Source organism: Schistocerca gregaria, chromosome 4 (genome assembly GCF_023897955.1).
Source record: "Schistocerca gregaria isolate iqSchGreg1 chromosome 4, iqSchGreg1.2, whole genome shotgun sequence".
NCBI lineage: Eukaryota > Metazoa > Arthropoda > Insecta > Orthoptera > Acrididae > Schistocerca > Schistocerca gregaria.
The window spans coordinates 308,477,101-309,630,533 of NC_064923.1; the positions used below are offsets into that span (position 1 = coordinate 308,477,101).

General features: G+C 42.6%; 4 protein-coding genes and 1 non-coding gene across 8 annotated transcripts in view; 3 read left to right on the forward strand and 2 right to left on the reverse strand.

Moving 5' to 3' along the window:
• Window positions 1-2,208: 2,208 nt before the first annotated feature.
• Window positions 2,209-63,272, reverse strand: LOC126267699 (juvenile hormone acid O-methyltransferase-like). The gene is made up of 4 exons (XM_049973001.1): window positions 62,902-63,272; window positions 35,338-35,470; window positions 34,973-35,120; window positions 2,209-2,390 (listed from the first exon to the last, which is right to left on the reverse strand). The coding sequence occupies exons 1-4, from the start codon at window positions 63,270-63,272 to the stop codon at window positions 2,209-2,211; spliced, it is 834 nt and encodes a 277-aa protein (XP_049828958.1).
• Window positions 63,273-221,575: 158,303 nt separating this feature from the next.
• On the forward strand, window positions 221,576-297,097 carry LOC126267116 (uncharacterized). Of its 2 annotated transcripts, none has more exons than XM_049972028.1 (6): window positions 221,576-221,691; window positions 222,539-222,762; window positions 241,685-241,821; window positions 258,114-258,288; window positions 272,393-272,529; window positions 295,546-297,097. In XM_049972028.1, exons 2-6 carry the CDS (start codon window positions 222,553-222,555, stop codon window positions 295,775-295,777), a joined length of 891 nt encoding a protein of 296 aa, XP_049827985.1. In that variant the 5' UTR covers window positions 221,576-221,691; window positions 222,539-222,552; the 3' UTR covers window positions 295,778-297,097. The 2 variants fall into 2 exon arrangements, with proteins under 2 accessions (XP_049827985.1, XP_049827986.1); XM_049972029.1 differs by having other exon boundaries at window positions 221,584-221,691; window positions 258,117-258,288; window positions 295,546-296,880.
• An 18,760-nt stretch (window positions 297,098-315,857) lies between these two features.
• On the reverse strand, window positions 315,858-872,682 carry LOC126267000 (uncharacterized protein ZK1073.1). Of its 3 annotated transcripts, none has more exons than XM_049971758.1 (9): window positions 872,417-872,682; window positions 354,341-354,391; window positions 348,392-348,455; window positions 342,505-342,622; window positions 342,056-342,266; window positions 338,909-338,983; window positions 329,394-329,509; window positions 323,884-324,046; window positions 315,858-317,779 (listed from the first exon to the last, which is right to left on the reverse strand). In XM_049971758.1, exons 1-9 carry the CDS (start codon window positions 872,504-872,506, stop codon window positions 317,546-317,548), a joined length of 1,122 nt encoding a protein of 373 aa, XP_049827715.1. In that variant the 5' UTR covers window positions 872,507-872,682; the 3' UTR covers window positions 315,858-317,545. The 3 variants fall into 3 exon arrangements, with proteins under 3 accessions (XP_049827715.1, XP_049827716.1, XP_049827717.1); XM_049971759.1 differs by lacking the exon at window positions 872,417-872,682 and adding an exon at window positions 462,500-462,690; XM_049971760.1 differs by lacking the exon at window positions 872,417-872,682 and adding an exon at window positions 420,571-420,655.
• Trnas-cga (transfer RNA serine (anticodon CGA)) lies at window positions 708,715-708,796 on the forward strand. The gene has a single exon. It is a non-coding gene; the product is annotated as a tRNA-Ser (tRNA).
• Window positions 872,683-1,133,449: 260,767 nt separating the features above from the next.
• Window positions 1,133,450-1,153,433, forward strand: part of LOC126267001 (uncharacterized) — a 21,848-nt gene continuing 1,864 nt past the window's right edge. The window contains exons 1-2 of the mRNA XM_049971762.1: window positions 1,133,450-1,133,472; window positions 1,147,485-1,147,630. Of these exons, the coding sequence (XP_049827719.1) occupies window positions 1,133,458-1,133,472; window positions 1,147,485-1,147,630 (161 nt within the window). The 5' untranslated portion in view covers window positions 1,133,450-1,133,457. The remainder of the gene's footprint in view (window positions 1,133,473-1,147,484; window positions 1,147,631-1,153,433) is intronic.

Below are 1,153,433 nucleotides of genomic sequence, written 5' to 3' on the forward strand. Positions count from 1 at the left end.
GGAAGAAGACGCAAAGGCGATGGGAATATGAAATTGGAGAAGGAAGGCGATGCACAGTGAAGAATGGAGGCAGGTGATACAGGAGGCCAAGGTTCTTCAAGGACTGTAGAGCCAACGAAGAAAAAGAAGAATAGCCTCGGCACCCACCATTGCTAAGGAGATAGACGTGGAGTAGCAGATGGGCTACAGATGGGAAATTACGTAGCGCGATAGTGCGAGGTGTCTTCCATATCATTTAAGAAAGATGAAGCTTAGAATTTCTTGCCTGCTTTCTTAATTATCCTCACCGACATCCATACTGTGCGCTGCTTTTAGCTTTTATTCAACAGCTGTCGAAATTAGCAATGTGTACGCCGAACTCTCGGGACATGACAACATTCGCGGCGGTCGATTTGCTGCGGATGCACGCCTGTGTATAATCGTGGTACCGTGAGCAACAGCAAACATTTTCCCATGTCGATGCTGAACGACTTGCCTCATAATGGAATAAATGTATTAATAGTTATTCCGATTATTTTTGAAACAATAATCAGTTTATAAATTTTTTCCCATGTGTCTCGTTTCCATTTGACTGCCACTTACTGCCAAAATTATAGTACCATGCAAACTTTTATATAACAATGAAATTGCTAAAAATTACAACAATCGACAGATAGGATTCGTTGTTCTGTATATCAGGGAGCACTTTGTGTTAAATGTGCTGGCATGGAGCACTTGAAGAACTTGATGGGTCGAATAGTAAAATTTCTGAGGTTTACTACCATCATTCCATATTCAATTGCAACAGTTTTCAGTGGAAATGAACGAAGAGTATAGAGACTTCATGTATTACTTCAAAGTGAATTGGTTACGTCAAAGGGGACACCTGTAAAGATTTCTCAATTTAAATTTCGCTATTGTTGAATTTATGTGGGAAAAAGGAGTGCAGGAACGAGAATTAGAACATGAGAAATGGTTTGCAGACTTCGCATTTTAAGATGACTTGACTGCACACTACACATAATAAGACACTGCGATGTAACTTCTTTATGATTTGATGAGATTCACTAAAAAGGAAAATCGTGTCGTAGGTGGGACACATTCTGGCAAAGATAATCGTTTTCCCTAAGCTCACTGGCGTTAAAGAAAGCGCGAGGTTTGAAGAATTCATTGTGGGACTGCAAGAATTACAACGATAGTTTTATCAAGGTTTTGAGGACACTGTCAAATTTATATCTATTTTCGAGCTGTTTTCCGCTTGCCGTTTTCGTTTAAAGCGCTCTTGTTCAGATGTAACTGACTGAGCTGCTAGGTATCTCCAATTTTGATTGCAAATCAATTTACGATAAAGCTGTCCAGGACGTCCCCATTGCTTTTCTCAGGTAGATTTTTCCAAGTCTCCGTAATGAGGTTGCAAAAGTGCTACAGTATTTCGATCGACATGTTAGAGTGAAAGACGGTTTTTTGATTATGAAACTCAGTAAGTCAAAAATTACGTGGCTACTCTATTGCCAACTTTGGAAAATTGCCTGTGTATGTCTGTATGCCGACAGTTCGTACCAGATAAAAATTGTCTTATGCCTTCATCAGTTAATACTGAAACTTTGTTTTGTTTGTAAACTACGGTTTTGAAGAAACTGCACAGTTACACTGTATATGGAACACCATACAGATTCAGTCACATCAGTAGTGTTGTCGTGCACTCTTGAACACAATTGGTAAACATGCAGTTTGGGAGACAAGTGGGCATTAATCCTGAATTGCAGTGAAGAGGCTACTATTATCAGTTGTCAAGTTGACAAACTAACGCTATAGTAGCATAGTGTGGTGAGTCCTTTAAGATACTATCAGGATGATTCTTTACACAGTGTCACAGCCAGTTTGCAGCCCAAGTTTGTGCTCCCTCTCTAATAATATCTAATGTAGACCATGCATTCAACTCCTATCAACCATTATTCATACCTACCGTGTTTTGTGTATATCATTTGGATTACAATTGAAACTTCTGGTGTTCAGAACAACAGCCCAATTATTGTTCCCACAGTTTCTACTCAGATAATAGTAATAATAATAATAATAATAATAATAGTAATAATAATAATAAATATTAAGTATGCTTGGATTTGTAACAGCACAGAAAGTCCAGCTGTGCTTCAAAGTACGAGGAAATCAGAGCAGAATATGAGCCTTGCGAACCACTGGACACCGCGACTTCAAAGGCCAGCAGGCTCAGCTCTTGATTGCGTGGGCGACCACTGCACTGTAGGAGTGGGAATAGACCGTACCATTAGGCAGGCTGTAAGCACGTATCATGCCGGTCCTGTAAGCCTCTGTAACACAGTCCTGCATGAAGGCCTTCTGCAGCTGCTGCGGAATCCTGCCGATGAAAGGGTTTATTGCATTCACTGTATCTGCAACACACAAAACAATGCGGTCTGCAACTAACATCACGTGTAGCGTGAGCCACATATTAGGCTAATGCTTAAGTCCGTAATGTTTTTGAAAAATGTCACGCCACTCTCTCAATTTAACAACGATGTCAGTCCAATTTAGGGCATGATCACTGCTGTATCGGCGACCGGAACGGTCGTGGGGTAGTAGTGACGGAAACGCGGCGGGACCCGGGGAGCGACCCGCGAACAACAACACATTGGAAGAGGAAAGACACGACCAACAGAGGACGTTACGACACAACAAGAACAGACAACAGAGTAACGAACCAAACAAGACAACCACGTCCACTGGAACAGAAACACGAAAGTCAATACGCTGTCTGAGGTGATATGATCTGATACGCACGCGATGTTAGACTGCTGGCGGAGTTTTTTTTCCTTTATTGATTTTCAATCAATTTTGTGGGCTGGCAGTAGCTTAGTACGCTGCTCTACAGCCTACAGACGTTTTTTATAAACGGAAGAACAAAAGAAACAAGAAAAACAGTCGATAAAACAGTGACTTAAAGTGTAAAATGGCGGAAGAATCCGGAAAGCTAAAAAAGAAAGCAAAGAGGTTGGCAATGTTAATAAAATACACAGGAATCAGACAAGTAACATAGTAGACACACAATTAAAAAAACATGGCGACAGTCTGGTTTCTGTTCACAAGAGATAAAAAAATCACACCCAGCGACAGTATGATGGCAGTTCGCAACACTACCCAAAAGACACACAACACGGAACACTCACTGTAAAACACTGCACAAAGATGGCGGTACAAAGATGACACTTCCAAGACAAGGGCAGACGGGGGGAGGGGTACCTGGAGGAGGGGGAAAAACAAGGAGGCAGGACAGGAAAAAAACGAAAAAAGGGGGGAACCAAGGAGGGAGAGGACTCATAAGGGGAGGGAGGGGCATAGCAGACGCGAGACGGAATGAGAAAAGGCAGAGGAGGAAAATTCAAAAGGACTCGGGGGAGAGAAGGGGGCAGAGAGAGGGGAGGTGGGGAAAAAAGAGGATGGAAGGGGGGGAGAGGGAGCCCGGGAAAAGGACAGAGTAAAGGAGAGGGAGCTGGCGGAGCGCGAGGTAGGAACTTAACTATGCTATCGGGAGCGCCGCTATTGGCCGCGGGGACCACATGTTCCACTGTGATGCCCTCAAACTAAAAGCAGCCCTGGAGGCATGCACCGCCACAGCTTACAGAGCTGCAGAGACCGCTATGGGTCTTCAACATCCATGACGTCTGGCGGCGGTACCAGATCCTTCCCCCCGGAAACTTGCAATTGGAAACGCCCCGGACAGTGCCGAGGTGGGCGGCAGTGGGAAGAGGAGCCGGGCTCATCAACCGCGATAGGCGGGGAGGAAGGGACACCAGAGGTATCCATGACAGCCGATACAGAGTCCACGGCAGGGGAGGGAGCCAGTGAGCCACCCAAATGTGGAGACGGCCAGCGGAAGGCCTGTGGGGAAACAGCCACCGGAGGCTGGGATGATGACTCAACGACCACGTCCATACCAGAAGGAGGTTGGGAAACAGACGGCAGCGCGAGTCCTGAGGCAGCACAAGGGTGGAGCTGATTATGATGGCGGCACTCCAATCCTTTCGACATCACACGTCGCCCATGGGCCGCAACAACCGTCGCGGATGTCCAACCCACCTTGCGCCTGTGCTCGTGGGCCCAGACAGCTATGCTAGGGGCATACCGCTGCGAGGGCCGGTATTGGGAGCGGGAGGAGGACGGCATCAGCAAATGGAGCAGGGTCAGTTGCTGACGCCCATCAAGGAGCTCTGCCGGAGTGCATCCGTCAATGGGCGTAGTGCGATAGGTGCTCAAAAAGAGGGTGAGGGCTGACATGGTTGGGAATGTGTCAACCGCCTTAGTCAATTGGTGTTTAAAAGTGTGGACAAGCCTCTTCTCTGTGCCATTAAACGCAGTGTGGAAAGGGGCGCTATGCGTATGTTTGATACCGTTGGCCTGATACAAGCATGGAAGGAGAACGGTGTGAATTGGGGACTATTATCAGAGTCCAATGTGTGCGCCAGTCCCTCGATGGCGAGAACCTGGGGCAGGGCCATCATGAGTGTAGAATTCGTGGTGGTGGATGCCATTCAGACAACATACGGGTATTTGGAGTAGACATCAACGATGAGTAACCACATGGACCCTAAAAACAGGCCCGCAAAATCGATATGGATGAGATCCCAGGGCCAGCTAGGCACAGGCCAGGGTGCAAACGACTGAGGGGGGTGCTCGCCTGGTGACGCGCACAGACAGTATACCCACTGACCAGGCACTCAATATCGCCATCGATTCCAGGCCAATAAACATGCCGGTGAGCCAAAACTTTCATATGGGACATATCCCTGTGCCTGCGGTGTAACGAACTGAGCACCCAAAACCATAATTCCGGAGGGATGACCACCCGGTCGGCATCCGACTCCATGGCCAACAAAAGGACATCATCAACCACGGAGAGCCTATGGGGCAGGTGGCGCCAAGGGATAAAATCGAACTGCATCCAACGAGTAACATAGGACGGCCACCCGTGGACCACGCAGTTGACAAGCTGCAGCAAGACAGGGTCGCGACAGATAGCCGCCGCAACATCAGCAGCCATAGTAGGAAGACTGTCGAGCGCATTCTGGCAGGCGGAATTAATGTGAAAGCAGAGGATCTCCTGTTGGTCAAAGGCAGGATCGGTACCTTCTAAGAGATGTGGCAAAGCGTCCACATTAGCATGCTGGGCGGTGAGCTTATACCAGACGGCGTAAGCATAATTACGTAAAAACAATGCCCAGCGCTGGAGACGTTGATCTGTCCACTCGGGAAGGTGAGAGTGGGGCCCAAAAATTGTAACCAAGGGTTTATGGTTCATCAGGAGGGTGAACTTTGCCCCAAATAAATAGGTGTAAAATTTTTGGATGGTGAACACAATCGCCAGGGCATCCTTTTCAATCTGGGAGTAGTTCCGTTGTGCTGGGGACTATGTCTTAGATGTATAAGCGATGGACTGTTCGGAGTCATCAGCATCCCAGTGCACGAGGATGGCCCCAATGCCGTATGATACACATCAGCTGCCACAACCAAGGGGCAGTCCGGAGAGAAGGGAGTAAGGCAATGGGTGGAATTCAGCATTGACTTTAAACGGAGAAAATCTTGGTCACAGGACCAAACAAAAGATGCCCCTTTGCAACGCAAGTGATTGAGGGGTTGAGCAATGGGGGCAGCCTGTGGCAAGAACTTTAAGTAATAAGTAACCTTGCCCAAGAACACCTGCAGTTCTGATTAGTCCTTGGGACGAGGAAGGGCCTCAATGAGCACGACATTATTACCTGAAGAGCGAATGCTATCTTTGCTAAGCCAGTGGCCTAAGTATTCCACTTCCGGTTGAAAAAAACAACACTTGTCCAGTTGACAGCAGAGACCAGTAGACTGCAGATCATGAAATAAGGCTCTGAGGTTTTGCAAATGTTCCTGGCGGGAACACCCGGTAACTAAGATGTCATCCAGATAATTCACACATGCAGGGATGGGCGCAGGGATAGGCTGTGTAAGCTGCTCCAGGAATTGCTGGAAAATGGCTCGCACCGAAGAGACACCAAAGGGAAGGCGCTTGTACTTATACAATCCGAAAGGCGTTTTAATAACCATGATGTTCTGAGATTCGGCAGTCAAGGGCAACTGGTGGTATGCCACAGCCAGGTCGATCTTGGAAAAATACTCACCTTGTCGGGGACTGGGGTAAGTGTCAATGAGGGACTGAGCATTGACAAAAAGGGCCACACCACCCGCAAGATTTAGCGTGAGACTTTTTCGGGTCTCTGTTACGTCAGGGACCACCCCCCAGCCCATGTTAAAAGTTGGAGCCCTCCAGAAAAACAGTATAGATCTTACGATACCACAAAAAGGGCCACACCAGCTGCAGTTTTAGAGTGAGACTTTCTCGCATCTCTGATACGTCAAGGACCCCCCCCCCCCCCCCAGCCCATGTTAAAAGATAGAGTCCTCCAGAAGAACAGTATAGATCTTACGATAACGCTAAAAGGACCACACCAGCTGCAAGTTTTAGCGTGAGACCTATTCGCGGCTCTGTTACGTTGCAAACTTTAAAAACATTGCCCCACCACGAAAAATATAACGTTTCTCATTGGATACACAGAATTTTTGCAGGCGGAGCATAAGGTTAACATTGAAACCCTGATTGGTCAGATGAAAACACAGCCAGATATTTTTTTTAAACCAACTTCGGTAAATGGTAGTAAGGAGAAGTTAGGAGAAGTTAGTTAGTTTCGAGACGGCAAGCTGGATGGCTGCTGCGCCGGCCGCCGCCCCCTGACGAACACCAACAAGGTAATGAACGCACGCGATGCCGCATAACAGCGCATAAAGCTTCACTCATAACTGCAGAAGTCTCATCTGTTACACCGCTTTTTTGCGTAATACTAGTGTCGATCGTCAATTAAAGCTCATGGTGTTCACATTTTCCACTTGAAGTAAAGATCTGAAACGCGATGATTCTTCTGTTATATAGTTATTGAGAAGCCACATCAGCCACTGTAATTTACGACAAGTTAGATAACTAATTAAAGATAATTGAGGGTCACTGTGGACCATTTTGATAGTTTTCTCTTTTGTGAAACTTAATTTAAACCTAGATTATAGATGTGATATGGCATAGGTCATCCTTCGATCCTTTGTAGAACTTGGAAACCCATTCAAGGAATATTCGTTCACATTTTTGTTGAACGCAGTTGGTTTTTACCATCCTGTATTAAAACACTTCCTTTTATCAATAGTGCAATTTATAAACAATGTTTTGTGAGTAGAATAAAATTTCCAATGGTAAACTTAACTGCTTTTTCGACGTTATTTTACCAGCTAACTAAAAATAGGAATGCCTTGAACCCCTTCCACTAAATTTAGTTAGTATTAAGATTCTTTTACAGGGAGTGCAGTGGAGCTGACGCTGAGATCATTAAGTATTTGGTTATATCATCGCTAGTCTCACTGAACTCTTCTGAATTCTACATGTCATGTGTGATCTGGCGTCTCCTTACCAGCAACAGGTCCCAGGTTCAAAATAGTCAATTCCCTAAAAAACACGCTCAGAGCGTCGTTGCGCGAAAGTGGTAGGGAGACACGATATAGAACAAACAGACACCACTATAAATGTTTAGAAAATGGCGACCCTGCCAGGATGGTAAAATACCATGATTGAAGGTCGACCACATGCCTAACTAGGTCAGAAAAACATCCTGCTGAAAAATTTTCGTAGTAAAAAAATTTTTTTCTTAAGTTATACATAGTCGAAAATAGTAGCTGCAGCGATAGTTAGTGAGAAAGTATTCAACAAATAGTGAGACATTGTAGCAGAGGCAATAGCATAATTAAGTTATGAATTTTAATATTGTTAGAATTAAGTTTTCTCTCGAATGCACAGGTGGCGGATACATCGTTGACAAGTTGGTTCTGACCCAACAAGTAAGTGAATAAATTGTCAGTCTTGGTAGTGTCAAGTCGTGTGAACAAAAAGTTTATGAAACGCGTGAGATCGTATGAGCGCACGTTGACGCGAAGTAGGGCGGGTGAATTGCTTTTAAAACACAAAATAAAGGATTCCGAAAGATTAACAATGGCAGATCGAGACCTTGACCGAATTGAGGTAGAGACCCAGCATGAAAATGGACAGAGAATAGAGGACAGTACAACTGACGATGCAGTATCGCGAGAAATAGGACAGATAACGCACCATAACGAGGATAATGTACGCCAAGGCACAGAAAACCTAGGTCAGCATACGACAGAGGAACAGGAAAGTAGTGAGACAGGCGATGAAGATTCTAACTTGCGTCTTGAATACGTAGAACCCATAGTACAAGTAATCAGAGCTCCCTTACCACAGAGTACAAGGAATGCGAGCAGAAACGTGTCACGGCACAGTTCAATGCAACCGGTTGCCAACCAGCAATTGGGCGAAAACACAGAGCGTAGGACGTCGGAACAAAACGCAATAGGACCCACCAATCTGGCAGAATTATTGCAATTAATTACGGAAACCATGACAGCGCAAAATAAAGAAATTGCGACCCAAATTAAAATTTAGAATGCAGAAATGGCGAAACAAAATGCAGAAACCACGAGACAAATGCGTTCGATTAAAGAACAAAACCAAAAAATTCAGTTACACCTAAGTCATATTGAATACAAGGCAAAAGAATCTCGAGAAGTGATAGGAAACTTAATAACAGGTTACAATCAATGGAGAACAGACATTGACAAGGTACAAGCGGACGTACAAACATAGCGTAATGACACCCAGGACGAGATCAAAACATTACGTAACAACACCCAGGGAGAAGTGAAGAAACTAAAGAAACAGATAAACGTAATTACTAGACAAGCAGCAGGTACAACGCGTGAGATTGTTGAAAACAGTGTGTTACACGAACGTATCACAAAAGCAGCGCTGAAAAGATATGATAACCTCATTGTCAAAATAGAAGCGCAAACGAAGCGACAATTTCAGAAATTGCGAAGAGAATTGTGCAAACCACTGAAGAGCGTAGTGAACAGGATCGAACAAGCACTGAGTCTGCAACCACATCCGTATCTGTAACAGCACAGGAAAAACATACAATTAACGAAGATATTACGCATTTGCGATTCCAATCACAATCAGACAGCCTGCACAGCAACAAACACGTTTCGAAATTCTTGATGAACAAACGTCATCACAAACACATGCAGAAACACAAATGTATGTTTCAAGACAGTTTGTATCGTGCAATGAAGCAGCAAGGTTATCCAGACAAGATACCCAACCGATACGTGACAATGGAAAGCCAGGTCGCGAAGAGTACAGTGCAATGCATTCGGCTACACGTTCACAACCGATGGAAGAAAATTATTGCGTACCACTCCAACGATACTACGAAAGGGTAGGCGAAAGTTACGGTGGACAATATCCAATGGATCTACCACATCCGGAAAGAACAACGGAAGAAATGATCACAAACAAAAGTGGCGAAGAATCGCGAATTTCATATGGAACTATGATGAAGTACGACAACGATCATTTCCTCACAGTCAGAAAATTTCAACAGTTTCGAGAAGGAAACTCATTACATCCACGAACTTTTATTGATCAATTCCGAGTAGGATTACGAGACCACTGGACACTAGCACACAAATTAGACTTGATATGTGCACACATGTCAGGAACAGTCGCAGAAACCATGCAGAATGTTGCAGCGACATGCTGATCGTACGAAGATTTCAGAGAGAAGTTTCTCTCACGATATTGGTCCAGCGAAGCACAGAACAGAGTGAAGTACGAATTATTACAGAACCCATATTTAGAAAATTCAGGAGAGAAGAATCCCGTGAAACATTCTGAATTAATGGCAAAGAAAAATCAATGCTTTGATGTGACCGAGAGCAGATTAAATTATGCGCGATGAAGCTACCACTGAAATACCAGCAATCATTAGTAGGTCGCGGAGGCAATGACGTCGAAGCATTTAATGGTATTCTAAGAGAACTAGAGTACATATTTTCGGAAGATGACGAAAGAAAAAGACGAAAGCAAAAAGCAGTGGAATCCACAAGACACAGTACGAAGAAACAATAATTACGAACCACGTGATAACTTTGCACCAAGAAACTGCAATAGATTTAGAAGAGAATATGGCAATAAGTATAATTCACCCAGGAACGGCAACAACTATTACAAAGGGAATACCGACAACTGGAACGGGTTCTGGAGAACCAATAGACCGACAAATTATCAACCAAGAAACCACTATCAACAAGCTGAACAAGGAAAGCGAATACAGATAGAAGACGTGGAGGTAAGACCACCAAACCCTGATAAACGTTCGAATTGACAGCTAAGTGCCCATGCCAAAGAGAATGACACACTGACCCAGGACAATTGCAGCATCTTGAAAAGAGAAATCAAAATTTTATCACGAGAAGAGAAGACGGAAGAAAGAAATCCGCAGGGACCAGATGAAAACGAAGACAAGAAAATAACAATATTGTGTTGGGACGAAATTAATTGGGAGAGTACTGATGAGGAAGATGAATTACCAGAGGCATGCACAATGAATGTAGGAGGAAAGGACGAAGTAATGAATATTGCAGAGCTATTTCAGATGGAAACCAGGGAAAGCGAATTCAGTGAGGATAATTCGCAGTCGACAGAAGTTGGAAATAAGTTACAAGTGGTTACACAACCCAACGTATATAATGAAGGAAGTAATGAAGCGATAATTAGAGCATTTAGATGCGATTATGTGGAAGTAGCGAAGAAGAAGGAGGAGATAGACGAGGGTGAGGAAAAAGTAGAGGATGTAGAAGAAAGTGTAAATGAAGGAAGAAATAGAGAAGAGGAAATAAAAGAGAGACAAGTAGCAGTCGAAGCTTATCCTACAGAAAGTTCGAATTCACAAGGGAAATTCCTAAAAAGACTCATGTATGATTCAGTGGAGGATTCGTTCATGCAAGAGGAAGAAGAACAGAACCAACCCTTTCAAATTCAACCAATTGTGAAGGCCATGGTAAAGCGTATCCCAGTCAATATTGTAATTGATAGCGGAAGTGAACTGACTGCGATCTCAGAAAATTTATTCATGCAGTGTAAAGCCAATGAGGAATTGCCAGTTCTGAAAACTCGTAAGATTAAAGTAAGAGGTTCTATTAGAAACAATGCTGCGGAAGTTACGAGACAAACAAGGTTAACTCTTTCGTGCCAAGGTCAAACGATCGAAGGCAACTTCGTGATTATACCTAAACTAACTGTAGATTTGATTATAGGTGCAGATTTTTTAAATGAGAGACGAGCGATAACAGATATGGGGAAAGGTAGCGTGACATTCGGGAATGTCACACTTCTCTTTGAGCAAAAGCTAAAATTAGAAGAAACACCAGTTATAAATAAACAATTAAGAGTGATGCGAGATAAAGAGGATGAAGAATTAGAATGGTATGCACAAAAGAAGGAAACACCTCAACTCATGTTAGAAGTCCATAAAGAAATCGACGAAAAATTGCAAGAACTTCAAGGTATTTCGGAACACAGTAAAAGAGAATTAGAAGGTATTTTACGAGATAAAGCAGAGGTATTTTTACCTAAGACTGGCAGTATTAAACACTTTCAGTTCAAATTTGAAGATTAATTTTATTACTGGTAAATAATCAGCATAATATTTCAAGATTATGTTGCAGATAAGATCGTCAGGAGAAAGAAGAATTAAGAGAGAGGAAGGTGGGAAAAAGAAAGTAGTTTCAACAAAAACAAAAACAAATATAACATCAATAGTACAATAGATTAAGGTGAAGGAATAAAGCGTAGATAGTCTAACAGCATGAAATACTAAAATGCTATACACCACGACACTACACAAAAATAAAACACGAATTTGAGGATTCTTGAGTAGACGTTAAGACTCCAAATGCTTTAGAATTGTAACATGGAAAGGGCACCGAAATTTGTAAAGCTTTTTAAGAAGGAGTGAAACAAGTGGGTACTAGACATATGTTAGATGATTATAAGTGAAACTTTTCTAAGAACCATTTTAAAAACTCCAGCAAGGAAGAGATGCGACGACCCACAAGTTGCAACGTGAGAAGTATCAAGAAAGATAGGACGTAATTAGCAAGACACGATTCCTACAAGGGAGAAGAGTCGAGAGAAGGGAAAGGACAGTGAGACCAACAAAGGGCCCATGTAAATCTACTGCTGAAGGGACCGGTGCAGGGGCTGACCAGCGAACAAGCGACTTTCACCGCTCGTAAACCCCAGGACGCCCCCAACTCAGCAGAGCGAGCAAAAAACGGCCCGACGAGAAGACCGCTTGGGCAAGCCACCACTGGCAAAAAATATGTGTAAAAGTCACACTAGCGCTATTAAACAGCACGCTGATGCACGAAACTGAAGAAGAACTTCCACAATGACACGCCCAAACAATTTATCAAACTGTTACTAGTAGGAGAACTTCAAAGCGACTAGTTATAAATAAATATTTCCATATCCTGCCCAGAGAAGAACCAAGAAGCAAGTAAGAAGCGGAGAAAAAGCAGGAAGAACAGAAGTTGAAGATCCACAAGATTGAGACAAAGAAAGAAGATGGGTGAAGAATAGACGACATACCTTCCCAAATCCCTGTCCTATTATAAACTAGTCGTCTGCGAAGTATTACAACGAAAAGCGACCGCTTTCAGCGACACATAACGATGACTTTCACGCATACAAACCCAGTAAACCACAAGGTTCTGCACTCACAGCTCCATTCCATTATGGAACTACCACAACAGCAACACACACTTGCAAAACCAACAAGGAACGACGAACGAAGCTGTACATCAAATACTTGCCCATATCCATGTCACTCAAGTCCATCACCTTCGTGCAAAAACATTCGCCAACCTCATGCTTAAACATTCATAGGATTGTGTGAAAGTGTGAAATCAAATTATGTGATGTAGGAATTGTGCAAAAGAAACGTGTGAAAAAATAAATAAGTTAATCACACCAGACAACTAATAAGCTACAAAATAACAGTCAATGACTATGGACTTACGTAAAAAATAGACTATCGATAAAAATACGTCATTAGTTCTGAAATGGACAGTATATAAAGAACAAAAGTAAGGCATAATAAACACTAAAACAATATACCACTTATTTTCTCCTCATAAAAATAAAAGAATAACTATATTTTAATTATTTTCTCCTTATAAAAACAAAAAATAAAAAAATTATCTTGTTGAATGTTTTCCCTTTTTTTAACATTTGTACCATTTGTTAGGATAATATCTCAATACTTGTGTATGTACATTTCTTTGTCAAAGCAATTCTTGGAAATAATTCTTATTTGTTAGTGTAACAATGTTGAAATGAGTGTCTAGAAACAAAAACATTTTACTTGTACATGATATTTAGAAAATGCGTTAGGAATAGATTTTACTTAATTACTACATTTATAAAAACCATATTTCTAAGAAAATCGATTTGAAAGACTCCCCACTTTCGATAACAAACTTCTTAAAAAACAGACTTCACACTTAAATAAAGAAAGAAAATAATTAAAAATTAATAATTGCATAAAAATATTCTTCTCTTGTCAATTTAAATTATAATAAGGAACAATATAAAAATATAAATTAGTAGTACAGACTACCATAGAACAGAATAACGTGGCTGAACAGTATGCAACAAAATTTAGATCAATTAGAAAATTTTTGACTGCCTTAGACAACGATTCAATCATTGCCTAAATTAAGTGCAAAAATTAAGTTCGAAGGGTGGTGATGTGTAAGGTGTCAGGCAATTCCAACACCTTCCATGAAAACCCCAACATGATAAGCAAATCCAGTAGTATGTCACATAGCTCCGAATAAATCGTGACATTAAATTAACCAAAGTAATACAAGTAACGAGTGAGTAAATGGAATACCACAGACTAACACAAGAATGCCTAAATGCATGTCATACCTTCCCATCGTGAGACAGACGCAGTTCCGAGGGGAGAAACAAGAACAGAAGCCGAGACCAGAACCGTGTTAAGCTAGAAGGCCCTACGGTAAGGGATGGACTGGACACCCACGTCGCCAGCTAACCACTAGGAAAATGCCGGCTGAAAGTTTTAGCGTGAGGCTTTTTCGCGTCTCTGTTACGTCAAGGACCCACCCCCGCCCCCCCCCCCCCCCCCCCCCAGCCAATGTTAAAAGCTAGAGCCCTCCAGAAAAACAGTATAGATCTTACAATAACACAAAAAAGGCCACACCACCCGCAAGTTTTAGTGTGAGACTTTTTCGCGTGTGTCTGTTACGTCAAGGAGCACCCCCCAGCCCATGTTAAAAGCTATAGCCCTCCAGAAAAGCAGTATAGATCTTACGATAACACAATGAGGGCCACAGCACCTGCAAGTCTTAGCGTCAGACTTTTTCGCGTCTCTGTTACGTCAAGGACCACCCCCAGCCCATGTTAAAAGCTAGATCCCTCCAGCAGAACAGTATAGATCTTACGATAACGCTAAAAGGACCACAACAGCTGCCAGTTTTATCGTGAGACCTATTCGCAGCTCTGTTACCCACCACGAAAAGTATAACGTTTTTCATTGGATAGACAGAATTTTTGCAGGCGGAGCTTAAGGTTAACATTGAAACCCTGATTGGTCAGATGAAAACACAGCCAGATATTTTTTTAAACCAACTTCGGTAAATGGTGGTAAGGAGAAGTTAGGAGAAGTTAGTTAGTTCCGAGACGGCAAGCTGGATGGCTGCTGCGCCGGCCGCCGCCCCCTGACGAACACCAACAAGGTAATGAACGCACGCGATGCCGCATAACAGCGCATAAAGCTTCACTCATAACTGCAGAAGTCTCATCTGTTACACCGCCTTTTTGCGTAATACTAGTGTCGATCGTGAATTAAAGCTCATGGTGTTCACATTTGCCACTTGAAGTAAAGATCTGAAACGCGATGATTTTTCTGTTATATAGTTATTGAGAAGCCACATCAGCCACTGTAATTTACGACAAGTTAGATAACTAATTAAAGATAATTGAGGGTCACTGTGGACCATTTTGATAGTTTTCTCTTTTGTGAAACTTAATTTAAACCTAGATTATAGATGTGATATGGCATAGGTCACCCTTCAATCCATTGTAGAACTTGGAAGCCCATTCACGGAATATTCATTCACATTTTTGTTGAACGCAGTTGGTTTTTACCATCCTGTATTAAAACACTTCCTTTTATCAATAGTGCAATTTATAAACAATGTTTTGTGAGTAGAATAAAATTTCCAATGGTAAACTTAACTGCTTTTTCGACGTTATTTTACCAGCTAACTAAGAATAGGAAAGCCTTGAACCCCTCCCACTAAATTTAGTTAGAATTAAGATTCTTTTACACGGAGTGCAGTGGAGCTGACGCTGAAATCCTTAAGCATTTGGTTATATCATCGCTAGTCTCACTGAACTCTTCTGAACTCTACATGTCATGTGTGGTCTGGCGTCTCCTTACCAGCAACAGGTCCCAGGTTCAAAATAGCCAATTCCCTAAAAAACACGCTCAGAGCGTCGTTGCGCGAAAGTGGTAGGGAGACACGATATAGAACAGACACCACCTAGAATGTTAGACCCTCACTCGCGTTTCGTCCACTATCTATCACCTGATGGACCGTGTCAATGCGTAGTCTTACCCAGACGCACGGGTAACATCACAGCCCAGCACCCTGTGATCCACTTACTAGATAACCAATATGTTGACGGAGGTGACAGTAGAACTTTCGGTCTGGTCACCACGTTGGTGCGGGCGTGGAGGGGCTCCATCTCTGAGGTAAACAAAGTCAGACTGCGTTGTAAAAGGGATTAATTCGAGGGATAATTCGTATAGTTTTCATCCCATTGTGTGCTTTGCCTATGAAACACCATTCGTTATGTGACTTTTTGTGTAATACTTATCAGCTAGTTGTAGTTACTCATCGTTTTAAAAAAAAGGTTTCATTATTGTGTAATCTTGAATACGCCGCAGTTCTCATTCATACTCCTTCTAATATCCACTAATTTTATTTTATTGTGATGGTACATGAGTAGCTTCTATCACAAACACATTTCTGGTTAAAGCGAGCTACGGCTTACAATTGGCGTCCCTTGGCCAGGATCTCGAATCATGGCACTTTTTTTTTTTTTTCAAAGTCAGACTATGGTGCGCTGAGAACATTTAGACTCGGATTTGCCTTTATGCGTTGTATCTCAGCAATTTGTGGTATGTTGTAGTCATTTTATTGCATTATATGTATTGTTTGTGTCCTGTTCTTTTTTCTTTTTTTTTATTTGTTTCTCATTGCCTCTCGTCAGCAACATATCTGACGTTGCGCCGTTGCTAACAGCGTTTTGCATGTTTTTGTGGTAGAAATGTGATTATGGAGATGTGTACGATATTTTAGAGTGGATTTTACTTAGTCATAAATGTGTCAAATTATTTAAAAGAATATTAGAGTTGTGGCGCGTGACATGTTAGAATCGGAAACTTCCGAAAGTAGCATCCGATTTGAATGCTTACGACAAGCGAAGATAATTTGTATAGTGGGAAAGACTGTGCACTAATATCGTCCAAAATGGAACAGTGGCCAGCCATTGATGGAGAACAGGTAGAAGGCGAAAGAAGTTCATTCAAATCAGTCTACAAACAGGGCGCAAGTCGTAAATACAGAGTGCTCCGAAGATGAGAGTTCATTTCACTCAGCAAATGATAGAGAAAGCGATGCCGGGGTGACAGGTCAAGTAGGTAATGTAAATACGGAAAGAGGCACAGTGAGGCAAAGCAACAGTCCGATTTCGCAGGCAAGGCGTCATAGAGTATTTGAGTCGCGTGCGTGTAGTCCAAGTTACGTTGCTGGAAGAACGAAATTAGAATCAATCATTTAGTTTATGCAAGAGGCAGAGAAGAGACGACGGTAGGAAGAATCCCAAAGACTCATAAATGCTGATCATTAGTGAAATTAGATAAACTCAGAAGCGACAGGACAAGGAAGAAAAGGGACAGGACAAAGCAATGAAAGAAATTACGGAAATTCGAGGGACGTCTGATGAGTTTGACAGAAATGTAATTCAGGTCAGGAATGAAGTTAAAGGTATATAAGCAGAGGTTGAAGACATTAGGGAAACGTCAGATAAGACGCGAGAAGTAGCGGTAGAGTCCAAATGTGAGGCTCGGACAGCTAGAATAGTGGCAAGAAACGTGCGAAAAAATTCCCAAATTGCACGAGATCTGGTAGCGTTGACAAAGATCGAAATGAGCGCAGCCAAGAAGGCCATTTGTGCTCTCAGAAAACAGGGAGAGACAGTGGTTAAAAAGACACAGGGAGACATGATAGAAATTAAAGACCAGGAAACGCGTCTCACTATCCAGAAGAATGGGCTGACAGATGAGATGATACAAATGTGCGAACGGGTCGCTCGAGTAGAAATTTAGCAGAAGCAACAGCACGTCGCTGTGAATTCGTTGGTTACCAGGGATGTCCAAGACAAAAATTTTGGATCCCAGCGTGGGGCCACGTTCCCGGCACAGGCCGATATTCCGCAGGAACGCCCACTTAGCGGGATACGACGCTCGGCCGAGAGCGCGCAGTCATGGCGCATAGAGCACCAAGTACCGAGCCGGACCACAACTGCGCGCTTACGGCGTCATTACCACATGACTCTGATGTCACGAGACGAGGCTACAACAACATTCAGGGAACGGTCGTCCGTGAAATATTGGGCTCACGCACGCCAGAACCTAGAGAGAGTCAAGTGGCGCAGACATATATTTCTGATTGAAGCGGACGACGGCTTGCACTTTTATTTCGCTTGCTAGTATTCTGGGTGCTATGGATTTATTTGTCGAGTGTCATTTTATATATATGTAGGTATATGTAGCTCACTGTTTCTATGTCCGCCCCCGGTAGCTATGTCCTCCGACCAGCTTCTCTCGATCCACCGATCAATGTGGCACCTATTTCTCCATTATTGTACCACGTCGCCAATTGTTTCATAGAACTCAGCTACGTTCGGGCCGATCTTCCAGTCACCGGTCCTCCTCGTACAAAAGATTATCATCGTTTGTCTATGCTGTACAATCCTTGCGACCCCATGGTGCTACAGCATCCAGACATTAACAGGCGAGCCGGTCGGAGTGGCCTAGCGGTTCTTGGCGCTTCAGTGTGGAACCGCGCGACCTCTACGGTCGCGGGTTCGAATCCTGCCTTGGGCATGGATGTGTGTGTTGTCCTTAGGTTGGTTAGGTTTAAGTACTTCTAAGTTCTAGGGGACTGATGACCTCAGATGTTAAGTCCCATAGTGCTCAGAGCCATTTGAACCAGCCATTAACTGGCGAACGGTTTGGGGGTGTGTGCATGCACCCTTTTTACCGCCGTCTGTGTCTGCACTCTGGTATGTTTTAGTCTATGGCAAGTCAACTTTATCGCATAGGACTGGCCACCTCCCCACTCTGCCCTGACTGTCAGCTCGAAGACACCGACGAGCACCGTCTTACGTGCCCCCTGAAACGAAACGTATGGCTCCTCATCCAACGAATCGTAGGCTTTTAGCTCCGTGCCCCGCCAACAACTGTAACCCCGGATTTCCCGTTGTTGCCCCAGACATTTCACTACCCTCTTGCTAAGAACCATACCCCAATCTGGTTTCGAGGACAGGCTTTAGAATACCTTTTTCAGAGTGGTCCGCATACAGTCCTTGACTTCTGGTACAAAGTTGTGACCGCACAAAGCACCCTCACCCGAAAACCATCTTACCGACAAACTTTTGCCAGTCATCTCCGCAGTGTCTTCCTTGACCCCCCTCAAACTTGGAGTGTGCCATGCCTATGTGTCACATGATGCAACACCCTTATCCACGTTATCATGCATCGACCAAAAAACAAATAAAAACAGGAAGAAGACAGAATATGTTATATTTTATGTTTTTCTAATATTTTTTGTTTAACTAACAGTCATTTGTATATGTTTAAATAGTACCTTGAAGAAATCTTGCATAGTATATACTTTTAGTTTGTTCAATAAAGATTACTAAAAATAAAAAAGGGAAGAAGACAGAATATGCTAAAAAAAGATGGATAGAGCGTCTGCCATGTAAGCAGGAGGGGGGGAAAAAAGTGGTCAGCGCGACAGAATGTCAATCCTAAGGATCCGGGTTCGATTCCCGGGTGGGCCGTAGATATTCTCCGCTCAGAGTCTAGGTGTTGTGTTGTCCTAATCATCATCATTTCATCCCCATCGACGCGCAAGTCGCCGAAGTGGCGTCAAATCGAAAGACTTGCACCAGGCGAACGATCTGCTCGACGGGTGGCCCTAGTCACAACATTCTTATTTACTGTTACTATTCACGTTTACATACTGTCATTTTGTCGTTTCAAGTAGTGCGTGGAGCTGTGGGCGCTAGAAAATGAAGTGCCAAGAGGAGAAATTGGAACATTGCCGACATATACATCTGTTTGAGTTCAATAGATGGGTGACAACAGCGGAGGCACCCAAAAACATTTGCTTCGTGTATGGGGATAATGCCACTGGACAGAGCACTGGTTTTTTCGGTTTAAGAAGGATCGTTTTGACATTAATGACCCTCCACCTTCAGGGAGACCTTTATAGTTTGATGGAGATGGGTTAAACGCATTAATCCACAATTATCCACGTCACTGTTATATGTGATGAAAAGTGATTATTCCACCACTACGCGACACTTTCATGCGATGAGGAAGCTTCAAAAATCGGGTGTACGAGTACTGCATCCAGTAAGCCAAAATTAAAAAAAAATCAGTGGGGGTCCATACGTGCGTCTCTGCTTGCTCGTCAGTAAGTGGTTCATAAACAACACTGACCAGTCCTATCGTGTATCGTTACTGGTGACGAGAAATGATGTCTTTATGCTATCATAACGAAAAGAATGGTTGAGCCCAAACCAAGCTCCAACTCCATATAGAAGTTAATGGAAGTAACTGTGCGCACCTGCAAAAGATAATGTTATTTATCTGGTGCAACAGTGACGGTGTGGTATACCACGAATTGCTTCCCCGAGGTGTAACCATCACTGCTGACATCTATTATCAGCCCGGCCGGGGTGGCCGAGCGGTTCTAGGCGCTACAGTCTGGAACCGCGCGACCGCTACGGTCGCAGGTTCGAATCCTGTCTCGGGCATGGAAGTGTGTGATGTCCTTAGGTTACATAGGTTTACGTAGTTCCAAGTTCTAGGGGACTGATGACCTCAGAAGTTAAGTCCCATAGTGCTCAGAGCCATTTGAAACATTTTGAAAGCATCTATCATCAACAACTGAGACATCTTGCACACGTAAGCCAAGAACAACGTCCAGAAAGACAGCGGGAAGTGATTCTACTCCACGGCAACACATGGAGGCATTCTGTTAGACTGACAAAAAAGCAATATGCAGAAGTTGAGTTGGGAAGTCATTGCACACCCACTTTATTCAGCTGATCTTGCGCCCTCAGATTTTCACCTTTTCCGAACTACATCGAGCAAACTTCAAGGAACTTCCTTTCTGGATGGAAACGCACTCCGAACATGGCTCGACGAGATCTCCGCCTCGAAACCACGTCGGTTCCACAGTTGCTGGATCGAAGAGTTATCTCAGTGTTAGCGGACTGTTGTAAATAGTGAAGAAGAGTATACATACATTAAAAAAAGTTTTGTATCACCCCAGATCCCTGAAGATAGACGCTGACAGTGGATATTGTATCACAGACACAATCCCTTTGACTGTTCAGAGATGTCACTACACCCACCCGAAGATGTAAACAACCATGCATGAGCAGCTCCTATTAGACGGAGGGTGTCCTACAGCCAAACAGTTACAGTCATTCCACCAGGAAGGAGATACACGGCTCGTGTTGTTTGTAGTTCAGCTATGCCTAGAGGGTCAATACCATGGTTCGAACACGTCCGCATTGTTACTTTGTGCCAGGAAGGGCTCTCAACAAGGGAACTGTCCAGGCGTCTCGGAGTGAACCAAAGCGATGTTGTTCGGACATGGGGGAGATACAGAGAGACACAAAGAGACAGGAACTGTCGATGACATGCTTTGCTCAGGCCGCCCAAGGGCTACTACTGCAGTGGATGACGGCTACCTACGGATTATGGCTCGGAGGAACCATGACAAGAACGCCACAGGACGTTGTGTTATGACTCAGACTGTGCGCAGTAGTCTGCATGATGCGCAACTTCGCTTCCGACGTCCATGGCGAGGTCCATCTTTGAACGCTTTACAAATGGGCCCAACAACATGCCGCATGGACCACTCAGGACTGGCACCACGTTCTCTTCACCGGTGAGAGTCGCATACGGCCTTAACCAGACAATCGTCGAAGACGTGTATGGAGGCAATCTGGTGAGACTGAACGTCTTAGACAGCAAAGCGGTGGTTCCCTGATGCTCTGAGGTGGCAGTATGTGGGGCCGACGTACGCCGCTGGTGGTCATCGAAGATGGTGCAACCATACCGCCAGCATATTGGCGAGGCATTCGTCATCATGGACGACAATTTACGGTCTCGTCGTGCACATCTTGTGAATGACTTCCTTCAGGGTAACGACACCGCTCGACTAGAGTGACCAGCATGTTCTCCAGACGTGAACCCTATCGAACATGCCTGGGATAGATTGAAAACGGCTGTTTATGGGCGACGTGACCCATTAACTACTCTGAGGATCCACGCCGAATCGCCGTTGAGGAGTGGGACAATTTGGACCAACAGTGCCTTGATGAACTTGTGGATGGTACGCCACAGCAATTTGGACCACCACCTCTGAAGGTCTCGCTGTATGGTGATACAACATGCAGTGTGAGGCTTTCATGAGCAATAAAAATGGCGGAAATGATTTTTATATTGATCTCTATTCCAGTTTTTGTACAGGTTCCGGAACTCTCGGGACCGAGCTGATGCAAAACTTTTTCTTTTATTTGTGTATTACTTAAGGTTAAAGTCACCATTACATCTATCTGTTGTGTTTATTAAACTTACAGAAAAAAGCTAGAACTTACACCCCAACTGAATGCAATTGTTGACCATAAATACAGAACGGGTGTCCATGAAAGAAGGACCCAGTAGTAAATTTTGTTAGTACTAACCTTAAGCCTTGTAGACTGTTGGTTCAAGGTCACAATTAAAAAGTAACGCAAAACTGTTTTATATGAGCGCATGCGCGGGTACTACCTTGTTGTTTTCCCACTATCAGCGACATGTACGCCACATTCTCAAAATGGCGATGCTTGAGCGAGACGTGTTTTGTATTCTACAGTTTGCTAAGAGTGAATCTGCAGTTTCACTTCTACGTGCGTTTCGTTTAAAGTTTACATGTCACCCTCTGTCTAGCAAAAGCATCCGCCAATGTAATGACCTAAAGAGCCTTTAAGGGATGTTGACCTTGCCAGAGCATCTCACTTTCGTAGACCTAAGAAATATGTTAAGAAAGAAGATCTACAACATCGGTTGCAAAGACGACAGTGTGGAAAGCTTTAACAAAAGGTTTACACATGCTTCTATGTCGGTGACAGCTGTTACAGGCCTTAAGGCCAGATAACGAAGGTGTACGTTATAACTTTGCAAATGAAGGGTGACAGCGTGAAGATTAATTCTCGATTGTATTTGTTTAATGGTGAGGCAACATCTCATCTAAGGGGAAAGGTAAATGCCTATAATTTTGATACCTGGTGGGGGGGGGGGGGTTAGAACATCCTCATGAATATCTAGAAGGATTGCCAAAATTAAACGCTTTCTCTGATGTATCCTTATGTTAAGAGCACTGACGATTTTTTGTTCTACTGGAGCTGGCGTAACAGTGGTGGCTTACATGGATATGTTGCAAGAATGCTTCTTACCCCAGTTTGAAGGTTAACCTGAAAAATTTATTTCGCATCAAAATGGGGCCATTAACCTTTGGCATTTCTCTGCACGAGAGTGTTTCAACGTCGAAGTCCCTGGATGTTGGGTTGGTCGCAATAGTCAGTATGATGGAGCTCTTTTCCGCTGCCTTTCGCGTTCATTTATCTTCACGCGGAACGGTTTCTTCCTTTGGGGTTTTTACAAAAGACCGTGTATGCGTCCTGCCTCTACTTAATGATTTGTCATAGTTGAGACACAGAATGGGAGGGGCTGTTGCTTCCATTGATCCAGATTTGTTAACCAAAGTATGGGAAGATTTTCTTATCCCTAGTCAAGAGTTGCGAGACCATTCTCATGGCTTGTTGCTCGGCTGTTGGCTGGGCAGATTTCCCCACAATTGGGGACTGCTGACGAACAGATGACTAGCAAACGTTCCAAAAAAATGGCTCTTAGCACTATGGGACTCAACTGCTGTGGTCATTAGTCCCCTAGAACTTAGAACTACTTAACCCTAACTAACCTAAGGACATCACACACATCCATGCCCGAGGCAGCATTCGAACCTGCGACCGTAGCAGTCGCACGGTTCCGGACTGCGCCCCTAGAACCGCGAGACCACCGCGGCCGGCGCAAACGTTCACCAGAACCCCTTGACCAATGGGAGTATGGGAGGATGGTCACGTGAGTCATTAGCTGACGGGGGCATGATGTCTGGCCCAGACAGTCCTCTTACGAAGTATTAAGGTGAGTAAAATTATGTAAATTTTTTAAAACTAGTTACATAACAGGTGGACAGTTAAGCCATAGTTCTTCAATTGCGCATCATCTCTTACCTCGTAAGAGAAGGGCTTCTACCACAGAATGAATGACATTTGCATATAATTCGAGTTTTATTAATGTCTTCTACAATTCTCCCTTTATTGAAAATGGAAATTGTGTTAGTCAGCAACAGCTCCTATTTCAGAACGTTTTTAACTTTTAACTGGTCTTGGATAGTACTTCTATTTTGATTTCACTTCCTGATTACTAGTGTGCTGTAAAGTTATAATGTAACACATACACACATACATTCTTCTATACAGTGTTGACAATATTTTCTCGACTGAAACACTCTTAAATTTGAATAGAATATTCCTCCATTGGTACATGATCATGTTGTACCTTGGGACAGTTTTTCACATTTGGGAAAACCTTACAGTTCTGGAATAATTTTTGAAATTTCAGAAAAATGCTGCAGCAAACATAAAGTAAAAGCTGTTATTTCAAAACAAAATAAGAAAATATTTTAAACTTCTATGGCACGGCAAAAGTCTAAAAAGAGTTCCGAGGTACACCACTGTCCACCAAAGTAAATAATACGGTTATAGAGGTAATACGCCTCCTATTAAACTTATGATGAAGTCTTTTCTTATAGTACAATACTTCTGTCAAATCGCAGGTGTGATATACAAAAATATGGTACAGTACCTAAAGAAAAAAATCGTGAAACATTAACTGGTCAGGCAAACAGTAATAAATAACACAGAAAAGTAGTTTCTGTCGCCTTTTTTTCTGTTTAGACACTGGTTACATGGAGCTACACAAACTACTCTTGCTGGCATGGCATGTCGATGCTGTAACGAGCCCACTGGGTCTTACCAGTGTATCAACCTGCACCATCACAGCTCGCCCTGTTGCTCACTATTATCCACAATAGACAATAATATCAAGCTGGTTCAGGTTTCATGCTGCGACCATTGCTGCATGTCCAGAAACTGGTGCCGTGATTGTCTGTTTCAAGGTCACTCCAGCAGTGTGCGTTTGACTCTGCCAGCACACTGATAGCTATCTGAACAGCTGCAGGGTAATTGCTCCCAGCGACCAGCGAGCAGTGATGCTGCACCTGGCGAGTGGCAAGGTGCAGTGAGCCAGTAGTGAGCAGTGAAATGGCAGCAGTGGGTCTGTAGCATAAACGTATCTTACACTTAAAATAAGCCTCACTGCTGGCACCCCATTGCACACTACTGAACACCGCATCTCGCTGCTCACCACCAACCATGTTACATTTACACTCCAGCCTCACTGCAGGCACGCCACTGGTAGTGCAAGCAACTCGCTTCTCACCAGGCACCTTTACTCTGTGACTGTTAACATCGCTAGTGAGTTGACTACTTGCAATGTGGGTGCAAAACTGTGTTTTATGCATCGGCTAGTAACATAAATGGTGGTTTGTTCATGACAAAAATATGGTTATTGGCAACGAGAAACAAAAAGAGGTATTCATATACCTTTTGAACATAGACTGTCCACAACGCAGACACTCTCACCATTTCTAGCAACAGCTCAAAAATTATCTAGAGCACTTTTTCAGACAGTTATAAATGTCGTAATTTTTTTCCACTTTCTTTTAAACGGTATTGTAGGAGACTGTTTTAGCATAGGCAGACTTGACCTGGGATTATTAACAAAATTTTTGTTGAAGAGAAATTTGTAGGCTTTCTCAGCCTGAGGTAATGTTTCATCAGTTATTATCCACACCACATCATACAGCTACCACTTATACATTTCTGTGCTGATATTCTAATGACAAAAAAGGGGAAAACACATTAACTAATTTCAAACAATTATTACACACAACCATGAAATGGTTATAATGATCTTTATACCTCTGGTCCCAGATAGCTTTGCAACCAAAAACTCCTGAAATAAGTGCCTTTTGAAAATCATCAATTGTGTTTCTTACAGCAGCAACTGTCTGGTTTCCTTGTTTGGTATTGGGCAGTCAGATTACAAAGGAGATCGCTTACAAAAAACTCACATGATCCACCAGTAGTAGGACAAAGCCAGTATTGGGTCATTTGTTTGTGTAGGTTGAATACATTCAGGGGCAAACTTGATTCATTTACGACCCCTTCCTTTCCCCTTGACCTATTGTTATGTTAGTTGACTTATGACTGCACAGGTATAATCTGAGTTTCTGAGAAACCCCTCCACCCCTCCCCCTCAACTCCTTCTCCCTAACCCCTCTAGGAAACCCCCTCTTCAATACAAGCACACTTTTGTCATCAAATTAATTGACTTATTAATTCAATCGAAAAATTAAATACCTGTTCTCTTCTAGGAAATCCTCAGCCCTCCCCCTCCTCACTCCTGTCTGGAAATTGCCAGGCAGAGGACTAAGTCTTTGCTGGAGAGAAAGGATCACACTGCAGTAAATTCAATTACATAGCAAAGGATATACCGCTTGCTTATAAAATCCCATTTGCTGGGGTCGGATCTCTCGTTTATTTGGTGAGAAAAGCTCATCATACTTCACTGTTTTGGAAGATACAGGTCTTTTAAAGGACATCAAAAACAAGAAAATTAAACACATCACTTTTTTCGAATCATACAAGGAATACTATCAGGAAATCGAAGTCAACATTACTTATTGCACATTATTACATCATTAAAAAAATCTCTCACTCCTATTTTTGCACCAATCACAGGGCAGAGGTGCTGGTAGTTTCCTGTATTCCTGCAGCCACAGGTTGGGAGAGATGCTGCACTTTGCCCACTTGGGCCCATGACTGCTGTTGGCTGCCACACCACCAGCTGCCTCATGTATTACCACACACATAGCACCAGCTCATACAGTGCATAGAGCAGAAGTTGAACTATTCCCCGAACTAAGTGTCAGGTGAAGGCAAGCCTCTGAGTGGCTGTGCTGCCTTGCGAGAGTGGCAGGAAGCATTAGTTTTCTGCTGCCACGACGTTAGGTGTGATGTCCTCCTCTCATTACATTGGTTTAGACAGGTGTTGGGACAACTTGTAAAACATGCACCTGCTAACAGCTAAAAGTAAATTCACAGTGCTAGAAAGCAATAACTCCCTTACCATGCTTCACTGGGACTGTCACCACAACAAATTTGCTTCCCATGATATCTAGACACTTTGTGCCCAGGCCCATGGATGACTAACAAGTGATCCCAGACCACCAAGCGACATTGGTAGGAACTACTGACTGGTGATGATATCACAAAGAGTGATGTGGTCCAGCCCAAAGTGTATAGACAGACGAAAACAAATCAAGTCATCAAATTTCAAGAACAGTTGTTATATATCAGGAGTTTTGTATGTAAAGATATTCGAGGACACAAACACTCTCTATGCACTGCCCTATCCTGTGAGGTCATGAAGGCAGCAACAAATCAAGTCATCAAATTTCAAGAACAGTTGTTATATATCAGGAGTTTTGTATGTAAAGATATTCGAGGACACAAACACTCTCTATGCACTGCCCTATCCTGTGAGGTCATGAAGGCAGCAAAATTTGTGCTGAGAAGTAGTCCACTATTCATCCTCCCAGGGAGCGCCTCGAGTATCGTCATCTGGTTAGTCCAACGACCTCAAAGAAGAAGTCAGCGTCCTTTTGATATCTGATACCTAGAAGCCATCTCCAGTCTCTCTCAAGTCGTTACATCCTGTTTGTGTGTGCATGAACCAACCTGCCAGAACTGACGACCAAGGTATCCCCTGAATACTGCAACCTGATTGGTTCCCACTAAATTAGTAGCCAGAGCTTGAGTCTATGTAAACCCCACACCCCAAGCCTCATTCCGCTATCGTTCACCAGTGCCTCAGGTCGTCTTGTTGCTCATATACATTCTACCAGTTTTTATTAGGAAAAATAAAGTGATCATTGGCATGAAGCAAAAGGAGCTATCACAGACAATGGAATTACTTGGTAAGTTAACATTAAAATCGGGAAATGTAACTTTATCCTCCACTATGAATTTTGTAGTATAAAATACTTTTCATGTTATTGTTTCAGCATAGATTCACCAAACTGTGGATGAAATAAATGCTGAGACGCATCAGTGGCAGCAACAGCAGTAGCAGCATTGTAAGTAGTATACAAATTTTTCTTTTTTCATATGATATTCTAGTGTTATTTATTGGTCAGTCAGTGAACCTTTGCTGTTGTACCCGATTTCGAAAATCAAGGTCAATAACTGTAACATTTTCATTAATAATTTTGTAATATTGAATAAATGTCATCTTATTTTTTCAGAATATAGCCAACAAATATTTGATGAGCTAGTTGATGAAAGCCAGTAACAGCAGCATTACTGTAAGTAGTATAAATATTTTTCTTCTTTGTAGCATCATGTATACATGATAAGCTGCTGTGTGACAAAAATTTCATCCTATATGTAATATGGTGCATATTCTTTGTTGTTGTTCTGGACGAATTTCCTTGTAGAAATATAGCGAGGGGTATGTGTCAGGGATAAGCAGGAGCCATCACAGATCTCCTCTAAGTGTATATTCTAAAAAAAAGGAATTATTTTTCTTGTACTCCTTGTATGTGCATATGTTTTCATTACTAGAAAATGAATATGTGGTTTTAGGTTAAGTGAGATGGACAGATGGCTCTTCCCAAATTCAGGTGAGGACGAAATGTTATAGTTGGTGGAGGAGATAGAGGAAGACCTTCATCAGTGTGAAAAGGTGCTGGATGACCAGAGGCAGATGCCAAGGAGCCAGAGCAAAATATGAACTCTGTTGTGCAAAACACTACATCAGCCAGCAGATGAACTAGAAGTATTTTTCCTCTTCTGACATTTATTGTGATCATTGACGCTGCATATAAAGTGATTGTACAACAGCATGACACTCATGATGATATCTGGAGAGAAATCCATTTATCTGCAACACGCCACCATCATGAACTTGTTCGGCCTACGTATGGTACTATCCCTCGTGCTGGAAAGATTGAACCATGGGTTGCCATATCTTCAGACACTGTATAAAGAGATCATGAACTATCACTGCACATATAGTGTACATGCAGACGATTTAGAACAGTGTATCAATATCGTGTGAAAAGAGGAAGCTAAAATAATACTCATCAGTGTGAGAGAAATGCATGTGGAATTATGTGCATACAAGAAACAAAATATATATAACTGTAAATCTTTCTGTTTTTGTTATTTAACTACCTCACCATTATATAATGTAAGGTGTAGCCATTGCAGCTCAGTCAGTATCATGATTGTGCTGTAGTTCCTTTTTCTATAAAAGCCCATTGCACACCAAGACCTGATGTAGTTGGTACCATGGTCACATGGATGCAAATCAGGACTTTATTGTAAGTGACTGGTCCTGTGATGCTGCAGAAGAATACCAGAAGAAGAAGAAGAAGAAGAATCGAGTATTCCTACCCAATAACCTAAGAGCGAAAATTATAGGTCCATCTAACTGTGGCCAAATACGTAATCTCATACCACTATGAACACATCTGAATGGAGTCTGCTTTGAGCATGTATGTACATTTTCAAAAATGCTGTTTCATCTCAAGTACCAGCTAGTGCACGGTGCAACAAACATGAAATTCAGACAAAGCAATCAAATTCCCCCACCAAAAAAAAAAAAAAAAAAAAAAAAAAAAAAAAAAAAAAAAGCCAAACACAATGTTCGTATTTTACGATATTTCTGTGGAAAACTAAGATCAAATTCTATAATATTTCTGTTTTGGTCATTGTTTGAGTATTGACATATTTTATATGAGTCACACATGTTCCAGAGTACAAAAACAGTTGGTGAGCGATAATGTAAATCTCATTATAGCTCTCAGACAAGACAGTTTGAACTGAATACACATTTACCAGGTGCAAGTAGGAACCAACATATCATTCAATGACTTTGTAAAGATGTTTGCACATTGCTGGAATCACACACAGTAATGATTTATTGTTACTGATGATTCAAGAAAACGTAATGGCAGTCGGTATATATGGAATTTCCAGAAGTTTCCATATATAAATAGCTATAAAGGAACTCACGAGGATGTTAGTATAGATCACACCATGGACAAAATTGTGCATAAGCCAGGCACTCAGCAGAGAGGATAGGTGTGCGTAGACAGAATGCATTTGTACACAGATGGAAAATTTCATTCTCTCGAAAGAAAAGTTATACATGTAGATATACAGGGTGTAATTTTAAGCTGACAAACCAGAATAACTAGAAAAATAAACTTCACACGAAAAACTGTGTAGACTCCAAAGTTGATTATGCAAACGACACTAAAAAATACACTGATACCAGCTTTGTTTACTACTTCCATCCTAGAATATAGCTGGAGTGTGTGGGAACTGTAGCGAATAAGACTGTTAGAAAACATTAAAAACCGAGCGAGGTGGCGCAGTGGTTAGACACTGGACTCGCATTCGGGAGGACGACGGTTCAATCCCGGGTCCGGCCATCGTGATTTAGGTTTTACGTGATTTCCCTAACTCGCTCCAGGCAAATGCCGGGATGGTTCCTTTCAAAGGGCACGGCCGACTTCCTTCCCCGTCCTTCCCTAATGATCTCGCTGTCTGGTCTCCTTCCCCAAAACTACTACCAAAACATTAAAAGTATACAAAATAGGGTATCACTAATGGCCACATATTTGTTTGATTATGAGAAAACATCACGGAAATGCAAAAAAAAAAACTGAGATGGAAGATGGTGCCAGTTGGATGAAAACTATGTCACAAAAGGTTATTCACAATGTTTCAGTTACAAGTATTAAGAGAGGAATGTAGGAATATGCTATGGCTGCCAAGGTATCAATCTTGGAGCGACTGCAAATATAAGATTAATTTACTTGCTGCTTGAAAGTGGTATTTAAGAAGCAATTTTTCGCACAGCCAGTATGTTAATATATAATACAAAGGGAAGTACCCTCTGCCATGCACTTCACAGCATGTTTCCGAGTATGGCTGCAGATACAGATGTAAAAGTAAATGTATGCTGCACGAGAAACTGCACAACGAGGAGCAGTCAAGCACGGCGTGCTAGAGTGAGCTTGATGCAGCCAATCACAGCTCAAGTTTCAGGACGTTAGGCGAGTGTCGGGACGCAAAGCACTAAGCAGCTTGATTACTGGGCGAGCAGCGATGGTACAGGTTATATGGGCCAGTAAGACTCAGTGCACTTGTTTCTCCATCTACTACACCATCGTCTGCAAATCATTATTGTGCACTTCACAGTTAAGTGCCAGTCACAGGGTTCTTTGAACAACCATATGACTGTTTCTCTACTGTTCCACACTGTAACATAGTGCGGGAAGACTGAATACTTAAATATTTCTGTAGATCGTCCAAACTTAAGACTTCTTAATCATAATTCCTAGGTATGTAGCTCATCTGAAAGCCTGTTAATTTGAGTGATTTATCGTGTAACCGAAATTTGACAGATATCTCTTCCTACTCATGTAGATGACCTCACACGTTTCCGTATTCAGAGACAGCTGCTACTTTTATAACAATAGAGAAAGCCTGTCTAAGTAGTTTTGCAATTGGTTTTGATGTTCTGATGACTTCACGAGGCCATAAATGAGAGCATCATTTCCAAACAATCTAAGAGGGTTGCTCAGATTATCTCCTAAATAGTTTACAAAGATTACCAATAGCAGTGGGGCTACAATACTTCCTTGAGGAACAATGGATATCACATCTGTTTTCCTCGATAAATTTTCGTCAGTTACTATGTACTGTAATCTGCCTGATCGAAAATAACGAAGCCAGTCGCACAACTAAAGCGATATTCTATAGGTACGCAATTTGATTAGAAGACTCTTGTGAGCCAATGGTGCCAAAAGCCATCTCGAAATGCAGAAATATGGTATCAGTTTGAGATACCCTGCCGATAGCATACCGGTGACCAGAGATGTGGCAGCATAAACGTACGCTTGGGTACCTTAGGATTTTGTTATATAGATACGGATAATGTAGGCGTAGTTCAGAATGAGCAGGGCATCCTATATGGATCGGACGTAACGATTGACGGTCTTGAGCACCAATAGTATAGTTTGTTTATGAGTGAAAATTGAAACACTCATCGTGATGACAAGCATGGCCGTCTGGCGGTACACGAGCTGCTAAAAAAAAGTAATGAAAAAATTAGTGACAACTGTTGTTACACGATATTTCTGCTGACAAGAGTTTCCACAGCTTTCAAACAGCGTCCTGCAGCAGATCGTTGCCAAACAACATATATTGTCTAACCGCTGAGGATCCAAGAGTCCTTTCTGAGAATCAAAATGCTTGGGGGGTTTATTTTATTTTTCGATGAGATGCGATACGGTGATGCCGACTGACAGCTGTCGATACACTTCCAACACACTTCCACTTAGCTTTTGCTAAGTTAAGGGAGTTTTTGTTGTAAATTTTATGTAAAGTAGGCAGACAGCCAATTCGGAACCATTCAGAGAAGTGTGATGGGACATCCACAGTAACTGTTGTGGTCTGCGCAATTTCAGTGCTGTGCTTCTGCACCTGGAAAATACACAATGTCGCCGCAGTTCAAAGAGGACTTTTTAAACACCCGTCTTGCAGGCTGTAGTTTACTCCAAGTAAACATGTTCTTCATAGACGATCGCTTGGCATCGTGGGCTGGCTATGAGTTAAAAAATATCCGTAAACACCCATGTAATGTGGAACTTATCAGAAGACGTGAGGAGAGACGGACCCGCCAGAGAAGGAGGCGAAGACTACTGCATTGTCAGCATAAAACCGCAACAGCAGCACGGGTTCGTGAGGAGAGTTCAGTGATTTCTAAGGTGGTCAAATCGATCACGGAAATTTCAGCTGTTCTAAAGCTGCCTAAAGTTGACTGTTGGTGATGCGACTGTGAAATGGAAACACGAAGAAACAAACATAGCTAAAACAGGACCAGGCAAACCTCGTGTACCGTCGAGAATTGCTGGGGGATGGTTGTAATCAGTGAAAAGGATCACGTGTAGCATAGTCCGCAGCTCGTGGACTGACCCAGTCGGGAATAGAACCTGGAATCCCGTGATCCAGATGCCTCTGGATCATGGGGTCCCAGGTTCTATTCCCGACTGGGTTAGTGATTTTCTCCACCTGGATACTGGGTGCTTGTGTAGTCCTGATCATTTCGTCATCATCATCGCCATCATCATTAGTGACAATGGCAAGATTAGACTGTGTAAAAATTGGAACTTCGTGCAGGCACTGATGACTGCACAGTTGAGGCCTCACAAACCAAACATCATCATCATCATCATCATCATTACGAGTTGCATAGTGCTACTAGCAGTCCAGCAAGCATGACGACTGTGTGCGAGGAATTGAAATAAAGCTCTACAGTGATCGAGCAGCTCCTCACATAGCACACATCTCTGTAGTCAGTGCCAAACGACACTTGAGGTGATGTACAGCGCACCGCCACTGGACAACTGACGACTGGAAACCAGTCATCTTGGATGATGAATCACGCCCCATCCTGTGGCAATCCGATAGAAGGGTTTGGGTTTGTAAATTGCCTGGATAACATTACCTGTCATCATGTATAGAGGTAACAGTGAAGTATGGAGGATGTGGAGTTTCGTTTTGGGGTTTTCTTCCTGGTCATGGTGTGGTCCCCTTATTGCATTCACGAAAACCCTCAATACAGAAGGATATAAACACATTTTGCTGCATTGCGTACTGCGTACAGTAGACGAAATGTTTGGAGATGATGACTGTACCAATATGACAATCCCCTCTCTCATAAAGCAGTATCCGTGAGGCAATTGTTTGTGGACAATAAAAATCCTGAAATGGACTGGCCTGCCCAGATTCGACTTGAATCCAACGGAATTACCTTACTATGAATAAAAATGTTTAATTCGCTCCAGATCTCAGTGTCAGACATCACTACCTTCTCTGTTTGCGGATATTGAGGAAGAATGGGTTGTCATTCCTCCAAGTACATTCTGACACCTCCTTGAAAAAGTCCCCTACCAGAGTTCAAGCTGCTATAAAGGTGAAGGGTGCACACATCCCTTATTAATGTACACTAATAGCTGTACAGATACGTTTGATCAGATAGTGTATTCTTATATAGAGGGTATTTGTCAAGGAGTTAAGTGATGCAACAGCAACTTTAGTCTGGATGGGAGCTAAGTGATGCAACAGCAACTTTAGTCTGAATGGAGAGGTACATAAACATAATACAAAGGCGTAAAGTTAGGAGTTTATATTCAAATTGAAACTACCTCTTTAATTTTTTTTATTCAACACTGGCCTACAGAATTTTCCCTGACAAAGACAACTCAGACTTGATCTATTAATTTATTACCCCTAATATACAAGTCCAACACAATCTCAATGCTATACATTGACAAGATGATTTCCAATAATTAACACAAAAGAATGGCCCTGAATTGCAAAAACCCTAACAATAATACAAATCCAAAACGTATGAAATTAAAGAAATATGAAACTACCTCCATCTCTGTTAATTGCCTAAATTCATTTTAATCACGAATCCCAACAGTGCAAACCACATTTCTCTTCATAAGCCACTTACCTCACAGAAAATCTTTATAACACAAACTACAGCAGTTACAGAAAGTAGCAACTACAGCCAGTTAAATAAAAAGATTCTATTATAGACTCTAATGGCTAGGAGGCACATAGCTAATGAAACAAAAATTTTGTTGAAGAGCAAACAATGTATTTAGAAAATTTTACCCTATTCGTTTCAAAAATTATATAGTTGTCAATAATTCCATGGCACAAACATTATCAAACAAAGCTCCACCATCATATATTTCCTTGAGTATTTCATTATAAACACATCATTTCATCTCACTAAAATGCATGTCCCACTAACACAGAGTCTCCACTAACAATATCATGCCCATACACTTCCCTATTCACTCACCACCTGCTAGTCCATCCAGCCACAGAACCTCTTGCCGGGGGCGCATAACGCTGTCAGCAATATTAACTCAATCTACAGATCTCCAACAAACAAACAGGCTACTTACAAAATGTTCTGAAATTATTCTAATATTTTATTTATACGCAGGTGGATATCAGTTTTCATGTAGCTCACTTTCACATAGGCAACACAATAAAATAACACTGGTGAATTATTTGTAATTTAATCTAGTACACTCAGAGACTTATCCACATTTCCATCACGCATGTCGTTAATTGATGTATTCCAGTATACGTTCAATGATTATTTATTTTTTTAAATTAATTGTTGGTATTACTTTGTAATCCATTTACTACTCAAAGAAATATAATTTAGAAACCATAATCATGTCAACATTTAAGGAACTCCTCAACTATACACTTCTCATAATCTGATTCTCCCAAGTCTTTCGTGAACTGTAATGGACTTACTTATAAGATCTTGTTCATCCATAGAACTGTAGCTGTTTTCCCCACTGCGGCACGTTTTCACATAGAGACCAGCTTCATGCAGGTTCTTTGTCAGCTCACCCACTGGATCTTTTGCCCGTAAGTAGGGGGGGTCGAACTGACGATAATCCTACAACAGACCAAAAGTACCCTTCTTATAGCTGAACTGACACACAGAGTTACGCTTTATTTCAAGTTGGGATTGTCAGACACATTGTTAGCTGTGGGCGATTCCGTTTGAAAGCAATTAAAGTTCGATGGAGTTCCATGGCTCCACATTTCATTAAACATAAGTATTAAAAATCACGACGACTTCTCCACTAAGAGGTAAATAAATTACGGCTTACCGTCATATAGGTACTCCAACGAGAGGACGTGGCCAGGTTTTCAAACATCTTATATAACGGGCTGCCGATCACAATGATGACAAGTGTTTCACCTCCAGAAGACAGAAGTTTGCTGATGTTCTGAAGAGCGATTCTGCAATGAAGTGCTTCACATCAGAATGACCCTATTTTTTAATAACAAACTGAAGATGAATATAGTTAACAGAATGATTAATAAATGGAGCAACCAATACGTAATTGAATCAATACATAACCGTTTAGGTTACATAATTCAGTATTTGTAGATGTGGGAGACTTTTCTACACTAGGAGTAAGTTCCTCAAAGCTCTACCCAAGATACATTTAGTGATCTGACTAACAATTCAAAAAATTGTGTGACATAACTCTTTACTAACATTTAAAAATAGTTATTAACTGTTCTTACCTACATCGTCTCCCTGACATTAAAATAAACGATAATTGTTTCTTCCCCTCAGTAAGTACAATATTAATTGTATTTCGCTACTAACGTGCGTCTCATTTATGACGGCGGCCGAGTTTAGGTTCGTTCTGCGCATCTGGCGTCACAAAACACAGTCAGCCAATGGACAGAGAACGACGTTGCCAGAGCTCGACTGCAGTGCAGAGCACGGACGAGTGTCTTCAGTTTTAGAAACGTTCAGTCATAAATAATGTAATTGAACAAAAGCAATGTTTTGCTAGCAAACTTTCTTTTATACAAAGTTTGGAAAAAGCATTCTTTATACCAATTGCTTCATATTCTATTAATTAATTAAACCAAACAAGCAGTAAGCCTCCTAATTCAGGCGATAGCAAGGAAAGGTGTTTGTATCATTCTCGTTAACCGCTTTTTCGCAATAAAGAAGAGCGGTAATTGTTTATTTCCTATTGTACTTCGACGAAACGTGAGTAATTCATAATCATACCAACAGTGTTTGTCGGTATTTTGCGTGATCTATTAAAGTCCTCCGGGAGGAAACTTGAACGACCAGTTGCGTTATTGTAATGGTTGAAGTGCCTGCCTGCTGAGGGAAGGGTTCTGAGTTCAATACTTCATCGGCGCTTAATATTTTCTTCATTTTAAAAACAATATCGAAGTATCTTACTTCATGAATTTTATTCTTTTGAATGTAATTATGTGAAATTTCTAGTGGCAACTAAAATCGACCATACGGAAAGTATACGCATGGACTTTTACCTCTGCAAACTCTTCAGAATTTCGTGCAATGGTTTACTACACCTAATGCTGCACAATAACTGTGTTGAACATCGAAACAAAATTAATTCATTTATGAGGGGAAGGTATGAGTCAAGAAGACGTGTAAAAATCAAATTTTTGGGCCAAATAGTTTTTGTGAGATCGAATGATAAAGTGTGTCAAAGCAGTCGGACCACCATGTGTCTGCACAGACGAGAAGTGCAATGATGACAAAATCGCGCACATCGCGCTGCGAAGGGTTAATGCAGCCGTGGTGGCTATACTTCATAAGCTGCGCGCTCCCCCATAAACGTAAGTTTGCGAACTATACTATGGCGCTGCTTCTCTTGGCACGTACAACTGGCAACGCAGCAGTCTCTCGCGTCTGGGCAGGCATTCGCGAACCGCCAAGATAAAAGAATTGAACTAAAGCTGAAAAACCGTATGTGTGTTCTTAAGCAACAAAGACATTTCCAGGCAATGCAAAATCCAGTAAAGCACAGATACAGCCCACCTAGGTAGCTACGCGGTCTAACGTGCTGCTTCCAGAGATGGAAGGCATGCCGGTCCACAGCACGAATCCGTCCAGCAGATTTGTGCCAAGGTCCGGTCTGCCGGCCAGCTTGTGGCTGGTTTTTAGGCGGTTTTCCATCTGCCTCAGTTACACTATGTCGGCGATTACTGCGCAAACACTGTCTCTACATATGCGTACACCATAATAACTCTACCATGCAAACGCAAACATTGGTGTTACAGTCTTCTGCTATGGCAGGTTCCAGGGCGGAGGAGTGGGGGGGTCCACTGGGGCCCGAACCGCACAATAACCCTTGGTTCAGTGTGGGGTGGCGGTGAGGTGGGTGGACTGCTGTGGCCTGTTGTGGGGTTAATGGACCTCTGCGGGCTACGGCAGGACGAAGCCTCTCTGTCGTTTGTAGGACCTCAGTTCAATGCATAATACACAATACACAAACCACAAATACAATATTTAGCCCGTAGTCGTCGAAAACAGTATTTCCTAAGATAATAAGAACCAAATTATGTAAATTACACTAACTGATGATCTGCCTAGACGTAATTAGTAATGTGATGTGCTTCTAAGCAGATGACCTAACAGTTCATTGAAGAGGCCGTTCAAATAATTCCTGGGTGCCACTAACAAGGGACGTACCCGGATCGAACGGGCAAAACCGTATATAAATTCTTTTCAGATACAGCGACGTTAAAATTTCCTCACAGATTAAGACTATTTGCCGGACCTAGACTGGAAGTCAGAATCGTTGCCTTTTGTGTGCAAGTGCACTACTGACTGAGTTACCCAAGCATGACTCACGATGCCTCTCACAGCTTTACTTCACAGATGCTCTCCTGCTGGACTAGCTCTCCTGGGAAAAGGATGTTGCGGGGACATAGCTTAGCCACAGCCTGGAGGAGATTCCAGAATGAAATATTTGCCTTTCAGCTGAGCGTGCGCTGATATGAAACTGCCTCGCAGATTAGAACTGTGTTCCGCAAAGAGACTCGAATTCTTAACATTTGCCTTTCGCGGGTGAGCGTTTTATTGAATTTATCTGTTGATAAACGAAAAAAGAACAAAATAATAAATACAAACAATAGCTGGGTTCCGAACACGGGTGGAAAAACTGACAGGCCACAACGCTAGCCGCAATGTCACTTCATTTTAATTTCTCAGTAAAGGAAAGGACGGATACAGCTTCAGGCTGGACGGAGACGAGGAAGGCTGGGTCGATTCCCGGGGCCTGGCCACGATGCCTCCCCCCCTCCCCCCCTCCCTGTCACTGTGCTGGTCCCTCATATGGTACTGGCCTCTTTATTTATTTTTTCGAATAAAACTTGACAGATATAATTCCGGTACTCAAAAGAAAACAATTTCTTTCTCTAGAAAGGACGCATTGAGAGAACGTTCCAGAACAAGGAAAAAGTAAGACCTATCCAAACCTATCCAACACCATGACAACGATAGACTAGTGCAAAATATAAAAGTATGAAGCAAGCTAACGTGAAAGCCCATTTCCAATGCGAGTTTACTATATGTTGGCGAAAAACACGGGGCAGAGATCGTAGTCAGGAAGACCAACATCAAACAATACTATTTTCAAGTTTCTCAATGGTGTGGCCATATCAATAGGGGAGAGGGATAATTGTACTCCCCAATGGGAAAGCACAGATCTGGTACTATGTTGCGTAGCCGATAAAATTTAGGCTCCCAGAAGACAATATAAAATTCACGTATGTGGCGCAGTTTAGAGTTGATCTGGCCAACATCTACACGGAGAGTCAGACTGTGATGTAAATATTATAACTTTACAATATTTACGTAGGTAAAAGCACAATGTTCGAACAAAAAGCTATATCTAGTGGCAAAGGGATAATAGTACACCACAAAAGAGAAGGAGACAAATGGTGAACAGTGTGGAAAAGTTCGGAATAGAAAATTGTGCTTATGTTTCGGAAATAAATTGGTAGTGCGACCTCCAGACCAGATGAGAGGAAGCGCAGGTCACAGCAAACTATCCCACTGAAGATGCCTTAGAGCAACAAAAAGGGCGAAACGTGTCTGGGAAAAATAAATTAAGTTGCAGGAAAAAAAGGCAGTTTTATTTACAAAACAAGTAGAAATGTGTCATACATTTAATATTTTCTGTAATTATTTCACTCTGTATTTACTAGACTAAAATTTGCCTTACAACACAGAGACACGTTTGACAAATTGCCTGTTGGCTTCTGCCTCGGGTTCTTCGGCCGACATTCGTCTACATCTACATACATACTCCGTAATCCACCATACGGTGCCTGGCGGAGGGTACCCCGTACCACAATTAACATCTTCTCTCCCTATTCCACTCCCAAACAGAACGAGGGAAAAATGACTGCCTGTATGCCACTGTACGAACCCTAATCTCTCTTATCTTATCTTTGTGGTCTTTCCGCGAAATGTAAGTCGGCGGCAGTAAAATTGTACTGAAGTCAGCTTCAAATGCTGGTTCTCTAAATTTCCTCAGTAGCGATTCACGAAAAGAACGCCTCCTTTCTTCTAGAGACTACAACCCGAGTTCCTGAAGCAATTCCGTAACACTCGCGTGAAGATCAAACGTACCAGTAACAAATCCAGCAGCCCGCCTCTGAAATGCTTCTATGTTCTCCCTCAATCCGACCTGATAGGGATCCCAAACGCTCGAGCAGTACTCAAGAATAGGTCGTATTAGTGATTTATAAGAGGTCTCTCTTACAGATGAACCACATCTTCCCAAAATTCTACCAATGAACAGAAAACGACTATCCTCCTTCCCCACAACTGCCATTACATGCTTGTCCCACTTCATATCGCTCTGCAATGTTACGCCCAAATATTTAATCGACGTGACTGTGTCAAGCGCTATACTACTAATGGAGTATTCAAACACTATGGGATTCTTTTTCCTACTCATCTGCATTAATTTACATTTACCTATATTTAGAGTTAGTTGCCATTCATTACACGAATCACAAACCCTGTACAAGTCATCTTGTATCCTCCTACAGTCACTCAACGACGACACTCTCCCGTACACCACAGCATCACCAGCAAACAGCTGCACATAGCTATCCACCCTATCCAAAAGATCATTTATGTAGATAGAAAACAACAGCGGACCTACGACACTTTCCTGGGGCACTCCAGATGATACCCTCACCTCCGATGAACACTCACCATCGAGGACAACATAATGGGTTCTATTACTTAAGAAGTTTTCGAGCCACTCAAATACTTGGGAACCATTCCCATATGCTCGTACCTTAGTTGGGAGTCTGCAGTGGGGCACCGAGTCAAACGCTTTCCGGAAGTCAAGGAATATAGCATCCGTCTGATACCCTTCATCCATGGTTCGCAAGATAAAATGTGAAAAAAGGGCGAGTTGCGTTTCGCAGGAGCGATGCTTTCTGAAGCCGTGCTGATGCATGGACATAAACTTCTCTGTCTCAAGGAAATTCATTATATTCGAACTGAGAATATGTTCGAGAATCCTGCAACAAACCGATGTTACGGATATTGGTCTGTAATTTTGAGGATCCGTCCTTCTATCCTTCTTATACACAGGCGTCACCTGCGCTTTTTTCCAGTCGTTTGGGACTTAACGTTGGGCAAGAGATTCGCGATTAATGCAAGCTAGGTAAGGAGCTAATGCAGTAGAGTATTCTCTGTAAAACCGAATTGGAATCCCATCAGGATCTGGCAATTTATTTATTTTCAACCCATTCAGCTGCTTCACAATCTCAGGGATGTCTATCACTATTTCCTCCATACGGGAATCTGTACGAGACTCAAACGGCGGTATATTTGTACGATTCTCCTGCGTGAAAGATTTCTCAAATGATAAATGATGATTTTTCTGACGTTCCACCAGCACGAGTGGCTGGCATTTTCGACGTTTCACTCTCCGTTGCTGGTGGGGTTAAACTCTGACAGTGCCAGCCATTCGTGGTGGTGAAATGTCAGAAACATTATCGGAAGAACGTCAGCCGAAGAACCTGAGACAGAAGCCAACAGGAAGTTTGTCAACAACTGGCCACGAAAGCCTGGACAATTTTGTAGATACACATTTATAAGAGCAGCTATAAATACAGAAAGATCAGTGCTCATTCAGTTCAGCCAGTATCTACTCTTTTTTTCACGATGAATTCAGCATTCCAATAACAGATATTGTAAAAATGTTCAACTAAATAAAATTTATCAACTATATGTAGTATCTATTTTTAAACAGAAATATGTAAATTCTAATCATTATCTGTTGAAGGCAACACAGACAGCTAGAGGTTTCTAGATGCATCTGTAACCTCTTTACAACTCTTTAACTGAGGCAGATCAGCCAATATTTTCTCTTGAATATCCACTCTGACCTGAAGGGGCACGAGTAACAATACATTTAATGTCAAGATAGTAACACAAATTTAAAATCACTCAAATGCGAAACATAGAGGCACAGTGTAGTTTTTATTTGTGAGTTTATGAATCCGAACTGTGATATTTCGTAGTATGCACCAATTTTCTGACACTGTCACCAGCAATACCATCTGTTAGTGTCATAAGAAAAGGTTTGCATAAATAGTTTGATATCTGTAGATAATACTATCTGTGCAATCAGTTATTTAAAAAGTTGAATTACACTAAGAAGTAGATTATGTATTAACAAGAAATAAAGTATTTAGAACATTACTTTTACTTGTACAAGTGTTGCCTTAGTTAGGCAGAGTCTTTCTTTAACAATAGCGAACTTAGAGAGTGGAAATTTGTAGCAGTTGGATCGTTGTGGCAATGGCATTCTGTGTGCTAATGAGAGCATTCTGTGATGTTTGATGAAATACGTATGGAGGAATGTTTATAACATGGCTGTATAAGTGAGATATTTATTTCTAACACATAGCTTCTCACTAACTGTTTGTGTTCACATTCTAAAACTAAAAGACTCAAATACAGTGTCAACTATTTTCGCAACCCATCATTACAAATTAAATTGGCACTCAAGTATTAAGTTTCGTTATTAGTGTACGGTTTCAGTCATTGCAGTAAGTTATTCAGAATAGAACTGTACTATATTATCTGAACAGTAGTTATACTGATTAGCCCATGAATAGGATTTTAATACAGGAAACATAACGGTGTGATGGATTATTGTACTTATTACATTGTTAGATTATCACGTGATCGAGTGAGGTAATGTAATATCAACCTTCCTTTTGTCATAGTTGTTTTGCCTCATTCTAGTTACTGTCAGTACATGCGATACACACTCACATGTTCATGACCCAGTGTATAGGGGATCCACTTTCATTCCTCTTCCAGAAGATATTGCCGCTATAGATGCATGTATCAGTGTCCAGAATCTAAATGAGGAGGATGAATATTGCTACACATGATTGCTTCTGGGTTGCGATAGAAATTACCCAAAACATGCGAATGTACAGAAATATACAAAATAGGTAATGTCTGTGGAATTATAGTATCAACGCATCTCATTCCATGTGAAACTCAGGGACATACCAAAATTCGAGAGGCAGGTTTCTAATTATTCAATTCACATTTGCCACTTGGACATACGCAAAAGCAAACAAGTTGATGATGAAGAGAACACCGCGCAGAAAGAACTATAGCATAAAGTAGTTGAAGCTCTATACTTTTCTAAACGAGCACGTTAGCTTCCGAAACGTGTAGACTTATTACTATTTTCCAAAGCCGAGATGCATCAGTATGTCTGGATCAAAAACATTTTCTGTCTAAACATAAGCGTAAACGACATTTTTGTCACAGAAGTCTCAACTCTTTTAGTAAGACCAAGTATCTAGGAAGGCATCTAATTGATTGCTCGAGCCAGGAATTGATATGCATGGAAATGCCTACTGAGGATAAAAAGTTCTTAAGTTCAAGAATGAGCACAACAAGAAGAGCTGTCCCTTCATCGCATATGCTGAATTTGAATCCTTGGAATAGCTCCTCTGACGTGTTCTGAAAATTATCCCATTTACACTTATTATATCTTGACAGAGCAGCACGTATTGCATGCAGAAGTTTATCAAGATACTTGCTTCTATAACTCTACTATCAATCAGTTTGAATTATACATCATGGATAATCCAGCGAGATGATTGCTTGCTGAGCTCAAAAAAATTGCACTCAATGTTGGGGGATTTATTGCAATAACAATCACATGACCAAACATCAGTCGAGAATTATGTCTTATACGGGCAGGGAATTAACTGTTGTATTTGGGAACTGTCGTTGGATTGAAAAGCAGAAACTCCATGTAGAGACCACTGTCATCAAATGTGTAGGTTCCTTGATGTAGCTCACAACACATGTAACTTGAAATACCAACTGCCATGACAAACAATTTGAGTGAGTATGATGCTCAGTTTCTTACTGAGCAGTTGGGTAATTTCTGCATGGAGACTGATAAGGTCAGTGTCATACCCAACAACGTAGAAAACTATGAGGTTGTGCTGAAAAGTAATGCCTCTATTTGTTTTTACAGAAAACTTAAAGCTTTTTGCTTAAAAGGAACTTAATTAACATTCTAGAACTTTATTTCTCATGCCTAGACATTTATTTCTCAATGTAGTCGACCTGGCAATTAACATTCCTCTTAATGAGATACTAATTTGTTGATTCTGTCTCTAAAGAATGTCTGACTTTGTTGATATTTCCACAACCTCACCTCTACTTGCACCACTTTATCACTATCAAGTGAAATCTTCGAAGATGCTCTTTAAGTTCTGGAAATAGATGATAATTAGGTGGGTCAATTCAGGACTTTATGGAGGATGATCGATGACAATGAACCCAAGGCGTCAGACAGTTGCAGATCCAACAGCATAGTCATTCTGAAGGAGAGGGTCCTCCATGTGTGGATGAGTTCTCTGAGTTCATGCTTTTTTTTAGGGTCTCGAAGTCCCTTGAAGAGCTTATGGTAATGCCTTTAAACATGAGTTTCAAATGTACCATATTGTGAACATCCCATAACACTGTGAGTATCACTTGGCCTTATGATGGCAAGGTCTTGAAGTTTCTTGGTGTTAGTGATCCTCTGTGGCGGAACTCCATTGATGTTCTCTTGTTTTGGTGTTCAACTTGTTCAGAAATGGTTCAAGTGGCTCTGAGCACTATGGTCATCAGTCCCCTAGAACTTAGAACTACTTAACCCTAACTAACCTAAGGACAACACACAACACCCAGCCATCACGAGGCAGAGAAAATCCCTGACCCCACCGGGAATCGAATCCGGGAGTTCAATTTGTTGAATTCAGCTTTCTTCACTTGTCACAATGTTGTTAGAGAACCCATTACTCTCACACTCAAAACGCAAAAGAAACTGTGGACAAATGTCCAGTCTCCCCTGTTTCAGGTTAGAAATGAGCATTCGATGCACCCACCGCGCACACAGTATACCGTTTCTTACGCACCAACATAGCTGGGTCAGATGTCACCATGTTACACGCTGTAATTCAGAGCGCTCTAGTGACAGAGTTTTAAAACTTGCGTCAGCGAAGCGTGAATGTCGACTGAGTAATATGCATGACATGTAACAACCGAAACTGAAAAGAAAATGAAACATTCTGTCCAGCACGCCCTCCTAATTTCATTTATCAAGTACATCAAGCCGAGAACAGAGCAACACTACTCAAATTCATCACATTTCATGCAACTGCTTCTTCAAAACTTTTAATACAATGCATCAGGAGGACAAGTATTTCACAGAGCTACACATCCGGAAGATGCAAAGTTTCGGCTTGTGACTAAGAACGGATCTATCCCTACAAATAACTGGATTCTAAGGAGAGACTCAACTAAACAACGTTGCCTCAGGTAACTACGTTCACCAGGAAATTCACAAGCATTACCTTCGCGGATGCTAAGTATGACCACTTGGGCTGGAGTTCAACATTCCTGATTTAGTAGAATATGCTAAATTGTAAGTGGACACTGACATACGCCTACTTGCAAACATTTTTCAGATTTCTAGAATGAAAGTCTCACTCTACAGCGGAGTGTGCGCTGATATAAAACTTCCTGACACATTAAAACTGTGTGCTGGACCGAGACACAAACTGGGGAACTTTGGAAGGAGGTAGGAGGCGAGACACTGGCGGATTTAAAGCTGTGATGGCGGGGCGTGAGTCGTGCTTGGGTGGCCCAGTTGGTAGAGCACTTGTGCGCGAAAGGCAGAGGTACCGAGTACGCGTCTCGGTCCGGCACACAGTTTCAATCTGCCAGGAAGTTTCATTTTTCAGATTTTTCAGAAAGTGTGCATGGACACAGACACTCTGGATCCTGCCCTCTGTTACACTGTGCAAGGACTTTCATGGCATGCAGTGGTAAAAAAGACACTGTTGGCATCAGACTTTTGATTGACATCTACAAGCTGCTTTCTTTCCAAACACAGCAGTGTGTACACTGGTATGCCTGGGCAAATAACCTGCATATGACCGAGGAGAAGTACAGGCTATCTCAAAATATGAGTTACATTCTTCACTTGGCTGTAAACAAACTCAAACGGCACACTACGCTGCAGTCGCTGCCTTAAGGAAGCTTCCAACAGCTGTCCAACAAGGAAATCGTCAGAGTGGGTAAAAAGATCCAACGTGTGGCTGAGGCTCTGGCATATCTTAACCATCTGCACAATGCACACAGCTACCTGCTGCTGTCTGGAGCGCCTAGGTCTGTACAATGGTTCTGTTTCCGAAGCTGATAACAATGTGACTCTGTTAGAAACATCATCAGTATCTCCTCCAAGCATCCCTGTCTGAAGGAAAACGTTGATGAAAATAGTGAAAAGAGGGCTCTGTCGACGTGATTTTGAAAATAGTCTTCATAAATTAACGAATAACTCTGTTTTCGGCAAAACCATGGAAAATGTTGGAAACCACCACAAAATTCGTTTAGTTTACCACAGGGAGGGGCGCTATGGTGCAAGAGATTACATCACCAATCCATAATCTTCAATGAAGGACATTCGTTGTGAAGATAGATAAGGTTTCAGTGATGAAACATGTCTATATCACAATGTGTATTTTGACCCTTCCAAGCTCCACATTACCTGTTCCACTATCATATTTTGAAACCAAACGTCAGTAATCCCAACTTCCTTTATATGGATACAGATCGTCTCATCTAATTGAAGCAAGGCGGCGATCCATATAAAGTAATTAGGTACAACCGCCACACATTTATCACAGCTGCACCTGCAGCTGATTTTCTTTATGGTACAAAACCTCAGAACAAGAAGATTACCACCGAGCGAGGTGGCGCAGTGGTTAGCACACTGGACTCGCATTCGGGAGGACGACGGTTTAATCCCACGTCCGGCCATCCTGATTTAGGTTTTCCGTGATTTCCATAGATCACTTCCGGCAAATGCCGGGATGGTTCCTTTGAAAGGGCACGGCCGATTTCCTTCCCTAATCCGAGCTTGTGCTCCGTCTCTAATGACCTCGTTGTCGACGGGACGTTAAACAGTAATATCCTCCTCCAAGAAGATTACCAACCTAATGAAAGACGACGCAATTGCTCGCTGCAGAGTTCGTGAGACTCACACCTAAAATGTACACGTACTATACAAGTGCAGGTGTCATCCTAAGGCGGGCTACGGCATCGTGTGACCTCGAAGGCTCTCACGATCAAGGATTATAAGAAATGTCTGCTTGCAGTGTTGATGGTTTTCTGCATATGATTCACAAAGTAGTCTTTAAATCACTTAAAACTTCCGGGTTGATAGGCCGTGGTCGAAATATAAAACTGTCTCCTGACGTTTCGTCTCTGGCTGCGGGAGACATCCTCGAGGAAGCGCTGATTATATAAGCAGTACAGAGGGCGCCACAGTCAGTCACGTGGCGTCGTCGGCTATGAGATTGTTTCTGGTGATGCCAACATTCTCGATTGAAAGTAATCGATCGTCACGCTTGCGATGCAACGCTGACATCCAAATTTTATCCAGTTTAACACCTTCGTCTTTCCTGTTAAAATTATTACGATGTTTATCAATCTCGATAGCCTCTCTATGCAAGCGTGCATAATAATGTGAGATTTTTGATATAATGCTTGTCTCGCTGAATTTTATTTCATGATCACCTTCCTGGTAAACATGTTCCGCTACGGCCGATTTATCCGTGTGACCCAGGCGGCAATTCCTCTTATGTTCAACAAGACGGGTGTTCACACTTCTCTTTGTGGTACCGATGTAAACCTGTCCACAACTACAAGGAATTTTATATACCCCTGGTGTAGTGAAAGGGTGTCGTGCATCTTTTGCCGACCTTAAAAATTCTTTTATTTTCCTAGTGGGTCTGAAAGTAGTTTCCACCCCGTACTTGCCTAAAACTTTCCCAATTCGATCTGTGACTTTACTAATGAACGGAAGAAAAACTTTGCCCTTGGGCGACTGTTGTTCGTCGTTGCTCCTGATTCTCTGCCTAGAGCGAAGTGTTCAATCTATATCCTTGCTGGAAAAGCCATTCTTCACAAAAGTTGACCGTAGACGTTCAATCTCATCTTTTAAATAAACAGGTTCACAAATTTTGTACGTCCTGTCTATCAAAGTTTTCATTACACCTCTTTTTTGTCTAGGGTGGTGGTTTGATTCTTTGTGTAGGTAACGGTCAGTATGTGTAGGCTTCCTACACACTTTATGGCCCAACGTTCCGTCCCGTCATTTAATCACAGACACATCAAGGAAATTCAATTGCCCATTCCTTTCCGTCTCCATAGTGAATTGGATTTTCGGATTAATGCTATTTAAATGTCTGAGGAAGGCATCCAACTCCTCTGCTCCGTGTGTCCATACTACGAACGTGTCATCGACGTAGCGATACCATCTGGCTGGTCTCTTACTGGCAGTCTGCAACGCCCGTTGTTCAAAAGTCTCCATAAATAAATTAGCCACAGCAGGACTGAGAGGACTGCCCATAGCCACCCCGTTAATCTGTTCATAAAAATCATTATTGTATTGAAAGTAGGTTGTGGTGAGGCAGTGTCTGAATAATGCCACAATATCGGTAGGAAAAATATCCGCTATGCATAAGATAGCTTCGTTCACCGGAATCATGGTAAATAACGACACAACGTCGAAACTGACGAGGATATCATCCGGGCAAGTACGCCAGGTGATTGACTGTGGCGCCCTCTGTACTGCTTATATAATCAGCGCTTCCTCGAGTTCTCATCGCAGTTCGCCGTTTTACCTCCGAGGATGTCTCCTGCAGTCGGAGACGAAACGTCAGGAGACAGTTTTATATTTCGACCACGGCCTATCAGCCCGGAAGTTTTAAGTGAAGACAATACCGGCCGTGAAAGCTTACATTGTATGATTAGTCCTTAAATCGCGAAGTCATGTGGCACTGCAGCTGAAAGTCATACTGTCACCGCATGATAACAAACGAATCATTTGTGCAGATTGAGAGTATGGTTGTGTATTCCTTTGTACATAGTGTTATATATATATATATATATATGGGACAGCGATATGCACATATACAGATGGAGATAGTATCGCAGACACACGGTATAAAAGTGCAGTACATTAGCAGAGCTGTCATTTCTAGTCAGGTGATCCATGTGGAAAGGTTTCCGACGTGATTATGTTCGCACGATTCAAATTACCGGACTTGGAGCTAGAGATATGGTACATGCCATTTCGGAAATCATTAGGCAATACAATATTTCGTTTAAAAAGGTAGTAACGAACTTGTCGCAAAGCAGGTAAATGTAAAATGTGGTGAGGCAGTTCTGATAATTCTTAGGATACCGTAACCATGCATCGTCAAAGAGAAAAATCAATCTATGATACCCATTTACGCTTATCATATTTTTAAACCGAAATTGTACGGAAGTTAGATTTTATGTACACACTAATTAAATTTATTATCAAGTTGTAACTTGAAAGGGTTAACAGTATCAAACACTTCTATCCGTTAGGACAGTTCGGCGAAATGTGGCGTTAAAGACGTCCGGCATCATATTAGGTGGCATCCCATTACTTTTTTTTTACCCCAGTTTGAATCATGCTCTATCACTCTTCTGTCGATTAAATGTTTTTTCACTTATCCTCAGATCAAGGATGGTGTTTCCTGTGCCACTCTACACCCATTAGAGCATTGTTGATGTGGTCTTCAGTCCTGAGACGGGTTTGATGCAGCTCTCCATGCTACTCTATCCTGTGCAAGCTTCTTCGTCTCCTAGTACCTACTGCAACCTACATCCTTCTGAATCTGCTTAGTGTATTCATCTCTTGGTCTCCCTCTACGATTTTTACCCTCCACGCTGCCCTCCAATACTAAATTGGTGATCCCTTGATGCCTCACAACATGTCCTTCCAACCGATCCCTTCTTCTGGTCAAGTTGTGCCACAAACTTCTCTTCTCCCCAATCCGATTCCATACTTCCTCATTAGTTATGTGATCTACCCATCTAATCTTCAGCATTCTTCTGTAGCACCACATTTCGAAAGATTCTATTCTCTTCTTGTCCAAACTATTAATCCTCCATGTTTCGCTTCCACACATGGCTACTCTCCACAAAAATACTTTCAGAAATGACTTCCTGACACTTAAATCTATATTCGATGTTAATAAATTTCTCTTCTTCAGAAACGCTTTCCTTGCCATTGCCAGTCTACATTTTATATCCTCTCTACTTCGACCATCATCAGTTATTTTGCTCCCCAAATAGCAAAACTCCTTTACTACTTTAAGTGTCTCATTTCCTAATCTAATTCTCTCAGCATCACCCAACTTAATTCGACTACAGTCCGTATCCTCGTTTTGTTTTTGTTGATGTTCATCTTATGTCCTCCTTTCAAGACACTGTCCATTCCGTTCAACTGCTCTTCCAAGTCGTTTGTTGTCTCTGACGGAATTACGATGTCATCGGCAAACCTCAATTTTTTATTTCTTCTCCATGGATTTTAATACCAACTCCGAATTTTTCTTTGATTTCTTTACTGCTTGCTCAATATACAGATTGAATAACATCGGGGAGAGACTACAACCCTGTCTCACTCCCTTCCCAACCACTGCTTCCCTTTCATGTCCCTCGACTCTTATGACTGCCATCTGGTTTCTGTACAAATTTCAAATAGCCTTTCGCTCCCTGTATTTTACCCCTGCCGCCTTCAGAATTTGAAAGAGAGTATTCCAGACAACATTGTCAAAAGCTTTCTCTATGTCTACAAATGCTAGAAATGTAGGTTTGCCTTTCCTTAATCTAGCTTCTAGGATAAGTCTTAGGGTCAGTATTGCCTCACGTGTTCCAGTATTTCTACGGAATCCAAACTGATCTTCCCTGAGGTCAGCTACTACTAGTTTTTCCATTCATCTGTAAAGAATTCGAGTTAGTATTTTGCAGCTGTGACTTATTAAACTGATAGTTCGGTAATTTTCACATCTGTCAACACTTGCTTTCTTTGGAATTGGAATTATTATATTCTTCTTGAAGTCTGAGGGTATTTCACCTGTCTCATACATCTTGCTCACCAGATGGTAGAGTTTCGTCAGGACTGGCTCTCCCAAGGCCGTCAGTAGTTCTAATGGAATGTTGTCTAATCCGGGGGCCTTGTTTCGACTCAGGTCTTTCAGTGCTCTGTCAAACTCTTCAGGCAGTATCGTATCTCCCATTTCATCTTCATCTACATCCTCCCTTCATTGCTTACAACTGGGTTTCCATCTGAGCTCTTGATGTTCTCTTATCTCCAAAGGTCTCCTTAATTTTCCTGTAGGCAGTATCTATCTTACCCCTAGTGAGGTAAGCCTCTACATCCTTACATTTGTCCTCTAGCCATCCCTACTTAGCCATTTTGCACTTCCTGTCGATCTCGTTTTTGAGACGTCTGTATTCCTCTTTGCCTGCTTCATTACTTGAATTTTTATATTTTCTCCTTTCATCAATTAAATTCAATATTTCTTCTGTTACCCAAGGATTTCTACTAGCCCTCGTCTTTTTACCTACTTGATCCTCTGCTGACTTCGCTACTTCATCCCTCAAAGCTATCCATTCTTTTCTACTGTATTTCTTTCCCCCATTCCTGTCAATTGCTCCCTTATGCTCTACCTGAAACTCTGTGCAACCTCTGGTTCTTTTAGTTTATCCAGATCCCATCTTCTTAAATTCCCACCTTTTTGCAGTTTCTTCAGTTTTAATCTACAGGTCATAACCACATCTGCCCCTGGAAATGTCCTACAATTTAAAACCTGATTCCTAAATCTCTGTCTTACCATTATATAATCTATCTGAAACCTGTCAGTATCTCCAGGCTTCTTCCATGTATACAGCCTTCTTTTATGATTCTTGAACCAAGTGTTAGCTATGATTAAGTTGTGCTCTGTGCAAAATTCTACCAGGCAGCTTCCTCTTTCATTTCGTACCCCCAATCCATATTCACCTACTACGTTTCCTTCTCTCCCTTTTCCTACTACCGAATTCCAGTCACCCTTCACTATCTGAATAATTTCTTTTATTTCATCATACATTTCTTCAATTTCTTCGTCATCTGCAGAGCTAGTTGGCATATAAACGTGTACTACTGTAGTAGGTGTGGGCTTCGTATCTATCTTGGCCACGATAATGCGTTCACTACGCTGTTTGTAGTAGCTTACCCGCATTCCTATTTTCCTATTCATTATTAAACCTACTCCTGCATTACCCCTATTTGAGTTTGTGTTTATAACCCTGTAGTCACCTGACCAGAAGTCTTGTTCCTCCTGACACCGAACTTCACTAATTCCCATTATATCTAACTTTACCCTATCCATTTCCCTTTTTAATTTTCTAACCTACCTGCCCGATTAAGGGATCTGACGTTCCACGCTCCGATCCGTAGAACGCCAGTTTTCTTTCTCCTGATAACGACATCCTCTTGAGTAGTCCCCGCCTGGAGATCCCAGTGAGGGACTATTTTATCTCCGGAATATTTTACCCAAGAGGACGCCATCATCATTTAATCATACAGTAAAGCTGCATGCCCTCGAGAAAAATTATGGCCATAGTTTCCCCTTGCTTTCAGCCGTTCGCAGTACCAGCACAGCAAGACCGTTTTGGTTATTGTTACAAGGCCAGATCAGTCAATCATCCAGACTGTTGCCCCTGCAACTACTGAAAAGGCTGCTGCCCCTCTTCAGGAACCACACGTTTGTCTGGCCTCTCAACAAATACCCCTCCGTTGTGGTTGCACCTACGGTACGGCTATCTGTATCGCTGAGGCACGCAAGCCTCCCCACCAACGGCAAGGTCCATGGTTCATGGGGGGGGATTTAGAGCATATTCACCTGCAATTAGTGATTTCTGGACATCTGCCACAAAAATGAATCCCTGTCGCCTATCGCCGGATTTTTGTATTACCTTAGATTATACAGACATTTTGTTGCAAAAATGCATGCTGAGGAAATCCTAAAGGATGTAGAATAGCACCTAAAATAGGGATATACATTACATGTTTGGAATTAAAAGAGATATTTTAATGTACTTTCCATATATCTAAAATGAAATTGTCCCTATCGAAGTGAAATAAGTCAAAAGTATTAAACACATTTTCCCTTAAAAAGGTAGTAACTAACTTGTCGAAAAGCAGGTAAATGTAAAATGTGGTGAGGCAGTTCTGATAATTCTTAGGATACTGTAACCATGAGTCGTCAAAGAGAAATCAGTTTATGATACCCATTTACACTGATCATACACTCCTGGAAATGGAAAAAAGAACACATTGACACCGGTGTGTCAGACCCACCATACTTGCTCCGGACACTGCGAGAGGGCTGTACAAGCAATGATCACACGCACGGCACAGCGGACACACCAGGAACCGCGGTGTTGGCCGTCGAATGGCGCTAGCTGCGCAGCATTTGTGCACCGCCGCCATCAGTGTCAGCCAGTGGCAGTGGCAGTGGAGTGCCGTGGCAAATGGAGCTCCATCGCAGTCTTTAACACTGGTAGCATGCTGCGACAGCGTGGACGTGAACCGTATGTGCAGTTGACGGACTTTGAGCGAGGGCGTATAGTGGGCATGCGGGAGGCCGGGTGGACGTACCGCCGAATTGCTCAACACGTGGGGCGTGAGGTCTCCACAGTACATCGATGTTGTCGCCAGTGGTCGGCGGAAGGTGCCCGTGCACGTCGACCTGGGACCGGACCGCAGCGACGCACGGATGCACGCCAAGACCGTAGGATCCTACGCAGTGCCGTAGGGGACCGCACCGCCACTTCCCAGCAAATTAGGGACACTGTTGCTCCTGGGGTATCGGCGAGGACCATTCGCAACCGTCTCCATGAAGCTGGGCTACGGTCCCGCACACCGTTAGGCCGTCTTCCGCTCACGCCCCAACATCGTGCAGCCCGCCTCCAGTGATGTCGCGACAGGCGTGAATGGAGGAACGAATGGAGACGTGTCGTCTTCAGCGATGAGAGTCGCTTCTGCCTTGGTGCCAATGATGGTCGTATGCGTGTTTGGCGCCGTGCAGGTGAGCGCCACAATCAGGACTGCATACGACCGAGGCACACAGGGCCAACACCCGGCATCATGGTGTGGGGAGCGATCTCCTACACTGGCCGTACACCTCTGGTGATCATCGTCGAGGGGACACTGAATAGTGCACGGTACATCCAAACCGTCATCGAACCCATCGTTCTACCATTCCTAGACCGGCAAGGGAACTTGCTGTTCCAACAGGACAATGAACGTCCGCATTTATCCCGTGTCACCCAACGTGCTCTAGAAGGTGTAAGTCAACTACCCTGGCCAGCAAGATCTCCGGATCTGTCCCCCATTGAGCATGTTTGGGACTGGATGAAGCGTCGTCTCACGCGGTCTGCACGTCCAGCACGAACGCTGGTCCAACTGAGGCGCCAGGTGGAAATGGCATGGCAAGCCGTTCCACAGGACTACATCCAGCATCTCTACGATCGTCTCCATGGGAGAATAGCAGCCTGCATTGCTGCGAAAGGTGGATATACACTGTACTAGTGCCGACATTGTGCATGCTCTGTTGCCTGTGTCTATGTGCCTGTGGTTCTGTCAGTGTGATCATGTGATGTATCTGACCCCAGGAATGTGTCAATAAAGTTTCCCCTTCCTGGGACAATGAATTGACGGTGTTCTTATTTCAATTTCCAGGAGTGTATTTTTGCACCGAAGATGTAAGGAAGTTAGAGTTTATGTACACACTAATTAAATTTATTATCAAGTTGTAACTTGAAGAAGTTAGCAGTGTCAACCACTTCTATCTCCTCATTTTGTTTGAGGCGCATACTGCAGGGGAATCCTCTTACAAGTTTTGAGTTCTATACAGCGGGGTTTCTTTGTAAGTTTAGTGAGAAAGAATTAACTAGGGATCTTTATCAATATCCATCTAAATTTTGCAAACTGATATTTTTAAAATTAATCTGGCTTTGCGATTTATTGCAATTTTTGTATGATTTCAAAACAAACCAACTTGCTATTTGGTAATGTTACTAATGAAAGGTTATTAACAAACATAAGATAAAGCATTTGGCCTATGATGAAACATCGCTGGACGCTGCATGCAATTATTTCACAGTTAGATCATGCCTGACTGCTTAATACAGGACTGTTTCCTACTGAAACTTTTGTTTCCTATTAGACGGATACAATTTTACCCATTTTGCAGCATTTTTTTGTTACAGCACTATATCGTAATTTTATTAAAAGGATATTGTGGTTACACAGTGAAATACCTATGACAGATCACAAAATGTACCACTATATTGTCAATTACTGTCTAATGAATTAAGTACATTCTTGATGCATGAGTAAATAGCCTTCTCTATAACTAAGCCCTTTAGGTTTCTTATGTGTGCACCTATGGTGTAACATGGACCACTGCAAAAGTTGACCTGGATATCTGATGATTCAGTCAAAAAATACGTCTCTAACTTTGATAAAAATTGCTCCCATTAGCCTGACAGATACAGCAGACATTATCGCCTTGTGAGGAAAAATAAAAAAGAAAGGGCTAGATCGCAGTCTGCAAGAGATTGAATTAGCTTAGATTTTAAAGTATCTTATACAACGAAGCAGTACAACAGTCAGAAGAATTTTAATCAACCTGATAGAGGTTGTTCACAGATGGTGCTTATCTATATAAGATTAATGTAATTCCCCAAGGTATTTTTATAATATTCCATACAATCTTATTTTAGTCATACAGAAACTGTAAGCAAAATATAAGTTTGACGTGTAAGCAAAATAAAGGGTGAGTCAAAAAGGACTTTACAACTTTGGACTAATATAGAAATTTATTGTGGTAACTTATAGAATCGGTATAGCAGTCATTTTGTAGCAGACAATGTCAGTTTTGGTTCATATGGTGCATAAATACCCCATTCCGCCACCTGGAGCGCCAGTGTAGTGCTCACTTAAAATGGCTACTTTCAGTGGTGCAGAGTGTGTTCGCCATGTGTTTTGGTTTCATCAAATCGATGACGATGACTGAAATTGGATGGTTTACTATCAGGAAGACGGTGCACTACCTCATTTCCTCGATAATCGCTTTCCAGGTCGGTGGATTGGCCGTAAAGGGACAATCGCATGGTCACCTCGCTCCCCAGACTTGACACAACTCGATATCTTTCTCTGGGGTTTCATTAAAGACTCTGTGTATGTTCCTCCGCTATCAACCAATTTATCCGACCTGAAAAAACGAATCTACACTGCCGTTGCATAAGCTACGTCCGATTTGCTGCAACGAGTGTGGTAAGAAATTGATTAGGTACCGGTGTGAAGTTTACCACATCACAAATTGTAGTCACATCGAACCAAAATGTCACCTGACACTGTTATGTGAAACTTAAGGTTGTTCACTACAGAATGACACATGCACCGATTTTGTAAGTAATGTCACTTAAATTTGTAACTCGTTTTTGGATTACCCTGTATAATCGTTGAGGGGCAGACTTTTTTTAGGACATAAACAAAGATGTCAGTTGCCAACGTCGCGGATACTAGGCTGTAGCTGTACAAAATATAAGTGTTTACGACACATCCATAAACGCGCAAATTGGGATAACAAGAAGCTGAGTATAAGGTAAGTACACCTAAAAAACGATATATCGCAAATATACAACTCGTAAAGTGTAGTCGCTAAACAAAATTGTTATTTTGCACAGAGCAGCTGCAGCGTCCAGTTTGCTCTCCATGTTGTAACTGCGTACGGTCTGAAGACTCAAACACGTAGTACGCTAACTGAAGATGGGTGGATGTCCGAATCGCATATTACCTTATGCAAAAATAAATAGCAAAGTGAGTGGCAGGTTGCTCTATTGATTAAAATAATATAATCCACAGCTGCAGAACTCAACAGCAAAGAAATAGATTTTTATTTAAACAATGTTGATTAACAAACTCTTATAAAAGATCGATGATAAAGAATTTGTTTCTGCAATGAAGGCGATTTTTGTCTGTGATACAATCCTAGAATTTTTATCTGTCACTTGTCACTTCATTCATCTCTGGAAACTTCGGAATCCACATTAAACTTCAGATCCCCAAATAACTGGCTGGATAATTCATTACAAAGGTCAGAGGAAGGCAACGGCGTACCACCTCCAACAGGCCCATGCTTACTACACTGATGAGCCACAACATTATGATAACTGCCAACCACACATTGCGGGCATATGAAGTAGTAAGCATGAAAGTAAGTGGAAGAGAGACGAATGGGTAGTCATTACAGCGAAGATACGGGCCGCGAATGTGGAGATCCACTCATATAAGCAGTTCTGACAGAGGACACATTGTTGTGGCGCTGTGGCTGGAAACGAGAATCTTTGAAACGGCGAAGCTGGTCGCCTATAGGCGTACTACTGTCATGAGCACCTATGGAAAGTCATTGAAGGATGGTGAAATAACAAGTGGGCTGTATGGCACTGGACGACCAGTCCCATCACAAAACGTAGAGGTCGGAAGATCCCCCACTGTACGAGGTCTGTCCGGAAAATACGTATAAAAGTTTAATAATAACTTTATTTTACAATTATTCAGGTATTACAATATGGTCTCCTTCAAAGTACTCGCCGTGAGACGCGATACACTTCTGCCAACGCCTTTTCCACTGCTGATGACATTGCTGAAAGTCTTCAGTTGTGATGTTGTTCAGTAGCCGTGTCGTTTCCGCCTTGATGGCTTCCACATCTCCCAAGTTCCCAAGTGCCACCCTCGAAGCACCATTTTGCATTTCGGGAACATGAAGAAGTCACACGGGGCTAAATCGGGTGGTCTGTCACGGTGACTGAGCTTCGGGCCAAAAACTCGCGCACAACGAGCGACGTGTGAGCGGGCGCATTGTCGTGATGAAGGATCCACCTGCCTCCTTTTGCCAACTCCGGTCGAACTCGGGCCACACGAGCTCTGAGACGTGTCAGAACAACAACGTAAAAATTTCCGTGCACTCTCTGGCCGGGAGGGACAAATTCCTTGTAAACAATGCCCCTAGAATCAAAGAAAACAATCAACATTGTCTTCACATTGGACCTTGATTTTCGCGACTTTTTTGTTCTCGGTTCTCCTGCTAGTTTCCATTCCTTGCTTTGAGATTTGAGCTCCACATAGAATTCGTAAAATCAGGACTCGTCTCCAGTGATGACTCGGTTGAGAAAGTCCTCTCGTTCATCTGCTTGCAACCAATCCTCACAGAACTTCTGTTCTGTTCTGGCGTCAAGAGCTTCGGTACGATTTTCGCACAAAATTTGTTCATTTCAAGTTTTTGTGTCAGGATTTCGTGAACGATTGTTTTGGCGATTGACAGCTCGTCAGCAATCATTCTGACTGTCAATCTACGGTCTTTAAGAACACAAGCCCGAATTCGTTCAACATTTGCATCGGAACTCGATGTCGACGGGCGTCCTGGGCGAGGGTCATCGTTAACTTCTTCCCGGCCATCCCGGAACCTTTTTTAACCACTTGTTCACGGTTGGTTCCTTCAGAGAATTGTCTCCGTAAACCTGTTTCAAACACTGAAAATCTCACCGATGCCGATGGCAGGTGAAAAAGGGTAACTGTCAACAAGCTGCCGCACACTCCCACCTTCACGCAGAGTGCTCTGACTCGAACTGAGCGTTGATGGGATTGATTACAGCAGTAGTCCCACCTGGCGGTGACTGCAACTTGTAACATAAAGACATTATTCAACATTTATACGTATTTTCCGGACAAACCTCGTATAATCCGGCTTAGGCAGCGATTTGCGGCATATGTGACGACATAGGACAACGCTGGTGCAGACACAAGTGTTTCAGAGCACACCGTTCAGAGGACATTGTAGAACATGGACCTCCACATCACACGACCCCTACATGTTCCTGTGTTGACCCAACGACATCGTCAGTTATGATTTTAGTGGGCTGAATTTTTACTGTGGATCGGTAGGAACGTGCCACCTGTCTTGTTACACCAGTTCGATGGTTAGGTCCTTAGACACCGTCATCCGGGTGAATGGCTGCACGAAACACGCACCACGCCACAGATGCAGGCCAGTGAGGGCAGAATTATGAGCTGGGCTTCGATGGTATCTGTGGAGTTAATCGAAGGCGTCGTGACAGCAGTGCCCTACGTAAATATTATTGCAAACCACCTGCATGGCTTCATGCTTGAAGTCCCTCCCCCCCCCCCCCCCCCCATGACATCTTCCGACAGGATAACTGTCCGTGTTGCAAGGTGAGCATCGTGCTCCAGTGGTTAAAGGAGCATTATAGTGACCTCATATTGATGTCTTGGCCAGTAAATGTGCCTGATTTGTACCCACTGGAAAACACATCAGGCGCCAGCTGCATGCCTGTAAACCACCATCTCGAGATTTGCGGGAATTGCTTAACTTGTGCCTAGGCATCTGGTGCCACGTGTTTCTGTAATCCTGGCAAGGACTTGTAGAGTCCCTACCAAACAGAATCTCAGATGTCCTGTGTTTGAAAAATGAAACAACACACTATTAAACAGTTGGTCATAATGTTTTGACTCATCATTGTAAAGCACTGTGTTCAAAACAATCTTCAGACTGATAATTGCATTATTTTACTTATGTAATTACAAATAACAACACGAGCGTTTTTCATAAAGATTACAATTAGATGTGTTAGCGTATATTTCAAGAATTTTATAATTAAATGACGTAAATATACGTAATAAATGAGAGGAAACGAAAAAAGTAATGACCAAAATGAGACTATCCAGCAATTACCACTCTCAAGCGCTATCGACTTTTTGTTTCTTTTACACACTTCAAAAACAGTTTTGCAACTCCCCAGTTCCCAGAACTCCTGAAGATAGACCTTGACGGTGGATGTTGTATTGCAGACACAGCCCTTTGACTGTTCAGAGATGTCACTAAAACCACCCTCAGATATAAACAACCATGCATGAGCAGCGCCTATTAGACTGAGGTGGGACGACAGCCGGTTAGCTCCAGTCATTCCACCAGGAAAGAGGTCCGCATTGCTACTTTGTGCCGGGAAGGGCACTCAACAAGGGAAGTGTCCAGGCCTCTCGGAGTGGACCAAATCGATGTTGTTCGGACATGGAGGTGACACAGGAAGGCAGGAACTGTCGATGTTATGCCTCGCTCAGGCCGCTCAAGGGCTACTGCTGCAGTGGATGACCACTACCTATGGATTACGGCTCTGAGAATCCCTGACAGCAAAGCCACCATGCTAAAGAATGCTTTTCGTACAGTCGTGTTACGACTCAAGCTGTGCGCAATAGGCTGCATGATGCGCAACTTCACTCCCGACGTCCATGGCGAGGTCCATCTTTGCAACCACGACACCATGCAGCGCGGTACAGATGGGACCAACAACAGGCCGAATGAACCGCTCGGGATATGCATCACGTTCTCTTCACCGATGTGTCTCTCATATGCCTTCAAACAGACAATCGTTGGAGACGTGTTTGGAGGCAACCTGGTCAGGCTGAACGCTTTACACACACTGTCCAGCGAGTGCAGCAAGGTGGAGGTTCCCTGCTGTTTTGGAGTGGTATTATGTGGGACCGACGTACGCCGCTGGTGGTCATAGAAGGCGCTGTAGCTGCTATAAGATACGTGAATGGCATCCTACGACCGGTAGTGCAACCATATCGGCAGCATATTGGCGAGGAATTCGTCTTCGTGGATAACAATTCGCGCTCCCATCGTGCACATCATGTGAATGACTTCCTTCAGGATAACGACATCGCTCTACTAGTATCTTCTCCAGACATAAACCCCAATCGAACATGACTGGGATAGATTGAAGAGGGATGTTTATGGATGACGTGACCCACCTACTACTGTGAGGGATCTAAGCAGAATCGCCGTTGAGGAGGGGGACAATCTGGACCAACAGCGCCTAGATGAACTTGTGAATAGTATGCCACGGCGAATACAGGCATGCACCAATGCAAAAGGGCGTGCTACTGGGTATTAGATGTACCCGTGCGTACAGTAAACTGGAATACCACCTCTGAAGGTCTCGCTGTATGTTGGTACATCATGCAATGTGCGGTTTTCATGAGCAATAAAAAGGACGGAAGTGATGTTTATGTTGCTCTCTATTCCATTTTTCTGTACAGGTTCCGGAACTCTCTGAACCGAGGTAATGCAGAACGTTTTTGGTGTGTGTATATATTCTACACTTCACATAAATGCTTGCAGAACATGCACCGTTATTTAAAAATTTGATTTCAATGGCAGCCAAACCCTGGCCCGCCAGGTGGGATGCGGGCACTTTATCACAGAGCCACGCTGCTTGTCTGAAAATGTCCTTGTTTTGGCCCGGTAAGGATGATCGAAAAACTTCAAAGTTAATTTCCGCGAGAATTTATGAGAGTTGCATCTAAAGGGTGATGGGAGAGATCCTTTGAGTTTCAAGCTTCATGCACTAGAAATATAAAAAGTTACCAAAGTGCGATTGCTGGGTGGCCTCCTTGTAAGTGCATGAAAAGCAAACGCCTTCTGAGGTATGGGGTTGATCTGTTATTCTGTTATTCTGCTCAATGGGTTAATCTGAGATGTACCGTTTACCCTATGGCTCCTGCAAGATGCAATTTCCACCCCCACACCACTACAGAAGTCAGACAGACGCTCCTAAAGTTCTATCGAGAAATGCCTGAAAAACTTTCATCAACAAATATCTTCTGGAGTCATCCGCTGTAAGGAAATGACACAAAAATTCACAAAATTTCTTACGTAACTAGTGGGATACTTGGGTACTGGAGTAGTGCTAGTTAGTGTAAGAAAAACATGAAACTAACGAAAGTTATTATTTATTTTGCAAAAATTCTGAGAAATCACAATGGCACTTTTAGTTATGAATTGAGCAAGTTATATCCTGGTTCTTTTCGGGATGTGAAGTTACCTCTCAAGGATAGGATTCGCTAATGAAATTTCTGTACAAAGTTTAAGATGGTTGTTGATTTGGCAGAATGGCTGAGAGGCGTGCATACTCAACTTGAATAATTATCCTTTAGAATGTTGCTAGGTACAGTCGAGGCTGTGGCGTGTGAAATGCAGTGAAGTGTACTGTTGTGGAGGAAATATGGGGCTCACAATAGCTGCAGCGCACAATACCGTTAGCTGCAATGACTGCTGTCTGCGCCACTCGCTGCTGACAAATAAGATAACTCTCATTCTATCTGGATTGACCTTCGCCAATCAAACTCTCCCTATGCCTTGATGAAGTCAAGGATTCCTATTCGCCCCTAGTCTAACTATTGGCATGGTACACCAGTCAGATGACCGTTGACTGTGATGCCACTCAAAATTCGCTGGCAGGCGTTTAACTATAACTCTGTCCGTTCACACCGCACAATAAGTGTGTCGGCCAACCCAGTGAACAACACTTAATCGCAAGGACTCAATATAGAGTAGCACTTCGATTCACTCCCGACAGAGGTGTTCTCCCAGTGAAGTACTGAGAAGAGACTTGTTCCTCGCACCAAGAGCGACAATGGAACAGCGCCTCTCCACGCCAGACGTGAAGGGGTATATCATTCGGTCTCTTCCATTATTCCTTCAGCTCAAAGCATCAGAAATATCGTCTGCCAATCAGCATTGCTCTTCTCAAATGGGAGAATGATGTTTCGTTTAATGCGACCTATCTGGAAACCTGTAGCATTGGCGTTTGGCATTTGCTGTCTCCCTTTGAAAATCTCTGAAACTGTGTGCTATGTGTAAAGAATGCGTAGGCTGGCCGCTCCCACACAATGTAGCGGAATTTGCTTTTAAGCTGAACACGGCGTTGTTCCTCCCTTTCACTCGGGCCCACACTGTCCGCTACACGGGAGGTCACCGGTCGACATAGGCTGGGTCATCCTCTGAAGGGACCGGCGTCCCATTATGCGGTTTCTCTCCCAAACTAAAAGCTTCTGTGACCGTTGTGTCTGGAATGTATGTGTTTACACCAGCCTTGAGTATTTCAACCATGGTCCACTTACTTGTTAATTGCATATCGTTTACATGAATTCATACAACATTGACTTCACCTTATCGAGCTTGGATTGGAATGAAGCATCTTGATGTGCGGAATATGACTGTGAGGGCAGAGTATGTAAACAATGAAAGTCAGGAGACCACGATGTCTTAGAGCCTGACTGATATTCACTGGAATAACTCTAAGGAAAAACAAAATTAATAGCTCAAAAAACTGATCCTTGAGTATTTGTCGTTAGTGCAGGACTGACCAGGTAGGACTGATGGTGGAGTGAGAGAGAGAGAGAGAGAGAGAGAGAGAACGTCCAAAGAAGAGTGTACAATTACCGGGCATATTTAGACATTTCAGATGGGACATACTTGACGCATGTATTGTGACCAATCATTACTTTAGTGCAATGCGTTAAGAACCTACTTACCTCTGATCCTGCACCCAGTGTAGACAGAAGAAGGAAAAGACCTTTGGGAATGGACCTAACCTCCAGACGTCGGTTTCTTCAATATGCGGCGTGCCAATGTCCAGCTGACGGAAGTACAGGCGTGGCCCAGAGTACCTGTCTGCCGCCTTAGCTACCATGGCGGGGCTGATGTCTACAGCGAGGACGCTGATTCCTGGTGGCAGTCGCGGCAGCAGCTCGTGTCTCGTGACGTCACCAGCGCCGCAGCCGACGTCCAGCACAGTGCCTTGCTCGCACCGCCAGTCCAGGGCCGGCCACAATTCCTCCAGCACCTTGTTCACGAACTGCTGCTGGAGGCTGCTCGATTTGGCGTACAGCTCTGCGTCGTTCATTTGCCTGTAACGCCATTCTCATTATTGTTACTGTTGTTACGAGCTGATGAGCATTTACATGCCAGGCAGACAATAAAAAAGCAAGGAAGAGCAAGTGAGGTTTCGACGGCTCGGTGCTCGCACGGTCGGTATGCGCTGGACTCAATCCCTGACAGGTCAAAAATGAAAATCGGGACAACAAAATGGTTCATCTAGAATGCGGGTCGAGTTGCTTGAGAGCTACGTCACTTCGTTTGGCGTGGACAAGAAGATATAAAGGGGCACAGAGGATCCAGTCTAAAAATCTAAGCACTCTACTTCGGCTGACAAATACAGGATGTTTCAGAAATGATGGTCAATAATTCATATGTGAAAATCACAATCCAAAAGCAGCTAAAGAGCTTCAATAAACATGGGTGCACAAATCAACCGCAGTCGGGATAAAACACGTTTTCTGTTGCGGTTCATCAGTGTCTTGGAACACATGGCATCTCTAAACTTGAAAGTAGGTGTTCTAAATATTGTCCATGCGTCTGCAAGTAACATTGATCTCGTCTTTGAAATTAGTTGGGAATCCTCTCAGGCAGTCCTGGGGAATCCAGAGACCTTGGAGGCCAAGGCATAGGGCCTCCTCTACCTACGCAATGTTGATCATACATCCAAGTTATAAGCTGGCGCACTAGTAAATGAAAAAATGCTGGAGCACCGTCATGCATGAACCACACGTTCAGGTGTTGGTTCAGTAAGACATCATCATTTACATTTGGAAGCAGAAACCTCACGTACTGCTGTCCGGTTAGTCCCTGTGTTAGTAAGTGCGGTCCAGTTGTAAGGTCTCCGAGCAGTCCTGCGCAGACATGCAATAAATAACCTTGCTGATGTCGTGATGCGTTTTCTGCACTAGGATGTCTAAATACGACATTTTTGGTAGTTAAAAATACCATCACAGGTAAATCCAGCCTCATCCGTGAACAGAATGCAGCACACAAACAGGAAATTCAGGATACACTGTTGTTGCACCCATTGGCAGTTCTCTCAAGGAGAGAAATCTGCATCGTCAAGGGCTTGCACTGGCTGGATAGAGTACTTGCCTATGACTCAGGACACGCTCTTCGGTAGCAATACTCCTTGCTGAAGTACTCGGACGTTCGTGTACAATGCTTAACACCCTTTCCTCAACGTTGGGTGCTACGGATCTGGGTCGACGTTCTCGTATATGGTGTGAGAAACTCCTGGTTTCTCTAATGCACTGATATAACCGGCTGAATGTAGGCCTTTCGGCCTGCCTGAGGAGAGGAAAAGCCTCTTCATACAATTGTGAAGCCTCAAGGACACTGCCATTCGCTTTACCATACATGAAGTGCGTGTCAGCGTACTCTTCATTGGTGTAACCTCTGTCCTCGGTGCCTTCACGTTCGTAACTGATTGTGAGGGCGATACAGCACAGTGCACGAAGGGGGAAAGAGTGTTAGTTGCGCATGCGTAAACAAGCAGATAGTCGATCCAAATGTAAATACCGCGGTATCCAGGAGCGCTTCCGGTTGGTCCCAATTCGAATTAATGCGATACCTCGGCAACTGTTGATTTGCGGACCCATGTTCAGCAGAGGTTACTAGTTACTTTTGGCCTGTACTTCCCGAGAGTGAATTATTGACCACACTTCCTAAGAGAGTGTCTCCATTCCTTCCAAGCTAATTATGTAAGTGTAGACCAGATATGGCTCAAATTCAAAGATACAGTATCGACAGCAATAGATAGATTCATACCGCATAAGTTAAGAAGAGACGGAACTGAAACACCATGATACACAAAACACGTCAGAACACTGTTGCAGAAGCAACGAAAAAAGCATGCCAAATTCAGAAGACCGCAAAATCCCCAAGACTGGCTAAGTTTCATGGAAGCTCGAAATTTATTGCGGACATCAATGCGAGATACTTTTAATAGTTTCCGCAATGAAACATTGTCCCAAATTATGGTAGGAAACCCAAAGAGATTATGGTCGCATGTGAAACACACCACTGGCAAAAAACAGTGAATAGCGTCACTGCGCGATAGCGATGGAAATGTTACCGATGATGATGCCACTAAAGCGGAATTACTAAATACAGTTTTCCGTAATTCTTTCACGAAAGAAGACGAGCTAAATGTTCCAGAATTCGAAACCAGAACAGCTGTTAGCTTGAGTGACATAAAAGTAGATATCTTAGGTGTTGCGAAACAAATCACTTAAGAAAGGCAAGTCTTCCGGTCCAGATGGTATAACAATCAGGTTCCTTTCAGAGAATGCAGACACAATAGCGCCTTTCTTAGCAATCATGTACAACCACTCACTTGACGAAAGGTCTGTTCCTAAAGTAGCACAGGTCACACCAATATTCAAGAAAGGAAATAGGAGTAACCCATTGAATTACAGATCCATATCACTGACCTCAATTTGCAGTAGGATTTTGGAGCAAATACTGCACTCGAACATTATGAATCACATTGAAGAAAATGACTTATTGATACATAACCAACACGGATTCAGAAAATATCGTTCTTGTGCAACACATCTAACTCTTTATTCCCATTGAGTGCTGTCGACAAGGGATCTCAGATCGATTCCGTATACCCAGATTTCCAGAAGGCTCTCGACACCGTCCCTCACAAGCGACTATTAATCTAATTGCGTGCATGTGGAGTATCGTCTCAGTTGTGTGACTCGAGTCGAGATTTCCTCTCAGAGAGGTCACAGTTCGTAGCGATAGACGGTAAATCGTCGAGAAGAACAGCAGTGATATCTGGCGTTCCATAAGGTAGTGTCATAGGCCCTAGGTGAGAATATGAGCAGCCCCCTTAGCTTGTTTGCAGATGACGCTGTAATTTACCGTCTAGTAAAATCATTAGACGATCAATTCCAATTACAAAATGATCTAGAGACAATTTCTGTATGGTGCGAAAACTAGCAATTGGCATTAAAGAAAGAAAAATGTGAGGTTATCTACATGGGTACTATAAGAAATCCGATAAATTTCGTGTGTACGATAAATCTCACAAATCTAAGGGCTGTCAGTTCCACTAGATACCTAGGAATTACAATTACAAGCAACTTAAATTGGAAAGCCCACATAGATAATATTGTGGAGAAGGCGAAACAAAGACTGCGCTTTGTTGGCAAAATACGTAGAAGATGCGACGAACCCACTAAAGAGACAGCCTATGTAAGGCTGCGTTCACACTGCCGGCCGGACAGAGCCGAACCTGGCCGGGCCGCCGCCCGCTTCGATATCAAATACACGGTTCTGAATTGCGGTGTTCACACCGGCGGCCGGGCCGCGCCGACACAGCGTGAGCCTTCCGGTGCCGAGCCGGCAACATCCCGAGTGTTTAATATTGCCGGCGCGAGCCGACCGCAGGCGCGAGCTTGTGGAGCAGCACTACAGCTTCTGCAGTACATGCATCACGCGTCTCCCTTCTGCTTTCATCACAAGTGTGACTGCACACGTTTTTTATTTAAAATGTTACCTCACATTTCACAATCAGTGAGGAAAAATTACGTCTATTATAATGATACATGCGAAATTACTTTTATTTCATTTATTTAATCTACCGTATTTACATGCATTTGCAACAAGAGCTTGCCAGCGATCGCAGCATTGCCGCCACTGAATAGTTCGCATTTATTTGTAAACGGAGACAGATATGAGTGTCACTGAGGGACGGAAATGTGTCCCTACCAGATGATAATGCATTGTAAAGTCATGCTGCGGCAGTTCCTTATCAGTGGAAATAGAACCACTGAGTCAAAGGGCATTATCTCAAAGCTCTTCGCCTATCAATCTGTCTATCTTACGTCATCAGTGGCTCCACATAATGAATCATCACCACTGCCAAGCGCTGCATCATGAAGAAAAAAGGAGAAAAAAGTTGGAAAATTCTGAAGGAGTATTTCTGCGATTCTTCGTTGAAGGCACAGAAGACATTATCCAAAATGACGAAGCTAATTACCTCCTAATGATTCTCGGGAGTCCCATAAACTCTCTTCCCCTCAGAGGTCAGCGTTTGTGAAATTTAAAATACAAAAGCATGACTACAATTAATTGGAGGTAGTGAATACTGTACAAAGTTCTACTGCAAACCAAGAAGTGTGTACTAACGAATCTTACCTCATCGTTTGACACATTTTTTCTTCTGCTGTTGTACTTCTGCGAAAATTTGTGTTCTGTTTAGAAATTTTGTTTAAAAAAAATTGGTTCAAATGGCTCTGAGCACTATGGGACTCAACTGCTGTGGTCATTAGTCCCCTAGAACTTAGAACTACTTAAACCCAACTAACCTAAGGACATCACACACATCCATGCCCGAGGCAGGATTCGAACCTGCGACCGTAGCAGTCGCACGGTTCCGGACTGCGCGCCTAGAACCGCGAGACCAAAGAAATTTTGTCTTGAATGTTCTGCAGCACATACTGAAATGTATTATGATTCATTCTGTAATTTGAATAAAATTTTTCAGGATTGTTTTTTAAGTTCTTCATATAAAGAAAAAAACTCTCCTAAATGTCTGTCGCTATTTATGGGATGAATCCGTAACCTCCTAGTTCTTCTGTACTTCAAAACTCGGCGAGTTACTGCAGAGTCAAAACAATACCAATAAAAGAGTGAAGACATTGATCTACACGACAGCACAGACTAGCTAAAGGCGAGCAACTGTTGACTGCAGCTGCGTTTCCTGCTGACTTGCTTGTCAGCTGTCGAAGGGTGGGATCTTTTTAAATTTATTTATTTGGCCTCCGGCCAGCCATTTAGCCAAAGAGTGGGGATTACCTTGACAGTGCAGCGCAGCCCGCCAAGGAAGAAAAAAAAACAACGAAGAACAGTGAAACGCACATCTGTGCCGATCTACAGTAGTTTCATTAACTCTCCATTATTTTTTCTGTCAAAGTAGACAACGATACTACAAAATTGCGCTTCAGTTATAGTTATCTTTTTGTTCGAAATACGAAATGTACATGATGCTAATTCTAGGATGTTGATGAGAAATAATTGTTTGTCTTTTGTGATGCAACGTGTGGCCAATTATAAAAGCATAGCAGATGATTGTCCAGTAGCCGAGCGAAAAATTCTTATACATTGGGATTTATCTAGACAATAAGACCATTAAAATAATACGAGGGACCGACACTAGGTCTGCGCTGATCACTAGTAATTAGTTTTTTTTTCTGTCCTGCATTATATGACTACACTAAACCAGGCCGTAACCGCGCGAACTCCGTGGCTTGCGGACGCGGCACTGACGCCACTGAGTAGCTCGCATTACTTGTGACCAGAGACAGGTATCAGTATCACTATCATTTCAAAAACTTTTTGGTACTTTCAGCTACATTTCATTCCCAACAATGTATGGTCTAAAACGGATCTAACAGTAAGCTACCCGCTACATAACTTTCTCACTACAAGATTTGTAAATCAAGTGCACAACGTTGACAAATAGCATCATTTCACAATGACTGTTAAGAAATATGGGAAGATAAATGATTCAATAGGAAGCTAAGATGTTTCACTACCGCGTGTACAAAAATCAGATTCTTTAGCCGCATACTTTCTTCAAAATCGGTTGGGAAGCGTTACGAAACTAAGAAATCACGCGAAACGAAAAGTAGACTTTTTCTTTTTTCACGAGTAAGTAACGCTTTTAGGGAAAAATAAGTTAATAAAACGATGAGGCGAAGTCTTATATACCGCTAAGCATTTTTAAAAGAGGAACCGGACCCGGTACGCGTCATCCCGGCCCGGCCCGGCCGGCAGTGTGAACGCAGCCTTACATTTGTCCGTCCCATGCTGGAATATTGCTGCGCCGTGTGGGATCCTCATTAGGTAGGATTGACGGAGGACATCGATAAAGTGCAAAGAAGGGCAGCTCGTTTCGGGTTATCGCGCATTAGGGGTGAGAGTGTCACTGATATGATACGCGAGTTGGGATGGCAGTCACTGAAACAAAGGCGGTTTTCTTTGCGGCGAGATCTATTAAAGAAATTTCAATCACCAACTTTTTCTTCCGAAAGCGGAAATATTTTGTTGACGCCCACCTACGTAGGGAGAAATGATCATCATAATAAAATAAAAGACAGCAGAGGTAGAACGGAAAGATTTAGGTGTGAAAATTGTTCGATGAACCCTCTGCCAGGCACTTAAGTGTGAATTACAGAGTAACCATGCAAATGTAGATGTAGACTTCTGAAGCACCCTACATACACAAGTCGGTCAGAAAGAGTCTGAAAAGATTGTAAGAGTTGCAGATTAGTTTGTGCCGAGAAATAACTGTTAAGAAAAAATTTCGGTACGCTGTTCCAGTTCCGATTTAATTATCATTGAAGTTTTCTAATCAGGTCGTTGAACGTACAAACTCAAGCAGACTTCCAGACACGGTATGACCAAACGTGTTCTTCGTTTGGTTTCCTAAAACCGGACAAGAGAGCGATACGAAAAGTGGACACGGGACTGTAGAAAGGATCGAGCCCAAGCCAAAGACTGGACGGTCCCGTGCGCTATCATCTACGCTGTGAGAACAACGGGATTAATGGTATCTAGTCGACTTATTGAATTTACACTGCAATGTCCTGATTAGCTAACTTCAATGCTAATTAACTCGGAAACTGCGCAACTACAGAAATTTTTTCTTACACTTATTTCTCAGTACAACGTACATTGCAACACCATTACAAGTTATTCAGACTGTTTCTGAGCACGCTCTATATCAACCTCAGTTTTGTTTGCCTCTCCCGTTGATAGTAATCTCTAGATCTGTCTGACAAAACAGACCGGCGCCCACGGTGAGATTCTGGTTACCACAGAGTTCTTGTCGTACATCTAGTCACTTTGTTACGATGGAATAGCTTTGTGAGACCCCATCCACTGTTCTCTTGCGTGAAGACAAGTGTTACCACTAAATACAGGCAGAGACTTTCTTGTAATTGTGCTTGCATGGATTTGACATGTTATGCATAAACCGAAGACGTGTCTCTCGGTCTCGCCGGATGGAGTGGCCGTGCGGTTCTAGGCGCTACAGTCTGGAACCGAGCAACCGCTACGGTCGCAGGTTCGAATCCTGCCTCGGGAATGGATGCGTGTGCTGTCCTTAGGTTAGTTAGATTTAATTAGTTCTAAGTTCTAGGGGACTGATGACCTCAGACGTTAAGTCGCATAATGCTCAGAGCCATTGGAACCTCTCGGTCTCATCTTGTGTCCTACTCGTCGAACAGACTCTGCTTTTTTTATGACTCGGAAAATTTATTTTGTTTTAACTTTTTCGCTGTGTGGTCCTGCTATCGCCTACGTCGTCAATATATCTTAAGGGAGGAAATCGAAGTGCGTCTTCTGTCTAAATCGTGTAAATCTATATCACTCAAAACATTATCCGGGGCGAATACCCAGCTGTAGGTTGCGTATCTACGGCTTCCAGAAGCAATAAAATTTTGATTTTCAGTGTTTCATATAACTATTGACCAAATTTAAAAATTGTGTACGCTATCATAAGCTACTCACTTATCTTAAATGATTAACTCAGTAAGTCAAGCATTAAAGCCATGTCGTCGGTTAAGACTTTAGCATCGGCCGTTACGTTGTAATTTGTTACTTCTTTACCATTATCTCTTTTGCAATACATTTTTCAGACAGTATCTGGATATAGTACTGGCGTACATCCACAACTACGTCATTTTAAGACAAATAGTTCAGAAGATGTGACGTCATAAACATTCAGATGCTTGAAACAAGTGTTCTGTACATGAACGTTCTGTTCTTTAAAGAATCAGGCGGTGGGCCGTTAACTGGTTTTATAATGTATTTTATCCTATGCTAACTGTGCGTTCGTGTGTGTTTGTGCGTTGTGGTGGGAGGGGAGGTTAGGTGTGCATGTGTGTGTATGTTGTACTTTATGATGTCCCTTAATATGCCTAAACTATCGTGTAAGACCTCATAAAAGCCATTACTTAAGTTCTCCAGTCTACCATACCAATAGTCGTCAATTCGATCTGGATCTGGCATTTGTCCAGCCCTACAGACTAGCGCAGGGCTTAATTTCGGCCGGAACGAGCCATAACGGCGTTCCGGCACCTCCCAGGTACATGTCGGCATCTCAGATTTAAAACAGTAAATGTGGATTAAATCACAACGTAACTTTTACAGGGCTGCGCAAAATAGGTTTTAGGAAGTGTCTGAAGACGTTCGCAGTACGGTTTGGATATGCTTCACTCTGCACGAAACAGCACATTTTCCTGCGGACGACGTTGAGAGATTGTATCGTTCCCCTGGACAACTTAGCATTCACTGGACACAGTGTGGAACGGCCCTATTATTGTCCTGATCTCAACCCTTGTGACTATTTTGTTATGGTGTAATCTGTAGGACAAAGTCTTCAAAGGAGCTCCTTCGTAGTGCTTTTCCCAGAGAGGGTAGGTATGGGGGAGAGAGAGGGAGAGAGAGCGAGAGAGAGAGAGAGAGAGAGAGAGAGAGAGAGAGAGAGAGAAATGAAATGAAATGAAATGAGCGTATGGCATTGTTGGCCAGGAGGCCCCATCCGGGGAAGACCTTCCTTGTACAGACTACTTACGTGAAGTCAAGGATCACGCAAGACAACAATGGCAGGAAATGTGGAACGTTTCTCAACAGACAAAAGGCGGTTATTACGCAGTACTACAACCTCGAATTCCTTCACAGCCGTGGTTCATGAGGACACATCTGGACCGATCCACGATTTCTACCATCATAAGACTCCGCTTCAATCATGCCTCTTTCCCACAACATCTACATCGGATCAACGTTTACAGTTCACCAGCATGTGAATGTGATCCTGAGTCGGAAGCTGATGTCCACCCCAAATTTTACCGTGAACGGTTGGTCTTTCTGAAGACATTGCTGAGTATGGGCTACCATCTTCCTCAATCAGCTTCTTCTCTTTTGTGTACTAAAGACGTTCGTCTATATAAAGTGATAGTTACCTTCATCAAGAGTACTGGTTACAATCTGTAGGTTTTAATGGTGTACGTAAATTATAAATATGTCTTGCTGATAAGGTATTTCAGAATTGGTGTGAATTGTAAGCCAGGACACTTTTAATTACTTTCCAATTCAATTAAATTCAATTTTTAAAACATTACGTACAAAACTGTAACAGTTAAGCTTTTTATTCTTGTAAATATGCATTTCTGTATTTGTTTATTCAATTATGTGTACATTGTCACTATGTGTTGCCGATGACTAAATTGAGTACAAACTCAAAGGCCAAATAAACAAACAAAAAACAAAAAAGTTCGCCCGCCGAGTGGAAGTCTTACTTCGGACGACGCCACATTGAGCGACTTGCGCGCCGGCGATAAGGATGAAATTGAGGACAACACACCACCCAGTCCACGAGCGGAGGAGTTGAGCGACTTGCACGCCGGTGATAACGATGAAATTGAGGACAAGACAACATCCAGTTCACGAGCGGAGGAAATCTACAACCCGGCTGGGAATTGAATCGGGGCCCGCAGCAGTTGAAATTACGTTCTCAGTAGTTGAAACGGTGTTCTCCAGAAAATCAACCTGAAATTCTGTTCTAGGCTCTCTAGACACTCATTTCTTCAGAAGGAAAGAACTTTGAAAACCTTCTTTATTAAATTTCAAATGCTCTGCTAGAGCATAAACACGGTAACACGGCTCTATCACCCCATGCTATATCGTAGTAGACAAAAACTATAACGCTTGTTTCGTGTCACACCAGCGAAAGAACAAGGGAGCGATGTAACACTGCTACGGAGACAGATGTACCAACTGTTGTCTGCATTAAATTTTATGGTATTATTGTTGTGATTATAAAAAAAGTTTTAAAAACTTGAATTTCATATCAGTATTTCGTAACAAAATGATTTCTCATAGTAAGTTTTATCGCAGGTTTTCAAAAATCGAAACATGATTTTTATGACAGGGGAGGGGGGGGGGGGGTTATTGATTGAAGAGGTGCATTCCGACACCTAAAATTTTAGAATGGAGCACTGTCGCTAATGCACTGTGTGTTAAGGTATATGAGCATAATACATTCTTCTCTTACTCTTTCTGACAGACCAGACTGACGGCCATAATGAAGTTCTACGCGTATTTACATAACAGGTTTTGTAAAGGAACTGCTCACTTTTTCGTGAGGCCACATCCGATGCCCTGTTGCATTAACACAAGAGTCTCAAATTCTATGAGGAAAGATGAGACTTGTGACCTGCTATGTCTAACTAAAGCTAAGACGTATAAGTAACAAATTTTAGTATTACTCATGTTCACTATACACGGTTTTAATGTATCGGACTCCATCTTACCTTCTTTAGCCAGCGTTCATACTATGACGTACAGAATACAATGTCAAAAACAAAATTCACGTCGAACATAAGCCAGGATTTAAACAGGCAATGGAATCTGAAAGGTGTCTTCGTTTTCTACTCTGATATCTGAAGAAGATGTGACAAAAGCGACTAGTCGATAAATAGGCAGTTACATGAAACGTTATTTGCAAAGAGGTGTCGAAACTGTAATCGATTGCGATTATTCTTTATACCAGACACGGATATAATGGCAAGAAGCGCATGAATAGTAAATACCTGAGTAAGACCTACAGAGAATATTTACAAAATGTATTCAGAATACGAAAAAATTATTGGGCTAATTTCTCGGGGCCGATTAAAACTGTGAAATATTACAGGTTTCGCTATGATCTTACTTACGCACTGCAACTATGAAGAGAATTAAGAGCCATAAGATCATTTGCCACGAAAAAGTGTCTAGAATTAACAGCAATTTTATTAAAAATCCCAAAACAATGCTCCACCGTACACGTGCCGTGAACTTGTCTTTTCTGCATATGACACAAGAAGATCATCAGTCTAAAACAGGCAAATACTATAACAGGAAATGTGACGTTTTTAAAAATAATTACGTTGTATTTTTCAGCATGTAGTCTCAGGCAATTTCGCACTCGTGCACTAAACTATCGTCAGTCATAAAAAAGCACACATACAATTAACTAAAAATTATAATTTCGATCATGACTTTAATTACAGTTAACTGAGAACAGTTATTTTCCAGCTGAAACAAAATGTAATCTTAGGATATAAATAATTGGGTAAATTATTGATTTAAATTGTGCCTTAACTCACGATTGTTGTTTTTTCTCAAGGAGGCAGTTGTTGTCTGGTCCCAGTTTTTCACTTTCAGTACGCTACGTTACGCCACTGGAAGTGATGATATCACCACACAGTTGGTTACTGGCCTGCGCACAGATAGTTTCTGTAGAATTGTCGGCTGCCGAGCGTCTATTGGTTAACTGCACAATGACTGTGTATCTCTCTCTCTCTCTCTCTCTCTCTCTCTCTCTGTGTGTGTGTGTGTGTGTGTGTGTGTGTGTGTGTGTGTGTGTGTGTGTGTCTAAGCGAATACTCACAGTGTGTGTTTTACCGTCCTTGGACGACGATGATAAATGTATGGCTTTCAGTTCAAGTTTTTTCGAGCTGATTGTGTGTTCTACAAAGACATTTAACTGCTTTCTTGTGTCCAGAAAAAAATTCTCGTGTAAGATCAAGTTCCTGTTTACGTTTTCACGTATGAACATAATTTTTAAGATGTCTATTTATTTAATCTCTAGCTTTTATAGCAGTGCAGTTCCTTTAACAATGAGGGCTCCTGATGTGTGAATAATTTATGATTCGATTATTGTGTCACACATTTCGGTATTTATTGATGGGAGTTATGTCTATAAACTTCCTTGCGTGTGATATTATATAAATCCTTGTTGCTTGGCATTTCTCTAATGGTCTATAATGTCTTACATCTTCAGAAAGCTATTTCAGTAAGAAATCGGTTCTGCAATATTTTTGCTATTAGGTAACAGTTCTCTGTTGATGTGTTCTTCGTCGTAAATACTGCATCGGTGTTAAAATTTATATTACTGGCAGGTGTTCGTAACGGTGAACATAACGATATTTAGCATTTGGCTGTCGAGATCCAGTTCTTTCATGATACAGAGCAAAATCGCTCGGTATAAGACTTCTTAGGGCTTCATAAACTTAATGACACAGCTGTTGAATATTTTATTCGCATTATGACATTTTTAATGCTGCTTTAATTGTTCTACAAATCATCTTAGTTTCCATGAAACATCTTTGTCATTCTCCTACTCGTTTTGTTAACTGTATGAATAGTCTTGTAAGTAATATGCGAGATAAAATTTTGTAGTTTCCTTAATATTCAACTTTTTCGCTGTTATTTTTCTTTCTCCAATTTTTTTTTTTTGTGTTTTCTACTTTTTCCTTTTCAAGTTTTCCTCATAAAATTAAATGGGGACCCGAACAAAAATCTGTTGCGAAGGAAAATAGCATGATGAATTACTAAGCGTGGCCGGCCAGAGTGGCCGAGCGGTTCTAGGCGCTTCAACCTGGAACCGCGCGACCGCTACCGTCGTGGGTTCGAATCCTGCCTCGGGCATGGATGTGTCTGATGTCCTTAGGTTAGTTAGGTTTAAGTAGTTCTAAGTTCTAGGGGACTGATGACCTCAGATGTTAAGTCCCATAGTGCTCAGAGCCATTTGAACCATTTACTAAGCGTGCAAGACAAAGAATACAACCGTTATGGAAGGAAGTAAAGTAAAACAATATTAATTAAAAGAAGAGCGAGAATATAAAATGAAGTATCTGTGCACATGAAAGTTAACTTGCTTATTAGCTAAATAAAAAAAAATTTAAAAAAAGCTAGCACTCTCTTCTGGACGTACATTCTCGTGTCTTATACGGGGTAAATGATGAACAATAATGTATACCTTTTTCCTACTCCTGGACGGACATTTGAGGCACAAAGTATGCTACCTCAGGGACACTCCCTGTCTACATCTTCAATATTATTGTGGTTGTTATGGTACGCTAGAGAAACAAATGGTGAACCTAATAAGAAACTTTTTTTCATATAGCTACCTCGTGTTTATCCCTGTGCTATTAATCAAGATGGCAGTGCATGTGCAGCAACCAGTAACAAGCAGCTTGTGGAAGCGGTGCACGAAATCGCTGTCAATAACGCTCTCAGATTGGAAACAGCGTCAATCGAATACAGTATAAATTGCATGAAGAGGCGTAACATCTTTCTCAGAGAAACCTTCGTACCAGTACAGAATTTCGTAAGCGCGGCAAAGCGATTGACTGAAGCATTACTGAAAGGGTTTCATCCTCTAAAATAAATCATGCAGATATCGTCAACTGGTCTTCTTTTGGACAATTTCTTGCTCCTAGTGAATCCGACACTGTACCACACGGGAGTTCCGTGCAGTGGCAAGTTTAGTAAGAAATTTAGGAACTGGCCTTACTTCACATCTTTGTAAATATGTAAATCAACATCAGTCTTTCCTTCCCTTAGAACAAAATATTTGTCCGCTAAAAAAGGGTCAAAACTTTTCATGTTTATAATTAAAGGAGATAATTGCTTTTAATATCAGTCATTAGTGTTTTGCAATATATGAAGTGTGATGGAGGTGAATTATTGTGTCATTAAGCGTCGGTAAATGGCTATGATTCTTCTGTTTGCAAACTTGGTACACTTTGTGCATGAAAGGAATTCTTCTGATGCGTTCCTACTTGTGAAGCCCGGAGACCAGGTGGACACAGGTAGTGCGACCACGGGCGAGCGGCGGTCACGCGCCCATGTCGGCACGCTTCACTCAGGGCAGGCCCCCAGAGGATTAGCGACAGGCGAAGACGCTGCATACATCAACACGCTGCCAAGGGAAGCCGAGGACATTCGCACGTGTGCCCGAGGCAGCGGAAACTATAAACTTAGAGCGACAAACAACTTTGTCACGATTCTAGGTAACGCGGACAGAGCGGCGAGTTGAATAGCAACAGCACGACTTGGGTGTCCAAGAATCTCTAGTGGCCCGGGGAATTTTGGCCGTTTCCCGCGAGCAGAACACCTAGGAACGTAGCGGCAGTACTCAAAGGGAGAAGTATTTGTTTATTTGTATACTCTGTCTCACACAGGGTATCGCTCTCTTTTCCTCGCGGAATACGACGGAAATGAGGGAGGAAATTTTGAAAGGGACTTCTTCATTGGCCAGAATCTAATGTTCGCTTTGAAAAATAGTACGAGCTACGTAATTTGCGGAAGGGTGGAGACAAGACGCTGGAGGGGAGAGCTCTCTCTCTCTCTCCAGGTGCGACGAGCGCACTAGTATTTTTGCTTTCCGAATATTGCTTCTGACGAGGCAGCAGTTCACTCCTGACTGCTTCCGATAAGTCGCAAGGATTCTCTAATCGCTTGTCACGAGACAATGCACTTTGCATTCGTTGCAAACAGCGTAGAGAGGAAAGTTTGTGAGATCCAAATAGGCGAGCTTCACTCACTGTGCGCGTTATCAAGAGCTTAACTCAGGATCACATTTTTTTTTTATTTACTACATGTCCGATGACGGTAGTACTGTTAGAACAGTTTTGAGCTTTGTTTAATGCAGTTTCACGTAGGTTTGCACTTGCAGATGGACGCTTAGCGTCGTCCAGTAATGATAACTTCTAGTAGCAGTATTTTCAGCGAAGGCATGTTAGACACTATCAACTACGTCGCTTGCAGAGTCTTGCTGCAGCCGCACGCAGTCGTCTCCACCGCCACGCTGACCACGCTATGAACATGGTAATACAGAAAACGTCCGCTTTCCTAGCAGCGCATTCTTCTTTCGCTTTCTTCAATCCTTTGCAATGTTTTAGATGCTCATAAAGACGCAAGGCACAATATTCACCGTTTGCCCACTAAGAGAGTCATCTGTTCAGCTGTTTTTTTTTTTTTAATTTCTTCCTCGTTTATTACACCAGGTCAACCCGTCTCGTGTAATTTATTTAAGTTTTAAGTTAGAGTGAAGTCATATAATGCTCATGTTAAAAGGCAAATACCAGGGCAGGCACCTAATATCATTCACTTGTTGTGAGCTCTTGGTGTCAATTCAATTATATTTGTTGGTTTTTTTTAATATACTTTCTACAGTATCTGGCGACCCAATTTTTTTATTTTTGTTTATCATTATTTAAGTAATTTGTGAGTGAATGTTTGATGAATTTGATAAAATTTCAATAATTATTGCATATGCAGTTTAATGCAGTATCACTGAATAAATCACTTCTATGTTGAACAGCTCTCCTTGCATTTCATTTATAGAGTCTAAATAAAATTCACACCTCTTTGTCCCTCCAACACGAGGTATCTTGCACGCTATATTCCATAACATACGCTTTACAATGCAGATTAATTCATTCTTTCCGTTGTGCTGTAATTTGAGGTTACAAAACGCGAAAGCGTCACCTATAGCCAGTTAGTGATCGTAGAGTGGATGAGGTTTCGTTTAGATTCCCACATCTTGCACTTGTTCTAGCGCGTGAGCAGTTTTTGATCGCACACTAGTATTTGTTGTTTCTGCTTCAACTCACGATGCAGTTGCATAGTAACAGCTGCTGCCGTTTTAGGTACTTTTTGTCAACAATCCTTCATGATATCCTGTGAGACTCGAAAAAATGTCCCAATCATGCCTCTTCCTCCTCCACCCCTCGCCCTCCCGTTCGGCTAAACTGTTTTGAATATTTCGTTACACATTGTCGATCATAGTTCTGTCTCAGACGACTGACGCTAGTTATACATTTCATCCGTGGTCTCACTGAGAGGCCGAAAATCCTTCCACACACCCTTTTTAAATGCCCATCCTGGGACTTGGTCTCAATCCAACGAACGTGACAACGATCGTCCAATCAGGTTTCCGATTGTACATATACTCCTGGAAATTGAAATAAGAACACCGTGAATTCATTGTCCCAGGAAGGGGAAACTTTATTGACACATTCCTGGGGTCAGATACATCACATGATCACACTGACAGAACCACAGGCACATAGACACAGGCAACAGAGCATGCACAATGCCGGCACTAGTACAATGTATATCCACCTTTCGCAGCAATGCAGGCTGCTATTCTCCCATGGAGACGACCGTAGAGATGCTGGATGTAGTCCTAAGGAACGGCTTGCCATGCCATTTCCACCTGGTGCCTCAGTTGGACCAGCGTTCGTGCTGGACGTGCAGACCGCGTGAGACGACGCTTCATCCAGTCCCAAACATGCTCAATGGGGGACAGATCCGGAGATCTTGCTGGCCAGGTTAGTTGACTTACACCTTCTAGAGCACGTTGGGTGGCACGGGATACATGCGGACGTGCATTGTTCTGTTGGAACAGCAAGTTCCCTTGCAGGTCTAGGAATGGTAGAACGATGGGTTCGATGACGGTTTGGATGAACCGTGCACTATTCAGTGTCCCCTTGACGATCACCATAGGTGTACGGCCAGTGTAGGAGATCGCTCCCCACACCATGATGCCGGGTGTTGGCCCTGTGTGCCTCGGTCGTATGCAGTCCTGATTGTGGCGCTCACCTACACGGCGCCAAACACGCATACGACCATTATTGGCACCAAGGCAGAAGCGACTCTCATCGCTGAAGACGACACGTCTCCATTCGTCCCTCCATTCACGCCTGTCGCGACACCACTGGAGGCGGGCTGCACGATGTTGGGGCGTGACCGGAAGACGGCCTAACGGTGTGCGGGACCGTAGCCCAGCTTCATGGAGACGGTTGCGAATGGTCCTCGCCGATACCCCAGGAGCAACAGTGTCCCTAATTTGCTGGGAAGTGGCGGTGCGGTCCCCTACGGCACTGCGTAGGATCCTACGGTCTTGGCGTGCATCCGTGCGTCGCTGCGGTCTGGTCCCAGGTCGACGGGCACGTGCACCTTCCGCCGACCACTGGCGACAACATCGATGTACTGTGGAGACCTACGCCCCACGTTTTGAGCAATTCGGCGGGAAGTCCACCCGGCCTCCCGCATGCCCACTATACACCCTCGCTTAAAGTCCGTCAACTACACATACGGTTCACGTCCACGCTGTCGCGGCATGCTACCAGTGTTAAAGACTGCGATGGAGCTCCATATGCCACGGCAAACTGGCTGACACTGACGGCGGCGGTGCACAAATGCTGCGCAGCTAGCGCCATTCGACGGCCAACACAGCGGTTCCTGGTGTGTCCGCTGTGCCGTGCGTGTGATCATTGCTTGTACAGCCCTCTCGCAGTGTCCGGAGCAAGTATGGTGGGTCTGACACACCGGTGTCAATGTGTTCTTTTTTCCATTTCCAGGAGTGTATTATGAGTAAGTAACCCGTTTGGAGTCTGAGACCCGAATGTATAATTATCTTTCTTAAATTCAAGGACTATTATTAACTGAACAAGTGAAACATAATTTATGATGAGCAGTTAAGTTATTAATATGGTCTAAAGGGTGCATAACGATTTCCCATTTGTTCCCAAGATGAGAGACAGACAGAAAATGAGAGGGACAGAAAAATTTCTAGGTAAAGCCAATTTTAATGCAAATCAACTCCATTTACAATTATTAATTGCACGAAGTTGGTGGTGATATTAGAAGATTCATTTGTATGAATAGGACAGGTGTAATGCTGGGAGGTAGTTAGGATAGTGCGCATCCAGATGATGACAACCTAAATGTTGAGTACTGCTCCAGTGTTTGGGATACCCACCAGATAGGAGGAGAGGACACCATCAGATCAATGCAGATGTGTGGTGTTAGTTTTGTTACAGATAGAATCGATCAACAAGAGAGTATCACGAAAAATCATCCCTGAATTCAAATGGGAATCGCTGAGTGAACGAATACATTCTTTGCACGGAATGCTATTGGCAAAGTTTAGAAAATATGTGTTTGCGACAGATTGCAGAACGATTCTTCTGGCACCAACGTACATATCGCGTAAGTACAGTGACGACAAGATAAATCAGGAATCATACGGAGGCCTATAGGCACTTTTGCCTCCCTCCATTTCATAATATAACAGGGAAGGGAATGTCTGTGTTTCAAGGTAACGTACTACGAGTGTATAGTGGCTTGTTGAGTATGTATGTTGATGTATATGGACTTGGAGTTTGGCAACCGACAGAAAGAGCTAGCAAAATCCTCATTTGACCAAACTTTATGACAATCTAGTAGTAGTGGAATAGAGTTGGTTTCAGCACAGCCCACACTGCTGCCAGATATCCGTACGTAAACAAACACCCCTCCCCTATTCCCTTGTACCACCCCTCCCTCTTTCCCCACATCTCTGAGCAAATTGGTTGATAGAAAATTCAAAGGGGTAGTCTCCTACTTGTTGGGGATCTGAGTGCAGTCTGCATGGTTGCCAGATTTCTCATGTATTTTAAGAATCTATTTCATGACCCTTCCATAAATAAACCTCTAACCCACCATCGTAACACCCTGTGTATTTAGCCTTATCTTACTGACTATAATTTATGACCCAACAAAATTATATCAGACGCTTTGACGAGACAGTCTACATGATAAATTCAAAGAAATACCTGCTACCTCCTCTACACCAATTGTGTGATGGGTCATTATCCTACTGGGTGAATTATTACAATCTAATGACGTCATGCATGCCCAGACACTTTGACATTGGGACTCCAGCACCTAACAACCTCCCATAGCTATTTCCAGTATTGGGAAAATATCCTCCAATTTTTGGACACTTTTTTCAGAAAACTTGCCAATATTCTCTCAATATTCCAAATACTCACTTTGAACAACTTTTCAAGATCGTCACTAAAAGCCACACAAAGAGTATAATATTTAACAGTTAGTACAGCGCATTATTAAAATAAATACACTCTTGCTATGTACCTGGTCTACTTTCCATTGTAAGGAACTTGTCGCTGCGCTATTACTGTGTTATAATGGTCAACACACCATGATACCACTATCAGGCTGCCTGAGAGGAGTCTGACACCATAAGATTATACTAGACGGGTAAATAATGGCGAGAAAATGAAACAGCTCTATGTAGGAATGTTGCTATAGTCTTGTTTGTATGTTAAAAAACACGCACAAGACGTCGCTAAATTCCACTAATATTCCGCATTTAAACTATTTCTCGTAAGGCCACTTACAAGACTTCAAATATCAGTATCAAATGAGGTATCTAGGAATATACTACAGCCTTCTGCATATCGGTCATACAGTGATTGCAAAGACGAGATTCAATTAATTAGAGCTTGCACAGGGGCGTTTAAGAAATCATTTTTCCGGTGCTAAATTGGCTAACAGAATAGGACGAAATCTTAATCGTGGGTTTCACGCGAAGGAGTCACTGACTTCGAAATTAAATATCTGGAAAAGTACGTTCGATAGACGAGTGCAACAAACGGTATGTTTATTGTGAAAGCTGTAAGAATTTTATATAGTAGTTGTTCAGAAGTTTTAAAGTAGTTCGAAAAGCTGCCAACAAATGGTTCAAATGGCTAAGAGCACTGTGGGACTTAACATCTGAGGTCATCAGTCCCTAGAACTTAGAACTACTTAAACCTAACTAACCTAAGCACAGCACACACATCCATGCCCGAGGCAGGATCCGAACCTGCGACCGTAGTGGTCGAGCGGTTCCAGACTGTAGCGCCTAGAACCGCTCGTCCACACAGGCCGGCCAGCTGCCAACAGATAGCGCTCTAATAGCAATACCTTGTGCCTACAAATAGTGTGTTGCAGCTCAGAGTGATCAGTCACTGCTGGTGCATGGAAGGAGGTTAGCGTTCCGAAGGAAGACGTTAGCATCACGTATTCCAGTGAACAATGCTTTCCTGGTACTGGGATACAATAGACTACACCACGGTCCAGAAGGACTCGACACGAAAACCATTATCTTCCCCTACAATACCCAAACAAATTTACTTCCTATGCAACTTGATTTGCAAATACATAATTTATGTAAGATGCACAAAGACGAAACGTATTTTGCCGCATATATGGAGCTGACTGACTCGCATTACGTCCGTCCCTCCATCCGTTTCAGGCTCGTGCCGCGTTTCCTGAACGATAGTGCTTTCTCCCCAATGGGGCCTGCCATGGGAGACATTTACATCACACCGCCACCTTTAAAACTGTGCGCGTTTTTGTTACTAGAATACCTTCAATTGATAGCTCTCCATGTAATACACTTCGGGCTCTTCCACTCGGTCGGAATGAAAGTGCAAACTATGCAGTATTTTTGCTTACGCCAAAGTTCGATCGCCATACCTATCCAGATACTTAATACATTTTCACATGCACGTGCAGAATCCTTTCATCACTCAGTGTTCCTTCTGATACTTGTTACATTCCAGAAACTTACCAGCAATTTTCGTTGCATTTCTGTCAACCAACACACTTTAAAAACTTCCTGTAAATTGTTACCGTCACTAGGCACATCATTCGCACATTACGGCGTCTGCCCTGTTGTGTCTTGCTATAGAGGAGATTTGTTCCTGAGAACACCATGATACTGGTAGCATGTCCATAAATTCTTGTGTGAACAGTTTCTGGAGCACTTTTCCGTGGGGACAGAAATAACTAAATTTACGACAGCGAATAAAGGCAGCTTCTGCTGAAGTAACAGGAGAATGTTGTAACACAGTCTGTAACAACTTCGAAATTTCCTTATGAGTTTTAACCAATTTACCATCTATGCAATTATTATGTGCCACCTTCACTGCTTAAAATGATGCACGTGCTGTTGGTTGAGCACCCAGGCTATCAAGCAGCCATTCTCATTTACATGTTCATCACACCTAGTACTTTGTTCAAGCATTATCTTCACTAATATCATTTCATGCTTGGCCTGTTGCCTGCTTTTGTTCTAAGTACTGTTGTAAAATAAAGATCAACCGCCTACAGTCACAATTGTGATTTTATTTCAATGTACGAAGCATTTCTAGCGCTAGGGTATCATCTTCAGGTGCTTTGGCAGTCTACAACGGTTTTGTTTCCAGATTTCGGTTGACTCTGGTCCTGGAAATCTGTCGAAGCACCTGAAGATGAGCCCCCAGGGCTCGAAATGCATAGTTCACTCAAATGAAATCACGACTCTGACTGAAGGCGGTTGTTATTTATTTGACGAAAGTAATATAGTGACGGAAGAAACGCTCACAGAAATGATAAAATTAAGCTAAATACTTTAGTTCCATTTGCTCAGTGAAGGTGCGATACACAGTCTCACATTCTTCCAACCTTTTTTCTACCTTTGTTTCATCTTCCTTAGGTAAAGCATCACAAATTCTGCGCATTTCGTTAAGATTGGAATTTACTTTCGCAAACAGTTTTTTCAACTTTTCATCAGCGTTCTGCTCTAGCCTTACTCGGTATTGGGCAAACTGTTTTCTAATGTCACGCCTGACGTCCGATTTGAACTTCGTCATTTGTTCACACACATGAGGATCTACTGCTTTTCCTTCTGTTTTGGGTCACCAGTTTCTGATTGGTTTGCTGCGGCCCGCCATGGACTCCTCTGCTTAGCTAACGCCTTTCTCTCAGAGTAGCTCTAGTACCCTCATTTCTTATCTTATCAATCCGCCTAATTGTCAATATTCTTTTGTAGCACAGCGTCTCAAACACTTCGATTCTCCTCTGTTCCAGTTTTCTCACTGCCTACGATTAATTGCCATGAAATGCTGTGCTACAAACGCAAATTCTCAGAAATTTCTTCCTCAAATTACAGCCTATGTTTGACATCAGTAAACTTCTCTTGACCAGGAATGCCCTCTTTGCTTTTGCTAGCCTGCTTTTCATGTCCTCCTTGGTTGTGCGTAATGGGTTATTTTGCTTCGAAAGTGGAAGAATTCCTTTAATTCATCTACTACTTGGTTACCAATTTTTATGTTCATTTTAAAGCTAACCTCATTTCTTCTACTCCTCGTTACTATCTTTCACCGGTTTACCTTCAGTCCATATTCTGTACTCAGTAGACAGATCATTTATTCAACAGGTACTGTAATTCTTCTTCACTTTTACTTAGGAGAGTAAAGTCATCTATTAATCCTATCATTGATATCCTGTCATCCTGAATTTCAATTCGACTGCCGGACATTTCTCTTATTTCCGTCGTTGCTTCTTCGATGATTGGACAGTAGCAGAGAAAGAGTACATCCCTGTCTTACACAGTTTTTATACGCGAACTTAGTTCTCTCTTCGTTTTGGTATATTTTGTGTATTATCTCTCTTTTCGTACACTCCTGGAAATGGAAAAAAGAACACATTGACACCGATGTGTCAGTCCCACCATACTTGCTCCGGACACTGCGAGAGGGCTGTACAAGCAATGATCACACGCACGGCACAGCGGACACACCAGGAACCGCGGTGTTGGCCGTCGAATTTCGCTAGCTGCGCAGCATTTGTCCACCGCCGCCGTCAGTGTCAGCCAGTTTGCCGTGGCATACGGAGCTCCATCGCAGTCTTTAACACTGGTAGCATGCCGCGACTGCGTGGACGTGAACCGTATGTGCAGTTGACGGACTTTGAGCGAGGGCGTATAGTAGGCATGCGGGAGGCCGGGTGGACGTACCGCCGAATTGCTCAAAACGTGGGGCGTGAGGTCTCCACAGTACATCGATGTTGTCGCCAGTGGTCGGCGGAAGGTGCACGTGACCGTCGACCTGGGACCGGACCGCAGCGACGCACGGATGCACGCCAAGACCGTAGGATCCTACGCAGTGCCGTAGGGGACCGCACCGCCACTTCCCAGCAAATCAGGGACACTGTTGCTCCTGGGGTATCGGCGAGGACCATTCCCAACCGTCTCCATGAACCTGGGCTACGGTCCCGCATACCGTTAGGCCGTCTTCCGCTCACGCCCGAACATCGTGCAGCCCGCCTCCAGTGGTGTCGCGACAGGCGTGAATGGAGGGACGAATGGAGACGTGTCGTCTTCAGCGATGAGAGTCGCTTCTGCCTTGGTGCCAATGATGGTCGTATGCGTGTTTGGTGCCGTGCAGGTGAGCGCCACAATCAGGACTGCATAGGACCGAGGCACACAGGGCCAACACCCGGCATCATGGCGTGGGGAGCGATCTCCTACACTGGCCGTACACCTCTGGTGATCGTCGAGGGGACACTGAATAGTGCACGGTACATCCAAACCGTCATCGAACCCATCGTTCTACCATTCCTAGACCTGCAAGGGAACTTGCTGTTCCAACAGGACAATGCACGTCCGCATGTATCCCGTGCCACCCAACGTGCTCTAGAAGGTGTAAGTCAACTACCCTGGCCAGCAAGATCTCCGGATCTGTCCCCCATTGAGCATGTTTGGGACTGGATGAAGCGTCGTCTCACGCGGTCTGCACGTCCAGCACGAACGCTGGTCCAACTGAGGCGCCAGGTGGAAATGGCATGGCAAGCCGTTCCACAGGACTACATCCAGCATCTCTACGATCGTCTCCATGGGAGAATAGCAGCCTGCATTGCTGCGAAAGGTGGATATACACTGTACTAGTGCCGAAATTGTGCATGCTCTGTTGCCTGTGTCTATGTGGCTGTGGTTCTGTCAGTGTGATCATGTGATGTATCTGACCCCAGGAATGTGTCAATAAAGTTTCCCCTTCCTGGGACAATGAATTCACGGTGTTCTTATTTCAATTTCCAGGAGTGTATGTCTTACACCTATTTTTCTGAGAATGTCGAACATTCACCATTTTATACAGTCGAACTCTTTTCTGGATCGATAAATCCTGTGAAGTTGACTTGATTTTTCTTCAGTCTCGTCTTTCATTAAGAAGCGCAACGTCAGAAATGCCTCTAGTGCCTTTATCTTTCCTGTAGGCGAACTTATTGTCCCCAACAGTCCTCAGTTTACTTTCCCATTACTCTGTATATTATTCCTGTCAGCAGCTTGGAAGGTGTTAACCTAACTGTTCGACAGCTCCCGCACTTACTGACCTTGCTATCTTCGGGATCGTGCCGATGATATTTTCCTGAAGGTTCGATGGTACCATGGATTTCACATACCAAATGGAATAGTCATTTGGTTGCCACTACGTCCAATGATTTTAGATATTCGGATCGAACATTACTATCCCTCCTGAAAATCAAATCCTCCTGAGCTCTTTTAAATATTTATTCCAGTACTGAGTCCCATATGTCTTCAATATTCTCTCCAGCTTCTCCTTCTATCACGTCATCGGACAAATCCTTCCCCTCACTGAGGCGTTCAGTGTACTCTTTCCACCTAACGCTCTCTCCGCTGCATTTAACAATGGAGTTCTCATTGCGCTCGTAATGTTACATCCCTTGCTTTTAAATTTCACCGAAGGCTTTTCTATTTGCTGAATCAGACATTCCGACCATTATTTCTGTTAAATTTCTTAACATCTTTTCTACAGCCCTTTCTCCTTAGTTGCCTTGCACTTCCTATATATTTCATTCCTAAGGGATTTACGTTGCTCTATTCCTGACTTTCCCAGCACGTTTTTGTACCTTCTTCTTTCGTTGACCAATTGAGATGTTTCTTCCGTAACCCAAGGTTTGTATGTTCTCACCTTTCCTTGTACTTATATTTGACTGTGCAACATCTGTGATTGCCCTTTTAGGAGATGTACAATGCTGTTCACCTTAACTGCATACTCTGAAGTTCAAGAGAACCGTCCGGAAGCACGAGTGTGGAATGGTGTGGGATACTGAAATACTGAGGAATGACGAGACCCGTTTCAAGTTGGCTAAGGATGTGGATATAGCGATAAGAAATAACAGTCTGCGGTTCATCATAACTAATTTGTTATCTGAGTACATACATCTGCTCCTGCGACGCCTTGCAATCCAATATCTAGAAAGACGTGCACTGCGTTCACCACTAAGTGCTCGTCTTTCATATTCCTAATACCAGCATTCTGGTAATCGGTCATAAAGGAATTCGAGCCCTGCCAATAATTTCCTTGGGTTTATTAATTTATTTAACGTTATTTAACGATATTTCACACTGATATGTGAGAGGAGCTTGGCGCTCGGAATTTCCTTTATGTTATGGGCGAGGGCAGCAGTCTTCCTTAGCAGCCATGATGGTTTCCTGTTTCCCTCCTTTTTCGATCGCCAGGGGTAGCACGTGGTGTCGGTTGAATACTCAGTAGTGGCCAAAGTTTCTACTATTCGCAGTTCCCCAACCTGCAGTACCAACCTTGGAACTGCTATTTCTACTCACTTTTAATGTCGCGAGGTCGCCTCCCTGCAAGATTCCGGCCCTCTGATTGGCCAGTTCAGGTGCGCGCCCGTTTTCCGCGTGTGGGCGCCAACCGCCCTCGGCAGGTGGAGAGAGGAAAAAGCGGCTGAGGGCAGTTCGAGTGTGACCGTGCCTGAGGCTGGAGGTGCTGCTTCCAGGAGTGGAACCTTTCGGTAAGCATGAGCGCGGGCGTGCATTGCAGCTTAGCGTCGGGCGCCCCTTTGCTTCGGTCACTATTCGGATTGCGAGCCCAAGTCAATCAGCACCACATGTTTGAACCGATTCGCGTCGTGCAGGTCTTATTCCTTTAGGACGGGAGGCTACGTTGCGATACAACCCCCAGTAGCATTTGTCGTATTCATTGTGGTGGTCATTGCATGCCGGCAATCGAACTCTAGTAGACGACACGGCGATCGCTCCTAAAATTCCCTTCCTTTTCAATCGCGGCTTATGATAAATGTAAGTTGGGGTAGGCTGCTGAGCCCTATTCTTTCTTCCCCCACCCCCACATAATTGTATGATTGTTCAGTGCTCAACCGATGAATAAACGAATTCTTTAATCTGTAAATTCTCTCTTTCTTTTCGTGAAGTCGCCCTCAATGTAACAATAAAAAAATTAATGCAGAACCACCCTCATTATAACGGTTGCCATAAGGTCGTGCGGGTCTCGCGCCTTTATTGAATAGTATAAAGATTACATATCGCGCGCCTGGCACGATCACTGCACGTATGGCAACGAGAAAACTGATGACAATTTTCGATCATTCTCCAAAATGGGAAGTGCCCACGGCTCAGTGCGAGCACGTGAGCAATAAATCCACTTAATGTGGTGAAAGTAGTGGCCGGTTCTTCTTGCTAGTTTAAAAAAAAAAATTATAGCCCCTACAGCAAGGGACAATAGCTCACAGCCGAGCCACCGCTTTTACAATCTGATTTAGGAATCTCTGTCTGACCATGATGTAAACCAGCTAGAATTTTCCAGTGCCTCCAGATCTCTTCCAAGTATACCTCGTGTTACTGTGATTGTTGCATAGAGCATTGGCTATTACAGTCTGAAATTTAGTACAGAACTCAATTAGCTTTCCTCTTCCGTCATTCCTACTGGCAAGCCCATATTCTCCCGTAATCCTTTCTTCTTTTATTTCCTCTACAAACGCGTTCAAATCCCCCCATCATTGTTTATTTCACCTTTTTCTCACGGTCACCTCCCTCTCCCGGAAATTTGAGTCGGGGGACAACTCCGAAATCTATAGCCCATGGCAAGATGATCATAAGATTTTTTCCAATGCAGGCGGCATGTTCTGTGGATAGAAATAATGTCTTTAATTCATTTGTGTTCGCCGATCAGAGACAGCAAAGGACTTGGAAGAGCAGTTGAACGGAATGGATAGTGTCTTGAAGGGTGGATATAAGATGAACATCAACAAAAGCAAAACGAGGATAATGGAATGTAGTCGAATTAAGTCAGGTGATGCTGAGGGAATTAGATTAGGAAATGAGACACTTAAAGTAGTAAAGGAGTTTTGCTATTTGGGGAGCAAAATAACTGATGATGGTCGAAGTAGAGAGGATATAAAATGTAGACTGGCAATGGCAAGGAAAGCGTTTCTAAAGAAGAGAAATTTGTTAACATCGAGTATAGATTTAAGTGTCAGGAAGTCATTTCTGAAAGTATTTGTATGGAGTGTAGCCATGTATTGAAGTGAAACATGGACGATAAATAGTTTGGACAAGAAGAGAAGAGAAGCTTTTGAAATGTGGTGCTACAGAAGAGTGCTGAAGATTCGATGGGTAGATCACATAAGTAATGTGGAAGTATTGAATAGGACTGGGGAGAAAAGAAGTTTGTGACACATCTTGCCCAGAGGAAGGGATCGGTTGGTAGGACATGTTGTGAGGCATCAAGGGATCAGCAGTTTAGTATTGGAGGGCAGCGTGGAGGGTAAAAGTCGTAGAGGGAGACCAAGAGATGACTACACTAAACAGATTCAGAACGATGTAGGTTGCAGTTGGTACTGGGAGATGAAGAGGCTTGCACAGGATAGAGTAGCTTGGAGAGCTGCATCAAACCAGTCTCAGGATTGAAGACCACAACAACAACAACAGCAACAATTCATTTGTTTCCATTGCCTTCTGCTTCCTCATACTGTTGATCATTGACGATTGTTCCGTCTTTTAGGGACAGTTTACCATCCCAAGGGCAAGACTGTTCCCTGAACCTCTGTCCGATACCTCCGCCCTCTTTGACGAGGTCGTTGGCAGAACGACGGTGACTTCTTGTGCCGGAAGTCTTCAGCCGCCATTGCTGATGCTTTTTGTTCAAAATTTGAATAGTGACCGTATTGGAACCTGGGACCCAGGACATTTTGCTTATTAGAAAAAGACAAACCCTACACCATGGCTTCATGGTAGGTACTTAGTTATTTGGGTTTGAATTTCAATCTTGGCATTAACTGACGTTTCAATCAGTGACCACAGGAAAACATTTTGCCCTTCTGGCTTTGTCTCTGGAGCCAGTTGCTTCTCCACTCCATTAGTCATTGCTTGTCGTTAGTTGAGTTTCATCACTGCCTGCGAGCAGCGAACTGCGCAACTTAATTTCCAGCGGTTCCAGCTTCGCCCTCGTAAGACGTCACTGAGCCGCATCTATTCAAAAACAGCGGCAGCGGCGCTGCGGCACCGCTCAGCTTAAACCTCCCTATAGGAAAAGTACGGTCAACTTGCCAATGACCTCCGTTTTCGGCCCACTGCGCCCCTGGCGATACATTGACTTCCGCAGCATATTTAGCCGTGTATATTAAAGAAGTGCACTCAAGCGTCTAATGCACTGCTAAAACTGATCAGTGGCTTCAAACGGAGTATGTCGGATACTTAGTGACAAAAAATCTTCACAAATTAAGCTAAATGAGTCGAAAAGTATTTGTTGTGGCGTGCGTGAAACACAGTTTACCCCTGTTATCAGTTATTAATAGTGAAAGCAGATTTCGCAGTTTTTGTTGCGGTATCGAGTTTGAACACCTGTTTTCGTAATCAGCCTTAAATTCGTCCCATCCAATAGTCAGCAGGACGAAAGGGAACCAATACTAGTTCGCAAGTGCAAGGAAAAATCCATCGCTAATTTAAAGCTCTATATTGACTTACTTCTTGTTCATGCTACTCGGTACTATGAAAATTCGCCCAATGTCTCTTTTGTTGTACCAAATAAAGCACTGGATTGAAATTTATATGTGCGGCACCTTAGTAAATGAAATTGATAAACGTGCATATATGAGTACGTGTGCTTTATATTTTTGTCAGATCTATCACATAAAATTTTGTGTGCAAATTGTTCTATGACATCAGGCGAATGATTACGAAAGTACAAGATAAAACAATATTTTTAAAATGTGTTCGAATAAAACTAGGCCTACGATCAAAAGCAGGCTGTAGGAAACAGTAACAACCGTATTCGTATAAATACAATGTAGATTATCAGCCAGGTTGCAACAGTTCTAATAGTCTCCTGGTATCGTTAACAGTTACTGTTACGTACGGCACTTCCATAGCGCAGTTTTTTTTCTTCTTGTACATTATATCGTGCAGAGTTTCAGGAAGAGCATAAGGGAACAATTAACAGGAATGGGGGAAAGAAATACAGTAGAAGAGGAATGGGTAGCTTTGAGGGATGAAGTAGTGAAGGCAGCAGAGGATCAAGTAGGTAAAAAAACGTGGGCTAGTAGAAATCCTTGGGTAACAGAAGAGATATTGAATTTAATTGACGAAAGGAGAAAATATAGAAATGCAGTAAATGAAGCAGGCAGTAAGGAATGCAAACGTCTCAAAAATGAGGTCGACAGGAAGTGCAAAATGGCTAAGCAGAGATGGCTAGAGGACAAGTGTAAGGATGTCGAGGCTTATCTCACTAGGGGTAAGAATGATACTGCCTACAGGAAAGTTAAAGAGACCTTTGGAGAAAAGAGGACCACTTGTATAAATATCAAGAGCTAATATGGAAACCCAGTTCTAAGCAAAGAAGGGAAAGCAGAAAGGTGGAAGGAGTATATAGATTGTCTATACAAGGGCGATGTACTTGAGGACAATATTATGGAAATGGATGAGGATGTAGATGAAGATAAAATGGGAGATATGATACTGTGTGAAGAGTTTGACAGAGAACTGGAAGACCTGAGTCGAAACAGGGCAACGAGAGTAGACAACATTGCATTAGAACTACTGACAGCCTTGGGGGAGCCAGTCCTGTCCAACTCTACCATTTGGTGAGCAAGATCCACGAGACAGGCGAAATACCCTCACACTAGAAGAAGAATATAATAATTTCAATCCCAAAGAAAGCAGGTGTTGACAGGTGTGAAAATTACGGACCTATCAGTTTAATAAGTCACAGTTGGCAAATACTAACACGAATTCCTTACAGACGAATGGAAAAATTGGTAGAAGCCAAAGTTGGGGAATATCAGTTTGGATTCCGTAGAAACGTTGGAACATATGAGGCAATACTTACCCTACGACTTAGCTTAAAAGATAGGTTAAGGAAAGGCAAATCTATGTTTCTAGCATTTATAAAGTTAGGGAAAGCTTTTGACAATGTTGACTGGAATACTCCCTTTCAAAATCTGAAGGGGGCAGGAGTGAAATACAGAGAGCGAGAGGCTATTTATAATTCGCACAGAAATCAGATGGCAGTTGAAAGAGTCTAAGGGGATGAAAGGAAACGAGTAGTTGAAAAGGGTGTGAGACTGGGTTGTAGCTTATACCTGATTTTATTCAATCTGTATATTGAGCAACCAGTAAAGGAAACTAAAGAAAAATTTGGAGTAGGAATTAAAATCGATGGAGAAGAAATAAAAACTTTGAGGTTTGCCGACAACATGGTAATTCCGTTAGAGGCAGCAAAGGACCTGGAAGAACATTTGAACGGAATGGACAGTTTCTTGAAAGGAGGATATAAGATAAACATCAATAAAAGCAAAACGAGGAGAATGAAATTTAGTCAAATTAAATCAGGTGATGCTGAAGGAATTAGATTAGGAAAGGAGACACCTAAAGCAGTAGATGAATTTTGCTATTTGGGGAGCAAAATAACTGATGATGGTCGAAGTTCAGTGTGTTCATATACCTTCTCTATCTCTCCAGCTTCTCTTGCGACTTCGGCATGTATACCTAAACCCTATCGTTGTCGGCCTCGGTTTACTGCCAAATCTGACAAGAACAACCATATCACTGAACTGGTCACAGTAACTCACTCTCTGCTCTACCTTCCTATTCATAACGAATCCTACTCCCATTTTCAGCTGCTGTTGATATTACTCTGTGCAGCTCTGAGCAGAAATCCTTATCTTCTTTCCATTTCACTCGACTGAGTATTCTATATCTAGATTGAGCCTTCGCACTCACCTTTTCCAAATTTCATGCTTTCCTATTGTGTTTCAAGCTCTGATTTGTAGAATGTTATCTCATCATTGTTTATTTCACCTTTTTCTCACGGTCACCTCCCTCTCCCGGAAATTCGAGTCGGGGGACAACTCCGAAATCTATTGCCCATGGCAAAATGATCATAAGATTTTTTCCAATGCAGGCGGCATGTCCTGTGGATATAAATAATGCCTTTAATTCATTTGTGTTCGCCGATCAGAGACAGCAACGGACTTGGAAGAGCAGTTGAACGGAATGGATAGTGTCTCGAAGGGTGGATATAAGATGAACATCAACAAAAGCAAAACGAGGATAATGGAATGTAGTCGAATTAAGTCAGGTGATGCTGAGGGAATTAGATTAGGAAATGAGACAATTAAAGTAGTAAAGGAGTTTTGCTATTTGGGGAGCAAAATAACTGATGATGGTCGAAGTAGAGAGGATATAAAATGTAGACTGGCAATGGCAAGGAAAAACGATCTGAAGAAGAGAAATTTGTTAACATCGAGTATAGATTTAAATGTCAGGAAGTCGTTGCTGAAAGTATTTGTATGGAGTGTAGCCATATATGGAAGTGAAACGTGGACGATAAATAGTTTGGACAAGAAGAGAATAGAAGCTTTCGAAATGTGGTTCTACGGAAAATGCTGAAGATTAGATGGTAGATCACATAACTAATGAGGAGGTATTGAATAGGATTGGGGAGAAGAGAAGTTTGTGGCACAACTTGACTACAAGAAGGGATCGGTTGGTAGGACATGTTCTGAGGCATCAAGGGATCACCAATTTAGTATTGGAGGGCAGCGTGGAGGGTAAAAATCGTAGAGGGAGACCAAGAGATGAGTACACTATGCAGATTGAGAAGGATGTAGGATGCAGTAGTTACTTGGAGATGAAGAAGCTTGCACAGGATAGAGTAGCATGGAGAGCTTGATCAAACCAGTCTCAGGACTGAAGACCACAACAACAACAACAACATTATGTTGTGTGGAACAAACTACAGTTTATATATAGTGAGCATCCTAAACCATACTGTACAGTCAATCACGTTAAATTTTGAACCAGTCATGATAACTTTGTACGGTACCATTCACTATTTTTCGTTTTATGTGCTAACAGTGGCAGTTTTATTCTAAGATTTCTATTTTGTAATTAAATTACCATTCAGAAGTTGCTGTCCATTCATCAGCACGGCTTTAGAAAGCATCGCTCCTGCGAAACGCAACTCGCCCTTTTTTCACATTATATCTTGCGAACCATGTATGAAGGGTATCAGACGGATGCCATATTCCTCGACTTCCGGAAAGCGTTTGACTCGGTGCCCCACTGCAGACTCCTAACTAAGGTACGAGCATATGGGATTGGCTCCCAAGTATGTGCGTGGCTCGAAGAATTCTTAAGTAATAGAACCCAGTATGTTGTTCTCGATGGTGAGTGTTCATTGGAGGTGAGGGTATCATTTGGAGTGCCTCAGGGAAGTGTGGTAGGTCCGCTGTTGTTTTCTATCTACATAAATGATCTTTTGGATAGGGTGGATAGCAATGTGCGTCGTTGAAAGACTGTAGGAGGATACAAGATGACTTGGACAGGATTTGTGATTGGTGAAAAGAATGGCAGCTAAGTCTTGGTATAGATAGATGTAAATTAATGCAGATGACGAGGAAAAAGAATCCTGTAATGTTTGAATATTCCATTAGTAGTGTAGCGCTTGACACAGTCTCGTCGATTAAATATTTGGACGTAACATTGCAGATCGGTATGAAGTGGGACAAGCATGTAATGGCAGTTGTGGGGAAGGCGAATAGTCGTCTTCGGTTTCATTGGTAGAATTTTGGGAAGATGTGGTTGATCAGTAGAGGAGACCTCGTATCCAACATTAATACGACCTTTTCTTAAGTACTGCTCGAGCGTTTGGGATCCCTATCAGGTGAGACTGAGGGTGGACATAGAAGCAATTCAGAGGCGGGCTGCTAGATTTGTCACTGGTAGGTTTGATCATCACGAGAGTGTTACGGGAACGCTTCAGGAACTCGGGTGGGAGTCTCTAGAGGAAAGGAGGCGTTCTTTTCGTAAACCGCTACCTAGGAAATTTTGAGAACCAGCATTTGAGGCTGACTGCAGTACAATTTTACCGTCGCCAACTTATATGTCGCGGAAAGTCCACAAAGATAAGATAAGAGAGATTATGGTTCGTACAGAGGCGCATAGGCAATCATTTTTCCCTCGTTCTGTTTGGGTGTGGAACAGGGAGAGAAGATGCTAGTTGTGGTACGAGGTACCCTCCGCTACGCACCGTATGGTGAATTGCGGAGTATGTATGTAGATGTAGAAACCATCGTAATAGCTCTTCTGGCTTTTCTTTTTGCTGTTCGAATGGATCGGAAACTATGTAACAGAAATGTAAAAACGAGACAAAGACAAAAGGACAGTAACGAATGAACTTAACCGAATGGTTAAATCGAGTTACTGCAGCCTTTCTGCCATATTCTCATTCTTGTTGTATCTCTCCCTTTGAAAGGAATTCTGTTTCAGTTTTCCTCTCCAGTTTTTCCCTAACAGCCAAAAGCACAGTATTGAGGCATTATTCTACTTGAAGCTTCGAAAATACACAACACTTTCTACGCTTCACACATAACGCTTCGTCCCACAATGCCTGCTAAGGTCACATGACACGGTTTCAGCCAATCCTGAACCGTGGCAGCCGGCAAACGCAGGGGAAAAGGATGGCCATACTTTCCTTTATACAGAGCTATAGCTCAGTCACTTCTTGGGGGCGCTGCCGGCGATCGCCCGCAACTTGGGCAACACCGTGAGGCGCCGGGCGGTACCAGTTAGCGACTGTGCAGAGATAGCGGTGGAGTGCCAGGGACGCCACCGAAAAACTGGTCAGAAAAGTGTGGGCTGGCCGCGTAATTGTGTGCTTTACGCCTAACTGTGCGGCCTATTCCCGCAAGGCAACATTGCACACAGCAACTTAACATCTGTGAATGTGTGATCAGAAAAGGCTATTCTTACTTCGAGTGACAAGTGGTGGTTAGTTGTCTTCTTGATCCAATCAGGGTGTTCGATTCGAGAGAGAGGTGCGATTTATAGGCGCAACGTATCTTACCAGTACTAGTTTGGTAGAACTGCACCAGTGGTCTACGGCAGTACGGCTTTAACGGCCGAGAACGCGAATGTTGCATGAGGGCTTAATTTATTATGCAATAATTTTAGTAGCTGTGTGTCCGGTTACGAAGTCTCGTAACCGGTTGGCCCTGAGTAATATTAGGACTCAATCTGACTGCATAAAATAACAATAAAGAATGAAGGTAAATTTCTGTTAACACAATTGATTAATTAATTCCCCTGCAACTATAAAAGCTACGACACAACAAAGCACAAGTGTAACTGTTCTATGTGTTGAAGTGTGATTCAACGTACATGTATCTGGCACGGTTCTTCCTCAATACGACAAGATATTTTAAACACCATTTACAATGAACTAATTGAAAACCCAGAAATACTATAATTGCACATAGAAACCAGAATTAAAAGCGTAAGTAGACAGTGTAGGTTTTTTTTTTTATTGGTAACGCCACGTAGCGCTCTGTATGAAAATCAAAGGGTGTGCTGTGTGCAGTCTGTGGCAAGTTTGCATTGTTGTCTGCCATTGTAGTGTTGAGCAGCTGGATGTGAACAGCGCGTAGCGTTACGCAGTTGGAGGTGAGCCGCCAGCAGTGGTGGATGTGGGGAGTGAGATGGCGGAGTTTTAAGAGCGGATGATCTGGACAGAGACAGTAAATTTGTAAGGCTGGATATCATGAACTGAGATATATACATATTATGACTTTTGAACAATATTAAGAATTTTGAACAATATTAAGGTAAATACATTGTTTGGTCTCTATCAAAATCTTTCTTTTGCTAACTGTGCCTATCAGTAGTTAGTGCCTTCAGTAGTTTGAATCTTTTATTTAGCTGGCAGTAATGACGCTAGCTGTATTGCAGTAGTTCGAGTAACGAAGATTTTTGTGAGGTAAGTGATTTGAGAAACGTATAGGTTAATGTTAGTCAGGGCCATTCCTTTGTAGGGATTTTTGAAAGTCAGATTGCGTTGCGTTAAATATATTTTGTGTCAGTTTAGTGTTGATCAGAATAAGTAAAGAGAGTAATGTCTGAGTACGTTCAGTTTTGCTCAGCTGTTTGAAAAGCAAATAATGTAAGAGGTTTACAGCAGAGCAATTCATTAATTTTTGTAAGGGGACGTTTCATATGTCGACCCTTAGCCGAGGATACCTCACTGGAATCTTCTGATTTTTTGTTGTAGTTTGTGTAATTAATGTAGATTTTGTTTATTGCTAGCGCGTAATTGTAGAGAGAATCTCCGTTGTAGTTGCAGTCTTTCATTGTTGTACAGTAAAACAGTAGTGGCATGCTTGTAGATTTACACCAAGTGTTTCGCAGCTGCGCTTGCGATTAACTAGATATTATTTTCAGTGCTATGTTAATGTGTTCTCTTATTTTTGCTCTTCAAATTGTGCTTTTCTGTGTTGTCGTGTGAAATATTGTGACAATAATGGCGTGTGAAAAACGTAATACTAGGCTCCAAAGTAAACTGAGAAATGACAGTGAAGACGAAAGCAGTGCGTTAGCGCCACCGAGTAATGAATTAACTAATGTTCAAAGTAGTAATTTGGTAATTGTGCATAGGGAAATGGAGCGAGCTGCAAATAATGGTGTAGACAGTAAAACAATTAGTGAACAGGGAAGCATTATCGATCACTCGGTTAGCAACAGCTCGCCTCAGGATTCCGAAATGACAGGTCACAATCTTGCAAATACTGTAGATTCAGGTTTTGCGTCCTCACCGTTTTCTCAAATAAGTCAAGACACATTTTCTGCTTTTCAAAATGCGGATATTGCCGGTTCAGTTGCACTACCAAATAGCACTGAGGAACATGTTTCAGACACCAGTGCATTGTTATTACAGTTAGTGCAACAAATGGGTCAAAAGCTACAAAAGTTATACACAGTGCTTGAACAAAAACAGAAACAAATGGGACAAAATCTTCAAACGTTAGACACAATGGAATCAAATCTTCAAAAGTTAGACACGGTGGAACAAAATCAGAGACAAACACAGCAAAAGCTTCAAAAGTTAGACACAATGGCAGAAAATCTTCGAAAGTTAGACACCACACTTGAACAAACACGTGAAGGTTTAACTGCTGAGTTACTTAAAATCGAATCAAAATGTCTAAAAGTCTGTAATGACGTAAAAACACAAATTTGTGAGCATTTCCAACCTATTTTTTCGCGTCATGAAAATGCATTACAGAATCACGAAGCAGCCGTAAAAGAATTGCAAACTATTGTTCATAAAAATCACGACACCTTGCAAGCTAAAATTGACTCAGTTGCATCTACCGATTCGGTTACGCAACTTGCAAAAACTCAGGAAAACTTAGAGGACACAGTAGATACGATTTCAACACAAATGGACACTCTGAAACTTGGTTCAGAAACACACACAGAGAAAATAATTTCACTATCGGATAAAGTAGACGAACTTTCAGATCAGTTCACTAACTTATCTACAAAGGTAGATGATGATCTCAATGACACAAGACCTGTAGCCTTCACTGAAGAGTATGAACAAATTAGAAAATTCAAACAAAATCAAAATCAAATCAATACACAGTACAATAGAGAAATCCGGGAAGTACAAGATCCGTTGGTACAAGTAACACAAGAATTACATATTTCAGAGAATACTCGCGCTCCAGTACGGGAAGAGGGACATAGAAATACGGAACAACCACAAAATAATAACTCAGGACACTTTGGAAATTATGAAAGAAATTGGCAAGGCGCATTGAATTTTGAGATGGAACCGCCTAAACGAAGTAACAATGAGCGAAGTGCGACTCGCCGACACGATGATTTTGACTATAAGCTGTTCATTACTACACGTACATTTAAAACTTTTAAGAATTCTGACAATGACATTCATCCACAAGCATGACTTCATCAATTCTCTCATTGTTTTCCTCCCAACTGGTCATTGGAGCACAGGTTAGAATTTGCATGTGGCTACTTAGAGAATGAATCAGCTGTAAGAATGCAATCGGTCATTCACGATTGTCACTGTGAAGGAGAATTTTATCATGCCTTCCTCTCAGCGTATTGGTGTCAAGCTACACAAGACCGAGTAAAACATAGCATCATAATGATGAAATATTTCGAACAATCTGAATTTTCCAGTCTTGTGAAATATTTTGAAGAAATGTTGCATAAGAATCAGTATCTTTCAAACCCATACAGCCCCTCAGAACTCATCCACATTTGAATAATCAAATTGCCTGAACATTTACAACATATTATTTTAGCAGGACGTTACAAAGACGACAATGAAGCTTTTCAGGGATCGTTACAAGAACTGGAAATTGACACTGACAATCGCGGAACGCGAAAACAGGAGCACAACAATTGCAAGTCACATCTGTCACAATTCCGCGATGACAGAAATAATAAACGACAAGGCTATTCTCACAACACAAATCGTGACCAAAACAGACACCACCTGTATGACAACCACTGGCAGAATAATAATTACAGGGAAAGATCATCTCTCCGCTGTAACGACTATCACAGAGACAACAAGAGAAACAGACAATATGGGAACCAAAATAATTATTATCAAGGGAGACAGAATAACTTCACAGGCAACGATCCAGCGCGCATTTACGATTCAGGAGGAAATTCTCCACCACGTGACCGACAAGAAAGAAACTATGGAATCTGCCGACATGACGACAGACGATATGATCGTAACGACAGACCTGAATTGCATCAGAACTGGCGGGATTCAAACAGGGCAGGGCCCTCTCGACAAGGTGAATTTGTAAGAGTTAGGTCTCCTAATCCCAATTACGACGCACGCCAACAAAGAGATAGCAGACAATGACTCGCACCGCAGTCAGCCACGTGTGCCGGCTGACTCAGAGAAAAATAACATAGACGCTAACCTTGAGAAAAATTTTAGCATTCGTTACCTACGTATACAACATGATAATTGCTTTGAAGTTGAAACTCTGCGCACTAGAAAGGGTAAAATATTGCACCACATTTCACATGTAAAACTGTTTATTGAGAGATAAGCTGCTTTTTAACTTTGTCTTTGCCATTAAACATTTCACTTCACATTTCTAGTATGCTTTGTCACACTGAGAAACTGTTAACATGCAACAATGTTTGAAGTTTACTATCCAGTCTAGAACCTACGGAACATATTTAAACAGAAATTACGAATGCATTGTTATAGTGAACAGTGTTACTGTGTGTGTACATTCTTGCTTGTTAGTTGCACGATTACTAACGACTATAAGGCTTACATACTTAGAACATACACTGCTAATGAGATTTTAATGCAACATTTTGGTTTACTTGAAAAGACATTCCTTATTTCAAGTAGTTTTTGTGACATTAAAGATGACTTAGTATTTGTTTCTGTTTTATATCTGCACAGTTTTTCTGAATTCTTCTGGAAAGGAAAACATGTTTTAGTAGTAACTTTTGTGGTATAGCTACAATGAGACAGCCTTTTCTGTAGCACAACAAAACTGTTTTGGTAGTAACTTTTGTGGTATAGCTACAATGAGACAGCCTTTTCTGTAGCACAACAATACGTTACAGCACAGTACTTTCTTCATCATGGCAATAAGCGTAATAATAAGATATTTATACGCAAAGCATTTCACTTTTGTTTATCATGAGGTAAGTACATTGACTTCTGCAGAACTTAGCTTTCGGAGAACGATAACTACGACACTTCCACAGAATTATCTTACAACAAGACGCACATTTAGCGCTATAGGACACATCAAGCTGCGGAGCTATGGGGTATCGTCTCAGTTGTGCGACTGGATTCGTGGTTTCCTGTCAGGAATGTCGCAGTTCGTAGTAATAGACGGCAAATCATCGAGTAAAACTGAAGTGATATCAGGTGTTCCCCAGGGAAGCATCCTGGGACCTCTACTGTTCCTGATCTATATAAATGACCTGGGTGACAATCTGAGCAGTTCTCTTAGACTGTTCGCAGATGATGCTGTAATTTACCGTCTAGTAAGGTCATCCGAAGACCAGTATCAGCTGCAAAGCGATTTAGAAAAGATTGCTGTAAAGTGTGTCAGGTGGCAGTTGACGCTAAATAACGAAAAGTGTGAGATGATCCACATGAGTTCCAAAAGAAATCCGTTGGAATTCGATTACTCGATAAATAGTACAATTCTCAAGGCTGTCGATTCAACTAAGTACCTGGGTGTCAAAATTTCGAACAACTTCAGTTGGAAGGACCACATAGATAATATTGTGGGGAAGGCGAGCCAAAGGTTGCGTTTCATTGGCAGGACACTTAGAAGATGCAACGAGTCCACTAAAGAGACAGCTTACACTACACTCGTTCGTCGTCTGTTAGAATATTGCTGCGCGGTGTGGGATCCTTACAAGGTGGTATTGACGGAGGACATCAAAAGGGTGCAAAAAAGGGCAGCTCGTTTTGTATTATCACGTTATAGGGGAGAGAGTGTGGCAGATATGATACACGAGTTAGGATGGAAGTCATTACAGCATAGACGTTTTTCGCCGCGGCGAGACCTTTTTACGAAATTTCAGTCACCAACTTTCTCTTCCGAATGCGAAAATATTTTGTTGAGCCCAACCTACATAGGTAGGAATGATCATCAAAATAAAATAAGAGAAATCAGAGCTCGAACAGAAAGGTTTAGGTGTTCGTTTTTCCCACTCGCTTTTCGGGAGTGGAATAGTAGAGAGATAGTGTGATTGTGGTTCGATGAACCCTCTGCCGAGCACTTAAATGTGAATTGCAGAGTAGTCATGTACATGTAGATGTAGATGTAGATTAATTTTGTACTTGAACCATTTATTTTTCAAGACTTTTGAATTACAAAGACAGTTTTCCATGATACATTTCATTCCATACCTGTAATCTGTAACACCTGAGGGTATAATTACATTAATCCTCAGGGGTGTACACGCTTACTTTGTGAATCATGTGTTTGGCATGCACAAGGAGCCCTAGCTAATATGAACAGAATACAGAAAGCATGCTTGGAGAGGATTTTTTTTGGCTGGAGTAAATGTTGATATAACAGGGACGATCTATGGAATGAAGTTTTCGGTTGGACTGCAGTACCAAATGTTACACTGAAAACAAACCCTGTCCTTTTCTCCTGTGTTTTCTGCTATGTGCTTATGCACCCTTGTGTATTTGTCTTTTTCCTGTCGTTATGTGTTTAGCTAATAAGATTTATGTTGTAGAATTTTTCAAATACTATGTTATTTTCTTTGTAAAGATGTTTAGACATTATTTATTCTGTTCTGTTTTAATGCTCATGTGTGAAATTAATGTTTCGAAAACTATTCTCATTATTTTATGTATTTACTTATGTCATAATTCCTGTAACACTGATGTATATGTGTATTTCTATTCTTTTGTGAAGCCCCTATTACTACAAATGTTATCTGTACTGTTATGTTTTAATTATGTATTTTGCACCATTATTATTGTATTCTTATGTTATAAAATTGTAATTGACACCAGTTCATCAAATTAAGTAACTTGTAAGTTACAATTCACTGCACACATTTCTGTTGGTCATAGTATATGGACAATATGTGAGAAGTAGGGAGTGTTAGTGTTTGCACGTGTGATAATAATTCAGCAAGTGGCTGGATAACAGCATTGCTGGTTCTAAGGACAATTAAAAAAAATTTAAAAAAACTTTGTGAGTGCACAAGTGGTGGTTTATGGACTTGCTATATTCTCCACAAGACTCTTCGATGGTGATTGTGCACCTGCACAGTCGCAACAGATGGCTACTGGCTGTCTCTACATGGACTACAGTGGGTCTGCACCTCTGGTGGCCCACCAATACCATAATCTCTACCAGGACTACAGTGGGTCTGCTCTGTGATAACCTACCTACCAGTATTCTTCAAAACTTCCAATGACTCTGCTGTGGGTTCGCTCTGTTGTGGCGCATTACCTGTCTGCATGTAAAGAGTCAACACTGTCTTTACATTGCAAGGACAATACTACTACTTCAAGACTGCATGGAAATCTACTACTTCCACATGCATTTTCTTTTACTGCTCAGACATTGAGAGAAAACACTGCTATTTTACTGTGATGAACGATCAGGACTGTCTTTATGGACTGTGAGAAAATTTTAGCTTTTGACCAACATTGTATCAATAACTGTGTGCATTTGAATTCTTTGTTATTGTAATTATAATTATGAAAAAATTTTCATATCTGTATTGCGCAGTGCCCAAAACAATTTGTAAAACTTTTTGTGGTGAGCATGGGGGCGATGTAAGTAGGCTGTTTAGGTTTTTTTATTCGTAACGCCACGTAGCGCTCTGTATGAAAATCACAGGCTGTGCTGTGTGCAGTCTGTGGCTAGTTTGCATTGTTATCTGCCACTGTAGTGTTGGGCAGCTGGATGTGAACAGCGCGTAGCGTTGCGCAGTTGGAGGTGAGCCGCCAGCAGTGGTGGATGTGGGGAGTGAGATGGCGGAGTTTTGAGAGCGGATGATCTGGACAGAGACAGTAAATTTGTAAAGCTGGATATCATGAACTATTACTTTTGAACAATATTAAGGTAAATACATTGTTTGGTCTCTATCAAAATCTTTCTTTTGCTAACTGTGCCTATCAGTAGTTAGTGCCTTCAGTAGTTTGAATCTCTTATTTAGCTGGCAGTAGTGGCGCTCGCTGTATTGCAGTAGTTCGAGTAACGAAGATTTTTGTGAGGTAAGTGATTTGTGAAACGTATAGGTTAATGTTAGTCAGGGCCATTCCTTTATAGGGATTTTTGAAAGAAAGATTGCGTTGCGCTAAATATATTTTGTGTCAGTTTAGTGTTGATCAGAATAAGTAAAGAGAGTAATGTCTGAGTACGTTCAGTTTTGCTCAGCTGTTTGAAAAGCAAATAATGTAAGAGGTTTACCAGCAGAAAAATTCATTAATTTTTTTAAGGGGACGTTTCAAATGTCTAATACATGAACACGAGGCAGATACTTTGTTGACTTAACCTGTGACCTAGAGGCATTGTCATTAAGGAAATGTGAAATAAAATAGTTTTTTTCTTTACCTTCATATACAGGGTGTTCCAAAAAGTACGGCGACACTTTCAGGAAACATTCCTCACACACAAAGAAAGAAATTATGTTATGTGGACATGTGTCTGGAGACGCTTACTTTCCATGTTAGAGCTCATTTTATTACTTCTCTTCAAATCACATTAATCATGGAATGGAAACACACAGCAACAGAACCGTAGGTACCAGCGTGACTTCAAAGACTTTGTTACACGAAATGTTCAAAATGTCCACCGTTAGAGAGGATACATGCATCCACCATCCGTCACATGGAATCCCTGATGCGCTGATGCAGCCCAGGAGAATGGCTTATTGTATCACAGCCGTTCACAATACGAGCACGAAGAGTCTCTACATTTGGTACCGGGGTTGCGTAGACAAGAGCTTTCAAAAGCCCCCATAAATGAAAGTCAAGAGCGTTGAGGTCAAGAGAGCGTGGAGGCCATGGAATTGGTCCGCCTCTACCAATCCATCCGTCACCGAATCTATTGTTGAGAAGCGTACGAACACTTCGACTGAAATGTGCAGGAGCTCCATCGTGCATGAACCACATGTTGTGTCGTGCTTGTAAAGGCACATGTTCTAGCAAATGGCTCAAATGGCTCTGAGCACTATGGGACTCAGCATCTGAGGTCATCAGTCCCATAGAACTACTTAAACGTAACTGACCTAAGGACATCACACACATCCATGCCCGAGGCAGGATTCGAACCTGCGACCGTAGCGGTCACTTGGTTCCAAACTGAAGCGCTTAGAAACGCACGGGCACACCAGCCGGCATGTTCTAGCAGCACAGGTAGAGTATCCTGTATGAAAGCATGATAACGTGCTCCATTGAGCGTAGGTGGAAGAACATGGGGCCCAATCAAAACATCACCAACAATGCCTGCCGTAACGTTCACAGAAAATCTGTGTTGATGACGTGATTGCACAACTGCGTGCAGATTCTCGTCAACCCACACATGTTGATTTTGAAAATTTACAATTTGATCACGTTGGAATGAATCCTCATCCGTAAAGAGAACATTTGCACTTAAATGAGGATTGACACATTGTTGGATGTACCATTTGCAGAAGTGTACCCGTGGAGGCTGCTGATAGTGCCTGCACACGCTGTAGATGGTACGGAAACAACTGGTTCTCCCGTAGCACTCTCCATACAGTGACGTGGTCAACGTTACATTGCGCAGCAGCAACTTCTCTGACGCTGACATTAGGGTTATCGACAACTGCACGAAGAATTACCTCGTCCATTGCAGGTGTCCTCGTCGTTCTAGGTCTTCCCCAGTCGCGAGTCATAGGCTGGAATGTTCCGTGCTCCCTAAGACGCCGATCATTTGCTTCGAACGTCTCCTGTCGGGACACCTTCGTTCTGGAAATCTGTCTCGATACAAACGTACCGTGCCACGGCTATTGCCCTGTGCTAATCCTTACATCAAATGGGCATCTGCCAACTCCGCATTTGTAAACATTGCACTGACTGCAAAACCACGTTCGTGATGAACACTAACCTGTTGATGCTACCTAGTGATGTGCTTGATGCTACTACTGTAGAGCAATGAGTCGCATGCACCGAAGTCTACATTACCTTCCTTCAATTGGGCCAACTTGCGGTGAATCGAGGAAGTACAGTACATACTGACGAATGTAAAATGTCTAACATGGAAATTAAGCGTTTCTGGACACATGTCCACATAACATCTTTTCTGTATTTGTGTGTAAGGAATGTTTCATGAAAGTTTGGCCGTATCTTTTGTAACACCCTGTATATTGACGAAAAATACGCTGTGATCATTGCAACATCTTCCATATATACATTACACCAACCGAACAGCATCTGCTGTTTCGCCAAACAGAACAACAACTGCACACGACATGCTCTCAACAAGTACTGCTCTCGACATCCTCTCAACAAGCAGTGCCCACGGCAACCTCTGAACTACTACTGCTCCAGTGGAGGCGGCCCTTTGGCGCAATATCTGACGCTGTGACTCAGTGTAGCCACCTTTCAACTTGTCCTGTGATTCCGCCTGCATGCTGGCCCGCTCGCCTTGTTTACTTTTTTCGACCGACACTAACGTGACGCCGTAACGTAACAAGATCATGGTGAATGAAAGCCGAAGATCAACACTGAGATTCGCTTTTTGGAAGCGACTTTGCTAGACCAAAGGCACTAGTTGTCGAGAGCTGTTTAACGGACATCATCGGCATCTACTTTTTGATCGCAAGTAATATGGTCTGTGTAAAACTAACGATTCAAAGTGCGACAGGATTCTTCCATACATGAAACAAGGACTAGGCTTCTGCCACGCAGATGGAAATGTCGATAACGTTGACGTTGCTCATTCCGGACTGGGACTGCGGACTATACGCATATTTGAATACCATTAAACACGTGGCAGAAAAATGCCCCCAATTTAAGATGTATCCTGTCCTCAATGGCGTACGCCAGCTGTGCGCTGAACTCCGATGGCACGTACCATCATACCTCCAAATAGGAGGCTCCGCGCCGTAGTTATTTATGACGGCCAGCCTAAAACGTGTTCCGGATGTGGCAAGGAATGTCATTTACGTTCCGAGTGCCTCCGTTGTAGGACCACACTACTTCCACCCACGACGTCTCTGTCCATCCAAACGCAACAGACTGACGCTGCAGTAACGCAACCGCCATCTGTAGACCGACACGGGGCCTATCAGTCAGACTGGGCAGTGGCAGAACTTCGCCCAGTGCATCGAGACCACCCTACACTGCAGGCACCGCCGACAGCAGGATAGCAAACGATGCACTTAACTTATCAACGGAAGGCTTTGTGTCGGCGAGGCGTAAGTCAGTGACTTCGTCCAACACGAAAGGCCACACACGAAACAACTTTATCGGAAGCGCCGAAAACGACGCAGTAGGACCGCGTCGTAACACGGCATCTCTTACTCGCACGAAGAAGAACAACTAATCCTGCAGGGTGCTGACTATGCGACTGACACCACTATCACAGACTCTATTCCTGCAGAACGGACGACTAGGCTACCAGTCCTCTGCAACGAACAGTTATCAACAGGAAGGTTTCATTTCGGGCTGCGAAGCAGCATGGTCCCTCCCTGTTAATCACCACGATCTTATGGAACATGTGTAGAATTCCGAGCGCACCGAGGCGCGGGCCGAGGACGTCGAGATTCAGCAGAACCCCGATCTGGGGCCCGCTGAAGTCTCAAAAATACCGGAGAGCCGCGTTCAGCTGGATGTGACGTCACTCGTCACCGTGGATACCCCACCCAACCACCTCATCGCCAGGCTCACCGCCTAGCCACAATGAATATCAACATGATAAGTTTTCCTACCAAGGTAAAACTTCTGTACTAGCCACAGGGATCGCATTTGCAGTCCTGTAAGAAGTACACTTCCACGCTTTTATAGCTGCACAATGTATGCGACGCCTGGTGATCACACTGAGCCATCGACATCACACATCTCCCCTCCGCACGAGGATTGGCGGTCACAGCACTTGACACCCAATCCATTAACGTTTATGCACCGTCCAGTCACCACCAAACGTGATGTTGGCCGTTGTGGCCGAGCTGTTCTAGGCGTTTCAGTCCGGAACAGCGCTGCTGCTACGGTCGCAGGTTCGAATCCTCTCTCGGGCATGGATGTGTGTGTTGTCCTTACGTTAGGTTTACATAGATCTAAGTCTGGGCAACTGATACCTCAGATGTTAAGTCCCATAGTGCTTAGAGACATTTGAACCAACCACATATGATCAGGCCAGCTTCTACTCCGCTGACATTGCCCCTCCTTCCTCTAGGATGGTACGAATACAGTGTGTTCACTGGCGATTCTAGTTGCGACCTTCATCCCAAGGATCAAATCCATACAACAAGCCTTGTCCAGAATTGGGTGTGGTGATTCACGATCTTCACGTGCAACACGTGGGAAATGATACACAGCGATAGTTCTACAGGAATGCAACTTATTTGGCGAAATGACTGGATCTCTTATATGTGTTACAAGGTCTTACACAGGGAGTGGTGGCGGTGAATGATATCCTCTGGCCTTCTCTAATCATAGTGGCTACCTCTGCATGATCAATCTCCACACTCAACAAGTCTGGCACAGTAACAGCATTTGGAAGAAGAATGTAACACACGTCCAGGACCCGAGATGCCGTCGGCAAGTCATCGCAACGTGGTCCAACTGTGAACGAAATCACTCCCAACAGCCGGCCGGAGTGGCCGAACGGCTCTAGGTGCTACGGTGTGGAACCGTGCGACCGCTGCGTCGCAGGTTCGAATCTTTCTTCAGCCATGGATGTGTTTGATATCCTTAGGTTAGTTATGTTTAAGTAGATTTAAGTTCCAGGGGACTGATGACCTCAGAAGTTAAGTCCCATAGTGCTCTGAGCCAGTTGAACCATCACTCCCAATACCAATCGACTTTGGCGTGGTGACTCCTCTGCGCCAAATCGGCAGTCCGCAAGACACTTATGCAGTTGGACAAGGACACGGCCGGATGGCACAAGAAGACCTTGGACTTTCTCTATAAGGCGCACAAGGACCTCAACGCTCTACCTCCATTATTGGACAGAAAACGAAAATGACACCGAATCAAAGCTTGTCAATGTTCACACTGTTTTGTGTCTGCACAATTTGTGTACTAATGTGGGCAACTTACCTTACCACTTAGCGTGCAAATGGACAATACATCTGAACTGTGTTCTCAAGCCCAGGGTGTCAAACAGACATTCTAAATAAATATTAGCCTGGCCCTGTAAGGGAGCTAATATTAGGTGCAGATCGTAACAAAAATCATTATAAATGCTGCTGTCACTTAACTAGAATGCATGAATTAATAAAAGTGAAAGTTCAGGATCTATGCTAGAAAGACAAAACAGCTATTCCCTTTTTTTCTATATATAATTTATCAACTGTGCTTCAGGGGTCAAGACATACACAACAATCGTGTTCAATTACTTTTGACACTCAATAACAAAATATGTAACTCTTGGACATATTGAACTGATGATTATTAAAATCGTTATCTCTATGTATGAAAGAATTTTATCACGGGAAAGAATGATTAAAAATCTTCATCAGCCCATTTACATCTATGTTATCATAGCTGGCCAATGCACTGAGTTGGTGGAGAATAAATTTACTTTTTGAACCAATGAAAAACTCTCATGTACTCAGTGTGAGGGTAGATTAGTATCCTAGCTTTTGATATTCAATGGTCAAAGGGTATGCAAGTTGGAGTGAGCAAAATCTCGACTCAACATTTACTGTGGCCTAATGCGCGATGGTACTTTACCACGCAGCATCTGCAACGGTATTGTCTCCGTGCTGCATCTGAAATGCTAAATCCCTATTCTGGCCATGACTGAATTCACTCAGTCTCAACTTTACTGCATTCTTTCGAATGTTAATCTTTTCGTAGTCAAAATAATGGCTATTGCACACTCACTAAAGGTTGGATCGACATGCACAGTTTCTTATCCCGCAAAAATTCCCACAGGAATAATTAACTACCTCTTTGCTATCTGTCGCCTCAATACGTGAAGCATATCATCCACACTTCGCAGAAAGCAAACCTCTCAACACCCTCACTATTTTCCACACCCTTGTGTGGTCTACTGCGAGATGAGAGAGACATCTAGCCATCTAAGTTCTCAAAATGCTTTTATATAATGTGGATCTGCCCACCGTGTCACGTATTCATCACCCAATATGGCTTCAGCCAATCGCCATCTCACAGGAGGTGAATTTTCTTTTTCTTGCTGGGTCACGGCCTAGCCCTGTTAACATTGTGCAGCCACTTACCCTCAGTCCCGGCTGTATATACGTTAAAAGGAGTAACATATTGCTCTGGCCTTATTCCTTTCTGTGCTGAAGCTCGCAGTTCTCTTGTTAAGTGGGGTTTTCCGATGCCATTAACCAACTGCTCGGTTCGTCTCCAAATTGAGTTTCACTTTAACTTGCCCCTGTCCATATATTGATAGATATTGTTTTCTTAGTTTTTGGTGCGTGAGATTAACTGCAGTTGCCTTTTGTTGATATAATATAATTATTATTTTCTGAGGATATCATACTGTGTCGCACTGTTTTTATGGATCGAGCTCATGTAAGGTCTGTAAAATCCGGACGCCTTACAAGCTCATATATTGTCATTGACAAAGCGCCACTTAGAAGGCACCATAGTCCGCTCGTGAAGACGTGACCGTGGCAGACATGCACCGACATCGCTGACCGTCAACTTCACGCCTCACGACGAAAGAAGGTCGCTCCTGTGTGACCCAAGCAGCCATACTGAAAGCCATGGAGGATCATTTTCAGCATCTTTACCAGGAAAGAGCTTTAGATAATGTGGCCAATGTTGCTCATGTTGGCAGCTGCTGCATCTGCTTGGAACTCTGGAATGTTTAATTTATCTGCTTTAGTGAATGAATATCGAAAAACCGTGTTTAGTAACTCCTTAACCCATCAATTCGACATTTTATTGTCAGTGGTGCGATCTCGGCCGTAGCGAGCAGGAATATCATGGGACGGTGAACAGTATCGACAGGCGTTTATGCTTCTCACGTGAGACATAAATTATCTTCTCACAGATAACATTCAAGAGCCATTTCTGAGTGAGAAACAGGCTACGTAATCTTTTCGTACATACATGAAGAACATGGAACCCCTCCCACCTAATTGGTGAGGTTCCGCCGATACGCTAATCATCTTCGTAAACAGTGCACTCCATTTTTTGTGTGACACCTTCATTTTCTTGTTGTTGTAATGGCCAGCAGTCTAGTTTTAACTTTTTAAACTGCACTAGTAATATTGAGCTCATGCACTCAAGTTGCTCACAAGAGTAATACACAGAAGAGTGGGAAAGAAAATTGAGGATGTATTAGATGACGATCAGTTTGGCTTTAGGAAAGGTTATTCTGTCATTGTGGTTGATAATGAAAGTAAAACACTCAACTCATATTCATAATTTTTGCCGACCTGTAAAGAGCGTTCGTCAATGTCAAATGGTGCAAGTTATTCGAAATTCTGGTAAAAATAGAGGTAACGTATAGAGAGAGACGGGTAAAATACAATATGTACAAGAACGAAGAGGGAACACTGAAAGTGGAAGATCAAGAACGAATGCTCGGTTTAAAGGGGGTCTAAGACAGGAATGTAGTCTTTCGCCCTTACCGTTCAGTCCGTACATCGAAGAAGCAATGACGGAAGTAAAAGAAAGGTTCAAGACAGGAATTAAAATCAAAGGTAAAAGGATATCAATGATACGATTCGCTGATGACATTGCTAGCCTCAGTGAAAGTGAAGAAGAATTACAGGATCCGCTAAGAGGGATGAAGAGTCTAATGACTACAAAATATGGATTGCGTGTAAATCGAAGAAAGACGAAAGTAATGAGACGAAGCAGAAATGAGAACAGCAATAAACTTAATATCAGGATTGGCAATCACGAAACGTATGAAGTTAAGGAATTATGCTACCTAGGCAGCAAAATAATCCATAACGGACAGAGTAAGGAGGACATAAAAAGCAGACTAGCACTCGCAAAAAGGACCATTCGGGCCAAGAGAAGTCTGCTAGTATCAAACATTGGCCTTAATTTGAGGAAAAACTTTCTGATAACTTAAACATTTGGAGTACAGCATTATATGGTAGTGAAACTTGGACTGAGGGAAAACCGGCAAAGAATAGAATCGAAGCATTTGTGGTGCTACAGAAGAATGTTGAAAACTAGGTTGACTTATAAGGTAAGGAATGAAGAGAGGAATATACGGAAAATACTGAGAAGAAGAAGGGACAGGATGGTAGAACATTTGTTAATACATTAGTGAATAACTTCGTTGATACTAGAGGAGGCTGTAGAAGGCGAAAACTGTAGAGGAAGACAGAGATTGAGATACATCCAGCAAACAACTGAGGACGTAGGTTGCAAGTGCTACTCTGTGATGAATAAGTTGGCACAGGAGAGGAATTCATGGCGGGCCGCATCCAATTAGTCAGAAGATCGATGACCAAAAAATAAATTTTCAGTTTTGTAGGGAGTGGCCAGTTGCGGTGGCTTGAAGTGTACTGGTATCTGGCCCGTCATGTAAGAATAAGTAATGTTATAGTCAAATATTGTTGTGTGCAGCTCCACAGTCCTTCAATAACTGCGCCGTTGTTCCATTTCAAATGGTTTTACTAAGTACATTTTTGCTGACTGCCGTTAAGCAATTTTCGGAATTCAGGAGCTTGTATAATTATTCAAATAATTTGTTACTTTTGTGTTTCAAATTGTTTCGGGATACTAGGAGTGTATTAATTGTTTCTTTAATTGCGAATTTTTGTCTTTCGTTTTTTAATTGTGAAATTTGTTTCTGGCTTTCATCGCCGTGGAGCTGTTAAAGGCATTACATTGTGAAACACATATCTAAACTGCGCTACATTAATTAGCTGAATATCTTCAGTAAAATTAATTTTGAGAATAAAAGTTTTAAATGTAACAGACTATTCACAGGTCGACGCAGTCCTACCATTCCCTCTTGCAGCACGCTAACGCTACAATACATGGAGATTCTAAATTCATTTCCTGTTCAACCAAAATTCATGTCGCGCACATACCAGTAATACTAGTCACTTCTCTGCTACGTAGTCCTCTCTTAATCCTATCCATGTCAATCCTACATTCAATTTCACCTTTCAAGTAGACTCTACTGGTTGTCGATCAGAATCAGCCGTTCTTCTCTGTTAAGTTACTAATGCCGATAAAAGCTGGTAAAAGTCTAACATATTGTCAAAGCCAGGTGCCCTCCAATTTCATAGGTGTACATTCGTTATAGTAATTGCATAACGTTACAAATGCTCATATCAGAATTCACAGTGCTCTCGAAAATGTAACTTCTTACTCTCGCCCCGATATTACCAATCAACATACATCAGAACATGCGGTGCTAATCTGCCACAGTTCCACTACGCTTTGAAACCTGTACCTGCCATGCGGGTCTTGCTACCATACCGCCAGAATAGTTTGGGAAACGTTCCACTTTCTCAACAAACCAAATATAACGAATTCTCTCCCTGTCGCTACCATCAGTGACGATAAAGTCACTACACTGAGACAGTAAACATTGAAATAGTAAAAGCATCGGCTTTACGTATCTATGAATCGTATAATGGCTTCGCAGCTGCTATAAGCTTTGCACATTGTGGGACATCATCCCAGTCAGAGAATTTGTCAATGCAAATATACTTACAAGCCCCAAACAAATTTAATTGCTATGCGGCTTAACTTGCGAATGCATTTTTTACCTAATGTGGACAAGGAAAACCCATATTTTGCCGTAACAGTGTGGCCGCTTACAGCATCACGCCGTCCACTTCGGGGTCCAGTCGTGTTCTCCTGAACAATGGTACATCCTCCACACTGCTGCCTTTCAAGACCGACAATGACGTCACTTTATAATCTTTAAGAACTCTGAATATTTTTATACTACATTCCTTCCGTCGATAGCTCCATACGATATTCTTCCAGAATGATGTCTGCAAAATTTTGCCTGTATGCTATTACAGTTTGTACACTACTGGGCATTAAAATTGCAACACCAAGAAGAAATGCAGATGATAAACGGGTATTCATTGGAAAATATATGATACTAGAACTGACATGTGATTACATTTTCATGCAATTTGGGTTCATAGATACTGAGAAATCAGTACCCAGAACAACCACCTCTAGCGGTAATAACGGCCTTGATACGCCTGGGCATTGTGTCAAACAGAACTTGGATGGCGTGTACAGGTACAGCTAGATACCCACGCAGTTTCAACACATACCACAGTTCATCGAGAGTAGTGACTGGCGTATTGTGACGAGCCAGTTGCTCGGCCACCAATGACCAGACATTTTCAGTTGGTGAAAGATTTAGATAATGTGATGGTCAGGGCAGCAGTCGAACATTTTCTATGTCCCGAAAGGCCAGTACAGGACGTGCAACATGCGGTCGGGCATTATCCTGCTGAAATGTAGGGTTTCGCAGGGATCGAATGAGGGGTAGAGCCACGGGTCGTAACACATCTGAAATGTAACGTCCACTGTTCAAAGTGCCGTCAATGAGGAAAAGAGGTGACCGAGACGTGTAACCAGTGGCACCCCATATCATCACCCAAGGTGATACGCCACTATGGTGGCGACGAATACATGCTTCCAATGTGCGTTCACCGCGATGTCGTCAAAAATGGATGCGACCATCATTATGATGTATACAGAACCTAGATGGGACCAAAAATGGTTCAAATGGCTCTGAGCACTATGGGACTTAACATCTTAGGTCATCAGTCCCCTAGAACTTAGAACTACTTAAACCTAACTAACCTAAGGACATCACACAACACCCAGCCATCACGAGGCAGAGAAAATCCCTGACCCCGCCGGGAATCGAACCCGGGAACCCGGGCATGGGAAGCGAGAACGGTACCGCAAGACCACGAGATGCAGGCATGGATGGGACCATCGTGATGCTGTAAACAGAACCTGGATTCATCCGAAAAAATGACGTTTTGCCATTCGTACACCCAGGTTCGTCGTTGGGTACACCATCGGAGGCGCTCCTGTCTGTGAAGCAGCGTCAAGGGTAATTGCAGCCATGGTCTCCGAGTTGACAGTCCGTGCTGCTGCAAACATCGTCGAACTGTTCGTGCAGATGGTTGTGGTCTTCCAAACGTCCCCATCTGTTGACTCAGCGAACGAGACGTGGCTGCACGATCCGTTACAGCCATGCGGATAAGATGCCTGTCATCTCGACTGCTAGTGACACGAGGCCGTTGGGAACCAGCACGGCGTTCCGTGTTACCCTCCTGAACCCAGCGATTCCATATTCTGCTAACAGTCATAGGATCTCGACCAACACGAGCAGCAATGTCGCGATACGATAAACCGCAATAGCGATAAGCTACAATCCTTTATCAAAGTCGGCAACGTGATGGTACGCATTTATCCTTCTTACATGAAGCATCGCAACAACGTTTCACCAGGCAACGCCGGTCAACTGCTGTTTGTGTATGAGAAATCGGTTGGAAACTTTCCTCATGTCAGCACGTTGTCGGTGTCGCCACCGGCGCCAACCTTGTGTGAATGATGTGAAAAGCTAATCATTTGCATATCACAGCATCTTCTTCCTGTCGGTTAAATTTCGCGTCTGTAGCACGTCATCTTCGTGGTGTAGCAATTTTAATGGCCAGTAGTGTAGTTTTATCATGTCCTACTACTTCTCTGCCTTTTTAAGACACCTGGGACACATCCAACCAATCAGAAAGAAGGGGCGGTCAATGCTCCAAACTGTGTAATATTTTTTCTTAGGACCAGTTTAGATAGCTATGCCTGTATCCACATAGTTAATAGTTTCCACCAGTATACGGAATACTTTCATTGTTCTGCGTGCGACCAGGTTGATACTTGTTAATACTCCAGCAATCTACGAACAGTTCTCATTAAATTTCTGCCATCCAATAGCCTTCTAAAAACTTGTCCTCGAACACTCGTAAATCAGTATGCTCGTCAGCCACATCTTTTCTGCTAGAAAAGAAATTTGGTCCTGAGCAGACCAGAATACTGGTAGCACGTCCACAAATTTTTGTATGAACAATATCGGATGCACTTTTCCTTACGGATCGAAATAATTAAATTTACGACAGGGAATACATGCAACTTCTGCTGAAGAAACAGGAGAATGTTGCAACACAGTTCGTAACAGCTGTGAGATTTCCTTATCAGTTTTAACCGACTTAAAGTCTATGGAGTTTTTGCTTGCCACCTACACTGCTTGAAATGATGCACTCGCTGATCGTCAGCAACCATCCAGCATCCATTGTCATTCATATGTTTATCAAACTTAGTATTTTGTTCAGTCATTATCTTCACTGATATCGAGTAATTCTTGGAATACTCTCTGCTCACTTTCTAAATATTCTAATTCGATTTGTTCAGTGATAGCCTTTATGCTCTCTTTCTTTCAGTTTCCTTTGTCATGCAACACAATTTTTAGACACTTCGTTAGGATCGGAATCTACTTTTGAAACCAATTTTTCTACTCTTCATCAGCCTTCCGATCTAATGTTTCTACGTATTGGACAAAGTGTTTTCCTGTGTTACACATTACGTCCTACTTTATCTCTGTCATTGATTTAGACAAATGAGAATTTGCTGCTTGATAGCGTTTACTTATTTGGTTATGCAATTCCTTCTTGAAATTACCTAACGTTTCAAACACTGATGACAGCAGAGCATCTTTCTCACGTGGCTTTACCTCTGAAGCTGTTTCTCCAGTGATTCTATCATTACTTATCATCAATACCTGCAAGCATCGATTCACTCGGTTTAATTTTTAGTAGTTCCAGTTTGACTTCTTCTAACGCTACAATACTGGCAGATTCTAAACTCATTTCCTCTTCATCCAAAATTCTTGTTGAGTACGTATAAGTACTAATCACTACTTAATTATTCCTTCATCCTATCCATATCAGTTATACCTTCTGTTTCACCTCTGAAGTGGAATCTGCTTGGTCTCTGTCAGAATCAGCCATTCTAGGCTGTGAAGTTACTAGTGCCCACAGCACGTAATAATTAACGTGAGAGCGTACCTCTGGATGTGGCCAGCACCTCGTCATCAGCTGTGGCGTGGAACCGGCTGCCATGGTGGCCCCCACCACTGTCAGCTGGTGCCGACAACTCGTCGTTTGGCCGACTGGGACCACCCGACGCCACAGACCACGTGGCTTCGTACGGCGACGCTATCTGCTTTGGCCAAAGTGCCCGACACGCTTCTACACTCTCACTTCCTTTCCATAACAAGGATGCCTTTTTCGCTTCCGGCTGCTACTGCTCATTGTTGTTTCCCACTCACTGAATTCTGTTTTAAACCTTTCTCACTGCTTCCTCAGCAATATCTCACATTGTATCAACATCACAATGCGCTAGTTGGAAATAGTATTTCAATTTTTATTCAGCAACATCCAAGCTGTTTCCCGGAAGCCCATACACCATGTTGTAACCTCTTCTCATATGCATCTCGCATATTATGTAATTTGACTTGCTACATTTTTAGTATCAAAGGAAATAAAATACATTCCAAAACCTAACCAACACCTCTCGTAAACTGCCTGCATCAGAAAGCGGTTATCTAACAGGAGTGCGTGGATCTAGTGAACAGCAGTTCTACCTATTTTATTCCGTATTTTCGGAGGCCAACCACACATTCTCCATCTGTCAAACTTACCCATCCATATCTTATTTGTAGGAGAGGAACTAGGCACCGAGCGAGGTGGCGCAGTGGTTAGACACTGGACTCGCATTCGGGAGGACGACGGTTCAATCCCGCGTCCGGCCATCCTGATTTAGGTTTTCCGTGATTTCCCTAAATCGCTCGAGGCAAATGCCGGGATGGTTCATTTCAAAGGGCACGGCCGACTTCCTTCCCTAACCCGATGAGACCGATGACCTCGCTGTCTGGTCTCCTTCCCGAAAACCAACAGCAACTAGCACGTTACGCACCAGCATATGAACTCTGCTAACGAATGTGCTACAAAATTATACTCTGGGAAAGTTGGTAAGTCCGTAAATGAATCACAGGCAAAATTTGGTGGAAGTTTCATATATTGTCGAGGCCCAGTGTCCTCAAATTTCGTAGGTGTTCATTTGTTACAGCAGCTGCACAAAGTGTTACAAATGCTTCGTTCAGAATTCACAGTGTTCTTGCAAAACCTAACTTCCTACTCTCCCCGACATTTGCGATATGCAAGAGAAAGTTCTCCTTTTTTAAATAATTGGCTTTCGGGACGTGCTAATGTGGCCATATCAACAGCGGAATCTCAATCATGACGATACGAACGTAAGGACAATACAGCACCCTATCCTCAAGTGGAAAAAATCTCCAACCTGGATGGAAATCGAACCCGGACTTCGTCGGTTAGCAATCCGCTTGCAAAAGCGAAAGCTATTTGCACTAGAATGCATAATACTAATCTGCTATAATTCTACTATACCAGCCACGCTGGTCTTGCAACCACAGCACCAGGATAATTTAGCAAATCCTGGTTGGCACTTTTTTAACAGGGAAAAAACGGAATGCTATGCCCGTCGCAAACAAATAGTCATCAGCGACGATAAAGTCACAACAAAATGGTCATTAGCGACGATAAAGTCGCAACAACGAAACAGTAAACATTGGAACAGTAAAAGCACTCAACTTACATACGCGAATTGAAGTAATCGCAACTGGCAAAACTTTTCGCATTGTCTGACATCGTCTAAGCCTGCGAATTTATCACAAATAAAGATATACTTATAATCCCCAAAAGAATTCAGTTCCTATATCACTTGACTTCCAAATACATTATTCACATAATATGGGCAAGGACAAAGCGTAAATTACCATAACTGTGGAGTTGCGTCTCACATCATGACCAACCAATTCAGGCTCCAACCACCTCCTCCTGAAGGAAGGTGCGTCCTCCCTGCTGCTGCCCATCATGGGCGACGATGACGTCACGTCATCACCTTTCAGAACTGTGAATTTTTTTATGTTAAAATACATTCTGTCAGCAGCTCTATTAGAGTTCGTTACTCTATCATGTCCTACTTTTCTTCCGTTTCTTTTTACCACACTGCGTACTCTTTCATCCGATGGTAAAGAATGGGTGTCCGCTGCTGCAAACTACTTAGTACACTTGTTTGGGACATAGTTCAAGTCCATCTGCCAACCTTCGAAACACTCCCAACGCCGTGTCATCACCTGCGTCCCAGTGACTTGGTTTTTGGCGGCCACCATCGGCGACGGCGCCACTACGCAACAGTAGCGGATATAGCTCACCTCCGCCACATGTGAACTTCGAGTAAATCAGCAGCTTTAAAACTTGAATTTCTCGTGATTTATTACTGGTATCACGTTGCGGGTTTCACTACTATTGTAATAAAATTCTCTATACAGCTATTTTAATTTGTCCAGTTGTGGACAAGGAGTAGAATGAGTTTGGGCAGAATATACGAATACCATTGCCACGTCTAAGGAGTGAGATCCAAAAACTCATTAATGATTGGCCTTAAACTGTCTGAAGAGACGACAGTAACTATAATAGAACCACTAAACCACGATTCCTTAATGAATGAAACTCACACGTTTAAAAAAGCCTCACACCTCTGGTTACAAATCAGTAAGTGCATGAGTAGTTGACTTTAAGCATGTAACTGCTCAAAAATGGTTCAAATGGCTCTGAGCACTATGCGACTTAACATCTGTGGTCATCAGTCGCCTAGAACTTAGAACTAATTAAACCTAACTAACCTAAGGACAACCACACACATCCATGCCCGAGGCAGGATTCGAACCTGCGACCGTAGCAGTCGCGCGGTTCCGGACTGAGCGCCTAGAACCGCGAGACCACCGCGGCCGGCCCATGTAACTGCTAATAACTTTAGAAAAGGTTTGAAATTATGCTTAGGGTTTATTGAAAGCTGGTATGTGCTCTTATTATGAAAAACAAGATTGAGCCGTACTTGGCACTTGTTAATCCCATTAATTGTTTGTCATCTTCTTTTACGGTATTGCCGCCTCGTTTTCTTATTCCATTTACTGGCGTCACAAACTTCCTGCCTTGCTTGCCTGTGAGTGGCAACAGCGGCGCGTATCGATAACCACACTATCGTATCATCTCTAGAGCGACCGATAGTATTTCCTGGGTCGTCTGTGTCGGGTAGTGAGTGAGTGGGAGCGCACCAGCAGTGCAGTCGCGGACGGACCAGCAGTCCAGTCGGTCGGTTGGCGTGGAGCAGCAAACAAGCCCCCATCGTGCGGAGTCGGGCTGGAGCTGCTGGTGGCGTGCACGCGTGGTTGAAGTGTGAGGTGCTGCTTGCGAGTGCTACGAAGTTCGTCGCCCACCGATCTCGGACGTGAAAGTTGAGTCCTCGCTTAACTTACCATCGAGCCTCAAGTGTTTACACTTCTTCGTTTGACCATGGTTGTCGCTTTTGGGACATTCCCGCGAGCAACAACGTGTGTGTATTTAAGTCGGCTACGATGCCAGCCGTCGTCCTGCGAAATTTAATTTAATTTATTCCCTGATATGGAAGTTAACCAGCGTTATCTTCTGCCTTGTGGCCGTTGACATTCCGGTTACATGCCCTGGTCGTTGACGTAATTTTAGGCAGTGTATTTTCCTCGTCATGTTGTTGCTGTCCAGCACGGCATGTAGTTCGACAGCTGAGGTGTTGTTGGTCGTTGTGGGCGACAATATTCTGTGTGTCGTGTATTGAAATCTTGTGGTCGCTTTGCTGGTTGCGTGGAGCGGAACTGATTCGATTGATTGGTCGGTCGGCTGTCTGTCGGTGTGTCTGCCTGCAGAATAAGAAGCCTTTGGACAGGCTGCCTGTCTCACCTAAACGGGCGTTAGTGTTACAATCCCAGGCCGACCCTTTGAAACTTTTGAGCGCCATTCCTTGTGTGTTATGTAGTAATTTCCCTGTTTAGTTGATGTCTGGCTTTCAGCCGAGCATCGATATCTCTGAAATTAATGTTCTTGTCTTGCCCTTAACACATAAGATTGTTATGATTTTGAATGGGGCCTTCAGCCCAATTTGCATGAAATGTTTTAAGATAAGGCCTTCTGTCTTTTGATTGAAACTCCTCTTATTGCTTAATATGCGACCTCCAGCCTAGTTCCATTAAAATTAAATTGCTGAGGCTTTCAGCCGATTAGATTGAAGATTTAGAAAATATTCTTGGGTGAAACATCCAGAAGAACCTTTTATTTCAATTTTGCTTAAGCCTTGTGTCTTGGATTTTGAATGTGGCCTTCAGCAAAGGAGGTCGATTAAAATTTTGAGTGTTTTGCAACCTTGTTGTAATATTGTGTGTTGATTAATAAAGTTCTTGTGTTGAGTGCAACTGACAGGAACTCATTTTGGCCCCTTTCCACAACCTAATCCGCTCTGTCCTGCTAGCCCAGGCATTTCAAAGATGAATATTCTCTGGGTAATTTGCGTTCCATTTTAACCAAAAGCTAGTTTTTCATATGTCTCAATGCTTATGAAGAGATGTCTCCTGAATTGTGCGTCGTACAATGATATAATTTTTGCAGATGATTCAGGAGTACTATCTGGAACTGTCGGCAAACTGCGTAGCGACTAATAAATTAAAACATAGTGACAGTTGCTAAAGTTTGGCTGCATGAGCTGCGAAGAGTAATAATCTGCAAACTCGTTTCCTTTCATGATTTTTTTGAAGGTAGACACCGAGAAAAAATTTCATAATTGTTTTAAATTAAGTGTAAAGTTTTTGGGAGTCGCTAACTATTCTTAAATACGCTATGAATTCAGTTCGAGTAAATGCATGATGTCAGTTACCCTGCCTCAACAAAAACACACGGTTAACTGTAACATTTGCCTTATTGAGATAAACTTCTAGCGTAAGATTATACCTCCCGGTGAGCAGAACATGACAGCATATTAAATATTTAAATTCGGTAAAGTCATTTTTGTAGTGCGTTTCTTGGAGGTTGGCTTTTCCCCATTTTTTGTTTTTGTAGTCGGCCAACCACTGTCACACTGGGTTTTATTTTACTTCCTTTTGCCTGGTCTCTGTCTGTGTCTTCCTTGTCCTGTATCGTCTCTTGTCATCTCCATTGTTTGTTTTTATTCCTTGTGGGTGTTTCAAGTTCATGGGGAAAGGGACCGATGGCCCTAGTAGCCTGGTCTTTCAACCCACAAACCAACCAACCCAAAGTCAATTTTTTGTTGCAGATAGGCAATTTTCAACTGACACTGGATTCTGGCATAGTCACTCAGTAGTATACGAGGGCTATTCGGAAAGAAAGGAACGATCTGTTGCGACATGGAAACCACAGTGAAAATAAAAACGGTGCTATTAGCTACAAATTCCAGTTACTTCTCTACACAGTCACCGCTCCGACTTCGACATCTGTGGTAGCGTTGTACCAACTTTTTAATACCCTAGTCTAGAAGGTAGTATCCAGTTCTTCCGACATTTCTTTGTGCTCGACTCCAGCTTTTTGTCTGGGCCAAAACGTTGTCTTCATAGCTGTCAGATCAACTGAGCATAGATGAAAATCAGAGGACGCCACCTCCTATCTGTATAGTGGTTGTTCAGAAGCTTCTCATCGAACACACTGCAGGAGCTTCCTCATTATCTCTTCAGTGTGCGGCCGAGAACTGTCATGAAGAAGAAACTTTTACGTAAAGTTGCACGAAATAAGATGAAATTTCTCAGTAGGTAGCCATACTTGGAGGGAGACAATATTTTCCAGGCAAAGTTACGCGCTCACTGTGCGCTCAGAACTGAGAAGAGAGAAGTGACGCTATCTACGGGCATTCTGGAGACACAGCCCAACACGCCTGTGCAAAGCCTCATCTGAGTTTCACTGCAGTTTCCATTTCGCGACCGATCGTTCCTTACTTTAAGAATAGCCGTCGTAGATTCTAGTGGTAAACCATCAGCCCTTACCACTTTACTCCGCTGGGCGGTTTCTGAAACGAGCTGTACCTCTCAACTGTAAACAGCCTCAGCAGCTGAATGATTTGTTGGTCTGAGATGGCTGGTTTAATCGCTCAGCTAGCCATCCTCGCTTCCACCCAACTAGATGACACATTGGGGCGGGAACAGAAGCAAGCACAATAACCTTGTATATGAAAATTTATGACCGTCTGATCAGCGTAACTGTAACCTTCCTCATCGTGTAATTAGACGATGAAACTCCATAGTGACTCCGTGTGTTCAGTAAGTCTGAAGTCGGTTGCTGGGAAGTGTCTGCCTTTCGCCTTGTTCTGACAGGTTTGTGTAATGCTGTTAGAAGTAGTTTATCCTCTAATGAAACTGAAGTAAGTACTTGCTGTTAGCGTCGGTAGACGTTACACTCGACAGCCAGAATTAATAATTGGTTGCTTTTGTCGCCCCTTCGCCTCCGACTCAGACGATATAGTCGCTGAAAGTTTCTAGGAAAATTTTAGTCATTTCGAATAGGTACCCGATTCATACAGTTACAGTTGGTGGTGAATTTAAGCAACCCTCTATACGTTCCTGAAAATTCATGTTTAAAGTCAGTGGTACCCATGAAACATCTGTAAGTAGGCTGTTTAGGTTTTTTTATTGGTAACGCCGCCGCCACGTAGCGCTCTGTATAAAAATCACTAGCTGTGCCTTGTGCAGTCTGTGGCTGGTTTGCATTGTTGTCTGCCATTGTAGCGTTGGGCTGTTGGCTGTTAACAGCGCGTAGCGTTGCGCAGTTGGAGGCGAGCTGCCAGCAGTGGTGGATGTGAGGAGAGAAATGGCGGGGATTTGAAATTTGTAAGACTGGATGTCATGAACTGATATATATATTATGACTATTAAGGTAAATACATTGTTTCTTCTCTATTAAAATCTTTCATTTGCTAACTATGTCTACCAGTAGTTAGTGCCTTCCGTACTTTGAATCTTTTATTTAGCTAGCAGTAGTGGCGCTCGCTGTATTGTAGTAGTTCGAGTAACGAAGATTTTATTAAGAGGTAATATGGTTTTTAAGTTTGTCTTTGCCATAAAACATTTCACTTCACATTTCTAGTATGTTTTGTCACACTGAGAAACTGTTAACATGCAACAATGTTTTGAAGTTAACTATCCAGTCTAGAACCTAGGGAACATTTTTAAACAGAAATTACGAATGCATTGTTATAGTGAACAGACGACACAGTGTTGTTATTTGTACATTCTTGCTTGTTAGTTGCACGATTACGTAACGACTATAAGGCTTACATTCTTAGAACATATACTGTTAATGCGGTTTTAATGCAACATTTTGGTTTAGTTGAAAAGACATTTTTTATTTGAAGTACTTTCTGTGAGATTAAAGATGACTTAGGATTTGGTTTCTTTGATAGCTACACGATTATATCACGACGCTACTAATGTGTGACACAATTTACATTGTGTTTTTGCGGTGTATCTCTTTTATATCTGCACAGTTTTTCTGAATTCTTCTGGAAAGAAAAACATGTTTTAGTAGTAACTTTTGTGGGATAGCTACAATGAGACAGCCTTTTCTGTAGCACAACAATACGTTACAGTACAGGACTTACTTCATCACAGCAATAAGCGTAGTAACTACGATATCTATACGCAAAGCATTTCACTTTTGTTTATCATGAGGTAAGTACATTGACTTCTGCAGAACTTAGCTTTCGGAGGACGATAACTAGGACACTTCCAGAGAGATTATCTTACAACAAGACGCACAGTTTAGCGCTACAGTACTCGTATTTGAGTGATTAATTTTGTACTTAAAACATTTATTTTTAAAGATATTTGAAGTACAATGATACAAAGGTTTTCCGTGATAAATTTCATTCCATTGCTGTAATCTGTAACACCTGAGGATATAATTACATTAATCCTCATGGGGGTACACGCCTACGTTGTGTACCATGTATTTGGCAAGCACAAGGAGCCCTAGCTAATATGGTATTTGCTTATACAACTCTACACATTGGTACCATATTTCTCTAACACAGAATTACACAGCTATGTGATCATTTAAATGAGAGACAAACATTTTTTATTTACTACGTCAGTGACACATGTCTACGCAATTACACAGTTGGATAATTTCACACTTATGAAATTGTATTTGGTCTGTACTTTGTGAAATGTTCATATTTTTTCGGAACCATTGTGATACTATTAGAGCTTTGGATGATGTATTTGGTATGAGATCATGATTTTTAAAGTACGTTTGAGGCAGATGACACTTTTGACATGAGCAGAAAATTTTTTTTAGGTTTTGAAATTGTTGCAGAAAGCCATGACGTTTTTGAGATTTGACTGAGGTGTTATGATATTATTACGACGACGATGTGAATTATGCTGCTGAGGTATGTTTAAGCTGATGCTATATGAGTTATTTGGTTATGCTACGTATCTGTTATGATGACATATTGAAGAAGTGTCGACGAATATACATATGTGTAATAAGGTGAGGAATAATGAGTAGTGGTTAGGGACTCTGGCTTGTGAAAAAGGATGTTGGAAACCGAGAATCGTACCTTAAGAGTTATAAAATGTGTGTATATGCGTGAATGTATCACTATGCTGTCGAAAATGTTTGAACACTATTATTTTTAAATGATTTTATTTCTACAGATTTGTAACGCAAATTCTTGACCTGTGAATTTTTTTATATGAGACTGTCGCTGTAGCGGAAACTGGTGTCGTAAATATTTCGGTAAGAAACTTAAGTGACCACCTGCACGTAATGCGTCGTGGGCGCCCAGCTGGGCGATAGCCACCAGGAAACAAGCTATTAGTGTGTGCCTTTCAGAGGCACAAGAAAAAAAAAGGGAGGCCATTATCCTCGCTATTGACATTCCTTTGTAGAAAGCGTCGCAAAAACGACACGCTCATTACTTGGAAAAGATACTTATTTACTTCTGCACACCTGATAATGACAAGCGTCTTTCTACGAGAGTTGAGAGAATTTGTACTAACTTATGAAATGTCACATGATTATTGAATGATATTTTTATGCTTTGCCTTTCATAGTTGCTTATTTCATTTGATATCTGGTTTCCAGCTGTGTTGCAGCATTGGTTTTATAAAATAAAATTAAATGCATTTGCTAATGTGAACACTTTCTGTCAACAGATCTATTAAATAATTATTTCATGATCCACATTCTTCGAAAAAGGAGCTCTTGGAATGGAAAGAGCAATAAGAAGCGACTAATAACAGTAACTGTATGTATAATTTTCTTTTCAAGTACTTGGTAATTTGTTGTAGCATTAGTTTTTGTGGTGCACCACTTTAATTGCATAGACATTAAGACGTGAATAGACATTGTCCTTATCTGCATTGTTGTCTTTAGTGTAACATTTTTTCTGCTTGAGCTTTGTCATGTTTAGGTATAAGTTATAGCATTTGCTGCTGCTGTTTGCCATGCATAGTGCTACTGAATGTCACTTTGTATTACTAGGTTAAGCCAATTTTATTACTGATTTATTTTTCTTGTTTTCTGCGCTTTGCCTTATATTAGTTGTAATATTGCTGCCTTTTTTTGCCAATTTCCATTTTTTTATCATTGCTGTCTGTGTAAATTGTTTTGTGCTGCTGCATTGCCTCGTCCCTTAGTTAAGCATCTGAGTTCAGCAGATTTAAGTTAGTTTAAGAGAGCGTAGCCTATATAAGAGAATGAGTTGCGATGGATTTCAAGAAATGCACTGAGAGGTTATATGAGAAAAGTACAAAAGCAGGTATAGATAGGACTTTTTGGAAATAATGAAGAACGAAGGGAGATCTCCGAGAAGTAAAGAAAGTTTTGTTTGCAAAATACTGCAGTAAAACAAACCCTGTCCTTTCCTTGTGTTATCCCATTATGTGTTTGTGTACCCTTGGGCATTTGTGTTCTTCCTGTCTTTATGTGTTTATCTGATGAGAGTTACGTTGTAGAATTTTTCTGATAATATGTTATTTACTTTGTAAAGATTTTAAGACATTATTTATCTGTTCTGTTTTAATGCTCATGTGTGAAGATGATGTTTCGAAATTTATTCTGATTGTTTATGTATGTGCTCCTGTCACAATTCCTGTAACACTGATGTATATGTTATTTCGATTATTTTGTAAAGCCTGTATTACTGCAAATGTTATCTGTACTATTATGTTCTTTGATGATGTTTTTTGTACCTTTGTTATCGTATTCTCATGTTATAAAATTGTAATTGACACCTGTTCATCAAATTAAGTAACTTGTAAGTTGCATTTCACTGCACACATTTCTGTTGGTCATAGTATATGGAAAATATGTGAGAAGTAGGGACTGATAGTGTTTGCACGTGTGTTAATAATTCAGTAAGGGACTGGATAACAGCATTGCTGGTTGTAAGGACATTTCAAAAACAATTTTTGTGAGTGCACAAGTGGTGGTTATGGACTTGCTATATTATCCACAAGACTCTTCAATGGTGATTGTGCGCCTGCACAGTCAAACAGATGGCTGCTGGCCATCTCTACAAGGACTACAGTGGGTCTACACCTTTGATGACCCACCAATACCATTATTTCTACAAGGACTGCAGTGGGTTTGCAACTCTGGTGGCCCACCAATACCGTAATCTCTACCAGGACTACAATGGGTCTACTCTGTGACAACCTACCTACCAATATTCTTGAAAACTTCGACTGACTCTGCTGTGGGTTTGCTCTGTTGTGGCCCATTAGCTGTCTGCATGTTAAGAGTCAGCACTGTCTTTCCGTTGGAAGGACAACACTACTTCTTCAAGACTGCATGGAAATCCACTACTTCCATGTGCATTTTCTTTTACTACTCAGACTTTGAGAAAAACATTGCAATTTTACTTTGATGAATGACCAGGACTGTCTTTATAGACTGTGAGAAAATTTTAGCTTTTGACTAACATTGTATCGATAAGTGTGTGCATTTCATTCTTTGTTATTATAATTATGAAAAAATTTTTCAAATCTGTATTGGCCACTGCCCAAAACAATTTGTAAATTTTTTGTGGGGAGCATGGGGGCTATGTAAGTAGGCTGTTTAGGTTTTTTTATTGGTAACGCCGCCGCCACGTAGCGCTCTGTATAAAAATCACTGGCTGTGCCGTGTGCAGTCTGTGGCTGGTTTGCATTGTTGTCTGCCATTGTAGCGTTGGGCTGTTGGCTGTTAACAGCGCGTAGTGTTGCGCAGTTGGAGGCGAGCTGCCAGCAGTGGTGGATGTGAGGAGAGAAATGGCAGAGTTTTGAAATTTGTAAGACTGGATGTCATGAACTGATATATATATTATGACTATTAAGGTAAATACATTGTTTCTTCTCTATTAAAATCTTTCATTTGCTAACTATGCCTACCAGTAGTTAGTGCCTTCCGTACTTTGAATCTTGTATTTAGCTAGCAGTAGTGGCGCTCGCTGTATTGCAGTAGTTCGAGTAACGAAGATTTTTGTGAGGTAAGTGATTTGTGAAACATATAGGTTAATGTTAGTCAGGGCCATTCTCTTGTAGGGATTACTGAAAGTCAGATTGCGTTGCGCAAAAAAAATATTGTGTGTCAGTTTAAGCACAGTCTTGTATAAATTTTTCTAAGGGGACGTTTCACATCATCAGAAGGTGTGCTAAATGCTTCATCCAGAAAGTATTTTGAGGGGTTAATTTAGGAACTCACACGAAATGTACATGGTTGCGATAACGTACTAGACCAATTAGCTACAAACAATCCTGAACAAGTATGAGAGCATCATTACCAATACAGGGATTACTGATTGCAAAGTCAGTTTAGCGAGGGTAAATACCCTAACATCTAAATCCAACAAAGGTAAGCGCAAAAAGGTTGCTTAGAATTTTTATTTCGGTGTATAGTTGCATTCGGGTTTCTAACAATTAGTAGTTTCGTTCCATTTCAGAAGGTCTTCAGATACATCGTAGTTGCAGATTATCCTGTCGGTCACATGCGTTATGCTCAGCCTTCATAAGACACTTTAGTGCAACTACAATGGGTCTGAGGATATTCTAAAATGGAACTGGAAACACAAACCCTACTGTAGAATGAAATATTAAAACAATATCTTCTTCACCTGACATCAAGTCGATTTTTCATCATCAAAATATATCTATTTTAAAAAATGAGATAAAAATTTATCTTGAACCTTGCTAAGAGACTGTCACTAGTGCTTTATAAGTAACTAAATAAGAGTAGATCATGGCTTAAATCGATATAAATACTATTGATGGCAACTGAGAATTTCATACCAAGTAAATTAATAGTAGACAGAGCAGATCTCCGTTGTACACAAAACAGGTACGTAGCCGAACCCGGTTGTTGTGATTCCTCTATCATCTATTTGGGGCACTGAGCAGCTAAACGTAAAAAAGGCTGTACACTTACTGCAGTTTTTCTTCTTCGTGTAGTGCAGACGTTAGCCACGCGTATTTGTGTCCTGTCAGAAACAAGCAATGGGAGGATGCCAAGGGCCTACATGGAAACCAGTGAACAATTATTACGTGTCTGTATTCATACTGCTCACGTAAAAAATTAATTCCGTTATGTTAACAGCCATTCCTTCGCGTTCTGCTCTTCCACATACTGACATTTTAGGTACTTCTATCTCATTAGCAACTTTTATGTTGAAATGTTAATGATTTCGGCTGAATTACCAATCTTGCTTGTGATGACAAAACCATAAGAATTACTCACGTCGGGATGAGGGTCTTTTCTACATTTTCTACTTTTACAGAACAATAATTGTTTTTATCCGATGACTGTTTCAGTTAAATGTAAAAATATCTGGATTTCTAGCTTTCTGTAGTGAACATATTTTTTGCTAAAGGAATACCTAATGTTTTCATATCTATTCAGAAGGTTAAAGACATAGATATAATGGATAAATACAACAAGATAAACAAGCTCTCCAGCAAAAGCTGAGAATTATGCAAATATCGACCAAAGATAGGATCGGGTGATTTATTAATAGTGAGACTGGCATCGATAGAATCAATTTGCAAAAAAGAACATCACCCTTAAGTAGTTACATCGTTTGATAAACTGAATAATGCAGCTGTGTGGCACCATGATTTACAGCAATAATATCAGTGATAAATTGTCAGAGTGGTTGGCAGCATTTGGAAAAATTGGAAATTTGTGGTAATGACTATGGCCAACTGCCTTGCCGCACTGGTAACACCGGTTCCCGTCAGATCACCGAAGTTAAGGGATGTCGGGCTGGGCTAGCACTTGGCTTGGATGGGTGACCATCCGGTCTGCCGAGCGCTGTTGGCAAGCGGGGTGCACTCAGCCCTTGTGAGGCAAACTGAGGAGCTACTTGATTGAGAAGTAGCGGCTCCGGTCTCGGAAATTGACATACGGCTGGGAGATCTGTGTTGACCGCGTGCCCCTCCATATCGGCACCCAGGGACGGCTGTGGTCTGAGCATGACACGGCGGCCGGTCGGTGCCGTGGGGCCTTCATGGCCTGTTCGGGAGGAGTTTAGTTTCAATTTGATAAGGACTATGGGACCAAACTGCTGAGGGCACCAGTCCCTAGGCTTACGCACTACTTAATCTGACTGAAGCTAACTTACGCTGAGGACGACACACACACACCCATGCCCGAGCGAGGACTCGAACCTCTGACGGGGGGAGCCGCAGGAACCGTGACGAGACGCCTCGGACCGCACGGCTTCCCCGCGCGGTGGCATTTGGAAACTACACCCAGTGCTACGCGTTTTGAAGCATGCAATAATTTTCACTGTATAAAAGTACAGTACAATAAGTAAATAATATTTATACACCATGGGAACCGGAACCTTAAAGGCCGATTTGTGTGATAAATGCTGTAGCCGAAGTACAGGAAGAGCTCCTGTGCCGTCGCCTGAGGGGGCACAGACAGATAGTGGGCGTGAGTCCCCTGCAGTACGGTTGCCGGAAAGGGAAATCCACCGAGGATGCGATAAATTACGGTAGGGAATATTGTGAACGCGTCAGACGGCAAGTGTTTTATAGACATGATGACTGGTATAGCTGGAGCGTTTGAGAGTTGGTGGTGGCCTGCCCTGTTAAAAGACTGAAACAGATGGACTGTCCCAGGTGTCTTTATAAAAGTCTTCGAAATAATTGCAATTAGAATGTCCTAAAAACAAAATTGTGAAAGACATCTCCAAAGGCTGCCAACAATGCTCCGTTTGGATAAAGAGTTCTGAGATGTCGACATTACAATGGTTACTGAAGTAGAAAGAAATTTTCACTCTACAGCGGAGTGTGCACTGATATGAAACTTCCTGGCAGATTAAAACTGTGTGCCGGACGGAGACTCGAACTCGGGACCTTTGCCTTTCGCAGGCAAGTGCTCTACCAACTGAGCTACCCAAGCACGACTCACGCCCCGTCCTCACAGCTTTACTTCTTCCAGTACCTCGTCTCCTACAAGTAGCTCAGTTGGTAGAGCACTTGCCCGCGTAAGGCAAAGGTCCCGAGTTCGAGTCTTGGTCCGGTACACAGTTTTAATCTGCCAGGAAGTTTCATTACTGAAGTAGCTTCGGAGTGTAACAACACTAGAGATCGCATCGCCTAAGCAGATGCTTTCTTAATCGTAGTATCTGCTAATTCAAGGACTAACTTAGAGGAAAACAGTAGGTTAGTTCTTGAAAACCTAAGAGAACGATGCGTTGAAAACAAACTAACGAAATCAGTGCACAATATAGTTTATACTGTATGTTACTAAAAGGAACACTATCAAGACCGAGAATTCGCACAATCAGAATTAATGACCGACTTGTGAAAAGGAAAGAAATATATAGGTACTTTCGAATTAACATCGATGAAAAGCAAAATTTTCATGCACATGTCGAAATCGTCTGCCACAAAAGCATTATGATTATAAATAAAATGGCGATAAATGGCCAAAGAAGTTTTCAGCTGCCACTAAGTGCAGTAAGAACCGAGAGATTGGGCTCATAGGGCCAAGCCGCTAAGGACAGCACAGGCTCTACGGCGAGCATGCATGGGCGTACTCCTGAGGCGCTACAGCTGACCCACTGCGGCGCTACAGGTGATACTGGGTTTGCTATCTCTAGACCTAGCAGTAAGAAAGAGAGTGGCACAATACTGGCTCAAAAAGCGCGAAAATGATGAGGCAAAGGAGATACTGAGCACAAGAGCCGCATCGAATAAGGAAATAAAGGCGTTCATTGATGGAGAATGGCAAGAAATCTGGGATACGGCAGAAACAGAGAGGCCGTTACACCATTATTGTCTACGGCTGCAAATACAAAGGAAAGTAGGAAGATATTTCTGCTTAGCAAGAAAGACAAAAAACAGATTTATAGTTATGAGAGCGATAACATGCAAATTTCATTTCCAGCTCTAACATCGTTGAACATCATTCGGCGATGTTCAAGAGTACTGAACAATATTTTTTAAACACGTGTCTGCCTAGCGAAGTTGGAAGGGATGGCAAAGGTCAACCGTTGTCCGACAGCCGTATTAGACAGATGCTGCAAAAGTAAAGAGAGCTTCACAGTAAATTTAAGCTTAGTCGAAGACTCACAGACACAAAAACTAAACAATGCCAGAATTAGCCTAAAGTCAGCCATTTGTGAAGCGTTCAACGAATTCGAAAGTAAAATTCCATCTACCGACTTGACACAAAATGCTAAAAGGTTTTCAAATGGTTGAAGTGGCTCTAAGCACTATGGGACTTAACATCTGAGGTCATCAGTCCCCTAGAACTTAGAACTACTTAAACCTAACTAACCTAAGGACAACACACACATCAATGCCCGAGGCAGGATTCGAATCTGCGACCGTAGTAGCAGCTAAAAGGTTTTGCTCTTACACTGAATCACTGAACGGATCATGGCCATCCGTCCAGACACACTGCCAGCAGAGTGGCATGAAAACAGGATGACACAGAAAAGGCCGAAATGCTAAACGTCTTTTTTGCAAAACTGTTCTTCTGGGGAAGCTCGTGCTGTAAAGTCCACAGTTCGTGGTCTAGCGGCTAGCGTGCCGCCTCTGGATCACGAGTTCCCGGGTTCGATTTCCGGCCGGGTTGGGGATTTTTCTCTGCCCGGAACTGGGTGTTTGTGTTGTCCTCATCATTTCATCATGATCATTCCTGACAGTGGTTAGAGTGGACTGTAAAAAATTGGACTGTGTGAAAATTGGGACTTTGTATAGGCACTGATGACCGAGCAGTTGAGCGCTCCACTAACCAAACATCATCATCATCATCATCATCATCGTACAGTAAATGTTCCATTAAAATCGTCGCAGGAACGCTAAAATGTGAGATATCGAAATAAGTGACAATGAAATACGAAAGCAACTGAAATCTCTCAAGACAGGAAAGATTAATGGGCCCGACGGGATAAATATGACTCTACATGGTGCGAAAGAACTCGCTCCTCTTCCAACAGCAGTGTACCATTAGGCGCTGGAGGAGTGGAGAGCTCCAAATGATTGAAAACAAGAGCAGGTCACTCCCTTTTTCAAAAATGAGGTGGAACAGACGCACAAAACTATTCGGCAGCATCTCTGACGTTTGTCTGTTGTAACTTTTGCAACAGTACTTATCATCGCGTATTGTGAGATTTCTGGAGTCTGAAAATGTCCTCTATGTAAATCAACATGGGAGCCGAAAACAACAATCGTGTGAAACTCAGCTCGCTCTACTCGTCTGCGAGACGCAGAAAGCAGCAGTTACTGGCGCCAGGTAGGTGCTGTGTTCCTTTAATTCCAGGAGGCGTTCGATACAGTTTCGCTCTTACATCAAATGCCCAAAACAAGCGGGTGCTCAGTATCAGATCAATTACACGATTGGACTGAAGACGTTCTACCAAACAGGATGTGCTGTAGGACCATTATTTATCACTATATATTCGCATACAGTGGATCTAGAGGATAACGTCGGAATTTCCGTGAAGTTTACTGCTGATGATGCTGTTGTATCATAGAGAAGCCGCAACGCTAGAAAATCATAGCAAACTGTGCGAAAACCCGTACAGGATTGCTGCTTGGTTCAGGGATTGGCAGTTGACCCTCAACATAAAGAAATGTTCTCCACGTAAATAGGCAAAATGTTCTACTATTTTATGATTACACGATTGCAGAGCAATCAGAGGAAGCAGTAACATCCACGAAGTTTTTATCAGTATGCATTCGGAGCTATTTGAAGTGGAAAGACCACATAAAATTAATCGCGAGTAAGGCAGATGCCAGACTGAGATTTATTGGAAGAATCCTCCAATTCCAGTGACGGACTCTGCAAGATAGGGGTTGTGCGTCACGGTATGGTTTACTGTTAAAGTTCCGTGAGTGTACAGTCCTATAACAGTCAACCAGTATATTACTGCCTCCTATGTGATCTCGTAAAAATACCGTGAAGGTAAAACCAGAAATATTCAAGCTCAAACGAAGTCTTACGAGGAATCATTCCTCCAGCGAACCATTCGTGGCTAAAACAAGAAAAGGGGGAAGCTACAGTAGGACACAAAGTACCCTTCGCCATACAACGTTAGATGGCTAGTGAAGTGTTGACTTATGTAAGTGTTTATGTAGGCGTTCGAGCAGACGTTGCTATCATCATGCTGTGATGCTATTATCGAAGACATATTCCATTACAGACAAGTTATATTTAAGCAATATTTCTTCGCCTGCTTGTTGAGATATAGTAAGTTATTAAAACCGAGCATTTGAAAGATCTCTACATTATTGTAATATGATGTAGCAGAGTCCTTTTTATGTTCGGTTGTTGTTGTTGTTGTTGTTGTTTGGGGGAAGAGACCAAACAGCGAGGTCATCGGTCTCTTCGGATTAGATAAGGATGGGGAAGGAATTCGGCCGCGCCCTTTCAAAGGAACCATCCCAGCATTTACCTGGAGCGATTTAGGGAAATCACGGAAAACCTAAATCAGGATGGCTAGACGCGGGATTGAACCGTCGTGCTCCTGAATGCGAGTCCAGTGCGCTACCACTGCGCCACCTCGCTCGGTTCCTTTTTATGATTGTTTACAAAATAAAAATTACCATTAATTGAACATAATAAAATAAGTGAAATCAGAGACCGTACAGAAAGATTGAAGTGTTCATTTTTCCCACGCTCTGATGGAGAGTGGAAGGGTAGAGAAGTACTCCTAAAATGGCTGGAATAATCCTCTGCCAAGCACTTAAGTGTGAATTGCAGAGTAGTCAGGTACATGTACAAGAAGATATATGGCGATGTCTCCTCATTTATGGAAAGGAGTAAAAGGTACACTTTCATCTAGAGTTCTAAAAGATTCCTTCATCTTGTATTTCAGAGACGGAACATTAGCTTTACGTTCGTCGACTTAAAGGTCAATACAGATGTTCGATCAAACAAGGATGGAGAAACGATTCGATTATGGTCCCATAAAAGGAAAATTCCAGACCATCGCCTTAAGTGAACAATCACACGAAACATAAACAATATTGGCCCAACGAGAACGTGAAACCGGTTATCCAGAATACAAGTCCAGTGTTTTGACGATTGCGCCACCTCACTAGCAGAGGTCAGTGTCTAAACGACTCCTCAGATAACGCCACGGCTATGTTATGCTACAGCACAAAAAAATATAAACAAGCGGTCTGAGTCGTGTGTCGGCTCTCAATATATATCGCGCTGTAAAGATTGTTCTGAATCCTTCCATTTCATCGTAAATTGAATCTTTCATGTTTATCGTTATACTGCGTACGATTCTGTTGAGATTCCCCTCTGGCGGCTTGTCTGGTCTTATCGTTCTTGCTTTCTGTTAGCCTTGTGTAAGGGAATAAGATCTGTGGGGGGATGGCCGGTTGGTTGCCTAGTGGTGACGAGACGGTCGATCGGTTTTTAAAATCGGGAATTAGAGTATGTCGTACGATGAGACCGCGGCGTGGCGTGGCGGTGGAGAGTAGGCTGTTGTTCCGAGAAGCCACGTGGTCTATCCTGGCGGTGCGAGTCGAGTGGGACGAGTTGACGGGACAAGTCTAGAAGCTCTTGTTGTGAGCTCCCGGGGGCCACGTCTGTGGTTCCGAGTCACTACTTGGTGGGAGAGGCAACGGATGTCTTAAAAGTTTCAGTCTGGAGGCGGGAATGATGGACTAGTAACTCGCCTAACCTGAGGAGTTGTATTTCGCCGCCGTGGGTGCAGAGAAGACGAGGGCTCCGGTGACAGAGCGCGTGGCTGCGTGACTGTGCCCACTTGGGTACACTGGCGACGTGGACACGGTCGGGTGTGAGGAAACTTTGCATCGGAGATCACTTGCTGTTTCTCTGATACACTGCAAGTTAAGTTGGTTAAAGGTTTAGGTTTAACTGAAGTATTTTGGTTTGTACAACTAGCGTCTTTCTTGCCTTGTGGCCTCCTGCGTTCGGGTTTCCTGTCCATGTCGCCGGTGTATTTATAGACAGTGATCTTTTCCCCTTCTTATTATTACTGCCCGGTAGGAAGTGTAATTTTGGGCAGTGATTACTGTTTTAGATTATACACTCCTGGAAATGGAAAAAAGAACACATTGACACCGGTGTGTCAGACCCACCATACTTGCTCCGGACACTGCGACAGGGCTGTACAAGCAATGATCACACGCACGGCACAGCGGACACGCCAGGAACCGCGGTGTTGGCCGTCGAATGGCGCTAGCTGCGCAGCATTTGTGCACCGCCGCCGTCAGTGTCAGCCAGTTTGCCGTGGCATACGGAGCTCCATCGCAGTCTTTAACACTGGTGGCATGCCGCGACAGCGTGGACGTGAACCGTATGTGCAGTTGACGGACTTTGAGCGAGGGCATATAGTGGGTATGCGGGAGGCCGGGTGGATGTACCGCCGAATTGCTCAACACGTGGGGCGTGAGGTCTCCACAGTACATCGATGTTGTCGCCAGTGGTCGGCGGAAGGTGCACGTGCCCGTCGACCTGGAACCGGACCGCAGCGACGCACGGATGCACGCCAAGACCGTAGGATCCTACGCAGTGCCGTAGGGGACCGCACCACCACTTCCCAGAAAATTAGAGACTCTGTTGCTCCTGGGGTATCGGTGAGGACCATTCGCAACCGTCTCCATGAAGCTGGGCTACGGTCCCGCACACCGTTAGGCCGTCTTCCGCTCACGCCCCAACATCGTGTAGCCCGCCTCCAGTGGTGTCGCGACAGGCGTGAATGGAGGGACGAATGGAGACGTGTCGTCTTCAGCGATGAGAGTCGCTTCTGCCTTGGTGCCAATGATGGTCGTATGCGTATTTGGCGCCGTGCAGGTGAGCGCCACAATCAGGACTGCATACTACCGAGGCACACAGGGCCAACACCCGGCATCATGGTGTGGGGAGCGATCTCCTACACTGGCCGTACACCTCTGGTGGTCGTCGAGGGGACACTGAATAGTGCACGGTACATCCAAACCGTCATCGAACCGATCGTTCTACCATTCCTAGACCGGCAAGGCAACTTGCTGTTCCAACAGGACAATGCACGTCCGCATGTATCCCGTGCCACCCAACGTGCTCTACAAGGTGTAAGTCAACTACCCTGGCCAGCAAGATCTCCGGATCTGTCCCCCATTGAGCATGTATGGGACTGGATGAAGCGTCGTCTCACGCGGTCTGCACGTCCAGCACGAACGCTGGTCCAACTGAGGCGCCAGGTGGAAATGGCATGGCAAGCCGTTCCACAGGACTACATCCAGCATCTCTACGATCGTCTCCATGGGAGAATAGCAGCCTGCAATGCTGCGAAAGGTGGATATACACTGTACTAGTGCCGACATTGTGCATGCTCTGTTGCCTGTGTCTATGTGCCTGTGGTTCTGTCAGTGTGATCATGTGATGTTCTGACCCCAGGAATGTGTCAATAAAGTTTCCCCTTCCTGGGACAATGAATTCACGGTGTTCTTATTTCAATTTCCAGGAGTGTATTTTTTCTGCCTTGTGGCCTCCTGTGTTCGGATTTCCTGTCCCTGTCGTTGGTGTAATTATAGACAGCGATCTTTTGGCTTTTTATTTGTACTGCCTGAGAGGAAGTGTATTTTGGGCAGGGATTATGGTTCCTGATTTGATTCCTCCTCCTCCTCCTCTGGCGTCGCGTGTGGTCGATGTGATTGCTGAATGTGAGGCGTTGTGGGTCTGTTAGTCCGCTTCTAACCTGAGCATCCTTCGGGAGACAATTGTGGCCGCCCTTACACCCGGTCGGTTATTAATTTCTATCCCAGAACATTTTGGTGACAGGACATGGTATTAAAGTTGTCAGTTATTGTAAAATGTTAAATGGTTGTATTTTACTCTGATTGTTTTTGGCCACTGTTTAAAAAGGTTAATTTTGCCTTTCATTGGTGGGTTTTTAAAATTACGTGGCTTTAAAATTGTTAGTTATTGTAAAAGGTGAATTACTGTATCCTTACTTTGATTGTTTTAATCTACTTGGCATCCTTTGAAAATGCTAGTTCTGCCTCCCTGTTAGCGAGCCCTTGTAATTTAATATCCTGTTGTGTCAAAGTTTAAAAGAAGTTGGCTCCCTACGTGTCCGGTAGCGAAATTGTATGCAAATTGGTGTTTTTTGTTTCATTACTTGGAAAGTTTTAATTATGTTATTAAATACTTTATCAAAGTCTGTTTTAAGTAAAATAACTTGGCCGTTAAGTGTAAAGTAAATTGTTTTGAAAAGGCACACATGCCTACTAACTTTTGGATCTGTTATTGGTCAAGTGATAAAGAAATGACTTTTAATGGTTGAAGTAGTCAATAAAGAAATTGTAAATTGCAACTCGACAGTAACCAACTAATTTTGGCCCCGTTTCCCAACTGGGGGTTTTCCTTGATTAATCGTAACACCCGTCTCACGGTCCTTCTTTACATGTCTTTCTAATGAACTACTGTATTATTCGCAGCGTAATTGGGGTGGCTGTGGTACTGGCGATAACATACTTTACTGGCAGAAGATGCTGGACTCGCATTGTAGTTGGCCTACGTTAGATCACAACGCCCCTATGTAATACGGGAGTGGGCACTACATGTCACGAGAGGCGCGGAGTGAAAACGGATGCGGAGAGTACTGTGCTGTCAGGAGAGAAGCAGTAACAGCAGAATGAGGTCAGCGACGTCGAACATGAACTACTTATTCGATGTCACCTGTGAAACAGATCCACCAGGGACGTTTCAACCCATCGCCGGCCGGAGTGGCCGAGCGGGTCTAGGCGCTACGGTGCGGAACCGCGCCCTCGCTGCGGTCGCAGGTTCGAATCCTGCCTCGGCCATGGATGTGCGTGATGTCCCTAGGTTAGTTAGGTTTAAGTATTTCTAAGTCCTAGGGGACTCATGACCTCAGAAGTTAAGTCCCATAGTGCTGAGAGCCATTTTTCAACCCATCTAAAACTGCCCAAGTCGGGTGCTGATGCTGTGACTGTGAAGGAACAGCCGCAGCTAAACCAAGACCAGGTGGACCTCCCGTGCTGACGAACAGGGTCGTCGAGAATTGCAGAAGGTCTTTGTAAGAAATCACATGAAATCACCAGAAGCAAGCACTCGCCAGTTTTTAAGTGGTACCAGTTTTAAAGTGGTACCACAAGAATTGACTGTACAGAGGCATTTAAAAAGAATGGGCTACAACGATCAAGTAGCTCCTCATGAGTCACGCATTTCTGTAGTTAGTGCTAAGCGACGCTGGTGGTGGTGTAAAGAGCGACGTTAACTGATCGATGTATGACTGAAAACGACGTATTTGGAGGGTGGAATCATATCCTCTGGCAATGCGATGAAAGGGTTTTAATTTGGAGAATGGCTGCATAGAGATACACTATGTGATCAAAAGTACCCGGACACTCCACATAAGCATACGGTTTTCGTATTAGGTGCAATTAGCTGCCAGCTACTGGCAGGTACTCCATATCAGCGACCTCAGTAGCCATTAGACATCACGAGAGAGCAGAATGGGGCGCTCCGCGGAACTCATGGACTTCGAAAGTGATCAAGTGATTGGGTATCACTTGTGTCATACGCCTGTACGCGACATTTCCACACTCCTAAACATCCCTACGTCCACTGTTTCCAATGGGATGGTGAAGTGGAAACGTGAAGGGACACCTACAGCACAAAAGCGTACAGGCCCACCTCGTCTGTTGACTAACAGAGGTCTGCCGACCGTTGAAGATGGTCGCAAAGTCTATCCAGACGATGACACAGGAATTCCAGACTGCATCAGGATCCACTGTAAGTACTAAGGCAGTTAGAAGGGAGGTGAGAAAACTTGGGTTTCATTGTCGACCGGCTGCTCGTAAGCCACACATCACGTCGGTAAATGCCAAACCACGCCTCGCTTGGTGTAAGGAGCGTAAAAATTGGACGATTGACCAGTGGAAATATGTTTTGTGGAGTGACGAATCACGGTACACAATGTGGCGATCCGATGGCAGGGTGTTGGTTTCGTGAATGCCCGGTCAACGACATCTGCCAGCGTGTGTAGTGCCAACAGTAAGATTTGGAGGCGGTGGTGTTATTGTGTGGTCGTGTTTTTCATGGAGGGAGCAGGGATAACCAGCGAAAACACACTTCAAAGGAACTTTGTTTTGTGCCGAAAAGTCGTCCTCCAGGACGCTGCTTTAAACGGGGAGAATAACTTCTGGCCTAAAAAATTGTAAGAAGGCTCCTCATTGGCTAACCTAAGAAATAGCAGAGTAGTTACAGGTAGGACACTAATTTCCGAGAAGTGCGGATGTGGAGGCGAGCGTATTGGATGAAGTAGCAAACTTACATGTGGAGTGGGAGAACTTTTTAAGAACTGCATGTGCGGATTTGTAAAGATTGGTTAATGTTGTTAACCTTTCGCTAAGAGGTAATATTACTCTTGTTAATAACATGTCATTGGCCAGCATTTTTCAGAACCTCCTTCATTGGCCCACAAGTGTCCAATGGATCGATAGAGTGGAGTAAGAACTCTTTGCCAGTAGAGAACACACTTCGTCTTGGGAATGGAGGAGAGTGGGATGTGGTGGAGAAAACGTCACTTGGGGACGTAAAAGAAAGCTGATGTGTCATAGTCTGCAGCAGATCACTGGGCCATCTGCACTCCATGCATCTGAGTGCTGAGTGTGAAGAGCGATCGCAGCTTGGGCGAGCAGGTTACAAGAATTACTGTGATTTTAGGCGCACTGTTCGGATTAGCCACATTTCGCGAATCCATTACTTTTCCCGGGCGATCGTACATTCATTCCTGGCTCAACCAGCAATGTTAGTTGTACGTGTAGTTTCTAATTTTCCCATGATTCCCATGTAGATTACTGTCTTGTTCCATTCACTTGACCCATACAGTCTTTGTCAGCATAAAACTTTTATCCATTCTGGATTTGGATTTGTTAAAGGTTTCCGGAATTACTGCAACAACAGCCGACTTTTTTTCGATTTTTATTTGTTCATGACCGGTTTCTAATCGTCTGGCGATTCATCATCAGATGATACAATTTGGTTTGCAGTATTATGGTGGTCGTGCATCTCTGCAAATATAGAGACGAAAAAGTGAGCACTGTATGTGGAAAGAATATTGAGATTGAAAGATTAATTTTTTGGTATTACTCACCATTTTTATTCTTGTTGCAAGCACTGCTCTGGGAGACATAATGTATGCTTTCCAGTATCGTTAAACAAACAAAATAATTCACAACATTAAAACAACCAGCCCACTATGTCACAAATCAGGTATGTACAAATTAACTTGTGACAGGAAGAAGTTTTGAAATAACGATACAAAGAGCACACTGACGCACTCCATTTAAATAATTTAAATAAATCCTCTTTTACAGCCCATCTAGCCCAAAATACTCATTCAATCACAGATATAAAAACCAACCTCCACATTCTACACATTATAGACAAAGGTATAAAAATGGACGCCTTGGAACAACTAGAAATTTTCATGCATAACAATAAAACACCCCACACCATCTTAAATGAACAAATTGATTTAGCAAATAACCCATTCTTCCAAAATTTTAAAGAGTCCTTAAATTTGAAAAACTAATAAATACTGTACTCATCCACTCCCACACCCATTCGCCACCTCGCTCATACCACACCTAAACATCATCCTCTCTACCTCTTTTTTACACACTCACACACAACCTCCCTCTCTCTCTCTTTCTCTCTCTCTCTCTCTCCCTTCCCCCCTCCCATCCCTCCCTCCCTCTTCCCCTCCTCCCCCCTCTCCTCCCCATATTTATACTTTCCTCTTCATTGAGGAATGAGAAACAAGACAAACATAACTTCACTACCAGAAATATTGTCCTACACACTTTGTTGTAGATTTTGTAAGTAGCATAAAAAATTTTAATGTAAAAAAAATAATACTAATTTTTATAAAGAAAGTAATGTAATAAATATATTTTTATCATGAATGCCACACAAAACGAAAAATGAGCAAAGAAAATCTCTGCCTTCACAAAACTCTTTGGAGACAACAACAGCCACACTCTTTGATTTGTTTGTATTTTGTAAAGTATGTGGGCGTCGCCATCGGTGGAAAAGTGCCGGTTTCACCTGATATTTAACGATACTGAAAAGCATATATTATGTCTTCCATAGCTCTGCTTGAAACAAGAATAAAAACAATGAGTAATACCACCAAACTAATCTTACAATCTTAATATTCTTTCCACATACAGTGCTCACTTTTTCGTCTCTATATTTTCCACAGATGCACGACCCCCACAATGCTCTAAACTAAATTGTATCATCTGATGATGAATCAGGAGGCGATTAGAAACCGGTAATGAATAAATAAAAATTGAAGAAAAAACGGCGATTGGTTGCAGTAATTCCTGAAACCTTTGTCAGGATACATGTGTTAGATATGAGTTAGATATATGTGCCATATTATAACTTTCCTATGTCAATAACTGTTAAATTTCTTATTCTCTGCATTATTTGTGACTCAACAGAACCTGTCAGTAGGTAACTTTGTACTAAACAGGGATGTGTGTGGACCACTATTTCATTTCATAGTTTGATGAAAACCCTCTTTATTATATTTTGAGGGTACAATAAATATGTCTCATGTCTGCTAGGGCCATCGTTGATCTATTAGTTATTAGTCCTATTTGCCTTTTATCATACATAAGAATAGCAAGTAAAACATAGCTAGATTTTGTCAACACATGACTGGAATCATCTAATTTAGTTATTTTAGCTTCCCACATGTTCAATGACAACACGTTGTATGTTATGATTACTTTTATTTTGTATTCATGGTAATTTTATATGATACAGTTAGAAATTCTGTCATATTGTACGTAATTTATTCACAAGCATTTGTACAATACATCGTATGGCTTTATTAATCTAGAGAGGATAGAGCTTTATGTAACCACTGGAATTTGTTCTCTTTCATCTTAAATTAATTGTAGCCATTTTCAGTGGTAACACGTCTTCTGTAACTACGTAACTCACAACTTTTGATCACTATGTGAGATCTTAATTACTGTCCCTGATGTAATTTACACAATTAACTGTATTTTATAGTTCTTTAGTTATTGTCACACATGTCAGTTGGCGATGGAGTTTGGTATAAGCACTCTAACCTATTCCCTTCTTGTTGTGCACAACTGCATTGTTAACTTTTGTTAGTTTCTATTTTTCATTTGTTTGAATTGTTAGTGTGCTCCTTAAAATCAGTTCTCTATTTAAGGTTTTGTTATTGCTTGTAACGATTGTGATTGCACAGTCTACTATCGCCATCGACAGATGCTGTACTATGTTTACGTGTTTACCTCTCTTGTGGAGCGGCCCTGTTTGGCCAGTTTACTGTACGCCATATGCCGTGTTTGCTCGTCATACTTCCGCCAAGCCGTCGGCAGAATGGTTATGATCGTTGCCTTTGAATTGTTTGGTTGGTAGGTACTCAGAGCGCTTACAGGATAAGGTTACGATAGTGGATGGGGCCGTAAACAGTGAGTTGCACAATCAAAAACACCACTTTATTTTTCTAAGAACCACTTATCTACACATTGCTTTAAAATATCACAATTAGACAATACAGCTGAAGGCCTAGTTAAATAAAACTTGAGATGTTTTCTGGGCTGAAGGCCCAAAACCACACAAAAACAAGAATGGCTGAAAGCCTGGCTTATAAATCAAAACCAATTAAAAATAGAAGGTAAAATTAAAGAAATGCAATTGAAAACGATTAACGGCTGAAGACCTACACTAAACGTCTGAAGGACCACTACAATTAAAAAAAACATTAACAAACAATTTTTTCTAACCAAGAAATTTCTTTTTGGACTTACAACAGTATGGCTGAAAGCCTAATTACAGAAAAATTAAATTATTGCACAGCTGAAGGCCACAAACAAATTTGAAGCAACGACTGGAGGCCTGAACAACAAGTCAGACAAACAATTTAAAATAAACCCTCTCCTTATTATAAAAAATTTTCGTTTAAGAATGCACATGGCTGAAGGCCTTATTAAAACGGGTTCACGTAAATCCTCCGCTGAAGGCCACACATAACATATCGAACAACTAACAGCTTAGGCCCAGTATTATAAACAATTTCGGATAGAACAATTTCAAGGAAAAATATTTTTTAATTAAATAAATCTTCAGAATTTTTATTTAACAGGGCTGAAGACCTTCATGTAAAATTTCAAAAGAACTGAACTAATACATGGCCAAAGGCCTCACACAATACTTCAAAGTATAATGAAAATCACAATCCAAAACACACAGAAGAAGTGGTGCTCAGAAGTATTCCAAGGGTCAGCCTGAAAAGGTAGCTCAAACTTAAGGTGAGGTGGAATAGGGAGCCAAGAGTTGAAGTTAAATAATCGGATGGCAACCCAAACTAGGGATGACCCGAGAACCGACTAACAATTTAACCAACTCCATTCTGTCCAACCAACGGCACAACGACAAAAAATATCGACTGAGGACGAGGATACGAACAGCACTACGTCTTCAGAAATTGCTGTCTAAGAACAGCCAAGGGAACAATAACCAGTCTAAGCAAAATATGAACCAAATAACTAAAAGGCTGTCGAACTACATGCCGTGCCGAACAGCATCAACATGGCGGGGAAAGGCACACTGCCAGAAAAACTACGCTAACGACCAGGTCAGGTAATTGGGGCGATAACGGCCACAGGGCAGAAAATACCGCTGGTGCACTTCACTGGTAAGTAACAGTCAATTCAATAATTAATCACAATATAGCAAGACGGCTGCAAGATTTCGCTGACTCCAACATATCATACATTGCTGCTAGCCCAAACGGCCCAGGGAGCAACAACCCACAAATCAACGAAGAGATTTCACAATAGTTGAGCTTTCATAAAAGATTAACTGATCACTCAGCTTCAGCGTCTAGGTTCAGTGGGCAACGAACTTTGTCGCACCTAGCGCCTCACGATCCAACAGCGCGTGCACGCCACCAGCAGTACCGGCCTGGACTCACGCCAGGGAGATTTCCTCAATGCTCGTCCCAACTGACTGACTGCCTGCAGCACACAGCCAGCATTAAAATAGCTGCTCAATCAAAACCACGCTAGCTACATGCAGTTCCACGAAAACATATCCACAAACATCTCAAGCAACACTAAAACTATTGACCATGGAACAAGGACGAGTCAAAAGTCGACACACACACTGAGAACCCATAAGTGGTTGGCGACCAAATACGTCGTCCGATGAGACGACTGACTGAACGACCAACCAAGGTCGTCCCCACCCAAGTCACGTGTGTCGGCAAAGGTCGGGGAAGTCATAACTATCCGGACCTCAATGCTGCTCTGTCGCGACTGTATTCCTGACACACGACGACCTGGAAATACTAGCGGTCGCTCCAAAGATAGTATGGCAGTGCTCTTATCGATAAGCGCTGCTGCTGCTACTCACAGGCAGGCAAGCCAGAAACTTAGTGACGTTAGTAAATCGAAAAGAAACGTGACGGCAGTACTACAAAGGCAAGATGTCAAGCAATAAACAGCACGAACACGAGCAGCGCACGACTCAAACACTAAATACGTCTACCAGACCAGTTTGTCATGACTTTTGCACAACTCGGTAACAATTTAGTGTAAGGGTGTTGCTGGTGTGTGTTGCATATTTCATTCGTCAAGATGCTGCAGCCTTAGCCTAATTCCCTGTTATGTTTAACAGCAGGCAACCTCAAGATGTTCAACTAACGAAATCAGTCGTAACACAATAAATGTGTAATAATAACGCTGTGATGGTTTCATTACTGACTAACATTAATTATCTGTTGTACAGCACTTTTTTCATTTAACGCATATAAGTCCATGGGGCGCGATCTGACTGTCAGACACTTCCTATCGATGCAGATCATTCTGACATCCACAGGAGTACATCGACGGCTCACCTGTACTCTCACACTGGGATTAAAGAAAATTCTTCCCAAACCTGTCATCTTGCTCCGCCAAATACACTAACAGAAAAAAATCACACAACCAAAAAATAATTACTGTAAAGTAATGAAATTTGTCTAGGTAACATACTGAGGGCTTTCAAACAATAAAAATGAATGAGGTGTGATGGTGTCCCTCAACCATGTACCCTCTGACTCAGAGTTGAAATATTAAAAGTTTTGGCTGGTTTCGTTGTCTAGGAGCCGGGATTCGTAGTTGGCGCACTACAAGACAAATACTGCTGAGTCTACATTATACAATATCACACAACACTTGAGAATGCTCAAAGGTTTCTATCACTCAGCAATTGAATGTAACACAGAAATTTATAAATGAAAGATTGCAATTAAATAAAATCTGCAGGTACTATTTTAACGACTTTAAATGATGAGTAAAATAGTAGAAGTACCTTTAAGAATGTCATTTATTACTATAAAACACTTATTGGTATCGATGGTCCAAGAATTAATTTAAATATAAGTTGAATAACAGGGAAACAATAGATCCTAGAGCACGTAGTTAGTTACGAACAACAGCATAGCTCACGAGATATTCACTTCTAAACGCATACAATGTCTGCACTGCAGAAGCCTCGGAAATCTCACAAGTGCACAAGTCGGCACTATGAAATATTTCTATCTCTCGCGACCACGAGCAAACTTCTCGACTTTCCAAGTATTTCCTGCGACCGTCCAACACTGCTTCCCGTCCAGCCCTCTACGTATCCTGTCCGACCCGAATCCTTCCCCCCCCCCCCCCTCCCTTCCACCCCGTCTCTCCTTTAACGAGCGCTGTCATTGGCTAGAGCACTCCTGCCATTTCTCCATGCCAACACACACTCACAAGCATATTGAAACACATACGAAAGACTGGATTTACATTTAAATAACTTGAAATTAAATAAATATTCCTACAGCTGGAACAAAAAAATGCTCTAACACACATTATTAAATCCATAAACAAATCAAATAAACATATATAAAACGAATAGAAACGAAAGCAAGCCAGTAGCCTAAGGTCTCTGTGCTTTCTAAAACACAATAAATATTTAACCAATTTCTTCATGAATAGTATACATCGGATAGAAACAAAGACATAGACGAATAAATACAATACTGGAAATGGAAAAAAGAACACATTGACACCGGTGTGTCAGACCCACCATACTTGCTCCGGACACTGCGAGAGGGCTGTACAAGCAATGATCACACGCACGGCACAGCGGACACACCAGGAACCGCGGTGTTGGCCGTCGAATGGCGCTAGCTGCGCAGCATTTGTGCACCGCCGCCGTCAGTGTCAGCCAGTTTGCCGTGGCATACGGAGCTCCATCGCAGTCTTTAACACTGGTAGCATGCCGCGACAGCGTGGACGTGAACTGTATGTGCAGTTGACGGACTTTGAGCGAGGGCGTATAGTGGGCATGCGGGAGGCAGGGTGGACGTACCGCCGAATTGCTCAACACGTGGCGCGTGAGGTCTCCACAGAACATCGATGTTGTCGCCAGTGGTCGGCGAAAGAGGCACGTGCACGTCGAGCTGGGACCAGACCGCAGCGACGCATGGATGCACGCCAAGACCGTAGGATCCTACGCAGTGCCGTAGGGGACCGCACCGCCACTTCCCAGCAAATTAGGAACACTGTTGCTCCTGGGGTATCGGCGAGGACCATTCGCAACCGTCTCCATGAAGCTGGGCTACGGTCCCGCACACCTTTAGGCCGTCTTCCGCTCACGCCCCAACATCGTGCAGCCTGCCTCCAGTGGTGTCGCGACAGGCGTGAATGGAGGGACGAATGGAGACGTGTCGTCTTCAGCGATGAGAGTCGCTTCTGCCTTGGTGCCAATGATGGTCGTATGCGTGTTTGGCGCCGTGCAGGTGAGCGCCACAATCAGGACTGCATACGACCGAGGCACACAGGGCCAACACCCGGCATCATGGTGTGGGGAGCGATCTCCTACACTGGCCGTACACCTCTGGTGATCGTCGAGGGGACACTGAATAGTGCACGGTACATCCAAACCGTCATCGAACCCATCGTTCTACCATTCCTAGACCGGCAAGGCAACTTGCTGTTCCAACAGAACAATGCACGTCCGCATGTATCCCGTGCCACCCAACGTGCTCTAGAAGGTGTAAGTCAACTACCCTGGCCAGCAAGATCTCCGGATCTGTCCCCCGTTGAGCATGTTTGGGACTGGATGAAGCGTCGTCTCACGCGGTCTGCACGTCCAGCACGAACGCTGGTCCAACTGAGGCGCCAGGTGGAAATGGCATGGCAAGCCGTTCCACAGGACTACATCCAGCATCTCTACGATCGTCTCCATGGGAGAATAGCAGCCTGCATTGCTGCGAAAGGTGGATATACACTGTACTAGTGCCGACATTGTGCATGCTCTGTTGCCTGTGTCTATGTGCCTGTGGTTCTGTCAGTGTGATCATGTGATGTATCTGACCCCAGGAATGTGTCAATAAAGTTTCCCCTTCCTGGGACAATGAATTCACGGTGTTCTTATTTCAATTTCCAGGAGTGTATATTTATCGGCTTGCTGCTACCGTTTTTTCGTGTGGAGTAATTATGGTCTGATGTGATTAATAGTAATCGGCCAATTTGACCGCCAATAACCCATGTACTATTCAAGTTACATGCCTGTGATTCATACCAATTTAGGTTTACACTAATAGCTTTCTAAAGAAACGTCGATCAAGAAGACGGGATGAACTGTTTAGATTTTGGAAATCCGTTGCTGGCTGTTACTTGTATAATTTTGTCAGATACTAAACATTAAACTAATAAAGACATTTAAAATCTGAATCGTCATGCAAGTAATGGTAATGTACGTGTTTCTTTTTAAGGTATCATGATTCCTCTGGCTATTATTAATTTCTACGTGGGCGGGAAATTGTTGCTATTACGTTTTTAGAAAGTCCACCATCTTTGGTACTCCCGCCATACACATCTCCTTCATCGACACAAAGCACAGTCCTCGACACAGCGTCAACATGGAATTCCCAGCCATGCGGTCGGCCTGTACCACTTGCTCTGGCCAATACCTGGCACCACAAGCCTGCTGACGAGCCGTGGTCTGCCGAACGGCCCCCCGCGCGGCCATGCCAACTCCGAACTTAGAGCATTTTCAGGGCGCCACAACTCGCCCACTACCACACAATACGGAACATTGCAAGATCGCAGGTTATTATGAATGCTAGATAAGCCGTTGCAAATGTGAAATGCCGGTACATTAATAAACCGGTGCAAATGTCAGAATGTTTAACGCAAGCATTCAAATGTGCGTGCATCATGTTGCTCAGGCGCCAAGTGTCAGTTTGTGGGATTGAGATTCATGCCTTTTGCGCTTGGTCGGTCAATGTGGGAACAGTTAACGCTGTTTTTGGATGGTGTTGGAGTTGTCGTCCATTGTTGTGTGATTTGTGCTCGATTGGAGACAAATCTGGTGATCGAGCAGGCCGGCCGGTGTGGCCAAGCGGTTCTAGGCCCTTCAGTTTGGAACCGCGCGACCGCTACGGTAGCAGGTTCGAATCCTGCCTCGGGCATGGATGTGTGTGATGTCCTTAGGTTAGTTAGGTTTAAGTAGTTCTAAGTTCTAGGGGACTGATGACCTCAGATGTTAAGTCCCATGGTGCTCAGTGCCATTTGAAGCATTTTTGATCGAGCAGGCTAAAACAACATGTCGACACCCTGTAGAATGTGATGAGTCACATCAGTAGTACGTGGTCGATCGTTATCCTGTTTGAAAGCACCCACTGGAATGTTGTTCATAAATGGTTGTAGAACAAGACTTATCACCAGACTGACGTACAGATATGCAGTCAAGGTGCGTGGGATAAACATTATTGTGCTCCTTTTGTCATACGAAATCGCAACCCAAGCCGTAACTCCAGTTGTGGTTCCAGCGTGTCACCACACAGACGGGTTAGTTGCAAGTCCTCAGCTGGCCTCCTTCTAACCAACACACGAACCTCACTGACACAGAGACAGAACCAGCTTTCATCAGAGCACACTGAAACGGTACAGTAGTTTCCGCTCTATAAGGTGCAGGTTTCGCTGCTCGCTCGCACCGGGAAATATAAAGGCGGCTCCGCCCACAATTTTATTGCAGGACGCGGCTGGCCGCGGGTGCAACAGAGCCCATGTGGACGGGTGGAAAGAAATGTGTCAGGCTTCATATACGTATTTATATGTGTATTATGCATTTCTTGTACGTAAATGTGAATCTGCACATGAACTTTCCTAATCCTCCTCACACCTCTCCGTAAAGCGTGGCCAAATCTTAGTAGGGAAGTAGTTCTGTAGTATAGTAGTGCCAACCTCATTGCTTGGTAGGGGATCAGAGAGACAGCACAGGCAGGTAAAAGTCAAAGACGTTCCAGTGTCACAAGATTTGGGGTGGAGAGTTTGGTCACGGCAAAGTGGTTCGACCATTCCCTACACCGGGGACCAGGAAGACCTCTGGGTGCCCGCCATATTCTGGGAGTGTTACAGAACGGGTAAGTGAGCAGACGTGCCCTCAGTGCGTCTGTCTCAATGTTCACGCATGGAAGAGAGGTATTTGAATATTTGTAGTAATTCTTTTATTTCCAGCTTTGGATTGTGTAAGGAAATGAATGTTCTCGTTTAATTTCGGAAATTTGACCCCCTGTGTTACTGTATCTGATCCCCAGTTTTCCCGTTATCCTCCTCACATAGTGGATGCCCTATGTAAAATATTGGGAGACTTTGGTGGTATATATTTGGCCAACGTAATTCCGTCTTGCCTGTAGAAATGTGCGTGCAAACTAGTATATAATATACCCGAGCTATAAGTTGTAAATCTGTAAACTGGAACAATTGCTGCAATCGCTGTAAAGTCGAGTGAAAATGAAACTTCCTGACAGATTAAAACTGCCAGACCGAGACTCAATCTCGGGACCTTTGCCTTCCGCGGGAAAGTGCTCTACCAACTGAGCTACCCAAGCACGACTCACGCCTCGTCCTCACAGCTTTACTTCTGCCAGTACCTCGTCTCGTACCTTCCAAACTTTACAGAAGCTCTCCTGCGAACCTGCAGAACTAGCACTCCTAAAAGAAAGGATATTGCGGAGACATGGCTTAACCACAGCCTGGGGGACGTTTCCATAAAGAGATTTTCATTCTGCAGCGGAGAGTGCGCTGATGTAAAACTACCTTACAGAGGTCCCGAGTTCGAGCCTCGGTCCGGCACACAGTTTTAATCTGTCAGGAAGTTTCACATCAGTGCACACTCCGCTGCACTCCGCTGCAGAATCAAAATCTCATTCTCGAGTGATGATGTTTAAAATAAATAGGTAATCAATTGTCGTCAATCTTTAACATACCTTAAAAATTACCAAGAAGTCAAGTTAAAGGAATTCATTTAAAATAAAAGATATAGAATGCAGGGACCCACACATCAGCGTGTGAGCCCTCCAGCCCTTTGCTGGCAAGTTAACTTTCATGTGCACAGCTACTTCATTTTATATTGTCGCTCTTCTTTTAATTAATATTGTTTAACTTTACTTCCTTGTATTCTTTTGTCTTGCACGCTTAGTAAATGGTTCAAATGGCTCTGAGCACTATTGGACTTAACTACTGAGGTCACCAGTCCCCTAGAACTTAAAACTACTTAAACCTAACTAACCTAAGGACATCACACACATCCATGCCCGAAGCACGATTCGAACCTGCGACCGTAGCAGTCGCGCGGTTCCAGACTGTAGCGCCTAGAACCGCTCGGCCACCTCGGCCGGCCTATATTAGAAGATACAATGTCATTAACAAAACACAAAATACAAGATTTCAAAAAGTTTATATGCACACATTGCTGCAGTGCAATAAATCTTTTGTGACCTTCGTGCACTTGTAATGTTCCACTGTACATAACACCTTTGTTTTTACATTAGATCAATACAGTAAGAAAAGAGTTGGTGGATAGTTAATGTTACTCTACATTTTTGGGAGGTGTTTACAGTTTAGCGTCATTAACTGCGAAATATATATATATATATATATATATATATATATATATATATATATATATATATATATATGTATATGGGCCAACTCAACAAGACTATAATAAACTGTACTTTGTTCCACACAATATAATGTTGTTGTTGTTGTGGTCTTCAGTCCTGGGATTGGTTTGATGCAGCTCTCCATGCTACTCTATCCTGAGCAAGCTTCTTCATCTCCCAGTACCTACTGCAACCTACATCCTTCTGAATCTGCTTAGTGTATTCATCTCTTGGTCTCTCTCTACAATTTTTACCCTCCACGCTGCCCTCCAATGCTAAATTTGTGATCCCTTGATGTCTCAGAATATGTCCTACCAAACGGTCCCTTCTTCTTGTCAATTTGTGCCACAAACTACTCTTCTCCCCAATTCTATTCAATATCTCCTCATTAGTTATGTGATCTGCCCATCTAATCTTCAGCATTCTTCTGTAGCACCACATTTCGAAAGCTTCTATTCTCTTCTTGTCCAAACTATTTATCGTCCATGTTTCACTTCCATACATGACTACACCCCATACAAATACTTTCAGAAACGACGTCCTGACACTTAAATCTATACTCGGTGTTAATAAATTTCTCTACTTCAGAAACGCTTTCCTTGCTATTGCGATCTACATTTTATATCTTCTCTACTTTGACCATCATCAGTTATTTTGCTCCCCAAATAGCAAACCTCCTTTACTACTTTAATCGTCTCATTTCCTAATCTAATTCCGTCAGCATCATGCGACTTAATATGACTACATTCCATTATCCTCGTTTTGCTTTTGTTGATGTTCATCTTATATCCTCCTTTCAAGACAATATCCATTCCATTCAACTGCTCTTCCATTCCTTTGCTGTCTGTGACAGAGTTACAATGTCATCGACGAACCTCAAAGTTTTTATTTATTCTCCATGGATTTTAGTACCTACTCCGAATTTTTCTTTTGTTTCCTTTACTGCTTGCTCAGTATACAGATTGAATAACATCGGAGAGAGGCTACAACCCTTTCTCACTCCCTTCCCAACCACTGCTTCCCTTTCATGCCCCTCGACTCTTATGACTGCAAGCTGGTTTCCGTACCAATTGTAAATAGCCTTTCGCTCCCTGTATTTTACCTCTGCCACCTTTACAATTTGAAAGAAGTATTCCAGTCAACATTGTCAAAAGCTTTCTCTAAGTCTACAAATGCTAGAAACGTAGGTTTGACTTTTCTTAATCTTTCTTCTAAGATTAATCGTAAGGTCAGTATTGCCTCACGTGCTCCAATATTTCTACGGAGTCTAAACTGATCTTCAACGAGGTCGGAGGAAAAGCGGAAACGCATCACAACTGTGTGTTAAGTGATCGTGATGGACGGTCATTGAAGCGGTTTGCGACGACAAATAGGATAACAGCTGCAAAAGAAGTGAATGTCGCGCTCACGAACCCAGTCAGCACGAAGGGAGCTCCATAATCAAGGGATTTCAGAGCGAGCTGGAATTCCAAAACCATTCATAAGTGATGGAAATTCCCGCAACAGGAAAACGTGGTGCCGATACATTAAACCTGAAATATGGGCCCCTTAGATACTCTGCAAGGGCACAATACTGCCAAGGATTATGGGACCATTGTGGCTGATCAGCTCCATCCCATGCACAGTGTTTGTTCTGCAGTGATGAATAAGACGACAGGGCCCCTATTCTATAGCTCGCAACCGTCCAGGACTGATTTTGTGAGTACGAGGCTAAATTGTAGCTACAGCCCATTATTTTTTTGTGGTCTATTTTGGAGAGAAGGGTGCGTTATCGCTATCCAAATCCATCGTCGTCACCTGAAGTGCCACTGTGTTCTTTTGAAAAACATGAGGGGCCTGCATATTTCGACTTCGGAACGACTGGAACCTATTTGGTTGCCAACAGTTTTCCTGCACCACATTAGGCATGTTAATGTGTTGTGTTTGTAGAGTTCCTGTATTTTTTTCATCCTCTGTGTTGGGCATTACATATTTACAGTCTGCATATCATTATCAGGGCTTCTTATATCAATACCTGCGAGAGAACCTATATTCGAAGACGACTATGCGACGAATCTTGTCATCACCGTATACCTCACGTAGGGACCGTGAGGGAAAGACACGATAGATTAGGGCCCGTACAGAAGCGTTTAGACATTCACATTCCCCTCGCTCAATATGCGTGTGGGATAGGAAAGAAATTTGATAATATTGCTCCTATTCGACCTCCACCATACTCCGCACAGTGTCTTACGGTTATTTACCTAAAACTTGAGTGGTTTCTGAATTCATACAAAAGATCCGTAGCTCGTATCACTACCCTTATGTGTCGGTATACGAGCAAAAGAAAAGAAATTTCAAACCGCCCCACTCACCTGTGCTGAAGATGCTACTAGCTCTACGTAAAGGACAACCACAGTGCAAAAAACTGTAAGATGGAGTCACACTTTTAGCAGTCACTCTTGCCCTTCCTAACACACTACTCTCAACGCCAGCTACAAACAACAACATTATCGGAGCACGTTCACTTCCCATTAACAGCATGCAATAGCATTATCGGAGCACGTTCACTTCCCGTTAACAGTATGTTTTGTTTACTTACTCCCTCAAGAGCATACTAACAGACGAGTTCTCAGAGACCTCTTTCAGAACGTCTGACCGCTGTTTCTCCTTCGTTGAGACTTTAATACACTGAGGTGACAACAGATCTACATTTACATCCGCAACTACATACGAACTCCGCAAGCCCCTGTACGGTGCGTGGAGGAGGGTACTCTTTACCACAACTAGTCATTTCCTTTCCTGTTTAACTCGCAGATAGAGCATGGGAAAAAAGACTGTCTGCAAGCCTCCGTATGAGCCCTAATTTCTTTTTATCCTATCTTCATGGATCCTGGGCGAAATGTATGTTGTTGGAAGTATGATCGTTCTGCAGTTATCATCAAATTCTTGTTCTCGAAATTTTCTCAGTCTTGTTCCTGGGGAAATGAATGTCTCTCCAGGGAGCTTCCGAAGCATACCTGTAACACTTCCATTCTGATCGAACCTACTGGTACCAAATCTAGCAGCTCGCCTCTGAATAGCTTCGATGTCTTCTTTCAATCCAGCCTGGTGGGGATCCCGGGCAGTACTCAAGGGCTGGTCATATTAGCGTCATATATGCGGTCTCCTTTACAGATGAACTACACTTTCCTCAAATTATCCCAATAACCCGAAATTGACCATTAGCCTTTCCTGCCGCAATCCTCACATGCTGGTTCCATTTCATATCTATTAGCAACGTTACGGCCAGATATTTAACCGACGTGACTGTGTCAAGCAGGATACTACTAATGCTGTATCCGAACATTACGAGTTTGTTTTTCCTTCTCGTCCACTTACATTTTTCTACATTAAGAGCCAGCAGCCGTTCAGCAGACCAACTAGAAATTTTGTTTATGTCATCCTGTGTGAACTTACAGTGACTTATCTTCGACACCTTCCTGTACACCACAGCATCATCAGCGAACAATCGTAAATTGCTGCCCATGCCGTCTCCCATATCATTCATGTAGTCGCCGTTGAGGACAACATACTAGGTTCTATTACTCAAGAAGTCTTCGGGCCAGTTACATGTCTGAGAGCCTGTTCCCTGTTCACGCACCTCCCTTAACAGTCTGCAGTGGGGTACCGTGTCGAATGCTTTTTGGATATCTCCTAATATCGTGTTGGGCTTCCTTTGTCCCCGCATAGTGCAACAACTCGACGTGGAAGGTACTCGTTAAGTCGTTGGAAGTCCTCTGCAGAAATACTGACCCCTGCTGTCTCTATAGCCGTCCATATTTGCGAAAGTGTTGCCGGTGCACGATGTTGTTCCCGAACTCACCTCTCGCTTATGTATCATAAATGTTCGATGGGCTTCATGTCGGGAGATTTGGGTGGCCAAATCATTCGCTCGAACTGCGCAGAATGTCCTTCAAACCAATCGCGAACGATTGTGGCCTAATAACATGACATCGTTACTTGCGAGTATGAAGTCCTTGAATGGCTGCAAATGCTCCATGTAACCGAACGTAACCATTTCCAGTTAATGATAGGTTTAGTTCGAATAGAAGACCCAGTCCATTACATGTTAACACAGTCAACACCATTGTTGTTGTTGTGGTCTTCAGTCCTGAGACTGGTTTGATGCAGCTCTCCATGCTACTCTATCCTGTGAAAGCTTCTTCATCTCCCAGTACCTACTGCAACCTACATCCTTCTGAATCTGCTTAGTGTACTCATCTCTCGGTCTCCCTCTACGATTTTTACCCTCCACACTGCCCTCCAACGCTAAATTTGCGATCCCCTGACGCCTCGAAACATGTCCTACCAATCGATCCCTTCTTCTAGTCAAGTTGTGCCACAAACTTCTCTTCTCCCCAATCCTATTCAATACCTCCTCATTAGTTACGTGATCTATCCATCTTATCTTCAGTATTCTTCTGTAGCACCACATTTCGAAAGCTTCTATTCTCTTCTTGTCCAAACTAGTTATCGTCCATGTTTCACTTCCATACATGGCTACACTCCAAACAAACTTCCTGACACTTAAATCTATATTCGATGTTAACAAATTTCTCTTCTTGAGAAACGCTTTCCTTGCCATTGCCAGTCTACATTTTATATCCTCTCTACTTCGACCATCATCAGTTATTTTACTTCCTAAATAGCAAAACTCCTTTACTACTTTAAGTGTCTCATTTCCTAATCTAATTCCCTCAGCATCACCCGATTTAATTGGACTACATTCCATTATCCTCGTTTTGCTTTTGTTGATGTTCATCTTATATCCTCCTTTCAAGACACTGTCCATTCCGTTCAACTGCTCTTCCAAGTCCTTTGCCGTCTCTGACAGAATTACACTCCTGGAAATTGAAATAAGAACACCGTGAATTCATTGTCCCAGGAAGGGGAAACTTTATTGACACATTCCTGGGGTCAGATACATCACATGATCACACTGACAGAACCACAGGCACATAGACACAGGCAACAGAGCATGCACAATGTCGGCACTAGTACAGTGTATATCCACCTTTCGCAGCAATGCAGGCTGCTATTCTCCCATGGAGACGATCGTAGAGATGCTGGATGTAGTCCTGTGGAACGGCTTGCCATGCCATTTCCACCTGGCTCCTCAGTTGGACCAAGGTTCGTGCTGGACGTGCAGACCGCGTGAGACGACGCTTCATCCAGTCCCAAACATGCTCAATGGGGGACAGATCCGGAGATCTTGCTGGCTAGGGTAGTTGACTTACACCTTCTAGAGCACGTTGGGTGGCACGGGATATATGCGGACGTGCATTGTCCTGTTGGAACAGCAAGTTCCCTTGCCGGTCTAGGAATGGTAAAACGATGGGTTCGATGACGGTTTGGATGTACCGTGCACTATTCAGTGTCCCCTCGACGATCACCAGAGGTGTACGGCCAGTGTAGGAGATCGCTCCCCACACCATGATGCCGGGTGTTAGGCCTGTGTGCCTCGGTCGTATGCAGTCCTGATTGTGGCGCTCACCTGCACGGCGCCAAACACGCATACGACCATCATTGGTACCAAGGCAGAAGCGACTCTCATCGCTGAAGACGACACGTCTCCATTCGTCCCTCCATTCACGCCTGTCGCGACACCACTGGAGGCAGGCTGCACGATGTTGGGGCGTGAGCGGAAGACGGCCTAACGGTGTGCGGGACCGTAGCCCAGCTTCATGGAGACGGTTGCGAATGGTCCTCGCCGATACCCCAGGAGCAACAGTGTCCCTAATTTGCTGGGAAGTGGCGGTGCGGTCCCCTACGGCACTGCGTAGGATCCTACAGTCTTGGCGTGCATCCGTACGTCGCTGCGGTCCGGTCCCAGGTCGACGGGCACGTGCACCTTCTGCCGACCCCTGGCGACAACTTCGATGTACTGTGGAGACCTCACGCCCCACGTGTTGAGCAATTCGGCGGTACGTCCACCCGGCCTCCCGCATGCCCACTATACGCCCTCGCTCAAAGTTCGTCAACTGCACATACGGTTCACGTCCACGCTGTCGCGGCATGCTACCAGTGTTAAAGACTGCGATGGAGCTCCGTATGCCACGGCAAACTGGCTGACACTGACGGCGGCGGTACACAAATGCTGCGCAGCTGGCGCCATTTGACGGCCAACACCGCGGTTCCTGGTGTGTCCGCTGTGCCGTGCGTGAGATCATTGCTTGTACAGCCCTCTCGCAGTGTCCGGAACAAGTATGGTGGGTCTGACACACCGGTGTCAACGTGTTCTTTTTTCCATTTCCAGGAGTGTACACTGTCATCGGCGAACCTCAAAGTTTTTACTTCGTCTCCATGAATTTTAATACCTACTCCAAATTTTTCTTTTGTTTCCTTTACTGCTTGCTCAATATACAGATTGAATAACATCGGGGAGAGGCTACAACCCTGCCTCACTCCTTTCCCAACCACTGCTTCCCTTTCATGCCCCTCGACTCTTATGACTGCCATCTGGTTTCTGTACAAATTGTAAATAGCCTTTCGCTCCCTTTATTTTACCCCTGCCACCTTTAGAATTTGAAAAAGAGTATTCCAGTCAACATTGTCAAAAGCTTTCTCTAAGTCTACAAATGCTAGAAACGTAGGTTTGCCTTTTCTTAATCTTTCTTCTAAGATAAGTCGTAAGGTCAGTATTGCCTCACGTGTTCCAACATTTCGACGGAATCCAAACTGATCCTCCCCGAGGTCCGCATCTACCAGTTTTTCCATTCGTCTGTAAAGAATTCGCGTTAGTATTTTGCAGCTGTGACTTATTAAACTGATAGTTCGGTAATTTTCACATCTGTCAGCGCCTGCTTTCTTTGGGATTGGAATTATTATATTCTTCTTGAAGTCTGAGGGTATTTCGCCTGTCTCATACATCTTGCTCACTAGCTGGTAGAGTTTTGTCATGACTGGCTCTCCCAAGGCCGTCAGTAGTTCTAATGGAATGTTGTCTACTCCGGGGGCCTTGTTTCGACTCAGGTCTTTCAGTGCTCTGTCAAACTCTTCACGCAGTATCGTATCACCCATTTCGTCTTCATCTACATCCTCTTCCATTTCCATAATATTGTCCTCAAGTACATCACCCTTGTATAAACCTTCTATATACTCCTTCCACCTTTCTGCCTTCCCTTCTTTGCTTAGAACTGGGTTGCCATCTGAGCTCTTGATATTCATACGAGTGGTTCTCTTCTCTCCAAAGGTCTCTTTAATTTTCCTGTAAGCAGTATCTATCTTACCCCTAGTGAGATAAGCCTTTACATCCTTACATTTGTCCTCTAGCCATCCCTGCATAACCATTTTGCACTTCCTGTCGATCTCATTTTTGAGACGTTTGTATTCCTTTTTGCCTGCTTCATTTACTGCATTTTTATATTTTCTCCTTTCATCAATTAAATTCAATATTTCTTCTGTTACCTAAGGATTTCTAGCAGCCCTCGTCTTTTTACCTACTTTATCCTCTGCTGCCTTCACTACTTCATCCCTCAGAGCTACCCATTCTTCTTCTACTGTATTTCTTTCCCCTATTCCTGTCAATTGTTCCCTTATGCTCTCCCTGAAACTCTGTACAACCTCTGGTTCTTTCTGTTTATCCAGGTCCCATCTCCTTAATCTCCCACATTTTTGCAGTTTCTTCAGTTTTAATCTACAGGTCATAACCAATAGATTGTGGTCAGAGTCCACATCTGCCCCTGGAAATGTATTACAACTTAAAACCTGGTTCCTAAATCTCTGTCTTACCATTATATAATCTATCTGATACCTTTTAGTATCTCCAGGGTTCTTCCACGTATACAACCTTCTTTCATGATTCTTAAACCAAGTGTTACCTATGACTAAGTTGTGCTCTGTACAAAATTCTACTAGGCGGCTTCCTCTTTCATTTCTTAGCCCCAATCCATATTCACCTACTATGTTTCCTTCTCTCCCTTTTCCTACACTCGAATTCCAGTCACCCATTACTATTAAATTTTCGTCTCCCTTTTACGGAGCCCCAATTAGCATGCACAATGTCTTAGTTCACAACTTATGGTGTCTATGCCACACTCAAATCCTACCACCAACTCAAATCGGCACTCGTCTGTCCAGACCATGGTTTTCTAATCGTGTAGGGTCCAACCGATATGGCCACGAGCCTAAGAGAGGCGCTGCAGGCGATGTCGTGCTGTTAGCAAAGGCACTCGTGTGTTTTGCCATACCCCTTGATTGGCGAAGTTCGCAACGCTGTCCTAATGGATACGTTCGTCGTACGTCCCATATTGATTTGAGGTAGTGTTGCTTGTCTGTCAGCACTGAGTACTTCACTCAAACGCCACTGCTCTCGGTCGTTAAGTGAAGAGCGTTGGCCACTGCGTAGCCCGTGGTGACACATAATGTCTGAAATTTGGTATTCTCGGCACATTCTGACAGTGTGCATCTCGGAATATTGAATTCCCTAACGATTACCGAAATAGAATGTATGATGCGCCTAGGTCCAGCTACCACACCGGATTCAACGTACGTTAATATCCGTCGTGCGGCGGTAATCATGTTGGAAATCTTTTCACAAGAGTTACTTGAGTACAAATGATAGTTTTGTCAATGCAATGTCAATTTATACCTCGTGTATGCGACACTACCGTCATTTATATATGTGCGTATCGCTATCCCATGACCTACTTTTATCATTTCAGTGTACGTATGTAGTATGTAACGTCATCAATATCAGCTAGACAGACCTATTTATTGAGAATCGTCTGTTTTTAGGTACTGATGTGAAGTTACATTTGCCTGCCGGTGTTGCCGAGCGGTTCTAGGCACTTTAGTCTGGAACCGCGAGACCGCTACGGTCGCAGGTTTGAATCCTGCCTCGGGCATGGATGTGTGTACCATTGGACTGGTATATTGCACTGGGTGAGAGATTCATGATAAATGAAAGCTAAGTAGGGGGTCAATGCTGTAGAGCACTCTTTGTAAAACTGAATTGGGTTTACATCAGGACCTGGTGACTTACATGTTTTCAACTCTTTCAGTAGTTTCTCTATGCTAGGGATGCGTATTAATATGTCAGTCATGCAAGGGTCTGTTCAGTGATCAAATGATGGTATGTTTGTATGATTCTGCTTTGTGAACAATTTCTTAATTGTCAAATTTAAAACTCTGGCTTTTGTTTTATCTTCAACTGCCACACCAGAATGATCAGTGGGATAATGGACGGAAGCTTTAGACCTGTTCAGCGATTTTACACAGGATGAGAACTTTCTTGTGATCTCTCCCAGGTCTATTGCTAAAGTATGATGGTGGTAGTTATGTGCTTCACACATAGATCTTCTCATAGATGCATGAATCTCAAAAAACCCTTGCTCATTGTCATTTGTGTGTTCTCTTTTGAACTGAGAGAGCAACAGCCTTTGTTTTCACAGTATTTTCTGAATTTTGTTTTTAAACCATGGTGGGTCATTTCTATTCTTAATCCACATGCTAGGCACACAGTTCTTCAGACCATAATTTAAATCTACTTAAACTTTGCCCGTTCTCTATGTCCATCTTACTGGAACTAAGTGAAGTCAGTTCACAAAGTGAGATGTTGTTAACAACTGCTTATCTGCTTCTCCTAGCAGAAACACTCTCCTATCCTTATTAACTGATATATTAACTTTCATAACCACGGCTGCTATAAATACATCATGATCAGTAATCCTGTCTTTGAACTGATGCTGTTGATGAGGTATGGCCTGTTTGTAGCTACAAGATCCAAAATATTTCTGTTGCATGTATGATACTGAACTAGCTGTTCAAAACAGTTTTCAGTAGACATGTTCAAATGTACTTCACACAACTGCTTGTCTGTAGCCACCCACAAGGAATCCATAGACATTTGCCCCCAACTAATATTGCCTGATCTGAATATTTTCGCGCTGCTGACCACAGACTTTCTTTAAATGACTAAGGGACTGATAACCTCAGATGTTAAGTCCCATAGTGCTCAGAACCATTTGAAGGTACATTTATCGCAATAGACTCGTTCTCCACCAATGATCGTTAAGCAAGCTCTCCCTCTTTGACAGATACTGAGACTGAGAAAGCGAAGAGCGGTTTATACTGCCAGTGAACAGTTTCATATCGTAAAGAAACGAATCTGAGTGGACGCCATAGAGATGGACGCTTACTAGGGCTGACCAAATGCATAACTCCTAGGATACCGTGCGAGCGATGTGCGGTTTGAGAAGTGCAGTTTGCTAAGAAATTCCCAAACGTCTGTCGCACTGAAAGTTACCTAAGGGCCAGTTTACAACAGAGTTTGAAAAATATTACAAGGGCGGAGGGAGGAATAAAAGTAGTATGTTAACGTCGGCCTCGACTGTTCTGCCCACACAATGACACGTCGGACACGGTTGGATCTGTGGGGGAAAAAAAACCTTGACATATAGAAAGTAAATGATTAAGCAAAGACAAATTTAGAGTATTTCACGCTATAATTCCGAACTTGGATGTACATATAACATGTTAACACTTACGTCAATAACAATGACAGAGCTTGAGTGGTTTGAAAAGTTTAGAAATCACGTAGAAACGTCCATTCATTAACCACTCTTTGTTTTTCACACGTACTAGTCTCACACGCAACAAAATAACAATATTTTACAATGTATTTAAACAAATTACAAATCTTATAATGACGCCTATGTAATGGTGCGTCCGTATTATACAGGAGATAAAAAGAGAATGATATCGTCGGGCAGTGGATGATAGGTTGCGCGCTTGGTTTTTTAAATATTCAAATGTCTTCAGCGTCTGTCTTTAATATCGATGTTTTTACATGCGCGTTGAATTGGTCTATAGTTTCTTAGGCGCGTCAGTGGCGCTGGTTTCATATCTCCTTGTAAATCGTTAAAATACATCGTTACAATGCGTAGTTAAATATTATTCATTGACAAAGAATGGCTCTTGGCCTCTTTCGTTACCCAAACCAGTGTTTTATGTGACGAGATGTGGCGGTGTGAAAACACAACTTCTCATCGCCTTCCGTGTGGAGAACGAGAACTCCTACTGGATTCTCGTGATCCACACGTAATTCCAGTATGCTGTAGCTGCACACAGTACATGCATTCATGTAAATTGTCAAAATCACACTCTTAAATTAATTAACATAACATTTACATCACAATATCCATAATATTTATCAAATAAGCACATAGAAGTGTTTATGCCTTGAACCTACAAGTCCATTGTTTTCGCACTATTATGCTTCAGTCCATTGTGGTCGGTGCCATTGTCATTTGTGTTCGTCTGTCTATGGGTAGGCGGTGACCTTCATTCCTTGTAACACAAATGTTCAACAGATTGATTTAGTTTTAATATTCTTAAATTTAATTAATTCAATCCTGCTGAAAAGAGAGAAACTTATAGTCTAACATGAAAATCAATAGTAGATGACTTATTCACCAATCATTGTCTGTACATTTGTACTATGTTTTAGTTAGTTCTGCGGTTTTGTCCCTTTTGTACAGTTTTTGTGTTTTTTTATGTGTGAATTTCACGGCATTTGCTTATTACTTAAATTTGCACTAATGAACTTTCGTGTTGCACACGAACACTAAACACTTTGACGTTCTTCGCTCTGGGTTGTCTATGGTAGTTTTTCGTCTTGTCTCACCACATCTTTACATGGTTTGTGGGCAAGACAAGGGCGCTGCGAAGCTGGAGTCTCATTAAATGTTCGTCCATGTAGATAAATGACCGTGACGTGTGGTCATCTTGGTGCATTTTTTTTTATCATGAATCAATAAAGAAAACCTGAGTTAGGTTCTGCTTAACACTAAGCTTACCTCACTGGTAGGGTAAGGGATAAGGATGTGAAGATCAGATTTACAAAACTAGCGTTAGTACTCGCTCACTTCATTTATACACTACTCAGTAATATCTTATTTTCACTCCGAAATGACTATACCACTGTTCGTGTTTAGTGTGTGCTCGGTACTTGACATAAGTCCTTAGTTTGGATGCCTTTATTGTTATACAGGTTTCCGCAAACACAAAGCCTTCTACTCACTCTGCGTTCTCTTGAAACAGCGAGTTTGAACTGCAATTACGGCCTCTAATTATATTTTACCGTTCTGTTGGTAGTTACCATATTATTTTCCACGTTCGTCTTTTCCAGAAAATTTCCGTCTCCGGTCCCACGTGAAATTAAAAACAAGAGGATTAGCTATGATTTTGATTCGTGTCCTTGTTGGGGCGCCACATCTGATGTAAGGAAATATTATTATTATTATTATTATTATTATTATTATTATTATTATTAAGCATCAGATTGAGAAAGGGAAGTAACGTATACTTGCGTAGCTCAGTTTCCCGTTTAGAAAGTGCTGCGTACCATTGTGGAACAACGAGGCTTTGTGCGAACGATTTACGATTTAAGAAGTGAAGTTTGCTAAGAAATTCCCGAACGTCACTCGCACTGAAAATGTACCTAAGGGCCATTTTAAAAGAGAGTTTGAAAAATATTACAAGGGGGGAGGGGGGAACAAAAGTAGTATGTTAGCGTCGGCCTCGACTGCTCTGTCCACACAATGACACGTTGGACACGGTTGGATCTGTGAAAAAAAAAAAAAAAAAAAAAAAACTTGGCACATAGAAAGTAAATGATTAAGCAAACACAAATTTACGGTATTTGACACTATAATTACGAACTTGGACGTACATATAACATGTTAACACTTAACGTCAATAACAATGACAGAGCTTGAGTAGTTTGAAAAGTTTAGAAATCACGTAAAAGTCCATTCATTAACCACTCTGTGTTTTTCGCACATACTAGTCTCACACGCAACAAAATAACAGTATTTATCAATAGATTTAAACAAATTACAAATCTTATAATGACGTCTATGCAATGGTGCATCCGTATTATACAGGAGATAAGGAGAGAGTGATATCGTCCGGCAGAGGACGATTGGTTGCGCGCTTGTTTTTTTTAATATTTAAATGTCTTCAGAGTCAGTCTTTAATGTCGATGTTTTTACATGGGCGTTGAACTGGTCTATAGTTTCTTAAGCGCTGGATTCATTTCTCCTTGTAAATCGTCAAAATACATCATTACAATGCGTAATTTAATATTATACATTGACAAATAAATGGCTCTTGGCCCCTTTCGTTACTCAAATCAGTGTTGTATGTGGCTAGATGTTGGGGGGTGAAAACACATCTCACCCGGGTCCGATTCCCGGCCGGGTTGGAGATTTTCTCCGCTCGTGGGTTGGGTGTTGTGTTGTCCTTATAATCACTTTATCCTCTTCACCGGCACACAAGTCGCCCAATGTGGCGTCGACTGAAATAACATTGCACGTTGCGGCCGAACTTCCCCCAGTGGGGCCTCCCGGCCAACAATGACATACAATCGTTTCCCTTTTTTGCACCTAACAATACGCTAAATGTGAAAGGATATAAACACATCTTAAACTATTGTGTACTGCATACAGGAGAACAGTTCTGAGAGGGTGGCTGTTTGCATCATCCTAAAGCATCCTGTTATAATTAGTCAATTGTTTGGGACCACTAATATTCCTGAACTTGTTTGGAGTGCTCAGAGTCTGTTAGGTCCCTTGGGTAGTGAATTCAATAAGTAGTGCAAAACGTACAGAAAAAGTGACATTAAAAATTAACAAACAATATTTGTAAACGTATAAAAATAAACAAACTCTGATGTAGAGATATTTTGTGTAATTATGTCAGATATTAATGACAATCAAGGAGATGTAGATGCAAGCAGACCTGAAAAAATCGCTGTCATTGTAAATAGTGTATAAATAGGAAATCACAATTAGATCTATCTCTTGATCTGCATTGCTCTTTAGATTTTGATCTTGTTGCTCGTTTGCTTCATTTCTTATTTGAGCGATTGTTCTTATCTGGACTTAAGAGGTCGGTATTTTGGTAAATGTATCATTGTTATGCTTCTTAATACATTGTAAAGCAAAACTGAACGTACATGTATTCCATTTGCCACCTATTTGAGATTTGCCACCAATCTAGCACAGCAGCCGCAGAGGTGAAAATGATTATCGCTAACCACCATTTGATCCTCCATTAGGTGGAGTTTTTTTAAATTTTAATATATTTAAAAACAACGCAGCACTATAAGGCGCAACAAATGCTTAAAATATAGAATAAATGATCCTGGAGAGTATTTAAACACAAAACTTTGATTTAAACATCAGAACTTGGCTCAAATAGAACATAGTAAAACATAGATCCTGGCTTGACCGCACGAAACTGAGTAACTAATTTACATATAGTTTCCAATTGTACCGATAGCATCGAGTGAGTCATTTCACGACATTTCTTGCAAATCATTTTATTGCCTCACAAGTAGGTATCTTTTGTAGTGGATATGTACATGAATTACAGAACCCGCGTATATCAAGAGCAACAGTATAGTTTATGTGATTGGTTTTTTTGTTTACTTTATGCTAACGCATACGAACCATTTAGTCTGCGAGAGTCTTACCTTGATATTAGTGAAAATTTTCACTACTTGCAGGCGACATTAATACGAACAAGACATACAGCACTGACTCTGCGCCTCTGTCGTCTCAGACATCTTGACACAACTTTCTATACCATCTAAAGCTCACGTCCCGACCTGAAGCGTACACCTTTGGGATGATGTGCGGCATTTTTCGGTCGGCATGACTCTCTTCGTTCCGACAGAATCATAGTGTCAGCGTTTTTTACTCGTTGCTGTTTGTTTGTGATATAAAAGAAATCCTCATCCCCAGTGGCTGTTTGCACAAAAAGAGGCAATCTGCCGATCTATCTTCAGAAGCGTTTAGAAACGAATGGGAATGACATCAGAGAAGGTTAAGAGTACTCACTATCTGTTATACGATTAAAGTCGCAAAATCGATGGGTTCCGTGATTTGTTATAGATCAACATTATAACACTACGGAGAAAGAATCAAAGGATTTATTTGACGATGAAAGAGCGAAAAATTATAACGATCGACGGACGGGAATCATTATTCTGTACATGAAGACGTCCTTGTGGTAAATTTGCAGTCATGGAACAAGTGATAAAATTAGTGATACGAATAGTAAATTTTCTGGAGTCGCATGCACTATTCCACTGTCAGTTACAGCAGTTTTTGACGTTAATGAACGAAGAGTATATTACTGAAAGAAGAGTATAATTTACTGCAAAGTACGTTAGTTAAGTCAAGTGGCATGCCTGGACTGATTTTTCGTTTTAAGCCCCACTATTTTTGGATTTATGACGGAAAATGGAGAGCAGGAACGAAAATTAGAACGTTCGGAATGGACTGCGGACCTCTAAATGCTCTCGCACACTGCACACAGTAAGACATTGCAAGGTGACAAACATTTTATTTCTTATGTCATGAGGGTGTAGCTAAACAGAGAATCGCATTGTGGAAGGTAAAAATTCTGACAAAAAACACCGTTTATTTCCCCAAGCTCAATGATGTTAAAGAAAACGCGAGGATCGAAAAATTCATTATTGCCTTGTAAGAATTACAAGACAGTTTCATAAACGTTTTGAGGCCACTCCCAAACTTACATCTGTTTTCGAAACGGTTTGCAGTTTCGGTTGTATGCGTCCCTGTGCATTTGCAGGTAGAACTGGTTAATCTGCATTGTAATTCCCGTTTAAAACAGTAATTATTTTAAAAATTTTTGGGTGTGAGGTCCGCCAGTTAATGCAAAACACCGTTTTTCTCAGTACCCAAACATGTTTCGGTACCACAGTGCCAACATCAGTGGGTTTTCGTTTTTATTTATTCTTTACATTTGGTGTGCATGGATTCTATGGATCACATTTGTGTTAATTACTACAGGTAGCTTGTCATGTTTTCGTGTGGAAAGCACTTCCATACTCCGCATCATGCTGAGATGTTTGTAACTGCAAACATGGCAAATACAAGGAGCTGCAAATCAAAAAGATGGGTAATTATTTTATTTTAAAACTGTCCATGAAGTGCCCGTTATTTTCCTCGGGAACATTTTCCACTTCTCCATAATGAGGTTGCAAATGTGACAAAATATTTCGATCAACATATGAAAGGCTCTTTTCGATTATGAAACTAAAGAGGTCGCGATTGTATGGCAGTCTGAATGCGAAAATCTGTGAAACTGTCTGCGCCTGTAGACGAGCCGACAGTTTGCAACAGATACAAATTATATTGCGTCTTCAGCGCACTAAAAATAGTTAAATAATACTGAATATTTGTCTTGTTTGTCATATATGTTGTTGAGCAATATGCAGTCAAGTCATGTGCATTGCGACGGCATTGACAATTAAATGGGCCCTTTCGCAGTTTCCGACGCTCTTCCCCCTCCTCACGTTCAGACAATGTGGCATGCCGGGGAGAGAGTGCAGTAGTGAGAGAGAGCTATGCACACTTGGAAGTGCAGTTCTCGTGTACTGAGCTCTTGCCCGTCCTTTGCTCCAGAATCCAGCTACCGACATCACCATCTTCTCTGGTTTCGGCTCTTGAGGGAGAATAGGCTTCCATTCCTCCACAGACATTCCGACATCTCACTGAAAGTGTCCGCAGCAGAGTTAAAGCTGTAGCAACAGCGGAGATAGCCCGTTCTGCAGCGAGACCAGCTGATCGCCAAGTTACGCTAGAAGGGTTCGCGCGCTCGCCGCCTGGCGCGCTAACTTACACGCTTGTTCCGTGCCTAAGCAGAGACACTATTTAACTAAGCGATCTTACTTTTTGTTATTATTATACCGTTGTTATCTGTCATAGCGACAAGCACACTTATCGTTTCCTATAAATGTTCCTGTTCTCAATGTACACGACTTTCCTTTACGTAGTTGAGCTTTTAAATAGGGGAGAAGGAATAGCATTCACATTTGCCGCTTGCTGTACGCCCATCTATTACACTCAAATTAGTGGCTGCCTTAGACGAACATTTCACGATGAGAAGATATTGATTTGCAGTAATGAAGTGCCGAATGAAGAAATGCATAACACATGAAGACTGACTACGACTTCCGACATTCTGGCCTACCAATCCGATTCTTTGGTTTGCGCAAGTGGAAGCAAATTTTTTATGTTCTGGCGTAACAACGGACGCCATTAAATTAGCCCTGGTGGTAATTCATCTTTACCACAGACGCCGGACGCGGACGCATATTCTAAACTGAAGTCGGAACTAATACGCCGAGTGTCTGCCTCTCCGAGGAGAGAAACCGCCAGTGACAAGAAACGCTCACTGTGCTTACATCACTTGAGTAGCTGAGTGGACGCTCACATCGTGCCAGATGCACTACTACGCACAGTGTGAAGCGGTACGCTGCCAGTGCAAGTGAAAGCGGTAATTGCCTCTCAAACCGAGATGTCCCTCGACGAAGTGGCCGCGCTGGCTGACAAGGTACAAAATGCCATTATGCCCGCCTCTGGACCCAAAGCTGCCGTTATGTGCAATGGCACCGCCACAAAAACAAATGCCGGCCTGGATGGACGAGCGGTTCTAGGCGCTTCAGTCTGGAACCGCTCTACCGCTACGGTCGCAGGTCCGAATCCTGCCTCGGACATGGATGTATGTGTGATGTCCTTAAGTTAGTTAGGTTTAAGTAGTTCTAAGTTCTAGGGGACTGGTGACCTCAGATGTTAAGTCCCATAGTGCTCAGAGCCATTTGAACCATTTGAACAAAAACAAATCCTGATTGCGACAAGCTTCCGAAAAGGTGACGCCACTGGAGCAGCAATTAAACGACGGCTTGATGAGCAAAATTGACGCTCTGTCTAATCCGCTGAGTAAACTTCTCGCTGATCTCGGCGGTAAAAGTAATTACCGAGGTCGATCGCGGAGCAGCTCCACTCACGACACGTCACGAATACACGCTGGTGTTACCAGTAATTCGAGGTGTACCGTAGATTTACTTTCAAAATCTTTTCTTACAGAATTTACTTTATTTATCAGCGATTCATCAAGAACATTAACACATTTATTCACACTATGTGAGCGTGGAAGTAGTTGCCAGTGGGTAACTGATGAAAACAAATTTCTTTTAACAAATTAAAATTTTTATTCCTAAAAACCCTTTCTTCTTTTTTAAAAAAACAGATTTACATTTTACAATCAGAAAACACCCTCTAAATATCAAGTTACAATTTATTCAAAGGCAGAATTTTTTTTATTTTTTATTTTTTTAAATGTATGAGCTTTCGGGCTGAGAACCTTGCCGCTCCCTTTTAGCACGGTCGCAGTCACGACCGCTCACAACAACCTCTCAAAGACTACACTGGTGCAAATCTGCAACACACCAGATTACTTTAAACTAAAAATTTTAACAACCCACACAAACACATAAACCATGTACCCGGTAGGAGGGATGGAAATGGTACGAAACACTCACATTAAAAAAATTACTTGCCACCGAAAGTGCAACTTGTTTTTAAAGAAAACTGTAGAAGGGTGGCAACTTTATATACTAAAATGACAATTTAAATGAAAATACATGAAATGCAGTCTTACATAAAATGTACAAACATGCTCTACCTTACACATATATACCGCCTCTCAAGATGATAGGCAAGGTAAAAACATATTTCAGGAATTCGGGCTTTTCACCTTAAGCAATAAATTCATTAACACCGAATCCGGCAAACACGACAGAAGCAGCTATTAACGTACGGCAGACCGACACACAGACAGACACTAACTGCCTAACAAATGCGGACGGGAGACAGACGAGCAAGCTGGGGACGAGAGACTGACCAAGAAAACAAGTAGAATTTAACAAGTAAATGAAACAACATATCACGAGTCACTTAACTTGTAATAAACTGTGATGTCTGGCGTAGACATGGCGAAGCACCCACAAAAAGCTCTCCCGAACTGTCTGCTGCCAGCCGCTTCAACGGACGCAGGAAGGCGCACCGATCTCCCGTCTCACGGCGTCGCAGCTCGCACTGGCCCGACCGATGTCGTGGGTTGGCTCCTGTTGCTCTCGTGTCATTCGCGAAGCCACTACCCCTCGCTATACGGCGCGGCCCACTGGACTCACATGGCGACCTCACATGCGCCGACGCTCAAGACGGACAAGGTCATCTTGTGTCCCAGTGCGCGACCGACCAACCGATCGATCCAACCGCCAATGACTATTGCCTGGAAAAACTCGAGCAGACTGGTGGCCTAACACATACTAGCACTCCGGACGACAGACAGACACTGACTGCCGACCCAGACTGACAAACTGCCGAGCTCATAGCGCCCCTTAAATTCACGTGAACAGGCAACCTTTCCCCTTCCCCACCAGAAGGAGACACCAAAGCTGCGATTGCCACAGCGGCGCCACCGCCAGAAACGGAGGGCGACTGCTTCACACTACACGCTGCGGCGCGGTCTTCAAAACAGCAAATTTTTACCATGGCTCACGGGGACCAAGCCCATAAGTGCAGCGCGCCATGTGAATCCGGAAATGTTAAGCGCCAAGGAGAAGTCGATGCACCTGTCTGTCCTTTTACCCGACTACATCTCACCGATGGTGAAATACCGGTAGACACCGGCTCAGATTTAAGTATTCTGCTGCGGGACAAGGCACATAATTATCGCCCGATCACCGCCTTCAAACTGACAGAGGCCAACAGGTCCGGTATTCGAACATACGGCACACAGCATATGGAATTAGACCTGGGGCTGCGTAGTGTGATAACAAAGAAATTCGTCGTTACCGATGTAGCAGAACCGATTACCGGGGTGGCCCTACTCGCCCACTACCGCCTGCTGCTCGACGTCGTCAACTCCTACCTACAGGATGCAGTCGCCGAGCTGTCAGCGACCGGATATCGCCGTCGTGCAGCCAACTGTGATGTCAAGCTCGTCCAGGCGGCGACTGTCGAATTCACCAAAGTGCTTGACCAGATCCCGACACTTACCAAGCCTCCCGGGGTCCCACAGTAGGTTTGCAGCAATACTATTCATTATATTAATACCACATCATGAAAGAAGGCTGTATACATGGAAGAATCCTGGAGATACTGACAGGTTTCAGATAGATTATATAATGGTAAGACAGAGATTTAGGAATCAGGTTTCCAGGGGCAGATGTGGACTCTGACCACAATCTATTGGTTATGAATTGTAGATTAAAACTGCAGAAACTGCAAAAAGGTGGGAATTTAGGGATATGGGACCTGGATAAACTGAAAGGACCAGAGTTTGTATAGAGATGCAAGGAGAACATGAGGGAACAATTGACAGGAATCGGGGAAAGAAATACAGTAGAAGAAGAATGGATAGCTTTGACGGATGAAGTACTGAAGGCAGCAGAGGATAAAGTAGGTAAAAAGACGAGGGCTGCTAGAAATCCTTCTGTAACAGAAGAAATATTGAACTTAATTGTTGAAAGGAGAAAATATAAAAATTGCAGAAAATGAAGCAGGCAAAAAGGAATACAAATGTCTAAAAAATGAGATCGATAGGAAGTGCAAAATGGCTAAGCAGGGATGGATAGAGGACAAATGTAAGGATGTAGAGGCTTGTCTAACTAGGGGTAAGATAGATACAGCCTAAAGACACCTTTAGAGAAAAGAGAACCACTTGTATCAATATCAAGGACTCACATGGAAACCAGTTCTAAGCAAAGAAGGGAAAGCAGAAAGGTAGAAGGAGTATATAGAGGGTCTATACAAGGGCGATGTTCTTGAGGACAATATTCCCGGCCGGGTTGGAGATTTTCTCCGCTCGTGGGTTGGGTGTTGTGTTGTCCTTATCATCACTTTATCCTCTTCACCGGCACACAAGTCGCCCAATGTGGCGTCGACTGAAATAACATTGCACGTTGCGGCCGAACTTCCCCCAGTGGGGCCTCCCGGCCAACAATGACATACAATCGTTTCCCTTTTTTGCACCTAACAATACGCTAAATGTGAAAGGATATAAACACATCTTAAACTATTGTGTACTGCATACAGGAGAACAGTTCTGAGAGGGTGGCTGTTTGCATCATCCTAAAGCATCCTGTTATAATTAGTCAATTGTTTGGGACCACTAATATTCCTGAACTTGTTTGGAGTGCTCAGAGTCTGTTAGGTCCCTTGGGTAGTGAATTCAATAAGTAGTGCAAAACGTACAGAAAAAGTGACATTAAAAATTAACAAACAATATTTGTAAACGTATAAAAATAAACAAACTCTGATGTAGAGATATTTTGTGTAATTATGTCAGATATTAATGACAATCAAGGAGATGTAGATGCAAGCAGACCTGAAAAAATCGCTGTCATTGTAAATAGTGTATAAATAGGAAATCACAATTAGATCTATCTCTTGATCTGCATTGCTCTTTAGATTTTGATCTTGTTGCTCGTTTGCTTCATTTCTTATTTGAGCGATTGTTCTTATCTGGACTTAAGAGGTCGGTATTTTGGTAAATGTATCATTGTTATGCTTCTTAATACATTGTAAAGCAAAACTGAACGTACATGTATTCCATTTGCCACCTATTTGAGATTTGCCACCAATCTAGCACAGCAGCCGCAGAGGTGAAAATGATTATCGCTAACCACCATTTGATCCTCCATTAGGTGGAGTTTTTTTAAATTTTAATATATTTAAAAACAACGCAGCACTATAAGGCGCAACAAATGCTTAAAATATATAGAATAAATGATCCTGGAGAGTATTTAAACACAAAACTTTGATTTAAACATCAGAACTTGGCTCAAATAGAACATAGTAAAACATAGATCCTGGCTTGACCGCACGAAACTGAGTAACTAATTTACATATACTTTCCAATTGTACCGATAGCATCGAGTGAGTCATTTCACGACATTTCTTGCAAATCATTTTATTGCCTCACAAGTAGGTATCTTTTGTAGTGGATATGTACATGACTTACAGAACCCGCTTATATCAAGAGCAACAGTATAGTTTATGTGATTGGTTTTTTTTGTTTACTTTATGCTAACGCATACGAACCATTTAGTCTGCGAGAGTCTTACCTTGATATTAGTGAAAATTTTCACTACTTGCAGGCGACATTAATACGAACAAGACATACAGCACTGACTCTGCGCCTCTGTCGTCTCAGACATCTTGACACAACTTTCTATACCATCTAAAGCCCACGTCCCAACCTGAACCGTACACCTTTGGGATGATGTGCGGCATTTTTCGGTCGGCATGACTCTCTTCGTTTCGACAGAATCGTAGTGTCAGCGTTTTTTACTCTTTGCTGTATGTTTGTGATATAAAAGAAATCCTCATCCCCAGTGGCTGTTTGCACAAAAAGAGGCAATCTGCCGATCTATCTTCAGAAGCGTTTAGAAACGAATGGGAATGACATCAGAGAAGGTTAAGAGTACTCACTATCTGTTATACGATTAAAGTCGCAAAATCGATGGGTTCCGTGATTTGTTATAGATCAACATTATAACACTACGGAGAAAGAATCAAAGGATTTATTTGACGATGAAAGAGCGAAAAATTATAACGATCGACGGACGGGAATCATTATTCTGTACATGAAGACGTCCTTGTGGTAAATTTGCAGTCATGGAACAAGTGATAAAATTAGTGATACGAATAGTAAATTTTCTGGAGTCGCATGCACTATTCCACTGTCAGTTACAGCAGTTTTTGACGTTAATGAACGAAGAGTATATTACTGAAAGAAGAGTACAATTTACTGCAAAGTACGTTAGTTAAGTCAAGTGGCATGCCTGGACTGATTTTTCGTTTTAAACCCCACTATTTTTGGATTTATGACGGAAAATGGAGAGCAGGAACGAAAATTAGAACGTCCGGAATGGACTGCGGACCTCTAAATGCTCTCGCACACTGCACACAGTAAGACATTGCAAGGTGACAAACATTTTATTTCTTATGTCATGAGGGTGTAGTTAAACAGAGAATCGCATTGTGGAAGGTAAAAATTCTGACAAAAAACACCGTTTATTTCCCCAAGCTCAATGATGTTAAAGAAAACGCGAGGATCGAAAAATTCGTTATTGCCTTGAAAGAATTACAAGACAGTTTCATAAACGTTTTGAGGCCACTCCCAAACTTACATCTGTTTTCGAAACGGTTTGCAGTTTCTGTTGTATGCGTCCCTGTGCATTTGCAGGTAGAACTGGTTAATCTGCATTGTAATTCCCGTTTAAAACAGTAATTATTTTAAAAATTTTTGGGTGTGAGGTCCGCCAGTTAATGCAAAACACCGTTTTTCTCAGTACCCAAACATGTTTCGGTACCACAGTGCCAACATCAGTGGGTTTTCGTTTTTATTTATTCTTTACATTTGGTGTGCATGGATTCTATGGATCACATTTGTGTTAATTACTACAGGTAGCTTGTCATGTTTTCGTGTGGAAAGCACTTCCATACTCCGCATCATGCTCAGATGTTTGTAACTGCAAACATGGCAAATACAAGGAGCTGCAAATCAAAAAGATGGGTAATTATTTTATTTTAAAACTGTCCATGAAGTGCCCGTTATTTTCCTCGGGAACATTTTCCACTTCTCCATAATGAGGTTGCAAATGTGACAAAATATTTCGATCAACATATGAAAGGCTCTTTTCGATTATGAAACTAAAGAGGTCGCGATTGTATGGCAGCCTGAATGTGAAAATCTGTGAGACTGTCTGCGCCTGTAGACGAGCCGACACTTTGTAACAGATAAAAATTATATTGCGTCTTCAGCGCACTAAAAATAGTTAAATAATACTGAATATTTGTCTTGTTTGTCATATATGTTGTTGAGAAATATGCAGTCAAGTCATGTGCATTGCGACGGCATTGACAATTAAATGTGGCGCTTTCGCAGTTTCCGACGCTCTTCCCCCTCCTCACGTTCAGACAATGTGGCATGCCGGGGAGAGAGTGCAGTAGTGAGAGAGAGCTATGCACACTTGGAAGTGCAGTTCTCGTGTACTGAGCTCTTGCCCGTCCTTTGCTCCAGAATCCAGCTACCGACATCACCATCTTCTCTGGTTTCGGCTCTTGAGGGAGAATAGGCTTCCATTCCTCCACAGACATTCCGACATCTCACTGAAAGTGTCCGCAGCAGAGTTAAAGCTGTAGCAACAGCGGAGATAGCCCGTTCTGCAGCGAGACCAGCTGATCGCCAAGTTACGCTAGAAGGGTTCGCGCGCTCGCCGCCTGGCGCGCTAACTTACACGCTTGTTCCGTGCCTAAGCAGAGACACTATTTAACTAAGCGATCTTACTTTTTGTTATTATTATACCGTTGTTATCTGTCATAGCGACAAGCACACTTATCGTTTCCTATAAATGTTCCTGTTCTCAATGTACACGACTTTCCTTTACGTAGTTGAGCTTTTAAATAGGGGAGAAGGAATAGCATTCACATTTGCCGCTTGCTGTACGCCCATCTATTACACTCAAATTAGTGGCTGCCTTAGACGAACATTTCACGATGAGAAGATATTGATTTGCAGTAATGAAGTGCCGAATGAAGAAATGCATAACACATGAAGACTGACTACGACTTCCGACATTCTGGCCTACCAATCCGATTCTTTGGTTTGCGCAAGTGGAAGCAAATTTTTTATGTTCTGGCGTAACAACGGACGCCATTAAATTAGCCCTGGTGGTAATTCATCTTTACCACAGACGCCGGACGCGGACGCATATTCTAAACTGAAGTCGGAACTAATACGCCGAGTGTCTGCCTCTCCGAGGAGAGAAACCGCCAGTGACAAGAAACGCTCACTGTGCTTACATCACTTGAGTAGCTGAGTGGACGCTCACATCGTGGCAGACGCACTACTACGCATAGTGTGAAGCGGTACGCTGCCAGTGCAAGTGAAAGCGGTAATTGCCTCTCAAACCGAGATGTCCCTCGACGAAGTGGCCGCGCTGGCTGACAAGGTACAAAATGCCATTATGCCCGCCTCTGGACCCAAAGCTGCCGTTATGTGCAATGGCACCGCCACAAAAACAAATGCCGGCCTGGATGGACGAGCGGTTCTAGGCGCTTCAGTCTGGAACCGCTCTACCGCTACGGTCGCAGGTCCGAATCCTGCCTCGGACATGGATGTATGTGTGATGTCCTTAAGTTAGTTAGGTTTAAGTAGTTCTAAGTTCTAGGGGACTGGTGACCTCAGATGTTAAGTCCCATAGTGCTCAGAGCCATTTGAACCATTTGAACAAAAACAAATCCTGATTGCGACAAGCTTCCGAAAAGGTGAAACCACTGGAGCAGCAATTAAACGACGGCTTGATGAGCAAAATTGACGCTCTGTCTAATCCGCTGAGTAAACTTCTCGCTGATCTCGGCGGTAAAAGTAATTACCGAGGTCGATCGCGGAGCAGCTCCACTCACGACACGTCACGAATACACGCTGGTGTTACCAGTAATTCGAGGTGTACCGTAGATTTACTTTCAAAATCTTTTCTTACAGAATTTACTTTATTTATCAGCGATTCATCAAGAACATTAACACATTTATTCACACTATGTGAGCGTGGAAGTAGTTGCCAGTGGGTAACTGATGAAAACAAATTTCTTTTAACAAATTAAAATTTTTATTCCTAAAAACCCTTTCTTCTTTTTTAAAAAAACAGATTTACATTTTACAATCAGAAAACACCCTCTAAATATCAAGTTACAATTTATTCAAAGGCAGAATTTTTTTTATTTTTTATTTTTTTAAATGTATGAGCTTTCGGGCTGAGAACCTTGCCGCTCCCTTTTAGCACGGTCGCAGTCACGACCGCTCACAACAACCTCTCAAAGACTACACTGGCGCAAATCTGCAACACACCAGATTACTTTAAACTAAAAATTTTAACAACCCACACAAACACATAAACCATGTACCCGGTAGGAGGGATGGAAATGGTACGAAACACTCACATTAAAAAAATTACTTGCCACCGAAAGTGCAACTTGTTTTTAAAGAAAACTGTAGAAGGGTGGCAACTTTATATACTAAAATGACAATTTAAATGAAAATACATGAAATGCAGTCTTACATAAAATGTACAAACATGCTCTACCTTACACATATATACCGCCTCTCAAGATGATAGGCAAGGTAAAAACATATTTCAGGAATTCGGGCTTTTCACCTTAAGCAATAAATTCATTAACACCGAATCCGGCAAACACGACAGAAGCAGCTATTAACGTACGGCAGACCGACACACAGACAGACACTAACTGCCTAACAAATGCGGACGGGAGACAGACGAGCAAGCTGGGGACGAGAGACTGACCAAGAAAACAAGTAGAATTTAACAAGTAAATGAAACAACATATCACGAGTCACTTAACTTGTAATAAACTGTGATGTCTGGCGTAGACATGGCGAAGCACCCACAAAAAGCTCTCCCGAACTGTCTGCTGCCAGCCGCTTCAACGGACGCAGGAAGGCGCACCGATCTCCCGTCTCACGGCGTCGCAGCTCGCACTGGCCCGACCGATGTCGTGGGTTGGCTCCTGTTGCTCTCGTGTCATTCACGAAGCCACTACCCCTCGCTATACGGCGCGGCCCACTGGACTCACATGGCGACCTCACATGCGCCGACGCTCAAGACGGACAAGGTCATCTTGTGTCCCAGTGCGCGACCGACCAACCGATCGATCCAACCGCCAATGACTATTGCCTGGAAAAACTCGAGCAGACTGGTGGCCTAACACATACTAGCACTCCGGACGACAGACAGACACTGACTGCCGACCCAGACTGACAAACTGCCGAGCTCATAGCGCCCCTTAAATTCACGTGAACAGGCAACCTTTCCCCTTCCCCACCAGAAGGAGACACCAAAGCTGCGATTGCCACAGCGGCGCCACCGCCAGAAACGGAGGGCGACTGCTTCACACTACACGCTGCGGCGCGGTCTTCAAAACAGCAAATTTTTACCATGGCTCACGGGGACCAAGCCCATAAGTGCAGCGCGCCATGTGAATCCGGAAATGTTAAGCGCCAAGGAGAAGTCGATGCACCTGTCTGTCCTTTTACCTGACTACATCTCACCGATGGTGAAATACCGGTAGACACCGGCTCAGATTTAAGTATTCTGCTGCGGGACAAGGCACATAATTATCGCCCGATCACCGCCTTCAAACTGACAGAGGCCAACAGGTCCGGTATTCGAACATACGGCACACAGCATATGGAATTAGACCTGGGGCTGCGTAGTGTGATAACAAAGAAATTCGTCGTTACCGATGTAGCAGAACCGATTACCGGGGTGGCCCTACTCGCCCACTACCGCCTGCTGCTCGACGTCGTCAACTCCTACCTACAGGATGCAGTCGCCGAGCTGTCAGCGACCGGATATCGCCGTCGTGCAGCCAACTGTGATGTCAAGCTCGTCCAGGCGGCGACTGTCGAATTCACCAAAGTGCTTGACCAGATCCCGACACTTACCAAGCCTCCCGGGGTCCCACAGTAGGTTTGCAGCAATACTATTCATTATATTAATACCACATCATGAAAGAAGGCTGTATACATGGAAGAATCCTGGAGATACTGACAGGTTTCAGATAGATTATATAATGGTAAGACAGAGATTTAGGAATCAGGTTTCCAGGGGCAGATGTGGACTCTGACCACAATCTATTGGTTATGAATTGTAGATTAAAACTGCAGAAACTGCAAAAAGGTGGGAATTTAGGGATATGGGACCTGGATAAACTGAAAGGACCAGAGTTTGTATAGAGATGCAAGGAGAACATGAGGGAACAATTGACAGGAATCGGGGAAAGAAATACAGTAGAAGAAGAATGGATAGCTTTGACGGATGAAGTACTGAAGGCAGCAGAGGATAAAGTAGGTAAAAAGACGAGGGCTGCTAGAAATCCTTCTGTAACAGAAGAAATATTGAACTTAATTGTTGAAAGGAGAAAATATAAAAATTGCAGAAAATGAAGCAGGCAAAAAGGAATACAAATGTCTAAAAAATGAGATCGATAGGAAGTGCAAAATGGCTAAGCAGGGATGGATAGAGGACAAATGTAAGGATGTAGAGGCTTGTCTAACTAGGGGTAAGATAGATACAGCCTAAAGACACCTTTAGAGAAAAGAGAACCACTTGTATCAATATCAAGGACTCACATGGAAACCAGTTCTAAGCAAAGAAGGGAAAGCAGAAAGGTAGAAGGAGTATATAGAGGGTCTATACAAGGGCGATGTTCTTGAGGACAATATTTTGGAAATGGAAGAGGATGTAGATGAAGATGTATGGGAGATATGATACTGCGTGAAGAGTTTGACAGAGCACTGAAAGACCTGGGTCGAAACAAGGCCCCGGGAGTAGACAACATTCCATTAGAACTACTGACAGCCTTCGGAGAGCCAGTCCTGACAAAACTCTACCATCTGGTGAGCAAGATGTATGAGACAGGTGAAATATCCTCAGACTTCAAGAAGAATATAATAATTCCAATCCCAAACAAAGCAGGTGTTGACAGATGTGAAAATTACCGATCTGTCAGTTTAATAAGTCACAGCTGCAAAATACTAACGCGAATTCCTTACAGACGAACGGAAAAGATAGTAGAAGCCAACCTCGGGGAACATCAGTTTGGATTCCGTTGAAATATTGGAACACGTGAGGCAATTCTGACCCTACGACGTATCTTAGAAGCTAGATTAAGGAAAGGCAAACCTACGTTTCTGGCACTTGTAGACTTAGAGAAAGCTTTTGACAATGTTGACCGGGATACTCTTTTTCAAATTCTAAAGGTGGCAGTGGTAAAATACAGGGACCGAAAGGCTATTTACAATTTGTACAGAAACCAGATGGCAGTCATAAGAGTCGAGGGGCATGAAAGGAAAGCAGTGGTTGTGAAGGGAGTGAGAAAGGGTTGTAGCCGCTCCCCGATGTTATTCAATCTGTATATTGAGCAAGCAGTAAAGAAATCACACAAAAATTCGGAGTTGGTATTAAAATCCATGGAGAAGAAATAAAAACTTTGAGGTTTGCTGATGACATTGTCATTCTGTCAGAGACAGCAAAGGACTTGGAAGAGCAGTTGAACGGAGTGTACAGTGTCTTGAAAGGAGGATATAAGATGAACATCAACAAAAGCAAAACGAGGACAATGTAATGTAGTCGAATTAAGTCAGGTGATGCTGAGGGAATTAGATTAGCAAATGAGACACTTAAAGTAGTAAAGGAGTTTTGTAATTTGGGTGAGCAATATAACTGATGACGGTCGAAGTAGAGATGATATAAAATGCAGACTGGCAATGGCAAGGAAAGCGTTTCTGAAAAAGATAAATTTGTTAACATCGATTATAGGTTTAAGTGTCAGGAAGTCATTTCTGAAAGTATTTGTACGGAGTGTAGCCATATATAGAAGTGAAACATGGACGATAAATAGTTTGGACAAGAAGAGAACAGAAGCTTTTGAAATGTGGTGCTACAGAAGGACGCTGAAGATTAGATGGGTAGATCACATAACTAATGAGGAGATATTGAATAGAATAGGGCAGAAGAGGAGTTTGTGGCACAACTTGACAAGAAGAAGGGACCATTTGATAGAGCACGTTCTGAGGCATCAAGGGATCACAAATTTAGCATTGGTGGGCAGCATGGAGGGTAAAAATCGTAGAGGGAGATCAAGAGATGAATATACTAAACAGATTCAGAAGGATGTGGGCTGCAGTAGATACTGAGAGATGAAGAAGCTTGCACAGGATAGAGTAGCATGGAGAGCTGCATCAAACCAGTCTCAAGACTGCAGACCACAATAACAACAACGGTGCCATGAATTTCAGTCTCAAGAGGAAAAATTACAATGTTAAAATAAATGTAGATGGCACCTCTATAGACTGTGTTAGAAATGCAAAATTCCTAGGAATGGATATTGATTCTCAGTTGAAGTGGTGTCAACAAACAAAGGTACTTGCAAACAGTATGTCATCAGCATGTTATGCCCTTAGAATCCTATCATCAGTGTGTAACACACACATAACTAATGAGGTATTGAATGGAATAGGGGAGAAGAGAAATTTGTGGCACAACTTGGCACAACGTGATCGGTTGGTAGGACATGTTCTGAGGCATCAAGGGATCACCAATTTAGTATTGGAGGGCAGCGTGGAGGGTAAAAATCGTAGAGGGAGACCAAGAGATGAATACACTAAGCAGATTCAGAAGGATGTAAGTTGCAGGTTGCAGTGGTTACTGGGTGGTGAAGAGGCTTGCACAGGTTGGAGTAGCATGGAGAGCTGCATGAAACCAGCCTCAGGACTGAAGACCACAACAACAACAACAACAATACCACTGCAGGCCCAGGCGGTTGGCTCCAAACAGATATGCCTCAGCGACGGCTGAGTTTGATGCTGTGCTGGCATAAAGGATAATACGTCCATCATGTGATGCACGGTCAAGTCCACTGCACGTGGTCCCCAAAAAGAATGGTGCATGGCAGCCATGAGGCGACTACCGCGCTTTGAATGCTAGAACTATGCCAGATCGCTACCCAGTTTCACACTCATTACAACCATGCACTGAGTGGGTAACGAGTGTTCAGTGTCTTACACTGTGTCAAAGCGTACATGCAGATTCTTGTGGTCGAGAAAGACATCCCCAATACGGCAATAATTACACCTTTTGGTTTATTTGAGAGTCTGTTTATGATCTTAGATCTCAGGAGGATTGCCACATTGTCTCTCTTAAACTGATGACGTCCTCATTGGTCGTTACACCATACCGTTATATACGGGTACCATTACTGCTCCAAAAGGGGCACAATACGGCACCCATCAGTGTGCAGAAAAGTCTGAAAGCGCAGTATTGCATTCTCTACAGCAGAATGAAGCACGTCAGTAGGTAAGCTGGCTACCTCTCTTGATATGCTGCGCTACAGATCAGTAGATGTGTGCATGTTCGCCTGATAAACCCTGTTCTTAGATAGCCCCGCAACCAGGAATGGCAAGGACCGAGAATAAGTGATTATGCAAGCCAAGCATTTCGAAACGATTGGTTGATAATTCGATGGTCTCTAAGTGTGTTTCGGAGAAGCAAGTGAACTTCACGAGCTATGTGCGGAGGGGCCCCATCTTCCATGAAAACTTTTGAGTTCAATGCGTCTCTCTACTGCAGGGCGGGTATGACATTCTGACGAAGTATATTACAGTAACGCTGGCCAGTCACACTGCGCATCTTTGGTTATAGAGTGCCAACCTGTTCAAAAAACAGTGGGCGGTGAAGCCACACCATGCGGCGACACATTCAACATAAAGACGAACTTTACGCACAGTGACTGGAGTTGAAGCTCCACACACTTGACAATTCTGTGTGTTCACCTCACCCGTCGGAGAAAAACGAGCTTCGTCTCTCCATAGGATGATCCAGGGCCAGCCCTCATCAACTTCAGTCCTTGAGAGAAAGTGGAGAGCGAGGTCAACATGTCCTTTTGCATCCTGTGGTGCAAGCTGCTGTAAGATGTGAATCTTACACAGATACCGTTTGAGAATGGTTCGAAGCACCTTCCATGCAGTGGACTATGGAATGTTCAACTGTCGTGATGCAGCATGTGCACTTCCTGACGATCGGGAATTGCGCGCGGCGTTGTCTGCCAAAGCAGAGCTTTCATCAGCCACCTGTGGAGCAACCGGTCGTCGGTCTCTTCCTGGTGTGACGCCAGTTCTCCAGTCCATTCGAACTTCTTCATAGTGCTCCGCACAGCAGGTGGAGAAAGAGGACCCTCCCATAATCATTCAGCCAGCGATATTCTTGAAGTGCAGCTGCAGCATTACTGTTGTTTCCATAATAGACCTTTCTCAATAACGCTCTGCTCCTTTTGAAGAAGCCCGTGTTGACAGACCAACAGATCAACTGCTCAGGTGTGAGACCATGAATCACCATAACTGATCACAGCACCTGGTGGCCAATGTTGGAACTGGATGGTGGCGCCGTGACGTATGGAAAACATGCACCCCATACCTGTTTTTGGTGTTGATGATCTTCAGTTTTATCATCATCACCAAAAACAGGTATCTACCACTGCCAGAGTTGAGTGGGGAAGAGCCTCGGTAGAACAAGGAGCAGGAAATGTGCAGTACTCTTCAACCCAGGCCAAGAAACACAGGAATGTACAAAGTGTTAGGAAGTAGAATGTGCTGCTGCTAGAGAGTAGCCATGGGCGAGGTTTAGACCCTCAGCTACAGGAAGTTTAGTAACAGCGTACCAGTCCACAAGTATCTTCAAGCCAAATGCAGGGCTAAGTCATGTGATAGAGGACCTAGGGTCTTTATGTAAGGAATTTACAAAAGAGGTCTATGTAGTGACAGTGAATGGGGCGGGAAATAGTTTGGATAGGGATGGGGCATATGACACAGATGGCGACCTGGAAAAGATAGCTTTCCTGACTCATGGCACCAACGTATACTTTGTTGAGCTGTTCCGGCGTCATGATCGACCACACCTTGATGGAATTGTCAGGTGAATCAATGTGGGGTAGGGATGGCTCTGAGGACAGCCAACTTTGCTCATGTTTCTCTGGTGCCCATCGGGACTATCAACAGATGGTGTTTCACTAGGCATAGCCTATACCTAAACAGGACTGGGAATGGAAGATTTTCACAGCTGATTCATGAAAGTATAAGGGATTGATCTCGGACCCCACATGGTCAAATACCTGTTGTCATAGGTAGGAAAAGCAGATCTTTTAGGGGTACATCCATCAACAGGTTCCCCTGCCTAAACAGTATCTCCAGCACTTTAAAAAGTAATGAAACAATCATTCACAAGACAGATTTTAACACCTCAAAAATCACATATACCACACATCACAAAGAAAAACAAAACCATTGGAAAGGGTAACATAGGGCATTTCACTGACTTAACAATCCTCCATCAAAACATGCAATCAATAAAAAATAAAATGCAACTATTAGAAGTTGTGCTCCAATCTTTGAACTGCACAGTAGCTTATATTACTGAGCACTAGTGTAGAGACACAGAAATCCAACATGTAGTATTATCACTGTATGAAAAGGCAAACTCTTACTGTAGAACTACTTCAAGGGGTGGAGGATCATGCATTTATATCAGAAAAGGAACACAGTTCAAATCAAGACATGACTTCAGTACAATAAGTGAAAACAAACACTTTGAAATATCAGCTATTGAATTAACAGGGCATGATATCAGCAAAAAATTAATCATTTCGTGTGTGTATAGATCTCCCAGTGCTAGTGTGGACACTTTTTTCAATAAGTTAACATGAGTTCTAGATAAAGTCTCCAGTACAAAGGTCAACGTAATTCTGTGTGGGAACATTAACATCAACACTAACATCATAAAGGAGTCCAGCAGCACCTTCATAAACATCCTTCAAAGTTTCGGCATGTCCCTATTGGTCAATAGGGCAACAAGGGTTACTACAACGATTGCAAAAGTAGTTTACCATTTGGCCACAAATATGGACAGGGAAAAATGTGATGTAGCTGTAAAAGATCTCGGACTATCAGACTATCTCTGTCAAATAACAACAGTAAAGTCTGGCATCGAATCATTCTATAGACTACAAGCCTACAGACAACATCTGTCAGAAATCAAAATAAAAGGTTTTTTAAAGGAACTAGAAATACAAAGCTGGAATGAAGTGCATATGGAAACCAGTGTGAATATGAAATACTCTAAATTCTCCACATTGTTTAAATTGAACTTTGAAAAGGCATTTCCAAAAGTATGCATTTCTGTATCAACATCCCACAAAAACAAATGAATAAAAGCAGGTATTAAGAAGTCCTCCCAAACACGTAAACACCTCAGTTTTATGAAAAAGATTCGCAATGATCCAGAATTCTTACATTTCTATCATAGATAAAAAAAGATCTATAGGAAGGTGCTGATTGCTGCAAAAAGTCATTTAATGACAAAATAATATAAAATGCAGAGAATAAAAGCAAAGCAGTCTGGGATGTTATAAATAAAGCAAATGTGGAGAGGCAAACAAACACAGAATAATATACAGCTAAGGGAGAGAGATAAACTAATAAATGATCCACAGCACTTAGCAAACTACGTAAACGAGCATTGTTCAAGTATTGCAGAGAAGTTACACCAATCATTCCCCAAAACAAATATAACACCAGTAAATAATGTTGCACTAAATGCAATGTTACTTCCAGCCACAGGGAATGAAGTCGGTAAAACGATTCAAAAAATAGAAAATTAAAAAAAAGGTCAGTAGGCTTAGCTGAAGTACGAATGTGTGTACTGAAATAATGCATAGGGATTATACAAGGCCCCTTAACAAATATAATAAATGAATTCTTCACATCAGACACATTTCCAGATCAGTTAAAACAGGGAATAGTTGTACCTTTGCTTAAGAAAGGTAATACAGAGGGCATGGAAAATTACTGGCCCATTTCCCTGCTGTCAGCATTCTCAAAAATAATAAAAACAATTATGAAAGACAGATTAATGAATTACGTGAATAAATACAGTCTTTTAAGCAAATCACAGTTTGGTTTGCGAAGGGGCAACAATATGGAGTCACCCATAGTAGAATCCACAAAAACTGTACTTGATGCTCTTGATATAGATGAGTGTGTCACAGGCATATTTTTGGATATTTCTAAGGCGTTTGATACAGTCGATTAAAAGATTCTATTAAATAAATTAGAAGCTTTAGGAATAAGAGGGGTGTCTAATGGCTGGTTTCAATCATACCTAACACATAGGGTACAAAGAGTAGAGACAACACATACTTCAAATAGTTCCAAAAATTTAGTAAAACACTTATCAGAACCAAAATACATTAATATAGGGATCTGCAAGGTAGCATATTAGGACCAATACTGTTTATGATTGGTCAATAAGTAAATGCAGTAAATGAAGCAGGCAAAAAGGAATACAAACATCTCAAAAATGAGATCGACAGGAAGTGCAAAATGGCTAAGCAGGGATGGCTAGAGGACAAATGTAAGGATGTAGAGGCTTATCTCACTAGGGGTAAGATAGATACTGCTTACAGGAAAATTAAACAGACCTTTGGAGAAAAGAGAGCCAGTTGTACGAATATCAAGAGCTCAGATGGAAACCCAATTCTAAGCAAAGAAGGGAAAGCAGAAAGGTGGAAGGAGTATATAGAGGGGAGTATATAGAGGGTCTATACAAGGGCGATGTACTTTAGGACAATATTATGGAAATGGAAGCTGATGTAGATGAAGATGTATGGGAGATATGATACTGCGTGAAGAGTTTGACAGAGCACTGAAAGACCTGGGTCGAAACAAGGCCCCGGGAGTAAACATTCCATTAGAACTACTGACAGCCTTCGGAAAGCCAGTCCTGACAAAACTCTACCATCTGGTGAGCAAGATGTATGAGACAGGTGAAATATCCTCAGACTTCAAGAAGAATATAATAATTCCAATCCCAAACAAAGCAGGTGTTGACAGATGTGAAAATTACCGATCTGTCAGTTTAATAAGTCACAGCTGCAAAATACTAACGCGAATTCCTTACAGACGAACGGAAAAGATAGTAGAAGCCAACGTCGGGGAACATCAGTTTGGATTCCATTGAAATATTGGAACACGTGAGGCAAATCTGACCCTACGACGTATCTTAGAAGCTAGATTAAGGAAAGGCAAACCTACGTTTCTGGCACTTGTAGACTTAGAGCAAGCTTTCGACAATGTTGACTTGAATACTCTTTTTCAAATTCTATGGGTGCCAGGGGTAAAATACAGGGAGCGAAAGGCTATTTACAATTTGTACAGAAACCAGATGGCAGTCATAAGAGTCGAGGGACATGAAAGGGAAGCAGTAGCTGGGAAGGGAGTGAGACAGGGTTGTAGCCTGTCCCCGATGTTATTCAATCTGTATATTGAGCAAGCAGTAAAGAAATCAAAGAAAAATTCGGAGTTGGTATTAAAATCCATGGCGAAGAAATAAAAACATTGAGGTTCGCCGATGACATTGTAATTCTGTCAAAGACAGCAAAGGACTTGGAAGAGCAGTTGAACGGAATGGATAGTGTCTTGAAAGGAGGATATAAGATGAACATCAACAAAAGCAAAACGAGGATAATGGAATGTAGTCGAATTAAGTCGGTTGATGCTGAGGAAATTAGATTAGCAAATGAGACACTTAAAGTAGTAAAGGAGTTATACTATTTGGGGAGCAAAATAACTGATGATGGTCGAAGTAGAGATGATATAAAATGCAGACTGGCAATGGCAAAGAAAGCGTTTCTGAAAAAGATAAATTTGTTAACATCGATTATAGGTTTAAGTGTCAGGAAGTCATTTCTGAAAGTATTTCTATGGGGTGTAGCCATGTATGGAAGTGAAACATGGACGATAAATAGTTTGGACAAGAAGAGAATAGAAGCTTTCGAAATGTGGTGCAACAGAATAATTTTGAAGATTAGATGGGAGATCACATAACTAATGAGGAAGTATTGAATAGAATAGGGCAGAAGAGGAGTTTGTGGCACAACTTGACAAGAAGAAGGGACCATTTGGTAGAGCACGTTCTGAGGCATCAAGGGATCACAAATTTAGTATTGGAGGGCAACGTGGAGGGTAAAAATCGTAGAGGGGGACCAAGAGATGAATACACTAAGCAGATTCAGAAGGATGTGGGCTGCAGTAGATACTGAGAGATGAAGAAGCTTGCACAGGACAGAGTAGCATGGAGAGCTGCATCAAACCAGTCTCAAGACTGCAGACCACAACAACAACAACGGTGCCATGAATTTCAGTGTCAAGAGGAAAAATTACAATGTTAAAATAAATGTAGATGGCACCTCTATAGACTGTGCTAGAAATGCAAAATTCCTAGGAATGGATATTTATTCTCAGTTGAAGTGGTGTGAACAAACAAAGGTACTTGCAAACAGAATGTCATCAGCATGTTATGCCCTTAGTATCCTATCATCAGTGTGTAACATGCAGTGTCTTTTAGTTACTTATTATTCATATGTACACTCAATTCTTATGTATGGCATTTTTTTTTGGGGGGAACAAATGCACAAAATATGAACAAAATTTTCAAACTCTAGGAAAGATCCATAAGAATAATAACCAGAAATACTAGTCGAGCTCATTGTAAAGATCTCTGCAAAACACTGGGGATTTTAACTGCTCCATGTGAATATATATACAAGTCAGTTATATACATCAAAAATAACACCGGTAATTACTGTACAAACAGCTCTGTCCATAACCATGCAACAAGAGGTAGACTCAACTTACATTAACCAAGAAAAAATATACATAAAACTCATAACATCATTTTCTACCAAGGAATAAAGCTGTGCAATAAATTACCAAAAGACATTAAAGAATTTGCACAAATACACTTATTTAAAAAGGCAGCAAAAAAGTACCTGTTATGCAATACGTTTTGTACATTGAAGGAGTACTTAGCTAAAACAGAGTAGGGGTTTGATAAAAAATGTTATATAAATAAATAATAATAATGATTGTAAAATATGTAATATTCCACATAACACCTTCACTTAATGCTTTTTTCCTTTCTAGAAATACTTACCCCCAAGGTATGTATGGCACAATTTTAACACCTCTTCATCCTTCTGGGCTCAACATCTCAGTCATTATGGAGGGATGGTGACTCAGTCTTTCAGGGAAGCAAATGGGAAGTTGCGGTACAGAAAATCGACCAGAGATCACCAGTGTATGTGTGTGTGTGTGTGTGTGTGTGTGTGTGTGTGTGTGTGTGTGTACGTGTGTAGTGAGTGAAATGTTATGAAACAATGTGTGTATAATGTGTGCAGTGACTGATAGTGAGACATGAGTCAGCAATATGACATTACATTATTTAATAAGTTATTTGTAAAAAAGGTATTGTATACCAGGAATAAATCTTATGATTGTCTCTAACTAGAAGTCTGTAAATATATATGTATACGAATTAGCTTATTTTAAAGTGATCCAAATTTGTAAATACACTCCTTGAAATGGAAAAAAGAACACATTGACACCGGTGTGTCAGAACCACCATACTTGCTCCGGACACTGAGAGAGGGCTGTACAAGCAATCATCACACGCACGGCACAGCGGACACACCAGGAACCGCGGTGTTGGCCGTCGAATGGCGCTAGCTGCACAGCATTTGTGCACCGCCGCCGTCAGTGTCAGCCAGTTTGCCGTGGCATACGGAGCTCCTTCGCAGTCTTTAACACTGGTAGCATGCCGCGACAGCGTGGACGTGAACCGTATGTGCAGTTGACGGACTTTGAGCGAGGGCGTATAGTGGGCATGCGGGAGGCCGGGTGGACGTACCGCCGAATTGCTCAACACGTGGGGCGTGAGGTCTCCACAGTACATCGATGTTGTCACCAGTGGTCGGCGGAAGGTGCACGTGCCCGTCGACCTGGGACCGGACCGCAGCGACGCACGGATGCACGCCAACACCGTAGGATCCCACGCAGTGCCGTAGGGGACCGCACCGCCACTTCCCAGCAAATTAGGGACACTGTTGCTCCTGGGGTATCGGCGAGGACCATTCGCAACGGTCTCCATGAAGCTGGGCTACGGTCCCGCACACCGTTAGGCCGTCTTCCGCTCACGCCCCAACATCGTGCAGCCCGCCTCCAGTGGTGTCGCGACAGGCGTGAATGGAGGGACGAATGGAGACGTGTCGTCTTCAGCGATGAGAGTCGCTTCTGCCTTGGTGCCAATGATGGTCGTATGCGTATTTGGCGCCGTGCAGGTGAGCGCCACAATCAGGACTGCATACGACCGAGGCACACAGGGCCAACACCCGGCATCATGGTGTGGGGAGCGATCTCCTACACTGGCCGTACACCTCTGGTGATCGTCGAGGGGACACTGAATAGTGCACGGTACATCCAAACCGTCATCGAACCCATCGTTCTACCATTCCTAGACCGGCAAGGGAACTTGCTGTTCCAACAGGACAATGCACCTCCGCATGTATCCCGTGCCACCCAACGTGCTCTAGAAGGTGTAAGTCAACTACCCTGGCCATCAAGATCTCCGGATCTGTCCCCCATTGAGCATGTTTGGGACTGGATGAAGCGTCGTCTCACTCGGTCTGCACGTCCAGCACGAACGCTGGTCCAACTGAGGCGCCAGGCGGGAATGGCATGGCAAGCCGTTCCACAGGACTACATCCAGCATCTCTACGATCGTCTCCATGGGAGAATAGCAACCCGCATTGCTGCGAAAGGTGGATATACACTGTACTAGTGCCGACATTGTGCATGCTCTGTTGCCTGTGTCTATGTGCCTGTGGTTCTGTCAGTGTGATCATGTGATGTATCTGACCCCAGGAATGTGTCAATAAAGTTTCCCCTTCCCGGGACAATGAATTCACGGTGTTCTTATTTCAATTTCCAGGAGTGTACTTTGACATGTCCTATATCCCTGTAAAAAGAGATCTACAGATGAGAAAAGCTACTACTACTACTACTACTACTACTACTACTCTGGACATTAATGCCACCAAGTTTGATACCCGTACAGTAATTAGTTTCCATGTTAAAACAGGTTAAATAGGGAAAGTTTAATCATAACTAACCCATATACCGATTATAAGCCGCTCACATACACCTTTCCTCAAACAACTCGAAGTGTTAGCCAGGACAGTTTAAGGCCATCTGGGATACGAAGCGCAATTATCAACAGACATACAGTACGTCTCAGGCCTCAGCGTGGTGGCTGACTGCTTGTCTCGGGTTAGCGCAGTCACAGAGACTGTCGATCTTTCACACCTATACGACACGCAGCAGTCCAATCAGGAGCAACATAAACTTGTGCACGGTACACAGACTGGATTACAGCTCAAATTAGTCAATGAACCTAAAGCAAACACGCCACTCTATTGCGACACTTCCACGAGAAGAAACCACCCGTACGTGCCAGCGGGACTACACATTTTGATTTCCCGTGGTCTAAACGACCTCTGCAACCCAGGCATCATAGCCTCCCTTTACGTTTGGCCACATAATCAAAAGGATTGTCGGCAGTGGACCAGATCTTGCATAGCATACCAACGAAGAAAGGCTACACAACATATGCATGCGCCCATTGGCAATTTTCTGGAGGTCACTAAGAGATACGCTCACGTTCACCTGGACGTCGTGGGACCCCTGCCACCGTCCGAAAGACAGCGATACCTATTAACAATTATCGATAGTTTCATACTTGGCCTGAATCAATCCCGGTCGACTATACCTCTGCTGAGACACTGGCAGCAGCGATTTGGTTGTCCGCTACATATAACAACTGATAGTGGGCGCTAGTTTTAATCTGAACTTTCGCGCAAATAGGCAGTTATCTGGCGCAACACAACATCTGACCACAAGCTACCACCCAGCCAGGAACCTGATGATGGAGCGCTGGCACCACTCCATAAAAGCAGCGCTCATTTGCTATGACACGGACTGGACCAAGGCTTTACCCTCGGCCTACGAACAGTACAGAAGCGAGATCTTGATACTCCACCGGCAGAGCTCGTTAGTGGAGAGACACTTCATCTGATAATGGAAATCGTTGAGCCAAGAAGGTCGTCGGGAGACCTTCTACGTCAACCATAATCAGTAACTTGAACCAGTGAATACATCGCTCAAATGCGACCTCAGCCGGCATCATGACACTGTTCACTCCCTGACACAGTCTGGCCGGCTTATTCATTTTCAATCAGAATTTCTCGACGGAGTCAGAGTTAATCAATCAAATTGTGGCGAGAAAATGTAGCAGCTGTTTGAGTAACTAATGCTTTTTTTAGCAGATCAAGAGGAGCTTATGAGATTTGGGCACGGAATTGTTCCACAGCATCATAAAAAATACAGGAATCTGTATGGAGGATTTCTGTGGTAGGACAAACATTCTTAATCATTACTGGACCGAAAAAAGACACCTTACTTTCTACTCCATGTGTTCCACCTCTAATATTAATACAGCTGCAGATGCATTTATCTTGTTTTCATAAAATATAAGTCCTAATTCGAAAGTACCACAGGTGGAATGCCTGGTGCCACAGATGGGATTCCAAACGCACCAGACCGAAAACGGAACACCCAGGAGCGTGTCTGGCGGGCTCGGACCGCAAAGAGAACACGCAGGACTGGAGCGGATGGAAAAGGGAACAGCAATGCTACAGAAGATCGCAGCGAGCGGGCGCGGACCGCAGAGAAAGTTCCTGGTGCAAGGGCAAGGCCACAGTCATAAATACTGGACCAGGTCCACTCGAGGACTAGTCTCAGGTCGCACCTAATGAATGTAACGAGCTACTCTACCGAAATATAGTGCAAGTACGATGCTGATATCTGGCAGGTCACCCGACAACCCAAGATGTCAGTTATTTTGCTCTTCAAATAGCAAAACTCATCTACTACTTTAAGTGTCTCGTTTCCTAATCTAATTCCTTCAGGATCACCTTATTTAATTCGACTACATTCCATTATCCTCGTTTTGCTTTTGTTGATGTTCATATATCCTCCTTTCAAAACACTGTCCATTCCGTTCAACTCCTCTTCCAGGCCCTTTGCTGTCTCTGACAGAAATACAATTCCGTCGGCAAACGTCAAAGTTTTTATTTCTTCTCCATGGGCTTTGATTCCTGCTCCAAATTTTTCTTTGTTTATTTTACTGCTTGCTCAATATACAGATTGAATAACATCGGCGATAGGCTACAATCCTGTCTCACTCCCTTCTCAACCACTGCTTCCCTCTTTTTGTACCCATCAATTATTATAACTGCCATACGGCTTCTGCACAAATTGTATATAGTCTTTTGCTCCCTTTATTTTACCCCTGCCACCTTAAGAATTTGAAAGAGAGTATTCCAGTCAACATTATCAATAGCTATTTCTAAGTATCACTATTTTTTTTACTATTTTTAAGGATACTACTTTCGAAACATCTGAAGAAATTGACTGCATCACTTTCCAGTCTTACTTTCATCATTCTGTCTTAATAGTTTTTGTGATGTTAATATATCGCCAGTTGTTCCACCATATCCAATTCATCTCACAGTATCACATCTTCCAGCTCATCTTCGTCTTCTTCTCTTTCTTTAATACTGTCTTCAAGTTGGTTTACTTTGTATAGACTCCCTATTATTCCGTCCATCCTCCAACCTTTGGTTACTACAAGCTTCCCGTCGGAGCTATTAAGCTTCTCTTTTCTCCAAATGCTTGTTTGATGGCATATTTTTCGTATGTTAGACAAAGAATGAAATACGACTAGTAACTACGAAAGCTGAACTCTTACAAGTGCGAATGGACGAGTCTCTGGTGGAGGTCACATGCACCCTGTTCCAGCGACATTTCGTGTCCGTGGTGCTCGATAAAATATGGCCGAAGCTGAAGCCAGCGGAAGGCGTTGCACTGGACCTGCGCTGCGGCACCGGTGACGTCACAGCCAAGCTGTTGCTGCTACGAGCGGCGGAGGTGTGCGTAACCTGCTGCTAAGCAACAATCGCCAGTCGCCACAGGTTGCAAAGTTCACGTCTCTGCTTCCTGCCGCTGGTATCACGGAGGGACAGATCGAGTGCACCGCCGTCCGGCGTCTGGGTCCATACTTGAAGGTCTTGTGCTTTTGTCTCCACTGAACAGAAGACTCGAGTAAGCAACTGCCTGATAAAGGTCTGTTGGGAAAGGAAACTGAAACGCATGTATATATAATACGTAACTGAAAGTGAAAACTTACATGAGTAAAAGTAGTTTCTTATTAAATGCTGCTTTTATGTGCGACCAACACTTTAGAAGAATTGCAGGCACGTTTCACAGTTGTTATTGTCATCGTTAAAATCACAGTAATTTACTTTTTACTTTTATGCGACCAGGCCCAATGGACGCGAGCGGTATAAGGCGCTGCAGTCCTGGACGGTGCGGCTGGTCCCGGCGGTGGTTCGAGTCCTCCCTCGGGCATGGGTGTGTGTGTTTGTCCTTAGGATAATTTAGGTTAGGTAGTGTGTAAGCTTAGGGACTGATGACCTTAGCAGTTAAGTCCCTTAAGATTTCACACACATTTTGAACCCAATGGACGGCGTGCTGCTACAAGTTTCTTTCTCTATCGTCTTCTATCCATCGCTGCCATCTGCCAACAGTCCACGTCTATCCAAAATGGCTCAAATGGCTCTAATCACTATGGGACTTAACATCTGAAGTCATCAGTCCCCTAGACCTAGAACTACTTAAACCTAACTAACCTAAGGACATCACACACATCCATGCCCGAGGCAGGATTCGAACCTGCGACCATAGCAGCAGCGCGGTTCCGAACTGAAGCGCCCACATCTATTGTTGAGTGTTGTAGCTCTTCATGAAGGCTATATCTCCACCTTTATGGGAATGAAATCCAGGATCTTCCTTGGCCATTTGTCGTCCTCCATCCCAGCACATGTCCAGACCACTGTCGTGGCTTGCTTATAGAGATTCCCGTTACAATGGAATATCAGTACAGTTCATGGTTGTGACTGATCCTCCAGTCACTCGTGTTTGAGTTGAACGTGGGACTAAATAGCTTCTGTGGCACGTTTCTCTAAAGTATGAGAAGTTACTGAAAGCCCTGCTTTCGGACAATCCACGTCTCACAGTCAAATAGTACCACGGTTTGGATCAGGGTTTTATATAGCTGAATCATGAACAGCCTCGAAAGACGTCTGGAAGCAGTTGCGTTAGGTTGCAGAAGGATCGGTTTTCTGCCCGGATCCAGGCATTGATCTTCGCATGACGAGTTCTCTAGGAAATGCACTCCCAGGTATTCGAGAACTGTCTTGCAGGACCGCCCCACCAGATGTGTCCCTAGTTGTCCAGTATCTCCACTGAGTCGACGAGTCATAACTAGTTAATCCGTCTTAGCTTCATGTATAAGTAGCTCAAATTGCTGCCGACCGTCGCCAGTGACCTGGTCATTCGTTTCAGTTACTCTTCGGAACCGTTAAAATAGGCTAGATATCATCTGTGTAGGCTAGACATGCGAGATTCTTCGACTTGGATCCACTCCAACTTTAAAGAAAAGTTTCACGTACGTCTTCCCAAGGGCAATAATGGATAGGGTAGGAGATAAACCATTTCCTTCCTGGAGACCCGTCACAATTTCGAAGTTATGTGTTACTCGGTTTTCCATTTTCACCTTACAGCGTTTTCGCTCAGCCTGATCCTTACGATATTGAGGAGTTTCTGTGAGATCCCGAACTCAGGACAATTGAACAGTTTTATCATAGAACTTCTTGACATCAGCAAAAACAAAATATGCTACCTTTTTTTCCAAATTTTTCAGTGACCTGGCGGAGAACCAAAATGTCCGGAAACCTCCCTGGTATTTACCAGTAACTGATGCTGCCAAGCGCTGGATTCTATGTACTAGGCAGATGGACAGTATCTTGTAGCGCACATTAATGAGGGAGATTTCTCGATGATTGTCATATTTCAGTTTCTCACCCTACTTATACACTCAATAGATAAAAGCCATTTTCCATTCTGTTGGTAGTTCTTCTTTGGTCCAGAGAGTTTGTATCGGAGGGTGTAGTCTTTCTACAAGTTTCTCGCCTCCTGCTTCGGTTCGTTTTCCGTATTTATCTGGCCTCGTTTATTCTTCTTAAGCCATTTTATTTGCATTCTGGTCTCATGCAGTGTGGGTGGGGAGGGGGAGGGGGTAATGTTGGTCCGATGTGGTTAGAGAGTGGAAATCAAACCATGCTTCAGTTTCATCACACTCGAGAAGTTGGTCGAAATTCTCTTCCATCTTTTGGCGATTTCACCCTCATTGGTTAAGATTTTTGGACTCTCGATAACTCGACACTTGTGGGAAGCTCGACAAGCCTGGCACATTTTTTGGCTTTAAAAAAAAAAAGAAAAAAAACATAATTTAATTTACGATAATAATCATGCTTATAGACTGTTACAGAGCAGTGAATATATAGCTGTGAAAACACTGAAATTATATTTAAATAAGTCCTAAACTATCATTAAAAAAATAAAACTTAAAATATTGCTGTCGCACAGTAATAGCACTTTGATTAAAAAGTGAAATAGATAAGTTAAGCTTACTCTGAGTAAGGTTCAGGGTTCATTAAATAAAAACAATATCTCAAAGTTAATGCTTTAAAACAGTTAATAAAGTTAATATAGTACGAATAATACTGTCAGGCAAAACGTATGCAAGTAGCGCGTTTTAATTGGGTCTTATAACCTGAAAATATTTAAGTTTTTGAAAGTAACTAATACACTCCAATAATAATACAGTACTAAACTAGTACTAATATTTCGAAACTGAAAATTTAACGTTATGTATGAATTTAATTCTCTATTTTATAAAGATTTTTTATATTGCTCTAAATGCCATTGTTAGGGCTAGAGTGTCCTTAGAAAGGTGCAAATGTCGACCGTCTGACTGGGTAACGGAATATGAAGTCGTTGATGACTGGTCGGATATCCAATTCATCCAAAACATCTCGGTAGGCATGAAAAACAGCCAAGTTGTTCAATCGTTTCTGTCCCATTGTTGATCGGAGATATGACTTCAGACGCCTAAGGCCGCTAAATGATCCTTCTGCTGTTGCTGTCGTGATTAGAACTACTTGGAGAAGCTTAATGCACTTCACTACTTCAGATAACATTTCTCCAAATGCAGGCTCTTGTGTAATGTACTTTCTTACATCAGGCATGTTTTTTAAGACCAGTTATTTTTTAGTAACGATATCGCCTAACATATTCAAGTGTAAGCGCAGTCTCTCAATGTCTAGGTCATTTTTGAAAAACTCAGTTGATTTTTCCAAATTTGTTTCAACTCTTGTTCAATTGCAATGACCTGCGTGACTCCAGTTGAAGCAAACCGCTCATTAATTCAAGAATGCACCGTTTCACAAACTTCAATGTAAATAACTTTGTAGTATTCCTTTGGGGTTTTGAAAGTGTGCAGTAAGTTGGCTTCATTGTTTTCATACTTCTCTGGTATACTTCGATTCCGAAGTTGCGAAGGATCATAAGCTTGTGAAGGTTTTTCTTTTAAACCCTATTCCCAAAAGTGTTCAAAACTATCACGCCTTCCATTCAATATACAAATCAAGCCCTCGTATATTTTTTTCCAGATCAGCAACACTTAGATGAGGGCACTGAATTTTTTCATTGACGCCCTCTACTGGGTTCATTGCATGGCAATAAAGACGTAAAAAGAAACAAGTCTTGAATTGTAACATTGACTCAAGGTAGACTGCACATTTGTAACCTGCCTCTGTTTTGTCCTCCGCAGAAAATGTTTCATAAAACTCTAAAAGTTCTTCAAAGTTTTTCAGTATTCTCAAGATATTAGAAGCTTGCATAGTCCATCAAGTCGGGCAAAGGAATCGTAGACCAGCTTGGTCGTTGGCGCTCTAACAGCGTATGTTTCTGAAAAGTGCCATCCTTTTGTTGGATTCCCTTATGGTGTTTATTAAGTCCTTGGCTAAAGCCATAATATCCCTCATAGACGTAAGATGGCGGAGACTGTCTACAACTGCCAAGTGTAAACTGTGAGCAATGCAGTGTACATAATGTGCTTTTGGTTGTATATCCAAAACTAACTTTTTTTTGCCCTTTGAACTTACCTTTCATATTCGAGGCTCCATCATAGCACTGCCCTCCTAAGTTATTCATTGACAAATAAAGACGAGCAAAAACGTCTTTTAAAATACTAAACAGAGTTTGTGATTTAGTGTTGGGGGTCTCGCCAATAAAGTCTTCGTTGATGATTAAGGAATCATCGACAATACGAATACAAAATAACACTTGTTCGTGAATCGAAGAATCACTTGTTTCCTCAACCATAATAGAAAAATGTTCAGTCTTCTTGGGTGAAGCCAAAATCTTTCTCAACACAGACTTTCCCAGTAGATCAATGATCTCGTTTTGATCATCGAGGGACGTCCGCTTATACCCCGAACGCCATGAGAAATCTTTAAACTGAGGTATCCCATTTTTTGGAGGTCCAACAACTGAAAAAAAATTGAGTTTACATCTTCATGCCCCCTAATTACTAGTCCTTGTCGGCATAGAAATTGCACGGTAGTAAAAACTGTCTCAAGAGCTAAACGGCCTTTCTTCGTATCACTAACTAAATGTTCATTCAATTGGGAGGCGACACTTCGGTTAGTAATAAAATTTAGTTTCAGAACACCTTTTTTATGCGTAAACTTATTTTCATGAAGACGGAATATTTCCAAATCTTTTTTTGCATTTTTTTAAGAAAATTGTAAAAGATTTTTACCATATGCCTCTTTGCAGGTTTTACAAAAACGTTTTTCGGTAGATGCTTCATATTCTAGCCATGTATCAACCAAGACTTCTGAGATACTCTTCCCTTACATGCTTGTCCAAGTACTCGCCTGAAGACGACGAAGCAATTGACGACACAATGATTGTTGGAGGTTGACTTGCCGTATCATCAACTTCAAAGGGCGCCTTTTCGGTAACAAATGTATCCATTGCAAACTTAATTCACAAGACACTAAGAAACTACTGTAAACAAATAAAATATAGTCATATAAAATAGTCCACTAGACACTAAAGTCGGAACACTAAACACGTCTGCAGCATGCACTGAACGAAACTATCCACGCTGAATGACTGCGACAGCAGGGTGGGCTTTATATAACCGTGGCGTCGCAGTGTCTCTAAGCGTCAAGGCGACGCGAGGCGGAGGGTACCAGGCGCTTCTGCTCCAATCCTTTTGATGTCGCCGCAGCCGCAGCGCTGGCCCGCCGGCGCCAGATTTTACCCATAGTTTCGCGCATCGGGACAAATTCTAAGTGTGCCCGCAGCACCTTAACAGTATCATGATTCACATCACTCGTTTTCAGTTAACCTGCTTACTACCGTAGTAATTATTTGTTTTAACTCATTATTGAATGAATCTTAAAAGGTAACTATCGTCAAACAAGAAAATAAAAAATTCCAACATAATTTTGTGATTTTGTAGAGCATAATATAACTAATAATTTTCTTAAATTATTTTTGAGGGGGCTCGGGCCTCCTCAGACCCCATGGAGCGGTGTGGGGTCCGCATCAGGTGGGGCTGACGGATGACATCGAAAAAGTACAAAGAAGGGCAGCTCGTTTTGTATTATCGCGAAATAGGGGAGATAGTGTCACAGACATGATACGTGAATTGGAGTGGCAATCATTAAAACAAAGGCGTTTTTCGTTGCGACAGGATCTTCTCATGAAATTTCAATTACCGGTTTTCTCCTCCGATTGTGAAAACATTCTGTTGGCACCCACCTTCATAGGGAGAAATGATCATCACGATAAAATAAGAGAAATAAGGGCTCGCACAGAAAAATTTGAGTGCTCGTTTTTCCCGCGTGCCATTCGAGAGTGGAACAGTAGAGAGACAACTTGAAGGTGGTTCATTGAACCCTCTGCCAGGCACTTTATTGTGAATAGCAGAGTAATCACGTGGATGTAGATGAGTCGGCGCCTGTGTTCCCGTATATGTGTCCTTACGCTGGAAGTCTGTGCTGGTGTTTTCCTGTCCTACTGTGTCTTGGAATACTTTCCCAATTTCAGTATTCACATCACTGATGAGGATCCCCATGGGCCTCTTTTTAATGGTACCCATCACTACTTCAAACAACACATAAAACTCTTTCTTCACTTTAGCTGCACTTTCTTCCGTGAGTTCCGACAGTTCACGAAAGTTGTCTTGTTAAACTTTGCTTTCACTGTTAACATAGAGGTTCTTGGTTTGACAGCCACAAGCTCTGAAACATTAATGGCCAACATATCTCACTCACACACACACACACACAAGCACAAAGAAAAAAAAATACGTATCATTCCTCGTTTACAGGCATCATAAAAGATTATATAATACTTATTACTGAAGCTACCTAATTTCTCCACAAGGTTTTCTTGCAGAGCAGTTATATATTGTCTGGATTTCTAGATTTCTCTGACCACACTGGTTGCAGCTCCTGCCTTGTAGAGGCTCCTCACATTCCATGTTCCGAATGGTATACAATTTCTATGCCATTGTTATCGTCTGATTTTTCCATTAGTGTTCCGAGACTTAAAATGTGGAATTGTAGTAGTTTTTTACGAAGAAAATGCGCTGGTCTCTTGTCCAAACTGAGGTGCTACCCCCACAGCATACAGTGCTGCAGGTTTTGGTGCAGGGGTGGACTACCTTGGCTGCTCATTGTACATTTGTAAAATAAGGTTCCTGCTTTTACCGTTATCTGTACACCCCTAAACACAACATTACATCATACTTAGAAAAGGAAAAGTATTAACGAAAGGAAAGTGATGAAGAGAAGGACGGAGGATCGATGGGAGGACAGAATGGGAATAAGAAAAATAGGTTAGTATCGAGCTACAAAGACGAGGATGGTTTGAAAAGTTTTCGGAATCACCAAAGGGTTGTTTACGTGATATTCATTGTACTGTTGCCTGTAAACACGTGCCACATCAGTGCTCTTCGAAGAGAACTCTGGTGATGACATGACTCTATTGTTGTTCCCGCGTAGTGATTTGCGAAGATGGAAAAATCGAGATTCGAGCAGTGACCAAGTACTTCGTAAGGAAAGGTATGAAAGCAAAGAACATTCATGGCGATTTCCAGAATACAGTGGGGGGCTCTGCTCCTTCATATTCAACTGTTGCCAAGAGAACAAATGCATTTAAATTTGGTCGGGAGAGCTTAGATGATGATCCACGCAGTGGTCGGCAAAAATGTGTCACTACTACAAAAACCAATTCAAAAGTGCACAAAATGCTCATGGAGGATTGCCGATTGAAAGTGCGCGAAATTGCTCGCGCTTGCCAGATGTCATCTGAAAGAGTATATCATATTTTAACTGAAGAATTAGAAATGAAAAAGTTACCTGCAAGATGGGTGCCGCGATCTTGAGGCTGGATCAAAAACACATGAGAATGGACATATCGGAACAATGTTTGGCGCGTTTTAGGAGAAACGAACAAGGCTTTTTGCGCCGTTTTGTGACCACAAATGAAACTTGGGTGCACTGTTATACCCCAGAGACAAAACAGCAATCAAAGCAGTGGAAACATGCTGATTCTCTGCTACCAAAGAAAGCAAAGACAAGTCCTTCGACAGGAAAGGCCATGGCGTCAGTTTTCGAGGATGCGAAGGAGATTCTGTTTGTAGATTATCTCCCCACTGGGAAAACAGTTATAGGAGAATACTATGCTAACCTCTTGGTCAAATTGCAACAGAAGATACGCGAAAAAAGACCAGTTTTAACAAGGAAGGAAGTCATCTTTCATCAAGGCAATACGATCCCACACACATTTGCCGTCGCCATGGCAAAATTACACGAACTAAGGTATGAATTGTTGCCACACCCACGTTATTCACCTGCTATGGCTCCGTCAGACTTCCACCTCTTCCCAAAACTGAAAATTTTTCTTGTTGGACGAAGATTCCCTTCAAACGAAGAATTGATAGCCGGAGTTGACAATTATTTTGCAGGCCTGGGGGAAACTCATTTCCAGATGGTATCAAGGCACTGGAACATCTTGGACCAAGTGCATTAATCTACAGGGAGACTACACTGAAAAATAAAAAAAGTATCGCTGATGTAAGTACTTTTTTTCTATTCCATTTCGAGAACTTTTTAAACCACTCTCGTAAATGTTAAAAATAGTAAAAGAGTTTAGCAGTAATGAAGAAAAAGGAGAGATTAAGATAATGCTAGACGTAGATAGTAGGCTGTTTTTCCATGATTCTGTTGTTATTTTTCCTTCCCTTGATGAATGTAATGAACTAGTCACAATCCATGACTCCACATCCATAGCTCTGCAGCACCTCAACCATTGATGTCAGTCTCAGAAAACGCGACTTCCTTCATTCTGGTACGCTGGTCCTGATGTTTTTGGCACGTAGGGTGTCATCCACCCGTTGTGACTGAGATTCTCTCCTTTATTCGGCACTGAAGACCCTGCTGACATTCATTTGGATGTCAGGAATCGAGACTCCTGATGTATCCTGGGTACATAATGCCCTCCATGCCAGTTGCTGACCTCAGTTATCGTTTATTTGCGGTGTCTCCCCTGATGATGGCTCTACATCAGGGGATGCCAGGAATTTGGCTCGCACGCCACGCCCAAGCCCGTGTGCCAAACAGCTCAGCTTCGCTGCACGTTTTCCCAATCGCCATGTAACGTCTGAACGCGTGAAGGGGGAACAGAGCAAAACTGCGAGAGCGCCACATTTAAATGGCACTGAATACCACCTGGTTTTAAATTTCACATTTCCCACAACACAGACCGGAAAAAAAAACAAATTTCCAGTGTTATTTAATTACTTTTGTTGCGCTGAAGAAATAATTAAATTTTTATCTGGTACGAACTGTCGTCGTACAGACAGACCCAGACAATTTCACAGAATTTTGCATACAAGTTGCCACGTAATCGTGACTTATTTAGTTTGATAATCGAAAAAACGCCTTTTGCACAAACATGTCGATCGAAATATTGTAGCACTTTCGCAACCTCATTATGGAGTCGTGAAAACTCGACCTGACAAAATCATGTAGACGCCCTTGACAGTATTAATATAAAAAGATTTGTCATGAAACCTGTAATTACCCTGAGATTAGACATTAAAAGGAGGATTTCTTTGCAGGTTAATCAGTTACATTGCACATGCACAGAGGCGCTTTCAAGTGAATGCAAGACTGACAGTGACCTCACAACCTTTATAAAACCATCCTTGTAAAGACCATAATTAATTCTTCAAACATCGCGTTGTCTTTAATGCCACGGAGTTTGGAGAACTGGACTGCCTATGTAAGAATGTGTCCCCTCTAAAACGAAATTTTCTTTTTAAGTTCATATCCAACAAATCCTAAAGCAGCTACGTAGGACTGTCTTACTGTGGGCGGTGTGTAGTCAAGCCCCTTAAAATGCGAGGTCTGCAATCCGTTTCAGATGTTCTGATTTTCGTTCCCGCACCCCTTTTGCCGTTCATAAGTTCAACAATAGCGAGTTTTAAATTGAAAAATCGTTCCAGGCATGCCGCCTTCCTTAACAAATGTACTTTGCAGTAATAGTATATGAAGTCTCCGTACCCTTCGTTCAGTTTCATGAGAAACAGGTGCAAATGACAATGGAATAACGCGTGTGACTTCAGAAATTTATTCGTACGACCAATTTCTTCACGTGCTCCCCATTTACAAATTTAGCGCAAAGTGCTTCTTGATGTACGGAACAATGAATCCCGCTGTCGGTCATTGTAATTGTTTGTTGTCTCACTGTCAACCTAATCTTTAAATTCTTTCTACCTGGTACTGCAATGTCGTTTCATAGAATATATGCAGTAAACCCATCGCTTACACGAATTGAGAATTATCATCCCTCTTTTCTCTCATTCGCATTCAATTTAAAAGACTGTGACAACAGATCGCTAGACTGCCTCTTTTTGTGCAGACAGTCACTGGACCTGTGAACGTGCTTCATACCACGAATCAATGGCTCCACTATTCTGGTGAACTCGGTACAGTTGTGCCGACCGAAAAATGTCGCAGCGCAATGCTAAACGAAATGTCACTCTGTTCCGGGAACTTCCGAGGAAGACCGAGCAACGCCGATTTTGCAGGACGGGTCTTGGACCGGATACTGCCCGTATACACTGCACACGTGAAGTTCGACACGCCGTGGCCGGCCCTGTTTCACATGAAACGATGTTGAGCTTCACTTTCCCTTCCTCCGTGAAAATTTTGATCCTTTTGGACCTCCCCTGAAATATGTGTCTCATAGTCTACTATTAAGAGCACATGTTGCCGTATCACGTATAACATCATACAAATTTTGACCCTTAAACTGTTTGTCTCTGCAGTAACTGAAAGCCTTTGTGGCACTCACTTCCTGTCAAAGCTATTTCCCATTTCTCTACAAATATATCTCTCGATGTGTCTTATTCTGAAGCTACGGAGATAATTTAGATACAGTCCATCTCGTGTCAGCATGTGGATCAGTCGCTTCAAATAAAATACACTGAAGGGCGAAAGAATTTGGTATAGACATACGTGTTCAAATACAGAGATATTTAAACAGGCCGAATACGGAGCTGCGGTCGGCAATGCCTATATAAGACAACAAGTGTCTGGCGTAGTTGTTAGATAGGTTACTGCTGCTACAATTGAAGGTTATCAAGATTTAAGTGAGTTGAGCGTGGCGCCATAGTCGCCTCACGACCGATGGGACACAGCATCTCCGAGGTAGCGACGAAGTGGGGATTTCCCCGTACGACCATTTCACAAGTGTACACTGAATATAAGAAATCCGCTAAACCATCAAATCTCCGACATCGCTGCGGCCGGAAAAAGATCCTACAAGAACGGGACCAATGACGGCTGAAGAGAATCGTTCAACTTGACAGAAGTGCAACCGTGCTGCCGATTTAAATGCTGGGCCATCAACAAGTGTCGGCATGAGAAACATTCAACGAAACATCATCGATACGGGTTTTTGGAGCCGAAGGCCCACTCGTGTACCCTTGATGACTTCTAGACACAAAGCTTTACGACTCGCCTGGGCCCATCAACACCGACATCGGATTGTTGATAGCTGGAAACATGTTGCCTAGTCGGTCGAGTCTCGTTTCAAATGGTATCGAGCGGACGGACGTTTATGGGTATGGAGACAACCTCATGAACCCATGGACTGTTCAGGTTGGTGGGGGCTCTGTAATGGTGTACAGCAGGAGTGATATGGGACTCCTGATACGGCTAGATACGACTCTTACAGGTGATACGTGTGTAAGCGTCCTGTCTGATCACCAGAATCAAGTCATGTCGATTGTACATTGTGATAGACTTGGGCAATTCAGCAGGTCAATGTGACACCCCACACACCTAGAATTGCTACAGAGTGGCTCCAGGAACACTCTTCTGAGTTTAAACACTTCTGCTGGGCACCAAACCCCCCAGACATGAACATTATTGAGCACGGCTGGGTTACCTTGTAACGTGCTGTTCATGATTCATGGTATCAGTTCCCTCCAGCACTATTTCAAACATTAGTCGAGTCAATCTCACATCGTGTTGCGGCACTTCTGCTTGTCCCCGGAGGCTCTACAGGATTTTGAGCAGGTGTACCAGTTTCTTCGGCCCTTCGGTGTAGGTTATTGATTTTTGCAAGTTACACAACGTCTCGTTCAACAGCATACAGGGGAGAGGGATGTACGTATCTTCTACATCTACATCTACATGGATACTCTGCATATCACATTTAAGTGCCTGGCAGAGAATTCATCGAACCACCTTCACAAGTCTCTATTATTCCAATCTTGTATACCGGGCGAAAAGAACGGAAACCTATATGTTTCCGTACGAGCTCTCATTCCCCTAATTTTATCATGATGATCGTTTCTCCCTATGTAGGTCGGTGTCAAAATAATATTTTCACATTCGAAGGAGAAAGTTGGTGATTGGAATTTCGTGAGAAGATTCCGTCGCAACGAAAAACGACTTTCGTTTAATGATGTCCAGCCCGAATCGTGTATCATTTCTGTGACACTCTTTCCCATATTTCGCGATAATACAAAACGTGCTGCCCTTCTTTGAACTTTCTCGATGTACTCCGCCAGTCCTATCTGGTAAGGATCCCACACCGCGCAGCAGTATTCTAAAAGAGGACGGACAAGCGTAGTGTAGGCAATCTCCGTAGTAGATCTGTTACATTTTCTAAGTGTCCTGCCAATAAAACGCAGTCTTTGGTTAGCATTCCCCACAACATTACCTTGGTTAGCATTCCCCACAACAATACCTTGGAACACATTTCAGACATCTAATGAATTTTCTTACTCCATTTTGAAATAATATCATTCCCTTTATTTGTGCTGCCGTCTTTTTAGGAATTTACAAAATTGTTTGGCAAAAGTAATGGTTTTCCAAATGTGAGAATAGTTTCAAGGTACAACAAGGTCATGTTCCTAGGAAAAAATATTCTGTTCAAACTTAAAAGTTTTTCAGTCGCGAAAATCTTTTATTTAAATATTGTATTTAACAGTTTATGTCAGTCACTTTCAAGTTACAAACATATTGAAATAGAAGCTATTGGCAACTAACACAAATTTCCATTATCAGGACAGCTTGAACCCAGTATATAGTGAGCATGCTTCTGCAGCACAAGTTTCAAAATGCTAAGCATTACAAAATCTGAGGTGTCAGTGTTTTTATATTTGTATTACTTCTTAACATGATTGGCAACTCCAGCCTCATCTTCACTTCTCAGAGTAGCTGAATGATTAGTAATTCTAACGTCAAGTTCTTACTCAACGTGGACAAAGTGAAACGAGATAAAATTACTCAACCACGCTTAATAACCAGACAAACGAGCGGCAGCCGGGTCGCCATATTGTCACACGTCGCATGCGACTCATAAGATTGCACGAGAATTCCAGGCGATAACCGATCGATCGCCGCAAACTGCGATTTGCCTACGCACGTGTGGTATCAGGCCATCTCTTTAAAGCAACGCTCGCCAAACTTTTTTTGTTCAAGAGCGGCACCTCCGCCGCATATGTACCGACCTTGTTATTAATTAGTAACCTACGTACAAGAGCACCCATATGTTAGTTTGTAGGCGGCGGTGAAACCGGAGGATGGAGGGGGTGGGGGTGTATGAAGTATTATTAACATTTTAGAAGACGAAAGGCGACCAGTGAGTAGCTATAATGAAGTTGCAGTTCCAACACTGTTAAAAACCAGTATAATATGGACTTTTAAATCATTTTCTTGAAAGAAAAACACCTGACTACACTATTTTTTCCTTTTCCTGAGACAGATCGGCCCCTGCTTGCCCCCGGGTATGGGCGCCCTTGCCTACATAAATCGGTATGTTTTGAGCCCCCAATAGAGAAGCTATAGCAGAGGTGCGAGAAGTTTGGCGCCGGTCTCCAGTTCGTTGAAAGTTAGCCCTATTCGGAACACTTCGTGTCGACTTTACTTGGTTTCAGTTAGCTGACAGTATCAGAGAACCCGGAGCTGTGACACAGTAACTGTCTGACGAAGTGTTGTTTTGTTGTGTGCCTGAGCCAATGAATAGCTATTTAACAACAGCAATCGTATTTATATAGGCCGCATCTCGTGGTCGTGCGGTAGCGTTCTAGCTTCCCGCGCCCGGGTTCTCGGGTTCGATTCCCGGCGGGGTCAGGGATTATCGCTGCCTCGTGATGGCTGGGTGTTGTGTGTTGTCCTTAGGTTAGTTAGGTTTAAGTAGTTCTAAGTTCTAGGGGACTGATGACCATAGATGTTAAGTCCCATAGTGCTCAGAGCCATTTGAACCATTTGAACCATTTATATAGAGCGTGCACGTTATTCAAAAAAATGGTTCAAATGGCTCTGAGCACTATGGGACTTAACATCTGTGGTCATCAGCCCCATAGAACTTAGAACTACTTAAACGTAACTAACCTAAGGACATCACACACATCCATGCCCGAGGCAGGATTCGAACCTACGACCGTAGCAGTCGCGCGGTTCCGGACTGAGCGCCTTAACCGCGAGACCACCGCGGCCGGCTGTGAACGTTATTGAAACCAGCAAACTGCAGGGATGGATTCTCACGGAAACGGAGGAAAGAAAGGTCCTATGAACATGGGTCTGGAAATGCATCGTTGCCAGGGTAGGTGGCGCTGACGAATGGCAGTTCCTCTGACCACGTGCCCTGTGTTCCTTGTGTGTTGCAGGCCGTGTGATTGTCCCAGCGTACTGTAAGCAACAGAAAGGGCCGGTATTCCTGTCGGGAACAAGCCGAGATGGTGTTTCCGTAAGGCTGAGCAGACGGAAACGTTCAAGAGGCAGCACAGCTATACCAGAACAAGTACCCTCACAAGACAACAACCACATCATACAACATTTCAAGCTCTTTTTGGGTGTTTGTCTGATCGTGGGTCCTTTTAGACAGACGAATGTGCAGGGAGGCGGTGGACTGTGCGTACACCAGATTTGGAGGACCGGGTTCTACAGGGCATTGAGACGAACTGCAGTACAAGCTCCAGACAAATGGCCCGCCAACATGGTGTAAGCCAAAGTACGATTATGTGTATCCTGCATGACAACCTATACTGCCCCTGTCACCTGCGGCGAGTGCGAAGATTATCAGTAGCGAAATTCCCTCTAGGGGATGGATCTTGTCGTCGTTTTTGCGCCAGATCATCACAGTTATGGGATTTCTGTTATCAGTTTTCTTTACGGATGTGTAAACGCATGCACTGGATCCCATGGAGGCCACTTTTAACATACAGGGTGTGTCCAAAGAATGTATACACACTTTGAACTGTCATAGACAATTTATTTCCCGTTCTAGAAGGTTAAATATCTGTGAGAAAGTAATGTTATGATTCTTTAACAGGTGGAAGCAGTGGCAAGGAAGTAACTGCAACATGTCGGACGTGCGTTTGAACTTTGAAACGCTGAAGCAGTTAATTAAGTGGTACTGGAAGTTTGAGAATGTAGCGGCGGTTCGAAGACAGTGGAGAAGTGAGTATGGTACAGCACCACCTTCAAGGTTAACAATTACACGTCTACGAGACAAATTCGAAATTCATGGAACAGTGTGTAATGTGCATAAAGTCGATTAGGACGACCTCGTACAGTTACAAGGGATGATTCCACGACTGCGGTCTTGGAACTGTTTCAGCGTTCGCCTCAAAAATTTTCCAGGCAAGCGGCACGTGAGAGTAATGTAAGTGCTAGTAGTGTGCTACGCATTCTAAAGTAAGGCAAGTTTCGTGTGTACATTCAAAGGCTGGTGCAACAGCTAAGTGGCGACGATCCAAATCGAAGGTTAGAATTTTGTGAATGGGTTCAGGAGATGGTGAGACGTGAACCAGGATTTATGGGTAGCATAATTTGGTCGGATGAAGCCAAATTCAAACTCAATGGAACTGTCAATAGGCACAATTATGTGTACTGAGGTGAAGATAATCCTCACACTACAGTTGAAAAGGCTGTGAATTTGCCTGGTGTAAATGTGTGGTGTGGTTTGTCTGCAAGGGGACTCATTGGGCCTTTCCGCTTTGAAAGTACTGCTACTGGAGAAATGTACCTGACAATGCTTGACGATTCCATATTCCCTGCCATTCGTGCATTATACGGCAATGATGATTTTGTTTCCAACAAGATGGCGCCCTGCCGCACTATCATAGGGACGTACGAGCATACCTGACTCACAATGTGCCAGGCCAGTGGATAGGACGCAGGGGACCAATCGAGTTTCCTGCGCGCTCTCCAGACCTCACGCGGCTGGATTTCTTCTTATGGGGCACAGTAAAAGATGAGGTGTACAAACGTAAACCACGTAACCTGGACACACTTTGGAATGAGATTCAGGCTGTGTGCGCAGAAATCTCATTGGACACTTTGGTACGATGTACGAAATCAGTGGTGACTCATACTCAGAAATGTATTGATGCTGAAGGCCACCAGTTTGTACATTAATCACATTTGCAAAGTACATTTATTTTTCCAATTTGACTTTAAGCAGTCCATTTCCAGAAATTTAACATTGTAGAACGGGAAATACATTTTCTATGGCGATTCAAAGTGTGTATACATGTTTTTGATGCGGCCTGTATGTTGTGATATGTTGTCGTTGCATGCACACTGTCCATTTTCAGACGTATCCTCATAGGACCTTTCTTCCTCCGTTGACAGTCAGGAATCCGTCCCTGCAGTTTGTCGGTTTTATTAATGTTCACCCTTTATAAATGAATTACAGGCAACTTGGATAACTTTGTACCACTTCTTTCCATATTTCGAAAGTACTGGACACAAATTAAATTACACGTCACTACAGATATTGTAACATTGTACATCTGTAGTTACTGACAGCTTGGAAAAGTAAAAAGGTATGTAATTATGTCCTATTAGAGTACTATATTAATTTGTATCGACCTGTCATTGTTCAGTTTCAACCACCGTCGTCAGATGCTCCTTTATAGTCAACGCAAATAAAGAATAATTACGAGCCAAAGAGCTCGTAGGATGGTGGAAGGACAGTTAAAACATGAACCAAAAATCACAGAGGTAATAAAACTGTTACTTTTACTACAAAATAATGCAAGTAGGTCCAGTCCCACCGATCTGAAACAAAAGTAGTAAGTCGTGCAAAGGTACCCTAACCCGACTGGTAAAAAGTTACCCTGATCGATTGTATGCAATTTGAGACACCATCAAAAATACTTACTAAAAGCTTTCGATGTCATTTTTCTTCTGGTTTCTGCATTGTCTTACAACATTCTTAATTGATTTAATGTCACTTGCTACAAATAGTACAGCATATGAAGATTCCTGTCTCTGTGACACATAGTCACGAATCCACCTTACTTCCATGTCAAAATTTATACCATAGCATCTAATCGGTAAGAGTCGCGGACGGCGGTGAGTTGAGTTACAGTACTGGAAGACAGAAACAGGGATACATCTCGTTTCTTTGCTGTGGGGAAGCGTCAGGAGGGGCGGCTCTACAACAATCCGGTTATACTCCTCTCACGTCTTTTAACCCTACGAACTCTGTCCCCTCGGGTAAGGGGCCAACTACACATAACTCACGGCTGAATTCAGCAACGGCAATTAAAATATGTGTCTCTGTAAGTACTTTTGTTTGTTACTGACCTGAAAAGCTACACCCTTTAAGGGTAGCTTTACGTTAGTTGCGGTTCTTCGCTTCGGATTTCAATGCCCCCCCCCCCCCCCCCACTCCCATGAACCATGGACCTTGCCGTTGGTGGGGAGGCTTGCATGCCTCAGCGATACAGATGGCCGTACCGTAGTTGCAACCATAACGGAGGGGTATATGTTGAGAGGCCAGACAAACATGTGGTTCCTGAAGAGGGGCAGCAGCCTTTCAGTAGTTGCAGGGGCAACAGTCTGGATGATTGACTGATCTGGCCTTGTAACATTAACCAAAACGGCCTTGCTGTGCTGGTACTGTGAGAACGGCTGAAAGCAAGGGGAAACTACAGCGGTAATTTTTCCCGAGGGCATGCAGCTTTACTGTATGATTAAATGATGATGGCGTCCTCTTGGGTAAAATATTCCGGAGGTTAAATAGTCCCCCATTCGGATCTCCGGGCGGGGACTACTCAAGACGACGTCGTTATCAGGAGAAAGGAAACTGGCGTTCTACGGATGGGAGCGTGGAATGTCAGGTCCCTTAATCGGGCAGGTAGGTTAGAAAATTTAAAAATGGAAATGGTTAGGTTAAAGTTAGATATAGTGGGAATTAGTGAAGTTCGGTGGCAGGAGGAACAAGACTTTTGGTTAGGTGAATACAGGGTTATAAATACAAAATCAAATAGGGGTAATGCAGGAGTAGGTTTAACAATGAATAAAAAAAATAGGAATGAGGATAAGCTACTACAAACAACATAGTGAACGTATTATTGTGGCCAAGATAGACACAAAGCCCATGCCTACTACAGTAGTACAAGTTTATATGCCAACTACCTCTGCAGATGATGAAGAAATTGAGGAAATGTATGATGAGATAAAAGAAAATATTCAGGTAGTGAAGAGAGACGAAAATTTAATAGTCATGGGTGACTGGAATTCGTCAGTAGGAAAAGGGAGAGAAGGAAACATAGTAGGTGAATATGGAGTGGGGTGGAAGAAATGAAAGAGGAAGCCGTCTGTAGAATTTTGCACAGAGCATAATTTAATCATAGCTAATACTTGGTTCAAGAATCATAAAAGAAGGTTGTACACATGGAAGAATCCTAGAGATACTAAAATGTATCAGATGTCGACTCTGACCACAATCTATTGGTTATGAAGAAACTACAAAAAGGTGCTAATTTAAGGAGATGAGACCTGAATAAACTGGAAGAACCAGAGGTTGTAGAGAGTTTCAGGGAGGGCATAAGGGAACAATTGACAGGAATGGACGAAAGAAATACAGTAGAAGAAGAATGGGTAGCTCTGAGGGATGAAGTAGCGAAGGCAGCGGAGGATCAAGTAGGTAAAAAGACGAGGTCTAATAGAAATCCTTGGATATCAGAAGAAATATTGAATTTAATTGATGAAAGGAGAAAATATAAAAATGCAGTAAATGAAGCAGGCAAAAAGGAATACAAACGTCTCAAAAATGAGATCGAAAGGAAGTGCAAAATGGCTAAGCAGGGTGGCTAGAGGACAAATGTAAGGATGTAGAGGCTTATCTCACTACGGGTAAGATAGATACTGCCTACAGGAAAAGTAAAGAGACCTTTGGAGAAAAGAGAGCCACTCGTATGAATATCAAGAGCGCAGATGGAAACCCAGTTCTAAGCAAAGAAGGGACGGCGGAAAGGTGGAAGGAGTATATAGAGGGTTTATACAAGGGCGATGTACTTGAGGACAATATTATGGAAATGGAAGAGGATGTAGATGAAGATGAAATGGGAGATATGATACTGCGTGTAGAGTTTGACAGAGCACTGAAAGACCTGAGTCGAAACAAGGGCCCCCGGAGTAGACAACATTCCATTGGAACTATTGACGGCCTTGGAAAGCCAGTCCTGACAAAACTCTACCATCTGGCGAGCAAGATGTATGAGACAGGCGAAATACCCTCAGACTTCAAGAAGAATATAATAATTCCAATCCCAAAGAAAGCAGGTGTTGACAGATGTGAAAGCTACCGATCTGTCAGTTTAATAAGTCACAGCTGCAAAATACTAACGCGAATTCTTTACATATGAATGCAAAAACTGGTAGAAGCGGACCTTAGGGAAGATCAATTTGCATTCCGCAGAAATGTTGGAACACATGAGGCAATACTAACCTTACGACTTACCTTAGAAGAAAGATTAAGAAAAGGCAAACCTACGATTCTAGCATTTGTAGACTTAGAGAAAGCGTTTGACAATGTTAACTGGAATACTCTCTTTCAAATTCTGAAGGTGGCAGGGGTAAAATACAGGGAGCGACAGGCTATTTGCAATTGGTAAAGAAACCAGATGGCAGTTATAGGAGCCGAGGGACACGAAAGGGAAGCAGTAGTTGGGAAGGGAGTAAGACAGGGTTGTAGCTTCTCCCCGATGTTATTCAATCTGTATATTGAGCAAGCAGTAAAGGCAACAAAAGAAAAATTCGCAGTAGGTACTGAAATTCATGGAGAAGAAGTAAAAACTTTGAGGTTCGCCGATGACATTGTCATTCTGTCAGATACAGCAAAGGACCTGGAAGAGCAGTTGAACGGAATGGACAGTGTCTTGAAAGGAGGATATAAGATGATCATCAACAAAAGCAAAACGAGGATAATGGAATGTAGTCAAATTAAATCGGCTGATGCTGAGGGAATTAGATTAGGAAATAAGACACTTAAAGTAGTAAAGGAGTTTTGCTATTTAGGGAGTAAAATAACTGATGATGGTCGAAGTAGAGGGGATATAAAATGTAGACTGGCAATGGCAAGGAAAGCGTTTCTGAAGAAGAGAAATTTGTTAACATCGAGTATAGATTTAAGTGTCAGGAAGTTATTTCTGAAAGTATTTGTGTGGAGTGTAGCACTGAAAGACCTGAGTCGAAACAAGACCCCTATAGTAGACAACATTCCATTGGAACTATTGTCGGCCTTGGGAAAGCCAGTCCTGACAAAACTCTACCATCTGGTGAGCAAGATGTATGAGACAGAAGGGAAACATGGATGATAAATAGTTTGGACAAGAAGATAATAGAAGCCTTCGAACTGTGGTGCTACAGAAGACTGCTGAAGATTAGATGGGTAGATCACAAACTAATGAGGAGGTATTGAATAGAACTGGGGAGAAGAGGACCGCTTGGTAGGACATGTTTTGAGGCATCAAGGGATCACAAATTTAGCATTGGAGGGCAGCGTGGAGGGTAAAAATCGAGAAGGGGGACCAGGAGATGAATACACTAAGCAGATTCAGAAGGATGTAGGTTGCAGTAAGTACTGGGAGATGAAGAAGCTTGCACAGCATAGAGTAGCATGGAGAGCTGCATCAAACCAGTCTCAGGACTGAAGACCACAACAACAACAACAACAACACTTTCGCGACGGCGCCCGAGCGTGAATCCGGCTTATTGGTATTGCCGAGCGGCCTGAGCCCGAGTGTGACTGGCGGCAGTCAGGTGCGGATTTTTCACTGCCTTCCAGGTTGGTAGAGTTTCCATCGCATGTTATTGTGTCCGTCGAGCTTCCTGCAACATGTGCGGCCATCTATTGAGTGCTTCTCGCACTTTTTTTACATGAGTGTAGCGTGAATTCCACCTACTAAAATTCCCGCGTCTTTCGAATGTGTATGTAGTGACAGCAAGTGTGCATGATTGTTTTCTTAGCGAATTAGCCACATCATGGGCGAAAGGCTGACGGATGAAGATATTTTAGCTCTTCTAAAAGAAGAAGTTGCAGATGATTCTGGTTCTGAAGGACATATTGAAGAATGTGAAAGTGTTTCAGAAAATAATGAAACGTTTACTGTTGGTAAGTTGCCGAAGTGAAGAATACGTATTTACTGATGTTTTATTTGATTTTCTCTTTGCGTGTATACAACAGTCAACACTGCTGAGATAAATATATCGTAATTTGCAGAGAATAGCGAAGCTGATGAAATAAGTGAACAAGAGGAACTCCGTAAAATTGCCACCTAATTTGAAACTCCTCCGCCACCCAAAAAGGTACGGCGCTCTCAAAATGAAGACGAAGGTACAGTGTGGACAGAAGACCATGTTTTTCCGGATGTTCCTGTTTTTGGGGAACATAGTAGAGTTATTGCACAAATAAACAGAAACACAAGTGCTTGCGATTGTTTCAGTGTTTTTATAACATACGAAATTATGAAAACAATCAAAACTGAAACTAATAGATATGAGGCAAGTATCATCAATAAAATGAGAAGGAACAACTCCCTAAAGACTAACCGTTTGTTTGTTAAGTGGCAGCCTGTGAAGATGAGTGACATTTATTCTTTTCTTGCTATTATTTTATACTTGTGTCTTGTGAAAAATTCGCCATTGCATGATTATTAGTCAACAAATTAGATGCTGCCTTCGTCCTTTGCTCCTAGCATAATGAGCTGGGACAGATTCAAAGCAATTCTGTCAAACTTGCACTTGAACAATAATGAAAATTACAATCCTAAAGGGCAATATAATTATTACTCACTTTTCAAAATTAGAACGTTCTATGACAGTATAGTTCGATCATGTCAGTTATTATATGCTCCCCCCCCCCCCCCCCCCCCAACAATTAATTGTAGATGAAGGCATGTGTGGGTTCAGAGGAAGAATTCACTTCAGAGTGTATATGGAAAAGAAACCTGAAAAATATGGTATTAAATTATTTATGGTACGTGATGCGAAGTCTGGCTGTTGCTTGAACTCAGAAGCGTTCATAGAAAAAGGATCCCAAGAGATTGGTGTTATACCAATCTTAGACAGAATACTTTCAAAATATTTCGGTAAAGTCCAACTGTCTTCATGAACAGATATTACAGCTCTCCTGCAGTATTTGACCACCTATGGAAGAACAATATCACTGCAGTGGGGACATGCATGCCTAACAGGAGAGACCTGCCCAAAGATACTGTTGTGGAAAAGAAGATAAAGAGAGGGGAAATGATTTTTATGAGGCGAGAACACTTACTTTGCTTGAAGTTGAAAGATACAAGGGATGCGTTAATGCTTTCAACTTGTCACAAGGCCATGATGTCGGAAGTGTCGGTGCATACTAAACAGGGTCGCATTAACAAAATGAAACCAGATGTGGTGTTGGACAACAATACTTATAAAACAGGAAAAAGCAGTTCAAATCGTGGAAAACATTGTTTTTTCCCATGTTTGTGATGTGTCTCACTATGCATTGTACAAGGAGACATGAAATGCTGAAGACAGGAAAAAATGTAGTCCGAATATATTCCTTCTTCAGGTTGGCGAGTCTCTTGTGAAAAGAGCACACAAGGAAACTGAGCCTGTAAATAGTCCAATCAATGACAGACTGTAGGGAAGGCATTTTGTACAGATGATCCCAGCGACAGAGAAGGAAGCAAACCCCACACTGGTTTTTAAGTTTGTTCGGAAAGGAGCAAACACAGGCTGGCAAGTCAGGGAGGAAAGAGACATGTTGGTGGTGTCACGAGTGTAACGTCGCTTTATGTGTACCGGAATGTTCCAGGGAATACCACACAAAAACAATGTTTGACTATTTTCAAAATCTGAAATACTTTTTTGTATCAAAAATTTGCTTCTTTCTTTTGTCTGCCACAACCTATTTCTTCAAAAAGATGACACATCAGTCTGCAAAAGCATAAAAAGTTGTTACCTCTAGCATAACAGCTTAAAAAGTTATTGAATTCTAAAAATCATGATAAATGCTCAGTTAGCTGGGCACATGGGTCTGCGTTGGGTTTAGGTGCGAAAGTGTTAAGGGCCTATCCATTAATTGCGTCACACGAATTTCACGGCTTTTGGAGCCCCACCAGCTGCTTGTCACAGATGGCCACATTTGTGTGACTCCTCCCGTGACGTGACATAATATATTTTGCAGATTTAAATTTAGAAATTATTAACTTATAACTGTACTTACAGAATTATTTATATATTTCTACACGAAATCCTTTCTTTCATGAAATGTAGAATAAATCAAATGTTTCAGAAAATTTACAAAACATAACGAATCAAAATAACGATACAAAATTTGATCATCTTGTGTCCAAGAACTTTGAATCCATTCCTTCACGTAATTTATGATTGACGTAGCAATCACTTCGTCCTCGATTTGGATAATATTAGGAACATTCACTGTGTCCAAATCATCTTCATCCAAACATATAGCATCGTCATCGTTTATCAAAGAACTTCCCTGGCACGCCTATCTGCAATTCTTTGAGGATGAATCATCGTGATGGACCAAACCTCTTGTTGGCTCTTATGTGATTAAATGTGTTGGCAAGTGGCCTTGTATGATGAAAAATATAGCCCACAGATGCCACACGATCGTTTAAATAAGTATGCCTCGACTCTGGGGCAATAGACGTAATACGGAGTTTGCTTGAAATGTGATGACACTCGGAGACTCGAAGATTCTGTGCTCTCAAAGCTCCGTTTTTCTAGCTCTAAGTCAGTAGTTCGATTACTAGAATCAAGATGTACCGAAACTGTTATGTTTTAACACAACACCAGTAATTTCGCGGCTAACAGACGCCATTTATCGCTCCAGTCTGTCAAATGCACTTCTACCTGTAGCATTTGTGGCAGCGTAAGTAGCATCCAAATCAAATCTTTAAAGCGATGTACAGCTGAAACTACAACTCGCACGTGTCGTCGCTTTTCGTCGGGACCACCATCATAAGTGAAACTAAACACGGGCCGGCCGGAATGGCCGAGCGGTTCTAGGCGCTACAGTCTGGAACCGAGCGACCGCTAAGGTCGCAGGTTAGAATCCTGCCTCGGGCACGGATATGTGTGATGTCCTTAGGTTAGTTAGGTTTAATTAGTTCTAAGTTCTAGGCCACTGATGACCTCAGAAGTTTAGTCGCATAGTGCTCAGAGCCATTTGAACTAAACACGGGTTTTGCAAAACATTCTCGAGTTCTCTTAACTTTTCGAAAGCTGGTAATTTAGAAAACCTATGTACGTCTGTGGCATGAGTCTCTGTGTTACTGGAAAAATGTTTTCCACTACAAATCGCCACTTATGTAAGCCCAAAGTGTATCATAGCTCTAGATTTCCCTTCATCAACTTTCTTTATTACAATACATGCATGAACAGAGGGAATATGTTATGTTTTTCAGTGACCACGAAATTATGATCCGATAATTTTACACGGTAGCCAAGCCGCATTAATACTGGAGCTTTAAGCATTTTCTGCTGTAAATACCAAAAGGTTCACGTGCTTTGTCATCCACAGACAGAAAAAATACTTGACCAGGATCCAAAACAGAAGCTAAAGATTCAAGGTTTCTTATAGTAGATGAAAAAAATGTGCCATCTCTTTGCTTTACATGAAGCGTAGAGTCTAGCTTTCACAATTTAACAGGAACAGTTTTTTTGTATTGGTTCGTCTGGGAAGCAGTCTTAAATATAACCCTGATTGACCCATACTATAGCCTTGTAATTTCAGCGAGACGTCGACCACTAGCTTTACCACAAAAACTGATGTCTCCTTTATGACTTCACGTAAACCGGGTTGATTTTCTTTTGCTCTCGGTCGACCAATAGTATTTCGAATTTCAAGAACTGCTGGTAAGTATAAATTTTCATAAATTTCTGGAATTTTTTCATTTTTAGAATAGCTACTTTTTTCTGTCATTCGGTGTGCCGATCTTTCTCTTCAGTATATTTCTTTCCTGTTGAATATCTGTCCTGCAAGCTTGTGAATCCCGGCAACTCATGTTCGTCGCATCGGTGCATCGCTGCTGCCAGTTGAATTCAGTATTGCCAGATAGAGGTAGGTTTCCGGCGGCATCGAATATATTGCCATTTTTAAGACTGACGGAAATTTTAAATCAAACACTGGACATTTTATATTAATTTCGAGTATCAGACGCACCTGAATTTTGGAAGTAATTTCTGGAAGGAAAAAGTGCGTCTTATAGTACGTAAAATACAGTAGTTTGTGGCAAAGAACACCTTCATCACTTTTTTTACTCATTTTAAATTTTGTTAGATAAATTGAAAATCACAAAAAGTACAACCAAGGAACCCATCGTCACTCATCGCATGTCGAGTTTCGATAGAATGATATAAACAATTCAACACGTACGAAATCAGAGCGGTGGCAGTTTTTCTCAAAGCCTCAAAAGCGGTATTGGCCTTTCGGCGCATGTCAAAGGCTGTTGACACGCGACACCTATATCCTAAAAAGTGATACAAACCCTTGCTTAATAACAATGATAAAACTGGTAATGTTTTTAAGTTTTTCGTTAGTCGAAGTTTAGATTTATAATAAAAACAAAACAATAGTTAATACATGTAAAGTCCTCCCCTTGCCCCCTTGTCACACTTTGTTGATCCAGTCCTTGCCCCTTAACATGTGACTTAATTTATGGATGGCCCTCTAAGTGCATACTGTTATGAAATACGACTGAGAACCACGGTCCACACGAACACTTGATTCGGGTGGCATACAGCCCGCGGATGTTAGTTTGAAGATCACTGCCTTAAAGTATCAACAATAAATCACGCATACCTTGTTCAATTCTCGTTTCTTCTGTAGGGTCTCATGGTTGCTGTCTGCAACTGTGTAGAAATTAAAGCGCGTGAAATGAGATAAGTTGTTCTTACTGATATTTTATGTTATTATAGGCATTATCTGTGGAAGAGAGCAGCACGATGGCATTATAAAACGTGAGCGCTGCACTCGTAACGCCCGATATTTACCTTGAGGTATCTCCTGCCGAATTTATCAGCGAACGGTGGTTGCCAGACTAACATCATCGATGGTTTGCATTATTTCTAGTTTTCGTTTAAAAGTGTTGCGAGACTCTCTTATCGATACGTTTATTGCTTCCTTCAATTAACAATGACCGGTTGCATAAAAAAATTACAATTCATTATCTAAGTCCTCGGACGTCAGTGGCCTAATGGAGTTGACTTCCGCGAGCAGGCGACATTCGCTTACGCCGGAGGGAACGTTCATTGAAATTTTTCGTGCTGCTACCGATAGCACTGTGTCAGGTTTTACGTTACGCCATTTTCGATGTACTTTTTCACTAAAAATAAGTTCAGAGTTGAAAAATAATGCAATATTGCGTAGAAAAGAATCCAGAAGTACGAAAAGATTAGAAAACTTTGTCAGTGATAAGAAAACATAAGAAGAAGAGAAACATACAAAAAAGACAAAAGAATGGCATTGTTCCAATATGTCGATTGCGCCTCCTGTCAGTTTGTCGTTAGTGTGTTCGGTGGAGCCCACGGCATCGTTCTGGTAAACTAGTAGGTACGGCAGAATATATACTCAGTGTTGTAACTACGGGGTAAATTCTACTTACGCAGACGAATACAATTAATGTTTTATTATTAAGAAGTGTCAAGATATTTCAGTAATTTTCGTCAGCTGAACATGTTATTTAAGATATATTATAAGCAAATACTTTATTTTGAAATGGTATCGTTTAGCATCAGCACTGAGTGAATTAATTTTTTGGTTCGATCGCTAGTTTTGAATACAACAGTAGTTCAGAAACGATAATCTCAATAACATAGCCCTATCCCTCGAAATATCAGCAGTAGCACGTAAAGTATTTCTTCTGAATCTTAACGTGGCTACATACCCATTGTGCCCTAGCTGGTTTCAGTTTGTCATAGGGCGACTTTCATTCCGACTAACGAATACTACCACGATTTTAACTTCGTGAGGAGTGAGCCTAATATTTCGATGCCTATGTATTAATCTCGATGTCAGTTTTCTTTATGTCTGATTGCTACCAAACAATAAATTTCACTAGTTCCCAAATGTTCTTTGTTTTTGTTAACTTTCAACAAAAACCGCCCTCCATTAACAATGTGCAAATGTGTCTTCCTTTTTGCGATAGTAAGTATGCCTCCAATTAATACTGAAGTCGTTGAAACAGAACAATATAAATGACTGGAAAGGAAGAAACTTTGCAGTCCAATTCAATCATTAAATTTAGTATTTCACTTAACATACGCATCTTAAATACGTCGACTAGTTGTCATTAAACGATCATATTATACCGGCACGTCTAATTAGGACCTTTGCCATGTTATTGGGATTTGCGTCAAAGTTTACATTCCAAAGCTGTTTTTTTTTTTCTTATTTCTAGCCGAATACAGCGGAATGGATTCTGCAGAAAATTCAAAAGCTAGTTTTAGTACTAGCCATGATTTGTTCCCAAATTTCGAAAGCAAAATTCATGCTTTTGTCGAAGAGCCATTTGAACTGTGTCGCCTGTGTGCAAGAAATGCTAAGAAGACAATATACGTGTTTGGCGATTCTGGAGATATGCAGCACTTGGAATTCAAGATAAATGCGTACCTACCAGTGACCGTAAGTTTCTTCCGAAGTAACTGATATTAAAATTTCAGTATCACTTGTCAGCATTAGGTCACCTATTGTATTAGCCAGAGATTACAATATTTCTACTCCTGTTGTGAACTTCTAAATTAGCACATCACTAAACTGAAAACATTCACCAATACCAAAGAAACAGTGATTAAGGATTCTGCACATGTATTTTCCGCTGAAATAACTGAAGAAGCAACGTGACTTCGTAGATAAAATTAGCTTGTAAATTAGAATTTTTTGCTAGTTTGTGCATCACCGGTTGCCGTGTTAAAACAAGACATTTATGATTTGGAATTGTAGTTATGCTTGCTTAGTAACAAACTACACATGTGGAAACTGTGTTATGATTCTGAAATCGATACTGATGACGACAAGAAACAAATCTTGCATCACTTTTTTGCACTTGTTTATCAATATTATCAGTATATTTAGCTTTTCCAGTAAGTAGGAAGCTGATAGCATAGTGGTCTGTAAGGGAACGCGGGACCGACCCTTTTAATGTGAATACTGGTGGTACCCTTCTCGTTTTGCATGTCTTCTGTAGGCCGACCACCGTAGATTGTTTTCTAGGAATGACGCTCTTTATCTCGAATTCACGAAGAGTGTGTGTGTCTAACAATGAGCAAACAAGGTTTGGTAAGGACTACACTTTCTATTATACACTGCTGCGCGACAGGTACCGTGCACTTGGAGAAGTGCGACAACTGATTTCGTATTTAAATTCTCGATCCGATATTCAAGTTATGAAAAAAAATGTATTTAGGTAGAAGTAAGTGCATAGGCTCAGGCGACCAGAATCAATTTCGATATAATTCTTATGGGTTGGCGTCTGCGTCATATTGTCCATGTATGTGAAAAGCGTTCCAGCCACTACCGGTCTCCAAGAGGGTATGTAATATTTTGAGACTGGACCGAAAACTTGCAGTAAGAATGGCACATGACCTTACACCGGAACAGCTACTCTTAGTAGCTGCTCTTAATTCTGTTGTACGTTTATTTTCATTCTGAGTTTTAAAACTACTGTAACTACATTACACAAACAAAACAAAAAATCAACATTATGGTTTTTTTAGTTTACTAATGCATAATTTTGCGGCTATGTGTTATGAACTAGGCAGCGAAAAATCAAACAGTACTGTTGCACTGTTTTCAGTCTTAGCGACAATTTTTGTCTTGTAAAACGTATTACTATCGTTCACTGTTACCAGTCCTGGAACGATCACAAGCGTATGGAAAATCCCCATATAAACATGCTTAAAACTTCCGTCATCGTAATGTAATATTTGATGACGATGGCACACGTTTCAAAATAGGGACATATCATGCTATGCTCAGGGTCGGTTCTAGAATATTTAACATTTTTTCCACACAAGTGATACATCATTTGGCAACACCCCCCTCCCCCCCCCCCCCCAATTCTTCCATCCATCAGCCGTTAGTTGCCTTTTCCTGAGATTGTACTCACATCATAAATGAAATAATGCCCCTCTGTAGCTGAGAAGTACCGGTGGCGTTCACTGTTTCCATGCAATGGATTACTGTTGACAGCATCAATTTAAACTATCTCATCCGTCACCGAATTGGCGTCAGATACAAATTTTTGCATGAAGCTCTAAGACGCACTATATTTGTCATTTACTCATCTAAAACATAACGAAAATGTTGTTGCATATGCAGGATAGATCATAATTAACATTGAAAATTGGCACTTGTGAAAGTGTGTCATATAAAAGGACAAAACGGTCCAGTAAACATAGAACGCTAGCGGACCGTTTGCGAGATAATTGTGAATATGTAACCGCCACAGTCTTCTCTATGAAATATTTGTCCTACTTAGTACAAATACAGGGTGTACGTAAAGTTCGGGAACACTTTCAATTATCTATTGCACAAGAAGTAAACATTGTACAGATGTCATACATATTGCAGTTTGAAGAGAAACTCTGACAGTTATTTTGTAAAAACATTCGGTACGCGAACCTCGAGTAGCCCGCCAGACGTCAATACGCTAATCGAATTCTTGCCTTACCCGTCCCAGCATGGGATTGTGGACTGTGGCAGCCGCTTCCTGCATTCTCTCCAGGAGCTCTGCTCCATCAGTGTTCAATGGTCTTACTTGTTGGTGACTTCTTACTGCACTTGGTTCTAAACATCCGTTAAACAGCTTTAGCACACTTGTTTTTCGTCGAACTCCAACACACAGAAAGCTAGCTCCGCACCTCAACTCGCCATGTTTGCGACTACCGCAGACTATCAGCAAATTACCGCTGTGGCGGTATATATGACAAAAAACTTTCAGGGTTTCTCTTCAAAATGATATATGCATGATATCTTTGCAATGTTTGGTTCTTGTGTAATAAATAATTGAAAGTTTTCCAATACTTTATGTACACCTTGTATATTCGTTATGTACAGTTTTCGATTAAGCCCCCATGTAATTGGGTCCAAACAGTGATGAATTCATATCTATTTTATATAACATTAAAACTGAAAATAATATATGAATTAAAATGAACATCTGACCTGACATAATGTAATAACTAATCAGCTTGTATTGTTTGGACAAATTTTAGCTGCACCAGCAGTCGCTTTTTAGCAAATTTGGAATCAATGGTGAACAAGTCATGATACCTCTGCATATGCTGACACACGCAAAAAGGAACATATAAAAAGGAAAGCTGCTGCTTGTAACACACTAAAATAATAATTTTCCATTGTTGTAATTAATTTTCATCTTCTTGTATGCAGGTATTTAGACAGTTTACAATGGAAGAGTGATGTGATTATGCAATCTGCATACAGTTTTCAGCAATTAACCTTATAAAAAGAAGTGTTAATGCCGAAAGACAATGTCGACACAACAAACTCCATTTGCTCTCTTTTCTAATACAGTGTAGGCCTATTGCAGAAGACATAAATAAATGTTAGTCTACTGACACAATGTAAGTGAATGTGATGGTGAATTGCTTACTGAATCTTCAGTTCTTCTTCCTCAGTCTTTGAACGAAACATTTATTATTTCTGAAGTATCCTTAAGTTGTCATCCTAAACATTGTGTTGAACGCAACTGCGATCAGGGTGTGGCTTTTTGAAAATTGTGTAATGCATTTAAACAAATGAAAAAAAACAGAGGGCATGTTCCTGTCTACACGTTTCGTTGAATTTAGAAAAGCTGCTGCAAGCACTGGAAAAGTAGAAGAACACGTCAAGTACGAGAAAGTGCAAAAGACGTTACAGTTGATAACTGTCAATTATAGGGATTAAACAATCCAATTTATTGTAGTGTACAATTTGCACATGTGATATTGGACAAGTTGGCACACATTTTACCAGTATTTTTTACAATTATATTTTTACAATATTAATTGTCACGTGAAAATATCTTCAATATTACACAAAGGTACTCGAGATCACATTGTACTTTCACTTGCTCACACATTAAGGAAACATAATTGGGACTAAGTGATCAATTATTAAGAAATTAGTTTACATTTATTACCTTCCTTGTAAAAAAATCACTTACTGTGTAACAGTTTTTCTCCAAAAGGAATTTTTTAATTTTATATGTGAAAACTCTTGGTATTTGAGTTTTTTTTTAAATTTCAGCTGGCATGTTATTATACATTCATATCTCGACATGCAGCTTCTCTCTTAACAAGTTGCTCTGGACTGAATCATATGTAGGTCAGACTGCTGCCTTGTTTCATAGTTATGAATGTGTTCATTTAATGGTAATGAGCTGTCTTTCCTTAATGGGTAGGTTTTGGCAAATGATATAATACTACAAATGTAAACAGATTGCAATCTCATAATGCTAAGTTTCTTGAAATGTTGACTGAATAATACATTACATCTCAGATTGTATTTTTTTTTTTTTTTTTTTGCATTTTTAAGATATCTCTGCTACAGGGTGAGTTCATGAACAATATGATCCCATATTGTAGTATGGAGTGAAAGTAAGAATAATATACTTGTGTAAGGACCAATTTGGTGACTTATTTGCTCAATACCCTTCGACTATAACACACAGTTAATAGCTTATTTGAGATATAACTGACGTGATGGTTCAATTTAAGATTTTCTTCAAACCATATACCAAGAATCTTAACAGAGGTCGCACTGGAGAGATCTTCGCTGTTTAGGAGCAAGTCAGAGATATCCTGTTGTTGGAATGAGATGCTGAAACTTTCACACACTTCTGATAAGGTTGTTCTTATTGTTCACTTGATGATGACACAAGTGATTTAATCTTTTGATCAGGGTCAGCTTTGTCTGTGCCTGTTATCAAAATACTTGTGTTGTCTGCAAATAGTGTAGTATGCCCTGAAGTAAGCTTCATGCTTGTCATCATTATATAGCAGAAACAGTATGGGTCCCAGGACTGAGACTTGCTGTACACCATAGCTAACAGGCATTTTCTCAAAGGAGAGCACAGTACACTGATGAACATTAGTATTTTTTTAAAATTTCATTTCAACATTTTGCACTCTGAAAGAAAATGATTCTAACCATTGGTTTGCAGTTCCTCTCATACTTTTATTAGCTAACTTTCTAAATAGTATGGTATGATCAATAATGTCAATAGCTTTAGACACATCTAAAAAAAGTCAGTATTGATTTCTTTATTATCTAGTGATGTTTAGGTTGTGTTGATATTCATACACTGCTGTGGTTGTTTTAGCTTTACTAAATTCAGTATTAAAGAGAATCAGTTAATAAAACTCTCTAACCTAGTGTAAAACAATTTCTCAAATATTTTTGAAAATGTACTGAGTTGCACTACTAGCCTGTAATTAGCTGGTCCTTTTTTGTGGAGTGGGATAACTTTAGGGGGTCAAGGAAAAGTCCATTATCAAATGATGTATTAATTATAAGTGTTAATGGTTCTATAATCTATTTCCCACAATTCCTTTCAATAAAATATGGTATGTTGCCACTGCCACTAGAGTATTTATTTTTTAGTCTTTTTTATAACTGTGAGCAATTAGGAGTTTGAGGCCTTGTGGAGAATCATTGTCGCTTTTGTGGTTTCCATATGTGTTGGGTGTTGGGTGCTGGCTCTATGGCAGTTTATCAGGTTTTCAGCTATTGTATTGAAATAGTTATTAAAAAAATTACGATTTTCCTGGTTCTGATGTCAACTCAACATTTAGATTCAGTTTCAAAGTTTTGTTTATAGCATGGTGCCTGTTGTTAGTTTAATTTTTCACAACTTTCCAAATGCCTTTCACTTTATTTTTAGATTCTGTTATTAATTTATCAATATATAATATTTTTGCTTGCTGAATTACTTTTTGTAGACATTACAGTAAGACTTATAGTATGTTCTAAACTTATCATTAGAAACTGGATTATATGTAACATAAAAACCTTAAAATGTGCATGAAAAATGCTTAAAACGCATGAAAAGTGTCGAAATATGTAAGACCAAATAATAAAACAACATGATAGTTACTGCTTGAATTATATCTCGAAGTCGAACGTATGCATATCGATTGAGTGGAAGAGCACAAAAAAATTTAGAACGCTGATATCATTTTCTGAATACTTCCTGGTAGAGGTTAGGAAGGGGGCCTTTCTGGGATTATTTTCTAAAAATTTGCAGGTATTGTTCCGTCTTTGCTATTATTGTCGGTAACAAGCAGATGCTATGCGAGTGAATCGCATCGAAACAATCGATCTGCATAGGACCAACTTCAATATATATCGCACGCAGAGGGGCATGCTCAAAAACACTGTAATATTTTATTTAAAAAACAACGTACAACCATGAATTTTTTGAACAGCATTAACGTTTAATCAATACTATTGGACCAAAGCGTCATTAACAACTTATTTTACCTTTTACTACTATTGTAAACATAAACGATCAAGTACTGTTCCAAATGTTCGGTCGTAAGGCTGTGTCTTCGATAACTCAAACCATTTTTACAAGCAGAAAAGAACAGTTCTACATCGACTGAGGTAGTGGGCAGCATTTGCATTTGGGTGCCATGTTGGCACTCATTGTTTCTGGTAAAAGTTCACCTGCCCCATTCACAAAACTATCAATTTGGCACAAGGGTTATTGTTTAAAATGTTTTCAAACTTTTCCCTAAGTTTTCTTTGTAATACCTCCAACAGTGAGGAGTTAAGTAGAATAATTTTACTCATTAACTGAACAGATTCATTCAATGCCAAACCCAGATTTTCAAGGCTTTTAATACTTGCAGATATATTAGAAAAATGAGTACTAATCACAGCAGTGTCTTTTAAATACCGGAATCATTAAAAGCTTCCTTGCACTGGCTAACTGCCAAAGCCTTTGCACTATCGAAGTCGTTTACTGCCCTCTAATGGCCTCAGAATGTTCATTATAAAACAACACAGCTTCGACCGACATACCTCAACGAGTTACCACTGGTTTGGGAGGTAAACGGATGCTTCATAGTTTTCCTTTGTCGGTCTTGATGTGAGCAGGAGCAGTTAGAAATACTTTCTAGACTTCAGAGACACTTTCTTCGTGGATGAAATCCGTTTATTTACATTCACAAACGTGGAACATATTGCTTGAGCAAGGCGAGGTACTCCATGAGCAAAGCATGTTACATGAATCAAATTGGTATAAAATATTCGGTGAGATTTTGCAGCTTTGATCATGTAGGGAGCAGCATCTGAAATAAACAAAAACACCCTTAACATCTGCAGAAGATTCTGGAAATATTTTTCTAATACCCTCATTCACAAATCTGGCTATCGTAGACTGATATACTTTTTCCAGTTCGTTGCAGCCCGCTAGATAGGAAGAAGAAGGCTCTTCATCTAAAGCACCAACAATTAAATTTGGAATACATCAGCCACAAGTTGCAGAAGTTTCGTCAACTGAAATCCAAATAATGCTGCACCTGAGTTCATTGCGTATTTCTTCCAGAAAATTTATGAAATGTTTATTGATCCAGTGTATTTAGATTTAAGCAATATTTGCTAAGGAAGCTTTTGAGGATAGGGTTTGTAAGTCTGTGAAGAGGAATATTGCTTGCAATGAATGTTTCACGCATATCCATGTTAAACCAACTTTTTTGGTTTCTTTGAACAAATCCCCGCTACTCCAACTGGCTGTCGTCGTAAGTTGTTCTCGTGGTCTTCCCTTGTGCATTCTTGCGGTATGAAGACTTGTCTTGACATGGTAGTCTATTTCAAACTTTTTTTTTTGCACGAAATTATTTTCTAGCAAACTTGACAATATAAAACAATTCCGTCATATGTAAATGTTCCAGGATAGTCAGCTACCCACAAAACGTACTTCTTTTACTGGGCGGAATGGCGCACAACACGTTCCACACTACACGTCGTAAACTCGTTCAACTATGTACAAATAAATATAAAGCCAAACTGAAACAATGGACGTGTGACTAAAAGCTTGCGTAGTTTAATTTCATTGTTGCCGACGCGTATGGTATGACAGTGGAGAGGATTAACCTTGGGGGCGAGTGCAGGAGCATTGACTCTGCATGCTCCTGTTCCTCTTCTGTAATGATTTCGCTAGGTAGTGGCATTCAATTAGCGATTGCACGCAGTTGTGAGCCGCTGTCAACCTGTGAGACATCAACAGAAGTTGGCAAAATCAACTAAATATCGTAACGTTAATGAATGGGGATACTGCTCGCCGCACAGACTGGCCGTGCGGTTACAGGCGTCATGTCACGGATTGCGCGGTCCCTCCCGCCGGAGGTAAGAGTCCTCCCTTGGGCATGGGTGTGTATGTTGTTCTTAGCATAAGTTAGTTTAAGTAACGTGTACGTCTAGGGACCGATGACCGCAGCAGTTTGGTCCCTTAGGGATTCACACGCATTTGAACATTTTTTTAACACTACACGAGGAATAACTCACATGGTAATAAATTGTATCCTACAATGCATACACCCAGTTTTGCCGTAGTAAGTCTCTTTCAGCTATATTTGGCTTTATCCCATGATCATACAACTGGCCCTTACAAGCAAAGACTGATGGCGAAGTGTTGTTATTCAGTTTTGAACTAAGAGGAAAGCAGGAATAGAAATGGGGAAGAAGTAAAAAGAGGGAGAGAGGCAGAAAGAGGGAAAGGTGGAAATAAAAAAGTTAAAATGAATAAAAAGGGAGTAAATTTTGAAAAGTAAGAAGTTGAATAAATAAGACAGTGATACTAACAGTAAAAATATATAAACTGCAGTGGGGGGAGGAGAGGGTAGTTAGGAGTTTCAGTCCAGGAAATTGGCAGGATGCAAGAATAGGATGGAGAACAAGTTTAAATTTCCAGAGTTCAGGGAAACTTGTGCTAGATGGGACAATGAAAGTGGGCTATGTGGTGTAGGATACTCAGTTCGATTGAATTATGCTTTAGAGTATGCTCTGAAACAAGGTACTGGTTGCCCCCAAGTCAGGTCGTTCTTCTCCATACACATACAGCTCATTTCATTTAAAATCACCCAAAATAAAGAAATCTTGTTGCCATCATGTCATAGATATTTGTGAAAATTTGGTGTAAGAAAGTACATAAATAGAAAATGATAAAATAATTTTTTTCAGTTTTTTTAGATCAAAACTGTAGTCAGGGGGCCATTTTGAAATGTCTATCATTTTCTCCATCTGGAGTCATTACAGAAGGTAGGTTGAAAGTTTTTTAACTACTATAACTCCCTTACTTATAAATCAGTTTTATTCAATTTGGTGTGATTAGAAAGATGAAAGGCCCAACTATATCACTAAACTACAAAAATGCTGCAGCTGTGCATATAAAGATGTGAAAATCTGTAATTTAAGTCATTTTTCAAAATATTTCGAACAAACTTCATGAATTTTTTCGTCAAAATCACAAGTTTCACCATTTTAAACGTTGTCTCAAAGAATTCCTATTGCCATACATTTCAACATAAAGAAAATCAGAAGGTTGTTTGTTCTGTTTAATCATTTAAAACAGAAAGAAAAATAATAATATAGACATTTCATTTTGTGAATCTTACCTAGTGGTCACAAATGATCATCAGTTCTCATGAAACACATTCATAAAATTCTAAAAAGCGTCCATTCCTTCAAACAAGTTTTCAATGGACAATTTATGTCTGATTCAAAAGTATATAAACGACCAGTACTTGTACTTTCACTAGGAGCAGGCAAAGTGTTTAAAATGTTTTCATAAGGTATCCAGTAAACATCAGTGGGAAGTGGCCAAGAATAACATAAGGAAGGGCCACTTGGACTCATGAACTTGACTTTTGCATTTCTGTATTCTTCACTTATCGCTAGAATTTTTCCAAGCCACCACTGGTCATCATAGATACCTGCGACAAATGTTTCTTCTTTAATTGTGTTACAGGCAGTGTTTTGAATTCCAAGAGAAACTTGAAAGAATAAAGTAGATGATTAAACATGCTTTATCTGCAACTTATTTTCATTCAGTGTTCTGAATAAATGATTCACTCTTGTCCCAGGAATGGTAGAACCAGTCTCATATAGTTTTTGTAAGATGTTTGTGAACTTTATCTCCTCTATTGTAACATAAAGGTTTGTATTCCTAGACCATGAGTTTTGGCAAATGTAAACAGATCTTTTGGACTTAAAATGTGACTGCCATATGAACTCTGTAAGATTGCTCTTGTTGCTAAATCTTTAATAGAACCACCAAGTCCATCACATGCATTTTTGCCATGTCTAGTGGCAAAAAATTCCATTCTGCAGTTACTCGATGATCTTCCTTGATATGGCACAAATTTAAAAAGTTCTTAAAGTTTTTTATTGGGCAGAACTGCCATCCTTGAAGTATATAACATGCTCGATGCGTGGTAATTGTTCCAGTATACAGGGTGGTTCATTGATCGTGATCGGGCCAGATATCTCACGAAATAAGCATCAAACGAAAAAACTACAAAGAACGACATGTGTCTAGCTTGAAGGGGGAAACCAGATGGCGCAATGGTTGGCCCGCTAAATTGCGCTTCCATAGGTCAAATGGATATCAACTACTTTTTTTTAAATAGGAACCCCCATTTTTATCACATATTCGTGCAGTACGTAAATAAATAAAAATGTTTTAGTTGAACCACATTTTTCGCTTTGTGATGGATGGCACTGTAATAGTCACAAACATACGGCTCACAATTTTAGTCGAACAGTTGGTAACTGGTAGGTTTTTTAAATTAAAATACAGAACATAGGTACGTTTGAACATTTTATTTAGGTTGTTCCAACGTGATACATGTATGTTTGTGAACTTATCATTTCTGAGAACGCATGCTGTTACAACGTGATTACCTGTAAATGCCACATTAATGCAATAAATGCTCAAAATGATGTCCCTTGACCTCAATGCATTTGGCAATATGTGTAACAACATTCCTCTCAACAGCAAGCAGCTCGCCTTCCCTAATGTTCGCACATGCATTGACAATGCGCTGACGCATGTTGTCAGGCGTTATCAGTGGATCACGATAGCAAATATCCTTCAACTTACCCCACAGTGAACGTGCGGGCCATGGTATGGCCCTAAGACGACCAAGTCACCTGCCATGAAATATGCTATTCGATACCACTTCAACCGCACGTGGAGTTATGTGCCGGACATCCATCATGTTTTAAGTAAATCGTCATTCTGTCATGCAGTGAAACATCTTGTAGTAACATCGGAAGAACATGACGTAGGAAATCAGCATACATTGCACCATTTAGGTTGCCATCGATAAAATGGGGGCCAATTATCCTTCCTCCCTAAATGCCTCACCATACATTAACCCGCCAAGGTCGCTGATGTTCCACTTGTCGCAGCCATCGCGGATTCTCCGTTGCCCAGTAGTGCATATTATGTCGTTTACGTTACCGCTTTTGGTGAATGACGCTTCGTCGATAAATAGAGCGCGTGCAAAAAATCTGTCATCTGCGCAGTAGCAGAACTGCACACGACGTTCAAAGTCGTCGCCATGCAATTCCTGGTGCATAGAAATGTGATGCGGGTGCAATCGATGCTGATGTAGCATTTTCAACACCGATGTTTTTGAAATTCCCGATTCTCGCGCAATTTTTCTGCTACTGATGTGCAGATTAGCCGCGACAGCAACTGAAACACCTACTTGGGCATCATTGTTTCTTGCAGGTCGTGGTTGACGTTTCACATGTGGCTGAACACGTCCTGTTTCCTTAAATATCGTAACTATCCAGCGAACGGTCCGGACACTTGGATAATGTCGTCCAGGATACCGAGCAGCATACATAGCACACGCCCGTTGCGCATTTTGTTCACAGTTGCCATAGATCAACACGATATCGACCTTTTCCGCAATTGGTAAACGGTCCATTTTAACATGGGTAATGTATCACGAAACAAAAAAACGTCCGCACTGGCGGAATGTTACGTGATACCACGTACTTTTACGTTTGTGACTATTACAGCGCTACCTGTCACAAAGCGAAAATGTGGTGCAACTAAAACATTCATATTTGTTTATGTACTACACGAGTATGTAATAAAAAACGGGGGTTCCTATTTTAAAAAAAAACGCAGGTGATATTCGTTTGACCTATGGCAGCGCCATCTAGCGGGCCAATCATAGCGCCATCTGGTTTCCCCCTTCAAGCTAGACGAGCTTCGTTTTTTGTAGTTTTTTCGTTTGATGCTTATTTCGTGAGATATTTGGCCCCGTCATTATCAATGGACCACCCTGTATAAGTGAGAGCAGTTTTCTGGAAAACATAGCCTGTGGTGGTATCATGCTGCAAACAGTCACTTATACAGCATAATGACCTTGACTTAATGCAATCATCTGTTTTAAAGTACACTATAAAAGGATGAAGGGTGACTTGAATGTTCTGCCAGTGAAATCCTTGTGCAGCATCCTGAAGCAGACAGGCATAGTTATCTGCAGAATCCACTATGATGATGCATGTAGTACTAGGAAGGGTGTCTTTTTTTGATTTGAAGTACCGACTATAAAATTTTGATACATATCGGTAATGATGATGTGTTAAGTTTTGAAGTTTTTGCATGAGATACTCAACAAATTCATTGTCTCATGCTACAAATTCATTGACTCATGAACAAATTAATGTCTCCAATGTAGGTCGATCAGTTTGCATCTATTGTTTGAATTCAAAATTTTCACCACATTTTAAGGACTCCAGCTCCATTAAAAAATTGTGCATTTCACATTCGTCAGGACACCAAGAACAGCGATACAGCATTCACTCCTCATTTTCCAAATTTCACACAAGTTTTTGTAGGAGTTCACTGTATGGCTCTTTCACATGTGCAGCATGCGTTAACTGTTTTACGTTTTGGTGATACATGCATATATATACATTATGCATTCCACAACTGTTTACAGTAACACATTCTTTGGCCTAAGTTTACAAAATTTAGTAGCACCCATTTCATCTTCAAGGTATTTTCCTCTGAAAGCGAAGTATACATCTTTCAGATTATGTAAAATTAATCGTTTTGTCTTATACACTCTTTTGCCATTTTCTGAAGGGACAGACAGTCTTTTTTATTAGCAGAAATGTGGCTTATATCATCTTCACAGTAAAAATTCTGGTCACGTTTTTCCACATCCTTACCTTTTCTGTTTCCCACTTTATAACTCCTTTTTGACAAAATACCATCTTCTTTTAGCAATACCTTCGATTTCTTTACAATGTATTCGGTAGTGTTAAAAAACATTTGGATTTTTTCTTTACGCCATGAAGCTGGTGCTAAGGTACGTATTTGTAGTTTTTCTTTGACAGAACTTCTGCTGAGTTTCTCTTTAAGTCTTTGCATTAAAATATTACAATCTGTACATTCAGCACTGCCAGTTACTTCAGACACATTTTTCACTGGAACATGTAGCACTTCTAATGCTGTTTGCTGGAATTTTGAAGCTAAGCGACGAGACTTGGATCAAATGTATTCTGGACGCCTGTCTTATGCTTTCTTGGTAACCTTAAATAGTGAAATTTGAACTAACAACTTTCATTAAGTTTTTTAAGAGCTGTAGATGGATCTGATGTATATTCTTGATCTTCAGCTTCACATTCAAACATCCCTGGAAAGTTATCCCCCATAGGAGATAAAATCTCCTTACAGCATGTTATGCACAGCTTGATACCTGGGATAATTCCAATGGATTTATACTTCCTTGCTATGGTTAAAGAAATAGGTTTCAAAGATTTCTGAGCAGTCTTTCTCCTGTGGTTCGTAAAAGGATCACAGCAAATTCTTTGTCTGTCTTCAAATGTTCCCAAACAGAGCCTTTTGTGAGAAGAACAAACACTCTCAATATTTTCACAGGTGCTTCTTAGCTTCACTAATTCAATATCGGCTTGATTCTAATTAGTCAAGAGTGTACTATGAAGAATCTGTAAAGGGAAAACGAGAAAGAGTTAATGACCCATTTATTAAGTGATCTCTAATACTCACAATACGGAACAACTTTGTATTACAGTCAGACCCCTCAGTATGGAACCACTCAATATGTGAAACCCCTCAATATGATATTCTAAACCCCTTAACTTGATAGTATGACGTATTTTATGACAGTCAATCAGATGCTACTATAGGAGCGTAGTAAGATTCATAATACATAAAAGCTCCGATTGTGGAATTGAACTTTGTTTATTATAATTTGTTTTATTTATTTTATTTGAATTATCATATATAAGTAATAAATTATACATAAATAAAGGAACACATTTTTTGTTTAAATTCTGTGAAAATATGTAAAACACTTATAACCTTAAAAATGTAGTATTGATAATGTCTTAACGGCCTTCAAAATGAAATACCTAAAAATTAACTTTCAACTGTCAATAACAAAATCGATGACAAAATAATTAATAATTATTTATTTTTTACTTGGTTTTACATTGTTAATTGTAATACTGCCACAAAAAGTACCCTTTAAAAGATGTTTTAACTTCAAAAGGGCCAACTGGAAAAAATTTGCGGACACCTTAGACATGGAAATCGTAAATTTACCATCAAACACTGAAAACTATGGAAAGTTCGTCCAAGCTGTTAAAAGATCAGCAAGACTCAGCATACCTAGAGGCTGCAGAACACTCTACATTCCTGGAGTTTCCAACGACATGAAACAAATATATAACGAATACCTGGAGCAGTACAGCATGGACCCTTTCAGTGAAGAAACCATAAAACTTGGGTATCAGCTACTTGAAACTATAAGCAAAGACAAACAAGAGTCCTGGAAACATACGTTGGAGAGTTTGACATGAAGTACAGTAGCAGAAGAGCTTGGAACCTCATAAAGCGATTGTCCAGCAACCCGGCAGCCCCCAAGGATCAGGTTTCCGTAACAGCTAATCAAATCGCACATCAGCTCCTTTTGAATGGTAAACCAACCAGGAACAGTAAGACTGCCACGTCATATAAGAGGCCACAAGGGACTGAAATACCACCTGAGCCATACTTCACTTCAACAGAACTGGAAGCTGCTATCAGTTCCTTGAAACCCAGGAAGGCCGCGGGTCCCGATGACGTCATTAATGAATTTATACAGAACCTAGGGCCCAGAGCTAAGGAATGGCTTTTAGAACTCTATAATCTCTGCTGGTCAAACAAGACAATACCTAAGCTATGGTTGAAGGCCAAGGTAGTAGCTATCCCAAAGCCAGGTAAACCAAGAGATGTTGCTAAGAACTATCGTCCAATATCGCTGCTGTGCTGCCCTTTCAAGCTATATGAACGTCTTATCTTGAATAAAATAGCACCACAACTAGAAAGGCACATCATTCCACAACAAGCAGGATTCAGACCAGGTAAATCTTGCACTGGCCAGGTCCTCTGCCTCACAATACATAGAGGACGGTTTTGAGAAGGGAGAAAAAACTGGCGTGGTGTTTGTCGACTTATCAGCAGCTTACTACACGATAAACCACAAAATCCTCCTGGGAAAATTTTTCAAAATGACGGGAAACTACCACCTTACTGAAGTTGTGAGATCACTGATCTCCAACAGAAGATACTATGTGGAATTTCAAGAACAAAGAAGTCGCTGGAGGAACCAGAAGAACGAGCTCCCACAGGGTAGTGTTTTGTCCCCCCTACTTTTTAATCTGTGTACAAATGACCAACCAGTTGGATCGACGACAAGAAGCTTTATCTATGCTGATGATGTAGCCATTGCATATCAATCTAGATCAATCAATCAGATCGAGAGAAACCTAACATATGCCTTAGAAGTACTAACTGAATATTACAACGGGAACCAGCTTCGACCTAATCCAGCAAAGACGCAGAATTGTTTATTTCATCTAAACAACAAGGAAGCAAACGGAATTACAATTGAAATGGAACTCAGTTAAACTTCAACACTGCCCAAACCCAGTTTATCTTGGAGTCACGTTAGATCGAACATTGTCTTACAAGAAACACGTAGAAAAAACTAGAGCGAAAGTCAACACACGGAACGGCATAATCCGTAAACTTATCAACTTACACTGGGGAGCAAACCCTGAAATTCTACGTGCATCATCCCTAGCATTGTGCTTTGCTCCAGCTGAATATGCATGCCCCGTATGGAGAAGGTCGACACATGCTCAGAAGCTAGACGCAGCACTGAATGACTCACGTTGATTAATCACGGGATGCCTGAAGCCTACAAACCGTGATCTCCTTTATATGTGTTCTGGAATAGCCCCCCCACAGATCAGACGGTAAACATTGGCGATGGCCGAACGAAGCAGGCAGTGCAAAGATAGAAGACATCCTCTGTACGCACATCAGCCAGCGGAGGTAAGACTTAAATCTAGGAAAGACTTCACAAAAGTTGAACGTCCACTAACCGAAAGTCAGTCTACAACTAGAGAATCAATGTGGAAACAGAAATTGGATATAGGCAGTCTGAAAAGTTGGAACATTAAAGAAAAACTTCCTGCTGGACCACAATTGGAATGGAGAGTCTGGAAGAGCCTAAATAGACTTAGATGTCAAATGGGAAGATCACAGGATAACCTGATCAAGTGGGGATACGCCGAAGAAGAGCCCTGCCAATGTGGAGGAAAACAAACCATGACACACCTGCTGACCTGTCCATCTTTGCTGGCCCCATGCACTTTCCAAGACCTGTGGTTGGCCAATGACGCTGCAGTGAAGTGTGCCGAACACTGGAGAGAGATATGAGCCTTGCTTTAGACAATAATGACGACTTATAATATGTGAAGATCATGACTGTATATATGAATGTAGAACTATCATTTACTTGTATTTGTAATCTAGTATATATAGTGTATTAATTAGTTACAGATGTAGCTCAGACATGATTAAATAAATAAATAAAATAAATAAATAAATAAATTTGATCATAATATTATTAACAAATAATAATAAAAATAATAATATTTATATGAATATATCATTATTTCTAATGATAATTGATATAAAAAACAAGTGAAAAACAAACAATGTTAAATAAAATATGTGATCTTTTTTCACTCATTATAATATTTGATAAATGAAATTCACTAAAGCATCTGATAACAATCCACAATTAAACAAAGCATATACAGCAAGAACTGTTTGTAGGTTATAATATGATTGGATGGTCTAGCGCAGCTTCATAAAAATTATACATCAGAGGGCACTGTAATACGTTGAAAAAATGCAACCCATTGTACTTATGGAAGTTTAATTAAGTCTCCCTGGTTATACGTTGCCGTGTAACTATGCATGGATTGGATAAATTCTCTCTCTTTTTAATTTCAATTGTTCCTTTTCACTATCTGATATTGAGGGGCTCTATTTCCTTAACGTTAACATATTGAGTGGTTCGACTGTACTTTCAAATAACTTACCAGACAGAATGGCTGCTGATGTAAGAAGCACAAAATCAAGACAAAAAAGTCCTTCAGGTATATAAAGTGCACAGACACACAAAAACATAACACACACAGCATGTGTTGCATGTGATTGTTGCTGCTAGACTGAAATTTTCGTTGTAGTTTCATGTATTGTTGATTAGCTATTTCAAGCAATTAATTATTACAGCATTATTGAAAAAGTATAAGATTTAACAATAGAGGACAAACACACTTGTGATTTTTTTATATGTTGAATAGTATGGTAGTAGGAATTATTTGAAACAAAAATTTGAAATTTGCCAAAAAAGTGAGAAATCACATTAATTACAAATTTTCAAACATTTGTTGCTTACACACAGCACTTTAGTAATTTTTATATTATAGCTCTGTTCTTTTACTTCCCAATGACACCAAATTGAATGAAGTGATTCATAAATGAAAAAGTTAATATGGTTACAAATTTACAAGGCACTTCTTGTCTCAACACCAGTTGGTAGAGGGGGCCCACAGTTCAAAATGGTCTCCTAATTACAATTTAGGTCGAAAAATTCAAAAAAAAATTTTTAACCCTAACCATTATGTACATTCTTACACCAGATCTTCAGAAAAATCTGTGACATAAGGGCAATGGCCACTGTGTGGTTTCACATGAAAGTAGCCATATGAGATCATACAATTTAGCAGTGGTTATTCCTAATGAAAATGCAGTGAACACATATTCATTGGTAAAGAATATATGTGGTTTTACGTGTTACTCTGCCTTTGATGCTATATAATCTCTCTCACTTTCATACAAAAGTGAATGAATGAGTAATCAAACTCTCTGTTCCAAAAAATAAAGTGTCTGATAGACACCAATAGCATTTACGAATACAGATTAATTTCTTCTGACCACTTCCTTTGATGCAATAGGTAAGTTTTAGAAAAGAAATCAGAAGTAAGAGTCCTATTTGTAAGAGTCATTATGGATATGGAGAGCTAAGAATGATTCGGGTGTAAGCCTCACTGTCTTGAGAAATGAGATTTCCCTATTTATCAACTGAGTATAAGTAGGTGCATCTATTGCTGAAGCAGATTACTGATTTTTCAACAGATGCAGCAGTATTGTAAGAATATTTTAAAACATAAAAAAACTTTTTAACGTTATTTATAGATTTTTTCAAATATTTTTTTTGCTCACCTGTAATACAGGGTGGAGAAAAGTTGTGCCACGAAATTTTAACCCTTGACAGCTGATGGCAGTAGGAACCAAAATTACTAATGTTGTGTAGGTCGGCAACGCGCTACTATTTTTAAACCACAGAAACTTGGCACCATGCGCTTTGATACGCCATGGGATTGCCCAGTCACCAGAGGCTTATTGTTCTTCAAATGATACTGTGCTTCTACACTTACTGTAGGAATAAAGCACTGATGACATGTATGTGCTCTGTAGTGAATCTTACATGTGAATGCCTCTGATGTGAGGTGGAGACAAACAGCAAGACCTTTTAGTCACCTGAGGTATCACATTGGGCAGTGAAGGGGTGAGGGACATTTTTATGTGTGAACCGAAAACCATAGCACTGCCCATCAACCGATTAATGGCAGCAGGGCAGTCCCACGGCTAATTGGAGCACATGGCACCAAGGTCCCATAGTTTAAAACTGATATGTTGTCAACCTACACAACATTAGTAATTTTCGTTCCTACTGGCATCAGCTACCCAGGGTTAAAATTTCTTGACACAATTTTTCTCCACCCTGTATTTACTTCTTTTCGCTTGTGGTTGATCATTCTGTCCTGTCCATATACAGCATTCCTTTAATAAATGTATACAATCTTATTCATGTAATGTGTTACGCATCATAATGTTTGTTACAAATATTCTATATGAGACATGTAAATAACTAATTCATTACCTGTTCTCAGTGTTGTTAGGCACCCTGAATTATTTCATACTCTTTTGGTTCTTTTTTTTAATGAAAAAATGTATACATTATATTAATGGATGAATTTGTCTGCAGGAAAAAAAATTGTTTCAACATTTAAACTGTCGAATATGACATCTATTATTAAATATTTGTTGGGATCTTATCACTGAAACAGAGATTTAAAATTTCAGATTAAGTCGACTGATTTACTTCCAAAGCAGTTATGTTTCACATGTGTGAAAAAACTAAATATGATATCAGAGTTTGTGGAAGACTGTGTAAAAGCTGAAGAGAAGCTAAAGAACAATGCAAAGACAAATTTTTTCAGGTTTGTGCCTGTAAATATAATTAAAGTAAATAATAAATGTGTTTTTTGGGAAGAATGGGTGTATTTGTGTGAAGCAAATCTTTGTGTTTGTATTTGGATACTTTCAATATACTACTTTCTTAAGTAGTCACAGTGTGGTTGATCAGTGATGTGATTTGAGTGCATAGTCAAGTTGTTGATTACATTTTATGCACAGTACTTTCATGACTGACCCAGTTGTCTTCTTCAAGTGCTATGAGTTGTGTTGTTCTGTGTATCCCTACCTGGACTCCATGTAGACTGGGAAGTGATGTGGGTACCTATTACATCCTTAAGGACAATTTACTTTCTGAGCCCACACCGTTACAGAATAAAATGCACATTCTCTTGGTGTTTTCTGGCTCTGACAGATGTGAGGGCTTGTGAGATCTTAATAAACTGAATGCATAACAAAACCTAACAGAGGTTTCAATTTAAAAAAGGCCCGGAACTCAGTTTATTAAAATCTCACTAGCCGTTGCATCCAACAGAGCAGGAAATCCTGAGAGAATGCATGTTTTGCAGAACCAGATCTGTAAAACAAATTAACATCAAAATTTATAGTGGATTCCAGGAATTGAACTTGGCTAAAAATAGTGGTGAAACACCAGCGACATCTTGTGAAGAAACCTGGTGAGCATCACCAAACTCAAGAATTGAAGAGCAGAGAGGGGAGCGGGTCTGAGCAGAGGGCAACACATCAGTGATACTGACAATGGGATTGAGTATTGTGACAGTCAAATGCTATGGTAAAAAATGTCACATGGTATTACAAACTTCACTCAGCAATCACCTACTGTAATGTGTAGAACAAAGTGTAAAATACTGCTTACTTGACAAATGAAGTTTGAGCGAACAAGTCTGTTTTGTGGTGTTTACTGTTTTTAAGAACCACAGACTCTGCTGTGACCTACTGCTTTGTAAGGTAGAAGCTCTGACAATACCATATTCGGTTGTACTTCATACCTCAGTTCTTGTCTATGGTACCAGCACTTTGGCCTCTGCAATGATATAGCAGGTTATTTGGAACAGTTTTGCAACTTCCCCTCATTTCAACAATGCCTGAAAATCCACTGCCTTGTGGTAACTGTTTATTAATTCCAATACTAAATTGTTGTCAATAACTAATACATTTACTATTTTTGCATTAGAAATAAAGTTGACAAATAGTGTTAAAAATCTGGTATAAGCCATTAGTACTTTTCTCTATAATTTGCTACTCAAATAGTGGAATTCCATTTTATAGTAAACTTCCTATTAAATAAGTTTTTGAACTGCAAAAACATTTTCAGTTCATTTAGTCAATAAGTGTACCAAATGGTAAATTCTTTTAGCAATCTACGCCATTTTGAAAAAGATTACAAAACACACACATTTATAATGGGATCTACTTCTACAATTAATGATTTATAAATTGACAGTGGCAGTTTGTTGTAATAACATTTCCAAAAATAGTGTTTAAATGTTGACCGTATTTTACATTTGTAAAAACATAATGAGAAATAAAAATTAGATATAAACACATTTGTGATTTATGTTAAAGGATGCATACTTTTTAAAAAGTAATTCCAAACTTTAGAGCATTTTTGTAGTAGTTTGTTGAATTTCTGAGGTTTTAATAACTATTTTTTGAATGTTTGATAGCTAAAGAATACAGACAAATAGTGAGAAAACTACAATCCAAAGTATTTCTGTTTGGATAGCCATCCTTGTACCTTTGAAAATTGATGGTGGTACCATGAACAGAACCTGATCTCCAGAGTAGTTGTCAGGTGCACTAATGTCAACACTGTGGTGATAGTCCAAAGCAGTGGCTGAAATTGAAAAGAAATAATCCCTTTACGAAGGAAGCCACATGTAAAGTAGAATCGTACACAAGCTATGAATCATAACATCAATTTCTGTAAGTGATCTGATTTACCTACAAAGAAATCACTTACACTTTAGTTAAATTCTTCTTTTCTTGGACAAGTACAACTTCTCTATGATATTACTGTAAAAAGGGGCTTGATCTTCAGAATGATAAAGTGTTTTTTTTCAGTGGAATATAGACTGAAGTCACTGAGCCTTACTTCTGAGTGTGTGCTTCTTAGATATGTGTTGATTCTTCTATGAGCTAAAAAAGACTGTTCCACTGAATATGTAATACATGGAATTGTCAGCGTCAAAGCTATTAATTTATGCACTTCACTGAATTAACAGACAAAATATGTGGTTAACAATTCATTATAATACGAACACAACCAAACAAAATTGATAATTAAACTTGTGATATCACTGTGTTTGCCTTTGTAGCTGAGCAGTCAACACAACTGACGGCACCTTAGAGACTATCTGTTTGATTCTTGGCACTCCCAAGGGTTTTCCTTGATGGGAGGACTACTGCACAAGAAAATCAGCATTTGGCTGAGAACTTAGAAGTTATTAGATGGAAAGCAGTATCTTAATTCAGATGGCAGCATTAATGACTTAGATAGTTGTGTGTTGATCACATGCCCATATCTTACTGATTTTCATTCATGCCATTGTTGACAACGTGTGTGAACTCCTAAACCGGATAGTAAAGCTAAAAAAGTAATGTAGACATTTGTGGTTAGGAAAAGAGTGAGTTGACATGACAGTCATTAGCTATCTCTTGTGACATTGTCGTGGCCACTAAAAAAATCTGTAGAAAATATAATTTCTAACTAAACTAATTGTTAAATGTGTTTTGTCATTGGCTTTAGTTGAAAATCACTTATTTGACATGAATATGCAGATAAGGTTGTTTTAAAACTGAACCACAGCAAAATGTTATGAGTAAATCTCAGTAAAACATGTATTACTGTTCAAGAAACAAAGGAGTGACAATATCTACTTTTCCAAATAAAATGGTAAATTAATTGTTTTTTTTATTACTAAATGTTATGATGAGAGAAAAGTACAGATAGAAAGGTAATACCTAACATAAACTTTAAAGAGAATGGTTGTGGAGAATTTGAGAAATAGGACTGAACTGAACAAAAGAGGAAGAAACCAGTGAACAGTAACAGTAAGCCAGCCAACTTCTATGATACTCTTTAAAGCCAGTTTTTCAGTGCTTGTTTTCTATCATTATTCAGTTTGGGCAAAAGTCTATTGATTCAATAAATCTAAGTATATGATTGATGGAAGTGAAGAACTTGAAGTGAATATAAGTAGTGAAATGTACCTTGAGGAGAGATGTTCTTAAGATGCATGAAGAATCTGGGAGTGCAGGGAATAATAGCTTTTTCATATTGTCAGATCACTTTATAGTTAAGGAGTTTTCCAGCTGTATCTTAACAAGGTTATAAGTACTTTCACTAACATTGTTGAATACAGTGAAAAAGTGGGTGCAATGAAATGAGAACAAATGTATGTAGTATGTTAGATACCAAATTTTTCGTAAAAAATGTTATTGTAAAACTGTTAGTAGTTTGACGAAGTACAAATTTTTCAGTACTGGATTACTGATGTGTCTCTGTCTCAGTCAGTAAAATATTTAAACATATCAGGAATATACTTAAGATGTGGCAAAAGGTTAAATGATTTCAGTCTCACATATACCATATTCAAACATATTAAACAGTGGCTTAGTTGAAAACCTCAAGTATTTGTTATGGTTTTTTTACTATGGACATAAAGCACAAGGCCACACGAATTTTCAACAGAATCTTACCCACACTCAGCAAGTTTGTATTTGCAATTATCTGATTCCAATCATAGACCTTCTGCTATAATAGACATGCATCGCTATTCTGCTCTCTCATTATATGATGAATTTCATCACTAGGCAGAGATAGAATAACAGAGTACTGTTCATCCTTCGTGTAAGCTCTTGTAAGAGCCTCCATATGTACACTTTTCTCACAGCGTTGATTGGGTATTTGCACAGTGCTGCTACCCAGTGGACATCCAGCACACTGTTAACAACATGTTTCTCAAATAACGAGCTCCTGGTGCCATATTTTTTCTTTTTTATTTCACATTTATGTTTTTTGTTTGGCTCATCCTCATATACTACACAAGTAAGACTGCTAATTCAAAGAGTTTTGATTGATTTCTATTCTGACACACTGTTAAAAATTGATTGATACTATTTGAGAACTATAACTTGGTTCATGGACTTTGGAGATGTCATGCCATAGTGATTCACAGATGTTTGTTGCCAACTCAGCAGCATACAATTAGCCAGTGTTGGCTTCACTGTATGTTCTGTTACTGAGCTATCTGTGTGTTGCTGCATTCACCAATTATATTATTCATTGGTATTTAACTGATCATTATCTCTGTCATGCACAATGCTGCTCTTGTGGAGTCTCAAAACACAGATTTGCGTTGTTTGCACTGTGTACTTACGGTGCATGGAGGTGGAGTGTGTTTCCGCAGCACCCCACCTCTCCTTCCAGCAAACCCTGTGTGCGCTCTTTGCTCCCTGGAACCTTCTGCTTACCAGATACCAAGCTATAGTTATGAGTAGTAAAGACAGTTTCAGTGCATGACACTTTACCGTACCAACATTGCATTTTAGACCATTTTCAAATGAACTGAGTTGTTAAAAAAAGTAAGAGGTCAGGGGTAGTAAGTACACTGCTTCAGTTTCAGTCCAGAGAAGATGAGGACAGAGTGAGAAGGTAAGATAGACAGTCTCAGTGGAGTGATTTTGTTTGTGATTTTCTGTCTGAGAAGTCACAATTTGTATAATCCCACTGGGGGTAAACTAGTGAAACCAAAATGATATGTGGGGTTCCCCCAAGGAATCTATAGAAAAGATTTAGGAGACAATCTGAGCAGCCCTCTTAGATTGCTTATAGATGTTGCTACCACTTGTTGAATTCTAAAGTTATAAGGAGATCAAAAGAAATTGGAAAATGATTTAAACAAGAATCTGCATGGTGTAAGAAAGTGGGAGTTGACCATAAACAATAAGAAGTTTGAGTTCCTGCACATTAATACTAAAAAAACATTATTAAAATTTTGTTATATGATAAATAACACAAATTTAAAGGTGTTGATTTGGCCAAATACCTTGGTACTACAATTACAAACAACTTTAATTGGACCCATTGAAAGGTAATGATGTTTGGAGTATATAAAAATGATTGAGAATGTATGCAAAATTTAGTTTACGGACAACAAACAAAGACAGGCATAAACTATTCTCAACAAGTTATGACTGAATACGATAAACAAATAACAGTTGATTTAACCCCGCAATGGGCCAGGATCCTGGCAGAAGTGAGTCAAGTACTCTGGCACTAAAAATGTGGATATCGCAATCTGAGCAGACTTTGATTGATGACCAACAGAAGTTTTTCAATATAGGGGCAGCTGAGAGCAAGTGGCGATTGAAGCCTGTACTCCCTGACAAGGCCGGAGCAGCAATATGTTACTTTGTTTGCTTCATGGAGTGATTTAAATTGCAACTGGCGAGAAGTGGAGGCGGCATCTGTGAATCGACCACGGTAATGAAAGAAATGCAGAAATCTCATGGTCTAGAGATCAGGCAGACGGATTGCAATTCACTGTGTACTAGAGCCATGAATTTTCAATGTATGAGGCAGCCGTTCACTCGTCGTACCAAGGGCCAGTTTGGCTCAATTATACAACAGAGCGCACAAGAATACCAAACGTCTAATCTAGTAAACCAAATACGAATAAGTGTGCCCTCTGCAAACGAGTAGCCTGAGACATTTGAAGTCACACTGTCAGTACAGTAAGAACTTCACGACAGGCTCTCCAGTCTAACTACTTGCAAATGAAGTCAGTCTCAGGACAGGTTCCAAGCACCAACCACACATGACAGGGCTTCGACCAGAAGATGCTTCCAGACCAAAGAACAAAACCTGAGTGCCTCACAACTCTCGAGATAAAATAATTCCGTTTTCCCGAGTGCACAAACGACACTGACTTCAACCCGTCTTGAGCCAATAACAGGACTTTGGGGGCGCTAAATCTCCCCTCTTACATGACAGCAAAAACTCATGTCGAAAAGCACAAGAGTTAACAAACTTGTGGTTCTGGGGGAAAAAAACAAGAAGACTGGCAATTACTGGCTTTTTTAAGATTTCATGGAGGGGGAAGATGGTTTTCTCTGAAGTCGTGTCGCTTCCTACAGCAACAAACGAACAGATACGATCTAAAAGATCTTTGTCTAAATCGCCTATGCCTTGGAGCATGTTAGTTCTAGCTATTAGGTGTAATAAAGATTCTATCTCTAAATGTTTCACAGACACCAGAATTTCTTATACAACTGAGGCGGCGGAAGCGCATCACAGTCCTATTTGCAGTATCGGCGAAACACGAAAACATTTGAATTTTTATTACGCATGTCTCTGCACACAACGCCCAGTTTACAACTTCACAGTGAAGACGCGTCCCTTCAGTCCATCGCCCCCAGCCCAGTTTCCCACTGGTGCCGTGGCAGGTGGCTCGGAATTGTTCTGCTGGAGACCTGTCTCGACTAGGGGCCACTCTGTCTGCCCTGTACGGCTGTGGGCCTGTCCGGCAACATTTACTGAGGAATGGACTCATCCCAATTGTTTTTAACTTCCAGCAGTCCGTTTCTGTGAGCTAATAACCATGAAAATATCTCATACTTTTAGTGCCCTACCAGGCTCAATCAATGTCTGCTTAGGCCGTAAACTTTCTAGGGTTTTGCTCAAGGTAATAAAATCTTTGATAATGTTCCATATATGCAAAATAGGTGAAAGAGTAACTTGTCTTCCCCCACAGCCCTCTACCTGCCATTGATTTCTGCATGGTAAGTGTCTCATCTACATCTACATCTACATCTACATGATTACTGTGCAATTCACATTTAAGTGCTTGGCAGAGGGTTCATCGAACCACAATCATACTATCTCTCTACCATTCCACTATCGAACAGCATACGGGAAAAACGAACACCTAAACCTTTCTGTTCGAGCTCTGATTGCTCTTATTTTATTTTGATCACCATTCCTACCTATGTAGGTTGGGCTCAACAAAATATTTTTGTATTCGGAAGAGAAAGTTGGTGACTGAAATTTCATAAATAGATCTCGCCGCGACGAAAAGCGTCTTTGCTTTAATAACTTCCATTCCAACTCGCGTATCATATCTGCCACACTCTCTCCCCTATTACGTGATAATACAAAACGAGCTGCCCTTTTTTCACCCTTTCGATGTCCTCCTTCAATGCCACGTTGTAAGGATCCCACACCGCGCAGCAATATTCTAACAGAGGACGAACGAGTGTAGTGTAATCTGTCTCTTGAGTGGACTTGTTGCATCTTCTAAGTGTCCTGCCAATGAAACGCAACCTTCGGCTTGCCTTCCTCACAATATTATCTATGTGGTCTTTCCAACTGAAGTTGTTCGTAATTTTAACACCCGGATACTTAGTTGAATTGACTGCCTTGAGAATTGTACTATCTATCGAGTAATCGAATTCCAGCGGATTTCTTTTGGAACTCTTGTGGATCACCTCACACTTTTCGTTATTTAGCGTCAACTGCCACCTGCCGCACCATACAGCAATCTTTTCTAAATCGCTTTGCAACTGATACTGGTCTTCGGATGACCTTACTAGACGGTAAATTAGAGCATCATTTGCGAACAACCTAAGAGAACTGCTCAGATTGTCACCCAGGTCATTTATATAGATCAGGAACATCAGAGGTCCTAGGACGCTTCCCAGGGGAACACCTGATATCACTTCAGTTTTACTCGATGATTTGCCGTCTATTACTACTCACTTCAATATTGGTTAGTGTGACACGAACCAAAGGAAATCATTGAAAATAGTTGGAAAATTTCATCCTTATAACCGATATACATGTGGTAAAAGGTAACTCTGCAATCAGGATTGTCCACCACTGTAAGACATCCTAACTTGACCGTATTGACTCCATGGGTCATTCACTCCCATGAAGCTGCAAGCCAGCAAAACTACATGTAAAAACTTTGCTGTGAATAGTATGAATTATGTTAAACCCAGTGGTCATCGCTACATCATAGACTTCTGATAAACATTTGATAGGCGGTTAAAAGGCCTTGCAGAAAAGAAATATATCCATTCACACCATATCCTGAGGCCAGAGGTATCTAATGTCCCTGATCGTTTACAATGTCCTGGAGAATGAACTGTTCTCTGCTCATTGATTTACCTCTGGTCTCAATCATCAAACACATACATTCTAAAATTCTCAGTGAACAAGGAAATCACATGTGTGATCTGTTTGACTTATTACCTAAGTTGTGTAAATTTGTGTATTATTTTCTATGACATGAAAACAAATACAGGCACATAATCAGAGCATTAATAAATATGCAGAACAAACATATATGTCACAATCAAGACAGCTGAACTGCCACATACAAAACACAAAAAGATATTACATAATGATATTACATTAAGTAACCTATTGCTCCCACCACAAGGGTCCCTGGGGAGACAATTTTTACAATTGAAAATGTTACACGAATTGAAGACATGTCACTAATGTACACACAAAAACTGTGACTGGTAGGACTGAAGAACAGCAATTTGCACCAGGGTGGGACGGCCTGTCACTCAGCACATGATGTGGCAGAAGTGGCGGCAGACGTCTCTGGAGTTTCTTCTCACAGCATCTGGTGACTGGGCAGCAACCCACATCTTGGACAGCTTATGGACGGCAGCTGGACCCTTGGCGTTATCCTGGTCAGGCAGCTGTTAGCTGTCAGCGATTGGCATGACAGTGTTGCATTTGACATGCCACCTGCCCCCTGGCATAGAAATCTGTTCAGCGTTAGCTGGCTGTGGAGCAGCCCAGCTTTTTCATTCACCTCTGCACCGAAATGTGCCTGCCAGCTCGGGGCATCGGTTTAGCTCGCCTGTTGTCAACGGGACATGTCCCTCATGGCACCCCACAGAGTCAGTTAGGCTTGGTGCGTGCGTCGACTGTGGTTCAACGCGACTTGCTCATCCCTTGATTAGCGGCCTGGCAGGTCGTTGGCCACTAGGGGTTCCTGCCGGCACGTGATGGCGTCCCACTGTCTGAGCATGCGTGAGATGTCCCGCCTGCACAGGTAGACGACTGGGCTGCGTGACGTAGGCGCTTGGGGGGGGGGGGGGGGGGGAGGGGGTGACGTAGACGCTTGGGGTGGGACGGAGGAATGTCCCCCACACCCGGGCTGCCATAGCTGACTCATTAGTCCACTCGCTCCCTCCCTTCTCCTCTTGCTGGCCGGTGTGGCCCGTGACGTCCAGTTGGTTTCAGAGCCTGTGTAATCCTCAAGTGTGGTCAAGTGCCATATTCTCTCACAAATGTCATTACATCAATATAATCCATTTACATAAGAAGAACATGATGAATATAATCCTTTTTTCTTTACTTAATATATTTATTTATTTATCCAAAATGAAATTTAATGACTGCAGGGCCCCGTTAACGTTGTATGGACGAAAATTATGTGGTGTGAGGTGTATTTGTGTGTGCACGTGTTTTTTGTTAGTTTTTGGTTAGTTCTATTCCTGTCTTGCACTCTAATTTTACGCTGCCGCTACCTCTATACCTCCACCATACGTGCAGACTTCTCCCAATCCTAAATACTAACTTATTGTACTACCCTATGCCTCTGCTAATACTACCAAAGCCAATTTTCAAGCATTTTATTCCTTCTATACTCATCTTTTATTTTTCGATTTCTGTCAGTGTTGTCTGCAGACGCTGAAGTGGCTAGGAAGTCGTCTACTCATTCAGGTGCTGGTGGTTTGCCAGAAATCTATGAAGTGGCATTTTATGATTGTATACTCGTAATTGTACATATTACAATAATGCCTCCTATCTACTATGCCAGGATCGCTGCTGCTTAAATGAAACACAAGCATTATGCATCATTCATACATATAAATATTTTTCTCATTAAGTCTCATTCATGGCCCATCATTTCGTTTGTGCTTCCTATTTCCGGGTCTAGGCTTCGCCACTCTACCGTGACTTGCACTTGTCCGTGCTAATTCCCTATACACAATATTTCGTCGACGGCGCTCACATGACGCTGGCAAAATTCCACCACGAGACAGGCTACATTGCACGACAGACGATGGCTCAAACACACTGAGTCTTAGCGTCGACACGCGCCCAAAGCGTGGTCTGCTAACACCATACGAAACAGATCCGAACATCGAGACGCACATGCTCTGTGGCACGATTAACCGTCTATACACCACGAAAAAGTGACGTACATCCGTCCCTTGAACAGTATACGAGAACCCACGGAAATATAAAAAGAAACAAGAAACAATTTCATCGAACATGGTGATAATTGTGAAGGCTCTTCTAAGAGAATGCTATGACAGAGTATGACGCTCAATATCGGAAATCCGATAACAGTTATGAGGTCCAAAGAAATAGTAACAGTACTCAGTTGTTTGGAGTACTTAGTATTGCAACGTGCCTGGTTTGGTATGCCACAAAAGGTGCCAATTTGTTGCTGACATCTAACCTGCAACGGAATTTTATTCAGTCTGGCACCTGCCAGTAACTGTTGGCGTGAAGATGTCCCAAATACGCAAATCATTTGACTACGTTCAACAAGGACTCCTGCTAAAACTATTGGAGATGACAAACAAACAAAATAACACCTAAATAGAACAAATGGAAAAGTACGCTAAGCAACACAATATCAACATTAAATTACGTTAAACAGTTCCTCCATGGAGACTATTTACATACTGCTTGTTCTCGTCCTGTGGCAGTTCTCTTGTATCTTCGTACTCTAACAGGTTAATATCTCTCATTCCAATAGTTTCTGAAGCGTTGTTTTGAGCCGAGTCCGCAGTGGCTGTGTATCAATTCCTGTTTGAATTTTCTCTGCATGATCCCTGCGATGGGTTAGGTGGCCTCAGTTCCACATATTCCTTACGTTGGTCATTCCATCGACCTTGACCGTTGTAGGTCCTGCTATTTCTCTGCTGTTGGTCCCTAGAATCCTGTTGAACCTGGCTCATGTTCTGTTGCTCTCTCCAGTTTCTGTTTCGTCCGTAGTTGTCATAATGATTATAATTTCTTCGTCCTGTTCTATTTTCCCATGACGGCTGGTTATTCCCACTGAAGTTCGAATTTAGGTTTCGATTCGATCGACGATTTCCCCCATTTCGTCCATCGTCATTCCTTTCTGGCGAATCTGGCCAGTTACGGTCATTATTTCTACTTCTTTCCCACGAGTTGTGAATTTCATTTACGTACTCGAGTTCGCACAACGCACTCTTGAAAGCTTCGATTGTATCGCTGCATCTATCGATGAGCAGTTGCTGGTAACATAAAGTTAATTTAATGTAGCGTTGCCTTATAATTTCCTTGGGACTGTACGATTGATCCATGAATCTGTTCTTCTTGACCAAGGATTCGAAGAGTTTGACAGGACTGCGGAATCCTGACGCTTCTAAGTTCTTTTCTGTGTGTCATGCGACCAGTCTGTGCTAAGGAATGCGTCCTTAAATTCTTGGAAGGAGCGAAAACTCTGTGCAACTCCGCGCATATGTTCTTCATTCGACCCTTCTAACAAACCACAGATAAACTGGAGCTTGTACTTCAGTGGACAAGATTCTGGTAGCATGTGATCATACTGTGCCTCCACGTCTTTGGATGTAATGCATTGTTTGCCTCCTTGTAGACTTGAAAATTCTGGGTGCTCACGAAAAGTTTGTGGTATAAAGGTTCGACGTATCCGCCGTACGAATTTTCCTTCTCGTCTGAAGCACGTGATTCCATGTATCCGTGCCCAAGCAATCCTTGTACATTGTTATGGTATTCCCTTGTGTTGTCAGATTCACATAATAACGTATCTGATTTCGGTAGGCGTGTAGGCCTACAATTTTTTTCGTCTTTATGCCTCTGACATTCTGCGTGTTACTGACGGAGCGTGTTCTACTACGCGTTTGTCCACGGCAGGAGCATATTCCTGTTGCATTTGCCCATGTGCAGGGGGTTTGTCCTCATTTAGCGGTTCGGAGAGTCGCAAAACATTTTCTTCACATCTGTGATGCTCTCAAGGTGCTCTTCCGCATAAGATTGTGTTTGTAATTTGGCAACCCGCTCATGGGCCTACCGACCGTCTTTTTCCAACTCATTTTGTCGCGCGGCGACTTGGGTCTGCTGATCGTTAACTTCAGAGATTTCGGCCTGTTGGATCTCTATTTGTTTCATTCGCTTTACAGCCTCACTCATTTTTTCCTGCATTACTTGAACAATTTTTTTCCTTGTTTTTGGAGAGTTGCAAGTGCCTTTTTTTTGTCTTACACATCTCAGTTCTTTCCAGTTTAACTTGTTCTTTGGCCACTGACGCGTCCTTTCGTGCTACTTGCGCTACCAATCGCGCGCTACCAATCGCGCTGTTTTGGCATCACACTTCGCCTGGTCCGGGACCTCACGCGTTTCTAATGTCGTTTTCTTGGAATTCTCTAGCTCTTCTAGGATTCCTGTGACCTCTTTCTGCCGGCCGCGGTGGTCTAGCGGTTCTAGGCGCTCAGTCCGGAGCTGCGCGACTGCTACGGTCGCAGGTTCGAATCCTGCCTCGGGCATGGATCTGTGTGATGTCCTTAGGTTAGTTAGATTTAAGTAGTTCTAAGTTCTAGGGGACTTATGAACACAGCAGTTGAGTCCCATAGTGCTCAGAGCCATTTGAACCATTTTTTGATCTCTTTCTTTATTCCACCTATACCATCTGCGACCATTATTATGACTAATTTTTGTCTTTCCTTCTCTTCCTCCCGTCTCTTTTTCTCTGCCTCTTGTCTCTTCCTTTCTGTCTTTTGCCTCTTGTACGAATTACATGAGAGCCTCAAACTGAGATGTACCGCTAACACCTTCCGGACTACATGAACGAGATTCCGTCATTCTGTGACGTTTAGTTCGTGATTCTGGCTTGCCAATTTCACTGATGGTGCGTGTCGTACCAGCAACGCCTACATTTCGTTCTGCTGCGGTCTCCTGTTCACTTTCGTCAGCTGACTGAGGCATGTCGTCATACTCTGCAGGTTCAACGTTCGACATTTCTGCCCGGTCTGCAACTGCATTTACCTGAGAATCCCGTGTAGTATCTGCCTGGTCACCGCTAATAATCTGACATGGATCCATTGTTAACAAAGCACAATTACCTCCGCTACTAAGTAGCAAATGTGCCTTGATTCTTTAAGCATGCACTGTAATTCTGACCCAAAAGAATCTAAGAACTACTCATTCCTGTGCCACTCAGATTCTACTCTAAACTTCGGCGCTGGAAACCTTGCTGTCGTGCGCCCAAAACCCCTCTACTACTACTAAATTTCGTTCCAGTGAGCTACTGATTCCTAGCTCCTGACAACGAATTCAAATAACAGCACGCTTGTCTATGCTAACAAACACATACGTCACTCTATCCTAACAAACCAGCACAACGCCGTTTGCCGTCAGAAACATACAATCAAGTGACACAGAAGTCACAACCACAACATGAAAATACACACATACAGTAATTAAACATTAGTACCTTGTCTGGGCGCCAGCAATTCAAATCTGTTCTACCCAGTGCACCACATTAAACATGGAGAACTAAAACTTCACTATGCAACACTATCTACGATCTGACGGTCACAGAAGGTGCCATCAATCAGAGATCCTGGCAGGGGACGCCACAATGAAAGTTATCCTGGCATGGAGCGTCAAATTGAAAGTCAACCCGTGGGGTGACTATATAAATTGTTTGAGAATGTACTAAAATTTAGTAACAACATTTATTTTTCAAAAGAAAAAAGAGACATAAATTATTTAGTCAAATACTCTGCCCTAAAAATGTGGATAACTCAATCTGAATTGATCTAATGCTGAGCAAACTTTGATTGATAATCAACAGAAGTTTCTCAATATATGTGCAGCTGAGAGCAAGTGGCGATTGAAATCTGTAATCACTGACAAGACCGGAGCAGCAGTAAGTTACCTTGTTTGCTTCGTGCGGCGATGTAAATTGCAGCTGGCGAGAAGTGCGCAGTGGTGGTAAGAAGTGGAGGCGGCACCTGTGAATCGGCCACGACAGCAAAAGAAATCTCACTGTCTAGCAATCAGGCAGACAGATCACAATTCACTTCGTACCAGAGCTATGAACTCATGGTAGATTTCAATGTGTAACATAGCCGTTCGCTGGTCATACCAAGGACCAATTTGCCTCACTTATACGACAGAGCACAGAAGTATACCAAACGTCGAGTCTAGAAAATCAAAAACGAATAAGTGTGCCCTTGGCAACCAAGTAGTCCAACACATTTGAAGTCACATTGTCGATACAGTGAGAATATCACCACAGGCTCTCCAGTCTACCTACTTGCAAGTGAAGTCAGTCTCAGGACAAGTCCCAAGCACCAACCACACATGCCAGAGCTTCGACCAGAAGATGCTTCTAGACTGAAGTCCAGAACCCAAGAGCTTCACACCTCTCTAGACAGAAAATTTCCATTTTCTCACAAAGTGCTTCATAGGCGCTAAAACTCCCCTCCTATACAACAGCACAAACTCATGTTGAACCAGCACAAGAGTTAATAAACCTGCATCTCTGGCTTTTTTAAGTTTTCGTGGAGGGGGAAGATGGTTTTCCCGAAGTTGTGTTGCTTCCCACGGCAAAAAGCAAACACATACAATCTTAAAGATCTTTCTCTAAATTGCCTGTGCCTTGGAGCATGTTAGTCCTAGCTATGCGGTGTAATAAAGATTCTATCTATAAATGTTTCTCAGGGGCCAGAGTTTCTTATACAACCGAGGCAGCTGATGGACGTGAACATGAAAACTTTTGAATTTTTATTACGCATGGATCTGCACACAATGACAAGTTTACAACTCCACTATGTAGACGTGTCCCTTCAGTCCTTTGCCCCCAGCCCAGCCTTCTGCTGGCACCATGGAAGATAGCTCTGCATTGTTCTGCTGGACACCTGTCTCAACTACGGGCTTCTCTGTCTGCCCTGTTTGGCTCTAGGCCTGTCCAGCAAGATGTACTGAGGGATGGCTCGCAGCCAATTGCTTTCAACTTCCAACATGCCATTTCTGCAAGCTAAGAAGCATAAAAATACCTCATGCTTTGAACGCCCTACCAGGATTCATCAACATCTGCTCAGACCGTTAACTTTCTAGAGTCTCACTCAAGGTGCATAAAGCTGTAACAAAATCTTTAATAATTTTCCATATAAAAAAATAAGTGAGAGTGGAAACATACTAAAGAGACAGGCTGCACTAGACTTGTTCACCCTCTCCTGGAGTACTGTTTTATTTCACTGAGTCCTAATGTGATAGGATTGGCAGAGTTCCTCCAAAAGGACAAAGAAGGGAAGTTTGTTTTATAGTGTCACAAAATAGGGGAAAGAATCTCATACGTAGATATTATAACCAATCATTAAAACATTGGCGTTTGTCATTGTGGCATGATCTTTTCATGAAGTTTCACTCACTATCGTTCCCTCTGAATAGCATATTATTTTGTTGAATCCCATGTACATAGGGAGAAATGACCCCGTGATAAAATAATAGAAATCAGAAAGATTGACATGTTAATTTTGCCTACATGCTGGTTGAAATTGGAAGAGCCATGAAGCAGTTTGAAAGTAGTTCTGTGAACTGTCGACCAAACACTGAAGTGTGAATTGCAGAGTAATCACGTAGATGTATCTCTTAGACAGATTAAGAGGAAGAGAAATGAAATGACTAATTCAGTTAAGAACTAGGACGAAAAGGACGTGGGAAAAAAGTCAGAGGTGGGGGATAGGTGGAGGAGAACCAAAATGAAAAAGTAAAAATCAATCCAGAAAATAATAAAGTAAGGCATAATACAAAAAATGTTATAAAAAACCAGTGATAAAAGTAACAAAATAAGAGAGTGTGACAGCGTGATAGCTGAAGATTAGTGAAGGAATGTGTCTGTGTGCTAGGACATATTGGAGAACAAGTTCCCATCTCTAAAGTTCAGGGAAACTATTATCATGTTGGAGGATCTAAATAGCGTCTGTGGTTTACAGTTTCTCATGTCCCTTGAGTTAGTAAACAGATGTATTATAGGCAGTTGTAAGAATTTCTTGTCCTGAAAGTAGGCATTGACATAAATCAAATGGTCTCATGGTTTTACAGTAGCATATATTCCAGCAGTTTTATGCAAAAACTGAATACTAAAATTAATTTACAGCTAGAATTAAAATTCTGTATTATTATCCTTGTATGTTTATTTCTGTTATGTCTGTTTTTTTACTGAAAAATGAATCCTGCTGAAAATTTAAAACTTAATTTCAGTAGTAACCAGAATCTGTTTCAAAGCTATGAAAACAAAATTAATACTTTTGCTGAGGAACCATTTGAAACATGCCGCCTGTGTGCCAAGAATGCTAAAAAGATTATATACATATTTGATGACACCGGGAGCATGCAGCAATTGGAATTCAAGATAAATGCACATTTACCAATAACTGTAAGTCTTTTCCCCCTTTATATTTGTATCAAATAATCTTATGTAAAATGTAATTGTTATTTCTTTCATAAACATATAAATTCCAGTAGTGCATATCAATGACTTTAATTCTATACATTCAAAGTTTGTGAAAGATGTGTGATATAACTCCAGCGAGTCAGTGACAATTATAGAATGTGGTTCAGAAATACTTATTTTCTGTAAACTGTGGAAGACTTTTAAGATCCAAAGTAATCTTGTGCAATACTTTCATATTAGGTACAAAATTTAAGAAATGCACATGGACAGATGAAAAGTATTTACTAGTAAGTCATCAAACATGAGAAATAGTTGTAGGGCTTCCTGTGTATTCAGAACTTTATGATCTGCCATTGACCACTATTACCTATTTATAACACGTGTTTGCTAACCCAAATGTACTTGATTTAATATCAGCCACCTTTTACCTTAGGCACTGTGTATATGGATGAAACTCTAAAATTTTAAGAGCAGAGGATTAGACTAGTGTCATATGTAGTATGGAATAATAAAATGCAGTGTGAAGATGAAGCAAATTTCTCATCAGGATTGCTTTGTATGTTTTGAGAATGGGTAGTACACAGTCACATTTCAAAGACACTCACACAATAGCAGCATCAAAGCTGTTGCTGCTAGAGCTGATCTCATGTGACTGTTATTAAGCAAAGGAATCTAGTCTGTTGCTTTGTTCCACACTTTAATTTGAGTCCTGTTGAGTGTGAAGTTAAAATAGGGATGTTTTCTTGGGATTACTTTTCATGCTCTGAAATTGGATTTTAATACTATTCATACAGTTTGGAAATCAGTATAAAATATGAAAGGCTACTTTTTTTGTACTAATAGCAAAAATGATAGAGCAGTAATGTAATGTACAGAGACCACTTGGACGTCTGATGACATAACTGATGGCCTTTAAAAACTGTGTGAAAAGGCCTGTTGTATTTTAAGTGTGACATTGAGTTTCAGAATGGTGAACTGTTCCTAGAAAATGAGTGCTAGTGATGCTACTGATGATAGTGCTTTTATAATTTGTGTTGAAGATACACAAACATCATATGGTGCCATAGCTATTCTCCAAAGTAGTAGAACATCTTAACTTTAATATGAAAATATTCAAATATCATGTGGTGCATGCCATTAGTGTTCTGAAACGTATCCATGAACAACATCATGCAGATTTTAATCACCTGTGAAAGCCCATGATTGGCCCAGTTGTCATGGATGTGGGGTCACGTTCCATAAAAATAAAACATCAGCTGTAAGTGCAGTGGATTTTGTCAAGCCTGTTGCTTCCTCATCTGAAATAAGAGACCATTAACATTCAGAAGCAATTGGTGAATTGTCTTTCAGTTATTTCATTGCATTATTTTGCAGCTCAAACAATGTATACAGGCATGAATTATCAGAGAGAATTAAAGTAGCATCAGAGTTATCTGACTCACCAACATATTATCTTCTTTAGCATGTTTACTACAATAACATGGCCCTAGGTAAACAGACATTAATGTAGCAAAAGTACAGCTTTCAAATGTATGAAAAAAATTGCAAAGCATGAGTATTGTGGATACCAGAAGTGTTGCTTACACATTCTGTACTACAAATGGTCTTCAATTAAGTATATTTGGAAATACGATTCTACACTAAACTATTTAAAGGAAACACAAAAGACATATCTTATGCCAAATGCTGTAGAAATTGTAAAGAGTGTTATACAAGTGACTAAAAAATCTGATGTTGTCCTGGTACAGCCTAGTAGCTCTAACAAAAATTTTTATGACAAGTGTTCCATTAGAAATATCTGTAATTAGTGGGAAGGTCTCATCTCTAAATAAGAATTCTAGAATCTGAAAATTACTATATCACAAAATCCAGTTGCTGGAAAGTAAGTTATTTAAGTCATGGAAATACACAAAAACTTGGTTGGAGAAAAATATTTTAACTGTAACACTTTACGAAGCTCCATGGTGAGACTGAAAATATATTCTGAAAATTCTGAAAGGCTGCTTACTCAGTATATACACATAAAAATTAAAATTTTTGTGGGGATAGCCCCCAGTGTCAATCACTGGTTGTTGTGTCTGCTGTTACCCTTGATTTCCCCATTGTGTACTATAGTTATTGTGCAGTTGTAGTTGTTCTGCTTATGGTGATATGAGACCTTGGGGTGGTCACCATCAGACTGTGGTGGTCATAATAGCATTTTCTCTCTCTTTCACATTCATGCCTCCCCCACTCCTTCAAGGGAAGAACTCTGAGATCATTAAAAAATAGTCTCAAGCTTTTGCAGATATTCTCCAATGTTAAAGAATGTTTTTAAATGGTGTAGACTAGTCTCATGTTCTACAATACAAATTGAAAAGGCACATATAGCATTGATCTGCTATCTGTCAGAATCATCTTAATCAGTGAGCAGTGCAACACAGTAAAGACAAAGGAACAAATCATTGAAAATTTTTTCTACTTCTAGAGAAATATATAAATGAAGAATGATAGTGTCGACAACAATTTCAGGTACAAAAAAATTATGTAATCCAACAAACAAATCTGCTAGTATGGAATATGATACCAAGGGGAAGAAAAAATATTTAAATCTACTCATACAATGATGAGCCAAAAACAAAAAAAAAACCATAAACTTCTCAACAGAAGTAATGAATTTGCTTCATGTTTGTGGTATCCAACAATGCTTCTAAACAACACTATAGAAATAGAAACACCCAATTTAAATATGAAAAGGATATTAGTATTCATACCATGGAGTCCATGCAGTTCAACTAACTAGTTACTCAGTTTCAAAAGCATCCAGTTCCCAGTAAAATATGTGAGCAGTACAACTGTCAACAAAGCACAAGGGGAAACATTCCAATGCTTCAGAGTTAATTTAAAAGAATCACGTAGATAACTTTATGTAGAGTGTTTGCACATTGAACAACCACGTAACTTATTCATCCTTGCACCTGAAATCAAAACATCAGCCATAATATATAACAACATGTTGTTGATGTTGTTGTGGTCTTCAGTCCTGAGATTGCTTTGATGCAGTTCTCCATGCTACTCTATCCTGTGCAAGTCTCTTCATCTCCCAGTACCCACTGAAACCTACATCCTTCTGAATCTGCATAGTGTAGTTGTCTCTTGGTCTCCCTCTACGATTTTTACCCTCTACGCTGCCCTCCAATACTAAATTGGTGATCCCTTGACGCCTCAGAACATGTCCTACCAACCGATCCCTTCTTCTGGTCAAGTTGTGCCACAAACTTCTCTTCCCCCCAATCCTATTCAATACTTCCTCATTAGTTATGTGATCTATCCATCTAATCTTCAGCATTCTTCTGTAGCACCACATTTCGAAAGCTTCTATTCTCTTCTTGTCCAAACTATTTATCATCCATGTTTCAATTCCATATATAGCTACACTCCATACAAATACTTTCAGAAATGTCTTCCTGACACCTAAATCTATACTCGATGTTAACAAATTTCTCTTCTCCAGAAACGCTATCCTTGCCATTGCCAGTCTACATTTTATAACCTCTCTACTTCGACCGTCATCAGTTATATTGCTCACCCAAATTACAAAACTCCTTTACTACTTTAAGTGTATCATTTCTTAATCTAATTCCTTCAGCATCACCCGACTTAATTCGACTACATTCCATTATCCTAGTTTTGCTTTTGTTGATGTTCATCTTATATCCTCCTTTCAAGACACTATCCATTCCGTTCAACTGCTCTTCCAAGTCAGTTGTTGTCTCTGACAGAATTACAATGTCATCAGCGAACCTCAAAGTTTTTATTTCTTCTCCATAGATTTTAATACCTACTCCGAATTTTTCTTTTGTTTCCTTCACTGCTTGCTCCATATACAGATTGAATAACATTGGGGAGAGGCTACAACCCTGTCTCACTCCCTTCCCAGCTACTGCTTCCCTTTCATGTTCCTCGACTCATATAACTGCCATATAACAACATATGTTGAACGAATTAGCTGCTATACAGATGATATGATTAATTATATATCTTTTGCAGTCTGAAAAACAAATGGAAGTAAATGCCAAGTTAAGTGGGTGCTTTCAAGTGAATAATAATAAATGTAACAAAAAATGGTTGTGTATGGTGATTTAAATGTTGACTTCTTGAAAGAGTCAAAGCACAGAATTCATCAATTGAATATGGTCAGTAGTTTTGGGTTTATACCAACACAGATGTCACTCGTAGAATTACTGCTGGAGACAAAACTCCAGCTGTCCATTTTTTTAAACACTCTGACTGTAAACGTAAGAGTAATTAAATAATTATGCTATTCAGGGACCATGAAATCAGTGAAAATATACACTGACAGAAAATGGAACCTGTAATCTTACCCTCACACACATCACCATTAAAGGTGTCATTCTCTGCACAAATTTTGAAAACTTTGATAGGAGAAAGATTATAAAAGAAGAACTTTTTTTACTTATCTTTATTATCTTGTTGTTGTTGTTAGTGGCTAAAAATCTTGTTGTGTCTAGGAGTACATTTTTGCTGCTGAAAATTTTTATTTAACGTTGCAGGCTCTGGATGACGAAATAACTGTTGAAGAGTTGCCTGTTACTATGAATATCTTTTTGTTTTATCTCATTCTTCTCAATCACATCGGCTTTATAATTTCCACATTCAAAAAAATTAACAATTACATTGCTGGTAACAAACTTATAAAAACATCTACTTCCATCTGAGGCATGCCCACTACTACATACATTCTGCAGTATTCACAGTTTCCAAAGAGTTTACAAGGCAAAAGAGTTTACAAACTTTCTCGTTAGAAGAAGAATCTTTACCAAATTATGTCATTATTTCACAAATAAATCCAGAAGCAAATTAAATAATTAGTGTTAGATTGCACAATTAATAATATGAATTTTAAGTATGCCAGAAATTTTGTAGTTTGAATTATTCTCAAAAGAAGAGTTATTTTAACTGCTAGTACATATTGATTGTAACACATTAATTTCTTTTGTATGCATTTTAGACTGAAACATAATATGTATTATACAAAATCATATGATTTTGTTGTGAAACAGCTGAGATAATTTTAACCTATGCAGGAATCGATAGTATACATGGTATTGGTTAGCTCTATAAAAAAAGACAATGTTAGTGGAGGATGATTCATTATAATATCCCTCTCACAAAATTTGGAAACAGGGTATTTACAATATTTTGTGACAGACTATAAGGTTTCCCAAACGGTGTCCAGGGTAGCAGATGGATGTATAGAAGTAGCTGATACATAACACAAGAAAAATATTTACTATAAAAATCATAATCTATACATACATCAAGATATGGATAACATTACACCACTAAACTATAGCAATAATTACAGAGGCAATGTAAATTACTAGAATTTATAAATTTTAAGTTAAGATCTATACAATCAAACCTTCAAAATCTTCAAAAGAGAAGAGAAAAAATTTCAGAGCCTAAGTGTACAATGATTGAGCTGACTTAAAAACTCACAATGATTGGTACACATCAGAAGAATATACTCAATCATGAATAGGAATCAGTCAGTCATATAAACCATAGTATTTATGGATATGTTGACTCTTGAAAGAACAAACTGATGGAAAAATATTAGGACCTAAGTTTACAGTGTGGTGACTGGCCCATGAATCCAAACCACACACGGGGTACCAACCAGCAAATTGCTTCGACACAATAAAATAAATAAAGTTCATAATATCTAGCTTCAATCAAAGGTTGCACATTATCCTTGAGTACACACAAGCACACACACACACTCACACACACCCAGTCATAATGACCAGGGGTACCCAAAACAGAGTTGAAACAGAGTTAAGCATGAGTCTGTCCTCAACTCAAGATCAAATCAGGTACAATACTGCAATACTCAGGATAAATTCAGGTAAACATTGTCATAGTTAGCTTTGAATGATGACACAATCCAGAAGCTTGAGAATCAAAATCAAAGCATGAAAGCAGACATGTATACATGTTATTATATTGTCCATACTAGAAAATGTTTTCGACACTAACCTGCATATACAAAGATTTATTTACAATTCATTTACAATTGATAAAAAATACATACTGATTTAAAGTTACATAATGACTGGAGAGTCAGTCACCCACAAAAAACATGCTATCAGACACAACACACATTCCAGTCAATAGAAGCTCGAGTATGTTACCCAGCACCCACAAACTCTTGCAAGATGATTGGTCCAGCAGGGTACAGCCATACAGCACTGTGGGGAGTGGATCTGTTCATATCTTCCAGCTTCCTCGTTAGAATTATCATCACACACTCCAAAGGATAGATAACTTCCTGTCCAGCATTCACATCATTTCCTGGAACATTGTTTTGTGTACTAAATATGTTGTTCAATACCTCCTTCACTTCACATGAGACATGTTTTCCTTGAATATTTTACATAGTCAATTATATGTGACTTATGTCAGGCGTGATTAAAAGGTTTTCACGAATGAAACATTAATAATCAGAGTTAAATGTAAATAATTTTTTTTAAAAAATGGGCTAATAAGGTAATGCACACAAATATGCTCAGATATTATTCCTAATCTTTGCAGTACAAGATATGAATATTGTCCCATTTCAAAACTGTAAAAAGCTCTGCTCATTTAGTCTCATGGCATCTATATAGTTAATTCTACAGCACAAATCTATTGCAGAACATAATTCTATAGTGTATCATAGATTTTAACCCAGTCAATAGATAAGACAAAACTTTAAAAATCACAGCGTCTTAGATACTAAATTACAGATAAACAAAACACAGTTATATAGTCTTATGAATCTACATATAGAGTTCAACTCAGTCAATGGATAAGATAGAACTCTAGAAACTACATTATCTTACATACTAAATTCATGACAACAGTAAAAAGAACAAACAAACCAAATTTAGATACTTGTTGATCATGTCTATATTCTTTCAGTTCATTGATATTGTGTAATCCAAACAACTTCTTAGATTTTGGATACAAAAGTTTGTATGCATTAGGATGAGGATTTTCAAGAACTTTGAACTGTCCAATATAAATACTGAAATTTTTTTATCTCAGATGTCAACACTTTAGATTTCTCCTTGGCTTTCATCAACACAAGATCTCCTACTTCAAACTTAGAAAATCTACCTCTACCACCATGTGTCTGCTTTCTGAAATCCCCCTGTTTTTTTCATCATCTTCCTCAGTCAAAACATAAGACAGTACTTTAAAACTACATGATCTTACATACTTCATTTACAGCAAACAAAACAAAATTACATAGTCTTATAAATCTATGAACATAGTAAATATTTTCTTCTAAACTAGGTATCATTATCCATTCATGTTCATACGTATTATCTTCTATATGAAATGTTAACAGTGTTTGACATATTACATACTTGCTTAGCTTATCAGTGGCATCTCTTATCTTTACATGTGCAATGGGCATTTCCACAAAATTTTTACTATATTAGATCTTGTCTCTAAATTGTTCAGATATACCACAAACTGGGCTACCTGTATCAATCAAACAGTTCCCTTCCCACTGATCAATCTTAATCTTAATGCAAGGACATCCAAAATCTGAATTATCATCTCTCATGTAAGAGATCACTTTCAATTTCATTAAATGCTGCATCCACACTGTTTTATAGGATTTTATCAACTTTACTGGTGTCATAGCATTACTTTGGTTACACATGTTGTCAGGTAAAGATTGAACACACTGGAATGGTTCCATAGCACAATTAACATCACTTATTGTGGAAGGAACACAAAATACATTACTGTCAAAATTACACTTACTACTTAGATCTTCTTTCACTTCATTCCACCAATTTGGATGCAGATTTTGATTAACCACAGCTAACGTATTCCAGAATGCAAATTTATCTGTGTTATCACCAATTTGGTTCCAAAGGGGTAAAATATGCTGCTAAAAATTTTTTCGACAAATTACCATTTGAAATAAAATGTCTGGCAAACAGCAGTAATAGCTTCAAAAATAAATAGAAATCATATCTCCTCAACAACCCCTTCTATACCATAGATGAATTCTTGAATAGGAATAAATAAATCTATAAATATAGTATATGCATTCTGTGCCATTTAAGGGAATGGGGTAAATAATAGAAAAATTAATCTTTAACTCTGTATTGTAATATATAAATAAAATAGAAAGAAACTTCCACATGGGAAAAATATATTAAAAACAAAGATTCCAAGACTTACCAAGCAGGAAAGCGCCGGTAGACAGGCACAATGAAATAACACACAAATACACACACAAAATTTCGAGCTTTCGCAACCAACGGTTGCTTCTTCAGGAAATTGGGAAGGAGAGGGAAAGACGAAAGGATGTGGGTTTTAAGGGAGAGGGTAAGGAGTCATTCCAATCCCGAGAGCAGAAAGACTTACCTTAGGGGGAAAAAAGGATAGGTATATACTTGCGCACACACACACACACACACACACACACACACACACACATATCCATCCATACTTATACAGACACAAGCAGTCTGCTTGTGTCTGTATATGTACGGATGGATATGTGTGTGAGTGTGTGCTCGAGTATATACCTTTACTGTTTGGCTCATTACTGTGCATGACATTAATGAAAAACTGCTTTGGCTGGACTGGTAATCCATGACTCACTTATATCATTACAAACATCACTTACTTCACCTGTATTCGCAAATAACTGTGGAACTTCATTATTCTTAAACTCTACAAAAACCTGATACTCATCATCATCATCATCATCATCATCATCATATTCTTCCAAAATTAGTTCATCAGTAACAACATTAACTACAGAAGTCTCATCTCCTGCAAAGACACACACCTCACCTACATTCATTTGCAATAAGCTAACAGTATCAGTCTTACCAACCTGAGTCATTTCACAGCTCCCATTCAAATGTACATAAAAAATACCATACAATTCACATCCAATACAGTTATTACCTGTTTCACATACATCAATATCACTGTTTTCTGATGAGGCCATAAATCATTAGTACATACTACATCAAAATTCTCATTACTCTGACATTCTGATTTGTGATTAGTATCTACATCATTATAATTAAACCCAGAATTCCAGAACTTTTGATCAAAACATAAATGAGTAGTCTGATATTCCTGCTGTTCAACTTCAGTTACCTGTGCTACATTATTAATACTATTATTATTGTCTAAATGTATGCGTAAATATGGACTTTCATGAGAGATAGACCACTGTTTCCCAAATAGTTGCCTCTATGATTATTTCTCCTATTCTATTGCCCATAGTTATCTCCATTGTTCCTATTCTGCTGATGTTCAAAGTTTCTGTCTCTACTACCATATTGACCCTGATTAAAGTTAGCACTATTTCTGTTTCTGTAGTTGTTACCATTGTGAACTCTATCGTTTCAGCTATTATGGTACATGTGTCATTCTATTGCCCTATCCAGCCTGTCTACACATCGTAAAAATTGTTATAGATGATCATCAGGTGCAAGTAGTAAATCCCACTGCAACCTTTCTGATAATCTTTTTAGTGCATCAGTTAATGTCATATCTTCAAATGGCTTGTCAAGGTGTGCTAATTTCTTAAGTTGAGTCTTACAAAATTCTTTCAGTGTACTGTCCCTGTTTCTATAGTTCGGACCATTCAGAAATCCATTTTTAATTCTCCCTTGTTCAGCTTCTGAGCAAAATTTATTTAAAAAACTCTTTTCTAAACTTTGGTATGTCTCCCACTGACTTATATTTAGATTTACTCAAGACAGAGCTTTGCCTACAAGATATCTTTTAGCAAATTTAATCTTTTGGTCACCACTTGTGCCTGACACAAAACTATCTCTGCAGTGGCGCAGAAAATCCACTGGATGTAAATTGTTTGATGGAAAACTTGATTGGAATGTTGGACCATGCAGTACCATTGTTTGAATACAGATTATTGTGAATACATTTTTCCTGAACTACTGAAATAATTTGTTCTAAGATATTTACATTAGTTGTCATACGGTTTTCAACATTTAAAATTTTTTGATCTAAACTCATAAAGTTCTGTTCCATGTTTTCCTTTACAACCTTCTGTTGAACTCTGATGTCATTAACATTCTTCTTCTGTTAAGAAGATTGCGCAACTAACTCATTTTCAAAACAATAAATTTATTTTCTAATAAATCAACTTTTTCATTCATGCTTTTTAATCCATTTGAAAATCCATTTTTTTTAGCTCCAAAACCTGACTGCTAAGTTGGTATATTTGGTATTCTACCCTGTCCATTTTGTCATTGTTTTCAGTTTCTGGTTCATTTAATTGTCCTTGTAGTGAAGTAAATTTTTTGGTTAACTGATCATTAATGGCACTAAATTTGCTATTGTTGTCTGTTTTCATTTCCTCTAATTTTACTAATATCATCTGCAAAATATCAGTTTTCACTTCTTCTTTTTTCTAACTACTCTTTCTCTTGGTTCAAACATGTCTGGGCTTAGTCCTACAGCTTTCATTTCATCACCAGTACCCTCATCCCTATTCATTTATCTAGCAATCACATCAGTCCACTAAGAAAGATTAATTTTACAAATGAATTGTACTTATCTTTTCTAATGTCCTTCATTGTAGCTGTCAAGTCATCTTTCAGTTCATCTGGTCTGTCATTATTGATATCATTTGAAATTCTCATCAGTGTTGATATGACTTTGTTGGGCAGCTCTCTGATCCAATCACCTTAAGAAAGCTTAAGCTGATTGGATTAACTGTAATTGACATAAATTATTGTTCCTTATTCTTCTGTAACAGACAAAACTTTATCAGTCAACAGAATCTTACCCTCCCAGACATCACCATTAAAGTTTTCATACTTTGCACAAATTCTGAATACTTCAAGAGGGTTATGATTACATAAGACGTATTTTTATTTATTAATCTTGAAAATCATTGTTGTTGTTGCTGGCTGAAAACTTTGTTGTATCTAGGAGTTCATTCTCGCTACTGAAATTTTTTTTTTTTTAACAAAGACAGTAGAAATGACCATCAACAAGCAAGGAACAACTTCAAACATATTTTTAGAGGGAGTCATAGTAGAATCTGTTTCCCATTTCAAGTTCCTATGAAGCATGATCTCAAAAGACAACACCATTAAGCAAGAAGTACTCAGCACAACACAAAAAGCATCCAATTTTTACAGTCAAATAAGAAGTTTCTATGGGTTGATAAAATGAGCAAAAGCAACCACATACCACACCTATTTCATACTACCAGTCCCTTCATATTGTTTAGAAATGTGTACCCTACTAAACAAAGACTTTAGCAGAATTCAGGCAACAAAAATGAGATTTATTAGAACTCTGAATCAAACAACTAGAAAGGACAAAAATCAGGAACGAGGTGAATAGAAAAGTAGCTGCTATTGACGTTCCTGCAACAGTGTCTTAAAGAAATGCAGATCTCAGTGTTATGGGCATATAGTGAGAATAAACAGTGAAAGACCTGCCAAGAAGTATTTAAGCCTGAACCTCATAGGAAGAAGACCATGGGGAAGACTAAATAAATGCTGGATAGAGGCTGTAGGATCAGATGTGGAACAGAAAGGACACAAATGGGAAGTTGTCCTGGAACAGATACATGAAAACAGAAGGTGACGGTGAATGCTTGTACACCACACCTGTGAAACTGGAGTCGAAAAATGATGATGGAGTTGATGATTATGATGATGATGGTCTAATGTGAGGTCATTCTTTCCAATACTATGTGTTATGTTGCTCACAGCACCATATTAATATTTTGCTTTGAAATTGCATGTCATGTATTGTGCAAGCATAGAGCTTGAGGGATTTTTTGAGGAGTGATTGCAGTAATGGCTCTTTGGGTGAGTGGTTAGTTGCACCGACTGGTAATTCTTTGGCCCATGTTTGATACCTACTGCTACCAACATATTCTTTTTCTTTTTTCATTTCATTATATTCGTTGCATTGTTAAACAATTAATTATAAAATTTAAATACGTTTGAAGAGGTCAGTTTGTATAAATAAAATTAACATATTCAATTTAGTTACAATTGCTATACTTCTAAGTCAAAACGCTATAGATGATCATAAACAAAGTGAATATATAAACAACTTCAGTATTTTTTATCATTCCACATATCTGGGAGCATATTTTTTATACACATACCTTTTGTTAACAGTCTGTAGTGGCATACTGCGTTCATTGCTTTTTGGAAATCTAGAAATATGGAATCTTCTGTTGCCCTTCATCCATAGTTTATAGTAATCTTATGAGAAAAGAGCAAACTAGATTTTGCATGAACGATGCTTTCTAAAGCCATGCTGATTTCTGGACATGAGCTTTTCAGTCTCTAGGAAGTTTACTATATTTGAACTCAGAATAAGCTCCAGAATTCTGTCACCAACTAATGTTAAGGATGTTGATCTGTAATTTTGTGAGTCTGTTCTTTTACCCTTCTTATATACAGGAGTCACTTGTGCCTTTTACTAGTCACTTGACACTTTGTCCTGGTCATGAGATTCATGATAAATGCTAACTAAGTAAGAGGCCATTGATATAGAGTACTCTCTGTAAAACCAAACTAGGATTCCATCCAGACCTGGCAACTTATTTGTTTACAAACTCTTTCAGTTGTGTCTGTACATCAGGGTTGTTTATTAGAATGTCTTCCATAAGGAACTCTGTGCAATAGTCAAATGATGGTATGCTTGTGCAATTCTCCAGACAGAACAATTTCGTAAAAGGTTACCACCTTATAAGTTAAAATTCTATAGGCCACCACACAGTAGCACATTGATGAAATTTTGCATGAGATCCCACTGTTAGACAGTTTGTACCAGTTTTATGGTTTGTCTGGTGATTAACCATTTGCTCTGTTAAAGCATGTACAGGGCAGCTCCGTGTGCCCCACAGAGAATTGTGTGATTCCCTTTGTGCATATAATGAGGCCACTGACCACCAATTAAGGTACACATTAAAAAAAAAGTGCATATTCATTCAAATACGTGTATGTAAACATTACAGTACAAAAGTTTTCACTATGTGATATTTTTTTAAACTCTTTGTGGCATCCTGTTTCCATTGTCATGTCACTCGAATTGCTTACAAAGAATCAGTCATAGTCATAGAACTGTGTGTGAAAAACTAGGCATTTTGCACCTGCTAACTTGAACATAATAATTACAATCTTTTTCTCAACACAGTTGCTACAGTGCGACACAAAGTTAGTACGGGCTTCCCTAGATGGCAGCACTCTGCAGCATTGGTGCCTAGTACAGTCAGATTTGAGAATGAAGCATGTGAGAGCTACAAAAAATCATATTCAATGAGGCTCAACATCTGAGAGGAAAATAAAATTTCCAGTGAAATGATAATTAAATCAAGACCCTAAGCTGTCAACAGGCATTGATATACATCAACTGGGACAATTGAAAATATGTGCCCAACCAGGACTTGAACCCGGGATCTCCTGCTTAAATGGCAGACGCTCTATCCACCTGAGCCATTGAGGGCACAGTGGATAGTGCAACTGCAGGGATTTATCCCTTTCACACTCCTTGTGATGCCCAGCTGGATAGAGCATCTGCCATGTAAGCAGGAGATCATGGGTTCAAGTCCCAGTTGGGCACACATTTTCAACTGTCCCCATTGATGTATATCAGTGCCTGTCAATAGCTTAGGGTCTTGATTTAATTATCATTTCATTCTAAGAGAGCTGTCTGGTCATAAAATTCCATTGCCGAGGGCCACTCACTGTTGGAGGGGAAAGGGTTAATATACAGAGTTTTTCAGTAGGTTTGGGTTTTAATTTATAAGAATTCATATTGTGTTTCCTCCACCTCTCTCATTCCATGAAACTAATATTAATTGAAACCCACAATACCTAGTTCAGATCCACAATATGCTCTTGCTACATTTAGGTCAACATTATTATTTATTATATTTACACGTTTAGATTTTCATCCAATTACTGTTATAAACTGCACCATTTCAGTACCTCAATTCATATAAGTAAACTTCATTTGTTTTTATAAAAATCTCAAATGTTGAAAATTATTTCAGGTTAAAATGACTGATCTACTCCCCAAACAACTGTGTCTAACATGCGTGAAAAAGTTAAATATGCTGTCAGAATTTGTAGAAGACTGCACAAAAGCAGAAGAGAAGCTTAAAAATTGTGCGAAGGAAAATCTCTTCAGGTACTTTGTTTGGTAAATGCTGTGTTATTACACTAAGTATATAGTTGAATTTTAATAAATGAATCAGGAACGTTATGCTTTCTGAATCATTTTATCCCTTGGTACACTATCATAAGCTTTATCCAAACCCACGAATACTACTCTCAAGATCTTTATTTTTTCCCAATTCTTCTTTGTCAACTGACGGAGGTAGAAAATAATATCCATTGTTCCCCTATTACTTCTGAACCCATGCTGTTGTTCCTCTAATTGGCATTCTAGAATTTTCTGCAATCTTTTTCCTGTGACCTTTTCCATTATCCTAAGGCAGTGTGATAACAGTGTGATTCCTCGGTAGTTGGTGAATTTCTTCCTACTACCTTTCTTGGACAATGGTATTATAATTCCTTTTTTCCATTCATCTGGCACTTTATTTTCTTTCCGTATCACCCCCAGCACCCGGTGTCACCATTGTATTCCATGGATTCCCGCAGATTTAATCAAATCTGTTGTCAGCTCATCTACTCCAGCCACCTTCCCACCCTTTATATGTTTCAGGGAATTCCCAGTTTCTAACTAAGAGGTAGGAACCTGCACCTCCTCTAATTCGATGACTCTGGTGTCACTTTCTTGTGCACCTTCCCCATTCAATAAGATTTTTCTCTGATACCTTCCATGTCCCTGATAATATCCCCATCCTCGGCTTCAATCGTTTTTATGTCTTCTCTGCCAGATCTTTTAATTTTCATTAACCCATACACCAGTTTTTGGTTCCCTTTGCTATCCTGCTCTAGTTTCTGGGTGAATATTTCCCAACTCTTCTCCTTTTCTTCTGTAACAATTCTCTTTGCTTGGAGTTTCTTTTGTCACTATTCCTTCTCCAGTGTAGTCACCTTGAGTTCATCTTTTGGTACCAGCCCCTAGTTCTGATTTCTTTTTTCAAACTCCATGTTTTTCTTTGCCATATTACGTTTTTTAATTGCTTCTTTTACTTTATCGTTCCACTAACTGGTTTCTTTGTCTTTCACAAAGGACAAATATAGTGATATATTTCTTGTTAATATTGGAACTGAAGTTTTTCATTAAAGTATCCAAGGAATTTATTAAAATTGCAGGATAGGGAGGGTGGAATTACCTATTCAGTGAAAACACTACTAAGTGCTAATAAGTGGTGGTGTTTTATGCAGTAAGAACACAGACCTGTGCTCCTAAGATAAAAGATGTTTCCCCTTGTTCCTACTTCATAAAACATAGATACAAAGTCACCTAAGATTGTTTCAAATGGAACTGTATGCCGAGGAAACAGTCAAAAGGCTTGATACAATGATGGAATGTGAGATAAGAGCCCTACTTCAAATTTTGCTTTATCATAAAGATTTACTTGACAGTGTCTACACCACAATACTACATTCTGGTCATCTTGCCTTCAACTTTTAACAAATTTGTCCAATTTCTTGAGAAAGATTCAAGCCAAAATTAACAGGTCCATTAAATCAATGTAAAATAAAAGAATTTTTATGTCTTAGATGTGCGTGCACTAGAAAAAAATATATTGTGATGTACATCATACAAGGAAAATTTGAATGAAAATTATTGCTTCTTACTTTCTAAAATCAGTATCTAAGCACAAAGTGCTCTTATTTTGTATATTGCCAAAGTTTTTATCAAGTTTTCCACCTGCTTACAACAAATATTAGGACTTCCGTAGACCTCACATATAAAGTAACAGGAAGCATTGTTGTGGTAGCTACCTATAAAATATCTGAATATTTTGATTCTGAGTTGGTAAATGTAGGTAACACTATAGAAAACATTTATATTCATAAACAAATCTGCATCATAAGTACACAGTCACATCCATATCTATGTCTGTACTCTGCAAACCACTGTGTAAAGCATGATAGAGGTTATATCTAATTGTAAACTATATAATTTATTAGCATTTGTTCACATCCCATTTGTATATGGAGCAGTGCTTAAATGCCTCTGAGTGCACTGTAATTAGTCTTAACTTGTCTTTGTCCCCCCTGATATTGCTACAGTGTTTAAAAATCTGTATCTTCCGCCTTAAGACAGTGACCTATCTGTAAACAAAAAAGGAATATAAATCCATATTTGAAATTTGGTTAGTTCTGTTGTGTTAACTTTTCTAGTATGTTTAATAAGAAAATAGTGCATCACTTAAATTAATCAACTGCTGCACAGGAACTACTCACCATCACATGATAAATAAATGGTTCTTGTCTAATATGAAGCCACCACCATCATTGTGACATTTGATGAGGATGAAGTCTCATTTCTTATTTAGGACTCAGGCTGCAGCATTATTGACCTGATTTTTGTGTTTCTTCATGTTCTTCCTTTGATCATTCTTCTCTTATTGATGGAGTAAATGAACATACACAACACTGCAGTAGTTGATTTTTGATCTATTCATATTTGTTGGCATACAATGTTATCTTCGGATGGTGAGATTTGTAAAACACAGGAGCCTCAATATTTGAAATGGATCAGTAAATTACACCAATTAACCAAATTCCACAAAGTTCACTGGTGGCAGACTAACATATTACATTACACAACTCTGACAGATATAATAATCTGACATTTTAATGGTTCTGTGCTAACTGACTCAAACAGATTTATACAGCCTGACTACAAAACACTGACTGACTGACAGACAATCACTGCATACTTATTCTGTCCAGCCTCAACTGACTCACATAGATGCTTATGTTTTGAATAGTGAAGATCAACTGCAAATTTATGATGTTTACATTTGGACTCTTTAGTGCAAACTAAGGCACTGTGTGCAATTCCTATTTGTAGATGTTCGTAATATAGGAATAGGATAAAATACAAGCTTATTACAAGCTGAATATTAATATAAAAAACATTGCAATTAAATGGGATGGAGATACAATACCTGAGTTCGTTTAATTAATAGCTGTATAGTTAGAAAATAATGAAATTATCAGTCTTATTTTATGAGAGAGCAGTTTCCTGTTAAAGGGGATTCCCAAAGCTTGTTTAAGACATTTTGAAACAGTGAAATTTTCTAATTTAATTAATTACCAGACTAATAAGATAATTTTGTGAAAGTATGCATTTCTGCACCCCCAAACAGAAAAATCAAGGCTACAAAACTGTGGTACCCACTTTTGTAAATAATTGCATTTTGAGAATGGGACATTCCAGAACATGAAAATTTTGGAAAAAGTAAAACATTTGTTGAAAAGAATGAGAGCTTTCACAAGCACTAATAATCTACCAACATACAACTTTTAGCTCAGCAAAAATTTCACATTCACATGGTTTGCATCAACAGTAAACAAAGATTATTTCTTTAGAGAAAAGAATAATTGGTGAACTAACTCTACTGCTGTCATCAGCAATCATAAAATTATACTGTGAACAAAAGTTTTATGAATTCTTGCTTGAATGTGAACTTGGATCTTTGTGTAACTATTTTGTATGTATTACAAACAAAATGAGACCAGAAAAGTAGTAGTAGTAGCAGTAGTAGTAGTAGTAGCTGTATTCATCCATAGACCTCTTTCTACAAGGGTATAGGACATGTCAAGAAAAAAATTATGCTATTATCAGGAGCTGTATAAGAACTAATAGTATAATGTCACCTTATTCAATCATAGTGTGGCATCACAGATGATAACAACCCAAAATGGCTTTAAAAATACTGCACCACAAAAAGGGAACTACACCAGGCTACATTCTTAGAGTAATATTTGCTAACAATTATTCCATCACCACTTTTTATATACCACATATACTGCTGAGCCTAAGTGGAGGCAGAAACCTCATCTCCTCTGAAGTTTGCGACATGTGCTTCTCATGTACGTAGGTTGGAACTTAAATAATGGCAACACTGTGGAGACACTATGCAATGGAGTACACTATTGTCACTGATAGCACATGTTGTTGACATACCTACCATACCTCTGAGCAAATGGACTCGCCTTCCCCATGTCACCTGTGTGCGCATGATCAAGGGAAAAACAGTCACTTATGAACAAGGGGTTTATTGTAACAGTGTCACTATGTTTTCGAAACAGGAGCAACGAAGTTGCCAAAGGCTGTACAGCATGACAGTGTCATCAGGATCTTCAGGAGGTGTATGGGGAATCAGCATTGCCGTACAGAATAGTGGCACATTGGGTAAAAGCCTTCAATGAAGGTCAGCAAAGCATGTCATCGGGCAGGTCATCATAGCATCTCATAGGACTGTTGCTATTCACAATATACATAAATGACCTTGTGGATGACATCAGAAGTTCACTGAGGCTTTTTGCAGATGATGCTGTGGTGTATTGAGAGGTTGTAACAATGGAAAATTGTACTGAAATGCAGGAGGATCTGCAGCGAATTGATGCATGGTGCAGGGAATGGCAATTGAATCTCAATGTAGACAAGTGTAATGTGCTGCGAATACATAGAAAGATAGATCCCTTATCATTGAGCTACAAAACAGCAGGTAAGCAACTGGAAGCAGTTAATTCCATAAATTATCTGGGAGTATGCATTAGGAGTGATTTAAAATGGAATGATCATATAATGTTGATCGTTGGTGAAGCAGATGCCAGACTAAGATTCATTGGAAGAATCCTAAGGAAATGTAATCTGAAAACAAAGGAAGTAGGTTACAGTACGCTTGTTTGCCCACTGCCTGAATACTGCTCAGCAGTGTGGGATCCGTACCAGATAGGGTTGATAGAAGAGATAGAGAAGATCCAATGGAGAGCAGCGCACTTTGTTACAGGATCATTTAGTAATCGAGAAAGCATTACGGAGATGATAGATAAACTCCAGTGGAAGACTCTGCAGGAGACACTCAGTAGCTTGGTATGGGCTTTTGTTAAAGTTTCAAGAACATACCTTCACCGAAGAGTCAAGCAGTATATTGCTCCCTCCTACGTATATCTTGCGAAGAGACCATGAGGATAAAATCAGAGACATTAGAGCCCACACAGAAGCATACCGACAATCCTTCTTTCCATGAACAATATGAGACTGGAATAGAAGGGAGAACCGATGGAGGTACTCAAGGTACCCTCTGCCACACACTGTCAGATGGCTCGCAGAGTATGGATGTATATGTAGATGTAGAAGAAGAAGTGCATACTGTTGCCACATTAGTGGACAGTGATCGACACCATACGATTTGTGAGCTCACCCAAGAAACTGGGTTAGCACATACGATAGTGCTTCGCATCCTGAAGGAATGCCTGGCCATGCAAAAAATTGCATCATGATGAGTTCCACATGAATTGACAGAAATGCAGAAATGGATGTGTTACAATGCTGCTCAGATGCACTTGGAGCCCTATGAGCGTGAAGGAGAGGTGTTCTAATGCCATATCGTAACACTGGATGAGACATGGGCGACATTATATGAGCCAAAACTGAAACACCAATCCAATGAATGGCATCATTATGGGTCACCGTGAGAGTTGAAAGTATGTCAGAGCGAAAGTATGGTGAAAATTATGGTGATTCCTGTGTACGACTGTGATTGTGTTATCCTAATGCATTACATTCCTCCACGGCAGACCATCAGTGTTCAGTTTTGGAGCATCATCTGCGACCAGCTTTGTGAAAGAAGTGGCAAAACTTTCTGCCCAACCCACCCATCATTTTGCATGATAATCCGTGGGTGCATACAGCACAAGCTGTGGCTGCTCTCTTTGATCAGTGGGACTAGTAAGTACTGTGCCAGCCACCATACTCCCCAGACTTAAGTCCTTGTACCTTTGATTTGATTCTGAAGGTGAAGGAACCACTTCATGGAATTTGCTTCAGAACTATTCCAGAGATTTGACAGGCAGTAGACCACTCCATTAGCACTATCATCAGAACAGTCTCTGCTAATGGTGTACTACACCTTCCACATTACTGGCAATGGATTCTACTCAACAGTAACAGGTGCAAACATGTAACTCTTGTGTATCGGTTGTGAATAAATAGTTGCCACTTTTTAAGTCCAACCCTCACATATATGCTCTTGTGGGCTCAGGAATGTCTCAAGACACAAAATTCCACAACTGCTCTTATTGTGGGTGAAATTAAAATCCCTACAGTAAACATATCAATCAAAGAAGACAATCCAGTACATCCAAGACTCTCTTCATAGCCTACAAATGCTAAGAATGAAGGTGTTTTCTACTGGGTTCCAGAGCATGTGGGAATTCTAGACAACAAACTGGTAGATGTTACAGCCAAGGATCCCTGCAATATACTTGTGTGGCACTCTGTTCCATCCTCATAAGTGAAATCACTTTGCTATCGGGCCTTAAGTCTGTGCATTATTGGAAGGAAGAGTGGTTGGAAGTGAACTGCGGCTGGTGAAGACTGCTATGTGGTTGTAGTGTACATTCCTTTAGTCACTGATATGAGATGAAACCCCTATTAAGAAGCCTTTGCATTTAGCAGTATCCCTTGGTATATGTATTCCTTACCCATAAGTGTACTCACTAGTTCTGTACATCTGGTGTTGGAAGAATGCATGCATTTGCTTATGAAAGGACAGCCCAGTGTTTGGTTGGGGAGTTACTTTTTGATTTGACTGATAATACTCAAAGTGTCAAATGCCTACTAACAAGTGTGGCTGAAGGATGTATCAGATACATTCACTCATACAAATAGAATGACACAATTTCTGGGACTTTACTGGTATCATACAGATATGATTTTATGTATACAGACTGAAGTGGTGAGTGAATATTTGTACCAATGCGGGGAATCAAACCCACATCTCCTTCTTACTGGGCAGGTGAATTAGAAGGGAATTGCTGAGGCTCTCCATGTTCTGGAATAGCACCTCACCTGAGTATCCAGCCTGATACTCCAGGGCAGGTACTTATACAAATGAAATGACTGTTCATGTGTAAGGTGGAATTTAAAGCAGACTGAGGTGGCAGTGAGAATTTGGATCAAGAAGGGAGGCATGCCAGGGTAATCCATGCAGTGGTGTGAACTACTGTGCCAAGGAGGCTTAGTGGCTAATGCACCTGCCCAGTTAGCAGGAGACCCAGGTTTGACTACCGGCCTTGGTACAAGTTTCACTTGCCACTTCTGTCAGTACACATAAAATCATGTCTGTATGAGACCAGTACAGGCTCTCAAATTGTGTCATTGCATTTATATAAGTAAGTGCACCAGTGTTTCAGGCTGGATCCTCCATTTACATTCAATGCTGAAGTGCTATTCCAGAACATGGAGATCCTTGGCAGTTCTGTTCATGTGTAAGGGAAAATCTTTAAGTAGACTGAGAAGGTAGTGAGAATTTGGATCTAGGGGGGAGGTGTGCCAGGGTAATCTGTGCAGTTGTGTGAACTGCTGTGCCAAGGTGGCTTAGTGGCTAATGTACGTGACTAGTAATCAGGAGACCAGGGTTTGATTCCTGGCCTTGGTACAAATTTTCACTTGCCACGTTGGTCTGTCTACATAAAAAGATACTTTCGCTAAGTTTTAATCTTGAATCCTATGAGTGTATGTCATATAAGAGGAGTGTTTTGTAAGGAAGTACTGTTTTGAAATTAAAAAAAAGATGTGCTAAGATATCTCAATAATTTTATTTTTACACGAAAGCATGTACCTTAATTTATGCACTGACGCCATTACAGTCTCATTCTTCCTTGTTTATGTTGTGTACTGAGTATTTAAGATGCCTCCGATATTCGTGAGTCCTGGCGACTGTGTAGTACAGGCTGTTATAAGATTTCTTAGTGCTAAAGGCCTAAAAGTGATCTATATTCATCATGAGATCTGTGCAGTTTACGGAGAAAATATTACGAGTGATGGAATGGTAAGAAAGTGAGTGAGAGCATTTAATTTTGGCTGCACAAATGTGCATGATGAACAATGGAGTGGGTGTCCTTCAGTTATTAAAACAAGTTTGGTGCAGGAAGTGGACAAGAAGGTGAGAGAAAACAGACACATTATGATTTCCTTCTTGTGGGATGACTTTTCTAATATTTCTCATAGTGTTTTGTATGGTATTGTGACCGAGCACTTGAATTACTGAAAATTGTGTGCACATTTGATACCGAAAATGTTGATGGATGTGCACATAACTAAACGATTAGACAGTGCATTGACTTTCCTTTAGTGGTACCACAACAACGGTAATGATTTCTTATGCCAAATTGTTAGGGGTGATGAAACATGGGTGGCTTACATCACACTAGAATCAAAGCAACAGTCCATGGAAGTTAAGCAAGGGCATTGTTTTGCTGCAGCCCCGATCTTGTGCCCAGTGACTACTATCTGCTTCTGCGCTTGAAGAAACACCTGAGAGGCCAGTGTCTTCAAGACAATGATGAAGTCAAAACAGTGGTAATGCAGTGGTTAACAAGTCAGGTGGCAGACTTCTATGAGCAGTGTATTCGTAAACTGGCTCAACGTTATGACAAGTGCCTCAATATTGACGGAAATTATGTAGAAAAGTAGATTAAGGTACAGGCTTCCATATAAAAATAAACTTATTGAAATATCTTAGCATGTCTTTTTTTAATTTCAAAACGGTACTTATGTAAAAAAAAAAAGCCTCGTATCATATGCTCCCAACTAATTTAGTTGCCATTTAAAAGCATAATTTACATTTGTGGGTTGCAAGAAGGGTTATTTGGCTTGTAATAATTGCAATGTTCACTCCTAGGATGCAACATTAGTTTTTTTATTCGATATATTTGTTCACAACACATGGCAGCATCTTGTGGATTGATTAGCGTTATAGGAATTGCACATATTCTAACATATTGCAGAAGTTTATTATGTTCTGTGGCATGAATGTTATTTTTCTACAATCCACAAAATGTGGGCTGAAATACTTTGTACTGAAGTTACGACTGAAGATGTCTTCAATAAATGCTTGAAACTGAAGAAACACAATGTATTTTCAGAAATAATTATTATTTATTTATGCTACAGAGCAATAACTGTGCTGAAGATAGGGAAGACAGAAGTGATAATGAAAAACATAATATGCATGTTTAATAATATTATGAAAATAGTAGATTGCTACTCACCTTAAAGATGACATGTTGAATTACAGACTGCCATAATGAAAAGACTGTTACACATTGGGCTTTTGGCCAAAGCCTTCTTTGGAAAGGAAAACACATACACATTCACACAACCAAGCACTCCTCATACGCACATGACCGCTATCTCGACTGCTCCAGTCAGAATGCAGTTGTGTTGCATTGAATGGAAGCAGCAATCTGGTGTGGGATGAGGAAGAGTGAGAGATAGCAGGATACGGGTGTGGGGAGACAAGTCAGCACTGCCAGGCCGAACATACAGGGACTAAATGGTGGCAGCACAAGATTACTAGCTGGATCACATCAGTGTTGGGGGCGGTGGGAGGGGGGGGGAGGGAAAGGCTGCAGGGAAGGAGAGGATTGGAGAAAGGGAAAAGATTGGTGGGTGTGTTGGCATAGAGCGGTATACAGTGAGAGTGAGGGGACTTGAATTGGGAGGAGGTGATGTGACAGAGGGGGCAGCAAACTGATGGATGTATGCCAAAGAGTCCTGCAACGTACTTACTGTGGCATCCTGTTCCCTACTCATATGTGCACTTACATTGTTGTTGATCCATAATGCCATGCATTATTGGAAGGAAGAGTGGGAGGAGGTGGTGAACAACAAACTGGGTCTAGAGGGAGAGGGGACTACTGTAGGTTGACACCAGGATAGTTTTGAGAACAGAGAATATGGTGTAACGATAACTTCCACCTGTGCAGTTCAGAAAATCTGTTGGTGGAGGAGAAGATCCAGATGGTCTGATTTGTGAAGCAACCATTGAAATCAAACATGTTATGTTCAGCTGCATGTTGTGTTACAGGATGCTCCACTTTGGTCTTGGTCACAGTTTTGCAGTGGCCATTCACCCTGGTGGACAGCTGGTTGGTAGTCATACCAATATAAATGTTGTGCAGTGATTGCTACAGAGCTGGTTATATGACCTGGCCTCTGGTGGTAAAGGATCAACCTGTGACAGGTATGGAACAGTAAGTGCTGGATGGGCAGATAGGGTAGGTCTTGCATCTCATCTTTCACAAGGATATGGTCCCTGTGGCAAGGGGTTCGGATTGGGAGTGGGATAGGGTTGGACTAGGATGTTGTGAGGTTTGGAAGGTGATGGAACACCACTTTATAAGGGCTGGGAAATGTCTTCTGTAGGATGTCCCCCATCTCAAGGCACTATGGTGATAAAGTTTTTTGTGAGGATGTAGTTCATTTGTGCCAGTCCAGAATGATACTGGGTGATGAGGGAGGGCAGGTGGCAGGGGGGGGGGGGGGGGGGGGGGTTGCACTGCTTTATAGCTGGTACTTTGGGGTGATAGGAGGATTTAGGATGTGTGCAGATATGGCATGTGAAACCTGTTTGTGGACTAGGTCTGGGGGATAGTGCCTGTCTGTGAAGGGCTTTGGGAGTCCTGCAGTTTACCTGGCAATAGAGTTCTTGTAACCTCAAATACACCATTCCAGGGTGAGCGGATGGGAGAGCAGGTGTTGCGATTGTGAACGAATGACAATAGAGTGCCTTGGCCTTGAGTCCAGATCACAAAGATATCACCAGTAAGCCTGAACCTGGCCAGGATCTAGGGTTTTGGGAGACTAGGAAAGTTTCCTGTAGATGGCCCATACACAGGTTGGCCTAGGAGGGTGTTATGCAGATGCCATGCCCGTAATGCGCATTCATTTGTATATCTACCCTTCAAAGGAGAAGTAGTTGTGTGTTAGGATAAAGTTAGTAAGGTGTATGAAGAATGAGGTAGTAGGTTTGGATTCTGAAGGATATTGGGAGAGGTAGTGTTTAAAGGTTGCAAGGTGTTTATGAAAGTCGTGTCAACAGTGGTGAGAAGGGATGCAGGATGTAGAGGGATGGGAATAGTGGAGAGCCATCGAAGGAAATGGTTCATATCTTTGACTTGATAGGGTAAATTTTGGGCAGTGTGTTACAGTTGTTGGTAAATGATAGGCCAAATTATTTCAGGGGGAGCACAATAACCAGCTACAATGGGGCATCCAGGATTGTTGGGTTTGTGGATTTAGGGCAGCATGTAGAAGGTGGGTGTGAAGGGTGTCATAGTCTGAGGATGAAGGTGAATTCGGGGGAGAGGTTCTGAGAAGTGCCTAACGCTTTGAGGAGTGATTTGGGGTTAGATTAGTTCCTGGCTAAAACCCAGTTCTCCATCTTGTATATTAAACACTGCCTAAACCATGGAGTTCCCCATCCCCCAAATAGCCAACCATAAAAACTGCTTTCTCTGGACCCCACCTCTCCTTTTACAGTGACCTTCAGCTTCTTCAGATTCCACCAGTTTCTGTCCATCACCTGGTACGGCAAAACCACATCTCTATGACACAAGCGTCCCAGAACTGAGATGGTTCCTCCAAAAGATATTCCTACTGTGCAATCCCTGCTACATACATAACATATCTGAAACTGAATCTTTAGTGCTCCAGCATCTGGAATTGCTTTCCAGACAGTACCTCCATAAGTTACCCACCCTTCTGACATCCTAACTGCAGGATTTTAATTTTTCAGTGTGAGAATAACTAATTACTTTTTTCCTAGCCTTTTGAGTTTTGTGTATCTCTTGAATTTAGTACTATTAACAACACATTTTTAAAATAGGTTAAAAGGCACAAAATAATTTTTTTCCTAATACCATAGAGATTCCTATTGAAACCAACACTGTAGATCCCCCTGAAAGCTGGTAGTTATTTCCATAGAAGTATGACAATACTGTTCCACTGTGGTATCTGTCTTCTCTGGTAATATCATTGTCTGCCATGACCTATTGGAGCCCAGGTCACATTTATCAACTTCTACATCACCAGTAATGGTAGCCTATAATTCTCAGAGGAGAAAAACTGCAAGCAAAACGTGCCAAAGAAAAATGTCTTGTGATGATTATTTCCATAGATGGTGCATTGTCATACAGTTACAACCATCATATAAAAGTAAGCTATGCTCATATTCTGATGGTTATTTCCATAGTTGCATGAATCATGAATTCCTCATAGTTAGATAGCATGAAACTGAAGTACACACTTCAATAAACAGATGGCGAGTAGTCTGACAGTTATGTCCATGAGCTATAGAATATTTTACAGGTGGTCTGTCTCTCTGTTCTGTTCATTTATCCATTGTCAGATCTCAAATAACGTGAAAAATGTAGTATACACTTCAGTAAGCAGATGGTGTCACACACTATTGGTAGTTCTTGAACTAACTGCTAATAAGAGGTGTGTGGTTATTATAGTAACTGCTAATTCTCAATAGCCAGTTACTTCTACCAGTTAAGGCACTTTTGGCCATCTTTACTCCAAACCCTCCAACCAACAGTTTCTGCACCCTGTCTCATATCAACTCTTCCCAATTCATGCCCCTTTATCTTTATTGTGTACCACTCTGTCAATGCACCCACTGGTCATTTTGTGTTCTCTATTCTTCACCTTTTCTGCTCCCCTGCTCCCCCCCCCCCCCCCCCCTCATGAAGCTGCACTGGCAGCCTTGTCCTCCCACCAGCTAGTCCCTGCCCCTGCATGCTCTGCTAGGCAGTGTTGACTTCTCTCCCCTCCCCCACCAGTACTCTGCTAACCCCCCCCTCCCCCCCCCCCCCCCCCCCCCCCAGTTACACACTTGCTGTCTGGCTGGAGTGTTCAGAGATAATGGTCATGTGTGCATGACGTGTCTGCCTGTGTCAATGTGTGTGTATTTTCCTTTCTGAAGAAGGCTTTGGTCAAAAGTTCAACCTGTAACAGATTTTTCGTTATGCCTGTTTGCAACTCAGCATGTTATCTTCAATGTGAGTAGTAATACATCTTTTTCATAATATTGTTGACATTCAAAGCTGGACTTCCCACTGTTTGATACCCAAGTTTAAAATGTCAGTATTGTTTTTCAATTCAAAAACTTGTCCTTCATAGTGAATTGTGTGATTTTTGTACAGAGTCTGAATAACCTTTGTTTGATGAATCCAGTACCATTTAGATGATATGTCAAATGAAGGGGAGTGTTCATTGCAGTTGACAAAAATATTGGCTCTATTGAGGTCAAAGTTGAGTGTGACAGTGAAGTTATCTGATTGCATTTAACAGGTTTGGGTGAAACCAAGTTAATTATTGGATGTTTTTACTGGCCAACTGATTCCTGTGTGACAATTCTAGAGTTATTTAAAGAAAGTTTGTGGTCAGCAGTGTGAAAATGTTCAGATCAGGCAATATTAGTTGGAGGCAAATGTCTATGGATTCCTTGTGGGTGGCCACAGACAGGCAGTTGTGTGAAGTACATTGGAACATGTCTCCTGAAAACTGTTTTGAGCAGCTAGTTCAGTATCATACATGCAATGGAAATATTTTAGATCTTGTAGCTACAAACAGGCCAGACCTTATCAACAGCATCAGTATAGGGACAGGATTACTGATCATGATGTTTTTATAGCAGCTACGGTTATGAAAGTTAATAAATCAGTTAAGAAGGCTAGGAAAGTGTTTCTGCTATAAAGAGCTGAGAAGCAGTTGTTAACAACATCTCACTTTGTGAACTGACTTCACTTAGTTCCAGTAAGATGGACATAGAGAATTATGTGCCTAGCATGTGGATTAAGAACAGAAATGACCCACGGTGATTTAACAACAACATTCAGAAAATACTGTGAAAGCAAAGGCTGTTGCACTCTCAGTTCAAAAGAGAACACACAAATGGCAATGAGCAAGGGTTGTTAGAGATTCATGCATCTATGAGAAGATCTATGTGTGGAGCACACAACTACCACTCTCATACCTTAGCAATAGATCTGGGAGAGATCCCAAAAATTGCTATCCTATGTAAAATTGCTGGACAGGTCTAAAGCTTCCATTCAGTCTTCCACTGATCATTCTGGTGTGGCAGTTGAAGATAACAAAACAAAAGCCAGACTTTTAAGTTCCACATTTAAGAAATTCTTCACAGAGCAGAGTCATACAAACATACCATCATTTGATCACTGAACAGACCCTTGCATGAACAACATAGTAATAAGCATCCCTAGCATAGAGAAACTAGTGAAAGAGTTGGAAACAAGAAAGTCACCAGGTCCTGATGTAAACCCAATTCAGTTTTACAAAGAATGCTCTACAGAATTGACCGCCTACTTAGCTTTCATTTATTATGAATCTCTCACCCAGTGCAATATACCAGGCAATTGGAAAAAAGTGCAGATGACTCCTGTATATAAAAAGGGCAAAAGAACATACATGCAGAATTACAGACCAATATCCCTAACATCTGTTTATTGCTTGAACATATCCTTAGTTTGAATATAATAAATTTCCTTGAGACCAAGAAGCTTATGTCCAAAAATCAACGTAGTTTTAGAAAGCATCACTCATGCAAAACTCAGCTTGCCCTTTTCTCACATGATACACTGCAAACAATGGATGAAGGACAACAGGCAGAATCCATATTTCTAGATTTCCAGAAAGCATTTGACACATTGCCTTATTGCAGATTGTTAATGAAGATACAAACATTTGGAATAAGTGCCCAGTTGTGTGAGTGGCTCAAACACTTCTTAAGTAATAGAATCCAGTATGTTGCCCTCAATGGTGAGTGTTCTTTAGAGTCAAGGGTATCATCAGAAGTACCCCGGAAAGTGTGATAGGACTTCCATTATTTTCTGTATACATAAATTATCTGGCAGCCAGGGTGGGCAAAAATCTATGGTTTTGTTGTGTTTGGGAAGTTGTTGATGTTGAGTGACTGTAGGAGGATACAAGATGACACACATTTATAGCTGGTGTGATGAATGGCAGCTAGCTCTAACATAGAAAAATGTAAGTTAATGCAGCTGTGCAAGAAAAACAGTCCTGTAATGTTTGGTTACTGCTTGAGACAGTCATGTTTAAACATCTGGGTGTAATGTTGCAAAGTGATATGAAATGGAACAAGCATGTGAGGATTGTGGTATTTAAGGAAAATGGTTGTCTTTCGTTTATTGTGAGAATTTTGAAACAGCGTGGTTCATCTGTAATGGAGACTGCAAATGAGATGCTAGTGCAACCTATTCTTGAGTGTTTGGTATCTGTCAAATTAAAGAGAGACATTGAAGCAATGGAGAGGTGGGCTGCTAGATTTGTTACTGGAAGATATGAACAGTATGCAAGAGCTAGAGAGATGTTTTGAGAACTCAGATGGGAATACATGGAGCGAAGGCAAAACTCTTTTTGAGGAACACTACTGAGAAAATGTAGAATTCCGGCACTTCAAGCTAACTGCAGAATGATTCTGCTCCCACGAACATACATTTTGCATAAGGACCATGAAGATAATATACAAGAAATTAGGGCTCTTGTGGAGACATATAGACAGTCAATTTTCCTTCACTCTATTTCTGAGTGGAAAAGGAAAGGAAATGACTAGCAGTGGCTCAGGGTATCCTTCATAATGTGCTGTAGAGTGGCTTACAGCATATGGAGGTATATGTAGATATAGATGTTGATGTAGATCATCCATTCTATTGCCACTCAACAGTAATATAGATCACCAACCAGTTCCATTTATGCTGAGTAGCTCTGTTTGTGGACAGCCTTAGTGATGCAAAGATGTTTTGCAAAGATTTTATGCTGATAACTATTGTATGCTTTGCACACAGATCTTTTCACAGATGGATGAATCTCTAATAACCTTTGCTTTTCATCATTTGCATGTTCTCTTTTGAGTCAAGAGTGCAACAGCCTCTACTTCACAACATTTTCCAAATTTCATTGTTAAAGCATGGTGGATCATATCTGTCCTTATTCCACTTGCTAGGCAAATGAAATGCTGAAAATAATACAGGGAGCCAGGAAATATGGATAATTTTGTAAAATTCCTGCTTTGAGCTAATGTCCCTCTTGCTTGGGAAAGGGACACAGATATATATTTTATACAGACCAACAGCTCTTCAGCCCTTGAATAAATTTGGGAAAGGTATATAATGGGAGTTAATAGAGTGATGATGAATGGGACAGGTTTACCTAGAGACTTAGTAATTCAGAAACAAATGGAAAGACTGGTATGATGTTTGTGTGTTGTAAACACAGCAAAAGATGACTTCTACACATGTCATTGTGAAATTCAAGAGCAAATAAGTTGAAGTTGTAAGTACACTACAGTTTGACTAAAACTTGTTTTCACAGAGAGGGCCACATAATCATCTACTTTCCCTTCCAGTAAAAACTGTACAATGGTTTAAGAAGATTTTCTTTCAAACTAATATGAGGACAGTTGTGAATGTCAACATTATGTCAAAAAGCGTCCATTGAAACTTTTTACTTGTAAAGTAAAAAAAAAAAAAAACAAATTGGTTGAAAAGGAAGAGTGAAACTAAGTATAGACATGCATCCCATCTTTTGGAGTTGCGAGTATTAACAGATTCACAGCATTTTCCTGATTTTCATTTTCCTGATAAACTTCCACTAACAGAACAACAAGATGAACCAACTAGAAAATTCAAGGTTATTTGTCGTAAGTCAACATGTCTAGAAACAGACAATTTGAAATTTCAACTTCAACATAACATGTAATATTTTACAATCTTATTTCTAGAAATTTGTTTATTACTTAAAACTGATGTTGTGCACTTGGAACTGGTAAGAAACACTCTGTGTACATACTCCATTTACATAACTCAAAAGTATTTGCAAACACTTTAACAGTTTGATGAATACAAAGTATGCATTTTTTTCCTTCTTAGCTTAATTATTACCATAATTTATGGGTTTGAACAATACATGGGAATGAGGAGGTTTCCTGTGTACTTGTAAATTCCTTAACACTGTAAACATTCTTATCAACTAACAACATATGATGATGCTTCTCTAAAGCTATCATTAAGTAAATTTCTCATTGATGATGGTAGCTTGTTATATAGCTTCATTCCTGTGTGTATGAAACTATTTTTTTTTTTTTTCACAGTCTTGTAAATTCTAAGTCTAGTCAATTTATATTTTAAGTTTCATGGGAATGTATAGCTGTACTGCAAGATAATTTGCTTTTCTGTGCAAAGAAGACATGTTTTTAATATAAAGCTAAGGTACACTGAAGACACTTAGTCTTCAAAATGTTTTTGACATTATTCTCAACTTGAATTCCTGTGACTGCTCTCACAGCTTTATTCTGCCATTGCATACCAGTGTAGCACCCCTGCTTTGCTTGCATTGGCTGATGGTCTGCACAGATATTTTGTTTTTCTTTAATCAAAATTTTATGTTGTTCACAAACTGCAACACCTTCTATGCTTTTCATGCTAATTAAGGCCATAGAAGCATGGTCTTTTCTAATGTACTTCTGACCAAAAAATGATTCTGGTAGCTGGAGTACATGTTTTTGTTAATTATGCCTTTTGCATTCTTGTGTTGATATTTCCATAGGGATTTCCGTCCTGTAACACCTATTTCTTTATATCTAACTAAGAGGTCAAGTACCAGTTTTCATAGATTTAGCTTTAAAAAATTTTAATATAATGAAATATTTTCTTAAAAATTTTCACATCCTATTTCACCAGTAAGAGGTGAGATTTAAAAAAAAAAAAACAGTGAAACATGTATTTCTTTTATTTCTAATCAACAAGCCAAATGCAAATTTTCATAGGTTTAGCTTTAAAAATGGATTCACAATGAAATATTTTTATAAAACATTTCACCCACTATTTCACCCCTTAGGGGCTGGATTTCCAAAAACACTGGAATACATATTTTGTTACTTGTATCTGAGAAGTCAAACTGGTAGTGCATTTGACTGACAGATATTTACTATAAGCACCGGAGTTTTGTTAGTCAAGTATGTTCCAATTGGTGCCAGATTGTTAGTCTTAATACCGTATCTAGCTTATTTATGAGTATTTAAAATGACACAGTGTTTAGTGCTTTGCTCAGGAGTAGTTGTAAGGTACAACTGAGGAAATTTTTCTCAAAACCATCAAAAATATCTTTAACAAGCATATCTACTGCTGGCCTAAAACTAAGGAGTAAAGTGTAAATCTGATTGTGATCCTCACAATAGCTGCAAAGTTGTAATTTAATACAACATTCTATTATCTTGGATGTTACAGGTATGAGTGATACTGGACAGTAATTTTCAGTCCTGTTTATGTTCCCTTTCTTATAACCTTGAATAACAATAATAGGATTCAGGACGCCAGAAAATTTCCAGTCTTAAAAGTATTATGGATCAGAAGGGTAAGAGGGCAACAATAACATCAGTTGTCTGTTTATGGATGGTGTTTGAGATACTATAAGGATCTTCACTCGAAGAGTAATGTCGGTTTGTGGCAATTTTGTATACAGTTTGGCAGGTAACATGTTTCCACTTAAAATATAAGTTACTTGAGTCGGCTATGTTACCGAAAATACTTTCAGAAGTTGCATCATCTGGTGTGGAGGTAGTAGGAGCTTCACACTTCGTGCTTTTTACAAAGAATTCATTCAGTATTTCTGGCAATATTGGAGTTTCTTGTTTGTTTTTATGCTTCCGTGGTATTGTGTTTATTATCTTCCTGCAGATTTATGTTTGTTCCTGGAATTTTAATGAAAGCATAAGCCCCTTTCTACTGTGCTGTCTGCATATCAGTCCTGCATATCTTTCTGGCATCTTTGTACCTCTATTTCAATTCTAGGGCATCAGTTTTGGCCATTTATGTAGGGCAATAACTGTGTTTCTCTGGTTATGCAGTTCATTTGTAAACCAGTTGTTCTACCTTTTTTGTGCACCATCAGTTTTCACATTTTAGTTTCTTGTGGGCAACAGCTTTGAACTAACTTCTTACTGAATTAATAAATAAGCTAAAAGCATTATCATTACCAACACAATTATTTGGTCCACTGTATCCCACTCATGTTCTGATAATTGGTGTCTTAGTTATGTGATGTTGTCTGGATATAACAATCTGATTCTCTTATTGTGTTTGGGTTGCTGAATGGGATAGTTTTCACAGTTGACTTATCAGTCAATCAGATAGGTACTCATCTTTCATCAAATTAGATATTATGTTATACAGGCATGCATCTATATGAGTTGTCTTGTCATTCACACAGTACAAGTTGTTGGATCTTATTAGGTTTTGAAAATGGGTGACAGTTCATGTTTTTATGCGTGATGTCAATATTATTATCACTAATGATGTTATCTTGTGGTGCTTGTATTTTACAAGCAGGTACTTATTTAGAGTCTCATTTGGTCTATAAACTGATTTATATCAGATGTTGGGGTACCATAAATAGAGATAAAAATTAACTTTGGTTTAGGAAATAATACTGTAACAATTTCAAAAAGATGTTCCTTGCAAAACTGATCGACCTTTTATGTTATATATTCAGTGTTAGCATATTTTTTATAAAAAGAAGAAACTCCTCCATGTCTTCTTTGTTGGGAACAACATAAAGAGAAAGCAGTGCAATGGATAGCAAGAAAAGTGCCAAGACACTACTGTATGTGATGTGTGCTTTGAAAAATTTCATAGCAGAAGTAATATGTTGTCCAACACTTCTTGTGACTTGTTTAGACAATAAACATCTCTGCAACTGATGGATGTAGTGCCTGTGTTGTAGCATGGGCCAGTGGAGCTTGTTGAGCATCACTCAGGTCAAGCAAGCAACCCTGTGATGAAACACACCAATTTTTGCTGAATCTTCTCTACTCTTCTATTAATTCTTGGGGAGGGGGAGGGGGGGGACAGTAAGGCTCCCAAACTGATGTACAACACTCAAGGATCTTCTGAATAATTGATTTGTGAGCCATTTTTTTTATGAATGAATTAAATTTTCTTAAGACTCTGCCTAGGAATCAAAGCCTTAGTTCCAGTAATTTGCTACCAATAGTCTAATCAAACGGTAGTGGAACTGTTTGCACAATGTCACATTAATATATGTTTGGATTTAACTTCCAATACTTGTGTTAATTTTTTATGCTCTGTAGGTTTTCCCACATTTCGCTATAGTCTTCTGGCATTGCCACCTACCTATAGACAACAGTATTGTTCATGAATAGTCCCAAGGAGCATTCAGTATTATCCACTAGATCATTAATATAAATTGCAGACAGTGTTGATCCTATGTGCAGTTTCTTGGGATACTCTTAAAATTATATTTATGTCTGTCAATTTTGTTCCATTAAGAATGACACTGAAAGACAAAGAAAGATGCTAAAGACAAAGAAACCAGTTGGTGGAATGATAAATTAAAAGATGCAATTAAAAAATATAATATTGCAAAAAGTTTGAAAAAAGATATCAGAACCAGGGACTGGTACCAAAAGATGAACTCAAGGTGACAACACGGGCAAAGGAATGCCGACAAAAGAAACTCCAAACAAAGAGAATTGTGAAACAAGATAAGAAGAAGAGTTGGGAAATATTCACCCAGAAACTAGAGCAGGATAGCAAAGGGAACCAAAAACTGGTATATGGGTTATTGAAAAGTAAAATATCTGATAAAGAAGACATAAAAGTGATTGAAACAGAGGATGGGCATATTATCAGGGACATGGAACATATAAGAGAAGAGATGAGGAATTATTTTGAAATCTTGATGAATGGGGAAGGTACACAAGAAAGTGACACCAAAGTCATTGAATTAGAGGAGGAGCAGGATCCAATCTCTTAGTTAGAAACTGAGAATTCCCTGAAACAGATGAAGAGCGGGAAGGTGGCTGGAGTAGATGAGCTGACAATGGATATGATTAAATCTGTGGGAATCCATGGAATACAATGGTTACACCAGATGCTGGAGGTGATACGGAAAGATAACAAAGTGCCGGATGAATGGAAGAAAGGAATTATAATACCATTATTTAAGAAAGATAGTAGAAAGAAATGCACCAACCACCGAGGAATCACACTGTTATCACACTGCCTTAAGATAATGGAAAAGGTCACAGGAAAAAGATTGCAGAAAATTCTAGAACAGCATTCAGAGGAACAACAGCATGGGTTCAGAAGTAATAGGGGAGCAATAGATTTCATTTTCTCCCTCTGTCAGTTAATGGAGAAGTAGTGGGAAAAAGGAAAGGACTTGATAGTAGTATTCATGGATTTGGAATAAGCTTATGACAGTGTACCAAGGGATAAAATGTGGGAATGCTTGAGGAAGCATAATCTTCCTGATTCATTAATTGAAAAGGTCAGATGCTGTATGATGGTTGTGAGAGCAGTGTACAAGTAGGAGGTGGAAGATCAAAGAGAGGTGTTCAGCAAGCAATTCACTCTCCCATTTACTCTTCAGTACACTTATGGACACAATCATGAAAGAAATAAAGGAAAAAGAAAATGAAGATCTTAATGCTTTTTTTTTTGCTGATGACATCACCATTTGGGGAGAGACGGAAATGGAGGTTCAGAGGAGACTAGATTACTGGAACACAAAACTTAAAAAAATCAAGTTAACTGTGAGTAGGAACAAGACAGTGGCAATGAAGAGGAGCAGGACACCCATACCTTGTCACATCTTACTGGAGGGGTAGCATCATATCGCGCAATGGAAGTTCCAAACTAGAATAACAAAAGAATTTAGTTTCTTCTACCAAGTATGAAATCTAATCTGGGACAATGAAGTCCCTCAAAGAGCCAAAAAGACCATGTATAAAACGTATCTCCTGCCAATTATAATGTATAGTCTAGAGGCCTGTGTCAGAAATAAAACAGAAGAGAGTCAAATAGAAGCATGTGAAATGAAGTTCCTTAGGTTAGCTCTAGAAAACTAAGAGAGACAGAGTCAGGAATGATTAGGTAAGGAGAGACCTGCAGGTGACATTGATTACAAAGGAGAGGATGAGTGCTTTGAGATTGAAGTGGTTTGGTCATGAGAAGCTAATGCACACAACTCGAACTCCACACCAGTGTTTGGAGATGGAGGTACCAGGAAGAAGACCAATTGGACAGCATAGAAAAAGATGGACAGACCAGGATAAGGAAGATCTCAAGAGGAGAGGAGTAACGTGAAATGTATTGGAGAGCGAAAAGCTATATCGCGACAGAAACGAATGGAGGCACATAGTTCACCTGGCTCACTGGAAGGAAATCTTGATGGTGATGACATGTTGTGTGTCATCTGCAAGGAAGTTCTAAATCCAGTTGCAAATCTGATCCAATATTCATGACTTTTGTTTATTAAATGGCAGTGCAAAACCATATTGAATGCCTTCTGGTTGTCAAGGAACATGACACGAACATGGGCACCTTTGTGTATGCTACTGTATATCTCAAGGATGAACAGAGAAAACTGAGTTTCACAAGATTTCTGTTTTAAAGGAGAGTTTTGTTCTGTAAAAACATCATAATGTGTAAGTGTAAAAATGTACCATAGTTCTACCACATACTTGTCTAATACATATTGTGCAGCACTTTTTATTTTTTCATTTGTGTTCCATATTTTCATCCTCAGAATTCAATATTTGATACTGAATACTTCAATACTCTGCCATTTGTATGCAGTCACTCTTATTAACCAAAAATATTCTCCTAACTGGGTCTGTCTGTTACTGTTGCTGCCATTTGTAAGTTGTGTATTGGAAGTAATTTTCAGAGAAGACATTCTGAACAATCTCACACGTCTCTTTTTATCTTTATTGCTTGATTCTCCTATTCTATACCCTGACAGTATTTTTAATACAACTGACTTTATGTGATTAAAACAAATTTCATTTCCCCAAGCACAGATACTCTGACTCCATCTGCTAACGTTACTTTGAGTTTTAGCTGAATACAGTTTTGTTGCTAGTACCCTAGAATAAAATAATATTTCCAGTGTGTCGCCTTACCTGCAGCCAAACTTGTGTCTACATTTATCAGTTTCTGGTAGCATAGCTTTCTTGCTAATGTCCTTTTATTTCTTTCTTTTGTGATACAAAGGACAAAATAACTGTAATTGCAAAAACTTGATATACATTCTTCCTGTATTATACCCATATCAAGTTAAGCTTATAGTTTACATTAATAATGCATTAAACCTTTAAAAAACTGCTTATATAATTTATCTCTACTGCTTTTACAGATCACATATTGTCTCAGTTGGTGAAGATTTAGTAGAGGAAAAGAGAAGTTCATTTCCATCAAACACGAAAAATAATTTTGGTAACACTTGCTCTGTAAGTCATAAACAAAGCACATGGAATGATAAGGAATTTCAAAGTAACCTTTTTGATGATAAAACTGTTATCAGTTGTTTTACATGCCCTCTCTGTAGTTTAGGTATTATGACAGAAACAAGTGCAAAGGTCAAGTAACTGTATAAACTAATGCAAGCAATATTTCTGTGTCAAACACAAGATATGCATGTGGCAATGAAAATCACAATATTCAAATGAAATCAAGGAGCAAATGACAAGAATTTTATGTGAAATATGTAGGACTGAAAGGCCAAAGAGTCCCTGTATACATAATGTTACTTTTCCTTACAGCCACATCAATAACTGTCCCACTTTATAGATATAGTAAGTAATATGAAGAGAATAAAGCATCCAAAGAGGAGAGATTCTATGAGTTGTATTCAATTTGATGTTTTTTTATAAATCATCAGCAAGTGGAATCTTGAGAAAGACTTTAATAACTATGGTGCTACAATTATGAAAATATGAGCCTCCAGCCTTGCTCACTGTACTGTTTTCATCAATCAATGTGACGTTCTCAGATTTTTACTGTCCATACTTTGTAAGACATGTCACTAAAATTAGAAAAAACGTTTCCTTGAGATAAATGTTGGCATTAGAATATTATTCTTTATTGGACACATTTTGGCTTATTATATGATTGTGCTGTGTTGAAGTGTCGTAATTCATATTATTGGATGCCAAAATACAGATGGACTGTCTTTGAGATTGAAATAAATTTGTCTTTTGTGTAGTTTATTCACTGGTCTCAATAACTTCATATAGTTGCCTAGACAGTCATTCTTTCAAAGAAGTAGAACAGCTAAAGGTAATTTATCATTAGAAACAGAATGGTATTTTTTATAGTTATTCATTTGTCAGGAAACATATAAGTTTCAATAACTACAACTTATTTGCTGAAATAGGTTTATGTTCACAGAGAAACTGCACTTTGTTACAGTGAGCATTGGCATGCATTACAAATATTGCCTTGTATATTAATTGTAGGTATGTATACATGTGATATTAAATAAGTAAATGTTGTGAAATTTATTTTTACATGTGATATATGTAATTTGTGATAGCTGCAGAAGATCATTTATATACAAAGCTTAACACTTAAAAGTCATACATCAGTGTCTTTTGTTTACAATTCACTAATGTAATGATGAATGTATCATGTCTATGGTTTAATAAAATTATAGATTTAACTTTCCCCATGCAAACTCTATGAAAGAAAATTATTTTATATCTTGTTTTGTCATTGATAACTACATTGTTCTGGCCTTCAGGCATTTAGTCTGAGAAAAGTGCAATCATTTTTGTGTTATATATTTCACAGCCTCTTCTCAGAAAGAAATTTATATGAAGGATACATATTCCACCACAATATTAAATGGCATTCATTCTAAAAGCTTGTGACTATTTAAAAATGTCATTGAATAAAACAAAAACAGTTTTTTCCTTGTTTTATGCCAACATAATACTCTTTTTAAGTCATTACCACATTTTCCTTGCTCTGTGTTAACAGAGTTACTCTAACTATTTAATTTTCCACTCCTAGCAAGCAGTAACACTTAACATTTGTTAATTGAGTGCCTCTGATTAGCATTTAGCAAGACGTATTTCACACAGCACAAAAGTATGTTTTTTTCTTTTTTTTTCATATTTGAATTACAAATTACAATCAACAAAACAAATGTTTCTAGAATGAGATTTTCACTCTGCAGCAGAGTGTGCTCTGATATGAAACTTCCTGGCAGATTAAAACTGTGTGCCAGACCAAGACTCGAACTTGGTACCTTTGCCTTTTGGGGACAAGTGCTCTGCCATCTGATTAATTTCTTTGCAAGATAAATTATATTAAAAACAAAGATTCCAAGACTTACCAAGCGGGAAAGCGCCGGCAGACAGGCACATGAACAAAACACACAAACACACACACAGAATTACTAGCTTTCGCAACCGATGGTTGCTTCTTCAGGAAGGAGAGGGAAAGACGAAAGGATGTGGGTTTTAAGGGAGAGAGTAAGGAGTCATTCCAATCCCGGGAGCGGAAAGACTTCCTTTAGGGGAAAAAAAGGACAGGTGTACACTCGCACACACACACACACACACATATCCATCCGCACATACACAGACACAAGCAGACTGAAAGCTGACGCAGTCCCTCAGCCACATACTCCCGATGATCAAGTACCACAGTCGTGGAACCCTTGTCAGCCGGAAGAATGATGATGGACCGGTCAGCTTTCAGATCACGGATAGTCTGGGCCTCGGCTGTGGTGATGTTGGGAGTAGGATTAAGGTTTTTCAAGTAAGATTGAGAGGCAAGGCTGGAAGTGAGAAATTCCTGGAAGGTTTGGAGAGGGTGATTTTGAGGAAGAGGAGGTGGGTCCTGCTGTGATGGAGAACGGAACTGTTCCAGGCAGGGTTCAATTTGGATAGTGTCTTGGGGAGTTGGATCATTAGGAGTGAGATCAGGATTATTTTTCTTCGTGGCAAAGTGATATTTCCAGCAGAGACTATGAGTGTAGGACAGTAAATCTTTGACAAGGGCAGTTTGGTTGAACCAGGGAGTGGGGCTGAAGGTGAGGCCTTTGGATAGGACAGAGGTTTCGGATTGGGAGAGAGGTTTGGAGGAAAGGTTAACTACTGAATTGGGGTGTTGTGGTTCCAGATTGTGTTGACTAGAATTTTGAGGTGTTGGGGGGAGTGGAGCTGGAAGTGGGAGATTGAGTAGATGGGAGAGACTGTGTCTGTGTGCAATGAGAGGAGGTTGAGGTTTGTTGGAAAGGTTGTGGAGGGTGAGTGAGTTGCCTTTCCGGAGGTGGGAAACCAGGAGATTGGATAGTTTTTTGAGGTGGAGGGTGGCATGCTGTTCTAATTTGCGGTTGGCCTGTAGGAGGATGCTATGAACAGCTGGTGTGGATGTGGGAGAGGAAAGATTGAGGACTTTGATTTGGGATAGGAGTTGACGGGTGTGTTCATTGGCCGAGTCGATGTATAGGTGAAGGATTAGGCGGGTGAGGGCTATGGATTGTGCTGTTTGGAACTGGTATAAGGACTGATGGAAAGAAGGATTGCAGCCAGAGATGGAAACTTGAGTTGTGAGGCCTTTGGGGGTAATGCCAAATGTCAGACAAGCCTGAGTAAATAAAATATGGGAGCGTAATCTGGCTAGGGTGAAGGCATGTTTGCGGAGGGAATGTAAATAAAATTTAATGGGGTCGTTGTAGGGATGTTGTGAGGTTGACATGGTATTAGAAGGTGGAAAGGGTAATATGAGGTTAAAGTGAAAATAAATAGAAATATATATAGGGAGAGATAAAGGTGTGAAAAAAGTCGAAAAAGTGTTGGCTTGAGATGAGCTATGTTGATCCTGTGCTGAACTTAGGTTGGTGAACAACAATGGGTGTAAAGGTTAGATAGTTGTGTTGTCTCCAAAACACGTTAAAGGGTGGGGAAATTCAGGAAAATTTCGAAAAAAATTTCGAAAAAAAGTTTCGAAAAAAAAGAAAGGTGGGTTAAGGAGGAAGCTGGAGCTGGGAGGGAGAGGGATAGCAGGGTAGGGGTGGGGGCCAGTTAAGTGTTGCTGCAGAGCATGCAGGGATGAATTGAAGAGAGGGTAGAGCAGCTAGGTGCAGTGAGGGGTTTAGATAGTGATGGGCAGGGGAGGGGGTAGTGAAAAACGGAGAAGTAAAAAGATGGCTGTGTTCGTGCAATAGGAGGCCATGTAGTGCTGGAATGTGAACAGGAAAGGAGATGGGTGAGAATGATGATTAACGAAGGCTGAGACCAGGTGGATTATGAGAATGTAGGATATATTGCAGGGAGAGTCCCCAACTGTGAAATTCCGAAAAGCTGGTGTTGGTGGAAAGGATCCACATGGAACAGACAGTGAAACAGTCATTGAAATGAAGAATGTCACTCTGGGTGATGTGCTTAGCAACAGGGCGGTCCAGTTGTTTCTTGGCCACAGTTTATCAGTAGCCATTCAAGCTAACAGACAGCTTGTTAGTAGTCATGCCCACATTGAATACATCACAGTGGTTGCAGCTTAGCTTGTAGATCATGTGATTGGTTTCACAGATAGCCTTGCCTTTTATGGGATAAGTGATTTTTGTTACTGGACTATAGTGGGTGGTGGTGAGAGGATGTATGGGACATGTCTTGCATTTAGGGCTATTACAGGGATATGAACCATGAGGTAATAGGTTGGGAACCAGGATTGTGTAGGGATGGATAAGTATATTTTGTAGGTTTGGTGGATGGAGGAATACCACTATGGGAGGGGTGTGAAGGTTAGTGGACAGGATATTTCTCATCTTAGGGCATGACAAGAGGTAGCAGAAACCCTTGTGAAAATGTAATTCAGTTGCTCTAGTCCTGGGTGGTACTGAGTTACAAGGTGAATGCTCCTCTGTGGCCAGACATTGAGACTTTGGGAGGTTGTGGTTGTCTGGAAAGATAACGCACAGGAGTTTTTTTTTTTTTTTTTTTTTATATATATATACAAGATTGGGAGGATAATTACAGTCTGTAAAGATATATTTTGAGAGGGACCACTTGTCACTGCAGATGCAATAGCTGTGGGTGGCTAGGCTCTTTGGAAGGGACTTCTTGGTATCGAACAGGTTGCAACTGTTGCAGTGGATGTATTGCTGGTAGTTGATACACATTTATTTATTTATTTATTCTCCATGGACAAATACAAGGTTTTGTTTTGGTTAACTTACATATTGATCATGTCCCCTTATAACATTGTGGGAAACAGTTATATACAATTGGCCTACAAATACAAAATTATGTTACTTTTTTTGGTACATGTAAATACTATTTATACAAATGAAAGTATTCCTCTGAGAGGAATACCTTAATACCATAAAAACAATTATTACTGAGGAACTCAATCAAGCCAAATTCAAAGCAGCTTCCACTTAAGCTTTTAAATTTTTTTGGAAGTTTGTTATAAACTTTGATACCCATGTAATAGGGGCTCTTGTCTGCACTTTTTGTATTATTTCTTTCCAGGTGATAATCATCATCCCTCCTAATACTGTACGTGTGCACTTCTCTATTTATATGATTGTACTGCTTGTATTTTAGCATCAGCTGAACAGTTTTATAAATATATAGTGATGGGAGTGTTAGTAGTTTCTTAATTTTGAAAATTGCTTTGCAGGACTCATTATATCTAAATTGCACATGATCCTAACTGCCTTTTTGTGAAGGATGAATACCCTATTTACATGCTTGGCAGCAGCACATCCCCATACTTCAATTCCATATGCGAGGTCTGGATACACTAAAGCATAGTAGATTATACTCATTTGCGCATGTTTAAGAAATTGTTACATTGTCCACATTGCATAAATTTATTTGCTTAGTTTTTGGCATAATAAATTGATATGATGCTCCCAAGAGAGATGCTGATCTAACATTACACCGAGGAAGGAAGTTTTATCTTTCAATTTTATTTCTGAACCATCATCAGACACAACACTCCATTGCATTTACTCTTGTTTGGGGTGTATTTGAAATTCCATTAGATTTGTTTTATTGATGTTAAGCTTAAGTGAATTTTTTAAAGTATTTCTTCAATCCAAATAAGACACCAGAACAATTTTGGGCCAAATCATTCTCGTTGGTTCCCCAGTTAACAATGGTTGTATCGTCCGTATAGTTAAGTATCTTGCTGTTGTGTTCTGTGGGCAGATCATTAACATATAGTATGAACAATAAAGGGCCCAGAACTGACCCTTGGGGCACACCATACTTTACTATAGCTGGACTGGAGCTGTACTTCTTAATAACATTGCCCACTTTGTGTGTGACTTGTGTGAACTGATGTCTGTCTTGTAGGTATGACTCTGATACCATAAGTTTCCAGTTTCTCAAGTAGCAGCTCATGAGATACTGTGTCGAATGCACATGATAAATCTAGGAACGAACATGCCACCCCCTCTTTTTCATAATTATTATATGTACTACATCACATAATCTTTTCTAATACATTGCTTAGGATTGTAATTAAGCTAATGGGTCGGTAGTTTTTGACTTTGTCGATACTATCTTTTTTTGTGCAAAGGCTTGAATATTGTATATTTTAATTCAGATGGAAACACACCTTTATTCAAACTTTCATTGACGAGGTGGACCAGAACAGACATGAGTGAATGTTTGCATAGTTTTAATATAGTGGAGGAGATTTCATCCCATCCTGTAGAGAATATGTTTTGCATTTTATTTATGATTCCCTCTACTTCAGTTGTATTTGTTTCATACATAAGCACTGATTTTTTTACCTGGTAAGGATTTCTGTAGTCATCAGTGTCAGAGGTCACACCCATGTTACCTGACTTTATAAAGTGGGTGTTAAAAACATTGCTGATCATATATGGATCTGAAATATTTACATATCAGTCATTAGTTGGATATTGTTAGCACTAGGCTTTGGTTTTCTGCTGATTCTCTCATTTACACAGTTCCATACTGATTTGCTTATGTTATTTGAAGTAGTAATTGCCCGCAGCTCGTGGTCGTGCGGTAGCGTTCTCGCTTCACACGCCTGGGTTCCCAGGTTTGATTCCCGGCGGGGTCAGGGATTTTCTCTGCCTTGTGATGACTGGGTGTTGTGTGATGTCCTTAGGTTAGTTAGGTTTAAGTAGTTCTAAGTTCTAGGGGACTGATGACCATAGATGTTAAGTCCCATAGTGCTCAGAGCCATTTGAACCATTTTTGAAGTAGTAATTTTTTGCTTTATAATTTCCTTTGTGTATACATTCAGTACTTGTTTATAGGCTTTTTGACATGTTTGGTAGTTGTCTCTAGTTGATGTGTCTGGAAACTCTTTATATATTTTCCAAGTAATAAACATTTTCTCCTTCAGCTGTTTTACTTCTGAAGGAACTCTTATATGGTGTTGAGTATATTTCTTTTTGAAAGTAACTGAACATGTTACATTGAAACGGGCAATGAAAGTGTTATAAAAGTTATTCCATTTGTTTACAACATTTTCTGCACAATATATGTATTCCATGTCCCAGACTGCAGTGCAGACTCCAACTACTCTAAACATTTATCATTTGTACATCTTATTTCTATCATCTCATATGTGTTTTGTTAATCATACATATTCAGTATTTCCACTGTCTGGCAAAAATGATCAGAGAGGTGAAGATTTATTATGTCAATTCTCTAGTTATCTAAGTTGGTGTAAAAGTGATCTATACAGCTATAGGAGTCTTTAGTTAGTCTGGCTGGCCCATTAACTCTGTCTGACAAATTATAGCTACACAGAATATCATTTATTTTTCATAATCTTTAGTACACTTTAAGGAATCTATATTAAAATCACCAGCTATAACAATACCTATGTTCTTATACTTATTACATATAATTTATATCATTTTTTCCATGCTTTGTAAGAAATTGTCCACAATATCACTAGGAGATCTGTACAGACCTATTACAACCAGGGGCATTTTGTCTACCAACAACCTTATTGCTGAAATTTAAAAGGTAATTTCCACACTAAGTTCTGTGATAAAATCCAGTTTTGTGACATATAGATGATCTTTGCAATATATTGCAACTCCCCCACTTTTATGTTCTGTTTGACAGAAATTACTACTCAGAATATAGTTGTCAAATTTAGTCATTGTAATTAAAGTATTAGACAATCCATGTTCTGTAAGAATGACTACATCTGCATTTTCCTCACTTAGAGCTTGCTGTTATTGTATGAACTTTTTGATTAGATACAGAATGTTTTGATGTAACATTTTGACACCTGTTTTGCTTTTTGTTTCTTCAGGATGTTCCTCCTGAAAAACTGCCTTTTTGCTACTTTGTGATGTCTTAGGTGCAGAAAGTGAACAATTTTCTGTTTACATACTTTACTACCCAGATCAGGATATATTACTTTCCCTCGTTTATGATTTTGCAGACATCCATATACATTTTACTTAAAGCTGAAGAGCCTCGTCTGTTCAAATGAAACAGAGTAGGTTTGATATGGACAGAGATACTGGTGCAGCCATATTTGAGGTGGAGTTCAACATCTAGGAAGATGAAATGCTGGGCTGAGTAGGACCAGATGAAATGAATTGGGGGAGAAGGTGTTGATGTTCTGGAGGAATGTTAATAGGCTGTCCTCACCCTCAATCCAGATCGCAAAGGCATCATCAGTGAAACTGAACCAGGTGATGGGCTTAGGATTCTGGGTGTTTAGGAAGGATTCCTCTAAATGGCCCACAAATAGGTTGGGTAGGATGATGAAATGTGGGTTGCCCACAGTCGGACCCTGGATTTGTTTCTAGATAATGTCTTCAAAGGAGAAGTGACTGTGAGTGAGGACATAGTTGGTCATAGCAGTTAGGAAGGAGGTTGTTGGATTTATAGGAGAGGTCCTGGGATGGGCCTAAAGACTTGAGTAAAGACTGTAGATCCTGTGGGATTTCTGGAATGGTGTCAGTGTGGAAAGGTTTGTAGGTTGACGTATCTGACAGCTGGTGGAGTCCTTCTGCCAGATAATCCTTGCAGTTCTAAACAACAGTGGTGGGGCCTTTTTCCACACATAGGATTTTAAGGCTGGGATCAGTTTTTAGGTCATGGACTGCAATTTTTTCCGTGGATGTAAGGTTAGTTTGTATGTTGTGGGATTTGAGGAATGATGGTGGAACAAGGTTTGAGGTTAAGAAATTCTGAAGAGTTAACAAGGGTGATTTGGGGGCAGTATGGGTGTATCATGGTTGAATGGAGGAATGAACTGAGTCAGGCAGGGTTCAACATTGGCTTTGGTTGAGGCTAACAGGTAGAGTTGGTGACAAAAAAATGTTTCCTCTGTAGGGACTGGGAGAAGGAGAGATGGTAGTGAAAGACGAAAATCCTCTAAAATTGGTGTGAAGTCACAATGAGATCAAAGAAAAGATATAAACAAAAAAATATTTTACTTGGGTTGCATGTCTGAGGATGGATAAGTGTGAAGAAGGAAATGCCAGATGTGAATGGATGAGGTGAAATTAGGAGGTGCAAACTGGGACAGAAAGGAGAAGCAGTGTGGTGGGGGAAGGGTTGGTAGGATGAGATACAAGAAAATGTGGCATCAGTAAGGTGTGGGAAATAACACACAAAACTATGGGAGAGTGATACAGGAAGAGTGATCAATTTGAAGGTATAGGGTAATGATATTGGTGAGTAATGTGGGACATAAGATGCTGCACCAACAATCAGTGTGGTTTTGTAGCTGTTTGTTGTGTGCAGGTAAGATGGCTGATACAGGGTGGCTCTTAAGTAGAGTCTGCAGTTTAGTTTGTAAGGCAACAAAACAAACACATGAAATAAGAAAAGGAAGGATGGATATTGAGTATAGTACTGCATTAGAAAATGGTAAGAAAGGAAAACAGCACTGGGTTAGGATGGAAGAAAAGTCATCAGGCAAAATCAAACTTTGGAAAATAGGGGATGTAATGTAACAATATTATGAAAAGGTTAGTTGCTACTCACCATATAGTGGAGATGCTGAGTCACAGACAGGCAACAAAAAAAAAACTGTCACAAAATAAATTTTCAGCCAGCAAGGCCTTTCTCAAAAACAGACAACACACACACACACACTCACACACACACACACACACACACACACACACACACACACACAAGGGCAGGTGCGTGCACTCATGCAAATGCAACTTACACATACATGACCACCATCTCTGGCAGCTGAAGCCGGACTATGAGTAGCAGCAGCATCTGTAAATGATGGGAAAGGCAGCTGGATGGTGGTAAGGAGGAGTCTGGATGGGGAGGAGGAGAGATATCAGGGTGGAGATGGGGGATCGTGAAGTGCTGCTGGGGAGCGTGTAGTAGGGGTGAGGTGGAGAGGGAGTAGGGCATCTAGGTGCAGTCGGGATGTTAGACAGTGGGCAGTGGAGGAAGTAGTGGAAAAGGAGAGAAGTAGAAAGACTAGGTGCACTGGTGGAATAGAGAGCTGTGTAGTGCTGGAATGGGAACAGGGAAGGGGCTAGAGGGGTGAGAAAAATGACTAACAAAAGTTGAGGCCAGGAGGGTTATGGGAGCGTAGGATATATTGCATGGAGAATTTCCACCTGTAGAATTCAGGAAAGCTGGTGCTGGTGGAAAGGATCCATATGGCAGGAGTCATTGAAATGAGTAATGTTGTTATGGATAGTGTGCTCAGCTACAGTGTGGTCCAGTTGTTTCTTGGTCACAGATTGTTGGTGGCCACTCATGCAGACAGACAGCTTGTTGGTTGTCATGCCCACATATAATACAGTACGGTGGTTGCAGCTTAGCTTGTAGATCACATGACTGGTTTCACAGGTAGCTATGCCTTTGATGGGATATAATGTTTGTGACCAGACTGGAGTAGGTGGTGGTGGGAGGATGCATGGGCAGGTCTTCCATCAGGGTCTGTTACAGGGATATGAGCCATGAGGTAACAAATACCAGCTTTCCTGGATTCCGCAAGTGGGAACACTACCTGCCATATATCCTATGTTCCTGTAACCCTCCTGTCCTCAATCTTTGTTAGTTATTGTCCTCACCCATCTAGCCCCTTCCTTGTTCCCATACCAGCACTACATAGCCCTCTATTCCACCAACACACCCAGTCTTTTTACTTTTTGCTTTTTCTGCAATCCACCTATCTCCCTCACCATCTGTCTAACTTCGCAACTATACCTCGCTGCCATACCCTCTCTTCACCTCATCCCTGCATATTCCACAGCAGCACTTCACCATTCCCCAACCCCTGCCATGCTATCCCTCTCCCTCCCCACCTCAGCCTCCTCCTTAACCCCATCCAGTTGCCTTTCCCACCATGCACTGCTGCTACTGCTTGTAGTTTGGCTTCAGCTGCCAGAGACTGTGGTTGCTTGTGAGTTGTGGGTGGTTGCATATTCCACAGCAGCACTTCACCATTCCCCAACCCCTGTCATGCTATCCCTCTCCCTCCCCACCTCAGCCTCCTCCATACCCCCATCCAGTTGCCTTTCCCACCATGCACTGTTGCTACTGCTTGTAGTTTGGCTTCAGCTGCCAGAGACTGTGGTCGCTTGTGAGTTGTGGGTGCACATGTGTGCTTGTGTGTGTGCGTTTGTGTGTGTGTGTAAAGGTGTTGTTGGCTGAAAGCTTATTTTGTGACAGTCTTTTTTTGTTGCCTATTTGCTTATTTTGTGATAGTCTTTTTTTGTTGCCTATTTGCCTATTGTACAATGCAGCTGGCTCTTTATTCGCATGACGTAATGGCCGCTATCGACAGGGGATCTCAAGTTGATTCCATATTTCTAGATTTCCGGAAAGTTTTTGACACCGTTCCGCACAAGCTGCTGGCCTATGGGGTATCGTCTCAGTTGTGTGACCGGATTCGTGATTTCCTGTCAGGAAGGTTGCAGTTCATAGTAATAAACGGCAAATCATCGAGTAAAACTGAAGTGATATCAGGTGTTCCCCAGGTAAGCATCCTGGGACCTCTGCTGTTCCTGATCTATATAAATGACCTGGGTGACAATCTGAGCAGTTCTGTTACGTTGTTCGCAGATGATGCTGTAATGTACCATTTACTAAGGTCATCTGAAGACCAGTATCAGTTGCAAAGCGATTTAGAAAAAACTGCTGTATGGTGTGGCAGGTGGCAGTTGACGCTAAATAATGAAAAGTATGAGGTGATCCACATGAGTTCCAAAAGAAATCCGTTGGAATTCGATTACTCGATAAATAGTACAATTCTCAAGGCTGTCAATTCAACTAAGTACCTGGGTGTAAAAATTACGAACAACTTCAGTTGGAAAGACCACATAGATAATATTGCGGGAAAAGTGGGCCAAAGGTTGCATTTCATTGGCAGGACACTTAGAAGATGCAACAAGTCCACTATAGAGACAGCTTACACTACACTCGTTCATCGTTAGAATATTGTTGCGCGGTGTGGGATCCTTACCAGGTGGGATTGACAGAGGACATCGAAAGGGTGCAAAAAAAAGGCAGCTCATTTTGTATTATAATGTAATAGGGGAGAGAGTGTGGCAGATATATACACGAGTTGGGATGGAAGTCATTAAAGCAAAGAAGTTTTCCATCGCGGCGAGACCTTTTTACGAAATTTCAGTCACCAACTTTCTCTTCCGAATGCGAAAATATTTTGTTGAGCCCAACCTACATAGGTAGGAATGATCATCAAAATAAAATACGAGAAATCAGAGCTCGAACAGAAAGGTGTAGGTGTTCGTTTTTCCTGCGTGCTGTTAGGGAGTGGAATGGTAGAGAGATATTATGATTGTGGTTCGGTGAACCCTCTGCCAAGCACTTAAATGTGAATTGCAGAGTAATCATGTAGATGTAGATTTATGACTGAGCATCCCCACTATATGGTGAGTAGCAACTATCCTTTTCGTAATATTGTCATCTCTATGTCTGTTATTTTGGGATTTGTTTAACAATAGAAAGCAAGAATAGTTTTTCACAGTGAAACAATTTAGGAAGACACAAATGCAGTTACTGCCAGCTGTATAGATGACTTATCAATTTACTGACTTTACTTAACATAAAAGCTATTACAGCAAATTGCCAGATTATGGGGCTAAATTTTACTTTTGGATTCACTGAATGCTGCTCCTAGCACTCATTCTGGTCATGGTGAGTTTTGTTCTTTAAGAAGGTTCTGACTTAGCATAATTTGTGATGAAGCTCTGTTTGATTTCTTAGCAGCAGCCCCTAACAGGGCTATTTAACCTTGGCAGACCTTTCAGTTACTAACAGTATGCTTGGTATATGTAGAATACTTCTGAATTTTATTCACTGGTACTCCACATTTTGTACTCACAGATGAATTTTCAATGTTGAATGTTCACACAGTTTGCCTAAATATTCTCCTACCTTCTTTATCATTCCTTTTAAGAGCTGTAGTTGTTGCTACTATAACAGCTTTATAGCCATCGAGACCTCCTCTGCACTCACGGAATCCAAAATTTTAGGTCTGTTAGCAACTAGGAGATCTAGGAAATTATCCTTACAAGTTTGTTCTCTAACAACATCTCCTAGGTAATTGTCAGATAAAATATTTGAGCCATGTATGTCTTGTGTTCGCATCTTCATGTAATTTACACTCTGTTTTTAACATACTTCCACCTCATTACGTTAATTTAAATTACTACTGTCACTGAGTTGCTGCTTTACCTGACCGTGAGTGGCATTAGCAGTGTGTATTAAAATACCCCCTCTCGTAGTATCTTTGCTTGACTGCTATTACTTCCCAGTCATTGTCTGTAGTAAGCCAATTCGTGTTGGGTGTTCGGGTGTGCCAATCAGTTGGAACGTGTGGAGCGCAGTCCGGACCTGCTAGTTGGGGAGTTGCAATGAGGCACTAGTGCAGAATGGTTGGAGCAGTGAGGTCTGCGCCAACATGGTCACCCAACCACTGCCACCACACATCACTTGAGCCGGGCCGTGGTCTTGGTGGGTCGTCGGTCAGTCGTCCTACTGGACGACGAGTTTTGGCTCGTTGATTGTTCATGAGTCAGCTGTGTGTGTGTGTGCATCAACTCCCGATTTGTCTTTGAGCATCCTTAGTTGCTGCTGCATCTTTCAGGTCTTCGTGCAAGTGTTTGTAGTTGGTGTTAGTTCCACTGACGATGATTTTAGATGTTGTCCGCATTCTGAGAGGAGTCAGTCAGAACGTGTGAGGAGGAGAGTTCACAGCAGCAATTCAGGTCATGAGTTGGGCCCTGGCAGCCAGTTGCAACACATCTGGGGTGCAGCCTGGGCCAGCCAGTCACCGGCTGCAGCAGCAGCAGTGAGCCCTGTATGGACATTGCCCACCCGACCATTGCCGCCACGCATCACTTAAACCAGGCCTGACTTTCGGTGGATTGTTGGTCGGTCGGTTCATTCGAGAATATCTCCATGCTGGCGGTCTCTGCGCAGTGTCAGAGTCTGTCTGGAGCTGTCCGATCAGTACGAGCATTGTGAAGGTTGAGTGGTTTTGAGCATTCCATTGTTGGTTCCGGCATTACTGTAGTGGAGGTTTTGCTGTGAGCAACAACAAGTGAAGTGTTCGAGATAGCCGCTGTCAGGTGGGATTGATCAAATTAATTTACCCATAGTCAAGTGCACCAGCGGTATTTTCTGCCTTGTGACCGTTAGTGTTCTGGTTACCTGTCCTGGCCACTGACATAAATTCAGGCAGTGTTCGTTTTGGGTAAGTTAACCGTATTATCTTGTTTTGTAGTTAAGTGAACCAATGGAATTTTCTGCCTTGTGGCCATCAGTGTTCTGGTAACCTGCCCTGCTGCCAACGTAGTTTTTAGGCAGTGTCCTTTCCTCACCTGTTGTTGCTGCCCAACATGGTATGTAGTTTTGGCAGCTCAGTTCACGTACTTCTTTGTTGAGGTTAGTGATACTTGTAATTTTTTGGGGGGGCCTTGAATTCTCATGTACTCTGTCCTGGCAAGCATGCGGTTGGTCGGTCAATCCATGACTGCCCCTGTTTGGGTTTCAATGAACCAGGTGTAGTTGGGCTTACCACCTGTCTCACGTAAGTTAACGAGAGCAGACCGATCCACTGGAGACTCCTGAGTGCCGTTTCTTAATTATCCTTTTGGCAGTGTTAATGTTGTTGTAATTTAACTGTATTTTACATTTTTAATTTGGCAAGGTTAGTTGTGGGCCTTCAGCCACGGTAACATATTCTCAGAGTTTCCTTCAAGTCCGAACATTATCACCTTCTGCTCTTGAAAGGTCATTGTAAATTCCTCTGAAAGATTTTACAAGTTATTGTGGACCTTCCGACGTTGGGGTTGCAAAAGAAAATTTTTAAATTTAATGTATTATTTTACTTTTATTATCTTAATTTGGAGAATTTACCTTGCAGCCTTCGGCCATCTTATTGCATTTGTTTATCTCTTTCTGAGCACCTTGTGGGCCATCTGCCCTGTTAGCTTCTTAAAACATTGCGGTCTTCTGCCTTCAGTAATTATCATAGTATATTTGGAATTTTGAAGATTTAATTTAGTGGCCTTCAGCTGCCCCGCATGCTGAACTCATATACGTATACAATTTATCTTATTCGTAGATTTAACTGTGTGTCATGTCTTTTCAAAATTGAACTTATTCTAAAACATCTGTTCAGAGGCCTTCAGCTGTGAAGCAAATTTAATTTTTTCAAAAGTGTATTTGTGTACTAAATGATAATAAATTACAATTGTGAATGAATCCGACCGCAACTCTTTTGGCCCTTTCCACAATCCTAATTACCTGTCAGCCCTGTGGGATTATCAATATTCGTACCAATAATCTCACTCAAATTCTTATCTGACACCTATTTAAATAATCTAACTCTCTCAATCTATAGCTTGCAAGCTGACACCTAATCCTGTTATCATGATATGGTTAGGGAATTTATCTCTATTGTTCTCCAAGTTTTCTCTGAGGCATTCTGACACTATAGCCCCTGAGGCATTTTTCTATAAAAGCATCAAATTATGTCGTTTGACCTACTTTTTGTTGCTCACTTTCAGCCAGACAATTAAACATTCAAAATCTGAAATAATAATGCTAGACAATCATGTTCTTTATGGCAATAAATATTCCATCACCATCAATGTAGCCTACTCCAGGGAATCTATGTCAGTTGCAATTAAGATTGCTTTGCTATACAGTTCTGTTTTCAGTCAGTTTCTGTTCAATATATGGTTGTTATTACCATTAATGAGTGAATTCCAGGACAGGACCATGGTTACTCCTGTAGCTCGCTAATGCCATGTAAACATTTTAATCTTTCTAGCCTTAAGACCCAACTGTAATTAAAATATATGAGTTTCATTCTCTGAATAAGACACATAATTCTTCATTGTGGGTTCCTCTGGCATAAAAAAAATCCTCTCATGCGCATGCCACAAATGTTCTGTTACACAAATACATAAATTATTATTTTACATGTTTGTTTGCCAAACAAGTTGTAACAAAGCAGGTGGCTTCTTTGCCCCCCCCCTCCAACCCCACCCTCCCCCCAAAAAATTAATACTAACTCAGGACCTAGCCAACAAACCTTATTATCCATGATATTTGTTTAATTAATTAATTTTACAATAACTTGTAAAATCTTTCAGAGGAAATTACAATGACCTTTCAAGAGCAGAAGGTGATAATGTTCGGACTTGTATTAATTACAAAATACAGGTGATATGAAATGTGGTTATCACTGTTCATATGCATACACATACCCACTAGCTAATTTCCTGATAAATTAAATCAAAAATAGGTATAATAAAGTTAAGCAGTTATACAACTAATGTTGAAAACGTGGTAATAACTTCTGAACTCATTTCATTTCAAAGAAAGTAGCAGTCATGGATAAACATTGCTACTGAAATAGAATCCTATATTTTGGCAAATTGGCTAGCATAATTCAATAGAAATTGTAGTTTTATCTAAAAGTCCCCAGTCAAATAAATCTTATTCCACTATTTAGTTATTCAGAAATGGCAATCTTTGATTGTAAATAATGAAAGTACAGCAATCAAAAATAGCTGAATGTCATTTTAATTATTGCAAACATACAACAAATATTTCAGAAGCCATATTTGTCAGTCTGTGGAAAGTTATGGCGTGAGCAAGATCTGTGCCCAAAATTACTGTACAGTGTACAAAGATGAGTTAGTGCAAATCACACGTTATCATTTTATAGGACATCCACAGAGTGTAGTTATATGACTAATCATTTATCTGACCATAAATTATGACACATGAGACTCAGTGTGGTCATAAACAATGGGTTATTTAACATCAAAGTCCAGTTAAAGTGTTGGGACTGTGTATACCATATCACTTGAAAGAGCCTACTTTTGAAAACCACTTTTCAACCAGATTTGATGGAGGCTCAGCTACCTGAGTCATATTAGTACAGTTAAACAGGGTAATGTTGCAACGCCTTGCCACTAGTAGTGCTACGAGGTATCCTCCACCATGCACCGTATGGTGGCTTGTAGAGTATGTATGTAGGTATTGATGTACAGTATAACTTGTATGAAATCAACTTGTAGATGCTTCACATAGTTAAAAGTGAAGTGCAGAATACTCAAATGCAATTACATGAAAAGTGGACTTCTACAAAATGAACAAAAGAAATGTTGAAAGGGAAATCAAGCTTCTCTTTCTTTGACTACAACCTCTGTTGAAGATGAAAGGAAAAACCAGTTGCTTTAAAAGTATATAATATGGAGCAAGAATTGTTATAACACAAGTGAAATACCACTTTTGTAAGTTAAACTGTATTTAACCCTGTAAGAATTAAATTCTGCACAACATTTTATGTGGGCACAGACACCAACTGGGAGTCCACTTAGATGGATGGCAAAGAGCAGATTGACCACCCAGTGGCAGGACACAGTTCTGAATACAAAGTGTTCAGGTTCAACAGCTGCGTCACAACCCCCACAACCTGGATCTTGCTCCCCAACATCACCTTCTCTAAATGATGTAGAGATTAATTGTCGTTACAATACATCCTTCAATCTTGTAATCCTCTTGTCCTCAGTATCTCTTAGCCTCTGTCTCACAAATCCACTCCTTTCCCCATGGCTCCCACTTCACTCATTCTGCACTCACACCCTCCTCTGTGCAGCCTCCCTCTTCCTTGTTATATCTCCCCCTCCCATTTCTCCATGTCATTCTGCATGACACACAACTCTGCCTTCTGCAGTAGAGTGAGTTCACCATTCCTGCCCTGTGAATTTGCTGCCATCAGCTTCCCTTACCTCCATACCTTCCTCCTACTTCCCAAATTGGGAAAGGTGATAGTGGGTCCACAACCAGTTATACTGAGATATGGAACACATGATCAGAACTGCAGATTTATTTTGTTATGGACACATACAGCATACACTGCTTTACAATAGCATAGCTTACAGTAACTGTTTAAAGCGGCAACCCTAATCTCAATGCATGTATTGCAATGACACATCCAGTTCTGCTGCAGTCTCACAGAGATCGCTGGTGTCTGTTGTACCAAGAGACAGGCAGCTTCGACACTAGCAAGGTCGTCGTCCATTTATATGTGAGTTTCATACACCAGCATCTTGACATAATCCCAGAAGAAAAGGTCCAGAGGTGTTAGATCCAGTAATTTTGCTAGCCATAGAACAGGACCTCCCCTTCCAGCCAAATGATGAAGGAATGTGTTGATCAGGTGCATGTGGACATTAACAGTGAAATGGGCTGGTACACACCCTTCACAGGCAACAAGGGGTACAGTCTGCAAGAACTGTTTGCAGCACATCTTGTGGGAACACCTGGTAACATGGACCACTGAAATCAGGATGCAGCAAATAAGGCTCTATTAGGTGATCTTGGACAATGCCCCGCCCCCCAAATACGTCGACAGAGTCGTTTCTAGTGGCCACTAATGTGGGTGGGGAGGTCATTGTCCTCACTACAGATAAGGCTGTTCCAGTTTTGCGGCACCATCATTGGTGAATGAGGCCTCATCCATGAGCAATAAAAACTGTACCAAGTTTGGCATTACAGCACTGCAGTGGGTGATCCATTGAGAGAAGTGAATGCGGGGCTCAAAATCTGTTCTTTATGACAGGGGTGTAATTCCTGTTTCACCAGTACTCTCCACACTATCTCCTTCAAAGTGTGCATTTCACAGGAAAGTTGACAGGTCCTTACTACTGGGTTGTCGGCCACATGATCTAACATCACGTCCTCAAAGTCTGGAGTTAATACATATCTTTGGAGGGAACCTTGCCCTGCTCTTGTTGGTTGAAATGATCCCATCTCTCATAAGAGACAAACTTCTTTGAATTAGGATGATGCCTGTTGGGAAGCATTCTCTATCCATTCATGGTGCTTTACGGGCACTACACTTGCTGCACCACACATTAAATGTATGTCTGCTAGCTCTCATGATGAGTAACGCTCCATCTTTGAGTACACATCAAGCATTGTACATAGTAACACACCTCACCATTGACACATCACTAGTTGTCTAATGTAATGGCCAACTGACATCAGGAATAGTGGTGCACGTCTGGCAAAGGTTAATGCACTGATGAGATGCATGTGGTCCTAACTGAACACACATGCTATGAACTAAGTATGTCTGTTTGGTGGTCAGGAATGTATGTTGTTTATCACACACTGCCTTTTCCAGTGTACAACAGACACCCAGGATCTTTGTGAGAGTGCAGCAGAACTGCATGCACCTTTGATATACATGTGTTGAGACTGATGGTCATTGCTTTGAACAATTACTGTGAGCTATGGTGTTGCTATGTGGTGTACGCTGTGTATGTCCGTAACTCACAAAATATGCATTTCTGTCTATTGGCTTCCTATCTCAATACAGTCAGTTGTGGATCATCTATCACCTGTTTCAATTCAACCAAAAATGTTTGAGGCACCTTGTAAATGGTGAGTTGTTACTTTTACTCTTTCCAGAATTTTAAAACATTATGTTCAGTATGTTTCATAGTGTAACAGAAGGACTTTTATTGAATAGATGAAACAAAATAATAAACAAATAAATGGTAAAATACTAACATTCATATTTAAATCACTAAATCTGCACTTCCATTCAGGAAATACTATTTATTTATGCTTTTTTTCACCTTGCCACATAAAATCATCTAATTGCCTAATGTCTTGTACATTCTTTTTTGGAGCACAAATTATCATCATCCTCTCCACTTCCAGGGATTAGGCTAAATATCTCTATGGTCTTCAAAGACTATTGTTGAGCCCATCTCACTATCTGTGTGTAGTATCATTTCTTACATTACCAACACTCCATCTCTCTAACAGAAGTCCCTAATGTATTCCTCAGCAATAGGACTCAATTCTGGGGTAGTTGGTTCAAATCATGGTAGTGGAAAAAATTATCATCAACACAATTCCTTCGAATGCCTTGGATTAAATTTCCAACTTTTCCACAGTGTTTTAAGGAATGAGAGCATGTGATACTGTTTATGGTGATCCACCCATTGGATGGGGTCATGAAGCACAGCAGTTCTCTTGCTATTTGACAATTGTAGGCCATGTGCCAGCACTGGGTTTCATTCTCTCCCTTCACTCATCATCACACAACCCAAACAGGATACCACACTATATATGCACCCATTACAATCACATAAACTCAAAAGATATGCTTAAGACATAACTCCAATACAACGCACAGTAAAAAATATGAGAACACTTTTGTTTCAATAAAATTTATTTCCATATTCTTTGGTTCATTGTTGAAGTATCTCTATTTACAGAAACATACCACACTAAAGTTTGACCTCAGTATTATCTACCTGTTATATAACACAGGTTTTACATCTTGTAAAATGTTTTCTATATTTATTGCCGTTGACATATACAGAACGGATTAATTTACTATGACACTTGCAGTTCACAGTTGCATGGGCGTCTTTCAACGAGGTTTCTTGGCACAGTCTAATTAATGTTGTGTTACATTTGGCATTATAAATACTAGCTTGAGTTACATTTGTACTCTGAAACTTTTTTTCACACGTTTTGAAGTCTGTGAACTACAAATGTACAACAAAATACAATAATCAATTATGATACAATAAGGTTGCATTAGCTTTTACTGCTTCTGAAAAGTAATACAGGAGAAGAAAGTAATCCAGTTCTAACAGACTGTTATAAAACGTAATATCATGAAACTTATGATCAGTCCTACTAATAATGGCATTTATGCATTATTCAGATTTTGGAATACTGTTGTGCTCATTTGCATTGTTACAGAGAAACGAAATTGGTAATTCAGGATTCAGTTTCCTTACCATAATTTAAACAATTGTTTTATCCTTAGGTGGAACATAAAACAAAAGTGTAGAATGAATGTGAAATATCGGTTTGAGTAGAAATTTATGAAAAAGAAATAATTTAATGAAAACTGAAACAAGCTCATTTAAGCAAATTTCTACAATAAAGGACCAAAACAGTTGCAATAATATCTGATAGAATGTATTTAGTATTCCTTCAGCCTTAGCTTACACTTCTTGTACAAAAGTTACCCAATATACTTATATTTTGATTTGTACTCTACAGTACAACTAAAAGCAATTACGATATATAATACCCACATTTTTATAAGCAGATACATTGTCAAACAAACATAAAGCGGAAGGATCTATTCTGGTGTATCAAGAGTAAAACTGGTCCATCATTTTAATTTATTGCAGCTTAACACTGCAACAAATGGTGACACCATCAATAATATGCCTTTTTTGAGTGCTGAAAACTGAATCACAGTTTTTTTAAAAAATCTGTCAATAACCCTGGCTTTCAGCAAACAATCTGATTGTCTCAGTACATGGATGTTTCAAATTATAGCAGATACGCAGAAATGTTGTAAATGATATAATACAGTTTGCTGTTCCAAGTGACATTATGAAATCTAGCTTTATTGTGTATATCTATATACTTGTATATGTCTTTCTGTGTCTCCTAAAACTTCCTTACAGCTACAGTTTAAAAAAGAAAAAAAACATCTTATGAAAATACTATTTATACAGATAAACAGTTAGTTTACCTAAATACACACCAGGTACCTCTATTTTTATGTCAGTGCTTGCTCTCAGAAATTAAGAAACAAATGACATAGCATTGCACCAGTCATAGCTACACATTCAAGGCAAAGTGATGCATTTTCCCCATTGAAATGTCTTGCCACCAACACATTGAAAACACAGATTTCACTAAAGAAATTTAACTGGTGTGATGTGATTTGAAACCATAGTAGAAATATATTTTCCATCCTCTATTATTTCATTTTCAGATACAAAAAAAACTCCTTCCAATTTTAAACTTGATGGCAGCTTGTATGGGGCATTTTTAAATACTTTCAGCATCTTACATGCAGAGAAGTATTTAGTTGTGCTTGTTCGGCATTGTATCATTGCTAATGGTAATTGACAGACGCCGAATGTTTGGTTTGTCATACTCCTCCATGCTCATTCCTCTTGAAAGTCTCCTTGGACGCCCTTCCCCATCAAATGATCCTCCAGAAAATGCTCGCTGCCTTTCAACCCCAGGCAGAGTAACAGAAGTCAGTAATCCTTGACCTTTGCAAAACAGCAAGATGCTCTGTGCTACTTTGTGAGGCTGTAACAACAGAATAATGTTAGTGCTGAATTAAATGAAGTATCTACGACAGGAGAGAATAACAAACATCATTCAATTTATTTTTTCTGCTTTGAGAACTGTTTTTGTATACTTTTCTGGATAAAATAGAACAAAAGTTACACAAATAATATAAGGGGTTATGTAGTTGAGGCAATAAACAGTTAACAGGCACATAAATGAGATTGAAAAAGTTGCTAAGCTTTTGAACAGTGTCCTTTTTTTTGTATCCCAGTCAGGCTGCATGCCACGACATTGCAGACAAGTAGGACAATGATTACATTTATGTATATGTGTGTTTTGTTAGATCTGAAGGAAACTGTCCAGAAGCTCAGAAACATCAACAGTCTTTGAATTACAGTCGTTCAAAACAAAAATCCTGGATATTAAGTTCTTTATTTATCTGGTGCACCCTGACATGTTTTGTCTTAATTACAAATCATCTTCAGTGAATGTTCTGAAGTACTACACGATTTTTTCATTTGCAAATGCACATTCAATGCAAATGATGTGAGAAAATGGGAAATATTTAAGGAAATGGGAACAACACAGGTTGCAGTGTGTTGCACTGCAGCAGTAAAACATTTAACATAAAGTTAAATAATACACATGGTACAGTAATGGAAGTTCCATAGGAGAATAAGTGTCTGGATTAAAAACTTATATGCTTATTTTATTGTCCAGAAATAAAAGGAGAAAATTCATTGTGGTTCAGTTCTCCAGTATATTCAACCTCACCAAGAAACCATGCAAATAAGCTAAAGCTGGTAAAAGAAAGAAACAATACAAATATGCTAAGGCTGATAAAAGAAAAATTTGACATTTGCAAAAGGTAATGGAAGGTGGTGTGCCCTTAGGCAGATATGAAGAAATATGTGGACACTGTTTCAGTCTAGAGATGAATAGTATGGAAAAAACAGGCAATGTAAACATACCAAATCATCAACATATCATGGGATGAAATTTTTTTGCAAGAAAAGAGCTGTTGATAGAAATGGTTTCTTGGGATGTTCAGGAAGTGATTCATATTGAGGATGTGAAACTCTTCTTCCATAAAATGGAAAAGTCATTCAAACTTTACCAAACAATTTAATAACTTTGGCTACTTTTCCAGAAGCAAATCGTTAACCTCAAAATGAAACCGCATTCTTTAAGCTGAATTATATTTACTGATTAAAGAATATTATTTTAAAGTGCATTTAAATGAACTCTTCTTTGATTGGCTGGTATATAGCGAAGCATGATGCAGTGATTGTCTGATTGTGCTGGTAGCAGTTGGTGTGGCAAAAAATTTTGGAATAGTTTGCAGGAACAGTACTATTTAACCATTTTTGCAAGGTGACTATCAAGTGCCATCACGTAATGTGTAAAATGCATGTTTGACTGTCAGCCACTTTTACGTTAATCTCAGGTATTGTCTGATTTCAGTCTTGGACCATCTTCATTAAGAACAGCTTAAAACATTTTAACTCTTATTCATGAAGATGGTGTATGGCTGAAACTGGTTGATATTTAGGCTTAAAATAAAATCAGCTGATGGTCAAACATGCATTTTATACAGTACAATTTAGCTTGTCACCAACTACAAGCTCTCTTATCACTGCACCTTTAACTGGCAATATGAACCATGCCACAAAATTTAAATCTGAATGAAAAATCATATAATCATCCAGTCTAAGAATAATTATTAAGGCACTGTAATATGGGGATAAGTCTCACCATGAGCCTGTGTAGACATTTATTGGTATCCTCTACTTTAGTCCATAAATCTTGATATAATGTTTGAACAATCAAGATGGCAATCTTCTTGCCGAAGTTTACACACACATGTAACTTCTACCATGAATTGATGCAGAATCTTTAATATTTTATTCCTTCATAAGATAATGGATAATGAACAGAAGACTGGCAGCTTAGAGGACAGTAAGCATTGGGCGAATAAGATCACTACTGTGCAGACAATAGGAACTCTCATGAACAAAATGCTTGTAACACAACATGACATACTACATGACAGATGTAAAAAATTACCTACTGTCACAAAATGTGACTCTACTGTCTCCAGCTATATTGTCACTTGCAAATTTTTCTGTATTGTTACTTATTTAGTTCAGTCAGCACAAATTTGTCTATCACTTGTCATATCTCTCCCTGCACTGGCTTTAGAAAATATAATTAATATGGAGCTAATCAGCTTTTGGTGATATTAAATATTTAGATAATATCAGAAAGCTCTAATTGGAATAAAAATGCTGGTAGAAGTGAAAAGGAGTAAAGGCAATCACTCAATATATAGATAGCTGAGATGTTGAGCATTTGACAAACATACAAACAAGACTGTCCTTAACAAGATTCTTGTGCTGGCCATTTTTGCCTCATCTGTATATAAATTACAGTGGTTCAAAAGAAAAACACCTTTTCAATGTGGCATGTTAGCTTTTTTTCCCACCCAGGTGTGATTCATGTGATTCACCTTAATTACAAGGCTTCTTCGGTGGGTGTCCTGAAATATCAAATGATTTTTTTCATTTGCGATTGAAACCCCCTACTTTACGCTGACATTACATATGTTTTTCAATAGATAGTCACAGAGTCACTAACTGCAGGGCCAGTTTATCAATGCTGTTATCAAATGAACAAGTTGGGTCTAAATAGTTCAGTGAATAGTATCACAAAACAGAAATACAAGCAACATACATTTATTCACCTTCAAAGTACTCTCTGTTTTACAACATTTATAAAGCCACTAGAAACTATCAGCCACAACACTCTTTGGAGTCAATTAAAAGATCAGTACACTGGTCTTTGGATGTCTGTAGAAACATGATGCAGAGAGCTGTGTACTATTTCTATAGTGGCTGCCTTTTCTACAATTAATGAAATGGCATTGTGTGATAGCTTTAGTAATCCCATAACGTGTACAAATGAACGATACCAATGAGTTGTCACACACATACCATGAGGGCACCTATGGTGGGATCACAGTTACTACCACAGGCCAGTCACTTGAAAGCCTGTAGCAAGCCAAATAAAAGTCCATCCAACAGATACCTCTGCTTCAGTTTGCTGCTATCCAACTGACTCTACAAGTGGACTCTGCAGTACTGATTGATTACTGTGTTCTTAGTGCATTTGGTTCCAACACCTCTTACCTATACAGAACTTTCTTATGAAATACATATTATCTGGCTACTCTTGCTGGGACCTCATCCTTCTAGTCTATAGCATTGAATGGTTGCTATTGTGACTCCAATGAATATTTCTCCAAAAACTGTCACTGCCTGTTTCATGGATTAATTTGTTATTTGCTTATTACAAAAGCTGTTTATATTAATAAACATTGTGAGCCAAAGTGAACATTTCAGCAATTGCCATCTTTACTGTGGATGACACTGGGCAAACCAGGTCTCATCATCTGTGATGAGATGTCTACAACAAAATGACCTCCTCCATGCCAACCAAAATGAATTCCAGAAACTTATATGAAACCTTTTCTCATGTGACATTCTGACAGCCAAGGATCAAGGCACTCAGGTAGATGCAATATTTCTTGTCTTCTGAATAGCAAGTCACTCAGTATCATGTCAACACTTATTAATGGAAATACTGTATGATTGTACAGGGCATCAAATAAAATTTGTGACTGGATTGAATATTGGTTGGTAGGGATGATGTAGCATGTTATATTGAATACAGAATCTTCAAATGTGTAAAATAATTTAAGGCATGCCACAGGGAAGTTTGTTGGGACCCTTGTTGTTCACATTGTATATTAATGACTTGGCAGAAGGTATCAATACTAACTTCAAGACTGTCACTCATGATTGAGTTATCTACAAATGAAATATCATGTGAAATATTCAGCCAGATCTTGAAAATATATAAAATTGGTGAGAAGCTTGGCAATTTGCTTTAAAGATTCAGAAATTTAAAACTGTGCACTTCATAAAATGCAAAAATGTAGTATGTTATGACTGCAGTATCAGTAATTCACAACTGGAATCAATTTAATCATAGAAAAACCTGGGTGTAGCAGTTTGTAGGGATATGAAATAGAATGATCATATAGGCTCAGTCAAAGGTAAAGCAGCTGCCAGATGTTGTTCATCAGAAGGATACTGAGATAGTGACCAGCCAACAAAGGAGATTGCTTACAAAACATTTGTGCGACCCATACTAGAATACTGCTCAAGTGTGCAGGGCTCATACCAAACAGGACAAACAAAAGGAGATTGAACACATACATAGAATAGCAGCACAAATGGTCACTAATTTGCTTGATCCAACAGATGGTTTCATGGAGAAACTGAGAAACCATAAAAGGCTGTTAGTAAAGAGCCATATTGAAATGTAACATCAGAACAGAAAAGCTCGACAGAGAAAAAGTTACTGGACCTGAAGTGATACCAGTCTGATTCTACATAAAGTATGTGATAGAGCTTGCGCCTCTTATAGCAGCAGTCTCTGCAGTAGCAAAGCATTTCTGATGATTGGAAAAAAGGACAGGTCATTCTCATTTTCAAGAAAGATTGATGAACAGACACACAGAACTATATGCTTATATCTCTGATGTCAGTCTGCTACAGAATTTTTGAGCTTGTTTTATGCTTGCTGATTATGACATTTATGGAGTCCAAAACTTCCTCTGTAGGAATCAACATGGGCTTCAAAAACAACTGTATGTCAAACCCAGCTTGCTTTGTTCAACTACGAGACCCAGAAAGCAGTAGATACAGGCACACAGGTAGATGCATATTCTTTGACTTCCAGAAGCCATCTGATGCAGTTCCACACTGCTGCATAACAAAGAAAAAATGAGCATACTGAGTATTAAACCAACTGTGTAACTGTACTGAAAACTTTCTAGCAAACAGATCGCAGCATGTCATTCTCAATGGAGAGAAGTCCTCTGACATAAAAATATAGTCGGGCATACCAAAGGAAGTGTTACAGGACTGTTACTTTTCACAACATATATAAATGACCTAGTGGATAATTTTACAAGTTCCATGTGGCTTTTTGTGGATGATACTGTTGTGGATGATGCTGGAGAACTGTGGTGAAATGCAGTAAGTTCTGCAAGGGACTGACATTTGGATTAGGGAGTAGTAATTCACACTTAAATAAACAAATGTAATACATTGTGTATACATAGAAAGTCCCATTATCGTATGATGTAGAACAATAATGTAGAAAATAGTTACTTCCATAAAATATCGAGGAGTTTGTGTACAGAGTGATCTGAAGTGGAACACCCACAGAAAATTATTTGAAGATAAGGCAAATGCCATACTTGAGATTCATTGGAAGAATCCTCAGAAAATGAAGTCCACTGACAAATCAGATAACTTACAAATCGCCTGTTCGGCCAATACTTCAATATTTCTTACTGATCTGGGATGCATACTTATGTTTGTGTTCAATATTCTTCATTAGTACTGTTTGGTACGAGTTCCACACACTTGGGCAGTAGTTTAGGATGGGTTGCACAAATGTTTTGTAAGCAATCTCACATGTAGGCTGACTGTATTTTCCCAATATCCCACTGATCAACAAAGTCTGCCAGCTGATCTACCTATGCCTGAGCCTCTATGATAATTCTATTTCATATTCCTACAGATTGTTACACCCACGTATTTCTATGATTTTACTGATTCCAGTTGTGACCTTACCTCAATACCTCATCTGAACAACGTCCCGAACCCTATCAGGAAGTTTCAGTAGCACACTCCTGTGATGGTTTGCCATCAATAATGTTTGTAACTTTCCCCATTTGATAGTTGGAATACATTATACATTTTATCTATGTTGTTGCAAATATGTATTTTTCTTAAATTATGCAAATATAGTTGGTAAGTCTCAGTTATTTGTTTCTCATTTTCCTTTTTTTAAACTCTATTTTCTTCTTCTTCAAAGTAATACACCATTAATTACCTTAAATAAATAGCAAGCAGAAAACGTAAAATGCAGTGATCACAATTTCATATCAAATTTTTGTGGATATATTGTAAGAAAATTACTCACAATTACTTTTCATATTTTTTTAAATTAATTAATGTGATTATGTAATTAAAGATATGACTTACAGCTTCCAGTAGAACATCTCCAGCTCTTTCCACTTTAAGAAGTGTGGCTTTTGCTTTGTCAAGGTCTCTGTGTAGTTTCTCAACAACTGAAGCATAAGAGCTTAACATGCCTGTGATAAGCAAAACATCTGTTTGGCAGTTTTTCAAAGGTAGGTCTTTGCGCCTGAAATAGGTATCAATTTGATGAGATGCAATTTGTCCAACAATGTAAAATCTATTTGAAGTATGACAAGGATGGGAAATTTGCTAGAAGGTACGTTAGGTAGAGTACAGGAGGAAAAAATACACAATACACTCAGAAAGAAAATGAAAAACAGGAAAACTGTCAGCAAGAACTTTTAGTAAGTTGGGTTTTTGAAGCCAGCAACAATATCTTCACAAGAATGATGACATATAAAAACTTGGGAATAAGATACTAAAACTTGGAAACCATTTTTTCTCAGTTTGCTTTCTCTTACGTTATTCTGTCATACAAGGTATGCCCACAAAATAAGTTCCATACAGAAAAAATATTTATTGTAAAAGAATCTACAACTGTTAAACTACTTTTCTACAAAGCTTCTGAAATTTTGTAGGCACTTGTCATAGCATGGTACAAGTTTTTGTATGTCTTCTTCATAAAAGTTTGCCGCCTGTGTATTCAACCATGTGGTAATGTTCTTTCAGCTCATCATCATCGTTGAAGTGTTGACCACCAAGGATAGACTTTAGGTGTAAGAAGAGATGAAAGGTCACTAGGAGCGAGGTCCGGGCTGTACTGAGCATGATCAAACGGGTCCCAGTGAAATTCCTAGAACAGTTGTTTGGTCACATTCACCGTGTGAGGTCAGGCATTACTGTGGAAAAAAGCAACACCTTTTGACAGTAATCCTTGGTGCATGTTCTGTATTGTGCAGCACAATTTCTTAATGGTCTTGCAGTAACCATGAGCATTGATTGTTTGACCTCATGGTAAGAAATCAATCAGAAAAATGCCTCTTTTCTGTCCCAAAAAATGGTGCACATGACTTTTCGAGGTGTTAAGATTTGCTTAGGCTTAACCTTCATTGGGGATGAAGTGTGCCTCCATTCCACTGATTGCCGTTTTGTTTCAGGGGTGTCATGCGATACACAAGTTTCATCCGCCATGACTATCCGAGAAAGAAAACCATCAACTTCTTCATTGTAGCATGTCAAAAACTGAAGTGCACTGCAATCCATTGTTTTTTGTGTTGTTCAGTAAGAATTTTGGGTACCCAACATGAGCAAAGTTTTCGAAATTTCAATTTTTCTGTAACAATTTCATGAATTAGTGATCATGAGAGTTGCGGAACTTCCATAGGAAGGGAACTAAGTGTAAACTTGTGGCTGTGCTTAATCTTCTCTTCAATTGTGTGAACCAGTTCATCAGTAACCACAGACAGGCATCCACTTCACTCCTCATCATGCACTTGATCACGTCCTTCATTGAACAGTCTGACCCACCTTCTAACCATTGAATCACTCACAGCATTTTGCCCATAAACCTTGCAGATTTGCTGATGAATTTGCTTTGGTTTAACTTTCTTAGCATTTAAAAAACAAATCACAGATCTGATTTCACACATGACAGCATTTTCAATTATGGCTGTCATTATAAAGAAGCACTACAAAGGACACGTCAGCAGCAGCAATCTGAAAATGGCATACATGTCTTCTCCTTGAGTCAGAGCAACTGCCATGTATGCTCAGAACTGTGATCATAGACTGCCCCGGATAGGAATAAAAATGGAACTTACTTTGTGGATGAGTCTCATATTATTTTAAGTAAGTGCATTTGCCTGCCATTCTACAATACCAGTACAAGCAAGAATCACCAGAATTCAAATGGAGTACCACATAAAACACCTATAATTATCCAATGAGTATTGTCTGTAAAGAAAAGAAATAATTTAAACATGGAAGAGTATTTTCTAGTTACAATATGGAATAACTCAGCACAAAAATTTCTTTGGCTCCTGATACTAAGAACTCTTCATATTTGAAGATCTGACTATCATATAGTTAGGATATTTATTCTTCTTGTGAGTGAAAATTATAGATTCATAATGTCCTCTCCCCATGCCCCCTCCCCCGCTCTCTCTCTCTGACTTTCCTGTGTGTGTGTGTGTGTGTGTATGTGTGTGTGTGACAAGAGAGAGAGAATGATGTAATTAATTATCATAAGATATAAGATAAAAATGGATGTAACCTAGAAGATACTCAAAATCAAGGCATCCTGCTCTAAAAACACAAACAAAGCAGTAGTCATAGAAAAGATACAAAATAGTGTGGAAATAGAGGGGAAAGGATCAATTATACATGATGATAGCATTTACGTAGGAAAGGAGTGGTATTTCAACAAACAATGCATGCTTACTCTTATCATGCCACTTTTAGGTACAGTTGCATGTAGGATAATCCATACGGCAGACCTCTTATGTTTCAGGTATCTGTTCACAATAATGAAATAAAAAGTACATGTCTTAATGGAGTTTCTGTTTGTCAGTGTGATAATTTTTACAATTAATGAACATGTGAATAATTGCAGCCACTTGTTATACTGGTAACTGTGTCCACATTTTATGCGAATCACGTGATGCACAGTTCTGAGTTCATAGTCACAGTAGTATAGGGCATAAACTAATCAAGGCTGTCAAGCAGTAGTAACTTAAAATAGCACCTAATATGTAGTTAAAGCAGTTAAACAGAATTAAGTATAGTTTATGTTTCTAAGCATAGTAGTGGAACATGGCTGGCATTTCTTTACTCACAGCCACATTTACTTGGCAAGTTATTTTACAATCACCGGCTTTCTAAGGTCAAGTTTTCTGTAAAATTAGCAATTTTAATATTACATTACAGATACTGAAGAAAATATTTATAAAAATTTCTAAAACATCCTAAAAATATTTCACTAAATAAATATCAGGATATACATTAAGGTTTTGACTCACAGTTCACAAAGTTTCGAAATTGTACTGTTTGTCATTTATGCCTAAAATAGACTTACACCTGTTTAATTTAAACAAAATTTTTACACTAAACATGTCCAAAATAATTTATTACTGGGAGCATATTGCCTCCATTAATTTTGTTACCCATTCGTCCTTGTTTAATGATGATCCTAAAGTTTCTGTTCTAGGTATTAAACTAAGTTGTAATTTTAATAGCTCTCATTTTAAGTAACTGATACCATAATTATGTAGTCAGTATCAGTTTGTAGAGTCTGCATACTCATTTGCTCCATGAAAGAAAAACAGTATGAAATAAAATTAGTGCCAGAAATTATAATAGGAAATCAGTTTAAGGTTTTGAGTTTACAGTAAAACCCTAGTTAACTGAACATAGGACAACCACAACCCGGATTATCTGAAACACCTCTGGAGAGGATGGGGAGGGGGTGGGTTGGAAGAGACGAGAATGTGCTGAACTGCATGTAGCAGGAAAAGGTGACTGCCTGACCTTGAGTTGCTTCACCACCAACTCGCCAGTCTAAATAAAGCTACACTGCCAACAACAGTGCCTTTCAGTGTTTGTTTCTTCCCACTGTGTGTCAATTTTTCTGCTATCGAACTTAAGCAGAAGCATGTTGTGATTATTTTTGCTGATAAATTAGTGTTATCAATGATGATGGAAATGAAAGTTTACTGAAAACTGGTGGCTATTTATGGAGTTGCGTTTCTGCCATTTCAGAATGAATAAAGTTGAAATCTGAATTTCTAGAACAGGCTGTGAACAATCCTCATACAAATACACTTGAAATACCTGACTTTGGGAATGGAGATGAAGCTCTTTATCTTTGGTTTACCCAACAATTAGAAAAAGGCATGCCTTTGATGGCCTGATTTCGTGAGAAATAGTTAAAATCTTATACAAGTTGTTATGAGAGAAGGAAATAGATTTTCCTTCATGCTGTGGGTGGTTACACAGGTGTAAAAACAGATACAGCATTGGGAAATTGAATGTGTGTGGAGAAAAATTATCTGAAGACCCAGACACAATTTATGTTTTAGAGTTTGAAGATTACATTCAGGGCTATACTAATGGCTAGATTGTGGCAATGAAATGGGACTTATTTTCAAGATGTTGCCCATACCCTCCTCAAAAGAACATTTACAATAGGACACAAACTGAAAAAAGAATGATAAATGCTTCTGGCACATTCAGAATTCCTCCATTGTGTACCAGGAAGTTGATAAACCTTCGAGCCTTGAAGGATGTTGCTCAGAAAGTGCTACCATTTTTTATACAGCACAGAAATGTTCCTGGATGTCTTGTGAACTCTTTGCTGAATGGTCTACATTTGAACTGAAAAAGATCTGCCTAAAAAGACATCTTATTAACTGACAATATGCCTACACTTCCTTCCATGTTAAAAGTGGTGATATTGTGCATTTCCTTCCCCCAAGCATTACCAATCTATTTCAGTCACATGATCAGGGCATAATAATGACATTTAAACGGTACTGCCATGGGATATTCTTAAGAACCATCCTGCAAAGTAATGACATGCAAAATAAAAGTATGAATGATGCACTAAATATAGTGAATATGAAACATGTAGTTTATTGGTGTGCACAAGCCTGGGATAATGAAAGCAGAAACTCTTTGAAAGGGCTGTAGAAAATGTATGATGGGTTTGAAAAAGATCAGTCAGAAAATTCTGGAAACTTGACAGATATGGTACAAAGAATTCGAAGATGTGAAGATTTGGATATTTGTGAGGTGGATGAATGCATTGTCGCAGATGATACAACAAAAATCATGGACCGAGAAACTGTAGAAAAGTGTTGCAGTCAAATGCTGACATGACTGAAGAGCCTGAAGTAGATGGCATGGAGGACAAGAGTGACAGCCAAAGATGGTTTTCGAGCATTAGAGGTAAGCCAATATGAAGAATACATCTCTAAAAAACCTATTAGTTATAGTATAACACAGAAATTACAGTACATGTGTTGTTATTATAGGATGCCCTAAAATCTGTTAAACATTCCTATGAGTCAACACTGGCTGACATCCTTCTAACGAAACAATGGTGTGACAGTGTTACTCAATAAAACCGGGAACAAAAATTACTGAGTTTTTTTAATTTTTAATTTATATTCTACAAACTATTAAGTACAGTATACCATATATTAGATACTGTAATCCTAAAAATGTAATGTAACTTACATAAAGAACATAAACATAGACTACAAATAGGTTTTGAATTCCTTTGACCTGCAAAACTTTTCAAAAATTTGTACTGTATTTGCAGTACAAAATACTGTAGTAGATATTAGATGTTCATGACTAAACAGAAGAAATTGTTATCTGAAACAGTCCCCTCCCCCCCCCCCCCTCCCCTTTTTCGTGATTTTCATACCAATTACAAGATCCCATTATTTTTAGGGACTAAAATTAAAGCATACAGCTACTTTAAGATACCAACAATAACATGATAATGTAAGGGGTAGTGTCTGATCTATTAAATAACTAGCAATATATTTGAATATACAATGCATACTAACCCCAAAAATGCATTTACGTAGAGCTTCAGATTTTTGTTATTGATGGTCCCTCGCAGACGAGCTTGAAATTCTTGCATAACTTTTTCCTTGTCTGGGTTTGTTTCATTAACCAATTGCTGAAAATAAGAAAGCAGCATGATGCAGAAACACAAGCTTAAACTAAAAACTGACATATGGTTATCTTTTAATCTTTCAGGAACTGAATGACCTCAACAAAAAGCACTGAATAAATAAAATATTTTAGGGGTATTGTAATATAATGCTATAAAGATTATAAGAATAAGGACATCAAAAAATTGGGTCAAATGTGCAAAGTGATAACTCTACCCTATCTAAAAATTTAATGCAGTAGATAACATGTACAGACATACGCACTATTGCAAGCATTACCAATACAAGATACCTATATGTTCTATCATAAAGGCAGTGCACTGTTGCAAGTTGTTTCTCAAATTCTACTGTACATGTAACAACTTGTCTCAAACAAAGGCATCTAAACAGTAAAACTATACATAACATAATGACATCATGGCCTTCTAATTCAGCATCTACAGGTGCCAAGAACTAATTTGTGCATAACATTTGTTTGTCATTACCTCAGACATTAGCTGTAGAGTTAGTTGTAGAATAACATGAAAGGAAAAAAGAAAATTAATTGAAATATGTAACATACAATGTTCAAATCATTCTCATGATTTAATATATGTGCATTTTTGTAACTAGTGGAATAAACACAACAACTAATAAAATAATTCGTCTATAAACTAAATAAATACAGACAAACTATAAGGTAATCAATAATAATAATTTAGTGATATATATTCAAAAACCATTTTACATTTACCATTGAATTTTGTTTATTGCCATAAGCTGTTGCAAAATTTGCTGTTTAGAAAGTAAATCTCCTTTCACCACTGATTAGGTTTGTTTATAACTTTCTCTACCTGTGCATACTGCTATTCTCACTCATCTTTTCCTTTATGTTATTTTAATTTATCAAAATACATGAGTATGGCTGTTTTCTAACATTTGGCTCAAAAATAAAAATTATTGAAAGCCTGTAGCAATATGTGTTTGTTTTTAAGAATTAAAGCTGTAATATGGTTTTGAAGCAAATAAAAATATGAAAAATGCACTAATAAGTTATAAACCCTATGACTGAAAAGACAAATATTAAATGAAAGGAAATCATGTACAGTGACAAGAGCGTCTCCTGAGAAATGCTGTAGTTCTTGCAAAGATAAAATTTTCTTTAAAAAATTGACAGTATTGTGAATCATGATACTTCTACATGGAACCCCATTACTGATTGATTTATTGATTGCTTTATTAATCTGTGAAACAATTTATGTTGTATGAATTTCATCATGCAAAACACTGAAATTTTTGTGACTTAAAATTAATTTCTTATAAAATAACTGGCAATGATTTTTTAAAAATCTAATCACATTTGGTTTTTGTTATAGTCTTAGCTAATTATTACTTCTGTATATACATTATAAACAGCACTTCTTATAATAGGTAACTTGTTTTAATTTAGATACTCCATTACTGTGTAAAAACTTTTACTTTGAAAATAATCTTTAAGCTTTGTTTTGAAAGAACAGGTAGTATCTATGTCTTTTATATGCTGTGGTAATTTGTTATATAATATGGTGGCATTGTAAAAAAAACTATGCTGAGTTTTAACTTAATTTTTCCTGTCCGGATACATAATGTAGTAGTTTCAGGTTTTATAATCACATACTAAGCAATTCGTAACATAGTGGTCAATATTTTTTAATGATACCTAACACTCCAAAAAATATATTCAAAGGTACAGTTAACAATTCAAGCATTTTAAATAGTTTGAGGCAGTGAGCTATATTTCCACCTTTGGTCATTATATGTATTGCTCTTTTTTGCAGTCAGAATACAGCTTGAATATTTTTCTTATTAACTCCCCAAAAAATTATGCCATAGCTAATAACAAAACAAATTCAAACAAAATACACTGATCTCATACATGAAATAACACATACTGATGTGAGAATTTTGAGCACATAGCATGCTGTAGAGATTCTATTGCTAAGTATTTTTATGTGTTCTTTCCACCTTTATTAACAGTCAACATGCATTCCCATAAATTTTGTGCTTTCCACACATTGTGTAACTTCATTATTTACTTTCAGGTTGTTGTAATCTGTCTTTTTGTTTATGTAGAAGTTCATAGTGCTTGTTTTCTTTATATTAAGAGTGATTTTACTGTTTATTGCACATTCACATATGCTGCTAAGCATTTCTTGTTCTTTCTCTCATGGTACTTCTAATCATTTGTCTGTGATCAGTACATTAGAGTCATCTGCAAACAATATATTGTGTCCATGCTTGATACTTTGTGAGAAATCATTTACACAAAGTAGAAACAGTACTGGACATACACACTATACTATCATTACATTCATATATTTAGGAGCACAACTATGTTTTTCAATACATTTGGAGCCACTTGTAATTTCAGTTGACTGCACTCTTATTTTCTAGATATGACAGAAACCATTTTTTCACCACCACCCTTACTCCCAGTTCATCTAGCTTATTTAACAGTATTTGTGGTCAATTGTGTTGAAAGCCTTAGTTACATTGAGGAATATACCTGTTGTACAATTCCCTTCACCTAATGCATCTAGGACATGAGCTGATAGATATGCTGCTGTTAATTCAGTGGTTTTCCCTGATTGGAAACGAAACTGGTCATTGGAAACAAGGATGTATTTATTTAAATAGTTCATAGGTATTCCTTTATACAGTTTCTATTATTTTTCCGAAGCAAGATAGTAGTGAGAATAGCCTATAATTTTCTGTATTTTCAGTGTCATCGTTTTTGAAGAGAGGCAGTAATTTAGCATATTTTATAGTAAGGAAAGCAACCCTATCTGATAGATTGATTTTTAATGTCAATTAATGGTGATGATAGGCTCTCTATACAGTCCCTTATCATACAAGTTGGTAACTTCATACAAACCTGCTGAAATTTTGTTTCTCAGTCTGTGAATTGCTTCACAGACTTCCTCCTTTGTTGTGGGCAATAATACCATTGAATGCAGTACACATTTGTTTAGCTTTTTGACAGAAGGGGCTGTTTGAATTTTTTCTTGTAATTTTGTTCCTATACTGTTGAAGTAGTTATTTATATAGTGTTTCAAATCTTGGATCTTTTATTATGGCCCCTCTGTCTGATTTTTTATGTTTCATTTATTCTTCTTTCTAGTTCCTGTTTCCTGCATTATGACTTTCCACACTGCTTTGTTTTTGTTTTTGTCAGTGTGTATTAGTATGGAATTATGAGGTTTGTATATGCTACAAGCAGCACTTTCTTGTATGTTTACCTGTACCATTTATAGAAGTGTGAGAAAGCTGGATTACATTGGCTGTTTTTAATGGATCTGAGGCTATATTTACAGTCTGAAAGAAGTGGTTGGATAATTACATCCACACTACAGTTTTCTATATCTAAAGCTGTTAACACATGATCAATAGCTGCCACTGACTGTTCTGTTATTCTTGTTTCACTATTTACCACTTACACTAAATTGGAAGTTTGAGCGACACTTGAGAAAATGTTACAGGTAGCATCAGGATTCAGTGTATTTATATTTAAGTCTCCATTTGTGGGAATACATCTTTTGATACTTATGCTATTAATTTTCCTAGGCTATATGAGTATAACATTAAGGATGAAATGGCATTTTAAGAATGCATGGGCATAGACCAGCTATGAGCAACAAAACCTCAAACATGTTTGCATGGTGACAGATCTATTTAGGCCTGATCCTGTTTTGCATTCATTAGATTATGATGCATGCTTCAACAAAGACCCAGTGGAATGTTTCTGAATATTTGACAACTGAAATCATTTGTTGGGGCATTCTGTATGCTTGGTATCCCACTAATATCAGCTCATCTGAAGATGCCTGAATCATACAAAACATGTCATTGATAAACAAATAAGTGTTATATCCCTGCAACCAAGACTGTCTGTTTATTCATCAAAATCCTATTGATACAAATTATTGTTTTGAAAGGAAAGTGCATAACTGCAATTTGCACTTATGTTTCATGTGATTAGCTTCAGTGCGATACTTTGTATGAGTATGATTTTGTTCCTTTGCAAATGTCTTAATGCTGAAATGCATAAGGATTAAAGAAATATAATAAATATTCCTTGTTGTGACAAGAGTTTTATTATACTAACATTTTGTGTAGGCTATTATAAGATGTAACACTCAAGTTAAACTGCCATGGGTGTAGCTCTGTATGTAATTACTGTATCTTGAATTATAAAAATTGTTGCAGTTATTTATGTAAGAATCAACTGTAATGGCAGAAAATGTTATTCATAATTATTACATTGAATCACAACACATATACCACACAGCTGCATTCTTTTAAATGATGCAAACAGAAAAATATATGTACACAGAATGCTTAGGAATGAAGTGTACTTTATAAATTATTGTCGCTAAAACTGTGATCATTCTCCGAGAAGAATTTTGGAACATTTCATCAATGTTTATTATGTGTAGACACTATTCATTGTGGGTTTCATAAATTTCACAAGATACATAATAGTTTTCAATGACAGAAAACTCTCGCTTACACATAGAAAATAAAAAATGGTGTTTACAAGCAGATTGTACAGTGTCTTTGCTAATATTATACATGCTAAATACTTGGGATCCCTACACTCAGTAATTTGTTCAGAATATTGTGTGCAGTGAAGTATGTTGAAAGAAACATTCCAATACAGAGATAGATTCACATGCTATGTCATATCTGCATGCGGATTACAAAACACAGGTACGTCAACTTTGTTGTGAATATTCTTTACAAACACATGCATGGAAAAAAAATTTCCTTCCACATGATAAGTTATTTTCATTATAAAAACCACATAATTATATATCAGAAAGACATTGCACATAATAACTCCAGAATTTGCATGAGACAGTTCAAAATTGAAATGATATTTCTGTATGATATTAGGAGAAAGGTCATCTGAAATGAACATAATAAGAAATGCTGCAAAAAAATTGTATTGAAATGTGTACGAAAGGCACCAGCATTTAGTCTGGACTGAATATCAGCTAATTTTGAGTACACTCAGTTTCTTATGAACCTTTGGAAGACTGCATAAAACAATGTACAGTAAAGTTAGAAATAAGGAAAGTATGTGCATGAAGTGGAACAGAAGGATTTTAGCCAAAAAATAAGAATGGAGTCTGTTAATACATTGGCATTAAAGGCGGCAGCTAAGAGTTGAGGGGAAATGATAACTGAAAAATCAGAAAATGAAAATAATAAATAAACATTGGATGAAATGCAAGAAAAAAGTTTATAAGAACCACTAATCACAAACATAAATTAATTTATTAATACAAGAAATGATCACCAACTGATATTTTAAGAAATTTATAGAAAGAAATGGCAACAGACAGAAAATAAGAGAGCCACAATGAAGAGATCACTGACTGACACAAGATCAAGTTTTGATGTAGGGTTATAATGTTTCACTTTCAATCATAATAGATGAGTTTTTCAACTTTCTTTGCTTGGTCATTTTGACATACAGGGGCTATACATAAATTTGGAAACACTACAAAAACCAACACACAACCATGCCTAATATGGCGAAGGAAACCTACTGGCATTCAAAACAGCTGCCAGTCATCTCAGAATGGATAAATACAGGTCCTATATGGTTTTCAGGTGAATTTCATATCATTTCCCCTGCAAAATAGTGGCAAGTTCAGGTAACAATGATGGGGGTGGATAGCAGTCACACATCCTTTTCTCCAAAGTAGACTACAAAGGTTCAGTAATATTAAGATCAGGTGGCTGTGGTGGCCAATGGAGATGCAATAATACCTCCATCTGCTCACAAAACAAGTTATGTGTGAACAGGGGCCCCATCCTTGTGGAACATAGCATTGGGGAAGAGATACTGTACTATGGGATGGACCTGATCAACCAAAGCGGTCAGATAATCCTTGGCAGTAATGTGACCTTGCAAAGTAACCATGGGGCTTGACACACCATGATATATCTGCCCGCATCACTGAATCCCCCTCTCCCCCCAACTCCCCACATGTTTCACTCTTGGGACATAAAGTTGACCAGTGTGAAACAAGATTCATCCAACCAACTAACTTATTTCCATTGTTCTATTGCTCCATAGTCACACTTTATGGCTTCATTACCATATTTTGCTGATATAGGCATTTGTGTCATTCCAGCTCATCCTGCAGTTCACTGCCCATAGAGTTACCTTCATTTTGTTATGGTGCTGATAAAATTTGTGAGTATGACATTTAGTTCTAAAGTGACTTTTGCAGCTTTTCAATGAGCATTCATCACGACAACTCAACACACACTTCTGTCCATGTTGTGACTTAATGGATGATGTCCTCCTGCTTTCCCTGTATGCAGTATAAATTTTTGATATGGTACCTTTAAAGCACCAAACAGATTGGCTCCCTTCATTACGGAAGCCGCACCATACAAGCAACAATTTGCCCATGTTCGAATTCCATTAGCTGCAACACAATGCACTCAGAACACTGTTCAGACCGTGACTGATACTTAAAATGTATTAAGAACATTGCACAGCTGCTGTTCATTGTCAAATGCTACAACACAACCTGTGCACTTGGGTAATATCAGTGTTTATGTTCTTGTAGTGTTTCCATATTTTTGTCCAAACCCTATATTTTCTCTTGGTGAAACCTAAATACTCTGCTCTTTCCTTCCATTCATTAAATTTTTTCTCACTTCTTCTTGTTTTCTCAATACAGGTATAACATGAAAATACTGGAGGGCTCTCTTCTGATTCATTGTAAATTTCTGTTACCTCATTTTTCAGTATATAATTTAGAACAATGATAATTAATAGAATTAACTGCAGTAATGCAAGCCATGTTTCTTCTTGTTTTAATTAATGTTTCTTCCTTTTATGCACATTTGTCCAATTTTCTACAGTTTTCTTAATTACTGTGTCATATATCTTAGGTGCAATTTAATTCTACATTTTTGAAAACTGTTTCAACTACTCATCGGAAGAGCTAAATGATTGAATGAGAGAGGTGGGGCATGCCCCATTAGGGTAAGTATCCATTAAGGTATTAATTCCTTTATGGACACTCATTTTTAAGAAAATTTGCATACTTTAAAAAATATGCCACAGCACCAAGAAGCAGAAAACATGTGGTGAGTGTAAGAACATAAGAACAGAAAAAACACACATGAAAGGAAATAAACCTCACCAGCACACTGTAACAAGATAAGATATGATATGATACTGGAAAATTACACTGCCCCTGTGCGTCTAAGGAATATCATTTGACAGCAACTGCAACTTATGCTCCTCTTTTCTCTTATTAGGCACTTGCCATTGTTAATTTTTTCTCTAGAGTGAAACATTTCTGATGAACAACAGACAATTAGGGACTTTAAGGTCCAACATAGCTTATTAAGATCTTAACAATAATTGAGAGACTTGCATTTTTTGTAAAGCTACGCATTGTCATGATTTATATGTGAGTCTTAAAGCACTCAAGCAATGAAGCAAAGTGGTAATGAGAAATTTCTTGGTTATATTGCTGTGGTGTCAATAATTTGCTAGGTTAACATCTGAAATAGAGTGGAAGTGATACATGATATCTGTCACTCCACCTAATCTCTTGGACACTAGTGCAACTGAACAGTGAGGCAGACTGTCAAAGAGGTAATTGTTCACATAAAAAGTTTTGTTTCAGAAGATAATGCAAGAGTAATACTTCTAACATGAATGAATACATAAAGGCATAGTGACAATCATGTCAGACTAGAATTCTGTAATTTTTTTGGAAATATAAACTCACACTATTGTTTTCATAGTTTTCCTTTCATGTAAATTTTGCCTTTCCTATGAATTTACTTACTGAAGGACTATTCTCTTACAGTTACTCCTCTTTTCTTTTTCTGTCTTGAAGATGAATGTGACAGACACCCTCCTGCTGTTGCTATGATTGTAATAATATCAGGGTCTGCTACTTTCAGACTGACCATCTTAAAATTATATTCTACCATGCATTTGACATTTGTACTTTGGTACACATATGTACAAAAAAGAGATAGTGGGGTAAGACATGAGTGGATTTAGCAGTACATACTGAAACTTTGGACTTCTTGAAGCCATTTTACTGAATCTTGGTAAACATATAACCTCTTAACGAGAACAAAATTTGTTTAGTTAAGACACCCCTAGGGGTGAGAACAAAGGTGGAAAGGGTGTAACATCTAAAATTACACACAAGGTGCCAATTTTATAGTCAAATTCATCATTTTTAGGTTAGTTGACTAGAACTTTGCAGTCTCTTCATGGCAGTTTTTAGAAATGAATAGTATCCTGCAGCACCTTCTATAAAAACCTAACCTGAGAGATCTGACTCAATTTACAGCACATGATCTTTTGCTTACAGGGGATCTTCAATACTTTCATAATGGAAGCCAAAACTGCGAAACTTTTTCAATGGCAGAAGGTTGTGTAATAAAGTTATTATGTAACATCATTGAAGCAACTGTGCTAAAAGAAAACGAAAGGGTTTATACAATTTTAGCTTTAAGAGATTGCAGTTTTCATTGAGAGCTGGTTTCTTGTCATGAGCAAAAGGTAGAGCGGCAGTCTGTTTAGTACTGAGGAGTAGATTTGAGTTCACAATGTTTTTATATTGCTTGCTGGAGGTTGGGTAAACCCAACAATTTATTTGTTCTTGTTCCTTGACGGGAAGTTAAAAATACCATTTGTAATCACTTCATTACAAGTTTTTTTAAAAAACTAAATTTATTATTTGTGTACTATACTTATGTGTTAAACACTCCTGGACAGCCGTACATATTAAACCACAACTTCCACAACTGGAGGTGCACTGGCCCTGGATCATATCCACATGGCAGAGTAACATTAAGGGTCAGTGTGCCAGCCAGACTGGATGTGGACTTTAGGTGGTTTCGTACATCCCACTAGATGAATACCTGACTAGTACCCAAGGCTTGCCTCGGTTATGTGATTTGCAAACACTTAGAAAACTTTTGCTTACTTTTGGGAGAATAATACTACACACAGAAAGATGGGGTACAAATATTCTATTCTGGGGAGATAATGGGATGGCAACAGGAAGCCTGTCTGGCCACCCTTTAAATTAACCATGCCCGATCCATTACTTAACCATGGTAGCCCTGCACTGATGCAGGAGAGAGGCACAAGAAAAAGAAGCTGACTATACTTACATTTTAAAATTACAGACATGTATCACATACATAAATGTGATTCCTTTTCCTTTTTAATAAATTAGGGTAAATATATAAGAAGGTAATGTCAGGTAACCAACTTGCAACAATTAAATTATAAAACATTCATATAGAAAAAATAAAGTTCAATACAACTGCCCCAAAATTTTGGAGATGTCTAAATCTCAAAACAGCGAAGGCAGACTTACATGTCCAAATTTGTGGAATATCAGATACTCTTCAGCAGACTGACTCACTCCAGCATCCCCCTTCCAATTGACAAACTGCAAAGAAAAATTCAAAAATTATTATCCTCAGAAAGCAAAACATTTTAAACACAGAATGTCACTGCATTGTTTTCTGTTCTAATTTTGGGGAAGATGTAATTCTGTACACATAAGAACATAGCTTCATTATAGTTACTGCTAGTTCTTCAACACCAACTTGTTGAACTGAAATTTTTTTTCCAACCCATGTGTGGTTTGATCAAAGTAAATATGAAGTGTATTAAAAACAAAGATTCCAAGACTTACCAAGCGGGAAAGTGCCGGTAGACAGGCACAATAAAAAAACACACACACACAAAATTACGAGCTTTCTCAACCGGCGGTTGCTTCGTCAGGAAAGAGGGAAGGAAAAGGAAAGATGAAAGGATGTGGGTTTTAAGGGAGAGGGTAAGGAGTCATTCCAGTCCCGGGAGTGGAAATACTTACCTTAGGGGGAAAAAAGGATAGGTATATACTCGCGCGCGCACACACACACACACACACACACACACACACACACACACACACACACACACACACACACATCCATCCATCCATACATATACCGACACAAGCAGACATATTTAAAGGCAAAGAGTTTGGGCAGAGATGTCAGTCGAGGCGGAAGTGCAGAGGCAAAGATGATGTTGAATGACAGGTGAGGTATGAGTGGCGGCAACTTGAAATTAGCGGAGATTGAGGCCTGGTGGATAATGAGAAGAGAGGATATATTGAAGGGCAAGTTTCCATCTCCGGAGTTCAGATAGGTTGGTGTTGGTGGGAAGTATCCAGATAACCCAGACGGCGTAACACTGTGCCAAGATGTGCTGGCCGTGCACCAAGGCATGTTTAGCCACAGGGTGATCCTCATTACCAACAAACCACTGTCTGCCTGTGTCCATTCATGCGAACGGACAGTTTGTTGCTGGTCATTATCACATAGAAAGCGTCACAGTGTAGGCAGGCCAGTTGGTAAATCACGTGGGTGCTTTCACACGTGGCTCTGCCTTTGATTGTGTACACCTTCCGATTACAGGACTGGAGTAGGTGGTGGTGGGAGGGTGCATAGGACAGGTTTTACACCGGGGGCAGTTACAAGGGTAGGAGCCAGAGGGTAGGGAAGATGGTTTGGGGATTTCATAGGGATGAACCAAGAGGTTACGAAGGTTAGGTGGACGGCGGAAAGATACTCTTGGTGGAGTGGGGAGGATTTCATGAAGGATGGATCTCATTTCGGGGCAGGATTTTAGGAAGTTGTATCCCTGCTGGAGAGCCACATTCAGAGTCTGATCCAGTCCCGGGAAGTATCCTGTCACAAGTGGGGCACTTTTGGGGTTCTTCTGTGAGAGGTTCTGGGTTTGAGGGGATGAGGAAGTGGCTCTGGTTATTTGCTTCTGTACCAGGTCGGGAGGGTAGTTGCGGGATGCGAAAGCTGTTTTCAGGTTGTTGGCGTAATGGTTCAGGGATTCAGGACTGGAGCAGATTCGTTTGCCACGAAGGCTTAGGCTGTAGGGAAGGGACCGTTTGATATGGAATGGGTGGCAGCTGTCATAATGGAGGTACTGTTGCTTGTTGGTGGGTTTGATGTGGACGGATGTGTGAAGCTGGCCATTGGATAGATGGAGGTCAACGTCAAGAAAAGTGGCATGGGATTTGGAGTAGGTGCAGGTGAATCTGATGGAACCAAAGGAGTTGAGGTTGGAGAGGAAATTCTGGAGTTGTTCTTCACTGTGAGTCCAGATCATGAAGATGTCATCAATAAATCTGTACCAAACTTTGGGTTGGCAGACTTGGGTAACCAAGAATATACCTATCCTTTTTTCCCCGTAAGGTAAGTCTTTCCACTCCCAGGACTGGAATGACTCCTTACCCTCTCCCTTAAAACCCACATCCTTTCATTTTTCCTTTTCCTTCCCGCTTTCCTGAGGAAACAACCGCCGGTTGCGAAAGCTCGTAATTTTGTGTGTGTGTTTGTGTGTTATTTTATTGTGCCTGTCTACCAGCGCTTTCCTGCTTGGTAAGTCTTGGAATCTTTGTTTTTAATATATTTTTTCCAATTGGAAGTTTCTTTCTATTTTATTTAAATATGAAGTGTGGTTTTTTGAGGAAATACAAGGTGATACTTCTTAAAACTTCTTGTCTAACTGTCATGTACTGCAGCTGTGGTAGTGTGCAACTGGGTCTCTGTGTGTGTGAATTTATGTACTTTCTACCAGAACAAGTACCAGGGCTCAAAAGCAACTTAATATTGTGTTCTGTTACATGTGTCTATGCACTACATATCAGGATACTTCAGGTGAGTGGCTGCCTTTCATTTATTTCATGTAAAACTAAAGAAATAATTAAATAACAGCAACAACGAACAATTTGTAAAAGGAAATAACAATACACAACAAGTATAGGTTACTACTTATCAAATTGTAGATGCGTTAAGGGGCAAAACGGCACATATAAAAGTATGATATTTAGCTGAACTTTCATGTACACTACACTCTCTCAAATATCCACATTCTCTGTCATAAAAGAACCTGACATGACACTGCTGGTGTTGAATGTGCCATCCTGTATTTCCCACTGATTTGTAAGTAAAGAAGAAGAGTTTCTTAAGTTGAAATAGGTGTAGTATCTTGGAAAAGATAGTGACATACAGTGAGAAACAGGCTAGAAATTTTAGAGAACACACATTATTATTACTTTATCCATTACTTACACTCCTAAACAAATTATTATTTTGAACAATTTTAGGAGTTAACATAAACATTATAAAATGTGGACAATATAATTTTTGGAGTCAGTAGTAGGTTGTTGATTTATAATGGAGATCAAGAAAGTCCAGACTCTAACATCTCTCAAATTTGGTAAATAAGGAGCATAAATTAAATCAGAGAAGGGTGGAAAAGCAGCCTACAGCCATAGCCTTGATAAAAAAATTAGTTTCAGCAGCCATCTAAAGTAATGTTGGTACCAGTTGCCACTGCAATTTCTTTTTCAGTCATTTTCAGTTTAATTTTAGTCTGTATGTAGAAGCAATAAAGTGAGAAAACTAATTTACTCTAATTAAAGCAATATTATTGTTACAGGCAGTGCTACCTTATTCTTGAAGTTGTCAAGCACAGATGCAGCACTTCCTGTGCAGTTAATTAGAATGAGTCCCAATGCTCTTGCTGGGTAGGCCAGCCCAAATCTTGCAAGCACATTAGCACCTGCACCTTCTCCAAGACCAATGACATATTTGACATGTAAGAAGTCAAGTACAGTGACAAGATCCTCTCCCAATTGCTGGAGTGACGGAAACTGAAACCTGAAGTAAAAAATACATTAAAAATTTGATCACCAATTTTCAACTGAAAATTTCATAGTAAAAAATAACATTTATAAATGAATGAGTTACTACTCTTCACATCACCACCATAAAAAAAATGATGACCTGAAACTGTTTTTGTTAAAACAAGAAGATTTCAAGAATTCTGATGCAACAGAATGTGATGGAAAACAATATTTCACACATAATACTTAAAATAATTAGCCTCGTTCCTCACCCTTCTGGTAGATTGGGCGCATTGTCTTCATGTCCTGGCACATCAATATGTATGAAAACTGATCTTTCCTTGATCTCACTCATACAGGGATGGTTGACAAAATCATGGAATGATGTATCTAACACAAGAAAACATGAAGACATAAGATAGAAATTTTTTTTGAGAAGTTATAATTGAGAATAGAATAGAATAACTAAGGCAATAGACAAAGTCATACATATAATACAATATAATTCATGTTGCAATAGAACAATAGGTTTGTTATTATAGTGTAATATTACAATTGATGAAATCCTACAAAGTCATACTTATAACAGAATATAATTCCTGTTGCAAAAGAGTAATTGGTTTGTTACTACAGTATTATTTTACAATTGATAAAATCCTTTATGTCATAGAATGGGTGGGCAACAAACCAGTTATACATTGCTTGTTTGAATGGTTGCTCTGGTAAATCTTGTACAGCTAGTGCAAGTTTATTAAATAATTTGTGCCCCATTATTTCATAACTGTTCAGTGATTTTGAGAGTCTATGGGATGGAGTATAAATACATCTATTCATCCTAGTGTTGTAGCAATGTATATTTTCTCTGTGTTTAGCTTTGGGTAGCTTCTTTTTCATGTATATATACAGGGTGTTTAAAAAATGACCGGTATATTTGAAACGGCAATACAAACTAAACGAGCAGCGATAGAAATACACCGTTTGTTGCAATATGCTTGGAACAACAGTACATTTTCAGGCAGACAAACTTTCGAAATTACAGTAGTTACAATTGTCAACAACAGATGGCGCTGCAGTCTGGGAAAATCTGTAGTAGGATATTTTCCACATATCCACCATGCGTAGCAATAATATGGCGTAGTCTCTGAATGAAATTACCCGAAACCTTTGACAACGTGTCTGGCGGAATGGCTTCACATGCAGATGAGATGTACTGCTTCATCTGTTCAATTGTTTCTGGATTCTGGCGGTACACCTGGTCTTTCAAGTGACTCCACAGAAAGAAGTCACAGGGGTTCATGTCTGGCGAATAGGGAGGCCAATCCATGCCACCTCCTGTATGTTTCGGATAGCCCAAAGCAATCACACGATCATCGAAATATTCATTCAGGAAATTAAAGACGTCGGCTGTGCGATATGGCCGGGCACCATCTTGCATAAACCACGAGGTGTTCGCAATGTTCTCTAAGGCAGTTTGTACCACCACAAATTCACGAAGAATGTCCAGATAGCGTGATGCAGTAATCGTTTCGGATCTGAAAAATGGGCCAATGATTCCTTTGGAAGAAATGGCGGCCCAGACCAGTACTTTTTGAGGATGCAGGGACGATGGGACTGCAACATGGGGCTTTTCGGTTCCCCATATGCACCAGTTCTGTTTTTGACGAAGCCGTCCAGGTAAAAATAAGCTTCGTCAGTAAACCAAATGCTGCCCACATGCATATCGCCGTCATCAATCCTGTGCACTATATCGTTAGCGAATGTCTCTCGTGCAGCAATGGTAGCGGCGCTCAGGGGTTGCCGCGTTTGAATTTTGTATGGATAGAGGTGTAAACTCTGGCGCATGAGATGATACGTGGACGTTGCCGTCATTTGGACCACAGCTGCAACACGGCGAACGGAAACCCGAGGCCGCGGTTGGATCACCTGCTGCACTAGCTGCGCGTTGCCCTCTGTGGTTGCCGCACGCGGTTGCCCTACCTTTCCAGCACGTTCATCCGTCACGTTCCCAGTCTGTTGAAATTTTACAAACAGATCCTTTATTGTATTGCTTTTCGGTCCTTTGGTTACATTAAACCTCCGTTGTAAACTTCGTCTTGTTGCAACAACACTGTGTTCTAGGCGGTGGCATTCCAACACCAGAAAAATCCTCTGTTCTAAGGAATAAACCATGTTGTCAGCAGCACACTTGCACGTTGTGAACAGCACACGCTTAGAGCAGAAAGACGACGCACAGAATGGCGCACCCACAGACTGCGTTGTCTTCTATATCTTTCACATCACTTGCAGCGCCATCTGTTGTTGAAAATTGTAACTACTGTAATTTCGAAAGTTTGTCCGCCTGAAAATGTACTGTTGTCCCAAGCATTTGCAACAAACGGTGTATTTCTATCACTGCTCGTTTAGTTTTTATTGCCGTTTCAAATATACCGGTCATTTTTGAAACACCCTGTATATATATACACAGACTGTGTATGTGCGGATGGAGGTGTGTGTGTGTGTGTGTGTGTGTGTGTGTGTGTGTGTGTGTGTGTGTGTGCCTGTCCTTTTTTCCCCCTAAGGTAAGTCTTTCCACTCCCGGGATTGGAATGACTCCTTACCCTCTCCCTTAAAACCCACATCCTTTCGTCTTTCCCTCTCCTTCCCTCTTTCCTGATGAAGCAACCGTTGGTTGCAAAAGCTTGAATTTTGTGTGTATGTTTGTGTTTGTTTGTGTGTCTATCGACCCGCCAGAGCTTTCGTTTGGTAAGTCACATCTTCTTTGTTTTTAAAATAGAAAGAAACTTCCACATGGGAAAAATATATTAAAAACAAAGATTCCAAGACTTACCAAGCGGGAAAGCGCCGGTAGATAGGCAAAATGAATAAAACACACAAACACACACACAGAATTTCGAGCTTTCGCAACTGGCGGCTGTTTCGTCAGGAAAGAGGGAAGGAAAAGGAAAGATGAAAGGATGTGGGTTTTAAGGGAGAGGGTAAGGAGTCATTCCAATCCCAGGAGCGGAAAGACTTACCTTAGGGGGAAAAAAGGATAGGTATATACTCGCGCGCGCGCGCGCACACACACACACACACACACATCCATCCATACATACACAGACACAAGCAGACATATTTGAAATATGAAATATTTGTGTGTGTGTGTGTGTGTGTGTGTGAGCGAGAATATACCTATCCTTTTTTCTCCCTAAGGTAAGTCTTTCCGCTCCCGGGATTGGAATGACTCCTTACCCTCTCCCTTAAAACTCACATCCTTTCATATTTCCTTTTCCTTTCCTCTTTCCTGATGAAGCAATCGCCGGTTGCGAAAGCTCGAAATTCTGTGTGTGTGTTTGTGTGTTTTATTCATTGTGCCTATCTACCGGCGCTTTCCTGCTTGGTAAGTCTATATGTGTGTGTGTGTGTGTGTGTGTGTGTGTGTGTGTGTGTGTCTGTCTATTAGTGTCATAATTTTTTGCTCAGTAAACGTAGGTTTACAGTGTGCCTTATACGATGAGCCTGTAATTACCGTAACAGCTTTCTTCTGCAGTATTTGTCTTTTTCTCAGTTGGTATCATTACTGGTGCAGGAAAGTCATCAGGCCATTCCTTTCGTTGTATATCTCATTACAGAAGTAGACTATTTCATTCTTCCTCCTGGTTCTCAAACTCTTCAATACTTCTGTTAGCAAGTTATCAATTCAACATACTCCCTCAATGCCTTTTCTACTTCTACTTCCAAGATGATGGACCCCTTTCCATTTTCCTGCACACATTCCTCCTCTTCAAGCTTGACTTCACTTGGTATTTGATCCATCTTATACAGACATTCTATATATTCTTGCCATCTGCTCAGAACCTCCCATGATTCTTCAGCTAATGTACCAGCCACTCCTTCTGCTCCCTTGTTAGTCTTTCTTCTTTTCCTTTCAAAAACTGTTCATAATTTCATACTTTCCTTCTCTCTCCATTTTCTCTATTTCCTTAAACTTCCTTTGTCAGTTTCTCTTCTTAATTCATTATTCAGTTTCTTGTATCTCTTTTTACCTTCTTAATTTTCCACATTTTCTGCTTGCTGCTTTATTCCATCTTTTTAAACATATTTTCCATTACCCATTATTTCCTGATGCTATTTGATGCTTTAATTCCTAGTACTTCTTTGGCAGAGTCTGTGGATCCTTCCTTCATTTTTATTCATTTATCATTCACACATTCTTCCTTTCTAGCTCTCTCCCATTTTTCCATAAACTTCTCTTCCAACTGTGAAGCTTTACTTACTTCCTTGAGTATCTCCAAATTTAATCTTTCTTTTGCTTTAACCCTCCACACTTTTTCCAACTTCATTTGTATTTCTCCCACTGTGAGGTTGTGGTCTGAGCATATGTCTGCTCTTGGGTAAGCTTTGGTATCCTTCAGACAGTTCCTAAACCATTTTTGTATCATAACGTAGTCCAGCCAACATCTATCTCTATTCAAATATAAGGTCCATATATAACATCTCCTTTTGTGATTTTCCAATAATGTGTTACCCACTAGTACTGAGGTTTTTCTTTGCAGAAGCTAATTGGCCATTCCCCTCTCTTATTTCGTATTCCTGGTCCAAATTTTCCCACTGTATCTCATTCTCTTCCTTTGCCCGTCAGTGTGCCAAGTCCACAGCAGCATTTTAATTTGCCACAAATGCCAATCATGGTGTAGAGTCAGCTAAAGAGACAAAGATATGTCAAGAAATGATGGGTTTGGGACATTAAGAAGCAATCCACACTGTTAATTTAATTAATTATTACTCTACAGTTACAATGTAAATATTTATCTGCCCTCACAAATGAGCTACATAATTCTTTGCATTTCACAGATGAAAGCTTATAATTCAGAAAATATGCATTTGTTTTTTAAATTGATGTCTCTTCTAACACTCATCAAGAGTATTTTCCTTGGTGTTGTAATCTGTAGATTTATTTCTACAATGTATGGATGAAGTCAACCCAGACTTATATCATGTGATTGGCAAAAAAATCAATGTTTTTCATTGAAAATTAAGTGTTTCTTCTCTTTTTTCTCCTTCTTCCTGGATGCATCAATTCAAGAGAAAAGTTCCCAATTACTCTAGTATCATATTCAGTGACCTGTATTAGCAGAGACAGTCAGACATAGAGAACAACTAGTACTCTAATAGTGGCTGAGTAATGCTAATGTGTAGCAGTAGCAAGCAGATGGCATGGGCAGCACATGAAATGGGGAAAATTCAGCAAGGAAAATGTGGAAAACAAAAACAAAAATTCCATTCTTTTGTTGTCTGCAGCTGTTTTCTACATTAAATACTTTTTGTGAAAAGTGCCACACGCTGGTTCATAGGTGTGCCTACAGGAATAGGCCTACTGATTATTCTTCATGTTTTATTGTCCCTGGTAATACACTTCCTTACACAAAAAAATCACATTAGACTAATCTGTGAACCCTATCAAACACACACATAAAATTGCACTTCAAAGACCAATTTGTTATTAATGAGAAGAAACCTATGTTTTCCACTGAAGATGGGTGTCGCAGGAAATGAAGAAAATTATTGCCTTGGGCTGATTCTACCTATACATTGCAAAAATGAATTTTCAAGGATCCAGAGAAAATGCACCTTACAACTTTGTATGGTGTGTGTGTGTGTGTGTGTGTGTGTGTGTGTGTGTGTGTGTGTGTGTTTTAACAATGCCAAGTATAAATCACTGTATACACAAGAAAGATATCTTCAGACAATTATGCAAATGGCCAGTATATTGTCATGTTTACACAGAGGTAGTGTACTGTTATTGTAAACTGGCTCGTTCCATGTAGTAGCAAGAAATCACAATTATGATCCATGGAACGTACTAAACTAAACTTGCTTTCAGCTTTGTCTCTCCTTGTGCTCAATACAGGTGAGTCTCTCTCATCCTGAATGTTAGTGACTGGCCCTTCTTTTTAACCTTTTCCAGTCTGTCCCTCTGTGCTCCCCAAAAGAAAGTACTATTAGTTCCTAAAGCTAAGAGAATGTAACATATTTTTATATGTGCCTGTCAGCAGTATTGATATTTCACCACCTGGAAGTAAGTATTGGCCAGCAATTCTGTCTCATTGTTTGTTGTCTAAAAAGCAATGTAAAGTCCCAAACATTTCATGTAGTGGATTTAAATGGCATTGTACTTACGGTTGCATCCTAAGTCGTGCACAGTAAGAAATACTGCTTTCTTTGCCTGCTGGTTGAGATCACCCTAGAAAGAGAAACAGAACACATACAATACATGAATTATCCAATGATTTAAGAAAATACAATTAAAAGGATGTATAATTTTAGAAAAAGCCAGAGGAAAAATGAGCTCTTGAACTTGAAATAAAAATACACAATATCCACTTTTTATTAACACAAGGTATTTGCAGATTGCTACACTATGATTTATGATCCTTCTAGGTGTATGTAACCTCATGTCAACAGACAATAACAAACGTAAAACATGATTAAAAATAAATTGATGTCCGTTTCTTGGCGAAAGATTACCATAAGCCCTGCAAGGCAAATGCTGGGATTCTCTCTTCAACTTGGTAAAGCTGATTTTGACTGAGCAAGGTGGTGCAGTGGTTAGCACACTGACCTCACATTTGGGAGGACAACAGTCCAACCCATGCCCTCCATGATTTCCCTAAATCACTTCAAGCTACTGCCAGGATGCTTCCTTTGATAGGGCACAGCCAACTTCTTTCCCCATCCTTCCCTAATCCAATGGGACCGATGACCTTGTTCTTTGGTCCCCTCTCCCAAATCAACCAACCAACCAAAGCTCGTTTCTTTTACTATGCTTTTTACACTGGGTGAAGGCTCCATTATTTGTTACCTCAACATCAATGAGGCATTTTAAAATATAGCATTTTCAGGTTTTCCAGAACATTGTTGAATCTTCTTGATGAAATTATCTCTATTATCTATTGCCTTAGCATTAATGTGGAATGTTAACTTTAACACCATATCGTACAAAAACTCCCTCTTAGTATTAGGAGCTACTTATTATGTGCTACACCTCCATGAAATGTGGTATGATTTATATGGATTTTAATAAATAATAACACATATCTGAGTGAAAATACCCAATGTACTGGAAAAACTGTAGTGTTCATCTCATGTTCAGTTAGTAAGACGTGGTCATTGAACAGTCAATTGTTTTATACTGTAAATACCACATGAGATGAAATAAATTAATACTTTATTAAGATCACAAATAAATAACACTTGCTGGTCCTTACACATATCCAAAGGAAATTTAACTTCCGATACAGACGCTGCAGCCTAGTAGCTGTACATATTTTGTGTGTAACTAGCTTTTCACCAACGACTTCACCCATTTATATTTATGCATACGTCACATATATTGCACACATATAAGTCTGATTCTTTGTGGTTTTACATCATACAACTCCACAGAGAATGTTAAATTTATCTATGGCAGTCAGCAGTATGGCATGATCTTCGATCCAGAAACACATTTACAAAATTCTTGGTTCTCTGCAGGACTCATTGTTGCAACCTGGCTGTCACACAAATATGAGACATTATAATTCTAAAGTATTTCAATTCGACTGAATTCAGGAAAGAAATACCAACTGTTTGTTGTAGAACAGTTTTACATATCATCTCCCTCACCCCCATACATATTCCCATCCCTATGGTACACCCACATTACTTTTATACAAAAAATTAGTTATGTGTATACCAAATTTGGTTTAAATTTGCTCCAGGCATTCTCGAGTTATACTTCAATGTCACCTTCAGCCCAACCCCTGTGGAAAGTAGGTGTCTCTTACTCATACAGTGCTTCTTTCCAGATAGTAAATGATTTGTGCACCAAGTTTGGTTGAAATCGATCAAGGGGATAGGGAGGCAATGAGGAACATACATACATTTTTATTTTATATATAAAAATGTTGTTATTTTTTGTAACTTTTCTAACATCAAACAATGGATATCCAAAATGGAATGTAACAATATTATGAGAAGTAAAGTTGTTACTAACCATCGGAGATGCTGAGTCGCAGATAGGCACAAGAAAAAGACTCTCACAATTATAGCTTTCGGCCGTTAAGGTGTTCGTCAACAATAGACACACATACGCACACACACTGACACAAATGCATCTCACACACATGACTGCAGTCTCAGGTAACTGAAACAACACTACGAGCAGCAGCACCAGTGCATGATGGGAGTGGCGACTGGGTGGGGGTGAGGAGGAGGCATAGTATGGCCAGGGTGGTGGACAGCTGCCTAACCTCACTGGTAGGCAGTGTGGGTCAGACACGTAACAGTATTTCGATCCAAAAGTTTACGCCTGCTGTGTACTGACATATCAGATCTTTTTCTTCTTTCATGTTTTATTTTTAAGAATTCACAGTGAGTTTATTTTAATAAGCCTCATGTCCCCTTTAACTTTGGACACAGATAACAGCCTGACATGAATTCCACACACTACCCAAAGTGCACACATTTACTACAAGCATATTTCGATTCATGTGAGTTCCATACCCTCCTGCAGCGGGGCACAGAAGGGAACCAGCGGAAAAATGCTCCTATTAGAGCACAAAAAATACGAATATGTTCCACTTTCTTTAAAAGAATCTGACTGAAAATAGGGTACCAGCTGCCTCATTCTACATTCCTCATCATAACTGAAAATGTTCCCAAAAATTTTAGCATGCAAATATATTCCTGCTTTTTATGCTAAGAGTGAAGGAGGTACTGGCTGTGGTAAATAGACGGAAAAGTAATAAATACTAGAAGATAGTAGACAGTGGTTGTGGTACAGAAAGAGCGGAGGAGACAATGGCAGTGTGAGAAAAAGAGAGGGATATAGTGGCGATGGAACACAGTTGACGGTGACAATAGTGCTAGGAAAAGAGTGAAGGAGACTGTGCCAGGGGGGAGAGGAATAAATAGAAGGAGAAAGTGGAGGTGGGGGAGAACGAGGGATAATGAGAGACAGAGAAAAGAGACAGCAGTCGGAAGGAATGAATAAGATAGTAGCAGTAAGAGAGCAATAGGGAGACAGTCAGAGTAAGAGGAGACTGTAGTAATAGGACATAACGAAGGAGACTGTGGCTGTGACACAGAGACAATGACAGAGAGACACAATGAGATAATGACAGAGAGTTGAGCAGAATATGTGAATGATAAAGGGCAGCTGGGAGTGGATGGGTATGAGCGACTTAAGCGATGGATTAACGATTGTGAGTTACAGTTAGAGTAGCTTGTTGGAGTATGACATGAGCTGCATGTTAAAAACAAAAGCGCGAGTATTTTCGCATGCCAAAAATCTTTGGAAAAATTTTTAAAGGTGCTGAGGAAGGTAGAATGAGGCAGCTGGTACCCTACTTTCCAGTTAGTCTTTTAAAAAAATTGAAAATATTCGCATTTTTTGTGCTCCGACATGAGCTCTTTGCCTCTAGACATTGACACGCTGTACTCAGATTTTTATTATTATCTACACGATCACACACAAAAATTTTCTCTACAATGCAAAATGTGTCTGAATCTATCTTGATTTTTTTTTCGTGTATTTGTCCCTCTCACTAGCTGATTGAATGTCAAATCGCTTTTGAGGTAAGTGATATTATGAAAGATTGTTCTGGACCTCCTCATACAATGCAACGGTCAATGCGCTAGCTAGAGAGACAGGAATATGAGCCTGGTTAACAACGGTGGCTGGTGCGCTTGGCCTACCTAAGTTATACTTTTCGGAGGTTTCCCATGATCGCTTAGGACAGTTATGTGCTTGTCTCAAATCACCGCCGCAGAAAATACAATATACATACAGTTGCAATAAGATCACACATAGAGCAAAATTTACACAATTAAGAAAATATGGCAGTTCCTTGCGTAAGTTGCAATCACGGTTCCACCTTACCGGTGGATTTCGCCGTCGCCAACATTGGCCGATATTTTCAAATCAGTACGCCACAACGTGCATTGTCACAATGCAGTCAATCTCATCACCCGAACGTACTAACTCCGGACGACAATCGGTGAAATTCAAATCAGTTTGTTTTCTTTGGTCAAATCAATTGGCGCTCTTACGCACGAAAGATGGACAGTGAGAAACTGATAAGATTAGTCCAAGAAGGTAGTCTGTGGCACCCCTGGGATGAAACATTTCATAATCGGGATATAATTTGCAATCAATGGACTGAAATTGCATCTTTATTGGAAACCACAAGTAGGCGAAATTTTAGGTGTAAATTCTGACCTCAGAAACAATTTGTTCAACTGAGAAGGGTGGCGAATCTTATGCTTAGAGTCACTGTAGCGAATCCTTTTTGGGTTGTGGTAGGTTGGCACTACCTGTTTACAAACTGCTTATTCCCGTTTACATGCCAATAGGGTGATAGTTCTGTTAAATGAAGTGGTTTGCAAAAATGTGTTGTACGGTGTAAATTTTCACTTTTCAGTGCTTCACGTGTTCACAGTTTCGTAAGCTAAACTTTATGCTTGTCTTTCATATGCATGATTAATTACAGTCATTGAAGGTTACAACTGACTTATGTCTGCACAATTTTAAATAAATACAGCGAAATAGTGTGTCTGTAAATATCTCGAGTATGCAACAACGTTTCTCCTGTCATCTAAAATATTCCTAAAACTTGTCTCGTTCTTCCAGTAGTTGAATGCAGAGTGTCTAGTACTCGCAACATTCTTTTCGAAATAGACACGCCGTAGCTCATTCACATGCATTCGGCGTTTTTTTTTTTTTTTTTTTTTAAAGCAAAAGCCGCACTACAGCTCTCGCCTCCAAGCGCAGAGATATCGTGGTATCCATTCGACCCTAGGAGATTATATCTAACCAGCTTCATACAAAGAAAAGTTTATAACCCAAGCTACTAAGCTAACCTGATTCACTCCGCCAAAAATTGTCGAAATAAACTGCACGCACTGTTACCAATACGTCGGCCGATGCTATCGAACGATTTCTCGAAGTCGTCTGACGACCGTTGTCGGTATCAGTCGAAGGCTGCGTTCACCGTGGCACGAGTAATGGGTGTGGGACTTCGTCGCCAAAGGTCGCCCGATAACGTCGTGCGACATATTGGTAACAGCGCGACCGATTTCCGTCAATTTTTGGCGGTATCAGGGAGGTTAGGTTAGGTTAGAATTTCTTCTATATATGAAGTAGGTTAGATTCTAACCTTATGGGTTGGGATGGAAACCACGACGCCTCTGTGCTTAGGGACGAGTGTTGTAATACGGATTTTGCTATTAAAAAGATGCTAAATGCATGCGAATGAACTAACTATACCTGTCTAAAAAAGAAGGTGGTAAACACTGTACATTCTGTCCTCAGCCATCGGAATAACCAGATAAGCTTTAACGAATATATGAGCTGAAGGAGAAAACGTTCTGTCACATACTCGAGATGATTCTTGGTGACCTTAAAGGACAAGATTACAAACACCCTGCTTTACAGAATTTAATTGAAGTTGTGCAGACAAATGTTAATTAACTTTCCAAAACTGTCATTCGGCATATCTGTGAAAGACAAGCATAAAGATTAGAATACGATATTCTGAACATCTACAACACTGGAAAGTAGGAACACATACACCACATTTTGCAGACCCCGTCAAGCAATAGAATCGCCGCCGTACGGGCATGAAACCGCCAGGGAGCAGTAATAACAATAATCGGTGGACAACTAATGCCCACCTACCACAGCTTAAAAAAGATCCACTACAGTGACTTTATGCATAAGATACGTCACACTTCTCACTTGAACAGGTTATTTTTTGTGGTTATAATATACGGCTTAAATTCCAGATAATGATTTTGCCTACTTGTGGTTACCAATAAAACTGCCATTTCGGTCCTTATATTCCGAACTATATGCCGATCATTATTTTTTTTACGTTAGGATGCCAAAACTCCTTCTATGATTAAACTTATCAGTTTCTCATGGTCCACATTCGATATCGTGTCGGGCAATTTGACCGAAGACAGCAAATTAATTTGCATTTCACCAATTGCCATTCCAAGTCTATACGTTCAGGCGATGAGATCGACTACATTAATGGTAGGAAGAAGAAGAAGAAGAAGAAGATGAAGAAGTGATAAACTACTTACCTGGACATATACATGAAGATCTCCCGAACGTTCTGTCGTCACAATGTATTTCTGGAAGAAAGAGAAAATACATTTAATTAATGCTGAAGGGACGTACAATAAAAACTTTATAACTACTAGTGAACACGGCAATGATTTTCAGTTGCTTAGTATGTATGATAATTACATATACATACTAAATTTCTTGCTTCTTCCCTCTCTCTGCCCATTTTTTCATCCATCCTCTCTCTCTGTACATCTCCCCCTCACACCATCTCCCTGGGCATAACCTCCTTCTCCTCTCTCTCTCCGTCTCCTCGACCCCTTCTCTGTGTCCACTTACATCTGAATGTTCAGTAGCTCTGTACATCACCTCCTCCCCCCTTCTATCTGTGCATGACCTGCTGCCCCTTCTCTCTGTCCATCTGCTCCTCTCCCCCCACTCTATGTCCACTTCTGTCTGAATGTTCAGTAGATCCTTACATCTCCTCCTTCCCCATCTCTCTCTGCATAACATTCCCCCACCCCCAATCTATCTCCATTCCTGTCTAAATGATCAGTAGTCATGTACATCTCCTCCTCCCTCCATCTCTCTCTGCATAACCTGCTCCCCCTCTCTATGTCCATTTCCATCTGAAAGTTCATTTGAGTATCATGTAAAAATTGGAAGTAAATCGGTCAAGAACTTTTCGAGATTTGTAGTAACTGTGGCGTCACCGCCAGACACCACACTTGCTTGCTACGTACCCTTTAAATCGGCCGCGGTCCGTTAGTATACGTCGGACCCGCGTGTCGCCACTATCAGTGATTGCAGACCGAGCGCCGCCACACGGCAGGTCTAGTCTAGAGACACTTCCTAGCACTCGCCCCAGTTGTACTGCCGACTTTGCTACCGGTGGTTCACTGTCTACATACGCTCTCATTTACAGAGACGACAGTTTAGCATAGCCTTCAGCTACGTCATTTGCTACGACCTAGCAAGGCGCCACATTCAGTTACTATAAATGACTATCTTCAAGATTGTATTCTGAACAGATAATATTGTGAATCATGTACCGTCAAGAACGACGTTCATCATTAATTGATTAAAGTTAAGTATCAAACTAATTACGTCCGCTTTCTGAATTCTCATTCCTTGTCATGTTCCAGCCCTCACGTCAGTATAGTCCTTCCCTCCTCACGCCAGCCTGTGTGAGTTAAAACGCGTGCATTTCGGCCTCCACTCGCAAAAGTAACAATGTTTCTCCCTTTATTTATTACACGTATATGTACCTATATATTACATGGATTACAAAAATATATAGCCTACCTTCCTATGTCCGTCCAATGTTAGTTATGGTATCATGAAAATTTTTGAAGTAAATAGGTCCAGACTTCTCGAGATTTGTGATAACCACGCTTTCCCTTTATGTATTACATATATATGTTATATTACATATATTACAAAATATATAGCCTATATTTCGTCTGAACGATCATTAAGGTGTCGTGTAAAAATTTGAAATAAATCGGTCAAGAACTTTACGAGATGTTCGGAACAACCTTATCCCTTCATATATTACATACGTAATTTTTGTGATGAAAACATGTGACAGCAGAACTTTCAAACCCAATTGAATTTTTTAAATTTTCTTTTTCATACCAAAAATACCATCACCATCAACAGTTTAAAAAATAATAATTTCCGACTTTTACGGTGGATTTTCCAAAAATTTTCTTTTATACATACCTTGTCCTGACAGTTTAGAACACAACAAAGACAAAAATCAACCAAATCGGTCGAGCCGTTATTCACTGATGATAATTTAATTGATGTTAATTTCTGACTTTTCCGTTGCTTTTCCAAAAATTTTCTTTCACACAAATCTTGTAATTTATACATGCAGCAATTGATGTTAATTTCCGACTTTTCCGTTAGCTTCTCCAAAAATTTTCTTTCACACAAACCTTCTCCTAGCTATCGCTACAGTAGAAGGTAGAATTTACTGTCGGAAATTTTTTAGTATGAGTACCTACCAGATACTTATTTTTATAGTTATGGACACCTCTGTCACTTTTTGGTAGAACAAGTACCGGTACAGTATTCAAGGTTGAAAAACAAACAAATCGAATGTTTACGTGAGAACGACTGTTTCGCTCGTCGATCGAACTTCCTTGTTGACAAAATACTGTCAGATTTAAACCTAATAACTATGAGACTATTAATGCGTTTGTTTGAACCTCAAAGGATAGTCACATCTATACGTGTTCGACGCGCAGTATTTGTTTTCCATGCGACGTCCTTGTTCGAGCGTCGGCGCATGCGCGTGTATGCTACAGATTAGCTTTGCGTAACGTTATAAATTGGTGCAGCGTGGAAACGCGTTTAGCTAGGACATCAATACTGGTATCGTATGACGAGCTTGCGGAGCAGTACTAGGACCCAAAGTGGCCACAATTAAAATATTCGCTACCCATATTTTCCCGAAATCGAAGTTCACTGCCAGGCCACTAGCGGAGCTACTGTCGTTCTCTTATCGTAGCACGGGCCTTGCACTTAAAATTTGGCGTTCTCTGTTGGCGTATGGTCCGCATCGCTATCCGTTGTTGTAAAGCATTATTGGTTCTCTGTCTCCCTTTATGCTACATCTCAGGTTCTCACCCCCCCCCCCCCCCCCCCGATCACTCGTTGGAATCCTGTTCCTCATTGCGTTCTTACGGCTCCCATGTGACATTCGTTGGCTCAAATTGTGACTCGTCAGTAACCCGAGGAGAATGCGATAGGACTGTGCACAGCCTTTTTAGAGTCTGTGTCGACCCAGTACGCAACATTCCCCCACACGATCAGATTGGCTTCTGGGCGCTATAACGAACGACAGTACAAAGCCCCAGTGCCACTCTGAGACAATACCTGTAATGGACCCTTGATCAATGGCGTCAGGTTGTCTCCACTGAGAAGTTGAGGTCAGGTACGAATACAAGTTTCATGGATGCCGTCCTATGGATTCAACTGGGAGTTGGATCCAGTAAGGTTCTGGATCGGACGTCAGATGCCCGTAATCATTACTAGAGTCATTCGAGAGCTTTGCGATATCAGGACAGGAATCTAATCAAATGTATAGACCTACAGTCAACATTTCGTCGATAGGCCTGTTTTCCGACACCAAAATGCAGTAGCTCAACAAATCGACCCGTTGAACGCCTTCCTCGAGGAGTAAAGAATCAACCAAATTCAGTGAGTTGCGGTATCTGCTGACATGAACCCAACTCACCATACGCGAGACAAGTTGAAAGTTACAAGTTCGATAAGGATACAAGCTGAAGTAATGAACTAAAATTTATGCCTAGGCTGAGACACGAACGTAGGTCTCCTGCTGACTAGGCAGATGTGCCAACCATTACACCTGGCACAAATTTTAATTCATTAGTTCAGCTTCTAACCTTATAAAAGAAAAAGGCGAAACTCATGTCTCGCGAAAAATGGCAATTCCACTAGATTATTCTTGTTGATACAGGAACCTTTCCTACTCAGTAGATGACCTAAGGAGCGACAGGTTCGAGCATCACCGTCTCGACCACATAACGGACAGTAACAAGTGCTCAATCATAACGAAAAGCAAATTTTTATTTGACAGATTTGCTCTGCCTTGTGCAGATTGCATTTATTTTTGCTATCGTTTTGTTTTCCTTTCGCAGTAAAGTCATTTTGTTAGTTTCATGAGGCTTATTCTTTCACTCACTGTTACCTTAGATTCTAAGTCTGCACATGTTAGTAAAACACCCAGATAATACAAAACTTGTTTTGGGTAACTCGGACACAGTGTCTTTGTATTTTCGTTAAATTATTACAGATGAGCGGAGAAATCCTTCCCAGCGACCTACTATGTCCCATACCCATGTGCGCGTTGCGAGCTGACCGTGTGAAGCTGCAAATGCATCTTGCTTGATATTTCTGCGTTCAGTGCCGCAATACGCTTGAATTCCTCAAATCCAATGAGCAACACGAATGGTCACAGCTTTGTTTCAGCTGTGGAGAATATCATGGAGATCACGAAGAAACTAAACTGGCAGACACTTGAAGATGGATACAACTACCCAGAGGAAGCCTACTTACAAAGTTTCAACAACCAGTATTAAATAATTAATCTAAGAATATTCGAGGATTGTATCGACACGCATTTTTTTTCTGAAAGCAGGTTGGTTTTATTCAAGGTTCCAACACACTATATTATATCCCAGTCTTTTGGCTACAAAATCTTATTTGTCAACATAATTTCCGTTCAATGCGACCATCGTATGCCATCTCACTGCTAGGGCCTGTGAACCCGCAGGACACCACTCAACTGCTCGACGTCGGAGCCAACGGCTTGCTGCATCAATAACTTCCCAATCATCCACGTACTGCTTCCCGTGGAGAGCATCCTTCTTTGGGCTGAACAGATGGAAGTATGGAGATGCCAGATGTGCGCTGCAGGATGGATGAGCAAGAACAGTCCAATGAAGCTTTGAGAGATCCTCTCGGGCGAGCAGACATGTGCGAGACTTTGCGTTTGGATTTTTGTGCCGACGAACTCGCTGAAGTCGCTTCTTCAGTTCCTGTGGGTAGCACAATACGATCGTTGCACAACAAGGGAGAACAACACACAGAATAATCCTTTCAGAATCCCAGAAGACCGTCGGTCGGCCATGACTTCGTTGGCTGCCGCTTTGAAATTTTCGAGGCCAGTCACACTGCTGTGTTTTTATTTATATTGAATAATTACAGTATAGAAGGACGGAGTGATGAATGGATATGTTAATGATTTATTCTCCACACGCTAGCTGTTATGTTCAAGTACGCCTGTGTTAGATTACCCCACTCAAAGAATCAAATCATTGCACGCCAACTGAGAGCAGTATGTGACTAACCATTTATCTGTGCATAAATTATGTTAAATCAGACACTATCTGACCTTGAACCGCACGAAATTCAACACCAAAGTGCTGTTAAAGCATATGAACTGTAACTTTGGTTGAGCCATATCATTTGAAATAGCCTACTTTAGACAATCACATTTCATCATGATCCGACGGAAGCGCTACCGACGGTGACACATTTGCACAGATAAGTAGGGCGAAGTTATTAGCAGATGGTTTAAAACAGCAGTGGCCATCTTGCTTACATTCACCGTTCTTTGAATGGAACTGGAGAGACTAAGCATATGCCTGTCTGAGCTGAAATTCAGCTACACGCTTTTCGGAGACAGAAATTTTTGTGCCGTCCATTGCAATGCTTCTATGTATTTCGTATCAGTTCAATGGACACTTAAGATTTTGTGCAACGTCCACGTCTGTGTTTTATTTCTGCTGGCTGCCCAGCAGAAGTTGCACTTTTGTATATGAAGCTACTTTCGACTTTGAATTGGTTGCACTGATGTGAATTTCAACTCAGTATTCTAAATATTTTATTTTTACGTAGTTTGTATGCTAACTATTATTTTGAGGGCATGAGATACTTTCAATTCACTTAATCAATTATTACTTATGACCAGCCTACAAATTACTGTGTGTATCCATGAACAATGAACTTTATTTGTTAAACTTAACCACTTGATAAGTCAGAAAAGAACAACAGCAATAATAATAATAATAATAATAATAATAATAATAATAATAATAATAATAATAATAATTCGTCCAACAGCGAAGGTGGCATAAAATATTTTTTTTTATTTAAGACAATTGGTTTCAACAGACTTTGCTGTCACCTTCAGGCCTTAAAATACTTTTGTTGTAAAACGTGTTCATTTTACGTTGAACCTCATGCACAAGATGTCAAATGGATAAAAAACAACACGCTATAAAAAGTTTGTCATCGCTAAAATATTTAAAAACATAAAGCACCTTGTGTAAAAGCCCATGTTCATATACACATTGCTCACAGATGCTTGTTACATCATGCAGACACGGAACACAACAGCACATCTGTTTACATATGCTGGGCATATATTATAAACACTGTTTTAGGGCATGTACTAAAACTCTGAAACACTGTACTGATATTGGCAAGTTACTAGTCGAAATTTAGATATGATTTAATAAAGCCTGAAAGGAAAGGACGACTGATTGCTGTGCTCCATCATTTTGACCGTCATATCATAGTCGTTGAGTGCATTCCACATTCCTAATGAAGGTAACTTGATGCAAAATAAATTAATTGTATTACACGAATAAAATGTTTGAAGACTGTAAATCAGTAAACGGTCATCTGCCGAATTGAAGTCTTCCGCTAAGCTGTTAACGGCATTGTAAGGAACACACTTGACTGCGGCAGAAAACTCCCTTGTATTTTATGCGATTACTTGTGAAGAACGTATAAGGTTTTTTTTTTTTATGAACAACGACTGAAAGAAGTGTTTGAAGGTAAAAAAATATGAGAAAAAATAGGCTGGAGGGCTACTAATGAGCCTCAGTGCAGAATTGATTTTACGTAACCTTACATGATGAATGAAATAATTTCGCATCAATTAAAGCAATTTTGTCCAGTGAATAGTCGAAGATATACATTCATACGTATTTATTTTTACGGAGACAGGCAAGGTCTACACACAGTAGTAAAACTGGTATGCCAGAATACTATCCATGACAAGTCACCTGCAACATAATATGATCTATAAAAACTTTAAGAACGGCGAAGTTAGAGAGAGACTCGTTGGTACAAAAATCTCAACACAAGGAAAATAACATGTTTAACGATAAGAAGTTTTCTCCTCCCATTAAATGAATTCTGCAAAAGTCAAAGACGGACCTGTGATGATTGATGAGGTGACAGATATATCTATGATGAGATGTTACCAAAAAATAGCTCTGAATACTGACCACTCTGAACCAACGTACTGAAAACGACGACGAAAGTTCCCACTTCTACTGCAGTCTCACGCTTGTTGCTGCTCAATTGCGGCAGAATATGACAGTAAACTAGAAAGTAACACTGTATCTCCTAACAGAAAAAGTTTTACTTTATAAGCGCACATTGCCGAACATTCTTGGTGAATTGTGAATATTAGGTCTCAAGCGTAACTCTCTAGAGCAGATAACTGTGATAAAAGTGTGTACTGCGAAGGGAGTAGTGTTACTGACTATGAGGGAAATGAGAAGAACTTATTATAAGCAGAAATGAGGTGATTCCCATATGGTAACAACTTAGAGGTCAGACAGGACCTCCAGTGAGAGTTTTGATTACCGAATCATTTCGTCTGTCGATATAATCCATTCATGGCGAAGTAGTAATAAGTATGATAACTAAGCGTTCTCTGTTTTAAAATTTTCCTATAGTATAAATTAATCCAAAGCACCGAATCCATCTGATCAGTTTGAAATAATCTTTGCCAGTAAATTACACCTTTACTGTACTACAGACACTGTATGTATTGCCACTGCTCTGTAGCTACGAACGCTCGCTGTCGTGTAGAAATATTTGCGTCAGGCTGATTTGTTCAAACACAGTAACACCGTGTGTAAGCCGCAACTTAGACACGAGAGAGTAAAACCAGTTCGGACATCGCAAACTTGTCCATACCTTATGTTATGTAAGCATTTCCGTTGCAAGCCGTGTTCTCCCGTTCGCGTGCACGGCGAGTATGCGGGCCTGTTTCAAATTCTACTGCCGTCAATGAAAATGTGTAGCCGTGCTCGTAGAATCAATCGACTGACAGCTGGTTCGTTTAGCTATATGTTGAGCATCTCCTATTTCAAGACGAATTCTATTGCCGAATCTCTAGTTCCCCTGTAACGTTTCCTCAGAAACACATACAGTCTCAAATTATGTCCCTGTGTTATACTGCTTATAGGGCGAATACGAATACCATCGACAGAATTTCTGAGGTTTTGAGATATTTTCAGAGTGTTCTGTTAGTTACATGGGAACAATACACTAATGATTTATTCAGTTTGTTACCGCCATTACCTTTGTTTCTAGGAAAATATAAGGGGCAGTCAAACAAAGATGAGACACAGGGAAAAAAGTAAGTAAACTGTCTATTATTTGAAAAGTCATCACCATAATTGTTAATATGCCATTCATCCCGCTGTGAGACAAGACGGTCAATACCTTCAGGAAAAACGTTTGCGGTTGCCTACGGAACCATGACAGTATTCAGGCGTCCGAGGCAAACCGACGGCCATGAATTTCTCTCTTCGGGGCTCCAAAAATACCGAAATCGTATGGGGAGAGATCGGGAATGTATGGAGGATGTGTAAGGCCTTCCGAGCGGAACTTCTGCAGCGTAGTCGAAACAACGAAGTAAGAGATTCATAGCCGTAAACTTGCTTCGGATGACGAGTACAATCATGATTCCGTGGGCAACCACAAACATTTTTGCTTAAATGCATGTACTGTCGTGTCTAATAGTGAGATAGGTGTATTAGAAGTTATAGCAATTACGTTTGAAATAATAAACAGTTTACTTACTTTTTCTCACCTGTTTCGTTTTCATTTGACTGCCCCTTAAGGAGCGTTACAATTATTGAAATCGTCATAACTTCTAACGGTTTGCGTTAGGACGTTCAAACAGCAAGGCTAGCCGCGGGGCATGATGGGAATTATTATGAGCCGTATGGTTTGGTTTAGCGACGAACCCCACTTTCACTTGGGTGGGTTCGTCAATAAGCAAAATTGGCGCATTTGAGGGACTGGTAACTGCACATCTCTCTCCGTGGTGTACAACAACTGTCCTGGCCAGCAAGATTACCAGATCTGTCACGAACTGAACATGTAAGGGACATGATGAAACAGGAACGTACTCGTTCTCTAGCGCCTGCAAGAACCACTGCTGAATTGTAACAAATTGCGCAGAGTGCTTGGGACAATCTATTGCAGGGTGCCATTGGCACCGGCATGATCTTTTGCATGCGAGAATACACGCCCGGGCTGCCACTATACGGTGGCGGCGGGAGAGGGGGTTTATACTGTGTAACGATGCGATTGTTCGGACAACCTATACAGTCAAATGTGTGGTGTGCTTCATTTGATCTGAATTTATCGTATATTCCTACAATGCTGAACTACCTATCACCTCACTTCTCAATAAAATCACCTTGTCCTTGAGGGTTTGCATTTCCTTGCACCGGTATTGGTCAAGGGACAATAACAAAGTATGGATACCCCGGAGCCGAACCCTGGAACCACGCCTGCTCGATGACTTGGCCCTATCTTTGGTACAAAGAGCCAGAAGCTGGAGAAATGCTAGCACGGAGATATGAGAGTAGCAGAGCTTGCGGATTATTTATGCATACCACCTTTGTCAGGTAGTTTGGGCGCGGACCCCTCTAGACGGGGTAAAGCTTTCTTCGAGCTGTCGGAAAATTGCAGTTAAAAAAAAAGACTAGGAGTAACTGAAATTTGTGGTGACAGAAAGGTTATTTGAGGGATGTTTAGTGATGCATATTAACAAACGCCAGCAGTATAACTGTCATGAAAAGTTGAAAAGAAATTGTATCCGTGTATACTAACATTTGCAGTTAATTAAATGAAAGTAAAGGAACTATTTTTTGTGTTTCTTGATTATTATTTCGTATGGTATCAAGGTAAATGCTACTGAAGAGTCATATGCAGATATAAACAAATAGGAACAAAAGTCTTAAAGAGATAGAGATATAGATGCAGATTTTGATCTGCACAAAACTAAGTATCCTGAATTAATACAGCTGGGCGTCCAGATTCCTTAATCATTTGTGTACTTTCGTGATACTGTGCTATTTTCAGACTACCAGCAGTATAAATGTTAGAAGTGTGGGCAGTTTTTCGTAAATGCAATGTGAAATACTGTTGTGATTTAATATGATAAGTTAAAATTATTTTGTGAAATTTTTTAAGAAAAGTTGAAGAGTCAATCCTTGAAATGAAGCTGTGCCCCAGAAAATCATTTATAAACCACTTTCCACGACGTTAAATATCATTATTATTGCCTAAGTCCATGCTACCTAACAATTTTGCAATGAAGTACTATTCAAAAACTCCCCTCTGAGTAACTAGGTTTTTATTTTGTTTTAAATGTGTGGTACGAAGACGTGCACTGATGTCTGTACTGCTATATGGGGCTTATTCTGAGGCCAAACAATTGTTTCTGCTTTTTTGTAGACTACAAAATATAGATCACTAGTGGGGGTACCCATCTTCGTCAAGGGAGTTTATATGAGGTTGTGTGGCAGTTGGAATAAAAGGATAATAAACTTGAGAGTATAAGAGGTAAAAAATATTTATTGGAAACTATTCTATTTTTGTTTTTCCGCTATTCTTTTTGTTTTATCCGTTTTGCTACGGAACTGGCAAGACCTCCTCCTCTTTCACATTTGAGCACAGTCTAAAATATAAATCAAATCTACTTTTTACTAACGAACACACTAAGTATAGTTCACATACTTTTCACACTATATTTTCGATTTATATTCAGCCACTGTATCACTTTAACTACTCACATTTCACTGTTTGCTTTTATTCAGACACTGCACTACTTTTCAGTTCCTCCCTTCGTCACCGATAAGAAACACATTTGAACCCACAACGGGTCTTTACCAATGGGTATTCCTATCAGTGGCGAATTCCATAACATACCATAAAGGCTTCGACTGCTCCACAATGTTCCAGAATATCCCTTAACATACGAGAGTGTTCTGGAATTCTCTACAATGATCTGGGATGTCACCTAACAGTATGGAACTCCCCGAATGTTCCAGACTATTCCAAAAAATTCCAGAACATTCCGCATCATATTGGATCATTCCGGAACATTCTCGAATGTTGTGGAATGTTCTAGAAATTTCTAGAGGGCGAAACTTCCCAGCCCTTATATCTTCAAAAGCACGCCCTTCAGGTGAAAACGAGAATCTTCCTCATGGATAGAAGATTGGGGGCTATCACACCACGTAACTCCCTTGATCGTACCGGGACTCGTTTCTGAGTTTTATCGGCACGCACACTGTACACGTACTTTTAGAATATAAATATTGATTATTTGAATAGTCTTTTTCACGTTAAACATCATGTCTAACCCTTACTTCAGAAGCAAAGTAAGCGCACAGGGAGCTGTGTTTCTACAAGGGGGTGGGAGGGGGGGGGGGGGAATTAAATACCTGTTGTGCCCATGAAGCAAATCTCCAGTGCCCGCCCTTCTCCGTCCCCGCTATCCGGGAACACCACAGGGCAGGACTCCCAATCATTGTTGCTCCGATAACACGTGGTAGCGCACACTGCCGGCTGTCGGTGTGTTGCTGAACTACTCGGGACGGACACGCAAAATCACAGCCCAACATGCCCAAAATAGTTTTGCCACAGAATTCTTGAGCATATTCTAAGTTTGAATCTAATAAGTTTCCTTGCGAAAGAAAAGCTTTTGTCTATAAATTACCACAGATTTAGAAAGCATCGTTCGTGCGAAATTATGTCCTTTCCTCACACTATATCGTGAAAATCATGAACGGAGGGCAACAGGCAAATCCTATGTTCCTAGACTTCCGGAAAGCGTTTGACACAGAGCCCACGGCAGACAGTTAACGAGTGAGTGGCTCGAAGTCCTCTTGTCGGCGAGTACTTATCAGAGACAAGGATACCGCCAGGACTTCTTCAGGGAACTATGATAGGTCCGGGCTTGTTCTTTATATACATACAGGGTGTTTCAAAAATGACCGGTATATTTGAAACGGCAATACAAACTAAACGAGCAGCGATAGAAATACACCGTTTGTTGCAATATGCTTGGGACAACAGTACATTTTCAGGCAGACAAACTTTAGAAATTACAGTAGTTACAATTGTCAACAACAGATGGCGCTGCGGTCTGGGAAACTCTATAGTACGATTTTTTCCACATATCCACCATGCGTAGCAATAATATGGCGTAGTCTCTGAATGAAATTACCCGAAACCTTTGACAACGTGTCTGGCGGAATGGCTTCACATGCAGATGACATGTACTGCGTCAGCTGTTCAATTGTTTCTGGATTCTGGCGGTACACCTGGTCTTTCAGGTGTCCCCACAGAAAGAAGTCACAGGGGTTCATGTCTGGCGAATAGGGAGGCCAATCCACGCCACCTCCTGTATGTTTCGCATAGCCCAAAGCAATCACACGATCATCGAAATATTCATTCAGGAAATTAAAGACGTCGGCCGTGCGATGTAGCCGGGCACCATTTGCATAAACCACGAGGTGTTCGCAGTCTCGTCTAAGGCAGTTTGTACCGCACAAATTCACGAAGAATGTCCAGATAGCGTGATGCAGTAATCGTTTCGGATCTGAAAAATGGGCCAATGATTCCTTTGGAAGAATTGGCGGCCCAGACCAGTACTTTTTGAGGATGCAGGGACGATGGGACTGCAACATGGGGCTTTTCGGTTCCCCATATGCGCCACTTCTGTTTATTGACGAAGCCGTCCAGGTAAAAATAAGCTTCGTCAGTATACCAAATGCTGCCCACATGCATATTGCCTTCATCAATCCTGTGCACTATATCGTTAGCGAATGTCTCTCGTGCAGCAATGGTAGCGGCGCTCAGAGGTTGCCGCGTTTGAATTTTGTATGGATAGAGGTGTAAACACTGGCGCATGAGACGATACGTGGACGTTGGCGTCATTTGGACCGCAGCTGCAACACGGCGAACGGAAACCCGAGGCCGCTGTTGGATCACTAGCTGCGCGTTGCCCTCTGTGGTTGCCGTACGCGGTCGCCCTACCTTTCCAGCACGTTCTTCCGTCACATTCTTAGTCCGTTGAAATTTTTCAAACAGATCCTTTATTGTATCGCTTTTCGGTCCTTTGGTTACATTAAACCTCCGTTGAAAACTTCGTCTTGTTGCAACAACACTGTGTTCTAGGCGGTGGAATTCCAACACCAGAAAAATCCTCTGTTCTAAGGAATAAACCATGTTGTCCACAGCACACTTGCACGTTGCGAACAGCACACGCTTACAGCAGAAAGACGACGTACAGAATGGCGCACCCACAGACTGCGTTGTCTTCTATATCTTTCACATCACTTGCAGCGGCATCTGTTGTTGAAAATTGTAACTACTGTAATTTCGAAAGTTTGTCCGCCTCAAAATGTACTGTTGTCCCAAGCACATTGCAACAAACGGTGTATTTCTATCGGTGCTCGTTTATTTTTTATTGCCGTTTCAAATACACCTGTCATTTTTGAAACACCCTGTAAGTGGTCTGACAGGGTGAAAAGCAATCTGCGAATATTTGCAGATGAAGCTTTATTATACGGGAAAGTATCGTAGGTGAGTGTCTTTAGAAGCATATAGCGCGACTTAGACAGAATATCTACTTTGTGTGTTGAATAGAACCTTGCAATACATGTAGTGGAATTTATGTTAATGCAGATGAGTAGGAAAAACAATCCTGTAATGTTTGAATACTGTACTAGAGGTGCGCGGCTTGACACAGTCTCTTCCATTATATGTCTAAGCCTAACGCTGCAAAGTGATATGAAACGTTACCAGGGAGGGCGAATGGTCGACTTCGGATATCTGGAGAATTTTAGGAACGTGTAGCTCATCTACAAAGAAGACCGCATACAACACTTATGTGACCAGTTTTTCATTACCAAGCGAGTGTTCGCAGTCCCAGCCCGGAACACGTTCCCAAATACGTAAGTGATTCGAAGACTTCTAAAGTAATAGGACCCAGTATGGATTAAACGGAGACAGAAGAAATTCAGAGGTGTGCTGCTAGATTTGTTACCGTTAGGTTCGATCAACTCGAGAGGCCTTAAGTAAGTCTGCCATAGATTCGCTCAGGAGGATTTCCTTACATATTCTATCCTACCCGGGCCTATTCCCCGTCTCTAACGACACCGTCATCGACCGGACATTAATACACTACTGGCCATTAAAATTGCTACACCACAAAGATGACGTGCTACAGACACGAAATTTAACCAACAGGAAGAAGATGCTGTGATATGCAAATAATTAGCTTTTCAGGGCATTCACACAAGTCTGGCGCCGGGGGCGACACCTACAACGTGCTGACATGAGGAAAGTTTCCAACCGATTTCGGTCTAAGGCGCTGCAGTCATGGACTGTGCGGCTGGTCGCAGCGGAGATTCGAGTCCTCCCTCGGGCATGAGTGTGTGTGTAAGTAATTAGGATAATGTAGGTTAAGTAGTGTGTAAGCTTAGGGATTGATGACCTTAGCAGTTAAGTCCCATAAGATTTCATACACATTTGAATTTTTTTTTTCCAACCGATTTCTCATACACAAACAGCAGTTGACCGGCGTTGCCTGATGAAACGTTGTTGAGATGCCTCGTGTAAGGAGGAGAAGTGCGTACCATCACGTCGGATTGAACCTAGCGAGATTGCGGTTTATCGTATCGCGACATTGCTGCTCGCGTTGGTCGAGATCCAATGGCTCTTAACAGGATATGGAATCGGTGGGTTCAGGAGGGTAAAACGGAACGCCGTGCTGCATCCCAACAGCCTCGTATCACTACCAGTCGAGATGGCAGGCATCTTATCCGCATGGCTGTAACGGATCTTGCAGCCACGTCTCGATCCCTGAGTTAACAGATGGAGACGTTTGCAAGACAACAACCACAGACAGGAGCGCCTGCGATGGTGTACTCAACGACGAACCTGGCTACACGAATGGCAAACATTAATTTTTTCAGATGAATCCAGGTTCTGTTTACAGCATCATGATGGTCGCATCCGCGTTTGGCGACATCGCGGTGAACGCACATTGGAAGCGTGTATTCGTCATCGCAATACTGGCATATCACCCGGCGTGATGGTATGGGGTGCCATTGGTTACACATATCGGTCACCTCTTGTTCGCATTGATGGCACTTTGAACAGTGGACGTTGCATTTCAGATGTGTTACGACCCGTGGCTCTACCCTTCATTCGATCCCTGTGAAACCGTACATTTCAGCAGGATAATGCACCACCGCATGTTTAAAGTCCTGTATGGGCCTTTCTGGATACAGAAAATGTTCGACTGCTGCCCTGGCAAGCACATTCTCCAAATCTCTCACCAACTGAAACGTCTGGTCAATGGTGGCCGAGCAACTGGCTCGTCACAATACGCCAGTCACTACTCTTGAACTGTGGTATCGTGTTGAAGCTGCACGGGCAGCTTTACCTGTACACTCCATCCAAGCTCTGACTCAATGCCCAGGCGTATCAAGGCCGTTATTACGGCCAGAGGTAGTTGTTCTGGGTACTGATTTCTCAGGATCTATGCACCCAAATGGCGTGACAATGAAATCACATGTCAGTTCCAGTGTAATATATTTGTCCAATGAATACCCGTTTATCATCTGCATTTCTTCTTGGTGTAGCAATTTTAATGGTCAGTAGTGTATTAATCAACCGTCCTTCGAAGTGAGAGAAAAGCACTCTTAATGAGTATTTAACTGCTGATGCGCATAAAGGTACTATTGGGCAGAAAAGTCTGTGGTACTTTAAAGAACGTACCATAAGAAAACTTCGCAGCTTTCATGGCACGCAACAGGACTGCAAGGTCAGAAAAGAACATTAAAAAAGGCTGAAGCCCTGTGATTCCATTTGAAAGAGGTGCCAGAGTAAACGAATGATTGTATATGATGGCAGCAACCGAATGAGTGAAATCAGTCTGTCGAAATAATTGAATGAAAACAATCGTACAGTTAGTCGGACTACTCATTCCTAATTTTGACTGGAAACCACTGTGTGGCGGCCTAATTAAAACAATCGAAAAATCAAATGTCTCTAAGGACTACGGGACTTAACATCTGAGGTAATCAGTCCCCTAGACATAGAACTACTTAAACCTAACCAACCTAACGACATGATGCACATCCATGCCCGAAGCAGGATAAGAACCTGCGACAGTAGCAGCAGCGCGGTTCCGGACTGAAGCGCCTAGAACCGCTCAGCCACAGCGGCTGGCGAAACCAATCGAGTAAGCTGATAGAAGTTTTACGTGTCTGATGGATTATTAATCATTTACTTTTCGAGTGAAAACAGTCGCGAGAGCAATTCAACGAAAATACACTGAAGACCCAAAGGAACTGGTACACCTGCCTAATATCGTGTAGGGCCCACATGAGCTCCAGAAGTGCCGCAACATGACGTGGCATGCACTCAACTAATGTCTGAAGTAGTGCTGGAGGAAATTGACACCATGAACCCAGCAGGGCTCTCCATAAAAAAATAACAGTACGCGGGGTGGCCTCTCAGGTCCCCAGACCTCAGCCCGTGCGATTATTGGCTTTGGGGTTACCTGAAATCGCAAGTGTATCGTGATCGACCGACATCTCTAGGGATGCTGAAAGACAATATCCGACGCCAATGCCTCACCATAACTCCGGATATGCTTGACAGTGCTGTTCACAACATTATTCCTCGACGACACCTATTGTTGAGGAATGATTGTGGACATATTGAGCATTTCCTGTAAAGAACATCATATTTGCTTTGTCTTACTTTGTTATGCTAATTATTGCTATTCTAATCAGATGAAACGCCATCTGTCGGATATTTTTTGAACTTGTGTATTTTTTTGGTTCTAATAGAACCCCTTGTCATTCCAAGCATGTGTGTTAATTTGTACCTCTCTATCTACATTATTCCGTGATTTATTCAGTTTTCAAATTTATACTGCCTTTTTGATCACCCGGTACATGAATATGCAGTGCAGCACCAGATACTAAACTTTTAAAACGAACCAAGAATTGAGTTTTAATGCCACAACTACCAAAATTCTTATATGAGTAACACACATGTTGAAAATACTGTATTTTTAGAAATATATTTTTCATTCACATGTCCTCGAAATAGAATGCTTTTTTCTCTAAGAAAAGTTGTCTACCCTAATCATGGTTCGTGTATAACCCAAAAGGCTGAAAAAATAAAGAAAATCGCTCAAACCCAGTGAGTGAGTGAAGACATTCATACAGCTGATACCGTCGTAGAGACTAGTTCCGTTCGGTCCTTTCATTCATCTGAAAAACCCGACTTTAAGAATAAATAATCGACTGACCAATCGGTTGTTAAAAGCAGTCGGTTGTCCCATCACTGTGAGTGACCGCGCACAGTTGTTACAAGAGCATACGACATTAGATTGTTTTTTCATGAAAAGAAAGTATTTTGCATTATGCAATTAAGGAATAACGGCAAAATGACTGTGAGGATAGTGTTGCAGCACAAAATACCCGAATAACATTTTAGAGACTTCTGCAAAGAGTCCAAAAATGGCATCCCAATATCGTTTGCCTGTTGTTACACGATCAGCGCGCGACAACACCCCACTTGCAACAGTACCTAAAGACCTCATTTTTAACGACATCGAAGTACACTGCTTGTCCAAAGAGAGATTGGTGTGTGGGGAGGGGAGGGAAGAGGAGGGGAGGGGAGGGAGGAGGAGGAGGAGGACGACGACGACGACGACGACGACGACGAAGACACTGTGCCTTACTGTGCAGTGGTACGAGAGAAGGAGCTACTCAGATATTCACATCAGCGCACGTGGAAAATGTAGCAGACGGTATTATTTTTTCTCTTTCGGGTAGAAGGAATACAAATGCGTAAGATAATTCGCTGAGCCGGGCTGTAAACTGTTGCTGTCTCCAGCTCTGTAAACCCGACAGTGGGGCTATCCTGGTTGGTATTTCGTTTCACCTTTCAGGTAAAACTTGTAGCCTACTCGTGCAGTTGATTCTTACGTCGACTGAACTGCTGAATCGAAATTTATGAGTCTCATATGATACGTCGTGGGAATGCTCTGTATAACCGGAAGAAAGACTGTTATTTTAAAGTAACTGAAACATATTCGTGATTATTTTTGTTACTTTTATTTTAATTAAGCACATTACAAATAACAATTCAAGTAGGACATCAATAATTTTCAGAGTATTCGGAGTTGATGAAGAATTCGTTGAAGGCACGAAAATTGATTGTGCACGGTAGCCCATTCAGTCGGTATTGTTACGATGCTTTACGTTATTTATGATATTTGCGTGAAAGGAAACCATTTTATAGAAGTTCGCACTTCGTAGTATTTAAATAAATTCGATGCTCAACTGAAATCAAAAGTTCTTTAGTAAGGAAGATCCGGAAGCACCGCCCCAGCTTAATTTTCGCATCACTGTAGGATGTGCGATAAAGATTTTGATGTGTGCTGTGAGCGAGCTCTTGATGTACATGTAATCTGTTCAATTATTTATGATTTTACTTTTCTGATTTCTGGTAGCTTCTGGAACATGATTATTTTTGAAATATTGTAATTTGCTAGAAGATTCCATGTGTGTGTTGAAACGACAACTCTCTACTGAGGCAGACGGTTCAGCACCATTCGTATTTTCATGTGTGCTCATTAAACGTGCTTGCGGTGTTTGATATAGTTGTGCTCAACTCGCACTCTACAATGCAACAACTCCTCCGCGTAGTACAACACACAATAGACAGTTACAACACCAACAAAGCAACGGTGGCTGTACTCCTAGATGTAGAAAAATCCTTCGATCGTCTTTGACACAATGGCTTCATCAGGAAACTGAGCGACGCTTGTTTTCCCGACGGACTTGTATTTCTGATACACTCATACCTCAGAAAAAGAAGTTTCAACACTGAGGTTCAAGGCAAACTATCAACATGATATGATATTCAGACTCCTCTTGTTTAAACATCTACATTAACGATACCCCAGCAACATATAACATGATGTTGCCATCTACGTAGATAACACGGCCATACCAGCACAAGATTGGAACTTTCAAACATTAATTCATTACTACTAACACCACTTAGAACTGTCGAGCTTTGTTTCGAGAAATGTCGTATCAAGGGAAAGGTCGATAAGCGGGAGGCAGTTCTGTTCACACGTTGATCCTCGGATACTAGAATATAAGGTATGGATCACGAGTCACATGCGCAGCAAGACGCGCCTCTGACGTCAGACTGCACCCTACCAGCGTTCAGTAGCCCGCAATTGCCATAAAGTATTCTATTGTAATAGCGTTTACGAGCGAACACAAGGTGTGATATTTTACAAGAGACTGGTGATTGAATTCAGGATTATGCCCTTAATTATCATTGTCCTGAGAGATTTATTTGGAGTAAGTTTTTAAGTGAAAAATAATTGTTTGCCGCGCTATCGCCACATTTACTAACCACAGCAGGCAACTAAGTAAATTAGAATTAAGTTTAGTAAAACAATGAGACGAAACTAACATGGAAAATGCTTGTAAACAGAAAGGGATTTGAGCAATGAACTGTTGAACATTCTTTCGAGACGCAAGTTGAAGACACGTTTTTCTTTGCGGCGGAATCTTCTCACGAAATTTCGATCACCGCCAAATGCGAAAATATTTTGTTCACGCCGACCTCCATAAGGAGAAACTATCATCATAATAAAATAAGGGCAATCAGAGCTCACACGTAGCTGCTCGTTTTTTTCCGCGGCATATACGAGATTGGTGTAGTACAGAGTTATTGTGAAAGTCGTTCGATGAACCCTCTGCCAGGCACTTAAATGTGATTTGCAGATTGTCCATGTAGATGTAGATGATGTTCCAACTCTAAATCTACCATCCTCCATTGCTGATTTAGGCTGTAGTAATGAGCCTGATAATAAGAGAATGTACGGGCAAAAGGAAGCTACCCTAAAGAAGAGGAAAATATTTTACAGGTAAATATATTACAAATTAATGAAGAACTTACTACTAGACAAAACATTAACCGTGAAAACAAACACTGCTGTAAATGCGACAAGGCGCGCTTATGCCAACAATTAGAAATTATGGAAACAGAAATCAAAGTCTTAGGCAAAAGAAAGATTTACATCGTCTCTCTCTCTCTCATTGTAGCTTTGAGCTGCAAAAATTAAAACATGCTCAAAAAGTGATTCAGGGCCCTTTTTCTTACTGTCAGCAGAAAGTGGTTCTGAAAGGACGGTGTACTACATTGTCATCTGAAGATACTCCAAAGGCTGCGATTATATATTGCCTATTTATAAAGTGTTATCTTTGGTCAGAGATATATCGAAATATTCCCTTCCTAGTGAAGTCACTATTAAAAAGAAGGCTAAGGCAATCTATCTTTCCTCCAGTTTTATTGGTATTCAGAATTACGACGTAATTATCACTGCACAGAGCAATTTTTTGGAGTAAGTTTTTAAGTGAAAAATAATAGTTCGCCGGGCTATCGCCAGTTGTACTTACCACAGCAGACAACTAAGTCAGTTAGGATTTAAATTTCATGTATTTCCTAAAAACAATGAGATGAAAACTCAAAGCTATTAACAAAATTCGAAAAAGACGTAGTTCAGAGGCATTACACTAGCATTTTACGACCACAGACCAAAAAGCCATCAAGCTTAACAATAATAGTACCGCTCTAAAAAGTGGAAAAATATCGATTACATTCGTACCTGCTTATGAGTGATACACGTGTCTACCGTGTGGCTGTTAAGTTTCAATGCGGTGCGGAGTGGCGGAAGGGTTCACAGTGACGTCACAGCTCACAGCCAGCCTGCGTGTATTCTAGTAGCCCTGTGTCCACATAAATAACTGCACGAACACCAACATCGCACAAAGATTATCCCCACACGCCAATACGTTTCCGTGAAAAAGTCAGATGTCTGGTTGAGTCGGAAACTCAGATGGGGCGTCAGATACAACGCGTCGCCAGCGGAGCACATGCGAAGCTCAAAAAACTGTACCCCATAATTAATATGCAAAGCACATTGAATAGGAGGGTGTCGAGATCCAGGTACATGCCGCCCCTCATTACACCCTGATGATATACGCAGGTCGAGTCTGGGTTTAAACAGCTCCATCGCGTTTCCGCCGCCTGCAGGTCATTAATCAAGCATCCGACCGTCTATCATGTTCAACAATCCGCATCGCTTCATACATGCTGAATATTTCGGATGCGTTCCGTGGAATAAGGTAGCGCTCGGCGGTGGTCAACTGCATCGAGTCATGCAGTGCCACCTGCCAGGTACTTCTTCCGTGCACCAATTACCTACAGCGACTAAAAAATTGTACTCTTGAGTGCAATTACGATTAGTGCTGTTTTATATCGCAGTCAAATAGTGCTGCGTATCGTCGTGGAAAAGTTTTCTCAACCAAGCAGCTCTAAAAACAAAATGGAAGTGAAATGTAAGCTTGTTACGCTTACGGTAAAACAAAAAGTTAACATTATTAGTCGGATTGAGGAAGGTAAGAACATAAATAAGATTATGGTTCAAATGGTTCAAATGGCTCTGAGCACTATGGGACTTAACATCTGAGGTCATCAGTCCCCTAGAACTTAGAACTACTTAAACCTAACTAACCTAAGGACACCACACACATCCATGCCCGAGGCACGATTGGACCCTGCGACCGTATCGGTCGCGCGGTTCCAGACTGAAGCGCCTAGAACCGCTCGGCCACTCCGGCCCGCCAGATTGTGGAAGAATACATATTAAGGAAAAGAGATGTCAATTTCAAAAGTAAGCCTCACAGGCAGTTGCAATAAGAGACATTGAGTCACTAAAATCTTTGAAAGAGCCCGAACTAGATCAGTTGGTCGCATTTTTGTACAAGTGTTTCTGTCCCAGAAGGTCTGAAGGAAAACTTGTAACTAGTCCTATTATTATGGAGAATGGTAAGCAGTCCCGTGATGATTTGGCGTTATCGGAAACTGAATATCTACCTTCTTAAGGTTTGCTATACCAATTCAGAACTCGTGATTGAATTCGGAAGCTTGACTTAGGTGAGGAGTTACGATCAGCAGATCAAATTCAGCTGAAGAATACAAAGAAACTTTTCGCAATTTTATTAAACACCATATTTTAACTGCTAGTCAAATCTGTAATGCCAATGAAACGGGCCTGATTTGGCGTTGTTTGCCTAGTTCAGTTTTGGCAGGTAAAGATGACAAGTGCGCCAAAGATTTTTAATTAAAAAAAAAAAAAGGATCAGTTCACAGTTTTATTGTGTTCAAATGCTTCATGTGAGCCCTTTCTGACTCCTTCTGTTATGGGCAAGTACAAAAGCCAAGAGCTTTTACAGGCGTTTTAAATGTTCCTGTAATTTCTGGAGCACCTTTCAATGCATGGTTGACTGTAGAATAGTTTAAGTATTGGTTTTTCCATAATTTCGTTCTGTGACTATCACATTCTCCATTAGCGCCTCTATTGTGTTCCGCCGGTCTTCGAGCACCACGACATGCACTTTACTTCCAGTTCCCGGTTCAAGGCAAAGAGATGGTCTGTCACATCGTTTGCCGTCATTCGTATTTGTCTGGTCACAATGGAAGCATCCGCACCACACAACAACTGCGTTATATGGTGGTGCATGGTGGTGCAATGTTGCCGTACAAAAAAAAAAAATGGTTCAAATGGCTCTGAGCACTATGGGACTTAACAGCTATGGTCATCAGTCCCCTAGAACTTAGAACTACTTAAACCTAACTAACCTAAGGACGTCACACAACACCCAACCATCACGAGGCAGAGAAATGTTGCCGTACACTTATACCAACTCAGCTCTGATTGTTGCATCGTTGGTCTACTAGCGGTATGTACATGGCGTGTGGATTTCTATGTGTACCAAGACTACACACATTTACCAGCTAACAAACATAAAATAAATTACGTAATTGTATTATTTCGATTTCAAAATGAAAACTTTATGGCCAGCGCCATCTTTGGAAGTGGGGGCACGGGCACACGTGCCCCTCAGACACAGAGAGAGAGAGAGAGAGAGAGAGAGAGAGAGAGAGAGAGAGAGAGAGAGAGAGAGAGAGAGAGAGAGAGAATCTCGGCATAATCACAATTTTTGAATTTTTGCTTACTATCAGGATGTAAATGTTAGAATTAACTACACGTAAGTGTGACTTGGTGTGTTGTGCCTTGTTGTTTCTTTTTTGTCAGAGTGTATGATAAATGTAGAATAAAACTAGACATCGATTCGTAATTGCGTAGCAGATAAATGAGCTATTGTGTAGGTTTTACTCGCTATGCAAATAAAGTTAAATTTTTACTTTGTGAAAAATTTGTAAATTTCTATGGCTGAAACATTCAAATATTACCGGTAAAAATTTGATCCCTCCGGATTCAAATGGTTCTGAGCGCTATGGGGCTTAACAGCTGTGGTCATCAGTCCCCTAACTAACCTAAGGACATCACACACATCCATGCCCGAGGCAGGATTCGAACCTGCGACCGTAGCAGTCGCAGGGTTCCGGACTGCGCGCCTAGAACCGCGACACCACCGCGGCCGGCCCTCCGGATTCTTTTCCGAGTTAGTAAGAAGTAGTACTGCCACGTTTCGAATTTTCATCAGCGCAGGCTTCTCATGGTCGGTACATTTGTTGTTCTATGAGCCTTGGCATTTCGCAAAGTCCTCTTGTTGGCAAATAGCACCTTGTGTCCTGTTAGGAGTTTTATCAGGAACCAGCGTATTTCAGTCATGATGTAACACTTCACTTCTTGTGGAAAGGCACAGTGAGTAATCCATAAGGTTATAAATGTGAAAGTAAGTCTGTCTGCCTTTTCACGGCAGAATCTCTGAATTGAATTTGATGAAGTTTGCTATGGAGGTAGCTTGAACCCAGAGAAAGAACATAAGTCACTTAAAAAATTAAATTAGTAGGCGGAGGTGATAGTAGTCGATAATAGTGAATAAAAGCAGCAATACCTTTGCCAGCAATGCACTCTTTTACGATACGTTACGCTGGCGGTAAGAGCTACGTCAAATTTGAAAGTACAAAACTATAGATCTCAAAAAGAACTACACAAGAGTCCACGAGAGCATATGCTTATTTCCTACGGCTCACCCATAAAAATTTCTCTTTTGATTGCACCGGGCGCAGAAAATCCGAAAGACTTCACAAAAGTGGTGACTGTGGATGAATCATTAAAGTTAACAAACACTCTCGCGGCAATTTTTTTAGAGATTTTTGTGACATATATTGTAGTATGACGTCAAATTATGTACCACATGTTGATTAGGCAGCGTGTTGCTGACGGCAAACTCTTAGTAAAGCAGGTTACCTTTAAACGGCCGAACAGACTTTCATCAAACATATGTCACGACAATTGTAATTAAACAAGGCTTCAAATAAATAAAAAATCTGCACTGAAATCGTTGCACAGGCTTACAACACCGGTGGGGGTGGGGGGAGCTCATCGCGAGTTGTGCTTCTCTTGTACTTACTCATTCTAACAATACTACTGATACGCGAAAGAAGCCGCGCGTAAAAGCTAATTGAATATATAAAAAATAAGTACATACATAGACACCACTACTAATCGCTGGAGAACTTTGGGCAATGCTTACAAACGGCACTCTGTTTACGTAGCAGTTTGCAGCTATGCTTTAACAAACTAAGAGACCCAATTTTCAGACACAGTCTGTAGAGGAGTATTATCGTCTGTCATTGTTCATACCTTTCCTTGATCATTTGTTAACCGAAAAGTCATTAACACTCCCTACAGCTCACCTACAAAGAATCGGAAACCTACAAAAATTGCTGTGTAGAACTTTTGCAAAGTACTCAGCCAAAACAAAGACGATCTCCCTTGTATTGTAGCTTTGAAGAGAGAGCTACAAATTTGGCAACAAATGGACGAAAATATGGAAAAGTCTCCAGAAAAGGCCTATAAAAGAGCAACGGCACTGCTAAATGTAAAGAGTATTGTGTCAGTTGTTCTACACCCTCCCTGTAGCAACCAGCACTGTGCACAGGTCGTTTTCAACCTTACACCGTCTGAAAACATATCTTCTCAGCAGAATGACAAAAAAATAGTTCAAATGACTCTAAGCGCTATGGGATTTATCATTTGAGGTCATCAGTCACCTAGACTTAGAATTACTTAAACCTAACTAACCTAAGGCCATCACACACATCCATGCCCGACGCAGGATTTGAATCTGCGACCGTAGCAGCAGCGCGGTTCCGGACTGAAGCGCCTAGGACCGCTCGGTTAGGACGGCGGGTGCAGAATGACAGAAGGGCGTTTTAATGCACTGGCACTGATGCATATCCATCGAGGTACTGCATCAACGACGAACTCTGACGAAGTGTTTGGTATCTTCTGTATCTCCACATTACAATGTCCTCCACACATATATGCAGGTCTAAAGGTACATACACAGTTCTGGCGATTACAGCTGTGGTAAATACTTCGAAACCGATTCGCATTTCGTGAATCCGGGCTGACGTCAGCCGTTTTTGACTAACGGACGAGTGCTACGATAGCCGAAGTTGTTAAGGCAAACACACACGACAAGCGGGCAATGCGGGTTCGTCTCCCAGTCCAGCACAAATTTTCATTTGACACAAAAAGGTGACGTCAATTTGTACTCACAAAATGCGAATCAGTTTCGTAGCAATTATGACTATCCCTTGTACGAAGGTGGTTTGATAAATTTGGTAGATTTCCATGAAAGAATGAATCATTTTTGTTGCGCCATCATGGTTGGTAAGCTTGATTATTCCAAAGATCGTATAAAAATTTCAAAAATGTACAGCATACGGTTCATTGTTGGCAGTCGTCTGAATTATTCAGTGTGTCGACTGCGATTGAAAATGAAGAAAACTGAGCTTCGTGCTGTTGTTAAACTTTCTCATCCGAAGGGTAGGACTTCCGCACAAATCAAAACAAAAATGAATTAAGCTCATGCGGACTCTGCACCAACATTGAAGACCATTTCCTTTTGAATTAACGAATTTCAACGTGGTCGGACAATCACAAAAGGCGAAGCGCTCTCTTGGCCGTGCCCGCATCTCGTGGTCGTGCGGTAGCGTTCTCGCTTCCCACGCCCGGATTCCCGGGTTCGATTCCCGGCGGGGTCAGGGATTCTCCTTGCCTCGTGATGGCTGGGTGTTGTGTGATGTCCTTAGGTTAGTTAGGTTTAAGTAGTTCTAAGTTCTAGGGGACTGATGACCATAGATGTTAAGTCCCATAGTGCTCCGAGCCATTTGAATCTCTTGGCCGTCAAACTATGGTCACCACAAAGGACACCGTTGACAAAATCCATGATACGGTAATGCAAAACCGTCGAATAAAAATTCGTGAGATTGGTGATACTGGAGGCACCTCAATTGAGCGTGTGCATAATATCCTGCACGGGGAACTGGCTATGAAGAAGTTGTGTGCAACGTGGGTGCTGCGATTGCTCAATGGACCAAAAGCGTATCCGCAACAACATTTCAACAGAATTTCAAGGTTTTTCCTCCGATTTCTGAGGGTTGATGAATCCTGGATCAATCATTACACATCTTAGTGAAAACAGAAGTCAAAACAATGGACAAAGGCTGGTGACAGTGCACCGAAGAGGGCAAAGACCATTCTGTCAGCTGCTAACGTGATGGCCGCTGGCTTTTGAGATTCCCAAGGAATAATCCTCATAGATTTTATAAAAAGGCAGAACCATAACTGGACACAATTATGCCTCATTCTTAGACTGTTGGATACTGGCGTTGGCTGAAAAAGACCAAGGACGGAAAGCAAAAAAGTGATTTTTCTCCACGGTAATGCACTATACCACACATTAGCGATAACAATAGAAAAGTGCATGATGGGCTTTGAATTAGTTCCTCGTGCACCATATTGACCAGACTTAGCCCAAAGTCGCTTCTTCCTGTTCCCTAACTTGAAACTTGGCGTTCCTGGGAAGAAATTTTCATCAAATGAGGAAATGATAGTTTCAGTCAAAGAGTATTTTGCAGAGTTTGATAGAACTTATTTTTCCGATAGATTAAAAAGGTGGAGGATTGCTGGATCAAGTGTATATCCTTCAAAGGAGACTATGTCGAGGATTAAGGTGAGTTGTTCACGGAACAAACATTTTTCTTACTTTTTTACCAGACTTATCAAACTGCCCTCATATTTATTTTGTTTCATCAAAACTGTTCGTCTACGTATTTGAGCAGTTCGGAGGACTCGGGTTCAATTCCCGGTTCTAACTGACTTTTTGGTTTTGTGGGGTCCGAAAAGATGTGCACTCGGCACCACGGGGAGAAACCGAGGGCCAACGTGAGCTACAGGCGGCTGTGAAAGCGAAGGGCTGCCTATAGTCTGCTCCATACCGCATCGAACGAGGCTGCTGGAAACTGTCACGGCAGCAAGTAATCAGCGAGTGGCTTACAGAGGTTGATTGAGTAGTTTGCTAGAGACTGATCGAGTAGTTTGCTAGTTCTAGTTATCACTAAAGTTTCGAACAGAAGCTCCCCCAAGCGCATCCAACGACGCCAGTGGCAGCTGTCACAGCGACTAGTCATTACCGCGTATCTAGAGTGCTTGGTCGCGTAATTAGTTAAATTTAATGTATATCACTATATGAAGAGAAGTCTTCGTTTAATTGTGTTACTAAAAATGCCGAAAAGTTCGTGACCGATTTACTTCAGATTTTTACATCACAGTCTAATGAAAGTTCCGATGGACATTGGCTACATATCTTTTTAATATATATGGTGTATAAAATCCTGAAAAGCTCTTGACCGATTTGCCATTACTGTTTATCCAATACACTAATAAACATTTGGATAACTTTAAGATTGTACTTTTTTTATATATTTACAAGATTCTCTAATAAACGCTTGGGTAGACATAGTCTACACATACTTCAATATCAACAATACATAAATATTTATGAAACATATAAAGAGTACATGTAGCACGAATCTTGAAATTATCTTCGCCCATCTACTTCCAATTACATGATATACTAATAAACATTGGGATAGACATAGCTACATATTTTTAATATATATAATATGTATGTAATATACAATGTGAAAAAGTTGTTAGTAAAAATCCCAGGAAACGCTTAACCAAATTTTCTTCAAATTTTTGCAGGATCCTTTAGTAGAAAATCATACTGACAAAAGGCTACATATTTTTAAAAATAACAACTCGCAGATTTTCTGTTAAAGCCGTCTGTGAGAGAGAAAATGCTGTGCTGTGTTGTGCTGTGCTGTGAAAATGTGAGATTTCGTTAACTTGTTTCACAGTCCGGTTTAACTATAATAGCAGGGTAATTAAACCACTAGAAAAATGATTTCTCTCACCACATTATTCCTCTTTATATATAATTCTAAAAATTGTATACACAATAATATGCTGTTTCGTTCCTCATAATTGGATTTAAAAGAAACTAGGTAAGCTGTTTTTACGGCTTATTGACTTATGATTAGAAATTACTAGGCCCTGAATCGTCCAAAACGATGTAGTCCTACCTGTTTGCAGGTTGCAACTATGGAAAACAATGTCGTTGAAGCAACTGTCCTCTCAAATTCAGCAGCTGGAGATGTCTCTCTTACATCTTGTGTCCCAAATGATACCAGCCACTTTCCCTTTAATTTTCAGTGACTTCAACTCCCAATTAAGGTTTCATTTGTAAAAACAATAGACAAAATTCAAGATCAGAGAGAAGGTGGAAGAGGAGATGGACAGAGAGGACGGGAGAGAAAATGCACGTAGAAGAGAAGGAGGGCTTAGACAGGGGTATTTGGTAAGCGCGATAGCGTTACGGAGATGTTTAGCAAACTCAAGTGGCAGACTCTGCAAGAGAGGCGCTCTGCATCGCAGTGTAGCTTGCTGTCCAGGTTTTCCAGAGGGTGCGTTTCTGGATGAGGTATCGAATATATATGCTTTCCCCTACTTATAACTCCCGAGGAGATCACGAATGTAAAATTAGAGAGATTCGAGCGCGCACGGAGGCTTTCCGGCAGTCGTTCTTCCCGCGAACCATACGCGACTGGAACAGGAAAGGGAGGTAATGACAGTGGCACGTAAAGTGCCCTCTGCCACACACCGTTGGGTGGCTTGTGGAGTATGGATGTAGATGTAGATGTAGAGAAACGGAGGAAGAAATGGAGAGAGATTGGGCGGAGCAGGTTATAGACAAAGAGAGGAGGGGGGGGGGAGGAGAAGGAGATGGAGAAAGAGGGGGTAGAAGGAGGAGGAGATGGACAAACAGAGGGCGCTGAAGGGGATTAAGACGCACATCCAGTTCCCATACATATTTAGCAGTTGCGAAGCATTGCCAGTTCGATATTTGTGATTAGCATTACAAAAATATTTCCCCTCGTTTATTTTCCACAACTGTTTCGAGTATTTATTGCAACTGTATCGAGTATGTATTGCACGAGCAGCAACGTGAGATAGTTTAATATCCCGTTCACCGGAAGTCTCGATGTCATTTGGAACGTGTTGCAGTGTTCAGACGTGGAATACCGAGGCGAGTCACGAACCTCTCGCAGACGTCCGCCCAGCTGTGGCTGGTCCCGTGACCTTTGCCCCACGGACGCACGCACGCAGGAGGAGCGTCAGCTCCGGAATCGATGCGCGCGCGTGGCGTGCACGCCGGCCGCTCCGCTGACCCAGATGGGGCGCCACGTGGCGCGCACGCGCGAGGTCAATAACCTCGAGAGGCGACCACGGCCGTGGCCAACGCCGGCACGCACCGAGCACCGCCGCGGCAGCCTTCCAGCGGCCTAGCGCCGGCCGCACTCTGGCACGGAAAACAAAAGGAAAGCGTGCTCTCGAGCGCCAACCGAATAATCTAAACTGTCATCGGATCACGTTACCGTGACTACCTGTTATAGTCTTCAGCATGATCCCCTTTGCAGCTACACTTCGTACAGTGACAATATTTCGATCATACTGCTGTCGTTGTCGCCTGAGTGACACAAGGTAAATATTACTTCATATAAAATACTAAGCTGGTGTATGAGTTCGTAGAGTTTTTCCGTAAGTTTACTTAACACAACAGATGCACAAAACAGAGCCTTGATTCATCTATAATACATTCTCCTTCACTATTCTCACAAGGGAACCTCCCCATCGCAGCCCCCCCCCCCCTTCAGATTTAGATATAAGTTGGCACAGTGGATAGGCCTTGAAAAACTGAACACAGATCAATCGGGAAAACAGGAAGAAGTTGTGTGGAACTATGAGAAAAATAAGCAACATATACAAACTGAGTAGTCCATGCGCAAGATAGACAACATCAAGGACAGTGTGAGCTCGGGAGCGCCGTGGTCCCGTGATTAGCGTGAGCAGCTGCGGAACGAGGTTCAAGTCTTCCATCAAGTGAAAAGTTTACTTTCTTTATTTCCGCAAAGTTATGATCTGTTCGTTCGTTCATTGACGTCTCTGTTCATTGTAATAAGTTTAGTGTCTGTATTTTGCGACTGCACCGCAAAACCGTGCGATTAGTAGACGAAAGGACGTGCCTCTCCAATGGGAACCGAAAACATTTGATCGCAAGGTCATAGGTCAACCGATTCCTCCACAGGAAAACACGTCTGATATATTCTATATGACACTGGTGACGGCATGTGCGTCACATGACAGGAATATGTTGTCCACCCACCTAACTTGTACACTTGGCGAATGGGTAAAAAGAGTCTTCTACCTTGCCCGATTTAGGTTTTCTTCTGGATGTGATAATCACTCCCAAAAAAGGGATAAAAACATAAGAGTTTGCCACATAAACTGCAACAAATGAATGCAACAGTTTCACAGTTGCAGTTTTCCCTGTGCTCTGTCAAAACAAATGTTTTTAACGTTTTCAAATTTTTCTGTGTGTAGACCGTCAAATCCTGCATATGTCCAAGCGAATCTGAACATGTCCTGGAATTTTGGAGAGCGAAGTTGATTATGTGTCAGTGCCTGAACTTTGAGAATTGTCTGAAAATAAAAATTTAAACTTTCCACTCGAGGGAAGACTTGAACCGAGGACCTCTCGTTTCGTTGCTGCTTACGCTAACAACGGGACCACGGCGTTTTTGAGCTCACACTCTCCTTGATGTTGGCTATTTTGCTCATGGACTACTCAGTTTTTATATTTTGCTTATTTTTTTCATAGTTCCACACGACTTCTCCCTGTTTTCTCGATTGATCTGTGTTCAGTTTTTCAAGGTCTATCCATTGTGCCAACTTACAACTAAATCTGAGCGGGGTGCGATGCGGAGGTTCCCTTGTCAGCAGTCTCCCAACGCTGCGGTAACTTTTAAATTCCACAACTAAAGAAATCGCGTGGTTTTAACGCGAAGAACTAGTCGAGCCATGTTCTGATTGTATCTTCATCCAGAAAATGGAGGGTGAAAAATATGAAAAATCTGAAGGTGCAGGATCAGGTGAATAAGGTAGGAGCGGAATGACTTTCCAGCCCAACTCCTGTATTGTGTTTTTTGTTAGTCTATGTAACACCCCAAAAAAACCCGAAAACCCAAATAAGGATGTCATGATAATTCAAAGTAAGGAACAGTGTTATCCTGACAGGTACGATAACTTTGACAATAATATAACACCTAAAAGTTTTGATGAATACCAACTTCAATAATTACTGAGTATGTCACGATATAATGGTAGAAAGAAAGAAAGGTTATTTTTAATTAGCTATCAAACATCTCAGTAATAACTGCGAATCAGTACGACGAAAGTTAAGTCCAAAGTAACATGTCGGTCAGAGATAACATTTACTGTAAAAGAGAGTTGTAAACGCGGCGAAAACGAAATTCAATGCGTCTACAATGCTCTATCATGGAAATGTTAGTCGCTTGCTAGCTTGCTTGTTGTCAAGTCGAGAGAGGGCACCGTTTGTTATAGTACTACACACGGAAAACGCTACGAGATTGTCTCTATTTAAAAAAAAAGGAATATTGTGTGATAGAGAAGCGCCGACTGTGTTCATAGTTATTATGACTTGAGAACTAGAACTGAAGTGATATTCTGATAGTGTACGACGAGTTAACGACCTTTAAATATTGGAGATATTATTGTTGGTCTCAACCTTCATCAGAGTTAACAGATACAACGAAGAACGGACATAGTATCGAAGACTGCAACACCTGATTAGCCTGGAGTAGGAAACATTCATACGACCACACGAAGATAATACAAATATGCCGATTGTAAAAGTTGTCATAATTGTCACGATCACCGAATTGAAAAGAATCGTAATTGATCTGATCCATCGGAGTGCGTGTGGTGTGATGATTATAAACTAATTGCTAAGAAGGAACAGTACAATTGTTCGTCAGTAATGCAAATCTCACGTGTTGGCTCCATCACTAATTGAACTCTGTTATAGTTGATAATCGAAATTAATTAACTGTGAACATTTTACTTGAAAGAGTGACTTGATGAACATTGAGCATTGAAAGGAGTCTTTTGCCGAAATAATATCACGACGCACGAAAGCAAGATAGCATTATAGATTATCTCTGGATTTGCATGGTGCCGTAGTGAACAATTCTGCCTAGCAACGTAACAACAAGTACTGATACTGAACCGCAAATGAATTTTTCCTCGCTTCAGTGGTGTGAAACGACGCCGGTGACGAATGATTCACCCAGTACTGCCTTAAATAACTAACCGGGCATAACAAATCATCACAAAACCTTAACATACCATTAAAATCAGCAGTTCGCTTCGCTGAGGAGACTGTGCGGACTCGCAAACGGACTTTCGTACATTACGCGAGGAACAATTTTCTTTAGAGATTTTCAGGTGCTGTTCCACGTTATCCGACGGGGACAACTATGTCTGCGCGTCGCGTCTCCATTCCACCGACCGAGCTGTGGCAGTAGCGGCTCAACATCAACAGCGACAACAAAATGAGAGAGGGGACGTGACATCTAGCAGAATACGAGTGGCGGTTATCGTGGAGTAGCATCGCGTCACGCGGTCTTCCTGGTCGTTGTTCTTGGACTGCATCTGCATGATGTCTCAGTTGTTGGCAATAAATGTCAGCAATGATGGTTACACGATGGGGACGCAATTCGTAGTACACCACACCACCACTGTTCCACCAGATCTGTTGTGGATGTCGGCAGATCTTTGTACGCGGAGTTTCTGCTTTGTCGGGGCTCAACCATTCCTTTCTTTTCCTTACTATATTAAAAAGACACCATTTCTCGACACGATTAACGATACAGGACAGAAATGGTCAGTTTTGTTCACGAACCGTTTGATGACGTGAAAACAGAAATGCACCAGCTGACTTTTGTGATATTGGGTTAGAGCATGCGGTACTCTTAAACTAGATCTTTGAACCTTCACCACTGCATGCAAATTTCGCACCGTGATGGAATGATCACATTTCACCACATCTCCCAGTTCTCGAGTACTCTGACGTGAATCACTGAGGATTAGTGCGTTTAAACGATCTTCATCAACCCCCGAAGGCCTTCCTGAAGGTGAAGAGTCACTAATGTCATAACGATCCTCGTTGGAACGAGAAAACCATTTTTTTGACGCGCTCTACCCAATGGCATTAGCGTCATACATGGCGCAAATGCTTCTGGCTGCCCCCGCTGCTGTCACCACTGTAGTGAATCAAACAGAAGAAGGTCGATAACGTTTCCAGTTCTCCACTTGGCACTCCACAGCTCCACTCACTATCTCCAACAATTCATAAAGTCAAATAGCAACTATGAACTACTAATAAAAAATGACAATTCATAAATAAACCCATAGCAATTGGAATACTAATATACAAAACAAAAACGGTCCCAATTTATAAGCTAACCTAATATTTGATGAGTTTTACTCATCATGATTTGGGAAATAGTTATAAAATATTTATTGTCTTGTATTTCATGCTGAACCGGTCGGTTGGGACGACACGGCTTCGTATACTTCTCTGGGAGCCGGTCAGAGGGTCACATTTACGCGACGACCACCGAACGCAAGAAGATATACCGCCGTTTTGTTCTCATTCCCCGTGACCATTATTTCAACAATGTAATTGTAAAAAAGTAAAACATCTGTAAAACTGCTAGAATTTAATTTTGTATATAAGCAGTTTCACCTTGTACGTAGTAACGAAGAGCTTTCCGTCCTGTAACTTATTGACAACTATGTTACCTTGATCACGACGGCAACACATCTTTTAGCAACTATATATTTACACTACTTCAAAGAGTGAAGATAAAATTTATTTGTTATTACAATGAAATGAATACTCCTAGCTACGTACAGGCGTTGATATAAGTCAACGGGGACAGTTGAAAATGTGTGCCCCGACGGAAACTCGAACCCGGGCCCTCCTGCTTATGTGGCAGACGCTAACGAGGCTAATGGAATGTAGTCGAATTAATTCGGGTGATGCTGAGGGAATTAGATTAGGAAATGATACACTCAAAGTAGTAAAGAAGTTTTTCTACTTGCGGAGCAAAATAACTGATGATGGTCGAAGTAGAGAGGATATAAAATGTAGACTGGCAATGGCAAGGAAAGCGTTTCTGAAGAAGAGAAATTTGTTAACATCGACTATAGATTTAAGTGTCAGGAAGTCGTTTCTGAAAGTATTTGTATGGAGTGTAGCCATGTATGGAAGTAAAACATGGACGATAAATAGTTTGGACAAGAAGAGAATAGAAGCTTTCGAAATGTGTTGCTACAGAAGAATGCTGAAGATTAGATGGGTAGACCACATAACTAATGAGGAGGTATTGAATAGGATTGGGGAGAAGAGAAATTTGTGGCACAACTTGACTAGAAGAAGGGATCGATTGGTAGGACATGTTCTCAGTCATCAAGGGATCACCAATTTAGTATTGGAGGGCAACGTGGAGGGTAAAAATCGTAGAGGGAGACCAACAGAATACACTAAGCAGATTCAGAAGGATGTAGGTTGCAGCAGTTACTGGGAGATGAAGAAGCTTGCACAGGATAGGGTAGCACGGAGAGTTGCATCAAACCAGTCTCAGGACTGAAGACCACAACAACAACATGGCAGACGCTCTATCCATCTGAGCCACCGAGTACACAAAGCATAATGAGCCTGCAGGGACTTATCTCTGGCACGCCTCCCGTTAGCCCCACATTCCCAACTTCTTGTCCCGCACTATATTCATAGTGCCCATGCTCATTAAAAAGCACTCTGTCTTCAGGCTACGCACGGACTACCGGGACCATCCGACCGCCGTGTCATCCTCGGTGGAGGATGCGGATAGGAGGTGCGTGGGGTCAGCACACCACTCTCCCGGTCGTAAGATGCTATTCTTGAGCGAAGCCGCTACTATTCGGTCGAGTAGCTCCTCAATTGGCACCCAGAAAATGGCAACAGCGCATGGTGGCCTGGATGGTCACCCATGCAAGTGCCGACCACGCCTGACAGTGCTTAATTTCGGTGATCCCACGGGAACCGGTGTGTCCACTGTGGCAAGGCCGTTTCCATTATACTCATTACTCGCGGCTTTTTTGCCGATCCCCATAACAGTTCTGGCACTGTTTGTGCATCCACACAGCAGTAGATGGTTAAATGACCAGTGAGACTCTTATATATATATATAGTCCGACAGGGATTTGATCCCCATTTCACATACAGTATAATAGCCATTAAACACTCTCCCCAAGCCGCGTCTCAGTTCTTTTGACGGACGGCTCGCAGAAAGAAAAAATATAGACATCCCTCTGTATGAACGCGAAAAGTCTAATTGTGCCACTGAGCTCTTTAGACAGATTTACCATTACGTAAGGTGCATTTTGGAGAAAGTAATAAGTTTTTTGACACGGTCTGGCATGTGTGATCTTGGAATTACGTAAATAACTTTCCCCACGAAGTACAATGCGTTTCTTGTAGTACCTCCTAGAGCAGTCTGAAATTTTCTGTGGCACTCCCAAGCTAAATCACGAAGCGCATAGTTTTCTCCGAATCTTCTCTTATCTCTTCCGTTAATCAGCTTTTAAAGTCGAATAGTACTCCTGATTCACAGCAGAAACAGCACATCTGAGTTGCAGAAAGTACTGAGCCTTCCGTTTCGCAACGGAGATAGCGGCATTTTTTGTAAGAACTCACTCTGTGAACTCTTTTATTATCAGTTTATAGGCAAACTAGTCCGCCAGATGGCAGACATCAGCGTAGAGTCAGTTGTGGAGCACCATATTATAAGATAGTTTAGCCTCTCTTTGATATTGAAGACGTGAATGACGGAGCGCTAAAAGACATTAAGGTGTTGGCCGTGACGCTAAAAGACTTATATTCTTGGTAACAAAGTGTTATGCGTGTGAACGTCTGCAGACAGAGACTTAATCTACTAAATAAAAAACTGAAGAACGTATATTCATCCAAATACCAACCAAATTAAATAAGAAAAATGAACTTTCTTTTCAATCATAAGTGAAAGTAGCGTAGCAGAACTAGTCATCTATACATATTACTAAATTAAAGGCCCCACCGCGTTTGTCTGTCTTTATATGATGGATACAGTTTCCGTAATATGTACTCCGAGCCGCGATGAGTGTTTGTTTATACAGGGTGGACAAAAATTGTGTCAGGAAGTTTCAACCCCGTCCTGTTGCCGTTCGTCGGTTGACGGGCAGCGCTATGGTTGTCGGTTCACAGATACAAACGTCCCTCGCCCCGTAACTGCTCCAACGTGATACGCACACGTGTCGAATAGGCTTTGCTGTTTATCTCTACCTCACGTCAGAGGCATTCACACGTAACAGGGCAATCCCGCGACCAATCGGAACGCGTGGTGCCAAGTTTCCGTAGTTTAAAAATTGTGCGTAATCGACCGACAAAACATAAGTAATTTTGGTTACTACTGGCATCGCCTATCCATGGTTAAATTTCGGGGCACAATTTTCCTCCACTCTACCTAGTTTGTCACCGCTACGCCAGACAAGTTGTGCAGCGGTAGATATTTAGTGCTGCCCGTGCGAAGCCTTAAGTAACTGTAAAATATTCCTTTGTCCTGACTGGGACAAACTTCTTTCGGTAGGTATGCTCTGCACTATATTTTTATGTGCGTAATTATTACAGACAGGTACATGCATCCCCCACCATACACAGTGCAAAGAAATTGACACTAATGTTACCGAGAATGGATAGATACCATAATCGTGTTTTTCTTCCTCAAAATCCAGTGCTATCTCAATGAAGCTCCACTCACTTGGAAATGGCACATTTCGAGTCCCGCCTAATGATGGAACCGAAGAAGGTGGCGCATAGGCTGAGAGGCCCGGCTGGCATTTGGCCATCCAGCTTTAGGTTAGCTCTGAGCACTATGGGACTTAACACCTGAGGTCATGTCGGCCGCGGTGGTCTCGCGGTTCTAGGCGCGCAGTCCGGAACCGTGCGACTGCTACGGTCGCAGGTTCGAGTCCTGCCTCGGGCATGGATGTGTGTGATGTCCATAGGTTGGTTAGGTTTAAGTAGTTCTAAGTTCTAGGGGACTGATAACGACAACAGTTGAGTCCCATAGTGCTCAGAGCCATTTGAACCATTTTTGAACCTGAGGTCATCAGTTCCCTAGAACTTAGAACTTCTTAAACCTAACTAACCTAAGGACATCACACACATCCATGCCCGAGGCAGGATTCGAACCTGCGACCGTAGCGGTCGCGCGGTTCCAGACTGAAACGCCTAGAACCGCTCGGCTACTCCGGCCGGCTCCAGATTTAGGTTTTCCGTAGTTTTTCTAAACCTCTTAAGGTGAATGCTGGAATGCTTCCTTTATAATGAGTGTATTCCTTCCGAATGCTTCCCTAATCCGGACTTCTGTCCCGCCTCTAAGGACCTCGTCGTCCACGGGACATTACGCCCAGTCTTACAGATGACGGGGATAACTGTGGCCCTCTGAAGCGCAGTTATTGCGTCTACCTCTCGAACAGGATGCAGATCTGTCCAGTGCTTCAGAAGAGCAACGCTGTTGCTTTTACTGGTCATATGTAAACCATTGCACTTTATCGAAAGAATCCCTTGAATCCAGTGAATCCCAAGGAGAGGGAGAGTTCGTTCAGAATAGGCTAAATTAGTATAGGAGGCAGCAATCACTTTCTCTCGGAATAATGGAATTGTTTAGGGAAATAATGTGTCTTTATCATATGAGCAAATATGTTGCTCAGTGGCTGGCAGAACATGATCATGATTTCAAAGCATTTCTTTGGACCCCAAATACCACACTCAATTATCGAGACGGCTATGTGAATCCACCAACATGCTTCAAAAACTGTCGGAAGTACTGCAGTCAGCACAGTTTTGGCTACACCGACAAAATCTCGGAGGTTTTACAGGGATATTTTCTGAGGAGTCTGTGATGTCCGCTGGTTCGTTACAGAATAATAATGTAATTATTATTTATTTGGTTTGTTACCACAGTTACTTTTGCATCTGCGAAAATACTTTCGGAACAGTTAAAAAACCTGAAATGCAAACACCACTCACGAATTAGCCCTTACGCCTATGCCGACTGGCCGATTGCAGCTATCATGGCACTATGCAGAGCGATCTACACTGAAGCGCCAAAGAAACTGATATAGGCATGGTTATTCAAATACAGACATGTAAATAGGCAAAACCTATATAACAGAAAAAGTGTCTGGCGTAGATTTTAGATCGGTTACTGCTTCTAAAATGCCAAGTTATCAACATTTAAGTGAGTTTGAACGTGGTGTTATAGTCGGCGCAAGAGCGGCGAGACACAGCATCAACGATGTAGCGATGAAGTGGGGATTTTCCTATGAGCATTTCACGAGTTTACCGTGAATGTCAGAAAACCGGTAAAACATCGCTGGGATCGGAAAAAGATCCTGCAAGAACGGGAGCAACGACGACTGAACATAATCGTTCAACGCGACGGAAATGCAACCCTTCCGCAAATCGCTGCAGTTTTCAGTGCTGGGCCATCAGCAAGTGTCAGCGTGCGAACCATTCAACGAAACGTCATCGATATGGGCTTTCGGAGGCGATAGCTCATTCACGTTCCCTTTATGACTGCACGACACAAAGCTTTACGCCACGCCCGGACCCGTCAACACCCACACTGGACTGTTGATGACTCCAAACATGTTGCCTGGTCGAATGAGTCTCGTTTCAAATTGTATCGAGAGGATGGAGGTGTGCGGGTATGGAGACAACCTCATGAATCCATGAACCCTGCATGTCAGCAGGGGACTGTTCAAGCTGGTGGAGGCTCTGTAATGGTGTGGCGGGTGTGCACTTGGAGTGATACGGGACCCCTGATACGACCGTGATAGATGACACGTACGTAAACATCCTGTCTGATCTCCTGCATCCATTCATGTCCATATGCGTTCCAATGGCTTGGGCAATTGCAGCAGGGCAACGCAACACCTCTCTCGTCCAGAATTGCTGCAGTGTGGCTCCAGGAACACTCTTCTGAGTTTAAACACTTCCGTTGGCCGCCAAACTGCCCAGATACGAGCATTATCGAGCATGTTTGGGATGCCTTGCAACGTACTTCTCAGAAGATACTTCCGCCCCATCGTACTCTTACGGATTTATGGATAGCACTGCAGGATTCATGGTGCTAACTCCCTCCAGCACTACTTCAGGCATTAGTCGAGTCCATGCCACGTCTTGTTGTGGCACTTCTGCGTGCTCGCGGTGACTCTACACGATATTAGGCAGACGTACCAGCTTCTTTGGCTCTTCAGTGTATGATCGAGGCACACGCCGCTAATCCCTCCAGCCATTATCGTCAATAGATGAATCTTAGTGATGCCGCTTCTTTATTCAAGCATCTCCTCATTTGGTCTGACGAGGCTGGATGGACACCAGTCCAGACCTCCCCTCCCCATGAAAATCCGATGAAATGCCGGCAATCGAACCAGTGTCCTTCTGCACTGATAACAGCGGCGCTTTCTCTTCTGCTACAGAGGTGGGCAACCTGAAATATGCATTCACCAAAATGTACGATATAAAATACAGAGTAAGGTAACAACATTCGTATGTTAAAGTACTGCGTTGCGGTTGACGTCGATGCGGGAACAGCTCAGCATAACGTCATTTTACCCCTGTTACATGGCTTTCAGTGAACCCTAACCAGAGATGCATATCGGACAAATCCAGTGAACTTACCCATACCACAGTTTATCACTGTTAAAGAAACAACTAACATTGTCAGAAAAACAAACCCAGGCAGAACCGAGCAGTACCGAATGCCAGCTTGAGGGGAAGAGTGAGGTGTGCGTTATTATTGTCAACAGGAAGTAGAGTTAATGCAGAATAAGGTAGTCGGTAGATAAGCAGTCGGCAGGGCGTGGGTAGGGAGAGCAGTAGCGGTGAGGGTTAAGGGCAGGCGCTGTAGGGCAAATGCTGAGAGCTGGAGGGGAAATGTCGTTCTAAACTCACTCACTCACTTTTTTATTTTTTGTAGATATTAAATTGAGCGCCTCCACGCCCACACTTTCAAGGTAATGATTCAAAAAGAAATATGACCTCTGCTTTGGTTAGTATCTAAAAAAGAATTCCTCTGAAAATGTGACAAAAGCAGCGGTTATTTTCGCCTATCTTGTTAACAATGTCTAACTTTCAGAAAAGCTACATGAGTGGCGAATTTTGAGTAAAACCTACACATTACTCTCGTTACAAATTTAAAATATGCTTCTTTTGCCAAACCACAGCAAATTTTACACAGTGTCACCTCACTAACATGCTGTGCAGACGCAATTGCGTGAGCGTTCTGAAACAGTGGTTTATTAAGTTTATTAAGTAAAGAAATGGGGAAAAGCAAGATCAGTATCTTAAAAAAGCACGTCCTCGGTACAAAAATAAATGTGCAATCTCTTCGCTTTCGTAGTACTGAAACCCATTGCATTTCTCGTTTCACCAATTATTGACGACCTTATTCATCAAAAAAGTGTGTAGCTACGCGATAGATAAAGAAGGAAACTAAACTACCTCCGTGTGTGGAGAACAATCGTTTCGAGACTGCGTTCGTCATATTTGTATTAACCAAATACCTTTGGCATCAAAGACAAATGTGGCACAAAGAGAACCGCCTACTACCACAAGTAGTTGTTGCCATTGTGGCGGTCTCTTGTATCCAGCGACTATACAGCCTCGTTACAGGGCCAAAAAGGCTCCGGCAAACTACGATAGAAATTTTGATAACACCAATTAGTACCAATTTACAACAATTTATTATCATAAAGTATACACTAAGTAACTTGAGTGTGAAGATGATGTGTTTAATGTACAATACTGGCCATTAAAACTGCTACACCATGAAGATGACGTGCTACAGACGGGAAATTTAACCGACTGGAAGAAGATGCTGTGATACGCAAATGATTAGCTTCTCAGAGCATTCACACAAGCTTGGTGAAACGTTGTTTTGATGCCTCGTGTAAGGAGGAGAAATGCGAACCAACACATTTCCGCCTTTGAAAAAGGTCGAATTGTAGTCTATCGCGATTGCGGTTTATCGTATCGCGACATTGCTGCTCGAGTGGGTCGAGGTCCAATGACTGTTAGCAGAATATGGAATCGGTGGGTTCAGGAAAGTAATGCGGAACGCCGTGCTGGATCCCCACGGCCTCGTATGACTAGCAGTCGAGATGACAGAAATCTTATGCGCATGGCTGTAACAGATCGTGCAGCCAAGTCTCGATCCCTGAGTCAACAGATGGGGACGTTTGCAAGGCAACAACCATCTGCACGAACAGTTCGACGACGTTCGCGGCAGCATGGAATATCAGTTCGGAGACCATGTCTGCCGTTACCCTTGACGCTGCATCACAGACAGGAGCGCCTGCGATGGTGTTCTCAACGACGAACCTGGGTGCACGAATGGCAAAACGTCATTTTTTCGGATGAATCCAGGTTCTGTTTACAGCATCATGATGGTCGCATCCGTGTTTGGCGACATCGCTGTCAACGCACATTGGACGCGTGTATTTGTCATCGCCATACTGGCGTATCACCCGGCATGATGGTATGGGTGCCATTGGTTACACGTCTCGGTCACCTCTTGTTCGCATTGACGGCATTTTGTACAGTCTACGTATTATTTCAGATGTGTTATGCCCGTGGCTCTACCCTTCATTCCATCCCTGCGAGACCCTACATTTCAGCAGGATAATGCACGACCGCTTGTTGCATGTCCTGTAGAGGCCTTTCTGAATACAGAAAATGTTCGACTGCTGCCCTGGCAGGACATTCTCCAGAGCTCTCACCAATTGAAAACATCTGGTCAATGGTGGCCGAACAACTGGCTCGTCACAATACGCCAGTCACTATCTTGATGAAGTGTGGTATCGTGTTGAAGCTGCATGGGCAGTTGTACCTGTACACGCGATCCAAGCTCTGTTTGACTCAATGCCCAGGCGTATCAAGGTCGTTATTACGGCTAGCTGTGGTTGTTCTGTGTACTGATTTCTCAATATCTATGCACCCAAATTGCGTGAAAATGTAATCACATGTCAGTTCCAGTATAATATATTTATCTAATGAATACCCGTTTATCATCAGCGTTTCTTCTTGGTGTAGCAATTTTAATGGCCAGTAGTGTAGTTGAAACTTCACTTACACTGATCTAGCTTGAAACGCTGGTCAAGTGATGAATTCTGTGAACAATGACTAATATAACTAATAGAATGTCGGGTTGGCTCCTTCCGGAGAACGACTAAAGAAATGATGATGCTCTATCGAGACACGGCGTTGATACTAACTGTTGATACACTCCGTCTGAGAGGAGACTTGTGTCTGCTTATATACGCATTTGGCACATGGATGTTCATTTGGGAACTATTTGCCTGACGTGTGGCGGAAGCATAACATAGTCCGCGTTGTGTCCACCCTCCATGGCTTCCGACCAGAATATGTTGCACCTTTCTGAAACCGGGCCTTGCCGTGTGTCGCCTTCTCTGTTTGTCGCTGTATCTCTGGCAGACACAGCAGTCATTGGCTACAGGCCAAGCACGGCGTGTCATGCTATAGGGTGCTACTGAATACACAACGCGATCTTCAGCTGGTATTTTGGATTGAAGTCATTACATTTATGATGTATTAAGGTCTGCATGTAGTTATTCTTCAACAAGATAACACTGCATGTTCCCCTTGCTGTCCAGGCCCACTTCACAGAGGGTGTTCGACTACTGGCCTAGCCTGAAAACAACTAGTCATGGGCTGCCGAGAAACTGACTACTCGCCAGTAACTATGGCTGAACTACTGCGTAGAGTTGTAGTGGGACAGATTGTCGTACACGTACCTGCCTTCCAAGATCAATTACACTATTGGCCATTAAAACTGCTAACCAAGAAGAAATGCAGATGATAAAGGGATATTCATTGGACAAATATGTTATACTAGAACTGACATGTGATTACATTTTCACGGAATTTGGGCGCATTGATCCTGAGTGAGATATCAGTACCCAGAAAAACATCCTCTGGCCCTAATAACGGCCTTGATACGCCTGCGCATTGAGTCAAACAGAGCTTGGATGGCGTGTACAGGTATAGCTGCCCATACAGCTTCAACGTGATACCACAGTTCATCAAGAGTAGTGACTGGCGTATTCTGACGAGCCAGTTGCTCGGCCACCATTGACCAGACGTTTACAATTGGTGAGAGATCTGGAGAATGTGGTGGCCAGGGCAGCAGTCGATCATTTTCTGTACCCAGAAAGGCCCGTACAGGACCTACAACATGTGGTCGTGCATTATCCTGCTGAAATGTAGGGTTTCGCAGGGATCGAACGAAGGGTAGAGCCAAGGGTCGCAACACATATGAAATGTAACGTCCACATTTCAAAGTGCCGTCAATGCGAACAAGAGGTGGCCGAGACGTGTAACCAATGGCACCCCATACCATCACGACGGGTGATACGCCAGTATGATGACGACGAATACACATGTCCAATGTGCGTTCACCGCGATGTTGCCAAACACGGCTGCGACCATCATGAGGCTGTAAACAGCACCTGGATTCATTCGAAAAAATAACGTTTTGCCATTCGTGCACCCAGGTCCGTCGCTGAGTACACACCATCGCAGGGACTCCTGTCTGTGATGCAGCGTCAAGGGTACCGGAGCCGTGGTCTCCGAGCTGATAGTCCATGCTGCTGCAAACGTCGTCGAACTGTTCGTGCAGATGGTTGTTGTCTTGCAAACGTCCCCATCTGTTGACTCAGAGATCGAGACGTGGTTGCACGATCCGTTACCGCCATGTGGATAAGATGCCTGTCATCTCGACTGCGAGTGATACGAGGCAGTTGGGATCCAGCACGGCATTCCGTATTACCCTCCTGAACCCACCGATTCCATATTCTGCTAACAGTCATCGGATCTCGACCAACGCGAGCAGCAATGTCGCGATACGATAAACCGCAATCGCGATAGGCTACAATCCTTCCTTTTTTCAAAGTCGGAAATGTGATGGTACGCATTCCTCCTCCTTAGACGAGGCATCATACGCATTCCTCCTCCTTAGACGAGGCATCACAACAACGTTCCACCAGGCAACGCCAGGCAACTGCTGTTTGGGTATGAGAAATCGTTTGGAAACTTTCCTCATGTCAGCACGTTGTATGTGTCGCCACTGGAGCCAACCTTGTGTGAATGTTCTGATAAGCTAATCATTTGCATATCACAGCATCTTCTTCCTGTCGGTTAAATTTCGCGTCTGTAGCACGTCATCTTCGTGGTGTAGGAATTTTAATGGCCAGTAGTGTAAATGCTATGGGCACCTTTGTTACTGCCAGAGGTGGCAGCTTTAAATCTCGCTACCATTAATCACGTATTACGTATTATTCCTACTGTGCTGCATACGTACAACAGGGGAACTTTTGTTATTTGCTGCCGTTCCTCGTGTTGCACTATTAATGGCCACTTCTGGTGTGTCAGAGCAGCAGGGTACTTAGCTACTAGGACCGCTAGTGCTCGTCTTGCTGAGGAATGAGTGGGGGGGGGGGGGGGGGACCCAGAGACCAGTGGCCTGCGGGCTGCGCCTGCACGCCTGCTGTGTGGGACTGGGAGGTGGCAGTGGCGGCGGCAGGTATCGAATGCCCGCAGCCCTGGGCGGCTGGGCGGCCCGGCCACGCTGCACCTTGACCTTTGGGCCGCGGCTTCCGCCGCCGGAGGCAGGGCCTGCGCCCTGGACCGCGCACACCTCTCCCGCCCTCTTTCTCCCTCTCTGCCCAGTGACGTCACGCAGGCTGGCAGCCGCGTACTCACGCCGAGACCGGTTCCAGCGCTAATGGGCAGCGCCATTGTCACGGTAAGAGGTGGACCTCGGCTCCGACAACTGAGTACGTCATCAGCTAAGGCACGTCATCAGAGATATGCTTTGCAATGCCTGACTGAGACTTATTTCTCGAAGAAATTCGTTCCCAGCTTGTGGTCTAGTGGCTAGCGTTGCTACCTCCGGATCACGGGGTGCCAGGTGCGATTCCCAGCTGCGTTGGGGATTTTCTCTGCCCGGGGACTGGGTGTTTACGTTGTCTTCATCATTTCATCATCATCATCATCATCATTCGTGACAGTGGCTAGATTGCACTGTGAAAAATAATTGGAAGGTGAAAAAATTGGGACCTCGGACCGGCGCTGATGACCGCTCAGTTGGGCGCCCCACAAACCAAACATCATCATTGAAGATATTCGTCAGCAAGATCAAGAGTACTGAAAATGGTTCAAATGGCTCTGAACTCTATGGGACTTAACGTCTGAGGCCATCAGTCCCCTACAACTTAGAACTACTTAAACCTAAGGACATCACACACATCCATGGCCGAAGCAGGATTCGAACCTGCGACCGTAGTCACGCAGTTCCAGACTGTAGCGCTTAGAACCGCACGGCCACACCGGCCGGCGACTCAAGAGTACTCTGTGCACTATTAACTCTTGCGTCACTAGAAAGCAAGAGCTTTGAATAAGTCGATATCTTTATTGATTTATGAGATCTTTTGTGGTTCCCACATACATTCCCATATTATCATTTACCAAGCATATACTAACCAGAAATCACAGTTGTCCAAATTCCAGATCGATGAGCACTCCTGTACTGATCACTGATATTTCATTGCACCCTGCGTAACTGCATTCGTCTTCTCTATTTGCTCTTCGTGAGTCTGAAAGCGGAGCGGAGTGGTCGCGCGCTTAGAGGCCCCATTCACGAATTACGCTGCCCCTCCCGCTGGAGGTTCGAGTCCTCCCTCGGAGATGTGTGTGTATGTGTGTGTCTGTATTTTGTTCTTAGCATAAGTTAGTTTAAGTAGTGGTAAGTCTAGCGACCGGTGACATCAGCGGTTTGGTTCCTAAGGAATTCTTACACTTGAGTCTGAAAGAAAACAGGGCGGTTCACTGTTTAGACATTAAACTCGCGTTTCTGCAAGTTTGAAACCCTGTCCGGCATTCCAGACTAACGTCTTTCGTTCTTTTCCTAAATTGCCTAATGCAGATGCCAGGGATGATATCTTTGGAAAGGATTTTGTCTCTTTCTTCCCGCAATCTTATCCATTCCGAGCTTCTACTCCATTTATAATGACCTCGTCACTGACGGCACGTTAAACATTAATCTAAAAAAATGGTTCAAATGGCTCTGAGCACTATGGGATTTAACATCTGAGGTCATCAGTCCCATAGAACTTAGAACTACTTAAACCTAACTAACCTATGGACATCACACACATCCATGCCCGAGGCAGGATTCGAACCTGCGACCGTAGCGGTTGCGCGGTTCCACACTGTAGCGCCTAGAACCGCTCGGCCACTCTGGTCAGCTTATTAATCTCCTATCCATTTAGTTTTACAAATATGTGGAATAAAATGTGTCTTTTCGGAAGTCACCTCGTAGTAACAGCCGCGATGATAACAAGGGGCCGGATTTGCTAAAAAGTACGTGTAATGCGGTCCAGAAGTGCGCCTCGTTCTCCGAACAATGAAACTTTTCATTCCGCGCGGAACAATGGACTGTTTCGTGTCCAGCGAAGCTTGGTGCGTTCTGCTACTCCTGTTGTAAAGGTCGAAGTTTTATACACCGCATATCATTGTGTGTGTGTGTGTGTGTGTGTGTGTGTGTGTGTGTGTGTGTGTGTGTGAGTGGTGTGTGCGCGTGTGCAAGCGCACGCATGCAAGAATGTGTGTGTGTGTGTGTGTGTGTGTGTGTGTACTGTGCGAGAACTTCACCCGTAGCTAAGGTAACACCAGCTCTTTGCTGCTGCTTTCAAGTCGGCGTCGTGGCCCTTAGGGAAACGGCAGTCAAGATGAAACATCAATAATTCTCGAAGAGGAAGATTTCTTTTATAGCAACTTACAAAAGTCAACATTCCTGATATATCCCTTCATGTAATATACTAGTTTCCATCCGGTCCCTTTCATACAAAACAATAGGTTACAATGTTCTCATCGTTATGTTGGCTTATTGTCAACAGCAGTCCATATCATGTAAGGGAAGCTGTTTTTATGTTAGTAGTTAAAGTGGGCTTCTTGGGTTATTTTCGATACTAACCACTAACCTGGCAAGATCAGGAAGGGTGGCAAAAACAGAATTTTTAGTTATTGTCCGTATACAGGGTGTTACAAAAAGGTACGGCCAAACTTTCAGGAAACATTCCTCACACACAAATAAAGGAAATATGTTATGTGGCCCGTGTCCGGAAACGCTTAATTTCCATGTTACAGCTGATTTTAGTTTCGTCAGTATGTACTGTACTTCCTCCATTCACCTCCAGTTGGCCCAATTGAAGGAAGGTAATGTTGACTTCGGTGCTTGTGTTGATATGCGACTCATTGCTCTAAAGTAGTAGCATCAAGCACATCAGTAGGTAGCATCAACAGCTTAGTGTTCATCACGAACGTGGTTTTGCAGTCAGTGCAATGTTTACAAATGCGGAGTTGGCAGATGCCCGTTTGATGTATGGGTTAGCACGGGGCAATAGCCGTGGAGGGTACGTTTGTATCGAGACAGATTTACAGAACGAAGGGGTCCCGACAGGAAGACGTTCGTAGCAATTGATCGGCGTCTTAGGGAGCACGGAACATTCCAGTCTATGACTCGCGACTGGGGAAGTCCTAGAACGACGAGGACACGTGCAATGGACGAGGCAATCCTTCGTGCAGTTGACGATAACCCTAATGTCAGCGTCAGAGAAGTTGCTACTCTACAAGGTAATGTTGACCACGTCACTGTATGGAGAGTGCTACGAGAGAACCAGTTGTTTCCGTACCATGTACAGCGTGTGCAGGCACTATCAGCAGCTGATTGGCCTCCACGGGTACACTTCTGCGAATGGTTTATCCGACAATGTGTCAATCCTCATTTCGGTACAAATGTTCTCTTTACGGATGAGGCTTCATTCCAACGTGATCAAATTGTAAATTTTCACAATCAACATATGTGGGCTGACGAGAATCCGCACGCAATTGTGCAATCATGTCATCAACACAGATTTTCTGTAAACGTTTGGGCAGACATTGTTGGTGATGTCTTGATTGGGCCCCACGTTCTTCCACCTAAGCTCAATGGAGCACGTTATCATGATTTCATACGGGATACTCTACCTGTGCTGCTAGAACATGTGCATTTACAAGTACGACACAACATGTGGTTCATGCACGATGGAGCTCCTGCACATTTCAGTCGAAGTGTTCGTACGCTTCTCAACAACAGATTCGGTGACCGATGGATTGGTAGAGGCGGACCAATTCCATGGCCTTCGCGCTCTCCTGACCTCAACCCTCTTGACTTTCATTTATGGGGGCATTTGGAAGCTCTTGTCTACGCAACCCCGGTACCAAATGTAAGAGACTCTTCGTGCTCGTATTGTGGACGGCAGTGATGCAATACGCCATTCTCCAAGGCTGCATCAGCGCATCAGGGATGTCATGCGACGGAGGGTAGACGCATGTATCCTAGCTAACGGAGGACGTTTTGAACATTTCCTGTAACAAAGTGTTTGAAGTCACGCTGGTACGTTCTGTTGCTGTGTGTTTCCATTCCATGATTAATGTGATTTGAAGAGAAGTAATAAAATGAGCTCTAACATGGAAAGTAAGCGTTTCAGGACATACGTCCACATAACATATTTTCTTTCTTTGTGTGTGAGGAATATTTCCTAAAAGTTTGGCCGTACCTTTTTGTAACACCCTGTACATGGATTAGCCATCTTGACTTGAAATGTTTGTTTATAAAACTTACAGATCAGTTAATGACAGCACAGATCTCTTGAAACCGGTAATCAATAAAAAGGTTTACGAGTGATCTTGCCGTAGCCGATATTTCGGAATGATGTAACAACTCAGATCGCCCCCAGCAACTGACTCAATGTCAGACTATAAAAAAGTCTGCGAGCTGACGTCCGAGTACAATTGAATTGCCACAGTAACCTAGTTCCAGTCCCTTCCACCCCCTTTTCAATGCCATTTCCCCTCTCTAGCGAAACGTGCGTCCTTACCGAACTGAGGTGGTTATGGGCGCAGCATGTAGTTAAGTCTGAAGAAGGCCAGTCAAAATCGGCTCAAAGTCTGCGAAACTTTTTCCTTGTGCGGTAATTGCAGCACCATCAGCAAATATGAATCTCCCCGTTCCAAGATGTTGTGGTTGAACATGTGTGTTAATGCTACACAGTAGCAGAGAAAGAGGTAATAAATTTTTCTGACCCTGCCGTGGGCTCTTTTTCGCGTAAGATGCGAGCAGTCAATCAGTGGGCCAGTGCTCCGCTCGCGCCCAGCCATCTCACTCGTGTGCTGCATTTTGCGTAACTGGTTGTAGGAGCGGATCTGAAATGTGAACATCTTCGGAATATTGGACAGTGAATCGTCATTCACGATAAGAGTCCTTCTTTCAACAACTTGCAGATCAACACACGGCTGTATTCATCACGTCAAATTAATTGACCGTCTTTGTTCAGTCGATTCAGTAAGGTGAAATACCTGCCTGCTCACTGGTAAGTTAATGTTTTGTTATTTATTTGACTGTGCATTGACCCAGCATATACACGCTAACGAAGGTCATGTGAGGCATTTACAATTGGAAAGCAACCTTTAACATCCATCTGTCTACATAAATAAAAAAGTAAATGTTCGTTTTGTTCAAAATAGTGTATTTGCGAAAGTTCTTGACCGACTGCTTTGAAATTTTGACACAACGTTGTATTTTTATACAGCCGTGTTTTTAGGTTCCTAATTCTTTAAAATATGATATGTAATAAAAGCATATGTAACGTTTTGAGTTTTTTTGTAACAACGTTTTCCTATTATTAAATTTGTATAAATGTATGTGTTCCACGAATTTTAAAAAAACAGGTAAATAAAAACACGAGCGTGTGCCAATGGAATGTTGTGTCCAGATTTCAAAGTAGGCGGTCAAAAACTTGCGGGGATTTGTGAATATAAGTACAAACGTAGATGTTCGTTTCTTCAAGGTCTCAAGTCTCCGAAACTTCTTCACGGATGCTTTAAAATTTTGACACAACGTTGCAGTCGAAATCTCAGGTTCTTTTATATACCTACTAAAACGCCATCTGATATATATATAACAAAAGGTGAAACGTTATAAAAATGTATAAGTCGGTTCGTTCGAAATTGTTAATCTCCGAAAGTTCTTAATCGATTGCTTCGAAATTTTGATACAACGTTGAAATCTATTACAGGCGTGTTTTCAGGTGCATAATTCTTCAATATATGATTTTTTTTAATACGTATCTTTCGGAAATAGTTCAAATTTTTTCACGTTATTGTAATAAACGTTTAAATAGCGAGCACAACAGCAGTTACTCGTGTGCTTGTCTCTGGATTGTTCTCAGAATGTAACAGCACTTCTTCCTCAACGTTAGGTGTACACACCGGCAGCGGTCTGCCCGTATTAGCCCTGCTTACCATCGATGGTTTCCGAGTCGAGAATGTACTGCAATAAATGTACGATAATGTGACGCCTACTTGCAGGGGAACGTTCATACTACACTTCGTGCAAACAGGGGCGAACACTCGTATGCGCAGAAGGGGACATGCACGACAGGGGAGGAAGCAGCGGACGAGGCGGCACGAACACAGGTAAGAAAATGTAAGCGGGCCAGTTTTCCAAGCCCAGCCATGTGAAAACGTAGAGGCTGGTCGGGAACCGTAGCTTCACTTTTAAGAACTTCACAGATCTTTAGAGTAATTGCCTCCACAACTGCACATTACAAATAAAACAATTCATCGCTTGACATAATACTACCGATCTTTCACTGTCACTATTTTCACACACAAAACACATCTCCAGCGCTTGGTCCAGTAAATCTGCACTTGAAATATACTGCTCTTCAATTTCCTTTACATGCTCACAGCGTATCTTCCAATCTTCTTTTGTTACGGAAGCAATTTGTTCATCTATTAAGTTTTAATAACGTACCCATTCTGAACCTCACGATACGTTCAGAAACGGCGTTGTTGACTCATGCCCGTAGCAGCATCGAAGGATTCGATTCTGGATGGTATGGTGGAAGTCGTAACACAGTATGCCCATGTTACGTTACAATACTGTCTATTTCATAAATACCCTGGCCTGTATTGTTCATTCTGATTAACGAATTTAACTGGGGCCTGTCATCGTTGAAAGGAATTCTCATATGTTAACCAGAACATCATTTCTCTCCTCGTGGAGTTTGACGTTGAAGCGTTAGTCAGTAGCTTATTGTGATAAGAAACGCCACGTGTAACAGGGATTGTGGATATATTAGGTATTAATCTCTCCCTGAGTCACTTTTCATAATTTAAGAAAACCACATCGTCGTCATAGTCCCCTGTTTTCTGCCCAGATATAAACCTTACATAGGCAGTCGATACAAAACCGTTCTCCCCGCCATCATGGATGATGATAATTGTGTTTCCTTTCGAAACAGGCTTCAACACACCCCGTATTTAATTGTCACTCCATCCGTACGATTCTGTGTGGGAAGTATAAATACACCGGCGCAAAAAAAAATCACAGTACTAAAAATATTTAATGCAGAGTTAGGAAATTTCGGGCTTACATTTCTGTAGGCAAAATACACTACTGGCCATTAAAATGGCTACACCACGAAAATGACGTGTTACAGTCGCGAAATTTAACCGACAAGAAGAAGATGCTGTGACATGCAAATGATTAGATTTTCAGAGCATTCACACAAGGTTGGCGCCGGTGGCGACATCTACAACGCCCTGACATGAGGAAAGTTTCCATCGATTTCTCATGCACAAACAGAGGTTGACCGGCGTTGCCTGGTGAAACGTTGTTGTAATGCCTCGTGTAAGGAGGAGAAATTCGTACCACCGTGTTTCCGACTTTGATAAAGGTCGGATTGTAGCCTATCGCGATTGCGGTGTATCGTATCGCGACATTGCTGCTCGCGTTAGTCGAGATCCAATGACTTTTAGCAGAATAGGAGTCGGTGGGTTCAGGAGGGCAATACGAAACGCCGTGCTGGATCCCAACGGCCTCGTATCACTAGCAGTCGAGACGACAGGCATCTTATCCGCATGGCTGTAACGGATCGTGCAGCCACATCTCGATCCCTGAGTCTACAGATGGGGACGTTTGAAACACAACAACCATCTGCACGAACAGTTCGACGACGTTTGCGCAGCATGGACTATCAGCTCAGAGGCCACGGCTCCGGTTACCCTTGACGCTGCATCACAGGCAGAAGCCCCTGCGATGGTGTACTCAACGACGAACCTGGGTGCACGAATGGCAAAACGTCATTTTTTTCGGATGAATCCAGGTTCTGTTTACAGCATCATGATGGTCGCATCCGTGTTTGGCGACATCGCGGTCAATGCACATTGGAAGCGTGTATTCCTCATCACCATACTGGCGTATCACCCAGCGTGATGGTATCGGGTACCATTGGTTACACGTCTCGGTCACCTCTTGTTCGCATTGACGGCCCTTCGAACAGTGGACGTTACATTTCGGATGTGTTACGACCCATGGCTCTACCCTTCATTCGATCCCTGAGAAACCCTACATTTCAGTAGGATAACGCACGACGGCATGTTGCAGGTCATGTACGGTCTTTTCTAGATACAGAAAATGTTCGACTGCTGGCCTGGCCAGCACATTCTCCAGATCTCTCACCAACTGAAAACGTCTGGGCAATGGTGGCCGATCAACTGGCTTGTTACAATATGCCAGTCACTACTCTTGATGAATTGTGGTATCGTGTTGAAGCTGCATGGGCAGCTGTACCTGTACAAGCCCTCCAAGCTCTGTTTGACTCAATGCGCAGGCGTATCAAGGCCGTTATTACGGCCAGAGGATGTTGTTCTGGGTACTGATTTCTCACTCAGGATCAATGCGCCCAATTTCGTGAAAATGTAATCACATGTCAGTTCCAGTATAATATATTTGTGCAGTGAATACCCTTATATTATCTGCATTTCTTCTTGGTGTAGCAATTTTAATGGCCAGTAGTGTATTTAACATTGCAAGATCACAGGTTAACGTAAGCGCGACGTAAGTCATTGCAAATGTGAACTGCAGGTACATTAATAACCGGTGCAACCGACAAAATATTGAATGCAGGAATGCAAACATGCTTTCATTGTGTTGTACAGCAGCCGGATGTCAGTTTGTGTGATGGAGTTCCATGCCTGTTGCACTTGGTCGGTCAATATAGGAGCGATTAATGCTGTTTGTGGGTGATGATGGAGTTGTCGTCCGATGATGTCCCATATGTGCTGTATTAGAGACAGATCTGGTGATCGAGTGGGCCAAGGTAACATATCAGCACTGTGCAGAGCATGTTGGATTGAAAATGCGGCATGTGGGCCAGCGTTATCCTGTTGGAAAACACCCCCTGGAATGCTGTTCATAAATGGCAGTGCAACAAGTCGAATCACTAGACTGGCGTATAAACTTACAGTCATTTTGGTATGATAACTACGAGAGTGCTCTGGCTGTCATACAAAATCGCACACCAGACCACACCTCCAGGTGTAAGCCCAGACTGTCCAGCAAGCAAGCAGGGTGGTTGCAGGCTCTAAACTGGCCTCCTTCTAAACAACACTCGACCTTATCTGCCAGCGAGGCAGAACCAGCTTTCATCGGGAAACACGACAGACCTTCACGTTGCCCTCCAACGAGCTCTCGCTTGACACCACTGAAGTTGCAAATGAATGTGGTTTGGGGTCAGTGGAATGCACGTTACAGGGCTTCTGCCCTGGAATCATCCTTGAAGTAACCTATTTCTAACAGTTCGTTATGTCACTGTGGTGCCAACTGCTGGTCAAATTGCTGCTGCAGATGACGTACGATGCACCAGAGCCAAACGCCGAACATGATGGTCTTCCTTTTCGGTAATGCCACGTGGTCGTCCGAGGTCCGGTCTTCTTGCGACCGAACATTCTCTTGACCACCGCTGCCAGCAATCATGTACAGTGGCTACCAAGTCTTTCTGCAGTATCGCAGAAGGATCATCCAACTTCTCGTAGTTCTAACTCAGCAAGGTGTTGACAATGGTATCTTTGTCACCTTAAAGGCATTCTTGACTAAAATCAACGCACCACGGCCATTCGAAAAGGTAACTAATGCCAACGAACGTTACAGTGTGTATCTAAAGAAAACCTGAATAGCATCGTCGTATTTGGGTTACTTGCGCCACTCTTATGCGACTGGCACGAAATGTGAATAGATATCATCTTTAAGACGTAGAAGCACGCCTACCAACTTTCGTTTGTGACGCACAGCTCTTCTTGGTGTTGTAATTTTTTTCGGTCAACGTATTTTTCGTTCATATAGACAATTGGACGGCACCATGTCTGTACTCCCCGATACTTTTTAAGTGAGCAATTCGTTTTGCGCTGATACTACTTTATTCTTGGAGAACTTTTAGGTTACTTGTCATCTTCTTACGAAGTATTTTCATACTTCTAAATTTCATTAATCTCAATAACTTTTCATGAATTTCCTTAAAATTGCGTCTTCTTTTATCTGTAATGTAGTAATAATTCAGCGCGCAGCGAACGACTTGTTCGTCAGGAACTGTCAAAACTGGCCCTCCAAGACCTTCTGGCCCATTTGCGAGGCGTTGAAATATCGAGGATTCCCCTGTCTGGAGTCTCCCCAGTTCTCTCTTGATTCGCCGAACGGGAGTTAACGATACATCAGTTGCTCGGCCACTTCTTTCAATGTGGAGTTAAGTTTCAATGGATCGCCTAGAATAGCTTCTTTCTTTTCTTTTTTTTCATATTATTGGCTGTCACGAGTTGCCCATTCAGTCAGCTCAGCACTGGAATGTCAGCTGTGTCAATACGAAAGTAAAGACAACACAGCACCCAGTCCCCGAGCGGAGACAATCTCCTACCCGGCTGATAATTGGATCAGCGCCGGCTTCTTTCTTCATTAACTGATAGACACTATCACCTTTTAGGCTCAACAAGCGGACCGCACCACCTGACTTGATGGTAACACATCCGACACTTGATATCGACTGCGCGGAGTCTACTGCGTATCGTGTTTACGGTGTTCACGACTGTCTGCATGAACTGTACATTCTCTGGGCTCTTCGACTATTGCTTCAGCCGCACCGTAAACAAAATGTAAGTCTCGCAGTTCCCGATGTGTATCGCGCTCCATGTTGACACTGCAACTGTTATGCAGCCACATGAGTCAGTGTCGAAGCGAGGCCCATGAGAAAGATAGGTCTTGGTGCCTACGCCACGGCATGTAACAAGACGAGTGCCAGGGGCCGCCTCCGGCAGGGAGCGAGTAACTATTTTAGACGAGTTTGCATGTAAATGTATGCAAGCTCTCGACAGCACAGGACGAAGTTAAGACCTTTAGTGGGTACCTTATCAATTACGCCGCGCGGAATGGCCTCGCGGTTTGAGGCGCCATGTCAAGGATTGCGCGGCCTCTCCCGCCGGAGATTCGAGTCCTTCCTCGGGCATGGGTGTGTGTGTGTGTGTGTTGTTCTTAGCATGTTAGTTGAAGTAGTGTGTAAGTGTAGGGACCGAACACCTACAGTTTGGTCTCCTAGGAATTCACACACATTTGAGCATTTTTTCAATTACATAATTGCTTTCCCGAGGGTCCTGAACGGAAACGAGCGTTCGCAAAGTGTGGCAGACAAGCCCACTAGTGTGACGTCACAAGTTCGTTGCAGGGCCCGTTGTTGTTGTTGTTGTTGTCTTCAGTCCTGAGACTGGTTTGATGCAGTTCTCTATGCTACTCTATCTTGTGCAAGCTGCTTCATCTCCCAGTACGTACTGCAGCCTACATCCTTCTGAATCTGCTTACGATTTTTACCCTCCACGCTGCCCTCCAATACTAAATTGGTGATCCCTTGATGCCTCAGAAAATGTCTTACCAACCGATCACTTCTTCTAGTCAAGTTGTGCCACAAACCCCTCTTCACCCCAATTCTATTCAATATCTCCTCATTAGTTATGTGATCTACCCATCTAATATTCAGCATTCTTCTGTAGCACCACATTTCGAAAGCTTCTATTCTCTTACTGTCCAAACTATTTATCGTCCATGTTTCACTTCCACACATGGCTACACTCGATAAAAATACTTTCAGAAACGACTTCCTGACACCTAAATCAATACTTGATGTTAACAAATTTCTCTTCTTCAGAAACGCTTTCCTTGCCATTGCCAGTCTACATTTTATGTCATCCCTACTTCGACCATCATCAGTTATTTTGCTCCCCAAATAGCAAAACTCCTTTACTACTTTAAGTGTCTCATTTCCTAATCTAGTTCCCTCAGCATCACCAGACTTAATTCGACTACATTCCATTACCCTCATTTTTCCTTTGTTGATGTTCATCTTATACCCTCCTTTCAAGACACTGTCCATTCCATTCAACTGCTCTTCCAAGTCCTTTGCTGTCTCTGACAGAATTACAATGTCATCGGCGAACCTTAAAATTTTTATTTCTTCTCCATGGATTTTAATACCTACTCCGAATTTTTCTTTCTTTTCCTTTACTGCTTGCTCCATATACAGATTGAATAACATCGGGTAGAGGCAACAAACCTGTCTCGCTCCCTTTCAAACACTGCTTCCCTTTCATGTCCCTCGACTCTTATAACTGCCATCTGGTTTCTGTACAAATTGTAAATAGCCTTTCGCTCCCTGTATTTTACCCCTGCTTCCTTCAGAATTTGAAATAGAGTATTCCAGTCAACATTGTCAAAAGTGGTTTCTCTAAGTCTACAAATGCTAGAAACGAAGGTTTGCCTTTTCTTAATCTAGCTTCTAAGATAAGCCGTAGGGTCAGTATCGCCTCACGTGTTCCAACCTTTCTACGGATTCCAAACTGATCTATCCCGAGGTCGGCTTCTACCAGTTTTTCCATTCGCCTGTGAAGAAATCGCGTTAGTATTTACAGCCGTGACTTATTAAGCAGGGCCCGTATTTCTCGCGAAAATTTGGAAATTTGTGGTATACCCATGTGCGCGAGGGAGGATTCGACTCCGATGAGGGATGGGGGAGTGGGGGGGGGGGGGGGGGGGGAGCCGCGCGAACGTTGGCATGGCACCTGAGACCGTGCGGCTACCCCGCGCGGCGTTTCTCGCAAGCCGTGTGTCGAAGAGTATGTCTTCCAAACATATTACATATCTCAAACTAATGTTTGGTGTAACAACGTTAGACACAACGGCATTTATCTGCTCCACTCGTGTATTATCTACACACTCTCAGTGCTCACGCATTATGGTTTTCCGGCCCACAGTTGCTTTACGAAATATATTTGTTTTTGTCTCATGTATCACCCATGGTAGTCTGCGCACTAAATGTTAGCACACCCTGCGGATGTTCAAAGTCAAATTGTTCCTCAGTTGCGTCTATATACATAGAGACGTGTTCCGTCTATACAACTATAATGAAGCCAATAGTTTCTCACTATCGCAACGGAAAATAGTCGCAAAAAAGAAGAAGCAACCAAAGAAAAACAAAAAATTATTCATTTTGGGGATGTGATAAATAAAAGAATTTAATAATGAGGCACAAATAGTATTTAACGTCTGTGTTAAATCTTTTGACAGATTAATCAGAATTAAATTTTGGTCAATATTACAAGAAAATGAAATCGCTGCGCAACATTGGATGGGGGGCATAAAAAGCTTATACAGCGAAACTATATTTGTAACAAAAACAGGGAATAAAACACATAAGGACGGTATTATAACTAACCAACGAGTTAAACAATGTTGCTGTATTTTCTCCAGTTATATTCAATGCAAAATATGAGTAGAAAAGACAAAAATAATGGCATTCCGAGCAAAATAAGAGGTGCGATCAAAAATAGTGACAGAAAACAAAGTAATCGGGCGAGTAAGTCATTTTAGTTACAAGGCTGTGACATATCTACTGATCATGATAAAGATGTGAAGAATAAAACGGCAAAATTTCAAGGTGTCTATGCAATAACGAAAAGAACATTACACAAAAAAACAACTAAAGAAACGTAATCGAAATTCTTCAAAACACTAGCTGTTTCAGTGCTACTTTACGTATTTGAGGCTTGGATAACAAACAAGAAAGACATTAATAGAAAATTGATTTCAGAAATGAAATTTCTCAGGCCAAATAAAAAAAACTAAGATATCAGAAATGATCTTAAAATATTTGCAGCAACATAGAAAGCCGACACGTACAAACAGAAATGGGAGGATGATATAAACAGAATGCAACAAGGCAGATATGCTAAAAAAGTTTTGCAATATATACCCAAAGGGGTAAGGGATATAGGTCGACCTACACTATGTGATTAAAAGTATCCGGACACTCCCAAAAACATACGTTTTTCATATTAGATGCATTGTGCAACCACTTGCTGCCAGGTACTACATATCAGCGACCTCAGTAGTCATGGGACGCTCCGCGGAACTCACGGTCTTCAAACGTGGTCAGATGATTGGCTGTCACTTGTGTCACACGTCTGTACGCGAGATTTACACACTCCTAAGCATCCCTAGGTCCACTGATTCCGATGTGATAGTGAATTGGAAACGTGAAGGGACACGTACAGCACAAAAGCGTACAGGCCGACCTCGTCTAATGACTGACAGAGATCGCCGACAGTTGAAGAGGGTCGTAATGTGTAATAAGCAGACATCTATCCTGACCATCACACAGCAATTCTAAACTGCATCAGGATCCACTGCAAGTACTATGAATGTTAGGTGGAAGGTGAGAAAACGGATTTCATGGTCGAGCTGCTGCTCATAAGCCACACATCACGCTGGTAAGTGCCAAACGACGCCTCGCTTGGTGTAAGAAGCGTAAAAACTGGACTACTGAACAGTGGAAAAACGTTATGTGGAGTGACGAATTACGGTACAGAATGTGGCGATCCGATGGCGAGGTGTGGGTATGGCGAATGCCCGGTGAACGTCATCTGCCAGCGTGTTTAATGCCAACAGTAAAATTCTAAGGCGGTGGTGTTATAGTGTGGTCGTGTTTTTCATGGAGGGGGCTTGCACCCCTCGTTATTGTGCCTCTGCACAGGATTGCATTGATGTTTTAAGCATCTTCTTTCTTCCCACTGTTGAAGTTCAATTCGTTAACCGACTAACCTGCACAGAGTCCTGACCTGAACCGTATAGAACACCTTTGGGATGTTTGGAACGCCGACTTCGTGCCAGGCCTCACCGACCGACATCGATACCTTTCCTCAGTGCAACACTCCCTGAAGAACGGGCTGCCATTCCCCAAGAAACCTTCCAGCACTTGACTGAACGTATGCCTGCGAGAGTGGAAGCTGTCATTAAGGCTAAGGGTGGGCCAGCACCATATTGAATTCCAGCATTGCCGACGGACGGCGCTACAACCTTGTAAGTCATCTTCAGCCAGGTGTCCGGATAGTTTTCATCACATAGTGTATGAAACTACGGAGCTAAGAAACTGAAAGCGGAACTGGCTCCTAGAACCTAATCCATGAATGTGGATTACTATGATGATGATGTGATGATAATGATGATGCTTCATGACCAGACAAAAAACATAAAAACCCTTGAGAAGGTAGAGCGTGCTTCAGTTTGAATAGGACAACAACACGAATTTCTTGCAAGTGTAATAAGGAAGCTAACGAGATTTGAGTGGCAGACAATTCATTCTGCAGGGGCAAAGGCTTGAGTTTCAATAAAGCGTGGGACCCAGCGCTCAGATTACTTGAATCGCGTCGGAAAACATGTCAATGATCTCTCTCTATTCTCAGTCAAATGTCTGTTAAGGGTTGTTTTTTTTTTGGCGAAATGTATAGGTATTGCAATGCTACATTTTCTTTACTCGTAGGCTGTTTACGATTTTTTTAAGGGTTTTGTAACACTGTAGATATACTCGGAACACTCACAGGATCACTTTGTTGTCTGGCGGTCTATGTGTCTGTTCGACTGTTAAAAACCCTTTTTCGCAGGAACTTGCAGACGTACCAAGTTGAAATTTATGTCACATACAGAGGTCTATGGTCTCTTGGAAACGAAAAACGTTGAAGCTTCTAAGTCAATGCATTAAAAAGATACGGCTACTTACGTCACATATTTTAATACTCGCAAACTCACTCATTAAAACCTATAGGATACTTCCCGTTGGCCTACATCATAAAATTTGGCAAGAAGGAAGGTTTAATAGTATGAGCAAAGGAACAAATACGAAAACTGTTAATTTGTAATTATATTACCGAAAATATTTATTTTGTCATTTGGTATCCGATGCCAGACTTGAAATTAAAACAACAAGCAGTTCTGAATTCAGGCTGACTGCGTCGCAATGGAAAAATCAGACATCGGTCAAGGAATGGCTTTATTGCTCATAAGCCGCGTTTCAGAATTTATCCAATATCAGATATCCAAGAGCGATTAGTCATATTGATAAGGCGTTTCCAGTTGTATGTGAAACAAACTTCCGCAGACTAGTTGGCTATAAGTGGCAGCGAAATCGGTCTGCAGTCACCTTCAAATGCCGGCTCTCTGAATTTCCTCAACAGTGTTCCCCGAAAAGAACGTCGCCTTCCCTGCACGAATTCCCGTTGCAATTCCCGAAGCATCTCCGTAATACTAGAGTGTTGCTCTAAAAGCCTGCCTCTGAACAGCTTCGGTGTCTTCCTATAATCCGACCTGGTCGAGCAGCACTCAAAGTCTCATCTCCTGGATTTCCTACCGTTTCGCAGTTCCTTCAGTTCCTACTGTTCATAGCCAATAAATTATGGTCAGAGCCCACATCTTCTCTTGGAAATGTCTTACACTTCAAAATCTGGTTCTGAAATCCCTGTTTCACCATTATATGATCAACCGAAAACTTCCAGTGTCTCCAGGTCTCTTCCACGTATATTGCCTTGTTTCATGAATCTTAAGCCGACTTATTTTATGTAGTTAGAGGACAACGCAGCTGTATTCGTAGATTACACTGTAAGAAATACTGTAGCCATCAACAAATTTTTTAGAAATAATAATAATAATAATAATAAGCCAAAAACTTCATTCTTGGTCCCCCTCTCTTATTGTTTTCTCTTTTGATCTTGTTCACATCGACCTTTGTGACCGAGAGGTTCTAAGCGCTTCAGTCCGGAACCGCGCTGCTGCTACGGCCGCACGTTCTAATCCTGCCTCGAGCATGGATGTGTGAGATGTCCTTATGTTAGTTAGGTTGAAGTACTTCTAAGTCTAGGGGACTTATGACCTCAGATGTTAAGTCCCATAGTGCTTAGAGCCATTTGAACCATTTTTTATCTTGTTCACATTGCTTACCCGTTTTTCATATAGCTTAACCCAATTTTTCTCAGAATTTCGAAGATCTCGCACTATTTGGCTTCGTCGAACGCTTTTTCCAGGCCGACAAATCCAACGAACGTGTCTTGATTTTTATTTAGTCTAGCTACCATTATCCTACAAACAAGTGTGAATAAATTTTTCAGTTTGAAATTAACCTCAATTATAAATGGACACTATATGTAATGGGGCCATCTATAAAGTGTGAGACTGAAGTAAGAGAACGAATGGTTTTTTTTTTTTTTAAATCGAGAATAGTATCTTTAAAATCACATTATAAAGGAAAGCATAACAAACAAAACACATCAATAAAATAAATATTATTTTTATTTTGATGTTATCGTAACAATTCACATCAGAATTGGCTGTAGCTATGCTTCATTTACTTAAAACTGTTTTACATAGAAGCGCAGCACATGAATGAAAATCCACATTATGTGCAGAGATACGTTGGATACACATCTGAAACTCAAGAACTCTTAAGAAAACAAGCTTTTGCGTGGTTGAAGCAAGTGATATCCCTAGCATCTAGGTTGTACTCGTAAACGTATTATACTTAGTTCGTTTTGGTTCTCTAGAACGGACATCTCCATTCCTTGAAGTTCGCGATTCTGTGCTTCACTATCATACTATCCACGTAACAGTTAATTGTATGGAGTATCAAATTCTTATCTTCAGCAGAACTACATGATGCTATCCGAGCAGGTTTAAAGGCCGGTGGTTGCCGCACGGGTTGACCACTCACTGTGAAACATAGAAAATTGAATTCACTATCCATAGTGAAATTTTCGCTCTCCAGTCTGCACCGCTGTGGGGCTTCGTGACACATTAAAACATCTTGCCCTGTCAGAATTCGAACCTGCAATGTTGTCCTACCCGTGCAGGATTATTACCAACTTCAGTCAAATTTCAGCGTCGAATTAGTAAGGGGGCACTTTGGTGTAGATTCTGAAAGAGTAGTCTCTTCTTAAGCGATAAAATTTATTTTTAATTCTAGAACTAATAAATTAATTTGTGCACACCAGTATAGTCACCCAAGTTGTATGGGCAAAGGGTTGGTGATTTCAAATAGCGTACAAATACTTTATTTAACAGCCACAATCGCAGTGCTATTGCTGGTTAGACATGAAGGTGTCTCCTACTACCATCCCACAGTTTTCGCGAAAGAACTGTCGAAGACGGTCTGTTTTTTAGTAGAAAGACGTCTGTCTTACAATGAAATAGTAATGTTGAAACCAGTAATAGTAGTTGACCGCACGTTGTTAGTGTGACTAATGAATATAGAGATTTATACCAAGACAGCTGGTGATACGTTCTCTGTAGATGATAATATTTCTGCCCCTTCCCCCTCCCAAAAAAAAATTCTTCGTGTACTACGAACCTTGCTAGGTGGGGTGGCATGTACGCCTGAACGGTATAAATATTCACCCCGTAGGTGCAAACACAACGAATGGGTAATTGTGGAAAGGCCAGACTAACCTGTGGTCCCTCAGGAGGAGGAGCAGTCTTGATAAATAGTTTCAGGGGCAACACTCTGAATGATTAACTGATCTCACCTTGTAACATCACCGGCGAACGGATGAAAACAAGAGGCAACTACAGCCGTTACTTTCCCCGAGTGCATGCAGCTCTACTGTATGGTTAAATGATAGTTGCATCTTCTTGGGTAAAATATTCCGGAGGTGAAGTAATCCCCCTTTCGGATCGCTGGTCGGAGACTACCCAGGAAGATGTCATCAGGAAAAACGAAACTGGTATTCCACGGATCGCAGCGTGGAATTTTAGATTCATTAATCGGATAGGTAAGTTAGAAAATTTAAGAAGCGAAAAGGATAGGTTGAAGTTAGATATAGTGGGATTTAATGAAGGTCGGTGGCAGATTGAACAGGACCTCCGTCAGGTGAGTACAGGGCTACAAATACAAAATAAGATAGGCGTAATTCAGGAGTACTTCTAATAATGAATAATAAAATAGGATTGCGGGTAAGCGTTAAGTGAACAGATTATCGTTGTCAAGACGGACGAATCCAACAGCCACGACAGTAGTACAAGTTTATATGCCAAATAACCTCGCAGACGATGAAGAGACAGGGAGCATGTGTGATGAGATAAAAGTAGTTCAAACATGGTTCAAATGGCTCTGAGCACTATGGGACTTAATATCTGAGGTCATCAGTCCCCTAGAACTTAGAACTACTTAAACCTAACTAACCTAAAGACATCACACACAACCATGTCCGAGGCAGAATTCGAAACTGCGACCGTAGCGGTCGCGCGGTTCCAGACTGAAGCGCCTAGAACCGCTCGGCCACATCGGCCGGCTAAAAGTAGTTATTCGGATGGTTAAGGGAGAGGAAAAATTTATTATGGATTCGATAGTAGGAAAGGAAAAGAAGGAAAAATAATAAGAGAATATGGACTGGTGGAAGGGAATGAAACAGGAAGCCGCATGGTAGTATTTTCCGCAGAGCATAAGTTAATCATCTCTGACACTAGGTTTAATTACACTGTAGGAAACAATGTAACAAGCCACATGTTTCTTTTAGGAATGATTATATTGTTCCGTTACTAGTTTCGGAATGTGCTCATCGTCAGATGGTAGCATTGATATCTTGGCAAGTTTTATAGTTGTGTCCTAAAATTTTTATCTGTCACCTATCATTTCTTTCACCTCCGACAATGTTTCTCTACAGGCAGAACGCCAAGTATCATCAGAGTTCGGAGTCCACTTAATCTGTTGGTCCCGCTCTAATTGGCTTGGTGACTCAGCTCAAAGGTCAAAGGAAGGGAACGCATTACCGCTTCCAACAGAAAGATGCCTTTTAAAACATTTTGGTGTTCAATATAACATTCGGCTTGATGACAGCTTCACTTTTTGCATAACTTTAAAATTAATTTGTAAAATTAAACGACGTCATTATTTTCAGGAGAACATTGTTTCAAAAAATTAGATCCTCTTGTGTTTTCATAACCGTTTTTAATATTAAGTTTTAGCGAAATCCTAAGGGGTAACGTTAATGCGAATACAAAGTATCCATGATCAAATTCTTTTTATATAGAATACACCTTTTAATGCAATATTATTTTTTGTATAAGAAGTGAAAAAGTGAAAGCCGTTGCCAAAATTTCCTTAGTGAGATGCAGCTGGAAACAAACGAGATTCGTCATCTTTTACGAGAACAACAAACTGTTACCGTTCCGTTCTCGAGAGCTGCCGACAAGAACCGGTCCCCACAACGTGAAAAGGGAATTGTTCTTCTCGGATTTGGTACTTGAATACTCACCGTCAGAGCTCAACGGTACCGAGAAAATGTTGAGTCCAACAACTCTTGAGTTTCGGTTCACAGACTGCGCAACACTACAGCACGGTCCAGTTCGCAAGCAGGTACAGGCGCATAAGAGTACGACAGCCGCTAAGACAGCCAGAGGGAGGTTTGGAAAGAACTGACGTACTCTAAATTATTGACTGATTTTGTTGTTTACTTTTTTATTTTAATGGCACAGTCACACGAGCATTTCACAATGCCGTCACAATTTTCCCACCAGGCAGTGGTCATCTTCAGAGTGGCAATAGATAAAAACTTACATTGCTTTAGTATTATTAATTATTGCTAGTTTCCAATAATTTCGTTGTTTAATGTGTCCTCATAACGATATGCCCATGAACCACTTCCCCATCTCATCATGTCCCCTACCGGTCAGGGAAGCAGAGAACATACGCTTTTGAAACGTCGTGGTACATGAGAATGCTGAAGAGTAGAATGACAGAGCGAGCAAGTAATAAGAAGGTACTGAATCGAATTAGGGAAAACAATTCATGAAAAAATTTGACTAAAAGAAGGGATCAGTTGATGGAGACACCCAGAGGCATAAAGGAATCAGTTTGGTCGTCGACGGAAGTGTGATGGGAATAATTGTGAAGTGAGACAAGTGGATGAATGCCGTAGGCAGTTTCAATTGCATGTAGGTTCCAGTAATTATTCCGAGGCGAAAAGGCTTGAACGCAGTAGACTGGCGTCCAGGGCTGCACCAAACCAATATTCGGACTGAAGATCACAATGGTAATAAACTGATGTAGGTGACTGCTTAGTAATTTTTATAGATTCTGTAATGATCATTTGTTTCCTTTAGAGCTGCTCTCTACCAAAACTATTCTTTCGTTTTAGTACAATAGATAAATGAAGTAGTAAATGGTGGGGTAGCATTTACTATTAGTAGTACTAGTAGAGAAAGAAACGTAAATGAACATGTAAGAGAGAAACTAGGAGCTGCGACTTCTCTTTTTTTTTCGTTTTTGTTTGTTTGTTTTGCATATCAGTAGAACAGCATATCATTCTGTGTCAGTCCGTTGTGTATTCAATATCCCTACAAAATATAAATTGCATTTTTTAAACAATAAAAATTAGTTGATGGTATAACTTCAGCGCTTTTATGTAACCAAAGCAGTTACTTCTGATGCAAGTACCGTTTACATTCACAAACATTAAAAAATCTACATTACTATTGCTGTTTTTGTAATCCATAGTAAGTTATTCATCACGATCAAAGGCAAGAGTTTTCTGTTATTATCGATAAGTGGCCAAAGCTACCAGGAAAACTACCGTACTTGTGATACCCTACGGTAGTTTTACAACTCTAGATCCTCTATCTGTTGACCGTCTCAGATGACCATTGTCTCGCTGAAGCTGATTACGGCACTGTGGTATAAAATATAACAGAGATCAAGGGACGGTGGGAAATTTACCAGCCACCGTGATCCGAGTAGCGCACAGTGGCCGGACGCAGCTGGGTTCTCTCAAGAGCCGTGAGCAGCCGTCGCTCGCTAGGAGCGGAGCGTATTGCGCGCAGCGCCCCGGCTACGTACCGCCAGGTCCGCGGCCGCCATGGCGCCGCCCCAGTCTCAGCAAATCTTCCGCCTCCCCTGCCGCCACCGCCGCTGCCAGCCTACTGGTGACCGGGAGGCCTTAGGACGGGGGCGCTCACCGCCGCGGCCACCGCGCATGCGCCGGCGTCGCTCCGAGGGGTGGCGGCGACGGCGGCAGCGACGGCGGTCACTCCAGGCCCCGAGATAACGACGCGGCCCACCCACGCTTTGGAGCACGATCAGCGTGCGTCCGCGAGGCTCACCTCTCCAAACGACGGAAGGGTAGGAGCACAGACAGCAGCGGCGGTTCACGAGACAAGAGAGAAAACTTCCTGGCCTTGCTCCGGGGCTGTAAAAGTTATGACTAAATTTTGTATGGTATATATTCTGTACTGACGTGAGACATACCCACGACAGAGTATTCGATACTCTATACTAGACCAACTTGCGTACGAATGTCTGAAACTTGCTACTGAGCAATGTGCACGCTAGTGTCTACATCTACATCTACATGATTACTCTGCAATTCACATTTCAGCGCTTGGCGGAGGGTTCATCGAACCACAATCATACTACCTCCCTACCATTCCACTCCCGAACAGCGCGCGGGAAAAACGAACACCTAAACCTTTCTGTTCGAGCTCTGATTTCTCTTATTTTATTTTGATTATCATTCCTACCTATATAGGTTGGGCTCAACAAAATATTTTCTCATTCGGAAGAGAAAGTTGGTGACTGAAATTTCGTAAATAGATCTCGCCGCGACGAAAAACGTCTTTGCTTTAATGACTTCCATCCCAACTCGCGTATCATATCTGCCACACTCTCTCCCTTATGACGTGATAATACAAAACGAGCTGCCCTTTTTTGCACCCTTTCGATGTCCTCCGTCAATCCCACCTGGTAAGGAACCCACACCGCGCAGCAATATTCTAAAAGAGGACGAACGAGTGTAGTGTAAGCTGTCTCTTTAGTGGACTTGTTGCATCTTCTAAGTGTCCTGCCAATGAAACGCAACCTTTGGCTCGCCTTCCCCACAATATTATCTATGTGGTCTTTCACACTGAAGTTGTTCGAAATTTTTACACCCAGGTACTTAGTTGAATTGACAGCCTTGAGAATTGTACTATTTATAGATTAAACGAATTCTAACGGATTTCTTTTGGAACTCATGTGGATCGCCTCACGCTTTTCGTTATGTAGTCAACTGCCACCTGCCACACCATACAGCAATATTTTCTAAATCGCTTTGTAACAGATACTGGTCTTCAGATGACCTTACTAGACGGTAAATCACAGCATCATCTGCGAACAACCTAAGAGAACTGCTCAGATTGTCTGTTGACAAATGAATGGTGCGATAGGTGAATACGTGGACACTGTACACAGAGGTAACAAAAGTCATCTGATACCTCCCAATAATGTGTCGGACCTCTTTTAGCCCAGCGTAGTGCAGTAACTCGACGTGGCATGGACCGAACAAGTCGTTGGAAGTCCCTTGCAGAAATAGTGAGCCATGCTGCCTCCATAACCGTCCATAATCGCAAAAGTGTTTTGTGCACGAACAGACATCTCTATTATCTCCCGTAAATGTTCGATGGGATTCATGCCGGACGACCTCGCTGGCCAAACCATACGCACGAACTGTCCAGAGTCGTCTGAATCACGAACAACTGATGCCCGGTGACATGGCGCATTTATATCCATAAAATTCCAACGCAAATGATTGCATATGGCCTGCAAGCAGCCAAATGTAACGATTTCCAGTCAATGATCAGTTCAGCTGGACCAAATGACCTAGTCCGTTCCATTTAACCACAACCCACACCTTTATAGAGCCACCGCTAGCTTGCAAAGTGCCTTGTTGACGACTTGGACCGCACTCGAACCCTATCATCAGCTGAAATCGGTACTCATCTGATCAGGACACGGTTCTCCAGTCGTCTAGTTCAAATGGCTCTGAGCACTATGGGACTTAACATCTGAGGTCATCAGTCCCCTACAACTTAGAACTGTTGTTGTTGTGGTCTTCAGTCCTGAGACTGTTGTGATGCAGCTCTCCATGCTAATCTATCCTGTGCAAAGCTCCTTCATCTCCCAGTACCTACTGCAACCTACATCCTTCTGAATCTGCTTAGTGTATTCATCTCTTTGTCCCCCTATAAGATTTTTACCCTCCACGCTGCCCTCTAATGCTAAATTTGTGATCCCTTGATGCCTCAGAACATGTCCTACCAACCGATCCCTTCTTCTAGTCAAGTTGTGCCACAAACTTCTCTTCTCCCCAATCCTATTCCATACCTCCTCATTAGTTATGTGATCTACCCATCTAATCTTCAGCATTCCTGTAACACCACATTTCGAAAGCTTCTATTCTCTTCTTGTCCAAACTATTTATCGTCCATGTTTCACTCCCATACATGGCTACACTCCATACAAACATAAACGACTTCCTCAAACTTAAATCTATACTTAATGTTAACAAATTTATCTTCTTCAGAAACGCTTTCCTTGCAATTGCCAGTCTACATTTTATGTCCTCCCTACTTCGACCATCATCAGTTATTTTGCTCCCCAAATAGCAAAACTCCTTTACTACTTTAAGTGTCTCATTTCCTAATCTAATTCCCTCAGCATCACCAGACTTAATTCGACTACATTCCATTATCCTCGTTTTTCCTTTGTTGATGTTCATATTATACCCTCCTTTCAAGACACTGTCCATTCCATTCAACTGCTCTTCCAAGTCCTTTGCTGACTCTGACATAATTACAATGTCATCGGCGAACCTCAAAGTTTTCATTTCTTCTCCATGGATTTTAATACCTACTCCGAATTTTTTCTTTTGTTTCCTTTACTGCTTGCTCAATATACAGATTGAATAACACCGTGGCTACAATCTTGTCTCACTCGCTTCCCAACCATTGCTTCCCTTTCATGCCCCTCGACTCTTATAACTGCCATCTGGTTTCTGTACAAATTGTAAAAAGCCTTTCGCTCCCTGTATTTTACCCTTACCACCTTTAGAATTTGAAAGAGAGTATTCCAGTCAACATTGTCAAATGTTTCTCTAAGTCTACAAATGTTAGAAACGTAGGTTTGCCTTTCCTTAATCTTTCTTCTAAGATAAGTAGTAAGGTCAGTATTGCCTCTAGTGTTCCAATATTTCTACGGAATCCAAACTCATCTTCCCCGAGGTCGGCTTCTACCAGTTTTTCCATTTGTCTGTAAATAATTGGTGTTAGTATTTTGCAGCTGTGACTTATTAAACTGATAGTTCGGTAATTTTCACATCTATCAACACCTGCTTTCTTTGGGATTGGAATTATTATATTCTTCTTGAAGTCTGAGGGAATTTCGCCTGTCTCATACATTTTGCTCACCAGATTGTAGAGTTTTGAACTACTTAGAAGTACTTAAAGATAAATAACCTAAGGACACCATACACATCCATGGCCGTAGCAGGATTCGGATCTGCGACCGTAGCGGTCGCGCAGTTCCAGAGTGAAGCACCCTAGAACAGCTCGGCCACATCAGCCGGCCAGTCATGTAGTGCCGAACCGATAAGGTAGAGAGCCCAGGAGAGGCGCTGCAGGCAATCTGGTGCTGTTAGAGATGGCAGTCACGTCGGTCGTCTTCTATCATAGCCCATTAACGCCAAATTTCGCCGCACTATTCTAACGGATACCTTCGTCGTACGTTCCACGTTGATTCCCGCTTTCCCGCAATGTTGCTTGTCTGTTAGCACTGAAAACTCGACGTAAACGCCGCTGCTCTCGGTGGTTAAGCGATGACCATCGGCGACTGCGTTGTCAATGGTAAGACGTAATGCCTGAAATTTGACATCCTCGCCACAGTCTGCACACTGTGGATCTCGGACCACTGAATACCCAAACGATTTTCTTTTGTCCCCAACTACCATTCTCCCGTCAAGCATCATAATCATATCGTAAAAGCTTTTCACATGAATCATGTGAGCGCAATTGACAGCTCCGCCAATGCACAGCCCTTTTATACCTTTCGTAAGCGATACTACCGCTATCTGTATATGTGAATGTCGCAACCCCATGACTTTTGTCACATCAATGTAGTTATATACACTATCTGATCAAAAGCATCCGGACATTATTATATAGTGCGTTCAACCCTCTCTCCTTTACGACAGCTTCCAGCGGGTGTGGCCGAGCGGTTCTAGGCGCTTCAGTCTGGAACCACGCGACCGCTCCGGTCGCAAGTTCGAATCCCGCCTCAGGCGTGGATGTGTGTGATGTCCTTACGTAACTTAGGTTTAAGTAATTCTAAGTCTAGCGGACTGATGACCTCACATGTAAAGTCCCATAGTGCTTAGAGCCATTTGAATCATTTTACGACAGCTTGAAATAGTCGGCGAAACTTTCAGGTGTCTGGATGTCTACGACGGAATTGCAACCCATTCTTCCTCAAGAGCCAAAACCATAGAAGATAGTAATGTTTCTCACTAGGGTCTGAAGCGAAGTCGACATTCTAATTCATCCCAAAAGTGTTCAACAGGTTTCCGGTTGGGGCTCTGGGAATTCCATCTCAGGAATACTGCTGTCCGCAATCCATCGCCTCACCGACTGTGCATTATATAACAGGTTGCACTTTCATGCTGATACAGCCTATCATAGTCTTCGAACTATTCCGTTACTGTACATAGTACACTATGTTGTAAAATGTATTCGCATCCTTCCAGATTCTGTGTTTTCTTAAACGCCAAACGGGGATCGCATCCTTACCAATAGAGACATCCCAACACCGTTGCACGACCTCCTCCATACGTCAATGGTGGCACTACACATGATGGCAGGTAACGTTCTCCACCCACTCACCAAACTCAGAATCTCACACAGTACTGCCACAGGATACAGCGTGATTCGTCACTCCAAATCACAGTTTTCCAGTCATTCACTGTCCAGTGGCATCGGTCTTTACTTCGCCTCAAGCATCACTTAGAGCTAGGTACACAAATGTGTGGTTGCTCGATCATTCTATCCCATTCTTTTTAACTGGCTACGCACAGTCTTTGTGATAGCCGGACTGCTGGTAGCTCTTTGGAACACACGAGTGATTCCGTCCGCTGGTTTCACGCGATTTTCTACAACCAATATTTGATGATCCTTGTACGTCAGTAAATGAGGTCTGCCTTGGTTTAGCTGTGGTTGATCCTTTGTGTTCGAACTTCACGATCACCATCAGTGGACTTTGGCAGCTTTAGAAGGCTTGAAACGTTCTTGATGGATTTGTTATGCAGGTGATATCCTATGACCTAATCCAAGTTCAAAGTCACTGAAATCTTTTGACCAACCCATTCCGCTAATATTGCTACTTTATTGACAACACAACACTCCCCACCTCCTTTTATACTGGTGTGTTCCTCAATCGTGATATACAGGATGAGTCACTAACTAATGCCACAAAGAGTAACTCCAAAAGTATGATACGAGCTGAAAAGTTTGTGGGACAAATGTTACATGTGACAACGGGGGCCACAATATGACGTTGGTTTTTTGTTGCTAGGTGGGGTAGCTTCAGAGATATGAACGTCAACTTTTTTTTTAAATAGGATGCTATAGTTTTGTACTTATTTTCTGATAGCGGCTATCGAGACGAATCCAATGATGTGTAACAGTAAGGTCTTTGAAGGTCAACGAAGGTCACAAAGGTGGCATGAACGTCCGTTTACAGAAGGTTTTCTAAGTGACGACCATTGGTATCAATCCAGTGCTGCAATCTTCTTATCACGGATTGAGTGGCATTCCTTATCACATCGCCACTTATCGAAGCACATGCTCTGACAATTCTCTCTCGCATCTTCAGGTGTAGTTGGAACGTCTTTGTTTGTCTATTACGAATCCCCACAAGAAAAAATCCAGAGGCGCAAGTCTGTCGAATGAGCCGGCCACGACACATCTCTTCCACGTCCACTCCAACGATTTGGGAATTGTCTCTGCAACTCATTTCTAGCCATCAGCGAAAACTGTGCAACACACCCATCGTGTTGACACCACATTCTATCCCTTGTTCCTAAAGGTATTTCTTCCAGTAACGGGCCTACTGTTTCTTGCAGGAATGTAGTGTACTTCCTACCATGAAGATTTCCTTCGATGAAATAGGGGCCTATAATTCTCTCCTCCAGAATCCCACACCATACATTCACCGACCACGGTTTTTGGTGTGTAACTTGTCGCAGACAACAAGGATTTTCAGTTGGCCAGTAACGCATGTTATGCAAACTAACATTTCCATGGTTCGTGAAATTAGTCTCGTCAGTAAATAAAATCAAATTAATAAATGTTTCATCCCTGTGAATCTGAAGTTGAGCCCATCGGCAGAATTCAATGCGACGCATACAGTCCGTACTAGTTCATTGATGGTGGAGAGTGATGTGCTAAGGATGATATTTATGGTGATGCAGAACACGAAAAACACCACACTGGCTCATGCCAGATTGCCTTGCTATTTGACGCGAACTAACACAAGGATCTCGAATCACAGTGAGAAGAGCACCAATTTCCGTTTCCTCGTTCGTAACTCTCCTTTGCCGGATATGTTTCCGATGCGCTAAAGATCCAGTTGTTCTCAGTTTATCATACACATATTTAAATGTACGACGTCTAAGGTGAGTACGTTGAGGATATCTTTCAGCCTGTAAGTCTCTAGCACTCACTGAATTTCGTTGGCATTCTCTGTAAATGATAAGTATATCGAATTGTTCTTCGAAGATATTACATCATTCATATTCGTTTGATTCGGCGATACTAGTCTTACACTTCATATTAGTGTTGTATTGCGAAACCGTCGAATCGTGTATTCATATCAATGGCACGTTTGATGGATATACCAGAGAGAATTGTCAGAACATGCGTTTAATTCAGTGCCGAAGTGATGAGGAATACCTCTCAATCCATGATAAGAATATTGCGGCACTGGATTGATACCAATGGTCATCACTTCTAACACCTTCTGTAAATAGACATTCATGCCACCTTTGTGACCTTCGTTGACCTTCAAAAGACCTTGCTGTAACACATCATAGGATTCGTCTCGATAGCCGCTGTCAGATAATAAGTGCCAAACTATAGCATCACATTAAAAAAAAAAAGTTGACCTTCACATCTCTGACGCGACCCCACCTAGCAAAAAAAAAAAAAAAAAAAAAAAACCAACGTCATATTATGGGTCCGTTTTCTCTTTCAACATCTGTCCCACCGACTTTTCAGCTACTATCATTCTTTCGGAGTTATTCTAGGTCGCAATAGTTAGGGACGCACCCTGTCTATTGGTCGATTCCACGTTACATGAGGTGTCTGCACACTTTTGATCAGATACTGTATGTGCCAGATGGTTCTTTTACGATGTCGGATATCATGGTTACAATTATTTTTATATCAGATTTGATATCATATTTCTGAATATAAAGTCCCATACAGGGTGCCTTTCGGATCGTGGCTTGGATGCAGCGAAAAATGCTTTTTCTACCTACTGGTGTATTCAAGAGCTATCAAAAATGCCTCTTTTTGATACGATTTATGGGACTGTAGTGGCGCAAAATAGATCGTCGATATGAATTGAGCAACAAACTGAAAAGCGGCAAGCTATTCGAATTATCTCTTTTCATTTACTTATGATAAATAATTCGACTGGATGGAAGATGGGTTAGACAGGCACTGTCAACATAAAAATTTAGGTACAGTAATAAAATTGCGATGATTGTACGCGGTGTCTGCATTTCTTGTTTTTCAACGTTTTCTAAAAAAAATTATCCTAATGCTGGCTATATTCACTGCTGGGCGAGTTTTAAAATTGAGGAGCGCTGCGGATCTGGGACACGAGTCACAATTGACACGTGACATCCCTGTGGGGTGAGGGAACATGGCCTCCACAGTACTGTGAGTGGAGGAGCGACAGGTATAGCTGGCCCCATATTGTCTTTGGAATGTCACGTCGGCTAGCATCATACTAGCACAGAGCCTAATGCGTAGTTTAATGCACATATTCAGTTTCGACAGCTGAGCTGTAAGCGTTTCTTCTGGACTATGGGACGCTGCCAGGAGGTGGTAGGCGTTTAGATAACGTTAACAAAAGTGCATTCAGTTGGTAAACATCTCTCGTCTTCCTAAAGAATGTGGAAAAACAGCTCTAACGTACTACAGGTTCAGAAGAAACCCTAGAGATGGTAGCTAGCCTTGAGCACAGTTTTCTAGCTTTTCCCAGGACCTGTGATGCGAGGCTAGATGCTGAATGAGAGAGCACCGACTGGTGAAATTGTTGTGACATCAGGAGGGTGTTACATGTCGCACGAACTTTTTTTTACGAAATTCGGCAGGAAATCGATTTTTTTAACGTTGCATCTTCTTCGAGGTGTACTTTTCTTTAAAGAAATCAATCAAGCCATTATTGGACCAATATAACTTTAAAGAAGATTGATTGCCGAGATTTTTAGTGGGAAAAAAGGTGCAGCCAGTTTTGTACTGACTAGAAAGAGAGGACTTCGTCTCTGGACATGGAGCTGAACACATCTGCACTCTGCAGCTTGCGCTCGAAATTGGAACAGCAGGTTTGCACAAACCATCACTGTGCTTATTGTATAGGCAGATAGAAATAAATTTCACGGAGTGAGATACGTGACTATTACCTAATTCTGATCCCCAACGAGTAAATTTTCCAAACTGTTAGTTCACTTTCATAGTTAATGTCCTAAGCTTGTAATCCTCGTGTTTTCATGACTGATATAGGTGCTTGTCCATTCTAATGCTTTAGCAATAAACTGAATTGTTCACTTAAATCATGTCTTCAATTCGAGCAGGGGTTGTCTTCCGAATCGCATTTGATATTTTTCAATAATAAAGGGCTAATTCCCCACATTAATATCCACAGCTAGGGCGACGATCTTTCATACTGACAATCAATCCGTTGCGTACACTTATATCAGCATTGGGTCTCAAGAATGTATCTATCACAATTAGTTCTTATTCAGTTAAATTCATTCACACACACTCGAGGTTTCGCCAGGTAAACCAGTGTTCAGAAATATCGTGATGGAATTGTGTAACTGTATTTCAATTAATGTAATAGTTGTTTCTTAAACACCTGAATCTTCTACAACAAAAAAGACAACAGATCTTTGACGGTATTAGCACTAGTTATGTTTTTCAGTACCATATTCACAGATACTTTTAAAGTGCCTGAGAGGCTTGTCTATCATAACTTTTCCAGACAAGGGCTTTCACGTTGGCCCAAAACAACGATTGTTTTTACACTGTTGTCTCGAAAATGAGGAAAATTGTAATGTAGAAACATGTGGTACGTGTTGCAGGTCTGATGTAAACAAATTTCTATAAGTAGATCGATGTTTCGTCAGCAAACTTTTTTTCAAATTGGTTCCGACCCTTTTCTGACTGAAGATGAATATCGACGTAAGTCACACTTAGTTTTCTGCTTCTTCTTCTTAAAAAAAAAAAAAAAACACCTTTGCTTCTTTTCTGCCTCATGGTTACTGTACTACGAAGCCAGAGAATGTATGAAGTTACCGTTTTTATGTGCGGCATTGTGTAATATATTAGGTACTACAAGCTGTCGATTGCGTAGTACTACATGCTGTCGCTTGCGTACTGATAAACAGTGCCGATTCTAATGTAGGACCAAATAGAACTCCATTCAAAACTGTCTTTCTGCTCCCTATACTGTATTTATTTAGGAGACATTTCTGCGTTATTTGTGTTAAATATGAAATAAGCAGTCACCTTCTAAGCCATTAATTCACCAAATTATAATTTCTTTTTTCGTCATTTACGCAGTTTCATGCCTTGGACAGGTAACTGTGCAAGCTCTTTGTGTGCATTACTTTTCTTTTGTAGCAGTCTTTATTAGTCTCTTAGCCCTTTCACTACCATTGGTACTTATATGTCCCACGACCAGAGAACTATTGGCAATTTGCTGCCTTTTACTTGCTACGTATCAATGTTCGATTGGTAAAGAGAAGTTTATGAATTGTTTGAGGAAATTTTATAGTTACAGACTGAAGTTGTAAGTCTTGCTGTATTCAAATTTCATTGTTAATTCTCTACTCTGTACTGTCGCATCTGATTAGTGCGCGCCTGGAACTAGGCAACCGAATGAACAGGGGCAAAGCGGGCTGGTGTCGCGTCTTCCCGTTAGTTCGAGTCAATGAACTGCACGCACGAAATCACGTTTGCTGCGTCACATACGGTGCCCATATTGAGCACTTGAAGTATGAGTTAAAAACTTGTCAAAATGTTCTATAACCTTCCCTGCACTGGAAAAGGAAACAGCGGGCCTTTTTTCACATTTTACATCTGAGTACGACATTAATTAAAATAATCATACGTTAATTACTTTCATTCCGAAAAAATTGATAGTCTAGTCGTCAAGATGGATAATTACGTATAAGGTTCACGCTGAGATAAAACGTGCCACTCATTGAAAAATAAAAATTACCTTACCTTAGCTGGTATAGTATACCATTTCCATAATCAAACAATGAAAACGTTTTAAATGTCTTATTACAGATATGGCCGATTTGTTTCTGCGACGTTTCACATTATTGACATAAATTACTTTTCATTCTAGATTATGAGGTAGTGAGCCAATGCAAACTCACAAATAAAGAGTAACTACACAAACAATATTTATTAATACAAATGAATTAGTTTTGCAGTACTTAGGCACAGCTCTCCGAGCGGAATATCCCGTCTTAGTGCTGAATCATCACATGCTCCTTTACCAACCTGTAATGAAAAAAACGACAAGATATACTTAACAATAGTACTTACATTTCAGTCATAGTTACGACACACAATCAAATACAGAACTCAGTAATATATTGCCGGAGCCTCGACATAAATGATCAGATCTCGTACATAGGTCATGAAGGTTCAATCAGTCTTCCCATCCTCTATGCCTCTGCGGAAATGTCTACCAGTATTACCAGTTTGGGCGATAAATCGATAACGGACTTCTGATACCACAGTCTGATAACCCAAGCATAAGCCTGTTACTCAGAGATGTCTGGCTCGGGGTCTCTCAAGGTGTTTGCACTAGCGCGTCGCGCAGTGCACATTGCACAGTGCAGAAGACGGCTGGGCTATGTTGACAAGGTGCAAGCCCCCCATTCCTCAACTTCGTGCAGCAGCGCTCTCTCTCTCTTTCCTTACGTTTGTCTCGCTCGCTCCACCTGTCTCGATCTTTTCAAAACTTCTTCGTGATTGCCAAGTATTTATTTGCTGTGGATGATGGACTTACGTTGGCGGGACAAGATTACCGGTGCAAAAAGGATTTAAATAAGAATAATAATTTTTCGTTACATATTAGGCGTCGTCCAATCCACACAAGAAAACTAATTGAGACGTGTCGCTAATATCCGTGAACTCATCGATTGCGACGGAGTACGCTAGTAGGAGGTTTTTCATGCAAATTCCTTATAATGTCGCTGATTCGCCGAGGCATTGTCATACTGGAAAGTGGTATTTAGCTGTATCCGAGAGCTAATGTGAGATTCATTGTCTCTACTACGTCCAACAAAATATTTATCAGTGGCCTTTACATAAACGGTTCCCCAGCTTTTGATAAACGTACTACAACTTCATAATTATCTCTAAGAGTCCTTCCGTGGCGCCCTTATCTTCTTCGACATAAATTAGAGAAAAAAGGTAGTGTTCGAAATAATACAAGCAAAAAAAACGAATACACGTTTGAGAGGAATGTAAACAGGCTTCAGTTCGTTATGCAGGGCCATTAACCAAAAGAAGGATGCCACAGCACCATTAAAAACATCATTTGTCGATACAGAATACTCTTCTGGAAGAGTTTTCAGCTTTCTTAATTCATCCTCTTGTCATCCCCAATGATTTCGCTATATTCTTCTGAATGCAATTTGCTGTAGTGTCTCTCAATAGACGATTTTCTTATACACGTAACTGCTGTAAAGCAGATCACATATTTGGCTTTATCGTCACAAATAACAAAAATTAGAAAATTGCCTCTGCTATTTAAGTACACTTTTCGAAATCTTAGCTTTTTTCGGAGCAGACTGTTCCTTTATTCTAGTAACTATATTGTACTTAGGCTCGCCCGGTTAGCCGAATTGGGAAAGAGCGCCTGGTCCCCGGCACGAATCCTCCAGTCAGACTTGTGTCGAGGTCCGGTGAACCGGCCAGTCTGTGAATGGTTCTCCATCTCCCTCGGCGAATGCTGGCTGGTTCCCTTTATTCCGCCTCAGCTACACTGTGTCGGCGATTGCCACGCAAACCTCCACGTACGAGTACACCACGCAGACATAGGGTTACACTCATTTGGTGTGAGACGTTCTCTGGGGGGGGGGGGGGGGGGGGGTCCACCAAGGGCCGAACTGCGCAATAGCCTTGAAAGAGTGGTTCGGTGTGGGGCGGCGGAGGGGTGAAGTGGACTGCGGTAGTCATCGTGGGGTTGTGGACCACTGCGGCTGCGGCTGGGACGGAGCCTCTCCGTCGTTTCTAGGTCCCCGGTTAACATACAATACAATACAATACTGTGCTCATCTGTTTCAGTGTTCAATAAGACGCCTATAAACGCCCTCAGCAGCACACCACGGCGGACCGACGCACCATGCAAATATTCTCGGCACCTCGCTTTCCACACGAGAGATTTTCAGTGTGTGAGGGGCCCTTGTCTAGATGAATAAAAATAAGTCAGAAGGTATAAGATGACGTCTAGACCACTGACGATAAGTGCAAATCAAATGATGTGAGATAGGAGCGTAAGAAAACGTGGTGGTGTTCGTGCAGGTCAGCATTTACATTTGTGCAGTCTGTGACCCATAAATAACGCCACTGTGTTTCAGATGCGAGGCTTTTAAGCTACTGTGTTTCGATGGTCTGTAGTAATTACTTTAATAGTGTAGCATTGGTTAAAATATTTTCCACGCTAACATGAAAGAGAGAGAGAAACCATTACCATTACTCTACGCTGATCCCAAAATATCGTGATTAGGATGGCTTGCCATGAAGGAAAATAAAACGGGACGCAGAATATCGTCAACGTAGTGCTGCGCTATGAACGAGCCGCGCATGACAGCCAAAAGGAATCCTCCTGATCCTGCTATGAAAGTCGTATGGTGGGCGACAATAAGCTTCATATTTCACCATTGTCCAGAGGGGAAGGGGGGTGGGTGGTAAGTACGTCTTCTCTGGTCATCAAGGCACAATTCGAAGCGAGACTCATCGCTGAAGACAACTCTACTTCAGTTGATAAGATTCCAGGCCGAAGACAACTCTACTTCAGTCAATAAGACTCCAGGCCAAAGACAACTCTACTTCAGTCAAGAAGATTTCAGGCCGAAGACTACTTCAGTTCAACAAGATTCCAGGCTGAAGGCAACTCTACTTCAGTCAATAAGATTCCAGACCAAAGACAACTCTACTTCAGTCAATAAGATTTCAGGCCGAAGGCTACTCTACTTCAGTAAATAAGATTCCACACTGAAGACAACTCTGCTTCAGTCAATAAGGTTCCAGGCCAAAGACAACTCTACTTCAGTCATTAAGTTTCCAGGCCGAAGACAACTCTACTTCAGTCAATAAGATTCCAGGCTGAAAACGTGTCTGAAGACGTCCCAGACAGCGGTGGGGTACCAACCTGACTGTCACCGTATGGCCCAACAACCAGGAGTATTGGTCTGGGATGATATTTCTTTTCATAGTTGGAGCCCTTCGTTGTCATCCGCAGCACCCTTACACCAGAGCGGTATGTCTACGATATTCTACATCCCGTTTTGTTGCGCTTCTTAGAAAGCCGTTCTAGGCTTACATTTCAGCAAGATAATGCCTATCCTCACCTGGTAAGAAGTTCTACTGCATATCTTCGTGCTTGCCGAACCCTACCTTGGGAAGCAAGGTCGTCGCATGTCTACCCAATTGAGAATGTTCGGAGCATTATGATCAGGGCCCTCCAACCAACTCGGGATTTTGACGATATAACGCACCAATTGGGCAGAATTTGATACGATATCTCTCAGGGCGACATCCAACAACTCTATCAATCAATGCGCGTCCGAATAACTGCATGCCTAAGGGGCAGAGATGGACGAATGCGTATTGACTTGTTCAATTTGTGAAGCTCTTTCTCTTGAATAAATCATCCAGTTTTTCTGAAATTTTTATCATTTGTTGGTCTCTACATGTACATCCCTTCTGCCGATTTCCGTCCCATTCGGATAATTTCTTCGAGGTGCGTCTTTTTTTTTGTCTTAGAGTGTACTTCATGGACCTTACGACAGGCAGCCCAACTTACATCATCTGCCCCGAGGAATGGTGTGAAGGGGTGTGGGGTGGGGTTGGATGACGTAAGTTGGGTTGCCTATCTTAAGGTGCATCATATATTTTCCATGAAAATTTTAATTTTCCCGCCAGGTACTTTTCCTGCGTGACTGAGGAGTAATGCGCAGCTAAATTTGTAATTTGTACTACTCTGGCATTGTTGAGAACGGCAGGTGCCGAAGCAGTAGCGTTGACCAGCTTGGCTCGGAAGCGTGTTGGGCCGTAGCGCGGCGCGGCGCGCAGCTGGTGACTCGGTGGTGTGCACTCGCGTTGTGGGTATCACAGGCGGGAGGCGAAAGGCGACCAGAGTCAATGGGCAGTGGGCATTGCGCGGCGCATAGTTCCTCGGTGGCCGCCTGCCTCTATTGATTCGACCTCTAAGGTTTCTCGCGCCTAACGGGATCGGCATTCGCTGAGGCGTCTTCCAGTGCAGACAGGCGCGACAGAGGACAGTTGTTCTGCCACTGTCGGCGTTCTTGAGTCTCGAAGGAGTGTGCAGCCCAACCAACTTCGGCGATAAACGCTTCTGTATGTAGGCGCGGATTCATTATGGGCAACGGAGGACAATAGAGGGGGTTTTACTTCACCCCTCAAACTTTCTCAGTATGAGTACTCAACAAGTCCAGAAACGAAATTCAACAGTATCAAGGGTCATAAAAATCAGTATTAAAAGTGTTACGAGACATCAAGCTTGCAGTTATGCATATCCAGTTGATGGGGATCTTTTGATAAGTGAGACATCCGTCGTGGGGTGAATGTATCGGTGTTCGCTCACACCTCAAATGTGATACACTGTGAATTTCTGTGCTAGGTTGTCAAACAGAATTTGTCACCGTGTTCCTCAAACCAAAGCAGCAAACGCATGTCCTGTTGAGCTACAGATGGTGAGCACTAATACTGTCGTGGCCCGAAGCTCGTACAGTTGCTTCCGTAGGAAGGAACCGGCTATGGAAAACTGAAAGAGTGATCCTATCTGTGTGGCTCGACACTAGCACTCTGTGACCCTACTCCCTGCCCTGGCCGTGCCTAAGGAATCGAACTCATCTCCTGCTGCCCAGCGGATGCGATTTTGTCTTCTCAGTTACAATCTAGTAAATCAGGCATGATGATGGATTAATGACTTACACCACGTCCTGAACAGGGTAATGGTTTTTAAGTACGCCTTTTCTGTGCCAACGTAAGAGAAGAATCAAATGACACAAAGGCAAACATGTGTTGAATGCAAAAACGAACCAGAATTACTGGAATCTTTGATCAATAGTAGATTACGATACTAAGCCTGTTTGCAATTCTGTTCTTTTTTCAGCTATGTTTTTCCGTAAAATTGCCAAGTCTGAAGTATAAAAAGCGAGTCTGTGCGATCGGTGTACTCAAAAGTGTATCGTATTATTTAAATTTCATACTTTTTTCTATAATTACTTTGTAACATTACTTCTATTTTTGATTTTAAAAGAAGTTATTTATCCTATAAATTCCATTCACTTTATTTGAGAACAAGTGGCATTTGTTTGGCACTTCACAATATTTTGGTTACGAAGAAACTCATACCACTGTATTATCTATTAAATTAAGAACAGTTCTAGTTTTTCAAAAGTAAACTCGATGTTTCATAAAAAAAGTCATTTGAGAAAAAATATAAAATCTTTATTATTTAGGCTGTGTGGCGTATCCTGTAATTCTTACAAAATTCTATATGAAAATTACATACAATAATACACTCCTGGAAATTGAAATAAGAACACCGTGAATTCATTGTCCCAGGAAGGGGAAACTTTATTGACACATTCCTGGGGTCAGATACATCACATGATCGCACTGACAGAACCACAGGCACATAGACACAGGCAACAGAGCATGCACAATGTCGGCACTAGTACAGTGTATATCCACCTTTCGCAGCAATGCAGGCTGCTATTCTCCTATGGAGACGATCGTAGAGATGCTGGATGTAGTCCTGTGGAACGGCTTGCCATGCCATTTCCACCTGGCGCCTCAGTTGGACCAGCGTTCGTGCTGGACGTGCAGACCGCGTGAGACGACGCTTCATCCAGTCCCAAACATGCTCAATGGGGGACAGATCCGGAGATCTTGCTGGCCAGGGTAGTTGACTTACACCTTCTAGAGCACGTTGGGTGGCACGGGATACATGCGGACGTGCATTGTCCTGTTGGAACAGCAAGTTCCCTTGCCGGTCTAGGAATGGTAGAATGATGGGTTCGATGACGGTTTGGATGTACCGTGCACTATTCAGTGTCCCCTCGACGATCACCAGAGGTGTACGGCCAGTGTAGGAGATCGCTCCCCACACCATGATGCCGGTTGATGGCCCTGTGTGCCTCGGTCGTATGCAGTCCTGATTGTGGCGCTCACCTGCAGGGCGCCAAACACGCATACGACCATCACTGGCACCAAGGCAGAAGCGACTCTCATCGCTGAAGACGACACGTCTCCATTCGTCCCTCCATTCACGCCTGTCACGACACCACTGGAGGCGGGCTGCACGATGTTGGGGCGTGAGCGGAAGACGGCCTAACGGTGTGCAGGACCGTAGCCCAGCTTCATGGAGACGGTTGCGAATGGTCCTCGCCGATACCCCAGGAGCAATAGTGTCCCTCATTTGCTGGGAAGTGGCGGTGCGGTCCCCTACGGCACTGCGTAGGATCCTACGGTCTTGGCGTGCATCCGTGCGTCGCTGCGGTCCGGTCTCAGGTCGACGGGCACGTGCACCTTCCGCCGACCACTGGCGACAACATCGATGTACTGTGGAGACCTCACGCCCCACGTGTTGAGCAATTCGGCGTTACGTCCACCCGGCCTCCCGCATGCCCACTATACGCCCTCGCTCAAAGTCCGTCAACTGCACATACGGTTCACGTCCACGTTTTTAGATTATGTCACTGAAAAATGCGTGCGAAGTGCCCCTACGTGCACGAAAAAGTCCCATCTCTACTTCACGGATTGTCCACTTCAGGACAGTAGTATACGTTTTTTTGTAGGCTGCTTTATTATTCGCCACAGCAAGAACGGTGTCGCTACTGTGTTGCCATTGACAGGTTCGCATGGGTCGTTCAAGAAGAGCCGCACATTCTGAGTTGTGACACTTTTCATGCATAAGGTAAGTGGAATGTAATTTTTAATAACATTGATTATTACAATGTCTGTGTTTATGCACTGTCTCTATCTTACACTACGGACACTGTTTTCACGATTACAACTACTGTAAATATTACGAAATTTCGTGCGTTGCACCACAGAGGGAAAAAATGGAAATTCCTGCTATAAAGAAATTTCTTATTAATTCCCATTTCTTGGCAGAAAGTATTCCTACATTATACAAGCCCGTTGACAATACTATACTTTCGTACATTGTGTTCTTTAAATTGTACCTAACTCATGTTCGCTATTGAATTGTATTATATAATTTTCATAAATTATAATTTTCATAAATTATAATTTTGCATTTTGTATTTTTCTAATAAATTAATTGCAACTTGTTTTTCATTTTTTATTGTATCTAATTTTGCCTGATAGAAGTTCGAATGTTACATTAAATGGCTCTGAGCACTACGGGACTTAACTTCTGAGGTCATCAGTCCCCTAGAACTTAGAACTACTTAAACCTAACGAACCTAAGGACATCACACACATCCATGCCCGAGGCAGGATCGAACCTGCGTACCTGTAGCGCCTAGAATGTCACATTATATTGCAGTAATCTGCAGTGGAAAAGTGACGGGGCCATAACAAAAACAACAAAAGTAACACAACTCAACGGACTAATTAATAATTATTCATATTCGACGAGAATAGAACTACTAGTCCATGCAACTGTTGTAAAGAATATGATCGAATTTACTGTCAAAAATATTTACTTGAAATTTAAAGGAAGCTTATAATATTTCAATACATTTGCACTATTCTTTAAGCCGATTCATCTCAAGAATCGCATTTCTAGTTGTTTCACTGTTCTTCCTGGGCGTGCGATTTGTGTCCTCAGGGGTAACGATAAAAAAGGGCTGTTAAGTTTGGTCAAATGTAGCGTTTAAAAATAAATAGATGTGATCTCAGATTTTTTATACAGACCTCCAGTAGCAGAGCTTTTACATCTTACCTATAGCTAGGATGGGAAGAGTAGGGTTTAACGTCACGCCGACGAGAGGAGAAAAATGTGGATTGGGGAAAGGCTGTCGCCCTATTCTGTCCAAAGTAATCATCCCGGTATTTACGTCAAGCGGTTAAGAAACACCAAACAAGACTTGGATTTGAATTTCGGTCCTCCCAAATGCGAGCCTAGTAGATTAAGCGCCGCGACATCTAGCTCAAAAGATAGTGAGTTTCATACTTTATTTGTAGAGCTAGGCTGCATACACTTGAGAAAGGTTGCTCGTTTGGTAGCTTGGGAGCGGCAGTGTTTACTGGTGCCATAGCCTACTCCCATTGTGCAGCTAGCTTCACGCGTGCTAGCCTTGAAAGGTGTTCAAAAGAAGCGTAAGAGCTTCGTACAATGCAGTCAAGGAATCGCTGTAACGGTGAACCTCAAAACACTCTTCTTGCCAACATTAGACCCAGAACACAGGAAAACATTCCCTTCTTTTGTGAGAGGGAACGCTTTCAAGATTGCAAGTTAATGCTGCCAACCGCTCAGAATATAAGTAAATTTCGATTTTTCTGTGGAGTCTGACATTTTTCAGTGCCTACAGATTGTTTGCTAAAACAAACAACGTGCACTTTACGCAGCTGGACTCACTTTCGGTGCAAGTTATAAAATTCCTGAGATTTTTAAAAAACAAAAATATTGCACTAATCTCGATAACATAATTGTGCAACTCTAATGTTCATCATATGTAGATCAATTTCAAAGAATGACCATCATACTACAGTTTCTCGTAGTATCGCCAACTTTACTTTATCCATACATGTAACTTTGCCAACAGTATAATGTTTTCATATTTGTTCATTGAATACCACACAGCCTCGAGCAGAACATTCTAATAATCGCTCTACTCCACAAAAAGAGCGCGTCTCCGACACATGGCACAAAGCTCAATCACTATCAACGTACCCTTCAAATTATTTAGATGAAGCAAGGAATTAAAATAAATAAAAACAAAGGTGACAATGCCTGTGTATATTTTGAATATACAAGATTATGATTTTTTAAACGACATAAATTAAGTTTTACTTCTTCTTGCGTAACTTTTCCTCTGTGCTACATTGATACATTGTTTGAATTGGTTTCAGATGTAAATTAGAGACATACACCTGTAGAATTACCAAAAATGCCACACAATGTACATTAACCTAAAGTGAATCCAGTACTACACCAAACAGTACTTTTTTACTTATTGCACTCTCAAATGTGGCCTCAAAACAGTCTGCATTGAAGTCAGTTTTCTTTGTAATTTTAGATGATTTTTCCATCAGTCTTGTTCCATTGGGTTATTATCTTGTTGGTCTCAATGCGAACATTTCATTTTAATTTTCGGTTATTAACTTGACTCGAGAGTCCTTCTTTCCTTCGCTTTCTCTTTCTTCCCGCATTTTGCGCAGTTCGGCGAGGTTACAATCGGATTTGGCATGGTTAATGCGAAGGGGTGGCCGGATACCACTCCTGCCGCCACCCTGTACTCCTCGGGATGGAATCAGTATACCCCCGATGTCTGTGTCTAGTGTAATTCATGAAACAGTGCGAATGTGTTTCAAATGTCTGCTAGTCGGGTAACTGAGGAGGGACGTGGGGACCAGCCCGGTATTCACCTAGTGGGCTGTGGGAAACCGCCTAAAAACCACATGGCCCTCGTCGTTAATCCGCCGGGTGGATTCGATTCGGGGCCAGCGTGCCTACGCGAGTCCAGGAAGCAGCGCATTAGCGTTCTCGGCTAACCTGGCGGGTAACTTGACTCGAGAGTCACATACAGATAATTGTGCACTGTGTGCTGATACTGGGTATTTTTCAGTATTAGTTATCGCAGCGCTAACATACGGTAAGCAACCACGTGAGCTTATTAATTTTAAGTAATAAATGCAATGTTTATGCGTTTGATGTTAATTTTTTTTGAGAACTACAGATGTGTCTGTTTGTTATCTTTTATGTTCCACTAGGGGCACAGCAGCTAAATGGCAGCCAATGGGATCTTCAAACGAAATGCTAAGCATCGCCTGACGTAGACCTCAGAGTACTGATGGACATGTGCAAGAGAAGGTGCCAGAAGCTTATCTTACAAGCTATGGTCTGTGCTAATAATACAATATAAAAAAGTCTCAAAATGTTAAATAAAATTATGTGTGCTCAGTTCAGTTCGCCTTCTAACGCTTGTACACAGAGACACGCCTTCGGCCTGAAATCACATTGACCGAAGTAGATTTGTCTTCAGTGATGAGTTCCACTTCGAACTGCGGTGGGATACCGACCTGACTGTCGCGTACGTGTCCGTGCTGCGGCGACTGCAGTCGTTATGAAATACGTCAAAAGTATTCGCACGGCTGCTTATGGAAGTTTGAGTGTGCGCCGCGAGTTGTGCTCGGGTAGCCTAACGTTTGCCGACACGGTAGCTCGGCGTGTTCGATCAGACGGCTGATTGTCCTCTGTAATAAAAAAACTAAGTAAAGGAATCAACGATCAACTTGAACGAATGTCACTGAAGTGGAAGAAAAAAAAACGGTAAGGCGACCGCTCGCGATGGGCGGGAATATTTGTTCGAGTCCCGGTCCGGCATAGATTTTCATTGCCGTTATTCCATTTTACAGCTGACGGCTGCCTATATTCGCAACTGCGAATGCATTTCATCTGTAAGGGATGATGATCTTGGATGCCGTTCTTTCCACAGCACGATCCCTTTAGTTGTAATACGCGGTACCCTTAGAACACAACGGTACGTCGATAATACTCTAACGGCCGTTTTGTTGCCATTCATGATACGCCGTCCTGAACTTACATTTTAGCAAGACAATGCCCGTCCGAACCCGGCGAGACATTTGTAGCATTATGGGCATGGTCCTCCAACCAGCTTGGGCTTTTGGCGACCCAACTCACCAACTGGCCAAAATTTAGCACGATATCGCTCAGGAGGACACTCAACGAGTCTGTCAATCAATGTCAAGCCACTAACAGCAGTCATAAGGGACAGAGATGGACCAATATATTATTGTCATGTTCAATTTGTAAAGTAGAGCACTATAGTTTTGCAACCTGGCTACTCGAGATAAGCTCGACCAGAATATTGAATAAGCTTCTGTTCCATAATATCCCTTTAAACAGATCGCGATATAACCGCTGCGAGAATACCGCAACTAACAGTCAATCTCTGACTCATGTGTGTTTTTGGGAGTCCAATATTGCTATCTCAAAACGTCGACAAATTCCTGTATCTCAATGCTTTTGGCTTGATCGAGAAAAATGGAACTGACCAGCAAGCCAGGAAAGACATTGTGTTTGGGTCTAGGAAAAATTTCCAATCTGGTCGCAAAATGTGGTAGATGTTTCTCCTTCTTCTTCTTCTTCTGCTTCGTTAGGACCCTTCATGATCATGTGTGGCTTGCTTTGCACGTCTTCTTTCTCCACAATACCTCTTCATTCCCTCGCTTCTTCTGTTCCGTTCTTCTTCTGTTAAGACAACTTTGATTTCGGTGTCAGGCCACCTGTGACCATCCCCCAACCCTTTATACTTCTCCCTGTCCTGTACTAAGGCCTGCAGATTCCTTTCTTTTATTCCTACAGCCTTCCAGTCATCTCTGGCTCCCTTCACCTAGTTGTTTTCAGTATGACACGTTGCATTCCATATCTTCTTAGTCAATCTCTCATTGTCCATCCTCATGATGTGCCCAACAAATCGTATCTAATTCGAAATGGGTTCCATATTTTCATACAATTCCTGTCGTGTTCTGTGTATCCAGATATCCCCATGTTTTATGGTGCCCCATATGTCTCTCAAAATTTTCCTCTCCTCCTCCTTCAGCTGTATACAAGCTCTCTTGACGAGTGTGATCGTCTCTGATGCGTACAGAGCAGCATTTCTTACAGTTGCTGTGTAATGTCGCAATTTGGCATCCGTGACAGATTTTTCTTGCCGTATGTTGTTTTCACCCCATACTGAAGCTTCTGCAAAAGCCGTGCCCTGTGTACTGCGCTACTGTTGCTCTATATGCCACCAGTTATCTTCTCCCCCAAATAACGAAAACTGTTGACTTTCTCAATTACTTGGCTATCCACCTTCCAGTCAGATTCAGTGTTCAATGTCTTGGTCTTCTTATATGCAATCTTCAGTCCGATCTTTTCTGCTGTTTTGGCTAGATTGTTTAGTGCTGTTTTGTCTCTTCTTCTGTCTCATTTAAGAGTGCCATGTCATCTGCGAATGCCATGCAGTCCACTGTTGCATTATGTTTGACCTCGTACCCTATCTGCACACCTTTGATCTTCATGTTACTATTTAGTACATACATACATTAATCCTTGTTCCATAGATCGTAAATACGACATTTCGTAATGATGTAGAACGTGTCACTTAAACATAAGTTACCGTTACATAAATAATTACTTAATTTTTTGTTTATTTTTTCATATTTAATTTATTTTTTTTATTTTTTACAGTTACTACTTCACATCTATAAGTTATCTCCACTGTCTCACTACTTTGTCCAAACCAGGTTAAATAAAATTGGTGACAGCCCATCCCCTTGCCAAACTCCTGTTTTCATTACGAGGCTTTCTGACAGCGTACTGCGATGCCTGATTATGGGAGTAGTGTCGCTTAACGTTCCCTTTATTATTGCATGTGTTATAGCATCCAGTCCTCTATCTCCTAACACATCAAGCCGAGTACTTCTGTCAACTGAATCGTAGGCCTTTTGGAAGTCCACAAATTTCATTATTTTTTTTTCCTTTCCTGTGTCTGTGTTCTATTATCCTTTTCGTTCCAAATATCTGTTCTGTACAGTTCATTCCTTATTTAAAGCCACACTGGTACTTTCCTATTGTCGGCCCCAGTTGTTCAACTCTTTCAGCAAGATTTTCGACAAAACCTTGTACCCTATGTTTAAGACAGAGATGCCTCTGTAGTTATCCAGTACTTTCTTGTCCCCTGTCTTGTGTAGTGGTATTATAATGGCTTCCTTCCAGTCTAAGGGTATTTTCCTATTTCTCCATGTATCCATTATTATGTTGTACATACTTTTTTTCTATTTCAGGCCCACCCCACTTGATCTCTTCAGCACAGATTCCATCTCTGCCAGATTCCCTGTTGTTTTTGAGGTTTTTCATTGCCTCTGCTACTTCTATCCTGATAGGTGTCTAGACTATCCTGACTTTCGTCCCTAGAGCGGTGCTTCTGCGTTCAGCAAACCCCTAAAATACCTAGCCATTTCCTCGCACACCTCTTTCTCGCCAATTTTTATTGGGCCATCTTGTCATATTACGAAGGGTTCTTTTGCCTCGAAGCCTTTAATTCTGCTCTTCATTTCTTTGAAAAAGATCCGAGATTTGTGTTTCTTGAAGGCTGTGTTTGCTTCTTCAAGTTTCTCATTCCATCTACTTCTCTTGGCATTTCTGATCGTTTTTCCTGCAATTTTTCTCGCATTCTGGAAGTTCGACCAGTCTTCTTGCTTTTTACAGGACTGCCATTTCATCCATGCTTTCCTCCTGGTCTCGACTGCATTCTCACATTCATCCTCCCACCACTCACGCTTCCTTCTGCTGTTGTTAATAGCCAGCCGCACTGCCTCTTCTTCCGTTGGTCGACGTTTTTCTTAATTACGGTGTTTTTCTCGTCATCCGTTCCAAATGATGATCGTTTTCTCGTATAGATATACTACGCACTCTGCGTAAAGATGAGGGTGGTTAGCAAGAGACAGATATTCACACTGAATTTTACAAAACTGTTGCGGTTCCCATACCGTCATGCAGAGGCGAAAAGTGGGTGATCTGCAAAGGCAAGAACGCCGTATCCAGCCATGCACAGACTAAGGAATCACGATATTAGAGAGGAATTAAAATATTTTAGTCTAAATGATAAAATTCTAGATTATAAAAGGAAATGGAAGGAAAGCCTAGAACTGACAGTAAGTGAGACAGCCCGTTAAAAGATGGAAATTATAGATGCCAAGGAAGAAATGTTAAAGGAAAGCCCCGGCAAAGACGGGTACCGTAACAGGCATATTTGTCTAATACCGCAAGAAAAAAAAAAGAAGCAAGAGTTGGGTAATTTACGGTAATGGTCTCCACGTAATAGCTCCAATATTTGTGGGTCAAAGCATCACTTGGATTTTTTCCAAACTTGGGACCAATTTGTCTGAGGGTATTTGACTGCCATAGAATACTTAGGAGCAAGCTGAAATAATTGTTGATAACACTCTTGCTGGTGATTGCCTTCATGAGTTCTCTCCTAGCCAGCTCGTTTCTATGTAGCAGACACAGAAATATCAGCAAATTTTGCGTTTTGGATTAACATAAGTCGGAGGCCTTCAATCCGAGGCTCTAAACGTTTGGAAGATCTCTGTGATGATTCTTACGCCTTCCCTGGGTACGGAGGTGGGTACTTTGTAGCAACTGGGGCTTTGTAGCACAGGATCCGTACGAGCATGATTTTTGACAAAGCTGGTATTACACTGTATATGGTGATTCAAGATCGTAACATGGAACAATCCAAATGAGTAGCATCGTCGGAGGATTCTTCCTGTTAATTCGCATCGGTGTTCTTTTCAGGATGCGCTGCTTTTTACGATAACAACTGACAAGGGAAACTCCCCATCAAACCCCCCTCAGATTTGGAGGTAAGATGGCCCAGTGGGTAGCCCGTCATAAACTGAACACATATCAGGCAAGAAAGGAGGAAGAAAGTGTACTGGACTGTGCAAAAAAGAAAGTAAAATAGAAACAGTGAAAGATCCAAGAAAAAGATCTGCAGTTAAAAGCAGTCTGAAATAGCAACAGCGTCTTGGGTAAGTGGTCATGATGTTGAACTGCCAAGCGGGTGAGCCATGTTCACAACTCCCACGTGCCATTAACTTTTTTAAACATTATGAACTGTCCGTCCGGTCACTGTAATATTTGTTCTATTTTCTGTAGTTTTGGCAGTTGTCATACTATATACATTGGTTATAGAATATGAGTCATGTGGTAAGAATATGTTGCCGTCGTGAGTAAATGTGATGAATAGTGTGAGTAGGCGAGATATCTACATCTACATCAATACTCTGCAAATCACATTTAAGTGCCTGGCAGATGGTTCATCGAACCACCTTCACAATTCTCTATTATTCCAGTCTCGTATAGCGCGCCGAAAGAATGAACACCTATACCTTTCCGTACGAACTCTGATTTCCCTTATTTTATCGTGGTGATCGTTCCTCCCTATGTAAGTCAGCGTCAACAAAATATTTTCGCATTCGAGGGAGAAAGTTGGTGATTGGTATTTCCTTGAGAAGATTCCGTCGCAACGAAAAGCGCCTTTGTTGTAACGATTCCCAGCCCAAACCCTGTATCATTTCTGTAACATTCTCTCCCATATTTCGCGATAATACAAAACGTGCTGCCTTTCTTTGAACCTTTTCGATGCACCCCGTCAGTCCTATCTGGTAAGGATTCCACACCGCGCAGCAATATTCTAAAAGAGGACGGACAAGCGCATTATAGGCAGTCTCCTTAGTAGGTCTGTTACATTTTCTAAGTGTCCTGCCAATAAAACGCAGTCTTTGGTTAGCCTTCTGCACAACATTTTCTATGTGTTCCTTCCAATTTAAGTTGCTCGTAATTGTAATACCTAGGTATTTTGTTGTATTTACGGCTTTTAGATTAGACTGATCTATCGTGTAACCGAAGTTGAACGAGCTACTTTTAGCACTCATGTGGATGACCTCACACTTTTCGTTATTCAGGATCAAAAATGGCTCTGAGCACTATGGGACTCAACATCTTAGGTCATAAGTTCCCTAGAACTGAGAACTACTTAAACCTAACTAATCTAAGGACATCACACACACCCTTCCCCGAGGCAGGATTCGAACCTGCGACCGTAGCAGTCCCGCGGTTCCGGACTGCAGCGCCAGAAACGCACGGCTATATTGAGGATCAATAGCCACTTTTCGCACCATTCAGATATTTTTTCTAAATCATTTTGGAGTTTGTATTCATCTTCTGGGGACTTTATTAGTCGATAAACGACAGCGTCATCTGCAAAAAACCGAAGACGGCTGCTCAGATTGTCTCCCAAGTCGTTTATATAGATAATGAACAGCAAAGGGCCTATAACAATACCTTGGGGAACGCCAGAAATCACTTTTGTTTTACTCGATGACTTTCCGTCAATTACTACAAACTGTGATACTACATAGACGTCTCACAGAAATGAAAACAACTAATAAGCAGGTATGAACTATGTTACAACGAAGGAATTCAAGAGTCAAGACTTTCAAAACGGAACCTAACTTCAAAAACGTTCAGAAAATATGTGTTGACACAGCACAGAGAAATTGTGTGACTGTAAAACTATTGTGTTCATTTGTTGCAGCTTATGTGACTATTATGCTTTCATCATTTCCTTGGGAGTGATCACATTCATATTCATACAAACACCTATATCGGGCAAGGAGGCATATCTCAGTCACTTACCAGTCGTACAAACTACGTGCTCCCGTAAGAGATTCGTATCAAATGACACATGTACAGTCACGCACGAATGCCGTATATGACACACCAGACGTGTTTTCCGGTGGAGGATCCGGTTGGCTTGTCGCCTTGTCATCAAAAGTTTGCGGTCCCCATTCGAAAGCCACTTCCTTTCGGCTGCTAATAGAGTAGTTGTGCATAATCAGCTGTCAGTGTAGGTTCCTACCTTACACCTCTCTGTTGCAAACTTACGTTACTCCAGGACACACAGAGCCAGGTGGCGCAGTGGTTAGCAAACTAGACTAGCATTCGGGAGGACGACGGTTCAAATCCGCCTCTGGACATCCTGACTTAGGTTTTGCGTGATTTCCCTAAATCGCTTCATGCAAATGCCAGGATGGTTCCTTTGAAAGGGCACGGCCGACTTCCTTCCCTATCCTTCCCTAATACGATGGGACCTCGACCATTTAACTTAAATTCAGATTTTCATTCTATTGTCACTTCTAGACTCTTGTGTAAAGAAGTTGATATTTGTCACATTTAGGCTTAAATTTATTTAATTATGCCAATCGTGGGAGAGGGCCAGGTTGATATTTTGCTCATCTTGTGCGCACCGAATTGAGATACAACATGGTACAACACAGATCGCAACAATATGACGTCATGATTCTTTTTTGTGTGTATTCGTAAGGTAAACTGCGAACAATCTAAATATTATTTATGATATTACAGTGCCTACGGAGTTAATCTAATCTAATCTAATCTAAACGGAGAACGTTGCAATGTTCCTTCGGACATGCATACATGTTTAAGAGACATTTCATCGTTGTTCTTAACAACACAGGCACTGCAATATCGTATTTATCCGCTTATACCAGGCAGCGACTTATAATGTCGTCCCCTGTAGATTAGATTAGATTAGATTAATACTTGTTCCATAGATCATGAATACGACACTTCGTAATGATGTGGAACGTGTCAGGTTAATAAAAGATGTCTGTACAAGAAATTACATTACACAAAATATTGCATGACACTAATGATTAAGTTTTTTTTTTTTTTTTTTACTTACTTTATATCTAAAAATTCAGCCAATGAGTAGAAGGAGTTGTCATCTAGAAATTCTTTTAATTTATTTTTAAATGTTAGTTGGCTATCTGTCAGGCTTTTGATGCTGTTTGGTAGGTGCCCAAAGACTTTTGTGGCAGCATAATTTACCCCTTTCTGTGCCAAAGTCAGATTTAACCCTGCATAGTGAAGATCATCCTTTCTCCTGGTGTTATAGGTATGCACACTGCTATTACTTTTGAATTGGGTTGGATTATTATCAACAAATTTCATAAGGGAATATATATACTGTGAGGTTACTGTGAGGATCCCTAGATCCTTAAATAGATGTCTGCAGGATGACCGTGGGTGGGCTCCAGCAATTATTCTGATTACACGTTTTTGTGCAATGAATACTTTTCTACTCAACGATGAATTACCCCAGAATATGATGCCATACGAAAGCAGTGAATGAAAGTAGGCATAGTAAGCTAATTTACTGAGATTCTTATCACCAAAATTTGCAATAACCCTAATAGCATACGTAGCTGAACTCAGACGTTTCAGCAGACCATCAATGTGTTGCTTCCAGTTTAACCTCTCATCAATGGACACACCTAAAAATTTTGAAAATTCTACCTTAGCTACAGACTTCTGTTCAAATTCTATATTTATTATACGGGAATGTGCGAGTACAAGCAGTGACGCAGCAACTACGACATTTGAAAATTTGGGTCTGACCGTGAATTGTGCACGGATAGCCAATGTGATTAAGGTGATCGTTAGTGCAAACAGGGAAATCAGATTTCGAGACCCGGTCCGACACAAATTTTCATTCATCGTCATTCCCTTACACAATCCGCACAGTCCGCTGGTTACTAGGTGGGAACGTGCTCGCCTCCCATGCAAGCGGACCCGGGTTCGATTCCCGGCCAGACTGTAGATTTTCTCCGCTCGTGGTCGGGGTGTTGTGTAGTCCTCATCATCATTTCATCCTCAACACCGGCACGCAAGTCGCCCAATGTAGTGTCGACTGCAATAAGACTTGCACTTGGGGGCCGAACTTCCCCGGATGGGGCCTCCCGGCCAACAATGCTATACACTCATTTCCACTTTTCTTCCATTGATTGTTGTTCGCATTGGCAACTGTGAATACATTTCATGAACATTATTTATCTTAATATCTTTCTATGAATAAATAGCACGGGAAAGTTATCATTTTATTCACAAATTACTTCGTAAAATAAATTCTTCGGTACAATCCGCTATTATGTTTCCCAAGGGAAAAAAAGTGTCAACTATTTTTGGACCACTGCATGTTCGCGGGCATCTGAAGCCATGAAAATGGAGTTTAAAATTGGCGGTAGTTTGTGTGTCGTATTTATAGAAAGCGCGACGTGTTCTAGCAAGCGCAGTGTTACGTAACGGGTGAAGTCTTTTCGCGGATGGAAAGGCAGGAAATGTGCAGACTCATACAACGCAATACAACGTTTACAGCGTCGGCATCCAGTCATATTCTTATCACGCAAAATATTCCAGCGACAGAAGAATATGAAGCATTCTTTGCCAGCTTCCCCTTTAAGACTAGGCAGCACTTGTGCAACTCTCGCCTTCGGAGTTGGCGCCGACTAAAGTGGCGCAACGGCCAACTCAGTGCACCATTCTCGGGAACAGCGCGATTCGTAAACCGGTCCGATCATTCGGAACCAAGTTTCAGTCATTCTGAACTAAGATCGCGCGAAATTCTATAGAATATTGGAGATTTCACGTACGAACTCACGGTAGCAAAACTGAAACGAAGAAAGTCTTGTTCATTGAAGAAAACGCCCAGCTGCGTATTCAAATTATACGTCCGAATTTTCATTGCCTTCACTGGACATGCAAAAAAAAAAAAAGAATAAATTCAGAAAATTATGCAAGCCTGTTAGTAAACTGTAAGGAGGGGAAAAAAACGACGCACCAAGGAGGAATTATCCAAATAGGGGAGAAATCGGTAAATGTGATGTATATTTACACACAAACAAACATTTACAATTCCGAAAAAAATTGAATGATTTATCCAAAAGAAAGAGCTTAACAGACTGAGCAAGTCAATAACGCGTTGGTCCATCCCTCTGACTCTTATGCAAGCAGGTATTCGGCGTGGCATTGCTAGATAGAATTGTTGGATATCCTCCTGAGGGATAAAGTGCCAAATTCTGTCAGGTTGGCGCGTTAGATCGTCAAAATCCCGAGCTAGGTAGACAGCCCTGCCCACAGCGCTCAAAACGATATTAATTAGGGCGTATACGGGCGGATATTATCTTGCTAAAATGTGAGCCCAGGATGGCCTGTCATGAAGGGCAACAAAATGCGGCATAGAATATCGTTGAGGTATCCTGTGCTGTATGGGTGTCCCGTATGAAAACCAAAGGGGTCCTACTATGAAATGATTGGCATCCAAGACCATCACTACTGGTTCTCGCGCAGTACGTCGCTCGACAGTCATGTTGGTATCCCACTGATGCCCTGCCGCCTCCAGACACGCCTTCACTAATCAATTATTCATATATTGTTATTATACCGCCAACCGGTTACAATCCGACGTACACCATGGTCGACTGCTGGTGGAAACGCCCAGAAGATGACCCCTACGTCAGGTTGAAACCGGTTGGCGGTAAAATAAAAAAAATGCGATTAAGACTGTTTTTGAATAACTGATTAATCATACTCATCGCTGCTTCATCTCCACAACCGTGTTGTCCAAAAATCCACGCCTTCACTGTTCATCGGTTTTCAGTTCGAAGCGGGACTCATCAGTGAAGACAATTCTTAAAATTCCAGGCGGCGAATGTGGCCGACACCACTACAAACGTGCTTGGTGGGGTACAGACGTCAGCCTCCTTCCTGTGAGACACCTGTTAGCTCTTGTGGTCACTGGAGCATCAGCTGCAAGTCGAATCTATCATAATGATGAATCCTGGGCTCTGAGTGCCTCTCTGACGACTGCTCCGTCCCCACGTTCTGTCGTCTCTATATGTCAAAAATGGTGCAAATGGCTCTGAGCACTATGGAACGTAACTTCTGAGGTCATCAGTCCCCTAGAACTACTTAAACCTAACTAACCTAAGGACATCACACACATCCATGCCCGAGGCAGGATTCGAACCTGCAACCGTAGTTGTCGCGCGGTTCCAGACTGTAGCGTCTACAACCGCTCGGCCACACCAGCCGGCTCTCTATAAGTCGACCGCTTCCTTCTTGGCGCTGTGTTTGACCACGGTTCACCCATTCCTCCCAACACTGCCGAATAGTGGCCTGGCTCCTATTCAAATGTCGAGCGATTAGCCGATTATTCCTAACAGCTTCTTTGAGCCCGACTACACGTCATCTAAAATGCTGTCATCTGCGTATACTGTTCACGCGACTGTGTGCGAGTCATAGTTACTATCGAACAGAGTACAAGCAATGACATTCGGAGAGACTTCGTGCACTGATATCGATATGATCCCTACCATTGCCAGCGGCCTGGTGAAATTATGCTGCAGCGTCACACATCCATCGGCCGACTAAGTATTTAATTTTGCATTTTCCACCGATACCTGTGCAAATATCAGTTTGTGGCCAATTTGCATAACTCCTTAGTGGTGCGCCCTTTTTTTCCTCTTTTGAGCGTATTTATGTGAAGGGAACACAGGTATACAAATGTTAAATTTCCATCTACTGGCCCTGTTGGGCCATTCATTACCGACGAACTGCCTTGTTATCCTCTGCCAGAGGCATCTTTCGGGTGTGTTATGTGAGGGGCAGGTGTCAGCACGCTGTTCTCCCGGCCGTTGACAGCTTCCCAAACCTCGGCACCGCTACTGTTTACGCAATCAGCATCAAGAGGCTCTCTCCAACCCATTCCTGTCCTCCCACCAACACTGGCATACAGCGAATTGAACCCCGTCCTTCGCACAGCAATCAGACATGCTGACTATTTACGTAAACAGACAGACGATACAAATATATGAGACAGACGAAATACTCTCAGACTTCAAGAAGCAGGTGTTGGCATGTGTGAATCCTACAACATCATTAGTTTAATAATTCACGATTGCAAAATACTGCCACAAATTATTTACAAAAAAATGGAAAACATGGTAGAAGCCGACCTCGGGGAAAGGCAGTTTGGAATATGGAGGAACATAGAAATACGAAAGGCAATACTGACACTACGACCTATCCTAGAAGACAGATTGAAGGAAGACAAACCTACATTAATGCACCTGTGGAGTTAGAGAAAGCTTTCAACAGTGGGGACTGGACTACATCTTTGAGATTTTGAATGTAACATGGATAAAATACAGGCAGCGACAGATTATTTGCAAATTGCACAAAAACCAGACCGCATTTCTAAGAGTCAAGGGGTATGAAGGGGAAGCAGTGCTTGAGAAAGAAAACAGGAAGGGTTGTTATCTGTTCCCGATGTTATTCACTCTTTACATTGAACAAGCTGTGAAGTACACCAACTAGAAATTTGGATAAGGGGTTGAGCACAGGATAAAAAATTAGAAACTTTTTAGGTTTGCCGATGATATTTTAATTCTGTCAGAGAAGGCAAAATACTTGGAACAGCAACTGAACTGGAAGAGGTAGAAAGTGTAACATTTTTAAGATTTTTATTGAGACCAGTTTATTTCCTTGAAAGGTTTCCAGTTTTTGTCGTCAGGTAAGAACCTGCAGAGGCCGGTTAGAGCAGGCACACGATTTCTGCAAGGGTTGCTGAGTTATTATTGTTCCAACGGTAGAATTTCTGAAGAAGGGAAGTCTTAAAGTGGACGTTGTTCACGATTCTCAGCCAAAAAGGCTCAAGTGGTTACTGAGACGCGGTCGCACCAGGGAACAGAGTCGGCAGCTTCTCTCTTTTGCTTTACGGCCCTCGACTAGCTAATACGTAATTCTTCCGCTCTCCTGTGCCTATTCCGGATTCTCAGTCAGAACTATCCTTTCGAGGACTACTCTTTCGAGCAGGGGGGTGAGCCCCCGGTGCCACATTTACACCCCAGTCGTAATCTTGGTTGAATAAACCCTAACGGGTACATTTGAGGCAAAACATCTGTATTTATTTCGACCACCTGGAAGGCCACAACAGCCTCCGTTCCTGTCCTGTAGGGTATTTGCCTGGAGTGTAGCCTAGAATGAAATCAAACTTGAAAGATAAGCAACTCAGAAAAGAAAAATACAGGTACTACGTAAGAATGCTGAACGTTGATGCTCAGATCGAATAACTAATGAAGAGATACTGGATTGAAATTCGGGAAAAAGAAATATATGAAACAACTTGAGTTAAAGAAGAGATCAATTAGTAGGACCCATCCTGAGGCATCAAGGAATTGCCATTTTGGTTATTGAGTGTAGCGAGGGAGGGTGGGGGGATAAAATTGTAGAGAGAGACTACGGGATGAATGCGGTGAGTAGGCAGAAACAGACGTAGGTTTCAATAGTTACTCAGAAATGAATAGCCTCCCACCGGATAAAGCAGCATGAGAAGCTGCGTCAAGCCAGCCCTCGGACTGAACACCACTTCACAACAGGCTAATACCTCGTAAAGGGATCTACTGTTTAGTAATAAGTACCAAAAAGATGTTACTTCACCGATCGCTGTCTGTCTTTTTACTGGTATAGTTAGCGGTGTTTCAGTAAATACTGGTACATATTTTACTTAGCTTCTAGAAAAATTACTGTGGGAGTAAAGCAACTGTAGGAGAAGAATAATGCATGCGCGAGCGCGCGCGGGTGTGTGTGTGTGTGTGTGTGTGTGTGTGTGTGTGTGTGTGTGTGTATGTGTGTTTTATGGGGAGTGACATTTAAAAAAATAGCTCTGCCGCCGGGAGAAATTTTAGTCAAACCTAAAATACTTTTTATTCATTATTTGGAGACATATGGTGGGTGTTAATGTAGACTGGCAATGGCAAGGAATGCGTTTCTGAAGTATAGATTTATGTATCGGGAACTCGTTTCTGAAAGTATTTGTATGGAGTGTAGCCATGTATGGAAGTGAAACGTGGACGATAAATAGTTTAAACAAGAAGAGAATAGAAGCTTTCGAAATGTGGTGGTACAGAAGAATGGTGAAGATTAGATGTGTAGATCACATAACTAATGAGGAGGTATTGAATAGAATTGGGGAGAAAGGGAGTTTATGGCATAACTTGACTAAAAGAAGGGATCGGTTGGTAGGACATGTTCTGAGGCATCAAGGGATCACCAATTTAGTATTGGAGGGCAGCGTGGAGGGTAAAAATCGTAGAGGGAGACCAAGAGATGAATGCAAAAGTGGCATTAGGTACTGGGAGATGAAGCAGCTTGCACAGGATAGAGTAGCATGGAGAGCTGCATCTAACCAGTCTCAGGACTGAAGACCACAACAACAATAAACAAGACACCCATAGCATCAATGTAGGAAGAGGGAGGGAAGTGTGGCAGGAAAGACGATAACATGTTTAAATAACAAAAACGACCTCTATTAGTGGCGGCTACACAGTGTGACTGCGCTGCCCCTGCTGATTTCGGTTTATGCAGACTGCAATATTACATTTGACCTTCAAAGTCCGCTTGCGAGATTTTCATATGATCTCGCTCGTCGTACGCTACTAGCCCTAGAGAAAAAAATGAACAGAATTTTTTTTTGTAGGAAATTTAATGTAGTTAAGTTTGATACTGGAGTACGTTTTCACAGGATACCGTAGTTTTCGAGTTATTCACGAAAACCATAGAAAAGTGACTCTGAAACACACTCCCACTGCCAAACTCACCCCACACACTGCACATGGCAGTCCCTCCTACCACTTTATAAAAATGTGTGACTGCACGGATTATTTCACAGATTCGACCTTTTTTTTTGTCTTCATGGACTTGCTTTATTAGGCCATCAACTTGGTAGAGCACTTACAGATTGTTAACTTGCTGTCTGTATAAATTCTACGAAACAGTTTTGTGAATTTTACCAGCATAAAATAAAGAATTACACCGTTGTATTCGTCAGGCCCCCTGACGACGAAACTACTGCGCTTTTAAGGGTTAAGTTTGGACTGAGTTGTCAGCGTAATTAGTTATAGCGTAACGTTTACAATATCCTCACTAACATGTTTAAATTAATAATGTTGACGAAATATCCAAGTGTTCTGGTAGGGTAATAGCCAATCGATAGAGACCAAAAAAAGGTTGAATATAAGGAATAGTTCGTGCAGTCGTAAATTTTTGTACTGTGATAGAGAGGAGTGCTACGAACAACATACTAGAAATCCTGACTGATGACGGATGAATGTGTAGCGGAAGGCGTGTTTAAAGGCCACTTTTGTACATTAAATTTCCTACAAAAAGTCCTGTTCATATTTTTCTGTAGGACTCATAGTTTGCGCGGACAGAGCGAGATAATATGAAAATCTCGTGCGGGATTTTCGAAGGTCAGAACTGCGGTCTGCATAAAAAGACAGCTGAATCATCGTGTATAGACTTCTTGGTTGCCAGGGTGACTACTTCCACTACTCTAAGTCCAAGTTTCATCAAACCGAACACACAAAAGATGCCCCTAGGAAGAGCTAAATGTGCGAGAAACTGTAATACTGGTGACGACTTCATTCTAAGTGCCCTCATCAAAAACATTTATTCGCCCCGTAGCATTCTGTTCAACGATTTCTCGATTAAGTGACTCACGCTACCTGTACACAGACTTCATGCGCGTCCATCTTCAGCTGAGTATCTGCGGACAGTTGCAATGGTTGTACCGTTTTCAAGGCTCACATGTGTTGCATTCTACCAGGTATTACGCTGCGGGTTGTGAGCAACAGGTAACGATCACGCCTGGCTGTAAACACCTTTTGATACTTGCAGTTGTGACTGGCAGTCTTCCATCACACCAATGACTCGGTATCGCGAAAAAACACGTTGTGAAGGCCTTACACCAGCTTCAAACGTATTGTTGTGAGAGTCAACACTGAACACCGACCTCCTGGAGCTACGGCACTAGGCGATCTGTGAGAAAAAGACTTCTCTTGCTGTCGTAAAAGTGAGTAACTACCGGACTCTGTGGTTAGCAGTTAGTTTCGCTCTCTCGTAAAGTGGAGATCGCGGGTTTGAGTCCTTCCGTAACTGTCGGTATGGGCCGGGGTTTTCATTGTTCCTTTACTGTGTATGCCTTGCATGGATGATGAGTCAGATGATGCAAATGCAGTGTGTAGTGTATAAACGTATATTTCATTTGTACAAATGAAATGTACTCTCTAGATACATAAAGAACATAGTTTGTACGGTAAGTTGGACTGAACCTCACAGCTTAGGCTTGGCTGAAAGCACGATAGAGGACAATCGGAGGCCATTCAAGATACTGTATTTTCGCAGGATTCAAAAATGTGGTTAATTGATTTACCTTTTTCAATCCAAGATTTGCGCAGGAAAACAATTTTCTTTATTATTCACCTAGTTATGTCTCCATCGTCGTCTTAGAATGGCAACACAGACGTTCTACATCTACATCTACATGACTACTCTGCAATCCACATTTAAGTGCTTGGCAGAGGGTTCATCGAACCACAATCATACTATCTCTCTACCATTCCAGAACCGAACAGCGCGCGGGAAAAACGAACACCTAAACCTTTCTGTTCGAGCTCTGATTTCTCTTATTTTATTTTGATGATCATTCCTCCCTATGTAGGTTCGGCTCAATAAAATATTTTCGCATTCGGAAGAAAAAGTTGGTGACTGAAATTTCGTAAAAAGGTCTCGCCGCGACGAAAAATGCAATGATTTCCATCCCAACTCGCGTATCATATCTGCCACACTCTCTCCACTATTACGTGATAATACAAAACGAGCTGCCCTTTTTTGCACCCTTTCGATGTCCTCCGTCAATCCCACCTGGTAAGGATCCCACACCGCGCAGCAATATTCTAACAGAGGACGAACGAGTGTAGTGTAAGCTGTCTCTTTAGTGGACTTGTTGCATCTTCTAAGTGTTCTGCCAATGAAAGGCAACCTTTGGCTCGCCTTCCCCACAATATTATCTATGTGGTCTTTCCAACTGAAGTTGTTCGTAATTTTAACAGCCAAGTACTTAGTTGAATTGACAGCCTTGAGAATTGTACTATTTATCGAGTAATCAAATTCCAACGGATTTGTTTTGGAGCTCATGTGGATCATCTCACACTTTTTGTTATTTAGCGTCAACTGCCACCTGCCACACCATACAGCAATCTTTTCTAAATCGCTTTGCAACTGATACTGGTCTTCGGATGTCCTTAATAGACGGTAAATTACAGCATCATCTGCGAACAATCTAAGAGAACTGCTCAGATTGTCCCCCAGGTCATTTATATAGCAGACTTACTTTGTCTAAGATAACAATAACAGACGAAGAAACTACTATTTTCTTCACTTAAAAAAAGGACTACTTATTCATGTACAAAGACTTAGAAAGGAACCTTGAGAAAGGTTTATATGAAAGATTGTGCAGGAAACAAATAAGACAGCCTTCTGTTAACATGACTTGTCCAGTGGAAGAAAACGTGCAAAAAATTATTCGAAAGGAATATCGTAGCAGATGAGCTTAAGTAAACCATTGATAGGGAGTCCAACGAAATTTAAAAATAAAGCGTACATTACTGTCAACATGAAGGACACCACAATGCTTTGGGGAAAAAAAGCTCCGTTACATCTTAAGCACCTAACTGTGTATAAGAAAAATATGAAAATTAATGAAATGTGCCAACGTAAAGTATAAAAGTAAGAACAGGTACAAACCAATTGAATGCAACCACATCACCACGTTAGGGTAAAGGCTACGAGCTAATGAGCTAACTGAATCATACAGCTACCTAATGAGAAGAAGACGCACAGAAGGAAATTTAAAAATATTAGGCGTAGGTTTCAATACTGACAAAGAAGATTCAGTTACACACTGTACAATGTTTTCAGCGGACAACGTAAGAGAAAGGAGTGACGTGTGAACTTAAACAGCTACGTACGTGCACGAGTTGGCTGTTTAGCATCTCTCTGTATGCAATCAGGGATGCAGAATATTCTTGACACCACAGATAAAGTCGCCAATTGTAATTTAAAAGGATCCTGGTAATCTATGATGCTTATCACACGTATACGACGTCTGTAAAAGAAATAGGTAAATATAATGATATTCTAATTGTCTGACTCTAATTACACGTATAGAAGACAAAATTTCAAAGAAAATTGGAGAGTACATGTTAATGATGAGTCATAGAGATCCTGCTTGGAAAGTCAATAATACTGTTACCTTCAAAGGCAAAGTTGATGGCTCAAATGGCTCTGAGCACTATGGGACATCATCTATGGTCATCAGTCCCCTAGAACTTAGAGCTACTTAAACCTAACTAACCTAAGGACATCACACGCATCCACGCCAGGATTCGAACCTGCGACCGTAGCGGTCAGGCGGTTCCAGACTGAAATGCCTAGAACCGCACGACCACACCGGCCGGCGGCAAAGTAGAACATCGTGAATAAAAGAGCACGCGCTACTACAGAACCGCTGTGAACAAATAGAGCTGCTTGAACGAGTACAGAAAACTCAGTTCCCGGTAGTGTAATAATTATAATACGCAGCACTGGCTGGAGAGCAGAACCTGTAGCGTAGTTCCTGATCAACAGACTGCACGTCAGTGTTCTTACACTTCTCCGCAATATTTAATGGAGTGAGAGAATGTGTTATAGATTATGTAGATCCGTCCGTCGGAAAAGGCTGGTGTGGTAACTGGCCCACTTAACAACATGTGGGTGGAAAATGTTATACGCTAATCCAGAAGCATTTTGGGACTTCGCTACATAACACTCTCCGACATAGTTCACAAAGCAGCAGAAATTAACTCACTAAAGACTGCCACTAGTACAAGGAGCGGCCGAACGGTTCTAGGTGCTCAGTCCGGAGCCGCGTGACTGCTACGGTCACAGGTTCGAATCCTGCCTCGGGCATGGATGTGTGTGATGTCCTTAGGTTAGTTAGGTTTAAGTAGTTCTAAGTTCTAGGGGACTGATGACCGCAGATGTTAAGTCCCATAGTGATCAGAGCCATTTGAACCATTTGAAAGCATAAATATATTTACCCTCCTAGGACAACAGTCCAGAAATACACATGATACACATCCAGAAATCATGAATGACAAGACTAACAACAAACAAATCAACTCTTCCACACCATCTACAGCGACAAGTAGTAAATAACGAAGAAGACTAACACGCTAACGTTGTCAAGACACACCACTGCTCATGCTACCCATACAAATAAGATCAAAGTAGCTTCTTCGAGCAAGTTGGTGCTTCGCATTCGTGAGGGCAGGGGTTCACATACCTTTACGGCCATCCAGATCCTCTACATCGATTATCCTAGAACACTTAAGGGTGGAAAATATTACATTGTTGCTAAACAATCGTAAACTTTACTACTCCATATTTTATTCAAACGAAGTCGTAATTTATAATTTGTGTACCAGTTAATTACAGTTATAAGGCCTCCACTGGTATGTCACTTACAAAATAAATACAAATGTCTCGTTTTACTCCGTATACGGATAAAGCCAGATTGGCGTGAATCGCGAATTGGTAACAACTGCAATCATAAATTTTATGAGGGTTTAATAATCGAGGGTTAAGGCTAATGAGGGACTGGTTCCTTTGAAAATAACGCGGCCGATTGTGTACCACATTACTGTCTAATCCGAGCTTCTACTTCGCCTCTGGTGATCTCAGCATCGACGGGACGCTAAACCTTAACTCTCTTCCCTCCCTTTCCAAGGAGGTTCTGATAATCTCCTATCACATTTAATTCAAGCACCGCTCTCCACTGTCCATCAGGAAAAGAAGAGATTTCCTTATGAGAAAGAATTAAATTTGAAATCCATAATGCCGCGCGGAATTAGCCGACCGGTCTTGGGCGCTGCAGTCATGGACTGTGCGGCTGGTCTCGGCGGAGGTTCGAGTCCTCCTTCCTTCGGGCATGGGTGTGTGTGTTTGTCCTTAGGATAATTTAGGTTAAGTAGTGTGTAAGCTTAGGGACTGATGACCTTAGCAGTTAAGCCCCATAATATTTCACACACATTTGAAAATTTTTGAAATCCATAAACATTTAACTAAGAATTCTAGCTTAGTTTTAAATGACCAAACACAATTTCATTTTCTCCTCCGTTAAATAACTTTCCAGTAATGCAAATATTATACAGCATTAGGACAATTATCATAACTGTTGGCAATGTAACGATACCTTCCATAGTGTAAAAATGTAATAATTGCTTGTAAACAATCTTTACCTGTATCAGTTGTATCTCTGTAAGTGATACGTCATTTTATGTATGGATGCGACATTCAGTTGTCACCTGAAGACGGTCTACGAACCTGAAAAACTGTTTCTAGTTAAATAAATAACAGCGCAAAATATCAGCATACCAGCAAAGAGTTCCTTTTTGCTGTTAAGAGAAGAAATATCGCGTTTCGTAATTTAAACGTTCTTCAGTCACTGGAGACCATATTACGTAGAACGAAGAAATATCGGAAAAAAACCAAAAGCTTCGCAGAGTATGTCTATATTACGGGCAGTTTATTTCGCTTCTGGAAGCAGGATCTATATGTCGTACGGTCCAGTAAAACAGAGAGAACTCGGGCGTGCCGACAGAAAGAAGCAATAAACGATTACAATGCTTTTTCTAAAAGGACATCTTATCCGTCGTTGACTGTTGAAGTTATTTGTGTCACTTTCAAGTGGTATTCCAAAAAAAAATACAAAAATGAGGCACGGAGTGCACTGGTATATATGTAGACAGTGGTACATTTAAAAAAAATGGTGAAAATAATACATCATTTACATTTTGCTTCTGCGCATGTCAGACTTTAAAATCCTGTGACAGTGTGTACATGTCATCGTAAAAAATAGAAATACGGTAACATCAGAGGTGTGCGAAGTTCTGTACATCGAGAAATGATGCAAATTATGTGAAATGTTACTAATGTTAATTGGTTTGAAGTAAATTTTGCGTGAATAATGTTCAAAAAAATGTTAAAATGTGTGTGAAATCTTATGGGACTTCACTGCTAAGGTCATCAGTCCCTAAGCTTACACACTACTTAACCTAAATTATCCTAAGGATAAACACACATACCCATGCCCGAGGGAGGACTCGTACCTCCGTCGGGACCAGCCGCTGCATAATGTTAATATTGGTAACATTTCATGTAGTTTAGATCATTTCACGATGCACAGAGCTTCGCACTCGTGTGATTTTACTGTATTTCTATAGTGAAAAGGCCTATTCTTGACAATGACAGGTATACGCGTCGGAAGATTTTAAAGTACGATATGTGTTGAAGCAAAATGTAAGAGATGTATTATTTTCACCACTCTCGTTATGTACCTCTGTCTACATGACATGTTTGTGTAGTTTTTTAATGTACAAATACTCTGTGCTTAATTTTTGTATTCCTTTAGCTTTTGCAGTACCACTTGCAAACGGTCCAAAGGCCGACAATGCAGTTGTGAAATAAATAATTTCTACAGTCAAGAGCGAATATGATGTCGTTTAAAAAATTCTACACGATTGTCAAACCTAACTTTGCTTTGCTTCAACAGACAGCGGCATATGGAAAAGGTTGAGGAGCTACCGAAATGTTGTAATTACATGAAGATTCATTTTCATAAGCTTCAAAGAAGAAAAAGAAATCAAACAAAAAGTACGTCGCTTTCAAACGCAGAAAAAGGCACATTCGCCTCGTACGTCATTGCGTGGAAAGAAAACTCTGAAAGAGACTTCAAGTTTAAAATGCAGGGCAGCATAGCGACATCTTGGTACGCTTTCGTAGTCTTAGAGCCGAAAACATAAGGCGGATGTGAAGAAAAAATGTCTCTGTTATTCGCTCCCGGGAGTACGTGTCGACACAGGCGGAGGGGTGCGAGCGACACTGAACTTGCCTTGACGAAGAAGTCGGCCATTGGTGGCGTCTCGGGCGTCTTCTACGTGCTCAGTGCGTGTCGTGTGGCGGCGCGCGAAGCACTGCCGGGTATTTGTGGCGGCCCAGCGCGCCGCTGCAGTTGAGTGTGGCCAGCAGGCCCTGCATGGGGGTAGGGAGGGGGCGGGGGGACGCAGGAGTGTCATCACAGCACAGCGCCGCGACGCCTCGAGCGGTTGTGGGCTGCTTGCGCCACCACAGGTGGCAAGCCTGTTCCTCGGGGTTCGGCCGGAATTACACTATCAAATTTCTTTGTCAAAAATCTTTGTCAAAGATATTTGATGGTGTAATAGGAACTTTGTCAAATGTCGTCCAATGTTTGATCAAATCTAGGGCTTCGCTGTAGATTTGATCAAAGAAATCGTTTGTCTTCTGTTCGCTGCAATGTGACATGTTACCACATGGAGCGCTAGCATCGCTACAGCGTTCTGTCGTCTGTAGTGTTTTTATAAACATTGACGGTAAATACAATTGGTGTGTGCCGACAACTACAAAATTAATAGAGATATACGAAGCTGATGGGGCGCTTTAGAACGTGAGGCACCCTGAATACAAAAATAGATTAAGAAGGTTGGAGACCTGACCTGACCTAACCTAACCTAACATAACCCTCTCCTGTAGCAACGAATCGGAGTGTTACAGTGAGCCTGTCTTCTGAAGATGTAGCAGTTCTTAAGTGAATATTGTGCTTTGTGATATGAGGACACACTTCACTGAGCACATACAGAAATGCATGCTCATCCATTCTTAAGTGCTTGATGTACGACTTGACGTCTTCCACTGTAAGCTCACGTAACAAGTTTTGTTGAATGCTTTTATCGTGTCGTCGTAAAACCCACGGCTTCACCCAGATTAGATTAGTTTTTCGTTCCATAGATCCGTGCTGAGGAGATCCTCGTGGCTGTGGAACATGTCAATTTTTTTAAAGCTGAAATAACAATACTAACAGTATGAACAAATACAACACATCATTTGTTTCTATTAAAAATTTCGTCAATGTAGTAGAACGAGTTGGCCACTAGTACGTCTTTCAGGCTCCTTTTAAACTGATCTTTATTTGAAACTAAATTTTTTTGTGTTTGCTGGCAAATTATTGAAGATAAGAGTAGTGGACCCCTTTTCGAACTAAGGTAAGTGCTTTTAAGTCCTTGTGCAGATCATTTTTGTTCGTGGTATTGTATGTATGAACTGAGTTGTTTGTTGGAAAAAAAGAGATATATTATTTAGGACAAATTTCACTAAGGAGTAAATATACTGAGAGGCAGTATTAGTATACCCAGTTCTTTGAAGAGGTTTCTGCAGGGCGTCCGTGAATTTACTTCACAAATAATACGTATTACACGCTTTTGGACTCTGAAAACTTTTGTGTGACTCAAAGAGTTACCCAAAAATATTATTCCATATGACATTATGGAATGAAAGTAGGCAAAGTATGCAAGCTTTTTCATTTTTATCTTGCCTATGTCTGCTAACATTCGAATTGCAAATACAGATTTGTTAAAGCGTTTCTGCAGTTCTGTGGTGTGCTCCTCCTAACTGAATTTATTATCAAGTTGTAATTCCAGGAATTTAAGACTGTCAACCTCGTATGTATAGTTCCTTTTTCCCCCCCACTTCTTTTCCGCATGCAATTGCGGTACGTGCAACTGCTGAGGTTAATAACAAGTTGTTGTCAGCCATCTTGAACTTAGACGAAAAATTTGATGACAGTGTAATACCCCTTCTAGCGCTACGTCAAAGATATTTGTCAAATATATTTGACGGAATATTTGATCACATCTTTGATCAAATCTTTGACAAAGAAATTTGATAGTGTAATACCGGTCTTCCCGCCTAGCCAGCAGCCCGATTCCTCTCTGTGCTCCACATTAAAGTGTATTCACTGCATGCGACATAAGGTGTCTCTTGCATACCTGTATCTTTGGGACAGGCGGGCTAAGTGACCATGGCGGGCAAAATAGCAATTAGCGCAGAGGCTTTGAGGTGCATGCGTCGCTCGGGCTATGCCTCAGTTTACTCTCTATTGAGGGCCCTGTCAATCCGAGAAATCTAATCTGTCTGCTGTGCCGATCCTCGGAGTTATAATCATTGTTACGGATTTTACGAGGGGTGCTCAGTATGTTTCTTCCAAGAGCAGCTTGGTTTTATTCAGTATTCCACTGTTTTGGCTAAAAAAAAACCTATTTTTTAATATAATCTCCGTTCTATACGACGGCCTGACGCAACCTTACCGGAAGTACCTGAATGGCCACAGGGTACCACTCTGCATCAATAGCCTTCAAATACCGCTTCCAGCTGAGTACATCCTTCATTGGGCCAAACAGACGGAAGTCAGTATGTGCGAGATTCGGGTTGCAGGATGGATGAGGAAGAACAGTCCAATGAAGTTTTTTGAGCTCCTATCGGGTGCGCAGACTTGTGTGGGTCCTCGCGTTGTCGTGGAGAAGTTCATTTTCGTGGCAATGAACACGCTGAAATCGTTTATTCAATTTCCTGAAGGTAGCACAATACACTTCAGAGCTGATCGTTGCACCATGACGGAGGATCCCTCCAGAGTCCTTGAAGGCCGTCGCCATGACTTCAACGGCTGAGGGTGCGGCTGTGAACTTTTTCTTCGGAGAAGAGATGTTGTCGTGCCACTCCATGCATCTGAAGTTTTGTTTCCGGTTCGAGGTGATGAACTCGTGTTTCATCGCCCGTGGCGATGTTCGACAAAAAATTGTCACCATTAGCCTCTAATCGGGAAAGCAACTCCGCACAGGTGCTACTTCGTTGCTCTTTATGCTCTTCTGTTAGACGATGAGAAACCAAGCTGGCACAAATCTTTGACTATTCTAATTGGTGGGCGAATGTATCAACATTACCAACAGAGACGTCTAGCTGGGCTGCGAAGTGTTTTATTGTGATCCATCGATCTCCCCAAATGTGAGTGTCCGCACGTTCCAATACTGCAGAACTTGCAGGTGTGTGTGACCAGCCAGCAAGCGGGGAACCAACCAGCTTTTCTCGACCTTGTTCTGATGACTACAGACGCCTCGCCCACCGGCTCGCCGTGCTTTTGTTCACTGCCCAGTCTCCGTAGACATTCTACCAGCGTCTATGAATATCTGCGATGTTCTGATTTTCCGCCAAAAGAAACTCAATTACAGCTCTTTGCTTCCAACGCACCTGCGTTACATATAGCGGCGTTTCCTATAGCAAAAACGGATAGCATCCGACGAGAAGAAAGGTAGAAGCAAACTGCGAAAATCAGGAACCCCAACCCTAGAAGACCTCTCCCTGACGACAACGATGAAAATAGGGGGTGGAGCTCAGCGAAGAAAAAGTTCAAATTCAATGCAAGAAGACCAGTAGATTAAGTACGAATTGTGTTCCCTCGAGGCTCACGAACTCTATACAGGGTTTCAGGAACACGTTTAAATTTTACCTCTATCACAATAAAATATATTTAGTTCTTTGTTAAAACAGTTCCTTATCCCTTATTTTTGAGTTTAAAGCTAAGCGGCCACTTTGCCCGCTGATGTTGCGGAAAATTACTGTTTTGTCGCTTTGTAAGAATTGAACTGTTTAAAGTTCTCAATTTGATCCTAAGGTGCTAAAACTATTCGACATTCTACTTCAGTAACTGTAATTATAATCACTGATTTCTATATATTTCCGTCACTGCTACTCAGTCTAAAAAATGGGTATACCTTCGGCTGGCCATTTTGGCCCGGCTATCCGCTACTTGTTGTTGCGGTCTGCAGTCCAAAGACTGGTCTGATGCAGCCCTCCACGCTAGTGTCGTGTGTTAAGTCTCCTCATGTCTGCGTAACTAGTGCAGCCTCCATCCATTTCAATCTGCGTACCACATTCAGACCTTGTTCTTCCTCTATAGTTTTTTGTCTCCATTCTTCTCTGCATTACTATATTTGTTCCTTAGTGTATTGGGATGTGTCTTATCAACCAAGCCCTTCTCTTAGTCAAGTAATGCCATAAATTTCTTCTTTCCTCAATTCGATTCAGTTCTTTCTCATCAATTACTCGATCTACCCATCGAATCTATAGCATACTTATGTAGCATTATGGTTCAAAAGCTTCTATCCTCTTCTTGTTTGACCTGTTTATAGCTTATGTTTGACTTCCGTATAAGACTACACTCCATGCAAATACCTTAAGAAGAAGAGTTCATAACATTTCCATTTATCTTGCTGCAGCCAGTCTGAATCTTATATAGTCTCTACTTCGACCACATAACCCTTTGATTCCCGACTACACGAAAATAAATATAATTTTGAAATTTTTACTAATGTAACTTTTATTATCATAGTAAGCAATGAATACAAAAAAATGCCAAAAAGAAAGCAGTCCATTATTTTAAGAAGGTGGTTTCGCTTTGGATCCTCTAGGATACGCAGTTTGTAACCGCCCTACATTTCATGTAACATATTTGAAAACAAAGTTATTTTTTCCTCGATACAATTCCACATCCCCAAACTGACATGAACCAGTAGTACCTGAAACAAAATGCAGTTTTACATAACAAGCAAAAGTGGACCTAAAATTTAATAAATTTTGTATCAAAACTATATACTACCACTCATAAAAGCTGTAGTGCAAGCTCTAATTGACGTTATAACAGCTCCGGGTATACTTATTTTCACTTTTATTGGTCCCCTCAGTATGATCGTTATAAAAAATCAGCATGTCACTTTCTCCTACAGTCACGTAGCGTAACATCCGCGCTGACTCATGCGTTGGATGCTTTTAAGTAACTGCTACAATGCACTACATTCCCAGAACTGTACCATCAGATGTCTCCGTCTTGCAGCAGCATCAGTGGTTACATACTGGAAGCTCTGGTACGTCAATAACATTATAAAATTGTGGTTTTAGGAAGAAAGCACTGGTACTCAAAGGGTTGATGACAGTCATCACGTAATTGTAGTGTCTCGTTCCCTTATCTAATTCCCTTACCATCGCCTGATTTGCAATTATCCGCGTTTACAGAGGTCCCATAAAGTACACTACTGGCCATTAAAATTGCTACACCACGAAGATGACGTGCTACAGACGCGAAATTTAACCGACAGGAAGAAGATGCTGTGATATGATTAGCTTTTCAGAGCATTCACCCAAGCTTAGCGCCGGTGGCGACACGTACAACGTGCTGACATGAGGAAAGTTCCCAACGGATTTCTCATACACTAACCGCAGTTGACCGGCGTTGGCTGGTGAAACGTTGTTGTGATGCCTCGTGCAAGGATGAGCAATGCGTACCATCACGTTTCCGACTTTGATAAAGGTCGGTTTGTAGCCTATCGCGATTGCGGTTAACCGTATCGCGACATTGCTGCTCGCGTTGGTCGAGATCCAATGACCGTTAGTAGAATATGGAGTCGGTGGGTTCAGGGGGGTAATACGGAACGCCTTGCTGGATCCCAACGGCCTCGTGGTCGAGATGACAGGCATCTTATCCTCATAGCTGTAACGGATAGTGCAGCCACGTCTCGATCCCTGAGTCAACAGATGGGGACATTTGCAAGACAACAACCATCTGCACGAACAGTTCGACGACGTTTGCAGCAGCATAGACTATCAGCTCGGAGACCATGGCTACGGTTACTCTTGACGCAGCATCCCAGAGAGGAGCGCCTGCGATGGTGTACTCAACGACGAACCTGGGTGCACGAATGATAAAACGTCATTTTTTCCGATGAATCGTGGTTCTGTTTACAGCATCATGATGGTCGCTTCCGTGTTTAGCGACATCGCGGTGAACGCACATTGGAAGCGTGTATTCGTCATCGCCATACTGGCTTATCACCCGGCGTAATGGTATGCGGTGCCAATGGTTACACGTCTTGGCCACCTCTTGTTCGCATTGACGGCACTTTGGACAGTGGACGTTACTTTTCCGATGTGTTATGACCCGTGGTTCTAACCTTTATTCGATCCCTGCGAAACCCTACATTTCAGCAGGATAATGCACGACCGCATGTTGCAATCCTTTCTGGATACAGAAAATGATCGACTGCTGCCCTGGCCAGCACATTCTCTAGAGCTCTCACCAATTGTAAAGGTGTGGTCAATGGTGGCCGAGCAACTGGCTCGTCACAATACGCCAATCACTACTCTTGATGAACTGTGGTATTGTGTTGAAGCTACATGGGCAGCTGTACCTGTACACGCCATCCAAGCTCTGTTTGACTCAATGCCGAGGCGTATCAAGGTCGTTATTACCGCCAGAGGTGGTTGTTCTGAGTACGGATTTCTCAGGATCAATGCACCCAAATTGCGTGAAAATGTTATCACATGTCAGTTCTAGTATAATATATTTGTACAATGAATACCCGTTTATCATCTGTATCATCTGCATTTCTTCTTGGTGTAGCAGTTTCAATGGCCAGTGGTGTACTTCAGGTAGAAATACTGTCCAAGTCTTTCTGCTTTATCCTGTAGACGTCCAACGTTGATAATAGCAATACTAGTAGTAGTAGTAGTAATAGTAGTAGTAGAAGAAGTAGCAATAGTAATAGTTATATTAATTTATGGATCATATTTGCAAGGATGTTGGAGATTCGGTAATACAGTTTAAGGATAAAAAACATCCAAGAATTCGCCTTAAGAAAAACCTAAATCAGGATGCTCGGATGGAGATCAGAGCCTCCGTAACACAAGGCCAATCTGTAAAAAAACTGCGTAACCTACCAACGGGTTTATCTCTAGAGCACAATACTACCTCGATCAATTCTTCCGAACAAGTTATTTCCTAATGTAAAATAAATAGAAAAATTAAAAAAGACTGGTGCTACTATCATTTGACGTCAGGACCATGAATATCATGCATAGCTTCGATTTTGTGTGCCAGAACTTCCCTTTTGCTTGTCTGAATAACTGAATCAGCATTCCTCCATAACGAGTGACGTTTTGAGCTCAGAATTTGTGTAAGCTGTCATTGTTATCCATAGCAGAACTCTACTGTAAGGTTTTTCAGAGAAAGACTATGGTGCTAAGGTGTGTTGGGACTTTACAGAGGTGTTTTATTCCTATCCACCCGTGTTACATTTTCACCATATCCCTCCTTTGTATTATGTACGTAATTCTTCATCACTTAACACACATCTTTTAACTGTCTTTTAATTTTGTTTTATTTATCTCTATAATCTCCTTTGGTAATTTATTGTCTAAATTTTATTCTTTGGAGAAAGTGCTGCTGTGAGTCTTCCATTAATTCTTTCATGGAAAAGTCCAGTACTTTTCCGTAATCTGAACCGAGCTATTGGTACAATAGTTGCCAATTATTTTTTTTTAATTTGCCTAACTGATTGGTAATTGTACTCACAGGTTGTATTCAAAATCCAAAATGTTGAGAACAGGTCCTTCCAATGATCCCGATAACTATCTTTGTTTATGGTTCCTACGGCTCTTTTATTTAATTTGAAAACTGTGTTCATATTTAGTGCCTGTGTCATTCAGAAAACAACTACAGAGCTAATGTCTGACTGTATGTACAAACAGCATGTAACCGAAAGTCAATGTCTGTTACAGACCGAACACAGAGTCTTAAAGGGCGTAACACGCTGATAATGTTCTATTTGTAAGTATCTGCGTCTTCACGCCACTTCAGCTGACAATCAGAAATGATTCCTAGAACTTTTGCGTTTGTTAAGCTATCTATAGATCTACAATTCGCGTTTAACTGCGTGATTTTCCCTCTTCAAACTGTAATTCATGGCATCCGGTTTGTATTGATCAAGTAACTGCTTGTCTATCGACCAATTGTAAGCATCCACCACGGGGAAAATCATCGTATTTCCGCGAATACTACTGCGGAGTCCTTCGCGTGGTTTGTACACACTGATATGTGAGAGCTGAGCGTGTGTACGATACGACTCGAAGACTTAGAGCCTCCTGCTGATGCTGAAGCACTTTAACACTGAGTGTCTGAATATCCATCGGTATTTGACAGACACGGCACGAATTTAACCCATCAGAATGAGCTGATCGTCCTCCTGACCCAATCAAATTTTTCGTCTACTTCTACATGATTACTCTGTAATTCACACGCCAGTGTTTGGCAGAGATTTCATGGAGCCACCGTCTCGACCGCTCTACCCTCGAAAAGCACGAGGAGCTCCGATTTATCTTCCTTTCTCCGTTTTTCGTGAAGTACAAAACGAGATGCCCTTCATTGTTCTTTATCGTTTTGCTCCGTGCAGACAAGCGTAGTGTAGGCAGTCCCTTTAGCAGATTTGTTCGTCTTCTATCAATAAAAAGCTTTCGGTCGTCCTTATGTATGATGGTCCCAATTAAAGTTGGTAGCAATTATAATCCCTAGGTGTTTAGTTAAATCGACAACCTATAAAAATGTGCGATTTATCGTCTAACCGAAATTTAACCAAACTGTTGTGGTATTCATATGGAGGATCTAACATCTGCTGTAGTTTAGGGAGCCAGCCGTGGTGGCCGAGCGGTTCTAGGCGCTTCAGTCCGGGACCACGAGGCTGCTACGGTCGCCGGTTCGAATCCTGCCTCGGGCATGGTTGTGTGTGATGTCCTTAGGTTAGTTAGGTTAACGTAGTTCTAAGCCTAGGGGACTGATGACCTCAGATGTTGAGTCCCATAGCCCTCAGAGCCATTTTTGTAGTTTAGGGACGTATTTTTCGCATCATGCATATATCTAGTCTAAATTATTTCGCAATTCAATTTCACCGCCTGACTTTACCAGATGGTAAACGACAGCACCATCTGCAAACAATCTAAGAGAGTTTCTCAGATTCTCTCTCAAATTATTTTTATAGGTTAAAAACAACAAAGGTTCTATAACACATCCTCGAGAAAACCTGGACATCATTTCGGTTTCTTGATGACTTCTCGTCACTTGCAACGAACTGCAGTCTTTATGACAGTAGATCTAAAACCCAGCCGCGCAACTGAGCCGCTACACTGCAGGCACACAATTTCATTACGAGGAGTGATGTCAAAAAAGCCCTTCTGGACCTGTAGAAATATGGAATCAACTTGAGATGACGTACCGTGTGAATAAAGAGACAGTTGTTTTCTTGACATCGTTGCATGTAATACGCCGTACTGGCAATTTTACGATCCATCCGCGGCAAAAAGCCGACGACAGGAGTGTAGCAGCGAACATCTGAATAAACCATGTTTGTGAGTGTGAGGCTTCAGTTGCAGACGCGCATAACTCGTCTATTGATGACAGGAAAGCACCCGCCAGCTGGCTGTCAGCAGCTGACACTTTTGTGTTGCTACAGGCCGCCACGGCAAGCTTCTGCGGGCGAAGAATTGCAGCCTGATGTGTCTGGTTGGCTGTTGCCCGGGAATGTCGACCGCTGCTGCCTGTTTACAAACAAGGCTCGATGCGTTCATAATCAACTTATTTTCGTTCAGGGTCACGTTTTCTGTTCAGTGATTGTGTAGGAATTTAGTGAGTACCGTGCGCATTTCTTAGTTGCAACATCACTAGTCACGTCAGTCTGTTAATTTTGCTGTTTTATACATGTAAGATTTGTCAACAGTTACATACATAATCTCAACAGATCTACGGCGTTGCGTCTGACGCAACGGCTGGAACCATTCACGTGAAAACCTTAAATAGTACACACACTCTGAGTTTTAAAAAATGATCAGAAGCGGGTTTTGTATAGCAGTGGTTTATGAAATGCCGAGCTGGTTTGCCTCTGAGGTAAGGAACAGCTCTGCAGTTTTCAGAAGGTACATCGTTCTCTCTCTCTCTCTCTCTCTCTCTCTCTCTCTCCCTCCTCCCGTCTCTTCTTCCCTCCCCGTATACAGGGATAGCCGGCTGATTCTGTTTTCACTACGACCGGTGTTGGACTGACAAACCGGCACTGCCCGGGTAAACATATTCCCACTTTTCTATTAGAAACGGAAACAAAAAATGAAACGTCTTTGTAAAGAAACATTGAAAAAAAATTAATTTCCACCTATTCGTTAAAACAGCTTTTAAAGTATGAAACAGTCATACAAAGAAATATATAGAATGCACAGATGTGTAAGTTAGCTGCTTCGCGTGTCTAACAACGCGATTTTGTAAACGTCTCTCTGGCAACGCCTCTTCAGAGCTCTATAGACGGCTATGTTTTCGCCTACAGCGTTCGCGCTTCGCAGTTTTAAGCTGTCAAAATCTCTGGCAGGTGTCGAAAAATTTCTTTAAGTTGACTTTACTGTAGAGGCGTCTTAGTAGTAAAAAATAAATGTATTAAAACTTCATGCATGATGCTGCATTTTTAACGCATCTCTGCGTTTATGACGTCATATTGGTTAACTCCATATGGGGAAACTCCACTTGTGTGCATGATATACTATTGCTGCAAAAGAAAGCTATTAGGATAATTACAGGCTCACCATACAAGGCTCATTGTAAACCTCTGTTTACTCAACAAAAAATCATGACAGTAATAAATCTGTATATTTATTATGTTTTAATCTACACAAAAAAGAACTTACCTCAGTAAAACGCAGGGCAAATATACATTGTTACAACACTAGGACAAACAGCTGTATCTATACGCCCTACCCCAGACTGTCAAAATCAGTTAACAGTTATGAACTTACAGGCCACAAATTATTTAACAAACTTCCACAAGCTATACAAAATTTATCAGAGCAACAATACAAACAAACACTTTATGACCGGTTAGTTATAAACCCATTCTACAATATAAAGGATTTCATCACCTGTGATATTAAACTGTAATGTTAATATCAATTCTGTTCTTTTATAGCATGTACCGTATTGTATTATGTGTATGACTTTGTCTATTGCTGTAATGGCTTAAAGACAATAAAATTATAATTATAATTATTATTATTATCTCTTGAACTATGTGTTGTATAATGATGTATTTGTGCAGGTACATTCAGCGTCATTATGTGAATACAGTCAACGAAATATGCTGCGAATAGAGTTAGAACCTAAGAAATTATAAATTTAAACGTCATGCATCATGCAGCAATTTTCCACGCATCTCAGTATTTATAACGTTATACTTCCGAAATTATAATAAGTAGGTAACTCTTACCTTCACAGCGACTGTTATCTGACAATAAGGCACATGTGTATCAAGTTTGGTTAAAATCGCTCCAGTGGTTTGGGAGAAGTAATTGAATGAACACACACACACACACACACACACACACACACACACACACACACACACACACACACACATTTTTATAATATGTAGGGGTATAGTGACAAGGGAATGGTTCATTTCCTGAAAAATGTTTCAAAATAAAAAGCCAAATGTCTTGTGGTGCCCACCACCGTGTCACCTATATTCCTAAATGAGTAATATGTGCAAGGTTACCCATTTATAGTTACAGGTTGCCTAGCTAAAGGCTTCCAGGGCCACCAAATATTTGATTTTCAAAATTTTATATCATTATTGACAGAATCAAGAAATTTAATCTAAGCATTAACAGGTATAATGCTACGTTTAACGCAGTAAGACAAGTAATACAGTAAGAAACTGTCTAAACGGGGTTACTCAGGAGGAATGGTCAATATCTTCTACACTGTGAAACAGATTTCTTCTACGCAAGCTCCACGTTTTGAGGTGAGGAAGTGTGAACCAAAATTCTGTAGTAAACATGGGCTCTAAAATGAGTGCCTTACGAGTTCTTAGCACTTTTTTCAGTAGAAAAGAAATGTTTCTCAGTTGCGAAAATGAACAAATGCTCTTAGCTCTTAAGGTACGCGCTTTACAGCACACGCTTAATGTCCATTTTTTCTTGTTTTGGTACATACTACCAGCTCTCAAAATATGGAAAGCAAACAGCTTTCAGTAGAAGAGATTTGTTTCACAGTAGCGAGGATGAACAAGTGTTCACAACGCGTAAGGTATGGATTTTAGAGACCATGTTTACTCGACTTTTTTGCTTGGAATGATCGTTCATGTCATATCCCTGAACACTGATGATTCCTCCTGGGACACCCTGTGTGTCTTGTAACTCACGGCAAGTAAATACCCACAGTATATTCATACAGTGTTTGAGAATGAATGCACTTTACACGTAATTTCAAACCTCTTCAAAACTTTTGCTCGCTGCCAGACCTCATAAAATAATGAAAGGTAAAAAGTTTACCGTTTCCTAAATTTTTGCCATTCATGTAGTGACTAACTCTAATCGCAACACATTCTGTCGACAGTATTCATGTGTACCACTCAATGTACATGCAAAACTATATCATGGTGCGGCGTATAGTTCAAGGGATATGACATAAAAACTGAGATGCGTGAAAAAACTAGCTTTAGCTGAAAATGGTTGTTCTGAAATTGATTTATGCACGAGAGTGCATTTTGTAAAGAATCAAGGGATGGGAAGTTACTGGTATTGCGTGTTCTGAACTACTCACAGGTGGTGAGAACCAACCCAGTGAACTTGTCACTTCTCTACTATTATCCACTTTTAAAAAATGCGTTTTTTTTGTGGCACCCCTTACATTCCTTTCACAACAAGAGCTCGAAAAAACCCTGGGAAGAAAACAAATGAGGACGCGTCAGCGAGGCTCAGAGGAGCTCTATAATTACATGCATGTTTGTACTATAGCCACACCCTTTGAAATTATCTTATCTAGTATAGTCTGAGGCGTATTACTAGAAACTATCCTCAAACAGTGAAATCATAAAACGTGGCCGACTCGTACCGCCCGAAGGCAACTCCGCAGCCAAAAGGCCCTTCTTGGATTCGGGGGGGGGCGGGGAGTATTACTCCGTCCAGTCTAGAATGAAGCTTTTGTTCCCTCGCTAATTCCAGAGTCGAGGGAGATGATCGATCTGAAGTGAGCCGCTGCGTCGCCGTCATGGTTACAAGGCGGCATCGCGCAGAAAAGCGGAAGTCCACGAAAATTTTATAGCTCTGCGTTTATCTGAGTTCTGTTTTAAATACAATTAATCACTCATCAGGCAAATACATCAGTTTGTCAGGAGTTTTAATTTTAAAATTTTTTCGTGAGTTGAGTTACCTTCTACGCACGTATTTCACTGGTAAAATATCTGAGTCATGGGCTATGCTCCCACAGTTTAACGTCAATTCTTGACTGGACAAGTGCAGGTCAACAGGAGAAGGAGAACTTCAGAAGTAAGCGGACGGTTGTAGTCTAGACCAGGGGTTCCCAACAAAATTTTCTCGAGGACCTCCTCATCAAGCATGATTGGTAAACTTGTCATATCACAGTATCAAGTACCTAAAAAAGCCAAATTAAGAGTATTTTACGCGTTTTCTATTTTTGGTACTTAGAAAAAAATTGACATATTCATTATCGAAAAAATATTGAGCATAAAACTTTATCAATTTAGCCATTATTGTTAAATTTTGGATTATTGCTCAAAATCTTTGTCTTCAAATCTGGGTGTTTAGCATAAAAAATGCATTATCTTCCTCTTCATCTGTAGGCCTTTCTCGTTTTAACGAACCACTTTTTAACCAAAGGTCCATTTTTAACTACGCGAACTGTAGCTTCCCCAAAAAACAACGCTTTACAAACGCTATTGTTTTAGTACCGGATATTGAATAGGTAAACAATAATGTCTGTGACAGCACTGGAAATAAATTAACAATGACCGATTGTCGTCTGAAATGCGAGTTTCTGTGTAAAGTGACTGTCAGTTGTCAGCTGCGAAGAGGCAGCGCGCGTAGTCTAACGGCATACAGCAGAACTATTTGCATCTACCTAATTCTAGTTTTGTGCTAGAATGTGCGTGTCAGTTGGTTCTAGGAAGACGCCAGACGCAGAAGTTAGCGTTCGCTAAAGCTCTGCTCGTGCAGGAAGCGGCCAAAACTAAAAATCTGTTTTAATACGAAAATTATTTAATATATTTTTTATTCTAATATCATCTTGTGGACCCCTCTGGCATAGCCCGCGGACCCCTGGGGGTCCGCGGACTACCTGTTGGGAATCACTGGTCTAGACAGTGAACGGTCTCAAGGTCAGCAACTGACGACGACTGGATCAGATATCGAGAAATGAGTACGAAGGACAAAATGAAACTCGTCAGGACAACTAAAAATAGCTTCAACCGCTAATAAGCCTACCTTATTGTCTATACGGAATGCGTGTGAACTCTGCAGCAAAGCTTTAGAACAGGAAAGGGATAAAGGGATGTCTGCTGGAACCAGAGTTCTGAAAAGGTTCATTATCAAAGACTGTTCTTTATCTTGAGATGAAGGAAGACTTAGTCATATAATTTGTCCACTGATAATTTGCATGATAATGTTTCAAATGTAATTTTAATACGAGGAAATAAACAATTTAAAAATTTTAATTCATACATACAGGTGGAGTGGTCTAGTTGAAAGGCAGTCTGGATTTAGCGGCTGCCCCGAGAGGACGTGCCATAATTCCGCCTGCGGAGGGTGTGAGGTCGTGTTTGTTTACATTATTTCTTAACCTGCGCACTGAGATCATGGAGAATATGGTCACGAAACAGACATTACGTTTCAACTTTTGTCCGGAATACCCTCGACCGAAAGCCTTAAATGTGGAACGTTTCCTCCGTGAAGAGGCGAAGATCTCACCTCTTGATCCTCAGTAACACCTTTATGTTAAAATGATCGATGACGCTGCGTGTGCGCGCGTTTCCAAAGCGGCCAAACACGGACGCCGTTTCCGTCACGCTAGCGGTGGGTGTTTGTGTTGTCCTCAACATTTCATCATTATCATCATCATCATCATTCGTGACAGCGGCTAGAATGGATTGTGTAAAAATTGGGCTGTGTAAAAATTGGGACTTTCTACAGGCGTTGATGACCGCACAGTTGGGCGCCCTACAAACCAAACATCATCGTCATCATCCCCACGCTAGCGGTAACGCCGGTGTGGTCAAAGTCGAACTTGCAGGATTTATCGTTAGAACTATTCGCATGTTCGAACTGCCATTCGAGGTAACTGCAGAGTACGTCATAGCGGGTTTCCGGTCATACGGCGCTGTGCATAGAATGTCGGGCCCGCTTCCGCACATACCACCAGTTCTTAACGGTGGTGCGGGGGGGAGGGGGGGATGGGGGGTCAGATCACAATTGATCTGCGCAGCCAATGTTACGTCTTTTCTATCCATCAGCGAATGTCGGTCTTAATCGTGTACGGCGGACAGCCGCGTACTTGCTCCTGGTGTGGAAAAGGGGCCCACATCAGATCTGACTGTCTGCAGTGAAGGATAACAGAACTACCAACTGGAGGAGTGGTACTTTCCCCGTCGTTTACGATATTTCCGGTGACATATGCGACGGTGCTTAAGTCGCCACCAGCGGAAACAAGCGAACAGCTGATGGACTGTGTTCTGCTCCTTCCTGAACCGGTTGCGGACGAGATGACTGGCACTTTGACTTCAGCCATGTCCTCAGTTCCAGTGATTGCTTCGGCTGCTCCCGTGGCCGACACTGAATTCGAACGTGACTCTTTGGTCGACTCTCTAGTTTTCCCTACGGCGGACTTTCTGCCTGATCAGTGCGACTCCCCCCGTCTTCGGACGCGGAAGGGCGATTGCGTAAACAACGCTACCTTAAATGACGCAAAAGGAGGTGCCGTACGACGTCGGAATGGACTCTTCTCCCTGCCCGGATGATACATTACCTATTGAGCAAATCAACGTTTCATCGTCCGAGACCACGGATGACTGCGTTGTTAGTGCGTCTGTGGAACCGAGGCCGTCAGTGCCTCTCGGACCGACGAAACGGAATGTTCCTTTTCTTAAACAAAATTTATCGATATTTCGAAGCCGGCCGCGGTGGTCTCGCGGTTCTAGGCGCGCAGTCCGGAACAGTGCGACTTCTACGGTCGCAGGTTCGAATCCTGCCTCGGGCATGGATGTGTGTGATGTCCTTAGGTTAGTTAGGCTTAAGTAGTTCTAAGTTCTAGGGGACTGATGACCACAACAGTTGAGTCCCATAGTGCTCAGAGCCATTTGAATCATATTTCGCAGTTTCAAACGTGACTGTATTCAATACACTGGAGGTATGAATTAAAACGCCTTCAGTCACAACTTTTCGTGTTTTATTAAGTACACGATGCATTTCGGACCCTGTGGGTCCATTATCAGGTGTAACTTGTCGTAATACATGCTTTATTGTTTCTCTTGAATGAGGTTAATTGTGTTCCCACAGTCTAACATAACAGTCGCGACGCTCACTGCTGTAAAAGTTGTTACCGTTTGAGAGATGCAGCGACACTATCACTCCAAGCGGCGAGTAAGATGAACGTCAGACGCGTGGTAAGCATAATGTTTGTTTTGCATCCATTTCCTACGTAATTTACGAAATATTTGTGTTATTTTCTTGCCTCAAAGGGTTTGTGTCGTATCAGAAGGCATATAAGTTACTAAAAATGATTGTAAAATAAGCACAAGTATGGACAAAAGCCAAGAATTGAGTGGCAAGCTACAGCACATTCGTGAAGAAACGTTTGTGGCGTTGGATAGAACAGCAGCTTACCTCGTTGATATCAAAAGAATATAAACATACAGATTCTCATGTAAGAAGCACAGACATGTAACTCTACATGCAAAAGCGATCGACAGCTCATTTATCGTTCTTCAGGCCTACTGTGTTTGTCATTGTCGCCTGTTGCCGCAAGTACGACCTTCATCTTTATATTATTAACTGCAGTTAATCTAACCACTTCATCGTCAAAGCAGGTGTGTGTTAACGATTCACACGAATCTGGTACTGATACATGGAGAGCTGAACTGGCCGCTTCTGTGTCATAGGACTGTTTTACAGCTTTAGATGGAGTGTCGAATCTTTGTGGCAGTTTCCTTTTCATCGTCAGTTGAGGTGTGTTATTTGAGATGTCAAACAGTGTGGATGCTGCATTCCACACGAGTTTATTATTGTCTGCATTCATAAACTCGTTTTGTTCGAAATGTAGCGAACAAAACCTAGTATTATTATACAGGTAAACTGGGTCTTTTTTCATAAGGACTTCTCGTCCGCTATTAACTAGCCATTTTCTGCTCCTAAAACGAAACATTAATCATTAAAACACAAGTAGTTTGCAAGTAAATCTTGACGATACAGTTTAGTAACATGATGGTTTATACCTCTCAGTATCCTTAGGAAACCTAAAAAAGACAGTTGTGGTGTCTTCTTCCTGTTGTTACTGCAATCTATTGCGCTACAAACGCTCCCGCTTGTAAAAACCATTGTAGAAATGAAAATAAACAACCACTATTCGCTTTCACGATCGCGCCGAACTCACAGTTTAAGTTACTGGCCGCTTGGGGCGCTGCTGGCGCGTTAGGCAACAAAATCGAGGCGAAGTGTCACGACTGTTATGTTTAGACTGTGTATGTTCCGGCGTATCGACAAGCGCCGGCACAAAAATGAAGAACGGAAGAGCAGAGGGGGCTGTGAGACAACATCAGCCAATAGCACGCTGACTAGGACGTCACCACGACAGGAGCGGCATCTACAGGAAGAGAGTATAAGCACCGCTCCTGCCAGCCTCGGCGGGACAGTAGAAGACAGACACAAGCAGAGGCACTAGTACAAGAGGCCATAGAAGAGCGTCATCCTGTTATACTGAGACTTGTGCCATATATCAACTGCTTACGTGGACATTGTATACAGTGAAGGACATTGTAAACAAAGCATCCTTTAGGCATCCAATAAAAGACGAGTGGGGAGGACCCAACAACATGCACATTCCTGTCACGAAAAGATTTGATCTTAGGTTATGAATTTCTTAAGACAAATGCGGAAAATATGTGCGGAACAGTGGAAAAGATGAACAACGTAAACTTACCAAACAATCCAAGAAAAGCGTTTCCAACGTTCTAGCATCAGCATACATTCTTTTCTCCGTCGTTTTCGTACATATCACTTCATTCAAGAGGCACATTCGCATAAACATGTTTGTAAACACTTCACAGATGTTTTTGTACATGGTGTTGTCAAAGATGAATTTACACGTAGTGCTTAAGATAAAATTATTAAACAATTGACATATGCAGGAAATAACGTTACAATAGGTCGTTAAAATTACTGAAATACCTGTGGCTTGCGAAGTCAATTTGTTCATTTAACCTAGATACTTGTTATTCGATTTTGTGGAGGTATATCTCCAGATGTTGTAACAGATTTAGGGCCTTGCAATTGGCTTCATTATGTAGTACTACCAAATTGTTTTCTACGTTGTTCATGACATGTTTCGCTTCCAACATATGTTGTGCAATGACTGTTTTTCGAAGTGGTTGAACCTGAAAGCATTTACGTGTTCTTAAATCGGCTTTAGAAGTTTCTGCGTGTTTTCCCTACATAGTATGCAGGACAACTGGGGCATGACACTTTGTGCAATGCACTGATGTTGTATGTTTGCGTATTTGTCCTGTTTACGATGATCGAATTAATAAAGAAAGCGGTCGTTTGAGGTAACGTCCGATACATATACAACACATCTATTGCACAGCTAATTCGGGTATGACCCTAACTGAACAAAGCTACTGTACTGCCTGCTGAGATATTCCTTATTGCTTTATCTATAGCCTTAGGTAACTTCAAGAGTATCTCATCATTTCTTAATACTTCCGTATCGCACTTCTTCGTGTATTGATTCTTCCTGACTAATGTCATAAACTTCCGTCTACTCTTCATCATTACTCTATTGTGATCTGAGCTGTAACTGTTCCTGGGTACGCCTTACAATCCAGTCTCTGATTACGGAATCTCTGTCTGACCATGATGTAAGCCAACTGAAATCTTTCCGTATCACCCAACCTTTTCTAAGTATACATCCTACTCTTGTGATATAGCAGCTGAGACACGAAAACTGATCGAATTTGCTGGCAGCCAAACTTCAGGGCATTCCAGCATTATTCATAAAGGCTTCATTTCAAGAGGCTATTTTCCAGCAGGAAGATACTGGAAGAGCAGTACGGTAATCCTGTGGATGCCATTATCTTATTTTTACCTTTACAATAAGAGTCCTGTTCAACTTTAATTTAGCCATTGCCAACCACGCTTTCGATTCGTCAGAGGTTTACAGAATGCATCTCCTTTAGATCACAAATACAAGATACAAAAGTGACTGTGTTATGTCATAGGTGTTGTGGTACGTGCATTTAGAAAATAGTGGATTGGCAGCCACATTCCCCGGATTTATTTCAATTAGATCCCAGTCCGTGTGGACATGTTAGGCAACTGCGTATACGATGAAAATTGAGAAGCTTGCACACATAAGAGGGCGCATTGTTGACGCTTGTGCTAGCATTCCAGTACATGTGCTGGTGAAAATCCATGAGGAATAGGGGAAGCGGATGACAACAACCTCACAACGTGCTGGACAACATGTCAAGCGCATCCTGTAGGCTTTGTGTGTTGTCATCAGCGTTTGACTTGTTCTGTACAAAGTATCAGACACCTTCGACAATGAACGAAAGTATGCCCAAATGAAAGACATCATCATTTTTTAGAATAATTCTCTATCTGGTTGTGCCAGACGACCCCCTTTACATTTGAAAATTATGAGTTGCATCCAAAACGCCAGTTTACAAACTGGCCGCTCTGCCGGTAACACGCCCTCCAAAGTTTACCCCTTCTTCCACCTAATATTGCTTGACTTTAAATTTGTGTTTATTCTATCATTAAAGTCTCATGTTTCTGGTTGGCATTAACAGAAAAAAATGGTTCAAATGGCTCTGACCACTATGGGACGTAACTGCTGAGGTCATCAGTCCCCTAGAACTTAGAACTACTTAAACCTAATTAACCTAAGGACATTACACACATCCATACCCGAGGCAGCATTCGAACCTGCAACCGTAGCGGTCGCGCAGTTCCAGACTGTAGCGCCTAGAACCGCTCGGCCACACCGGCCGGCAGGCATTAACAGAGTAAAATCATTCTTATACAGTACTTGTTCAAATGTGTCTATGCACATTTCCTTAAAAGGCAGCAACTGGGACTAAAGTCAAGACATGTCCACTTGCAGCAGTCGCCAACAAGATCAGAATGTCACAAACTTCTGTCTCGTGACAGGTCCAATTCTGAAGGTACCAGGATTTTCTCTCCCGATAGCACAGTGGTGCAACATCAGTAGGATTCGCTCAAACTAAGGCATCTGCAACAAGAGCATGACTCAATGCAGAGCTTCATGGTGACCCTTGGTGCAACCGATGTGGACCTGCAGAGCAAACAGACGCCCACCTGGGTCTGATTTGCTCCGATACATCCTACAGGGCTTCGTTACAGGTCATCTTCAATAACACCACGGAAGCACTGCAACGGCTGGCCCACATTGACCTGCGTTTGCGAGCAGCAAGTGCAATGGATCACGTACATATCTGATCCTTTAGCTAAAGCTTTCAATAATCACTGTAATTTTTAACTGATTTCTTGCAATTTGTGTACTCTCATTCGAATAAAATGAAAAGGAACAAGAGAGCGCCGAGAACAACAGCTAAACGCCTTCTCTTTCGCCCGCCGTTGTCAAGATTCATTTTCGTCGTACGCTTCGTTTGTTTGCTGACGTTTTTACAATAGGCAATACAATGTCTGCAGTTAACAGAGAAAATGAGCAGAAAAACGATAAGGCCATTACTTTCCTTCCATGAGAACTCAGTACCGCAGGTTCACGCGAAAAGTACGAAGGAATTCAATACAGCTGCTTCTGTCGTGGCCATATTGGGTGTACGGTTAGTGGGCAACCGACAACATCGCCCCTTCCTGTCCCCAGGTATCAATCACTTTATTATTCAAAAACAAGTACAGAACTAATAACATTTTCTAACAACGCTACTACATCACTTGAAATGCGTAGAACTCTTTGCACTGTGTTTCTGCGACCAGGCCTACTCTCCAGCTGAATTTTAGATGCGCAGATCAAAGAATTCAACTTTTGGCCAGAGAAAGTGTTCCAGAAATACGAGTTGTGCGGCTATTTCTGACCTCAAGGCGGTTCCAACCGGTGTATTACATGTTCGTTGCGAAAACAGTGCTGCGCAAGAGATCACAACGGATGAGTAATCGCACGCACGCGTGCAAACGCACACAGACACACACACAGCATACGCCTTGATGACAACCAACGAACGGTGGAGCACCTCCACCGTAACTTTAATCAGCAGACTCAGTTTTATGTGAAGTTAGATGCAGTCCGCATTAAGTTTGAGTGCTGCTCGATTCCGTTTCTGCATCTACCATTTTACGCTCGACAAGTGAATACAGAAGTAGACTAGCGCCTTTCTTATGAATAGAATGTAATGATTCTTTTTTTTCAGGTTCCTGTCTATAACGTAAACCTGCAGCTGTATCTTACGACTGTAAAACCTGAAATTTACGATTACCGGTTGTGCTGTGCTCGATACAACGCCATAATATGGTATATGCCGGTAATATTGGTGACAGGGTATTCCCTATTGTTAAGACTTTATAGTCAACTTCAAACTATCGAAATAATATTTCAAGGACAAACTTCGATTGAACTAACGTTTTGAGTATATTTTATGTAATATTTGGAAACGAACTTCGCGTATGTAAGAAACTATGAGCATTGGCAAATGACAGGAAATACAAAAATCAGCGATCGTAAGAAGGCATGAGAGAAAAAAGGCAAGCAGGATTAGGGTTTAACGTCCAGTCGACGCTGAGGTCATTACAGACGCAGCGCTAGCTCGGATCGTGGAAGGGACTTGGAGGTGTCCTTTCCACAGGGACCCCTCCCCCTGGTTTTATCTTCACCAGTTTAAGAAAACAGTACAGAACCTATATCGGATGGCCATACAGGTATACGAATCGTCGTTTTCCCGAATACGTTTCGTTTGTCCGAAGAACTGCGGCATCTTCGGCGTAAATGAAGTAAATTATCTCAAGATACCATTGCAGTTGATAGGAACGACCAAACTGCCGGTACTGAGTCATTTAAAGCTTGCACTATGCTATTCCACTCTTCCCTAGAAGACAAAAACCGTAACCACCGCCGGCCGTGGTGGCCGAGCGGTTCTAGGCGCTTCAGTTCGGAGGCGCGTGACTGCTACGGTTGTTATTGTTGTGGTCTTCAGTTCTCAGACTGGTTTGATGGAGCTCTCCATGCTACTCTATCCTGTGCAAGCTTCTTCATCTCCCAGTACCTACTGCAACCAACATCCTTCTGAACCGAGCGAGGTGGCGCAGTGGTTAGCACACTGGACTCGCATTCGGGAGGACGACGGTTCAATCCCGTCTCCGGCCATCCTGATTTAGGTTTTCCGTGATTTCCCTAAATCGTTTCAGGCAAATGCCGGGATGGTTCCTTTGAAAAGGGCACGGCCGATTTCCTTCCCAATGCTTCCCTAACCCGAGCTTGCGCTCCGTCTCTAATGACCTCGTTGTCGACGGGACGTTAAACACTAACCACCACCACCACCATCCTTCTGAACCTGCTTAGTGTATTCATCTCTTGGTCTCCCTCTACGATTTTTACCCTCCACGCTGCCCTCCAATGCTAAATTCGTGATCCCTTGATGCCTCAAAACATATCCTACCAACCCGTCCCTTCTTTTTGTCAAATTGTGTCACAAACTCCCCTTCTCCCCAATTCTATTCAATATCTCCTCATTAGTTATGTGATATATCCATCTAATCCTCAGCATTCTTCTATAGCACCGAATTTCGAAAGCTTCTATTCTCTTCTTGTCCAAACTATTTATCATTCATGTTTCACTTCCATACGTGGCTACCTCCTTACAAATACTTTCAGAAACGATTACCTGACACTAAAAGCTATACCCGATGTTAACAAATTTCTCTTCTTCAGAAACGCTTTCCTTGCCATTGCCAGTCTACATTTTATATCCTCTCTACTTCGACCATCATCAGTTATTTTACTTCCTAAATAGCAAAACTCCTTTACTACTTTAAGCGTGTCATTTCCTAATCTAATTCCCTCAGCATCACCTGATTTAATTCGACTACATTCCATTATCCTCGTTTTGCTTTTGTTGATGTACATCTTATATCCTTCTTTCAAGACACTGCCCATTCTGTTCAACTGCTCTTCCAAGTCCTTTGCTGACTCTGATAGAATTACAATGTCATCCGTGAACCTCAAAGTTCTCATTTCTTCTCCATAAATTTTAATACCTACTCCAAATTTTTCTTTTCTTTCCTTTACTGCTTGCTCAATATACAGATTGAATAACATCGGGGAGAGGCTACAACCCTGTCTCACTCCCTTCCCAACCACTGCTTCCCTTTCATGCCCCTCGACTCTTATAACTGCAATCTGGTTTCTGTACACACTGTAAATAGCCTTTCGCTCCCTGTATTTAACCCCTGCCACCTTCAGAATTTGAAAGAGAGTATTCCAGTTTACATTGTCAAAAGCTTTCTCTAAGTCTACAAATGCTAGAAATGTAGGCTTGCCTTTTCTTAATCTTTCTTCTAAAATAAGTCGTAAGGTTAGTATTGCCTCACGTGTTCCATCATTTCTGCGGAATCCAAACTGATCTTCCCCAAGGTTCGCTTCTACCAGTTTTTCCATTCGTCTGTAAAGAATTCGCGTTAGTATTTTGCAGCTGTGACTTATTAAACTGATAGTTCGGTAATTTTCACATATGTTAACACCTGCTTTCTGTGGGATTGGAATTATTATATTCTTCTTGAAGTCTGAGGGTATTTCGCCTGTCTCATACATCTTGCTCACCAGATGGTAGAGTTCTGTCATGACTAGCTCTCCTAAGGCCGTCAGTAGTTCTAATGGAATGTTGTCTACTCCCGGGGCCTTGTTTCGACTCAGGTCTTTCAGTGCTCTGTCAAACTCTTCACGCAGTATCTTATCTCCCATTTAGTCTTCATCTACATCCTCTTCCATTTCCATAATATTGTCCTCAAGTACATCGCCCTTGTATAAACTCTCTAAATACTCCTTCCACCTTTCCGCCTTCCCTTCTTTGCTTAGAACTGGGTTTCCATCTGAGCTCTTGATATTCATACAAGTGGCTCTCTTTTCTCCAAAGGTCTCTTTAACTTTCCTGTAGGCAGTATCTATCTTACCCCTAGTGAGATAAGCCTCTACATCCTTACATTTGTCCTCTAGCCATCCCTGCTTAGCCATTTTGCACTTCCTGTCGATCTCGTTTTTGAGACGTTTGCACTCCTTTTCGTCTGTTTTATTTACTGCGTTTTTATATCTTCTCCTTTCATCAATTAAATTCAATACTTAAGGATTTCTATTAGCCCTCGTCTTTTTTCCTATTTGAGCTTCTGCTACCTTCACTACTTCATCCCTCAGAGCTAACCATTCTTCTTCTACTGTATTTCTTTCCTTCATTCCTGTCAATTGTTCCCTTATGCTCTCCCTGAAACTCTCTACAACCTCTGGTTCTTTCAGTCCCTGAAACTCTCTACAACCTCTGGTTCTTTCAATTTATCCACGTCCCATCTCCTTAAATTAGCACCTGTTTGTAGTTTCTTCAGTTTTAATTTACAGTTCATAACCAATAGATTGTGGTCTGAGTCCACATCTGCCCCTGGAAATGTCTTACAATTTAAAACCTGGTTCCTAAATATCTGTCTTACCATTATATAATCTGTCTGATACCTTTTAGTACCTCCAGGATTCTTCCATGTATACAACCTTCTTTTATGATTCTTGAACCAAGTATTAGCTATGATTAAGTTATGCTCTGTGCAAAATTCTACCAGACGGCTTCCTCTTACATTTCTTCCCCCAAATCCATATTCACCTACTATGTTTCCTTCTCTCCCTTTTCCTATTGACGAATTCCAGTCGCCCATGACTATTAAATTCACTACCTGAATAATTTCTTTTATCTCATCATACATTTCCTCAATTTCTTCATCATATGCAGAGCTAGTTGGCATATAAACTTGTACTACTGTAGTAGGCGTGGGCTTTGTGTCTATCTTGGCCACAATAATGCGTTCACTATGCTGTTTGTAGTAGCTTACCCGCACTCCTATTTTTTTTATTCATTATTAACCCTACTCCTGCATTACCCCTATTTGATTTTGTATTTATAACCCTGTATTCAACTGACCAAAAGTCTTGTTCCTCCTGCCACCGAACTTCACTAATTCCTACTATATCTAACTTTAACCTAACCATTTCCCTTTTTAAATTTTCTAATCTACCTGCCCGATTAAGGGATCTGACACTCCACGCTCCGATCCGTAGAACGCCAGTTTTCTTTCTCGTGATGACGACGTCCTCCTGAGTAGTCCCCGCCCGGAGATCCGAATAGGGGACTATTTTACCTCCGGAATATTTTACCCAAACAGTAAAGCTGCAATGTCCTCAGGAAAAATTACGGCTGTAGTTTCCCCTTGCTGTCTGCCGTTCGCAGTACCAGCACAGCATGGCCGTTTTGGTTAATGTTACAAGGCCAGATCAGTCAATCATCCAGACTGTTGCCCCTGCAACTACTGAAAAGGCTGCTGCCCCTCTTCAGGAAACACACGTTTGTCTGGTCTCTCAACAGATACCCCTCCGTTGTTGTTGCACCAACAGTACGGCCATCTGTATCGCTTGAGCACGCAAGCCTCCCCACCAACGGCAAGGTCCATGGTTAATGGGGGGGGGGGGGGGGGGGGGAAGGAAGCATAATGAGTGGAAACTGAAGGTGGCTCCATGAAAATGCAGGAATTGCTACCAAAGAACCAGACGCCACTGACAGTCGTAACGGACCTTTCAAGATAAATACAGGGTCCATCACATTAATATGACAACCGCCTACGTTCGACGCCGAAGCGCGATAACCACTCACAGACAGGTGGCAGCAGTAGCAGAGGAGGGTATATAGAGCTCATTGGAAGAACTTGGAAGAAAGTGCATTCGTTGTAGTCACGAAACGGAGCGATTTATTTGGCGCCCAAAAGGGCATAATCACTGGCTTTCGGGTCAAAGATGGAAGCATTTCCAAAACGGAATTCGACAAGATGTGGTTGATACAACAAGTCGGATCTCGACCCCACTGAAGCAGGAGGGTGTGTGATGCCCTGGAGGAGCACTTTTCAGAACGCATTCTGGCTCTGGGATACCCAGAGGCTACTGACATGGGCGTCGATTGGCCGCCATATTCTCCGGATCTGAACAAATGCGACTCCTTTTTGTGGGGCTTTATTAAAGACAAGGTGTACAGCAGTAACTCCAAAACCATTGTTTGAGCTGAAAAAGAGCCATTCAGGAAGTCACAGAGCATCGATGTTACGATATTTCAGTGAGTGATCCAGAACATCGTTTTACCATGTGCGCTTGTGTAGAGAGGCTATATAGATTTGCAAACACGGTAACAATTTTAACAGAAAAGTTGAAGATGTTATATTAGATAAAATATGGATGTCGACTTTGCACCTGCAGAATGACGATCGATTGCCTTCAATCAAGTATGTTGGCGCTACCAGAGACAGTCCCGTAGCTAGCGTCACGTGATGGACTGCAGTGCCCTCTATACTGTCTGTGTATTCGATCTCCCTCAAGTTCTGTTTGCAGTGTTGTAGTTCGCCCCTTTACCTCTGACTATGTCTCCTACAGCTGGAGAAGAAACATTAGGGAAACGTTTTACATATTGACCAATGCCTGTCAACCCAGAAGTCTTAAGAGAAGACTTTGCATTGATGTTCAATAATTTTTGTATCCTATGTACATCAGAATGTTTATTCATGTATCGTATAAAAATTTGAAGTAAACTGGTCTACTTGGAGGTAGGCTTGAGATTCCTCATTCAAAATCTAGACAAAAGTTTCTGAAGGGAACTCAGGTCTGGTGTATTTTGGAAACACTGTATAAAATGAGGAGCTGACAATACTGTCACATCTTGCAGCGCATCGGAATGTACAGCACTAAAGTGCCAGCCTTCGTAGCTCCCTTAATAGTCCGCTGGGACTTCAAACTCCCGTCCATCATAGGACTATGTTTCGAATCCTCGACAGGTTCCTTTTCGGTATCTTAGGCGTCCGTTTCCGAGTTCTCGTCGTTTTTAAGTGACACTTCATGTTCTCATGTGGCAACAGCCTACCATATGATAGTGGAATCCATTACGCGACATGCATGTGTCTTACAACCACGCAGTCCACAACCACAGCTGGTCTTGTGAAGTTCGTGTAGGGCGGCTTCCTGATGGAGTACACAGACGAAGTAAAATGTTCGCACGCTGCCGTGGTTAAAGTATACAGTGCATGGCAAAACGGCGCTATCCAAAACCGGCGCCGAAGCAACTGTGATGCAGCAAGGAGCATAGATGAGAGGGCTGAACGACGGCTGTGGAGATGTGCACGCGCGAGCAGACGTGCAACTGTAGAGCAACTGACCGCCCAGATGAACCAAGGGGCTACCGACAGTGTCTCCTCAACGGCCGTTCAGAGAAGGTTCAGGAAGCCCGGAGCAGGTGCCTGTTCATGCATCCATGCTGACTGCTGTTCGTCGGCGACAAAGCCTGGATTTTGCACGTCAAACCGCAACTGGATGTGGACGGAGTAGCGACAGGTGAAATTTTCAGATAAATCACATTTTATGCCCCATCGCACAGACGGCCGTTGGAGTGTAGGCCGAGAAACGTATGAAAGCGTACACCTTGCAACAATCGTCGGAAGGGTCCAGGCCACAGGAGGGAGCGTTATGGTTTCAGGAATGTTTTTGTTGCATTCCCAAAGTGATCTCGTCATTCTGGAAGACACAATGGAACAACAAAAGTTTGCATCTATCCTTAGGGGCCATGTTCATCGCTACGTACAGTTCCCTCGCCACGGTGGCACGAGTGCTATCCACAAAGTACATTACGTTTTGGAATTAAAAATCAATAAAGTATTGGAATTTTTTAAATTATATACAGTTGAAAGTCACACTTAAATATCACTTTTCTACATAGTTGCCATTTAAATTAAGGCACTTATCGTGGCGATGGACGAGCTTGGAAAATGCTTCGTCGTAAAATTCGGCTGCCTGCGTCTTCAACCACGTGGTTACCTCTTCTTTTGGCACATAAATGTTGTAATTTTTTTGGATTTCCTGGAAAGACGCACTTCAATAAACTCTCAAAGGTATTGTTCCATTAAATTTCGGGTGTGCAGCCGCAAGAAATCTCCTTCTTCTTCTAATATTTCGGCCGTATAACGTTCACCCATCTTCAGAGTGAGCCGCAAGACTGCCGCTCCAGTGCTCGCTTCGTCCCTTTATACTGTTGTACCGCGCGACTGCGCATGGGGCCACAGATGCAAATGCGCCAGAGACGTTGGCCGGCGGCAGAGATGTGCATAATGCGCGAGTTGATTCTCAAAGGTATTGCCAAACTCTGTACAACCTCAGAAGAGCAATACAAAACAAGCGCAGGGGAAAGTTGGGCTCAAAGATCTTGCTGATTCACGACAACGCCCGGGCCCACACGGCAAATGCCATTCGTGAAGTTCTCGAATCTTAGTCTGACTCACTGGTAACGTAGCTATAAAATATTTTATTCCAAATTTAACTTAATGCCAACAATGATGGTAAGCATAATAATTCAGTATAAAACTACTTGAAAAGTCTTGAAGGGCCGTCATTATAACAGCCACATGGAAAACCATAAAATGTTTCTCCTTCTAGGAATTCCTAGATATATAAAGTTCTTAGTAGGGCTGCATATCATCTTTTACACATACTGTAATAAAACGGTCACTGCTGCCCTAAATGGGGCACTTAAACTACTACATTAGACAGTTATCTGCCAGAAGATATTTATGAAACATCACGCTAACACAGTGTACCACCGACTCTAGACTTGATAATGACCTCATTTCGCGTTTTTTCTGGTATGCCATATCCAGCTGAAGCTCTCATTCACCACTAAATCCCGAAGGGCTACCAAACTGCGGGGATGTTGACTGTTACATTTCAGCCGCTGTTCCAGATAGTCGCAGGCAATTTCTGTGGGACTAAGAGCGGATGATTTAACAGGCAGACGAGATCCGATATGGCTGCTGATTGTACGTCAATTCAGAGAGGAATATGTGCGACTCTGTAAGCACAGCTGTTGTGATCTTCCAAGACAGCAGTGTCCACAGCATATTGAGCGTGAAGATGCAGAAGAGAGGACACAGTTAATTGGCCACGGAGAATGTTGAAATAAGCATCCTGATTCATGTTCACAGTAACTTGAATGAGTGGACCTAAGTAATGGTACGAGAAATACCGTCAGAACAGGCTCCTCCGCCAGACATCTTTGGATTACCCGTTTGCGTGCTAGAAAGCAGCAGCTCACCGTCCTGAATGTTGAATAAGATATGTGTGTATTACCATCGACAGTTCAACAAATTTACCCTATTGACGGCATAGCTACACACCCTAAGGCAAGCTGCAACAAAGTCCGAAAGGAGGAAACAGTCTGATGGTCATAGGCACACGTTATACGGCCACCAAATACAGCACAGTCGACTGAAGTCCGGGCGAAGTTTTATGTGAATGATCAACTAATTACATTAGCAGCGGGAAATACGACGAGAATATTTATGGAAAAACAGTATTAATCAGGCACTAATAAAGCCTAAATAACAACTGGCTGCTCGGAATTATCTACCCTTTTTCCTACACGGACGGCGCTTAACCGCGCAAGAAATGACGTCAAATGGAGTAACATCAACCTGAGAAAATGGTGAGATAAAGAGAGAGAATCCTTTGCATGTGGTCCAATACAATATGGCCAAACACAGGCAAAATTTTGCAGAGAGACAGACCTTATCATAGCAAATGACAAACCCTTCCACGTGGCTGAATTTGGAAATATGCAGTATAGCTGGCGACCCCGAGATGCAAAGGCCACTACAGGCCATTAAAATTGTTACACCAAGAAGAAATGCAGATGATGAACGGCTATTCATCGGACAAATATATTATACTAGAATTGACATGTGATTACATTTTCACGCAATTTGGTGAGAAATCAGAACCCAGAACAACAACATCTGGCCGTAATAACGGCCTTGATGCGCCTGGACATTGAGTCAAACAGAGCTTGGATGGCGTGTACAGGTACAGCTGCCCATGCAGTTTCAACACGATACCACAGTTCATCAAGAGTAGTGACTGGCGTATTGTGACGAGCCAGTTGCTCAGCCACCATTGACCAGACGTTTACAATTGGTGAGAGATCTGTAGAATGTGCTGGCCAGGGCATCAGTCGAACATTTTCTGTACCTAGAAAGGCCCGTATAGGGCCTGCAACATGCGGTCGTGCATTATCCTGCTGAAATGTAGGGTTTCGCAGGGATCGAACGAAGGGAAGAGCTACGGGTCGTAACACATCCGAAATATAACGTCCAATGTTCAAAGTACCGTCAATGCGAGACTTGTAACCAATGGCACCCCATACCATCACGCCGGGTGATAAGCCAGTATGGCGATGACGAATACACGCTTCCAATAGACGTTCACCAAGTTGTCGCCAAACACGGGTGCGACCATCACGATGATGTAAACAGAACCTGGATTCATCCGAAAAAATGACGTTTTGCCATTCGTGCAGCCAGGTTCGTCGTTGAGTACACCATCGCAGGCGCTCCTGTCTGTGATGCAGCGTCAAGGGTAACCGCAACCATGGTCTCCGAGCTGACAGTCCATGCTGCTGCAAACGACGTCGAACAGTTCGTGGAGATGGTCGTTGTCCTGGAAACGTCCCCATCTGTTGACTCAGGGATCGAGATGTGGCTGCACGATCCGTTACAGCCATGCGGATAAGATGCCTGTCATCTCGACTGCTAGTGATACGAGGCTGTCGGGATCCAGCACGGCGTTCCGTATTACCCTCCTGAACGCACAGATTCCATAGTGTGCTAACAGTCATTGGACCTCGGCCAACGCGAGCAGCAATGTCGCGATATAATAAACTGCAATCGCGATAGGCTACAATCCGACCTTTATCCAAGTCGGAAACGTGATGGTACGCATTTCTCCTCCTTACACAAGGCATCACAACAACCTTTCACCAGGCAACGCTGGTCAACTGCTGTTTATGTGTGAGCAATCGGTTGGAAACTTTCCTCATGTCAGCACGTTGTAGGTGTCGCCACCGGCGTCAACTTTGTGTGAATGATCTGAAAAGCTAATCATTTGCACATCACAGGATCTTCTTCCTGTCGGTTAAATTTCGCGTCTGTAGCACGCCATCTTCGTGATGTAGCAATTTTAATGGCCAGTAGTGTAAGTAAGCACGTTTGTTAACGAAACTTGCCTTTATCTGAATAGCAGTAAATTTTCTTAGACGTATGGTGATAACACTAGCCTCGGGATATTGCCGTTTTTGCCCAACCCGGAAAGAGAATCAGTTCTATAGACACAGATAGTGACAAACATTAGTTGGAAAATCCAGCCTCAGGGAAGCAGCAGGGCACTTCTGTGTCCCTAAGACCTCATTTAGACAGTGGGTTGCTGCCCTTAAAAGAGTGTATAGTGCTACAGTGGTACTTTCTTGTGGTAGATTTAAAAGCGCTTGCACTTCTCATTTGTGAGACGAGCTAATTAAGCATACGAAACATTTAGACTACTGGTTTTCGCCCCTAAACGAAATACAATTTTTAAATTTAGTTTATGATTTAGCTTAACATTTGAAGTTGCTCCATCAGTTCAACAGAAACAAGAGAACTGCATTTCGAGCTAATGTATGACGACCAAATAACTAAACAAGTTAGGGCATACCATGCAATGAGCAAGAGGTATGTAGCGAGACCACGTAGAGGGCGGACTGAAGTGTGAAGCCTTAACAGGTCTAATCCATGGAACGCAGAAGAAGAAGGTTACTAGGGTATTAGGTCTCGCAGTCCCGTGAAGCCCGGTGACCGGTTCTCAGAAGGGAGAATTCGTCCCGCTCTGCACAAGTTCTTTGTTCCCTTGAATACGTCACGCGTGTCATGTTTCCATTCCGCGACATTTGAATTACTTTTCTATATATCACATTCAATCAGTGTTCATTCAGTTACTGTATCTTCGTATACAAAGCATTAGAATCGTCGCACGAACGTCAAAATGACAGAAATCGAAATACATGACAGAAAAGTAACTAAAATCGCTCAACAGAGGAAAGGCGACTGGATATGACGAAATAGGCTTGCACTATTCTACACCAAAATAAATAAATAAATAAATAATCGACGCACCATAAAGGAATTATCCGAACGGGACGGAATTCGTACATCTACAGACAATTAAATGATTACAACTTCAGAAACATTGGATGATTTATTCGAAAGAAAGAGCTTAACAAAATGTGCAAGTCAATTACGTGTTGGTCCACCTCTGGCCATTATGCGAGCATTTATGCGGTCTGGCATTGATTGATAAAGTTGTCGGATGTCCTCCTGAAGGACATCGTGCTCAATTCTGTCCTATCAGCGAATTAGATCGTCAAAATCCCGAGATCGTTGGAGGACCCTCCTTACAATGCCACAATACTCTAAATTTTCTCAGTTGTGGAGGGATATGGTGACCTTGCTGGCCAAGTACGGCTTAGCAAGCATGAAGATAAACAACAGAATCTTTCACCGTGTGTGAGCCGGTATTATCTTGCTAAAATGTAAGCCCACGATGGCTTGCTATGAAGGGCAACAAAACGGTGCATAGAATATCGCCGACGTACTGCTGTACTTTTAAGGCAACCAGAGTATTCCTGCTATGAAATGAAATGACACCCCATATCACTGCTGGCTGTCGGGCCATATGGCGCCCTACATTCAGGTCGGTATCCCACCACTGCTCTGGGCGTCTCCAGACACGTCTTCGCTGGTCAAATCAAATGGCTCTGAGCACTAAGGGACTTAACATCTGAGGTCACCAGTCCCCCAGAACTTAAAACTACTTAACCCTGACTAACCTAAAGATGTCACACACATCCACGCCCGAGGCAGTATTCGAACCTGCGACCGTAGCAATAGCGCGGTTCCGGACTGAAGCGCCTAGAACCAACCGCTCGGCCACAGCGGCCGTCTGTTCGCTGGTCATCACGGCTCAGTTCAAAGCGGGGTGGGACTCACCACTCAAGTGAATTCTACTCCAGTCAAAGAGATACCAGGCATTGCATCGCAGTCTCTGCGTCCCGTAGCTGCACGGAGTCGGGCATGGTAATCTAGCTGTCAAACTGCATGCCTGGAAACCGAGAGGTCGCGAGATCGAATACCGGTCGCGCCACCGAAATCTTCAGTCTGTCATTAAACGAGCCTGCACCTCCCAATGAAGTGAGGAGTCACCACGAACAACACATGGTTCGGATTCCACGTTAAACTGTAGGTCACCCTTCCCCCCTTTGAATAACTGGGGTAATTTTGGGGACTGCAAGTCGCCAAAGTGGAGTGCAATTGAAATACTTACACCCTTCTATTGAGCCAAACCAAAATATTAATTAATTCGCCGCAGAGGAAGTTCTTCGCAATCAGGCACGTGTATTTATGTGCAGCACTACAAAATTTTTGTATGAAGAGCCAAATGAGGAAACAAAAATCTCAGTAAAACATATGCCTGTGAGGCTTCCAGGACTCACTACCTATTCCAGTCGCTCGGTGAAGAAAAGAAGAAATATTGAATTTAATTGATGAAAGGAGAAGATATAAAAACGCAGTAAATGAATCAGGCTAAAGGGATTACAAACGTCTCAAAAATGAGATCGACAGGAAGTGCAAAATGGCTAAGCAGGGATGGCTAGAGGACAAATGTAAGGATGTAGAGGCTTATCTCACTAGGGGTAAGATAGATACTGCCTACAGGAAAGTTAAAGAGACCTTTGGAGAAAAGAGAGCCACTTGTATGAATATCAAGAGCTCAGATGGAAACCCAGTTCTAAGCAAAGAAGGGAAGGCGGAAAGGTGGAAGGAGTATTTAGAGAGTTTATACAAGGGCGATGTACTTGAGGACAATATTATGGAAATGGAAGAGGATGTAGATGAAGACGAAATGGGAGATAAGATACTGCGTGAAGAGTTTGACAGAGCACTGAAAGACCTGAGTCGAAACAAGGCCCCGGGAGTAGACAACATTCCATTAGAACTACTGACGGCCTTGGGAGAGCCAGTCATGACAAAACTACCATCTGGTGAGCAAGATGTATGAGACAGGCGAAATACCCTCAGACTTCAAGAAGAATATAATAATTCCAATCCCAAAGAAAGCAGGTGTTAACGGATGTGAAAATTACCGAACTATCAGTTTAATAAGTCACAGCTGCAAAATATTAACGCGAATTCTTTACAGACGAATGGAAAAACTGGTAGAAGCGGACCTTGGGGAAGATCAGTTTGGATTCCGGAGAAATGATGGAACACGTGAGGCAATACTAACCTTACGACTTATCTTAGAAGAAAGATTAAGGAAAGGCAAACCTACATTTCTAGCATTTGTAGACTTAGAGAAACCTTTTGACAATGTTAAATGGAATACTCTCTTTCAAATTCTGAAGGTGGCAGGGGTTCAATACAGGGAGCGAGAGGCTATTTACAGTTTGTACAGAAACCAGATGGCAGTTATAAGAGTCGAGGGGCATGAAAGGGAAGCAGTGGTTGGGAAGGGAGTGAGACAAGGTTGTAGCCTCTCCCCGATGTTATTCAATCTGTATATTGAGCAAGCAGTAAAGGAAACAAAAGAAAAATTTGGAGTAGGTATTAAAATTTATGGAGAAGAAATAAAAACTTTGAGGTTCGCCGATGACATTGTAATTCTATCAGAGACAGCAAAGGACTTGGAAGAGCAGGTGAACGGAATGGACAGTGTCTTGAAAAAAGGATATAAGATTAACATCAACAAAAGCAAAACGAGGATAATGAAATGTAGTCGAATTAATTCAGGTGATGCTGAGGGAATTACATTAGGAAATGAGATGCTTAAAGTGGTAAAGGAGTTTTGCTATTTGGGAAGCAAAATAACTGATGATGGTCGAAGTAGAGAGAATATAAAATGTAGACTGGCAATGGCAAGGAAAGCGTTTCTGAAGAAGAGAAATTTGTTAACATCGAGTATAGCTTTAAGTGTCAGTAAGTCGTTTCTGAAAGTATTTGTATGGAGTGTAGCCATGTATGGAAGTGAAACATGGACGATAAATAGTTTGGACAAGAAGAGAATAGAAGCTTTTGAAATGTGGTACTACAGAAGAAAGCTGAAGATTAGATGGGTAGATCACATAACTAATGAGGAGGTATTGAATACAATTGGGGAGAAGCGGAGTTTGTGGCACAACTTGACAAGAAGAAGGGACCGGTTGGTAGGACATGTTCTGAGGCGTCAAGAGATCACAAATTTAGCACTGTAGGGCAGCGTGGAGGGTAAAAATCGTAGAGGGAGACCAAGAGATGAATACACTAAGCAGATTCAGAAGGATGTAATTTGCAGTAAGTACTGGGAGATGAAGAAGCTTGCAGAGGATAGAGTAGCATGGAGAGCTGCATCAAAACAGTCTCAGGACTGAAGACAACAACAACAACAACAACAACAACAACAACTCATAAATTACTGACTTTGAGTGTCTGTATTGTATTGATCGTACTGACATATCCTGTTAATACATATGTTTGCAGACTTGTTTACTTTCCTTGTAAGTTGTGGAGATGTATACTGGTGCAAACGCTTCAGCCGTCTAATTTCACTTCCCTTACTGCGCAAGAGGTCATTCATGACTTAGTCAACACCATTACCATTATCCTCTCTTCTATTGCGCCATCTGTGCAGCTACTGATAACAGTGCATCGGAAACTACTAGAAGCAATACAGTCCACTCGCCGACTGGGTAACATCAAAGTAAGTGGTGAGGGTATTCTCCTATGGGAGTACAATTATGTGGAATGTAAAGCTACGTTCCCGCGGTGGGACGTGCATACGAAAGTGTTCCACGCTTTCGTGCAATTACGACTGTGGCGCCACTTGTGAGTCACGAGCCATTCAAACGGTCTGAAGTATCTACGAAGAGGTGACTCAGTGGATCACGGAAAGACAACAATGAACGAGTTTCTCACAGAAAGCTGTACTGTAGTGGGTTCAATATGCTGATTCTTTAGCACAGTGAGCGAATCGAGTGGCGGAACCGCAATAAAAACCAAAGAACAGTATGTGGTCGATCAGGAAGTGGATTCTACATAGGATATCAGGATCATACAACTTGTCTGACGTGCAACTCAGTGTTACACAACCAGATGATTTCAAGAACATATCAACGTGCAATGACCAATTTGCCTTAATGTAAGTGTTTGACAACTGATTCCCTAAGCAGATAGTGATATGAGTCAGGCCTTAAATGTGGGGAAAAAACTTCGAGTGACGTTAAGATACTTAGCCTCAGCAGGCTTTGAGGACTCTTTTCTTTTTGTTTCGTATTCCTGAAAGTGCATACAACATTGGTTCGTTCGGGAAGTTATATTTTATTTACTTATTTCAATAACGGTACAGAGTAACCCAGCGCCTTGAACTTCAAGGTGGGTCGGATGCTTCTAAATCTAACAGCAAAGACTTCTCATTGTTACAATCTTTTTGGTATACAGTTGTTAATGCGATCGCTTAGACACATACATCTGGTATTATACAGATTAAATACTGATTGAGCATTTGATACGTGTAATACATGAATTTTAGCTTTACATGGCAAATGCACTTGCAGCCGCTGTGGCCGAGCGGTTCTAGGCGCATCTGTCTAGAACCGTGCGACCTCTACGGTCGCAGGTTCGAATCCTGTCTCGGGCATGGATGTGTGTGATGTCCTTAGGTTAGTTAGGTTTAAGTAGTTCTAACTTCTAGGGGACTGATGACCTCAGATGTTAAGTCCCATAGTGCTCAGAGCCATTTGAACCACTTTTGAACAAATACACTAACGTTTGTAAATTTGTTAGTAGAAACACAATGTGTGCAGTATACTTTAAACACTAAGCAGTATGTCGTTGGGGAGGAGGAGCCTCGGAATAAAAGTTCTTCGAGCCTTCTCCTCCCAAGCGACGTTAGCCTATTACTACAGTCCTAGTATGCGGTGTCGGTGTTTTTTATGTTCGTTACTGCCTGTTGTGTTGTTTGTGACTGTGTTGTGGCATGCAGTGTCATGCGTGGTTGGTTTGGGTCCCTTATGTGTTGATCCCTTCTGAGTCATGTTCATTTTGTGTTCCTTCCTCGGTTTCGGAATCTGTGGTCGTGCTTGTGTCCTCCCATGTGGTTTGTTGTGTTGTTTGTGCTTGTTTACGCCTCCTTCCGTATGGGTTTTGGCGCCTGTGTTCTCCATGCAGAGTGTTCGATACAATATCGGCTACGCTTTTTGTTGCGTTCCAGTCATCGGGATTACGTATTATTCTGGCGATGTCATTGTCGTTCTGTATGGGTCTCACTTGTGCTAGCGTGTTAAACAGCACTGTGCCATGTTCTGATGTCCCAGTTTCTCCTCAAACGCATACTTCATTTTAATGCTACTACCACTTTCGCGTTATCACGCTGATCTTGGGATGGCTAACCTTTTACGTTAGAGTAATATCAATATGGTTGTGTTCGTCTCCAACAATTCTCACTGCTCACGTTGTTCAACAAGATCCAGGATGGACAAAGCAACACTCGCTCACTTGCAAACAGTTACAGAAACCACTAAGCTTCAGTCGACTAGTTTTATCGGCCAAATCGTTGTTGATATTGCAGAAGCAAACGCACGACTGAAATTCATCAGAATTGTTATGAAGCGGAGGACCCAGACTTGCATGTGACGTCATCGGATTTCATACAACATTTCTTTCACATGGGTCGTAGTCTGCGAAGACTGGGAAACACTTGCTTGGAACGCTCTGTGGGAACGCATTTTAAGGCTGCAATGAATGTGCCTGACATGGCCTCTCACCTTCGAAAAATACGCGAGCCTAGTGCCGAAACACGTGTATGTGTTTATTCGCTTATAGCAGGACTTCGTACCATTCCGACGTTTCAGAACTGTGTCAGAATAATATTCGACGATCATGGCGATTCTAGCGTAGCCCCAGCAGGTTTCCTGAATTTCACCCTGTTGAGTACATTTGGAACATCATCAAGCGAGATGTGTGGCCTTCACTCCGTCCGATCTCCGTCTGATATAGGTGATAGTTCAGCGGTCAGGAAACAGGATGGCTCTCTAACGCTTTTGGTGTCTCGTGAAATCCATGCTGCGCATGTAGCGCCGTCATGGTGAGGAAGGGACGTTACGTACTATTGCACATGACTCTATTCTCCATGACTGTACGTTTGTAGTATTCTTATCCGATTTTAATTCTAACAATTCAATGTAAGTGCCAGTGATGTCACATGATTAGGATTAGTTTGCTTACGGAAACCGCTAGTAAATGAATAATAACTGATTTTAAAGCTGCTGAATCTGCTTACCACAACGTCTGACAGTTTAGGAACCGCCCCGTCTTACGAATGAGACATACACAAACCAACTACAGGTTGCTATTTCGTTGACGGGCAGTTAAAAGTAGTCTTAGGAAGAACCAGTAACTTCGCCATTTACTCCACTGGCGCTTTCTTGGCTGCCGTGGACTCACATAAATGTGAGCCGTGTGCAAGACCGTATTCACAGCGCGTAGCCACCGGCGACTACGTCACAGAGTTGCATCAGCCGCACATTCGAGCAACACACACCGAATACGCCTGTGTTGTCTTCGTCGTGGACCACTACAAGGACGGCTTACAGACCGCTATTTCCACCAGGCCATCGATTTTCAATGAGGAAGACATCATCAATACATATTCCCCGATATAAGACCAATTTCGAAAGATATATTTCATGATGTAGATCACATCTCATATACTATCAACTCGTTACGACTGCGATATATTGTGATCCTACAAAAATGTTCTTCTAACGACGTATCGCTAAAATTGATATATCTCTAGTCTTTTATTTTCTGCATTCACGCCATTAGCATGATCTACGTAGATTCTTATGTGCATCAAGTTAACAGTTTCTGTAACTTCTTTCCTAGCTTAGGCATAGACTTGGAACTGATGTCTCCACGAAAGAATGCTGGTTTTCTAAATGCTTTTTACATATACTTGCTTTGGCCATCTCACATAATTTCACTTCGTAAAAGCCTCTCCCGTAGCGGACTGATGACCTCAGAAGTTAAGTCCTATAGTGCTCAGAGCCATTTCGGTCAATAAGTTAATGCCGCCGGCCGCTGCGTTGTCCATAGTTAGAGATAGTGACTAAAATTTTACATTCTCAACTCACTCTTGATACTGTGGATCTCCGAATATTGAACTCCCTAATGATTTCTGAAATGGAATGCCATGCGTCTATCTCCAACTACCATTCCGCGTTCAGTCAGTTAATTCCCGTTGTGCGCTCATAATCACGTCGGACATCTTTTCACATGAATCAGAGCGCAAATGACAGCTCCACCAATGCACTGCCCTCTTATACTTCGTGTACTCCACAACACCGCCGTCTGTGTATGTACATATCGCTAACTCATGACTTCTGTCAAGTCAGTGTACTGTGTAATATCGTAACAAGTGATCCGTGACTGGTTTTCTCTTTCAGTTTATCGCTTCGATTGAGAAAAGCCGGTCTTTGAGCACGAGTGGCTACATTTCTCTTGTAATTTCCGCACAAATTACTGCACGTTACTGACCCTACGACTTATCTTAGAAAACAGATTAAGGAAAGGCAAACCTACGTTTCTAACATTTGTAGACTTAGAGAAAGCTTTTGACAATGTTGACTGGAATACTCTCTTTCAAATTGTGAAGGTGGCAGGGGTAAAATAAAGAGATCGGAAGGCTATCTGGAATTTGTAAACAAACTAGATGGCAGTTACAAGAGGCGAAGGGCGCGAAAGGAAAGCAGCGGTTGAGTAGGGAGTGAGACAGGGTTGTAGTCTGTCCCCGATATTATTCAATCTGTACATCGAACAAGCAGTAAAGTAAACAAAAGAAGAATTTGGAGAGGGAATTAAAATCCAGGGAGAAGAAATAAAAGCCTTGAGTTTTGCCGATAACATTGTAATTCTGTCAGAGACAGCAAAGGACTTGGAAGAGCAGCTGAACGGAATGGACAGTGTCTTGAAAGGAGGATATAAAATGAATACCAACAAAAGCGAAACGAGGATAACGCAATGTAGTAGATTTAAATCAGGTGATGCTGACGGAATTAGATTAGGAAATGAGACACTTGAAGTAGTAGATGATTTTTTGTATTTGGGCAGCAAAATAACTGGTGATGGTCGAAGTAGAGAGGATATAAAATGCAGACTGGCGATGGAAAAGGAACCGTTTCTCAAGAAGAGAACTTTGTTAACACTGAGTACAAATTTAAGTGTGAGGAAGCCTTTTCTGAAAGTTTTGTATGGAGTGTAACCATGTATGGAAGTGAAACGTGGACGGTAAATAGTTTAGACAAGAAGAGAATAGAAGCTTTCGAAATGTGGTGCTACGGAAGAATGGTGAAGATTAGATGGGTAGGAGGTATTGAATAGAACTGGGGAGATGAGAAATTTGTGGCACAACTTGACTAGGAGAAGGTATCGCTTGGTAGGACTTATTCTGAGGCATCAAGGGATCACCAATTTAGTATTGGAGGGCAGTGTGGAGAGTAAAAATCGTAGAGGGAGACCAAGACATGAATACACTGAACAGATTCAGAAGGATGTAGGCTGCAGTAGGTACTGGGAGATGAAGAAGCTTACACAGGATAGAGTAGCATGGACAGCTGCATCAAACCAGTCTCTGGACTGAAGACCACAACAACAACAACAACAACAACTCTACAATGTCAATGGGTTGCACCCTTTTGGTTTTGGCTGTTCTAGCGGTGTGTTACGATACTGTGGCGCGGGGACTTAAATGTGTAAACTTAAGACACGTTACTGGGAAAAAAATCGTATCTTCATTTTTTTCCAGGTGATGATAAAACTTTGACAATAAACCTTCGACCTTAAATATTACGTCATTCCAGTAATTGTCAGATACCGAGGCTATGTCCGTCATTTGACGACCAGGCCTCAGTGTGGGCAGAGCACAACTTAAATGGCAGTCTTTTCGATGCAAGTGCACAACTCCGCTGCCACACCACGCCACGCCGCACATCTTGGCACAGGCAGTGTAAATATCGACACCTATGGCCAAGTGAGCGGCGGCAGCTGCAGCTGCCAGTAAAGTGGCGTCACGGCTGCTGCTGCTGCTGGCTGGCTGCCTTCCAGCGCCTGACAACAACATCCAGCGAGAGAGAAAGGGGGGGGGGGGGGGTGTTGCTGGTCCCCGGCGCACCGTCAAGGCGTCCGCCGAGCCAGCAGCGGCCAAAACAACAACACACCTGCAACGCCGGGCCGTCAAGTCGCTTCCTGAAATGGCAACGAGACTGTATCCGGCAAGCCACGCGGAGCAACATTCCCCCCTGGGCCCACGAACTCTGTGAAGGTGAATTGCCGTATGTTGGTAAACATCCCGCACGTGGCGTGTTCTATTTCCTCACGGGCCATGTCGATACCCAGAACATCTCCATCGGTTTGGTCCTAGCCGAACACACATGTGCAACTGCAGAGAACTAGGAAATCCTGGAAACGTTACTTTGCACGGTGACAGATTCACTCACATACTAAATGAGCCTGACAACATAGCACAAATTCTATGACAGCCGGACGATTGCTTCATACTGGTTGACATAACCGATAATGTGTCACATATCTTACACAAATTACACAAACAAGAACAGTCACATACACAAATAAGAGCAAACACACAAACACGGGAAGAGGATACCTGGGATGGCACAGACACAGGTGCAAACACAAAGAGGATACTTGGGATGACATAGACATTGACGCAAAGACCGGGAACACACTGAGATGCCGAAACAAATACGAAGAGTGAGATTGATATACAGACGTAGATACAATATATGACTACACTGATATCAAAAGCAACTAACCGCTATTTGTCCGTCCAATGTCTAATTCACCATATAATCATACAAACTGTCAACATGTGTCTGTACGATCGTATTCTACACGTAATATGGCATACCCGTCAACGGACAACGCGCCAACAATGACGTCAGGGCACCTATCTAAAGGGGCAGTGCTTGCAGGTTAGTCCCACATCCACAGTAGCCGTGTATACAGTCACAGACGGTGCAGTATGGCACAGACAGCCTGCTCGGTTGGCCGTGCGGTCTAACGCACGGCTTTCCGGGCGAGAAGGAGCGCCGGTCCGCGGCACGAATCCACCCTGTGGACTTCTGTCGAGGTCCGGTGAGCCGGCCAGTCTGTGGATAGTTTTTAGGCGGTTTTCAATCTGCCTCGGCGAATGCGGGCTGGTTCCCCTTATTCCGCCTCAGCTACATTATGTCGGGGATTGCTGCGCAAACAAGTTCTCCACGAACGCGTACATCACCATTACTCTACCACGGAAACATAGGGGTTACACTCGTCTGGGGGGTCCCACGGGGCCGGAACCGCACAATAACCCTGGGTTCGGTGTGGGGCTGCGGAGGGGTGAAGTGGACTGCGGTAGTCGTCGTGGGGTTGCGGACCACTATGGCTGCGGCGGGGACGGAGCCTCTCCCTCGTTTCTAGGTCCCCGGTTAACATAACGTAACATGGCACAGACAAGACGCCTACCATACTCCTCGCGGTGGACGGCCATAGGAAGAATTGAAGAAGGAAAGTCGCAAATTGCTGCGGTCCGATGGCTTAATGTGAATCGTTCTGCTGTTCCTAGGATGTGGCAGCAGTTTATAGAGACCGAAACTTTATCCTGAAGAATAAAGCAGGGCCGACCACAAATGACGTCAGAAAGAGAAAATCGTTATTTGACTGTAAGAGCACGGCAGTACCGCCATAATAATGCACGACAATTGGCAACTGGCCTCTCAGAATCCATTGGACGTGTTGTAAAGAGCGAAACAGTGTACAGAAGGCTTCAGCAGAGTGGACTTTATTGTCGGAGATATGCTGTATGTGTACCTCTGACGCGTCTTCACTGAAGGGAACGTCTAGTGTGGAGTCGTCAATACGCCACGTGGACGGTCGAACAGTGGGCCAATATTTTTTTCACGAATGAGTCCCGATTTAGTCCGGAGAGTGATTCTCGACGTCGCATCTGGAGGAAACATGGCACACGATTTCGGGACCCAAACATACTCGAAATGGACCGATATCGAGGGGGATCCCTAATGGTGTGGGCAGGGATTATATTGGCCACTCAAATACCTTGTACAAGCGAATAGCAAGGTTTAACTGTTATCAGGTATTGTGACGAGATGCCGACTGAAGTGGCCGTGCGGTTCTAGGCGCTGCAGTCTGGAGCCGAGCGACCGCTACGGTCGCAGGTTCGAAACCTGCCTCGGGCATGGATGTGTGTGATGTCCTTAGGTTAGTTACATTTAATCAGTTCTAAGTTCTAGGCGACTGATGACCTCAGAAGTTAAGTCCCATAGTGGTCAGAGCAATTTGAACCATTTGAACCAAGTGTGCCGGACGCAGTGGCCGTGTGGTTCTAGGCGCTGCAGACTGGAACCGCGACGCCGCTACGGTCCCAGGTTCGCATCCTGCCCCGGGCATGGATGTGTGTGATGTCCTTAGGTTAGTTAGGTTTAACTGGTTCTAAGTTCTAGGGGACTAATGACCTCAGAAGTTGAGTCCCATAGAGCTCAGAGCCATTTGAACAGACAGTGTATGCACTGGCAAGCCTGTGAGACCAAATCGGGAACAGGAAAATAGGCCGCCAGGGAGTAGCATTCCTATGTGTTTTTCCACTGGAGCGACAATTGAGACATAGGCGAAAGATCCTCCCGGACGTCGCCTCTCCAGGGAAAATTTGAAACGGATCTTCTTAAGTGTGGGCACCCAACGTGGCGGAAAAACCGCAGGTTCTTAAGCACTGAAAGCAGTGCAAAAGATTTCTATAGCGCATCCAGAGAGAGACTTGGCCATTATTTACGCTGACAGGGGACGTCAGTATAACACTGACAATCTCTAAGCTGCGCCTGCGAGGGTGATTCACTACACAAACATCTCGCAGCTACGTGTCATCGCACCAGTAACGACGCCTATGTATACACCGGGTGATCATAAAAGCAGTATAATTTGAAAACTGAATAAATCACGGAATAATGTAGATAGAGAGATACAAATTGACACACATGCTTGGAATCACATGGGGTTTTATTAGAACCAAAAAAATACAAAAGATCGAAAAATGTCCGACAGATGGCGCTTCATCTGATCAGAATTGCAATAACTAGCATAACAAAGTAAGGCAAAGCAAAGATGATGTTCTTTACATGAAATGCTCAATATGTCCAACCCTCATTCCTCAACAATAGCTGTAGTCGAGGAATAATGTTGTGTACAGCACTGTAAAGCATGTCCAGAGCTATGGTGAGGCATTGGCGTCAGACGTTGTCTTTCAGCATCCCTAGAAATGTCAGTCGATCACGATACACTTGCGACTTCAGGTAACCACAAAGCCAATAATCGCACGGACTGAGGTCTGGGGACCTGGGAGGCCAAGCGTGACGAAAGTGGCGGCTGAGCACATGATCATCACCAAACAACGAGCGCAAGAGATCTGTCATGCGTCTAGCAATATGGGGTGGTTCTTTTCCTTTTTTTTTTTTTTTTGGTTCAAATGAAACTCTATGCCATTCCAAGCATGTGTGTCAATTTTACCTCTCTATCTACATTATTCCGTCGTTTATTCATTTTTCAAATTTATACTGACTTTTTTATCACCCGGTATATTTGCGCGTGGCAAGAGGCAGGCGTCTCGTCTCGCATGTGGAGCAGACTGGTCCGGCGTGCACGCGCTTCCCCAGCGTGCGAGCCTTGGGACCTCTGTGTATGTCTATGAGGTTACATTCGCATCCGCTCTTCACTGTTTTCTGTCGGGCAGTGGATTTACTTGTATCCACACCAGTTACTAAACGCCTTGCGTAACCTTCACGCGGTCCTCATGTCAACTTCATGTGCCCATTCCCAGATCGGTTGGCAGGCGTAGTCCAAGAGGCAGACATGTTCTCTCTCCGTCGTTTCTTAGACAAGCTTTTCTCATTTTCGTGAACAAGATTGTGGTCCTTTCCATTTCAGATTCAGTTAATCCATAAATAATGTGTAAAAGGAACTTTGTTTCTAACTGCTTTACAACTCTCCCAAAAAGATACAGGGTGACAATTACTTAACTATATGAAAACAAACGTAAATTACTTACAGACTACGTCGTGTGAACACTATATTCAATATGTCGACATCACTACAGATATTCGGATTTACGTTGTGACATGTTCGATATGCCTGCCATCATTGGCGATGACGCCGCGCAGAGGAATAGCGAAATTCTGCATAACTCGCTTATGTGTCGGAACATCGATGACCTCCTGGATGGCCGTTTTCAGGTCAGCTATGGTTTTGGGGTTATTGCTGTACACCTTGTCTTTAATACAGTCCCACATAAAGGAGCCGCATATGTACAGATGCGGAGAATACGGAGAGCCGGCACGGTAGCTCAGCGTGTTCGGCCAGAGGGTTGACTGTCCTCTGTAATAAAAAAAAAAACTGAGTTAATCGATAAACAACGAACTGAAGCGCATGTCTTACGACGTCCGCCATGAGCAGATGCAACGAACGTAACCGAACAAAATAAGATTTGACGCCACGGTAACTAGCGTGTTCGGTCAGAGGGTTTAAGTACCCTCTGTAATAAAAAAAACTGAGTGAACCTGAACGAGTGTCGTCGGACGTCCGCCACGAACAAATTCAACGCACAGTACAGAACAAAACGAGATTTTTTTTTAAAAAAGTGGTAAAGTGCTTGCCTCCCTGCAGGGGGCCCGGGTTCGATTCCCGGCCGGTTTGGAGATTTTCTCCGCTCGTGGACTGCGGGCGTTGTCTTGTCCTCATCATCATTTCACCCTCATCATCGGCACGACACGACTTGCACTTGGCGGCCGAACTTCCCCGAATGGGGCCTCCCGGCCAACAATGCCATACCATCATTTCATTTTTACCCCAGAGACACAATGCGGTCCCAAAAGTGCTCCTTCAGTACATCAAACACCCTCCTGCTTCGTGGGGGTCGGGCTCGGTCCTGCATGAGCCACACGTCGAAATCAGTGTAACTTTGGATAATGGGAACATACCGTTCGGTAGTCGACGTGCCATCAAGGAATATCGCACCGATTATTCTGTAGCTGGACATGCAAACCACAGAGTCGCCCGTTCAGGAAGAAGAGAGTTGTCGGTCGCGAAATGCGGATTCTCAGCCCCCCATACTCGCTGTACCGTGACATGTTCACGTACAAATGGCCGACAACAAAAGGCGCCTTAGCATGCGCATAATAATTCCCATCACGTCCCGCGGCCAACCTTACAGCACTGAACATCGTAATGCAAACCTTCAGAAGTTATGACGATTTTATTTCATATAGTTCAGCAATTGTTACCTCCTACCACACGCCTATTTATCCTTTTATAATAACCTAGCCTTAAGCACATCAACTTTTTGTTTCTTTTTTATCATAATCGTTATAATACGTAGCGGGCCGAATAGTGTATTTAATTTTTTTACTAGTTTTTGAGCAAAGGGCATTTCAAGAATTGTAATGTGTATTCAGATTAACTAACACAATCCCGTAAGACTGACAGCAACCGGACATGGCAGCAAAGGAACGTACACTACTTTTATTTTGTGTTTCCTCTGGGAAGGCGGTAAAAAACGCAGAAGAGACAGCCATTAAAGCGGACGACACAGCATCTGTCCAGCTGTCTCACATCACGCTGGCAGAAGCCTTCGTTTTTCAGCATGAGCTAGTTTAAAAAAGTTTGCGTGTTGGTTTACCTCGAGTACTTGTACCGTTAAACGTAAACTGATGACAATATCGTTTCATACATGAAAAATAAAGCCCAAAGAACTTTTTTTTTAACTTTCGCTCCTTCCAACTCTGATAAAGCTACATGGGGAGTCCAATTAAAGGTTTTCTTCCCCTCTAACTAGCTGGCAACCATACCCTATACAACCATGATGTGCTAAGAATTGCGTTCTTCAATCCAGCATTCCGACTGAGGGAAAGTAGCAGCTTCGGCTCACTTCAACTTTCTGCCCTCCCTGCAAGTCGTTCATAGTGCTACATCCACTTCTAAGGAAAGTTTTTTTTCCATTTTGTATGTGTATTCTATAGGGCTGGTGATAATTGTATTGAATATACTGTACAGTATGGAGAGAAGGTTGATATATCTTGAGTCTCTCTTTTCTTATGAATTAGAGGAGTTTCTGGTTTGGGACACTGCCTTCTTTCACATTCTAAAAATGAAATTAACGTGTTACTTTGTATTACTTTTCCTCTAGCTTGTATTTTTTTTTTCTTATGCATGAACATATACAGCCGCCTTTCTACATTCATTCATAGAATTACGTTATAAACCTCACCTGGTATTACTTTCAGAATCTTATTGTTTCCAATGTTACTTATCGTGTTCCTGATTTATTTGTAGAACCATTCAAACATTTAAAGAATTCTTCGAATGCTTGCACTCAATTGCCTGTTCTTAATTACAGTGTTCAAAAATGGTGCAAATGGCTCAGAGCAATATGGGACTTAACATCTGAGGTCATCAGTCCCCTAGAACTTAGAACTGCTTAAACCTAATCAACCTAAGGACATCACACACATCCATGCCCGAGGCAGGATTCGAACGAACCTGCAACCGTAGCGGTCGCGAGGTTCTAGAATGAAGCGCCTAGAACCGCTCGGCCACACCGACCCGCAATTACAGTGCCATCTGACATCATAACCGATATTCATCCAACATAAGGCCCTGATTTCTCTTGTTCATACTATCATTTTTGCTGATTATTTTTCTTAATAAATATTCATTGTACCTTCCCACATCATTTCGAAATAGTTAACCCTGATAATATCCGAGCCCACTTGCTTGAGATGTAATGACACAGCACATTTTTCTGCAGGAGATTGCAATTCTGAACAGGGACGTCTAAAGATTATCTTCGGCATTAACTCTACAATAAATCAAGTAGAAATTACTTCACTGAGCGCACAAGCCAAAAGACTGCCTTCACTGTTACTGCCCACTGCTTGCGTCTACTCTTTGCCAATCTTGATAACTTGAATTAATTTCTCATTTGGTTTTCATCTATAAAATTAGGCGGCTTAAATATAGTAAGATCAAATTTTCTCGTTCCTCCCGCAACATCTGTCACCAGCCGATTGATCGCCGCACACACCGCTCCAGTGCTGCAGACTTACTCTCTTAAAATGTGCTTACATAACGCAATAATGTTTCTTTCGAACGTATCATGCGACTCATTATTGGAAAGCGAAATTAGTAAATACTTACAGTGTCAGACCAAGCCTCCTTTACGGAATCATATTTCTCGAAGCAGTCATGCATAAGGGGGTTCTACACAGGTTAACTGTTATCACTATTTTTATTGGTAGCTACACTAGCTTTTCTTGGCTTGCCCGAGACATTTAAACGACTGGAAATTTACATTCCCTACAAAAAAAAAAAAAAAAAAAAAAAAAAGTAAGCCAATTTAAATCTGAAATGTAGTCTTCAAACTGTACATCAGTTTGCATCACAAAACATTGATGTACATATACAGAAATCCAGCACAAACCATGTGATGAAAAGTATCCGGACATCCTTGTATGTATGTATGTATGTATGTTAACTGGGGACCTAGAAACGACGGGGAGGCTCCGCCCCCGCCGCAGCCCACAACGATTACCGCAGTCCACTTCACCCCCCTCCCGCCGCCCCACACCGAATCCAGGTTTATTGTGCGGTTCGGTCCCCGGTGGGGCCTATTAATGACGTGGAAACAGAGGATATGGTGTGTACGCCAGCTCACAAAATTTTTAGTTTATTCTTGGCTAAAAAGTGTCACCTAGCACAGGAGAGAGACGTCATGCAGTTACGGGAGCCTGCTTCTCGGAACTGGTTACCGCACATCTCCGAAAACAATGCTTGCGCCGTTATGTGAAACACCCTCTACTATCCATTACTCGCTACCTTCAACTACTCCGTTGAGCACTATATGTGTGTTTGTGTGGTGTGTGAGTCATTTCATGACGTTTATTGGTTACTCGCACCAAGAAAGTGTTGTCGCTAGTAAAAGAGAGAGAGAGACATAGGAAGACAGATGGTTACGGAGAGACTGCCGTCCTATCGCCCCTCGATTTCCTTTTCTAGTCTGACCATTAACTCGGTCGGTTGTATCATTCAAGAAGGCACTCTGACATCGAGTTTAGCGAAACCACGTAAACGTGAATCATGATGATTGGTCGGCTGTATGAAAGCCATTTCTCCGACTTCGCTGCTTCGTTGCCTGTCTATGTAGCTCTGTTTATTCTCCCCATTACAGTCTATACCATTTATGACTTCACGTTGTTCTGTATTCCTTTCAGTAGGCAAATGTGCGATTTTGCTTTCTTGCTCTTCTTCTTCTTCTTCTTTGTCATACTGGTCTAGAAGAAAGATAAATAGTGGGAAGCGGGAGCTAGAAGGTAACGATAATAGAGCAATTGACAACTCAGTTTATTTCACATATGTATAATGACGGACAGGAGTAGAAGAGCAGTCGTGGAGTACAACTTTCCTTGCATTTGATAACGTAAAATAAGGACATAAGTGGACACTTATCGAAGACTTTAAACAAGTTATAAGTAACAATTCTTTTTATGTGGCAGCTTGAATGAAGGAATGAGTGAAGACTCTGAACTTGTTGCAACGAACAAGGGCAGGATAACGATTTAACATAGGAGTATATTACATACGTAGGTATATAGATAACAGCTCTCATTTGAAACTTTCTGGCAGGTTAAAACTGTGTGCCGGTCCGAGTCTCGAACTCGGGACCTTTGCCTTTCGCGGGCAAGTGCTGGTTCGCAGGAGAGCTTCCGTAAAGTTTGGAAGGTAGGAGACGAGATACTGGAAGAAGTAAAGCTGTGAGGACGGCTCGTGAGTCGTGCTTGGGTAACTCAGTTGGTAGAGCACTTGCCCGCGAAAGGCAAAGTTCCGAGTTCGAGTCTCGGTCCTAAACAGGTAAGTGAGGCAAGGCTGCCCCCTATCAATGGCCCTTTTTGCAGTAGCACTAGACCCGCTATTGAAGAAGATCGCGAATAGCATAGCAGGCTACACGGTGGAAGACAAAACAGTGGCTTGCGTAGCCTACGCAGATGACATGGGAATCTTCATCCAACAACGTGAAGAAATAAAAATAGTGGAAGAAATACTGCACACTTTTGAAGAAGCGTCAGGTGCAAAAATAAACAAAAAGAAAACAGTGCTACTACCAATTGCGAATAAGCAAATAAATACAGCGAGTCAGTAGTATGAAGTAGTCGAGAACCACAAAGTACTCGGCACCTTCATGCAACCTTGCCCACAAAAAATGGCTACATACAACTGGAGGAACGCACTACATGTAATACGAGGCCTCACGAGAGTGCATTCAAACAGGAAACTAACCCCCCATCAGAGAATAGACCTCATAAACACAACGACACTATCGAAAGCCTATTACCTGGCACAGATCCTGACCTTACCCAAAGAAACAGCTAGGGCAATCACGGAAGCCGTATACTACCTCCTGTGGCGAAGAGAAAGTTCAAAATGGCGCAGGAAACATGCTAGCTACCGATGGAGGAAGGACTCGGTCTTGTGGAAGTAAGAACGAAATGTGCGGCGCTTCTACTAAAAAGGACGCTCGAAATCAAGGAGAAGAACCCAGAAAGCATCACAGCAGCACTGATAGGAAGAATGCAACCTGCATCTGAAGAACCGCCAATAAACACGAGCCACATCCAGCATAAGATTTGCCACGTAAGACAATACTACATAGACAAGAGCTATGCGTTGACAACCGTGGCAAATCCCAGTCACAGGACAACGAGGAAAATACAGGGTGATTCAAAAAGAATACCACAACTTTAAAAATGTGTATTTAATGAAACAAACATAATATAACCTTCTGTTATACATCATTACAAAGAGTATTTAAAAAGGTTTTTTTTCACTCAAAAACAAGTTCAGAGATATTCAAAATGGCCCTCTCCAGACACTCGAGCAATATCAACCCGATACTCCAACTCGTTCCACACTCTCTGTAGCATATCAGGCGTAACAGTTTGGATAGCTGCTGTTATTTCTCGTTTCAAATCATCTATGGTGGCTGGGAGAGGTGGCCGAAACACCATATCCTTAACATACCCCCATAAGAAAAATTCGCAGGGGGTAAGATCAGGGCTTCTTGGAGGCCAGTGATGAAGTGCTCTGTCACGGGCTGCCTGGCGGCCGATCCATCGCCTCGGGTAGTTGACGTTCAGGTAGTTACGGACAGATAAGTGCCAATGTGGTGGCGCTCCATCCTGCTGAAATATGAATTGTTGTGCTTCTTGTTCGAGCTGAGGGAACAGCCAATTCTCTAACATCTCCAGATACTGTAGTCCAGTTACAGTAGCACCTTCGAAGAAAAAGGGACCAAAAACTTTATTGGCTGAAATGGCACAGAAAACGTTCACCTTAGGCGAGTCACGTTCATACTGAGTTGTTTCCCGCAGATTCTCAGTGCCCCACATACAGACATTGTGACGGTTGACTTTCCCGTTAGTGTGGAAAGTTGCTTCATCACTAAACACAATCTTTGGAACGAAAGATTCACCTGTTTCCATTTGAGCAAGGATAAAATCACAGAAATCGATTCTTTTAATCTTATCAGCTGCAGACAGTGCTTGAACCAATTTCAGACGATAAGGTTTCATAACTAACCTTTTTCGTAGGACTCTCCATACAGTTGATTGTGGAATTTGCAGCTCTCTGCTAGCTCTGCGAGTCGATTTTCCTGGGCTGCGAACAAATGCTTGCTGGATGCGTGCTACATTTTCATCACTCGTTCTCGGCCGTCCAGAACTTTTCCCTTTGCACAAACACCCATTCTCTGTAAACTGTTTATACCGATGTTTAATACACCACCTATCAGGAGGTTTAACACCATACTTCGTTCGAAATGCACGCTGAACAACTGTCGTCGATTCACTTCTGCCGTACTCAATAACACAAAAAGCTTTCTGTTGAGCGGTCGCCATCTTAGCATCAACTGACGCTGACACCTGGTCAACAGCGCCTCAAGCGAACAAATGAAACTTTATAGCTCCCTTAATTCGCCGACAGATAGTGCTTAGCTCTGCCTTTTGTCGTTGCAGAGTTTTAAATTCCTAAAGTTGTGGTATTCTTTTTGAATCACCCTGTATACAGGGCGCCGAGGGGAAGGCCTGCCAGAAACAAAATAGAAAAAAAGTTCCCCAATCACAACTGGCCACAAATATGGAAAAATATCACGGAAACCAAGCTACCAAAGCACGTGAAGGCGAACTGGTACCGTACAGTAAACAGAAGGGTACCAACAAACGAAAAATTAGCCCGGATCAAACTGAGAGATTCAGATAAGTGGGAAGCATGCAACTGTGTCGACACACTAGAGCACCGCTTCACATGTAAAAACGGGGTCAGCATATGGGAAACGTGCCAGAGAATGGTGGCAAAAATAAACAGAACGGACCAGCGAGCTATAACAACTACAGTCATCACTGTGCCCGACATCAAACCATTTCCCAGGCCGAAAAGGCTGGCAACCCTGTGGATCCTCGGCATGACAGGCCACGCCATCGTGACGAAGCGGCAGACGGACCACGTCGACTTCCTGATGGAACTCTGGGAGGAACGTTAGGAAGCCCAGCAGCACAGGCGGTACGACGAGAACTTGCAGAACTTCCTCCGGATACCCCTGCAGGCAACCATCGGCGACGTCTTCCCCGGCGGCACGTGAACACCAGCGAGCCTCCCCACAGCATCACAGCAACCCCCACAGTGCAGTGCAGTGATAAAAGTGAAATAATACAAATGCAAAAAGAAAGTGAAAGTAAAAGTGCGCCAATGTTTTAAGAAATGCAGCAAAAAGGAAAAGAACGTGTTTATCTGTGTGAACACCATATGGTGTAGTGTTTCAGTGCTACAACCTCCCAATCACCACCGGAATAACAGGTACAGATTAAAGTGTTCTTTCCCTTCCTAAGTGCCACAAAGTCATAATATGTACTAATAAACCTTTACACTCATCTCTAATTTCACCTTTCGTCCTTCAGCTATCAGATCCGTCTTTCTATGTAAGTAATATGTGATGCATGCTTAAAAGCCGAACTGAAACTGGACCTCGTTTGTTTCTACCATCCTTTCATACCTTAAATGAAATATGTAATTTTAATGTATGTAACTTACTGTAATCAGTATCTAAATAACTATGCTCATGTTTTTTTGTATGCACTTTGCAAGTGAAAAACTCTGTGACATCAGAGAAATGCCAGTCGTGTCATTATTGGCCACAACAAAAACTTGGACATAACCATATAGCAATGAAAATGGACTACGCTCAGTAACGAAAATAGGAATAACTTATCGAAGTGCTTAAAAACGAAAAGAATGAAAGGAAAATTAGCAAATGAACAGCATGTCCTACAAAATAAATAGGAGTAACAAATACCATAAACAGATGAACAAAGACAAAAAATTAATAATAATAATAATAATAATATGAAAACTTTTAATTCACAACCATAGAGATGATTTATTTGTTATTTCTTTCTTTTTCTGAAATAAATATTTTGGCTACAAAAAAAAGGTCCGGTACACAGTTTTAACCTGCCAGGAAGTTTCACATCAGCGCACACTCCGCTGCAGAGTGAAAATCTCATTCTGGAGCATTCATTTATTTACGAAACTAGTTAGTAAAGGCTCTTCGTGGGACAACCCTTTCAAAATTCATCTTCCGTCCTTTCCTCTCCCAATTGTTTTTTGAGTGGAGAATAAGATAAGGGAAGCTGCACTCAGCTAAATGTGTCCGCTGTTATTGTGTCCTTCAGTTTTAAAAGAGTCGAGCCGTTATGAAACCGGCCCTCATGTGAGGCACTAAATGGTGGCAAACGTCCAAGCATGTGACCTGTTGCACTCACAGCGCAGACGAGTGTGACTTCTCATGGATCACCGGGACGTGCGTGTGAATACTGCACGCCGACTGGAAACTGCATAACACCTACGCAGTCAGAACTCTTGTCCTGCGTACCACGGCAAAAGAGGCACAGAAACACTGTCTAATGTAACAAACCAAGAAAAGCTAAAGCATCCTCGTGCCCGCGATGTTTGTCTCTACTGACACGACGACAGTGCAATGAGAGGTATAGTTCTGTATGACTTTGCTTCAGCATTACAGATTAGTAAAGTTGTTACAGTTTCTTTCCAATTGACAAGGCTGAAACCCTTTGACATATATTCTAAATAAAATTTAGCCTCATTTCCATCTTGACCATCTTGACATCACGATTCTTACCTATGCTCTCAGTTATCACTCTCATACGGTAAAACAGGAATATCACACAGTCGTGGATTTTGTTCACCGTAATCATAGCCCGCAAAAGAGTTTCTCTCAGCCAGGGTTTCAAGCTATCTGCTTTCTTGAATTGTTCGCTCTGTGACATGTCCCTACATACAGACAATACAAGCCAGATATTTTAACTCATTTAGTATCGGAACTTTTTTTTACTAAGAGCGTTAAATATGACAATAATCACTACCACCGTCATCATCATTATCACCACCACCATTACCACCAGCGAATTAATTTAAAACTTTTAAAAATTGTGTACACTGAGGATACTGATGTGTGGACAGTAGCTAATAGACATTCCCAAACTTATAATTCCACCAGTTGGTTAAGATATAAAGACATAACCATCACTGCCAGATCCTACGTTTTTCCCGATGTCATATTACATACATCAGGTTGGCTGAAATTTCTCTAAGCATCTTTCTTTAGATGATATATTGTGTGCGTTTGTGTACAGGATGTAACAAAAATGTATCACACAAATTGGAGGACACATTCCTCACACATAGACAAAGAAATTATCTTATATGAGCATGGGTCTAGAAACAATTTTCTCCATGTTACAATTCATCTTCTCCAACTCATTAATCATGGGAAACACACATGCATCAACCTGCCGTCATAATGAATATAAGATGCACTGGACAATTGCATATGGTTTTGCAGGCTTCCATAATATGGACATGGAGACTCTGAACATCATGTACCGGGGTTCCCTACACAATGAGTTTTCAAATACCCCACAAATGAAAGTTCAGTGGGCTTAGGTCTGGAGAGCATGGAGGCCAGACAATTGGTCCATCTCTTTCCCATCCATCAGTCAATGAATCTATTCTTCAGGAACCAATGGACGTGTTACAATACACGTGTGAAATGCATACACAAATGAAGATGTGGGGAAGAGGTTAGTATATATATGATGAAAACATTTATATGGCTAAATGGTGGAATTTATAGGCTTTTTCTCCAAAAAATATATTTCTGTTCGATAATTCCCCTCGGTGTACAAGGAGTTCTTATGAAGAAACATCTGCAATCTACGTTTATTAGACATTGTATATACATGGATAGACTGACAAAGGGATTTATTTGCACATTTCACCCTTTTCTCCGACAAAAATTGATTTATCAAAGGATAATGCAGATCATTTTTTATTTTTCGTGCATATGTCTGTTACTCTCGAACTCAGATGCACTGTTGACAACAAATTTCATATCTGAGTAAGTGTACTGTAAGGCTGTGATTAACATTCCCAGCTTTTTAAAAAGGCACTTGAAAAATTCAAACTTGAAAGTACAAAACTTGACTGATAAGTTGTTTCATTTGTATTAATACAGTGCATATTTGAATAGCGTTTTCAAATTAATTTATTGAACCTAATAGTAAATATAAGAGTGAAGTTAATAGTCAGCAATATATTCTCTAACACTGTCTAAAGCAGTTTGCCACTGCTTGGGTAATTTACCGATTCCACGCCTGCAGAAACCTACTCGTTCGGAGTTAATGCCACGTTTCAAGTGCAGTCTTGTTTGGATAGGAACATTCTTGGTGGCTGTTCGATAAGCAGCAGGAAAGGTGGACGCTCGACAGAACAAGATCAGAAGAATGAATATGTGAGGGGTGGTTTCCCTGTATAGTTTTGTTTGTGATATCAGCAGAGCGTGTTTACCATGTAGTAGCAACACTTGACGCTGTTTCGTTTGTCGGTTTTCTTGCATTGCGACCGAAAGGTGTCTCAGTTGTTAGCAGCAAATGCCAGCTGCGGTGGACACATTCCTGGGAGTGGAGTTCGTACTGCACAACATCATTTTTGTGTCACCAGATGCAAAATATTATCTGTTGACACTGCCCGACGAAATGTCTTTTGATACTGATCAGCCACTAATTTCAACTTATTAGTCGACATAGACGCAACATAACTTGTCACCAATAACAATATTGCCCGGCAATACCCAGTGGGCGAACTGATGACATTAAAACAAAATTGCAGTAACAGTCCCCCATTTAATTTTTGTTGCTTTGAAATGAAGCAAACAGTAGCCGACTTTCGAACCTTGCCTATTCAATGCAAACGTTGCCCGATATTTAAATGCTTGCAGTTCATTATATATGTTAATTATAGACATTTCTTGAGTGTGGAAAATGATACGTGGTAGAATACTGTTTCTTGAAACAATAAAATCTTCTCCTGACGCGATTTGTCCAATAGCACTAGCCCCACACAAGTCATAAATGTTTGAAGCCGCCTCCGCTGCCTTCAGCCCTCTATTACAGCCAAAGCGAACAATATGTCGCAAATGTTATATATTTTCCACTTGTGATTATTTTATAAGTTTAAACAACGTTCACAAGATTGACTTACGCAAAATCCGGTTCGTAATTTCAAGACAAATACGAGGTTTGTCCCGAAAATACGCATAAAAGTTGAATAAATCCTTTATGTTACAAGTTGCAGTCACCTCCAGGTGCGACTACTGCTGTAATCAATCCCATCAACGCTCAGTTCGAGTCAGAGCACTCTGCGTGAAGGTGGGAGTGTGCGGCAGCTTGTTGACAGTTACCCTCTTTCACCTGCCGTCGGCATGGAGCTCTCTCTGATGGAGGAACAGCGCGTCAACGTCAAGTTTCTTGCAAAGCTAGGCAAGAATGGCCGTGAGATTTTTGAGTGTTTGAAACAGGTTTACGGAGTCAATTCTCTGAAGGAACCAACCGTGAACAAGTGGTTTAAAAAGGTTCCGGGATGGTCGAGAAGAAGTGAACGATGACCCTCGCCCAGGACGCCCGTCGACATCGAGTTCCGATGTAAATGTTGAACGAAATCGGGCTTGTGTTCTTAAAGACCGTAGATTGGCAGTCAGAATGATTGCTGACGAGCTGTCAATCTCCAAAACAATCGCTTACGAAATCCTGACACAAAAACTTCAAATGAAGAAATTGTGTGCGAAAATCGTACCGAAGCTCTTGACGCCAGAACAGAAAGCAAAGAGGGTTGAGTGCTGTGAGGATTGGTTGGAAGCAGATGAACGAGGGGACCTTCTCAACCGAGTCATCACTGGAAACGAGTCCTGGTTTTACGAATTCGATGTGGAGCTCAAATCTCAAAGCAAGGAATGGAAACTAGCAGGCGAACCGAGAACAAAAAAGTCGCAGTAAATCAAGGTCGAATGTGAAGACAATGCTGATTGTTTTCTTTTATTCTATGGGCGTTGTTGACAAGGAATTTGTCCCTCCCGGCCAGAGAGTGAACGGAAATTTTTACGTTGTTGTTCTGACACGTCTCAGAGCTCGTGTGGCCCGAGTTCGGCCGGAGTTGGCAAAAGGGGGCAGGTGGATCCTTCATCACGACAATGCGCCCGCTCACAGGTCGCTCGTTGTGCGCGAGTTTTTGGCCCGAAGCTCAACCACCGTGACAGACCACCCGCCTTATTCACCCGATTTAGCCCCGTGCGACTTCTTCATGTTCCCTAAATGCAAAATGGTGCTTCGGGTGCGGCACTTGGGAGATGTGGAAGCCATCAAGGCGGAAACGACACGGCAACTGAACAACATCACAACTGAAGACTTTCAGCAATGTCATCAGCAGTGGAAAAGGCGTTGGCAGAAGTGTATCGCGTCTCAGGGCGAGTATTTTGAAGGAGACCATATTGTAATACCCAGGGTGTATACGGGGACAAGGAAAAAAATTCCCGGATTACTCCCGGATATGCCGTTTAAAAATATGCTTTTTCCCGGGCGAAAACACACTTTTTCTCTGCTAAGTGACAGTAGGTTTTCTGTAGATTTTTCCTCGGAACTATAAAACTTATAAATACTTTCAATAGTTAAAGTTTTATAAAATCGCGTAGAACTTCCCGGAAAAAAAAGAAAATACGGGGCTGAGAAATTCTTTAGAGACTTCTTAAAAAAAGGGGGGGGGGGGGAGAGAAGTTAGTTTCCGGAGCGTTGAAACACAGGTTGCGATGTCCTTTTGTAAGCGAGTCATATCTCAAGCCACGGGAGCTCGCCAGCCGATGACAGCAATATTCAGAGCATAGGACACGTGTTACGGTCAGCCAATAGCAAGATCACTGGTTACAAGCGCGAAGACACAAGAGGAAAAGTTAACGGTTTACATTAATGTACACAGTACCGTGTATCTACAAGAAATGCTAAGCTTTCACATATAATATTGGCCTCTAAGATTAACACGCTACAACACAAGTTAAGCTTTCACATGTAATATCGATCTTTCTTGCATGTTATACTTTAAGATACATCACACAAATGTGCCAGTAAATTTAAAATTATGGCATAAATGTCTCGGCTCGAAATTCTTGTAAGTGGTTGGTCCTCAAACTGTTCAGTTTCGAACGCTCTGTGATTTAGATATCCATCCCACTTTCTCACACGTAACGTAACTCATCTTGCGTAAAAAGAAATGTACTTTGAAAGTAATGCTTTTCTAACCACCGTTCGCAATACTATCCGGAGACTGTTAGAAATACGTTCGATTTACCAGTTGCCAGAGAGCGCCAGAAGTGGCATAATGCCATACATGGCAGAAGATGATAACATGCACTTGAAATTCAACGAACAGTTGGAACTAGCCAATACTGTAGAATGAAACACTTCGTTTCAAATAAAATGATTGCTTCAGCGGAAAGATTAATAAAGCCAAAATTCTTTAGCAAACTTGCAAAAATAACTTCATTGTTCTGCAAGGCGATTAATGCTTGACTGCTACTAACTTGGAAATAAGATAAAATCAGAAAATTGAAATTAATAATATATTTTTGCCCTTAGTAATTATGTGAATGTATTTTAATTCACTTGACAGTTCCCGGCCACAGAAATCCGTTTTGTTTTCATTTGACGTGGGAGCTGTACACTAAGAGAAACAGAAAAAACCCCTCACGTAAACACGGGTCACGTGGAAACTAGCCCCCTCCCCTCTACAACTCAGACAACATTGTGCAAGTGCGAATCTGGGAACTAGGGCGCGCGAGATAAATTTTTCGCTGCTTGCTGCTATTGCCGATACAGCTAACAGCCAAACTTAAAGTAGCGGGAAGCGGGAAAAGGTACTGCTTATACGTGAGTCAAATGAGATTGCGCAACAGACCGCTGGCAACTGGTCAACCGAACCTAATGTGAATACTTGTGACGTCATGCTCGCAGCAAGCAGTTTATTGTTACGAAGAATTACAAAAAAATGATTCAAATGGCTCTGAGCACTATGGGACTTAACAGCTATGGTCATCAGTCCCCTAGAACTTAGAACTACTGAAACCTAAGGACATCACACAACACCCAGCCATCACGAGGCAGAGAAAATCCCTGACCCCGCCGGAAATCGAACCCGGAAACTCGAAGAATTACAGTCTGCGCCTTACGGCCTTTGACATGTTGTTGTTGTGGTCTTCAGTCCTCAGACTGGTTTGATGCAGCTCTCCATGCTACTCTATCCTGTGCAAGCTTCTTCATCTCCCAGTACTTACTGCAACCTACATCCTTCTGAATCTGCTTAGTGTATTTATCTCTTGGTCTCCCTCTACAATTTTTACTCTCCACGCTGCCCTCCAATGCTAAATTTGTGATCCCTTGATGCCTCAAAACATGTCCTACCAACCGGTCCCTTCTTTTTGTCAGGTTGTGCCACAAACTCCGCTTCTCCCCAATTCTATTCAATACCTTCTCATTAGTTATGTGATCTACCCATCTAATCTTCAGCATTCTTCTGTAGCACCACATTTCGAAAACTTCTATTCTCTTCTTGTCCAAACTACACTCCTGGAAACGGAAAAAAGAACACATTGACACCGGTGTGTCAGACCCACCATACTTGCTCCGGACACTGCGAGAGGGCTGTACAAGCAATGATCACACGCACAGCACAGCGGACACACCAGGAACCGCGGTGTTGGCCGTCGAATGGCGCTAGCTGCGCAGCATTTGTGCACCGCCGCCGTCAGTGTCAGCCAGTTTGCCGTGGCATACGGAGCTCCATCACAGTCTTTAACACTGGTAGCATGCCGCGACAGCGTGGACGTGAACCGTATGTGCAGTTGACGGACTTTGAGCGAGGGCGTATAGTGGGCATGCGGGAGGCCGGGTGGACGTACCGCCGAATTGCTCAACACGTGGGGCGTGAGGTCTCCACAGTACATCGATGTTGTCGCCAGTGGTCGGCGGAAGGTGCACGCGCCCGTCGACCTGGCACCGGACCGCAGCGACGCTCGGATGCACGCCAAGACCGTAGGATCCTACGCAGTGCCGTAGGGGACCGCACCGCCACTTCCCAGCAAATTAGGGACACTGTTGCTCCTGGGGTATCGGCGAGGACCATTCGCAACCGTCTCCATGAAGCTGGGCTACGGTCCCGCACACCGTTAGGCCGTCTTCCGCTCACGCCCCAACATCGTGCAGCCCGCCTCCAGTGGTGTCGCGACAGGCGTGAATGGAGAGACGAATGGAGACGTGTCGTCTTCAGCGATGAGAGTCGCTTCTGCCTTGGTGCCAATGATGGTCGTATGCGTGTTTGGCGCCGTGCAGGTGAGCGCCACAATCAGGACTGCATACGACCGAGGCACACAGGGCCAACACTCGGCATCATGGTGTGGGGAGCGATCTCCTACACTGGCCGTACACCTCTGGTGATCGTCGAGGGGACACTGAATAGTGCACGGTACATCCAAACCGTCATCGAACCCATCGTTCTACCATTCCTAGACCGGCAAGGGAACTTGCTGTTCCAACAGGACAATGCACGTCCGCATGTATCCCGTGCCACCCAACGTGCTCTAGAAGGTGTAAGTCATCTACCCTGGCCAGCAAGATCTCCGAATCTGTCCCCCATTGAGCATGTTTGGGACTGGATGAAGTGTCGTCTCACGCGGTCTGCACGTCCAGCACGAACGCTGGTCCAACTGAGGCGCCAGGTGGAAATGGCATGGCAAGCTGTTCCACAGGACTACATCCAGCATCTCTACGATCGTCTCAATGGGAGAATAGCAGCCTGCATTCCTGCGAAAGGTGGATATACACTGTACTAGTGCCGACATTGTGCACGCTCTGTTGCCTGTGTCTATGTGCCTGTGGTTCTGTCAGTGTGATCATGTGATGTATCTGACCCCAGGAATGTGTCAATAAAGTTTCCCCTTCCTGGGACAATGAATTCACGGTGTTCTTATTTCAATTTCCAGGAGTGTATTTATCATTCATGTTTCACTTCCATACATGGCTACACTCCATACAAATACTTTCAGAAACGATTTCCTGACACTTAAAGCTATACTCGATGTTAACAAATTTCTCTTCTTCAGAAACGCTTTCCTAGCCATTGCCAGTCTACATTTTATATCCTCTCTACTTCGACCTTCATCAGTTATTTTACTCCCTAAATAGCAAAACTCCTTTACTACTTTAAGCGTCTCATTTCCTAATCTAATTCCCTCAGCATCACCTGATTTAATTCGACTACATCCCATTATCCTCGTTTTGCTTTTGTTGATGTACATCTTATATCCTTCTTTCAAGACACTGTCCATTCCGTTCAACTGCTCTTCCAAGTCCTTTGCCGTCTCTGATAGAATTACAATGTCATCGGCGAACCTCAAAGTTTTTATTTCTTCTCCCTGGACTTTAATACCCACTCCGAATTTTTCTTTTTTTTCCTTTACTGCTTGCTCAATGTACAGACTGAATAACATCGGGGAGAGACTACAACCGTGTCTCACTCGTTTCCCAACCACTGCTTCCCTTTCATGCCCCTCGACTCTTATAACTGCCATCTGGTTTCTGTACAAACTGTAAATAGCCTTCCGCTCCCTGTATTTTACCCCTGCCACCTTCAGAATTTGAAAGAGAGTATTCCAGTTAACATTGTCAAAAGCTTTCTCTAAGTCTACAAATGCTAGAAATGTAGGTTTGCCTTTTCTTAATCTTTCTTCTAAGATAAGTCGTAAGGTTAGTATTGCCTCACGTGTTCCATCATTTCTCCGGAATCCAAACTGATCTTCCCCAAGGTCCGCTTCTACCAGTTTTTCCATTCGTCTGTAAGGAATTCGCGTTAGTATTTTGCAGCTGTGACTGATTAAACTGATAGTTCGGTAATTTTCACATCCGTTAACACCTGCTTTCTTTGGGATTGGAATTATTATATTCTTCTTGAAGTCTGAGGGTATTTCACCTGTCTCATACATCTTGCTCACCAGATGGTAGTTTTGTCATGACTGGCTCCCCAAGGCCGTCAGTAGTTCTAATGGAATGTTGTCTACTCCCGGGGCCTTGTTTCGACTCAGGTCTTTCAGTGCTCTGTCAAACTCTTCCCGCAGTGTCGTATCTCCCATTTCATCTTCATCTGAATCCTCTTCCATTTCCATTACATCGCCCTTGTATAAACCTTCTATATACTCCTTCCACCTTTCCGCCTTCCCTTCTTTGCTTAGAACTGGGTATCCATCTGAGCTCTTGATATTCATACAAGTGGCTCTCTTTTCTCCAAAGGTCTCTTTAGTTTTCCTGTAGGCAGTATCTATTTTACCCCTAGTGAGATAAGCCTCTACATCCTTACATTTGTCCTCTAGCCATCCCTGCTTAGCCACTTTGCACTTCCTGTATTTTTGCTATTTGCAGACAGTTGTGCGTGCACGGTGTTTTGTTGTTGTAAATTGCACATTTCCTTTGCCACTAAAGTTTTATTTTTTCCCTCTCGTTTATATTTTATTGCTGCAGTATCATTTTCCAGTAGCAGTATTACAAAAATTTAACTGAAAGCTGAAACAATGAAAAATTCCTGAAATTGAGAAAAATTCTTGGGTTTTTCCCGGTTTTCTCCCGAATGAAAAAATTCCTGGGTTTTTCGCGGATTTCCCGGTTGTCCCGGGTCGTATACACCCTGAATACCTGAATAATTGTAAAATAAAGTTATTATTCAACTTTTATACATATTTTCCGGACAAACCTGGTACTGGAACATCAAATAAGAAAATAAAAATGATAACCGCACCCCTAGTAACCTAAGCATGTTGCGTAACCCCAAGGTTTTTATAGAAGTATAATGCGCAGATAATTGAATTGCAGTAAGAAAAAATTTTATGCTTATCAATGCGAGAGCAGAAACGTGCCCGAGGCGCGCTGCACCGCGTTCACATGGTCAGGCGGCCGCCGCGTCAGTTGGGCACTGGCGGATGGCATTGCCTCTGGCCACTGTACGGCGAGGTAACTTTCGAGCATCAATAGTTCTGTTCCCAACGCAGCCACGAGTTTTTTCGCCGAAGGTATTGGCATTACTGGGATTTTGAAATTGAATCAAATGATCTTTGAGGTTCCAGCAGTTAATGCCTTTAGCGGACATCCAAAATGTGGTTAAAAAAATTAAGGAATGTGTGGACTCCACCTAGCGATTCGCTTCTTCTCGTACACTGCACTAGGGTTTACCACGTGGTTCTTTTTCTTTCTGTCTGTTGCTTCGTCGTTTTTTTGGGGCGGTTCTGCGCGAACCTCTAAGGTTCCATGGATTAAAACTTCACGTTGTTCTTTTTTTATTATTATTACAGAGCTACCGTGCCAGCACCACTGGACCATGAGCAGTTACAGCACTGTAATAGCTTTAGTGGAAGACTACGCGCCCTGCAGACACTTCGGGATCCTATAGTATCGGCAGACCGTGCAAATGGCTGGACTTATAGAACTCTAAAGGGTTGACAGTTTTTGTTCTGTCATATGTAAGTGCGCGCACTCCACCAGTAGTTCTAATTACTTTCTTTTGTGCAATGAATTCCTTTTGCGTAAGCAATATAATCCCACAAGACATCAGTGAATGAAAATGTGCAAAACGAAAATGTGTCAACTTATTGTCTTCTGCATGCTCAAAGCTGCAAATTATTGTTATGTGACACTTGGCCAATCCTAAACGTTTTACTGGGTCTGCTGTTTGATTTTACCAGTTTCAGTTCTCATCACCATGCAGGCCTAAAAACTTAGGACTGTATGCTCCGTTTATTGTTCCTTGTTGGTTCACTAGGTAAACAGGATGTGACATATACATGGTGGCGCACGAAATGTGTTATCATTTTCTTTTTGAATATAAACTTTATTGTCAATACAACCTGAAAGGAACTTATACTACAATGAAGACCCGTCCATGGAGATTCGTTTCCTGACTTCCTTCAAACGAACACTGAAGTTAGTGATTACCCTACAGCACATGTCTTCCGTAATTTCACTGCAAGCGTGAAGAATAAGTCTTCTGAGCTCCATTAATACACGTGGACGTTTCGGGAAATTTTGATCCTTTAGGTACACCCAAAGAAAAAAGTCACATGGATTGAGGTCTGTACTACTGGGGGGGGGGGGGGGGGGCAATTTTGTCCGTCACTGAAGCGACCTGGAAACCTGAGTGAAATGATCCGCATGTCGAAATGCTCGCGTAAAAACCCCAACACAGTGTTTGCAGTATGTGGCCTTGCTCCATCTTGCATGAACCACTGCGTGTTGAAGGGCAAGGCAGTAGCAAGAAGCTGTGGAATGAAGCTATTGCGAAGCATGCTCAAATAACGCTCGCTGTTCACAGTTTCTTTACAGAAAAGGGTCCAATAAGTCCGTGACTGGAAATTGCTGAGCATGCTGTAATCCTCAAAGCATAATGTTGTCGTTCATGAAGCACTTGTGGGTTTTCAGTGGCCAAAAAGCGTTCATTTTGTTTGTTAACCACACTGTCTAAATGAAAATGCGACGCGACTCCTCTGAAAACCAAACGTTGTTGAGAGTTTCTTCCCTATCCTCCGCCCACTGAGCAAACAGTAGTCTCTGCTGCTTGTGTTTTTCAGTGAATTTCTGTGCACAGGTCATCTTGTATGGGTACACATGGGGGTCACTTTTAAGAATGCGTTGAACGGAGCGTCTGGATATTCCCAGTTGCACTGCTGCCTTTCTACACGATTTCCCGGGACTTCTCTGTACAGCAACTCGTACCGCTTCAATATTCTCGGGCGAACAAACAGGCTTAGGCCGACGTCGCTTCGCTTCCAATACTGTTCCTTGCTGTAGAAATTTATCGTGCAATCTGTGGACGGTCTTCTTGCAAGGGACCCATCGTGTGTTAAACTGTTGTCGAATACGCCTCTGAGTTACAACAAGGCTTTTTGTTTCATGTAAAAGTAACACAATTTGCGATCGTTGCTGTGTTGTCAGTCTTCCATTGTCAGCCATTGCTGCTTACTAGTCTCCTAGCGGCAGTATCGTGAATTACACGTCATTTCGTAACTCATTTGTTTTTCCAAGCTCTGCTGGTACTGCTGTAGAGATCCCAGCGGGATATATAATGTGCGTCGTAAATTGTGAAAGAATCAATTGGTAACACATTTCGTGCGCCAACCTGTATTTGGCAGTAAGAAAATGGATAAGCTCTGGTTTTTCAAAGTTTAAATGTAGACAGTTTGTGCAAAACCACTCAGAAACTTTCATAAAACACCATTTACTATATTTTTTGCTTTTGAAGCTTCTTTCTTAAGCTTCACTGTACTGTTTGGCATCATCTACAAACAGGGCTAATTCTGCTTCCTGGTTCACATGAAATGGCAAATCATGAGTATACACCAAGAAGAGTTGAGGGGCAAGGATCGAAACCTGTGGAACTCCCGTTGCAATTTCTGCTAATTTACTTGACATGGCATCCTTCTCCGTAATACTCAGACAGTCTTCGGTAATTTTCTGCATTAGGTTTGCCACGTTCAAACCAAACCAGGCATGCACATATCCCATAAAAACTTAAGTCCACTACAAGAATATTATGACTCATACAATAAAATACCTTCGATAAGTCACAGAAAACCCCAGGTGTGATATTTTATCATTTAAAGATTTGGTTATGTGCTCATAAATGCTTAAATAACTGACTCGGTAGAGAGGCCCTTTCGAAATACAAATTGTGATTTGTTGAATGTATCATCACTTCGTAAGTGGGTGACAACCCCGGAGAACATTGCCTTCCCAAAACTGCTCGAAACTGATGTAAGGAGTGACAATGGGCGTTTGTTACATCTGTTGAGTTACCCTTCTTGTAGAGGTCAAATCTCATCAACACTGTATCATTCGTTTTCGATTGTGTAACATTCTGTGCTCTCCTGACTGGCTACTGTTATTCTCTGGCTTTTGTCGTCACTGGATGCAATACGATGTAGCACACGGTCAGCGCACCCCTTCTGCCAGCAGTTTCCAGGTTTCCACACCTTGGAGCCGTTGCTACGTATCACTCAGTTAGCTGCTCATCTGGCTTCAGGAGACCAAACACAGTCTGTTCCAGTCCTCACGATAAGTAAAAATTCCTGGAAATACCGGAAATGGAACACAAATCTTCTACATGTAATTGTACGTGCTGAACACTCAGCTAAGGAAACAGACTGCGTGTGAAGAGCAGCCGGTCGGAGTGTCCGTGCCGTTCTGGGCGCTACAGTCTGGAGACGGTCGCAGGTTCGAAACCTGCCTCGGGCATGGATGTGTGTGATGTCCTTAGGTTAGTTAGGTTTAATTAGTTCCAAGTTCTAGGCGACTGATGACCTCAGAAGTTAAGTCGCATAGTGCTCAGAGCCATTTGAACCATTTTGTGAAGAGCAATCGTAAACTAAGAGAGGATGGCCACACATGTATATAACCTTAGTTCTTCCCGATTACGAGTTTAGTTTGTTATCACCGCCATCTCACGGCTGGCAGGAATTATTTCTGCTTTCCTTACTGATGCCATCATATAGTGGGTTCAATTCTTGAGAATTTCAGTACATCCTTACTTGAATTCAAGTCCTGATTTCATTTCAAAATGTCATCACTTACTACATTCGTCATTCATCAAGTTTTCACTTTATATCGTAGATGCCACTACATATTTCCCTCTTCTTAACTGGTACCGTGAGAATTGTACCACATGATTTCCTGGCCACCTATGTGTGTTAGCCATGTTCTCTATTTCAACCACCGTGGCAAGTTACCTGTTGCAGGGGGAAGGATTATTTTGTTCGGTGTAGATATGATGTGCCAGTATTTCTCTAATCCTCATAAATGGTTCGTGATCAGAGAACAACGCTGATTTTACGGGCGAGTAATTTGCCCATGAGAGCCATCTGCGAGACGGAAGTCCTAAAAATCCTGGCGGGAACCAGGATCTTACAGAAGCTCTTTATTCCGATTGGGTGGAATGTCTAAGGGCTAAACAATTTCTTGCAGCGCATGGGCAGCTGACAAAATGGAGCAGTTGGGATCTAGAAGTTGTGTGCCCTATGGGGTGGAGGTGGTGTTTCTGTGTTGCATTTTTGATGTTGGGAGAGGATGCTCTTTCTTCATCACTCGAGTTACTTCTTGCCGTACAGAAAATTGAGAGAGTCGGTAAGTTCTGTGCTTAGGTGTGGATTTTGGATCGAGCTTCCTGGTGTACTAAGGTGAGTGTTACCTTTAAATGAGTGTGCATGAGCTCGCTAAGCAGTGTCCTGACATCAGATCGCGGAGCAAGAAGCTAGCAGAATGGCAGTAGTGTTTTAGTGAACGAAACGAGCTTGGCGAGGTTTAGTAGGCGCTAATAAATGATATTTATTTCTGTGGAAATTTGAGTGACTTTTTCTGCGACTCTTTTCCATTTTATCTTGAGCTGTGCTCCATCTTTGTTGTTGTGATTATTGTTGAGGAGAATTGCTAGTAGCCAGTTGGAGGCGGTGTATTGAACTGTTGGCAGGGAACATACTCCATTCCATTGGTCGGATCTAGGAAGCTTTTCTGAGAGTAGACAGCAGCAGGGATTTTAAGTAACGACTTTTGAGGTGTGAGGAGCTGATCCCTGTCTGACATGTCAAAGCAAAACTGATGACCCTTATTTAGAATGACTGTTAGTGATGCAGAGCAGAGCGTTAAAACGACCGCCAGTAAGGAGCTAAATCTGCGCTGCAGTGCATCTTGAAATAACTTGTCATGCGTGACGCACATCGCCAAGAGCACCAAGTAGTGAAATTTCATTTGTAGATAAAGCTAAAAATATCGTTCATATACTGTAATATTACTACTAGATTTTCTGTAGTTCATGTAAGTAAGCGCGCGCGCGCCTGTGTGTGTGTGTGTGTGTGTGTGTGTGTGTGTGTGTGTGTGTGTGTGTGTGTGTATGTATTCTTTCTAAAAGAATTATGTCCAAAGTCTAGATCGTGTTTTGGATGAATAGATAATAGTGAATTGCTGTCTGATCAGGCAGTGACGTAGGAAGCTATCTTGCAGTTCGTTGCTGCCTGAGTGATTTCATGTTCACAAAACCGCACAAATTCACTCCTGAAAGCGATCATTCTTATATCTACATAACATAAAATACTACAGAACATCTTTGTATTAAATGAATAACGAAGTCCGTGAAACTTTTACAAAACGTGAAGGTGAACAGAAAATTTTTGGAAATAGCGAAATGCAAATGAGTTACACATTTTTTCACAGGTCTGCACCTCTATCCACTACAGTACACTGCACTTACCGCTATGTCTTTTATATAACCATCTCCTGAAGGCTTTAATCGCAGATATGTTACTAACTGACATTTAATAAAACAAATCGTATCAAGAACAACGCGTTTTTGATGAATCTTCTATGGGCCACTGGCCTGAAACCGCAAACTTTCGCGACGCTCAAGTTATAATACGAAAATAATTAAATATGGATAAACTATGATTACCAAACTGACATTTCCCGTGATTTTATTAAGAGAAATAGTACCAATAATGACGGGTTTCGATAGGTCGTTGATGTGTTGGTGCTTTGAAACGGCATATGTTCAACACATCGAACATGGGCTTCAACTCAGATGAAATCCAATATCGCTTCTGACGCTTGTGACGTAGAGAGCGTTCTTGCCTCTTATTGGTTAAGCGTTTTGTGCACGTTGCCGAAATATCGCTGAATTTATTTTGTGTTTCACCTGCAGCAGTGCTTTCTCATCGTGAAATAACAGGTGCTGACGTCACAAAACTGGTACAGTTCCATGTCCACATCAGCTTTCACGTCCCGTGTGAAACGGCTTAACCCTGCCGAGCGCTTAATCCGGTACAGGTCTCTGAAGACGGGGAGTACTGCTGGTCACGTACTGCATCTTCTCTCCTCGTTTTCCTCATTTTTACACATACAGGTTCACGCTCCGTGCCACAAAACCTGAAATGTTAATAGTCCTTTCCTCAAAAAGTGATACAATGGATATGTAGCAGACGAGGGTAAGAATAACAGTGTAAGGAATGTGGTTTGCTGATTATTTACGAAATAATTTGACCACCCAGAAGTAAGAACCCATATATAAGTACGAATTTCACAACATTTACCACATTTGTCTCATCGTCAGTTACAATATACATAAGCTGAGCTGGGGAAATGCTTGTTGCCCTATTCTTACGATAGAAAACCCAACAGTTAAAAATGTGGCGTGCAGATATCTGTACATTGCAAGCACTGCACAATGGTGGGTCATCTTCCTGGAAAGCAACCACGGTATCTTAGACTTGTTTCTTTTTTTCCTTCTGGATGATATAACGTGGCCCACCACGAATTCCTCTCCTGTGAAAGTCTTCCATATGCCAACACGTTCCGCACAAATTTCGTCACGGTTATGGCCATATTAAGTACATTCAGACTCTGAGTAGACAGTGATAAGGAATTCAAACTGCAGCCATCAACGTTCACTGGATAAGAGGACTCGAAGCATTTCCTGTGAAAGAGTATGGAAGGGAATGAATCACGACAATCCTTCTTCTACATGAAGATTAACAGAAAATGCAGGAAGTGGAACTTAGGGCACCTAATAACGTCTTGTTGTGAAGAACTACATCGAACAGGAAACTATTGTGCTACAAAAATACACGAAACACAAACACAATTTTTTTGTCAGATATGCAATTCTTGCAATCATTTTTTAAGATAACGCAGTTCAAGTAGCGGCCATTATTAACGACATACAGTTATGACTCCACAGAAGTTGTCCTCAGATATTTGGTCACTGCTGGCGGAAACGCGGCGACTATTCGTCCTATTGCTTTTGTTGACTGTGTAATAATACCAGCGTGTGTAAACTTTAAGTTTGCTGCTCAGGAAAACAAAATCGCACACTACGACATGCGACTGAGCGGGCCAGCCAATGTCGTCAGGTGATCTGGTTCCGTTTCCCTGAAAATATCACGAATCCGAGGCAAGAAGAGAGCACTGAGGTCCAGTCATGACCAAAGCTCACGCCCTGGATTGGTTCATACAATATGGACCGCATGAAAGTGCTGTGCCGTGTAACCGTATCGATTCTACGCCACCGTGACTATCAAACCTCCACCCTGCACATGCCAAATTCGGCGACTGCCACCCAGAAAGTTAGATGGTGCTCGAAATGCTTTCGGGTAGATCACAGCCGTCACATACACTCAAAGTGCCGATAGTCCCCGTGAAAATAAACCTCGTCGCCGTCCAACACATTGTACAGTTGCACATTGTGAGGAAAGGCTTCACGTATATCCCAGTGCCGTCCGTATTGTTTTTAAGACTAACATAATTCAGTCTGGAGTCAGTATTTGCAGAATTGTGTATTTTTTGATTTTGTAGCTTTTTGTGTATGATATTCTTAACTTTAAGCCCAACATTGATCTGTCCACTACTGTTGGATAATGAAACTGATTTACCTGAGAAAGGGCTCAAACATATCATTCCACCTGAGATGGCACAATCTTGCCATCCTTATCCGAATTTCCGCCCTCATATCACCGTTCTCTGGAGAGGTCAATTTAGCTCCAATTATACTGTCATGTCTGCACCCAGTTCCAGGGGTAAAGCACCCTTTAAAAAATTAGTACAAATGAATTTACTATCTCAGATCAAATTTCACATTAACATGCTATCCGTTTAATATTAGCAACTAAGGGGAATAAGCCGATTGTTAATAATCCAACTTTGAAATTTCGTGATATAAATTGTGCAGTCACGTTGAACCACATATTCTTGAAAATTTACTTCTCTCCTATTTCTGATGAGCTACGAGGTTTATTCGTTTATTTTTAATGATAGCTCTACTTATTTTATTCATTTTATCATTAAGTAAAATGTAATTTAAATCGTTGTACTGTAAAATTCATTGAAATTCTGTATGAAATTAAGTAAACTTTTCGAAACGGAATATCAGAACATGTAGGGCAATATTTGGCATTTTTTTATGTAGGTACCTATAATCATCTTATGACATTTAATTGTTATTGTGTAAATCTTACATTTAACAATATATTCGAATGTTTATTTTTAAATAAAAGGACGTGGCGCATGAGCCACGAAGTCAGTCTGCATTACTGTCTTTCGAAGGCTGTCAGACGGGCAATGATAACCAGTCACAATAAAATACTCTGTTTTATTTAAAAATTAGTACAACACCGATGCAGAATTCTGTGACTTTCTGCAGCAACAACCTCCGAGTGTATCAAAATTGAGTATCTCATCATACGGAGCAGCTAAGTTACTATGTGAATTTTCATTAACTGTGATTAAACATTTCTAGTGTTCACTCGTCTTCCTTCTTGTGAGTGGTGGAGGCCCAAACTATTAAGTTGCTCCGAAGGTATTACTGAGAATTCATTATTACCACTGTCCAACCATAGACAGAACTAGAGAAACTGTACATTTCTTCTCACTCACCGTCAGTGGTAATTAAAATGTTTCCCTCCTCTCACACATTTCAGCGTGGCATTTTCCACCACTGTTCAACAACAACATTATCAAGGATTTAATTGGCTGCTCTAAAATTACACGTGACTCAGATAAAATGAACAGATGAGTATCGGACTTAAAATATCATACACAAAAATCTACAAAATCACAAAACGCATATTTACGCAAGTACTGACTCCAGACTGCTCAGGAATATTAACAAAAAACAATCTGAAAACAAAGCTCTGGTAGCGAAGTGCGACAGAGGGAACTCAACCATCGTTGTGCATGAATCTGTATTCATCAACACAACCTTGCAATTTTTTCATAAAAACAACATACATGAAATAAGGAGTGACTCCATTGTCAAATTTCATGTCCAGTTCAGGAAATTACTGAAATCTTCTGATTTACTGTTATCCGACTCGGATCTAAGATGCCTTGTCATGAACCTGTCAGCACCAGCGTTACGTTCACAGCCAAGGATTGATAAAACCGGTTCTCCTACACCCGTCATATTTAACTCACGAAATAGTCCATCATCTTTTATCAGCAGGAAGGTAAATGACATTCTCAGCAATTTTTATACTTAAGAATTTCTTGGTTAAGAATAGCTATGATCTTATAGAATATATCAAAGATGCATCAATACCAGAGGGTGTCGAATATGTCTCAAAGGATATAGCAAACCTTACATCAACGTACCTACTCATTACACAATCCAGATAATTAAAACCAATCTATTAAAACACAAAAAGTTAACCAAGACTGCGATACATGAACTCATTTAACTGCTATAATTACTCCTGTCATAATTATTTCGGTTTTAACACAAAATTTACAAGCACAGAGATGATCTTATTTTCATTAATCACATAGAAAATCAATTATTCACATCTGAATGTTTATTTGAAAATAACATAATTTATTACGACAGGTATGTTAATGATACCATTATCCTGTACAATGGCACAGCAGAATGGATTGAAATGCTCGCAAATGTTCTCAGTGGCATTAACGACAACAGTAACTGCACTATAGGCCATGAAGTAGATAAAGTAATCAAATTTTTTGATTTCACAATCTCTTACGAAAACAGCAAAAAAGCCTTTCAAATTTACTGAAAACCGACCACGAGTGATGTTCCCATAAACGACTCCTCCTGTCACCCAGTACAACACAACACGGCATTCTTCAGATCTACGCTTAATCATGTACACCAAGTCCCACTCAGTCCTCTTGGAGAACAGAAAGAAATCGACGCTACAAAAAGTATTGCACACACGATTGGATACAATCTAGATATCATTGATAAACGTCTCAACAAAGCAAAAGACAAACAATGCTCACCTCCTAAATAAGATTCACAAGGACGAATACACACATTTGTTCACATTCCACTTAGAGGAAAAATTTCATACCAAGTGGCTAACCTTTTTCGTAATAGTGGTATTCAAACACCCTGCACGACTGACAGTAAGCTCAACAGCGCATCATTCACTGTAACAAGGCAAACAGCCAGTGTCATAACAAATCAGTTATTTACACACTTTTACGTGACAATTGCTCACAATTCTACGAGGTGTGACAAGAAACCGGTCCCATGCTCTAAATCTTTCCTGAAAAAACTTGCACAACTGAAATATTGTCTCCTTCAATGCAGTCCCCACCCAGGCCCCTCCTCCGCTCCATGCGAATTTTACGTAGTTGGAAAAAATGCTTGAAGTCTTTTTCTGTTATGTCGTTCAGGAAGCTTATCGCTTTTTCCTTCACTACATCCACGGACTCGAAGATGATTTTTTTTTGGGCGCAGACTTCAGTTTTGTGAAGAGAAAGACGTCATATGGTGCTAGGCAGGTGAATAGGGTAAACGTTCCGTCACTGCGCTTCACAGACATTGCGTTATGGGCCAGTGTGTTGTCCTGATAAAGAATACCTGAGCGATTCTTCCACACATTTGATCTAGTTTCGTGATGACTGGGTGTTGTGTGATGTCCTTAGGTTAGTTAGGTTTAAGTAGTTCTACGTTCTAGGGGACGTATGACCATAGATGTTGAGTCCCATAGTGCTCAGAGCCATTTGAACCATTTTTTTGATCTAGTTCGTTGCACACGTTCACGGATGGGCTTCAGAACAGTTACATAATAAGCTTGATCGGCAGCCTGACTTTCAGGCAGCCAATCAATGTAGATAACCCCTCGGATATCGAAGAAAACAATCATCATTGATTTGAATTTTGAGTTACTCATGCACGCTTTTTTCTTCCTATGGGACTGAAAGATTTTCCAATGCATGAATTGTCACTTAGTATCTGGATCGTATTAGAATACCCATGTTTCCATCACACATAATTATTTTGCTAAGGTAACCAGAGTCACTTTTAGTGTTTTCGAAAGTGTCAACACAGCAGTCCCACCACTTTAGCAGAAACCTTTGTCATGCCCAGACCACCGTGCAAATTCGGTCCAACGGTTTACTTCTTGATGCAGGCAATTTCTCAAATCGCTCGAATCTTCAGGCGGCGGTCTTCTGGAACAATTCTACTGACCTTCTCTTTATTCTCGGATCGTCTTCGGCGTCCGCGTAACCGTCCTTGAACCTCTTAACCTACTCGAAAATTTGCGTACTAGATAGACACTGAACTTGTTTCAACAAATTGTAAGTTTCTGTGGCGGATTCTCCAAGCTTGGTGGGGAATATGACGTTAAAACGTTGTCCACTTTACCGTGCAGCACAGTTTCGACGGAGCTCTGACACAAGACCCGTTTCTAAGAAGGCTCAAAGCCAGACTAACAACCAAAGGGGCGTGAAATTTTGTACGCGTGTCAGGAAGAGTTTCAAGGTTATTCTTCTCCCACTCTTCTCTTCGTTAGCGACTAAGCCGAAAATGTGCACAACAACCAGTCCGATTTCTCTATTGCCACACCTCGTACCTAGGCCAGAAACGAAGGAGTTTTACTATAAGATACCGGGAACATGCGGACACTCTCCAGCTAAATAAATCCACCTTTGCAACACATCGCTAAGAGTATGACCACTCAGCCACAGCCATTAAAGAAATCTTCAGATACCAACCACTGTCAGCAAAGGAAAGAAAATGACAATTTGTCCATTTCATTTAGACTGTTGAGCTCCGTGGCCGTGGATAATGATATTTCACTGAAAAAATACGGCAACCAGCCACTTTTTAATGCGTTTTTTTATTTACGCCAATATGCATTTCGGGTTTGCACCCCTCTTCAGCTGGCAAATTACATGGATCTTCAGTTACTACAGAAGTACAATCTCGACAGCAGTTTGGATGCTGTAGAGACATACTCAGTAAAGAACAGTTATGAACTTATTAATTGTCTAAAGGAAATTCAGATTCCTGAAACTGCTAGGTTTGCATCACTTGACATCACAAACCTCTACACAAACATATCCGTGAAAGAAACAATAGAAATAATTAAAAACAATTTACTTAAACATAAAAATTTGGCATTACCAGAAATATATGAATTCATTGATCTATTAACATTAGTACTATCACACAACTATTTTTCTTTTAATAACAAAATGTACCAGTGAAATATCATTATCCACGGCCACAGAGCACAACAGTCCAAATAAAATGGACAAATTGTTATTGACACTACCTAGCCAGGTACTAAGAGCTTTACATGACTTCAGAAAGTACAAAATTAAGTTAGAAAGAACAACACTTAGTATCAAGTTCAATAAAAAGTATTTAAGTGCCATTGTAACTCCAAAATATGTCAAAGTGAACATCAACAGTCAAAGCAAAGCAGCGAAAATAGCTAAAGAAAGAAGTGAAATTATATGGCTCCAATCTGAAATCTGAAACCAACACAGAAAGAAGCAGTTTTTAAACCACCAGTTATATAGATTACATTTAGAGCTAGGTAAACAACTTACTCCTACACAATTCAACCATGCATTAGATTTTGTCACTATAATAGCTATGAAAGAACAGCATAAAGTCAGATGTAGGCATAACAATAAGTTGAAAAAGCTTATGTCACAAATTCCAAAGGTGAATGACAAATTACCTCCCACTAAGCATAAATTCTCCAAACATCTAGTAAATTTAACTAACATCATCTTCAGTGATAAAGAAGTAAGTTTGCTGAATAAAGGGCTTCAACATAATATCACCCCATCTCTGACTGTAAATAATATTAAAGAATTAATAGTAGGCACCAAAATAGCCTGTGATACTGCAAAACTAACTCAGAATGATCAGATTGCCATAGGCCACAGAGTTAACATTTTTATCACCAAACAAATAGAGAAAGCAAATAATAATAATAGTATAAAGCACGATGACAGAACAATACTTAAAAGTGTTAATAAGAAACTAGTGACAGTAAAGCTTTAGTAGTAAAAGCAGATAAAAGCAATGCTATTGTTGTAATGTATGAAAGTGAATATGTAAGAAAAACCATTGAATTTTTCAGTAACAATAATATAGTAGAAATTAAGTCTGAACTCAGTCTTAAGTTACAGAATAAACTTAAAAATATGATGAAAAAGTGATTTCCTCTTAAATGCAAAAGATTTACATGAATGCACTGTTATGAACCCTTATGCACCACATCTACGAGCACAACCTAAGACCCATAAAGTTAACTGTCCCATACGTCCAGTTGTTAATTCTGGGAGCAGTCCAACTTATAAAATCAGCAAGAAACTGAATGAGGACTTAAGCAACACATTCAAATTTGAAGAGACATACTCAGTAAAGAACAGTTATGAACTTATTAATTGTCTGAAGGAAATTCAGATTCCTGATACTGCTAGGTTTGCATCACTTGACATCACAAACCTCTACACAAACATACCCGTGAAAGAAACAATAGAAATAATTAAAAACAATTTACTTAAACATAAAAATTTGGCATTGCCAGAAATATATGAATTCATTGATCTATTAACACTAGTACTATCACACAACTATTTTCCTTTTGATAACAAAATGTACCAGCAGAAAGAGGGCCTGGCTATGGGTAGCTGCCTTGCCAGTATGCTTGCAGATATTTTCATCAATAACTTAGAATGTAATTTTTTTAAAGAAAACCCCCAGATGCTAAACAAGATAATTTATTACAAAAGGTATGTTGATGATATAATAGTCTTATTTGATGGCACAGCAGAAGAAATTGATAACCTTGCAAAAGAAATGAATAAAATGCATCAGAACATCACCTTCACTGTAGAACACCAAACAGAAGTAGGTTTAAATTTTCTGGATCTCTGCATAAGTAGCTCCAACAACAAACACAAATTTCAAGTATACAGGAAACCAACATACACAGATAACACAATTAATAAGTCCTCCTGCCACCTGGATAAACAAAGACGGCTTCATACAGAGCAATGCTAAACAGAATGTACAAAATACCACTAGAACCAGCTGACCAAATAGAAGAACTAAACACCATCAAAGCAATTGCTTACAATAATGGTTACAATCCAAAATTAATAGATGAACTAAACTCTAAGATAAATCCCCACATAAACAAATACAATAACAAAACTACATTAAAGAATACCACAACACAGCCAAATGAAAAATATGTAAGCTTGCCATTTGTAGGAAAGCTGTCATATAAAATAACAAACTTGTTCCGAGGAACAGATATCAAAATCAGCTACTATACAAATAACAAAATAAAGGACAAAGCTATCCATAACATTAAAAATAATACCAAACCGTACAATCAATCAGGAATATACAAACTTAACTGCAACTCATGTCCAAAAACATACACAGGCCAAAAAGGGAGAAACTTCAGCATACGGTTTCGAGAACTCATGGATGCTCTTCGTTTAAAAAACTTAAATAAATCCACATTCGCCCAACATGTAGCAGAAGAAGAACATCAAGTAACAGACATATCCCATAACCTACAAGTTCTCCACTTAGCCAGCAAAGGAAAAAGAATGAACCTCCTAGAAGAAATCGAAATTTATTCACATAAACATGTATCCCCTTCTGACATACTTAACGACCAAACAGAGCTGCCAAACCGAATATTTCTAAAAAACTTCCACACTCTACTTATCAAACCACTTACTAAGCACAATCAAGAGATAACATAATCTATTACAAACCTAACAAATGCATATAATAATATAAAACATAAAAATCTTAATTCTATCTTTGTTATATTGTAAATGTATGAATTACTGCTTTGTATAAATGTGTTATGTTAGTTTATTATCTTCAATACTACAAAAAAGTATACATCGTACTTAGAATACTTCTATCAGCCAAGTCAATATTTAGAAAACATTAGCTTATCTTTGAACCTCAAAACTTTCGTAAAAATATAACTCTGTCCATAGATAAACCATTTGTATGTAAACAAAAACTGTCAGTCGACAACATGGCGGATAACGCAGTGCGCCTGTGCAAATACGTGATAAAAAGTGTTTGTGTTGTTGCAAAAAAGAAGAAAAGCCAGGAAAAAACAAGGAGAGGAGAATGTAAGTAAAATGAACAACTGATAGTGTGTGACTTTAAACTCGCGAAGTTGAAGTAAATGATTGGAGTAGTTGATTTTGCACAGGCCTGCTGCAGCATCCAGACTGGTGTCGAGATTGTACTACTGTAGTAACTGAAGATCCATGTAATTTGCCAGCTGAAGATGGGTGCAAACCCGAAATGCATATTGGCGTAAATAAAAAAACGCATTAAAAAGCCGCTGGTTGCCGTATTTTTTCAGTGAAAGAAAATGAATCTGCTTGCATCCATAGCTCCAAATCACCACAACTAATTCTCAGCGTCAAGAAGACCTTGCAGCTCAGTCACTTCGACACATCTTTAAGGGAATATATTAAAAATCAAAAACTTTAACTTGTGGTTTCCTCCCAACTATCTATTTCATGAAAAAGGCAATGTCTCTTTATCCTTATATAACATGCCAACAACCATTTTGTATATTATAAATGACAGTGCCGTTCCACAATTAAGTAACAATTTGAATTTCATAATCTGTAACACATGTTATGTATCTGTATGTGTAATGTCACTGTACTTGTTTGACCTAAGTTCATTGAGCATACTTCTGTTCTCCAATGTGAACATGTTGAATGCTGTGAGTGCATGGGTTTGTGAAGTTATCAAGATGTATAGTGTCATTACTTTATTAAAGACATAATATGGAAATACCAATAATTAGCATGGTGTCTACTATCCAGTAAACATGCAAAAAAATTGGCCAGTTGCGAGTAGGACTCACACACTGAGAGTTCCATACAAAACTTAAATATGTACGTTGACAGTTCATTCATTCCGGGAACCGAGAATCTTGACGACTTTTGTCTGTTATTGACATTGATGATGATGATGCTCATCATGATGTTTGGTTTGTGGGGCGCTATCAGCGCCCGTACAAATTCCTAATCTTTACACACTCCAATCTCGCCACTTTCACGAGTTATGATGAAATGATGAGGACGACACACACACCCAACCCACGGGCGCAGGAAATCCCCAACCCGGCCGGGGAATCGAACCTGGGACCCCGTGATCCAGAGGCAGCAATGCTAGCCACAATACCGCGAGTATTGATATTGATACTGGCAAAATGTCGGTCTCAGTGATTCCACGACTTTGAGAATGTTTAATTTCAAAAACCTTTATTCTTGTCAAATGTGATGTTTCTACATCAAAGGAAAGTACCCTATAGGCTTTACTGAGTGAGTTTGCGAATATCAAAATATGTGACATAAATAGCCCTATCTTTTGATTGCATTGACTTAGAAGCTTCACTGTTTTACATCACCAAGGAGCCGTAAGAGCCGAGCGGTACTAGACGCTTCAGTCCGGAACCGTGCTGGTGCTACGGTCGCAGGTTCGAATCCTGTCTCTGGCATGGCTGTTTGTGATGTCCTTAGAGTAGTTAGGTTTAAGTAGTTCTAAGTCTAGGTGACTGGTGACCTCAAATGTTTAAGTCCCATATTGCTTAGAGCCATTACATTAGGAACAGTAGACCTTAACGCGTGACTGAAATTTCAGCTTGATACGTCCAATCGTTAACGATGGTTTTAAACAGTCGGACAGCCACCCAGCCAGACAATGAAGTCGTCCTATAAGGCTTCCTTTTCTACCGATTGAAGTACTAAACCCTAGCAACGAAATATTTTTGTAAAAAATGTGGTAAATGAAGTATAAAAACGACATGGGGTATCGTCTCAGTTGTGCAACTGGATTCGTGATTTCCTGTCAGGAGGGTCGCAGTTCGTAGTAATTGACGGCAAATCATTGAGTAAAACTGAAGTGATATCAGGTATTCCCCAGGGAAGCGTCCTGGGACCTCTGCTGTTCCTGATCTACATAAATGACCTGGGTGACAATCTGAGCAGTTCTCTTAGGTTGTTCGCAGATGATACTGTAATTTACCGTCTAGTAAGGTCATCCGAAGACCAGTATCAGTTGCAAAGCGATTTAGAAAAGATTGCTGTATGGTGTGGCAGGTGGCAGTTGACGCTCAATAACGAAAACTGTGAGGTGATCCACATGAGTTCCAAAAGAAATCCGTTAGCATTCGATTACTCGATAAATAGTGCAATTCTCAAGGCTGTCAATTCAACTAAGTACCTGGGTGTTAATATTACGAACAACTTCAAATGGAAAGACCACATAGATAATATTGCGAGGAAGGCGAGCCAAAGGTTGCGTTTCATTGGCAGGACACTTAGAAGATGCAACAAGTCCACTAAAGAGACAGCTTACACTACACTCGTTCGTCCTCTGTTAGAATATTGCTGCGCGGTGTGGGATCCTTACCAGGTGGGACTGACGGAGGACATCGAAAGGGTGCAAAAAAGGGCAGCTCGTTTTGTACTATCACGTAATAGGGGAGAGAGTGTGGCAGATATGATACGCGGGTTGGGATGGAAGTCATTAAAGCAAAGACGTTTTTCGTCGCGGCGAGATCTTTTTACGAAATTTCAGTCACCAACTTTCTCTTCCGAGTGCGAAAATATTTTGTTGAGCCCAACCTACATAGGAAGGAATGATCATCAAAATAAAATAAGAGAAACCAGAGCTCGAACAGAAAGGTTTAGGTGTTAGTTTTTCCCGCGCGCTGTTCGGGTAGCGTGTTCGGCCAGATAGTTAGCTACCCTATGTAATTAAAAAACTGAGTGAATGGCTCAATAACGAACTTTAACCGGCGTCAGGGTACGTCCGCCGCGAACAATTGCAACGAACTATATCGAACGAACGAAAGGCAAAGGTCCCGATTTCGTGTCTCGGTCGGGCACACAGTTTTAATCTGCCAGGAAGTTTCTTAACAGATTATACTGATTTACTTCATCTTCCTTTTTGTCAAGAGCTCATATTTTCACATCCCAGTCAATTGCTTGGTTTTAATACGTTTGTGCGTCATGCATTGTCTCGATGTGGTATTTCGACCATATTGGACGATTTTATTAATGAATAACGCATTTTCGTCGGTTGTGAAGGATAAAGGTATACTTAAACGTGAGTACTTCTTTAAGCTGCAATTCCTACGCTGAAGAAACTACTTGTATCAGTAAAACGTATTACTTACCATTCACTGCATCGATGTCACTAAGTTATCCACCGATCTGCAGACCAATGCAGTCATTACAGGTTGATTTAGTAGTTTGCCCGTATTGGTCATCTATGGTGGCTTACCTGAAACAACATAAAATATAACAAAAAATGTTATATGTTAAGCGATAGTGAAGCAGTATGGGCTTAAATAGTCCTGTTGTAACATAAGAGGCAATCAGTGTTACGTTTTATGTAAGTCTGCAGTCTTTCGTGGCAGTTGTCACTGAAGTTAAAATCTTCTGGGTTATTAGGCCGCGTCATGTTTCTTCTAAAATGATCGACGTTTCGACCCCTCTGCTGGGATCTCCCTCTGGATCTTCTCGTGTAGTGGACACGAGAAGATCAGATCCCAGCACAGGGGTCGAAACGTCGATCATTTTAGAAGAAACATGACGTTGCCTAATAACCCAGAAGATTTTAACTTCAGTATTATGTTGTCCAGATGTAGTACTGCCTTGTCCAACCGCATAATGGATAGACTCCAGCCGTTCGCAGAAGTGATTGTTGAATATCAGGGTGATTTAAGAAAGAGCCATTCGTCGGTAGACAACATCTGTGTCCTACGACAACTCAGTGAGAAGACATGGGTGTTTGCCGAAGACCTGCTGAATTGTCTAATCGAGTTTATAATATCCCAGAAAGTCGTCAGCCCAGTTAAGAGTTTGTATCACTGATTCAAAAGGCAAACTGAAGCTCGGGGACCAAGTCACGGAGAGCTTGAACATCAACACATGCTTGAGACGAGAGATGGTGTGTCAATGATTTTGTTCAACCTGACGGCCTAAGTGATAGTGAGGGACGCTTTCCATAAGAATTTCGAAAGGATCGAGGTAGAAGGTGAGAACAGCACACATCTCCAGATCGAAGGCGGAACCGATGCAGATGAGCGACAGCGTGAAGACGGCAGCGAGCAACATCGATCTCCTTGTGAACGAATCGAAGACTGGTACGTAACGATGAACAGTACTCGTGCCTATTCCAGAGACACACTCCAGCCACTGGAAATCGGAACCCGTTCAATAGTATCCATTATTTTAAATATCTGATGGCAAGCTATACAGAGGACACACTGTATAAGGTAGAAATCAAAGCGAAGATACAAGCAGCAAACCGATCGTGCTTCAGAGTCAGCTTTTGAAATCACGCAGTCTCAAAATGAGCTCCAGCTTATAATGATACTTGAATTATGTAATCATTACGGCACCTCACCTCAGCCTCTCGATACCAGCAATATTCTACTGTGTTTCTGTAAAATAGTTAACATATTTCTGTGACAAAATTCAGATTTGATTTCATTAATGTAGAGGTACTTTGATACATCGATATGTTTATATTGCAATGATATTATTCTTATGTGTATTCTTTCTTTTGTCACTATAATCTTTGACGTACATGTAACTCTGATTTTTAGGCGTGTAAGCGGTTATAAGAGAGTCAAGTCTTGGTCGTCATTTTGAAAAGACGCAAATTGTAGTCAGTTTACGAAATGTGAACTTGAACAGTGAGGAAGATGTTTTCAAGTATGTTTTATATTATGAAGTGATGTTGCAACAAAAGTAATAAAAAAGAAGTGTAACTTAAATTCGGAGTGCTGATTACTTTTTTATATCACCGTTGTGCTAACTTGCAAAAGTTCAGTCTTCAAGAATGGTTTATGAAACACATCTATAAAACTTTTGAATATCACAGAATAACACCTAGGCCTCTTTGCATCCGAGCTTGGAATCATCACTACCTACATTTTCGACGATTGAGCCATGAGTTCACAACGAGACCAGCGTGGGAAACACGAAAAGATGAGTGCCTAGTTTACCCATTATTTCATGAAATGACTTCATTAACTGTGCTCTAATGACACCTGCCACATAATATAACTTTGTTGTTGCCCGAAAATGCAATATTTAGCAGCGTGAGCAACACTACAATCATAATTAATTCTTGACCGTTGTTGTGGTATGGTTGTTAGAAGCTGTACAAAACTCTCATGCGACCCGTATGGCTATATGGTTGAGGAAATTGGGGTGTCCGGAAGAAATACTTAACTAATCTTCTCGTTTTCTAGCGGGAAGTATTAAGGAAGAGCTGTGCTCTAGTACAAAATAATACTGGGAAAGCAGGATCCGGCATAATTGTGAATGGATGAGATCTGCAACAGCCCAAATATTGCAGGCTGGATGAGTCAAACGGATTGTATAGGCAGGACATAGCGCTCGGGTGGATATAAACACCGATGGTCTTTGAAAACCATGAATTTTTATTTCCTGCGGAAGAAGACCAGTAGGCAGACAAGAGTAAAAAGGTGGAGATATGGAATCCATGAGGACTTGCTGCAGATAGGCAAAGAGGGTGACTGGCAGCAGAAAGTAGAAAACACAGGGTGTCAGGGCTAGAGGTATACAAAAACATTTGCTTATAGCTTTTAACTGTCCAAGATTGTACACAGGAGCTCAGACATTTTATGCGCGTTGGTAGAGTTCAGTGTAGGTACCGTTAGTAGTTCGACAGATATCTAAACGGTACCCCGACATCTCGCGACATGTTCATACACAAGGCAGGTGTTGTGGCCTTTACTGCAACAGATGCACTGTCTCAAATGTACGAGATTTCGAACCTTTGTTGTGAGAGCAATGACCTTGGTAAACCCTCATGCACTGAAATCTAGCAGAGTCAGATTGGGAAACTGAGAGGGTCACACAATGAGGCAATCCGTGCCGACTGAAGCTCACGAAACGTCTCGTGGAAAAATGTGTTAATATCCCCATGATAGCCGGTGAGACACCAGCCTGCTGGAAAATATCGTCGGGAGGCTTCTGTGGAAATGCATAGTTCTCCAACTCGTCGAGATAGATGCGCCTTGTCACAGCAGCCTCCATAAAGATATGGATCAATTACACCATGTTTATGTAATCCTAACTTTGGGCGTGTCCGTTTCGTACTGAATCAGTGCTTCTGGAGGCTCACTTTTGCATATTCGACAGTTATGTCGGTTACCTTTGCCACAAACGTCGAAGATAGATTCATCACTCAACAGTACTGCGCTGAGGAACTCGTTCTTTTCGCGTATATGGTGCAACATTTCGCCATCAACACTTTCATTGCTACCATAAGAGCAGTTATCATCATCGAAGTTGCTTATCTTCAGATGCGTCATTGTCGTTAACTACAGCTATCCCCTCGAAAACTTGTGGGATCATATCAACAACCATTTGGCTTATATCATCATGTCCTTTATCATTATTTCAGCAAACCGCTCTTTTTCATTTTTTGGTATGTTTTTGAACGTTTCTTGGCTACCCCCATGTTACTGCTTGCTCGTATCTCAAACTGGCGCTTAAATTAAAACGTGTCGCCAACCAACAAATGGACGGTAGTAGCTGCAGATGGCGGGGTTAACTATAGATTTATCCATTAATAGCACGTTTCTTTTCATAATACACAAATCATTAAGCAGTACAACAGCATTTAGATTTTCCAACTTTAATAATTCAATTTAATAATCCTTTCGCGTTTCTGAAATTATAGCGATGAACATAAATTACGCAAAAAGTGATGCAATAATGTCCGCCGACAATGAAATTTTCCGGGAGGGAACGTAATGCACTTGCCAGCAGTGTGTAGAAATGGCTTACTTCTTTAGTAAAAAGGCGTTAATACATTAGTTACAACTAAAGAAGTAAATAGAAATTGAGCTCTCCAACAGTTACTAAAAGAGTATATCACTACAGAAGTAGTATACTAAAGTATTCCAGACTAAATAAGTAAGAGTTTCTACAAGAGTAATTTATACTAGTTTAGTGCTCGCCACCGTAAGTGCCACATACAGACGATAACAGCTACAACATTCACGATCAATTTTCTGCTTTTCGATATAATTACCCTCTATTTCCACAGTTTTTTTCCAACTTGAAACAAGAGCATGTACACCTGTGCGCTATGAGTTAGGGTCCTAATACCTCAAACACTGGTGCGTGGAATTTTTCCAGAATTCCACATCATCAAAGAGATGTCCCCAATAAGCTTCTTTGAGAAGGCTGAACAGATGGAAGTCTGACTGGATGCAATTGTTTTCCTTGCCTCTTTATTCTAGTCGGTCAACATTTTCCGAAACCAAACGTACACAAAAACCCTTGGACTAGCCAATCTCTTCAATAATGGCCAGCACACTGCCTTTGCCGAAGGATAACTGGCGACACAACTAATCTGTTGCTACCCAGCGGATCTGGTCGACACACAGATGCTCGGTGAAGTCACTGTAGTCGTCAGACTGGCACTTCGCTTTTTTTCCTTTATTGTACTTCAGTTCCCCTACGGGGGCGGGCTGGCAGCAGCACAGGCGCTCCTTATCAGCCGAAAGACATTAAGTATACAACAGAAGACATTTAAAACAACATAAAGGAGAAAATATGGTGGTACTTAGTTATAAAATGGGGGTAACATTATGGAAGACAGCATTCAGAAAGGTGGTGACTGTAAAAATGGAGATAAAAATCTAAAAAAGTATTTTACACACAAAAAACGCAAACTGAAAGGTTTAAAAGAACACAAGACGAAGTACAGCCAGAGCATAAAAGTTGCGATGGGCACAGAAACGTCATGGACAGCAACACTACATACAAGTCAGGCACAAGATTGAAACCACAGCACTCGACATCACTGTAGAATGGCACAGTACAGAACACTGATGTAGCACACTGATGATCAAGAACAAACTGGAAGGATCTGCCAAGGGTAGGGATATGACAGAGAAGGGAAGAAATGAGCAGTGCTATAGAGAGGGAGAGAAGGGGAGACGAGGTGGGGGACACGCTGAAGGGGCCGAGGAGGGAAGGACAGGAGAGGAAAACAGCCAAGGAGGGAGTGCAGAGACTAAAGTGGGGTGGAAGGAGGAAAACTGCTCTGGAGCAAGGAGAGGATGGGAAAAAGGGGGTCCTGGGGTGGGGGGGAACAAGGCCAGGCTACAGTTGGTAGGAGGGGTAGACATCATGGTAAAGTTCATCAACTGGGAGAGGGAGGTGCTGGAACTGGCCCTGATGAAAGATATGGAGGGTGTGGATGTGGAGAGAGGGAGGGATACAGCGTTAGAGGCACAGCAACGGGTCTGGGGTGAGGTGGTCAAGCCTGTGGACAGTGTAATGGATGTGGATATGTTCGAGGAAAAGGAGGTGTGGGAAGGGGATGAGGTCATACAGGAACAGTGTGGGGCATGGTGGTGGATACGAAAGGCAAGGAGGAGCACGTGGTGTTCAAGGATTGGGATGGCCTTATGAAAGTGGGGGGGGGGGGGGGGGAGGAGGCAGAAATCCAGGCGATGCTGGCATAACAGAGGATAGGACTGACGAACGATTCGTAGGTGTGGAGGATGGTGGAAGGATGCAATCCTCATGTCCAGCCAGACAACCATTTCAAGAGGCAGAGATTGGTATGGAATTTCTACTGGATGATCAGGAGATGAGGGGTCCAGCTAAGGTGACAGTCGAGGTTGAGGCCAGGCCAGGGTGAGGGTGAGTTGGATGGGACAACTATAAATGGTTAAAAAGAAATCATGGAGATGAAAGGAGCAGGTGGTGTACCCTATGATGATTGCCTTGGTCTTGGAGGGGCTGATAAGAAGGAACTGGTGGTTGCGCCAAGTGGTGAACTGGTCAAGGTGGGTTGGGAGGAAGCATTGGGACCACTGAAGGGTATGACACAGAACCAGGAAGGCGGTGTCATCAGCTCATTGGAGGAGATGTACAGGTGAGAGTGGCTTGGGCATATTGGTGGTGCACAGGAGATACAGGAGAGGAGAGGAGAGGACGGAGTCTTGGTGGATGCCAGCGTTGGGACAGAAGATACAGGAGTTGGTATCATGGAGGGTGACATAAGAATGACGGCGTGAGAGGAAGAAAGTGACCAGACGGACAAAATTGATAGGTAAGACGTAGGTTTGGAGTTGAAAGAGAGGACTGGGGTGCCAGATGTGATCATAAGCATTCTGGAGGTCGAGGGAAACAAAAATGGCAGAGCAATGGGAGTTAAGTTGGAGAGAGAGAAAAGGTGGATGAGGTAAAGCAGTTGGTCTTTGGTGGGGAAGGACGTTCGGAAGCCACACTAGGTAAGGGGGAAGATGTGGTGTTGATTAAGATAGTGATGGATACAATGGGAGAGGATGGATTCGAACACCTTACTGAAGACAAAGGTGAAGTGGATGGGACGATACAAAGAGGCGGTGGAAGGGGATTTGTTGGGTTTGAGGAACAGGAGGACATGGGTAGTCTTCCACAGGTCAGGGTAAAAGCCAGTGGAGATAATGACGTCATATAAAGTGGCAAGGACAATCAGGAAGGAGAAGGGGCATTCTTTGAGGTGGCAGTAGATGGCACAGTCATGACCAGGTGCCGTGTTGCGTTTTGACTGGAGGATAAGTTGAATATCTTGTGCTATGATTGGAGTGTTGATATCTGAGGGGGGGGGGGGGAGTAACTATTGCCCCAAATACTGGAAACTGGGAGCGAGTGGAGTGACCGAGGTATGGGCAAGTTCCGTGACAGTGGGGGAAAGGGAATATTCAAAGTGGGGATCATCAGGAATGGAGAAGACCTTATAAAGGTGGGATGCGAAGTGGTTGCTCTTACTGAGTTGTCGGAAAGGGGGTGGTCGTTATGAAGAAGGGAGTAATGGGAAGCAGAATGGGAACCAGTAAGGTGAAGGAAGGTCGACCAGTACTTGGAGGAGTTTATATGGAGGGTTGTGTTAAGTCATGCACAGATCTGGCGCCAATCGCAGCGTTTCTTTGCTGTAATCAGGTTTCAAATGAGTCGCTGGAGTTGCCAGTGAGGGTGGAGTGCATCCCTGTCACGAGTGCGCAGGAAGGAGTGACAGAGGCGGCGGTATTCGCGGAGGAGGACAGCCCATGGAGAAAGGAACGGTGGGGATGGATGATTTTAGTAAGAACATGGGTTTCCACGGCGTCAGTAATGGCCTTCTGAAGGAAGGGCGAGGCGTGGGTCATGTCGTCAGGAGGGTGATAGGTAAGAGGGTGGCTTTTGACCTGGCTGGCGATAGATTCCCGGTAAGCATCCCAGTTGGCGCGACTGTAGTCATGGATTTCCTTGGGAGGGGTGCAGGGTGGGGAGCCAGGGGCAGGCAGTGAGCATACGTTATGATAAGAAGGACAGGGAGGTGGCTGCTACATGTGGGGTCAAGGATGTCTACAGCGATATGCCCACGGAGGTCGGCTGTGGCATTGACAACATAGGGGGTGGTGTTGCTTTCGGGGTGGGTGTGCTGAGGAAGAGGAACAAGGTCACCTTGGATCATGGGGTGAAACTGATGCCACCGCCGAAGGACGGCAGGGGAGCGGCTGTGTATGTTTATGTCGGCGGAAATCACTTAGGTGGAGAAGGCGCTCTGTGTTGCATCAGTCGACAACATTTGTCTTTCAGCTTCTTCACAGTGAAAAACTCATAATCTAACGGTGCTGACTTCCACCTTACCATCTCCACTTGCTTTCTTCAGTCTTTCACGAATGCAAGTGAGCAGTTTCACCTTCTGCGTTAAGGAATTCAATCACAGAACGCCCCCTCGTACGTACGTCAATGTAGGCCATTCTTTCAACGTTTACAGTGCTGCCATTTGATGACAGAAATCGCTGTTACTGGAGCGGGGTGCAAAAGACGGTCTTGTGAAACGCGCCAGTTTCAAAATTACTACATTGCCAACTTAGTGAAAGAGGGAAAAAAGCAGGACTTTACTTTCTGACTGGCCCTTGTATGTTGTCGTACATTACAATGTGTGAACAGATTTCGCAATGTTAAATGCGAGTGCGCAGCGCCAACGAAGGTTGGCCAATACATCTGAAACTGCACACCTGTTTCTTGTTCCAAAGAATATTTGAGAGTGCCTAGAATGCTTTGGTGTGGCTCAGAGCGAAAATTATGGAACCAGACAGCCCTATGTTGTAGTGGTAATGGTAGCTTCTATTTCGTCAAGGAAACCAGAAAATGCTTTTCTACTGCTAGAGAGTTGCCAGATTTATACCAAGATGAGAGTTTGTTAATGGGAACGCATGTTAGTCAGTGTCAATGCCACATCTGGACTCATTTACTTTTTTTAGAATAAGGAAGATTAATTTCGAGCAGTAGCAAAATAGTCGACGAGGCATTTATTTTCTTTTCGTTTTGGATTACGACGCATCTACCAAGAAGGCGCGAGTGCTAAGTAATTGTCAACGAGGAAGACAGAAGCTTACTAGAAAATCGTATTGCCTCTTGTATTGCAAACAAGTAATGAAGTGTAATTTTTATCTTTCTCGGAGAAAAATAACAGTTTTACACAGACAACACTTACCTGCAAAGCCCTTAAACATTAAACCTGATTATTTAAAATCACTGAACATTTATAGCTATCGCTTAAATGTTATGCATTCAGTAAATCCACAAATTATAAGGTAATTTTACTGTCACAAGCAAGAGGAGACAAACATTAAGGGAGCTATTTCTGTCACAGCCCTCTCCACGGAAGTAGCATATTGCAGCTAGATTACAGTTCCCTAACCAAATTTTCTTCACAGAGAGCAGGAAAATATATATCTACACGAGAGTGAAGGGCGATCCCCATAATTACCTCTAAAAGCTACCGTTGTGACATTTAAATAAGTCTACAGTCAAATAATTACCTCAGCTGAATCATTGACATCTATCAATACTGTAAGTTAAAGTTTTACTAATACACAGAATGCTTCACGAGGATGGCATGTGTGCATAATTTCCAAATATTTCGTGTAATTTTGGTGAACTCTGATGAGGATGTTGGAAATTTGATACAACACTACGACAAAACTCGAAGTTGGAGTGGCGACTATGTAGAGAAGTAGATGGAAGTTGTACCTAACTGTTGCAAATAAAATGTTCCTAGTTTTCACTGTGGTTTCCATGCCGCGACCAATCGGAACTTACTTTCTGGACAACCCTCGTAAATAACAGATATTATTTGCTGCTCATAAGCAAATAAGGATGCATAATCTATTAATTATAAAATAAAGATAAAGGGCTCTAACTGAGAGCTGGGAATATATCCTTTAATAAAAATTGTGTTTTTATTATAACTTCACTTTGTATTTTCTTGCTTTGAGCGAAAGAAACTACGAAGGTGGTTTGAAAAGTTCTTGGAATCATCACCAAATGTCAGCGCTAGCGCAACGAGCTTAATAATAGATCATCCCTTATGAGTAAACATATGATGCGTCAGTGTTGTGGGTAGAGACAGAGTTTCGTGCGTATGTCTTTCTGTTGTTCTCAGGTAGCGATCTGTAAAGATGTAACACAAATCGAGAGTCGGGCAGTGATTAAGAAGTTCGTAAAGAAAGGTATGGAAGCATAACAAAATCATGCACAACACAATGGGGGACTGCTCCTTCATATTTAACTGTTGCCAACGAGTTTAAATTTGATAGGGACAGCTTTTGAGCGGACGGCTTAGACGATGTTCCACTGTCCCCGAAATTATTGCAGTCATTCATAAAATGGCCAGGGAGGATCGCCGACTGAAAATGAGAGAAACTACTGAAGCTGTAGGGATGTCATCCGAACAGCATGTCGCATTTTAACAGTGGAATTAGATATGAGCAAATTATCTGCACGATGGGTGCCACAGCTCTTAACGCAAGATTAGAAACGCACCAGAACGGAAATATTCCAACAATATTTGACCCGTTTTCAGAAAAACGAAAAGACTTTTGGTGACGATTTGTGACCAAAATGTTTTACTCTTGAGGCAAATCAACAGTCAAAGCATTGGAAACATGTATATTAATCCCCACCAAAGTACGCAGAAGCAATATGGTCCACCGGAAAGATCATGCCGTCAGTTTTCAGGGACGCGAAAGGGATTATGCTGTGAGATTATCATCCCACTGGTCAAACAATTAGGGTACAATACAACGCTAATCCACTGGACCAACTACAGCAAAAAAAAAGCTAGAAAAGGCCGGTTCTGGCAAGAAAGAAATTCATATTTCAGAAAGATAGTACGCGCCCACACACAAGTGTCGTTGCCATGGCAGAAATACATGAAATGAGATATGAATTGTGGCCACACCCGCCTTATTCACCAGATCTGTCTGCATTAGATATCCACCTGCTCCTCAAGCTCAAAATCTTTCTCAGCGGAAGGAGATTCTCCTCAAACGAAGAACCGACAGCCGAAGTTGACGGGTATTTTGCAGGCCAAGAGGAATCTAGTTTTCGAGATGGGCTCAAAGCGTTGGAACATAGCTGGACCGAGTGCATTACTGTTCAGGGAGACTATGTTGAAAAATAAAAAGGTTACACTGAGGCAAGTCGTTTCTTTCTATTCCATTTAGAGAAATTTTCAAACTACCCTCGTAGTTGGTTCTGTCATTAACTTAAGTTAAGCAGCTGTGTCTCATAGTGTAGACAAGATAGTAAATTTGACAGTTTGCCTTAAATTCTTTGAACTTAGAAGAACAGATTACATTTGCTATGGGGACAATAATTAAGAATCTGTCAGACGCAGCAGGCTTATTGAAGAATTCCTTTTCATGCACGTACCAACCGAAAGTTGCAAGCAGCAAAGTACTGGCTGGAACGGCAAGTAAGTTACTTCAGAACAAGCGCGAGAAAAATTGCTTTTGTAAGTGAATACGACACTGATCTTCGATAGTTTTCAGTTAACTGGGGACGGTAGGAGATCCTGAAGAAGACACCAGAAGAGGGGTCGAAACGTCGACAGTGAAGAAGAAATGTGAAGAGCAACAACCTAGAAGATTATGACCTTTAATGACAACGTCCACAAACGCTGTAGACCTACATAAATTATATGTCCGCCTCTTCTATGTTGAAACTCACGGGCCACTTTGCTTCACCAACTGCCCGCCGACCTTTGGGATCCTAGTGAAGCAACTCACTTTCTGAACACGGGCGAGCTGTGTACGTGGCAACTGTGTGAACCAAGCACACTGTCAGCACATAAACTAAGTTCGCAATGGATATCCGTTCGGTAGTAGTTGTGGAAAAAATGAAATGAAATGATAATGTGGCAGGGCTATTCCCGTACGACCATTTCACGAGTGTGCCGTGAATATCAGGAATCCGGTAAAACATCAAATCTCCGACATCGCTGCGGCCGGAAAAAGATCCTGCAAGAACTGGACCAACGACGACTGAAGTGAATCGTTCAACGTGACAGAAGTGCATCACTTCAGCAAATTGCTGCAATTTTCAATGCTGGGCCATCAACAAGTGTCAGCGCGGTACCCATTCAACGGAACATCATCGATATGAGCTTTCGGAGCCGGAGGCCTACTCGTGTAAACTTGATGACTTCACGACACAAAGCCTTATGTCTCGTCTGGGCCCGTCAACACCGACACTGGACTGTTGATGACTGGAAACGTATTGCCTGGTCGAACGAGTCTCGCTTCAAATTGTATCGAGCAGACGGACGTGTACGGGTATGCAGACAACCTCTTGAATCCACGGACCCTGCGTGTCAGCAGCGGACTGTTCAAGCTAGTGGAGGCTCTGTAATTGTGTGGGGCGTGTGCAGTTGGAGTGATATGGCACTCCTAATACGTCTAAATACTACTCCGACAGGTGACATGTATGCAAGCAGTATGTCTCATCACCAACATCTATTAAAGTCCATTGTGCATTCCGACGGAGTTGGGCAATTCCAGAAGGACATTGCAACACCCCACACTTCCAGAATTGCTACACCGTGGCTCCAGGAACACTTTTTTGAGTTTAAACACTTGCGCTCGTCACCTAATACCCCGGACATGAACATTACTGAGCATATCTGGGATATTTGCAACGTGCTGTTCAGAAGAGAACTGCATCCCCTCGTACTCTTACAGATTTATGGACAGCCCTGCAGGATTCATGTTGTCAATTCCCTCCAGCACTATTCTTCAGATATTTGTCGAGTCCATGTCACGTTGTGTTACGGCACTTCTGGGAGCGCGGAGCGCACCGGGGCCCTCCACGATAGTAGGCAGGTGTACCAGTTTGTTTGGCTCTTCAATATATATATATATATATATATATATATATATATATATATATATATATATATATATATATATATATGGGGTGAGTCACCTAACGTTACTGCTGGATATATTACGTAAACCACATCAAATACTGACGAAACGATTCCACAGACCGAACGTGAGGAGAGGAGCTAGTGTAATTGTTTAATACAAACCATACAAAAATGCACGGAAGTATGTTTTTTTAACACAAACCTACGTTTTTCTAAATGGAACCACGTTAGTTTTATTAGCACATCTGAGCATATAAACAAATACTTAATCAGTGCCGTTTGTTGCATTGTAAAATGTTAATTACATCCGGAGATATTGTAACCTACAGTTGACGCTTGAAACCTCCGACATTCAGTTGCGTGTTGTAACAAACACGGGCCACGGTCGGCGAGCAGCATCTGCAGGGACATGTTTACGACGACGACCGTGTTTACGAGTGTGGCTGTAGTGCACTGTTGTGGTTTGGTCAAGCTGTCGCAGTGTCCGCATGTAGCGCTTGCTGCTATTGTTATTCTGCATTCGTCTCCATACGCAGACCAACTGTAGCGCACCGTGTTGCCAGACGTTTGTGATAGTGTAGTGTTGTAGGAACTGTGACCGTGGTGTATTCGAACTCTGAAAAGGCGGAGATGATACTCATCTATGGCGAGTGTTGACGAAATGCAGCTGAAGCCTGCACGGTGTATGCAGAACGGTACCCGGACAGAGAGCGTCCAACGTGCCGCACGTTGCAAAACATCTACCGTCAACTGTATGCAACAGGTATGGTCGTAGCGCGCAGACGGGTCCGTAACAGGCCCGTCACAGGAGAAGTGGGTGCAGTTGGTGTGTTAGCTGCTGTTGCCATGAACCCACACATGAGTACACGGGACATTGCGAGAGCCGGTGGACTGAGTCAAAGTAGTGTCATGCGCATACTGCATCGTCACCGCTTTCACTCGTTTCATGTGTCGCTACATCAGCAATTACATGGTGATGACTTTAATCATCGAGTGCAATTCTGTCAATGGGCATTAACAGAGAATGCGTTGCAGCTCTACCTGTTTACCGATGAAGCGGGTTTCACAAACCACGGGGCAGTGAATCTACGGAACATGCATTACTGGTCCGTGGACAATCCTCGCTGGCTCGGACAGGTAGAGCGGCAGCGACCGTGGATTGTAAATGTATGGTGCGGAATCATTGGCGACCACCTCATTGATCCTCACTTCGTTGCAGGGGCCCAAACACCTGCAACATACATCGCATTTCTACAGAATGATCTGCCAACGTTGCTCGAAAATGTTCCACTGGAAACGCGTCGACATATGTGGTATCAGCATGATGGTGCACCTGCACTTTCCGCAATTAACACTAGGCTGACCCTTGACAGGATGTTCGACGGGCGTTTCATACGACGTGGAGGACGCATAAATTGGCCAGCCCGTTCTCCTGATCTTACACCTCTGGACTTCTTTCTGTGCGATACGTTAAAGGAGAATGTGTACCGTGATGTGCCTACAACCCCAGAGGATATGAAACAACGTATTATGGCAGCCTGCGGCGACATTATACCAGCTGTACTACGGCGTGTACGACATTCATTACGCCAGAGATTGGAATTGTGTGCAGCAAATGATGGCCACCACATTGAACATCTATTGGCCTGACATGTCGGAACACACTCTATTCCACTCCGTAATTGAAAACGGAAACCACGTGTGTACGTGTACCTCACCCCTCATGGTAATATACATGTGCGTCACTGAAAAAGAGCAATAAAAAAGGTGTTAGCATGTGGACGTAATGTGCTGTACCAGTCTCTTCTGTACCTACGGTCCATCACCGTTCCCTTTGGATCCCTACGTAATTCCGTGCTCTCCGATACACACGATCGAACAGCGGAGGAGTGGTACTCAAGCGTCAATTTTAGGTTACAATATCTCCGGGTGTAATTAACATTTTACAATGCAACAAACGGCACTTACTACGTATTTGTTTATATGTTCAGATGTGCTAACAAACTTAACGGGCGATTCGTCAGTATTTGATGTAGTTTACGAAATATATCCAGCGGTAATGTTAGGTGACTGACCATATATATATATATATGGTAAGTAGCGGTCGAAAGAAACAGATCGCGGACGTCAGCTTGGACCTCCGTCAACATAACATCATTCAAAGATTAGTCAATGTGTGTCTGCATCATAAAGTTGTTCTTGATTGAAAATATCAGTTTAGGAGCCTAATTCTCGTCATTTGCGGGAGGTGTTATTGTTTTGTTTCAATATGAAGAAAACAGCGGCTGAGTCTCATCGAATGCTCTCAAGTACGTATGGTAAGAACGTTATTAGTGAAAGAACGCGTCATGAGTGTTTTCAACGCTTCAAGAACGGTGATTTTAACGTCGTAGACCGGCATAGTGGCGGAAGAGAGAATGTTTTCGAAGATGCAGAATTGGAGACATTTTCTGACTCAGATTCGCGTCAAACTCAAGAAGTATTCGCACGATTCGTGGGAGTAACACAGCAAGCCATTTCCAAACTTCTCAAAGCTATGGGCATGATTCAGAAAGAAGGAACTGCGGTCCCCTGTGAGCTGAAACCAAGAGACGTTGAACGGCGTTTGTGTGTTTGTGAACAGTTGCTTCAGAGACAAAAACAGAAGGGATTTCTGCATCGTATTGTGACCGGGGACGAAAAATGGGTCATTACGATAACCCTAAAAGCAAAAAATCATGGGGATATCCCGGACATGCTTCCATGCCGACGGCCAAACCGAATATTCATGGCTCGAAGATCATGCTCTGCATTTGATGGGACCAGCTCGGCGTCGTGTACTATGAAGTGTTAAAACCAAGTGAAACAATCACAGGTGCTCGTTATCGAATGCAATTAATGCGTTTGAGCAGAGCATTAAAAGACAAACGGCCGTAATACAGCTAGAGGTACGATAAAGTGATTTTTCAGCACGACAACGCTCGACCGCATTGCTGAAGAGGTCTAAACGTACCCACCGTATTCTCCAGACATTGCTCCCTCTGACTATCACCTGTTTAGAACAATGGTGCATGGCCTGGATGACCAGCACTTCCTATCTCATGAAGAAGTCTTAAATGGAATGGATTCGTGGATCGCTTCAAAACATGAACAATTTTTTCGACGCGGGATTCGTACACTAGCCGAAAGGTGAAAGAAAGTAGTGGCCAGCGACGGAAAATACTTTGAATGGCACATGTGTAACCAATTTGCTTCATTAAAGCCTCAAATGTATGGGAAAAACGGCGGAAGCAAAGTTGTACAACTTATATATATTCTCGCACATAAAACAAGGCCCTGCGCTGAAAGGAATATGAATGAAGAAAATCAACTTACATCATAACTTTCTTACTTTTTTATTGTACAGTTTCATTATTAACTATGTAATTAAGTGTTTAAGTAACAGATTTACTTTTATTAGTTTAATAAATATATTTTAGAAAGGAATTTAAAGTCTCTGTTCAAAATGTTCTCCGCTAACATCCAAGCAAAGTTGTGCAGGTCGAAGCATGTTAAGGAAATAACTTGTCAGTACTCTTTGAGGAATGTTCGAAATTTCTTCACATATGTTGTTTTTTAATGTATCAAGTGTTTTGGGATTGTTGCGGTACACTCTAGCCTTTAGAAATCCCCAGAGGTAAAAGTCACATGGTGACAAGTCGGGAGAGCGAGGTGGCCACAAGCCTTTACTAATGGTCCTCTCTTCTGTAAAATCAATATGTATACGAGCTAAGGACAAATCCGACGTATGAGAAGTTGCCCCATCTTGCTGGAAATATGCACAACGTTTTTCGTTTGGAGTTAGCAGAGTCGAAAATTCATTGTAGAGTTGCAAGTGAACATATGTGTTGACAGTTTCGTTGAAGAACAATGGCCCGATAATTCTGTTACCAGATACAGAACACCATACACCAATTTTTATATCGTATAATGGCTTTTTCAGTATGCCACGGGGATTATCTGTAGTCCAGTGTCTTGTGCTTTGTGAATTAACGTAACCCAACAGACGAAACCAAGGTTCATCCGTCGAAAAAAGGAGGAACGTATCAAACTGTCCCCCAGCGCCATTTTCCGGCAACCAATTACAGTAATGTGCACGCCTACCCTTGTCCGCTTCTTTTATTTGCTGAACGACACTCACACGGTAAGGTTTCATTTTTAAGCCATGAAGGATGCGTTGACATGACCTGCGAGATATTTCACAGTGTTGTGATAATCGCCGTGTTGACTTGTAGGGACTTGTTTCAATGAGTGCCGTCAAGTTTGCCACAACTTCAGGTGTACGTACAGTCGTTGCCTTATTTCTCTTTGAATTAACAAAAAAAATGTTCAAATGTGTGTGAAATCTTATGGGACTTAACTGCTACGGTCATCAGTCCCTAAGCTTACACACTAATTAACGTAAATTATTCTAAGGACAAACACACACACATGCCCGAGGGAGGACTCGAACCTCAGCCAGGACCAGCCGCCCAGTCCATGTCTGCGGCTTGACACTGCCGGTCAAACGCCACTTTTTCACTACATCCTGAATCGTTGATTTTGCAGGAATATCACTTTCAGGAAACTTTTCATGAAATGACAATGCTGAGCGTTTATGGAAAAAGTTCAAGGCAATCGTAAAATGCGTTTTAGACAGGTAAGTGCCGAGTAAAACTGTGAGGGACGGGAAAAACCCACCATGGTTCAACAACAAAGTTAGGAAACTACTGCGAAAGCAAAGAGAGCTTCACTGCAAATTTAAACGTAGCTAAAACCTCTCAGACAACCAGAAGCTAAACGATGTCAAAGCTAGCGTAAGGTGGGCTATGCGTGAAGCGTTCAATGAATTCGAAAGTAAAATTCTATGTACCGACTTGACAGAAAATCCTAGGAAGTTCTGGTCTTACGTTAAATCAGTAAGTGGCTCGAAGCAGCATATCCAAACACTCTGGGATGATAATGGCATTGAAACAGAGGATGACACGAATAAAGCTGAAATACTAAATACCTTTGTTCACAGCAGTTCCTTCACTAAATCCTGGCACGAACGAAATAGTGCTTGACATCGAAATAAGTGTCCAGGGAATAGAAAAGCAACTGAAATCACTCAACAGAGGAAAGTCCACTGGACATGACGGGATACCAATTCGATTCTACACAGAGTACGCGAAAGAACTTACCCCCCTTCTAACAGCCGTGTACCGAAAGTCTCAAGAGGAACGGAAGGTTCCAAATGATTGGAAAAGAGCACAGGTATTTCCAGTTTTCAAAAAGGGTCGTCGAGCAGATGCTCAAAACTATAGGCCTATATCTCTGACATCGATATGTTGTAGAATTTTAGAACACGTTTTTTGCTCGAGTATCATGTCATTTCTGGAAACCCAGAATCTACTCTGTAGGAATCAACATGTATTCCGGAAACAGCGATCGTGTGAGACCCAACTCGCTTTATTTGTTCATGAGACCCAGAAAATGTTAGATACAGGCTCCCAGGTAGATGCCATTTTCCTTGACTTCCGGAAGGCGTTCGATACAGTTCCGCACTGTCGCCTGATAAACAAAGTAAGAGCCTACGGAATATCAGACCAGATGTGTGGCTGGATTGAAGAGTTTTAGCAAACAGAACACAGCATGTTGTTCTCAATGGAGAGACGTCTACAGACGTTAAAGTAACCTCTGGCGTGCCACAGGGGAGTGTTATGGGACCATTGCTTTTCACAATATATATAAATGACCTAGGGGATAGTGTCGGAAGTTCCATGCGGCTTTTCGCAGATGATGCTGTAGTATACAGAGAAGTTGCACCATTAGAAAATCGCAGCGAAATGCAGGAAGATCTGCAGCGGATAGGCACTTGGTGCAGGGAGTGGCAACTGACCCTTAACATAGACAAATGTAATGTATTGCGAATACATAGAAAGAAGGATCCTTTATTGTATGATTATATGATAGCGGAACAAACAATAGTAGCAGTTACTTCGGTAAAATATCTGGGAGTATGCGTGCGGAACGATTTGAAGTGGAATTATCATATAAAATTAATTGTTGGTAAGGCGGGTACCAGGTTGAGATTCATTGGGAGAGTCCTTAGAAAATGTAGTCCATCAACAAGGGAGGTGGCTTACAAAACACTCGTTCGACCTATTCTTGAGTATTGCTCATAAGTGTGGGATCCGTACCAGGTCGGGTTGACGGAGGAGGTAGAGAAGATTCAAAGAAGAGCGGCGCGTTTCGTCACAGGGTTATTTGGTAACCGTGACAGTGTTACGGAGATGTTTAGCAAACTCAAGTGGCAGACTCTGCAAGAGAGGCGCTCTGCATCGCGGTGTAGCTTGCTCGCCACGTTTCGAGAGGGTGCGTTTCTGGATGAGGTATCGAATATATTGCTTCCCCCTACTTATACCTCCCGAGGAGATCACGAATGTAAAATTAGAGAGATTCGAGCGCGCACGAAGGCTTCCCGGCAGTCGTTCTTCCCGCGAACCATACGCGACTGGAACAGGAAAGGGAGGTAATGACAGTGGCACGTAAAGTGCCCTCCACCACACACCTTTGGGTGGCTTGCGGAGTATAAATGTGGATGTAGAACTTTAATGGATTCAGACCGCACATATTCTGCAACAATGAACACATGTTCTTCAATGAAGTAAGGCACGACAATGAAGTACTCAGTTAACGACTACTTTGAGTGGGAACTACTCATTCGCTACTGCTGTTAGAATGTGGCAAAGAAACTGACAAGCTAGTAATGCTAGTCACGCTCGTTCGCATTCAGGTTCGGGCCGGTTTTATGTGCGCCAGATCACTACGTTAAACAACGACCTGTCTTTGTATGGTAGTATAGCTAACAGAAGTTAACTAACTTGGAAGAGTGCTTGGATTAAACCCCACTCGCACCGAGATCTTGCGCCGCAGTGTAAATCGGGCAGACTTGAGGAGGTCCAGTACCCTCTGTTATTCACTGGCGCGGCACCTTGCAACGCGAAGCGTCGCGCAGCCTTGGATGTAGCATTGCGCAGTAAGGCGATACGTTAGCCGGGAGCGCTGCGCGCACTTCATTATTTTTAATGGCAGGCGCTGAGCCGCGCTGCGCCGGGTGGGGGCGACACAGCAGAGCAGCGAACAGGCTCGCGGGTGCAACGGCGCAGCGCCGCACCTCGCCCCATTACCATAGCAATCAGCGGCGCGCACACCGGCGGCCGTCGCCGACGACAATTACTCCGCTGCATGAAATTTAATGAAGGGCAGCTATTTTCACGCTCGTCTCTGTCAATTACGCGGTTACACAAAGACTGAGGCCCGTGAAAGCGGTCGGTCGCGACGCGGCTGTACTGTGCCACCTCTGCCTGCCTCGGGGCCCACACGGGTCTGGCCGCTTACTGTTCGCTCGAGCCACTTGCACGCGCTAGCTGTTTTCCATATATTAGCGCAATAGCACAAAAACAGTACTAACGATGGGAAAGCATATATCAGTCAGGACGAATCTGAGTATCTTCTACTGCAGCAGCCAACGTTGGTTCCGAAATCAACGAGCGGGTGGAATTCAGCCCGCTTTGTTCGTCCACGACACCCAGAAAGCAGCAGACTCTGGCACCCAGATTGCATGACTTGTTCCACGACTACTGGAAGGCATTTGATGCAGTCCTGCGCTGCCGCCTAACGAACGATATACACTACTGGTCATTAAAATTGCTGTCCGCCCCGGTCAGCGCGACAGACTTTCAATACAAAGGGCCCGGGTTCGATTCCCGGCTGGGTCGAAGATTTTCTCCACTCAGAGACTGGGTGTTGTATTGTCCTAATCATCATCATTTCATCCCCATCGACGCGCAAGTCGCCGAAGTGGCGCCAAATCGAAAGACTTGCACCAGGCGAACGGTCTACCCGACGGGAGGCCCTCGTCACACGACATTCCATTCATTAAAATTGCTACACCACGAAGATGACGTGCTACAGACGCGAAATTTAACCGACAGGAAGAAGATACTGTGATATGCAAATGATTAGCTTTTCAGAGCATTCACACAAGGTTGGCGCCGTTGGTGACACCTACAATGCGCTAACATGAGGAAAGTTTCCAACCGATTTCTCATACACAAACAGCAGTTGGCCGGCGTTGTCTGGTGAAACATTGTTGTGATGTCTCGTGTAAGGAGAAGAAATGCGTACCATCACGTTTCCAACTTTGATAAAGGTCGGATTGTAGCCTATCGCGATTGCGGTTTATTATATTGAGACATTGCTGCTGGCGTTGGTCGAGATCCAATGACTGTCAGCAGAATATGGAATCGGTGGGTTCAGGAGGGTAATACGGAACGCCGTGCTGGATCCCAACGGCTTCGTATTACTAGCAGTCGACATGACAGGCATCTTATCCGCATGGCTGTAACGGATCGTGCAGCCGCGTCTAGATCCCTGAGTCAACAGATGGGGGCGTTTGCAAGACAACAACCATCTGCACGAACAGTTCGACGACGTTTGCAGCAGCGTGGACTATCAGCTCGGAGACCATGGTTGCGGTTACCCTTGACGCTGCATCACAGACTGGCGCGCTTGCGATGATGTACTCAACGACGAACGTGGGTGCATGAATGGCAAAACGTCATTTTTTCGGATGAATCCAGGTTCTGTTTACAGCATCATGATTGTCGCATCCGTGTTTGCCGACATCGCGTTGAACGCGCATTGGAAGCGTGTATTCGTCATCGCCATACCGGCGTATCATGCGACGTGATAATATGGGGTGCCATTGGTTACACGTCTCGGTCATCTCTTGTTCACTCTGACGACACTTTGAACAGTGGACGTTACATTTCAGATGTGTTACGACCCGTGCCTCTACTCTTCATTCGGACCCTGCGAAACCCTACATTTCAGTAGGATAATGCACGACCGCATGTTGCAGGTCCTGTACGGGCCTTTCTGGATACAGAAAATGTTCGACTGCTGCCCTGGCCAGCACATTCTCCAGATCTCTCACCAATTGAAAACGTCTGATCAATGGTGGCCGAGCCACTGGCTCGTCAAAATACGCCAGTCACTACTCTTGATTAACTGTGGTATTTTGTTGAAGCTGCATGGGCAGCTGTACCTGTACACGCCTTCCAAGGCGTGACTCAATGCCCAGGCGTATCAAGGCCGTTATTATGGTCAGAGGTGGTTGTTCTGGGTACTGATATCTCAGGATCTATGCACTCAAATTGCGTGAAAATGTAATCACATGTCAATTTTTGTATAATATATTTGTCCAATGAATACCCGTTTATCATCTGCATTTCTTCTTGGTGTAGCAATTTTAATGGCCAGTAGTGTATTATGCACGATTATATAGTGAAGCCATCCAAATATATAACCATAGGGGCAATTTAAACGTTTAACAAAAAGCGTTTAAACTTGGTGATACGTGAACAGCAGCTCTACAGAATGGTTGGATAAGTTTTATCTGACACACGACAATTAGATAGTTTTGTAAGTTATTATTCTTGCCGATCATACATATAAACTACCACCAAATCCACTTTTCTCGTTATATACGTCGCTCTCTAACATTCGAAACTCAGTCGGCATGATCGAGAAGCACCTGTAAAACGTAGCTGTCAACGAAAAAGTCGAGCTTAAAAAAGTTTCATGAAGTATGAACCACATGAAGCAGAAAATTCACCAGCGTTTATCTATCTACATCTAGACCTCCGTCTGTACTCTGTGAAGTTCGTGGCAGAGAGCACGCCCCACTGCACCAGTTACGCTGGTTTTTTCCCGTTTCATTCACGTGGGGAGCGCGAAATAAATGATTATTTAAATATTACAGTGCGTTCTATAATCAACCAAATCTTACCCTTACGATCCCTGTGGGAATGATGTATATGAGGTTGTAATATATCACTAGAGTCATCATTTAAAACCGGTTCTTGAAACTTTGTTAGCAGACTTACTGGAGATACTTTCAATATACAGTCAATAGTCTGGCTGTTCAGTTCCTTCACCATCTGTAGGGTGGGTCGCTCGAGTGGTTTGTAAGCAATCTTCTTCCTAGACAGACTCTACGCGTAAACCGAAATCTGCTTCTGCCACGACTGTGCCTATGTCCCCACCTGAGTGCTACATCCCAGTATTTGCACGAGTTTACAGATTCCAACGGTGTCCCACTAATATTGTGTTCATACGATAGTATGTGTTTTTTCATTTGGTGAAGTGCACAATTTTATATTTTTGAATACTTAAAGTCAGTCATTGTACCACTCTGAAAGCTCATCAAGGTCTCGCTGAATATTTGTAAAGCTTCATTTAAACTGTACTTCGTTGCAGATAACTGTATGGTATACGAGAAGTCTGACCCTGCGTTTCACATTGTCCGCAAGATCATGTACCCTCGCAGTACCAAGGTGTAGGGGGGTGGGAGGGCGGGGGGGGGGGGGGGGCTGTTTTGTACCCAGCTTGGGAAAATGTCGTAGTCTGGTCTAGTACTTTATACTGTACAGTTTTGAAACATTGTTTATTGTTTTTAACGATTTCTTATATCAGATTCCATAAACTGTTTGCGATATGTCAGTAAAATTCTGGCCCAAAAATTTAAGCCTTAGTAGTGAATGTGATTTTTCGTAACAAATATCATATTCATATTTTCAACCGCAGAATCTTTCTTGCACATCCGTATTACTTTGAAAAGTATGTTGTCAATGAAAATCAACGACAGGTAACGAAATTTGTATTTTTTAAAAATTTTTTGTGATGATCGTGAAGTACCTTTCTACTCAGTGTAAACATTACGGAAAATGCACTGGCGATAGTTAGGATGGTGCAAAAAGAAATTTTCAGGTTCTGTGACCTTTTAAGATTGTTTGAGGGAAGAGACCAAACAGCGAGGTCATCGGTCTCATCAAGGACGGGGAAGGAAGTCGGTCGTGCCCTTTCAAAGGAACCATCCCGGCATTTTCCTGGAGTGATTTAGGGAAATCACGGAAAACCTAAATCAGGGTGGCCGGACGCGGGATTGAACCGTCGTCGTCCCGCATGCGATTGAAGTGTGCTAAGCACTGCGCCACCTCGCTCGGTTCTGTGACTTCTCTATACATCAGTACCTATTTAAAAACAGGGTGTATACAGCCCGGGACATCCGGGAGGTCCGGGAAAAGCCCGGGAATTTTTTAGAATTCCGGGATTTTTCACTGTTTTAGACTTCAGTTAAAGTTTTGTAGGTTTGACGTGTAAGAACTTTAGTCCACTGCTGCTGAATAATACTGTAGCAATGAAACATAGATCAGAGAATAACACCAAAATAAGTTTAGTTGCATAGAAAATGGGTAATTTACACAATGCACAGACCAGTTTGCCGACACCGAAAAGTGTCAAAGGCTTTAGGTCTAAGATTATGCAGTACGTCCATAAGAGCTAACGTGCATCGATGTGCGTGACGTCACAATTGTTTAAATTTCTAACAGATCACCAGAAAATATTACGAATAGTGGATTGAGATGCGTTACTTTCAAGGTAAATTTCCATGCAAGATGATTTATGTTACGTGTTAGAATGTGCAGTGAATTTCTTAAATCACAGGGCGTTATAACTCTCATTCAAAACGTAACACTTTGAGGACCAGCCATTTGAAAAATGTCGGACCCAGAAGATAAGTCATTTATGCCACTGTTTAAAATTTCACCGGCACATTTGCATTCGATATGACTTAACGTGTAACACACGCTAAAAAAAAGACCGAGCTTCAAGTTAGTTTTCATATTTAATGTTGTTCTTTCATAGATAAGAAATTATGCAATCGATGGCAAAAAGTGTAATTGACCTTCAAAAAAATGTGCATAATGTGTTACTGCGTAATGTCACAAGTCTCTTCATGCCAGAAAACTTCGACTTTTCTACGCAACTGATAATCATTGTGGCACGATTTTAATTGCCAAATTAGAGCCTGTTAGTAGACCTACGGACTTCACATCATTGTAGGATTAATAACAGTGGATGCCAATAGACGATGAAATTCTCGTTCGTACATACACATCTAGTTACGGATTAACCGGTGTAGAAACGCACTTTGCCGAGTTGAGCGAGCTCGGCCTACCTTCGTAACGTATGCGCCGCGGCCTGTCTTTCTCGTAGGCCTCGTGCTCTGAATAACTGCCGTCATTCGCTAGCGAGATCACGTGACATGAGCTATGACTGGCTGACAAAAGTGCATCGCTCAACGCAATCTCTATTTTAGAGTTTCGGAAGCTACCGTGCTGTAATTTGTGGAATTTGTGTAAAAATTTTCGCAATACGAAAATAAACTCTGTGCATATTGTCTCGCATCAAACAACTTTCCAAACGCATTGTTTTTCCTGGATTTCGTTTCCTAAAGTGCTGGGACGCCCTCCGCCGGTATAAGACCTTTACGATTCAAAGGACTGATACGTTTTATAGCTCCGAGAGAAAGTATACTGTTACTTAACCCGGATGTATTTTCACCCGCCTTATACGTAATTTCATCCGGAAGAAATTGTGTTTTTAACCGGGAAATCCGGGAATTTTTTTTTCTTGTCCACGTAGACACCCTGAAAAAGTATGATGCTAGGAAAAGCTATACACATGTAACGCCGCGCGGGATTAGCCGAGCGGTCTACGGCGCTGCAGTCATGGACTGTGTGGCTGGACCCGGCGGAGGTTCGAGTCCTCCCTCGGGCATGGGTGTGTATGTTTGTCCTTAGGATAATTTAGGTTAAGTAGTGTGTAAGCTTAGGGACTGATGACCTTAGCAGTTACGTATCATAATATTTCACACACTTTTGAACATTTGAACACATGTAACGGTTTTTTGTGATGAGCACAATACTCATTGGTATTAAGAGTTATGGAAAATGCGTTGGTATTAATGTGGTTAACATATAACATGAACAGCCAGGGACTCAACACACTTCCCCGGGGTACAGTCAAAGATACTTCTACTTCTGTCAATGACTCTCCATTCAAGTCTACATGCTGCGTCCTCCCTACCAAGATATCCCCAACCCAGTCACATATTTCGTCTGATACCCCGTACGATCCTACTTTAGATAATAAGCGTAGGTTTGATATCGGAGTTACGTGTAGTTGCTTTACTGCGTCGCTCTGTGACGTCATCCGTAGGGCATCGGCCGCTGCACTTGGCAGAAGACGGAGCTACTGTTTCCTCCGTGGGCCCGCCTTGGTCGGCAGTGGGGCGTCGCCCGAGGCCAGCTGGGTCCTACGGGCTACACGCGCCACCACTCCGCAGCTGATGGCCGTCGCTTCGCCAACACCGCGCCCATTCCCGAGGTCAGTTCCCGAAGAACGCCCGCTGCGCTCTCATACTTCGCTACAGGCCGCCAAATAGCGCAACTCAAGCGGTCGCCGGCTACTGGATATTAAGGCCGGGAGCGGAGTGCGGAGGTCGCCGCCTTTGGATGAGGAAGTGTGAGGTCTGGACAGGGCAATTCCTCTTCATACAAGTGGTCGACATTTCGTCACAACCTTCACTATCGACCTGAAGAGTAACCAAAAATTAATCACTCTGAATGGATTGGTAGTGACTGGTGAGAAACCGTAGTAAATACACTGAAGCGCCAAAGAAATGGTATGGGCATGCGTATTCAAATATGGAGATATGTAAACAGGTAGAATACGGCGCTGCGGTCGGAAACGCCTGTATAAGACAACTGTCTGGCGCAGGTGCTAGATCCCTTACTGCTGCTACAGTAGCAGGTTATCACGACTGAAGTGGGTTTGAACGTGATGTTATAGTCGGCGCACGAACTATGGAAACAGCATCTCCGAGGTAGCGATGAACTACGGATTTTCCCGTACGACCATTTCACGAGTGTACCGTGAATATCAGAAATCCGGTAAAACAACAAAATCCCGCCATCGTTGTGGCAGGAAAAAGATCCTGCAAGAACGGGACCAACGACGATGGAAGAGATTCGTTCCTCAAATTGCTGCAGATGCCAATGCTCGGTCATCAACAAGTGTCAGCCTGTGAACCATTCAACGAAACATCATCGGTGTGGGCTTTCGAAGTCGAAGACCCACTCGTATACCATTGATGGCTGCACGACACAAAGCTTTACACCTCCCCTTGGCCCGTCAACACCGACGTTGTACTGTTGATGATGGGAAATATGTTGCCTGGTCGGACGAGTCTCGTTTGAAATTGTATTGAGGGGATGGACGTGCACAAATTGGAGAAAACCTGACAACTTCTTGACTCCATGGACCCTCCGTGTCAGCAGGGGACTGTTCAAACTGGTGAACCCTCTGTGATGGTGTGGAGCATGTGCAGCTGGAGTGATTTGGCACCCCTAATACGTCTAGATACGACTGTCTGTTGACCTGCATCGATTCTTGTTCATTGTGCATTCCGACGGACAATTCCAGCACGACAATGCGACACCCCACATGTCCAGAATTGATTCAGAGAGGCTCCATGAACACTTTTCTGAGTTTACACACTTCCGCAGGCCATCAAATTCCCCAGACATGAACATTATGTAGCATATCTGGGACGCCTTGCAACGTGCTCTTCAGAAGAGATCGCCACCCCTTGTACTTTTACGGATTTATGGACAGCCCTGCAAATTCATGGTGACAGTTCCCTGCAGCACTACTTCAGACATTGGTAGAGTCCGTTCCGCGTCGTGTCGCGGCACTTCTGCGTGCTCTCGGGGACCCTACACGGTAACAGTCAGGTGTACACGTTTCTTTGGCTCTCCAGTGAGTGTATATACCAGTGCTTTTGCGTGAAACCACCGATGATACTGCAAGACAGAGACTTGAAGTAGCACAGTGAGGTCTTTAACGAATTTAGGGCATTGTAGCAGTCACTTATTTTTAGCGTTCAAAGAAGTAGCTGGCGCTAAGATAGTGCTACGTGACCACAGGAGATTGTACATTCAGTTTTTATTTATAGTGACCATACTGAGATCACTGACGTGAAAATAAGTATATATATAAGTTACTGTAACGTAAATCTGAGTTTGTACTACCGCTTTTATGAGTATTATAGAAATGAAAGCAATGGAACAGAAAGTACAGTAATACATAATTTATTAAATTTTAGGCCTATTTTTGCTTGTGATTTAGGATAATAATTTGTTTTAGGCGTTATGAGGTCATGGGAGTTTCGAGATGTGGAATTCGGTCTAGGATGCGAATTTGGTTTCAAGTATGACGCATGAAATAATGGGTGGTTTGAAAACTGTTTGACAACCACCTCCTTAAAACAGTTACTTACCGTTTGCCAATTTCATGTTATATTCCTTGCTTATTATGATAATAAGGTTTAATTTCGTGAAAAAAATTACATTTATATTCCAACCGCCTCCTGAAAAATTTGATTCTTTAATTTCTAGCGGTTTCTTCTTGTATTCCTTGCTAACTGTGAAAATAAAGGTTAACTATGGGAAAAATTTTACAATTATATTTTTTCATGCTGTTGAAACTCAAAGGGTTAAGGGAACACTGAGAAAAATTGAGGATCTATTAGATGATAAGTTTGGCTTTAGAGAAGGTAAAGCCGCAACAGACGCAATTCTGACGTAGCGGTTGATAACTAAAGTAAATCGAGAACTTCATACACTCCTGGAAATTGAAATAAGAACACCGTGAATTCATTGTCCCAGGAAGGGGAAACTTTATTGACACATTCCTGGGGTCAGATACATCACATGATCACACTGACAGAACCACAGGCACATAGACACAGGCAACAGAGCATGCACAATGTCGGCACTAATACAGTGTATACCCACCTTTCGCCGCAATGCAGGCTGCTATTCTCCCATGGAGACGATCGTAGAGATGCTGGAAGTAGTCCTGTGGAACGGCTTGCCATGCCATTTCCACCTGGCGCCTCAGTTGGACCAGCGCTCGTGCTGGACGTGCAGACCGCGTGAGACGACGCTTCATCCAGTCCCAAACATGCTCAATGGGGGACAGATCCGGAGATCTTGCTGGCCAGGGTAGTTGACTTACACCTTCTAGAGCACGTTGGGTGAAAAGGGATACATGTGGACGTGCATTGTCCTGTTGGAACAGCAAGTTCCCTTGCCGGTCTAGGAATGGTAGAACGATGGGTTCGATGACGGTTTGGATGTACCGTGCACTATTCAGTGTCCCCTCGACGATCACCAGAGGTGTACGGCCAGTGTAGGAGATCGCTCCCCACACCATGATGCCGGGTGTTGGCCCTGTGTGCCTCGGTCATATGCAGTCCTGATTGTGGCGCTCACCTGCACGGCGCCAAACACGCATACGACCATCATTGGCACCAAGGCAGAAGCGACTCTCATCGCTGAAGACGACACGTCTCCATTCGTCCCTCCATTCACGCCTGTCGCGACACCACTGGAGGCGGGCTGCACGATGTTGGGGTGTGAGCAGAAGACGGCCTAACGGTGTGCGGGACCGTAGCCCAGCTTCATGGAGACGGTTGCGAATGGTCCTCGCCGATACCCCAGGAGCAACAGTGTCCCTAATTTGCTGGGAAGTGGCGGTGCTGTCCCCTACGACACTGCGTAGGATCCTACGGTCTTGGCGTGCATCCGTGCGTCGCTGCGGTCCAGTCCCAGGTCGACGGGCACGTGCACTTTCCGCTGACCACTGGCGACAACATCGATGTACTGTGGAGACCTCACGCCCCACGTGTTGAGCAATTCGGCGGTACGTCCACCCGGCCTCCCGCATGCCCACTATACGTCCTCGCTCAAAGTCCGTCAACTGCACATGCGGTTCACGTCCACGCTGTCGCGGCATGCTACCAGTGTTAAAGACTGCGATGGAGCTCCGTATGCCACAGCAAACTGGCTGACACTGACGGCGGCGGTGCACGAATGCTGCGCAGCTAGCGCCATTCGACGGCCAACACCGCGATTCCTGGTGTGTCCGCTGTGCCGTGCGTGTGATCATTGCTTGTACAGCCCTCTCGCAGTGTCCGGAGCAAGTATGGTGGGTCTGACACACCGGTGTCAATGTGTTCTTTTTTCCATTTCCAGGAGTGTATGATTTGCCGACCTAGTAAAAGCGTTCGAGAACGTAAAGTACTCAAAGTTCTCAAGAAAACAGGTTAATCTACAGATGCGTAATATACAAATACACAAGAACCAAGACGGAAAGGTTAGAATGGAAGACCAAGAACGACGAGCTAGGATCAGAAAGGTTATAAGACAGAGATGTAATCTTTCACCTCTGCTGCTTACACTATACAACGGTGACACAACGGCGAAAATAAAAGAAAGATTCAGGAGCGGTATTAAAATTCATGGTAAAAGGATATCCATGTCAAGATTCGTTGATGATACTGCTATCCTCTGGGAAAGTGAAGGACATGTAGGTGGAATGAACTGTCTAATGAGTACACACTATAGACTGAGAGTAAACCGAAGAAACACTGAGGTAATGAGAATTAGCAGAATCAGATTAGTGAGAAGTTTGCCAACAAAACGTCAGACCGGATGGTGAACCGTGTGGGGAAATTCTCCTACTTTGGAAGCAAAATGGCACATGACGGGCGAAGTAAGAAAGACACAAAAAGCAGATTAGTACAGGCCAAGAGGATATTCCTGGTCAAAAGTAGTCTAGTATCAAACACCGGTCTTAATTTGAAGAAGAAATTTCTGAGAATGTACGTTAGCGGCACAGTATTATATGACAGTGAAGCATGTACTGTGGGAAAACCGGAAAAGAAATGTTCGAAGCGTTTCAGATGTGCTGCTGTAGAAGGGTCTGGAATCTCCACGCTACTTCAGGGAGCTGTAAATGCTAAACATTTTAAGAGCCAGATTGCAATAAATTCAACAAATAGTAGAGGACTTGAATGCAAAATGCTACTCTGAGATGAAGATGTTGGCAATGGAAATAAATTATCAGCAAACTGATGACCCCCCCATACCGCTCCCCCCTCCCTCCACAAAAAAAATTGTGAACATATTTTGGCGGCCGAACCCGAGTGGGACATCCCGGCCAAAAATGCCACACTATCATTTTATTTTTCTGCCGCTCTATTCGACAGTGTACTAGGCTGGTCTGTCTGTGTGCAGAATTAACTTTGAGGACGCTCGGAACAGTACTGGCAAGCGAGGACTACATGTCTCCAAGCCTGAGGTTTACGACACTTTTACCACGTGCCGGCTTCTTCCAGGACAGTCAGAAGAAGTTTTCGCATGAGTGGCTTTTGTTTCTCAACACTGAGTGACACACTTGTCACGTCCCATACGCTAGGTCCTCTGGCGCTTTCTCAAAGTTCCTCACCAGTAGTATATTCGAGTATTCTCCCTTCGGCGTTTATTTCGTTGAACTCGCATCGTCTCCATTTGCAAGATATTCCACGTCCTCTCGTTTCCGGGACAATTGTCTGATATAGGATGTACTGTGTGATCAATAGTAAGACAGACTTCTCTTCAACTGGTGGGAAACGCACATGTGAATTACACGTGATGACAACTGAATCACTATTGATCGTAGAAAAAATTTATATCGCCGTCCTCATCGCATTCATCTACATCTACGTCGACACCTACATGTTCCGCAAGCCACCGTTCGGCGCAGGGCGGACGGTACCTTGTACAACTATTAGTTGTTTCCTCCCTGTTCCACTCGCAAATACGAGGGGCGTTTGAAAAGTCCGAGAGATGGCACTACCGGCGAGTATCGAGGTCATGTTTAGTTAGTAGCATCTTTGGAAACAGCGCACACCAAGTTCCAGCCATATTGGTCAATTTCTTAGTGTTTGGCATTCGTGTGAATCAAGGAAGTTGAGAGATTGTCAAGAAATGGACGAAAAAGAATTTTGTGTGGTGATTAAACTTTATTTTATGAAAGGCAAAACGCCTCAGGAGACTAAAGAGAAGCTTGATAAACATTACGGTGACGCTGCACCTTCGATTAGAACAGTTTATAAGTGGTTTCAAAATTTTCGGAGTGGCCATATTGGCACAAGTGATGCTGAACGTTCTGGACGCCCTGTGGAGGTTACGACTCCAGAAGTCATTGATAAAATCCATGATATGGTGACGGATGGTAGCAGAGTTAAGGTGTGTGAGGTTGCTCGTGCTGTGGGCATTTCGAATGAACTGGTACATTAGATGGGTTCCGCGACTGCTCATGCTTGACCAAAAACGGAATCGTGTGAAGTATTGCGAGGATGGTTTGCAGCTGTTCAGGAAGAATCCGCAGGATTTTAAGCGTCGTTTCGTCACTGTGGATGAACCATGGATACAGTACTATACTCCTGAGACCAAAGAACAATCTAAACAATGGGTTACTAAGGGAGAATCTGCACCAAAAAAAGGCGAAGACCTTTCCTTCGGCAGGAAAGGTTATGGTGACTGTCTTTTTGGATTCGCAAGGGATAATCTTCATCGACGATCTGCAAAAGGGTAAAACTATTATAAGAGCGTATTATTCATCGTTATTGGCCCGTTGAAAAACCGAGCTACAAGAAAAACGCCGGCGATTGGACCGTAAAAAAAACCTTTTCCATCACGATAAAGCACACACCTCAGCAGTTGTGGTCGCAAAATTAATGGAAATAGAATTCCCACTCGTTCCACATCCCCCCTATTCTCCAGAGTTGGCTCCCTCGGACTACTATTTGTTCCCCAGTTTGAAGAAATGGCTGGCGGGACAAAGATTTTATTCAAATGAGGACTGATTGCAGCAACTAACAGCTATTTTGCAGCCTTGGACAATTCCTATTAGGCCTATTCGGAAGGGATCAACAAATTAGAACAGCGTTGGACGAAGTTTATAAGTCTAAAAGGAGACTATGTCGAAAAATAAAAAGGTTTACCCGAAACACGTAAGTAGTTTTTATTTTTGCACGGACTTTTCAAACACCCTCCAAACGGCGAGGGTAAAACGACTATCTATGAGCCTTGCTACGAGTCCTAATTTCTTTCACAATATCTTCATAGTCCTTAGGCGGAAGTAGAATCGCTCTACAATAGACCTCAAATCACGGTTCTCTGAATTTCCTCGATAGTGCCTCGCAAAAGTATCACCGTAGTACTTGCTTGCTGGTCGAACCTAGAGGTAACAAATCCAGCAGCACGCCACTGAATTGCCTCGATGCCTTCCTCCAGTCTGATCTGGTAGAGATCCAAACATTAAAGCAGTACTCAAGAATGGGACTCACTAACGCTGTACACGCCTTCTCGTTTATAGATGAGCTACACTTCTTCAAAAGTCTCCCAATGAAACGAAGTCCACCTTTCGCCTTCCCTACTGCCAACCAGACATGCTCGTTCCATTCCACATCGCTTTGCAACGCTAAACCCAGATATTTATTGGATGTGACAGTCAAGCAGCATACTGCTAACGCTCTATTCGAACGTTACAGAATTGTTTTTCTACTTACCCGCATCAATTACGTTTTTCTTCATTTTGGTCAGAGATCATTCCTAGTGTAACGTCAGTGTGATATAACGGATGGAATGTTGAGTACATCATCTATCTGCTAACAGTGCACATTCTTTTTTTTTAGTTTGATTCTTGTTTCAACTGATCGTGTATTTCGTTAAATATGGTAGAAACTTCCTGGAAATAGTTTGCAAGGATGAAAGAATTCCCTACTTACTTAAACTTATGTGGAATTGTACCAGACAATCGAAACGTCACAGTTGCAGTTAACAAACGAAAGATAGTGCGAAGACAATGAATGATGGGACTCGTGTCGAAGCTAGTAAAGGCGGAAAAAAAGCAATCCTAAATCATTTGTGGCTGGCTGTGCAATTTTATCAATTTCAATATTTTATACATCATAAGTATAAATATTTGCAGATTTTCTACAGTGAAATGAAGAGATAAAATCAGCCACAAAATATTTTTTTCCTGATAAAGACTTATTACAACACAAACAGCTTCAGGTTTCAACCCCATCTTCAAATGTCAATCAGTATGAAATCATGCAGTGTGCACAGAAAGCACTGGTTCTTCATATTAGCATTAACTACTGTACTCTACGTAGGACACGAAATCAGCATACGCGCTGAAGATGGACTAATGACATGTTTGAACTGACTGCTGTTTTGATACTCAAGAGCAACAGAATTAGAGGTAGAGAACGACTCCTATGAGATGCAGAACAACATTCCGTCACAACGCAGAATGGAATAGTTTGGCGTCTCAAGTTACTAGAACGTCATCAGAACTTTATTAGTAAAGTTAGGATATCTATGGAGTGAGCATTCAGAATACGATTTTTGTCGCCAACACAGGTTGCCTCCAAATTCACGTGGTTTTGTGGCACTGGCCTGTTGTTGTTGTGGTCCTCAGTCCTGAGACTGGTTTGATGCAGCCCTCCATGCTACTCTATCCTGAGCAAGCTTCTTCATCTCACAGTACTTACTGCAGTCTACATCCTTCTGAATCTGCTTAGCGTATTCATCTCTTGGTCTCCCACTACGATTTTTACCCTCCAAGCTGCCCTCCAGTACTAAATTGGTGATCCCTTGGTGCCTCAGAACATGTCCTACCAACCGATCCCTTCTTCTAGTCAAGTTGTGCCACAAACTGCTCTTCTCTCCAATTCTGTTTAATACCTCATCATTAGTTATGTGATCTACCCATCTAATTTCCAGCATTCTTCTGTAGCACCACATTTCGAAAGCTTCTATTCTCTTCTTGTCTAAACTATTTATCATTCATGTTTCACCTCCATACATGGCTACACGCCATACAAATATTTTCAGAAACGACTTCCTGACACTGAAATCAATACTCAATGTTAACAAATTTCTCTTCTTCAGAAACGCTTTCCTTGCCATTGCCAGTCTACATTTTATATCCTCTCTACCTCGACCATCATCAGTTATTTTGCTCCCCAAATAGCAAAACTCCTTAACTACTTCAAGTGTCTCGTTTCCTAATCTAATTCCCTCAGCATCACCCGACTTAATTCGACTACATTCGATTATACTCGTTTTGCTTTTGTTGATGTTCCTATTATATCCTCCTTTCAAGACACTGTCCAGTCCGTTCAACTGCTCTTCTAGGTCTCTGACAGAGTTGAAATATCATCGGCGAACCTCAAAGTTTTTATTTCTTCTCCATGGATTTTAATACCTACTCCGAACTTTTCTTTTGTTTCCTTTACTGCTTGCTCAATATACAGATTGAATAACATCGGGGAGAGGCTACAACCCTGTCTCACTCCCTTCCCAACCACTGTTTCCCTTTCATGTCCCTCGACTCTTATAACTGCGATCTGATTTCTGTACAAATTGTAAATAGCCCTTCGCTCCCTGTATTTTACCCCTGCCACCTTTAGAATTTGAAAAAGAGTATTCCAGTCAACATTATCAAAAGCTTTCTCTAAGTCTACAAATGTTAGAAACGTACGTTTGCCTTTCCTTAATCTAGCTTCTAAGATAAGTCGTAAGGTCAGTATTGCCTCACGTGTTCCAACATTTCTACGGAATCCAAACTGATCTTCCGTGAGGTCAGCTTCTACCAGTTTTTCCATTCGTCTGTAAAGAATTCGTGTTAGTATTTTGCAGCTGTGACTAATTAAACTGATAGTTCCGTAATTTTCACATCTGCAACACCTGCTTTCTTTGGGATTGGAATTATTATATTCTTCTTGAAGTCTGAGAAAATTTCGCCTGTCTCATACATCTTGCTCACCAGATGGTAGAGGTTTGTCAGGACTGGCTCTCACTAGGCTGTCAGTAGTTCTAATGGAATGTTGTCTACTCCCGGTGCCTTGTTTCGACTTAGGTCTTTCAGTGCTCTGTCAAACTCTTCACGCAATATCATATCTTCCATTTCATCTTCGTCTACCTACTCTTCCATTTCCATAATATTGTTCTCAAGAACATCGCCCCTACGAAACGAAAATGTTCCTTCGTCACTGTATTTCGATTTGCATCCGTAACAGCTAAAATTATTCAGCATTGCTGTTACTAATTAATGTAGAGACAAAAATAGGAGAAAGACGTGGAACATTTAAGCTTTGGCCGTAGGTCGAAAAGTAAACAGAAGCGTTATACGAAAAGCCACATGATATTTTATTATTTGATTCTCTCCAGGAATGGCAAACTACTATCGCCGCATCACAACTGGGTTAGCAGAGATTAACAAGCCTCTGAGCCTCACAGTGATATTCCTATACGAAGTAATTAATTCCTACTTTCATTTGTGATCGTATGTGTGTCACGAGGGTGAACGAGACATGCCTCAATAGACTGTTATGATGCTCATGTATAGAGGTATTATCCATCATTTTAGCTAATCGTAATTGTATTTATTTAAAAGTTAGAAATTTTCAGCAAGATGATATTTCCTCTTGTAACAGAGCCGTTTGCGCTAAGCTTGAACGGTTCATAGAGCATGAAAACGTCAGACACGCGCCAGGGAAGCGGTTCTAGCCATTTGGAGAAGTTAGTGACTGCCAACCTATCTTAACCCAGCAGACTGCTTTAAACACTGCAAAAAAAGCTGAAAAGTAGATCCCATTGCACAGTCGGCTTTGTTCTTCGAGCCCCGAGGTTATAAATAACCCCGGCAGCGAGAGCTCTGCCTCACTCACTGGGAACTGAATACTTCTGCCTTCAAGACGCGTTCCGCGGCAGTCATAGTCAGTCTCCAGATCACGTGGCCTACCGTGTAGGCTCGACGTTGAGACAGTTTAACTGAGTGCTACCGGCACCAGTGGGTCGATAAACGATTGCTGGTTGGTCAGAGTAACAGTTAATAATCTTGTTGCTCACTAGTTGCGACAGACAGACCATACAGGATTACGGTGACATCTCGAAATTACGAACACATCCGGATAACCGACGTCTCCAAGCCACCGCTAAGAAAATCTCCCACGTTCACTAACTAGAACGTATCTCCCCTGCTCGCCTTCAACACACTGCATGTTTTATTTCTTCATTTTGTACGTGTCCTCTGACTACTTATGTTCGTGGTTTTTCTTAAGGTGGATAGGACGTCAAACTGGCCGACTTGGAACAGGAGAGGCACCACAGGACATTTTAACTTCCACAGTCCATACGTTTACAAATAAATTCATAAAACTTTGTCAGCAAGACCAGGAAGGGTTCAGGATTCACGCTCACAGCAGTGGAAGTTTAAAAATATAACAAAATATATTTTTTTACATGTGAAACGTTATCATTTTTTCACTTACTGTTGGCTGCATTCGTTGCTATAGGTGTATGAAACGCTATAATTTTCCAAAACTATTAAAAACTGTGCTAAAATTGAGATAATTAATCATAAAATTTGAGTTTTTTTCTAAACATAAAGTTTAAAGTGTAACAGCTCATTCATTTTTTCATTACTTAAATAAATTCTAGAGTTTCATACACCTGTAAGTATGGTTTGTATGCTGTGCAAAATTCTTCGAAGAATCTCTCTTACTTGTGAAGAAAAGTGTATCTATAGGAACAAATGCAGCCAATAGTAAGTGAAAAAATGATGAAACTTCACACGTAAAAAAAAATTATTTTGTTATACTTTTGAACTTACATTGCTATGAGTTTGGATCCTGAATCCTTCCTGGTCGTGTTGACAAGGTTTTATGAATTTCAAAATGGTTCAAATGGCTCTGAGCACTATGGAACTTAACTTCTGAGGTCATCAGCCCCCTAGAACTTAGAACGACTTAAACCTAACCAACCTAAGGACATCACACACATCCATGCCCGAGGCAGGATTCGAACCTGCGACCGCAGCGGTCACGCGGTTCCAGACTGTAGCGCCTAGAACTGCTCGGCCACTCCGGCCAGCCTTATGAATTTATTTGTAAAAGTATAGACAGTGGAAATTAAAATGTCGTGTGGCGCCTCTCCTGCTCCGTTTGACGTCCTACCCCCCATAATTAACTGACACGTTGACGACGCCTACCGATACCGCCCAAATTTGTGTTATATTCAGAGCCTGACCAGAAATAAAAGTAACAGAAGTGGAAGTTACGGACGGTCAAACACTTAGAAAAAATACCAGTTTTGCCTCGATTCGGGCCACCCGTGAACCATTTACGTTAGCGCAGTTTATAGGCAGCGGCTGGCGTAGTACAGAACGGCAATCCGAGGGTCTACATCTACATCTACATTTATACTCCGCAAGCCACAAAACGGTGTGTGGCGGAGGGCACTTTACGTGCCACTGTCATTACCTCCCTTTCCTGTTCCAGTCGCGTATGGTTCGCAGGAAGAACGACTGTCTGAAAGCCTCCGTGCGCGCTCGAATCTCTCTAATTTTACATTCGTAATCTCCTCGGGAGGTATAAGTAGGGGGAAGCAATATATTCGATACCTCATCCAGAAACGCACCCTCTCGAAACCTGGCGAGCAAGCTACACCGCGATGCAGAGCACCTCTCTTGCAGAGTCTGCCACTTGAGTTTGCTAAACATCTCCGTAATACTGTCACGGTTACCAAATAACCCTGTGACGAAACGCGCCGCTCTTCTTTGAATCTTCTCTACCTCCTCCGTCAACCCGATCTGGTACGGATCCCACACTTATGAGCAATACTGAAGTACAGGTCGAACGAGTGATATGTAAGCCACTGTATCGAACGCCTTCCGGAAGTCAAGGAAAATGGCATCTACCTGGGACCCTGTATCTAATATTTTCTGGGTCTCATAATCAAATTAAGCGAGTTGGGTCTCTCACGATCGCTGTGTCCGGAATCCATGTTGATTCCTACAGAGTTTCTGGGTTTCCAGAAATGACATGATACGCGAGCAAAAAGCTTGTTCTAAAATTCTACAACATATCGATGTCAGAGACATAGGCCTATAGTTTTGCGCATCTCCTCGACGACCCTTCTTGCAAACTGGAAATACCTGTGCTCTTTTCCAATCATTTGGAACCTTCCGTTCCTCTAGAGACTTTCGGTACACGGCTGTTAGAAGGGGGGTAAGTTCTTTCGCGTACTCTGTGTAGAATCGAATTGGTATCCCGTCAGGTCCAGTGGACGTTCCTCTGTTGAGTGATTTCAGTTGCTTTTCTATTCCTTGGACACTTATTTCGATGTCAGCAATTTTTTCGTTCGTGCGAGGATTTAGAGAAGGAACTGCAGTTCGGTCTTCCTCTGTGAAACAACTTTGGAAAAAGGTGTTTAGTATTTCAGCTTTACGCGTGTCATCCTCTGTTTCAATGCCATCATCATCCCGAGGTGTCTGGATATGCTGTTTCGAGCCAGTTACTGATTTAACGTAAGACCAGAACTTCTTAGGATTTTCTGTCACGTCGGTACATAGAATTTTACTTTCGAATTCACTGAACGCTTCACGCAAAGCCCACCTTTCGGTAGCTTTGACATCGTTTAGCTTCTGGTTGTCTGAGAGGTTTTAGCTACGTTTAAATTTGCAGTTAAGCTCTGTTTGCTTTCGCAGTAGTTTCCTAACTTTGTTGTTGAACCACGGTGGGTTTTTCCCGTCCCTCACAGTTTTACTCGGCACGTATCTGTCTGAAACGCATTTTACGATTGCCTTGAACTTTTTCCATAAACACTCAACATTGTCAGTGTCGGAACAGAAACTTTCGTTTTGATCTGTTAGGTAGTCTGAAACCTGCCTCCTATTACTCTTGCTAAACAGATAAACCTTCCTCCCTTTTTTTATATTCCTATTAACTTCCATATTCAGGGATGCTGCAACGGCCTTATGATCACTTATTCCCTGTTCTGCACTTACAGAGTCGAAAAGTTCGGGTCTGTTTGTTATCAGTAGGACCAAGATGTTATCTCCACGAGTCGGTTCTCTGTTTAATTGCTCGAGGTTATTTTCGGATAGTGCACTCAGTATAATGTCAGTCGATGCCCTGTCCCTACCACGCGTCCTAAACATCCGAGTGTCCCAGTCTATATCTGGTAAATTGAAATCTCCACCTAAGACTATAATATGCTGAGAAAATTTATGTGCTATGTATTCCAAATTTTCTCTCAGTTTTTCTGCCACTAATGCTGCTGATTCGGGAGGTCGGTAAAAGGAGCCACTTATTAACCTAGCTCGGTTGTTGAGTGTAACCTCCACCCATAATATTTCACTGGAACTGTCCACTTCTACTTCAGTACAGGATAATCTACTACTAACAGCGACAAACACGCCACCACCGGTGCATGCAATCTATCCTTTCTAAACGCCGTCTGTTCCTTTGTAAAAGTTTCGGCTGAATTTATCTCCTACCTGAAAGCATTTATCCTTTAAAAGGGCACGGCCTACTTTTTCCCGCGTCCTTCCCTAATATGAGGGCACCTATAACCTCGTTTTTTGGTCCTCTCCCCCAAATCAACCAACCAAACAAACAGACTATCAATTCTCAACTGCCAAGATCGCTAAAATATTTAATTCATATAGATGACCTGTTTCGGCAATTCTCTGTTGCCGTCTTCGGACCTATCTATGATAACGTATATACACAACCGAAGTTGACAACAGAGAACTGCCGAAACTGGTCGGACCTGCGAATAAATGATTTTAACGAACTTGGCAGTGTTCAGTGGTCATTGACTGGAATAGTTATGTTCGGCTACTTGGAGACCTTCTGCAGCCATTGATGGACCTCATGTTCCCAAACAACTACAGAATTTTTATGGATGGTTCAAATGGCTCTGAGCACTATATGGGACTTAACCTCTGAGGTCATCAGTCCCCTAGAACTTAGAACTACTTAAACCTAACACACCCATGCCCGAGGCAGGACTCGAACCTGCGACCGTAGCGGTCACGCGGTTCCAGACTGTAGTGCCTACAACCGCTCGGCCACCCCGGCCGGCTTTTATTATAGATGAGAATGCGCCATGTGGCCAGGCCACAATTATTCGCAATTGGTTTGACGAACGTTCTGCACAATTCGAGCGAATAATTTAGCCACCTACATCGCCCGATATGAATCTCATCGAACATTTATGGGACATAATCGAGAGCTCAGTTCGTGGACAAAATCGTATACCGGCAACAGTTCCGTAATTATGGACGGTCAAAGAAGCAACATGGGTCAACATTTCTGCAGGTGGATTCGAACGAATTGTTGAGTCCACGCCACGTCGAGTTGCTGCAAACGCCGGGCAACAACAGGACCGACACGATGTTGGGAAGTATCCCGCAGCTTTTGCAACTTCAGTGTATCAGACATCGTATCTACGAAACTTCTAATCTGAAAATTGAGACATGAAACAAAAACAGCATTTTCCCAACTGTTCAAATGCAGTGGACAACTGACATTAAAACGTTAACTGAGGACTTTGAACCAAACAAAGAACCGTATGTGGGTAGCGCCTTCTTTCTCCCGGTTCGTCTGAGCCCTTGATCTTACCAACATCTCAGTTATACATGATTCTTTAAGAAAGTACGAAGGAGAAGGTGGTCGAACTGCATAGGTCTCACTTATTTCCACCGTCAGTATATCGGACCACATTTCTGAACATATTTCGAGTACATATAATGCAATGCAAGAAGAGCGTGAAGAAACACAATGACAGAGTGGCTGCCAGTACTACAATCTGCAATGTCCTCCTCCACAGGTAATTTCGGTTTACGGATTGTACATGTGACAGACGATAACTGAAGTCCATGAAGGGAATGAGCTCCCAGAAGGGACTCTTTACCAGTCGCCTTCAAAGGATAGGCTCTACAGACTATCCAGCTTACTCTTGTCGCTCAGTATCGGATAGTGATATTGTTTCCGTATGAATAAGTGGATCAGCGATATCAAGTACTTCATGGAAGAAACTAAGCAGATTGAAACACATATTTCCTGCTGACATAACAACTTGTAGCGCATCAGAATATGCATTAATTTACAAAATTATGAACTTTATAAGAGGTTCCAGTCTGCATACGTAATGGGGTATTTATTCCAAGAAGAGCTTCTATACCGTACCACGGGCAGTCCAAAAATGGCGTATCTACGTAATAATCATAACAATAAACCTGACGTAAAAACGCGATGAGTGGTGAGAAGCCGTAACACACGCAAGGAGAGGTTCTACAGACTATCCAGCTTACTCTTGTCGCTCAGTATCGGATAGTGATATCGTTTCCGTATGAATAAGTGGATCAGCGATATCAAGTACTTCATGGAAGAAACTAAGCAGATTGAAACACATATTTCCTGCTGACATAACAACTTGTAGCGCATCAGAATATGCATTAATTTACAAAATTATGAACTTTATAAGAGGTTCTAGTCTGCATACGTAATGGGGTATTTATTCCAAGAAGAGCTTCTATACCGTACCACGGGCAGTCCAAAAATGGCGTATCTACGTAATAATCATAACAATAAACCTGACGTAAAAACGCGATGAGTGGTGAGAAGCCGTAACACACGTACACTTTTATTGTTACGCTCTTGGAAGTAGGTCATACTTATGTACTAGATATTTTGTTACTAAGTTACGTTAAATGAAATTTTAAGATATTCAGATGTATTAACAGCAATCAAAGTTTTTCTTAATCACGCTTTAGCTACGTAGTTTTTATTTCAAAAACCGTGTTAAGTCACAGCCTCTGCAGCGTTGTGCTCTGATTGTCGCACTGTTAATGTGCAGTTTGAAAACGACGGAGGCTGCTTTCTGATCCGCACTGAAACACGTGCGTGGATCAAGGTTAAAAAGTGCCAAGAAATAAGCTGTTCTTAATGTTTTTGATAAATTTTCTGAAATATACGGCTTTGAAGTTTTCCGAGACCTGTATATACTGCAGCTGAAAGCTAAACTATGTACCGTATGTGTAGCGCAGTCGGTAGCGTAGTGGAGTGTGAATTATTGCTGTTATTCGAACTTGTGTCACACGGGTTCATGATAATCCGACCACCAGGCGTGGGATGTAAGCTAGGCTATTCGGCTATGCCCTCGGAGCCATTCGAGTGAAGTCGATTTAGTTTCAGCACACTATACCCCATAAGCACTCATCACAGTGATACATCTCAAACAAGAACTGTGAAGCTCTCATCTACTCTGAAGGGCTAAGCCAAAGCTGCTGAAGGAATACGACTTTCCGAATATATCGATTGAAGAATAATACCGTATCCTACTCAGCAGCGCTTTCTATTTCTTTGTTTCTGCTTTTCTTCCTTACTTCTTTTTGTGGTATTTCCGTACCTCTAACCACTCATTCTAATTTTTTTTATTTTAATACCTGTTTAGGAAACAGGACTGAATATTTAGTATAATTGTCAGATGTGCCTACTTTAAGCTAAGATGATAGCCAATACCACTAATTCAGAAAGTAACAACCTAAGTACACAAATGGAGAAACAACATGACCAATGGCATTATTATGTAAATTTCATAGAATAGCAAAACAACTGCACAATCACCAGTTCTGACGGCATATATTCACGATGTAGTAAACCCCAAACCAGCTCACTGTAATGTATCCTGCCCACTATCATCTTTTTTCCTCGTTTAAATTGAAATACCTACATCTTGTAATTATAAAATTCATCATTATTTTCTATGAATGATACACGTCTACTTGTTTCCTATTACATATTGGACGCGAAATTCCTGTTTCCATATAAAAGACAAATTCTTAATTATCGATGTTTTATGAAAGACTGTTACTAAAAGTTGTTAAAATTAACAAAACATAACAATTTAATTTTTAAGGCAAAAATGAAAAACCAAATCCTGTTTATTTGGATTATGCCCATCGTTTTATACCACAGAGGTAGATAAGTATCGTAAAAACATGAAAAACATTCATTTTCACAGCATCGAGCACATCATACAAATGCTACAATTTTACATTTGCTACTGTACCATTACAATATGAACGCAACAGAACTGATCAGGAGCCAAGCTTTGGACCCAGAAGTAACGAGGCCGTTAAGCTACCAAACGTACTGAAACTAACACACGCAGCCTTTTCACACGTCACTGCCGAACGCTGGAGCGATATAGAACGGCGCGATATAGAACGGCTCGTCATAAAAGAAGAAGAGAAAATGCTGAGCCTTGATGGCTTCGTGGATTCTGTTGTTGATAGGCTTGTTATCAACGTAGCGGGTGACACTTCCAGAACTGAAACGTATCTCTCGGATTCGGATAAGTAAGAAGCTAAGAGATTACCAGACGACTGACTGTAAGTAATATCTTGAGTGGCTTCAATATTTAACTAGGTGGTGAAATCCTTCAATACTCTCTTACATTACAAACTGCTTATGAAAAATAATTACTCCGTTTTTAAGTCAGGAATTTTCATCATTCTTATTTTTAATTAAAACGTTAGCTAACAACGATAACGTGTTGCGGTTTTCGTCTAGTAGTCTAAGGAGCATATTGTGCGAGATTTGCAGTGTATTACTTCATTCTGCTTAAAAGTTAAATGACATTTGAAGCTGTATTACTTCTCTGCTCGTCTCTTTTTACGTGAGAACTGCATCTGGCCACGTCACTGCAGACTAGCTGTAACAGCCGACCAGCCAATGCTGTCCAAGTTAAATTCGCCGATAAAGCTGTTGTCCCATATTATTGCTAAGTCGATGAGCGCGAAACGCACAGCACAAAGCGTACCCTTATTATCGTACTTGACAGTACTCGAGACAGCTTGGCTGCAGTCCCACGGGAAACGGAAATCCAATGACGTTCCAGCAAACACGGATGATTACATAGTGTAATGTTTACATCAGGTTTATTCTTATGATGAACGGATTATAGTTAATGTTTCCCTTTCTCAAGACATTGTACAATCGGAAGATAATGCTGGATTTTACTCCAGGATCGATTAATGTATTTGTACTGTTCTTTACTCTCTGTTTCCCTCAATGATCTGAAGGAGCTGATATTATTTTATGCATTTTCTGTCATTTCTTAGCCGACATACATAGTATTAGTGTTTTCTTTGTGTATATCATCCGTCTATGTAACCACATAAAAAACTATTTGATCGGTTATCACGCGCGTTTCATTTCTTTTATTTTCGAAGCATGTTCAGTGGAATAATCTTCTGTGACAGCTTATTATAACTGAGTAGTAATATAAATTAAAAAGTTTTTATGTGTATCCAAGCAATTTTTTTCTATTATGCTGTTACGTGAAACATATGCTTAGTAAATAACATTTTTATTTTCGTCACATTTCGAGCTTGTGAGCGACGTAACAGTCCGACTCTAGTTACTATCTTCGCTGCAGCACTAACAAAAGCCACTGCCGCAAGTTAGACGACAGCTAGCGATCGCTAGAAGAACCCACCGGTCAGTTTTTTACAAACTTCTGAATCGGTTGTATTAAATAACAATCAGTTGTAAAAATTAAAACAATTCAATGATTATTATGTATCATACACTATTGCGGATTTATGGACAGCCCTGTAGGCCATGTCCAGATTGTTCACTCGCTTGTTAGTCAAGAACAGACGTACTGAAAAATATACTGCAGATCCAGAGAAACTGCCACATCTGCCTAATATCGTTTAGGAGCCCCGCGGCACTCAGAAGTGCCCCAACATAACGTGGATGGACTCGACTAACGTCTGAAGTAGTGCTGGACGGAACTGACACCATGAAGCCTGTAGGGCTATCCATAAATCCGTAAGAGTACGACTCATCAGTCGTCATTAGTCCTGTTCTTGCACGATATTTTTCCGGCCACAGCGATATCGGAGATTTGATGTTTTACAGGATTTCCGATATTCATGATACACTCGTGAAATGAAATCACCACTTCATCGCTACCTCGGAGATGCTGTGTCCCATCACTCGTGCGCCGACTATAACACGTTCAAACTAATTTGAATCTTGATAACCTGCGATAGTAGAAGCAGTAACCGATCTAACAACTGCGCCAGACACTCGTCAGATACGGGCGTTGCCCACCGCAGCGCCGTATTCTGCCTGTTTACATGACTCTGTATTTGAAGACGCATGCCTATACCACTTTCTTTGACGCTTTAGTGTTTGAGTGCAAACGCCGAGATGCTTGCTTTATGGTGGACTTCCTTTCCCACTTCGAGCTTTGGACCGTCTCTAGCCATCTCGTCGTCGACGGAATGTTAAACCGTAATCTTCCTTCTCCTCTTAAACACGTGGACTGGATATTACTGTCCAACTTTCCTGTTCTCCTTTAAAACGCCAGGCTGGTGTATTAGCATTTAGCGACAAAGTGACTGATAAGTCGATTGGAACTGTAGTCGACAAATGCGTTAAACTTCGAGGGTCCGCAGGTTCTAAGCCTCAAATGCTGTTGTGTTGTGGACCTGAATGTCAAATTAACATCAGGGACGAAATGTTAATCACAACTTTTAGTGAAATCAGACTGCTGATATTGGAGTCAAAGTTCGTGAAAGGAAGTGAGACAAAGTTGTAGCCTATCCCCAATGTTATTCAGTCTGTACATTGAGCAAGCACTAAAGAAAACCAACCAGAAATTTGGGAGAAAGGTTAAAGTTCAGAAAGTAGAAACAGGAACTTCGAGGTGTGTCACTGACATTGTAACTCTGTGAGAGACGGCAGAGGAGTTGGAAGATCAGTGAATGGAGTTTATAATATCTTGAAAATAAAATGCAGGACTGACACCAACAACAGTAAAACAACGGTAATGGAAATTAGTTAAATTAAATCAGATGGTGTTGAGGGAATTAGATTAGGAAATGAGACCCTATTAATAGTCGATATGTCTTTCTACCTAGGCTGTAAAATAACTGATGATGACAGCAAGAAAAGCGTTTCTGAAAAAGAACTTCTTAATATCTACACATGTTATAAATTAAAGTCTACCTCCGGGTTCTTCTGTCTGTATGTGAAAGCCTACCTTTTGAGCTACTGCAGGGCTTTTGCTACAGTTTTCACCAATAAATTGATTGACGTGGACGGTTTAGCCATAGGAATTATTACCGCTAAGCCAGACAAAATTGCCTGCCGTAGATTTTTAGTCTGTCTCGTAAAGTGACGTACAGTCGGGACAGCTGTTTGCTGACCACATGCCCCTCCATAACCGCATCCGGTGACGCCTGTAGGCTGAGGATGACACGGCGGCCGGTAGGTACCGTTGGGCCTTCCAAGGCCTCTTCGGGCGAAGTTTAGTTACTATGGTTCAGTAGATATTTACCCGTGCAAAGCCGGGGTGGGCTACCAGTCCAATAGAAATTTTAGTGTTCGGAAGCCCTTTCTGGAAGTATTTGTCTGAAGTGTAACCTTGTATGCAAGTGAAAAGTGGACGCTAAGTAGCTGAGACAAGAAGAGGATGGAAAATTTTTGTATGTGCTGTTACAGGTAAATAAGATTAGACGGGAGTGTGGAGGTAAAAATTGTGGAGCTAAACCAGTACAGTGTTGTAGTTCAAATGGAGGTAGGTAACAGTAGTTATTCAGAGATGAGGGCGGTATTAAAGGATAGAGCAGCGTGGAGAGCTGTACTGTGTTCGAACATTATGAATTACCTCAAAGAAAACGATATATTGAGCCATAGTTAGCTCTGAATCAGAAACATTGTTCCTTTGCAACCCAACCAGCACTTTATTTTCATGAAATGGCGAGTGCTATCTGCAGGGGACCTCAAATTCATTCCATATTTCTACCTTCCCAGGAGGCTTTTTAATACAGTTGCTCAGAATTTGCTTTCAGTCAAGTTGTGAACCTATGGAGCATCGCGTCAGTTGTGCGACCGGATTCGTAATTTGGTTCTAGAAAGGAAAGCCATCGATCAAAGCAGAGGTGATGTCTGGCGTTCCCCAAGGAAATGCTGTAAGCCATCTGCTATTCCGTTCCTAATCTGAGCAACTTTCTTATACTGTTTGAAGATGATGCTGTGTTTTACCATCTCGTAAAGCCATCGGAAGATAAAAACCAATTGCAACATGATATAGACACGATATCTGAATGGGGTGAATAGTGGCAGCTGAACCCAAATAAAGGGATGTGTGAGGTCATCCACATGAGTAATAAAAGGAATCAATTAAATTTCGATTACACGGTAAATCACACAAATCGAAAGGCTGTCAGTTCCACTAAATACCTAGGGACAAGCATTAGGAACAGCTTAAACTGGTACTATCGCATAGATAATGTTGCAGGAAAGGCAAACCGAAAATTGCCTCGTATTAACAAAACACTTAGAAGCTGCAACAAAACCGCTAAAGAGACTACCTACACTAGACTTGTCCGTCCTATGCTAGAAAATTGTTGCGCGGTATGGGTGCCTTACCAGATAGGACTGACAGTGGCCATCGAAAAAGTTAGGCAGTTCGTTTTGTCATCGCGAAATAGGGGAGAGAGTGTCACGGATACAATAAGCGATTTGGGGTGGCAATCATGAAAACAAAGACGTCTTTGTTGCAGCAGGATACTGTCACGAAATTTCAATTAGCAACGTTTTCCTCCGAATGCGAAAATATTTTATTGACGCCTATTCACATAGGGAGAAATTATCATCGTAATAAAATAAACCAGAGCTCACCCGTACACGCTCGGACAACGAAGGCCAAAGAACGACATACACTGGATTTGGCCGAACGCTGGTGGCCAATGCAGTGCCGTTCGTCTTCTCATCCTCCCCAAAGGAAGGGCTTGCGGCCAACGGATTCGGCCATGTGGAATCGCAGATGGCTCTGATAACCTGCCGACATTACTCCTATTGCATTACTGTTGTAAAGTAGGACTTTAATTACAATTTCACCAGAGCGAAGAAGAGTATTTAACAGTCGTCACACGTGCACCATTTATTTTACTGCAAGAAGCTGATCATTGGGAAAAGTATAAAAAGAAACGACTCTGGCGAACTACATCTCTCTTAAAAAACAGGGAGCAATTATGGTGGGAAAAATGTTCAAATGGCTCTGAGCACTATGAGACTTGACATCTGAGGTCATCAGTCCCCTAGACTTAGAACTACTTAAACCTAACTAACCTAAGGACATCACACACATCCATGCCCGAGGCAGGATCGAACCGTAGCATCAACGCGGTTCCGGACTGAAGCGCCTAGAATCGCTCGGCCACAGCGGCCGGCTATGGTGGGACAGAATTAATGTGTACCTTAAGGTTGAATTGAAAATTTTCTCAATGAGAGATACAGATTTCGATGTGTTATTGAATAGCGTAGGCCTTAAAATTTCTTTTAAGACATTTGTACCTGCAGCTGAAAGATTAATGGTCATTCAGAGTTACGTTTATTTCTCTTTGTCATTCGTGGCAACAAGATGTCAACAAAGACTCCATTTTCTTTGTCACATCATGCGCATTTCTTTCTAACACCTCACTTTGTTTTGCTCTAAACGTCAAATCTTTTCAATTTGTTATTATAATTGCGGTTCGTTGGGGTCCATAAACATACCCGTTCACCATAAAACTCTATCGGCTTTAATGCTCTTTCCATGTTCCAGCTTTAATGCTCTTTCCATATTTGAGTATTTTTAAACACAATAAATACACACCCTTATCGAGAGCAGGGATTGCCTGCAGCTAAACAGCGACTGCTGAAATTAAAGTTTTTCAGGACAGCCACAAGTCGCACTCAATATATTTTATTGACCGGCTTCGCCAGGAGAGGGGTCCCAAATGCAACCAACAGCCAAAGCTTCGATGATACAGCCGGCAAACCAAACCGCAGCCAAGGCCAACATCAACTGCCAAGCACCGTAACGTGGCTTACGGAGTAACTGTGGAGATGTAGAACCAGATACTATACTTTAAACTGTACATTCCAGGCATTCTGATAATGTTCTTGTTTTATTAGAAAGAGAAACCGGTCAGTAATACAAAAGTGCGATTACTGTCCGTCCAGAAAAAAATTTAAATATCCACCCGTTCCAGGCGCCGAGCAAATCGCTACTGAACCGGCGAACATTCGCCAGGCGTCAACACTAGGTGTGGGGTCTCAAGGCCAGCCGACCGCCAACGCTTCATGTTACCGCCTGCAGCCGTCCCAAGTTACTGTTGGCTCTGATTTGCCGCTCGCACACACTAATACACTGAGGAGACAAAAGTCATGGGACGGCGATATGCACGTATATAGACGGCGGTATTATCGTGTACACAAACTACAAAAGGACAGTGAACTGGCGGAGCAGTCTTTTGTGTTCAGGTGATACAAGTGAAAAGGTTTCCGACCTTATTATGGTGGCACGATGGGAATTAACAGACGTTGAATGTGGAATTGTTGTTGGAACTAGACGCAAGGGACATTCCATTTCGGAAATCGTTAGTTAATTCAATAGTCAAGAGTTGCATAGTGTGTGCCGAGAATACCAAATTTCAGGCATTACCTCTAATGAAGGACAAAGCAGTGGGCGACGGTCTTCACTTAATGACCGAGAGCAGCGCCGTTTGCGTAGAGTTGTCAGTGCTAGCAGACAAGAAATACTGAGTCAAATAATCGCAGAAGTAGATGCTGAATGTACGACGAACGTATCCGTTAGGACAGTACTGCGAAAGTGGTGTTAATGGGCTAGGCAGTAAACGATCGACGGTAGTGTCTTTGCAGACAGAAAGTCACCTGCAGGGCCTCTGCCGGGCTCGTGATCACAGCGATTGGCACATAGACGACTGAGTAAACGTGGCCTAGTCAAACTATTCTCCGTTTCAGTTAGTAAGAGCTGATGGTAGGGTTCGAGCGTAGAGCAGATCCCACGAGGCCATGGATCCAAGGTGTCAATAAGGCATTCCGAAGCTGGTTGTGGCTCCATAATGAGGTAGGCTGTGTTTACATGGAATGGACTGGGGCTTCTGATCAGACTGAAGCTATCAGTAGCTGTAAATGATTATGTTCGGTTACTTGGAAACCATTTGCAGCCATTCATGGACTTTCTTCCCCAAACAACGACGGAATTTTTACGGATGACAATGGGCAATGTCTGCAGACCATAATTGCTGGCAGCTAGTTTGAAGAACATTCTGCACAATTCGATCGAATGATCTGGCCACCCACATCGCCCGACACGAATCTCATCCAATATTCATGGACATAATCGATAGGCTAGTTCGTACAAAAAATCGTGCACTGGCAACACTTTCGCAATTATGGACGGCTACAGATTCAGCATGGCTCAGTATTTAAGCAGGGGACGTCCAGCGACTTGTTGAGTCCATGCCACGTCGAGTTGCTGCACTGCACCGGACGAAAGAAGATCCCTCGACCTTTGTCACGTCCGTGGAAGTATCTATGACGTATATGTCAGGAGGTACCCCATGACCTTTGTCACCACAGTGTACGTTGCTATGATGTATATGTTAGGAGGTACCCCATGACCTTTGTCACCACATTGTAAATTTTTATGATGTATATAAGTAGACTGAAGTGACGAATGTAAATTTGTACCAAAAAACGTGATTCGAACCCAGATCTCCTGCTCTCTAGACAGATGCGCTAACACTACGCCATCTCAGCACAAATGGACGACCTACCCTAGCGCACCTCTCTCCTCAATCCAAATTCCCATTCACACCGCAACCCACTTGGTATTCAGCCTAAACTCCCACAGCATTGCAGAGACAACAGACTGGAGAGCCTGTGAAGTGCCATGGAAGTTTAGGGGACAATAGCAAGTGGACTGAAGTGTGAATAGGAATTTGGATTGAGGAGGGTGGCGTCCTAGGGTACTCGGTGAAATTGTGACACGCCGCTGTGCCAGTGTGACGTAGTGGTTGGCGCATCCACCTAGTGAGCTGGAGACCCGTATTCGAATCCCCGTCTCAGTACAAATTTTCAGTTGTCACTTCAGTCTGCATATATACGTGCTAGAAACTTGAGGCCTGAAAAGGTCTCTGGAACAATATACACAATGTGATCAAAAGTATCCGGACACCTGGCTGAAAATGACTTGCAACTTCGTGGCGCCCTCCATCGGTAATGCTGGAATTCAATATGGTGTTGGCCCACCCTTAGCCTTGATGACAGCTTTCTGTCTCGCTGGCATACATTAAGTCAGGTGCTCGAAGGTTTCTTGAAGAATGGCACCCCATTCTCCACGGAGTGCGGCATTAAGAAGAGGTATCTATGTCGCTCGGTGAGGCCTGGAACGAAGTCGGCGTTCCAAAACATCCCATGGTTTTATAAAGGATTCAGGTCTGGACTCTGTGTAGGCCAGTCCATTACAGGGATGTTACTATCGTGTAGCCACTCCGCCACCGACCGAGAATTATGAACAGGTGCTCGATCGCGTTGGAAGATGCAATCGCCATCCCGGAATTTCTCTTCAATAGTGGGAAGTAAGAAGGTGCTTAAAACATCAATGTAGGCCTGTATTGTGATAGTGCCACGCGAAACAACAAGGGGTGCAATACCCCTCCATGAAAACCACGACCACGCCATAACACCACCGCCTCCGAATTTTACTGTTGACACTACACACGCTGGCAGATGACGTTCATCGAGTATTCGCCATAGTCACACCCTATCATTAGGTCGCCACATTGTGTAACGTAATTCATCAGTCCACACAACGTTTTCCAGTGTTCAGTCGTCCAATGTTTACGCTCCTTACACCAAGCGAGGCGTCGTTTGGAATTTACTGGCTCGACGATGAAATCCAAGTTCTGTCACCACCCGCCTAACTGTCACAGTACTTGCAGTGCATCCTGATTCAGTTTGGAATTCCTGTCGGATGGTCTGGATAGATGTTGCCTATTATACATTATGACGCTCTTCAACTGTCAGCGGTCTCTGTAAGTCAACGGACGAGGTCGCCCTGTACGCTTTTGTGCTGTACGTGTCGCTTCACGTTTCCACTTCACTGTCACATCGGAAACGGTGGACCTAGGGATGTTCAGGAGTTTGGAAATCTCGCATACAGACGTATGACACAAGTGGCACCTAATCACCTGACCACGTTCGAAACCCCCATTCTGCTCTCTCACGATGTCTAACGACTACTGATGTCGCTGATATGGAGTACCTGGCAGTAGGTGGCAGTACAAAATACTTAATGTGAAAAACGTATGTTTTTGGGGGTGTCTGGATACTTTTGATCACACAGTGTAGTTTCATTTAATTTAAACAAATATCAGCCAAAGAAGCGGTTGGTTGTCCTTCACAGACGTAGTGCGTTCGTGCCTTAAGAGAAATAGCCCGAAGGCGGTTGTATGCATCCTCTGCCAAGCACTTTAGTATGAATTGCAGAGTAATCCTGTAGATGTACTAGTCCTCAAGACCACAACGACAGTTTGAATGAAGAAGCAGGCACAAAAATAGCAGCGGACGCATCTTGAAACATCGCCACTGGAAACAAAGCAATGACCCCTGCAAGGACGGGACGCCGGAGACACTGGTGGCGGAGGCGGCAGAAAGACTTGGAAAGCGCGCGTTGCGTGGCGAGAGGGAATATCTGCACGCAGCCGGCGTGTCCCACGCAGACGCGGGCTTTTGTGTGGGCCCTGCAGGCGACGCGCGAAACAAAACACCAGCCAGCCGGCGAGGCCCGTAAACAGGATGTATCGCGTCTCTCGTTTGGCACGCGGCCGCCGTATCTGGGCCGCAAGTGCGCAGTACCGCCGCGACGCCGCTCTTTTGTTAATTGGCTCAACTGGCGAAGGCTCGCCTCTGCGCCGGCCAATCAGGAAGCGCCGGTCGCGGCAGCCGGTGTATATAAAAGAGAGTGGGGGGGGGGGGGGGGGGCGTCCTAAGTATGGCTGGACAGGCGCCTGGGAACGCTGACGACGGACAAGTGGTCTCATCCTCGGCCCATCCGCCCCCACACGGGCTCACCTCATTTGCCATTCCCGTCTTCCGCTGCCTTCGCCACGCAGGTGCTCCGCATGTGTACTTGTCCTGTTTCCTGGATATCCAGTGTCGGTCCCCACCGTTCTGGGACTTACCAGCAAATAAGAGTTTTCCTCTGGAGGATAGAAGTCTAAGCAACACATCAAAATGTACGAGAGCTATCCGGAAAATAAAATCCGACCGGGCACGAAATGGAAACCACAGTGAAAATCTGATGAAGCTTTGTACAGATGTGTTGGGCATTTGCTCTAGTATGCCCGTCGATCGCATCACGTCGCTCTCTTCCGTTCTGAGCGCACAGTGAGCACGTAATGACGCCTGGAAGATAGTGTCTGCCGCCAAGCACAAGGGCCTGGTGAGAGATTTCGCCTGATATCATGCAGCCCACATAACATAACTGTTATACGTTTCCTTTATGACAATTCTCGGCTGCTCTCTGCAGGGGCAATGAAGATGCCCTTGCAGTGTTTTTAGTGGGAAATGTTTGATCACACGCAATACAGCACGTAACTGGCACCACTCTGAGTTTCATCGCTACTCACACGAACCATTGGCTATGAAAGCATTTCACATAGACAGGGAGCTGTAGACCAGCGTAGAGAATTGGCAGAGAGCACAAGTGGCTGCTTTCTATGATCTAGGCATTGGACAGTTAGTACAGTACTACGACAGAAGCCTGGCAAAAAATTTTTGTTTATTTATAGACAGAATCACATGTTTATGACACAGCCATAAGCGGTTTCAGCCATACAATGACCATCTTCAGATGTTGACAACGCATGAACCTGGGTTCAGTGTATGCCCCCTTTAGCATCTGAAGATGGTCATTGTATGGCCGAAACTACTTATGACTGTGTCATAAACAGGTGATTGTGTCTATAAATAAACCAAAAAAACTGGGTGTTGTGTGACATCCTTAGGTTAGTTAGGTTTAAGTAATTCTAAGTTCTAGGGGACTGATGACCATAGATGTTAAGTCCCATAGTGCTCAGAGCCAAACAAAAAAAAAATTGACAAGAGAATCAATCACGCACTGTGTAGACAAAATGTCGTTTTCACATAAGTCTGCGTCAGAGCGACGACTATGTAGAGAAGTAGCTGAAAGGTGTAGTTAACTGTTGCCAGTACAACATTTCTTATTTTCACAGTGGTTTCCATTTCCCGACCGATCGGACCTTCCTTTCGGAATAGTCATCGTATATAACAGAACTAGATAAGAGATTTTTAGCAGTAGACGTGATCTTCATGACAGATTTATTTACGAGTTCACACTGCACGCAATATTAAGCTTTCTGGGCTCTTTCGACCTTTTGTCGGAGCTGATTTCGCAATGACAAAGACGAAGTTGAGATAACGAGGCATTGTAAGAACCGTGTTGTAGTACCTTTTTGATGTTTATAACTTTAAACAGAAACCAGCTGCAGGTATGGTTTAAAAATGTTTTATTTAAATCCAATCAGTACTGGTTTCGGATTTATTACAAATCCAGCTTCAGATGGCTCTTACAGATTGATGATTACCACACTGAAACGCTAAGAAAATTAAATATTTATTCAATCAGAACTGTTAAATATTTCCGTGGGCTTTCCATTGGTGTTTTCATACAATAGAGAATGGGAGCAAGCCATCTCTGCCCCTCACAAAGAGCTTCAGAGAGACGGGGGACGAAGGTCCACCTTCTCTCTGCAGTGCTGCCAACAGTTTAAACAGTGTCTGTGTTGTATTTTGACCTAACACTTACTGAGCTAAAATTGAAACTCTTACATAATGAACGTTTAAATGTCTGTAACTCGAATAAAATGTAGCAAATTTTGTGAAAGTTGACGTGCTATTGTGTGTGTATAAGGGACAGTCAAATGAAAACGAGACAGATCCAAGAAAAGTACGAAAATTGTTTATTAACTCAAAATAAATCGCCATAGCTCTTAAAATATTTGTTACACTGTGGGATAAGACGGTCAGAGCCTTCATTGAAAATTTTTTTCAAATTTACGGTCACGAATGTCTTTCTTCAGACTCCAAAAATGTGTAAATCGCATGGAACTACACGGAGGACGTGGAACAGCTTCCCAACGGAACCTTCTGCGAAGTGGTGCAACAATCCTGGCAACATGTGGGCCGGCATCATCCTGTACCAGTATGCTGCCAAGGTTGTTTCACTGCGCCGCAGAAGTTACGTTAAGAAGCCCTTTTCGAGAGCAGGCGAAACTCATTCACTTACATAGCAAGCGCATATCAGTCTATAAGGTACAGTGAAATGAAAACGAGACAGATGGAAAAAATTAAGAAAACTGTGATTTACATGAATTTTGGGCTTGCCAAAGTGTTCCAATAAGTACTTTGATCCTTACTAATATCCAATAGCTGCGTATAATCAAGAAATAAAAGCATATTAGTTCAACCAGGTGTTGGAAGAGTTAAAACACAAAAGCTCCTCGCGATGCGCACATAAAACACACACACACACACTCTAAAAGCGGAAAATCTTTACCAAAACAGCGAATCAGTTGAAATGAAATGTCGTGTGACGAGGGCCTCCCGTCGGGTACACCGTTCGCCTAGTGCAAGTCTTTCGATTTGACGCCACTTCGGCGACTTGCGTGTCGATGGGGATGAAATCAAGATGATTAGGACAACACAACACCCAGTCCCTGAGCGGAGAAAATCTCCGACCCAGCCGTGAATCGAACCCGGGCCCTTTGGATTGACAGTCTGTCGCGCTGACCACTCAGCTACCGCGGGCGGACAGCGAATCAGTTGAAAATGGGCTATAGTTGCCCCTAACTGCCAGACGTGTTTCATAATAACACTGCATACTCTCTGTGAGATAATCCAAGAGCTCTGTTGGTAGACAGACTTAAACTATAAAGACAAAAAAATTGAATGACAAGGAGGCAAACAGAAACTTTAGAAGTGATCATTGAGGAGGAAGTGTAGAAACTCTGTATATTCAGAGTAAAAGAGAAATACTCAATACCAAAACAACATCTAGTTACATTTAAATCAGCGTAGAGCAGACATAACTTGAAAAATCGTAAACAGCACCGTTAGTGAACAATCCAAAGTGCTGCTGACCCTATTCGTCTACGTATCTCTCACGCCGTATACAACAAAATCTTCCAGCCTCTTACGCAAATTATCACGGAGTTATAACAGGATCGTTTAATGACCGTCGCTAACTGATGGGCCACTTCAAGTTGACAAGCCCTGTGCATGTTTTTAGTTTCTCGTCGATTCTTTTCTTTTCTCTACTGTTGTCTTCTTCTTCTTCTCCTCTTCAGAAATTAGGCAAAAGTTGCCTGTTCCGGTATCTATCTTTGTAAAGGTCTTCCCCGGTCTCTTCTTCCCTGACACTTCCATTAACCTTCAAGGAAAGTCTTTTACCCTCATTGTTTCGATGTGTTCGTTCCATTTCCTCCGGAAATGTAAAATTTTATCATCCACACTAGAAAAATTTAGTTCTTCTCTAATATATTGGTTCTTTTTGCTTTGGTAAACAACCATAGGGTAATGTGAGAGATGTATCAGAACTTTATTTGAGTACCTTTGCAGTTTTTTTAAGGGTAATTTTTCCACATACTTGGCTAAATTTTCTAAATTTAATGTCCACTTCCTACCTGTAGCCATAAGTCGCCTCACACTGTAGATAACTGAGGTGATTTACATGATTTAAAATCATCTCATCTATCACTATTTTGGATCACTCCCCATGAAGGCCATTTTCTTAACTTTTCTGTTGAGGTTTACATGTCGAATTTCGCAATTACTTGTTTCAGTAAGACATCATAGTGGTTTACTAAGCATGATTGTATTGGAGGTGGTATGCTAATGGCTTATCACTTCTTTCATCTCTGGAAATGTTTGTTGACGTGAAAAAAACGGAGCCGCGCCCTGGTTCCAAGTTACAGTTAGGTCCCCCCTAGCTGGCTGGGTAAGCCAGTTCATCGGACGAAAAAAGGCATACCACCTGCAACAGGACCATGGGTAGTAATGCACTGTGGTGTTCGAAAGCAACCTACGGGTTGATGATACTTCAAATTCGTGTACAATTTTTTGCAAAGATAGTAATTATAAAAATGAAGATTATACAGAACGCTTCTCATGTATTTTAATTTAAGACGTTAGGATCTGTTGGATTCTTCCATCTTATGCTGTGTACAGTATCGTAAACAACAAATATAAAATCCATAGATGAACAAAGAGCCATGCTTCACTCATTTGTCCGCTCCTTCAGTACATGAGCAAGTGTTTTCCATGATGGAAATCCGTCTTTCTTTACCTGTTTCCATACCAGAGATGTGCTCATATTTCTCAATGTACAATCGGTGTCCTCCTCACATTGTTACCGAAAACCACCAGACACCAGTTTCTAACAAGCGTGCACTGGCCTACAGGGCCGATAACATTAACTCGCTGCTGGGATTTAAAATCAGTTGAGAGATTGAGGTAGCTGGACAAGATTTACAATTTGGATTTTAAATACTGGTTAATTACACTACTGACCATTCAAATTGCTACACCAAGAAGAAATGCAGATGATAAACGGGTATTTATTGGATAAATATATATATACTAGAACTGACATGTTATTACATTTTCACGCAATTTGGGTGCATAGATCCTGAGAAATCAGTACCCAGAACAACCACCTCTGGCCGTAATAACGGCCTTCATACGCCTGGGCATTGAGTAAAACAGAGCTTGGATCGCGTGTACAGGTGCAGCCTTCTATGCAGCTTCAACACGATACCACAGTTCATCAAGAGTAATAACTGGCGCATTGTGACGAGCCAGTTGTTCGCCCACCATTGACCACACGATTTCAGTTGCTGAGAGATCTGGAGAATGTGCTGGCCAGGGCAGCAGTCGAACATTTTCCGTATCCAGAAAGGCCCGTGCAGGACCTGCAACATGCGGTCGTGCATTATCCTGCTCAAATGTAGGGTTTCGCAGGGATCGAATGAAGGGTACAGCCACGGGTCGTAATACATCTTAAATTTAACGTCCACTGTTCAAAGTGCCGTCAGTGCGAACAAGAGGTGACCGAGACGTGTAACCAATGGCACCCCATATTACCACGTCGCATGATACGCCAGTATGGCGATGACGAATACACGCTTACAATGCGCGTTCAACGCGATGTCGCCAAACACGGATGCTACAATCATGATGCTGTAAACAGAACCTGGATTCATCCGAAAAAATGACGTTTTGCCATTCATGCACCCAGGTTCGTCGATGAGTACACCATCGCAGGCGCCCCAGTCTGTGATGCAGCGTCAATGGTAACCGCAACCATGGTCTCCGAGCTGATAGTCCATGCTGCTGCAAACGTCCTCGAACTGTTCGTGCAGATGGTTGTTGTCTTGCAAACGTCCCCATCTGTTGACTTAGGGATCGAGACGTGGCTGCACGATCGGTTACAGCCATGCGGATAAGATGCCTGTCATCTCGACTGCTAGTAATACGAAGCCGTTGGGATCCAGCACGGCGTTCCGTATTACCCTCCTGAACCCACCGATTCCATATTCTGCTAACAGTCATTGGATCTCGACCAACGCGAGCAACAATGGCGCGGTACGATAAACCGCAATCGCGATAGTCTACAATCCGACCTTTATCAAAGTCGAAAACGTGATGGTACGTATTTCTCCTCCTTACACGAGTCATCATAACAACGTTTCACCAGGCAACGCCTGTCAACTGCTGTTTGTGTATGAAAAATCGGTTGGAAACTTTCGTCATGTCAGCACGTCGTAGGTGTCGCCATCGGCGCCAACCTTGTGAGAATGCTCTGAAAAGCTACTCATTTGCATATCACAGCATCTTCTTCCTGTCGGTTAAATTTCGCGTTTGTAGCACGTCATGTTCGTGGTGTAGCAATTTTAATAGCCAGTAGTCTATTAATAATGCAATATGTTCTAACAATAGAGTTACAAACATCGAGCATATAGCAGCCTTCAGTGACCATAAAGTAACACCAGTTAATGGGCACATGAACCAGAGATAAGTAGTCTCTAGAGAAAAAATCACACAAAGGATGTTTAACTCACGCTAGTGATGGGTCTGAGACAGTGTGCATGAATAGTTTCTACCATGCTAGAGAGAGATTACTGACCATGGTATTGAGAGAATACTGAACCAATGCGACTGTGGTCAATGTGACAAAGGGGGTACGTGTGGTGATTATAGGTGTGTTTACACCTGTGGGCCCTACAGCTAGAGTCCTTGCGGCTGTGTTTGCCTCGCACGCAAATAGAGGCGCCGGTGTGACCAAAGGTGTGAATGGAATCACCCGTGCGCACACGTAGTAGAAAAGGCCTCTGCTTGTGCGTGGGGCAAGTAGAGCCGCACGTTGTCTAGCCGCAAGGTGCAAATGCATTTTAACCACACGGCTGGGGCTGTCTGCGCTCAGCGCATACACGTGGTACCGCACGCCGAGTAAAAACGGTGACTCCTGAATGTGAATAACACTGAGACGTTTTTGCTCAAAGTAATTGTCAGGAAAACTGTGTGCAGCTGTATGGCGGCAAATGCCAGGAGGAAAGCGCGTTCACGTCGGACGATCTGGATGCGAGCTAGCCATTGAGAGAACGCCTTTGTTTTAATGATTGCCACTCCAATTCACGTATCATGGCTGTGACATTATCTCCCATATTTCGCGATAATACAAAACGAGCTGCCCTTCTTTGTACTTTTTCGACGTCATCCGTCAGTCCCACCTGATGCGGATCCCACACCGCACAGTACATGCAGTATATCTTCAACAGTAGGCGTGACTTTTAATTTGTTATATTTATACTACTAACTCTGTTTCCAACAGATTTTGCAAACAGTAGCCAGATACACCAATGAAGGTACCTGTAAAATTATATCGTCGTAGAAAACAGTTCAGCAGATATGACATCATTAACATGAGAGTCGTGAGAAAGCTAGATGTTGGAAACTGAGCATAAATTACCAAGGCTATACTTTTCTACAGTTTGATAAAGAGAGCACTTAGCTACTTGCAACAAAATTAAAACAGAGTTTCAAGCCTTCTCCAAACTTTTTCCCTATCATATGCTTAACGTCAATTATTTAATACAGTAACTATCTTGTGAAGTATTCAGACTTTGCAGAGCTGTTTTCTGCATGGTAGTTGTATACTTGAAAGAATCGGGGCTTTACTGGTAAAATATTAAAGCAAATATAAATTAGTGCCACCTCGATAGTCGGTTACCTTCATAGGAACAATTAAAAATACCCCCGTACAGTAGTGGCGGAGGTTACCATCCGGATTTTTACGGCCTCGGAGATGTTACCCTTTAATGAGCTTGTGGCCCTAAAAAATAGGGCTGTTGCCAGCCAAGCGGAGGAGCAGAAGCAAGGGACCACCTGTTGCAGCACAGGGAACTGTTCGTGTCTCCTGCAGACAGAGGCTACTCACTTTGGCTCAGGTCCAACCGTCGAAAACAGTTGCCCTGTACCTTGCGCTGCCACTAGATGGAGGATAAACGGTTTGAAACGTTACCTGCTTCTTAAATGGGGACGTATGAGACAATACACAGGTACATAAAAGCTAATGGAACTTTTACTGTTTGAGAGACGATGGAACAATATTTTGCACTTGTGGTCATTATGTTACTGGCTATGATCTAGATGTTTTCCAATGTTTTTGTCAAATAATTTGATTAGGACGTTGCTGCATACGTTTAGTTCACGTATTATCACCCGAGGAACATTTTTTTAAAGGTTACCCTCATTTTCACTTTCAAAATCTGGTAGCTTATTCTTAGTAATTGAATAAACAAATTTATATACTACTTTTTAACCCTCCGTCGGGCGCAATCGGCCTGACAGGCACAGCTGACCTTTTTTTTTTCCCTCTCTCGCGAAGTAGGCGGCGTGATATTTCCCCGCCACTAGTAGCTTCCTATCTTCAGGTGCTATTTACAACTCACTCCATTAGTGTTCGCGTGACCCTTGTGGAGAGGTTTTGTGACGCTCGTGGCCTCTCAAGCTCATTGCGCCTGATCACGTCTCACTTACGAAGTTGCGTATTTTTTGTTCTTTTTCATCAGTGTGCTTATTTTGTTCATTTGATGGATGAGTAACGTGAATTTTGTGAATTATTTACGCAGATATATACTATTTTGATCTATGCCTTTCAGACGCATTGTGCCTGAGCAAGTAATTATCCTGGTGTTTTCTCTTTCTCACTCTAGATTTTCCACAAATATGGCTCCAAATTACTATTATCTGTCTAACCCACGTCATCTTGAGGAAATACAGGATTTGCTGATGTGCACTGAAGAGGAAGACCCCATGCTGATTGAGGATCTTGGGGGATGAGAGTGACATTGATTCTGAAGACGAAGTGGAAGAATGTGAAGGCGATTCTGTAACAAAACAAGATGCTGAGGAGACTGATGAAGATGAAGAAAGAAGGGACAACAAAACAAATAGCTTTTATTTAGGAAGAGATCTACGTCTACATCTACATCCATACTCCTCAAGCCACCTGACGGTGTGTGGCGGAGGGTACCATGAGTACCTCTATCGGTTCTCCCTTCTATTCCAGTCTCGTATTGCTCGTGGAAAGAAGGATTGTCGGTATGCTTCTGTGTGGGCTCTAATCTCTCCGATTTTATCCTCATGTTCTCTTCGCGAGATATACGTAGGAAGGAGCAATATGCTGCTTGACTCTTCGGTGAAGGTATGTTCCCGAAACTTTAACAAAAGCCCGTACCGAGCTACTGAGCGTCTCTCCTGCAGAGTCTTCCACTGGAGTTTATCTATCATCTCCATAACGCTTTCGCGATTACTAAATGATCCTGTAACGAAGCGCGCTGCTCTCCATTGGATCTTCTCTATCTCTTCTATCAACCCTATCTGGTAAGGATCCCACACTGCTGAGCAGTATTCAAGCAGTGGGCGAACAAGCGTACTGTAACCTACTTCCTTTGTTTTCGGATTGCATTTCCTTAGGATTCTTCCAATGAATCTCAGTCTGGCATCTGCCTTACCGACGATCAACTTTATATGATCATTCCATTTTAAATCACTCCTAATGCGTACTCCCAGATAATTTATGGAATTAACTGCTTCCAGTTGCTGACCTGCTATTTGTAGCTAAATGATAAGGGGTCTATCTTTCTATGTATTCGCAGCACATTACACTTGTAATGATAATGAGACCATGATAATGAGACCATGGGAGCCAAAAAGTCACCTGGGAAAAGAAAGCGTAAGGAGTCTCACAACGTCATCACTTACCTTCCTGGAATCATAGGAAATGATAAGAATGCTAAAACTGCAGTTGTATGTTGGAATAATATATTCACTAATGACATCTTTGATATGATCGTTAGATACACAAACCAATACATAGACACTATCAACGATCGTTTCTCCAGAGATAGACACATTAGTTCCACAGATGTATTCAAACTAAGGGCATTTATTGGCTTGTTGTACCTAGCAGGAGCATACAGTCTGGAGGAACTTTGGGGGACTGAAGGCGACGGCGTTAAAAAATTCTGCCTCCTGATGAATCTCAAACGCTATAAGAGTCTGCTACATTGCCTTCGTTTGGTGACCGAATGACCAGAACCCAACGGAAAGAATTTGACCTGCTAGCACCGATTCGTGAAGTTTTCGAAAAATTTGTGGAAAATTGTCAAAAGAGCTATTCCCCTTGTGAAAACGTCACAATAGACGAAATGCTTCCAGGTTTTCGTGGAAGATGTGTTTTTCGGTAGTACATACCATCAAAACCAAACAAATATGGGATAAAACATTTTGCTCTTGTTGATGCTAAAATGATTTATACAGTCAACATAGAGATCTACGTTGGATTACAGCCATTGGGTCCCTTCTGTGTCAGCAACAAGCCAAGTGAAGTTGTCAAGAGAATAGCTAAGCCTTTATTTGGATCTGGTCGCAATATTACGGCAGATAACTGGTTTACTGATTTTTAACTCATCGATCTTTTAAAACAAAAAAGCTGTCATTTGTTGGAACTGTCAGATAAAAAAGGCAATTACCATCAGAATTTGTTGAAGTACAAGGGAAGGAACGATACAGCAGCATGTTTGGCTTTAATGATGGGAAGGTTTTGGTTTCCTACATACCACGCCAGAACAAAAATGTAATTCTTGTATCTTCGTTGCACAATGACGCTGCTGTTGATACCGAATGTGGAGAGAAAAAAAACCACAGATTGCTACTTTCTACAATTCAACAAAAGGTGGTGTTGATGCTGTAGACCAGATGCGTGCTATTTACAGTGTCAGCCGAAACACAAAGCGCTGGCCAATGATTTCTTTTTCACAATGCTGAATGTGGGTGGTATCAACACACAGGTAATTTATCTTGGAAATCAACTGGAGAAAATGCGTAGAAGACTGTACCTAAAATCACTGGCACATCAACTTGTTCTTGGAGAGCTCCACAGAAGAAGTATGAAAAAAGTTGGAATCCCCTCCAGCCTGCAATCTGCCTATCCCAAGCAAATATGGTCTGCCAACTTTGCCTTTCTGTGCGCAAATGTATTCCTTCTGGTAATACTGAGTTAGTTTGAAAGACACCAGCATCAAAAAAGTGGCTTATAACTGGAGTTTTTTCCTAAAATTTACTGTTTAGTAAAATTTATGTACTAAAAACTGTAACTGTTTGGTGGTGGTTTCAAAATTTCAGTACTTTCACTTTTGTTACTTTTGTGGTTAATATTTTTTTTCATCCACTTTCGTATGTTCTGTCTCTACACATTCCCATGAAAGTAACTGATTACGTTTAGGGTACTAAAATTGAGAATGTGAGATAATAGGTGATTTCAAAATCTGTGCCTGTCAGGCCCATTGCCCCCGGGGAGTCCAAGAATTGCGCCTGACCGAGGTTTAATATCACTCTTACAAATTTCGCAACAGTTTTCTAAATTTGCCTATGATACACTGTTATTTTTATTCCATAAAAATTTAAATAAATCTCACAGTAATGCACTTTGGGTCTTTTTCGTTTTCACGTAGCTCATCTCTTCTACTATGATCCTTCTAGCACGCTCATTCGGCAATATCCTTCACTGATATTTCATAACAAGCAATACGCACATCATCAATATCCATTAGTAGGTATTCAGTGAAGCAACCTGCATCAACTCTTGGTCTAGTAAGCGTCCTGATTCTGTGTGTTACCATCGGTGAATACTAGACAATCATTGTATGAGGAAATTTTACCGATAGTAGATGAGTAAAATGTTGACTTATGTGTCATTTCGAAATGAGGTTCTCAAAGCTTTCAAAATCTCGATTAAGAGGAGAAACTCTGTAAAAGTGTGATCTCCCTGCTTCATAAAGAGTTGAGATTAGTTCGCATAACACCTACTTCTGTTTGAAAAGTATCATCATTTCATTACTGTTTGACTTTTATATGTATACCAGTAATGACTGTTATATACGACTTTATTTTATAGGATAGAAGATCGTACATCCTTATCAAATTTTATACGAATGGATGTATTGATGTTTGAAGAACTGCTTTGTATGGTTTTACCTCTGATTCAGAAGAAAGCTACATTGTAATCCATTACCATTCAAGATTACGTGCTTTCAAAAATCTGGTAAATATTCAGTGTGATATTTCTAGGAAATAGTCTTAAATGTGTCCGATTTTTGCAAGTAGTAGGTTTCTACATTCAACGCAAAATTCATAGTTTTGTACTTACGTCGTTCATCCCAGTGCCACTGCTTTTCGATGATTTTACTTTGGCGTACTCCACTTTAAATTGAGTACGTAAACTGTGCATTTTGCTAAAACACTCCTCGCTCGTCGTATATGGTCGAACAAGACACACGGTACTTGCAGCTCTTTCGAGTGCTTCTGCACGCAAGTGTTTATTGTAATAGTTTGCGCTTTTCACTGTTCTTCCTATAAGTACATATCAATGCTTCAATCGCTTCCTTGGACCACTGCGGTGCCATTATTTAATAATCGTAAGAACTTCCTACCGCACCTCACAACAGCAGAAAAGCGACTATCAACAGAGGCTTCCCGTCCAAGCTTTCCGCGTCTGACGTCACAAACGAAACGTCTCATGATTGGCCAACGCAGGGAACCTTACAACAAAAATAGCACCGGACCTATCCTGGAAATCTTACAATTAGAGATGTGTCGAACTCGTTCATTCCCGTGAACTACTTCATTCATTTCTCTCTTTGCCGTGAAGCGTTCAAATGAAGTACGGAAGCCTGGCGAAGTTGCCCAGTTCGCCGCTCAGCCGCGGCTACGCTCACTTCGCCTCGCTCGTACAATAAAGTTTCGTAATACTTCATAATTTTACCAACATATAGCCGAACTATGCAGTAACGTGCACGCAATGTTTTATCCCAGATCACGGTTTTACGCTCTTACAGCGTCTGGGTTAAATAGAACATGGTCGAAGGGGACAAAGGAAAGATAAACAGAGAAGCCTGTCACATATAAAGAAGGTATTACATTTAATAGCCGAACTATGCAGTAACGTGCACGCAATGTTTTACCCCAGATCACGGTTTTACGCTCTTACAGCGTCTGAGTTAAATAGAACATGGTCGAAGGGGACAAAGGAAAGATAAACAGAGAAGCCTGCCACATATAAAGAAGGTATTACATTTAATAGCCGAACTATGCAGTAACGTGCACGCAATGTTTTACCCCAGATCACGGTTTTACGCTCTTACAGCGTCTGGGTTAAATAGAACATGGTCGAAGGGGACAAAGGAAAGATAAACAGAGAAGCCTGTCACATATAAAGAAGGTATTACATTTAATAGCCGAACTATGCAGTAACGTGCACGCAATGTTTTACCCCAGATCACGGTTTTACGCTCTTACAGCGTCTGAGTTAAATAGAACATGGTCGAAGGGGACAAAGGAAAGATAAACAGAGAAGCCTGTCACATATAAAGAAGGTATTACATTTAATAGCCGAACTATGCAGTAACGTGCACGCAATGTTTTACCCCAGATCACGGTTTTACGCTCTTACAGCGTCTGAGTTAAATAGAACATGGTCGAAGGGGACAAAGGAAAGATAAACAGAGAAGCCTGCCACATATAAAGAAGGTATCACATTTAATCTTGCTCTATATTTTCTCATGAAGCGCCCACAAAAGTCTTATCTGCCAAATGAAACATTATTTGTTGTATTCATGGACTGAAATCTAGGGCTACCAACGGAATGCAATCCAATTTGATGTTCCTTTTAAAATTTAATCCAAAATAGAATGAGTATGTTTACCACTGTCACAAAGTCTATATACCTACGTTAAGTAATTATTCAGAAGTTTTCCTGTAGATTTTATTTTTGTTGAGGATAATAACCCTCCAGATTCAAAACGTAAACTGTCACCTGTAGGCACTGGTACGATATCAGGTGAAATCCCTCTTTCAGTGTTATTAACCTTTTATTTTCATGTTGGCTGTGCGTGCTCACACAGCCACCCTCTTCGTTTGTATCTTTAATATTCATTTGTCTGCAAGCGCTGCCAACGGTAGGCTACCCGTAGACGCGAAGTTTAACTGCACAAATAGTCAAGGGTAATAATAACCCTCCAGATTCAAAACATAAACTGTCACCTGTAGTCATTGGTACGATTTCAGGTGAAATCCCTCTTTCAGTGTTATTAACCTTTTGTTTTCATGTTAGCTGTGCGTGCTCACACAGCCAGCCTCTTCGTTTGTATCTTTAATATTCATTTGTCTGCAAGCGCTGCCAACGGTAGGCTACCCGTAGACGCGAAGTTTAACTGCACAAATAGTCAAGGGTAATAATAACCCTCCAGATTCAAAACATAAACTGTCACCTGTAGTCATTGGTACGATTTCAGGTAAAATCCCTCTTTCAGTGTTATTAACCTTTTGTTTTCATGTTAGCTGTGCGTGCTCACACAGCCAGCCTCTTCGTTTGTATCTTTAATATTCATTTGTCTACAAGCGCTGCCAACGGTAGGCTACCCGTAGGCGCGAAGTTTAACTGCACAAATAGTCAAGGCTAATGATGTCAGCACTGCAGGAAGCAACTGACGCTGCCTTCCCCTAACCGTCACTTCCCCAACCCCTCGTAAACCTATCGTTCCCCACAAACACCGCGCGATTCGTCGACTACAGGGAGGACTGAAGTGAAGGGAGGATGAGTGGCGTAGCGCCGATGTAATGGGAGAGGGGAAGAGAGTGAGCGAACTAGAAAAAAGTGTGGAGTGTGCTATCTGTGAAGAGTTTGAAGTACCAGTTCATTGAAATTGAGTGGTTAGTTCACACTTCACTGGAGTGAAGCGTTCATTTGAACGACTCATTCACGACCTCCCCATCACTACTTAACAAGGTTCCCAGCAAGGTAGCCCGCTAGCAGACGGCGGAGCCCGCAAGGCAGCCGTCGCGCGAGACAGCAAGGAAACTTAAGCGAATCTTGCTCCGTGTGAGACGGCATTTGGCAATTCGCCGCGCTTACCGCGCATCTGCCAAGGTGGATGAGCAAAGAAGTTAAGCAAGAGGTAGGCCCGATTCCAGCGCCAGTCCACCGTGAGCTACATTTTCCGTGTGACCTTTATCCACATTTCCGATCATACCTCTTAAACATTAACTCTACACCGAAAGATCTGACGCATCCTACACCGTATGTCGTTTGGGAAGCCGGCGGTGGCGTCCGCCGGACTCCCAGTAATGGCAGCGCGCGCTAGCGCGGCGCCGCGAGCGGGCATCCTTGCAACTGTCTCCTGTTCCCACAAACTTACCTCCTGAGTCAGTATATTCGTCAGTGAAAATCGTTCGAAAACTCTATAGTAGTTTATGAAATTAGCCGTCACATACAGACAAAAAAACATTGCGGCGGCCTTTAATTCATTGCGGCGGCCTTTAATTCATAATGGACGATTCGGAAGTGTTCTGCAATGGCATAGCTTTCACAGTGACCGGGGACATAAATTTATCACAGTTAAGCCAGTTTGCATGAAATATTTATAAACTCTACACACGAATCTTCCTTGTGAGACACGCAATCTACTTACCTCCATCTATCAATGAAATCGCATCAAAATACCTACTGCAGTACCTGAGGTTAGGCCAAACGCACAGACAGAAACCGCTGTGGAAGACTTTAATTTATATACAGGTTGTTTCTTATTAACGTTGAAAAAGCCCCGGAGCGACGTAGATGACCCTAAGACAAGTAATTTAATATAACATACATACGGCCACAAATGTCGGGAAATTCCCTCAAAGTAGATGACCGGGGAAGATCAGTTTGGATTCCGCAGAAATATTGGAACATGTGAGGCAATACTGACCTTACGACTTATCTTAGAGAGTAGATTAAGAAAAGGCAAACCTACATTTCTAGCATTTGTAGACTTAGAGAAAGCCTTTGACAATGTTGACTGGAATACTCTCTTTCAAATTCTAAACGTGGCAGGGGTAAAATACAGGGAGCGAAAGGCTATTTACATTTTGTACAGAAACCAGATGGCAGTTATTAGAGTCGAGGGGCATGAAAGGGAAGCAGTGGTTGGGAAAGGAGTGAGACTGGGTTGTAGCCTCTCCCCGATGTTATTCAATCTGTATATTGAGCAAGCAGTAGAGGAAACAAAAGAAAAATTCGGAGTAGGTATTAAAGTCTATGGAGAAGAAATAAAAACGTTGGGGTCCGCCGATTACATTGTAATTCTGTCAGAGACAGCAAAGGACTTGGAAGAGCAGTTGAACGGAATGGACAATGTCTTGAAAGGAGGATATAAGATGAACATCAACAAAAGCAAAACGAGAATAATGGAATGTAGTCGAATTAAGTCGGGTGATGTTGAGGGTATTAGATTAGTAAATGAGACACTTAAAGTAGTAAATGAGTTTTGTTCTTTGGGGAGCAAAATAACTGATGATGGACGAAGTAGAGAGGATATAAAATGTAGACTGGCAATGGCAAGGAAGGCGTTTCTGAAGAAGAGAAATTTGTTAACATCGAATATAGATTTAAGTGTCAAGAAGTCGTTTCCGAAAGTATTTGTATGGAGTGTAGCCATGTATGGAAGTGAAACATGGACGATAAATAGTTTGGACAAGAAGAGAATAGAAGTTTTCGAAATGTGGTGCAACAGAAGGATGCTGAAGATTAGATGTGTAGATCACATAACTAATGAGGAGGTATTGAATAGAATTGGGGAGAAGAGGAGTTTGTGCACAACTTGCCAAGAAGGAGGGACCGGTTGGTAGGACATGTTCTGAGGCATCAAGGGATCACAAATTTAGCATTAGAGGGCAGCGTGGAGAGTAAAAATCGTAGAGGGAAACCAAGAGATGAATACACTAAGCAGATTCGGAAGGATGTATGTAGTAGTAAGTGCTGGGAGATGAAGAAGCTTGCACAGGATAGAGTAGCATGGAGAGCTGCATCAAACCAGTCTCAGGACTGAAGGCTCGGGCGTAAGCACATGTGTGATATCTGTTACGCTGGAGCTGTTTGCTGTGGCGGTTATTGGTTGCCTTGAAGGCATTTCGTATAAACTGTGCTAAGCCTCGCAGTGAGAGGGGAGTCCGCAGTTGGTGTTGGCCTAGATGTTTGTACAAATTGAGGTGCCTGTCTGAGAAGTACGGCGTGGGTCTGTTGGTTGCTTCGTCCTTCTGGCAGCCACCGCAAGCGGATGTTCGACCGGAATGTCTACAGTTTGTGGTGAGCATCGTGTGAACAAGTTCTCGTAGGATGTGCTCCCAGGTTGAGTCTTAGCCTGTGTTATCTGTGGGTGCCGTCCGCTAGTCTGTTTTTGTGGTATTCTGTGTTTCTGGTTCAGCTTCCGCCTAGAAAGGGGAAAGATTTGTGCCACAACTGAAAAAGGGGGGGGGGGGGGGGGAGTTCGATTGGACATCTTAAGGAATTCCTTAAGGTTGTAATACAAACATATAAAAAATTGTTCTTTCAGAGTAAGCGCCTGTTTCTTTGGGATACTGCTGTTCAAACAGGAGCGGCGTAATGTTAATGAGTATTTGTTATTCGTCAAATGAAGTGTATTTAATGTTTTGCTGTTTTCTGGGGCACGTAGCTGTGTTATGGAACTCATTTTGAAGTGTTCTGTTGGGTGAATGACTGCTCCCCACTTCAGTGCATTCTTTTGAGTAGTATGGTAAGGTTTTTTGGATATTTGTCATTCGAGTGTATTAATTCAATTTTGTTTCTCTCTTTCTTTTGAATTTTCATTTACGTTATTTGAAATAAATGTGTTGGATTGACCTTAATGAATTGTGTGCAATCGAAGTAAGGGACCCAGTCCTTATTAGTGCTTAACAGTGGCGTTTGGTTCGGGTTGTGAGCGCCGTGCTCGGACCAGTGACGTCATCAGATGACGTACCTCGCCACACATGCAGCGTTTGGCTTTGTCGGTTGTTGTTGTGGTAAGTTCCTACGGGACCAAACTGCTGAGATCGTCGGTCCCCAGGTTTACACACTGCTTAATCTAACTTAACACTTACGCTAAGGACAATTCACACACACATGCTCGAGGGAGGACTCGAACCTCCGACGGGGGGAGCCGCGCGAACCGTGGCAAGGCGCCTGAGACCCCGCGGGTAGTCGGGTTGTCGGTCCCATGCACGCCGGTAGTGGGCAGTGTTGCACATCGTACCGCCAGACTACTCTTATTTCGAACACCATTTGAAATGTGAACTGTTGCAAGCGTATAAGTTACAAAATTAAAAGCGCTAATTTGTTTTTGTGCTACTGTGTTACTGGTATTGCGTTAACCGGTTTTAGGCTTACAAGATCATCTTCAGACCTTTAGTGACTACTGTCGCCATCTTCGACGGCAATAGTCAGTAAATGTCTGAAGATGGCCATGTAAGCAGAAAAATGGTTAACACAATAAAAGTAATAATGTAGAACAAAAGCAAACTAGCGCTTTTCATTTATTATAATGTTGTTCTACCAAGAACCGTCAGAACATTCAGTTAATAGATACTAAATTATTGTCCTTGCTGTAACCAAACATAAGCTGTTCGTATTTTGCGTTTCTTTTCTTTTATCCCTTCCTTTTTTTGTTTACCGACTTTATTTAGTAAAGGAAACAAATATAACTTACAAGTGGCGACGCAGTTTGGAAGTTTCTACTAATTTGCTTGTGACAAATACGCTTTGTTCTTGTAGTACTAGCCGGCCGGGGTGGCCGAGCGGTTCTAGTCTCTTCAGTCCGGAACCGCGTGACTGCTACGGTCGCGGGTTCGAATCCTGCCTCGGGCATGGATGTGTGTGATGTCCTTAGGTTGGTTAGGTTTAAGCAGTTCTAAGTTCTAGGGGACTGATGAACTCCGATGTCAAGTCCTATAGTGCTCAGAGCCATCTTGTGGTACTATACTTAGCAAGAAATCAGTGGGGACCACGAAGCAGGTAAATAAAATTATAAATCTTAACTCAACATAAACACATAATTGACTAACCGCAATCAAAATATAATGCTGCCTGCCACTCTCAAAATTAGAACCCGGTGCCCCACGAACTCAAGTCGCGCACATACCCCTGTAATCACACCAACGGGAGTACTCGACTTGGGTTGGGATAATCAGGGCGACAGACCGAGAGGCTCACCAACTACTCGCGTGGCGAGACGCGTCATCTGACGACGTCACACGTTCAACATTTGTCATCCACTTTCGGGGAATTTCCCAACAATTGCTGCCCTATGCGTCTTATATTACGTTACTTCCCTCTGTATCACTTGCGTCGCTTCGGGGTTTTTAAACGTCAATAAAAATCACCCTGTATGTATAGAATAGATAGCGAGATGTGTAATGCTACGTCAGTCTTTTGTTTTAATAAAATTGTGCAAAGAAACTGAAATATTCTGTATTTTTATACGTCTGGAAGCTCTGATATGTCCTCTACTAGAAAAGGAAGTGAAGACCAATGAAGCGTCGAAAGAATTAATTACAGACATTACAACAGAATATGAGATACCCATTTTCAGGTCACTTTAATGCTGTGTAGTTTTCTTGAGGAATATTTCACGAGCTCGACCGCATTGCATCTCCGTGGTCGGATATATGAAGCAAAGTTTGTAAGTGTACTGTCATATCGCTGGCTTAGTTGTGGACTATCTTTGCGGGCAGCCGCGACTGGAGAGAGTCGAGCGTGGGACACGGAACGGCTATGTCGTGTCGTGTGTAGCATCTGAGAGGCATAGTTAGTATGGAAATTGAAGTGTTGCTACAAGTGCTACTACAATAAAGTGATAAAATAAGTAAATGATTCAGAGGAAAGTGCCTCAAGAAGTAATTTAAAAATGAGCACTGCTGCTGATAACGTATTTGTGTAACCTCTCATTGCGTGTCGTACCGTACTGCGCCGTGTTCGGTCTCAAGGATGAACTAATGTGAATCAGTAATACCATTTACCCCCAAAGAGAGCATTTAAGTGCCAGTGTCTTGTAGCGAGCGTGAGAACGTGCGTTCGGTCATCGCGTTCCGCATTATCAACAATCAGCCGTACCGCGACGGTTACGAGCACGCTCGTACAGTAATTAACTCTATAATCAGTGTTATATCATTACTAGTGTCAAGGAGGACTGGTACCAAAGAAATCTGTGTATGCGTGACGAGCGTAAGAACTTTCGCATCATCAATAATCATCCGTGCCGTGTTCGGTTACGCGTACGCGTACGCTCCTCCTAGTGATTTTTGTGGGCAGATGATCATCAAGACTGTTAATTGGGATGAACATTTATGAATAACAATCTAAACAATGCAACCTGTGATTTCTTAACGTCTCATAATATACACTCCTGGAAACTGAAATAAGAACACCGTGAATTCATTGTCCCAGGAAGGGGAAACTTTATTGACACATTCCTGGGGTCAGATACATCACATGATCACACTGACAGAACCACAGGCACATAGACACAGGCAACAGAGCATGCACAATGTCGGCACTAGTACAGTGTATATCCACCTTTCGCAGCAATGCAGGCTGCTATTCTCCCATGGAGACGATCGTAGAGATGCTGGATGTAGTCCTGTGGAACGGCTTGCCATGCCATTTCCACCTGGCGCCTCAGTTGGACCAGCGTTCGTGCTGGACGTGCAGACCGCGTGAGACGACGCTTCATCCAGTCCCAAACATGCTCAATGGGGGACAGATCCGAAGATCTTGCTCGCCAGGGTAGTTGACTTACACCTTCTAGAGCACGTTGGGTGGCACGGGATACATGCGGACGTGCATTGTCCTGTTGGAACAGCAAGTTCCCTTGCCCGTCTAGGAATGGTAGAACGATGGGTTCGATGACGGTTTGGATGTACCGTGCACTATTCAGTGTCCCCTTGACGATCACCAGAGGTGTACAGCCAGTGTAGGAGATCGCTCCCCACACCATGATGCCGGGTGTTGGCCCTGTGTGCCTTGGTCGTATGCAGTCCTGATTGTGGCGCTCACCTGCACGGCGCCAAACACGCATACGACCATCATTGGCACCAAGGAAGAAGCGACTCTCATCGCTGAAGACGACACGTCTTCATTCGTCACTCCATTCACGCCTGTCGCGACACCACTGGAGGCGGGCTGCACGATGTTGGGGCGTGAGCGGAAGACGGCTTAACGGTGTGCGGGACCGTAGCCCAGCTTCATGGAGACGGTTGCGAATGGTCCTCGCCGATACCCCAGGAGCAACAGTGTCCCTAATTTGCTGGGAAGTGGCGGTGCGGTCCCCTACGGCACTGCGTAGGATCCTACGGTCTTGGCGTGCATCCGTGCGTCGCTGCGGTCCGGTCCCAGGTCGACGGGCACGTGCACCTTCCGCCGACCACAGACGACAACATCGATGTACTGTGTAGACCTCACGCCCCACGTGTTGAGCAATTCGGCGGTACGTCCACCCGGCCTCCCGCATGCCCACTATACGCCCTCGCTCAAAGTCCGTCAACTGCACATACGGTTCACGTCCACGCTGTCGCGGCATGCTACCAGTGTTAAAGACTGCGATGGAGCTCCGTATGCCACGGCAAACTGGCTGACACTGACGGCGGCGGTGCAAAAATGCTGCGCAGCTAGCGCCATTCGACGGCCAACACCGCGGTTCCTGGTGTGTCCGCTGTGCCGTGCGTGTGATCATTGCTTGTACAGCCCTCTCGCAGTGTCCGGAGCAAGTATGGTGGGTCTGACACACCGGTGTCAATGTGTTCTTTTTTCCATTTCCAGGAGTGTAGATGTTCATACCAGACGTAGAGCAGTATTGTGTTCTGACGATGAGTGGCTCCCCTGATTCCCTTGCATATTTCGATAGATAATTTCAGGCAAGCCAGCAGCAGTGTGGAGCAGAGCAGTACGATCGCCGCGGGATTATCAGATACGTGGAGTGGACAGGGCGCACGGTCACGAAACGACAAACAGTTTAGAGGCACCACCCCACCCATACGTACTCCCGGGAGTGTTACAAGTTGTAGTAAATTTAACAATCACAGACAGACCTACTATACTCCGACAGCGCTTTTCTTGTTGATGGGTTTGCAGTGTTGAAGTTAATGAGCTATGATATTCAGCATACATACCACAATTTTGACAACTTCGAGTCACAGCAGACAGTCACTTTACAGATGTCTTTGTTTTCATCTTGATCACTACTGCAGCCTTAAATATACACATCAACATCATAATAGGAACTGTTTTGACTTGGCTTATACAAGATGTTTTACAGTTCATGTTATACATTTCTAGAGGTTGTAGAGTGGACATACTAGACGAAGTTTTAGATAGGTACCCATGCAAAGAAACCTCATTCAACGACGCTGTAGAGCAGTGGTTCTCAAAGCGTGCGGCATGAATTTTATTTCATGTGCTTTGCTACAAATGAGTAGCACATGTCAACATGATCGTTACTGTTCATGAAGCCTTACTACTTCTGAGAGTTTTTTCCACTGCAGTTTAGTGATCCAGCGGATTCATGACAGAAAATCTTCCAGCAACGTTAACGGGACTTGAAAATTATCGTTGGCTGCACTGTTAACCCATGGAGGCACGAGAATCCACTCCCAGAAGGGAAACGCGTTTTCGCTGTTGTGCGTTTGACATTATAGTAGAACTTTCAAGTGATACGTCAGTGAGGTGTTGTTAGCGTACATGGAGCTTGCGTTTTGTGTACAGTGTGCGGCTTATTTTCAAAGCGCTGTAAGTAAATCCTATACGCATAATACAAAGAATAAAATTGACATATTTCTGCAAAACAAGCATACCGTCGACGAATCCGATTCTGAAGTGAACAAACGCTAAATGCTAGTAAGAAAGGAAAACAGCGGCCTACCCGTAAGTGCAATGAAAGCTATTTAAGCTATGGTATCACGTGGACTGGGAGTGAAGATTATCCTTTCTCACTATGCTTAATATGTGGGTATAAAATGGCAAATGAATGGTTCAAATGGTTCTAAGAACTATGGGACTTAACATCTGAGGTCATCAGTCCCATAGACTTAGAAGTACTTAAACCTAACTAACCTAAGGACATCACACACTTCCATGCCCGAGGCAGGATTCGAACCTGCGACCGTAGCAGCACGCGCGGTTCCGGACTGAAGCGCCTAGTACCGCTAGGCTACAGCGGCCGGCTAATGGCAAATGAATCTCTGCTTCCCAGTAAAGTGAGCAAACAATTTAAAACAATGCATTCACATTTGTAAAGTAAACCTGTAACCTATTGTAAGAGATTGCCTGAACAGCAAACAAGGGCAGCAAATTATTTTGAAAGTGTAATGTCTGTTTCTGATAATTCTCTGACCGCTTCCTACCAAGTCTCTGAACTAACAGCAAAGAGTTGAAAGTTCATACTATAGGAGAGTCACTTACTTTGACTGCTTGAAAAAAAATGGCCATGACGATGTTAGGAAATGTAGCAGCGGTGAAAATAAGCAAGATTCCTTTGTCGAATGATACAGTTCACAGGAGTATTATAGAAATGTCTATGTATGCAGTAATAAACTCAAGCACTCAAACATAGCATTGCAAGTTGATGAATCAACAGATGTTACCAACCAATCGCAACTCTTAGCACTTGTCCATTTCATTAATCAAGAGCAAATAGTAAATCATTTTCTCTTATGCAAAGAAATAAGTGTGTCTATTAAAGGTGAGGACGTTGTCAACATTTTAAATGATTATCTTAATAAGTGGCAGTCAACATGGAAGTCGTGCGTAGGGATTTGTACAGATAGCGCCACTTCGATGGTACGGTGTGTTAAGGGCCTTATTCCTTCTGAAAAAAAAAAAATGTTATCGTGACTCACTGCTTTCTTCATAGGGCGGCCTTAATAGCAAAAACATTGGGAGAAAAATTGAGAGAAGTCTTAGAGCAAGTTGTTCAGCATCTGTCCACAAAACTTTCTAGTCCTGGTACAGATAGAGTACCCGACCCACCTCGTACAATAGCTACTGTAAGCCAACCGTTACCATGATCGAATGTGTCGTTAATATCAACGCTAAAATTAAGTCTACATCCAACAAATACACAAGGTCCATCGACAAGAGCAGTAGAGGCAACAGATTTAACTGGTATGCGGTTCTTCTTATCACCAGATGTTGTAGCGAACTCAATGTTCTCGATCGTTTTATACACTGTAGACCGCTTACGAATGTATCTCCTTCGTGGCATGTTGGCGGCGTTCAATGCAGTTGCCTGTGCAGCAGCAGCAGCGCGAATGAGACGCTTAGCGCCGTTCGCTCGCTTATATGAGGAAATGAGAGTTTGTCTTTCAAATATATGTCCAGACATTGTAGAAATCGCGAGGACACATCAGGCTCACGATCCTCATACACGTAATATACGTTTCATTTGTATTGCAATATTACTTTTCTCTATAATTTAAATTACTCGTTAGTTTTATTGCATTATTTCATTTCACTACGTTTCACTTAATAGTTTCTCGTGCCTTTCGTCTTGACACGGTAGGAGGCAACACCGCACTCGGCCGCCGCATTTGGGTGACAACCATGCTTCATGAATCTCTCACATTTTTCAGACAAAAATTATTTGTTCATATTGTGATAATGTATGTTTTTTGGTACTAATATAAGTTGTATTTTCTGTAGTCTGGCCGCGAAATTCAAAGTAAAATTACTTAATTGTTATTTTATCACATTATTCCTGTACTGACTGTTGTAAAATATTCCTCAGAAATGTGCACAATTATTTGCGGCCTTTTAAATGCGCCCGAAGCTCAAAATGTTTGAGAACCACTGCTATAGAGCATCAAAGTTTTAGGCGCCGGTGCCTCTAAATGTATGTGTATACAAGGTGATTTCGTGACGATATTACAAACTTTCAAGGGTGATGGAAGAGGATAAATGTATCAATTTAACGTAAGGGTCTCCGTACTAGAAACAAACGAGTCGAAAGGTATAAGCGAAAACCGTTCTGATACCATTGACAGTGGAATACATGTAACGGTACTGTTGTTGCTAAGATTGTACAGTAGGCAACTTCTGGTGGTCGAAATACGGACCAAAACAAAGACAATATGTCTAGTAAACAAGGGCTCTAAAAGGCACACCTTAAGATCTATGAGCACTTGCTCAATAGAGGAGATGTGTTTCACACTAGCGAAGACGAAAAAGAGGTCAAAGTTCCCCAGGTATGCATTTTAGAGCCCATGTCTACAAGACATTTTTTTCTTGTCTTGTTCCGTACCATCTCTGAAAGTTGCACACCCTGCATTCTTAGCAATAACAGTACCGTACATGTATTCCACTGTCAGAGGTATCAGAACTGTTTTCGCTTAACTTTCGGTACAAGGATCCTTACCTCAAATTGACACATTTATCTGTCTCCATCATCCTTGAAAGTCTGCAACATCATCACGGAATCACCCTGCATATTCATGCATTTACTAGCGCCGGCGCCCATAACTTTGCGGCTCTGAAGCGTTGTTGGATGATGTTCCCGGACATGGGTTCCAATGTAACAACATATTATCTACTAAGGCCCATCTCTAAAACCTCTACAAGTAGGGGAAAACGGGGCAAGACGGGGAGGTGGGGTAAGACGGGGAAGGGCTATAAGCTACAGTTAGAGTGCTGCCATCTGTGGATAGCTACGTCAACATCATCAATGCACAGGTCTCAGTGTGTTGACATTTCTGAACCTTGGTTTCGCGGCGGTTTCTGTGAGCTTTGTAAGGTACGTACAATTGTTATACTGATTTGCAATGTTTTACACCTTTCGAGGTTCTAAAACATGTTTCGTGAACATTTGTCCAGACTGTATATATAGAACTGAATAGTACGTCAGATTAACAGTAAACTGCTGTGTCAGTAGTCAATGTTCACTAAATAGTGTTCATGTAGGCGTAACATAACCTGACTGCTTCCCCGTCTTGCCCCAACTATTTGTCCAACCATTACGTTCTTATCGTCTCATGGGTTTACCTCGCTGCGAGTTCTGAACACGTACATTATACGCTGAATACAATTTTAAATAGAATGGTATTCGTTATTCCAACGTTCCCTAATTAATTACAGAGTATGCCATAGGCTATATGGTGAATAAAAATATACAAAACGTGTAGTCAGTATTCTTGCTATGCTTTAACGACTGACTATTGGAAATATGGTATTTACTATATAATATAGATTACCAGAAATGATCTGACTCAATAGTGCGTCCCACGTGTTTTATTTTAGATGGTTCGCAAGTGTCGGCGACAAACGTCTAGGCAAGATTGGTCATTGGAGTCTATGGAAGGCGCTGTAAATGCTGTTATAGGAGGTCATATGGGTTCTTTCAGGGCTTCTCGACAGATCAACGTGCCACAGACAACGATTAAGCAACATGTGGCAACGAAATGTGGTAATCCTGGCTATACAGATGTGAAAAAGTTAGGGCCAATCACTAGTGTGTTTACCCCAGAACAAAAGGCAGAGCTTAAAGACTACTTAACACGGATTGAAGCACAGTATTTTGGCCTAACACTTAAAGAACTTTGTGAACTTGCTTTTCAGCTAGCTGAACGAAAGAACATCAAACATCCATTTAATACTGCAGCCAAATCTGCTGGAAGAGATTGGTTAAATGGGTTTCTTGCATGAAATCCTACCTTAACAATACGAAAACCAGAGGCCACAACAATCGCACGAGCAATGGGGTTTAATCGAGTTGCTATAGATAGGTTTTTCGATCTGTTAGAAAGTCAATTAGACACATTCAAGTTTACGGGAGACAGAATTTTCAATTGTGATGAGACTGGTTTAACGGTCATTCCAAAAGGTCACACAAAGGTGGTTGCTTCGAAAGGGCGCAGACAGGTGGGAGCAGTTACTTCAGCAGAAAGAGGCCAGACTGTGACTGCAGAAATCTGTGTTTTAACGTCGGCGCGCTACGTACCACCTACGTTAATTTATCCTAGAAAACGAATGCAACAAGCGTTTGAGACTGGCCTAACCCCTGGTGGCTGGGCAGAAATCCAAGAAACTGGTTGGATGACGAAAGTACTATTTTTGACTTGGTTTAAGAAGTTTATTGCATTTACTGGAGCGTCAAAGGAAACACCAATACTTCTCATATTGGACGGCCACAAAACGCACACCAAGAATTTAGAACTGATCGATGTGGCCCCCGAAAATGGGTTTGTCTTGATGTGTTTGCCACCACACTGCTCACACCGTCTTTAACCATTGTACGTGGCATTTATGAAACCTCTCAGTCAATTTTACGAAGATGAAGTAAGATCGCGGCTTCGCACCCATCCTGGAAAAGTTGTTACGCTGCATCAGATCGCAAGTTTATTCGGCAAGGCCTTCATTCATTCAGGTACAATGTCCACAGCAGTGAACGGGTTTCGGAAAACAGGCATTTGGCCTGTAAACAGAAATGTGTTTCTAGAAAGTGATTACCTTCCCTGTTCAACTACAAACATTCATCAAGCTCACACATCTGAAGTTACAGAAACGGAAGACCAAATACCAGAGATGTTGTGAAGGCGAAAACACCTGAACAATTAAAAACTGACGATCAAGCCTCTGTTTCGTCTAACTTTCAGGCTACCAGCCCTGAAATAGTGTTAGCTGTTCCAAGGTGGATAAAAAAAACCAAAAGGAAGCCATCTAACAGGCGTGGAAAACCCGTTGTTTTAACCGAATCTCCTTATAGGAGTGAACTAGCTGAAGAAATTAAACGAAAAGGAGCCCCCAAACGTGCTGCATGTAAACGAAAACTCTTCTCAAACTCTTTTAATAAACCTGGGATTCCACCAAAAGGACATAATTACAACGAAAAAGCGACGAACGCTACTGTCGTCTTAACCGCCCCTTCATGCTCAAGGGATAATAAACTGAGGACAAATGACAACGAGGAAGAGTGTGAAGAATGTTTATACTGCTATGACTTCTCTGAAAGAGGCTGGATACGGTGTATTAGTTGCGGACGCTGGCCCCACGACACTTGTGCAGGGATAGAAAGTGATGATGACGAGGCTGTCCACACTTGTGTACTATGTGAAAGTAAGAGGCCTAAATAAAACGTAATACCTGATCCTACAATTCGCAGAACCATGTTTTGAAACCTTATCGTCACATGATTTCGTTAATCCATTCCTTATTTAAGCTTTAGTGATGAATTCATGCTAGTTCCCCATGGGGCAAGACGGGGAATTGGTAGTTTATGTTTCAAATCGAGATATTTCTAACTAAATGTACCAATTTTGCAGGTTTCTTTGCAAGCTATTGTAATTCAATGGTTAAGTAAACAAATGATAATCAAACCTGCTTGAATTTGTTTATTTTTGCCCCTTTTGTAAGGGTTTAAAGTTAGCTTCCCCATCTTGCCCCTCCTTCCCCTATATAAGATGAATTGTGAAACACACTGTATGTCTAGCAACGAGTAATGCCAAGTTCTGTCAACACTGGTTCCTTAGCTGTGCTGAAATGGTCAGGCGCACTGTGTAACAACGAGGATTGTTAAGACTTCGTCACATTTCAGTGGAGACGCGATATCATCCTTGTCTTACACAGCGCAAGCGCAGAGTGTCCAGAGGAAGTCGAGAAGTGGATCCCATTCTCACAGCGGCGAAAACGCAAGCAGTGGGGCACTGGCCGTCGGACACAGGGTGTGCAAACCCGCGCAGCAGCACAAGAGCCTTCCAGCCAGCTGACTGTCGGCTGCGGAGCGAGGAAGCCACTTGAGTGGCCTCGGCTCCCACAGCGGCTGTTGCCCCACAGGAAACCAGAGCTCCAACTTGTGTCTCAGAGAGGCTGCAGGCTCTACCACCGGTCCCATAGTAGCATCGTACCCTTAAATTAATTATCAATGGGTGAGGTAGCGTAAACTCTCTTTCTTTTGACGGGTATAAAAGCAGGACTCCATGCAAAATTAAAAAAAAAAAAAACATCATATCTTCAAAATATCCACGGGTGTACTGCCGGTCTATAGTGTCCAACAGGCACAATATTTCGGCGATCAAACATGTCGCCATCATCAGGTGAACTGACGGACTGAGCTCCTGTGAACGCGCCGGCACGGAGATCCGTACGCTATGGCTGCTCAGGGGGAACTGGGTTCGGTCGCGGCGGCGGCCGATTTAAATACCCTCCGCCCGCGGCGCGCTCCCTCCGCCGTCCGCGCCCCGCGCCACGGTAGCGCGGTGGAACAGATTGCGACGGCGTCTGAGATGACGTCAGTGTGATGGCTCTGTCCGCCGTGGTCTTCACAACTATGCGTTTGCTCGATTTACTCTTGATTAACCCAATCGCTGGTTCCCAAGCCTTGCTAAGATTATAGCCACAGTCACGGTTTATGAGGTCGTCATTGGTGCGAATTTCGATGGCCTCTCTAACAACGCTGTCCCAGTATCTCGACGTCTGTACCAGAATCCTCGTGCGGTCATACTCCATAGCGTGATTTTCCGACAAACAATGTTCAGCGACCGCTGACTTGCTCGGATACATCAGTCGAGTGTGCCTCTGGTGTTCACGGCATCGATCCTCGACGGTACGCATCGTCTGACCAATATACGACTTGCCACATTGATACGGAATCTGGTACACGCCGGGCTTCCTCAAACCGAGGTCATCTTTGGCGCTCCCCACCAGTGCACGAGTTTTATTCGGAGGACAAAACACAGTTCCGACCCGGTGTTTCTTCAGAATGCGGGCGATTTTCCCCGAGAGTGCGCCTGTGTATGGAATAAATGCAGTGCCTACCTCCTCCCTCGTGTCTTCATCCATCTCAACAGGTTGTGATGCAGTGGTTGGGCGGAGAGCACGTTGGATCTGTCACTCTGAGTACCCATTTTTTCGAAATACAGTTCTCAGATGTTCCAGTTCCTGGGGTAGACTGTCTGTGTCACAGATAGTGCGCGCCCTATGTACTAGAGTTTTAAGTACCCCATTCCTCTGTGAAGGGTGGTGGCAGCTGTCTGCGTGCAAATACAGATCAGTGTGTGTTGTATTTCGATACACCCCATGACCTAGGGTGCCGTCAGCCCTTCTCCTGACCAAGACGTCAAGGAAAGGTGCCGGCGCGTTCACAGGGGCTCAGTCCGTCAGTTCACCTGATGATGGCGACATGCTTGATCGCCGAAATATTCTGCCCGTTGGACACTATAGACCGGCAGTACACCCGTGGATATTTTGATTATCAAATACGCCGGGAGAAACTCGAGAATCACATCATCATATCTGTTTATACGGTTACTGGCAATTTCAGCAACTTTCTTAATAAAACTATCTCAACAGCTGGAAGTGCATGCCAGAATCTCGACATTGGTATATTCCATAGGATTACCGGTGAAAAGACGATGTTCTGCAGTGGGGGATTTATTAGGCCATTGTAAGCGAGTGTGCCGCTCACTCCGCGTACATCAGTCATCCCCAGTCCTGATAGTCTGACCGATATACGACAAGCTGCAGCTGCGAGGAATACGTTAAACACCCCCCTTAAAAACCAATATCAACCTCTACGGAACCTAAAATAACCTTGATCTTAAATCGTATCAAAAGACACATTTCACATATTATTTCCAAACCTGAGAGAAATTCTCTGTGCATGCACGTCTACGGCCTTTTTGCCTTACGCAGGGAGTGTTTCTAAGAGGATGCGACTGTCTACCGCATTCCTTTCAGTTGCAGTATGTCCTATACTGGTCATACCATGAGGACTGCGGAAGACCGGTGTATTGAGTGTAAGCGTCGCACGCTTACAACAGGCGAGCAAGTCCGCCACCAGAAGGCTGTCTTGGCACAGGTCATCCTACGGAATATAACAACACGGGCATTCTGACATACACTTCCCTACTACTGGGATAGTTTTACTAAGAAAGCTGTTGAAATTAAATTAGCAAGTAATCTTGTAAATACAGATGGTGGTTTCTACAGGGTGTTTCAAAAATGACCGGTATATTTGAAACGGCAATACAAACTAAACGAGCACCGATAGAAATACACCGTTTGTTGCAATATGCTTCGGACAACAGTACATTTTCAGGCAGACAAACTTTCGAAATTACAGTAGTTACAATTCTCAACAACAGATGGCGCTGCTGTCTGGGAAAATCTATAGTACGATATTTTCCACATATCCACCATGCGTAGCAATAATATGGCGTAGTCTCTGAATGAAATTACCCGAAACCTTTGACAACGTGTCTGGCGGAATGGCTTCACATGCAGATGAGATGTACTGCTTCAGCTGTTCAATTGTTTCTGGATTCTGGCGGTACACCTGGTCTTTCAAGTGTCCCCACAGAAAGAAGTCGCAGGGGTTCATGTCTGGCGAATAGGGAGGCCAATCCACGCCGCCTCCTGTATGTTTCGGATAGCCCAAAGCAATCACACGATCATCGAAATATTCATTCAGGAAATTAAAGTCGTCGGCCGTGCGATGTGGCCGGGCACCATCTTGCATAAACCACGAGGTGTTCGCAATGTCGTCTAAGGCAGTTTGTACCGCCACAAATTCACGAAGAATGTCCAGATAGCGTGATGCAGTAATCGTTTCGGATCTGAAAAATGGGCCAATGATTCCTTTGGAAGAAATGGCGGCCCAGACCAGTACTTTTTGAGGATGCAGGGACGATGGGACTGCAACCTGGGGCTTTTCGGTTCCCCATATGCGCCAGTTCTGTTTATTGACGAAGCCGTCCAGGTAAAAATAAGCTTCGTCAGTAAACCAAATGCTGCCCACATGCATAACACCGTCATCAATCCTGTGCACTATATCGTTAGCGAATGTCTCTCGTGCAGCAATGGTAGCAGCGCTGAGGGTTTGCCACGTTTGAATTTTGTATGGATAGAGGTGTAAACTCTGGCGCATGAGACTATACGTGGACGTTGGCGTCATTTGGACCGCAGCTGCAACACGGCGAACGGAAACCCGAGGCCGCTGTTGGATCACCTGCTGCACTAGCTGCGCGTTGCCCTCTGTGGTTGCCGTACGCGGTCGCCCTACCTTTCCAGCACGTTCATCCGTCACGTTCCCAGTCCGTTGAAATTTTTCAAACAGATCCTTTATTGTATCGCTTTTCGGTCCTTTGGTTACATTAAACCTCCGTTGAAAACTTCGTCTTGTTGCAACAACACTGTGTTCTACGCGGTGGAATTCCAACACCAGAAAAATCCTCTGTTCTAAGGAATAAACCATGTTGTCCACAGCACACTTGCACGTAATGAACAGCACACGCTTACAGCAGAAAGACGACGTACAGAATGGAGCACCCACAGACTGCGTTGTCGTCTATATCTTTCACATCACTTGCAGCGCCATCTGTTGTTGAAAATTGTAACTACAGTAATTTCGAAAGTTTGTCCGCCTGAAAATGTACTGTTGTCCCAAGCATATTGCAACAAACGGTGTATTTCTATCGCTGCTCGTTTAGCTTTTATTGCCGTTTCAAATCTACCGGTCATTTTTTAAACACCCTGTATTTATATTCAGTAGGCAATCTTCCTCTCTCCTTCATCAAAAAATAAATTGACAGAGTTAATACTATTAAGAGATATTGAATTTAACTGATGAAAGGAGAAAATATAAAAATGCAGTAAATGAAGCAGGCAAAAAGGAATACACACGTCTCAAAAATGAGATCGAGAGGAAGTGTAAAATGGCTAAGCATGGATGGCTAGACGACAAATGTAAGGATGTAAAGGAACACATCACTACAGGTTTGTAGTATCTTTGTTCGACTGCTATTACTTCCCTGTCGTTGTCTGTCGTAAGCCCGTTCGGGTCGTGAGTTCGGGCTGCTAATCAGCTGGAACGCCTCAGGGGCGCAGTCTAGACCTGCCAGTCGGGGAGTTGCAATGTGGCACTAGTGCAGTCAGGTTGGAGCTGTGACGTCTGCATCGACATGGCTCGCCCGACCATCGCCGCCACGCATCACTTGAGCCGGGCCACGGTCCTGGTGGATCGTCGGTCGGTCGTCCTGCTGGACGACTCGTTTTGGCAAGCCGATCGTTCATGAGTCGGCTGTAAGTGTGTGCATCGACTCCCGATTTGTCTTCATGCGTGCTTAGTTACTGTTTGGTATCGTTCAGGTCTTCATGCAAGTGTTTTGTCAGGTTGTGTGTGCAGTTTTCGTTATTTCCACTGACTGCTATTTTAGATGTTGTCAGCATTCTGAGGGTAGTCGTGCGGTTGGTGCAGACCAGGGACATCGCCGTGTGGTGCAGACGGCTGGGTCCGCTCGCGGTCCCTGTGCAGTGTCGGAGCGTGTGTGGAGCTGTCCGATCGCTACGAGCTCCGTGGCTCACCGACCCAGGATGTCGAAGTTGAGTGGTACGTAAGTACCCAAGCCACGTCTGTTGATGTTGTGTCGTTCGTTTCGGTGCTTCGCTGTTGGGGAGCTTTTCCTGTGAGCAACACCGAGTGTGTGTAGTGGTGAAATCGAGCCGCCGTGCGGTGGAATTAACTACATTGGTTAACTACAATTCAAGTGCACCAGCGGAATTTTCTGCCTTCGGGCCCTGGCCGCTGACGTAAATTCAGGCAGTGTTCCTTTTGGTGATATTAACTATATGACCTGATTTCAAATTCAAGTGCACCAGCTGAATTTTCTGCATTGTGGCCGTTACTGTTCCAGTTATCTGACCTGGCCACTAACGTAATTTCAGGAAGCGTCCTTTCCTCACATGCTATCGCTGTCCAACATGGTGTGTAGTTTTGACAACTTAATACATATTTCATTGTGGATAATCACATCCGTAAGAGTATGGTCTCTGAGTTTTTATGTACCGATGGTGACCAGCAAGTCGTTTGGTCGGTCGGTCCGTGACTGTCTCTTGGTTTGGTTACCGACAGATCAAGTGTAGTTGTCTAGTTGGGCTCACCACCTCTCTCACCTAAGTAAACGTTAATGTTTCGAGGACAGCCCCCGCTCCCCCCAACCCTCCCCCCCCCCCCCCCCCCCCCCCTGAAGGCGTCTGAGTGCCGTTGTCTATACTGTACTTTTCATGGGTGTTTAATGGCTTGTTGGTAATCTACTACAGCCAATGCTTTAAAAGAAAAAATTATTGTGTTTTATGTAAATCAATTGTGAGCCTTTAGCCGCTTAAAACCTTACTCTTTAATTTAGTTATTGTCATTGCCTTGCTTTTTCATTTAGTGCGCGTTCGGCCATTGAAAACCTAAAGGTTAAGGTAGTTTTGTGTTTTTGGGAAATCAACTGTGGACCTTCAGCCGCTTAAAGCTTATTTCTCAAAATTTCCCCTTAAGCAAAAACATTGGGCCCTTCTGCCTTGAAAGTAAAGTATTTTAAAAATTTTAAAATTTAATTGTGGCCTTCAGCCGTTTGTATTGCACCTTGTATATGTTTGTTCTATACACTTTTGGCTTGAGGCTTTCCGCCTAGCTGTGATATATATATTAATTATTTTATTTGCAATTTTAACTAAATATCTTCAGTCACTTGAAATTTACCTTGTTGCTTTTAAGATTTCTTGTTTCGAGGCCTTCAGCTGTGAAAGTGCTGGATTTTGAAACTCGTAAAGGTTCAACTATGCTCCGTTATCGTTTAAAGGTGTTATTAAAAATTAATGCAGTGAAACTGACCGACACCTTATCTGGCCGTTTCCACAATCCTAATCACCTGTTCTGCCCAGCGGGTTTAGCGGGGGTCTCACAGTTCCAAGTAAAGAAGGTGAAAGCAGGAAGGTGGAAGTAGTATATAGAGGGTCTGTACAAGGGCAATGCACTCGAGGGCAATATTATGGAAATGGAAGAGGACGTAGGTGAAGATGAAATGGGAGATATGATAATACGTGAAGAATTTGACAGAGCACTGAAAGACCTAAGTTGAAACAAGGCCCCGGGAGTAGACATTCCATTAGAACTACTGACAGCCTTGGGAGAGTCAGTCCTGACTAAACTCTACCATCTGGTGAGCAAGATATATGAGACAGGCGAAATACCCTCAGACTTCAAGAAGAATATAATAATTCCAATCCCGAAGAAGGCAGGCATTGGCAGGTGTGAAAATTACCGAATTATCAGTTTAATGTCTCGGCTGCAAAATGCTGAAACGAATTCTTTACAGACGAATGGAAATACTGGTAGAAGTCGACCTTGGAGAAGATCAGTTTCGATTCCGTAGAAATATTGGAACACGTGAGGCAATACTGACCCTACGACATATCTTAGAAGCTAGATTAAGGAAAGGCAAACCTACTTTGCTAGCATTTGTAGACTTAGAAAAAGCTTTCGACAATGTTGACTGGAATAGTCTCTTTCAAATTCTGAAGGTGGCAGGGGTAAAATACAGGGAGCGAAAGTCTATTTACAATTTGTACAGAAACCAGATGGCAGTTATAAGAGTGGAGTGGCATGAAAGGGAAGCAGTGGTTGGGAAGGGAGTGAGACAGGGTTGTAGCCTCTCCCTGGTGTTATTCAGTCTATATATTGAGCAACCACTAGAGAAAAAAAAAAAGAAAAGCTTAGAGTAGGGATTTAAAAAAAGACACAAAAGCTTTAAGGTTTGACGATGACACTGTAATTCTGTCGGAGACAGCAAAGGACCTGGAAGAGCAGTTGAACGGAATGGACAGTGTCTTCAAAGGATGATTTAAGATGAACATCAACAAAAGCAAAAGGAGGATAATGGAATGTAGTACAATTAAATCAGATGATGCTGAGGGAATTAGATTAGGAAATGAGAAACTTAAAGTAGTAGATGAGTTTTGCTATTTAAAAACCCTGAACTAAACAAAACTCCGTCCGAACAGGCCTTGGAAGACCCAACGGTACCGAGCGGCCGTTGTGTCATCCTCAGCCCACAGGTGTAACTGGATGCGGATATGGAGGAGCATGTGGTCAGCACACCGCTCTCCCGGCCGTATGTCAGTTTACATGACCGAAGCTGCTACTTCTCATCATGTAGCTCCTCAGTATGCCTCACAAGGGCGTAGTGCACCCAGCTTGCCAAGTGCGTTCGGAAGATCGGATGGTCACCCATCCCAGACCGATAGCGCTTAACTTCGGTGATCTGAAGGGGAAACGGTGTTTTGCTATTTAGGGAGCAAATTAACTGGTAATGGTCGAAGTAGAGAGGATATATAATGTAGACTGGCAATGGCAAGAAAAGCGTTTCTGAAGAAGAGAAATTTATTAGTACTATCGGTTTACGAGTCAGGAACTCTTTTCTAAAAGTATTTGTACGGGGTGTAGCCTTGTATGGATGTAAAACATGGACGATACATAGTTTAGACAAGAAGAGAACAGAAGGGCATGAAGAAGCTTGCACAAGATAGAGTATCATGTAGAGCTGCTGCATCAACCCAGTCTCTGGACTGAAGGCCACAACAACAACATCGCTAAATTCTGACGTCGGTCATCTTTGTTTTCTGATGGCGCTAGTGTTTCAAGCGTGCGTGTGCTATCTTCACGGAGTTTCTCTGCAAACCGCACCTTTAATTTCCTGGCAAAGCGCTTACTTGCTGCAGTTTTGCCTTGAAAATGGCTGGCTGTGCTCGTGTCGAAATATCAGCGGTTGTCGACGACGTCTGCGTACCCAGAAGTTATTTGAACACTGTATACACAGGGAGAAACACAGGTCTCACAAGGTTAGACTAATCACAACTTGCACTGAGCCATTTTAATACTCATTCTTCCAGCGCTCTACGCGCGACCGAACGAGCTGGCGCAGTGGTTAGCACACCGGAACCACATCCGGCCATGCTGATTCAGGTTTTCCGTGATTTCCATAACCACTTCACGCAAATGTCGGGATGGTTCTTTCGAAAGGTAATGGCCGGCTTCCTTCCCCATCCTTCCTTAATCCTGTAGGACCGATGAACTCGCTGTTTGGTCCCTTCACCCAAATCAGCTCGAAACTATGACGCCATCGTTAAGTGTCCTATGCCGTGCACTTCGAAGCGGTTTGCGGAGTTAAGTATAGCCAGTACGCAGGCCGACATTTGTGTGTCGCTGCTACGGAGACCAGGGCGTAGTCGCTTCTGGAGTTACGGGGAGGGAAGGGAAGCACCAGTTTATTCGCCCAACTAGCGCGGCCTGCGTCGGCCAAACAACGTGTTATTTATGGCCTCACCGACGCAGACGTTAACGGCGCCCGCAAGTGGTGCTCTATTTACAGGCCGGGGCGCGTCAGCTGTCAGGCTGCAGATTCCCAGCGTGGAATGCAGCCAGGACCTGCCCTCCTGTTTACGCAGCACAACCGTAAGGCAATTACTGTATACCAGGAGAACCACCTGACAAACAACACAACCTTCCGCTCGTAGACGTCTTTAACAATGTCTTGTGGCTGCCAGATTTACACGGGTAGGTAATAAATTCTAGCTGCTGCTTGCAGGAACAGTTCTGCTTAATGCCGCACGGGCAGTATGTGATTTACGGAATCGCCAGCGCCGAATTACGAGGAGCGTTCAATAAGTTGTGCAAGACACTTTTTTTCTCGGCCAGTTTCGGTTGAAAAAATGCGGAGCTCGTTGTGGGAGATCGTGCAATATTCCCACTTCTGTTACTACAGGAGTGAAAATCAGTATAAAAACATGGATATTTGTAGGAAAATTAACATCGTCTGTTGGAATAATTGTGCACAGTGCATATGCAGTAATATGAGGTACAGTATACCGACAAATGCAGTCAAGTGTTATCACATTTGATGTCAGTATACAGTTATAGCAAGACATCAACGATTCGGTTGGAAGACGGTGGAAATCGGTACAAAAGCAGTCCGCTCTGTAGTGACAGTACGTAAATCACGACTGTGACGGTTCCACGCTGAAAACAGTTATCAGGTGAGGTAAAGGCAAAAATCTGTGCTTACGAAGAAATGGGACTTTTTACTCGTCAAATCACCAAGAAGTTGAAATGTTGAAGTACAGTAACTGGTAATTTCGTTAGATTGGACGCACGATACGGACAAAACGAAAAATATGGGCAAGGTGGAAAGTTATCTGAGACATTGAATGGTTAGTTTTGCACAAAGCGAGAGCAACGAACCGTTATTGTTGACAGACTACCGCCAGTAACTGCCAGACGTGTATGACAAATTTTGTGAAATGACAAACATCTTTCATTCAAGAAGCGACTACAGAACCCTGTTGTGACACACACACACACACACACACACACACACACACACACACACACACACACACACACACGTAAACAGACTAGTCATGAGCTTAGCCGGGCGGGCTAAGCTCATGTCTAGTCTGTGCCGTCTAACGCACTGGGGTCCGAACCGCACAATAACCATGGGTTCGGCGTGGAGCGGCGGTGGGGTGAATGGACTGCTGTAGCCTGTTGTGGGGTTGTGAACTACTGAGGGCTACGGCAGGGACGAAGCCTCCCGTCGTTTCTAGGTCCCCAGTTTGATACAATACAATACAATAGACTTGAGCTTGCTGAAAAACATACGCCTTGGTCATCGGAGTAAGATTAAGTGATCTACAGTGATGAGATGTTTAATTTCGATGGGCCAAATGGGTTTCAGTATTATTGGCGTGATATGAGAACAGGGCAACAAGTAGGAATGAGCAAAAATTTTGGTGGTAGAAGTGTTATGATTTGGGAAGCCTTCTGCGCTATAGGTAAACCAAGCATTGCTTGGTTGAACACTAGAATTAACTATAACACGTACATTTAGATGCTAGAGACAAAATTGATTAGAATGAATGAGGGGCTAGGGGACGAAAGTCTAATGTTCCAACAAGTTAATACATCTGCGCATGTTTCTTCTACAACCAAGACGTGGTCTGAAGATAAAAATGACGATGCCTTGCCCTGGCCTGCATGTAGGCCTGACTTGAAGCGCATACAAAAGTTTCCTGGAATACTTGCAGGACGTGTCTATCGCAATGGTAGGCAATCTGAGGCCGCATGTGAGCTTAAAAGAGCGATACGAGAAGAGTGGGCGACAATTTCGCTGAAAGAGTTATAAACCCTAACAAAATCAATTACAAAGAGAATTTTTAGGTAGTCAGAAAGTAAGGAGGTTGGACAAAGTATTATCATTGCAAGTCCGCAGCGCGTGGTCGTACGGTAGTGTTCTCGCTTCCCGCGCCTGGGTTCGATTCCCGGCAGGGTCAGGGATTTTCTCTGCCTCGTGATGACGGGGTGTTGTGTGATGTCCTTAGGTTAGTTAGGTTTAAGTAGTTCTAAGTTCTAGGGGGCTGATGACCATACATGTTAAGTCCCATAGTGCTCAGAGCCATTTGAACCATTTTATCATTGCAATAACACAACTGGACAGAGAGTGCCTTTATACCAATTTCTATCTTTGAAATGCAAACTCCTTATTTTGTTACTTGTGTTATGAAAGAAACTATGTAATTCTGTGATGACTGCTTTTGTCTTATATGTAGTACATATGTATAAGACATAAGTAGTCATTACAGAATTACATAACATGAACTACTTTCATAATAATTTCGATGCATATATGCTCCAGACATTGTATTATTACTTTCGTACGCACCCTGCCTTTATACTGATTTCCACTTCTGTACTGTTTCATGAAGTTTCGATATGTGTCGGCGCTATACGTAGCCATCAAAATGGCATCTGTAACAGAGGTGTGTTCCAAGCAGAGAGCTGTCATTGAGTTTCTTTTGATGGAAAAACAGAGCGTCGCAAATATTCATAGGCGCTTGCAGAATCTCTACGGAGACATGGCAGTAACAAAAGCATAGCTAGTCGTTGGCGAGGCGTCTGTGAACATCGCAGTAACACTGGACAGTTCTTCCTCATCCACCCTACAGTCCAGATCTCGCACCATCCGACTTCCTGTTTGGCCCAGTGATGGCTGAACTTCTCGCGAACAGTACGTTGGCTCCGATGTCGACCAATGGAGTCATACCATACGAGCGTTGAGGCCCTCCCAGTAAGGTGCCGTAAGGCCGTCGCATTGAACGGAGATTATCTTGAAAATTAGGGGTCTTGTAGTCAAAGGAGTGGCGTATTGGAATCCTGTATGAAGCCAGCACTTCAGAAAACAAGTGTTACATGGCTTATCGAACGCCCCTCGTAATTAGAGACACCCACTTCTGTGGGTCCGAGACCAGTTGTTCACCTAAGTACGGGATTCTCCTGATCCTGGAGGAGCATTGTGCTTCACACTTGGAGGACACGGGCATACAATGTGCGTCGCTCTCTCACCGTGGATTTTCGTACTCGTTGTCTTGCAATCTTAGCAGGATGTCTTGTGACATCAGATTCCTGTTACGTCATAAAAATCACAACGTACAATAAAATGCACAGTGGCCATCTGTTTACGTAAGCTTGACATGTTCCATCTCTTGGTGGTTGGTATCGTATACGCCATGTAAAGTGGATCATCAATAAATGTAACATACCAAATTTACGTAAACTGATTTGTTACTGTGCATTTTATTATGTATTGTGATTTTTATGGCGTAACAAAAATCCGTGAGCGCTACACATACTGACATGGTGATGTGCACAAGATACCTTTTGATTGTAAATGTTATATTTCTTACAAATCTTTGTATAATATGCTACATTTCATCCAGTAAAATGACAACTTGGCATGAGTTCCAACTCACAACGCACACGTTTTGTAACAAAAATATTGAAGACATGAAGATCGCAACAAATTCTATCAAAACCGGTTCTAGAAAATAAGAGAAATATTTATGGGATCCTGACCTTAGCAAGTATTTTACCACGGAAAACCGATCATCCTTCTCATTTCCAAAGATGAGAAAATTCAGTTTTTAAACAGAACCCAGCAGGGTCACACACAGTCAGTTTTGTCGGTGTCCTGGAGCAGTCAACAACTAGCTTCCCCATAGTCACTGTCCATCACACAGAACCTCGTAGTAGGCGCCATGTTGGCGTAAGTTCCGTCCAAGGCCACATGGAGTTGTGGGAGTAGTGTGAGTCTTATAAAATCGAGTATGTCGTTTATTATCCACAAGACGTAAATGATCTACGTTACTCGGGCGGTCGAAGACAGCTGCCGGCCGCTGTCAACAAAATACGGCGAAATAGTAGAAGAAGAATGGAATGCGTATCTTTGATGGATGAAATAGTGAAGGGAGCAGAGGATCAAGTAGGCAAAAAGAACAGGGCTAGTGGAAATCCTTGGGTAACAGAAGAAATATTGAATTTAATTGATGAAAGGAGAAAATATAAAAATGCAGTAAATGAAGCAGGCAAAAAGGAATACAAACGTCTCAAAAATGAGATCGAAAGGAAGTGGAAAATGGCTAAGCAGGGATGGCTAGAGGGCAAATGTAAGGATGTAGAGGCATATCTCACCAAGGGTAAGATACATGTTGCCTACAGGAAAATTAAAGAGGCCTTTGGAAAAAAAGAGAACTACTTGTATGAATATCAAGAGCTCAGATGGAAAACCAGTTCTAAGCAAAGAAGGGAAAGAAGAAAGGTGGAAGGAGTATTTAGAGGGTCTGTACAAGGGCGATGTACTACAGGACAGTATTATGGAAATGGAAGAGGATGTAGATGAAGATGAAATGGGAGATATGATATTGCGTGAAGAGTTTGATTGAGCACTGAAAGACCTAAGTCGAAACAAGGCCCCGGGAGTAGACAGCATTCTATTAGAACTACAGACAGCCTTGGGAGAGCTAGCCCTGACAAAACTGGCGAGCAAGATGTATAAGACAGGCGAAATACCCTCAACTTCAAGAAGAATATAATAATTCCAATCCCAAAGAAAGCAGGTGTTGACAGATGTGAAAATTACCGAACTATCAGTTTAATAAGTCACGGCTGAAAAATAATAACACGAATTCTTTACATACGAATGGAAAAACTGGTAGAAGCTGTCCCTGGGGGAAGATCAATTTGGATTCCGTAGAAATATTGGAACACGTGAGGCATTAATGACCCTACAACTTATATTAGAAAATAGATTAAGGAAAGGCAAGCCTACGTTTCTAGCATTTGTAGACTTAGAGAAAGCTTTTGACAATGTTGACTGGAATACTCTCTTTCAAATTCTAAAGGTGGCAGGGGTCAAATACAGGGAGCGAAAGGCTATTTACAATTTGTATAGAAACCAGATGGCAGTTATAAGAGTCGAGGGGCATGAAAGGGAAGCAGTGGTTGGGAAGAGAGTGAGACAGGATTGTAGCCTATCCCCGATGTTATTCTGTCTGTATATTGAGCAAGCAGTAAAGGAAACAAAAGAAAATTTAGGAGCAGGTATTAAAAACCATGGAGAAGAAATAAAAACTTTGAGGTTCGCCGATAACATTGTAATTCTGTCAGAGACCGCAGAGGACTTGGATGAGCAGCTGAAGGGAATGGACAGTGTCTTGAAAGGAGGATACAAGATGAACATCAACAAAAGCAAAACGAGGATAATGGAATGTAGTCGAATTAAGTCGGGTGATGCTGAGGGAATTACATTACGAAATGAGACACTTAAAGTAGTAAATGAGTTTTGCTATTTGGGAAATAAAATAACTGATGATGGTCGAAGTAGAGAGAATATAAAATGTGGACCATCAATAGCAAGGACACATTTCTGAAGAAGAGAAATTTGTTAACATCCAGTAGAGATTCAAGTGTCAGGAAGTCGTTTCTGAAAGTATTTGTGTGGAGTGTAGCCATGTATGGAAGTGAAACATGGATGATAAATAGTTTGGTAAAAAAGAGAATAGAATCTTTCGAAATGTGGTGCTACAGAAGGTTGCTGAAGATTAGATGGGTAGATCACACAACTAATGAGGAGGTATTGAATAGAATTGGGGAGAAGAGGAGTTTGTGCACAACTTGTCAAGAAGGAGAGACCGGTTGGTAGGACATGTTCTGAGGCATCAAGGGATCACAAATTTAGCATTGGAGGGCAGCGTGGAGAGTAAAAATTGTAGAGGGAGACCCAGAGATGAATACACTAAGCAGATTCAGAAGGATGTAGGTTGCAGTACTGCTGGGAGATGAAGAAGCTTGCACAGGATAGAATAGCATGGACAGCTGCATCAAACCAGTCTCTGGACTGAAGACCACAACAACAACACTCCCTACAGGCTAGGTACAAGATGTAGCGGATTCGGTAATGTGGGAATTACCTGGGACTAATTTCTGCCTCCGAACGATTCTGGACGCAGAACCACCTTTAAGAAACACTACTGAAATCTGGATGCAACGGACTATCTGAAATGGTCCTATTAGTGAAACCCAAGTTGGCAACTTGTGGTAACACTATAGCTACCATGTAGTGGCCCACTAAAAGAAATCAAAATTAGTAAATTTTCAGGGTATATTCTCTATTGAAACAAGAAAAGCTATTCATTGAAACGACTAATTTATTACAACAGAATCGTGTATGAAATATGATGAAGTAAGTGAAAAATTAGGAAAACAGAGTCTACAAAACACCTATAGATTCACCTGTAGTCTAGGGGTTGCGTCTTTGAATGTCCCGCATTCGAAACCCGCCACTGCTTAAATTTTGTTTAATAATCAGCATTGGCGGCCGAAGTCTTCCGGCGTACGGAGCCACACTCATCCTGCCAACGGCCTTGTCAAAGAGGCCGGAGGAGCGGACAGAGGTCAGAGCACTCTCTAGTCCTTGGGATGAGAAACTACCCCTAAAGGCAGAAGAGCCAGCAATGATTATCGGCATGAGGATGCACAAGGCAACAGAAACACAACATTAGAGATACATAACGAGTATCCACAGGACATGTGGCCTGTAATGGAAAAAGTGTCATGATGAACTCTCCATTTGCAAAAGATTCCGGAGTAGTCTCCAATTCGGATCTCCGGGAGGGGACTGCCAAGAGGGAGGTGACCATGAGAAAAAGATTGAATAACCAACGAAATGATAACGTTCTACGAGTCGGGACATGGAATGTCAGAAGCTTGAAAGTGGTAGGGAAGCTAGCAAATCTGAAAAGGGAAATGTAAAGGCTCAATCTAGACACAGTAGAGGTCACTGAAGTGAAATGGAAAGAAGACAAGGATTTTTGGTCAGATGAGTATAGGGTAATTCCAACAGCAGCAGAAAATTGTGTAACGGTAGTTGGATTAGTTATGAACAGGAAGGTAGGGCAGAAGGTATGTTACTGTGAACAGTTCAGAGATAGGGTTGCTCTTATCAGAATTGACAGCAACCTAACACCGACAACGATACTTCACGTATATTGAAAGGATAACACAGTACGTAAGAGGAGATGAAAATCTAGTGCAGTCGTAGGGGAAGGAGTAGAAGAAAAGGTTACAGAAGAATACATGCTTGGGACAAGGAATGAGAGAGGAGAACGACTAATTGGGTTCTGTAATAAATTTCAGTTAGTTATACTGGAAGTATACTTGGAAAAGGCCGGGTGATATGGGAAGATTTCATTTAGAGTACATCATGGTCAGACAGAGATTACGAAATCAGATACTGGGTTGTAAGGCGAACACAGGAACAGATATAGACTCAGATGTAGTAGTGATGAAGAGTATGCTGAAGTTTAAGGGATTAGTCAGGAAGATACAAACGCAAAGAAATGGAACAGGGAAGTACTAAGAAAGTGGAACAAGATGAAAATTCATGTTGGTGTGTAGAATGTATGAGTCTGACGACATACCACCTTACTTTCGGAAAAAAATCATCCACACAATTCCGAAGACTGCAACTGCGAGATTATTGCACAATCAGCTTACCTCTTCATGCATCCAAGATGCTGACAAGAATAATATACAGATGAATGGAAGAGAAAATTGAGGATGTGTTATGTGGCGATCAGTTTGGGTTTAGGAAAGGTAAAGGCACCAGAGAGGAAATTCTGGCGTTGCGGTTGATAGTGGGAGCAAGACTAAAGAAAAATCAAGACACGTTCATAGGATTTGTCGACCTAGAAAAAAGAGTTCGACAGTGTAAAATGGAGCAAGATGTTCAAAATTCTGAGAAAAATAGGGGTAAGATATAAGGAGAGACCGGTAATATACAATATGTAGAAGAGCCAAGAGGGAATAATAACAGTGGACAACCAAGAACGAAGTGTTCGAATTAAAAAGGGTGTAAGGGATGTAGCCTTTCGCCCCTACTGTTCAGTCTGTACATCGAAGAAGCAATTATGGAAAAAAGGTTCAGGAGTGGAATTAAAATTCGAGTCGCTGATGACATTGCTGTCCTGAGAGAAAGTGAAGAAGTATTACATGATATGCTGAACGGAATGAACAATCTAATCAGTACAGCATATGGACTGAGAGTAAATCGAAGAAAGACGAAAGTAATGAGATGTAACAGAAATGAGAACAGCGAGAAACTTAACATCAGGATTGATTGTCATGAAGTAAATAAAGGAACTCTGCTACCTAGGCAGTAAAATAATCAATGACGGGCGGAGCAAGGAGGACACCAAAAGCAAACTAGCACTGGCAAAAAGGGCATTTCTGGACAAGAGAAATCTACTAGTATCAAACATATGCCTTAATTTGAGGAAGAAATTTCTGAGGATGTACGTTTGAAGAACAGCAAGGTATGATAGTGAAACATGGACTGTGGGAATGCTGAAAATTAGGTAGGCTGATAAGGAATGAGAAGGCTCTGTGCAGAATCAGAGAGGAAATGAATTCATGGAAAACACTGACAAGGAGAAGGGGCAGGATGATAGGACATCTGTTAATACATCAGGGAATAACTTCCGTGGTACTAGAGGGAATTGCAGAGGTCAAAAAGTGTAAAGGACGACAGAGATTGAAATATACCCAGCAAATAATCGAGGACGTAGGTTGCAAGTCCTACTCTGAAATGAAAAGATTATCAGAGGAGAGGAAATCATGACAGGCCGCATCAAATCATTCTGATGATCTGTTACTCAGGTGACATCCAATGACTAGTCCACGTTCGAAGTCACTGGGCTAGCCTGACCATCCCATTTTGCTATTATTCCTCAACTGACAAAGAGATATTCCCCGCCTTCCTTTATACTGGCGTGTTTCCCTATCGTGACATTTAGTGAGCAATTCCGCATTACGCAGGGGTGTCCAGATACTTTTGATCATGTTGTGTACATAGTTCCGCGTAGTCAGCGCGTACACAACTTTCCCACTAGAGCGCGCCCCGCTAAGCACAACAGCGCAGGCGCAGCACTCGTCCGTCTCCGCACTACGAGATGGCGCTGTCATAGAGACGGACCAAATTCTGCTTCCGCCGATCCGCGTATTAATATGTAACGCAGCCAATGAGATTGCTGCTAACGTAGAACTTTTTCTCCTCGCAGATCACACTCGAGCAGTGATACCTGAACGCGCGATGTATTATAACGAGTGTACAGACCTCCGATTAATCAGTCTGCATTAGTCTGTAGTCAAGTTTTAGTCTGCGCCTAATAAGATTACCATATTCCTGTACATAGTCATGAAGAGAAAAGTATAGAAAATTTTGTCAAGTATCAGTGATATGTGAGAATAAGATTAACGTACCAAGACCAAAGGAACTTCAGATTGTCAATTGTAAATAGCATTCAGAATCAAGTTAAGTAAGGTTTATGATGGTTATTATTTTAATAAATGTGTGTGAAAATTAATAAAGTTCTATTTAAAATTGGTCACCGTGAATCTGCTACTCTAAGCGTGCAAGTGGCATTTCTGTCGTCTGACCTAACGGCAGAAGATAAACACGCCACAATAAGACCACGAGACATATTGCTGACACTTGCCTACTTCGTTAGAGCGACAAGGCAAATAATCTCATGGTGTGTGTACCGAAGGTGTTACACTACGCACACCACAGATCAAATAGTATATACAATCGTATTACACTTCCTTTTCATTACAATTCATATTCACCTCTTCTTCTCTAGGGTGTTTCCTGGTCCAATAGGTTTGTTTTTCTGCTTCTCTTAATTCCTAACATGCATCTCTTCTATTGCTCCCGTCCTCGCAAGAACTGGTAGAAGAGCGACCTTACCGCGGGTTTCCGCCACTGTAGCTGAGTGGTCAGTACTGCTGACTGTCATTTGGAAGGCCCGGGTTCGTTTCGCGGCACTGCCAAGGATTTTTCCTTCGTTTAAGGACTGGACTGGGGTGCATTAGGCCTCGTGAGGCCAACTGGAAAGCTACTCGACCGAGGAGTAGCGGCTCCAGGTCACAAAAACTGACAACGACAGGGAGAGCATTGTGCTGACCCCACACCCCTCCAGCCGCATCCAATGGTCACATGACGATACGGCTGTCGGTCGGTGCCGATGGGCCCGCCAGGGCCTCTTGACAGAGAGAGAGAGAGAGAGAGAGAGAGAGTTACGGAGTGGCGCTCTCCGATATCCTTCATACTTATAGGACCAGTAACTGATGGCTCGGTAATATTCACAGCTGTTATGCTATGATAATGGACTTTTTTTTACATTTATGTAATACATATTCGCCACTCTTCTAGGATATAACATGACAACACTATGCATAAAACTATAGTTATTTTGCTCAGGTTCTTATTGTTGTTGCCGGCCGGTGTGACCCAGCGGTTCTAGGCGCTTCAGACTGGAACAGCGTGACCGCTACGGTCGCAGGTTCGAATCCTGCCTCGGGCATGTATGTGTGTAACGTCCTTAGGATAGTTAGGTTTAAGTAGTTCTAAGCTCTAGGGGACTGATGACCTCAGATGTTACGTCCCATAGTGCTCCGAGCCATTTTTTTTATTGTTGTTTCTATGTTAGCTTACCTGATTACAGTTAGATAAAGAAAAATATAATACCACCGGTAGCACGCCGTATAGGGCGACTGCACTTCCATTGCTAGGGGACGTGGGCGCTCTGCTGTCTAGGAAACAAATATATTACATTTAGTAACTACACACACAAATTAAAACTACAACTATAGCGATCTGTAAATAACCTCAGACTGGAAAACCAGTTTCAAGCAGCGCTGTTTAGGAAGAAGAGCGAATCTACTGGGACGTACTGCAAGACCAGTCTCTGCCAATGCCAACGATTATGTGAACAGGCGCTCCTGTTGACAGGCGAAGGCTTCTCGAGGCAATTAAATTACGGCACGCCCGCGGCGCGTGTGTGTTGACCAGAGTCAATTTCCGCGAAGGATGCCTTACTTAAGGTCGCGGCGTGGCGAGCAGTTACCGCAGCTGTTTGTTTCTCTTGAGTCTGCCTTTGAGACGGAGTCATCACCCCGGCCGAAAATAGATGCTTTTCCTCGCTAGGCGTCTGCCTGCGGTAACACTAGTCGCAAGCGTTACAAACACTTAACGAACGTCCACTCACATCTCCAGAATAAATATTTCCACCCCTCCAGTTTACAAAAGCCGCTTCATCCATTCTCTTGAAAAATATGTTAAACCTAACTTTTATTTATTTTACAATTTACAAAACGTACAAAGAAATTTACATTCGGGGTGGCATGACACTAGTCATTCCGTTTTAATGGAAGATAAATTTGATTTGAGGAATGGAAGCCGAAACATAATGCGACTGGAAAGATGGGAACAATGTCCAAGAAGTAATTAGTATTTACTGGAGTCACAGAGGGACCACTCTCAATCTGCCTCTGGCGTAGAAGGTGAAATACGTATTGACTCCAAAGACACTACGAGTATACTCATGGGAACAGATACGCGATGAAGCTCCGGACATTCGCCGTTCTTAATCTATATGGAGAACCAAACAATGTGCAGTAGCAGTTAAAAGACTTCACTCGCATTCAAGAGAAGAAGAGTTATAATCTTCGTCTGGTCTTCCAAATTTAGGTTTCCCGTGGTTTCCCTAGATCACGTTAAGCAAATGCCAGTATGCCCCCATGGAAAGGTCACAGCCTATTCCCAGCATTGTCTCTGGCCATCCGAGTTAGTATTGCATCTCTGTTTACCTCGTCATTGACTGGACGTTAAACCCAATCTTCCACCCTTCATATAGAGTGATTTAGCTGCCTCTACCAATGTGTTCTATGTAACCCACAGCGCCTTCAGACAACACACGAAATATTTTCATATTCTCTCGTTTCGTTCGCTATGCATAAACTACACTCATGCTCATATATTAAGGATAATTCTGATACATGGTGAAACAACGCTCTGGTGGGCGGTTTGCGGGTTTAAATCACCTCGGGGTATGGCCATGTGGTGCATCTGACCTGCGGTCGTCGCACGGTGGCGCTGGCAGCAGTCATACGCAGAGGTGTGTTGGTGAATGTTAGAGTACGGTGTAAAATTTGGTCTGTGAAAAAAAATTGGGACTCTGTACAGAAGCATATGACCGCGCAGTTGAGCGCCCCAGAAGCCAAACATCATCATAATCATCAACATCATCATCATCGTACGCTCTCAATGCCGTGTACCACCGTATATCGCGACTCATCAGTCCAGACGACCTTCTTCCACACTTGAAGCGTCCAACGGATGCATGCTAATCTTCAATGCTGTGACGTTCGGTGAGCAAGAAATACACGAGCAAGGCGGTGATTTCCTAACTTCACAGCGAGGAGATGGATGATTTGTTATCCAGCACATAACTAGCGAGTGGACTGCGGCACTATGGCCCTCTATCTGGTGTTACAAATCGCAATAGTAGGTGGTGACCCCCGTCATCAGCGAGTATGTCCTCGATATACACTCCTGGAAATTGAAATAAGAACACCGTGAATTCATTGTCCCAGGAAGGGGAAAGTTTATTGACACATTCCTGGGGTCAGATACATCACATGATCACACTGACAGAACCACAGGCACATAGACACAGGCAACAGAGCATGCACAATGTCGGCACTAGTACAGTGTATATCCACCTTTCGCAGCAATGCAGGCTGCTATTCTCCCATGGAGACGATCGTAGAGATGCTGGATGTAGTCCTGTGGAACGGCTTGCCATGCCATTTCCACCTGGCGCCTTCGTTGGACCAGCGTTCGTGCTGGACGTGCAGACCGCGTGAGACGACGCTTCATCCAGTCCCAAACATGCTCAATGGGGGACAGATCCGGAGATCTTGCTGGCCAGGGTAGTTGACTTACACCTACTAGAGCACGTTGGGTGGCACGGGATACATGCGGACGTGCATTGTCCTGTTGGAAGAGCAAGTTCCCTTGCCGGTCTAGGAATGGTAGAACGATAGGTTCGATGACGGTTTGGATGTACCGTGCACTATTCAGTGTCCCCTCGACGATCACCAGAGGTGTATGGCCAGTGTAGGAGATCGCTCCCCACACCATGATGCCGGGTGTTGGCCCTGTGTGCCTCGGTCGTATGCAGTCCTGATTGTGGCGCTCACCTGCACGGCGCCAAACACGCATACGACCATCATTGGCACCAAGGCAGAAGCGACTCTCATCGCTGAAGACGACACGTCTCCATTCGTCCCTCCATTCACGCCTGTCGCGACACCACTGGAGGCGGGCTGCACGATGTTGGGCGTGAGCGGAAGACGGCCTAACGGTGTGCGGGGCCGTAGCCCAGCTTCATGGAGACGGTTGCGAATGGTCCTCGCCGATACCCCAGGAGCAACAGTGTCCCTAATTTGCTGGGAAGTGGCGGTGCGGTCCCCTACGGCATTGCGTAGGATCCTACGGTCTTGGCGTGCATCCGTGCGTCGCTGCGGTCCGGTCCCAGGTCGACGGGCACGTGCACCTTCCGCCGACCACTGGTGACAACATCGATGTACTGTGGAGACCTCACGCCCCACGTGTTGAGCAGTTCGGCGGTACGTCCACCCGGCCTCCCGCATGCCCACTATACGCCCTCGCTCAAAGTCCGTCAACTGCACATACGGTTCGCGTCCACGCTGTCGCGGCAAGCTACCAGTGTTAAAGACTGTGATGGAGCTCCGTATGGCACGGCAAACTGGCTGACACTGACGGCGGATGTGCACAAATGATGCGCAGCTAGCGCCATTCGACGGCCAACACCGCGGTTCCTGATGTCTCTGCTGTGCCGTGCGTGTGATCATTGCTTGTACAGCCCTCTCGCAGTGTCCGGAGCAAGTATGGTGGGTCTGACACACCGGTGTCAATGTGTTCTTTTTTCCATTTCCAGGAGTGTAGTATCAGGCGAAGAAGTCATTGCCTGCAAGACCTCAGAGATGCATGCTGTATGTGTCTGTCGTGTGTATAGATTAAATATTTTCAATCTGGGCTCCTGAATGACTGAAAAATTGAAATTGCTTACCCTACATGCAATGTACCGAGTACTGTGAATGATTACTTACTAAACGCAGTAGTGAAAATATATTGAATAATACAAAAATATTACAGTGCCTTTTATATAAAAAATAACATTTTACCCACACTTAATAAATTTGACATACACTAGTGATATTTATAATGAATAAAGACAAAAATGTGAGCAAGAACAAGCAGCACAGAAAACAAGTGCATCGAAAGAGTAATATTAGATTGACACATATGTTCGTACTATTTTTGTTTTGTACGTTGGTATTCCAGTGTCTATGGACTTATTTATACATTGTCATTTTTTATTTGTAGTTTACTGTTATTATTTGAGTTTACATATTGTCAGTTTGTTATTTGGAGATAAAAATGGGTCAGATGGCTCTGAGCACAATGGGACTTAACATCTGAGATCATCAGTCCCCTAGAACTTAGAACCACCTAAACCTAACTTACCTAAGGACATCACACACATCCATGCCCGAGGCACGATTCGAACCTGCGACGGTAGCGGTCGCGCGGTTCCAGACTGAAGCGCCTAGAACCGCTCGGTCACCCAGGCCGGCTCTTTTTAGATACTGTGTGGAGCTGTGGACGCTAGAAAATGAAATGGCAAGTGGAGAAATTGGAAAATTTCCGACGTTTTCTTGAGTTTGAGTTCAATAGAAGTGTGACAGCAGCGGAGGCAACCAGAAACATAATGCCACTGGACAGAGCACGGCAAAAAATTCATTTTCTCGTTTTAAGCAGCATCGTTTTGACATTAGTGACTTTCGATGTTCAGGAGTACCATCGGAGTTTGATGAAGATCGTTTAAATGCATTAATCCATAACGATCCCAAACAATGTACTAGAGAACTGGCAAATGCGATGAACTGTGATCATTTCACCGTCGTCCGCCCCCGATAGCTGAGTGGTCAGCGTGACAGACTGTCAATCCTAAGGGCCCGGGTTCGAGTCCCGGCTGGGTCGGAGATTTCCTCTGCTCAGGGACTGCGTGTTGTGTTGTCCTAATCATCATCATCTCATCCCCATCGACGCGCAGGTCGCCGAAGTGGCGTCAAATCGAAAGACCTGCACCAGGCGAACAGTCTACCCGACGGGAGGCCCTAGCCACACGACATTTCATTTTCATTTCACCGTCGATCGATATGTGCGTGCGTGGGGACGGTTCAAAAATCGGCTCTAAGCCAAAATCACAGAAATCAGCGTGTTGCATATCTGCTTCCTCGTTGGCTAGTGAACAACACGACCATTCCTATCCTCCATCGTTGCTTGCGAGGAGGAATGGCTGAGCCCAAACAAAGCAGTAACTCACCGCACAAAGACCTGTGCACACCCACAAAAGATAATGTTATGCATCTGGTGTAACAGTGACGGCGTAGCGCAGTATGACTTGCTTTCCCGAGGTGCAACCATCAGTGTTGACATTTATTGTCAACTCAACCGCTGAGACTTCTTGGGAATAACTGCGTGCATTGATGTCACTCCACGATAACGACCCCCGCATTCTGCTAGACTGACAAAAAACACTATACAGCATTTGGGTTGGGAAGTCATTCTGCACCCACCATATTCACCTGATCTTGTTCTCAGGTTTTCACCTTTGCCGCTCTTTATGGAGCAACCTTCATGGAAATTCCATACCGGATGAAAATGCGCTCCAAACATGGCTCGACGAGTTCTTCGCCTCAAAATCACATGTATCGTACAGTCGCGGAATCTAAAATTTACCCCAACGTTGGCAGGCTGTTGCAAACAGTGAAGCAGAGTACACTATTAGTCAACGGCCATGCCGCAGTGGATACACCGGTTCCCGTCAGATCACCAAAGTTAAGCGCTTTCGGGCGTGGCCGACATTTGGATGGGTGACCATCTTGGCCGCCATAAGCCGTTGCCATTTTTCGGGGTGCACTCAGCCTCGTGATGCCAATAGAGGAGCTACTCGATCGAATAGTAGCGGCTCCGTTCAAAGAAAACCATTGTAACGACCAGGAGAGCGGTGTGCTGACCATACGCCCCTCCTATCCGCATCATCAGCTGTGGATGATACGGCGGTCGGATGGTCCCGATGGGCTACTTGTGGACGAAGACGGAGAATACCTTATTATCACTAAAATCTCTGTTATATGTATCTGTTGTACTTATAAAACTTATGGAAAAAATGCTACGAACTTATGCACCAACCCAATACATTGTAACTCTTATACCGCACGAATTGTAGTAGTTTAATTGCAATTCCGCGCAGAGCAGCTGCAGCATTCGAATTCCAGCTGGTATTTTTAATGTTATGATATCTGATAAGTAGTAAGCCAACTGAAGATGGGTGAAAGCTCGAATAAGTATACATTAAAACTTGTCTGGTTCCCGTATAGCTGAAAGTAAGAGATTGGAATACATTCAGTAAATAATTCAGGACGCAGAGTTCAAGTGTTTCTCTCAGATGCTGACGGTATATAGGAGGAATTCGTGGCGGGCCGCATCACACCAGTCGAAAGATTGATGATCCCTGAAAATAGCCTATACTGCAGTTTTGAATATGCTTTCTCTGATTTTATTTTTTCCTTTTCATAATCATTACATATTTGCTATATAGTGAAACTTTCCCATTACCTGTTAACGTAAGCGCTAAAGTTATAATTTTACATTGTCTTGTTTTTGGCAAATACTTTCTACATCTACATCTACATCCATACTCCGCAAGCTACCTGACGGTGTGTGGCGGAGGGTACCTTGAGTACCTCTATCGGTTCACCCTTCTATTCCAGTCTCGTATTGTTCGTGGATTGTCAGTATGCCTCTGTGTGGGTTCTAATCTCTCTGATTTTATCCTCATGGTCTCTTCGCAAGATATACGTAGGAGGGAGCAATATATTGCGTGACTCCTCGGTGAAGGTACCCGTACAGAGCTACTGAGCGTCTCTCCTGCAAAGTCTTCCACTGGAGTTTATCTATCATCTCCGTAACGCTTTCGCGATTACCAAATGATCCTGTAACGAAGCGCGCTGCTCTCCCTTGGATCTTGTCTATCTCCTCTATCAACTCTATCTGGTACGGATCCCACACTGCTGAGCAGTATTTAAGCAGTGGCCGAACAAGCGTACTGTAACCTACCTCCTTTGTTTTCGGATTGCATTTCCTTAGGATTATTCCAATGCATCTCAGTCTGGCATCTGCTTTACCGACGATCAACTTTATATGATCATTAAATTTTAAATCACTCCTAATGCGTACTCCCAGATAATTTATGGAATTAACTGCTTCTAGCTACTGACCTGCTATATTGTAGCCAAATGATAAGGGAACTTTCTTTTTATGTATTCGCAGCACAATACACTTGTCTACATTGAGATTCAATTGCCATTCCTTGCACCATGCGTCAATTCGCTGCAGATCCTCCTGCATTTCAGCACAATTTTCCATTGTTACAACCTCTCGATATACCACAGCATCATCCGAAAAAAGCCTCAGTGAACTTTCGATGTCATCCACAAGGTCATTTATGTATATTGTGAATAGCAACGGTTCTACGACACTCCCCTGCGGCACACCTGAAATCCCTCTTACTTCGGAAGACTTCTCTCCATTGAGAATGACATGCTGCGTTCTGCTATCTAGGAACTCTTCAATCCAATCACGCAATTGGTCTGATAGTCCATATGCTCTTTCTTTGTTCATTAAATGACTGTAGGGAACTGTATCGAACGCCTTGCGGCAGTCAAGAAACACGGCATCTACCTGGGAACCCGTGTTTATGACCCTCTGAGTCTCGTGGACGAATAACGTGAGCTGGGTTTCACACGATCGTCTTTTTCGGAACCCATGCTGATTCCTACAGAGTAGATTTCTAGTCTCCAGCCGGCCGCGGTGGTCTCGCGGTTCTAGGCGCGCAGTCCGGAACCGTGCGACTGCTACGGTCGCAAGTTCGAATCCTGCCTCGGGCATGGATGTGTGTGGTGTCCTTAGGTTAGTTAGGTTTAAGTAGTTCTAAGTTCTAGGGGACTGATGACCACAGCAGTTGAGTCCCATAGTGCTCAGAGCCATTTGAACTATTTCTAATCTCCAGAAAGTCATTATACTCGAATATAATACGTGTTCCAAAATTCTACAACTGATCGACGTTAGAGATATAGGTCTATAGTTCTGCACATCTGTTCGACGTCCCTTCTTGAAAACGGAGAAGACCTGTGCCCTTTTCCAATCCTTTGGAACGCTACGCTCTTCTAGAGACCTGCGGTACTCCGCTGCAAGAAGGGAGGGCAAGTTTCTTCGCGTACTCTGTGTAAAATCGAACTGGCATCCCATCATCTTTTGAGCGATTTTAATTGTCTCTCTATCCTTCTGTCGTCTATTTCGATATCTACCATTTTGTCATCTGTGCGACGATCTAGAGAAGGAACTACAGTGCAGTCTTCCTCTGTGAAACAGCATTCAGCAATTCTTGCACCTGGCACCCACAGATGAGCCGGCGATGTATATCGAGCTCGTTTAACGGAACGGCGTAGCCGGATGCCCGAAAATTCGAGTCCTATCAAGCACGCGACGGCAACGCCTGGGAGATTACGGGGAACGCATGTGTGCGGTTGGCGGAAGCCGTACGGAGCGGTGCAAGGATAACGACCCCGGTGCGGCCGCGGCTGCGTGCCTAATTAGATGTACGGAGGGAGCAGGGCGTAAGCCGCAAGCCCAGCAGTGCGGGCTCCTTCCTACTGCGTCGCCCGTGTCTGTAAGGCAGGTTAGCGGAGCACGATCAGATTACAGGCTCGAGGGCGGTAGGACGCCAGCCAGGGCCTCCGGTTTAATAGGCTGTCTCAGGTACGCCACAGTAAAAATGTGTGCGAAAGCGCTCCAGCTATTACAAAGAAGACTCTTTCCGGTTATCGGCGTTTGATAGCATTTAAGAGTCATTTTCTCCCATATGAATATTACAGACTCAAAAATGGTTCAAATGGCTCTGAGCACTATGGGACTTAACATCTGAGGTCATCAGTCCCCTAGACTTAGAACTACTTAAACCTAACTAACCTAAGGACATCACACACATCCATGCTCGAGGCAGGATTCGAACCTGCGACCGTAGAGATGCCGCGGTTCCGGACTGAAGCGCCTAGAACCGCTCGGTCACTCCGGTCGGCTATACTCAAAAAAAGTTGATGATTTCACGTGACTCGAACCAAAAGTAATCATCATCTTACTATCATCTCAATGACGAAACAACGTGTAAATTGTTATCATCGAGTTCTGTCACTCCCTTTGCCAGTATCAGTGAAGCCCAAAGATACATCTAGCAAATGGACAGGTCACCCAATCCAGTATAATCTGCTCCCCGACGGTATGCCGTTTCAAGGCATGGCGCACTGAAGATTTATAACAAACACATTACTCTTGATACGACGTATTAAAAATATAATATCAGTTAACAACAACAGAACTGTGTGGCCGCGCGGTCTTAGGCGCCTTGCAAGGTTCGCGGCTCCCCCCGTCGGAGGTTCGAGTCTTCCATCAGGCATGGGTGTATGTGTTGTCCTTAGCGTAAGTTAGTTTAAGTTAGATTAAGTAGAGTATAAGCCTAGGGACCGATGAGCTCAGCAGTTTGGTCCCTTAGAAACTTATCACAAATTCCCGATTTTAGTTAAGAACACATCGGCAGTAAAAGCCTTTAGGAGACCATAATATGAACGATGATAAAGGATAGAAGTGTTTGTGTTCGGAGTGGTCTCGTGTGCTTAGGGACGTGCAATTACAGAGTAGTAGGAAGAAGATTCATTTTCTGCTATGCGCTAATTTTTCTTTTTCTTCATTTTCGCGTTTCTCTCTGATTCTGGTTAATTCTTATTCATGTAACAAAACTGTGTTCCGCAATATTCGTTGTTATCCATGCATCTTATAAAAGTGGATGTATGTATGGGTGTGTGTGTGTGTGTGTGTGTGTGTGTGTGTGTGTGTGTGTGTGTGTGTGTTTGTCTGTGTGTATGTATGTATGTTCCACATCTTCTCCTAAACCACTGGACCGATTTCAAGGAAACTTCGTACATATATACCTTACTGTACGGTGACAATCGCTGTGGAGGTGAGAATCACCTACTTGTCAAAGGGATGGTGATGAAAGAGAAGTGTAACTCAGACTTTATACATCCAGTATTTGAGAATGAGAGCTCCCAGCGACTTGCACCTTTACGAATTTTTTTCTTGCTGTCAGCCACTACAAAATGACGAAAGGAAAAAGTTTATCGCTAACTACTTTTCGCTGCTCACGCAGTAAATGTACCCCATGAGGCATGATGTTGTAGTTCATTACTTCTTTAGTGCTAACTGGTACGGTGTTAGATCCAGGCTGGGTCGGAGATTTTCTCCGTTCAGGGACTGGGTGTTGTGTTGTCCTAATCATCATCATTTCATCCCCATCGACGCGCCAGTCGCCGAAATGGCGTCAAATCGAAAGACTTGCGCCAGGCGAACGGTCTCGCTAAGGATAGGCTCTAGTCACACAACATTTTTAATGAAGAAATTGTTCATCAGAGAAGGAGAGAGTTCTGAAAGTTCGGCGTTTCAAGACGAGACACGGAATGCTGCATTTTCTTCTTTATGCATATCGCTTAATGACACTGGTTATCGTGTAACTTTTTTTTGAATGATTAGAGAATATTCTGATAACTGAAAGAAATGTTTTGTTAAAAATTCTCTTTTATGTTTGTTAAAAGCCACGGCTAAATTTTCTCAGGGCGCTATCGCCAGAAATATCACACTTATTTCAACGTGAAGACATCCGTCTCACTCACGATGGATTAAAAAAAAACTTTTTTTAATATTACGCGTTAACTCAATTAAACACAATGCTTAATTATTTTTTCTGTGAGGCTTGAAGCTCCGGGATAGCTGCCTATGTGCAATGGCAGCGTACACATTTATAGAAATTACTCTTAATAAAACTGTACCTTCTAGCCAAAAATGAATTAGAAAATATGACGCCGTTTTGTATTTATTGAGATTATTTTTTAATACCTTTAGCATTAAGTGATTATTAAAATAGCATACTTCATTTTTATTATTAATGGCGTCGCTACAACAACGAGCCTAAACAAAATGGCCAGGGCAACATTTAATTATTACGTAACTAAATCATGGGTAGGAAAGGTACTTGCTACTGACAAAAACACATTTTTGAATAATTATTTTTATATATATTCAAATTATCACTAGTATTACTAAAAATAATTGTATTAGTTACAGACCGTGGACAATAAGCGTCCGTGAGCTAGAACATAAGAACCAAGAAGACAATGAAACAAAAAACGTTCCTCATTTTTGTACCAAATGACAAAGGTACTACACATTACTATTCTCTCTTTTTCTCCAGAGGCTATGCTATATGGTGTCACAATTAAAGAAACGCGTCATTGGTGAATGTGACTTGGAAGGGTTAGGGGATGGGGTAATGTTAGCAGTTACTTTAATATGTATCTTCCGCCAAATAACCTTTGGTTGACATCTGGAATACTGGTGTAGATATCACACACGCAGAAAACACCATGTTATGCGTCTGGTGGGTAAAGAACCCTTCGTGTACCACGAACTGCTTCGCAGAAATGCAATCGCAGTTTCTGGCACTGCCAACACCTCAGATGGCTTCCCAGAGTCCGAGAAGAAAAATATCCAAGAAGGTTGCGCTGCATGTTAATGTATGTTAGTGCGCTGCTAACACAACAAACGCAGCTATTCAGAAATTTTATTGGGATGTGTTCTGCATCGCACACACTCTCCTGATCTTAACCACTCATACCCTACCTTCTGCAACATCTATCCAGAAGTCTGTGAGGAAAATACTTCTCAAATTTGTCTTGTAAAACGTTTCCAACTTCGAACAAGCAGATTTCTTCCCACGTGGAATAGAACCATAAATAATCAAGGGAAATGTATATATGCTGACACTCGTCCCAAATAAGAACTGTTAGTGCGGCAAGCAGATGCTACCAACTTTTTTAAGCGATATAGAGTGATGATAAAGACACAGGACTCGTAGTCGGTAGAAGCTGAATTAATGCCTCCATCTCACTAAGCACACTGATTCAAGTTTTTCGTCGTTGCGTTAATCACTCGATCGATAGTCTCTTAATCAAAGCCACGTTGACTTCCTTTCCTTCCATAATAGATTGAACTAGTTATTCGTATCCAAATCCTTAGAACAGTAAACTCTAAGTTTTCTCCCTTTAGTTTGCTAAGAGCTTTTGCATTAATGCAATACCGTTTATATTTGTGTTTCCACTGCTTCATCTTATTGATATGTACTGCCCGATAGATTGTCAAGTCTTAATATTCTTACATACATGGACAATCCAAAATTGCTTCGTGTTAATAAATACGACAGTACTTAGAAAATGAGGGGAACATTTAATTCGTTTCAGTGACTGCAGAACTGAAAATATATATCTTCATGCTCAGAACTGTCACTGCGCATAATTTGTCTTAATAATGGTTCAAATGGCTATAGGGACTATGGGACTTAACATCCGAGGTCATCAGTCCCCTAGACGTAGAACTACTTAAACCTAACTAACCTAAGGATATCACACACATCCACGCCCGAGGCAGGATTCAAACCTGCGACCATAGCGGCAGCGCGGTTCCGGACTGAAACGCCTAGAGCCGCTCGGCCACAGCGGTCGGCTATTAATAATGGCAACACTTCCCGGTGAAGTTATCATTTGTACGCATATTCTCGAGAAAGTAGATTTCTAATTTTCACTCGTGTTTTATACTTGGTACGTAGCTGTTTGGTTGTGAGTGGAAACATTAGAGAAAATCGTAAACAGGCACAATAGAAACCAACGGACTGGCGTAAATATTTCATAATATTACGAACAACAAGAGTGGTAACATTAATATTATCACCAATTTCGATACTGTGTAGGCTTCTTTTCTTTTATTTACCTACTTACTGTTTAGTAGGTAGAACACAAATGTAACTCTCTAACTTAAAGATTAGTTTGAGCTATACAGTACAGTCAGATGGTCACGCTGAAGTCATTAGCGATAGCGCGCGATCTCGGATTGTGCTGAACGGCGATGGAAATCGGCTGTGTCCTTGTTCAAGAAATCATCTTTGCGTTTTCCTCGAACGATTTACGGGAGTAATATTGTTAATGTTTACAGTCATATTTCCTCAGCTGCCGCTTCGGTTATGCTTATCTTGTAGATAAGAGCAAGTCAGTTTTCCGTTTTTAATCACACATGTTTCAGTTATCCCTACTATATACCATCAGTAGTCAATAAACTATATATACACTCCTGGAAATGGAAAAAAGAACACATTGACACCGGTGTGTCAGACCCACCATACTTGCTCCGGACACTGTGAGAGGGCTGTACAAGCAATGATCACACGCACGGCACAGCGGACACACCAGGAACCGCGGTGTTGGACGTCGAATGGCGCTAGCTGCGCAGCATTTGTGCACCGCCGCCGTCAGTGTCAGCCAGTTAGCCGTGCCATACGGAGCTCCATCGCAGTCTTCAACACTGGTAGCATGCCGCGACAGCGTGGACGTGAACCGTATGTGCAGTTGACGGACTTTGAGCGAGGGCGTATAGTGGGCATGCGGGAGGCCAGGCGGACGTACAGCCGAATTGCTCAACACGTGGGGCGTGAGGTCTCCACAGTACATCGATGTTGTCACCAGTGGTCGGCGGAAGGTGCACGTGCCCGTCGACCTGGGACCGGACCGCAGCGACACACGGATGCACGCCAAGACCGTAGGATCCTACGCAGTGCCGTAGGGGACCGCACTGCCACTTCCCAGCAAATTAGGGACACTGTTGCTCCTGGGGTATCGGCGAGGACCATTCGCAACCGTCTCCATGAAGCTGGGCTACGGTCCCGCACACCGTTAGGCCGTCTTCCGCTCACGCCCCAACATCGTGCAGCCCGCCTCCAGTGGTGTCGCGACAGGCGTGATTGGAGGGACGAATGAAGACGTGTCGTCTTCAGCGATGAGAGTCGTTTCTGCCTTGGTGCCAATGATGGTCGTATGCTTGTTTGGCGCCGTGCAGGTGAGCGCCACAATCAGGACTGCATACGACCGAGGCACACAGGGCCAACACCCGGCATCATGGTGTGGGGAGCGATCTCCTACACCGGCCGTACACTTCTGGTGATCGTCGAGGGGACACTGAATAGTGCACGGTACATCCAAACCGTCATCGAACCCATCGTTCTACCATTCGTAGACCAGCAAGGGAACTTGCTGTTCCAACAGGACAATGCACGTCCGCATGTATCCCGTGCCACCCAACGTGCTCTAGAAGGTGTAAGTCAACTACCCTGGCCAGCAAGATCTCCGGATCTGTCCCCCATTGAGCATGTTTGGGACTGGATGAAGCGTCGTCTCACACGGTCTGCACGTCCAGCACGAACGCTGGTCCAACTGAGGCGCCAGGTGGAAATGGCATGGCAAGCCGTTCCACAGGACTGCATCCAGCATCTCTACGATCGTCTCCATGGGAGAATAGCAGCCTGCATTGCTGCGAAAGGTGGATATACACTGTACTAGTGCCGACATTGTGCATGCTCTGTTGCCTGTGTCTATGTGCCTGTGGTTCTGTCAGTGTGATCATGTGATGTATCTGACCCCAGGAATGTGTCAATAAAGTTTCCCCTTCCTGGGACAGTGAATTCACGGTGTTCTTATTTCAATTTCCAGGAGTGTATATATAGGGCGGTCCACTGATAGTGACCGGGCCAAATATCTCACGAAATAAGCATCAAACGAAACTCGTCTAGCTTGAAGGGGTAAACCAGATGGCGCTATGGTTGGCCCGCTAGATGGCGCTGCCATAGGTCAAACGGATATCAACTGCGTTTTTTAAATAGGAACCCCCATTTTTTATTACATATTCGTGTAGTATGTAAAGAAATTTGAATTTTTTAGTTGTACCACTTTTTTCGCTTTGTGATAGATGGCGCTGTAATAGTCACAAACGTATAAGTACGTGGTATCACGTAACATTGCGCCAGTGCGGACGGTATTTGCTTCGTGATACATTACTCGTGTTAATATGAACCGTTTGCCAATTGCAGAAAAGGTCAATATCGTGTTGATGTATGGCTGTTGTGATCAAAAAGCCCAACGGGCATGTGCTCTGTATGCTGCTCGGTATCCTGGACGACATCATCCAACTGTCCGGACCGTTCGCCGGATAGTTACGTTATTTAAGGAAACAGGAAGTGTTCAGCCACATGTGAAACGTCAACCACGACCTGCAACAAATGATGATGCCCAAGTAGGTGTTTTAGCTGCTGTCGCGGCTAATCCGCACATAAGTAGCAGACAACTTGCGCGAGAATCGGGTGTTGAGAATGCTACATCAACATCGATTGCACCCGTACCATATTTCTAAGCACCAGGAATTGCATGGCGACGACTTTGAACTTCGTGTACAGTTCTGCCACTGGGCACAAGAGAAATTACGGGACGATGACAGATTTTTTGCAGGCGTTCTATTTAGCGACGAAGCGTCATTCACCAACAGCGGTAACATAAACCGGCATAATATGCACTATTGGGCAACGGAAAATGCACGATGTCTGTGACAAGTGGAACATCAGCGACCTTGGCATGTTAATGTATGGTGTGGCAATATGGTAGGAAGGATAATTGGCCCCCATTTTATCGAAATGTGTGCATATATCCTACGTGATGTTCTACAAATGATACTACAGATGCTTCACTGCATGACAGAATGGCGATATACTTCCAACATGATGGATATCCGGCACATAGCTCGCGTGCGGTTGAAGCGGTATTGAGTAGCATATTTCGTGACAGGTGGATTGGTCGTAGAAGCACCATACCGTGGCCCGCACGTTCACCGGATCTGACGTCCCCCGATTTCTTGCTGTGGGGAAAGTTGAAGGATATTTGCCATCGTTATCCACCGACAACGCTTGGCAACATGCGTCAGCGTATTGTTAATGCATGTGCGATCATTACGGAAGGCTAACTACTCCCTGTTTGAGAGGAATGTCGTTGCACGTATTGCCAAATGCATTGAGGTTGACGGACATCATTTTGAGCATTCATTGCATTAATGTGGTATTTACAGGTAATCACGCTGTAATAGCATGCGTTCTCAAAAATGATAAGTTCACAAAGGTACATGTATGACACTGGAACAACCGAATTAAAATGTTCAAACGTACCTACGTAAATTGTGAGCCATATGTTTGTGACTATTACACCGCCATCGATCCCAAAGCGAAAAAAGTGGTCCAACTAAAACATTCATATTTCTTTACGTACTACACGAATTTGTAATAAAAAAATTGGGGTTCCTATTTTAAAAAACGCAGTTGATATCCGTTTGACCTATGGCAGAGCCTTCTAGCGGCCAACCATAGCGACACACACACACACACACACACACACACACACACACACACACACACACACACACACACACACACAGTACATTGATAGTATGTCACACTTATACACTTCAACACGTAACCTATCCGGTTGCACTTTGCCTATAACTTGCTCATTTGCTCTATGGCTGACTGATCGTGTGATCTATACATAATGGGAGTGGAGTGGGGTGTTGGGTTTGGGATGAAAGTTGGTAGGGTGGCACTTTGTGTGTGTGTGTGTGTGTGTGTGTGTGTGTGTGTGTGTGTGTGTGTGTGTTTAGGCTATGAATTAAAAACAGAATAAAGATTCAGCTGCAAAATACATATTTTTTAATCTACATAATAAACATAACTGATTTAAGGAAAACATGGAAAATCACTACCTGGAAAGCCAGGTGGGGATTTGTTAACCATTGTGATGCAATACTCTGTGGTCCTGTTCGAGGTGTTAAGTTCATTTGATTGTTAATTCACTTGACTAGTAATTTCCGACCTGAGTCCCGGACCACCCAGCAAGTCTTAGGACGATTATTGAACTTCGAATACGAAACACATTGTAAATTTTCTTTCCTTTACTTGCACAGAGAACTGCTAAACGTGAAAATCATATTAGTTGAAAAAAATCTCAGCACCGGTATGGGATTGAATCCAGGACTTACAGACTTTTAGTCTTACTTTAGCCGAAACAAGCTTGAGACACTCACAAAGAAATACACACTGCGCAACAGAATTAAATGATCACTTTTTCGAAAACCTGTAAATGTTTCCCATTCCAATGCATAAGCCTCTGAAATATGGCTTCAACATAGCCACAACCTTCCTCTGCAATGGCGCAAAAGCATGGCGCCACCTACATCGACCTCAGGCTTATGATGCACAGACAACGTGGTGATGACAATTAAGAAAAAAAGGGCAGATCTCCGAAGCTCATGTGTTGCATGAAGTGCGTTAATAATGTCAAATTGTCACCAAATTTCACTACAATATTGCCTACGGCCACCGCGGACGTCACACGGTAGAAACGTCGTCATAGTCCCTCTTAGCCACATTTAACCCCTTCTTTTGACGCCTCTGCAATGGATGTCAGAACGGAACGCTCAACGAGAAAACTACGAGGGTTTCTTGTGGTTGGTTGGGGAAAACATTTCAGATACAGCGCCATTCATAATCGAAACGAAAATACCTTAGTGGATGGCAAGAAGGGCCTCAATGAAACCAACCATCACTTTCCTTAGAGTGTTGACTCCCACGAATTTTGTGGTCGATAACAACAGTTCGCAATAATGCAGAGACGACGCCGTTCTCCACAGCATTTGCCACTGCCGATACCCTCTGATGTTTCAGCACTTCTCTATGCACATTCAAAGTGATCGCACCTCTTAGCGGTGCAGTACGACCACAATTTTTGCCTCGTTTACAAGTTGGAACCACTAGGGATCTTTTAAAACCATTCGACGAAATTTTATGCTATCGGATGCATAAAAGGGTCTCTAAGGTTTTTCAGTGCTGCTATTTCACACCCTCCTGTGGCGTGATCATGAAGAGATGTGACACAGGCACATGCAAGAATGAAATGGCAGAATATTTCCTTAAGACACCCCAGTTTCGCAAAACCCTCTGTGACGCATGCCCATGTATATTAAGAATTTTAAAAATGTACCTTCACAGAGAGAACCCACAAAGTAGGTCGAGGTGTCTGTAGGTAGGCTACCACTTGAGGCATCTTTGAGCGCTGTTTCTTGCGTGCTGGTGCTGAGGAGTATTTAATCAGTTTTCTCTGTAAAGGCACATTTATCAAGTACTCAGTAAATGTGGATGGATGTCACCAAGGAGTTTACCTAACTGATGGATCTTAGAGGAACCCTACGCCATTTTATTCACGCATGTGTCAATGTCGCAATCCACTGTGATCATGTCACATGACGGTGTGAAACAAAAGCTCTGAAAAAGCGTCAGGATCCTTTGCTGCTTCGCACCATTCCCAACTTTCGTCGAATTGTGTTCAACGGTCCCTGTATTTCCACCCTATAAACAAGACCAAAACTTGTGGTTGCACTGCACTCCAAAGGGATGAGATCACATTCAGTCAGCCCCATGATGTCTGTCAAAATGGATCGAACTGTCCATGATGTGACAAAAGTGCCGAAGGTTATCAACAATGTCGTCCTTTTGCTCGCCGCACTGTGAACTATCGATACCACCGGGAAATGAGTGAGAACCAGCGTCAGAGGGAAAAGGGTGGTTTCACTGAGCAGCGGTGTGTCTGAAAATATTTTTCTCGGCCACTCACAAGAAAACCGCGTGATGTCAATGCTGAGCGTAGCGATTCTGACCCTCGCTGCATCAAAAAAATGTGACGACGTTCCTATCGTGTGACATTCACGGTCTTGTCGGGCGGAATTGTGGTGAAATTTGGTGTCACATCACTAACTCACTTTACAAATCACAAGAACTTCTCAGCTTTGGCCTTTTTCCCGCACGTATCGACAACTTGCTGTCTCAAGCATCGTCGAGCACAAGGGTGACGTCGCAGGGCGCAACGCTTTTGCACCTTACAGAGGGAAGTTGTTGGCCCTTTTGAGCAAAGACGTAAAACTTATGCGTTGGAATGCAAGACAGTTGCGGGGTTTCCAAAAAAGTGATGCTTTAATTCTGTGGGGCAGCGTAGTTACAGTCAAAATTATGCAGTTTTTTCCAGTCTGTGATGATTTTATACCTTGAGGGCCCAGTACGGTCTCTATCCGCGGTGGAACAGACACGTTTCGAGATCAGTGGCGGGAACGAGTTGATCGGAGACGTGCGCAAGAGGCTAAGTGTCTCCATCAGCGCCGGAGCGGAGTGTGACCTTACAGCCCACGACGCAGACGTCACTGCTGTCGATAAGTGGCACGATATGCAGATGGCTGCATCCTGTGTGCTCTCAATGGCTGTGGGAAGGCGAAGGGGAACAGCACGTCTTCTTCACTCTCACTTTCACAGTCATGTACATCACACCCTGTCAGCTTCCGACGAAACTGATTTGCTCTAAGTAAGTTTAATTCATGAACAATCCAGATCGTAATTGCAGTTGGGATTATGAACGCTTTCGGTCAGTATGCATCAGCAATAGGTATCTAAAACGACGAAATAACCAAAATAATCAAATACACAAAAAAATCCTATTTCAAACTTGCAACTTTTTTTTTACCCCATTACGACCAATCTCTTATGAGAGACTGTGTTTTACATTACGACTCCTTCGCTTACTTCGTAAGTTTGGCCTCTCTCTTTTCTTCCGTACCTGAGTATGTTCAGCGTAATCACAGCTACGAAGCGAGTTGAACGTATTAAAAAAATATATATTCAAATGACCTTAACTGTTATCTTACAAATGTGGTAATACAGAAAAAATTCAGACGCATCAATTTTCGACATGGTTCCCATGACATGTAAAGCATGCGCTCCATTTCTGGGTTTGCAGCCATCATATTTATGTACGAGAAGCCCTTCTTAGAGCAGTTGGAAAGGCACCTGTGGCAAGATGACGTACATGTGTTGTGAGGTACCGATGACATATGGTTTGTTCGGTACAGGTATCGTGAGAAACACCACCAAAATTGTGGCCCGACTCCGTGATTGGCTGCTGCGTTCGGAAGTTGCGCGTCAAAATTATAATCTTCTATTATTAATATTAAAAAAGCTAAGCAGTGTATTTATTTACATTTCATACTAAAGCAACTCTCAATAGCGGGCCACCTTTCCATTGTTTCACACGTATTAACAACCATCAGAATAACAAACAACTGCTAAACGAAAAGGCAGACGAAACACTTCGTAGATCTTCGGATAGCGCCTACCACGGATGGCGGGCGAAGTGGTTCGGCTGTAAGATAAGAGCTGGTTCGGCAGCCCCGTAGAACGTACATGTTGCCTGCCGCGGTAACAGCTAAGACTTAATTTGCAATGTCTAGTCTGTGAAAGTGAGAGCTGTACTGATAGTCTTGGAGGACAGACATGTCGTCTGCCACGGTCGGCATCAGATTAAGATTTTATTCGCAATGTATTTGGACACGTAGTTGAGAACAGTGCGATAGTAATTACGGAAAAACGCAGTTCATTGTTTCGTTGAACGATGGAAATTATTTGTGATTCTGAAGTGGAATGTAATTGTTCAGAATCTCCCACTCTGTTAATAAAAAGCGGGTGACATCCCGTACAAACAAAACAATTGAAAATTTAATTATTCACATAATATCAGTTCCTCGCTAAAAGTTTCTTACAGCCTGATGATAACTAATTCACGGCTTACGTCCTGTTTACTGCGCAGGGGACAACAACTGTAGAGGACTGCATTAATTAGAACTTACGCATTCCATTCACGGCGGTGAAAGCAAACAGGCGCCTCGCATGTACTGCGGTCTTAGTACAAATGAGATAAGTGAAACGTCATCTGTGGCAACACAGAGCAGGTATGAAGGAGAGAAACTGTCGAGGGAAGGTGTTTATCACACGCATGTATACGGTATCTCACCCCCCCCCCCCCTCTCTCTCTCTCTCTCACTCTTACTCACTCTCTTCTCCAACTTGCCGAACGCATCTGAAGTGCATATATAAACTGGTGTATACAACTTAAGTAAAGGAGTAACTTTCACATGATGTGACTCTGCCAAGTAACACTTCTCGATGAAACTTGGATCAAAAATAGAAAGAACTCCTACGTATAGTATAAAACGTAACTGAAATACACTCCTGGAAATTGAAATAAGAACACCGTGAATTCATTGTCCCAGGAAGGGGAAACTTTATTGACACATTCCTGGAGTCAGATACATCACATGATCACACTGACAGAACCACAGGCACATAGACACAGGCAACAGAGCATGCACAATGTCGGCACAAGTACAGTGTATATCCACCTTTCGCAGCAATGCAGGCTGCTATTCTCCCATGGAGACGATCGTAGAGATGCTGCATGTAGTCCTGTGGAACGGCTTGCCATGCCATTTCCACCTGGCGCCTCAGTTGGACCAGCGTTCGTGCTGGACGTGCAGACCGCGTGAGACGACGCTTCATCCAGTCCCAAACATGCTCAATGGGGGACAGATCCGGAGATCTTGCTGGCCAGAGTAGTTGACTTACACCTTCTAGAGCACGTTGGGTGGCACGGGATACATGCGGACGTGCATTGTCCTGTTGGAACAGCAAGTTCCCTTAGCGGTCTAGGAATGGTAGAACGATGGGTTCGATGACGGTTTGGATGTACCGTGCACTATTCAGTGTCCCCTTGACGATCACCAGAGGTGTACGGCCAGTGTAGGAGATCGCTCCCCACACCATGATGCCGGGTGTTGGCCCTGTGTGCCTCGGTCGTATGCAGTCCTGATTGTGGCGCTCACCTGTACGGCGCCAAACACGCATACGACCATCATTGGCACCAAGGCAGAAGCGACTCTCATCGCTGAAGACGACACGTCTCAATTCGTCCCTCCATTCACGCCTGTCGCGACACCACTGGAGGCGGGCTGCACGATGTTGGGGCGTGAGCGGAAGACGGCCTAACGGTGTGCGGGACCGTAGCCCAGCTTCATGGAAACGGTTGCGAGTGGTCCTCGCCGATACCCCAGGAGCAACGGTGTCCCTAATTTGCTGGGAAGTGGCGGTGCGGTCCCCTACGGCACTGCGTAGGATCCTACGGTCTTGGCGTGCATCCGTGCGTCGTTGCGGTCCGGTCCCAGGTCGACGGGCACGTGCACCTTCCGCCGACCACTGGCGACAACATCAATGTACTGTGGAGACCTCACGCCCCACGTGTTGAGCAATTCGGCGGAACGTCCACCCGGCCTCCCGCATGCCCACTATACGCCCTCGCTCAAAGTCCGTCTACTGCACATACGGTTCACGTCCACGCTGTCGCGGCATGCAACCAGTGTTATTGACTGCGATGGAGCTCCGTATGGCACGGCAAACTGGCTGACACTGACGGCGGCGGTGCACAAATGCTGCGCAGCTAGCGCCATTCGACGGCCAACACCGCGGTTCCTGGTGTGTCAGCTGTGCCGTGCGTGTGATCATTGCTTGTACAGCCCTCCCGCAGTGTCCGGAGCAAGTATGGTGGGTCTGACACACCGGTGTCAATGTGTTCTTTTTTCCATTTCCAGGAGTGTAAATACGCAATAAAACAAACAGAAATAACACTTTTATTCAAAGACAATAATTACACTGATACCACCGCGATTTATGATGGTCCCATGGGCAGTACAAAAGGTAAGACATGGATCTTATGGAATGTGTGATCACCGAGGACAGCAATGCATGCTCTACAAGGAGCTCCCCTGCTGGTCCCACGGTTAGTAAGAAGATGCTAGGTGCTAGCAGGTGCGTGTTGACGCGCCGTGTTACGTCTCCCCAAGGCATCCCGCACGTGCTCATTGAGATGTAAATCGGGGAAGTGGGCAGGCTAGTCCGTTCGCCGAATATCATCTGCGCAGTTCGATGTGGCCCCGCACTGTCATCCTTAAACATCAAGTCAGGGACGAATGCACCCGTGAAAAGACGCACAGATTTAGAGGTCAGTATGCCCTTGCAACATTAATATTCCCCACACCATAACACATGGACAACAATCATGTTAGGCAGTGTTTCTGGGGGCATTACGTGTAAGACCCTCTCGTATACCAGGGTATGTCCAGCATAGTCGAACATGATCGTTTCGGTGGTCCAAGTGTCATAGTGTAAGGAGGCATTATGTTGCATGGGCGAACTGACCTCCAAATCTTTGAACACGCTACCCTCACCGGTCGATGTCATTGTGACACTGTACGAGGGGCGTTTGAAAATTCCATGCAAAGTCCGAGAGATAGCACCACCGGCGCGTATCGAGGTCATGTTTAGTTAGTAGCATCTTTGGAAAGAACGCACATTAAGTTTCAGCCATATTGGTCTATTTCTTTGTGTTTGGCATTCGTGTGAATCAAGGAAATCGAGTGATTGTCAAAAAAATGGACGAAAAACAATGTCGTGTGATGATTAAACATTACTTTATAAAAGGCAAAATGCCTCAGGAGACTAAAGAGAAGCTTTATAAACATTACAGTGACTCTGCACCTTCGATTAGAAAAGTTTATAAGTGGTTTCAAAATTTTCGGAGTGGCCATATGGGCACAAGTGACGCTGAACGTTCTGGACGCCCTGTGGAGGTTACGACTCCAGAAATCATTGATAAAATCCATTATCTGGTGATGGATGACAGAAGAGTTAAGGTGCGTGAGATTACTAGTGCTGTGGGCATCTCGAAAGAACGAGTACATAATATTTTGCACAAACATTTGGACATGTGAAAGCCATCCGCAAGATGGGTTCCGCGATTTCTCACACTTGACCAAAAATGGAATCGTATTAAGTGTTGCGAGGTTGGTTTGCAGCTGTTCCGGAAGAATCCGTAGGACTTTAAGCGTCGTTTCGTCACTGTGGATGAAACACGGATACATTACCATTTTCCCGAGACCAAACAATGGGTTACTGAGGGAGAATCTGCACCAAAAAAGGCGAAGACGATTCCTTCGGCCGGAGAGGTTATGGCGACTGTCTTTTGAAATTCGCAGGGGATAATCCTCATCGACTATCTGGGATTGGGTAAAACTATTAGAGGTGCGTATTATTCATCGTTATTGGACTGTTTGAAAACCGAGCTGCAAGAAAAACGCCGCGCGATTGGACCACAAAAAAGTCCTTTTCCATCACGGCAATGCACCAGCACACCTCAGCAGTTGTGGTCGCAACATTATTCGAAATAGGATTCCAACTCGTTTCCCACCCCCACCCCCTCCCTATTCTCCAGATTTGGCACCCTCAGACTACTATTGGACCCCCAATTTGAAGAAATGGCTGGTGGGCCAAAGATTTTATTCAAATGAGGAGGTGATTGCAGCAACTAATAGTTGTTTTGCAGACTTGGACAATTCCTATTATTTGGAAGGCATCAACAAATTAGAACAGCATTCGACGAAGTGTATAAGTCTAAAAGAAGACTAAGTCGAAAAATAAAAAGGTTTACCCGAAACACGTAAGTAGTTTTTATTTTTGCACAGACTTTTTCAAACGCCCCTCCTAATCCTTTCCCGTGTGCGTTTTTTCAGGGGTGCTTTCGGGCCCGTCTTCATTTTTACAGATGACAATGCGCGACAGCATCGAACTGCGCAGATGGAGAAGCTCTCAGAACGGGTGGATATTGGGCGAACGGACTGGCCTGCGCTTTCCTCCAACCTAAATCTCATCGAGCACGTGTGGCACGGTTTGCGGACACGTATCGCAGCATATCCACATTCACCAACGACCATCCACCAGTTGTCAACCGGACTGATGGAGGACTGGAACAGCCGGCCGCGGTGGCAGAGCGGTTCTAGGCGCTTCAGTCCGGAACCGCCTGACTGCTACGGTCGCAGGTTCGAATCCTGCCTCGGACATGGATGTGTGTGATGTCCTCAGGTTAGTTAGGTTTAAGTAGTTCTAAGTTCTAGGGGACCGATGACCTCAGATGTTAAGTCCCATAGTGCTCAGAGCCATGTGAGCCATTTGAGGACTGGAACGCCCTACCACAAGAACTCGTTAACAACCCCGTGGTCATTATGAGAGCACGTTGCAGAGCATGCATTGAGATCTGTGCTGATCACACATCCTATTAACCGTATTGTCAAAGGGACCACCACAAATCACGGTCACTTGAATGTAATTATTGTCTCGGAATAAAAGTGTCATTACTGTTCGTTTCGTTTCGTATTTCTTTCAGTTAGCCTCTTTTCTATACCGTAGCTGTTCTTTCTATACGTGGTCCAAGTTTCATCGAGCTATGATACTTGGCTGTGACTCATCATGTGGAAGCTGCTTCCGTCCGTATGTTTTGTACACGAATGTATCTCGTAAGAAGAACTCTTCTGATTGTGAATGCAACTATTCGTGCACCTCAGTTACCATATCTTCATCGCTTCAGAAATTTTATCTCCCAGCGCTTCTTTGAGCTGTGACAAGGTCTGGTGAGCAAGGTAGGTATTCGACACATCCAAATTTCATATCTTGTATTGTTATTCCGGTCGAGCGGGCGGTATGGGAACGAGCATTGTCGTGTTGCAACAAAACAACTGCAGTCAGAAGTCCTCGTCATTTATTGCAGATTGCGACGCGAATATAATTTTGTGGCAAATTTGAGTATGTATTACTGGTCATTGTCATTCCCATCACACCTTCCATGTAATAGTCCAAAACTATCCCTTTTGTATCACAAAAGGGTGTGAGCATGACTTTTCTGCCGAAGATTGCGTGCGGAATATTTTTCCTGGATCGTTTCTTGGTGGTGACACTGCACACATGTTTCATCTCCCGTAACTGTTATTTCCAGAAATTGATTCCTTCGACCTGGAAATGACGCAAAACTCCCAAGTATCGACGCGACAGTCTCTCAATCCAGCAGTTAGCTGACTGCGCTGAATGCATGTTGAATGACAGGATGTTTGAAACCGACGCCATTTGTAACAGTCTGCAAGGTCGGAATCATATCGTCACCAGATACTCGTTGTGAAGTAGCTGACAACACGGAGACAACAATTTAGGCTTATTAGAAAACCGATCTACTACATGCGCGTGTTTCGGCTGCCCCAAAGCTGAGGTCCAATGTGTGTTTCCTCGAGACGCTTCAGTCTCGCAAATAACAGCAGCTACAGCAAGGAAGCAATTGTGGCTTTCTCTACTAGAGAATAATTCTATCTGGCCTCTCTTTTCGTAAATCCTTCCACCTGGACATGAACAGAACTTCATCGTGTGGAGGTCATTAAACTGCCGTCGTTCTGTAGTTAGAAGATCAAGGGACAATCTCCAGAAGTGGCACTTCGCGGTGGATATAGCCAGCTGTGATTACGGAGAAACACACGCAATGCAAGACCTATTAGTTTCAAAATAATGCCCTGCATCTTGCACAGGCTGTCTTCTTCTTGCGACTCCTGGCGCAATTGAAGTTACAATATTTTGGTAATCAGTAGCGTAGCGTGACAATTCTTCCTTTCAGTTGCTTTTAATGGCAATTACCATGTTTCGAATTGGTTTCTGACTCAGTAGTAGCCTGTCCACTGACAGCTTTCTTTCTGTGATGCAGCAAAATGCTGCCATCTGTTGTTCATTTCTCGAAACACGTTGATACGTCCTGCCAACCGCCAAATCGATGGTACAACTTTTAGTGATTTTATACACGACCACATAGTGCCCAAACCCATACGCAGCCTTAGCAAAGTGCTGTTTCTGAACTCCTCCAGCGAGCGGAACTGTCAAGTATCCAGGAAGTTATACGTCGACACGCTCGTGTGCGGTGGCACGTGCGAGAGAAACTATTAGCCATTCGTCTTCCGCTCCTGAAGCCTGGGATGCGGCTCTTATGTCTGACATTCCAGCAGTTTCGAGGCAGCAACTGTAATTTCGGCCCTGCTATTTTATATAACGCGACCTCAGTAAGCAATATGGACGTGGTGTTGAACCGTACGCAAACTGTATAAAAAATGTCATCCATTAGACAGTACAGCTAACCTCACCAGACGGCTGGTTTCAACAACCTTACAAGAAATAGCCTTGTCAGAATAAGCTCACACCTTCGACCCACCTGAGAATTAGCTCACCAAGCCAGTAACAGAATCTGCAGTTTACTGATGCGTTTTACGACTTCTTGAGTCCATAGCAGAGTGGCATTTCGCAGTGCTTAAGACACGCGTCGCATTCAGGAGGGGCTGAATGTGGATCTCGGTCCTGCCATCTAGGTTTAGCAAATGCTATGTTGGCCCCACGATCAGTGTCACAATCTATATCCTTCTTCCTTCGCATACTCATAATTAATGACATCGGCGGCACGATAACTTCTTAGCCTCCTTCCCTACTTCTGTTCAAAAAAACTCGTCCGCAATCCAGTTGTAATAATTATTTAAATCAGCCCGAAGACTCTTCTTGTGTGTGGTTTTTCTCCTGATTCGTATTGACCAGCAAGTACATAACAATGCTATATCGGGTTACGCATTCTGTAAATGTAGACAAAGTTTGTGAGATAACTCATAGGTAATCGTATCGAGTAAGAGAGCTCAATATGTAGGGAAGAGTATTGTACCTAGAGAATAGTGTACCTAGGAACACATGATGCTTTTTGGTCACTGTTTCAATATAGTGGGGTATTTTAGAAACAAATGAAAGAATGTGCACACCAGAGACAGCCATAACCTGTTCCGGCCTTTTTTACAGTTTTTCTTGCTGCTAGACATAACATTGTCTTTTGTGCACCGTTTGTAAATATTTCGAGTTCTACGTATTTAAGTACTGTATAATTTAGCAAAGCTATTTGGGATATATAATTAATTCTTCAGTTTCAGATTTTTTACGGCAAGAAAAATTCTATATATTTTTTAAAACAATGCAAACTAGTTATGTAAAGTATACAATCAACTCTTCAGGTACAAAATTTTTTGCGAGTAAAATGCTATATTTCTTTAGAACAATTTATACAGCGAGTGGATAGTTAAGCCGCACTTCGTAATTCGGGCACTTCGCTAATATCTTAACTGACTTTCACCTGTTATGAAAGTGGAAATCTGAGTTAGTTTCCAATGTGTTTCAGAATGTGTTTAACATGTAACTGGCTTTTGATAATATTTCTGCTTTAATTTTACTTACTGATTGTTGGGTGTGTAGTAAAGTAATAATGTAACAGATAGACGACTAAATACAGTAATACCAAAATTTTACTGATTGTGGCGATTTTAAATTTCATTAGAATATTTGTTCCTACGTATATGACCATGTTGTGCCTTGGAACATGTTTCCACATTTGTAAAAACTTTCATCTTCCGAAGTAATTTATGTAATTTCAGAAAAAGATTGGAGCACATAAAAAGTGAATTCCATCATTTAAAAATGGAATAAGAAAATATTTCAAACTTCTATTACAGGTCTGACTAGTAGCGAAAGCCTCTCCCCCATATACGATACCGCATTTCAATGAGGAATATGCAAAAGCAACTCTTTATTGTTACTGTGGCTACGTGGCGAAGACGTAAAACAGAAATTTAAAAAATAAGCTTTAGACACCTCAGAAAGATTCGACAGTTTACGATTAAGACCTATGTTTGGTGAGAATCTTAAAGGAACTGACTATTAAAGAGAAGTTCTTAAGTGACGCTGTGTTTTACAACAATTACACAAGAAAATACGTCTGATGACGTACGTTTGACTGTTTATCATTGAAATCAAAGACTGCACGTAAATTTTCAAGTGGCTTAACAGATCTAATTGTTTTCAGCGTGTAGTATTGTGAAATTTTCAAAGTACGCCTATTTCCAACTTCCTGGTCGATTAAAACTGTGTGCTGGACCAGAACTCGAACTGGGGACCTTTGCTGCGACAATAAGACGTGGGTAATGCTTGGAGAGCTAAGTCGGTAAAGCACTTGCCCGCGAACAACAAAGCTCCTCCGAGGTTCGAATTCCGCTCTGGTACACAATTTTAAGCTGCCAAGAACTTTCAAATCAGCGCACACAGCTACAGAGTGAAATTCATTCTGGATATGCCTACTTCACTGCATCTGAGTAGCCATTATGATTATCTGGGATTCAGACTAAATACGTTGTTGTGCTCCCGGATTGTTTTTCCATTCTTCTGGATGTTGTGCTTCTCAACAGTTTTGACATGTGAGGAGATAGAGACAATGATTTTTGTTGGTTGTTTGGAATGAATGGGAATTTGTTACGCTTTAGTGTTGATACGAATGAGTTTTACAAAAGAAAAACTTTTCCTATCTTCATACATCTCTAGTCTATTTCTGTCTACTGTGCGTGACGCATTTCCATGTATTTTACGTCTTCCATCAACGTCCATTCTGAAGTGACACTGCACAATTTCTTTCTTTTCCGTTTCCTCGGGTAAGATTAATTACCGCTTCATCTAGCTAGTCATCATTTGGGTAGTGTCCTACTAATTACGTTCCTAACGTCCTCTCCTTCTTGTTGTAATACAAGCACACGCCAGTTTGAAACTTTAGGCAATCACTTGATCTTCCACGTTCTCAGATGCAACTTTAACAATGGCACCTTTCCCTCTTTTTCCCGGATTTTCCCAACTTCATTCGTACGAGCAACATACCCTCCCGCAGCTGGGCTGCAATGACAAGAACTTGAGGTTAGGGACGAGAGGGTGGGAGGTAGCTGACAAAGAGCTTTCTAAACTGTAAGTAGGTAATGCTGTATTACCTAGCAGAAGAAACAAAAGATACAGCGGGCGTTAAAAATTAACTGTTGGATATGTAGAGCAGAAACAATGAAATCAACAAGTTTACAAATGCTGTTGGTCACAGTCGAGTTCTTTATGAACTACTATCACATACAGTTTAGTCACTCAACTATACAAGCCGCACATGCGGCCGGAGAGGAAGTTCAGTGCGCATGCATAACCGCTCTATTCCTCCCCCTCCCTCTCTCCCTCCCTATCAGTCTTTTCCACTCTTTGATCAGTGCTCTGCGTCATGGAACATCGTTGCAGCAACTCCGCCATTCTGCCAACTCCGCCACTACTGTATTTTTCACATTGGCTGCAACAAGATAACTATTTTCATCCCGAATTCATAAACACTATTCTGTGCGTGGAAGAAGTTTCGTCCACTCGAAATCGTAACGTCACGTTTGTACCGATACTAATTCTCAGTCAACGCACGAGTCAAGTTATTAGCAGTATTTTTCGTTGGACCAGGACTGTTCGGAGGTGGTATAAGCAGATTTCCCCAGAAGATGCATTTCGACTACCCCTAAATATGTGATAGTGCACCAGCGCATTTTCGTTGCTATGTAGCTGGGTATTTACTTGGTCCATATGACAACTTCTGGATACACAGAACCGAACCTATACCGTGGCATCTCAGGCCCCATTAACTTCTGTTTACGGAAATTTGTGACCTGCCTCTTTCACTTCAGCAGCATTACAGACTGAAAGTATTCGTTTCAATAGAACAGAATCAGCTGGTAACCTGAGTTGTTTTATTTCTACAAACCATTCCATTGACACTTCTTGAAGAATACCGAGTATTCAAGAATTTCAAACACAGCCACATATCAAATGGTGTTCTCAAAGTATTCCATACACATCTGTTCAGGTAAGTTGAACGAACTGCTTCAAAACGACTGCAGTTGAGGAATTTGATCAAGGCAACGGAGGATAATATTCACAGTGCGTCTCCCATTGATGTAGAGCTACACTATAGACTACTGTTTAAAAGATGACACAGATCTGTGTCTTAACGATGCAAATGGTATTTCATAAATATTGTCTCGTTACTTTGCTCTCCCATGACATAGATCGATAACAATTATAGCAACGGCAACAACGCTTGGAAGACAACAGTACTACATTACCCCGGTACCTATACACAATTGTGTTACTTCATTTCTAGCACTGTACAATAACTGTGAGTTATCTTAGTGTAATAATCAGTGATTAGGAGATCTACGAAGGAGAGATAAAGATCCGCGATGTCTTTGGAAGTTCTGCTGTGAGCGATCTCACCAAAAACAACTCGAGTAGTGTCTCATTAAAAAAAATGTATGAATATTCTGTTAGTTGGCCGACTAATCTCCTCCGCACTTAAACGTGACTATAGTATTTGGCCTGTCTAGTAGACTGCCTAAAATCGCAATTATGCTTTCGAGATGTGGAGTTTGGAGGAATGCTAAGTACATTTTGGAAAGCTCAGTTCATCATTCGAGCAAAAGTAGTAAGATATCTCCCTACACATATTCATCACAAATCCTCGAAGAGTAGCAGAGAAGACAGTGTTGTTGCAAGCGTGATTCGTTGCTCTAAAACATCTCAAACATTCAAATGGGTTCAAGTCGGGACTGCGGGCAGCCCAGTCCACTCAAAACACCTCCACACAGTAACCACACATCCTCTGTACTTCACTGATCGCACTAACATGATCGCAGGTAACATCTAGTCGTCAATTTCGCATTACATAGGCGTGTTTGGATACTTCACATAGTGTAGTTTCCTGCATATACACTACTGGCCATTAAAATTGCTACACCACGACGATGACGTGCTACAGACGAGAAATTTTAAAAAAATGGCTCTGAGCACTATGGGAACATAGAACTACTTAAACCTAACTAAGGACATCACACACACCCATGCTCGAGGCAGGATTCGAACCTGCGACCGTAGCAGCCCCGCGGTTCCGGACTGCAGCGCCACAACCGCACGGCCAGAAATTTAACAGACAAGAAGAAGATACTGTGATATGCAAATGATTAGCTTTTCAGAGCATTCACACAAGGTTGGCGCCGCTGGCGACACCTACAACGTGCTGACATGAGGAAAGTTTCCAACCAATTTCTCATACACAAACAGCAGTTGACCGGCGTTGCCTGGTGAAACGTTGTTGTGATGCCTCGTGTAAATGTTCAAATATGTGTGACATCTTATGGGACTTAACTGCTAAGGTCATCAGTCCCTAAGCTTACACACTACTTAACCAAAATTATCCTAAGGAGAAACACACACACCCATGCCCGAGGGAGGACTCGAACCTCCGCCGGGACCAGCCGCACAGTCCATGACTGCAGGGCCCTAGACCGCTCGACTAATCCCGCGCGGTTGCCTCGTGTTCCTTACATGCGTACCATCATGTTTCTGACTTTGATAAAGGCCGGATTGTAGCCTATCGCGATTGCGGTTTAGTGGGATCAGGAGGGTAATACGGGATGCCGTGCTGGATCCCAACGGACTCTTATGCCTGCCTAGCAGTCGAGACGACAGGCATCTTATCCGCATGGTTGTAACGGATCGTGCAGCCACGTCTCGATCCCTGAGTCAACAGATGGGGACGTTTGCAAGACAATAACCATTTGCACGAAAGTTTACAGCAGCATGGACTATCAGAACGGAGACCATGGCTGAGGTTACCATTGACGCTGCATCACAGACAGGAGCACTTGCGATGGTGAACTCAACGACGAACCTGGGTGCACGAATGGCAAAACGTCGTTTTTTCGGATGAATCCAGATTCTGTTTACAGCCTCATGATGGTCGCATCCGAGTTTGGCGAAATCGCGGTGAACGCACATTGGAAGCGTATATTCGTCATCGCCATAATGGCGTATCACCCGGCGTGATGGTATGGGGTGTCATTGGTCTCACGTCTCGGTCACCTCTTCTTCGCATTGACGGCACTTTGAACTGTGGTCGTTACATTTCAGATGTGCTACGACCAGTGGCTCTACCCTTCATTTAATTACTGCAAAACCCTACATTTCAGCAGGATTATGCGCGACCGCATGTTGCAGGTCCTGTATGGGCCTTTCTGGATACAGAACATGTTCGACTGCTGCCCTGGCCAGCACATTCTCCAGATCTCTCTCCAATTGAAAACGTCTGGTCAATGGTGGGCGAGCAACTGGCTCGTCACAATACGCCAGTCACTACTCTCGATGAACTGTGGTATCGTGTTGAAGCTGCATGGGCAGCTGTAGCCGTACACGCCATCCAAGCTCTGTTTGACTCAACGCCCAGGCGTATCAAGGTCGTTATTACGGCCAGAGGTGGGTGTTCTCGGTACTGATCTCTCGGGATCTATGCACCCAAATTGCGTGTAGATGTAATCACATGTCAGTTCTAGTGTCCAATGAATACCCGTTTATCATCTGCATTTCTTCTTGATGTAGCAATTTTAATGGCCAATAGTGTGTAACCAACAGTTACGAGCGTGTAGTGTACAAACACTGCTGGTAAGTTGGTTCAGTTACGTACGCTGGGAGGACTATAGGTCCTATAACATTATTGCCAACCATTCCAGGTTAAACACTCAGGAACACTTTTGTTGGTGAGATCATACAGAAATCGTATACGGGTATCGTATAACCCCATGCACGACTACTACGACTGTTAATACGTCTGACAAGCATATATCACGACTCATTTGTTAATAACGCCTATGTATGAAATGCAGTGCACTGCACGAACTCCGTATCCTTACTATACCATCAAACACGAATGCTTGACTTTTGCAGATAGCACGTGCCACAGCGCGTGTAGTGGTTTCAAGTTTATTTCTATACATTCCTATGACGACCTCTTCAAGATTCGATGTTCTCACATCACGTCTTCCCCCTACAACAAGGTCAGGACAAAGAGTCCCTGTTTATCCAAAGTGGTGGCAAGCTGAGCAAAAGCACTGTGATGCAGGTATCTCGAGTCAGGAAAATGATATTAGTAAATGCAGTTTTCCATTGCCTCTCTCTACTCACAGTAGAACATAATCATGTTAGTTCGGAGCTTCACACGCAAGTAACTACTGACACAGCACGCTGACGGCTCAGATGAAGACCAGTTACGAGGGACGTTCAACAAGTAATGCAATACATTTTTCCTTCGCCAGTTCCGTTTGAAAACAAATTCAGAATTGGTTGTGGGACATCGTAGAATACTCCCGCTTCAGCACCTACAGTTTCATGAAGTTCGATAGGTGGCGGACCTGTAGGTAGCCTTTAAAATGGCTTCTGAACCGGAGGTGCGTTCCTAACACTTTTTTTTCTTTTGGTGGAAAACCAGACCATCGCAGATTTTCATAGGCGCTTGCAGAATGTCTACAGTGAACAAAAGCACGATGAATAGTTGGGCGAGGCATATGTCAACATCGCAACAGTGTCGCGCAAATCTGTCCCATCTCCGGCGTGCCGGCCGGTAGTACTCAGCTTAACTCCCTCAGTGTTGGAACGATAAGGTTACTCTCATTCGAGATGACTGACGGGTCACAATCGAATACCTTGCAGCTCAGCTGGACGTCTCTGTTGGTAGCGCTGACATACTTGTCTACCAGCTGGGATGCTCAAAGATGTGTATCCGCTGAATTCCTCGTCTCCTAACAGAAGACCATAAAAAGCAACGAAGAACCATCTGTGCGGAAGTGCTTGCACGTTACGAGGTTGACCGTGAAGATTTTTCATCGAACATCGTCACAGGTGATGAAACATGGGTTCATCACTTCGAACCAGAAACAAAACTGCAAACCATCCCCTCCAATAAAGGAGCTCAAAACCCCGCCTTCAACCGATAAAGTCATTGCCATGATCCTCTGGGACACTGAATGGCTTATTCCGTTTGATTTCCTCCCTCACGGTGCAACGATCAACTCACAAGTGTATTGTGTTACTCTTAGGAAATTGTAGAAGAGACTTCAGTGTGTTCGTTACCACAAAAATCCAAACGAACTTCTCGTTCTCCATGACAACGGAAGGCTGCACGCAAGTCTGCGTACCCGAGACGAGCCTACAAAATTTCACTAGGCTGTTCTTTCTCATCCACCCAGCAGGCCAGATCTCATACCTTCCGCTCTCCATCTGTTTGGCCCAATGAAGGAGGCAGTCTGCGGAAATCAGTATTTGAATGATGGGGAGATTATTGATGCAGCAAGATGTTGGCTCCAACGACAACAAGTAGAATGGTACGATACGAGCGTACAGGCCCTCACGGTAAAGATTATATTGAAAGTTAGGGTTTTGTAGCCAAAAAAGTGGGAAATAATAAGGTGTATTGGAATCCTGAATAAAATCAGCCAGCTCTCAGAAAAAATGTTTTGCAATTAGTTATTTAAGGTCCCTTGTATATGTGATTATGTTTAACGAAATTTAATACTATTACTCGCAAAAAAATCTGTTTCTGTTCGTTAAGAGATGCTGGAAGAGGCTATGGGGTCCTGGGGTCCTACACTATTCCTTCAATACAGACCTCAGTGGGTCGATAGTGTTAAAATCTGGCGATTTTACTGCTCACGGAGGACGTGTTATACAGCTTCACATCAATAAACCAATCTTGGAAATGTGTGGCCCTGTGACTCAAGAAATAATGACCTTGTAGGATACAAGTCCTACCCTTGTAAATCAACATGATCACCTAAAAACGTTTCACGGACAATATCAGTTTCTTTGCCTTTCAGTATGACCAGAAGAACCAATGTAATCACGATATGACTGTCCAAACCATTGAAGAAACTACACCGTGTTTCACAGTTCGATGAGGAATATTTTGCACGCTTTTCTCGAAAAGAAAACACGTTGTGCTGAAGATTTCCATTACACGAACGAGGTCACCTAAATTTTTTTAGAGACCAGACCAATTATGTTTCCATTGATAGTGATCGTAAGAATACATTTCCACTGAGCATGACCGTAAGAGCTACTGAGTAACATGGTAAGTTTTCTCATTTTACTACAGAACTTTTACGATGTTATACATTCAGAAGAACACACATCTCGCTGTACGGAGCAGAAACGTAGGAATACCTACATATTTCCTATGCTATTTAGTTCAAGATTTGTGCTGACTACGCCACTGAAATACCGTTTTTCCCCCTTTTGTTTAGTTTACAATAAGTTTGTCACTGGCAACTCTGCAACGAAAGTTTCATATTACAGCTCTCAACACTCTATGTTCGTTGACACTAGTACATACTGTCACCAGTGACTTCAGTTGCAGTGTTCTCCTTATTTTCAAGAAGCGAAAAACCTTTCTCATAATATGCCATCACTATCAGTATTCAAATATTCGTGCGCCCAAGGTTCTTTGCCGCATTTAATAGTAATTTGCATTTAGTAACTAATAACGGAAACCAAAAACGCGAACTGATGTTAAGAGATTCTCAAGAGCATAAGGGTAGCCTTCCTGCTCAGCAACAAACAAAAATACAAGCAGAGACGTATTACTTTAAGACGTGTTTAATGTTAATTGCCGTTGGTGAATTGGACCATCAGCTGAGTAAAGTTAGCCGCTTACCTCACAGGCACAGGGGTGAGTATTGCGGACACTGCGAGGTCAGAGTGTGTGAGAGGGGAGATGTTTCATCTTTTGTTTTCCGTACTAGGAGGCAAATCTTTCGCGCCCTTATCAGAGTTACTGGGCTCATAACGAACTAATTTATGTAGGTTATCGGTTGCTAATGCCAACGGCCTTGCCGCAGTGGTAACACCCGTTCCCGTCGGATGACCGAAGTTGTGCACTGTGGGGCTGGGTTAGCCATTGGAGGGTGACCATCTGATCTGCCGAGCGCTGTTGGCAAGCGGTGTGCACTCAGTCCTCGTGAGGCAAACTGAGGAGCTACTTGACTGAGAAGTCGCGACTCCGGTCTACTAAACTGACATATCGCCGTGAGAGCGGTGTGCTGCCCACATGCCCCTGCATATCCGCGTCGAGTGACGCCTGTGGGCTGAGAATGACACGGCAGCCGGTCGGTACCGTTGGACCTTCATGGCCTGTTCGGACATAGTTTAGTGTATCGGTTACTAATAAAATCAGCACACATGCGGCGCGAGGTGTCGCAACACAATGTTAGAATTGGCTCTAAGGCAAAAAATTTGGTCATCGCAGCATTAGATACTCTTATTACACTGAAGATTGTTGTCAGTTGACACTGACAACTTATCCTCAGTGAAACGCTGTGACACAACATTAAATCAACACAAAATCATTCATGGAGTTAGGATATCTAGGGCATCAGATAAGATTATTGGTGACTTGTCTTATGCGCGCGAGAGTGGTACTTGGGCCTGAAGATGATGTGGCTGGAACGTCGATACTAATAACGAAATATCAGAATAATGGCTGTTGGTACAGTATTGTTATACGTCATCCATCTGCCGCTGTCCCACGCTCCTGACTTCCAAATGGAGCTACATTTACATAACCACAACTATCACTGGCGGGTCAGATTATACTCAGAATTGTAGTGCTAGCAGAAACAACAGACCACACCCTCTCAGGTTAAGATTTCAAATGAAGTAAGAGATGACGTTTTCTGCATTCGAAGAGGAACAATGCTGCAAAAATCCGTAATCTGACCCTCAGCATCACCCGACTAAAATCGACTACATTCCATTATCCTTGTTTTGCTTTTGTTGATGTTCGTCTTATATCCTCCTTTCAAGACACTATCCATTCCGTTCAACTGCTCTTCCAAGTACTTTGCTGTCTCTGAAAGAATTACAATGTCATCGGCGAACCTCAAAGTTTTTATTTCTTCTCCATTATTTTAATACCTACTCCGAATTTTTCTTTTGTTTCCTTTACTGCTTGCTCAATATACAGATTGAATAACATCGGGGAGAGGCTACAACCCTGTCTCACTCCCTTCCCAACCACTGCTTCCCTTTCATGCCCATCGACTCTTATAACTGCCATCTGGTTTCTGTACAAAATGTAAATATCCTTTCGATCCCTGTATTTTACTCCTGCCACCATCAGAATTTGAAAGAGAGTATTCCAGTCAACATTGCCAAAAGCTTTCTCTAAGTCTACAAATGCTAGACGCGTAATTATTAACCATAAATGAAACGCAATGACTATCCGTCGTACAAGTATCCATGGATGTGATCAGAAACCTTATCACCCAGTAGTACGTCAGCCCAGACACATCAGATAATCACTGCGTTTCCGTGAGAGATCAGAAGCTCGACCGTACAATTCGTGTCCGTCATCGGACGACGTGGCAGCGGCGGAGCGCGCAGCAATTGGCAGTCCTGGCTCGGCGCGGCGCGGCGTGTGGCAGCCCTGCTGGAGCAGCGGCGCCACTCGACGCCGCCATTGTTCCGCGCCGCTATCGACGCCGACTCATTACGCGCGCCCAGACACGCGCCGCCGCGCTCAAAACCGGCCCACGCTGCAAAGTGTGGGCCTCTCCTCACCCTGACCTGCTCTGCCACTAGCCCACGCGGCTTCTTTAACCCTAGCAACCCCACGCCATTTTCTAGAACGCGCATTACCGAGGGACGATAGCTTTTGCCCATCCTAAAAAAAGATTAAGAAGCAGAATTCGTAAATTGTTGTTGACTTGTATTAACTTTTTAAAGAGCTTCTGATGTGTTATAGACGAATTCAGGGACGATGGCGCCTCCTGCAAATCGAGGCAGGGAAGGGGTTTGTATTGTTGACGGTTGCATACGACATTTGCGGTAGGCGCGTACACGTGTTTTTCGCTTGAAGAAACCGTGCATCCTGGAAATTACATCTCTCGTTTGCTGAGATAAAATTTGTCGCTTACGACCACCATCACGGATGACAATTCGAAACAAGCGTCAGCAAATAATTTGCTACGATCATGTTGAATGTAAATGTCGTGTGACTAGGGCGTCCAGTCGGGTAGACCGTTCGCCGGGTGCAAGTCTTTCGATTTGCTTGCGCGTCGATGGGGATGAAATGATGATGATTAGGACAACACAACACCCAGTCCCTGAGCAGAGAAAATCTCCGACCCAGCCGGGAATCGAACGCGGGCCCTTAGAATAGACGCGCTGACCACTCAGCTACTGGGGGGGGGGGGGGGGGGGGGGACGATCATGTTTAATGCTCGCGTTGGTTAGGGCACTCACAGCGGATATCAGAACACTACAGGGTCTTTACTGTATGTCGGAGACTGCGCGACGCATGTGCATAGAACAAGCCTAAACTCGCCCGCCATCGTTCGTGACTCCCAACTATAGCACAGTCCAGAACATAAAAATATCTGTTACCACAAACTTACCAACAAGAACATTCCTTCAATAACGCCCACTTCATGCCCACCTTAATGAAAATTTAAAAATGAAAGTTTCCCTAATTGTTGTTGACTTTTACTCACAACTTACTTTTTAAAGAGATACTGTTGCATAAGTAACGTCCTGAACCTGATAATACAGAATAGGACATTCATAGGGAAAGGTGACATCTGCTACTAGCACTAAAAGTTTTGAGTTATGAGTTCTTTTATTCAAATTTTATGTGAAGCTTTTCGGAAAATGATCCCCATTTTCATATGCGTTTCCTCTGTGTACTACACCATTTTTAGTAATGTTGTAGGTGTGTGTGGTCTTGCTCTGTTCTCGTTAAGCTTACTACAATATATTAAAAATGCAAAATTTTTAGTTACTTATCGATTTTTATATTAGTGGCGAAAATTGCACGAACTTGTACTTACAGTTTTTTATGGTCAGTTTGTGCAGTATCACATATATTTAACATCACACACAATTATATCGATAATACCTTATATAACCAAACAGTTATAAAGATATTTTTTGATGCAGTCGACAGAGATAATCTTTCAGGTCTTCTATTATAAAACATCTTTGTATGGTTATGTGTGCTATTCTCGATGTATATGGTGCACAGAAAATAGTGTGTGATGTTTAATATGAGTGAGATTCTGCACAAATGGACCATAAAAAAACTGTAAGTATAATTTCGTCACTAACAATATATAGAAATCGAAAACTAACTAAAAATTGCGCACGTGGAAATAGAAATCATTTCCCGAAAAGCATCGTGTAACAAATGAATAGAAGAAAATCGTGGCTGGTGGCAGTAAAGTTATTTATAAACAAACCCATTGTTTTCACAGTAGCAGGCTTTCACATAAACATTTATAGTGGACAAAATCAGAGTTTTGGGTTACGTTTACCTGGAAAATCTGAACCATTTATCAAATCAGGTAGAAGAATTCATTGAAAACAACAACAAATAATTTCAGCGTTTTAAAATCTAATGTATTTGACTAGAGTACAATATTTTCAAAGGGTGAGCTGTACAACCCGGTTAAAGTAAGATCTATGCTTTTCTCACTCGTTTATATAACATGTACACGTTCCAATCAAAGCTTTACCTCAAAGTTTTTCGGTTGATTTTTTCGATGCGAAGCGTCGCACGTCTATCCAGAAACGCAGAGGTTTTTTTCCCTTGGCGCTTGCCTTGGCACTTTTTTCCCTCTGCCCTTAAAACCGCTACCCTTCAATCGCTTTCGACCACTTCTATCTCCTGATGGACCATGTAAATGAGTAATCTTACCCAGACGCATGGATAACATCACAGCCTGCATCCTGTGACTGCTGATTCTAAAACTAACGTGTTATACGGAGGTGACAGTAGAACTTTTGGTTTGGTCACCACGTTGGTGCGGGCGTGGAGGGGCCCCATCCTATTACGTCTATCCAGAAATGTGATCTGCTTCCAAAGTTGCTAAAATTTCTTAATTTTGTTTTATTTGTTTATTTCTAAACAATAAAATAACTCTTCGAGCAAATTACTGGTATTATCGTACATATTTTACACGGACGGTAGCCCAGATTATTTTTGGTTATTTAATTATTGTTTGTACATGCATTCACTGCTGCCATATTTACGACATTTTAGAAGAAATAGATCGGCTATCTCCTACAAGCAACATTAGTTGAATATTTACATATCTCTGGATCAAGAATGTCCGCACCATACTTTGTGGCGTTATAAAAGTTAACAAGTAATTTCTGGTTTCTTCTTCCCTCCTTCGGTAAGAATGATATTCATATACTTCTTCCCTTCGTACACCGTGATAGAGCACTCTGACTTACCAGTCCTTCACAAGATGGTGATGGAGTTTAAGTCAGAATTGTTCCTCATCAAGAAACTGGAATTTCTCGATGAATATTGTTCATTATTTCCACTAACGACGTTTCCTTCTACTGGAATTTCTTGGCATGCTCCATAGGTGTGAAGAAGCTGTCTGCTGCCACGTTTCGTGGGTTTATATGCATAACCAGTTGACTCGTCTATCGCCTTCAGAGTTTTCAAAGCACCAGGCGACCTTCCATTCCTTTCCGGCTCTAGCTGTCATCTTCACTTTTGTGGCAATTGAGTCGCAAGATTGTTGTGGAAATAACTGAGATGGGGAGATACCTGCTGACAGTAACTATTCCTCAGTTATGTTACCTAGTTTCATCACCAGCTGTCTGTGGCAGAAAATCATGACCTGAATCCCATAAATCACTTTCCGGTTCAAAGATATCTGAGTTCTCCAAAATAGACAAATTTGCATCATTAGTATAACTACCATGACGTGACATAACACCAAACGCTTGTAGCAGGCAAAAGAAAAACACTATTTAACTGATGATGCGAGTAACAACAGTATCACACGAAATAAGGCTGAAAAGCTACAGAAAGTTACATTATACTATTATCATAAGTAAAAGAAATGACGAAAAGTGACGAAGTTCGGTTCAGATATGTTAACAGCTGAATTCTTTGTTGTAACTATTAAGGGTGAAAGTTGTCTTTCGCTATCTTTTGGTGTTGTAGTGGCCACTTTTATTTTCCCTCACTGAGCGTGCTGAGAGCTTACACTCTCATCTACAAATGGATCAATAGATTACATTACAATTTCCTTTTTGGATGTAGTGGCTGTCTGTATTAACATCCACTTGCCGACAAATAAATTATTATAATGTCTCTTGTTATCACAATATGGCACTGAAGTCACACATTATAAATAATCACGAAGCTGCTTACAAGATGTTCTAGCGAAAAAAACACGGAGGGTCGTTACAAACAGACATACAAATTCGCACTTTCGTATCCAGGCGCGCATCTGGAGGGAGGGAGGCGGGGGCGGGGGCGTCAGGACTCCAACCTCCCACCCCCAAGCTCCTCCACCCTCGACCCTACAAAAAAAATCAGAAAAAGCGTTTATACAACATCAAAATAACATGAAAACTCTCAAAAATGGCATGGGAATCTAGGAATTAAGAAATTATTCCGTAAGGACCTGCTCACATCTCAAAAACTTCCAGCTGGGGTATATTATCGGTGGCAAAGTATTGTATCGCTCACAACAGTCTTGCATGTAATACAAGCGTCTAGAGTTACTTCACCTAATGACATGATGGAATAATTACTACATATAAAACCTTCGCCTGTGAAATTGTAAATGAAAAGTTAAAACTTACTAGAGCGACAAGTCATTACGAAAAAAGTTTTTCGCCTGTTTAAAAAACAGAGAACATTGCCAATAAATTCACTGCTAAGACTACATTAAGTGTCAACGAACAGAGTGATGATAACTGTATTATGAAACTTTCGCAGCCGAGATGCCAAAGCCAAGGTTCTTGTAAACTACATAAAAGGAAAAAAGTGATTTCAGTGGTATAATCCAGGGATGGTGACAACGAGACCAGTGAAATGAAGTACATAAATAAATAAAGTATAAAAAATATTAAATTTTAGAAACGAAAAAGTTATACACACATATAAAGCCGCGTCCACGCCGGACGCGAAGCGCCGTGCACAAATGCGCGGCCCAAACAAGTGTATGTTGGAACAGAGTTTTCGTAGGTACGCAGCAGTGTTCCAGAGCGCGTGCGCGTCATTGAAAATGCAGAGCGAGAAACGCTGTCCAAACAGTGCTGCGCACGAAAGAACCATGTCCTTTGATGTACGAGCTACCGTCTCTGCACGGAACTTTATCATGTTGTGCCGAGCGGCCAACAGATGGTCCACGCTGCGCCGAACCTCTTTGGTTCGTTTTGCGTAGCGCGCACGGTGTGGACGCGCTTTAATACAAATGGAACTCCTTACTCCAACTGTGGACTCTTCTTGTCGATTCGACAAAGCTATGCCGCACTGCGCCGACCACGTAGCAGCGCGAATCGAGGTGCGAGTCAGTAGCCGCTCAGATTTGTAGCTACAGTCCGTTTAATATCACTTGATAGTTGACGTCTGTCACTTGCCGCTACAGTGTTGTCACATCCGCTGTCAGCTGTTGGTCATGTGTAGACGACACAGGACGGCGGGCAGCGTTGCCAATTTGGCGCTTTGTCACTAGACTGTGCGACATTTTGACATCAAAAGCAACATTTTGAAACTGTTTAGGGTCTAAATTTATTTAGCGACCTTTCTGGCGACCCTTTAAACTACCTGTCTTCAACAAATACATGTTACGTCTCTTGAGAATGTGTATGCTATCTAACTGTTAGTTCTACTAATAAATACTAACCATACTCGACAAGAGCAACTGTCTGATACTTCAAAAACCTAGAGCAAGGCACTCTGAAATCGGCATTTGTCTTGTGTCACTTCAGAGCTGTTGAGGTAGCTTGGACTCGTTAGCTGTCCTCGTGTCACTTCGGAAGTGTCTGGGTAGCTTGGGATGACATTGTTAACGCAAAGGCTAGGCTCAAGTGTATTTTTGCACATATTAGTTTCCTTCTGTTACATCATGTATGGTGAGCGAACAGTGTGTGCTATAATGGAATTACCAGTGATGCAAAAATGCCACACTCAAAAGTACAAAAAAGAATTGGGGAATAGACCTAACTTAATGGATGACTAACACCAGTTCCTGGAAATGATATCAAAGGTATGTGTCGCTACAGCCAAACTGAATTTTATTCTAAACCAAGCAGTATAAAAAAAACACGCTGAAACGAAGTGAGACTTAAAATAAAATCGGCTCAGAAGACCTCGCCGGTATAAAAAAAATGGTCAATATTAGACCTTCTAGTAAAGGAGAACCATTGTTCACTACTGAATATTGTTCGGTTTTGACTGTGAAACACCTGGGAGAATTGTGTAACTATATATTTTCTGACTCTAAATCCACCACAAACTTAAAATTACATCGAACGAAGTGTTCAAACATGTGTCGGGCCCACATTTCAAGGAACTACTGCGAACTGAAGTCTGAAGATAGACGAATACAATGAAATAAGTGTTTTAAAATATCTATGAATTGTAATAACATATTATAGCAAAACTCAAAAAAATTGTGTCGACATTTTGCCGCTTGCTCCCGTCGAAAAAGCCGATGTAAAAGGTCTGGCCGATGCAATCGTAGTAACTTTAAAGACCACAACCTAGAAATTGAAAATTTGATTGGAATTGGTACAGACTACGCGTCAGTAATGACAGGAGTGAATAATGGTCTACACACAATTTTAAAAACTATTTATGAACTGCGAAATCTCGTACTTTGGCGTTGCATATGTCATTCTATACAACTGGCAGTGAGTCACGCTTCAGAAAACACTATACCCTCAAAACATAGAACTTGTTGTTTGTTGTTGTGGTCTTCAGTCCTGAGACTCGTTTGATACAGCTCTCCATGCCACTCTATCCTGTGCAAGCCTCTTCATCTCTCAGTACCTACTGCAACCTACATCCTTCTGAATCTGCTTAGTGTAGTCATCTCTTGGTCTCCCTCTACGATTTTTACACTCCACGCTGCCCTCCAATACTAAACTGGTGCCGGCCGCGGGGGTCTAGTAGTTCAGGCGCTCAGTCCGGAACCGCGCAACAGCTACGGTCGGAGGTTCGAATCCTACCTCGGGCATGGAATTGTGTGACGTCCTTAGGTTAGTTAGGTTTAAGTAGTTCTAAGTTCTAGGGGACTGATGACCACAGTGCTCAGAGCCATTTGAACTAAATTGGTGATCCCTTGATGCCTCAGAACATGTCCTACCAACCGATCCCTTCTTCTAGTCAAGTTGTGCCACAAACTTCTCTTCTCCCCAATCCTATTCCATACCTCCTCATTAGTTATGTGATCTACCCATCTAATCTTCAGCATTCCCGTAGCACCACATTTCGAAAGCTTCTATTCTCTTCTTGTCCAAACTATTTATCGTCCATGTTTCACTCCCATACATGGCTACACTCCATACAAATACTTTCAGAAACGACTTCCTGACACTTAAATCTATACTCGATGTTAACAAATTTCTCTTCTTCAGAAACGCTTTCCTTGCCATGGCCAGTCTACATTTTATGTCCTCCCTACTTCGACCATCATCAGTTATTTTGCTCCCCAAATAGCAAAACTCCTTTACTACTTTAAGTGTCCCATTTCATAATCTAATTCCCTCAGCATCGCCCAATTTAATTTGACTACATTCCATTATCCTCGTTTTGCTTTTGTTGATGTTCATCTTATACCCTCCTTTCAAGATGCTGTCCATTCCGTTCAACTGCTATTCCAAGTCCTTTGCTGTCTCTGACAGAACTACAATGTCATCGGCGAACCTTAAAGTTTTTATTTCTTCTCCCTGGATTTTAATACCTACACCGAATTTTTCTTTTGTTTCCTTCACTGCTAGCTCAATATACAGATTGAATAACATCGAGGAGAGGCTACAACCATGTCTTACTCCCTTCTCAACAACTGCTTCCCTTTCATGTCCCTCGACTCTTATGACTGCCATCTGGTTTCTGTACAAATTGTAAATAGCCTTTCGCTCCCTGTATTTTACCCTTGACACCTTTAGAATTTGAAAGAGAGTATTCCAGTCAACACTATCTAAAGCTTTCTCTAAGTCTACAAATGCTTGTAACGTAGGTTTGCCTTTCCTTAATCTTTCTTCTAAGGTAAGTCGTAGGGTCAGTATTGCCTCATGTGTTCCAGTATTTCTACGGAATCCAAACAGATCTTCCCCGAGGTCGGCATCTACTAGTTTTTCCATTCGTCTGTAAAGAATTCGTGTTAGTATTTTGCAGCTGTGTGTAATTAGACTGATTGTTCGGTAATTTTCACATCTGTTAACACCTGCTTTCTTTGGGATTGGAATTATTATGTTCTTCTTGAAGTCTGAGGTTATTTCGCCTGTTTCATACATCTTGCTCACCAGATGGTAGAGTTTTGTCAGGACTTTCATCAATTAAATTCAATATTTCTCCTGTTACCCAAGGATTTCTACTAGCCCTCGTCTTTTTACCTACTTGATCCTCCGCTGCCTTCACTATTTCATCCCTCAGAGCTACCCATTCTTCTTCTACTGTATTTCTTTCCCCCATTACAGTCAATTATTCCCTTATGCTCTCCCTGAAACTCTGTACAACCTTTTGTTCTTTCAGTTTATCCAGGTCTCATCTCCTTAAATTCCCACCTTTTTGCAGTTTCTTCAGTTTTAATCTACAAGTCTTGTTCCTCCTGCCACCGAACTTCACTAATTCCCACTATATCTAACCTTAACCTATCCATTTCCCTTAGAGAAACCTACACCTGGTTTTTCCTATCTCCAAGTCGTGAAGGCGGATAAAGAAGAACATTCCAAACAATAAATTGCGGCAAAGCACCACTGAAAATACTTGAGAGTATGTGCGATGCGGTAGCTTTCCATATATCCGGCAGTGTGTCGTATTTTACAACAGTGGGAGATCAACTGAAATTGCATTTATCTGTACGTAAAACTAGAAAATATTGTTACACAGTGGAACTGCTCCATTCTATGTTCGAAGATCTAAACAATTTCCTGTACTTAACTCGTTTACAAAGTGTTTTAGGCGAAGTCCAAACAGCCATGAAAGCATTTGAGAATGAAAACTCTTACCCCACAAAATTGCTGGACTTGCTTATTTTGCCATCAGTTTGTAAAAGAATAATTTACGAGGCTGCTATTACGTCGTAAGTACATCAGCTCAAGAAAGTCATCTTAATCCCTATACCACGCTCGGCTATGCCCTTGAAACCTGAGCTAACAAGTTGAACTTATCTGAGAACTGTATCAAATGGGCAACAAAACGATGCGTTGACTTAACAGAGAAGCTTATAAAAGAATTATAAAATAGACTTTCATTCAATATTGAAATTTTAACCACGATGAACAAATCGTCTGTAAGAGAAATTTTGCGAACTAAAACAAGTGCTTATGATGTTATTGACCTTTCAAAAGAATTAGGATATAATTATGTCAATGTATTGGGAAAATTCTCACAACAGAATAATATCAATTTCATTCGACAGCAAAACATCGAGAATAGTCAATTTTTGGACTGAAGTTCGATCATATGAAGATGCCGGAAATCAAAATTCAAAGAATTGTGCATTATTGCGTTTACTGTATTGTCATTGCCACATTCAAATGCAGGGACATAACGAATTTTTAGCGCCATGTATACGTTGCAATCAAAACTTCAGTTGTAGCGCGGTAAAAGCAAACTGTAACTTCTCCCTTTCATTGACTGCCTGAAACTGTCCTCATCCTAGCTACGCGGGATGCTAGATGAGCAGTATTAGATGGCATTACCACATCGCACGCAGATTCCGAACGAAAAAAGAACTGCAAAAAGAAAAATTAGAGCAAAATAAAGGACTCTCTACGATGATGAAATGACGCGGCGAAATATTAGAAATAAAAGAAAATACATTTAGACCAATTAAGTGAATAAAATTCATAATCGACGTGTTTAGAGCTAGAAAAATAAAAAAAACCATCACGGCGTTTGACAAAATTCGAACCGTGGACCTTCTGCATGGCATAGTCGTACGCTAACCACTGCGTTGTGACATCACACTACAGAAGGTACTTGTGAAACGTCCCCTTTGAAAAATTATACAAAGCTGTTCTTACACTGACACACGATATTTTTTGCGCAACGCAATCTGACTTTCAATAATCCCTACAAAAGAATGGCCCTGACTTACATTAACCTATACGTTTCACATATCACTTACCTCACAAAAATCTTGGTTATTCGAACTACTGCAATACAGCGAGCGCCACTACTGCCAGCTAAATAAAAGATTCAAACTGCGGAAGGCACTAACTACTGATAGGGATAGTTAGCAAATGAAAGATTTTAATAGAGAACAAACAATGTATTTACCTTAATAGTCATAATATATATAGCAGTTCATGACAAATTTCAAAACTCCGCCATCTCTCTCCCCACGTCCACCACTGCTGGCGGCTCACCTCCAACTGGGCAACGCTACGCGCTGTTAGCATCCAGCTGCCGCTGCCCAACACTACAATGGCAAACAACAATGCAAACCAGCCACAGACTGCACACGGCACAGCCAGTGATTTTCATACAGGGCGCTACGTGGCGGCGGCGTTACCAATAAAAAAACCTAAACAGCCTACTTACACTTGTACTTAAACACGGATCCCCAAATAGCAAGTATTAATTCACAGACTTCAAAAATTCGACTTCACGCAATGTCATGCAAAATCGCGTCTTGTGCGGATGGATCCAGTAGCTTTTGTTAGCGCAGTATATGACTCCTGTTTCTGTGGTTTGTTGTTTTTGGTGTGGTTATGACGTGTGATGAAATACGGAATAAAAGGGACAGACCCAGGATTCAGGATACAAACACATCAAGAAAGAAAGCCGGACATTGGAAGTGAACTAATCGTTGTGGCAGTTTGGCAACGGCGAACAGTTTGGGAGTGACGTTGAGCGCTCCAATTGGAGGAAAACAACACCAACTTGTCAAGTATAACTGTTGTTGTTGTTGTTGAGGTCTTCAGTCCTGAGACTGGTTTGATGCAGCTCTCCATGCTACTCTATCCTGAGAAAGCTTCTTCACCTCCCAGTACCTACTGCAACCTACATCCTTCTGAGTCTGCTTAGTGTATTCATCTCTTGGTCTCCCTTTACGATTTTTACCCTCCACGCTGCCCTCCAATACTAAATTTGTGATGCCTTGACGCCTCAGAACACGTCCTACTAACCGATCCCTTCTTCTGGTCAAGTTGTGCCACAAACTTCTCTTCTCCCCAATCCTATTCAATATTTCCTCATTAGTTATGTGATCTACCCATTTAATCTAAAGCATTCTTCTGTAGCACCACATTTCGAAAGCTTCTATACTCTTCTTGTCCAAACTATTTATCGTCCATGTTTCACTTCCATACGTGGCTACACTCCATACAAATACTTTCAGAAACGACTTCCTGACACTTAAATCTATACTCGATGTTAACAAATTTCTCTTCAGAAACGCTTTCCTTGCCATTGCCAGTCTACATTTTATATCCTCTCTACTTCGACCATCGCTTTTCCTACTACCGAATTCCAGTCACCGATGACTATTAAATTTTCATCTCCCTTCACTATCTGAATAATTTCTTTTATTTCATCATACATTTCTTCAATTTCTTCGTCATCTGCAGAACTAGTTGGCATATAAACTTGTACTACTGTAGTAGGTGTGGGCTTCGTATCTATCTTGGCCACAATAATGCGTTCACTATGCTGCTTGTAGTAGCTTACCCGCATTCCTATTTTCCTATTCATTATTAAACCTACTATTGCATTACCCCTAATTGATGTTGTGTTTATAACCCTGTAGTCATCTGACCAGAAGTCTTGTTTCTCCTGCCACCGAACTTCACTAATTCCTACTATATCTAACTTTAACCTATTCGTTTCCCTTTTTAAATTTTTCTAACCTACCTGCCCGATTAAGGGATCTGACATTCCACGCTCCGATCCGTAGAACGTCAGTTTTCTTTCTCCTGATAACGACATCCTCTTGAGTAGTCCCCGCCCGGAGATCCGAATGGGGGACTATTTTACCTCCGGAATATTTTACCCAAGAGGACGCCATCATCATTTAATCATACAGTAAAGCTGCATGTCCTCGGGAAAAATTACGGCCGCAGTTTCCCCTTGCTTTCAGTCGTTCGCAGTACGAGCACAGCAAGGCCGTTTTGGTTAATGTTACAAGGCCAGATCAGTCACTCATCCAGACTGTTGCCCCTGCAACTACTGAAAAGGCTGCTGCCCCTCTTCAGGAACCACACGTTTGTCTGGCCTCTCAACAGATACCCCTCCGTTGTGGTTGCACCTACGGTACGGCTATCTGTATCGCTGAGGCACGCAAGCCTCCCCACCAACGGCAAGGTCCATGGTTCATGGGGGAAGCAAGTATAACTATCGAGTAATTTTAATCGGACTATAATAGTATGGTTACTTATCTCCGTACAGTAACACTGTTTGCCAGGAAGCAGATTCAACAACCGAACCTGGTTTCCTCTTGGTTTTTAACAGTGCCACAATTAAAGATACCTGACATCCAGAGAAGAGTTTGTAAGGCTCAGAGCCATTTCAACCATTTTTGAACCTCTCATCGGCACAGTGAAGAAGGTATCGGGATTCATCAGACAATGTAACGCCGAGCCACTGCGCCAACGTCAAGTGCCCATGGTCACGTGCCCATTTCAGTCGTAGTTACCGATGTCGTGGTGTTAACACTGGGTCGTCGGTTGCGGAGGCCCATCGTTTCGAGCGTTCGGTGCACTGTATGCTCAAGCACGTTTGTACTCTGTAGTCTGGTGTTAGTTCCTCCCCAATTCGTCACCCGTCCTGTTTATCAGCCTGCGACGCCGGACAACTGGACATGGTTTCACCTTGGTTTCGTAGCGTGTTGAAGACACACACTGCAACACTCCTCGAACACCCGAAAAGTCGTGCAGTTTCTGAATTGCTCGCGCCGAGCCTCCTGGCCGTCACAATCTGCCCTCGGTTAAATTCAAATGGATCGCGCCTCTTTCCCACGTGCAGCACATTCACTAATGCTTACACGTACCGCGCTATGTCTGACTGGCAATCATTCTTCGCCACGCAACTACCCCTTGGACGGGTTTATATCGATAGCAGGTCGGTGGTCATAATGTTCTGGCTTATCAGTGTATATATTGCGAACAGTATGGAAGGTAAACTAACACTAACTCCTGATATTAACAGTTCTTATCTGGATCTCGTCTGAATGCTGGTCCAGATAATATATAACTGTCACAGGAAGAAGGCGATGCCTTGGACACATCCTATTTTATTGAAACTAATCAGTGCTTTCGACTTCGCAGCCATCCTCAGATCCAAAAAGTACAGCAACGACTGACAGGCGCGTAGCCAGTACATTAGTAAATACTTAAAAGATTGCTTAAGTAGCACGTGACCAAAAGACTGACTTTTATCATCTATTTCGACATTAATATCTGCTCAGTAGGTCCAAAAGGCCTCATTTCGTTGGTAAAACCGGGTAACAAGCTCATTTTTTTTTAAACAGTTTCTTCTGTAACAGTCTTGGGTTGGTAATTTTCTTTTAGTTGAAATGTAAATCTAAAGAACTGTGCAATGGAACTACAACAAACAACTAACCCTCCTAAAGCGCTACACGCAAGTGCACTAGAATCAGTGCTAGTATTAACATATTTCATACTAAAAAAATAATTTACCTCGTTAGTGTTTCTTGCTAGTTATGTTGCATATACTTCGTATATTTCGGCAGGTGCTTGTTAGACCAATTTCGTCTTTACAAACCAAAAGCGTAAGCTGTGAATGATCTTCAGTAGTTGTTATATATTGTTGACAAGTTTTCAGAGTAACAGGCCATTATTAAACAACTTAAAAAAAATGTATAGAAGAATTCCAAACTTAGCACGGAATTATGGCAGTTCACTCTGCAAGAGAAATTAATTTTCCATCTGATTATACGCAAAGCATATTACTCCTGCTGTCAAATGATGCGGCGAGCCAAATACGGTATTATACCAATGTGGTTGGAGCACGAATGACAATGACAAAATGGAAATGAAGGAAATGATAGCATCAGAAGAGGGCAGGGCGAAGCGAATGACAAAAGAGAAGTAAGATAAGAACGAACAATGGTGGATATAGCAAGTGACAGAGTTTTTAATAAATGGCACTTCGGGATCTTCTCGTAGTACGTACTTTTCCATTCGGTGTGCAATGTGCTCAGCAGGCTTGAGGAGGCTCTCAAAACTTGCGCCCTCTTTCAAGTTTCCCAGGCGGTCGGGCGCATGATTAATCGCCGCTCTTTGGGCTTAACGTTCCCGTAATTAATATACCCACCCTTGCTGCGGCGTGTCGCATGAAAATAATTCCTTCTATAACGGGATCGCATGATGGTGTTGCGGGCTTATTCCACATCTAGCAACGTATGGAAATTGCGCAATACGCCATGTACTGTACATAGATGGAGGCTGTCCCGCTCAATATGGGCGCTCTTTAAATCGTAATACTTCATAGAAGACTCAGACAGCGGTGCTGCGTTAGCTACAAGTGATAAAATGTAAATAGGCGTATTTTATGGTTCAAATGGCTCTATGGAACTTAACATCTGAGGTCATCAGTCCCCTAGCCTTAGAAGTACTTAATCCTAACTAACCTAAAAACACACAGCCATACCCGAGGTAGGATTCGAACCTGCGACCGTAGCAGCTGCGCGGTTCCGAACTGAAGCGCCTAGAACCGCACGGCTACGGCGGCCGGCTATTAAGAAATGTAACAGTCACAAACTGTCATGCATAATTTATACATCATAAAATGGAACTGTGCACTCGCCATTAACACTCAACACTACGAGAGTGGATACTGGTCTGAAGTCTGTGGCTACGTGCTTCCTTTAGTGGAGGTTCTTCCCGTTTTTGTCTTCCCTAACCCAGCTCTTCCTCTTGTTTGTCGGTTCCACCAGTGGAGGTATTTCGCTTTAAAAAAATGAGGAATTTGTTGTGGTAATCGTGGAATATTCACGTTCTAGCCCCTATAGGTTCATGAAGGTGCTACAGGTGCTGGCGCTATATCAGCTCTCAAAATGATGTTTTCAACGGAGCTGACACTGGACAGTTTTAATAAACATTTTTGGAAAAGCGTTCAAAATATTTTTTTTTTTTAAATTTTCTTTGAAATTCTGTCTTGAGCGCACCACGTATGCTACAAGAACATAGGTGACCGGTTTCGGTCATATCACATGACCATTATCAGACTCATGGAATCCTTCGAAGATGGTAGGTGGAGCACTCTTCTCAGCTGCTGTGATGTCAACTGGTTGACTGAATTTTAAAAAGAATTTTAGACCTGACATTGATATTCTTTTGTTGGAAAACCAGAGCATCGCACATTTTTATAGCCCGTTGCAGAACGTCTACGGAGACCTGGCAGCGAGCAACAGCAAGGTGAGTCGCCGGGCGGGGCGCCTGACATCATCGCAACAAGGTCATGCATACCTGTCCAATTTCCCTTTACAGCTGTGACTGCTGCAGTGTTGGAACGTGCGGACACACTCATTCGAGGTGATCGACGGATCGGACTCGAGCACCTCGCTGCGTAACTGGACGTCTGTTGGTAGTGCCGACACACTCGTCCACCTGCTGGTGTACTCGAAGTTGCGTGACCGCTGGGTTCCTCGCCGCCTAACAGGAGACCATGAAGAGCAACGAGGTTGATTGCGACAATTTATTTTTGTCGAAGAGTGTCACAGGCGATGAAACATGGGTTCATCACTTCGAGCCGGAAACAAAGCGGCAATCCACTGAGTGGCGACACACCACATCGCCCTCTAAAAAGAAAATTCAAAGCCGCGCCGTAAGCCGGTAAAGTCATAGCGACGGTCTCCCGGGACTCTGGAGAGGTTATTCTGTTTGATCTGCTCCCTCAATGGGCAACGAACAACTCTGACGTTTTGTGTCACCATCAGGAAACTGAAGAAACGACTTGAGGGTGTTCGTCGCCACAAAAGTCCAAACTAACTTCTCCTCCATGACAATGCAATGGCTCAAACAAGTTTGCCCACCCGAGAGAAGCTCACAAAACTTTATTGGATTGTTCTTCCTTATTCATCCTACAGCCCGGATCCCGCACCTTTCGAATTGCATTTGTTTGGCCCAATGAATGGTGATCTCCGCGGGCAGCAAATGGTTCAAATGGCTCTAAGCACTATGGGCTTAACATCTGAGGTCACCAGTCCCCTAGACGTAGAACTACTTAAACCTAACTAACCTAAGGACATCACACATCAATGCCCGAGGCAGGATTCTGACCTGCGACTGTAGCAGCAGCGCGGTGCTAGACTGAATCGCCTAGAACCAATCGGCCTCCAAGGCTGGCGCGGGCAGCAATATATGGATGATGGGTAGGTAACTGATGCAGCAACACGCTAACTCCGGCGTCAACCAGTAATGGTAGATGCTGGCACCAATACATCCCAGTAAGATAGCGTAAGGCTGTCGCATTGAACGGAGATTGTGTTAAAAATAGTGTTTTGTAGCCAAAAGAGCGATGAATAACATGGTGCATTGAAATCCCGAATAACACCAACCAGCTTTCAGAAACAAGTGTTACATTACTTTTAAACGCCCCTCGTCTATTACGGTTAAAAATAAAGATACACTACTGTCCGTTAAAATTGCTACACCAAGAAGAAATGCAGATGATAAACGGGTATTCATCGGATAAATATATTATACTACAACTGACATGTGATTACATTTTCACGCAATTTGGATGCATATATTCTGAGAAATCAGTACCCAGAACAACCACCTCTGGCCGTAAAAACGGCCTTGATACGCCTAGGTATTGAGTCAAACAGACCTTGGATGGCGCGTATAGGTACAGCTGCCCATGGAGCTTCAACACGGTACCACAGTTCATGAAGAGTAGTGACTGGCGTATTGTTACGAGCCAGTTGCTCGGCTGGCGTATTGTTACGAGCCAGTTGCTCGGCCACCATTGACCAGACGTTTTCAGTTGGTGAGAGATCTGGAGAATGTGCTGGCCAGGGCAGCAGTCGAACGTTTTCTGTATCCAGAAAGGCCCGTACAGAAACTGCAACATGCGGTCGTGCATTATCCTGCTGAAACGTAGGGCTTCGCAGGGATCGAAGGGCAATGCGTCGTAACACATCTGAAATGTACAGTCCACTGCTCAAAGTGCCGTCAATGCGAACAAGAGGTGACCGAGACATGTAACCAATGACACCGCATACCATCACGCCGGATGATATGCCAGTATGGCGATGGGGAATACACTCTTCCATTGTGCGTTCACTGCGATGTCGCCAAACACGGACGCGACTATCATGATGCTGTAAACAGAACCTGGATTCATCCGAAAAAATGACTTTTTGCCATTCGTGCACACAGGTTCGTCGTTGAGTACATAATCGCGGGTGGCGCTCCTGTCTGTGATGCAATGTCAAGGGTAACCGCAGCCATGGTCTCCGAGCTGATATTTCATGCTGCTCCAAACGTCGTCGAACTGTTCGTGCAGATGGTTGTTGTCTTGCAAACGTCCCCATCTGTTGATTCAGGGATCGAGACGTTGCTGCACGATCCATTACAGCCATACGGATAAGATGCCTGTCATCTCGACTGCTAGTGATACGAGGCCGTTGGGACCAAGCACAGCGTTCCGTATTAACCTCCTGAACCCACCAATACCATATTCCGCTAATAGTCATTGGATCTCGACCAACCCGAGCAGCAATATCCCGATACTATAAACCGCAATCGCGATAGGCTACAACCCGACCTTTATCAAAGTCGGAAACGTGATGTTACGCATTTCTCCTCCTTACACGAGGCATCACAACAACGTTTCACCAGGCAACGCCGGTCAACTGCTGTTTGTGTATGAGAAATCGGTTGGAAACTTTCCTCATGTCAGCACGTTGCAGGTGTGAATGCTCTGTAAAGCTAATCATTTGCATATCACAGGATCTTCTTCCTGTCGATTAAATTTCGAGTCTGTAGCACTTCATCTTCGTGGTGTAGCAATTTTAATGGCCAGTAGTGTATTTCAGCAGCAAGATCTATATTGGATGGCATCGGGATTACATTTAGCCCATCCGAGGTGCCTTTTTATTTTTTAATTTGCGGTTTCTGCTGTGTCTCGACGTGCCCTCTGGAAAAGTACTCGTCTGTAGGCAAGGACAAGTTCATGTCTGTGTTAAGTGCATTAACTGTAATTACGCTATAGCTCTGGATTTCGTTGTAAAGTGCGGGATCGGCCAATAGTCAGGAAAGGGTTATACCTGTAAATAACTTTTTTATTTATCATTTCTTTGTACTGTTTTTTCACAGATTTAGAGACCGAGGGTGGGAGATTGTTTACACTTACGAGTAGAAGAAAACCTCAGGTAGATATCCGCCCTTAGGATAAATAATAAACGTTATTCACTGTCATAATTCATGCACGATTTTTAGCCCGCCCTGCACATAGCGCCCAGCGCAGCTCCTGCAGGGAAGATCTCCTAAGCAAAGTAGTCACTCTCAACCGAGTACAAAGGACAGGCCCTTGCGATGACCGTGTTGGAATCCGTCGGCGGTTCTGCACCCGTGGGAGCTGAGCCGCTCTCCCTCCCGAGGAGCCGGGAATAGGCCCCCCGCCTTGGGGAATGGGACAGTGCGTGACGGGAATAGCCGACCCCCGACATTTGGACCACTCCCGAGTCCTGCTGAGCCCAGCACACGGAAGCGACCGCCCGTCTCAGATCCCGATGTTCGGGCGCTTGACAGTGTCGTGCCGCAAGTGTCAAGCCGCTGCGACAAACCGATCATCACAACATTTATTCAAACGAACGAATGCAGAAATACCGTCCAAAGTTGAAGGGACCCAGAAAAAGCTAGAATAATTGAGAGTGTTTGATTTAACGGAACTTCCACTGATTAACGAGGAATCAAGAAAAAGTTGCAATAAAGGTATCAGGTACAAAAAAAAGTTTTTAAATATCACTGACTTTTTCTCCTTCAGTGACCTCCAGCGTCCTTGGGCATGCGTACTTCCTATTAGCCGAAAAGACACCATCGTTTACCTTCGTTCTGGGAGTGTCATAACTAATGGCATAAACGCACACAGCTGCAAGTACAAGATAATAAAAGAAAAAAGTCTCAGTAAAAATGAGCTCTATAATGTATTCCTTAATAGCTATGAGCACTTCTTCATATTCTATGCTGCAAAATAATCCTCTTCTACTGAGAGCTCTCTGCTTTTCATATTTCGAGAGGTGCTAGTATGGACCACAACAAGAAGAAAACGTCGAGTAAACGTGGCCTCTCGAGTGCACATCTTAAGGAGTATGAGCATTTGTTCATCTTCGCTACTGCAAAACACATCTCTTCTACTGAACAAATGCTCATAGTTCGTAAGGAATTCACTTTGGAACCCAAGTATAATACAAATTTCTTCTCGTCTTGGTTCATACTACTACCTCTCAAAATGTCGAAAGCAAAGAGCTTCCGATAAGAAGAGGCTTGTTCGAAGATGGAGGAGCGCTCATAATTCTTTAGGTATGCGCTTCAGAGCCCATGTTTACTGAGACTTTTTTGCTCCTATATGGTGTATTTTCAACTGTACGTGTTTATGTCATTAATTATGATACCCCCTGTATACACTGATGAGCCAAAACATTATGACCAGTGCCCATCTCGACACTGGATGCCACCAGGTCGCCCTGCGGGCACGTGAGGCGGTAACAAAAGTACGTAAGCTGAGCAGACGTGATCGGGGGGATAACCTCAGCTAAGGTATGGGGTGCAAACAGGGAAATCCATCGAGATAAGAGGCTTTGACAAAGGGCATATTATTATTATGCAGTGCCTTTGAATGACTGTCTCCAAAACAGTGAAAGTCAAATGTTCACGTGCTTCAGTCGTGAGCATCTACGGAAAAGGGGTAAGACATTGAAACTACCACTAGGCGCTAATTGGTTGGACGTAGACGACTCTTCAGAAAACGAGTGGCTCGGAGGCTTGTCTGGTACATGGTGATCTGTAGCCTCTCTACCGAGACAGCACAATGCTGGTGCAAGCACAAGTGTTTCGGAGCACACCCGTTCATCGTACACTGTTGAACATGGAACTCCACAGCAGTCCACCCCTCCATGTTCACATATTGATCCAACGACAGCGTCCATTACGATTGCAGTGGGCACAGGAACGTCGGGATTCGAAGGAATAACATTTTTGCTACACTAGGTCGATGGTCGTCTCCACAAACGCCGCCATCGAGATGAACGTACAGCGCGCCACGGACGCGGGCTCGTGGGAACACTATTAAGACATTCTCCTGTGCTCGCAATGGGACCTGTGGTAGTAATCGAAGACACGCCGACAGCTGCGAACGATCTGCATCCTTTCACGCTTGATGTATTGCCCGACGCTGATATCATCTTTTGCCAGTGTAACTGTCCGTGTCTCGGAGCCAGAACCGTGTCACAGTGGTTCGAGGAGAACACCGATCAGACATCGAGCCGATAGGCGTTTTCCGAAACTTTGATCATTGTGTCACGAATAACTGTTGCAATAACATTGTTTCTAAGGTCAGACAGATCAGCTGGTATCGGAGGCACATACACATGGTCGCGTCAGATCGTGTGTGAACGTGGAGGTCAATCATAAAATCCTTTTGGAATAATACCACAACACACGAACGTTATCGGCCTATCGACGAGGATACGAATGGTTGGCCAGTTGCGGAGTTTGTAGGTCTCAGGACGAAAATGTACGCATACTGTAGGTACAGGTGTCATTCAGGATTACAAGATGTGCTGCTCGAGGGTGTTGGCGCAGCTCTGCATATGGGGCGCAAAATAGCCTTTCTATGGAGAGGCTATGATGTACTTACTGCACTGTGACGGGAGTAGGCTGTCACATCATGAGAAAAACAGTTCATCTGGAGATGCGACTGGCAGCCTCATGTACTCACACTACGCTTTGAGTGACAGGGTACGTCGCTGTGTATTTATTTATTTATAAACAGTTGATATTGTGCGAAATTGTTGGATGACCCACATGTCCATAGTTGTGTGTGTGTGTTTGCATGCCTGACTGCACACAATGTATGCATTTAAATACTGTTAATATTTATGTGTGTGTGTGTGGAGGGGGAGGGGTCCTCCTCCACCTGATGCTGCTACTTCCCATTTCCTACGTGTATTGTCTATATACCGTTTATGACCGTTTTCTTCTCGGAGGCGGAGTTTTTATCAGCCATTTTTATTTTCGATGGCCAATAAAGTGATTTAGCCCAGGCATGAGAGGCTTGGGCAGCAGCCTAGGGCTACGCTGTAGAGATAACAGACAGCTGGTGGAACTGTCACGTAAATAAACAGACTTGGCAAGATTTTTAAGTATATGAATATGCCTTTTTGCTCTCAAGAAAATTAGTCGTTTGGTGAAGTGTGGCTGACTCTGTCACCCTATAATCCTGACAGTCAAATTTTGGAAGATATCGAGATCGTTCCACGTAAGCAGTTGGGAAATTCAGAGAAGACCAGTGTAATGTTTAGAATTATTAGTCGAATCAGACGCTATAGTTGTGAAATCTATGGTTTAAGAGAAGTGGCGATTTAACCTTGATTCGTTAATTAAAGCAAGGCTGGTGGCTGTTTTTTTAACTTTCTGAGAAGTATGGCTGTAATGATTGACCTGGATCAGCCAAACAAATAATTCCTTCGCCGAAAGTGGCTTTATTGCATGTCATACAGATCTTGCTAACGTCCAAGCCCTCCCAGATCATGCAGGCTGTGGCAGAGAGAAGAGGATAAGGAAGATAAAAATCGAGAGTGAAGTTAGCTCAGGTACTGCTGGAAAAGGACTTCCAACAACACACAGTAATAACCATGCAAATGCGCACTAAGGCAAAAAAAGACGCAATACGAAGGAATTATCCGAATGGGACGGAAGTAAGTAGATGCGATCTATATGTACAGACAAACATATGTTTGCAATTTTAGAAAAAAATTGGTGATTTGTTCATGAGAAAGAGCTTCAGAAATTGAGCAAGTCTAACGCGTTCGTCCACATGTAGCCCTTATGCAGTCATTTTTCTTGGCATTCATTGGTAGAGCTGTTGGATGTCGTCCTGAGGTATATCGCGCCAAATTCTTTCAATGGGCGGGTTAGATCGTCAAAATCCCGAGCTTGCTGGAGGCCCCTGCCCATAATGCCCCAAAGGTTCTCAGTTGGCGAGAGATCTGACGACCTTGCTACCTAAGGTAGGTTTTGGCAAGCACGAAGACAAGCAGAAGATCTCTTGTCCCTGTGCGGGGGAGCATTATCTTGCTGAAATGTAATGCCAGGATGGCTAGCCATGAAAGGCAACAACAAAGGTCGTAGAATGTCGTCGACGTACCGCTGTGCTGAATGGATGCCGCGGATGACAACCAAAGGGTTCCTGCTATGAAAAGAAATGGTGCCACAGACTACCACGCGTGGTTGTTGGGCCGTATGGCGGGTAACAGGTTGGCATCCCACCATTGTCCGGGGCATCTTCAGACACGTCTTCGGCCTGGAATCTCATGCACTAGAGTAGAATTGTAGTCAGTGATGACCTTCGCTTCGAAATGAGCCCTGATCACCAAGGGGAAGACGTGTCTGGGGGCGCCCCAGACAGCAGTCGGATAGCAGCATACTGTACCTGTCGCCATCCAAAAACGGGAAATGTTGGCAACTACCACAGTTTCAACCAGTTTCATACTGTGTCCCTCATTTAGGCGGTGTTCTGCTACCGCCGATTTTTCCGGCTGTTGTAGCCTCGTATGACGGCGACGTTCCACACACTTGTCAGGCACAGTGCGAATCGAACGGCCAATGTAAGCTTTCCCGCATTGACACGGAATTTTGTACACACCGGATTTCCTAAGCCCCAAATCATCTTTCACAGAGCCGAGCAGAGCCTTAATCTTACAAGGTGGACGGAACACACTCTTAATGTGTTTGGAACAGTGTCTATAAAGAGACGATTGAAATTAGGTTGGATGATAATTTAATCAACAGAGACAATGGGTTTCCTCTTAGCAAGACGTGGAATCCTGTATTATCTCGCATCAAAACTGAACGTTCTTCGGTGCGGCCTTGATTGCGATATATCGTTGCCAGCAGTGTTTCGCTAAGGGCGGCGCCACCTCCCTGTCTTGGAAGCCAGAAACCGTGATGGGCGGCGCATGCGCCGTGTACTGAACGGTGGCCTATGTAGGACGTCGGTTTGCAACCTGGCGTCAGTTCTCAGTGGGACTCATCAGCAGAAGCAGCATTTTCCTAAAGATGGCGACCAGTTGGATCGCCGAAATATCGAGTCAAATTGATTTTAGGATCAGGCAGCAAACCCGAAGAGACTTTCAGAAGATTGTGGTTTTAATTACCATTCTGATTGTTGGTATACTTGAAATGAATTAGTAATTTCTTAAGGAAAAAATGATGTGCTCAGCCTGGGTTCGCCCTGTCACGTCTCCTATCCTTTGTCCATCCTATGTTCGGACATTTCAACACAATCTCGAAAAAGTACCAGACAGCCTATTCTTCATGTTAATATCCACCATTCCACATTAATAAAATATATACAAAAAGGGCACTTAATTAGGAAATTACAACAACAATGATTTCACCAACAATATATATACGTCGTTTGTGTGATTATTGCTGTTATGATTATTGTTATTTGTAGAACAAAATAAAAGTGCACACAAAAGCAACATGAGGTAATGACTCGGCATTATACTTACATAGGCGCCACTGTGAATGATTTTCATTTATGTGCTTTACGACGTTTTAGTTTTAACTTATCGAAAATGTTTTGACAGCCAAAATTTACTTCATGTAATTAAACAGCAGTATTAATAGTAAAGTCCGTGATAATGCTTATCATCCTTAGAATAGCAACAATGTAAGAAAGTAGATAAAAATAGCTCACTATTTATATGCGTCATGAAGTTTTACCACCGAAGATTGAAAAGTGTTTATTGTTCCTCATTGTCGGCATACGTAGCACTGTTATGTCTCTTTGTCATTGAATTTCTAATTTCACATGAGAGATACTCGAAATTCATCACCAATCTTTGTGTGTGCAATAACCCACATAAAGTTTTGGTACATAACTTATTTCTGTTTTTGGTTTTCATTATCCCAACTGCAGGAAATACTCTTTCTGCAGAAGCAGTAGAGTGGGGAAGACTTAGCAAGCACTAAATTACGAAATATAGGCCTTGAGTCGGCATATACTTCATTCGAAACTTTCATTTTTTTCCACAGATATCTGCACCTTTGCACATAAACAGATCTCTTTGAGAGGAAAGAAAAACATTTGGATCTCTGTACTGAGTATTGCTGGTGTTCCGGATTGACACAGCAATCAAGGCGAGCAGTGAAGAAGAAATACTGTCTCTAATGTTTGCATCTGAGGCTCTTCGCTTTGCAATTGTTTATGCAATTGATTGGAAATCGGTAAGTATAGAATGTTATAAGAGCATTTAAGTTTTTTAAGAATGGTGTCAGATATAAGTAACCGATCTTGTGATGCAGTATACGTGAAGAAAATAAAAAGAGTATCGTATTGCTCTAACACACGAGAAATTGCCGCCTGAAGGGACAATTACCTTGTTTCGCTTGAATGTAGCAATTTGTGCTGTTTGACCCCCACAAAATCTTGAAACGTCTGTAATGCAGTTATGTGCTTAGCGCTAGTATGGAAGTAAATCGATACATCTGGTACTAGATCTTCAGAGGCTCTTAGCAGTTACAGTCACAGGAGGAGTACAGACTGAAAGAATTGTACATGCATTTCATTATGAACAAATGAGGGATATCTCTTTTCAAAATGGCAGACAGGAGGTTAGGTTTGCCCATCATGACAGTAGTTCCGTCGGCAGCGAAATATATGTTTTCCTTATATGGTATGTTGTACAAGATAAAGCATTCAATGAAACTATTGTAAGGAGTAACAGCATTGCCCTCAGTTACTACAATAACATCTAAAAGTGCTTTCCCTATCGTTCCATGTCCTAGGTCTTGATTCAGAAACAATTACTGAAAAATTATTTTTGCAAAGCAAATTACATACCCTGTCTTCACTTCCACCGCCTGAAATATGTTTCACAATAGCAGTGGCCTTCGCTCTATTAGAGTAATTTTTTGGCGATTTCTGCACATACTGACTTCAGTAATGTTTGTAAATAGTTCCTAACGTTGAGGTACGCTGCGTTCAGCAGAGAGCCTATTTCCGTCTCCTTAACGTTGTGCTTACATCTGAGTCCTGGAATGAAAATCATGTTAAAATTTTCTCTCCTATCAGTCTTCCAGCACTTTGCACATGCTTCTGCGTTTCTACATGTCTGTCAAGAATAGTTTTCTTGATCGAAGACATTTTTATTTCACATTCACGCATCTTACAAATAAGCAAAATTATCGCCCATTTTACTTCGTTGTAGCCAATATTTCAATTTTAACAATTTCCCTACTTTTGTAGTTTTGAGTGTACTTCACTTCTTTCCTAGCTCCGGGTGCAGCAGTCATTTCCGCGTAAACCGCCTGTTTCAAACCTTTGCACATCAACTGTAGTGCTATTAATACACTACGCACAACTGCAGCTGCGTAATGTATGCTTCGACAGCCAATGAGCTTTCCGAATGTTCTGAGTGAGTGCTCTGCTGTGAATGCCATAGCTAATGCGAGCATTCAACGTGATCGTAGCGAGTTGTTTAGTTGCGAGCTGTCTCTGCTCATTGTGGTGGTAAGTGATAAATTGTACATAAGTAAGCGAGAGACATAATTTGCAGGATATGCGATGTCTTCAAGCGGAAAGCACGTGCATGCACGTACCGCAACTGTCGCTTGGAATTGTCGAAATGCGCGAACCGCCATCGTTCATGGATCGGGCTGTATCAGCGAACTTAGGCTAGCAGTAAGCACTGCGGTAACAGATTACACTTTTAACATTTCCAAACCTTTAACTCATACTATTCCATCAATTCAAAGACAGTGACACCAAGTGACACATCTTACCATTGCCATCACTCTACAATTCTGTGACACCATAGCTTTGCAAACACGTCTCTTGTTACCCAATTTTTCGCATAACTTAAACCATGGGAACAGCTTAATTTTTTTTTTGTATGAATAACGAACAGGCTCTGCAGACTTATTTTGACAACATTATAGGGCAGTAAATGATATTTATTATCAGTTTAGACTGTTACGAGTCGTTTTACTATACCATCAAAAATAATTTTTCTCTTGAAGAAACATTTATTTCACTTTCACACTCTTTACAATACTCTCGCTCTCGGGCACATGGTAGTTTATCGTTGCCCAGGCACATGTTATAGAGATTGAGGTTTCAAACAACATCCATACGAGGAATAAACTTACAGCAACTTGATTCAGTACTTGGAACTGATAAAGGTGGTGTGAGGAATTCACAGAAGGGATTTCCAGAATGTAATTAGTATCTCAAGGAATAAGTAGTTAATCAACTGGTGCATCAACATTCGCGACAATAAAAATTACTTTGAGGGAATAGACACAAATGCGATAAGAAACAGAATTTGCTCTTTAGCAGTAGAGCAGTAGATTTTTCAAAGGGCAGTAAAGTAGCATAATTTTGTTTTCAAACACAGAGGTTACAGCGCCATTATTTTATCTTTCTACGTTCGTTACAAGTCAAATTCAAACAGTTTTACCTTCCACACGCGCCAAGTAAGACGTGCTGCATCAAGATTCGTGGTTGCAAATGTGATGGAAACGTGCGTGCATGGGATCTGATAGAGATTAATTCTGAAAATTCAATTGACTCTACCTAGTACGGAGGCAGCAACAGGCCCTCTCTCGTTAACAATTATCTTTAATAAACGCTAGAAATTTTGACGTCGGCATTATACACGAAATCATTTCTCTAACGTAAATGTGAAGAAATGTTCTTTGAAGTGACATACCTGCAATGAAACCTATTGAATCATTTTTCTTCGAAAGATACAGGAAACCTCATTAAGTACGTGATACTTCGAAGCGATACAGCAGCTTCTGGCCAATGAACATGCAGGATTTAGATGACGTCGTGTAATTAAAGTGAATCCATAATTTTGTGACCATGACGATCTCCGGAGAAACATTTATTGACAGAATTGGCTTGTAAATTCTCTGAAGAGCATAGAGTGCTTCACCACGTAAGTAAATTATTTAATATGTCTGTGCCGACCTCTTTTTCCATTACTAAATAGTCCTTACTACCGCAATAGATGCAGTGTATACCTTGATTATTTTACGGAAGACGATAGCCGCGACTGAATGCTAACGTATAAAGAAACAAAATGTACTCATTTCCGACATTTTTGAATGAATTCTCTCACATCGGAACAGGGAAGACAGACTAACACTATTCAGTGTTACAGATAAGAAAAACGCATCAGCATGTAACAGAATTTTTTCACAGGAAAACCATGTCTAGGGAAGCAAAAGATGGTTATTTTATAAGATGCTGTCAAACTGTTTTTAAAAATTTTGCAATATGCTAATAATATCGAATTATTTCTCACCACATAAGGTGTAAAGCTGCAATCTGATACGCAGTGTTACTGGCAGAAACTAAAAAAAAACTAATTAACAATTTGCACGAAAAATTTTTTCTCTTAAAACCAAAAGCTAAGACAGACAGCTCATCCCACAAGAAATCTCGCGCCAGATGAGCGCGATTTCACGACGTGTAGTTCCACCTAGCGGCAAGAGATTGAACTAACGCAGGCAGCTTCGCAACGTGGCGACGCTGAGAGAACCGTCTCCTTCGCCAAACATACTTAACATTATTTCTCGTTCCCATAATGATTTATGAGACTAAATACATCAGGGTATGTGAATAACATTAAAATGACGTTATATACATTGTGTAAGACCGATATCCTTCGGCGCTGCGGTGTCCGAGTGGTTAAGGAGTTGGACTCGAAATCCAATGGGCTTTGCCCGCACAGGTTCGAATCCTGTCCGCAGCGAAAATTTTTAAATGTCCTTTTACTTTTAAATACGTAGTTATCTCTTCAGATACGACGTACAGAAGTCAGTCGCAAGCATATTACTTTTCCTGAGACTTCGCTTATCTTTTTCGGTATAGTTATTAAATCTCAATGTCATTGATGATATTGCTTCAGACAAAAAAGAGTATAGAGGAAGTAATTGGAAATTTCAGTAATGCTTGTGTGCTTTTGTGGGAGTCTGCTAAACATCTGTTTTCGGTTCCAAGTTGCTCAACGGAACGCGTACAAGCTGCTGATAGTCTTCAAAATACAATCAAGATAACATCCGCGCTATTCAGGGTCACATCCTGAAATTTCCTCCGGAGACTACGATCGTGAAACCATTTACGTTCGCGGGCAAAAGAACACCTGGTCTTTAATCACATTTAACATGAAACTTTTGAGAAAAAAATAATCCGTCGATGAAACATATCCAGTGGAATTTACCCGCCATGGATACTGAGAAATAGTTTCATAGAGAATGGTTACAATGAGTAATGTGTTTATAACACTTAGTCGTTACAGATAACAAACAACTCAACCGATGACGAGGTATTTTTATTAATTGCTTGATTTGCAAACGCATCTGATTTCTATGTTTTACAACAGCTTACGTGAATTGGCGGGCTCATTACTGTCTACCCTACCTAATAAGAAAAATACTCATGGGCGATGTTAAGAATGGTTCGTAAAAATCTGTGGTAAACAAACACCACTTTGTTTATCTGGCTTACGGTACAGGTCTAAAAGTCTTGTCGCCATTCTACTGTTGTTTGGTACGGCTGATCTTAATATATATTAATGACTTGCCATGCTATATTCACGAATATGCAAAACTGGTACTTTTTGCCGATGATACAAGTCTAGCTATCACACCTAACAGACAAGAATTAACTGGTAAAATTGTAAAAGATGGTTCTCTGCAAATGGGCTCTCATTAAACTATGACAAAACACAGTACATACAGTTCCGCACAGTAAATGGAATGACACCATTAATAAATATAGACTTCAATCAGAAATCGGTAGCTACGGTAGAAAATTCGAAATTTCTGAGTGTATGCATTGATGAGGGGTTGAACTGGAAAAAACACACTGAAGATCTGCTGAAACGTTTGAGTTAAGCTACTTATGCTGTTAGGGACATTGCAAATTTTGGCGATATACATCTCAGTAAATTAGCTTACCACGCCTGTTTTCATTCTCTGCTTTCGTATGGCATCATATTCTGGGGTAACTCATCATTCAGTAAAAGGGTGTCCATTACAGAGCTAGAGATATTCATATATATTCACTTATGAAATTTGTTATTAACAATCCGAACGAATTCAAAAGTAATGGCAGTGTACATGGCTACAACACTAGGAGAAAGGATGATCTTCACTACTCAAGGTTAAATCTAATTTTGGCTCAGAATGGGGTAAATTATGCTGCCACAAAAGTCTTTGGTCACTTACCTAATAGCATCAAAAGTCTGACAGATAACCATATAGCATTTAAAACGAAATTAAAAGAATTTCTTAAAGGCAACTCCTTCTATTCATTAGATTAAATGGGTAATTTCCCCAATCCCCACAAAAATAAATAAAAATATTAAGTGTCATGTAATATTTTGTGTAATGTAGTATTTTATGTAGATACATTTTATTAACCTTACACGTTCCACATCTTTACAAAGTGTCATATTCATGATATATGGAACAAGTACTAATCTAATATAAGCTCTAGAAGTCCTATCGCCATTCTATTGTTGTTTTGGAAAATTTTCTATCCACAATTACGGAATGACGGATTTGTGTATAACGGCATGCTGTTTTGTGAGCTACTTATTGGTAGATACGAGGAAGCTGTATTAGTTCTAGATTTTAACACAACTTGTTGACTGAGTAAACGGAATCTTCTGTTTTATGAAAAGATTCGAATAGCTAGATACTCTTTGACTAAGTTTCCAGAACTAATGCGCAAAAGGCACTGAATATTTAATGAACATATTGCATAACAAAATGTGTATATTAAATGTATTGTCTTTAACAGCACTTACAGACATGACCAAGAATGGACATGAACAGAGTTACTGCACATCTCAACGTCTTTTCGTCCATTTCTGCTACATTCTTCATTATGCCAGCAACGTAAGGAACATTTTTAGGACATACCTGCAACAGAAAACCAAAGAACTCTTTTAGTTTGTTTTGGTAAACTGTACGGCTTGCTTGGAATACACCATCAACACATTATTACTGTTATAATTAGTATGGTTGTTACTCTATGGCAGGACTTCCTAGATAGTGAGTGAAAGCGCCTCAATATAAAATATTCTATAAAACAGAGAATAAAAATCAGAAATGCTTACTGTGATGCCTATTAACTTTGAGATTACGTGACACGCCCAGTATGATAAGTATTGTAGCTGTTGAAGCGGAGCCCTTACACAGTAATCATGTAGTGGTGAAACGATCGTATGGCATTATTGCATTATTGGCCGGGGGACCCCCTCTCGCGTTGCCCGGTCGCATCGTGCAAATCTTTCTATTTGACGTCACTTCGGGAATTAGCGCGTCGACGGAGATGAGATGTAATGAGGGGACAGCACAAACAACCAATCTTCGCCGGGAAACGAACTTTTAAAGTATATAAACTTTTATTTACAAATTTAACAGTTACATTCGTACATAACAATGAGATCTTTCGCACCTCTAAAAGTATGTTTAACTTTTTATATGGCTTCATACAGATCTCCTATTATCAAAGTCTTTCATTTGGTGCCATTTGGTTGTTTTTCCCTCAAATTGAGTTCGTTAATCACGCTAGTAGAGTTTATTACATTAACTGAACTTCTTTGTGAAAAACATAGTGATAACACTCAACTGCTATAGTGAGTATCAAAATTCCACTTATGCTGTTCTTCTTCAAAAAAACTCTTATGTTTTATGTTCTAAATCTAGTGATTATAGTACCTTCCTAAAGATCTCTGAGCTTCACAAATCAATAATAAGCGCAATTCCATTGTTGAAAAATAGGCGCTTTCAAGTCCATTTGGTCATTATGACCTGCAGCATACCGTTACATACGAATTGTCGATACAGCAGTTGACTGATTTCGTTCAGGTGCAACAAAATTTATCAGTGGTGGAACAGTTTGCTCAGGTTGTATTTATAATAAAAAATGTCTGAGAATGTACGAACCAGTTTAGTAGTGACAAAGCAAGTGAAGCTGAGGAGACAACACATGAAGAAAATGACTTGATTCTAGCTCTCAATTGTCTCCATACAAATACTTTCAGAAACGACTTCCTGACACTTAAATCTATACTCGATGTTAACAAATTTCTTTTCTTCAGAAACGCTTTCCTTGCCATTGCCAGTCTACATTTTATATCCTCTCTACTTCGACCATCATCAATTATTTTGCTCCCCAAATAGCAAAACTCATTTATTACTTTAAGTGTCTCATTTCCTAATCTAATACCCTCAGCATCACCCGACTTAATTCGACTACATTCCATTATCCCCGTTTTGCTTTTGTTGATGTTCATCTTGTATCCTCCTTTCAATATATTATCCATTCCATTCAACTGCTCTTCCAAGTCCTTTGCTGTCTCTGACAGAATTACAATGTCATCGGCGAACCTCAAAGTTTTTATTTCTTCTCCATTTTTCTTTTTTTTTCCTTCACAGCTTGCTCAATATACAGATTGAATAACATTGGGGAGAGGCTACAACCCTGTCTCACTCCCTTACCAATGCAATTGGACTCTAAACTGGTTGTGTGAAAATAAGAGTCTACAAACAGCAGCTGTTGTGTTCTTATTTACCTCACGTAACGAGACTAATGGGCCACCACAAAGATACACTGATACTTCTGTACGTTATTTCAGTCACTCAAGTGTTCAGTAAGAATCACGATCTGCATGAGTTATTTGAACTGCCAGACATCTTGATAATCTTCGCAGTGGTATTGGTTTCAGTACTTACCCTGCACCTATCTTGTTTTACCATTACACAAAAATAGGTCAGCTTTCAGACGCAAATTTTTATTTCTTGGAATACGCGGTTAGGATTTGCACAATCTAACAGTCTGAAGATTGGGGACTTCCTGAGACCCCGAAACTAGTCATTTGAAGAGAGAGAAATTCCTCGCCGCTACCGTGTCCGCACACCTGCGCTTCCCAAGTACCCGGTGACCGACAGCCTTGGATAAAGGAAAGAGGCAATAATTTTTTTTTTAAATATAAAAAACTAAAAATGAGTCTTTAACAGGAAGCACAACAAGACGTACTACCGGAGGTGGCGCAGAGGCTAACAGTTTTGTGCAAAATTGTTAACAAAGGGAAAATGTTACGACCCAATAAGCGATCAACTTTTTTTTTGTCGTCCGTAAGGAACTTTCAAGATGAACCTAGGGGCGTTTCACATGTGTAGAGACATGGTCGAAAATCAGTTAGAAACACTGAATAGAATACAAATAAAATTATTGGAAATCAGCTATTCACCGTAAGGCTTGTCTCAGACTGTTGTTCCGTTTCAGTCGTATTAAATTTTACCCTATTTTTTGATTATGTAACAATATTTTTTAACATTTTGCCAGATCTTCAGTTGCGATTCCGTCTAGCATATTCTAAAAGAATTAATCTACACTCAGCTACCGGCAAGTGTAGGTTTACCGGGGTTTGATAAATCAGATTATGAAATTTATTTTCTCAAAACACCTTAATATAATGCATAAACATGTTCATCACACTTTTCCATTTCCGGGATGGAAAATGATGTCTGGCATATCACATCTATGACTGCGCTGGCGTGCAAGAATTCTGTACGTGAAACTCACCATGGTTGCCTGACAACAGCACGTCGATTTTCCTCTCGCTGATATTTCGAGGCTTATTGACATGTACCAATGTTTTAAGATAACCCACAGGAAAAAATCGTTAAGTCACCTGATCGTGATAACTGCTGTTGGACACTATTACGCGAGACACGGCGACGCGAAAACCGCTCATGGAGTAAGTCAATCGTTTTGCGGGAAGTGTGACAGGTGGCACCATAAAAAAGGTACAATAAACCGTCAGTCGCTGAGCATGCCTTTCCCTCTAGTGAACTATGCAAGGATTTTCAGACTTCAAATGCGGCATTTCTGTCTATACATAAATCTACTGAAGTGGAAGTGAGCGTTGTCACTGAAGACGATGTTCATCGCAAAACCGTCTTCTTGCGAGTGTTCTCAGAAATCAGTCCGCAAAATTTGCCCTTTCTCGTGATCGGCTTTCTACTGCTGCATTAAGTGAATTCTGTAAGGCTGAAGGTGGAAGACTATGCAGAAGAAATCACCTTACAGAAGAATATCCCATGCCCAGTTCTAGCGAGCAGCGAAAAACCGATTTCCCTGGACTGTCATACGAGGATTCTCAGAACTGTTTTATGTTCACGGTTGAACCGTTTCATAGAAATACACAGTAAGTCTGAGAACTGTTGATCCTTCGGTGCTTCAGTACGCTAGTACAGTACCCTAGGAACGCTCTAACACTTCTCATAGTTGTTACATCACTTTCTCCGTTCTGATAAAATGTTTTCACTATTAACACACGCTGAGCAATAGTAAACTGCTCCATTGTTAGACACACTGCGAAAAAATACGAGATATTGAGACTGAAGCAACAATCGGAATGTTTATGGAAACCGAAATGATACGCAACAATGTGGCCAACCGACTACCATGCGATTCAAAACCGGCGTGCTTTTTGAAGGATCCTTCATAAAGAAAATTGAAGAGGGCCACTCAGTAAAGTACCCTTGTTAGTGTAATTATAATTACGAATGGAGCAGTATTTGAATCAAGCCATGACTCAGCTGTGTAAACGCAGTGCCTTCTCGCTTGGGTTGTGTGTGCTACCGCTACACTACAAATAATAGAACGCGTTTATCTGGCTCGCATGAGGATGTGACGTTCATTATACGACGCCACACGGCAGCCTTCTAAGTTATCTGTTTTACATACGCGTACAAGTAAACTTTTAGCTGTAGAACTGTGTTTGCCAGGACCCCCAGCTTTTAAGCATTCATTCAAGAAAATACAACCGGATATTGTGGTTGCAGAATCATCATGAAAAGTCGTTTAAATTATGCTGCATAATCACGAGCAAAATGTAAATAAGTGAATGAAAGGTATAAAGTCGAAGCTGACAAACTAAAGCTACGCTAAGCGAAAATGAGCGTGAGGAGGGAAATGAGAGAAGTGCTCGGTGAATTAGAGAGTAAATTTTTTCCAATGATCTGATGAAAAACTCTCACATGTTTTGGTTTTACGTAAATTCAATAATTGAATCCAAATCATCTGTTCAGTCGTACAGTGACAATGCTCTCACCGAAAGCGAAAGATAACAGAAGGGCGATATAATGAATTTGGTCATAATTATAAATTGCTTAATTGCGGATCATACAGCAGCCGTCCTTTCAATCATCGGACCAACGCCAAAATGGCAGATATTGAGATAGGTGATCGTTGAACAGAAAAGCAACTGCAATCGCTTCATACTGGAAAGGCATATGGATCAGATCATGTATCTGTAATATTAAAACTTCCTGGCAGATTAAAATTGTGTGATGGACCGAGACTCGAAATCGAGATTTTTGCCTTTCGCTGGCAAGTGCTCTATCGACTGAGCTGCCTACGCACAACTCGCGTTCCTTCCTCATAGCCCTAATTCTGCCAGTATCTTGTCTTCAACCTTCCAAACTTTACGGAAGCTCCTCTGCGAACCTTGCAGACCTTCTAGACCTAGAAGAAAGGAAGCCCCATGGCTAAGCCATGTCTCCGCAATATCCTTGCTTCCAGGAGTGCTAGTTCTGTATGGTTCGCGGAGAGCTTTGTGCAGTTTGGAAGATACGACAGGATACAGGCAGAATTGGGGTTGTGAGGGCGGCGAGGGAGTCGTTCATGAATGTTGTTGTTGTTGTGGTCTTCAGTCCTGAGACTGGTTTGATGCAGCTCTCCATGCTACTCAATCCCGTGCAAGCTGCTTCATCTCCCAGTACCTACTGCAACCTACATCCTTCTGAATCTGCTTAGTGTATTCATCTCTTGGTCTCCCTCTACGATTTTTACCCTCCACGCTGCCCTCCAATACTAAATTGGTGATCCCTTGATGCCTCAGAACATGTCCTACCAACCGATCCCGTCTTCTCGTCAAGTTGCGCCACAAACTTCTCTTCTCCCCAATCCTATTCAATACTTCCTCATTAGTTTGTGATCTACCCATCTAATCTTGAGCATTCTTCTTTAGCACTACATTTCGAAAGCTTCTATTCTCTTCTTGCCCGAACTATTTATCGTCCATGTTTCACTTCCATACATGGCTACACTCCATACAAATACTTTCAGAAATGACTTCCTGACATTTAAATCTATACTCGATGTTAACAAATTTCTCTTCTTCAGAAATGCCTTCCTTGCCATTGCCAGTCTACTTTTTATATCCTCTCTACTTCGACCATCATCAGTTATTTTGCTCCCCAAATAGTAAAACTCCTTTACTACTTTAAGTGTCTCATTTCCTAATCTAATTCCCTCACCATCACCCGACTTAATTCGACTACATTCCATTATCCTCGTTTTGCTTTTGTTGATGTTCATCTTATATCCTCCTTTCAAGACACTATCCATTCCGTTCAACTACTCTTCCAAGTCCTTTGCTGTCTCTGACAGAATTACGATGTCATCGGCGAACCTCAAAGTTTTCATTTCTTCTCCATGGATTTTAATACCTACTCCGAATTTTTCTTTTGTTTCCTTCACTGCTTGCTCAGTCGATAGAGCTGTTTCACGCGAGAGACAAAGGCCCCGAGTTCGAGTCTCGGTCCGGCACGCAGTTTTAATCTGCGCACAATCCGCTGCAGAGTGAAAATTTCATTGTTGAAACATCTCCCAGGCTGTAGCTAAGCCATGTCTCCGCAAAAGTTACCTGCATGAATCTTTAACTGCATAATTTATTCTTTCAACGCTGCTTTTTAACTTCTATGCCACGGTTTCTATGCACTCTAATAGTGTTTAATCTTGTAGGCTAGTAGACTGGGTGTATCAAAGAGAATCTTCCAATTAAAAAAATATATATATATATAACTATTATGTTATTTAAGACATGTGCGTGAACAACGTACTGTTGGAAAGAGCAGACTGAGTTTTTCATGGTTGTCCGCCACACTGGCATCTGGAAGTCCGGTAATTTTTAAATTAAAGGATTACTGAACTATCAATCGGTCACATTGGACCAAATGATTAAGCCTTACATTAGTGGACTCCAAGGTCACCGGACCTGACTGTATTTGGTTATTTCTTGTGGGGATTTATAAAAGACTGTTTACCTGCCTCCTTTGCCAGCAACAATGAATGAACTGAGACACTGCATAACAGCGGCTGTGAGAACTGTAACTCAAGAGGTGCTCGCTGTAGTGTGGTAACAGTTAAGGGGGATATATTGAAAACCAATGAAAAGAAAATTCATTGTGTGTGTTTATTAGTTTCAGAAATACAGTCGTGCCAAATCGGATGATACTTTTTGATACACCCTCTAGTTTCAAAAGAACCAGAACGTGTACTTGATATTGCCTACGGCAGGGTGCCGTGCAGTTAAGTGTCCTAGAACTGTGTATAGAATAACACTGAAAATATTTAGTTTAAAACTGTCCTCTGAGCCCAGGTTTAAATCTTCTTCTGCTGTTACAGCTGCAGATGATTTTCTTTTGCTTTTCCTTTTTTTTGTGGCGCGAATCGTTACGTTAATATTCCAATATTTTCTGCTACCTTACAGCTTTCTGTGTAAATTCTTCAATTTATTTAATTCTTCCACTGGACTATAAACATCGGCACTTTCAACTTCTATTTTGGCTTCCCTTGCCTGAAGCATAACGTTACGTATGTTTACTGCAGGTAATACTAAGTACCATGCTGAAGACATCGAGACATAGTGAAGGATTTCAAATCGCTCTGAATGGCCTTTAATTCAGTATGTGCCTCCGCAGTAAAATTAAATTTAAAAGCAAGTGTAGTCGCCCATTGTAACCCTGGCAATTGCTAGCATACGGACGCACGGCATTTATCCGTGCAAACCATCTCGTTTCCGATAGCCCGATCTTATAGGAAGGGCTTATTTCAATAATGGCAAAAGTCCATTTTTGTTCATTCTGAGATACAGAGTCCTAAGTCTAAATGAGCGCTGAAAAATCTGCAGTTGAGATACCAGAAATATTCACGTATATATGCTTGAATATTTCTGGTATCTCAACTCCAGATTTTTCAGCGCTCATTTAGCCTTAGGACTCTGTATCTCAGAATGAACAAAAATGGCATTGCACCACTATTGAAATAAGCCCTTCATATTTTCTTTTAAAACTTTCCATCTCTGGGGACTATATCGGCGCATTTACTTCAATTAAAATCTGGTATCAACTGATGGAAATTAAAATACTTTCATAAATATTACAACACTTGCATTTGGGTAAAAATAATATACAGTATTTGCCTTACAGTGTATGATGTTGTTCTTAGAACTGTCCCGCAGGTTCGTTCAGTGAAGACCTCTAGCGGTCAAACTGTCCCGCAGGTTCGTTCAGTGAAGACCTCCAGCGGTCAGCTTTTAAGTCAATACATCCACGAAATAAGTGGCTTACAAAAAGCTCGCTCGACCGGTTCTTGAGTATTATAGGAGCCTCACCGGATTGATTTAGCAGAAGAGATGGAGAAGATCCAACAAACAACGACCCTGTTTCGTCACGGGATCCTACAGCCGGCGCGAGAGCGTAACGGAGATGCTCAACAAACAAACTCCAGTGGTAGAAGCTACAAGAGAGAAATTCTGCACCACGAGCCGAAGTCTGCTTCGGGCTACCTACCAGGCAGCCCATATTATCATTTCATATGCCTACAAATGTTTCACCCTTATATCTGTATGCGGCTTTGTGTCTCGTTGATTTCTGAAAATTTAAAGCAAGTTGCCAATCTCTTCACCGCACTGGAATTTTATCAAGATCTAACTTGGTATTTATGCTGGTTTTTAAGTTGTTCATTGTCAATAATGGCACCATATGCAAAAAGTCTGAGGTTGCTATTAATATTATCTGCAAGGTTATTAATAGACAATATTAAGAGAAGGTGATCCAAACCACTCCCATGGCACACATCTGAAGTTACTTCTTCTTCTGATAATGACCCTCCATCCAAGATTAAATGTTCCTCCCAGCCGACAAATTCGTAATCCATTCAAAAGTTTCTTTTTATACTTCCTAAGGGTATTTTCGCTAATAAGCACCGGAGTGGAACTGGGTAAAATCTTATTGCATACCAAGGAATACTGCATACGTTTGTTCGTCTTGATCTGCGGCTTTCAAGATGTGAGAAGAACTAAATTCGATTTTGGCATCTGACAAACACCTGAATGCCACTGAAGATATTTTAATACATGAATCACCTTATGTCAAACTGATATTCAAGTAAAAGGGAAAAATGAAACAAGTAGTATGAAAAATTGTGTTATGTGTGACACTGATGCAAACTTGCAGCTCAAATTTGGTGACAGCGCATGCGCAGGAACCGGGTCGGTCACTATTTCTCAGAGGTCCTTTATCAATTTAAGCGCCTCGTTTTAACAACAATGTGCATCCAGTGCTTCTGAGTGGCTCTCTGTACATCTCTACAGCACTGCAACGTTCAGACAAGAGTGTGAGATAAGTACAAGACCGACTCTGCAACTTGTGCCGAGGTCGTATTCTGCGCGGCGCATTTGTCCTGGCAATGTGGCCGCTAGCGCCGCTAAGTGGCAAATTGCGGCAATTACTGCGCAAATACGGCTGGCGCGACGTTGCTAGCAGAGACGCTAGTCAAGGCGAGATATGCCTAACGCATCAAGATAACGCTGGAGAAGAAACATGTGACCTCTGTATGCAGACTTTGGCTTCGATGCAAGTCTGAGCTAAAATTAAACACGGTTCCAGGGCCTGATGAGGTTCCTGTCAGTTTCTACACATAATTTGCAGCTGAGTTCGCCCCTCTTTTAAATACAATATACTGTAGATCGTCGAACACAAATCTGTGTCCAGATGTTGGAATAAAGCAGAGGTCACGCCCGTCCACAGCCAAGGTAGCAGAAGTGATCCACAAAAACATTTTCTTTATCACTGACGTCTATATGATGCAGGTTCTTACATTCTCAGTTCCTCCATGCCAGCCAGCAGGGATTCCGAGCAGGCCTCTGTAACCGAACGAACTAGGCGCTTCAGTCTGGTACCGCGCAGTCTGGTACCGGTCGCAGGTTCGAATCCTGCCTCGGGCATGGATGTGTGTGATGTCCGTAGGTTAGTTAGATTTAAGTAGTTCTAAGTTCTAGAGGACTGATGACCTCAGATTTTTAAGTCCCATAGCGCTCAGAGCCATTTTGAACAATTTGAACTGTTCAAGAGTTTTATACAAAATTTGCTCTGTTTAATTTGCATATAGTAAGCTTCTCTCAAGAGTAAAATTCCTTTACTTCAAGTCTAAGTTCACAAATTTTTTGTCACCAGACTACTGGTTTCGGTCTAAAATGACCTTCAGATCTGTTTTATAAAAACATGTCCTAATATACTGCAGCCATATTGTCATCGTCATGTTTCTTTGAATATATCGAATAGGAGAATTTTAATAAATTTTTAATTGTAATTTTGTAACTACAGTTTCATTTATTGGGTTTATAAAAATAAGTGTACAAAATTTCATGATTCTAGCCTTCATAGATTCTGAGAAAAAGTATGTAAACTTTAAAAAACATAATTTCCAGGAAATGTAATTTGAAGTTCAACCTAACGTATTTCCTTACTTCACCTCTTTAAAAGCCCCAAAGTTGTACTAAGAGGCCTCTTTCCCTTCAAGGTTTCTCTTCCCGTTTCTTGTTTTCTGCCTTCTTTCCTCTGCCAGGTCTTCAACTGACTTTCCAACTGAAGAGAGGTGCTGTAAATGTACTTTTATCAAGATGTCTTGAGTGACATTTGTTATCTTAAAACTCATTCTCTCTAATACCTTCATTTTCTCCACGTTCCAATCATTAAATATAAGAACTGCATCATGTAGCAGATGAAACGTGGAAAAACAAGCAGCTGGTTCTTTATTGATTCTTCGATACGGAACAGAGTCACAGATGTTCTCTAAAACCAAAGAGTATATATCACAGGCTTCTAGACGTGTCCTGTGGAACTTTGCTTGCAAGTAGTCCACGGAATCGATGTTCACCGAGCTAGTATTGAAGTGTTGCTTCAAAACATGGGCTTAGCCGGAAGGGCACGTTACACTTATAAATTTTTTCAGGCCATCTCATTGTCTATGAGCTGTACTAATAAATTAAAATAAATTGAAAATTGACATTTTCGGTTAATTAAGGAGAATACCAGCATAATTCCTTTCTGAAGGACGCAACCGAAATGCTAAACTTCAGTCTCGAAGCCAAAAGCGGTCTTCTTTCTTTTTTGAGATTCTTTTTAGCATTTTCCAGTGTTTCCACAGAGCTAGCGGTTTTTTTTTTAAAGAAAAAACAGTATTTTAGCCGGATGCCTCCATTTCAGTCCGGGACAGAAATTGTGTTCCCATGTGTCTGTGCCCAGCGTCATCTAATGCTCTAAGTGTGACAACGTTTGCGTAAAGGGCTCCTCTCATGAAATTACAATCACCAGTTTTCCCTTCCGATTGCGAAAACATTCTGTTGGCACTTACGTACATAGGAAGAAATGATCATCACCATAAAATAAGAGAGATCAGGGCTCGCAGGGAAAAATTTTCATTTCGAGAGTGGAACGGTAGAGAGACAGCATGAAGGTGGTTCATTGAACCCTCTGCCAGGAACTTTATTGTGAATAGCAGAGTAATCACGTAGATGTAGATGTAACTTGTATCTGAGGCGGGACGCAGCATTTACGTAGTGGGATGTGGTAAAACCGCCTAAAAACCACCTCGATATTGTCGTTAATTCGTCGGGCTTATTGGATCCGGGGCCGGCGAGCTTCCTCAGGGGCTTTAACGCATTTGCCTATCCGGACGGGTTTGGTGGATGCACTCAAAATTCTTGCAAGAAACAATTAATAACTCAAGTGAATAGGAAACAATTTTAATTCACTTATTAATAACTGGCAATGAATAGTTAACAACTTTAACTAACAATAAAAGGACAAGATTCCTTGACTCGTCACTGGGGCATCTTGTTTATAAGTTTCGTCGAGGCAGTATGTTCTGAAACGTTCAGACGCGAGTACTTTGTAACTAATAGAAATCGCACATTATTAGGTGTGCTTTTCATATTCAGGCTTATGCTAGAGATACACGAAAGGCTGGAAGCAGAAGCACAACTTCAAAACAAATGGTTCAAATGGCTGTGAGCACTTTGGGACTTAACAGCTATAGTCATCAGTCTCCTAGAACTTAGAACTACTTAAACCTAACTAACCAAAGGACATCACACAACATGCAGTCATCACAAGGCAGAGAAAATCCCTGACCCCGCCGGGAATCGAACCCGGGCGCGGGAAGCGAGAACGCTACCGCACGACCACAAGCTGCGGACAAATCTTCAAAACTAGCAGATCTAGTACTCACAGAAAGTAGGAGCTACAAACCTTGTTAATGACGATGATAAAATTGATTTTATTCAGTTGGACGTAGGCGGACCTAACGTGACAATTACCAACATGCTGTTATGCCCAACTGAGGAGGCAGGACAACAAGAGTTAAGGAGCTTCAAACTGTGTTTCAAAAGCCGGGCGAAGTGGCCGAGAGGTTCTAGGCGGTAAAGTCTGGAACCGCGCGTAGTTACGGTCGCAAGTTCGAATCCTGCCTCGGGGATGGATGTGTGTGATGTCCTTAGGTTAGTTAGGTTTAACTAGTTCTGTAGTCCCATGGTGCTCAGAGCTTTTTTTTTTTTTTTTTCCGTCCAGGTGCGCGCGTAGACACACACACACACACACACACACACACACACAAACACACAAACACGCACATCGCTTGGAGGAGTGTGTGAGTACCCTGTAGTAGATTGTCGACGCTGTCGTCTGTTCGTCTTCTAGGTGAGAGTGCGCTCCCGGTGGAAAGTTCCCTCCGGCCCAGTTGCTGGATTACGCCGGAGGAGGCCAGGGGACAACGTGACCGGAGCTGCGCAGATCCCCGCAGCCAGGAAGCCACCAATAAGGAGACGACCGCGCTGCGCGCCTCAAATTAGGAAGTCTGTCCGCAGGAGGCCTGGTCTGGTCTCTCACTGCCTGGTGTGTGTGTGTGTGCCAACCGTCGTCCCCGACTTCTGCGCATTTCCTGTATGTCAGCATCTTGACGCTCCGGGCTCCGAGTCGTCACTTTAACGGTAACACAGCAACGCTCCCACTCAACGAAACGGTAAAGTGACGGTATAGAGGACATTTTACCAACGTACAAAGCAAAATAAACAAACTTACATTGTCTTTGTAGGCCTGGGAAAGGCAAGAGATGTTTAGAGTGCAAAAGAAATCACGTCGAAAATACAAAGACGGGTGATACACAGCTTCTATAAGAACGAAATGGCTGTGGTTAGGAATTTTCACCTGTAACAATAAGCAAACATTGGAAAAGTCATGAGACAGATATGTGCTCTTTCTCCTTTTATAACACAGGCCAACGATGGTAAAACTTTTTTCTGAAAGTACCTTAGTCTTATGTTTTTTTTGGGTGGGAAATCCAAATATGGTACTTAAAAAAAACTGTATCACCCACCATTTCTTCACATTTTCCACTTAAATTTATTAAATTAACTGATTTTTTAAAGAATTTAACAGTTTTTATATAGTTAAAGTAATTTAAAAACGAGATGTAATGAATGTAAATGACTTGGTAGCACTGCTGAAAACATTTTCTGGCAAGAAAAGGTCGATTCTTTTTTCTGTTAACAGATGATGTTTTGTTTCCTGTCGACCTAACCTCAGTTTCCCGTTTCATCTACACGTGCTCAATACAATGTATAATCGTGGTTGTAAAAACTCTGCTAACAGTTTTTGTTGTATTTGTGGTGAATTTGTGACTAAAAACACCAAAGAAATAGTACAGACTTTGTGAGAAAGGTTTATCTATCATACTTTGGATCTAAAATTGGCGATCAAGCTAAATCTTGGGCGCCACATAAGGTATGTTATGTGTGTGTTGAATATCTGATAAAATGGTCCAAAAACGAGAAAAAAGCCTTTAGATTTGCTGCTCCTATGATATGGAGGGAGCCAAGAAATCATTCCAATGATTCCTACTTTTGCAGTGTTGATATTACTGGTCGTAATTCGAAAAATAAGAAGGTAATAAGCTACCCTAACGTTCGATCCGCCACTCGACCAGTAGGGCATGGTGTAGATTTGCTGGTTCCTGAACAACCACCAGATGATTTAAATTCTATTCCAACAGAAGTATTTTCTGATGTACAGTCTGATTTAGAAGACCCAGTGATTCCACTGTAATACAAAAAGTCTAGAGCCCAAAATGTTTCCTCAGACTGAGCTTAACAATTTGATTAGGGATCTGGGCTTAACGAAAGAAAAAGCTGAATTACTTGGCTCTAGATTAACAGAAAAGAATTTATTGGCAGTTGGAACCAGCACATACATGTACAGAAAGAGAGAGCAGCAATTTTCCAAGTTTTTTCAACAAGTAGGTAATTTAGTGTACTGCTCAGACATTCCCAGTTTGATTAATGATTTTCGTATCGAACACAAAAAGGAAGACTGGAGACTGTTTATTGATTCTTCCAAAACTAGTTTGAAGGCTTATTACACAATGGTAACATATATGCATCTATATCTGTTGGACATTCTGCACATATGAAAGAAAGCTATGAAAACCAAACTAGTGCAAAATAAAATAGGCTATTCTGCTCATGGTTGGATGATATGTGGCGGTCTAAAAGTAACACGCATGCTCCTTGGTCAGCAAGGTGGCTTTACCAAATTTCCACGTTTCTTGTGTGAATCGGACAGTAGGGCTAGGGATCAACACTGGTGCAGAAAGAACTGCCCTGTGAGGGAGTCTTTAAAACCTGGTGAGAAGAACATTCAACGCAAAAACCTTGTAGATCCAAAAGAAGTACTCCTACCACCTCTACATATAAAGTTAGGCCTAATGAAACAGTTTGTAAAGGCTTTGCCTAAAGATGGACCATGTTTAAAGTATCTCTGCCAAAAATTTCCACACCTTTCAGAAGCGAAACTAAAAGAAGGCGTCTTTTTCGGACCTGACATTAGGAAATTGATATTTGATGTTAACTTTGAATCCACAATGACCTTAAATGAGAAAGAAGCATGAGTATCATTCAAGCAAGTCGTTACAAAGTTCGTAGGACGTGAAAAAGACCCAGAATGTGTTTCTATTATAGCTACAATGTTGAAGAAGTTTAAAACTTTGGCATGTTTAATGAGCCTGAAAGTTCACTTTTTGAACAGTCACCTTGATTACTTCCCAGACAATGGGAGATGTTAGTGAGGAGCAAGGAGAGCGTTTTCACCAGGACATTAAAGTGATGGAAGGGTCACTCTTGTACAGGTCTCTTGTACTGGCGCTTCGCTAGTAAAGAACTACAGGTCTCTACCTAAATGGAGAGACTTGTGTCGTTTGCTAGTGTGCGTCTTAGAGCCTGTGCCAGTCACCTTCTGAACCGTCAGAGGCACTGCTTATATCATCACGGTCACAACGAGTGACGCGTGCGTGTACTTATTTGTCTTGAGTCGGCCGTCTATACATTTGACATATTCCGACACGCACAGTTGTGGGTCGGAGTCAAATTGGTTTGGCACACCAGCAAACGGGTCCACCTGCACACTGGAATCCATTGGTGTTTCAGAGACTCAGATGGAAGTACCTGCGTTCTGAATTAACCAAACGCGAGACCGTGTACTTTCATTTTTCGGGAACGCGCATTTAATAACAAGATTTATGCCGTCCATGACTTCAGTCGCCGAACGCATCGTGGTGTGCTGCCTCGACCAGCATGAGGGTAAAGTATTCGATGCTGCGACTTAGGGCTATAATATATATTTCTCAGCACCATGTTCTTTCGAACCATATTTTTCTTTTTTTTTCTTTTGTATGGTAGAATACAGATGCTTGGTGTTGGCGTAGTTTGGTGCCATAACCTGGATTCACATGTATGAAGTCAGAGCGAGTAGTGTTCTGGTTAGTGTCATGTGACGATCCCCAGCAGATCACTTTGTCCATCATAGATCCCATGTTAGTACGGCGTTTGTTAAATAAAAATGTTTGTCTGATGTTTCTTTAATAATTTTGTTATCTTGTAATGTTTAAGATGAATAAATAGAATGTCAATTAGACTACAACTTCTCCCTGACTTCTAGTTAACAGTTCCTTCCCATTTTATTATTGCAGCCATGATCTGAAACATAAGGAGTAGCTTTCCACTGCTTTCCACTGCGAGGATCTTTTACTTCATTAACGGTAATCCTCTTACAAAACCAGTTGATTGTCGAGATGTGATCGAGATTGTAAGCTGCGAAAAAATCAGTTTTTTTATCGGATAGTTTCACTAGAATCCAATGAGAACGATTGCACAGCGGAGGACACTGGGAATGTAAAAACTGTAGTACACAAAAAATAAATGATTTGCTGAGGAGCTAAACACAGAGACAGATGAAGTGCACTCTCGTCCCGTGTATCATCCGACACTGTTGCGCGGAACAACCAACACACTGTTTTGCGTCGAGCGATGTGACAGAGATATATGTAGGTGTTGAGTCACTGTCGTCCCAGTGTGAACCAGTTAAAAGTCGCTTCAACTACGTTTCTATGCGCAGCGCCCCTAGCGTTTTGTTCCTGTACCGAGTCTCGCCTGTCACGGTTGGTCTTTTCTTTAAAACGTCGGCGACATAACTGCAGGTGTTTTGAGCGTTGTCTCCTGCACAGTACGGCACTTGTACGGGGAATGTCATAGTATGAGGGACCATTCCTTTCAGAAAAAAATCAAAATATAGTTGTAAAATATAGGAACACCAACAGTAGAAATCGAGTTTACTAGTAACTGAAGCAAAATTCATAGTGGATGTTCTTGACAATGTGTGTATGGTAAATCGCCGCACTCCAGAGAACTTAAGTTTTTCATTAAATACAGTGTCTCCGAAAAGTCGGTTAACATTTGAAAATTCGACACTTCACTGAACAATGTAAGCAGAGAGGTAAAAACTGACCCATATGCTTGCAATGGCATGTTATAGTATTGAAACAAAAAAGTGATACAAAAGCAATAATTAGCATAACAATTGATATTTAGCAAAGAAAATGTTACTTTACCACAGGTGCTCAACATGTCGGTCGTCATTCATCAACAATACTGAACACTGGCCACTTGCATCCAGCGTGACGTGCGCAGCCACAACATGCGCTACACTTCCGGCATGTTGGCATGTTGTTGTTGTAAAGTTTTCCTGTAGGTCTGTTCCCGTTTGATTTGCACTAGACTGCTCCCCATGCCGTAATAACGTCACGCGGAATGTTAAGCTTTGACAAGGGAAATTTACCTGCTGTGATATTTCTATGCGTGGTATCTCATGTAGCCATTGCTACCAAATATCCGCCAATACAAAGATGTCTGAATAAGGGCGAAGCGCATCACTGGGAAGTAATAAAAATAATTGTTAGCACTGCAACCAAGGCTGCTTGTTTCTTCATATCTTCATGACCATTGGCTTCAGCGTCAAGGCTGGTAGCATTTTCGAAACGGCTACGTTTGGTAACTCTTCGCATGCCGCCGTGATTGAAGTGTACCGTGCGCGGCAAAATGGCGCTATTCAAAACCGGTACCGAGGTACCATGGCCCATAGATGACCGGTTTGAACGATGGCTGTGGGGATGTGTACGTGCAAATAGTAGTGCAACCGTTGAGCGACTAACCGGCCAAATGAACCAAGCGTGCCTCCTCAACGACTTTTCAGCTAACGTAGCTGCGTATGGGCCTCGGCGGCAGGCGCCTCGTTCATGCACCCATGTTGACTGCTGTTCATCAGCGACGAAGGCTGGAATTCGTACACCAGTACCGCAACTGGACGTCCACTGTGGCGACAGTTGGTCTTCTCAGGTGAATCACATTCTATGCTATTTCGGACAGATGGCCGTTGGCGCGTACGGTGTGAAACGTCTGAAAGGAAACACCCTGCAACAATTGGCAGAAGAGACCACGCCGGAGGAGGGAGCGTTATGGTCTAAGGCATGCTTTCGTGGTTTTCCCTGGGTAATGTCGTCATTCTGGAAGGCACAGTGGATCAACACACGCATGTATCTATCATTGGGAACAATGTCCACCCAGACATGCAATTTACACTACTGACCATTCAAATTGCTACACCACGAACATGACTTGCTACAGACGCGAAATTTAACCGACAGGAAGAAGATGCTGTGATATGCAAATGATTAGCTTTTCAGAGCATTCACACAAGGTTGGCGCCGCTGGCAACACCTACAACTTGCTGACATGAGGAAAGTTTCCAACCGATTTCTCATACTCAAACAGCAGTTGACCGGCGTTGCCTGGTGAAACGTTCTTGTGATGCCTCGTGTAAGGAGGAGAAATGCGTACCGTCACGTTTCCGACTTTGATAAAGTATGTAGCCTGTCGCTATTGCGTTTTATCGAATCGCGACATTACTGCTCGCGTTGGTCGAGATCCAATGACTGTTAGCACAATATGGAATCGGTGGGTTCAGGAGGGTAATACGGAACGCAGTTGCTGCATCCCAACGGCCTCGTATCACTAGCAGTCGAGATGACAGGCATCTTATCCGCATGGCTGTAACGGATCGTGCAGCCACGTCTCGATCCCTGAGTCAACAGTTGGGGACGTTTGCAAGACAACAACCATCTGCACGAACAGTTCGACGACGTTTACAGCAGCATGGACTATCAACTCGGACACCACGGCTGCGGTTACGCTTGACGCTGCATCACAGACAGGAGCGCTTGCGATGGTGTACTCAACGACAAACCTGGGTGCACGAATGGCAAAACGTTGTTTTTTCGGATGAATCCAGGTTCTGTTTATAGCATTATGATGGTCGCATCCGTGTTTGGCGACATCGTGAAGAATGCACATTGGAAGCGTGTATTCGTCATCGTCATACTGGCGTATCACCCGACGTGATGGTATGGGGTGCCATGGTTACACGTCTAGGTCACCTCTTGTTCGCATTGACGGCACTTTGAATAGTGGACGTTACATTTCAGATGTGTTACGACCCGTGGCTCTACCCTTTATTTGATCCCTGCGAAACCCTACATTTCAGCAGGATAATGGACGACCGCATGTTGCAGGTCCTGTACGGGCCTTTCTGGATACAGAAAATGTACGACTGCTGTCCTGGCCAGCACATTCTCCAGATCTCTCACCAATTGAAAACGTCTGGTCAATAGTGCCGAGCAACTGGCTCGTCACAATACGCCAGTCACTACTCTTGATGAACTGTGGTATCGTGTTGAAGCTGCATGGGCAGCTGTACTTGTACACGCCGTCCAAGCTCTGTTTGATTCATTGCCCAGGCTTATGAAGGCCACTATTACGGCCAGAGGTGGTAATTTTGGGTACTGATTTCTCAGGATCTGTGTACCCAAATTGCGTGAAAATGTAATCACATGTCAGTTCTAGTAAAATGTATTTGTCCAATGAATACCCGCTTATCATCTTCATTTCTTTTTGGTGTAGCAATTTTAATGGCCAGTAGTGTATTTTTCCTCGGCACCATGGCATCTACAAACAGGATAATACAAAGTGTCACACAGCTCGCACTATATGTGCGTGTATCGAAGAGCACTAGAATGAGTTTTTCGCACTTCCCTAGCAACCAAACTCCCGCGATTTAAACCCCGTCGAGAATCTGTGGGACCACCTCTCTCGGAGCGTTCACGTCTCAACCGTGAAACCTAGAGTCTGCTTGGCTTGGCTCCACGTTCCTGTTGGTATCTTCCAGAACCTCACTGACTCTGTTCCTGCACATCTCGCAGCGGTCCGCGCTGCAAAAGTTGGTTTACAGGCTTTTGTTGGGTGATCACATTATTGTGACTGGACAGTATAATAGCCAATGAGTACAGAGGGGAGTTAACAGTGTTCTGTCCCCGTAACAAAAGTTGAATAAAGAACAGCATCCGTTCACGCACGAGCTCACAATCCTGCAATAGCTCACTCTCGTGAAACTTGACATGAAAAATAACGTTCGCGTGACCAACGTATACACTACAGGGCGTTTGTCTGACTGATTTGAAGAGAGTGTTATCGTCTCAATGTCAACTGCATCACGTTTCAGATATTTATTCTCGTTCGCAAGAGCTGTTGGATCTACATCTGCATGTTGTATTATTTGACATTTTAGAGCTCGCTTAGGCGATATTCGGGTGTAAAGTGGACGATAAGTGCTGCACTACATGCGCAGTATATAAGACGTTGGTTGAAGTCGCCGTGCCACTGTCAAGATTTAGGTTATCCATATTTCTCTACATCGATTAAGGGAAACACTAGAACGGTTTCTTTGAAAAGGACAAGTCCGACTTTCTTCCTTCTTCTTCCCCAGTCCGATTGTGTGCCACGTCTCTATGGATTTGTCGTTAACGGGGCGTTCAATTCTATCTTCCTTCCTTTCCTACCGATAAAGACAAAACAATTGTGTTACGAATAAACTTCACATGTTTTTCAATTGTGCACTATTTTTTTCTCAGGTCAGATAAGTGCGTCTCTATCTGCTGTGGTGAAGATATAGTGCCGACATGGTGGCCAACGAAAATTTAATTTTCCAGGCGCTTTGCACAGCTATGCAGGATATGTTGGATTGGCGCCAAGGTACCCTTCTCCCTCCTACTCGCTAAACTCAAATAAAACGTCAGATACTTAATATCGCTCTGCGCTAACCAGACTTAATCGTCTTGACAGAGTAAACTGCCTTGAGCAGAAGGTATCCTCTAGTAAAATGCTTCACGCAGAGGCTTCTGTTATGTATTTCATGATTTCTTCTAGAGGATTCCTCCATCGTCTTCAAATGATCTTCTTTCTTACTGATTTACTGGTTTTTCTATGAACTGTTTAATGTTTGTTCTGCAGTATCACATAAACCCTAAAAATACAGAAATTCCGTAAGTTCGTCATAGTCTACGATGCAGCTATGTAACAAGAATGAAGGGAACGTAAGCAAAATCGAAACGCACTAGTGGCTGTATTTGTATTTAAATGTGTAACATCCACAAGCTCAACATAAATATGTAGTTTGAATGTTATTAAAGTAAAAGCATATTTCTTGTACCCTTCAATTTTAATTTATGCATGGCAAACCAGTAAGAAAGAGGAAAAAATAAGTAAGTTTTTAAATTGAAGCATAGCTTCTCTTTTATCTTTCATTCCACCTCTTGAATGGAGATAACTGGCTAATGAGTGAGTCTGTTCACTTTCAGCTGTAGGTTTGGTTTTTCTACTTTGGCTCCATTTATTTTTAGATGGAACTATTTTATAGACTTTTCATTTGGTTGTTATTCTCCTGGATTGTCTTTGTTGGCTTTCTTTTCAGTCCTTTTAGCAAGTTTGTCTGATTGTATACCACGTATGTTTACTTTGTGGATACTGCTATTAAATGTGGTGGGTAACTGTTTTGAAATCTTGGGAAACTGAAAATAATGATTTTATCCTGAAGATCGTAATATTTCATCTTCTTTATACTTTTGACAAAATTTGCAGCAAATTGTTTATTTCTTGTTGATTATATAAGTTCAAGACATGCTTGACTCTACATATGTGCCACAATCAGCTGTTACTGTTCACCTTACATTCATATATCATTTTATTATACATTTATGTAAGAGTACTTCGAGATTTTATCTTATATTACACGTATGCCTAGATCGATCCACAAAACATCTTGTAACGTAATTTCTTATATCTGCTCTGTTCTTACTATAGGTCACGTATTTGTATCTGTAGAGAAATAATGGTGAAATTTCGTAGTATTTTTTGACAGTTATAAAATGATAGATCGTTTCAGTGTCCATGTAACAGTACTATGAGGTTTTATATTATGCCTACGTCTGAGTGGAGTGTCGTGAATAAATCATCTTAGGACGTAAGTTCTTCTATGTACTATGTTGCTAGTTTTTTTTTTTTTTTTTGACAGCTGTAAAATGACAAATCGTTCCAATGATGGTTAATGTTTACAAGTAAATTACATCTGAGGTAGTCAGAGATTTTTTGCCAGGGAACACACAAGAGATTGACACACAAGAGTTTGTGAAAGCAACCAATTAAATTTTAACCTACACTTCAAAAATAAAAATCATAGAGCGAACACAATCGAAAACGCTTTGCAAATTCTACATAGGTAAAACCATGAACAATTTGGAAGAAGTAGAAAGACATTCTAAATGAATAGACGGACCTTAGACATAAAAATTATCTGGAAAACTTTATTGGTATTATATAAAAAGAAAAGGGAAGAACACAACTCGATAAACAAAAAAAAAAATACCAAAAACAAAAGGCGACATTAATATTGCAGATCTACATAATGCACCATATCTCTGGCTAAAATACTCTGACTGGTTAAGATATAACTTACTTGTAAACATAATGCACCATTGGAACGCTTTGTCATTTTAAAACTGTCAAAAATATTTACTTGTTAACAAAAAGCATCATTGGAATCTGTTATTCTATAATTCTCAAAAAGAAAAAAACACGAAATTTCCGTAGAAAGCAAATGCTTAACCTTCGTTAACAAAATAGGACGTAAAATAAATTACGTTCCAAAACGATTTATGAACGTCACTCTATCTAGACGTAAGTACAATGTTCGATAAAACCTCATAGTACTATTATATTGCTACTGGAACTATTTATTATTTTATAACTGTCAAAAAAGGAGACGATATTTCACTATTCTTCTTCTGTAGAAAGTAAGTACGTGACCTATGTTAGCAGCACAGTACATAACAGAAGTTACGTTCCAAGATGTTTTATGGAAATCACTCCATCTAGACGTAAGCATGAGACAAAATCTCATAGAACTATTACACAGACTTAGAATAAATGATATATAAATGTAAAGTGAACAAGCGCACTTAATAATGCTACATATGCCGAATCAAGCTTGTCTTCAATTTATGTAATCAACAAGAAACAAACAATTTGCAGCTAATTTGTCAAAAGTATACAGAACAATAGAAGATGTCATATCATGATTCAGTATTTCCGTTGTCAGTTTACTGGTACTTTTTTCAGTTCGTTTATACTAGCAAGTTCGATAAGTCGGTATTTTAAAGCTTTTACGTTGTCTGTTTGGTAAGTGGCGTTGTTTGGCGTATGTTCGCTAGATCTTGTAGCTATTCTCAGGATTCTTCCTTCTATGCTGAATTATCTGTTTTGTTTTGGTTAGCCAACCAGACGGACGCTGCGTATTCGAACACTGGTTAATGGTCTTGTATGTATGAACTAACGTTTTTTTTATCAAGTGCTGTTCATCCGGCCATTAATACGTTTTAGAAGTCCAAAAGTCGTCTTGTTTCTACAATGATGTCTATGTGAGGCTCCCATGATATTATAGTAGCCACAGTCAGTCCGAGATAATTTGTTTTCGTTTTTGGTGTTATTTCTTGTCCCCACAATTTTAACTGCACGTCTTCTGGTTTTTGTTTTTTATTTCTTGTAATGTTTTTGTACTGGAAGAAATTAAATTTTACGTTTTTAACATTGGGTTTTATGAGCCACGGACTGAACAGGTTTTCGTTTGCTTGTGTACTGCGTGTTCGTTTGTTGTTGGCTTTCTGTTGTCGTTACATGGCACCTATATACAACGTCACCTGTGTGTAACTCTACACCTTCGTGCCAGTGAGTTGGGTGAAGGACATCCACAATGTATACAGTAAAGGCGATAAAATAGATCCCTGTGGTACTCCAATTTCCGAGATGAGAATCGAAAATGTTGCCGGCTCTTGTGACCGAGCGGTTCTAGGCGCTTCGTCTGGAACCGCGCTGCTGCTACGGTCGCAGGTTCGAATCTTGCCTCAGGCATGGATGTGTGTCATGTCCTTAGGTTAGTTAGGTTTAAGTAGTTCTAAGTCTAGGGGACTGATGTCCTAATATGTTAAGTCCCTTAGTGCTTAGAGCCATTAGAATCATTTAATCCGTCATCTAGGGTTGGTAAAAACAATAAGATTTTGTCTGAGTTTAGTGTGAACTAGTGGTTCATAGTCACGTCGTAATACCGTAGCCACAATCAAACGATTAGGCAATTCATTGATACAAGTGAGTGTTTCGGAATATCAATCAAGACGTATATTTGTAGTTGCTTTGACTTTTATCTGACGTTGCCCGCATTTTTACACTCTGACGCGGGATATAAAAGGAATGACTTCAGGCGCGTCAGCTCATTCCCATAACTTGTGATTCGTATAAACGGACACGAGTCAGATAATTTTCCATGCCCGACACCGATAGAAGTTGGGATGCAGCCAGCATGCTATAAGAAAAGCAGATAATGCCTAAATATAGCAGAGACTGGAAGTTATCAGAAAGCTGGCTTACGTAAGTGCTGCCATCTGTTTGTGTAGCCAACAACCACGTCCAGACGCAAATAAACTCGAGTGACTTCTTCGCGGTCTGCAGGAACAATGTACTGTACTTCCGGACGAGCTTTTGCTCATGGTACGACACACCGTATGAACTGCAAGTGAAACGTTTTTATTGCTTTCAGAGGTTAGATGCGGGGAGAGAAGGTAGATGGCCGCTCTACTCTAGAATGAATAGCTGCAAGAGGAAGTAGTAAGCTGCATCTTCTCCGAATAGTGCTGCCAACAACAGATAGGATCTGTTTTGTTTCTCGTGCTGAGCAACAACAGAGATGTTGAAAGTTACAATGTTCCCTGTAACGAGAAATCCTTACCGTATCTCCCATAAGGTAGCCGTGGATACTAACCACACCGCAAACCTTCACATCATTCGTTCTGCAAAAAGCACTCGACACGCGGTAGAATAAGTGAGGAACGACAAGAAACAACGGCGCTGTTATTGCTGTCATACTGCAGTTGTCTTACTATCTCAAGACACGGGAGCAGGAAAGTAACGAGTAGTGCGGGGATAGCATTTAGATCGTATGGAGATGTTGCTTGACAAAATGTAGTTGAGATCTTTGTTTCTTGACAAATTAGTGATATCTTTGCTTGGTGGATTGTCTACATCTACATCTACATCTCTTGTTTGCATCTACACCTGAGCAGTATGGTGGGCTACCATCTAAACCATGAGAACAACTACGGCGCGACCGCTACGGTCGCAGGTTTGAATCCTGCCTCGGTCATGCATGTGTGTGATGTCCTTAGGTTAGTTACGTTCAAGTAGTTCTAAGTTCTAGGGGACTGATGATCTGAGATGTTAAGTCCCATAGTGCTCAGAGACATTTGAACCATGAGAACAACTGCCACTAATTGTATCTGGCGGACCGCTCGAATTTGCGCGCGCGACGGCCTGATAACTCGGAAACGGCGTGACATATCGAATTTTTTTCTTCACAATTATTTCTCACACATTGTAACACCCTAATTAACCACAAAACCCAGTTAGGAAAGACCATCATGATGTTAAGTAGGGAAAAGTTATCCTGACAGGTACGACAACTTTGCCGATGATATAACACCAGAAAGTCTTGATAAACACCACCATTAAGCATTACAGAGTGAGTTTTGGTAGAAAGTATGAAGAAAGAAAGGTCATCTTTGGTTATTTGCCAAACATCTAAGTAATAACTGCAAATTAACTCCATGAAAATTAAGTCCAAAGAAGTGTCGGTCAGAGATAACTTTTATGTGGAAGAGAGTTGTAAACACAACGAAGAAATTCAATGCGTCTACAATACTCATTCACGGAAAAAGTAAGTCGCTTGCTAGCTATCGTGCTATCAAGTCATACGAGAGCAGTTCTTGCCATATTTGAGCGAACGGAGCGCGACGATATTGTTTTACTTTCAAGAGTCGTTGTTGCGTGACCTAGACGCACGGATTTTGTGAACTGATATTCAGACTAGAGACTTGAACCGAGATAGTATGCTGACTGTTTATACCGAGTTGTTTGGACTTCATTAACGGAAGTAGGCAATATTGGACTAAAAAAAAAATGGTTCAAATGGCTCTGAGCACTATGGGACTCAACTGCCGTGGTCATCAGTCCCCTGGAACTTAGAACTACTTAAACCTAACTAACCTAAGGACATCACACACATCCATGCCCGAGGCAGGACTCGAACCTGCGACCGTAGCAGTCGCACGGCTCCGGACTGCGCGCCTAGAACCGCGAGACCACCGCTTCCGGCATTGGACTCAACATTCATGTAAGTGAACTTATAGAGAGGAATGGACAAAGTTTAAAAGACTATAATACACGTATAGTCTCGAGTAGGAGACACTGACACGAATACATGAAGAAGATACAATTACGCCGAGGGTTAAAGCTGCTGTAACTGTCACGATACTTGAAATTAACAGAAGTGCCAGTGCTAATTAACCGTGTGTGCGTGTGGCGTGATGTTTATCAAGTATTTAGGGAAAAGGAACAATGGAACTGTTCATCAAAAGTGGGAATTCAACGTGTCGTCTCCATCATTCTATGAATATTTGGTATTTGTTCATCAAAAGTTGATGAACAGTGACTATTTAACTTGGAAGTGAATTCGCGGACTGTTAGTTGTGACAAAGAAGGTTTGGACATACATAATATTACGACGCAAGATAATTAAGACATTGTTGAAGAGTATATGCGGATCTCGCGTCATATAGAGCGAACAATTTTACTTAGCAACGAACAAACAACGACCAACACGATCTGTAATTGAACTTTTTTCTCGCTTTTGGTGATGTGGACGATGCGCATGAGGGAAGATTCATCAATTACTGCACTAAAGTGTTAACCGGGCACATAATAATTCAACTTCAAACCATAAGAGACAATCAGAGTGCGCAGTTCGCATTAATAAGGACAATGTGCGGACTCGCAATCAAACTTTAATCATTACGGGAGGAATGATTTCTTAAGAGCTTTTTCAGATCTTGTCTCTCGTTAACCGACGGCGGCATCCATCATCGCGCAGCGCGTCTCGCCTCCACCGACCGAGCTGTAGCAGTAACAGCCCCACGGCGTCGACAACACCAGCAAACGGTGGAGAGGGGACATCACAACATCCTACCTTTCAAATTCCTTACAAGCTTTTCAGAGTGTTTCTGAGTTTCCTGTATACTTAAAATGTCTACACATCTACCAATCTATTTATTTATTTATTTTTTGAGATGTCACGAACGCAATGACCCATTATCCTCGCATTGTTAATAGGGGGGCGACGCGCACATGGGGAGCATTAGTCGCAAAAATTCCAAGTTCCAAAATTAGTCAGGAAACTATTCCTTTCTCCAACATGCAAATCGCGTAATGATCGCGACGCTAAAAATTCGGGCCCATCTGGCGGGATACCAACTGTCATTTGTTCCACATACCACACATGGAATACGAGAATGGGGGAAATGAGGCTAGAACACTATATCCTGTCGCCACACATCGTACGACGGCTTGCGGAATGCACATGTAGGTCTAGAAGTACTCTGCGCGTCGTGAGCTGAAATACAGACTGTTATTATCTTCATGGACGTATGTCTTGACAGCGGAGCTCCGTGGTAATCGTTAGTTCTACTGAAACTTTCAAGACGCTAAGTGTTTCTTGTTCTTCGCGGACGTTTTATTGTTGTGATTTTCGTGGATCGATGTAAAGAAAACTTAACGCCACGTCAGATAAAAGCGTAGTCTGTAGCAATAGTATTCACTCCGCTCCGTGACCTTGGACAGGTGGAAACGTCGTCGGAAGAGGCACTCGAGATGTTTACGCGATGAGCCGACGCAAACCAGCGCAGCTCCTTGCTATGCATGCCACACGGTACACAGTGCTAGGAAAGAGCTACATGTCACTCTTATTGATCAGCTGCGATAGTTGTGAAACATGTAAGTACCAAAGCACCAGGACCATTACTGCATATCCAGTTTGTTCAGGCGCGGTAACGGTGTAGTAGAAATGAGATTATTGAGAAGCTTAACTGGGGACCACAAAGTAGACGAACTGAAGGAATTGTATTACCTTGCAAGCAAAAAACGTATATCGGCCGAATAAAGGAGGATGTAAAAAGCAGATTAGGACTGGCAAAGGGGGCATTCCTGGCCAAAAGAAGTGTACTGGTGTCAGACATAGGCATTCATCCGAGGAAGAAATTTCTGACAATGTACTTCTGGAGACCAGTATTTTACAGGAGACCAGAATGAGATTTCCACTCTGCAGCGGAATGTGTGCTGACATGAAACTTCCGGGCAGATTGAAACTGTGTGCCGGATCGTCACCTGCACTCTGGACCTTTGCCTTTGGGGGGAAAGTGCTGTACCGACTGAGCTACCCAAGCACGACCCGCGGCCAATCCTCACAGCTTCAATTCTGCCAGTTCCAAACTTCACAGAAGCTCTTCTGCGAACCTTGCAGAACTAGCACTCCTGGAAGGAAGGATTTTGCGGATACGTGGCTTACCCGCAGCCTAGGGGATGTTCCCAGAACGAGATTTTCATTCTGCAGCGGAGTGTGCGCTGATATATAACTTCCTGGCAGATTAAAACTGTGACGGGCCGAGACTTTAACACGGGACCATTGCTTCTGGGAAATTTGGAAGGTAGGGGACGAGGTACTCCCAGAATTGAAGCTGTGAGGGGTAGTTACGAGTCGTGCTTGGGTAACTCAGTGGTAGAGAACTTGCCCACGAAAGGAAAAGTACCGAGTTCGATTCTCGACCCGGCACGCAGTTTTAATCTGCCAGGAAGTTTCATTGTAGGGGAAAGCTGTAAAATAAGAGAATCCAAGAATTTGAGATGTGGGGCTATAGAAGGAGATTGAAGAGATAAGAAATGAACTCTTCGCACAATCGGCGAGGGAAACATTGGAAAACACTGATAAGAAGGAGGGTCAGGGCTATAAAGCGTGTGTTAAGACAACGGGGAATATTTTCCCTATGTTAGAGAGTGAAAACTGTTGAAGGGGAGACAGAGACTGTAATGCACCCAATAAATAAATGTGGACGTAGATTTCAAGTGTTCTCTGAGATGGGGAGCTTGGCACAGCAGAGAAAGTCAAGCGCGGCCGCATCAAACGAGTCAAAAGACTGATGAACATTTCCCCCCATCCCCACCCTAGGACATAATGCTCAAAGTCTCATGTTATTAACATCAAATGTTTATATATCCATCACCACGCTGGTTATAATACCTTTTATTCCATCCTGTTGCTCGTAAAACGCTCAATTACTTGTGACTTCTTTGATCACCCCTTCAATTTTTTTCCCGCTTCAGGCCTCTTCATTTCCAGAGTGAGTAGCACATATTTCGTCACCCTATGCCTTCTTATAGTTCTCGTCAGACTTCTTTCTCTCGAGTATCGTGTCACCTGTTCACTACTTCTATTTTTAATTGTTCCACAGCAGATTCCAGATTACTCCAGACGTTTTACATGACAGTTTATAGACAGAATATGAAAGTAGTTTGACATTTACAAATTAACCAAAACAAATGGCCTCTGATCTAGAAACGTCTTGGAAATCATTCTCTTGTAAGATTTGTACTTCAGTCCACATATCGTTCGTGAATAAGCGTAATGCCGGATTAAATAAAATATGGCGTTTCAGTCTTCGATCGTTATTGTTTATTATCAATCAATTACCGGTTTCGGGCTAGCTGCCCATCTTCAGATCATATGTTGTCGTTACAGAGTAACATGTCCGCACAGAACACACGGTTAACTGTCATCAATCATGCCGGATTATTGATGCGTTTCATAGCCATATAGTAAAATTGCATCACTTCTGATAGTCTCCGTAATTTTTGTTGCCTATTGATTGATTCCTAATGATTAGTACGAATCCCATCGTTGTGAACCTCTTTCATGGATCTTCTTGGGACGTATTTGAATACTGTGGTAGGATTATCCCACTTCATTTCTAAGCTAGTATTCTGCATGTGTATTTGCATTCTGTGATTGAGTGTTTGAGATGCACATTCTTTCGTTTTTATTATCCCGGAAGAGTGTGGCAGTGAACGTGAGGATTAGCGCGAATTACAAGAATCAGAGGGTAACTTACTTTGCTGTAATGAGAGAGTACGCCGCGGATGGAATGTCGCGCGTTTTTACACCTTGAGGCACTGATGAGAGAGGTCTGGCATTTAACACTGAAAGTGGCTGCACATTTAGTTTATCAGAACCTGGACGCCAAATCTACAGCCATACAGCATACGCTAGGCATGAATGTTATTACACCAATATGACAGGCATGGAAAGCTACCGCACATAGTACAGATACATTTCTCTGTTTGCACATTATTTACAAACAGCGCCATAGAGTTGCGCACACGGAGTAAAGATTCCAGTTTGTTAGTAAGCAGTGGCGCATTATTATAGTAAAGCCAAAACATTTTCGGATGCAGTTTCAACAATAAATGTATGCTGTATGTGTCGGTATTTCACAACATCTTGTACCGACTGGACTGTTCTCGCTTGCTGCCGATATATACACTGAGCATCGGCTACTCGCTGACGCATGCATGCTTAATCAGAGCTTCATGTATTATTCAAAGCACACCTGGACAGTGTTTCGGGCGGTGCATGAAAAGGAGCATAGTGCAGTTAGCGCCGCGCGGTTTCAGGCGCCCTGTCAGGGACTACGCGGCCCTTCCGCCGGAGGTTCGAGTATTCCCTCGGCCATGGGTGTGTGCGTGTTGTTCTTAGCGTAAGTTAGTTTAATTAGTGTGTAAGTCTAGGGGTCGATAACTATCGCAGTTTGGTTCCTCAGGAATTCGCACACATTTGAACATTTGGCGCAGTTAAACCATCTGGAAATCTGTAAGGGAGGAACTTTTGGACAAGGACTGTAGCCAGAAATACCATCTCCTATGTGAGGAAGGACAAAACGATCATACTTATTGTATTTAGACTTTCCAAATGTTTTCAAAAAAATGGTTCAAATGGCTCTGAGCACTACGGTACTTAACATCTGAGGTCATCAGTGCCCTAGAACTTAGAACTACTTAAACCTAACTAACCTAAGAACATCATATACATCCATGGCCGAGGCAGGATTCGAAACTGCGACCGTAGCGGTCGCGCGGTTGCAGACTGAAGCGCCCAGAACCGCTCGGCCACACGGGCCGGCTCCCCATGTTTTCAGCCGGCCGCTGTATCCGAGCGGTTTTAGACGTATACATGTAATGGTTACATCGGTAATGATAGGCCGGTCGGTGTGGCCGAGCGGTTCTAGGCGCTTCAGTCTGGAACCGCGCTGCTGCTACGGTCGCAGGTTTGAATCCTGCCTTGGGCATCACGGATGTGTGTGATATCCTTAGGTTAGTTAGGTTTAAGTACTTCTAAGTCTAGGGGACTGATGACCTCACCTGCTAAGTCCCATAGTGCGTAGAGCTATTTGAACCATTTTAACCAATGTTTTCATTCCTCCTTACAGAGAGGAATTTAAACCGTTAGCTTGTTACGTATGCATGTTATATACGTTGTTGTTCATAATTCTGTTCGTAGAACCGTTCGACAAACTATTTCACACCGAATAGTATTACCGAACAATATTACATCTGTCATCGAAAATTCGTAAACCGTATTAGTTTCCTGAAGCACAGGTTAGGCGCCTGAAAATTTTGCAACTATACCTATGTGTCTCTTTGAGTGAGAAACATTAGTTTAAAACTCTTCGTAACAATGCATCCTGTACGTTTGTATAATCTTCTTCGCAGTTTGATTAATTAGCAAACCGAACGAGATGGTTAAGAATAAAATGTAATCTATTCCCAAAGGAGCAATACTGAAATCTTCGTCCGGCCGTTCTGAGTGTATTTTCCACAATCGCTTAACGCAAATGCCCGGATGTTTCCTATCAGAAGGGCACAGCCGATTTCGTTGCTCCAGTTCTGCGTTCTGGTATTGAAAAGTAGCCAGTACTGTGATTATTTCACCTACCGTGCCTGTATGTAAACTGTCCAGTCACATACACGTAAAACGAGTCAAAAGCCTGAAGAACCACCTTCTAGCGGCGCGGACAGCTTCGAGACATGCAAGAAGAGAGTCAGTGAAGTTCTGGATGATAGATATGTCGAGCCATGCCGACTTTAGTGCCATGAACACCTGCGGTAGGTTTCTCGGTTGAGGCTTGACAGCGCCAACAGCCCGATCCAGATGGTCCCACCGATTCTCGATTGGGTTTAAATCTGGGGAGTTTGATGGCAAGAGCGGTACGGTAAACTCATCCTGGTGTTCCTCGAACCACGCACGTACAATGCGAGGTGTGGGACACGTTGCATCGTTCTGCTGGTAGATACCATTGTACCGAGTAAAAACAAACTGCGTGTACGGATGGACGTGGTTCTCAAGAACAGATTCAAACTTGTGTTGATCCACTATGCCTTGCAGAATGACGAAGACATTCCCCAGAGCATAAGGATCCCTCCTCCGGCGTGTACTCTCCTCACTATTTTTACAGTGTTTTTGCTCTCAGACGGTTCACACCGTACACGCCAACGGCCATCTCTTTGATGAAACGCGGTTCATCTGAAAAGGCCACCTGTCGCCGTTCAATGAAACGTCCAGTTGCAGTACCGACCTGCAAATTCCAGCCTTCGTCGCTGATGAACAGCAGTCGGCATGGGTGCATGAACGTGACTACCTGCTGCGGAGGCCCGTAAGCAGCAACGTTCGCTGAACGGTCATTGAGGAGACTTTGCTAGTAGCCCCTTCGTTTATCTGGGCAGTCAGTTGCTCTACGTTCGCGTCTATTCACTCGTACACATCTCCGCAGAAGTTGTTCACCCCTGTCATCTATGGCCTGAGGTGCATCACAGTTGCCTCGGTGCCGGGTTTGGATAGAGTCATTTTACCACTCATGGTATACCCTCCGTTGCTGCTGCTTATACGTAGCATCTGTGAGTGGTTATTTTCTATTGACGTTTGAACGTAGGTGGTGGCCACATTAACGTGACAGGACCGTGTAAATTCGCCACAGACAACGAAGAATGGCGACATCAATGCTAATATACACTGCACTGCGTCCTGCGGTAAGTAACATTAGTAGAGACCTTCTATTTCCTACAGCTAGATCTGTAAAAGTGACGACTATTTTTTGTACCGTATGCATTCGGTAGTGTCGAGACAGATACACCGTCTTGCTGCTGTTTTTTATTCTTCTATTTCCTACAGCTAGATCTGTAAAAGTGACGACTATTTTTTGTACCGTATGCATTCGGTAGTGTCGAGACAGATACCTGTTAAAAGAGATTCATTACTCGTCACTTCCTTATTGGATATCATTACTGGTTCAAGTGGCTCTGAGCACTATGGGACTTAACATCTGAGGTCATCAGTCCTCTAGAACTTAGAACTACTTAAACCTAACCAACCTAAGGACATCACACACATCCATGCCCGAGGCAGGATTCGAACCTGCGACCATAGCGGACGCGGTTCCAGACTGAAGCGCGTAGAACCGCTCGGCCACACTGACCGTCCTACCAGTATTGATGTAACCATTACACGTATAAGTTTTCCTATGCCAGCAAATTGTAGTCATAACCGCACTCTTAATCGCACCATTTGTGTGGGTGTTCTTTCTCCTGAAAAGATTTTTCTGTCCTCAATACTAATGAATAGGCACCATAGCTATCTTGTCACTAATGAGAACAGCTGAAATTGCTGAACTCTTGCTTGTACGAAAATAAATTCAAACTGAATCTCCACACCACTGCACCACGTAGGCCGCTACAAGCAGACACGGAAATTCTGCCTTCCCCGGCCGGCCCTTGAAGTGGCAGGACGGAAACAGTAGAAAATTAAACGAAGGAACCGGACGATTTCGAATACCGCACACTCCTATTCAGTCGAGCGTAAACTGCATGTGAGTAAAAAAGCACAAAAAAACGTGGTGAATTTTCTGTACTTCGTGCCACTGCCGACTTGGCCAACCGAGAATAAGAAACTGCAGGGAAGCGAAAGCTATCGAGTCAGCTCGAACTGACTGCGGGATAAGAGACACGCTGTAACAGACCAGGGTGGAACTATTATACTTATTCTTATACCACTGCTGAATGAAGATTTTTGTCCCCTTCATTTCAGCTTGTTTTGTGAAGAGCACATGTGAGCCAGGACACAATTTCTTATTCATGCCCTATTCTATCAGGTTTGATTATTCACTATGTTTTTTCTCTGTCACTAAACATAATTTCGTAGTTGGTCCCCATGGAATTTTTTTAAAGGAATATCCGTAGTGTGAGATTCGTAGCAAATGCTTGGAAGTGAAATATCCAGTGAGCTGTTTGTTTATAAACTGAGGTAGTTCACTGGAAGGTCTTGTTCTCCTCCATTTATACCTTTTCCTTAAACTTGTTATGTGAAAAGTTATTCATATTCAAAACGTTCGTGTTCCAAAAGGTTCGAATCTTACATAATAATAGTTTCCAAAATTAGTCAATAGTTTCGTAGCTCGGGTTTTTCTGGTTCCAAAATGCTTACTTCCGCTGGAGGCACTTGTTAATTTGTTAGTTATTCGATTTGGAAAATTTAATGCGGCCTATGCGAATCCCCGTGGAAGTAGAAATCATGTCGATAAAATAATACCTTTTGCCTTTTTTAGAGTAGAGGTCTCAGTTAAATAACTGAAATACAATTGTGAATTTTCATATTACGAGCGCCTATAGGTAGGAATGCAGGACAATGATTCACCATTTCTCCAGCGTCATGTGTGAAATTTATACCATAGTTAGTTGTTGAAATGTAAACTTCCTTGTGAATAAGGCGCGAGTTCGCATCTATATGCAATCCGTATTAAAGTCAGCTACCGTCTTATTATCAAATGATAAATATCTCTGTATCGCTATCAGACATCGAATGCATTTACTACGTTCAGTCAATAAGACAAACTGAACAGTTGTTATGTGCGGCGACTCTGTAATCAAAGCAATCCTCATGTTATGTGCAATTCAGAGCATTATTGTGAAAGTGCGTTCTTAATTTGTGGCCACTCTGTCAAAACAGTCGTAGTTACGTGAAGTGCTGACATGTGATACATGTACTGTAGAAATTACTGAACACAAGCTGATTAACACTGTGTTGTGATGCCAATAAATGTGCAAAAATCACAACTTCAGTTATCAATGTTATATTCGCCATTTAAGAATGGAAAAACTGGTAGAAGCCGACCTCAGGGAAGATCAGTTTGGATTCCGGAGAAATGTAGGAAAACGCGAGGCAGTACTGATCCTCCGACATATCTTAGGTAAGCAAACGTCTATAGCATTCGTAGACTTAGAGAAAGATTTTGACAATGTTGACTGGAATCTTCTCTTTGAAATCCTGAAGGTAGGAGGGGTAAAATACAGAGAGTAAAAGGCTATTTGCAATTGGTACAGAAACCGGACGACTGTTTTAAGAGTCGAGGATTATGAAAGGGAGGCAGTGGTTGAAAAGTGACCCAGACAGGGTTGTAGCCTATCCCCTGTCCTGTTCAATCTGTACACTGAACAAGCAATAAAAGAAACCAAAGACAAATTTGGAGTATGAATTAAAGATCAGGGAAAAGAAATAAAAACTTTGAGGTTAACCGAAAATACTGTAATTCTGTCAGAGTCAGCAAAGGACTTGAAAGAGCAGTTGAACGGAACGGAGATTGTTTTGAAAGGAGGATATCATATAAACATCAGCACAAATAAAACAAGGATAATGGAATGTAGTCGAATTATACCAGGTGATGCTGAGGGAATTAGATCAGGAAACGAGGTACTTAGAATAGTAGATGAGTTTTACTATTTGCTAGCAAAATAACTGATGATGGCCAAAGTAGAGAGGATATAAAATGTAGACTTGCAATGGCAAGAAAAGCATTTCTTTAGAAGAGAAACTTGTTGACATCGAATATAGATTTAAGTGTTAGGAAGTCTTTTCAGAAAGTATTTGTCTTGAGCGTAGCCATGTATGAAAGTGAAACATGGACATAAACAGTTTAGATAAAAAGAGAGTAGAAGCTTTTGAAACGTGGTGCTACAGAAGAATGTTGAACATTAGATGGGTCGATCATGTAACTAATGAGGAAGTACTGAATAGAATTGAGGATGCCAGAAATTTGTGTCACAGTTTGACCACAAGAAAGTTTCAGTTGATAGGAAATATTTTAAGACATCAAGGGATTACCAGTTTAGTACTGGAGGGAAGTGTGGGAGGTAAAAACCGTAGAGGGAGACCAAGAGATGAATACAGTATGCAGACTCGGAAGGATGTAGGTTGCAGTAGTTATTTGGAGATGAAGAGTCTCGCCCAGGGTAGGGTAGCACAACTGGTGGAATGCAAAAGTTGGCGACTTGCTCCGAGGCGGGCAGAGAAAGCGTGTAGGAAATTAAACGTGTGAGTAACGAAATGTTTCAGGCAATAACGAAATGGTACTTCCAGCCACGCAATACATTCGTTACTCAGCAACGTACGATATCCAACAGCTTTCGTTATATCTATAGGCAGGCAGGATCACGCTTTTCCGCCTCCCATTCTACTGGACAATTGTCTCATATAAATTCAGGGCAGGCGTCGATAACTTTGTTGTTTGAACGGTCTTACGTGAAACCAACCTTCACATGAGTTTCCTCTACTCCTCAGTATCCTCGCGAGCTGCGATACACACGTGGCGAATCATTCGGAGTTTAAAAGGATGGTCCAGTGCCTACGTGTCGCTGACGAATATGGGAGTACAATTTCTGTTTGTTTTCTTCTTGCGTGGAAGCGAAGCGCCTTGACAGCCGCCAGCAGAGATAGACGCGCAGCAGTAGCGCTGAGGCGTGCTTTTTATGTGTCCGGATAGGCGGGGAAGGGAGTGTGTGTGAGCTGGCTACATGCCGAGGCGCTCTGAACAACGCCTAGGCACCTTCGCGCGGCTGAGCACGGAAACGTGTTGTGCCGCCGTTTCTGCTTCACACGAGGGAGGGAAGACTGCTTTCATTATGTCAGTGCTTCCAGTTTAATACTTACTGAATCCCACGTGAACTACTACGTGACACTTGAAGACAATTTTAGCTGTTTTTGTTCAAGTTACACTTTCTAGCACTCCATTTAAGTAAGATCACTCAGGTGTGGATCCGGCACTCAAAATTTGAACCCTGGTTAGCTGATGCCAGTAGGAACCAAAATTACTGCTGTGTAGGTCGCAACGCACCATTTTTCGACTATAGAAACTCAGCGTCACGCGCTCCGATTGGCCATGGGGTTGCCCTGTTGCCGTTCGTCGGTTGACGCGCAGCGTTGTGGTTCTGATGGGTTATGCATGGAGATCATATCAACCCGTACCGCGTCAAAAAGAGCCTGAAGATGACGCAATGAAGCGTTGAAACTGGTAGCGACAAAATAAAATAAAATCACAAGGACGGCTGTAGGTGTTTTTATTTTTTGTCAGCGCTATGGTTGTCGGTTCACACATACAAACGTCCCTCGCCACATCACTGCCCCAACGCGATACGCCCACGAATCAAATAGATCTTGCTGTTGGTCTCCACCTCACGTCAGAGGAATTCACATGTAAGCTTGGCTGCGGAACACACACGCGTCACCTGCGATGGCGACACAGTATTCGCTTGAAGAACAATGAGATATGGTTTTTGTTTGCGGACTAGCCTACAGTAATGCACATGAAGTTCAACGGTGGTATGAGGAACGGTACCCAGCAAGAAGCCACCCACCAAACGTTTACAGCATTTCACAGGCAACTTGGTGAAACAGGCTCATTAGCGGGATATTATGTTGATGCTTGAAGACCTCCAACACGACGGGATGCTGCATTTGGTTAGTCTGGGAGGTTTTGAGGGATGTCGGCCAGCATCCATTTAGTTTCCACCCTGTCCAAGACCTAAATCCTGTGGCGGACTTTGCACATAGGCTACGGCTTTGTCGGTGGTTTCTTGGACATGTTACACGAGATACCGACTTCCCCGCTATTGTGTTGTTTACCGACGAGTGTACCTTCCATCTGGATGGCCTTTACAACACTCGAAATGTTCATTAATGGGCAAAGGGAAATCCTTAAGTCACGTACGTCCACGCCAGGAACGATTTTCGCTCAACACGTGGGCAGGCATTGTGAGTGACCGTCTGAGTGGGCCGGTCCGTCTACCTCCTCTACTTACCGGTGCAAATTACCTCCACTTTTTGCAAGAAACTCTACCAGACATGCTGGAAGATGTTCCCATGGACATACGGCTACGCAAGTGGTTGCAGCAAGATGGGATCACCGCACATAACAGTCGTGCTGTGTGCGGATATTGAAATGAACTCTTCGACGGCCGGGTAATTGGCAGAGCTGCTTATAGGACATGGCCCCTGCGATCACCAAACGTCACGATAACGGACTTTTTCTTATGGGGATTCTTCAAGGTGCTAGTTCATCCAACCGGACGCGATCCACGAAGAGCAATTAGTGGATCGCATTCAACATGCCGCCAGTCACACCAGGGCAATGCCAGGAATCTTTGAATTTGGGAAGACACCGTTCGACGTTACCAATCTTGTATCGCGTCAAAGGGTCGTCAGTTCAAGCACCTGCTTTAGGTAAACAATGTCTTAGCTACAAAAAAGGCACTTTTTAGGGCCGACACAATTTGTTAAAGACTTTCCGTACGCGAAATAACAGCTGTTGACGGATTTGTTCCCGGTACGTCTTATCATGAAAGTGTCGGGCCCCTGGCGAATTCGCCCCCAGGCCCTGAGCGTCGAAGGCTGGTGCGCTACCACTGAGCATGCGAGCCGCCTTGGATATATCGCGATCTCCGGCAGGCAAAGCTTTCTAGGTCATGCGTTGTCCAGAGCATCTGGCAACACGGCAATCCCGCGTCCAATCGGAGCGCGTGGCGCCAAGTTTCCGTAGTTTAAAAATTGTGCGTTGCCGACCAACACAACACAAGTAATTTTGGTTCCTACTGGCATCAGATATCCAGGGTTAAAATTTCGTGATACAATTTTTCCCCATCCTGTATGTACATCCCAAGCTGCAAATTCTGCAGCCGGCATTCACCGAGCGAGGTGGCGCAGTGGTTAGTAAACTGGACTCGCATTCGGGACGACGACGGTTCAAATCCGCGTCCGGCTATCTAGATTTAGGTTTTTCGTCGTTTCCCTAAATCGCTCCAGGCAAATGTCGGGATGGTTCCCCATCCTTGACACAATCCGAGCTTGTGCTCCGTACCTAATAACCTCGATGTCGACGGAACGTTAAACGTAATCTTCCTTTTTTTCAGCCATCATTCGAAGAAAAAAGTAAAGACGATCGTATGGCACTGATAGCCGGTGGTCCCCACCTGGGGAAGTTCAGGCGCCGAGTTGCAAATCTTTACCGTTGACGCCACGTTGCGCGATTTGCGCTTCGGTGACGATGAAACGATAATGAGGACAACACAACACCCAGAATTTTTTTTTTTATAAATTTGTGGTAAGATCTTATGGGACCAAACTGGGTCATCGGTCCCTAAGCTTACACACTACTTAATCTAACTTAAACTAACTTACGCTATGGACAACACACACACACACACCCATGCCCGAGGGAGGAATCGAACCTCTGACGGGGGGAGCCGCCCGGACCGTGACAAGAAGCCTCAAACCGCGCAGCTACTCCGTGCGGCCACCACACCCAGACCCCGAGAGGAAAAAAATCTCCGACCCCGCTGGCGATCAAACCTGTGCTCGCTGCATGACAGTCAGACGAGCTGACCACACAGCCGGAATTTCGGAGATTAGTAAAATAGGGTGAAAACTGTGGGCCTTGAAAATGACGAGGAATTCTGGGGTATTACAAGAAGGGCGTTGAGTAGGATAATACAGAAAGAGAAAGGCCCTACAAACAACAAAGTCTGACTTTCGCAATTACAGACAGATACCACGGAAACAAGCAGCATTTCCCCACCGTTTACACGCTCGTGTAGCCTTAGTCTGCAGACAAGTGTTCACAATCGTAGTGCTAAGTGAATTGCCGCCAGTGTTGAACGTACACTTTATATCGCATAAATTATGACGTTGTCGGAGTTGTGAGAGAGTGCACGACGCATGTTTTCGAATTTTCGGACGAATGCTTCTCAAATGCTCATACAACGTGTATTAAAAAGAATCATCCGATTTGGCACGTCCATATTTCTGAAACTAATAAACATATACAATGAATTTTGTTTTTTGACGAACGGTAAACTCAAAAAGTTTTTTTTCATACCTTTGCATAGGTGTTCAATATGCCCCCCTTGTGATGCACGGCATATGTTAATGCGGTATTCAAATAGTTCCCACAATGCAGGGAGCATGTCGTAAGTTACAGCTTCCACAGCTGCTGTTTTGCGATGTCTCAGTTCATCCATTGTTGTCGGTAACGGAGGCCGATAAACAGTGTCTTTTATACACTTCCACAAGAAATAATCACTTACAGTCAGGTCCTGTCACCTTGGACGCCAGTAATGTAATGCCGAATCGTTTGCTCCAGTGCGACCGATCCATGGTTCCTTTGATTTAAAAATTACCGCACTTCCAGATGCCAGTCTGGCGGTGCCCCATCCTTCTGGTAAATGTAGTCGTTCGAATCAGTCTCCAACTGCGTGAAAAGAAAGTTCTCAAGCATATCGAGATATGTAGCTCCCGGAACAGTGTTCTCGACAAAGAAAAATGAGAAAAATGGGCCATACACCTTTTCCCGTGAAACTGCACAACACACATTAAATTTCGAAGAGTCCCTCTCATGTTGTACAACTTCATGTGGTTGCTCCGTACCCCATATTCTCACATTATGACGGTTCATCTTTCCATTGAAATGGAATGCTGACTCGTTACTAAACACTAAGCGTGAAGAAAACTGTCATCTTCAATCTTGCCAACAACGAAATCCCAGAACTCCACACGTTGTCGTTTGTCACCTTCACGAAGAGCTTGCAGTAGCTGAATTTTTTATGGTTTCTTGTGTAAACGTAGACGCAACACACGCCACGCGCACAGTGCAAGACGAAGAACACAAAATGCTTTCTGTTGTCCCGACACTATTTTTACTAGAATTGAAGAGGGCGTATACTGCTGCTACCTAGCAGGAACTCGAGTTTGACCTTACCAACAGTGCGTTGTTCACGCACATCTCAAATAACATAACAGTTATGACTTTTTAAAATCGGATGATTCTTTTTTATACATCCTGCATAACAATGATTTACAGTTTCTTGGATGTCATATTACAGCGATGTACCAAGTTTCAATGTAAACAAAATGTTATCATCGTATTAAAATATATATTATTGTTATTATTATCAAAATCAAGGTTGAGGAATAGATGACACAAGTGGTTTCAGGTAATTGACGATACGGCCCAGGCAGCCGCACGGTGACTGTTTTGGAGCAGTGTTTTTCGGGGTTGTGGCCCCGTCGGTACCTCATTTATTCACACCTGATGTTTTGAGGAGATACGCTTAGTATCCTACTTAGGTAAGTTACTTTCACACTGTTTCCGAACTGCATGAAGAAACTGAACGATGTGTTGCTGAAATTTCCCAATAAATAGTATAACACGTGTTTAAAAATGTGCGACACAGTTACTTCAACATCATGAATCGTACAGTGGAGGCAACGTTCAACAACTCCTATAACTTCGGCATTTTCCCCATAGCGTTGCGTTACCTTATTGAATACTTTGTATCTAGTCAATTGTTCGTCCACTGTCACTAACTTGGCCGATATGGGAGAAACTTGCTGCTGTATATCCTCGGAGTAGTGAAGCAACTTAAATCAGTAAAAGTAAGTCTTCTGGTCCAGACTCTAAAGCAATTGGGTTCCTTTCTGAGTATGCTGATGTATTAGCTCCATACTTAACAATCGTATACAACCGTTCGCTCGACGAAAGATCCGTACCCAAAGACTGGAAAGTTGCACAGGACACACCAATATTCAAGAAAGGTAGTAGGAGTAATCCACTAATTTACAGGCCCATATCGTTAACGTCGATATTCAGCAGGATTTTAGAACATATAATGTGTTCGAACATTATGAATTACCTCGAAGAAAACGGTCTATTGACACACAGTCAACATGGGTTTAGAAAACATTGTTGTTGTGAAACACAACTAGCTCTTTATTCACATGAAGTGCTGAGTGCCATTGACAAAGGATTTCAAACCGATTCCGTATTTCTGGATTTCCAGAAGGCTTTTGACACTGTACCACAGAAGCTGCTCGTAGTGAAATTGCGTGCTTATGGAATATCGTCTCAATTATGTGAATGTTTTTGTGATTTCCTGTCAGAGAGGGCACAGTTCGTAGTAACTGACGGAAAGTCAGCGAGTAAAACAGAAGTGATTTCTGGCGTTCCCCAAGGTAGTGTTGTAGGCCCTTTGCTGTTCCTTATCTATATAAACGATTTGGGAGACAATCTGAGCAGCCGTCTTCGGTTGTTTGCAGACGACGCTGTCGTTTATCGAGTAATAAAGTCATCAGAAGATCAAAACAAACTGCAAAACGATATAAAAAAAATATCTGAATGCTAAAAGGCACTCGTTATTCGGTTACACGATAAATCAGTCTAATCTAAAAGAGGTAAATTCAATTAAATGCCAATGTATTACAATTACGAACAACTTAAATTGCAAGGAACACATAGAAAATGTTGTGGGGAAGGCTAACCTAAGACTGCGTTTTATTGGCAGGACGCTTAGAAAATGTAAAAGACGTGCTAAGGAGACTGCCTACATAAGGCCTGTCCGTTCTCTTTTAGAATACTGCTGCGCGGTGTGGGATCCTTACCAGGCAGGACTGGCGGAGTACATCGAAAAAGTTCAAAGAAAGGCAGCACGTTTTGTATTATCGCGAAATATGGGAGAGAGTGTCACAGAAATGATACAAGAGTTGGGCTGGACATCGTTAAAAGAAAGGCGTGTTTCGTTGCGACGTAATCTTTTCACGAAATTCCAATCATCAACTTTCTCCTCAGAATGCGAAAATACACTCCTCGAAATTGAAATAAGAACACCGTGAATTCATTGTCCCAGGAAGGGGAAACTTTATTGACACATTTCTGGGGGGTCAGATACATCACATGATCACACTGACAGAACCACAGGCCCATAGACACAGGCAACAGAGCATGCACAATGTCGGCACTAGTACAGTGTATATCCACCTTTCGCAGCAATGCAGGCTGCTATTCTCCCATGGAGACGATCGTAGAGATGCTGGATGTAGTCCTGTGGAACGGCTTGCCATGCCATTTCCACCTGGCGCCTCAGTTGGAACAGCGTTCGTGCTGGACGTGCAGACCGCGTGAGACGTGCAGACCGCGGGACCGTAGCCCAGCTTCATGCAGACGGTTGCGAATGGTCCTCGCCGATACCCCAGGAGCAACAGTGTCCCTAATTTGCTGGGAAGTGGCGGTGCGGTCCCCTACGGCACTGCGTAGGATCCTACGGTCTTGGCGTGCATCCGTGCGTCGCTGCGGTCCGGTCCCAGGTTGACGGGCACGTGCACCTTCCGCCGACCACTGGCGACAACATCGATGTACTGTGGAGACCTCACGCCCCACGTGTTGAGCAATTCGGCGGTACGTCCACCCGGCCTCCCGCAAGCCCACTATACGCCCTCGCTCAAAGTCCGTCAACTGCACATACGGTTCACGTCCACGCTGTCGCGGCATGCTACCAGTGTTAAAGACTGCGATGGAGCTCCGTATGCCACGGCAAACTGGCTGACACTGACGGCGGCGGTGCACAAATGCTGCGCAGCTAGCGCCATTCGACGGCCAACACCGCGGTTCCTGGTGTGTCCGCTGTGCCGTGCGTGTGATCATTGCTTGTACAGCCCTCTCGCAGTGTCCGGAGCAAGTATGGTGGGTCTGACACACCGGTGTCAATGTGTTCTTTTTTCCATTTCCAGGAGTGTATTCTGGGGAATGGTTCCCCAAGTGAGAGACACTCGAGAACCTCCCCCCCCCCCCCCCCCCCTATAATCGTGATATTTCCTCATGCGCTTATCACGCATTCGTCCCCTTAGGTATTCCTGTCCGAGGGTATGCAGCAGGCAGTTCCGGGCTTCTTCACGCACCAGGACTCGATATCTTCACAACCTGGTGCGTCGGTCGGATGATTACCTCTGTGCTCACGGCTATTTTGCTTGATTGGCATACCGATTCTGGACTGTACGGCCTTCGAACGGAAACGTTTTTGATCGACACTTACAGAAGTTTTCGTCCGGCCATCCTAAGCCGAATCTGACCCTGCTCAGCTGACGTATACCTCATTTGTACTTTCTAGACACTATTAAAACAGCGTTTAGATAAATTAGATAAATATTCGTTTCCTATTATTCTACATGCATAGTGCAGTAACCACACGTCACTGGAATTCATCGTGATATGCTCACGATGCCATAAAAAATACACGGTTCGTTACACTTCTTAGTATTCTGAATGCGCTAATTCAACTGATTAAATTTTATTCCCGACCCAAAACGGACACGTTTCAACACAAATGGCCGTTATTATAACTCTGTGATCACTCACCGTCGAAACTCTCCCAATACTGTCACGTGGCATCGTACCAATTTCCGTCGTCTCCCTTATAAATAGGCTTAAACCTTATGACAATGAATTATTCTGTATCCTAAGCACCTTTTTAATGTTACTATATACCGTTTTGTTACATCCGTGTCCATAAATTGTCATGTATATATTTATTTTTTCGGGAACACATATTTTTTCACTTATCATGTCGTTTAATGGTTTAGTTACTATTGTAGTGCTTCGGAGATCAGATGTAGATAAAAACGTAATCTTCTGTGCAAAATCTTGAATAAATCGATACAAATTATTATGGTGCGCCCTGTAGCAGTTTCCTATGTATCTCTGGCCCTCACTTACCGATTTAGTTAAAAAGAAATCCACTCACCAACCACATATCAGCTAGGATGTCAGATTTGTCGTCGATATGGCTTACCTGAAACAAAAAGAAAATACTGTTACCATTCATCCGGTTCATTTTCCATCATTTATCATAACATATGCTCCTCATCCAGTGCCCAAAATCGATATTATTATATTACCCAAAGAATACTGCTACAAGGAAAGGCGCTTTCCTACAAACCTAAATTCTCCGGGACATCAACTTATACTTCTATTGCGCACTATAATTTACTAGAAAGCTGCTGTATTACTTTTCACTACATACTTGATTAAATATTGGTCAAATATCCAGGACCCATACCAAATAGGACTAACGCTTGATTTTGAACGCAAACAAAGAAGGAGAGTATGAATTAACAGGTCTGTTAGACTCGCGAGACAGCGTCATAGAAATACTAAAAACACCCTGATCTAGATGATGCTTGATGACAGACGTCAACTGTGCGCGCAAGCGTACTTACTAACTTTCAAGAAACAGTTCTTAGTAAGGACCTAAGAACATACTACCCCTGCCCCTGCGTGTACAAAGCCAAAATTTCACTAATTACATTTCACGAAGAGATATGAAAGGAATTATTCGATCTCGAATGCAGCAGATGAAATCTTAATATTTGGTGCAGTGGAAAGTGGCATCTCGCAAGCGGTTATCAGTGATTTTCATAGTATGGATGTCGATGTAGGGAAGTACTAGTGACTGCAACAAATAAAGGGAATTTGAAAACAATAAACTATAATAGCCTATAGAGAGGTGACAAAATTCATGGGGTTGCGATGTGCACATATACAGATCAGCAGTATCGCGTACACAGATTACGAAAGGGCAGTGCATTGGCAGAGCTGCCATCTCTACTCAGGTGATTCATGTGAAAAAGATTACGACGTGAATACGGTCGCACCACGCGGAATGGCAGTCGGAGCTATATGCACGGGACATTCCATTTCAGTTCAAATGGCTCTGAGCACTATGGGATTTGACTTCTGAGGTCATCAGTCTCCTAGAACTTAGAACTACTTAAACCTAACTAACCTAAGGACATCACACACATCCATGCCCGAGGCAGGATTCGAACCTGCGAACGTAGCGGTCACGCGGTTCCAGACTGAAACGCCTAGAACCGCGCGGCCACACCGGCCGACCGACGCAAGTGCCTTAGCTACCTGCCTACATCGCCTGCAGCGCCTCTCCTGGGCTCGTGAAGATTTATTCGACCATAGACGATTAGAAATTGTGGTCTAGTCAGATGAGTCCCGATTTTAGTTGGCAAGAGCAGATAGTAGGATTCGAGTGTGGTGCAGACTCCACAAAGCCATGGAGCCAGGTTGTCAACAAGGCACTTTGCAAGTTGGTGTAATTCCATAATGGTGTGGGCTTTGTTTACATGGCATGAACTGGGTTCTCTGATCCAACTGACTGGATATGGTTATGTTTGGAGACCATTTGCAGCCATTCATGGACTTCATGTTCCCACACAACAATGTTCAGTCACTGCATCACAATTGTTCGCGACTGGATTGAAGAACATTCTGGACAAATCGTGCGAATGATTCGCCTACCCAGGTCGCCAGACATGAATCCCACCGAGCATCTATGAGACATAATAGAGAGATCAAGTCATGCACAACATCCTGCCTGGCAACACTTCCGCAGTTATGGACGCCTATTAAGGAAGGATGGCTCAATATTCCAGCAGGGTATTTACAACGTCTTTTTGAGAGCATGTTACGTCGAGTTGCTGCACTATGCAAAAGGAGATCCGACACGATATTAGGGAGTATCCTATGACTTTTTCGCATTTAATATTGAGATATAAAAAGACTAAATGTCAATGGTTACATTAGCACATGTAGTACAGCATTCATTTTGAAATGAATACTTCCAAGTCTAGTAAACCCTTCAATTTTAATAAAGACGATGTACTTGCAATGAAATAATTCCTATATGTATTCATACCAGAAACTTCCACTCCGACATGTACAAGTCGCATTGAAGTTCAAAGGCCTCCCATTTTTTTTTCTAATTAACTACTCACCCAAAATCGATGAAACTGGCGTTACTTCTCGACGTAATCGCCCTGCAGACGTACACATTTTTCACAACGCTGACCCCATTATTCCATGGCAGCGGTGAAGGCTTCTTTAGGAATCTGTTTTGACCACTGCAAGATCGCTGAGGCAATAGCAGCACGGCTGGTGAATGTGCGGCCAAGGAGAGTGTCTTTTATTGTTGGAAAAAGCCAAAAGTCACTAGGAGCCAGGTCAGTTGAGCAGGGAGCATGAGGAATCACTTCAAAGTTGTTATCACGAAGAAACTGTTGCGTAACGTTAGCTCGATGTGCGGGTGCATTGTCTTGGTGAAACAGCACACGCGCAGCCCTTCCCAGACGTTTTTGTTGCAGTGCAGGAAGGAATTTGTTCTTCAAAACATTTTCATTGGATGCACCTGTTACCGTAGTGCCCTTTGGAACGCAACGGGTAAGGATTACGCCCTCGCTGTCCCAGAACATGGACACCATCATTTTTTCAGCACTGGCGGTTACCCGAAATTTTTTTGGTGGCAGTGAATTTGTGTGCTTCCATTGAGCTCACTGGCGCTTTGTTTCTGGATTGAAAAATGGCATCCACGTCTCATCCATTGTCACAACCGACGAAAAGAAAGTCCCATGCATGTTGCCGTTGCGCGTCAACATTGCTTGGCAACATGCCACACGGACAGCCATGTGGTCGTCTGTAAGCATTCGTGGCACCCACCTGGATGACACTTTTCACATTTTCAGGTCGTCATGCAGGATTGTGTGCACAGAACCCACAGAAATGCCAAATCTGGAGGCGATCTGTTCAACAGTCATTCGGCGATCCCCCAAAACAATTCTCTCCACTTTCTCAATCATGTCGTCAGACCGGCTTGTGAGAGCCCAAAATTGTTTCGGTTTGTTGTCACACGATGTTCTGCCATCATTAAACTGTCGCACCCACAAACGCACTTTCGACACATCCGTAACTCCATCACCACATGTCTCCAACTGTCGATGAATTTCAATTGGTTTCACAACCACGCAAATTCAGAAAACGAATGTTTGCACGCTGTTCAAGTAAGGAAAACGTCGCCATTTTAAGTATTTAAAACAGTTCTCATTTTCGCCGCTGGCGGTAAAATTACATCTGCCGTACGGTGCTGCCATCTCTGGGACGTATTGACAATGAACGCTGCCTCATTTTAAAACAATGCCCATGTTTCTATCTCTTTCCAGTCCGGAGAAAAAAAATCGGAGGCCTTTCGACTTGAATGCACCTCGTATATCTGTGATATTTGAATTATAGTAACCATTTCGAAGCGTGAAAGAATATTTGTCTTCAAAAAAATCAGTAAAAGAGCTTCCCTACAGAAAAGATACAATTTCTTGAATTACTTCTCTGTATTTCCATCTGTTTCTATCGGTGCTGTTATAATGAGAGATATAAAAACATCTTTCAGGCTACTAACAAATAAAATGTACGTTTTCAGTTTGTAACCTGGTTAACAATAACTTATCGATAATAAATCGTAGCCAAGATCGATTACACAGTCTCTCAGGTAGAATGTAGCCAACTAGAACTCTTCGTATGGTGGAATGTTCAGTGTCGGTACTGCACCTACAGACGCACTGCATGGTTACCAAACCGGGCACCATTTTTCTCTGTTTCATCCCAAGTAAAATTGAGGTAGTAGTGTGCATCACACATTTGGCTCTGGGCACTATGGGACTTAACATCTGAGGTCATCAGTCCCCTAGAACTTAGAACTACTTAAACCTAACTAACCTAAGGTCATCACACACATCCATGCCCGAGGCAGGATTCGAACCTGCGACCGTAGCGGCCGCGCGGTTCCAGACTGTAACGCCTAGAACCGCTCGGCCACCCTGGCCGGCGTATCACACATTTCAATTGGTCTGCATTGTTAGCTAGTTAGTTACATGTTGTATAGTTCACTTGAACGATACTTTCGTCCAAATGGTGTGGAACGACTCAGTTTACAGGATATGCACACATGATTAATGTTAACATTAATGAACGCAAGTTTGTTTGCGTGGCCATTATCCGCAGCAGGCACAGAAATATTTGTTTTGTAAATAAAAAACCACGTTATGTTGCTGCATTGTATTTTATTTCTTCCAGACGCGTTTCGCCTTTCACTTTAAGCCATCTTCAGTGGAATCTACAATGGTACAGTTTTGTTTTGATATGTGATAAAAAATGAAGTGATCGTCGGAGGTACAGGTGTGCGCGACGTAAATGTTGATTCGTCGAAACGACAAACGTGCAGTATTCACTAACGAAATGGGACTTGTCGGTTCGACGAACGTTTAGTACTGAGCGACCAGTATGCAGAACGTTTCTGACTGGATGTTTGTTGAAAAGAACGTTTTGGTTTCAAGTGCTTTGTGGTACCTGTTCCACAAATTTCATTTTCTTTTTAGGTCCTGTCGAAATATCCAAAATTGAGAGTGCTTCGGCGCAACATCAAGCGCCGGCACGTTGGCCTGGAACGTAACACCGGAGAAGGCTGTGAGACGACGTCAGCCAATCGCACGCTGACTAGGACTGCACCACGACAGGAGCGGCCCCTATACGAAGAGAATGTAAGCGCCGCTCCAGCTCGCCGCGGCCGCACTCGAAGACGAGCCGAGGCTTGTGAACAGGTATTATCTGCTTGCATGGAAATTGTATATATCGAAGGACATTGATTATTTGCATGTCGCCATTTGCTACGTTGTAAAAACGCTAAGTTAAGTATTGTGAATTCAATTTACTGTAGTAATCTCAATTAACACGATTTGCTTGAATTGTTGTTTAGGTATCTGAGAAAACAGCTTCCTAGGCACGCTATATTAGACGAGTGGGCCGGACACAACAGAGAGTTGTGGATTCAGTGGAGTCAGATCTAGACATGTCATCATCTGATGATTCTGACGAAGACTATAACGTCGAAGAAGAAGACATCGTTTCCGATGGCACTATCCACTCTGCATCTGAGTCGGATGAAGAAACAGTCAACGCAACGGTGAGCCAAACTGAGAAGGAAGCGTCTGTTGGGAAAAACAAGAGGGCAAAGTAGTCAACTATTCGTCCCAAGAATACTGGCCTGAAAAATGTGTGAAACACAAGTAAAGAGAATGTTTCAAAGAAGAAGAGTTCCTCACCAGCTTCCCAGTTGTTAGCCTCAATTTCGTCCTCCAGACACAGCTTCTAATACATCTTGGTGCCATCCAAACGTGACAGAATGCCTAAGAGTGGAATGGCCTGTCCCGGCTCAATTTCATGTTCTCTCCTGCAGATGCGTTGTCGGAGGAATGGCTCATTGAAAGAAAGAATATTACAGGGCAACATCGGCACGTGAAGCAGAGAATAGAAAACGTGTTGAGGTTACAAACATCTCTGAACGGTGCCTGAGACAAGAGGAAAAGGAACTCCACCTCCTCTCCCCCCCTCCCCCCTCCAGCAATTCCCAACGCAGGTCATAGAGCCGCCGCGTCCCAACCCAGCCCTCTCAGCCTACAGATCGCCGTATTTGCAGAGGCTGCAGCTATAAGCACCGAATAATGATGAAACGCAACAGTGTAACGTGTGATGTACCGGTGTGCGGGAAATATCGCAAGACTGTGTGCGATACGTGCCACCAGCAACGCTCATGAACCGCGGTGAAATTCATATGGTCGGGATGAGTTACCTGTTTCTCAGATGAAGTCAATTTCGAATAGTTCCTCAACGCCAACATTTGTTGACAAGAGGGCATTTACAATATGTAGCCGTATTCTTTACTCAAGGGCAGTTTCGATTTCTTTTGTTTGTATCTTTTTCAGATGTTATATTCGTTTTTTTGTTGGCTATTCCGATTATTGCGCTGTGCATATGTACTTTCCCTGTTTCCACATTTTTTTTGTGGAGTTACGTTCCTTAGGTAAGCTGATCAAGTATTTTCCTTCTTCTGTTATTTGTGAAACTATTGTTTGTATTCAATACTCATGGTACGCGGTCACTCAGACTATCGTCCAGAAGTTGGTGCAATTTTCTATTTGTTGTTTATTCCATAGTGTTCCTGCCGGGTGGGAAAAATATGTATCAACGCCCTTTTTTTAGTCAACCTGTGCGGAGTTAGTTCTTGTAATTTATTGCATTGGAGGGATCGTGTAAAACTAGAAAAGTATTTTTCTGTAACTTTCCTTCAATAAAGGTTGTATAATTCTAATGCTGCATCGCTTTTAAACATTTTACTGGGCTAACGCAGGTGTGGTGGTCGAATAGACGAAGGTGTAGTATTTTAGGTACAGTATTTTAGGGTTAATGATCTTCTATAAATAAGATGTTGAGATCTGCTAAACCAATAGTAAGTTCCTAAAATATACTTCCTGTACTTCACATAAATGTAGAACCAATGTCTAAAGAATTATAATATCCCTAAGTTCGTGTGCTTCTAAAGACGACTGGTTCGTCGAAACCGGTAAAGGACATTAAAAAATACATTTGCATCTAACGACTGAATTTCATTCTGAACGAAACTCTGAATTAATTGACACAACTTTTTGTTTATTAAGTATGATCCAAAAATGGTTCAAATGGCTCTGAGCACTATGGGACTTAACTGCTGTGGTCATCAGTCCCCTAGAACTTAGAACTACTTAAACCTAACTAACCTAAGGACATCACACACATCCATGCCCGAGGCAGGATTCGAACCTGCGACCGCAGCAGTCGCGCGGTTCCGGACTGAGCGCCTTAACCGCTAGACCACCGCGGCCGGCAAGTATGATCCAAACCAACACGCCAGGTCAGCCGAGATCGTTAATGGGCTGCTTCCTGGACTCGTATAGGCGCGCTACCCCCGGATCGATTGCGCTCGGTAGATTAACGGCGAGAGCCGGTATGCCGACCAGCGTGGATGTGGTTTTTCGTCGGTTTTTCACGTCCCTCCAGGTGAATACCGGCCTGGTGCCCACGTCCTGCCTCAGTGACAGGACTCGCAGACGTTTGAAAACGTTCGCACTATTTGATGGTTTACGCTAGACGCAGACGGCTGGGGTACAATAATTCCGACCCGGGGGGTACGGGGTGACGGCAGGAAGGGCATCCAGCCACGCGCCGACGCTGATATCGCCAACTCCATAGCAAAAAGGCCCAAAGAAGATGATGAAGCATGATCCAAACGGGCTGTGCGTAAAGCCTTCAGTCACATAAAACATGAGGTTTTGTAAGAGAGTGGTGACGGCAGGAAGGGCATCCAGCCACGCGCCGACGCTGATATCGCCAACTCCATAGCAAAAAGGCCCAAAGAAGATGATGAAGCATGATCCAAACGGGCTGTGCGTAAAGCCTTCTGTCACATAAAACATGAGGTTTTGTAAGAGAGTAATGTTGTCTACACAACCAAACGCCTTGGAAAGGTCACAAGAAGTATCAACTGAAAATATATTATTACTTAAACCTTGTAGTATTTGATGAGTGAATGTACACGACTGAGCATTAAAATTGCTACACCAAGAAGAAACGCTGATGATAAACGGGTAATCATTGGACAAATATAATACTAGAACTGACATGTGATTACATTTCCACGCAATTTGGGTGCATAGATACTGAGAAATCAGTACCCAGAACAACCACCTCTGGCCATTATAACGGCCTTGATACGCCTGGGCACTGAGTCAAACAGAGCTTGTATGGCGTGTACAGGTACAGCTGCCCATGCAGCTTCAACACTAACCACAGTTCATCAAGAGTAGTGACTGGCGTATTGTGATGAGCCAGTTGCTCGGCCACCATTGACCACATGTTTACAATACGTGAGAGATCTGGGGAATGTGCTGGCCAGGGCAGCAGTCGAACATTTTCTGTATCCAGAAATGCCCGTACAGGACCTGCAACATGCGGTAGTGCGTTATCCTGCTGAAACATAGGGTTTCGCAGGGATCGAATGAAGGGTAGAGCCACGAGTTGTAACACATCTGAAATGTAACGTCCACTGTTCAAAGTGCCGTCAATGCGAACATGAGGTGACCGAGACGTGTAATCGATGTCACCCCATACCATCACGCCGGATCATACGCCAGTATGGCAATGACGAATACACGCTTCCAATGTGCGTTCACCGCGATGTCGCCAAACACGGATGCGACCATCACGATGCTGTAAACAGAACCTGGATTCCTCCGAAAAAATGACGTTTTACCATTCGTGCACTCAGGTTCGTCGTTGAATACACCATAGCAGGCGCTCCTGTCTGTGATGCAGCGTCAAGAGTAACCGCTGCTATGGTCTCCGAGCTGATACTCCATGCTGCTACAAACATCGTCGAAATGTTCGTGCAGATGGTTGTTGTCTTGCAAACTTCCCCATCGGTTGACTCAGGGATTGAGACGTGGCTGCTCGATCCGTTACAGCCATGCTGATAAGATGCCTGTCATCTCGACTGCTAGTGATACGAGGCCGTTGGGATGCAGCAACTGCGTTCCGTATTACCCTCCTGAACCCACCGATTCCATATTGTGCTAACAGTCATTGGATCTCGACCAACGCGAGCAGTAATGTCGCGATTCGATAAAACGCAATAGCGACAGGCTACATACTTTATCAAAGTTGGAAACGTGATGGTACGCATTTCTCCTCCTTACATGAGGCATCACAACAGCGTTTCACCAGGCAACGCCGGTCAACTGCTGTTTCTGTATGAGAAATCGGTTGGAAACTTTCCTCACATCAGAACGTTGTAGATCTTGCCACCGGCGCCAATCTTGTGTGAATGCTCTGAAAAGCTGATCATTTACATATCGTAGCATCTTCTTCCTGTCGGTTAAATTTCGCGTCTGTAGTACGTCATCTTCATGGTGTGGCAATTTTAATGGCTAGTAGTGTATAAATGGCATTGTTAGTCTAGCAACCCTGTGCTATGCTAAGTCTCTTTGCTAGTCCGCGCATCGCTCGTGGGACGGAAGTGGAGGCGCGGCGGCGGTGCCCTTTGGCTCGGGGTGTACGCTCGGCCGGCGCCGTCAGCCGTCGCTATTGTGGCGACCGCCCGGCACTGGCGCGCTCCCAGCCTCCAAATAGTGCGACCTGTTGCACCACGAACGGTGCGGCGGCGCCAGCTGGCGTCGCTCCCCGTCCACGCCCACTGAGGAAGAAAACAAGCCCACGGCGCAGCTGCGGGGAGCAATTAAGGCCGCCACCTGGACACCGCAGCTCTGTCGATGCCTGCATGCTGATGGAAGACATTATACACTACTGGTGCACTTTCAGGTGTTCCACGTGCAGGCCAATAATCCGTTCATCGTAAGAGTAAACCTGATGTAAACATTGCACTATGTATTCTTCCGCGCTTGCTGGAACCTCATTGGATTCCCGTTTCACGTGGGACTGCAGCCAAGCTGTCTCGAGTACTGTCAAGTACGATAACAAGGGCACGTTTTGTGCTGTGCGCTACGCGCACATCGACATAGCTGTAATATGGGACAACAGCTTTACCGGCGCATTTAACTTGGACAGCACTGGCTGGTTCTGCTAGCCCTGCAGTGACGTGGCTAGCTGCAGTTCACAAGTAAAGACACGAGCAGAGGAGCAATACAGCTTCGAATGTCATTTAATTTCTAGCAGAATGAAATAACGCACTGCAAATCTCCTACAATACACTCCTTAGACGAGTACACGAAAACCGCAACATGTTATCGTTTTTAGCTAACGTACTATTGTAATTTAAAAAATCCCTGAGTTAACCAAACGCAATTTTTCTGCATAATCTGTGTGTAACGTAAGAGAGTATTGAAGGACTGCACCGTAGCCGACCGAAATGGCCGAGCGGTTCTAGTCGCTACAGTTTGGAACCGCGCGACCACTACGGCCACAGGTTCGAATCCTGCCTCGGGCATGGATGTGTGTGATGTCCTTAGGTTAGTTAGGTTTAAGTAGTTCTAAGCTCCAGGGGACTGATGACCTCAGAAGTGAAGTCCCATAGTGGTAAGAGCCATTTTTGAACTTCACCGTATACTTAAAAATTGAAGCCACTGAAGGTATTACTTACGGTTACTCGTCTGGTAATCTCTTAGCTCCTTCCTTATCCGAATCCGAAAAATACATGTCAGTTCTCGAAGTGTTACCTGTTACGTTGATAACAAGCCAATCAACAACAGAATCTACGAAGTCAACCAGGCGCAGCATTTACTTTTCTTCCTTTATGATAATCCGTTCTATATCCTGCCACCATTCGGCAATGTCATGTGAAGAAGCTGCGTGTGTTAGTTCCAGTACTCCTGGCAGCTTAACAGTCCTGGTGCTTCTCGGGCCAAATCCCGCAGCTTGGCTCCGGATCAGTTCTGCTGGGTTCATGTTGTAATGGTACAGTAGCAAATGTAAAAATGCAGCATTTGCATGATGTGCTTGATGCTGTGAAAACGATTGTCTTTCGTGATTTTACGATATTTGTCTAACTCTGTAGTATAAAACGATGGATATAGTCCTAATAAAGAGGATTTGGTTTTTCATTTTTGCCTTAAAAATTAAGTTGTTATGTTTTCTTAATTTAAACAACTTTTATGAGCAGTCTTTTATAAAATATCGGTAATTAAGAAATTGTATTTGAAATGGAAACAGGAATTTCGCGTCCAATATGTAGTTAGAAACAAGAAGACGTGCATTATTAAAAAAAATGACGATGAGTTTTATAATTTTGAGTGTAGGTATTTCAAACTGAACGAGGATAAAAAAAAAAAGATGTTGGGGAGATTTCAACTAACGCGCGATGTACCATAATTGTGTCACATTCCGTTATACTACCGATTGCGCTACACGTTCAATCTTGCTTTGCTTGTTAATTGCAATGTGTAAAATTCTAGGAAAACTTCAAAGCCGATCATTTCCGTAGATTTATGAAAAACGTTAAGAACAGCCTATTTCTCGATACTTTTGAACCGTGTTCCTCGCGCGTTTCAGTACGGAACAGAAAGCAGCCTCAGCCATTTTCATACTGTAGATTAACAACGCGACAATCAGAGCACAACGCTGCACAGATTGTCTGTACACGATTTTTGAAATAATCGTAAAAACTACGTAGCTAAAGAGTGATTAAGAAAAACGTTTATTGCTGTTAATACATTTGAATATCTTAAAGTTGCATTTAACGTACCTTAGTAATAAGATATCTAATACATAAGTAGGACCTACTTCCAAGAGCGTAACGACACCAGTGTACAAGTGCTATGGCTCCTGACCAATTATCGCGTTTGTGGACATCTTTGGGTTCACTTTACCGTGACTGTTATTGGTATCGAGTGAAACAACAAGTTTACTATTACCACTCAGGATTTATTTCGTTTCCACGGCGTGTTTCAGACGTGTAAACCTCTCTCATCAGGTGGATTTAAGTGTACTAATACATGTATATGTCGTGTTTACGACTTTCGGTAAACTATCAGAAGGCAAAACGAAACAGTAAACTAGTTATCTCGCTCATAGTTTTGTATAGTTTTTTGACTGAAAAGATGAACAAAAATATAAATGCAAGGAAGGAAGATTGGGTTTAACATTCCGTCGTCATCGAGGTCATTAGAGACGGGGCACAAGCTCGGATTGTTTCAAGGATGGGAAGGAAATCGGCAGTGCCCTTTCAAAGAAACCATCCCCGCATGTGCCTAGAGCGATTTAGGGAAATCATGGAAAACCAAAGTCTGGATGGCTGGACGCGGGTTTGAACCGTCGTACTCTCGAATGCCAATCCATTGTGCTAATCACTGCGCCACCTCGCTCGACATAAATGCAAAAACTAATAATACTTTCCAGTGGTCACGGTTCTTATTTCTGTCGTGTTACATAACATATACATCACATGCACTACGCAAACACGGAAGCGAACACTGGTGAAGTTAGACTCTAATAAGTGCAAAACAACGATAATAACAATAAAACAAATAATAATGTTCCCTACAGTGAAAAATGCCGGAACAAAACGTTATTTTGGAGCAAGTCTGAAAGCATTGTGGAGGTCATAGATCAACAGAAATATAAATGTAAATACCTCCAGCGGTGACAGTCTTTTCTGTCGTTTACGTAACTTAATACTTTGCATAATTTAAAGTCAACAAGGCTACCGTTTTTTAGGGACATGAAGTGCTAAGACCACATTAAAGATAATCATGTTACCAACATGGGTAAAATTTATATAACAGTTTTACTCATTATTGTTTGGCTATAGAAAGAAGTTAGTGAAGAACACCTCAATTGTGACAGAGCTGTCCATTGATAAACTTACACCTATTACGTACTATATTAAAGGAGTGGGTGAAGTAGCATTCGCATTATATTTTAAATGGTAATATACGCAGATGAGTATTGTCTTAATAATACAAACAGATATATATTCTCTTAAGCTGAAGGATGGTACAAAATGCTGTCACTGGTAACAGTAAAATTGTTTGTCAGTAATCTAAAGCATTCTTCTGTAGCATCACATTTAAAAAGCAATTCTCTCCTTGTCATTATTACTTATCGTCCACGTTTCACTTCCGCACAAGGCTACGTGCTAAACAAATGTTTTCATAAGATTGCCCAACAAATTTGCATACGATGTTAACATATACCCTTTTTATTTATGGGATGTTTTCCTTGATGTCGTCAATCTGCTTGTTATACCCACTTTACTTAGGTTTTTGCTAGATATTTTTGTCAAAATAGTAAAACGAGTCTGCTACTTTTAGTGTCTGATTTTCTAATCTAATTCCTCAGATTCATCTTCCCTAGTTCGAGTGCCCTCGTTTCACTTTTGTTGGCATTCAACTTGTACTGTTTTTCTTGCAAGACGCTGTCCATTCCGTCAACTGATATACCAAGTTCTTTGCCGTCTCAGACTGAATAACAACTTTACAATCAAACCTTCCATTTTATTTCTTCACCCATGATTCGCTGTGAACTATAGAGAATATCTTTTTTTGCGCGAATTCACCACGATCTGCGAACACAATTCACTGAAACGCCGAAGTGGCACCATCTCGCTTGTGCTAGCAGATCACTGCAGAGTACGACCACAGCGGATAGTCGTGTACACTATGTGGTCAAAAGTATCTGGACACAACCAACACATACGTTTTTGATATCAAGTGCACTGTGCTGCCACCTACTGCCAAGTGCTCCATATCAGCAACGTCAGTAGTCGTTAGACATCGAGAGAGAGCAGAATGGGGCGCTCCGCGAAACTCACAGACTTTGAACGTAGTCAGGCGATTGGGTGTCACTTGTGTCATATGACTGAACGTGAGATTTCCACACACCTAAACAGCCCTAGGTCCACTGTTTCCGATGTGATAGTGAAGTGGAAACGTACAGCACAAAAGCGTACAGGCCGATCTCGTCTGTTGACTGATAGAGACCGTCGACAGTTGAAGAGGGTCCTTAATGTGCAATAGGCAGACATCTATCCATACCATCACACAATAATTCCAAACTGCATCAAGATCCACTACAAATGAAAGTTAGGCGGGAGGTAAGAAAACTTGGATTTCATGGTCGAGCGGCCATTCATAAGCCTTACATCACGCCGGTGAATGGTAAACTACTCCTCACGCCCCGCTTGGTGTAAGGAGCGTAAACATTGGACGACTGAACAGTGGAAAAAAATTGTGTGGAGTGACGATTCACGGTTCACAATGTGGCGATCCGATGGCAGGGTGTGGGTATGACGAATGCCTGGTGAACGTCATCTGCTAGCGTGTGTAGTGCCAACAGTAAAATTCGGAGGCGGCGATGTTATGTTGGATCCAAGCACTATAGGACTTAACATGTGAGGTCATCAGTTCCCTACACTTAGAACTACTTAAACGTTGCTAACCTAAGGACGTCACACACATCCATGCCCAAGGCAGGATTCGAACCTGAGACAATAGCAGCAACGCGGTTCCGGACTGAAGCGCCTAGAACCGCTCGGTCACAGCAGCCGCCTGATGCTATGTTGTGATCGTGTTTTTCATGGAGGGGGCTTGCACCCCTTGTTGTTTTGCGTAGCCCTATGATAGTACAGGCCTACATTGATGTTTTAAGCACCTTCTTATTTCCCACTGTTGAAGAGCGATTCGGGGATGGCGATTGCGTCTTTCTACACGACCGCGCACCTGTTCATAATGCACGGCCTGTGGCAGAGTGGTTAGACGACAATAGTATCCCTGTAATGAAGATTAGATGGGTAGATCACATAACTAATGAGGAGGTATTGAATAGAATTGGGGAGAAGAGAAGTTTGTGGCACGACAAGAAGAAGGAACCGGTTGGTAGGACATGTTGTGTGGCATCAAGGGATCACAAATTTAGCATTGGAGGGCAGCTTGGAGGGTAAAAATCGAAGAGGGAGACCAAGAGATGAATACACTAAGCAGATTCAGAAGGATGTAGGTTGCAGTAAGTACTGGGAGATGAAGAAGCTTGCACAGGATAGAATAGGATGGAGAGCTGCATCAAACCAGTCTCAGGACTGAAGACAACAACAACGACAACATGCTCACCTATCATCTGATTCAGCTATAGTGTTACTTTGGACAGGGAGCAAACTAATGGTGGCTACATAGGAAAACGCGTTGTTGCCGTTAGTCAGCCCTGAGCTAGAATATAATAGGAACATTAGGAGCCGAGAGACCGCACGACAAGATCGCGTTGCAGCGGCAAGTAGGTTGTGCCGGAAGGAGCTGGCCGGCGGGATGAAAGTGAGTGGCAGGACCGGTTAGCAGCGGCTACGTGACTGCTGCCGCCCCCTCAGCCGCTGCTCGGGTGGCGTGCGCTCCGTCACGTCCACACGCTACCACCTGCAGCGCTTTGCCTCCCTTCCCGCCTCTCTCCGTGACTGGAGAATACCCAGAAATTATTCAGGCTCTACGAGCGACGCCGCGTCGGTTCACCAGAAACTTTACACACAGCGAGCAGTCACTGCCAGGGTTACCAAATCACCCAGATTATCGGGAACCCACCCGGCTTTTAACGCACCGTTTCAATCACGGTTGCAAATGTATGAAACCATTAAAAAAAAACAATTTTTGGACTTCCACGTCAGGATGTTGTTCCGTGATGTCAAATGTCATCTGGCGGACTGGAACTGAAAACTGGGCATGAATTGGCAGAAATAAGAGCGTCGGCAGTACTTCAGGCGATCGTCGAATATCATGCCACGGCGACATGATGGCGTGATATCATGAGTAGCCGTTCTGGAGATGACTATTCACAAGTTTTGAAAATTGCGTATTTTTTTTTTTTGTTTGCCCACAATGCAGCTTTGGAAAGGATATTTTCCTTATTAAATATACAGTGGACTGATGAAAGAAATAGACTTACCGTACAATGTGTAAAGAATTTGTCGAAGATCTCACTTCTGCTCAGTACTATGACAACATTGAATCCAAGAAAGAGTTACTTAAGAATGTTGCCGAAGCGTCAAGTATGCCTTTGTAAAACAGTAAGCCACTGTGTTTCATCTAAAGAGTGCTTTTTTTACAATGGTTCAAATGGCTCTGAGCACCATGGGACTGAACATCTGAGGTCATCAGTCCCCTAGAACTTGGATCTACTTAAACCCTATTAACCTAAGGACATCACACAAATCCATGCCCGAGGCAGGATTCGAACCTGCGACCGTAGCAGTCGGGCGGTTCCGGAATGAAGGGCCTAGAACCGCTCGGTCACCGCGGCCGGCCAAAGAGTGTTTGTAATATCCCAGGTTTTTTTATTTGGAAATATGCTAATCATAGTCTCTATATTATTGTCTGCCCCTATCTGTGCCCCATCATGACTGTAATCCCTTACTTGAGGTATCTTTGTGAAAGGAAATCGATCATCAATAGTAAATGGCACTCACGACCCCCCGATTCAGAAAAGATTGAGGAAGGGTCCATTAATAACCCTACGGGAATTGCGCAACTATATTAGTAACACAGGTACTATATCTATGCGTCACTATCAGGTAAAAGTGTCCTTTTCCGGCAAAAAAAAAGGGCCTGTTTCCCAACGTAAGACTTGTAGCTTACTGTTAGTATAGACACGAGCATGGAACAGCTGACTCTAGTGCTAGGAAAGTAAGATGCGGAAAAATGGTGTTAGTCCTCACCCTGCGAACAATGTAAAAGTAATTGATAGGGAAAGGGAATTTATAAAAAAACATTTTTTTTATTTCATCCATTGGAAAAGACTGATGGAGGTCTACGGCTGTAAAAGCAGTTGTTTTGGGTGTTATAAAATCAGATTTGCCGCTGCCTGTCACGATTTTGTTTTATTTATGCGCGTTTTGGGAAACCATTCTGATCTTCAAGTGCGTCTGTTATGACATTTATGTATGGCTTTTGCGTTGTGTGAGCCTGTAGTGCCAACACGCGCAATTTTGTAATAAATGAAGGCTCTCCCTATATCGTTTGTGGTGAATTTCGAGAAAAGACTTTCACTTACGGTTTTCATATAGTCCTCTCACGCAGAAACTCATACTTTTTAAACACGTCACAACGCTCGTAAACGTTAGAAACAGTGATAAAGACACGTTACGGGAGATGAGACGCCACGAATCGTCCACACAGTATGTACTCGTACAATCTACCTCTTCATCACTGCTCTGCAATTCATACCCAAGTGCTTGGCAATGCGCTCACAGGACACTTTCAGGCTATTTCTCGACCGTTCCACACTCGAAGAGCATGTGGGAAAAATGAACACCTAAATCTTTCCGTGCTTGCTCTAATTTTTCTAGTTTTATTACGATGATCATTTGTCCATAAGTAACTGAGATTCAACAAAATACTTTTGCATTCGGAGGGGAAAGATGGTGATTTTAATTTTGTGCAAAGATCTCGCCGTAAATAAAAACGCTTTTGTTTTAGTGCTTGCCACTACACTCGCTCATCGTATCCGTGAACCTCTCTCCCCTCTTTTGCAATAGCACAAAACGAGCAGCCCTTCTTTGAACTTTTTCGATATCCTCCGTCGTTCCTATATGGTAAGGATCCCATACGGTACAGCAATACTCGGGACGGTCAAGCGTAGTGCAGGCAGCCTCTTTAGTAGATCCGTTTTATGTACTAAGTGTTCTTCTAGTAAAGCGCAACTGGCGGGTCGCCTTCCCCACACCATTTTCTACGTGATGGTTCCAATTTAAGTTGTCCTTAATTGTAATCCCTAAGTATTTAGTTGAATCGACAACCTTTCAATTTATATTATTTATCGTGTAACTGAAATTTAGATAATTTCTTTTAGTGCACATGTGGCGAACGTCGCACGTTCTATTATTCAGGGTCAACTGTCACTTCCCACGCCATAGTGATATCTTGTCTAAATCATTTTGTAAATCGCTATTCACATTGTCTCCCAAATGATCTATGTTCATTAGAAATAGACGGCCTATAATTCTACGAACTGTGTGCTTTCTGACAGCAAATCGCAAATCCAGTCACACAACTGTGATGATACTACATAGGCACCAAATTTGTTGAGATTCCCTGTCGATAGCACTCATTACTGTTATCTTCAAGGTATGTCATAATGTTCGAAGTCCGGATCTTTCGTGGAGCGTGTGATTGTACGATTATGGTTGTTAAATATGGAACTATTACATCAGCAAACTCGGAATGGAACCTAATTAGCATACAATCTAGACCTTAAGCGACTTCAGCTATTTACTACACCGAGGGTATCTACTAAGTTGCTCATGTTCGCAACAGTTCTTAATTTCCTTTCTGGAATACTTATTGCCTCTCTTTTGTTGATGAAATTTCAAAAGCAGTGTTTATTTACTATCTTGTACAATTCTTCAATGTACTTCATATTTATGGTACGTAATGCGAATCATTGTTTTCTTCTATATTAGTAACGTAGGTACTTATTTCTATGCATCACTATCTGATTTGTTTGGTTAAGGATACTAAAGCACCTGAAGAAATTCGCTGTGTCATTTTCCAGTTTCTCATTCAATATTTTTTCTTCATATTTTTTTGTATGTGAATATATCTCTGTAAAATATCATTGTGACTCTTTGTTATTCAACGTTTCTGCTTTTACCATCTGTTCAGCACTATGAATTGTGTGAGTGATGTTGAATGTGTGTGAGCTTCAGCATAAGAGGACTACACGAAACCCGCAAGTAAAAGTTTTTCTGAACACTCACCACAAATCTTATAGAAAGATACATCATTTATTGCAAAATTGCGTAAGATTCTGTATTTATTCGTAAATGAAGATGAGGCTCAAATGCCCTGACGAAAATTCAGTTATATCAGATTTGTGTGTCACAGTAAGGGTACCATTTCATACATTGCAACCACACCGTGTAAATGACCTAATACACCATAAAATCTATTCTCGAAACGCATCATAGATGAAATAACAGAAAAAGAATCAGAGAAAGAGAATCGTTATTGGCAGCAGCAAAAATTATTTTATAGCACAATAACCATTTATTAAAACAGGAAAATGTAACTTGACAGTAAACAAATTTTTAGAATAGGTAATGATCATGTATTGTGTAGGCACTTTGGAAATGATATTCATAGTCCATCTACATTACAAGACAGGAAATCGGTTACAAATCAAAGAAAGCTGAGTGTAAAAATGAGAAATGGCTTCATTACTGCTCCTGTGTTACTTCAAACGTGAAGAAATAAAACTTGCGTTTTGGGATCTAATTTTCTTCGTGCCAAGATATCCGTTACTCGCACTGTTCCTGACTACCCCATAGAAAATTATACTGACGAGGAAACGGAAAGTATGTCGCAGTGTTTTTAGGTAGAGTCTTCTGCGTTTTTGTTAATGATAAATGCGTGCGAGACTTGTCTTTCCCTAACATTCACATTTTTGTGAGTAACTTAGGAAGTGTACGTACGAGCAGACTCTTACATTTGGCTATATAGTGTCGGCTATTGGTTCAAATGGCTCTGAGCACTATGGGACTTAACATCTGAGGTCATCAGTCCCCTAGAACTTAGAACTACTTAAACCTAACTAACCTAAGGACATCACACACACCCATGCTCGAGACAGGATTCGAACCCGCGACCGTAGTCGCGCGGATCCAGACTGAAGCGCCTAGAACCGATCGGCCACAGCAGCCGGCTGACAGCTATTGTTCCGTACCAAAAACTGTCAAGAAATCCAAAGAAACAAACTTATTATGCAGTGGCAAAATAGGCGGATAATACTTTTGGGAGTGCAGCTGAAGCTCTTTACTACATTCTTTCTACCCTTTAAACAATTTTTGTTATCTTTCTATCAGCTGGGTTATTTAAGTTAATAAATAACTGTTCCGTAAATTTTGTAACGAATATATAGTAGCATTCTTTAGGTTAACAAGCTATACTCTTATAATACGGCTTACAGATGTGTTGCGAAGAGAGGTCAAGGAATAAAAAATCACAGATCTGTTGCTAGATGGCGAGTTAGTGTTCAGGCACTTGGGTAAGTTGTAGAGTTCAGTTGTTGAGCTGGTGAAAGTTACGGGGTACTCGTGAGCCGACAGCAAAGGGCATTACTCAATAGCGGGAGTGGTGACTTAATTAAGTGCAATGTGAACCCGCACCACAAACGTGAAAACGCTAGGCGGTGACAGTGAGCAGCGGGCTGTACTGCCACACAAGTTCCACCTCTTGGGCGACGTGCGATATTAATGCCTCGACTTCACTTAATACGTATCCAACAGTTCTGGCGAAGCCTTTAAACAGTATGCATGCGTTCCCATTGAAAAGAAACATTTCCGTTTCAAGCTATTTTTTTTATTAATTACGTTGAATCTTGTGTTAAACATGGTGCATTTTGAAAACTGATCTTGATTTTCAAATGCAAAAAGCATCACATTTTTACTCTTACAGACAGAATGTGACGTAACATACAGTGCGACACCACTAAAGGAATAATAATGTACAAGTACGTGGAATCCGTGTAGTCAGAATTCTCTGCAAATATCAAGCGAAAACATTATCCCGGTCACACTAATTTAATTAATACCAAAACCTTGCTACAAACCGAGCGAGGTGGCGCAGTGGCTAGCACACTAGACTTGCATTCGGTAGGACGACGGTTCAATCCCGCGTCCGGCCATCCTGATGTAGGTTTTCCGTGAATTCCTTAAATCGCTCCGGCCAAATTCCGGGATGGTTCCTTTGAAAGGGCACGGCCGACTTCCTTTCCCGTTCTTCCCTAATCCGATGAAGCCGAAGACCTCGCTGTCTGGTCTCGTCCCCCAAACAACCCAACCCAAACTTGCTACAAATGAGGAGACATTGATACGGTACGATAATATGTCTAACAATGTGTTTCTAGTAACTCTCAGGATGTACGAATCATGTGTATTTTACTCTTGATGCATGTATTTATTTACAATGAACAGACAAAATCTATCATATTCAAAGATACTCTATACAGTCATTCAATTCATGGAAGTAAAAAAAAAGAAGAGAGGTGACACTATAGATTTATACGCTGGACGCTCTCTTGAAGCCAGAGTGCGCAGGGACTGCCGCCATTTTAAGTAGCCCAAACATTAGCAGACCATTGTTTACGATTGCTTCTTGTTCATTATTTCTGTCGTGTGCGCACATCTGTTTTACATACTAAAAATTACAGAGCTTACATGAATAACATTGTGTCAGGAAGGCAATTTCGAACGTTTTTCTGTTCTTGAGTACCTATTTGCCCTAGTAATGCTACACATTTGGCCTCGTTAACGTAACTTGTTTTTGCTGCTACATTTCGAATAACCAGAAACAGAAGGTTATGTGAAAAGACATGCTTTCGTAATACATTTAATTCTACTTTTAGAGTATTTGTATCGATAGGAAATGAAACCGGAAATCCGATACCAAGCTTATTTGCTTACTCGTATCGGTACTGTTACTTGCTCGTTAAATTTTCAGCTTTCAACTCGTATGTACAGCATTGTCAGTGTTCACGTTTGTAAAAAACTTACCGACGTGCTCTTTTGCTAGTCCGCAAACGTGTGCAATGAAGAAAGAAGCAAGATATGCTATCGTATCTTGTGCTTGTCAACAAAGTGAATGATTATTGAAATGTCAAAGAAACAGAACTGCATAGAGATTGGAGGTCTTTTTTTAATTAGAGTGTGAGCAAATTAGTCCCACTGTAGTTTACTCATCTTCTCATTTTGAAATCTTACCTATGATGCGTCATTCAGTGTGTAGCCAATAATAGCAACTTACGGCGTGAAGAAAGATATAATTTTTAAACATCTTCCAGAATTATTGAATGCTAGAAATGTGATAAGGGCAATGATCTCAGGCGCTTAAGACCCGTCAAAATGAACATTTTGCTTACAGATGTGTGTGAGCAACTTTTTAGTAATAATAGCCTAATCTGTGTAAGATGTAGGCCTACTTTTCCAACAGTAGCCTATTTGCTTCTTTTCCCGGTACATTTCTCGACAGTAACTGTGTTGATTTTTAGGAAAAAATAAACATAGCACAAACGAAATGTACGTCTACTTTGATCATCTGCTTGATTTTACTTTTGAATTTCATTTTGAGGTTTTCAAAGTATATAAGTCTATATTATGCTTTGTGATATACCAGTAGTTACTTACTTAATTTCATGTTCCACATATCATTTGCACTATAAATTGTAATGACATGGAACGAGTCATTATACACTCCTGGAAATTGAAATAAGAACACCGTGAATTCATTGCCCCAGGAAAGGGAAACTTTATTGACACATTCCTGGGGTCAGATACATCACAAGATCACACTGACAGAACCACAGGCACATAGACACAGGCAACAGAGCATGCACAATGTCGGCACTAGTACAGTGTATATCCACCTTTCGCAGCAATGCAGGCTGCTATTCTCCCATGGAGACGATCGTAGAGATGCTGGATGTAGTCCTGTGGAACGGCTTGCCATGCCATTTCCACCTGGCGCCTCAGTTGGACCAGCGTTCGTGCTGGACGTGCAGACCGCGTGAGACGACGCTTCATCCAGTCCCAAACATGCTCAATGGGGGACAGATCCGGAGATCTTGCTGGCCAGGGTAGTTGACTTACACCTTCTAGAGCACGTTGAGTGGCACGGGATACATGCGGACGTGCATTGTCCCGTTGGAACAGCAAGTTCCCTTGCCGGTCTAGGAATGGTAGAACGATGGGTTCGATGACGGTTTGGATGTAGCGTGCACTATTCAGTGTCCCCTCGACGATCACCAGAGGTGTACGGCCAGTGTAGGAGATCGCTCCCCACACCATGATGCCGGGTGCTGGCCCTGTGTGCCTCGGTCGTATGGAGTCCTGATTGTGGCGCTCACCTGCACGGCGCCAAACACGCATAAGACCATCATTGGCACCAAGGCAAAAGCGACTCTCATCGCTGAAGACGACACGTCTCCATTCGTCCCTCCATTCACGCCTGTCGCGACACCACTGGAGGCGGGCTGCACGATGTTGGGGCATGAGCGGAAGACGGCCTAACGGGTGCGAATGGTCCTCGCCGATACCCCAGGAGCAACAGTGTCCCTAATTTGCTGGGAAGTGGCGGTGCGGTCCCCTACGGCACTGCGTAGGATCCTACGGTCTTGGCGTGCATCCGTGCGTCGCTGCGGTCCGGTCCTAGGTCGACGGGCACGTGCACCTTCCGCCGACCACTGGCGACAACATCGATGTACTGTGGAGACCTCACGCCCCACGTGTTGAGCAATTCGGCGGTACGTCCACCCGGCCTCCCGCATGCCCACTATACGCCCTCGCTCAAAGTCCGTCAACTGCACATACGGTTCACGTCCACGCTGTCGCGGCATGCTACCAGTGTTAAAGACTGCGATGGAGCTCCGTATGCCATGGCATACTGGCTGACACTGACTGCGGCGGTGCCCAAATGCTGCGCAGCTAGCGCCATTCGACGGCCAACACCGCGGTTCCTGGTGTGTCCGCTGTGCCGTGCGTGTGATCATTGCTTGTACAGCCCTCTCGCAGTGTCCGGAGCAAGTATGGTGGGTCTGACACACCGGTGTCAATGTGTTCTTTTTTCCATTTCCAGGAGTGTATATTGAAAGCGATTCATTTTGCAAATATGCGTCCATGCTGACCATTTATTAGTTTTTACGTTTTTGTAATTAAAGACAGACCGATGTTAGTCAGTATTCTTACCCATCACAGTAATAGATAATCTTCTGCCGAATAGGAGTTACCAAAGAGAAACGTTTTAAGCTTGGTTTCAAATTTTACTTTTCTGTGTGTCAGGAATTTTATATCAGCTAAGGCCTTCTCCAGAAACGAAGCACAGCACATATACAAATTCATATAACCATGCGCACAAAACTCACGCACACATGACCACTGTCTCGAGCTTTTATAGCCAAAGTCTTTTTAAAGGGGAAGGAAATGTGAACAACCGGTAACAGTTATCGGCTGCTGCCCAACAATCAGCGCAGTTGCGTAGCCGTGTGCTGTGTGGGAGATCGTTGATACAGTGTGGCTGGGACGTCGGAGCGTTTGCTTCTTGGAAGGCAATGAAAAAAAAGAAAGAAAGAAAAGAAAGTAGAGAGAGAACGGACAATGAGTAAAGTTAGGCAAATCTAAAGTCAAATGACAGAAATAAATCTATTACAATAAAAGTAAACAGTGCAACAATAACCAATTTACACAAAAGAAAATATTGCTTGAATTGATTCACTTACGAATGAAATGTGATTTCTTTAAAATTTAGATTATGATCGAATCGATTAGTACACCCATAAACAACGTGAGCTGGCGTTTTTGATGAAACAACTACTTCTCCACACAATCAAAGCACCCAACACGGTTATAGTGACTTCATGGGGACGTGTCAAAGCGGTGAACCATGGAGGTATGAATGCGTTGAACCCAATCTTTTGGTCTAGTTAAAATGACGGACATCGGCTTCAGGTTTGTCACGTAATGACGCCTCCCTCCTTTTTTTACCTCCATGGTCCATTTAGAGATATCAAATAAACTCTTTGGTTACATAATGTAAGCAAAGCGACAGATTGTAGTTACAAGAACAACCAAGAGCTTTGGACATTAAAAAAGTCAGAAATCAGAATACCCAATGAAAAATAAAAAGCGAACACATATTTTTTCACTTTTCTTCAGGAATTATGCGACAGTAGGACTGAAATTGACACAAGTGTATAAAAAATGTTGACATGATTGTATGTTATAAATATAAAAGTAATTCTGTATATGCATGTAGGATCTCTGAAATATGTATTTTATATCTTCAATATAAAATACTGGTTCGCACTGACAGGTCTGTGCCAGCGATAGAAGCCCTACATGCTACAAGTACATACGATCACGTGTATAACTACATACCTAAACAACTTTTAAAAAGTGTATTTAGAACAACTGCTCCTAAATCAGGCTTCACGGCGGCCACGGCAGTAAAATGAAAATTTGCGTTTTTACAAAGTCCATATCAGCTACAGAACAAGGATTACTCTATGCTACGCGCATTTCATAATCAGGTAAAAAGCGTCGCTAAGCGTTTTAGGTCTCAGGTGATCATTCAGAATACGTAACATGGCTGTCCTACTTTTAAGCTAAATAATGTAACATCAGTGATGTAATGCTCTGTCGGTTGTTCCCGTTCTTTTGTTCCTGATATTTGTGGAGTATTTGTTGCGTAATGAAACGAATGTGAAGAACTACTGACCGTAAGAAGCTGTTCGTAAAAAATAAGCAGTGGCTATTATTTTCACGCTGTGCTTTTTAACTTGTCACTTACCGCAGTCGTTGCTGGACGCTGTTTATGTCCTTAAGCTCTCCGCAGTGACGCATGTTTTCATATACACGCTTTAGTATAATAATTATAGTTCGCACGTCTCAGATTCGCTGCGCAGTACGGTTGATCACTCCATTCGAATCAAACAACTGAAGGGGCCCACACACAAACAACGGATTGTAGCGATCCATTGCATGGGCGATCGATCGCTTCGTACATCTCACGTGTGTGGGCAGCTGTGGGCAAGTCGCAGCGATCGGTCGCTGATCGATTGAATATCCCAGGTAATCTGATGAATCGGACATGCGTTCCGTGTATGCAATGTGGATGCCTGGCTGAGTAGCAACAATGTGTGGTAACATGGCCGCGATTTGTCTGTCTAGCTTTTAAGCGTGATTTGTAGTTTTGTTTCGTATTGATTTACCTATGCTGAGTAGGAACTAAACGTTAGAAATTATAGTTATTCAGGGACCACGAACCAGTCGGAGAAATGAAGATGAGGCCAGAATTTCCATTTATATTAAGAAGTAAAACAAAATACACCTTCCAGTTCTGCAGTGATTAGCATTTTGAAATTTGCTATGGGGAGTTCATAGGAGGACAATAGTCATGAGACACTGCTTCCCTTCGATGATTTTAAATTATTTTGAAACGATTAAAAACGCATTATTAGAGTTATTAACTTATGAACAATTACTTACCGGTACCGTAGTATTAAGTCGATATTTTAATTTAAATAGTTAGGAAGAATTTATTATACAGAAATACTCAAGTTCCTTGTCATTTCATATAATCTAACTCTAGCTCATACAGTAACAAGAGTTTTGGCAAATAACAGTGCTAATATCATATGTTTGTTTGCAGGGCCATCTGCCAGAGCAGCTATTATAATGTTATACCACTGCTTTGACAAATATGACTTAATAATGGTCTAATAACATTTAGCATTGTATTTGATAATGGCAAAAATGCCGATATCTGGATAGTACAAAAGATAAACATAATCATACATAGTCAAATGTTGGCTTACTCTTTTAAAAACAATAGTTATTGGTTTTTCCCTCGTAATTGTAGTACTCAAACTTTGAGTTCCAGTACAGCACTCGTGGCTGCCTCATCGAGGTCGCGAAGTTGGACCAAGGCAGTTCCAGGTAAGTTTTATAGTCTGACGATAATTTATGGATTTGTAGTTTTAGCTTGACGATGTCCACTATGGACAAACGGTAGTTAACTGTTATTCTGAAGAAGGTTGGGTTATCCCGACTGAAACCTAGGTAAATTCTAGGTAAACGGTGCAACTGAGGCTGTTGATTATTAAAATTAAATTTGACCTGTGTTTGCATATGTAGTGCCAACTCCCTACAACGACCTACCTAAGTCTCATTGCTACCGTGCCACGACGCGTCGCCGGTGTTATCCGTGTCGAAGGTGGACTTACTGGGTATTAGGTTCAAATGGTTCAAATGGCTCTGAGCATTATGGGACTCAACTGCTCAGGTCATTAGTCCCCTAGAACTTAGAACTAGTTACAACTAACTAACCTAAGGACATCACACACATCCATAACTGAGGCAGGATTCGAACCTGTGACCGTAGCGGTCTCGCGGTTCCAGACTGCAATACCTAGAACTGGGTATTAAGTAGGTGGTTGTAATGTTCTGGCTGATAGGTATATGTATGCATATACACTGTAATAACGAAACTTTGCCAGTATCCTGCCTGTGCTGTACAACTGTTATCTGTTACAAAGGTTTTCACACAGCAGTACGCTTTGAAATAGCTATGTAATCTCTTGTAAACGATCTGAAATGAGCCTAAAAAAGTTCGAAAACCTGTTAATGGCATAAATAAGTATTTAAAAAAAGTGGCTAACGGAAGTTTTCTGTATTTACATTACTTTATTAATCTAAAAATATAGTATAGCTAGGTGAATTACACAACAGTTTGTAAAACCGCTTATACTTCGAAATATACGTCTCATACATGGAGGGAGTGACTTGTAACAGGTGTGTGAAATGCATGTCAGTCCCTCTAACAAAGTACAACTACATGATAGGAAACACTCCATAGGACGCAACATGGTCGCCCACTTCTCGTTTCGGATGTAAACACAGTTACGTTGTAGGTGACATCAGCGAATTCTGTGCGGAACCAAGAAGCAGTCTGCAGTAACAATCCCTGCCCCTTGCGTTGTTTGTCTGATGAGAGACGTATATGACGCGTGTTGATGCGGCACGATTGTTCCTTTTGCTCCTTGTTTATTTGCCGTCTGTGATTTAGGGGCGCGAAAGGTATCACCTTTCAACGCCGGATGTCCCATTTCTAATCAAGACAAAGATAGATCGTGCTTGTTTGGAGCACTACAAAGGGCTGATCAGTTTGGAAGCTCAGCGCGTTCTGCGGATGCAGCGCGCATACCACGGTCCCACTCAATCACGAATAGCTTTCACTTTGCCGCTGCAGTTTCACGTGCGATCTCGAAACGGCATTTCTGTACTATGGAAAGTAAATGTAATCCTTCTGAAACAGTCGTAATCACTAGGCCTATTTTGCAACCAAATTAAAGTTGTTTGTTATATAATTAACGACACGTATTTCACCCGATAAGTGAAGTGGGCTTCTGTGTTAGAACGATTTTCTATTTTCCAGTACCATTTATTTGTGTTCCATACTATTTCTAAATGAAATTACATCGTATGCCTTAATACCGGGTGGCGTACGAAGAACCGTCCCGACTACTAGACTCCTGATTGTCGCCCGTCAGTTGTCATCTATTGTTGCGAATACGTTTTGCATTGACAGTACGAAAGCTGTTGCAACTTGGTTAAGAAGTGTGAAATGAATACCTTAGCTAGATGTATCCTCTTCAGGAATGAATCGCAGTAGTGGGGGCGTACGTGTCTACCTGTTTATTTAAGAAAACGCGGTATATTTTTGCAAAGAAGATTCCTGTCGTTTCCATACCAGCAGAGCTGTACATAGGATTTCGTGACAAAGTGTCGTGTTACAGGGTAAGTTACAAACGTAAAAAAGAGTCGTTTCCATACCAGCAGAGAGCAGTACATAGGATTTCGTGACAAAGTGTCGTGTTACAGGGTAAGTTACAAACGTAAAAAAGAGTCGAGCCTCGTCCATTCGTAACTCGCTGTGATGGCGGATATTCGAACACGAATGATCCAGAATCCAAAGAAATCGACGCGTAAACTGTCGCAACAAGTGAACGTTTCGCGTAAGTCTCGTCATTATGAGCACCATATAGGGATGAAACCTAGAAAATACCACGCGTCGAAGGACTGAAGAAGGAAGGTAAGGCAAAACGTCTGAATTTCTGTAGGTAGTTATGTCAAACAATTGAGAATAGAATATTGGATCCGCTGCTGTATTTCATGAGTGATCCCCATCAAGTACGAGGTGCATTCAAGTTCTAAAGCCTCCGATTTTCTTTTATCCGGACTGGAAAGAGATAGAAACATGCGCATTGTTTTCCATCTGACAGAACATTGACTCGCAGAGCACCAGATATTGGTCAACAAACAATCCCTATAAGATTAACGAGGAACTTCTGTACGGTGAAAAAATCGGAGTGGGGTGTGCCGTGTCATCAAGTCAGTTTCTGGGTCTCATATTTTTAGGTAAGAAACAGTGAAGACCGCCTTGGTTATGCGAATATTTGAGAAATTACACGCACAGTTGACACGCCATGAACGGACGTACGCTGTCTTTCAACAGCATGGGGCGACCTGTCACATTGTAAGTTGAGTCAGTCTCATCACGCCGCTCTCCCGGCTGTTGTGTTTTCGTGAATGGAGCCGCTATTTCCCCATCAAGTACGATGTGCATTTTTTATCCGGACTGGAAAGAGATAGAAACATGCGCATTGTTTTAAAATGAGGCCGCGTTCATTGTCAATACGTCCCAGAGATGGCAGCACCGTACGGCAGATGGAATTTTACCGCCAGCGGCGAGAATGAGAACTGTTTTAAATACTTAAAATGGCGACGTTTTCCTTACTTGAACAGCGTGCAAACATTTGTTTTCTGAATTTGCGTGGTGTGAAACCAATTGAAATTCATCGACAGTTGAAGGAGACATGTGATGATGGGGTTATGGATGTGTCGAAATTGCGTTCGTGGGTGCGACAGTTTAATTAAGTTATTAACTGTATTTTTCTTACTTGTCACTTCTTCTTCTGCGTGTTTTTGCTTTTAGGAAGGTTTAATTGTCGAGTGCTAGTAATAGTGTTCCATAGATCTCGTGTTTGTTTTGAATACAGTCAGAGAGAGTCCCTTTAGTCAGCCATAGTGCTAGTAGTGCTAGTGTTTGTTTTGAATACAGTCCAGAGACAGGTAGTGCTATTTTCCTTGTTTTCTACAAGAAGTGGTTAGCAATCACAGTTTAGTCAATAATCAACCGCCTTTAGTGAATTAGCAGTCTAGTTAAAAGTTGATTAACACTCTATAGTAAATTGATTTCTTAGGATGGATAGGATGTGTGGCTGCTGTGTACGGACGCAGGAGGAGCTGGCCACTCTTCGCGAACAGCTGAGCGTGTTGATGGCCGCGGTCAGCCGTCTTCAGGCTGCTGCCTCGGAGTGTAGCGGCAGTGGGGAATCTGGTGCGTCGCAAGGTACACCCCAGGTGTTACATGCTTCACCCACTGTCCCTGCTGTCGAGACATCTTCGCGGGTACCGGGCGCGGTTGGGCCACCCTCTCCCCAAGGGGAGTGGCGGGTTCAGCGGCGTTTGCGGCGCACGAGGCGGAGGGTCAATGTGGAGGCTGGCCTTGTGGCATCGCCCGCTCTGCCTGTGAGTGGACATGTGACTGCTCCTTCAGCAAGGTCCGAGCAGGCACACGGGGGGAGGGGTTTATTAGTTATTGGGAGCTCCAACGTTAGGCGGGTGATGGAGCCCCTTAGGGAAATAGCGGAAAGGTCGGGGAAGAAGGCCAGTGTTCACTCTGTCTGCTTGCCGGGTGGTCTCATCCGAGATGTGGAGGAGGCCCTACCGGCGGCGATAGAGAGCACTGGGTGCACCCGACTGCAAATTGTTGCTCATATCGGCACAATGACTCCTGCCGTCTGGGTTCAGAGGTCATCCTCAGTTCGTACAGGCGGTTGGCGGAGTTGGTGAAGGCGGAAAGCCTCGCTCGCGGGGTGGAATCAGAGCTAACTATTTGTAGTATCGTTCCCAGAACCGATCGCGGTCCTCTGGTTTGGAGCCGAGTGGAAGGCTTAAACCAGAGGCTCAGACGATTCTGCGGAGAGCTGGGGTGCAAATTTCTCGACCTCCGCTATCGTTTGGAGAAATGTAGGGTCCCCCTGAATAGGTCAGGCGTGCACTACACGCTGGAAGCGGCTACGAGGGTAGCGGAGTACGTGTGGAGTGCACATGGGGTTTTTTTAGGTTAGAGAATTCCCTCCCTAGGCCCGACAAGACGCCTTCTGAGACGGGGAAAGGCAGGAGTAGGCAAAATGCAACAGGGAATAACAATATTAATGTGCTAATAGTAAACTGCTGGAGCGTCTATAGAAAGGTCCCAAAACTGCTCTCATTAATAAACGGTCACAACGCCCATATAGTACTAGGAACAGAAAGTTGGCTGAAACCAGACGTAAACAGTAATGAAATCCTAAACTCGGATTGGAATGTATACCGCAGAGATAGGCTGGACAGTGAAGGGGGAGGCGTGTTTATAGCGATAAGAAGTGCAATAGTATCGAAGGAAATTGACGGAGATTCGAATTGTGAAATGATTTGGGTGAAGGTCACGGTTAAAGCAGGCTCAGACATGGTAATTGGATGTCTCTATAGGCCCCCGGGCTCAGCAGCTGTTGTGGCTCAGCACCTGAAGAACAATTTGGAAAATATTTCGAGTAGATTTCCCCACCATGTTATAGTTCTGGGTGGAGATTTTAATTTGCCGGATATAGTCTGGGAGACTCAAACGTTCATAACGGGTGGCAGGGACAAAGAATCCAGTGAAATATTTTTAAGTGCTTTATCTGAAAACTACTTTGAGCAGTTAAACAGAAAACCGACTCGTGGCGATAACATTTTAAACCTTCTGGTGACAAACAGACCCGAACTATTTGAATCAGTTAATGCAGAACAGGGAATCAGCGATCATAAAGCGGTTACTGCATCGATGATTTCAGCCGTAAATAGAAATATTAAAAAAGGTAGGAAGATTTTTCTGTTTAGCAAAAGTGACAAAAAGCAGATTACAGAGTACCTGACGGCTCAACACAAAAGTTTTGTCTCAAGTGCAGATAGTGTTGAGGATCAGTGGACAAAGTTCAAAACCATGGTACAATATGCGTTAGATGAGTATGTGCCAAGCAAGATCGTAAGAGATGGGAAAGAGCCACCGTGGTACAACAACCGAGTTAGAAAACTGCTGCGGAAGCAAAGGGAACTTCACAGCAAACATAAACATAGCCAAAGCCTTGCAGACAAACAAAAATTACGCGAAGCGAAATGCAGTGTGAGGAGGGCTATGCGAGAGGTTTTCAATGAATTCGAAAGTAAAGTTCTATGTACTGACTTGGCAGAAAATCCTAAGAAATTTTAGTCCTATGTCAAAGCGGTAGGTGGATCAAAACAAAATGTCCAGACACTCTGTGACCAAAATGGTACTGAAACAGAGGATGACAGACTAAAGGCCGAATTACTAAATGTCTTCTTCCAAAGCTGTTTCACAGAGGAAGACTGCACTGAGCTTCCTTCTCTAGATTGTCGCACAGTTGACAAAATGGTAGATATCGAAGTAGACGACAGAGGGATAGAGAAACAATTAAAATCGCTCAAAAGAGGAAAGGCCGCTGGTACTGATGGAATACCAGTTCGATTTTACACAGAGTACGCGAAGGAACTTGCCCCCCTTCTTGCAGCGGTGTACCGTAGGTCTTTAGAAGAGCGAAGCGTTCCAAAGGATTGGAAAAGGGCACAGGTCATCCCCGTTTTCAAGAAGGGACGTCGAACAGATGTGCAGAACTATAGACCTATATCTCTAACGTCGATCAGTTGTAGAATTTTGGAACACGTATTATGTTCGAGTATAATGTCTTTTCTGGAGACTAGAAATCTACTCTGTAGGAATCAGCATGGGTTTCGAAAAAGACGGTCGTGTGAAACCCAGCTCGCGCTATTCGTCCACGAGACTCAGAGGGCCTTAGACACGGGTTCACAGGTAGATGCCGTGTTTCTTGACTTCCGCAAGGCGTTTGACACAGTTCCCCACAGTCGTTTAATGAACAAAGTAAGAGCATACGGAATATCAGATCAATCGTGTGATTGGATTGAGGAGTTCCTAGATAACAGAACGCAGCATGTCATTCTCAATGGAGAGAAGTCTTCCGAAGTAAGAGTGATTTCAGGTGTGCCGCAGGGGAGTGTCATAGGACCGTTGCTATTCACAATATACATAAATGACCTGGTGGATGACATCGGAAGTTAACTGAGGCTTTTTGCAGATGATGCTGTGGTGTATCGAGAGGTTGCAACAATGGAAAATTGTACTGAAATGCAGGAGGATCTGCAGCGAATTGACGCAGGTGCACGGAATGGCAATTGAATCTCAATGTAGACAAGTGTAATGTGATGCGAATACATAGAAAGATAGGTCCCTTATCATTTAGCTACAAAATAGCAGGTCAGCAACTGGAAGCAGTTAATTCCATAAATTATCTGGGAGTACTCATTAGGAGTGATTTAAAATGGAATGATCATATAAAGTTGATCGTCGGTAAAGCAGATGCCAGACTGAGATTCATTGGAAGAATCCTAAGGAAATGCAATCCGACAACAAAGGAAGTAGGTTACAGTACGCTTGTTCGCCCAATGCTTGAATACTGCTCAGCAGTGTGGGATCCGCACCAGGTAGGGTTGATAGAAGAGATAGAGAAGATCCAACGGAGAGCAGCGCGCTTCGTTACAGGATCATTTAGTAATTGCGAAAGCGTTACGGAGATGATAGATAAACTCCAGTGGAAGACTCTGCAGGAGAGACGCTCAGTAGCTCGGTACGGGCTTTTGTTAAAGTTTCGAGAACATACCTTCACCGAAGAGTCAAGCAGTATATTGCTCCCTCCTACGTATATCTCGCGAAGAAACCATGAGGATAAAATCAGAGAGATTAGAGCCCACACAGAAGCATACCGACAATCCTTCTTTCCACTGGAATAGAAGGGAGAACCGATAGAGGTACTCAGGGTACCCTCCGCCACACACCGTCAGGTGGCTTGCGGAGTATGGCTGTAGATGTAGATGTAGAGAACATCGTGTGACAACAAACCGAAACAGCCTTGGGCTCTCACAAGCCGGTCTGACGACATGATCGAAAAAGTGGAGAGAATTGTAATGGGGGATCGTCGAATGACTGTTGAACAGATCGCCTCCAGAGTTGGCATTTCTGTGGGTTCTGTGCACACAATCCTGCATGACGACATGAAAATGCGAAAAGTGACATCCAAGTGAGTGCCACGAATGCTGACGGACGACCACATGGCTGCCCGTGTGGCATGTTGCCAAGCAATGTTGACGCGCAACGACAGCATGAATGAGACTTTCTTTTCGTCGGTTGTGACAATGGATGAGACGTGGGTGCCATTTTGCAATCCAGAAACAAAGCGTCAGTCAGCTCAATGGAAGCACACAGATTCACCGCCACCAAAAAAATTTCGAGTAACCGCCAGTGCTGAAAAAATGATGGTGTCCATGTTCTGGGACAGCTAGGGCGTAATCCTTACCCATTGCGTTCCAAAGGGCACTACGGTAACAGGTGCATCCTACGAAAATGTTTTGAAGAACAAATTCCTTCCTGCACTACAACAAAAGCGTCCGGGAAGGGCTGCGCGTGTGCTGTTTCACCAAGACAACGCACCCGCCCATCGAGCTAAAGCGTCAGCGTTGTGAAAAAAGTGTACGTCTGCAGGGCAATTACGTCGAGAAGTAACGCCAGTTTCATCGATTTCGGGTGAGTAGTTAATTAGAAAAAAAATCGGAGGCCTTAGAATTCGAATGCACCTCGTATGTGCTCAATTGACCTCACAAAGACTGAGTGCACCCCGCTTGACAACAGCGCTCAGCAGAGCAGACGGTCATCCATCCAAGTGCTAGCCAAGCCCGACAGCGCTTAACTACAGTGATATGACGGGAACCAGTGTTTCCACTGTGGCAAGGCCGTTGGCAACAGTACTGAAATGTCTTTAATAAAATTTCACCCCGTCCATATTTTCGGTAGAAAACTGAAATGTAATAAAAGCAGACAGATCTGTAATTAAATGCACAAGTATCTTCATTCAATACTGCGTAGCTATGCTGCTGAGTGAGTGCAGCGGCGAGAGTTTTGCGTTAGAGTAGTCGGCTTCGATTCCAGGGCTAGTTCTAATTTTTTTTAGTGTCCAGTTGTAGGCTGCAAAGTGTGTTTTATGTCTTCTTAACCTTTTACACATTAATTACAACACGTTTTATACAGAGTGCCCCACAGGAAACCAGTACGCCTCACGTCCGAGATTGAAGTACGAGCGAGCTAATTTAAAAAGAATAGATAATATTAACGTTAAGAAACACCAAGTCACCTGTTTATAAGAGATGCTGGAGGTGGTGGCCATGGGCATTCAGACATCACTGACTTCTTGTGATAGCGTAAGCAACATAATGTAATTCCGCAGTCGTGTGGTTCAGTTTAAGATCGTGTATTGTGCGAGGTTGTAAGCATTAACTTTGCTTTTTAGTGTTCCCCATAACTCACACGATGTTAAAGTCCGGGGACTTTGGGGTGCCAGAGGCCTCTACTGGCAAGTCTGCAGGGAACGCGTTGATGATGTGTGCCCTACTTCGGTTAGATGTGTGACCCGTTGCTCCATCGTGTTGGAACATTGCATGCAGCCTCTCTGTATCTATTCATTGTGCATTGAGAGAGTCAAAGATCTATAGGTATGTGGCACCGCTGAAGGTGTAATTGAAAAATATGGGGCCAATATTGCGCATTCCGGACAACGCACACTAAACACCTATCTTGTCTGTGTGGAGAGGGTCTTCATGCAGAATGTGTGTTGTCCTGTGACCAGTATCTGAAATTATGTGAGTTTACATAACCCGACAAAAGAAACGAGGCGTCAACAGATATGAAGTAAAGCATGGGTTCCAAGTACCCGTTAGCAACTGATGTTAACAGCCAGTTACAAAGATGAATTCTTTTTTCCCGATCCTAAGATTTCAGCTCTTGCACCACACTCACACTTAGACTTTTAATTTCATATCTTTTAGTGTACGATGACACGATGTACGAGATGCGCCTTCATGCTGTGATGACCTCCTTCCCGCCTTGTGGAGACTTTTCGTAATGTTCATGCGCATTCTGGCTGTAGTCTCGGGAATCCTCATTGTCGGTCGCCTATTCCTCCGCACGATTTGAACGGATCCTTCTACCTCCATTTCTTGTACAGATCTTGAATACTGCTGGTCGTGGGGAGCTTCCTACGAGGATACTTAAACAGCAATACAATAATATGAGCTTCTCACAGAAGCGTGCCCATATCTATGGGCAGCAGGGGAGGGGGGACGGGAGGGGGATAACGCGGGTCGCCCCTAGCTGTCAGGGAAAGGAAATAACAGTAGTGTATTCAGGTATTTTTCTTTCAAGAAAAAGTCGGTATTATACAATTTTTTAATATGGTCGGATCTGAAAGTTGTTTGTGCCTACTTGCAAATCACCATTCATCTTCCAAAACATTAAAAATACACCATGCCCCTAGATCTAGTCTCTCCCCCTTTACGAAGTATCGTAAGGGCGCCCTTGTTCCCACAACAACTGTCGAACGAACACACAGCTGCACTTAACTTTCCTATAAAATAAAATGTAGCCAACTTTCGAAACAGGGTTGTCACTTCACAAGGAGTCCTAATACTGATGATTAATTGTTACTTGAGACGTGCCGTTTTTATGTGGAAAACCCTGTACAAAACACGTAGAATTACTTAAATTAATACAAAATTGATAACAGTCATTTTTTATCATTCTACTTTCAAAGATGTATTTTGTCTTAAAACGTTTACTCTGTTCCGTCCCACTTACTATACCCTTTCATTATTGCCAATTATTACAGTCTTTCCCTCTGTTACCACGAAAAACCATTATCAACTGCACTTTTTACCTGCTTCTATGCTAGTACAGTGCAACCACTACAAGTGAGAAGGGAGATCGAATAATAGTAAAACACAGTTTACTCATCTGCTTCTTGTAGCCTCTCGTCCGAAACGTGGCTCGTTGAGAAACATGGCTCAGTGGAAGAACAATTTGTGTCTAGTAAATAATATCGCGTTTTTATCTTTCACTTCAACATACTTCTTATCTTCCTTCCTGTTTTATATTCTTCATTTTACATTTAGTACTTTTATGTTCCCGCAACAGCAATATTACAGTTGTTGAACATAAATACTTCAATTTCCAACTGTAGACTCGAGAGAAGCACTATAAGGAATTAACATAAAACAGACCAGCATTATCAACTCTCTACTACTACTTATTGCTAACTCCCAATTTACAATCACCTCTGTAGTTCTCTGGGGATTTAGTTTACGAAAGTCTTCCGACTGATCTACAGAAATAGTAATAATGACAATAAGAATTTCAAATGTAGTTACAATTTTGAATTGATTCGGTAATGTGAAAAAAATTATGTTTTCTAGAAGACAAAAATCTTGTGTTACATTTTATATTTTCTCATTTGTTGTTATAAATATACAGTGCTTTATTTGTGACGGTACGTGCCTTTACGCTGTATTGGTACCTCTGACGAAAGGAAAGCGTTCAAATAACGTTTCCAGAAATCTAAATTTCGAAAAAACACCCCCTGGAAGTTCACAGCACCAGAACCTCTTTCCTTTACAAATCAAGCAATAGGGTGAGCCACTAACAATTGCCACCAAGAATAATTCCGAAACATTTGTGGGACGGAAGTTGCATTGGACAATGGGGGCCATAATATGACGTTGGTTTTTTGTTTCTAGGTGGGGTCGCGTCAGAGATATGAAGGTAATTTTTTTTAATGAGATGCTGTAGTTTGGTACTTATTTTCTGATAGCGGCTATCGAGACGAATCCAATGATGGATAACAGTAAGGTCTTTGAAGGTCAACGAAGGTTACAAAGGTGGCAAAGTGATGGCCATTAGTATCAATGCAGTGCTGCAATCTTACTATCGTGGATTGAGTTATATTCCTTGTCATATCGGCACTTATCGAAGCACATGCCCTGAAAATTCTTTGTCGCATATCTTCTGCTGTAGTTGAAACGTGTTTATAAACAATGTCTTCTTCGAATCCCCACAAGAAAAAAATCCAGAGGCGTCAAGTCTGACGAATGAGCCGGCCACGACACATCTTCTCCGCGTCCAATCCAACGATTTGGGAATTGTCTCTGCAGCTCATTTCTAGCCATCAGCGAAAAACGTGCCGGACACCCATCGCGTTGATATCATATTCTGTTCCTAGTTCCTAAAGATATTTCTTTCAATAACAGACTAAATGTTTCTTGCAGGAATGTGGTCTACTTCCTACCATTAAGATTTCCTTCGATGAAATAGGGCCTATAATTCTGTCGTCCAGTATCTCACACCATACATTCACCGACCACGGTTTTTGGTATGGAACTTGCTGCAGCCAACATGGATTTTCAGTTGCCCAGTAATGCATGTTATGCAAATTTCATTTCCATGGTTCGAGAATGTATCCTCGTAAGTAAATAAAATCAAATTAATAAATGTGGCATCCCTCTGAATCTGAAGTTGGGCCCATCGGCAGAATTCAATGCGACGCATACAATCCGTACCAGTTAATTCTTGGTGGAGACTGATATGGTAAAGATGATTTTTATGACGATGCAGAACACGAACAATACTACTCTAGCTAATGCCAGTTTTCCTTGCGATTTGACGCGAACTAACACAAGGACCTCGAACCACAGTGGCAAGAGTACCAATCTGCGTTTCCTGGTTAGTAACTTTCCTTTGCCGGATATGTTTCCGATGCGTGAAGATCCAGTTATTCTCAATTTATCATACACATATTTTAATGTAAGACGTGTAGCGTGAGTAATTTAAAGATGTCTTTCAGCGTTTAAGTGTCTAGCTCTCACCGAATTTCAGTGGCATTCTCCGTAAATGAGAGGCAGATCGGCTTGTTCTTCGAACGAATACATAATTCACATTCGCTTGATTTGACTACACTAGTCTTACCGTTCCTATTAGCGTTGCATTGCGAAACCGTCGAATTGTGTCTATATGGCAATGGCAAGTTAGATGGATACGCCGTATTTGGTGAATATTTACTATTTGCATTCTATACGAGAGAGAATTGTCAGAGCATGTGCTTCGATAAGTGCCGAAGTGATAACAAAAACTACTCAATCCATGGCAAGAAGATGGCAGCATGCATTGATACCAATGGTCATCACTTCGAACACCTTCTGTAAATGGACGTTCATGCCACCTTTGTGACCTTCGTTGACTTCAAAGACATTACTGTTACGAATTATTGGATTAGTCTCAATAGCGGCTATCAGAAAATGAGTACCAAACTATAGCATCCCATTTATAAAAAAAGCAAAGTCGACCTTTATATCTTTGACGGAACCCCACCCAGCAACAAAAAACCAACGCTATATTATGGCCCCCGTTGTCCCATGCAACATTTATTCCATAAGCTTTTCGGGTACTATCATACATTCGGAGTTATGCTATGTGCCTATAGTTAGTGACTCACCCTGTGTATATAAAAACCAAATCAACAGTAAAAACAGGGTTATAATTTTTACGTTGTTGGATCATGTTATGAATTCAACACAAATGTTCCAACTCATGACAAAAGAAGGTCCATTGACCTGTTTCACTACACAGTCCAAACTGTCTTTGTTTGAGGTCCACTTTCTTCCACAAATGCACAAAGGGCGAAATTTTGTTAGACATTTTTGTATTGTTAGTATGCACGGCGTGACTGTGAAAATTGTTGCTCACTCTGTAATCTGTAAATGGTGGGGTTGCGTCATCACATTATGATAACATATACGCGGAAACAACACCATGTTGTCCTAGGACGCTATTTTTCACATTACTCTGTTTAAATTCTCTGTATCTCCCATCCCACTTCGTCTTACGATGATAAAAGTTATAAAAGAAAAAAAGAAAAGATCACACTATGATGCCAACAAATATCAGTCATGACACACAACTGACTGCAGTACTTTCATTAGCACAACCACTAGAAGGTGCTTAGGACACGGGAATGTTTTTACAGGAAGGTCACCTGCTCGCTTGCTTGGCCGCGACAAGCTTCCTCGCTTTAGAGACAAGTACCCAGCACAACAATCCAGGTAACGACGTTACGCTTCCACCCATTTCCCTGCTATAGTTGCAACCTCAGTATTTATATCACACAGCTCCGCTGAGAAAGAAACTTTAACAGAAAAAAAATCGCAGACTAGACATACTGCCTTAAGAAAACACTTTGAACGTCTTCTAAACGAAAGCTTCGGGTGGCATCATACCCGGTTTCGACTTCTTAGCAAGTCATTTATATCAACCTCAACATCTATACTCCGCAATTCACTTTATATTGTGTGGTGGAGGATATTTTCTGTACCACTACCACTTACTCTCTTTCCTGTTCGAGCCGCGATTGACTCGCTGGAAGAACGATATTGGTAAGCCTCCGTGCTCCAATCTCTCCAATTATAGGTTCATGGTCTTGCCACGGGGTATACGTAGGGCGAAGCAATGTATTCGTTGTCTCTTCTGGCAATGTACACTCTCGGAAATTTAACACTACGCCACACCGCGATGCAGAACGCCTCTCCTGCAGTGTATGCCATTGGAACTGGCTTAGCATCTCCGTGACGCTTGCACTTCTGTCAGTGTTACAACACTATTAATGGCTGATGCTACGTTTCAGTTTTATTTCGATACACCACAAGTAAATTACAAAATGAGTAACTTCCCTCACTGGATTTTATCATAATTTCGAATACCTCATTACTGATACGTGTTTTGACAAGTGTATTGGTCGTGGCTCGCCAATACCACGACCTCCCATGGCCCCCGACTTAAAACCCATTGTATTTTTTTGTCTGGGGATATTTATAAGTTTCGATGTATTCCATCCTAGTTGACAGTATCAGTGAACACCGGAGACGCATTGTGGATGTTATCAATGCATTTGGAACGCGCCCGGGTTGAGGAACGGTGACCGTGTGAAATACTTGCTGTAATGTGTCTGTCATCAGGTGCATATCTGCAGTTTGGATCATCGGGAGCTCTGACGTAAGGTGTTCATGTTCTCATTCCAAATAGGTCGCATCGGGTACCAAGTGTTTCCGGACCTATGTTCAGTAGGGTTATGTGCTTGACTCTGTTATAAAGTGTTCGTGTAATGAGTCTTAGTACGTAGTACCCTGGTAACCAATGGTTTCCGAACCTATGTTTATTAGGATTATTTCCTTCTTTCATTGTCCTCTGCTGTCTCTTTTGTTTGTAGCTGTAATAAATGTCTTGTGTGCATTGTGAAAAGTATTGGTCCTCTCTCCAATAAGGACGAGATGCTGTATCCAAAAGTCTGATATTTCGTATATTCGTATTTTGTTCATTAGATGGCAGTTCGGGACTGTATGAAACGCCTTATGGAAGTCAAGGAGCACATCTGATGATCTGTTTAAAAAGAAAAAAAAAAGATCTTCAGATGATGACTTACTACGATTTCGAAACCAGCTATAATAATACCATTTGTGTGAACCGAGGCTGAAGAATACGATGAGATAATTTTGAAAAAAAAAAGAGAATCGTTTCTACAACGGTGGAACTAGAGAAATACATTAGACACAGATGTGCGGTATTTACAGATTACGACCCGAAGCAAAATTTACCATTGACTGTCATTTTTTTAGCTGTTTGTTATTACCCTAGAGCCACGTGATTGGTTAAATACTGGGTTAGATTTCAAAGCACATTAAAAAGCTATGGGATTTCCACTTTGTACTTTAGCTAAACTTGCATTCGGAAAAGTATACCGAACGCTACGGAAAGAAGGAAAGGAAGGGTTAAATAAATGGCACGTTGACGTAGTAACCGCTAACTACGGAGTTTATAGAGAGCTGGAGAAGCAAATAACAGTTACCTCTTTCAAAAGGCGCGTGTCGACATTCGACATTTTAAAGAAAGAACGCAGAAGAAATATGAGTCCACTGTTTACATGAGGGAAATTAGCATATGAACCTTCACTGCTGCCACGGTTAGAGACTACGCATGCGTCAAAATGGAGAACCATGGGACGACACAAGATGTCTTAATGGAATGTCGCAGAGAGTGTGGTGCTAGTTCCCTGTGCTACCTATTAAAGTCAACAACCTCCGGGACCAGGGAGCTTTGGAAATCTATATTTCTGCGACGGACTGCTATCAGTACTGTTATGCTGAATGAGCAGTCCATAGTGAGGCCACTTTCACGGATGGCTTTTGTTTCCAGGAGCTGGATCATGGCAGTGCTCGTTACAAAGTCCCTTGGATCGTCAACTTTTCTGCATAACCGTCATGATGTTACTGGGTATGCTGTTACGCGATCTCCAACTGATATAATGGTGCACATTTCCCAGGTCTAGAAGCGGTCATTAAGTTCTGCGTAGTCGGTTTCGGTAGTGTACATAAGGCAAATCTGATACAATATAATGACCGTATCTACCAGTGTTATTTTTTCACGCTTTCTTTCTTTTGCCTTCAGTCAATGCGTATCATGGTCTTCATTATCCTCGATTTCGCATAATCATTTCTTTGTGGTTGGATGCTATTCCGGTCGTCACATCATCACTTTCACTTACAAGGCATGATTCAGCTACCCTACCTATGTCACAATGTCGTACCCGGCCTTCAGAAACAACAGAAGAGTTTTTCATATTCTCTCTCTCGCTACACCCAAACTATTCGTCCTACACAAAAATGAACAGGGCCTTTCTGTAGGCGTCCTGTCACGGACTGCGCGGCCCCTCCCGCCGGAGGTTCGAGTCCTCCTTCGGGCATGGGCGTGTGTGTTGTTCTTAGCATAAGTTAGTTTAAGTAGTGTGTAAGTCTAGGGGCCGATAGCCTATGCAGTTTGGTCGCTTAGGAATTCACACACAGCTGCACAGGCATACGTTTTCGCTACAGGCCGTATTTTTGAAGTTATTCGAGAAAAAGGTACAGAAGTGACTTTCAAACGCACCCTCACTCCCACCTCAGCCCCCACCGGTGAGAATTTCTAGTACGTTGTTCGTGGCACTCCCTTCTACAACTGTACAAAAATTCGCGACTGCACAAGTTCGACCTTTTTCAGTCTTCATTGTCTGGCCTTTTTACTCCATCGGCTTGGTTGAGCCCCTACAAATTGTAAAATTGATGTTTGTGTAAATTTTACCTAAAAATTTTGTGAATTTTAACGTTATAGAATTAAAAAATTACACCGTTATACTCGTCAGGCCTTCTGACTACGAAAGTACTGTGCTTGTAAGGTTTAAGTTAGGATCGAGTTGTCAACGTAATTAATTTAAGCGTTACGTTAAAATGAATGTCAACGAAATAGTCGACTATCCTAGTGACATAAAATCCCAGTCAAGAGAGACCAAAAGAGGTCGAATATCGGGAATAGGTCGTGAAGTCAAAAATTTTTGTACAGCGGTAGGAAGGAGTGCCATGACCAACATATCAGAAATCTTGATTGACGACTGATGAGTGTGCGGGTGGAGGTGCGTTTGAAGGTCACTTGTGTTAGATTTCGTTACATTTTTGTTAAATTTTCTACAAAAAGATACTGTTCATATTTTTCGTAGGACTGATACTTTGATTGTAGCGAGCGAGAGAGTATGAAAATCTTCCATGTTGTTTATGGAAGCCATACATAAAATTGCAGGTTTCTTAAAACGATATCGGTAGGGGCAGCTGAATCACCGTGTAAAAGAAGAGGAATACCTTGTGGCGGCAGATTGCTGCCTATTGTGTGCATTCTGTTACGTCTATTTCCAGATGGAACTAACTGCGCGTCGTGTTTCCGAGGCGGAGATGTGAATGAAACAGTGTAAGCGTCATCTGCCTGCATGGGTGTGGAAACAATCAAGTAACCATACCCACACTGATCGGCATACCAGACCATACGTCGATAATCCACTTCGCGGGTTCAGTTCACGCCTAAAAAACATCTTTTGTACTACAAACTCTGTTACACTGTGTAAAATTTATGTCTACTGTACATCGTATTCATTCGTTATTGTGTAAAGAATATTTAACGAGAATCAAAGTACCGGTTCTTTTCTAGCTGTAACGTTTCGTTAGTGGCATGCCATCTCGCCCGTACGCAGTACGAGTCCTACTCGGGCCTCATTCCTGCAATTCGTTACCCACAGCGTTACGTCCTCTTCTCTTCAGGCTTCATACAGACTTCGTATTTGTACAATTTCTCAGAAGAGCGAGTCGTTGGTGACGCGGTGGCACGGAGTAAGGAATACGCACTGTCCGAGGCAATGTTTTCTGTCCGGCATGCAATTCGTGTGCGACTCGGTCCGAGTCGGCAGCGTCTGTAAACCCTCAGTTCCCCACCGCCTGGTAAGCTCCGCGCGTGCGTTGGACAGTGTGTGTGACTTGTGCGGGAACTGTAGCTCTTCAATACTACTTTGTTCAACGCACCTGCATTAAAAAAAAGTTTTACGTTCGATTATAAAATTAAACTGTGATCTGAAGTGAGTGGAGAGACTGCAGGGACTACATTAACGGTAATGTAGTACTTTTTTTCTTTTTTTTTCCCTTTTTTTACTAGAGTGTTGAAAATTCGCAAACTGTTCGCTTTTATTTCAGGGTAGAGCCAAGACACAAAGCAAATCGTGATTTATGTAGACAATCGAATTCAGTCACATAAGAGTCTGCAACAAATTTGAAGAAACGTCGATCTACTTAAAAAAAAAAAAAAACAAAAAAAACGTTAATATCGTATGTCACTGTTCGCTGGGAAATTCCATGGGTGAGTTTCAGCCGCATAGTCGTAAAGAGTGTTCTTCTCCCGCTCAAACTGGTCCCTTTCCTTTCGGATATGTGAGAGTTTTGTCGTATGTGTATATGTGATATGCAGGTGAATGTAATGGAACTGTATATAGTGTAGTCATGCGTACGGTTTTTATGATAATGATGATGATGATGATAAAAGGGAGAGGGTGAAACCCAGTGCCAGAACATACCCTACTCCTTTCGGAGAGCACCGAGCTTCTCGTCCCCATCCGAAGGATGGATCACCGTCAACGGTGCCACCTCACGAGGCACTGCGAAGACGTTTGGAATGTAATCCAGGACAACGGCGCCAAGACTAGTGATCAGGAAGTTTAAGCCACCACGTCTCCTCCCCTTGCCGGCAGCGAACATTTCACCCACCACCAGTTTTCGTAACAGTGTACCTCCTCGTTGACCGCCACGTTTGGCCCACCATCTGCAGTACCTGCTCTGTCATCTGTCGCGACATTCACTTGCCAACAACCATAAACGCGCTCTTTGCTCAGCGGTTGCCACGTGTTTTACAGGCGCTGTTCGTAACGATGTTCAGTTGACGTGAGTGACGAATAACTATGTGTCTCGACAATACTGTATATACGGTACAAAACCTACTGTCCGATTAAAATTACTTGATAGTTGACACTTCACGTGCTGTTGCTGGTTTCTTCCAGCCAGAGTGCTCAGTGTCACGCCCGAACCGTTCGCCGTTGCCAAACTGCCTACATGTCAGTTCACATCCAGTTCTTGTCTGGCTTTCTTTCTTGATATATTAGGATCCGGTACTTCTATTTTGTCGGTCATCGCAAATGATAACCACACCAAAAACAACATACACACACACACACACGAACCGAGCGAGCTGGCGCAGTGGTTAGAACACTGGACTGACATTAGGGAGGACGACAGTTCAAACCCGCGTTCGGCCACCTTGATCTAGGTTTTCCGTGATTTCCCTTAATCGCTTGACGCAAATGACGGGATGGTTTCTTTGAAAGGGCACGGCCGCCTTCCTTCCCCATCCTTCCCAAATCCGTTGGGCCCGATGACCTCGCTGTTTTGACTCCTCCCCTCAACCAGCGCATCGACCAATACGCGAAACAATGCTAACGAAATACATTTCATAAACACTACTACCTAAATACTACTGGACGCGCTACAGCGTCACATTTACAGTTATTATATTCACAGAGAGCGAACGGCTTACATTAGACAAGCTTTGCACGACGTTGCGCGAAACCTAATTTTTGAAGGCTGGAATTAATCATTGCGACTGGGTCACCAGAGTCACAAATACATTCACCTTCTGAAGCGTAATGGCGTAGCGCAGTGGCTTACGTATACATGTAAAGTGGGGAAACTAATAGGTTCGAGTTTCGTTAATGCAGCGAAATTTTTATTTCTTAAATATAAGCTAAAGACTTTGATCATTATTTTAGTCTGTTAATTGGTTAAAATGTAATTTTTTTTAATACTCTGCCGTGTCATTTTCATTTTCGTACTACCATTTTTATGCTCTTATTTTTCTAATAACCGTTCCTTTTTCATTTGGAATCTGCTTGTGCCGCCTCAAATTTGCAAGCAAGTGTGAATCAGAACTGCTCATCGTATGGTAACGCGGCAGCCCTTGTATCCAGTATGAAGATAGTTTCAGGTAACCAATGACAGCGACAAATTACACTATGCTTTTAGTGCTGAAACTGAAATTTTTCTGTCTTCAGCTTGCGCGTAAATGTTAGCCTTAACCGCTGTGAACAAAGCGATCGTTATTTTAGTTCTGCTGCAGGTTGTATATCGCCGTTTTCTCGTATAGTTTGCACATCACGAGATTGTGGTTATGTTAGGTCATGAGTTTGAATTCAAGGATCGAAACGTGTCGTCTGCCGCAGTTGAGTCATTGATCACTAAAAACATCTACTGACAGGGCATCTCGCATTTCTGTCATACCTCGGGGCGCCCGCTTCCAACATTACTAAGCGCTACACATTACCCGTTGTAGCGAAGTGACGGGCAGCGCTTGTGTGCCGCCTGTAACCTTACGGTAGCCGGCAGCATATGTGGCAACACTGTAGCAATCAGTGAAAGACGTCAGTTGTCTAGTAATTTTAATCGGACTATAGTTATTTCTTTTACAGCCTCTAGTAAACAGTGGGGACAGCTTGGCAGGTGCGCGCGACAACAGGAGCCAGAGATCATAGCGTAGAGAAGCCCCCGTCGGATGACGCAGCCAGGGGCCATCTGGCCCGCGGGTTGTGTCTGCTCGCACCGCTGGCGACCTCAGGCCGACCGCAGCGGCGGCGCGAGCCAGGTGTATTTTTGGTTCCTTTAGACTGCCAGCACAAATACTACGAGCACATGTTGGGCGTGTTTCAGTTATTTTTCTTGGTAATGCGTTTTTCTTACGCCACCAGCGCAGAAAGTTCTCTGCTATGTTCTACACATAACGAGACCTTTTGTTCTGTATAGGTGGTTTTCCAGAAAATGTTTCTCGAAGAAAACAGACGTTCCGTTATCCTCCCTCCATCTACCTTCCTCACAAACAAAGAGCCTCCCACATTCACATTTCGCATCCTTTACCCATATAAAAAACGTAGGAAAAGAAGTTTCTGTTTCTTTTACCTCTAGGGTCTACTAAGGTCACTCCAGAGGAAATGCTAAACTTTTTTTTTTTTAAAGTCCAACTTTTGTTCTACATATTTGGTATTCACGGAAGCCATACAAATATTCTTCCCGATCGTATTCAAATTTAATTCAAAATTTTTACGCAAGTAGCGCTGTCATAGCACTCCGTTTCGGTGGGCTGCCCGACTTGGCATTCATTTAAAGAAACGTGCTGTTAGAATGTTCTCGTGTTGTGACAACGAGACGGTGACAGACCTTCACAAGAGACTGAAGAAGGTATTGCGGATAGCGCTGTTGATCGCATTATGGCTATACATTTAGGTGTCAAAAGTCATGGGATTCGTTCTAATACCGTGTTGGCCCACCTTTTGCCTGGCGTGGTGGAGCATCTCGTGGTGACATGGACTCAACAAGTCGTTGGAAATCCGCAACAGAAATACCGGAGCCATGCTGCTCCTAAAGCCGTACATTATTGCGAAAGTGTTGCCGGTGTAGTATTTTGTGCACGAACTGACCTCTCGATTACGAAAATGGCTATGAGCACTGTAGGTTTTAACATCTGAGGTCATCAGGCCTCTAGAACTTAGAACTATTTAAACCTAACTAACCTAAGGACATCGCACACATCCATGCCTGAGGCAGGATTCGAACCTGCGATCATAGCAGTGGCGTGGTTCCGGATTGAAGCGTCTAGAACAGCTCGGTCACCACGCCCGGCTCTCGATTACGTCCCACCGGATTCATGTGGGGCAATCTGGATGGTCAAATCACACTCTCAAATTGTCCAGAATGTGCTTCAATACTACAACAAACAATTGTGGCCCAGTGACTTGGTGATTTGTAATCCAAAAATATCCGATAGTTTTCTGGGATAATGAAGTTTATGTATGGTTGCAAATGGCCTACAGGTAGCCAAAGATAACCATTTCCAGTCAATGATCGGTTTAGTTCGATTAGAGGATCCTGCCATTCCATGAAAACTACCAGCTTGCACAGTGACTTGTTGAGAACTTGGGTCCATGGCTTCGTGGGGTCTGTGCCACACTCGAACCCTACCATCAGCTCTTACCAGACGAAATCGGGATTCATCTGACCAGTCGTCTAGGGACGAACCGAAATGGTCGCGAACGCAGGAGAGGTGCTACAGACCATGTCGTGCTATTAGCAAAGCACTCGCGTCGGTCCTCTGCTGCCATAGCCCATTAACCCTAAATTTCGACGCACTGTCCTAATGGGTACCTTCGTCGAACGTCCCATTTTGATTTTTGCGGTTATTTTACGCAGTGTTGCTTAGCTGTTAGCACTGGCAACACTACGCAAACGTCACTTCTCTCGGTCGTTAAGTGGAGGCTGTCGGCAACTGCGTTGTCCGTGGTGAGAGCTAATGCCTCAAACTGACAATGTGGATCTCGGTATATTGAATTCCCTAACGTTTTCCGAAATGGAATGCCCCATGCGTCTAGCTCCAACTAACATTCCACGTTAAGTCGCTGTTAATTCTCGTCGTGTGGCCGTACTCTCGGAAACTTTCCACATGAATCATGTGAGTACAAATGACAGCTTCGCCAATGTTCTGCCCTCTTATACCTTCTGTAAGCGGTACTATTGCCATTGTGTATGTGCATATATTTATTCTATGACTTTTGTTACTATATTGTAATTGGAGTCAAGGACGACTGCGGTCGAGTTTATGCTTGTCCTTCGCTCCTGACGTCACGCATTCTCCGACAGCCAACGAGTGTTCACCAGTGTTCAGAGAGCCCTGCTTTGGACGTCGTAGCCAGTGAGAGTTTCTTAGTGAATATCTGTATGGTTGACGATGGTGGTAAGCGGAAAAGCTCTTCACAAGCGAGGGGAAGTCACAATATGCAGCATACATACTTTCTTCAAGTGCATAGCCCCTCTATGCGCGTAGCGCAACCCTCTTAGAACCGTCAACAATGCAGTTCCCGTTCGTGCCCCGACAGGCGTGAACCACCATCGTTCAATAATTGGACTCTAGTCGTTGGGCAAGCAGATTATCTGTTGACCTCCGCACAGCAGCGGACGGAGCTCTGCACAGACGCCTGAGAATGTGCGGCGTTCTCTCAATCAGTTTTTAGCAGACAACACACACTATAAGAAAGTGACTGTCAATTTGAGTGGGAGTAGGAGAAGCGAATGTGTACAAAACCTTTGAAGATAAAGGAGAAATATTCCCAGATGGCCAGCCGCTGTGACCTAGCGGTTCTAGGCGCTTCAGTCCGTGACCGTCCGCCTGCTACGGTCGCATATTCGAATCCTGCCTCTGGCATGGGATGTGTGTGATGTCGTTAGGTTAGTTAGATTTAAGAAGTTCTAAAAGTTCTAAGTCTAGGTGACTGATGACCTCAGATTTTAAGTTCCATAGTGCTTAGTGCCATTTGAACCATTTTTTCCCCCAGATGAGTCAGAGAAAGTTGACGTATGTCCACAGAAAAAAACGAGAGACAGGGCGCAGCGAATGTTTGGAGCAGTGTGAGAATAACCTATGAAACGCCGGAATGTCATCACGGAAACTCCGGAAAAAGAAATTCGAAGCTGCGCTTTCAGCTGGAAACGTGTTTGATAGTGTGTTTCTTGATTCAGAAGGACTCTTGCTTGTAGATATCGCATCATGCGGTACAATTATCAGTTCTGATGGCAACTCAGCACAACTTCATCTTCGAATGAGTCGCGTTGGTCAACATAGGCTGAAACACGATGTTTTGTTATCGTGTGGATGCGCCCAGCCACCTAGTGAGAAAACAGCCACCTAGACCACAAAGCCTCGGTGGACAACACTGAAGCACCCACCCTGCAGCACTGATGTGGCACCGGATGTTTAACATCTCTTTGGCAAACTGAAAGAACCGTTAGCGGAACGAGATTTGAAGATGACTGTTCCCTTTGTGAAGGCTGCTAAACAGAGGCTCAAATGTGATGGTCCTGACTTCTGGCGTGTAGGTATACGCGCCTCAGTTGCACGGTGGTGCAAGGCTGTTGAAAGGGACAGAGATGATGTGGAGAAATGACGTATTGTCTCTTAAGAAAGTATCGACATACTGTAAAAATATCAAGCATGTGGCGCTACAGTCTGGAACCGAGCGACCGCTACGGTCTCAGGTTCGAATCCTGCCTCGGGCATTGAAGTGTGTGATGTACTTAGGTTAGTTAGGTTTAATTAGTTCTAAGTTCTAGGCGACTGATGACCTCAGAACTTAAGTTGCATAGTGCTCAGAGACATTTGAACCATTTTTGAATCAAGCATATGGAAAATAAATCGGACGTTTCTAGAAACATTCTGCACTTCTTATGGGGTGGTTCTCGTAGATGAACTCTGCAGCTCCCAAGTCTCCTAAAAGACCACCTCCAGCATCAACAATTGCACTCATACACCACAGCGACAAACTTAGACGGGCTGAACACGAACTCCAACGACAAAATCTCGGGTAGTGTACAGAGGTATTTTCTGTATATTTTGGTATCAGAGAGCCATGGGCTCCAGTGGCTCGTTACAAATAATATTCGTTTTTTATTCCAGTTACCTGTTTCTGTGAAAATAATTTCACATAAGTGAAAAGGCCTGTAAAACTCGTACCAGACTGTAGAATACAAAACACAGAGTAATGCAGCAACCTGCAGACGAAATATGTACATTTTTATCACGGCTGGTTCAGTCTCTTCTGTTAGAGTACAACACAGTACATAACAAATCCAGAGTTGTTCCCCTACATATTTTGTTGAAAGTGACAACCACCATGACAACGGCACAGTTTACAGCAACGCATCAGGAGTACTACATCCGCGTCTGCGACAGTTCTAGGAACCAGATCCAAATGAATATTGACCAGAGTCTCGCAAACTAGGTCGCCTATGTATCTGCAGAAGAAGTTATGCACTGATTTTATGTATGTGATGGAAATGGCGACGGAACAGCACATTCGCGACCAATCCACTGTTGTCAAACAAAATGCAGTTATTCTAGTACGAGCCACCGGTTAACGTGGGTGCCTTACACCTAAATAGTCTTAAAATAGTCCTGAACAACTTTCTAAGTTTTGGCCGTTTTTTCTCTACTACATCATTATATATTGGTGCTCTTGATACATTAGTTACTGCAATCTTATTTCAACAGCTACTTCCACCATTCCCGCTCATGTATTTGTATATCCCTCCGGAGATCAAAAACACCGTTAGTTTATGTCCCCCGTCGCGTCCTACACAATACCCATTACACGTCTGATTTTTCTGCCAATGCCCATCCTGACTACTTCGCCAAAGAATCTCGGCTTTCTTCATCTATTTTCTTTTGATGTTCTCAAGCAGCTCCAGTTCAGTTCTTCTCTTAGTCTTCGCTCCCATCTTTCAGCATTTCTTTTTGGACACATGACTTTTCTCTTCTTCTCCAGCTAATCATCACCATAACTTCCCAATGTTGTCGTCCCGACTAAGGAATTTAAATTCAGTTCGGATATGCTACCAGATTTATTGGGATGCATAGCGCTGTATGGAGGAGCATCTACTATACAGAGTGTTGGAGAAAGGAATATTCTATTTTTTCCGTTGGTAGCGTGGACCAAAACAAGACAAAAATGGGCTCCAAAATTCATACCGAGCTACGAGGACTTTTTGATCTTCGCTTCTGTGAAGTACACCTCTTCTACTGCAAGCACTTTGCTTGTGGGAACGATCTGCAGAATGTAATCAACGAATGAAAAAACATTCCTCTCTTACAGCCTACAGGTACCGCCTACTTGAGACATGTAAGCCACCGGCAGACTTCCGCTCCAGCAGAGAAAGGAGCGTCTTACCGGCAGCTTCGCAAGTAGCCTGCTGCCACCGCCCGGGTTCGCGTTTCGTGCAGGGCTCCGTCATATGCAACAGGTTACACTCACCCCTGCCGCAACAGGTGACTTCTAGACCAAGAGAGGGGGGGGGGGGGGGGCAGGGGCCGTGGCACTGCTCTCAAAACCAGATTTCGGTTTTCTGTGGTTTCCATAAACGGTTTCAGACGAATGTGGGGATGAAAAGAACACGGCCGAGCTGTTTCTGCATCCTTGTCTTTTTCGAGCTTTTCCTCCGTCTCTCAGGATTCTGCCGCAGACTGGTGTCATTCCGTAATATATATTTCTTTCCTTCTACTCCGTCTTCAGGCCACGAGTGGCCTACCGGGACTATCCGACCGCCGTGTCGTCCTCAGTGGAGGATGCGGATAGGAGGGGCGTGGGGTCAGCTCTCTCGGTCGTTATGATGGTATTCTTGACCGAAGCCGCTACTATTCGGTCGAGTAGCTCCTCAATTGGCATGACGAGGCTGAGTTCACCCTGAAAAATGGCAACAGCGCATGGCGGCCTGGATGATCACCCATCCAAGTGCCGACAACGCCCGACAGCGCTTAACTTCGATGATCTCACGGGAATCTTTCCTTCTGCGTTGTGGCAAATGTATGACGAACACGAAATTCCTGTGACACAACTGAGGGTTTGTTAGGAGGAATCAGATTTGCAATATGAACCATTTCAGAGGGGAAACATCAGATATTAGTTGGTGCACAAGTTCGTAGCGTTTTTCCATAAGTTTAATAAACGCAACAGATACACGTAAGAGACTTTAATCATCAATAATATATTCTCCTTCACTATTTACAACAGTTTACCAACGCTGGGGTAGCTTTTAGATTCAGCGACTGGAGAAATCACGTGTTTTTGAGGGGAAATATTCGTCGAGGAATATTTGGAGTGCATTTTCATCCGGATAGGAAATTTCTTGAAGGTTGTTCGACACAGAGCTGAAAAGGCGGAAATGTGAAGCCGCAAGATCCGGCGAATAAGGTGGGCGTGGAATGACTTCCCAACCCAAATGCTGTATAGTGTTTTTTATCTGTCTTGCAGAATGGGGGCGGGCGTTGTCGTGGAGTGGCATGTCTTCACCCAGTCTTCCTGGTCGTTGTTTCTGGATTGCCTCTGCAAAATGTCTCAGCTGTTCACAATAAATATCACCAGTAATGGCCACACCTCGAGGAAGCAATACGTAGTACAAAACACCGCCACTGTTCCACCATATGCATTACATTACTTTTTATGAGCTCAGTTCTTTTTAACGGGAGTCCCCGCTTAATTTGGGCTCAATCATTCCATCTTTCCCTTATTTAGCATAAGTACACCATTCCTCGTCACCATTAAAGCTAAACTACGGGGATGGTCGGTGTTGCTCACGAGCCAATTGTTGACGAGCAGGCAGAGATGCAAAACTGAGGCTGTATGTAGGTGCCAGCCCGGTATTCACCTGATCGGATATGTGATTCTTGTGATTGTGGCACATATCATGCGATACACGTATCCTCGGTTATTGAACCTTCCCCATTGCATGTAAATGTCTCACGATGGTGGCATGATCAAAGTTCATCAAATTTGCCAGTTCCAAGTACACTAACATGGGGCATTGTGGATTAATGCGTTTAACCGATCTTCGTCAAACTCCGAAGGTCTTCTTGAACATGGAGAGCCACGAATCTCAAAATGATGCACCGTAAAACTAGAAAACTATTTTCTTGCCTGCCCAATAGCATTATCCCCGTATACGGTGCAAATGTTTTTCCCTGCTTCCGCTGCTGTTACCCCTGTATTGAACTCGAGGAGAAGAATATGTCGAAAATATTGCGGTTTTTCTACCTGGCACTTCATTTCCTAGCGTCCACAGCTGCAGTCACTATCTCCAAATGACAAAATGTAAACTCAAATAGCAACTGTGAACTACACTTGCTCTTGTACACCTACAAAACAGTAACACATTACTTCCCCATATTCACCAACATTGGACTGTTGCTGCTGCCATACCCACACTACTGCAGTTTATATGGCACATGAGCTACGTTATGCTCCCTTTCTTAGACACCGAGTCCTTATTAAACTTGATTCCTACTACTAAGCAGAGCATCGCCTCCACGTGTCCTCTTCTAGGTAGCTTAAGATCCAAACTCCATAGTTTACACCACAGCGTCGTCAGCCTAATGTCTACATACAATTAATCGGTTACGATACTCCACCTACTTTCTAGCTTCTACTCCTAATGAGCACTGAAAATGACATACAGTCCATACGTTCGCTATCCATAATGTACTCCACACTGTCGAGAGTTTAGAATCAAACTTTTCTCCCTTCTCCCCTATCCCTCTTGTTTCATCATCCACCACCACATCCATTTTCCAGCGTTTTCACGTCATTCTACAGCATCAGTGACACCACTACCAGAACAACCAAACATCAGCTCACCGCTTTCGTGACAACTAGAAAAATCTTCACGTCACTGCAAATGCAGCTTTTATTTCTTTCTGGTGTTATCTTGTTTCCACTGCTTCTGCACTAAATGAGCCTTTGGTTGTCGTTAGTGATGCATTTTTATGGGGGAGACCGACAGTTCACATCGCCGTCCAACGAACAGCGTCCATGGCTGTACAAGAATTACTGGTAACAGATAAAGTTGCAAGAGTTGAACTCATTCTAATAATAAAATAACCTCAAACTGAATCCCAGGCCACGGCCTCACGTGACCACCACAAGCAGACACGGCAGTTCCCTCTAACGGCCGGCGGCCTCTGCAGTGGCAAGGCACGGCTACAGGCATAAGGTCGCCGGAAGGCAGCAGCGGTGTTTCAGACACTTGCACCAGCCCTGTTAAATGCCCCGTTTATGGCTGTGGGCTATCGAAAAGCCGGGGATTTGCTTTCCGTAGAAGGAAGGAAGGTTAGATTTCAACGCTTCCGTCGGCAGCGAGGTCCGTACGTAGAAAACGGTAGTGGGCGAGGAGAAGTAATTGGAGGATTACGAATACTGCCGACTCCGCCCGAGTGGGACACGATTTGCGTGTGGGGAAAGAAAATGTGGCAAGTGATAGAATTATACTGTACTCGTGACGCTAATTTCTTACTCTGGTGTGAACAAGAGGGATACGAACGACACCGAGTTGGCACGAACGAGCGGAAAGAAGAAGACTGGTGGGTAACGAAACGTTTCCGTTAAATCAAGTTCGCTGAGGCTAATGAACTGGAGGATTTGAAAGGTACCGACTTGGCCCGAGTTGGACAAGAACTGCGGGCGTGGAATAACATATGAGAGCTATGAAATGTTTCAGGTACTAGCAGCGCAACGGTACTTCATGCCTCGCAGAAAAATCGTTACCCAGTACAGAATACGAACGATATGCAACACGGCTGTCGTCGACTAGAGTTAGGATTACAGGATTACATTTTCATGCTGAGCGTCTTTAAGATTACATTAATGTGTATTTCAGCACAAGAAGCAGACAATGTTGTTGTTCGAAGTCACAATAGGTAGCAGGCAAAATGAAATGTTTGAAATCTTATCTCTGAACTGTAATTTAGTTAAACAATGACAGTTGCTGCACAGAGAGTAGCCGCCTACTCTTTCTTACGTTTACAATTGTGCTACCAGATGCTAGTGCGAAAAGGAAGATTAAGAGTGGAAACGGCAGTGAACTGTCCAGCGTCAGTTCTGCGGTGAAAAAACATTTAATATGATGGCGGTCATAGCGGTACGGGCTACGGTCGCTAGAAGTCGCCGCCAGAGATCAGTCGACAGCTTCGTCACTGCACGTCCGATATCCTACGTCAGTTTTTGGTGAGACAGATGCCACGTCGGTTTTGTGTTTAGAGACGAGCCCTGTATTGGGACTCTTACTATTACGACGACATCGAATGCACGTGAATGAGGTATATCCGTCTCGAGAGCAACATGACGAATACCACACACTTTTTCTTTGGTTACTGGAACAGCCAGAGAAGCTTGACGAATATATGAGAATGAAGAGAGAAACGTTGCTTTAAGTACTCGAGATGATTCGTGGTGACACTGGAAAGCAGTCCAGCTTTAGAAAATGGATTTCGGAGCACGAGAGACTAGTCGTAACTACAGATAGCTTTCTTTAATTCGTTATGTTTAATGCTACGTGCGACCAGGCCTCTGATGGTCCGACTGACCGCAGTCTCGTTTTCATCCGTAGGCGGCACTGGATGCGGATATGGAGGGACATGTGGTCAGCACATCGATCTCTCGGCCGTTGCTTTTTCGTGACCAGAGCCGCTGCTTCTCAGTCAAGTAGCTTCTCGATTGGCCTCACAAGGGCTGAGCGCATCCTACTTGCCAACAGCGCTCGACAGTTCCACACGGTCACCCGTCAAAGCGCAAGCCAAGCCCAACAGCGCTTATCTTGGGTGATCTGAAGAGAACCAGTATTACCACTGCGGCAAGGCCGTTGGCATTCGGTTTAATACTTCGTTCAGAAATTTAAACTTGATCTTTATCTGCTAGTGACAGCAATGCTACTACCCAACATCGTGGTAATTACCTCCTGAGGGATAAAGTGAAATTTTATGAGGGGCAAAAAGAGTAAGATTCGATTCTGTTTTAGTCAAGAAAATAAATTACTTTCAAAAGACCATTGCTGTCATGAAAATTTTGTAAGACTCTAATACTGTTTATATCTGTTATCAATAATTACTTCTTCTCAATTAGTAGCATTTGTGCAATGAAGGTTACAGGTTTTTCACGTAGTCCACCCACTACACATATTTGTTGTGCTTTGTCCCGTACGTCGACAAGGGCTGTTATAGCGCTATACAGGATATTATTTTAAATGTGGTTCCGTGTGCAAGTCAAGCAAATGCCCCAATGGGGAGGACTATGCAGAGGAAGTACGTTTTGTAAAAAGTGTCTACGCTCACTGGTTCAAAATAGTTTAAATGGCTCTGAGCACTATGGGACTTATCATCTGAGGTCATCAGTCCCCTAGAACTTAGAACTACTTAAACCTAAGTAACCCAACAACATTACACACATCCATGCTCGAGACAGGATTCGAACCTGCGACCGCAGCAGCAGCGCGGTTTCGGGCTGAAGCACCTAGAATCGCTCGGCTACAGCGGCCGGCTCTACCCTCACTGTGGATAGTTAGCTTTCTTATCTGAGAAGGAGTGGAGAGTAGCAGTGCTATTTTAATGACAACGCCCACAGTTAGAAACCAACAACTAATATATAACATAAGAATCTGTACAGCATGGCGTAAGCTATTAGTCGGTGCCTATGTACGGGTAGTGCACGAGACTTGCCTCCTCCTGGTCTACACAGCAATTCTTCGCTGTCTCCCTCGGACATCAGTTGTATTGCAGAATGCCGGTCGGAGTGGCCGAGCGGTTCTAGGCGCTTCACTCTGAAACCGCGCGACCGCTATGGTCGCAGGTAAAAGATTAACAACGGGAGTAGGCACAACAAACTTGCGTAATCATTCAAGTACGGAACATTCACAACATTCCTTGGAAGAAATGATAAATTTGATTGACCTACCTATAATTCAGTTGACATGCTATAAACTCGGGATAGTAACCGAGCCGTTAATTTTGTGGTCAGTTCCGGGTGAAAATTTTATAACGTCCAAAAGTGACGATGCAGGAAAGTCATCAACTTGTACCTCCCGCACTCGCTGCCGCTGCGTCCGTCTCCCTCGCGTTCGCCACCTTTGAGGGACACAATGAGACCGATTTCTGCCGCCAACTCGATACCATATCGATCGTGATCTCGTATTCCTTCACCCAAATAAGAATTTTTCAGTTTTTCTTCGAAATCTATGTTTTTTACTGGAAGAAACAACAAAAAAACCGAAAATCTGTTATGTCAGAAACTGGCTATTTTGACCGCTTTTAACACTAATGTTAACCTGGAGACCAAAAGAAAATGCGTAACCGAAAACCGGTTATTTCTGTGATAACCGCTATCGGTAATATGAGTACGACGTACCAGTCAAGTTCATAACTGACTACCACAACTTTAGGCAAAACAAAGTCATAAGGAATAAAACTTTTATCGATTATGGATGAGGAACAATGCGACTGTGACGAATAAAGGATTCTTGAAGTTACTGCGACCAGTCGCCTTTTGTTTAGTTCTCCATTTTTTTTTTATTATTCCATAACTGGTTTAGAACCGCCAAGAGATTCATCATCAGATGGTACTTTATTAATTGTTGTGATTAGTATCTGTTTGTTGGATGTTGGTGTACACAGTATTCTGGAGTTCATTACATTTTCCACAATACTGTGCACACCAACATCCAGCCAACAGATACTAAAGATTACAATTAATAAATGTACATTCTGATGATGAATCGCTTGGCGGTTCGAAGCGGTAATGAAATAATAAAGAAATTGAAGAACAATTTCAAAAATCCCTTAAAGTCTTAAGAATTGCTAGCGACAACTAACTTACGGCTCACCCTTTACCACAATTATCAACCCCCGTAGATTCTAGCTGTGGACGTAAGCAGAGACTAATCAGCTGAATCCTCGGTCGGGGACCGGGATTACTTTTGTAACGGGAGTTGGCGTGCCGTCCCCAGCTGCTCGCGACTGCGCACACAAACTCGCTGCCGGAGCTTACGGGGCCGGCAGCGCATGTTTGTCGCTTCAATTGCCTGGACGCTCCGCGTATCGTGTTTCGGGCGTGCAGCTGTCGCCCGCGACCGCTGAATAAGCTCCGGGAACCACGCCGTCCGCCGAGCACACATGCCTCTAAAAATAGAGCTCATGACTCGCCAAGCTTCGCTCAGACGCTCCCAGCAGTTTGTCTCCGGCAGGCGTTCCCAGCAACCGGTCGACCGACACCGCCTGTTATCTGATGTATGCTCTCGTTCAAAGTCAAGACAGTCAGGAGCATGTAAATGAAAATAAATGAAAATAAAATTACAATGCAAGTCTGTCCGTTATCATTACTTTATTATAGGTATGGCGCGTTTCGTTTGCAACCCAATTACCAGGTGCCTTTGCAATTAATTAATGTCAACATTATACGCTGTAGGAAAAATGAGAAGAACTTAATCATCGTATATAAACGTTAAAACGATTTTTGGAAAATTAATCAAAGACGTATTCTGTAGTGAAATTCACGAGAGGGAGAGCAGATAGATGGGAAGAGTACACTGCGATTATGAGAAGGATGTATATTAACGTAATATAAGAAGGAGGGGGTGTCGATTTAGAGTGAGGACCGGATTAGGTTTTGGACAGCTAACGATCAGAGATTTAAAGAATGCTTTCAGAAGTGGTATCAAAATTTAAGGTGAAACAATGTCATTGTTAAAATTCGCTGCTGTCCTCTTTCTGTACTGACGTACTGTAACAGGTGAGTATTGCCCTATTCGTCACACCAGAACAAGAAAACAGTATCAGATAGAAACATACCAAAAATACTCACATTTTTTTATTTACAAGGAGCGTTCAATAAGTAATGCAACACATTTTGTGTCGCCCAATTTCGGTTGAAAAAATGCAGAATTTGTTGGGATATAATGGAACAGCCGGCCGCTGTGGCCGAGCGGTTCTAGGCGCTTCAGTCCGGAACCGCGCTGCTGCTACGCCTGCAGGTTCGAATCCTGCCTCGGGCATGGATGTGTGTGGTGTCCTTAGGTTAGCTAGGTTTAAGTAGTTCTAAGTCTAGGGAACTGATGACCTCAGATATTAAGTCTCATAGTGCTTAGAGCCATTTGAACCATGTTTTCATCATATTACTGACAAAAATCACACTGTCGATGATATATTGTACAGGTTCTGCAGAAGTTTCAGTCGCAGTGTACGAGATGTACTGGCTTATGACTACCACGACCATGTTAGGTATGTGAAAAACAGTTCCTTGGGCAGTGCTTTCGCAGCGCATTTGTCTTTCCGTAGTAAGTAAAAAGATCAGTTCTGGACACATGGCATTTTGCGCCTGATTTCGTGCGAACAGCTCACACCAAAGGTTTTCCAGACATTCATTATATTCCAAAGGGTCGTTTGTAAGTGTGGTAACTCTTGTCGTCACTGGATCGGATACTGTGGACAAGTTCTGAATGAAGCTCACGGCACTGGAGACTACTTTAGGTATCAGGAACCATTCGGCATTGTGATTACGTCCTTTGCCGGCCATATTCTGGAGATGACGGTATCTGTTGCCGGCAAAATTCGTTCTGTTTCTTTTGCGTTGGTCGCCAACGCCTTATCCGAATCGATAATGCAGACGGATACTGTTTACAGACAGGAGATTCCAAGGAGAGGGGACTGTGATATTTTCGGATCTTGATGAGCAAGTGAAAAGATTAACTGAAAACAAAAGTGATGAGAACAGAAAACGAAGGCAAAACAAGAGAGGAACATAGAAGATAAGTGTACTTGGTATATTAGAAGCAATCGTTGAATAGGAAAACGTGCAGGAGGCACAATGGACAAAAATAAACAATGTGAAGTTTAGTTACAGTTAGTTATTTGCTACCGTAAATCGTCTTCTCATACTATCCACTGATAAACAAAATGTTGTAATTGTAAATATTACTGATTATTCATAAGCTGTGCTACCACAATTACGATATTGCCATCACACAGTATTTATATACAGCCAACACCTATACACAATCACTTACAAACCTTTCAAACACCGCTGGTTTCGTCAGTTTCCACTTCAGTACGCTCTTGCGTAGTTGCTTTCTTGTTCCTTATTGATACACTGATTTCTGTCGCGCAAGAAATGATTAGCTTCATTAAATCCCTGTACAGTGTCTCCATACAAAAATTTATTGTGGAATTACAAGAGGAAGAATAAAGAGTTTTAATGACGTAAAGTGATAAGGAGGCAGTGATTTACACAGTTGAGCATATCTGTATTGACTCTGCAGATAAGACGTTTAACCGCAGGGAGTGTCTTTTGATAAGAGCTTAAAATATATTTCACAGTGTTGTGATTTGTCCCTTTGGCGAGTCATTCGTGCTCCCTGTGTTAGTAAGCAGCTCCAACAAAGGCCAGTTTCACTGAGTGCTGAAGTAACGCTTTTCACGTTAACACCGCTACCCCTGAACGTCCTTGGCATCCAGTGCAATGGTTTCGACGCTGAGGAACAAAAGAAGTTACGTAGATTAGCACACGGAGACGCCACCGACGTTCGTACTCATAGAATTTCCCTCCGTGTCTATCACGTTTCGTGGTCTTCTATCCGTCACTAGCGCCTCCGATCGTATGGCGATTCCTGCCAGTTTTGTACACACCTGACCGGCTCCAGTTCTTTAGCCTCTCAGCAATCATCTACAGTCCCCTCATCCTCTGCACCACTCGCCCGAAGACTCTGCGGGTTATTTTTGATGACTTCCCCTTTTCACGGGCACGGATTCTGTGACTATGAACGTTGGGATCGGCATCGTATGCTAATCTATGTGACACTGCTAACCTCCTGAAGATGTTGTTTTATCGCTGTGAAACCAGTCGTGAATAAATCATTACTTAAAAGCTATTTGCAGTTTTATTCGAGTTCAATTTACCATGAATTTCCACTGATGTGGCTGACCATATTGTGAAGTTCGTTCTCATCTCACTTCCAGTTACTGCACATATTACACACGCTATTCACACAGTTTTGTGACACTATGCACACTATGCGTACTATCGGTTGAAGTGGGGACCATTTTGTGTACCGCAGCTTTACATTTGCTACCCTGAAGAACGGCGTCAGCATCTCTCCATAAGAAGTGAAATGTTGAGCTCAGAAAGAGGATGAAGTGTTAGTAATATACATGCACAGCTCTGACAACAAGTTTTTCCAGAAAACAAAACAACGGGAAAAATAATTGTAAAGTTTTATGTGGAATGAGAGATGTTTTATTATCGTTATTATTTTTATTTTTGTTACACTTCTAGCAAACCCCTACTCTGTGTTGTTCAAGTTCATAAAATATATTCCTTAACAGGTACTTTTTAACTGCATTTTAAATAGTTTTGTTTTAGCAGTTTCTTTAACCTCCTTTGACACTATATTGCACTGTTTTATTTCTTGGTAGAAAATGCTCTGTTTTGAGTTTTACGTTTGTTCTTTCAGGGGAACGTAAGTTTAGTCTACATCTTGTTCTAGGCTCGTGGACAGAGCTGTTTGTGCAGTAAATATCATCATTATTTTTGATGCGTTCAACTGATTGGCATATACACTCAGACGGTGCAATTAACATCCCCAATATTTTGAACGGATCTTTACAATGAGCTTCACTGCTTTTTTTGGATATTATTCTTTTGGCTCTTTCTGCGTTTTGAAAATGGTGTTCGTGTTATGTATATGTACGTGAACAAAAAATTAAGAACATTTCAGAAAGCCCTAAACGGACCAAGCTTTTTTTGAATTCCCATGGTAATTGTGCAGTGTTATGACAATTCGTACGCCTTATCGCGCAGCGCTCTAACTTGCGTGGCTAGTTGGTGAATCCGATACCCGATCCATATCGAAATCGAGCGGCAGTTTCCAACAGATGATCTGCTACATATACCAGTGGTGGATTTTAGGTGGATGCACACGCTCGCCTAGGCAATTGCAGGGCTGGTTCACAAATTACGTCTCAGAAAATCCGACGCACAAACAGCACACAGAACAAAGTTTACACGATTCTCAAAATCCACTTCATACTGTAAATTAGGGAGCAGAACGTTGTTCTGCATTCCAAACAAACAGAGAAGAAGTTCGAATGCAGGGAAGAAGTTTGAGTCCGTCTATGGTCGTGTGAAGTGTGTGTGTGTGTGTGTGTGTGTTGGAGGGGGCGGGGCGTTATACAGAGTGAGCCAAACTCCACCGAGAGACTTTCAGAATTTACTCAGGTATACCTTCTGAATATTTTGGTGTAAGTGCCCCTACTCTTCGGCGGCTGGCTGCAGTTGTTCCATTTCGTGTGGTTTCGTGCCCAATTAAGAGGGCATGCTGAAAAGTAATAACTCTGAGTTTTTTACTCTGTTCTCGGAATCGGTTGAGGTATTACATGTCATGAATATTACTCGGTCCACTTTCCCGCTTTGCTGACTCGAGTTGCAACCCTGTGCCGCTGGAGGGCTCCGATTTGTAGCCTGTAACTATGTCGGTGTGTAACGTAGCTATGTTGGTGCACGAGAGACAGCGTGCCGTAATCGATTTTCTAAGCGCAGAAAACGTGCACCAACTGAAATCCATACGAGAATGAAAGCTGTGTACGGTGGTGATTGCATCGACATCAGTATTTTGCGACGTTGGGTTGTTCGTGCTCGTAAAGAAGAGAGCCACGAAGGATAACAGAGCCAAAAGAGCCAAGACCATGTCATCAGCAGCCAAACACATGCTCACAGTGTTCTGAGATGTTCAATGTGTGGTGCATCTGGAATTGATGCCTAAATACACCACCATAAACTCTGGAAGGTACTCCGAGACCCTCAGAAAACTGAAAGCGCGAGTTCGTACGGTTCGTCCCCGGTCATTCTCCATATAGTCTCGACTTGGCCGCATTCGATTTCCGTCTGTTTCCTTAACTTAAACAACACCTTCGAGAACTTTACTTTGATACTGACGCGGCTCCGTAAACAACGCCAAACATCGTACAGTGGCGGTATCAACAAGCTGATCTCTCGTTGGGAGAAATGTGTTTATCGCCAGGGTGGTAACGTTGGGAAATAAATATGTAGACATGAAAAGTAAAGATGTAGCATGTTGATAACATTTGTTTTATTTAAAAAGCTTAAAGTTTTCGCAATAAAATTTCGTAGGCTTTACTTGTAAGTACGCCCTCCTAGCTCTGTATCTGTATTGCAGTGAAAATAGTGCACAACAGTTCTAATGTCGGCGATATATGGTGTGTGTCTTGTTTTGATTCGTTCACGGTACCTTTTGTTGACAACAGCAATGCCCATTTTAATCTACGCCTTGAAGTCTGGACGCTCGGCTCTGTCTTAGGCTTGTTTGTCCGTCAGCTTTAGTTGTGCGTTAACAGTGACACACAGCTGTATAGACGGGCTTGCTGATTAAGGGTTGGCCTGTATGCACCTCCTGTCGGGATTCACCGACTGCAGCACAAGAGCGGCACAACGCAGCTAACGTGAGCTGTGTAAGTAGGCTGTTTAGGTTTTTATGTTGGTGACACCAAGTAGCGCTCTGTATGAAAATCACTGACTGTGCTGTGTGCAGTCTGTGGCTGGTTGGCATTGTTTGAATATTCGCTATTGTAGTGTTGGGCAGTTGGATTTGAACTGCACGTAGCGTTGGGCAGTTGGAGGTGAGCTGCCAGCAGTGATGGATGTGGAGAGAGAGATGCCAGAGTTTTGAGAGGTTACTATAAGCGGACGATCTGGACGTGTTTCCGCCAGAAAAAGGAAATTTGTAAAGATGGTTGTCATGAGTTGATAGATATATATGATGTCTTCTGAAAATTATTAAGGTAAATACATTGTTTGTTCTCTATCAAAATCTTTCTTTTGCTAACTATGCCTATCAGTAGTTAGTGCCTTCAGTAGTTAGAGTTATTTAGGTGGCAGTATTGGCGCTCGCTGTATTGCAGTAGTTCGAGTAACGAAGATTTTTGTTAGGTAAGTGATTCATGAAAGGTATAGGTTATTGTTAGTCAGGGCCATTCTTTTGTAAGGATTATTGAAAGTCAGATTGCGTTGCGCTAAAAATATTCTGTGTCAGTTTAATGATGATCAGAATAAGTAAAGAGAAAACAGTTTGAGTACGTTGAGTTACGCTCAGCTGTCTGAAAACCAAATAACGTAGAAGTTTACCAGCACAGTCATTCATAATTTTTCAAGGGGGCGTTTCATAGCTGTTCTCGCAGCGACGGCAACCACGTCACAGCACAGTGTTTCGTCCGAGGGTTGTTCCATTACTCTGTGTCTTGTGTTGTACATTTTGGTTATTGTATTTTACAGACTTCTTAAATGTTGGAAAGGTATTTTCACAAAAGCAAGCTTGACCGCGGTAAAAAAACAGAATAAATAGTAATCACATTATTACTCTGTACAAGCCACCGGAGAATGTGGCTCCCTGATTCCAGAATACTCAGACGGTATCCCTCAAGAACCTCTGAAAATTTGTCGGTGGAGTAATGGTTCACCCTGTATATACAGGCTGGTCAGAAAATGTCTGAAACGGTTGTCGTGATGTTATAGGACAGATTGTACTGAGACATAAATGTTAAGGAAAAATGTGATACGTTGCGCCGTTTCCGGGTTATTTAGCATTGAAGTTAGCCAATCAGATCGTCGCGCGCGTAAATTCAAGTTTCAGCTAACGAGACAAAGCACTAGTTGGGCAATACCGCCCCTGGCAGGCCGCTTGAGTGTGAGCGAGCGACGCCCCGATAGGCTAAATTCTACGCTAAATAACTCGGAAACGGAGCAACGTATCGAATTTTTTTCTTAACATTTATGTCTCAGTACAACCGGCCCTGTAACATCTCTACAAGTATTTCACACATTTTCTGACCACCGTGTATACAGGGTGTTACAAAAAGGTACAGCCAAACTTTCAGGAATCATTCCTCACACACAAAGAAAATTTGTTATGTGTACATGTGTCCGGAAACGCTTACTTTCCATGTTAGAGCTCATTTTATTACTTCTCTTCAAATCACATTAATCATGGAATGGAAACACACAGCAACAGAACGTACCAGCGTGACTCCAAACACTTTGTTACAGGAAATGTTCAAAATGTCCTCCGTTAGCGAGGATACATGCATCCACCCTCCGTCGCATGGAATCCCTGATGTTGATTGTGAAAATTTACAATTTGATCACGTTGGAATGAAGCCTCATCCGTAAAGAGAACATTTGCACTGAAATGAGGATTGTCACATTGTTGGTTGAACCATTCGCAGAAGTGTACCCGTGGAGGCCAATCAGCTGCTGATAGTGTCTGCACACGCTGTACATGGTACGGAAACAACTGGTTCTCCCGTAGCACTCTCCATACAGTGACGTGGTCAACGTTACCTTGTACAGCAGCAACTTCTCTGATGCTGGCATTAGGGTTGTCGTCAACTGCACGAAGAATTGCCTCGTCCATTGCACGTGTCCTCGTCGTTCTAGGTCTTCCCCAGTCGCGAGTCATAGGCTGGAATGTTCCGTGCTCCCTAAGACGCCGATCAATTGCTTCGAACATCTTCCTGTCGGGACACCTTCGTGCTGGAAATCTGTCTCGATACAAACGTCACGCGCCACGGCTATTGTCCCCTGCTAATCCATACATGAAATGGGCATCTGCCAACTCCGCATTTATAAACATTGCACTGACTGCAAAACCACGTTCGTGATGAACACTAACCTGTTGATGCTACGTACTGATGTGCTTGATGCTAGTACTGTAGGGCAATGAGTCGCATCTCAACACAAGCACCGAAGTCAACGTTACCTTCTTTCAATTGGGCCAACTGGCGGTGAATCGAGGAAGTACAGTACATACTGACGAACCTAAAATGAGCTCTAACATGGAAATTAAGCGTTTCCGGACACATGTCCACATAACATCTTTTCTTTATTTGTGTGTGAGGAATGTTTCCTGGAAGTTTGGCCGTACCTTTTTGTAACACCCTGTATACATCTGTGAAAGGGAGATAAAGCATCTTAAGAGAAGCGTTATTTTAAAGGCATTTCTGCCGGCCGGAGTGGCCGTGGGGTTCTAGGCGCTACAATCTGGAGGCGAGCGACCGCTACGGTCGCAGGTTCGAATCCTGCCTCGGGCATGGATGTGTGTGATGTCCTTAGGTTAGTTAGGTTTAAGTAGGTCTAAGTTCTAGGCAACTGATGACCTCAGAAGTTAAGACACATAGTGGTCAGAGCCATTTTGGAAGGCATTTCTGGGAATATCAGTCTCAATTAGCCAATATTAGTCGTCGTTCATCATCCGTATTCACGACGCAGTGTCTAACCTAACCCGCATCCTTTTAGAATGTGGAGACCTATTATGAGACTGACACCACAGATAACACGTTTATATATTCAGTTGTTTAATGGCAGTCGGTACTGTTTCCTCTTCTACATACCGACTATCTTCAATGCAAGATACTCGAACGGACGAGAGTTTATGTTAAAAACACATCAGTATGAATTATTAAAAGCCTCCAACATCCTGTTTGTACAATAACCTCTGATGTCTGTGAGACGGATGCGGGCAGTGCACTGAAGATTGTGACTTGACGCATGAGCTGCGATGCTGATGTTCCGTGACAGTTGTTGATGAAATTGTGCACGCAAGCTCGTGGGACTGTAGCATGCACAGTGTGTTCTGTTTACGTCTTTGACATTTTGCTGGCCACTGAATGAATATGTCTTCGAATATGAGTGAAGAACATTAGAGGGAGCAACGATTTGGTTATCGAGAGCCTGAGCGGGGAAACACAGTCCTTCTTTTTCTCTTCGCTTCTCAGTTTATACCTGAGACCAACCTGTAAGCACATGGTCTGTCTCCGTAGCTAAGTTGTCAGTGTGGTGTCACCACCAGACACCGCACTTGCTAGGTGGGTAGCCTTTAAATCGGCCGCGGTCCGGTAGTATACGTCGGACCCGCGTGTCGCCACTATCAGTGATTGCAGACCGAGCGCCGCCACACGGCAGGTCTAGAGAGACTTCCTTACACTCGCCCCAGTTGTACAGCCGACTTCGCTAGCGATGGTTTACTGACTTCTACGCTCTCATTTGCCGAGACGATAGTTAGCATAGCCTTCAGCTACGTTATTTGCTACGACCTAGCAAGGCGCCAGTATCCGTACTATTGATATTGTGAATCATGCACCATAAAGAGCGACGTTCTTCATTAATGGATTAAAGTTAAGTATTCCATCAGCTACGTCCGTTTTTCTCAATTCTAATTCACTTGTCATGTTCCAGACCTCACGCCAGCCTGCGTGAGCTAAAACGCGTGCATTTCGGCCTTATTTAGCAATAGGGTGTTGGCTCTCCTGCCAACCACAACAGTCAGCGTGTCTCACTTACGTGCGGAGGACCCGTGTTCGTATTCCCGGTACTGCCAAACATTATAGCTGGGTCTCAGACTGAGATCAGATCATCTTCTTCATCATCATCATCATTTAAGACCGATTATGCCTTTCAGCGTTCAGTCCGGAGCATAGCCCCCTTATAAAATTCCTCCATGTTCCCCTATTCAGTGCTAACATTGGTGCCTCTTCTGATGTTAAGCCTATCACTACAAAATCATTCTTAACCGAATCCAGGTACCTTCTCCTTGGTCTGCCCCGACTTCTCCTACCCTCTACTGCGGAACCAATGAGTCTCTTGGGTAACCTTGCTTCTCCCATGCGTGTAACATGATCGCACCATCTAAGTCTGTTCGCCCTGACTGCTACATCTATAGAGTTCATTCCCAGTTTTTCTTTGATTTCCTAATTGTGCACACCCTCCTGCCATTGTTCCCATCTACTAGTACCTGCAATCATCCTAGTTACTTTCATATCCGTAACCTCAACCTTGTTGATAAGGTAACCTGGATCCACCCAGCTTTCGCTCCTATACAACAAAGTTGGTCGAAAGATTGAAAGGTGCACAGATAACTTAGTCTTGGTACTGACTTCCTTCTTGCAGAAGAGAGTAGATCGTAGCTGAGCGCTCACTGCATTAGCTTTGCTACCCCTCGCTTCCAGTTCTTTCACTATGTTGCCATCCTGTGAGAATATGCGTCCTAAGTATTTGAAACCGTCCACCTGTTCTAACTTTGTTCCTCCTATTTGGCACTCAACTGGTTTATATTTCTTTCCCACTGACATTACTTTCGTTTTGGAGATGCTAATCTTCATACCATAGTCCTTACATTTCTGATCTAGCTCTGAAATACTACTTTTCAAACTTTCAATCGAATCTGCCATCACAACTAAGTCATCCACATATGCAAGACTGCTTATTTTGTGTTCACATATCTTAATCTCACCCAGCCAGTCTATTGCTTTCAACATATGATCAATAAATAATATGAACAACAGTGGAGATAGATTGCAGCCATGTCTTACCCCTGAAACTACTCTGAACCATGAACTCAATTAACCGTCAACTCTAACTGCTGCATGACTATCCATGTAAAGACCTTTAATTGCTTGCAGAAGTTTGCCTCCTATTCCGTAATCTCGTAGAACAGACGATAACTTCCTCGTAAGAACCCGGTCATATGCCTTTTCTAGATCTATAAAGCATAGATACAATTCCCTGTTCCACTCATAACACTTCTCCATTATTTGCCGTAAGCTAAAGATCTGGCCCTGACAACCTCTAAGAGGCCTAAACCTACACTGATTTTCATCCAATTGGTCCTCAACTAATACTCGCACTTTCCTTTCAACAGTACCTGAGAAGATTTTACCCACAACGCTGATTAAAGAGATCCCTCTGTAGTTGTTACAATCTTTTCTGTTTCCATGTTTAAAGATTGGTGTGATTACTTCTTTTGTCCAGTCTGATGGAACCTGTCCCGACTCCCAGGCCATTTCAATTGTCCTGTGTAGCCATTTAAGACCTGACATTCCACTGTATTTGATGAGTTCCGACTTAATTTCATCCGCCCCAGCTGCTTTATTGCACTGCAATCTATTGACCGTTTTCTCCACTTCTTCATATGTGATCCTATTTCCATCATCATTCCTATCCCATTCTACCTCGAAATCTGAAACATTACTGATCGCATTTTCACCTACATTGAGCAGCTCTTCAGAATATTCCCTCCATCTGCCCAAGGCATCCACAGGATTGACCAGCAGTTTTCCTGACTTGTTCAAAATACTTGTCATTTCCTTCTTACCTCCCTCTCGAAGACTGCTAATTACACTCCAGAATGGTTTTCCAGCAGCTTGACCCATAGTCTCCAACCTGTTTCCAACGTCTTCCCAAGATTTCTTCTTGGACGCTGCAATTATCTGTTTGGCTTTGTTTCTTTCTTCAACATAACTTTCTTTGTCTACCTGACTTCTAGTATGTAGCCATTTTTGATATGCCTTCTTTTTCCTTTTACAAGCTGCCTTGACTGTGTCATTCCACCAAGCTGTTTGCTTCTTCCTGCTTTTACACACTACTGTTCCAAGACATTCTTTAGACACTTCTAGTACTGTGTCCCTGTACCTTGTCCATTCCTTTTCCAGTGACTGTAATTGACTACGTTCAACTACTTGGTACCCTTCTGAGATCGCTGTTATGTACTTGTGCCTGATTTCCTTAGCCTGAAGTTTCTCCACTCTTATCCTCCTACATATGGACCTGACCACCTGCACTTTCGGTCTCACAATCCCAATTTCACTGCAGATTAAATAATGATCAGTGTCATCAAAGAATCCCCTGAATACACGTGTGTCCCTCACAGCCTTCCTGAATTCATGATCTGTTATTATATAGTCAATGACAGATCTGGTTCCCCTGCCTTCCGAAGTATACCGGTGAATGTTCTTATGTTTAAAAAAGGAGTTTGTGATTACTAAGCCCATACTGGCACAGAAATCCAAGAGTTGTTTCCCGTTCCTGTTGGCCTCCATATCCTCTCCAAATTTACCCATAACCTTTTCATACCCTTCTGTTCGATTTCCAATCCTGGCATTAAAATCACCCATGAGCAGAACACTGTCCTTGTCCTTTACTCTAACAACTACATCACTGAGTGCCTCATAAAAACTATCCATCTTATCTTGATCTGTCCCTTCACAATGCGAATATACTGACACAATCCTAATTTTCTTGCTAGACACTGTCAAATCTATCCACATCAGCCGTTCGTTTACATACCTTATTGCAACTACGCTGGGTTCCATTTCTTTCCTGATGTAAAGCCCTACACCCCATTGTGCTATTCCTGCTGTGACTCCTGACAGGTAGACCTTGTATTCTCCCACTTCCTCTTCTTTCTCACCCCTTACCCGAATGTCACTAACAGCTAAAACGTCCAGCCCCCTCTTACTTGCAGCCTCTGCCAGCTCTACCTTCTTCCCAAAGTAGCCCCCACTGATATTAATAGCTCCCCCTCTCATTACCATTTGTTTGCCAAATCGTATCTTAGGAGTCCCTGGTTTGTCAGAGTTGGGACTCCGTCACCTCCAAAGGTCCGAGGCATTTTGCTCTGATTGTTACCAGCATCATATTTAATGTACCAGGGAAGCAGGCTGCTAGCCTTACTTGCCCCGAGTCCCATTGGGTTTTACCCCTAACGGCTGAGGGACTAACCGGTGGATTTGGTAGTCTTTGCCGTATGAGCACAAAGGTGACCACGACTCAGAATATGTCCGAGATGCCCAGCCTTATTCCAAAGTAACTGGTATCCCGGCTGTCGGGACCACTTACTTGGCCACTCATACGTTGCCCGTGGTTCATGAACTAGGACATGAATAAAGGAACCCACACCATGAACCACACTGAGATCAGATTTCCGAAATAATTATCCGATAAAATTCAGCACTGTAACGGGATTAAGACAAGAGAGTGAAGCGGCAGGAAAGGGTACACTGCCGTTCTTGGACTGTGAGGGTTATTACATTTCAGACTTTCGACACTGTTGACCAGTAGTCTGGGTATTGCTGATGGGATGGGAAAAGCTGTTATTTCCTGCAGTGTTCCACCACGTTCGTGAGGAGTACTAATTTGGAGTTTCTTCGTAATTAGTTTTCGTGCTATCCAACAGAATTTTCTCGATCGTTCTGTTTTTTTCCCCTACAGGTTCAGATTTTTAATTTTCCGTGACAACCTACATGAATGTAAATATTTCTTGTGTCTAATTCGTTGGATACAATAAATAATGGGTAATGCCCGTCAGATTTATTTTCTGTGTGACTAAACGTTCTCAGCCTCACTAAATCAGCTATAACAAAAATTGCAACTTTTCAATCTTGCCTCCTCTTGGATAAATTTCTGCGAACGCCACTCTATTACGTGGTGAGTGCTTACAGGCTGGTCTCAGGTATAAACTGGTACAGTCACCAGATGTGAAAAGGATAAAATTAATTTTTTTAATCAGGTAAATGGGAAAACTTATTAGTGGCAATGGGAGACAATTACGGCGTTTTTAAATAGTGATCTTTTAACTGCATTGCGCAGTGTAGGTATTTCAGCTTATGACTGATACATGATATTTAAATTCTGCTGCACATAATAAAGAAGAAGAACTGGGAGCATTTCAGATGTTACAATACAGTAGGTTAACAAAAATGATGTGGGTGGGTAAGAAACGAAATGATAAGTATTTGGCGGCAAAGGAGCGAAAAACAATGTAGGGGAAATGTTCATTACAACAAGAATGGTAGGTCAAAAGATAATGTGGTGTCACCGCCAGACACCACACTTGCTAGGTGGTAGCCTTTAAATCGGCCGCGGTCCGGTAGTATAAGTCGGACCCGCGTGTCGCCACTATCAATGATTGCAGACCGAGCGCCGCCACACGGCAGGTCTAGAGAAACTTCCTAGCACTCGCCCCGGTTGTACAGCCGACTTTACTAGCGATGGTTCACTGACAAAATACGCTCTCATTTGCCGAGACGATAGTTAGCATAGCCTTCAGCTACGTTATTTGCTACGACCTAGCAAGGCGCCATTATCAGTACTATTTACATTGTGAAATATGTAACGTCAAGAGCGACGCTCATCATTAATGGATTAAAGTTAAGTATTCCACCAGGTACGTCCGTTTTTCTAAATTCTAATTTCCTTGTCCTGTTCCAGACCTCACGCCCGCCTGCGTCAGCTAAAACGCTTGCCTTTCGGCCTCCTCTAGTAACAGGGTGTTGGCTCTCCTGCCAACCACAACAGATAATACATCTGAGGCTCATTAATCAGTCAATGGAGGTTCAATAAAGAAGAAAACGTTTGGCTGGGGGGGGGGGGGGAGGGGGAGGGGCGACGACAACCTTTATTGGCGTGTTTAGTACAGGTTACTGTGTGGTACGGGAAGTCCAGGTTTAGCACTGCACCGCCTCTGCACTAGTCCTAAGTTTGCCTCGTCCGGTGGAAAGCCTTGACAATGGTTAGAGTGTTACTGGTAGCACAGTGCTCTATTTATAGCGTGAAACGACGTGTAGGTCGGGAAAGTACAATACTGGCAGGTTGTTTGGTGAGCACCTCTGCTGCCAGCTGGCTTAAGTGGCGGTGTGAAGGCAATCGTACCAGTCGGAAATAGTACACCCCGACTTCCAGATCCCTGCTTGTTCGTTTGTCTCTTTCACTTTCGTCTCTGTTCCTGTCATTTTCTTTCTTTTTAGCTGAACTCGATGCCTAAAATGATGAAATGCCACGTTAACAAATCAGTCGGCCTTTTGTTGTCTGTTATTCGCTTTCAGAGCGCCTGTAGCAAGGTGAAATGATGGTGAGACGTATCTTGCGTACTTATCTCATCAGACAACAGCGTATAAAAACAGTGGATATTAAAGAGAGAAAGGAACAAACTGGCTGGGAAGGGGATATAACACAATGACTTTTTTGCTAGTCGTGAACAAAGTACTAGAGCGGGGCTGTGGGTAAGAATTTCCACTTTATCCCAGATTCATAGACTCCAGGAAAGTTTTCTTACTCAGTTTCAACATAATCTCTACCATCAGTTCTTCAGAAACAAGTCATTGATTGGAACTTTGTTAGTGCACTGATGAAACGGCATACAGAAATTCTACAGCTTTCATTATACACTACTGGCCATTAAAAATGCTTCACCACGAAGATAACGTGCTACAGACGCGAAATTTAACCGACAGAAAGAAGATGCTGTGACATGCAAATGATTAGCTTTTCAGAGCATTCACAGAAGGTTGGCGGCGTTGGCGACACATACAACGTGCTGACATGAGGAAAGTTTTCAACCGATTTCTCATACATAAACAGCAGTTGATCGGCGTTGCCTGATGAAACGTTGCTGTGATGCCTCGTGTAAGGAGGAGAAATGCGTACCATCACGTTTCCGACTTTGATAAAGGTCGGATTGTAGCCTATCGCGATTGCGGTTTATCGTATAGCGACATTGCTGCCCGCGTTGGTCAAGATCCAATGACTGTTAGCAGAATATGGAATCGGTGCGTTCAGGAGGGTAATACGGAACGCCGTGCTGGATCCCAACGGCCTCGTATCACTAGCAGTCGAGATGTCAGGCATCTTATCCGCATGGCTGTAACGGATCGTGCAGCCACGTCTCGATCCCTGAGTCAACAGATGGAGACGTTTGCAAGACAACGACCATCTGCACGAACAGTTCGACGACGTTTGCAGCACCCTGGACTATCAGATCCGAGACCATTCGATCCCTGCGAAACCCTAGATTTCAGTAGGATAATGCACGACTGCATGTTGCTGGTCCTGTACGGGCCTTTCTGGATACAGAAAATGTTCGACTGCTGCCCTGGCCAGCACATTCTCCAGATCTCTCACCAACTGAAAACGTCTGGTCAATGGTGGCCAAGCAACTGGCTCGTCACAATACGCCAGTCACTACTCATGATAAACTGTGGTATCGTGTTGAAGCTGCATGGTCAGCTGTACCTGTACACGCCATCCAAGCTCTGTTTGGCTCAATGCCCAGACGTATCAAGGCCGTTATTACGGCGAGAGGTGGATGTTCTGGGTACTGATTTCTCAGGATCTATGCACCCAAATTGCGTGAAATTGTAATCACATATCAGTTCTACTATAATACACTCCTGGAAATGGAAAAAAGAACACATTGACCCACCATACTTGCTCCGGACACTGCGAGAGGGCTGTACAAGCAATGATCACACGCACCGCACAGCGGACACACCAGGAACCGCGGTGTAGCCGTCGAATGGCGCTAGCTGCGCAGCATTTGTGCACTGCCGCCGTCAGTGTCAGCCAGTTTGCCGTGGCATACGGAGCTCCATCGCAGTCTTTAACACTGGTAGCATGCCGCGACAGCGTGGACGTGAACCGTAAGTGCAGTTGACGGACTTTGAGCGAGGGCGTATAGTGGGCATGCGGGAGGCCGGGTGGACGTACCGCCGAATTGCTCAACACGTGGGGCGTGAGGTCTCCACAGTACATCAATGTTGTCGCCAGTCGTCGGCGGAAGGTGCACGTGCCCGTCGACCTGGGACCGGACCGCAGCGACGCACGGATGCACGCCAAGACCGTAGGATCCTACGCAGTGCCGTAGGGGACCGCACCGCCACTTCCCAGCAAATTAGGGACACTGTTGCTCCTGGGGTATCTGCGAGGACCATTCGCAACCGTCTCCATGAAGCTGGGCTACGGTCCCGCACACCGTTAGGCCGTCTTCCGCTCACGCCCCAACATCGTGCAGCCCGCCTCCAGTGGTGTCGCGACAGGGGTGAATGGAGGGACAAATGGAGACGTGTCGTCTTCAGCAATGAGAGTCGCTTCTGCCTTGGTGCCAATGATGGTCGTATGCGTGTTTGGCGCCGTGCAGGTGAGCGCCACAATCAGGACTGCATACGACCGAGGCACACAAGGCCAACACCCGGCATCATGGTGTGGGGAGCGATCTCCTACACTGGCCGTACACCTCTGGTGATCGTCGAGGGGACACTGAATAGTGCACGGTACATCCAAACCGTCATCGAACCCATCGTTCTACCATTCCTAGACCGGCAAGGGAACTTGCTGTTCCAACAGGACAATGCACGTCCGCATGTATCCCGTGCCACCCAACGTGCTCTACAAGGTGTAAGTTAACTACCCTGGCCAGCAAGATCTCCGGATCTGTCCCCCATTGAGCATGTTTGGGACTGGATGAAGCGTCGTCTCACGCAGTCTGCACGTCCAGCACGAACGCTGGTCCAACTGAGGGGCCAGGTGGAAATGGCATGGCAAGCCGTTCCACAGGACTACATGCTGCATCTCTACGATCGTCTCCATGGGAGAATAGCAGCCTGCATTGCTGCGAAAGGTGGATATACACTGTACTAGTGCCGACATTGTGCATGCTCTGTTGCCTGTGTCTATGTGCCTGTGGTTCTGTCAGTGTGATCATGTGATGTATCTGACCCCAGGAATGTGTCAATAAAGTTTCCCCTTCCTGGGACAATGAATTCACGGTGTTCCTATTTCAATTTCCAGGAGTGTATATTTGTACAATGAATACCCGTTTATCATCTGCATTTCTTCTTGGTGTAGCAATTTTAATGGCCAGTAGTGTACTTCATCAAGATAGTGAGAAATTCAGAACTGAAATGGTAGTTAGGCGAGAAGATTCCGTATCACCAAAATTGTTTTCACCAATCCTACAGAAATTTTGTTGTTGCCTCTGTTGGGGTTTCCAGTGCGAAGAGAAGTTACATGCAGCGTTCCACGCTGGTCCATCCTCTGCAAGCATCTTCAACTCTGCATAACTATTGCAACCTGCATCTCTTTGATTCTGATTACTGTATTCAACCTTGGTCTCCCTCTACGATCCCTTCTGTTTGTCAAGGTGTGCCATAAATTTCTTTTTTCCCCTGTTTGGTTCAGTATCTCCTCTTTAGTTACGTAATCTACCCATGGAATCTTCATCATTCTCGCTACGATCGCAGGTTCGAATTCTGCCTAGAGTATGGATGCGTGTGATGTCCTTAGGTTAGTTAGGTTTACGTAGTTCTAAGTTCTAGGGGACTGACGACCTCAGAAGTTAAGTCCCATAGTGCTCAGGGCCATTTGAACCATTTTTCATCATTCTTCTGTAGCACCACATTTCAAAATTTCAAAACCTCCCAACGCTACGCTTCATATAAATACCTTCAGACAAGACTTCTTAGTATGGCGGGCGTTCAATAAGTAACGCGACACATTTATTTTTCTCCTCGAATTTCGGTTGAAAAAATGCAGAATTTGTCGTTGGACATCGTGCAATATTCCTGCTTCAGCGCCTATAGTTTCATGAAGTTCCTGTAGGTGACGTCGCTATATGTTGACGAAATAAACACTCCAGCGTCGTTGGGGGTTTAGATGCCAAAATTCGGCTCCCTCAACTGATTTTCACCCCATGCAAAAGCTACACAGCATTTGAGTTGACGTTCGGTTGTCAAGCAGTTACTTGCTTTTAGAATTTTTCGTCAATGTGGACCAAGTGATTTCGTGTAGAGTGTTGGAAAAGGCGTGGTATTAGGCTAACCGAAGAGTTCATTTCCGTATTTGATTGAAGAACAGCACATTTTACCTTGATTCGATAAAAGATGAGAAAAATATCGAAATGTTTGTTGAAACAACAAAATCGAACTTTCTGACAATAACGATATCTTATATAGCTAGCTGATATGTAAACAGCTATACTCAGTTACTCTTTTAGTGGCTCATGACCAAGCATTCGCTGTGTGTGTGCAGTAATAGGAATGCAACTTCATTCATTGGGAAGTTTTCTATCTATTCCGAGCCCCAAAATGTCAAAATACAATAATGTTCCACCAGTCATTTTCGCACTCTTTCCCACAATGTTCATGGCCTAGATGGATGTAATAAAACAGGTTCGTACGCGGCAATTGGCGTAAGATTTTTAAATTGGCGTTTATCTAGTAATAAATATGCAACCAGTCGCTTTTTTACGATTTATTTTAGGGGTGCGGAGCATACGGTTTACAGATGACCTGAAGAAAATAGTTTTATGTTGGTTCGGGTGGCATGAGGTATTGCTAATGGTAACATCACTGGTATGCTTGTTATTGTGAATGAAGATCATATCAATGAATTTAATTCCGGAGTGGTCTGGAGGTCAACTGCGAATTTAATATTTGGGTGCATCATTTCATGTACTAGGTTATTTAGTACTTACTATTATTGTGTCACCTACATATCTTTTATAATACAGAATTTTGTCAGTAACTTGTGGGTGTGTTAAGAATTTTTGTTCCAGGTTATCTATAAATAAGTCAGCAAGCAAGCCTGCAAAGCTGCTACCCATTGCCAGACCATTGTTTTGCATGTTAAATTTGCCACGGAATGAAAAATAGTTATGTGAGAGGACTAATTCAGGCAACATCGTGAGTTCATAAATATCTGCGTTGCTTAGCTTTTTGTATTTGATTAGATTCTTTTGCATTATTGTGGGAGTGTCTTTCCAGGGGATGTCGTTATCCACAATGGATATACTGAGATTTTTAAACATGTCTTCTTGCAGCAGGCTACTGTGGTCGAGTGGTTCTAGGCGCTTCAGTCTGGAACCGCGCGACCGCTAAGGACGCAGGTTAGAATCCTACCTCGGCTATGGATGTGTGTGATGTCCTTAGGTTAGTTAGGTTTAAGTAGTTCTAAGTTCTAGGGGACTGATGACCTCATATATTAAGTCCCATAGTGCTCAGAGCCGTTTCAACCATTTTTTTCTTCTTGAACAACAGCCCCCTCTCCCTCTTCTTGCTTCAGAGTTCACTGACATCCGTAAGGTAATCGTCCTATCTCTTTAGCAAAAAATTACCGTAACGAAATCGTAGCAGCTTATTTACAAACGTTCTTGTAAAACAACTGATTAGAGTTGTAGGCTGCTGTAGATTATCATAAGTAATCGTAGAGTTCGGCAGTTTACCTAGATGTGTTGGCCAGTTAAGGTCGTACCTGTATTATCTTTACGTTAAGTGTGTTGCATTTATAAAGGGCGGGTAATCTATGGAACATTTTTGTTCTATATGGTTATAGTTAGAAGATCCAAAGAAGAGCGGCGCGTTTCGTCACAGGGTTATTTGGTAAACGTGATAGCGTTACGGAGATGTTTAGCAAACTCAAGTGGCAGATACTACAAGAGAGGTGCTCTGCATCGCGATGTAGTTTGCTGTCCAGGTTTTGAGAGGGTGCGTTTCTGGATGAGGTATCGAATATATTGCTTCCCCCTACTTATACCTCCAGAGGAGATCATGAATGAAAAATTAGAGAGATTCGAGCGCACACGGAGGCTTTCCGGCAGTCGTTCTTCCCGCGAAACATGCGCGACTGGAACAGGAAAGGGAGGTAATGACAGTGGCACGTAAAGTGCCGTCCAAAACACACCGTTGGGTGGCTTGCGGAGTTTAAAAGTAGATGTATCCTCATATATGTTATTTAGAAACAGTATTTATCGTAAAATTGAAATTGTCGCTATTTAATTCAAGTTTTACTAAAAAACTGATAATTTGAAACAGAGGGATATTGTAATAAAAGTAAAGAAAACAATACATATTTACCATAGATCGTTAGCAAACGCATCTTCCTGAACAAAAAGGTAAAGCAAAAAAGTGCAAAATAAAAATATATCAGACATCGCTTCAGTACTTCGTCGAATTTACATATAAGACGTTTCCGTTGTATACAAACAAATTTCACTTTTATCGATAATAAAAGAAAACTCTTGACTTTGGTCATGATGAAGAAAGTTCTTTTGAGTACAAAATAACCACAAAAATAGTATATATTTCTTATGTTTATACGTGTACTTGCAACAGAAGCAATTCCTTTGGTTACAGTAAGGATATAAAATACACAATGGAGTAACACCGAATGATGTGCTATACTAATCATGTGAAAAAAAAAGAAACAAAGAAAAGAGGAAGAGAGAGAGAGAGAGAGAGAGAGAGAGAGAGAGAGAGAGAGAGAGAGAGAGAGAGAGAGAGAGAGAGAAGAAGCCGTCAGCTCTCACTTTCTGTTTTACACATCTGTATATGGTTTTTTTCCCTTCCGGTGCTACGAATACTACCGGTAATGCTACCATTTACTACGTCATTTATGTAGTGTACCAAAACCACCGAGCCGCGCGGGATTAGCCGAGCGGTCTTGGGCGTTGCAGTCATGGACTGTGCGGCTGGTCCCGGCGGAGGTTCGAGTCCTCCCTCGGGCATGGGTGTGTGTGCTTGTCCTTAGGATAATTTAGGTTAAGTAATGTGTATGCTTAGGGACTGATGACCTTAGCAGTTAAGTCCCATAAGATTTCACACACATAAAAAAAAAAGATAAGAAAACCGGACCGTAATTTCGGTAGAGCGCATCTCCGCAACTGATTGTCGGAATACCTATATTTGATCGAGCGACAGCGAAATTCGGTTTCCGAAATTCGATTTTCTTCTCAGGCAAGTCGTGACCCGGCGTCATAGCGGGACACCGTGACGCGGCCGCAGACAACGCCTACGAGGGCTCGCCCGTGACGTCACAGGCCACTCGTGCCCGTGCTATGCGGTGCCGGTACGCAGCCGGTGGTAACCGGTGAGGAAGCGGCCTTCAGCGGCAGCTTGAGGCAGGTCAGCGACTCACACGGGGGCACACCGCACGCAGCTTCCGTCAACACAGCAGCCAGTAGGCTAGCAGCGGGCGAAGCTGTGGCGGCCGGACTGACAGGTATCGATTGCCTGCGCTTCTGTCGCTTAACAGACAATACATTTAGCTGCGTCCTTCAAAGTCCGGTGCACACGAGCGGGGGCGCATATGTGACACTCCAGCTGTCCCGCTGCTTCACCTTTGTTATTGTGGGCATATGTGCTGCGCTTCTATTTGTAGAATCTACGAGTGTTAGTACATCGAAAACAGAAATCGCACACAGTTTAATTGAGTATTCAAAGCGCATTTAGTCGCTTGATCTTTTAAGAAGTACGATTTATTGTACCGCTTTCTTCTAATACTCCAAATTAGTGTAATTATTGCTTCTGATCTGTGTAGATGATTGCTACTTAAATAATAATAATAATAATAATAATAATAATAATAATAATGATAATAATAATAAAAATAAACAAAGACTAATCATACTTTTCGGAGGAGTTAGTTAAAGAGCCCATTGGTACGTCATTAACTTTTTTTAAAAGGTTGTTTCTGAATGCCTCCTCGGAGAACATCCCGGGTATTTCATTGGTCGTTAGTTATGCCCCCCCCCCCCCCCCCCAACGTTCCCTGCGTCCTATTCTGTCCGCCCCGCTCCAATCTGGCTGTCGGCACTTGGTTCTTTTCCAGTGTCTTGGTTCAAATGGCTGTAAGCACTATGGGACTTAACATTTGAGGTCATCAGTCCCCTAGAACTTAGAACTACTTAAACCTAACTAACTTAAGGACCTCACACACATCCATGTCCGACGCAGGATTCGAACCTGCGACCGTAGCGGTCACGCGGTTCCAGACTGAAGCGCCTAGAACCGCACGGCCACACCGGCCGGCGCTACCAGTTTTTTCCTATTTAGGTCTGCCTGAGAGTTAGACAAGTCACATACGGAAAATGTAACTGTGTATACTTCGAAATAAATTCACTGAATGTGAATAACTTTGCTCCAGCTGCGGTAGGTATAGCTCTACTACCTATTGCTGACAAAATTGGTGCCGCAACCGAACTCGAAACCGGATTTCCCGCTTATCACGACCGGCTGTCTTAACTATTAGGCTATCTGTGCACGCCTTCCGGACCGGGTTCGAGTCCCTCTCCCTCACGAACTTTCATACGTCACCGATAAGTGATACATCTACACTGAAGCGCCAAAGAAACTGGTACAGACATGTGTATTCAAATACAGAGGTATATAAACAGGCAGGATACGGCGCTGTGGTCGGCAACGCCTATATAAGACGACAAGTGTCTGGCGCAGTTGTTGACTCGGTTACTACTGTTAAAATGACAGGGTATTAAGAGTTCAGTGACTTTGAGCGTGGTATTAGAGTCGGTGCACTAGCGATGGGACACAGCATCTCCGAGGTAGCGATGAAGTGGGTACTTTCCCGACCGACTATTTCACAAGTGTGCCGTGAGTATCAGGAATCCCGTAAAACATCAAATCTCCGGCATCTCTGGGGCCGGAAAAAGATCCTGCAAGAGCGGGACAAATCACGACTGAAGAGAATCGTTCAACGTTAACAGAAGTGCAACCCTTCCACAAACTGTTGCAGATTTCAATGCTGGGTCATCAACAAGTGTCAGCGTGCGAACCATTCAAACAATCATCATCGATCTGGGCTTTCGGAGCCGAAGGCCCACTAGTGTATCCTTGACGACTGCACGACACAAAGCTTTACGCCTCGCCTGGGCCCTTCAACACCGACATTGGACTGGAAACATGTTGTCTGGTCGGACGAGTCTGGTTTGAAATTGTATCGAGCGGATGGACTTGCTCGGGTATGGAGACAACCTCATGAATCCAAGGAACTCTCCATGTCAGCAGGGGACTGTTACAGCTGGTGGAGTCACCGTAATGGGGTGGGGCGTGTGCAGTTGGAGTGATATTGGACCCCTAATACGTCTAGATACGATTCTGACAGGTGATACGTGCATAAGCATCCTGTCTCATCACCTGCATCCGTTCATGTCGGTTGTGCATTCCGACGGACATGGGCGATTCCAGCAGGACAGTGCAAACCCTCACATGTCCACATCTGCTACAGAGTAACTTCAGGAACGGTCTTCTGAGTTTAAACACTTCCGCTGGCCACCAAACTCCCAAGACATGATCATTATTGAGCATGTCTGGGATGCCTTTCGACGTGCTGTCCAGAAGAGATCTCCACCCCCAAGTATTCTTAAGGATTTATGGACTGCCCTGCAGGATTCATGGTGTCAGTTCGTTCTAACAACAGTGTGTTCATCCATACATTCAAGTAAATATTACATGCCGAGGCGGGCAAAAGATAACGTCACAGGTCTCGATTTCTCAGTGTCTCATTTTCTTTGGTGCGTGAATACAGAGTATAGCTGTGAGCGTATGGTGATGAATGTGGGAGACAATGGTATAGGGATGTCGTCAGTGTCAGTGGAATTTTGGATCGGTTTGGGAGGCGTGCACGATAAGCGGGAAATCCGGGCTAGAGTCCGGCCAACCAACAATTTTTATATGTCTTCAGAAGGTGGTAAATCTATTCCTAATACAGCTGAAGCCAAGTTATTCACATCCAGCGAATTTATTTCGAGTAAAAAATATTTCCGCATCATCCCGAACGTTCACTGACTTGGGGACTACGCTAAAGGCAGTAATGGATATTTAAGCTATAACTGGCACTATCCCAACGTAAAACATTAGTATTGTCTAAAAATTGTCTTGAAGTGCAACAGCTATCTCCAATAAGACTGTCGCTGTTCTCAATCCCCTGACCATCATTTTGTGTGGAACGTTGTATTACATTTTTCATGATATAAAAGCGTCGTTTGAGAATCTGAGACGGAATCGAGATATTCCCTTTTACATTTTAACCACTACAGAAACGGAACACGTTCGGAATCGAGAACTGCTTCTCGCGCGGGCCCGCAAATTATCTTGTTTCAGCTACGCACGAAACTCTCCCAGCTATCTACTGAGCCCTGTTTTAAAGATGAAATACACTACCAGAGGCAGAGATGGAAGACACTGTAAGAATGCTGTAAAAATATGAACCTCTGTCACGTTCCGCGTGAAAAAAATGGTATTTACTGGCTTTTGCTTTCAATACGCCAAGCGCCCCTCTATGAAAAGCGAAATGCCTGAATTTCACGAATAGTGAGCAAATGTTACGCAATATTACTTCGAATTGTTTTAGATATCATGTCCCGTGTTGTAAATAGTGTGTTCGTGTTCTGCGTTTAATAGTTCCTAGCTGGCAGAAGACACCTGCCGCGCCACATTATTTACGCTGGTCGTTTTGTAAATCCAGCTGACACTCTCGAAGAGGCATTGCACGTGGTGCAACTCGCGCCGCCTCTTATCGATCGGCTTTCCTAACATCTCCCGCTTGCAGCTGCTGTGGTTCTACGCACAGAGTTTCTCAGTCGACCTCGATGCTCTGTTGCGTCACTTTTGTGGGTATAACGCAACTGGGGAGAAAGTTATAAATGCCGTTCATGAAGGTGAAAAGCGTCTCCGTGAGGAAACGATACTTAACCCGTCTCTCTGGTTGCTGAATACGTTATTAGATACGACCTCTAGATTGGCACTAGCTCGTTTCCATGATTACGGTCTAGATAATCGACGATTCTATTGAAGGCTCTCGGCTTGGAATTCGCTCGGAGAAGTCCTAGGAATCAAGAAAAAAAAGCTGCCTGAAAAAGACGAGATGGAAATTCCGCACTCGCGTTCTCTGCCTGAGAAGTTAAGTTTTTGGCCACTGCGCCACTTGTTTCCCTTAGACGGCGGCTCGAGGTGCCTCTGTAGTACACTATTAAGATCGTCTTATGAACCTGCGTTCTACATCTAGATCCTGTTTTATATGCTCAAATTCCTGATCACCCATTACTCTTCGCTCCAGAGCCGCCAACTACTACGAAAAGCAGTTTTCAGGAAATCCCGATCATGGCCCCGCCCCCCTCCTTTCCCACCGCAAACCACTAGTTCTTTTTTACGCTTAAAGCGGAATTCGTTTTTATTCTTTATGAAGCGTCTCGAATAACTATATCCAGGTTTATAGGTGAACTGATCCACCAAGTATCAGACATTGTTGTCCTCCAAACTTTCTGCAGTGCTTTCTAGTATTTTCACTCGCTTTTCCCCGAAACAGGTTACACAGGTGCTTGCTTGGTTGTTGGCACAGTCCTTATGATGCTGATATAAAAATGGTCCGGTTTCCAACTGCAGCAAAGCATCGGTTATCGAACATCTGTCAGCCGAAATAACGGGTAAAAGAAAGCGCTCCGGTTGGCAAATTCAAATTTAGGCGCGCACCATTTACAGCTATCAGTGGCATTGGGCTGGCCAGTCGGACACCAGACAGCCAATTGGGACCTGCAGTGGCTAGGCTGGTTAAAGCATATTCAGATTAAAAAATCCTATCAATAAAACATTCATGTTTGGCTTGAACGTGGTTTTTACGACCCTAACTACCAAATAGTGACAGAGAAAGAAATAATTACCATTGTCGTCGACGACAAAGACTTGCGATGGCGAGGAAGAGCTTAGTGACGTCGCTATGCTGTAAAAGGACCATCCACCGTGGGATCTTTTCACTGTCGTAAGATGGCTGTGAAATGACTAGAACAGCAACTGAGCTGTCATGCTGTTAAATCGCTGTCTTTGAAATGTTTGCATGATTTAGCGACAAGGAAACGAGTCTCAGATCTGAAGCAAAAACAAATAAACAAATTTTGGACTTTTCATCCGCCATGGCTGCGTCTGTTGTGTATTGATGCAAGGGGAACTGGCTACGGTCCGCATACAGTTGAAAGCTGCGTTGGCCAGCATCAACAGGCTTCAGGCTGGTGCCCTGGCCTGTGGTGGTGCCGGGGCACCTGAGACAAATGCTTTGGCACGTCTGTAGCCTATAGCGACGCTTGGGATTCCTAAAGTCGCAGCGCCTTCAGATTCCTCGTCCTGACGTGTCCTCTGTTACCTGGCGGTGAATGGCGCACAGTGGCGGGGTCGCGAATCCTCGCGCGGAATGCGAAAGATGAAAGTCGGTACTAGCTGCTGTCCTCTTACGCCTCAAAAACAGCTCTGAAATATTGACCTCTGCTGGAAAAACATGTTAGTCAGCATGGGACGCCTTTTCTGTTGGGAAGGAGAGATTTAAAGCAGAACTACCACGCAGCTAATCGCTTGTACGGCAGACGCCAGATTGAGTTAAACCGAGGAATTCTCAGGAAGTGTGGTCCACCCACAAAGGAGCTGGCTTACAAAACCGTTGTTCGACCTATACCTGTGTACTGGTTGTCAGTTTGGACTCCATGTCAGATAGGATTGATAGATGAAATAGAGATGATCCAATAAAGAACAGCGTCGTTCGTTATAGCTTGATTTAGAAAGTTCGGAAGCGTCAAGAGGGGCTTTGTGCATCGCTGTGTCGTTTATATTTAAATTTCGGAAACCTTACGATCCTGGAAGAGTCAATCAATATGTTGCTTCTTCCTACGTACATCTCGCCAAAAGACTAAGGAAGTAAAATCAGACAGATTCTAGCTCATATGGATGCTTACCAAATATCATTCTTCCTGTGAACTGTTCGTGACTGGAAAAGAATGGCTTACGGAGTATAGATGTAGATGAAAAAACTGTAGGTCTACTTTATAAGCTGTTTTGAACTTTTCAGACTAGGATATGTAGTAAGTGTTCTTTGTTATCAGTAAGACGTGTACTGTCTGTTTAATTCAGTGTTTCTTACTAACTTCCTGTCAGATTAACTGTGTGCTGAACCGATACTCGAACATGGAACTCTTGCCTTAGCTGCGACTCACGAACCGTCCTCAGAGCTGTACTTCCGCCAAAACCCCTCACGTACTTTCCAAACGTCACGGAAATTTACTTGCGTAGCTCTATCCGGCGGCCCTAGCACTTCTGGAAGAGAGAATATTGTTTCTTTGTTTCGTATTCCTGTGAACACTGGTACAATATGTTTTAGTAAATGATTGGTTATCCGAAAAAACAATTATCCGATAACCCATGTTCCAAACTGTTCGATTTTCTGCTGTGTTGCACAATATTGTCGAAAAAGTTTTCATGTGCTTATTTTGTCTTTCAGCGAAAGTAATTATCCTATCCTAAACTGGAAAAAGCAGCCTCAGACCATAACTCAAATGCAGTCAAAGTTCCCTTTCGCCAAACCACGTGGGTAAAAGCATAGAACAGAGCCAGTGGTAGTACTTAGGTGTTTGATACAGGAATGTCAGCGCTTGCTGGGAAGTAAACGCACTATGTCAGCTGTTCGTTGTATGCAGCCAACGAGGAAGCAGCAGGCATACCGGAGGAAATATGATATTTTGATGTGAATATACGAATACACCGAAAGTAATATGCCAGTTAATGAGTACGATTGCAGAAATTTAAACTGTTCTCTTAGACTCCTACATAACCATTTACTCGAAAATCGTGACATTTTCGTAGAGAACGAAAAAGTATTTTTGACAAGTAGTAGTGTAAATATGGTTGCTGCTCGCTCAATCCATATCATACGATTGCATGTAAATATCGTTTCCTAAATACGTGCCAACTCCACATAACATGCGTCGTGAATCATCAATTCACAAAACCTTCTTCCACTACAACACATACCAATGACACTGTTAGTTTTACCACTCAATGGCGTTCAATCGTTTTTGATGGCGCCGGCCGATGCGGCCGAGCGGTTCTAGGCGCTTCAGTCTGGAGCCGCGCGACCACTACGGTCGCAGGTTCGAATCCTGCCTCGGGCATGGATGTGTGTGTTGTCCTTAGGTTAGTTAGGTTTAAGTAGTTCTAAGTTCTAGGGGACTAATGACCTCAGATGTTAAGTCCCATAGTGCTTAGAGCCATTTGAACAATTTTTTTTTGTTGGCAGTGGATTCTCTTCAGAAACATTGCCATGGAGATGGAGCTGCTACTTGCCAAATTGTTGTCTCAGACACTTCTCTACCTGAGTTGCAAGGGACTTCCTCAACAGTAGCTGACGACAGTGCCGTTTGGTGTACTTTAGACTTCGGCACTTCCTACCCGTTACCTTCTCTGGCCTACCAGAGCGATATTCTATTTTCTTGTGCCTTTGTCCCACATCGGCGCAGGGTCGGTATGGTTATGAATTGATGAGGCATTGTTAGTTTATGGAGTGGCCGAATGGCCTTCCTCTCAGCATCCCGAGACAAGGCGGGCCTTTAGTACCAGCTCGGTATACACCTGGTGGGATGTGGAAAACGCCTAAAAACCACATCTAGGCTGGTCTACACTGACCTTTGCCGTTAATTCGCCGGGCAGATTCGGTCTGGGGCCGACACACCTCCCCGTCCCAGAAGTGGCACTTTAACTTGCGCAGTTATCCGGGCGGGTACGTCTACCAGAGCGATGATGTTTTCGGGAGATCCCACCACAATAACACAGCTAACATTGCGACTAGGCACATGAGACTCCAGTGAATTTGAAGCTTTGCACAGTCAAGCGCTGTTCGAACTCAGTCTGTCTGTTAATATTGTAAACTTTTGCATTCATTCTTATTTGGTTGCTATTTCAGTTATGTATATGAAGTAGATAAGAATAAATGCTATCCGTCTCTTGCAGTCTATCCACTTATTCGTCCAGACTGCATTATCTGATGCGTACTATGACATCATACATAGTACGTTCAATGGCCATATTGTACGCTTTCTTATATCGTGCAGTTAGTTGTGTAGAATATAATTCCGTATATAAAAAAAAAATGTAGTCAGATTTCATTTTGGTTGTCATCATGATGTAAATTCATAATCGGTATGTCATGATAATCTGTTCGGCCTATTGGCCAGTTCGACACGCCATTGCTGTTTCTGTCTGATCCTGTTCCAGGGCAAGTGCTTAGTAGTCTGGTATCTTCCTCTTTTCAATTAATCAAAAATGGTTCAAATGGCTTTGAGCACTATGGGACTTAACGTTTGAGGTCATCAGTCCCCTAGAACTTAGAACTACTTAAACCTAACTAACCTAGGGACATCACACACATCCATGCCCGAGGCAGGGCTCGAACCTGCGACCGTAGCGTTCGCACGGTTCCAGACTGAAGCGCCTACAACCTCTCGGCCACACCGACCGGCTTCAATTCATCCGTCATTTCTTCGCTTTCTAATTTTCTTCTGTCCTTCTGCTGTACTTTCCATATCTGTTGTTAGAACTCATTTTCAGTTGTTCCACCCTGTTTGTATTTCTTTTATTAATCTTGTTTAAGAGGGTTACTTGTTCCTTCGGCCTTTGAATTACGTCTGTGTTCTTCACTTTATCCACCAAACAGCTGAGTTCACGACCTTGCCCAGATCTGTATTTAGTCCAGTCTTGTATTAGTCCATCTCCTCCTCCCCCTCTCTCTGTACATCTTCTCCTCCCCCACTCTCATTCCTTCTTCCACCTCTGTCCACCTCGTCCTGCCCCTCTATCTCCTCCTCCTCGTATGTGCTCCTCACCTCCTGTAAGTTGGTTTCCTCGTTCTCCATCTCTCTCTCTCTCTCTCTCTCTGTCCATCTCCTTGTCCTCTCTCCCTGTCCATCTCTTCCTCTTCCTCCCTCTATCGCTCTCCTCCTCCCCATCTAACTGTACATCTCCACCTCCCCCCTCTACCCCCTCCTCCTCCTCGCCCTCTCTATGTCCATCTCCTTCTCTTCCTCTTCTCTGTCCATTTCTCCCTCCCTATGTCACTGTCCATCTCTTCCTCCCCTTATTTGTCTCAGTTTCCTCTTTTGCCCTCTCTTTCTGTTCACCTCCTCCTCTCCTCTCTCTTCACATTCTCACGCTCATCCCAATAGGAGGTTGCTGGTTCCTAGCCCACATTATTTCTTTCCACGTAGTAAGTAATATGTGTAACAAGCATGGTTGATATCGACCCAGCCGCCTAACCACTCGTCGTATATATTTAACGTTATTTCACTCATATTTGTATTCATATTTCATCGGTATCTCTAGAGATGTTCGCCCTCCTGTTTCGTTTACGGCATCACATATCCTGAACTGTGTGTAGTTCATTGATACAATTTTGCCGGTACATCAAGTGGTATATGTGGGTACTGCCTACGACATGTGCTGCGAATAGAGTTAGTAGTAAAGAAGTGATAAATTAAAACGCCATGTCTGATGCGGCAGTTTTACTGCATGAAAAATATAGTAAGCGATAAACTTTTTTCGTTTTATAATTTTGTGGGGAAGTGTCAGCGAGACAGTCCCGTAAACGTGTCGAATTACGTGTAAAGTTTCTTGTAAGTTACTAATATATGTACGGATTTTATTCCTGCATTCTCTTCTCAACGCACATGTCGAATATTTCAGTTTTTCCTACTACCATCTTCTTCAGTGTCCAACTTTCACGGCCGTACAGAAAAACACTCCACACAGTTAAACAACATTTTCCTTAAATCCAACCCCATTCTGCGGCACACTCCGGAAAACTTGCTTTACCATTACACTTTTTGACCTCATTTATTTCTAGTCGTCCGGTTGTCACTTAGCATGCTTACCAAATATCAGTACTGCGCAACCTGTTCAGTTCGACCTCCTGTTATTTTCATTTTCACAATTTTATCTTCTATGTCATGTATTCTCATCAGCTTAGCTTTGTGTTGATTCATAAATGAAATTTAATTTTAAAACCATCACGTACAGCCGAATTTTTTTGTATACCTTTGTTCATTAACTCTGTGATCGTAAGTTGTATTAAACATAAAGTGAACTCTCGTTATGACTTCACCAGACGAGGCGCTCCATGAGTTGACGGTTGTGAAGAGTTGAATGAACGGAGGGCACATGGCTCCGTGGGCTTGTGAAATGGCTCTGTTCCTCTTTAGCGCAAGTGCTTGGGAATGGGAGCGCTGACTTGGACCGTGTCTCCTCTGGAGTGTTAATACAATCATCTGGACGTCGTCGCTCTGGAACAGTGACGTTCATCTTCATTCAGAGAATCCCCGGTCGCGTTACACAAGTTTGACCTGCTGTTGGAGGCTGTTTGACCGGCATTAATCATACGCTTGCTACAAAGATTACGAAGGTATTCGTATTACCTGTCAGAAATCAGAATTCCTCGTAAAGCACTAAATATGACAGTGTAGTTTCGCGAAGGAGATATCTTTCTTGGCCAGGAGTCGTCATATTACAGGGTTGTGTGTACCATACCAAAAAGGACTGTGCAACATTAAAAATGCATATAAAATTATTAAGTTATGTTCCCTGAAACAGCAACTTTGTAGCAATGAAGGAAGTATCTGCAATAAGGCAGGCCGTGTTGCGTGAATCGTTACGTTACACCACTCATGGAACCGAAAAGAGAATTCAGATTTTGCTGTGGTCAAGGCTTGTCAGGTAAGTAGGAGAAGTCTAATCAAGTTTAATAACATAAACCTAAGAGGAACTGAACCTGGAGATTGAGACAGTTAGGCAGTCAGGTTAACACAACTATTCAACCGGTCAAGCAGGAGGCTATCTAGAAAATCCCAGATATAGCAATTGTAGTTTGCCATTCTTCTCTGATGTTTCTCAGATGTTTCCGGGTGGTGGAAGGGTTAGTCGTTGACCACCAGACATCAGACATAAAGAAGCTGATGAAATAGGAAAACGGCAAATACTTCCAACTCGTCTTAAGTCAAGGAAGAGCTTTTTCAAACGGACGGTACACTAATAGGCTAACAGGAGACCCGAGACGTATCTCTCTGGTTAGACACTCTGCAAAATACAAACCTGTATCCCAAAGAGGAAATCACACAGGGTAGCAACTGTTGTATACTACATGGGGAACGCTGAGTAGATTAAGAACAGGAGCCGCAAAATGTAAAGTAAACATGGTTAAGCCAATGTGGAGGATCACAGACGATTCATGTGCTCAATGATGGAGTTTGCTTGCACTGCGGAAGATCCATTTTATGCAGTGATAAGGCTATTAAAGCTACAGAGTTTTGGAAGAAGAGAGCTGAGATGTTCTTGCCCGGACATGGAAAGGAAAGTACGCACCAAGTAATGAAAGGGTTCATCTTGAACAGTCTTTTTTATCCAATATGTAAGAAGGGTTTTTGGCTCATAGGAGTCACAGAAGTAAAATTTTAAACGCCAAGTGGCAAGAGTATGGCCCAATGGCTGTAAAAGAAAAAGTATGCTGACTGGCTTATCCAGCAGAAATGACTGTGTTATTTGCAAAGACACTTATAAAAAAGTAAGGAGAGAAATCACATTCACAGAAATCTACACGCCAGTGATACAGATGGACAGACACGCTTTGAAGATGTGAAGCATTATTCTAGCTGAGCAAGGACAAGTGAATCTGACAGAACGATCACGGCGGTCTTCCAGCGTTGACCAGACAAGTGTCTTCCGAGGGACCTCAAAATTGCTATGGCTACCGCGCACTGTGTCCTCCGAAAACTCTTACAGCTGCATTGAACCGGTTATAACTATTCGGGTGGACGACGGTTCAATCCCGTCTCCGGCCTTCCTGATTTAGGTTTTCCGTGATTTTCCTAAATCGCTTCCGGCAAATGCCCGGGATGGTTCCTTTGAAAGAGCACGGCCGATTTCCTTCCCCATCCTTCCCTCACCCGAGCTTGCGCTCCGCCTCTAATGACCTCGTTGTCGACGGGACGTTAAACACTAATCTCCTTCCTCCGGTTATAATTAAAGCAATTTTCTGTGGACATTCTTAACTGTGTAAATAAGAATACTTAGCAACGTTCAATCTTCGAATAGACTTTCCGCATGTGGGACGTGGTGGTCAAACATTATGCCTGCATCTGGGAGACTACAAATCAGCGTAGCCCTGAAGCGAATGTTTAATTTTGATCGCATCGCTGCATAATTTTATTAAAGAAAACACCGTCGACTCCATATGTATGCTGTACGCCTTACCACATTTAGCTGATTGTCAACCAACAGTCGTTTCGCTGTGCCATGATCCATCACCACATTGGGCCAAGACTGTATGTGGGGTTTTCGTGCAGGCGTTTCCAAAAGGTTGACTGGCAGAAGTGGCCCGATTCACTGGCCTCTTTCACCACACGGTATTTTTTCCTAGAATTTTTTCTCTTTGACGATTTGCCAAAGATTAGTTTTCCCCAATTCCTTTGAACTATACGAATGATTTGACGACTGGAATCATTGATCCCTCCTTCACAGGTGATGCACTGAAGATGCACGAAGTGTGGTTAGAGCTGGAATATACGTTAGATGTTGTGCATATCCCTAAGGAAAAACATTAGTGAAATAGATTTTAAGAAATCCTTGCGTTTATGAATCACACAAGCTACCAATCGTTTGCATAAGCTGCGTAGTTCCTATGCTATAATACACTGAAGATGTGAAGTACATTTTAAGACACCCTGTGCTTGCGGAGAAAATTACTTGGACCACCAGGATTTAAGCCGAATACCTCCAAATCGAGCGACAATACGCAAGAGATTCAAAGAACATTCTGGACAATTCGAACGAATGATTCGGCCACCCAGATCGCCCGACATGAATCTCATCGAACATTTACGGGACGTAATGGAGAGATCAGTTCGTGCACTAAACCTTGCACCGCGCCTACAGAGGCAGCACAGCTCAATATTTCTGCAAGGGTTTTTCAACGACTTTTTAGTCCATCCCTCGTCGAGCTGCTGCACTAACGCGGACAAATTGAGATCCACCACAATATTAAGATGTATCCCATCACTTTTGTCACCTCAGTGTATATGAAGACATAAATGTTGTTTTTCATAGTCATTGTCATGAAATCTCATGCTGCAACAAAAATGTCAAGCAAACTCATCTCTATCTCGTTAGCTGCACTAAAAATAGAGGGACTATGGCTGTCACGCAGTGTATGTAAAGACGTATGGAAAATATGTTTTTAGCATTTTCGGGAAGAGAACATAGAGAGAATATTAGTTTCGTCAGTCCATATTAAGGAAAATGGTAGACTATGGAAGCTGCCTTTTCACATCACATACTTCTCTTCTTCGTTACCGAGCGAGGTGGTGCAGTGGTTAGCAAACTGGACTTGCATTCGGGAGAACGACGGTTCAATCCCGCGTCCGACGATCCTGATTTAGGTTTTCCGTGATTTCCATAAATCGCTTCAGGTAAATGCCGGGATGGTTCTTTGACAGGGCACGGACGATTTCCTTCCCTAATCCCATGTGACCGATGGCCTCGCTGTTTGGTCTCTTCCCCCCAAATCAGCCCGAACCCCTCCTCGTTATTCGAAACGTAAGACAAAGAGAAAGTTACATTAATGAGATTACTGGATCACATATGCATGTAACGCCAAAAAAGTCTGAAAATGCCTTCTCGACTTTGTAACATTTACTTTTTAAAACAACTGTTGCGTGAGGACAGAAATTAAGGACAAGAAGCAATCGTAAGCGGCAGTATGCTAATGTTTTCGGGCATCTAACATGCAGGCGACGGCTTCAAAGCAATGTAAAGCCTAAGTCTGTAGCGCCATGTCCCTTAATATACTTCCTTGGCACAATCTGTCTTTATGCGTGCAATCTCTGGACGGCTTTAATTTTTATCTGCCTTCAGAGATACAATGTGAGTGATGATATTGGCCTGTAGTATGAAGCTTACTGGAAGAGCATGTGAGTAATTTTGTTATCGTTTGTAACGTCAGATCCAGTGTCATTTTCTGAGTAACATTGTAATAACGAGTTTCTAGCAAAGTAAAACGTAAAGGAACAGATGAAAGTAGCATTGAACAGAAATACAAAGGTAAACCGGTGTTTACACCCGAATATGTGGTTGCAAAGCACTGGAAGAGTTCGTGCGTGTTAATAAAAAAGAAAATTGACTGGCTCAGATAACTGTTGTAATTCGTCCTTCATTAATCCACTAGGGCATGTAAGGCTACTCTCTACCACCATCGTAGAGAACAAGCGCTCTTAGTGTGTGTGTGTGTGTGTGTGTGTGTGTTTGTATACATAGGACTAAAGTGCGCGGTATGATCATTCAGCTAATTGATCACTAGTCTCTTGAATCGGCGTGCGCGAACGTTTATTGTTGTGTACATAGTTGCGCGTAGTCAGCGCGTACGCAACTTTCCCAATAGAGCGCGCCCCGCTAAGCACAACAGCGCAGGCGCAGCGCTCGTTCGTCTCCGCACTACGAGATGGCGCTGTCTTAGAGACGGACCAAATTCTGCTTCCGCCCATCCGTGTATTAATATGTAACGCAGCTAATGAGATTGCTGCTAACGTAGAACCTTTTCTCCTCGCGGATCACACTCGCGCAGTGATACCTGAACACACGAGGTATTATAACGAGTGTACAGACCTCCGAATAGTCAGTCTGCATTAGTCAAGTTTCAGTCTGCGCCTAATAAGATTATTATATTCCTGTACATACAGGTAGCCATGAAGAGAAATGTATAGACACTTTGTCAAGTATCAGAAATATGTGAGAATAAGATTAACGTACCAAGAGCAAAGAAACTTCAGATTGTCAATTGTAAATAGCATCCAGAACCAAGTTAAGTTATTTTTATGCTTGTTATTAATTTTATAAATGTGTGTGAAAATAAATGAAGTTCTGTTTAAAGCTGGTCACCGTCAATCTGCTACTCTAAGCGTGCAAGTGGCTTTCCTATCGTCTGACATAACGGGAGAAGATAAACACGCCACGATAAGACCACGAGACATATTGCTGACACTCGCCTACTTCGTTAGAGCGACAAGTCAAAGAATCTGATGGTGTGTGTACCGAACGTCTTACAGTACTTACACCACAATTATGAATCGCTCCCTCTTTCGAGGCGGCATCTCTCTTGATGACGGGAGCAGATTCGCCTTCTGCGCCACGTGGCGATCACCGGATACGGCAGTTGGAAGGTTACAGTGCGACCGTAGCAGTGCAGTGCTCGCACCCCTGCAGCCGGGCCTTCACAGGCTTCCGGCTCTGGAATTCGGCAGCACGCCGCACTTGTCATGGCCCCCACCGCAAACCAGCCATGTCTGGTGACACTTGCTGGTCGCCAGCGCACTGGCTCTGATTCGTAAGCCCGTCGTCTGGTAGTTATCGGTGGATGTGGAGGAACACGCTGGGTGCGAGCTGGAAACGGAAATACAGTTTTAAATCTGGCCAACGGCAGGAGGGCGCATGGGATACTGAGCGCTGCAGATTTAAATTCCTCCTCGAAGATGGATCGTGTCCAGTCGAATCAGGGCGTTATACACCTGCTTACATGACACGACCCATAGAACACTTACCACCACTTCGTCACTATGCAGGCTTTCAGAGACTGTGGCTGTGGTGTTCAGGGCACACCAATACACATAATGTGGAGGTGCCTACATATGAACAATCGGCGGTGACAAAATTATCCTGGTAGAAGAAGTTAATGCATAATGCGGGTGGTTTTCAGATATTCATGGTGGATCATTGATCATTTTCAGTTCACATCAGACATGAAGGAAACAAAGACCCAACCACAGAACTTCAAATTTCCCAAGTATTTGAAACGCGCAGATGTACTAAGTGGAAGTCGTTCAGTGCGCTGTCGCAGCCAACGGGATAGCCAGGGCTGTGGCTATGGGGTCCTAGAGACAACAACGCACACGATGGTTTCCGCTATCTATCCAGGTAGTTCTACATCTACATCTACATCCATACTCCGCTAACCACCTGACGGTGTGTGGCGGAGGGTACCTTAAGTACCTCTATCGGTTCTCCCTTCTGTTCCAGTCTCGTATTGTTCGTGGAAAGAAGGGATTGTCGGTATGCCTCTGTGTGGGCTCTAATCTCTCCGATTTTATCCTTATGGTCTCTTCGCGAAATATACGTAGGAGGGAGCAATATAATGGTTGACTCTTCGGTGAAGGTATGTTCTCGAAACTTTAACAAAAGCCCGTACCGAGCTACTGAGCGTCTCTCCTGCAGAGTCTTCCACTGCAGTTTATCTATCATCTCCGAAACGCTTTCGCGATTACTAAATGATCCTGTAACGAAGCGCGCTGCTCTCCGTTGGATCTTCTCTATCTCTTCTATCAACCCTATCTGGTATGGATCCCACACTGCTGAGCAGTATTCAAGCATTGGGGGAACAAGCGTACTGTAACCTACTTTCTATGCTTTCGGATTGCATTTCCTTAGGATTCTTCCAATGAATCTCAGTCTGGCATCTGCTTTACCGACGATCAACTTTATATGATCATTCCATTTTAAATCACTCCTAATGCGTACTCCCAGATAATTAATGGAATTAACTGCTTCCAGTTGCTGACCTGCTATTTTGTAGCTAAATGATAAGGGATCTATCTTTCTATGTATTCGCAGCACATTGCACTTGTCTACATTGAAATTTAATTGCCATTCCCTGCACCATGCGTCAATTCGCTGCAGTTGTTGATATCTTGGGCCGGCGGCGGTGGCCGAGCGGTTCTAGGTGCTTCAGTCCTAAGCCGCGCGACCGCTTCGGTCGCAGGTTCGAATCCTGCCTCGGGCTTGGATTTGTGATGTTCTTAGGTTACTTAGGTTTAAGTAGTTCTAAGTCTAGGGGACTGATGACCTCAGATGTTAAGTTCCATAGTGCTCAGAGCCATTTGAACCACATTTCAATTTGATTATCTAATTGAGATGCTGTGGATCACTACTGAAATTTCGAGAGAGTACTTCCCGGGAAGAGTCGGATAACACAATACTTCCTTCCACACACGTCTCGCGAAATGGCCATTGCGACAAAAGTCAGAGTTAATACAGAGTCTGTCCGATAATCATTCTTCTCACGCGCCATTCGCGTGGTTGGAACAGGGATGGGGGAGGGGGGTTGGAGGTGGCTTGCTGAGTGTTACTGAAGATGTTACAAAAAACAGTCTGACGTTGCTGTTGGGTTATTATTTATCAACTCTGTCTTATATATATTGTTCCGTAATTTTTTATGCGAACGTTTCTGGAAACATATCATTCCTTTTGTGGTATATTGAGCTAAATGAAACGTAATTCTTGTTTCTGTTATCATTATCAAATGTTCAGATGTGTGTGAAATCTTATGGAACTTAATTGCTAAGGTCATCAGTCCCTAATTACACACTACTTAACCTAAATTATCCTAAGGACAAACACACACACACCCATGCCCGAGGGAGGACTCGAACCACCGCCGGGACCAGCCGCACAGTCCACGACTGCAGCCCCTAGGACCGCTCGGCTAATCCCGCGCGGCTACCATTATCAGTCTTTTGTGCTGCTGACACAATACAGAAAGTTTGATAAATTGGTATTGTAAGTGTTGTAGTGTCTCACTTTTTCGAACATGATCGACGAGTTGATTTTTCACGCCCGTCTCAGATCTCAATACCAATGAACAAACAGAATTGGATGTCACAGCGGAAAGAAAGATGGTTCGTTGAGCCCGCCCACCTCAGGTTTCGGTGCAGGAACTGCTGTCCATGGTTCAGGGTACATAAAAATCCAAAAAGGCACGTGTTCTTTCAAGGGGGGTGGCAAGAACGTACAGCATCCTCCGAACCATGGATTCCTTATTCCTAGAATTCCGGAAGACGTTTGACACGGTGCTCCAGAACAGACTGTTAACGACGGTCCGAGCATACAGATCAAGTTAGAAGACATGTGCATGCCTCGAATAATATGGACTACTTTTTAAGTAATAGAATCCAGTACGTCGTCCACTATGGCGAGTGTTCATCAGAGACAGAGTGTCCTGGGAAAGTGTGATAGGACTGTTCTTTTTCTCTGTATGCATGAATGATCTCACGGACAGGCTGACTAGCAATGTGCGAATTGTTTGCCAATGACACTGTGCTGTACGAGGAGTTGTCATCCTTGAGCAACTTTTGGAGGATACAAAACGACTTAGACAAAATTATTAGTTGGTTTGATGAATGACAGCTCCCTGATTTTCGAATACAGCATTAGTAGCGTAGTGCTTGACACAGTAACATCGAATAAATATCCAGGCTTGACGTTGCAAAGTGGAATGAGTGCTTAAGGACGGTAGTAGGGAAGACAAGTTGTCGATTTCGATTTATTGGAAGAATTTAGGGAAAGCCCGTGATTCATCTGTAAAGGAGACCCTGGTGCGACTGCTGGAGTCTTTGGGATCCTTATCAGGTCAGATTAAGGGAAGGTATCGAAACAATTCAGAGGCGGGCTGCTAGATCTATCATCATCATCATCATCATCATCATCATTTAAGACTGATTATGCCTTTCAGCGTTGTCTGGAGCATAGTCCCCCTTATAAAATTCCTCCATGATCCCCTATTCAGTGCTAACATTGGTGGATCTTCTGGAGTTAAACCTATTACTTCAAAATCATTGTTAACCGAATCCAGGTACCTTTTCCTTGGTCTACCGCGACTCCTCCTACCCTCTACTGCTGAAGCCATGAGTCTCTTGGGTAACCTTGCTCCTGCCATGCGTGTAACATGATCGCACCATCTAAGCCTGTTCGCCCTGGCTGCTACATATATAGAGTTCATTCCCATTTCCTCATTGTGGACACCCTCCTGCCATTGTTCCCATCTACTAGTACCTGCAATCATCCTAGCTACTTTCATATCCGCAACCTCAACTTTACTGATCAGGTAACCTGAATCCACCCAGCTTTCGCTCCCATACTACAAAGTTGGTCGAAAGACTGAACGGTGCACAGACAGCTTAGTCTTGGTACTCACTTCCTTCTTGCAGAAGAGAGTACATAGTAGCTGAGCGCTCACTGCATTAGCTTTGCTACACCTCGCTTCCAGTTCTTTCACTATGTTGCTAAATCTATCAACACGCGAGTGTTACGGAGATGCATCGCGAACCCAAGTGCGGATCCCAGTAGGGAAGGCGACGTTCTTTTCGCAGAGCTCTGCTGAGAAAATTTTGAAGAATCGGCATTCGAATGTGAGTGCACAAATATTCTACTGCCGCCAACGTACACTTCGCGGAAGGAGCACGATGACAAGTTAAGAGAAATTAGGGCTCGTGTGGTGTCATGTATAGATTTCGTTCTTCGCTCGCTCTTTTTACGAATGGAACACGAAAGGAGATGACTAGTGATGGTACAAGGTACCGTCCGCTACCTGCCATATGTTGGCTTGCAGAGTATGTACGTGGAGGTATACGTAGAAGGCAACGAGAGCAACGCGCAGCTCGTGTCGGCTGTGCACAGCGCGCGGCGCCTCTACTTTATCTGAAGCGGGCGGGCCTGCCCCCGGTGTTATCTGCCTGTGCGTTTCTGTATGTGCCGACCCAGCCGCCGCTGCCGCTTTCTCTGCGCTCGCTTTGTCGCTCCTGGGCTTTGTTCCTCTGCGGTGGGCAGGCCGGTGTGAGAAGCAACGAGCGACGAAAGGGCTTCCCCCGCACTTACGAAAAGGACCTGATCAACAGTATTACGCAGAAGCAGGTCCGCAATTTTGCATCTTCAGAATATCAGCAGCTTTGGACTCACGTATAAGAGAATATCCGAGTGGGAAAAAAGAACTTAAAAAGGAAACCAGCTAGAAAAGGGAATTAAAAGAAGGGTGGAAGGAAAACTGGGATTTAACGTCGCGTCGACGGCCAGGTCATTAGTGAAACAGCACAAACTCAAAATGGACAGGGATGAGGAAGCAAATCGACGGTGTTCCTTTCAATGGATATATCACGATATTCATCTTGTCGTTGAAGATCACATTTTGTCCGCGTTTGCCTCCTAATACGTACGATGGTCTTTCAATAACTAATGCAACGCATTTTCTTTCTCGGCCATATTAGACATTGAAAAAGAAAGTGGGATTTCTACATCTACATCTACATGGACACTCTGCAAATCACATTCAAGTGCCCGGCAGAGAGTTCATCGAACCACCATCACAATTCTCTATTATTCCAATCTTGTACAGCGCGCGGAAGGAATGAACACCTATATCTTTCCGTACGAGCTCTGATTTCCCTTATTTTATCGTGGTGGTCGTTCCTCCCTATGTAGGTCGGTGTCAACAAAATATTTTCGCATCCGAAGGAGAAAGTTGGTGATTGGAATTTCGTGAGAAGATTCCGTCGCAACGAAAAACGCCTTTCTTTTAATGATGTCCATCCCAAATCCTGTATCATTTCAGTGACACTCTCTCCCATATTTCGCGATAATACAAAACGTGCTGCCTTTCTTTGAACTTTTTCTATGTACTCCGTCAGTCCTACCCACACCGCGCAGCAGTATTCTAAAAGAGGACGGACAAGCGTAGTGTAGGCACTCTCCTTAGTAGAACTGTTACATTTTCTAAGTGTCCTGCCAATGAAACGCAGTCTTTGGTTAGCCTTGCAGAGCAACGTACCGCTTCAGCCCCTGTAGTTTCATGAAGTTCCGATAGGCGTATGGCTATACGTAGCCTGCAACCGTCATCTGTAAGGGAGGTGCGTTCCAAGCAGAAAGCTGTCACTGATTTTCTTTTGGGGGAAAACTTGCGCATCGCAGATCAGGCGCCTGCAGAAGTCTACGGAGACCTGGCAGCGAACAAATGCACAGTGTGTAGCTGGGCGAGGCGTTCTGTCATCGTCGCAACAAGGTCGCGCAAACCTGTTCCATCTCCCACATGCCGTCCGGCCGCACACAGCCGTGGCTTCTGCAATGTTGCGAAGTGCGCACACGACTTCAGCGTGTTCGTCGCTACAAGAATGAAAACGAATTTCTGCTTCTCCATGACAACGCAAGGCCTCACACAAGTCTGCGCACCCGAGAGGAGCTCACAAAACTTGATTCGACTGTTCTTCCTCATCCATCCTGTAGCCTGGATCTCACACCTTGCGTGTGTTTCGCACAGTAGAAGAATGCACTCCACAGGAAGCTGCATGTGGATGCTGGGGAGTTATTGATGCAGGAAGACATTGACCCACACGTTGGCCACTATGAGTGATAGCATGTCGCGTACACGCCCTCCCAGTAAGGTGCCGTGAAAATACGGTTTTGTAGCCAAAAGAGTGGGAATAATGTGGCGTACGGGAACCGTGAATAAAACCAAAAGTGTTGCATTACTTACTGAACGTCCGTCTTCAGCAAACACAAATGCTCTTCCTATTGAACGCGCAAACATCTTTAGGTAAAGTTCCACCTTTGTCATAGGGTTCATTTACGTTCTGTCAAGTAAAATATAAATAAATCTGGCCTGTTAGTATTCACAGTTCTGAAATTAATGTACTTACATTTGAAGGGCTTATTTCAATAGTGGTACAAGTCCATTACCTCCACGTATCTGTATATAATGCTTCTGACATTAATGGTCCAAACAAACAGAAAGAAAGGTTCATCTCTAGCAAGAAGCCATATGATTGAATATTTCTGGTACCTCAACTGCAGATTTTTCAGCGCTCGTTTCACCTTAGGACTCTATATCTCAGAATGAACAAAAGTGGACTTGTACCACTATTGAAACAAGCCCTGCATTTATAACACTATCAACAGAAAAAAGTATAAAGCTTCGTATCATGTACTGATGTTTATGCAGCTGATTTGCAGTACAGCTGATATTTTGCTCGCCGGCGGCTGTGACCGAGCGGTTCTATGCACTTCAGTCTGGAACTGTGCTACGTCCGCAGGTTCGAATCCTGCCTCGGGCATGGATGTGTGTGATGTTCTTAGGTTAGTTAGGTTTAAGTTGTTCTAAGTTCTAGGGGACTGATGACCTCAGATGTTAACTCCCATAGTGCTCAGAGCCATTTGAACCATCTGATATTTTGCTCCCGTTTGTCATCTGCAGTGAATCAGGATTTTTCACTATTACGTTATTTATATTCACTAAAATTTTTAGCCTAAAGTCCCGACATAACTCAAGAAAGTTTCCTCGTGCCCTTCATAAGCGAAGCAGCGGCAGGCCTCAAAGAACAAAACACCCCGGTGTGAATTCTATTGAAAATTCAGAAGATCGCTTCGGGCAAGTGCTGATATTCCACTAAGTCCTTGTCTAATCCCAGACTGTTTTCATCTCTAATGACTTCGTCGTCGATAGGTCTTAGAAGCAATTCTGGGCTAAACATATTTTATGATATACGGACTATGTCACGCGGTGTGAATATCCTTAATGCGCTGACAGGGAAAAATCGCTACACCAAGAAGGAGTTGTGAGACATAAACGACAGTAGGTAGGCGTGTTTCTAAATCTGGAAGATGATTTCTATTCAGTTTTCACGCCAGTGGCATAAGAGTGGCGCTAACAAATCAAGTTTGCTTTAAATATATGCTGTGACGATCGTGAACGCTATTTACCTTTGAGATTGGACGCGATGACTTCATGTTAGTCAAGAACGTCTTTAAGGCGACAAAGACGCCATAGTTAACACCTTGCTGTGTTCGGACGAGGTCATGTAATAGGGCTACGAGAAGCTGGATGTGCCTTCTACGATACCAACGAAAGACTTGGCAGGAATATGGCCAATAATCGGACTCCGGACGGCTACGTAGCACTACCCAGCGGGTACCTTTGCCGCATCGACACTGCATCTGCAGCAGGAGTGTGAGCAGCAGTTGGCGCCACAATGGCAGAAGGAGCTGTTACTAATCAGTTACTTCAACGACAGCTCCGAGCCTCAGAGCCAGGCGCCATGTAGCGTGCATTTCACAGATCCACCAGTTGCGATTTCAGTGGTGTCATGCGAGAGCTCATTGGAGGGTAGGGTGGAGGTCTACTGCGTTTCCTGATAAAAGTTGGTTCTGAATCAGTACCAGTGTTGACTCTTTTTTGGTTAGTAGGAAACTAGTTGAGTGCCACCTGCAACCAGCCTGTCGGCGTCCTAGATACACTGGACCTACATCTGGAGCTATCGTCTCGGGTGCGATTTCGTATCACAGCGTGGCACTCTTGTGGTTACCCCATGCACCCTGACTGCAAAATTCTACGCCAACCTGGTGATTCGACCTGTTGCGCTGTCCCTCGTGAACAGCATTCCAAAGAGTGTTATCCAACCGGATAATGCTCGCCCACATACCGCTATTGTAACCCAACATGCTCTACAGAGAGGCGACATGTTGCCTTGACCAGCTCGATCACCAGGTCTGCCTCCAAACGAGCCCATATGGGACGTCATCGGACGACAACTCCAGCGTCATCCACAAGCACTATTAACTGTCCCTGTACTGACCGATCAAGTGCAACAGGGATGGAACTTCATCCCACAAACTAATATCCAACCTGTTCAACACACTGCATGCACGTTTACATGCATGCAGCATTGTGGAGGTTGCCCTGCTTGTTATTCTGCCAGCGTTTCACATTTGCAATGGCTTATCTCATGCTTTCATTAACTTGTGATCGTGTAATGTTAATCACTTACATATGTTACCTAGAGAAATGTATTCGCGAAATTCAATTACTCTACATTAATTATTTTTAATTTTGCGATCTTTTTCCGTCAGTGTATTTCGTTCACAGTCCAAAGCCAAGTATTTTGATGCTAGGTTCGTCGTCATATAACTTTTGTCTACTGAAATTTTTGTTCATGGAACGATGTCCTTTTCTAAATGGCAGTCTATAGCGGTTGTAAATACATGTATAAGCCTAAGTCGGTTGTTTAAATGTCTCGTGTGATTTTTCAGTAAAAGTGCCAGGTAAAGTTTTAGACCGGACTGAGTGGCCGAGTGGTTCTAGGCGCTTCAGTCTGGAACCGAGCAACCGCTGCAGTCGCAGGTTCGAATCCTGCCTCGGGCATAGAAGTGTGTGATGTCCTTAGGTTAGTTAGGTTTAAGTAGTTCCAAGTTCTACGGGACTGATACCTCAGAAGTTAAGTCCCATAGTGCTCAGAGCCATTTGAACCATTTAAAGTTTTAGATATCAAGATCTACAAGGCCAACTGATCAACGTACTCTCAACCAGTCCGAGAACCATAATAAAGTGTTTACGTGACAATGGAGGTGAAATTGAACCGTTGCGAAAGAGTCACTCATCTCTTTTTTTCCTTATATTCCGATTCATTTTTACGAAACGTTGCGCTATAGACATTAATGTGTGTTATACCTGCTCAAGGTTCAATAGCATTCTCTTTGTAACTTACGATGTGTTACTATAATCATATTTTGATCACATTTATTTTCCTTTTCCTTACAGAATGGTGACTCTCACATTCGCCTTTGTTTTACTCCACGTTTCTATCTACTTCTTCGTGTCCGTGTCTGTGAGTGAGTGTTTGTGTGTCTAACCAAGAGCTGCACAACACGCTATTTAATATCAATAACATCCTCTTCTGTTATTTTTAGCTGCACGGGATAAGCAGAGCGGTCTTAGGCGCTGCAGTCATGGCCAGTGCTGCTGGTCCCGGCGGAGGTTCGAGTCCTCCCTCGGGCATAGGTGTTTGCGTTTATCCTTAGGATAATTTAGGTTAAGTAGCGTGTAAGCTTAGGGACTGATGACCTTAGTAGTTAAGTCCCATAAGATTTCACGCACATTTGAACATTTTGTTATTCTTAACTTTTTCTGTTTCCTCTTTCAATTTAAGCCTACTTTTCGGGGCTTAAACTCTTAATTTGCTGAACATTTAACATACAAACAGACTGTTCTGCTTCTATTGAAAGTGATAGCAATGGAATTTTGTGACAATACAACAAACGCCCGTTACGTAACAACTACCAGACAGTGTCCTTGCAAGATAACCTTTATTCAGCTGACGTGCAAAGTTGTGAGCCCGTCTTTCAGTGTGCTGAAGCGCAGTATTAACTCACTAAGAAACTTAGCTTCTCATTTGACCGTGTTTCTCTAGTAGTACTATGAGCTGTAAAATCCACAGAATATGAGGCAGTTCTTCCGGATGCCAGAATCATTTGTCGTTTCGTAATACAAACTCCTACTAAAATAAATATTCATGTAATCTCTCCACTCTGACTGCTTTCACTTCCTACGTCGCCTTACAGTCAAATGCTGATACGTCATCAACCACACGATTTCTTTTAACGAAATTAAGTTTCTAATTTACTTGTGCTACCCATTTCATGGACCTGCATTAGATGGATGCTTTAGAAACGTTCTTTTTGCACCACTGACGTTTCCGAGGTCGATCTTCGATTACCTGCTTGTCGGTGTGGCGTTAAATTCTAATAATCCTTACAGCTTATTTTACCACTTCCAAATGAAACTACTATTGAATGTAATGCGGCATGTCCATTGTTTTCCTTCGTAGGGGAGCGTGTAATGGTCAGCTGTTACAAAGATTTGTAGAAAGTTATTCGTTGTTTGTAGGACTGTAATGTTCATATTTCACTAATTAATTTTTAGTGAGAGGAGGCATTGTCTGCCGGGGACTCTTCATATTAAGTTTTTCAGGACAGCCTCAAGTCACCCTCAGTAGGTTTTATTGATTTGTCAGCGAAATCTACTGATTGCCACTTGTGACTGACACGAAAAACATAATTAATTTTATTAAAGTGCGGCCTCAAATCCAATAATGTGGCTGAGACAAGAGTGTACATGGCGTTATTAAATGCCTACATGTCGTGTAAATATTGTTTTAAGAAATGACTACTTAAATTATACTGGTCATACAATGATTCGACATAATTGTTTTCGTATTTTAGCTGTTTACCGTAGGTCCCATGCAATGCAATGCAAAAATATTCTGGACTAGAGGTCATGTGAATGTCGTTTCGTTAGTTGATGCTTAGTCGTTGTCTCATTAGAGAGGAATTGGCTTAGATTCCACAGGAGTGAGCGAGTATTTAGCGTTGACCTTATAAGGTCATTTGGCTTTTCTTCTGAAATTATTTAAGACTGCTGACCCGCTTCAGCTTTGCACTGGTAGCAGTAAATATCTACGAATATCTATGAATTGTCTTGCTTAATGATAATAAGTTATGTACGCAAACCTTCCTCGTGCATGCGTCTGTCTATTAGTGAAAACCATATCAAAATTCCTACAGTAGCTCTTGAAGTTAGCCTTCACACACGGACGGAAAAACGCGACTGGGGACTTTAATTCATTATAGTTCAGTCAACTTCCACGAATTGTTTATAAATTATGTACACAAACCTTTCTCATGAATCAGTCCATTTACTAGTGAAAACCGCATCAAAATCCCTATATTAATTCCTGATATTAGTCTTCACCAACAGACAGAAAAACGCGGCGGGGGACTTAAAATTTTTAACAAGTACAGAAGATAAAGGAAATTGAATTCTGGAGGTCTGTATTAGCAGTTGAATTCAATGATTACCTGGTTTGAATCTCTTCATTACGTCTGTGCTAAAACGACCAATAGAAGCTGTAATAATGTGCAGCCACTGAGGGAAAACAAGAAATTAATGTTGTGCACGTGATGTAACTCTAATAAAAGTCACCAGCGACCATTCTAAAGCAATTGCCAGAAGGCTGTACGTGTTTACCTCTTACGCAGCTGACTCTTTAAGTATGATAAAATCTACGCTGTATGACAGTAGCTCGTCGACGAAACAAGGTAATGATGAGCAGCTTTTCTTGGTTGTACATTCTCTGCCGCTAAGAGTCGGTCTAGCATTAAACAAATGTTGCTCATAGAAGTAGTACGATACGGAATTCATCAAATTTTAAGGGATATTGTTCTTGTCAGCACCCAAACAAATTGATGTGTTGGAACGTGTAACCCCACAAACCAAGGAAGACATAAAAAGCAGTTACCACAGGCAAAGACGGCATTCCTGTCCAAAAGAAGCCTGCCAGTAACAAACGTCGAACTTAATCTGAGGGAGAAATTTCTGAGAATGTATGTTTGCATTACAGCATTGTTTGGTAGTGAAACTGGGCTGTGGAAAAAGCGGGAAAAGAAGAGAATCTAAGCGTTTGAGACGTGGGCTATAGAAGATTTATGAAAGTTAGATGCACAGATTTGATAAGGAGTGATGAAGTTAGCCGCAGAACTGGCAAATAAAGGAACAGTTTTTTGAAAATGACAAGAACAAAGAACACGATGATAGGAATGTGTTAAAACATAGCTTCGATGGGACTAGTTGGAGCTGTAGACGGCACAAACTGTAGGGGAAGACAGATATTGGAATATATCCGATAAATAATTGAGGACGAGTCAGCAGCGATGTCGCGAGAATGACATATGTCGTTAGACTCTTCTATAATTCCACTGACAATAAATGCAGGATTCAGGTATCACTCTGAGATGAAGACGTTGGCACAAGAGAAGAACTGGTGGCGGGGCGCACCGAAACAATCAGAAGATGGTTCCGACTTAACAAATATTCAATGGATGTATAGGTGCTAGTCAACACGATATTTGTTTCCTGCTGTTAGCATCGTCTTCAGACAATATCACTGCGTATTTTTCATGAGTTACTAGTTTTCTGTTTATTGTACACTCCTGGAAATGGGTAAAAAAACACATTGACACCGGTGTGTCAGACCCACCATACTTGCTCCGGACACTGCCAGAGGGCTGTACAAGCAATGATCACACGCACGGCACAGCGGACACACCAGGAACCGCGGTGTTGGCCGTCGAATGGCGCTAGCTGCGCAGCATTTGTGCACCGCCGCCGTCAGTGTCAGCCAGTTTGCCGTGGCATACGGAGCTCCATCGCAGTCTTTAACACTGGTAGCATGCCGCGACAGCGTGGACGTGAACCGTATGTGCAGTTGACGGACTTTGAGCGAGGGCGTATAGTGGGCATGCGGGAGGCCAGGTGGACGTACCGCCGAATTGCTCAACACGTGGGGCGTGAGGTCTCCACAGTACATCGATGTTGTCGCCAGTGGTCGGCGGAAGGTGCACGTGCCCGTAGACCTGGGACCGGACCGCAGCGACGCACGGATGCACGCCAAGACCGTAGGATCCTACGCAGTGCCGTAGGGGACCGCACCGCCACTTCCCAGCAATTTAGGGACACTGTTGCTCCTGGGGTATCGGCGAGGACCATTCGCAAGCGTCTCCATGAAGCTGGGCTACGGTCCCGCACACCGTTAGGCCGTCTTCCGCTCACGCCCCAATATCGTGCAGCCCGCCACCAATGGTGTCGCGACAGGCGTGAATGGAGGGACGAATGGAGACGTGTCGTCTTCAGCGATGAGAGTCGCTTCTGCCTTGGTGCCAATGATGGTCGTATGCGTGTTTGGCGCCGTGCAGGTGAGCGCCACAATCAGGACTGCATACGACCGAGGCACACAAGGCCAACACCCGGCATCATGGTGTGGGGAGCGATCTCCTACACTGGCCGTACACCTCTGGTGATCGTCGAGGGGACACTGAATAGTGCACGGTACATCCAAACCGTCATCGAACCCATCGTTCTACCATTCCTAGACCGGCAAGGGAACTTGCTGTTCCAACAGGACAATGCACGTCCGCATGTATCCCGTGCCACCCAACGTGCTCTAGAAGGTGTAAGTCAACTACCCTGGCCAGCAAGATCTCCGGATCTGTCCCCCATTGAGCATGTTTGGGACTGGATGAAGCGTCGTCTCACTCGGTCTGCACGTCCAGCACGAACGCTGGTCCAACTGAGGCGCCAGGTGGAAATGGCATGGCAAGCCGTTCCACAGGACTACATCCAGCATCTCTACGATCGTCTCCATGGGAGAATAGCAGCCTGCATTGCTGCGAAAGGTGGATATACACTGTACTAATGCCGACATTGTGCATGCTCTGTTGCCTGTGTCTATGTGCCTGTGGTTCTGTCAGTGTGATCATGTGATGTATCTGACCCCAGGAATGTGTCAATAAAGTTTCCCCTTCCTGGGACAATGAATTCACGGTGTTCTTATTTCAATTTCCAGGAGTGTATATCCCCCACTGATCAGTTTGAGAGGCTGATTCTCTGGATGCATCCTATATGTAAATCGTTTCCACGGTCATTGAGAAACCTGACGCTTAAGTCGTAATGCTACACTAGCCACAATATTTCTCATTAGCAAGAGCAATAGCCTCTAGAAAAGCGGACCAAAAATTACATTCTTTGACAGCTATGTACGAGAAAACTGGGAGAGGACATCAGATACACGTGATTAGTAGTAAGAGAAAAGCCGTAACAGCTTTTTTGGAGCGAAAGATATCCTTTGCAGCAGGAAAATGTGTACTTTTAAAAATCGGAATTCAGGCATGTCACAGACGACTTCCCCGCATGAAACTGTGCACTAAAGCTGTTAATATGGGAGTATTACACATTACAAACAGCCCAGAACTCGTTAATTGGGTCAGTAACAATAAGTGTGTAATTCAGTACACGTATCATGACACGAAAGCCTGAGAGATGCAACATATTCTCTTCGATACGGGCCGGCCGGGGTGGCCGATTCTAGGCGCTTCAATCTGGAACCGTGCGACTGCTACGGTCGCAGGTTCGAATCCTGCCTCGGGCATGGATGTGTGTGGTGTTCTAGGTTAGTTAGGTTTAAGTAGTTCTAAGTTCTAGGGGACTGATGACCTCAGCAGTTAAGTCCCATTGTGCTCAGAGCCATTTGAACCATTTTCTTCGATACGGAAGGAGAGATCAGAGAGTTGTTTCGCTCCCCACATGCAAAGAAAATAGACTCCTCGGCACCTGGGAACGGGGATATCGGAAACGACGAGGCTAGTAGGCGTATCTGTGCAAAGTGGCTGAAGGATGGTGGCGCTATGAGCAGGTGGCAAGGTGTTGGACGTCCACGTCGGGGCCTGTCCGCTCTGTAATGCAACGCAGACGGCGATAATGGCCCATCTGACGACAGGGTGAAGCGACGGTGCCGCCCAGCACACATTATTGAACATGCGGTTCCGCAGCAGCTGACGTCCACGTGCTCCAATATGCATGATGCAACGTCATTGTCAGTTACTTTTACAGTGGGTACGGGACCGTCGACACTGGGTCCTGGATCAGTGGAAACGTTTCACCCGGTGGGATGACTCAAGTTTCTTGTTGCACCAGGTCGATGGTCGTATCCGAATACGCCGTCTACCAGACGAACGGCTGTTCGAAACATGTACCGCGCAACGGACGCAAGTCCATGGACGCGTACTTTTATGCTTTGGAGGACATGAATCGGAGCTCACCTGGGATCTGTAGTGCACTACTCGCTATTAAAATTGCTACACCAAGAAGAAATGCAGATGATAAACGGGTATTCGTTGGACAAATATATTATACTACAACTGACAAGTGATTACATTTTCACTCAATTTGGGTGCATAGATCCTGAGAAATCAGTTCCCAGAACAACCAACCAACTCTGGCCGTAATAACGGCTTTGAAACGGTTGGGAATTGAGTCAAACAGAACTTGGATGGCGTGTCCAGGTACAGCTGCCCATGCAGCTTCAACACGATACCACAGTTCATCAAGAATAGTGACTGGCGTATTGTGACGAGCCAGTTGCTCGGCCATCATAGATCAGACGTTTTCAATTGGTGAGACATTTGGAGAATGTGCTGGCAAGGGCAGCAGTCGAACATTTTCTGTATCCAGAAAGGCCCGTACAGGGTCTGCCACATGCTTCCGTGCATTATCCTGCTGAAATGTAGGCTTTCGCAGGGATCGAATGAAGGGTAGAGCCACGGGTCGTAACACATATGAAATGTAACGTCCACTCTTCAAAGTGCCGTCAATGCGAACAAGAGGTGACTGAGACGTGTAACCAATGGCACCCCATACCAACACGCCGGGTGATACGCCAGTATGGCGATGACGAATACGCGCTTCCAATGTGCGTTCACCGCGATGTCGCGAAAAACGGATGCGACCATCATGATGCTGTAAACAGAACCTGGATTCATCCGAAAAAAAAGACGTTTTGCCATTCGCGCAACCAGGTTTGTCGTTGAGTACACCATCGCAGGCGTTCCTGTCTGTGATGCAGCGTCAAGTGTAATCGCAGTCATGGTCTCTGACCTGATAGTCCATGCTGCTGCAAACGTCTTCGAACTGTTCGTGCAGATGGTTGTTGTCTTGCAAACGGCCCCACCTGTTGACTCAGGGATCGAGACGTGGTTGCACGATGCGTTACAGCCATGCGGATAAGATGCCTGTCATCTCGACTGCTAGAGATACGAGGCCGCTGGGATCCAGCACGACGTTCCGTATTACCCTCCTGAACACACCGATTCCATATTCTGCTAACAGTCATTGGATCTCGACCAACGCGAGCAGCAACGCGATAGGCTGCAATCCGACCTTTATCAAAGTCGGAAACGTGATGGTACGCATTTCTCCTCCTTACACGAGGCATCACAACGTTTCACTAGGCAACGCCGGTCAACTGCTGTTTGTGTATGAGAAATCGTTTGGAAACTTTCCTCATGTCAGCAGGTTGTAAGTATCGCCACCGGCGCCAAACTTGTGTGAATGCTCTGTAAAGCTAATCATTTGAATATCACAGCATCTTCTTCCTGTCGGTTAAATTTCGCGTCTGTGTGACGTCATCTTCGTGGTGTAGCAATTTTAATGGCCAGTAGTGTAGTTACCGAAGGCGCCATGACAGCTATGGACTGTTTGAACACTAGTGTAGGCTACGTGCATCCCTTCATGCTTAGTGTCTGTCCCGATGGCGGTAGCATCTCCCAGGAATATAACTGTACGAGTCATAAGGCCAGACTAGCGCTACATTGGTTTTGGTAACACGATGGTAAACGCACGTTGATGCGTTCACTAACAAATACGCCAAATCTAAACCCGATGGAATAGATCTGGGACGCTATAGACCGCCATCTCGACGGCCAGAGACCACCGGCTCTAATTACGGGAATTCCGTCACCTGACCGTAGACATCTGGTGCCACAAACTACTGGAAATCTACGAAGGATTTGTTGAATCCGAGGCACGCAGAACCTCTGATGCCGTGCGTTTCAAAGGGGGGCCAACACGCTCTATAGCTTATGGCCACAATTTTTTGTTTTATCAATGTAACTGCTCTTCTTCCTCATCCCTGGAAGAGATATCAGCATTACGGGAACATCCTGAATAAGCAGGAACTAGCTAATTAAGCTGTAGTGCGGTGTTGTGTCAAAGGTTCCTCAGCCTTGTTGTCTATGCCGTGTTTTGTTAGAGCCAGCTGTGGCTGCTTCAGGTTAGCGAGAACAGCTGTGTCACCAGAGATGGGCGCGCCCGCTGCTTCCATGACGACTGCAGTCGTCTGCAGAGATGACATGCAATTTTATAGCGAAGTATATCGTACCTGAACTGTTAATTACTGATGAAATAAGGTGCTTCCGACGTGATGAGGAGAAACAGATTGTATCACACTGTCAGTAGCACACGATAGCAGGCTGAAGTTGCATGTAGGAATATAGCTCGAGACAATGGAACCAACGACAGTTTCCATTCGGAAGGCGAAACGAAAGAGTATTAGCTCGAAGCCTGCAATGACTTCACTGTTGAACCTCTACCTCATCGTTAAGTAATCTTACAGATCAGCGTGCAACCCCACAGAAGCGCACTGGCACAGAAAATGCGATATTAGTAAATTTATGATGGTATTTGCATCGATAGCAATTTACAATGTATCCCAGTACTGAATTATACAACTGATACGCCTTTCAGTAGGTAAAAAGTAAACGCAAGTAGTTAAAAGAAACAATAAGGACCTCTACTATTTTCTGTATACATAAACGATCGGGCAAGCAGGATGGGCAGCACTCTGCGATTGCTTGCTGATGATGCTGTGGTGTCGACTCTGAGTGACTGTAGGAAGACACAACATGACTTAGACAAAATTTCTAGTTGGTGTGAGGAATGGCAGCTGATTCTAAATGCAGAAAAATTTAACTTAACTGCGGATGAGTAGGAGAAACAAAATGTTCGGCTACAGCATTAATAATGTCCTTGTTCACACAGTCACGTCGTTTAAATAGCTGGGCGTAACGTTGCAAAGTGAAATGGAACGAACTTATGAGCATTGTGACTGGCAAGAAGAATTGTCGACTTCGGTTTACTGGGAGAATCTTAGGAAACTGTAGTTCATCTGTAAAGGATATCGCATATAGGACGCTAGTACGACCTATTCTTGATTACTGCTCGATTGTTTGGGACATGTATCAGGGTCGATTTAAGTGAATTCAGAGGCAGGCTGATAGATTTGTTACTAGGAGGTTGGAACAACTTGCAAGTGTTATAGAAATGCTTCGGGATCTCAAATGGAAATCCCTGGAGGGAAGACGACGTTTCATTCGAGGAACATTGTTGAGAAATTTACAGAAGTGGCTTTTGAAGCTGACTGCAGAACGATTCTACTGCCACCATCATATATTTCGCTTAAGGACAACCAAGGTACGATACGAAAAAATAGGGCTTAAACGGAGGCATGCAGATGGTCGTTTTTCTCCCTCGCTCTGTTTGCGAGCAGAACAGGAAAGGGAAAAACTAGTGGTACAGGGTACCCTCCGCCATACACCGTGCGGTTGCTTGCGGAGTATGTATGTAAATGTAGAATAACGCTGCTGAATAGTTTGTTGATGAAGAAGAGAAAAGATTAAAAAATGGATGTCACACAGTACAGGAGCAACACACAAATGCATCCTCACGCACAACACAGAGCGAGTAGCAGAGTCGATTAAAGCCTCTACCGGTAGATAGCGTATCGAATTTCCGGCCTTCGAGGTGCCGCTAGCAATGTCACAGCTACGTTGCACAGCCACGCATGAGCAAAAGTCAAGACTGTATTAATAGCAGAACACGAATGCTCTGAACTGGTCTTACCTGTTTCAAGAGAAAGCTGTGGCACGTAGTTCAAGGAAACTGATCTTGTCAACAACATATTCTCAAACGCTCTCTGACTTTAAGATACGTATCACAATAAATGACATCCTATATGTTAGAAGCAATTAAGAAAGAGACGCACTTCATAGCAAATGATTCAAATGGCTCTGAGCACTATGGGACTTAACATCTGAGGTCATCAGTCCCCTAGCACTTAGAACTACTTAATCCTAACTAACCTAAGGACATCACACACATCCATGTTCGAGGCAGGATTCGAACCTGCGACCGTAGCAGTCGCGCGGTTGGGGACTGAAGCGCCTAGAACCGCTCGGCCACCGTGCACACTCAGGAAGATATACTCTACAAGTGAATCGTCATGTAAATTTATTGCACAACTTTACGAACGTCATAAACAAGAGATGGCACGAGGAAGACCACCATAGATAAATTTAATAACATGATAATCAGATACGTTTATACGTTTAAGGACGTAATTGGGAACATTTCGTCATAGGAAGACTGCCTGCATTTGCACACACTTCGTATGGGTGCGGTGAAGTTTTATTAAATTGAAGAAACGTAAGTTACAATTTAACTTTCGTCGATACCGAGACAATTAGTAACAGGGTGGAAAAGGACAAGGGACGGATCCGGTGGTCTCTTCGTTGAAAGAACTAACCGAGTCTGATGTGGCTTATGGAAATCGTAGAGAAACATACTCGGGATGATAGAATGGATTTACATTCCATTCTCCCAGATATGAGTCCACTGTCTTAATCATCTCCCGGTCTAGCTTCGCTTCACAAAGAGAGAGCGATTTTTGACAGTTGAATCATTCTATAAAATCACAGCATTTAAGGCTAGTAATACAGCACGTTCGTAGTTTGCACTATGTAAACAGACGCCGACGGCGTTACACATCACTTCAAGTACGCGTTGAGGGTTCGAGGCAGAGGCCTGCTATTCGCACTTTGCATGAATGTCCTACCAGAAATATTGCCAGCCGTAGTGGCCGAGAGGTTCTAGGCACTGCAGCCCGGAACCGCGCGACTGCTACGGTCGCAGGTTCGAATCCTGCCTCGGGCATGGATGTGTGTGATGTCCGTAGGTTAGTTAGGTTTAAGTAGTTCTACGTTCTAGGGGACTGATGTCCGCAGAAGTTAAGTCCCATAGTGCTCAGAGCCATTTGAACCATTTAAACCAGAAATATTGCCCTGAGTGGCACTTGGAGAATCTGTCAGTACGATGGTGCTTTACCGCACAGGAATTTTTCGAAACGAAGATAGAACTACCGTAACATTGGGCTCGTTTCAGAACGAGCGCGGTGTCGCAGTGCTGGTATGGTACGGGAATCGCATTCTGGAAGACGGCTGATCAAGTCATCGGCGGTTCATCCGGATTAAGGTTGCCAGTGGTTTCCCGATACCTCTTGAGGCAAATTCCACGTTTTTTTCCTCCTTTTTTCTGCTTTAAATGTCGCCTGAAATATCTATGTTATTGTTGTGTTCATCCCAAGTTCACCAGAAACTCCATTATCGATTTACAGTACGAAGTGTGAAAAAGTGTCTCCGTAAACCATTCAGAGCGGGTAAAAAGTTGTGCAGATTACAGCCAATGTTGCAGCACGCAATTTTAACGACGGCGTAACTTACATTATGTAAAATTATGGAAGTACTCGAAAATGGGACCGGACAAGCTTGTTACAACTGCTGCACAAAAGCGGACGAAAAGCGTATCGAGTGAGCAGAACACTGGATGAAAAAGCTTCCGAAGAGGCCCACAGGACCATCTTGGTCACGAAGAGGCTGGAGGAGGGCGTCGACTTGGGTCGGGAAGGACTGTTGTATGGTCCAGGGATCGCTGACTAGAGGTATGTTCAACTTCTCAAAATGTAATCCAAAACTTCCTGGCAGATTAAAACTGTGTGCCGGACCGAGACTCGAACTCGGGACCTTTGCCTTTCGCAGGCAACTGCTCTACCACTTGCTCTACCACTAGAGCACTTGCCCACGAAAGGCAAAGGTCCCGAGTTCGAGTCTCGGTCCGGCACACAGTTTTAATCTGCCAGGAAGTTTCATATCAGCGCACACTGCGCTGCAGAGTGAAAATCTCATTCTGTAATCCAAAAGTTCAAAAGCGTTTTTCTCCTAACCATATTTTTTTCAAATTGGCGGAAAACATAGCTTGAGAATGGTACATAAGATTTTGATCAGAATTTGACACCACCATTCTAAATTCAATTATCTCTAAGCTTACGAAGCCGTTTTGCGGTATCTTCAATAGTGTATGTTCGGTGCACGTTTTTGTCTCGATTTTTTGGGCGATCAAAATGACATTTTTTGCAACACTTCATCTTTTGTTATAACTTAATATTTTACAACTGTTCTACGTATGCTGACAGAAAATATGTTGAAAATGATTCATACAAAATTATTTTGTAACAGGTCTAATAAGAGAGCGTCGGGAATTCCCGCCGATGATAGTGTTCCGTCTGTAAGGGATCCTTCCACCTGGTTCAGCGGTTACAGCGAGAGTCCGATACGGACAGTAATATGGTTTCTTGAAGTCAAAAGAGTAAGGAATAATACTACATCATCAGATTTAGCATTACTTTCTATTTTACTTGAAAAAAATGTCACGAAATTCACTATTTTTCATGCGTTCAAAATTGATTATTCAAAGAAGACTACCACCTTAAGCCAAGTTCGAATGTGTTCTGACACTGAATGATGAGCAGTTAGTTAGAAACGACGTATGACAGAACGAACCACATGAATTAAGAAGTGAATAAGGCGATTTTCAGACTTGGATTCAGTACAAAAAAGCTCCTGAACACGTATTCATAGGGAAAAGGAGGGTTGGAAATATATTATTTTCTGCATCGTTCTTGAGATTGTTCTCGTGGTTTCCATGTAACCAGCTTTGCTGAATACATGGCGCAGTGCCGAAGAGGATCGCCAGACACGATTCGCAACTGTTCATGGACCCAGTCCTGCTAGTTGCAATAACGTCTCCAATGGAAGATTAAGGCTTCATGGGTTTTTTCTGCATGTATTAAACAGATCTGTTGGGGTTATCTTCCGAGTAATGCGATCGTTGTGGTGCGAGATTTCCTCTCGTTTCTACTCGTGTATTCTTGGGATTGAAGAGTTCCTAGATAACAGAACGCAGCATGTCATTCTCTGTGGAGAGAAGTCTTCCGAAGTAAGAGTGATTTAAGGTGTGCCGCAGGGAAGTGTCATAGGACCATTGCTATTCACAATATACATAAATGACCTTGTGGATGACATCGGAAGTTCACTGAGGCTTTTTGAGGATGATGCTGTGGTATATCGAGACGTTGTAACAATGGAAAATTGTACTGAAATGCAGGAGGATCTGCAGCGAATTGAGGCATGGTGTAGGGAATGGCAGTTGTATCTCAATGTAGACAAGTGTAATGTGATGCGAATACACAGAAAGATAGATCCCTTATCATTTAGCTACAAAATAGCAGGTCAGCAACTGGAAGCAGTTAATTCCATAAATTATTTGGGAGTACGCATTAGGAGTGATTTAAAATGGAATGATCATATAAAGTTGATCGTCGGTAAAGCAGATGCCAGACTGAGATTCATTGGAAGAATCCTAAGGAAATGCAATCCGAAAACAAAGGAAGTAGGTTTCAGTACGCTTGTTCGCCCACTGCTCGACTACTGCTCAGCAGTGTGGGATCCGCACCAGGTAGGGTTGATAGAAGAGATAGAGAAGATCCAACGGAGAGCAGCGCGCTTCGTTACAGGATCATTTAGTAATCGCGAAAGCGTTACGGAGATGATAGATAAACTCCAGTGGAAGACTCTGCAGGAGAGACGCTCAGTAGCGCGGTACGGGCTTTTGTTGAAGTTTCGAGAACATACCTTCACCGAAGAGTCAAGCAGTATATTGCTCCCTCCTACGTATATCTCGCGAAGAGACCATGAGGATAAAATCAGAGAGATTAGAGCGCACACGGAAGCATACCGACAATCCTTCTTTCCACGTACAATACGAGACTGGAATAGAAGGAAGAACCGATAGAGGTACTCAGGGTACCCTCCGCCACACACCGTCAGGTGGCTTGAGGAGTATGGATGTAGATTTAGATGTAGATGACTGGGAAACTCGTTGAATCCTCGCACTCTTTTATGGGACGTCGCCGAGGGAGGAACTGGTTGGCACCTTTTTCGACTGATGACACGACAAGATTTGATCAGCAAACTTGCGAACAGGCTGAACACTGGTACATTTAATATATCTGAGGATTACACTTCAAAAACTGGAAAAAGAGGCTTACTATTAGACATACTGATTATTGCTTTTTCGCCTCTACGTCGTCGAATGGGTTGGGAAGAGAATTAGGCACATAATTACCAAATTTCAACTACTATACTGCAGTCTGCGTTCGTAGTAGTTACCGATCAGTGAATAGAGGAGAATGAAGTCGCGTCAGTGCCAGAAGGAGGTAAGTATAAACAGAAATAAGAGACAGTCTCGTTCGAGTACTTCCTGCACTGAAACCACGCTCAGTGGTTTCGGCGGCCTCGACGAGTGGAAGAGACAGCACTTGGCGTACCTTTTCCTCGGCACAGGCGAGGCTGGGGCGCCGCGCCTGCTGCTGCTGTTCGGTGGGTGGGGTGACGGCTTCGTCTCCGCTGCTGCTCATGGCTTCTGTCGGGACGCAGACCTAGGGAGGGAACACGGAGCTCGCGATGCGTTGCGCTGCGTAGCGTCTGGTCGCCGGCACTGCGTGCACTGGGCGAGCCTCGGCGGCGGCTGTCCATTAAGGCGGGCGCGCCCCGCGCCAGTGCGCATGCGCGAGCCGCCCCCGACGCGCCGCCTCTGTTTACAGCCGCGGGGCATGCGTAGCAAAATAAACAAAGCCTCGTCGCGGGCGTGCTGCCCGCCTGTCACCCGGCGCTGCCTCTTCCCGCCGCCGCCGCCCAGCCTCCGTGTAGCAGCCGTGGCGACTGCGGATTCACCACCGAGAAAAATAAACACTCGCAGAGGCGGCGTTGTGCCCCACTTGCAACAGAGTGCGCGTCCACTCGCGTGTGGACTGTGGCCAGGGACATGGAAATGCACACCGTCTGACACAAAGCAAAAAAAAAAAAAAAAAAAAAGGCGAAGCAGCCAGAATGAGAGGAGAAAACAAAATTAAACTTCAATGTTCCAGACACATATTAGCTCCATACTTAACAGTCATATACAACCGTTCGCTCGACGAAAGACCCGTACCCAAAGACTGGTTCAAAAATGGTTCAAATGGCTCTGAGTGCTCTGAGACTTAACTGCTGTGGTCACCAGTCCCCTAGAACTTAGAACAACTTAAACCTAACTAACCTAAGGACATCACACACATCCATGCCTGAGGCAGGATTCGAACCTGCGACCGTAGCGCGTGCGCGGTTCCAGACTGTAGTGCCTAGAACTGCTCGGCCACTCCGGCCGGCCCCAAAGACAGGAAAGTTGCACAGGTGACACCTACATTCAAGAAAGGTAGTAGGAGTAATCCACTAAGTTACAGTCCCATATCGTTAACGTTGATATGCAGCAGGATTTTAGAACATGTATTGTGTTCGAACATTATGTATTACCTCGAAGAAAACGGCCTATTGACACACAGTCAACATGGATTTAGAAAACATCGTTCCTGTGAAACACAACTAGCTCTTTATTCATATGAAGTGCTGAGTGCTGTTGACAAGAGATTTCAGATCGATTCCGTATTTATGGATTTCCGGAAGGCTTTTGACACTGCCACACAAGCGGCTCGTAGTGAAATTGCGTGCTTATGGAATATTGTCTCAGTTATGTGACTGGGAGCCGACCGGTGTGGCCGTGCGCTTCTAGGCGCTCCAGTCTGGAACCGCGTGATCACTACGGTCGCAGGTTCGAATCCTGCCTCGGGCATGGATGTGTGTGTTGTCCTTAGGTTAGTTAGGTTTAAGTAGTTCTAAGTTCTAGGGGACTGATGACCACAGATGTTAAGTCCCATAGTGCTCAGAGCCATTTGAACCATTATATGACTGGATCTGTGATTTCCTGTCAGAGAGGTCACAGTTTGTTGTAATTGACGGAAAGTCATAGAGTAAAACAGAAGTGATTTCTGGTATTCTCCAAGGTAGTGTTATAGGCCCTTTGCTGTTCCTTATCTATATAAACGATTTGGGAGACAATCTGAGCAGCCGTCTTCGGTTGTTTGCAGATGACGCAGCCGTTCATCGACAAATGAAGTCATCAGAAGATCAAAACAAACTGCAAAACGATTTAGAAGAAATATCGGAATGGTGCGAAAAGTGGCAGTTGACCTTAAATAACAAAATGTGTAAGGTCATCCACATGAGTGCTAAAAGGAACGCGTTAAACTTCGGTTACACGGTAAATCAGTCTAATTTAAAAGCCGTAAATCCAACTAAATACCTAGGTATTACAATTACGAACAACTTAAATTGGAAGGGACACACAGAAAATGTTGTGGGGAAGGCTAACCAAAGACTGCGATTTATTGGCAGGACACTTAGAAAATATAACAGACTTGCTAAGGAGATTGCCTACACTACGCTTGTCCGTCCACTTTTAGAATACTGTTGCGCGGTGTGGGATCCTTACCATGTAGGACTGAGTACATCGAAAAAGTTCAAATAAAGGCAGCACGTTTTGTATTATCGCGAAATAAGGGAGAGAGTGTCACTGAAATGATACAGGATTTGGGATGGACATCATTAAAAGAAAGGCGTTTTTCGTTGCGACGGAATCTTCTCACGAAATTCCAATCACCACCTTTCTACTCGCAATGCGAAAAATATTTTGTCGACGCCGACTTACATAGGAAGGAACGATAACCACGATAAAATGAGGGAATCAGAGCTGGTACAGAAAGATATAGGTGTTCGTTCTTCCCGCGCGCTATAATAGATTGGAATAATAGAGAATTGGGAAGGTGATTCGATGAACAGGCACTTCAATGTGATTTGCAGAGTATCCATGTAGATATAGATGTAGATGTAAATGTAAACTTTGCCTATGATAATGAATACAGATCGAAAGAATGAATTAAAATTTGTGCCAAGGGCAGGATTCGAACCCAGATCTGCTGCAGTCTCGGCATATACGCTGTACACTGCATCACCGCGGCACTGCGGCCACAACAGCTGCACAGACTGCTCTAATACATCTCCCTCCCTAATAGAAATTCCAATTCACACATCAGCCCATCTTGATGTTCCCTTCGTAACTCGTATCAGTACTGAAGAGGCTCTCCAACATTGGGATAGCACCTTAACACTGCACGAAATTTGTTTAATCCTTTCCGTACCTCAGGTGTTGAGAGGAAATGTGGCGATGAAATTTTCGTGTGAGTGTCCGAAAAGTGGCGTTGTATTGTCCCAACGTTTCGATGGGTTTCGTACCCATTGTCTTCAATCTTGAAGCTGATGGGCACAAAACTCACTGAAACGTTGTGACAGTACGGCACAAGATTTCATCATTGGAATAACCGAGAAAGCCTGCATTCGCAGGATATGTGACGTTATTTGAGTGAAACAAAATCGAGTCACATTTACATAGAACGTTCCCATACACGGTCTGATTGGGAAGGGTGTCATAAAATGGTTGTATCCTCGTCTGAGACAAGCTCACTCACAACTGCCGTAAGTGGCTCTTAATATCCTGCATACTGCCACTGGGACCGAGTTGACATCCGAGCTTTTTCCACACATGCTCTAAAGGGGTTCAGATGGTTCAAATGGCTCTGAGCACTATGGGACTTAACTTCTGAGGTCATCAGTACCCTAGAACTTAGATTTACTTAAACCTAACTAACCTAAGAACATTACACATATCCATGCCCGAGGCAGGATTCGAACCTGCGGCCGTAGCGGTCGCGCGTCTAAAGGGGACAATCTGGAGATCTTGCTGGTCGAGAAAGTATCTCACCATGACACAAATAGTTGATACAGACACGTGCCATGTGTGGTTGAGCATTGTGCTGTTCAAATATGGCACCATGATGCTGTCACATGAGACCTAACACATGAGGAAGAGGATGTCCATGACGTACCGTTGCGCCACCAGAGTTTCGTCAGCCACTACCTGCTCTATCCTGAAGTCATCTTCGATGGCTCCTCATATCAAGACGAAAGGAGTAACACTGTTATGCCTGTCCAAAAGATTGGAAGAATGAGACGTCTCTCCAGGTCGCCGCCACATTTGTCGACGATAGTCCTCTAGGATAGTGGAGAACTGCGGTTCATCGCCGAATACAGTAAGACGCCGTGCATCAGCAGTCCATGCTTTCCTACGACTCAAAGCACCCTCCAAACACACCAGTTTGTACTGTGGTGTCAATGGCACCCTACATATGCGACGGCAATTCTCCGGTCTGGCTGCTGCTGATGCCAGTCTAACAGTGCGGTATGAACAGAATGTTACATGGAATCCATTACTTCTTATCCGATGGCAGACACAGATGTGAAGGGGCTACATTGTGCTTCGTGCACAATTCAGCGATCCTCCCTTGTGTTACTCAGACGTTGCCGAATGGAATACTGACAACGAGTATCCCCCCGTCCTTACGTTCCTATGCAGTCCAACCTCGGATCACTGTCATGTCTAAATGGTCAAGCATTTGGCCAAGTGAAGACCAACAATGAGTCCCCTTTCAAACTCGGTCAGCTGCTGATAATGCTGTCTCACATGAGTATGTGGCGTCTCCATGTACTTCAAAGTGATCACTCAACATCTGTAGCTGTTCGCTTTCCTTATATACTCTTTCTGCCTTGGTAATAACAGTAAACACCAACAATACCGATACACTCTAGTGGCCGTTCTACCTGTCACACAGAATTGCAACTCTATAATCACTTACATAACTTCAGATGGTGCGTATATGTACCAAGACTACTGAGCATGTCTTCTGCGAGCATCAGTTTTTTTTTCTTTTCTTTCTTTTTTTCATGCAGTGTAATTCAAACTATACCGCGGCCAACTGCTCAGAATTTCAATTTATAACGAGATAACTCTAAAACGGAGGATTTTAATAATTTTCGCAAACTGAATACTTTTCTTAAATTCATTCATCGTAACAGATGTTCTTCGAAAGACTGGAACTGTGTGATTTAAATAATAAAACAATGCACCAGATAACTTCATGCACAGCACGACACGTTTCAGGAACATTTCCCATTTCAATCGCGTCTATTTGCATTGGTTTTGTATGTGGCGTCTATGTGTGTATTGTTTTGTTTCGTCTTCTACTGGTTTTACCGCAATCGTAAAATGTAAATCTTGTGACTTTTTAGACGCTAGTGTCGGAAGATAGCGTTTCTTGTGCATCTGATTTCGAGTATTGGGCCGATAATACACAGGCTTAGATCACTCAGCCTATTCCATGTTATCACCTAAACTCCTGAATGGAAGGAAAAGAGCAGTTATTTAGCTTTATGTTTTGCAGTATGCGACAATCATTTCTTCTCTCTTTTTACAGGAAAAATATTGAATTTAATTTACATCCGGATTCAAGACAGCCAACAATTTGGAAATTAAAGATAGGAAAAAGGGGAAAAAATAAATGTTCTACGCTCTGTCGACAACAAGGATCTTAGAGACGAGAAACACGCCTGATTAGAAAAGAATGGGGAAGGAAGTTGGCCGTGCCATTTTCAAAAGAATCATGCAAACACTTGCCTAAAGCGATTTAATGTAACCACTGAAAACGTAAATGTGGATTTCTAGACGGAGATTTGGGACACGATTCTCTCAAACCCGAGTGTAGTGTGATAATTTGCGAAGCACGTCACACATTATTAAAGTAGACGCATGGCATTTGTGGCAATACTGTTACGCTGGGGTCATGGATTTTCTCTGCCTCGTTATGACTGAGTGTTGTGTGCTGTCCTTAGGTTAGTTAGGTTTAAGTAGTTCTAAGTTCTAGGGGACTGCTGACCATAGATATTAAGTCCCATAGTGCTCAGAGCCATTTGAATCATTTTGTTACGCTGGAAAATGGCTTGTGATCGACAGAGGTTTAGGATCAAAACAATTCTTTCAGTAATAAAACCTTACAATCAGTGGAAGTCGATTGTGATTTATCTTCGATCAATAGTTGTAAGTGATGTTACTTCCTTTTTTAATCACATTTTTATGGTTTCCAGGGCTCTCGGGTGTCCAGCCGAATGCGATCGTTCAAGTCCCACGATATTCTTTCCGCCATCATCCTGTGGTTCTGACGGAATGGTCTGTCTGCTCATTGTCGGTGTTATTTATGTCCGTCAGTCAGGCTTCGATTCCCTGCGCCGACGCTCCGATTGCGGCGCCAACAATTCGTCTGCGGGCGCCGACCCAGGTCCGCGCCGCGTGGTGGAGGATGCAGAATGCCGTGGAGTGTTCCCGGCGGCCGTCGTGGAAGGATCTTGTGTTCGCTTGGTGGCGTGTCTCCTTGATGGAGCTATGTAATGATTTCCATGCCTAGATCAGTTGAAAACCTGTGTCTCGGTTTATGAGATTGTCCGTTACGCGAATTTCAACGGCCTCCTTGAAGATGCTGTCCCAGTAGAAGCTGGTAGGGGCCAGAATCTTGGTCTCTTCGTATTTCGCGTTGTGTCCAGTTTCCAAGCAGTGTTCTGCCAGTGCCCATTTGTTAAAAAAATGTTCAAATGTGTGTGAAATCTTATGGGACTTAACTGCTAAGGTCATCAGTCCCTAAGCTTACACACTACTTAACCTAAATTATCCTAAGGACAAACACACACACCCGTGCCCGAGGGAGGACTCGAACCTCCGCCGATTTGTTGGGCTCGCCTAGACCCGTGTGGCTTTGGTGTTCTTTTCAGCGGTCTTCGACTGTTCAGATTGTTTGACCGACGTGGGATTTGCCACAACCACATTGAATATTATATACGCTTGCTTTCTTGAGGCCAAATCCGTCTTTCACCGTCCCCAGTAAGGCGCGTATCTTGGACGGTGGTCCGTAGACCGTCTCAATTTTGTGTTGTTTTAGCAGTCTCGCAATTTTTGACGTCGTGTTGCCTGAGAATGATAGAAAAGCAAGGCCCGGTCCATCATCTTTAGACTGTTCTTCATCTGGGTTTCAGCCGTGGTGTTTTCGTCGTCTGATGGCTGCTGTACCCGTTCTTGCGGAACACATTTTCTAGATGTTTAAGTTCTTGGTGTAGATTTTGTTCAATCGATATCGAGTATGCCCTGTGAACCAGTGTGTTGAGCATCCCATTGAGCTGTGCAGGATGGTGGCAGCTCGAGGCATATAAATATAAGTCCGTTGAAGTAGGCTTGCGGTACACGCTATGACCCAGTGTGCCATTAGATCTCCGCTCTACAAGTACATCAAGAAAGGGTAATATCCCTTCCTTCTGGATTTCCATGGTGAACGGTATGTTCTCGTGGACTGAATTTAGATCTAAAAACGTCTGCAGCTTATGAGGCCCATGGGGCCAGATGACAAACGTGTCTTCCACGTATCGGAAAAAACACACAGGTTCTCGTTCGGCCGCTTGTAGTGCCTTTGGCTGTTGAAGAAGTAGGTGGATCACACATCACATTTTTATCGTTTTATTTCGTTGTAATTATTTCACTCTTCCCTATTCATTAACTAGGGCCAGTTTTGATTTCCTTTCCAGTGGTGCGTATGATCACGGAATGACCGTCCCAAATTGTGGCATCCAAACGTTCTCTAGGCTTATGTCAACGGATTGTGATTTCCGCCGGCATTTTGCATTTCACTTCCACTTCCTGCACCGCATAACCATCGTCAATCTATATAGTTTTCCGTAAAGTGTTCATCTGCGACTTGGCGCTTGGTAACAGAATTATTTGGATCAGAGTTGTGGCAGCAAATCCTAGAACGCTGTAACACGAAGCTCACAAGAACAACTCGAAGGAGCTGCGTAACCAATGTAATGCGTATTCCACGAACTTCCTCCGCTGTTGCGGTATCGCCTGCAATTTCTGTAGGCAATTAAACTCGATGGCAGTCTATAATGTACTCTAAACTATGACGTTGTTTCATATTGATTTTAATTATTTATCATTATTACGTTTTGAAGTAAGGCGTGAAAATCATCGTGACATTCTGGATCTGTACCTGATAGTACGACTCACATATGAATGACAGCCAGTTCTAGCTAAGAAATGACGTCGCAGAAACCTTTTATTGTATGGATGTAATTTTATTTTCATCATAGGAAGCAGGAGGCCACACTGGTGTGGTGTATCACAGAAGTAAAATAAAATTAGGAATGGATCATTTTAACACGCACCCACAAAGATCTGTAGTGGGTCCACCCATTTTCTCAGTTAACATAAAGGATGCGTCAGTGATTTTAAATGACAATTAAAGAATCTACAATCTTCGTTCATGACACACACATACTGACCAGAGGGCCAAACTGAACCTTGTCAGACACATAATGAACACTGGATATCCTGACAAACGGTGTATAGCTAATACATTGGGGTGACCAAAAGTAAAAATGGTTCATATGGCTCTGAGCACTATGGGACTTAACATCACAGGTCATCAGTCCCCTAGAACTTAGAACTACTTAAACATAACTAAGCTAAGGACATCACACATCCATCCCCAAGGCAGGATTCAAACCCGCGACCTTAGCAGCAGCGCGGTTCCGGACTGGAGCGCCTAGAACCGCTCGGCCACAGCGGCCAGCGACCAAAAGTCATGGGATTGCGATAAGCACATACACAAATGGCGGAGTATTGCGAACACAAGGTATAAACGGGCAGTCCATTATCAGAGTTGTCATTTGTACTCAGGTATTCAAGCGAAAGGTTTCCGATGTAGTCATGGCCGAACGACGGGAATTAACGGACTTTGAACGCGGAATGGTATTTGAATGTAGGAGCATGGGGAATTCCATTTCGGAAATCGTTAAGAAATTCAATATTCCGAGTTCTACATTGTCAAGACTATGCTGATAATACCAGGCATTGGCTCTCACCAAGGACAACGCAGTAGCTGACGGTCTTCACTTAACGACCGAGAACAGCGGCGTTTGGGTAGAGTTGTCTGTGCTAACAGACAAGAAACTCTGGTGAAATAACCGTAGAGATCATTGCGAGACTACGACTAACGTATGAGTTAGGACAGTGAGCGAAAGTTGGCGTTAAGGGGCTACGGCAGCAGACGACCGACGCGAGTGTCTTTGCTAACAGCACATCACGTGCAGCGCCTCACCTGTGCTCGTGACCATACGGCTGGACCGTAGACGACTGGGGAACCGTGGCCTGGACAAATCATTCTCAGTTTCAGTTGGTAAGAGCTGATGGAGGTTCGAGAGCGGCGCAATCCCCATGAAGTCATGGACACAAGTTGTCAACAAGGCACTGTGCAAGCTGACGGTAGCTCTGTAGGCCGGCCGTGGTGGCCTAGCGGTTCTAGGCGCTTCAGTCTGGAACCGCGCGACCGCTACGGTCGCAGGTTCGAATCCTGCCTCGGGCATGGATGTGTGTGATATCCTTAGATTAGTTAGGTTTAAGTTGTTCTAAGTTCTAGGGGACTGATGACCTGAGATGTCAAGTCCCATAGTGCTCAGAGCCATTTGAACCATTGTTTTGGTAGCTCTATAATTGTGTGGCCTATGTTTACTTGGAATGTATTAGGTTCTCTTGTCCAACTGAATCAATCATTGACTGGAAACCGTTATGTTCGACTATTTGAAGATCAACTACAGCCATTCCTGGACTTTGTTCCTAAACAAGGATTGAATTTTTATGGATGACTATGCACCATGTCAGAACATTGTGGACGGTTCGAGCGAATGATTTGGCGTTGGCCAGCAGATCACTCGATATGAATCCCATTAAAAAATTTATGGGGCGTAATCGAGAGATCAATTTGTACTCAAAATCCTGCACCTTCAATGCTTTCGCAATCATGGACGGCCATAGGGGCAGCATGGCTTAATGTTTCTGCAACTTGCAATGACCTTGAATCCATAGCACGTAAAGTTACTGCACTATGCTGGGCAGAAGGAGGTCCGATGCGATATTAGGAGGTATCCCACGACTTTTGTCACCTCAGTTAAATGTGAGTCTCAATCTCACAGTCTCATATTACGAAATTTCAGATAAGCGAAGATGACCTGCTAGTACCAGAAACCGATGTTAATGGTCATATACTACATGAAACACTTTGTGTAAAATTCCCTAAGTCGATAAAGATAAAGAGTTAAAATAACGTCATCGTATACTAGGTGTTTCACAATTTATGTTACACACTTCTAGGGGTTGTAGAGGAGACTTAGTAGATAAAGTTTTACATAGGAGCCCATATCCGGGAACGTCATCCAACGACGCTACAGTGCGCCTGTAAATGTATGTATAAACAGTGTGATTTCGCGATGAGGTTACAGACTTTCTAGGATGATGGAAAAGGGTAAATGTATCAATTTGAGGTAAGGGTGCCTGCACCGGAAACTAACGAGTCGGACGTTAGTAGCGAGAACCGCTCTGATACCTCTGACAGTGGAATACGTGTACTGATTCTATTGTTGCTAAGCCTGTAGGTATGAAACTTTCAGAGGTGGTCGTATGGACCAAAACAATGTTTATTAAATAGGGGCTGTAAAAGGCGTATTGTAAGACCTATGAGCACTTGTTCAATAGAATGTACGTGTTTCATAGTAGCGAAGATGAACAAGTGCTCATAGCTCCTCAGGTATGCATTTTAGAGTCCAAAGTTAGTAGACGTTTTATATTACAACCTATGAAAGTAGCCTGTCTTACAGTTCCGGCAACAACAGTATCCGTATGTGTATTCCGCTGTCAGAGGGATTAGAATGGTTTTCGCTTGTAATTTTTGTCTCGTTCGTTTACTGTACAGGGGCGCTTACCTCAGATTGATAAATTTATCCTTTTCCATCATCCTAGAAAGTTTGTAACATCATTACGGAATCACCCTGAACATAGTGTAAATTTCCAGGCGCCGGCGCCTGTAACTTTTACGCTCTGTAATGTAGTTGGATGAAGTTTTCGGACATGAGTTCCTACTTTTAACTCGATCTACCAAGGCTGTGTACAGCCATAGAAGTGTGTAACATGAATTGTGAAAAACGTTGCGTGAAAAATAATTAAACAGCTCACTTTGACCTGTTTTGCACTTTGGCGTCTCTCTCGTGCTGTAGGCCGAAAGACAAGAGCGTTGGATTATTTTTGAATACTTGCACTACATATCTCTTACTGAATTGCCTTTAAGGCTAATAAAACTAAAATCAATGAAGTTTTTATTACGAAGAACCAAGTACTAATTATATTGTGTGAAGTTAATACCCCCTATACGGCAGAGGCCTCTTAAAGAACACTGGATTTCTTACACTAACTTATCTGAAAGTTTACTCCAAGACTTTATTTGTTGCTAGTATTAAAAATCAGTTTCTGCTGAACTCTGATTTACAGAGTCATAACACGAGACAAAACAAATTTTCATGTAGTCTCAGCTTCCTCGTCACTGAGTCGGAATTATGTGCTCCGCCGCAAAGGTCTTGCACTAGCTCCCAGCTGAGGAACACAAGGCAGAAAACTGGGAATCTTACCGAACCAACAGATAACCGAAAACATACCTCTCTGGCCACATATGATTACCTAGATTTGTGAACGGAAAATTCGTTTAGCTACGGGGCACTAGCTGTGTCTATTATAAGGCTACGTGTCAAGAAGTGGTGTATCATAAAATAAATAAATAAATAAAAAGCAAAGTGTGTGGCGCTCAACCCGTGAACGGGTTGCTGGGTTGATTGCGGGAAGAGTGCATCCTCCCTTTGCCACGGCACTAGCAACGAGGAAATATCGCCGGTATTCGGTTCGACGGCGAACTGTCTTGGGGGGGGGGGGGGGGGGGGAATGAGGAAATATCCCCAACTTCTCCGAGAACCGCCGTCTGCTTCACGTCTGCTGTGCAGCGAGCTACCTTAATTTAAGTATTAACTATATTTTTCTTACTTGTCACTTCTTCTTCGGTGTGTTTTTGCTTTTAGGAAGCTTTAATTGTCGAGTGCTAGTAATAGTGTTCCATAGATTTCGTGTTTGTTTTGAATACAGAGAGAGTCCCTTTACTCAACCATAGTACCAGTAGTGCTAGTGTTTGTTTTGAATACAGTCCAGAGACAGGTAGTGCTATTTTCATTGTTTTCTACAAGAAGTGGTTAGCAATCACAGTTTAGTCAATAATCAGCCGCCTTTAGTGAATTAGCAGTCTAGTTAAAAGTTGATTAAGTCTCTTCAGTAAATTGATTCCTTAGGATGGATAGGATGTGTGACTGCTGTGTACGGATGCAGGAGGAGCTGGCCACTCTTCGCGAACAGCTGAGCGTGTTGATGGCCGCGGTCAGCCGTCTTCAGGGGACTGCTGCAGTGGGGAGTCTGGTGCGTCGCAAGGTACACCCCAGGTGTTACATGCTTCACCCACTGTCCCTGCTGTCGAGACATCTTCGCGGGTACTGGGCGCGGTTAGGCCACCCTCTCCCCAAGGGGAGTGGCGGGTTCAGCGGCGTTCGCGGCGCATGAGGCGGAGGGTCAATGTGGAGGCTGGCCGTGTGGCATCGCCCGCTCTGCTTGTGAGTGGACATGTGGCTGCTCCTTCAGCAAGGTCGGAGCAGGCACACGGGGGGAGGGGTTTATTAGTTATTGGGAGCTCCAACGTTAGGCGGGTGATGGAGCTCCTTGGGGAAATAGCGGAAAGATCGGGGAAGTAAGCCAGTGTTCACTCTGTCTGCTTGCCGGGGGGTCTCATCCGAGATGTGGAGGAGGCCCTACCGGCGGCGATAGAGAGCACTGGGTGCACCCGACTGCAAATTGTTGCTCATGTCGGCACCAATGACTCCTGCCGTCTGGGTTCAGAGGTCATCCTCAGTTCGTACAGGCGGTTGGCGGAGTTGGTGAAGGCGGAAAGCCTCGCTCGCGGGGTGGAATCAGAGCTAACTATTTGTAGTATCGTTCCCAGAACCGATCGCGGTCCTCTGGTTTGGTGCCGAGTGGAAGGCTTAAACCAGAGGCTCAGACGATTCTGCGGAGATCTGGGGTGCAAATTTCTCGACCTCTGCTATCGGGTGGAGAAATGTAGGGTCCCCCTGAATAGGTCAGGCATGCACTACACGCCGTAAGCGGCTACGAGGGTAGCGGAGTACGTGTGGAGTGCACATGGGGTTTTTTTAGGTTAGAGAATTCCCTCCCTAGGCCCGACAAGACGGCTCCTGAGACGCGGCAAGGCAGGAGTAGGCAAAATGTAACAGGGAATAACTATATTAATGTGCTAATAGTAGACTGCAGGAGCGTCTATAGAAAGGTCCTAGAACTGCTCTCATTAATAAACGGTCACAACGCCCATATAGTACTAGGGACAGAAAGTTGGCTGAAACCACATGTAAACAATAATTAAATCCTGAACTCGGATTGGAATGTATACCGCAGAGATAGGCTGGACAGTGAAGGGGGAGGCGTGTTTATAGCGATAAGAAGTGCAATAGTATCGAAGGAAATTGACGGAGATTCGAATTGTGAAATGATTTGGGTGAAGGTCACGGTTAAAGCAGGCTCAGACATGGTAATTGGATGTCTCTATAGCCCCCTGTGCTCAGCAGCTGTTGTGGCTCAGCACCTGAAGAATAATTTGGAAAATATTTCGAGTAGATTTCCCCACCATGTTATAGTTCTGGGTGGAGATTTTAATTTGCCGGATATAGACTGGGAGACTCAAACGTTCATAACGTGTGGCAGGGACAAAGAATCCAGTGAAATATTTTTAAGTGCTTTATCTGAAAACTACCTTGAGCAGTTAAACAAAGAACCTTCTGGTGACAAACAGACCCGAACTATTTGAATCAGTTAATGCAGAACAGGGAATCAGCGATCATAAAGCGGTTACTCCATAGATGATTTCAGCCGTAAATAGAAATATTAAAAAAGGTAGGAAGATTTTTCTGTTTAGCAAAAGTGACAAAAAGCAGATTACAGAGTACCTGACGGCTCAACACAAAAGTTTTGTCTCAAGTACGGATAGTGTTGAGGATCAGTGGACAAAGTTCAAAACCATCGTACAATATGCGTTAGATGAGTATGTGCCAAGCAAGATCGTAAGAGATGGGGAAGAGCCACCGTGGTACAACAACCGAGTTAGAAAACTGCTGCGGAAGCAAAGGGAACTTCACAGCAAACATAAACATAGCCAAAGCCTTGCAGACAAACAAAATTACGCGAAGCGAAATGTAGTGTGAGGAGGGCTATGCGAGAGGCTTTCAATGAATTCGAAAGTAAAGTTCTATGTACTGACTTGGCAGAAAATCCTAAGAAATTTTGGTCCTATGTCAAAGCGGTAGGTGGATCAAAACAAAATGTCCAGACACTCTGTGACCAAAATGGTACTGAAACAGAGGTTGACAGGCTAAAGGCCGAAATACTAAATGTCTTTTTCCAAAGCTGTTTCACAGAGGAAGAGTGCACTGTGCTTCCTTCTCTAGATTGTCGCACAGTTGACAAAATGGTAGATATCGAAATAGACGACAGAGGGATAGAGAAACAATTAAAATCGCTCAAAAGAGGAAAGGCCGCTGGTCCTGATGGGATACCAGTTCGATTTTACACAGAGTACGTGAAGGAACTTGCCCCCCTTCTTGCAGCGGTGTACCGTAGGTCTCTAGAAGAGCGAAGCGTTCCAAAGGATTGGAAAAGGGCACAGGTCATCCCCGTTTTCAAGAAGGGACGTCGAACAGATGTGCAGAACTATAGACCTATATCTCTAACGCCGATCAGTTGTAGAATTTTAGAACACGTATTATGTTCGAGTATAATGTCTTTTCTGGAGACTAGAAATCTACTCTGTAGGAATCAGCATGGGTTTCGAAAAAGACGGTCGTGTGAAACCCAGCTCGCGCTATTCGTCCACGAGACTCAGAGGGCCTCAGACACGGGTTCACAGGTAGATGCCGTGTTTCTTGACTTCCGCAAGGCGTTTGACACAGTTCCCCACAGTCGTTTAATGAACAAAGTAAGAGCATACAGAATATCAGATCAATTGTGTGATGGGATTGAGGAGTTCGTAGATAACAGAACGCAGCATGTCATTCTCAATGGAGAGAAGTCTTCCGAAGTAAGAGTGATTTCAGGTGTGCCGCAGGGGAGTGTCATAGGACCGTTGCTATTCACAATATACATAAATGACCTGGTGGATGACATCGGAAGTTCACTGAGGCTTTTTGCAGATGATGCTGTGGTGTATCGAGAGGTTGCAACAATGGAAAATTGTACTCAAATGCAGGAGGATCTGCAGCGAATTGACGCATGGTGCACGGAATGGCAATTGAATCTCAATGTAGACAAGTGTAATGTGATGCGAATACATAGAAAGATAGGTCCCTTATCATTTAGCTACAAAATAGCAGGTCAGCAACTGGAAGCAGTTAATTCCATAAATTATTTGGGAGTACGCATTAGGAGTGATTTAAAATGGAATGATCATATAAAGTTGATCGTCGGTAAAGCAGATGCCAGACTGAGATTCATTGGAAGAATCCTAAGGAAATGCAATCCGACAACAAAGGAAGTAGGTTACAGTACGCTTGTTCGCCCACTGCTTGAGTACTGCTCAGCAGTGTGGGATCCGCACCAGATAGGGTTGATAGAAGAGATAGAGAAGATCCAACGGAGAGCAGCGCGCTTCGTTACAGGATCATTTAGTAATCGCGAAAGCGTTACGGAGATGATAGATGAACTCCAGTGGAAGACTCTGGAGGAGAGACGCTCAGTAGCTCGGTACGGGCTTTTGTTAAAGTTTCGAGAACATACCTTCACCGAAGAGTCAAGCAGTATATTGCTCCCTCCTACGTATATCTCGCGAAGAAACCATGAGGATAAAATCAGAGAGATTAGAGCCCACACAGAAGCATACCGACAATCCTTCTTTCCACGTAGAATACGAGACTGGAATAGAAGGAAGAACCGATAGAGGTACTCAGGGTACCCTCCGCCACACACCGTCAGGTGGCTTGAGGAGTATGGGTGTAGATTTAGATGTAGATGAAATGAACTCGGGACCTCCAGGTGACGAGTTTCACGTGCTACCTGCTAGATCAGCACGGCGTCAGTGTGTTGAAAGCATACCCTTATTTTTACAGATATAGGCAAAAAATTTATTAGAAAAATACAGAAAGGGGGGGGGGTGCTTAAATTATTTGAACTTACCTAAATAATTCTGGCGACTGGTGCCAGATCAGAGGTATGATTAAAACCTTCGTCTGACTGAGGAGCGCTCAATTTGAAACAAATAAGACCCAAAGCTGAAGCTAACTTCGTAGCAAAATGAATTACTGACACAACAGATAACGCAAAGACATGAGAGCTTTCGGAAAAAAGTACATCGTGAAACCATCTCTCAGGCATACTACACATTTCATCAGGACTGATCATCAGGGATTGAGTAAGGAACAATATCGATTATTTGGCGGAGGAATTATATGGGGAGAGTCAGTGTTGGTTTCTAAGGTGTTAGCAATTGCAGTGGTCAACAGTAATTTTGTCATGTGGGTCCTTCTCCTTTTTGTAGTATATCGTGGGGTCTCAATGCTAGTTTATTAAGTTGTCGGGTGGCGATGTCTTCGATCTCCAGGGTCGTGTTCAGTTTAATTTTATTTAAAGCTGGGAGGACGAGTCAGAAACTTCATTAAAATATCTTGAAACAGTAATAGCGGACGTAACGTAGCTTGATATTGTCGTAAATTGTTTATTCAAAAGTCCTCTTATTAAGGAAGCTCAGTCTAATTCGGTGAACAAACACTATTTGTTTTTAATTAGAATTAATTACAAGCACTCAGAATTGAAAATAAATGACTTTACCCCTTATATTCGTCTTAATTAAGTTTTCACGTCATATTACATGCTGAAAGTCAGAGAGGTTGCTACAAAGTAGTCGGTGAAATTCTTCAAATAAATGACAGTCAGCCGATCGCTCTGTGCTGCTATCGGAAGTTAACTTTTTCATGAAAATTGTTTATCTGCTGTTAAATTGAGACTGCCTTCAAAATTATAGTAAGTGCAGTCTAGTATTTTTAAACCTATCAGCCTCAGATGTAAAACAGTAACACTTCAATAATTGCACATATTAAAATCCATAAAAAAACCGATTCTGAGCCAGAGATTACTTTTCATTCTCTTTTATTCGAGGCTCATACGAAACGAAACTTTCACAAATAACACTTTTCAGCAACAAACATAATTGTAACCGAAATACTGAGAGAGAGCTAACAGAACAGATGATCTCACTACGATCTAAAACTTATACTACTAAAAACAAAACATTGAACAATGTAACACCTACTTGTTATTCTGAAGCTTTTAGCTTCCTTGGAAAATCTAAATTATTTTATTTTATTGGTACACTTATTAATTTCAAACAAAAATTCACATAATCTCTCATCTAAATAACTCAAATTAAATACAAATAAATATTTCAATTACTATACTATGAAAGAGTGTCTTCAGTCATAAAGAATTCGAATGGTATTCTTAACCAAGCCGTGGCTACCGAATTCGAAATTGGAATCCGTTATTGCCTATCGAGCTCATTTTGGTGATACGGTACCCTCTATCTAAATGTTTGTGGGTTCCTAAGGGACCAAACGGCTGAGGTCATCGGCCCCTAGAATTACACACTACTTAAACTAACTTATGCTAAGAACAACACACACACCCATGCTCGAGGAAGGACTCGAAACTCCGGCGGGAGGGGCCGCGCAACCTGTGACATGGCTCCTCAAACGCCCCGTTCCTTCATAAATAACCCAAATTCTTTTTGTTACATATGTGGCGAGTTTAATCTGAAATAGCAAAAACTAAAACTTAGTCCTCTTTCTAAATTAAAAAAAAAACCGCTATGAATTTTATTGTGACTGTAAAGTTGGCAACCAAACAAAAATCGAGCCCCTCACGCATGCTGTCTGACATGTGTTACCCTCATGAAAGGTTGGTTAAAAGCATCACGTCACATGTCCTTGGGTGTCCCCATGATTTTGAGGAATCACACAGCAGACGGTGATTTGTATGTGACAAAACCAGCGGGAATTACCTCTAAAACAAAGAAAACTGTAATATCCTAATTTACCGTCCGCTTTAAGACCTATATGTGTCAGAGAAGAATTGCCGTTATCAGTACCTCCTGAGAATGTGACAGTAAGTGAAGATAAATGCATGTGGATTCGCGTATTTTCGAGATGAGTTTCCAGGGATCAGTGAAGCAAAAATAGAGGGTGGGAACATTTGTAGGGCTGCAGATAATGGAATTAGTGGCTGATGAACATTTCCTTGATTTGTTGAGTGATGTTGAAAAAATGGCATAGCTGTCTTTCCTAAGTATTTCTAAGAATGTTTTAGGCCACCATGAGGCAGAAAGCTGTCGCGATATTGTGCAAGAACCAGTGAGATCATACCACCATATAGGATGTAACATGTCGTTTAAGATAATATTTGACCGAGCAAGGTGGCGCAGTGATTAGTACACTGGACTCACTTTTGGGAGGACAACGGTTCAAAAAGCATCCCACCATCCTGATTTAAGTTCTCCGTAATCCCCTAAATCACTTCAGGTAAATCCCAGAATGGTTCCTGTGGATGGGCATGGCCGACTTCCTTCCCCGTCCTTCCCTAATCCGATGGCTCTGATGACCTCGCTCTTTGGCCTCCTCCGACGAATCAACCAACCAAGATAACATTTTTTGAACAACGATTTGGACATCTTCCCGGGTTACCTTGATGCCGCTAGTAACAAACGTGGAGAACGGTTCCACCAAGACATTTCTCAAATGGAAAAGCGTTGTCAAGGCTACTGCTGGACCTTGCAAAGAGACGTTCTTTAGGCAAGCTATCGCAGGAAATCAGGAAGAAAATATTATTAACTTTGAGTACTCGGTTGTCTGTACTTTCATGCCGCTCATTTCTTTGATTAATTTGTGTTCTTTTGCCAGACGCATATAACGTTATAATACATATGCTGACGTAGCATTTACGGAAACCAGTGTCAAATGGAAACTGAGACCGTTAAGGTGTCAGGCAAATCCAACACCTTCCATGAAAACCCTGACATGATAAGCAAATCCAGTAGAATGTCACATAGCTCCGAATAAATCGTGACATGAAATTAACCAAAGTAATACGAGTAACGAGTGAGCAAATGGAATATCACAGACTAACACAAGAATGCCTAAATGCATGTCATACCTTCCCACCTTGAGACAGACACAGTTCCGAGGGGAGAACCGAGAACAGAAGCCGATAGCAGAACCGTGTTAAGCTAGAAGACCCTACGATAAGGGACGGACTGGACACCCACGTCGCCAGCTAACCACTAGGACAACGCCAGCTGCAAGTTTTAGCATGAGACTTTTTCGCGTCTCTGTTACGTCAAGGTCCACCCCTCAGCCCATGTTAAAAGCTAGAGCCCTCCAGAAAAACAGTATAGATCTTACGATAACACCAAAAGGGCCACACAACCCGCAAGTTTTAGCGTGAGACTTTTTCGCGTCTCTGTTACATTAGGACCACCCCCCAGCCCATGTTAAAAGCTAGAGCCCTCCAGAAGAACAGTATAGATATTACGATAACGCTAAAAGGACCACACCAGCTGCAAGTTTTAGCGTGAGACTTTTTTGTGTCTCTGTTATGTTGCAAACTTTAAAAACATTGCCCCACCACGAAAAGTATAACGTTTCTCATTGGATAGACAGAATTTTTGTAGGCGGAGCTTAAGGTTACCATTGAGACCCTGATTGGTCAGATGAAAACACAGCCAGATAGTTTTTTTTAACCAACTTCGGAAAATGGTAGTAAGGAGAAGTTAGGAGAGGTTAGTTAGTTCCGAGACGGCGAGCTGGATGGCTGCTGCGCCGGCCGCCGCCCCCTGACAAACACCAACAAGGTAATGAACGTACGCGATGCCGCGTAACAGCGCATGAAGCTTCACTCAGAACTGCAGAAGTCTTATCTGTTACACCCACGTTTTGCGTAATACTCGTGTCGATCGTCAATTAAAGCTCGTGGTGTTCACATTTGCCACTTGAAGCAAAAATCCGAAACGCGATGATTTTTCTGTTATATAGTTATTGAGAAGCCACATAAGCCACTGTTAATTTACGACATGTTAGATAAGTAATTAAAGATAATTGATTGTCACTGTAGACCATTTTGATAGTTTTCTCTTTTGTGAAACTTAATTTAAACCTATATTATAGATGTGATGTGGCATAGGTCGTCCTTCGATCCATTGTAGAAATTGGAAACCCATTCAGGGAATATTCGTTCACATTTTTGTTGAACGCAGTTGGTTTTTACCATCCTGTATTAAAACATTTCCTTTTATCAATAGTGCAATTTATAAACAATGTTTTCTGAGTAGAATAAAATTTCTAATGGTAAACTTAACTGCTTTTTCGACGTTATTTTACCAGCTAACTAAAAATAGGAAAGCCTTGAACCCCTTCCACTAAATTTAGTTAGTATTAAGATTCTTTAACAGGGAGTGCAGTGGAGCTAACGCTGAAAACATTAAGTATTTGGTTATATCATCGCTGTCTCACTGAACTCTTCTGAACTCTACATGTCATGTTGGTCTGGCATCTCCTTACCAGCAACAGGTCCCAGGTTCAAAACACGCTCAGAGCGTCGTTGCGCGAAAGTGGTAGGGAGACACGATACAAAACAACCACACACCACACAGAATGTTAGAGACCTATACAGAATTTCTGAAGTTAGATCTAGATTCAGGTAGGAATTATCGGCCAGAAACAGAATGTAATAGTTACGTAATTGACGTATCAAGTGTTCTTACTACCCTTATCAATTTCGGTAGAGGTTTCATTCGATACCGGGGTGCAATTTGGACAAGGACACTGGAGATGGGTCGTTCGCGAACCAACGGGTCCAAAGGAACAGTTGACCAAGATGAACGGAACGAGCGAGGAACAGTCTTTCATAGTTCCCGGGAATGGGTAACGGTCGGTCTCATTCCCGCAACGGCACGTTGGCCGGTCTCGTTCCAGCCACGGTCCCATTCCCACCTGACTCGGTACCAGTCTCGGTCTTGTTCGGTCGGACTCGTCCTTCTTCGCGTGGCCACTCGTCGCAGTTCCACTGTCGACTGATCATAGTTCAGTATCGAGTTGTTGTTCGTTTCGTTCGCTTCGCACGCCTATACTAGATCTGCTTCAAACCTCTTTTGAACTCGGAACTTCTGGTTCTTTTCGTATTCCATTCAGTGGCCACGACCGGTAATTAAAATGTATTTTATAATTACGTAAATTACGTAAAATTACGTGGTATTTAGTACATACGTCTTTTCAGATAACAAAACGGCGTATCAGCTTACTTCACTATTTCGATAAATAGGAGAGGAAATACTTGTAAAACGGCAAGATTTTTTGTTATTACTCATGGAAAGGACGGCACACACGAGTGGCTATTTTCCGTCTTTTTTTTATCCAAGGTAAAAGAGCACATTCATTGTTATGGAAGAAAGACTGAATGACAACCGAATGAAGCCCTCGCTTCGTAATCGAGTGTATGGTGTCACATTCTGTCACATTCCTACAATATTATTTCAGTGGTACAGGGTGGCGCACGAAAAATCGGCCCCAAGCACTAGACTGCTCATTGTCGCTTACTAATCGTCATCTATTGTTTCGAAGTTGTGTGCAGTAGGGGGACAACCTATGTGCCAGCGCACATTGCATTGTGGCCAAATTTATTCAAGATGGTGGCGATGACATCATCCAAGATTGCGGCATGTAGACTTGGCAACATCGCATGACATCATCCAAAATGATGATAAATAATAATAAATGATAATGATTGATATTAAATAATAATAAATAATAATGAATGTTAATGAATGATAATCAATAATAATACAAAGACAATTACGGTCTTGGCATGCATTATCCTGTTGGAATTCAAACTTCCCGCCATTTTTTCTTCTGCAGGCTTAGGTTAGTGGACGTAGCACAATTGGGCTATTTTAGTGCCAAAATTCAAAATTCCCACAATTTTTTCTTGAGGTTAGGTTAGTGGACATTGCATAATTGGCCTATTTTCCCGCCAAAAGCCGCCATATTGGATGTCGTCATGTGATGTTGCCAAGTCTACATGCCGCCATCTTGGATGAAGTCATCGCCGCCATATTGAATAAATTTGGCAACAATGCAGCTTGCCCTGGCACACACATTGTCCCCCTACTGTCTGCATTAGCTTATTTGTTATTTTTTCACTGCCTAATTATTACATGTTTATCTATTCTGCTCGTAGCGATCAACAAATCGTGAGTAATTGGCGAGTAGTCTGTACTCGGGGCCGGTTTTTCGTGCGCCACCTTACATTACTTCACTGCGATCAGCTACATAACGCTACAGTTGGCTAAATGAGATGTTTTGCAGAATCACAAAAATTACAAGTGTGTGAGAATTCTGTTATGAATAGAAACTCTGTACTCCAGGGGGGAGGCAAGTACCCAGTCTTGGCACCTTCCGTCGTCAGTCACCTATGCTAATAATTTTCAGTTTTTCATAAGAACCATATACCAAGCACAATGAACGGTGAACGAGTAAAAATGAACGGTTCCCAAAAAAGGGCGATCACCAGTGAACTAGTTCCCAAGGATGAACGACTTTTCCCATCTCTAAAGGACACTACAGCGAAGACAGGGGATAAGCTGTGTACTGTCAACACATACACACCGATACAACCACTGAATTAAAAGTGGAATGCAAGGCTTAGGGACCTTTGAGCCAAATTTCAAAATTGTGCGTTTCAATAGGACACAATTACGGGGTTTAAAAAAAAAGTGATCCCTCCATTGTGTTTCGGAGTGTTCCATTAAAGATAAGTTGCAGTACTGACTGTTTCATATCAACAGGAACTATACAAGCTGTAATGCTATTCCTTGCCATTTGCCTGTACATTAAGGTTAGCGGTCGTACCAAAAGGAAAACTCGTATGCGTCCCAGGACTTTCAGTCTTTGTGCGTCAGAGGACAGCGTGCGTTTGAGCAAAGGGAAGAAGTGCCTCGCATCTGTCCAACAAAGATGAAGATGTTCAACGGAGGAAGAATTTCCGCCCGATCAAGGCGACAGAGGGGCGCGAGATCTGTTTTGAAGTGCGAGGCCGCCTGCTTCGCGTCAAAACCAAGCAGGGTCCTGGCCGCCTATTCTCTAACGACCTGCTGCTGACTCGACGCAAAACTTCCATAAACTGAGCCGCCCTCAAGGCGCTTCCAGGAGGTGCGCGCTGAAGTTGCTGTCAAGTGCACTGCAGCCACAGTGGTACCAATGAATGTAAATCAACTGCATGACATTTCTCGAAGCACGAGACGTCGTCGTCGGTAATCCAGTTTACAGATAGCAGTATTTACTAGCTATCTCCAAAGTTGATTCAGCGGGGTAAATCGTACCTTAGTTCCTCCTTTCAGTCGTCGCGCGAACATTAAAATGACAGCTATCCAAATAAGTGACCGTGCCACATAAAATCAACTAAATTCGCTCAACAGAGGGAAGACAACTGGACCTGATCGGACAACTATACTATAGTACCTAGAGTTTGCGTAACGACTTGCTCCTGTCCTTGCAGCAGCACCGTATGTAGCTAGGGGAAGGAAGCATTCCAAATGACTGAAATAAAGCGCACACGATGTATCATACGGTATATAGTTAATTTAATTATTTTATTATAATAATATTTTGTTTCATGGAAGCGACAGAGCGTTACGTCTGCTTTTTATCTTGTTGCATGTAAGTGGTGATCTGTTCTGTGCTGAAGGCTGTTCTTCGTGTGTCACGAGTTTATCACGTTCCCGGAATCGTTACTCATTTGGTGTAAAGCAGGAAATCCAGGTTCAACTCCCAGCGAGGTACAAATTTTCATCTGTCGCCGTTGAGTTTTCTCAATGCCTCACTGCAGCTAAATGTCTGATATTTCTTTCGTCATGTAGTGAATACAGCTGCTGATCGAATCAATGGTGTCTGTTCTTTCGATATAATATATACGAGCCGCGCGGGGTTAGCCGAGCGGTGTAAGGCGCTGCAGTCATGGAATGGAATGGTCTCGGCGGAGGTACGAGTCCTCCCTTGGGCATGCGTGTGTGTGTTTGTCGTTAGGATAATTTAGGTTAAGTAGTGTGTAAGCTTAGGGACTGATGACCTTACCAGTTAAGTCCCATAATATTTCACACAAATTTTTTTTGAACAATATATACGGTATTTCAGTGTGGATGCACAACGGTTTCTGAACCATAGCGTGAATATAGTTAGGCTGCGAGAAAGTGGATTAGTGCAGAGGGATCGCTTATCTGCGTCTGCAGCATAGGGAGATTTGGGTCGGACGGGAAACATGCTCGGGTAGCTGAGGCACAACGAAGATGTCTTGTTTATGTCCCTGCCACAATAGCGCGCTTGGTGTTTTGTGGTTTACCGTTGCCTCCATGCAGCTTACTTGCTATTATGCACCATGACATTTTCAAAACGAAAATAGACTTTGAAGTTCAGTTTTAGACCACATGTGCGCGACCAAAAGAGTTGGAAGTTGAATAGTTTGTACAAGATGATGATCGTATCGATTGCGAACTAGAAGGAATTCACCTCTCCATCATGAGTAGCGTGGTCTGTGTGGAAGATGTAGTTATTGAAAGAATCCTCAATATGTTGAGTGACCTTCAGTTTAGATATTTGTGTGGACACATTGGCTCTGTGAAAGTGGAGCATGCAGGTTCTGACCAGAGGATGGTCTGTGTAATCAAGCTGCCATTTGAGGTGTCAGCACATATGGTGATCGCAGCATTGAGGCACTATGACACTGGCAACCTATGACCATGTTGTTTGTTGTTGTGGTCTTCAGTCCTGAGACTGGTTTGATGCAGCTCTCCATGCTGCTCTAACCTGTGTAAGCTTCTTCATCTCCCAGTAACTACTGCAACCTACATCCTTCTGAACCTGCTTAGTGTATTCATCTCTTGGTCTCCCTCTACGATTTTTACCCTCCACGCTGCCCTCCAACACTAAACTGGTGATCCCTTGATGCCTCAGAACATGTCCTACCAACCGATCCCTTCTTCTAGTCAAGTTGTGCCACAAACTTCTCTTCTCCCCATTCCTATTCAATACTTCCTCATTAGTTGTGTGATCTACCCATCTAATCTTTAGCATTCTTCTGTAGCACCACATTTCGAAAGCTTCTAGTCTCTTCTCCAAACTATTTATCGTCCATGTTTCTTATAGCAGAAATATGGGCACACCTTACAATATGCCTGGTTCTGAAAGGGATGCGGCCAGTGTGCATATACCTTACGAAAGATATCCCATCCTCTTTAAAATAGGCAGATGCCATGCCATCGTAATTTATTATGGCTAGCCCGAGACTTTTTCAGGGTGTGGGCAAGAGAGCCATCTCAGAGCAAGCTGTATGCAATGTCACATCACCCAAGTGCCAAAGGTGCAGAACAAGATGTCACTCAATTTGACAGTGCTCCTGTTGATGTGTGCCAGAGCCCTTCAATCTATTTTGACTGATCATAAACTGTCGACAAAAGACCTGTCAGGTTAGCTGAGAGCGCTAAGTGCTGCTTCCTGGACTTGAGTAGGCGCGCCAGCCCCAGATCGAATCCGCCCGGCGGATTAACGACGAGGCCAGTGTGCCGGCCAGCCTGGATGTGGTGTTCAGGCGGTTTTCCACATCCCAATAGGTGAATACCGGCTGGTGCCCACGTCACACCTCTGTTACAAGCCTCGCAGACATTTGCAAAACGTTTGCACTATTTCATGGTTTACACTAGATGCAGACAGCTGGGGTACACTACTTCCATCCCAGGAGGTATGGGGTGGCGGCAGGAAGGGCATCCAGCCACTCCTTAAAATTAATCATGCCAAATCCGACCTTACCTATGCTGACCCTGCGATAACAATAGCCTCCAAAATGATAGAAGAAACGCTGACTGGCTTCATCCAATACCTGCAGGGTGTGTCTACAGAGTATGATGATTTTGACGATGGTAGCGACCTTCCCCAGCAGGAAGATATGATCGTCGGTTCCCCTGGCGGGATTTGATCAGCAGTGGCTTCAAAGGAGAACTCGTACTGCACCATGCTTCTGAGTGATGGACAGCAGATAGATTCATTATCTGCCTCCAGCATGGATGTGCTGCAATCTGTAGTCGGCCCAATAATCCCGGGGAATGATCACAGCACAGGATTGACTATGCGGGGCAACTATATCGAGGATGTGTCGTCTGCTGCCATAGCTAAAGTGGTTGGACTTGCTTCACATCTTGACAGTTAAATGTCGATGGACATAGGGAAAAACCACTGTCGATGGTAAGTCCTTCTTCAGGTCTTCCACTTCTGCCCTGACAACAAGCGACAGCAATACCATTTCACCCTGCCAGGTCTACTGGATTGGCACCATCAACCTCGATACCATCAGCTCCCAGGTCAAGCTGCAGATGTTTCATGACACTTTGCAGGTGGCAGATCTCGACATCATGTTCCTATAGGAAGTGCGCCTCGACCACATTTATTCATGGATACGACATTTACCAGGAGCTGTGCACAGACAGTGGCACTGGTACGGCTGTTCTTTTGAAGGAAGGCACTGTGATGGATGGTCTGATTCACCTCTCATCAGCACAAGGACTTCCTATCACAAATCAGGGCGCCATAATTGTGGCTTTGTCTGCTCCTCCGGTATGGACAAGAGGACAGAGCATTCAAGGTTTCATGCAGAGGAAGTCACAGCCTTATTTGAGGGATGGTACAATCATATCATACAAGGGGGCGACTTCAATTATGTCCTGATACTTGCGGAGTATTCATGGTGACAGACAGGAATACACATACGTTAGCGGACTGTTTCTACGTCTCACAGATGGTGGAGACGCTTGATGCTGATACATGGCCGACCATCTTTATGGTCATGGTTCCTACCTCTGCATCATCGCCCTCCTAAGATGAAGGGTGTGATGGAGCTGCAGCTCGTGGGAGGTTAATGTTGCGCTCCTTGAAGGTCCAGAATGTCGGCAGAAGATAATGGAGACCCAGAGGAACTGTGAAAAGCGACTTCCAATGTTTCCCTCCACGATCTGGTGATGGCACAATTGTGCAAAACCTGCTCTGTGGCGCACAATGATGCATTGCGGTCGGGAGGCTGTATGTTGGCACTGGCATACCATGGAATATCATTTTATGCTATTACAGGAGATATCTGCCCAACTGCTGTCGCCATGACGTCAGGCAAAGGTTTGGTGATTGCGAGCAAAGATTGCTACACGTACACATGGTGGCTTGAGAACACACTTGTGTGCACACACTCAGGACTGGATCAAAGGTGAACTGTCAGCCATGTATAACGTTATCTATGAACACCGCAGATGTCAATCATCGATCGCCGTGCTGGATGTGCCAGATGGCTGGTGCCTGATGGCCCAAAAGGATACCGTCAACTCTTTCTTGGATCATTACTGGAGGTTCTATGCCACAGAAGACCATGATAGTCTGGAGATGAATGAAGTCCTGCGCTTTCTGTCTTAGACGCTCTATGGAGATGCGGTGGTGACCCTCATAGAACCCCAAAACGGCACTCTTCACAGAGGGCTGACCAACAAATTGGCAGGCACAGATGGTCTTCCAACAGAATTTTATCATATGTTCCAAGATGTTATGATGCCTGAATCGGTTACGACGTGCCAGGAACTGATGAACCCTGCTGTGCAGATGCCTCCTGCCTTTGTCTACAGCATTCTTATATTGGTCCCCAAGCCATCTGCAAGGAAGGGAGTTGACCATTACCACCATGTTACAATGCTCAACCTCGATTTCAAGATAGCCAGATGGGAGTTTGGCCCCCAGCCTACTCTAAGACATGATCTAACGATTGGGTTCATCTTTACATGTGACAATCGAAGGACGTCATATCTTACCTGTACTAATCTCCCATAAGACATAAGACCTTCTAACATGGTCCAGCAGGTGGCTTTTGTCAACATGTGTCTGCCATCCAGGATATCCCATCTAGTTATGGTTCTCCCTACGCTAAAGTTGATAGTACGATGTCTACAGGAGTCTTTTTGTTTACTTTGCCATGATCACTGAAGTGTGATGTGATATGATCACCCACCATATCACATCTACATCTACATGACTACTCTGCAATTCACATTTAAGTGCTTGGCAGAGGGTTCATCGAACCACAATCATACTATCTCTCTACTATTCCACTCCCGAACAGCGAGCGGGAAAAACGAACACCTAAACCTTTCTGTTCGAGCTCTGATTTCTCTTATTTTATTTTGATGATCATTCCTACCTATGTAGGTTGGGCTCAACAAAATATTTTCGCATTCGGAAGAGAAAGTTGGTGACTGAAATTTCGTAAAAAGGTCTCGCCGCGACGAAAAACGTCTATGCTGTAATGACTTCCATCCCAACTCGTGTATCATGTATCATATCTGCCACACTCTCTCTCCTATAACGTGATAATACAAAACGAGCTGCCCTTCTTTGCACCCTTTCGATGTCCTCCGTCAATCCCACCTGGTAAGGATCCCACACCGCACAGCAATATTCTAACAGAGGACGAACGAGTGTAGTGTAAGCTGTCTCTTTAGTGGACTTGTTGCATCTTCTAAGTGTCCTGCCAATGAAACGCAACCTTTGGCTCGCCTTCCCGACAATATTATCTATGTGGTCCTTCCAACTGAAGTTGTTATAATTTTAACACCCAGGTACTTAGTTGAATTGACAGCCTTGAGAATTGTACTATTTATCGAGTAAACGAATTCCAACGGATTTCTTTTGGAACTCATGTGGATCATCTCACAGTTTTCGTTATTTAGCGTCAACTGCCACCTGACACACCATACAGCAATCTTTTCTAAATCGCTTTGCAACTGATACTGGTCTTCGGATGACCTTACTAGACGGTAAATTACAGCATCATCTGCGAACAGTCTAAGAGAACTGCTCAGATTGTCACCCAGGTCATTTATATAGATCAGGAACAGTAGAGGTCCCAGGACGCTTCCCTGGGGAACACCTGATATCACTTCAGTTTTACTCGATGATTTGCCGTCTATTACTACGAACTGCGACCTTCCTGACAGGAAATCACGAATGCAGTCGCACAACTGAGACGATACCCCATAGCTCCGCAGCTTGATTAGAAGTCGCTTGTGAGGAACGGTGTCAAAAGCTTTCCGGAAATCTAGAAATACGGAATCAACTTGAGATCCCCTGTCGATAGCGGCCATTACTTCGTGCAAATAAAGAGCTAGCTGCGTTGCACAAGAGCGATGTTTTCTGAAGCCATGCTGATTACGTGTCAATAGATCGTTCCCTTCGAGGTGATTCATAATGTTTGAATACAGTATATGCTCCAAAACCATACTGCCAACCGACGTTAATGATATAGGTCTGTAGTTAAATGGATTACTCCTACTACCCTTCTTGAACACTGGTGCGACCTGCGCAATTTTCCAATCTGTAGGTACAGATCTATCGGTGATCGAGCGGTTGTATATGAGTGCTAAGTAGGGAGCTATAGTATCAGCGTAATCTGAAAGGAACCTAATCGGTATACAATCAGGACCTGAAGACTTGCCCGTATCAAGCGATTTGAGTTGCTTCGCAACCCCTAAGGTATCTACTTCTAAGAGACTCATGCTAGCAGATGTTCGTGTTTCAAATTCTGGAATATTCCATTCGTCTTCCCTGGTGAAGGAATTTCGGAAAACTGCGTTCAATAACTCCGCTTTAGCGGCACAGTCGTCGATAACAGTACCATCGGCACTGCGCAGCGAAGGTATTGACTGCGTCTTGCCGCTTGTGTACTTTACATACGACCAGAATTTCTTCGGATTTTCTACCAAATTTCGAGACAATGTTTCGTTGTGGAACCTATTAAAGGCATCTCGCATCGAAGTACGTGCCAAATTTCGCGCGTCTGTAAATTTTAGCCCATCTTCGGGATTTCGCGTTCTTCTGAACTTCGCATGCTTTTTCCGTTGCCTCTGCAACAGCGTTCGGACCTTTTTTGTGTACCACGGGGGATCCGTTCCATCTCTTACCAATTTATGACGTATGAATATCTCAATTGCTGTTGCTACTATATCTTTGAATTTGAGCCACATCTCGTCTACATTCGCATAGTCAGTTCGGAAGGAATGGAAATTGTCTTTTAGGAAGGCTTCTAGTGGCACTTTATCCGCTTTTTTAAATAAAATTATTTTGCGTTTGTTTCTGATGGATTTGGAAGAAATGGTATTGAGCCTAGCTACATTGACCTTGTGATCACTAATCCCTGTATCAGTCATGATGCTCTCTATCAGCTCTGGATTGTTTGTGGCTAAGAGGTCAAGTGTGTTTTCGCAACCATTTACAATTCGCGTGGGTTCGTGGACCAACTGCTCGAAATAATTTTCGGAGAAAGCATTTAGGACAATCTCGGAGGACGTTTTCTGCCTACCACCGGTTTTGAACAAGTATTTTTGCCAACATACCGAGGGTAGGTTGAAGTCGCCATCAACTATAACTGTATGAGTGGGGTATTTATTTGTTACGAGACTCAAATTTTCTCTGAACTGTTCAGCAACTGTATCATCGGAGTCTGGGGGTCGGTAGAAGGAGCCAATTATTAACTTAATTCGGCTGTTAAGTATAACCTCCACCCACACCAATTCGCACGGAGTATCTACTTCGACTTCACTACAAGATAAACCACTACTGACAGACACAAACACTCCACCACCAATTCTGCCTAATCTATCTTTCCTGAACACCGTCTGAGACTTCGTAAAAATTTCTGCAGAACTTATTTCAGGCTTTAGCCAGCTTTCTGTACCTATAACGATATCAGCTTCTGTGCTTTCTATTAGCGCTTGAAGCTCAGGGACTTTTCCAGCGCAACTACAACAATTTGCAACTATAATTCCGACTGTTCCTTGATCCAAGCACGTCCTGTAATTGCCAAGCACCCTTTGACATTGCAGCCCATCCCGCACTTTCCCGAGCTTTCTAACCTAAAAAACCGCCCAGTCCACACCACACAGCCTCCGCTACCCGTGTAGCCGCCAGGTGAGTGTAGTGAACTCTTGACCTATTCAGCGGAACCCGAAACCCCACCACCCTATGGCGCAAGTCAAGGAATCTGCAGCCAATACGGTCGCAAAACCGTCTGAGCCTCTGATTCAGACCCTCCACCCGGCTCTGCACCAAAGGTCCGCAGTCGGTTCTGTCAACGATGCTGCAGATGGTGAGCTCTGCCTTCATCCCGTAAGCAAGACCGGCAGCCTTCACCAAATCAGATAACCGCTGGAATCCAGAGAGAATTTCCTCAGATCCAAAGCGACACACGTCATTAGTGCCGACATGTGCCACCACCTGCAGCTGGCTGCACCCTGTGCTCTTCATGGCATCCGGAAGGACCCTTTCCACATCAGGAATGACTCCTCCCGGAATGCACACGGAGTGCACACTGGATTTCTTCCCCTCCTTAGCCGCCGTATCCCTAAGGGGCCCCATTACGCGCCTAACATTGGAGCTCCCAACTACCAGTAAGCCCACCCTCTGCGATTGCCCGGACCTTGAAGGCTGAGAATGATCCTCTGAAACAGGGCAGGCAGCTGCATCTGGCTCAGCCAGAGACAGTGCCTGAAACCGGTTTGTCAGACGCACCGGGGAGGCTTTCTGATCAGCCTCCGGGGACGCCTTTCGCCGCCTGCCACGCCTTGGAACGACCTCCCAATCAACCACAGGCGAGGGCTCAGCCCCACTGCGGGCAGCAACCGGGGCAACCACAGCGGCAGACCGATCTGGGGACAGACGGGACGAGGTTGACATCCCCGTGATACCCAAGTCCGGCTCCCCACAGTCGTGCCCATTGGCAACAGCCTCAAGCTGCGCGACCGAAGTCAGCGCCGATTGCAGCTGTGAGCGAAGGGATGCCAAGTCAGCCCTCATCCGAACACAGCAATCGCAGTCCCTGTCCATTCTAATCGATGTTGAACAACAGTTACTGAAACACGAGTCCGTGCCTAGATAACGCAAGCGAAACACGCAAAGAATGTATCAACTAACCTGTACAAATGCCTAACGACTGCGCTACAATCTGCTGAATTTACGATTACAGTAACTAAAACTCGAAATTGCACCTCCTATACGAAACTCACACGCAATTTAAATAAGAATCTACGAAGTAAACACTAAAGCGCGATGCTACAACTGTCAAATACTATAATACACCCGAAATATATGAATTAAACAATGCAAGTACCCAAAAACACGCAAAGAAATTAATTAAACTATCTAACAAATAAGTAAGCTAGGGTTATACGACTTGCTGCTGCAGCTGCATATCCAACGGCGGCAGGGAGCATAATGGCTGTGACCAACCGACACTGGCTGTTCAAAACAAAAACAGAAGACAGACGACTACGCGAATTTACACTATTCAGGTACTAAGGCGCGATGCTACAACCCTCAAATACTATAATACGCCCGAAATATATGAATTAAACAATGCAAGTACCCAAAAACACCCAAAGAAATTAATTAAACTATAACAAATAAGTAAGCTAGGGTTATGCGACTTGCTGCTGCAGCTGCTTATCCAACGGCGGCAGGGAGCACACTGACTGACAAACCGACACTGGCCGTTCACAGAGGGCGGTCTCGGTGTCATCAGTGTGCAGTTTAGAGCAGCTGCCTCATACATCGCCACGATGATGAAGATGTGTACTTAGCGCCAGTGCAGTTTCATTGGAACTCTGACCGAAGAACTGGCCCTCTCCTCTCACGAACCACCAACTCCAGTGGTGCATGTTTCTCCGACACTTAACGAGCTTTTTGTGGGCTTCAGTTATGTCAGTGCTGTATACTGAGTGAACGGCCGCAGAGGGCCCTCATGTTTATTGCCGGATGATGCGAAGCCATCCCCGAAATCCGAATGAAAACCATCTCCCCTCGGCTACTTGGCCAGTGGTCTGGGGTTCAGTGCACGGCGCTCTTCTCGATTCGGTCGTCAGAGAGGCTTGTTCAACCACAAATATAGGAATCGCCTGAGACTCCATTCCATACGTATGGCAGATTCTCCATTATACCTCCAGAGCCATCTACCTGATATGGATGAACACTGTCCGGAATGTGGGTCTACTTTGGAGGCTTGGAAGTTGACGAGATTGATGCTGGCCTTCATTCAGCGAACGACCGCATCAGCAGTGACTCCGACATCCCTTCTTATTCCGGATATGACGTTTTATACGTTTACTTAGGTGCTTAGACTGATATGGATCAAGGGTTTGACTACATTCTATCGTTACCAGAATGGTGACAAACATTTTCTCGAGTTTTGGACCTTCCTATTCGAACGATTCCCTCGTCTCCGACGCCACCAACGCTACTCGTCAGCACTTCGCTAATTATCTCTGTAGTGTGTTTTTGGACATTCCCCACAGTTGCGCTGCGCCGGATATGAGAAGTTAACCTTAAGTGCGTGTCAATTTACGAAATGGACCGGAAAAAGTGACAGTGTTGTCCTTTCATTTGTACAGACGTGCCCGGCCCCAATGGCGGGTTAGAAGGACACAAAGACGTTCTGATTGCTTGTAGCAGCGGATGTTGTGTGTCTCATGTTGGGTCCACCAGAAGGGTGGCCTTTAGGTTGTACATATGTTTTAATTTTGTTTTTGTGTAGTTACTTTCTTTATCCTTGTAAGGGCCGTTATACGTATAAAGATGTTTTATTTAAGAAGAAAGGTAGGGGCCGGGAAGGGGGAGGTATGGTGGCGGGGCCTCGGGTTTCGACCCCTGTACACCCTGTCTCCACCAGCCTGAAGCTGACTGTTCTACTTCCTTAATGGAAAAAAGGAGGTGCTTACGGCGACTGCTTGCGTAGAATGGGAAATCCGGGTTCGACTCCCAGTCCGGCACAAATTTCAATCTCTCACCGTTGAGTGCGCTCAGTGCCCCAATGCGAGTAAATGCTTGATATTTCTTTCCTCAAACATAATATTTAGCTATTACTTTGGATATAAATTTCAAAAATGTGTGGTACGTGTATGCTTTCTTTAGTGAACTGTTCTGTAAGAGATATGATGTGGGAATCCTTACTTACATAGCTGTAGACGTCAGTGGACTATATGGTTGCTCGAGTCTAGAAAGGAACCGAATCACATTATTTATCTGCAAAAACATACATAGTTACCTCAGTTTATTGTCAGGAGAATTTCATCATCAAAGTGAAGTTTAAGTAGTTTTTTTCTGAAAGCCTTTCATGGTGACGACTTGACGAACGTCTCCAGACGAAATAACGTTTCCAGCGCCCAGTTTCAGTTGTCTTATATGCCACCGGAACATCTGTGAAGAGGGCAGTACACGGACTTTCTAAAAATCGCTTCGCCCCCTCCATTTCAAAATTGTTAAACATTTTACACTCACAAAGTTTGTCCTTCGTTCAGTGACGGCAGGCTAAAGTCTACTACTGTCAGTATTTTTCTGATTTTACTGAAATCTGAGATATATTTGCTGGATGTAAATACTAATAATGCGTAGCCCATACCATCATACAGATTTCTCGAATGTTTCGAAAACAAAGTTTTTTCTAAAATTTAAAAGATATAACACAATAAGAGGTGAAGTGCAAAGTCTTCTTAATTGTGCGACTGGTATTATAAATTGTACCATCAGACATTTTGTCGACTGCAGCACGAAATACAGAAATTCGATGAGTACGACCACTACTAATTTTTAAGACATTAGCGAACCAATCTGCACCCGTAGTACTTAGCAAAGCAATCTGAACCCTTAGTACATATTCATATTGTAAATTTTAGGCTTCATTTTGAATTAAAAATGAACAGTTTCAACATTTGGGGAATTTAATTATACCTTCCATACTGTTAACTTCACGGATCTCGCAGAACTAGCTTGAAGACATATTGCCGCTTGGGTTATGCGTTTTAGTTTTGTTAGGGCTAGTTTGGGGACGAAACTGCAGAGGTCATCGATCCCTCAGCTTACGCACTACTTAACCTAACTTAAACGAACTTACGCTAAGGACAGCACACACACCCATGCCCGGGGGAGGACTCGAACCTCCAACGGGGGAAGCCGCGCGGACCGTGGCAAGGCGCCTTAAGCCTGCTCGGCTACCTAGCGCGGCCGGTAGAGGGAGTCGAATTGTAGCGTGTAACATGGCGGTGTGTAACGTAACTATGTCGGTGCATGGAGCACCCTCTCCTTCACTATAATAATCCCAGACCGTACAAGAGCACTGCGACAGCTGCACAAATCCGGCGCCATGGTTTCACTGTCATCCATCATCCTCCATTCACTCTCGACTGGTTCCCATCGGATTTTCATGTGTTAAAACTTAAAGAACACAGTTGAGGACTTCACTCTGATTGTAATGAAGCGATGCAAGCAGAGGTGACGATGTATCTCCGTCAATAAGGCGAAACATCCTAAGTGACGGTATGATAAAAATGGCCTTTTGTTGAGAGAGACGTGGTCGTTGTCAGGGTGACTAAATTGAGAAATAAATATGTATACCTTAAGACTAAAGATGTAGAATGTTACTAACGTTCGTTTTATTTAAAAGTTTAAAGAGTTTCCACATAAATTCGGAGGGTTAATTTTGAGCACGCCTTCGCACAAGACGACTCTGTACGTTTTAATCTTTCTTTTTACTGCACAGAAGCCAGGATGATCTACATCTTTCTGTGCTATATTATCGCTGAAGAAGTATAGTTATATGTTATAAAAATTATAAAAGACTTTCAATATCTGCAGGAGTGCAGATGCTTAGCTTCACAAACAAAAGTTTACTTCCTCAGAGCACACAATGAACTTTAACCATTGCTTGCAAAAATTATCACTGGTCTGTCGAACTGGTCATGTACAACAGCTAGATACATTCTAGAACACATTCTGTTCAACATGTGGCAGTACGGTGTAATTAGTATGCTAGATTTGTATGCAGTACTATTTAAAAACTTTTTCCTTAATTTAGTCGACTGTCCTATATCGTGGACTGGGGTCAGCGTCTTTGACTACGAATCAAAACTTCCTTAATGCTGGGTTTTGTTACAGCAACTGCTTAAATCATTAATAAAAATCATCAGCAATGGTGGTCAAAGGTATCTGGTACAGAGCGTCTCCCTAGAGGGTTTATATTTGTCTCATGAGTTCGTTTGTGGCGCACACAGGGTCCGGAGCTATTGCAGCCCATTCTTCCTTTGGCTGCATTTCCTTCCCCCCCACCCCCATCCTCGCTCCTTTCGCGCTGCCCCCACCTCTCCCTCGCCTGGTGTTCTGAATTATGTTGACCTGGCTATCCACCTGGTACCATGTATTCCTCGCAATTTCATTGTTCTTGCCTGTTGTCTTGCATCCGTTTAGGAGTTACAGTCCTCCCTTGGGGTTTGACGTCCACTTCTAAATTTTCTGTTTTTAATGTGAGACATTTGGGGAAAAATTCCCTTCGTAGAGTCTACGACGTGGGTTCCTTCCTTTCTTCCTTCCCTGCTATAGCTCCACTCCTCCCTGCTAGATCACCAACATGTGTTGCCAGTCCATGTGTTTTGGCTGTTATGTAGCGATATGGCTGAGACCCCTGATAACACAGGTATCACGCTACTGATAACTGAGCTGTTGCTTCCCCATGTACTGCAAGGAGTGGAGCATCGCGCCCCCGACAATCGCCGCCATCCCAGGCGCCCATGGGGAGTGCCCTTGACTGGAATGGGTGGTATCAGGACAGACGCTTGGTGCATGAAGTATATCAAGCTGAAAAAATCTGGCCATTCCCAAACGGCCGTCTCTCCAACTGGTAAAGGATCATTAAATACTGCTTTGTATGGTCCTGCAGCCTTCCATTCCCTGGCTACACACTGGGAGGAGGGCCAGGCTAGCTGTCTTGGGATAAAACACTTTCACTGCTTCCTGATCTCTACTAGGATGATAGTGCCACAAAGCTTTCGTTTTTTGTGGAAAATATCGAGGACAAGTTTGGCGAAGTGGAGTCTCTCAGAAAGATGCAGTCAGGCTCACTGTTGAGCTAGGCTTCTTCTGCCACCCAGTCTGCAGCTCTTTATGCTTGTGATGGTCTTGGCGATGTCCCAATGAATATGGTCCAGGGAGTGATTTTTCATAGCAACCTCATCCTGCAAACTGATGAGGAAATCTGGGCTAATCTGGCATGCCGCGGCATTCACTTTGTTCGACGTGTGCGGAAGAGTCATAAAGACAACTGCATCGATACTGCGAGAGATACCCTCCAGGTGGAGGTCGAAGTCATGTGTTACTGATGTCACTTGGCGACGTATGCATGAGGTGCTTTCAGTGCTTGCATTTTGGGAATACATTTTCTCCCTGTGTGGTGACTGGACACCCACTCCGAGAGGGAAGCCCCTGTATTCTACCACCTGTATGCGTAAACGTCGTGACTGCCACTCTCCACGCTCGCCAGAATACCCAGCTTACAAGAGAGAGAAAAAGATCCAAGAATACAAATCGCTGGACCATCTGTCTTGTGGTGAGGCTGTCCCAAAATATAACCGACTCCATCCAGTGTCACTTTCTTCAACTTTTGCCTCTTTTACATCCCTCCCTTTCCCCCTCCCCTGCAGGTCCCATGCCTTCCCTCCAATTGCTGTTTCCCCTCCGCAGACCCAAGGGAACAGTATCCCACAGGGTTCTGCGTTAAGTGTCACACTCTTCGTCATCACCATCAATGGGCTTGCACCTTCTGTTGGTCCTCTGGTCACCCTGGCGTTCTATGTCGACAATTTTTGCATCTGGTGCAGCTCCCATTCGGTAGCATCTGCTAAACGCCAACTCGAAGGCGCCATTTGACAGGCATCTGCGTGGGCTCTTTCTCATGGCTTCCAGTTTTCTCCCTCTAAAACGCGGTTTATGCATTTTTGCCATAGACCTACAATACATCTCGATCCAGTACTTTACTTAGGGAACCAGCACCTAGATGTTGTAGTGCAGTTCTGTTTCTTAGGACTTCTTTTTGATAAAAAGCTTATGTGGCTGCCCTACATTCGCCACCTGAAGACTACATGCATATGGAAGCTTAACGCTCTCTGCCTCCTGGCCCACACATCGAGGCGTGAAGATTGTGCTGCTATTCTCCACATTTACCATGCTGTAGTTTTGTCCAGGCTTGATTATGGTTGTCTATCCACTCTGAAACTACTTGAACGTGTTCATCATTATGGGGTGGGTCTCGTTAGTAGTGCCCTCTGTGTTAGTGCTGTCGTCAATCTCCTTGTTGAGGGGGGGATTCATCCTCTAAAAATACGACGCAGCCAACTCCTGGTTTCTTACGCCATCGCCATTCGATGATTCCCTGACCATCCCGTGTATACCGTCCTCTTTGCAAACGAGGTTGTCTCCATCCTGATACCCATCCTCGGGTGGGATTCCCAGTTGGGATTACATCTGTGGGGATCTCCATCTCCATTCAATGGAATGTGCCCTGTGTATTTCCTTCCCCCTGACATAGTCCAGGGTCCTAAGGTCTCTGTCACCCCTATGGTATTCCAGCGTCTTGTACGTTCCATCCTTGAAGAGTTCAAGGGTGCTACCACCTTCTACACTAATGGCTACACTTCTACATCTCCTACTGCCAAAGAACACCATTTACTGGTAGCCATTAACAAGACCATTCATTTTGTTACTCAGGCCTTCCTTCATAGTGTTTCAATATGTACCGACTCAATGAGCAGCCTGCATGTTATAGACCAATGCTACTCTCGTCACTGTTTGGTCTCTGCGATCCATCACCTTCTCTCTGCCCTTGACGGTGCCGCCCGATCAATTGTCTTTCTCTGGGTTCTAAGTCATGTGGTTGTTCTGGGGAATGAACTGGCTGACATTTTGGCTTGAGAGGCAGATAGTTACCCCCTTTCCATTTCATGATTTCAAGTGCAGATATGCGGATTCACATCAGATTTATTTTTGCCTAAAGTGGAGTGACATTTGGTGCACTACGACTCTCAGTAATAAACTGCGCACAGTCAAGGAGACTACTGCAATTTGGCACTCTTGCTTCCACTCCTCTCGGAGAGAGTCCATTGTTTTATGCCGTCTACGCATTCGTCATACTAGACTCACCCATTGTTTTCTCTTGCATAACGAGCCAACTCCACAATGTGATTGTGGAGCCAGACTTAGGGTACCATGTATGTATTGGTGGAATGTCCCCTTCTTTTGCCCCATCATACTAAGCGTAACCTTCCAAATTCCTTGTCATTAATATTAACAGGCGATTGATGGACGGTTGAACTGGTCCTCAGTTCCCTCCGTGAAAGCGCTTTTTATTTTCAGTTATAAGGTTTTGCTTTCCTGTTGTAGTAGGGGCAGAATGGTTGTAGTCCTCTCTTCGTGTTTTCTGGGTCTGGGACCCATGACCACTCCCCTGTGCAAAGACCGCTCTTTTATCCCTCTGTTTATCCAGTTTTTAGATTTGACCTACCCTTTTATGCCTTCTACTATGTCTTTTTGGCTTCCTCGCAATGTAATGTGACCCCTCTGGCTGGCTCCGATCGCTTTTCGCGTACTCCTCTATCTTACGCACGTAACTTTTGAATTTCGGGACTGATGACCTCGCTGTTAAGACCCATAACCCTGATCAATCAATGATATTATTGATACACTGTGTCATTCACATTCTGCTAAAGGCCTTCTCAGAGAGGGTATAGAAGCAGACAGTCATGAAAGGCACTTTCATGCCCTTGGAGTGAGATACTTCCTCTCAAAGCGGAAGAATCAGCAAAGACAACAACATGAGGGTGCAGAAGGCAATGGAAACCACTGCATTAATGATGCATAATGTGTGGTCTGTAACCTTTAAAGTGTCATGATGGCCTCTCCATTGGCAAAACATTCTGGGTAAATTCCCAGTTCTGGTCTTGGGGAGGGGACTGCCAAGAGGGATGTATCCTTCAGAAAAAGATTGGGATAAATAACTAAAGGGTCACATTCTACGAATCTGAGTTTGGAAGGGAAATTCAAAGGCTCAGTCTTTATGTAGTGGGGTCAGTGAAGTGAAATTGAAAGAAGATAAGAATTTCTGGTATGTATATGAGGAGCAGGATTAGTTATGAATAGGAAGGCAGAGAAAAGACTGAATTATTGTGACCAGTTCCGTGATTATTCTCATCGGAACCGATAGCAAAGCATCAACAACATGTTTCAGATACTCATGCGAACGTCACTAACGGAATATGAAGGTATAATATATGAGGACATTGAAAGTGTAATTTAGTTGTGAACGGAGATGAAAATCTAACAATCAGAGGAGGTTGGAATACTGGGGTGGAGGAAAGATAGAAGGCAAAATTACGGAAGCTAAGGGGCTCGGCAGTAGGAGAAAGATATCTTGCCAAATACAGCACTTCACTTACAATTTATGCCTTTTGCAAGTTCTCCACCTCAGTCACGCACACTTAATGGTTCCTTCTCTACCATGTTATAACTTTACTTTAACTTAATTTAAGAGTTTCTAATTCAGAGCTTTGTCATTTACATTACACAGTTTAATTCGCAATTCGTCCCCGTGGATCTCACTATTAGTCATGAAGTAAAAAAAAATGTCATCATATCTATGTAAATAACCCAATATTTCATATTCATTTCTCAATCTTCTCCTTGTCCTGTACAAGAAAAGTTACACTGGACTTTCAAATTAATGAACGAATTTTTAGGTGAGGTTACGCTGATTTTGCTTCAAAGTTTTCTTGTACGCGGGTTCACCGCTATTTATGGTTTGGGCAAAAGGCATTCCCTATATCACGAAACAGAAACACCTGCACACGGCAGACCAAAGACACGTGTATGTAGCAGGCAAGGCCTCAGGCTCCCACTCGGTCATCGATATGGAATCCACATGACTGCTGAAAGACAATGGGGCCAATGCCAGGAGGGCCCTGGAAACAATGCGCTAGCAACATGTCCTGCAGTGCCCTCAATTACGGCACCTGGCCACTGCTTCGGTACCCGCGTCGTCCGTGAGGCTTCAGTTCAAATCGGCCAGCCCTGGTGATATCGCATAACTGATCGTGAAAACATGCCCTGGCTTGAGGACTTCTGGATTCTTACAGGATTGCTATGTTGGCAGACAGTTGCTGCGTCCAAACTAGTTCACTTATTATACTGTGTGTCTCAGTTTGTGAATAAGCCAGAATATTCGGCAAGCAACTGTCGAATACTTCATGTGAGGAGAAAGACTGCTTGAGATGTGAAACACAAAAGAAGGTATACTCGGAAAAGACCTGGAGACACGAGAAGATAGTAGCTACGTGACATCGTGATGGGACAGAGATTCCGAAATCAAATTGGTTTGTAAGGCGTACTCAGGAGTAGATATAGACACTGGTCACAATTTAGTAATGAAGAAGGGTAGGCTGAATTTTAAGATAATGGCCAGGAAGTATTAATTTATAATGAAGAAGAATAGTGAAGTACTAATGAATGATGGTGCGCTTTAAAGTTCTCTCAGGTTGCAGATATTGCGGGAATAAATACCACAATGGACTTTAGTTGAAGAGGAATGGACGTCTCTGAAAAGGGCAATTAAAGATGTTGAAAAATGAAATATAGGTAAAATGAAGGTGTCAGCGAAGGAACATTGTGTAAGAGAAGAAATATTTCAATTTATGGACTAAAGTAGGAAGCACAAAAATATGAATGCAAACACAGGGATACAGCAGTAAAAGTCACCTACGAATCAAATCAATAGGAATCGCAGCGAAGCTTAAGCTAAATGGGTGCAGGGAAAATTTAAGCAAATCGAAAGAAACAGATTCAGCATATGGAAAAGTGAAAACAAGCTTCAGTGAAATTAAAAGCAAAGGTGGCAACATTAATAGAACAAAAGAAATTCCAAGTGGATGCAGAGTGTAAAACGTAAGGCCTCTACGAGGAAAGTAAACCTGTCTGCTAATGTGACAAAAGAAGAAACGGAGTCGATTGGGAGACATAGGGGATACACTATTAGACTCAGAATTTCATAGACCTTTGTGAGACATTGCGATCAAATAAGAAGAAATGCTTAGATAGCATTCCTCCTAGTTTCTGAGAATCATTGTGGGAGGAGGAGGGAGGGGGGGAGGGGGAGTGGCAGCCAAAAGACTATTCTAGTTGGTGTGTAGAATATATGAGACTAGACACAAGCCATCAGACTTCGGAAATATCATCGACACAATCGGAATCTCATCGACACATCCCGAACGTAGCAGGAGGAGGTAAATTTGAAAGTATCGCACACTTTGTTTAGCAACTAATATATCCAAGTAAGACCGGAAAAGCAAACTGACGATTAGTTTTGCTTTAGGAAAGGTGAAGTACGGGAGAGACAATTGTGACGTGGCACTTGGTAGTGGAAGCAAGTCTTACAAAAAAGCATTTATCAGCATAAAATGGTGAAAGATATGGGAAACTATAGCCAAAGACAGGCGATATACACCTGGTACTACATTCAAAAGGAAACAAGAAGAATGTCTGACTACGTAGGGAGCACCTGAATTAAAAAAAAAATGGGGTAAGACAAAGATGTTGCATTTCTCCAATAGTGTAAAGGATGTACAGCGAAGAAGCAATGACTGAAGTAAAGGAAAGCTTCCGGGGTGGAATTAAAAATCAGGGTAAAATGATTGCACACAACGATAACGATACATTCCTTGCTAGCACAGATTCAGCAGTACAAAACCACATCAAATAACCTCGATGTCGATCTTCCTTTTTCGTTCATAATGCAGCTATGTAATCCATTTACATAAAAGCAGAAGCATGTTGATACACTCAGCGGTATTGTGACGGTACGCCACAACCTGTGTTGTGGATTCCACACTAACAATTTCGACCGGAAAGCCGCAGCAGTTGCGATGTCAAGCAAGTGATTTGCGGTAGCAGCTGTCAGATCCCAGCGGACGTTTCACATAGCCCGAATATCCGCGCGGAAAATGCGGCAGCTGCAATCTAGCCTTCATAAACTCACCGCGTCATAGACACTGGGTTTGACAGACCGAACTACGTACTTTCTCCAAATAACCCGATGGAAAACGGCTTCTAGCCCGCCTAGGGAAGGTATCTGTTATATTTCAATAGATTTTTCACATGCATTTGCATATATACTCTTACTTTTTTCATTATATTATCTATAATACGTTTGTCAACTTAAAAAAAAAATGGTTCAAATGGCTCTGAGCACTATGGGACTCAACTGCTGTGGTCATCAGTCCCCTAGAACTTAGAACTACTTAAACCTAACTAACCTAAGGACATCACACACATCCATGCCCGAGGCAGGATTCGAACCTGCGACCGTAGCAGTCGCACGGTTCCAGACTGCGCGCCTAGAACCGCGAGACCACCGCGGCCGGCTCAACTGAAAAGCAACAAGTGCTAGTGAGGGGAAAACAGCGTTTCAAGAAGGGCGTTACAATTCCTGTACAGAGATGCTAAGAACCAGCAGTGCACGGCGGCTTTGTGCCATTTGCGTAGATTCTGTTCGTGTGCGTTTCTTGCGTTGGTTACATCAGTTACTAATTTCCACGTTGTGCCTAGTTTTAAGAGCATCTGGTGAAAAAGAAACCGTCCCGGAGTGTGTGCAGACTGCGGCACCAATATTTTCAAAAGTGATGTGCAGTAGGCTTGGTGCAAAAGTTGTGAAGCACGATGTTGGTGCATCTTGGGACGTTGCTCGGTAGAATCTGGACTCGCCTGCTCCTTATTTATTTTGTAGCCACACTGCACAATTAGTACGGAAAAGGCTTACATAGTTCATTAGAAAACATGTGTGCAATTTAGGTCAAATAGGCGAGTGTGGCAAGGTTTTTTGTCATCTAAGCAGGACTCCTATAATTAACTATCGGATGCATGTAAGGTTTAGCAAATTGAAGGATTAATTCATTTCACGTCAACATAAACATAAAAATTACAACAGCATTAAATTAACAGTTTACGTGCTTTTCTAACGAAAATGTATACAAAAGGCGAAATATTCTGAACTTTCAGAGTAGTACGGTGATATACGACGGTAAGGAGTAACCGTTCGTACCTTGACGTTGTAGTACGTGGTTTGTAGTGTTGTAGATGCTGGGGCAGCCACAAACGTTGTGGTTGACATCCTTTTCTTCACAGCGGTCGCACAATGGGGATACGATCAGACCAATATGATATGTACGAGGGTAATCCCAAAATATTTTTATAAGTACGTAGACCTGTTTATTTCTACAAAGGTTTACATCAGTTTTCAGCTTGAACATTTAGCTATTTTTCCACATAATCACCATTTCTGCCGATGCATTTTTGTAGGCGCTGTGGCAGTTTTTGTTTGCTCATGTCATACCAGCTTACCGGCATGCTGTTTAGAAAGTTATGAGCCTCTTCTTTCACCTCGTCGTCGGAGCTGAATCGCTGGGACCAAAATTAACGCTGACAGGTAGTGTGAGACTCTGAAAAAGACTCAAACGGGCAATTCAGAGCCGGAGAAGAGGAAAGTTGAGCAAGGACGTACACATTCTCCATGACAACGCTCGCCCACACATCGCTTGGCAAACTGTTGTTCTCTTGCAACAGTTTCAGTGGAGCGTAATCACCCACCCACCCTATAGTCCTGACTTGGCGCCCAGTGACTATCACCTGTCGCCTAAGTTAAAAGAACATTTGATTGGAAAGCGATTCAGCTCCGACGACGAGGTGAAAGAAGAGGTTCATAACTTTCTGAATAGCATGGTGGCGAGCTGGTATGACATGGGCAAACAAAAACTTCCACAGCGTCTGCAAAAATGCATGTATAGAAAAGGTGATTATGTGGAAAAATATCTGAATGTTCAAGCTGTAAACTGATGTAAACCATTGTAGAAATAAACAGGTCTATGCAGTTATAAAAGAATAGGAGACATTACTTTTGAGATTACCTTCGTATATATATATATATATATATATATATATATATATATATATATATATATATATATATATATATATATACAGGATAATACTCAAATGATGTTGCCATTTTACAAAATTAATGCTTGAAAACATCTCCCAGGTGAAGGCCGTTTCCAGCGATGCATTGCACAAGCGACTCTCGTAATTTGGCTTCCATTCTCTCCAACACTGCTCTATCAATTTGAAGGAATTCCACACGAGTTGCTTCCCTCAGTTCTTCAAGTGCTGATGTTTCATGCTTGTATACACGTGACTTGTGGTAACCCGACAGTAAGAAGCTGCACATGGACAGGTTTGGGAAAACGATGAGGCCAACTGATGTCACCAGACCGGGAAACCAGACGATAACTAAAAACAAACCAAATAACTTCCACTGAAATTATTGTTGTGTGAGCTGTGGACCCGTCCTGCTGAAACCAAACTCGCCGGATAGGAATATGTTTTCCTCATAGTTCAGGTAGGAAGAATTCTTTGATAATAAGTGTATAACATTCCGAGGTTACTGTTACAGTGTATTCGTTATCGTCTTGGAAAAAGTATGAAAAATAACATCTGTACTGGTTACAGCACACCAGTCACCTTGGGACTATATAATCGTCTCTCATGCATTAGTTTTGGAATTTCTCAGGGCCAATAACAACAGTTACGCTGATTTGCCATGCCTTCGGTTCAAATGGTTCAAATGGCTCTGAGCACTACTTAAACCTAACTAACCTAAGGGCATAACACACATCCATGCCCGAGGCAGGATTCGAACCTGCGACAGTAGCGGTCACGCGGTTCCAAACTGAAGCGCCTAGAACCGCACGGCCACACAGGCCGGCTTTCCATGCCTTTCAAATGAAAATGAGCTTCATCACTCTTAAACAAAGTAATATTGTCATTTTGCTCAAGAATGACCTCCAATTCTCGAGCAAAATTCAGCCGCTGTACATACCTCTAGGGTTCAATTGTTGCACCATGGCCATTTTGTAGGGATGACATCTTAGATCAATGTGCAAAATACGCCTTACTGAAAGATTGCTGCAGTTCAGCAGAATGTCTCCTACCAGATTGACCAGGACTACGGAGTAGGCTTGCCGAACTGTTCCAATATTTTCTGCAGTGCGTACTGAGCTAGGAGCCCCTGACAATTTTCTATTCATCACTGTTCCTCGTAAACGAAATGATTCGACCCAACGTAAAATGTTGTTATGAGTGGGAACACGAACCTGTCTCGCAAGACTGAAATGGTGTCAAAATTCACGCTGAGCTGCAACGATAGATTTATTATTATGCACAAAACTATGGTAAGCAAACACACGATGTTGCACAGTCCACGGCTCCACGACCTGGACTAAACAAAATGGCAGGAGCTGCAAAACACGTGACCACATCAGTCCCACCACTCCTACTACCTGAGCCTGAATGTTATACGTTCTAAAAACTTCGATCCTCTCTGCCTCACCCTGTATAAGAGGCGATAAAAAGTTTTGCGTTTGAGGGCGTTGATGAGCCCATATTCAACGCGTCACGACTCATATGCGGGTGTATAAGCACCGACATGTAGGAAAAGGACAAGTGTGTGAATGTGAGTACTGTGCTTCGTTGGGCGAGTAAGTTTAAAGATGATGAAGCGGAAACATCGTGTCTTTCCGACGTGCGTGCGGTATATGCGGAAACGTGACGTATGATGATTTTATTACCAAATACATCCGAACAGGACCGACGTGCAGTTAATCTTTTCTTGGTTACCGAAGAACAAACACCGGCAAATATTCATTGGATAGTGAAGAATGTCTCTGCGGCAGCATGTCTGTTTTTGAAAAGAACCGTTGTGGAGTGGTGCGCCGACTTCTGTGTTGATCGCGATTCGATCTGGGAGGTCGGCAGAAGTTACGCCCAAGCAGGAGACATCGGGCACCAGCGCTGTTATCCTGACCTCTCCCCATGCGATTATCACGCTTTCGGTCCCTTAAAAAATGCAGTGAAGGGTCGACGATTCTTGGCGGACGAGAATGTGCAGCATGCAGTTACAGAAGTTTTCACGGAGCAGGATGCGGTGTTTAGTCAAACTGGAATCTTCAACATGGGTGCGTCGGTGGTATGTTTTGCTCAGAGCTGACAGCAGTTTTGCGTGATTAACATAACGATTCTGGACTGTACGGCCTTCAACCGGAAACTTTTTGATCGTCCCTTATAGTGTCTGTGTGTCTCTTCGGCAACATCGATGTTTTTCTTTTCAGAAGTTAGTTTTTCAGCACTGGGTTCACTTTGGCATAATCTTGTACTTGGAGGTCTGGTTCAAAGGGCTCTGAGCAGGACTTAACATCTGAGGTCATCAGTCCCCTAGAACTTAGAACTACTTAAACCTAACTAACCTAAGGACATCACACACATCCATGCCCGAGGCAGGATTCGAACGTGCGACCGTAGAAGTCGCACGGTTCCAGACTGAAGCGCCTAGAACTCCACGGCCACCGCGGTCTCTTGACATTCTGTGTTCCACTTCTCTTTGATTATTGATATGACTGCTTTGACTAGTTTGTGTATTGTTCCATTGCCAGAAATGCCGCAGTGTGGTTTTACCCAACACCTGCTAACTTCCTGATTCCTAGTTGTGATATGTTGAAACGTCCCCTTAGAAAAAATTATGAATGACTGTGCTGATAAACCTCTTATATTATTTGATTTTCAAACAGCTGAGCAGAACTGATCGTACTCAGTCATTTCGCTCTTTACTTATTCAGATCATTAATAAATTGACACACAATATTTTTCGGACAACGCAATCTGACTTTCAATAATCCCTACAAAAGAATGGCCCTGACTAACAATAACCTATACCTTTCATTAATCACTTACCTCACAAAAATCTTCATTACCCGAACGACTGCATTACAGCGAGCGCCAATACTGCTACCTAAATAAAAGATTCTAACTGCTGAAGTCACTAACTGCTGATCGGCATAGTGAGCAAATGAAAGATTTTGATAGAGAACAAACAATGTATTTACCTTAACAGTGTTCAAAAGTCATAACATATATATCAGTTCATGATATCCAGTATAACAAATTTACTCTTTCTGGCACACACAGCCAGATCGTCCGCTCTTAAAATTCTGCCTTCTCTCTCCCGTCATCCACCACTGGTTGCGGCTCACCTCCAACTGCGCAACGCTACGTGCAGTTCACATCCAACTGCCCAACACTACAACAGCGAATATTCCAACAATGCAAACCAGTCACAGACTGCACACAGCACATTCAGTGGTTTTCATATAGAGCTCTATGTGGCGTTACCGATATAAAAACCTAAACAGCCTACTTACAATGTAACATCCATTTCATGATGTCGTATGCTTTTGGGTGGATGGACCATCCGCTGTGCAGATGTCTTAATAGTTGTAGTGCCGATCTGGAATGAGAAAGGTCACGAGCTTCTCGACGACGGGGCCAACTTAGCGTGCGGGATAAGATAATTAATCACCTGGTCAAGTTCACAGTTACAGGTAGTACCAACATACGGATACTGAAAATCGCCTCACGCGATGAGACACTATCATGTCGCACAGCGAAGTCCCTGTGGCAAGTTCAGTGTGTATCAGATAACTGAAATGTACGAGGGAACTTCAAAAGGTAAGTTGCTCATAATTATTTCAGCCAAGGAACCTTGACTGCATGCTGCACTACACTTCAAAGTGACACAGATACATGACACTATTTTTCGATATAATCACGAAGTACGAGGGTTCAATAAAAAGTAATTCCTCCACCTTCTTTAATTGGGTTTGGATGGGAATATTTTAATAAATCGAACGCAGAAATAATCCTTAGAAGGCGATCTTTAATTACTATTATTCTCTTTTCCACATAATCACCAGCTGGTTGCATACATTTCTGCCAACGATGAACAAGTTTTCTGAAGCCGTCACGGAAGAAGTCGATTGTTTCCGCAATCAGAGTCTCACAGTTAACGTCCGGGTCGTAATGGTGGACCCACGTTTTGTCTCCTGTCACAATTGAATGGAGAAAGGCATCACCTTCATTCTCGTGACGCGAGAGGACTTCCGGGCAAATTTCAAGTCTGTGTGCTTTCATTTCAGGAGTCAGCATCCGGGGTACCGATCGTGCACGGATCTTCCGATAGCCACACGTTCTCGTGCAATGCCGATTGTGCTTGCAGTTTCTCTCTGAGTGATATGACGATAGTCCTGAATCAATCTGTCCAAATTTTGCTTGGGAAACTCGGTGGTTGCTGTCACAGGACGCCCAACTCTTTGTTTGTCACGCAGGTCAGATGTTTCCGCTTCAGCATCTTTAAACTTACTCGCCCAACGACGCACAGTACTCACATCCACACAATCACCCATGGACTACTTTCATTCTCTCATGAGTCTCCTTTGGGGTGACACCTTCTGCTGTCAAGAATTCAATGACTGCACGTTGCGTACATTGCATTGAACGACTGTCTGCGCAGGGTTCCATACTTCACACTGTAACAACACAACCGTTCACTGCTAAGGCCTCCCGCCAGCAGGAGCTGTAGAGAAGAGGCTACGGAACACTCCAGTACCTGCCGCATACCAATGCTGCCAACTGTTGAAGAGTTACGAAGGTGGAGGCATTACTTTTCAGTCAACCCTAGTATAAGTAAGTAACTGTCGTTACGTTCTACTAACCGTTCACTTGCCGGTCGGAGTGGCCGTGCGGTTCTAGGCGCTACGGTCTGGATCCGCGCAACCGCTACGCTCGCAGGTTCGAATCGTGCCTCGGGCATTGATGTGTGCGATGTCCTTAGTTAGGTTTAAGTAGTTCTACGTTCTAGGGGACCGATGACCTCAGAAGTTAAGTCCCATAGTGCTCACAGCCATTTGAACCATTTTTAACCGTTCACTTACTCGACGATAGACCTCCCCTCTTAGGTAACTGAGTCATTCGAGAACCTCTCTGTGAATGTTGGAAAATCTGCAATTGCTGTCAGCCGGTTCCTTGTTTGCCTTTCACCGAAACCTTTCACAAAGTTCTCGTGTTTTTCGACATTGTGCCTCTCTGGTGGAATCGCTGATTGTGTGGAAACTCTTTGCCAGAGAGGCTTGTGGTGAGAATGTAGTCCGCCAGACGGCGTGTGATGGGGGGTGATGATAGTCTTGAGTTAGCAGCGGCACGAGGAAGGTGGCGATTGGGGCACCAAGCTGGGAGCAAGCCCGTGGATACGCCAGAAAACGACTTGGCCGCACCTGAAGTGATTGCGCGAAAGAAATCTATGTTAGAATTTCGACATTTTCGTACTGCATAGAGTGACCGGTGTCGATGCGGTGCTTGGGTTGTAACAGCCGGGTGTAATTACGATGTCGATGCAGGTTTTATGGACTGTACAAGTTGTCTGCCCGAGATCACACTTGCTTCTAAACTCCAGCCTTGTGGATCATCAGCCGGTCGGAGTGGCCGAGCGGTTCTAGGCGCTTCAGTCTGGAACCGCCAGACCGCAACGGTCGCAGGTTCGAATCCTGCCTCGGGCATGGATGTGTGTAATGTCCTTAGGTTAGGTAGGTTCAAGTAGTTCTAAGTTCTAGGGGGCTGATGACCTCAGAAATTAAGTCCCTTAGTGCTCAGAGCCATTTTTTTGCGGAGCATCAGTTAATCTTCGAAGGGACTCAAAAGTGCTGCAGTCTTTTGTGAAGATGAAAAATCATTTTAACTTTGTGCTTGGTGAGGATCCGATCTACTTTTAACGACATATATGTCGGGATGACCATGGATTTGGATCGTTCTGTGTCTTCTTCATCGTTCTTTCCGTCCATCATAGATTTTATTCGTAGCACCGTAAGTGTGTGTTGTGGAGAAAACGCGTTCGCTCACTCCGAAAATGGCCAAAAGTTGTACGGCCGAAATATTAGAAGAAGAAACAGAGTTTATGCAGCTGCACTCGCGAAATTTAATGGATCAGTTATTGCGCAGCGAGAACATTAAGATACACACTATGACCACTGGCCACCGCGAGATTGAATGCCACCTGGTTCTGTCGCGGCTCACGACGCAGTAAGTAAATGGAACAGAGATATATGATAAATCATTCTAGCAACGATACGCCCCATAAATGGGGAAATCCACTGACATAAGGAACTTTGTCGAAGGGAGTTTGTTACAGGCCCAGTATTTGGAACGAGCATCTTAGAATCAGTAAAACTGTCCGGCTGTTCGCTTGCTACTCTCACGAGCACCTGCGGTAAGCCTTTGAAGAACGGTGAAACCACGATTAGGTGACGAAGTGTTTGGCATATACTGATCATCACAGAACATGCAGGCCTGAGGCTTGCCCGCTCTTTAAAGCAGGATAGACGGTGGTCTGTGGCGGATATGACAACAGAGTACAGCGCTGTTGCACGTGCAAGTGTTTCGGAGCACATTATTCAGCATACACTGTTGAACATGGGCCACTGCAGCAGGCGTATCCCTTGTTTTACAGTGTTGAGCCGGTGATGTCAATGACTATTGCACTGGAGATACGATAATCCAGGTTGGACACTGTATCAATGAAAGCGTGTCACCTGGTTGGATGAATCCCATTTCTTGTTAACAAGGGCGGTGGTTGTGTCCGGATACATCATCCAGGCGATTGGCTGCTGGAAACATGCACCGCGCCACAGACACTGGCTGGTGGAGGCAATATTATGCTGTGGAGGATGTTTACCTGGACTTCCAAGGGATCTGTGGTAGTAATCGAGTGCACCATGACAGCTGCGGACTATGTGAACGTTATAACGGACCATTTGCATCCTTTCAGGTTTGATGGCTCTCCGACGGCGATGGCATCTTACAGCAGGATACGTGTCAATGTCACACGGCTAGAATCGTGCTACAGTGGTTTGAGGAGCACGGTAGTGACCTCATGTCGATGTCCTGGTCGCCAAAATCGGTTGATATGAACGCGGTGGAGCAAATCTGAGAAACTATCGTGGAACCAGTTCCACGCTCACAAACCACCGGCCCATAATATATGTGCGTGGACTTCTGGTGCCACATAGCTCAGGAAAGCTAGCAAGAACTTGTAGAGTCCATGGCACGCAGAATCTCAGCTGTATTTTCGTTTCAGAGATGAATGAACTCGCTATTAAGCGGGTGGTCATAATGTTTTGGCTCACCAGTGTATTTCGTAAAGGTGTAAGTGTTTAATGTTGCATTGAGGCGGTGGTCGATAAGAATGGGGTAATTTGCACGGAGGAGACCCCCCAAGAGAGATCATTGCCGATAAAATTTTATTAAATAATTTTTTCGATTCATAATGTACGGCCGTACCCGGCTTGGGCATCAGGTGCTGGCCGGAAGACCGTGGTCGGCGCGTTCCTGCCACGTGCTCCTCGGTCAGGCTCTGGTCCCACGGGTTGGTTGCGCTGACGAGGGTACGCTACTAGCAAGGCGCTTTGGCGGAATCAACCCTCCAATCAGAGACTAGTCGTGTGATCACGTGGGGACGCGGCTGGGAGCGGCGTGGGCGGCTTGGAAACAGCTCTTAGCTTCAGACCTCAGCGCCGAGTAGTCGCTCCCCTAGCCTCTGCCTCTCTCCTCAAACCTCCTGATGAACAGCCGGCAACCCCTCTTGGGGCTGCTCAGCCCTACGTAGGCGCGCATGTACGGGTCAATTCAAGCTTAATTACTTTTAATTATTGCAACGCCCACAATTTTCCGCTCTTGACATCTATCCTGACCAACAGCTCAACGGAATTTGCCTAAGTAGTTTGTGGAAACCACGGGAAACCTGAATCTGAATGGCCGAATGGGGAATTGAGCCTCTGCCCCCCATCCCCTTCCCTCCCCCAATTGTGATGCCAGTGTGTTATCACTGCGCCACATCATTCTGTGAACATATTTTGTATCAGACATAAAAATATTTTCTAGCCAGTTTTATTGAGTCCGCCCTCAACTTCAAAGCTGTAAAATCAAGGCGGGCCAGCGTCTGTTAATCAGTACTTACAGCTCTGCTAAACGAAGTACGGGCTTCAAGAGAGGCGGTATCTTTAGTGATCACTTTGTCAACAGCAGTTCTTTCCAATAATAACGATGCATTTCAAAATTACTTGAGTTATAGTATGCTCAGATTGTCACTGTGTTAACTAGACAACTACACTGAAGCGGCAAATGAATTGCTATGTGCATGCGTATTCAAACACAGAGATATGTAAACAGGCAGAATACGCCGCTGCGGTCGGCAACACCCACATAAGACATCAAGAGTCTGGCGCAGTTGTTAGATTGGTTACTGCTGCTACAGTGGCGGAATATCAAGATTTAAGTGAGCGCGAACGTGATGTTACAGTTGGCACACGACGATGGGACGCAGCATCTCCGAGGTGGCGATGAAGACGGGATTTTCCCGTACGACCATTTCACGAATGTATCGTGAATATCAGGAATCCGGTAAAACATCAAATCTCCGACATCGCTGCGGCCGGAAAAAGATCCTCCACAAACGGGACCAACGACGACTTAAGATAATAGTTCAACGTGACAGAAGTGCAACCCTTCTGCAAATTGCTGCAGATTTCAGTGCTCAGCCATCATCAAGTGGCAGTGTGCAAACCATTCAACGAAACATCATCAATATGGGCTTCCGGAGCCCAAGGCCTGCTCGTGTAACCTAGATGACTGCACGACCCTATACTTTTCGACTCGCCGCGGCCCATCAACACCGATATTGGACTGTCGATGACTGGAAACATTTTGCCTGATCGGACGAGTTTCGTTTCAAATTGTATCTAGCGGATTGACGTGTACGGTATGGAGACAACATCATGAATCCATGGACCCCGCACATCAGGAGGGAGGCTGTTAAAGCTGGCGGAGGTATGGCATTGGGATGGGACGTGTACAGTTAGAGTGATAGTGGACACCTAATACGTCTAGAGAAAATTCTGACAGGTGACACGAATGTAAGCATCTTCTCTGATCACCTACATCCATTACTGTCGAATGCGTATGCCGAAGGACTTGGGCAACTCCAGCAGGACAACGCGACACCCTACACCTCCAGAACTGCTACAGAGTGGCTCCAGAAGCAGTCTTCTGAGTTTAAACTCTTCCGCTGACCACCAAACTCCCCAGACATGAACATTATTGAGCATATCTAGGTTGCCTTGCAACATACTGTTCAGAAGAGATCTCCAGCCGCCCGTAGTCTTCCGGATTTATGTACATTCCTGCAGGATTCATGGTGTCAGTTACCTCCAGCACTACATCAAACAGTACTAGAGTCCGTGCCATGTCGTGTTGCGGTAATTCTGCCTTCTGCGGGGGCTAGAAGATATTAGGCAGGTGTACCAGTTCCTTTGGCTCTTTTGTGTAACTTTACTTGGTCATTTCACAAGAAATCAAACGGAGTGGCTACTGATGCATTGTGATTACAGCTAAAGCAAGAGTCCGAAACTTACGTAGAAAAGATGAGAAATAAAATACTTCAATTTATGATGATGACTAGTTTAAAGTAGCAACAGTGTACCGTGTACATTCGGTTTTATTACCTCGTCGCCGATGAACTTGGGTGCCAACCGTTTTTTTAAGAGTTGTTCTGCTTTTTTTCTTTTTTGCAAGGTGTTGGACAATGATCTGTAAATGAGTGATTTGTGAATACCACGGGAAACCTTATTTAGTTTGGCTAAACTATGATAGTTAACACACATATTTTGTGGCTTTCTATTTGCTTTACATTGTATCTTATTATCCAAAAATGAGGAATCTCGGTATTTGTTGGAATCAATCGCACGTTTTCTTAGTGTTTTTAACATAAATTAAGACAACTGCCACTTCATGATAATGGCATTTTCATCTTCTCTCATCAGTCACTGTTAACTAACGGCTCTCGATAAGAAAGTATAATTTCTGGAATTTAACCATTCTTTTAAAAACAGTGTGAGGTGAAGGGCTTGCAAAATGTGTGCCTGCAGCCATCCGCTAAGAACTGCATGACAGATATTGCGCCAGTGAGGCGACATTTGCGCGATAGGTTGCCGGGAAAGAAACTCGTCATTACTAATTAAGATAGCGTGATCCAGATGTTGCGGTTGACGTCACTGCGATGTTAAATAGACAATGCACCGAGATAAAGACTCTCCTGCACTCTAACAATAACCGTGCCACAGTCTCTGAGTCCGTATCAAGACTTTATGATACAGCAGGTAGAAACTGTTATATACAGTAATACCGTTCTTTTCTTCATAAGCTCAAATGTTTTGTCAAAGATGAGAGATATCATTTTAAAAAATGAATTTAGATTATCAGCTCTCAGATTCATCTGAACGCATTCATACGTCTTGGACATCGCAAGTTCCTAATAAGAGCAACAGTTACCTTCACTTACAACAACATGGTCGCTGACCCGACGACAGGACAAAGATAACAAATTTGGCTAATGGTTTAAATGATCTGTTGTTGTAGTCAAGACTGGCGGCGGGAAAGAAAATGATAATGCGCATTTGCACAGCACAGAATTATCTGTCTTCAAAATGGTTCAAATGGCTCTAAGGACTATGGGACTTAACATCTGAGGTCATCAGTCCACTATAACTTTAGAACTACTTAAACCTAACTAACCTAAGGACATCACAAACATCGATGCCCGTGGCAGGATTCGAACCTGCGACCCTAGCAGTCGCGCGGTTCCGGACTGAAGAGCATGGAACCGCTCGGCCACCGCGGCCGGCGACAAGAATAAGCCGGGGAGAATTAGTAATATGGCACGTTTTGACAGTGAAAGTTTCTGCCACGTCTATGAATGATAATACTCAACATCAGCAGATAATTTTTAATGCTGATCTTGCAAGTTTCACAGGATACGAAGAAACAAGAATTCTCTGTTACTTGAGCTCAGTGCCCCAAGTAATGATTTCTCTGATCGGAATACCACAAAATTATGGACGGTATCGTCATACATTGCCCTCAATTGAAAGGGCTACTGGTAAAGTTATGTATGATCAGAATGTTACTATGATGCGCACAGACTCTGAACTTGATAGTCGAAGGAAATAAAGATACAAAGGAGGTGATATAAAGAATTATTTTACATAGCTCTCCCTATGAAACTGTTGTTGTTGCTATGGTCTTCAGTCCTCAGACTGGTTTGATGCAGCTCTCCATGCTACTCTACCCTGCGCAAGCTTCTTCATCTCTCAATACTTACTGCAACGTACATCCTTCTGAATCTGCTTAATGTATTCATCTCTTGGTCTCCCTATACGGTTTTTACCCTCCATGCTGCCCTCCAATGTTAAATTTGTGATCCCTAGATGCTTCAGAACATGCCCTACCAAACGGTCCCTTGTTCTTGTCAAGTTGTGCCACAAAATGCTCTTCTCCCCTATTCTATTCAATACCTCGTCATTAGTTACGTGATCTACCCATCTAATCTTCAGCATTCTTCTGTAGCACCACATTTCAAAAGCTTCTATTCTCTTCCTGTCCAAACTATTTATCGTCCATGTTTCACTCCCATACATGGCTACACTCCATACAAATACTTTCAGAAACGACTTCCTAACACTTAAATCTATACTCGATGTTAACAAAGTCCTCTTCTTCAGAAACTTTTTCCTTGGCATTGCCAGTCTACATTTTATATCCTCTCTACTTCGAACATCATCAGTTATTTTGCTCCCCAAATAGCAAAACTCATTTACTACTTTAAGCGTCTCATTTCCTAATCTAATTCCCTCAGCATCACCCAATTTAATTCGGCTATGAAATAGTAGGTGTCCTTCAATATAGGAGTTCCTAAGACAAGGAAATCTTCTTCATCCAACAAAATACATGTAATTAAACTAATGTTCAATGAAAAATAAGTGAGAAGAGGTCTCTCAGTGTTTGGAGCGTGATATGAATTCAGGGAGGATAATGATCTAATCATCCAGATGCTTCTCGACATACAGAAGCGACACTCATATTACGCTGTTTCTTAGGCAGCATTTCGCTTAAGATTTAGCTTATTATGGTAGACTACTGTATGAATCATTCTGTAGTAGCACCTCTGTAGGGGGTGGTACATGTGTGATAACACCGTAGGTGATGTGGAATCATTGGAAAGGCTGTGGGCAATTTAACAATATAACTTTATCTGCAAGGGCGATGTACTTGTGGACAATATTATGGAAATGGAAGAGGATGTAGATGAAGATGAAATGGGAGATACGATACTGCGTGAAGAGTTTGACAGAGCACTGAAGGACCTTAGTCGAAACAAGACCCCGGGAGAAGACAACATTCCATTGGAACTACTGACAGCCTTGGGAGAGCCAGTCCTGACAAACTCTATTATCTGGTGAGCAAGATGTACGAGACAGGCGAAATACCCCCAGACTTCAAGAAGGATATAATAATTCCAATTCCAAAGAAAGCGGGTGTTGACAGATGTGAAAATTACCGAACTATCAGTTTAATAAAGGTGGTCTCGCGGTTCTAGGCGCTCAGTCCGGAACCGCGCGACTGCTACGGTCGCAGGTTCGAATCCTGCCTCGGGCATGGATGTGTGTGATGTCCTTAGGTTAGTTAGGTTTAAGTAGTTCTAAGCTCTAGGGGACCGATGACCACAGATGTTAAGTCCCATAGTGCTCAGAGCCTATCAGTTTAATAAGTCACATCTGCAAAAATACTAACACGAATTCATTACAGACAAATGGAGAAACTGGTAGAAGCCGACCTCGGGGAAGATCAGTTTGGATTCCGTAAAAATATTGGAACACGTGAGGCAATTCTGACCTTACGACTTACCTTAGAAGAAAGATTAAGAAAAGGCAAACCTTCGTTTCTAGCATTTGTAGACTTAGAGAAAGCTTTTGACAATGTTGACTGGAACACTCTCTTTCAAATTTTAAAGGTGGCAGGGGTAAAATACAGGAAGCGACAGGCTATTTACAATTTGTACAGAAACCAGATGGCAGTTATAAGAGTCGAGGGACATGAAAGGGAAGCAGTGGTTGGGAAGGGAGTGAGACAGGGTTGTAGCCTCTCCCCGATGTTATTCAGTCTGTACATTGAGCAAGCAGTAAAGGAAAAAAAAAGAAAAATTTGGAGTAGGTATTAAAATTTATGGAGAAGAAATAAAAACTTTGAGGTTCGCCGATGACATTGTAATTCTATCAGAGACAGCAAAGGACTTGGAAGAGCAGGTGAACGGAATGGACAGTGTCTTGAAAACAGAATATAAGATGAACATTAACAAAAGCAAAACGGGGATAATGGAATGTAGTCGAATTAAGTCGGGTGATGCTGAGGGAATTAGATTAGGAAATGAGACACTTAAAGTAGTAAAGGAGTTTTGCAGTAAGTAGTGGGAGATGAAGAAGCTTGCACAGGATAGCCGGCCGCGGTGGTCTAGCGGTTCTAGGCGCTCAGTCCGGAACCGCGCGACTGCTACGGTCGCAGGTTCGAATGCTGCCTCGGGCATGGATGTGTGTGATGTCCTTAGGTTAGTTAGGTTTAATTAGTTCTAAGTTCTAGGGGACTGATGACCACAGCAGTTAAGTCCCATAGTGCTCAGAGCCACTGAACCATTTTTTTTTTTTTGCACAGGATAGGGTAGCATGAAGACCTGCATGAAACGAGTCACAGGACTGAAGACCACAAAAACAACATATCTGCAATTCTACATGAGGCGGGCTCGCCTGTCCTTGTGAGCTCTGGACTGTGCAGTTGGCGTCGGCTACTAGGACGGCGCCCGGCGGTGCTGCGTCAGGACTCCGGTCCGAAGGCAAGACCACGGCCACCACCACTGCGACAGCCGACGGAGCGACACACCAGGTGGCGACCCGCTGCTCTTCGCTCTGCGGAGGCGGAGGCGGCTCTCCACCCATGCCTCTCAGACGGCGGCTGGCGCTGTGACAACGAATCCCTCCCTGGGACTTAGCGTCGGGGGCAGCAGGCCGGCCAGCCTCATGTAGAACTGAGATATAAGAAGTATTGTTAAAATGTCCACAGAGTTTCCACTGTTTCCCCGCCATCTACGGCATTACTACACACGCACCAGACCCTAAAGGGGTGCCACTACAGAGTGGCCTATGCTTTGACTAATTCGAAGCTGTTTGTTACCTGTACTACTATATAAACATGTGTCGTTGTCTAACTTTGTTGTCAAAGTCTCGAAAACTTGTTGCACGTTTCACTTCGTATTTTTACACGATACTCTAACAAACATTCAGGCTATATACCGGGTGCTCAAAAAGTCAGTATAAATTTGAAAACTTAATAAATCACGGAATAATGTAGATAGAGAGGTAAAAATTGACACACATGCATGGAATGACATGGGGTTTTATTAGAACAAAAAAAGTTCACAAAATGTCTGACAGATTGCGCTGGATAGCAAAACGTCAGTGACTGCCATCCGTACAAAATCCATCGTCATCATGAACTGTTACCTGGCGATTTAGTAAAGCGGAGGGCATTTGCGGTGTGGGCGTTTCAAAAGATGGCGGAAGATGACGATTGGTTGAGAAACGTGTTGTGGACCGACGAAGCTCATTTCACGCTCTGAGGGTCTGTCAACGCCCACAACTGCAGAATTTGGGCTACCGAAAACCCTAGAACTGTCATGGAAATTCCATTGCACGACAAGAAAGTCACGGTATGGGTTGGATTTATCACATCTACCGTTATCGGGCCTTTTTTCTTCGAGGAAATGCGTGATTCTGGTTTTGTAACTGCTACCGTGACGGGTGAAAGGTACGCCGATATGTTACAGAATCGCATCATCCCAAGCCTGGCTGATAAACACCTGCTGGAACGCACAATGCTTATGCAGGATGGCGCTCCACCCCGTATTGATAGACACGTGAAAGATCTCTTGCGCGCGTCGTTTGGTGATGATCGTGTGCTCAGCCGCCACTTTCGTTATGCTTGGCCTCCCAGGTTCCCAGACCTCAGTCCGTGCGATTATTGGCTTTGGGGTTACCTGAAGTTGCAAGTGTATCGTGATCGACCGACATCTCTATGGATCCTGAAAGACAAACATCCGACGCCAATAACTCACAATAACTCTGGACATGCTTTACAGTGCTGTTCGCAACATTATTCCTCGACTACAACTATAGTTGAGGAATGATGGTCGACATATTGAGAATTTCCTGTAAAGAACATCATGTTTGCTTTGTCTTACTTTGTTATGCTAATTATTTCTATTCTGATCAGATGAAGCGCCATCTGTCGGACATTTTTTGAACTTTTGTATTTTTTTGGTTCTAATAAAACCCCATGTCATTTCAAGCACGAGTGTCAATTTGTACCTCTCTATCTACATCATTCCGTGATTTATTCAGTTTTCTCTGCCTCGTGATGACTGGGTGTTGTGTGATGTCCTTAGGTTAGTTAGGTTTAAGTAGTTCTAAGTTCTAAGGGACTGATGACCATATATGTTAAGTCCCATAGTGCTCAGAGCCATTTATTCAGTTTTCAAATTTATACTGACATTGTGATCACCCGGTATTTTTTCCAGCGGCGGTGTACAGGTTTCTTGGTAAAACTAACTGTGAGATAGGTAATGCCGGCCGCTGTAGCCGAGCATTTCTAGGCCCTTCAGGCCGGAACCGCACTGCTGCTACGCTCGCAGGTTCGAATCCTGCCTCGGGCATGGATGTGTGTGCTGTCTTTAGGTTAGTTACGTTTGAGTAGTTCTAAGTCTATGGGATTTATGACCTCAGATATTAATTTCCATTGTGCTCAGAGCAATTTGAACCATTTTTAAGATAGATAATGCTGTGCTGTGCAAATGTGCATTTTCGCTTTCTTTCCCGCCGCCAATCTTGACCACAATCACAGAGCATTTACACCATTAGGCAAATTTTTTGCTGTGTATATTCTTTCACATTATATACATACAGATCAAAAAATTTTTTGCATCACCTCGGTTGCGAGAGTTCCGGAACCTGTACAGAAAAGTGGAATAGAGATCAACATAAACATCATTTCCGACCTTTTTATTGCTCAGGAAAGCTCACATTTCATGTTGTACCACCATACAGCGAGACCTTCAGAGGTGGTGGTCTAGATCGCTGTAGACACTGGTATCTCTAACACCCAGTAGCACGTCCTCTTGCATTGATGCATGCCTGTATTCGTCGTGGCATATTATCCACAAGTTCATCAAGGCACTGTTGGTCCAGATTGTCCCACTCCTCAACAGCGATTCGACGTAGATCCCTTACAGTGGTTGGTGGGTCACGTCGTCCACAAACAGCCCTTTTCAGTCTATCCCAGGCATATTCGATAGGGTTCATGTTTGGAGAACAGGCTGGCCACTCTAGTCGGGCGATGTCGTTATTCTGAAGTAAGTCATTCACACGATGTGCACAATGGGGGCGCGAATTGTCGTCCATGAAGACGAAGGCCTCGCCAATATGCTGCCGACATGGTTGCACTGTCAGTCGGAGGACAGCATTCACGTATCGTACACGGGCCTTCCATTACCATCAGCGGCGTACGTCGGCCCCACATAATGCCACTCCAAAACAGAAGGGAACCTCCACCCTGCTGCACTCACTGGACAGTGTATCCAAGGCATTCAGCCAGACCGGGTTGCCTCCAAACACGTCTCCGACGATTGTCTGGCTCAAGGCATATGCGACACTCATCGGTGAAGAGAACGTGATGCCAATCCTGAGCAGTCCATTCAGTATGTTGTTGGGCCCATCTGTACCACGCTGCATGGTGTTGTGTTTGCAAAGATAGACCTTTTCTCGATGGAATGACTGGAATTGATCGTCTAATGGACTCTCTCCATCTAATAGGCGCTGCTCATGCATGGTTGTTTACATCTTTGGGCGGGTTTAGTGACATCTCTGAACAGTCAAAGAGACTGTGTATATGATAAAATACCTACAGTCAAAGTCCATCTTCAGGAGTTCTGGGGACCAGGGTAGTGCCAAACCTTTCTCCTTTTTTGACGTGTGTAATTTCCAACAAAAGTTGTGTACCTAACTATGTACTGCTTTGTTTTCTTCCCTATAGTCGGCTTCAACAGGAAACGGAATGTAGTATTTATGAATTATCAGCTTATGATCATGTTACTGCTACAGAATCTGAATAGTTCGAAATTTTGTAATGTTATCTGTTCGCAGATTTAAAATGTGCAAAATACTGTGATCGAAGCTACTACCCTCACAGATCCAGCACAAGGCGAGGACTCTAAGATCCCTCATACCAATAACCCCCAACTGATTTACCCAATTATTTTAAGCGACTTTAATTCTGAATCAAGATTTCGATGGCAATAAAACTAAACAAGACTCAAGCTCAATGGGAAGGGGGAATGAGAAAATGAACAGAGGGAGAGCGAGGAGGAAATTAACATACAGAAGGCGAAGGAGAAGATGAATAGGGAGAGGGGGAGGATGAGTTGAAGGGACATAGGAGGAGGAGGAGAAGGATGGAGAGGGCGAAAGAGGAGATGGATAGAGAGAAGGGTAGGAGGAGGCAGACGGAGAGGGCGAGGAGGAGATTAGGACGTACATCCGGTTCCTACGCATGTTAAGTAATTGAAAAGAATTGCCAGGTTCGCTAATGTTGTTATAAGTAGAAGTGTGTTGTTGATGATGTCTGCTGTCTTCCACAGAGGTATGAACGACATTAACTAACATAGAGAGGCAACGTGTAACGGCTTATTGTAAATGGCATTTCTAGAACTAGTGATCAGCATGTTTTAGCTTCGTGTTGTTGATTAGTTAAAAATCATTATCCCTAACCCATATTCATCAAAGAATTTAACTCCAATGTATAAAACTGTTCCGTTTTAAGCTAATGCTAGTTTTCCATGCAACACAATGTTTATGACGTCATTATCGTATCGCGACATTGCTGCTCACGTTAGTCTAGATTCAATGACTGTTATCAGAATATGGAATCTGTGCGTTCAGGAGGGTAATACGGAACGCCGTTCTGGATCTCAACGGCCTCATATCACTGGCAGTCGAGATGACAGGCATCTTATGCGCTTGGCTGTAACGGATAGTGCAGCCACTTCTCGATCCCTGAGTCAACAGACGGGGACGTTTGCAAGACAACTATCTGCACGAACAGTTCGACGACGTTTGCAGCAACATGGACTATCAGCTCGGAGACCTTGGCTGCCATTACAGTTGACGCTGCATCACAGACAGGAGCGCCTGCGATATCGCGGTGAACGCACATTGGAAGCGTGTATTCGTCATCGCCATACTGGCGTATCACCAGCCGTGATGGTATGGGGTGCAATTGGTTACACGTCTCGTTCACCTCTTGTTCGCATTGACGGCACTTTGAATAGTGAACTTTACATTTCAGATGTGTTACGACCCGTGGCTCTACCCTTCATTCGATCCCTGCTAAACCCTACATTTCAGCAGGATAATGCACGACCGCTTGTTGCAGGTCCTGTGCGAGCCTTTCTGGATACAGAAAATGTTCGACTGCCGCCCTGGCCAGCACATTTTCCAGATCTCTCACCAATTGAAAAGTCTGGTCAATGGTGGCCGAGCAACTGGCTCGTCACAATACGCCAGTCACGACTCTTGATGAACTGTAGTATCATGTTGAAGCTGCATGAGCAGCTGTACCTGTACACGCCATCCAAGCTCTGTTTGACTCAATGCCCAGACGTATCAAGGCCGTTATTAGGGCCAGAGGTCGATGTTCTGGGTACTGATTTCTCAGGATCTGTGCACCCAAATTCCGTGAAAATGTAATCAAATGTCAGTTCTAGTATAATATATTTGTCCAATGAATACCCGTTTATCATCAGCATTTCTTCTTGGTGTAGCAATTTTAATGGCCAGTGGTGTATTAATGCAGATGCACACAATCATTTAGTTTTGTAAATTCTTTATCCTTTTGCTCCGTACGAACTACAAATTTCTAGTTAATAACTGACGTACGTATTTCTATTTGCTGTGGGTAATAAATAAATTGAATTCATTTTTAAAAGTAGATTTCTTATTTGTTGGAGTTGTATGTAATTGAGTGACAAACCATACATTTTATAACATTATGTTTAAGATTAATTAATGAAAAATAAATAAACGTGTCTCAATATGTTCCCTGAACTGGATTTAAGCTAATAGAAAGTGCCAGTTTAGTTGTTGGAGCGTGTCCTTGTATATTTCTCTCAGGTCGAATCCTCGTCGACGAGTTTGCTCACACGTTTTGTGCATATTACTAGCTTAACTATAAAATTTGTTATTAGCGGTAAATGTTCACTTCTTAGATAATGAAAAACTGTGTTTTTCAAAATTAATTATTAGAAACCTCCCGCATCATCTTTAAAGGTTTTTCTGCTATTACCATTACTGACGTTTGTCTCTTAGGACCGACAATAATAACTGAGCCATCTGCATGTAGGAACAGCATGCCCCCCATGTGGAGAATAGATAATTGACATTATACCAAAGCGAACGCTTGAGGAACGTCATCAATGATGTCCTCTCAGTGAGAAAAACTTTTTCATATTGCATGTACTGCCAACTAACAAAGGAGACAACGAAAAGCTGTACCACTATAAATTAGTTAGAACACAGAGTCCATACGTACAGTAAATGACGAACCCTTATGCAACTTCATTAGCGAATTTATAAGTCGATCTTAAGATATGCATCTCATAATCAATACGTAGCTCATTAGCTCTGCTCTGTTAATGAACTCGCAAACTTCTTAGCTTTGGGGTGGACGGAAAGCTGACAGAGAGACGGAAGCTGTTTGTATAATCTTACTCTTGAGGAGCCTACACCGAGAGATCTTCACTGAAGCAGGCCGAGGTCCCGGCTGTTTACTAACGAAAGTAAATTGACCCTCTCTAGAACGACCTAGTCAAGGACGGAAGGTCATTTTACTTAACAGGCCGCGCTAAATGGCGCAGCTGTTGCTATGAAAAATGCGAAAGAGAATGCAGAAGGTAAGTGCCCTCATAAACGAACGAAAAATATCATTAATCGACTGAACATTTTCGGTGTATTTTCACTGTTGATCATGAATACTGCATCGCTAAGAAGAATAGGAATTAAAGAAAATTGAGTGAATGATTAAATTTTTAGATGATTTGGGAGCATATGGTGCGCGAATTTGGTACACAGAGCAGCCACCTCTGGCAGCAACACCTGCCGGCCGCTGTGGCCGAGCGGTTCTAGCACTTCAGTTCGGAACCGCGTGGCTGCTACGGTCGCAGGTTCGAATCCTGCCTCGGGCATGGATATGTATGATGTCTTAGGTTAGTTAGGTTTAAGTAGTTCTAAAGTCCAGGGGACTGATGGCCTCATATGTTAAGTCCCATAGTGCTCAGAGCCATTTGAACCACATTGAGCAGCAACACCAGCTCCGACCCAGCAGGGCATCGAGTCACATTGAGTTTAGATGACAGATACAGGTAGATCCGTACGTTACCATTCTGCCTCAACTCTACGTTAGAATTCACCAATTGTTGCAGTGGCTGGTGAGTGGTTGTCTGGGGATCCCTCCACGTCCCGTGGCCAGACCTTCTGTCGGTGAGAGATCTGGGCAACGTGCTGACCAGGGCAACACACAACACCCTCGGTAACGGGGTAGAACAGAATATCATGGACAACAAACGATCTTGTTATGTCTTGTTGACAGATAACGTCATGGAGATCTCGAAGATGGAGTACAGCTACTGGCCTTAACACATCAGAAATTAACTCTTGTTGTCCAAATTACCAGCTGTACCAGAGGTGATCACGTTGTGTACTCAATGATACCCCATTCCATCACATCAGCGGCAGTACCCGAATGATGATGACGAATGCAGTCTTACAATGTCCTTTCTCCCTGGAAGTTCCGCACCCGAATACCTTCAACATGATGCTGTATACAGAACGGGGACCTGCCAGAAAACACGACGAGGTGTCCCTCTCGTTTCCAGTATTGTCCTCACATCGTCCCAACCAAACAACCAACCCACTGGTTGGGCACACCAATGTTGGTGCGCCTCTCTGAATTGCAGCGTCAAGAGCATCCGCAAAAATGTTCGCCTTGCCGATAGTCCGTGGTAACCTAGCTCCAGACCTCACAGCACTGTTCGTGATGGTACTCTTCGTGATGCAAACAATCCCATTTCCTGACTCAAGATACGTGACGTGGCTGTACGACTCCGCACGGCCGAGCGAACAGTTTGTCTCTCCTCTTGGGCGCTGGTCGTGTGGGACGACCGAAATCCTGCATAACGTTGAATGTGGTCCTCTTGAACCCACTGATTTCACATCCGTATGACGTTTCTCTTTCTTCCACGAAGCATAACACGATCGTCTCACAAACAACGGATATTCAAATGTGACTGAGTAACCCCAGGGTAATTTTTTTCCATACGGTAAGTAGATGTTTTTATTGTGTCTTTGTCCCACATTGGTACACGGTCGGCATGCTGTCGCCGTACTACTACCACCTGGGTCAGAGCATATGTTCCCTAACAGTCTGTGTGTAGTAAATGAAATTAATTGAAACCCTCAGCTGCCGACAGGTGTTGTCGATATACCTCGATGGAAACAGCGGAAAATGTGTGCTTGACCGGGACTCGAACCCGGGATCTCCCGCTTACATGGCAGACGCTCTATCCACCTGAGTCACCGAGGACACAGATGAATAGCGTGAATGCAGGGACTTATCCCTTGCACGCTTCCCGTGAAACCCACATTCCCAACTGTCCACAATCTACATACGTAATGTTCCTAATAGATATTTGCCCATCCATTCATTACTCGTGCGCACTAAGGTGACGATTCTTTCGAAAACAGCTACTATACTCCTGGAAATTGAAATAAGAACACCGTGAATTCATTGTCCCAGGAAGGGGAAACTTTATTGACACATTCCTGGGGTCAGATACATCACATGATCACACTGACAGAACCACAGGCAAATAGACACAGGCAACAGAGCATGCACAATGTCGGCACTAGTACAGTGTATATCCACCTTTCGCAGCAATGCAGGCTGCTATTCTCCCATGGAGACGATCGTAGAGATGCAGCATGTAGTCCTGTGGAACGGCTTGCCATGCCATTTCCACCTGGCGCCTCAGCTGGACCAGCGTTCGTGCTGGATGTGCAGAACGCGTGAGACGACGCTTCATCCAGTCCCAAACATGCTCAATGGGGGACAGATCCGGAGATCTCGCTGGCCAGGGTAGTTGAGTTACACCTTCTAGAGCACGTTGGGTGGCACGGGATACATGCGGACGTGCATTGTCCTGTTGGAACAGCAAGTTCCCTTGCCGGTCTAGGAATGGTAGAACGATGGGTTCGACGACGGTTTGGATGTACCGTGCACTATTCAGTGTCCCCTCGACGATCACCAGAAGTGTACGGCCAGTGTAGGAGATCGCTCCCCACACCATGATGCCGGGTGTTGGCCCTGTGTGCCTCAGTCGTATGCAGTCCTAATTGTGGAGCTCACCTGCATGGCGCCAAACACGCATACGGCCATCATTGGCACCAAGGCAGAAGCGACTCTCATTGCTGAAGACGACATGTCTCCATTCGTCCCTCCATTCAAGCCTGTCGCGACACCACTGGAGGCGGGCTGCACGATGTTGGGGCGTGAGCGGAAGACGGCCTAACGGTGTGCGGGACCGTAGCCCAGCTTCATGGAGACGGTTGCGAATGGTCCTCGCCGATACCCCAGGATCAACAGTGTCCCTAATTTGCTGGGAAGTGGCGGTGCGGTCCCCTACGGCACTGCGTAGGATCCTACGGTCTTGGCGTGCATCCGTGCGTCGCTGCGGTCCGGTCCCAGGTCGACGGGCACGTGCACCTTCCGCCGACCACTGGCGACAACATCGATGTGGAGACCTCACGCCCCACGTGTTGAGCAATTCGGCGGTACGTCCACCTGGCTTCCCGCATGCCCACTATACGCCCTCGCTCAAAGTCCGTCAACTGCACATACGGTTCACGTCCACGCTGTCGCGGCATGCTACCAGTGTTAAAGACTGCGATGGAGCTCCGTATGCCACGGCAAACTGGCTGACACTGACGGCGACGGTGCACAAATGCTGCGCAGCTAGCGCCATTCGACGGCCAACACCGCGCTTCCTGTTGTGTCTGCTGTGCCGTGCGTGTGATCATTGCTTGTACAGTCCTCTCGCAGTGTCCGGAGCAAGTATGGTGGGTCTGACACACCGGTGTCAATGTGTTCTTTTTTCCATTTCCAGGAGTGTATATAGTTAAAGGCTACCCAGGCATTGACCTTCATCTGTGCGAGTGCGCACAGGTTGCCCGAACTCTTACATGAATCGTATCTCTTGAAGATAGTAAATATTCGCTGAATATCGGGTAGCCATCTAACGTGCTATTGACATGTAAACACGATTCGACGGTTTCACAATACAACAATAACAGGAACGGTAAGATTAGTATCGTCGAATCAATTAAATGTGGTTCAAATGGTTCAAATGGCCCTGGGCACTATGCGACTTAACTGCTGAGGTCATCAGTCGCCTAGAACTGTAAGTAGGCTGATTAAGTTTTTTTATTGGTAACGCCGCCGCCACGTAGCGCTCTGTATGAAAATCACTGGCTGTGCCATGTGCAGTCTGTGGCTGGTTGGCATTGTTGTAATACTCGCCATTGTAGTGTTGGGCAGCGGCAGCTGGATGCTAACAGCGCGTAGCGTTGCGCAGTTGGAGGTGAGCCGCCAGCAGTGGTGGACGTGGGGAGAGAGATGGCAGAGTTTTGAAATTTGTAAGAATTGTGTCACGAAATGATATATATATTATGACTATTAAGGTAAATACATTGTTTGTTCTGTATTAAAATCTTTCATTTGCTAACTATGCCTATCAGTAGTTAGTGCCTTCCGTAGTTTGAATCTTTTATTTAGCTGGCAGTAGTGGCGCTCGCTGTATTGCAGTAGCTTGAGTAACGAAGATTTTTGTGAGGTAAGTGATTTGTGAAACGTATAGTTTAATGTTAGTCAGGGCCATTCTTTCGTAGGGATTTTTGGAAGTCAGATTGCGTTGCGCTAAAAACTATTGTGTGTCAGCAAAAGCACAGTCGTGTATAATTTTTCAAAGGGGACGTTTCAGAACTTAGAACTAAGGAAACCTAACTAACCTAAGGACACAACACACATCCATGCCCGAGGCAGGGTTCGAACCTGCGACCATAGCGGTCACGCGGTTCCAGACTGAAGCGCCTAGAACCGCACGGCCACATCGGCCGGCAAGTGAATGGGAATGATGTATTCCTTCGAAGAACAAGTCGATCAGCTTCTCATTTGCGGAGAGTGCCAGCGAAATTCAGTGAGAGCTAGAGACTTATACGCTGAAAGATATCCTCAACGTACTCACCCTGCATGTCGTACATTTAAATATGTGTATGATAAATTGAGAACAACTGGATCTTTAACGCATAGGAAACATATCCGTCAAACGAAAGTTACTAACGAGGAAACGGAAATTGGTATGTTGGCACTGTGGTTCGCGATCCTTGTGTTAGTTCGCGTCAAATCAGAAGGGAATCTGGCATGAGCCAGAGTAGCGTTGTTCGTGTTCTGCATCGCCATAAATATCATCCTTACCATATCAATCACCACGGAGAATTAACTGGTACGGATTGTATGCGTCTCACTGAATTCTGTCGATGGGCTCAACTTCAGATTCACAGGGATGACTCATTTATTAATATGATTTTATTTACTGATGAGGCTCCATTCACGAACCATGGAAATGATAATTTGCATAACATGCATTATTGGGCAACTGAAAATCCATGTTGGCTGCAGCAAGTTCCACACCAAAAACCGTGGTCGATGGAAGTATGGTGTGAGATTTTGGACGACAGAATTATAGGCACCTATTTCATCGAAGGAAATCTTAATGGTAGGAAGTACACCACATTCCTGCAAGAAACACTAGCTTTGCTATTGGAAGAAATACCTTTAGGAACAAGGAACAAAATGTGCGATCAACACGATAGCTGTCTGGCACATTTTCAATTTCCAAATCATTGGATTGGATGCGAATGAGATGTGCTGTGACCGGTTCGATCGTCAGACTTAACGCCTCTGGGGATTCGTAAAAGATGTTGCTTATAAAGACGTTCCAACTGCACCTGAAGATATGTGAGAGACAATTGTCAGATTGCAGCACTGCATTGATACCAATGGTCATCACTTCAAAAACTTTTTGTAAATGGACGTTCATGCCACCTTTGTGATATTCGTTGACCTTCAAATACCTTACTGTTACACATCATTGGATTCTTCTCGATAGCCGCTATCGGAAAATGAGTACCAAACTATAGGATCCCATTTAAAAAAAAAAGTTAACCTTCATATCTCTGAAGCGACATCACCTACCTACAAAAAACCAACGTCATATTATGGCCCCCGTTGTGCCACGCAAGTTTTGTCCCACAAACTTTCCAGCTCCTATCATACTTTCGGAGTTATTCATGGTGGCAGTAGTTAATCACTCACCCTGTATAGTGGGTGTTATATATGAGACCCATATAGATAACGAAATATCTCGACTATGTCAATGGCCGACGTACACTACACGTCTGGTAGAAATTCCAACATGAGTGGCGTTTTAATTGTATTGAGCGTGTGACATTGTTGGCTGGGAGGCCCCATCCGGGGAAGTTCGACTGCCAAGTACAAGTCTTATTTGAGTCGGCGCCACACTGGGCGACCTGCGTGCCGGTGATGAGGATGAAATGATGATGAGGACAACACAACACCCAGTCCACGAGCGGAGAAAATCTCCAACCCGGCCGGGAATTGAACCCGGATCCGCTGCATGGTCCCTCCGTCGGAGGTTGAGTCCTCCCTCGGGCATGGGTGTGTGTGTTGTCGTTAGCGTAAGTTAGTTTAAGTTCGATTAAGTAGTGTGTAAGCCTAGGGACCGATGACCTCAGCAGTTTGGTCCCATAAGACATTACCACAAATTTCCAATTTTCCGCTGTATGGGAGGCAAGCACGGTACCACCCATCTAAGCAGGACGACTTTAATTTTATTAATGTTAATAGAGGCTGACTGATATGCCTGCCGCTCCTCCTCTGTACCTAAAGTGCTCATGAACGCTTACGTTAAATTCTGTGCTGTTGCCTCGAAACCTGGTGAGTACGTGACTGTCTACATGTCCTGCGCGGCTAACATCCTGTGGACGCCACACCCGCCATTGAGGCTATGTCATCGATCTGTAGATCAGTATCACATTCATCAGCCCAGTACCCAGTTCCCTTGCTGAAGGTCTGTCTCTCGGGGTGATTCTTCAGCTGGGTAGATCGAAGGCAAAGGTGTTGCTGTAGTGGATGGAGGTGTTCCTACAGGCAGATCGTGATCTGATGGTTCTGCATTCAGCTCCTGCCTCGTGTGATCTGCTTCGTATTGCTGTGAGGGAGGAAGAACCTCCTGTTGCATGTGTGGATTCACCGTGTCGTCGTTGTACTCAAATCTGTCTGGCATGGAGGTCATCAAGCAGGTGTCCAACGGTGCTACCGTCATTTATTGTGGCGCTCCGACCATCGTTGTGTGATCGTGTGCGCCTCCATGTACGAGTGCAGAACCTCCTCCCGACCTTCAGAGACAAAAGCAGATGCCAGCACTACTATGGGATCAATTTCCAACCCCATCCATCAACAGCGTAACTGGCGCCAGAGTGCCTCTCGTGTATGTGGTTTGTTTGGGACTCCGATATGCTTCAGCAGTTGCTGAAACCGTCTGAAGGTGGAACTGGTCAGTCTATACGACGGCGTTTATTTGGAGTACGTCAACATACGATAATATCAGCGGCGTCGGCGTGGGCTTAGGCACGGGTTTATCAGATGAAACTTGCACAATCCTCCGCTGCATTCGTTCTGAACAGGAGTCGCCTTATTTCCCGAATTTCGAGTATGTTTTGTCGCTGTCCATCATAGATTACTAATGCTTTGCATCCACTGATGATTGAGTAGGATGGTACAAGTTGTGTCAGTTCTATTCTGATCTGTCTCATCCCATTGAGAACGGGGTAGGTCGTGAAGCTCGACCATCTTTTCTCCACATGGCTAAGCACTAAGTCATACAAGTGTAATGCATCAGTCACTTGGTCAGACGGAACTTCAAGGGGGAATTCGATGGTGCGTATGCTTCGTAATCGTAGTCCTGCGTGATCTTAAATGATTTTGTCACATACTGCATCACTGATTGGTTTTATGTAGACAACAATGTTCATTAAGGGGAGATGTATTCCAATAAGATTTTTGTAATCAAGTTTAACTTCGTCTTGTAGAAACACTTCGATTTCATAGGTTGTAGGTCACACATATTCGTTCGAAAAGCAAATCTTGACTGTCAACTTTTGGTATGCATTGCCTAAAAATTTGCGAATAGACCAGATAGATAGACGACTGTACACATGTGAACTTATCTGGCAGGGATATAAACAGACGGCCACACCACACCGCTGATACAGGCAGACTGAATCTGGAAGGGTAGATACCATATGTAGATGACCTAGTTTTTGTGGTTGTGCTTAAATGGTAATCATCTACACACCCAAGTACATCAATTTCAGTTTTGTTGCAGGTTGCCTTCATGATATTAAGAGTTTAGTGCACAGTAGTGTACTTAAATTGATACGGTTATATCAATATTTCGACCATGATTCTGGTAGTGCCACATCAGACCTTTATCACTGTTCTACATAGAACAAAAAGTCTTTTATTATAAAGTTTTTGAAACTTTTCGCAGTAAATATTCAACTTCATAATTCAAAATAATGCGTTTTCTCACACTTAGTGTTCCAATGACCTCGATGAAGGCACAGTGTTAAACGCTGATGAGAATTTAAGTAACGTACAAATATTATCAGTGCAATTCGCCCTCATTGTTTTAAGAACCACAGTTAAGTAACCACAGCTGACATACTGGGCAAAAATGTTCTCAGAAAATCTACAACAGTTATTTTGGTTGAGATGCTGAACGCACATGAGCAGACACATGCTGCTGACAGCGCATGAAAGAAATGAAACCAAACTGAGATCTGATATGTAAAATGAAGGCCATGTAGTCAAGGTGACTAAGCACTTAATCTTAGATAAATCACTTTACGTGATAATAGACATCGGAAAGCGATATGCACGTATACAAATGGCGTATACAAATGGCGCTGTCATAGCGTACGCAAGGCGCAAAAAGCCAGTGCTTTTGAGAAGCTGTCATTTATACCCGGCTGATCCATGTGAAAACGTTTCTAACGTGATTATAGCCACACGACTGGAATTAACAGACTTTGAAAGCGGGGTGATGGCTCGAGCCAGATGCAAGGGACATCCCATTTTGGAAATCGTTAGGGGATTCAATACTCCCAGATCCACGGTTTCAAAAGTGTGCCGCGAATACCAAACTTCAGGCATTATCTCACGCCACGGACAAGGCAGTGGCCGACGGCCTTCACTTAACGACCAAAAACAGCGGCGTTTGCGCATAATTGGCATTGCTAACAGAAAAGAAAAACTGCGTGAAATAACCGCAGAAATCAATTTGGGACGCATGACGAATGTATCCGTTAGGGAAGTGCAGTGAAATTTAGCATTAATGGCACATGGCAGCAGACGACCGACGCCAGTGCCTCTGCTAACAGCACGACTTCGCTTGCAGCGCCGTTCCTGGGCTCGTGACAGTACCTGTTGGACCTTAGGCGACAGGAAAATCTGGCCTGGTGAAATGAGTTCCCATTTCAGTTGGTAAGAGCTGATGGTAGGGTACGAGGGTGGCGGAGACTCCACAAAGCCATGGACCCAAGTGGTCAACAAGGCACTGTACAATCTGATAGCGGCTTCATGATGGTGTGGGCGGTGTTTACATCGAACAGACTGGGCCCTCTGGTTCAGTTGGCCCGATAATTAACTAGAAATGGTTATATTCGTCTACTTGGAGATGATTTGCAGTAATCATAGTCCCATAGTGCTCAAAACCATTTTTGACCCAAACAATTTAAAATACTTACATGCAGTTAGTATATCGTGCTCATTAATGGCTAATATAATTTTTACGAACACCTGTCGAGCTGAGATTTCACTTTTCCGATTCACGCAGCCATACAAGGGAGACTGTGTCGGAACAGTTCCATCGTGAACAGCTTCACTACTCGTTATAACACTCAACAGTAAACGTCAATCTGTCGAACTTTTTTTTTCTATGTAGAGCCGGCTGTTCGACTTTTAAGGCAAATAGCACGCAGTGGAAGTCCAAATTTCAAATATTATGAAGGATGTTTCCAGTCCCGGTATTTGCCTTACAACCAAAGTAAACCACCCTAAAACGCTGGTTACATCGGGCGTATGAGAACTAGTTTTAATTTAATCCTGGGACAACACGACGCAGACAAAATTGGAAGTCTAGAGTATGTGAAAGTGCATCTATTCGTATTTCTCGAAGGTAGAATCGATGATTTGTTCCACAGCTGTAGCCTTCCTGTCTCGCTGTTACCGATCGCAGGGACTGTTGCTCTTGTCTAGCGCACACTATTTACGCTCTCTGTCTGTATAAAGTCAAACTAAATCTGCTCTAGTTCCGATTTTGTTCTTTGCTGACAGAAGTGCCAAACTCATACTAAGCTAGCCTGTCGTCATAACCATAGTATAGGGTTACGTGATTTTTTTGCGGAGAGGGGAGGGGATTGGTGACGTATTGGCATTTACCGTAAGAGCTCCTTTATCACTATAACCCTGCCATTTCGATCGTACACTGTCCCGTAGGTTGTTACAGTACACTATAACAAAGGCCCTGTTTGAAAGTCCTATGCTATCTCTGGAATGCGAGAAATATTTTTTTAAAAAAATGGTTTATATGGCTCTGAGCACTATGGGTCTCAACATCTGAGTTCATCAGTCCCCTAGAACTTAGAACTACTTAAACCTAACTAACTTAAGGACATCACACACATCAATGCCCGAGGCAGGATTCGAACGTGCGACCGTAGCGGTCGCGCGGTTCCAGACTGAAGCGCCTAGAACGCTCGGCCACAAAGGGCGGCGCGAGCAATATAAATTAAATATTATTTAACAGGGCCGTCGCTATGTATTAGTTCTTTAGAAAGGAAGGATAAGTTCTGCTGGTCTTGCCGATTGCATAGGACCAGCGTATCAGATCTCCCAATCATATATAATCAGTTGGCAGAACCAACTGACAAACTATGATAACATTTTCGTTCCATGAAGCACAGTAAATATTCATCGAAGTTTAATCAATATTATAACAGTAAGTGTACAATCTGCGTTCCGATAAAACTCAGAAACGAATCCCTGTACGGTCAAGGGAGTTACATGATCTGTTAGCCCTTTGTCCCCTATCCATGAATAAGGTTCCCGTTTTCACTTGAAGGACGAAGTTTTAAAGATAAAAGAGCTGGAGGTTTCGCTCTCTAGAAATTCCTACAACATTCGAGAACGTTCCAGAACGTTATAGAGTATTCGAGAGCATTACACAACATTCCAGAATGTTCCGGAATGATTTACAATGATCTGGGATGTTCCGGAATATTTGGAAATATTCTGCAAAGTTTGTGAAGTTTAAAAAAAGTGTTCGGGGGCATCCCGGAACATCCGAGATCATTGTGGAATAATCCAGAACACTGTCTATGTTATGGAGTGTTCTGGAACATTGTGAACCATTCGAAGCTTTTTTGGTATGTTCTGTAATTCGCCAATGGTGGGGCTACCCATTGGTAGGGTTATGTAAAGCAAGACCGGTCGTGGGTCCGAACGTTTTTTATTAGTGACGAAGGGAGGAACCAAAAAAGTAGTGCAGTAAGTGAATAAAAACAGTGAAATGTAAGTAATCAAAGTGATACAGTGACTGAATATAAATCGAAAATAAAGTGTGAAAAGTGTGTAAAGTCTACTTAGCGTATTTGTTAATAAAATGTTGATTTGATTTATATTTAAGACAATGCCCAAACTTAAAAGAGGAGCAGATCCTGTCAGTTCTGCAGCAAAACAGCGAAAACAAAAAGAAGAGCGAAAAAACGAAACAGACGAAGAGCGTGAAGCACTTTTTTAAGTTCCCAAGGAACGAGAATGAGCACTATCACACAGTATCGTATAAACTGCCTGAGCGAAGCCGGGTATCCAAGCTAGTTTAAAATAAATTTATTACAACATACGAACAAAAACGTCTTCGTAATAATAACAGGAAAACTGTGTTCCAGAAAATGGATAGGTTACAAAAGGAACAACTTATGAATAAAGTGCCTGGCGTATACAGATGACCTAACTGTTTCTTCAGACTAAATTTCTGAAAGAACAAGCTGATAAAGCAACCTTACAATTCTCTTTTGAGAAAATCAATTGTGCAACAAACATCAAGGCAGTTCCCAAATTAAAGAAAAATAAAGATAGAAAAACTTATATAACTAACAAGTTCAAATATCTAGGGCAGTAGTTGTCAAACATTTTTTCGCAAGACCAATACTGACATTGTGTGGTAGCACCTAGGGTCTCATACGTGGCGGTTTTGTTATCAATCGGCAATCTACACAGATTAGTATGTTATGAGTCCCCAATGGACTAACTATAGTTAAGGCGTGCTATGTTTCCAGCCGACCATAAGATATAGCACGATAAAAGTCGGCCCCACTCGGAACACTTCGTGTCGACTCTTTCAGATTTCTGTCCCTATGGGCTGTCACCCTCGGCGACTGCAGAGATATGACACCGTAATTGCCTGACGAAGTGTTAAGTTGTCTGTGAGAGCGGATGATTAATGGATTAATAAGAGTAAATGTACTTGTATTTAAATGTAATATGAGACACGATCACAAATATTTACTAAGTATTTTACTGTCATTTTTCTTCTATTCGTTGCATTGCATTAATTGTATTACAACAGCATTAATCTAAGTTCATATTCCTTGCTAAAGACATGTACCGTATTTTAAAATGACCGCCTCTGTAGTACACATTCACGAATCCATGTTACTTCGGTGTCAAAATTTATACAATAGAGGCTAATCGATACGAATTGCGCACGGTCGTGAGTTGTCAGTACTGGAAGACGACCAGTACAACTTCCCCCTCTCACATCCTCTAACGCCACAGTGGCCGTGCGACTTACACCTCTTCCCCTGAGGTACGCGGCCAACTTTCCCTAGCTCACTACCGAATTCACCAACGCTTTAAATTTAACTACTTCGTAAGATATTAATGTCTCTCTCAGTATTTTTCAGTTGCTGAGCAGAAAAATTGCACTCATAAGAAACTCCTCACTTTGCCCGAATTTTTGGATTCGTTTGGCAGTTGCTAGCTGCATGGGTGCATGTTATTACTAGTATAAAATACGGCTAAGAATCTCGAGCCGCACGTATACCTGATTGGTGCTGCATGCGGAGGCAGTTTTACGACCACTGGTATACGTTAAGTAATTGAGCAAGACGGAGAAAGAAGCCATTAAAACAAGAGTTAATGATATGAAAACAGTTCCTCTCCCGTGCCAACCTCTTCGTCTCAAGGTAGCATCAGCAATTTACGCCACCGCTTTCTTCCTGGACGTATCCCAGTCTCTGTTTTCCTCTACAGGTTTACCCTCTACAGCTCCCTCTACTACCATGGAAGTTGTTTCCTGATGTCTTAGCAGATGTCCTATAATCCTGTCCCTTCTTTTTGTCAGTGTTTTGCATACATTCCTTCCGTCTCCGATTTTGCGCAGAACCTCCTCGTTACTTACCTTACCAGTCCACCTAATTTTCAACATTCGTATGCAGCTTCACATCTCAAACGCTTCGATTCTCTTTTGTTCCAGTTTTCCTACAGTCCATGTTTCACTGCCGCTCAACGCTGTGCTCCAAACTTACATCCTCAGAAATGTCTTCATCAAATTGAGGCCTATGTTTGATACTAGCAGACTTCTCTTGGCACAAGAATGCCCTTTTTGCCATTGCTAGCCTGCTTTTTATGCCCTCCTTGCTCCATTCGTCTTGCGTTATTTTGCTGTCTAGGTAGGAGAATTTCTTACCTTTATCTACTTCGTGACCATCAGTGCTGATGTTAAGTTTCTCGCTGTTCTCATTTCTGCTACTTCTCATTGCTTTCGTCTTTCTTCGATTTACTGTTAAGCCATGTTCTGCACATATTAGATTGTTCATTCCATTCAGCACCTTTACTGAAGAGAGCAGTGTCATCTGCGAATATTATTATTGATATCCTTTCAACCTTGAATTTTAACTCCACTCTTGAATCTTTCTTTCATTTCCGTTATTGCTACTTCGATGTCTAGACTGACAAAAGCGGCGAACACTACATCCCTGTCTTACATTCTCTTTGATCCAAGCACTTCTTGGTCCTCCACTCTTATTATTCCCTCTTGGCTCTTGTACGAAGCGTATATTACCTGTCTCTCCCTATAGCTTAACCCTATTTTTCTCAGAATTCGAACATCTTGCATCATTTTACATAGTCGAAGGCTTTTTCCAGGTCGACAAATCCTATGAACGTGTCTTGATTTTCCTTCAGTCTTGCTTCCATTATCAACTAAACGTCAGAATTGCCTCTCTGGTGTCTTTACCTTTTTTAAAAGTCAAACTGATCGTCACCTAGCACATCCTCAATTTTATTTTCCATTCATCTACATACTATTCTTGTGAGCAACTTGGCTGCATGAGGTGTTAAGCTGATTGTGCGATAATTCTCGCACTTTTCAGCTTTCGTGGGAAAAAATGGTTCAAATGGTCCTGAGCACTATGGGACTTAACCTATAAGGTCATCAGTCCCCTAGAACTTAGAACTACTTGAACCTAACTAACCTAAGGACATCACACACATCCATGCCCGAGGCAGGATTCGAACTTGCGACCGTTGCGGTTTCGCGGTTCCAGACTGTAGCGTCTAGAACCGCTCAGCCACCCAGGCCGGCTGCTTTCGCGGACCTCGGAATCGCGTGGATGATGCTTTTCCGGAAGTCAGATGGTATGTCACCAGGCTCATACATTCTACACACCAACGTGAATAGTCGTTTTGTTGCCACTTCCCCCAATGATTTTAGAAATTCTGATGGACTGTTATCTATCTCTTCTGGCTTATTTAATCTTAAATCCTCGAAAGCTCTCTTAAATTCTGATTCTAATACTGGACTCTCTATCTCTTGTAAATCGGCTTCTGTTTCCTCGTCTGTCACATCAGACAAATCTTCCTATCATAGAGGCCTTCAGTATACTCTTTTCCACCTACCCGCTCTCACCCGTGCTTTTTACAGTAGAATTCCCGTTGCCCTCTTAATATTGCCTCCCTTGCTTTTGATTTCACCGAAGGTTGTTTTGACTTTCTTACATGCTGAGTCAGTCCTTCCAACAATATTTTTTTTTCGATTTCTTCAAATTTTTTATGCAGCCACTTTGTCTTAGCTTGCCTGCCCTTCCTATTTGTTTCATCCCTCAGCGACTTGTATTTCCGTATTCCTGATTTTCCCTGCATATTTACAAACAGGGCTATGTAATCAGAAATCATTGTCCCCCCACGCTAAATTTAGATACTTCTTGTTCTTCTTTCTCCTTCACCTTATGCCGTTATGGAGTCGGTATTTGTTACACGGAAATTCGTTAGTGGTAGACAGGTGATCGGATGCCCTTTCTGGCACCTCCCCCTCCGCCCTCATTCCACTATGGAATCCATGTAGCAGCGCGGAGTGACCGCGCGGTTAGAGGCGCCATGTCACGGATTACGCGGCCCCTCGCGCCGGAGGTTCGAGTCTTCTCTCGGGCATGGGCGTGTGTGTTCTTCTTAGCATAAGTTAGTTTAAATAATGTGTAAGTATAGGGACCTATGACCTCAGCAGTTTGGTCAAATACGAATTCCCACACATTTGAACTCATGCACCCCATCCGTCTGTGTCTAGGGTAAATCTTATTTTCGAGTCAGAAAACGTTTCCTAATTGATTAGGTAGCTTATACATGTGGCGGGAGTGGGTACCAGTCCAATAATCACTTAACTGGATCGGGGAACCGCCTAAACGCCAAACCAAGGCTGCCCGGCTGACCAACCCTCGCCGTTCTAAATTACATTTGCGATAATTTTTTTTCATCCAAACTGTTCAAATTAAAAGTTTAATCTAGTTTTGCAAATTTCTTTGTGCACTTAAACTTTTAAGATTAGACATTTAAATTTCTAAATGTAAATGTTTCACTCTACACCCACATCTGCAAAACTAAATTTTTCACAAAAACAGCAGCTGTTTTCAACAGTACAAAACTGCTCTGAACAGTTAAATTTTTACGGTTGGATATTTAAGTGTCTGAAAAATTTTATATCTTTACTGCAGTTGTAATGTAGAATCAAATGAATCAGTTTTTAATAGCAAAAGCCAGAAAAATTGAATTTTGTTGATTACAGCCTCATCCACCACGAATGGTAAAAATGTTAGGGCAAACACTGGGTATTTTTATTGTAGAATCCGTATCTTCAATAAAAATAGGGGCTCCCATTTGTAAATAAATTTTGTTCTCCCTGCTGGGGGATGGAGGAGGTGGGGAGTTGGTTGGTTGGTTGATTAATTCGGGCGAGTGGACCAAGCAGTGAGGTCATTGGTTCCACCAGATCAGGGAAGGATGACGGAAGTCGGCCGTGCCGTTTCAAAGGAACCATCCTGGCATTTGCCTGAAGCGATTCATGGAAATCACGGGAAACCTAAATCAGGATGGCCGGACGCGGGTTTGATCCGTCGTCCTCCCGAATACGTCCAGTGTGCTAACCACTGCGCCACCTTGCTCGGTGGGTGACTGGAGGTTTCCAGTTTTACCACAGATAGATTTCCCCTTTGAAAGTGTTGACTGCTCATATGTAAACTTTTTTTTCATACGATGGTTTTTTTTAATTTTGAGATAGTCAGCTCTTCCAAGTAAAGACAAACACCCTGTATACAGGGTAATTTTTTCCATCATAATTAAACACTAAGGATTAGTCGATGAGAGGATACGGAACAAAAAGGTCTAATGAACTTATGTATTAGGCCGCGCGTGATTAGCTGAGCAGTCTAAGGCGCTGCAGTCATGGACTGTGCGGCTGGTCCCGCCGGAGGTTCGAGTCCTCCCTCGGGCATGGCTGTGTGTTGTTGTTCTTAGGATAATTTAAGTTAAGTAGTGTGTAAGCTTAGAGACTGACACATTTTTTTGAACTTATGTCCGGATATGCATGGTTTCCATGCTAGAGACCATTTATTCAATCATATGTTGTTTTAGAGACTGCGGTCTAATACGCGTTGTACCATGCAGCCACAGTTACATTACGTGCTGGAAAAGGTTTCCATGTGCCTCAACACATGTGTGTACGTGCCTCAGCATGTTCTGTCTCACATGTTCACATCGGCCAGGCCGCATCCGAACAGTGTCAAAGGCAGTATGAATTCGTTGCTCCAGTGTCTCCACATCTGGAATGGGTTCTGCGTATGCGATGCTTTTGAGATGGACCCATGATCAGAAATCGCATCCGTTGAGCGAGCTTGCTGAGCGAACATTCCGTCTAACTGGACCCCCTCTTTCGATCCCTCGCCAGGGAAAAGACGATAGAGATGCCTCCGGACGTTAACAGCGAAGTGGGCTGGAGCACCATCACGTAGCAGCCACATAACCCTTCGAATCATCAGTGGCACTTCTCCCAGCAGGGGAGGCAAAGCCACCCTCTAGAAACGCCTTTTAGGCGCCGTGGAAGGAAGACTGGTCCCAAAATATGGTCGGCCACACAATCTGGCTGCAGCGATGCTGATGATTCGCCATCACCATACCATGGGGGTTCTGCATACTATCCTACAGATGACTGTTATAATATTTGAAGACACCGCTCCGCGTAAAGGTGTTTTCATCTGTGAATAGGATGGATGACACAAATCCCTGAATTGTGATTGCCTGGTGAAGAACCCAGTGACAAAACTGCTTCCGATGTGGAAAGTTTGTCGCTAGTAAGCCCTGCACACTCTAAGTGATAAGGATAGCAACAGTTGTCATGGAGAATGTTGAACCCTGTAGAGACGGGCCAACTGCCTGGTACTGGCCCGGCAGTCGCCTTTCACAATGTTAATCACACTTTCCTCCGAGTCTGCTGCCCGAACAATTCGGGTACGTCTTTCATGATTTCCTGCTGCCTGAAACGACCTTGTCACAGACAAACGGCGAAACAATGTGGCAGACACCGAATGCTGTGGTTGTTGTCGGCGGGGATATGTCTCCTCATACAACTTTGTGCCATTTGCCTTTCCGTTAGCAAACACCGTGTCAGCAAGCTTTCGATTCGAATACGGAACCGTTGTGTACAACGCTGTATCACATCCACTACAAGGTGAGCCAGCAAGAGAAGTTAATCTGACACAATATCACCAATTATTATGGCAGGAGAGGGCTTTATTGCATGATGTACAAGGAATAGTACACTCTCTAGGAGGAAACAATGCGTTCTGTAACTGTGGCTGCATGGTACAGCCAATGGCGGATTTAAAAATTTTGCGTTCCTAGGCACACCATATTACATGCGCCACCCCCCCCCCCCCCAAAAAAATGTTTTAAATAATAACTATCACCCGATCACTTCACAGTTGACGTTTTGGGTGCGAGCGCTATGAGCTGTTTCCGGACGCGTCAGTGGTCTATTCGCTCTCAATCAAAATGTAATATGGTTCCTAAACCGTACTTGGTGTACGGCAGAGGATAAAACAAACTTAACACTGCATTGTGCTAACATGTTCTTCTGTCGAAAGACAACAGAAACAAACACGAGGAAAATAACTGTTCTTTTATGGCCTAAAAATTCGGTAGATCGTTGTAGGAGACAACGTTTTTTTTGTTATACGTTCACTTTTAATATGCTCTTTTACACGAAACCGTTGAAAATGAAAATAAAAAAGTTGTGTTGTGATCTAAAAATTGAAGCGAACGTAACATACTTTAGAAATTAATACGAACTTTCACAGAGATGCGTTCAAAATTACTGTCGTTTTACGATCTTAATAGCTTGAATGTGTAGCAGATAAAAAAACACGTTCGGTATTAATACGTGAATCTATAGGAAAGCGTAAGAAATGAAAATGAAACAGAGATTTCGGAGCACGAACTAATAACTAAATACAGACGAACAAATACAGAACTTGATTTGCTATTACATAATTTTACAAACTAGTGTGGAAAAATCAAATTTGTTTCATAATCTAATATTTGACGTGTAAAGAATTAGGGTCTGTGTAGCTAGATGCTGCAGAATAAGTGTACACAATACCTTTAAGGGCTGAACAGTTTTGTACCTCAGCTACTACTCTCACCATAGCTCTTTCTAACGGTATCAGGAAAGCTTTTACGTATTTATCGACTGAACTGAAGTACGTTATTTATTAACACTTTTTCATCTGAGCGTACTCTCTGATAATGTATATTTCCGCGATAACTATACATACAGCAGACGCCAAGAATACCCATCAGTATGACTTGATCGTACAGCGGCGAGCGGCCTGGGTCACTCAGGTATTGTTCAGTATTGTCGGGCGCCTTCCGTCACGTCTGCACGTAATCTAGGTTCAGTTCCGCGTTGTGCCATCGGCAGTTGTAAAACGAACAGGTAATACGTACTTTGTAAATCCAAGGAATGTGCTCGAAGTTATAATAAAAATCACATTATAATCGCAAAGTTTTGAACATGGCTGCTTGGTTCAGTGACCGTTTATAAATTGAAATAAATGAGCCCTCGGTCACAATTTTTTAGTCTTAGTTACTTCATCAGAATTTAGACATTTAAAGTGGTCTATAACGTAATTACAAATCTGTGGGAAGAAAAACAAATTATATGAAAAAGTGGAAGTACTGGCTAACAATACAAGACAGAGACAGTGCTTACATGTCACGTATGAAATAAATAACAAGCCAGAAGGGCTTTCGTCACAAAATATTTAAAAGGAATGTGTGAAAGCGAGAATCTAAGGTCTGCTCAAACCTGTACAGCCACAGGTTGCAACCTGTGGTTTTTCAAACGCATTATTAGCAATATGTGTGAGGTCGCTGATAACGCCCTCCCAGTTTTCATATAGACTTACACACGCTTCCTCTCTTGCTGACCAACGTGTTTTTGATAAACTTTTTACCATTTTGCTTCCTGAAAGAAAGAAGTTCACCCAGTGCTGTGTAGAAGCAGAGAAAAAAATTATAAAGGTTTTGCACTACACTGAAAAATGAACATGCTTACCGACAACAGCTTGCAGCACTAGTGCCGACTAAATTCAAAGAATGTACTGCACAAGGCACATAATGCGCTTTCGGATTTAGTTCTTTAACGCGTGCCTGCAAACCAGTGTAGGTTCCTGACATATTGCTTGCGTTGTCGTATGACTGGCCCCTAGAGTCAGTAATATCAATGGAATTTGTAGACAGGACTATTATAGAGAAATATTTGGCCTGTTTTATTTAACTTGCGATAATTCTTTTTATTCGTTCAGAAAGAAGCTCTATTATATCATTACAGACTGTTGAAGAAAGATAACTTGTATGTCCCTGCCCTGGATTTCCATATCGTTCAATGTGCTCTGCGAGAAAAGGGTCAAATTCGGCTGTAAGTTCAAGAGACGTCATAAATTGACCATCATGTAGTGAATGGAATCTTTCAACGTGTCCACTTACGGGAAGTCCACGTTCACTACTACAAACACTCTTTTCAACAGACTGTGCCAGTACATTTTTTCTGTCTCAACATATGACTCGAAATGGTTATCTATTGTTCCAAGTGACTTTTTTCCTTGTTAAGAGTGATAACTCAGAATTTTTGTGTTCAAAGTGAATTCTCATAATAAGATAAAATATTTGAAATATGTTTCGAATCTGCAATACTATTCGTAGCAATCGCGGCCCTACCTCCGAACAATTTACATGATGCACAAATGTCAGCACCGGTGCTGCTGGAGTATACTAGAAGATCACGCAAAGTTGATTCACCATTTAAAAGGTTACTTCTTTTACAACACCTGCAGTGCCAGAAATTTCATCCGTACTACTTGAAGTCGAACCAGCAACATTTTTTGCGAAAAATTTATCTACTCTGCAAAGCGTTTTTAGAGCATTGGCTTCTAATTCTCGCCTTTCCTTCGATAATATCCGAGATGCCACCCCACTTAATTTTGCACGTTTACATTTTTCACTGTTATTCAGGTTAAGGCACTTACAAAATTGTAAACCAACAGTCACAACAAAAGAAAAAAATTTGTAAAAGGAAAGAAAGAAAGACTGTATCCAGTTCCAATCGTACACCGCACATGAGCACAAAGCTTTTTACTTTAAACACAACACACGAGCACAAAGCTTTTTACTTTAAACACAACACACGAGCACAAAGCTTTTTACTTTAAACACAACACACGAGCACAAAGCTTTTTACTTTAAGCACAACACACGAGCACAAAGCTTTTTACTTTAAACACAACACACAAGCACAAAGCTTTTTACTTTAAACACAACACACGAGCACAAAGCTTTTTACTTTAAACACAACACACAAGCACAAAGCTTTTTACTTTAAACACAACACACGAGCACAAAGCTTTTTACTTTAAGCACAACACACGAGCACAAAGCTTTTTACTTTAAGCACAACACACGAGCACAAAGCTTTTTACTTTAAGCACAACACACGAGCACAAAGCTTTTTACTTGAAGCACAACACTCGAGCACAAAGCTTTTTACTTTAAACACAACACACGAGCACAAAGCTTTTTACTTTAAGCACAACACACGAGCACAAAGCTTTTTACTTTAAGCACAACACACGAGCACAAAGCTTTTTACTTTAAGCACAACACACGAGCACAAAGCTTTTTACTTTAAGCACAACACACGAGCACAAAGCTTTTTACTTTAAACACAACACACGAGCACAAAGCTTTTTACTTTAAACACAACACACGAGCACAAAGCTTTTTACTTTAAGCACAACACACGAGCACAAAGCTTTTTACTTTAAAAACAACACACGAGCACAAAGCTTTTTACTTTAAGCACAACACACGAGCACAAAGCTTTTTACTTTAAGCACAACACACGAGCACAAAGCTTTTTACTTTAAACACAACACACGAGCACAGAGCTTTTTACTTTAAGCACAACACACGAGCACAAAGCTTTTTACTTTAAACACAACACACGAGCACAAAGCTTTTTACTTTAAACACAACACACGAGCACAAAGCTTTTTACTTTAAGCACAACACACGAGCACAAAGCTTTTTACTTTAAACACAACACACGAGCACAAAGCTTTTTACTTTAAGCACAACACACGAGCACAAAGCTTTTTACTTTAAACACAACACACGAGCACAAAGCTTTTTACTTTAAACACAACACACGAGCACAAAGATTTTTCCTTTAAACACGGAGCGGTGAACTCACCAACTCCGCTATGAAAAAACGACAATGCAGAGCAATTTAATTTCATTGTCGCCTGTTTCTCTGTTGTCAGTGAACAGTAGAAGCATACCTGCCGGCTGGAATTCGTCTCGTAAAGAAAACGGGACAGTCCCTTTTTTGGCTTCTGTATCCTGCGTCGCAGGAATCTTAGCTGGGACGCAGATATGTTCTGAATATTCTTGACACTGTCTTTCTAATTTAAAAAGCAAATGATTTTTGCAATTTCTTGAAGTGAAGTGTGCTGGATTGACTCTTACCCCACTTATTCTTATATCATTTTGGCGCTTTCTGTGGGCAGCGAAGACAGACTACGAAGTTTAAGTAGTCTTATTGGCAGTTGAGGTGGTGTGTTAGCATTTGTGTGAACACTGCTGTTATGTCTACGCGCAAATGCACCTTTTGTTCCAACATAAAATAAAAATCACCCTTCCTCGAAGAAAAAAAGCTTAGTTAAGAAGTTTAATATAAAATTTGCAATGCCACGTACTGTTCGATTACACGTAGTGGGAACTTTGATATCGTGCAGGCTGCAGCACAATAAATGAGAAAAACGAAAGTTGTGCGCGATTGCAGTCTTTCTCAGCGTATTCCAATGATGAATTCTTCTCGGATTATCTGCCGAGTGACGGCGTCGTCTTGTCGCAACGTTTCGATGAGTTTCGTACCCATCATCTTCTGACGAAGTGTCGGGATGCTCTCTCTCTCACCTTTTACTTTTCCCTGCTTGGGGAAATGTATGGAGGAGTCTATAGCGCTGATCCCGGCGGAGGTTCGAGTTCTCCCTCGGGCATGTGTGTGTGTGTTTGTCCTTGGGATAATTTAGGTTAAGTAGTGTGTAAGCTTAGGGACTGATGACCTTAGCAATTAAGTCCCATAAGATTTCACACACATTTGAACATTTGAGTTCATAGCCTGTTGGCTTTTACTCCACAATGTGTGTTGTGCATGTGTGATTATCTTTGATTGTTTTGGTTGTGTATTATGGTGGTGTCCTGGTGGTGTCTTGTACTTGCCTGAAGCTGGCGAGTTGTTGGGTATTTTAAGGATTGGTATTAGAACTTGGAAATTTTTGGGATTCTTCTCTCCGACTTAGTCGTCGGAGACGCATGGGGCGTTTGTGCTTATCACGGGATATGTCCTACCGACCTAATGAATGGATGAGGTTATTTCCAGATATGAAAGAGCACTCGTAGAAAGCACTTGCCAGATCTTGGACTCTTTCTTTAAAGAGTGGGATTTCAGCAGTGGCGTGCAGATCGTCGGTGGGGAATCTCATGGGTAGATGTAGTGCCCTCCTGAGGGCGCGATTCTGCAGCCTCTGGAGTTTGTCCAGATACTGCTTCGCCGTGTATCCGCAGACAGGGCACGCACACTTCATTACTGGCCGTATAAGGGCCTGATAGACATTTAGTCCTACAGAGCAGGGAATGGAGCTGCTTGTGTTGCGGACTGGGTATAGGATGGACATTCTGGCGAAGACCTCCCTGTGGCTCTCGTCTATGTGGGGTTTCCATGGTAGTCTCGAGTCCAAGGTTACGCCGAGATATTTGGCGAATCTGCTCCAGGGGATTTGGGATTCATGTAGGTGCAGATGAAAGGAGGGGAGGGTGCTGAGGGGGTCCACATCTCCCGAGTCTCCGGGTGATCAGCATAGCCTGTGTCTTTTCAGAAGCGATGATGATGCGCCAGCGACGGGCAAAAGATATCTGTGTTATCTAAAACCCTTTGTTGCCTACGCATGACCAGTCCTTGTACGCGCTGCGAGTGTAAAAGGCAGTGTCATCAGCATACTGTGCGTTGTGCACCAGGGGGGCTGTGGGAGTGTCGCAGTGTACAGACTGTACAAAACGGGCCCCAGGACCGATCCCTGTGGCACCTCTGCACGAATACGCCCCCTTTGGTGGAGATGGCTGTTTCTACCTTGACAGCGAAGGTTCTATTCGTGAGATAGCTTTGGATTAACCTCACTATGCTCCCGAGGAACTCCTCTGTGTATGACTTGCATAATAGCCCTCTATGCCATACTGGCTACATCAAGCAGCACTATCCCACAGTAGCCTCTGTGGCTGCTTCCACCAGTCTTATGATCTGTTGTGCGGTGGAGTGCTTCTGTCGGAATTCGAATTGGAAATCCGGCTAAAGTCGCTCGTTGGTGATATGGTCCCATATGGGAATAAGCAGGAGGCGCTCATAGATCTTGCTGAGAGATGGCAGGAGGCTAATCGGCCTGTAGTGCTGCGGGAATAAAGGGTGTTTCCCTGGTTTGTGTATCGCGACCACTTCCGCGTGTTTCCAGTATGCTGGGAACTCGCGGGTACGACTAATCTCGTTGAGGACGTTCGCGAGCTGTTGGTTTTTAACTAGCTGGTTGGTGACACTGTCGTGTCCTGGCGCCTTTTTTGTAGCGAGGGACCTAATTAATTTTGCCACGTCTTCGGGGCGAAAAGGAGGGGGAGGGGGTTCGTCCTCTGGGTTCTCCTCAGCACTGAGGAAGATAGCCAGTTGACGACGAACTACCTCTTCATGTTCTTCATCCTCGGGTTCTGTCGCTTCAAACTGCTTCTCAAGGGCGTCGGCGAGGCGTTGGCCTTCTCAGCATGGATGTACGCCAGACCCCTCTCGCCGTGCAGTGGCGGGAACCTAGCGCTTCTTTTGGTAAATTGTTTGGTTGCTTGCCATAGTGTGTGGTCGTCTACTTTGAGGCCTGTGAGGTGTTTTTGCCATTGCTGGTTTCTGTGCTCATTGAGCGCTGCCTTCATCTCTGTCTGTAGACGATTGAGCAGCCTCCTGGTTGACTGACCTCTGGTGACCTTCCACTCTTTTGCCACTCTGTTCCTGTGACGGATTTGGGTTAGCAAATGCTCCGGGTGTTGTACTTGCGGGGGCGGGGGAGCGGGGGAGTGGCATCTTCCGCTGCCTGCAAGGTGGTTCCTGTTAGGTCTTGTAGCGCTTGTTCTACTGTTTGTGCAGTAGGTGGCGGAGCGCGAGCGATATCGGAGGCGACAGTTTCTCGGTATTTCTCCCAGTCTGTACCGGGGGAGTGCTACCCATTCTCCCACATCGAGCTCTAGAATCACTGGATTGTGATCGGAGGACATTCTGTTGAGGAAATTCTGTTGTTCGGTCACAAACTCCTTGATACTTCTAGTGGGGGCTACGTCTAACACGTCGGGCCTACCTACATTTTTTGGAAAATGTGTGGGTTCAACCGGACCCCATGTTTCGAAGTGGTGGTCGCGCGCTAGTCGTTGCAGTTTGGCGCCTTGCTCTAGAGTTCCAATGAGGGTGTTTGGCATTGAAGTCGCCCTTCAATTTGCCCTAGAGCAGCTATGTCTTCCTCGTCTATCTCGTCTCGTGGGGGTCGGTAGATTGCAACAATTGTTGGGAGTCCGCCACTGCTTCGATTTTATTGGTAGCTGATATGAATACCTGTTGGTGTGGGATCCCTGTTTTTATGTGTATGGCCACTCCTCCGCCTTGGGTTGATCTGTCTTTACAGTAGCTAAAGTAGTTGGGAACTGTCGCAACTAATCCCGGTTTTAAGTGTGCTTCCCATCATCATGCGTATGTCGGTGGAGAATTGTCTGTGACTACATTCATGTGGAAAATATGTTTCTCACTTGTATGTCGATAAAAAAAACCAAAACAGACTTGATGCTGAACCTGTCATGAGAACTCGACAATTATCCAAAAAGCCTATAATTAAGTATACAGGGTGTTCATTTAAACTGAAGACAGTGAAATGTCTCCAAAACTATACATCGCCGAAAAAATATTATATTTGCAATTTTTTTGTCTCGGAAGGGGCCATCCAACAATACCACACTCGACTCGACACTCTACGCCGTACATGGGTGGCGGGGGTAAACGTTGAAATCTTCAAAGGGAACCAACGATTTTTATTGCGCATTACGATTCTACGGCAAAAACTACATACCTTTTGTCTGAAACATTTTCTTCGTTTCGCCACAGATGGCGCTGTAATCACGGAAATAATTTATGAAATGGACCGAAAGAAGAACAAATGTGTCCATTATTGAACAACTCGATATCTCCAGATGCCTTTCTTTTCGAGGCACTGAAAAAATTCTCCTGTTTTTTAGCCATGTTGTGAGAAGAGGTGGAGAAAATCTAGAGAAAATAATCTTGCAAGGAAAGATCGAGGGCACGAGACCAAGAGTAAGAGAAGCGAGCAGATGGATAGATCAAATCAAGAAGATCTCCGGTCTGCCACTTCAGCAGGCTCTGAGGGAAGCTGGCAACAGGCCAGGATGGAGACGCTTGGTTCATGGGGTCTCGACGCTCAGCAATGAGCACAAAGGCTTATGATGATGACTCAATAGGCCTTGAATATACTGTGGCACGTGGGACCCCACCTCCATGCTGCGAGAGCAAAATGGTTCAAATGGCTCTGAGCACTATGGGACTTAACATCTGAGGTCATCAGTCCCCTAGAACTTAGAACTACTTAAAACTAACTAACCTAAGGACATCACACACATCCATGCCCGAGGCAGGATTCGAGCCTGAGACCGTAGCTGCGAGAGCAGAGCAGGGTAGTATTTCATAACTTCTAATTGGAAACCCCATTCGCAACGTCGTATTCCCCCGACATATCGGACAAGGGACTGAACGATGCGCCACCGTGGCCGGTAGCAAACTGCGACGTATCGCAACAAGCAGTACACTGCGACCCAGAGCTTACGTTTCGTGCAGACGTAGAGCAGATAGCGGCTCTAAACATTACAGTCCGTGCGTTGTATTTATTGCTCGCACAGCTACCTATTATCTGGAGGACAGATGTGGATGTGGATGTGGATGATGAATGCTGCAACCACAGGGGAAACGACTGAAATGATCCTAATTTACAGAGAATTTAGAAGAAACGTTGAGGCCTTGTATGGCGAGCGTTTTCCGGAGGAAGCTCGCTCTCGTTCGTTTTTTTATAAGGTCAGACAAACGCCTGTTTGTCTGATGGCAGCGTGCAGACTGTCAAAAGGAAATGAAGCAAATGTGTTACAGGAGAAACTGATGGCTCAAACGACTCTGAACACTGTGGGACTTGACATCTCAGGTCACCCCCTAGAACTTAGAACTACTAAAACTTACTAACCTAAGGACATCACACACATCCATGCCCGAGGCAGGATTCGAACCTGCGACTGTAGCAGTCACGCGGTTCCGGACTGAAGCGCCTAGAACCGCTCGACCACCGCGGCAGGCGAGGAGAAACTAATGAAACATATGTATTAGTGACAGGGCACCACAACCCACAGATGAGAGACCGGCAATCACACCGCAATTCCGGTATGGCAGTGGGTAGTATTGTCACAATACTGCATCGTCATAAGGTAACATCCATGCTACGTGTCAGTGCACCAGGAACTTCATAACGCCGATTTCCATAACCGAGTAGTGTTTTGTGAATGGGCACATCAACAAGTGCACCCCACGTTCTCTGTCGAGGTTCTATTTTCCGATGAGTCTACATTCGCAAACCATGGTAGCGTTAACCCGCATAGCATGAATTACTGTAGCATAGGCAATCCCCACTGCTTATTGCAAATTGACCATCAACGTTCTTGGCCGGTTAACGTGAATGGACGCAAATACCGAACGTTTTTGGAGAAGGAACTACCGGTGCTACTGCAGTACGTTGCCCTGAACGTTCGGCAACGTATGAGGTTTTAGTACGACGGTTGACCAGCGCATTATGCAACTGTAGCACTGGAGGCATTAGAACGTGTTTACACAGGTCGGTGGATCGGCAGAGTTGGCTCTATTTATTGGCCAACTAGGTCGCCGGATTTTTTGTGTGTGGGGTATTTAAAAGATAAGGTGTACCAGAAACCACCAATAGGCCGTGAAGACATGGCCGATCGCATCAGAAACACCTGTGCTGACATTCCCGCACGCATACTTCTTGCCTGTGTACGATAGCTTGAAAAGCGAATCACTAAGTGCATTGAATTTGGTGGTACTGCGTTTGAACGCTTACTCTAATTGGAAAACAAGAGTAGCATTCGCCTCAAGCCACGCCCACAGTGGCGCGTCGTGTAGTCCCATGTTCGATCTGTCGGAGGAATACAACGTAGCGAACGGGGTTTCCAGTTCGAAGTTGTGATATACTGGCCTGTGCTACATTCGCAGCACGGAGGTGGGGGCCCGTGTGCCACTGGATATTCATGGGCCATTGGGTAACATGTCGTAAATTATGATTGTGTACCCATTTCTACTCCTCCGATTACAGCGAAGTCTGTGGCGAAACGAAGAAAATGTTTCAGACAAAACGTATGTAGTTTTTGCTGTAGAATCGTAATCTGCAATAAAAAGCGGGTATGTCCATTGAAGATTTCAAAGATTCCACCCGCCACCGACGCACTGGTGGTGTGGGGGTCTACCCGTTGGATGTCCCCCTCAGAGACAAACAAATTGGAATTATAACTTTTCTTGCCGAAATGTGTATTTTTCGAGATATTTCAATATCTTCAGTTAAAATTCACATCCTGTGTACATGAAAATAAGAACCAGTGGCACTCATATTATTAAAATTTTAAAAATCCTGATGCTTTATATTATTTTAAATTTTTTATTTTAAGAACTTTTGTTTTAACTGTGAAATTATACTTCGAAGCAAATAAATATTATGTTAAATTATTATCATTTTGTTACAAATAAACCATTTACAGACCGTTGAATTAAAAAACCATAGAAATAAGTGAGTGGTTCCACGACAAAACTGGCCACTGACAAGAAATGCTACTCCACCGGATCGCGGCCAGCGGGCTCACACCTAACTGCACGATTTTGAGTTGAGCCGATCAGCGTTCGCCAGATTCCCCACCACAACTTAGGCCACTTTCCCTCGTTGAAAATACTCGTAGAACATACACCTCCCTTTAATAGAAGTGTTGTTATTTTCCAAACTTCTTATTACTTCAGATCGCTCGCTGCAGTAATAACTGGTAACTTTGGATTCACTTTTTTCGCGCCATAATCTCTTCCCACGGTACTTCTGTTCATTCAATGTCCTCCCCTTCTCGAGGACAGGAGGAAGAATGACGCCTGTTCTTTAATGGGTCGAAAAAAACCTTGTTGCTACTACATGACTGCCGAGAGGTGCAGCTTTCTCTGGCCTGATAAACGCCCCTTCCCCGTCGATGGGCTTGTAACGCAGCGGGAAAGATGACTGGGTGTGGGCATGGTTCTCTGCCAAAGATGAGATGGACGTGCAACAACAGAAGATGGTCACAGTGAGGAAACAATAATTTCTTTATTAATTTATCAAAGCTGATTCCATGATGAAACTGGTGAGAGGCGACAGGCGACAGGCATGAGGATGAATACAAACAAATATTTAATTTGAAACTTGCTGGCAGATTAAAACTGTGTGCCAGACCGAGACTCGAACTCGGGACCTTTGCCCTTCGCGGGCAAGTGCTCTACTGGCAGAAGTAAAGCTGCGGGGCGTGAGTCGTGCTTGGGTACCTCCGTTGGTAGAGCATTTGCCCGCGAAAGGCAAAGCTCCCGAGTTCGAGTCTCGGTATAGCACACACATTTGATCTGCCAGGAAGTTTCATATCAGCGAACACTAAGCTGCAGAGTGAAAATCTCATTCTGGAAATATTTAATTTCTCCATCCAACACGTGCAGTCATCCGAGTGTATTTGCATTTTCACGTAATGTCCCGGCATTGTAGTGGCAAAGAACAGAGGGACAGGGATGTAAGTTGCTTCCGGCCTTGGTGGCCGAGCGGTTCTAGGCGCTTCGGTCTAGAACCGCGTGACCGCTATGGTCGCAGGTTCGAATCCTGCCTCGGGCATGGATGTGTGTGATGTCCTTAGGTTAGTTAGGTTTAAGTAGTTCTAAGTCCTAGGGGACTGGTGACCTCAATGTTAAGTCCCATAGTGCTCAGATCCATTTGAACCATATGTAACTTGCTTACGCAGTGGTATGCAGCCTCGACACACTGACTCAATGGCGGCAGCATGGTCACGAGGGCACGTGGCTTTGCTACAACATGGCACGAGGCAGCCAGCAGCATATTCTGTCTTGTAATCTGCGGTAGTTCATGGTGCCCCGGCGATGGCGCTTCTCGCAGTCGATATCTGGACTGATGACTGCAGAGCAGAAGCAGGTAGCTCGCTGCCTGGTGACGCCCCAGGCTAGGTAAACAGGTGGAAGTCCGTGGGTCACGGTCCGACGGCGGCAGAGTTATGCTGAAGACTCCAAGGCTGGGTCAGTAGACTTGTAGAGACGACTGACACACGACAGGCACCTAACGTGGACCCGCCGTACCGATTATGACATACACAGCTGGGCTCTGGTCTTAAATGCAGCTACTCGGTGCTGATTTTGCAGAAGGGTGCCATTCGTTTGTGTCACCACACAAAATTGTGGAACAGGTTGGTGACCAACGTACGTCCATTATGTCAAACTACACAAGCTTCCTGGAGGGTTATCGACGTTCCCAGTCGTTGGTATGCGGACGTGTGGTGACACAGAATTGGGCACAAGATGAGAGGTTCTTCTGACAGCAGGATATTGCCGTGGCTGTTTGGATTTCCTGATATAGCGGCTGTACAGCATGACTTATGCTATTACAACCCCGCCCCTCTAAGAAATAAAAATCACCCACGAATTTTGCTGAAACACAGACATTGAATTATTTACAGTTATTTGCACTTCACATATCAAACTTCGCTCACAGTATCACATTGTTCTTTTCACTGCGTGCACTTTCCGTTCGACTCCACTAGCTCTTGACTCTAGGCAGAGATCTTCGTTCACGGTTCATTGTGTCTTTTGTCAAATTATTTCGCATTGATGAGCAGCTTTCGTCTCCACTACATAGGATGGAACAGGTATCAAAGTGGGTTTCTAGAACGAAGGTCTCATTCGCTCTTGTCTGCTACTCCCCGTATCATTCTCTACAAGTTAACGCTAATAACTTATAACATCATTAACAAATGACACAAAAATATTTGCACTATGGGATAAATCCTATCTTATCCTATGGGTAACAATACTGACCTATGTATACAAAGTAGTATGAGCACTGCTTTATTGTTTGGCAATACCAGACTGAGCGAACTGTGCAGTTTGTGCAGCCTCCTTACTCTTGTATCTTAATAATTAAAAAAATTACACTGAAGAGCCAAAAAAAATTGGTACACCTGCCTAATATCGTGTAGGGTCCCCACGAGCGTGCAGAAGTCCCGCAGCACGACGTGGCATGGACTCGACTAATGTCTGAAATAGTGCTGGAGGGAACTACCATGAATCCGTAAGAGTACGAGAGAGTGGAGATGTCTGCGCTGGACGAAACGTAAGGAGCAGAAAAAGTTCTTGGACCACGACCTCACATCCCGGAAAGTATATCAACAGCCATGTCACCCGGTCGTGAAAGCCTTCATTCTACAATCAGATGTAACAATGGCCAGAGGTGCAAGGATGTGAGATGTTGTGCAGACTCGGTGAACTGACTCAATAGCAGCAGCATGGACCCCGCACTAGGCTCTTCTGTGTCGCGTCACGAGGAAGCCTGCCGCGTCTTCTGTCTTGTACTCTACGCCACGGCGCGCTGTTCCAGCGGCACAGCGATGGTGCTACCCTGAGTCAAAGTCTGGGCCGATGGCTGAAGAGCGTTTTATATCCCGCCTGGAAGGCGGCGCGTGAGTCTGCTCCTGAAAATTGAAAGGTTGGCCGAATGAAGGAAGTGAGTAGGAGCAGGGAAAGGTAATACACGTCGGTACTGCAGTATGAATTTAAATCGCCTTTACTCTAGCAAGAGCAAAGAATACATAACTTTGCATTAAGGTGCGAAGTCTTAGACTTGTCGTAAGTAAAGCGAAGCTGAAGCGAAGTGTCCCAGCCGTCTGCTCTTGACCAAATGGGCAGAATCTGGAGCGGAGCTCGTAGAGCTCTCCCGCTCCGGCTTGAGTGCGCTGTCGTCGGTGTCTGACGTAGTGCCAACCTAGCAGAGCGCACCTACGTTGTGACATCGTAACATCGTAGCTATGGATACCACAGAGTGAGTGTGGTTTGCTGGTGGCGTGATTGCCGCCCGGGGTGGGCAAGCAGGTCGAGGTCCATGGATCGCGGCCCGATGTTGGCTGAGTTACGGTGAAGACTCCAAGGCTATGTCATTACGGCAACTGCCGTAATCCTGTTTCCCAGAAACTTCACACGATAGAACAGGGGTCAAAATAAGCGCACATGTGTCTCCGTAGATACTTGACCGTTCCTGAGAAAACGATGGTCAAAGTTTTCGAGGTACTTTATGTGCCTTTTAGCGAGTAAATAATTCGATCGAAGCGACTTTACAAATTTGTGCCCGCCACGTGTTCGAAACCCCATTACCACTTTTATTTTTGGTTCTCATTTATCTTCCCATGTACGTAGAATACTAGTACACGAATGTTTTCCGATGTATATCGAAATAACTTTATCCGTATTCATCTACTAATTATGTTCTGGTGAATGAATTAAAAATAATAAATCAGTGAACGACAAAATTATTGGAAATTTTTTCGGTGAAATTCCTGTAGTATATCCTGATTCATAACCAAATGCAAGTGCGTTTTTGGTAGAGTGATCCATTAAACGTGGTTTGCAGCGCATTTATTTCCGACGCGTAAAATCTTCAGCAATGTTAATGACGTTTCTTTCCTGAATGAGATACATGTTAAAAAGTCTCACTTTGGTAAATGGGCCTTCACGCGATGCTTGTGGTGTTTGGAATTTCTATGTTTTGAATGTTTCTATGAGCGGTATCATCCAAGAAAATACACCTTTCTTCTTCAAGATTACACATAAAAATAAAATATAAGAGTAAATATAAGAATTGATGTAAGAATGAGATATAAGAATACGGGAAATTAAAAACATTCCAACCTCTGAAAATACCATAAACACATGTGTTATATATAATTAATATATGACACTTATTTTGAAACCCAGTTATAATTTTACAGTTAAGACAATGCCAGTGTATCCATTAACTTGAAAAGAAACATTTGTGTAGTAACCTTCCATGCATATGGGGAAACAGGCGAGGTCCATGGGTCGCAGCCCGTGGTGGCAGAGTTATGGCGAAGACTCCAAAAGGCTGCTTAAGCAGACTCTTAATGATGACTGACACATGAGGTAGGCCGGAGGCTTAAAAGCAGCTACATAGTATTGACTTCGCGTAAGAGTGACACCTGCGTGTCACCGCGGAAAAGAGTGGAACAGGTTTAGTGGCCAGCGTTTGTCCATTGTCGTGCGACATTGTGTCAAAATCGAGAAGCTTCCTGGAGGCTGGTTAAGGTCCCATATCATTGGCACGATATAGAAGTGGGTACACTGTTAGGGGAGCTCTACTACGGCTGTTGGCGTTCCAGATACTGGCTTAAGCCGTTACAGGTGCCAAGCCGACTTTGCCCGCCCAAATAACAACCTGCGACTGCAGTTTTTTAGCATAATTTTGCAATCTCATTACCATACAATACGAATGAGGTGTAAATAATAATTTTGTACAAAATTCGTGCTAGACATACTACTGCGTCATATTGACCATAAACCTGCTAATAACAGATGCAAGGTGTTTACATGCCAAAGTATCCATATATCTAGTTCTTCTAAGAATAGCTAGGTCATATTGAAGTGAATGACGCTAGCAAGGTATTGAATTTGTGTTAAAAATACAAAAAGTATTATATTCAATATTATGTACCCTTGCATATTGCCATCGAAAGCCGCTCTCATTGTTCCACGAGGATAGCGCCCCATCTTACTGGGATGTCAACGATATAAGTGTTCCAAGGCTTAGTACAAGACGAGACAGATACTTATTACTGCGTTCACGAGTTTGACATCCATCAGTTTCTTCTTCTGCGTACACGTCAGGAATCGCTGCTTGAAGAAAAAAATGGTTCAAATGGCTCTAAGCACTACGGGACTTAACATCTGAGGTCATCAGTCCCCTAGAATAAGAACTACTTAAACCTAACTTACGTGAAGACATCTATGCGCGAGGCAGAATTCGAACCTGCGACCGCAGCGGTCGCGCGGTTCCAGACTGAAGCGCCTAGAACCGCTCGGGCACTCCGACCGGCCTGCTTGAAGAGAGTAGTCTTCAAGACACTAGATTGTTGGCCGTTCCACTCGAGAAATACTAGTGCGGGTGTGCGGAAACTAACTACAGAGTGGACACCCATCGTGCAACCAAGAACGACCATGTACAAATGGTACGATCATTCTAAGAAAGCAAATTATATAGTTGGGTACATGGGTTGCCTACATGAAGTGCATGTCTAGCTCTTCATTAGATTCTATTCTGGAAAAGGGAAGTTTGAATTACTTATTATTATATTTATTATTTAGCGATTGGCGTTTGGTGCACATGCCATATGGTCAGCACCGTATTACGTAAGTGGTATATCTAATTATTGAGAGTTGTGCAGATGTGAACAGATCAGAAGGCTCGCTCAATTGTGCGACTGGATTCGTGATTTCCTGTCAGAAATGTCACATCATGCAGTAATCGACGGAAAAATTATCGAGTAAAACAGAAGTGTTATAAGCCCTCTGTTGCTCTTAATCTACCTAAACAATTTAGGAGACAATCTGAACAGCCTCCTAAAATTGTTTGCAGATGATACTGCCGTTACAGTCTAGTAAAGTCACCAGAAGACCAAAACGAATTACAAAATGACTTAGACACGTTATCTCTTTAGAGCGAGAAGTGGCAATTGTCTCTGAATAAGGAAAAGTGTGAGGTCATCTACATAAGTACGAAAAGAAATGCGTTCTTTCGGTTACACGGTAAATCGCACACATCTGAAGGCTGTCAGTTCAGCTAAATGCTTAGGGATTACAATTATGAAAAACTTACACTGGAAAGATCGTACAGCTAATGCTGGCTGAGTTTTACTGGACGATGCAACAAGTTCTGAGACTGGCCTCAGCACGCTCGTCCGCCCTAAGGAATAAAGAACATCGTTATGAAATAAGAAAAATCAGAGAAAGATTTAAATATACACTTTTTCCACGCGCTGTTCGAGAGTGCAACAGTAGACAAACAGTCTGAAGGTGGTTCGAAAAACCCTCTGCCAGGTACTCAAGCGAGAATTGCAGAGTAGTCGTGTGGATGTGTATGTAGCATATGGTAACTGATAACACATCGTAATAACATGTCATAATAACTGGCTATGAAACACGATTCTTTTAGATCGTTTAAGAAAAGAGTAAAGAATGAAATAAATACACCGGTTTATACTGCAGTGAAGCTATGAAATTATCTTTAGGTTGTGTGATGCATCAGGCAGAAATTCAGCATTACGAAGATTTCCCACTGCCATTTGACATACACATCCATTTATGGTACTGAAGAGCTCCATGGAAAAACTCACTTAGCTGTGTACAGGTTACGATTTCGCAGTAAGGATTCTGTGTGTTGTATTATCCGATGCGAGGCTTGTGGTGATTAGTGGGAAATTTGTGTTAGCTTAGTCTCTTGCAGAAACTTACTTCCCGATCACCATATCTTACGCTGAACAAGGGTGACACATCAGATAATTCTTTGTAGCAGCTTTTTGTTGTGTTTTTGGAGAGTGAATTTTCGGCAGAGAATAAAAAGAATCGCATCTTTTTTTGGATCCATATTTTTTGGTTTAGTGGTAGAGTACTAATAAATTTACTCGTGTTACAGTGAAAGATTTTTCCTGGATCACATAAAAGATACTTCTCTGTCAATTTTTTATATCTGGCAAAGACGAAGCAAAACCGCAAAACCAGTACAGTACAATTACTCAATAAGGTCACTGCCATAACACCCAGTACGACAGTCACATAACAGTTTAAACATATAAAATATGCATCCGTGGGAACGCTTTACGAAATATTTTGCTGAGTCACATATGGTCGACAATGTGGAAACACAATGTTTTAACTAGTTTATTTAAAATATGCTGAATTAATTATAACGTTCTACCGGAATGAATTATAATTTAGTATTTAAAACATGTGAGATATTTCATATCGACATGCAAATACAAAATTGTTTGTGCCCAAGGGTAATTTTTTCAGGAGATCGTTGCGTTGTGGCTTTCGAAAAGGTTATTGTTTTCATTTCCGAACTTACTCAGGTGATTTCTCACGCAGAGGTACTTATTTATTTATTTGCACATATTCGGTGGAACAGGTTATTCAGCGATCAAGAAAGTAATTATGCTAATGTCCCAACTTCATAATTGTCGGCTTGTGAAGTTACAACCCCTCACGAAGATTCATCCAACGCAGTGAATTTGAGTTTTATTCCTTCGTGGACTTAATAACAACACAGTTGTAACGGAAGTACAAGTTGGGAACATCAAGCGATTTTGTGGCCATAGGCCATGGCGAGTTACATTCAAGGGAGAGTGCATTACACATTCATTAATCCAGGATAAAGTAATGCAATGCATATAATGAACAGGTATAAAATAAATTATACTCCGGAGCAGATTGTGCCCGTTTTCGGATTATTCGTTACTGCCTTTCTTTATGGTCCTTAGGCTAAATAGCAGACCGCGTGATGAAGATTTCAATCAAAAATATCTGTGATTAATGAAAGATAATACAGAGTGAAGAGGTTAAGATGTTGATGCCTGAGTTACAATGAATGTGCAACAACCATGCATTCTTAAGTGAATATCTTTTGTGACGAAACTGTTGTGTGAAATGCTTCCAGATATTTAGTGTCATGACCATCTGTCAAGTCAGAAAATATTTATGTCGCTCAGTTTATTTACGATTAAGAATTAGATAAGTGTGGAAACTTCATCACATCTCTCTTCGGCTTTTCATGTGTAGAAACAGATACTGAACTAAAAACATACAGATTTAAAATTTTGTCACCCCACCAAACTATATTTAACCCTATTTTACGCAAACGTTTTTCATGTCCTAGATCCTTTTGAGCAAGTATCAGTAAAGTAAAGTTTAAATATCTTAAAAGAGAATTAGACACAAATATTCTTAATGAAGAGACTCTTTTAAATCAGATAATTGTGACACTTTTCCAGCATAACGCTAAGTAAAGCATTATCTTTATCTGCTCGTCGGACTGTTAATCGCTTGTTTCTGAGTCCGTAGGCATCAGTAGTTCTTATAATGGTCTGCTACAATTTCAAATACGTGTGAAACACTCTTGGATTAGAGAGTTACAGCTATTACACAGATACGAATGACTAACCATGCATGATGGAACGATCACGTACGTTGAGAAGACTAGGTGCTTGGAATGTGACTATAGAGATGTACTGCTAGTACATGGAATCCCAGATTTTGGGAAGGTGTATTGAAGAAGTGTCACAGTTTTGCCGGAAGATCTATACTGCCATAGGCTCGAAAGAAAACGGCTAATGCCTCCATAAAATCCACTTACAAGAGCCAGTCTTCAGTGAGATTCATAGTTGCAGTTTCCAAATTGCTTCTGAAGGTGTCTTGAGAATCAGATTAACTGACTTGTGAACCTCACAGAGCATACAAGTAATCATTTGCCCACGATCTACGTGTGAAGAAAATCGGAACAACGTATAGCTTCACCGTGTAATATACTGGTACAGATTTCCTGCTACGGACTTCACACTAAATTGCAGAGCATAGATGTAACATCAACAAAAGCAAAATGTAGTTCAATTAAGTCGGGTGATGCTGAGGGAATTAGATTAGGAAATGAGACACTTAAAGTAGTAAAGGAGTTTTGCTATTTGGGGAGCAAAATAACTGATGATGGTCGAAGTAGAGAGGATATAAAATGTAGACTGGCAATGGCAAGGAAAGCGTTTCTAAAGAAGAGAAATTTGTTAACATCGAGTATAGATTTAAGTGTCAGGAAGTCGTTTCTGAAAGTATTTGTATGGAGTGTAGCCATGTATGGAAATGAAACATGGACGATAAATAGTTTAGACAAGAAGAAAATAGAAGCTTTCGAAATGTGGTGCTACAGAAGAATGCTGAAGATTAGATGGGTAGATCGCATACTTGACAAGAAGATGGGACCGGTTGGTAGAACACGTTCTGAACCATCAAGGGATCACAAATTTAGCATTGGAGGGCAGTGTGGAGGGTAAAAATCATACAGGGAGACCAAGAGATTAATACACTAAGCAGATTCAGAAGGACGTAGGTTGCAGTAAGTACTGGGAGATGAAGAAGCTTGCGCAGGATAGAGTAGCATGGAGAGCTGCATCAAACTAGTCTCAGGACTGAAGACCACAACAACAACAGATGTAACTGTAGATTTCAAGCTAGTACAACGAACAAATGAAACAGTTCTGTGCCAGCAAATAAGAACCTAAGTTTTAAATTACGAGTAGAAACCCATGCTCATATATTCCATTAATTCCTTTCATACCATAGTTCATCCGATAATTCAGAATACCTGCCCGTAGTCTTGACTTTTAACAGTGAAATTGGTTAGAATCAGCGTAATACTCAGTTCTTTTGAGTTGAATTTATGAAACTGATATAGACGTCGACGATATAGTTCATAGTAACAAATTAATTTAATATTTAGATTTTCCTTGCACCTGGTAATTATAATTGTTCATCTGTTTATTTATTGCTGTTTATTTTGATGAAGTGTATTGTGGACGCTGATGGGAGGGCTGCGTTGTTTTTATTTTTCCTTCGTGACGTCTGACTAATTCTCCACGCGACACAAAATTGCGTGAATTTTTCTAGATCAGGTTTTGTTGCCGAGCTCCAAACGACCCGTCATCGGTCAGTGTGACAAATCGACCACGGTCTCGCACATATTGCCCTGTGGAATTCCAGTGACGCCGAGGTCACAAGGGCAGTCGCGTCACATCGACATGCTGTGCTTTGTCTTGTACTTCACCACTTGCTGTACTGGTGCCCGATGCTTGTGTTTCAACAGAAAAATTATAAATTCCTATTTCCGTTACGCACTGCCGTCTTTTATAAATCCTACTCTCCTGATACAGCTTATTATTTCTGCTTATCGTCGGTGAACTACTACACAAACAACGCATGTCCTTTCTGTCCATCGGTCTAAACCTAGAATTTCCAAGAAGACGTATCGGCAGAAATGATCACATTTTTTTGCCCACCAAGTGTGATACTCCCCCACAAAAATAATGATCTTCTGTTTATAGTTAGAATAGAAATGGGATGCTAGCTTGCATCATGCCTCAGAACAGTGTCGTTGTTAGGTTGAGAAAATAACGATTGCAGCGGGATGCAAATGATTCCATTTAGTTTTAAAATACAATTTGAACAAGTTTCCATTGCAGCCAACATTGTGTGTACTACTATTCTTCTCCTTCTCCTTCTCCTTCTCCTTCTCCTTCTCCTTCTCCTTCTCCTTCTCCTTCTCCTTCTCCTTCTCCTTCTCCTTCTCCTTCCCCTTCTTCTTCTTCTTGCAATTGTGATGAAACCAGACACAGATACCACAATAGGAGAGCGATAAGTCGTCTGGTGGTAGATGGTGTTAAAATGTAGCTCAATGCGATGAAACAATGTAGACTGCAGATTCTAAAAGAAAGGATATATATCGCGCTGATGACGTGGAATCGTCGCATTAGCAAACCTACACTAAGCAGCGGAACTAGATTTCTGAAGCCTGTAACAAATTTGTACAAACAGTTACTAACATTTAAGGGATATATTCAACAAAAAGCAATCATTTAAGCTCAAAAATATAATTATTATCCACAATTAGCTTAAGGACCGTAATAAGGCATTCTTACTTGTATCGAGACAGCAGAAATGAAAAGTTACTAGACTTACAGAACTTCATTTGTTTCATATTCAAAAATAACGGAATTAATCCATTGGTTATTATACGTTGTGATCAAGCATATACTCACGTCTCTGAATAGTACTTAATTAAACGACAAAAATTAATTTAGTACATAAGGTTCCTTAACTTCAGATTTTTGCCTATTACTTGGTTCAAAAACAAAATCGATAAAGAAACGTAATCAAAGGAGACGAATTGATTGTTGGGATTATGAATAGTGCTGCTCCCATAAAAGACCACCAAGAATACCTCAGAAGAACTATACGTGGTGTTGTCTAGAGAATTTGAAAGGCCATTGAACTCGGAGGTGGAATTTATGAAGATCAATTTTGAACTTGCCTTTGCTTAACACCTTATGGAAATATTTTTTTGGGTTAGTTTCTAACAGCTCCATCTCTGTGACTAACTGAAACTCTACATATGCTATACAAATGTTTTATTCGAGGTACTCTATACGTCAACCCCCTAAAATATTTACTATTCCTCGTGAAAACCGTATATATCTGTCGAGGTATGAGACTAACTAAATTTACATATAGATATTTTTTTTTGTAAGAAATTTTTAAATCAAACTTAGTTCAGCGTCCCATACGCCAGAATATGACTCTGAACTAGAATATAAGCGAAGAGCCATTCCTTGGGACCGGAATACTACACGATACTGACTAAGAAGTGTGTCGCGTAGGTCTCCCTGCGACGCGCTGCACCCAGACCACGTCGCCTGCGCCCCAGTGTGGCCTGGCCTAACACTTACGTGGGCCGACACAGTTCTTCCCGTTCCTACTTCTGAGACCTAACTCCACTGGAAATACTCTAGCTAAGTACCTCCTGGCTCCCTTCAATTATCTTGGCCGATTGTATTTGGATCTACGGAGAGAGACCTCGACTCCATTTTGGGTGAAACAACTGTGCGATGAACTACAGCGGTACCGCCGGCCTAACGTGATCGAATCGAAATATCGAAATGCGAGGTGGAGAGTGCTGGAGAGAACGGTGCACCATCCCTTACTTGGCTCTGAAGCACAAGCCGCTTGGTATGTGGCTGTAAACAGGAAGTATCTGACAAAGTATGTGACACACGAACGCCTTTATAAAATTCACCTGGCGGATTCACCCACGTGCCCCATATGCTACAAGGTAGATGTTGACGAACACAGTCTCACCTGTGGGGACGCAGGGCAGGTGTAGTACCTTCTACACCAGATTTTGACGAATATCATACGTGGAACGCCGGGTTATATCGGCGCGTACATGATTCTTATACAGAACGGCACGTTCTACCCCACGGCTCGGACGGATGCAGTCTTGTGCATCCGCGGCCAGACCGTGAAGTATCTCTACCGTGACGATTTCAGTTGTTATCTCCATGACGGCACTACGCCGATCTTCGATACCCACAATACGGTCAACTTAAAAAAAAAATACCTGTGGAGAGTCTTTCACCGTCTACCGAGTAGCTGGAAAGTCCCGGGGAGACAAGTTAGTGACTGATCATATACTTGAACGAGCGAACGTGGCACAACACGGACTAAAATGAGAAGACACGTTGGGTCACCCGGTATCACGTACGGTGGTGCATCACATCCGCTGTGTCTGTTAATATTTTGTTTTTCGTTTTTCTCCTTAATCTCTGTCATGCACGAGAAGCGTACCGTATGTCTTCTCCTTTGGTTCTTCTGGTATACATAAAAGTAATAATTATTAAATTCTTCACTTGTGTGTTCTTCGTGCCCGTAGTTGCTTTATAATTCTTGAGAGTATTTTGTTCTGTCGTTGCAACTACAAAAATGCGTGATTTTTTTTTTCTGCAGACGCGTTTCGCCTAATTGAAGTAAAGCATCATCTCCAAAAATCACCACCACTGATGATACTTTCCTTCAATAAAGCGAAACGCGTCTTGTGAAAAAAAATCGCACATTTTTGTAGTTGCAACGACAGAACAACGTACCCTCAAGAATAATAAATAGTAAATTAAACATATAACTAAAATAAAACAAAATAATAAATAACACAATTTTTGGTCTTGGTTCAAATGGCTCTAACCACTATGGGACTTAACACCTGAGGTCATCAGTCCCATAGACTTAGAACTAGTTAAACCTAACTAACCTAAGGACATCAAACGCATCCATGCCCCTAGGCAGGATTCGAACCTGCGACCGCAGCAGGCGCGTGGTTCCATACTGAAGCGCCTAGAACCGCTCGGCCACCTCTAGCGGCAATTGTTGGGCTATGGCTGTAAACTATTGTATTTGTTTTTGTTTTTAGTTTGTGACATACCTTCTCAGAGTGTGACGGGGACACCGTGGCCAGGCTTCGGGTTGCGCGCCCTGCCCACTCTGCCCCTCACTCCCTCCTCTACTCCGTACACTGGGGAAAAAAATGAAATTAAAAAAAATGCTGCGATGCGAGTCTGCTCGGAACTCTTTAGCTGCTTTCGAATTACGTTTCGAACATCAAGTGTTGCAGTACTATCACATATTTAACAATATTTTTGAACTTGAGCAGCAACGATCATAGGTTAGACTTTCCACTCGGTACGCGTAGTTTGTGGATGGTTTTTAAAAATTAGGTTACCAACACGAATATCTATGATGTTGCTACGCCTTTAAAATCCGGTTTCTTACCTGTGAGTCACCCTCATATCTTAGGCGACAAATGATTGTCCTAGAGGAGGTTGCAGTGTTTTATGCACCAAAACGACTTTGCCTATTAGCTCATACATAATGCCCATCTATATTTAATTTATCCTTTACGACGGAGAAAAGAAGAATTTATGGTATGGCTAGAAAGTCACACTGGTTCACATGAGATACTCTTCTCTCGCACATTACAGTGATTCAGACATCCCAGACGTCGCCAGCAGAAAAGAACAGGAACGATACTTGACTGTTATAAAAGATAAAACAATAAAAATAAAATCTAGCAGAAAATACTAACGGCTATTCACTGAAATTGAAGTGAATTACGATAGCATCTTCTGATAAAATTATCTCAGTATTCGATATTGCTGTTGCCTTTGCTACGAAGGTACGTGATTGGTAAGCAACCCCTTGGTACAAACTGCCGATTCACTCTTGCCATCGGTTAGTACAGGCTATAGCCTACCGCACAACCTACACTTTCACGGCATATTTACTTCGAACTGTCCAATGGCATATCAGAATGTGGCATCGGAACTCACCTCTCAACAGGAACAAGATGGGATATAGGCGAGACCGCCCCCAGAATCTAGCACTTTAGTACTTCTAGTGTTTTATAATGTCGCAGCCGGGCAACCAAAGAAATTTTATGCAAAGTGAGACTGGCTGTGGACTCTTCTTAACTTACAAGATTAACTAGAAATTACTCGAGAAATGTTACAAATCTGCGATAGTATTTTACCCACCTATACATTCAAAACGTATAAAATTTTAAAGCATATTATCAGCGATAAAATGAACTCATTCTTAGATCAACAAAATATGTATAAGTCTAAAATTTTTGCAGCAAAGACACTACTATTATCAGTAGCACGTAATAATCTTTTGACTTAAGTTAGCTGAAGTTCTCAGGACAGTTTCTACAGAACATAATACAATGATCACATATGACTGAGATAGGTACTGGTTGCCAAAATTGACGAAAATGCTATAAAATCCGCAAAAGACGATGACAAACGTGCTTTTGAGAGAATCTCTCAAATACACAGGTCGTAAATGATTCACACCTCTCTTGGCAGCTCTCGGCCTCATTTTTTCACTCCGCAAGAACACCTTCGATCTCCATTTTCTTATGTAAGGCAATTGTGCGTTTTGTTCTACGTAAATTCAACAAGTGGCAAGTAAATACTGCTCTGAATATGAACTTAACGGTCATGTTACTTGATCATCTAATTATAACACGGCAGTAAAAACTTAGTTTTGTTTGTAGCAACATCATTCTTCTGAGAATATTAAATTATAATAAGAGATAAAAATTAACTACCTTAATAGTATCTGAGATGTTTACTACTAAAAGAAGGACCCAAAATAATGCCACTAGCGAGTTCTTCTACTAATCGTTCAGTTCTCGAAGCTTTTGGTCTCTGTTTTTCGGCACAACTATCCAAAGATGTTTTTTTCCTTATACCATGAGGTGGATCACGAAAAATTTGGTAACTATTGCTGGTAAAAATGTCTTTACTGAAAAATAGCCTTCTGCATTCACTTTTGATCGAAAATAGTTTGTGTACAATGAGTTCACAGTAACTGTGAACTTCTGTCATCCATCAAACGTATTAGTAAACAAGAAAATCCCAGAATTTCGATAATCATTCGAGAGAAGAAGTGTTTATTCCATGATTATCATGATCTTGAAGAATATAGTCTTTGGTTTTTTGTGTACATTTTTTACGTCATCGGGTAAACACCCCCGGTACAGGTCTGGAGAAAGGAATCCTACACATTTTTCGATACTTGTGAAATGGGTTCCGAAGAGACAGAGGTAAGTGGTTTTGTTTGTGACACAAGAAACATGTACTTTGTGTAGCGGCACATAGAAATTCGGAACTTAATAATAAATGTTTCAGGCACTGCCTCTTAAATACGAACATCTAGAGCTCCTAATTCGATTACTCGACTTGTATACGGACAGAACAGTTCCAGATGAAAAATTCTTGGATAAGAGATTCGAAGATGAGGTAAGCAGACATTCATGTGATGTATTTGAGACGTATTTATCCATACCGCGATAACTTTCTCTGCTGTCTTTGACTGCACAAAATGTTTTCATATCCATAGAACTTTCACAACCTGTGGTTGTTTTCGTTACCTTTGGTAACCCTTCCTTCAAGAAAAAATAAATTACTTTTTTCAGTCATTAATAGCATGCTGCGTCGTGTACAGTATTGCTAACTATGATTTGATTTTCTTTTTATGTATTTTGTTGTAATATAAGAGTTCGAGTCTTAATCAAATAATAAAGACAGGATTATGTTTGTGCTCAAAAGATTTCCAACAATTTTTATCGAACCATACTGTTCCCTGATGTTGGAAATGTGACTTACTGACCTAAATGAAGGGGGGGGGGGGGGAGAGGGGGGCGATTACTGTTTAACATTTTTGCACATTCTGTCCTAATAAAGATACGTTTCTTGCACTAGTTTTCCATAGCTACTCCCTTTTAGAAATTTCTTCGTATAATATGCCCTTTTACTTAATAAACAGAAAAGATCCTGGGAATATTTCAGTGTCATCGGATCATTTTTTAAGTTTGCAACGAAATATTCATACTGGCTCTCCTTTGACAACGATGAACAATTTTTACCGTCTCTAAACAGTACAGATTTTCAGATATTGAACTTTTTTTACTATCATCTATAGTTCAAGTACTGCTCCAGAAAATGTATAGACGAGAGATGTTGGTGAATTGTCTCATTAGAAACAATCGCACGAAAAGAAGGCATTGGCATTTTAATTTTGACAAAGCATTGCAGCTTTCAAAAGACCTGTTGATTGACTTTATGATCTCTATGATTATCAACTGTACACTTAAAACCAGCAGTTTTCTGTGTTTCTTTATACATGCCTGGCTTATAACTTATCTCTTCCAAGCCGATAGGGTTATGATGCCAAAAGAGTAATAGTGCGACCCGAATTTTAGTCTGGAGTGTACTTGGTCGAGGGGAGAGATCGCCGTATCTCGTACGAGGAAGGGCAAGCATCGGTTGGATTTTCGTGAGACGTTCCAAACTGTGTGGTAGCTGGTATGCACCCTTTGTTTGTAGTATTTCTTTTCTTTTTTTCTTTTTTTTTTAAAAAAAAGCATGTAGCATATCGGAACATGGTGTGACACTCGGGGAAGGTTTCTCTGTACAGCGAATGATTTTCTGGAGTTTCGAGGCTAGCCTTTATTGCGACCAATATTTAGAAGGTCTTCAGAGGATTTACGAAAAGTTTCTCTTAACTTTGCTTCTCTTCTTCTATAATGGTCATTTCAAGGATTTTTCGGCAGCTGATCTCCACCCTTCACTTCTTTCCGATTTCCTCTTCATTTATCTGTAGTTCTTACATCCCACATATTTCATAATTTGGCCTATGTACCTTAATTGTGGTCTTCCTTTGCGTCTGTCTCCTTTAGCGTAAATTTCTGTTGTCGTGTTCAGGAGTGCCGCATCTCTCAAGTGTACTCTTCTTCTGACAACTGACTTCCACAGACTTTTCTTCTGATCCACTCTTTTAAGAAGCTCTTCGTTTGGAAATATGTCAGTCTCCTTTATTTTATGCAAGCATCTATACGATCTTGAAAGAATTTGGTTTCTTCACTTCTTCATTCCACAGAGTCCAAGATTCACAGCCATAGCATATTACACTCCAAACATAGGCCTTGAGAAATCGTCCCCTGCTTTCATAGCTTGTGTTTGTAAAATTAAGAGCTGCTTCTACATGTTGAAGGCAGTTTTTGCTTGAGTAGTTTTACTCCTAACTTTTGCATTGTTCCGTCAACCCTGATTGGTCTAACTTGAGCAAGTAAACGTGTCAACTCACCCAAATAGCTCGTTACTTTGGTTTTTCTCCCATTTATCACATGCCACGCCTTTTTTTGCAGTTATTTATTTTCGTATTATGTTCTTCCCTCACACCCTTATCCGTTTTAATTAATGTGGCTTAAAGATATTCTGCACTATCCGTTTTAATTAATGTGGCTTAAAGATATTCTGCACTTTCAGTTAGTACAGCTACATCATCATAAAATCTGAATACACATATTCTTTGGCCGTGTATTAGTATACCTGTCCGCGAGTCTTATCTGACTTGTTGAAGTACTTCTTGTGCATATAGATTAAATGTAATGGGTGATAATGTATCACGCCTTGTTGGACTCTTCTGGCAGACAGAGCACCAACCACAGAGTGGTAACTAGCTGCAGGTTGTGTTGAACCAATGAGCGCGTCCGTGGTTCAAATGGCTCTGAGCACTATGGGACTTAACATGTGTGGTCATCAGTCCCCTAGAACTTAGAACTACTTAAACCTAACTAACCTAAGGACATCACGCAACACCCAATCATCACGAGGCAGAGAAAATCCCTGACCCCGCCGGGAATCGAACCGGGGAACCCGGGCGTGGGAAGCGAGAACGCTACCACACGACACGATCGCATGTTGCAGATCCTGTACGGGCCTTTCTGGATACAGAAAATGTTCGACTGCTACCCTGGCCAGCATATTCTACAGATCTTTCACCAATTTAAAACGTCTGTTCAATGGTGGCCGAGCAACTGGCTCGTCACAATACGCCAGTCACTACTCTTGATGAACTGTGGTATCGTGTTGAAGCTGCATGGGCAGCTGTAGCTGTACACGCCATCCAAGCTCTGTTTGACTCAATGCCCAGGCGTATCAAGGCCGCTGTTACGGCGAGAGGTGGTAATTTTGGGTACTGATTTCTCTGGATGTATGCACCCAAATTGCGTGAAAATGTAATCACTTGTCAGTTCTAGTATAATAGATTTGTCGAGTGAATATCTGTTTATTATCTGCATTTCTTCTTGGTGTAGCAGTTTTAATGGCCAGTAGTGTATATTCAGAAGACGTCGAGCCCTGACCGCTATGAAGGTCTGCACACGCTATTCAGCTGGCAAACATATAGAAAAGCGGTCGATGCAAGAATGTTCGGCCTCAAGTTCACCTGCTGCTGGAGCTCCGGGAAGGAGGTGCTTGCATCTGTTTGGCAGCGGCGTAATCGTCCTTGGCAGCGCCCTCGTGGCTTGGTGGCGGCTGTAGGAGACGCGGCGGTGTTATCTGGCGGTGTGCGATTTGAAAGTGCGGGCGACCGGATATCGGACGATACCGTAGTTTGCACTTTGTAAATGAATGTATTTCTTTTCAGTCACAAAGCGGGACAAGCACCCACGACTTTATTCAACACAAGCCAAGTAAACTGAAACATTCTGCTGATACACACACGTGGTCACTGCTATAATCCATAGACATCTACAATCCACTAGTTCCCGTCGCAGTTGACGTGAACAGTAGTAATTACCCCTCTAAATTCTGATATTCACTTTTAATAAAAAAAATAAACTTTTCTCACTAGTCAGTACAGCAATTATTTCTCTTTGCTGAGGGTCCACTTGCGGCGGCGGCGACACACGCAGTCACTATTTGCGCCCATTCGCACGGTACGCGATTTCAACGACTCCTCTCTACTAACTGAGAAACTACAACAGCTGTCTCAGCGCTCATATCTTTGAAAAGCCATTAGTCTCTTTTCTGTTTGCTAAGAATGTAAGGAGCTTGTTGGAGATTTAACGGACGCTGCCAGCTGTATATCTTTCCAAACTAGTGGTCAGATCTTGGAATTCATTACAGTAGAGTTGTATCGCTACAGGGCAGTGATCAGTTCTGTCAGAACTGTCTGCGAGACAACAGATTGGCAAACGTGGACCGTGGCACAAACATGATTCGTGTTAAGAATAGGAGGAACGGATGCAGAAAGAGACAGCCAGAGTTGCAACTAAAATGGATATTTATTTAGTCGGTTACCGGTTGCGAGCTACGCACATGAAAAGCAGTCCAGAACCTTTTAATCTGAATTTAGTTTTTCAACTCTACATCTAATTATTGTTTTCAACTCTCAACAACATGAAAAAAATCGATTGGTTCGATGACTTCATTATTAATTTGTATTATGTGTTGATAACGATTTATTTTAGTCTTATTATAGTTGACAGTTTAACGCTGTACATACTATGTTAAAAACAATGCATTATTAAAGTTTATATGACAGGTTAATAATTTTGTTGGAAGTAATAATGTTGTTTCGTAATTATCTACTCCAGAAAAATATTTTTTATAAAAAATATGCAAGATTTTTGTGCAATTTTTCGTTATTTTTTTTCTGTTTCAAAAGCCGAGAGACACCCTTTCGCCCTTTCGTGTTATTCTTGTAGCGGTCTTCTGTCAGAAGACTGGTTTCATGCAACTCCCAACATTAGTCTATCCTCAGCAATCCTTTTCGTCTCTGAATGGCTACTGAACTGACTGTCTGTTGATGCCTTGGGATGCATCCTCTAAACCGACCACTTCGTTCAGTAAAACTGTGCAACGACACCTTTTTTTCTCCAGTTGGATTCAGTGCCTCTTCAGCAGTTACTCGATCTACCTACCTAATTTACTTTCAGCATTCTTCTATAATACCACATTATTTCAGAAGCTTCTGTTCTCCTGTTGTCTGAACTGCCTTTCCTGTTGACCCAGAATTCATCTGTTGTTGTTGTTGTTGTGGCCTTCAGTCCTGAGACTGGTTTGATGCAGCTCTCCATGCTACTCTATCCTGTGCAAGCTTCTTCATCTCCAGGTACCTACTGCAACCTACATCCTTTTGATTCTGTTTAGTGTATTCATCTCTTGGTCTCCCTCTACGATTTTTACCCTCCACACTGCCCTCCAATACTAAAGTGGTGATCCCTTGATGCCTCAGAACTGTTTCCCTTCTTCTAGTCACGTTGTGCCACAAACTTCTCTTCTCCCCAATCTTATTCAATACCTCCTCATTAGTTATGTGATCTTCCCATCTAATCTTCATCATTCTTCTGTAGCACCACATTTCGAAAGCTTCTATTCTCTTCTTGTCCAAACTATTTATCGTTCATGTTTCAGGTGTGAAATCCCATAGAGCTCAGAGACATTCCGTGGTCAGTGTCGTGATGTTTAAAATTCTTCTGGGTGTTGTACAGCACCGTTGTATAACATATTTTAATTATAAATTGTAAAACCGACGTTTCGGCCGCATTAAAACTACCTTTCTCAGGGAAATTCTGGTTTTGGTGGAGGGAAGATGTCTCTATTTATTGTAGACGTTCGCTGAAAATATATTACATTCGTCAAACTTTATTGGCCCTAGAATTTAATCGGCCAATCGTGACGAAAGTAAAAGGGCAGGAAAGAAGCTATTTATGGACTATTGATTGGCAGCAGTCTGTAGATATGAGTTACCTGATCAAATGGGGAGGTGGAGTTGGGAACCTTCCTTCAGCATGTAAACAGCCTGCATAAGAACATGTGGTCCACTCACCAAACGGGAAATAACGGAGCGACACTATTTTTGAACGTGGAGATATATAGATCAGCGGACGGTAGAATGGGACGCAAAGTGCACTGGAAGCCAACTCACATAAATCGGTTCTTGCACGCAGAGAACCACCATCACCTAACTCAGAAGTATTCAGTTCTGCTTACTGCCCATTCCTACCACATAAGTGACGCTACCAACATCAAAGAAAAACAAAGGGGAGTTACACCACACGTCTCGTGCCAGCGTTCATGGCAAGAACACTATATGAAAATCGACCAAAGCCAACCGGAATAACACAAGAGAAAAAAGCAAGGAACAGAAGCTTCAACTAGTGTACTCACTGTATGCAAAGGGCGTCAGCGACCGGTGAGGCAGCGTCGTCCGCCGACGAGGGTTCAAACTTATTTTCTGCAGCAGCCACAGGATTCACGACGTGGTAGATACCACCAACGGTGGAGTGAACAAACTAAACACTGCAGGGGTATATGGACTACGTTGTGAGTGCGGTGCAGCTTACACAGGTGAGACAGGTAGGCCAGTCAGCACACGAGTAGCAGAATTTGACCGCGTAATAAATGACAGCGTAATAAGTAGGCGATAGCGGAACACCACAATTACTGTGGACATTCTGTCTTGTTCCAGGTAAATGGTGTGCTAGCGAAAGAGATGTGGACGCTCCCCCGCAAAATACGAGAGGCGACTGAAATTATTAAGCAACCTGATAACATCAATAGGGAGGACGGCTACAAGCTTTCCGCATCCTGGCTGCTGACTATAGCAGTCCGACTGGCTGCGAGAGGTCACGGAACGGAAGACTCACCGCGATACCCTAAAACAAACAAACAGCTATAGAGCAACTGTCAGTGCATTTTTGCGCACAGCTAGAAGGAAACATACCCACCAGGAACAAAGCTCTGGTTTCCAGACTGACAAGCTGGACAATCCGCGACTAGCTTCTTTCCTACCCTCTTTCTTTCCTCATGACTATACGTATATGACTTGTAGAGGGGAGTTAGTATATAACATTTTGAGTAGGAAGCCATGTCCGGAAACATACCGCTTCCGTTCCACGACTGTTTCAGTTCATTTGTTTAACTCATCCACTTCTGCTAGAGGAACTGAATTAGGCATGACGCAGTACAATTATTACACTCAAGCTCATAAATTAAGGATAATTGCAGAATGTAGTGCCACACAACGTGGCACTACACAAAACTGACGCTAACATCATAGGCACATAGGGAACATACACGCCACAGATCTATAAGTCCACGGTATTGTTGATAAGTTGAGAAAACCGTTCCGAAATACATGTGCTACTAACCGCCATAGTTTCCTGCGCATGTACCCCGACATCAATATGGGATATCATCACCATGAACACGAACACAGGCCGCACGACAGATTGGCATACTCTGGATCAGGTGGTCGAGCAGCTGATGGGGTATAGCCTCCCATTCTTTCACCAGAGCCTGTCGGAGCTCTTGAAATGTCCTAGGGGTTTTAAGACGTGCAGCGATACGTCGACCGAGATCATCCCAGATGTGCTCGGTGGGCTTAGGTATGGAGAACAGGCAGACCACTCCACTCGCCGGATAACTTCTTTTACAAGTTACTGCTCCACGATGGCAGCTCGGTGTGGTCGTGCGTTATCATCCATCAGGAGGAAGGTGGGACCCACTGCACTCCTGAAAAGGCGGACATACTGGTGCAAAGTGACGTCCCAATACACCTGACCTGTTACAGTTGTTCTGTCAAAGACAAGAGGGGTGTTCGTGCACCAATCATAATCCCACCCCGCACCATCAAACCACGACCTCCATACAGGTCCCTTTCAAGGACATTAAGGGGTTGGTATCTGGTTCCTGGTTCACGACAGATGAAAACCCGTCGAGAATCACTGTTCAGACTATACCTGGACGCGTCCGTGAAGATAACCTGGGACCACTGTTCCAATGACCACGTACTGTGTTCTTGACATCAGGCTTTACGAGCTCTCCTGTGACCAGGGGTCAGTGGAATGCACCTTGCAGGTCTCCGGGCGAGTAAACCATGTATGTTCATTCGTCTGTAGACTGTGTGTCTGGAGACAACTGTTCCAGGGGCTGCGGTAAGGTCCCAAGCAATACTACTTGCAGTAGTCTGTGGCCGTCTGTGCGAACACTTAAACATTATTTTCTATACGTACAGTATGCTGAGTTCTTTTTTGTTTTGGAATATTATAAACGCGTAATGTTTAAGAGTTAATTCAGGAAAATGTGTTTAAGAGATAAATGGATTTTTCCTTACGTTATCTCTCGAATTGTTACCTAATAATTGTATTGCGTCACGCCCAATTCAATTCCTCTAGCAGATGTGGATGAGTTAAAAATCTGAACTGAAACCGTCACAGAACGGAAAGTGTACGTTTCCGGACATGGGTTCCTATTCAAAACATTACTCCCCTCCACAAGACCTAGAAGTTGGTTACGGGAATTTCCGAACACCCTGTATTTTAGGGCCAATAAAGTGTCATAAGTATGACTACTGACACCAATCGTCTGCAATAAACGGAGGCACCTCTCCCGCAACAAAACGAGTCTTGCCCTGATGATGGCATTTGTACTACGGTGAAACGTCGGTTTTAAATTTTAAAATTAAAGTATTTTACATAGTGATACGGTACAACTTCCAGAGGGAATTTAATCATCACCACTGCGTAATCTTTCGTTATGTGCATAATGTAGAGGAGTTATTCTTACATAGTTTCTGCATTCACTCTCACGTTTTAACGCCAGCATCCTTTCATTCCTAGCAAGGAACTTTTTTGTTTACTCTTTGTGATGTTTGGTAGGTCACTCTGAACAGTTGTCTGATGACTGAATCATAATATTCGCATCACTACATACTGTTTCATTCGCTTTTGAGGCTTTAGAGCAGACGGAGGTGTCATTCGCAGAGCGTGCCAGCCGATGACCAGGCAGTGGTGGCGGAGCTCTTCTTCAGCGCCCTCCTGCACGAGAGGATGCTGGACTGCATAGCGGACCGCTTCCACCGGCACTACAAACGCAAGTCCAAGGAGGACACGACCATGCTCAAAGGTCAGTGCCGCGCTTCACTCCTTGAATTTCCCTCATTTCGTGCAAAACCAAGACTAGGGCATCATCGCAACTCATTTACTGCACTACAGATAACATTTCACATTACAATTGCCTTACTATGAATTGGCCGCTCGGATTTGCCGCGCGGTTAGAGGCGTCATGCCATGGATTGCGCTGCCCCTCCAGCCGGAGGTTCGAATCCTCCCTTGGGCATGGTCTGTGTGGTTCCTAGCATAGGTTAGTTTAAGTTAATTTAAGTAGTGTGTAAGTCCAGGGACCGATGACCTCAGCAGTTTGATCCCTTAGGAATTCACACGCATTTGAACTTATTTTTTCAACTGTGAAGTCAGTTAGGTGTGATTCTAATTCGAAAATGTCAACACCTTTCGTCGTAGGTGAATACGCTGTGTGTAACCTCACCATTCAGCGGTCTAACAGTAGTTTCAGCTGTCATGTAGCGGATATACCGATTCCAAAAGAAAAGTCGCTCGCGAAAGCTGTCTAATTTCACTGAAAAACGAACGAATGTAGGATGTCATAAGCGAGATCTGGTAGTAACGACGCTTATACTTTTGGAAATAAAACACTGTCTGTCTATCGAGAAACGCGACCGACATCACTTTTTATTTAGTTTTTCTGTAATCTATAGCAATAAAGAAAGATTTTTGTACTTTCGGCACATATTGGCCATCAGATTTCAATACTACTTGAAACTCCGGATAATTGTATACGGGAAACATTTAAGGCTATATGAAAATAAATGGAGTAGAAGAAACTGACCTCAGAGGGCCCTGAAGCTCAGAGTGTATCTCAGGATACAATCAGTGACACTTCATAATAACGTTAGTATGTTCGGTGTTCGTTAGGACTTAGAAGAACAGATATCCAGGGGAAATGTTTCCGAATATATGAGAAGTGATCAAAAGAAAAGATAGGAAACAGCACTGTGGGCATAACTAAAGTATTTGTACAAAAGCAATCGCCCGAGGCCCGAGCACAACTACCCCAAGGTTTCACGAGCCGAAAATTTCCTGTTCCCAGAATTCCTGCGGCTGCGTCAGTGGGTTCGTTTAGCACGCGCGATAACATTATTCCAAGTGCAGTAGCAGACGTTGCAACAGAGGCTTGGTGCACAATAGACAAGTTTACTGTTTTTTTTTTGCGCCAGGCGCAGGGAACTCACATGTCTGGCTGTAAGGCTGATGCTCAAGCGTCTGCAACTTGAACTTGGCCAGTACACTTTGTGTGACCTCGAAGATGTGTGAACTAGTATTATTATGGAGCAGAATAACTCCCTCTGGGACCAGCCCAGGCCGTTTGCTCTTGATGGACTTGCGTAGTCTACGGACTATCTCACACTACAGACACCGTTGATGGTTTTCCCGTGCTCTAAGAATACTAGTGTATCGGACCTCAGACATCGAAAAAGACGGTGAGAATTACCTTGCCTGCTGAGGGCACAGGTTTGCATGTTTGACTACGTCATCCCAAAGCGGGGTATGCAGGTTTCATCCGGTTTGGTTGTTAGGTACCTTTTCATTAGAGCGCTCCTTATATTACTTGGAGCTGAACAGTCGAAGTCCCTTGGAAGTCCAGCAGGGCGAGACGACGAATTCGGCAGAGTCGTACTTACAGCCCAGAGGCAGTGGCGGGGAGAAGGCGGTGACTTGTTATGCATGAGGTGGCTTCCCGAAGAGAACTCACTCCCACCTGCTCTGTGGCTGGTCACGTTGCCATTTTCGTAGTTCACCAGACGGCCGACTTGCATGTACGTCAGTCATGTTGTGTACCTACCACCCCTGGTGAACGAGACGCTGAACCTAGATCATTTTTGCCTTCAATATGTCTTTACCCATCGGTGACAAAGATATATGAATTTTAGGCACATGGCGTGACCGAAAAATCAGTCAAGTATGCGTGTAGAGGAGGTGGTGTGATTGCATGCCACTCCCTTTGCACTTTCTCGTCTCACTGTCATTCAGAAGGATCAAGTATCAGTGCGAGGACGAATGCTTTGGAGATGGGAGATAACAAACTGCTGGCTACCAATTTGCCCCCGACGCCAGCCACATCGATTATAGGAAATGGTGCTCACAATGTTACAGCTAGGACACTGTCCACTGACACACAGTTTCCTCCTTCAGCAGGATTATCCGCTGATGTGTGAAACCTGTAGAATATCACTTGCTGTAAAATGTATGCTCAATGCATGTTTCACATGGTGACATAATGGCAGCTCCGTCAGCTTGGATGGAGACCTATCCACCATCCTAGTCGGCAACGGTAGTAATGTAACACATATCCCAAAACTGTGAAGCGTCGCGCCTCCTCCCTGAAGTCTTCGGCAGAGGATACTGATGAGCTCTGTGCATATAGTTGGCCCTTGATTTCTATAAAGTGCTTGATCATTCACAAATTACAGGCAGTTTTAGTATTTCTGTTAAGCTGATTCTCGCTCCATTAAATAGCATGTCAAGTCAGGATCGGCGCAATGTTATTCAACTACGAAGACATCGGTGAGAGTGAAGCCACTAATACTCTCATTAGCTATTTCCAATACCTTCCATTTCTATATAAACAACCTTTTAAAACATTTAGATCAGATATGAAGAAAAACTTTATGGACCGCACTAACGTAACTTTTACATACACTTAACCTACCACTAATTAAACAGCCACAGTGCATACATTGAGCTGAATGTTTTATGTGTCGTAGTCGTAGTTTAGAGTGTCATAAGGAAGTTTTACCAAACGATTAGTGGATTTCAGTTATGGTAAGGTGACTTAAAAACTAATTTTATAAGTGATGAGCCATATATGTCTGTCGACATAGCCAGTCAGTCTGAAGGAAACTGCTAATGTGTTTCTGGGAAACTGTCGCAGAAGTTTCGCTTTTGAGAATATTTCTCAAACCACGATATATGTATTGATATACAGTAACGGCGCTGATGATCATGCTACCGACTGTCCGAACTCCAACATCATCATCACTACAGTCATAGAAAACGTTTTGTGTTGTGTTCGGTTTCGGCCATACATTGGCATTATTCAGCATAAGTTTTAGGCAGCACACGGCAAACAAAGCGACCCCAATCTGCGAGTCATATGATTATCTATTTTGCCGTATGCCACCTAAGACACACGGATTTTTATGAAGAGCAATATGTGACAGAAAGCAGTCATGACTGAAAAGTTTACCGTGGTTATCCTTGTTATTTCGCCTACTACTATCATTTCGCCATTATTCTGTTTCATCCGCGATGATGTTTGGGTGGTACGCCTGTGCATGAGCCTACGTATGGATTCGAATTACTCTGATGTCTGCATTCACGAAACATGTGTAGGCCGAAGTAATATCTTGCCAGACTATGCTCGCAATTTGAACAGTAAATTTCTCTATTATTCACCACGCCGCTGTTGCAGCGTCTGCCATTGCACTTGGATGATGCTATCGCGAATGCTAAACGAACCCACGGCGAAACACACTGCTCTTCTTTGGATCTTCTCTGCCTTTCCTTTAACCCTATCTGGTAAGGCAACATTGGGGTGTGGAACGGGGGGACAGGATAACAATCCACAGAGCAGGATAACATCAATGTTGAACTTAATTGAAGGGCTATAAATGAAGAGTCACTGGTAGCAAATGTATAGAATACTCAATTCTTGAATACAGTAGAAAATATAGGGACAAACAGTTCAAGAGAAAAATGACAGAAATATCATGAAAAAAATAACGCTCCTAACATTCAATCATATGAATGGATCACCGACTTTTTCTACTGAAATTAAGAAAATTATACATGCTCTCAAAAATAAAAGCTCGTATGATTTTGGTGGTGTTTCCAATGGAGGACTAAAGATTGTCTTCCAGATAATAAGTCTGGTCTTACCTGAAGTATATAGTGCGTCACTAAATCAAGGTATTTTTCCAGAGGGAGTGAAATACATTAAAGCCCTCTTTAATAAAGACGATGAGAGAGATATGGATAACTATCGACCTGTTTCGCTGCTAACATGATTTTCCAAAACTTTTAAGAAGGCGGTGTATTCTAGAATAGTATCTCACCTTAGCAACAATAATATCCTCAGCAAATCGCTGATTGGATTTCAGAAGACTTACTCTACTGAAAATGTCACTTACATGTTCACTCATCAGATTTTTACGAGCATTAAATAACAAAATAGCGCCAGTCGGTATTTTCTGCTACTTGTTTATGGCATCTGTTGTGTGAATCACAGTGTTCTCCTAGATAAATTGACGTTTTATGCGATTAATGGTACAGCCAACCAATGGATAATGTTATATCTGACCAAAAGACTGTCGGAAGTTGTACTTAATAATTCAATCAACATGGGCTGGGAATGTAATTTTGACTGGGGAAAAAAAAAATATCACATGGGGTTCTTCAAGGTTCAGTTTTAGGTCCACTATTGTTTATCATATATGTAAGTGACCTTCTGTCCAATACACCAAAGCAGAATTAGTTTTTTTGTAGATGACACTAGTATTGTAATCAATCTAAGCAAACATATAGGAAAAAATGGTAAACAGTGTTCTTAAAAATATCACTCACGGGTTTCCTGCGAATGGTCTTTTCCTCACTTTTAAAAAGACACACCGTATTCAGTTCTGCACATCTAGTGGTACTACATCAGTAATAAGTGTGAGACATGGCGAGGAAATAATAAATATCGTGGCACTTCAAAATTCTGTCGTCTCCCTATAGATGAGAATTAAACTGGAAAAAGCATGTTCTGGAACTCCTAAAACATTTTAGTTCAGCCATATTTGCAAATCCTGGGAAGAGATAAATCAATAAGTTGACATGTTTCGCATATTTTCATTTAATAATATCGTAAAAAATAATGTTCTAGGGTAACTCATCTTTAAGGAAAAAGGGTTTTCGTTGCTCAAAAATGCATTGTAAGAATAATAATGGTGCTCACTCACGATCATCTTGTAGACATCTCTTTAAGGAGTTGGGCATTCTGACAAATGCTTAACCGCATCTTTATTCCATCATGAAGTTTGTTGTAAATAACCTACTACAGTTCAAAGGCAACAATTATGCACAGAATTACAATAAAAGAAGAAAAAATGGCATTAATTAAACCACATTTAGTTGTCTTTAGCATAAAAAGGAGTGAACGATGCTATAATAGAAATTTTTGATCACTTACCCAGTGACACAAAACGTCTGACAGACAGCAAAGTAAAATCTGAAAACAAAAGAGAAAGTCTCTCCTTGACAACTCCTCCCATTCCGTAGAACAATTTCTGTTATTGTGCTGTGTGAAAGGTGGTAGGTAGGAACTACCAATCAAATCTGTAAAACTACACTACTGGCCATTAAAATTGCTACACCAAGAAGAAATGCAGATGATAAACATTGGACCAATATACTATACTAGAAATGACATGTGATTACATTTGCACACATTTTGCGTGCATAGATCCTGAGAAATCAATACCCAGAACAACGACCTCTGGCAGTAATAACGGCCTCGATACGCCTGGGCATTGAGTCAAACAGAACTTGGATGGCGTGTACAGCTACAGCTGCCCATGCAGCTTCAACGCGATACCACAGTTCATCAAGAGTAGTGACTGGCGTATTGTGACGAGCCAGTTGCTCGGTTACCATTGACCAGACGATTTCAGTTGGTGAGAGATCTGGAGAATGTGCTGGCCAGGACAGCAGTCGAACATTTTCTGTATCCAGAAAGGCCCGTACACGACCTGCAACTTGCGATCGTGCATTATCCTGCTGAAATGTAGGGTTTCATAGGTATCGAATGAAGGGTAGAGACCACGGGTCGTAACACATCTGAAATGTAACGTCCACTGTTCAAAGTGCCGTCAGTGCGAACAAGAGGTGACCGAGACGTGTAACCAATGGCATTCCATACCATCACTCCCGGTAATACGCCAGTATGGCGATGACGAATACACGCTTCCAATATGCGTTCACCGCGATGTCGCCAAACACGGATGCGACCATCATGATGCTGTAAACAGAACCTGGATTCATCCGAAAAAATGACGTTTTGCCGTTCGTGCACCCAGGTTCCTCGTAGAGTACACCATCGCAGACGCTCCTGTCTGTGTTGCAGCGTCAAGGGTAACCACGGCCATGGTCTACGAGCTGATAATCCATGCTGCTGCAAATGTCGTGGAACTGTTCGTGCAGATGGTTGTTGTCTTGCAAAAGTCCCCACCTGTTGACTCAGGGATTGAGACGTGGCTGCACGATCCGTTACAGCCATGCGGAGAAGATGTCTGTCATCTCGACTGCTAGTGACTGATACGAGGCCGTTGGGATCCAGCACGGCGTTCCGTATTACCTTTCCTGAACCCACCGATTCCATATTCTGATAACAGTTATTGGATGTCGACCAACGCGAGTAGCAATGTCGCGACACGATAAACCGCAATCGCGATAGGCCTTAATCCGACCTTTATCAAAGTCGGAAAGGTGATGGTACGCATTTCTCCTCGTTACACGAGGCACGACAACAACATTTCACCAGGCAACGCCGGTCACCTGCTGTTTGTGTATGAGAAATCGGTTGGAAACTTTCCTCATGTCAGCACGTTGTAGGTGTCGCCAGCGGCGCCAACCTTGTGTGAATGAACTGAAAAGCTAATCATTTGCATATCACAGCATCTTCTTCCTGTCGGTTAACTTTGGCGTCTCTAGCACGTCATCTTCGTGGTGTAGCAATTTTAATGGCCAGTAGTGTACTTTTTCTTAAATAAAGCCTCAGAAATGTTCAGCATGTACAAATTAATTTTCAATATGAATATAATATGACTCGATCCACATAATTACGATTTATCGTGCCAAATGATCCATGGAACATGAAAATAACTAACTAACGTGGTGTGTAGGAGTGAGAGACGAACACGGAGTGATTTATATTGCTATCATTAACGCGTGGAACACGTGGAATCTGCGACCCTCATCCCCTCCCCTTCCAACCAATGACAGCTCTCAGTTATTCTATTCAAACTATACCTGCAGTTGGATTGGGCAATCTATGTCGTTAGTCTAATTTCAGTTCCGCAACTTCCATCAGCCATCACACCAAATATCTTCTCAGTGTCCAAGCACCGTAAAGGTTGTGGCGTTGAGGTATCTGCAGCTGGTTGTAGAATCTGAAACAGGTATGAAATAGTTTGAATCAATTTACACTGTTCCATAAATCTTCAAAAGTTGGATGTTATGGTCAAGAAAATAAGTCTCCTGTATGTTATTAGGGCCGCTGAACCCGAAAATGAGTTTAAATTTATTTATGAGGTGTATGAGAAATATGAAAACACGAAAAAGAATTAATTACATTATAAACCTAATTTTTGGCCTGTCTTTGGAACTGTCTTACAGGAACGCCCATTTTCACAATAAAGCAATAATCACTTATCATGGCAACACTTTCCATGACTGGTATACCTTTGTGGAGCCGCTCACCAAATTCATCACTTACTTCACCAGAGTTTGGTGCAACGGAATCTGCGTGTGATTTCAAGAAGTGCATTTTTTGTGACATATTAAACTGGAACTGTTCACACGTGCACATCACATCATCTCCAAATTATTTTAATTTTTCAGCTTGAAGTTTCCCAGAAATGTATTTGAAACATTCTCAAATAATGGCCATACTCTTTTCTCCTTATCATTTAGCACTCATTCAACCTTATTGTCTTTAAAAATTTCTCTAACCTGTGGACTGATAAAGACACCTACTTTCTCCTTTTACAAAACGTTTCATACGCTCCCAATTTTATATGTAGTGATAGGAATAAAACTTCGTTTCCATCTATCAATGGTCCATACAATACAGCGTCTATTCCAGGAGTCAATGACTGTCTCGTGGGCCAACGTTTCCGACCAAAGTGCTTATCTCTATCACGGGTATCTCACTTACAAAGGAAACAACGGTACTTGGTGTAGGCAGAGTGCATCCCTAATAAAATGACAATAACTGTAATGTCCTCGAACACTTCCCACTCGTGTAGTCTATTACAGTCATGATGTTTTTTGTAACTGTATATGTTTCTTTTGCACTGATGGTATACAACACAGGAATGGAAGGAAATTCGTTCCAATTATGTAAAAGTACAGCGTTAAGACATATCTTCGAAGCATCGATGCACTCTCGCCGTTGATAAGGACATTTCTTATATGCAGTGTCTGCATCAGACGAATTACGTCTTTTCAAAGTGTGATGTCCCTCTCGGCTTTAAAAAACCAGTTCTTTATTTCTAGTGCGAAATTTTTTCAATTTCACAGAGTCGTGTAGATACTTCCATTGTTGTAACCATGATGCCGAATGTTATGCTGTATTTTTAGGAAGTTCTAGGTCCGCGATGAAGTCACTGACCTCCTCTTGCGTCAACTCGTGCATCGAGACTGATGTGTTTGGAAAGAAGTCTGCATCTCATGAAGCTGATGGCGGTTCATATTCAGTTATGGAAGCACTGTTATTTTCATCATAGCTCACAGAAGCATTTCTTGGAGATTCAGGAACAGAAAGTTCGTTGTCATGAAATACAAGGCGAATTGCAGGTGATACCAGTATATTAGGATACACAACTGCTGATATTTTCCGTCCTGGAGATTCCCTTGTTTATAGGAGAAGCCATACAGAAATAGCAGTCGATAGTGTGATTAGTGGGCTACCAACATATCATCATGACTGCAAATCCCATACGACCCCCTCTATCCATTCATGCATTCTAGTTGGTTGAACATATAGTGTAGCACACATGTAGTGCCGATTTTTATCGTGGTCCCCTTATCTTACAGACAAAATGTAAGAAACATGCCTTCTGTATGTAGAAGGAGTGATTGAACAATTATGACAGAAGCAATTCCAGACTTGTCAAATGAAGACCACTATTTTATTTACAAAACTTGCCGCAGTGCTCTTCTCAGGCCACAAAGCAGCTGAATACGGGATGGACATGTGTACAAATGTACCCAGTGACATGCTCTGGGAATGTAGTCAGTTGCTTATCTATGGGACTCAATATTTTGCGACAAAAAGTATAATTACATGTAATGGTTTCAAATCAGAAACGAACTAGAGCCAATATGCAAATTTCAACATTAGTTACGAATTAACAGACATGAACTCATTTCATTTCCGTAAAATATTATGCGTAGAACGGTGTTACATGTGTCGTCGAATGCAAGCCAAGGTGGTCGTTTAGCTCGTATTGTTGACACTGGTGGTGAAGTGTTGGCCTCTGTGTAATGTACTAATTGTGAATTTTTAAATTCTTTTACATAATAAATAAAAAAAACACTATTACGTGTGTTCTGCAGAACATACGCAGTATAATTTTCCTTCATTTATTGGTATGTTGTTCTACCAAGAAGCGAAGGAAGAATCAGTTAACACGATTTATTCATGTCTTTCATTTCCTACTCCTGAGAGCAGTGTGGCTGCTGAAGGACTTTGTGTTATTCAGCTAAATAGCCCAGCAAGATCGCCAGTTAGGTAAAGCGAATCCCAATTGGGTATCTTTAGTTGGGGACTTACACTTTTGCATTTGTGGGACGATGTTGCCCACCCTCCAGACCAAAATTAATATTTAGTTATATATTTTTGTATGTGTGTTTTTGTATTGTGAGTATGCTTGCGATAGCTATGTCGATTTCTTTCATTCTTAACTCAAGGAGCAGAGTGGGCTGTTTTATATCTGACTTGTGATACAGTAATGGTTCTTCTCAGCCAGTCATAGGGCGAGCTGGTAGTGAGGAAAATGGGTTACCAAGGGGGAATAAATGAGAGGGTGATTACTAATTCCAGCATATACTTTTAATAACCAAAACCCTTGGCCAAAAGTGGAGGATTGGAGCTATGTTAACTTGCTTGTTTAAAACGTTGTTTAAGTGTACTGCTTATATACACTGAAGAGCCAAAGAAACTGGTACACCTGCCTAACATCATGTAGAACACCCACGAGCACGCGGAAGTGCCGCAACACTACGTGGCATGGACTTTGACTAATGTCTGATGTTGTGCGGGAGTGAATTGACTCCATGGATCCTGCAGTGCTGTCCATAAATCCGTAAGAGTATGAGGGACTGGAGATCTTTTCTGAACAGCACGTTGCAAGGCATCCCAGACATAATAATGTTCATATCTGGGGAGCTTGCTGGCCAGCGGAAGTGTTTAAACTCCTTAGAAGAGAGTTCCTGGAGCCGCTCTGTAGCAATTCTGGACGTGTGGGGTGTCGCATTGTCCCGCTGGAATTGCCCAAGTCCGTCAGAGTGCACAATACACATGAATGGATGCAAGTTATCAGACAGGATGCTTACGTACGTGTCACCTCTCAGATCCGTATCTAGACGTATCACGGGTCCCATTATCACTCCAACTGCACACGCCCCACACCATTACAGAGCCTCCACCAGCTTGAAAACTCCCCTGGTGACATGCAAGGCTCATGGATTCATGAGGTTGTACCCATACCTGCACACCTCCATCCGCTCGATACAATTTGAAATGAGATTCCTCCAACCAGGCAACATGTTTCCAGTCATCAACAGTCCAATGTCGGTGTAGACGGGCCCAGACGAGGCGTAAGGCTTCGTGTCGTTCAGTCAGCAAGGGTAAATGAGTGGGCCTTCGGCTCCGAAAGCCCATATCGATGATGTTTCTTTGAATAGTTCTCACGGTGACACTTGTTGATGGCCCAGTATTGAAATCTGCATCAATTTGCGCAAATGTTGCACTTTTGTGGCGTTTAACGACTCTTCAGTCATTGTTGGTCTCGTTCTTGTAGCAAACTTTTCCGGCCGTGGCGATGTCGGAGACTTGATGTTTTACCGGATTCCTGATATTCACGGTACACTCGTGAAATAGTCATACGGGAAAATCCCCACTTCATCACTACCTCGGAGATGCTGTGTCCCATCGCTCGTGCGCTAACAGTATCACCACGTTAAAACTCACTTAAATCTTGATACCCTGCCACTGTAGTAGAAATAACCGATCTAACAACTGCGCCAGACTCTTGTTGTCTTATGTAGGCGTTGGCGACCGTCGCGCCGTATTTTGCCTGTTTACATATCTCTGTATTTGAATCCTCATGCCTATACCAGTTTCTTTGACGCTTCGGTGTACGTTGTGTTTGTGCATATGTGTCACTATAAGGCGTGGTGATAGCTGTGTCAGTGTGTGTGTGTGTGTGTGTGTGCAGTGATGTCACTGGTGTGCTTGGTGCACCTGCGAGCGGGCAGCGAGCGCATGGTGGCGTTCGCGCTGTGGGGCGTGCACGGGCTGAAGGCATTTCGGCTGATGCGGTTGCTCACTGACGACGAGCAGCTGGCCCTGCTGGCGATGGACGCGTGCCGCCTCTACCCGCCACACACCGCCAGCCAGCTGTTCGCTCACCTGGGGGAGCCAGATGCTCCAGGGCCTGTAACTAATGCTCCCTTGCTACTTCATACCATCCTCCCTGCGTCTAGGTTCGTCCCCCACTGGACCTCATTCTCCCAGGTGAAGGCCAGTGGCCACTAGAGAGATTCATGTAGAACAGTTAGCAGCAGTAGAGGATTAGCATTACGACACCCTCTGTGCTGCAGGCTGTTGATGTTGAACTTCTCCGCTGTCACGTGCTGCTCCAATCTTCATGATGCCAATTACAGAATGTGCTAAGTGTGGCGCTAGGTGTAGCCCCTCCAGCCACACGAAATTTTTACCAATTGCTGCATCGACATTAAGTAACTCATTGGACGGAGTCTAAGGGGTTACAATTATAAAAATATGTTTGTGTAGACTTTGCGTATGTGTTTTTCTTAGGTCATACAAAGCTGTGTATTCAAAGTTAGAACAGAGCGATATGTATCTCCCTTATCGAATGGTTTGTGTGTCGACAAGAGGGTCATGTGCAGGGCGTCCAATTCTGACCATGTACATCATGAACCATATGGTCGTGAGTCCTATTATATTTCATTAATGGTTGAAAATATCGGAAGGAAGGCTTTTTGCAAATGGTAGCACACAGAGAGAGGCATGTATTTTGTTGTATAATTAAACCTTTTTGTCTATCTTGCTGCATACAAACGTCCGCAGCTCGTAGTCGTGCGGCAGCGTTCTCGCTTTCCGCTCCCGGGTTCCCGGGTTCGATTCCCGGCGGGGTCAGGGATTTTCTCTGCCTCGTGATCACTGGCTGTTTTGTGATGTCCTTAGGTTAGTTAGGTTTAAGTAGTTCTAGATTCTAGGGGACTGATGACCATAGATGTTAAGTCCCATAGTGCTCAGAGCCATTTCAACTATTTTGCATACAAACCCATTACAAACCATGTCTCAAAGGACGTGCCATGACTCTATTATCATGCGCCGCCGAGACAACAGTATGTCTCTTTTCCTGGGCACTAGCCACGTGTGACTGTTGATATCGTGCGTGGCGTTGAGACTGGCTCACCAGAACGCAATGATTCCACATTCGCATTATACAGGATGGTCAGAAACAGTGGGGAAAGCTTGTAAGGGTGTTGCAGGTTAATTTGTGCTGAAAAGCAATTGTTAAGGAAAAAAATTCGATACGTTGGGCTATTTCCCAGATAATTAGTATTGAATTTAGGCAATCAGGTCGTTGCGTGAGCAAATTCAAGAGGCCCTCCAGATACATTTAGTGTCAGTTATTCTCACAATGTAGATGGCAGCGCACGGAACTGCTCAAGCCTTTGTCTGGGGATCGATCCTTACTATCCTCCCATGTTCAGTTTTTGTATCGCTCTCTTGTTTGATTTTAGGAAGCAAAACCAACACTTTTCGTGACGCCGTCTCTGGCGTTCTGAGGACTAATTCGCGGTGCGTCCCCCCCCCCCCCCCCCATTCCCCCTTAGAATGCTGAAGATTAGATGGGTAGATCACATAACTAATGAGGAAGTATTGAATAGAATTGGGGAGAAGAGGAGTTTGTGACAAAGCTTGACTAGAAGAAGGGGTCGGTTGGTAAGACATGTTCTGTGGCATCAAGCGATTTCCAATTTAGTACTGGAGGGCAGCGTGGAGGGTAAAAATCGTAGAGGGAGACCAAGAGATGAATACAGTAAGCAGATTCAGAAGGATGTAGGTTGCAGTAGGTACTGGGAGATGAAGAAACTTGCACAGGAGAGAGTAGGATGGAAAGCTGCATCAAACCAGTCTCAAGACTGAAGACCACAACAAGAACAAGAGTGTAATTTCAGAACGATCGTTTTAACGAATGATACTCAGTGCGCTGTAGCAGAACATTTAATTTCATTTAAATTATTCTTAAAGGTGAAGAACATATCTGAGGAAAGCCACCAGTTTGTGGATTCTACGAGGTCCGTCGCGAGCGCTGTAACCTGCCTGTCGCGATCGATATCCGTTGGCCACGCGCCTCTCCGACGGAAGACGGGTGCAATTTGGTGCGATTCGCGGCCGAATGCTTTTAATTAGAGGCGACTCCTGGCGGGAGAGTCGGCCGCAGTCGGCCTAATGAGGGGCGCAGCGGCGGGGAGTGGCCGTATTACGGCCCCCTGCGGCGGCCACGCCGGGGAACGGCCGCTCCTCCAAACAAACAACAGGCCGCCGGCGCGCCCGCAGACGAGTCTCGGCCCGGCCGCTTTTGGACCTGGCCCAGTGCCAGGGCTCTGCTGTGGCGGCAGGCTTCAAGAGCACGTCCGGTTATAAAAAGTCTGTAATAATCTGAATAAAGAAGTAGGCTGTCTCAGAGAGCATAAAGCAGGCAACACCCAAGTTGAGAGTGTTCGCTACTGGCCATGGCAGAGAGTCACCCTGTTTAAGTAGAGGGGGGCAACGTCTCCACTTGTTGCCCTGTCGGAAAGAAAATTAATTACGATTTCTAGTCTGTCTGGAACGCGAAAGGTAATCAAGCTTCTCACTGCTTGCTTGTGACTCTAAATTATCACTTAAGATAACTTATCTGTGAATGCCTGAAAAAATACTAACACTTTTCATGTAGTTTACACGAGTCTGAGTCAAAAAACGTAAACTATTAGTAGGATGAAATTATAGGACAATGTGTGTTTCTTGCTGAACACTATTTCTCAAGCTGACTTCATTACAACCTCCTCTGTGAAGGTCAGTTAATTACACTACTGGCCATTAAAATTGCTGCACCAATACGAAATTCAGATGATAAACGGGTATTCATTGGACAAATATACTAGAACTGACATGTTATTACATTTTCACGCAATTTGGGTGCATAGATCCTAAGAAATTGCTACCCAGAGCAACCACTTCTGGTCGTAATAACGGCTTTGATATGCCTGGGCGTTGAGTCAAACAGAGATTTGATGGCGTGTTTAGGTAAAGCTGCCCATGCAGCTCCAACACGATACCACAGTTCATCAAGAGTAGTGACTGGCGTATTGTGACGAGCCAGTTGTTCGCCCACCATTGACCACACGATTTCAATTGGTGAGAGATCTGGAGAATGTGCTGGACAGGGCAGCAGTAGACCATTTTCTGTACCGAGAAAGGCCCGTACAGGACCTGCTCAATGCGGTCGTGCATTATCCTGCTGAAATGTAGGGTTTCGCAGGTATCGAATGAAGGGTAGAGCCACGGGTCGTAACACATCTGAAATGTAACGTCCACTCATCAAAGTGCCGTCAATGCGAACAAGAGCTGACCGAGACGTGTAACCAATGGCACCCCATACCATCACGCCGGGTGATACGCCAGTATGGCGATGACGAATATACGCTTCCAATGTGCGTTCACCGCGATGTCGCCAAACACGGATGCGACCAACATGTTGCTCTAAACAGAACCTGGATTCATCCGAAAAAATGACGTTTTGCCAATCGTGCACCAAAGTCCGTCGTTGAGTACTCCACTGCATGCGCTCCTGTCTGTGTTGCAGCGTCAAGAGTAACCGCAGCCATGGTCTCCGACTTGATACTCCATGCTGTTGCCAACGTCGTCGAACTGTTTGTGCAAATGGTTGTTGTCTTGCAAACGTCCCCATCTGTTGACTCAGGGATCGAGACATGGCTGCACGATCCGTTACAGTCATGCGTATAAGATGCCTGTCATCTCGACTACTAGTGATACGAGGCCGTTGGGATCCAGCACGGCGTTCAATATTATCCTCCTGAACCCACCGATTCCATATTCTACTAACAGTCATTGGATCTCGACCAACGCGGTCAGTAATGTTGCGATACGATAAACCGCAATCGCGATAGGCTACAATCCGACCTTTATAAAAGTCGGAAACGTGATGGTACGCATTTCTCCTTCTTACACGAGGCATCACAGCAACGTTTCACCAGGCAACTCCGGTCAACTGCTGATGGTGTATGAGAAATCGGTTGGAAACTTTCCTCATGTCAGCACGTTGTAGGTGTCGCCACCGGCGTCAGCCTTGTGTGAATGCTGTGAAAACCTAATCATTTGCATATCACAGCATCTTCTTCCTGTCGATAAAATTTGCGTTTGTAGGAAGTCATCTTCGTGGTGTAGCAATTTTAATGGCCAGTAGTGTACATTGTACCGAAAAGTGACAGATTTATAAACCTTTTTTGTCTGTTTAACTATATTTCAACATTCAAATTTACTGTTAGCAACTGACGCTGCTATCTCCAGCATCAAAGTTAGCATTATTTTTTATATTTGATATTAGACATAGAATAAATTAAGATCTGAATTCTCTGTTCATGTACAGCATCTGCTCCTAGCGCCCGTAACCACTAAAGAACCACACAGCGTACAGGGAAGACATTTTACGTACCGGTCCATGCTTGGAATCTATGCACTTACTATCTTACTTTGATGCTTAAAACTTCAAGTGCACAATGATATGTCTGCCTAAAAAGTAAACAAGTTTTTATTTTATAACTATTTATATCTGATTATCAGAATTAAGGTTACTCTTTTGGAATTAATCAATATTTATTTTGCTTCCTGTTGATAGTTCGTTAGTCTCTGATGTGTACTTTCCTCCAAGTAGTACCCTGCAACACCCCAAAATATTTCAGATCCTTAGCTCAAACTGTTTTTGTGCATAAAACAAACTTGTCAGAAAATTTAATTCTCGGGAAATTCAGTTCAAAGGTGTATTTTATCTGTGACTTACCCCTTTTGTTCTTCTTAGTTTAGATGCTCCTCAACGCCCCTCTAACTTTTCTTGTTCCTCCTTGTTATTCTGGCGTCGCTAGTTGCCTCAAGGATCCACTTTTCAGCTGCGGCCACTCTCACGGAATCAACTGACAACAGTGACTGTCTCATATTAAACCCAGAATATTTTCCTAGCAACTCTAGTGCTTCACAACTTCTAACTGCCCCGCATTAAAACAAATTACAAGCATATTAACTTTCGAGAACAACGAAACAGGAGCAACTCAGACTACAGAAAAGTTTATAAGAAAAAGAACGCTCGAAAACCAAATAAATACAAAGGAATCATAAGAGCATGGAAAAGCGTATCTACTAACAGGGATGTCAACTTGAAAAAAAGGTGTATAGTATATATTTCACGAACAGGAGATTAAAGACTACATTGACATGTGAAATTAGAGTAAAAAAGGGTGTGAATGCACACCGAATTATCTTTAAGTTCATTTTAAACTCTTCATGATGTCCAGTTCAGTTATTTTAACCACAATTTTGTTAAAAAGCTGTAAACATCGATTTAACACGAAAAACAAAAAATTGATTTTTCTGAAGCGGATTGATGGGGAAGTAACCTTAAGCAAACGAGGAAGTCGACAGCGGTTACAACACACAATTAGGAAGGTTATCACTAAAATATTCATATATTAAAACAAACAATTTACGTCGCCGAGGACAGCCTTAACAGAAGGTGGCTGGAGCCAAGAATTCACTGTGGACAATCATATGAAAAACGCTGACAGTTAAAAGCAAACAGTCGTTGTTAATACATTACTAAACGAGTAGTGGTTGCAGAGGGGTGGACAACGTGCTCTTACACCGGATGATAAATTTTACATCTACAGTGCCCCTTTACCAACTGAGTCAGAATACATACAGGTGTTAATGATGATCATGTCGTCTTAGCGACAATGGCTACTGAAGTTAATGCATCCACCAAGATCATAAGAGTAGTTATGCCTGGAAAGACCATATAAGCAGTTGTTAGCGCCTTACTTGGACCATGAATGGACATCGTGTAGTTCCATTATCAAGGAAGTAGAGGAATTATGGGCAAAGTTTAAACTGATCGTAAATCACGGGCTGCACAATTTTGTGCGATTAAGTGGATTAAGGCCAGCAAAGCCCTACCGTGGTTTATTAACAAATTCAAAAAGTGACGAAGGAACAGATTGTGTCGCTCTCTCAGTTCATAAAAAAAGGTAGAAATGTCAACAGGCATAAGTTAGTAGAAATTCATGCACCTATAAAAAGACCGATGTGCGAAGAATACAGCAGTCTCCATCGTAATACTTTAGTCAGAGATGTTGCTGAGAACCCGAGAAAATTTTGGTCCCACGTAAAACCACCACGGGGCCGAAGAATTCTATCTTCTGACCCGTTACTTAGAAATAAAAGTAGAAGTTCTTAATTTTGCGTTTAGGAAATCATTCACGCAGGAGGGTCGTGCAGACATACCGTGTTTCACCGTCATACAGTCTCTTGTATAGACGATATTGTATTAAGCATTCCAGGCGTAGGGAAACAACTGAAAGTGCTGAAAACAAATAAGTCATCAGGTCCGGGCGGAATCCAATTCGGTTTTTCAAAGATTACCCTTCGTCATTTGTTCCTCATTTGCGCGAATCTCCCGCCCAGCGCGAAGTCCCAAGTGGCTTGGAAAAAACGCAGGAGACTCTTTGTTTAAGAAGGATAAAAGAACGCACTGGCAAAATTACAGAGTAGTATCTTTAAAATCGCCTTGCTGCAGAGGTCTTGAACATTCGAGCCGCACGGGGTAGCCGAGCCCGTCGGAGGTTCGAGTTCTCCCACGGGCATCGGCGTGTGTGTCATCATCCTTAGCTTCAGTTAGTTTAAGTTAGATTAAGCAGTGTGTAAACTTAGGGACCGGCATAAGACCTTACCACAAATTTCCAAAATTTCCATAACTTCGAACGTAAAACATTTCCGTGAGACAGAAAAGCTTCTGTCCACAAATCAGCACGGATTTAGAAAGCGTCGCTCGTGCGAAACTCAGCTTTCTGTTTTCTCCCATTATATCCTGCGAAAAATGGATGACGGGCAACCGGCAGACTCCATATACCTAGATTTATGGTAATGGAAATACGACCATTCGGAATAGGTTCTCAGATGTGTGAGTGGTTCGAAGATCTTTAAGTCATGGAAACCAGTACGTTGTCTTGGACGGCGAGTGTTCATTGGGGGCAAATGTATCGTCAGGAATGCCCGTGGGGAGTGTAACAGGAAGAGCAGTCAAATGAAAACGAATCATATAGGAAGTAAGTAAGTAAACTGTTTATTATTTAAAAAGCAGATGATGTGTCCGTCGAAGTGGTGCAGTATAAGTTCCAACATATACAATCAATATGAATTTTACTGTAAAAAAACATAAACGATCTTCCCCGACGGGACTTAGTTTGGAAGTCAATAATTGAACAGAAGTTACTTCTTGAATAACGAAAGAACAATAATATCGAAGCCTGAAAATTTTACGGTAAATTGAAAGTTTCAAAACGTAATGTCTATACACTAAGCATGCCATAGTCAAAGTTTGGACGGTACATGCAGAAGTAATAGTCCAGAGAGGATGAGCAAAATTTTAGTCCTGAAGGGGCACACAGGACTTTAAGTCCAATGTATGGCCACTGAAAAACAAAGTCAAATGTTACAACATGCCACAGCGGTGGTGGCCCATCTGTCTGGTGCAGAGGCCACAAATGGTGTAGGTCTATAGCTGGCAGCTCCTGGAGGAAAAGGTTAATGCGGAAGGCAATGTCGTCGTAGAGGCGACTCTGGAATGAGATACTGAGTGTGGGAATGCTTTCGCAGTTATCGCATGGCCCTGGAAACTCACTTGGAGCGAACTGCCAGAGCAAAGCCTGGACACCGGCCTAAATACTGCCTGGGCAGTCGGATATTGCAGATACTACTTTCGGTCACATGACATGTGGAGGAGAAAAGGTCCACATGGCCAGTGATCTCTGGAGCCACTTGGGTTTCCACCTGATGGCCGGGTGGAATGGAGCCATTCCTTGTCCGTAGGCTGAAGAGCTGTCTCCTGTGAAGTCTGTGCCCACATAACTTGTCTGTGTTTTTGGTTGCTGGCTGAGGAGATGCAAGGCCTCGTCACAGCAGTAATCGCCAAAACTGTTAATACATTTATCCCACTGTGAAACAATATGGTCAAAGCCTTCATGGAAAAACGTTTGATGTTGCCTACAGAACCACAACTGTAGCCAGGCACACTCCTCTTCGTCCAAAACAAGTCGATGGCCTCGAGTGTCATCCTCAGGACTGCATGAAGGATATGTAAGTACTTACCAGCGAAACTTCTCCAGTGTAATCGAAACAACAGGCAGGGCAGCTCTGGAAAAGTTGTGATGATCTTTTTCTTTGACTGCAACGTCCCGCTGGTCATTGACTTGTCCTTTTCAAAGGACACATCCTCGTGTTTTCCTTATGAAGTTTAGAGGGAATCACAGAAAACTTAAATACGGAGGGCCAGACATTCCTCTGAACTGCCTTCTTTCCAAATGCGAGTCCAGTATATTAACCTCTGCACCAACCCGCTCAAAGGAACAGGAGGGAAAATGACTAGCAATGGTACCAGGTAAGCTAAACCATACATGCGCCGCATGCACACATAATGCATCCGGGTTATGTATGGAGATGCCAATGTAGACACTGTTGGGGGAAAGCTTTCGGCAGAAATCAGGGCATTCATGAGAGATAAGGCGAAGCGACAAAGGAGGACATGTGATGTTTTCTTACCAAATGGAGATGTTGAAGGTGGCTTGCAGCATCCAGCAGACTATTACACTGCTCCTGCTTGGAACACTTGCACACGACACATTGAAACGGTGGCGCTATATTGCAATGGTTACTTCACGGTTCTATCCAAGGTAATGAACAGCAAAACCTTAACGAGATATTTAGCAACACATGAGTGGAGCCCAATGCGATAACAACTGGCGTCATCCGAATGTGCACTTGCTGGTGCCCAAACAAGTAAAATGGGGCTAAGTAGGAGTTTTATGGTCTCAGAGTGACCAGTAATCAGTAAGCATCCGACCCCAAAATATTGGTCTCCTGTTAACTGCTCTCTTCCACAGACATGTGATAGCAACCGACTGGTTCCTCGAAATCACGCCTTCCAGCATTTTCTGTGATGGGCAGTTCTACTGTTCATTAATAAGTGTCAGTTACATGTCACTCTTATAAATATTTTCTGGGCCTGTTTTATTTCGTCCACTCTGTACAAGAATCGTCAACGGTAAATTGAACAGCAATACTTCTTTCTTTCTTGGCCACAGACCTGCTGAGATATAGCCGATCATCTCTGATGGGCTTCTGTTTAAATATCTTTTCGAAATGATTTCGATACGCTATCACAAAAACCTATGAACAGTTGGAAATGACTGTACGGAAATGTCCATCGACGTCTCCAGGGCGCAGTGTGGCAGTCGGATTTTATTTCCTGATGACAAGAGCAGTGTTTATGTTACACGACAGCTTGAATTTTAAAGTGACATGTCTTTTGCATCAAGAACTTTATGTTAGGGGCGTTAAATAAGTAATCCAATGAAGTTTTTTCTCGGCCAATTTCGCTTGAAAAAATGCGGAATGTGTTGTTGAACATCGTAGAATGTTCCTGCTTCAGCCCCTATAGTGTCATGAAATTCAGACAGGTGGCGGCGCAGTATGTAGCTTTCAAAATGGCGTCTCTACCGGAGTTGCGTTCCAAGCAGAGAGCTTTCATTGAGTTTCTTTTGGTGGAGAACCAGAGCATCACAGATATTCATAGAGCTTGGATATGTCTACGGAGATCTGGCAGTGAGAAAAAGCTCTGCGAGTCGTTGGGCGAGGTGTATAATATTATAGCTACGAGGTCCCGCAAACCTGTCCGATCTTCCGTGGAGGGCGGCCGGTCACAGCTGTGACTCCTGCAGCGTTGGGACGTGCAGACACTGTCACTCGAGGTAATGATGGATCACAATCAAACGCCTCACTGTTCAACTGGACGTCTCTGTTGGTAGTATTGACACACGTCCACCAATAGCGGTACTCAAAGATGTGTGCTAGTTGGTTCTCTCGCCGCCTAACAAAAGACCATAAAGAGCAACAAAGGACTATCTGTGCGGAATCGATTGCGTGTTCGGAGGCTGCCCATGACAATTTTTTTTATCAGATATCGCCAAAGCAACGAACTGGAAACAAAACGGCAATCCATGAAGTAGTGCCACACCATATCTTCACCAAAGAAAAAGTTCGAAGTCACATCCTTAGCCGGTAAAGTCATGACGACAGTCTTCTGGGACTCTAAATGGGTTATTCTGTTTCATGTCCTCCCTCGAGGCGTAACGATCAGCTCTGAAGTTTATTGCGTTACCCTCAGGAAGCTGAAGAAACGATTTCAGCATTTTCATCGCCACAAAGATGCAAAGGAACTTCTTCTCCATGACAACGGGAGACCTCACACAAGTCTGCGCATCCGAGAGGAGTACACAAAACTTCATTGGACTGTCCTTCCTCATCCACCCCATAGCCTGGAACACGCACAGTCCGATTTCCGTCTGTTTGCCCCAACGAAGGAAGTAATACGTGGATGATGGAAAGGTTATTGATGCAGCAAGACGCTGGCTCAGACATCGACTGGTAGAATGGTACCATGCGGTGAATACATGGCATTCCAATAATGTGGCGTAAGGCCGTCGTATTGAACGGGGATCTATGTTGAAAAGTACTCTGTGGCCAAAAGAATGAGGGATAATATGGTGTACTGGAACCTTGAATAAAACCAAACTGCTTTCAGAAAAAACAGCGTTACATTACTTATTGAACGTCCCTCGTATTATATTAAAGGTTACGATGGCAAAAAATTGTAAATTTCATACAGACTCTGAGTGAATGTTATAGTTTGATAAAGCAGTAGACGAGCTTCATTTCAAAGCGAGAGACAGTGAGCGAAAATCGTGGAGCAAGCAACCAATTAACCAGCTAGTAGATGATGTTCCACTCTTTACGAACTTGAGCAGCTTTCTTGATATTGCCTAAAGTAATTACTACCCTCTTAATTATGAGTGAAACTTGCGACTGTATGCTGTGGGCGTTGCTATTGTTTGAACAAACATAGAAAATTTTTAGTTAGGCTAACTGTGACTGTATACGAGGCACTTCGAATCTTTATACTCCGTCTTAAGATATAGGTACTATACATGATATTTGCTGGTGCCAATTTCAGATATTATTAATCTGTTTTTACAGAGGGCTATACACATTGGAAAGAAATGATCATCCTCAGGAGACTTGACGCTAATAGTGTGTAAAACCGTTTGTAGGCCTTATAATGACAGTTCGTCGAGGAAGAGAGTCCACATGTTCCTTCAGGTATGACATATTCAACTGAAGTAACTTATTGATGATTAGATCCAGTAGACCTACGAAATTTCTGGAAGGTTGATTAAGACGTTTCACCCGCTATTCCATGTAGTCCCAGTCTCTGTGTGGAGTTAACATTGGGTGGCTTAGCAGGTCAATCGATGTTCGATAGCGTTCCTCAATGATTGCGAAACGAGGGGCACGTACGTGCAGTCCTGTGAACATGGCTGTCGCCTTCTTGGAAGAAGGGGTTACCACAGCATATTCATCATGAAGGTGAAGAAGAAAGGACAACATCCCTAGCACCATGATACAGAGATGCCACATTCTCGTGTGAGACATTGTTATCGGCACTTGACCAGTTGGTCGAATCGGCCAATATCCAGATTTGTAGAGCATTTTGATGTGACTGTGGGTCAACATAGTTCTGCGTGGGAGCGTTAGGGCAGGCATTCTCGTCATCAAGATTCAGGTCGAGTTTGTCTGACCACCACAAGGAACTATCGTTTACTGTGCACCAAGCACACCATAAATCTTTCATGTCTGTGCCTGCCACCTGAGAATAAGACTTGTCTCTGGTCCCTGTCATTTAGGATATTTTTAGCATCAATGTTTTTTGCATTGTTACATATCTGCACTGGGTACAGAATTTTGTGTAGACATGTTGGACAGTCCCTGTTAACACATCAATTAGTCAGGCAACTTCATTCACTTTGCGATTATTGGCATGTCCAAACAAGATAGCTCCTTTCTGACATTCTTTCATCACTATACATCGCTACATAACCTCATCTTATTGTGTTGATACCGTACAACATTACACACACACACACACACACACACACACACACACACATATATATATATATATATATATATATATATATATCGCTTTCCTACCATTACTTAAGCTCACCATTCATAGGCCGACAAGTCAGCCATCATACCTGCTGAGCCAGTCGCCGACTCTTCTTACTGTGTGTGAACTCACTGCAAACATGTAACAGACCCTACCTGCACCCAGCTCCGTGGTAGTTTCCACCATGCCAAACTAGAAGCGAAAAGATCAGAATGTTGGATGGCAGGTAGGGGTCGTGGCTAGCAGGAAGCGATGCGCTAGTGGAGCCGATAGCCCAGGACCCCGGACCTGCCCACTATAAAACTGTACATCACGAAAGTGAATGTGTTGGGTCAGGCCAGCTCGGCAGGGGTTGACCGACTGATCGGAGTGTGAATGGATGGCTTTACATTAGCGACGAAGAGTCACATCACGTTCTGGTACCAGTTCTACACCATCTATAGCACTTGCGATCAGTGTGTTGTTTTAAGGGAGTGCCTTTTGTTTATACACTCCTGGAAATGGAAAAAAGAACACATTGACACCGGTGTGTCAGACCCACCATACTTGCTCCGGACACTGCGAGAGGGCTGTACAAGCAATGATCACACGCACGGCACAGCGGACACACCAGGAACCGCGGTGTTGGGCGTCGAATGGCGCTAGCTGCGCAGCATTTGTGCACCGCCGCCGTCAGTGTCAGCCAGTTTGCCGTGGCATACGGAGCTCCATCGCAGTCATTAACACTGGTAGCATGCCGCGACAGCGTGGACGTGAACCGTATGTTCAGTTGACGGACTTTGAGCGAGGGCGTATAGTGGGCTTGCGGGAGGCCGGGTGGACGTACCGCCGAATTGCTCAACACGTGGGGCGTGAGGTCTCCACAGTACATCGATGTTGTCGCCAGTGGTCGGCGGAAGGTGCACGTGCCTGTCGACCTGGGACCGGACCGCAGCGACGCACGGATGCACGCCAAGACCGTAGGATCCTACGCAGTGCCGTGAGAATGATACAAGCACCTTTCCTTGCTATCGCCTGTATTAGGAGGCTTATTGCTTGTTTGGTTTAATTAATTAATAGAATATGAAGTAATTGGTATAAAGAATGCTTTTTGCAAACTTTCTATAAAAAAAGTCTGCTATCAAGACATTGCCTTTTGTTCCATTACTTTATTTATGACGCAAAGGTTCTATAACTGAAACCACTCGTCCGTGCTCTGAACTGCAGTCGAGCTCTGGCAACGTCGTTCTCTGTTCATTGGCTGACTGTGTTTTGTGACGTCAGATGCGCAGATCAAACCTAAACTCGCCCTCTGTCGTAAATGACGCGCACTATAGCACCAGTGAACGTATATGGCCAAAACGCACTAATAAATCGTCCAGATGGACATCAGCTGAGATGCTGAGACGATAATGTTCCTTAGGATAGGATTTATTCTATCATCTATCCTGCTGAGCATAGGTAGAACACATTTTATGACCACTGACACTGGCAGTGGGGCAGAGACTGGTGGAAGAAATTGCCGGCTCCTGTGGTCAACGACAGCGGAGTTCAGGAAGCAAAGTCCAGTGCATATCGAAATCCGGCGTAAGCGTACGCAAACAGCCCAAGGAACGATCCAAATCGAAAAACGTACACACACACAATGTCTGTCACTCTACTGTCTATGGCGCGTATCGCAGTGCTCAGAGAATGGCGTCAACTGCTGAGGCTTCGGCGTTTACTAGCGCTCTCGAGTCAATGGATGGGCCGACATGACAGGCCTGTGTTGATGGCGCCCTCCGTGGGAGCAGGCTCTTACTGAACTTCTAAGCCTGTGTATCTCCGGCTTGTTCTCCAAATCGATACTCAGGCTAGATGGGAAGTCAGAAGCACTTCCGGACACCAAAGGATGTTTTAGGACCAAACCGGTTCTTCTTCTTCGTCTTCCTTGTGTTATTAACTATATCTCTTGTGGTCTGCCCTCCTAGTCTTGTTACGCCATTCTCAATGTATTTGTTTCATGGCAGGGTGCAGTCTCATCGTTTTCAGATCATTTTTAGTATCCGAATCCGTGTATTCGTTAGGCATCCAAAGCCTCTTATCGTTTCTTTTAAGTTAAGTGCTGTTGCAGACATATATCAGTTTCACTGCCTGTGCTAGAGTAGGCGATTCTCTTCAGGCTTTTATGCTATTTTTGCTGCCTTAAAAAAGCCTCGAAAGTGACCGTTTCTTACTCTGTCTTTCAAAGTCACTCCTCTAGATCGGAGCATCATCCTTGGCTAAGTAACTTGGAGCTCCGGTTCGTCTGATCTGCACGTGGCCCGACATTCTCAACCGTACGTTACAGCTGGTATTATCGCCCGTTTGTAAACATTCCCTGAAACGTCTATAGGCATTTTCCTGTCACAGATGAGTCCTGTTAGTGACCCCCCTTTCTACCACACCGTTTTTATACAGTTCCCAGTGGTCTTTATAAGTGGAGGCTGCACAAAACATCACGTAATAAATTACACGTGGAAGGTACAGAAAACACCAGACAGTAAATAAAGAGCTCAAAAATTCAAGTGGCTCTGAGCACTATGGGACTTAACATATGAGGTCATCAGTCCCCTAGAACTTAGGACTGCGTAAACCTAACTAACCGAAGGACATCACACACATCCATGCCCGAGGCAGGATTCGTACCTGTGACCGTGGCGGTCGCGCGGTTCAAGACTGTAGCGCCTAGAACCGCTCGGCCACTTCGGGCGGCTCTGGTAGACATTCTGGAATTAGAACCAAGCCGTCAGCGTATAGCAGTTGATCATCTAAACGCATAGTGCAGTGTGAATACCGGTATTTCACATTGTTATTAGTTACATCTACAACATGTGTTTTAAATGCACTGCCTGACAAAGAAATTGAAGCACCGAGAAAGGGCGGAGAACATGAAATGAAGCTTCACGGGTTGTGGAGCTATTTGGTATTATTTCAGCGATTACAGAAATGGAGTCAAATTTGTATGGCCCACTTATCGTTTGGTATTGCAGCCTCTCTAGCCTGAATGCATGCACTGTTTCGAATGAGAATGCTGTATTAAATCCGTTGCATCCCGTCCTCGGGCAAGCTGGCCCACAGCTATTGCAACTGGGCCTTGATGTACTGGACATTGGCTGTGGAACGGAGTTGATGTCCAAGCTGGTCCCAAAGCTATTGAATCAGGGTCAGATCTGGGGATCTTGATCGCCATGGGAGTGTGCCAACATCACACAGACAGTTCATAGAGACACATGCCATATGTGCACCAGGACTGTCCTCTAGAAAATTGGCACCACAATAGTGTCACTTGAGGGTGCAGGATGTCTGTCAAGTACCATTGTCCCATCAGAGTTCCGTCACACACTGCCAGCTGAGACCCACACCAAGATGCCATGACTAACATCACTGCTCCTCTTCACTGGAAGAATGGAACCTCTTCCCAAGTCTCTGGCATACTCGCCGATGATGGTCATCCAGGGTAGTGAAAACCGTAAATTTATCGCTGAGCGTAGTATGATGCCATTCATCAGCAGTCTGTGTTTCCTGGTTACGGCACCACTCGAAAGACAGCCGTTTGTGTTGTGGAGTTAATGACAGTCTACACACGGAACAGTAGTTCCCTAACACCAAAGCTGGTAGTCTGTGACAATCGGTACAGGATGACACAGAGTGTTGTTCTCAGATGGAATGCGCTGAAGTGAAGTGGTTACGATGTGATTGGTGCGCAGTAGGCGACCCTCCCTCGCGGTGGTCAGACCTAGTCGACTAGTATCTAGACGATGGGAGTGCTCGCCCTCATTGTCCCCACATTCCATGTCTGAGTGGCCACAAATCCGGGTATTGCACGATTCGACCGGCCACTCAAAGGGAAGCCTACAATGAGGCCCGTTTCAAACTCTATCAGGTGCTGATGACGCTGTCTCACACTTGTACACAGCATCTCCACGTCATTGACAGTGATGATTCAACATCTCACGCTGTTTACGCAACTAGTGTACCATACCAGGCCGTGTAACAGCACTAAACATAAACAACACTGATGCACTCTAGTGACCGTTCTAACCGTTACAGAGAATTGCAGCTCTTATTATGTACGTGTTCGCCGACGGCGTGTAACTGTATGAAGTTACCACGTGTTTGGGTGCTTCACGTTCTTTGGAAGGCCGTGAGTTTGGGATTTGCAGCATAAAGAGAGCAGGTACCACGAGCCGTGCCCTGGTGTGTGTGCTGCAGAGGCTGTGCTCGCTGCTGCACGAGATGCTGAGTGAGCAGGCGCGCTCCCGCCGCCGCCCGCCCACGCAACCGCGCCCACCAGCCGTCAGCCTGCGACGCGCCCACCGCACCAGGACGCCGCCTTCCACGCCGCAGGTGACGCCAAATGTTAAACTTCACATAATGAGAGAGAAAGTGCTGGTTGCGACTCTGAACATGGGTGTCCAAGTACGACAGCGTGCTGAAAAGTAATGCCTCCGATTTCTTTATGTGAAAACTCTAGTAGCTCTATAAATAAAAGAAATGTTGTGCTGCTTGAGGCTTTCCCGGCGGACATGTTGTATATATGGTTCTCGGGCGAGACATCGGATGTCATAGTGAAAACTTCACAATATTTCATCAGCGCAACTGGCCGACATCTTCAGGTGCGACGAACACACTGCTAAGGCATGTTCTTTTCTTTTTTTATTGTTATTTTTAAACCCGTACAAATAGGCAGGCTGTCAGCAGCATGTTACGCTGCTCTTCAGCCATAGAAAAGAAACAACAGAAAGAATACACATAAGTTACATAACGGTGGGTAATAAAACAGTAGACACATAAAGACAAACACGGAGCCGTTCACACTCGATGATAATCCACACTACAAACTGTTGACACGACGCACAAACACTGAAGATGTCGATGGCACAGGTGAATGATGGAGTGCGAAGGGGAACACTAAACACGACGGCACACACGAGACACTGATGGCGATGATCTCCGGCGCGCGAATGTCCACGTAGCATGTGTGAGTCTGGGGACCTGTCAAGAGGGGAAGAAGGGTGAGGGGGGGGAGACGGGAGAACAAAGATGCCAATGGCTGAGGAGATGGAAGGAGGAGTAGAGGGACAGGGGATACGAAGCACAGGGGAGGAGTGGGGAGAAATGGAGGAGGGAGGGAAGGGGGAGAGAAGGGAGGGTGGGTGCCCAAAGGAGCAAACAACGGAAGAGAGAGGGAGGATCAAAGTTGGTAGGAGGGGTAGATTGAGTGGAGGAGGGCATCATCAGGGAGTGGGAGCTGGCGGAAACCACCTTGGGAGAGGGTAAGGAGGGTGGAGAGACTGAGACAGGGTGGGATGTGGGAATACAGGTGCAGCAGCGGGTGGGGGTGGGAGAGGATGGGGGAGACAAGCGGGTGAGGAGAATTGAGTTTTTGGGAGGCGTACAGGATCCATATCCGTTCAAGGAAAAGAAGGAGGTGGGGGAACAGAATGAGGTCATACAGGATCCGTGTGGGGGAGGGGAGATGGATGCGATAGGTGAGGCGGAGAGGAGGGCGTTCAAGGATCTGATGGGATTTGTAAAAGGTAGGGGGCGGAGATCCAGGCAGGATGGGCATAACAGAGGATAGGGCGGATGAGGAATTTATAGGTGTGGATTATGGTGGAGGGGTCCAGATTACACATACGGCCGGAAAGGAGCTTGAGGAGACGGAGTCGGGAGCGTGCATTGGCTTGGATTGTCCGGAGATTGGGGGCCAGGAGAGGCGACGTCAAGGGTGACGCCAAGGTACTTAAGGGTGGGGGTGAGGGCGATAGGACGGCCATAGATGGTGAGATAGAAATCAAGGAGGCGGAAGGAAGGGGTGGTTTTGCCTACAATGATCACCTGGGTTTTGGAGAGATTGACCTTGAGCAACCACTGGTTGCACCAAGTGGTGAACCGGTGAAGATGGGATTGGAGAAGGTGTTGGGAATGCTGCGGGGTAGGGGCAAGGGCAAGGACGGCGGTGTCATCGGCAAACCGGAGAAGGTGGATGGGTGGTGACGGCGGCGGCATGTCCTCCGTATACAAAAGGTACAGAAGGGCGGAGAAGATGGAGCCTTGGGGCACACCGGCAGAGGGAAAAAAGGTGTAGGAATCCGTGTTATGGATGGTGACGTAGGAAGGACGGTAGGAGAGAAAGGAGCCGATCAGACGGACGTAGTTAATGGGAAAGGCGAAGGTTTGTAGCTTGAAGAGGAGATCGGAATGCCATACATGGTCATAGGCACGTTCGAGGTCTAGGGAGAGGAAGATTGCAGAGCGACGGGAATTTAGCTGTTCGGAAAGGAGATGAGTGAGGTGGAGGAGAAGGTCATCGGAAGAGCAGGACGGTCGAAAGCCACATTTGGTAATGGGAAGGAGACAGTGCTGGCGGAGATGCTAGTGGATGCGTCGGGTGAGGATGGATTCCAGGACCTTGCTGAAGACCGAGTTAAGGCTGATGGGACGGTAGGAGGAGATGGCGGACGGCGGTTTACCAGGTTTAAGGAACATCAGGATATGGGAGGTTTTCCACAGGTCGGGGTAGTAGTCGGTGGACAGGACTACACTGTAGAGCCTGGCCAGGGTGGAGAGGAAAGAGACAGGAGCTTCCCGAAGGTGGTGGTAGGTGACACGGTCGTGACCAGGAGCGGTGTTGCGTTTTGTGTGGAGTGTAGCAATGAGATCCTGTGTAGTGATAGGGGCATTGAGTTCTGTGTGTGCAATGTTGTCCAAGTACTGGAAACCAGGTGCGAGTGGAGGGACAGAGGTGTCAGTTCGATCGTGGACATCTGGGAAGAGGAAGTAATCGAACTGGGGATCATCGGGGATGGAGAAGACATCGGAAAGGTAGGAGGCAAAGTGATTGGCCTTACTAAGGGTGTCAGGGAAGGGGTGATCGTTATGGAGAAGAGGATAGTAGGGGGAGGGTTTAGTTCCAGTAAGGCGACGGAAGGCAGACCAGTACATGGACGTGTTTATAAGTAGGGTAGCATTTAAACGGGTGCATGTCTGTCGCCAGTCCCGGCGTTTCGTAGCCATGAGCAAGTTTCGGATGTGTCGCTGGAGTTGCCGATGGTGTCATAGTGTGTCCGGGTCACACGTGTGGAGGAAGGCATGTTAGAGACGGCGGGATTCATGGAGGAGGTAGGGGTCAGGTAGGACGGTGGGGGCTGATGGCGACAGTAGGGACGTGGGCCTCCAAGGCCTCAGACAAGGTCTGCTGGAGAAAGGAGGCGGCATGGGTAACATTGTGGTGGTAAGTGAAGGGGTGGCCTTTCACCTGGGTGGAGAGGGTATCCCAGTAGGCATTCCAGTCGGCACGGGAATAGTCATGGACGTATTTCGGGTGAGGGTCATTACGAGGGTCGGGGTGGGGGCGACGACCGTCTGAAATGGTGAGGAGGACAGGGAGATGGTCGCTACTAATGGGGTGCAGGACATCCACCACTATGCGGCCAAGGAGGTTGGGGGAGGAGAGGATAACATCGGGAGTGGAGCTAGATTCGGGGTGGGTGTGCTGGGGAATGGGGACGAGGTCGCCTTGGAGGGTGGAGAGGAACCGATGCCACTTCCATAACTGGGTGGCGGAACGACTATGGATGTTGAGGTCGGCGGCGATCACGTGGAAGGAGCTGGTACGATCAATGTGGGATCGGAAGTCGAAAGGAATAGGGGCATTAGGGTAGACATAGATGGTGGCGCAGGTGACGGTAAAGCCGGGGAAGAAGAGACTAAGGATCAGGTGTTCGGTGGGGTCGGGAAGGAGAGGTTGTGGCCGAACCGGGATCTGGCAGTGGTGACCAATGGCAACTCTGCCACGTGCAATCGGGAGAGGATTATCGGAGCGGTGCAGAAGGTAGGGCGAAGTATGGACGGTGTGGTGGGGTTGGAGGAAGGTTTCATTGAGGAAGAAGGCATCCACGCGGTGGGTTGCAAGGGTGCACATAAACAGGTTCTTGTTGGTGGAAAGGGAACGAGTGTTGTTGAACAGGATACGGTGCTGAAGCGCAATGACAGGGATTTAGACGAGGATGTCGAGACGGGACAAGGTGAAATGGGCCTGGTTGTGGGAGTAGGTGGCATACATTTTTAGGTGGAAGACGGAACGGGCAGCGAGGGAGACCTGTTGGAGGGTGTGAGGGCGCTGGAAAGGGTGGACATTTGGCAGGACAATGGTGAGGAACCTGATGATGTCCTCAGTGGTGGGGGGGGGGAGGACGAAGGGAATTGCCAGGAGGGGTGAGGGCGTCGAGAGGACAGACAGGGCCGGTGAGTTCAGGAGTCGTCGGGCTTTACATTTTTGGGAGTAGGTGGGATGGGGGAGATTTCAGGTATTACAGGAGGGAGGGGATTGAAGGTTAGGGCACTGCCGGAGGAAGTGCGGTTTCCTACAATGCGGGCAGGTGGGGGCCTCGCGGCACTCAGCTGTTGGGTGTGCATTGTAGCACAGACACCTCTGGCAGTGAAGGGACTGAGAAGTGGAATGGGAGGGGTCGACCTTATAACCCTGGTTGAAGAGGAGGGCACCCTCCTTCAGGAGACGGGCAATGGAGGGGGTGTCCTCGGAGAAACCCCGCATAAGGCGGGTGGGGCTGGCCGAGTTAAAAATGTGGTGGACCGCCTGCACCTCCAGCGAGGGATGTGCCTTGAGCTCCACCAACACCTCCTCCTCTGTGATAGTCGGACTAAGCCAAGTGAGCACGGCAGTGAGGGTTGGCAGGAGATGCAGGGGTCGGGGTTGGCGGGTAGGAGATGGAGAAGGAGCGGGGGATCAGGGAGACGTTGGGACCAAACTGGGTGATGGGGAGGCAGGAGAGGATGTCAGTATGGAGGGTGGGACTGGGGAAGGAAATAACTGAAAATAACTGAATCCCGTCTGGGAGTGAGGAGTGAGATGGGGGCACCAGGGAAGTGTTGGCGGAGGAGGAGGGAGAGGTTCGGGGCCTCGAGAAGGGAAGGATCGGTATGGAGTGGAGGTATTTGTATAAAGAGGGGGGAGGAGGAGGAGGAGGAGGAGGAGGAGGAGGAGGAGGAGGCAGAAGGAGCAGGGGCAGGCGGGGAGACATCCATGGCATCCTGGGGGGAGAGGGGGAAGGAGGACAGGGCGTAGCCTTTTTGGGAGCGGAGGACATGGTGGTGTCACTAGGGCGTTTAACAGCAGCAGAAGGGTGGGTGGTGACATGAGGGACGGGAGCTGTAGGGAGGTGGCGGGAAGTGGCAGGTCCCGGCGTGGACACAGTAGACGGCACTGGAGTTCGTGAAGGTGACGGCGATGGCGACGGCGATGGTGGTGGTGGTGGTGGCGGTGATGGCGAAGGCCCGACGGGCCACCACCCTATCTGGAGCTGCTGTGACAGGCCGGGGGAGTGGGGGGATCAGAGGGAGAGGAGCGGTAGGAAGAAGCTGGGGAGGCGGCGACAAAGAGAGAGGGCGAAGGGAGAGTTAGAAGAGAAGGGATGGAAAGAGGGGGGCGGGGGTGACTGGGCACACGATGTAATGGTGGTGGTGGCGGCAGAGGGCGAAGTGTACACAATGGCAGTGGTGGTAGTAGTGGCAGTGGTGGTGGGGGCTGACATGACGACAGGGATGAACGAAAAATGCACAGGACGAAAAGGAGAGGAAAAAACTGGGGACGGACGAAGACGAGGACCAGAGTTCCACGCTGCTGGCGCTGGCGACACCTGGCGGGAACGCCGCAGCTGCTGCTGCCGCGGACAGAGACCAGGCCGCTGCTGCTGCTCGGCTGGACCACTGCTGCTCAGCTGGCTGTCTGGCTGGCTGGACGGCTGGACGGCTGGACGGCTGGACGGCTGGCACCTGAAACCCTAACTCTTCGATTAGTGCTGGAATGGCACAATCGAAGGGCGGTATCCTTCCGAATTACCGCCGGAGATGCTGCTAAGGCATGACTAGAGCCCCCTATTTATGCTAGTGTTAGGCAGGAAGTGCGCATGCGTGGAAGGCGCCAAATTCGATGACCAATAGTGACGATATCAACCGATAGCTGGAAGGACAGCAACGCCCCCTACAAGATGAAGAAGCAAAGACTTCGGCGCACGATCGGAGGCTGTCGCTGCTGCTCCGAGCTGCCATCGGCCGCCCCAGCGACCTCTGTCGGAAGCTGCAAGCGAAAATGCGCGTCCGCGTAAGGCGCATGACTATCCTCCCGTTGTAGCTGTGGCATGTCGTACATCGGACAAACTTGTCCCACTGTAGGAGAGAGATGTACTGAACACCGACGCTACACTTGTCTAAAGCAACCAGAGAAGTCTGCAGTGGCCTAGAATTGTCTCAGTACAGGCCATTCTATGAATTATCAACATACCAAAATTCTGTTTACTGTGACAGTGTTATTAAGGAATTGGACTCACCATTATTGCGTCACTGTACTCTTTGTCCATGTGCGTCGTTTCACAGGGGTATTCGGACCGACTTTTACTTTCGTGGATAACAATTTACAAGCGCATCCAACAGCGCATTTGGAACAAGAATGGATTGACCCGCACGGTTCTCCGACCTGTTTCGACAATAATTATGTTGTGAGCCATGACTGTGTGGCATTGTAGTGTTGGGCTTAGCACAGTTCTGTCGCACCTGGAAGTGTGGCTGTAGGATTTTGGGTCGAATCTGCAAACAGTTTAGATTTTTAAGTGGAGTCCTTGTCGAATATAATTATGAAACAATAAACTGGCCTCCATAGCTGAGGTGCTAATATTGGCGTAGGCGGTGACACTTGACTCGGAGACAAGACGGTTCGAAGCCACATGCTCGATGAAATTTTCGCCGACAGTATGTGGATGGCAAAGGGAGGAGAGGTGGTGGCATAATGGTTCGCGCTTTGCGTCAGTGCCCTCGATTAAATTATGAACCTCACCACAAAGTCTCATCAGGTGACGGCACGTGGCACAGCGCCTGTACTAGTAGAGCAAAGTCGGAACAAGGCACTTTTGATATCAAATTATTGTCAAACTAATTAAATTGTGACATCTGATTGATTTACGATCCCCTCATCCTACTCTCCAAATAGATGGTTTGCGCGCCCCTGGGGATAATATGTCCTTCCAACAAAACCTTCTCACCCCTCTCTCTCCTCCACCTCCTCCACCTCCGCTACACCTCTGGGAACTCCCCTCACCAATAGAAGCACACTTTTGATGATTGACTAATTAATTAAATCGATCAATTTTAACCCATTCCTCTCTGGAACCTCCCCCACCCTGGCCCTCCCCCTCCCCTCCCCCACCTAGCAATTGTCAGGAAAATGACTCGTATAGGTAAAAAACGATGGTTCCTGTACTTTTAACTACCTAGTTTCAACTACTTTTCGAAGTCATCTACCCTCCTAAGCACCCAACCTCATCCAAAAAGCACATGTATAGAACATTGTAAATAGGAGAGTACTGGAAGGTGCTTGATTGGGTAGAGAATACAAGAAGAAACATTCTTGTACAAAAACTTTTGTTAATTTTTACCTATGCATTTACACACAAAAAACAATTCAATCTTTGATTTTGCTTGGTGTACTTTTAATAACGTTAAGCTTATAATTTAACTTATAATTTAGGTCTACATCTGAATCATATATTTCATTTTGCTACCCGTAACGTGACAGGTACAAAGAAGGTATGTCATCTAATTGCAATACATACATGTAGTTTTTTCCTGTAATATATCTCCTTTATGGCGTTAACAATTAGTTCTGTTCCATCTTGCAGTTCCTCCATCTGAGAGCATAGAGTGATTTTAATCAGGCCTCTTATTTCTTGCATAACAATATGGATATAATACTCCATGTCTTCCTGTGGACACATCGCCATCTCTTATGTTCCATGTTCTTGTGGGATTTCCCTATAGAATTTTAAGTTCACAACTTTTGCAAACGAATTACCATTAAATGTTGTTATTCCAATGGTTTCAGGCTCAGCAAACGGTTGTTCTGTTGCTAGGTACACAATATCTACATCAGCGCATTTACATACAATGCAACCATCTTTTTTAAGCAAATCCAGATGGAAATTGAGCTTCATAAAGAAATTTTTCGTGTGTCCTTTAATGTAGTAAACGTTCTCGATGCCGCCATTTTCGGCGCATACTCCAACATATGGCCACTTACCACTGCTATTGACAGTAAATGCTGATATTTTAGATCCTACATTGTATCCACACGTTTCTATACTCTGTGTTTAAAGTAATATGTTCGTCTCGTCTGTACATCTGGTGGCTTCTTCTTTTTCCAGTAGCAGTTTATGCTTCTTTTTGAGGCCACTGTTTTCATCATACACTCCAGCTTTCGTTTTTTGGCTTCGACCTCTTCTATTTCCAGCTTTCTTTTTCATAGACTTGATATGTTAACATGCTCTGAAAGGAGTAATTTCTTTAATGGGGAATAGTTTAAGCCTGTTTGATACATTGGTTCTTTTCCTTAAGACTTGGGGTATAAAATTATTTGTAGGAACCAGCCCAAATTCGGCGAAATCTGTATCTGGCGGTGTTGTGAAGAACAGTGCTCTGAAGTCATCTAATATGTTTTCCCTGATTTAGTATAGCACTATTGTGTAATACTTATATTGTCTTTGTTGGAGTCAGCGGTAAGAATTTCCACATAGTTTACTGGTAGATCATGAAAACTGTATGCAGACAGAGCGTAATTTAATTCTCGGTCTTGAGAGTCCGTCAAACTTACTTGCGCTCCAGTCAATTTTCGGGTGTTCTTATTACGCCAGTAGACAACTGCAGAACGTTGTTAAACACCACACAGCAACTGTTCTATGAGTTATTAGACAGCTGACATCACATGGATGTGATTGGCACAGAGTACAATGGAGCACATTGTAAACACTTTTTGTTAGAGTTTAAAACATTTAAACAGTCTTGCGCTGGGTCAGTTAGACAATCAATTCTGTAACTGTAACTAGTACTCTTCGGTCTGATAATGCCATGTTCCTTAGGCAAAGAAGACATATAAGTTTTCTGTAGTCCTGTGTCTGGACACTTTATAAAATCTATAAGATGGCTACTGGTCACTTTGTTTATTCCTGGACTTGTGATCTGACGTATAAATTTGTTATATATACATTTACAGCTGGAGCTCGTATAGGTACGAAACAAGGATTACTACACTACCTAGTTTCAACTACTTTTCCAGGTCACGCAACTACCCACTGCTATGCAAGAACACCTTGCCCTACCAAATATCCATAAATAGTCTCCTATTTATGATAATCCATATGCATCTTTTGCATAGTTATAGTGCAAAACAGCAGAAATTAAGTAGTTGGGTTGAAACGTGGACACACATCCAGATCATCCGCTCTCAAAACTCCGCCATCTCTCTCACCACACCCACCACTGCTGACGCCTCACCTCCAACTGCGCAACGCTATGCGCTGTTCACATATAACTGCCAAACACTACAATAACAATGTTGCAACAATGCAAATCAGCCACAGACTGCACACAGCACAGTCAGTGATCTTCTTAGAGAGCGCTACGTGGCGTTACTAACATAAAACCTAAACAGCCTACTTACAGGGTGACCTGGAAAAATAGTTGAAACTAGGTAGCCGAAAGTATAGTAGCTCTCATTTCTAGCCATATGAATATAGACGGTAATCACGAGGTGTGTATTAATAGACTGAAAGTGCGGGTGTATTTCACCAGCAGTGTAATCTCGTAATAAAATCACCCTTATCATCGAATTTAGAAAGTCAGTCAGCAAAGGAACATGATATTAAGCCGATATTTGCACCTTCCTCTTGTTAGAGCTAGCTCTTTCCCTTGCTGACAAACACTATTTTGTAACGCTTTCTATCTCGGTACCATGTATCTAGTGTAACAGAAGTTCTGAGATAAATCCACGGCGTTATTGGCTTGGGATGATGATGGTCGACAGAATGATCACATACAGTAGATGGTGTGCTATGTAAGGAATCACTTAAAAAATGCAGTACAAGATTGAAGTCGAAATAAATGTACAAAATCCTATGGGCAATACACTGACTTTTCAGATCTATAGTGTTACGCTTTCTGGTAGAAATGCTGTCGTTGGATCCTAAGGAGACGTCTTTTAATGATTACAGGCACTGGTTAAATGATATTTGAGGCGCTCTCATACCTTGAAACGAGTCACCTTTTTCGAATCTATCTGCTAAGGATCCCACACAGCAAAACTCCAGCTTCATTTTAGACAGTCCCTCTGCATATTGTAACTGTTCCTCATTCTCTGCCTCACCCTCCCTGCTGCTTTGTTCATGTGATCATTCTAATTTAAGTCAGAACTGAGTAGGAGTTGAAGAGCGCTGTATCTAAGACCTCCTGCGTCCCATGAAGAGACAGGGTGAGCTGAGTTAATGCGACATGACCATGTTTTGACCACTTGGCGGAAATGAGAACATGTCATAGCCCCGTCAACTGTGTACAATGAAAAAGCCCAGCACTAGACAGAGCTTGCTCCTTTAGCATGAAGTAGTAGGAAAGACAGTGACGAGCAGTTACAGTGGTGTTTCTTATTGGGAAAATCAGGAAGACTCCATATCATTTGGAACTGGAAGAAGGACAAGGATTTTGCTACTCCATTGCAGTGCATCTCCAAACTACATATACGTACGGGAGTCTGAATCAGATCTGAGTCTTTCAGGCTGCATTCATGTCTATCATCCAAACATTCTCTCTATCCTCGTTATTTTGTTCCAACCACCAAAGAAAAACTACGAACTATAAAAATTCCATTATCATCACCCTGTAAAGAACTCAAAAGATATTACCACGTCCCTTTCTTCTGACACATGAAAACAAACACCGACTGCATGCTGATATCTAGCATATATGGTGATTCTATTAAATATACGGATATTGGCCAGGTGGCCAATGATTGAAGTCACTTGGACAGGCCAGTGTAAAGTTTCGTCACCTGTACTGTAGGAAGACCATATCCCACAGACTATCAATCGCAAGAGAGGGTCACTGTGTTGTTCTTTCATAAGCAGTTTAATACATTGTTTTTCTGCTGTCACATATCCAAGCAGTGTATGACTACAGCTTTGTACACCGCCATACATTTTGTTTTTGCACCCTGGCTTTGAGGTCTGTGCCAGGTGCTAAACCAACATTAACATGTTTCGGTCCATTCACTGTCACAGAAAGCTGGACATCGCGTGGTGTAAACTGTGGTGCTGTCACAACACTCAGGGTGGTTAAAACAGCAGACAGAGGTGATGTTTCTTAGCGACAGAAATATGGAAGACATCGCAACATATGGAAACTGGAAGAGTTTGCGGCATTGTAGAGTGTTTCCAAACAGCTGCCTGAATGTGATGACCTCTACATTTAATCACATCTTACACAGTGGTGGGGCAGCTGAAGTCTAGACCAAGAGCGTTGATTCCTTATATTGCAATCATGTACGCAATCACTGTTTTGATGCTGGTCATCCCTGAAAGGTGTTTTCCCCACCAAGAGTCTCTCCATCTCAAACAACTGGCATCAATCAATCATTATGTAGTAATCAACAGCATAACAGTGGACAGATGGGATGGAAAAGACACCATCAATATGGGACAATCATTATGTGGTAATCAACAGCATACCAGTGGATGGATAGAATGGAAAAGACACTGTCAGTATGGGACAATATACTGTAGTAAGTACCACAGTTGATAGTGTGATCAGTTTTAACAACTTTACAAGTTTTTCCATAATTTCAGCACCGACTAATGACATGGCAGCATGCTTCCCAGTTTCTGTACCATCGCTAAATGACCCTTCCACTACTGTGTGTTTACCATATACTAGACTGTGAATGTAGATAGATGACTGTGCAGTACGTCTATTCATGTTTGATTCTCGAACATATACACGTATCCTACGTCCTAACTGATGCAGCTAGATTATCTACATATTTCTAGCACTTCGATCATAGTGTGTTATTTATGATTACAATTGCTCATCTTTCCCTATTTGGTTTGGAATCACAGAGTATTCTCGCATTTTTAGGATAAAGTTGGTCGCCGATTTAATTTGCAACCGGCCAGAAGTAGGAGAGTACTATACCCACTACATTCCATATCTTGTGAAGAAACAGAGCAAGCTGAGTCTGTAACTGCTCTTCAGTAAAGATTGTTCCACACCAGTCTTACGCCACAGCACCCATCCAAGTGCACACAACCTCTCCAGATGCACGCTGTCGAGGAGGTTAGCACCCCTTATGGGTGTATAGTAAATATGAGAGTGCTGGGATGATATAACAAACGAGTTAGAAGAAACGTGTCGTTTATACATGACTGAACCTCACACAGACGAAGTTTGATGTATTTTATGTAAGTCAACTGTGCTGTCAATTCTAAAATATTGCTCTAATGTCTGAATCACTACCAAGAAGGTATAAGGAAGAGAGAAATAACTGCGCAACATAAATACACACACTCTTAAGGCTACACAGTTTTGCATTTATATATGCTATAATGATAAAGCCATGTGGTTCCTGAAATATTAGTCATGCAGAGTGCAATGCCCTTAATACTAAAATGCAGGACATACATGTCCAACATCTGGCATACATCCACCCTTAAATTTTTCTATCCCTCTCACAATCGTGACAAACTTTAAGATGATAAAATTACTTATTTTTACACCAAAGAAAAATATAGATTATTTGTGATACATGCACAATATAGCTTTCCAGAGGTGTACAGCACGCACTGTTCACATCCAATTACAGTTCAGAAGTTATACTATGCTTGCATCAGTCCTATAAAATGAATGTCAGCAAAGGAAAACCCCTCTTACAAGGAAACTTACAAACGCATAGTAATGGTGTTTGGCATGTGAAATTACATGCCAAGCTACACTAACTCTGTAAACAGGACAAGTGTCAAGAAAATGTATACATACGGTTTGCAGTACCTCAAAGACAACTGTCACTAACTTAGAATCGTTGCAGTTATGAAACTAATACTCCATTTACGTCCAAGATGTGGCAGAGGAATGGATACTTCACATACATCTTCATTTGTCTAGAGGATGGTGTAAAATAGGTTTCCCATTGATGGACATGATTCACCACACAAGCGTTGGAAGCCCTGCAATTGAAATATTTAATTGTAATTACATTGATAAATATGTGGCTAGTTTCCTAGGACGACATCATTTGGCATGTAAGGCACATGGGGGAGATAGCCTGTGGCCACAACAAATGGACGTTTCTGATTTAAGTCTCTCATGAATGGCGGGTACAAAGAAAAGTTCTGGCTGGCTTACTAGTCGGTTCTTGTCCACAGCTGCAGAGGCAAGTCCCAGTGGTGGCTCCCTTTGGACAGCTAATTAGCGAACTAATACTCAGTATGCGTTGGGCTGTCCCTACGACCAAGTATATTGCATGTATTCTCTACAGAAAATTGAGTGATTCAATGTCAATCATTGCCAAGGGTTGGCATTGGACATATTGGTAACATCCGAATACCACTCCAGTCATCCCTAGACGCCCTCAATGGTCACAGTTGGTGCACTCTGGCATACATGCAGCTGCAGTCATGGCGGCACTTTTCTCCGACCTCTGAGCATTGGCGCTGGCAGTGCATGGGGGGATTGGCACAATGCTTGTGGACATCGGGACATGATCACTTGGGATGGGTGAGGGTTTCAGTGATCTCCAACATCCAGCCATAACAACTATTGCTGTGGACTGGATTGTGGTTTAAGTGCTTCTCAATACATCACAGTGGACTCTGTCTTGCAGTGGTAGTTGCTGTTGTCTCTATCCTGGCATGCAGTAGGCCATTCCTCCCTCTCCTTCTCAATGCAGAGGAGAGAACCAAATTATGAATACTATGAATACTATAGTGCTTTAAAAACCCAATCACGATATCAAATTCCTGATTGACCTAGTCATGACAACAACAATAACTGCTCCTACGGATTGGATCGTGATTTAAGGTGTCACGTTTAGTGCTTCTCAATGCACTGCAGTGGACTCCGTCTTGCAGAGGTATTTGTTGTTGTTGTCTCTATCCTATAATGCATAGGCCCTTCCTCCTCCTCCCAAATGTAGCGGAGAGTCCCAATTTAGCAATTCTACAGTGCTTCAAAAACCCAATACAAGGTCAAATTCCTGAATGATCAATTTATTGTTTCTGGTGGTGGAATTGCGAGCACACACATCAGTCCCACCCCTCTGCAGATTGTTCAAGGACATAGCATCAACTGAGCTAAAATTTTCAGCTATCTCCAATGCAATGTACTTCCCACCATATGACATTACTGTGGCAATATCCACTGATAGGTGGCAAGGAGAAAAAAAAATCCAGAAGGGTTTGAAAACCAGGTGGTTGGAGGGTTGAATCCCACCGAATATTCCAGTCATAGTATCAACCAATAGGATTCAAGGGAAAAACTGCCCCATACAGAGGGTGTTGAGTTAATTATTTAGTCAACCAGTCCGATAGAGTGTGGGAATATTTCCAAGACATCCACAGCTGGGGGTTTACCAGTTAAACGCTCCTTTGTTTGCAGTTCGATCTGACCATGACCGACAGTACATGCAGACCTGACAGTGGCACGCAACAGGACATGACCACTCGAGAGAGTGAGAGAAAGAGAGGGACAGGGAGAGGGAGGGAGAGAGAGAGAGAGAGAGAGAGAGAGAGAGAAGTTGAAATCATGCATCTATTAATCCCCAGGTGGCATATCCTGTCAACGGAGAAATAGACGTCGTCTTTCCAGGTGTACTAACACTTTTCCGGCAGTGAAGATGGCCGTCAGGGATATTGGTGTATAATTCATTGCATCCGATATTTTACACGTTTCGTAGACGGGCGTGGCCGACGCTCTTTTTGAGTTAAGCGGGGATATTTGATGCGCAGGCGATTTTCGATAATTATGATATAGGATAGGAGCTAAATGTGTGGCGTACTCAATTTAAAATTTGTCTGCAATTTTGTGAGGACCTGGTGACTTGTTGCCTGTACGCAGTCTTGTTTTTCAGTAGCAGGGATCCTAATGTCGATATCCTCATTTGTGAAACCTTGCGGCACTCAAACATTGGTATAGCGCCTCCATCCTGAGTGCATTTAAACTCGGAAATTAAAAATTCTGCTTTCTGTCTTCACTTTCGACACCAGACGGACCCACGAGAGATTGAATGGAGGATAGGGATTTGTTAGATTAACGTGTAATTTATTGCAGAGTGCTTCCGATCTATCTGAGATACAGCCTACTGCAAACCTTTTAATTTGAAGCCACTTCAGATGCTTGCATGTCGATTTCGGTGATTGTTTATTCAAGCAATTTCCTCATTTGAGTTACGAGGTCGCATTGTGGTTTGAGACATTTCCCCCCACAAAAGATATGAAGCTGCCACTGAAAATTGAACCATGGATCTCGTCGTTCATAGCCAAGGAAGTTTACTGTTTTGATCTTTTCTTCCTTTTCTTTTAAGACCCCAAACCAGCCTTTGTGGACTTCTCACTTTCTCGTCAACGATTCCTTTCATCGTATTGGCTTCCCTGTAATTGATCTTTGTGTATCATTGACGAGTATTTAATGCCTTCTTCGGCTAGCATTTATGCTATACTTAAGTTGGAATCCTTATACTTGTTGATTTAGATTTATTTTTCTTTAATTAGCCTCCCTAGCTGACTCAGTTTATTATTTCATAAACTTGAGTGCACATACACGAAAAATGGTAGTTTAAACGTTTCTCCATACTCGTGTAAGTAAAAGATCCAGTCCGTCTCTTCCAGTTAACATCTCAGTCCTATTCTTGCGACAGCATGGTGTTTAAAAAGATTACGAAACGAAGGCTTTTTGTATTCCAAACTTAAACACGGGGCTAGTGATAAATGAGTACATTCAGAGTGTGAAAGTAGCCTTGTTCTTTAATAAGTCATTTCATTATCTTGTACATCTTTACAGAATGAACGTGTTGATGCTCGAAGGGTTTCTTCCTCCTGATGCATGTACTATAAAAGTAGTATCAGGTTGTTAAAAAAATTCCATATTTTGAGAGGTGGTAGTATGGACAAAAACAAGAAAATAGTCTCCAGTAATCATGGGATCCAAAATCCATAGTTTAAGAGCCATCAGCACTTGTTCATCTTCGCTACTGAGAAATACGTTTCTTCAACTGCACGCTCTTTGCTATTATGAACGACCTACAAAATAAAGACAACAAACAAGTAAAGAAATGAGAACACATTATTCTGTTACAGTAAAACGGCAGAGTTCTAACGTAATCTGTTTGATATTACGTACGATCTGAAGTTGTGGGTCGTCTCCATTCATAGTGAGGCATGCTTCTCTCCGACGTCTTGGGAATCACTCACTCTGTGCCCACCTCCAAGTTGATAGTGATTGCAAAGACGAGACAGCAGTGTAAAAGCATTTCACAAATTTCTTAAAACGCAGGCCGGTTCCGTAAGATCTAGTGTATGCGCTAGACTTTCCTAGAACTGTGAATACAGTTTACAGTAACAATACTAATAGACGTTTACGACATATCTATTGGCAATAACAAAGGAATGTGTCCTCTATAGTCTACAGCATTCTGATGGTCGTGCGTAACAGCAGTAACGAAGATGAGCAGGTGCTCATAGCTCTTCAGGTATGCATTTTAGTTCCCATGATTACTAGAATTTTTTGTCTTGTTTTGATCCATACTCTTAATCTTAATATGTGGAATACCCTTTTTTATCACCCTGTAGATCGTTGGTTGCTCGAGTGACTAACTTCTTTGAGGCGAGAGTCGCACTATGTTTCAGCAGTCTTTGACGCGTGTTCCAGACATGGCTGACTGGAAAAACGTGGGCGCCATGGATGGCTTGGATTTGGTTGGCGGGGCATCAACCAGCAAAGCGGTGCTTCAGCTGTAAATATTGCTCGCTATGCTTCTTTACCTTCTCGATTTTGGTGTTGCCTTGCTATCGTATTGAGTTTTGTGGAATCGTGTTCACGAACAACAGACATGACCTGTCTGTTTAGCTGGGGAATGATCAGGGTGTTATGGTGTCAGGCAGAAAGTCATAGGCATCTAGTCATGCTGGGTTTAAAGCTTTTCCTACTTTGGTCTGATGATGTTGTAGAAACAGTGCTGGGGCCCTGTGCCTCTTTCGTTCACAACTTGAATTCTTTTCTTTCTTTGTGTCTGACTACTTATTTATTTACGTCGATGAAGCTTGCGGCCTGAACTCGGAGTTTTCCGGCTGAGCTCACGACAGCTGATGTTATGCAAGATTTAAAACAGCATGTATGTTTTCTGTAATATGGTTACACAGGTTACACAGTTGATATAGACAGTAAATAAGATATTCGCAAGTACAACAGTAGGAGGAACAACGAACCTAACTTGGCCCAAGAAGAAATATGCACCCTAGGAATCACGTGGTCGCTAAATCTAACAGGAAGATGATACAACGTGTATGGCTTCAAAGTTTTTATTAGTGTATTTTGCACGTTGTATCATCTGACTACCCGCAATGTATATTGATCCCTTCAATCAATTTTTCATTGTCTAGGGCGGTACAACCAAGGACATAATTCAGCTCCATAAAGTTCAAAGACCCGTACCAGCACTTACGCTGCAGAAGAAACGTTACAAGTGGCTTCAATGCAAATATTGTTTGAAGTTATAAGAACAAATTCTTCGTTTTTTAGTTGTGAAACTGACTTGGCGTGCCCCGTATTCATTTCTTTGCACAAAACGCTATACGAAAGCTCACTATTGTAGGTATGAACGATAACCAGTTCTACCTGAGCATGTGACTTAAATTTATTTGCGTCATTCTGAACGTTAAAGGAAATTTCTCTGTAGCCCAATAAAATTTGGGGTCGTTATCAAAGACCGAGCCAGAAAATCAGCGTTAATAACCGGCGACACTAACCAATAAACCATGTAGAAGGCCTGTTTGCGTGTTTACAGTACGCAAATAAATACTGCAAATAAGTGTTAATATGTAATTGGAGTTCACCTGAGTTTAACTACGACGGCAGCGTAGTGCGGCAAGGACGATGGAACGATCTGATGCCAAATGGGGCGTTCAATGAGCAAAGCAACACATTTTTTTCTCAGCCAGTTTCGGTTGAAACAGTGCGGGAATTTTGTGGGACATCGTGCATTGGTCCCGCTTCAGCCCCTATACTTTCATGAAGTTCCGGCTGGCGGAGGCGCTATACGTAATTCTCAAAACGGCGTCTACAACGGAGATGCGTTCCAAGCAGAGAGCTGTCACTGAGTTTCTTTTGGTGGAAAACCAGAGCATCGCAGATACTCACACGCTATGGCACGATGTCTACGGAGATCTGACAGTGAACTAAAGCACGGCGAGTCCTTGGGCGAGGCGACTGTCATCATCGCAAACGGGTCGCGCAAACCTGTCCGATATCCCACACGCCGGCGGGCCGCACACAGCTGTGAATCCTGCAAAGTTGGAACGTGCGACCACTCTCATGCAAGTGATGGATGGATCACAATAAAACACTTCACCGCTCATCTGAACCTCACTGTTGGTAGTGTTGACATACTCGTGCACCAGTTGGGGTACTCAAAGGTACGAGTATGTGCCCGCCGGCTTCCTCGCCAAGTAACAGAAGACCATAAAGGGCGGCGAAGGACCGTCTTTGCGGAGTTCCTTCAAACGGCTCTGAGCACTATGCGACTTAACTTTTGAGGTCATCAGTCACCTAGAACTAATTAAACCTAACTAACCTAAGGACATCACACACATCCATGTCCAAGGCAGGGTTCGAACCTGCGACCGTAGCGGTCGCTCGGTTTCAGACTGTAGCGCCTAGAACCGCACGGCCACTCCGGCCGACCTTTGCGGGGTTGCTTGCATGTTACGAGGCTCATCGTGACAATTTTCTGACGATCGTCGTCGCATGCGATGAAAGATGGATTCATCACTTCGAACCGGAAACAAAACGGCAATCCATCAAGTGGCGCCTCGCTACCTCCCCTCCGAAGAAGAAATTCGAAGCCGCACCCTCGACCGGTAAAGTCATGACGACGGTCTTCTGGAACACTGAAGAGGTTATTCTACATCTACATATATACTCCGATAGCCACCAAGCGGTGTATGGCGGAGGGCACAATTCGCGCCAAAGTCATATTTCCCCTCCTCTGTTCCACTCACGGATCGCGCGAGGGAAAAACGACTGTCTGAACGCCTCATACGAGCTCTTGTTTCCCTTATCTTTGAATGGTGATCATTGCGCGATTTAAAAGTTGGTGGTAATAATATATGCTCTATATCCTCGGTGAAGATCGGATTTCGGAATTTAGTGGGCAGCCTCTTCTGTTTAGCGCGCCGTCTATCTGCAAGAGTGTCCCACTTCAAGCTTTCTATGAGATCTGTAACGCTCTCGCGATGGCTAAATGTACCAGTCACGGATCTTGCCTCTGTTCTTTGGACCTTCTCAATCTTTTGACACAGACCCAACTGGTAAGGGTCCAACACAGACGAACAATACTCCAAGACTGGACGAACTAACGTATTGTAAGCTATTTCCTTTGTTGTAGGACTGCATCGCTTCAGGATTCTACCAATAAACCGCAATCTACAGTTCGTCTTACCCGTTACTTGTGTAATCTGATCATTCCATTTGAGATCATTTCGAGTAGTCACACCCGGATACTTCACGGACGTTACCGTTTCCAAAGACTGGGTATTTGTTTTGTACCCGTACATTAATTCTGTTCGATATCCGCAGTCGTGGTGCGACGATAAACTCTGAAGAGTATTGGGCTACCCTCAGGGAGTTGCAGAAACGACTTCAGCGTGTTCGTCGACACAAAAACACGAACCAACGTCTCCTCCATGACAACGCAAGCCCTCACACAAGTCTATGCATTATAGAGGCGCTCTCAAAACTTTATTGGGCTGTTCTTCCTCATGCGTCCTACAGCTCGGATATCGCACATTCCCACCTCGACATGTTTGGCCCAATGCACTCTGCGGGAAGCAGTACGTAGGTGATGGATATGTTATTGATGCAGGGAGACGTTGACTCTGACGTCGACCAGTGGAGTGGCACCTTGCGGGCATACATGAACTCTCAGTAAGGTGGCGTGAGGCCTTCGCATTGACCGGAAATGATGTTGAAAAATGTTCAAATGTGTGTGAAATCTTATGGGACTTAACTACTAAGGTCATCAGTCCCTAAGCTTACACACTACTGAACCTAAATTATCCTAAGGACAAGCACACACACCCATGCCCGAGGGAGGACTCGAATCTCCGCCGGGACCAGCCGCACAGCCCATGTCTGCAGCGCCTTAGACCGCGTTGAAAAATAGGCCAGCAAATTTTGTATTCTGGGCATCCACAGCTGTAGAATTGTATCATGATGAAAAAGACCACTTCAGCTGTAAGATAAACATTTATTTATGATACAATTAGTTTTGTGGCGTTAGAGGCACATAATGAGGGATACACATTTATCTTATAACTTAGTTCAAGTGATTATCCGTAGATGGCCAAACACCTCTGTCAGCTGTGATAAAATGTTCAGCTGTAAAGATGTCGATAGGTTTATCACAACTGACGAAGAATCTTAGGTGAACTGCTGAATATCATTTGAACTAAGTCGTGAAATAAATATGTGTTCCTGAAGATGTGACTCTAACGCCATAAAACTAGTTGCTTTATAAATAAATGTTTTTCACACAGCTGAAGCGGTCTTTTTCATCATGATTAAAATATATGATTTTGTAGCCAAAAGAGTGGGGAATAACGGCGTACTGGAATCCTGAATAAAACCAGCCTGCTTTCGGAAAAAAATTGTTGCATTCCTTATTGAACGCCCTTTGCTATTCTTACATTCAAGCTCGGTCCCCACTCTTAAACCACTGGCATAATGAATGTAAGTGTTAAATAAAAACTTTAGTAAACTAGTATCTTTCCTATCTGCGTTTACGATTTAACTCGAATCCTTCTGTATGAATTCGACAGTGCTTCCGGTTATAAACCAAGGACCATCGTCTCGTGTCTCAAAGAAAGCCCCGTGGTATTTTTTAGACAGGCCTATTTGCAACCCCGATCTAGCTCCCACACAACATTTTTTTGAATAAAATACATCATCAGTTGCGTGGCAGATTAACACTAAAATTATTTTACGAGCAGTTGTAAGTACGGATCATACAAGAATACCGACAGTTGTTTGAAGAAGAATCTGCGCCGTTTTCTGCAAGGTGTTGCCCGGTCACCTTGGTGAGGAGCTCTTCGTATATACCTGGCAATCAGCGTAGTGACACGATCTATCAAGGAGCGGAAGTAAACAACCCGTAAGTCACGTAGGCTCTGCTCTGGTGCCCAAGATAGCGGCAGAAAGCGTGACGGACTAAGGCCGTTCTCTAGCAGAAGTGACACGAGAGCATTGACTACTCTGCAATTTTTTTATCTACTAATGAAATGGTCAAGTGGGTCAAAGACTGTAATAATATAGGAAAAGACAAAAGGCATAAACAGAATAACTGAAACCGTTAGACGACACAAAATGGTAACCGCAGCTACGAATGTATACGTAAAAACATCACAATTTAAAAATACAATTATTTCATGTTAGAAATTCTGCTTTACGATAATGTCAGCAAGTTTTCCTCTGTGACCGAGGTCTAAAATGTGGTGGTAGCAAAGCGTATCTACTGGAAGCACTTGATCTGAATCCAAGCGTGCACAGAATTTAATAAAATCGATGTTTGGCCAGCACCGTTGTGATACTTGTGGCATAGAGTTCGCTCACCACGGCGCCTCCGGCTTAATTTCCATATACCTAGCTCCCAGAGCCCTTGTGAAATGAAGATGAGCAATTTGTATGGAGACTGAGACACGATGGTAAGCTTGCCGACCTTGCTTTGTGCTTTCCTGACTTCTTTATTTTTTGAGGAGTGGGGAGACAAGTGAATGCGTTTTCTCTCTTCTTTCTTCATTGTCATCCGATTCCTCACACTGTCATCTCTACGCCACGACTAATACACAAACATCACAAACAATTATATGACTCTGGTAACTATAATAATTTAACTGAACGCTGACACTACAAAGGAGGATACACACGATGTAACTTACAGTCTCCGAACACACATTCTGTCGGATTGAAAGACGCCAGACGCGGAACTAATATCATTTAGCGTTCGTTTTTCTTCCGCTACAACATTCACTGCTCGGGGAGGTTTTTACACACACAATTCAGATTGCACACAAAGTCAGGTCCTGCAGAAAGTGTCATCACTTCTGTCTGTGCTGTTCATTTTTGGAACACAACCTACGACCGGCTTAGAGACAGAACTGATGACACTTTCTGCAGGACAATGCTGAAGCACGTACAGTGCAAGCTGTTACTGATTTGTTTGACTGATGGGGCTGCTAAGCGCTATACCACCTACTGCACTCCTCTGACTTAAGCCCTCGTAAGTTCAGCTCGATTTCTAAACTTGAGGAAACACTTAACGGCATTCGCTTCAGAACTGCTACGAATTCGTCAGCCAATAGACCGCGCCGCTCGAACTGTCAACACAACTGGCACTTCTAAGAGTATTCTACGACTTCCAGATCGCTGACAACAGGTTATACACAATGCTCGTGAATCCTTTGAAGGTCAGTAAAACTTTGAAACAGGTATATATTATGTACGAGTTGTAAATATATAGTTGTCACTATTAAAGTTCCAACCGTCGTAATATTTGTGAGTCACAGTCAGAATCTGTAAACTCATACAAATACTTGGGTGTAACACTTAGTGGGGACGTGAAGTGAAACGATCACACAGGCTCATTCGTTTGTAAACCAAGTAGTAGACTTCGGTTTATTGGTGGAATACTGGCAATGTGCAATCAGTCTACAAAGGAGATTTCCTACAGATCGGCCGGTCGGAGTGGCCGAGCGGTTCTAGGCGCTACAGTCTGGACCTGCGCGACCGCTACGGTCGCAGGTTCGAATCCTGCCTCGGGCATGGATGTATGTGATGTCCTTAGGTTAGTTAGGTTTAAGTAGTTCTACATTCTAGGGGAGTGATGATCTCCGAAGTTAAGTCCCATAGTGCTCAGAGCCATTTGAACCATTTTTTTCTTACAGATCACTCTTGCGACTCATCCTAGAATATTTCTAAAGTGTTTGGGACCCGTACCAGTCAGGACCAGCAGAGGGTATTGAAAGTATGCAGAGAAGGTCAGTAAGAATGGTCACTGGTTTGTTTGACCCACGGGTCAGTGTCACTGACATGTTGACATAACTGAAATGGCAGACTGTCGAAGATGGAAACTATCCCAAGAGAAAGTCTGCTAAGAAAGTTTCAAGAACTGGGTTTAAATAATGATTGTATAATGTCCTACGTGTCTTTCCCATAGGGATCGTGAGGATTAGATTAGATTAATTACAACATGAGCAACAATCATATCTTGTTCCCCATGCGTGAGTGCAACAGGGAAAAACCCTAACAAATGCATTGGGACATTCCCTCTGCCATGCACTTCACAGCGGTTCGCAGAGTACAGATGTAGGTGTAGATGTAGAACAATGGCGTCTGGTTTTAAGAAGCATAAGTAAACATTAAACGGCAAAAGACATGATAAATTTCAGAAAGGGGTTGTATATCTACCCAATAATACGAATTCGGAACAAACAGTTCTGTGAACCTGTAAAATAGGGAAAATTTGTGGAATGCAGTACTCACAGTCGTTTTTTAAAGAAGTAATTATAGTAAACACACATTGGTGAATCAAAACGCGTCAAGTGTAACAATGCGCAGATCTTTACACTTCGAGTAAAACTGTTGCGGTTATTCAGGTCTCCTGATATTTCACTAAGGCTTGGGATGAAAAAATATAATAATTATTACTTACATTAAGTAGAAAGAGTATTGAAAACAAAATTGACCTTGTTGCACATATGTCGCTAAGTGAAAAATGGCTTTCTTACCGCTAGGGGAACAAAATAACTCATGATGGTCGAAGAAGAGAGGATATAAAATGAAGACTGGCAATGGCATGGAAAGCGGTTCTGAAGATGAGAAATTTGTTAAGATCGAGTATAGATTTAAGTGTCAGGAAGTCGTTTCTGAAAATATTTGTCTGGAGTGTAGCCATGAATGGAAGTGAAACGTGGACGATAAATAGTTTAGACAAGAAGAGAGTAGAAGCTTTCGAAATGTGGTGCTACAGAAGAATGCTGAAGATTAGATGGGTAGATCACATAACTAGTGAGGAGGTATTGAATAGAATTGGGGAGAAGGGAAATTTGTGGCACAACTTGACTAGCAGAAGGGATCGGTTGGTAGGACATGTTCTGAGGCATCAAGGGATCACCAATTTGGTACTGGAGGGCAGTGTGGAGGGTAAAAATTGTAGAGGGAGATGGTTCAAATGGTTCAAATGGCTCTGAGCACTATGGGACTTGACATCTGTGGTCATCAGTCCCCTAGAACTTAGAACTACTTAAACCTAACTAATCTAAGGACATCACACACATCCATGCCCGAGGCAGGATTCGAACCTGCGATCGTAGCGGTCGTGCGGTTCCAGACTGTAGCTCCTTTAACCGCTAGGGCACTCCGGCCGGCGTAGAGGGATACACTAAACAGATTCAGAAGGATGTAGGTTGCAGTAGGCACTGGGAGATGAAGAAGCTTGCACAGGATAGAGTAGCATTGAGAACTGCATCAAACCAGTCTCTGGACTGAAGACCACAACAACAACAGCAACAACCGCTAGGGGCACTAGTCTTTCTTCAACTGTCAGACGGTAACAACTTTCACGGCAGTGAGTGTCACGACTGTATATGTCAGACTGTAACCAGACGGTGTGGAATTCCCAAATTTCATAAGAGAGTGAGAAAATGTCTGGTATTTATCCCAGGACATTGGCCCAGAATCTGGTCCTCAAGAATGTTATGCCACCATCTTCTCTTCGTTTTAGCCAACGGCCTTGCCGAAGTGGAAACACCGTTTCCCATGAGATCACGGAAGTTAAGCGCTGTCGGGCTTGGCTAACACTTGGATGGGTCACCCAACGTGTCTGCCAAATGCTGTTGGCAAGCAGGGTGCAGTCAGCCCTTGTGAGGCTACTTGAGGAGCTACCTGGTTGAGAAGCAGCGGCACTGATCACGAAAACTGACAACGGCGGGAGAGCGGTGTGTTGACAACGTGTTGCTCCGGATCCGCATCCTGTGACGCCTGAGGGCTGAGAATGTCAGGGGGCCCAGTCGGTAGCCTTGGGCGGTCAAAATTTCTTCCTTCATCAGGACAAGAGTTGAGCGCCACGGAAAAGGCCAGCGTTAGTGGCCGCAGTTACGGAAGCGGGTTACGGTATGGAAAACTTCGAGACTGGTTTAGCATTCATACAGCGGGCATCTAGAAACGACATTCGGTGTGACACCAAAAATTACATGTTCCTCGATCTCAATGCGTATCACAAGCAAGGTCGCGATCCGAAACTGGTCTGGCTACAACTCAGCTATACAGACGCTTGAATGCTGGCGACCCGTTGTATAAGACCTAGGCGAGCGCTGCGCATGGTTTCTGGTTGCCATAATAACGACTTCTACGAAATCTAGTTTGCATAACTTGTCGCAACCACAATGGCAGACATCCTCCTTGGCACACAATGGATATTTCCCGGGCTGGGCCCCTCCAACAAGGCGCGCGGCCGCGTACGGGCGGACGTAGTTTTCTCTGGAGGAAGAGCGACGGCGTCCCAAGCCGGTTAACAGTAATTGCCAACCCTTGGGTCGTCGTTAGCGGGACACAACTAGCCATTACGCATAATGGCCGCGCAGTTAAGGAGGCGGTTTGGCAAGTGACTCGCCGCAGGGCCCCTGCCAATCTCCTGCGGCGGACCGCAGCATCGGCAGCAGCAGCTGTCAGCGGGGAACTTCCCTTACCCAACCCGGCCCGATATAGCTCTTCTCACCCTCACATTCCTAATGCAAGGTGTTTAATGTAGTAGCATAGATAATTTGAATAAAACATTCCATATTACAAGTGCCCACTTATTTAGATTGATTCAACTGCGGATTCTTGGTAAAACGTTGTATAATGTGTTAACCACTTGAAACACTTTTTTGCCTTGTTTCCCCGTCGAAGGTTCGCGTACTCCCTCGGGAATGGGTGTGTGTGTTGTCCTTAGTGTAAGATAAAGTTCGATTAAGTAGTGTGTGTGTAAGCCTAGGGACCGATGACCTCAGCAGTTTGATCCCATAGGAACTCACCACAAATTTCCAATTTGTCTTGTTTCACAGAACTATGTTATTTTTGTAAACGAGGTGTCGGGCTGTAAGCTCATTTTCCAGTACACAACTGAATCCAGAGGTGACAACCAAGCAAAGAAAAAAATATCAATTTACTAATCTAAAATTCTCGACTTAAACTATAAAAGTTATTGGCTATATTTAATATGTGTAGTGTACAACCTCATGATGGTCAAAAGAAAAGCATTTACGCCGGGTGGACAAAATGTGTATTTTTGTCATTACCTACTTATGAATGAACAGACGAATGTTCCTCTCCTGTGTAAAGGATACAAGATTATCCAAAAGATTTAACAATTGAATTGAGTCTTCCCATTCAACAGTAAATGTGGGGCATACGCTCATCTATTATTTTTTTAATTTCTAATATTTCTAATTGTGAGAGATTGCTCCGATGTAGAAGATGCTACATTATTTAAACGGGGAGAACTACTGAATTGAATCAGGTCATCGCAAATGTGGGTATACATACATCTGCTTCGTTTTGTTTGCAAACCGAGTCAGCTTACGCACTTAAAAATATTAGAAATTGAAAACCAGATGTATCTATACCCACATTTACTATTCACTGAGCAGACTAAATCAAATTTTTCATTCGTAATACGAGGGCTATCCATAAAGTACATTACGTTTTGGAATTAAAAATAAATAAAGCATTGGAATTTTTTTTATTATATACAGATGAAAGCCACACTTAAATATTACTTTTCTACATAGTTGCCATTTAAATTAAGGCGCTTATCGTAGCGATGGACGAGCTTGGAAATTCCTTCGTCGTAAAATTCGGCAGCCTGCGCCTTCAACCACGTGGTTAATCAGTAACGCGGTAGAAATACGATTTTTTTTTATTTCCTGGAAAGAGGCACTACAATAAACTTCAAAGGTATTGCCAAACTCTGCACAACCTCAGAAGAGCAATACAAAGCAAGCGCTGGGGAAAGTTGGGCTCAAAGATCTTGTCGATTCACGACAACGCCCTGGCCCACACGGCAAATGCCACTCGTGAAGTGCTCGAATCTTTTAAGTGGGAGTTGTTTCCTCATCCGCCGCACAGTCCCGACCTGGCACCGAGCGACTTTCACTTATTCCCAGCAATGAAGAAGTGGTTGGCTATGCAGCGTTTTGATGACGACGCACAGCTTCAAGAAGAGGTAACCACGTGGTTGAAGGCGTAGGCGGCCGAATTTTACGACGAAGGAATTTCCACGCTCGTCCATCGCTACGATAAGCGCCTTAATTTAAATGGCAACTATGTATAAAAGTAGTATTGAAGTGTGGCTTTCATCTGTATATAATAAAAAAAGTTTTCCAATACTTTATTTATTTTTAATTCTAAAACGTAATGTACTTTGTGGATAGCCCTCGTAGATAATGCTGATGTAACGCCCCACCTGTTGGTGCTTGTCTGGATTTGGCGTGTGCTCGCCCCTGACAAACAACTTACAGAGAAATTGGGAGTGGAACTGTACACAGAAATGGATAGCGCTAGATTTAAATGTGGCACTGTCACCCCTAATTAATCTGCGGTGGTAGTGTTGACGATAAATCACACCTATTTTTACTTGCAAACTTCCAACGACATCAAACACATACACAAAAATAAAAAATAAGCATAAGGGTGAATTCAGGATCAACTACCGAAAGTAAAGGCTTTACTGAATCACAATAACTTTATTATAACCTTCAGATCAATGCTGAATAAAACGCAATGGACTATTTGCAAATTATCCTCCTGACTGGCATTGGCAGTGAACTGTGTTGAAGTTGGTCCAAAACGCGATCTCTTATAACTTGGCTGACTGACTGACATAGACACAAAACGCAAAATACGAAGAACTACTACACCCCAAAGTACCGTGAAACCTCTGTGGAAACAGCAATTGCACGTGATACAACTATTTAACGTTACTCCTAACACAGGCCGAAGCGGGAGCGATCTCACCACAATATTCCTGTTGCAGCGGCGACGGCGCAGCTGTGTGGTCGGCGTGTGGCGTCTCGGAAAGTACCCTCCTACAATACTAGGAAAGCAGCAACAATCTTCCCAGCAGCAAAGAGCTAGCGCGGCTAATGTCCTCTCAGAACGAATGACCAAGACGGGAGACGACTTTGCTAACGTCCTCTCAGTACGGGAACCCAGAATGGAAGACCTCTACAGAGAGTCGAGCAAGATCGCTCTTCACCTCTGTCTTCCCACCTCCACTTTTACCGAGCGACGCACATCACAAGAAGCTCTCAAAATACCCAGTTTGCCAGTGCCGACCAATGTACGGCCTGGGATTAGAACTCTTTTCCACAATTCTTCCCTTTGTACAAAATTTCACAGCTGTGGGCAATAACACGTTTATAGGAATTTTCTCCTAAGAGACCACTCGAGATTTTCCCAGCAAGATTCCCCGTCGTAGCGAACACAGGCTCCTGGATTGAAAGTTTGTTATTCGGAGCTCCTGGCCTGCCCCACTTGAGTTACTCGAAGGCGTAAAATGAGTGGGGCATAGGCGAGAGCAAGCACAGGAAAGCCCGTCCAGCTATCGACTGCTCTGTTTTGGTAAACACTTGAACACCTACAGCCGCCCGTCCCTCAGAGGCTGGCGGCTGCTGTGGCCCTAAACGGATTACAGAACTTCCCCGGTTCACCAGCCGTCAGGCTGTGGCCTTCAGCGGCTAGCCAGGGAGGTAGCCGAGCTCTGTCTCGCATACTGCGTCTCCGCAAAATCTTATAATTACAAAATCGTGGAATTCCCGCTATATTGCCTAGCCAGCATGCCGATGCCTTCGCACACAGATTTCCTACACCGTAATTTAGAGTATTACTCCAACAAAGAAAAACTACTTATCTACAAAGGGATTGCACCGCTGTCAGTCGTTTTTGTTGACCTAAAGTGCTCGCAAAGTGATTACAGTCACGTTAAATGGACTCACGTAAGGTGCAAGACCGCTGCCACCTTACACTGCAATTTCTACATGGGAGTGCATGCTGTCTTAATTCAAATGGTTCAAATAGCTCTGAGCACTATGGGACTTAACATCTGTGGTCATCAGTCCCCTAGAACTTAGAACTACTTAAGCCTAACTAACCTAAGGACATCACACACATCCATGCCCGAGGCAGGATTCGAACCTGCGACCGTAGCGGTCACGCGGTTCCAGACTGAAGCGCCTAGAACCGCAAGGCCACACCGGCCGGCGCTGTCTTAATTAATGTCATAAGGTTGCACAGTATAAATACGACTGTGTCAAAATAATCAATAGAGATAAATTTTATATTTTAAATCGAAAAATGATAGATTAAGAAGTTGGTATTTATTTTCCTTTGCTAGGTTGCATCTTTGGGATCAACTGTGTGCTGGGAAATAAGTCTACAACGTGAAACCTAGGTCGTACAAAAGCGATAAAACTTGTACAATAAGGCCAAAAAGTGTTTCGTTTTGTTAAAATATTGTGCCCAATTTTTATAGTATACGTGATACAGCTGGTTACACTTTTTTTCATTTTACCTGTTCGTACTCCAGTTGCTATGGATTTATTTATCTATTGTCATTTTTGTTTTAACTTCAAGTTCCCAAGTTGTGATTCAGTTAACTTTAGCTGTGATTCTGATTTGTTTGCAAATTCTACTGTAACGTTTGAACATGCTACATATTTTTACAAATGATAAGATTGGATTCGATGTACTTCGTATTCCATTAGTCTTACTGAGAAGATCCTCCAGGATGTAGAACATCTCAGAAAAACAAGGAATACACAATATGTATTTACAAAGAAAAGCAAATATGCTAATGAACAATCCACGATAACAGATTAATGGTCTGGATGGATGTGGAATAAGTCAAAAATTCATAACATATTTTCATTTCAAAAGGTAATAAATGACTTGTCACAAAACAGGTAAATGTTCAATACACTGAGGTGCATGTGGTAATTCTTAGGATGCTGTAGTCCATGCATCGTGAAAAAGAAAAATCATTTACAGTGCTTATTTACAATGATCGCATTACTGCACTGAATTTGCACAGAAGTCAGATTGTACTAACATACACTTTATTTTATATTCTTGTGAATTTAAACACATTATTTGGTTCTATTTAGAAACTGATTAATGGAGTGGCAGTAAACGGCCACCAATAAATCCTTTAGACTCATTGGAAATTGAACTTTATTAGTAGTTAAATTTTTTGAAAATGAGTATTCCTGAATAATGAACACCTTTCTGGACCAAAGTGGGTGAATTTTAAATCTTTGTGAGGATTATTCTTTTTTCTAGTTTTCAATGAACTGAGCTATTGGTTTCAGAAAGAGATATACACCCATCGAAAAAAGTTTTACATCGCCTCGGTTCCGAGAGTTTCGGAACCTGTACAGAAAACTCGAATCTAGATCAACATAAATATCATTTCCGTCCTTTTTATTGCTCTTGAAAACCACACATTGCACGTTGTACCACCATACAGCGAGACCTTCAGAGGTGGTGGTCCAGATTGCTATACACACCGGTACCTCTAATACCCAGCAGCACGTCCTCTTGCATTGATGCATGCGTGTATTTGTCGTGGCATACTATCCACAAGTTCATCAAGGCACTGTTGGTCCAGATTGTCCCACTCCTCAACAGCAATTCGGCGTAGTTCCCTCATAGTGGTTGGTGGGTCACGTTGTCCATAAACAGCCCTTTTCAATTTATCCCAGACATGTTCGATGGGGTTCATGTCTGGAGAGTGTGCTGGCCACTCTAGTCGAGCGATGTCGTTATCCTAGAGGAAGTCATTCACAAGATGTGCGCGATGGGGGCGCGAATTGTCGTCCATGAAGAAGAATGCCTCGCCAATAAACTGCCGATATGGTCGCACTGTCGGTCTGAGGATGGCATTCACGTATCGTACAGCCGTTAGGGCGCCTTCCATAACCTCCAGTGGCGAACGTCGGCCTCACATAATTCCACCCCAAAACAGTAGGGAACCTCCACCTCGCTGCACTCGATGGACAGTGTGTCTAAGGCGTTCAGCCTGATTGAGTTGCCTCCAAACACGTCTACGACGATTGTCTGGTTGAAGGCATATGCATCATTAATCGGTGAAGAGAACATGATGCCAATCCTGAGCGGTCCATTCAGCATGTTGCAGGACCCATTTGTACCGTTCTGCATGGTGTCATGGTTGCAAAGATGGACCTCGCCATGGACGTCGGGCGTGTGTTGCGCGTGACTCAGCATGCTGCGCACAATTTGAGTCGTAACACGTCGTCCTGTGGCTGCACGAAAAGCATTATTCAAAATGGTGGCGTTGCTGTCAGGGTTCCTCCAAGCCATAATCCATAGGTAACGGTTATCCACTGTATTAGTAGCCCTTGGCCGACCTGAGCGAGGCATGTCATCGACAGTTCCTGCCTCTCTATATCTCCTCCATGTCCGAACAACATCGCTTTGGTTCATTCCGAGACGCCTGATCGCCTCCCTTACTGAGAGCCCTTTCTGGCACAAAGTAACAATACGGGCGCGATCGAACCGAGGTATTGGCCATCTAGGCGTGGCTGAACTACAGACAACACGAGCCGTGTACCTTCTTCCTGGTGGAATGACTCATCGGCTGTCGGACCCCCTCCGTCTAATAGGCGCTTCTCATGCATCGTTGTTTACATCTTTGAGCGGGTTTTGAGACATCTGTGAAAAGTCAAAGGTACTGTGTCTGTGATACAATACCCACAGTCAACGTCTATCTTCAGTGTTTTTGGGAACTGGGGTGAAGCAAAACTTTTTTGATATGTATATTTTTAATGAAAAATTATATTCAGGACTAAATATATTGACCAGCAGTAGTTAGTACCCTTAGTTCCCTGAAAAGACCTCTGCAGAGTGTACTTGAGTTCAGAACACAAGCAGTTCTTGCCGCACATTTCTGGATCCGGAAACCTTTAGCTTGGATTACAAGTTATAATCTGCATATAGTGTTTTTCAAGTGTTTAGTGACAAAGAATTGACTAGGAACCACACATTAACCCCAGCAATGCCAAGCCATTTTCCGAATGCGCATTACCAAGGAGAGGGGGCAGGGGTAGGGGGGTACTTAATACTCATCCGAAAAAATTGAAAAAAATCTTTTATTGTTGTCGAACTATATTAGCGACATAGATTTTAAAGATGTACTGATGTGTAAGTAGGATCCAGAACCTAAAGATTCCTTTTATCAGACTCTTAGCAATATCAACTCACTTTCAATAACGTGTACTACCGATTTTATGACCACAAAAAATGTTAAAAGGCAGATTTCGTTCCTTGTTGTTGACGTTTACTCTCAACATGCTTTTTAAAAAGACACTGATGTGTACGAAAGGCCCTGAACATGCAAATACTGAATACAACATACACTGGAGAAAGGGATATGTGCTAATGAGACTTAAATTTCTGGGTTAACAAACATATATGGGATCTGGTAGAAGAATTCATTAAAAACAATGCACAGTTTAAGAGACCAGCAGAGCGCTAAAAACTCTGACACTTGGAGACTAGCCCAGAAAATAAATGATCGTTTTACATCTAGGCCCTTCCGTCAACATGCTTTCTGTTGAGCGCTTTGTACTTGACCAGTGAGTTCTCAGAAGGCAAATGGAGTGGGGGGCCCATTTGAACAGATCGCTATCTGCCTGCCTCCCCGGAAAGAGCCAATCTATTCAGACTCTGTGTTTTCTTCAGTACTTGGTGAAAGCTAGTTGCGACAAACGATGCAGATATCCGGCGGGATGCGAGACCTTCTTTCTTTGCACCAACAGACAAGAAAGAAACAAGTTCTATGTTGTCCTAAACAGCTAATTTAGGAGGCCAGGGGCCATTTCTTAAACTTACTACCGGCCTGAGTGGCCGTGCGTTTCTACGTGCTACAGTCTGGAGCCGAGCGACCGCTACGGTCGCAGGTTCGAACCTGCCTCGGACATGGATGTGTGTGATGTCCTTAGGTTCGTTAGGTTTAATCAGTTCTAAGTTCTAGGCTACTGATGACTTCAGAAGTTAAGTCGCATAGTGCTTAGAGCCATTTGAACTTTCTGTACGGGAAAAGACCACGCGTTGATGGAATTAAGAAGCGAGACTATGACGTTGGCTCTCGAGTCCGGAATTCTCGGAACAGCGCAGGCGAAAACTCTCAAATGGGTAAATGTTTTTTATAGTTATGGTGGAAGAGAAATAGCAACATAACAATTATGCTATTGCTTATACCTGGGCAAATTTTTTCTCATTGCTGAACGAATTTTAGATACCAACTCGAGCAGAGCAGACACGAGAGGCCCAACTAACACTCCTCTTAGTGATAAAAACCCGTTCGCGCTGCCTGTGAGGCAGTCTGTATTGGCTGACGAGTCCTGGTGGCATCCGCCTCCACCATCTGCAGTCTACTCGTGAACAAACGAGAATTATAGTGGAAATATCCAGTTATGGGTTTTCCAATATTTAATTGTTTGCATGTAGGCTTTCCCATCTTCATCCAGACAGGCACAGCTGCATGGTTATTTTCATTTCTCTTTACAGTACGATCATATAGTCACTGTTATCCGTCCATGGTTATGTTGCGCTGAATTAAAAATGTTAGGAAGATGATTACTACCAACCTCAATTCCTTGGTCAGATAATTTTACCAAACTCATCAATGTTTTTGCAATTTATTTTTATTTTTATTAGATGTTCTTTGTCGTCTGCTCAACTACATTCTATGTAATTCCTGTATTAACCTGTGAACACTGAATATTTTGTAATAAAGCTGGGTTCACTTGGGCCAAGTTTTTGATTTCGTGTTAGTGAAATCCCTTTTTGATGTAGTTTTTTAATATTGATTTCTGGGAATATCGATATCCAAGATTCGGTACGTAACGTTTTATTGGGTGCCTGACTTCTTCGGGGTGCGATTTGCGTCAGTAGCCCAGCTGTAGCGCGACTCGAACGAATATTTTTGAATAATATATATTTTACAAAAAATGACGAAGTTCCTTGATTATTTGCAGAAGTCATCACAAAGATGCGAAGTGTACATTGAATGGCGAAAACCAACATTTTCTTCACACAAGACGCATCTGAGAAAGGAAAAATTGATCCATTTCAGTACGTCAAAGTAATTATTAGATTTATTTAGGCAGAACTGGGATGCAGTACGAAATGGTCGTCGCCGTTATTCTGCATATTGTGCTCCTTACCACGTATACTTGTTCAGATCCGTAAAACCTGGCGATGCCAGCTCAAAATGCACAAGCGACTGAAATTTAACAACATTATTCCGGTAATAAACCTGAATTTACAAAGAGCTATCAGAACTTATATTGTCCGATAATTTCCTGGAAAATTCTTCACAGAATCGAAAAATTTCTTTGTTGACGGGGGGGGGGGGGGGGGGGGGAATCTTTTCGCATTATTTCTAAACACAAATGTGATGTTATGTCCAGGCAAAGAGTCCAGCAGGAGTAATCAACTTGTAAGGAGACGTTTCGGATGTAATACCGGAAATTATTGTCTTCCATTTATACAGATTTTTCTACATCGATTACAAGAATTCTGCCAATAAGCAGTCTTTCTTCAAATTTTTGCTCCGAATTTGCCTTGAGGTTCCGTAAGACAAGTAAAAAGCTGCGAAAACGGTAATCCACTGGTACTTATCACTGGCATTGTTCAGTATACATGTGTAATGCGGTTCTAGGCGCTTCAGTCTGGAACCACGCGGCTGCTGCGGTCGCAGGTTCGAATCCTGCCTCGGGCATGAATGTGTGTGATGTCCTTAGGTTAGTTAGGTTTAAATAGTTCTAGTCTAGAACTCAGATGTTAAGTCCCGCAGTACTTAGAGCCATTTGGACCATATTTTGTGTCACTGCATTCATTGACTGCACAAACGACTTTGTCTTTCTGTCTCTCGAAATGATAAAGTGCGGTTTACAGGCCTCTCTAACACGAAACCTTGCTGACTGGCTTTATATGCAGCGACTCAGCGTTTTTGGGGATAACAAGAAGCTTCTTCTTTACCTCAGCTCGAATTTCTTTATAGTATTACCTACTGATCACATCTCCTCTACACGTTTATTGGATATAAACTTGTAATTTTGCGGCTTCCTTTTCCATATAATTTCCTGCATCTGTTTAACAAGGTCGAAGAAACCTGAAAATCATTAATGTTAATTTCGCTTGCATTTCAGAGGGCCCATTCACGTCCATCACCCTCGGCAACCAAGTATTGTCTCTGATGAGCGTTTCTGAATCTTTCGATTAGTTTTTCTTTCGAAATTTTGCGAGTTTCGTTTTGGCGTGTATTTCGTACTTCGTGTAAATCTTTTTCCCTTTATAACTCCACGTTCAGATTTTACGAAACAGGACCGGTTTTGCAAAGTGCTTAACTTTAAGCGTTTTCTCCGTCCGTTTAGTCAAAAAATTTCGGTCTTTTCTTTGACACTGAAAGCTGTTACCATAAATGTTTTCTTTGGGACAGGAAGGTAGGGTTTTTTGTTCTGGACTTATAATTAGGACAACAATCATCACTCAGACAACAGTTCGCGGAATCGTCCACTAGTTCCTCTTTCTTCTAATGTTTCCGTAATTTCTAACGAAATGTCAACATCATTAGAATGACAGTCCAGGAAATTAATTGATAAATTACAATTATGGAGGTCTTCAGAAGAATTAAACGATTTCGATTGCATACCACGCCCTTCATACTTCATCTTTGCAAGGTAGAAAACATTAATTAGATTCCACTTTACTGTGAAACTCTGGAACCTGTGCAAAGCCAAATGCTGTTAGCTAGCATATACGAAGAAATCACAAAGAAATTTAATTCAGTTTTATCTCCGTTGTTAACATTCAGCAATACTGCAACGGTAACTGCTAAATATTATAGCAGTTAAATGTGTTGCAAGTTTAAGTAAATAGTAACTACAAACAATTTTGCCAGAAACACTATCAATGGAAACTAAAATTCACTTTACAAATTGCGATCGCGATATCCCGTGGTGTTTAGCGTCGTGCCGTCAACCAAAGCTATGCACCCACCGTGCTGCACATACACTTTTTACCTAAGCTACGGCAGGGGTGTACATTCATCCGGCCATCCAGTAAGCTACGCATTTGGAAATTTGCAACATTTTTTTTGTACTTGCAGTCCTCGTTAGTCGCTAATCTTTTGACGTGTCTCTTTTGGTGTATTCTTCCTGTGTGAAAAACAGGACAGGTATCGACATGTCGAACTGGACAATTCCCTTTTAACCTGGGATTTAATATGAACATTAAAAAATTAACGCAAAAGTGTAGTATTCTATATATAGAAGCCAAATATTTTTATTCGGTCTTTCGGTGGCACAGCCGGCTACGTGTGGAGGTAGACTTCAGTCAACCATGTAACACTAGGAAACAGTGACGATACCTTGAAATTTTTCGTTGTTATTTTTCGTCTCGCCTAGTTTTAGGTCCATACCAATAAAATGACTATGGTGACTCCAGCACACTTCCCCCCACATTTGTGACGTCACTTGCACACGTAGGTGTCTTATCCATGACGCCACAAGTCATGCTCTTTCCTATAACGTCGTCGTAATGATGTCACAAGTCACACACACTTTCTGTGACGTCATAATAATGATGTCAGAAGCCGTCCACCCTTAGCATGATTTCACACTGGCAGACAATCTGAACTTTGGGTAAGTTGTCACCGTGCTCAAAAGTATCCAAACGATCCGAATATTACGCCATAATCACAATTGTCCGAATAATCTTATCTTTTACGTGTATTTGCGCAATGTTCAAAAGTATCTAAGTGATTTGAATTGTGCGCCATGATCATAAATGTCAAGACGACGTAATATATATGCCATATTCAAAAGTATTCGATTATTTATGAAAAATACGTAAAGATATTGACAATAGCGGTGTAATTTGACACTCGGATCTAATTTACTGCCTAAGCAGGACGTATCAATGAATTTAGTTCAATCTCTGTGCCATACTTTCGAAGGATCCTTAAACCTTAATCTCCCTCCCTTCCTTCTTTCCTTCCTTCTATGCCATACACACACACACACACACACACACACACACACACACACACACACACACACACACACTTACACATTGTTTATGTCACAAAGTTCCTCCCATATCTAAATTTATAAGTCAAAATCAGTTTTAGGACGGCTGTTGTTCTAAGGTATGGGAAAAATTTAACATTGTTGCTGCATAAACGTGCTACCACAGGAAGGTCCCAGACGAGATTTAATTAGAAATAAATAAAGCTATATCAGCCATCATTAACATCGATTATATTTTTGTAATATAGACAACGATTCATATCTTCCTCTCCTCCAAAATGGTGTTTTGTGAGGGGAAGCATTGTTGAAAAACTTCTAATCGTGTCAGATGATGAAAGTTACATCTTTCTGTCTCCAGTAACATAGCCTCAAATAGGCCTAAGATAGAATTGCCAATATCTTTATGTATTAAATATTACATAGAATTCAGACACGGAAATAACACTGTGACAGTTTGAGAGTCCATAGTCATCTCTTAGGCATCAGCTGTAAGTTATCCATTAATTGCACTCTCATAGTAACTGACAGTTATACAACAATATTCTGATCATCTAATTGCCTTTTTAGCGTAGTATTCAGCCAACATGTGTTTTGTTCTATAGAATTACACAATAACTCCCTGACGTCTGTAACTTACTGGTAAGATATTTCGGCGCAGAGTATTCTGACCATCCTCAGGTGAACACTGACGAGCAGTACACTGAGCTCCCCTGTTTCAGATCCCGCCGGCACATGCGTGCTGCCCTAGTTGGATTGCTCATGTGTTGCTCGAGTGCATGCTCTCTGTGTCTGTGCTACTCTTTGCGCCCTTCGTGGTGAAAGCTCGCCTCTTCGATATCAAAAAGACTGTCTGCGCACGCAGGACGGGGAGCGCGCAGAGCAGCGCACACACTTACAACACAAGCGCAAGCGCTCAAGCAACGCATGCGCAATGCCAACTAGGACACCACGCATATGCGGGCTGGATCTTAAACAGGGGCGGTCAGTGTACAGCTCGTCAGTATTCACCTGAAGATGGCCAGAAGGCTCTGCGCCGAAACATCCTACCAGCAAGTTACAGACGTCCAGCAGTTTTCGCGAAATTTTATAGAACAATCTGTACATAGGAAAACTTTTAAATTTCACAACATATATTTTGTACAGTTATAGGCTTGGTCAGATTCGTTTGTGATATAGCCTCGTTTAAACTGAGAATGTAGTCTCAACTACCTGCTTTGCATGTTATTTTTGGCTAAATGTGTTTTGTACTGTTGCGCAACAAGTCAGATGTTGGTATAGGAGTGTTCATAGTAACGTTTTAGGTATCAGTTTTGAAGCATATGTGTGTGTGTGTGTTCGCGCACATGCTTGTATGTTTTTGATATGGAAATACTGTAAGCAACACCCTTTAGTATTTTTTGATAAATAATATAGGTATTTCGGATACATCTGAAAATGGTGCAAAATTCTTCTCATTTGGATGCTTTTGAACATGATGCCAATTTATGCAGTTTGGATGAAGCATATCCGTTTTTGAAAAATAGTACAACTCTTGGATACTTTTGAATGTGGCGCAAAATTCAGATCGTCCAGATACTCCTGAACATGATAGCTACATTGTATTGTTTTCTATATGGAACTGGGGACCTAGAAACGACGGAGAGGCTTCGTTTACTCAGTAACCCTCAGTGGTTCACAACACCACAACAGTCTACGGCAGTCCACTTACCCCACCGCCACCCCCCACCGAACCTAGCGTTATTGTGCGGTTCGGCCCCAGTGAACACCCTCCCCCTTCCCCTCCCCGGGTACGTCTCACACCAGATGAGTGTAACCCCAATGTTTGCGTGATAGAGTAATTACATAATTATGGTGTATGTGGAGAAAGTGTTCGCACAGCAATCGCCGACATAGTGTAACTGAGGCGGAATAAGGGAAACCAAACCGCATTCACCAAAGCAGGTGGAAAAGCGCCTTAAAAACCATCCACAGACTGGCCGGCACACCGAACTTCCAACACTAATCCGTCGGGAGACAGGAAGGCAGTGCGTCAGACCGCACGGCTAACCGGGGGGGGGGGGGGGGGGGGGGGGGGTCAATCATATGTGGTTGTCATCAACTACGTCATCGATAGGCCCGAAATTCTCCTCGACCGAGTCCGCCTAGGAATTTACACTGGCTTGCGGCTCGCAACTTGTATCGGAGAAATGCGATGTTTCTTCCGCAGAAACTATTTGGTGATACGCCAAGCGCTGTTACCAATTCGGAGCGTGGCTGTTTTGCCCCTCCTCCCTTCTCCCCTGACATCCCACCCGTTCCAATTTAGGTGCTGGTCGACAACGACTTTTATTTCATGGAGAAGGCGATTTAATTGCCGCTTCGTCGCAGGTTGCCATGTAAACTGCTATCACGACGTACAGAGTTTCCCTCCGTAATCCCTTCCAATTTGTTTGGCGGAAGCTGTCGGGAGAAAAATCGTTGATGTTGCGCCTCCTCCACGCCGGCTCCGTCAGGGTTAGGAATTAGAGGAAGGGTGACAGCTAGGTGCACTTTAAAGTGATCCCGGTCGACGTCCCTTATCTGTCGTCGGTCATTCACTAGGGCATTTCCGTCCAGGTCAAGGTAAAAGATAACAGCCACGTGATCCGATTAAAGTGCACACGTAGTAGATGCGTGAGCCTGGTAACCAGCGCCTTTTAAGATGACAATGTCTAGGATACCACGGTGGCCACGGTTTGGGCCCTAGGACCTCAATACTATCGTATCGTGGGCCTCAGCTACGAGCAAGAGGCGACGTCCGCTGAGATTAGTAAAGCGCGAATTCCACGCACGGTGTTTTGCGTTCAAGTCACCGCCTATGAATATTCTGCATAGAGAGGAGTTTATCGAAGTCTCGTGGTATTAAGTTCCCTCTAGGTGGGCGACTGGCCACTATAAACGTTACTTGGCTCTTCGACGTGCTGGCTGAGTCACCTGTTGCTTCAATACCGTCGAGCTCAGGTAGCTGAACTAGGTGGTGTCCCAGTTTTCTGTGACGCAGACGGCAGTTCCGCCGTTTCGCGCTCAGTGCAGTAGCAGCAGTAATAAGCCGCCCGCACGTGTACTCCTCGATTGAGACGTGTTTCACTCATCAAGCAGACGTCTATTGCTTCTGTTCCACAACAATGTGAGTATCGTTCTTGTACGTGGACGGCTAATCGATCACTCAGTATTCTCACAGCAAATTTTCAAGTTCAGGCTAAGGAAGTCCTCTTGCGCCATACAAAAATCTAAATAGCTCTTCCAATTGGCAATCTAAGTTAGTGTCAGATTTTTCCATAGGAGAGAAAGCTTTTTGATACGACGAGGTTAAAGAGAATCCTCTACTCCTATAAACAAGAAAGCCATAATTTTCAAAGGAAACTGTTGCACACTTTCACTACTGTAAAGTCCGTTTAGGAATCTCTGTTGCTTGAACTATTATAATCACAAACATCAAATTGGGGCAGCGTTATTTTATTATCTAATTAAATGCTGCTGAAATTTTTAACCTATATGATAAGCCAAAAAGGCAGATATCCTGCAACGTTTTCCTAATTTTATGTTACAAATACACGCTTTCCTTAATAACTTGGAAAACACTGAAAATATCGAATTTTGGTGGGACTCAGAATAAGAAAAAAACTCAATTTTCTCGTAAACTATTGATGGTACTGCCTTCATACTCAATATACTTTATTTTGTTATATGAGGGTTGTCCAGAAAGTAAGTTCCGATCGGTCGCGAAATGGACACCACAGTGAAAACCCGATGAAACTTTGCACAGATGTGTTGGGTAGTGTCTCTAATATCACCGTCATTCGCATCAAGACGCTCTTTTCAGTTATGAGCGCACCGTGAGCGAGTAAAGGTGCCTAGAACAACGATCTCTTCCGCCAAGTAGGAGGGCCCGCTGAGAGGCTTCGCCTTAATGAATGCAGCCCACCCAACACGAGTGCCACGCACTTACTTCTTCGTGGCAGTTGTCAGTCGCACTCTGCAGGGGAAGTGGAGACGCTTCTGCAGCCTTTGCGAGGGGAAGACAATACTTGGGCGCAGGCTACGCGCTAGAGACTAGCGTCGAGAGTTATCAGAAAGCACAGGCGGCTGCCTCTATGACGATGGTGTTGGAAATTTGGTATAACGCTCCGACAAATGTCTACGTCGGAGCGGCGACTATGTATAGAAGTATCTGGAAAGTGTAGCTAACTCTTGCAAATAAAATGTTTCTGATTTTCACTGTGGTTTCCATTTAGCAACTGATCGGAATTTACTTTCTGGTCAACGCTCGTACATTTGAACATATTACATTACTTTATATATATGTAAATTAGCAGTAATTTTAATGATGTGCTATCGCACAATCGTTAAGTGCTAAACCTGAGCTACATTCACATTGATGCTTCAACAAGCAGAATGGGGAGATCCCCGCCATCTCAGCACATAAAGTGAATCATCATTTGCTGGCACGCTATAAACATACTTACTTCTACACACCACGGCAGGCAAGCCTTACCTGTCAGTTTAACAAAGAAGACTCTTGTTTGCTGGGTGATTTCTTTTGAGAATGGTCTCCTTTTTTCTGAAATATCACCAAGACAATAAACAAGGAAATTTGAGAGGTGGAGAGAAGGCGTAGATTATTTCTCTAACGATGTTTGTTTGTATTCACAAGTCGATAAGGACATGCCAGCATGGTTTGACATAAGAAGAGAACTTTATATGTGGATGTTAGCTCAGATTTTCTTTTCTTTTTTGCCATAGGTTCTCCTAGCAAAGCCCTATGGACGGTCCTCTGACTCTCTTTGTCTCCGGACCATATAGGAGAACATACACTACACAGAATATCATTATGCAGTAACTAGTGATACTATTGAAACATACAACAAGATGGCTGAGGGGTAGAACGTGTAAGTTTGACGCAAGTATCAAACTTGACATGGAAAATGTTGATTAGACTCCAGCTCGCTCATGACAAAGATGTTTTTGAACAACCATGGAGGCAGGGCAAGCAGTTACAGAGGTCCAGGTTCTTTTCAACCAAATCCCTGCGATCTGCACAACTTCTTGTAATTTCCTCTTATGTAAAGGCGATATGGGAAAGGTAGCATCAGACAGAAAGGGAGAAATTCTAGAATATTTTGTCATTTAAAATGCTCGCTTTGAGATTTTTCGTGTAACTGACTTTGTACTTGACTTAGTCTCTTCCCAGTGTATGCTTATAATGAGTGACAATTATTGACCTATATGGGAAAAAAAACGTAAATTAGTTACAAACTACGACGTGCCACACTTTATTCAACATGTAAACGTCACTACAGATATTCGGATTTAGGGTATGACAAATTAATATGCCTGTCATCGTTGGCGATGATGTGGCGCAGACGAATACCAGAATTCTGCATGACCAGCTGAAGTGTTGGAACGTCGATGCTATCAAGGGCCTCCTGAATGGCTGTTTTCATCTCAGGAATGGTTTTGGAGTTATTGCTGTACACCTTGTCTGTAATACAGCTCCACAAAAAGGAGTCGTATGTGTTCATTTCCGGAGAATATGGCGGCCAATCGATGTCCATGCCAGTGGCCTCTGGGTACCCCAGAAGCAGAATGCGGTCCTCAAAGTGCTCCTCCACGACATCAAACACTCCCCTGCTTCGATGGGGTCGAGCTCCATCTTTCGCGAACCACATCTTGTCGAAATTTGGGTCACTGTGGATAATGGGGATGAAATGACCTTCCAAAATCATGTACCGTTCGGTACTCACCATGCCATCAAGGAATATCGCACCGATTATTCCGTGATTGGGCACTGCAAACCACACAGTCACCCCAGACTTCTCGATCGCGAAATGCGGATTCTTAGTCCCCACATGCGCCAGTTTTACTTATTGATGAACCCACCCCAATAAAGTGGGGTTCGTCTCCAAACCAAACCATACTACGCACACCAGTTAACGTCTTCAAGCAAACCGTTCAGAAGTTACGGTGATTTTATTTCGCATCGTTCAGTAACTGTCACTCTGTATCTGTGCGTAACATTGCAAGGTGACGTGAAGTTCAATGATAATGTAAGGTTCATTATAGGGAACACGAATAATCGACTTCGTTTTATTAAGAGAATTCTGGGAAAGTATACCTCATATATAAAGAAGACCGCGCTAAAAATGCTTGTCGGTTCGCTCTTGAGTACTGCTCGAGTGTTTGGCATCCCCATCAATTCGGTTTAAAGGAAGAGATCGAAGCAATTCATTGGCGCTTTGAGTGATTTCTTACTGGAAGATCTATCAACGCTCGAGTGTCACAGAAATGTTCCGTGAAATCGAATGGGAATCCCTGTAGGAAAGTACACCTTCTTTTGCAATTTCCTACTCACAAATTTTAGAAAAATGTCATTTACGACGTACTGCAAAACAATTGTACTCCCACCAACGTACATTTCACGTAAGGATAGCGCGATGAGAACATAAGAGAAGCCAGAGGCCGTACAGGTGCATGTAGGCAGTCGTTTATCACCTGCATGCATTTGTGAGGGGAACAGATAAAGGGTTGACTAAAAGCGGCACAAGGTACCCTCTGCCGTGCACCATACGGTGAAAAGCAGAGTATGTAGGTAGATGCAGATGCAGATATGGAGTCCAATTATGTTCCCTTGGACAGCGAGCTTTCTTTCTAAAGCGACTCATGGAGGTAGTTTCTGCACTGCGCAACAAAATTAAAGGATATCCTGTTCGAAATCCCGTAATGCTTTTCCATCAAACGCATAAATTAAAAATGTGCCTCAAAGATGCTGAGATCCTGCCTCCGTAATGGTGCAAAACCGCGGCATCCTGCGACGTCACCCTCCGTCTTAGTGACACTACAAACAGCAAGGCGTCGACAAATGCGAGGAAAATGCCGCAGCTGAAAAGTTGATGCCAGCTGTAAGGTGCGCTAATGATGTCACATTGGCCCCAAATTTCAACACAATTCTTGCCAATGCCACCGTCAACGTGTCACACAATGAGACTGTCGCCACACCTCCTCTTACCCACATTTCATCCCTTTTTCTGCCGCCTCTGCGATGGAAGCCAGGACGCGACAGCCAACGTTGAAATCACGCGCTTTTATTACGGGTACCCATTGGAAACATTTAGGACACACCGCCACTCAGAAACGACATAAAAACGCCTCAGGGAATAGCATAAAGTGCGTCAGTGGATCCACCCCGTCCCTTGGGACGTTGATTCTCGCACATCTCGCTCTCGAAAATGACCGTTGACAGTGCGATGATCTATAGGACGAATTTCTTGACAACTTTCGACACTGCTGCCATCCCCTGGGAGTTTCAGCCTTGCTCTCAAGACAACGTTGTGCAGCGACCTCTATGAACGTGATCTGGACCCTTTGGAGTAGCTGCTGGTAAACCTTTCGGGATGTGAGATCGAAGTCCAAGAAACTCTTCTGTTCCCGACGTTTCGTTCAGCAGTCGGCAAGACTCAACGGAGGAGCGCCTCTGACGATGTCCAGCTATGTCACCCAGTCGTGAAAGCCTTCATTCTATGGCTCTTTGGAGTGTCGAGTACCCAGTTTGTTCTCCTATACGGAGTGTAGCTACTAAGTACCGTTCAAAACCGATCGACGAAATTTCAACGTGTTCCGAAGTAGCAAAGGGATTTTATATAGGTGTCGAAGTTTCTGAAAGGTCCATTTTGAAGGTGTCCAACAAAGGTTCGTGATTGGCACCGAGGCTGTTGCCGAACTGGGTACCTTAGAGAGACCCTTTGCCATTTTATTCATCACATGGTTCAAATGTCGTCGAACGGTGGCTCTACTCTGTATAGCAGAGCGAAAACTGCGTCGCACTACTCTCCGAAAAGGTCAGATCACGTACAATGAGGCTGCGGCCCCACGATGTCCTTACAGTAGGGCTGAAATGCCCTGGATTGTCAGCAGTGTGGAACATTGTCAACAACATCGACTGTTGCTCACAGCACTTCAAATTGTCGTTCCAGGCAGCGAAATGTGAGCGAATCAGCTCCCCAAGGGAAGCGTTGGTTTCATCGACGTACTTTATGCCATCCCCTGACACTGAGGCCTTTTCGTGTCGATTCTGAGAGGGCGGTGTTTCTGAAATGTTTCCCTCGGCCACCCATAATAAGAACCGCGTGATTTCAACGCTGCGCGTCGCGGTTCTGGCTTCCATCGCAGAAGCGGCACAAAAAGAGGTGAAATGTAGGTAAAAGGGGGTGTGACGACCGTCCCATTAAGTGACTCATCCACGGTGGCAATGTGACATCATTAGCCCACCTTACAGCTGGCATCAACTTTTGAGCTGCGGCATTTTCCTCGCATTTGTCGACGCCTCGCTGTTTGTAGCGTCACTAAGCCGGAGGGTGACGTCGTAGGGTGCCGCGGTTTTGCATCATTACAGAGGAAGGTTCTAGGCATCTTTGAGGCGCATTTTTAATTTATGCGTCGAATGGAAAACAATTACGGGATTTCGAAAGAGAGATACTTTAATCATGTTGTGTAGTGTAGGTGCCAATGCAACATTGTTAACCCCTCCTACAGTTCAAATGAACTTCTGAGTTGTAGCCCATTTTTCGCATGTGTCGACACATTGCCGTTTGAAGCAACTTTAGCCAGAGGGTGACGTCGCAGAGCGCAACGTGTTTGTACCGTTACAGTGGAAGGCTGTAGAGATCTTTGAGCCAAATTTCAAACTTTTACATGTGAATGGGTAGCAATTACGGGTTTTCGAAAAAGTGACCCTCTAATTCTGTTGTGTAGTGTAGGTGCCAAACCTGGCTTGACCGTTGCCTTCCAACTTGTGTCGTCTGAGCACATGCACATACATTTATCACTACGGAGTTTTACTGCTGCGTCTAGTGTCTAATAGTCCGCTAGCGCTTTTTCCGATCATTCTCATTTTATTATGATATTTTTCGATTGTCTCCATTTTACTCACAAGTAAACCTACTCAAGGGATACACTTCGATTTTGAACGGCTTTTAGTAAGTTATAGTATAGAACAAAATACAGGCAAGAGTTACATGTTTTTAATACGGCCGATATGGCCGTTAATGGCGTGCAACACTTCCTCGAAAAGAAACTGAGTGCAACATTTCTGGATAACAGATGTAAAAAAGGTTCAAATAAAAGTTCTATCGTTTTTAATTTACGTTAGAACAGTGCACCAAGACTCATCGTTAAAGTCACTATTTTCTTTTTTATTTGGACTTTTGACTAACAGAGAAACGTTTTGTTTTCCTAAGATGCATGTGCTTGTGGTTGAACTTGGTGGGCGAAATGGAAGTGCATTCAGCATTTTTTAGATGAAGACAATTCACCGCTTCGTCATTACTGTAAATATATACAATAATATTACAATAATAATTTACAAACAATATCATATACAACATAATTGAATTCGAAAAGGTTACAACTTGAAAAAAAATACACCAAATGCGAAAAGAAAAAAAAAAAGAAAAGCGCAAATACAACACAATATATTTTATGTTTCAGAAGATTAAAAGAATATATATATATATATATATATATATATATATATATATATATATATATATATGTGTGTGTGTGTGTGTGTGTGTGTGTGTGAAAGACTTATTAAACAACACAACATGACGATTGGCACTGGAACAGAAACATGTTAGGCACGTGTACAGCGATATACAGATATTTCTTGCTTATTTCTGACAAATTCGTCTTTGGAATAATACATCATAATATATGATTGAATTTGGTTTTAATTACACTACAAGTCAAATGTCTAAATGAAAAGCGAAATAATGAGGGGGTAGGGAATTTAAAAATGATTTTTTCGGCTAATCGGGGTGCACCGTTTCAACATACATTAAAACTAAACAATTTTTATCTGAAGTTCTTTATATACGTTACCGTTTCAGCGGTATTCATTCAGAGATATTAAACTCATGTTTTTCTAGGGTGTTCAAATGGCTCTGAGCACTATGGGACTTAACATCTGAGGTTATCAGTCCCCTAAAACTTAGAAATACTTAAACCTAACTAACCTAAGGACATCACACACATCCATGCCCGAGGCAGGATTCGAACCTGCGACCGTAGCGGTCTTGCTGTTCCACACTGTAGCGCCTAGAACCCCACGGCCACTCCGGCCGGCTCTAGGGTGTTCGATCCCCTTAGTAGCATATACAGAAGTGTCTCTTACTTTGTTCTTCTTTACGAATTATTCAGAACTCATCAAAATCGAGGAGCATCCCTTGGGTAGGTTTACTTATTAGTGTAAAATTAAATCATTTATCAAGATTTTAAACATGACTGAAATAGCAACTGTTGAAATTCTTCACGGTAAATGATAGCAGCCAAACAGTTGTGCCAAAGGTGTCGTCAGTAGTTAAAAACACCATCTCCATTTATACAACATGGTTATGGACACAGGGTCGATGCGAATACGGCTTGGCATCAGCACTTTGCCTGTAGGCGCCATAGGTGCAAAGCTGTGTCTGCATCGACCCTCTGTCCATAATCATGTTGTATAAATGGAGATGGTGTTTTAACTACTGACGACGCCTTTGGCACAATTGTTTTATGTATCACCATTGCAGGATGTGATTTTAATGTACTTTACTTCTGATGAAGGTATATTTAGATATACCGAAACTATGGTCAAGAATTTTAATAAACCTTTATGCTGCAACTGTTTGTCTGCTATCGTTTACCGTGATTAAATCATTTACTAGGTGTTCGCTCGTATTGTTGATGTTGTGGTCTTCAGTCCTGAGACTGGTTTGATGCAGCTCTCCATGCTAATCTATCCTGTGCAAACTCCTTCATCTCCCAGTACCTACTGCAACCTACATCCTTCTGAATCTGCTTAGTGCATTCATCTCTTGGTCTCCCTCTACGATTTTTACCCTCCACGCTGCCCTCCAATGCTAAATTTGTGATCCCTTGATGCCTCAGGACATGTCCTACCAACCGATACCTTCTTCTAGTCAAGTTGTGCCACAAACTTCTCTTCTCCCCAATCCTATTCAATACCTCGCCATTAGTTACGTGATCTACCCACCTAATCTTCAACATTCTTCTGTAGCGCCACATTTCGAAAGCTTCTATTCTCTTCTTGTCCAAACTATTTATTGTCCATGTTTCATTTCCATACATGGATAGACTAGATAAAAATACTTTCAGAGCCGACTTCCTGGCGCTTAAATCTATACTCGATGTTAACAAATTTCTCTTCTTCAGAAACGCTTTCCTTGCCATTGCCACTCTACATTTTATATCCTCTCTACTTCGACCATCATCAGTTATTTTGCTCCCCAAATAGCTACTTTAAGTGTCTCATTTCCTAATCTAATTCTCTCAGCAACACCCGATTTAATTCGACTACATTCCATTATGCTCGTTTTGCGTTTGTTGATGTTCATCTTCTGTCCTCCCTTCAAGACACTGTCCATTCCGTTCAAATGCTCTTCCAAGTCCTTTGCCGTGTCTGACAGAATTACTATGTCATCGGCGAATCTGAAAGATTTTATTTCTTCTCCAAGGATTTTAATACCTACTCCGAATTTTTCTTCTGTTTCCTTCACTGCTTGCTCAATATACAGATTGAATAACATCGGGGAGAGGCTACAACCCTGTCTCACTCCTTTCCCAACCACTGCTTCCCTTTCATACCCCTCGACTTTTATGACTGCCATCTGGTTTCTGCACAAATTGTAAATATCCTTTCGCTCCCTGTATTTTACCCCTGCCACCTTAAGAATTTGAAAGAGAGTATTTCAGTGAACACTGTCAAAGGCTTTCTCTAAGTCTACAAATGCTAGACACGTAGGTTTGCCTTTCCATAATTTATTTTCTAAGATAAGCCGTAGGGTCAGTATTGCCTCACGTGTTCCAACATTTCTACAGAATCCAATCTGATATTCCCCGAGGTCGGCTTCTACCAGTTTTCGCTCGTATAGGTAAAATAAATGAATAAAAACAAGTGCGCAATGCAAATGTCTGAAGCGACTGACGGCCGGCCGTGCTCGCAGGAGGCGAAGCAAGTGACGGCGGGGCCGGTGCCGGCGTCCACGTGGAACCCCCCGCGGGAGTCGCAGCTGCTGGCCGACCGGCGCGCGGCGAACCGGCAGGCGGCGCAGCAGCTGCTGGAGCAGGCGCGGGCCGGCGCCTTCCGCTGCGCCGCCGCCGGCGCCGCCAAGTCGGAGCGCTACTGGCGCCGGCTGCAGCAGCTGCAGCAGGAGCGCCTCGAGCAGCTGCGGCCGCGGCAGCCCGCCAGGCGCCCGCCGCCCGCCGACAAGGTCACGTCTGCCTGGCCCGGCCGCTCGCCGGGCCCACTGGACTCGTCTCGTAGGCTGACGAGGAGGGACAGGCACAACCTAAAAATTGTTCAGCTCAACAAGGGGGTTGCGTTGGGTTGTTGGTTGGGGGGAGGAGACCAGACAGCGAGATCATCGCTCTCATCAGAATGGGGAAGGAATTCGGCCGTGCCCTTTCAAAGGAACCATCCTGGCATTTGAATGGAGTGATTTAGGGAAATCACGGAAAACCTAACTCAGGATGGCCGGACGCGGGATTGAACCGTCGTCCTCCCGAAAGCGAGTCCAGTGTTCTAACCACTGCGCCACCTCGCTCGGTCAGCTGAACAAGAATCTAGGCCTGTTGACTTACAGGAGTTTCTACAGGGTGAAGAAAAAATGCAGCATTTTTTTTTGTCGACATGTGATTCCTCATCCAGATACAAGACTAAAGTTTGTCCAGCGAAACCAGATCGAGTGCATTTTGAAAACACCTGTACGAAAACGAGAATATAGCAACACTGTCACATCATGCAACAGAATGCATAGACGAGCGCGCTCACTCCTCAGTAACGTACCATCCATCGTGGCTCACTGAGTACTCTACTGGGACATCAACCCCCTATCGCCCATGGAGTTATGGGCCGAATTGTCGTCAGGTTCCTTTTTAATTTTAAACTTCCCACAGATGTACACGATGTAATTGCTCGCATACATGCTGCTTTCAGAATGGCAGATGCACATGTGTTGCATAGGGTCCGGCAAAGTATGATTCAGCGAGTAGTGAAGTGTTTGCAAATTCGAGGTGGTTCCTATGAACGTCTTCTCTGAACTGAATGTTGCTCATACCTGTACATAATGGCTCTATGAAGATAAGAATGGATGTCAAATGTACAGAATGCAACTATTGTGCACAGTGGACACAAAGGAATTTCTCACTTGTATTGATTGAAATCAATGAGGAAAGATGAAAATTTGTGCTGGACCACGATTTGAACCCAGGTCTCCAGCTTACTGACACTGACCCATTCGTATACAGTGGTCATTGAAATTGCATCGACTACCTTGGAACGCCTCCCGCCAGATCCAAAATCTCAACTTGACCACACACTACTAATCCTCGTTACTATCCTCATTACATCCAGTGACCTCATCAGTGCAGATGCACAGCAGGCTCGAACTGTTACGGAAATCAGCGAAATGCCATGAGTATGAAGATAATGGGCGAGGAGCACTACACTAGTAGTCTGCGAATAAGTTGAAAATTTGGGTCTGACAGGAGGTGTTCTACGGTATTCCACGTACTTGCTTGGATTCAGATCCCATTGAGGTACAAATTTTCAACTCTCCCCTTTGATTTTCATCAATGTTCACTCGCAGCCAATCTCTGTAATTCTTTTGTGTCTTAATTAATAACTGCTGCTGGATCAAACGGTGTCTGTTCTTTTGGACATGTCTGAAAGAACAGCATACCCGCCAGGTTAGCCAAGAGTGCTATCGCGCTGCTTCCTAGACTCGGGTAGGCGCAGCCGACCTGGATCGAATCCGCCCGGCGGATTAACGACGAGGGCCGATGTGCCAGCCAGCCTGGATGTGGCGATTTTCCACATCCTACTCGGTGAATACCGGGCTGGTCCCCATGTTCCGCCTCAGTTCCATGGCTCACAGATATCTGAAAACATTCACACTGTTCCATGGATTACACTCGACGCAAACAGTTGGTGTACACTAATTCCATCCCAGGTGGGGGGGGGGGGGGGGGGGGGGGGTTACCGGGTGGCGCCAGGAAGGGCAAATGGCCACCCCTTAAACATTAACATGCCAAATCTGATTAACGACGGCTGACCCTGCGTAACTGCGGGATGAGGCTCAAGCGATAGAATATAATGTGCATAGTATATTTTCCAATGTAGTGTAGCCTGCCCCCTATGTTTTTTCTATACCACTGGATACTGACGATATTAGCGTCCACTATTATTTTCTATTGGCTTTATTACTGTCACGGACGAAACAATCTGGTCGTTTACATCCATAAGATGTTCTTGTTCTTGACCACACTGCACGCAGTTACAGTGCTCCCAAGCCTCTTTTTTTAAACTGCATTTCTACTAACTATATTGGTGGGACTATGTTTTGCCACATACATTTTTATCTTGAAGTGGGATGAGGAACCGCATGCCGTCCGCCAATTGCAGCATTTTTTTCACCTTGTATATCGCTAACAGTCGGATGACCTAGTTTGGTACTGACAGCTTTCTCGGCGCAGTTGACCTACTGATCCTTAAGCCCCTTTTAAGGGACTGACTTTTTTTCTCTCAGTCGACTACTTGTGACAAGTGAGTCTACTGCGGCGCCTCTGGCGTATTATTCCTGTATTGAGTCGCGACTGTCACGAATGGTCACTTCTGTTTACAAGTCAGTGACAAAATTATGAGTGTTATGGGAGCTGTCTCCTCCGTAGTTTGGCATTTCAAAGCTTGGAGGTATCCCCACTGAAAGAACGGCTCTTTTGTAGTTGCACCTTATTGACACACACACACACACCCACACACACACACCATGTGATCAAAAGTACCCGGATACCTGGTTGAAAATGCCTTACAAGTTCATGCCGCCCTCCACCGATAACGCGAATTCATTATCGTGTTGGCCCACCCATAGCCTTGATGACAGCTTCCACTCTCGGAGGCATACGTTCAATCAGGTGCTGCAAGGTTTCTTGGGGAATGGTAGCCCATTCTTCACGGAGTGCTGCACTAAGGAGGGGTATCGATGTTGGTCGGTGAGGCCTGACGCAAAGTCGGCGTTCCAAAACATCCCAAAGGTGTTGTATAGGATTCAAGTCAGGACTCTGTGCAGGATGTTATTGTCGTGTAACCACTCCACCACAGGCCGTCTTTTATGAACAGGTGCTCGATCGTGTTGAAAGATGTAATCGCCATCCGCAAATTGCTCTTCAGCAGAGGGAAGCAAGAAGGCTCTTAAAACATCAATGTAGGTCTGTGCTGTGATAGTGCCACGCAAAACAACAAGGGGTGCAAGCCTCCTCCAAGAAAAACACGACCACACCATAACACCACCGCCTCCGAATTTTACTGTTGGCACTGCACACGCTGGCAGATGACGTTCACCGGGCCTTCGCCATACCTACACCCTGCCATCCGATCGCCACATTATGTACCGTGATTCGTCACTCCACACAACGTTTTTTCACTGTTCAATCGTCCAGTGTTTACATTCCTTACACCGAGCGAGGCGTCGTTTGGCGTTTACCGGCGTGATGTGTGGCTTATGAACAGCCACTGCACCATGAAATCCAAGTTTTCTCACCTCCTGCCTAACTGTCTTAATACTTGCAGTGGATCCTGATGCAGATTCAAATTCCTGTGTGATGGCCTGGATAGATGCCTGCCTATTTCACATTACAACTCTCTTCAATTGTCGGCCGTCTCTGTCAGTCAACAGATGAGGTCGGCTGGTACGCTTTTGTGCTGTACGTCTCACTTCACGTTTCCACTTCACTAGCACGTCGGTAACAGTGGACCTATGGATGTTGAGGAGTACAGGCGCATGACACAAGTGACACCCAATCACCTGGCCACGTTCGAAGTCTGTGAGTTCCGCGGAGCGCCCCATTCTGCTTTCTCACGATGTATAATGACTACTGAGGTTGCCGATTTGGAGTACCTGGCCAGTAGGTGGCAGCACAATGCACCTAATATGAAAAACGTATGTTTTTGGGGGTGTCCGGATACTTTCATCTCTCACGCACACCCACCCACGCACACACACACACAAACACACACACACACACACACACACACACACACACACACACACACACACACATACACACGCGCTCGCGCGCGCGTGTATGTGTGTGTGTGTGTGTGTGTGTGTGTGTGTGTGTGTGTGTGTGTGTGTGTCTGGTACATCAGTAAGATGCAATCCCAGCCCGATCTCTTGCAGGAAATAGAGATGGTGAGTGAGAGGTTCACGGGTAGGTGATTCTACGCTAGTGGTGTGTAACAGGCTGGGAATTTGGGTCGGATGGAATGTGTGCCCGGTTGCCGTGGCGATTCAGGCGACTATTCACATTTGTTAGGATATCCGAGTTCGAGTCCTGGTCCGGCACAGATTTTTCACCTGTCACCACTGATACATTTCAATGCCCAAATGCGGCTGATGTTATTGAAAAACTTTGAAAAGAAAAATTCATAGTCGTTCATCACGACAAAGATTGTATGGTAAATCGAGAACTGTAGCAATAGGAAAAGCACAGTCCCAACATTTCAAAACATATGCATTTATTTGCTTTACAAAATTGTATTTACAAAGACATCAAATGATACTTAGAAGGTTACATAGCACCCTTTTACACTATCATTTTTCTCTCGTGTTGTTTTTAAATGTTAAAATACATCGTAAATTATTTCTCTCGTTAAATAGATCTGACTGTTTCACTGTGGAAACAATATTCATTAAAAGTGTTGTATGTATTGTCGTTCTTATTTGTGAATACTGTAAGATTTTTATCTGTCCAGGCATTATACCATGTCTATGTCTCATCTTTTGAATGTGTCTTGAAAACAAAACAAACAACAACATAAAGATTAAGAAGACATATAAGTATTAAGAAGTCACAAAAGCACAAAACGCCTTACCATACCAGCAGTGATCTGAGCGAGAATTGATTCACTTCCGATGTTCACAGACGATGCCACAGTCCCTTGTCTCTGCACATGCACAGTCTCCAACATATTCAGGAATTCAGAACTCAACCCTCACCACAGTCAGTTGATCTTTGACGTCACTATGGCCGTGTTTGGCTCCTGATTTACATGCCAACACTTGTCGCGCACGCACAACAAATAGCCGATTCTGGCGAGAAAGTCGTTCATGTAAAACGGGCATTAGCTAACGTGCGACGATATGTCCATTGTTACTATGTACTCGTAGGCAGAAACGTACTACAACGGTTTTATTTATTAGTGAGGTTATAACCTCCCCACTACAAATATCACCACTGTTTCCGCGGTAGCTACCCTATTTGCACTGAAACTGCAGTACGTGTGGGGATTACAGTTACCTCTTAATGCGTCGGAAAATATAGCGAAATTCTGTAAATTGTCTTCACTCCAAATAGTTACTCTAGCGCAACGAAATGCGAGATGTCAGATCTTCATCGGGTGCTGTTGCCTGAAATGGACTTAAGTGACACAGATATTTAGGCTCTGCGAGGCTGTTGACTGACATGGTCGTCACTGAAAAAAGATCTTTTTTTTGTTAATAAAGTTAACTTTGGTCGAAGACAATGGAACGAGCGCTTAAGGATGGTAGAGGCGAAGGCGAATGATCGACTTTGCTGTATTGGGAGAATTAGAGGAAGATGTGGTTCATCCATAAAGAAGATTGTGTACCGAACACTAGTGCGGCCCATTCTAGAGTACTGCTCGAGTGTTTGGAGTCCCCACCAGGGTGGGCTAAAGGAAGACATGGAAGCAATGCTGAGGCGGGCTGCTAGATTTGTTACCCGTAGTTTCCTTCAACACTTGAGATACATTGTGGACTCAAATGGGAATCCCTGGAGGGAAGACGATGTTCTTTTCGTGTAACTCAATTGGGAAAAGTTAGAGAACCAGCATTTTAGGTTCACTGCAGAATGAGTCTAGTCCTGCCAAACGTAAATTTCGGGTACGGATCACGAAGCTAAGAAAAATTAGGACTCGCATGAAGGCGTATAAGCAGTCTTTTTCCTTCGGTCTACTTGCAAATGGGACAGGAAAGGAAGTGATCCTCTGCGACACACCTTACAGTGGCTTGCGGAGTATATATGTTCAAAATGGTTTAAATGGCTCTGAGCACTATGGAACTTAACTACTGTGGTCATCAGTCCCCTAGAACTTAGAACTTATTAAACCTAACTAACCTAAGGACATCACACACATCCATGCCTGAGGCAGGATTCGAACCTGCGACCGTAGCAGTCGCGCGGTTCCGGACTGCGCGCCTAGAACCGCTAGACCACCACGGCCGGCTATATATGTAGGTGTAGAATCTCTTGTGGGGTATCTTTTGTGACAGGTTTCTTGTGGATTTTACTTGGATAATGAAATCAGACTTGTGACGAAATCTCTCATCCAGGGCATGCTCACTCTGACCTAACAAAGAGACTATTGGATTTTCCGTTGGTATGAATGAGTCTGGAAGCACTGATGATGGAAATGAGACATGCAGAATTAACAGTTCGGAGTTGCAGATGAGAATGGACAGAAGAGGGTGGCACTGATGTTGTTGGACACTGTTCAAGTAGTGCTAGAGTTGACAGTGGAGCTGCAACAGAAGTTAGAGTATCTGAAGAAGAAACAGCTGAGCAGTTTATTTTTTTTTTCTTTATTGTGATTTCATTCACCTGCCGCACATGGGCAGGGGTGGGCTGTCAGCGGCACAATCCGCCGCTCTTCAGCCGAGTGACAAAACAACTAATACAAGAATAACATGTTACATATAAGGCGATAAAAAGGGGGGACAAAAACAGAGTAAGGGGAGATAATGGAAGTAAAAATAAACTGACATGGAGACGTTCATGGAGGGACAATTAAAAAAGTCGACATATAGTTAAAAAAAAACAGTGTTGGCGATTCTTAAAACACAACGAAGACACTGACAGTTTATTAATTGTAAAGATTCAGGGTAAAAGAACTGGGGGCGACGTTCTAGTAGTGGTGTACATGGGAAGAAAGGGAGAGTATAAAGGATAGGTTGAGAAACACCATGTAGTTTTCAGAGGATTTAGATACTGTCATAGGTGACAGCTGGTTGTGTTAGTGGGCGTCTCTTCGCTGGTTGTAGCGACTTCCTGTGGTGGATAATGCGAAGAGTGGTGGGAAGCTGAGAAATTACAGTGCTCAGACAACAGATGGCGTACAGGAGTATGGTGGCTGACAATGGAGATGTTCTGTTGGGGCGGCTTGCTTAAGACAACGGATGAGGAGTAATGACAAAGGCGACACGAAGTGTGTAACGTAAAACGATGGATGACGGCATTATCTGGGTGATGCATATGATACAAGTGCAGCAAAACGTTGGGTGTACATGAATTGGCGTCTCGCACAGATCTTTAACCAGGATTACGGTATAACCATGGGAGATGCTCAAAGTAAACACTGCTGTAATACATGAAGGGTTCTGCATCTCATTAGGCAAGCTGAGGACTATTATTGTTTACAGTGTTTAACAAAATTTACCTTCATTGAAAGAGTTATCTCGTTTCTCAAAACTGTGTGAAGATAATCGCTATTAATGGAAGGAATAAAAATATAAGGAAACAGATGCCCTATTGATTATAGTGCAGAATGGCAGGCCTAGACCTAGGTATTACAATTCAGCGTGAAAGGATATCAATGATAAGATTCGCTGATGTCATTGCTAGTCTCATTGAAAGTGAAGAAGAATTGCAGGATCCATTGAACAGAATGAACAGTCTAATGAGTAAAGAAATCGGATTGAGAGTAAATCAAAGAAAGAGAAAAGTATTGAGAAGTATGGGAAATAAGAAGAGTGTGGCACTTAACATCAAAGTAGGTGGTCACAAAGCAGACGAATTTAAGAAATTTTGCTACCTTGGAAGCAAAATAAATCGTGACGGATAGCTCAAGGAGGACATAAAAAGCAGAACAGCACAGGAAAAGAGGGCATTCCTGGTCAATAGCATCCTATCGGCGTCAAACACAGACTTTAATTTGGGGAAGAAATTTAGGATAGTGTGCTTTTGCAGTACCGTATACTATGGCAGTGAATCATGGAGAGCGGAAAAACCGGAACAGGACAGAATGGAAGCATCTGCGATGCGGTGCTACAAAAGAATGTTGAAAAATGGGTGTCTGAGAAGATAAGGAATGAGGAGCTTCTCCGCAGAATCGCCGAGGAAAGGAATACCACGCAAACACTGACAAGAAAAAGAGACAGGATGATCAGACAACATTTTAGACATCAGGTAATAACCCCCATCGTACTAGCGTTAGCTGTAGAAGGTAAGAACTGTATGGGAAGACAGAGATTGGAATTCATTCAGCAAATAATTGAGGATGTAGATTGCAATTGGTATTCTGAGATGAAAACTTTGGCTTACGAGAGGAATTCGTGGCAGGCTGCATCAAACCAGTCGGAAGACTGGTAACAATGGAAAAAAAAATAGATTACAACTGAAGTAGGCTAAGAAGAAGTGACGAGACCAACGGAAATACGAGCTACGCTCAACTAAGCATTAGAACTGAGAGTATCATACAGAACAAGAGAGGGTACTCCAAAAGAAATGTTAGAATTCTGTTGTCGAGGGAGCAGGACTACACAGATAGTTTAAGCAAGAAAGATGTAGGCAGCAGGTTTTTACTGTTGAAGAAAGTTTCCTCAAGCAAAATCAATCTGCTAGTCCCAAGCATTGAGTTGGGATTGACGTATCAGAATCTGCAACTGCATGCTTGAGGCTCAAATAGTACATCCATAAAAATGAGCGAAGTAGTGGAGTCGTTAAGACATTGAACTAGTGTTTGGGAGAACCGAGGTTAAACTATGCGTCAAATCATGCTTAAATCACTTAGAGCAAATTACAATAGGGTTCTTTTAAAAAGATGCTGCTGATTTCCTGTCCCATCAGTGAGACGGTTAAAAACATTAATTTTACTTTCTTTTTTGTATGAAACGATATAGTATGAACACTGGGAACGAAAAGTAAGAAATTATAAGCATTTGTAATACGTCGCTACACGTGCTATTAAAATTATTGGAGCAGCTAATGTAATGACACAAAGATACTAAACAGATTATCGAGAGGGAAGTTAGTAAGCTAATTAGTTTTATGTTCGATGGATTATTTGTACAGTTAACTTCAGTGATGTGGTACTGGTCATAAGTTTGAACAAAACTTACAGTAGAAGGGGGAATTACTGACATCCCTCAACATTTTCAGAAATAGTTAATGTAGGAAAGGGAAAGAATTATAAGGGAAAGGCTTCTTGATTAGAAAGGTATGTAGCAGTTTACTGTGGATACTGTTTATCTTGTATAGAGGGATGTCGCGATCAACATGGAATAGAAAACAAGCAGTTGTTCAAGACTACTGCTCTTTTAGATGTTAACGAAGTCGCATTAAACGACTTTTAAGTGAATTCTGTTGACCTAGAGACCTATGTATACTACGCCTAACAACACAGGACGAGCGCTCAGATGATACAGAAAATTAGGAAAAAGCTGTTTGTGGACTAGTGTGCACTCTGCTGAGTTCTAAGTAGAAGGTCCCACCCAGCCTCAAAACGGGGCCCTGTAACAAGAAATCATGTACACTGTGTATTGCCTCCATGGGAGCAACGGAACCTACAAGTCACAGAACAATGTCAAGGATGAAACTTCATGGCAGATTAAAACTGTGTGCCCGACCGAGACTCGAACTCGGGACCTTTGCCTTTCGCGGGCAAGTGCTCTACCATCTGAGCTACCGAAGCACGACTCACGCCCGGTACTCACAGCTTTACTTCTGCCAGTGTCTCGTCTCCTACCTTGCAAACTTTACAGAAGCTCTCCTGCGAAAGGTAGGAGATGAGATTCTGGAAACATCCCCCAGGCTGTGGCTAAGCCATGTCTCCGCTATATCCTTTCTTTCAGGAGTGCTAGTTCTGCAAGGTTCGCAGGAGAGCTCCTGTAAAGTTTGGAAGGTAGGAGACGAGACACTGGCAGAAGTAAAGCTGTGAGGACCGGCCGTGAGTCGTGCTTTGGTAGCTCAGATGGTAGAGCACTTGCCCGCGAAAGGCAAAGGTCCCAAGTTCGAGTCTCGGTCGGGCACACAGTTTTAATCTGCCACGAAGTTTCATATCAGCGCACACTCCGATGCAGAGTGAAAATCTCATTCTGGAATGTCAAGGATTCACAAATCATTGCACTTATATCAGATAGTTGTGTTTTTAAAAATCACTGAACTGAACTTTTATCCAGTCTACTGATAGTAAATGCTGGTCTTGTATAAGTTATTATCACAACAAAAGAATGCGATGAATAGAAATGTATTAGTTGACAGTCAATACTAAAGGGACTCCTTCTGTTACAGCCAGCAAGCTTTCCAGTGAAGATGAATGCCGCAACCATACTGCGTGAAGGAGCACGCTTCCTCAGGGACGAAGAACAACAAATACAAAGGTAGTGCTGTAATTACAGTTCCCATTCATTAGTTTAATAACCAAATTCTTTATAATAAAAATGGTGTATAGAGTGGTATTTTGCAAAACTGGGACACAGCCAAAATTGGGCACAATATATCGATTTAAATATGAACTGGAAGCTTTTGTTACACAAACAACAATTATTGAAAAGAAGCACCTGACTGCGAAACCTAAACAGAAAACCCATACACAGTCATTTAGGGACGTATCAAGGACATAATAATGTCAGTAGATTTACTCTATGACCTGCTGTGCTGACATGGTAAGCACAATGCCATTTATTCCAATTTCATTGAAGTTCAGTTCTCTTACTTCCGCTATATGCGCCTCCTCCGAAATTCGTTTTAGGCACATTAAATATGCCAAAAAAGGCACTATGAGCAAGGGTTTATAGGTCGCTGGGCGCCACCAGTACTGGGATGTATACCATCGTCCACATCAATTCAGCTGCTGCAGAACGCACTAAGACGCATGCCAGTTGACAAAGGAAGTTCTTCAGAACCACTTTTAAACAACAATTTTAGTAGTGCAGGTATACGAGAATAAGGACCGATAAAGATATTGCCTCAAGGACACGATGTAGCATGATATCCCACCCACGCATCTGGGCCACTTTTGTCTGGTATATTCAATGTCAGGATGTTACCTGATACCTTTCACGTATCCACCCTTCCGCTTCCCATCCCTGTAGGTCAGTTGTGTTGCATGGGAATGGTGGGAAAATGAAGACGACTCATCCTCTTTGAGAGTTCTGGGACAGATAATGATATGAGACAAAGTCATCATCCTCCTCCTCCCTCTCCCCTCCCCCAATGATCTGGGCCAATAAAACGACATTAAAATGGTAGGAAACCCTTGCCACCTGTCCCTTATTACTATTCCAGCTGAGTGAGTTTTATCATCCATACGCTGGGCACCGTAGTAAAGGAATCATCAAAAGCAGAGTTATTCTACTTAAAAATGGCGGTAATATTATCGTAATTTATGAGGTAAGACAGTTTAACACTGCAGCGTGTGACTGGGTCATGGCTGAATTACAATAATTTAATGACATTATCTTGGCATATTCTGCAAAATGGGTGAAATATTAACAAAATTTAGGGTGTAAGACAATTTTACATTACAGTGTGTGAATGGGGCGTTGCTGAACTACTGTAAATCAAAGAAATCTTGACATTTTCTGTAAGTACTCAAAAGCATGACCACCTTCGACTGATGTTTCCAACTTTAGACCGATTTTCTCCCTCTTTTCAAGATCTTTAACCAAAGACATATGTAAATAGAGGTCTGAATAATTACCATAGCGTTTATTTAAACAAATTACTTTGAAATCCTCATTAAACAATTTCCACAGATCATTATTTAATAACAAAAACATTCTTGCTATGCACCATCTGCAAGCACTCAAAGATATGAACACATCCTTCCATTGCTATTTGCAGTCGATTTTCTCTCAGGATTCCAAAGACACATATGTAAATACAGGACTGAAAAATTAGAACAATGCGGTTTTTTTTAAAAAATACACTGATTTCCCATATTAAAGAAACAGCACATACACATCAAGTCTATAAGGAACATGCTTCTGCATTATTAATATGTTGAAAAACAGTGATGTCATTAAAAGGTGGCATTAGAAGAGTATTTCTCCATAGGTTTATAGTAGACTTGTAAATGACCACATAAAAATGCGAGTACGTACACACACAACACACCGCTAAATTTACAATGTAAACAATTAACATCACTACTGGCATTAAACAGGAATGGGATAGAGGAAATGCATCTTATTTAAAACAAATTAAAAATGTGATGTGTAGATGTATGTGTCATCATATCTGTGGGCAACCATGACTCCACAGATTGCTGGCTCAGAGACTAGTGCCGCCACTGAACTCCCAGGCTAAGTACTGGCGTGACCATTAGTTACACACCAGATGCCCCTGTGCCACATGTATATATATCATAACCACTTCCAGTCAGGCAGAGAGAGAGAGACAGCCATCCATGTATCACATGTCTTGACTGCCAATGACAGTCAATCAATGCCTACACAACTGATAGATGAGAGGGAGTGAGATGGAGAATTGTTGCTCTCTTTGTTCCACTTGAGGAAGGTGACTGTCGTGATACAGGGCGCACCTCCAGCCATGATAAGACCAATGGGCTGTATCTTGATGAGGCAGTGAGAAAAGAAAAATGTAATCAGTATTAACTTCTCTAATACCTTTCACTACTCATTTCTCTAGTAACTTAGAGTAATTCCAGTAATTAGTCGTTATTAAAATCATTACACCACAATTGTATAGTGACCCATCATTAACAAGGACTATCATAGAGCAAACCTTGACCAACACGACCTCCGAAGTAAAATTCTGTGCGGTACTATCGGAGCCCTTTGAAATTCGCACAGGTGTTCGACAGGGCGATGGCCTCTCACCTCACCTTTCCAATCTAGTGTTAGATAAGGTAATAAAAGAATGGGAAATATCACAACAGGGGATAACCTTAGGAAACCTATAGATTAAATGTCTGGCTTTTGCAGACGATTTGTCGATTGTCACGAAAGGTGTAAACGAAACAAAAGAAGCTATTGAAAAACTACACAAAATCGGTTCCAAAACTGGACTACAGACCGCTTACGAAAAGACACAGTTTATGAGCACAAAGAAACTCTCATCCCTGAACACAAAGTACGGCACGATTTACAAAACGGCAAATTTCAAATACCTCTGTGAAACACTACAAATGAGCGGACATAACAGAGACTCAAACGAAGAAAGACATACTAAACTGGACAAGGCATACAAAGTAGTGTGGAATCATTACAACAAGAAGTCTATCTCACAAAACGCCACTTACAACCACTACGACAAGGTGGTACTCCCTGAAGCACTGTAAGCAGCAGAGGCCACACTAATCCTAGGGCATACACGAATCAGACAACTAGAAAAAGTAGAATGGAAAATACTTAGGAAAATATTTGGCGCACCTAACAGCGATGGAATATGGATAAAGAAACCTACAGAGGAACCATACAAACACACGGAGACAATCACAGAAAAGATTAGAAAACGCAGAATACCATTCTATGGATACCTATACAGAATGCCATCACACAGACTGACCAAACATATTTTTCACTGGGTAACCACTAGAAACAACAAATTGGTGGCAGAGGTAAAAAACGACCTGAACCAACTCAGCATCACACCAGACACAATAAACGAAAGAATAAAATTCAGAAGCATCATTAAGAAAAGTAAACTACTTGAGATACACTGTCACAAACGAACAGGCGTCAAATGGACCGATGAACGCAAACAAAATCACAGCCGGAAGATGAAAGAAATATGGGCAACCAGAAAGGCAACCAAGATGAAGCCGAAGACACGAAGCTGACAAAAAACATGGACAGAGCACCGGAAACAGAAACACAGGGAGCGAATGAGGGAAGTTTGGGCAGCAAGGAAGGCAGAAAAAGGAATGGCCTTTATTTCGTTAATACACGTTGATAACAAGCTCACTGATTTGAATTTTATTCATTTGCATAGATCTATGATTTTGTGGTAACCTACTGCTTGGTGCATAAGTGTGTAAAACATACCACAGTGCTGGCAGTATGGATGAGTTGTCAATTTTATTTTGTGGCGATGCAGTGATGTCGGGATAAGATCATTTATAAATTCAACAGCTGAGCCATGGCTATACAATATCGATGCAAGCTATAACACTTTAACAAGTTAATTGAGAAACTAATTGAGAAAAATATATTTTCTCAGCTAAACTATAGCATTATGTATAATATCTATAATCTCCGTTAACAGTCTCTTTCTAGTTTATAATTATATAATATAAAACTATTTATAGACAGAGAATTAACCTATTAGACAAACTGCAGAATTATGGTAGTGCCACATACATGATTTACTCTCGAAACCTTCCATAGGGAATGGTTGAAGTTTGCACTAGACATTGGCTCCTTTTCAGAAATTATTCATCACAAAATACAATTTTGATGCATCGTACACCATTTTAACAAGGTCCTGGATTGAGAAGAAGTTTGTTTCCCAAGCTTTAATTATAACATTTATGTCGTCTATGTTGGAATCTGTGTTAACAAGTATCATCTACACTATGTCTGTCAGTCCCATTTTTTTGGTTCTATCCTACAAGGTGGATTATGTACGGCACTCAGTCCCCCTTTTCTAACAAATTATTGCTGTGTCGTACTGCAACATGCCACTACCGAATGCTCCATTAAAACTACGGTCTTCTAAGGCATGCAAATCATCTCTTGATTTTTAACTTTAATTATTACCTCATGACGAATAATCAGTGTTCTATCTGAGCAATTGAATCAGATGTGTAACATAGATTTCCACCAAGAGACTGAACTAAAACACACATTCCAGTCTTCTTTATTAAGAAAAGTAGAGTGTTTCTGTGTGGTACGCTGTCCCACCATTAACGAATGTTATATTAAAACTACAATCTTCTAAGGCATATACATCCACCCTTAATCCTAAAATGCAATTTGCTTGTGACTAATAACCAGTACTCCAGCAGAGCAATAGAATCGGATGAGTAATATAGATTTTCACCAAGAGATTAGTCTAAAATACATACATACAAAAATATATGCACTCTTGCTGCTTACCCTGCCAGGTTTCTTTAGCATCCAGCAGCGGTTCAGATTCCCCCATCAAAAGAGAATATACAACGTTTCTGCAAGATCTCTTCCTCCTCTTCTTCGAAATAACCACCCAGGAAAAAAAAAAAATGCGCCAACACACAATGCTAACTGCCAAACCCAACTGTTACACCCTAAAAGACACATAGATTTTGGTGGAGTTGAGGTAATGGCTTACCATAGAAAAAAATGACATGGGCATCTCCACACTGCAGTTTCACTTCGTTATAAATAATTTAGTTTTCTTCTATCATTACTATCCAATGGTGTGCTTGTAGACGGTGTGTGCAGGCGTGCATTTGCTGTTAAATAATGCTTTGGAGAAAGTGTGTAACGGGGATATCAGAGTAATCTGTTTAAATATCACAGTGTGGTAGTTTTTCAGTCCCATATTTATATATCTCTTTGATACATGACCTAGAAACTTGGGATAAAATCGGTCGAAAATTTTAAATATCAAGTGGAGGTGGTCATGCTTTAGAGCAATTATAGGGAATGTCATGACGTCATTAATTTTTTGAGTGGGATAAATCTGATGCTGATGAGCCTTTCACAGTGATGGCCAGATCTTAAATGACAAAACTCGCTCAATTGGATCAGTAATAAAAGGGTGGACTTCTCCCACCATTTAATGACTTCCTGTTTTTCTGAATCGGTGGGATGAGGGAGAGCGACACTGTCTTATTTCATTGTCTGTCCCAAAACTCGCGCAGTGGATTTTTCTCACCATTTTTATGTCATGCAATTGTCATACAGGCATGACTGGTGGAAAGGGGAGGGGGAGACACGTGACATGTATCAAGTTACTTTCTGACCTTGACGTATCACACACAAGTGCCACAGAGCCATGGGTGGTAACAGGTTACACTGTGACCTTGGGACAAGATTGTTATCTGCCTTCATTCTCTCAAATCTCCACTACCTAGGAGTACATTATTCCATTGTCTTTCCTTCTTGAACATGAAATTTATCAGACTTTGTGATTCCATTTTCAGAATTGGGAATGTAGTGTTTGGTTAACCAGAATGATGAAATCCTGCACTCCTTGCACCATCGATCTAATGACAATAACGAAGTACTTGAGCAGTTTTAGCTTTACCTGGAGTTTGATTTCTAGAAAGAGAAGGAAAACGTGAGGTTCAGTTCCTGTCGACTTGAGGCTATTAAAGACAAAACTCTATTTCAGAGGGACAAAGCAACTTGTTAACTAAACGATTTGTAATCAGTACTTATCTCCTACATTGATCATTTAACAAATTATACCTCAAAATCTTCAAAGCATAATATGTTAAGATAGAGAGAGGCGCAATAATTCGAAACACAAACTGCTGAACTTCATATTGAAATGATTCTTTGCAAAGGAAAAGCAAGAACTACTACCCTCATTCAATACCCGTACCGTTGCCGAAGGCGAATATGAGAGAGACGTAAGTTCAGTTGCTACTGCAGAATAGTGGATGCTGTTAATTTCCTGAATGTTCTGCAGATCATTGGAGACCTCTTCAGGTTCTATACCTCCTTACACAGCAGGCACCACGTGAAGAAAATGCATTTACTTAGTATACATTACCAGCGTTATGACTGCATCGCGACAGGATATTTAGGATGAAAACTCATCCGCAGACAAGGAAGGCGTTTTAGGTATGTCTTAGAGAACATTAGATAATATAAACAGGAATTTAAAATTTTTTGCAGATGCACCAGTTTTCAATGAAGAAGCGTCTAAAAAAAGTAAAGACATACCTACTCATATCTTGTAAAGATATCTGCATAATATATAACCAGCCAGCTAAATCCAAAGGAAAGCAAAGTCCTGAACTTGACAAAACATAAGCATACTTGGGATTTGTAATGCCAGATCTTATGAAATGAAAAATATCACGTAGGTCTAGCTGTTTGTAAAGCAACTGGTAAGCTACGATTGTTTCATAGGATATTGGGAAATGAACAAGTCTATGGAAGTTGTTGCCTGTCAAACACTTGTACAGTAGATATTGCGGCAGGTATACACGAATACAAGAAATGATTATATGAAGGGTCTCGTTTAACTCATCAGGATAGTCACGGAAAAGCTGAAACATGTGAACAGACAGATACATACAGGAAACCCAGGAAAGCTGTAGAAAAATACGTTTAGAAAATTCCAAGAAGTGATTTCACTACACATACATCTTAGTTGTATTCATTTTGTTCCGTTAGTACAGTAAAAATACAACTGGAGTAGTAAGATGTCACAAAAAGACTTGTAATTGATCATTTCTAAAAAAAAATCGGATCACAAAAAACTTTAATCATTTTCGTAGAAGAGGTATTTTTAAATTGGATTTTTCTAATTTTGAACAAAAATTCTATTCATAACTGTACAGTGGAGGTATATTTTGTTGTGGTAAGATGTATCTTGTGGTTGACTGCAAAAAACAGTGTAAGAAGAAAGGGTGTCGCAGTTCTGCTTCCCCTTGTTCCCTTGATGGAAATGTGTGTGGTGGTAGGTGCAGAAGTGAGATGATTTACGGCAAGGGTCACATGCAGCTCATGAGCCATCCTGTGGTCACCTTTCTTATACAAGGAAGCAGCAGACTTCTGACTTCCATTTCTTTTCTACTGTGATCACGCATTACACATTCAGCGAAGTATGATGTCGCAGTGTCTGTGATGTTAACAAGAACATCACAATGTTCCTTTTGACATTCATGCATATCTAATGGAGCAGCCACTGGGGCGACTACATCCGTGGTGAAATACATGTATTGTATTTCCTGTTGCGAACATAAACAACTATCAGCTGTGTAAGGAAATATTGACAACGAAAACTTGTGCCACACTGGGACTCTAACTTGCATCTTCCACTTCATTTATCACGAGCAGTCGCCATAACTGCTTTGGCCAGCCGTGCATGACTCACGACCAAGCATGTGTGTTCAAAGGAACATTGCATTGTTCTTCTTAACAACACAGGCACTGCAATATTGTATTTATCTGCCGATACTGGGAGGGGGTGGGATGAATCTCAATTAAAATATCCTCAAAGTGTGGGTATTACATAATGTGTGTACAAGGACAGGTTGTGACACAGAAACGACGACATGTGGAAGTTTGGGTCTGACTGTGAGTTGTGCACAGATATCTGGCTTCGATTCCCAGTTTGGCACAAAGTTTCATTGTTGTCATTCCATTATACAGCTGATGGTTGTTCGTATTTGTAACTGTAAATGCGTTGCATGTATTCAGCAAAGTCATGTCAATATTGAAGGTGCTTATATATCTCATACTGAAACTTCCCCTTTCAAAAATTAAGAATGACTGTGCTGGTAAACTTCTTCGTCATTGGATTTTCAAACAGCTGAGCAAAACTGAACGTACACAGTACTGTCTTCACTTATTCTGATTATCACTAAACTGACACACAATATGTTTTAGCTCAACGCAATCTGACTTTCAATAATCCCTGCAAAAGAATCGCCCTGACTAACAATAACCTGAACCTTTCATGAATCACTTACCTCACAAAAATCTTCATTACTCGAACTACTGCAATACAGCGAGGGCCAATACTGCCAACTAAATAAAAGATTCTAACTACTAAAGGCATTAACTACTGATAGGTATAGTTAGCAAATGAAAGATTCTGATAGAGAACAAACAATGTATTTACCTTAATAGTGTTCAAAAGTCATAATATATATATCAGTTCATGACATCCACTCTTACAAATTTCCTTTTTCTGATGGACACACGTTCAGATTGTCCTCTCTCAAAACTCTGGCATCTCTCTCCCCACATCCACCACTGCTGGCGGCTCACCTCCAACTGCCCAACGTTACGTGCTGCTCACATCCGACTGCCCACCACTACACAAGCAAATATTCCAACAATGAGTCCAACCAGCCACAGACTGCACACAGCGCAGTCAGCGATTTTCATACAGAGAACTCCGTGCCGTTACCAACATAAAAAACTAAATAGCCTACTTACAATACATTCCTTGGTAGATGATAGTTTATATGTAGTTTCCTTAAAATTCTTATCGATTGCGACATACTGTAAAATGATGAACCAACGTTTCATCCACTGCTGCAACTGTCATTCCTGTGAGTACTTGTAAGAGTGGGAGAGATGTCGGTATATTTGCATTCAAGCGCATTGCTGCTGTAGCATGACAAAGCTTGATAAAGGCAGCTAGAAGAAGTGGCCAGTTCATTGGTGTGCAGCCCAGATGAATTTTATGTAATCTTATTGTTGCTGTGTAAGCCTAACGAACATACAGTCTACACAAAGGCTGTTACTGTGTTGGTGTCGTCAACAAATAATAGTAACTTCCTCAGCTTGGAACTAATGCTACTGACACTCCTTGAGGTCATTCTTTCTATGGCTAGGCAGCTCGAGTGATGAACACCAGTAACAGACGCCTTTGGCAACAGTCTCAAATCAGCTCAGGTGAGCGCAAAAATCTTCACCTAATAGTAAGAGTGAGCCTGAATTTATCGCTCTCCCGCACATACTGATGTATTTGAAACCCATTAGCGATCGATGAGTCAGTGCCGTACGCTCGCGGCAGGCTGCGCGCCGTCGCGGCCGGTCTAGCGGATCCCGCAGAGGTGGAGCGCCTGCTGGCGGAGGAGGCGCGCTGCCTGATGGAACAGCAGCTGGCCGACATCGAGCGCAAACACCTGCAGGGGCTGCTGAGCCGCGAGGAGGCGGCGCTCGCCAGGCAGGCCGTGCTGCAGCGCAACCGCGAGGCCCACCAGCGCTGCCTACAGGAGGTCAGTACAGCTGCCGTCTCCCTTCCCACCGGTATGATGGCGTCCTCCACCTTTTCCTGTTACGTGTTATTATTTTCACCCCCTTCTTCATCTTCTTCTAGTTTAGGTTCTGTATGTCCACTCCTTGACATTGGCCTCCTGCAACTATTACGGTGTTTATCTTTGCTTGATTGTTTGGATCCAGTCCATAGATTTCGTCCCTCTGTCTCACCAATGGACGTCCAATGCTCCTCTATGACCTACTTAGACGCCACTGCAACAGTTCTTTGGTCCATTTGTAGTTGTCCCTGGCCTCATGTCCTGCCCAACATCACTTAAGTCTCGCTATTCTCGCGAAAATGTTACATACCTCTATTCTTCTCCTTATCTCTTCATTCTTAGTCCTGTCTGTCAAACTCACTCAGAGCATTACTCTCTATGTTTTTCCCTTTCGATTTACAACGATTGTTGCAATTGTCATTGTTTTCAGTCCATATGTTTACAGAGTACATAATCAAGTTTCTCGAAGGCCATCGAGAAGAGACCAATTTCCTGGCTGATCTCTGCTGCCTGGTTATCTTTTTCAAGTTGGATTTTATGTCACAGATAAGTGCATCGTTTACTACATCCATAGCATGGTTTTTCATGGAGGTTATAATAATAGCAGGGACCATGACTTTGGTCATTTGAAGGCTAATTTTGATGCCCAGAGCTTGGGAATCATCTGTCAGTTCTGAGATCATTGTTAACAGTTCGTTTGTCATGGCTAAAGTAGGTGATATCATCTCCAAAATGAAGATGGTTGAAACATATTCCATTTGTATTAAAACATCTTTTGTGTCCATCGCAGACGCTTGAATACATCCTCCAGTGTCAAAGTCAATAATTTAGGTGAGATTTATCTCTTCATCTGATGCCTCTTCCCACAGGAACCGTTCCAGTGATCTAGCTTTCCTTTATTTTCATGTGTACAGTTGCATCCTCACACGTGGCATCCCCAGACGTCTTCTATTCCCAGTGTGCTCAATATTATGTTCTACGTAGTACTAAAAGTCTTGTGCACCACCAAAATGCTTAACCTCGAGTGTTTCTACCAGTACCAAGTTAACCATTCTTTCGTTCTTTGCAGGTGGACTATAAATATGATTTTTTAAACTGCACTTTTTCATGAAGTTATTAAAAGCTCTTAGGTTCGTAAAGAATGAGAGTTCAGAGATATGGCGCAATATATTTATGAATGTCGCTTCCATCACATTCTGGAAAAGATCTTTTCACAACATGATGAGAGTGGAACTCTTCAAAATATCGTGCCATACTGATGAACTCACTTGGCTTCTAACTCGAGAACGTTATACTAGACGAACCTGACGATAAAGAAAGTGACATTATCTCATAAACTTTTTTCTCTCCTATTTGTCATAGTTCTTCTTAACTTTTTATTTTACCTCTATATTTCATTTTTTGACAGTCTTCCATGGCATCGCATTTCGAATGCTTCCAGTTTCTTCCCTGAAGTATCATAATGTTTGTCATTAGCTTTCCGCATAATATGTTGCTCCAGTCATAAATTTGTAGAAACCACTCCCTCAGCTACCTGTAAATACTTGATACAGGTTAAGTTCTGTCGATGAAGGAAGCCATTTTCGATTGCCTCGATCTGCTTTTCAAGTCTTACTTTGGCTATTATTTGTAATCCCAGTTACCCAGTAATGCTTTTTATCAAGATTTTAATCTCCCTTATACTACTGTTCTTCACTTTTCTCATTTCTTTATTTCACCTTGAATCAAATTCTGTATTAATTAATGTGTTCCAAATCTTTCTTATTTTTTACTATAAGAGGTATGTTTTCATTGAACCTTACCGTTTGTGTTTGTTACCCTTTCTCTTTTATTACAGTAAACATACTTCATTAGTAAACATAAATGTGTGACCGAGAAGAACGACATGAATTTAGTTTCAGTTAAGAGAGACAGAAAAAGAATCAAAAGTGTCCTACCAAGTTTGTGATACGAAACAAATGAAGCACTCACTCATTTAGATCCTTATGTGTCTTGCTTTTGTAAGTGCAGAGTTATCTGGTCCACTACGATGAAAATAAATGAAACACTTAGTATGAATGTAACTGTGAAAGGTAGTCCCAATTGAGTCTCGAAATTTCGTTGTATGTTTGTTTCTCAATCCAGGCATAAAAATTCTATTTTCAGCCACTCTCAAACAGTGTTGTATTACAAGTTAAGATTCCAAAATCTTGATGGTAGAAGAATGTTAAATTCAGAGTCTGTCACAAATCAGAACGTTGGGTTAACTGTATGGAACAGAAATAGTTCATTTTCAGCCTGAGATTACCTTTTATGCGTATTAATACACTCAAAATTATTAGTTTAATGGTTGCATCCAGTCAGTCATAACCGATTAATTTTTTCAGCATTGCGAACAGAAAAAGTATCTTCAGATAATACATAGATTTCACAAAAACACCATTCACATATACAGTGCTATAAATATTATCTGTTGGACAGCAAGTCTAAGACAGTGGAACTATGAGCAGTAAGAGGTCGAGAAATGTTCATAAACATGGCCAGAATTATCATAACATATGTACAGATTTTGTGAAATGTGCCCTGATGTATTTGAATAAATACATGAATAACTGTATGCATCACGAAAGTGATGAAAAATTTGTAAATTCCATGTACAAAAATGACTAATTAGTGATCATCATAAATTTATGAAAATAAAGGTAAATCAAAGCCACAAACCTAACAGATGACTCACAACAGGAGTTGAATGTGTAATTACCTCTCAGTTTCTGTCTCAATGAAAACTGACCACATTTTTGGTATGAAGAGCTAGAGAATTCAGGTACATAATAGAATACATAAGAGGAAACATCAAACTTCCAAAGTCAGATTAAGAAAAACTAAATCAAAATCTAGAAACTGGCTCACTGAATGCACAACTCAAACAGAATTACATGGAACAATGTAAATACCAGAAAAAGTACAAACAAGTGTGCATAAGTCTTATGAAGGGGAAAACTGTACATTGGCCACACAAAAGTAAGGAAGCCATCGAGATTATCTTTGAGAATGCATCTTAACGAAATAGTAACAACAACTTCAGTAATTTATAACAAACTGTGACACTGAAACTGCTAGACATAAATCTCGTCTTAGAATGATTTTGGTTTTTGCAAGTAGAAAAAATTGATATATATATAAGAGGGTATTAAACTTGCAGGGCTCTAGCTTGCAAGGCAGGAAAGTGAGTGGGACCCACATTGAATCGACACAGTAAGTAAACGATAGTCAGCCTGAGTGTGGGTTTTGGGTATTTTTCCACACATGCTTAGGTAAGTGCTGGCTGTGTACCCCTTTTCGCCTCAGAGAATACAATATACAAACAGCTTAAGTAAGATGCAACACAGAACAAAGTTTACATGGTTCACTGACAGGTGGTGCACATGGCTTTCCTCATATTGGTAATCTTGATGACTGTACTGTCAGAAATGGCATCCGGCCACAGAGACAAGTGAACATGTACTAGACAGGATAAACGCCAGGAAAAAGAAACAAGAAAGAATTTATACCACCTGAACATATTTTAGAATACTAGAACAACCTTCAGCGCTTAATCTACAATATATCTGCGTGCTAACGTGCACTGTTTTTAGTGCGAAATCTATACCAACAAATTACAACAGCTACTTGAACACAGTAACAAAAAGAATGTGTGCTCAATTTAACACTTTTTATAAGCAAGAAAAGAGACAAATTAAAGTTTGCAGGAAACAGTTTTGAAAGAACAGGAAATACATATGTAAGGAATGGATAGAAATCCATCTGAATTAATTTGAAACATGTGTTAGTGACGGTCTTAGGGAAGTTGTCTTCTTAGGAGGCTACATACATGATCACAGAATTATATGTTTTTATGAGTGTTAAAATTGTGTGGAGTAAAGTAAGACTATGGTTTTGTTTTAAGTATGAATCAAAAGGCAGTTTTACATGCAGTGGACAGGAAGTGGGCAGAACACACAGTGTGCTGTTGGTCTTGACGTCCTCATTTCGAAGATTTTCTCCTTTTTATGCGAAAAATTCCATTGCAAGTCGTGAGAAACGTAATATTACGCTACTCGAATTTTGTAGGTCTCCAGAATGCCACTGCGACGTGTGTTGTTCAATTACAAATATAGTTCTTCGATGTCTTATTAGATAAAAAAGACAGAGACATTGGAAACGAAAGAAGTGTCACACCTCTGCATACTATCAGCTGCTTGTAACCCTGCGTTGCCATCATCAGCAGTTCTGGTAGCATGTAAATATGTCAGGTTAAAATATTATGAATATCACTCTGTAAAAGATAAGCACATTAAATGTATGAAAAGAATACCCATCCTCATAAAATATTTACAACTTGGTTCAGACGTGGTGTTACAAACTTTCAGGAACGATAGAGAAGGGTGAATGGATCAATTTTAAGTAAGGGACTCTGGTCAGAAAGGCGAAGTCGAAAGTTATTAGAGAAAATCGCTCTAGTACCCCTGACAGTGGACTACATGTATCTTTATTAGTAATTCGAACAAGAAAAATAAAATAGCGAGTAAATATTGGCGCTAAAATGCATATGTTAATAGCTGTGGCCACTCGTTCAGTAGAAGAGAAGTGGTGATACTTCTCAAGGTATGCTATTAGAGCTCATGTTTACTAGATTTTTTCCTTGTTTTCGTCCATACTACCATGTCTCCAAGTTGCCTACCCAACAGTCTTAGCAACAACAGTACTGGCACATTTGTTCCACTGTCAGAGGCATCAGAACGATTTTCGCTTATAACTTTCGACCCAGTCGCTAGTAGATCAGGGTCCTTACCTCAGATTGATACATTTACCCTTCTGAAAGTCTGTAACATCATCGCGAAATGACCCTGTAGGCAGGGTGGTTTTTATTAACGTTTCAAAGGCGATGTACATCAACTGGTGACGTTACATGTTCAATATTTGTCATCCACTTTCAGGGTATTTCCCGACATTTGCCGCCCAATGTGTCTTATATCAAATCGCTTGTCTCAGCGTATATAAAATAAGTTGTCTCAGCATCGTCTACGTCACTTGGTGGTTTTTGAAACGTTAATGAGAATCACCCTGTATATCTGAAACTCTGTAACGCTATAATTTGAAGAACAAGATCAACAAAAGAAGGAATACCATTGAAAAGCAAATTTTGAGAAGACACAGTAAGGAAATTAGAGCCGAAATAAGATTCAAGCATGGAACAATTTACATAGATAGATACAACAATTCTACATGAACAAATTAATTTGTTCCTAATACTGAACTTGTTCGCTATCGCTACATTTGACTTTGTGTTTCTGTCAGAGTGAGGAGCTGTCAGCGATGCTGGAACAAATGCGGGAGGAGGAGCTGCTGAGGGCGCAGCAGATGGCGGAGAAGAGTCGCGCCGTGCAGCAGGCTGCGCGCGAGGCGCAACAGCAGCTCCAGAGCCGCAGGCACGCCGCCGGTGGGTGCCTTGTGGCGCTGGCTAAATGTGCTGTCGCGTGGCAGCGACTGTCTCTGTTGCAGAGCAGTCATCTACCTACACTGCCTGGCAAAAAATTTGATGCATCCATAAGAAGGGGGGGGGGGGGGGTCGAAATGAAACTTTACGAGTTGGTACAGTATGCGATGTTGTTTCAGTGATTACAAAATGTAGTCAAATTAACACAACTTGCTAGTATGAACCAATTTACCAGTATGACGTTGTGCCCCCTCCAGCCTGGACGTATGCACTGATTTGGTTGGGAAGAGGGTCATAAATCTACCGTATCTTCTCAAGAAGCAAACTGGCCCACAAATATTGCACATGGTCCTCAATATACTGGATGGCGCTGGGACAGAGTTGATGTCTGAGCTGGACCCACACATGTTCTATTGGGCATAGATCTGGGGATCTTCCTGGACATGGCAATACTTAAATGTCATGCTGATAGTTTATAGAGACATGTGTCCTGTGTGAATGACCACTGTCCTGCTGAAAGAAGGCATGACGATATTGTCACATGAGACATAACACATGAGCGTGCAGGATGCCCATCACGTGCAATTACGCCTTCAGAGTTGTCCCAGTCACTGTCGTATGTGACCTGAAGTCGTACCTGATGGTTCCCCACGCCATGACACCATGAACAACATTTCCATACCTCTCCAAAACATGGCAAGAATGAGACCTCTTTCCAGGTCGCCACCATAGTCGCTGACGACGGTCATCTGTGGTATAGCACAACCTCAATTCATCTCTAATCGCAATCCGATGCCATTCATCACCAGTCCATGCTTCCAAGTCGCAATACTACTTCTAATGCAGGTGTATGTGCTGTGGTGTTAATGGCAGCCTACCAATGTGTTGGTAACTACCCGGTCCAACTGATACTCCCTTATGGTATGAAACGTGGTCGATCAGAACTTTGACGATGAGTATGCCTGCCCTGACATGCCCTTCCAGGGCAGAATTATGCCATAGCCACATTCAAATGCCCCACAAACCTGAATACTGCACAAAACCCACAATGAGGCACTATTCATACTGCTGACAGCCCTTTACCACCTGAGTAGGTGGCGTGTCTGTGTCCTTCACAGTAAATCAAAATCTGCTGCTGTTTATGCCCCTTGTAAACTCTACCAGATCTAGTAACAATGCATTCTTGTATCCGTTTTACGTATCACAGAGAATTGGAACTTTAATCAATTACATACTCACAAATACTGTGTACATGTTGAAAGTTACATTGACATCCGAGAATGTCTTTTGGGTGCTTCACTTCTTTTGTCAGGAAGTGCATACATCAGCGTCAAATCATCATTTGGACTGTAACGAAGGAAATTGGGGCAGCACTTAGGTATTAGAATCTCATTCTTCACAAATAGGGTTAAAATCTCTGTTGCTCATCTATCAACACTGTCTTTCTCTTTATCATCTAATTCTCCATATCATTGCCCAAGTAATTTCAATCGCCCTCCCCCCTCCACACCATGAAGTCATTCCTGAGACATACCCCTCCTTCTAGTGACAACCTACCCAGTCCATCCCATTCAGTACCAAAAAAAGGCTTCAGTCACCATTCCCTTCGCCAGCTGGCATCCCACTCATCTCCTAACACTCACATCCTACTGCTAACATATCATTTTGTGGCCAAAACTGTGTGTTCTTGTAGCTATTGTCTACTCCACAATCAGTATGTTGGGGAAGGAAGTTTCTCTAGCCTGGAGCTGATGTGCTGCTCTTCCCCCAATCCTCCTAATGGATTTTGGAGTAGACTTAAAAGACTCGACCAGGTATTAGTAAGATTCCCAGGGAGGCATGTGTTTGCAAAAACCTGTCGCTGAGATGTGACTGGTCAAAAGGTCTGAAAGTTAAATAGTTTTGTGGAGCGGTCTGGAGCTCGTGGAATCTAGAAGTCGCCAGTATTCCCCACTGGTGTAGGTGGTATTGGGTGCCCTCTGGTGCGGAGGTACTCTAAAGCATGATTCTGAAATAATTAGTTGCTGATACTCAGTGATCAACCAAGATATTTTACCGGTATGGAAAGAATATACAAGCAATCTAAAGTGCTATCCAGTGCACCAGCGTAGAACTCTATTTAGACACTCTTGACGAGTGTTGTCTATAAGAAATCGCACATGTGCCCAATAGGTAGAGCTCTTACATTGGATTGCAGGGTCCATTGCTATCTGGATGTTGGTGTTTCACTGAAATAATCGAAGTGGCGAGGTTTAACTGAAGGAAATGCATTCCATTTGATTCCGTGCAAATCTGAGTGTTGTATTTTTGAGAGACTATTCCCTTTATTGACACTGAACTAAATTTCTGTTATGTGTTGCGGAGATGATCGGCAGAAGTTGATAAGAACCAGTAGGATGCGGTGTAGGAACTGTAAGCTGTGTACATATTTCATCGTAGTGGTCGGATTTCTAAAGTGGTAACATAGTGGTGACATTTTATATGGTCATTCCATTTTAAATCACTCCTAATGCCTACTCCCAGATGATTTATGGAATTAACTGCTTCCAGTTGCTCACCTGCTATATTGTAGCTAAATGATAAAGGATCGCAGCACATTACACCTGTCTACATTGAGATTCAATTGCCATTCCCTGCACCACGCGTCAAATCGTTGCAGATCATCCTGCATTTCAGTACAATTTTCCATTGCAAGAACCTCTCGATATACTACAGCATCATCCGCAAAAAGCCTCAGAGAACATCCAATGTTATCCACAAAGTCATTTATATGTATTGTGAACAGCAACGGTCCTACGACAGTCCCCTGCGGCACACCTGAAATCGCTCTTACTTCGGAAGACTTCTCTCCATTGAGAATGACATGCTGCAATCTGTTATCTAGGAACTCTTCAATCCAATCACACAATTGGTCTGACAGTCCATATGCTCTTACTTTGTTCATTAAACGACTGTGGGGAACTGTATCGAACGCCTTGCGGAAGTCAAGAAACACGGCATCTACCTGGGAACCCGTGTCTATGGCCCTCTGAGTCTCGTGGACGAATAGCGCGAGCTGGGTTTCACACGACCGTCTTTTTCGAAACCAATGCTGATTCCTACAGAGTAGATTTCTAGTCTCCAGAAAAGACATTATACTCGAACATAATACGTGTTCCAAAATTCCACAACTGATCGACGTTAGAGATACAGGCCTATAGTTCTGCACATCTGTTCGACGTCCCTTCTTGAAAACGGGAATGACCTGTGCCCTTTTCCAATCTTTTGGAATGCTAAGCTCTTCTAGAGACCTACGGTACACCGCTCATTCTGTCATGAGGGTTGTCATCTGTTTTACCTTAAATTTTTTGTATGAATTTGTAAATTTTAAATGGAATGACTAAGAGTGTTAATATGGCTGCCGCCAGCTTGCTTCCAGTAGGAAGAATGTAACTGACTGTTTAAAAAAATCCTGATTGTGGTTTTGGATGGTTTCTTTAAATCATTCCAGATGAATACTAGGATGTTTCCTTCATTAGGATCACAGCTGAATCTCTTATTACTTTGTGTGCTCCACTAATGATCCTGATGTCAAGTAGACTTTAACCTGCAAGCTTCCTTCCTATATTTTCCTTCTCTCTTCTTGCGTACCTGCTCCACATGTAAGAGCAGTCAGTTTTCAGTCGTTCTAAGGCAGGTACAGTAAGCTAGGAGGGTGACAAGGGTTTTTTCAATAGTCAGTATTTGGAAGGGGATTTGCACCACCGGAATTTCGATCACAACCAAAAGAACCCTCCCAAACATATCCACTGAAAGCGAGAGATTTCCCATTTTATTTTCTCAGTGGGATATCGAAATCTTAAGTATGAAAGGCTACTGTACGCAGGGATGACTGGTTATGTACACAAACGAGTAAAGTCGATAACTGTAATCTAAATGTTCTGCAAAATAGTTCTAATATAGTGCTCCATTAAATTTCGGGAATGCAGCTGCATTCCCGAAATTTAATGGAGCAGTCTATGCGCCGCGAAAACTTGAAGATTCACATCAGTTCTAATATAATCTGCTTATATGTTTAGAAGAGACCCCCAACACTGGTAAGGACGGAACAGGCTTTTACATTTACGAACGTACTGAAAAGAATTGTGAGAACCACACTAGCACACGGTTTGCACATCAGTCGTGTGAGAGAGTGTGCATTTCTCCGTTCACACAAGATTTACCGATCCAGAAAATTGTGTCCGCGAGAATTCTAGCTGCTGTAACTATGATTGTTATCATCGTTATCTTCAGCTCATCGCTGCAACAAGCTTGTGCAATCGCATAAGCAACAAGTTTCTCTGTTCACTGTTTTACGCCAACTGGTGAATTTGACTCTCTGAAAGAACCTAGGTATTTAGCCCAGGAAGTTTCTTTAAAAAGGTTTTTGCCGCCTTTATGTTCCAGTTCGTACCCTGTACATGAGCAGATCAACACAGTCTTTTTAGTTCTACACTACTGGCCAATAAAAAGGTAACAACGGGCAAGTGGCATGCAACAAACGTGAAATTAGTATGAAGTATATTACATTAAGGGATATGCGAATGGTTAGCGCGACCTCGCAAAGTAGCTAAGAGTAACGCGATGTGCATAACTGGTTGGATAAGCTGCGCGCAACACTCAGGAACTCACATACTCATTACTGTGCATGGGACGACGACGAGTGGAGCCGTCCATGGGACGACGAGGAATGAAGCGTTATGGTAGTTAAATCATTCTTCAGGTTGATAGCAGCTTCCCTACGTGCGTCTCCATCAAATGTCTCTTTTAAATACACGAAACTCGAAGGAGCCTCGCCGAATGAGTAGAAACTGCACCATGAATTTATTCAGTAAAATTTTCTGACGGCATGGTTTTAGCCTTCAGTAACTATTAGCTTTTTCTCCAAAATCATATGGGCCAGTCACGGATACTATATTTAATGAAGAATCAGTAAAGTTAAAAGCCCAACTAGTCAGTGAAGTTGAGTTTTACTCAATTCAGCAGACAATAGATGAGGAACTGGAAAGTCCACTTTCTGCCACATATATCATGAGCTCAAATATTTGTTTATTCAGCAGTTAGCAGTTTCGATCACTTTGATCATCTTCAGATAGATATGTCTTACGCAAGCGACGACCAGATATTATGGGACATGAGTGGTTACTATTTTCTCATGATTTAACTCGACATGATAATGCCATGAAGACAAATCAGTCTAAAGATGATCAAAATGATCGAAACCGGTAACTGAATAAACAAATATTTGCGATCAGTGACTGTTGTGGCATTTACAAAATTTCGTAACTTTGGATAGTTGTTACCTTCACAGTGACTGTATCACTCCTAATCAATATCATGAGCTCCTCGCACTAATGTCATTGGCCATATTAATAAATGTAGGCATGTTTAACACAATATACAGTATATACAGAAAGAAAGTGTTTCCTCATAATTTGATGAGAAATGAAATGTAAATAATTGTTGAACTTAATTATTTTAATTACTTCACAAAATTTGCTGTAAAATCCTGAAACTTCTCTCAGATTTAATGCCACATTTAAATGTTGCTTGTAAGCTGTAAAACCAAGCAGATTTCTATGTGTGGCTAAGAAGGGTGACGTCTGTGTCAAGGGTTCATTGAAGATTTGATCCTGAAAAGCGTCTATAATCTACGTCTTATCAGATCAGATTGTAGATAATGTTAGACAGAAATTGTAACAGATGACAGTCTCAAAAATGAGAGGAATAGTCTTCAGTTAACGCATTACATGACAAGTATAATAGTTTAATGAAACTAAAATATTTGGTAACCATAAATTTACTGGTGCAGATTTTCGACTTGTACTTTCTTGTAACGGATACGAAAACGTGCAACATACGTGGCAAATATAAAAGCTGCCTCACATCACTGTCAATCCAGATTTACAGTAGCGCTTTGATTATCCGAAACAGTTAGGAACAAAGTATTCGGATTACTGATTTCTCAGATAACGGATAACTTACGAAATCATATCTTCCAAATAACACACAGAACTGACTACATATCGTCCTCTGAATGGTTCCAAATGGTCATTAAAGGAGGCCTACAGTTAAAGAAAAGGAGTCCAAAATTTGTTTTTGCTGCTACCCGCAAGTGTTTTAAAGACAGCGTTACATTGTTCTTATTTTTTCCACTTCATCACCATTGGAAAGCAGTGAAAAGGTTCTCCACTGAATGGTTCTTTTTCAGCAATAACGTTGTCGCTAAGCTCTTCCTCGTCGTTGTAAGGGTCATTGTAGTCGATAGGACTGGCAATCGTCATTAGTTTGACAGCCAGGGTATCACATTCGAACCAGTCTTGAATATTTTCCTGCTAGCATTTTTTTTTTTTTTTTTTCAAGTGCTGCAGATTCCTTAACCAGCCCAGCCAGCGTGTATACGAATTCGCTGTTTGGTGACTCTTCAGGTTACGGTGACAGACTCATCTGAAGGAAGGAGCTTATTTCAAGTTTTTGCTGTGTCTTTGACAGTAGCCCAAGCTTTTTTTTCATGCTCTGTTAACACCTTTCTTCAACTGATGTATCATTTCAAGTTTACAGGGAACACTAAGATCAACGCCTTTACGTTCATTCACCACTGCGAATAGCACAACAGAACGATCTGTCACAAGCGAAGTTTCAGATGCGAACACAGAACAGCAAGAACGACAATTGGCAAGGAAGAAGAAACTCTCCAATTGGCCAGCCCAGCCTCGTCAGAAGCGCTACACAGCGCGCGTGCAAACGTGAATTTGGCGACTCGGACGCTTTTCGTTAAACGACGTTTTGGTTGATCATAATTCGCATAATAAATGATCTGCTGTGCACCCAAATGCATGGCCAGTAATCTTAAAGAATGTTATAGACGTTTCCATAACCCTGTTCTCTTTCCTCTAACACGTGAGGGTACTAATTGTAGGTTGTGTACTATGAAGTGCAAAGTAACGTAATTATTAATATAATCTCTCTTGTTACTATTAAACTGAAATTTGTCATAATAGTATATGAATTAATGTCCTTATCTTTGTTGCAGTTCAAGAAATGAATGAAGAAACCAGAGCTATGCTAGAGAAAGCACTGAAGGAGGTAAGTCTGCAACACTTCGCGTGAGTGCTGTCAGAAAATTGTTATATTTATTTCCTTATTTATTACACGAAAACCTAATTTAGTTGTGGGTAATGTAAAATGTAGTACTCTACCACCTTTAATCAAACAAATCTACGATTCAATACGCAACGCTTTTACTGATACGTGTTCATAAAGCAGCTGGCTCAGCTACAAATTATACACAAGAACAAATCCTTTTTTTTTATATGGACAATTACGGCGAACTTCGCCAAAATATGTTTCATGTGTGAATCAATAATTGACAAGATCAATAACAGATCAACAGTTACTTTGCTGGCTCAACTTAAGATCGAATATTGTTTATGAGAGACACTTTCGCCTTTCGACACGGCAGTTACATATTGTTGTAAGTTGGCATTTGAAAAGTACAGCAACACGATTACCCGGTAGGAAGTGAGAAAAGTCAGACACGACGTTCCCAAAACGTCGTCTCCAAGTTAGAAGAGGTAGCAATGAACTACCACGACTTCGGCTTGTCACCATTGTTTAACCGTTGCAGCGACGTTCTCGGCATCATGTGTGTAAGTATCCAGGCGTTTGAGGAGTAAGAAACTAACTGCATGAATATCTGACGTCTCGTACTGCGTGAACTTATTTAGGAACATACCGCAGTTGTTCAGTTCACTTTAGGCATTGATAGTTAAAAATTGCATCCCTTTTGTGAGTTAACGAGCATTGCGCTCTCAGTTACATATATGGCTGAAAGAGTCAGCCTGCAGGAATTGTGAAACGCACACTGTCGTCCAGGACCGCTTGTCACAAAGGGCGCAGATTCACCACGAGATGGGGAACTCACAGGCGTCTATTGTCTATTGAGACCTAAGCACTGTAGTGTGCGAGTGAGACAGACGAGAGCCTACGTCAAAGGGAAACTCAGTAGAGGCCATTTGTGGCCGAGGAGACGTAGCAGTGTTAAATATGGCGTACCTAAGATCGGCTATAAAGGGTAATATTTATGGAAACTATTTAATTCTGTAGTAATGCAGGGAATCAAGAAAACAGTAATTTTAATCTGCCATCGTCCATAAATTTTCATGGTGATCCCAACTTGAATATCCCAACTTGAATATCGATCATACCTATAATGGTTTAGGATTTACTGTCAAAGTGAAATTAACAAGTTTTGTAACAAAGACCTGAATGTTAAAATCTGAACGCTTTGGTCAATCTTAACGATCGACATTCCATATAGAAGCGAATCATTAAAATGACAAACGTTGTAAATATCAACTACGTAACTTCATTTGTTTAAAAGACATAGTAAATTTAAATTATCAGTATTTTCAGTTAAGCATCAGATCATCATTTCTACACACAAAACACACTGAACGATGACAGCACGACACCTTATTGACTCATTAAGTAACAGAATATTTGTTGTAAAATTTAGTGTATAATAGTTACTTTAGTTATTTGCTTATTTATCAGAAAGGACATTGCTACAAGGCTACTGGCCGTGACATTCAAAGTTAACAAGGAAATTGTACTGGTTACATGTAAAAAAATTTCAAGTTTATTATTTAATGGATATTATTGTTACTCTATTTAGAACGTGAAGGTGGTCAAACTTTGATTATTTAAATATGTTAAAATGTAAAGTAATGGAGAATAAGCTGTAGCCAATCAGATGGACGGCTTCAGGAAAGGGGACTGCGCTAGTCAGTTGGGCGAAGATGTTCGGCGCGCGGGAAACGCGGTAGGAGACGGGCAGAGGGCAGTGCTCGTGCAGACGCCAAAGCGGGCAGTTCGGCTGCAGACACCGAAGTGGACAGTTCGGATTGAGACGTGAAAGCGGACAGTCGGTCTTTAGGCAGCTAGGAAGTGAAACGACTTAGATAATTTCTCGTTGTGTGTTATTGTGGGACATAGTCTCTGAGCGGTGAGCAGCCGCTCTCCTGGTGTGTACTCAAACTTTCCGCATCGTTAACGAGGTGGAGCAGTGAACTTGTATTTCGCGATGAGATTGTGAATGATCGAACTGCTTCAAATGGATGTGCTCGAGTGTAGTAGTAATTCTAAATACGACCACTTTCGCAACTAGTTTGCTTTCTGAATAAACATTATTCTAACTAAATCGCAACTTTGTGGCCTACATTATTTACTGGTCGTTAATTTAGTTCCCGATATTACCATTACTTTTATTATATGTCATATTAACTTCATACAATTTAGAAAACTTGCAATCAGCCAGACAATTTAACAAAGGGTCACAAGTGTCCAATTTAGGGCGCGTAATGTGACACGTGCGGTTCAACCGGTTGACGAGTTTGAGCCAAGACATTTCGACGAAGAGGAACCGCATGTGAGCCCGAATATCTTTGTGGAGCTAGCTCACACTTTGTAAGGATCGTTATGGTTTAACGTCCCATCGGTGACGAGGTCATTAGAAATAAGACACAAGCTCTGACTGGAGCAGGATGGGGAAGGAATACGGGTGGATCTCTTTCAATTGAACCAACCTGGCACTAGCTATAACCGATTTATTATATGAATGCATGGTGTCTGTTCTTTCGGACATTTACATTCGACTTCCGGCGGGGATCTAAAATTATCGAGAATGGGTGACATGGACGAGGACTGCAGATAGGAGGCGCTAGTGGATGTGTGGGTTCACCGGGCACTGTACCGACAGAGTCCGCGCATTTGCGATAAACAGCACGTTCGGGTGACGCACTAGTTAAGGCAGCTGTCTACTAAGCAGGATCCCCCTGGTTCGAGTTCTGGACCGGTACACATTTTGACTCCTCGCCGCTGGTTTCTCATAGTCCCGATGTATCTGAGCGATTTAGGCAAATCACTGAAAACCTTAATCTGGACAGCCTGATCGAGATTCGAACCGTTGTCCTCCCGAGTGTAAGTTGAGTGTCTTATTACTACGCCAGTTATTTATAACCTCGCTCGGTAGCTGCAGTATATCGTTTCTTTTGATACTAGTGCAGCGCACCTCCAGCGGTGAACCTGTGAAATCATTCTTTTATCCTTTGCCGGCCGCTGTGGCCGAGCGGTTCTAGGCGCTTCAGTCCGGAACCGTGCTGCTACGGTCGCAGCTTCGAATCCTGCCTCGGGGATGGATGTGTGTGATGGCCTTAGGTTAGTTAGGTTTAAGTAATTCTAAGTCTAGGGGACTGATGACCTCAGATAATAAGTCCCATAATGCTTAGAGCCATTTGAACCATTTTTATCCTTAGCGTCTCGTTCAAGAGCGTACAAGTCTGGAAGAAACCGATTTAGATGGGGACACTGAACTGGAGCCTGGGAGAACAACAATTTCTTCAGCGTTTCGTTCTAGAGCGAAATAGTCTGGAAGAAACCGATTCAGATGGGGATACCAAACTGGAGTCTGGGAGAACAATAATTCGAATCTCGATCGGGTAGTCCAGATTTACGTTTTCCGCCATTTTCCTAAATCTCTTAAGACAGATATCAGCATGGTTCCTTTCTCACTCTTCCCCCAACCCGAGCTTGTGCTCTATCTCTAATAATTTCGTCCTTGACGACGCGGTAAACCCTGATGGTCCTTCTTTCTGGTGGGAAAAGTTTTGGCCAGGGAGAGAAATCCAAGTTACTGATCTCAAGTGCTGAAGTCGACAAAACTGATATAATCCAAAAAGATTCCTCAGTGAGCCTGAAGCTTCAGAATACAGTTCATGACGGTCTTCTCTCGTTCCAACATGAGCAAAACAGGCTGTCTGATGCTGCTCGTTCCGCCTCCACAATAAGGCATTCTGACCAGCAGCTCTTGAGACAAAGGTTCAAACTACACTCATGCTCAGAAAAAAACATAACACCTTGAAGGACTAGAGACAGGACTTTCATATTCACAGCACACATATGTTAGAATGTTCTGCAAAAATGATTAGCATTTGAACCCGAGGTGGCTCGGGGGTTCAACGTCAACATCGATATCGCGGCGCAACACCACTTATCGATAAAATGTTCCTGCGGCTCTCGTTGTTTCTGTAAATCGAAGGTAATGTATCAACGTGACTGGAGTGGGCGTGCAGGATGCCTCACAGCCGTATGCGCGAACCATACAGTCAAACAAGTTAGTTTGAAAGAGGGTGCATTATTGGCATGAGAGAATCTGATGCATTCACCTGGGAAGTGTGAGACGAAGTATTTCGGCAGTGCAACGGGTGTGTGCCGAGTGGTTCACGGAAAGCAGTAGAACACCACGAGATGGGTCAGGTTTCACCAATCAGACCACTCCTGAGAAGATCGACACCTCATCCGAATGGCATTGCAGGACACGTCCTCCTCGGCTCTGGCGCAACAGTGGAACACATAGTTCACTGTCAGGGGTGACAGTCCGGCGACGTTTATAACGACATGGATTACGTGCGCGTGGTACATTTTTCCGCCTACCTTTGACGAATGTACAGAGGCATGCTAGAAGGCAATGGTGCATGGAACGACGTCACTGGGAACAGGAATGGCATCAGATAGTGTTTTCGGAAGAATCCTGAGTCTGTTTCTTCGCAAATTATGGTCCCATTTTGATTCGCGGCAGACAGGCGGAGCGGCTTCACAGTGACTGTCTTCGCACAAGACACATAGCGTCAGCTCAAGGTCTTAAGTGTGGGGTGCTATTGGGTACAATCATAAATCACAGTTCGTGCGTGTCCACAACACTGTGACCAGTATGACCTATGTGAATGACATCCTGCAACCCGTACCCATACCCTTTCTGCGCAATACCCAAAACGCCATTTTTCACCAAGACAATGCACCATCACATGCGTGAACATGTCCCTTCTTGGTGTCACAGGATGTCAGCCTTTTGCCCTGGCCTCCCACACCACCAGACGTGTCTAAAACTGAAAATGCGTGGGATATGGTGAAATAACCCAACGCCAGCCACCACAGATGAACTCTGGAACCAGGTGAATGCAGCATGGATGGCTATACCACAGGACGCTATTTTCTGCCTTATATGCGTCGATGGCCTCACGCATGGAACAAGCTGTCAGGTGCCTACTAGGCAACAGGTTACATACTGAACCGAGGTGACTTTGATGCTAATAATTTCTCCAGAAAAGACTAATGTAGACGTCCTGTGAATAGGAACCTCTATCTCTGGTCGTTCAAGGTGTTCCGTTTTTTCTTAAGAGTGTACTTTTACACTGCTGCATGTTAGAAGTTAAAAACAGCTATTCATAACCTTCCAAGCATTAACAAACATCCAAGCATGAACTTATAATTATTAGTATCATTTTATCTGTTAATTTTTATCGGAGGTTAACCCGAAAATAAAGGTACAAGCCTAGAAAAATTTTTTGCTTTATGAACTGGTCGCTGTGCTGTTTCCTCTGATTCCTTCATTGTCACAATCCACCATATCGTATTTTCTGCAGTATTGTGCTCTAAAAGTTAGTTCAAAATGGCTGCGTGCAAATTTCACCATGTGTGATACAGACCAACCTCGCTGTGGAAGTATCCATCAATTTGTACAACACTGCGAGTGAAACTGAAATGTCTTCGAAATCAGGATCACCTTAGGCTAAATAGTAAATTGCTTGTTGGTGGAGTGAAATTCTTGCTTCTTCCTTTCCTAAATCCGTGCTGTTCTTCACTCAGCTCCTTTTCTATCTTTTCACTTATTCGATTTAGTAAAATTCTTTCAAAAATCTTAGCTGTAATACTCATAAGGGTTATTCCTATGTAGTTTTTACAAAGTATTTTTTTGCCTTTTCCGAAGATGGGGACAATGTCTCCTCTTCTCCAATCATCACGTATTGTACTATTTCTCCAAACACTTGATAGTACTCTATACAGCCACTGCATTCCCACTGGGCCTGCTGCTCTTATCATGTCCAGTGATACTTCATCAGGTCCTGGGGCCACAACAGGTTTCAAATTTAGATTATAAAGTGGACCAGCTTGACAAGGCGCACAACATCTGCGAGAGCCAAGTGGAAATCATCAGCAAAACTGTTGATGATATTACGCAAGGTTTAGAACAATGAATTGACGAGCGTGAGTCGGAAATTATGGTTCAACTTGATGTTGGCATACAATTTCAGCCGATCGATGTGGGCGAGCAGTTCTAGGCGCTTCAGTCTGGAACCGGTCGACCGCTACGGTCGCAGGTTGGAATCCTGCCTCGGGCATGGATGTGTGTGATGTCCTTAGGTTAGTTATGTTTAAGTAGTTCTAAGTTCTAGGGGACTGATGAGCTCAGACGTTAATTCCCATAGTGCTCAGAGCCATATAATTTCAGTCGCACGTGACCGAATCACTCCGTCAACTGATAGGAAAAAGTTGGGAGTATAACAAAACGTTGATAATGGTTTGTATAGACATAGAAAAGGCATATGACTCAGTTAACAGGAAAAGACTATGGGAAGAAATAAAGAAAATAGGTATAGAGATGACTACATTAATGTGCTAAAGACAATGTACAGAGAACACAATTGTAGAATTAGAACACCATTGGAGAACTCTGAATACTTCGAAATAAGACAAGGACTTAAACAAGAAAGTATTCTATCTCCTGCACATTTTAATGTTGTGATGGAGGGAATGAGTAGGACAGTTAAAAATATAGTAAAAGAAAAAGACAAAAAGATGATTTTTACAGATAATATGGTAATGTGGAGCGATAAAGAGATGGATGTACAGTTACAACTTGATGCGTGGACGGAAATAATGAAAAGGTATGGATTAAAAATAAATAAAGATAAGAGTGAAGTAATGGTATTTGGAAGAGACAAAGGGATCAAAGGAAATTTTACTTTGAATGGAGAATCCCTCAAAGTGGTAGACAGTTTCACTTATTTAGGGATGGAAGAATAACCAACAACATTAATGGGAGGTTACAGAAAGGGGACAGTTTCTACGAAACAATAAAAAACCTGATTTGGAATAAGGAAGTTTCAGAAAAAGCAAAAGTCCTTATGTATAAGAGTTATTACTTCCCTATTGTCACCTATGGAGGAGAAACATGGACAATGACAGAAAAGGACTGGAGCAGACTGCAAGCAGGGGGAATGAAATTTCTCAGAGCAGTTAAGGGAAAAACAAGAATGGACAGAGTAATGAATGTAGATATTAGAAAGGACCTTCAACAAGAAAGTATGAGAGAAGACATCGAAAAAAAGAGAGTAAGATGATACAGGCATATTAAGAGGATGCGTGGGCAGAGGCTCCCTAAAATTATGGAAGAACTAAAGATGGATGGAAGAAGACCTAGAGGGCTCCCGAGAACACGGTGGACAACGGGAGTGAGAATATCTGTGGAAAGGAGAGCTGTGACCTGGCAGCAAGTGGAGGTAGAAAAATGGTGGGAGGACCGACCCAAATGGAGTGGACTCGTCAGCACCCAGAGCCGGCAGTAGCTGGAGCGGGATCTGGATACATATACACATTGTTGATGGAGTAAAACGTTTAGTTACAATTAAAAAAAAGCATTTCAACGATAAATGGGCAGCTGACCGTTCTGTGGAATAGTACCGCAGCAGTTAGGAAAGTGTGGTGAAATATATACAGATTTACAAAAGAGTATATGTAAATTTTATTTAAAATTAGTAGTACACGAATGAATTTTGGTGATTTCTTGTGTATATAAAAACGCATTGACGTAGGTCCCAGTGTTGTTTACAGTGTTATATTAACATACACAGTTGACAAAAAAATTACAAATTTCAAAGAAAGTGACAAATTTCGTGAATATTTAATTAGTACAGTTACACTAAATAACTTAAACGCTATATAACACAACTTAACCTTCAAGCATTTTTTTGTTTACGTATCCTGCAGAAGTAATAATGTCATCTATTATTGTCAGTGGTGGAATTTGAACATGTAAATTAGTGTATCAGGTTACATAACATAAGTCAATTGTTTAACAATCATGCAGGTTTCAGACATGCATGAATTCTACTATATTGTGCAGGAATACATATGTAAAAAACTTTTTATACCATATGCCATAACCATTTGTTAATATGACAAATTAACACAGTTTATTAATAGCGAACTCATAGATGTAATCAGATGGGGTTTATGGGATAAGTTGACTGACAGAAGAAAGCAAAAGTTGGGAAAAGAAACAGAGGTGAAGTATTTTAGCTGTAGTGTGTGTGTGTGTGTGTGTGTGTGTCTATATAAGATAAAATTACAAATTTCAAAGAAAGTGACAGATTACGTGAACATTTAATAACTTAAATACTACTCAATACAACTTAACCTTTAAGCAATTTTTGTTTGCATATCCTGCAGAAGAAAAAATTATGTCATCTATTCTTGTCAGTGGCGGAATCTGAACATGTAAATTAGTGTATCAAGTTAAAAGACATAAATGAATTGTTTAACAATCATGCAGGTTTTATACATATTGTGCAAGAATACACATGCAAAAAACTTTTTATACCATATGCGATAACCATTTGTTGATACGACAGATTAACTGAGTTTATCAATAGCGAATTCATAGATGTAATCAGATTGCGTGTATGAGATTTGTTGACTGACGAGGAAAGGAAAAGTTGGAAAAGAAACAGAGGTGAAGTATCTTAGCTGTAATGTGTTGATGTGTGTGTGTGTGTGTGTGTGTGTGTGTGTGTGTGTGTGTGTGTGTCTATATGTGGAGGAATTTCTGAATATTGTTAGGACTTTGCTGAATTAATGTTTAGTCTTTTGATTCAGCTGATTGAACTTATCAGATTGACTTGGTTTGTGAATTAATTTTGAAGCTAGCTTTCTCTGGTTTGTGAATTAATGTTAAAGGTCTTCTCTTTTGTAGGAAGGTTTTCTGACAAATTCAAAGCTATGGTGCCTAACTTTCTCATAGCCAGTGCGTTTTATGTGTGCATCTGTACCATGTGCACGATTTTGTGCTATTAATTTCTGATGGGACAGATCAGTTTTCCATTGTGGATAGTCATTTTCATTAGTTTCATCTAAAACCTACATACATTCTTGTGTAATTGTGTGTATACTCCAGCACCATTGCGTACACTGCAGTTAATGATGCTCTGTAACTTCCGTTGATATGTGTTTCTTGCATACTGACATTGCAGTGGAGGTCGTTGTATAACAACTAAAGCCCACATGATGAAGCTGTGTCTTCTTACATTGACAAAGTAAAAACTTTGTTCAGCGACAGAAGGCACATTTTATCGTTATATTTTCTTATTTATTTCACTGTCTGTGCCACGATGGCTAAAACGAAATACGCCACTATAGTTTAAATGGTAGTTGGATATTGTTGCTATAGTTTGGTAAATTAAGGAGTATTTACTGATAACAGCGCTCAGTTTACTTAAACTCGCTGCAAGACGCATTCATGTCGGCGTTTCGAGTGGGTAGGCAGCCGTCTGGACGAGCCCTCCCACGACTTTCCACTCGCGCCAGCGGGAGACATTCAAGCCGATATTGCGTCACGGGCAGAAGATAGATGGGCCGACGTGCCCAAGTGCTGCGGCGTCACTGCTCCACTGCGTGGCTGCCTCAGCAGTTCCTGGGCAGTTTCTGCGCGCCTGTCCCCCAGTGCTGTTGCGAAATCCAAGCAACTTCCACGCAAAACCGTTCCTCTTCTCGTAGAACTGTCTGCATAGCTTTCTAGAGCCTTTCATCTCTCTCACTCCTTTTTCCTTAACATATTCAATAGTACTTACACCGTCTTATAGTTTTCTGCGTTGGTTGTTGTTATGACCAGACGACACAACTTTCTTCCAGTCGTAACTGACGATTCTCTGATCGCTCGGCGAGGCGACACATAGGAGTTGTAACTCATGAAATATTAGTTCACTTTATTAAATCATTGAGTACAAGATCTACCTAACTTTAACTGACTTTTGTACCACAGGAGTACTGATGTCAGAGTTAAAAGTTTCCCGGCTTACATATTGTTCCACAAAATTTCGGGCGAACTGCCGGATGTTTTCAACTTCCTGACACAATATTTCGGCGCAGAGCCTTCTGGCCATCTTCAGGTGATACTGGCGAACACTCCCTGAGCTCTGGTATTTAAGGCCCCTCCGGGAGATGCGTGGTGGATTCACTTGTCGTTGCGCGTGCGCTGCTTGAGGGCGTTCGATTTTGCTGCGTCGCGCGCCCTCCGTGGTGAAAGGTTGCATTATTTACTGGGAGATGAAGAAGCTTGCACAGGATAGAGTAGCATGGAGAGCTTCATCAAACTAGTCTCGGGACTGAAGACCACAACAACAACAACAACATTTGCGAGTGTGTTGCCGACGCAGGATTTTGTGCACTAACTGGCTTCTCGATTACGTCCCATACATTTCGATGGGACTCATGTCGGGCGATCTGAGTGGCCAAATCATTAGCTCTTGTTGTCCAGAATGGTGCGCAAACCAACCGTGAACAACTGTGGCACCGTTACATGACGCATAGTCATCCACGAAAGTTGCATCGTTGTTTCGGAACAAGAAGTCCATAATTGGCTGCCGATGGTCTCCATGTAGTCGAACATAACAATTTCTACTCAATGATCAGTTCAGGTGGACCATTCTATGAAAACACAGCCCACGCCACTATGGAGCGACGACCAGCTTGCACAGTGCCTTGTTGACAGCTTGGGTCTACGGTTTCGTGGAGTCTGCGCTGCATTCGTACCATACCTTCAGCTCTTACCGACTGAATTCGGGACTCATCTGACCAGGCCACGCTTTTCCACTTGTCTGGCGTCCAACCGATATGAATGGACAGGCGCTGCGGTCGACGTCGTTCTGTTAGCAAAGGCACTCGCGACGATCGTTTGCTGCCATAGCCCATTAACGGAAAATTTTGCCGTACTGTCCTAACGGATACGCACGTCGTACGTCCCACATTGATTTCTGCGGTTCTGTTAGCACTGACAACTACAGGTAAACGCCTCTGCTGTCGGTCGTCGACCACAGCGTTGTCCGCGCTGAGAGGTGATGCCTGAAATGTGGCATTCTAGGCACACGCTTGACATTGTGGATCTCGGAATATTCAATTCCCTAATGATTTACAAAATAGAATGTCCCATGCGCCTAGCTCCAACTACCATTCGCGTTCAGAGATGTTAATTCCCGTCGTGCGGTCATAATCACACAAGGAAACTTTTCACATGAGTATAAATGACAGCTCCGCAAATGCATTGCCCTTTTATACCTTGGTTATGCCGGTACGAAAAAGAATTCGCAAGTCGACCGTTTATATTAAAAACATAGCGGGCATAGGATTGCGCTGAAACTGGATCAGACAGTGCGAATATTTTCCCATGGTGTCTTGTACACCAATTTTTCTTTTCCTTGTTGCGAAAACATAGCATTGTTTACACAATTTCACCTCACTAACACGCTAATGTAGCTGCAATTGCGAGGAAGCAGTTGAGGACAAGCGAAGGTCAATAAGTTATGAAAAGCTCATGCTTGGTATTAAAAACATGTGATTGTTTCATTTCTGCTGTTACAAAATCCATACTAATTCTCATTTCACCGGCCGTCGATTGTCCTTTGAAGAATTGCATTGTTGTTGTGGTATTCAGTTCTGAGACTGGTTTGGTGCAGCTGTCCATGCTACCCTATCCTGTGCAAGCTTCTTCATCTCCCAGTACCTACTGCAACCTACATCCTTCTGAATCTGCTTAGTGTGTTTATCTCTTGGTCTCCCTCTACGATTTTTACCCTCCACGCTGCCCTCCAATGCTAAATTTGTGATCCCTTGATGCCTCAGAACATGTCCTACCAACCGGTTCCCTTTTTCTTGTCAAGTTGTGCCACAAACTCCTCTTCTCCCCAATTCTGTTCAATACCTCCTCATTATTTACGTGATCTATCCATGAAGATTAGATGGGTATTGCACTATTTCATTTGAAAAAAATCTGTAGTCACTCATATTTTGCATGAGGTAAGAAAGTTTCACATGTTATCTGTGTGGCAAAATACTGTCCGTTTTGAATGCTATCATTTCCCAAAAATTCGTTTCGGCACTTCGAACCGCTTATGAGATGTGAAGGGTGATAGGAATATTTCACTTCGACACTCATTTGCACAGACTGCTGGAAGTTAGTGCACTGCATGTAATCCATTTTGTCAAGATTGTAGATATATATAAACAACGTCTCAAATTGAAAGAAAAATTCAGTATGTTAGCATGTTAGCTCCATGTCACACACAGGAATGCGTGGCGAGCATGTATCAAACGTAAATCCATAGCGACCCCTATTTTTGATAACAAAATATTAGAATTTAGCACCGTATATTACTAGATATACATATATCACAGTAACTAGCACCTTTAATTAAACAATAGGCAGTTCATCATGAAGCTGACGAATGAGGCTATGAAATATATGACATTTTTTTTTACCAAATAGTTAACCTCGTCTGAGAAAGGTTGCAGGCTAACTGTCCTGCAAACGCCTCCATTCCCGAGTGTAGCCAAGGTTGGCAGAGAATGTTTCATTGGTTAACGGACGAAGCCCACAGCTGTGCAGGAGATGGGCAATAGGGGCAGTCGCCCCTTCAGAAGAGAGGGGTGCACTCACCCACCATTGACAGTGAGAACGAGAACGCCAAGTAATCCTGTGCGCCCGCTAACAAACTCTTCTCCTAGCGTACAGTGATCAACATTTACTAAAGTACAAGTTTGTCAGAAACTTTAACAACTCGTTCGTCCTACATTATGATGTTGACTGCTTCCGCTGATGCCACGAACTGAGCAGAACTCTTGCATGCTCGACGTTAGACACGGTGTTTCCGTAAGAGTGTGCAAAAATTTTACAGGACGTAGAGGATGCTCCTCTGAACAATTTGATGTAGGGAACATGGAGTCGGAGAAGCCAGCTTAAGGTAAAAGGAATAAAATCACATTACTGTGAACTTTTTTATTCACGGTAGTTAACTGCAAATACCATCACTGGCACAAAGAAAGTACCATTTGTACTGTATCTTACAAAATGTGCTGAAACTGACGACCATCGACCTCAATGCAAGTATGACGTGGGCAAACAAGATTTCGATTCTCCCTGACAATAGTCTCTGGTGTGTTTCGAATCACATTACAGGCGTCTACACTACTGACAATTAAAATTGCTACACCATGAAGATGACGTGCTACAGAACCGAAATTTAACCGACAGGAAGAAGAAGCTGTGATATGCAAATGATTAGCTTATCAGAGCATTCACACAAGGTTGGCGCCGGTGGCGACACCTACAACGAGCTGACATGAGGAAAATGTCCAACCGATTTCTCATACACAAACAGCAGTTGACCGGCGTTGCCCGGTGGAACATTGTTGTGATACCTCATGTAAGGAGAAGAAATGCGTACCAACACGTTTCCGACTTTGATAAAGGTCGGATTGTAGCCTATCGTGATTGTGGTTTATCGTGTCGTGACACTGCTGCTCGCGTTGGTCGAGATCCGATGACTGTTAGCAGAATATAGAATCAGTGGGTTCAGGAGGGTAATATGGAACGCCGTGCTGGATCCCAACGGCCTCGTATCACTAGCAGTCGAGATGACAGACATCTTCTCCGCATGGCTGTAACGGATCGTGCAGCCACGTCTGGATCCCTGAGTCAACAGATGGGGACGTTTGCAAGACAACAACCATCTGCACGAACAGTTCGACGACGTTTGCAGCGGCATGGACTATCAGCTCAGAGACCATGACTGCTGTTACCCTTGACGCTGCATCACAGATCACAGACAGGAGCCCCTGCGATGGTGTACTCAACGACGAACCTGGGTGCACGAATGGCAAAACATCATTTTTTCGGATGAATCCAGGTTCTGTTTACAGCATCATGATGGTCACATCCGTGTTTGGCGACATCACGGTGAACGGAAATTGGAAGCTTGTAATCGTTATCGCCATACTGGCGTATCACCCGGCGTGATGGTATTAGGTGCCATTGCTTACGCGTTTAGGTCCCCTCTTGTTCGCATTGACGGCACATTGAACAGAGGACGTTACATTTCAGATGTGTTACGACCCGTGGCTCTACCCTTCATTCGTTCCCTGTGAAACCCTACATTTCAGCAGGATAATTCACGACCGCATGTTGCAGCCTTTCTGGCCTTTCTGGATACAGAAAATGTTAGACTGCTGCCCCGGCCAGCACATTCTACAGATCTCAGGCCAATTGAAAATGTCTGATCAATGGTGGCCAAGCAACTGGCTCGTCACAATACGCCAGTCACTACTCTTGATGAACTGTGGTATCGTGTTGAAGCTGCATGGGCAGCTGTAGCTCTACACGCCATCCAAGCTCTGTTTGACTCAATGCACAGGCGTATCAAGGCCGTTATTACGACCAGAGATGGTGCTTCTGGGTACTGATTTCTCAGGATCTATGCATTCAAATTCCGTCAAAATGTAATCACATGTCAGTTCTAGTATAATATATTTATCCAATGAATAACCGTTTATCATCTGCAATTCTTCTTGGTGTAGCAGTTTTAATGGCCAGTGGTGTACAATTCTGGCAACTAATTCCTTTTCTGTAAACACTAGGCTCTCATACACAAATCACTTTAGATTTCCCCAATGGAAATAATTAAGGGAATCTGGATCAAGTGACATCGCAGGGCATGGAATGGGACAGCCCCTTTCAACTATCAGGAAATATGCCACAGAGATGGTTGCGGACATTCATACTGAAGTGAGGAGGTGCACTCTTATGTTGTATCAACATCCTCTCAAGATCAACCAAGGGTACGTTCTATAACAACTCAGGTAAAACTCTTTGCACGAACCTCAAGTACAGGTGGCGATTCAGACGCCCATGCAGAGGATATGACCTAGTGAGACTGTCACGTACAATGCCAGCCAGGATATTCACAGTAAAACGCACTTGATGGTGTGACTCTACTACAGCGTGAGAGTTTTCCTAGTCTCACACACGGCTATTCCTGCTGTTCTCCAAACCGTGACGATCAAATGAGGCCTCGTCGGTAAAAAGCATGATTTGGAGGAAATCTGGTCGATCAATCCGTTGTTGGAGCAATCACTGACTCAATGCGACCTTTGGTGCAAAGTCAGTCACAAGCATTGCACAGAATCGTTGTGGGTGATATGGCTGTAATTGTTGTTCTTGGAGTGCTCGCCACATGCTAGTATTGCAGTGTCCATTCCATGTGCAATACGGCGATTACTTGTAGTTGTGTCCGCTGCAACACGTTCCAGCAACTCCTCTAAAGAATCTGGTGCTCGAGTGATCCTCATGTTGCCTGGCCCCTCGTTTCTTCTTTCCAATGAACCTGTCTTCCATATTCGTCGATCGAGAGAAGTAAATACTCGTCGTGACGGATGATGGCTGTCAGGAAATCGTTGACCTTCACACTGAATTCTATGGGAGATCTTGCAACAATGGAGATTGTACTCAAGGATCTTTATCCCAGCACTTGTGATTTGCCTTTAGAATTGAACGTATCTCTGAGGGCTTATAGCCACCTGGAGCCATCAGAAATTCTTTAGTGTTCTTCAGTCTGTATTTGTAACAATTACACCAACATAGGTGCTTGAAGCGATCTACACACTAGGCCTTGACTTCATCAACTGTGAACTTGTCTTGTGCAAAGTTAGTTCCGTCTACTTGCGCATGTTGTATTTTTTGTGTTTTGATAAGTAGGCCTGCTTTACTTGCTGCTGGGGCGACATTTCGTTTATCTCCGCAAGATCTTGTTCACATTCGCTCACCAAAGCTATGTTCTCTGCGTAAGCAAATATCTGAAACCTGCCACCTTCTATCATAGACCATTACATGTTCTTCAACTCTGCTGTCTCTAATGACTTCCTCCAGGGTAAGATTAAACAGTACACCTGACAGTGCACCACCCTGTCTTAATCCATGTCTTATGGGAAAAGGCTACAAGTATGTTCATACAGGTTGTGCTATCACTCTTGTTGCAGTGTTACATACCCTAATCATTTCAGTTAATTGGTTTGGAATGCAGAACTCTTTTCAAAGTGTTACAGACCTGCCTTGATGCATACTGTCATAAGCTCTTTGAAAAACTATGAACAGTTCCGTTTCCCTACAATTTGCAAACACACAGCCAGCAGTTCAACATATGAACCGTCCCCTTAGAAAAATTGTACATGACTGGTCTATGTGAAACGTCCTCTTTGAACAATTATACACGAATGTGCTTAAACGACACACAATATCTTTAGCGCAACGCAATCTGACTTCCAAAAATCCCTACGAAAGAATGGCCCTGACTATCATTAACCTATACGTTTCACAAATCACTTACCTCACAAAAATCTTCGTTGCTCAAGCTACTGCAATACAGCGAGCGCCACTACTGCCAGCTAAATAAAAGATTCAAACTACTGAAGGCACTAACTACTGATAGGCATAGTTAGCAAATGAAAGATTTTAATACAGAACAAACAATGTATTTACCTCACTAGTCATAATATATATAGCAGTTCATGACACCAATTCTTACAAATTTCAAAACTCCGCCATCTCTCTCCCCACGTCCACCACTGCTGGCGGCTCACCTCCAACTGCACAACGCTACGCGCTGTAAGCATCCAGCTGCCGCTGCCCAGCACTACAATGGCGAGTATTACAACAATGCCAACCAGCCACAGACTGCACACGGCACAGCCAGTGATTTTCATACAGAGCGCTACGTAGCGGCGGCGTTACCAATAAAAAAAACTAAACAGCCTACTTACATAGCCCCCATAACAAAAATTTACAAGGTGTTTTGGGCAGTGGCCAATACAGATTTGAAAATTTTTTTCATAATTACAATAACAAAGAAATGAAATGCACACACTTATCGATACAATGTTGGTCAAAAGCTAAAATTTTCTCACAGTCCATAAAGACAGTCCTGATCATTCATCAAAGTAAAATTCCAGTGTTTTTCTCAAAGTCTGAGCAGTAAAAGAAAATGCACACGGAAGTAGTGGATTTCCATGCAGTCTTGAGGAAGTGTTGTCCTTCCAACAGAAAGGCAGTGCTGACTCTTGACATGCAGACAGGTAATGGGCCACAGCAGAGTCAGTCGACGTTGAAGACTATCGGTAGGTAGGTCATCACAGAGCAGACCCACTGTAGTCCTGGTAGAGATTACGGTATTGGTGGGCCACCAGAGGTGCAGACCCATTGCAGTCCTTGTAGAAATAATGGTATTGGTGGGTCATCAAAGGTGTAGACCCACTGTAGTCCTTGTAGAGACGGACAGCAGCCATCTGTTGCAACCATGCAGGTGCACAATCATCATCGAAGAGTCTTGCGGATAATATAACAAGTCCACAACCACCACTTGTGCACTCACAAAAATTGTTTTTGAAATGTTCTTACAATCAGCAATGCTGTTATCCAGTCCTTTACTGAATTATTAAGACACGTGCAAACACTATCAGTCCCTACTTCTCACATATTGTCCATATACTATGACCAACAGAAACGTGTGCAGTGGAATGTAATTTACAAGTTACTTAATTTGATGAACTGGTGTCAATTACAATTTTATAACATGAAAATACAATAACAAAGGTACAAAATACATCTTTAAATAACATAACAATACAGAGAACATTTGCAGTAGTACAGGCTTTACAAAAGAATCGAAATAACAAATTCATAGGTGTTGCAAAAATTATGACATAAGTACATATATAAAAGATCAGAATAATTATTGAAACATCAACTTCACACATTAGCATTAAAATAAAAGAGAATAAATAATGTCTAAACATCAGAAAAATTCTACAATGTAAATATTATTAGGTAAACACATAAAGACAGGAAGAACACAAATATACAAGAGTACACAAACACATAGCGGAATAATAGAAAGGGAAAGGACAGGGTTTGTTTTACTGCAGTATCTTGCAAACAAAACTTTCTTTACTTCTTGGAGATCTCCATTCGTTCTTCATTATTTCCAAAAAGTCCTATCTGTACATGCTTTCTGTACTTTTCTCATATAACCTCTCAGTGCATTTCTTCAAATTCATCGCAACTCATTCTCATATATAGGCTACCCCCTCTTAAGCTAACTTAAATCTACTGAGCTCAGATGCTTAACTAAGGGACGAGGCAATGCAGCAGCACAAAACAATTAATACAAACAGCAATGACAAAAAAAATGCAAGTAAGCATAGCGAGCAGCAATAAATGTAATAATTTATATCTAAACATGACAAAGCTGAAGCAGAAAAAATATTACAGTAAAAATGTTTAATACCTATGTCACACCTTAACACTAAAGTGATGCATCACTAGAACATACGCTAGCAGATAAGTTACCAAATTGTAAAAAAAATTATTTTTGCAAGTCCTGTGAAGGGAAATGTCTATTTGTGCCCTCTTTTCTAAGGAAGTACATCATAAAATGTTTCTTTACTGGGTCTGTAGACAGAAAGTAGTTATTTAAGTACATGTATTAAATTTTAATTTAAACAATGCTGCGTTGCAACAAGAAACTAGATATTAAACAAAATAGGCAAAGCAAGGCGTGAAACGTCATTCGCTAGCCATAAGGCACTTCATAATGCAGTAAACAATCTTCCAGCTAGCAAGACAATAGACATGAAATGTTTATCGTCGTTTCATTAGGCATTTTAGTAAATAACATAAATTAAGAGCTCCACAGTGTAATCATATGTTTTCAAGTTTGGGCGTGTCGTATTTGCGATGCTTTCTTCAAAGGAATGAATGTCAATAGCGAGGATAATGGCCTCCTTTTTTTTTTTTTTTTACCTGTGCCTCTGAAAGGCACACACTAATGACTTGTTTCCTGGTGGCTGTAGCCCAGCTGGGCGCCGACGACGCATTACGTCCAGGTGGTCACTTAACTTTCTTACCGAAATATTTACGACACCAGTTTCCGCTACAGTGACAGTCTCATATTAAAAAAAAAATCACAGGTCAGGAATTTGTGTTACAAATATGTAGAAACAAAATCCTTTAAATAGAATAGTGTCCAAAAAATTTTCGCCAGCATAGTGATACATTCACGCATATACACACATTTCATAACTCTTAAAGTACGATTCTCGGTTTCCAACATCCTTTTTCACAAACCAGAATCCCTAACCACTACTCATTATTCCTTACCTTATTGCACAAAAACATATTCGTCGACAATTCTTCAATATTTCATCATAACTGCTACGTAGCATAACCGAATAACTCATATAGCATCAGCTTAAACATACCTCAGCAGCATAATTCACATCGTCGTCGTAATAATAACATCATAACACCGCAGTCAAATCTCAAAAATGTCATAGCTTTCTGCAATAATTTCAAAGCCTAAAGAAAATTCTCTGCTCATGTCAAAAGTGTCATCTACCTCAAACGTACTTTAAAAATCGTGATCCCATACCAAATATATCATTCAAAGCTCTCATAGTGTCACAATGGTTCCGAAAAAGTATGAACAGTTCACAAAGTACAGAAAAATACAATTTGATAAGTGTGACGTTATCCAACAGTGTAATTACGTAAACATCAGTCACTGATGTAGTAAAATAAATGTTTGTCTTCTCAGTTAAATGATCAGATAGCTGTGTAATTTGGGTGTTTGATAAATATGGTACCGATGTGTAAAGTTGTATAAGCAAATACCATATTAGCTAGGGCTCCTTGTGCTTGCCAAACACATGGTACACAAAGTAAGTGTGTACCCCCCTGAGGATTAATGTAATTATATCCTCAGGTGTTGCAGATTACAGCAATGGAATGAAATGTATCATGGAAAACCTTTGTATCATTGTACTTCAAATATCTTTAAGAAGAAATGTTTAAGTACAAAATTAATCACTCAAATACGTGTAAGGGCAGCGCTAAACTGTGCGTCTTGTCGTAAGATAATCTCTGTGGAAGTGTCGTAGTTATCGTCCTCCGAAAACTAGGTTCTGCAGAAGTCAATGTACTTACCTCATGATAAACAAAAGTGAAATGCTTTGCGTATAGATATCGTAGTTACTACGCTTATTGCCGTGATGAAGTAAGTACTGTACTGTAACGTATTTTTGTGCTACAGAAAAGGCTGTCTCATTGTAACTATACCACAAAAGTTACTAGTAAAACATGTTTTACTTTCCAGAATTATTCAGAAAAACTACAGATTAAAACAGATACACCGCAAAAGCAACATTGTAAATTGTCACTCATTAGTAGCGTCGTGATATAATCGTGTAGCTGTCACATATAACCACTGTGTCATCTGGTATCTCACAGAAAGTACTTTAAATCCAGAATGTATTTGCAAGTAAACCAAAATGTTGCATTAAAATCTCATTAGTAGTACTGGTAAATGTTCTAAGTATGTCAGCCTTATAGTCGTTACGTAATCGTGCAACTAACAAGCAAGAATGTACAAATAACAACACTGTGTCGTCTGTTCACTATAACAATACATTCGTAATTTCCGTTTAAAAATGTTCCCTAGGTTCTAGACTGTATAATTAACTTCAAAACATTGTTGCATGTTAACAGTTTCTCAGTGTGACAAATTGTACTAGTAGCGTGAAGTGAAAAATTTTATGGTAAAGACTAAGTTAAAAAGCAGATTGTCTCTCAATAAACGGTTTTACATGTGAAATATAGTGCAATTCTTTACTCTTCATAGTACTCAGAGTTTCAACTGAAAAGCAATTATCATGTGATTACGTCGGTAAGGAACACTGGAATTTTGCTCAAGGTTAGCTTATGTTATTTTTCTCTGAGCCAGCCGGCGCACGCGGCTGCCTGCGGTGCGAGTCATTGTCTGTTTCTTTGTTGGCGCGCTTCGTTAATGGGATTAGGAGACCTAACTTCTACAAATTCACCTTCTCGAGAGGGTCCTGCCCTGTTTGAATCCCGCCAGTTCTGATGCAATTCAGGTCTGTAGTTACGATCATATCGTCTGTTGTCATGTCGGTAATTTCTGTAATTAATTTGTTGTCGGTCACGTGATGGAGAATTTCTCCCTGAATCGTAACTGCGCGCTGGACCGTTGCGTCTGAAGTTATTCCGTCTCCCTTGATAATAATTATTTTGGTTCCCGTATTGTCTGTTTCTCTGAGTGTCTCTGTGATAGTCACTACCGCGAAGAGGTGACCCTTCCCTGTAATTATTACTGCTCTGCCAACGGTTATCATACGGGTGGTGTCTGTTTTGGTCACGATTTGTATTGTGAGAATAGCCTTGTCGTGTCCAGTTATTATTTCTTTCATCGCGGAATTGCGACCGATGTGACCTGTAATTGTTGTGTTCCTGTTTTCGCGTTCCGCGATTGTCAGTGTCAATTTCTAATTCTTGTAAGAGTCCCTGAAAAGCTCCAATGTCGTCTTTGCAACGGCCTGCCAAAATAATATGCCGTAAATGTTCAGGCAATTTGATTAAGCAAATGCGGATGAGTTCTGACGGGCTGTATTGGTTTGACAGATACTGATTCTTATGTAACATGTCTTCAAAATATTTGACAAGACTGGAAAATTCAGATTGTTCGAAATGTTTCATCATTATGATGCTATGTTTTACTCGGTCTTGTGTGGCTTGGGACCAATATGCTGAGAGGAAGGCATGGTAAAATTCTCCTTCACTGTGGCAATCGTGAACGACCGATCGCATTCTTACAGCTGGTTCATTCTCTACGTAGCCACACATAAATTCTAATCTGTGTTCTAATGACCAGTTGGGAGGAAAACAATGAGAGAATTGATGGAGCCACACTTGTGGATGAATGTCGTTGCCAGAATTCTTAAATGTTTTGAATTTACGTGCAGTAATGAACAGCTTATAGTCAAAATCATGGTGTCGGCGGGTAGCATATCGGTCATTGTTACGTCGTATCGGCGGTTCCATCTCAAAATTCGGTGCACCTTGCCAATTACTTTCATGATTTCCGAAATGCCCTGTGTTATTATTTTGTGGTTGTTCTGTATTGCTATGTCCCTCTTCCCATACTGGGGCGCGAGTGTCTTCTGAAATATGTAATTCTTGTATTACTTGAGCCAACTGATCTTGTACTTCCCGCATTTCTCTTTTGTACTGTGTGTTGATTTGATTTTGATTCTGTTTGAATTTCCTAATTTGTTCATACTCTTCAGTGTCAGTGAAGGCTACAGGTTTTGTGTAATTCAGATCATCATCTACCTTCGTAGATAAGTTAGTGAACTGATCTGAAAGTTCGGCTGCTTTATCCGACAGTGAAATTATTTCCTCTGTGTGTCTTTCTGAACCAATTTTAAGAGTATCTACTGTGTCCTTTAAGTTCGCTTGAGTTTTTGCAAGTTGCGTAACCGAATCGGTAGATGCAACTGAATCAATTTTAGCTTGCAAGGTCTCATGATTTTCATGAACAATAGTTTGCAGTTCTTTTATGGCTGCTTCGTGATTCTGTAATGCATTTTCATGCCGCGAAAAAACTGGTTGGAAATGCTCACAAATTTGTGTTTTTTACGTCATTACAGACTTTTTGACATTTCGATTCGATGTTATGTAACTCATTAGTTAAATCTTCACGTGTTTGTTCAAGTGTGGTGTCTAACTTTTGAAGCTTTTGTTCCATTGTGTCTAACGTTTGAAGCTTTTGCTGTGTTTGTCTCTGATTTTGTTACATTGTGTCTAACTTTTGAAGATTCTGTCCCATTTGTTTCTGATTTTGTTCAAGCGTTGTGTCTAACTTTTGAAGATTTTGTTCCATTGTGTCTAACTTTTGAAGCTTTTGTTGTGTTTGTCTCTGATTTTGTTCCATTGTGTCTAACTTTTGAAGCTTTTGTCCCATTTGTTGCATTAATTGTAATAACAATGCACTGGTGTCTGAAACATGTTCCTTAGTCCTATTCGGCAATGCATTTGCACCGGCAATATTCGCAGTTTGAAAAACAGAAAATGTGTCTTGACTTATTTGAGAAAACAGTGAGGACGCAAAACCTGAATCTACAGTATTTGCAATATTGTGTCCTGTCATTTCGGAATCCTGAGGCGAGCTGTTGCCAACCGATCGATCGATAATGCTTCCCTGTTCACTAATTGTTTCACTGCCTACACCATTATTTGCAACCCGCTCCATTTCCCTATGCACAATTACCAAATTACTACTTTGAACATTAGTTAATTCATTACATGGTGGCGCTAACACACTGCTTTCGTCTTCACTGTCATTTCTCAGTTTACTTTGGAGCCTAGTATTACGTTTTTCACACGCCATTATTGTCACAATATTTCACACGACAACACAGAAAAACACAATTTGAAGTGTAAAAATAAGAGAACGCATTAACATAGCACTGAAAATAATATCTAGTTAATTGCAAGCGTAGCTGCGAAATACTTGGTGCAAATTTACATGCGTGCCACACCTGTTTTACTGTACAACAATGAAAGACTGCAACTACAAAGGAGATTCTCTCTACAGTTACGCGCTAGCAATAAACAAAATCAGCACTAATTACACAAACTACAAGAAAAAGTCAGAAGTTTCCAGTGAGGTATCCTCGGCTAAGGGTCGACATATGAACCGTCCCCTTAGAAAAATTGTACATGACTGGTCTATGTGAAACGTCCTCTTTGAACAATTATACACGAATGTGCTTAAACTGACACACAATATCTTTAGCGTAACGCAATCTGACTTCCAAAAATCCCTATGAAAGAATGGCCCTGACTATCATTAACCTATACGTTTCACAAATCACTTACCTCACAAAAATCTTCGTTGCTCAAGCTACTGCAATACAGCGAGCGCCACTACTGCCAGCTAAATAAAAGATTCAAACTACTGAAGGCACTAACTACTGATAGGCATAGTTAGCAAATGAAAGATTTTAATACAGAACAAACAATGTATTTACCTCACTAGTCATAATATATATAGCAGTTCATGACACCAATTCTTACAAATTTCAAAACTCCGCCATCTCTCTCCCCACGTCCACCACTGCTGGCGGCTCACCTCCAACTGCACAACGCTACGCGCTGTAAGCATCCAGCTGCCGCTGCCCAGCACTACAATGGCGAGTATTACAACAATGCCAACCAGCCACAGACTGCACACGGCACAGCCAGTGATTTTCATACAGAGCGCTACGTAGCGGCGGCGTTACCAATTAAAAAAAACTAAACAGCCTACTTACAAACGGTTTGGAAGGAATCCAGACTGATGTTCTCCAATGATAATCTCTGCAAATGGTTTTAGTTTTTCTAAAATAATTGTAGAAAGAATCTTGTATGCCTTGTTAAGTAAACTGAGTCCTCATTAGTCAGGGCAGAGCATCTTGCTTACTATCTTGTATACTGGGCAAATGACTGATGGCATTATAGTTTTCTGGCAACGCCTCAATCTTCCAAATGCGCTGAGTGAATTTGCATAGCTCAGTCTGTAGTCTGTTTTCAACATTTTTCAATGTTTCTGCATCTACAATATCCTCTTCTGGTTTGTACTGCTTTTCGTCTTCCATATGGCTTTTACGATGTCTTCCTTCGCGATGTCAATCTCTGTGTCATTTGTTTTTTCTTGGTTTTCACTGAAACTTATATCTTGGTTAGGGCAGTTGAATAGTTAGATGAAACATTATTTCCATCAGTCTGAGACTGATTCAGCATCCATAGTCATGTTTTCATTTTTATTACTAGAAACATTAAAACTCAATAAATTAAGTACAATATATACAAGGAAAAAACGAGAGTGAGGGTTAAATTTCTGTATACCACAGACACTATGCCAACATACCCCTAAACTAAGATTTGAACTCGCTCCAACAAACTTTTTAGACAACATGTTTTACAAAAATTTTATAAAACAATCCAGCACTTTAATACAATTGTTATGACACCTCATCGCAATAGTTTCAAACGTCTTGACATATTCGGGAGCACAGAAAAACGAAAGAAAACTATGAAGTAAAATATTAACTTGGGTTGAAATCAGGAACATTGCACTCGTTTTTGTCTGGCAGTTCTCACCGTACTGAAAGCAAAGTGGCAGATGGCAACATGGTTAGATTGTTAGACATGGGCGATACTAGCGCTCAGTGGTAACAGCTGTGCTAGAAAAAAACTGCATGACATATAACCTCTTATCCCAACTACCCGCGGTCTCCCGTAGTCAACAACTGCTCTAGTGAAGAGTTCCTTTATAGGTGCACTACGTTTTCTGACACTGTACCGTTATCTTCCTTCCCAACAACTCCTTGTCGCTGTTCCATTTCATGTCGTAGCCGAAAATTACGCCTACATATTTTATCGAGATACTTAGTCTAAATAGGAAGTAGAATTTTTGAAAGGCAAATGTGTAGCGTTGTAAAGTCAGTCTAAACCTTTGAAGCGGACCCCGCTTGGAGAAATTGTTTGGAAACTAAACTGCAAATATAGCATTTGAGTTTTCGAATCAAAAGCCTATAATGCATTTTTTTAAATTTATTGTTTAATGGTACAAAATTTTAGTATACAATGAATTAATAATATTAGAAGGTTAGTATTTTTGTTTGGCCCCTACACTTTTCAAATTTTTAATTCTTCTTATTGTTGTTGGTTTGTATTTTGTGGTGATCCATAACAATATGTTACACAGATAAATCCGAAGACCAAGTTTTTACAGTGGTAGACTTTCTTTCCTCTTAGACTGTTATTATTCGCCTACAACAATGGATGCAGTCGCCACAGCAGTTATCAGCTTTGTGCTACATATTAGGTACAAGCCTGACAATGCTGCAATAAGGATGTTAGCGTATTTTCGGTGTTGTTTCCAGTTTGTAGTAGTATAATTGTTACAGCAACAAAAATATTTCTCATGAAATTACATTTACATTAAAAAAGCGTTTGTGTATTTGACTTTTGAATTTCCTGCTAAAACAATCATGTGACATATCATCAACGTTAGGAATGAATGATGATCTTCTCACATTATGTGGATCTTAAGATATATTGTTTATTTCTTCACAATATCTCCTTAACTTTGGAGACCAGTCGCTTGGATGAATAAAGAGCCTAGGGAGCCGGACATTTATGCCATTTTAAAGCGTTACTTGCACATATGTAACTGATGTGTTTTCAAGAGTAATAAATACTAAAAAAAGACCAAGCTACGAGATTTACTTTTCACATTTACTTTAGTTGTCTGATAGATTACAAATTTTACAATATTTCTGACAAAAATATAATCATTGTTATAAAAAAGGATGAGGAGTGTTATTGCGCAATTTCTTCCTCTTCTTCGAAATTTTTTTGCACCTTCAACAAACATGCCATATTTGTAGCAGAATTACAGCAAACTGCGAAACTTAACGAGTACACGCACGAAATTATGTCAATGTCATCATATTGACTCGATCATTCATGACAGCAGCTGTTACGTTCGTTTATGTTTCCTTCGAAATAATTCTAGAAATTGACAGCAAAGGTCAGCACTAGACAATGGACAGGTTGTGAGTCGTCCGGACATTGTTCTCAAATGTAATAATATATACTCGGGCGCTGTCTTTTAACACAAAATTGTAACCCAAGGTATGTTCGGGTTTGGCCTACAAAGTGTTACTGAATAAACTTAGCTCAAAATTGTTTATCTCATCTTTGAGACTCAAGACTCCTTGTGTGGCTAAGATAAGTAACAGATTTTATGTGTCCCGGTTTTCGACGAAATCGAGCTCACTTCAACTGTTAGAACTTCGCTGGGCGTCCTTTTAAAAGTCTAAGCGATTTCGCCAAGTAAAGTGTCAAGAGCTCCACTAGCCGCCGAAGGGGATATGCTGGCCAATAAATGCCGTACGATCATTTCGTTTTTTGTACCACGAAATTATAACGAAGGCATCTACAAGTATTACAAATTGAAGCCTCCGCAGCGTTTTTCTGTCTATATGTGAGCTTTATATCAGGAATTACCGTAGGGATTGTGATGTGATTTTCACTAACAGACAGATTTAGTCACAAGTAAGATCTGTGTATGTAACCTAGTTGTACGGGGGTGATCAGTCGTTAACACAACGAGGTCGGCTGCTGTGCCCGCAGTGCTGGTGACAGGATGTCCGCAGTACACAGGGTGGTCCGTTGATCGTGACCGGGCCAAATATAGCACGAAACAAGCGTCAAACGAAAAACTACAAAGAACGAAACTTGTCTAGCTTGAAGGGGGAAACCAGATGGCGCTATGGTTGGCCCGCTAGATATCGCTGCCATAGGTCAAACGGATATCAACTGCGTTTTTTTAAATAGGTACCCCCATTTTCATTACACATTCGCGTAGTATGTAAAGACGTATGAATGTTTTAGTTGCGCCACTTTTTTCGCTTTGTGATAGATGGCGCTGTAATAGTCACAATCATATGGCTCACAATTTTAGACGAGCAGTTGGTAACAGGTAGGTTTTTTAAATTAAAATGCAGAGCGTAGGTACGTTTGAACATTTTATTTCCGTTGTTCCAACGGGATACATGTAACTTCGTGAACCTATCATTTCTGAGAACGCATACTGTTACAGCGTGGCCGGCCTAGGTGGCCCAGCGGTTCTAGGCGCTTCAGTCTGGAGCCGCGCGACCGCTACGTTCACAGGTTCGAATTGTGCCTCGGACATGGATGTGTCTGATGTCCTTAGGTTAGTTAGGTTTAATTAGTTCTAAGTTCTAGGGGACTGATGACCTCAGAAGTTAAGTCCCATAGTGCTCAGAACCATTTTTTTTTTTTTTTTTTTGTTACAGCGTGATTACCTGTAAAGACCACATTAATGCAATAAATGCTCAAAATGCTGTCCCCAAACCTCAATGCATTTGGCAGTACGTGTAACGACATTCCTCTCAACAGCGAGTAGTTTGCCTTCCGTAATGTTCGCACATGCATTGACAATGCGCTGACGCATGTTGTCAGGCGTTTTCGGTGGATCACGATAGCAAATATCCTTCAACTTTCCACACAGAAAGATATCCGGGGACGTCAGATCAGGTGAACGTTCGACGACCAATCCACCTGTCACGAAATTAGCTATTCAATACCGCTTCAACCGTACGCAAGCTATGTGCCGGACATCTTTCATGTTGGAAGTACATCGCCATTCTGTCATGCAGTGAAACATCTTGTAGTAACATCGGTAGAACATTACGTAGGAAATCAGCATACAATGCACCATTTAGATTGCCATAGATAAAATGGGGGCCAATTGTCCTTCCTCCCATAATGCCACATCATACATTAACCCGCCAAGGTCGCTGATGTTCCACTTCTCGCAGCCATCGTGGATTTTCCGTTGCCCAGTAGTGCATATTATGCAGGTTTACGTTACCGCTGTTGGTGAATGGCGCTTCGTCGCTAAATAGAACGCGTGCAAAAAATCTGTCATCGTCCCTTAATTTCTCTTGTGCCCAGTGGCAGAACTGTACACGACGTTCAAAGTCGTCGCCATGCAATTCCTGGTGCTTAAAAATATGGTACGGGTGCAATAAGATGTTGATGTAGCATTCTCAAGATCGACGTTTTTGAGATTCCCGATTCTCGCGAAATTTGTCTACTACTGATGCGCGGATTAGCCGCGACAGCAGCTAAAACACCTACTTGGGCATCATCATTTGTTGCAGGTCGTGGTTGACGTTTCACATGTGGCTGAACACTTCCTGTTTCCTTAAATAACGTAACTATCAGGCGAACGGTCCGGACACTTGGATGATGTCATCCAGGATACCGAGCAGCATGCATAGCACACGCCCGTTGGGCATTTTGATCATAATAGCAACACATCAACACGACATCGACCTTTTCCGCAATTTATAAACGGTCCATTTTGACACGGTTAATGTATCACGAAGCAAATACCGTCCGCACTGGCGGAATGTTACGTGATACCACGTATTTATACGTTTGTGACTATTACAGCGCCATCTATCACAAAGTGGTCCAACTAAAACATTCATACTTCTTTACATACTACACGAAAATGTAATAAAAAATGGAGATTCCTTTTTTAAAAAAAACGCAGTTGATATCCATTTGACCTATGGCAGCGCCATCTAGTGGGCCAGCCATAGCGCCATCTGGTTTCCCTCTTCAAGCTAGACGAGTTTCGTTCTTTGTAGTTTTTTAGTTTGATGCTTATTTCGTGAAATATTTGGCCCGGTCACTATCAATGGACCACCCTGTATACATGAGTTTTGGCACGTAAGTTATTTCTTACATACTTAACATAAACACTTCAAAACGAAAATAAATTACTCACGTATATTAAGCAAGGAGATGCTGGAGCTGCCTCCCTTCGCTGTTTAAGAAATTCTCACACCTGCTTAGGAATTTGCTCATTACTCTCTGCAGTTCCCTCTGAGAATGGTGGCAGTTTCATGACGAGTGTCGGTTCTGAGTTCACCTTATGCGGGTAGATGTGATTTGCATACTTTCTCTTTTAATACACCCCAGTCACAGAAATCGCAGGGGGTTGACTTGAAGGACAAGCAGCCCATATGTTGTTAGTGATAACTCTATCCTGAAACACGTCAAGAATTTCGTGCAATGAGAAGTTGGTTGCATCTGCCGACGCAGATTTCTGCTGAAAGTTAGCGAAACCACGTTCTCTATCAGATAATTGGTCAGAAGAGGCTGCACTTTTTGTTTCCACATACCTGTCACTGTTAATTCTTTCCTGAAAAAAATAGGACCTAGTATTCTCTCATCGCTAGGGCGCGCAACTCTCCTACTTTTTGATCATGCATGGGATCCCTGTGTATTACTTTAGCCTTTTCAGAACTCGAATAACAGTTATTTTGTGAGTGGTGTTAGGGCTCACAACTACAGTTATTTTGTGAATTAACACGTGCATTTAGGAGGTGCCACGATTTATCTGATCAGAAAGTTAGGTTATAGTCAATTACTCTATCAAGCACCTATCTAAACTTCTGCCTAAGAACATTGGCGGATGATGCAGTGCACAAGTCAGTACGAACGCGGAAGCTGTATGCACGGGGTGTAGAGTTCTACATCCAAATACTAGAGAAATAGTGTTCAAAATCCATTCATAAAACCGCAACATTTTTGAAGGATCACGCCGTTTAAGTCATTTTATAGGCCTGTGACTCTAGTAGGTTCGTAGCCGTTGGAACAGAGCCATAGGAAATTCCCATCTGCTGAGAAATATGTCGAACTGATTTTCTAGGAGACCTTCAATGTAGTCCAGAGTTTCTTCCGTGAGTACCGTACATATTTGATTGTCTATGTTTCCGTGAGTACCGTACATGTTTGATTGTTTATGTTTCCTATAAAGAACACTTCCTGTGTAACGAAATATATTTACCTCTGATTAGGAACTTGAACATGAGGAAATTCCTTTTCAAATAACTCTCAAAATGCGCGTCCGATTCTGTACGCAAGTATGAGTCATACATGAATACTCTTTGGCGAACAGAATACTTGTATTTCCCCATCTCACTTGAAACACTTTGACTCAATACAGTGTATTGGACCGCCTAACGCATACGTGATACTTGCGCTAGATTTCTACACTCACAAAGGCCCCTCAGCAGAGGGAGAACATACTCTCCGACAGTGCTGCCAGGCGGTTGCGTTAACGACTGATCACCCTGTAGTAATACTGTGAGTATAATATTTGTGTTGCTGTCTGTCCCATATTAAACTGGCGTTTGCAAGGACTTCTCGAAGCAATAATGGGAGCTACAAGCAGGTGAGGTACAAGGACTCTGTCTGGAGGCAAAAAACAGTAAACAGCCACCACAGCTCCAGAGAGCAGCGGAACTCGATCATAATCTATACACATCTACACACATTATAAATTAAAGTCTCCGTCGCGCTTTCGGGTCTGTACGTGAAGGTAATTCTTGTTCTTGTTGTTGTGGTCTTCAGTCCTGAGACTGGTTTGATGCAGCTCTCCATGCTACTCAGTCCTGAGAAAGCTTCGTCATCTCCCAGTACCTACTGCAACCTACATCCTTCTGAATCTGCTTATTGTATTCATCTCTTGGTCTCCCTCTACGATTTTTACCCTCCACGATGCCCTCCAATGCTAAATTTGTGATCCCTTGATGCCTCAAAACATGTCCTACCAACCGATCCCTTCTTCTAGTCAAGTTGTGCCACAAACTTCTCCCCAATCCTATTCAATACCTCCTCATTAGATACGTGATCTACCCATCTAATCTTCAGCATTCTTCTGTAGCACCACATTTCGAAAGCTTCTATTCTCTTCTTGTCCAAACTAGTTATCGTCCATATTTCACTTCCATACATGGCTACACTCCAAACAAATACTTTCAGAAACGACTTCCTGATACATGCAGGATGTGATTTTAATGTATTTTACTTCTGATGAAGGTATATTTAGATATACCGAAACTATGGTCAAGAATTTTAATAAACCTTTATGCTGCAACTGTTTGTCTGCTATCGTTTACCGTGATTAAATCATTTACTAGGTGTTCGCTCGTATTGTTGATGTTGTGGTCTTCAGTCCTGAGACTGGTTTGATGCAGCTCTCCATGCTAATCTATCCTGTGCAAACTCCTTCATCTCCCAGTACCTACTGCAACCTACATCCTTCTGAATCTGCTTAGTGCATTCATCTCTTGGTCTCCCTCTACGATTTTTACCCTCCACGCTGCCCTCCAATGCTAAATTTGTGATCCCTCGATGCCTCAGGACATGTCCTACCAACCGATGCCTTCTTCTAGTCAAGTTGTGCCACAAACTTCTCTTCTCCCCAATCCTATTCAATACCTCCTCATTAGTTACGTGATCTACCCACCTAATCTTCAACATTCTTCTGTAGCGCCACATTTCGAAAGCTTCTATTCTCTTCTTGTCCAAACTATTTATTGTCCATGTTTCATTTCCATACATGGATACACTAGATAAAAATACTTTCAGAGCCGACTTCCTGGCGCTTAAATCTATACTCGATGTTAACAAATTTCTCTTCTTCAGAAACGCTTTCCTTGCCATTGCCACTCTACATTTTATATCCTCTCTACTTCGACCATCATCAGTTATTTTGCTCCCCAAATAGCTACCTTAAGCGTCTCATTTCCTAATCTAATTCCCTCAGCATCACCAGATTTAATTTGACTACATTCCATTATCCTCGTTTTGCTTTTGTTGATGTTCATCTTATATCCTCTTTTCAAGATACTGTCCATTCCGTTCAACTGCTCTTCCAAGTCCTTTGCCGTCTCTGACACAATTACAATGTCATCGGCGAACTTCAAAGTTTTTACTTCTTCTCCATGAATTTTAATACCTACTCCAAATTTTTCTTTTGTTTCCTTTACTGCTTGCTCAATATACAGATTGAATAACATCGGGGAGAGGCTACAAACCTGTCTCACTCCTTTCCCAACCACTGCTTCCCTTTCATGCCCCTCGACTCTAATAACTGCCATCTGGTTTCTGTACAAATTGTAAATAGCTTTTCGCTCCCTGTATTTTACCCCTGCCACCTTCAGAATTTGAAAGAGGGTATTGCAGTCAACATTGTCAAAAGCTATCTCTAAGTCTACAAATGCTAGAAACGTAGGTTTGCCCTTCCTTAATCTAGCTTCTAAGATAAGTCGTAAGGTCAGTATTGCTTCACGTGTTCCAACATTTCTGCGGAATCCAAACTGATCCTCCCCGAGGTCCGCATCTACCAGTTTTTCCATTCGTCTGTAAAGAATTCGCGTTAGTATTTTGCAGCTGTGACTTATTAAACTGATAGTTCGGTAATTTTCACATCTGTCAGCACCTGCTTTCTTTGGGATTGGAATTATTATATTCTTCTTGAAGTCTGAGGGTATTTCACCTGTCTCATACATCTTGCTCACCAGCTGGTAGAGTTTTGCCATGACTGGCTCTCCCAAGGCCGTCAGTAGTTCTAATGGAATGTTGTCTATTCCGGGGGCATTAGGCATTAATTTATGGATTTTGATATGATTTTCACTAATAGACAGACTGATTTAAGGGGAAGGTTTACGTATATAATTTGTAACGACTAAGCCAGACAAGTCTGACTGTAGACACTTAATAATTCCTATGGAAACCCAGAGCAGGCTTAGCTTACTATTTACGACCGTCATTACTGGTTAACTAACACGCTAAAATATCTTTGATGAATCCTGAACTGGTAGTTAACGTGAAAATTTTATCAACCATCCAATAAATAGCCCACAGTAGACTAAAACTAACAACAGGCTGAGTTGGGAATTACACCCCTCCACTAACTCTGCACTACAAAATCCTGATCTGACCAATCCCGTGCTACGTGAATGTTTCATGGACATCAGCCCCACCACTTGAACGACATACGCTACATCTTGCTATCAGTATCCATTTGCCTTCCCCCACATGGATCCTCTACCATCTCACCAAATTCCTAACCCTCGTTACCTACTCTGAACGCCTCTGCATCTGCCATACTATCCGTAATGTTAGATTCCAGTAACACCATTGTCTCTCATTTGATCACCAACGCAAGTATGCTGCCGGACCCTCACAAATACATCCCACAGTGCCTGCACCTACAACCGAGCGAGGTGGCCCAGTGGTTAGTACACGGGACTCACATTCGGAAGGACGACGCTTCAAACCCGCGTCTGGCCATCCTGATTTAAGTTTTCCGTGATTTCCCTACATCGCTTCAGGCAAAAGCTGGGATGGTTCCTTTCAAAGGGCAAGACCGACTTTCTTCCCCATCCTACCCTAATCCGATGGGACCGATGACCTTGCTGTTTGGTCCCCTTCCTCTAAATCAACCAACAACAACCTACACTTACATACACTCCACTCCTGTCTGAACGAAATGTCAACCAACTCCATCTCCCACACAATGAGACCTGCGCCAATATTTATCACTCCTACCGACTTTAACTCTTCAACCCCCACTCCATATCAGGACCCCCCCGTCCTTATACTCTTCATGCATCCCCCATCTCTTTATTCATGTTATCACTACCCTTCCCACACACCAGACTCTTCCTCACCTTCTGTCTCCATCACCTTCTGTATTCTAACTATTAACCCCAACCTCTGCCTTCCCCTCCATATTCCTAACTGACCCCTATTTTTTCTACCCACACCCCTCAGTCCTATGGAACATATTCTCTCCTCCCGAAATACTTCTCAAGCAGCACAGGTCATTTTAATTGAATGCAGTGCTTCAGCGATTTTTCTCAGAAGAATTTCACCCTTGTGCGACGTGTCTTCGGAATGTATATGTTTTCGTTTTTTAACTGTCCGTCTTTGATTTTTAATTTATAATAAAAAACAAAATCAAAACAAGAAAAATGGAATGTAGTCGAATTAAGTCGGGTGATGCTGAGGGAATTAGATTAGCAAATGAGACGCTTAAAGTAGTAAAGGAGTTTTGCTACTTGCGGAGCAAAATAACTGATGGTGGTCGAAGTAGAGAGGATATAAAATGTAGACTGGCAATGGCACGGAAAAAGTTTCTGAAGAAGAGAAATTTGTTAACATCGAGTATAGATTTAAGTGTCAGGAAGTCGTTTCTGAAAGTATTTGTATGGTGTGTAGCCATGTATGGAAGTGAAAGGTGGACAATAAATAGTTTGGACAAGAAGAGAATAGAAGCTTTCGAAATGTGGTGCTACAGAAGAACGTTGAAGATTAGGTGCGTAGATCACGTAACTAATGAGGAGGTATTGAATAGGATTGGGGAGAAGAGAAGTTTGTGGCACAACTTGACTAGAAGAAGTCATCGGTTGGTAGGACATGTTCTGAGGCATCAAGGAATCACCAATTTAGTATTGGAGGGCAGAATGGAGGGTAAAAATCGTAAAGGGAGACCAAGAGATGAATACACTAAGCAGATTCAGAAGGATGTAGGTTGCAGTAGGTACTGGGAGATGAAGAAGCTTGCACAAGATAGAGTAACACTGAAGAGCTGCATCAAGCCAGTCTCAGGACTGAAGACCACAACAACAATAAAAAACAGTTCCAATGTTTTTTTTTCTCATTCTCGTTATATTGTATCCATGACAGTCCTCAACCTGCCCACAAGGGGCGAGGTGAATGAAATCGCAATAAAGGGAAAAAAACCGAGCAGGTCACTAGTTTACTTGTGTGTCCAGTGTTTGTGCTGCAGCCTGCTTAGCCTGCAGACCAGTGTGGAGCAGAAAGCTGCCAGCCTCTGTATCTGTGTTTGTGCGTCGCGCAGCGAGAGGAGGAACTGCGGCAGCGCGAGGCGCTGATCCGGGAGGTGCGGGCGCTGCAGCAGGTGCGCGCCGCCTGCGCACGCGCAGAAGCCGAGGAGCGACGCCGCGACGACGCCACTACCGCAGGCCTGGGCCTGCTCTGCGAGATGTCCATCGCGGAGGTCAGTCTGCAGCGATCACACCAACGTAACTGCAAGCAAATACTTCTCGCACACTCTGGAGTGGCTCAGCTACTCGTCCGTGATACGTGTCTTACGCAAATGCTCAATACCGACACATTTTCACACAGCCTCAGGCGAAGAATTCCCCATCAGCTATTGAGAAACGTTAGTCTCGTAAATCAGACACTGAATAAACCGTCTTATACACTATCTTCCTTTCGTATACACGGGGTGGACAAAATACACTCCTGGAAATTGAAATAAGAACACCGTGAATTCATTGTCCCAGGAAGGGGATACTTTATGGACACATTCCTGGGGCCAGATACATCACATGATCACACTGACAGAACCACAGGCACATAGACACAGGCAACAGAGCATGCACAATGTCGGCACCAGTACAGTGTATATCCACCTTTCGCAGCAATGCAGGCTGCTATTCTCCCATGGAGACGATCGTAGAGATGCTGGATGTAGTCCTGTGGAACGGCTTGCCATGCCATTTCCACCTGGCGCCTCAGTTGGACCAGCGTTCGTGTTGGACGTGCAGACCGCGTGAGACGACGCTTCATCCAGTCCCAAACATGCTCAATGGGGGACAGATCCGGAGATCTTGCTGGCCAGGGTAGTTGACTTACACCTTCTAGAGCACATTGGGTGGCACGGGATACATGCGGACGTGCATTGTCCTGTAGGAATAGCAAGTTCCCTTGCCGGTCTAGGAATGGTAGAACGATGGGTTCGATGACGGTTTGGATGTACCGTGCACTATTCAGTGTCCCCTCGACGATCACCAGAGATGTACGGCCAGTGTAGGAGATCGCTCCCCACACCATGATGCCGGGTGTTGGCCCTGTGTGCCTCGGTCGTATGCAGTCCTGATTGTGGCGCTCACCTGCACGGCGCCAAACACGCATACGACCATCATTGGCACCAAGGCAGAAGCGACTCTCATCGCTGAAGACGACACGTCTCCATTCGTCACTCCATTCACGCCTGTCGCGACACCACTGGAGGCGGGCTGCACGATGTTGGGGCGTGAGCGGAAGATGGCCTAACGGTGTGCGGGACCGTAGCCCAGCTTCATGGAGACGGTTGCGAATGATCCTCGCCGATACCCCAGGAGCAACAGTGTCCCTAATTTGCTGGGAAGTGGCGGTGCGGTCCCCTGCGACACTGCGTAGGATCCTACGGTCTTGGCGTGCAACCGTGCGACGCTGCGGTCCGGTCCCAGGTCGACGGGCACGTGCACCTTCCGCCGACCACTGGTGACAACATCGATGTACTGTGGAGACCTCACACCCCACGTGTTGAGCAATTCGGCGGCACGTCCACCCGGCCTCCCGCATGCCCACTATACGCCCTCGCTCTAAGTCCGTCAACTGCACATACGGTTCACGTCCACGCTGTCGCGGCATGCTACCAGTGTTAAAGACTACGATGGAGCTCCGTATGCCACGGCAAACTGGCTGACACTGACGGCGGCGGTGCACAAATGCTGCGCAGCTAGCGCCATTCGACGGCCAACACCGCGGTTCCTGGTGTGTCCGCTGTGCCGTGCTTGTGATCATTGCTTGTACAGCCCTCTCGCAGTGTCCGGAGCAAGTATGGTGGGTCTGACACACCGGTGTCAATGTGTTCTTTTTTCCATTTTCAGGAGTGTAATATGAATACCATGCAGTAGAGTACATCTTGTTGCAAGTTGGCATCACTGCATACGTGTAAATACTGCAAGGTGGCTGCAGTAAAGAGTTGAGACGCCATATCTTGGAGGTTATCTTTCAGTGTACGAGGGTTATCGAGAAAGTAAGTTCCGATCGGTCGAGAAATGGAAACCACAGTGAAAACCAGAAACGTTTCATTTGCAGCAGTTAGGTACGCCTTCGACCTACTTTTCTACATAGTCGCCGCTCCAACTTCCTGTTTTGTCGTAGTGTTGCATCAACTTTCCAATATTCTCGTCATAGAACGCAGCCGCCTGTGCTTTCGGCCAGTTATCTGCACTGGTGTGCAGCTCGTAGTCTGTGGAAAAATTCTGTCTTCATAGCCAGCGGTTCTTGTGAGCAGAGATGAGACTGGGGGGGGGGGGGGGGGGGGGGGCAATTACGGACTGGATTGTGGGTGATCAAACACTTCTCATCGGAAATACTGCAGGAGCATCTTCATTACCCCTGCAGTGTGCGGCCGAGAATTGGCATCAAGGAGGAACTGCTCGACAGTTGTGTTATGTGGGCTGCATGACACAGGCGAAATCTCTAACCAGGCCCTCGTACTTGGCGGGAGACACTATTTCCTACGCATCTTTAAGTGCTCACTGTTCACTCAGAACTGAAAAGAGAGGCGCGACACAACATCGATGGGCACACTAGAGACACTGCCCAACACACCTGTGCAAAGCTTTACCGGTTTTTCCCAGTGGTTTCCATTTTGCGACCAATCGGGGCTTACTTTCTGGACAACCCTCGTATAATGTCATGATGTAACAGGCTTTATGCCGGCGTCTGCAATGTTCTGAGGGTCACTCCAAAAGAAACGCACACTATTTTTTTTAAATCCATCTTTTATTCTACATGTTTGAAAGTTTTACAGTGTTTAGATACATCCTTTAGGAATAATATTTTCATTTCTCCACATAATTTCCATCCCTCTCAACTGCCTTACGCCATCTTGGAACCAGCGCCTGTGTACTCGCACGGTAAAATTCTGGACCAACCTGTTTGGCAGCATGCACAAGGGAGTCAACATCTTCAAACCTTGTTCCACGATGAGAGTCTTTCAGTTACCCAAAGAGATGACAGTCACATGGAGCCAGGTCAGGACTGTAAGGTGAGTGTTTCAGTGTTGTCCATCCGAGTTTTTGTGATCACTTCCATGGTTTTTTTTATTGACATGTGGCCGTGTATTGTCGTGCAACAGTAAAACATCCTGCTTTTGCCGATGTGGTTGAACCCGACTCAGTCGAGCTTGAAGTTTTTTCAGTGTCGTCACACATACATCTGAATCATGGTGATTCCACTTGGCATGATGTCCACAAGCAAGAGCCCTTTGGTATCGAAAAACACCGTAGCCATAACTCTTCCAGCAGAAGGTGTGGTATTGAATTACTTTTTTTTTCTTGGGTGAATTTGTATGATGCCACTCCATTGATTCCCTCTTCGTCTCTGGTGAAAAATGATGGAGCCATGTTTTATCACCTGTCACAATTCTTCCAAGTAATTCATGTCCACCATTCTCGTGCTGTTCCAAAAGTTCGCTACATACCGTTTTTCTTGTTTCTTTGTGAGCCACTGTCAACATCCTGGGAACCCACCTGGCACAAACCTTTTTTAGCGCCAACACTTTCAGTATTCTGCAAACACTTCCTTCCCCTATCCCAACGTAGCGTGACAATTCGTTCACTGTGATGCGTCTGTCAGCAGTCACCAATTCGTTAACTCTCTGCACATTGTCTGGAGTGTGTGAAGCACGAGGCCTGCCGCTGCAAGAACAATCCTCAATATTGCCGTGCCCGCTTTCATCACGTAACCTGCTTGCCCACCCACTAACTGTACTGCGATCGACAGCAGCATCTCCAATCACATTTTTCAATCCCTTGTGCATGCTTCCCACTGTCTGGTTTTCACAGCACAGGAAATCTATGACAGCACGTTGCTTCTGACGAACGTCAAATGTAGCAGCCATCTTGAAGACATGCTGTGACGACGCCACTCACGGGAACAAGTTGAACTAAGTTTGTAAACAAGCGGGAGGAATGTATTTACACACTGTAAAACTTTCACAGATGCAGAATGAAAACTGTATTTTTCCAAAAATAGTGTGCATTTCTTTTGGAGTGACCCTCGTAGTATGGTCAAACATTAGCTTCTGGCGGAAGTGTTTTGATTACAAAAATGCCAGCTTCCATCATTTACATGTGTACTAGTCGTCCTGATTGTAGTGTAAAGGAATCAAATTTCACTCGTAAGTGGACTCGTTCAAGCGATATTTTCCTTCATATACGTGAATTTTGGCTGTGCTGGTTACTTTTATTGTAGTGGTTTTATTTCTGTAATTAGACTTTACATTTCCTATAATTACAACTCGAAGAGCTCTGTGAGTGACGGCTGTGAAAGGGAAATACTGCAAACCGTCCATCATCATTATCATCATCATCATTTAAGACTGATTATGCCTTTCAGCGTTCAGTCTGGAGCATAGCCCCCTTATAAAATTCCTCCACGATCCCCTATTCAGTGCTAACATTGGTGCCTCTTCTGATGTTAAACCTATTACTTCAAAATCATTCTTAACCGAATCCAGGTACCTTCTCCTTGGTCTGCCCCGACTCCTCCTACCCACTACTGCTGAACACATGAGTCTATTGGGTAACCTTGCTTCTCCCATGCGTGCACCATGACCCCACTATCTAAGCCTGTTCGCCCTGACTGCTACATCTATAGATTTCATTCCCAGTTTTTCTTTGATTTCCTCGTTGTGGACACCCTCCTGCCATTGTTCCCATCTACTAATACGTGCCATCATCCTAGCTACTTTCATACCCGTAACCTCAACTTTGTTGATAAGGTAACCTGAATCCATCCAGCTTTCGCTCCCATACAACAAAATTGGCCGAAAGATTGAACGGTGCACAGATAACTTAGTCTTGGTACTGACTTCCTTCTTGCAGAAGAGAATAGATCGTAGCTGAGCACTCACTGCATTAGCTTTGCTACACCTCGCTTCCAGTTCTTTCACTATGTTGCCATCCTGTGAGAATATGAATGAAACCGTCCACCTGTTCTAACTTTGTTCCTCCTATTTGGCACTCAATCCGTTTATATTTCTTTCCCACTGACATTACTTTCGTTTTGGAGATGCTAATCTTCGTACCATAGTCCTTACATTTCTGATCTAGCTCTGAAATATTACTTTGCAAACTTTCAATCGAATCTGCCATCACAACTAAGTCATCCGCATATGCAAGACTGCTTATTTTGTGTTCACATATTTTAATCTCATCCAACCAGTCTATTGTTTTCAACATATGATCCATAAATAATATGAACAACAGTGGCGACAGGTTCCAGCCTTGTTTTACCCCTGAAACTACTCTGAACCATGAACTCAACTTACCGTCAACTCTAACTGCTGCCTGACTATCCATGTAAAGACCTTTAATTGCTTGCAAAAGTTTGCCTCCTATTCCATAATCTCGCAGAACAGACAATAACTTCCTCCTAGGAACCCGGTCATATGCTTTTTCTAGATCTATAAAGCATAGATACAATTCCCTGTTCTACTCATAACACTTCTCCATTATTTGCCGTAAGCTAAAGATCTGGTCCTGACAACCTCTAAGAGGCCCAAACCCACACTGATTTGCATCCAATTGGTCCTCAACTAATACTCGCACTTTCCTTTCAACAATACCTGAGAAGATTTTACCCACAACGCTGATTAAAGAGTTACAATCTTTTCTGTTTCCATGTTTAAAGATTGGTGTGATTACTGCTTTTGTCCAGTCTGATGGAACCTGTCCCGACTCCCAGGCCATTTCAATTTTCCTGTGTAGCCATTTAAGACCTCATATTCCACTGTATTTGATGAGTTCCGGCTTAATTTCATCCACCCCAGCTGCTTTATTGCATTGCAATCTATTGACCATTTTCTCCACTTCCTCAAATGTGATCCTATTTCCGTCATCATTCCTATCCCATTCTACCTCGAAATCTGAAACATTACCGATTGTATTTTCACCTACATTGAGCAACTCTTCAAAATATTCCCTCCATCTGCCCAAGGCATCCACAGGATTCACCAGCAGTTTTCCTGCCCTGTCCAAAATACTTGTCATTTCCTTCTCACCTCCCTTTCGAAGACTGCTAATTACACTCCAGAATGGTTTTCCAACAGCTTGACCCATAGTCTCCAACCTATTTCCAAAGTCTTCCCAAGATTTGTTCTTGGATGCTGCAATTATCTGTTTGGCTTTCTTTCTTTCTTCAACATAACTTTCTCTGTCTACCTGAGTTCTAGTATGTAGCCATTTTTGATACGTCTTCTTTTTTCCTTTTACAAGCTGCCTTGACTGTGTTATTCCACCAAGCTGTTTGCTTCTTCCTGCTTTTACACACTACTGTTCCAAGACATTCTTTAGACACTTCTAGTACTGTGTCTCTGTACCTTGTCCATTCCTTTTCCAATGACTGTAACTGACTACATTCAACTACCTGGTACCTTTCTGAGATCGCTGTTATGTACTTGAGCCTGATTTCCTTATCCTGAAGATTCTCCACTCTTATTCTCCTACATATGGACCTAATCTCCTGCACTTTCAGCCTCACAATCTCAATTTCACTGCAGATTAAATAATGATCAGTGTCATCAAAGAATCCCCTGAATACCCGTGTGTCCCTCACAGCCTCCCTTAATTCCTGATCTGTTATTATATAGTCAATGACATATCTGGTTCCCCTGCCTTCCCAAGTATACTGTTGAATGTTCTTATGTTTAAAAAAGGAGTCTGTGATTACTAAGCCCATACTGGCACAGAAATCCAAGAGTTGTTTCCCGTTCCTGTTGGCCTCCATATCCTCTCCAAATTTACCCATAACTTTTTCATACCCTTTTGTTCGACTTCCAATCCTGGCGTTAAAATCACCCATGAGCAGAACACTGTCCTTGTCCTTTACTCTAACAACTACATCAGTGAGTGCCTCATAAAAACTATCCATCTTATCTTGATCTGTCCCTTCACAATGCGGATATACTGACACAATCCTAATTTTCTTGCTAGACACTGTCAAATCTATCCACATCAATCGTTCGTTTACATACCCTATTGCAACTACGCTGGGTTCCATTTCTTTCCTTATGTAAAGCCCTACACCCCATTGTGCTATTCCTGCTTTGACTCCTGACAGGTAGACCTTGTATTCTCCCACTTCCTCTTCTTTCTCACTAACAGCTAAAACGTCCAGCCCCATCTTACTTGCAGCCTCTGCCAGCCCTACCTTCTTCCCAGAGTAGCCCCCATTGATATTAATAGCTCCCCATCTCATTACCATTTGTTTGCCAAGTCGTATCTTAGGAGTCCCTGGTTTGTCAATTAGAGGTGGGACTCCGTCACCTCCTAAGGTCCGAGGCATTTTGCTCTGATTGTTGCCAGAATCATATTTAAAGTAACAGGGAAGCAAGTTGCTAGCCTTACTTGCCCTGAGTCCCATTGGGTATTACCCCTAACGGTTGAGGGACTAACCGGTGGATTTGGTAGTCTTTGCCGTATGAGCACAAAGGTGACCACGACTCAGAATATGTACGAGATGCCCAGGCTTATTCCAACGTAACTGGTATCCCGACTGTCGGGACCACTTACTTGGCCACTCATACGTTGCCCGTGGTTCATGAACTAAAACATGACTACAGGAACCCACACCATGAACCACCGAACCGTCCAAACATAGCAAAATATATTCTCATCATTTTCGGGAGGAGCACAAAGACGGAACATCAGTTTCCTCATTCCATATGAAGAAAATTGCTGTATTACGAAAGCAGCCCCGAAATGTGTAACAAAAAGACAGTTACATAAACAAGCCGCAATGCGTCGTATTAAGGAATGAAATATGCCTTTAAGACCAGAAAAACGTCTAAAAATGCCTTCCTGACACTGCGCTATCCGCGAAAACACTGTAATATTTACTACGATGGTAATCCCAAAAGTAAGGTCTCCTATTTTTTTTAATAAGTACAGAACTCTGTTTGTGTAGTAGTTGGTCACACTGTTATGAAGAGTGCTTCACGCGCTGTGTGTGTGTGTGAACATGCGCTCGTCGTGCTGAGGCGCTGTCTTGGCTAAGCTGCCGTTGCGAATGGGGCTCCCGTTGGATGTTACCGCCAAGTGCGAATTGCGCGCAGTTATTCGGTTTTTGAAGCAGAATTCTGTGCAACGATTGAAATCCATCGCCAATTGACGGAAGTGTATGGTGAGTCGTGCATGGATGTCAAAAATGTTCGTAAGTGGCGTAGAGAATGTGCGGCTGGTCGGACCGAAATGCACGACGAACAAAGGAGCGGGAGACTCAATTTCTGAGGAGACAGTGTTCAAGGTTGAGCAAAGCATGCGTGAAGATCGGCGGATCACCCTGGATGATCTCTGCACGTCGCTTCCTGAGGTTTCCCGAAGCACCACTCGCTGAATTTTAACGGAAACATTTAACTACTGGAAGGTGTGCGCAAGATGGATGCCACACATGCTGACTGAGGACCACATGCGCCAACGAGTTGATGCTTCATTTCTTCACCGCCTTGCAGGCGAACACGACAAGTTTCTCGACTCAATTGTCACGGGTGACGAAACCAGGGCATACCACTTTACACCTGAGACCAAGCAACAATCACGCCAGTTCATAACATTCTGAACAGCATGGTGGCGTGCTGGTATGACATGGGCATAACAAAAACTGCCACAGCTTCTACAAAAATGCATCGACAGAAATGGTGATTATGTCGAAAAATAGCTAAATGTTCGAGCTGTAAACTGATGTAAACCATTGTAGAAATAAGCAGGTCTATGTACTTGTAAAAAAATAGGAGACTTACTTTTGGGATTACCATTGTATTTTATACCATTGTTGCGTGGGCATAACAGGAATCAATAAGAAACAATTGTAAACAGTAGTCTGCCAACATTTCGGGGCTACTAAAATGACGGCGTCGACTTCAGAGTAATGTACAGCGGTAATCTGTAGCCCCACCGCCCCTTATTACTGCTTTGTTCTGCGACCGTAACAAGCAATCGGTGAAATGTGTTATCTCTTCAGGCTTACAAAAAGAGGTGCGCGGTTAGCGGGAGTATCTGCGACGAAAACGCTTGAATTGTTTAACGTTACGCGAGTGACGGTATGGATGGTAAAAGACAGCATACCCAAAAGATGGTAGAACATCATCGGCGAAGAGGAACTGTGGACGAAAGCTGAAGTTACCTGACAGAGACCGACGGCGGTTAAAAACGACTATGGCCACACAACATATAACTACCGTGGCAAAAGTGACTGCGGAGTATGTCACTCACTTGAGTATTACTGTATCAACAAAAACAGAGCGGCGGGAGCATCACAGGACTAACATACATGGGAGGGATGCAATTACGATACCCTTAATAAAGCAGTAAACGCAAAACTGCAAAAGAAGTGGTGCCACAATCATAAAACCTGGACATCTGATGACTGGAAGAATATTCTGTGTTCCAATAAATCATCATTTACATTGTTTTCTACAAACGGTCAGATTATGTATGGAGAACACCAAAAGAAGCCTACGATCCGGCCTGCCTGCTTCCTACAGTCAAGCATGGAGGAGATTCCGCTATGATTTAGGCGGCTATATCGTGGTACACCGCTGGTCCTACGAGGGTCAGTCAAAAAGTAATGCCTTCTATTTTTTTTCTACGTTTAATTGTCAGGAAATTTAAATGCAATTACATAGGTTGAAAACCACAACATTGAGGATCATTTTGTCATTTTTCAATGTAATCTCCGCCCATCTCTACAGTTTTGGTCCATCTTTGAACAAGGGCATGTATCCCAGCACGGTAAAAATCACAGCTCTGCTTCCTAAGCCATTGACGCACAGATGTTTTGACAGCCTCCTCATCTTCAAAATGAATCCGACGATGAGCTTCTTTTAGTGGCCCAAACAGATGGAAGTCTGATGGTGCCAGGTCAGGGCTGTATGGGGGATGAGGCAAAACTTCCCATCGAATTTTGACAATCTCGTCAGAGGTGTGACGACTGGTGTGTGGTCTTGCATTGTCATGCAAAAGAAGAACATCTGCCATTGATTTTGTTAGGCGAACTCGCTGAAGACGTGCTTTAAGTTTTTTGAGGGTTGTGACGTATTGAACTGAATTTATTGTGCATCCCTGCTCCAAAAAATCAACCAGAATCACACCCTCTGTATCCCAGAAAACTGTTGCCATAACTTTCCCTGCCGATCGCACAGTTTTGAATTTTTTCTTCCTCGGCGAGCTTGTGTGACGCCACTCCATTGACTGCCTCTTTGATTCGGGTTCAAAAAAATGCACCCATGTTTCGTCCCCGGTCACAATTTTTTTCAGAAACTCATCTCCCTCCAAACGGAAGCGCTGCAAGTGTTGGGAGGCTATTGTTTTCCTTGCCTCTTTATTCTGATCGGTTAACATTCTTGGAACCCACCGTGCACAAACTTTTGAGTACCCCAATTGTTTAATAATCGTGATCACACTGCCTTTACTAAGAGAAATAATGCGACACACTTCATCTGCAGTCACCCGACGGTCACCACGAATAATGTCATCAACTTGCTGAATGTTGTGTGGAGTCACTGCACTCACCGGCCTGCCGCTCCGCTTTTCGTCAGTCAACGGTGTTTGCCCTTCAGCTTCCTTACAACGACGAACCCATCGTCTAACAGTGCTGACATCCACTGTCACAACACCATACACCTTCTTCAGTCTTTCATGAATGCGTATGGGCGTTTCACCTTCTGCATTCAAGAATTCAATCACACAACGCTGTCTCAAACGAACATCGATGTCGGCCATCTTACAAACTTCTGCTGTGCTGCCACCTGTTGACACAGAAAGTTACTACTGCAGTGGATTGCAGAAGAAGGTTTGAGGAATGGCGCCAAATTCAAATTTTTCACTTAACTTAATTTTTTTAAGTAGAAAAAAAATGGGAGGCATTACTTTTTGACCGACCCTCGTATATTTACGCTCACTGGCTGCATTACTGCGAATGAATATCTGGACATTCTCGACAGTTAAGTGCTTACTACGACTAGCATAGTGCTGCCAAACACTGCCATATTCCGAGACGATATTGCAACCTACAACCAAGAAGGTTAGGCGTGATTTTTGGAGCATCAGAATATCATCAAACATCTTCCCTGGTCAACACAATTGCCAGACCTCAGCATCATTAAACCGTTGTGAGAGTTTTGGAGCAGAGATTCGGGAGCAGATTTCCAGCTCCAGCATCGCTGAAGCAATTGGCGAATGTTTTGGCACAAGAATGGGAGAACATTCCGTTGGAAACTATTCAGACGCTCTACGAATCTATTCCGCGAAGAACTGCAGCTGTCCTCAAAGCCAATGGTGGCCCAATGCCTTATTAATAAAAAAAAAGTATACATGTCAGATGTTCATATCATTTCGTCAACCCCCTGTAAGAGTGACTTAGGACTAACGAGGAATCAACAATAGTTAGTCACAGACGAGGAGGCTTTCTGCGACAGGCGAGAGACATTGACCAGCTTCGCGAATATTTTTGATGAATCTGGCCTGCTGCTCCCAGACCCGTTGTTTTTCACTGAAGTACAGACCCTTGCCGTTGGATCCAGTGGTTTAGATCTTGCCGGAGGCCAGGTTCCTATGTGTGTGGTGTAAAACGGTAGCTTTTCGTAATTTATCGGTGGACCCAGGACGTGTGTGCTACACGGACTTCAGTAGTTGCGACTGTATGTCGCCGAATATACGTTGTACTATGCGACATTTTTACACATTGTTTTATTGTAGTACGCTATGTACTCATATATTTCTCGAAAGAAAATACGCACAAAATTAGTCAAAAAATGGATTACCGAAAGGCAACATTCCAGACTTACGGATGTGATACAGAGTCGTGGACATTCCTCTGAGAAACCTGAAGGTTCGATTGTTAGGAGGAGGGCGTCCTTGATCCTCTGAAAAGTGCGGTAATTCACAATAGCTGCAAAATAAGACATAACACTGACGTGTGCAATATAATATTGACCATAGTACAAGCAACTATTTACTGACGTTCATTATGTTGTCGCTTTGTACAACAAACTTTCCCTCCCCTTTTCCATTTCTTTCAGAGACCTGCATCTTTCTGAGCTCTTGTTTTAAACATGATTTCAAAATTTATAGCCTAGATTTTATTAAACTTTAGTCCACGGTTGGAATAGCGTCTATAAATGTTTCAACCACTTCTTTGTATGCTCTATTTTGTACATCCATGTTCATAAAATGTTCATTTGTCAATGACTTCGAACAAGACACTTCACGGTACAATTGTATAAGTTTTTCAGTGTTCTCGCTAAAACTTCCTAATACCTGAAAACAACAAGAAAACTCACGAACTTTCTGGCTGAAGGCTGTCACAGAAATTCACTCGTGCGTGCCCAACTGATGACGCAGGATCACCAGTTTCGAGAACTGGAGGTAACGGCCTGCAGATGGTGTCTCCACTAACGCACGAGTATTCCCTGTAGGTTTTCCAGAGTCCGTCAAAAATATCGGTGTCCCGTCGCTAATATTTGCTCGTGTGTGGCTAACTAATGTGAAACACAAAGTAACACAAAAAAAAGACGACTCACAGCTAAGGAGTTATTCGAATGGGATGGAAATCAGTGTACGGAGAAACAAATGATTACAGTTTCAGAAAAATTGGATGATTTATTCAAAAGAAATAGCGTCACAAACTGAGCATATCAGTAACATATTGGTCCACCTCTGGCCCTTATGCAAGCAGTTATTCCGTTTGGCGTTACTGATAGAGTTGTTGCACCCTCCTGATGGGCATCTCGCCGTATTCTGTCCGATTGGCACCTTAGATCGTGAAAATCCCGAGCTAGTTGGATGGTCCTGCCCATAGTGTTCCAAACGCTCTTAACTGAGGAGAGATCATGCGACATTTCTGGCCAAGGTAGTATTTGGCAAACACGAATACAAGCAGCAGAAACTCTCGCAATGTGCGGACGGGTATTGTCTTGCTGAAATGTTAGACCAGGAGGCTTGCCATGAAGAGCAACAAGGCAGGGTGTAGAATATCGTCGACATATCACTGTGCTGTGAAAAGAAATGGTATTTGACCTCTGTCCTAGGCGTCTCCAAACACATCTTCAGTCTGGAATCTCATTGACTGGAGTAGAATTGTTTTCAGTAATGAGTCCTACTTGTAACTGAGCAGCAATGACCAGCGAAGACGTGTTGAAGATGCCGAGGACAGTGGTGAGATACCAACCTGACTGTCCCTTGCCATACGGCATGACCATTGGGAATGATGTTCTGGGCTGCTATTTCTTTTCACAGCAGGATCCCTTTGGCTGTCAACTGCGGCACCCTTGCAGCACAGCGCTACATCAGCGGCGCGAGTTTCTCCAGCTGGTTTTTTGTGCTTGCCAAACCCTACCTTGGCCAACAACGTCGCCAGATCTCTCCCAACTGAAAACAGGAATGATGTTCTGGGCTGCTATTTCTTTTCACAGCAGGATCCCTTTGGCTGTCAACCACGGCACCCTTGCAGCACAGTGACACATCGATGGCGCGAGTTTCTAGTGCTTGTTTTTTGTGCTTGCCAAACCCTACCTTGGTCAGCAAGATCGCCAGATCTCTCCCAATTGCAGATGTTTGGAGCATAATGAGCAGATCCTTCCAAGAAGTCGGGAGTTTGATGATCTAATGCGCTAACTGGACAGAATTTACACAATATCAATCAATGCCCAACTGCTTGCATAAGGGACAAAGGTGAACTGACTTGCTCAATTTGTGAAGCTCTTTCTCTTAAATAAGTTGTCCAGATTTTTTGGAACTGTGATCATTTGCTTGTCTGTATGCGTACATCACATCTTCCATTTCCCATCCCATTCGGATATTTCCTTCGTGGGGCTTTTCTTACATAGTTTTGATACTTGTCAGTCGAAACCGGTCTAGCTAGGGAAGATTTTAAACGAGTGTTTCACTAAAATTAACTTAACTGTTTCTAGCTACTTAAGTGTAGACTCCAGGGTGTTCACTAGAGATGTTCCAGTGTGTTACTATTGCTTTAAATTTAAATTGGGTAGTATGCTTGCGGATCTGCTGCTGAGAACTTGGGACCCGTAGCACGTGCTACTCACGCTGTGTGGGTAAACTACATCCGGAGCGGAGAAGCAAAGAGAAATCACACAGATAGTAGGTAGCCACTTTTCTAGAAGGAATGCAAGAGTAGCAGCCAACGGCTGATCTCCGTGTGTTGGGCCGGCAGCTGCGTGAGCGGCTGCAGCTGCTGCGTGAAGAACTGGAGGAAGAGCTGCAGCTGCGGCAGCGGCGGGCGCGGGAGCAGCGACACGACCACGACGCGCTGCTGCAGCACACCCGGCGCTTCGTGCAGCAGCGCCGCTCCGAGTTGAGGTACGTTCTCTCAACTGGGATGCACGTGTAAGTTCCTTCTGTTCATAGTAGTGTCTTAAAACTGTCGACATTAAATACTTCACTTGTGGCCGTGCCTGATAGGCACCAAAATCTTCACTATGACTGACAGACAGCAGGACAACCACGGGCACAGGTTGCCAGAGGTGCGCAAATGGCTGACTCACAGGCTGTGAAGCAGATGAGCCGCAACCTCTGTGACAGCTGTGCACCGGCCCAGTACACAAAGGCAGGGTTGTCCGTATGGTGGGCACATGCGCAGAATGCGCGTAACAAAGCCACCTGCCAGGTAGATATTTGCAAGCTAGTTGAAGAGCGCCCGGCAATTCCCGCATCGTTTGGGGCAGCGTTGGAACGGCGTAATGTAGACCAGGGGTCTCCAAACTACGGCCCCCATACCGGCCCACGTTAGCTGGCCGGACATCCCCGGTATCCGGCCCGCCAAATATTTGAGGTGGTACCTGCACTACCAACAATTGAGTTTCGAGGCCTATCGCGACCAATACACCGCGACATTGGCTCTGCTACTCGCTACAAGACTGCATAACTAAACTTAACTGTTGCGCCACTTCAAATAACAATGCGTTGGCATTCTCTACCTCTGTTACGTCTTGCAGTAACAGTGTTGCTAACAATGATTTTGAGATTTCGTTAACTTTGCAAGACGCTTTCGTGAAGAATGTGCAGTGACATACTTTTTTGTCGGTGAAATTCGCCAGAATAAAATACGCCAGAATTTCGGTCAGGTACGTCCACCAGTCAGAATTATGTAATTAAATAACAATCGTAGCTCGTTTCAGTGCTAGCTATTCTCACAACTTTAGATTTTTGCGATTGCATCCTTCCTTTACCCTTACATTACGGTGATAGTGGAGTGCTTTAATCCCGCTAGGTAGATCTTGGCCCTTATGACTTCGTGGAGGACTCAATGTGGCCCGCGGACTAAAAAGTTTGGAGACCCCTGATGTAGACTGTAGAGTATGCGAAAGCAGCAGTATACCGCACCTAGGGGTAGGAGCGAAGCGTTCCTAGTCCTTTCGCTGCTAACAGAAGTGCTTTCTCCATTTTCTGCTGAGCGCGGGTTTGTTGTGGCTTTACCGCTCGGCAAATGCTGATGTCGCTGCTGAGAGGCGGCGTTCTGTCCGCTATGGAATACTTATCATCCGATGGTAAGAAAACAATTTACTGAGAAAAAGTCGATTTCACACACCTTACGTCTGATATGTTCGCTCAATAAAGGACTGAATTTCCTTTCGTTTATCTCTCATAGTTGCTGTGCTGCATGAAATTAACTAAATGCTCGCTATTTTAAAGAGTTTGCAGAGGTACAAATGCGTTGAGTAAACTTTGTGTATGGTTGATTTTAGCTCATACTTTGCGATGAATGAATCTACGTAAGGTATCGAAATTTTATTTAAAACTGAGAACAGAACGCTATCTCATTTTGTTCTCGAGTTATTGATTTTTATATTTGAATCGCCCATTACGCCCCTGCGACTCGTAAATTATGAGGTCACAGCAATTGTCACATTTCATAAACGGTTCAAGATATCGAAACGAGGTTTTTCGCAATGATAGAACGGAGAGAGGCACATATGTCGTATGAAAAATACTCCACGCTTCTTTTATTCTCCAAGAGACGGAAGTAACTCGTCCGCGACAGTGAGAAGTCGGCAGCTCAGAACGCATACAGACGTCAATAGCACTCTGGGAAAACAAGCAGCGCACGTATACACGCACACAGCATCGGGAGAAGGGCAGCAGCGAAAGGGCTAGTGGTTGCAAAACTGCACAAGTCATTCCCGTTTAGAAGAAGGGGGCACACAATTAAAGGCTTATATCATTTTCAGTTTACTCTAGATCAAGTTACATGGTCGCATATAACGGTCTTTCTAGAGACCGAAAATCTCCTTTGTAGGAATCAACAAGGTTTCTGCGGACAGAGATCTTATGAAACCCGGCTCGTTCTTGTCACCCGTGACGTTGAGAAGGGGCTATATACCGATACCCAGATTGGTGCCATGTTCCTTGACGACCGGAAGATGTTCGGTATTGTTCCGCATTCTCGCCTAATGTACAAAATACGTGTCGGCACAACAGTGGACCAGGTTCGTGGCTAGACTTAAGAGGTCCTACGAAATCTCTTACGGAGAGAAACTTTCGGTCGTAAATGTAAGTTCAGAGATACCACAATCGAGAGCTGTAGGACTATTCATTTTGACATTATGTGTAAAGGACGTTGAAAGCTCCATGAGATTCTTTGCATGTGATGCAGTTGTATATGAAGAAGCTGACAACTAGAAAATTGTAGAGAACTGCAGGAAGACCTGTAGAGTACCGACGCTAGGTGGAGAGAATTGCTGTTTACTCTCTGCATAAACAAATGTAATATATTTCGCACTAGTATGCAATAATGCCCATTATCGTGTGATGACAAAATTGCAGAACAATCACTGGAACCAGTCACATCTGTAAAGCATCCGGGAGTACACTTATGGAGCAATTTACAGTGGAATGACAACATAAAACTAACTGCACGAAATATAGAAGCCCGATTGAGATTCGTTTTAAAAATCCTTAGCAAGTGTAGACCACCCATGAAGGATATATTTTACAAAACCATCGTTCAACCGATGCTTGACTATTTCTCGTCGTTCTGCCATGTAGAATTAATTATAGATGAAATAGAGAAGATGCAAAGAAGAGCGACATACCTCGTCACAGGTCTGTACCAAGCGCGAAAACATCACGAGGCCGCTCATGCAAGTCCAGTGGTAGACGCTATAAAGAGATGTGATCTGCATCATACTGTAGTGCACTGTTAGACCAAGAACATACTTTCGCAGAAGGGTCAATCGATGTATTGCTTCCTCCGACGTATATCCAGTGGAAATATCGAGAAGGGAAAAGAGAGAGGGAGGTGGGGGGGGGGGGGGGAGGGGGGGGGGGGAGGGGGGGGGGGGGATGGCGGTGCTCAGTGCTCCAAGAAGTACCTTCCGCCACAGTTGCACATGCAGACTATAGATGTTCATCTAAACATTAGAAACACGTTTACTGTAAGCTGACCCATTTATTAAACGAAATGATGTTCTTCACTGTTAATTCAGCCGCAGCTGCCAAGAAGCCCTGATTCAGTGGGTCTTACTTCTAATAAGTTTATTATTTGTGTTCCCAAGCATATATTAAAGTCGAAAATAATAATGTTTGCGGAAGGAAAGAATCACATATGATACCTTGCAAATATAATTGATACGAGTGAGAGATAGATGATTTCTTTCCATAATATCGAAACACCTCTAACGATGTACCTCACTGACAAAAAGAAAGAGATGTATCATCTTCTCAGATAGGTGACTGGGTCAAAGAAATTTTATCTAATAGAAACTGGTGCCGTATACTTGATGGTAGAAGTTCAACAGAAACAAAACTTCCTGTGGTTGTGCACTAACGAGCAAAATAGGAGCACTAGTATTTTCAGTATAAATGACCAAAGGTCGGAAATGGGCCAGAGCATTTGCTGGCAGTGCTGTCTGCAAAAACATAAGATCATCAATGAACTACTGTAGAGAAACAATCTCACTTAGTGTAAATGGTGGCAGCTCTCTTCAGCCACAGGCAAGTCCAAGATAATGCCCATTGCAGAGAAGAAGAACTAAATACTATCTGATTGCAAGGTTAATGGTACACTTCTGAAGTCTATCACATTGTTTAAATATTAAGCAGTGAAAATAAGATGTGAAATTAAATATGATGAACTTGTATAACAGGCAGTAAGGTGAAAGGCATGGCAGACTTAGATTTGTTGGAAGGGTTCCGAGAAAATGGAGTGCATTTGTAAAGGAAGTAGTCTACAAGATGCCAGTGCAGCAAGTTCTAAAATACTGCTCCAATGTTTGGAGTCCTTATCAGGCAGACATGACACCAGACATCGAGGGAATTGAGAGGTACATTGCTAGGACTGTAATGGGTTCATATAGCGTAAAGTAAAACAGACATGCTGAGCGAACATAAATGGATAACTTGGTAGAAAGGTGAGATGAAATTTTCAGATAACTGGTATTCGAGCAAGATTGTGCCACAATTCTCATGCCACCATGGTATGCTTAGCATAAATATCATAATAATAAGGTAAGGGAGGATAGAACGCCTCTCATACTGAGCCACACAGTCATTCGCCCCTTGCTCAAAGCTGATGCTGATACGCACTGCCACGCACTGCACCACACTTGTGGAATATGTATGCAGATTTACCTCTACGGTGGAACTCAGCCATCTGCCTACAGAGGATGTGTATTAGAGCATATGGTAACTCAGGAAAAGAATTATCCTGAGATACTGCCAACAATGCCAGAGAATAACATGCAGTATATATATAGTCACTTTGCTGTCAATGCACAGGCTACTGGCTCTTGTAAATTTTGCCATAGGCATCCTCAAAGAGGAACTCATTGTAGAAATCTCATACAGTTCTAGAATTGAGAACATAACCATCAATTCTCTGGTATATAATTTACTGAAACGGACCAATTCATTTACAAAAAAGTGGTAATTTCACAGCACCCCCCCCCCCCCTCCCCTCCATAAATTTCTGCAGACACTCACATCATCTGCATTGCTTGAGCAGATATTAACAGTCTGTACACAGATTTCCATAATAACACTGTAAAAAGAAGTTCATGTGTTAGTTTTAATAATATACTGATAATGTAAAATACTGTTGATAATATGTAGTCAAATCACTTATGTTATCCAATGAAGTGTGGATTGTAGTGCACATTAGACAGATAATTTTGGAGCTGGATTATTAACATATGACATTTCCTGCTGTGTATTCCCATGTGTCAAAACGTAAAAGCACTTTTGCAAAACTTTGTTGGTAAATTCTGCTAAAGTATCAACAGATTACTGGAGTGCATGTAATATTTGACTGTCTCACCAGCAGTATGTGCTGAATGAATAAATTTCAGTACTCTTTGTTCTCTCATAATGGTGCATCACAGAATAGAATAGAGTAGAATAGAATCTTTATTGTCACATGACATGAAATATACAGTCATTTGGTTGAAACATTGGTGACTCGTCAATGAATAATTCTGTGCCTACCCTAGTATACGTAAAACAAGATACGAGATACGTTAAAATAAAGCATATGGATGCTCCCAGAAACACATTACAATATAAAAAGATAATTAGTTGTTAGATTTCTTCCTTTTTCTTAAAATTTCCACAGTGATTTGAAATCATTATTTTAAAGTATTTTTGTTTCTGTAATTTATAAATCTGGACATACTTCAAAGACCACATACTTTCATAAAAGTAGTATATATGTTTACATCTAGATATTTAGATACATAGTTCACATGATACATTGTTTATAAGTATGGACACATATAAAAAGAACATATACCTCTATTAAAAGGGAACATAAGCATACACACAGAATGTAATGTTGAAAAAACAGGAAAGCAAAACAAATGTAATATCTCCTACTTGTCTTCCTCATTTATAAAATCATCCACACTGTGGTAACATTTGCTTTTTAAATATTTTGCGATGTTTGTGCAGGTGAATTCTGGCTTTCAGTCCTTTAACTCTGAACTTATTTTATTGGTAAGCTTCAAAGCCATGTAATATGGAGTATCTTCAAATAATGTTAGTCTATGGCAACGTAACATGTAATCTTGTTTGCGTCTTGTTTCATATATATGAGTAAATGAATTTCCCCCAAAAAGATGTAGGTTTTTTTAACCAAATAGATTTTTGTGAGGAATAAGTTTTAGTATCT

Coding starts and splice junctions, on each gene's coding strand:
- LOC126267000 (XM_049971758.1), bottom strand. CDS start 872,506: ATGAGCAGCAGCGGAGACGAAGCCGTCACCCCACCCACCGAACAGCAG. Junction 338,984..342,055: donor TTGACAACTTCAAGAATAAG/GTAGCACTGCCT, acceptor TTTTCTTTGCAG/TTTGTCAATTGGAAGGGGGA. Junction 329,510..338,908: donor TATTCCACAAATTTGGACAT/GTAAGTCTGCCT, acceptor TCTTATTTTCAG/CAATTGGTTAATGAAACAAA.
- LOC126267116 (XM_049972028.1), top strand. CDS start 222,553: ATGGATTCTGCAGAAAATTCAAAAGCTAGTTTTAGTACTAGCCATGAT. Junction 241,822..258,113: donor GCAAAGACAAATTTTTTCAG/GTTTGTGCCTGT, acceptor ACTTAATTTCAG/TAGTAACCAGAATCTGTTTC. Junction 258,289..272,392: donor ATGCACATTTACCAATAACT/GTAAGTCTTTTC, acceptor AAATTATTTCAG/GTTAAAATGACTGATCTACT.
- LOC126267699 (XM_049973001.1), bottom strand. CDS start 63,272: ATGAACGACGCAGAGCTGTACGCCAAATCGAGCAGCCTCCAGCAGCAG. Junction 35,471..62,901: donor CACTGGGTGCAGGATCAGAG/GTAAGTAGGTTC, acceptor ACTTCATTGCAG/AATCGCTCTTCAGAACATCA. Junction 2,391..34,972: donor GGATGAACAAGATCTTATAA/GTAAGTCCATTA, acceptor TGTGTGTTGCAG/ATACAGTGAATGCAATAAAC.